The following is a 987775-nucleotide window of genomic DNA, read 5'->3' as shown; positions in this document are numbered from 1 at the left end:
CGAGGGATTTATTGGTGACTGGTATAATCAATTTGATCGGTACAGAGGTTAGTGCTCCTGGCTGCTGTACCGTTGCGCTCGGGTTCGAATCCCAAAGAAGGCATGGATATCCGTAAGTCCACAATATCTGTATGGCAAGGTAGCACTCAAACTGCACAACCAAGCCGGAAGTCCTCTCGAGTAGTTAGTGGCAGGAGAGTAGTGATTGGAGACCCTTGGATCAGTGTCACGGGGTTTTCTCCATGAAAACTGTAACGGAGATGCGCACTTATGTCTTCCAGATTATATCTTTCAGCAAATGGGAAAATTTTGGGGACCTGCACACTTCTTCATCATGTTCTATTGGAAAGATGATTGTTACAAATTGTTTAAAAAACTCGTTGCACCGCACGAGGATTAATAATGTGGAAAAACTTCCCATTTGATATGGTTATATTTTTTTTCCTTCGTTTTGTTAAAACTTATGATTTCATTTGAAAACGGTTGTTCGGACTTATCTTGACTCTCTGTTAGTAACATCAGAATAAGTCTACGAATTTTACCTTGACAAGGAGCATAGGATTGCACCTCTGATTCGCTTGAGTCTTTAGTACTTTGACAGTATGATTTTGCCTAGCTCCGTACATATACTGAAGAAGATAACGCAGAGGAAGCGGACCCAACGATCTCCTATCCCTCCTCTCCTATCACTAGACTCTACTTCTCCTGCTACCAAACCACATCAGGGGACTTTCGACTAGCTAAGCATTTTAAATGCTTCACACCTCAAAGCTACTATTCGCTTATAAATATCCAAGCTTCATCCGGCATTTGAACCGGGTCTAACAGCAGCCGAGCAGCCAGCAACTCAAACCACTATGCCGATCAGGGTGGCAAATTTGTGAATAAATTATTAAATGCTTCGCTACAAATTTCTGGGTAGTCAAACTAAATAATATAACATATAAGAATAAATTCTTTGCGTGAAACGATCATTTCTAAATTTGAAATTATTGAAAAGCTTGTGTAAAACGATTTACCGGGCCATAATCCAAAAGGCACATACATATTCCAAGGTAAGCGCTCAAATTCTTAAGCACAGCGATTAACCATGACTGTAATCATGATTATATGAAGAGAACTTGAGTGTTAAAATATTATACTTCCTGAATCCATTAAGACATATGAAGAATGATGGATGAGAGAATGGATGCAAAATGCCATTGGTCAAACAACCTTTGATAACAATAATTACAATTAAACGCTTGTCCAGTACTATCTAAATTCACATCGGGACAGCCAGAGGAATACTGTGATATCATATTATTCTTCCTTTACTAGCATTTCAGACGGGTGATGGATTTTACAGGGTGATGGATTTTACATGCCTTATTTGGAATGGATGAGACAAGAACAAACATCCGTGACCAATAGGGTTCCAACCCGATTTATCAAGTGACAGCTGCTTTTAGTTATAAATATAATTACTGCATGGTACGGTTTTATTTTTATTTTTTACTTTTTTACCTTTTATTTTTTTTAATTTACTTATTTTCTTTTTTACAATCTGTAAAATCTAAACTAACGCTGGGAATATTGCGTTGGTGTTGCAGAAAATCGGTCAGATAATTATATACAGATAATTTACAGGTTATCGAACGCATTGCGTCCAGATTAGTGTAACAGGGAGACAAAATGGGAAATTTGAATACAGAAATAAGTATCATTCAATATAGTGATCAGACAAGCAGATGGACAATGAGTCTGTAGTTAGTGATCGGGAACAACAAGAAAGTGCTACCTCCTATCACTTATGCCACTCACTCTTCTGCCACATTTATGTTCCTAACATATACGTTACTCGATAACAATAATTTTATTTACTTAAACATGTTCTATGGAAACGTCTGTAGGATTATACTTGATCTGGTAACTGTATTTTAGTCCCGTAACCCTAACACACATGAAGCTAGTAATCGCTGTGTCTGAGATAAATGACAAAGTCTTAAGAAAACTATAATAACTAGTTACATAAACAGAACTTGGAATATAAGAGTACGCTCTTGTGCTGCAATACCAACAACTCGTGGTGATGCAAATCAATAGAAGAGTTAAATTTAAACTAAATGCTGAACAGTGGTCAAAGACAGCACAATTAAATACTAACTAGGAGCTGGCTCAATAAAAGCGGCGCAAAATGGGGGCGAAAGGACCGCAAGGCCGAACAGTTATAACTATTACAGCTTGCAGCAATTAACCACGTAGCGGTTACGCCACACTCCCTCTGAAATCCAGAAACTCACTCTATCTGAAATCCAAAAACCGCAACTTAAATACTCACAACTAATTTGCATTCTGGTGAAGAATGTGGATAGGAGACGTTATAGTAAAGACCGAAATTCTAATACATGATTAACTAACATGAGATACGGTACAATACATGCACAAATTTATCTCTATTTAACGGGTGCATAACTGCTATTACTAATTTCACATAGCAGTTAAAATTATCAAGCATTACAGTTACTGTTCCCCAATTTGAAAACTTATGTATTTACTATAGTTAACGGAAACTGCGATATTGCTGCTTTCGATATTGGATTCGGTTAACAATCTGAGTAAAGCATGTACACGTCTGACTATAACATTTTAATAGCAAAATCTATAAGTACTATCTGAAGATTTTTTAAGACCTGTGAATTAGGGTAGAATATTTTGTTTGCCCTCATTGCATACTTAGAGCTTTCGCTTAGCATTGCGATAAATCTTAGGGAGATAACATTTATGCACTTTAACTAAAGTAAATAGTCCAATACGATAGTAGTTGTCCTGCATTGTAGTACTGATATCTGATGCTGATTTAGCAGGATAATTTTGTGAAAAAGAAAAAATACATCCTACAAAATACTTGAAAAATTCAAAAGAATTTTTACAAGGCATAAAAGAAAGTTTAAAAGTTATATTATGCTACACAAATACATGAAGCATTTTGTTATTCTTCTTTTTATTACATAAAGGGCGCTGAGTTCATTCATTTGATTTTTCGGTTACTCAGTTACTATTAATGCATATTAGAGATAATGAGTAAATCAGATTCAATACGACAAATGCATATCAAATGTAAATGACAAACCTCTTGGGTTCACCAGCGGCCGAGCGGTAAAGATGCTGAACACTGGCAGTTCTGTCCGAGGTCCGAATCCCGCGAACGGGCTGGCTGCATGGGCGTTTTCGTGGTTTTCCCCATGTGTAACGTGTGTACGGGCCAGTTTCCCTTAGAAAGTCCTCCGCGAAGGCATCCCTCCCTTTAGGCAGATAGCCCTCGTGTGCTTTGCCAAAACTAAATAATCCAATCCAGATAAAACTCTTGCTATCTAGTTCTATTTCGTCTGAGTTACCGTAAAAAAAATAAATCAAACTTTTTAATAAACACGAATTGAAAGAAACTTTTAATACCATGGAGCAGCTTTTTTTCCTGAGGCAAAGAGGTAAATGTGAGCTTCTATATTACAATCAAATTAACTGTATCTATATACATCTATATTCAACAAAGGTAACTATACAAAATCATACTATAACTCTTATAATATTTTTTACTCGTAACTTTATATATTCAGAAAATTCATACTATAATAAATTATAATATTTGAAGGAATATTTGTTTATTTCCTTTCTGTTTTCATAGAGTATTAAATTTTTATGAAGACAAATGTAAAATGTTACACTGATTTTTCTCAAAGAGGTTATTAGTTTAAACCCATTATGTCATGCCTTATAAAAATTTGAGCTTTGCATATAGTAAAAATAATGAGCTGAAAATTATATAAAATGCATGATAAGGATTTTCTGTCTCACTTTAAACATTTGATAATAATAGTTCATTATTTTGCTGATCTGGTTTATTAATAAATTAAGGAAACGCTCGTGATGCGCAAATACTGAAGAATAATTACTTTAAATGTGCAACTTCGAAACGGGGGTTTCTGATGGGTTTCAAAATCGTTAATAATCATAGTTAATAATCAAGTTAATAATCATAATTTAGTTTTTGAATGTATTTTTAAAATTTAGTCGTTAATTTGGCGTCCATCTTAGCGTTCGTCTAAAGCAAATCCCTCACTTGCCTCATCCTTATTCAGGGTCTGCGATGAAACTTCTCAGACTATCAAAAACTAATTAATTACAGAGTTCGAAAACAGTTCTAGAGCATCGCAGCGCCAACTAGTGCCGAATTCGCAATGTATGGTATGTCAAAATATTCAACGTTAAATTTTGCCTAAACGCAAGATGACGACCAAAGTCATTTTGTGCAGCTGTAATCTCCTCATTAATTTTGGTATAATAAGCTAAATAAATCAGTATAGGTCTAACGGCTTCAATATAGGGACATAATGGAGAACAAATCGATATAAAATCCTAAAATATCTACCATTACTTATATCAGTGGTCTCAAACTGACAGTCCCCGAAGCAACTATGCGGTCCGCGAATATACTTCAATTGCCTATTTGTTGCAAGCATTTCAATATTTTAGTTAATCGAAGTTCCTTGAAGTTTACACTATTTTCATTTCTGTAAAAAGAAAACAATAACGCACCAGAAAATGTGTGAATAGAGCTAATTAATGTGCAATGTTGTATAATCGATATTGCCATTTAATTGACAGATTTGGTTAGACTATAAGAGAAACACGCTAATGTGACAATCAAAATCGCAAAAACAACCTTGTATTTAGCGTAAGTATATTGACTTACGCTAAATACAAGGTTATTTTTATTGACGACTATTGACGACTGAAATTTGATCAAAAAATAAGTAATTGCACTTGTCAAAAAATAAGTAAGCTCAGTCACAAATTTTTGCACTAAGAAGAACCGCGTTTTTTTTAGAATTACGTTGATATGGAAACAGATTTTTTTCCCAATTAAAAATTAATAAGAAAAGAGCCCGCTTGACCGAGGAATACCTACAATCCGTAATGAAGATAATTTCTTTCTCTTAGGCCAGGGTTTCTTAAACTGTGGTTCGTGACCCCCTTGGGGTCGCTAAAACTTTTAGCAGTTTTGATGTTTCTTTAACTTATTATAATAATTTTACAATTGCCAAATATTTTTACACAATGTACCTGAAAATAGATAAAGAGAAGTCAATATAGACAAAGGAAAAAACGAAAACGTTACGACGCATTCCTTTTTATAATATAGACGTTCATTTTCCTTGCTTTGCACGTGACGCTGTCACTTCGTCTGTTACTTATTTAAACTTTTCACATTATTCTATGTCTTAAAATTAGAAATTAAAGTTAATGACCTAAAACTGCAATAGTATATTACAATACAAGTGAAAACATTGACAGCTTTACTCGCGCATGTGGCGGATTTGCGCAATACTTACGGGTCCTACAAAATTTTTATAAATATTAATGGGGTCCTCGGGGGTTGTGAAAAATCTCAGTGATAAAAAGGGTTCGCGACTGAGAAAAGTTGAAGAAACCCTGTCTTAGGCTATAATTTTTATCGGAATCTAATCGCCATTAAGTGCTAAGCTACATTTACAAATAAAGAAGTTTATGACTATTTGCATACAAGCACATGAATTTTTATTTAAGCTTGGAAGAAAAAAATTAGTAAAATAGAAACAGAATAGGTTTTTGTTATTTATTTACAGATTTTGCCAACTTAATGAATTTTTTTCGAAAATATTTCATAATTCATTCATCGTTCGGTTAAACGAAACTAAGCTATTTAATGATTATTGAAGGTTTTAGAATTATTTTAAAGATATGTCAGTCTAAGAATTTAAAATTCATCTGTCGGGGTACATTTGAACTACAAAGTGAAACAAAGAAAAAATGTCTGACAGGTACCAAATTTTAGTCTTCATATAGAAAATAAATATTTAATTTGAATCCTTCTCTTTGCAATATTGTTATTATTATTTATGCTTTTGGATAAGTATTTATTAAGCGAAACTTAAAATTTATTTAAAATATGTTTCATTTGCTTAATAAAATTTTTCATTTGTTTAAAAAAAATTCTGCTGTTTATAAATTTTGCGTTCTTGCACATGAAATTTGAGTCTGAAACCACTGGGCCAGCAAATGTAACCTAGCAAATGCCACGAGCAAATGGCAGATTGTTCATTTTGCAAGCTATGGATAAGGTTACTTATTTAGTCTGTGGAAAGCGACTGGGTATTCTTTGTATGTTTTAGGAATTATTTCATTCTCGAGCAATAATGAACTCAACGTTAGCCCAAAATGCAAGTCATTCCTAGAATTTCTGATTCCATACCCATGCTTGAATGGCTAATGCTTTCTAAAAGAAAGCACCTTCAATATCATCTATCATACGAATTTGTCTATTCTGAATTGCGAAAGTTTATACAGGGGTCATCAAAGAAAACATAACTGACTACAAAAATTATCCCCATTTTTGCATTAATTTATCTTTTCGAATTACTAATTAATGGTGCATTCGTATTTAAATCATCATTCTGGACTATTTATTCTGCAACATGCATGGCAATGATTTCTTCATATTGATTAACCAGTTTTTGGAAACATTTTCCACCATTGGGTGGTTATCAGACAAAGATTAAATAATTTTATACCATACAGTTTTGACTCGATAGTGACCTTCCACGATTTTTCTAAAACTTTCGAATTCATTTACAACATCATCTGATTCTGTATTATCAGCACATGCTATTCCCAAACTATCTAATAAAAAATTCTTTAAAATCTCCGTTTCTTCTAAGTTTTCATTTCTAACAGTAGTTGTCATTCCTTTTAGTCCGCTAGCGTTCTATCTGATTGAGGCATCAGATTTGTTAAATAAATATACTAACTTTGTTTCCATTCTGACTAAAGATTCCGCCATTCGTTTTATTTCCCCATTAACGGTAGCAGGAGAATTATGTGAAACAATCAACAATGACATTCTTTAATTTTCTGAATTTTCAACATCAGCCATCATATATTCATCATATATTCATTTGCTTACAATACTTGCCAATTTCTTTATTAAGCAGCATAATCATCGCTTCTTAAATAACAGTTTATATAGCTTCTAAAGTTATTAGTTCTTTAAAACTATAAACACTCCTCAACTTTATTTTATACGATCTCTTATTAAATCACTTATATTTTTCTGTTTCTAGTCCTTTTTAACCAGAAACATAAAGAGTTAAGCTTTCCGAACTTGCAGTTTTAATACACGCGATATGGTTAACAACAAATGTTCTTTCGTTGCTATTGCCAAATAAACATTTAACCTTTTTCTTCCAGTTCTCGCTGAATTCTTAAATCAATAATTTTTTGTAAATATATATTCCAAACCTTCTGCTGGAAATGAAATAATCTGATATCTTATTTACATCGTTTATGTCCCCTCCCTCAAAATTGAGATGGAAGTAAGTCCAACCTCTTTGAGGCTCTAGCAACCGTTCTGCCGTGAATTACATGGACAAGACAATAACAACAATATTATTTATGTGACGCATCTTTTTTAACAATTCGTGAACCGTATGCGATCCGGCAAAATCTGGAAACACGATACTTTTTCAAGCAATCACAGCAATATAAGACATATTAAACTAGCTTCGTTCACTTACAAGGAACGAATACTTTTCAATATTATGTCCATTCTGTAGAATAAAAACATACACGTACTTTTAGCTGTAGTACTTAGAGCAGCTGCTGCTAGACGTTTAGGATTCTCATATTTCCTATACTGCGAATGTTTAATTTTATCGGTTTCATCTATCCTGCGAAACAAAAGTGTTTTTTTTATGTGTGTGTGTGTTTCAAATTCTTTTTAAGACACTGTAGTAAATCTGAACAATACGAAGTTCCACCTTCCGTAGCAGAACGATTGTATTTCAGTACAATATCTTCAGGAATGAGTTTCGAAATGAGCTAGAAAATCGAAAGAAAAGAATTCTATTCTAATTCCTTAGTTTTATTGCAACGTTCGAGATCGGATCTAAAAAGCAACTATATCCTGCAATGGTGTCAATTCTTTTAAGCCTTCGGGGGCTGCGAGATTAAGCAATTCTTTCTTCCCAAATATGCACGATATTTGTCAGTTGTAAATTTGTAAAGTGAGCTGTGTTCGTTTGTGCCCGCTGCACTGCGTAAGTAAAATGCGAGCTGAGCTCCTTGATGACCGTCAAAAGGTTAAATTCCAATATTATTTCAAAAGATCTAAACCTAGCAGTTTATTAACATGAGAAGGTAGAATAATTCTGTTTTAATCTAATCTTTCTTTTAACAGTTCACTTGCTGAGTCATAACCACTTTACGTAGAGGTACTCCTCGTACACATTTTAATGCGGAATCTAGAAAGAATTAAAACGTTAACTCTGACTTATGTTAAATGTTTATTTTCGTGAATTGCACCTTCAACTGTTTTCAGAATTCTTGCCTCTTTCAGAATATTTGTCTTATTTAATGAGTTTATTTTAATTTCGGTAGATTTATATTAGAATAATTTATATTAATTTCTCGTTCAGAAAGCCTGAAATTCATTAGCTGCATCAATTCTAGTTTTATTTTTATGTTTACGTATGAAGTAAGCTTCTTAGTTTACGTATGAAATAAGCGTATGAAGTAAGCTTGTTAGCATTAGCTTCTATCTATCTGAGATTTGGAATTCGTAAACTTTTTGCTGTTAGCTTGTCAGAACATCAGCTTACAGCATATCTAAATATATATATATATGTATGTAGCGTAATATTATAATAGTAATATAGCGTCTAGTTAAGATTTATAATTTAGCATCTAGGTTAAAATATCTGATTCGCATTTTCTCTAGCTGCTTTCAATGACAAAAGTGTTTTTTGTTTATGTGTGTGTGTTTCAAATTCTTTTGAAGACACTGTAGTAAATCTGAACACTACCAAGTTCTACCTTCCGCAGCAGAACGATTGTATTTCAGTACAATATCTTCAGGAATGAGCTTTATAAAATCGAAAAAAAAAAAAAAGAATTCTATTGTAATTCCTTAGTTCTATTGCGACGTTCGAGATCGGATCTGAAAAGCACCTATATCCTGCAATGATGTCAATTCTTTTAAGCCTTAAGTAAATTAATTATGATGAAATCAGTTAAACTATAAATGTTTTTTACCTGGTTCGTAATACTTCTGATATTTTGTAAAACAATAACTGAAACGGTTTTAGATATGTTCCCGTGACAGTAGACATATCATGTTTAAAAGACTACCGTTTAGAAGACAAAGTTGTACAGAAGATCTACAAATTGGGTTTTAATGAACTGAATATTTGTATAGAAAATTAAATAATACTTGCGAAGTTCCTCAAAGAAGGTGAAATTAGTATCAGACAGTTCTCATTCTAAACCCTCTGGGAACTTGCACTCCATATTCCAGAACTGAAATTGACAGAGGCAGAGATGATGCTAGATTTATTTTAGCTTTTATTATTAAAATAACCGAATAATGAATTTTCTATTCTGAACAAGAAATGGGGACGAAAGCAGCTATATTCCCAAGCTCACTTTAGGTCTATGCACAAAAACTATTTAAGATAGAGCAAATGCTGGATACAGGGAAATTTTTCCGGTCGGTTGCTATAGTTCAAAGTTTAAGTATGGTGATTTAAAAAATTTTCTTGTAAAACGCAGCGTGTCAACAAAATGTGTATTTAATGTGTACTGTTTTAGAAATAAAAGTTCTGTGTAATTCCAAGTGCCATTTTAGTAATCCTTGTCGTAACAAATGATTTTAACATGTCTTTGAAAAAAAGTTTTTTTATGCAACATAATTCACTTAAATTGTTTATTTTACACTCTAATCGCATTTTATTTTGCAGAATAATTAGTTATTCTATGAAATAACTGGTTAAAATGTTGAATTATAAATTTATTCCATAATATTATATTTATTAAATTTTAAGGCGTTTTAATCAGTTATAAACTTACTATAACAGTCGCATTAAATCTTCATTTTGATTTAAGAAGGCACTGAGGTTATTACATTCATTGCATAACGCTATACGTCATAAAATATCACAGACCAACTACAGAAAGCAAAAAACCGTTCTGGCCCTTCACAGCGCCATCTAGTGTCCGATTCGCAGCAATGGGAATTCTAGCGCTTACCTCATTTACTGTTGTAGTATATTATTTATTGGTTTGTCAAAATATTCACGAATACATTCACTTATTGTCTTTGCCTAATGAGGTTTCTTATCTCTTTACCCAAACACAAAATTGTGACTACATTTATTTCTTACAGCTGTAACCAGCTTATTAATTTCGTTTCTATAATAAACGTAACAAATCAAGATTTGTTTAACTGCTTAATAATACTAAGGGACACAATGGAGACAAAACAGATATTGAATTCTAAAATATCGACAAATATTTACATAATATTCATTAAAGCAGAATGATCTGGACTTGCCAATGGGCCCAAGTAGGCACTTTGCAACTTGCTAACAATATAAATGATGTGGTAAACTGTTGCTGTTGTTGCTAATGCTCACTTGTCTGACCTATAGTCAGCCCAAGTTCACGAAATTCCTCGTGGTAAGTAGCAGAAGTTTGCGCCTGTCGTTGGCAACAGCCTTGAGTACCTAACTGGTGACAGTGCGATTTATCTCAGTTCCGCCCCTTAAGTTTGATGGAGAGCACGCGGGGTAAAGGGTTTGAGGATCTCCCACCCTTCTCCCCTAGCACCAAACTCTTGAGAGAAACTTTCGGCTCGCCCTCTGTACCACACGGACACTACACATTTACAAACATCCATGCCTTCTCCGGGATTCGAACCTTGGCCCTTCAGTATCATAGTTGGCGACCTTAACCACTATACCACCTGGGTGGCACGGCAGTCAGTGAAGCTAACTACTATACCAGTTGGGCGGCATGTGGAAAGTAGATTGCGACAAAAAAAAATCATTTATTAAAATTATACTTAAGACGGCTGTGAAGAAAGAACGATGGTCACAAAATACAGAGTTGTTTCCTAAATTGTAAAAATTTATTCCAAAAACAAATATAAACAGCAGAACAATTTTACATTTTCTCTGTATTATTACTCTAATTAACCTTTTTAGTTAGCATCTAATTTCTAAAATTCAATGTGTAAATTTTTCTTTGCTCCAACTATGCTTATTCGAAGACTGAAGTCTACCAATAGCTGAGCGGTAAAGTCGTTGAACAAATTGCATGGAGGATTGCATGGAGTTTTCGTAGTTTACCTCATATGTAACGTGAATAGAAACTAGTTTCCTTCAGGTAAGAGATTTACCTCATGAAAGAAGAAGTCTTAAGAAGGTGTCGATTCCCTTAAGCAGACAATCCTATGTGTTTTGCCATAATCCATTAAATTGAAATATTCAGATATTGAATTTCAGTCTAAAAACTGAAATATAAATACTAAATGCTCATAAAGGTTGGCTGCGAAAAGCGCTCAGTTGCCTGCTTTGTTCATTTGCTTGAAGAATGGACTGGATTATTTTGAACATTATTTTAGGCGAAGCGAACTAGAATTATATACCTAAATTACATCCCATGTTTTGCTCAGGGTTTTTAAGAATGGAATCCTAGAGTCTTGTAACCAGTTCTTCCCTTACCACCAAAATCTACAAAAAGTCCATTGATATAAACAAATGAAACAAGTCAAACCAAACAGAATATAGTAATCGGATGTTATATGCTGAATTTTAGTTGAATTTAAAAATAATAACTAGAATTATATACCTAAATTACATTCCATGTTTTGCTCAGGGTTTTTAAGAATGGAATCCTAGAGTCTTGTAACCAGTTCTTCCCTTACCACCAAAATCTACAAAAAGTCCGTTGATATAAACAAGTGAAACAAGTCAAACCAAACAGAATATAGTAATCGTATGTTATATGCTGAATTTTAGTTGCATTTAAAAATAATAACTAGAATTATATACCTAAATTACATCCCATGTTTTGCTCAGGGTTTTTAAGAATGGAATCTTAGAGTCTTGTAACCAGTTCTTCCCTTACCACCAAAATCTACAAAAAGTCCGTTGATATAAACAAATGAAACAAGTCAAACCAAACAGAATATAGTAATCGGATGTTATATGCTGAATTTTAGTTGCATTTAAAAATAATTTAATAACACTTTAATAAATAATAACAAGAGGGAAAATTTAAATGAAGGCTTTTAATAAAACCTTCATTTAAATTTTTCCTTTTGTTATTTAGCGTTCAAGCTGTTAAGTTTTTATTTTGAGCAGGAAACACGAAAACCAGCGATGCGTGCGCTGAAAGGAAATTTCGGGTCTTTGGATTATAGGACCGACGTGCTACCAGTTACACAAAGAGAGCACACAACAGGAGAGGCGTAAATTAGCTATGTAGCAGATAGAAGGCGATAATTCCTTTAAGCAGAAAAAAATTAAATAACTGTAGTTTTATAGCTAACTCTGTTTAGCATTGTCACGTTTTGATTCATTCTTATATAATTTACGTCAACTTGCGTAGTTTTGTAATATCAATAAAACTACGTCTGGGCTTAAAAAGACATACTATTATTAGCTTTGTTCTTTAAAAGTTTTTAACTAGTTTCATTCATATTGAAATCTACAAATACGCTTAAAAGCAATCGCCCTTTATAGCTTTACTGTTTAAAAACGTTTTACTAGTTTAATTTATCTGAGTGCTATTAAATAATGAAGAATCTGCGTTTATGAATGTTTGTACGTTCTCCGCATTGCACAGAAACTGCGTCACCACAAGCTATTAAATTCTGAATACACAAGTTTCTCCACCCGAAAATGTGCACCTTGAAGTCCGAATTTTGAATTTCAATTATTTTTTTAAAATTTATTTCGTATTTTGTAGGAATTTAATGAATTTTTGATTAATAAACTGAAAGATCTGAAAGCGAGCAGAGACAACACTGTTCGAAATAAAAACGTTTTATCACCAACACTCCGAGACCATTGCCATTAGGCAAACTATAAGATATTAGTCTTTAAATTTTAATCAACAAATTCTTCTATTTTAAATCAATGTGTTGCCACTACCTGAACTAATATATATTTATCTTAAGACATTCACTTTCAAATTTAACGTATTTTTGTGCACATATGTATCTCGCATAACTCAAAAACGACTAGCTGCAGAACGATATATATATATACACTTTTGGAATTAGCAGTACCAAAAGTGTACATATTTATAGGTATATGTATATGTATATAATTACATAACAATTCTTTTGAAAACAAAACACAAGCAAATTACGGAAGTGTTATAATAATGACAATATTCATATTTTGTCAACTTCAAATTTAAAAGAAAATTAATTTTGTGTAGTTAACGAAATCTAAGTTTTAACATGGTCTCTTCGGTTCTTATATTTGGAAAACTTTACAATCGTTCTGAAGAAAAAAGTACAAGAAGTTTGACTGCTGTATGACAAAAATTGATGAGGATTTTTAATTTCAAAATTTACAATATTTGATGTAATTTTCAATTTGTCTTGATCGATTAATTAAGTTAGAATAATTCGAGGAAATAAGTTTAAATGAATTGAAGCAGAAAATATGCAGTAAACCGTTTAACAGGCTGTTCAAGGAAGTGGCTGCGATGTCCCCATCACATTTTTTTTCTTTTTTTATGATATTTTTTGCTACAGGCCGCGCAATTGTCTAGCATTTTAAATATAAACATACAAGATACAAAATGAACTAAATTTGTATCCCTAAATATCCAACCATTGACCGTTGTCAATACCTGTACTTTTGCTGTTACCATTCGTAAAATCCAGCTCATATTCAATCACCTAAATAATTAAATCATTTTCCTGTACTACTCGTAGTGGTTAACATAGATAGCATATGTTTTCGGTTACACAGCATCTTGAACTTTATTGAATATCTCAGTAAAATCTGCTTTTGCAAAGTTTCTATTCAATGAAATTAATTCTGAGATCTCTGATTCAAATTGAATACGAAGTAATTAAAGTAGAAAGAATGATACAATCACAGAATGCCTTTGGTTCTGACAGTTTGAAATCTTCCGAATTCTTAGCGAATTCTCCAACTAAAGCGGAAATTATAGAGCGGCGTCTTAAATGAATTTAACTGTTTTAATGTTTAAACTGTGATTGCTCATGCTTTAATCCCTGGTTAAAAGAAGAAGGATATGATGAGAAAGCTTTGATAGTTCCTAATATTGTAAAAACAGAGAACAAACCTATAATTTACCTGCATACTACGATAACAAAAAATAATTGCGAATGATCCACTTAAAACACGGATGGATATGTAGAATATCCGTGTGTGAATATTGTAGAATTTCATGTCAATTACGCAGGTATACTAATACAGTGTTGCATTCAATATTTAGCTCAGAAGAACTATTATTTTCAAACCTTACGTTTGTGCCAAATCACTAGCAAATGTTTAAAGTAATTCCTGTAAAAAAGCAAAAAATATAAAGTGCTTTTAATAAATCCAGCAATGTCATTTCACGCGTCTACATGGCAAATAATAAACGAAATAAAGAACTGCCCAAATCTATACATATAAAAAACATTCTAGACCCTCGTTTTATAATATTCTTTAATCTAATTTGCATCCTGGTGAGGGTTAACCTATGCGAGAAGTAATAGTACAGATCCAAATCACAAAAATTGGTTTGTCAATACAAAATACCCTGTAAGTTGACAAGAAGTGACAATTGCTTGGTTTATTCCATTTTAATTTCATTTCCCGCACGTTGTGGTTAATAAAGTTTGTTAGATATTACTTTTTGAATTGTGTCTTGTATGATAGCAGGTAAGCAGGCCAGTCTTTGTACTTACGTTTCATGACCAGCTTTTAGGGGTGAAATAAGCAATCAGATTTAATTTAGCTTTAGTAGTTTTAAGATTATTCAAATGCCTATTAAAAATGGAAATACAGCATTTTTGAAATTAAATTAGACTAAATTACGCCTTCTATTAAATTTGTAGCTGGACCCATCAAAATATTAATTGGGCATATCTGCATGTAAAAGTATCCAATACTTGATATTTAATCCATAATGAATACGTTATTGTGAAACTTGCTTTCCAATAACAAATTATAATGCACAATTAATACTTTTGGCCCCCTACTCTCTTGCTCAAACTGCAAAACCTTAAAGGAAATAAAGCCTGTAACCACTTTACTTCTAAAATCATGTCTAAGTATGTGAGAAAAGTGCCGAGCTCAGTACAGAGCTTTGTAACTATCCGCATGTTAACCCGAGGGTACTGTCTAGACCACGGTTCTGAACCTTTTGACTCTACGCGTACAATCCAAACAAAAATTGAAAGCCTTTAGTATCACCACTACAAAGTACTACTACCACTAGCATTCTTGAAAAAATAACTCTCAAATCGCGTAAATTTACGAGTATTAGAGAAAACACTCAATCAGGATGTTTGGGTTTTAATTTTTAAATTTAATACTTAAAAATATCTTGCTTCTTTGCGTACCACCTGTTTCTCTCTTGCGTACCACCAGCGGTACGTGTACTCCCGGTTGAGAACACCATGCAGAGGAAAAAATCACTGTGCATGCTGAAACCTTATAAATAATTTAGACGTGGACAAAACTTTTACGTTCAGGACACAAACATAAAAGAAACATATTTCCAGTATCTTTAAAGGAAAAAACACGCCACCAACAAAAAATAAAGTTTTTTTTTTCCCCTGTCAATGGAAAAGGTAAAAGTGAAAGTGACTAGTCTCGAGATTCTGATTTTTTTTTTTTTTTTTTTTTTTTACAGAGTCATATTAAATTGCACGGATCCTGACTGACATTCTTATAAACTAATAAGCTGTCTTTAGCTGCCCTTTATGTATGGTAGCTAGAGAAGACGCAAATCAGTGGATTTAAGTTCGAATTCTGGATTAGGTATAGACGCTAGTAACTCTCGTGTTGCAGATAGGACACACAAAAAATCTCTCGATGCTTTGTCCTACGAAAAGTGAAAGTAACTAACTAAAGTTCCCAAAATTAATTTCCTGCTTTAAATTTTAAATTAATCCCTTCTTATGTATGTACGTATTGTTGGTGAATTATTGCAGTAATTAGCATTAATAAAAAAGAATTCTGAGTTATTACAGTGATTAACATTAGTATATAAAGAATAAGCTGGAATACTGAAATGATAGATTTTCATGACCAGAGGTATGGAAATGAAACAACTGCAAGTCGTAAGAAGGTTACAATAATCTTTTTATTTAAGTTTAAAAACAGGACTGGCACAGCTTGTGCTACAATGAACTTCCTCTACCTAGCATTTATTTAAATTAACATAACAGAATGTTAAATTTCAAATGTTAGTAACGCAGTCCCAGACTATATTTAAAATAGTCAGTTTAAGCTGCGTGAGATATTTAGTAGCACTTCATTTCGTGTTAAAAAGTAAGCAACAGACACTAAAAGTAAAAGTAAGAATGAAACAAAAGAAATCAAAAAACATACAAGTTACATATGAGGTAGAAGTTGCATCACCAAATGCAAAGAGGAAACGAAAATTAACATAAAACCTGAACGCGGAGTGACCCCACAAAGCAGTAAAAAAGGCATTCCGGACCTATGCGTCAGTTGGCAAACAACGATAGTTTTGTGTAAACTGAGATAATCAAAGAGGAAAGCTGGAGCCAAAGATCCATTTGCACGGATGAAATGCGTTGGAAAGCTATCAGAATGTTGCAAGCTGATGCAAGACAATCCGCTTTTACGAAAGAGTGGATTGTCTTGTAGTCTATTGTAGTCTCATCAATATGCTGTGAAATAGTTAACAAAGGCGTAAAACCCCATGCAGAAGATGTGGGCCTGGACGCTGAAGGATTACCACAACGGCAGACGATCGCTTCCTTTTGCTATGTGCAAGATGGCGTAGATGCCTAATAAAACGACAGTTGACGTTGCATCTCTCTGCTGCTGCAAGATTGCCCATATCCCCCCTTACTGTGCAGCTTCGATTGCATGTCCGATGACTTGTAGTTAGTGTCCCTTTCGCGAGTCAGAGCGCTGTTGAATTAGGCCCGTGAACATGGCAGTTGGATCCCACAGCAGTGGAGCCACGTACCGTTTATGGATGAGTCTCTAATATCCAGATGAATTACTGAAAGACTGTGATATGGTGAGAGACAGAGACACTCTATCGATCCCCAAATATCGTCGAAAGAGACCATTGCAGAGGAAGAGGCTTACTTGTATAGGCTGGGATAGCAACGAACGGCAATACTGACTTCAGTGTGATTCTTGGTAGTTCCTCCATAATATCGCGATGCGATTCTGTACCCTCTTGTGTGCCCTTTTATCGCTTCAGTTGGTACCGGCGCAATGATAACGGCCGCCTGCTTAGAGCTCGAGTGGTGCGGAGTTCTTTGGAAAGTGAAACCATTCCACATCTGCAGTGGCCTGCTAGGTCGCCGGATTTGAATCCCATAGGGTATGTGTGGTACATATTGGGACGATGAACAGCATGTCGCAGTGTGCTGCCAGACATCCTCCACAAGCTCCGACATACATTACTACAGGAATGGGCGCTACTGCCACAAAAAGCAATCAATGGCACTATTGCCAGGTTGCGTCGCCATTGTCAAGCAAGCATTTAATCTAGAGGGTATCATACCGCTATTAGCCTGATGTTTCCACCGCACATTCTTCCAACCCATTTGGTTTTTCGCGATGTGATAGTCATAATACATGTGTTTTTGTATGTCTTTGCTTTGCTCTTTGCATGTGGTCTAGTAATGCTACAACATATGTTATATACAATTTCATTAAATAAAAATAATTCATTTCATAAATTAAATTAAGTTATATACATTTCATTAAATTCATTGCTCTTAAATCAATTTCAGGGCATATATATTAAACAGTATTTGTTTTATTCTGTGTTTTGCCTTTGTTGCTTATTTTTTAGTACGGCTAGCAAGACGCTAAAGCCTGAATATAAGTTTGGATAAGCTGGCGCTAGTAAGTGACAGCAAGAAGTGAATAACAAAAGCTCAAATCTAAATATTCAAATCCCTCATCTTAAATACACTATCACTTAACTTGCATTAGTGTGGAGACTACGGAAAGGAGAAATCATAGTAAAACTTTATATTATAATAATTGATTAATTAACGTAATATATATTACGAAATAGTGAAGATAAATTAAGAATTTTTTCTAAAATTATTCATGGCGATTACTAGTGTTTATTGCTAAAATTAAAACATTTTGATATTTGATCGGTTGTTCAAACATCTAAATGCAACATTTTAAAGTACTTTGAGGGCCCATTCATACCAGAGGCCACAGTGTGCTATAAATTTTTCTTTGACATGCGTGTTGTTTCCCAATAAAATCAGAATTTTCGTCAATCATTGCATATAATAAAAGCTGGAAATATTTTCATTATTCACGATTTTCCTTGAAATCAAGTATAATTTTTAATATTCTTTCATTAAACAAAACATACACGTCAAACAAAACATACACATCCTCCATAAATAATTCATTATTTTACGTAAATTTTGTAAACTATAAAATAAAATTCTAAATTTTATGAAAGCCTCCCTTTTCCCGATGTCATTATTTTACTGCTTTTCCTTAATTCACTGCATTTAAAATTATGTTTTATTTCTTAATTAAAACGTAATGAACAACTAAAATACTCATATTTCAAGGCAAAATGCAAGGAATACGCATATTCAAGCTACACATATTACTAAAATACGCATATTCAAAGAAAAATACATTAAAACGTAATGAACAACTAAAATACGCATATTTCAAGGTAAAATGCATTAAAACGTAATGAACAACTAAAATACGCATATTTCAAGGTAAAATGCATTTATATATTTGATTTAAATGCGGCAGTTTTTATTCCGTATTTTAAAAATGCCTTCCTTAAAAATGACAAAATTATGTAATTATTAATAATTTTTAATGGCGGAAAATAAGTAATTATTTTTTTGAAATATTATTGTTTACTTTAATATTTCATAAGGCCACTTTATTCCATAAAGCTTCAAGAAAAAGATTTATATTCGCCAGAAATTTTGTTTTTAACTATAGAGAGCTGTCATTAAATATAGAAGACAAAAAAATCTTTAAAATTTTCCTCTCGTTTAAAATTTGACATTGCGGCATCAATCAAGTCTAATAGGAGGTAAAGCATCTTTAGACTTTCATTTCTTGAAAATCATCGCATTTTTCTTGCCAAGAACTCCAATTTATCATTTAAGCGGAAGCAATTTTGTATGAATAAATTTATCAGTTAATAGAGAAATCTGGGAAAGATATTTTGAAGTTTTGTAGCTGTTAGGACGAAGTAAAACGTATAATTTATGTTCTAAACATGCAAAAGTACAGCAGAGCATTTTATTTCTTGAATTAATTTTCCAACAACATTTGTATATACCCTTGATTAGAGTTTAAACGATTTATGCAATAATTACGATTTATTGTTTTCCAGATTAAGCTTTAGAGTTTAAACGATTTATGCAATAATAACGACTTATTATTTTTCAGATTAAGCTTTTGAGTTTTCAGAACAAACCTACAGTATATCTGTAGTCACGTTAGTTGTTTTTGAAGCAGAAAATAAAAAAAAATTAACTATACCGTCGCCGGGGTTTGAACCATGGATTCTTCAGTTTCAGCTGGACATGCTCACTACTTGCACTATGACAGAACTCATGAGGAATTTAATAATACTTTAAATTCTTCTCCATCTAAACGGTGATCGTCGAGAAGAACGGAGATCGCTCAGACGGCCAAATCCAAGCGGTGATGAGATATCGCTCAATACATTTTGGTTCGGGAGCCACTATATAAGATCAAACTCAGAATGTCTGAATCTAACCGTTAATCTAATCCCTTAATATTCTGGAGTTTTGTTTATTTAAGTTTATTTGAAGTTCAACTTATACTCACCAGACGTAGTTATAGAACTAAAGCATCAACAAAATTAACTTCTTGCTTTCATACAACAATGATTCGTCGTATTTGCAAGTCGAAGTTTAAGTTTAAACCTGGCTTAGCTATCCTCTACCTCTAACTTAATTTCTGTGAAAGACATAACCAGCTTGTAAATTTAGGGCTATAAACGAACAAAAACGTAAAAATTACAATAAATTTGTAGAGATATTAAGGAGTTTTGAGAGCAGAAGATGAAAAATTAGCAATGCGCCCACTGGTACTCAAACCACGGACCTCTCGAATATGCACCGATCATCATGACTACTATACTACGAAGGCGCGCTAAGAAGGCGGGAGAAAAACCTTATATACACCCCTTTTTAAAGGGAGTCTGGGTATCAGGGCACACAATCTCCAAATCCTGGTGGTGGAGAATTATCATCCACCACTTTTTTTCTAGTTCGGACGCCACTATAGAGGCATTAGATTATTTCGAAGCAGGAGAGATGCAAAATTAGCAATGCCTTCGCCGGAACTTGAACCACTGACCTCTTGAACGCGCGCTGAGGATGTTACCGTTGTACCACGAAGGCATTCTAAGAAGGCGGAGAAATACCATATAAATTAGCCAAAATCTCATAAACATATTAATGTGATTTTAAGTTTAAAGTACTGAGAAATTTGACATATTCGGCTACCAGGAGGTTTAGGCGTGTATATCTTTGCATATCTAACTTTTGCTGATGTAATCAATCTCCTTCATGTCCCTAAAATTCATAAAGTTTTGATGATTGCTCTAATACTTCTTTATAGACGCTGAAGACTAGAAATATTTTTAAGATGCTTGAAGTTTTCGACTTATTGTGCAGGGTAAGTTCGTCAGAACAAGAAATCGGTGAGTAAAATTAGTTTATGAGATATGATAAGATTAACTGATTAAGGTATGAGGGAGTATCTGCCTACGGGAAGGGAATAGCTCCGTGAAAGATTTTTTTAAAGGAAACCTACTCATATATAAGTGAAATGTTAAACATAAAAAAGATGAAACTTTTAATGCAGCTATCCCTCTTGCGTGGTTCTGAACCAGGTCAAGCTACCAGTATTCAGTGGTTTTACAATAAAGCTGCTGTCGGTTGAAACAGATACAGGATTTTCTTGCAGTGAAGAAACCGGTTGATTGCCACTCATTGCATGCGTTAAAGGTTTTTCCTTACTTACCTCATTATTCCATACCATCAAAATTTATATAGATTCCTCCATTTTTAATCTCTTTACTCCTTTTTATATATTTAACACCTTCCACAAAATGCGTATTTTTAATTCACGTATTCAGTTGGAACGACTCTATAGTTTCTTACTAATATTTACTGGAAATTGCAGACACGCAAATGTGCTTTGGTACACTTTAATTATAATTAGGATGAACACTTAGGTCTCAGAGAGGATTTTGAAGAATCTCTGTTCTTCAAGGTAAAACTCTTTTCAGGAAGAATGAATTCTTTAACTAAGTAGTAAACAGTCGTGAGAGCTAAGTTATAGTTGAGCGTCGCTCTGCTGCATGTAAGCTGCTATAGTTAAACGTCACATTTCTGTATAACTCAATTAGGCTGTTTTATGATAGGGTTATGAATTAATATTTACAATTTAAGTCAAAAATAACGTAAGCTGAAAAAGCACCAATTGCACTTAACACGTCGAATATCATATCTAATCTTAGCCTACATTAAGCTGTTTAGAAAGCTTAAATTTTCTTAGAGTTAGTAAATTGTGAGTACCTAATAAAATATTTTAATATATGCATTGTATGTTAGTACCCACATCTGCACTTACTGATAGTTTCTACTGTACAGAGCTAGTTTCGGCAACGCAGTGTCCGCGAATCATTTTAAAGTGCTCGGGATTCAAATATTTAAATTTTAAATCTTAGGTAACTGGAAAGCAACTACTTGTAGTTGCAATGAATAATTTTATTAAAATTTCTTATATTATCTTCGCCGTTTTAAAACTTATGCAAATTTCAAAATTAAATATGACAAAACCTAAATCTTAGGGACATCTACATGATACGATGAATCAATTTTCGACTGCCAGAAATATCTGATTCTGGCTACAGTAAACTATTTTCTGTCGCCATTGTCTTCATACACTCTTTCCAAATCACCGCGTGCAACGCTTACATCAGTAACTTCTTTTAGTACATGTCATTTCAGAAATTTGTGTTTCTAAATGTAAGCAGAGTGTGCATTCTTCTCTTCAAATTAAATGGTGACGAAAATATACAAAAAACATTGCTTTTTGAACGGTTGATACTAAGAAAATGATTTCATTTCAGCTGATTGATATGTGTCAATAACTTAAAGTAACAAAGTTTGCAGTAACAAATTAAATTGTAAGAACATGATAGCTTTTACAATCAACATAAATTACATACAAACAAATTGTATGCAATTTATATAAAATACTTTTATATAAAATACTTTTATATAAAATACTTTTATATAAAATACTTTTATATAAATATATATTTATTATTATTATTATTACATTCATTTTTATTATTGCAACCGCCTCAAGGTGCCCGTCAAACTCTGACATTTTTTAAATATGCCCTACTATTAAAAAAGTTTGCCGACCCCTGATATAGAGGTGTTCAGGAAAATATCAAGTCCTGGAAAAGTTCATATTTCATATCATGTTTTCATTGCATATTTATCCTCCTGCAATCAGCATAATTGTACATTTGTTTATCTGCATATTGTCTGCATAATCTGTTCTTATCGTCTCGTACTTCTGTCTCCAAGAACAAATCAAAATTCAGAATCTATAGTTTCTCCTGAATGCTTTCTTCCCACTATAAATTAGACAAACATAATTGACGATCGTTTGGAAACGGTAAATTTCGTAACTAAAATGGTTTTATCTTTTAACCATTATTGAAGGATTGAATTTCGGACATGAAAATATCGTACTCAGTCGACATTACTTTTTAATTGATGAAACTTCGTAGACCATTTCAAACTACTTCATCTTCTTCTTTGCTGTTTAAGATCAAACTTAAATTAACTTTAGAACCTTTGGTCTTATTCTATAAGTAACTATGTTGAGAGGAAAAAAAGAAGAAACCGAACCATCCAGGTTTCTGCACGAAGGCGCTGTCACTTTTACTTACATAGAAAGACCATCGAGGCATGGATGGTTGATGAGACACCCAGTGATTGATGGGTTTTCGCCCAACGATATTTTGTATCTAAAGTATTCTAAGTAACACACGATGTGTTCTCGATGGTTGCTTAGACAATGTATGCTCCAATTTCCTTCAAAATTATGCAGGAAGTAGCTATGCGACATGTCGAAGGGTTAAAGTTCTTTTTCTACATTTCCTTAAGAGCACTGAAGTGCTATTTTCTTATCGTCAAGTTTACGTTATTTTTACAGAGGCCCATGGAGAGGGAGTGAAGGACAGAGATCGGTTCAGGCCACCCTGCGCTGCTATGAAACACAGAAAATGTCGTGACCTCCAATTTTGCCGGTTAGAACTGAGATCATTAACTAGAACTGAAAGATTTTACACGGATGTGAAATACCTTTAGGAAATCTAATTCTCCAACAAAAGTTGTTATTTTTGAATGCTTTTGGCTGCAAAGAAATGAAAAATGCGATTTTTCAAACAGTAGTGTTGATCAATAGAGGGTATTTATGTATTTCGTTTTTCCTAACATATGTCTTATACTTCTTAGAGGGAAACTTCAAGTTTAACTTCAGCTCTTAGTTTGTATGTTAAGCCACACTGGCAAGGAATCCTGTATATACCTCAGGGTTCATGCTCCGAAATCTTTAAGCATGGAGCTACTAATTTTATAGGTCTTTTCAAAGTGTCTAAAGAGTATTGGATTATATTTATTATTATCCTATTTGTAATCTAAGCAGTTCTAATCGCGATAGCTGAAAGGACTGGCCGCATGTGTTTCCTGACATGTATGTGAGTATGGACATATTTTGTTTTAAATTCGGGAAATGAGAGTATTTCTGCCCATAGACAAGTAGCTCCTGGAACATTTTGCTTGCGAATAAAACAGCTGAATACTCGTAGTTCGACCGGCATCCCTTTTCCGATGATCGGGTTGTCTGCTTGGAAGATTTCGTTGGTTTCCCAATGTGTAAAGCGAATAAATAATTCTTTCCCTAAACATGTCATCCATAAACACGTCCCTCCCTTTAGGCATATAACTTTAGTGTGTTTAAAATTAGGCAAACCAGCAAGCTTATTTTAGCATAAATTTTGAATAAAACTTGAGCGATTTAGAGGACGATCCAGGACAGGTCGCATTTCTTCAACAACAAAATTCTTTCTGAGATTTTTATTGCTCCGCCACAGAATCTACTAAGCTTCTGTAAAAGAGCTCACATTGCTGAAATCTGCAACTGTACCGGCCAATTCTGTGTGGTGTATTAATTTTCTGACTTTTTGCCCTATGGTACAATGTAGTAGGTTATTCTGGTAGGTTCGCAACTCAGAGTGGTAGATACAGTATGCGCCCTCCTATATGTTCTTGGAATGTAGAATTCAATACAGTAAAGCGAAAAATAAATTTAAAAAATATCAAATGTTAAAGATGAAACCTTTTCGCCACATCATTATAGAAACGCGAACGAGTAATACTCGGAGGTCCAAATTTAATACCCAGAAGAAGTTTATTTATGCAGTTTTATTTATGAAAAATAAGACCATACAGAAAATTTAAGCTGAAGAGAAACTCGCCAAATTTAAAATTAAAATTAAGGAGTAAAAACACCCTTATTAGCCAGAATCAATAAAAATGAAGCTAAAAAAGCACATAAATAAAATCAAAAATAATGTAAATGTCAGCAATAAAAAACAGAATAAATGAAGGATTCATCACATATTCTTGGAAATCATGCTTTTCAATGGAATAGTAAGCAGCTGGATCTGGGGACTCCGAGGTAAGTCATAAATATACTTTCACTGACATGACTGACTGACATGACGAAGGGCCCGGGTTCGAATACCGAAGAAGTCATGGATGTTTGTAAATATATAGTGACCGTGTGGCATGGGGGCAGTCTAAATATGCGGCGATCCGAAAGTTCTCTCGAGAGGTTGAAGGTAAGGGAAGAGAGGTGAGAGACCCTCGGACCCGTCCCCTCGGGGTGCTCTTCATCCAAGTTGGGGGCGGAATCGAGCTCAGTAACCGAGTCACCTGTAAGGTGCTTAAGGCTGTTGCCAATGATATACGTAATCTTGCGCTCCATGCCACGGGGGATTTCGTGGGCTTGGGCTGACTATATGTCAGAAAAGTGAGTATCAGCAACAACTACAATTGACGTACAAAACATGGTTCTAATGGAAAATAGAGCAATATGAGCTTGGAAATCCTGGCGACATAAAGTGTAGACATAATGATAAATGGATCAACTCTAAAAGAATTAATCGAGGAAGTTATTTTTATTTCCTGTTAAATAAAACAACGATACTCCTTTTTAAAACATCATTTATGACAATTTTTATGTCTATGGCTAAAAAAATAAATAAAAAAAAAAGTGAAATTAAAATGGATTATTTTGCTATCCACGAGCGGCTGTTGACCTTGAACAAAGCTCAGATCGCATAAAATTACGAGTGTTAGAGCTTAAAAATAGAATGTTGAGGTATTTAATTGTTGAATTTTAATAGTTAAAAATGTTTTGTTTCTTTGCATACTACCTATGTTTTTCTTGCGTACCACCTGTTGAAAAATGAAATACCAGTACAATTTACTGTAAGAAGCAGGTGTCTAGATCTCAAATTTCTGCCGGTGTTCTGTACATATAAACTTCACTTGAAGGGGAAAATAATGTGACGCTTTAAATTCACCGGAAAATAATACTTATCTCCTTTGATCAAAATTATACGTTTTATGTTCCCAACATCACTGTTGCCTCTAATTTGCATTTATTTAGTATGTAAGATGTTTTGATGTCGATAGCCTGTTGCAGCGATTCGTATTATGAGGCTTCATAGTATATATGTGGAAAATGTGTTCTGTAGACGCATAACTGAGCTCCCTATATGCAGACTGCTCAGCGTTCTCTCTTCTTGAAGGCAGAAAATATTCTGGTTCAGAAACACAATATTTGACTCCTGAAGAAATAAAAAGAGACTGGTAAAGCCTGATTGTGATGGTGGTGAATTATCAAGATGTTTTGTAAGAACCACAGAGACAGGGAAAAGGTGTAAAGAACGCTTAACTCAAACACGTTTAAAATTCAGCACTAGCTCGTGCTTACAGAAGTCGACAATTGTGGCTTAAATTAAAGATAAATGGATGAAATAAAGCTAACGAAAATAAGTTAGCCTAACGGCTTCACAATTGAATTAGCGCGCAAGCTGGCTGTGATCTAAGTCGGCCTAAACAAGCCTAATGTAAAGACTAAATATATGCCACAGAATACTAATCGCAAGAGAATCAAATTTAGCAGTGTGGTCTTCAAGCAAGCAAAACACGCTTTGAATCTACCGTTTAAAACCTTCATTTAAATAGTCTTTTCCTTCTACCTCATTTGAATACCGTGCGAGGTGAAAATTTACGTTCTGGCAGGAAAATGGGAATTAGGGCGATTGGAGAGAAAATTAACATAAAATAGCTGGTTAGTGTTGCTGTTTTGACTAATTTTAAGTTTATCATTGGCATGTTACTGTTCCTAATTGAACACTGAGAATATATTTAAAATAAATGCATAAAAATGATGATTACTTTTACGGGTTACTATGTAATTGATAAAAATATGTAATTGAACTTTTCTAAGCACAATATCTTCATTAGTTTGGGCAACCACTGTATCTAATACCTAAGTGCATAAATCTCTCATAAGCATATTTTGAAAGGTTGCTTTTGAAAAACTCTATGTTAGCAACATAGACGCATGACAATTTTGGAAAGATTTCTCTTGAATATAGTCTCTTTTAACATACATGGCCTTTTCTTAAATGTGTTTTTCAAGTTGTACAAGAAATCTGCAGTGTTCTAATCAGACGTTTTTAAGCTGGTTCAGGTAGCGTCTACTAACGTCACCATCTGATTAAGGCATCAGAATTTAATTACCAATATTTTTAATTTTGTAATCTGTCTAGGAATGAAATGTTTTGATTATTTAACAGTTGTCTGCTGCTTTTTCGGCTGAAGCTCTTACACCTAAAACTTACACTCTTATACCGACTCTTACATCGACGACAACTGGAGCTAAAGCTTTCGGAACTAGGACAATTTCAGTATCTTAGTTCCACTCAGGGTTAATTCAGACCTAGCATGTGATTAGGCACAGTATTGTCAGTCAGACAATTTTAACTTATTATTTGAAGCTCTAAGAATAACTGGAGTTATATATCAGACTATTCCTTCGATTGAATGAAGGTGCTTCACAGTTTGATAGACGTCTTCTGCTATTACTTTTTCAACAGTATCTTGTTTAACTGAATATTACAATAAAATTAAAATTAATTAAAATTGTAAAAACTCAATTAACATCAAACGAATGATTCAAAAGTGATTTTCACACTACACAAATTCTTTTAGCAACAGTAAGTTAAGTCGATGCAGATTTTTTATTTGTCTAAATAATTATTTCATACAGCACTTTTAAGACTGAAATGAAATAGTTTTAGGAAAACTGTTTTCACCTGACAAAAAGTTTTTTAAAAATAAAATATAGAAATATAGATCCAAGGAAACGATTCATGTTTTTAAATATTCATATAATATAACTAGTTTCTGTCTTTTGATATCAATTGCCTTAAACAAAACTACTGATACATATGTTTAATATAGGGTCATTCGAAAAGAATGAGTACCTCTTAAGAATCGTCAAGGAATTAGTAGATGGTCATTTGAAAGAAGGTTAATTTAAAAAATTTTGTACGATTGTCGCCAAAATGCTAGGTGTGCTTTGGATGCTTTTTCCCCATTTATTGCTGAATGGCTTCTTTGTAAACGGGTTCATCTTATCAGAAGGCGTTTTGTGTAGCTGAGTTCCATAGTTTCTACTTTTCTAAGTCTCTTGAGGTATGTGTGAGGGAGCATGTAGATGGCTGCGAGTTTCCAGGTAAAACGTTGAGAAATATGGAAAGCAATTCAGCGGAACGCGCGAGGTGTGAGTTATTTGTAGGATAAGAAATGAAACTTCATAATTAGGAGAACACCTTTTATTTTTATCAGGTTAGAAGTTTGAAGTCCATTTCTTTAATAAAATATAGATCTAGAAATGTGGTGGCTTTATAAAAAATATTCCAATAATATAAATAATTTTACTCCAATTCTATTTGCTTCTGATATGTAACTAATTTTTCCCGTTACAGAATACCATGTGTCAGGCAGTTTTTATATAGAAAGATATCTATGCAAACCTGACTTTTTTTAATGAAAACGCATGCACAGTCTTTAGCTAACTGCAATAATTTTTTTCTCATCATAAGTGTCTCTTAGAATAATTATTTACATAAACAAAGAGGGCAAGAGAAAACACACTTTGAAAAAATTTAACACCGCTATAAGACATAAGAAAAAAATTAATATACCGGTGGTCCATAATCAACGTGAGCCCACCAGCAGACGAGCGGTAAAGTTGCTGAACACTGTTAGTTCCAACTTGGATTCGATTCCAGACGAACGGGCTGATATTTTTCCCATGTGTAACGTCTATATGATCCAGGTTTCCTTAGAAAGGCTTCCACGAAGGCATTTCCCCCTTACGCAGATAGTCCTAGCGTGTTTTGTCATAATTAAATAAACCAAACCTGAGCAAACTAAAATCAAGGTGAATGCATATACTTAGTCTGAAAACTACACATTTAATTTAATAACGGTTGATAGTGAACTTTAACGCATATATATTTCTGCGGAAGATTTTGGCTTATGTTATCTCACAGTGGAAAAGATCCGTCATTTTTCATTCAATAATGTGAATAAATTACACCTTCTTAGCAAAACTGAGATATAATGGAAATAAAAAAATAAGAAATAAAATTAAAACTCCCTCAATTCGTGTAGACGGTTAAGAATTATTCCCGAGATGAATGTCGCTTTGAATCTAACCACGGATCTTTTAATTCCTTACTGGATGTGCTAATCACAAAAGGACGAATACTGAAATACCTTAACTCTTTATATTCTCCTTCTCAGTGTTGAAAAGGTGGCTGCTTGGAGTAGACGAAACCAATCTGCCCACAAATACGCGCGCTATCTTATACTATATATTAGTTCAGATATTGTTGTTAGGTTATTTGGTTAAATTATATTACTATAGCAAAGTACACGTTAGTTATCTGCCTGAGGGGGAGGGATGCCTTCGTAGAGAACTTGTTCCGTATTCAATTACATATGGAAATAACCACGAAAACCAACTATGCAGCCATCCCATTCACTTGGTTTCAAAGCTTGGTCGAATTATCACCATACAATGGTTTTAATCCTATACCACTGGTAGAGCTTCGGAGCTTACTGTAGAGATATTTAAAAAATAAAATTCAGTACTTCCTTGGTAGAGAAACGAGCCAACAATTTTTAAGTTGCTAGTATAATGTATTAACTGCTAATCCACAAGGACATAGACGAGAGAAACACAAAAATTCTTTACAAACACTCTATTTGATTATGAGCGCGTATATAAAAACTAATAAAACTAATTTCTTGCATGTAAAATAATACGGCAATTAGCTGTGCAAAATTTTCTGGACGTCTTAGTGTGACGGAAATAAAATATCCACTATTATCTTCTGCATGCAAAGAGTGTTTAAGTCCCTATCTCTAAAGAGTGAAAGTTCATTTTTCAGTCAAATGACGAAGTTCCCCAAAAAAGTCACTTTTCAGCTTTTGCGCGACATCAAAATTTATCCATCCCTGTAACATCCAGGAAATCCAGATAAGATTCCAGAAAATCCCACCGCCAGTGCACCTCTCAATAAGTATTTTTGAAAGAGTTTTATCTCGAAGCGAACAGGAAGAAGAAAAAAAAAATACAGAACTTTACGTAAGTTGTAAAACAATAGTTTATGGAGTCGATCTCGTACGAGAAGTGGAGTGGATTTTGCTTTTTAATCTTTTATCTGGGAAAAAGAAGAAGCCTAGTTCCGAAGAATCGAAACACTGAAAAATGCGGAGTCGAGACAATTTATATTTACTACAAGCTATAAAAGTATGGCTTAAAAATCCCCAATTCCCATAAAACAGGAGGAAGTGGCTCTCCTTTTGCAGGCTTTATATCCCAGATTCCTGCTTTCCTAAATTCTCCGGTGTGCTTTAAAAATCGGGAGCCCCACTCCCTAAAAGAGGACACGCGTGTTTCTTGTTCTCCCGGATGTCTGGAGATTTGTAAAGCATGTCGCAGGAATGTAAAAGAGAAGCTGTAGTGCTATTAAGGTGAATAGAAAACACTGATGTTTCTTGGGACAGCCCAAAGATTTCTAATTTCTTAATTTTCTTGAGGAGAGCTCTAGAAAATTTTAATAGTTTTATATAAATTAGATATCGCACAGACCCTTCTTTACAGCAGTGTTTTTTAATATCTTGGAGAGATGTTTTTTTTTTTTTTTTTTTTTTTGTTGTTGACTTATACTGTAGATTGCAAGAATTTGAATTTTAATTAAAATTGTTGAGAATTCATGTTTTCTTTGAGGTTAAGGGATCAAAGGGTACATTAATCGCTTAGTTTTTCTTTTTAATTCGTCAATTCAGAAACTATATGCTACTTCTTTATACGCCCGCAAAATGTGCGCTCGTCATAACCATCTTCAAGCGGAGAAACAGAAAGAAGACCACTCGGGCCACATTAGGAAGCTTCGGTGGATGATTGAGAATAGTCGTGCTAATTCGCGAACAGCAAGTCTACGTGGCGTCACTTATATATGCATGTTTTCAATAAATATATTAGAAACTTCATTCGTGATTTAAAGCATTTTCAAAAAACACTAAATGAAATATGTACCATACAAAATAAAAATAAAAAAATCTAAAAATTTATCTAAATCTTAATTTAAGCCATAATTTTCGGCTTCTGTATATACGAGTTAGTACTTACTGCTAAACTTTATCTGAGTTAATGAAAGGGTCATTTACATCTTTCCCTATTTCTGTGGTAATTACAAGATATCGTGATAAATCACAGATTGTGTTTTAGAGTTTTGTCAAATTTTATGTTACCAAAGTAACACCAAACTATACAACGTACATTTCGACAATTCGTTTAAGTCACATATGGGTTTGGAACTGAATAAGCTGAAATTTCATGCGGCTGGAGCAATTCTTAAGTACAGATTAGGAAATAGTCCTATTACACCAGTAAACAAACTGGAAAAGGAAGAACGTAGAACGTATGATACCGATGAAGAGCATGGCATCGCAGTAATGCGATGGAACGACAATTCCCTCATAATTATGGCAACTAAGATGCAATTTATCTACCTTCAGTGACCAATAGGTACTCAACCAAACCAAACAACAAAGAACAACAAACAGCAAATCTGTACCCGTAAAACAATTTAAATTCATCCGAAATCACGAAAAAAAAAATATGGAAGACCTAGACCATCTATACAATTTCATTGCGATGTATAGAGAGTGCAAGCGAAATATAAGAAATGGTGGCGGCCTATTTTTACAAATTTTATTGATGTAGCTAAATCAAACTCAATGAAACTTTATAAGTTTATAGTAGACACTCAAGTCTTCCTGTTAAAGTTTGAAAGACGTTTTGGGCTGGGATTGTTGAAGGCAAGAAGCGAAACGAGAAAGGATCCCACAAGTAACAGTATCGAGAAAAATTTAGTAAACAAAAGTAAAAAATGCAAATACTGTGTTAGACAAACCATAACTATTTATAAGAAAAATTATGTTTCTTTGCATAAAAAAATTTTCAAAGATTTCTATGTATCCGTAGAGTAATCGGTTTCGATTGACGTTGAAGTTTCGCAGCATTTTGTATCTTCAATAAAAGTAAATATTTTTTGCTGTTGCATTTTTATCTCTTAATAAGACTTTAATACGTCAATAAATGATTTTTGTTCATTTCCTTCAAGTGAAAGGTAGAGCTGTCATAAGCCTCAATTCTTTTCTGAGTTATTTGTTTCTGTAGGCTCCTTGTAATTATTGCCATTTGTATTGTTTCATGCAAGAGTTTTATTATCATATTCAGTGATCTTAAGGTTTTGCTCTGCATTTATATGTTATATGTTATTCATCATTACGCAGAACTTAAATATAATTCACATTTCTGAGAAATCTATGACGTAAAGGTAATTGTCAACATGAATGTAATTCCGCGGCTATCATCTGCTGCTAGTATTGGAAGGAAATGGGGTCGTGGAACTGTTTGATGTCTTCAGCAAGTTTACAAACGTCGAACTTGTTAAAAAGGCCCTTATATTTTTTTCTCTAGTAACAGGTACATGATCTACAGTGTTAGGTGTTCAAATATAAACAGTAATTATCATAAATAGACGTCTAATCTTATGGAACGGATGAATAAAATGCAGTAACGAACAAGGAATGCAAGCTAACAATACAAAGAAAGCAATATTTTTTATTTACTTTATCCCAAATCCTAATTTTATTTTTACCTTTGGAGAGATTAAAAAGATTACCGGCGACCTGGCTGAAAGATTACTGGCCTCTCTCATGTCTACAAACTAATCGTCATTATTGCCCTTTACTCTTTATACCATCATTTCACTCATAAATAATGAATACAGTGGAATCTTGGAACGAACAAATCGGTTCCCGAACAAATTTTCTAAAAGTGTCTTAAATGACAAACGATGTCTCGAGACGCGAACAAATAAGATGGCAATAAATGATACTCCGAAATACAGTCAATACAACAGATGGAATCGAGTATGTTCCTAATTATTTGATCTGCGAAATTTGATAGGTAAAGTGCAAAAATTCATAGAATGTTATCACCTACATAAAGCAGTAGTATCAATACACTAGTACGAAACACTTAAGCGACTTTTTTTATTTTGACTTTTAAGACTCATACAGTACAGAATGCATAGAGAAAGGATTTACTGATAAAATGGCGTTTGTCCAAAAAAAACTGTCTGGCCAAGAGGATGAAACGCAAACAAAGAGTCTTAGTAAGGGATATGACCTCACTTAACTTTAATGGTTGCTTTGAACCATTTTTCGACACTCAACACTAGATTATCTAACAGTTGTGGGAATACGAATTCCCATTCTTCATCTAGCCTCAGTCTATTAATGATATGAATTGTCTACTTGTTTCAGTTGAATGGTATTCTTCGGAGGGTAAAATCGTGTCGCCAGATATCCAATGAGGTTTAAATTAGAGAAGCAAGCGGACGATTCCATTCCGTGGATATCTTCACTTTCCAAGAACTCCTCAACAGCGTGAGCAATGTGTAACCTTACATTGGTATCCATAAAACCAAGGTTGAGCCCAATGGCACAAAGAGTAAGAGTGGAGGAGGATAACTTCATTATAGTAATGATATCCGTATGTGAACCTCTGTCAAAAGTGTTTAATTTCGTCCGTTACAATTATCCCAGTATCAGACCAGATGTCGTCTTCCCTGATGTTAGTGGAATCAAAGCGTCTCCTTAATCTTTCTCCGTCTCAGTTGACGCAGAGAATAGTTTGTCAGACTGAAACGACACGATAAAGAGGACATGACTCCATTAATGAGATGTCCAGTGGGATACTATCAATAGTATTCTGCGTTTAGAACAACAGGCGAATAGGCCACCTTTATTAATTGGCCTAGTCACTGCCCCTCAGGGGCTCAATTTTGTGAGTACGGGTGTGGAAAACCCGAGGTATCCTAGCCCTTCAGGGGATCATCTTCTTGGTGAGACGGTGTCATGATCCTGGAGCCCCAGTGATCTATCCTCTTTTCCGTCTCCTCTCCTCTCTTGGCTTCCCTTCTCCCTTGTGGTTTCCCTCTTCGGAGTTTGGGGCTCGTCACGGGAAGCTAGAACAGCTCTTGTTTCTAGTTTTCCAGCGGCGAGAAAACTGCCCATGTATTTGCTGTGCGTGGAGACCCGTGTCGCTGTAAAGGATGGTCCTGGTAGTTGAGGGGCGAGGTACTGTCCCCAACACACTGCTTTGGCATTTGCTTCAGCTAAACGGGAGGCATCTTAGTCGTCCTCACGGGTGTCAATCGGCTGGTCACTGGTCCTTGTGTCAGTCAGTGCCTTGGGGATACGCTCTCGGGAGTACCTGCTTTCGGGAAAGCTGACTGTAGTGCTTCAGTTTGCATACTGACCTGATTAGCCCTGGCGCAGGAATCTGTGTCCCCTTGTTGGGCTCTGTTGTGGGTGGGGCTGCCAGATCCGAATCATATTTCATCCTCAATATGACTTCTTCAAATGAAAAAAACGAAACTTCTCTTCCATCAAAAAACGTAAAAACAAATGTGAATGCAAATCCTAAAGAAACTCTACCTAGATTTCTTGTCATAACGAACTCAAAAGACGAACTTCAAAAAATGTCACCATTCCTGATACAAAAACATATACAAGCTACTATTGGCGAGCCAAAGACAATAAAGCGACTGCGCTCTGGAGATCTCATAGAAACAGTTTCTCCAGCTCAATCTTCTACCCTTCTCAAACTCGGAAGTCGACATCAATGTATCTAAACACAAATCATTGAATTACATTCGGAGTTATATCTGAGCTTGACATCATCTTTGTCTCAGAAGAAGAAATTGTCTCAGAACTGTACGATCAGAATGTCAGTGCTGCAAGGCGGATCAAGATGCGCAACGAAGTTCAGTTGGTCAATACGAAACACGTAATCCTGACTTTCAACTCGCCTGATCTGCCGAAACGTATTAAGGCTGGGTATTTGCACTGCCCCGTAAGACCTTACATACCTAACGCCTTACGATGTTTTCAATGCCAGCGATTCGGCCACTCAAAAATATCCTGTCGTGGCAAACTCACATGTGCACGTTGCTCTGTGGAAGGCCATGACAGTGAAAATTGCTGTGCCAACTCATTATGTGCAAATTACAAAGAGGAGACATTTCAGGTGAGGATTGGCTCTGTTTCATCAGATGTATTCGAACAAGAACAACGTGTGCCTCAAGGCTGCGTTTTAAGTGTTACTTTATTTAGTTTAAAAATAAATATTATTTTAATGAAACTCCGCCTACTGTGTTAGAGTCATTATATGTGGATGACCTCCAAATAAGTTGTCGTGGTGTAGATATGAGATTTATTGAGAGATAGTTGCAGATAGCTCTTAACAGGATTAAGAAATGGTCAGAAAAACATGGGTATATTTTTTCAAAGCAAAAGTCTGTCTGCATGCGCTTTTGCCGGAAGCGAAATTTGCCTCCCGAGATGGAGCTTCACTTTCAAGGTTCATTGACTCCTGTCGCAGTAAAAGTCAGGTTTTTAGGAGTGATGTTTGACCGAAAGTTGACCTTCATTCCCCATGACCTGTACTTGAGGTATACGTGTTTCAAAACATTGAATATTTTAAAAGTCTTGGCGAACACCTCCTGGGCTGCCGAGAGAGAATCAGTGCTCCGCATTTATAGAGTTCTTATATGCTCTAGACTGGAGTATACTTCGGTTGTATATGGCTCGTTACGGTCTTCCATTTTATTCAAGCTAGATCCTGTGCACTATCAGCTTTGCGGATTTTTTCTGGAGCCTTTAGAACATCACCAGTTCAAAGCCTTTATGTTGACTGTTATGAGCCACCACTCCAGCTAAGACGCAAACAATTGTCCCTTCATCATTATTTCAGTATCTTGTCGCAACTGAACCATCTTTGTAAAGTTCTGCTTGATGACATATGTGACCTCTTATTTGAAGTACGACCCTCCTGTATTCCTTACCTTCTCCTTACGGATTCAGAAATATTCCATGTCTGACTTAAACATCCAGCTAGTAAACCATTTTGAAATACCACTTTGGGAAAATGTACAAATTCGCTGTCTTGATATTTTCGTCCATCTGGTTAAAAAAAGCACTAATGAGATCATATGTATATCAACAAATTTTCTCAGAACATAGACAAAGGTACATTAATTATATTCCTGCATATACAGATGGATCGAAAGTAATCGGTAATGTTGGAATGTCTTTCGTAATTGAAAATCATATGGTGGGAAGACGACTAAAGGATAATTGCTCAGTCATGACATCTGAACTGACTGAAATTTATTATGCTCTTTTATCTGTATCTAGACGTTGTCGAAGAAGGTTTGTTATCTATTCTGACTCATTCAGTGCTCTGAAGGCTTTAAAACATTCTCTGATACACTGAATCCGCTTATAGTTGAAATTTTAAAGTTGAATAAAAGCCTAAGTAGTCGTGGATTCGAAATTCTTTTCTGCTGGATTCCCGGACACGTAGTAATAAAAGGTGATGAGTTGGCAGACATCACAGCCAAAGATGCTGTTGAGGAATCTAGTCAACGCATTCCACTCAGAGATATCAGCAAGACCATAAAGCAGAAAATTTTAGATAAATGGCAATAAATCTGGGATGCACAATTAAATAATAAGCTAAGAAGCGCGAAGCCTAGAATGCATTTTGTGAAAGTACTCGAAACCGAAAGGAAAAAGTACTTTTGACTTGTATTCGAATCGGCCACTCCAGAATCACGCGCAATTATCTTCTCAAAACAGAGAGTGAACCAATTTGTCCCTATTGTGATAGCATTTTATTTGTTCGTCATTTTTAATTGAGTATCTGAATTTTAATAGACTGAGACTAAAGCATTTTAACCGTTTAACTGTTTAAGCATTCCTGACCGTTTAATAGGGAAAGAGGTCAGTAACAATTTATTTCTATGCCTGAAAGAAACAGGTTTCTGTTATTTAATTTGATTTAGCTTTTATTATAGTGTAATTTTAATGTGTTTCATCGCTTGTTGCATATCATTTGCTGAGTTTTAATACGTATTCATTTTAGGGTTCACCGTTTTATTATTTCATGTAGATCTTATGACTTTGCTAATTGTTGTTTCATAAAGATTATCTTTATCTATCTTTTTATAAACTACCATGTGTTTGGCGCATATAACCTTTCTGATATACGCCATTAGCTCAACTACTTCTACCACCACCACCGTCTAGCCACGGTAAAACGGTTGCCGGTTGTCGTCCAATGGCCATGTGCAACTGCTGAGTACTACCCGCTGTCTGGTTTCGATCTCTTCTCACCTGCATCCGACCACCACAAACCCTTCTCACAGCTCTACCTGTTGTCTGGAAGGCTTTGCGAAAACAACACTTTTATCAATTCCACCCTCTTGAGCGACGGACGCTTTCAAGCCTGCCTATCATTCTAGTACGTGTACAGGTGTCTTGATGCGTTCTTGTGGTCATTTTGAATGTACAATCTCACTTTCATTTGCAGAAGAACAGTCGGACATGCGCCTTCCTTATTTATCTTTAAGTTATCTCGCACTGTGAATGTTGATTCATCGCGTTTTGCGTGCCCTGTCGTACCCTCTGAGACAATGGTGCTGATATTTGCATTTGACCTTTCTATTGATTTGGCTTTTCACTGATGACAAAAGACCTCTTCTCAACAGTTTTATGGTTGTATGTTGAAAAATGTATTTGATGCTTAAGTTTTGCACACTAGTGTGTTTGCAATGGCAATGCTTTGTTTTGCTTTAGGACATCGCATTGAATAATGTTTAATGGGAATAGGTTCAGTAATTATGAAGTAAAGACGGTAGGTCTTAAGATTTAAAAGAGAGAGAGGAAAAACATCTCAGAGGGACAGCAGCTATCAGACATTTTTAAGAAATAGGATTTTTCATTCAAACAATAAAATTTTCAAGCTTTGTCATCTTCACCGTTTCCTACTTACGCCGTCATTTTTCTTTCGTAGATGTACAGAAAACTTTTTTCTGTACATTCAATTTTTAAATTCAATTTTTATAGTTTTTATATGTTTAGTGCTGTGTAAAATATTGTTGATTTGTAAAATATTGAACAGATTAATTAATTTACATTAAATCCTGCGTGGAAAATTGTTTTGGTTTACGAAGTTTCTGGTTGAAGAAAACGATTACAGGAACAAATTACTAAAATTTCGTTAACCAATTTTTCCCTTTACTGATTACTATCCGAGATCGCATCAACTTTATAAAATATTGCACTCACAAATTCGAACACGCGTCTTTTGCCCAATCCTTTGTTAATGATATAATTTGTACATTTCAAGCGTTAATCTATGAACATAAGTCCAATTCTGAGTTCAGCTGCATATAATTAACATAAATTTTTATATCATTCGACAGTGGTTGAAACTGTAATCAATGACCATGTTTTTTTAGATTATTCTTTAATTTTGGCGAGCAGTGTAAATGGCTAAGTCAATGGAAGCATCTATCAGCTATTCAGGAGGTTCTGGAATTGATATTCCAGATTAATATATGCATAAAATTTTAAATATTTTTCACTTTTGGGTGTCTTTCAACTGCCTAATATGTTTTACCACCAATCCAAAGCAAAACTTGTTAGTCTCTTTCTCATCGAAAATTTGCAAATTTAGACGAATATGTTGACGTAGAAATGACATTCAAAACTACTCATGACACATGTTAAGCTTAAAAGAGATCTCCAAATCGATCGTGCTTCGCATCCTTCCTTACTAAGATGTCACTTTCAGAATCAAATGTACAGACATGTGTCTAAATCCATGTTCCACTTATGCAGCAGTATAAATCCCAATTGCTATAGACTATCCACAAGCTTCCAAACCTGAACTGTTTTCCGAGTCAGCTCGTATTATTCAAAATATTTCACAACAATTCCTCAGCGTCTGCAATCCTTTAAGCTCCTATAATCTTCGTGCCTTTATACTTCCCCTAATACATCCGTTTCTAGTTTTAATACATCCTAATACATCCGTTTCTAGAGTTTAGTTGCAAGCAGCAGAACTTGCGCGAGGACTACGAAACTTCAATGATTCCACAAGAGATTTTCCCCCTAAAAGTACTGAAAAAGAACATTTCCCAAACGCTGTTCTCCCGTTCTGCCTTTTGGGAAATAAAGATTGATATTTGGAGATCTGCAGGACAGAAATAAATAAAACATACGCGCGGAAAAGGGAAGAGTAGAGAGAAAATAATGCAATAACTTCTTGAGGAAGTCCGGTCTCGTGTTTGTTCTTCTTCTCTGCAAGGATGTATTTGATTTTGCTGTTTAAGTATTAAAATGGACATTCTCTACAAACCAAGCACGGATATAGAAGATGGAAACTGTCGCGGGCCTACAGAGAATCATTTTAGTACCAGAGGAGTCATTTCCTCGGATAATGACATTTTATAAAATTGATGACCGTCAGAAATTAACAGTTCCCTGAGGAACTGGGAAATAAAACTGTAGAAAAAGAAAAAGAGAGGTAAAGAAAGGAGAACTATAGGAATTTTTCTTAAAAACGAATCAACTGAAATATTAAGCACTAAAATTACAGTTTGTTATATATAAGAGAAAACAAAAACAACAAACCAATTTAGAGTTACAACTAAAGTAAAAAAAATTATTCATCCTTTACGTGTACCTTTGTGGTATAATTGGGAAATAAATCCTGCTGGCATTCGGAAGTGCAGCGAGGATATTGCACAGTTTTCATGTTTCTTTATCCGACAAACTTGATGACTCTACACCCATAAGGCTGCTTGTAATTTCATACTTGTTTCTTAAACAAGTGATTAGACTTCTAAATTTTTCTAGAAATTTACAGCCATTAATTCTCATGAATAGCACGTCTGATTTTATTTTCTCATAAGATTTGTAAGTTGTTTAGCTTATAAAAATATTTTGTTCGAGAGATCTAAAACTCTCGGCTTGCGGACCTAATGCAGCAAGCGAATACATTTATAATTCTGAATTTGCTACAAATTCAATCTTATATTAAAAGATAAGAGACATAAAATATGGAGTGAAAGCTAAATGACATACGATATATATGAGTGCGCGCCTGATATTGAAGGAAAAAAGGTAGAAGGAATAAGTTTTGGTTTTGCCTTTGTCACTATATGCTTCTTTGTCAAGACAGTAACGCGGAAGAATGTTGGTACAGTAAGTAAATTTAGTTTGCTAGCTGACAGCTGGTGACGCTTCAGTATTCTGAAACTTCCAGTTTTGGGGTTAGTGTTAAAATCAAACTATTTAGTGATAAATTCAACATATTGGAATTAGGTGATATAAACATCAGTCTAAAATTTAACGTATGGGCTACTAGTGCGTTTGAATTATAAAGTATAACCAATAAAAATGCTTGCAGATACCAACCTTTAGACTTCAGACGGAAAGTAAATATGAAATTGAATTTTTTTCTTTGTGTTATTATCATTTTTTATTTATATTTTGATAAATATTTACTACGAAAATTTTTTTATTTATGAATTCTTCTCTATTTATTTATTTATTTTGTTTAATTCTAGATAACAATTACAAGGCCAAAATTGTGCGCGATGCTAAGTGTGTAGAAATCTCTGCTTGTTTTTAAGTGAAAGAACATCACAATGTGTATTTGGAGATCAATAGTAATGTGTCATATTGTATGATATATGTAATGTTTTAAGTATCATAGGATATTTATTTAATAATAATAATTTTTTATTTTAAATTGCTAGAATGCGTTTTGTTTTGAACATGTTGATAATTTTTGCCAACCTAAGATAAGTATCGATAGTTTGGCAATCATTTTAGAAAACGTTTCCATAATCGCTAATCTGCACCGGATAAGTAAATTTTACCTTTTGCTTTTAAAAGAAAAGAGATGCGTATTAGATTTCCTATAAAAACACGTGTAATTTCTTTAGAAACAACGTTAAGTTTATGATTAAATTATGCGCAAACTTGTAATTTACTAAATATAATAAAATTGGAGAGTTATCCCAATAATTATTGTTCAAAAATTCGCAAATTTGTATGAAAGCGGTTCCAGTGGCTCTAAAGTAGAATTTAAACTGATTACTATCCACTCACTTCTTACGTATTTTCTGTTCAATAGCCAGAGGAAATACTGAAATGAACACACTTATGCCTTTCATAGAGTTAACTGTTAGCGATACTGTAAAATAATGGAGGTCCTATTACTGACAGGCATCAAAGAAACTGATCTAATAAAATTCTCTAACAAAATCATAAACTTCGCCAACAGCTTACTGTTTCAAAATATAAATCACTGATCGGATTAGGAAACTTTGCCAAGGCTTAGCAGCAAATCCAACGCAAGGAGTGAAGGAAATCACAAAGTAAAATTTAAAAACGAGGATCTTTAGAGCAAGTAAGTTGACACATAAAAAACTAAAAATGAGGCAGTTTCTTAGACATAACCTATATCTTTACTGTTCTTTTAGAATTTATATCTAGAACGCTAGTATTAAACTTTTAGTAACGAAATTACTGGTGGGATTTTAACCTGAAAAAGTTCAGCTTTCTTTCTGCTTTATCATTTAAGCAAGTATACATCTTTCCTCTGATGCTGATATTTATTGAAGTTGGAAGTAATAAAACAGTGGAGTGAAATTCTCTAAATGTATCTGATCAACTCTAGACTTGAATTTAAAAAGATAACTCTCTTAGGGTTTTCCATAAAGGAATAATATTTTTACTTTTGTTCATTATACTGGTTAGTCTAAAAATAATTAGTTGATTACATGATTAAATACTCCTTTAAACACTAGATTAATAAAGTGAGTATATATACTATGTTGCTATTGTTTGGTTCATCTGTCATAATTGCACAAAATGGCTCGTCTCTGAGAGATAAACAAAATCATCTCGATGTTATCATGCCTTTCCGTAGACGTGGATTAAGGGAATATAATTTATGATGTATGTAGAGTAAGAGCATTAGTTCCTAGCGGGGTCGATATGGACTCCCTGGTAACCAATAAAATTATACAGGGGGTCAATGGTGATCAAGGTATCGATTGAGGATCGGCAGACGAATATGCACGGGCAATTTATCGAAAAAAGGAAGATCCCTTTGATTCCGAAAAATATTTAATACTGCATAATTTATAATTGTTTTTTAAATAAAACTATATTATACAATAAAAAAGAAACTATATGAAATAAATATAAGGGGAAATACACATATTATTTATTTTAAAAAATAATAAAACTATATTAAAATATATACGGATTTCAGGCAAAAAATGATGTATAAAAAGCGAAAGGCAGGAACTCAAAAAATAAATTAAATAATTGTGAAAAAATGAATTAAAAAATTTGAAAAACGTAAATTCATTGAAAATTTAAAAGGAAATTTTAACATTTTGCTTCATTACAGACAATGAAAGTCTGAATGTGCCAACATGGTTCATAGAACCGCTGAACTGCAACGCATCTGATGTTGTAATTTTATTGCAAGAATAGCTGATTGTATTGACGAAGGTTATTCAAAAGTAAGTTTTCTTCAAAACACATATTTTTGCACTTAAAAGTCATCTGAGAATATTATCTTCACGTAAATGTTGTCACAGAACAAATTATTGATTAATCCCTCTTCTTACCTAGTGGAACAAGGTTTTAACCAAGTCAGTAATTTACTAGGAAATCAAGTGATAAGTGATAACTGACGGAGGACGTGGGCACTGTCCCTTTACTAGGAAATCAAGAAATAGGTCGAAGACTTTGGAACGAGGTGGTTTAACCCTTAAATGCATGAATTTTTATTTTTATTTTTATTTATTTAAATCAAAGCCCACCAGCGACCGAGCGGTAAAGTCGCTGAACACTGGTAGTTCGGTCCAAGGTTCGAATTCCGCCAACGGGCTGGCTGCATGGGTGTTTTCGTGGTTTTCCCCATGTGTAACGTGTATACGAGCTAGTTTCCCTTAGAAAGTCCTCCACGAAGGCACCACTCCCTTTAGGTAGATAGCCCTAGAGGCTTTGCCGTAATTAAATAGCCTAACCTGTTAAAGTCAAAAATACATTAGAATTTATATCAAATAAAATAGAAAAAAATACTAAAAAAATATCTAAGCTAAGATTTTAATTCCAGTTTTTGTAGAAATATTATCTTTTACAGAACAAATATGATAGACCTGATGTATAATAATAATTTTATGTAATAATACATACCTTACAAACTTGTTCAAACAATTTTAAAATTTTGACTACATCAAAATAACAACAAACACAGAATCAAAAATTCGTAAACACAAGTGATGTCCAAACTCTACGCAACAACTCATAATAATGACCGTTATACCGTTAGTGGTGCCACCACACTGAAACTTTCAAAACTATAATACGTAAGCAGTTTGTACCCATTTGGTTACACTATGCAATAAGCTAAAAATTGTTTTGATTTGATTTACATGGCTTGTGATTTGATTTACATTGATTTACATGGCCATTGGGCAGCATAGTTTGTTGCCCAATGGCAACTACATGTATTTAAGGGTTAATTAAATTCAGCAATTTTATGCCGAATATTAAAACAAAATTCGCATCAACACATCATAAGCAGACATCACAAATTAAATTCCATTTTTAAGAAATCAGAAACTTTGATTTTGTTTCTAAAAATTTGCTTACATTTGTTAAGTTAAAAATAATAATATTAGCAAAACATAAATGTAATAAAAATACTTTCAAAACTTTTGTTCGTATTCTTAGTCGTATTTATGTGCAATTACTTGCATTATGGTTATATTGTATATCATAGAGGAAAATGAGGGGATTCGAAGAAGAAATCCATTTTTTTAAAAGGGATCGCTGCAAGAAAAACTTTGGGAATTTCCGATATAGAGGTTTGATTAATTATTTCTTTAATGCTGTTTTTGAGTTTGAATACACTGTGCGAAATAATACACATTGTTACGAATATATAGATAAATACTATTAGTGAAATTAAGTGTTATTATTGTATAGTTGCATAATATAACATAAAAGGCTTCAAAAAGACGAAGCCTCCCTGGAAAAACAAAGTTTCAGGGATACGTCGACGCTGGGCGATGGATTTGGGGGTTAATATTTTCACCAAATTTGGCGAGAAACCGTCAAAGTGGTCAAACATTTTAGCCTGATTCCTGTATAATTGTGGAACTACTAGTATTATATGCGCCCTCAAGTTGCCAAATATTTTTGGCGAGAAACTTCACGGTGCCATATAACTATCTAAATTTTTTGTCTACATTTTGAACTTTAAGCCTAAAATGTCTCCAAAAACGCGGATTTCGCACATGCAAAAACCGCGTTTTATAAACACACAGTTTAAGCTGAAAATCCGAAACGAAAACAAAAAATTTAGATAGCAAAAACGTAAAGTTTCTAACCAAAAATATTTGAGAAGAATCCATGTACACAGCGATATACTTAAAAAAAAAATCTGAAATGTTTTAGATTTTAAATTACGTCCAAAGGGGCGTTTTTTTAACGTTTTGAGTGTTACCTTTATTTATTAAATATCATGTTCTTTGCACTTAAACCATAAAATTCAGTTCAAGAGCAATATCGCAAAATAATGTTAAATTAAGCATATCTTTAGAATTTCCGATATACACAGTCTCGCGAGCTGGAGATAAAAGTACTTTTTTTTTCTATATAACATTGCCATTTCTCGCTTTTAAAGCATTGAGTTTGTAAATCAAAAATTCGTTAAAGTTTTACAAAATATAAAATCTATAATAAAACAAATTCCAAATTTGGGATTTCAGATGCCCATATTCGCAGTAGGATTTCGTCATTCAAAATTCGATGGCTCTATGTACCATTGTTTTATCACAATGCGAGAAATAGATAATCATTTATGCAGATTTTTCATTATTTAATTTCTTCAAATATAATGCAGGACTCTAACATTTTGTGGCCCCTTTGGACAAAGCCCCTTTGGACTAAAAAAAAATCTACGAATTGCACAATCTAGGCATCGAAAGAATCTACGAACTACATACACCTCGCTTTAATAAATTAACATAACAACAATAAATTACAAAGAATACCATGTACACAGCGTTCTCTTTCAAATTTAAAAAAACATCTACGAATTGCACAATCTAGGCAGCGAAAGAATCTACGAACCACGAAAACCTCGCTTTAATAAATTAGCTTAACAACAGTAAATTTCAAAGAATACCATGTACACAGCGTTCTGTTTCAACTAAAAAACATCTCCGAATTGCACGATTTAGGCACTACGCACTAATCAACAAAATAAACTAAAATAACTAAAATAAATTTCAAACAATTAAAAAAAACATCAATAACGACAGAGATTCATACTAAAAAAAAAAAAAAAAAAACAATGAACATAATATTCTACAAAATAAGAAGAAGAATAAAATAAAATGCACTTATCATGAATGAATGCTTTTTTGAGCAGCAGGAATACCAATTTCATGCCGCCACGTAATCACTATCGTATTTATATGACAGCCAGATACGCTATCCAGAAAATTCATACTATGGTTCACAAATAAATGTTCAAAACCTTCTTTTCCTAAACCCTTGTAAGATTTTCAGCCATCCGAAAAAATAGGCTCAATCCACTCTTTAATACACTTCTTCAGCGTTTCCTTACTTCTATCGTGCACAGCCACTAAAAATAATCTCCCAGACCCTCTTGCAACCACGTATCTCATTGCAACATACGCCATTTCAAAACACACACGACACGAACCAACAAGCAATTAAACCAATCCACCAAAGAAGAATTCAACGTCAAAAGGGTTTCCATACAACACGCAATCGCGCCAAAACCCAGCGCAGAACACATATCGCCACATTTGGTGATCTTAGGGCGCTTAGTAGAGCCATAATTGTAACTCTGTTCAGCACTATGTAACTCTAACTGTGTATGCCTTCCAGAACTTTCGAGAAACAGAAATGTGGTTTCTAGGTGGATGAGGGAAAACTACATAACGCATTATAGTTCAGAATTGAATTCAGAGCTTAACTCTGTGTACTAAGAGATCAATGTGAGAGCTTAACTTATTTAAGGCTTTGCATTTTACATTCTTATTAGTTTGAAGTGTCAACTACTGATTGTGCTCTGTCGTACTTGGAAGATCTCTAGCGTTAGTTTTGTGGAAAATTCTAGAACTGTAAAGTGTTTCTTTTGGGAAAATAAATTTCATCAAGTTATCGTCGATTCTATGTTCATTCAATCCATTACGAACGTGTACACACGTAACAATATGAATATTTTGTTTTTATGTATTCCATTCTGGTAACATCACTCTGCCGATAGTTTGCAAATAGCTCTGCGGAACAGAAGATACTGCCTTTTGAGAACTGCTGCATTTGAGAGTAAGTTGGAAACTTATAGTTAATTTTGAAGTTTTGATTTAGCAACTCGAAGATCAGCAACAGTACAGATACCAAAAAAATCAGTAAACATCTTTCCTTTCTGCTCTGTTCGTTAATAAGCCCATATAAAATGCGACAGCCTTCGTGGGGGGTTAATCAGTTTATTAAGTCCGCAAAAGGTATAAGATCATTTTAGGGCTAACGAATGAGACCTTAGCTCAATGGCCCATTAAATAAAGGCATCAATATGTAAAAACACTGAACACTAATAACTCAACTCAGGTTTCAGTTTCGTACTTTTTCCAAGTGTAACATGAATAGAGAAGTCAGTCCTCATCCTCAGATTCTCTTGCACAAAAGCATCCCTTTTCTTGAGCAAGCCTTGCGTATTTTAGCCAGACATTCATTTTATATTCAGTTAAAGATTAAGTTATCGATTTTAGTGGGATTTTCAGAGTCTAACTTTATGTATTTTCAGCACGGAATTTCGAGTGCATTTTATCTCAGTATTATGCATCTTCTAATGCAGTGCGACATTCTTACTGATACTATTATTTAAACTGACAAATATGTATCGCAAAACTGACAAATATGTATCGCAAATTATCTCTAATAGTTAATCTAATAATTGATAAGGCAAAGTAACTTGAGGGATATATACTAATGGGGAGGAATGCCTTTGTGAAGGATTTTCAAAGATAAATTAACGTGTATCTATGTTACACATGAATCCTCCTGTTCAGCTAGCTTGTATCCATTTCAGATTACCAGCGTGGGTTCGGACCAGGTGAACGGGATACCTGCACTGGTGTTTTCGCTGTTTTCTGTATTTATAAAATGTATAAGAGCCAGTTCACCTTATAAGGTTCTCCACAAAGGAATCCATTCCCTTAGGTAGAGAGCCCTAGTGTGTTTTGTCATAATAAACTAAACCAAAACCAAACCAAACTGGACTACTAGTGTTCAGCGACTTTAACGCTTGGCTAGTGGAAGCTTAAAACAGGAAACTGCATTTAATGCTATAATAAACGCAATGGCCAAAATATGGCAGAAGCAAACTGCATACTAGGAGTAAACCTGTTTGCTGTGTGAGCTCTTAACTTATTTAATAAAACTTAGCGAAAATACTGAGTCCTTTAAATAATAAGGGCTGTAATAACACAAAAGTATCGAATTTTCTGCTTTATCTTAAGTGATATTAGGTTTAGCTTTTCTTTCCATCCTATTTGATTGCCATTGTTTCGAAATTATGAAAAAGATCAAATTTTCGCTACAGTTCACTTGAGTAAGAGATCAATCTGTAAATCTTCACAGACTACAATTAGAAACAAAATATAACATCTAACGGGAAATGAGAAATTAAATTAAATTAAAATTTTATATGAACCAGCAGAACGAAGTTCCGAATTGGAAAGTGTTTTCTGGAATAATGGAAATTCTGCGCAAATAAAACATAAAATTTTCTCATTTAGAAATTTATGTATAGTTATACTCAAACACAAAGTGTAGAAGATTTATTACACTTAAAGAAATATAATGGACTAAATTCAAACCACACATTTCTAATTAACCTTACTTGATTTTGCATTTTCTAAATAACTACCTTTCTTTTGACTTTAATGAAATCTCCAGTTTTATAATAGCATTAGCTGAGTAATTAAAGTTTTTCGCTTTTATTTCTTACAGCAACCGCAGAATCCCAAAATTTGCTGGATTATTTCTTTTTCTGACATCCGTACATCCGTTAATTAACTCATTTTAAATAAACCATCGTAGCGAAAAATTCTCTCCGACTATAGCCGCTTTCGTGAGACTATTTCGTCTCACACAGGGTGAGAAATGCAAATGGAAAGGAAGTTGGAAACAAAAGTTACAGTTGTGTTTCATTTTGCATTGCAATTAAATATTTTATTTCGGCCCCTAAAAGTAATTACTTCTTTACATTAAAGCGGCCGGAAACAAAATAGAGAGGCAGATAATCCTCCAGAATTTTAGCCACGTTTATATTACTGTTATGTGAGAGATAATTAATTACAATGACTTTTTCAAAAAAAGGAAGAATAGCTATATATTTTATTCTTCACTCTAACTACTGGCTGTCATATTCAGTGAAAATAATTAAAATATGTATACGAAACACGTAGTTTGAAATGTCGTGTGATAGATAAATGCTTGAAATTAAGATAGCGTTAAATGAAAGTAAAGGCTGATTGAGTCATACATATAGGCATACAAACAGACAATCTAAATACTTTAAGGCTGAATTAAATCTTAGTATTAACGCTGGTATTTATATAAAAGTTAGAAATACTTCGTGTGAATTTAGCGTTTAAGGAATTTGAAGATTTCTCCTCTGCATCATCCATTGCAGCCATCTGTAAACTTTTTTCATCGCGTACCCTTAAGACGAAAATAGTTACATCCCAAGCAATATAATACTAAACTCGCTATAAAGTGTATTTATGATATTGAGTTCACCAGAAACTAATGAAACAAGACACAGTGACCAATGAGAGAACATTGCGCTCACGTGATGCGTGATCATATACTCGAAAGTGACTTCTTCCTTGGCGTACCCCGTGGCGTACGTGTAGTTCGCGTTGGAAACAACTGGTCTAATAGTTAGTATGTCCAACTACCTTTGGAAAGTCTCGATTTGGATTCCCAGCGGAAGATTGCTGTTTACAGATCATCTAACGGCTTTTCAGTGTAGTCTTATGCTAAAAGTTAAAAGATAATTCGACGCAACATTTATATGGTTTTCTAATCCCAATTCTAAAAACAACACTAAAGTTTAAACTTTCATGAAACTAGTTTTAAAATTCTGCATAAAGGGGCAGTTTCAGCGGTTTTAATCATTCAGACATTGGTGACCCTTTCAATATGTAAAGAAATAATATCTATATAGCCATCATTTCGGTACAGTTTAACATTACCTGTAGAGAAATATGATGTCATACAGTGATAGCAGCGCCCTCACCTGAAGCAGAAGTCAGTTAGATGTTAGATGCTAGACGAGAGTGGCGCATTGAGCCATATCCATTGATTTGTAGAATTCTCCGTATGTTGATTAAGTAACTAATTAACTGTACATGTTGTAAATAAATATTTAACTTAACCTTGTCGAATATAGATCGATTATAGATACATAGATATGATATTCTTCATATAAAAAGATTTTAGATAAGGTAGAAGTTTCGCCTTAGAACTAAAAATCCTTTCGAGACATGGTGCATCGGCCGGGAACCTTTGCCCAATTTAAAAGTTTGTGATTTTTAATTTTGTATGTCACTTTGTGCGAAAACACAAAAGGTAAGCCTATATTTTCTATATTTGATATAATATGGAAGATCTTATTGCTAAACTGAAATCAAAACGAAAGGTATTGAGGACAGCAGTGTCCAAGATATTAAACAAAATTGAAACCGAACTGAGTAAAAATGATAGTAGTATAAATGTAAAGGTATTGGAAGAAATTTTAGACCAGTTAAATGAAAAATCAAAATCCTTGTGTGATTTAGACGCTTAAATAGAACGAGAATTAAAAGTCGAAGCGGACGAATTTGAACTTGAAATCTCATCCGTTTTAGAATATGAAATGAAAATTCAAGTGTGGCAATTTAAAGGAAAGAAAAAGTTAAAGGAATTGAACAAGCTCGAAAGTTCCGAAAATGCAAGTAGGGACATTTCTAATGAAATCGTTACAGAATCCCAAAACGAAAGTAACAAATTCACTCGTCTTCCAAAATTAGCCATCTCTAAATTTTATGGTGATCCTTCATGTTGGTTAGAATTTATAGGTCAGTTCGAAAATGCGATTGATAAAAATCCGAATTTATCAAAAATATAAAAAATAATTTACTTGAAAAGCTTTCTTGGTGCTCAGCCGCCAAAGCTATTTCTGGTTTCGCTCTTATCGAAAATAATTACACTGGTGTGCAAAAATTAAGGACGAAGTCGAAAAATTAGCATATCAGCTGAAGGAAGAGGCAGAGCGGACAGAAAGAGCAATCAGGAGATTAAGTAAGGTGATGTACGGTAGCACATGCGCAGATATGCATGTAGACGTAATGGGAGAGTGTCTGAGTAGTATAAAGCATGTTGTCGGTGTAAGATCAGTATTTCTGGCAAAGAGATTGCACGTCGTATAGCAGTTAAAATCACACCGAGTTGCTGCTTCAGCGAGAAATGGCGAATAATCAATCTGTTAGACGACATCTGGATGCTTTTACCCGAGGTCGAATCATTGGGAAGTTGGAGGAAGGCCGCAGTGTGACAAGTGTGGCTGCAGAGTTCGAAATTGCTCACAGCATCGTTTCACGACTTTGGAGACAATTTCAAACTACAGGAAGAGCTATCCGGGGGTTTAGTAGTGGTCGTCCACGAGGAACCACACCCGCAGATGACCGGTATATTGCCTTGCAGGCCATAAGAAACAGGCGTCAGACAGCGGGAGAAATCGCTAGACACACGACACAGGCGACTGGACGACCGATATCGCGTTTTACCGTGGCCAGAAGACTGCACGGTGGTGGTCTGTTTGCACGACGCCCTGTACGGTGTGTACCTCTAACGCCTGCCCATCGGAGAAGGCGTTCTCTGTGGCGCCGGGAACACCGGAATTGGAGACACAATGAATGGGGACGAATAGTATTTACAGATGAGAGCAGATTCAGTCTGAGTAGCGATTCTCATCGCATACTCATCTGGAGAGAGCGGAGAAGCCGCAATCATTCCTCGAACATCATTGAAAGGGACAGGTATGGAGGTGGCGGTGTTCTCGTTTGGGGAGGCATCATGCTTGGTAGTCGTACAGACCTTCATATCTTCGACGCAGGTTCAGTCAACGGGACCCGTTATTGTAACGAGATTCTTCTTCCATATGTGTGTCTTTTTAGAGGCGCTATGGGTCCGCAGTTCCTTTTCATGGACGACAATGCACCATGTCATCGCACAGAAGCTGCCGAACAGCTCTTAGAGAGTGAGGATATTGAACGTATGGACTGGCCGGCACGATCTCCGGATCTCAATCCCATCGAGCATGTATGGGATTTTCTAGGCATATGCTTGGCAGCTCGTACCTTACCACCAGTAACGATTCCGGAGCTTCGATTGGCGCTGCAAGACGAATGGGCAGCAATGCCTCAACAACTAATTGACACCCTCATTCTCAGCATGGGCAGACGCTGTGAAACCTGCCTAGCCAGTCAGGGGAGATCATATCCCCTATTAAAGACCAGATGTTTCTCGCTGGATACCCATCACAGGGATGTTTCGGCCTTCAGTCGCATTGCGCTCCATGCTACTTTTTCAATAAAGCTTCTTTTTATCCCTCTGATTTCTCTTTTAGTAAGTGTTGCTTACACTACTCATGTCCTTACGTATTGGGGATGTTACGGTATTAAATGTGTTGATTTGGAAAGCTTTTGTACAAAGTTATATTGAAAAAAGCGTCTCGTCCTTAATTTTTGCACACCAGTGTACAAAGCTGCTCTTGAACTGTTACTTTCCAGATTTGGACAAACGAACATCTTAATTAATTCGCATTTAGGACAACTCTTAAGTATTTCACCTGTTAGAAATCCTAATGATGTAAACGGATTAAGAAAACTTCTCGATCACACCGAAGTACAGATAAGAAATCTTTAAGCATTAAAAATAGACTCTGATACCTACGGAAATCTTTTAACGGCTTTAATTTTGAAATTACTTCCTAATGAATTCGTTCTTGATTACAGCAGAAAAATTAAAGACGAAAATTGGGATTTAAAAGATCTGCTAGTCTTTTTGAGGAACGAAGTATTCAGTAGAGAACGCGCGCATTCTATTAATTATAACTCTAGAGAAAAATATTCGCGATTAGAAAAGCAACTGCCCTTTAAATTTAAACATTCTTCAGCCATAACAAGCCAGCCGCCTACAGTTGAGTTATTAGCTGCGTAAGTCGAATCGCAGTGTCTGTTTTGCGGGAACGAATGTCATAAGTCTACGGATTGTGAAATTTTTTTGTGTAGAAAAGAAAAAAAGAGATTTTGAGGAGGCAAGCCAGATATTTTTACTTCCTTGTACGAAGTAAAAAGGAAGTATTGTAATCGCGAAATGTTTCAGGCAGCATCTTTCAACGAAAATATCCATTTTGACCACTATCGAATGCAATTTAATGATGTTTTTGCGTGATATCTGTACGTAAGGACAGAATAAAATATTCTTTTCCTTCAAAAAAATTATAAAACTGCTTTAATTCTGAAGAGAATTTTTCGTGGCGTCTGTACGAACGTATGTACGTACGTATCTCGCATAACTCAAAAACGAGTAGCCTCAGAACGTTGAAATTTTGTATATAGGACTGCTATAACATGTAGATGTGCACCTCGTATTTTGGTTGCAATCGGCCGCACCAAAAGTATATAAATATATTTATATATATATCCACTCTACTACCCGGCTCAGTAATCTCAGTTTCTTTACTCTTATATGTTTGTAAATTGTACATTTTTTTCTTTAAAAATGATTGAATTATATTGTTTTTATCTTCCGGTTAAGGATTTTATGCCTTTAGTAAATCTGTGTGCAATATTTTTAGAATTATCAGCAATTTTAAAGTTGTTTAATTGCCGCTAAGCCTGTTTTAATGGCGGCCATTGATGTTTACATTTGAAACAGGAGACTAGTGGATTTGTTGCCAATGTAGAGAAACTTAACTTCGCAACAACAAAGATAACGCATTCATTTATTATTGCCAATTAAATCATGCTTAATTCTTTCTGGAATTTTTTCGAGGAAATAAACGTTTGAGATTTACTTCGTAATTTTTAATATAGATATTTTGAGTTTTTATGTATTTTTGCCTTCTCGCGAAGTAAGAACTGAATTAATTAAATGAGAAATACTCAATCGTCTGTGAAAAACTGTTCTTTTTTGTTTTATTTGCTTAATTTTTTTATACATAGTTCTAGCTTTATTATAGTATATGAATAGAACATGTGGCAACGATTAGATAATTCTTTAAATGATATACATTTTGTGCATTCTGAGTTATAATATGAATGAAATATAATACTGTTAAGTAAAGCTAGCGCCAGATTGTCGCTATGGTAAACAAAGTGAATTTTAAAGAATGCATTTATTCTATTGTGGTTTATGCGCTGTCGGCGAAGTAGGTTTAATTCAATCTAATAAGTTTAAGTAAAATGCAAGAAAAAATGCATATAATTTAATATTCCGTACAAGAAAGTCATGTGGTGTACACATCTGACTTTTTATGTTTGGATCACAATCTTCGAATTAAAATCTGTAAACAAAAAATAAACTGTGCCTTCTGCTATAATAAACACTCGAAAGCCATTTGTTATTCCTAAGAAGTCATCCATATATTACTTTTAACCGTTTTTAGACGATAAAGGAATCTTAGGCTTGGAGGAAGATTACAATTCTCCGATTTCAGCACCGAAGAGAAACATTCTATCCTCTTTCCTCGAAATTCAAAATTTACGGAACTGATTATTGAAAGAGAACATAACACGTTAATACATAGTGGAGTTACAGCCACTTTGACCAGCCTTCGAAAAGAATACTGGATACCGAAAGGCCGAGAGTTTGCGAAAAAGATACTTAGAAACTCTCTTATTTGTAGAAAGTATACAGCAAACCTGCTCAACAGATGACCGCACAGCTGCCAAAAGACAGAATAGTTCAGACGCCACCATTTCTTGTTTCAGGAATGGACTTCGCAGGTCCAATTTGGGTTAGATTAGCAACCGGAACTGAGAAATCTTACATAGTTCTTTTCACCTGTGCCGTTAACAGAGCCCTTCATTTAGAGCTAGTTTCCAGTATGTCAACAGAAAATTTATTGATGGCTTTTAGATGATTCGTATCAAGACGAGGATATTGCGATAAAATTTACTCGGATAATGCCAAAACCTTTCAAAAGGTAAACCGACAATTCCAGCATTTTTCAAAAATACTGAAGGATTTCAAATTTCAAGATTTTATTGCCTGTAAGAATATAAGATAGAAATTTATTGCAGAACGTGCTGCATGGTGGGGAGGTTTTTACGAACGTTTAGTGAAGTCTGTGAAGGACTGTTTAAGAAAAATACTTGGAAAAGCCCTATTACATTTTGAAGAGTTGACTACTATTTTGACAGAAGTTGAATATATCATAAATCAAAGACCTTATATTTATAGTGACTTCGAAGAACCAGACCTCTCACACCAGCACACTTTCTCAACTTAGGTAAAAAAAAATCATAATTATCCTCTTCATTTTATCGAGATAATTGACAAGAATTCAAATAGAAGTTATCTGATGAAAAGACAAGTGTACCAAACTACACATTTAGAACGTCTCTGGAAAAAATGGAAGGAACAACATCTACTTGACTTGCGAACGGCTCACCATTTGAGCCATTTGACCTCCTAACCCAAGTAAAGAAACAAAAGTGGGAGATGTCGTTCGTTTGGAAGAGTCTACATAGTCCAAATTGTTATGAGAACTTGGTGTTATAGTTGAAGTATACAGAAGACGAGATCAACATGTTCCTTCTTGTCTAATTAAGACGTCGAAAGGACAAATTAAGAGACCCATATAACTCTTATATCCTTTGGAAGTTGTGAACCAACCTGAGAACTATTGACTTTTTCCCAACATTTGATGAGAACGTTTTGAATTTATCGATTATTCAGTTATTTCTTATGTTTAATTGATTAATTTGATTTATTTTATATTTTAGTAGATGTTCAAGAATATTTTTCGTTGTAATTTGTTACAGTAAGTAATTGTAAGTATTTTCATTTTATTTGGATTTAATTGTTATTCTGCTTAATTGTGTGAACACTGCGAGTTCAGGGAGTGTAGAGAAATATGATGTCATACAGCGATAGCAGCGCCTTCACCTAAAGTAGCAGTCAGTTAAATGTTAGATGCTGGACGGGAGTGGCGCATTAAGTCATATCTTTTGATTTGTAGAATTTTCCGTATGTTGATTAAGTAACTAATTAACTGTACAGATTGTAAATGAATATTTAACTTAACCTTGTCGAATACAGATCAATTATAGATATATAGATATGATATTCTTCATATAAAAAGATTTTAGATACGGTAGAAGTTTCGCCTTAGAACTAAAAATCCTTTCGAGACATTACCTATTTTTCGATGCATTTTTAGATTTTGGATGCCTTTCTTTTCAGTACATTTTTATTCGCAGTGGAAACTAATGTAGACACATCGAACTGTAAGCATCCAAAAAATGTTTCTTTAAGTGGCAAAGGACGCCCAGTTTGAAATTGTTGAAGGATTTGTGCATAGAAAAATTTCCGTGTGGCAAGATATTCTTAACGTTTTAATTAGAGAAATAAAAATATCCATGCCGTAGCCAAAAAAAAATCGTAAAGATGTTCTAGAACGAATCTAATGGTTTAGGTCACTTCCTTACGCCTATTATTAAAAAATTTCTTAATTTTGTTTTATTCATTATTTAAAACTAATGAATATTTAAGAAACATCACTCGTTTTAGTGATTAGTAGATGTATATTGATTTAATTGATATTCTCTATTGAATATTTAACTACATTAAATGAAATTAGTGATTATGTTATGCTTGCAAATTTTACGTACGAAGATACGGAACTTTTGTATTTAACTTCTTAAAAGTTAATGCATATCATTTACTTTTTGTACTAAGAAAGTATAAAATGTCACGTTGAATGCTTACAGAATCTTCTCGCACAGTGCTGAAACTGTTCAGTAATTCTTCGATTTATTTTGGAAAACTGTATAAATGGTTCATATTTAGAAACATTTCAGTGAGCGAACAGTTCTGATGCAATCCCATGAAACAGCGCTTTCGCTCATGAAACAGCGGTTTCGCTCATCCCTATTAGAAATTGAGTAGAAATTTTATAGACACTTAAAAAGCAGAAACAATTCATATAACATTCTAAAAAAGCCAGTGAAGACTATCAAACTTCTGTGAAATTTGAATTTAAAATTTTGTTTCTGATTTTATAAGTATTTGTATATTTAAAAGTAATAATAATACAAAAAATAATTAAATATAAATCTAATGAACAACTTCTGCAAAAAGTTTGATCATATTCTTATTCTAATTATCTTTGTATGCTGATGTTCTTATTAAGATTATGTAGCATATCGTATATACGAGTAATAGAGAAAAAAATAGGGGATGATGAAACCCATTGCTTTAAAAGGGGTCGATAGAAAACAAAGTTTGGGAATCCCTGGTCTACAACATAGAAAAATATTTTTTCACCAGCTTCAGCCACTTCTTAATGACCAAAAAGGAAGAGGTGGGGAAAAATTCAAACATCATCCTCGAAGTACCCTAATCACCCAAATTGAAATTGACTGATCATGTATATCATCACTTCCGGTGTGAAAGTGGCTGGAAAAATGCGCCACTTCTACCGCCGAAGATAACACCCTTAAATGGCAACAGCCCTAAGAGACAGATAATGCACAGAACACAGAGTAGTGTAACAACCCCCCGAAATTTTTTCTTTACTTCTAGCATAAGGGAATAAATGCATGGCAGCAAAGAGCGCATGAAAAATATCGACTTCCGTACAAGCTAGTTAATGACTGTAATCAGCGCCATCTATCGGCGGGAGGTATCTCCATTAGCAACGGCGTCCCCGATTAGGAATCTCGCACATTATTAGAGGAACAACTTCTCTCTGAAGATGTTGACGCATCCTCTGTTTTCCTGATTAGGAAAACTGACTTGAGATGTTTCACTTGCTGAGATGTAATCACAGATCAACCGCGCAGCAAAAGATTAATTCCAAAACTTGTTGGAACTTTTTACACGTGAATAGGTAAATTTTGTAAAAATCTCAAAAGGGAATTAAAAAAATCTAAAACTTATTTCCACTGCAAATTCTCTTATTAAAAAAAAAATTAAATTAAATCTGAAAGGATTCAGATTTCAACGTTGCACCAGAGGGTTTGTTAAGGCTTTTTATGGTCTCAATGGGGTCGAAGTTTACCATTCTGCTCTTGGACTCGTTTCTGCTAACTCAACTGATTTTTGTCTTTTCGACTTTATTATTAAATATCGCTTTCTTCACAATTAGACCACATAAAATTCAACAATAAAATCATCATTTTTTAATAGCAGTATATTTTTAGTATTCCCGATAGAGTGTTAAGTGTTGCCATATATTTTTCTATATTTTGCAGTTCTTTCTCAATTCATCATATCAGTGTTAAATTTTCTTAATAAGCTGACCAAAGCAAAATGTTTTGGGGGGAGGCGGCAACGAGCCCTTTTTTTCAGTGTTTATTATTAAATATTTTCTTAAAATTTAAGCTACATAAAGTTCAGCAGCAAAATCACCAAATTTTTAAAAGCAGCATATGTCTAGAATTTCTGATTACAGTGTTAATTGTTGCCAGTATAGTCTAGAATTTCTGATTGCAGTGTTAATTTTGCCATTAATTTTTATCAGTCTTTTTTTAGTTCTTTATGTCAATGTTAATTTTTTTCAGTAAGAAGATTAATTTTTTTTTGTTATTTTACTTTCATTATAATTTTTCTTTTCAACTTTCATTAAGCTTCACGTTCTTCGAACTTGTGCCACATAAAATTCAACAGAAGAATCACTAAATATTTAGAAAAGGAATATCTTTAAAAATCCCATTACATGTTTAAGTTGCTGCCTTTTAGTTTTCCATGCGCAATATTATTTCGTTATAAATAAAACATCACACTAACGTTTGATAGCAAATATCCTTTTATTTTTGTTGGCAATGTTTTACAGAAACTTACAGAAAGTTTTACGTAATAAATACTACAAAGCATTAAAACTCCGATATTCATTTAGAAACACCTTGTATTATCATGACAATGTGCACTAAAAATATCTTCCTACGGCTAGGGATGCCTTCGTGAGAGGCTTTCTAACTGAAACGAGAGCTTATACACGCCATTTAGGTTATTTTATTTAAATGTAGGCAAGCACACGTGGGTTATCTGCCTGCGGGGAGGATTGCATTCATAAAACTGGCTTGTATTCAAATTACAGATTAAGGAAATTTACAAAACCAACCTTACAGCTAGTGCGTTTGACTGGATTCGAGCTCAAAGCAAATTACCAATATTGAATGGTTTTAGTCGCTCAGTCACTGACAGGGAACAATACGATAGGAAATACCACTAAAACGCCCATGCAACTAATCCGTTTGCTAGGATTATTTGATCTTACTTGATTATTGTTTTTTTAAGTTTTGCGTCTCCCAAATTTATATACTTGAATTTTCATTTAATTAACTTAAATATATTGTCAAAGGTATTAACATCGGTTATTATCTAATTGCTAAGTAACATATAACAATAATTATGACAACTCATTTAATAAAATGATGAGATATTAAGTAAGAAAGATGATAATTGTTTCTAAACTGATTTATAGTAGATAGGGCGAGATAACAAGATGATACAGATAATAACGAAATAGAAACATAAAACAATTTGTTTTTCGTTGCTTGAAAATTTATTGGATTACTCCGGTCACAAGGCATTTATATTTCGGTCACAAGGTAGGTCAAAGCAAAACATTTTTTTTTATATTATAAACGTCGAGCAGCGTAAGGAGTTCTAACATTTGTTTGAGCTTAAGAAAGAGGGAAGGCGAACGAATGATGAAAATCCTTTATTTGGTAACCCAAAGGGAAAAAGTAACGATTTCTATAATACCCAATGTTAAATATACAGATTTATATTGATCAAAATTCTTTGAAGATGAGGAAACATCCAGCAACTATACGCTAGCTTGAAGACTAGTTGGCGGATTAGACTTGCTAGTCTTTCAAGCACGCACTTTGTTTAGGTATGCAAGAAGGTACAAACAAGACAGGAAACCACGAAATAAGCAGCTGCACCGTCATTGACGACTTATCAGCTTAGTTGCTTATTACATGGGCCATCCACTATCTGCTATTTAGTATAAATGTTTCAGTATTTACATAATAAGGACAATATTGCATAATTTGGTTACGTAATAATAGTAATTGCATGTAAGTAACATAACAGTTGTTTTTGGTAACATTTTGGAAATATAACAATTACTTTTATATAGTAATAGTAAAATAAATATAAAATAATAAAGTAAATATAAAATAATATTTTATTATATAATTACATGATAAAGTAATGGTATTTTTGCTGCTTTTAAATTGTGGCGAGCTTTTGTCTAAGGATGTCACTTTTTAGTAGTTGCTTGAACCATAGTTTGGCATTTTCTGATGTATATGGTTGAAAATGTAAATCTTTGGTTATATCACATTCAAACATATAATGATAGATAGTTAATGTAGTCCCACATATGCATTTATCTGTGTGATGTAAATTAAAACGATGTAGATATGATGCAAAAGGACAATGGGTTGTTAAAAAGAATGTTACGGCGTGGCTAATTGAGATAACATATCTTGTTGAGTAGATATGAATTTGAAGGTTCTTCTACCTGTTTCTTCTTGTGACTACTTTTCATGAGTGATAAAGGATCTTTTTCTAAACTTGATTTTAAATACGTAAGGTATGGTTATTGGTTGCATTATGCAACTGTTCGCTGCTTCGTTTGCTTTTCGGTCTGCTATGTCATTGCCCATTATGCCTACATGGGCTAGTGTCCAATGCAGTTTTGGTATTAGCTGCTAAGGAAAATTTGTCACTAATAGTTGAATTTCTTTAATTAGTGGTGATCGTCGTTTTCCTGTTATAACTTGTGTTCCAGATTCATAATCAGTGATAATAGCAATTCTTTCCGAGAACTGTTTTATAAATTTTATTGCTTCTCTAATAGCTAATTGTTCAGCTTAAAAAGTGAATTATTATTATTAAATCTAGTATTTCAATATTTAATTTGGACACCCTTACGGTAAGCACAGTAAGCACTGCCAACTGTTTCTGTTTTAGAACTGTCTGTGTATACAAGTAGTGGAAGATATTTTAAGGATGTTTAAAGTATTAGATTTTCCATAAACACTTGCGAGGGATGTATGTCAAAGTTATATTTGAGATCTTTATAGTTGTATAGAAGATAAGTATATTGTTGAAGAAACCTGTTTATTTTAGTTTTGTAATTCTTGTTTTAAGGCTTCTTTTCGTATGGTTAAATTATCTATTATTTCATAGTTTTCTGTTCTATTTCTTATTGAATCGATATCTGTGTGCTCAAAGCTTTCGGGGTATTTCAAATAAGCATAGATATTTCCAAATTCAGGATCAGCTTTCAGTTCAGTAATAACCGTATCTCTAGAATCTAAAATTTTTGAAGTCAACACAGCGCATTTAAGTTCATTTCCTTCATCGTCCAGTTTTATACGAGAAAGTGCGTCAGCTACATTGTTTCCCTTAACCGGTTTATATTTTATTGTGATATTATATTCTTGGAGTTTTAAAGCCCACCTTATTAACCTGGGCGTTAGGTTTTCCCCCGAGTAAAGTCTACCAACAGCCGCATGATCCGAAAAGACTGTTACTGGCGATTTGCCGAAATAAACTCGAAATTTGTGTACAGCCATTAATACGGCTAATGTTTCTCTTTCTGTAGCTGTATAATTCCTTTGTGTCTGATTCAATGTTTTACTAAAAAATGCCAGAGGATTGTTATTTTGCATAAGAACCACACCCACCGCATAGTCTGACGCATCTGCTGCAATTTCCAGGTTTTCGTCCCCCTCCGGGAATTTTAAAACAGGGGCATTAATGAGCGCTTCTTTTAATCTTTCAAATGCTGTGTTAGCTTCCGCTGTCCACGTAAGTTTACCCCTTTTTCGTTTGATTACTAAGAGTGGTTCAACAATATTAGCGAAATCTTTTATGAAAGATCGATAGTAAGAACATAACCCAAGGAAGGAAGAAAGTTTCTTGGCGGTGTTGGGCGGTGGGAAATCCTTAATAGCTTTTATTTTTGAATCTTGCGTTTCTATACCCTTTTGCGAAATTTTATAACCGAGATATTTAAGTTCTTTAGTTGCGAACTTGCATTTTGAGGCGTTAATTGTAAGACCGGCCTCTTTTAATAATTTAAAAACTTGTTCTAGATCATTAATGTGTTGTTCCAACGTACTACTCGTTATAATTATATCATCTAGATAAATTAAAGTTGATTTTCCTAGGACAGGCTTTAGAACAATGTCCATAGCTCTCTGGAATGTTGATGGGGCCCCACACAACCCAAAAGGCATGCGTAAAAATGCATAAGTGCCCGATTTTGTTATAAACGCTGTTTTATGTATATCTTCGGGTCTCATAGCTATTTGATAGTAGCCAGACGTTAAGTCCAAAGTAGACATATATCTTGTCGATTTGATCTGTCTAATGATCTCGTCTATAACCGGCAAAGGGTAAACTGGAAATTTGGTAATACTATTTAGTTTTCTGTAATCAATAGCAAACCTCCAAGCCCTTTTATCCGAAGGAGGAAACTCGTTCTTTTTCCTACATAGTACGACTGGACTCGCGTACTCACTATTTATGGGCGTTATTATTTTATTCATTAACATCTCCTGAATATGTTCTTCGATGATTACGTCTTTTTGTTTGTCATACCGATAAGGTTTAGTTAAGATACCGATAAGGTTTAGTTTCGATAAGGTTACCGAAAAACCTTGTAGGCAAGGTTTTTCGGCATTTAATTGAATCTTGTGCGTAACTATTTGGCAGTTTCCTGGTTTTTCTGAAAACAAATGAGAAAAATGACTCACCACTTGCTGTATTGCTTTCCTTTCATGGTCATTCAGATGGCTAAGGTCCAATTGCGGTGTCTCCACAGGTTCCACCACCCTCTGGTCCATCTCCAACACCACGGAACTATCTTGAAAATTTAATTTGGCCCTCGCGGCCCTTAAAAACTCCATACCTAAAATAAGAGAGTTTTGCAGATCTTTCACTACAAAAATTAATACTTTGAGACTTTCCTCTTTTACCTGTAAGTTTAATGATAATTTCCCGATGCAGTGACATGTTTTTCCTTGCGCCGCTATAATTTCCGTATTTTTGGTTTTAAATAGTCGTACCCTATAAAAATTCTTTTTGAAGAAATTTTCACTCATAAAATTTCCTTCTGCTCCTGTATCGATAAGGGCTTCTACTGGTACATCGCCAACCAGGACTTGTATAATTGGTAGCTGTGAGTTTTTTACGATGACCGTATTTAAATGTCTATTTGAGGGTTTTTTTTAAACTTCCGGGGTCTGGACCCTCCCTTTCACAGGCCCCTCTACTCGTTTAAAGCTTTCCTTTCAATCTGTGTCTTCTGGGTACGCGGATGTTTATTTTCAAATTTTCTTTTTGGGCCTTGACCTTCGAGTTTCGATGCGTTAGCTTGATAGCTCTTTCCCCCATAAGAGCGATTTCCATTTCTGGTTTCCTCATTTGAAGATTTCCTTCGGGTACTTTGAGAATATGTTTCCCCTCTCGCTTTTTCCGCTATTCTGCGATTTTGAAACTTCACCACCGAGTTCCTGCAATGTGCTTGGGTTTCTAATTTCAAAGTAGTCTTGAACAGCGGGTAACAATCTTGGTAATATTATTTCAATAATCTCCGCATCGGGTTTCTTTCCATACAGCATATCCGTTAGCTTGATTTTTCGTAGAATAAAGTCCGTCAATTCTGCTATATCCCGTTGATAGAAACTATATAGTTCGGCTTCCAGCCGTGCGCGATCTTTCACTATGGGGAAGGCCTTTACTAACGATTTTTTGAAATTTTCAAATATATATGTCTGGCTTCCAAATTCCCCTAATAAAAATTTGCCTATATTTTTCCATAGCGCGGCCTGTCCTCTTAGTGCTGTTATGGCGATGGCAACTTTTTGTCTTTCAGGAACAGGGTAGAGCTAAAAGTGGTTTTCTAGACCTTCTAGAAATACCGCCACCGAATTTTTTCCGTCGAAATGGACGTTTGGCTTGATTGACGCTCTCAAAGTCTGGACCAGGTATCCAAATCCTTCTAACTGGCTTGTCATTTCTTGGTGTTGTCCAGCGGCTTCCATCCAATTTTCGGCCATTTCAGTTCGATAAGTGTTCGGGCGCCAATGTAACGTTGCGCGCCTCCAACTTGCACGCAACCAAGAGGTGACTGTGAAAACTGGATAAAATACAGAGTCTTGTGAAGGGTTTAAGTCCCTTTTTATTCAACGTAAAAATTACAATTGCGTGCTCTTGACGCTCACAGACTGCGCCAACTCGGCGGTCAAATAAAAATAATAACCTGAAAAGAAACTAAAGACAAGACTCTAACTACGAGGCTCTCTAAAAATATCTAACTCACCACGTTTTACAATACCGCTGCTAATTCAGCAAACGTGAAGCTCACTTGAACGATTAACACTACTTCCCGCCAAGCACATAGGCCGAAACGCGGGGTTCTTCAATTTCTCGCTAACTACCTCCGCGCTCGTGAAGTAAGAATATCACACACCGAACTCGTTTCCTTCCTATTTAAATCATAATACTTCCGCTGATAATTTGAATCCTTGCGCGTTCTATTCAAATTTACATATTCTGGCATTGGCAGTTCCAGGGGAAAGTAAGGCTTGACAGGAAAGATAGTTTAAACTTAAAATAAATGTTAGTTCAAATAAATATAAACACTACAAAGTGTTAACTATGTTCTGTGAGGTGAATCACCAAAATCAGAATATCTAACTATCAAAAAATAGACACAGAATTAAAACATTTTAGATTTATTCCACCTCACCGCGTGTGAGTAATCTATCTTTATAAGCGGCTTAAGTGTGTGTCGCTGATAGTTTATTGTTGTCACTCGGAAAAATGATCGCGAAAATTAACGTTACCGCAGATTTTAATTAATATCTCGGCCGATTAAAGTCGTACGAAGATGAAAACGGTATCGATGGATTCGGAGAAATTTTTGGAATCCGAGGATATGCGTCTCCAATTTCAACTCGGCGCTTTCCTGTAAATAGTCGAGAAAAAATAATTTGGCACGTAACCAAATCCCTCTAATAGGGAAAACCCACGAAACAAAGTGGAAAATGTAGGGAAAACTAGTTTTTAATTAATATCTCGGCTAATTAAAATCCCACGAAGACGCGAATGGTCAAAATGGCGTACCACGGACCTGCGGAATCCAACGGTGTGCTTCGCTAAGCCCGGGAGCCAGCCGTTTCGGAGGAGATGATGTTACTTCACCCGATATATATATGTGGCGTAAGTGTCTGTTTGTCGTCGATAGTTCATTGGTTGCTTCGGTAACTGTACTAACTAATGGGGTGAAGTTGCCACGGCAACGTTTCAGTTGAGACGTAGACAATTTCCTGTAAAACTTACCTTTGCTATGGCCATCAATAAGTCTCAGGGCCAAACGCTTAAAGCGTGTTGGCATTTTTTTACCTGAGCCTGCATTTGAACACGGTCAACTTAATGTTGGCTGTTCAAGAGTTCGTGAAAGAACGATTATTAAATTAAAAATAATGGATGGTCCTCTGCAAGGCGAGCTTAAAAATGATGGAAAGATCTACACAAGAAATATTGTGTACAAAGGGATCTTTGACATGTGAATTAACATTTTATTATTTAAATCACCTTCATTCATTCAGCTAGCGGTGGCTCTTAAGAAATGTACCGCCAGTGGATTCCTTCATTGCACTCTACTTTAAGCAATTAAGCAAGTAGAAGGGGGAAACCCGTGTGGCAGTAAGCAAACGGGCGTCCTCGCCGCCTGCCCTGGATAATTCAGTTTGAATTAGCAGACACCTTTGTACAAATAATTTTAATTACAATTTATAATATCTACAACAGCAGTCATTTCGTATGACCGCCGGGCGTTTTAGTTTAATTATAACAAACAAACATAAAATTACCCGCCAACCTAGACCTGCTTTCAACACAAAGTTTCCTTTTAAAATTAATATAAATTCAATATTTTTAATTTAACTTGACTAGAGACTACAAGATTATAAGATTACTTAGACCGGAGCAGAATTTCAAATATATACTTATGAAAACAGGATCTAACCTCAGTCTGTATTATTCACAACCAGACCAACGTTAGTTTCACCAGCAGACTTTGTTAGAAACGGCAAGGCAAAGTACAGCAGACCAAGCGTACTCGTAAAGCCACTCTTAATCATAAAATTCTTAGTAAATTCGAAAATGAACAAACCTGGTATCGAAAAGAGGCAGAAAGGAAAGAAGTAAATTAAATAACTTCGTTAGTAAAACTTAAACACAAATGCCATAGTTTTAATTTACTGTAACATTTGTAGGTTGTGTGTAACGCGATTAGTAATAAAACTCTTTCTAAAACAGTTGTATGCCTTAGATATTTGGTAAAACCTCAAGTAGCTATTCTCTTAACTAAAGATAAAGAATTGAATAATACAAACTTTGCATAAATCTGCCAGTAACATAACAATGTTACCAAAGCATTAATGCGTGAAATGGTACTTTACACAAATCATTTTAATACAGCAGCATTAATTTATGTTATGTTATTCATAAAATAGGCTACAACGATGCCTTTAGAAATACGGATCTCCCGGGAACCACTTTCCACTCCTCTGTATTGCTTTTAGCTTCCCCTTTTATTGAATGCTGATAATTTTAAGTATCATAAAAGATTAAAATTATAGTTCGATTCTCCAATGCATTCGCACGCAAGTGGTACACGTGACAAGAATGTTGATTATTCTTTGTGGTAATTTATGTCAATATTTGGCGCGAAGATGAAAAGTAATTAACCCCCATAAAGCATTCGATGGAATGTTGACGACGCCGTTCTAATCTCTCGAACATACAGGTGTTAACTACGCTATGGATTACCCATTAGTTGAAAGTAATTAACATTCTGTGCGTAATGTTATCCTGTTTGCAATAATTAGTTTAATTAAAAATAACTCTTTTTGAGAGGCAGAAAGAGCAGGAGCAAAGTGAGGCTGGGATGCAATAATTTTTGGATGTTTTTCAAAAGGTTTGGTATTTAAACGCTTACAATGGAAGTGAAGACTGGTTATTGATTATGAGTATTGGTAATTACAAAAGCGAAAAGCACTCTCTGTTTAAAAGAAAGTTTTCATTTCGGTATTTTGGTGAATCCGATTGAAGCCTTTGAAAGACTCAGGGAAAGATGAGCGAATGAAAACTGTATCAAATTACCAGATGGAGATAAATATCAAATGCACTGCATGTAAATGGCTGTATTAAAGGATATGATATAGCTACTATTTTACTTATTTATTTTTCACATATTTAATTACATTTCACATTTTGAATTGGAATAAAAAAAAGGAAATGTCACCTTATATAGCGTATGAAAAATGTTCAGTTTTTTTATTAAAAGGCATTAATTGTAACTGCTATTAGATGAATATTGATCTTATTTTTTGATTTTTCAATGCTATTTTCTTGACCCTGGGTAGGTTATTTAAATACTGCAACGCTATGAGAACTATCTGTCTAGGAGGAGGTGTTACTTCGCGCAGGACGTTTTGAGGGAAATTTGGTCGTATTCACGTTACACATGGGATCAACCACGAAAACGAACACTGCAGACAAGTCATTGGCCTCTGTTCGAACCCAGGTCAAACTTCCAATATTAAGGGATTTAAACCGTTCTGCCACTGGTTAGAGGCCCTAATTCTGAGAGTTTTCACTTTTATTTATTGATTCTGATATAGAAAACGTCCTCTAGAACAGTGGTCTCAAACTGAAATTGCATGCTGGTCGCCAAATGCACGAACTGGAAACAGTTGATAGGCCAGATTTCTTTTTTTTTTTTTATCGAAATAAAAATTTTATTAACAAAATAAAAAATTATTTAAATTAATAGATAATTTTTTAAAATTTCGCTTATTAAATATTTATGAAAAACTACATGAAGAATAATAATAAATAATATCGCAAAGGGAAAAATTCAAATTTATTGTCTGTCTGAAATCTGAATTTTGATACCTATAAGATATTTTAGTTGGTTACACTTTATAATTCAAATATACTGACAGCTAAATACTAAATTCGTAGACTGATATTTCTTTAAAGTAATTCTAAAATATTTATTTAATGATTAAATAGTAATTTGCTTTAGTTTATGTTAAAATATACAAATTAGGAAAGCACTTCTAAGATTTCAGAGAAAATTTATCAAGTGGAACAAAACTTGAGAATAAATAGTAATAATTTAGTCTCTTTTTTCATTAATTTTTCTTCCACGCTTGAACAAAAATTTCATATGCTTTGAGTTCAATTCATATGAAATTTCAATTTGAATTTTATATCAACTGTAGAGATATTAGGAATTTTGGAAGCAGGCAAGATGAGGAATTTTGGAAGCAGGCAAGATGAGAAATTAGCAACCGTCTCCGCCGAGAATCGGACGGCGGACCTCTGGAATACCGACCCAGCGTGCAGAGCCACTAAACCACGAAGACACACTATGAAAGCGGGAGAAATACCTTATAAAACAATTACAAACTCGTTATATCTTACTGCAGCTTGATACTTGGTGAGGTTTAGATTCCAATAAAGTTTTTAACCTTAAAGGGGCTGTTATCTTCCTCATGGAATTTAGATGCTCATGAGTCAATTGATTTCTTTTCTTGCTAATTTTCAATTGGGAAAACCGCTATTCATATATAAATGTATTCCCAAACAAAACGATTATTCTTAGTGTAAAAATTTATAACTGAGCTTGTTTAATTTTTGATAATTACGAATAAAAGTTAAGAAAATCTGTACGTTCAGATTTTTTAATAAGATTTACATCACTATGTAAATCAATTAGCTCAATTTATAGATCTTTTGCTGCGATATTCATGCTCGTTTTTAAATGAAATGAAAATGATACAAATCCGGACTTGAAAAAATGCGAAATCTTCAAATCTTTGCAACACCATATCTGAAACGTCTTCGGGGTCACAAGCAGAATGCGGGCCGCCGGTTTGAGACCACTGTTGTAGACCGCTGAATTCTAGTAGTTCGATTTGGAGTCTAATCCTAATGAACGGACTATCTACATAGACGTGTTTGTGGAATTTTCCAAGAATAATGTGAATACCAATTAGTTTCCATTAAAAAAATCTTATAAACAATTAGATCAGTGTAGTATAGAATCCTGTTTGTCAGTATTCTGTTTCATCCAACGTAATATGAAAGGTAATATTATCTTATCTTATCTAATCATTATTTCCTATCTTGTTCATTTGCGGTTTTGCAGCTGAAGATGGTGGTTCGGTAAAACCATCGAAACTAGTCCTGTGAAAATTTTGTAAATATAACGCTGATTTTTGTTGTTTGACTTCTGAATTAGTATTTATTCGGCGTGTTATTGTGTCTTAATTAATATTATTTATTCATTATTTCCGGCTAAATATTATTACTAGAAAATACTGATAACAAAAGTTGTAAATGGATATTAAATAATGAAAACAGACGAAATCAGCTGCAGTGATTGAAAACTGCTAGTAGAAGCTCTGTAAGTTGAATAGTGCACTGAGATTCCAGATAAGGATATCTGAAAACTTCGACGTTCTGAAAACTTAACTGCAACTAAGCGGTGTGCAGAAAAAAAAATACTACGTTCTAGAATGTTTAAAAAGCAACTTCTTGAATTTTACATAGGACCTATTTTCATTTCCTTTGGAAGTTCGTTTTAATATAGTATGTATTTTCTTTTGTCTGGACTCACGTTATAAAATACTTATCATGATAGACCTATTTTTATTTTTTATTTTTTTCTAATGAAATTATTTTACGATTGTAAACAAAATGCAGTTTATATATTAACTTCAGTCTACAGCATTATGTCTTTTATTGTGCAAAATTCGCATAAATATCTTTGTTTTAACGACTAATCTTCAAATAGTTCCCTGGAAAGTATTGCGTTGTATTGAAATGGTGTAAATTAAATGACCAACATGTATATGTCACCTTCAAATGCTACATATAAATTAAATCGACAGGGCTTGCTTAGTCAAAATAGTCTCCCTTTGCATCTTCACACTTACGTTATCTTTACCATCAATGAATTATTTTGTGATCAAGAGATGATAATTATAGGGATGGATCAGTCAGGAGAGTATGGTAGATGAATAAGGATTTCATACTGCGATTCAGTAAGAATTTGTACTGTCTTTTATGCCATATATGCGAAGACATTTTCGTGTATTACGAAGGCACCATGCCTGCCCAGTATTTTGATATCTGAGAATGTTCTGGTGGTGCTTTTACGCAGTTCCGCACTGTAAAGTCTTCCATGATAAACGTTTTTAAGGTTGACGCTGTACCCGCTGTTCGCAATCAGCTCATTTGCTGACTATTCTTTGTTGGACTACATATGTTTTATTGATGTAAGAAAGCAAAAATAAAATTCTTACCCGTTTATTCCTTAGACAAAGCGAAATGCAAATTTTTAAACAGCTGGTCTTGATCAGTGTCGACACATATCGCATCCACGTGTCTAACTTACTTTAATTTGGTTTCCTTTGGATTATTTAGTTATAAAAAGCATTGAGGGGTGTCTGTTTAAGGGAAGAGATGCCTTCGCGAGGGACATTTTAAGAGAAACCGGCCGTATACACGTTACACATTTGGAAAACTACGGAAATGCCCATGCAGCCCGTCTGCTCGCAGGAATTTGAATCTCGAACTGAACTACGCTAGTGTTCAGCGGCCGTACCACTCGATCGGTGGTGGGGCACGAATGGGAAAGAGGCACCGAACAATATCGACTTAATATATATCATATCCATGAAAATTCAGCACCCATGCTTTATATCCAACAACGTTGGTCGTAGACATATAATTCTAGCTACAAAAAAAAAAAAAAAAAAAAAAAAAAAAAAAAAAAAAAAAAAGACTAAAATGACGCAAATGTTAATTTTTTAGTACTTTTATATTAAAAAAAAATTCAGTTTTATAAAAATAACGAACTTTAGCTTTTTATTTATTCTCTCGGGCCCTATGCTGACATTTAGGAAAGTATTGTACTCACTATGAAAGACACACTGTTAAAAGTGCACTGCAAATACTAACCGAGATATTTAGTTTGAAAGTTGGACATCATTTTCAGAGGCCATAGGCAAACTGAAGAGCAAAGTTCTTGCGTTTGTACTATAGCTAAAAATAACTTTAAAAAAACTCTGAAAGGTTTCAAATTTTAAATTAAGTCCAAAGGGGCATTTTTTAACGTCTTGTGTGTTATCTTTTTTTATTAAATACCATGTTCTTTGCACTTGAACCATAAAATTCAGTTAAAGAGCAATGTCCAAAATAATTTTAAAAATGAGCATATCTTTAGAATTTCCGATACACAGTTCCACACTCTAGACAAAAAGGTTTTTTCCCCCGTAGAGTATTGCCATTGCTCGCTTTTAATTCGTTGAGTTTGTTAATCAAATATTCCTAAAGTTTTACAAAATATGAAATCGATAATAAAACAAATTCCAAATTTCAAATTAGGCTTTCAGATGCCCATATTCGCAGTAGGATTACGTCATTCAAAATTGGATGGATCTAGGTACCGTTGTTTTATCACAATGCGTGAAATATACATACATTTATGCAGATTTTTCATTAATTTTTCATTATTTAATTTCTTCAAATATAATGCAGGGCGATAGTATTTGGTGGCAAAGATTTGAAACGTGATACGCCGTTATAGGGTTCCGACGCAAAATCGCAAAACGAAAACAATAGTCCTTCAGGGGCACAGACCTTTGGACTAATAACACTTTATGAAAAGATTTCTGATCTTAACAGATTAAAAAGAGCATTTCTTACCATAATATCATAAAAAAGTACTGATAAATATAATATTTTTCCCAACAAAAGATCCTATTCAAAGAATCTAGCAGAATTCCTACTCTAAGAAAGCACTGATAAGCTTAGTATTGTCGTATTGCCAACTCGTAACTTTCTCTGCATCAATTAAAATAAAAATTATTTCTAGCTTAATGGATTTTTTGTGTGCTTTTTAGTCTAAGATTCCCAAGTAATAAAATTACATGAGAATATTAAGAATTTATTTCTGACGCTTCAGAACTTATTATAACTTTAAATTATTTGTGTGAAAATTCTTTCGGTGTAATATTTGTAACAAAATTATAAATTAAAGATAATTACACACTAGTAAATAACAGAAGTTGCTTGTAAGTAAAAATTGGTAAACGATAAAGCACCTACAAATCATCGCATGATGGTAAAACCTCGGGTATGTTTTCAGACTTTAAAAAATTTCTTTGCATGTTCGCTTACTGATTTGCGAACACAAAAAATTATGAGGAATATTTTTATTTATATATTTTATACTTCTGAATTTACTTCTAAATTTCTACGGAAAATGTAAGAAGGAAGCTTAAACAATTTAAAAACTGAATATCAGTTGAAAATTATTGCTACGTATAGCAGTAAAGAGAATTTTAAATTTAATGCATTTAAATTCAAAATCTTTTTTAGTTAATTTATTTTATAAAGCTGGAACAGTAAAGTCCTTTTTATAAAGTGGCATTGGTAATGCAAACATGCATTTAAAACTGCTAAAATCTGAAAACGCCGCCCGGACTGTATAGCGGTTAGAGAGTAAAGCGCTGAGTTGGCTTCCGACCCAGGTATAGATATATCCATGCAGGATTAGTTACCAATTCAGTTAACCACTAGCTGCCAGGCCGCAGCCCTGGGCAGCCCCAGCTGATCAGACGACATTTATAAAATGCAAAAAAGAAATACACATGTGCATGCAAGGCACTTGAAGAAGAGTACAATCAAAATATATGTACATAATAAATACCAACTTAGATACAGATATGTACACATCTGCATACATATATATTCCGAAACAAATAAAAGCATATATAGTCTCACTCATATTCATATATACATCTATACATATACGTTATCATCATAGTTAAAGTTTACATGAAGTATGACATTGAGGTACGTGTGATCCTTAGTATAAATTAGGTACCATAAATAAAAGATATAAACATGTATTAGATACAATACAGCATTCAGATACAGTACAAACTTTGTGTATGAAAACCTGGCACAGCATAAATACAAAATTACATATTGAACATACATATCACATACTCTGTTGCTAACATATTGAACTAGCAAATACAGTTCTAACGTGCATACTGCCATGCTTTGCAAAGCAAGTAATCTGTCTTCAGGTTAAATAAATGTGCCAGTTCAAGAAGAGTTAATGCCATACTGAAGGTGAGATATCTATTTCTAAGAGAACTTTGCTTAGAAATGGCCTTGTTAGAAACTAATGTGTGTTAGATACGACTACGGTACCGAACCGAAGGGGACGGGTTCGAATCCCTGAAAAGGCATGGATGTCTGTAAAAGAATAGCATCTTTTCGAAATTGGGGGCACTCTAAATATATGGTGAGCTGAAAGGAAGGGGGAGGGGGGAGACCCTTGGACTACTTCCGGGGTGCTCTTCCTAAAAGTTGGTGTGGAAGTAGAGGTCCAACCTTCTTGAGGCCCAGGCAACCATTCTTGCCTATGAACTTCATGGACAAGATAACAACAAAAAGTTTGAAAGCATATGCTTTCGATCATCAGGTGATGATTATAAGTGATTTATTTTTACCACGATATTTTCTGCGGTGATATTTTAAAACTGCGAATTTTTTAACCTCTTTTTTCTATAGTATATTTCTAAAGTATATTTTATATCACTGAGTTATAGAACTGCGATGTTTTACCCTTGCTTTCTTTTCTCTCGCGATGTATTGCACGACTATGTGTCTTCCTCTCCGCCATTTTTTTCGCAATCTTTTCGGTCTGCGATATTTTTTCCCGATGTTTTCGGCGGATACCATTCAGCTATCTTAAACTTCTCGACCACTAATGGAGATAACTTTTCGGTTTTCAGCTATGGCAAACCGCTATTATTTTAGTATCTATACGACACATACTCCGTCTCTTGCAAGTAACATAAAATATTCGGCTAAATATATCATGGAACGGGAATTAAGTAAGACTAAGAATAATTGTAACAAAATATTTATTTCAAAATTTACAAACTCAGAAAAGGAAGTAAAACAATAAGCCAGTTATTTTGATAACAACAAAGACTTAAAATTAATGGAATATATAAATATCCTACAGATAAATTTCAGTTAACATTGCATAACTACCGGTAGTAACTTGAGAGAGACTAAAAGCATAGCAGTTTAAATGCTTTTTTCATCAAGAAAACTAAAATCACAGCAAAAGTATATCCCAATATATCGATATTATAGCTATCATATTAGAATTTTCGATGCCGCAAGGAGAACGAAATAAAAATTTTAAGATTTCGATCTCCTTTTGGAAAATTTAAGCTCCCAGAAAAAGAATAACCGGATAAATGATCAATTACTCGTCATCAGTAAAAAAGTGAAAGTCATCGATCAAATGAAACATCCGAGTTTTTAAAAAGCCCTTAAGCGTATCCCATTCATTTGCTCACGTAGATAGAGTTGAGTTGTTATGGAGCTTCTCTTTAACCTATGATTGATTAGCGTCCCGGCTGGAAATACCGCTGGTCAAACAGAAATTAGCTGTGTTTGAGTTTTCTTTGAAAATGTCGATGGTTACGAAAGTCTTGAGAAAAAGAATTCTCAATGTCTGGTGGCAACAGCTGCATGAAAAAAAAATATTGTATTCTTTTTAAAGTACGTCGATATATCTATAAATTTCAAAGATTAGTTGCCAACTGAATTCCAATATTTCTCTTCAGCTGTTTTATGAACTAGAATAAGAGATAATGTTAAAGAAAAGATATTTTGACATTTAAATTATCAAAAATCATTCAGTATAATAATGATTACCAAATATATTTCATGACATTATATATAATAAAGTATTTACGTACCTTATATATATATATGTGTGTGTGTGTGTGTGTGATGTCCGGAATAAATAGATTGGTGAAGAATCATAGATGTAGTCGTAGCTTAAATTATCAGACGATAAGTTTAAAAAACAGGATACATTTATTATTGGTCAGGAGAAATAGCAGTTACAAAATCAGATATCCGGAGTAAATAAAAAAGAATTACTAATAACTTTTTGTATGAAATTTACTGCATCGTTACATTAAGGAAAAGACCCCGATATTCCTTTGCGAGTCCTTTTATAGCCTCTGGAAATGCGGAGCTTCCAAGAAATGACGTCAGCCTCGTCAGCCATTCCAGTTCGCTTTAAATATTTCTAGAACATTCTATAACTGTACGTGTAGAAAAAGGCGGGAAAACAACTTGACTACGAGGCTGTGAATTTAATTCCACGTACTTTCAAATAAGAGACCGTCGCCATTAAAAATGGAAAGAACATAAAGTTAGAATTTTAAGTGTATTCTTGACTATGGAATTTTATTATTACATATATATATATATATATATATATATATATATATATATATATATATATGTAAGGTACGTAAATACTTTATTTTTAGACGTCTTAACGAAACGCATGTAAGTATGTAAACTTCAACCGTAAAAGTGGAACCTGTTTTACATGATCATATTATTTTGCATATAATAAGACCGATTTTTAAATAATTATTTTAAAATGTTTGAATATTTATATTCATTTCGGTTTAAGCAGAATAACACCCGAAACATCCGATTAAGCAGAATGACACCTGAGGCAATGTCAACAGCTAACTCAAAATAATGATCAGAGTTAAATCAAGAATTGATATTATAATTAAAAGAAAAACTGCTGTTAACAGGTCCACTTATTTTGAAGAAGTTTAAATTGTGAAGTAAGATTATTTGTTTACGTTAGCTTATTTGAATACATCAAATCCTTGGGGGATATCTACCTAGCAGGACTAATATGTTTGTAGAGGACATTCGGAGGTAAACCGATTGGTGTTCATGTTACATATGGGGAAAACAGCAAAACTAACCACTCAGCCAGCCTTATTCACGTACGTATGGAACCAAATCAGGTTGAACTCCCAAGTGGTTTTAACCGTCCGGCTACAGGTGGGGCCTGGAGATTGAGCTGATTTGATTACTACTCAATTTATTCAATATTCAGTGTTCTGTCGTCTTTCATGCATCCACGCGCACTCTGTCTCTATTTTTTCCTCACTTCAAGAGTCTCACCAGTGCCCGAGCAGTTGTTAAAGACTGCTGAATAATGGTCATTAGTCCTGAGTTCAAACACAGGAGAGAGATCTGCCTGCATGGTTTATTTTCGATGATGTTCTCGTGTGTAACCTAAGTGCTAAGCAGTTTGCTTAGAACATCCTCCACAAAGGCATTTTTCTTGCCTTAGGTCAAGATATTTTAGACAGGTAGCCTTTGTGTGCTTTGCCATATCCAAATCAGCAAACCTAACTTTAAGGTTTCCTCATGCAATTTTTGTATTTCATAGGAGTCATGTAAAATATAAGTCTACAGACTGTAAACTTGAGTAATCTTTTGTTTCACTTTTAGCAACAATGTTTTTAAATATTTTTACGTTTCGATGACTATAATTTGTGAATTTATAGCCGACTTTTGCCAAATTGTGAACAGTTACATGAAATTTAAGTACGCTAGAATAACGGTTTTCCTGAAAGATTTTATTTATTATATTTTCTATATTAATTTCTAGACTTTCAAATACGCTTACTATACTAGAGCAAAGAAATTCCAGGACCATAAGCGTTCACGGCAGATAAGTATATTATTAGCCTGGAACGGAATAAAAAGATTTGTTTTTGTATTAGTGAGTTTATAACACATGCGCTTTTGTATTGACGCAATATTTTATTTTAGAATCGATTTATGATTCTTCAAAATTAAAAGAAATTAAATAAAATTTTATTGGTGAAATTGTTTGTCTCCAATACTTTCTTCAAAATAATCTGCGTATGCCTATGTTCAGGCTAGTTAATGAAAAATTAATTTTGGTGAGAAGAAGTTTTAAAATATGTTCTTTAAAGTCTGTATGTCCATAAGAGTTGGTACGATGCAATAAAAGGATGGAATAAAAATATCTAGATATTGGAAAGTAGACTACATATCCTTTGCAGCATGCCTACTGTGAAGACAATGTGAATTTTGGCAGCTGAATTTAACTCTGGTTTCTGTTTCATTTTTGTATATTTAACTTCTGTTTCTCTTCCATATTTTCATTGGATGCCATAATCTTTAAAAAAGCTTTTTTTTGATTTTATAGATTCGTAGAATTCACTATATGAGTACTTGGAATTTAATTTTCAAGTCCTTTTACTCTTGACTCCTGTAACACTTTCTGGAGAACGAACGCTATTTACAGTTGAAAAAATTCTTTCTATTAGAACTGATGCATTTAGCTGCAAAAAACCTTCTATAAGAACTGACTATGAGGAACGTTTACGTTTTCATATTGGAAAAATTTACTTTTGTTTGTATATATATGATTATTGAAGTTATATATGATTATTGAAGTAAAACTGTTGCTTTTCTTGAAGTGGCTGCATCACCCCTGTTGTTTTCTAACTTTAAAATAGACACTTTAGGGTCGCAACGACCCTCCATTTTTTCATAATTTTTCACCCTTCATTTTTCCATTTTTTCATCCCATCATTTTTTTCTCCATCATTTCATATCCTGTCATAAGGCGTGTCGTCACTACGGAATACAGGGAATCAGAAGATTTTAAAAAAATTGAGGATTCTATCTTTTTACCACAGTAGTCATTGCTATGATTACGAGTCATGGTTTGGGGGCAGGTAATGGTTTTGATGTGCCTAGTCTAAAGTAACAAAGTGTATCATAGTTAGTATTATATCCGTACCGAATTTCTGTACTGGGGTTATTTTACTTTCGTAGTTTAGTTATTGACTTTACACTGACAATGAATTAAATTTTATTTACTTCTTATGACTAAATTTTAACACGCATATCTAAATTTTAACTTGTTATTTTGAAGAGTTATCTTTCTAAGGGTTTAAGGAATTTTAAACGTTGTTAAATTAATATCTGTTGTTTAATATTTGGTATTAACTAATTTTAACATATTAATTTATTCTTTCTTTATTTCAGACAATATTTTCTGGTTTATAAATAAATTTACTTTTATGCATATAGTTACATATATCCTCTTTTTTCTATGTGCATCAAAATTGCAGCTGTATCGGTCAAGGAGAAATGTGATAACAATTTCTGCAAAGATTTTGGTTTTTATTCCATGATCAGGCTAATATGACGTCTCAAATCTCAGAATATATGGAAAGGAATGTTAATTAGTACCCGGGTTTAAAACATGCATCTTTCTGAAATACCTACGCAGTGTTTGCAACTACGATGAATACACACCGGACTGTGTGGACAAGCGAATCAATTGTAGGCTGAGGGTCTCTTCAACTGGATTTTGATTTTCAATAAATACACTCCTAGACAAAAAAAAAAAAAAAAAAAAAAAACGACGCACCAAGAAGAAGTTATCCGAATGGGTCGAAAATCGGTAGAAGTGATATACATTGTACAGAAAAACAAATGATTACAGTTTGAGAAAAATTGGATGATTTATTAAAGTGTTAGAGCTTCACAAAGTAAAAAAGTCAGTAACGCGTTTGTACACTTCTGGCGCTTACGAAAGCAGTTATTCGGTTTGGTATCGATTGATAGAGGTTGTGGATGTCCTCCTGAGGGATATCGTGCCAAATTCTGTCCAACTGGCTCGTCAGATCGTCAACATCCCGAGCTGGTTGGAGGGCCCTGCCCATAATGCTCAAAACATGCTCAATAGGAGAGAGATCCGGTGACATTGCTGGCCAATGTAGTATTCGGCAAGCACTAAGGCAAGCAGTAGAAACATGTGCAGTGTGCGGGTGAGCATTATCTTGCTGAAATGTAAGCCTGGGGTGGCGTGACATTAAGGGCAAGACAACGGGCCTTAGAACTTCGTCGACTGTGCTGTAAGGTTGCGACGGATGATCTGATTGTCGGCCTGCCTGCCAGAAGACAGTCAGGTTGGTATCACACCGCTGTCCGAGGCGTCTCCAGACTCGCCTTCGCTGGTCTCAGTTCAAAGTGGGTTTCATCACTGAAGACTATTCTACTCCAGTCAGTGACATTCCAGTGCGAATGAGCCCGACACCACTGCAAACGGGCTTGACGTTGTACAGAGGTCAATGGTAGTCGGCGCAAGGGGAGCCGTGACCTCAGCCTCCTTTCTGTGAGCCGCCTATGAGTAGTCCTTGCGGTCACTGAAGCTCTAGTTGCACGTACAATCGATGATAATGATGCATCTGGAGCTGTGATTGCCGCTCTGACGATTGCTCGGTCTCTACGTTCTGCCTTTCTCTAGGCCTACCGCTTCCTTCTTGACGCTGTGTGTGGCCATGGTTCACCCATTCCTGGCTAATAGTGGAATCGCTCCTGCTCAAATGTCGAGCTATTTGCTGATAAGACCAACCGGCTTCTTTGAGCCCACTACATGACCTCTCTCAAATTCTGACATCTGTGCATATCATTCGCGCACCTGTACGCGAGGTATAGTTACTGTCTACCAGAGTACACGGAATGAAATTCGTGAAGAATTTATGACCTGGAATTGTAATTTGTCCTCTTAAATGTCCTGCCAGTTGCAGGTCGCTGTAGCGACAACCGTTCATTCATTAGCAGCCAAAATGTAAAATTTTGCATTTTTCGTCGAAATCTGTATGCATATCAATTTGTGTCTAATTTGCTTTATATCTTATGCTTTAAATGCGAAGAACATGATATTTCATAAATAAAGGTAACACACAAACGTTAAAAAAACGCGCCTTTGAGGCATAATGAAAATCTAAAAAAGGTGTTGGGTTTTTATTTGTAAAGAATTTACTGAAAGAGATGTTTGAGTCTTTTTAATGAAGTTAAATCTAGACCGTTCAGGGAATTTTGGAATGGTCTGAAGAAATGAAAATCTGACTGGGCAAGGTCTAACGAATATGAGACGACGCCAAAATATCTCAACTATACTGACTAAGGTTTTATTTCACAGTCATTAGAATGTGTGCTCGAACATGGTCATGTTGCATGACATCACTTCGAAACTGGTCAGTAATAAAGAAGAGATGTACAATTTTTGATATTCTTCGATATTTTTCTTTCAATAAAATTATGAAATGTTTTTAAATATTCTGTTATCCATTAGAAACTTAAAGAAAACTTAGATACAGATTCATTTATTGGATCTAACTACTCCACTTTAAATTCCTTTAATCTTGCATTTCTGAAAAATGCTAAAATTACATAACTGACTACGGCTATTAATATTAGGAAGTACGTAATTATGTTCTTCTCTCAAAAAAGTCTCTTTTATCATTAACATCTCATACGACCAGTTTAATTCATGAAATATTTAGACGAAGATTTATGTTCTCGGAAAAATTTGGTTTTTAACTTTAGGAAACTGCCATTAAATATATCAGATTTGAGGGAAGAAAAAAAACTTATTTTTTTTCTCTTTTAAAACTTAACAATGGAACATCAGTCAAGTTTAATAGAGTAAAATATTTTCAACCTTTCATCTTCTAAATTCATCGCTACTTTCACTCAAAGTGCTCTAATTTGTCGTTTAAGAGGAAGGAAATTTTGTGCGAATAAATTTGTGAGTTAATACAGAAAACTGAGGATGCTATTTTGTAGTTTTATAAGAGCTGGGGAGAGATAATACAGAACTCTCTACACACAACGCTGTTATTGGAAACAGAGTTAAACTGTCATTAGTGTCATCTGCATTTTTCTGCAAGCAAAGAATTTCTTTACGAGTTTTAAGCCAAAGGTGTTCTGTGTGAGTTAAGTTCTTCCTGTGTTTTATGAAATCATGTTTAGTTATTAGATAAAGGACATAGACACGGATTGGTCTTTTGAAATTTAGCAATGCTATCTGCCTCAGAGGAAGAATGTTTTCGCAGAAGACCTTCTAATAAACCTGAATATTATTCACTTTATATCTGTGAAAAATAACAGAAACGTTTTTTGCAACCAGGCCGTTTGCCGGGATTTAAACCCCTTTGGAACTTTTAATGGTGGCATTAGTAGTTCTGGTATGTCTATCCCCGTAACGGAAAGAATTCGTATGAAACTTTTGTTTGTAAGTAAAATATTTTCAATGTTTTATTTATGCACTGATTCACAAAGCGGAAAATAAGCAATCGGGTTTACGGCAGATTCTTAGGAAGATTTGGCAGAGCTCTACACGAACTAAGATCAGAACTCTCAGCGAAATTAAATGCCTTTACTGGATACTTCCTTATTATTGCTACTTTGTATACGGCGTCAATATTATCGATAAATTGCCAACGCAAACCATCTTTAGTTAGTCGGTGGACCTAATGACGATCATTTATAGTTTGTTCATGAGAAGATCTTCCAATAAGCACGTATTATCGTATTTTCTTTTTTACAAAATATGTTATGAAAAATGCTGGATTTAGAGAGAAAATGCTACATACGTTTCTTCAAAGAAAGACTCATTTTATCTCGAATTCCAATATGTGAAAACAGCCATTAAATATTTCCGAAAGCAAACTTGCAAGTGAAGGAAAATGCATACAGTTTTAACAATTAGTTCGATACTTTCAGAATACTGTTTTAACACTGCAGCGATTTATATACTAGTGAGAAGAGGAACTGATACCGATTAAGTGGTGCAAGAAGCAACCAGGCCTTCACGAAATCATAACTATTGGCTAAAACTGTTTTATGTGAACTGTGTATTATCTACATTTAATCTTCCATGCGATGCGATGAGTTGGATTTCTTTACTTAAGATTTACAAAAGTGAGGTTTTAATACCTGAATTTTATTCACCTGTGTAAGTAGATTTTCAGTTTAAAAAAATAGACATAAGTTTTTCAGTAAATTTTTATTATGGTCAAACGATTGTATCGGGGGTCTTATTTACAAATGCATCCAAACAGTATGTCAAAGTTTTCTGAATAATAATGCTACAATATAACATTTCATTATATATATAAACATCGAAATCTTAGACTAATAATCATTTTACAGTCGGTTAGATCACTTTATATAATGTCTCACAAAAATTAGGTATAAGTTCGCGTATAAGAAAGTTTTTCATTTTTGATGCCATTTTATAAAGAAAATAGCTTTTCACTTATATTTAATTACCTTGTAAATTACATAAGCTTAATTTGTTGAAGAGATTCTACCAAAAAGATAATAAAATAGTCCACATAATATATTTCGAGGTAAAAAAATTGCTTTATTTTAATGCAAAGTTAAGAACATGAAATAATTTTAAATATTTTAAAACATTAGTTTGCTTATACAATATTTATTTTTAAAAAGGTATTTTATACAGAAGCAATCATTTTATATTTGGACTAATAAAGGCATTTTAATTTATATATTAATTTCCACTTCAAATAAATTAATATAAGGTTTTTATTACGCTTCGGAAAGCATTTAACCCTCCGAATGCAAGATTTGTGAATATTGCGTTCACTTTTTATCCGGAATATACGTGAGGGAGTTTTTAGCACGTTGGCAGAAACTGGGATTTCAAATGCGGTCAGTTTCACAGAGAAAAAAAAAAGCATAATTTCTTTTTTATTATTTTTTACGCTTATGCGAATCCTATGCCCGCAATTTGAAGAAAATAATGATCATGAAAATTTTAACGAATAACTACCTTAAATAACTGCAAACGGCCATCAAATAATCTTTACACATCATGCAGTAATACTATTATACACACTGTTGAAATGTAAAATTACTCATTTATTATAGCCAAATTCAAAATTATCATTTCTTTACTTGTAGTAGCGTAGAATTTAATACTGCTAAGATGATGTTGCAGTCATAAATATACTCGACATGATCATACTACAAGTAAATACATTACAATGAAAATTTAAGGGCAATGAATGTACGACAAAATAATGCGAAAAGATATCATAAATTCAAATGATATGACTTCTTTAACAGTATTCACAAAGTGAATAATAGTGCCCAAAATCATAGGACAAAGTTTTTTAAGTAATTATTGAAAATGATGTATTTTACCCTCCGTTAAAGCCCGTAGTTTGTGACATTAAACTAATGCTATGCAAAAAGCAGCGAAACCAACGTTCTTCACAATTCTGCCATATGTTCTTGGCCAAAGATTCATCATTTGCAGTGGCCTATCTTCGTGCCATAGGTCATCTGGGATCGCTAAATTATAGAAAGTTATCTTTTGAGCAATTCACATGTGGCAGTTATCGCTCTTGAGAGAGAGTCACAAAATAGCCTAATGGAGTAAGTAACTGATAATTTTAGTGGTGGCATCGTATCTCCCAGGTGGAACCGGTAGCAAAGCGACCAGAACCGGAACCTGTCATGTTCAAAATATTTGTTGCATGGTCCAGTCTTCTTTCACCTACAAAAGAAAGTTATTTTTAATACGAAGGTTGGGCACAGTCTTTCTGACGAAAAAATAAAAAAAATAGACGAAAACGAAGAAAAAATAAATAGATAAATGAATAAAATAACAACCTAGGAGTGAATATTTTTGCATATTTTCACTCCTTTTTCCTTATATTACTTGCTTCCTAATAGAGGAAACTATAAACTTCAAGTTTAGTCACCCTATTAAAATTGTTTGTTTGTGAAATTAAGAGGGCAGTGTTCTGACACAGAAAATGAACTCTATCTTCATGTCAGTGTCAAAAATAAGCGCCGGATTTAGTAAATATAATGATTTTAATAAATATTTGAATTTAGAGCACGTTTTTAAAATTTGTACAGCTGGATTATTTCAAATTCTGTCGGCATTGAAATAATAAAACCCATTTCTAGTAATTCTCCAATTAAATCAAGCCACTTTTTTACCCAAGTATAGTTATAAAATTCCGCTGATAATAGTACGTGCTTAACCATGATCAAAATACAGCAACTGCAAATCTAGGAAGTCCCCAAGTACTCTCTTCGAGGATCACTTACAGTCGGCGGATCATAGATTGAGAAACATTGAATTAAACAATTGGAAACAAAACAAAGGCACATTACTGAGTAAACTAAGCTTCACATTTAATGTACAGCTTCTTTTGGAAACAATTTCCTAAAAAGAAGAGCAGCAAGATAAAATTGCGTGAAGCTAATTTCTTATTATATTTAACAAAAACGCGTCTCCAGAGGCGGAATTAAAGCATAGAACAAATTTCAAAAGAAACAAAAACTTTAAAATATTTAAGTGCTTATTACCATGCAAAACCCATATAGAAAATGAAACAAATAGCATACGAAACCAAGGAAGATATTGTTAAATTAAGAACGGAGGAGAAAAGTTATCCAAGTTATTTAACGCACAGATTACATTGGTACTTGCCTGGGAATTTTAATTCAAATACTCGTATCTATCATCCCCTTAATCCCCCATATTCGGAGTTCTAACTTTTACTTTCTTGCAGGAATTAAATCAAAAAGAAATTCAATTAAGCGGATTTAATTTCTTAAAACTTTCCTTTAACGCGATTTATGGGAAAAGAGACGCAAGAATCGTCGCTTAATTAGTCAGAAAGGAAAACGGCGGCATCGGTAGATTATTCGAATGAAAGTGGTTTTGAAGGAAAAGTGGTATACTGACTCAACTAACTGTAACTGCTTATTTAGGTTATTTTTGTTCCAGAAGTACTTTTATTATGTATGTGCGTATATTTTACAATAGCTTTATACTTTGTGGATAAAACAACTGCACTTTAAGATTTCAGATTTTCTAAAGATGCTGGTAAAATAAAATGTTATAAAATAGTTTTAGTTTTAGAGTTAATCGGATTTTAAGGATACTTGAAAAGTGTGCTTACAATGCTTTGAAAAATGTGGTGCTGAAGGTGCACTGTAGGTGGCAATGTTGCAATACTTCACAGAAGTCTGCTTACCGCCTTCAGGCCGGAACTTGGTTCATACGCCAAACAGAAATCCATCATTGTTTGCATAGCAAACAAAATCACTAGCAAAAGAAAGCTATCATCATGAAGCTTTCATCTAATTGGTTAAACTACCTGCAACAGAAACCTAACAGCAATATTTTGGGTTATGAAAACAGTGAGTGCAATCTATCTTTAAATTGATTACCCAGTTTCTTAGAAAACGTTGCAGCAGGCCCCGAGTTGCCTTATTTGTTTCTGAATCTGACAGGCACTTAATATACGAAGATGAACTTTTTAATCTATGACTGATAAAATGCATGTTAAATGTAGAAAATTATTACATTATAATAGCTAGCGTGTGTTTAATTAAATAACCGTTTTTCAAATTTATATTTTTATCTGAACTACGCAAGAAATTTCAAGACTTCTTACAGTTTCGCAAACAGATTCTGTCAAAATAAGCATGTACCAGTAAATCTTTTTCCTATACTTTTGAAGAAAATTCCTCCGTATACACTACAATTTCGTCCCTTGATGCAAATCTAATTATAGGCAAGGTAACTCATGGTTTATTTCATTAGAACTTTCCTACGAAATATCAAGATTATTAATATTCCTAAAAATGGTTATTACAACCTGTTTAATTTTATCTTCGTTACTAGAGAATAATCTGTTTGAGAAAAGAACAGAAATTAATCTAATTCCATAATCAAATTCCGTTCCATAAATGGTAATTAATTAAATAAGCGTATGTATTTAAAAAGTAGAATGTGCTATTAAATTAATTTGCTGAAGATTACGAATGTTAAAACAAGTTACTAAAGAACAAATTCAGGAGCAAAAAGATAAGTCAGTCATTTTTTATGTTTAAACGGAGAAAGAAAATGCATTTCCCCCCGTTCCACTTTCAAAAGATGAAGAAGGGAAACAGTTTTATCAGTAAAAGAAGGCCTTTTCAGATATCTAAAATGTCAGCAGTTCATTATTTAGTTAATGCATTGTACAATAATTTAAGAGCACTTTCATCTTGTCAGATTCCTTCACCTTAAAGCAATTATATTTAGGATAAATAATTGCAAAATGACTTTAAAGTTACACATTATTTAAAATGACGTAACTTCTTTTTATAACAAATCTACGAAAATTATTTTCATAAATTTATTGCATAGAGCAATGGTCTCAGCTCTCGGCCCCCGAAGGAATTTTATAAGACACAAGAATATATTTCTATTATGTATATTTTTGCACATGTAGCAAAGATTTCAAGATTTTAATTATTGGAAATTCGAATTTATATTATTTTCATTTCCATTAAAATTCAACATAAATAATGTAGCACAAAAATCTAGAAGTGAAGCTAAATTAATTTACATTATGATATAAATATTTTTCAAAGTTTTTTTAACTTAATGAAAATACAGATTTTATTCACTTATTGATTATTGTTTGGGAATACATTTATATATGAACAGCATTTGTTTCACAATTAAAAACTAATATGAAAGAATCTGATTGACCGATAAGCATCTTCAATCCGAGAAGAAAATAAATTGCAATAATTTATCTCCAAGGCTGCAAACTATTATAATTTGTTCTTAAGTTTTGTCCCACTAGGTAAATTCTCATTGAAAATTTGAAAGTTTTCACAATATGTTTGTTTTTAGTTTAAATTAAAGCATTATTCAATGGTTAATTAAAACATGTTTGAATTATTTGAAAGAAATATCAGTTCAATAACTTAATATTTAGCTGTCGATATATTTGAATTACAAAGTGAAACCAACAAAAACTCTTATAGGTACCAATTTTTAGATTTCAGATAGAAAATAAATATAAATTTGTGTTCCTTTAAATTACGATAATATTATTATCATTCATTTATATGTTTTGATAAATATTTAGTTAGCAAAATTTAAAATTTATTTAAAATATATTTTATTTTTTAATGAAATTTTTCAATGTGTTTAAAAACGTCATTCTGGCCCGTCACCTTTTTCAAATCGAGCCAGCATGCAATTTGATTTTGAGACCACTGACATAGAGAATTGTAATTTACACTTACAGAGAGAATCACATATTATCCTCCAAAGGTATGCCAGGACTTACCAACGTTCTCTCTAATTAAATATAGGTAATGATCCTTCAAACAATCCCCCGTTTTCTTAGATCCCATAAGACATCTGTGACGCATGACAATGGGTTCTGACGTTGTCCTGCGAAGAAATCAAAACTTTAATCTTATTAAATTGAAATTGCTCTGTTTATGAAAATAATTGGCTCAAATTTGATTTAAATATTATTTTTATTTTTACAAATCAATAATAGTATTTTATTCTCATAGATACAAAATTAGGACCTCAAGAGAAATCAAATACAGTTTAAAAACGACACGAAGCTGTTAAAAATTCGGTTATGATTAAATAAGAAAATAACGTAAAAATATTATAAAACGTTAGTTAGAATAATATAATCAGCAGTTAAACATTGAAGATTTTCAGTACTCAGCTACAGCAATCAAATATTTTTTGGAAACAATGTATTGTAACAAAGCTTACATGATATGAGCAGGATAGGATATCTGAACTAAATAGAAACTAACAGCTAACATATCTATACCGTAAGTGTTGTGACTGATATTTCTGATTTGAATATATTTATATCAGATCCACAAATCTATCATGGCCAAGAACGCAAGGATAGCGGGGATCGTTGGCCAAGCCCTTGGGCACCTGACTAAATGACAATGTGGCTTCGCCCAGTACTCTACCAGTTCTGTTGCAGAACAACCGAGGATAGTTTCACGTTCTCAGACCTCTCTTTCCTTACCAGCGGTCTCTGAAGAAAACTGTCGGGCTGACAGTACTTTGGGTGTTCTCATGCCTCAAAGTCACTATACATTTACAAACTTGTATACCTTCTACAGGATTCGAACCTAAAATCCAACGCTACGGCAATCGCCACCATTCTGAACAGGTTAGCGCAACGTAAGCAAAATAACGTAGTGCAAAATGGATGAAGACAGAAATGGAATATTTCCTACTCTTTTAAGTAAAGTTAATTTGCTTATTACTTTTATATACAGCTGTCAATTGAGGTTGTAACTCTCATCTTCTCTACTCGTCAGATGGTCTTGAATGTAACGGCCTATCTAAGGTACGTAAATATCGAGGTAAGTTATCGCCAACACCAAAATAAACTATTTACAGCGCAAATGAATTAATAATTTTTAAACATTTATTTGAATCATAACTTGGGTTCTGACTAAACGTAATATGCAACATAAAAGCTTGAAGATTTTATTCTCTTATCAATAAATGCAAACTAGTCTAAAAGAGCTAACAATTCATAATTTTTACTACTAAATCAATTAGATGTCTGAAAGTCACTTTAATCTCTTAAATTAATCTTCAATTTCATCTTCCCAAAACGAACTATCCGATTCTGATTGCCTAGTAATGCAGGAATGCATTTTTACCAGAAATAGTCACATTTCGGCAATGTACGTTAGCAGTACATTGCCGAATACAATGCACCATAAATTTTAGTTAACAGAAATCTTATTCTTGCTTAACTGAAAACTGCGTAACTTGTGACTTGGCTCTCAGTTCATTTTTTGGATGACAGTGCTCAGCCACACAGTAGATATTTTTCTAGAAAGTGAGAACATAACCGGATGGATCAGTTTGCAAATCTATATCCTACAGACCATATTCGGGACGGTTTTGGAAAGGCAACTGCAGCTTGCCTGTCTCCTTCAATAATCTTCCAGTTTCTGAAAACTGCATTGCCGTAAGTGTAGGATTGAATTCCAGAGTAATTCATAAACCCCTCATGTCTAGTTTTATGTCATTTTGTTAGAACTATAATATAACAGTTAGAGGGAGCCCTGTCTTCTAATAACATCTCTTTTTTGTTTGATTTTTCAACTTTTTTTTAGATCTCCCTGCTCTGATGATCCTTGGCTTGATCACGTGTGTACTACGATAATACTTTTTTTCCTTTATATATCATATTTAATTAAATTCTGTTCATTATTAAGATAGTTTATCAAATGTGGAAAATTGTGTTAATTTTTAACATTACTGTATTTAATACTATAATACCACTAAATTTTAGAAATTTCCTAAGATAAGAACAGTTTACTAAATTCATAAATATATTGTAGAATATAAAATTAAGTAAAATATAATCTTAAATTAACTTTAAAGAAATGTTTTATGAATTTAAATATCATCTAACAAAGGGTCCACTTCAATATAGATAGATACACTATATAATAGCTACTTTGCCACTAATATATTTCACTTTGTTCAATGAAGTAAAAACTATTTCCTACAGCTCCACGCAAGGTATACTGTCTTCTAAATAACATAGATCTAAGCTTGAATTAATTCAGATTAATGTGCTTTACTTCCATCTGTTATTATCTTAAACACGCAAATTATTTATAATATTTAGCAAGAAAGATTTTTCAATTAAGTTTCAGAACACAATTTAAGTGCAAACCTTACAAAGTCTTAAACATAGCTGATAATTAATTAACTATAACTAACACATAATAAATGAAAATGAAGGGAACTTGAAGCTTTAATTTTAATAAACAAAGAAAGAAGAAAGATTGAGTATGAAGTTGAGTTCCATGGCGTCATAAACATCATTTATTAATTAAAACAAGAGCGCGAATGTTAATAATTCTCAATAAGATTTGCGTTATAATTAAATGAATTTTACATTATACCGTTTAAATATATTATTTAAAATTAAGATTTAAATTATTATGAAAGGAATTTATTGCTTTTAAGCTCTTCACCTTTTAGGGAATTATAATTTGAAAGGTAAAGGTTCTTTAACATCGAAAAGCAACACTTTAGGAACTGATTATTTTTCAGACCGTGTAAAAAAATAAATCATAAATTTTTATGTCTCGCCTAGTGGAAATATTTGTCTGATCGCATGGATAATAAATGGCATATTCACGCAACGAAAGGTAATATAATGGCCTAAAAATTTGGATTTTTGTAGATGTTTCTATATATGGTATGGTGTTGGGGTATTTAATTAAGACAGAATACATGATGGATAAGTCCGTGGATAAGTACTGGATAAGTCCGTGGAGGATATACTAAAAGAAACTTGTTATAGTCACGTTGCATTTAGGAAGACAACAAGAATGATAATACGGCCAATTTGTTCATCGGAATTCAAGTCAAGAATTCGGGGTTCCAGGTCAAAATGCCAGTATAGAGCGATCTCACCCACCTAGCCACTATACTATAGTGGATCATAAATATATTTATATATCTTAGCGCAGATGTTTTTAATTACATGTCCTTGAGATACTATAATCAGTTAAACATAAATATGTTTGAAAACAAATACACCTTTAATAAATGAAGGTATTCATTAAACACAAATTTAGTGAAAGGGAAAAAAAAAAACTCCCGGTAGTAAAAACTACAAGGAAATGCATCAAAATGAGACACCAAAACTATATTAGGACTAGAATGTATCTTCGCTTGCTGAGATGTTAACAACACACACACACACACACACACACACAAAAAAAAAAAAAAAAATAATAATAATAAGTTATGTTTCAGGTTTGCCATAGGGATAACAGGTTGGCTCTGTAGCTGTTTCCGAGATTTCCCAGTGTGTTGCGTAATTACAAAAAAAGTTTCCTCTTAGAAAGCACTCTAAAAGTCTAAGTTTTTATGACACTATGGCAGGAGAGTTTCTTATGCATACAATCATCAAACGTTTTGGAATAGCTAATTAACCAAACCTAAATTTAACAGAAAGTGGATACAAAAAGCTAAAAGTTAGAAAAATAATATCATTTGTTTTTGTTTCCCCTTTTTCAACAGATGGAACTACTTATATTTCCCTTTAATTTTTTAGTTGACAATAATGAAACACTTTCCACAACCTTCTTTGTAATTTCCTACACGGTTTCCAACCATGTTTGCTTATCAGTTGTTTTATAGCTGAGTTTTTCACTGGGGAAACACTTTAGCCTTTGTAATATTTTATTATGACTGTGAATAAATCGTTGTTAATTTGTAACGCTTGTGAAGTTTTTATAAGCAGGAAATAAGGAAATTCAGCTATACTTTCGTTTTACTTCGAGGTACTGATCTTCCAGCTGCTCTTTGATTACGCTAACCACTCACACCATGAGAGCACTCAGGAAGGAACGTAGCAATTTGTTGCATTTTCTCCCACTAAAATAATGATTGGGAGCAACACGGAACCCAGTCGACCAAACTGCGATGGTAACCACATGTCTTGTGCCCCATGTCGCTGCTGCAGACTTTTGGAGTTGTTTTCTGTTTTCCTTTCTTCTTAGCATGAATCATAAATAATCAATCATAACTTTATTTTCAGTTTCCAGCTGAACGTGTTTATTCACTTTCACTACGATGATGTCATAGTTGAATACGATAACTCCTCACAAATTTATTTACTTTCATAAGAGAAAGATCCACAATAATAGACCTGAAAGAATAACTTGCTTATCTTCAGTTTTTTAATCATGTTCTGAAGTTACCTAATCTACTAGAATCTTTAAAATGAAGCCAAAAACATAATTAATGGCTAAAATCCATGAATATACATAATAAATGCTGTGTTCGATGCTAAGGGAGATTAGCCCTTTGTTACGCCATGTCCACTCTAGTAGACAAAAGTTTAAATTGTTTTACTCTTCTGAAATGCCTTAACAGATTCCATTCCTGTGTTTATTTATTCTATATCATTAGAACTTTCAACTATTGATAGCATCACTAAGTAAAGCATTGCTATTTATAAAATGGCTGCTACTTTTGTGTCCAGGTTAATACGATTTTCTCATAGTAAACAATATATAATATTGACAATATATAATATTGATTACAGTTTATTATACTGGCATTTTTATTCATAATTATTAATTTTAGACATATTATTTTAAATGTGAGTTCGAAAACATTGTTCAGAAGGTAATTTTATTGAAAAAAAGAGGTCATTTTTCTTTTATCCACTACAGCAGACGTCATGAATAAGAGCTAATTTAACTCTACTGTAATGGACAATATGAACGAAATCTTACGCTTTTTATGACACTATGGCAGGAGAAATTTTGAAAAAATTTTAAGTTTTAAACAGAGGGGGGGATTTCTTGGCTGAAACAATTTATTTTAAATAATTAATTTGATTTAAGCATGCTATTAATTAATTAGATATTAAAACAAAGTTATATCTAATTTTATATTTTATTATAAATTTGAAACGGAAAATTTTTGACCGAAGATGAAATTGAGAAGATCATGAACAAGGATTTTCCGATTAGCAGAGAAGATAAAGATTTGGAAAGTGGTGATGAGGAAGAGGAATACATACCGACATCCCTCCTTGATGACTCTGATGACGAGCCAGAAAATGGAGAAACACAAATTTTACTTGTAACATCAATTGCGCAAAATAAGAAATCTTGTTTGCAGGAGAAAAAGAAAATTCCTTGGGAATGGACAGATAAAGATCTTCCTCAACACTCCACCGAAAATAGTGAATTGCAATAAGCAACTTATTAAGACTGTATAAAGATATTAAGAATTCTTTATCGCATTATAGATAAAATTATAAGTATCAAATTTTTATTTTCTGCTCTTGAACACGTTGAAAGTTTAATTTCTTTAATTGACATTACACAAAACCAAGAATATGTGCTACATATTCTGCTATGAAACACAGATTAAGTTTTAAAGCAAAGGGATTACTCTGTTCTTAAATGTAAAATGCTAGAAAGACTAAAGAACTTTCAACTATTAAGGAAATGGCCTGATTAAAAGGCTGTAACCTGAAGAGAAAGCTAATTATACCTGGGCCTCTGTAGGAAAGCCCTATTCTCTTGTTGGTCTGCTAAAGAGGAAAAGGGATGTCGAGGATCTGCTATTTTTTCCAGAGCTTCTGCAGCTCGTTCTACGACTTGTCCAGCTGTTGTCTTTTCTGTGATTGGAATTGCGATGCTATTTGGATGACGCAAGGATGGCATCTGGACACGGATTATGGAGCCAGTGTGGAGTGAATCCTGAAATGTAAGTTGTCTTTACAGTAAAAGTGTATCGCATAATGACTATTTGTTCTAACTTAGTTTGCTTAATACTATTAAAACTTCAGTTTTAAAGACTTAAGTGTCTACGATTTTTTGCTGATTTATTAAAGGTACAGTTCTTAGTTCAATAATAAATAACATAAGATCAACATTAATGGAAATTTTAAAATCATGGTTAAAAAAAATTGTTATATCATAGATTTTTTATTAAGATTCTATCTACTATATCGAGAACGATCAGACATAGGTTATTTTCCTCAAAAGCAAAAATGGTTCCAAATTTAGCTTTATGCTGTTAGATACCGTACAGATGGTACGACGTGTTCCGGTTTTGTTGGAGTAGCGCTCAAATGGTGCTTGATGATAAGGTTTTCCTGACACATGGTTCTCCAGGGAGAATGGCAAAGTAGATGCAAAAGGGGACTGCAAAACAGCACACACCTGAGAGATCGTTGCGCATCATCTTGAGTTGAATAAGTTATAGTAACAATAATAGATATATACAATAACAACAGCTATATACAAGTGCAGTTTCAAGTATGTATGAGATGGAAGTGACGTCTTTGCAGAAATCAGACGTCCGACAATAGTTAAAAGTCTCTAAATTCGTGAACAGTAATACAAAAGGACCTATCAAAATGTTGCAAAAAAAATGAATTCCAAGTCGTGGCGCATTTAAAAGTTCCCAAAGGCATTATTGAGGGAAAATGTCAATCACTCAAATGAGTACATAATTTCCTGCTTGCAGGCATCATATTGGCTTAGGAGTTGCAGAACAAAATGTAAGAAAACAATTCATGAAGGGTAGTAAAATATATTGTAGATTCTGGTTAAAAATGTGAGCTGCTACTCGCTAAAGGCCTCAAGAAGTTAAGGCCTCGTTAAACATTTCATAATGGAATATGACAAAGTACGAAAAATTGTCACAGTTTTTTTACATTGACGAAAAAATGTTCATTTGCTTTATTAAGGTAGTCTTTCACGTATTCGATTTCAGGTGCTTGTGAAGTCTCTCATTGCTGAAGAAATAACGTGCATTCGCCATATATCTTAGAAACTTATACTGGGTAATCTGAAGCTGCTTGATGTCATTATTTTAATAAAAATATAGAAGAAGGAAACTCATTTTATACGGAACTCAATCTACAAAACAAAGCAGAACCTATACATATACTATATACAAGTGCAATTTCGTGTATGGATGAGATGGGAGTGACGTCATTACACGTCCATCTCATACAAGTACTCTGTACACACTTTTATTGTTCCATTTGAAAAGAAAGTAAAAGATGATACATAAACGTTAACTATTAACTAAAAATGTTAAAATGCACTATCGCATTTTTATTATTCGATTTTTTATGTATGAATACAAAAAATAAATGAGAGAATTTTCAAAATTAGACTTGCTTTTGGAGCTAATAAAAGTAATGAAAAGGAAGGTGCAAAACTATAGATATAACAGTCACATATACAAAATTTCAACGTTCTATGCAGCACACATACAGTACGTGCAGACGTCCCGAAAAACGTCTACCAATTTTACAATTTGTTTTGGAATATAAAGAGTCCTTTATTCTGTCCGTATGTACAAGCGTCACGAGAAAAAAAAAAATTAAAAAACGTCAACATTGATTCGTAAGGGGTCAAAATGGGTATTTTCCGTTGAAATCTGAGACCCAAACTTTTCTCAATTACTACACTTCCTTTTATTTTGTACAAGGAATTGAAAAGGTATGAATCCAACACATTAAAGTATTAAACATATTTTGATTTATTTTCAAAATACCTTATCCTTCGTTGTGACGTGCGTTCATAATACATTTTTCGATTTAACTGGTGGCATAATAAGACTTAATTCCACTTTTCATAATCCAATATGTGATTGACTGACTGTTAACCGAATTGTATTAACCGAGTTTTGATAGAAATTCATTGTAAAAACAATTTAAAAGCTTCGATAATGGTAGGGTTAATTAGCATTAAATTATGCGAGAACTGTATGAAAACAACTTTGCTTCATCGGGCAAATGACGTTGCTGAGTTTAGCCAGCAATTAGAGACAGTTGTTAATGAAATTGCTGCTGTTAGAATGAATTAGTCATCAATGAAGTTTCGACAAATGTGTAAGAATTATTGAACTAACACCGTAAAGAGTTTAAAGATAACGATCTCGCTGATCGATCAAGGGGCAGTTTTGGAAAATGCTGAAGAGTTGAGATGACAAATTTATGAGCTCCGGTTCAAACTTTGAAAGACGCAAGATTAGCTCACCCAATGACTGATAATTGCAAAAACAAAACGTACGAAGAGAAAAAGGAACAGGAAAACTCGAAATGATTTAATTAGCATGGTGCAGATTCAAGGTCTCAAGCATATGCCATTTTAATGATTTTCTTTCCTGATGAATAATATGTAGCTGCCGGTACCTTCATTATTTTCAGTAAAATCACGCAGCATATTTTATCACAATAAAATAATTCATCGTAAAGTAAAATTATGAAATTTCAAACATGTTTCCCAAATTGGGACTTTATTCATTTATTAGCAGCAATATTTTTACCCATACCAATTAAAGACGTGCGATAATGTTCATAAAAAAAATTATTTTGCTCTTGTAGTTTATTTTCAAATTACAGTGGTTAGTTTCACTCAAGTTTAATTTTGTATTGTAAGATTTTTTTTTTTTTTTTTTTTAACAAACACGTTATTTTCATGTTAGTTTTTTCTGTACAATCTATTTCGCCCATCAGTCGTCACTAGAATGGAAATTAGATTAATTTTAATTATTAGGTTATTATTATTAATATGAATATTGAGGCGCAAAATCAACCAGTAAACATGTTTACTGCAGCCATTTTCTTGGATTTGAAAACGTATACACGTTTGTGCCACATGATGGTTTCTGAGATTATAATGATCCTTCGACTTAAAATATCAATACATAAGCCATATGAACTGGAAAAACTGTCAATTCATTTTATGCTACGATACAGCTTAAAATGCAAATGCGTTCTCAGAAATATGCAAAGCTAATATAACACACATCTTAAAACCCAAAGCACTTACATATGAAATCCTTCCTCGGCACTATTGCAGTTTAAATAAATAGCACGCCTTACTAAGGAAAAACTGCAGAAAAAGTTTTCCACTTCTTATATTGTTAGCCATTCAACAATACACGAAAATCCTATCGCATATTTGGATATCAGAATAATCTGTCAGCGCAACAAGCGGCAACTGCAATTGACGTAAGTGCTCCAATACATTTATGTATTCTCTTTCTGACTGTTTCGACGTCATTTTTTCGAAGGCAGGATGAAACAACAGAGCCATGTTACTCTGAAATGCATTTGCATTTACAGCTGGTGTCAGTGGAGATCATAAAAGATATGACGATGAAGAAACAGAAAAGGACGGAAAAGAGTTGAATCCAGATTTTCCTGTGGGATTTCGTGAGCCATGGATTCTTTCCCCCTGTCTGTTTTGAATTACGAACCGCGTTCAAGATATCCGGAAAGCTTTTCTGCTGGCGTGTTCTCAGTGATTTCTTTTCCTTAAACTAATTCCCCTAGGAGAAGGATTCCGTCAAGCTTTATTCAGAAATTTTAGAGAGAAAATGGCGCATGCCGTTAGTGCTTCGAAGTTATCACGGAAAATATTCCGTCGACGTTGTTTTCATGTTCAGTCGATAACAGGATAAATATCACAAAACAAGGTCCATATCTATCTACATATATAAAGAAGTGTCCATTCATTTGTGTGTGTATGTGTGTAATTCAAACAATCTGCAATTTCCTTTCGATTTTGATGAAATTTTGGGCACTTCGTCTTCGAAACAAAAGGAAGGTCACTGTCTACATGAGATTTTAGAGAATTACACCATGTGAGTCACGTTCAGGGTGTTTGTATTAGTCGCCATTAAATGGACCGTAATGGCTTCCATTGTTCCACTGAGTTGCTCATATGAACAATGAATAGATTTGAATTCCAATAATTGACTGAATAAATTTTTCATATGATTGTCATATTCCATATCCATTGATGTTCAGTTCAGTGAACAATGCAATGTGGAACAGATGTGTAATGATGAATATGCTCATATGGAAATGGATGGCCATGTTAAATGAACTGTTCAAATAAACAAATTGTGCTCCGTTGAATTTATTTAAATTCCATTGACTGAATGAAGAGATGAACATTCCAGTCCATTGAATGAATGTCTATCAATGTCCATCCAACTAATGGCCCATTGAATGGAATAATTCAATGGAACATTGGACGTCATACAATGGAACAGTTCAGAAAGCACCATTTTGTTGTGAATGCATTTTCATATGAACAATTCAATCAGTTCGTTGTTCCAATGTTTCTTACTAAATGAATAATAATGTTGAAGTAGTTTTGCAATAAAGACAGTCAACACATTTAGCTCATTCAGGAAATAGCTAAGTGGTAATTGCAAGCTACACAGTAGCATTACTTTTCGGTTAACGAAACGTCAGTCACCATCATGCGCCAAAGCGCCAAATGTTGTAAATTATCGAACAATCGCGAATATTTATGCAATGATGTCATTGCAAATTAGCACAAAGCATGAACGCTGCTTCAGTAATTTACTATCCGAGATTTTCAGTTGGTTTCTTGTTGAACCACTGACTTTTAAGGAAGAGTCCCACCGACGTGTTAAGAAAGCAACAATAGGGAATTAAAATTTGGCTACTGCCAAAAAGATAAATAAACCGTGACTGAATACTTTCTTAGCAAACCTTATTGAAAGACGGAATTAGAGAAACAAAAATTAAAATTGCATTTTGCTGCTTCCTTTTTTTTCCTTTCCTGAATTTTTGCTAAGCACAAAAATAGCGCTGCAACGAAGGGACGTATCGCAAGAAAAAATGTTTAGGAAGCAAAAACGAGTTCAAAGGTTCGAATGTTCCTCTTCTTGCAATTCTTGACCTGATGTCTGATTTACTTCTGGTATCACAGAGGTATGATTTTAGCACTTCCGTCTGAAAATGAATCATTGTACAACATTCAAATATGATAATTACATGCGAATTTCTAACATTTATCTGTGTCTTGTATTTATTATGAGCGTAATAAAAGAGTCATAGCTCCAGGCCATTAAAAATAATAATAATAAAAGAGTCTTTTCATTAAACTATTTATGTCCTTGGGTTTCCATTTTGATCTCTAGTGAGACTAATATTATATCTATAGCTGCATATTTTACTAGAACTTTATCATTTCTAGCCAGCAGCATTCCTTATATCAATACAAATATAACGCTCTATTTTACTAGAACACTATATTTGTATTGATATAAGGAATGCTGATCTTTATACTTCATAGATAACCAGGAGGTTGCACGATGCAATTGTAGCAATTAAATCATAGTAATTATAATGTGATCGCACAGTTCAATCTACTAAGCTTACAATATTTTGGTTTAACACTATAATCAGTACATTTTAATAAACGCTTATTTTGCTTTATCTTTTTCAGTATTCCTATTCCTGCCAATAGCGAATTAGTTAATGAAAGTGACTATGCTGTTTTTAAACTGTCAATGCAAGGACGGTATCTCATATATTTTCAAATCATAGATTAAAAGCTGTTCAGTTGTCAAGAAAAATTAAATGTAAAACTCGCTTGAACTCCAGTACGGTTTAGTTTAAGAGAAATAGAGCGAATAAATGCGTCTAAATTAAAATGTTCTTGTTTTTCCAGGAAGTAATTAGAACCGTTTCATAAAAGGAATCTTCAGATTTAGTTACCTGCCTTCTTTTTATTGTTCCTGTGACCTCAGAATCACGTGAGTGCACGTCTTGAAGTCTGTTAGCAATATAATCACTAATCAGCTAAAACAAAGATTTTCTGGGGTTTGAATATGGAGAAACATGCTTCATTACTTTTGTACAGCATTGTTTTAGCAAACAATATGACAAAACTCTGCCTCGAATTTAGATTGGCCTTTCAGTTAAGATGGGCCAGGACATGACTGTGGCATGCCGACCACTAAGAAGACGTCTGGGTTTAGCACCATGTGACTGCTTCTTGTGGAGATATAACAAGGAGAGAGTTTTTGTTCTTCCCCTGCCTACAAGTTGTATGACCTTAAACGACGCTTTCTTTTCAACGGTTGCTGCAGTTGTTGACAATGACATGCTCTCCATGTCAACAACTTGAACTTTATTATCTGACACTTAAGAAAAGGGTCACATATATAACATTTGTAACTTAATCATGTAAAGTTTTATACATACTTGCAATGCAAGCATTTCACCCTTGCTATAAAAACTTTTTATTAAACCTAAAATATTATTAAAACCTAAAATATGTTTGTCTTGTACGATAACCTCATATATAAGATGCTGTAAAACTTGCAAAGTTATTCGTATTGCTTAAAAATAGACTGCAAATTTGTGAATCATAAAAGAGTTTATGCATAGTAACAAAAATAAAAAAATATCTTACATCTTTAGCATTTTTCTGCTTGTCTCCCTTTTGTTTTCTTCCCGCTCTTTTTGCCTGAAACAACGGTACAGAATATTAGGAAATGAACAAAAAACAACAGTAGATGTACAGTTTTTACTTTTCATGAACCATCATTTATAAACTTTACGAAGCATATCTTCAATAAATAAAAAACGAATTACCCATAACAACATCCATACTCCTTCTAAAAACCCAGAGATTATCAATCAAGCTTCCATTTTCCAAACAAGCCATTTATCATTTGATAATAAGCTTCGTAACAGATTTTGTTTCTTATATCTACACAAGAAATGATTTTTTTTCCCTTTTGCTTTGTATATAGATAAGAAAAAAATGGAAACGAAACACAAAAAAAAAAAAAAAAAAAAAACGAACAAGAGACTAAAATATCCACTCTCCATCAAAATAAAACTCACTTTATTACATTAACGGGAATTTCAATACTGAAGAGTGTATTTTTCAGAATAATCCTCTTCTTTTTAATGAGGCGCAAAGCAAGCAATGATTCAAGTGAGGCGTGAACTTAAACAAAATCATGAAAAATCGCATTAAGCTAGAGTTCCGAAAGAGCAGCTTTCAGTCAAAAGAATATTTAAAGCTTCTATATATCGAGATCTTGTTTGTCTGTCAATTATGTATCTTAAAAAAACTTTGACGTCGCAAAGGATATTATAAAACACGCACATACATACATAAACAATACAAAAAAGTTAACATAATCTTAAAGGTTTTTAGATGACATAAAAAATAATAATCCGTTGCATATTAATGGAATTTTTGTGCCTCTGTTCCAGAGTTTGAGAACTAAAATGACAAGCGTTTCAAAGAGAAAAAACAGGACACACAGAGTGTGTTTGTTCACAAGCTTACGTGTTTGTTCGAGGTTCTTCTGTTCTGGAGTCGAGCTTGAGCGAGAAGTTCGGGTGGAACCTGAAAAATAAAAGATATTTAATTTACGGAGAAGTTTTCTGATTAATGTTAGAATATACCAAAATATGATTGCATGCAAATTATGATGATTTTCACCATTTTTCTATAGCACAGGATCTAAATTTTTTCCATATAAAAATATTTCTAATATGTTCTCACCCCTCTAAAGCAGTTTCTAAAAAAGTTCTATAATAAATTTTAATAATGAATGAAACTGAAACAACTAAATACAAAAATTTTACGAAAATTGATATTTGCATAAATCTTATTAAAATAAATTAATTACTTAAAAATTAATTACTTTTTGGCTTTTGTTTATTAGATAAGAGTTTTTCAAATCGTGACACATTTTTGTTAATAAAAGTTCACATATCTGCTTGTGCATCCGAGAAATTTCTTTATTATTATTATTATTATTATTATTATTATTATTAACGTGGCAATTCGGATGAGCGCAGTCAGTGCTTTTTCACTTAATTTTAGGAACATATTCATTGTCGAACACCAATATCGTTCCAAAGTAATGCTTTCAAACTGCATTTCAAGAACACGATTTGTGCGCAATTTTAAAAGATCTTCCATTCATTCTTCGTCATCTGACATATTATCCAAATTGAGAGAATATGAGTTTATAATGTATGTTTCCAAAGTTTTTCACAGCTTCTTCTTTAAAATCCCCATCAAATGTTTTTGATATTTTACAAAATCCACAATTTGTTCACATATTTTACGTACTACACTAACATTAACAACATGCATGGCAAATCTGTTATCGATGCTTGCACAGGAAGTACGTTTCGCACGCGCATCATTGTCGTGTGTGTAATTTTTAAACTATCATTTAATTTACTTTAAATAAAAAAAATGAAAATACACTCTTAGACAAAAATAAAAATAAAAAAAAAAAAAAAAAAAAAAAAAAAAAAACGGCGCACCAAGAAGGAGTTATCCGAATGGGACGAAAACGGTAGAAGTGATGTACATGTACAGAAAAACAAATGATTACAGTTTGAGAAAATTGGATGATTTATTGAAGTGATAGAGCTTCACGAAGTGAAAAAGTCAGTAACGCATTTGTCCACATCTGGCCATTATGCAAGCAGTTATTCGGCTTGGTATCCATTGATAGAGGTTGCGGGTGTCCACCTGAGGGATATTGTGCCAAATTCTGTCCAACTGGCGCGTTGGATCGTCAACATCCCGAGCTGGTTGGAGGGCCCTGCCCATAATGCTTCAAACGCGCTCAATAGGAGAGAGATCCGGCGACCTTGCTGGCCAAGGTAATGTTCGGCAAGCACTAAGGCAAGCAGTAGAAACATGTGCAGTGAGGAGGCGAGCATTATCTTTCTGAAATGTAAGCCCGGGGTGGCGTGACATGAAGGGCAAAACAATGAGCCTTAGAAATTCGTCGACGTACCGCTGTGCTGTAAGATTGCGACGGATGACAGCCAAAGGAGTCCTACTATGAAATGAAATGGCACCTCACAAAAAAACATCACTCCTGGTTGTCGGCCTGTGTGCCAGAAGACAGTCAGGTTGGTATCACACCGCTGTCCGGGGCGTCTCCAGACAAGCCTTCGCTGGTCATCGAGGCTCAGCTCAAAGCGGGACCCATCACTGAATGCTATTCTACTCCAGTCAGTGACATTCCAGTGCGAATGAGCCCGACACCACTGCAGACGGGCTTTACGTTGTACAGAAGTCCATGGTAGTCGGCGCAAGGGGCGCCGTGACCTCAGCCCCCTTCCTTTCTGTGAGCCGTCTATGAATGGTCCTTGCGGTCACTGAAGCACTAGTTGCACGTACAATCGATGATAATGATGCATATGAGGCTGTGATTGCCGCTCTGACGATTGCTCGGTCTTTACGTTCTGTCTTTCTCTAGGCCTACCGCTTCCTTCTTGAAGCTGTGTGCGGCCATGGTTCACCCATTCCTGGCAACATTGTCTAATAGTGGCATCGCTCCTGCTCAAATGTCGAGCTATTCGCCGATAAGACCAACTGGCTTCTTTCATCTCACTACACGACCTCTCTCAAATTGTGACATCTGCGCATATCATTCGCGCACCTGTATGCGAGGCATAGTTACTGTCTACCAGAGTACACGGAATGAAATTCGTGAAGAATTTATGAATTGGAATTGGAATTTCTCTTCTTAAATATCCTGCCAGTTGCGCAGATCAGATGCACTGTAGCGACAACCGTTCATTCATTGGCAGCCAAAATGTAAAATTTTGCAGTTTCCGTCGAAATCTGTATGCCAATTTGTGTCCAGTTTCTTTTATATCTTCTCGGTGCGTCGTGGTGCGTCTTTGTTTTTTTTTTCGTCTAACTGTGTATTATTCTTTACTCCCTAGAATGCTACATCCAACCCCTAGCTCAGAATCTCTTATTTTAGAGACAAGTAATTTAGAATAAAAGACGTAACTATTATGCACGCACATAATGAGTACAGAAGACGTTACAAAGAGGGCAAGAAAAAATGTGTAAGACAGAAAGTGTGAAAAGAGGATAATACAGAATGTGAGTGAAAGAGATATTTGATGAAACGTAAGAGAAAAATACAAGTAATAAAACAATCGGATTTTTTGCTTATAAGGTAATACACGCAAATAATTTTCTCTGGAAAAATATATACGCCAACTTGATATTTCCAATGACAAAATGTTTCTTCTGTCATCAGTTTATTTCTGTTGTGGTGATATTAGTTGCAGGGCGGGGACAGCGCCCGAGAAGTCATTGTAAGCCGTCCGGGTGTCAGGTCCCGCTGTCACCTGAGGTAGGTGAAATTAAGCTGCCCATCTGGTATAGTGGTTAGTGAGCTGACTACTGTACCCGTGGGCCTGGGTTCGAATCCCGCAGAAGGTATGGATATTTGTTAGCGTATAATTCATGCGCGGCAAGAAGCCACTCAAAATACACGGGGAGCCGGAAGTCCTCTCGAGTGGTTAGTGGTATGGGGATAAGGCATTAAAGGCCTCCCAAAGAGGCCTGCCTCAAAATTGTGGCGGAACTGCACAGTTATGCTGTGGTATTACACCTGCATGACCAATGGTAAAATACTGGTGTTTTGCCAACTTCTATTTGTACTTGTGTTCAAAGCAGTGCGCCGGTTGGTATAGTGGTTAATGACTCTGATTTTCCCTGGGGGGGGACTCGAACCTCAGAAGAAGTGTGGGTATTTGTGTGGCATGGTGCACACAAAATACTGACAAGCCAAACGTATTCCTCGTCAGGTTTAATGGTAGGAAAAGAGGGGTGGATATCCTCGGATCAGTTCCTTAGAGCTGATCCTACATCAAAACTGAGATGAGGTATACAGTAAGAGAGATAGGACTGTAAAACCATTGGTGATGTTCTGGTGCTGCACGGATATTTCCTGTTATGTGGTAACTATCTTCTAAACAATAAGAATTCACAAAATAAAATTATGCATGTTAAGAATATTTATTGACAGCATTTACTTTGAAAATAAGAACATTGGCATAAGGGATACGGACGCAACGTTTAATGTAATAGTGACCGCCAATAGGCAACTTTGATACATATGTTTCTGTAGAAAATTATTTGGCCCGTGATCAGGAAAGATCTGAGCAAGGGGGAGAGAGATATATATAAAACATCAAAGTGGCTTAAATAAGATACAAGAATACTAACTAAATCAAGATATAGGTATTTAAGAAAGAAGAAAAAAGAAAGGAGAAGGAGATAAAGATGAAGAAAAGAAAATAGAGAGGCAGAATAGAGAAGAACAGGAAAAGGATAAAATAAAGTATAAATTAGATCGGTAGAAAAGAGAGAGGAAAAAAAACGCAAAGGCAGTGTACTCTTGTCACGGTATTTAATTCAAGACACTCATTTATTTATGAATATGTTATAGCCAAAGCTTTGAGAGTGGCCAGTTTTCGGGCAAGCTGGTTAGCTGCTGTTATCAAAACTTGAAGTAAACGACAGATTAGGAGATTTAAACGGTCACTTCTAGAGTGGAAAATTTAACAAGCAAATATTAGAAATTTCTTTACTTTGCTTTACTCTAGCATGAAATATTTAGCAGGAAAAAGGTATATTTAGAGCTTAATGATACACAAGCAACTTCTGATTGTCCAAGACTGAATTAAAGTTAATGTTTAAAATAAAATAAATAAATTGTTTACTGCAGCAAGGTGGAAAAATTACTGTTACAAATCCTTAATGTAAAGCAAAACCGTCTATAAATCACGAAAAGAAAAGAAAGCACTGGGAGCTAACAGCAGCAATAATGAATGCTGATATTCGACGATTAACTTAACAATTGCTTTTATCCATAAAAATGCATAATTTACTGCATCAACTCTGAAATACACACCGTATCCACAAAAGTCCTTACACGGCCTTTATTTTCGTAACCGTTGGTCGTACATATGCACTGGGTGTATCAACAAAATGGGTGGGTATATAAACGAAAGCAGACCCTCATTCCAATGAAGCAAACTTAGAAGTAATGATGTAGAAGAAACATTGATAGCGTAGATATGCAGATTTACAATGAAGAGCAAACTTTTCAACCAAGGCAGATTAAATATTCTTCTTTATTTACAAAAACATGTAACGTCCACAAATAACTTGGCACTATAATTCGTGGTTTCAAAACGTTTATATTTTTAATTGCTTGGCGATAAAAAGAGCAGCAAGCAGGAGTCTCTCTATGCCAAAGCGCAGAAACCAAGTATTTGTATTCAGGATGAAGTCTTAATTCAGTTCTTCTCAGTGCATTTGATTGGATAATTAATACTGCTGTAAAATTATTATTGGCTATTTCAGTTTTAATTCCATTTACATCATCAGCGTTATTTAAGAGCCATATGACGTGGATTAGTCTTGAAATGACACAGAACAGAAAAAGATTACTATTTTTAGAATAGAGAGGGGAAATACCGAATTAAAATTAAGCAATAAGGGCCCAATGTTAATTTAAATTATAGATAATATTTACATTTCTTATCGTTGTTACATATATATATTTCTGGTACTGCCTATCGCAACTTTATTATTCCCTTACGATATCTAACCGGGGGTTCCGGATCTATAATTTTGTAAACATTAACGCCAAATTGTTATATGTGATCAATCAATCAACATTACCGGAACTGATTACCGGAACCTGTGTTTAATCACTGCCTTGTTGTGTAGGCACAAAAGTTTGGCAGTTCCGCAAATGCTCAGATTGATTTAGATCAAATTTGTTGCTTATACATCATGTGATTTTACGAGATGATAGCAAATGATATAAATATTTTTTTCTGGAGAAGAGTTTTTGACAACCGAATTTTGCAACGATGGGACTTCACGGGTGTCAGGGCCTTGCTTTAAAAACTCAGTATCACAGACTTATCGAAGACCATATATCATATATTAATAAACCATTAAAGTATAATGGTATAATGGTCACTCTTGTAGATCAACGTTTCGCAAACATTTTTCAAGCAGGAAGGTTTAGAATTAGAATGTTCTGTGCAGCACCTTACTCTTGTTCCCTAGAAAGCAATTTTTAGCATATACTGCTACTAGTAGGCTTATAATAAAATTAAATAAGGTTAAAATACAATTAAAGCACATTTAATTTTATGCTGATATTAGTTACATTAATCAAAGGAAGTTCATATTTTTTTATAATAATTCAAAACGATTAGAGTGGATAATCTTTATCTCATTAACTAAAAAGGAAATAAATGTAATAAATCCCATTAAGGAGAAGGATGAGCTTGCCAATTCTTGTAGCCGCTTCATATTTGGATGTATGCAGGTAAGCTTTTAATTCCGAGATTGGCGCATACTACATATATCAACTTACTTTGTTTTTATTTCAGTTAGTTATGAAAATTCTTTTCCACGCTGAAATGTAGAAGTAAAATGAAACGTAATATTTTTAAAGTACCATTGTACAATCACTATACTACGCTTTTATTGGTAATGAGATCCAAAAATTATCCAATATATTCGGCATCGAATTTCTTTCCAAGTCCGTTGTCACTCGAGGGTGCAATTAACTAATCTTCTTCACTCAAAGATAATTTGCTATTTTTAGTATTGCAAAGGAAAAGATCACGAAATTTCTTATTATATTCACCACTTGGAAGTCCACAGGCAATATATTTCATAAAATGCTAGATCAGTTTAGGTAATGTTAGGATATGTGAATAAGGCAATGCAAAAAAGGCTATCTGCTCAAGGAAAGAAATTTGTTCGAGGAGGACATTCTAAGGGAAACTGACTCATAATCACTTTACACATGATGATGTCACAAAAAGCAAACATCAAATCCGTCGGTCTTGGAAGAAAACTTGATAGACATTTGCAATTTCGAAACTGAGATTTTCAGCTATAGTGTGTATGCAGTTAATTTGAATTTTATTTTTTGTCTTTTAGCAAATTTAGGAGGAACACAAGGGCACGTTTCGAGGATCACTAGTGGTCCGCGGACCACAAATGAACATTGATTGCGGCCTTAGATTAAATACCCTGTACGTTTCATAGACAGTGTCCAAAATTAACTTGCTTTCGTAACAGCAAACAGATCACATTAAGCAAGATAGTCCTGGTTTATTTTCTGTTCGGAACATAGATATCTAAATCATAACATAAAGCACGACATCAAAACATATACTAGAGATAGATGCATTGTATATTTCCTTGTGATTATGCTGTTATCATTGTGACTGTTTTAAAAATACTATAGGATCAAAAATCACCGTAAACTGCATAAGGCACCAAGTCGTTGCACCGTAAACTTGCAGGGCTGTCTTTTCGACAATTACATAAAACTCTCTTCTTTAGCTACAATAGTAAAAATGAGGAAAACGATAGCATATACTCATGTAGTAACAATAGCGTTTTTATTTGTAATAGATACAATGTTTGCTTTCCAATGATTAGGCTGGTATTAACAATATGGGTTTTCTAATAACTGAACTTACAGTGGATGGACAAAAATATGGAAACACCTTGTGAAATGCATGTTTCAAAAGAAAGATTGATTTTAATGAAATATGTAGGTGGCGCTGGCGTTTTTGACTACTGACGCCACCTATACAACTTTGTAAATGTGCTAAACACTTCAGTTGTTGTCGGAGTACTGTTATGTGAGGTTGTCATTGCATTATGTCAGAGTTAACAGACTTCGAACGTGGGCAAATTGTTGGAGCACGTATGGTAGGTGCTTCCGTAAGCAAGGTAGCCGAGGTGTTTAGTGTTTCAAGAGGTACTGTATCGAAGATTTATTCCGCATATTTGAAAAGCGGAAAAACATAATCTGCTAAATCACAGCGCGGACGAAAGTGTGTCCTGAGTAATCGTGACAGACGATCATTAAGGGCAATTGTGACGAAAAATAAGAAGACCACAGCTGCAAAAGTTACTGCTGAAATGAATGTTGTGTTACCGAACCCTGCGAGTACCAAAACAATTAGAAGGGAGCTTCATAAACAGGGAATTGCTGGCCGTGCTGCAATTGAGAAGCCACTCATCAGTGATGCTAATGCCCGTAACAGGAAAAGGTGGTGTTTAAGTCATAAAGCCTGGACTAAAGAGCAGTGAAAGCGAGTAATATGGTCTGACGAGTCTTCTTTCACATTGTTTCCCACTTCTGGCCGAGTTTACGTCTGGAGAACGCCATCTCAAGCCTATAATACAGACTGCTTGTTGCCAAGAGTGAAACATGGCGGGGGTTCTGTTATGGTTTGGGCAGCCATATCGTGGTTCTCTGCTAGCCCCATGATAACTGTGTCAGGGCACATGACTGCCAAGACTTATGTGAACATTTTGGCCGATCAAGTTCATCCCATGGTACAAACTTTGTTCCCCGATAGTGATGGTGTCTTCCAAGACGACAAAGCCCCTGTTCATACAGCTCACATTGTCCAGGACTGGTTTTCTGAGCACGAGAATGAGTTGTTCTATCTCCCCTGGCCACCACAGTCACCAGAACTGAATATTATCGAACCTTTGTGGTCTACATTGGAACGGAAAGTGCGTTCTCGTTATCCACCGCCAACATCGTTATCTGAACTTGCCACCATTTTGCAGGAAGAATGGTATAATATTCCCTTGGCAAACATACAGGAACTGTATTTAACCATTCCGAGAAGACTGCAAGCTGTTTTGGATGCCAAAGGGTTTCCTACACCATATTAAGCAAAGAAACATGTTTTTCTAAAGGTGTTTCCATATTTTTGTCCAACCCCTGTATCTTTATTCGCGTTTGGGATTTTCTTATAATTATATTTTGAAAACTTATCTTCATAAATCTCCTCGGTCTAATAAACAGAAGTAATTTTATTATGGCCCAGAAGCAAACGAATCTTAATGGTTTCTTCAATGAAATCTTTAAATCTCCTTATATAACTTTCTCAAACACCGGAATTAATGTATTGGGTTCTTAATGTAACAAACCTCGTTCAAAAGGCCGAATTCGATTAAGAAATTTTTTTTATTTCCTTGTACAAAGTAAAGGAAATACTGCTGTAATCGCGAAAAATTTCGGGTGTCATATTTCAACGAAAATATACATCGTGATCTCTCTCCAAACCATTTAAATGATTTTTTTGCATGACATCTGTACATATGGGCAGAATAAAATACTCTTTTCCGAAAGAGCTTGTAAAATGGATTCAGGAGAGATTTTTTCCCTGACGTCTGTACGTACATCGTATAACTCAAAAATAATTAGCCATAGCATGTTGAAATTCTGCATATCGGACTGCTATAACAACTAGTTGTGCACCTCTCGTTTTTGTTGAAATTGGTGAACAAAACGGATATATATATGTGTGTGTGTGTGTGTGTGTATGTGTGTGTGAGTGATTGAATTATGTTTCCCTCATGTTCCAGTTTACGTTTTATGAAAGCTGCATGTAATATTTGTAGACTTATCGACAATTTAAAAGTGTGACAATAGGCCTAACGTGGCGGTTATTTTTTACATTTGAAACTTATGGTGCTGTAGTGAATTAAGTCAGTAGTCGCACCAACTTTCGTATCTTCAAGCCCACTAGGACAAAAGTTAACTTTAAATTTCTGTGCACCGAAATTTTGTCTTTTTGACCATTGGATTGATTTTGCTGTTTCTTGTCTGCTTGTTTGTGCGGAAACTCTGACTTTAATTGGATTTTTTTTCTCTTTTTAAATGTGTGTGGTGATTTAGGTTTTTCTGTATTTCACAATTTTTAAGGAAGATGTTTTGAGTTTCTATATATTTTTGCCTTGCCGCGAAGTGAAATCTGGATTGATTGAATAGGAACTATATCTCTAATGAAATTCGAGGAAATAAATTTAAATGAAGAGCAGTAAAAAATAAGTATAATTTAATAGGGCAAGGAAGTCATGTGGTGTCCACATCAGACTTTTTTATTTATTAAAAAGTCATAGTTATCAAAGATATCTTTTGTTTTCTTGATACGTTGATTAAAAGTAGAGATATACCAGTTTTTCCGAGAGACAACAAACAGGCGATAGCTAACTGTCGCACCCAAAATTCGAAGTTTAAAGGTCTGGTTTTAACATTTTTCTAAATAATTTTAAGCATTTCAATATGTTGGATATAATATAAAATATTTTGCTGTAATTTCTTATTTCTGTTTGGCAACAATGTATTGAACATAAAGTTTTGTTTACATCCATCTTTTGACCTTTCTGTTTTGTGTACTGCTTGACTATTTTTTTTTATTTATTTTTTATTTATTTATTTATTTATAATTTATGTTTGTAGAAATTATAACTCTACAGTTAATCATTGAATAACTTGAAATTCTACTTACAAATTTTGTACAATATTATACCTGTTGTGATACAGAAGTTAAAAAATTAACCCCATATGATTTTAATTACAAATTTTTTCCTTCAGTAAGTAACTTGTGTATTTCAAATTATGAGTGCTTACTAACATATTTGGTCATATGTTACTAGTGCATGAACATTTTCTAATTATTCTACGTCCCTGTATGCATATGATTAATACACAAGTGTGAATTCAAACACAGTTTCTTATCATCAATATTTTTGGCAGTATATATCTGAAGTTTTTATTAATTATAATCTAAAATTTTCAGTTTTATGCATACATTTCTGAAAATAATGAATTTCTGCTCCCTTTATTAATGATTACGTCTGCGTACTATCTATCAGAAAATGATATAAATTAAGAAATTTTAAAAACATTTTCAAAAGCACCCTTTGAGAACGAGGTCGGTTACAAGAAGAAATGTCACTAAAATTTTAGAAAGGTATTAAGAAGTCTTTATTTACTTCTAACATTTTTAATAGGAAGTCTGTTTGTAATATACAACCTAGAAGATTCTCTCAAAAAGGATTTCAAAGTGTTCTACAAACATATCATTTTCTTAATTCATACTAAAGAAACACAACTTGAAATTTTTAAACTCCACTAAGAAACGCTCACTCTCTTTTATCAGTTCAAACCGTTAGTCTTTTAAAATGACATCATGTAAGCATAAAAATACAGTCAATGCGACCATGTATGCTTCATCCAATATGCGATTTAAACTACTCCAAATAATTTGAAGTGAAATATCACCGAGAAGTGAGCATTAAAGCGATAGGAAAAGGAGTTGAAAAATGAAGAGAACTTCAAACTGAAAATAAGCTTCTTAAGTAAGTCTTCACCTAACTCATAAGGCTCCAGAAGAAAGTTTTTAAAATGAAATTTTTTCATCTCTCTCCGCTGTGACACTTGTGACCAAAAAAAGCAATAGTATTTCCACTTACGGCTCCCAAGAAATTCCCATATTTAATGAGGAGTTGAGTAACTTTGGATGACATCGCGGCGACAGTCACTTCTGCTGCCAAATCGTTGCTTTTATGGTTGCCTTTTTTCAGTCTTGGCGGTGGAAACAGATTGGGTGCCATAATCATTGCCACATTGCCCAAAGACATACGGTTGGCTTCTTCTTCTTCAACGACTTTTGCTAAGAAATACAAAATTTCCTGAAAAATAAAAAATAAAGTGAATGTCTAGCACGAATAAATCGTTACATCTAACTATAAAGTTAATTTAGCTATAAAACATAATGCATTTACATTTTAACGGCTGAAAACTTCATGCATAAATGTTGGTTTCCCAAAACCCTAGTGATGAATTACGTATGTATTGACCAGAATCTTTACCTCTAACAAAAAATGTTAAATAACCAAAATTTCATATATTACTTAAATTACAGAGTATTCTTACGATAATACAATCTATGAAAAGTTAAATATCATTGAAAAGTCAGAAAATAAAAGGACAATTTCCTTAAACTATAATTTATTACCCTGCAAACCAACCTATAGAGCAGAGGTGGCCAAACTTCATTACAGCAAGAATCGCATAATAGGATTCAGGAAATTTCAAGAGCCATAACTATATATTTTCTAAAGGCTGCAATTTCGTATTTATATCTTTAATAATAAATTTTCATAAAATGAAATGTTTGATGTAAATCAATGTGAATTCCGGATTTTCAGGATTTTTCTTCTTTCCTATGAGGGGAGTTATTGTTGTAATTACTGTGGTTATATAAAACTAACAACTTTCATATTTCTCCAACTCTATATTAAGAACATTTGCACCTAATATTGCAAGATGCACCTGAATATTTGTCTCTAAGACAGAAATCAAACATTTTTTCTGGTTTCTATTCCCCCTATTTAAGTTGTTGAGTGATTTTAGCAGAAATAAACTAACATCGAAAAAAGAAGTCATAAGTATTTTTAAAGAATACAAAAATATAAGAGAACATTCCATTTGAGTGAAGAATAAAGGATTAATTCGAGAAATAGATTCAGTGATTTTCTCAACTTTTGAATTCATACATTGCCTTCTGGAAGCAATAAACTGCGTGAAAAGGGATAGCATACGCTGCGAAGAAATCACTATTCGAGAGAGGTTTGTTTGTTTGCTTTTTTGTTTACCTGAATTTGGAAAAACACATGAAGACAATCTGCGTAATGGGAGGTGAGAGATACCTTCACGGAGTAATTTCTGTTGGAAATCGTCGCATATATACGCTATTCAAAGCGTATATATATTAAGCAAATTATTTTTAAATAACTAGCCAACTTTTCGGGATTTTGCACATAAAATAATTTAGTTTTTCCTATACAGTTAACCGAAATACTGAGATCAACCTTTAATTTGAAGAAATATCTACATAAATTGGCAGGTATACATTTAGCAATTTCTAAATTGTATCGTATATTCGATATTATGATTGATGTGACAGATATTCGACAATATGATATATTACTAGATATTATGTTATGGATCTTGCTGCTGATGGAACTAAGTTCGAATCTAATGTAAGGCATGGGTGTTTGTATCGGCAGAAGTATCTATGCGAAGATTAAAAAAAAATTAAAAAATTTGTAGATTACGTCCTCTCAAGAAACTGGTGAAAAAAGAAGAGGAAATAGTAAATGACTATCCTCGGGTGAAAGAAACGCTACACAAAAGGCGAGGGGCTTATGACGTACCGAAAATGCCACCATGTTGAATCAGTTGTTTCAAAATGGCGACGCACACACCATGTGGTTGACAACGCCGATGATGTCACAAGCCATGCTCCTTTCGTGTGACGTAACTTCTGTTGACAGAGGAGGTGCCTGCTCCTAGAGGTACAAAAGGACATTGTCCTCCTAATTATAATTTCTAGAAAACCTTCATTTCATTCAAACACTGAAGGGGCATTATATTATGACCACTGATTAATATGAAGTAGGACTACCTCTCGACATCAAAACCGGCAACATCTGCCGAGGCATTGGCTCGACAAGGTGCTGATAGATAATCTAAAGTATCTGGTACCAGACCAGACATTCACCAACTAGTCGAGAAGTTCCAGCCCATTCAGAGATGGCAAAAGGGGACCACGAATTTGGTTGTCGAGATAGAACCACAAATATTCGAATGGGTTCACATCAGGAGAATTCACAAGGCAAGATATGACTTGATATTCACCAAAATGTTCCTTGAACCACTCCTTCACGATTCGGCCTTTATGCATATTATCTCGCTGATTAATGCCATCACCCGCCGGGTACACTGTTTTTATGAAGAGGTGCGCCTAGCCTGCAGTGATGCGCACAGACATCAAAGATTTTTCTATGGAAAAGATAGGTCCAAAATGTGCCCCATGAAGACATCGCTTACACCAAAATACCCCCGTCACCGCCAGCAGAGTTTCCGTTGAAAAGCAGCATATTCACACTCGCTCTTCTATGTGATTGCTCAGAAAACGCGAATTGTTGGATGAGGAGACTTTTTTCCCATTTTTCTATGGTCCAATGCCCATGTTTCTTGACCCATGGCAGGCGCTATTGGCGATGGCGTACGGTCATCACAGGAACATCATGATTCGGATGCCGATTGCGTAGGCTCATACGCAGCAGTGAGCGCTGCTCTCTCTGCTGAGACACACCGTCTGGGTCGTCATTGTGGTAGCTGTTGGAGATTTCAGACATTGTAGTCCTTTGATCATGGCAAACGATGCGAAACAGCCTCCGCTCTCCCCTGGAATCAACGCGCTGTGACTTACAAACCGATGGTCGACGACTTGTTGTTTCACAATTCCTACACCACTTTCGATAACCACTCATAACCGCTGCACCTGAACAGCCCACTAAATGCATCATTTCTGAAATCGATGTTTCCAGACACCCAGCCATAATGATTATACATGTACAGAAATCTGATAAATCAGCTGCTTTTCTCATTACGTCGCTAAACATTCTACATGTGAAAAAACAGTGCATGCAAGCTTTATATACTCCAGCATCAGCCACGCGTGTACCGTGTTTTTGTCCCCAGTCAAGTTCATGGTTCTAGGTGAGGGATGGTCATAATACAATGGATCTTCGGTGTATATGTCTGAGAAAAACCATAGCAATTACAGAAGCAATCTCTTTTAAACACATAATTACAAATAGAGTTGTTCTTATTTGGAATACGCAGTGTCAATTGCTAATAGATTAAGGCTAAGCATAGAAGAGGATATTTGCCTTATTTCTTCGTGAAAGACTTTTAAATGAAACTGGCTCATATTCATAAACGATGATAGTTATGCAATACCCATACTACTAGACCATTCCTCTCAATTAGAATCCAGGACGAACTATCTTTATCCATCGGTCTCATCCGATCGATCGTTAATGAGCTGGAGCAAAGAATACACAGCAGCAACAATAAGTTCATTCAACAGCAAATTTTTCGAGTTTTAAATATAAAAGTGGTTTGAAACTTTTCTTTTGAAGATTTTTAATAGGCTTTATTTTATATGTCTACAACCTTCTACAGAAGCTTACTTTCTGTACAGGCTGCTTGAAATACAGGTACATGAATATTAATACACTACTTAAGTTAAACATAATAAACATTCACAAAAAACTTTTACATTTTTCGCTTATCACCTCTAAGCCACGTTTGGAGTCGAAATTCAGTGCTGTTATAATAGAGAGTAAGATTTGAACAAGTTACAGAAAATGCTCCGGAGAATAAAACCTGAAGCTTTTCAGCATTAGATTTTGAAAATATTTAGAACGCATCACTACAGACGTAATCGGATTTAAGCGAGAATTACTTTCCCTCTGATACGAACAGCCTGTAGCGGATTATATTGTGTATTCCTTTCTGTAAACGAATTTTTATCTCTCATTTTATCGAAAATTTTGTTATCTTTAAGGAAGAAAAAAAAAAACTTTTAATTCTCTTGCATTCAGCTCGAAGCATCGAGTATTCTGAAATAATCTGAACAGCAAGTAAACTGTTGTTGCAGACGTTGTACGATTTTTCTATGAAGACAGAATTTGGATTCTATACATTATTGGGTATCGGACAGAAATATTATAAAAATATATATTATCTAAAACTTTTAAAGTATCTATTTCTTTTAGCGTAACTCTGTATTTTAGAGAGCATTGGGAGACTGTAAAATTTTTATAAGGCAAATTCATTATTGAATGTTTCGATGAAATTACACGTGCGCTTGTAATCAGGGCGAAAACTTGCTGCCAAGAAGTAGCTTTATGCAAAGTAGCATTATATAGAACAAAATAATCAAATAGGAAAACTAACATTATGTAGCACAAAATAATCAATAGGAAAACTAACAGAGTTAAAAGCGCAAATTATGGTTCCAAGAAAGGTTTTGCAGTTCAGGGTACAATTTCAGGATTTATCGAAATAAAACAAAATTTGCGGAGCCAAAGTTTCATTTAGAGGAATATTTTTAAATGGACAGTTATCTGCCGTTTTTAAATCAGGAAATAATATCCTGATTGTTGAAAAACAGGTGCTCTGTGCCCTTTGGAAGCAATTTTAAAAACTCTAAAACTGTTGTTACAAACCTGGTACAAAGCCACAGAAATAATATAGCTGTTCCTTGATATCGGTTTCTGTCTAACACTGCCCGTGGCAACAGGAAGTTGTCTGCTAGATAACTGAGCATAGAGATTGCACTGTCACTGTAACTTTTATGTAAGAGCAAATTGTACAGTTAATGAGAAAGAATTTCATGCAAGAAAACGAATAGTTTGTGTTTTATTAATCTCATATACAAAGCTATGCTGATCGAATACAGATAGCATTACATCTGTAATTTACAGTAATATGTATGTGTTCTCTTCTGCAACGAATTGAGGTACAGTTTAACATTTGGTTCTAATGTGTTTATATCTGTAAGAAACCATAGAAGTTAAATAGTCTTAACAATTTGAATAGCGTGACCTTTTGCAACGAGGCAGATGAATAGGTATGAGGACGAATAATGAACAGTAGACATCCATCAGTGACTTTGTTGACAAATCATCTTTATTTATTCATATATACCGAGAGAATATCTTAAAATCTTGTGTAAATTTTGTTAGAGGAGTTCCTACTTTCACATTAATGGATGATAACGTACGTCTATATCAATCAAACCTCGTTGAAGAATGTCTATTGAAACTGAAGACAATGAGTGAATTAGAAATTATTGCATGTTATACAAATTTGTTTTATAATATAATTTTGTTCAATTTAGCTCAATATTTGAGTCCGTTTCGTATTTAAACATTAGAGATATCTCAAAACAAAGATATTCCTTAGTTTCAAGAGTTTTTGAAAACAGATATTTGTAATCAATGCACACAAAAATAACTTTGGATAGCAGAACATATCAAAGTTGAAGTTTGATTTTGACCTACCTGTAGAAGTTCCCTGTGAGAGTCGGGCAGAGCTAGCATTAACAGATTCAAAGTATTCATTTGATCTTGGATACTTGGGATATCTACAAATTCACAAAGGAAATTAAAATAAATCACAGTAAATTAATAATTTAAATTGACCAAACAGCATTCTTGTATACTACTTTGGTAAGGAATTAACTAATAGTAGCCAAGGTAAAGCTACATCCGGAATCTATAAGTAACTTATTAAAGTTATTGCCGGCACAATTAAGATAATTTGCATATTATGTCGAATTTTTCAAAAACTAATGGACATATTTTAATGAAATTCTGTATGAATATACATTTATAACAAAGAAAGAGATGTACTATTTAAAAATCATTTTATATTAGCACGATTATCAATAAAACTCATATTGCAGGTATATATCCAAAATCCATGTTATGACATCGAAGTAAAAAAGTCTAATACTGGTCCATTCTCCTGTCTGCATCAAATAGGTTGCGTAATGTGACAGTATGCTGGACAGGAGGCAGTTGAGGAGTTCCTATGTAAGTTGAGCCCACTTCTGCATCAAGGCAGTTTTCAACTCCGAGATGGTTCTCAGAGTATAATAGAGATATGAAATTGCCCTACCAAGAGCTTCCCAAACATATTCTATAAGGTTAAGGTCAGGACATCTGGCTGGCCAAACTATTAAGCTAATATTCTCACTTTGCAGGTAATCGTCGACCAGGTGAGCAATATGTGGACGAGTGCTGCCGTTCATTAACAGGAACCGGGGACCAACTGAAGCTTTGAAAAGTCGAACATAGGGTTCTAAGATATTTCTTTCCTTCTGTAACTAATAGCAGTCAAGGATCTTTTCTCAAATACATGCCTGTGTGTGCGACCATCCAACATAATTGCCTTTACATTTCAACAGCCGTAATGATCATTTTCCATGATGAGGGAGGGATGGTATCGTATTACGGGCTCTCTCCAGACACATGTACGCCGAGAATCAGTGTCCAAGCTGAATCTCCACTCACCTGTAAAACACACGGTGTTCCTGTTAAGTCTGGTCCAAGGCCTATGTTGTTTGCACCAAGCTAAACACGTCTTATGAAGTCTTCTGGCAGCTGTAGACTGTGAAACGCAAGTTCCTGTGGCAGCAAACAGCTGATGTGAGAGGTGTAAAGCTGTAACACACCCGTGTCGCCGTGCAGAAAGTCCCAAATAATGATTCCCATTCATCATCGTGGATCTTGGTCGATCTCCTTCATGTATTCTCTTCATGGATCCAATGTCTTGGAACCGTTTCAACAAATTTCAGATGGCACCGCACGTTTCATTGAACTATGTAACCGTCTACGCTTGTGATTGGCCTGCTTCCAATCTACCGACCGTTCTTCATATCATTAAGTCATCCCTACGTTTGCAGCTACTCATTTTACCTGATAGTCTACAAAATTTACCCAACTTGCGAGAAACACGGCGAATGTCGTGTTTCTCGCAGATACGAACCTCTAGGCTCACATATTCGAGTCTTAATATTTGCATAATTCTTCCGCAGCATAATTAGCACCTCTGATTCAATACTTTTCGTAAAAATAGTGATAATTTGCAAATTCTCTTAATTTTCCACACGAGTATATTTAATGTATAATACAACTTAAATAGCAATAAAATCAAAATATTATTATTGTAGTGAGAGTAAAGAAACGCAATATAATCTGATCCTTGGAAACAAATATACAAGAGATAACACACTAAATTAATTTGTTCCTTCACGCTTGAATTGTACTAATCTGTCTATAGCTGTACTAATCTCACTACAGCTGCACTAATATGACTACAGGTTAGGTTGTTTGTACATGGCAAAGCACACGAGGGCTTACCTGCCTAAGAAAAGGAACGCTTTCATAACCAACTCGCAGCCAGCCCGTTTGCCTGGGCTTAAATTCAGAACGAATTACTAGTATTCAGCAGTCTTTAATCTCTTGATCACTAGTGGAACCTAATCTGACTTTAAAATCGCTTGATTTACCTTAGAATTCGCCCTATACCACTCGAAATCTTCACTCAAATTTAATCAGTGACTGCCTTTTTGTGGCAAATCAGAGTTAATTCCGTATAAAATGTTGTGGATTTTAGGTACAAAAACTAATAAGTGCAAAATTTGGTATTAAAAAAATAGGTACAAAACTTAGCCCAGTTACAGATTTAGAAGTACTGTTCTGAACTATGAAAGTGTAAAATGGAGACTTGAAAAATTTTCTTGCAATTAACTAATGCACTGGACAGAAAAGAATGTTTCCAGAGAAACACAAGGACAAATATGGTTAAACGTTCTTAGTAACTAATTTTCCTTTTCTTGTCAATGCCAATCAGAGTAATTCTAGATGAATAATTAGTACCACTGAATCAAGCTTGTCCAAGGCTTATGATGAACCAGTATTTCATTACATTTTTATATATTTATAAAAACAGGACAAAACTAAGATTTTTTTCTGTACGTTGTGTATGGCAATAAAACGGCAATGCTTTGCTTAGAATTGGATTCATGCCTAACCTAGTCCTTCAAAATTTTATGTCTGTTAAGAAAATGAGGAGCAAACACGAAAACTTGCAATTTGTACTTGCGACATAAGGTAGCAACGGCGATACATAAAATTAATAAATGTTTATTTAACAAATTTTTTGATTAAATAATAGAGCATATAATGGATTTTATTTAAACAGGAACTAATTTAAATAAACAGCTTTAGATTTGGTTAGGTTAGGTTATTTGATTATGGCAAAGTTCTCGCTATCTGCTTAACAGAAGAGATGCATTCGTGGAGTTATAACACTCCTAACATAATTCGTGGAGTTATAACACTCCTAAGGGAAGCTGGTTAGTAGTCACATTACAGGGAAAGCAACAGTAATCAAGAAGGCAGCTAATCTGTTCGCCTGATACAGAACCTAGGTCCAACGACCACTGTTCAGAGATTTTAAACACTCGCTCATTCGTGAAGCCATAAACAGCTTTAACAAGAGAAATGTTTATTAACAGTTCATTATTATGAGGTGAGATATCCGTATTCATGCAGAATGCGATCTATCGCTTTTAGTTAGTTATTTCATACATGGCATCACTGAAATGCTCTTTTTAAATATGGAAATAAATACGAATAGTTAAATGGAATTTAATCTGTTAAATGGAATCTGTTAATTTAATAATCCATTGATTTTCTTATATTATTGAAAATACAATTTGCAATTAATGCAACAATGTAAATTAAAAATAAAAAACTGATACATTAAACATAACACATAATATACGATACATTACTGTTGTTGCTCTCCTGCACACAGCGATTTATTTTCGCTTAAGAAAACGTTAGAGAATTGCCCATATTCGCCATTATGAACTTTAAACATTACATATATTATATGCGTTATTTTTTTCTTCCCATAAACACAAAGATTTCTGTTTTCACTTAAAACACATTAGTTAACTGCAATTATTCGACATCATGCACAGTCTCGGCACTGCGCACATTAAATATTATGTATATTATATGATCTATTACTGTTGTTTTCCCATGTACACAACGATCTGTTTTCACTTAAAAAATTAATCACAAACTCGACATCGCGCACAATACCGTCATTGTGCACATTAAACAGTATGTAGATTATATAATAAATTACTGTTGCTCTACTACTTCACAATCCCATTAATTCCGAATATGTATATATATACATATATAGAGAGAGGGACTTCCAAAATAAAATCAAAACGAAACAACAAAAAAGCCATTATATAACACGGAAATTGCCAAATTTGTCATGTTCCTTGTTCTTTACTTTATCCAATTTAAATATCAAACAGTTTCATAATTCAGTAACACTGGCAGATCAGAATTTAGTAACAATAGTTTCAAAAAATAAAAATTCGATAGCTTTCATTATTCGAACTGTGATAAAATGGCAGCAAAAAGAAATGGCAAATACATAAATGCAGTAAATCGCATACTATATGATTACCGAAATATCTTGTAAAGTAAATTTTAAAACAAACGTTTATGTATTTGAACATTTATGCGAAGGTTTGTTTAAAAAAAAATTGTTTTCATAATTTAAAAAATGTGCCCAATTCTCCCTCCTTTGGAGCACAAGGGGAAAAACGGGTAAAATAAATATGAATATAGAAAAGCAGAAAAAATATATGTAAATATACTTGGCACTTGAAGGAAAGCATCCATATGACTATTGGTGAGTAAAGGTTCCGGTAGATGTCGCACCAGTTGCTTCAGAAGGATGCTAACGTCGTGCACCGATGACTGCCGAATCAGATTTTCGACTAAATTCGGTGAAGTGACGTAACTCCTTTCAATTTCGGCTTTTAAGACCTGAAAGTATGTTAAAAGCTTTGCATAAACGTCCAAGAGCAAAAATAGTTTCAGACAGATGCATTTGTATGAAGGACGGCTTTCTCTTTTCTCTGAAGTTTGAGTTAAGGTTTGGAGTAGCGTTTTAAATAGAATTTTAGAGAACTTTTAGAACTATACCTTTGTTACATCTAAGAAATCAAAAGCATAAACATACACAGAGGAAAAAAGTATTATTTCAAATTCTGAAAGAAATATATTAAGTAAAATCTTTGCTGAATCAAAGGACTTTTGAAAATGTATTCAGTTGAATTGATGGAGGAAGTTATTTCCACCACAATTATGCGTTTTTAATTCCTGATATCTACAGAGTGATTTCAAATGATTGGCTCAGTTTTAATAATGTCATTTCGAAAATTTACCAAAAGGAAAAAAAATGCATAAAATGAAAGCGAAACTGTCCAAGCTTTTACTTTCATGTGTTTTATATAATTTCCTTTAATTATATGAACAATGGAAAGACTATAATAATATAGTAAATTCCAGAAGAATGATATGATTTTCAAATAAAAACAATTTCGCATCACTTTCTACTTGTACTTACTATTTATACTCACGAAAGTCACAGTCAGTTAATACACTAAGCAACTCAATACCCTTTTGTACAATGCAATTATTTCCTCATAGTGCAACTGTTCTATTCTGAAACCTCACGATTATTTTAACTTGATTATTTCGTAATGATAAAGCATGTGAAATGCATCTTTTAAGGAAAAAGGTGAAATGTTTTCTAAGGAGAATTGATTCATGTTCTTGTTGCAAGAGAGGAAAGATTTGAGATTTGATGAGGCCCATTTGGTCTCCCGCCGTCGAGGAGCAAACCCAAGACAAATTGCTAGTGTTATTCACTGTTCATAGCTACTTAGTTATTTTAGGACCTCATGAAAAAGGGTTCTAAATAGTAAATCTGCAATCCTTCTTGCCACCCTTTTATATGTTATTAAGTTTGCTAATACCTTTTAGATTAAACTGCATGCGTGAAAAGAAATTAAACGTAAAAGTGCGAAAATTAACTTCTTTGGATGCATTTAAGATATGGAAATATACAAGACTTTTTTGCCTTCTGCATGCATACATTTCATTACTATTATTACTAATGGCTTATTAATAAATCTTTTCACATAAATCACTACAAATACATTAAGACAACAATAATTTTATTAATTTAATTTATGAGGCGATTACGCGATTATTTAATTCAATTACGCGAGGAAATATTTCCTCGCGTATTTTCCTCCCCAAGCATTTTAGCGCAAGGTTCTGAACATATTTAAAAAATTCGCTTAATTCCCCATTGCATATTTTCTCCCTTAGTTTTTAATGTCAGGTTCGGAAAATATTACAAATATTCGTATAATTTCCTCATTCCTCAGTGCGTTTAGAGTATGAGCTCTCCTAAATTCCAAACTGGATTAGCTTCCGTAATGATTGCTTTCGTGTTACTAAGAAACACTAACACTTGCAAACTAACTCACGCCGAAACTTTTCCTTCTAACTGTTGAACTTTATGCCAGCTTAATACAAGAACTGACCCATCACAAATTGTCATTCACTCTATGATTTCACCTAGTCATTTTTTCTAACTATGCACAGTCATTTTTTCTAATTCTTTATGGGTGATTTGAGGCCAAAGGAGTAGCGGAGACAACAATAAAAACTTACGAGACGCCAGTAACACGGAAATAGAAATGAAAATTTCTTATCAGATATTGTAATGCTAATATTATTATGTATTCGTAGTGAAATGTACCATTTTTGTTTTTTTCAAAAAATAGTAATTTGATAGTTACCGGTAGTTTATCCATGACTACTTTTCATTTGTTATGTTGTTACAGTAGTTTCATTTATTATGTTCTTACAGTTCGGAAATTAAGTTATTCGCATAATTTTCCCTCTCGATTTCGGATGTTAAATTAGTCAAACAAACAGGAGAAAAATATGCAAGGAAATACGGTAATCAATACCAATTTTTAAAGCAAATCTGAAGAGTGTTCACTAATTGGCGAATTATTAGACGCGAAGATATTAGACTGATTCCAATATGAGCTGATTGGACTCTTCAAGCACACAATGATACAAAAGTACTATGTGATGAAGGTGAAAGCCAACTTCTACCGTAACCAAGAGAAGATACTTCTTACCACAATCCGATTTTTTGCATTCTGTAGTTCTTTACTATTCAAAACCTTACTCTAACTGAATATTGCTTTTGAAGAATACAGGTCCTTAAAAAGTCTAAAGCGCATTTAAGGATTTAATATGAAAAATTAAATTAGAATAAAACAGGTAAAATACAATAACACAAGAACCTATTAAAGATTAAAAAGAAATGAATTAAACATAGGAAAACGAACACCAATTTAAAAAGTAATATTTAGCAATCAAAACATTTCAGTAAAAATATCTTTACAAAATCCAAAAGTTTTGGGGCATTTTGCGCTTGATAATATGTTCAGTTCAGAAAATTTTAACACAAGAATTAATCAGTACGTAATATTAAAACCAAGTTCACAAGCGTGATAGCCCGCTTCCTCTAGATAGCTGCCTGAGTGGGTAATTAAATTTATCCATTACTTCAGTTTTAATATCTATGGCAACGCGCCAATTCTTCTTTAACGCTGGCAAAACAAATTTTATATTTGCTTTTAAGGAAAAAATTGCAGAGGCTATTATTTTAAATTAATGGAACAGTAATATAATTTTAACGCTAATCATACTGCATGTTTTCTTTCTTAATTCCAGAACAAATTTATGTCGACTTTTTTCTTTAATATTTTATTATTATTCGTATTTTACTGACAACAGAAATATAACATCTTCCCATTTTTGCAAGTGGTTGCGTTACGTTACTTTATACTACCAGGGTATTTTTCTGCCATGTGGCATAGCAAATGCTATCATTCCAAAAGATATGCCTTTATCCTCTAAAGGTTGGCTCTTTAAGATTCTGGCAGGAATGTTAATAAATGACCATTTATTTCATGCTAAGGTAACACTTCTCAAACCATATTGTACTTTTAACTCTTCAAATATGTTATGGTATGTTACCCTGCCTGCGAACATCCTACCTTGATTAGAGCTACAATAGTGCTGTACATATTAATTTACCTTCTCCTCAAAATAATTGTTTTTTAACCAGGAACTAAAGGGTCCGTCAGAAAAAAATTATACGCACTTTAATAGATTGCATTTGCGTATTTTTTTCGAACTTGAATTAGCTTTATGATATCCTCAACTGTACTCTCATGTACTGTTTAAATACTCTCATGACTGTAAACTCAATATCACATTTACAAGATTCCCTTAATAGCGCATCGAAAGAAACATTTCCCAGCGTTTTTGTTTTCGGGATATCTGATAGGTTCACTTATGCGAAAACTAGCTCTTTGGAGAAATTGTAACAGAGACAAACCTTCGAGCGAAATATTTTCACTTCAGTTTCAAAAAGTCCCGCTAGCTAGCCGGGACGCCGCTTCTAACGAAGTATGCTTCAGCTATAAGCCCTCGAACGGTAAGAGAAGACATAGTTTCTCAGAAAATTTTTTCTAGCCTCACCCTTGTTTAGATACGATAAGCCCATAATATGTGGCATATGACGTATGATAGTGACTCAGAATGGCTTGGGGGATTTTGAAGGACATCCTGTAGTGCATGAAAGGGTTATGCTTGAGATCCTTCGTCAAGAAATTGCAGCGGCATGTGCCTCAATCCCCGCGGACACATTGATGACGCTATCCAAGCAACCCTCGTCGTTGCGCTACATGTCTAGCTGTTAAAGGCCATCTCTCTGATATTTTGAGAACTTTGAATAACTTTACAAATCCACGAAAACTGTATTACGCCCAACGTAACCTATGATATATAAGATTATATTAACTTATAATAGAATTCAGTAATAACACATAAAAAAGACTTTTCTGTCGTTGAAGTACGTATACACTTTTCCTACAGACCCAGTATATATTTCCATCCACATTTCCTAGAAAGTAAATATTTTCCTATGAATAAGGCCATTTCGCTAATATAAGCTTGAAGTGGTGTGGCAGTCTAATCAACAACGTATTGCTAGATCTTGTGAATGATTAATGCACGTTAGCGTAACTTAAGGCAATGATCTAAAAATTTTGGAACGAATATGTTAAAGTCAGAAATGTTCACGCGACTCGAAAAATACATTTCTTGAACTTTAGTAAAGATAATCCATTATTTCCTTACTGTACGGAATAAAGTTTCAGTACTGGTTTTAAGATACTAGTTTCATTCTAATTTGTAAGTCCGTCTTACTGCATTATTACATCAACTTTTTAAAGGTTTCGACTTACAATTTTTACAAACTTAATACCTTACATTATCAGATTTTGATTAAATAAGTTGATTTTGTTCTTAGCACTATTATTATGAGATACAAGCGCTATTTACAACTCATTTACCTTGATAGTTTTTCACTACTTATTGATAAAATAATGCATCCCTTAAAAACCTCTAAAAGCATTGAACCTCCAACATTAAAAATCACTAAGCCATTAGCCAAACACTTTAAAGTTCTAAATTTAACTAGCTCTTGAAACTTACGGGAAGGGAAGAAATAATGGAGAATTATATAACGGTTAACATAAAAGTTCGCAGGAGAAAAATTAAAACAGAGTGGAGGGGAACCACCTGCAGTCCATATTCTAAGAATCAATACTGCCAAAGGAAAGTAGCAAAAATTCGATTGTTTACTTTAAAAAGAACATTTTTACGAAACATATCGTAAAAACCGGCGAGCATCCGGTTATCCCGATCAAAAGCCCAACGGCTGGAAAATAATCATACATACCTGAACTTTTTGCACCGATCCGGCCAGCCGCATCAAGCCTTCTTCTCGCAGTCCGTTGCTATGGAGATGGTGAAGTATCTACAAAAATTTATCGAAGAGAATCATGTTAGGAAAAAGTGGCAGCAAGGAGATAGAAGATTCCGTACGTCAATTACATTGAGATATTTCAGTGTAGAGAGTTTAGTTGTTGTAAGAAGTAAAGCGAAACATCTGCTCTTTAAAAAAGGGCAAAATTCAATTAGGATATTTTGAGAAAAAGGGCAGAGATTTACTGTAAGTAGAAACATGTCTAGGAAGAACAAAGTTTAATTGCATCACGAAGTGACCGTCTTGGAAAATACGGAGCCGTAATCTACAAGGTTAAAAAAAGCCTAAAACCGTACATTAAATTTTAGCTTCTTTATTTCTTGTTAAGATTCTATTTAACCTATTAGTCGTATCAAAATATAAGAACAGTAATGGGTACAACAGAAGCCCGCCATGTTTACCTCTTTCTAATCTGGATTGATCGGCAGTGTGGAGATTTACGCATAAGATGAACCACGGGTACCTGACGATTTTAAGAATGGAAACCAACACCATAAAATATAAATTCAATTATTAATTTATTTTATTAAATGACTGAAATACAGTTGAAATTGTCATAATAGTGCTAATGCATCCATCAGCTTTTTATTTTTTATACAACACAATTTCAGATGTTCTGTCTGGTATCTAACGGCTTTTGCAACAAGACAGATTAGCAAGTCCTCGGAGTGTTCAAAACACTATAGTTGCAGCAAGCTGGGACCACATGCTTGCAATTTGAGACATGCTGCCAAAGAATCCATAACTGTGTTTCATCAGATGTTTGCCGAGTCGACATGCTGTCCAGACATGGTTTTCGGAGGGCTGTTTGAAGTGTCACGCATACTTTAATAAGTTGGGAACGTAGATAAAGTCAGGGTAAAATTACGTGCAAAAAGACAGCAATATCGATTACTGTGATGCCAGTGATGGATGCAAAACCTGCGTATTAATCTAGAGAGGTATTGTACAAGTAAAGAAGAGAAAATGAAAAATATGATGTTAAAATATAAGAGACTGAAGAAATAATTTGTATTGTTATAATAAATACCGTTTATGTCCTGTTCTGTTTCTATGATTTACTTCTTAAAAATTTATAAAAGAATATTATTAAAAAATATAAATAATGAAAGCAAGATTATTGAAGTGCTGCTTATTTATATGAAATTTAATTTCAGCTCATGCTGAAAAATTAATAGTAGAGCTAGTACTCTGAATTTGTACAGTTTAATTTGAACAGTTATTACAGTACCTGAAGATCATGTAATAAAATTAGAAGTAAACGTAGAAATAGAGAATATTGTAGTTTGCTATTTATAACAATTTCGTTTAACATATGTTTTCAGATTAAATTATTTTATGTCATTACTCTTAATTGTTAAGTTGTAGAGTCATTAGGTTAATTGGAAGCAGAAAAGATGAAAAATATGCAATCGCCGTCGCCGGGAGTCGAACCACGGACCTCTGGAATACCGGCCCAGCGTGCAGAACCACTACACCCGAAGGCACGTTAGGGAAGTGGGAGAAATACTTTATATACTTCCCTTTTTAAAGGGCGACTATGGTTTTAGGGGACCTAGTCGCCAAATCCTGGGTGCGGAGAATCATCATCCACAACCCTTTTTGTTCGGGCGCCACTTGTAGAGTCATTAGGTTAATAGGAAGCAGAAAAGATGAAAAATATGCAACCGCATTCGCCGGGAATCGAACCACGGACCTCTGGAATACCGGCCCAGCGTGCAGAACCATTACACCACGAAAGCACGCTAGGGAAGTGGGAGAAATACCTTATAAAGTGTCTTTCATAAAAGCTCAGATAAGCGGGGATTTTTATATATATCAAGGTTAGGTCTAAAGCAGTCTTAACCTCTATGTTGCATTTATTTTCATCATTATTAAAATGTACACCGTGGATAAGAGTACAACAGGAGGAAGGGGAATCCAGACCTGACAAGTTCAAAGCTGCCGTTACACAGTTAAACACTCCAACCCCTAGATGCGATCCGAGGAGGCATAATCCCAGTCAACCCAGAAAAACACTTTTCTGCTTCACAAAGTCTGGGTAATTTCACATAAAATGGGTGGTGGACGTTTATACATCTACTGAAAAATCAAAGAACGCATATTAGAGATTGAACGTCCCCCAGTTTTGACTAAGAGGAGCCAAACTCCGAAGCACAATCTTCGCTATCTGATTATGTAGCGTCTCCACAAAGACAGACAAGACAGTATATATAGCTTCTTCCGAGCCTGAACCTATCACCGAATGAACGATAGTTCCAGTCACTGTGAATTCTCTCCTAGAAGTCAAGTCTGTATACGTACTGACCTAGCCAAAACGCCGGGATTACTCCTAGTCGAGCCCCGGGGGAAGGCTGTGGATAATAGGAATCTGATGACTTTTAAGACTGATGGAAACAACACTGTAATGCAAAGCAATTGGATGTTAATATAATGCGGCTGTTCCCCTCTTCATTCCCTTTTTTTAACAGCACATTTATCAAAAGTTTTTCCTAGAACTTTCTGATTTTTTCAGTAATATCGGTTGACAATATCACAAATCTTGAGTGGCTGTAGTTGCTGAAAGATGAGCCAGCATCACATACTGCCAGAAAATACATGACCATGCTTCAGCGGCAGCTTTTCTGTTGTGTAAATTTCTGAAGGTAAAGACAATCTACAGTGAAAATATTCTCTATACTTGCCAATACACAACTCTTATCCATGGGGATTTATAGCGCGTCAAATACACATTAATAAATTTAGGAAAATTAGAGAACACAGAAAAATATTTCAGTAAAATGCAGCAGCTGTACTAATCAACATAATTAAAAGAGCGATGTAGAACTTACGGGAAAGATATAGAACTAAAGGAGTGTTGCATCAAAATCGAAGAACATTTGGAACAAGTGTTGCTGATAAAAGAAGAAACTGATGCGATGAAGAGCAGTGTCATAAGAAATAGTTTTGCATGTGCTATTGTTTTATAAAAGAAATAAACTTTTGGTAAATATTTTATAATGTTGAATTCAATCTCAAAATCTTTAAATTCCTATGGTTTCTCTGTTTTCAAAAACTAAGAAAATGGCGCAATTGCTATCCGTAAAGTAAAAGACAAATTTACATTTACTAATACATTAGAAGAGAATGATGATGAATTCGACTTCAGTGTAACTGTTCTGATGACAGATAAAATGCAAGGAGGTAAGAGTGAAAAATCATACACTAGGAAACTAATCAGAGTCTAAAGGGCAATGATTAGACAAAATTCCACTTTACATTTCCTGTCTGAATTTGTTTCTTGATGGTAAGAGCCACGTACTAAACTCGTCTCTTATGATGCATTGATTTATTCGTACAGAATCAAGCCCGCCTGTAGGCTAAAATTTGCTTCATTTTAAACGGGCAAGGTCATATGAATAAAAATACACCCTAAGTATTTGTTATCACTTATTAGTTTACTCTCTGAAATCGAAAAAGTTTTATATATTATAGTTTAAAACGAACAGAAGTTAATTTTTTAATAATTTAATTAATTATTGTTTAATTAAGTCAGCATCAGCTGACGGCACAGAATAACTGTGTGAAGTATTTCATAACTTCTTCGTTTCTTTTACTAAATATGCCACACATCAGTAAATTCATAACATAAATACTTTATAAATATGTCACATCAGTAAATTTATAACAGAAAAAAAAGTCTATTCCTTTTCTAATATCGAAATTTAGATGAGAAAATGTATTCACTGCTACATTAAATAACACCCATTAATAAACAAAAGCAATAACTGAATCAACACATTGGATGACTGCTATATCACCAGTGGTCCTTAGTATAAATTGATTAAAAATTGATCACTTTACTTTGAAAATTTTTAGGTATTCCACGAAACCTTTAACAAATAGAGTTTTAAATTATTCAACACTTACAAAAGGGGAAAAAATTTTTAGCTGAAGTTATGTTCCTAATTGCACCATTGTTTCAAGTACAACTGAACTTCGCTTATTTAGAACATGCATACACATTAATGCTATAGCAAACCAAATTAGTACATAGCAGACAAGTATTAAGACAAATAAGTAATAATTAAATTAAGCCAGTAAACATGTATGTTTTGGCAATTTTCTTGCAACAGCTTAAATCTCTAGATTCAGCTCTTCCTGTTGTCAGCTTCGTCGAGGGAAAAGGTGACTAAGTGAAAACTCACTTAGACTATGAATTGCGTAAATATCTTGGGAATACAAAGCAGACAGCCGAAAGATACGTGTCTAACAATGAGTTCAGTTCGTCAAGAGCCCTTCAACAAGAGACTGCATGTTACTTTTTAAAGACAAGTCCCATCGGCTAATAAGACTTTTAACCAACTTTTCGTGAGAGTTGCCTTTAACAAACGAGAATATATATTTGTTAAATTGACTGAAAGAACAAGTTATTGGTCCCTAGGTTAGTTTCAGAACTTCACCCGTGAATAATTTGTTGAACACTGCACTAGATAAATGCAACTAAAAATTATCGACTAACTCAGTCGTCTCAAGCTCAAACTGCATGCGGCCGAGTTCGCGATTTGAAAGCAACAGACGAGACAGAATATTTTTTAACGAAATTTAAAAACATTTTTGACAAAAGAACAAAAATGTTTTAACTAAATTGAATATATATCAAAACATACATACGCAATCATTATAACATAACGGAAAAAATTCAGATTTATATTTAGTTTCTATCTGAAATTTAAAAGATGGTACTAAAAGTAGAAATAAAAATAATAGCAGTCTTCAAGACCGATTTTTGAGAAGCGCATTCTGGAATCACATTATGGGCTGGTAAAAGACAAATAAGCAGTAACATGTTTTTAGGAGGCAAAGAAAATCAGGAATGCGTCATGTGTAAGAAGAGAGTTTTGTGCAGAAGTTTCAGTTCAGACTTGTGCCCGTTGGTTAATAAGTTTCGTCTCCCAATTTTTTTGAGATCGATACTGGCTGAAGCAATAAGCATCTGCATTATGAGTATTATGCAAAAATCATATGACGTGGATTAATTCTGAAATGGCGCAATTAAAAGCGATTTATTATAATTACTATATTTAGAACAAAGGGAATTAACAAAATTAAAATGAATTGTTCAGAGACTATTGCAAATTAAAGCTAGTACTTCATATTTTATACACACACGCACGCACATATATATATATGTTTCCTCAAAAGATATTTTTCCATAAAAAATTAAAGGATTTCAAAATTTAGCTTGTTTTAAGCTGAGTACATTTACATTATCTTCATGTTTAAAACTGGAATTTAATATAATGTAATTATTTCACAGATTCCAAATTAATTATTCAATTTTTCGTCTGTATTGTACCTTTTGCAACTACTGTTTATTGTTGAAGTCCAAAACAACGCCAGAAATAGAGTTATGAACTCAGTAACGTATATATTGATTTATAATTACATTTTCAGACATCTCATAACTTTTGGGAACGTTGGATTGGATTTCCTATATTGGAACGAAATTGGTTGTGTTGAGTTTAGCAATCCTCTCGACAACGTATTTATTGGACATTCCGTTCCAAGTTTTAGCTTTACGAGTTGTTTTTCACCTCTTTATTTGATTGTGCAATTTTTTAAATTATATATATATATATATATATATATGTATATTGCTTATAGTTCTTTTTAGTACTTATCATACGTGCTTCTGGTAACTGGAACGTTTGAAAAATTTATAAAGCATTTTTTGTACTTAATTAATGCTGCAGTTTCCCTTTAATTAATTAATGCTGTAGTTGCATTCAGTTATATAATTTTGAAATGATTAAATTAGTTTTCATGCTTGGTTGTTAAATTTCTTTCTATATCATGTGAATTATAAAAGCACCAGTATGGATTTGTAGAGTCAACAAATAATCAAAAAGTGTTTAGAATACCAACCCTGTTCCTTTCAAAACTCTACAATAGAAACTTCTCAACATTAGGAAATTGACATCGCGTCCCGCAATGTGCAGTTCCACTAAATAAATCTATGATTTTGGTGACATCCGCAAGTAATTAATTTTCATCTACTTCAAAAGCTCTTTAAAAAAATTGAAAGAACTCTTCATTAAAACTTTCCACTCGAAAACTTCAAAACCGTAATTAGCATTTCTCTCACAACAATCCCAGTCTATCAATAGAAATCTATTGATTGGTGGAATTAATTCACATTAATTAAAAACTAAGAACCTGTCCATTTAATTATTCTTTAAAAGCATATATTAAATTTCATAGGATAAGTATTTGGTGAGCGTCTCATCCGTGAAAGAATATTGATTAAAAGAAGGAAATTAATTTTCATATGTCGGTATTTACAGACATTTCCTATTTTTACCGGAAATAAAACTACAAGCACACGCATGAGTGCATTTAATAAGCACATTAGCGTGGTTGCATTTGAAGCAAAAATTTAATCTTCTGCATAGTTTTTTTTTTCCTTAGACAAATTTCAGAACTCAGTGATTGAAATTTCTGATTAAAAACGAAAATATCAAAGAACTAGTTATAGTAATAAATACTGATTCTTCCGTCTGATCACTGCTTTAAAAAATACTAGAAAAATTCTCAAACATTCATTGCAAACTACCATGAATTATACTACCCTAAAATATGAAACCTATAAAGTTATTAAAATTATTGCTGAATTAGAGAGAAAACCTGTATTTACTTTGCATTTAAATTGAATATCTACAATATAACACGATAAGGGCAATTGTTTGTTTTATTTGATTATAAATTGAATATGTATAACATAACACGATAAGAAAATTGTTTCTTATATTTGATTATGGCAAAGCACTCGATGGCTATCTGCGTAAGGGGAAGGATGCCTTCGTGAAGGACTTTCTAAAAGGGAAACTGAATCCTATACACGTTACAAGTCGATAAGGACAATGTCTCATAGGTAAAAGTTTGCGTTGCTATTATGCAAAGCGTATTATATTTATATTTCAAATTTAACAGGAAACTCGGAGATATAAAAGAAGTGTGTCGCGACTCGCAACGTATTTGTCTTTAGAATTTAATAAGCAAACTCAGTGATCTAAAAGAAACGAGTTTGCCGCTGCCAAAACTAAAATACAATTATATTTTTTATCTTTAATACAGATGTGTGTTGGCGTTCTTTCAAATTTATTCTGTTATTCATTTATTTATTTATTTACTATCAGATGATCAGCTGCACTGCCTTTAAGACATTCAACTTTAACGATTGAAATCGTTAACGTTGAATCGATTTAAAAGCAATAAATGCTTAATTCATTTTGCTCCTTATTAAAATTCTCAAAAATAATCTAATACCCATTCAATTTATTAACCATTACCTTAAACGAGCAGGCGTTAAATACTCACTCTAAATCATTTAACTGATAGGGATATGATAATTTGTTCCTAAACCTGAGAAGGTGGTATAAGTTGGATGACTATCAGTTGAAGGATTTGTATATAGTGTAATTACTCAGCTGTATATATTGTAAAAAGCTAATTGTCTTCAGACTTATGCTGTTACTAAAAATATTTTTTGACTTTAATCTGTCTAATAGCTTTTGGAGAGTGAAAATTCCTTTTTTCCTTTCTTAAATTCTTAATCATTGCGACACGACAATTAGCCAGAAATTAATTAATTTCCATTCACTAGTAATTTCAAAAAAAAATCTTAACAGACAGTTTCACTCAAATAAGAGCTCCACATAATACATCCCTCAAGAATTCCGAGTCCCACCCACTAGCATAAATTACTTCACCTAAGTCTTACCGACTGACATTATTCAAAGCCCCACTGCCGCTAAGAATTTTCGGACACCCTACACTTATGAGTCATACACGAAGAGAACACTTTGCCAACTCCCCACTAGAAAGAATGTAAGTTACTTAATACCTTTTCTGGCCTTTATATCTTCATGTACATTCACTGTTCTTATTATATTTTTATATTATTTTTATATTATTTTTTATTTGTTTTTACAAAGTTTGCATTATTTATCTTTTGTAATCTTCTATGTTTATTTCAACTTTACTTTGAATTCTATTTCATAATGACAATTTCCAATGTTTAATTTTTACAAATAATATAAAATTCAAATGCATAAACATGAGGGTGTCGGGGACGGTTACTCGAGTTTTTTCGGATTTCTCTACAGAAATTGCTTTTTACTCCAAATTGAATTGGCTAAAGTGCTTCATAAGAATAAGTTCTTTGAGTATCAGCATTGGTTCGTAGTCCCTTCTATTCACGGGGATATTTGGCTTGACTGGAATTGCAGGTTTGGCTTTGCCTTATGGCTCGAGTGAGGACGAAACACCTTCGTGTTTGCGTATTTTTGTTGATTGTTGTTCGTTGGGCGGGAGTTGGTTTGTTCCCCTTGGGGGTTGGCTAATTTCCGATCGGTTACAGTGATTGCATGTTTTTAATTTGGTTTTTCCTTTTGCAATTGAAATTTTGTTCTTCATGATGATTTGGTTCCAGTCCCCTTTGGAGCATTGTTAACATTTTGCTTTCAAGTTGCTTCAGGGCATCTTTCGAAATGTGGTTTACCACTGTGGATTCACTCTTTTGAAATGGTTCTATTTTGGTTAAACTTGGGAGATAGTGTGATCAATTGGTCAATATTGTTTGGGATATATATATATATAAGACTGTCCGTGTGTTTGCGTGTGTGTATGTAATTCGTACAAATCTACAGTTTTATTTAGGCTCACCAGCGGCCGAGCGGTAAAGTCGCTGAACACTGGTAGTTCGGTCTGAAGTTCGAATCCCGCGAGCGGGCTGGCTGCATGGGCGTTTTCGTGGTTTTGCCCATGTGTAACGTGCATACGAGCCAGTTTCCCTTAGAAAGTCTTCCACGAAGGCATCCCTCCCATTAGGTAGATAACCCTAGTGTGCTTTGCCATACTTAAATAAAACCAAACCAATTCTACAGTTTTATTCCGATCTCGAAGAAATTTCGCATAATCTTAAAAGCAACTGGGAGCTTACTGTCTACATAAAATTTCGAAAAACCACCCCACGGAATCTACACTTGGTGTTTATATCACAACAGTCACGAAACTTACGGACCAGTCCAACTTACGAAACAGTCCAACTTACGGACATGACATTCATTTTAGGTTCTTGTTTCTTCCATTGCTGTATTCGCGCTAACAATGAAATCATATATGTTAAGCAAAGGAATTTTTTTAAAACAAATATTGCAAAATTTGAAATTAAATTCTTTAATCATTTTTTTATAAGGGAGTTTAACTTATGTTTTCTTTTCTTATATTGAGTACAATATTTTCCTGCATATAAGCATAGGGACCATAGAGTATATAAAATGTTAAATTTCGTAATTTTTACAAAATTGACTTCCTAATTTTTAAAAATGCACAACATGAATATTTAGACCTTTAAAACATATCTGCAATTGAACGTATATATCCATCTTAAGTTCATGTTTCTCCCGTTATTGCATCTCCGCTAACACTGGAAGTCATATATGCTAAGCAAAGGAATTAATAATTCTTTTTTTAAAAACAAATATCGCAAATTTTGAAATTAAATTGTCTAAGCAATTTCTTTTTTCATTTAAGTGTCTAACATTTTATGTTTTATTTTTATATTGAGTATAACATTTTCGTAAATATAAGCGCAAGGACAGGAGTGTATACAAAGTTAAATTTCGTAATTTTTACAAAAGAGTTTCTAAAATTCAAAAATGCTTAATATAAATATTTACTCCATTTAAAACATATCTGTAATTGCAAGTATATATCTACAATCAACGGCTGTGAAAATAAAGGCCCCAAGTGAATTTATGGACACTTTGGATTTAATAATTTGTAGCATAGATTCACCAATATCGCATTTAAAATGCTCGATATTTTAATTTGTATAAAATTATTCATGTTTTTGTTTGGTCGAAAGATATACGCCAGTATAAACGCAAATCTGTAAGATAATCTCTCTGAATATTTCAATTTTTATGCAATTAATTTGAATCGCTATTATCAGCAACAGCCTGCTCTTTGCCTTTCGCTATATGTTCGTTCATCTGACTATGTAACAGCACGCTAGGGCTATTTGCCGGTGATGGTGTGGTGTGTGTGATTATGGCAAAGCGTCAAGGGCTATCTGCCTAAGGAGAGGGATGCCTTCGTGGAGGACTTTCTAAGGGAAACTGGCTCGTATACACGTTAAACATGGGGAAAACCTCGAAAGCGCCCGTGCACCCAGCCCGTTCGCGGGATTCGAAGAGGTGGGGTAAGGAAAACTGTGTCGTATACATGTACTTCTGCACACAGAGAAAAAGGGAAACTGTGTCGTATACATGTACTCCTGCACACAGAGAAAATCAGAAAAGCTAACTCTGCGTGAGTTTGCTTGCTTGTCATTTAAGTGAAAGTTTACAGAATTCAAAAGTATAACATGGCAAAATAAAAGATGAATTTTTCAGAGAACTTAATCATATGAAAATAACGAGCTTTAACGGTGTAAACATCTGTAGAAAGTATAAAACTTCTTTGCATTTTGGATAATCGAGTATTTATATTTTGCAATGAATTTTGAAAATTAGCTTCGACATAATTTCCATCCCCCCCAAAAAAAACTCCCATTTTTATTTATTTATTTTTTTTAATTTTAATTTTTATTTTTTTTTTTATCCAGAATGCAAACTGCATTAAAAATGCAAACGTAAACATTATGCAAGTTTTCTCTCTCTCCTTACTGGGTGCCTTAGTTGTGCAACTAGGAAACACGTCTGGCTAATAATCAGAAGCTTTGGAGGTCGAACACATTTGTTATATTTCCCGTTTCGTTAAACCCGTTTCGTTAAACACAGTTACTGTTCTATATATTATAATTATTTAGATATAAATCCCTTATCATCACAATTGCCATCATAAGTTAATGAGAGAAATTACTTATTAAATTTACTTTGCACTTTTTCTGGAATTCTTCTGTTTCGTGTTTGGCTGAGCTGTAAATATCCATTACCGATGATTTTGCGAAATTTACGCGCTTCTGAAAATAAGCCCACAAAATGGCTGTATTATAGCTCTTAGTTGTTTCTGGCAACCAAGACAGAGTAATTAATTAAAAGTAAATAAATTAGGAACGAGTTCAGAGCATAATCAATGACCAGTACGTCTGTTGCAGCCATTTATAGTAATTAGGCTTCTACTTAAAGCATTTGTAATGCACTGCCACAAACGCTTTTCCTAATGCATTTGAGATATAGAAAAGTTTCTTGCTACTTTATAAAACTAGCTCGTATTTGTAACCAAATGAACTTATGTTCCAAATTAAACTGCTTAAGAAGAGATATAAGTTATTAACTAGTCAAAACCCGCTATAATGAACTTCAAGGGGATAAACATCTGGGGCGTTATATACGGTGGTTCGTTATATTCGACTTAAAGAGAAAAACAAAAATGGATCATCTCACAAAACAATGTAAAAATTGATGGATGAATGCCTAGAAAGAGCGATTAGAATTGTCTCATATATCTCAAAAGATATTAATAGTAACTTTAATTATAAAAACACTAAAATTTAATTACAATTATTAATTACGTACAGTTACTATTTCATGACTTCCTTGTACGACTATCAAATTATGCATACTTTTTTGTTGCGCTTCATTTAAACTTATTTCGTCAAATTATTCTAACCTAAATGGTGCCTCAAGGCATGTTAAAAATAACATCAAAACCTGAAAATCTTGAAATTAAATATCAAGGTAAACATTTGCAGCAGGGGACTTCAGGTTTTATACTCATCATGGAAAAATAAAATTATAAGTCACTTCTTATAACTAATTTTGCATGATGAGTATAAAACTATAAATACAGGAAATGAGAAGCCGCATAAAAGTTAGATCTTATTTATCAATTTTGCTTTTAATTTGACATTGCAAAATAATATAATTCGTCATTTAAAACACCTCTGTATTTGGTAGTATATGATTACGACCAACGATAGCAAGAATAAAGGCCGGGTAAGGAGGGTGAGTGTGTGTACTATATATATTTAATAAATACAATATTATAATCTCATTCATATAAAGCAAATTAAAAAATTTTAAATTATGCAAATTCAGTTGCAAACAAAATAAATTGATTAATTATTGCTGCGAAGTAATTTTCAATATCATTAAATTCAATAAACATAAGTAAATAAAGTGCAAGCATGTAGATACTAGAAAAACATAATACAATCCCAAAAATTTTATCTTAAAACCTTTCAAATTTTAAAAATAAATTTAAATTTGCATAAGTGAATAATTGTTGAGCAGGCAGGAGACAGATCTTTTCAAGGGAATGTTGTCCCCAAACCTAATTCTTCAATTATCCAATTCGTGTTTCGTCATTTATATAGGTATAGGTAAAGAAATACACAAAACCAAAAGTAGTGATATGTTAAAATCCGAAATTTAATATTTAAGGATTTTTTTGAGAAACTTAGAAAACAAATTTGCAATAGAAAGAATTATAAATTAAAGTTCTTGTTGTTGTTACTAATCTCTATGCCTAGGAATATACTAGACGAGGTCCACGAGTCCATTCACCTTTAGAAAATCGAAAGCAAGCTTAGGAGACCTGTAAAGGTCGACAACTCCAGGCGCTCAAGGATATGTGCCGGTGATGCGGGTGCATTGTGACACTTAGAACAAATCGGGTGCATCTTTGATACCACTCCCAAAAGTAAGTCCCCTCAAGTGCCCACTAAAGAATCGGGAAAGTGTTGTCTGAACACATTTTTAGCAATCCATAGCAAAGGATCTTCCAGGACAACCAGTTTGATACCAGGGATGACTCGGGCGAACGAGCCAAATTTGCCCGTCAGCATGTCTTCTAATGGAATGCAGTTCAAGATATGTCAGTGAATTGATAATTGGCAAAGGTTCTTCAGAAGCCTCCCTCGCCAGAATGTCTGCCATTTCATTCCCCCATATATCAACATGGGAAGGAATCCACTGAAAATGCACTTCACAGAGTGACGAGACCTGCCTAAGTCTGCTAAATTGCGGCTCCGGCCCTATCACCAACTCTATGCCAGTTTGAATGATATTTGATAGCGCTACGATTGTCAGACAAAATACATACTGCCTTAAGATCTGTAAAGTACAAAACAGCATTTAATCCCACTTCAATGGCTATAAGCTCACTCTTAAAAACCGAACTGAAGTCAGAATTTCTTTTTTTTATTTTAACAATATTTCCATTTGTGCATTTAATGACAACACCACTACCGGAGCGATTAGAATTACGCTTTACTATACTGAGGGATTAGAATTACGCTTTACTATACCTCATCTATACTGAGGGAGTCCTCGCTTTTACTCCCTCAGTATAGATGAGGGTAGCTTCAGCGGGAATTGTATGTATAGTTTCCAAGGCAAATTGTCGTAACAGGGCCGGAATATAATTTTTCTTGGAAACTCGAGACGAAAGTTCTGCATGGAACTCGATTCCATAAATTAAAGTACACAGCCAAAGTAATTTAGAATGCGAAACCTATATAGGTACTTCTCCGACACGAATTATGCATGCAAATCAAAATAAACTAAAAACCTAATTCTAAGTATCATTAAAATTGGAAGAATAATAAATGAAATATTATATAAAAATTATATAAAATAAATATAATCAAATTAATATAATAAGGCAAGTAAATAGTTAGCTTCAATTTGGGGGGGGGCAACTTCCATTTGAAAAGGTCTGTCTTCTGCCTGTCAACAATTATTCACTTTTTGCAAATTAAAATTTAGTTTTAAAACTTTAAAGATTTTTAAAATGATATTTTTGGGATTGTATTATTTTTTCTAGTATTTACATGCTTGCACTTTATTTGCTTGTGTTTTCTGAATTTAATGTGTGTATGTGTGTGTGTGTGTGTGTATTTAATTATGGCAAAGCACACTAGGGCTATCTGCCTAAGGGGAGGGATGCCTTTCGTGGAGGACTTTCTAAGGGAAACTGGCTCGTATACACGTTACACATGGGGAAAACCACGAAAACGCCCATGCAGCCAGCCCGTTCGCGGGATTCGAACCTCGGACCGAACTACCAGTGTTCAGCGACTCTACCGCTGAATTTAATGATATTGCAAATTAGTTTGCAGCAATAATTAATCAATTTATTTTGTTTGCAATTGAACTTGCATAATTTAAAATCTTAATTTGCTTTATATGAATGAGATTATAATATTGTATTTATTAAATTCATATTTCATTTCTTGCAGCACTGGCGCAAGAGAATTATTTAAATTTATTAATTAGTTTTTAACGAAACATTATTTTATACATATATATATACTAGAGAGAGAGAGAGCTACAGCTCTTTTGGTACAGCCGATTGCAATAAAAAAAGAGATATACACACCTAGATGTTACAGTTGTCCTATATACAAGATTTGAACGCCGTACGGTTAATCATCTTTTGAGTTATGCAAGGTACTTACGTACGTAGAAAACGTAGAAATGTCACAAAAAATCTATTCTGAGCTCCTTTGACAATCCGTTCGGAAAACAAAATCCCTTATTCTGTTCGCACGTACAGATGTCACGCAGAAAATCGTCCAAATGGATTCGGGAAAGGCCAAAATGCATATTTCCATTAAAATATGATATCCGAAACTTTTCGCAATCACAATACTTCCTTTACTTCGTACAACGAAGTAAAAAGCAACTTGCGAGCTGGGGGGGGGAGAATTTTGTTTTTTAACAAAACAAAAATGTTTACTATACATTTGTCAAGCAACATACGTGTAAATGACGAAAGAAAAATTTCAAATTTATGTTTATTTTATATTTGAAATCTAAAAATAGATATCTGCAAAAACTTTCTGTTGGTCACAGTTCGTAATTCAAATACCAAATTGCCTACCTTCTAAACACCAAAATTTCAAATAGTCCTAATATATTGAAGTAACGACTAAATAACTTATTTAAACAAAAATAAATACACAAAAACTTTCCTAGAGGAACAAAACTTGAGAATAAATAACGACAGTCTGTTCTCGTTCTTTTATTTAATATACTTTTTTTAATGATGCATACAAAAAATACATATTGTATGTAAATAATTATAAATTTCTTTTTTCTTTCAGCAACAGCACCTCATGGTGTTTCAAGATGTTGGAGATTTTCGGAAGTTGGAGGAAATTTACTAAAAAATATATTCATCACAAATTGCAGCTACTCATCATTAATCTGGCTCTTTTCGTAGATTTATAAATCGGCAACTAGGGAAAGAAACTGCTTACATATAAATGTTCTTCCAAGCGTAGCGAATATTTTTATTTCAAAAATGTGTAACTGAAGCTATTTATCTTTTGACAAGTTATAATATAAAGTACTTACATTTGTACATTCAAATGTTTGGTTAAGATTTATATTACACTGTAAATTATTCTCTTCCTAGATTTTCCGAGGTATTACTCATGTTCGTTTCTGGCGATGAAATTAACATGAAATTGGAGCTATTAAAAATCTTGATCTTTCTTTAAATTCTTGTCATAATAATGCTAATTAATTTATGGAAATGTGTTCGCGTGTGGCATAAAACCGCTCCTAGAGGCCGACAGATTGAAACCACTATCTTAAGGTATGTTTATTGTATGTTCCGATTTCCCAAGAATCATGTGTTAAGCCTGCTCGTGTAGATTTTTAAAAGCAAAAGGAAAGGTTAAGTTTAAGATAAAAGAACAGTCACTTAGACATACTTTTTGTTATTCTGATATCCTAAACAAGATGAATTTAAGGGTTGGTGAATTTTTAATGAAAAGCTGTAGAAATTTCGCGAAAAAAAGTTAAAAAGAATACAAAAGCTTTTCAATCAAGATATTTACAAAGTTCGTTATATCCGATTTTTATACATTTGGAAGTTCGCTATAGCCACAAAAAATAACATTAACCCTCTAAGAAACCAGTGGACTGGACAGGGAAACCAGTGGACAGACCAGAAACTGGACAGGGCCAAAACTTTCGTTCCTTTAATCCGGGGTTTCGGTATAGCGTGGTTTGATTGTAGTATTTTTCTGTTATTTATAATATGAATTATTCCTCTTTCGTCTCTTATATTATATTGGTTAATCGGAAATCTACTGCCTATAAAACTGGATCCGGTACTAAGAAAATATACGTAAATCGAAGACAACGTTAAATCCGAGAGTGTCTTCTACTAATCCAATACACAAAGAAAAGGGAAGAAAGAATCTTAAAGAAGTTCCAGAAATAGTTCCATTCTAAATAATTCATTGGATAAGACTGCAAGTTTCATAACCCTTCTAGCCGCAGTGATCAGTGGAGCAGATATTTCTCCTGACAGAAGCCTGAGTGTCCAATCGATCGGGGCTGCTGTGGATACATTCCTCGCTCGTCAATTTGACTGGAAATCCTGACTCGCTTCCCTCTCTTATTTTTTACGAGCCCTCATCCGGAGAAAGGTCAGCAATAGAGCGAATGTTCGCTACTGAGTTTCTCTTCTCGTTGCCTGATGTCATTGTTAATCTACAAGGAGAAGTTTCGTGCCTGACACCGTTCTAAATCAAAGCAGGCTGACTGCCTAATTCGCAGTTTGTGTTTGCCAGGTGTAGTATGTATTATTTTCTGTTAAAATAATTGCATGATGGTCCACGTGTTATTTTCCGTGCTATTATCCTAATCCCCAAATAAATGGTTCACTTGACGACGAATATTCGAAGATTGATCAAATATTTGAAGATTTTACCCAGAAGTGATGGACTGAATCAAAAATCATGTATTGTAAATGACATTTAATCTCACACAGCTGACACATGATGGTATGGAATATGACATGCAATGTTAAAGTAATCAATCATTTCATCAAATGAAAGGACTTTTGTTATTATTGCTGACAAAATCGAATATTTCATGAAGAATAAGTGCACAGTTGAAACTTTAACGGTCAGTTCGGAGAGAATAGATGAAGTCACGCCTATTTCTATGTTGTTACGGTGTAAAAAAAAGTGTTTATGCTCAAGAAAGTGTAATTATCTTCAAAAAATTGCAATTCAAAGTCAAAACTGGTGCCTGTTTGTATTTTGGTGGGATGGAATGTTTGTATTAGAAACGTCACATTTCCATCAAGTCGTAAAATCGATGGAAAGCGACAAAACGACCATCTTCTGATGCGTCAAATATGAAAAATGTGTTTATTAGTTATAAATGAGAGTAAGATGAATAGATTTCATACAGACAATGATGTGAAATCAATGAAAATTGGAAAAAAATGGTTTCTGATGTGTGAAATATGAAAAATATGTTTATTAATTATAAAAGCAGAAATTTTATTAATTAGATACGAGGAAGAAGGAAAAAATTATAAAAAATATATATACTAAGGAATTTTATGCAGACAGAATATTTGATCTTGACGATTGTTTCGAATTTTAAAATAATGAAAAAACTTCACGCTGGGATCCAAACCCGGATTGAACTACCAAATGTTCAGCGACATTATCCCTCGGCCATTAATGAACCCAACATAAGGAAATATTCTAACCCAAGAGTACGATATTTCTGTTGAGAAGCCTCTGTTCCATGACAAAGGATGGTCCAGAGTTAGGGGTTACATGCAATTCACATATGAAAATAAAAAAAGTATCTAGAATTCCTAAATTTCTTCCATGCTAATATTGATATTCATGCTGTTTTGTCGGTATTTGCAGTAACGACTATAAATTTTCTTTATTTTGCTGATTTGTTGTTACCTTTTGAGAATTCTATTTGCAACGCAATTTTAGCTACATATGTCAGGTTTTCCGCACTGAATATTTTTTAATCATTGAAATTTGTTTAGTCAAACTCCTGGAGGAAGCTTTTTACAAATTTGTAAGAACTTGTTGTTGTTGACTAATGCTCACTTGTCTGACCTCTAGTCAGCCCAAGCCCACGAAATTCCTCGTGGCAAGGAGCGCAAGATTACGCCTGTCGTTGGCCTCGAATATTTCATGAACCTTACAGGTGACAGTGCGCCTTAGATCAGTTAAGCCTCCAGTTTTGATGGAGAGCACCCCGTGGAGACGGGTCCGACAGTCTCTCACCCCTCTTCCCATACCATCAACCTCCTGAGAGGACTTCCAGCTCGCGAGTTTAGAGTGCCCTTAGGTCGCACGGACACTATACCTTTACAAACATCCATGCCTTCTCCGGTATTCGAACCTGGGCCTTTTGGCACGGCAGTCAGTGACGCTAAACACTATACTGGTTGGGCGGCTTGTAAGAACTAATATCAAATTCACATTTTTAAAATAAAATTAGCTTTTAATCTTTATACTTCTGAGACCCTAACCAATAATATTCGATTTCAAAGGAAAGGACCCGTTACTGCAATCCTTATTCGGTTCTATGGAGAGGGAAAATTATTATCGTTCATAAGAATAAGGCGTTGCAGAATTCAGTAAATATAGCGCAAGAAGCAAACCTGAAATATTTCATTACAATTCTATGAATCATTGTAATGCCATGCACCTTTGTCTTAACTTCGTGCAACATGATCATGGAATGTGTATTGTTCTTTTCGCTTTAAATTCTGCCATAATATCACTTTATTTCTATTTGTCAATCAGAATCTTTTCCCCGCGTAATACCTACTTAGCAATTCTAGTTACCTTACGCTCGATTGAATTACGACAGAACGATGAATAAAACATGATGCGCCGTTTGAGTAAAGTGTTACATGTGGATATATACAATTAAATAAATTGAGAAAACTTAAACTTTTAAATTGTGAAAACTTAAACTTAAGACTTCGCTTTAATTTTCTGTATAATCCAGATAAATTATTCTGTTTTAACTACGAAGCAAATCTAAATGTAATTAAAAAGATCAGTCAGTGGAAACTCTATCGATTTCATTAAAGCATTTACTTAACGAAGATAAGAAACAATTGCGAAACGTTTTGTAGAAAAAAAGGTCAAAGTCAAAAATAATTTTTCACAAAAATCGAAAAATACAGAGAGTGTTTACACATTTTTAGAATAATTTCGGAGACATTTAATTAATGCTTAAAATGTAAAGTTTTTTTCTTTTTTTAAATTTTCAGTCTTATAGCCTTTTTTCCAGGCTTTAAGTCTGCATCGTGATTTCCACAATAGAAGGGCTTTTCGTAAAATTTCCAGAGGATTCATTTACATTCCTCTTTCATTGTTTTCCACAGTCCATCAATGGTGGTGGATTTGCGTTTAAAAAGAGCTTCTTCAAGAAATTAAATGCACAGTAGTCCATAGGTGAAACGTCAGAGGATTTCGCATGATACACTAAAAACATATATATGCAATATGGGTATCAGTTTTCCAAGAAATGCAGTGGTACTTTTCGAAGTGTCCCCTGTTGCTTTGTCTTCCATGAAGTTTCAGTATTTGAAAGTCATTGGGATAAAGAAATGGAATTTCTTTTGTAAATATTGGACGTAAAATTTTCTCTTGATGGTATGTTGTGGTGATTTTAACATTTTTTTCCTCTTTTTTCGCATGTTTTTTTTTTTTTTTTCTTACTTTAAATTTCCCATTGTAAAAGAATCTTGCGACAAACGTAAATCCCTTACTGAAATTTATTTGCGTTAATAAAACCCGGTTTGTACATATTTTTATGTCCAAAGGGGCTTTGTCCCTGAGGGACTATTGTTTTCGTTTTGCGATTTTGCGTGGAATCACTATAAATGTCCGTTTCACTTTTCAAACTGTTGCCACCAAATGTTAGAGTCCGCATATATTTGAAGAAATTAAATAATGAAAAATCTGCATAAATGCATGTATATTTCTCGCAATGTTATAAAACAACAGTACATAGATCCATCGAATTTTGAATGACGTAATCCTCCTAGTATTTATTATAATATTTTGTGGCAGCAATTTGAAAAGTGATACAGCAGTATATAATCATTTGATGCAAAATTCCGTTTCGAAACTAATAACCCTTCTGGTCTAGCACCGTTTTGGGCTAAAAATAATATAGTTAATTTCTTATTAGTTTAGAAATTTAACTAGTTAGGCCGTTTATTTAACCTATTCCATCCCCTCATACATTCGCTTCATTCGAGTTATAATGGAAGCCGCAACTCGATAAACGAAGTTGAAAACATTACTGCGTGCGTACGGGTTCGTAATAGATTGAATGCACACAGAACCAATAATAGCTTGATAAAAATCTATTTCTACTCAAAACAAAGACTTCGCAGTTCTGGAACTTTTCATAAAAGTACACGTACAGGTGCTTCACAGTATCAAAGAACACAATCACTAGTTACAGTACAAACTACTAGGACCATTAAACACTACAGAATGCAAAGCACAGCTAAAAGGTCAAGCTTTCACGGGTATCTCAATACTCCGAAGTCGCTTTGAACTAATAACTGAGAAACTGATGCCTTCTCCAGACTTCTATAGTCCCCCTCCGGCCGAAGAGAAATCTATGTTACTTTCTGCTTGTCGAAATTACTGGGAGATAAGAGCGATGGATATGGTTACAGCTAATGTAGGAATCAATTACAGTTATTCAATTATAATATCCACTACAGTTATACACAACACAGACCAAAATGTCGCCAAATGGTCGGTATGTTTAGCGACGTTTGGCGATTTCTCGCCAAATCAGCGAGATAGCCATTTATTTAATGTTAAATAGACTTTAGTAGACGAGACTTTATAATAGACTATTATAGATACCATGTGAAATATGTTCTTTGAGGTCCGCTAATAACATTAGTCTTTCATTAAGAAAAATGTGTTGGATTCATTGGGGATTATGTTGAAAATCTGCATTATAATATTTTATTAAATTTAATGAAATAAAAAATAATTGTACCTAAATTCCTAGTATTTTGGAAACATCATATGTACACTCATATCCAAATAGTCACATTCGCAATCGAATACTACTTTCTGATTTATCAGAAAATGAAAAAAAAACTTTCAATGAAAACTCTTCTCTTCATTACACTTCAATCTCACCTCAAGCATGACTGAAGCAGCGCCGGCTGTTTTCAATTAGAGTTCCGCTGCGAATCGCATTGGCACGGAATGAAAATGCTTCGTCAAAGGTACTGGGCTATGAAAGATTTACAGGTACTCGTAAATAACGGTAGTTTCATATATTAGCACCCGAGTTCCGATTCAAAACGCCTTAATTCGACTGTTCTGATTTCTTGAAAGAAATGGTTCAAAATGATGAAGTTCCCGCCGTTAAAAGAATCGATACCGGAAGAAATGTTTTTGTTAAGATATACACATTTCCGTTAGAGCAGAAGGAGAGATCTAATCTTTGTGAAATATTTTATGAACATATATTTAATGGAAAAGAAAAATTACTGGAAAGCATCTTTCTTGTGTCTGTTTTGATTTGTGATCTGACATAAAGGACGCAGATGAATATATGTTTCTTTCAAGAAGATAATATGAACATATGAACGTTCTACTAGGATTTGGGGCTAATAATTCTTGATGACGCACAATTGTATTTTTACTTTTATCAATCTATAAATCTTTCGAGCCTCTTGGTGCGTGAGTTACAACATAATTTATAAATCAATTTGGCAAAAACCCCTTCATCCCTATATGACACATATTACCTAATCACGTATGAATCACACATTTTGTTTCGTCCCAGACATGATTGCCAATTCCTCAGAATAAAATGTTAAGATTCTATGCAAAAATTTTAAATATATGTGGAATGTTTAAGTTCCACATGAGTTCTAGTTCAATTCCTAGGGCTTAAACGCAACGTTATGGGCCAAACACTAGCTATCCCGTGCAACATTACTTAGACCGTTACAGTCATTTGACTAAGAAAAGCTCCCTTTTGTAGCCTTGTTTTTACAACCATGAAAAATGAGAAGATCAGTCATTTTCCTTCTGTGGAAAGACGATGTGAAAGCTGCAGAAATTGTTCAACGACTGCGAGAATTCTGTTTCCACATTTGAAAAAAAACGTTATCACATGTTGCATTTGACAGTCTAACCATGTGAGAAGATACCATGTGAAATATGTTCTTTGAGGTCCGCTAACAACATTAGTCTTTCATTAAGAAAAGTGTGTTGAATTCATTGGGGATTATGTTGAAAATCTGCATTATAATATTTGATTAAATTTAATGAAATAAAAAATAATTGTACCTAAATTCCTAGTATTTTGGAAACATCATATGTACACTCATATCCAAATACACGTCACCCTCAAATAAAGATAATTTAACAGTTTCAAAGAAAAAAAGAGGTACACGAAGAATATCTGATCACAATAACTTCAACTCAAATTCAACATCGAGGGATTTTCTTCTACATTAATTTTCTGCATCATCAGGTTTCACATTCTTTTATGGCTCAGCAGGCATTAAATGATTTTTTTTGGCGTAACAACAAAAAAACTTTTGTTTTTCTAAATATATTTTAAAATTTGTCCTTGACGTTAAGCGCAGGAGTGTCCTTTCTGTTAAGTGGTTTTAATCAGTATAAGAAGGTTACCTGTTTCTTTATTATTTTCTTTTCCCCATCGCTACTTGGACTGCTGATGTGCTGCTATTATGCTTAAAGCATTTAAGTCCAGCTAGTGGAAAGTTATCTACTAATCTAATCAAATACAGCCCAAGGGTAGAGTTGCCATTCAGTCGGGTGTATTTTTGAGTTAAGTACAAATACGATCAAATTTTACATATGCAGTTCCGCGTACAGAATCTGGAACTGGAATTAATGAAATTTTACAATTTTGAAAATTGAAATTTTAGCAATTTTTAAATCCTATTACAGTTAGTACGTGCGATTCCAAGCATATATAATTTCGAATTTTACAGTTTGGAATTTTACAACAGTATTAGAATATTTATAATATCTGACAAATGCAGTTTTCCAATGCCGGAGGACAGATTTCTTAAAGCGCTTACAGAAGTGATTTCTACAGTTAATGCTGATTACACAGTTTTTATTGTTTATATAATCCTTAATGACTTTCGTTTTACTCGTTAGATTATCTGCTTAACAAAACGAAGCCTTCTGAAAACAGTATCGTATTCACGTTACATACGTATGCTGAAACTGATGGAACTCTATACAGTTAGCCGGTTCATCAAGCATAGAATATGTATCGAACTACCAGCATTCAATTGTCCTATCCACTTCGGGACTTCCATTGAGCCAAAATAGTAAATAAAAATCCATATATATGTACACGCATGCATATACTGCTGCAATTATATTTAAAATTTACTAAGAGTTAAAATTAATGTAAATAATGTCCTATCTTCTCTGATTAATGTCGCATATATTCGTTTAGACCAGAAGATTATTCAAATTAACTGCATGATTTAAATATAGCAGGATATACTTAAGCGAAATGAAAACACGTTGTCCAGCCTGGAAGAACTAGCACCAGACTTTATTTGGCGAAGACCAAACCGTTTCATATGTACCTTTCGAGGTTGATAAGTGGCTTAATCGCGACTTGCTAAAAAGAACAGCCCGTATTTTTTTCAGGGAAAATTCGTTTTTTGTAACTGTAGAACTCCGGGTTTTGGTTACTGGAATATGGCAAAGTACTCGAAGTCTGTTTATCAAAAGGGTGGGATATACTTCGTGGAAGACAGTCTAAAGAAAACTGCCTCATATGCACAGAAAAACAGGCAACCATCCTGTTCGTTCCGAAGTCGAACACCTAGCATTCGAAGTCTTTAACCACTCCACCCGAAGCTATAGTACATTAAGTGTTAAAATTATTCTCTCGCTAGCTTAGAGATATCCTACAAGTTCTTAGAAAATTAATTTTCGAAGAAATTGCAAGGAGCGATTTTTGCTGAAGCTTTCAGAAGTTCTTACCCTCTTCTTTAATCAAACTTATATTTATGAGGTTGTAAGGATTATGTTAATTTTATTAACAGTTAAATTTTAATTTAAAGTTCCTTTCCTGTCAAATTCTTAACTTCAACTTACTACTTCCGGCCAGAACGTACTTTTGGAATTTGCTGAATATTTAATGAGGAGAAGCGGTATTTAAACCACGAAGTTACTTACTGAGTCAGAGAGAATCAGAGTTTCTGATTTACGCGCGTCTGCCTTTTTGGCCACTCTCTCTCTCAAAGCTGTTATTACGCTCGGCCGTACTCAGGCCCTTGCTAAGCTTCGTAGTAAAATAAGTTAAGGGGCCAACTCAAATTGAACCTTGATAGTTTCGGCTATACTTCTTTAGTTAATCTTAGTTTTAGTTTAATTCTTAGTCTTTTTATTTCAAATCCAAGTGCGGGCTTTGCTTGTACACTCCCAGGCGGAGTTTTGTTAAATCTTTTTGAAATAATAAGGGGTTAGTTACCCTCCTATCTTGTTGTTTCTTGTCACCGAACGCAAACGATTATTCGCTTATCAGTTCTTAGATTCCTCACTTCCAACATTAACTTAGAATTCCAAAGTGATATACTCTACAAGGTTGTTAAAAGTACTGGGTGCAACCGTGATTCAGTTAGATAGATGAGGTTGGCTATTTTAAACTACTGAGATTTCTGCTCTTTAATTATTATTTAAAATTTTGCTTTGATAACAAGTTTGGTTGATTTTAGTCATTTGTTAAGGGTAATTTCGCCTTGCGTCTCTTTTCTTTCCTACGGCTATTTGTAGCTACTTTCTCGGCTGTAGCAGCTGGTATTTTTCACATAAATTTCAAGAGTTCCTCTTCATCTGGTCTAGGTTTTTAAGGACGTATCTGAGAACCCGTAGTAAGTAATATAATGTTTTTGTTAAAAGGTATCACCTAAACCAGGCATGCCTAACCTTTTTCTTGCATTTACCTTTTTTAAAAAGATGCTTTTCTTCACGGATTCTCTGTAGTTTTCTCTATAACATAAAAAATAACCATAATTTGTAACATGTAAGCAAGTTTCGTACACATTTTAATTACGCAAAAGTTCTATTTTAATAAATGTTCTAGTTGTGCTCTATGTATTGGTGAACTTCTTTTAATATTCCGCATAAAATTGCTTAATTTAATTTTAAATACCTTATTCAAAAATATTCAACTTGTTTCTTGTTTTTTCACTGTAGTCTTGCGTTCTTTAATTTTTATTGTTTTTTAAACTGCATTTACTGCCTAAAACGTTTATATATATTTAATAGAATGATTACTAATTTTTAAAATATACTAAATAATTTTAGTGCACTTTTTCTTACATTTACTTTATGATTTCTTCCTTACTACATTAACACAGCTTTATATCAGTAATCAATTAGTTATAAATAGCATTATTTTGGGGGGGGTTGGTAATCATAAAGACCTTGATTATTGTTCCACTGAATTATCAGTATATATTTGGTTGTCGACCTCCAATCGATCCCTTGATTTTCACTTACCCCGTTTAAAATTTCGTCTGTCACAAGGGGTCAATACCGACCCCGTCAGAGACACCTGACCTAAGCAAACCAACAGCAAACTTAAGGCTTATCTTGTTTTATTCATTAAATTAAATTCATGAAACTAGAGCATTCTGGCTAAATCTTTCAGAAACAGAAAGAGCTTACCTCTCCACACACACAAATGTTATTAATGCATACAGAAACATTTTCAGCGTTTCCATATCCAAACATTAAACCTAGTAATACGAATGCAAGAAAGAAAATATCGTATCGTTATTTTACATAAATACATAAACAATTATTCTACTTAAAAAAATAAAAAACAAATGTTCTTACCCATTGGAAAATAAGAGGAACTTTCAAACCTGGACACCGCCGTCTATCTAATTCCAGCAAAGAATTTAAAGAGGCGCCAAAGACCACATTATCTGAAATAGTAAATATTGAGTTTACATTAACACTTACAACAGATTTCTCAAATATTTAAGTATTTTTCCCATTTTCAAACAGATTCCAAGATTTCCAAGCAGATTTCTAAGGCTTATATGAAGCATAATTTATCCAAAATTCAAAAATTATCTTTATTCAAAACCGTGTTATTTTTTCTGTCCAAGATGTAGTCATTTTAAATAATATGCAGGACATAATAGAAATGTCCTATGGCAGGACATAATAGAAAGCCCCCGACACAAACGTTAGCTAAAACGGAAGAAAAACAACTCCATGTATTGATTTTAAAAAAATATATCAATCCCACAGATCGAGCCGAACTTGATAGAACTCGTATAATCCATGTCTCGCCTGAAATGGCTTCATATGAACGAAGGTTTTTAGTCTTTTGTGAAGGCACTGTTTACATCCTCACAACGAGTACTCCAGATGGATACACGCCTCAAAAAACCAGACGCCGTGGGGTTTCGGGCCCTTTAGCCGCAAACCTTCGAAGAAGCAAACATTGACACTCTTCCACCACTTCGAAATAAACTCATGTAAGATCACACTACAACAGCAAAACGCACACCGAAGGATTCATTCAAGTATTTAAGAAACTACATACATAACGTACCTGAATGTATATGATCGAAATGACGAGTCATTAGAGCTATTTATTCGGATAAAATTGAAATTGAAAAAAAAATTCAATTGTGCAATTGAAAAAAAAATTTCACTAGAGTAACACCTTCGGATCAGATATTAAAGGTTACATAAAATTTAATAAAACACACGTTTCATAATGCTCTTAGGTACTCGATGTCAAAAATATGCTTCATCAGGGAGAAGTTGCACTAGTCAGTAAGAATGTGCAAATAGAAATCCAGTCCATTGACAGCCGTACCAATAGTGATTTGCCATAGTTTTACTAAAAAACGGTAACATTTCTCTCACACACTGTGATGCGGTAGAGAAAAACTAGGAAAACTGCCAGGCTATTGTAATACACGTCTCGTCGCATTTACGTGTGATCTGGAGGATAGTTGGCGTTTTAACACCCGATTCCACGGACTGGCCATACCACCTCACGCATTCAAAGGCTTCTGGAGCCGGCAGCAAACCATATCTCATAGCCATACGATTAGTTGAATACTGTCTTTTACATGTACCAAGAAAGATGTCATTTAAATCCGCAACTGTGATGCTCGGCACTGACATGGCGAAATAATGGCTTTCTAGAATGCTTAATTCTTTCCGAAGTTGTATCGTATCAGCTCATATGATATGTTTATCTTTTACCTTCAGATGTCCAGGCAAATTTTGAAAAGATAATAATGTAACAATAATGTCTATACAGTGATAAATGTATGTCTGTGTGGTAATATTTCATAATACGAATAAAGCACCCGGACAAAAAAGGGTGGGATTCCAAACGAGCCGCTGGCGATGGGCGGGCCGGCGGTGTGCAATGGGCCAAGCGTATATTCTTTGCAGATTCTAGAGATGGTCTAGAACTCTGTGGAGTGAACGTGTTTCTAGATAGTTAGCACATAGGTGCAATACTTGCTTCACCACCTGTCTGTATCTATACCCTCAGATGTTAGTATTCAAACCCGAACGTTTGGTATTGCTCGTATAAATTTCATTAACGTTGTCTTGAGACATAGCTTTCTTCCTCGTAGTTCAGCAAGTGTCTTTGAACTATGTTTTCCATGAGCAAATGACATCAACAGCACTGAATTGCCGCAGCACTTCTATCCACGCGCTTATTGTTAGGCTGTTTGCAAATTTTAAAATCGACTTCAGTTCATCTTCGTAGCTCGCCGAATTTTACAACTGTAATCTGTTGCCACAGTTGGTCTTGCATTCGAATTTTGAACTTTGCATCTAGCCTCTTTAGTACTCATCCGCTGCGAAAGTATACATATTAAGCTACTACATTTGATATTTTAATCACTTGCAATTTGAGTCTTGGAAAATGTGCTCGCGGAATTCCTTCAGATTGAAAAATATTTCCAAGTGTCCCCTATTCCACAGGTTAGATAGCGCATTAAACCACTGCACTCTGTTAGTTTCGTTACATGAGAATTTGATGTTAAATATTATTTTCACTCATCGATCATTAGCTCTTCATTTGTTATTTCTAGATAAATTCTTTGACTTTTCCCTGCTACGTATCTGAAAAATCCTTTCGCGCGAATCGCTTTTGCAATGTGTAGGACTTCTCTGGCTTCATTTTCAGTCAATGAAAATGCTCTAATACTGTTGATCACTTCTGACCAGACCTGGTGCCAGCAAGCGTTCAGTGTTGATGGATGGATGCTACGTATAAATGTAACCTACGTTGGACAATTTAAATGAAATACTTATTATAACGCGCATATGCGAAATGGCGTTTCAAAAGTGTTTACTGTATTCAATAAGTGTTTAACGCGAAATGCGTTTAAAAAACGATGCATTCAATATAATGTCATCACGCATTACACCCTTCCATAAAACGCTTTTGAGAAGTTGAGTTTTATTTTTTAATTAACATCTAATTTTAGGTTTATCGTCAAGAAATATTCGTAGCATCACAACAATCATCTTCGGAATAAACTGGGATAGTTGTAATTATGACTAATATTTCGGGACTACAACCCATTTAAAGCCATACAAAATTGTACCAATTAAGTTACTTTTATTATTATTATCGATCTAGCCATATAATTCTTTATTCCTTTTTCTTCTTAACTGTCAAATTTTGACTCACGTGGATCAAGTGCATTTCTCAGCTTAGCTATAAGTCAAATATGTCAATAGCAAAGCTGTTTATTATATCAATGAAGCAATTTCATTCATATTACATTTTTAATAGGGCAAAATTTGCATAAACAAACGGAAGCTAAGCTTGAAATTTGCTTTTTTTTTTCAATCAAGAACAGAAATTTGCTTCAAGGTATTTAAAATAAACAAATGCACACTCAAACTCTCTCGCGCCACTTCTGAAAATGATTTCAACATCTGAAGAGTCTTAACTGCATTCATTATAGTTTTTTTAAAAGAAAGTAAATATTTTTATTTCCTCGGATGCAACTAAAGCACTGTTAGGAGCTGTAACGTAAAGAATGATATAGTTTGCAGCTTTCAAATATCATGTCCGAAAGATCTGACACTGTTTTTTAGGATGGGTTTATTTTCTCGAAATTAAATTAAAGAAATCTTATTACAGCAAGAATAACAAATATCGAAGTCCGATTAAATCGGAAGCGACCATTATTCAAGAAGAGATAATAAGCAAATATATTGTTTATAATCGTTTTTGCTTTTAATAACTTCAACGATTGTTAGAGCGGCTATACAAAATTGCTTATAGAAATGTCATAAATGCCAACGAGATGGTTCTTTACTTTCCTGATGCTTAGGCAAATTGGGATGTAGCAGTAAAGTTTGATTGCTTATGTGCAAAGCTTGCAAGTGTTATTTGTCCTAAGACAGATGTCTTCCTGCGCGGCTTTCAGAGAGAATGGATATCAAAGAGAGTGAATTATTTTGATTAAGACAATGCAAGCAATGGTTATCTGCTTAAAAGCAGGAATACCTTCATGAAGGACTTTGAAAAGGACATTTGCACGCTATCACGTTATGCGGAAAAAAAAACATAAGCCCCGTATGACATAATGGCAAAGCACACTAGAGTACTAGTTCTCTCGGATTTGAACCGAGGCGAATGGGTTCCTTCCATGATTTATTATCGTGAATTCCCTCGTGTGTAATTGTGAATACGATTTAATTTCCCTTAAAAAGACCTCAACAAAACCATCCTTTTCTTCACGCAGATAGCCTCATGTTCTTTGCTATATTCAAATACTAAACCAGTCCATTTGCGGAGAAACCAATTTGAGAAGTAATACCAGTACTTATCGGTCTTATCCTCTCGGCCTTTAGCGCGCACATGTTGGAGAAAAGGAAAACACTTCTATAAAAAAAAATCGTATTGTAAAAAATATTTTAATACTTAAACAATTGTGTTAGTTGCTTCTAACATTACCCTTTTCAATTTCAATGCGAGGTATACTAGCCTTAGTTATATATTCTAACAATATTTCTCTTAAAACTTTTACTGTTGTTGCCTGTACATGTAAAACAAAATGTCACCAAAATATCAGGCTACTGCACGCAAAATATCGAATTAGCAACACAACTTTCGGATAATCGTAACTTTGTAAGACTCGCTGGCATTAATCAAAATACTACAATTAGATTTAGTACACTTCTGTCGTACATACAGAAGTGTTTCTACATTCAGTTATTCTTTGCTTAAAATCAATTAAATCGTACAACTATCGATTGCTATTTATGGGATATATCTACTCTAATCTTTTCTTTTGTGAAGTAATTTTCAATCTCTTTCAGTTAATGAGTCCTCTCCTCAAAAGAAACCGAATGAGACAAATGCAATAAAAATTAAAAGTAAATGGTTAAGTAAGTATAGCATACATGCACTGGAAATGACTCTCCTTTGCACATCCTTTCCACAAGGCAATCACTGTTTATGTTAACCTGTCAACGATTCTAGCGTTTGGGCTTGTTATGAAAATATTTAATAAATGGCCAGCCGCCTCAATTTATCGTAGATACCTAATGTATGCGTATCTTTGAAGGATTTAAGAACGTTGAATTCTGGAGTTTTTCGGTCCTGGCTCATACGCAAATGAAAAGACTGACTTAATGTGTCACTTTCCCAAAGTATAATGTGAATACAAGCTAGTTTTCATTAGAATTTTCTCCATGAAAGCATACATCATGTTAAGCCGATTACCTTATTGGAATGCTTTACCTTACTCAACTAATTGAAACTCTCTGATAGATAATATTAGTTTTAATTGTTCTCCTTAAGATTTTCGCATCCCTTATTTGTATAATAGGTACATCAGCCTCTATACAACAGACGTGTTATTTTGTTAATTTTCTGAGCTTTGTTAATCAGGCTAAAACATTTTTGATTCGTTTTGCAATTCCATAGTCACAAAGAGCCATGCCGTAAAGTCGTTATGCTTTTCCTTTTTTACTTCCTTGTACGAAGTAAAAAGGAAGTACTGTAATCGCGAAAAGTTTCAGGCAGCATATTTCAACGAAAATATCCATTTTGACCGCTATCGAATGCAATTTAACGACGTTTCTGCGTGATATCTGTACGTAAGGACAGAATAAAATACTCTTTTCCTTCAAAAAAATTATAAAACTGCTTTAAAATTAATGCTGAAGACAATTTTTCGTGGCGTCTGTACGTACGTACGTATCTCGAATAACTCAAAAACGAGTAGCCTCAGAACGTTGAAATTTTATGTATAGGACACTGCTATAACATGTGCACCTCGTATTTTGGTTGCAATCGGCCGCACCAAACGTATATAAATATATTTATATATATATCCCCTCTGTTACCTGGCTCAGTGATCTCAGTTTCTTTACTCTTATATGTTTGTATATTGTACATTTTTTGCTTTACAAATGATTGTATTATGTTGTTTTTATCTTCCGGTTAAGGTTTTTATGCCTTTAGTAAATCTGTATGCAATATGTTTAGAATTATCAACAATTTTAAAGTTGTCTAAGTGCCTCTAAGCCTTTTTTTTATGGCGGCCATTGATGTTTACATTTGAAACAGGAGATTAGTGGATTTGTTGCCAATCTAGAGAAACTTAGCTTCGCAACAACAAAGTTAAGGCCTTCATTTATTATTGCCAATTAAATCATGCTTAATTCTTTCTGGAATTTTCTCGAGGAAATAAGTGTTTAAGATTTACTTCGTAATTTTTAATATAGATATTTTGAGTTTTTATGTATTTTTGCCTTCTCGCGAAGTGAGAACTGAATTAATTAAGTGAGAAATACTCAATCGTCTGTGAAAAACTGTTTCTTTTTTGTTTTGTTTGCTTAATTTCTTTTATACATCATTCTAGCCTTATTATAGTATTTGAATAGAACATGTGGCAACGATTAGATAATTCTATTCTTTAAATGATATAAATTTTGTGCATTATGAGTTATAATATGAACGAAATATATAAGTTAATTGGTATATAATTATTGGATTATATAACAGTTAACTTAGTTTCCGTTATATAATTATTATATAAGTTAACTGTTATATAATTATTAATACTGTTAAGTGAATCTAGCGCCAGAGTGTCGCTATGGTAAACAAATACTAGAGGGAATTTTAAAGAATGCATTTATTCTATTATGGTTTATGCGTTGTCGGCGAAGTAGATTTAATTCAATTCAATAAGTTTAAATGAAATGCAAGAAAAAATGCGTATAATTTAATATTCCGTACAAGAAAGTCATGTGGTGTACACATCAGAATTTTTTGTTAGAAGATAGCAATCTCATTCCCAAAAGAGTTAATTGGTAGATGAAAAGATTCTCGACTATGTACCTTTATCCCCTCTTTCTTAAAACTGGTGGTCGGCAAGAAAGAAGCAGAAGTTTAAGTACCCCGTTGAATCATTCTGATAATCACAGAAACTGCAGTAACCTAAATTAAAAGGTTAAAGCGATAGGGGAATTAACAGACGATGTGGACCTGGTACAGAGATATTTCTAATTAGAAAAAATTCCGGAAGACATTTATTTATTTATTTATTTATTACAAATGCCTGGCTTTTGCACTAACGCAGCGTTTTTGGAAGACATTTCAAGATTTGTTGTCTTGAGCAGAATGCATCAGAATGAATGAATAAACTGCATCTACTTCATCTCTTTTTTTTCCTGGGGTTTGTTTCATTATGCTTTCAACAACATTCGTCCTAAATACTTTTAAAAACCTACATAGTTGTACACATCGAAAAGGCTTCAACCGTTATAGCAAGAATATGTCAGGTGGAATAGCATTCAGATACAAAGTTCGAAACATGATTAGAATTATAATTCAATAAAATATTTCTTTATCGTGGCCACTTTGGAGAATTTGAGATTTCGCGGAAGAATCTTTGGATTGTTCAAAGATTATAACAACCCACAAACTTTAGAAGATATGTAGCCTGACGATGTGGACACTTAAAGACGGGAGTTTGTCATCTTCTTTACTTTTGTTGGTCCATGCTGTCGAAACATTATTCGAGTGATTAGAAACCTGCGATGGTGTGACACCATGGCAGTTTTCCAGCAACTTTGTGAAGTAGTTTCTCGCTCCTTAGCTTGTACATCCGGCTAGCAATCGGGAATTTTCAGAGTTCGAATTCTAAAAAAAGTATAACACAATTCTCGTGTCTCTAGGTTCTATAAAGCAAGTTACTATTACTTCACGTCATACATGAGTCTGACGAAGGAAGAGATCATTTCTATCATTCAAGGTGATCAATACGGATTTGATATGCTGCAATAGAAAATGATAATCTAAAAGTTCGTAACATTCTCTCCCTATTTATTCTTGTTCTACATTAAAATATCATGTGTTCAGTTGTATATTAATTGCCTTATAAAAGACAGCACATGATTACTTTTTCTATATTTAAGTGACGTAAGTAATAAAAAAGACATAAACGAAACAGACGGGAAGAGACATAATCATAAAAGCAGCACATAACAATTCAAATTTATGTGGGTTTTAAATCTCAAATTTGGAAAACACATTCAAGTTTTTGAATATATTCCCTTAACTAAGAACGAATTCCTCCCGAACAGCACATCTTTGCAAGGAACGATCGCTTCGAGATTTTCCCGCCGTTGCTAACTTAATCCTTCCCAACGGATTAAACGGCGCGTGAAATGATAATATACGACACTAATTGCCGGATATAACCCTACAGGACATAAAACAAGCACTAAAGCATTATCGTGTTGTGTAGTGCCGCAAGATGCTAATTTCAGATTTCGAAATTCCAGAGTTCCGAAGTTGTTTCCTGAGATCGTAACTGTATGTTGAGCAGAGCGGTGGAGTAGTTCTGAGTTATGCAATAAAATGCGCAATCGCCGCGTCTTCATAAAGTTGTTATATGCGCTTAAAATGCGAAGCGAGAAGGTATATGCGGAGGTTTGGAATTTGAAGACGGATTTATTTGTGACAATAATTGCACTTGTAATGTGCAATTATACTCGAATCTGAGAATCCAGTAGATACAGAATGGTACGAAACAGATATCAGAGGCTTTTAATACGTCGCAGTTTTTAGCGAAATGCCAAATCTGGAAACAACAGTGTGGGTATTGACGTAAATTTATAAACCATTATCGCAAATCATAAATGTTTGCATATAAGTAGAAAAAGATGCACATACATTTTGTGCATTCAGAGACACGATAAAACTGGCGAAAAACTCTAGATAGTAGAATATAATTCAATAAAACTACCTAGCCAGTTCAACGACTTAAAAAGCATTTACTGTGGGTATAATACTAACACTTCCATATACGTCATTAATCCATCTAGATCCTTGGACCTATACTAAACTTTTCCAATAAGAAATAAAGAGAAAATAAAAAATTCATTCTTATAAAATGTGCTATTATTATAACATTGTTTAATACTAAATACACATGCAGTGAGTGAAATATATATTTTATATAAAATAAAGCACTGCACGTGATATTGTATATAAATAATGCTCTTTTACTATGCAGAGCAAAAGAAATTTGTTAACGTGCTTTAACGTCTCTGGTCTTTGTTGAGTAATCTATTTCATCCCTTCCCAACGTTAGCCGATTTAATTGCGTCTTTTATTTTTCACAATCGCAGACACCAAGTCCCGGATATGCATACCATTCTTCATACTTTTCAGTGATTTCTTTTTCCATTTTTATAGTAATCTTAATAATATATTTCGTTGCATGAAGCTTCACATTAACCCATTAACTTTCCCAAAAACTCATTGTTAATGAATTTGCAAAAAGACAAAATAGCTAGGGCCCACCATGAAAAAAAAAGAAAAAAAAATCTGGAAGTTTTCAGATTTTATATTACGCCCAAAGGTACTTTTTTTAACGTTTTCTCTGTTCCCTTTCTTCATTAAATATCATCTTCTTGGCACTTAAACCATAAAATTCAATTCGACAGCGATATCACAAAATATTTAAAAGAGCATATCTTTAGAATTTCCGATACACAGTCTGACGCGTTGGTGATAAAAATGCTTCTTTTTTCGTACAGTTTTGCCATTGATCGCTTTGAAATCTGAGTTTGTAAATCGAAAATGTGTTAAAGTTTTACATAATATGAAATAGGTAATAAAACAAATTCTAAATTAGGGCTTCCAGATGCCTATATTCGGATGGGGGATTACGTTATTCAAAATCTGATGGCTCTAGGTACTGTTGTTTTATCACAATGCCAGAAACACACATACATTTATGCAGATTCTTAGATTCTTCATTACTTAATTTCTTGAAATGTAACACAGGATCGATAACATTTGGTGGCAACAATACGAAAAGTGATACAGTATTTTAAATTTTCGAAGCAAAATGCCAAAACGAAATTAAAAGCCCTTTCGCCTAAAATTTGCAAAATTACTATCTGAAAAAAAACCAAATCACTTGAAAGTTCAGATTTATATTGCGGGTTATTTAGCGAATGTAGCAACCGGTTCATGGACAGTTGTAGCATTGTCTCGAAAGAAGCAAATCAGTGTACTGCGCGTAATCGTCATGATTCATTGAACTCGATTTTTATTCGAAACAAATGTCGTATACCAAACAAAACTTTTCGAGTCGAAATAGGATATATATACCAAGTTCGACATATTTCAAAGCTGGCGTGTACTGAGGTACCATTGCATAACAAAGTTTCTGACTATTCTGCCCTGACTAAGCAAAATTTATACATAAGTGTTTCATGTAGGACTTTCTTATGAAACTACTTCCTTTTTATATCACTTGTATAGAAAACTAAAAGATCTGCCTAACCCGCTAATGGGAGATGCGCCTAAGACACAGCTACCTTTAGTTGGAGATGTTAACCACTTCGGCGCATGGTCGTCGAGTTATGCAGAAAATATCACTCAGGCTACATTAGTTATATTATTGCAAATTGCCCGATCGTCGTTCATTGTGCTTGTTAAGATCTTCATGCAGAATTACACACGATCCGTTTTTTTCTAGAAAAGATCCCTCGATTATTTCTTCTTTCTATCCTTACCAATATTCCTTTCTTCCTTTCCTATCTTAAAAACTCGAGAAGATCAACTGCCCTGGGTGAGATTGTCAAGGTATAGAATTCGAAAATGAGGATCCTTTCCTTTAAACATGAAGTTGAGGCAAAGATTGCGACTCTATAGTTGACTTTACGACAAAGTAGTTAAGAACGGTAGCTTTCTTACCTTTTTCGCATGCACATTTGACATTCTTGCAAAGAAACATTTGTAGATAAGACAAACATTTTAAAGCCTGTAACAGGTGATAGTCGAGGAGTCTTTTTTTTTTTTTTTTTTTTTTTTTTTGTTCCATATGGGGTAATGTATGGAAACCTCGTACAATCGATTAGACCGTTACAACCAGAAAAACAACCACCCCCGTTTTGTTGCAAGTGACGTGACCAGTGGGAGAATTAGTAGACATAACAAAATTACCTCGTGGTACCGCGTGATTGTAGTTGTAGCGTGACATTGTAGTTGTAGCATATTCACGAAAGACTGACAAGTATTTCTTTGGTGATTATCAATAATCTGCTGAAGAATAGTTTATATTTGTTGTGAACCTAGTTACACAGAAAATAATCCAAACGATAAACAATTAGACTTGTTTTCATTTCTTCGAAAATCGGATTTTATGTACAAGTATAGCTACGTATTCACCGCAGAATTTCAGTCCATAAAAACATTCTAAGGTACATAAGATGTTTTTGCTTAAAAAATGTTAATTTTTTATCCTTTTTAAATTTTCGTTTGAAGAAGATACTCTAATAGATACTTTAATTAGCATATTTTTAAAGTTATGTGCCACGTGATAATAAAAAAGTTAGGCCAAATTTTATATTTGACATTAGTAAACGTCTGTAACATGGAACAAAATAGTGGAATCAAATTTTTAAGTATCAAGGTATTTCATCGATACTGGCTGTGGTGGGAGATTTTAACAAGCGAAACAGCCACATTTCTAACTTATACAATATTAACTAGGTGCGAGCGCGTTCTTTTCTTTACACGTTACTGGTGACTTGGCGATTTCAGTGCTAAGGCCTTGTTCTTTTGGTGGTGACGACAACACCCATTCCAGTACATACAGACCCAGTTCAGCACTGATTTTACAATGGTCTGTGCGCACTCATTGACCCGAAGCAGAAGAAATTATATTATTGGGAAAAGTGTTTAATTCCCCCGACTTACCTTTGCCTTTCTTTCTGTTAGGTTTTCTCCTCCTCGTCGGAACTAGACCATGTGTGTCCAAAAGTGCTGCCACCTCGATGATGGCCAAAGAACGAACCAAATTGCGGTCATTCTCGCTCAAATCTGCCATCTGGATGTTTGAATTCCTCTGCAGAGATACCAGGTCCTTTTCGCTATCCTAAAAGTAAAAATGGTTGATATTAAAAGAATGCCATTTTAAATCTTAGCTGCTATTCTAAGAACATAATAACTTTTGAAAATATCGTTTCAGTATATAACTCAGCATTGAGAAGAAAGAAATATACGAATTTGTTATCCGTATATTTTTATAGTTATCGTTAGGTTTCATTTTAAAGGAATTGTGAATGGTGAATTGGACAAAAGTTTTATCCTCAAACGACATGTTATTGGAAACGATGAGTATCTTACAATGAGTAAATTAAGGTACAAACATTAATAACAATTGCTTCGATTGAAATGAAGAAACAAAACAATGAAAATTCATCTCGAGTGCTTTCAACATTTTCGACTGCACTTTCTTGTTCGATTGCTAATTAAAGAAAACTGCTGAAGAAGGCAGAGCAGTTAAAATCACTGAAAGGTCTTCTGAGGAATCTAATTATGCTCGCCAATTTTATTCTTTTCTTTTTTTTTATCTTTATTTTTATTTAATTTATTTGGTATATTTTTGGCACCTGTTTTGTGTAATATAAATTACTTGCGCACATTTTAATTAAGTTGTATTATTATTAACTCATCATATAATAATTTTTATCTTTATTTTCACTTTTACTTTTTCGCAGCCTCCCATCGAAGAAATTAATTAACAAGTACATTAGAATTACTTTCTGGAAGTTAGGAAGTGAGCTTTTGCCAGCTACGCTGACCTGGACGCTGTTCCTCCCCCAGTTATTAGAATTGATGAATCGGCTTTAGTCTTTTACTAGCCGTGTTGCTCCAGTGTTTAGAAACCGAAGTCAAAGTTTATATTAGGACTCTGCCTTGTGAATTTCAGCATTACATTAAAGTTATAATAAAAAGGTTATTATATACCCACATCTGAATTTATAGTTTCTTCACTTGAGATTACAATTGGGCGATGAATTTCCAGATAGTCCCCAAGGAAATTTAGGTTTCAGATTTAAAGGATTCCGAACAAAATGAATTTGTTTAAAAGCAGAAGCACAACAGTCTGCGTAAAATAGGTTAATTTAACTAATAATTTTCATGTCTTGCTGATCATTAACTTCCGGATTGATTTCTTTATTTACATGTTTTACTTAAGATAGTTAGCAATTTTATATCTAATTGCGTATTTATTTATTTGAAGCAAATTTGCAAAGTTTAGATTACATAACCAAAAGCAATATTTCCAGTGCGACGCACCTCAGTGTAAAATTTACATTAATGTTACATATTTCATTTTACATTATTTTCTGTAATTAAAAGGGTTGTTACGAAAATAATGTAAAATAAAAGTACAATGGTGCATAAGAAGCATATATGAAAAGTGTATAAGTATATTTAAGAACATTCTAATTTCTTATTTAACGCTATCTTATCAATATAAAATATAACTGCCCGTATGTTTTTTTTATATCCGAAACAAAAGAAGATAAGCCGCAACAAAGGCACATCATTAAAGATAAAAAAATGAAGTCTTTTCCCAAATCTTATTGTCTTACAGGTCTATTATCCCGTAGATGGGACAGAACTAAACTCACTTCCGGGTTTGGCGTCATTAATTACGTAAAATCTTTCCTCGACAAAAACCACACAACAGAAAAGATTTACAAATCTGGAGAGCAAGTTTTATTCTAGCTAACGGTATAAAAGAAGTAATAATGGTCTCCATTTGTCACTGTATCACGTTGAATAGTTAATAACACATGCTTGAAACGAGATGAGAAATGTAGCTAATATCGTCATTAAGCTTTAATAAATATATCTCATGGTTTTTGTCAGCACTGATTTCCATGAGATTGCTGTAATATCTAGTAAAAGATAAGGATCACTCGATTCCGCTTCGATAGCTGTATAAATTTAGTGTTTCTTACTAACAGTGGCTTTAAATATGCAGTAGGACATAATGGAAACTCCATGCATTTTATTCGGATTTGACTTCCTTGTTCTGTCATAGTGTGCAAGGAAATAACACGTATTCAAAACTAAGCACCAATTTAGGTACACACAATGAATTATTTAAGAAGCAGCATAGTAAAAATGGATGTAAGATTCCCCATGTTCAGACCACTTTTTGATTATTTCGGCCATCCTTCAATAAATATTACTAAATCTTCAAATACCTAGCTCTTCTGGAAGCAACTGGGAGTCAAGAAAAAATATAATATTTATTTGATCGCAGGATTTTTCATATAAGTGTAATGCGTAAAACACCATTTGCATTGAAAAATACCAACGTATATTTGTATATTTGTAGTGGTGGTGTACATCCAAAGGCGTAAACTGAAAACGTGCTGCTTATCGACAGCGTCATTCTGTACAACGTTACGTTAAGACACAATAACACGCCGAACCAATACTACACTCATGTCCATAAATTAAGGATAATTCGGAGTCACGCGGAAATCGAACTCTAAAATAAATATATCACATGTAAAATCACTACGCACATCTTCAAGAATCATATGCAAATTTCAGGAAGTAACCAGATGACACCGATGGTACGTCACAATGACGAGAGTGTAAGAGAGTGATATATAAGGAATACAGGCAAAGATGTAAAAGTGTTCGCAGGTGCTTTATAAGCATTTCAGTGCAATAACCGAATAGTTATGACACAAAGGACGCATTTGGATGATTTTTTACGTGGTAGATTTATCGGCCGTCTGGAATGTGGGCGTACCCAACTGAGACTATCAGACGAACTTGGAAATGCCCAGAGTGTCATCTCCAGGCTTTGGCAACGATTCCAAGATGATTACACTGTAAGTAGACGTTACAGCATAGGTCGCCCCAGAGTTACAACGCCGAATGAGGACCGGTATTTGGCAGTTGCTGCCAAAAGAAACAGGCGGAGCACAGCCTCAGACCTGTCTCGTCAGCTCTCTTCAGCCATTGGTAAGACAATTTCAAGGCAGACCATGTACAGACGCTTAGGGCAGATTGGTCTATATGCTCGTAGACCTGTCAGATGCGTTCCACTTACTGCAACTCACTGTTTCCTGCGTTTAGCCTGGAGTAGAGAGCATGCATTGTGGACACCGCAACAGTGGGCTTGTGTGATGTTTTCCGACGAGTCCAGGTTTAGCTTGCAGTCTGATTCTCGCCGGACTTTCATATGGAGAGCTCCAGGTACCCGTTACTACCAAGAAAACATCATTGAACGACACCGTTACGGTGGTGCAGGAGTGCTCGTTTGGCGTGGAATTATTCTGGGTTCCAGAACTGACCTGCATGTTCAAATTGGAACCATGACAAGCCAAATCTATCGGGACGTCATTCTGGAACAACATGTACGTTTGTTTCGGGGCGCCATGGGCGCACAATTTGTGTTTATAGATGACAACGCCCGTCCTCACCGTGCAAACATCATAAGCGAATGCCTTCAATCGGAGGATATCACCCGTATGGACTGGCCAGCATTCTCACCGGACTTGAATCCAGTAGAGCACGTATCGGACATGCTTGGCCGAGAGTTGCAGCCCGTCAACCTCCTCCTACATGTCTACCGGAACTTCGGAGAGCATTGCTTTCTGAGTGGTGTAATATCCCCCAAGATCAGATCGATCATTTGATACTCAGCATGCCTAGACGTTGTACGGACTGTATTGCATCGTCTGGGAGACATGCAATGTATTTACAATCATACCAACCATGTAATATTGGTTTTTTGTAAATAGGTTTTTTTTTTTTTTTAATTTGCTTCAGGAAGAAAAAATCGCTAATTTTTTTTAATAATATCAAACATATGGCATCGTTTTTTGCTCTTTGCCTTTTGTTTAATAAATAAGCTTTACAAATAAGTCAAATTTGTTTTGCTTCTAACTCTTCCTTTGCCTGATTTTGCATTATCCTTAATTTATGGACATGAGTGTAATTCAGAAGTCAAACAACAAAAATCAGCGTTATATTTTCAAATTTTCACAGTAAATTTGAAAATTTCAAAATATAACGCTGATTTTTTTTGTTTGACTTCTGAATTAGTAACGGTTACGTTCTTGAACTTTTAAAAGACAACGGCGCTCTTGTTCGTCTTCAATTCGTTCTGCTGCTACTCTGTAGGTCCACTGGTAAAAACGTGCACCTTTTTTATCATTAAGTTGTTCTACTTTTAAAAGTAGATATTCCAAGGAGTTTTAAAATCGCTCATAGCTCTAAAAAATGCTTGTTGCAGAAACAAAATTTAAGCGAAACATTTTAGCAGGTAATCTTAAAAACATTTCACCAACATACCAAAAAATGCATAGGTAAAATTTGATTCTAAAACATTCTGTACAACAGTAACACTAAGCCCCAAAAAAATCTTTTTTTCAATGTTTAATTAAATATCAGTTTTTCTCAAAAAAAGAGAATCTTCATTGATGTGTTCTGATGACTTTTTAATATTAAAAAAGCATCATTTAGAGGGAAAGTTGAACATGGAATGTGTATTGTTTTATAAATGACTGATCTTTAAGATTTATTTATGCAGTATTTGGTTTATTAATCAGAACATCAAAGGTAAATGCTTACCTGCTCAGCGTCTGTCAGAAATAATAAAGGAAAGACACTAAATTACGAAAGTTGTTAGATTTAAGTTGAAACGTAACCTACCTAGAGAAGCCGCAACCTTATGTTGAGGCAATGTTGTAAAAATTTCTAGCTTCGAACACCGATAGTCCAACGATGAATGCGAGTCATTTAATGACGGACACAATTATGAAACCATCCTGTATAGTTCCCCACCTTGACAAATTAATTAATTATAATGTAAATAATTAATTATAATGTAATTAATTATTTACATTATAATTAATTAATTTGTCATAAAATAATGTAAATAATGTAATAATTAATTATAATGTAATAAATAATTAATTATAATGTAAATCTGGCACTTACTGGTCCAGCTTCAAACGCATCACGATATATTATCACCACATTTATTACAATTCTTCATTCAAATTAACGTTCGAAAGATAAAGAAATGCTTTCCTCTGGGTAATTTTGCAAACCTAGACTCTTTCAAAATGTTTAACACTAGATTGCTAAATGAAGTCATTCTGACTGCTTTTCAATGTCAGTTCCAAAAACAATTATGTGTAGAATGACACAGCTACTTATAATTTTGTAACTTTTTGTACAACATGTAAATGCGCTTATTAATCATTGTAATTGCCTCCCCCTCCTTCATTTCCGGTACATATATATACGTGTTATACCTGTATTGCCCGAAACAATCATTTTGAATACTTGGAAAATTTTAAATAATCAAATAACTTTTATTATTGAATTCAGTAAATTTCTTATATGACCATTTCGGCTCTGTATTGGAATAACAGTTTATATTTTTTTTATTACTGTCACATGGTAACATACAAGTTCATGAAAAATTGTCGATTTGGGCATATGTATGATAAGTTGCAGTTGTGGCTGCTGATAAACGTTTAGATCCTTTACAATGACAGGAACACAAATACAACGAAAACAGTTCTTGTTTTCAATTAGCAGAGCAGCTTCCCACCGATTACAGAGCTGCAAGACAGAAAAATTCCTCAGAACATGAAGACCCCAAAGATGAACTGCAACATCATCAAATACAACATATTCTATAAAACGAAAAAAAGATTTCAAAGCTTATGAATGGATTTTTCACACACACAAAAAAAAAAAAAAAAAAGTGGGCTGTAATGTTAGGTGCAGAGAGTCCTTTAATAATAAAAGTAACACAGTGTTCGAATGACTGAATCCATCTTATGAAACGCAGCAAAGTTTTGAAAACCGATCCTGTTCAGCTAAAGGCATCGTTATAAGCACAAAATAGCATAATTCCTTGTAGGAATAGAACGCTATGAGAACGAAAAGAAATATAAAAAGCAGGTTTTATAAATAAAAGCCTAAAAGGGGAACGCACGACTTAAAATAACAAGAATCAAGAAATTAAATATAGCTGAAAGATAGAACGAGTTCTTTGTCCTACCTTTTAAACCTAAAAGGGAAATAATTGGAATTTTGATTTTTAAGAATTTGTATCGATGAAATTTTGAGGTTCTGGCTTTTATAATATGCCGTACTTTATTTTAATAAATAAAATAATACTTGTTGACCAGAGCAAAATTTCTAAATAAATAAATATTTCGTCTGCCAGCCACTTAATTATTCTTTGTTTTCCCTATAATCATCCAACATAATCAAATAATCAAAACAAATATTGAAACTGAGGTTCTGATTTATATGGTAGAGGAAAAGTTTTTATTGACTGTTTTCATCCATTGCTTTAGTTCCACTCTTGAGGCATATTCCCTGAACCTCTACTAATACTATAACGGCGACATATGGAATTAGTTCGGTTTAATTGAAGTCAGGAAGAAAGAAAAAAAATCATTGAATAAACAAAGTGAGCCGTTTCAACCTCTTAGATGATAACAGAGTTAATCATTTAAACATTCAGAAGATTTAACTCCTTAGATATTCTAAAGGAATAAATATGCTTCATCTTGTATAAAAATTACCATTCAAGATTTTCTTCAAAGGTGACTTTTGTGATTGCGCATATAAAGATGTGAGTCTCAAAGAGCAAAAAATGAATTACACTGATGGCTTAAATGTAAATAAATTTCTTACAATCGAAAAGCATCAAAATATTATTTAAATGTAGTTTAATTTACATTTAATGTAAAAATGTAATAAAACTTAAATTTACATTTAAATGTCTTAATTTGCACTTAATGCAACTAAGTTTACATTTAAAATGTAACATAAATGTAACTTAATATTAAGTTAGAATTAATAGACACATTTAAATGTCTGCATACTTTCCTGAAGCATTTCTTGAAAAGAGACGCTTATACGTAAGTAGGTTTGGTTTGGTTTAGTTGATTATGGCAAAGTACACTAGGGCTATCTGCCTAAGAGGAGGAATACCTTCATGGAAAACTTTCTAAGGGACACTGGCTCGTTAGACATGGGGAAAACCGCGAAAACGAGCATGCAGCCAGCCCATTCGCCTGGATTCAAACCCAGGTTGCCTTTGAGTAGGTCTCATAAAACGAACATTTTCTTCATACCGAATTCGCCACTTTCTTAAATTTATTTCATTTAATATCTACGAAAATCATTAACATTTAGGTAATTTTGTTAACTATTATTATCAGTGTAAGGTTATGACTATTTTCATTTCTGAACTGAAACTATGACATTTAAGTTATTTACAATGCAGTGCAAAATGTAAGACAACAAATTTAATTTTCGTATTAAGTATGAAGGTCAAGCATGATACTATAATTGCACTCTTGAATTAACAACGGTTACTATTAATTGTTATAATAGTAACCGTATGTTCTAAACGATTAACTTCATTAATTCCAAAAGATTAACATGATATTATAACGTATTTAGTACTTCGAATGAAATAAGCTACAATACTCAGCTTTCGCTAAATATATATTTCAAGACATTAATCAAGTCATCTCTTAAAGCCTAATTCAAGCCATTTTAAAGCCTAATTCTTTAAATTAAATCAAATAGTAATTTCTCTACTTCGTGAGTTATTTTCTTTTCCGAATATTAATTTTTATTAGTCAAATTATAAATAATTTTAGCTAGTATGTAAATTTACTCCAAAAAATATATCTTCTGTATGCTTCGAAGATCACACATGATTAGAAAAAAAAATTCAGCAATTTTTATTATATCCAAACCATGTTCCTCCAAGCCAGAGCACAAAGTTTCTTTATCCCAGCGACTGGAAAAAATACAAATCCTCTTCGATCATCATGCAGTCTGCCAGTACAAGAGTTAAGGATGTAATTTGTTTTTCTCTTTTATTATCTTAACACAAATGCAGCCAATCAAATCATTCCACAGTCCAATCTCGCCCAGAAGTGCCCTCTCCAATGAGACTCCGGGCAATTGCCCCGCGCTTGAACACTCCAAACCTTCGGCTTCCATTTCGGCGACAAAAGTCACTATAGTAGGCTCTTTCTTTAATTGACTTTGTCTTCCGGTCCGTGGAGAACGTCCGAAAGCAAAAGTCGTTTTCCACTTGATTTCATCTCTTTCCCTCTCCCCTCAATCTTTCCAACTTCGCACCCTTGTCCGGCTATGCTTCACCAAGCAGCTTCACTGGCCGACTAATCAATCAATTAGATGCGCTTGCGTTCGGACAACTAACTGCACACCTAAAGCGGCATGTCACTCGTCGCATATGGCAACATTTGCTATTAATTTGCGAACACCTAACCAAATTTAATTGCCGGATAACCAGCATCCATAACAATTGTTATTAGACGTGTTTCTAATGGATTAATGTGAAAGTACATTAGGCAGAATAATAAAGATTTATCAAATATTTAGAATAATTCTCCCTTGTTAATCACAATTATTATCCATACAAGTAAATAATAACGGAATGTAGCGAACAAGTTCAGATATAGGGACCTAATATTAAATTCTGATTCATCGATTCAGCTTTCAAGAGTTTATAACTGATGCTTTTTGGCACTATTATTTGCGCTGCTGTGAAATGCATTTATGCAAAATAATATCATTGCATGTATATCAAATATGACTGCGTGTATATGAAAGATTAATTTTAATTCACCAGAAGGCTAAATTCATAAGTAACGTAGCTACGACCAAGGTGCATTAATTTTGTCTCTTTACGCTAAAATCATACAGATTACATACGCATTTTTTTATTTGGTTCAAATAAAGAAAACTTTTATCTTTTGAATAGTTTTCAGTTTAACCGTTCAAATGAAATTTCTTTAAATATCAATAATAATAAAATACCCACTTTTTCGAATGATGCAACTAAACTTTTATTGTAAAATAAGGCAAAGATAAAACAAAAATTAGTCTTAAAAACTAATGTTTGTTTTTGGGTTTTGTTATGGAGTAAGTAGAGATTACGTAAGTGAAATTGCGTAAGAAAGAAAATTTGATTATTTTATAATGTATGTGATATATCGAAAAAAAAAAAAAAAAAAAAACACCAATGTACCTCATTTAAAATTACTTCCTCGAATTATTTTAACTTGATTTACGTCCCTCAGGGCAAGATGAAAAAGACATCAAAAATCACAAATTCTTGAAATTAAGTATACAGGCCAATTTTTGTCGCACAGAAGTCAAACCTCTTATAATTTAATTTTTGTATAATGAGGATAAAAGTTTACAAAGTATAGGTACCTGGAGACCGTATTAAAAGCTAGATTCCCTTATTTGTAGAAAAGGATTATTTTTTTTTTCACTTGACATTGCAAAACATGATTATTTTCGTCATTTAAGAAACTTCTGAAATTGGAAGCATATGACTAACGATTGCGAATATAAAGGTCGGGTAATGATTCTTTTAACCGAGTAATGTGATATGTGATGTATCAGCTTTTGTCTAGAATAAATAGATCGTTGAAGAAATATAGATGTAGTCGTAGCTTAAATTATCAGACGATAAGTTTAAAAAACAGGAATCCATTTATTATTATTCAGGAGAAATAGCAGTTACAAAATCAGATATCCGGAGTAAATAAAAAGAATTACTAATAACTTTTTGTATGAAGTTTACTGCACCGTTGCATTAAAGAAAAGCCCCCGATATTCTTTTGCGAGTCCTTTTATAGTCTCTGGAAAGGCGGAGTTTCCAAGAAATGACGTCAGCCTCGTCAACCAATCCAGTTCGCTTTACGTATTTCTAGAACATTCTAAAACTGTACGTGTAGAAAAGGCGGGAAAAACAACTTGACTACGGGGCTGTGGATTTAATTCCACGTACTTTCAAATAAGAGAACGTTGCCATTAAAAATGAAAAGAACATACAGTTAGAATTTTAAGTGTATTCTTGACTATGGAATTTTATTATTACATATATATATATATATTTATTATTACATATATATATATATATATACACTTTTGCCGATTGCAATAAAAAAGCAGGTGGGCAACTAGATATTCTAGCAGCCTCACATATAAAATTATAAAGTTCTACGGCTACGTGTTTTTGAGTTGTTCAACACATATAAGTACAGACATCCCAAAAAAATCCTTTTTTAATCCATTTTAAATGCATTTTTCAATCCATTTTGGAAAAAGAGAGTCCTTTATTCTGTCCTTACGTACAGACGCCACGCAAAGAAATTGCGGAAATGGGTTCGACAAAGGTAAAAATAGATACTTCTGTTGAAATATGATATCAGAAATATTTACTTCGCACAAATACGAGTACATTAAAATGATCATTTGAATAAAATTAAAAAAAGAGAGGTATATAGAAAGAATTGCGTTTCGGTAAAACTTTACCGTTATCATTAGGCTTTATCGTGTGTGTGATAGTATAAAATTAAGGTACAGTATTAGGATATTTGCTATAGACATATTATACGGTTTTATTACTCCACTTTTGACCTAATGGTACAGCACAGCTCTCTGCGCAAAATTTTATAAGAGAAAAAAAATGTTTTATTCATTCACTTTGTTATGCTAAAGTAGAATATATTACAATATGGAAGGTAAACAAAAAATTAGAGATCTTATGCTTCTAAATTTTAAAAGTCGCTAAGTGAAGACAAAAATACTCCCCTATGGTTGTTTTTATTTTTACGGCGGTTCTTCTTTTACAAATTCAGTAAAGACGCACAACTTTTCACTGTTATATTATCTTTACTTTTAATTAGTTATAGTAATTTTATGAAATAGGAACCGACTCGTAATAGCTGGTGTTTTGTAGAATATGCGCTTGGAGTTGCCACGCATTTTATTAAAATTAGCATAGCGTTAAAATGATTTTATTCTTGAAGACGAATATGAGCGAATAAATGGTTTAGGAAAACATGGATACATTTCATTTATTACGTTTTTATTCATTGCATTGTCGTTACAAAAATTCATTCATCTTTATTGTTCTTTGAATAAAATTAGCAACATGAAAATCATGTACAGTTTGCTTAGCTTTTAATAATATTCCTTCCAAAAAAAATCAACACTCAATTAATTACTCTTGGAAATACTTTCACTTTCAAAAAAATCTGATGTGTACACCACATGAGTTCCTTGTACGGAATATTAAATTATACGCATTTTTTCTTGCATTTTATTTAAACGTATTGGATTGAATTAAATCTACTTTGCCGACAGCGCATAAACCACAATAGAATAAATATATTCTTTAAAATTCACTCTATTTGTTTACAATAGCGACATTCTGGCGCTAGGTTCACTTAACAATATTATATTTCGTTCATATTATAAATCAGAATGTACAAAATTTACATCAATTAAAGAATTATCTAATCGTTGCCACATGTTCTATTCAAATACTATAATAAAGCTAGAACGATGTATAAAAGAAATTAAGCAAACAAAACAAAATGAAACAGTTTTTCACAGATGATTGAGTATTTCTCATTGAATTAATTCCGTTTTCACTTCGCGACAAGACAAAAATACATAAAAACTCAAAATATCTGTATTAAAAATTACGAAGTAAATCTTAAACACGTATTTCCTCGAAAAAATTCCAGAAAGGATTAAGCATGATTTAATTTGCAATAATAAATGCAGGCGTTATCTTTGTTGTTGCGAAGCTAAGTTTCTCTAGATTGACAACAAATCCACTATCCTGCTGTTTCAAATGTAAACAAGCAATGGCCGCCATCAAGAAAATTATTAGGCTAAGCAGCCCTTAAACAACTTTAAAATTACTAATTCAGAAGTCAAACAACAAAAATCAGCGTTATATTTACAAAATTTGCACAGGACTAGTTTCGATGGTTTTACCGAACCACCATCCTCAGCTGCAAAATCGCAAATGAACAAGATAGGAAATAATGATAAGATAAGATAAGAAAGTCTGGCCTTTTTGTTGTTTGACTTCTGAATTAGTATTTATTCGGCGTGTTATTGTGTCTTAACTTTAAAATTTTTCATAATTCTAAAAATATTGCATAGAGATTTACAAAAGGTATAAAAACCTTAACCGGAAGATAAGAACAACATAATTCAACCATTTCTAAAGCACAAAATGTACAATTTACAAACATATAAGAGTAAGGAAACTGATCACTGAGCCGGGTAACAGAGTGGATATATATATATATAAATATATTTATATACGTTTGTGCGGCCGATTGCAACCAAAATACGAGGTGCACATCTACATGTTATAGAAGTCCTATGTACAAAATTTCAACGTTCTGAGGCTACTCGTTTTTGAGTTATGCGAGATACGTACGTACATACGTTCGCACAGACGGCACGAAAAATTCCCTTCAGAATTCATTTTAAAGCAGTTTTATAATTTTTTTGAAAGAAAAGAATATTTTATTTTGTCCTTACGTACAGATATCACGCAAAAACATCGTTAAGTTGCATTCGATAAAGGTCAAAATGGATATTTTCGTTGAAATATGCTGCCTGAAACTTTTCGCGATTACAATACTTCCTTTTTACTTCGTACAAGGAATTAAAAAGAACCTGCATCTTTGTAACTCTCTAGCACATAAAATGTTTTACCTGTTTCGGTAATCATGGTAGCGAAATGAAAATTCATTAAGGCCGGTTATCTTTGACTACCGAAAAGACTGAAGGGCACTTACGTACAAAAAACGTACAACAATAATAATAATAATAAATAAATAAATAGATAAATATTTCTCTCCATATTTCCTTTCACTTCTTCCTAAGTATTTAAAGTCCGCACCAGTGGCTGAGTGGTTTAAACCGCTGATTGCTAGTAGTTCGATCCTGATTCGAAACCCGGCAAACAGCTTTCATGTTTTTCGCAATATATAACGTGAATAAGAACCAATTTTCCATTAGAAAGACCTCCACTAAGATATCTATGTCTTTAGATTTGTGTGCTTTAGCATATTAAGTCAAAGAAATTAACAAATATGTAAGCTATTAAGGCCCACATTCGTAGAATCGATACTGCTCAAGATCGAGAGCAAACAGTGTCGACAGATATTTAGTAACCGGCATACAGTCGGAAACGATAAAACGAAATTTTGATAATAATGTATAATAAACCTGCAAGAGGATTAAAACTCATTTTTGACCTGTACAGAGTCATCTCAGGCATTTGATCAACACCGAATAAGTTTCTACAGGCATACCACCGGCACGGTGTATTATCGACACATGCATAAGCTCGGCATAAGATTGACAGGGCATAAAACGGGCACACTATCGACAGTGACATAGTATAAACCAAACTTACAATTAAAAAAACGCATAATCAAGAAGCTAATAATTAGTTTAAATTATAATTTTTATAGAGTACCTGAAGTGGATCGACACCGATAAAAGATCGAAACCGGTTGAGATGGCGGTAAAGAGCTGTCAACCTTATACAACGTCGATTCTATGACGCATTGCTACTACAGTACTACAGTCGAGGTACAATTCCTTATACACTGCGGGGTGGGATGAAAAGGACAGTTCTATATCTCCAGTTCTACAGGACCGATTGACGAAATCCAACCTGCATTTTTCATGTCTCGAAAGCGCGACTTAGGATATGTATTACATTTATATATAGCATTGTTCTAATATAGGTATTTTGACACAAAATCGGACATTTTCTGAAATAACATTTGATTTTTTTCCATATTTCGATTCTATGACTCAAATTACACCAAACTAACGAGTTTTGTAAAAATCGCTTAAGTAGCTTTTTAAAAAATTAGCACTCAAAATATTAGCTCCTCAATGTTAATTGAGTTCGGTATGTATTTATTAATCTCTCTTTTTTGTTATTAAATTTATTTGATTCTTCCTTTCACATTTCGAAATTCAGGTTCATTCCAAATAAAATTCAGCCATATTTATGATTTATTTTTAAAATTTGTGTTTTTAAATGATTTTTATAAATTTTTCAAAACATTTTTGTATTATAATCTATAAAAGTTTCACCATCATCTTAAAATAGACGTATTTCTAAGTATACCTGCAAAACATTGGAGTTTTTTATTCAAAATTTCCGAAGATAAACGCGAATTTATATACTGGCGCGTTTTGAAATTTGCCATATTTGGTAAAAGTGATAAAAGATCAAATGTGGCTTAGACACTTTGATAAAATTATTTGAAAGTAGGAGCTATGTGACTTTTTTCCGCCCATGCACAATTTAAAAAGGTAGGAACGAAGTGCCTTTTTTCCCCCTCCGGCATAATGGAAGGGAAAGGAAAATTGGCTGCCACATATTAAGAAGTTCACCAAATGAATTATCACAAACTTTAAAAAAAATTGCGTCAAGATAAATTTTTGATTTTCTCTGCGAATTTCACACCAAATTTTACAAAATTTAATACTTAGGCATAATTTGAACCGTAGAATCGAAATATGGAAAAACATTGGTATGTTATTTCAGAAAAAGTCCGATTTTGTGTCAGAATACCTATGTTAGAACAGTGTAATATATAAATCTAATATATATCCTAATCGAGCTTTCGAGACATGAAGAATGCAATTTGAATTTTGTCAATCGGCCCAGTAGAACTGGAGATATAGAACTGTTCCTTCCCCCCTCCTTCTTCCCAGTGTAGTTAAATCAAAATCAAAGAACAAAATTAAATTATACTTTCTTTATATTGTTAAGAAAATGCTAAGAAAATTAAACTCTCAGACAGATGTTATAAGACGTCACTCCATTTTCAAAAGCGACAAGAGTCTTTGTCTCGAGCAAGATTTATGCCAAAGATTTAACAAGTTTCAAAAACGATGACAATGGTTATTCCTGTTATTATTAGTAAGAGAAACAGGTTTAAATTTGTCTTTTTATTACTATTGTTTGGATAGAAATGAAAATTTTGATATGTTGCTCTGGCTGTGCAAAAAAGAACGAAGACGATGACTGATACTTTAATCAAAGGCTGAAGGCTGAGACACGATATGCGCATGCGTGTATTATATCGCAGATAATATTCTTCCGTGTTCATTGTAGCATCCTGTTTATATTGGCAGTAAGAATTCGCTTTAGTATATCATTTCTTTCTTTTAATATAAATAGGTCACAAATGTTTTATTGGATTAAATAAAAAATAACAATTCGAAGATATTTGTACAATATCTAAGTAGTTTAGTTAAGCAATTCAAAGGAAACTGATGCTAAAAATGAAATTTGAGTTACGACCAGTTTTATGGGATTTCTAACGCACGTCCCCCCTTTCAGGCTGCTGACCTTAAGTTAGTGAACCGTTAAGTTTTGTAGGCAAAGTAATCATAAAAATATAGAAAATTCAAAATGATATTACGACAATGGCTTCTATATAATAATCGAAAAAAGATGGTACATCTTCATTTTCCTAAATGCGGATTCTCGAGTGGCATTTCTAATTATAATTTTTTTCAAAATAGTTTAATTTTATAAAACTTAATATTTCAAAATAATTTTATGAAGACGTTTCGTGGACTTGAGAATTAAGTATAAAACCTAACTCTCTAAATGATCTTCAAACATCAAATTCCACATAATACAACACGCATTGTATTTTAACACTAAATGCAAATCCATAGCACTTTGAACAAAATGCGGAAAGATATTGGTCATCATGTTTCATTGGACCAATTAATTAAATAGCATGCTGTGTTTTACTTATTAAAGAAATATTAATGCCTCAGTGAGAAATTTTTTGTCCCGTGATTGCTCCTTATATCCAAAAATTCTGAATTGCAGTTATTAACAAATGTTTAAAGCCATTTGGGATGTGGCATTTGACGTTACTGATTTCTCATAGTAGAATAACATATTTATTTTGCAATAAATACGACTGAATGCGGTTGGATAATTTCTCCAGTTTAACATTTTGGAGAATCCCCTATGAGAGGCAAGACACTGCTGTTGTCATTCCCCACCTACGCTTGGCATGATCTATTGTAAAAGCCTGGGAAAAATAGGCAGTTTCCTAACGAATAACTGTTTAAAACCCGAGAGTGAGTGGAAAAACTTCAGTTTTTAGGTACTCTAATAAAATATCTGCGGTAATATGCGCTATGGAATTGAATGAGAGCCACTGAATACCACCAAACCAAGTGAAAAGTCTCAAAAAGAATGTAGCAGACTTTCATTTTGTGAGGTTATTTGAAAGCACAAGCTTTCGCTCACAATCTATGTGACATTAACAGCCTTGAAACTGAAATTCGACATTTAAATCAAAGAACATTTTAAATCAACTTATGAGAAACGTAGCTGTGTGATTGAAGCATTTGCTTGTTTATAACAGAATACTTCCTCAAACAATGTATTTAAGAAGTGGGATGTGTTTTATGAATCAAAGACAGTCTCCATGACCAAGAGAACAATAAGCTTGTTATTATGCTTAAGCTGTTGCTGGGTGTGTATTTTGGAGGAGGAAATCCACAAGCTATGCGCTGGAAAATCTACAAGCTATGCGAGGACTGGGAGTGATGGACACATAACATTACATAAACATATGCTTACAAAGCCAAAATTAACAAACTAGTACGTTAAGTTACTTTTGTTACCCTGTATATTAAGTACAGGGTGTTTTTTTTTTTTTTTAAATTGACATTACTTAGAGCCATTTGCAGCTCGATCTATCAGGTGGAATGCTACCAGATTTAGTAAGGGAACTAATAACGACACGGGAACAAAAGATTCCGTGGAAAAAAAATTCTTTGTCAACAGGAGCAAATTGGGCATTGTTGTAGTCTATACAGCTAAGAACTGGACAAATCAATAACAAAGAAGAAGTTTTAGTGCAACACTGCTTTAATGTAGCAAATTAACTGCACCAAAGGGCTACAGATATGATATTCCAGGGTAGCATAGCATATTCAATAAAAGCGCTTTCGAGGCGAAGAATATAGACCCCTTACCATGTAATTCCCCTTCGCGTGGATCACACATTGCATCCTGTACACAAATATCTCGACAGCCGAATGTAACATGTCACCATAAATGCTCAATACAGCCCATGATATGTTTTTCTTTAAGGTCATCAAGGTCGGGACTCTACCAAGATAGACCTTGAACTTCAAATAATCCCAGGGAAAAAGTAACATAGGGTTAGATTACGGGGAGCAAGGCGGCCATGCAAGTGAAAACGAGTTACGATCCTTTCTTTGGTGATGGCGCAACAGCTGCTGTACCGATAGGCCAATGTATGGCTACCCTTCAGGCTGCATAAAAGATAACTGATACAAACGGCTTCTGCTGAAAGTCAGCACATCATGATGGCTTTGAGTGATAACGGTAAAAGTGCCGGCTCTCTTGGAGTAATTTGCTGTAAAGCCACTCTAAAAGTGACTTTTGGTGAATGCAGTGGGATTTCCTGGCTTGTATAGTATTGTTCGGATGCCTAAATTCGAACTAACGATCCCATTTAAATAAAAATGGGCCTCTTCTCCCACAGAACTCTCCATGATCAAGCATCATCGACCTTCATCATGGCAAAAAATGCCAGAGCAAATGCTACTCGTTTATCATAATAGTTGTATTTTAATTCCTGCACGTGGTTTTTCTTGTATGGCAGAAATGGAGAATTTTTGGAAAGATTTGCCATGCCGTTAAAAGCTTCAAATCCACTTGTTGTGGATCTTCAGCCACTGCTTCTATCAGCAGTGATCCCATAGATGCCGTCAACGATTGCAATTGGTACATCAATAATTGTCTGTTCTGGTTTCAGCCTTGTACCAAACCAAACTCCTAAGAATCTTGTTTCTTCAAACTATTATCATGATTGTAGCCTTGGGATAGGACATCTGCCAGGTCATATGAGACTTTCTTTTCCTCAGCTGTTTCTTCCCATTTCACTATTTATTTTTTACGTATTTTTTACTTATGTACTTTATATTGCACTATTTATGTATTGCATTACTTTTACGCTTTATGTTCTCTGTTATATTTCCATGCATTGCAATATGTTTCTTGCACCCTCTGTTCCCAAATAGGTTGCCATTTTACAGCCACCTAGAGCCTGTAAGGCCATGTTTCTCACCCAACTCCTTTTATTCTTCGATAAGCACTGGATAGTGGAAGACGAGGGGTATACACCTGCTTACCTCTGGTAGACGCCAGGCGCCCCAGTTCTCCGTCGCCTGTCACCTGTTTCTTCAAACTTCTGAATCATGAATTTCAATGCATTATTTGAGAGGGGGCCTTTATAGAAGCTGTTACAACTTCTAAGCTCCCGAAGATCAGCGGATGCGTTGGATTGATACAGGTAGAAGAACTTCACAAGTAACGCGCGCTAAGGTAATGTAAGATACATGTTGAGCCAAGCAACTATTCGGAATGTCCTTGTTGTTTTTCTCTTAGCTTTGCCTAAATTACTACTGACGCTCCTGTCTCTTACATAACCGAATATTTGCATTTTCAAATTTTACCTACTTTTCGTGCAAATTTCAGTTTTGTAAGCTAGAACACATTTTCCGATATCGGCAATTTTCGGAACCTCCTACCCACACGTACCTCAATTCTTTAAATATCCTATGTAATGCTAAAATTTACATTTACAGGATCCTCCTTTCTACACATGTTTAAATAAAAAAAAATGTTTCATAAAATCCTCTACTTTATTTTTAGAAATTTTGCAATTTAAAATTAGATGTTTAGAATCACTATTCAAGGAAGGAAAACTCGCAATCAACTCTTTTAAAAGCCTCCCTTATCTGAAACTTCGAATCATTATCAAAAACTTCATTCATTATGGACTCTGCAATATTTTCACTTTTGCACAAATTTCATTTAGCATACTGTTTTTTAGACATGAAAATTTTAATAAATTGCTACTCTTCATCTAACAACTGAAGAGAAAGTGTCCAAGTATTATGCTGACTGACGTCTTCAGCAAATAATACGTCATCCAAGCTATCTTTCTGCAGTATGCCAACAGGCAAATGCTGCATAACTAAAGCAGATTTGAAATGAACTCACCAAAGCTGATTAATATGTCAGTATCCAGAGAATATTAATTAATTAACTAAGTTCCCATGGGAATTCGACACAGAGAAGTGATTCGCAATAGATTAGGCGACTAACACATCAGGAACCTGTTGGCTTTAAACTGCAGCAAATGAAGGATTGCTGTAGAGTTGTGCACTCGGAACTGATTTATGAACAATGTAATAAAGTTCTGTTCAAGAGCAACTCGATAACCCTAATTTTAAATTTTCGCTTTCTTAGGACCATTTCTAATATTCTTTCTTTCTTTGCAACGCAGTTGGCATTAAAGATTTGCCTTTTCACGATATTTTTGCAAAAAAAAAAACTTTTTCTTAAGAGAAATTCACATGAAATTTTTGTCTATTATTGAAAGACTGTCTTTGAAAAATATATTTTTTGTTAAAAATACCGTTGATTTTTCAAAATTCCTAACCATACTAAAAATTCTGTATGTTACCATCTGAATATATGTTTACTCCAAAATGAAGTATTTGTACTTTACAACTCTTCAGCCGCCTAACAGTTTTATCTTTGCAGCAATGGCAAAATTCGTAACAAAATCAAAATTAAGAACCCATTTTATCGCTAACATTTGAAACAGATATGAAGGGATTTTCGCAATCATAGAAATTGATCGGGACAAATTATATCTTAGCCCCGCCTAAGCCCGTTCCAAACTCAGCCTTTACTGCTTTATTCCCAGATAACCTGGAATAAAGTACTCATTTATTTTATTCGTACTTCAATTTGATTGTAGAATATTCTCACATTTACTAAAATTTTGTAAGAATACGACCCCACCTGTGGCGTCTTCCAACTTCTTATATAGAGGTCCATTTTTATCGGTAGCACATATTTTTTACTATTCAACGCCAGAAGTTTCATCTGGCAGAGACTACCTGGCAATGAAATGCGAAACTTTAAAAGCAATCTAAAAAATTAGGCAAAACAAAAATCATTCAGCAGAGTCTTAACAGGTTAATAACCCACAAATACCCATCTTCCGAAGTAACTTTAGAAATTCCGAAGCAAATTTTTAATTTTCTACAGAGATTTTGGGCTAGGCTTAGCGACAACAGAATGCTCCACCAATCGAGTACAAATGCTGATAGTGATATAACAGGCGGTACAGCAACTCAACTTGTGGTAAGTAAGTAAGTAAGTAAGTAAGCTTGTTCGCATGTGTTCGCAACTCAAGTAGGAACTTGTTAGTATGTTGCAACGAAGTTGTTCTGACATTTATAAATAATGTTCTGCAGACATTTTTTGGTGCTTCTAAAACATCCAGGGTTGAAAGTGTTAAAGTAGTGGTGTAAAGAATTCCCTTTGTCTTCAAAAATTGCAAAAAAATCTATATCAGAGAAGATTATCATTGAAGATTCTATCCGCTTCAACGTATTGCGACGATCATCTCCTACATATGAAACTTTTCACGGGATGAAAGCATAAAAGGATATTTTAATTTATTTATATTGTTTCTGGTATTTTACTACTGCTGATTAGCCTGAAATAAAATCGTAACGTAAAATTAAGCAAAATCCAACTTTAAGCTGATCCTTGAAGATTATCTCTATGCATAAAAGTCTTTCTCCATACACCTAGGTGTACTTCTTTTGTTATAGCAGCCCTCTAGATTGAATCGCCAGTCAACTGAGATATTTCGCCAAAATCTGGCTGCATGTTCTTATACCTCGCCACGTGATTGTATATTAGCCCAGCTGCGTGTTCTCATGCCTAGCCACGTAATCGTATATTAGCACAGTGTTGCATTTTTGCTCTCGCCTCATGTTCTTGTGTTATTCATTTTTGATGAGGATTTCGATTTTGCATTGTTTATTTAAATATTTTCGTTGCATTTTTTTGTGAAGATATCGTCAACAAGCTTTAATTTATGAATAATGGGATGGATGGCATTATCAATTTTTCTCTTGGTAAAGATCACTCTTGATGAAGAAGGGAAAACGACAATAAAAAACTGGCTATCAAATGACAGGCGACAAAGTTCTACGAGATCTACCCAAAACCTCTTGTTCGTTACGGTAAAATCTGTAAACTGATAAGGAAATTACATAAAATAAATAGAGAATTCTATACCAATTCAAAAAATGAATGTATTTTTGAAAATGATTATCTTTTTTTATTGAAATACGGACCTTACTTAAAAAATAACTCTTTTTTTATACAGAAGTAGTAAAAAAAAAAAAAAACACAGGTTACAGAAACAAAATACAATGGCACTTCAGTTTATGCTCGCTTTAAAACATGTACTTTTCGGGCATTAAAATTTTTATTTGGCGTAAGATATTTGTTTGGAATATGTTTTGAGTTCGATGGGTCACGACTGCTTGCACCACACTTGTTAACCTCTTTCGAGACAATGCTACGACTGCGCATGAGCGTCAGCACACCTGCTGCTATAATTCAGTTAACAGCCCACACTATAAATTTTCAACTGGTTTTCTATATTTTTGCGTAATATTTTGTAAATTCACTAAAAACGAGTTTTAGGAATAGTTAACATGAAGGATCAACCAACGAAGAAAACTATAGAGAGAAAAGAGGTAAAAAAAAGATTATTGATAAGTATGAAGACGGCATGCATAACCTGGAGTTTGCTACTGCAAACCGTATGCCGAGTATGGAGTCTACGACTGTTAAAAATAGAAGCTATTAAATCGGCTAACGTTGCCAAAGGGGTGAAATAGATTACAGACATTACAACTGCTGAAAAAGTGATTTCGATGTAAATAGCAGATAAACATAGCAGATTTGTGTTACATATGATGTGCAGTTCTTCATTTATGTACAGTATGGATTTCACCCACTGCATTTGTATTTTAGTATTAAACAGTGATATAATAATAGCAATAGGATTTTTTATAATAACAGATTCATTATTTTCCCTCTATTTTTTATTGAAAAAGTTCGTTTGGTTATACGTCCAAACATCTAGAACAGATTAATGGCGTACACCAAGGTACCACTGCTCATACGAAAAGGACTTAAAATTATGAGATAAGATAATAGTGCGATGCTGTGACGGCACAAGAGAAGAATTGAAATTCTTAACCAAAGCTGATATATTCCTCTGAACATCAATAGTTTTAAAGAATACGAACTTTCCAAATGAAATGAAGCGAACTTTGGATAACTTTAGCGAAACTAAATGAAAAGAATTACTAAAAGTCCAACAATGATCAACTATGGAAGTGACACTTCCTTGTACTTTAATGGAAATTTTAAAGTTTGCTTAGCTTGGCTGATATGTAATCCACCGACAAGAAAGCCGCCTTTACAGAGCGTAAAAGTGATAAGTCTGGGAGTGAGAGCGAGAGAAAGTAATGGCGATATGATTTGTTTGAACAATGATTTCTCACGATACTGCTGGTTGTATATATATGCATTCCATTAACAAACCAAAAGAAATAGTACTATATGCCATTCTGACGTAACAAACCATAGAGAACATTTAACAGCCGTATGCCTAATTGCACTTTCGATGAAGATCATAAATTTCCCAAAACTTCAAAACAGAAGTTATGTCTTCACAGAAACAACAACAAAGTTCGTTAACAAGATAGAAAATAACTGAAATCGGGTATTAATGAACCACGCGATTTTGTAATTAATAATAAAGAAATATGAGATAAGAATGAAAATGTCTGAATTTAGGTCTATTTTTGTTCTTAAGCTAAATATAAAAATGCGCAAAACACGATTAAGAATTTTCAATTTTCATTCAAGATGTCAATACATAATATTGCATATTGCACCTAGCAAGTTTCACTTTCCCATTATCTTTCCATTAATGGCCTTATTTCTTTGTTTCCACAGTACCATATTCTTTTCTTCAAAATTAACGTCTAAAAGAGGAAAGAGTGTCTTTCAAAGTAGTTGCTATGTTGCACGCAATTCAAATGAAAGTGTCACAGTCTAATCACACTGACTCCAAATCACAGGAATAATCGATAATTCCGCGGAGGAAATAGTGAAACCAATCTCTTCCTTTATGTGTCGCTTATAATAGAGAATTCATAACAGAATTTTCGCCATTTCTCACGCTTGTTCCTGTATTTCTATCCTCCAGGTATATCATGAGAAGAATAATATTACTCCTAATAACACCGGCACCTTTTTGCTACAAATTTAAGCGGAAAATACCATCACACACTTCTATAAAAACTAAACTAGCTGGGCTACTTTTTTTACCCTCTTTCACAGCCTTGCGGTCATTTTTTCCCTTCTTTTTTATTATTCCATCAAAGCATTTTTAGACTAGCACGTATGCTTTTTATGTTCGTAATACGGCAACACCTAATCCTTTCGGAACCAAACTTTTCTTCCTCGTGAAACTATTTGTTGCTATTTTTAGAAAGAAGAAAATGCTTCCTCTGCCTGCACGCAGTTGCAGGCATTTATTTTCCCGCGGAAAACAAAGCGATTTAATAAGCCTTTGTAGGTGAAACAAATATGCTACTAAGGATATTGTTATAGGCATAAGAATTTTCGAACGTTCCAGAGGTTTTGGCTATTGTGGCTTTCAGAGCTCGTACACGTTTCCATATCGAAATGGTTAATAAGCAGTTTAATTCCACAGTGAAAGAAAACTTATACTTTGCTGCCTAAAACTTAATAATTCACTTAAAATCGTATTTCAGAAAGTGACGTCGTAACATTTATGGCTATTGAAAACAGCTTTCTTTTTATGTATTGTAAAATATCAAGTCCCTAAAATGCAATAGAGGAAACTGAGAAAAATAAACATTAAATGCGATGCACACAGAAGGGCTATAATTAAGATCTACTAAAATATGTTTATTCAGTAACATAAAATTAATAAGTACACAATAAATCCTGTTGTTACATCATAGATACATTTATGAAGCACACTAAAAATTTTCGTGCAAAAAAAAAATGCATTGTGTTTGTGAAAAAAAAAAAAAAGAAGAGTTGTTACGGGTCTAAAAAATCAGCAAACATAATTATAAAAATATCTGAAAAATTTGTTTTAAGTTTACCTTATTTTACAATATACACATGCAATGATATGTAATGACAATGTATTACAGTAAATTTGCATTTGAAATCAAAAATAATTCTCTATAAAGAAAACAAAAAAAAATTGTTTACACGTCAAAACATTTTATTCATATTCACTATCTGACAACAAACCGATCTTAAGTTTTTGCACGACTGCTATCACCAAAAATGTTACGAAAATAGCCTTCTTCTTCTATTAATGAAATTCTTTCTATGATCTGTTGAGCAAAATCAGTACGAGTCTCCTCTAGTGTTGATCTTTCTCCAGTGTTACGTAAGAATTTGGTTTTTAAGCTCTGCGTTCGTGTTTTGGTCAGTCTCTGTAAGAGGCTGTCAACAACTTCATGTTGAAACTTCTCACTCGTTCCTCATTAGAATCGTGTTTGACAAACTGATTACTCAATTTCTTGGCCAATTTTTTTCATTAAATCTGCATTTAGAACTAGATCATTTTCTTCATTATCATTAAGTTTTGTGGGATTAGGAGTCTCAAGGATAACCTTTAATTAGTCTCAAGGATAACCATCAGGGGTTTTAGCGACTAACAATTCATCAGTATCTTCAAAGGATAGATCATAAAATCCTTCTCCTCTATCGTTTGCGCCATCGTAATGATGCTGAGAAATTTATCGTGTTAGAATGATTGTATCTTTGTTTTTTACACAATACAGCTAAACCGCTTTCCAAACCGCATTCAGAATTCCTGGTTTTAATTCAGATAACGCTGATCTAACCTGACGGATACAATCCACTATTGAGAATTTCTTCCACACATCAGTTATTGTTAGTATTTTATTATTCAGTTTGCCCAGAACGTGTTGGAATGCTCGTTTTACGTAGTATGTTTGAAATGTCGCAATTATACCTTGGTCTAGCTGTTGAAACTTTGATGCAGTATTGGCAGAAATAAAAATTGTGCATTTGGATGTTCAAAGGCAGATGGCTACCTGGTTGTAGATTGCCAAGAATCAGAATAAACTTTAATTACGGACCTTTCACGTTCACATAACGTCTGACTTCTGGATGACACATTTGTTGAAGTATTTGTGCGTACGTGAACTACTATGCCGCAAATAAAAATAATTTTTCTTAGAATTAGGCAGAAATAAAATTCTTATAATTCGATTTGTCTCGCTCATGTTAAATTAAAATGGCACGCGAATTCTTATTAAATAAAATTCGTGTAAAAGCAGAGTAAGTTGAACTCAGTTACTAATGCTTTTAGTTTTAAAGGTTAATTTAATTTACAATAAAAAAAAGGAACTGCTCTATTGAAAATAGTTGTTTTTTTTTTCCTTACTCAAAGCCTAATATTAGATGAAAGATAAACTAAGCCAAAAGCTGCGAGATTACACGTGAGGGACGTTTTTAAGAATATTTCTGACTCGCCTTACACGAAACAGTATATTCACTCGATCATGTAAGTAGAAGCATAAATACGCTGCTACTCAACAATGGGAGTTAAATCATGATTATTAGTGCAAGGTTTCTCGTAAATTAATTAAATGTTCAGGTTATGGCATGAGTTTTATAAGTAGAAGATCGTAAATATGAGGAAATGGTACATCGTTGCTCAACCAAATGGGATAAAACGTTTGGCTAAGTTTTCACATACCTAATTAGAAAAGTAATATGTCAGACTAAGCAAGCTTTAGTGATTTATTTTCAACACATTAAAATACCGAAATGTTTTAAATTTGGCTATGGTAAAAACGAATCTCGCTAAAAATTAACTAAAAAACTGAGATTTTATATTCGTTGAATTACAAGGTGTTCACAAAGTCTGTGAGCAAATTTAACAGCTTCTTGTTTGAGAATGGAACAACTTATACGTTGGCACTGATCATACTTTCACAAGCAAGGTTCAAAATTTTCGTACACAACCTCGATATAGAATATAATGATCAATGGACGAGGTATTTTCTTCCTCCCTTCTGCATGCCCCCGTGGTATAACGGTAGCACACTCGGCACAGTCGTGGTATAACGGTGGTCCCAGCAAGGGCATTGCTCATTTTTCACCTTTTCTGCTTTAAATAACCTAATGACTCTACAAATATATCGAGATAAATTTATGTTACTATTTGTTTGCGGGAGAAAATTGTCCACGAAGCATACCCTTTCGGGCGGTCCCACTTCAACTCCTATTAGGATCTCCAAAATCCTCATATAATTTGTATAAAACCAAAACAAAATGTTGGAGAAAAACTAATATATCTGTTTAATAACACCGCAATTTTTTAAAGTTTTGCCTCTTAGCAGGGTGTCGACAGTAAAATTTATTCAAGGAAAATGTGGAGAAATTGATTGATATGGTAGAAAAGAAATAGAATTCGGTGGTGGTTTTTTTTTGGGGGGGGATATCAAATGTAATATTACCTCTATCTATTATTGGTTATAAAATGGATTGTTATCTTTAACTATTTCACACTCTGAACGCTTCAATGGTTCTTGCGCTATGCCAGCAATAATAGTTAAGCCATAAAGCATGAGCAATTATAGCGTTCAAAATATTCAACCTTCTCGCCGTTATGCGAAAAAAAAGACGTACTTGAGACAAATCAACTAAGCACAACGAAGTAAATGATATCTCCTTCGCTTGACTACAGCGTTCACATAGCGTTAAGTAAATAATGCTGTTTTAAGCTCAAACATCACGTGCAGAAAAAAACTTAATTGGCTTAGTTTTAATCGTCATTTAGCGGAAACAATGTCAGTTAATATTGTTTTTCTTGGGCTCAGCTTTATTTGGCATATCCATTCATTTCCATTTTCGTACTTCATTTTAGTTTACATTAAAAAAGAAAAAAATTAAAAGAGTATATTTATCTTTATTATTCAATAATGAATAATCTGTATGCATGTATGTATGTGTGCATGCATGTCTGCCTATTTGTTCTTTACCTTGTAGAAAAGCGGCGGCACCTACAGCCACTAAATTCTAAACCTACATAGACCTCAATCGATCCGAACATGCGCACCGCGAAGGCGGAATTTTGAATTTAAAATTTGCTTTCTTATTTATTAGTCCAAAGAGGCTTTGTCCCTGGAGGACTATTGTTTTCGCTTTGCGATTTTGCGTTGAAAACTTTTAAAGGCTGTATCACTTTTCAAACCTTCCTCGAAATACTATCGCCCTGTATTATATTTAAAGAAATTAAATAATGGAGAATCTGCATAAATGCATGTACGTTTCTCGCATTGCGATAAAAAACAACGATACCTAGAGCCATCCATTTTTGGAGGACGTAATCCTACTGTGAATATGGGCATCTGAAAGCCCAAATTTGAAATTTGGAATTTGTTTTATTATCGATTTCCTATTTTGTAAAACTTTAACGAATTTTTGATTAACAAACTCAAGGATTTCAAAGCGAGCCTTGGCAACGCTGTAGAGAAAAAACATTTTTATCTCCAGCGTCTGAGTCTCTGTATCGGAAATTCTAAAGATATGCTCACTATAAATAAATGCAACAGACAAAATGTTAGTTTTTTCCAAACTTATTGAAATTTTTATCAACGGGCTCTCCTTAAAAGAAATGTATTGCTACTTGCTATGCGTAAGATATTTATTTGTCTTTCAAATTTAATCAATAGAATGAGCGACGTAAAAGAATTGTGTTACCACAGCCCGAAATAAGATGCTTTTATGTTCCACGCGTCAGTGCATTGCCAGTCAGTAAAGAGTAAAATATTTTGCTTTCAAATTTAGTATGTCTGTTTTAGATTAACAAGCTCAGGGATTTAAAAGTAATTCCAAGAATATATTTTTGCTTTTTAAATGTAATTGATTTAAATAAAAATGCACTTAATTCATGAGATGTCCGATTAGAAATATTATTTATTTTTCAATTTCATATGAAATTACGCTATCTGGATCCATTAGAATAATTTATTTATATTTTTTTTAATTTTTCATAATAACTACTCGAGTCGTCTGGCAGCGAAAGCAGTTTAATGTTTAATGAATTACTGAATTAAAACTGAAAGAAATTAATTATTGCCATTTCTCTATTTTTTATTTAATGTTTCCGTCTGTGAACAAGCAAGTTATTGTTAAGAATTTTATAGACTCAAACTACATGATTTTGATGTTCCAAATGTTTACAGCTTAATATGTCCAGTATTGAGCAGCGTTACGTTATATTAATTAAAGCTATCCGAGACATTGATCATTCATGTAATTTGAGAAGCCATATATTTCCATGAAACATAAAATCTTTAATTTATCTTCCATGCCAAGATGCCAGTAGCCGAGGCTAAAAACAGGGCTAGATCCCAGTGTTATTATTCCATATGCCATAATGTCTTTAATTTATCTTTTAAATCATAACAGAACAGGGCTAGATTCCAGTGTTATTATTCGATATGCCATAATATCTTTAATTTATCTTTTAAATCATAATCATGCTTAAAAACTAAGCAATTGAAATGCAATAAACATATTTGTTAATAAAGAACACATTTATATCATTTTAATCATGCAGCTAATTGATACAAAATACATAACTTAATTAGGATAATTTTTACACAATTATGTGTAAAAATAATAATATAATTATTAAATGTAATTATAAATTGCATATGATGTTTTTTAGGATTTATACCATTATTGTAATAAATAAAAGGATGTTCTTAACACGATATATTATGTACTTCAGTGGAGAACACTCGTTTTAAGCAAAGTTTAATTGCAGCTTTATAAACGTGCGGCACATCTAATTACGCTTCTTATAAATCGTAGGAATTAGATGTGCAAGGTATTCAAATTTGAGAAAGTACGTTAGAGCTATCTGCCAAAATTTGGAAAGATACCTTTGTGGACACTTCTTTAGGGGAAAATGTTACACATGGGATCAAAGCCAAATCGAACTCCCAACATTCAGCAGTCTTAAGCACGCGGCGGCTGGTAGAGAACAAAAGTAACTGGTAATTTTTTTAAACATAAGAAAAGATATCTCTAACGTCACATACCATATTTCCTTGTGTATTCCCCTCCAGCTTATTAGTGCTCGGTTCTGAACATTGTAAAAATATTCAGAGTGATTGTTTTCGTCTTACTAACGAAAGCAAATCCTCGCAAAGTATCTGCGAAGGTCACGCCGAAGCCTAATACATTAACGGAGCTATCACAGCGAAACAAACACGAACTGACATTCAGTCTACAATTACTGAACTGAAATTCAGTCTATAATTTCGTGGATCAGCTGCCCATTTGCCTTCTCTAGTTATTTATGGATGATTTGAGGCCTAAGAATAGCACATACAACAATAAAACTGAGCGAAATTCAAGTCTCAGGGAGGTAGAAATGAATATCTTCTTAGCTATTATAAAGCTAATATTATTATGCATTTTACTGAAATGTAGATTCCTGAGAAATCTGTGCGCATGACGCCTCAAGTTCTTTCTCTCAAGAAGCTATAATACAAATTTAGTGAAACGTAAAAAATGCCGACTCAGGATTGTTGTTTCAAATGCAGTTCACGAAGACAAATGGGTGCAAAGCGAGACAAAGCATATAACACTCTCTTGGGATTAAAACAAAAAGAAAAGAAAATGCAAGTACAATATTCGATTATTTACTAAACCAAATAGTAATCAATCTCAAGAAAACTGTAGGGGTTAAACAGAATAATGAAGGAAAAAGTTACATTTGTCCTAAAAAGTCTGAAACACAAGTTTTCTCAAACACTACTACAGTCATTTATGTTACAAGGGGCTGATCAAAAAATTTCGTTTCGAGGACTAGTATGGGCAAACAGTTTAACTATTTTAAGACGAAAAGCTTTTTTTTTTTTTTTTTTTTTGATGAAACAAATTATAGCAAAGTTTGTTATCAACTGCATTTGGATCGATTAATTCCCCTGTACCATGAACTGATGAAGAATTCGTACGTATTTGTATGTATGTAATAATTGTTTTGTAGATGATTCATGAGCATTTGTTCTTAATCACGGCCAAGATGTTTTAGGGAGATGTAGCTCGTACACAAACAGGATGTATCAATAGATGGACAGAATTTAGAAAACCACAAAATTGAAAGATAGTCACCAAAATAACTCTATTTTCTTGAAGATTAATTTCTTAGGACATACATTCTTGATTTCCATATCACTATGGTTGAAACAAACATCCCATAAACTTACACTTATTGCATTTCTAGACAGTAGATGATACAGCGAAGAAATGCCACGCGATAGCAGGGCAAGAGCAGGAAAGCGAGTCATATCAGAAAAGAGCTACATAGGAGAAAAATCCGTTCTTTTTTTTAAGTCTGAACGGCAAATGGACAATATTTTATGGGAATACAGATGACATAATGCGATTATTTGTTTTAATAAGTGACGCGGTTTAGGTTACAGGAAAGGGACGTAGCCAAATTAAAGTTAGTAATTTTGAGTTTCATATTTTTTAACTTACATGTATGTATATTTCTCGCAGTATGAAAACCTGGCGACGCTTACAGACACCTATATTTAATACACATAATCTTCCTCCATCCAATCTTTTTTTTAAATTTATTTCGTATTTTTTTCGAATTTAATGACCTTTTTTATTAATAAAGTCGGCATTTCGAAAGCGAGCAGTGGCAACACTGTTCGGAATAAAACACTTTTTTATCTCCAGGACACAAGACTGTTGCCATTATGCAAAATGTAAGATATTTATCTTTCCATTTTAATCAAAAAACACCGATATTTAAAAGCAATGTGTTGCCGTTGCTTAAAATGAAATACTTCAATCTCCCACAAGCCAGCGCATTGCCTTTCAGTAAAGTATTAGATATTTAACTTTTAAAATCTCTATTACTAAGTAACAAACTAAGTCATCTGAAAGCAATAAAAACAGTTCTTCTGAATATTTTTTCTACTTTTCAATCCGATTTATTTAAATAAAAAATGCATTTAAATCATGAGATATCTAATTGTTAATATTAAACATTTTTATAAATATATTAGCTCGACTCAATTTTTTTTTCTATGATAACTATTTTAGATGGAAGGCCGCAAGCGGGTAACAGACAAAATATGCATATGTTTAGGGCATCAAGGAAAGAAAAGCATCCCTGACATTTTCCATTGCACGATTTACTATGGATCATACAGGGCAAAACTGTAAAAGGTGCAAGTCTCCATTAAAGAAGTTCCTACCTCAATAATGTGTTACACATTACTCTGTTCACACATGCACACATATGATATTACAACATAAATTATATAAAAGAATGAAATGTAATATGCAATTAAACTGTAGAATAATTTTACACTCTTAGTGATTCTTTCTGTTCATGCTGCTTTTAGTTTATATTGACATTTTTATCTCGTTCTTTGGTATATACTCCTATATTTATTGATGTATACATGTTTATCTACATGTATGAGGATACGAGATAAATATCATCTGTTACTGCGCTTTATCCTGTGTTGAAAGATTTTAACTATTCGGCTATCATTAGGTAAGATTGTCCTTGATTAGATCGGTTTGGCTTATTTGGTTATGAAAAAGCTCTGGAGGGCTATCTAGGGAAGGGATGCCTTCGTGGAGTACTTTCAAACAGAAACTAGTGCGTGCACCCGTTACACATGGGTAAAATCAGCAAAACGTCCATGCAACCAGCTCGTTCGCTTGGATTCGAACCCGACTAAACTACTAGTGTTCAATGATTTTACCATACGGCCGCCAGTGAACGTTGATTGGAGTGAGTTGGATTATCTAGATTATGGCAATTTAACCAAAGACTAAGCGGGTAGATGTTTTCATGGAGGACTTTCTAAGCGCAACTAATTTGTGTTCAAGTTAAGCATGAGGAAAACTGCGAAAGCCGTTAGCAACCAGCCTGCGTTAGACCGGAAATAAGGCCAGTAACCACCAGCCTTAACCACTCGGCCATTCATAGACCAGCTTTGCTTGAACATGGTAATTGTACACGTGACCTCCACTTTATCTAAAGAATCTTTTTGATCATCCCTTAGATCTTGTTCTAGACTAATGACAGAAAATTTTCTATTTTCATTTTATGTGGATCCCAGACAATTCAGCAGAACGCTTCTTCCAAAAGTAAATGTAGGCAGTGGCAGCAAAGTGCTGTTTAAGAAGGATGGCACAATCTGATTAATTCCAGCCTATTTTTTAGTATCAAACAAAGGGCGGGCAGATCCGATGTAGAATTCGAAAAAGTTAAATTAATGAGCTCCATTTATTTTCTTTTAATTACACTAATTAAAACTTCGTACCACAGAAGCTTTCAAGTTAAATTAACGCGATCGTAACAATATACAGAAATAAATCCGCTGAAAAAGAAAAAAAATGCGGAGGAAGCAGCGGCTGAACAAAACGCATTATCCTAAATTCTCCAATGCTTAATCTGCACAAAATAGTTCAGTATTTTATAAAACCGTTGCCAGTACCGGAAAACTTAAAAAAAAAAATAATAATAACAAATGCTTGCAGAAAACGCCAATGGGGGATTAAATTCGCTGAAATTTAGAAAAGATATTTTTCTTGAAAGGGCTATTTTCGCTTTATTGTTTTAAGAAAAGCGCGTGTTTAGCAGTTTTGTTTCTTCGAATAATCGGCAATCGCAACAATCGCCTCAGAGCAGCGTTTTTTATAGTATGCTCCTAGGATTCCAAATAATTATGGCACCTTCAATAAGCAAAGCTGGCGATTCTGAGAAGAAATATATCGTACTTATAACTATATTGATTAATTAAAACTGGGATTTAAATGCTATATTTTGCGGAGAGCATTTTTATATGGAAAAAATGATTTTTGTTTAAATACATTTAGTTCAAATGATTATAAAATCTTAATCTTGTAAGACTTGCAAATTTCCTATCGTCATACACTAAGACTTATATTACATACCCATAGAAGCACAATGCAGAAAGTGTACAGCAATGTGCCATCCCTCGATGAATATTTAGCCATTCGAAAAAAAAAGAAAGAAAGGAGTTTCGAAACGTAAACTTTATCCCTTCCCAGTCTTTTTATCTTATTTAAAACTCAACCCATTTCCCAAATGTGCAATTTTAGTTTCCATTCAAAAGAAAGCAGCGCTTGTTGAAGCAACAACTATTGATTACAACAATTATTCGATAGTTAATACTTAGCGCAACAGTTATTTGATAGTTAATAATTAGCTTGGAGCTGGGTAGAAAAATGGTCCCATTGTTTGTTTAATTTAGTAGATTAGGTTAATTGAATATGACAAAAGAAACGCTGGCCATCTGCCTAAGAGGAAGGATGCCTTCGTGGAGTACTTTCTAAAAGAAAATGGCTCGCATTTACGTTAGAACATAGGGAAAAACCATAAATACCAACGACGCCCCAGCCCCTTGGCCTAAGTTTGAATCTGGGCTGAACTATCAGTATTCACCGGTCTTAACCATTCGGATATTGGTGGGCGTGCTTGATCTAGTGGGACATAGGTATATGCGGACAAAGGTTTTAGAGTAATGTGTTCGTTGAGGAGATTCTAAACAATTAGGCTTGCATTTACTGTACATGAAGAAAATCATGAAAACCACATGCAGACAGACTATTTGACAAGAATACGAGCTGGAAACCAAACCACCAGCCTATGGTTACCTTGCCCGCCCCGCCAAGAATGGGCACTGCACTTACTGATTATGCTTACAGCAATAATACTTAACTCATGTTTCATGTATTATCGTTTATGGGGGGAATTATGAAGGAACCAAAGGCACTAGAGAATCAAAGTTATGCTCTTTTCAATGTTCGAGTTCAAGGACGTCACAGAAATAGGGGAAACAAAGTTGGAAAAGGAATATGAAATATTTGCATCTAAAGTTATTAATCAGTGACATCAAAAACTCAAACATTTTCGGTCAGGAAGACCAGACCTTGTAGTACACAACCTTGGAAGGGACTACAAACCGCAAATGGCTTCATCTGCCTGGGAAGAACGATTCTTTTTTCTTAGGAGAAATTCGATCGTCTTTAAGTATTTACGATAACAGAGGAGGGTAATGCAATAGAAAAGGTTTGAATTTATGAAAGAACTACCACAGTTTAAGTAGTTTTAATTACTTGATCATTGATAGTCTTGCAGATATCAAAAAGTATTCATTGTTTCTTAAAAGAATTTGTAATTTTGAAATTTAAATTTTGCAATTTATATTTTTCGGATACTGAACTTGGATCGGCTTAATCACTTGTCTCTTTGAGTATGGGCGTAATTACTGTAGTATAGAAATTTATATTGTATTTTGTATTTATTCATTTTAAATTTTTGCTGAAAGGTTCAATTGGAACGAAACGTAAGTTCAGAATTCCTTAATTTTTCGGGCTTTGATGTTTCAAATAATTACCCCTTGATAAGTCGATCTGAGGCACTGCAATTTGAATAATTAAATTACTTCCAGTTTTTAAGGGTTTTAACTTTTTAGTTTCAATTTTAATTTTTCTAAATAATTTTGTAACGTTTTTAAAATATTTTTTATCAGTTCGTTTTGTTCTAAATTTAATAATTTATCGTGGTTTTCAAATTAAGTTAATTTAAAATTATATATATATATATATATATATATATTTATGAGAAACTAAGAGATATTCAGGATGCTCATGGCTATTTACTGGTTCAAATGAACATCAAAGGTGAAACCTTGTAGTATGCAAATTCGCCAATCGCTTCAAATACAAAAACAAAAATTCAGAAACTAAAGAGTTTTGCCGATTTTAAAAACTCCATCTTTAGCAACCTAAAGTCAATAATTTCCGTTCCAACAGGTTTTCTATTAACCACGCAATATTTACGTAACCGACGTGATTTCGAAAAATAAACACATACATTATTGCAACCTGTTCCCGCCCTCGAACAATAACTGATTTTCTATTTGGCAAACAAGAATCCATCAGACAAAAGAGTGGAGAGATTTTAATCACTGTGGACACGCAAAACTCTCATTATTCGAGGAAAACATTTTGCTCCTGAAACACTTTTAGTGTTGCACTATTTCTCTGCACAACCCAGATTTGGAAAACAAAAGTTGCCTGCTCGCGGATGCGTAAATCGGCAACGAGACAATGGCAAAGAGCAAACCAAACGGGTTTGGATGTTTGAGTGAAGATGGTTTGCGTTCCCGAATTGAGATCCATTTGTTATTTTTGGAGCAGGGTGATGAGGAAATATGCTGTTCGCAAATATCTTTAGGGTTCTTATTGTGATTAAAAATGTAGTGTCATACTGTAACTCATATAACAAAACATATCCGAAATAACATATAACAAAACAAATCCGAACATATTCGTAATACTTACACAAAACAAAGTTTATAAAACTTAATATGTTTTACAAACTATAATCAATCAACAAATGGACTGTATTCCTACACTTTTATTTCATTACACTAATTATAAATAATATGTCAGCGATGCGAAATAATTGATACAAAATAAGCGAGCCATTCTACATGGCTGTCACAAACACAACTCTATCAATCAATTATCTTGTTGCCACACATAAAGTTCAAAACTAAAGGAAGAAAAACAAAAGGAATTTACGCTGTTTGCAACAATAAAATGAAGCAAACGATACTCACATAAACAAAACTAGTAACCTCCGATTGTCAAACGAATCAAATAACCGAACGTGTGAAACTCATTACGGTATGAGCTGCATGCGAATGAGAACGGGATAGTTAAAAAGTAGAGAATAAATAAATATATACATTTTTCAGACTTGGCATAAGCGCAATTAAATAATAAATAACTAGTATTAAATACAGATTAAAATCTATTAACTTAGATCCATTATTTTATTGTTTTACTTTACAAGATAACTCAAAATTTGCGCAACAATGAGCAGTAAAATTAACAAAATAAATTATGAAGTTAACCAGATAGTTTATACAATGCTTCGAGTATAAACATTGTTAAACACTGACCATCCCCGCCACACACATTTGGCCTTTTCTAATATAAATTATGCTATTAAAATAACAGCAATTAAAAAATAATTATATTTAATTAACATTAAAGTTTTGTAATACATCAGTAATGAAGTTAGTGTATTATTTATAGATTATAATATAAAAACGAATTAATTAAAATTGTTATGGTGTTTACTATAAATTATGTTTAATAAATGCTATTTTATTAAATTTAATAAACTATTACATATTAATTACAGACATATTAATTACATTACATTAATTACATTAACATATTAATTACAAAAACACATGGAAAGACATTAGGTATTTTTTGAAAGTAGGAGAGATGAAAAATTAGCAATGCCTTCGCCGGGACTCGAACCACAGCACGAAGGCATGCTAAGAAGCCGAGAGAAATGCCTTATACATATCAGCTAAAATATTAAATCATCCCGACCCGAAACCATACTTTATCCCGCATTAAAATTTGTTGCTTACTACTAAAATTTATGGAAGTCAACTTAAATCCTAAATAGTGTTACGAATTTTGTATATATGTAAATAATTTTGCTGAAATTTATATGTGAAATTCTAGTATATTTTCTATATAATGTCACATGAAATGCTTGAAAGAGACGAAGCTCTGCAGGAAAAATACGATTACATGGGAATGTCTGTTTAACACCGAGTAAATGGCTATCTCGCTAAGTTGGCGAGACATCGCCAAATTGGTGATGTTTTCGGCAACTAATTTTGTCGCAAAATTTCGTGAGAAATTGCTAAAGTCGCCAAACCTGGCGACAATTTTAGTGACATTTTGGTTCGGTCCCTGTACAACTGTATTGGTATTCTAATTGAATAACTGTTATTGATCTCTATATGTAACTTTAACTGTATCCAGCCCTTAGATGTAACTTTAACCGTATATGTCTTCCAGTAATTTCAAGAAATAGAAGGTATTAGAGATTTCTCGGCGGCTGAATGAAAACTATATAAGAACGAAGAGAGCATCTGCTCTCAGTTATTAAGTCACCCGCGAGTTCGGAATATTGAGAGATCTCCGTAGGATCTTCGCTTTTTTAAGTGTGCTTTGCATTACGTTGAGTTTAATGTTCTAAGTAGTCTGAAATGTAATTAATGATTAAGCTTTTTAATATTGAGAAGAGCTGTAGGAGTGCTTTTGTGGAAAGTTACAGAACTGTAAATTGTTCGTTTTGGTAAAAAATTTTATCAAGCTATTATCGGTTCTATGTGCATTCAATCTATTACGAACCCATACGCACGCAACAATATATATATATATATAATTTATCAAGCAAAGCAGTAATAACAATTTTGGTCATATATATATATACGTAAGGTAAAAAAAAATATGAAAGCGAACTTCTAATTTTAATTGGCTATAACCTCTTTCATTTTTTTTCACACATCAGATCATTCTTTTGCAGACAAGATATTTCTTAATTATAGTTGAATACAATAAGTTCCATTTTAAAGTACGACGTCATCTTAGACAAATCAGCAGCAGCGTGGAAAAGTAGCGTGTTGCCAGCAGGAAAGCGTAAGCGAATGATAACGCTGCAACTCAAAGGAAGAGGGATGGGAGTCAAATTGTTTCCGTTCGAGTTAGAAAAAGTTTTGGTTCACAATTATTTGATTGGGCAGGAGGTATCTGCACCAAGCGTTACGTAACATGGAAGGATCTCGAATTTGGGAGAACAGATGAAATTTAGAGGGAGAGCACCAAATCTAGAATGTTAATTTTGAGGTCGCCAATTAATTTTTAAACAGCTATCCTATTTTGTTACATTTTACATATACATATATATTCGTGTAATATAGCCGAATACGTTCCACGTTCGGATATATTAATATTTAAAGCACAATATATAAATATTTTAATCACACTTTTAGCTTTATTTTTCATAAACATTGAAGAAAGATTATTATAAATTTATAAAAATATCAATTAAATACAGAAAATCTTGTAAAACATTCATAAATGCTATATGAAAATGAGATTTATTTGAGAAAAAACGGTACTACAATAAACTATTATGCTTTCTTCCAGTGCTTGTGGGACTATTTAGAACATTTGTAATACACGAAACTCTTAGAGATTATCAAAGAAGAATTACAAGACTTTTAGGCATATTCGCCTTGCTAGAACTCAAAAAAGGAGGCAATTATGAGACAGTTACACGCACAATCGAAGTTCTTTTAATACATGCAACTAGAAAACAATATACATACAATTCATTCAAAATTTTAAAAAAAATTGGATAATAATAGTTCGGGAAAGGATAGAAAAGAATATGCTTCATATTATGATCATTCTTTTTGTTTCCTGTTGTCCGTTCTGTTAATTTTTTTAAATTAACAGTACGGACAACAGGAAACAAAAAGAATGATCAAAATAGATACTTTAAGTCATAGTCAACGTGTTCACATTTACAATCGTAACGTTTGCCGTGATTGCCGAATAGAGGGAATAAGCGGATTTTAGAAAAATTAGAGGATTTTGACCCTTTTTTTCTTCCCGCAACAGTCGTTCCCAATGTTTTGAGTCATGGTTTGGAAAAATGAAATGGCCTTGAATGCTTATTCTAAAATGATAGATTATAATACTTAGCTTTAAATTTATAATATTTGCAGTCATGCGTAACCAAGCAACACAGTTTGAATACAATCAACTTTTGCTTGGAGATTTTTCAGTGTAACATACTGAAAAATTTAAATTTCTATCCAAGTGCCATTTTTTATTAAGAAAACGATAATAGCATTGTCGTTGTCACAAACGTACGGTTTTCTTGTCGACACTGAGATCAAATTTTACTCGGAATTATTGACGATATTCCTTGCATTGTTCAATTCCTTACCAGTTTTACTTCCTATCACCTGTTTCGTTCCATTAACTTCCACTTTACAACTGACGACTAAAATTTCATTTACTCGGAGAAATAAATTGGTGCTATTACCACCAAGAATCTAAATTTCATTTCCTAACTCAAAGAATAAATTTTAAAGCAAATTGTTTGCCGTTCAATAAAATGTCAAAATAGAGTCGGGATTTAAATCCACTAGACAAGTTCGAATATCGTTTCCTAGATCAAACGCACAGCGCAGGACTTTTCCCTTAAGGCAACGAGATTTTTCTCTTATACCTTATTTTCAGGTATAGAATTCTTATACCTGAAAAGCAGCACGTCCGTTTTTTCAATTTTTTTAGTTTAATAAAGGACAAGATCTTTACCTACGTTTATACTTCCGATGTCTGAAGTTCACGAAACATTTTGAGCCAATTTAATAAATGAAAGAGAGGTGCATCAAATTATAAAAAACAAAATGTAATCTCAGACTGACGCTGGCTTCACAGAACACAATGTATTTCTACAGAGATTTTCACCCGTCTCTATTCTTTTAGCAGCAGAAATACCGTATTTACTCGTATATTTTCTCCACTCGCGTTATCTTTCCCCCTTAGCTTTAAGTACGCGAAATCACGTGAAATTCTATTTAAGACCTTATAGAGACATTAGGTTATTTCGAAGCAGGAGAATATAAATTGAGCAATGCCCTCGCCGGCACTCGAACTACGGACCTTTCGAATACGCGCCACTATAGAGACATTAGATATTTTTTTAAAGCAAGAATAGTAGAAAAAAAGCAGTGCCCTAGTCGGGATTCGAACCACGGATCTCTCGAATACGTGTCGAGTATGCTGACCATTACACAACGAAGGCATGCTAAGAAGACGGAATAAAATACCTTATAACCTTATACATCGGCAATAACACAATCTTACCCACAATACTTACGAAATTCGGAGATGTATCCTTAATATTATTCCTTATTATCTGGCTATATATTTCTTACACTGATGAAGAACGTTACCGGGGAAAAACATATTTTTTAAAAAAAATTATTGTATTTTCTTGTGTATTCTCCTCCCCCCCGGCTTTGCCTTCATGTTTTTAAATTATTCTATTATTCGCGTAATTCTCTCCTTCTTCAATGCGTTCAGAGAAAAGAGTTCCCATGAATTTAAAAAAAAAAATGGATTCGTCTACTTAGTGATTGTTTTCGTCTTATTAACAAAAATAAACCCTCGCAATCCACCTGCAAAGGTCATGCCGAACCTTTCCCTTCTAACTGTTGAACTTAATGGCAGTATTATATAAGACATCGAACATCTGAACGACTCAACACATCGGAAAAAACACGAAGTGGCATTCAGTCTACAGTTTTGCAGAATCATTTGCACATTCACCTTCTCTAATTATTTATGAATGACTTGAGGCCTAAGAATTTACAGAGATAACAAACAATAAGATTGGGACGAAATTCAAGTTACAGGAAAGTAGAAATGCAGATATTTTACTAGATACTGAAATACTAATATTACTATGCATTCTTAGAACTATAGGTTTCATTTAAAATAAATAATATTGTAATAGTTACCTGTAGTTTGTCCATGACTATTTTTCATACATTACGTTTATTTTACGTATTTTTTACTGTAGCCGCCTCTTCGGTAATTAAATTATTCGCATAATTTTTCCCTCAAGGCTTTGCGACGATAAAAGGCAATTACGCGAGGAAATACGGTAATTGAAATTTCTCCACTGTAATTTTTATAATTTAAAAGAAAATTACTTGCGCGAAACTATGCAGTGGCCTCTATAAAACTATTCTTTCTTGTTTCTTTAATTTTGTATAAACCGTTAAAATGTAAAAGGCAGATAAAAGTGACTTTATTGCTAACAAACTAATAAAAATAAGAAGCAAAACTAATAAAAATAACAGCAATACAAATTTTTTTAATTGAAATCAAAATCGAGCAATAACTAAAGCAATAACTAAAAGCTGGAAATATTACTAAGTAAATACCTTAGAAAATTACATTAAATACACGAATTATTAAAAAGATTTAAAAATGTATAAATTATAAGGGAATAATATGAATGTTCTTATATCGTGCAGTTAGTTTAACATTTACAGATTTACTACGGAAGATGTAGATCTTATGGCATGTCGAATGCTAATACTCTGAGAAACAGCTGTTTGTCCGACGTGTAAAATTACATGAACTGCTTTGAAACAGAAACATTTGCAGAACAGCGTGGATGATAAATGCCTCAGTAGCGTAACGTTACATAATCACTCCGCTATGGAAAATTCGAACTTTTGTGCAATTACATATTTCATGCATCATAATTCTCAACGGCTTACCTAATAAAATATGCTAAAAAGGAAGAACATGAAATTAATGAAGTCTTAAAGTAGACTATAAAAATAAATTTGTAAAAATCTGATGTGTACACCACGTGACTTCCTTGCACGGCCTATTAAATTATACACACATTTTGTTGCACTTCATTTAAAGTTATTCCCTTCAATTAGTATGACTTAATTAAACGATCGCTCAAAATGACATAAAAAATTCTCAGATTTTGAAATTAAATATACTGGTCAATTTTTGTCGCACTTTTGTATTTTTATTTTTTCATACAAAACGTAAAATTTTCACAAATATAAGAACCGGGATACCGCATTAAAAGTTAGATTTTGTTATTTGTCGAAAATTAAAACTATTTTTAAATTTCACATTGCCAAAACATGACTACTATCGTTATTTAAAACATTCTGTAATTGGAGGTATATGGCTACGACAAGCGATTGCTAAAATAGAGGCCGTGTAAAGGGACAGGTATAAAGCTTTGGTGCGTTTGGTAATGCCGATTACAATAAAAGAGGGAGGTGAACAACTAGATGCTATAACACTCTCATACATAAAATTTCAACGTTCTATGGCAAACCGTTTTTCGAGTTATTCAATATATACATGGTGTGAGTCAGAAGTTTCAAGTCTGGCTCATTTCTCAGTAGGTGAACGCACGGGGACCGGTTCCGCAGGGTGGGCAAGTATTGGGGGGGTCTCAGGGAAAGAACTGAAGCTGCGGCAGTTGCCTCCGGAGCCCTGGAGAGTGCGCATCGCTTGCAGCGTGAGTGCGTGTCATTGACCTCAATCGAAAAGTGAGAGAGGCGAAAATGGAGCAGCACTTGGAGCAACGTTATGCGATTTAAGTTTTGCGTGCGACTGAACAAAACCGCCATAGACACTCTCGGTATGATTCAAAAGGCCTTTAAGAAAGAAGCCATGTTCCGTGCAATGGTTTTCATGTGGCACAGACGTTTCAAAGATGGCCGCGGGAATGTTGAAGACGACGACAACCGCTCTGGGAGGCCATCATCAAGCCGAACGAATCAAAATGTGGAGAGAGTGCGGGAACTTTTAAACAATGACCGTCGTCTTAGTACTAGATTAGTTGTCGATAAACTGGCACTCAGTCAGACTGCGGTGTGGAGGCTTATGACGGAGAATTTGATGATGCGAAAAGTGTGTGCCAAACGTTTTGTCGTTGGATCAAAAGAAAGGCGCATGACTGTTTGCCATGCAATGCTCCAACGATTGAATGCTGATACGAACCTTCTGGAGAAAGTGGTTACTGGCGATGAGACCTTGGTCTACGAGTACGATCCTGAGTCGAAGCGTCAAAGCTCAGAATGGCACACTGCTTCCTAGCCGAAGCCCAAGAAAGCTCGCATGAGCAAGTCGCGTGTGAAGTGCATGCTGATTGTTTTTTTTTTATGCTAAAGGAGTGATTCACAAGGAGTTTGTTGCTCGTGGACAGACTGCCACAGGTGACTTTTACGCTGTAGTGCTCCGCCGCTTGAGGGATCGAGTCCGCCGCGTCGCCCAGCGATCAAAAGCGATTGGCACCACGACAACGCCGCCGCCGAAGTTTTGGTCAAGTTCAACGTGACAACACTGCCGCAGCCACCCTATAGCCCCGACTTGGCTCCAAATGACTTTTTCCTCTTCCCCTGAATCAAGACAGGCCTAAAAGGGAAGCGATTCGACTCCATCGACGCCATCCAGCAGACTTTGACGAAAGCCCTTGACAGCATGACGCTGAGGCCTTCCAGAAGGACAACGAACAGAGGAAGACGCGCTGGCGACGCTGTGTCGACGCTGAAGGCTCATATTTTGAAGAATATTTAGTACGCTGTGCTTAAATGTCCAATAAATTTCTAATTCTGAAGTAACTCTTGAAACTTTTGAATCACATCCTGTATACATATGTATGTGCAGACGTCACGAAAAAAATCAATTTTGGATACATTTCGAAATAAAGAGTCCTTTATTATGTCCGTATACAAAGATGTCACGCCACATAATAGTCAAAATGAATTCAAGAACGTTCAAAATGAATATATATTCGTTGAAATGTGATACCCGGAATTTTTCTCAATAACAATATTTCCTTTACTTCGTACAAGGAACCAAAAATTGTTTTTTAAATGCATTTTAAGCTGAGAATCAGATTTTGCTGTTTCTTCATTCTCATAAATACGTATATCAGTGTATATAAAAGCGAAACTTAAGGTAACATCTAACCTCAAATAAATTAGTTTAAAAGCTGTCACAAACAGATAAAACTGAATACTTTTCCAAAATTTTCATTAAAAATAAAATTCAACCCATTTATATGTTTTCCTTGCTGGCGTACAGCCAAAGCTAAAGGGATCAATACCGTTGCATCCAATACGTGTTTCGCAACTGGAAACTGTCCTCGTAGAAATTTCCGCCAAACGAAAAGGGGGTAGGAAATAAAAGCGAGAGTCATCGGCACACGTGTATGTAGTTTTTAATGTATCAAAATAAGTAATTTCGAATTCCTATTTGCGAGTAGCAAGTACCGGAACAGCTGATTCAATGAAAAAAATATAGAGAACAGAACTATACACATTCCGAGTTCAAGTAACACGAAAAAATATTCTTAAATCGTTTCCTAAAATATTCCGTGTCATATTCAAGCGGGAGTATGAGGGGGGATAGAAAGGAGATAAGGAATATCTCGCTCAGAATTGCATTTTTTAGTGTACAGATTTAAGCCGAAACTATCTTCAAAGGAAGTACGGAAATGGACTTACTAGTGAATTCTTAGATATGGTATTACATTGAAAGGAAGGGATTTTGCAAAAGCAAAAATAGTAAAACGACTTAATAAATTAGCTTTTCTCGATTTTTTTTTTCTTTGCCACTGAAAGAAATCAAATATTTTAGAACTTGAGGATTCCTATATTAAAAGTGTTATTAGAAATCCTCTGTAAATGCAATTCCATAGGCAAATAGATCATAGCTCTTCTTTTATAAAATTGATTTATATAGTATTTAGATTTTCTAGAAAGTATTAAGAGAGAATTTAAAATATAGCAAACCGTACATTGCCTTTACCTTTTTAGTAAACAACCCAATAGATTCTCCTCCAATTTTAAAACATTTTGTAGCCCTCACTTTAGATAGATATTTCTTTTTTAAGATGATGTTAATAATAAAAATAAATTAACTAAATAAAAATAGTGATTCACTCGGCGACAGATTTAGTATCCATGTTAGAAAGAAGGAAAACATGCCAGTGTAAAAATAAAAATTAAACAAAGAAGTAATCTAAGATTGGCGTAGATTTCGAATAAAGCTATTTCAAAGATGTTATAGAATAGGTCCTTGTTCTTCAAGAAGCAAAAAATCCAAAATGTGCTTATAGACTTTAAGGTGATCTGAAGTAACACCTTCTTTTTAAGGATCAAAAAATAGTTTGCAAAGTTGGAAGCAGCAACAACAGATCCAAATGAAAATCAACGGACTGAGCAAAAATAATACGGACGTACCACCACTTATCGACGATAACGGCAATCAAAAGCAAAAACGTTCGATTGAAGTTGTAGAGACATTAGGTTAATTGGAAAAGCCGGAATGATGAAAAATTAGCAACCGCCTTTGCCGGGAATCGAACCACGGACCTCTGGAACACCCGCCCAGCGTGCAGACCACCACACCATAAAGGCATGTTAGGAAAGTGGGAGAAATACCTTATAAAGTCATTACACTAAAATAAAGTAAATTTTGGGAATGTGAAATATTTCATGAAAATCCAGTTCATTAACTAAAGATGTTTTGTAAATTATTTTTACACAACAACAAGTTAAGCTTATGCTTATGCTTAAGTGACCAACAGTAACTAGTTATCGAGTACCTTTTTGTTATTTCATCTTTTCAAACATATTATTCATGTTTCTTGATGGGAAGTTTTATCAACTCTTTGGCCAATTTATATTTCAAATTATATTGACAATAAATGCTATAAATTCTCTGAAAATTGAAATAGGTTCAGAGATGGGTTCTTGAAAATTTGGAAAATGAACTGTAATGACAGGTGAGAAAATTGCCTGAAAGTCGAAGAACTCGAGGAACTTTATGAAAGATAAAAGTTTAAAATGAAATGCCAGCAAAATATAATCCAGTGAGACCTTGATTCACGAATTCGTCAACTGAAGTGTTCGTAAGCCGAAACAGTTTTTCCCATTTGAATTAATGTAAAATAGATTGATTCGTTTTCGGCCCACAGATGATTGCTTATTTAAATTTTACAACAATAAAACGTGCACAAATTCATAACCAATATAAAACTAAATAGATAAACACAATATTATACATATGACATGGACCAACATAGTTAAATTTTACTGCATCTGACGCAGGAAGGTGGGTGGCCATAAGTGGAAAATTATGAGGAAAATATTATCGTTTGGATGAACGGGCGATCGCGTTAAAATATCAGATAAAATTTTTCTCCCTCCTTTACCGCGTGCCTTCGTGGTGTAATTGGAAAACAAGTCCGGCTATTCGAATCCCGGCGAAGGCACACCACATTTTTCACGTTTCCCTGCTTCAAGAAGCATAATGACTCTATAACTATCTTTTCATGCATGTATCTTTTCTTTGTCTTTAAGTGCCATTCGACTCTGAATCACTGAGCCTCAGTTTCATTCAAAATGTGTCCAATGTGATCTGTTTCTACCTTCGTTTCAAAATGTTTCTGAAGTGGGATATAAAACTGCTTATGTCATAGTTTACTACTGCCTTATCCTTACATGAAAACTTTGAATTTTCCTCCTTTTGTCCATATTTCTAAGATTAGAGATCCAGAATATTTTTTCTTCCTTCCTCTCTTTTTCTTCTTCCGAAGACATGTCTTCCACAATCGCCTTTTTTTCATGTGTTTGAAGTTGCTATAATTCATTCTTGGTAAGATCATTTATATGGTCCTCTAGTAACTTCTCCACGTCTTCATTGTTAACTTCCTAGCCTATGGTTTTGTCCAAAAACAAATATCACAGATAACAAAAAAAAATTCTAAGCGTCAAAACGCAAAGTCTCTGCCTGCAACCCGATCTTACCATAATCTCCACCAGGTCGAATTCATGGTCCTCTAAGTCACTTGATGTCAGACCTTTGTTAATGAGATTTAGCAACAGCAAATAACAAAATGATGTTTCTTGAAGTCCATGAATGTTGATTTTGTAGCATACGTTACCTCAAAACATCTTTGAAAATCACATATTGGGGATTTGAATATTCGTAACTCGAGACACCATTGGTGATCCAAGGCATTAATTTCGTGAACAGAATTGTTTCTGAACTGTAATCCTTATTTGAGGGAATTATTATTTATTTTGAATCAATAATGAAAATAAGATTTGAAGTAAATCCTTAAAAGCTTCGCAGAATTATATTTATTTGACAATTGAAATTTTATTTCATTTAGCATAAATATAGTAAAGTAACACTGAAGTCGGAGGCAGACCTTTGAAGTTTTCCTATTCAGGTTTAATTCAAGAGAATGAAATATTGTCCTCGATCTATTATGTTACTCAATTTTTCATGGCATAATTTCAGAACTGTGTCTCTGACTGAAATGACCAGATGGACATGCCTGGACGAGAACGACAATGTGAGAAACATTCATCGTCAGAAGGTCAGTCGCTTGTAACAGCTATTACACGGTTTAGTGAAACCATTTGCAGCATGATAAAATGAAAAGCGCACTGTAGTTTAAAAGCGCGTCCACCTCGATGGAAATGTTATGTACTGCCTTTCAAAATTATACGCTTTAATTCAAAGTTAAAACAGCCAAATCACCTTATAGAGAATCCGGTTATAACGAATTAACCTTTTAGTCCTGTCCTATTTCCTACTCATTTAATGTTATTTTCTACGGCCAAAAGTGTGAATCGGATATAATGAACATCTTCCACTGAAATATTTTTGTCATAATTTTCTCCAAAATTTCTGCAAGCTTCCAACTGAGCAATTATTAACCCTAGAAATTACCCATGCTTAGGATGGCGATAAACTAATATTTTTTCCATCTAAACAGATTTGTTTTCAGAGAATCTGTGAGATAAAATTTTAACTCCTTAAGATACTGCTAAAATCTCAAGTAAGTTATAAACTACACTTTCCAAATCAAAGCGTACTTTACGAAAGGAAGTGCATAATACGTACAAATAAGGCAAGAACAGAATAAGCCAGATATTAATGGTCAGATAGAGCTTTGAAATTTCATACATTTTGAACAGTGGTAATACATTTTCCTTTATTCCTGTTTTTTCCGTCATTTTCAGGTGCTTTTTTTTAACCGATTTATCTAATTTTTTCATCTCCCGCCAACCTATACACACACGTAAGGGTGGCCATTTTTTATGTCCAAAAATTCAATAGCGAGTTTAGTCAAGAAAAACAAAACGGGGTCCCCATAACATGCTTTACTATTTTTACAATGTCTGTATGCACATGTGAGACAATTTTTTTAATTAACTCATATTCACTTTAGACAAGTGACCATACAGCCACCCTTTGAACTAAAATTTGAGCCTGGGGCGAGCTATTAGGGTTCAGTACCACTCGTTCGATAGTGGACGAGTGGTTTAAATTAAAAAAGGAAGAGGCAATCCCTATGTATATATCAAAGCCCTCAAAAGAAAAAAAATGCCCCATATTAAATATGTTAGATTTAAGTGAGGGTTTTCCGTAGTGAAAAATAAAGTTTTGCTAAAATCTGGAATAAATATTTTAGTCACATAGCGAACCGTCATGGACCCCTTCTTCGAACGGCATTTTATCCTGAAAGTATATTTCTCTGTCTTCTGATTCAGCGCGAATAATTTCAATTAATTGCGATTTCACAAAATATTCAAAATTTAAGCAAATAATAAACAATTTAACCAAATACTAACCAATTAATAATAAATTTAACAAAATAATAATAAGATACAAAGCATGCACCAAGGAAGAACGAGCGTGACGCACAGAATTTGTCCATTACCCATTTACGTTCACTATCCGATTTGCATTCAGTACTCCCTTCCCATGGCAGTCTCGGATGAGCAGGTACACATGAGCGATTCGGAGAGATATTTGATTACATATGCGATATTTTGAGAAATAAATTTTATGCATCTTCCATTATTTGAAATTCCTTTATTGAAGCAGTCAAGATATAGTGAAGTCTCATTTCTTTCTTTGAGGATTGAAATTAAACATTAGAATCCCCAGTTCCTATGCACGCAAGAATGAGAGAGAAAGTACTTAATAAATGCACATGCAGCACGCAATCCAACTGCTTATTTTTATTTTTTTATTTCGATTAGACTTTATCAAATAAACTCTATCGTATTTATCTATATTACAAATATTTATTGTGATAGTTACTTTAAGTTTTTTGTATAATAATTGAGTATTAGTTTTACACAAGCACCCGAACAGGAACCAGTGTAATTTTTTTATCTAACTATTATCCTAACGTTCACCTAAAAATACTTCACTGCATTTAGTTTCGTTTATTTAATTATGGCAAAGCAAATGAGGACTATCTGCCCAAGGGAAGGGATGCCTTCAAGGAAGATTTTCTAACAGAAACTGGCTCATGCTCATGCTCATGCTCATGCTCATGCTACACATGGGGCAAAGCACGAAAACCAAAGATGCAACCAGCGCGTTCGCTTACGTGGCTTGCATATTAAAAAAAATTGCACAATTCAGCCGATTTTTACCAAAAAAGTAACGAATACCGAATTCAGATTTTTTCAAAAAAGGCATTTGGATTTTATCCTGAGAAAATCACCATAAAAGGGCAATTATAAACCTCGAGCAGGAAAAGAATTTGATGGGAATGCGGCAATTTTAACACTCTTCAAACAGGGTGATGCTAGCTTTTACAAAGAGCAAAGCGGCTCTTCGCAAAACAAGGCATTGAACCTTCATTAGTTTTTAAACTCTCTTGTGCGTGTTTTAATTTATATAAACTTCTGGCCTGAGAAAATATATGTGACGTAAATCAAAGGGAAGAAGATATGAGTTTTTAAATTACATTTAACTGTTATTAAACTTTAAAATACTCATCCGAACGTTATACAGTGGTACTAGGTTATACGTCCAGATGGTATACAGTAAACTCTTGCCGAACGCGGACTTATGGAGCTTGTGAATTTTGCGTATGCGCGTTCCCGTAATTGTCTCCATTTAATTTGTCCAACGCGATAATTTCAATTATATGTGGTACGCTGAAGAGCATCAGCCGCGCTGCGGTAGTCCTCTTTAATGACTGGTTTGAAAATTTATTTATTAAAGAAGTCAAATATTACTTAGAACTACAAGGTCGACCTTTTAGTTCTCCTAATGCTGGAGAAGTCCACTGTAATGAAGCCTTCATAACGCTGCATTAAAGTGGTTTTATTCTTTCCACCGAAAACCACTTACTTAATCCAATCAATAGATCAAAGAATGATAAAATATTCAAAGCCATTATATCAGGCCCAAGCCATTAGTCATTATATCAGGCATGTTTACATCTCTACAAATAAAAAGCAGTAGTCGAAGGAAAGCAAGAAACTTTAATGACTCTTTGAAAGCAGTTCAACTTAAGACACTCCATGGAAATGATTAAATTCGCATGGTGACAAGTGACAACATCAACAATGAATGGTTGCTGGCATCAGCGATCATCAGAAGCTGTCAACAACTTTAAAAGATTTCCATCTTTGAAAATGAAACCATGTACAAATTCCAAAAGCAACAGGCGGCGAAGGATTTTCAGATATGGAACGAAGGAAAAATTAAAGAATTAGTCGAGAACGACGATTGTGATATGATAAATGAAGACTTGAATGATATTACAACACCAGCCGTCAGTGAACCAGCGATAGTGAAAAAGATAAAGGACCTTTAATGTACAAGAAGTTAAAAGAATTGTTAAAAAAGACACAGGAACTGACTGATTTTAAACGGAGGAAAACGAGGACTTTGTACAGGAGATATTGGAAAACTCTACAGCGAATGTTTAATGAGTTGCGTCAGACATTGTTCCAAGCAAAAGTCATCAAATGTTTAAAAAAATAATTGCATCACGTATCGACGTATAAAGAAGTAAAAAAATCACTTCAATGAATATTTGTTCCATGTTTTCTTTTTTAATTGCAATAATATTTAGCTTCATATAAATTATACCCACTTTGTTAATCTGAACTATACCTAACCCGTTTTTTCCACAGAAAGTTTGCTTTGTGATACGCAATTTTGCAGTGTGTGCAGCGTGTTTATGGCTTAACCCTCGCACTCAGCGAGTATTATAGTATGTCATGTTTGGCCGTGAAAATTGTTTAATGTATGACTTAGACTCGGTGAGTGACAACTGCACGCACTACCGTTGTTTGCCTCTTTTAAGACATTGCTACGACTACCCATGAATGTCAGAACATTTCTGTCTTCTATTCGGTAAAAAATTCTCACTACAAATCTGAATTGAAGGGATTTTGTGTTTTTTCGCGTAAATGTTTTGTAAATTCATTAACAATGAGTTTTAGGATTTTAAGAAGGTTAATGAGAAGGGCCTTTAACGAAGAAAGGAACGAAGAAAATTTTTAAGAACTTCATGAAGGCGAAAAAAAAAATCTTTGAAACGTATGAGGAGAGCATGCATATTAGGGACTCAGATATTACGCACCGAATGTCGAGTACGATGATGGGTCGAAAAAAGACGTTATTAAGTAGGCTAACTATGGGAAAGGGATGAAGTCGGTTACCAAATGAAAATCATATATGTTAAAACATTCTAAAAATTGCTTTTCATCTGTATAGAAAAATATTTATCCGTACAGTATATATTTTATTCATTGCATTTGTAATATTATAGTTTGAAACAGTGTTATGATAATAACGACAGAATTTTTTATAAGAAAGGGTTGATTATTCTCTAGTTATTTCTTATTGGAAAAGGTCATTTGGTCTACGTCCAGAGATATGGAACGGATTAATGACCGAGGTACCACTGTTTTTAATATTTTGTTCTTGTCCACGGTTTTGTGCAAGCACAATAGATTTTGGTGTATTTTGCCTGTGGATACGAAGGCAGTATTGTAAGAAAAATGCCTGTAAATCGAAGCACGAATTATCACATAGCACGTTCTTTTATTTGTTCAATGAGTTTTGAATAAACTAGAGCCGACAACAGATTTTTGTTTTTAATACATTCTAATGTGGTCTTCTAATTTATATGCCAAATTACAGAAGCATGAAAAAAGTATTTTTTTACAGTAACAGCTTGATTGACAGCGAATCTATAATGCAAAAGGAAAACGTGAATAAAACATAAAAGCTGTCGAAAGTTTTTACCACAAACTTATTATTAGATATCTGGAATGTTAAGTGTCACCTTTCTCTTTGTATAGTTTTGTCCAAATAAAGTACGTGCTTAGTAAAAATTCTGTTAAAGCAAAACAATGGCATGCGAGACATGAAGAGAAAAGTTATTCAGTCAGCTGTAACTGAATAGGGTATTGTGAAACTCTTTGTAAAAATGCATGAAAAAAATATGTATATAATTTGGAAACTTAGTTCTTTAATACTCATATCATATGGAAATTTTCACTTTTCTCCTCCCACAATAAAAATCAAATATGTCGATTTTTTTTTTTAATTCAGTGCTTTTATACTGTTAAATGTATTATAAATATTCATAATTAGTGGAACTGGAACAATTTGAGTTAAGCCTCATAGCACCGTCGGACGTATCGAAAGGTGAATGAAAGATGACTTTTGATTTATCACTGATATGCTAATTTAAAAAAAAAATCTGATTAAAAAAACAGTGAATGTCTTTTTTTTTTCTTTTTCATTCCCCCTTCTAAAATATGCAAAAGGAAAAACATGTATATGAAACATATACCTATATGAAAATAGTCCCATTCAACTCAAACAAGTTTCTCTTTAACAATTTTGATTTAAATTATTAAATCGTCATTTAGCAACATCAGGATTGTACTGAGCCACATTAAACTAAGTATGTTGTGATAGCTAACAAATATTTTAGTTATTTTACGAAAACATTACTAATCTAAAAAATATTTTATGCATATTTTATTTAAAGCTTTTATCCCCATTATATAAACAAATATACGTGTATTTCAGACCTTTTGCTGAGAAGAAAAAATTACGGTGCACTATCAATGCTGAAGTCGTTGCTTACCCTTAAACGGAAACAGAAACAACAAAAAAAAAAAAAAAAAAAAAGATATATAGATGTATTCTGCAATCTAAATACCTCGCGTGCTTGGACTGCATTCTTCTTCGCACCCCTCTTCCGTATTAACTTCATTCTGCTCGCCGGAATTTATCGAGTTTGCAAAGACCACACTGCAGAAAAGAAGAGAAAAAAAGAAAACGCAACGTCATCCACGATTCCCAGGAGGACGGCCGAGGTATTTTTGTTCATCACTTTCTTCACGATCGTCCCCCGAGGCAAGGAAAGTATCAGTCGAAGTTTTTTTGGGGGGGGGAGAGGGGGAGGAAGGTAAACAGACGAGATTCATTTCCAACTGTCTATACTCTTATTATAACTTTCCCACATTTCAATTACGCCTCGCGTTGTTACCCAATGAAATGGATTGTTTGGAAGCATCAAGAATTCGAAAGGAGTTTTCGGGGCGATTGAATTTGCCAATACGATGAATTAAACAGCGGGGAGTTTGGTTTTTCAATTTCTTCTCTTTTCCGACACGTACGTGACAGTGAAGTAAGGCAGCTTGAGCTATCATCTCATCGTCACGCCTAGATGCCTCGCTTAAACATATTGAAATCTTATTGCGGGAAGAGAAATGAAAAATGTGTGTTTATTTTTGGTGTAAGTAGTCTTCTTTTGTTATCATCTGTAAAATGTACTCGTTTCTAGTTTAGTAAGTTAGTTGGACACTGAGTAGCTTTTGTTACGAGTGCCTTTTCAAACTGGTAAAGGATAGCAAAGACCTAGTATGTTTCGTTTATGAGAACAGCTTTAGAAGTGCATGCTAAATATCAAAGCATTGTTCACTGTAAATTAACATCAAGTCCAATTATGTCGTCATCTCTTCTGATCCAGAGCCACCGTTCTTACGCAGTCTCCCAGCCTTGTGGTAAGTACTCAAACTAATAAATTGCAACAATTAATTTCAATTCCCTTTTAATATAAATCCTCCTCAAATAGAATGGGGAGAAAAAAGGTGTTGATAAATTATAGGCATTTTTCTTTCATTTTGTGTTGGAAAATATCTACTCTCAAAATTATGCTTAAGTATTGTTGGATTATGTTAACCGAAACTTGATTTGAAAAAAAAGGGGGGTATTACGTTAACAATAACATGATTTGGATACGAAATGGCAACCATTTTTAAAATGTTATCACTGTCACTAATTTTTATTTGTGTTTAGTTTGCTTTGACAGTGCATCTTGTTAAATACACGCTTCAAGAACGTTTTAGTGGAGATGTTTTATGGCGCATAATCACCTTAGAATTATTAGTCATGAAGCACCAAACATATTCTAAGAGTATCAAGAGCGTTTTATCTTTGTTAAAATATTATCTTCTCGAATGAAGCACATTTCTGCTTTAATGGATATGTTAACAACAAAATTGGCGCTTTAGGAGTGCAAATAATTCACAATAAAATCTTGCATTTGACAAAATGTCACTATATCGTGTTGTTATGTCGCGAATTTCAATTACTAATATGTGTTTTAAGTTATTATTATTCTAATATTTTTATTTGTATTCATGTGTATTTTAATCTGGAAAAAAGTATTCTTAAGCTCTTAAGGTTTTATTTAACTCATTATTCTTGAGTAGGAATTGTAACAAAGGCGAGAGACGGTTGCAAGGAAACACATCTGGTTTATTGGTTATAGCCTTTTCCTACAAACAATGAAGGTAGTAGGGTACGTATTGTCGCCTTTTAGCTAATGCGTGTGAAACGGAAATCGTTTTTCCTGTCGCTTTGGCAGTTTTCTTACTTCAAGACAGTGGGAGGTGTACTAAGTTAAATAATTGGATACTCGTAAAAGCTAGTTTCGCTTGTTAGTTGGGGGGGTCTATTTTTTTTTTCTCACGTTATGTGAGTGCAGATGTTTTTCGGATTGCATTGTCAGATTTTCTGGTGTTTGATTCGTCATGGGTGTGTCATTTTCTCAATTTAGATAACATAAAATTCCGGGATTGGTAAGATTTAATTTTATGATTTTTTTTTGAAAGCCTATGAACTCACAGAGGCAGAGAAACCGTTTTCCTGTGTGCTTGCACCAGGCTAGAGATCATTCTGATTCTGATTTTCAAGAAGAGTAAGAGGAGAAAAAGTGGGGGCTTGACCCTTCGGGTCTTGCTTCTCGCGAGCCGCGTGAACAGCCGGCAGAGGGTATGATTTTTCTCTCGGATTTTAGCTGGCGAGAATTTGCGTTGGCATAAGGCATAGAGCTCAGCAGAAGAATTTCGATTTCTCTTATCCCAAGAATTGTTCGGCAGATTCTCTTGGTGATCCTGACATCCTGATGCGGTATTCCTGTTTTTTACCGGCTTTGACTTATTAGATTTTGTTCCAAAGGTGCTCTACGCTTATGGTGAGTTTCGGGGCTTCCAGAATGAAAGAGACTCGTGTAGGACCCTTCTAAGGTGTGCATTGCTGTTTATTCTGCCTGTGCCAGCTACGTCGATTTTTTTTTTTCATCATTCCATGCTCTGGAATTTATTTATTGTAAGGACAGCTTCAATGGTGTTGCAACCAAGTCATCTTTAAAATTCGCAAGAACTGTCTGCCTCCATTAACGATGATTTTGTGAATAAAGGACAGCAGGAATAATGTGGTGCTCGAGTAAACTTTGGACGCTGGACGATCTGTGGAGCTGTTAAATCACCTTATTAAATCAGTATACGAAGGTATTCCCGAGTAAAGTGAGAGTTGCAGTTTGGACTTCACCCCGTGAGTGATTTTTTTTTATTTGTTTTACTTCAATAATTATCTTAATACTCAAGCAAGAGTCGTCATTTTAATGTTTGTTGAAATTTGAGCAATTACTTAATTTAATTAATCGATGTGGAAATTATCAGTGTTCTTAAAGTGAATTACCATGATTAATACTTAAAGTTAGAAGATGAAATGGGAGAAAATACTAGTGTTACACTTATGATACAGTAGAATTTGATAATGTTAATCTTAATTAATATAAGCTGTAATTTGGTGTAGTATTATGTGTTATTTGCTTAAAAAAATATGTATTGCTGATCAGTTATCCATTATTTAATTATATAATATATATTCAAGAATTTAATAAATGTTTGTTTAAAATTTAATTGCAATTGTGTATTTATGTTGTGTATATTTACTGTGGTCTGTCATGTCCCTCCATTTGTTTGAGCCGGGAGGCTTTTAAGAAACATGGAGTTTAATTGAGTTTGGAGTTATTGATATTTCCTTTACATAGGTTACTCACAACGCAAACCTAAAAGTAAATTGTACTATACCACTATACGATTGATTGATAGATATGATATACGATTGATTGATAGATTTACTATACGAATATTTATAAGAATGTCGAAATGATATATGAATATTATGAATTAGTTTTTGAATGTATTTGGTATTTGATTTTTTTTGTTATTTTTGTCCGGCACCATCAGTCAAAGTCCGAAGTTAAATGGTAATAAAATACAAACATAAAATGTTTCTATTTAACAATGGTGCCGTGACCAGGATGACTGGCAGACCAACAAATAAAATTTTTCTATTTAACAGTGTGGTTTACAGCACAGTGGTATCATCGGAGCATATTTTTCCCCAAAAAACAAGGGAGGAAATGTACTTATACTGGCAAGCGATAGTGATTTTTAATATTATTGATAAAAATATTTTTGTCGATAAATTTGGAGAGTATGTGGTTCTAACAAGAAGGTGCCACATGTCCCACTGACAATGCCAGTACTATATGTATTCCAAAACGAAACAAAAAACGTTGGTGAGAGGATAATTTTACAAAATGCAACTGTTAGTTGGTAAGGTGTTTTTCTTCCTTTTTTTCTGCATGTCTTCGTGTTGTAGCGGTAGCACACTGGGCGCGAATCCGAGAGGTCCAGGTTCGAATCCTGGCGTGGGCATTGCACATTTTTCCCGTTTCTTGCTTCAAACAAATCCTAATGACTCTACATATATCCTAGATAAAGTTTGATTCCTAGATAAAGTTTGATTACTCTGTTAGGACTAGTTCTCAATGGCCATCTATAGTATGTAAAGATAACTACCAAATAACCGCTCATCTCAATCCCGTCATCAAACTTTATCTTTACATCATTTAATTACATATATAAATATTATTTACTTTATGACATTTGAATAAAATGTAAGTCCGAAATATAAATTTTAAAATTTATTTAATTCTAAATGCATCCAAAAACAATACTATTGTCAGAACTGAAATGCGCAAAATTCTGTTGCTCAAAGAAACAATCCTAAGATTGGATTGAATGAAAGAAATGTTATAGTCTACTATCGTCAACTGAATTAATAAAATAATAATAATAATAATATTTATAATGTATAAAATAAACTTGTTTTTGTCTTCTTTTCTATAAAGCACTTAACAGAAATGTTGTGTAATATCTAACTTCGGTTGCTGCGATTAAATTTTTAATACTACTTGAGCACAGATAAAGCTTGGTATTTCATGGATATTTTCATACATGAAATCCTATTTAGTAGAAATTATATTAATACCAGCTATTTCTCAACGACGATTGATAGTTGAGAATTGAATATTGAATCCTATACATCGAAGACTATAGGATTTTGCTATGAGTAAACACTTGTATCTTATTAAAATATTACCTAGAACATATTAGAATTAAGATACAATAACACGCCGAATAAATACCAATTCAGAAGTCAAACAACAAAAATCAGCGTTAATTTTTTTGCGGTTTTGCAGCTGAAGATGATGGTTCGGTAAAACCATCGAAACTAGTCCTGTGAAAATTTTGTGGATTAACGCTGATTTTTGTTGTTTGACTTCTGAATTGGAACATATTAGAAGTTAATAATATCCATAGCCGGCAAAATCTTCGGGATACAAATGTAATTGTTTACAAAAATCCATGCAAATAAAAAACAGTTTTACTCGGAATTAAATGAACTCTGATACTGATTTAAAATAATTGAGAAATATTTGAAACTTAATTATGATCTCGCTCGGAATCTAAAGCGGAGTTCTCAAATAACCGGATAAGTGTGTTAATCATTTCACTATAAAAACACGTGAAAGGGAATGTTCAAATTCTTGGCATTATCGATATACTATATGTCTAAAGGCTCTACTTTTTAATCGACAAATGGACCAATCTTAGAGATGAGTAATGCTTTTATGAAAGAAACTTTAATAAAGAATAATGTTATTTTAAAAATCCGATATCATTAAGTAGAAAATAAAGATATGGATTAAATATTATAATTATTAGCATGCATTATTTTTAAAGAAGTAATATAGCGAATATAAAATATATATGGTAACACTTAACACGCTATCGGGAATTGCAAAGATATACTGTTTCTAAACATTTTGTGACTATGCTGTCTGTGATTATGCTGTATCGGTATACGCTGCTTTTAAAAGTTTTGTGATTTTGCTGTTGAATTTTATGGGGCGTATGTGCGAAATAAGCGATGTTTAATATAAAATCTAAAAAAAAAAGGAAAAAAAATTTAAAAAATCTAAAAAAGACAAGAAAAAGTTGTGTTATCAATAGTAAGTTCAACAGCAGATTGGTAAACTGCGAATTAGACGAAAATATAAAATACTTTTATGAAACCTTTTGAGACTTTCTTTCCTTTTTCCTTTATTTTAATAAAATTTTAATAGCATTTTAATAATATTAAATTTTGCATTTGTCAGTATTAGTAACAATTAGCAATTAAAAATTTCATTGAACTAAAAATTATGTAGGATGTACATGAAGCAAAAGGAAGCGCAATGCTAACAGTAAATTTCGGCGACACTGAAAAGGTTTTCATACACGATTGCAATCCGAGTGTTGCACACCACTGCCGGATTTATTTTAAGCCCCTATGTAAGAGGAAAATTTTTATGCTTCTTTTTTTTCTGCAAAAGAATTTGAATTCAATTACTATAACAAATATTTCTTAAAATGTAATCACAAAAAATAGTTTTCTTTGTCTCCACTTTTTTTTTTTTTTTTAAACTTTAATAAGAAATAACTTTCACAATGTATTATAAAAAAGATTTTAAGTCATTATACACTGTTCTTTTTCTTTTCTCTTGCTTCAATTTTTACACTTTCGTTTTTTATACGTCTTTATATGTTATCTGTTAATTATACGCAATCCTTTGTTATTACCGGCCTTTAACTCAGGGTCATAATTTTTTCGAAATCATCATTTGCGTTTTGATATACGCTTATTCGTTCGTTTATAGAAATTTCTAGAATTAAAAGCTCGCACTTTTATCTTGTTTTATAATAAATAAAAATGTAAATAAATTAATGTAAATAAAAATTAAAAATAAAGTAATATTTATTTAATTTATCCTTCAATGTATCTTATTTTTCAGTTAATACATTAGAAATAAATAGTTTCAGTAAAAGTATATCAAGCCAATTTGCCTATTTGCTTTATCCACTAGTTTTGACACAAAAATTCCCATGAGATGATAATCCTGGGATCTCCAGTCTTCCTTTGTCAAACTCAGTATCTCAAGTGGGTCAAACAGTCATCAGTGTACCATAGTCGGGGCGCAAGAGGGGGGACGTCATTTTCATACTTAATGATGTATTAAAAAGTGTGTAAATCTTACACAATACTGCAGTTTCTTAAAAAATTGTGAGGGATATAAAGATAGAGATACCCATTGTTTCTTTCCCGACGATGGCATCTTTTCCTTGCAAACAATTTTCGGATATCTGAGAGACATGCTCTTCGAACACGTAGTTTTTAGACCTAAGGTCAGATGAATGTCTGTTAACCTGGATCTCAGTGAGGGGCTGCTAAATTTCATTAGTTAGAAAAGTTGTTCACACTAAAGATACTACCAGATATGGAAATCGGTAGAATGCAAATTTGCGGTTTTCTAAGAATCGCGCAAGGAAATGTTTGTAAAATTCCGTAATTCCCACTTCTGCCTATCTGAGCCATACTGAATTTTTGCTAATTCCAATTGTCAATATATATTTTGCTAAGTGATTGTCTCAAGTGTCCTTTAAGGTGCCCGAGATTGTACATAAGCTTCAATATTCGAGGAAATTCAAATTTTTATTAATATACTATACTTTTTTAATTTTCCGGGGTGAACTGAAGTCCACATAAAAATGAGTCAAGGGCCGCGAGCCCCAAATTTGACATTTATTATGCTTTAATATCATAGTTTCGAAAGGCTTGTTGAATCGTAAAATGTCTCATGCCAAAAAGACACAAAAAGCTCCTAAATATGCTTTACCTAGGTTTACACTCGAGGCCCAAAGACATATATAGTTAACCTGCGCTACCGTCTACCCGAAACGAGCTAAATGTCAAAAATACAACAAATGAGATTGCATTAATGGTTTACTTTTAAATGTAGAATTTGTAATTAATCAAATCTAACGAACTGTTTTCATAGAGAAACCACAAAAGAAATTGCTTAAACTAACAAACAATTATAAATTAACTAATAATGTAGTTTAAAAGCCATATGCAAAATAAATACTGTAAAATTTCCCTTAAAAAGTCATCCATGACGTCAGATAGTCCTCGAGTGCTTTATCATAATCAAGCAAACGAAATTCACATAAATTGATTTATTCAGTGGCAATTGTTGCACATTAAAAACTTAATTATTATGCAGCGGAGAAAGCATTAACATTGTCACATGCTATTTTACGGTATTTTATAAAATTTTCCAATAATTTAAGATACCCGAATGTTGTTCTGCTCAGTTAGATTAAACCCTTTTATTTCGATATAAATTTTATAAGTTGGTAAAATTAAGTTGGCAAAGGCTAAATTCAAGTATATTGAGAAAATGTGCAATTTTGTTGCCATGCAAAAATTATTAATGCTTGTATTATATGTGCAGAAAGCAAATCACAGATTACGATGCAGATATGTATTTATGATTGATCACCTGTGCAAAATCAAGTGCAACCAAACTTCGTGTGCAAAGCCATATTATACATCTGCATAGTAAAATGTCTTATCATTAAATATTTTTCTCACGATGAGTTTCTTATGAGTATTTTTAAGATGTAATTTTATCTTATCAGATTGCGATGCAGATGTGCATTTGTGTGCAATTATGTGGACAAAATATAATGTGCAAAACCATACTTAATGTGTATAACTCACTCTGTAGCCAAACTTAATGTCAAATAACAGACTTAACGTTCAAAACCAAAATTTACATCTGCATCGCAGTCATATCGTTAAGTATTTTTATCACTATGAAATTGCCTCGCACCATGTGGAAAGATCTATGGCTTTACCTCAGTAACCCAAAACAACGTTACAAAACATTAAAAGAAGAAACGTCGGATTACCGACACGACATTTTAAAATAGAAGCTCAGCAGAGAGGTTACATTCAGGTAATCCGTTGTTGAAATAGAAATAAACCTGTTCACAAGCGTGATCCAATTATCGGACGAAAATTCTCACAGCGGCACTTAATTGACCTGAATCTTCCCCCGAAAAACCCCAACCACGAACAATTCACAATCATCAGGTGCTCACATCGGAACCTGAGGACATCTGGACAGGAAACTCGTTGGTCTCATCTATGCGAAAAGTGAAAAGAACAAAATGGGTCAGCAAGCGAGATGGGGGAAGCGGTTTGTGGCTGCTGCTGCGTAGTGAAAGTAATCGCTGGCTGGGCCACCATTCAACTTTGATTTACTTGTTCATTCAGGTAGTAAGCAAACCGTGTGCAGGACAATTTTCACTTCGGCGCTGCTGCTGCGAGCGGCACGCTTCAACAGTATTTAACGTTTCGTTTATGGTTTCTTGTTCTTTGCAACTGTGGATAATCATTTTCGGGTAAGTAAAAATCTCCAGAATTTTTCTTCTTTCCTTGACGAACAATCAGGTGTAAACACAGCAGTTTTTTTTTTTTTTTTTAAATAGAATACAATCATAATTAATATCGCCAAACAATGAGCGTTCTCTGAAAAAAAAAATAAATAAACAGAAAATTTCGGAAGTCTTGAATGTATTCCCTAAAGTGCTCCTCCTTATTTAGATGGAACAGCAATTCGAAAAAAATTCTTTTTTTATCCGATTCTAATAGATTCCTTATTAGTGGAAAAGAATCAAATAGACTCTCAGAATCGTAATATCCATGACTTTCCGCCTATTGCAACAAGAATATTTTTTTAAACCATAGAAGCCCGTTTTCCTTAGACTGATTTCGAATCACTTTCCCTTTAAAATTAGGGCAGTAGTTTTACCGCAGGTAAGAGACAAAACTCGGCAACAGAGTAAATCATAAGATTTAGAGATGCCTTATCTGTTGTCAACCTCCGATTTTGTAACGAATTGAATAAACGAATGCTTGAAACTCGCTTCGGTATGAATTGCATGGGAATGAGAATGAGATACTTAAAAAAAAAAAAAAAAAAAAATCCAGCCTATTTAAGGCTGTATGTACTTAAAAAAGTATGTATGAAACTCGGCTATAAGATTAAACGAAATTAAAAAAAATAATAATAATAATATTAAATAAAGATTAAACGAAGGGGGTGGATAACTTATTTTATTGTTTTACTTTGTAACATAACTCAAACTCCGTATATTAATGAGCAGTAAAGTAAACAAAATATATCAATTCGTGAACATTTATCCAACACTTGTTGATAGACAATGTTTCGGGTAAAAACACTATTAAATATTAAGAAACATTGATCCCCTGATAGCGTTCACGCCACACACATTTTTGCACTTTGACTTTTCCAATATAAGTTTCGTAGCAGAGGACACAAACATGAGAGATTTTTGCACAGATGACCGTTTTCGCTTATTTAAATATTTTCAATATTTGCACTAATATTACTTTTACTATAACTTTTTTTTTGCATGAGACATTCCTTTGTTCCACTCCTGTATCTGTGAGAGAGAGCTTTTTTGCCTCCTAAACTAATAACAGAATTGACGGCAAAAGATAAGTTGCTGATTTAATAATTCAACAGCGAAAGATGAAAAGTAAGAAAAGCTATATTTCTCAAACGAATGCATGCAGTCAGGGCTTTAAAGAATAATTCAGAGTTCTAAGTTCTGGTTTGAATTTTGGAGCAGAATTATTTCGGAGAAAATTTTTTTACTCCTTGCACGAAGTAAAGTATTGTAATCGAGAAAAAAATCGAGTATCCTATTTCAACGGAAATACCCATGTTGAACGTTCACGAATCCATTTTGACTGTTTTCAACTTCTTTTAATTTTTTTAGTGGCATTTGTACGTACGAACAGAATAAAGGACTATTTTTTCCAAAGCAGACTGTAAAATGGATTTTTTGTGACGTCTATACCTACGAATGAATCTCACATATGTCAAAAACTATTAGCCGTAGAATGTTGAATTTTATATATGGAATTGCTATAACATCTAGTTGTACACTTTCCTTTTTTTCATTGTAATTAGCAGTAACAAATATACACATATTTGTGTATATGTGTGTGTACACATATCCACTCTCTTACCCGGCTTAAAAGTCTTTAAACGGCCTTTATTTTCGCAATAGTCGTAGTCATTTACTTCCCACTGCAGAAGTGTTTTAAATAACGAAAATATTCATGTTTGGGTAATGTCAAATTATTAAAAAAATTAATTTTGGACAAATAACGAAATCTAACTTATCTAACTTAATGCGGTCTCTCGGTTCCTATAATTATATTTGGGAACGTTTTATATTCGTTATCAAAAAATAAAATTATGAAAAGTTTGACTCCCGTACCACAAAAGTTGACTGGAATGTTTTGTAAAGGATCATTTAATTTTCTAATCAATTATTTTAAAGTACCTTTCTTATAAACCTCATTTCATTTTCCTGCCAGAATGCAAATTTCCAGCACGCGCGATATTCAAATTAGATAGGAAGAAGGAAGTACGTAAAGGAAGCTTTTGGAGGGCGAAATGAGAGTGTGTTCTGCCTGTATGAGGGCCACGTTGCTAACTTTGTTTCTCTAACGACTAGAATTCTGCGACGTTGATTATTCTTCCTATTAGGCTTGTTTACTCTGACTTCGAATCAGAGCCAGCTTGTGCGATAGTTTAAACTGTGAAATCGTTAAGCTATACTTAAACTGATCAATTTTCAGTTTATTCAGTGTCTTTTGATTTAAGTCAAAAGTGCTGACTTCTGTAACAACAAGTTGAAGCCGACTGTTTAACTTTGTTTGAGTTAATACATAGTTCACCCTTCTAAATACACCCTTCTCCTGATTTTGTAGTACTTTAAGAGACTTAGCGCTAATTCACTAAACAGCCTTTCATAAATTATAAATTTTTTTCACATTTTGTATATTGTAAATTTTCGAAAAAATTAACTTTTTCGAAAATTTACAAAAATTAGTAAAAAAGGCAAATTTAAAAAATAAATCGCAAAGTATTTGAGAATTTATTTAGATTGAACCTTAATTTTGAACTGTGAAAGAAGGAATCAAGAAGGCTTAATAAAAAATGAGATATTAATAAATATAATCAGCACTGAGGAGCTGAAATTTTAAGAGCTAATTTTTTAAAAAATACTAGTGCGATATTTGCAGAACTTGAAACTTTGGCATAATTTGAATCGTAAAATCAAAATATGGAAAAAATAGGTATGTCCGATTTTGTGACAGAATACTTAAATTACAACAGTGTTTTATATAAATCTAATATATACCCTAAGTTGCGTTTTTGAGACATGATATTAAAAAAAAGACAAATTTCGTCAATCGGTCAAGTTGAACGGTAGATATAGAACTGCCCACATTTTTTCCCTTTCTCATTCTCTCTCTCTTTTTTAGTCCAAAGATGCAATTTGGCCAGAAGGATTAATGTTTTCGTTTAGTGATTTTGTGCTGATTCGCTATAAGCGCTGTTTCACTTTTCAAATTGTTGCCACCAAATATTATTGCCCTGTATTATATTTAAAGAAATTAAATAATGAAGAATCTGCATAAATGTATGTTTTATGTGATAAAACAACCGTACCTAGAGCCATCAAATTTTGAATAACATAATCCTCCCGCGAGTATGGGCATCTGGAAGCCCAAATTAGAAATTTTGAATTTGTTTTATTATCGATTTCATATTTTGTAAAACTTTAACGAATTTTCGATTAACAAACTCAACAATTTCAAAGCGAGCAATGGCAACGATGTACAGAAAAAAAAAATTTATCTCCAGCGTTCGAAACTGTGTATCGGAAATTCTGAAGATATACTCATTTTAAAATTATTTTGCAAAATTTCTCTTGAACTGAATTTTACGGTTTAAGTGCGAAGAACATGATTTTTAATAAATAAAGGTAACACACAAAATGTTAAGAAAACACTCCTTTGGACGTAATTTAAAATCTGAAACCTATCAGATATTTTATTTATTTATTTTTGTGCACGGTGTACATGCATGCACATTACGCATGCATGCATTAAATAATTAACATTATTTAATAAAAGGCCCACCAACGGCCGAGCGGTAAAGTCGCTGAACACTGGTAGTTCGGTCTGAGATTCGATTCCCGCGAACGGGCTGGCTGCATGGGTGTTTTCGTGGTTTTCCCCATGTGTAACGTGTATACGAGCTAGTTTCCCTTAGAAAGTCCTCCACGAAGGCATCCCTCCCCTTAGGCAGATAGCCCTAGTGTGCTTTGCCATAATTAAATACACACACACACCATTATTTAATAAAAGAGGTAAACATTTAACAACCACTGAGACATTTTTCAATAATTAAGACAAAATTTAACGTGCGTTATTGAAAAAATTGTGTCATGTATAGAAATTTTGATTTCATTTGAACTATGATTACGGCTTATTTAGCATCCACCCAACCACTGTGATTTTCAAAAGACGATTAACCTTACAAATGTAATATTTAATCATATTCATATCCCAAAGTTTCTATTTTATTTGTTTAAAATCAGTTTAAGCTTATTATCGAATAATAACATTTCCCTTGCTGAAAATACAAGATATTTCTAACAAACATTAAGCTCTCAATAACAACTGAGTAGATTATCTTTTGTAAATAAATAATCTAAAAGAAAACTATTTGGTAGAAATTAGCCAGAATATACAGAGAAGAATATTCTATAAAAATTCAACTCAGATCATTTCCAACTGTCAGAATATCATTTTCGGGTTAAGCTTTCCCCGGAATAAACACATTTTTCCAAAAACTGCTTACTTGGTTCATTTGCATAATGATGCATGCATAATATGCGCGTCATTATCAAGGAGAATTCATTCCCAGATCTCTCTGGAGAAGAACGAAAAAAGTAAATCATTGTTGGCAACCGCATGATATGAAATATTCAGATGTAATTCAAAATAATAAAAAGAAAATACTACAGTTTCTAATTCTGATCAATAGCGACAAAATCTTTGTTATTCCAGTCGTGTTACTTGGATTCTAAATATGCTCAAACATTACTTTTTTCTGCCGTTTTCAAAGAAGGAATTATATTGTGAGATGAATAACGAGGTTGCAAGACTGTTATTTTATACCGGAATACACAAGGAAAACGAAAATTCTCATTTGCAAATACCATAGCCTTAGAACTGCAACTAAATAATAAATCATAATATATAAGGAAGAGGCACTTGGTCGAAGTCAAAAATAGAATTAGGTGAAAATTTAGGGTGAGACTAGAATTGTTTAGCCAGGAATTTCTAATAAGCCAACGTCAAACTAAAGCTGAATTTTTGTCTGATTTTATTTAAGTAACAAGTTTGACTACAAATTCTTTTCAATAAAAATTTAATGCAGTATTTGCTATTAATTTCTATGCTCGCCATTTTTAAAATTGTCTTTAGCCTTTTTATTCGCAGCGAAGTTACTAAAATGTGTTAAAGTTACATATACACCAGAGGCTCAGCTCAATTCGTAGAGGATTTCAGTGGCAGTTGAGATATCAGATGTAATAACTCTTGTCTAGAAATAGGCTACCTGGCCTACCTTGACTGAAAAAAGGACATAGTAGACCTAAAACCTTCGAATGTTCATTAGCAACAATTAGCTAGTATATGTGTATGTATGTGTGAATGCATACATCTAGAAACACCTTCGCATTTGTTAATTATTGTTAATTTATCGGGGATTGGTTTCTTTCCCTTTGGAAAGACAATCAGTTTCCGATAAATGACGATAATTACTTGGCTTGTTGATTACTTTTTTCATTTTTTTTAGTGTTTCCTTTTCAATTTTTCTCATGATTCATATTTGATGTTTCATTAAAAAAAAATTCAAAATTCCTTTTTAAATGCTTGTAAGTTCAACTAAACTTCATTCAACTAAAATTCTACAACCTTTCTCAAAGGATACAATATATTCAATAATCCATTAGTAAATAAATTATATATAGACACATACATTCACACATAGACACATATATACATATGTAGATAAAAAAGTAAGAAATTTAGAATCAATTTTACACAAAGACCTAAAAGAAGCGAAACTCAATACCAATAAATTTCCTAAAACCCAATAAATATGCAAAATAAGAATCAAAGAAAAGTGAAACAAAAATATAAGAAATATAAAAACCAGAAAATATACGAAAGAAGAGGAATTCAATCAAATGTGAAATAACTTTATCAAGAGGAGGCTACGTCAGACTCAATTACAGTCCCTCTTCCACTTGAAAACCATTGCGTTTCTGCATCCAAAATTAGCTGATAAACTATTCTAAATTATTTAATTATAACAGTTCATCTGAAAATTTTAAATGATTTAGAATAATTGAGAAATTTATAATTGGCTTTAAATTTCTTACTTTTTGTAAGACCGATGAACATCTACAATCTGTGATGAAGATAATTTCCAGTATTTTTTCCCAGTGCACGGACATTATATGCACACCATTTTTGTATTTACATACAAAATTTATAGTTATTTACATAGAAATATATATATTCTAATTTATGTGTCGAAGAAAAATTAAATAAGAATAAGATTAGTTTGTAATTATATATTTTCAAGTTTTGTTTCTCTTGAAAAGTTTTCAGAATTTGCGTATTCTTAATTTAAATTAAAGCAAGTTATTCGGGGATTAACTAAACATACTAGAATTTTTTTTAAATAAATGTCAGCCTGAAATGTCAAAATTTTGCCGTCAATATATATGAATTACAAAGACTAACTCACAAAAATATTTTGCAGGTACCAGATTCAGATTTCAGACAGAGAAAATAAACAAAAATTGAATTTTTCCTTTGCATTATTATTATTGTTTATGTATAGTATTTTATATATTTTTAGCATCACAATCAAAATTTAGTAATACACTTTTTATTTACTGATAACAAATTTCCATCTTGCTTGAAGGTAAAAAAAAAAAAAAAAAAAAAACTCTGGCCTTTCAGCTGTTTTCAGATTGTGCCTTCAGCCTGTATGCAATTTAAGCGTCAGACTACTGTCTTATGCCATTTGCTCTTTAGATGCTGTTCATTCTGTCTATTCTAATTTGTTAATCTGTGTTTAGAGGTGTCTGATTCAATCGATACGCTTAGCATAAGTAATATTCCTTCAAGTATTCGATTTTTCTAGCTAAAGGCTAAATTAAAGCTGAAATCTATTTCAGATTGTGTAATGTTTACGAAAAAACTGCGCTATTCATAATCCTTATCCAGATAGTGCAATAATTTCCAAAATGAAAGAATTTCCGTCGAGGAAAGTTAGAAAAGCATTTATGTAGCAATTCGTTTTTCCAAATTACTCGACTGAATCATTTGCAGAAAGTATGCAACAAACTTTTAATATAAAATATAGACTTTTCCTTCGCATTTTTATTCCGATTTAGCTTTTCGGAACTTTTACAAAATAGCTTTCATAATACCGATAACTAGCAAATACGCTATTGGATTACGGTTTTGATTCCCATGAAAACTGCAGCCGCCGAAAAGAATAATTCTTCCAATACTTATCGAAAATAACTGCATGGCACAGTAAAGACCCATATTTATCGGTAAAAATACATGGGCCCAAAGGAAAGATCCTTAATTCGACATATCACATTCATCTTTTTCATATAAATCTATTCTCATTGCTATACATATCAGTCGTTAAACATTTTAATACACATTGCGTGTATTCGCATCTTACGTGATATCTAAATAAAAAGCTGTTGAATGATTCAATATTTGATAAAATTCAATCTATTTCAGATTGCTAATTACATTAATACAATTTGCAAAATCGCTATGGCAATTTGTATTAAAAATCTGTACAGTACCAATAAATTAGACTGTTCAATAGAAAAATATTTTAATACATTGAAAATTAGTTTAGCTTAATCTCTTCATTTGGGGGAACAGAACGTTGTTATTATATGATAGTACCAATTTGCCGATCACTTGCTTATCTATTACGCTGTTTGGAAATTTTCCAGGTCTACGAGGTTGTTGTTCCAGGCTACATGGTCTGAAAAATTGGCATTATTGTGAACTGCTGTCATTCCGCGATCTGACCCACCAGATCTGATTCTTCAATCTGGGTTCAAACTCAGGCGAACGGACTAGCTATATGACCATTTTCGTAGTTTTTACTTAAGTGTAACGTGAATATGAGCCAGTTTCTTTTAGAAAGTCCTCTACGAAGGCATACCTCCGTCAGATAGATCTTGCTTGCTTTGCCGTAACCAAATAAATAATCCAAACCATTTCACGATCTACAGGACTTATTTTTCAAATTATAACAATGAATTGAATTATTGCTTTACCTGTACGCATCTTTTGTGTGTAAGTTGTTATCATTTTCAGCTAGCCGATTGAATTCTCGCCGATTCATTTGCACACAACACCCATTCGAAGCATTGATGGATTTTTCATGTATTAGAATATTAATTAAATATATTTCTAATACCATGCAATATGTGCTTGCATAGAAAGTCTTTTCTTCTATCTCCATGATTAATTAATGAAAAATTGGTATGTATATTATGTATGCATGTATGTTCCTCTCACAGTGAAAGATCGTTGGCATCTAGAGCCACCAATTATTGAATGCACATAGCTCTCCCGATTAACTTCAATCAACAAACTCCGCTATTTAAATGCAATGTGTTGCCACCACCTGAAATAAAATACTTTTATCTTCCATGCGCCGTCGGATTATCGTTCAATAAAGCATAACATATTTAGCAAAATTAACGTGCCTTTTATTTAGTAACAAACTAAGCTATTTGAAAGCCATAAACGCATTTCTAAAAAATGTTTTTTTCACTTTTAAATCTGACTCATTTAAATAAAAATGCATATACATCATGAGATGTACGATTAGAAATATAAAATATTTTTCTGAAATAAGGCTAGTTGTACTCATTAAAATCATTATATATATATTTTTTCATAATAACTATTCTAGGTGACTGGCTGTGGAAGCGATAAGTACTTACAAAAGATAAAATTTCTTAAATTCAAAAATTACCCGTAGCATCGTATTACATTTAAAATGCAACTATCATTGTTACAGAAGCAATAATTTTTATTGTTGAAATGTTTTCTTAAATAAATGGCAACAATATTGTGCTTCCAGTTTCCTTTTAATGAGTTTAATTTCAATTTTTTTTTTTTTTTTTTTTTTTTTTTTTTTTTTTTTTGTGCTGCTTACATGTTCAGATGTTTTAAAATCTGAAAAAAGAAAATTAATGACTGTTTCTGGGAAAAGTATGATAAAATTAAAATTACTGTAAAATGACTAGAAAATTTCTCTCGAGTTTTGCATCGCATAACAAAAGCTAAACAAGCTCTTTAATGAATGAATTCCCATCAGAGAATTCTATCCTATTCTTTAACATGCAGAAAGCTTGCTTTCCGTTTGTTTATTTAGTGCTTTTTCGAAGACTCGGGTTGGAATTTATTTTATTGAAACTCGGCAGTTAAAATTGATATTTTTGAAAAAAATCATCTTCTCTGAATAATGCAATCACATCTTAATAAGGAATATCCAAAATAATAAAATAAGTACAAAGAACAGTTCTCGACACGAAGAAAAAAAAAACCTATGACATTTTTAAAACATTAAGCATCACCTATTGTATATGAAGCAAGGTAAAATATAATTTATTCGCAGCTGTCAGAGGTAACATAATAACATATGCATAACAAAAGTACTTATGAATAACAAGATTCTTTCCGAAGAGATGAATTTAAATAAATGAATAATGAATTTTTATATTTTATGACTGTTTTATTGTCCGGATTGATAGCTAATCATTACAGAATGTTTCTTCAAAAATTTTAACAGTTTTTCTGACATAAAGCTATTAAATTGAAACTAATGGAAATTTTCTAATCATATTTAGGGAACAAACGACATTTTTGGCATCAAATTTATGGCATCATTGTTCGCACGAATAAACAAATATGCATAGAAACAATAAATAAAGCTTGGCTCAGAGAAAGAATAATAAATGAATATTTTCTGTTGTTCAATTGCTTAGAAAATTGCAAGAGTACGATAAACTATAAAAGCCTTTTTTTTTTGTATACATTGTTGCGTGCGTAAGAGTTCGTAATAGATTGAATGTATACAGATCCGATGTTCGATTAAAAAAAAAAAAAAAAAAAAAAAAAAAAAAAAACCTATTTTATCAAAATAACACTTCAAAGTTCTGGAATTTTCCGCAAAAATACTCATACAGAAATTCACAATATCACAGAGTGCCATCAGTAGTTACGCATCAATCTACTAAGAACGTTAAATACAACGCAATGAAAGCGCCTCTAAAGACAAAGCTAACTCGAATATCTCAGTTCACGAAAAACTAACAACTCCCAACAACAATAACTAAGCAACTGAGAGCAAATACTCTCTCTCTCCGTTCTTAAATAGCTTTCAATTGGCGCCGACAGATATTTCTAGTACTTTCTGCTTCTCGAAATTACTGGGAAACAATACGAAGGTAGAACTACGGCTACAGCTAACATACTGGTCAATTACATTTATTCAGTATCAATAGGTATTACCGTGATGCAGGGACTGGACCAAAATGTCACGCAATGGTCCCCAAATTTGGCGACTTTAGACGATTTTTCGCCAAGCTTGACGATACCTCGCCAAATTACCGAGATACTCATTTACTCACTATTAAATGCACTTACCAATGTATTCTTACTTTTCCAGTATAGCTTTCCTTTAGATTTTTCATGTTACAAAAGAAATACAATAATTTTACATATAATTCTACTAAAATTATCTATGTAAGTACAAACTTACATAGGTAATTTTAGTAGAATATTCGTAACAATATTCAAGTTAGAACACTAAATGTACTTTTGCTATCAGATTTTGAACTATAACATTGCTGTGAGTAAATAAACTTAATTTGTGCAAATTTCAAAATAAATTTATCAATAACAAAGACTACTAAGCATCGACCCTTTTTAAAAGAATGGTTTTCCTCATCGCCCCTCTTATATTTTTTGCCTATAATACTACATAACCATAACTCAAAAAATTGCATGATAATTTAAAGGTAACAGTTATGAGTAGAATATGAATAGAAGTTTTGAAAAAAATGGTTCAGATTTTTAAAAAAATGATTCAGAGAAATAATCTATGTTTTATTATTTCTTTGTATTATTATTAAATTCACAAACAGAAGCAAGTTTTCGGAAACAAAATCACAGACTCTAATTGCACAAAATTTCTATTTTAATCAATGTGATTTGCCAGCGTTAGAAGTACTGATGCAATTTGATGTTTAATGCAATTTGTAGATTTTGCTGCTGTTATTGCATAATATGCTTATATATTTTTTTAAAAAAACTTTTCTTGATTTATAAAATGCATTAAATAATTTTTGTGCATTTACTCATAATTGTTTTATATGATTTCTTCCTTACTACATATATAGCTTTATATCCATAGGCAATTAATTAATAATTTTATTATTAAACTTCGTAATCAATGGGATTTTGAATATACCGATCAACAACCAATGCATATTTGGCTATCGATCCCTTGTTTACTACCATCCTCTTTAAAATTTCATTGATCCCCAAGAGGTGAGTATCGAATCCTAACCCCTTGTTTATAAGAATGTAAAGTACAACTGAATTCTCTCGTGGGTTCTGTCGTAGTGTAAGCGGTTAAGACATCCCCTGGCATGTAAAAGAATTCCAGCGAGTCGATTTATAACGTTCCAGGCTTTAAAAAAATGTAATCTCTACATAGGCGTCCGAACTAAAAAGTGTTGTATGATACCTCGTTACCACCTAGATTTATTTGACTGAGTCTCGCGCGTCTTCTTAGTCGCTTTTAAGTGAAAATTTTTGTTTGTAAATGCGTTAATTGTAAATAGTTAGAAACCGAGATGAGAACTGTAAGATTCGCAGTTCGAGAACCGGGGAGAGCGCAACTGACTTATCATGATCGGGTATTAAAAAAATATAATATCTCTACAATATTATAGTAAATGATCATGTCCTATGGAAGGTTTTTAAAAATATTGCAGAATCAATATCTCTAAAACAGTTAGCTGCAGACCTATTAATACGATTTAAGAAATCCACTAAATAACGTGAGCTTTCAAGCTTCAATTTTAGTCACATAATAACTTTTAAATATCAAAAATGTATATTTTCAAGCGGGTTTTCTATAAAGCAAGATTCAATTTGCAAGTTCTTCTTCCTCATTCTTCGTGGTTGGGGAGTTCGGTGTGGTGTGGTGTATTTAATTATGGCAAAGCACACTAGGGCTATCTGCCTAAGGGGAGGGATGCCCTTCGTGGAGGACTTTCTAAGAGAAACTGGCTCGTATACACGTTACACATGGGGAAAACCACGAAAACGCCCATGCAGCCAGCCCGTTCGCGGGATTCGAACCTCGGACCGAACTACCAGTGTTTAGCGTCTTTACCGCTCGGCCGCTGGTGGGCTTTGGGGAGTTCGGAATAAGACCACTGGGGGAGGGGAGATTCAAAATTTTGTGATTTAATTAGCTTTCATCTTTGATGCGAAAATGTTGATTTTAGAGGATATATAAATTTTAATTTATCAAAACGCCATATTTTGAATTTTAGAATTTTTACGACTGGAAACTTGATGCTTCTGCAGTTATATCAGAGTATTTCATCATAATGCTTAAAGATTATAATAATATCCTATAATGTTTAAAAATTCTTTTTGTCAAAGTATAATTTTCTTCCCCTAAATAAAAGAACGAAACTAATAAATCAGAAACAAAACTGTCCAAACGCATCCAAAAAATATCTTTTTAGACGTCTTCCACCACCAAATGAAATCTACAACTTTTATTTTTCTCAGCAATTTGTTTTTAAACCCGTCATCTGGGTGACTTTTGAAGCAAAAAATTTTGTATTTAATGTTCTACAAACATCCTTTCTCGAATATATTTAAGGTCTTTTTCTATCTTCTGCTGATGCTACTAGTACTGTTTTTCTTTGATTTTGTCGTCAGAGAACGGTACTCCTGCTCTTTCTGCAACCTCTTTCACCGCTCTCCCGCTCCGCTTCAGCGAGGTAGGGCTGCGACATTTGAAATCAAAGATGCTGGTGATTTAGTTTGCGTATCGCCTACCTCTCCCTACCAACTCGGCTTCAGAATGAAAGCGAAAGTTGGAAAGCAAAGCTTTTAATGCTCTTGGATAAAAAGCTTTTAATGCTTGTCGAAATTTTGGAACACAAAAATGCTGAGAATTTATAAGTTCAAATCCCAGACACTTTTAAAACTTATATAATAGTTATTTCTTAATAAAATCGCGAGAGTACGCAACTATTGTGTTTACAAATTTTAATTAGATGTAACCTTTTTATAAGTCTTTAACATATGCTATACAAGATGCCTAAAATTTCTTTACACATTTTAGAGATATCATCGTGAGGAAAATTTAAATAAAAAGAATATGGAATTTGAAAAAAAAAAAAGTTTTACAGTAATTATTATTATTATTATTTCATTAAACTTTTTTTTGTCATTTGTCTCGTTTTTTCAATACCAGAGCTATTGCCACTAAAGAAGTTTGCACAATCATGATAAAAATTTTATTTTTATATCTCTTCTTTGAGATAAATGTGTACCTGAAGATATTTCTTATTTCTAGCAGATTGATTACGCGAGAAGGTGTAACTTCATATCTACACTTGTCTAGACGAGTGGTTTCGAATTCAAACTGCACGCACGATCTGAAAGCCTCTAACAGACAAATGTTTTAGCGAAATTGAATTTTTTTTTTTAAATACGAAACAAAGCTGTTTTAACAAAATTAAATTCAAAATTTGTCAAGTACATTGGAACCTCGAGGTACGAGCCCCTCTATATACGAGAAACTCGAGATACGAGAAACTCGAGATACGAGAAACTCGAGATACGAGAAACGTATGAGCAAAATATTCGTCTCTAAATATCAGCACTGACTCGAAAAATGAGCAAGGAGCCAGGCTATTCGTATGTGTGCGTTTTCCGATCCGGCTCGACTCGAGGAATCCCTTTGTCATATCCGTCAGTGTTCTTTGATCTACGTGTTTGTGAGCTTGTGAGTTAATTGCTTTTTACATTTAATGTGAAAATAATTATTTCACGATGGCTCCCAAGAAGATCGTTGCCTCAGATAGTGCTGCAAAGAAAAATGAAAGAAGCCATGGCGGTTGAAATTAAGAAAGAAATCATAGATAAACATATGCATGATGTAAGAGTGACGGAACTAGCGAAGACTTACGGCCGATCGACATCGACGATCTGTAGTATTCTGAATAAGAAGGAAGAAATTAAAAAATTTGATGTGGCCAAAGGAGTTACCGTTAAGCACCAAGCACCGTCCAAAACTCCTAGGAGATTCTCAGAAGCTATTGTTCGTGTGAATTAACGAGAAGCAGTTAAAATGCGATTCGGTATTGGAAGCTATCATTTGCGCTCAGGCTAAGAACCTGTACTTTAACCTTCTCCAAAAAACACCAGGTATTATTTGCCAGTGTTATTTATTAGGAACTTTTTTTATATGTTGATATTTTAAGGGGTGCGGAAGGGATTAACTGGATTTCCAATATTTTCAATGGGGAAGTTTGTTTCTAGATATGAGGAATCCTCTATACGAACTCAATGATGAAACAAATTAAACTAGTCTCTCGAGGTTTCACTGTAATACATATTTATCAAGTAATACATAAACAATAATAATGAGACAGAGGAAAAAAGTCAAATTAATATTAAAATTTTCTGTTTGAAATCTAAAGGTCTGCAAGAAATTTCTGGTAGCTGCGCTTCGTAATTCAATAAAAATTGAATTTTCAGAATGATACGAGTATTTATTTCAAATAATTCGAATATGCTGAATAAATCACTAAATAACTCAGTTAAATTAAAAGTCAATAAATTACGAAAGCTTTCCAAGTGAGACCTTGAGAAAAAATGAAGACAAAATACTCTTTTTCCTTTATTTAGGAAATATTTCTTCGATGCATAGAGAAAAAATACATGTATTGGTTTGTGAATAATTATAAACTTTCGATTTTGATAACTATTTTGATTTTTACTAAATCTTGGAAAAACTTTCCTAGAAACTATCTTCATCACGAATTGTAGATGCTCATCGGTCATTCCGGTTCTTTTCCTAGACATATTATTTTCCATGCGTGAAAAGAACTGTGCATATATAATTGTACTCCAAAATAAAACGATTATTCTTATTGCAAAAGTTCGTAACTCAGAGTATTTATCCTTTGAGAAATACAAACAACATTTTAACCAAATATGTGTCTTCAGATCCTCGAATAAGATTCACATCATAGTGCAAATTAATTAGCTCCATTTGTAGATTTTTTGAAGCGTTCCTTACATTCGCTTTTAATAATAATGAAAATAATCTAAAATTGGACTCGAAATAATTAAAATCATTTCTTGAAATTCTTTTTCATAATAATGCTAATTTATTTAAGGAAAATGGATTTGAGGGACACAAAAAATAGCTTCTAGGCAAAAAATAGCATGTAGCCTTTGAGACCGTTGGTCTCAAACCCCATGGTCAAAAACCAATGGAGTATAACCTCATAGTTTTTCTCTTATGATAATATATCACAGACTTAATGTACATGATAAGCAAATAGAAACACAGCATAGTTCGAAACACAAACAATTCAGGCTTGGGACCATTTCGTAATAAGTTTTATCGTGTACTTGGCTGAAATTGAACATATGAAATATAAAAATTCTAAACGTCTGAAAACAGTTTGCATATAAATGTTCGGTAGTGTAATATTAAGTTTTGAGTTCTGAGTTACAGTAACAATATCTGTTACATTTATTATAACATTTCATCAATCATGCGAAGTTATAAATTATGTTTATTTCAACTTCACTTCTTTCCTTTTAAGTTTTAATAGAATTTTTACTATTTTTTTAAATCCACTTATATCTGTACTTTAATTTTTAATATCGAATAAGAATCAAATCTTCTGTACTTAACTTAAAAACACGAATGAAGTATTATGGAAGCAATCTTTAGCAAACATGCAGAGTTTTGTTTTAAATCCGATGAATATAACGTTTTACAAATTTTAATTAAAGTATTTTTCTTAACCTAATGCTGATTACATATCTACAGAATCTAAAGCGCACCGCGTTCGAGAGAAATGTTAATTAGAAACGGGATAAAAGTATTATAAGCATATAACCATAATAATGTTAGTTGTACGTATGGCTTTCCTCAGTATCAGTTAATCCCAAATAAGATCCAGACTTCTACCATTTATATGGAGCTGAAGGAAAATCCAATACTAATTGCTCGATAAAAGTCTAAATTTAAAAAACAGTGCTTTAAAAGATAAAGCCCATTTTAGTCAACCATACAACTAATTAACGCAACTAGTAATTCCATATTAAAAATGCAACACACAGCTTTTTTTTGTTTACATAAAAAAAACTTCCGGTCCTATAAACTATTCAGACGAGCTAAAAACGTCAAAGAGAAAGCAAAACTTCCCATTAAAGTTCTTGACTTCTTCAAGTACTCGGTGAATCAGGAAGTGGCAGAAATCACGCGCAAAACAGAGACCTATATAAAAAGCAAAAGCAGCGTATACAAAAACCGCAAGAAAGAGATCTTCCCTGCGATAAAAAGCACTTTCACCTCTTCTTCCGACAACTTTCAATTTCGAACGTCCGAGAAACGGGTTACTTACCTAATGGTATTCTTCGAATAAAAGAGGTTGTGTCACATCCGATGCCACAGCTTTCGGATATTTGTATTCTTCTTCCGAATACAGGCATTGTGGTTATGGTTAATTTTTTTCATTAGCCTCGAACTTCTCTGCTGAGAATGAGAACAAAGGGATGATTACGACAACTTCTTGAAGTCTCTTTATAGACGTTGCCAACCGTCTGAGAAAGAGTTCAAAACTCGCTAACTATTATTCAGGTTTTGGACATTCGTTGTTTAATATTTCAATGATTTGGCAGCAGATTAGCAGTTCAAAATCAGTGAGTGCTTATCGTGTTTCGAACTCCACGTTTTGCACAGGAGAAATATTTATTTTGTTTTTAGTGAGTTATGAAACAAAAATCGTATGAGAGCTGTCTCCCTCAGGCTGGAATCGCTTCATGGAGGACTTCATAAAAAACCTCTCTCATCATGAGGTGATAAATGCGGTAAAACAATATTCGAAGCAACTATTGCCCCCAACGGGGGGGATCTGTAATAATTTTAATAGGTAGGCTTATTTCGAAGACTGTTTCGTATTTAATTTCATACAGCCAGTCAGCCAGCCAGTAGATTATTTACCAACGAAAATAACAGGACTGGTGATTTTATCTGAAACCTGTAGCTGTTAAAACGTTGCTTTACAGTAGTAAACTCATTAGCATTCCATGTGTTAAAAAATGGCGACATTTAGCAAATTACATTTCTCAGTCATCCTCCAAGACAACCTCCTTTTCATCGTCAAAAATTAGTTTCCCACCTTTCCCCCAGGCGTTCCTGAATCCTAGTTCCTTATTTTTTCCCTCTTTTTTATTGCTTCTAGAAGTTCTTATTAATAGATGGCTTAGTTCGCAGGATTTCCGATATGGTGGGTACTGTTGAAAAAATATTGATAGTTTCCCATTTTTTTCAAATGCTCAAAATTTTACGCATTGCTTTGTAGCTTGTTTCTTTTCACTTTCCAAATTCTTATACATAAAGTTGAACACTTGAATTGTTCAAGGTTTCTCTGTTATAGCTCAAAATATTTGTACACCATTCGTTAACGTAAAAACAACAACATTCAAACAACAAATATGGAACAATTTTCAAATCTTCATACAGAATAGAATTCCTCATTTCTTTAACATAAAGGCTCTCAAAAAGCATCCGCACAATAGGTTTTGAATACATCTATTTTGAATAAATATTGATATTGATATGATTAAAGACTGATAGATTGAACCCAGATTAAACTCATAGATTGATTGGATTAAATTAAGATTAATTGGACTGGATTGGATTAAGATTATTTAGATTAGGCAAGACACATTAATACTCCTGTGTCTAAGGGGTCGGTTGCCTTCGTGGAAGGGCTTTTTATTTTGCCTCATATTTAGTTAAACATGGGAAAAACACAAAACCATCTATGCAGCCGGCCTGTTCATCAGGACTGAATTCGGGTCTAACTACTAGTGCTTAGTGATCTTACCCGTTCGGCACGTGGAAGGCTTCGGATTCGAACTTCACTGACCACGTATTACTCGGCTTAGCTGACTGTTATATTGTTTGCTGTTTTTAATAAACGTAAAATACTGTATAAGTATAAAAGTGATTACCGTATTTCCTCGAGTATTACCAACTCCATTTTTTTTTTTTTTTTTTTTTTTACTAATTTTATCGTCTGAAAAGCCAGGAAAATCGAGAAGGGAGAAATATGGGAATAAATAAACTTCCAAAGAACGCGGTTACATTAAGATCATAAATGAAAAGTAATCATGGATAAACTACAAGTAACTATCACAATAACATTTTATTTAACGAAACCTGTATTCCGAAAAGAATGCATAATAATATACATTACAATCAAAATCGCAATAATAATCTTGTTAGAGTACATATATTAAAACACTTAATCGATTTCGAGGGCAGCTAAAGGTCCCTCCTCATCAGGAGAACGAAATTACTAGAAAAGGCGAAAAAGAAGGAAGAAAAAGCATCGGCAAAGGAGTGTCAGAAACATGTGGTCGTTATCAGCACTGCACGTGGTCGAAACCGGATTTTGAATCAGAGGTACACTGGCCAGGCTATCTGATCAAACATATAATACATAGACTAAAACGCAAAAAAATCAGCGAAGTCAAAAAATAGGGAGCGAGGGGCAACTGCACCTTCACGCATCTTCCCCCTTTCTAGTAATTTCGTTCTCCTGATGAGGAGGGACCTTTAGCTGCCCTCGAAATCGATTGAGTGTTTTAATATATGTACGCTAAATACAGGGTTGTTAATTGCGATTTTGATTGTGACATTGGCGTGTTTCTCTTCTATTCTATACATTACAATATCTAATAAAATATCTTCATTTCTACTTTCCTGTGACTTGACTCTCGCACATTCTTATTGTTCTCTCTGCTGCTACTTAAGTTCCAAAATCATCTATAAATAATTTGAAAAGGCGAATTTACAACTGACTCGGTGAAATCGTAGACAATGTCAGTACCTGTTTGCTATTTCTACCCTCTCGGTGATGGCTCAGTTATCGTATTAGGCCTGACATAAAGTTCAACAATTAGAAAGGAAATGTTCGGCGCGACCTCCGCAGTTAGTTCGCGAGGGTTTCCTTTTGTTAGTAACACGAAACCAATCACCATCTGGACGCACCCATTTTAAAATTTAAAGAAGTTCATTGTTTAAACCCTCTGAGGAAGGGGAAAATTATGTGAATATTTTTTAAATTATCAGAATCTGGCGCTAAAATACAATATACGAAAAACTTCTTAAATATTGTTCTTTCTGTCTAATTTTGAAATATGCTCAGTATATATACCTGTTCGGAATACTTTGCGCAATCATATAACATTCTTTGATATGCAAATAGTGAAAATTTTTCATAAATCTGCCAAATAATATTTTTTGTATGTATGTATAATATTTTTTCTTAACGTTTTACAAGCAAATTAGAGACGTCTTTGAAAAATATGCCTTTTCAATGATATTAAAATAATAGTAATATATATTTCTAAGTGTTTTTAAATGCAGATAAAATAAATAGACACGAAACACAAGACCGCTCTGATTAAGAAGCTTAAAATCCACTTTCAGTGCTTTTTCAGTAAAATACTTCTGCTCTTATATTTTAAAGTTACCGATTTAATGGTGTAATACATGACTGTGAGAATCTTATAGACAATCATCCATAGCATCAATGGTCATGGGATAACCGAGATATGAAAATTCCATAGCTATAAGAAATCTCGCATTCACTCATATCAAAATGTATCAATATTCAATCAGATTTTAGTGAAATTACTGATATTTTCCTTCCATTTTATTTAAGCATAGAATGGTCATGGGAATGACCGAGAGAAGATTGCATTCGATAATATCAAAATTGTACTTTGTTAAGTATGTCCTAACCCCATAAAATGAAACTAGTTCAGTATATAGCCCACAGCTACTATACCTAAACTAATTCACTATACACAAATTTTTGGGTAAAAACACAGTTAAACGTTAATAATAATGCCTAAAAGGTAATAACAAATTGCGTCCAATGTAATGCTAAAGAATGCTTTTCCACCTGATGCGATAAGCGCACTCGGACAAGGAAAAAAAATTGGTCACATTGCAGGCGGAAAGAGGGAAAAGGTTTTCTTCCCTTTGGGTCTTGTAAGAGCACCCGAGTGCGTCCACGGCACACACATTTCTTTCTCTTCACTTTCTTCAACATGAGACGTTGTACTCTTTTTTTTCACACTTCATAAACAGATCGAAATTTTAAAAAAAAAATTATTCCGATTACAATCTAGTTTTAAAGCTAAGCTTATATGACAATTTAATCTTTATTTAGTTTAGAGCAAAAGGAATTTTCAATCAATCTTCTATAGAATGGACGCCGAATACTTTGTTGAATTTTTTCCACTGATCTTTCTCGTTGTTTGATGTTCTGATATTTCACTGCAAAATGCAAGTTATTGATTTGGTAAATTTACAGAAATACAAGCAATTAGTTTGTTTTCTTAATTACTATTTTTAATTGTAAGTTAACTTAGCTATTCATTAAAATTTTATGAGGTATTTTAGATATTACAGGTAGTTTTTACAGCCATCATTCGCTTACGATGTTAGGTCATTTCGATATGGCAAATCTTAGGAAAGCTGTTAGCGTAAGAGGTGGGATGTCTTTGTGGAGGAGTTTCTAAGAGAAATTGGCTCGTATTCATGTTACGCATTGTAAAATATACAAAAAACACTCATGCATCCAGCTCGTTTTCTTGAGTTGAAGCCCAAATCGGACTACCAGCAGTCAGTGGTTTAAACTACGTGGGCATTGGTGGATCCACTTTACAATGATACACCTTTTCTAAGTTCTTTATTTTATTAAAATCCATATATCCAGGAGCGTACACGTACATCTATAGCTTTCACGGGTAATCAAACAGGCACCCAAATTGTTACCTTTACTTCCACGAATTATTTTGAAGTGTGACAAACTATAAAATTGAGCAAAAGGAATTATTCGAGTGTTAGGCCTATATGAAAACAGTACCTTCGGTCAAATGTTCTTCTATTCTTAAACAGGAAAAACGTTACTATGAGTCTGTAAGTACGTAAATTATATAGTTTGTTACTTTAAAACAAGCACTTCAAGGTTATAGCAACCCACCCTTCATTTACGACCGTCACGTGTGTCGTCATCATTGCATAGCGGGAATTATGAGATTTTAACGAATTAGAAGATTCGACCTTTTTTCGCAACAGTCATTGCTATGGTTATAAATCATGGTTTGGGGGGGGGGAGAATAAATGACTTTGAAGTGTAAAGTAACAGACTGTAGTTTAGTTCTAAAACACCAGTTCAATTATAAACAAATTATTTGATGATTTTGCATTATTATATCTTCAGTTCGAATGGCACTATATTAAATTCCATTTAATTTTAAAAGCAATCACTATTAATCTCCTTTCGATAAAATTAGCAGTTTTTTTTAAATAAAATTTTACTGCAAAACTACTCAGTTTCACGCAAAATCTATTCTTACTCATTATACAGTGTTCGTTTGTTTGTTTATTTATTATACAAACTAAGTTTCAGCAAAACATTTTCCCGGTAAAAACCTGTTGCTCCTGTTCCATGCGTTCCAGTAATATAATCAGTTAAAGCATTTAAAACACAGCCATTGTAATTCGATACATTATAGTAATGTATCCACATAACCTTCCAAATTTTATATTATTAGATTTTTTTCTGACATCTTCCGTATTTCCAATAACCCAGGATATATATATATATATATAAAAATGAAATCCCATTTTCGTGTGAATTCAATATAATACATTTTCTCAATACTCTATGCATAAAAACGTACGTGCGCTTCTCCTAGATGGACTATTGAATCTTGAGCTCAAACTCCAATACTCGCCATTTCAAATATTAAATTTTGACCCATACTGAGTGAAAGTAACTTCAAATACGGCGCAGAAAATGTGAATTTCTATCATTCGTTTTACTACTTGCTCTTGCAAGATACATTTCTTAATGCAGAATTTCAAATATCAAGACAAACATTACGAAATGGACTTTCCTTACTGGAAACGGGTTTAGTATTCTCAAAAGAAGTGTGAGGCTTAACTCGATCTGGCATACACAAAGTATAAGAATTCTTGGAAAAGAATGTATATTCTCAGTGCCAAGTTAGAAATGTAAAATATCATATATTTTCTTTTCAGTCTATAATTCTATCTTCCTGAATTCAAACTCTAAAAGCAAAATATTTAATATTCTTAACAATGCGCTTTATAGAGTACTCTGATCTCATAGTTGTGCTATAAGTATAACACTGCTTTGTCCTCAAGACGCACTTCTGCGTAACATCTTATGCGCTATTTTTAACTATAATTACCCTCACTGGGTAAACTTAAAGAACTGCATACGATTTCTTGTTCAATGTTTGACCCAGAATTCAGTACCACAAAGATATTACAACAAGCATAAAGCAGCTAAAATATTTATTTGCGCTTGCAATTTCATATTGCAAAAATGAAAATGTTTCTCACGTAAGGTCACGTGCACGTAAAACAAGAATGAACCTCACGTACACTTCTTGCCGGTTGACAATACAACAGCAGCTTTATTAATACAATACAACACTGTACTGTGTTAATATTGCAAATATTCTATTGAACCAAGAGCCAAATGTCAAGAACTATGAACACGAAGAGGGCTGATGCTCAGTAAAAACGGTTTACCACAATACTAAAATTAAAGAATTTTTTTTATTTTAATATCTGAGTAAGTAATTTATTACGCTAACGCACTCTCAAGCTTTCTGCTTTAAAATTCACATTTCCGTAGAACATTCCCACGAAAAAAAACATCCTTTATATTAATGTTAAACTTCGGAAAAGGACATGGAACCTCCTAAAATCAAATCATTCAGCAAAAGTGAACCGATGCTGAGATAAACCACAAGAGTTCAATGACCTTTACCATCGTCCTTAGGGATTTTTAAGTTCCGAAAAATAAGTCTAAGAATTTATGAATAGGTTTTTAACAAATATTTTATATTCATATAGAATACTGGATTGCTCACTTTTGAAAATTGTCCAAACTTCACTTAGAAGACAGTAACTCGTGACGAAAATTTTCATTCAGAATGTTTAGATGGGCATTCATGATGATCATTTGTCGTCACAAATATGATGTACATATAACCTTTAGGCAACTTATGATACTTAAAACCAATGATTCCAGGCTCAAATAGCATGCGGGCCTAATGCAAGATCTGAAGGCAGTTGAGGAGTCGGAGTTATGTTTTTAACAAAGTAAACACACACTCTCTCTCTCTCTCTCTCTCTCTCTATATATATATATATATATATAATATATGAGTAAGATAAAAAATATGTAAATCAAAATTATAAATTAAAGGTAACCCCTTAATTCCCCTTAACTCTCCCTCTCTATTCTAAAAATTCTAATAACGTTTCTGGATTGCGTCATTTCCAGATCAATCCATCTCGCACGCCTCGCGTAACGCAATGACGTAACTAATTTGGAACCTAAACTCACAATTTTGAGAACTGAAACTTTTTTTTACCAAATGAAATCCTTCCTGCTGGCGAGCTACCGTATTGGATGAATGCTCCACTTTCAGCTTGAACTTCTGTGCTCTTGGTCGCTGTTTCGTTGTGCTCGCTTCCTATCGCAATAATATCAAGAATGTAATTGTTCTTGAATAAGCATGACTAGAGTGCCAAGCGAACTGTGACCACAAATATCAATTGGAAATAAAAATGGAATTAAAACTGCCTCGATTGCCAAGTTTCTTAGATATTACGAACGCAACATTTTAGCATACTACACAATCAGAATTCTTCCTCTTCAGTACGGATTTACGATCTATCCTATCTAGGTATTACGTATCAACACTGCCCCGTCTTTTTCTTGTTTTCATCACACACACAAATATATATATACTTGAAAAGAACTACCGGTTTCGAGGAATTTTTATTTGTTAATTTTAAGAATATAATGTGAATTCTGAAAATATTGAAAAATTACGAATTCAAAATGTCTAGTGATATTCTGGCTTTTTGCATCTCTTGTCTTTTTTCCCTCTGAACATTAAAAAAGAAACGGTATGCCGAAAGGTTTTTCAATACCGTTTTAATGTCATATAATTACTTTGTATGTTTTAATAACTTGTATTTTTAGAATATTCCCCTTCCTGTTGTAAACATGTCTACGAATCAAAAGTTATATTCTGGTATTTTACGTAAATTTAAAATAGTTAATTAATCTGGTATTTTAAGTAAATTTAAATAGTTAATTATTCTAAAAATCACAAGCAACTAAATTTTGATCACATATGTCAAAATAATGGCAATTACGTTACTAAGGGACGAGGTAAATATATGGAAATAATCATACCTTTAATTTAAATGATCCTTATTAAAACGTTTGTGGCAATCAAAGCCTAGAATATTATCTTTCAGCCGATGTGTTGAGTTGTATGTTAACTTAATCACATTTTCTAAATAGAATTTTATTAAATGAAAATAACAAAGTTATCGCAATCAACAATTCCATTTAACCATGCAGAAATTCATTTCATATGTTTAATATGAATGAACTCGACTTAAAACGGAAAAATATTTTGCAATAACTGCACGATTTAAAATTTCCAGAAAGAAAAGAACTGTTAGATGTAATATTCGATAAGCAAAATTAATTATTATTTTCGCAAGTAAAACAGCAAAATGTTTCGCATGTGAGCACATTTGGAAAATAATTCCGACTGTTTTCCTTCAATAGATTCCATCTGTTGATTTCTTTCCTGACTTCAACAATCGAAAAAAACCTTGACCTGGAACAAAGGGAAATTTTCCTCACGAAAGCCTGGATCTTGAACCCAAAAGTATGCGAGTGTTTCGCTAGCAAACGCGTAGTAAGTGTTTAAACTTCCCGCTTGAGATACGACGGAAATGCGAAAGAAATACAGCAAAAGGATAAAAATCAACGAAAGCACTGTAAATGTTTTGCAACAGATTATTGCCAGCGATTACTTGATGTGCTGATACCGTTGCTCATATAAACATAGTTTATTCAGCTGAATAGAAGAAGAAAATAGTTCAAGTCAATATATGAATGTACACTCCTGGTTATCCAAAGTGCAGCATGAAAAAGTACAAAAGATATCAAAGTCAAATTTATTTCAGAGATTGCACACAGAATCAATGTTAATTACTTTTAAATACAAGCCTTCTTTGTGGGAAAAAAGACAAGAAAATCGGTAATGCGTGTTGCCTCTACGTTTGTTAGTAACCGCCACTACGCGCTCCACTAATGAGCGAACTGGATGTTATTATTGTGGGAATGGTAGCCCATGCTGCCTCCACACGCAGGCAACATTCATCTGAGGCAAAAGAGGGTGCGGCAAGCCTGGCTGTCGTTCTCCTGTCATTGATCAGACATGTTCGATAGGCGATAGATGTGTGAACGGGCAGGCCACAGTAATAATGCTGTATGATGGGCTAAGAAGAAAGCTTAAACATTGGGTGTAATGTTTTGTCGGGGATAGTTCTGTTGAAATGTGGCCGCAGGTCAATTTTGAAAGTAAGGCTGGAAATCGGCTGTAAAAACCTCAGAGATATGCCACTGGCTGGTAAGTGTATCGATAATTCGTTCTCGGTTGGTACGGAAGCCGAATCCAGTACCATCCCAGACCATAACACCGGGTGCAGGAGCAGTATGGCAATAGATAACAAAACACTCGAGCAGCCTTTCTCTGCGGTATGCCCAGCCTTTAATCCGACCGTCATAGTACTGCTGGCAGAAGCAGGATTCGTCCGAAAACACAATGCCATGTCATTCGAATGTCCATCTCTGCTATTCAGTGCATAATTGCAAACGCCTGTGGTTTAAAGTTAAAGGTAAGCGAAGCAATGGACGCCTAATTTACATGGCGGCTTACCAGCGGCCGAGCGATAAAGTCGCTGAACACTGGTTGTGCGGTCCGAGGTTTGAATCCCGCGAACGGGCTGGCTGCATGCGCGTTTTCATGGTTTTCCCCATGTGTAACGTGTATACGAGCAAGGTTCCCTTAGAAAGTCCCCCCAGGCTATCTGCCTAAGAAAAGGAAGGCATCCCTTCCCTTAGGCAGATAGCTCTAGTCTACTTTGCCGTAATCTCAATAAATCAGTCCAAACCTAATGGACATGAAGAGTCCAGTGTAATGTAAAAGACGTAGAATGGTTCGTGCAGACACTAATTTTAGTGTTACAGACTGCATTCATTATGATATGGCCTCGGATGTGGTAGTGCGCTCCATCAGCGCTATTCGCACAATATGCCTGTGTTGTGTATTGGTTCATAATAAGTTTGATACTGGTGTACTAGTTCTTATTAAATTATTGAATTTATTATATTATCACTTAAACACAGTTTTCTCTTGAATATTTTACATTTCTTGAAAGCTTGTGAAAAGTTAGTTTAAAAGAAGGTGATTTTATTTTCTCCAGGCTAGTACACACTTCGGATCACAAATCGGTGGACACTTGCGGATTTTGCCTTTAACCTTCAGCACTATACACGTCTTTTCGTTCGTGAGAAAGAAGTTGAAAGTCCTGGAAGTTTAACGTGTCACTTTTGAAGGGAATGGACTTTTTCTTGGAAGACATGGCTGTAAATTATTACCCTTTTCTCGTTGGTTAGAGAGAGTTTAAAAAAAGGATTTGAATGAGCATATATTAATTTACAGCTAATTAGAGCCAGTGGTGAATTTAGTCCTTAATTTTTAGAAGCCGAGGTTTTAAAAGCTGTTGGACGAGAGGCAAGGGCGAACGATTTTTTTCCCTTATTGAGAGGGGATTAATTATTAATATTAAAATTAATTATTAATATTAAAAAAATGAGAGAGAGAGATTAAAGTTTTGCGGTCAACCATCTCCGGCGGTCCAGGTGTCGAGCTGAAGTCTGCGACTCCAGTTTCTCCGAAAAAGAAATTGATTTCGGCGTTTCTTCGCAGCCATCCCGGTCACGAGGAACCCAGTCGTATGAGAATAATTAAAGAGTGATAGTTGTTCCCATTGCTGATAAGATGAGCCTTTTCCTTAAGACTGCGTTCCTTGAGTCTGGTATTCTCGGCTAATACAGTTGCAGCTGTGACCAAAAATCTTCATAGCTGCCGTAGGCAGTGCGGAACTATGCGCTTGTATTGAGCTTGGACTTTGCAAGCCAAAAAATTGACATTTTTAGTATTTGCTTTGTGGCTTTAAGTGTTGAAAAGAAATACTTGATTGATCGAAAGGGAGCTTGGAACTCCGAAAATGGGACTTCTCGCTCTAGGAAAGAGACCAAAAGAAGAAGAGTTTTGTCTGACGAGTTTACGAACATCTTAAGAATGATGAGTTCAATCTGCATATTCTGATATTCTTGGGGACGGTGCAGCTGGACCGGTGCGGTTTTCGATGAGAGAATAACAAGTAGTTCTGGACGTCATCAACTAGGTTGCCACAAAATAATGGAAAGGTCTATCAGTTATATAACCGTATTCCCCTGTTATTGTTGATAACTGAGTGATCAGTCCAAGCTTATTAGATGCCTTGGATCCTATTTTAGTAGTTCTAAAAAACACCGTCCTTATCGGCGGGGAAAATTTCCGACAAGAAGCTTCAATTTCATTTATGGACTCTCTTGTGTTCTGAACCTGTGAGCGATTTTTCCCCTTTGCTTATTCCTTATGATTTAATTATTAGGATTTTGGAAGGTTCATTTCTGAATAATGGGCAGTCGTTTTTAATGTTAAATGCAAACCTGAAATATTACATGTTAATTAATAATTGAGGAAAAGAACTTTTTAAAGTTTAATTGTTATAAATTATGCCTTAAATTAAATTAAGAGGGAAAACTCAAAAGATTACAAAAGAAGGGGTTTTTTTTTTTGTTTATGTGATTATGGTAAAGCTTCGAGGGCTATAATTGTTATAAATTATCTCTTAAATTAAATTAAGAGGAAAAACTTAAAAGATTACAAAAAAAGGTTTTTTTTGGGGGGGGGGTTATGTGATTATGGTAAAGCTTCGAGGGCTATATGCCTAAGGGAAGAGGTGCCTTTGTAGAGAACTTTCTAAGGGAAACTGGCTACTATACTCGTTACAAAACCACGAAAGCGCCCATATAGCCAGCCCGTTCGGAGGATTCTAGCCTCGGACCGCACTACCAGTGTTCAGTGACTTTACCGCTCGACCACTGATGGGCTCTATTAAGAGAAGGTATCAAGCTAGTTAAGAAGGTTAATAACTATAGAATATAATGTTAAGGAATGTAATTTAATGAACTGCTAAATGTTAGAAGCTGATTTATTTTCTGTATTACTTGGAAGGGCAGTTTGTATGTCAATATTGGTTTTAGATTTGAGTACGTAAGTTGTGAATACTTTTAAAATAATGTTCATGTAGGGAGGGACCTGGATCCAGTTATCTCAGCTACCTAAGATTTTATTAACGGTGAATTAATAACTGCGTTTTAATTGTAAATTTTTGTTTATGTTTATTTTAGTGATCTACCATGTCCCCCATATGATTCTCAAGGAAAACGTAGACCTTCAAAAACGAACCTGGGTAACTTATTGCGATCGTGTTGTGGAATTAATTATTTATGTGGATTTTAATTATGCTATCAGATTTATTATTTTATTTGAACTGGTAACTGAATTCTTACTTCTGTGGATTCAGAGGATATAGCTTTATTTTAAAGAGAAACACTGCTTTTAAAATTTGAAAATGAATTACGTTTTTTATTTTACCAACGCATCAGCACCAGACAGGCTACATATCATCTCATTTCAATCTCAAAAATATTGACTTAAAGGTTTGGGCTTTGAAGTAATACAAAAATGATGATTTATGTAATTTAATTTAGTAATTCAGATATATTTAACAGAAAAGTTCAAATTATTATGTTCTAAAAGTCTTTTAAAATTACGAATGCCTTTTTTTCCTATGTAACACCTGCATTCCCGTGGAGTGGTACGACGTTGCAATTCTTACTGTCTGTCAGTCGTTCGCTCCTGCATCCACCGTTTTCCTATTCGCAAGACCATTGCTAGGCTACGTCCAACATGATGACCGATTTCCCGGAAAAAATAATCCACAATCACTATATGTAACGATTCTGCCTCGGTCGAATTCAGAAACATATTCAAATGATACTCGAGTTTTTCTACGAAGTGTACTGAAGATGCAGACACAAAACATCCCGCGAGAGAACAAACAATTTACGTTATTTAAAATAACAGTCTTTCCTCTCTTTACATACGGATTGTAAAGAGCACTACAGTCACCTATGATGTGGGTGTGTGTTGAAATCATAATTATTTGCATATTTCATCGCGGCATGATGATGCAAGTTTCATGCTCTTTGGATGCTTCTTTCACTGAGGCTGCATTTTGGATGGCTAGCAATTTATAAATAATCAGTCTCCTTACAATCCTTAATTAATCAATTTATTATTATAATTAATTTAATGATAGAATAAATTCAAAACGCGATTTCGCTTAAAGTGAATTAGCCAATGGATTAAATAAGATTGGCTTTTCCTGTCATCTAAATAGCATTTCTACTAACACTAACACTGCGAGAAACAACAATCAACTCTAGAACTTGGTCAGTCCAATTGTGCTTAAATAATCTATCGGCCATCTACTCTTTGCAGAATTCAACCAAGGGCGAGCCTACAAATCTGACGGCAATCATTTATCTATCGGCAATCATTCATTTATCAGACGGCAATCATTTATCAGACGGCAATCATTTATCTACTCATAAATCCTCAAAAATATCCTCTAAATATGTATAATTAAGAATATTCACTAACACACTGCTTTAAAAATCTATTTCGTAACTATTGTTAAATTACTTTCTTTTAAGTTTAGAAAGCGAAAATAGTAAGCATGCTTTCTCAAAATTGTGGGTATTTAAAATGCGCTCATCTGTTCACAATTTTTAATGTAAACACAGGGCGAAAATCCAAAGCATGGGAGCAAATAACTATGACACGACGCCACTATAAACTCATTAAACACAAAACTAAAACTATGCGCGATAAAATTATTGCCAGACATCATCCAAGCTGCTCCATTCTCTAGCAGAAACAGTAACGGCAGAAAAATTTTAACAGAGTGATTAGAATTCAATGACGCGAATCAAAATTCGGACTGCTCTCTTCTCTCTGTTATGCTTTAAAATTAATTCAGCGTACCATCTTCACGGGCATCGAAGCATTCTGTTATTATTGGTAAACAATGATATTTATTTGAGGAATGCAAACACTTAAGGTCTCTAGTCCGGAAGACCTGGAAAAGGAACCTAAAATAGCGGGCTATTGTTCAGTAGGGAAGGAATAGTGTACTCTTGTAGCGGCTGAGAATTCTCCGAACCCGTTTTAGTTTTTCGTTTTCAGCTATTCTCTAACTTTCCCTAACCTTATTCTGGTGGCGCGTGATTATGGAAATTGACAGGGAAAATAAATATTTTTATATTTAGTTAATTATGCTTATACAATCTAAGCGGATTAATTCGTTCTCTGTATGAAGCATAAATTGACTTCGAAGTCAAATAGCAGGTGGAAAAGCAAAAAGCTACATTCTTGCAACATGAACTGCAATCTTCGTAATGAAGGTATTGGTAAGTAGAATTATAGCTCATTGTCAAATTTAATGTTTTAATAGATTGGTTTCACATAATTTAGGTTACATGATACGTAATAAATAATTGTGACTCACCAGATCTTGGGCATTTGCCGTGGTTCACGTGATCGAATGTAAAATTCACTTGTATAGGTTACGCGAAAGATGTAGCGACGGGTAAATTATTCTGTGTATTTTGTGTGTAGTTTTAGTTAACAAATGTGTTCGTCATACCTTATTTCTTCCTTACATCCCCGAGATGTCTTTTCTTTTAATTTATAATAAATGTACATTGTAATGTCGCTTTGGTAGCTTTACGATAATTCTAGAAATTTATTAACTGCACTTAACAATAATTAGGACTATTTGTGAATATGGATTTAGGGAAAAGATTAATACGCATTGATTGATTTAAAAATTTTGATGGACGGAAAATCCAAGAAATTCTTTAGTTTATAATCTACCTCTATAAAACTCATAAATGCATTATAGGTCTTTTTTTTAAACTCGGGGCACTAGCAAATAAGATTAAAGAGAAAAACTAATCAGAACAAGCTAATACTTATTCAGAAGTTAAACAACAAAAATCAGCGTTATATTTACAAAATTTTCACAGGACTAGTTTCGATGGTTTTACCGAACCACCATCTTCAGCTGCAAAACCGCAAATGAACCCGATAGGAAAAATGATTAGATAAGATAAGAAAGCCTGGACAAGAATAAGCAAGTGGCGCCATCTGTTGGTGAAACCAGAACTAAAACATAATTTCTTTAAAGGCCGAAGGCAAATTTGGATTGGTATTAGGATCGTTAACTAGAACAGAAAGATTTTTATGAATGTAAAATGCCTCTAGAAAATCCAGTTCTCCAATGGAAGATGTTTTTTGAATAATTTTGGCAGCAGAAAAACTGAAAGTGTGGTTTTCGGACCAACAATGTTGAGCAACAGAAGACTTCTGTGTTTCCTTTTTTCTAACATATGCCTCATGTTCCTTCTTTTACAATCTTCCAGTTCAAGTAGTTCAAAAAATCTTCCCATTGTAAACATCAAGCCAATAGTTAATATTTCTAATGTTAGTCTTTCAGAAGAAGAAGAGATAATTCTAAAATATAATTTTAACTTCTCACAAACCTGTAAACCCTCGATTCCAAAGATTTTGGCTCCTATCGAAAAAGCTTTCAATTTCAGTAAAGTTTCAGATTCACAGAAAGAAATGATTAGGCATCTTATCGCTCATAATGTGAAATTCAATAATAAACCTTTGAAACCAAATCTAACTGCGAGAGAAAGAGCTACATTGCGTGAAATTCATTCTAACCCTGATATTATTATTTCAAAGGCCGACAAAGGTGGCCAGATAGTCGTCATGGATAAGAACACTTACATCGATGGTGTCACTAAACTCTTAAACGAAGGACCATATAATCCGATCCCTGAAGATCCTTCACCTTCGGACTTGCCAAAAATAAAATCTGCGATCAAATCTTCGCAAATCATTTCAGGCAACTTAAAACATTCACTTATCCCATCTGTTGCGAATTGTGCCAGATTATATGCTCTTCCCAAAATTCATAAAAGTGGTATTCCTTTCCGCCCTATTGTATCAAATTTAGGTACTGCCTCGTATCCATTAGCTAAATATTTAGTTTCTAGATTTTCAACTCTATTAGACAATAACATTTACACCATAAAAAATTGAATAGAGTTTGTAAAAAAAGTTAAAAACATTTCTCCTAGTAATTTACTCATGGTTTCTTTTGATGTAAAATCATTATTCACCAATGTCCCAGTGGAGGGTACATTAAGATGTCTAGAAACCAGACTACGCGAATTTCACTTCTCTTGCATCGAAATTGATGAGCTAATTTCTCTCACTCAACTCTGTTTGAAACAAACACATTTTGTTTTCCAAAATAAATATTACAAGCAAACTGAGGGATTAGCCATGGGAAGCCCCCTCAGTCCCATCCTGGCTGATATCTACATGCATTATTATGAATCAAAATTGTTTGAAACTTTAAACTTCCCGGCATGGTTCCGCTACGTAGACGATACTTTTACCCTGTTTGAAGGTAATAAAGATGATTTAAATAGAGTTCTTTCAACAATGAATTCTGATGATCCTGCTATTCAGTTCACTTTTGAACTTGAGACTTGCAATTCTCTTCCGTTTCTCGACATTCTGGTCACACGTAACACATCCAACTTCAGTACTACAGTTTACCGTAAACCTTCATCGGTTTGCCTTCCACCACACTTTAAATCATGTCATCCGACTAAACAAAAGTTAGCTTCATTTTATTCCTATGTTTTCCGTGCTCTTCAAGTTTGCTCCTCCAAACTAGCCCTTGATGAAGAACTAAATTATTTAAAAGCAATAGCTATTGACAGGGGCTTTCCACCCAACATTATTAATCAAGCAGTTAAAAAATTGTCATCTCAACACACTAAAAGGCACAATCTTGTTTTAGGAGATTATAAAATTCTGTTGTCATTCCCTTCTTTCCATCAATTAGCTATAAAGTTGCACATATTTTGCAGAAATTTAACTTTCGGGTTGTTTATTCTCCCATCAATAAAATTCCGAGTTCCATACTCAAGGACCCCATTCCGGATATGAATTCCTGGGGTATTTATAGGATTCCTTGCCAGTGTGGTTTAATTTACATTGGCCAAACTAAGAGAGCCTTAAAATTTCGCGTCAAGGAACATGAGGCATATGTTAGAAAAAAGGAAACACAGAAGTCTTCTGTTGCTCAACATTGTTGGTCCGAAAACCACACTTTCAGTTTTTCTGCTGCCAAAATTATTCAAAAAACATCTTCCATTGGAGAACTGGATTTTCTAGAGGCATTTCACATTCATAAAAATCTTTCTGTTCTAGTTAACGATCCTAATTCCAATCCAAATTTGCCTTCGGCCTTTAAAGAAATTATGTTTTAGTTCTGGTTTCACCAACAGATGGCGCCACTTGCTTATTCTTGTCCAGGCTTTCTTATCTTATCTAATGATTTTTCCTATCTGGTTCATTTGCGGTTTTGCAGCTGAAGATGGTGGTTCGGTAAAACCATCGAAACTAGTCCTGTGAAAATTTTGTAAATATAACGCTGATTTTTGTTAACTTCTGAATTGGTATTTATTCGGCGTGTTATTGTGTCTTAATTAAGCTAATACTTCTTCTAATACAATCAAATGTTGACATGTTAACAGCTTTTAGAGGACTTTCAGAATAGTCTTTCTGTAGATTCTTTGCCCAAAAAGACTTCTTGACCCAGAAATCTTGAATCTAATCTAGACAAAAATGCAATATCAATATTTCGAACATTCTGTTGGTAACACTGAGGTCTACGCTACATATTTTGACTAATGCTATCTCTGTTATTAAACAATAAAGAATGTATGTATTTATGTTTGCACGTTCCTGGCATTTTGGAAAAACGATGACATCTAAAGCCATAAAATTTTGAATACACATAATCCTGCAATCGAACATGGGCTTCTGGAAGCCCGATTTTCGAATTTCCAATTTTGAACAAATTTAATGCATTTTTGGTTAATTAACTCAGCAACTGGAAGCGAGCAATGACAGTACTGTTCGAAATAGAACATTTTTATCTCCAGCGCGCGTGAGATTTACCATACAGGGAAATGTATGATAGTTATCTTTCAATTTTAATCAACAAACTCACTGATCTAAAAGCAACGTGTTGCCACTGCCTGAAATGAAATATTTTTATCTTACACGCGCCTTGTTGCCATTTAGTGAAGTGAAAGATATTTCTGTCTATTATTGAGTAACAAACTAAGCGATTCTAAGGAAAAAAAGGCAGTTCTTAAGAATATTTTTCTTCTCTTTAATCTTTTCTTTTAATTTTTTAAATGCGTTTTCTTTCTAATTAGAAATATTAAATGTTTTCATGAAATTACATTAGCTGGATTCATTAAAATTATTATATATATTTTTTTCTTTTTTATAAGTAATATTTTAGGTGGCTAATTTTTATATTATAAGTCAAACTGGTATCATAAAGTTTACGTCTGCCTTGGTTATAATTTAGCAGTATTACCAATGTTATTTGTAAGGATATTCTCTACCATAATATTTTCATAAGTGTCATATAGTAGGAATTTATAAACTAATAATGATATAATGTAGTATGTAGCAATTTTGATACTGAGACTTCAAATTAAGTCGACTGCGTGTTTCTCTATATTCAACGAAAATAAAACTTCCACAACTCCCATGGGGGTTTATTTTCTTCACAGATTTAGTATGCTATTGATAATTGGTATTTCTATGGTGAAATGATGGGGAAGGAGGTATTTATAACCCATCTGTCGCAAGGTTCGTTCTGCATCCGAACAGATATGAACTGTGTCATCTCTTGTACAGACAAAATGTCCAGACTTCTGTGTTAAAAAAAAGCAATAATTAATTACTTACAAAGTCTTCTCAGACTTTGTATTAACTCCTCATTCAGATTATCCGTTAGATACTATACATTCACTTAAGCATAATCGGTTTCAATTATTTAGTTTTCAGAACATCTAAATTTAGATGATCGGTCGATGTCGTGTTCAGAAACATTCCCTGTATACATAAATGTCGCATAACGTGTATGTGCATTCCAAGATATTTGCGAGACTTAATATTTACTGTATAGTTTAAATCACAGTTTGGGCTAACGTGTTTACCTCACTGCCCCGCTTTTCAAGTATTACTCGTATTTTGATCACTGTCCCAAATTATGCAACGATGATATATTACATTTCTCTCGAATGTAAACTGTAGGCACTGACTGAAAATATACATGCATTTTTAAGCGTTTATTTCATTTGCACAACATCAAATTATTAATTAAAGTTTATCCAATGAAACAGAAACAGAATGGTAAGGATTAAAAATTTATCTAAACACATGCAGATATGAACCTGCAAAATATGCAGATCCCTGCCACAGCATGCTACAATGGTATACCGTATTCATAAAAATCCTTACCCAAGTTTGGTTTGGTTTATTTTATTATGGCAAAGCACACTAAGGCTATCTGCCTAAGGAGAGGGATACCTTTATGGAGGACTTTCTGACTCTACACACGAAATCCTTGCCCAGAGTTTATATTAATAACCGCTGGCCGTTGACATATATTTAAAAACCTTTTTGTAACTGGAAATATGTCGACAACCAACGACTGCCGAGTAAGGATTTTTGTGGACACGATGTATATTGAAAAAAGCGTACTGAGTACCTCTGAAAGTAGAGATTTGTGACATGTTTTATAAATATCCGATTCATAGTTATAAATTCCGAAACTCTTGGATTAAAAAAAGGAAACTACGTGCAACTTGTAGCAATATCTGTGAAAGAGTCTAATGAATTTTTTTTAAAAAAAAGAAGCGCAACTGCAGTATTTTTACAATCAAATGAATATTTAAACGTCTAAACGTGTTCTTATTGCTCCCTGGCTTCTTAGTGAATCTTAAACTGTCCCTCAGATGAGTTGCGCCCCACCTCCCTCGATCTCAACAGCACCCGCGGGTGGCTGATAATGTTCAAATTGGAAAACTGTGATTTAAATAAGCAACGATAAGATATGCTGGTAATCGCGCCATTGTAATATACTTCTCACAATTATTAATAGCTTGCAGAAGCAAAAGAATAATTCTAGTTTATAAAACAGAGAGTAAGCCCAATACCTGCTTGAAAGTTTGTGGGTTGTGTTGTGACTTACCTCGTCTAGCACAGTCATTAGGTTTTTGAAGCAGGAGACGTGAAAAATGCCGAGATTCAAACTCCGGGCCTCCCAACTGCAAGCTAAACTTACTTTCATGGTACCTCAGGAAGGAAAACAAAAAGGAGGTCGAAACCATCTTACATTCAACCTAGAGAGATTAGGTAGACAAAATCGTGGCACCCAGTGGCAAAATCGTGATGGTGGCGAATTATCGTTCACAAATCTCTACCTACAGCGAATTCCTCTAGAGAATATTTATTTCAAGTGCCCCTATGCCGCTAAACACGATACAGTTACAGGCATTCTAGTATTTTTCAGGATTCGAAACCAAGCCCAGACATACGCATCACTATAGCGATCAAGTCGGTTATTATCCCTTATAAAACGTAACTTTGCAGCTGTTCGTTTGTGAACAGGTTGTAAAAAATACGTCATATCCAACAATAATGAATACATACTTCAAGTGAAGTCTATAAGGTTGTAATTCAAATTCGATTAATAATAAAAATTAGGAAATTTTAGTTCAGTACAAAGAGATGGAATTACTTAGTACTTGAAACCTTTATTTCATGCATATTATTAAAAATTTCATAACCATGTATACTTTCCACTTCAGGAATTTCCCGTTTAAAATATTTAGAAAATACCCTGAAGAATATCATAAGCAAATTTGGCTCTATTATTTTCTTCTAAAGAATATATTTCATCCGAAAGGTATAAAAAATTCTCTTTCAGAAAGCTTACGCGTAATGAAAGTGAAATATTCACGAGGAATTCATACGCTAAAGAAATAAATCATTTATATCCCTATAACATATCTCGAGATATATTGAAATTTATTTCTATTCTGCTCACAGTCAAGTAATGCAACCATTTTTTGAATATTTATTACATTGAAAAGTAATGTAGTTTTTCCAGGTTTGCATTATCCCAATTCTAATCATTCCGCTGTCTCTTTGGGAAATCATTGTTATTGTAATAACAAAGCAGCGCTTAAAAGGGTATTTATCTTAACCTTGGAAACATTTTTCAGATACCTAATAACCCAAAAATTACTGCTACTGATATTTTGAGTAAAGAAATTCTTTATTAGCCTGATTCCTCTTCACCGCATAACATGAGTATGTTAGCCTAATAGGCATTTGATTCTTTCCTTAAAAAACATCCTGTTAGTTATTTAAAGTGAACTAAGTCAGTGAAATTTAACGTAATGAAATCTCGACTAGACACTTCATTCTAAAAAAGAACCAGACTTTGTAACTGGATAGTGTAGCGACTTATTTAGATTGGATTGGATTACACAACTTTTTCCCTCACGTATTTTACCCCCTAGCTTTTAAGTTCAGGGTTCTAAAAATTTTAAAAGCATTCACGTAATTTACCCCTTTTTCTATGCACTCAGGAAACGAGATTCCCTAAATATTAAAACAGATTCCTAGCTGCAGAGATTGCTTTCGTCTTACTAACAAACCCTCACAAACAGGTCATGCCGAAACATTTCCCTCCTAATTGTTGAACTTAATGTCAACCTAATACAAGAACCGATCCATCTCGGCAAAGCAAACACAAACTGACATTCAGTTCACGATTTCGATGAGTCAGCTGCACATTTATCTTGTATAATCACTTATGGATGATCTGAAGCATAAAGAGTAGCAGAGACGACAATAAAAACGAGCAAGATTCAGCTAGAGAAGGAAGTAGATAAGAAAATATCTTATTAGCTATTGTAGTGTTAATACTACTGCGTATTGTTACTGGAATGAAGGCTTCTTTTAAAAACATAATATCATGACTGTTACCCGTAGTTTTTCTATAATTTTTTTTTTCATGTTTCATGTTCTAATTGGAACTGCGTCCTACGAAAATTAAATTATTCGCAAAAATTTCCTCTTTCAGTTTTCGGTTAATAAAATTAGAAAAAAGGGGGAGAATTCAAGAGGAAATATGGTATTTAGAACTGTATTTTATTAGATCTGTATGTCTAAGGAATGAGATGCTGAGATGCTTCTCTAATGGCTTTTTAACAAAAAATGGCTCGTATTCACGTTACTCGTGGTGAAAAGCACTAAAACCAGCCCATTTGTACGCTTTATGATTTAGTCTTATTAAGAGCTGGATTTATACTTTCACTTCTTCTTTCAGTTCAGTTCAGTTCTTGAAAGTTTTATAGATTAAGCTTTTATAGTGACGCTCTCTAGTAGTACGTCTCGCTCTCAGCTTATATTAATTAATTAATATAAGCTGAGAGCGAGACGTTAATATTATGGCATTAGCCATTTTGCTAGCAAAAGTTAGATTGAGCAACTAAATTTGAGCAAACGCTTAGTTAGGCCATTTATATTATACTCTCCGGCTGTCAATTCACTTTAATCTGTAGATTCAAATTTCTGTTCTGCATTACCCGTAAGTGGGGGAGTTTAATTTTTATAAGTTGTGCATTTTGTTAAGTTCAAGATTTAAAATAAAAGTATTGTTTAAAACCTTCACATATAGTTTCTGTAATTTCACAAACGGAGAAATAACCCACTTGTCAGTCTGGCATGGTTAAAGAACTTTAAAGTTATATTTACGCAGGATAAAACCCTACACCTAATACCTGTAGGCATATAATAGGTATACCTGTAGGTAGACATAATATACTATACTTACATGCATATAACAGGTGCTGGTCTTGTTTCAACCTGCACCTCTTCTTTTATTAAATTTCTTTATTATAACTTTTCCGTTTAAGAAATTAATAATTTTTGTCCCTCAAAAACCACCATAATAAAATTTTTACTGTTACGTGGATGTTACCTCTAACGTCACGTTACAATAAAGGATCGCTACATTCTTTCCCAGGGCGTAAGGCAAAGTTAAAAGCAAATAGTGCATCTCAGCAGTCACACATTTATTTGCAATATTTTAAACATCGATCTCGTTGATCCGATGAATTTCTTTTCCTTTGGGACAAACTTCACGGAACCGCCAATAGATTTATTGACGGACAGCTCGTGTGTAATGGCGCGCGGGACAGATAGCGACCTAGGCTGCGCCGCCTACTTTGTGCACTGGCTGCGCCATGAGAAGTCTTCGGAGGGAAAAAAAAAGAAGAAAATTTAAGGGTTTAGAAAGGGAAAAAAAAGTATATAAGAGGATCGGAAGATTTTTCAACCGGAGATCTTTAGAAATTCCTTTGCTCTTTTTTGCGGGAGATATTTGAATAAATGATAGTAGTGCCGAATCTGTTGAACAGTGAATGAAGGAGCATGCATTACGACCGAAGATTCCAAGCCACTTTTTCTTAAACTATCTGAAGTGCAACCAAAAGGAATTTTAGAGTTGCGCAAAAGAAAAATAAATTGTCAAATGTCAGGTGACGTATATGGTTCGTAGTTGCGAACAGATTTCACCTAATAAAAATGTATGAATACATAAAATGTACTTTATCTAGGCTTTTGCTTTTCAGGTAACATGCATCTGAGGGTCCATCTGCCCACTTTGGCTTTCTTGGCTGCAGTATGCAGAAGGAACGAAGCTCTCTTATTTCCTCTTTTATTCCCACTCTCCATCAAGATAACCATTCATTCAAATCACAAGTAAGTTATGCAGTTAATTTGCTCATTTATATAACATATGGTTGCGTAGATATTTGAAACAAATTGTACTCGTACATCTAAATCTGTTTTCACACGACAGATACGTTCCTGAGGAATACGTGTAAAAAAAGACATTGTGGCAATGGAAGAAAGAAAAATTGGTTCTGGAATAAGGATCTCAAAAAATCAATAGAGATAATTTTAGAAAACTAGAGAATGTTCATTTTAAATTATTATTTTGTTAAAAAAATGCACGAGTAATAATATAAAGAAAATGTCTTAAAAAACAAATTTGCATTTGTAATTTTAAAAAAATTCTTCATGAGCCCAAACAAGTCTGTTTTAAACATAACATGTTATTGATCTTCACTTTCTGACAAATACTGCATACAACATATGCTTACTATGATTGGAATATCACTGCTATTACTAGAAATGTTTTGGACACCGACTGCCTCTATCAGAAAAATCAGCTTGAGTTTCCTCTAATGCTGATGCTTCATGGGTTTTTTGGACGAATTCATTTACTGATCGTTCTGTTCATGTTTTGTTTGGCCGTCTATGCCGTCTCTGTAAGAGGCTGTCAGTAACTTCACTTCACATTGAAACTCCTGTCATTAAGTTTGGAAAAATGGTTACCCATTTTTCTGTCCAGTTCCAGACCTTCTTCTATTAAATCCTTTATTAAAAATGGATCCTTTACGAACATATCATCTTCGCTTGAGCTTTCTCGGCTAACAATTCATCGGTATCTTTAAACCACAGGATTACCGAGTCTATATCTAACAAACTGTGTGTACCATTATTAGAATATACAAAAAAAAAAAAAAAAAAAAAAAAAAAAAAATCTTAGAAATTGGCTTGCCTCGCTCGTCTTAAATCTACATGGCATGCATAAAAAGAGTGAAATATTTACTTTGAATTCGCGTTAAAACAAATTCATGGAAAAACAACGAAATTAGGTTTATTTTGAAAAGACCTCAAACATAAATGGGAAATAAAGTACATCTTATAATATTCTCCAGAACTCCGATTAAAACCCGGCCCTTTGATATCGCAGTCAGTCTTCCCTAACCACTATACCGTCTGGGCGGCTTCAGCAACAAAATAATATCGCAGTTTTTTAGCTTCTGAAAAACAGAGCAAAATATATTCAGTCCATTCGTTTCGCGTAGTTTCACGTAAAGTCCCTTTATTACACGCTTTGCTCTTCTCGACCAAGGTCAACCAGCGTGCTAACGTCGATGTCCTTGACCTGTAAAGGGCCATTCCCATTAGTATGGTACGAATACGGTGGAATGGTTCTCCAATCAGCGAACGAACTGACTTTGATTGACATTTGTGGAGTGCTTTATTGCGTCTGTCGTTGGGTGCCTAAAATGTGAAAGTACCTCTTTGGCAAATTCCGACCCAATTTTGAAGGAGATTTTTAAAGGGAAATAGTCCAAATTTCCAGAACCCATCTTCTCCTACTACCAAGCCCACACGACATTAGTTTCAGCTCTTCGTGTATTAATTATCCCCATGAAATAATGAAACTGTACGTTTAGAAATATCTAAACCTTCTCCGGGATTCGAGCTCGAGTCCAACGATACAGCAGCCAACAATGCCGAACTCTATACCGATCAATGTGGTTTGGTTTTTGAAGAATCGAAGGTCATCAGACAAATAAGGTTATATTCTTTCAAGATCAAACCTTTCTCTTTCCTTCGTTTCATAGACAGTGACGTCAGCGCATTACAGATATCAATCAAAATTAGTTCTGATTGGAGAAGAACACACGTTGCGCTATCGTACCGCACTAATGCCAAACAGGTCTTTGCGCGTCAACGACGTCGACGTCACCACGATGGTTGAACTTGATCGAGAAGAGCAATTATTGTAGTACAGTAACCTTGGTAGAATGAACAATTTAAACGCAGTGACTCTGCAGGAGGAGCTTACGTGAAGTATTGACTCTTTACTATTAAATACTTTCAGCATAAAAAGTAATAATAAAAATAAATTTTCTCATAAGAGGCAAGCGCGAGGAAGAATTCTTAATATTTTCTTCAGCGAAGCAGGCAACCCTAATGTCTGACTGTATCTTCTAATAACACCAGATAGACCACAACCTCTTCCATCATTAGAAGGTAGTCCCAAACCCTCCTAATCACGGAATGAACCTCAGCCAAGACCTTCCTTAGTCTTGGTTTAAGGCCCTATTCCCGCCCATAGTTTAATTTTGTGGTAAGTCAACATCAAACACGACTGTGTATTAGCACTTACGTAGTGCTGCTATGTAAATTTCAGTTTGACAGTTAGTCGCAGGCGAACTACAATTTAACACAAATTGTGATTAATTACAAATTATTTTCATTTTATTTTAGTAATATACTTGAAAAGGAATATTTTATATTAATTTTAGTTGCGAAAAGCTTTTACAGTATAATTTAATAGAATAAAAGAGCAATCTGCATGCGTAAAACTTATACCCATTTACAATTAATTATTAATGGAAATAATAATCATTTACTTTCAGTATTTTATTAATTTATTATGCTGCATTTACAACTAAAACAAAATGTTTGTTAGCTTTCAGTTTACTTTTATAGCAGTTAATATAAACAGTACTTTTATTGTTGATTTTTGTATTTTAATTTTTACAGCATTTAACATAGATAACATTTATTAATTTTTATTTTATACTAATTTAATAGGAAAATAAATATAAATATTTTACATTATTACGACTGAAAAGTTCTCATATTTATATAGTTCAATTAATAAAACATTTCCTTTAGAGATTTGTGAAATATATTTCTCTTTCTTTTATGTATCGGGTTCGTTTAAAGCCGATTTGCTTTACAACACGATTGTAACATTCATGTTAACGCTGCCATCAAAAAGTTGCTGTAGCTTCACTATCTTTTTGTATTTACCTAGCTTTCCAGTTGTATTCTCTTCCCAGTTTTCCTGCTTTTCCTTGTGAAACTTGTATTTGAAACACACAGTATTTCATAAACACTTTTGATTAAAAGTAATGAAAATAAATTAAGGCTAAGTTTAGAAACAACAATTCCAATAGAATAAGTTTCATATTTAATTAGCTCATTAAATTTTCTCATGCTTTTAGATCTGCAGTTCAAGCGTTATGTGAATTTACAAATCCAATAAATAGTGTAACAATAAGAGAAGGAAAAAAAAATACCATTAGCACAGCCACAGCTTTAAGCAAGATTTCTCTCTTTTCTAAATTATACACAAGTTCAGACTTAAGATTTGATTCATGCAGATATGATTTCGACATGTAAGGAAAAAATGTATTTCAGCTTAAAATTCAACAAAAAATGTATACAAGGAATAAGAAAAATAATAATAACTTAATGTATTTATATCGAGCACAAAAGAACAATATTGATGCTTTGTGGAAAGATGCTGCCATTTTTTATTCTGCATGAATTCATTTTATATGGAACCATTTTATTCATTCTTCATGGATTAGGAAGCTTACAAAGTCAATTAAACTAAATCTTTTCCTTGATTCTGGTAAACCTTTTTTTGGGAATTCAGTCGAAATGCAATAAAAATGCGGAAAAAGAATTAGTTGTAATAGACTTTTTTTCTGTTATCGTAGTTCAAATTTTTCAAACTAGTCTAAAAATAAATTACGTAGGCCACCAAATGACTTTTTCACTGCCAGCATTCATCTTTTCACTAATTTCAGTTAGTTCGTACATTTTGTAAAGTTGTTAAATTTTACGTTTTTAAGTTTAATCTTTTAATAACGTGGGTTAAATGGTTTGCTAGGCATAGTTGTTTACAGTATTTTTAAGTTTTTGTTTAATTTTAAAATAATTATTTTTGTTTTTCGATCATTCAACATATCTTCCTATTTATTACTTTCTGTAAATTCTTCAGCTAAATAAGGCGGAGTTTAACTGTAACAAAAGTATAGGTCAGATCATATTTTCTTATGGAAAAATATGTGGAAAAAAAATAATTTATTTGTTCCAATTTATGCACTAACAAGCACCTAGTTTAAACAATACCATATGCATAAATGAGTTTTTGTAGTGACCACCCATTTGTAGAACCCACTACTAGATATCACGTAGCATCACTGTGCATGTAAATCAACTGCTTAAAAGAAGGGAGGCAACCGTGAAAACCTTTTTTAAAGCAAACTAGCTCGTACCCATTAACGTATGGGAAAAGCCAAGGTTAATGTTCGACAAGATTTGCTCTTCCCTATCAGAAATCTTTGAGCTTGTGTCGTCACTTATTCATAGTCTGCTCCATCTTGCGTAACTAAATGTAATTGTGTCTTCGTATGTCCTACTTCTGTGAGTCAAACGACGTCAATCAACTCACGTGTTCGAAAGAGCATGGCCTTGCATGTCTACAGACCTTGGGGAAAATCACGAAAAACAACCATGCAGCGGCCTGTTGGTCTGTGTTTGAACCTGGAGTCCAACTGCTGATAGCAAGATTTCGTGGCTCGAATCTTGGCGACAGTGTAGCTGATTTTTTTCAGCCTCCTTACTTCGAGAAACCCTAACAGTCTATGCAACTGAAGTGTAAGACTACAGATGTATGGATAATGATCCAGAATTGCTCGAATCATATGCGATTCCTTGTTTTATCATACACATTAGATTCAGTTTAAAAAGAGTCGTTGAAAGTGAAGTTTAATTTTGTAATTTCCTAACATTTTAAACAACTTTTAGTCTAGAATTTTATTACTAATTTTGAGTGGAAAGGAGGTTTTAATGAATCTCAAAACTATAGTTTAAAAGGACCTCCAGAAAGTTAGGGGTTCGATTAAGTGGATTTGTCCGATCCCAATGTTTCTTCTAATCTGCACGCTCATCGCTCCATCCTAGCACACTGCTCTGGATTCATTCCCGACCTTATTCATAAAGTTTATAGTTAGTGAACGATGCATCATAAAAAAGAACTCATTCATTTCAGGAAGTGAACGTCTTTTACCTGACATCATAAAAGGGCGGTTTTGTCCACTCAAGATGTTCGACAACGGGAGAGATTAGTTACCTTCACAGGGCTAGAACCATCACTTCTACGGTGGTTCGTTCAGGTTCTGCTGGAGCTTGTAATGGTACTGTAATGTTTATGTTCCAGCTGTATGATCGCTAGATGTTTTTGAAGCTGGTGTCAGAGTATTATCAATTCTATATGGAACTGCCCTAGTTGGTACTTGGCCAAGACTTACTGCTTCAAGTCCAAGTCAAGTGCACACTGTCTGTATATAAAATATCGATGACTGATGCACGAACTTTATCAGCGCTTTCTGTGCTTCCTAGCCAATTGCCCTAAGTCCTTTACTTAAGTACACAAATTAAAAAATATAAAAAGAATTTACGAGACGTTTACATTTGTTATTTGTTTAAACTGTTTTGCTTTTCTTTGCATCGTAAGGAATTCTAGCACTCCCTCTCGCGTGCTGTCGTTATGTAACTGGTTAGTACCTCTTAGCATTAAAAGATCCATAATACGAAATCCGAGGAGGCTCAGTTTTTTGAAAAATTTAACGAGTCTCAACAGCTTCAGCTTCATTTACTTAAGTTTGATTTCCAAAGTTATTTACATTCTTTATTACATTATTTTCTACTTTACAGAAAGTTTTGGTTTGGGGGTTAATAGCTTAAATAACCACAACTTCCATCTGAGATATTTTGTTTAATTGCTTAATTAATTAATTTAAAGCAAATGAGAGATGCCTTTCTAAGCAAATAGATGCTTTCGACGAATACTTTCTAAGAGAAACTGGTGTGTGGTTATGTTATACGTATGGAACACAGTCAAAACATCAGCGAGCCATCTCGATGAGATTTACAGGCGAATTACCTGTGCTCAGTGGCTTTATCAGTTTATCATTCATGAGCGGCCTTAGGTTGAACAAAATGTAAAATTTCAGTTCTTTTGCATTACAAATAAGCTTTAAAAATACTTATATTTACTTTAAATCATTATTAGAATAAGAGTAATATGTTTTCCTTTAAAAATATAACTTATTAAAGCAGAAAATTGTAGAGTCATTAGAGTTATTTTAGACAGGAATCACAAAAAAATCAACAATACCCTCGTCAGGATTCGAACTACAGATTCCCGATTGCTAGCCAGACATGCTTTCAACTGCACCACGAAGGCACTCGGTAATGAAAGAGAAAATTACTTACATACTCCCTCACTTGAATGGAAAGGAGCCGCAACTAGTCGCCAAACGTGGTGACGAATTATCGGGTACCCATTTTAATTGGATGCCATCGGCCGGAAAATACGAGGACTCAAAGATGCCCACACCAGGATTTAAAACCTACACCTTCTGACTGCTAAGCGGAAGTGCTTCCAGTTACACCGCGAAACAATGCGGTGAGGAAGAATAAACTTCCTCATAAAATAATATATTAACAATGGTGAATAATAATTTGTACGCAGGCTTTAGTTCAAATATAATTAATACTTCATTCTAAAAAACTAAGAAATCCAACGTTTAAGAATGAAAGCTTAAAAACATATTGCTGTATCATAAAAATTAACAAAAAAATCGGATGTGTACACCACGACTTCCTTGCACGGAATATTAAATTATACGCATTTTTTCTTGCATTTCATTTTAATTTATTGGATTGAATTAAACCTACTTCGCCGATAGCGCATAAACCGCAAGAAAATAAATGCACTCTTTAAAATTCACTATATTTGTTTATCATAGAGACATTCTGGTGCTAGTTGCACTTAACAGCGTTACATTTCGTTCATATTATAACTCAGAATGCATATAAATTTATATCATTTGTAGAATTATCTAATCGTTGCCACATGTTCTATTCAAATACTATAACAAATCTGAAACGATGTATAAAAGAAATTAAGCAAACAAAACAAAAAAGAAACAGTTTTTCACTGACGATTCAATATTTCTCATTCAATTAATTCAGTTTTCCCTTCCCGACAAGGGAATCAATACATGAATCTCAAAATATCTATATTAAAAATTACGAAGTAAATCTTAAACACTTATTTCCTCGAATAAATTACAGAATGGATTAAACATGATTTAATTCGCAATAATAAAAGAAGGCATTATCTTTGTTGTTGCGAACCTCAGTTTCTCTAGATTGGCAACAAATCCGTTATTTTGCTAAGTTTGAAATGTAAACGAATATATCCGCCATCACAAAATTAATTAGGCTTAGCTGCACTTAAACAACTTTTAAATTGTTGATAACTCCAAATATATTGCATGCAGATTTACTAAAAGCATAAAAACTTTAACCGGAAGATAACAATAACAGAATATAATCATTTTTACAGCAAAAAATGCACAATTTACAAACATATAAGAGTAAAGAAACTGAGATCACTGAGCCGGTTAACAGAGTGGAAATTATATATTCACATATTTATATACATTTGGTGCGGCCGATTGCAACCAAAATATGAGGTGCACATCTACATGTTATAGCAATCCTATATACAAAATTGCAACGTTCTGAGGCTACTCATTTTTTAATTATGCGAGATACGCACATACGTACAGACGCCACGAAAAATTCTCTTTAGAATTCATTTTAAATCAGTTTTATAATTTTTTGGGTGGAAAAGGTCTTTTATTCTTTTTATTTATTTAATTTATTATTATTTTATTTATTTAAAGAGGCTGTTATTCTGTCTTTATTCTTTGCGTACAGATGTCACGCAAAAACATCGTTAAATTGTATTCGATAACGGTCAAAATGGACATTTTCGTTGAAATATGAAAATTTTCGCGATTACAATATTTCCTTTTTACTTCGTACAAAGAAGTAAAAATTAAGGTTTTAATTTTTAATTCTACTAGTATTTTGCCCTGGGTTTTCAGTTATTATCGATTCTCATTACCTCAAATAACCGAGGCTTTAATCTGCTGCATTTTAAATATGAAAAATCATACTAAAAGCAATTTCACCCAAAATTTAAATATATCGCGGCCTCTACTTAACTTAAAATTTCAGTAATTTAAAACTACGCGTAGTAATTACGTTAAAGGATGCAGAATGCTGACACAACGTGTAAAACGAAATAAATTATATTAATATTCTGTATAATTTAAAGAAATGAAAGAAACTTAGTAGTTCGCTCTGTCTTAAACTTCTTTTTCTCATTTTAAAGTTAATTAAAGTGGAATTGAGAAAAATCTCACCAAGTCTAGTTTGGTAAGTCAGAAATAGCCATAATTTTCTTGACAACTTGAAAATAATCTTACCACCAAAGAGGAAAATCTTTAATGCTTCATTTGCTTTAATTAAATTAGCTGATTACGTATTCAGTTTCAGGCATTTTAAATGAAAATTCTGCTTTTCTACCACTTGATTGAAATAAACGTATCTAAGCGCTGATTTGGCTTTTCTTTTAATTAATCAGATATAGTGTTTACCATTTAAATATCGAGTATTTAACTTTTGTAACAACTATTTTCTTTAAATATTAGAAAAATACTACATATGGAATTCGCTTTCATTAATTTGGTTCTAAGGAAGATTCCTGGGAATATACTGGAAAGCGATATTAAGCACTCCGCATGACGTGTTTAGGAGATTAAAGTAATACTCTGGGATCTTCTGAAGATATAATAACTAGGATTTCATATTCTGATAACATCCCGTACGCTGTCGATCGGACCTAGATAGGATGTCCTGAGGATAAATTGGGATGTGACATTAAACCTCGGGAGGACATGTTTAGGAGATTAGAAGGACATTCCGGGATGTCCTGAGGATAAACGTAGGATTTTAAATTTTAATAACATTCCATACACTGGCGATGTCCTGAAGATATACTGGAATGTGACATGGGGATATTTTGGGATGTCCTGAGGATCTGCTCCTATCCCGTGAGCAACATCCTCAAGATATTCGGAGTATGCTTTTGTGCTATGTGTGTTTTTAATAAAAATTTCGTTATTATTAATAAAAAAAAATTGTTCCGATTTCTATTGTGTATTTTCCGATTTCTATTATGTGCAATTATTGATCCGATTTCTATTGTGTGTAGCTATTTCATTTCTTTAATGCAGTTTTGTATGCTTGCTATTCTTCCCCCGCCCCCAAATGTTACTTACGAATTATCTCGTCGACTGTGAAACTGTCGCCAAGCAGCGCGATTTAGAGCCAATTATGGATAACAGCATACTCATAACATCTGCATTTTCGTTTCACGTAATTCCACTAAATTTCGGAAAGCTTACCTTTTTGTTTTTATGAACAAAGATATAAATTAATTGTCATTATTGCTGTGTTTTTAATTGCATTTTGAAAGAAATGATTAAAATTTGGAACCTGACTTCTGCAAAACAACAAGCAGTGGAATATGTCAAAGATAGGTGATTCTGTCTTCAAAATAAAGCGTATATTAAGGAACGTGATGTGGTCAGCTGAATATGACTAAAAAAAAATAACAGATTATAGAACAATTACCCTAAGGGAAGTTTGTACTCGTAGCCTTCTAAAGAAAACTTCCGCTAAAACTAGAGGGTCTAACAAAATAACAGAAATCGACGAAAGCCTTTTTACAAAACGCAAAAACGAAGCGTATCGGATACTAATTGGTTATTCAATAAATAGGCGTTAGGCCCTTCAGAATTCCGCAGGAACGATTGGCGCAGCTTTCATGGTTTTATGGTAGCCAGCTCCACGGGATAATACGTAAATAATCCCCCTCCCAAAATTACTCTGTGCATAATATTTTCATTTTACCGATAAACTCAAATCTAAGACTCATTTCTTAAACTAAATCTATTTAAGCTTTTCTTATGGAATTTTTCAATTTTGTTTGCTCGTATAGTTAGTACCAGAAATGCTTATTAGTCTCGAACCTCACTTTCTTTTTATTCGTTTCATTTTTTAAACTGTTGCCATCAGATCTTATAGACATGTATTATTTTAAAGAAATTAAATAATAAAGAATATGAAGAATTTAAAAACTGGACTCGTTATCTTATTTTTCCACAATAATCTCTTATTTTTGCAAAATAATTTTTAATTACTATCAGCTCTTTATTCCAAGCTGATTGTGTTTTGAATTTAATTTTTTTTTTATTTATAAATATTTCCACTGGTTATTACAGTTTACAGCGCATAGTTGGGATTTCGTGAAAAATTTTTCGTTTGATATAAACTTTTCGTTTGACGTAATTCCAACTAAATCTCGGAAAGCTCACATTTTTGTTTTTATGAACAAAGATATATCCTTTGTTTCTTGTATTATTTATTATATAGTGGTACATTTCTCAGATATTAAACTGAAGTAAAATTTAAAATACCAGATTGCTTAACTTCGAGTGTTTTTGCATCCTAAGAGAGACATTTTATTGGTTATAAATACTGTCTATGTTCCCCTTTCTCTTTTCTAACTGTGGATTATTCAGGGAATATTTTTACCTCATGTTTTTCGCCTGGTATCGAGGCAGACATCCTCGAAAACTAAGCGTTCACGAAAACTGGGTCACTTTCGGCATCTGATATGCGAGTCATCTTTATTGCAGTGCTACCTACTGTGGATGGATGTTTCAAGAGGAAACGTTTCCTCCAACTCTTGGGCTATAAACCGACCAGAAACGCCACGGTATTTTATCAAAAAAATAAATACAAAAAATAATAATAACCGTCGCCACAAGCGCCCTCGTGCGGATACTATGCTCCAAAGAGGAAAAGCAGAATTTTTGAAGTCTTTCCAAATCTAGGCAATAATTCGACGGCAACATTATTCACAGTTCGCATTTTTCTTTCGCTGGAGGAGGCAATGAGGGATCGTAAATTTTCCGGTGGTGACAAAGACGGGCGATAATAGGCCGAGACCTCCCTGACAGGATCTCCAAAGTGGGAAGGTGTAGTTGAAAAGACCGAGAAAGAATAGGCGACAAAAAAATTCAAGTAACTATTTCACACATGAGGATGAAAAAAAAATGTTTTCTACTAACGGGCGGTGGTATGTTCAACGCGAAAAAGGTTAAGAAAAGAAGCTTATCTCTTTTCTTTTTTTTCCCTCTTCTCTTGGAGAATGATTCTTTCTCAACTTGGAAACCACATCAGCCTAAGGATCTTCGAAAATCTTCGGAGAGGAATATCAAAGAAAAAAACTCTAGAAATATTTCTTCCAAAAAGCATAGTGTGAAAATTTGCTTTACATATCGCAGCTACTGCTAAATGTCGTGTATAAGTAAGATAAAAAATGAAAATAAAAAATAGTTAAGTTTTTAAAATAAAATAATTTTAACTTCCTTTATTTGATTACGGCAAAGCACATCTCTTCTATCTATCTAAAAGCTAAAAAAAACTTTTGTGGAAGATTTTCTGAGAGAAAATTGACTTGTTTTAATGTTACATAAAAAAAAAAAAAAAAAAAAAAAAAACATGCAGCCAGGCCATTCACCAGGGTCTGAGCTAGGGTCGAAGTAAATTAACTAAATGTAATCGTGGATTTTGTGACAATGGCAAAGCAACCAAGGGCTATGCATTTGAGGGAAGGGATGTCTTCGTGGAGGACTTTCTAAAGGAAACTGATTCATATTCACCTTACACATTAGAGAAAATCACGAAAACCAATCACGCAATCAACGTATTTGCGTGGGTTCGAACTTGGGTCAAACTTCCTGTATTCAACGATCTTAACTATTTGGCCACTGGATGCAGTCATCCTCGTAAGTGTCATTTCTATGTTGATGTACCTTAGAATTCTCTTAAAGTCTCAATACAGTACAACATGATTTTTAGTCAGTTATGTTTAAGAATATGATGTTACCTAAAAAGATTATTTTTTTACTTTCGGTGCGATTAGTTAAAACCCACTTTCTTAAAAAAAATAATAATTCGCATTTTCTTTATACATTTTAATCCATAGAAATGGAAAAATCGGAAAAAACAATTACCAAATGTAATCAGTATAAGAATGAAGAAATTGGTGTCAACTATCTTTGCCAAAATCTTCAAATCCATTCAATCATGTAAGATTACGTTCAGTATACCTGAATATCTATTTGGCGATGTTGATTTAAAACAAAATTCTTCATTCTTACTGAATGGCAAAACATAGGCACGTAGAGGACAAAAATATTTTCTTTCCAGATGTGGCAAAACTTTTTTAGATCGCTGAGTTTTCTGATTAATTTTGAAACATAAGTATCTGAAGTTTTGCATTGCTTTTAAATCGCTGACTTTGTTAATAAGTAAGCATGTTCACACGAAACATAAAATAAATAAAATTATAATTCAAATTCTGGGCTTCGAGGTGCACATACGCTGGTGAAGAATACGTCTATTCAAAATTCAAAATCTGTCATTCGAGGTGCACATGCTCGGATGGTGAGTCTATTCAAAATCTGGTACATGCTTGGATGGCTGTCGAAATAAAACATTTTTATCTTCAGCGCGTAAAACTGTTTGCATTCGGCAAAATATAAGCTATTCATCTTTTAATTTTAACCAGAACTGCTTTGCCACTGCCGGAAATAAAATACTTTTACATTCCACGCGCCAATGCGTTGCTCTTCAGAAAAGCCAAAGATACATTGAAATTTAATCTGGAAGGTTACTGAGTAACAAACTAAGCAATTTTAAAGCAATAAACACAGTTTTTAAAAATACTTTTTTCCTATTTTTTAATGTGATTTTGACTTAATATTTCTAATTACACATCTTACGATTTGTATTAAAATCGTAAGATGTGTAATTAGAAATATTCAATATTTTTAAGAAATTACATTTTCGGCACTCATTAAAAACCTTATATCCTTTTTCTTTTGTATAATAACCATTTTTACCCAAATAACACAGTGAATATAAAAATATGTATGGCAGCCTCTAATACTCTTTCATGAAGTCTAAAGATATGTTGTTTTTAAATATTTTCTGATTTTGCTGTTGAACTGAATTTTTTGTGGCGTGAGTGTGGAGAACGTGACATTTAATAAATAAATATTAACACACATAAAGTTAATAAGAAAAGGCAAAAACATTTTGTTAAGCATCTTATTAAGAAAACTGAACACTGATACGATAAGCTGGAAAAAGACTGCAAAAATATAAATATGTATGCTGACACTTAACACTGCATCGGAAACCCTTAACATATGTTGCTATACAATATATAAATGTTTTGTGATTTGTTGAAGTGTGTACTGTGTAAGTTCGAAGAAATCGACGCTGAATAACAAAGCTAAAAAGACGAAAAAGGGGGTTTAGTAAGATCCTGTGCAAGAGTAGACTCCGAGCTCAGCGAAAGCGTAAAAAACCTTAACAAACCCTTTCGTGTGAGCGTTAAAATCTGAAAATTTTCAGCTTTTTTTTTCGGGGGGGGGGGGAATTATTATTACACTATTTGTACTGTCAAATGCTTTCGTGTAGAAAGAAAGATAACTATAGCTTGTATGACGATAGAAGATTAAGTCCTTCTTCGTGCTGTATTAAGATAAAATTGTGAAAAGAATACTATTGAAAACCCTAAGTTGTTTTAACCACTTGCCTTTAATGGATATCTTACCTTCAACAAGTTCGGAAATGTGTGCACCTGCCAAAAAGTTTGCGAAGAATCGAAGCCAATAGTTTCGGTGCCAATGGCGATTTTTAACCTAATATAACACTTTTCTTTTATAATGCATATTATATAATTTATGTTTAATGCTATGAATAATCTATTGAAAGGAGCTGCAAAGTCAAAACATAAATTCTCAACTATTTCTCTGTACAGAACTATAATACTGTAATTATAATGATTGCTTGTTACACTATAAAAATCATGTTTTTTTTCTTCTGCAGACCTACTCCTCCTCCAGTACACGACTATCACTTTGAAAGTGTGCCACTCTATAAGGAAGTCGTGGTGAAGGGCAATGCTCACATCTCAGACAACAGTGAGGGCTACAAGCACAGTTACGGAGATGGCCACAAGTACGGAACCAGCTATGGAGACGGTCATATAAAGGTCTACACCAACGAACCCCATGTTAAAGGACACTCGTATTCTAAAGGATACGGAACAGGTAAGTCTGTTGTAACATAAAAATGTATTATATCACTAATTTAGTTACGGAACAAGTAAATTTTTTGTTATAGGAGAAAGGATTATATCACTAATTTAGTTACAAAACAAGTAAAATTTGTTGCAGTAGGAGAAGGATTATATCGCTAATTTAATTAAAGAACAAGTAAATTTGTTGCAATAAGAAAAAGGATTATATCACTAATATTGTACACCTCGAAATACATCGTATCCACTAAAGTCCTTAAGTGAATCTTTATTTACGAAAACACTAGTCGCAGACATACACCGTGTCCATACAGTTACTTATCTGGCCTTTATTTTCTAAAGTATTGGTCGTAAACTTATACTTCGACTTCCAAAAATATTTTTAAATAATTCGAAGGCATGTCTTGGCATTTATAAATTCGAAATATCAGTTTTGTAAAAAAAAATGAAATCTAATTTTTTATATGTTCTATTGGTCCCTATAGTTACATTTGATGAAAATTTATGCTCATTTTACAAATAAAACACAAAAAGTTTGTCTTCCGCCCGACAAAAATCACCCATTTAATTTCAAAGCTTGCAATTCTGTGTGGGCTTTACAGGGCCACAAAATCGATTTTTTTTCGCATTGAGAGGTCGCTTAAAAATAAATTTGGACGGATGAAGAGCTTTTTTCCCCCATAGGTCACACAATTATGGTCATTTCTGATTCACTAAGATACACTATTCTTTAAACTTATAATATTAAAATTATTTTAATTTAAGTAATTTAAGTTCTCAAGTATTAAATATACGCTAATAATATTCATATGAAGTTTTATTACTTAAGAAACAAAATTTAATAATCGCACAAAAATTTTCTTAAGCAGAACATAATTTTTACAAGCTGATTTTTTTTTAATTTAAAAATTCAAGGCATGAATACCGGGTCATTTAAAACACTTTTGTAATTGTACGTCTATGGACCTAATTTTTTGAACGTTTATGTCCAATGGATATGGGAACAAACTGTGGAGAGTTTTGCGGACGCACTGTACAGTTCCAATTACAAAATTGTTTTAATAGCACAGATATTTATGTTCTGGTATTTATATTTTTAAAAGAAATCGATTTTGAAAAATTGCAAAAGTTACCTTTTTATACCGTCCCTACAAGTTATATTTAGGAACATTTTATATTTGTTTTATAAAATATAAAATAATGTGCAATAACATTAAGAACCAGCAAGAGTTCCCAGAAATAGTACCGATTTAGATTATTTGATTAAGGCAAAGCAACTCGAGGGCTATCTGCCTATGGGAAGGGATGCCTTCGTAAAGTACTTTTTAAAGGAAACTGGCTCGTATCCACGTTATACATGGGGAAAACCAGATATGCAGCCAGCCCGTTCGGCGGAATTCGATCCCAGGTAAATTTCGAACCAAATTTTACAAAATTTAATATTTAGGCATAATTTGAGCCGCAAAACCGAAATATGGAAAAAAACTGGCATTTCATTTCAGCAAAAGTCCAATTTTGTGTCAAAATACCTACATTAGAACAAAGCTATATATAAATTTAATATATATATCCTCAGTCGCTTTTCGAGACATGAAAAACGCAATTTGAATTTCGTTAATCGGCCCAGTAGAACGGAAGATATAGAACTGCGCCCCCCTTTTTGTTTGCGCAGTGTACATATTCTTCTTAATTAACTGAAGTTTCTCATAAATTTTGAAACTATATATTGCATTATTTTTTTCATTTTTGAAATTAAAGGAAACAAATGTAAATTACGTACATAAATTAAAAGCAAGCTTAATTTTGTCAGCCTGTAAAGAAAGCAAACAGTTTGGATAATGGCTAATTCCTGACATCTGCAGTCTAAATAAATGGAATTCCGATACACTGAAAAATTTCATAAAAGGGTTTACCAGAAGATTTCAAATCTGAATTGACAAATAATACATTAAAAGCAACTGGTGCTGACCTAAAAATAAAATATAAATACGGATAAAACTAAAAGGAATTTAACCAGGAAAAAAAAAATAACAGTAAACTAATGTCTAGACATTTTCGGATTGAAAACAACATTTTTTGCCAAACCTGAAAGGAAATCATACGTGATGTTAGTTTTAGAAATAATATAAATAAATACATCTATGTAATGATATTTTGCCATGTATTTTATTTTTACTCCACTGAGTTTGACGCTAAGATTTGGAAAACGGTATACAATTTCTTGCAGCTTAATTTCTTTTCAGTTTAAGCACCTATAAAGTTTCCTGTCGTTCCAAACATAGGTTGTTTTCGTCTTTAAATATCTTCACATCCTATTTTACAATTATGCTTTCAAAAAAAATCAAAGAATCACTTTTATATTTTTATGCATCTAATGAGCAATTCATGATACGAAATCTGATTAAAGTAAGGTTAGTTTAAGTAATTTATTAAGGAGAAGTACTCGAGGAATATTATCTTAAGATGAAGTGCTTCGTGGAAGACTTTCCAAGAAAACTGTCGTATATTCATGTTTATACGTGAGTAGAACAAAAGTCAATTGAAAAAACGTTTTGTCTCTTTTAAAAGCTGAGGATACTTATTTAAAGAGGAGGAAACGACGACACAAAGGGGATAGATAGTAGCTTTTGAACAGACTAGGAGTCAGCGACGTATCACAGAAGCAAACCTTGCAGTATAGTAACCTTGGATGACTTTCCAAGAAAACTGTCGTATATTCATGTTTATACGTGAGTAGAACAAAAGTCAATTGAAAAAACGTTTTGTCTCTTTTAAAAGCTGAGGATACTTATTTAAAGAGGAGGAAACGACGACACAAAGGGGATAGATAGTAGCTTTTGAACAGACTAGGAGTCAGCGACGTATCACAGAAGCAAACCTTGCAGTATAGTAACCTTGGATGACTTTCCAAGAAAACTGTCGTATATTCATGTTTATACGTGAGTAGAACAAAAGTCAATTGAAAAAACGTTTTGTCTCTTCCAAAAGCTGAGGATACTTATTTAAAGAGGAGGAAACGACGACACAAAGGGGATAGATAGTAGCTTTTGAACAGACTAGGAGTCAGCGACGTATCACAGAAGCAAACTTAAGAAGTCAGCACATTCAGTCACATACAATACGATCTCTAGTATCGTATGTGTTATTCATTTTTACCCTAGGGCCCATACTATATTAAAAAATTAGTAATTTTATTCAGAAATTGAAATTTTTCTAACTACTAGTTAGATATCGGTTTTCAAAACATGCAATATAAATGTTAATGATATTACATGTACATTACATGAATATAAATGTTAATGTACATATATTACATGTTCGGTCCAAGAATGCCTTTGTTGGCATTCTCGGACCAAAAGCTTCAATATATTTCAAATGAAAAATGATACAGAACCTTACACCCTTTTTCAAAAATTATTCTGAGCAAATGTTATATGATTAACTTTTATGAATACGACTCAGATGCGATATTCCTAGAAGATCTAAATGTTCAGAAAATTCGTAACGTTCTTCTCGCTACCTGTCTGCATTCTGCATGCACTGAAGCTGCTAAAAGCACATCAGTCTACAGATGAGCTTATGCAAAATACATAGCAAAGCCGTCAATGAATGCCACTGGCTGCGTTCGCCGGTATGTCTCTAAAGAGATAAATATCTGTAAAAGCATCTAGAACTATCTTTGTCATGAGAATGGCAAATTACTGCGATTTATTTATTTACGACTTATTCATTTATTGTTACTACTATTTATTTATTTTTACTACGATTATACGATTTTCAAAGTTAGTTAAAATGTTGTAATTAAGGCGAATTTACACTTTTGCATGGAATCATACAAAGAATTATCGAGAGAACAGCTATGAAAAGATCTTGAGCCTGGTGACAAGAAACGAGTTGCTAAACTTAGAGCCACGTTTCCAATTACTTCAGGCAATTGGAAGAATACGTACTTTAAGATAACTACGGACCATGGATGCGAACATCTGGCTGACCAGTTTAACGATGACTTCCTAATGCGCGGAATGCATTCATTGGGATACATGCTACATCATCAAGCGTCTCTGCCAGATGAAAGCTATGGGGCCATCTTTATGGCGAGCTGCAACATTTCAAATCTTGCATCCATTATGAAGCGTTTAGCTCATACCAACAATACAATGCACTGCCACAGAAGTTTTCAGATACGTTTAAATAAGTCGTCATATCTCAACGCTATCGAACACATCTGGAATGCTAGGCAATAAGCTGTGGAACACACAGTTACCCCATATCTCGGAATAGCACTGAATTACGAACCACTCAGTGTAAATACGATGTTAATTGCCAACCGAATATTTTCACCAGTCTCCTCATACCCAATATCTACGATTTTCTGTTCGCGAGAGAAATCTACTAAGTATTAAACTGCCATACAAGTTTTTAAAATTTCTCATTAAACACGAATCTTAATTTTAAAAAAAGGAAATTAACTAAATACCGTATCTACACGCATTCCCCCTTTTTCCTACTAATTTTATCTCTTAAAAACTGGAACGGGAAAAGTGCGCGAGGTATAGTATTTCTTAAATAGGCTTAAATGATGAACACAGCACATTAAAAAGCATCTATAAAGACACATTAATTACATTACGTATTTCAAATTTGAATACAAAACCTCAACAGCGCAACAGCCCTCAGTCAGCCATGGCCTGCAGTGGCCTTGTATCTGCTTTCTAGACCGTGGGAGCCGGGGTACATGAGCAGCTACCCTGGACAAGTGGTCAGCTTGTCGCAGGACGCCCCGTGAGTCCCCAAGCGAACATGGTACTCATTTTATCGTATAAATTTCAAAAATATTCATTTTATTTACATAGAATAATTTCTTATTTGTACATGAATTTTACACTGTTACCACAAATCGGAAGTTCATCAATCATATGCTAAAAAAAGCTAGGCGTAAAAAGAGTGAATACGGAATTTAATCTTTAATTTATTATTACCCTTCTATAAGCGTGGTTAAATTAATGTGATTTAAAATTTCTTTTCAGCTAAACTATCTAATACAGCCTGAACTTGTGAAATAGAATGCCTTGAAAATGCTTACAAATCACAAAAAGAAGTCTAGCTAACTCTCTTAATTCTAATGCTTTCTATATTTCATTTTATAAATTTCCTTTATTTACTTTCTTCCTCCACAGGTCTAAATCTCTATCGCATTATATTTATATTTTAATTAAAATAGCATGCATGTGCAAACATTTAGTTATTGAAAAGAGATGACCTTATCGCTTCTCATTTAAAATGCATGAGACCCTTCGTTTGAAGCCAGTATTAAACAAAGTATAGATTTTCCAATTGCTCTTGTTCAAGATGACAAATTCATTTTCATCTACAGCGCAGCAATGAATTTTAAAAACGCTTAAATTCAAACACATTACCATTTAAGCGTAATATACCTGACTAGTTAAAATCCACCGTGTATATTGCTTCTTAAAGTATTTTAATTTTTAATTTTTTTCTGCAGGTGGTGGCGACTTCAGTGGAAGTGTTTACGCTAAATTTCCTTCATCTTCCATGCATTACAAGGGCAGCGGCTTCATTGGGAACGGACATCTTCATTACAAAGGCAGCCTATACAGTGAACCTGAGAAGACACACTATAAAGGAACAGATTATAAAAGTGCGCCGCCTTTTGAAACACATTACAAAGGAACAGATTATAATATCCCTCCGAATCCCGGAACACACTTCAAAGGAAAAGACTACAATAGCCCTCCTAATCCTGGAACACACTTCAAAGGAACAAATTACAATAGGCCTCCTAATCCTGGAACACACTTCAAAGGAACAGATTATAGCGGTGCTCCTAATCCCGAAACACACTATAAAGGAACAGATTACAACAGCGCTCCAGATTCTGGGACGCATTACAAGGGAAGCGATTACTCGGCAAACCCAGAAACACATTATAAAGACAGCAGTTATCACTCTGGAGCAGACAGTGCGTACGACTCAAATGATTATCAAGCACCTCCTTCACATTACAAAGGTGGTAACTACAATGGCAAAAAAACATACCAAAAAGAACATGGTTACATTAAATCTGTAGGTGGTTACAAAATGTCAGATTTCATCCGGGATTATGGGTCTAAAAGTGCAAGCTCTGAGGATGACGATGATCGATATCCAGTTGCAATACCGGCGAAGGTGGCACCAGGCAACACGTATGCTGAGATAGCAGCCGCTCATCAAGCATCGCTTCGTGGTGGTGGCCCCAAAGCTTATGCGGCTGAAGAGTATAGTGATCTTGGAGCCAAACAGCAGTACAAGAAGGATAAAGATTACGAGCATGAACCAGAATACTTGGATGATACACCTCCAGGATACAAATCTAGCGCTAAGAGGCCAGTGTACAAACGACCAGTGTATGATACCAAAAGAACCGGACCTCTAAACGAAGAGGTACATTCAACGGAACCCACATCATATGCCGGTTATGGTACACGAATATATGGTGATAGTTATGCTAAAGTCATTTATCAGCCAAAAACTTTAAAAATATCTATTAGTGCCACGTCTCATTAAACAAATATAAGTGTTATTTATAATTTGGAAGATTTCTCAGAAATATATCTAGCATATGCTGATGCTTACTGAAAAACTGTAAATCTTCCAACAAAAGTTTATAACGGAAAACGAAGAGAATTTTTGTAATGTTTGCGGATGTTATCAACAATTGTCTCATTACATTTTAGCGACGAATTCCAAAAAAACATGCGGAATATTACAGATAACTTTGTTCTTTCTGACATTTTACTATTACAAAGGGTGACTAACAGCAGGCAGTACTTTGGCAGCAATAAGTGAAGACGGAAACACTTGGAAAGAATGTTAATAAATGTTTTATATCCAAATTTAGTACCTTGAAATTTGATTCTAGCACCTGATGTTTCATTATATTACAATACCATATTACTTCGAATCAAAACCGCCCTGTTTATTCAAATTTTAAAACGTAAAATAAGGTTGCGGCTTAAACACGAAGCTGTTATTTATTATTTTCTTTGATTTTTAATTTTAAACTACTACCAGAGGTTTAAACTCCATGTAATACGGTATTCATATTATAACTCAAACAAATAATAGTTTTAGAATGTTAAGCTGTTTTTTAAAGAAAGAATATTTTTCAGAAAATCTTGTTTTTGAACTTTAAAAAAATAAGCATATTAAACAACATTTTCTAGAAAAATTGCTTTGCTCATAGCATAATATTGAGAAAAAAATCCTTTAGCTATACTCAAACAACTTTCTAATAACCTTTTACAGACGCAGAAGAAATTATACATTCGTTACATATTATAATTTAGATTTACACTCTGCGAAAAAAAAAAAAAAAAGAGACAAAAATTTCCTTCATATTTCGAAATAAGGTTATTTCTTACAAAAACTTCATAAGCTGTTTTCTGTTTCAAGGTAACGTTCAGTGTAGCTCATAAAAAGTCTTCTTTTCTGATAGTTAGTTAACATTTTAATATATTCGGGGATACTTTTTGTGAAGTTTCTTTATTTTTGATAAAATTGGAAGAAATTATAAAATTTCCATTTGTTTTGAATGTTATTTCCGATTAAGTTAAACCTTTGTTTCTCAAAACAACATCTTCCTCCCTCCGTATATGCACTGAAATGTTTTGCATGATCTCGAAATTTATACTCGTAACTTTCATACATGTCCACGTGATAGAAGATGCGTAATTTGTGTCGAAACCGTTGATTGAAATTCGCATTTAAACACATAAAGAGGCTTTATTTTAGAACACCATTTTCTTCTTGCTTTGACGAGAGTGATGTACCATATTTCGAAGTAAAATATGTAAATTATTGGCGTATTATTCTTAAAAAGGTCATTTTTAGAACTATTTAAATATAAGTAAGTTTTGTAAAGTGCTTCTTTCGAAATAATATGCATTTTGGAAACGAATTTTACATTATTTTTATCGAAGAATACAGCATGAAATTTGCAAAAAGTTCCATCATCAAATCAAAAACATGAAGTTCGACATAAAAATGAGCAAATAATCAGAAAATTCTTTCTGATTGGAATTTCACTAACTCACAGATTATGTATCACAAGCGTTGATTGAAGACTGATTGAGAGATTGATTGTTGATTGAGAGATTTTTTTCAACATTCTGCTTATTTCTACTAATACTTTAATCGAACCAGTTTATTTGTTTCACAGTAAACTGCGCAAAGATATTGTTCTCAGCAGAACACGATTTTAAAATATTAAGCGTTATCTTAAGGTAAAAGAATTTTTTTTACTCACATAATGCAAATAATTAAGATTTTATTCCGCAGTACAAAAATGCATTCAATATCATTCTTTATCAAATGTCTTAAATTTATATTCTTCTTTCGCAATGTATACTTCAGTATTTACGAGTATAATCTCCTTCTCACAACTCTTGTGTTTAGAATACTTTCATTTATATTTCTGCCTTTCTACACCAGATAAATGCATTATAAGGTATTTCTCCCGCCTTCTTAGCATGTCTTCGTAGTATAGTGGTCAGCAGGCTCGGCGCGTATTCGAGAAGCCCGTGTTTCGAGTCCCAGCGAAGGCTTTGTTTGTTTTTCATCTCTCCTGCTTTCAAAAAATACCTAATGTCTTTACAACATAACACATCACCCAACCAATGTTCTTGTTGTTCCCCATAAAAATCTGTGTCTGAGTTTTAAATATAATTTCTTCCCTATTCTTTCTAATTTTCTTAATGTCCTCATGTTCTTTTCATATTAACCATGTAGCTTTAACTCTCTACTGAATGCTTATGCATCAGCCATTTTGCAGATTTCTGTCTTAACTGTTTATTTTAGTTGGTTGCTCATTTGAATATGGCAAAGCCGCCTGAGATACCTGCCCAAGAGGAGGGCTTTCTGAGAGTAACTGGTTCGTATTCACGCTACACGAGGAAAACCACGAAAAACAATCATGCATCTTCTTACACATTTTCTACAATATTTGCAGTGTTTAGCCCAAAAGACATTGGCCCAGAAAGGTTATTTGCCTCGAAACGGCCCTATACGTTGAATCACTAAAAAAAAATGTTGCCACCAAATATTATAACCCTGAATTACATTTAAAGAAATTAAATAATGAAAAATCTGCATGAATGTATATGTATGTTTCTCGCATTGTGAAATAACAACAGTACATAGAGCTATCAAATTTTGAATAACGTAGTCCTCCACCCAAATATGGGAGCTGAAAGCCCGAAAATGGAATTTGTCTTATTATCTACTCATATTTTGTAAAGAATTAATGAATTTTGGATTAAGATAACTCAACGATTTCAAAGCAAGCAGCGACAACTTTGTACGAAATAAAACATTTTTATCTCCAACTCGCGAGACTGTCTATGGGAAATTCTAAATATATGCTATTTTTAAATACTTTTAGGCTAAAGGGGTATTAGTCCAAACGCTCTCGAAACGTGCATGTGTGGTGTAAATGAAGAAAATGTTTCTTTCTGGGTAAGATAAAATTTGAAAAGCTTTCAGATTTTTGTTTCAGTGCTTGTCTGTGTGAGTTTACCTTTCTGTCTATTCCTGCCATGTCGACTTTTGTGATAAATCTATGAGTGAATATATGTCTATGTGTAAGTATGGCCTGCTTGTCTTGGCGTGTGTCTTTGTTATCCGTCTTGTGATAAAGCCAGAAATATTATTTATGCTGTTGAATTGCAGAAAATAAATGATTCAGTTTGTTTAATTAATTGTTCAACATGTTGTTCCTTTTTTAAATTCAGCATACTCAAGCGAAATATACTATTCACTAAAAATACAAACATTTTATCATTAGCCAAAATATGCTAAAATTACTGATTTTACTGAGTTTAATAAAATTAGAGCATATTTTCAAATGATTAACTGAAAATTGAGCAAGAAATCAGAAGAAATAGAAGAAACGACAGTATCCTCAAAACAAACTTCTATTTTTTTTTCTCCTCAGCACAAAATTATGCATATAATTCCATAAACAATAAAATAAAATTGCGACATTAATTATAATTCAGTTCTTTTTGCTAGACATCAGTTTTCTTCTTTTAGTGACACATTTTTAATAGTCCAGAGTTTTATGCTAATGTTAATCAATTTTAATAATTAAAATGTGTATACATTAAGACAAAATTAATGGGATGAACAACTTAGTACACAAATAAAATTATCCACGAAATTTAAACGAAGCTATTTATTTCCAACAGCCTCCTGTAAGCTCCTCACAAATCCAGTTTGCATTACATGAGCTCAATAGTAATTTTTCTACTTATAAATCCCTCACAAACTGCTCTTGTCACCTTTATTCTGACTGGCAGCTTGATGTTCTGAATACATACTTGAAACTTTAACAAATCTAATCCATACAAATGACTTCTTTACAACAATGATTTCAAACTCAGACGAGTGGTAAAACTTTGAACACTGGTAATTCGAATTCGACCTTCGATTCCAGAGGCGCTTTCGTGCTTTTTCCCATGTGTAACGTGGATACGAGCCAGTTTCCCTTATAAGGTCCTCTACGAAGGCATCCCTCCTCTTAGATAGGTAGCCCTCATGTGCTTCGTTGCTACGAAACAAACCAAATGAAACTCAAACTGCACGCGGGCTAGATGCAAAATATGAAAACAATGACATGCCCAAAAATGTTTTTTTAAGAAAATGAAACTTTTCTAAATCAAATACTTTAACTAAATTTAAAATTTTATTTGCTAACTATTTATCAGTATACTCATAAACAGTAATAAAAATGACGCGAAGAAAATATTAAAATGTATACTCGTTTTCAATCTGAAATCGAAAGATTGGTATCTGTAAGAAATTTCTGTTGCTTACATTTAGTAATTCAAATATATTGACAGATAAATATTAAATTTTCAGACACATTCATTTGAAATAATTCTAATATATTAAATTAACTATTAAACAACTTGCTTTAACTCAAAACAAACAAATTACGAAAACTTTTCAAGTGAAATAAAACTTCGGAATAGATAACGGCAACCTAGTCTCTTTCATTTACTTATTAAATTTTTCTTTTCTTCGCATGCAAAAACAAATACTCATATTTGTATGGAAATAACTGTAAAGTTCTTTACTTTTTATATGTTGAATACCATAGTTTATATATGTAATACCAGGGTTATAATCACAGCTAATGTCGTAGTTATATCATAGTTAATATCATAGTTTTCAAACTTTTTATTTCTTACTAAAATGTTCAGCTACGAATTCTCACAGCATTAAGATTTTGATAAAGTTTGTAACACTGGAGAAAAATGACTAGAAATGATCTTTTTCATGAATTGAAGATGATCGTCGGTTAATATATTTAAATTCTCAAAGCCACTATATACAAAAAACCGTCTGTACTCAAATCAAGATTCAAATCATGTATGGACTTTGCTATTTTTAAAAATGGATGTATTACCATGCTACCAAGAGAATTTTCCGGACAGAATACGTTATTTTCTTTTAAAAAAACTATGTATTCATTTCCAAGTTACCATCCAAAAACTAATTAAACATTTTAAATATTTAAAAAAGTACGAAAACGTTATCACCATGACTTGAGAAATTTAAAAGTAACTGGGCCTGATATATCAAATATATAAAAAAAAATTAGGATACAAGAAAACTAACTTATTTGATAAATAAAACTATTAATTACTCATTAGCGAATGAGTAACAGCTTGAAATGACAATCTTCAGAAATTATACTTTCCATTTAAATCAGGATTCCCAGCTCTTTTCTTGAATCGAGTCCTTTTAAAAGGATTTATGTGATGACTGAGCTTGACGCGTTAATGCGATTGTTTTGATATTTTGCATAAACCTGATATACTTAATTCTTCAGTCGCCTCGTTCAAAACTACTCACCATATTTCTTGTTTTCCGTAGTAAATCATTGTCTTCACTGAAGCCTGCTTTCACTAGTTAAGAAGACGGAAAAGCCTATAATGTTGGTTCCGGAACATCTTTTACTTTGATACACATCTCTCGAGATGATTATAAAATTTAGCGTAATCATGTGTTTTGAATAATACGACTTGTGCTTGAACATCCTCCTTCAATGCAAAGTACTCTTCTTAAATAAAAATATCAACATTAAATCTAACGCAATTCAATGGTTCTATGAGTCATCTTGGCACAGTCTAATTTCCAAAGTTTGAGAGACAAAAAATATTTAACATTAAGATATTTGCTTTTAAATTTTGCTACAGGTTTTATGTGCTAATAGTATATCAACCGAAGAGATACAGTACTTTTCAATAATGGGGTAGGTATCAAAGTAATGATTTCTTTTCGAACCTGCGTCGATATAAACAAGCCAATTTAGGGGGGGGGAAGACAGTCGTTCTTTTGCAATGTGATCGGTTTTGCTTCTTTGAAGTTTGTTGTGTGTGACGATAAAAAATGAATACATATTAAATAAGCAGAATATTAATTGAATCGCCATAGGGCTGCCAGTTTCAAGAAAAAATTCTATCACGTTATTAAAACTGCCTATAAAATGCTACAAACAATTTCCCTTGTAGTTCAGTTGCAGGTCCATATTTGACTATCGACCTTAAATTGACCCCTTGACCATCATTGATACTCTTTAAAATTTTATCGACCCTAAGGTGTCTATCCAGACTCCGTTGAGAGCTCTTAATTCTTCATTCAGTTTTATACGCAGTACGGGGTAAAGAATAGAATAAACACAGAACCAGTTCATTTCAAAATATGTTAAATCTCACAAATGTGAATTATAGGTCAAATATATTTCTATTGGTTCTTTATTTCTTTGTATCTAAATTATATTCTTCTGAAGTGGATTTGTGGACCTATGAAATCAATAGGGACAAAACAAAAGTAAAAATTAAAAGTTATACATTGAAAGCTTATAATAAGTGTTAAAAAATCACTCCCGTCTTCATTTCACTAACAAGTAGCAATTTTTAAAAAAACAAATATCAATAAAATTTAAAAGAACATGAAAACTCGGTGATAAATAAAAGTAATACAAACCTTTATTTTTTACAATTTTGCATATCATTTCCTTCACGTTCCATACATTCTTCATGCATTTTCGCATTCATTCAAGCTAATTACAGAGACGGTGTGTGAATTATTTTCCCGACACTTTAATGGTCTCTTCCTAATATCATATTCAAGGGACAAATTTTTGTTCTTCTTCACATACCTTTCTGCAATTTTGCAGCCTTCTTTTCCTCTTACGTTAACTATGTTAAAGTTACGCATACCATTCCCTTCTAGTTTTCACACCTTCCTCAATTCTCTTATTTCTCGCCATTTATTTAGGTAATGTTTCTATTGTCAGCATATTTTTTGTCCTTATTTTCATGCGATCGTGAGAAAAAAGGAAGTTACTGATTAGACGTAATTACTGAGACAAACAACATTGCAATGTTTATAGCAACTGAAAAGAAGTTCTATAGCTGATATCCCAACGTGCAAATGACGCAAGACAAACGTCAAAATGTTACATAATCTCTCCATCTGTATATCCCTTTACAGTATCAGTTATAGCTTGATGTCAGTAAAGTTATTACATTCAGTTTCAACTTACATAATTAATTGAACATAGTATAGCGAAAGAATGGAACAGAATGTTAATCATCTGTCATATAGTTACGTTTAGAAATAAATTAATAATTATAGTTTTTTATCCTCAAAATCCAGGATACATCCTTCACAAGTCTACGCTTATGGGCAAGGTGTGAAGACGAACAATTCCCATAGCGAAGAAAATTTAGGATAAGCATAACTGTTATTATCATCGCTTAATACAGCTACGTCTTTTATTTTAATTAAATATATATATGATCTGGAGGGGGTGAATAACATGAACGGACTTGGCTACTCCAGCATCATTAAAATTAAACGAGTTTTGTTTGCATTTAAAATTTCAATAAATACAGACGTAAATTAGGACTACATATGAAACCAGTTCATAAAAGTTGGAAATTAAAATAATTCACTTAAATTTACGAATGTTTTGCTTATTAATTTTATAGCATTTAATTATATAGCGTGAATTACTTCAAAAATTAATTAATTCAATTCAATTAGTCAAAGTCAATCAAAGGACAAAATGAATTAATTCAAGGAAACACTATTTAAATCACACATAATCAAAAATATAACTTTAATGGGAAACAATTAGAAAATTATAAACAATCATCAGTTGTATCAAATCTGTTTAAAATATACCCAGATATCTCTCAGAAATCGCGCCCCATCATGTGGTAGGGCAAAAATATTTATAAGTGCAGAAACTTTTAAAGTTGTATTTTTTTTAATAATGAGATTAGAGTTTTATCAATATAAAGAAATAGCCCTATAATATTCATAAATTTTAAAATATCTGAATTATCCTGAACGTTATTTTTAGGCAAAACATTCCAATGATGTATTGACAAGAAAGGAGTTTTTAATAGATGGCTATCATAAATTAACTCGCATAACAGACAAAAAACATGAATGTCCTATGCAGCCAACCCGCTTAACTATGATTAAAGTACATCAAAATTATTTCTTTATTTTTATAAACCTTACAATTACTATCATAAATAAGTTTCAATTTTCGTTATAATGCATCTCTGTTCAAGACAGAAAACAAAAATGAAGCATTTTCAAAAATTTTTTCTCTGATTACATAGGCTGATGAATAAAAGAAAATTTAAAAACCTCATGGAAAAAAAAAAAAAAAAAAAAAAAAATCTTTTCAGTTTTTTTAATCACATGTTTATCATAATTATTTACATAATGATAAGATAAATAGGACTATAAACACTAAAATGAATGTTAAAATTCAACCTAAAAAGTAGTTAATATTACGCTATTGTCTCTCCAATTCTCGCTCACTTAAAATTAACACGCAACGAAACTTCAGTTTTACGACTTAACAAATTGCTAGATACACTGGCCTGCCTTTTGTGGAGTCTTTTATTAAAGTATGTAATCAAATACCTTAAAGCAATTTTAGATATATTCTTAATTTAAAACTGTCCAAACATGAAAAACATCGAATAAATAAAAAGTATAATTAGTGAAATGTGAATTAACAGTATGTGGAAAAGAACATAACTTTTGAACTTAAAATTACCCAAAATTCAAACTTTGGGGGGCGTTAGTTTAAAAAAAAATTTTGCATGGCTTATGAAAATGTGATATTGGCCTTTCTTATTCATGGGACAACATAATTTGGATTATTTTTCAGGAAATCCATCAACTGAACAATAAATATCAGCAAAGGAACGCGATCGTAGCGCCATCTCTTAGACAAACAACTATTTAAAAATTCTGCATCGAGCGGTGAAATAATTTCTTCGCTTCTAATAATCCGTTAAAATGCTATTTCTTTTCTTCCAGAGCCGTTTGAAAGTATTATTATTTTATTCTTCCCATTTTTTGGTTCAATACGGCAATGCAATTCCTGTTTCATTTTTATTATTTAATTATGTGTCCTTTTCTTCTTAAGTAACATACTTACCGCAAAATCGCCAAGTATATTTTCCTTCCTCTAAGAGGGAGGACCCACGCTGTTCTCTATGGAAATGCTTCGAATTTAATTAATTAATTTTCCAGACATGTTATTAGTACCAAAACTCACTCTTTTGTCTCTGTATCATTTTTCTAAAGTTACCAACAAATACTATAGCTAAAATGTGAATCCTTTCTGATTTTTATTTTTTTATTTCTTTATTCCTTTATCTTTTGAAACGACGCCAGTCTAAATTAGAGAAAATTTCACCTAGTCTATAAAACGCCAAATTAAGAAAATTTCGTTCCGTTTTCTGCTAATAAAAATTGAAAGAATTTTTTTAAATGATCATTCTGTTTTCATGTATTCATTTGAAATACATATCTTCACCAGGAAACCAATAATGCTAACTTAAGGTTTTTCGTGGAATACTTTCACTGATTCTTCTTCAGCCATGTCGTTACAGCAACTGCATTTGATTTCTGGAGAAAAATAATGATGTACTGTATATTTCACAGGAATTTTAGATCAGTGTTTCCCATCTGCGTTATTTATCACCCACTCATCCAGCTGTTTATTGTAAAGTATTTCTGCGCCATTAAATTTTTATTCATAGAAGAAAATAAAATTAATTTTACTATGATATTCTCCCTATTACACATTTATACATTTAAATAAGCTACAATTGTTTGTAATCAATCATTCATTTTCAATTATGTACTCACGTATTTGAATTAGTGTTGTCTTAAGGGTTCTCTAGATCATGGTGGACGTGGTGCTATACTAATTAACCGTATGGTAGGGCATTGTGCCCACGTTCCCCGTTCCTTATCTTTATTCTTAATCGAAACACGATTTAAAAAAATCAGATCTAACTACTATTCAATGTAACTACGTTATTAAACAAAATACGAAAAATTTATTAAATGATTATTAAGCAATCGAATTAGCATGTTATTCTTGCCCATATGTCCGTATTAAGAAACTAGCTTAAAGGTAAGACTTATCACATATAAAAAAGAGAGATTAAATAAAAAAATTACGAGTATCTGTCCATCGCTAAATGAACGAACTGCTAATACTTTGGAAGGCAAGCAAATTGCCACTATATGAAAAAGAAGAGGGATGCCATCTAATCCAGAATAAAAAGGCTTTGAATATATATCATGACTGTATGAATAATAATTTATTTTTATAGAAAATTACTAGTTAAACACATATGGTTCCTATTCCTACAATTTCGTGCTTATTTTATCTTTTCCTAAGAGATACGTAATTGTAGGCATTTGTATTACATGTCTATTTCATTTCTGGAGAATTTTTTGAAATTTAGTTAGTTAGTGTAGCTTCGCAAATAGTTTAATATGCTGATAATAGATGGCAGCACTAACTAAAAACTGGAGGTTTACTGTAACACAGGGATGTCAAACTAATAGGTACACTTGGGCCAAACAAACAAGGTTTAACTTTAGGCGGGCCTCAAAAAAAAATCAATATTCATAGAAACGTAGATTTATTTCGAATAATACAATAATAAACATATATATATTTATATAGAAAAGAACAAGAAAAATTTAATGTTTACGTCCTGATACTTGACATCTCTTCTCTGCTATTATCTTTCCTATTTCGGGAGAAATTTTGTTTGCAATGATAACTTTCAACGCTGACCCAAGGTGAGCATCATTAATACGGTTCTAATAGGAGACCTATTACCTTTCATGACTGAAAATAACTGCTCGCACCGATAGCTGCTACCAAACATGGAAATAATTTCATATGCGAATTTTCGAGTATTTTCAAACCTGGCTGGTAAATATTTGTAAAATTCAGGCACGCCCACTTCAATGAATTTTGCTTTCAAATTTGAGTTGCATTGAATCTCGATCACCTCCATTTGCATATGGCTGGGTACTGAGTCAATACTTATTGAGAAAATCGAAGGAAAAAAAAAAAAAAAAAAATTGTCTTTGAGGGAACTAAAATCATTAAACCTCGTTTCAAATTCAGTTGTTAAATTTGCAATTTTTTCTGCGTATTTTTGATACGAACAAGTATCATCTAAACTTGATTTGTTCATGCTGCACGTCGGGAAGTGCGTCAAATCTTCATTTTTAAGTTGTTTTTCCCAAAGAACTAGTTGACATTTGAATGCTTTAATTATGTCAAACATGTTCGTAATGATATGATCTTTTCCTTGTAACGATAAATTTAAATCGGTTAAGTGTTTGGTTATATCATCCAAGAAAGATAAATCTTGTATCCATATTGGATCGTAAAACAAACTTACGTCTTGATTTTTCGTTTTTAAAAACTGACATATTTCTTCTTTCAAATACCAGAATTGTTTGAGAATCTTGGAGCAAGATAACCAGCGTACCTCGGTATAGTAGGACAAACCCGAATATTCACTATCTAACTCACTTAAGAAAGCAATGAATTGACGCTGATTTAAACCTCGAGATCTTATAAAATTTATAACTTTTTTTATATATGACAAAACATTCTCCATATTTATTACTTTCGTGCATAGAACTTCTTGATGTATAATACAATGCATATGATGAATGTTTGAACCGTGAATTTCACTAAGTTTTTTTTCTTAGTAATGCTACGAAGCCCTTGTTTTTTACGAAGCCTTGTTTTTCCCGGTCATTGATGGAGCGCCATCTGCAGCTACAGAATTTAATTTTGCCAATGGTAGATTGTATTTCTGCAGAAGTCCAAAAACACAAGTAAATATATCTTCTCCTGTGGTAGTACCAGGCATCGGATTAGTTCCAGTAATTCCTCAAAAATGTTAAAATTCTTGTCACAAGAACGAAGAAACACTGCTAATTGAGCTTTGCCATTAATGTCCGTGCTCTCGTCACAGGCAATGGAGAAACTTTCGAAACTAGATGATTTTGCTTTGATCTGATCACTTAAATTCGCGGCTAAATCAGTAATTCTTTCCGCAACTGTATTTCGAGACAATGAAATTGATTGAAAAGCCTTCACATTTCCAGGACAAACATTTTCTCCAGCTTTCATTAGGCATTCCTTGATGAAATCACCGTCAGTAAAAGGCTTCGAATGTTTAGCTATCAAATCGGACAAGACGTAGCTTGCATGTACCGCCACTTCACTTTCTTGCAATACTTTACTAAACATGGATTGTTGCTTTTTCACTCCTAACTTGAGCTCTTTCAACATTTCTTCTCTCATTAATCCTTCGTAATTGTTATATTTCGATATAATACTATTAATATATTCGTGCATTAATAGTATTATATCAAGCAGATTATTTTATCTTTTATTTCACAGCAAAAATATTCTAATTCCCATTTTACTTGGAATATTCTATATTCGTCAGCGATTTTTCGTTTAATTTTACTACCACTTGGTTTTGATATAGACATACTGAATACAAAGGGCTGGAATAAACACGGTTAACGTTAAAAAGTTAACAAAAATTTATTCTTTCCAAAAGATATAAATCAAAATGCTGAAATATTTCTTACAAAATATTCTAACAATATCACAAAATGTCAAACGTTTAGCAAAAATCAATTCAAAACAGAGAAACTAATTGTATCTCACAGCGAAATCGCTACGAATCAATCACAGCATAAAGTAAACAAACAGTTCGCTAGAACTACAGCTACTACCGAGATGAGTTGTTTGTTCTCGGGTTTTATAAGCTTTGTAATTAATTTCTCGAATATACTGGAAACATCTATAAATATCTGGATTTTTGTGGATGGCAACAGCAATTACGAGATATTTATTTATTAGGTATTAAATGCACGCGCTTTTCTATTTTTAACCTTCCAACGCAGCTGTCTTTTCAAAAATCGTCTGCGTTGCTAAGGCAACATGAAGCAAATCTAATTACAATTTTAAATAAAAAAAACTAAATAAATAAACAACTATGAAATCCGTAACAATATGAATTAAGTAATAATTAATAATAAAGCAAAGTGCATGCACCAATATATCGTAGAAAACTATAATTGGAAAACTGAGACCATGAGTTCGGCCACATTCGGCTATCGGGGGATGCGTACAAGTTCTGAGTGAACGCGTCCCCCAAAAGCCGAAGGTAGCTGAACGCAAGCTACTCACACGAATTTGTAATTTAAGTAGTGTGTGTGTCAGCTCGCTGTGAGTAATCTAACAACACTGAATAAATTATCGTTAATTACTTAGCAGTAAACATTTCCTTTTTTTCTTCGTCGATATGCTATTTTATTATTATATATTATTATTTGCCGATATATTGGCCGGGCCACAAAAATATTTGTTGTGGGCCGCGAGTTTGACATCCTTGCTGTAGCAGCTGATGAAGAAAATTAAAAATGATTTTTATGTTGCATTAAAGTTCTGAGCAAACAATAATTTAAAAGACGCATAAAATAAAATATAGTAATACTTCAGTTTTTTAAAATTTTTTCTGCTGATGATGTACATGAAATGGAATTCTTTTTCTTTACGTTTATTTTAATGTAACTTACGTAAAATGCACAAAAATATTATCTATGGTAAAACAGAGCTCAAATTGCGAAAGCGTAAATTTTTCGTTCTCGAAAGTAATAGAAAGGAGCATTTTGTTTATGCTGTGGTATCCACTAATTCGGTATCGGCGGTTTCAGTTACCTGCGATTCACTTGCGAGCGGGGAAAAGGAACCATTGTTCATATTACCGTTCCAAATTAAAACAAGCTTAACATAATGAAGTATTAAAATAAACGGTTCAAATAACGTCCAATGCTAGTGACTTTATTAGGAAAAAAAGCACATGAATATTTTTTGAAACAATATAACCAAATATGCGACATGAAAGTAATCAGTTGTAAAAAAATTAGGTTTCTTCTTAGCTTGTGAATCAATCCTCTCCCTCGGATTCGAATAAAATTTTTCTTTTGTCACAATCTTCATGACAGCTGGAATTACGTCGCCAGGGAATCGTGGTCAGAAACTCTGTTTTCATACCTACCACATCTCTATTAAAATTTACGTCCATATTTTGGTACTGTTTCTAGCATTCTCTCTACTCTCATTAGTGACGCTTTCACCATTTTACTTTACTTCATTGGTGTGTTAAGAAAAAAAATTAGCTCTCATCTCCTGAAATAATAAGTTATGCTGTACACTGAGGTTTAAAGTCAGCCGTAGCCCCAAATAAGATGAAATCAGTTACTTTATTATTTAACTGCTTATCATTAATTTTAAAAATAATAAATTTTAGCTATATTTTAATATTTTATTTAATTTTAGTAAATTCATTATTAATTATTTTATTATTTATTTATTTACTCATTTTCATTCCTCTTTCCTGATGGCCTTCCACAGGGCTCCGATAATTATAATTATAATTTTTCTAGTTTTAGAAACTAAGCTCTAAGGTTAAATATATTGAAACTAACAACAGTGGTTAAACGAAATAAATAATTAAATGAATCTTAAGCAGAAAAATTTAATGAATAATAAGTTGAAATGCATAATTTATTTATTTACTTTTTAATGCAAAGGCAGTTGAAGAAATAAATCTCAAGTGTCCAAATTAATAAGGAATATAAATTAAAAAGGAAGAGACAACCCCTTCCTTCTCCTATTGAACTTCTACAGTAAAAGTGAATAATGAATAGGCAATTATTATTAGTACGCAATTTAAGGCTAACTATAAATTGTTTAATAGTACTTTATTATTAACTACTACCAAATATTTAATAAATCTGATTTTAAGAATAGGTAAGAACTTCACTATTTAAAAATTCTTCAATTCATGTATGTAAATATTTATTATTTTTAATTCATTGAATATAGGCAGCTGACCGACAGAAGGTTCTACGTTGAATTAATACAGTTTTATAAGCATTAAATACTAACTTAAAAAATATTATTACATATTTCCTTCTCTCTTACTGTTAAGCGCAGTTTGATAAGTAACGCAGTGATAATGTGTATTGAAAATTCTTTCAAAAACTGGAATACGTTCTTAGGGACGCAGCATTTTGAGTTTAAGTTTCGCAAATATGAAAATTATCTGTATATAGGGGAATATCTTTCTAAAAGAAAGTTTTTAAACCGTTAGAAATAATAAATTTTAACTAATCCAATCCAGCCCAAACCCAAAAATTTAAATTGTCCTTATCATTGCCTACCGTGATATTTCTTACGTATTTTGAAGAGTTTGTTTGCTACCTGCCTAAGGGAAGGTACGCTGCCCTGGAGGACTAAAGAAACTGATACGTATCCACATTATACATGGGGGGTTAGATTAGGTTACGCTAACTGAATATGCTAAAGCTAACAAGGTCTATGTTGGTAAGGGAAGGGATGCCTTTGTGAAGGTCTTTCTAAGGAAAACCTGCTAATGTTCGCCTTACGCATGGGAACATCGTGGAAATCAGCCAGCCCGTTTGCCTGTGACTGAAACTGTGTCGAAATTCGAATATTCAGCAGCTTAAATCACTCGGTTACAGGTGGAGCCATTACACATTGAGAAAAATACGAAAATGCTCGTGCCGCCAACGAGTTTCGTTTGCCGGGATTTGAAGCCGAGTCGAACTACCTGTCTGCAACGACTTTTAAGCCATTGGTCAGACGTTTGTGAAAGGAAGTGAAATGATATTTACTGTCCTGCCTTCTAAACTTAATACTTATTGTTGGTTAAAATTACAACAAATTCAAATAAATTTAGTTTTGAAAACAAATGATTTCTTTTTCTTGTTTTGCATCTCTTTTTGGTAATGTTATGAAAAGAAACAAGAAAAGAAATCAAAATATTAAAAATTACAGTTTTAATAAAATCAAAAAATGAAATACTAGACTGCAAATTCCATGCTACTATAATAATTCCAGTACCTTCACTCGATTTTCTTTTAAATGCACACGTCAGAGTTTTGAAGACTAGCTTAGGTTATTCGAGTGTGGCAAAGGCTATCGGCCTAAGAAGGGACTTGCATTTGTGGAGGACTTAAGGAAACTGTCTCGTACATATTTTATACAGGAGAAAAGTGACGAAAACCAACCATTCAGCTTGCCTGTTTGCTTGGGTTTGAACCTGGTTCAATCTACCAGTATTTAGCGGCCTTAACCTATCGATCACTAGTATTAAACCCGACAACAATTCATATATTTATTCAAAAACGATTAATTGTGTTCATAAAAATATGAAACACCATCCATCTTCAATACAGCTTTATATTGGATTTAGCATTTAATTTCATTGGTTCAACGTGAAATGTATGAAATCCAAGTACTATTTGTAAAGAGCTGGATTCTTCCCACGTATGTGCTTAAATAGCAGTGACAGACCTAATTTCAAGAACTTTAAACTTGACTTGAAAACCTGGCTCAAGGGAAAATTTTATAGTTCTTGTGAAAACTTTAGGAGATACGGGCTTAAAAAATTCATGCAGACAAAATGAAACCTACGGCATCTTGCTAGAAACTACCTAGTTCAAAATTTTAGAAACTGTTTAGATTTGAAGGAACAGTTTTATTTACCACTAACTGAAGTACCCATCTTTAGCCGGATTTTAAGCACAGTCAAGAGTCTTCATTCATGAGAGATGGGGGTAGTTTCTTTCGAAACATTTGCGAAAGTATGAAAGGGAGAGCACTTAAACTCTGCTTTAAAGATTCCACACAGTTCTAGAAGGTTCTACACTGTTCTGAAGAGATAATTAGCAGGGCGCCATGTATAATTTTATTAAGAACTGAAACACGCTATGTTATAGGTTATACGTTTTTTCGAAAATTAGCTTTCGGAAAATCACGGCTCAATTTGTTCAATTTCTTCATTGTGTTCGAAGCACTCCCGAAAAACGCTGATACAAAGCGCAGTTAAAATCTACTTCAAATGTTCTATATTTTTTCCGGAAAGTTCTACCACTGTTTTAAACACGACGTCATTTAACGGTTTTGGTAATAATTGTAAGCGGAAACGCAACAACGGCTACGTAACCATAAGATGAGTGAAGGGATTTCAAATTTGGTACTGTGTAGAAATATTAATATTCCTTTTTTGGTTTGTTATGGTTTGTTTACATTTTATTATGGCAAAGCATACGAGGACTACCTGCCTAAGGGAAAGTATGTCTTCGTGAAAGGTTTTTCTGAAGCATATCTTATGTGTATCCATGTTACACACGGGAAAAACCAAGAAAACGCCCATGCAGCCAGCCATTCTCCGGGATTAAAACCTCGATCGGGCTGCCACCATTCGACTTTACCTTTCGACACTGGTCGGCTTTTTTTATAAATATATTTTGTAAATATGCGTGTGTGCGTTTATATATACATATATTTTTAAAAAATAGTAAAAAATAATTGCTTTTTGTAAAAAAAAAAAGTTATAAAAATATTTTTAAAAATTATAAATTTGTAAAAAGAATTAATATTTGTCGGTTTTTTTGTAATTACTTTTTGAAAAAAAATATGAATTCCTAGTCTGGCATGCATTCCACTGATCTCGGAAACGCAACAAAGCGACGTGAGGCTAAGATGGGCCATGAATATGCAAAATGGGTGCCGTCAGAGGAACGTTCTAATATAAACACCCTGAGTGTAAACTCTCTATGACAGTTTTTCGAAACTACACTGGTGGACAAAATTAAGAGACGGAAAACATTTTCCCACATTTCCCTTAAAATACTACACAAAACCTGGACAGTTGGTTGCCATAAAATTGTCACTGTAGTGCTGGTGTCACTGAGATAGGTTTACGTATTCCTGTGGGCGTCCTACGCCAACAGAAAGTATAAAATTCAGCGTCCGACTGCTTAGTTCAGTCTCTTCTGCAGCACAAGAGTGAATTTTATCGTCTTTCTTGAATAATCTTAATGTCTTCTGCTGTTTTTTAGGGGAAATGAGTGCACATGATCGCTTAGACGAAGGTATGAGATGTAGGAACGTGGGTAGGCTTAAGGCAGGGCAGTCCCAAGCTCAGGGTGCATGAGAACTAGATGTAACATCAAGTGTCATCTGAATTTGTGAAATCAGTTTAGCAGGATAGTATTCAGAAAACCAGTACAAGGTTGCCCGAGAGCCACAATGACCAATGACGAAAGATATTTTGTATTTTCAGTCAAGAACCAAATGACGTCTACATGTAGAGACGTTGTGAGGCTGCAGACTCACAACTATCTACTAATCTCGCTATTGTCATCGGAACATCAGTTTCAAGGAAGACAGTTGCCAGAAAGCTCCTCAAGCAGGACTGTAATCCAGAAAGCTCACTATTTGCATCCCACTCACTTCCTCCCACAAAAGAGAGTGTTTACAATGGTGCATACAACACCTATACTTTATTGGGCTAACGCTTTCTTCATGGATGAGTCCAAATTCAGTTCTGCAACCTCATTCTCGGAAATTATTGACATGGAGGGAACCTAGGACCCAATACTATCCTAGGAACATCATAGAAATGGACCAATATGGGGGTGGAGGAGTGATGGTCCTCGGACGTAGGGATCATGCAAGATGCCCGCACACCACGCTATGAGTTTGATACTGTCCAGAGATACAGGAAGGATATCTTAGAATACTATGTGAGGCTTTCAGGGCTGCTGTTTATGGATGACAATGCACGAACACAAAGGGAGCCACTTGGTTGATGACTCTCTGGAAAGCGAGGATACTGACCGATTGGATTGGTCAGCCAAATCTCCTAACCTTACGCCTATTGAACATGCTTGGGATGCTCTTGGGAGGGGTATTACAATACCCCAACCCCCCATTCATGAGTTAGAGAGCTCTGAGAAGGTACGACTTCCACAGGCACTCCTGAACTCTCTAGTTAACAGCATGGCTACTTATTGTGCATGTTGTCTGTCTGTCAGAGGCGACCACACACCTTTTAGCCACATTTTCACTGCCATCTTTCAACCTCAAGTTTGGACTCTTGGCCATAACCTATGTTAATTAATGGCGTTTTCATTGTTGTTTTGTACACATTATTGTCATACAATAAAATATAACCATACCTAATTTCATTTATTTCTATCCAGTATTTCTCGAAATATATTAGAAAAGGTGTTCCATCTCTTAATTTTGTCCACCGGTATATATATATATATACTCTGACGTTCCTTTTGTTTTGAAAGCGGAGTATGCATCGGAATAAAACTATAGACCTGTATGAATTACGCACACAAAGACAAACAAACGGACGCTCTTCTTTATACGTACATGTAGATGATTTTAATGAGTTCAGCTAACGTAATTTTACGGGAAGGATGGTAAATAGTAGGAGATCCTTGGGCTTCATTACGCTAAGCTGACCTCGATGAAAACCTGGATAACTGTCCGAGATATACAGTCAAATGAGATGTACCCCATGTTGTGACTGGTGATTGAAAAGATAGGTACTTACCTATTTTTTAAGGGCCAGAATTAAATCGCGAAACTATTTCTAAATTTGTGTGTAGCATCTTCAATAAGACTGTAAATAGTTTACATATGTATACATATATATTTTCGCGGAGTTGCCTCCCCACACACATCCTACGATTTTCTGAGCATCTAACTTACTGAAATAAAAATAAAAATGTAAAATGATGCGGGCTTAATACGGAACGCGAAAATTGACAGCCAAGAGGGAAATGAACTTTACTATGAACATCTTGAAAGAAAAACTCGCATATGGCAACAGCGGGACAGCAACGAAAAATAGCACCTGTTCCAAATAGAGCGCATCCATTTCACGAACGGGGCAAGAACAAGGTCGTTATTCATTTTCAGTTTCATTTTTACTTTACCTAAACTTCTCATACACGCACGCCTCGATCTATCTCCAGCACGCAACGAAAGCTGGACTTTCGCTTAAACTTTCTCCCACAGTCATCGCCCTCGAGGCAATCCGGGTAACACTACTTTCTTATTTCTTGTCATTTGAATGGACGTTGAATAAGGAAGGATTTATGCTTTGGAAGGTAAGTCTTTAGTTTGATAATATAGTTAATACTGAACTAAAAGTAAATCTAATCCTGTTTGTTATGCAAGATTTTTTTTGCAATTATCTGTAATTAAATATATACGAGGCAAAAAAAATAGAATGTAAAATTTTCAAATTAAAATGTAGTATTTCGAAAAATAGTTTAGAACTTTAAAAAAGGGGGAAGAAGAAAATCTGAAAGAATTCAAATTTTACCTAGTTATAAAATCACTTATCTAGACATAAAATTCAACAACAAAATCACAAAATTTTTAAAAACAGCATACCTTTAAAGTTTTGGGTGTAGTGATAAGTGCTGTTATACATTTTTAACTCCAAAAGGCCTGTTATTCTCGAACCTTACTTTTGTATCGAATCGTTTTTTGTCCATTTCTCTTTCCAAATAACTAGCCACTGGAGCGAAAAGGCCACTTAAAATAGTAACTATAAAACGAAAACATATATATTGCTTTAATTCCAGCTAATGCCATTTCACGGGTCCAGCTGGTAATTAATAAAAGGTTAGTGTGTGTGTGATTATGGCAAAGCCTCGAGGGCTATCTGCCTAAGAGGAGGGATGCCTTCGTGGAGGACTTTCTAAGGGAAACTGGCTCGTATACACGTTACACATGGGGAAAACCACGAAAACACCCATGCAGCCAGCCCGTTCGCGGGATTCGAACCTCGGACCGAACTACCAGTGTTCAGCGACTTTACCGCTCGGCCGCTGGTGGGCCCTAATAAAAGGATAGAGAACTGCGTTTACTGCCTTTTAATCCCTTAGTTTGTTAATCAGTAACAGGCTGATTAAATTCGATAGAAAAATATCTTATGCTTTGCAAAATGGCGCGTGGATGTTTTTAAAAAATATATATTTCAGATATTTTTAGATCTCCCAAGAAGTGATAAATGTTGTCATACATTCTTTTATATTCGCTGTATTATTATTTTTTAATAATATATGGCGAAAACATTTGGTGGCAAAGTTCGTGTATTTTTGTAGCCATATAATTTTTTAATACTATAATATTAGGTGGCAACACTTGAAAAGTGACATGGGCACAAAAGTGAGGTTTAAGACTAATAAGACTTCGGTAGGCCATAAAAATTCTGAAACGGTTTCGTGTTTAATACACCTTATCAGTTCAGATTCTCAAAAGAGTTATCCCAGGTAGAAAAGCAAAATATTATATAGGATACAACATGGAAACATATTCAGGTTAATATGGGAACATTCTCTGCATATCTGAAAAGTAAATATATATAATGTAATTGTATAAAATATTTAGTGTTTTTTTGATTAGATACCGTATTTACTCATCTGTACTCGCCCCCAGTTATACCACAAGGTTCAGAATTCTTTTAATATTGACTAAGTTACGCTTCTTGAAAGCAAACTTCTCTAAATCTTAAAATAGATTCGTCCACGTTGTGATTGTTTCTGTCTTCCTAACACATACAAATCCCCACAAACTAACTGCGAGGGTCCCACTGAATTTTCCTCTTCTCACTCCTTGACAATGGTATCATGTTAATAGTAATACAGCATCCACACGAGGGCTTTGCAAGCCACAAGTTGCATATGCCTAACTGACTGGGAACGACTTGCAATCTGTAGCAAACGAAACAGACAGTTCTAACAAACCTGAATGATTAGAGGTCCAGGAGCATAAGTGGACAACATTATGAGCGACGGAAGGGCCCGGGTCCGAATCCCGGTGAAGGTCTGGATGTTTGTAAACGTACAGTGTCTGTGCTGCATGGGGGCACTCTAAAAATGCGGCGAGCTCGAGAGGCTGGTGGAAGGCACTCGGACCCTCTTCCCCCCCCCCCCGAGGACTGCTCTCCATCAAAATTGTCAGGCGCAAACTTGCCTTCCTTGAAATGATGAATTTCGTGGGCTTGTGCGATGTTACTGTTAGGGAAGTCACCAACGAAGGAGGAAACGTCAGGGAAGTCATGAACGGGAAAGATTCAAGATATACAGAAGTAGAAATGAAGATATCTTACTAGATATTGTAATGTTGATATTACTATGCATTTTGTTACAATATAGGTCTCTTTCAAAGAAATAATATTATCAAAGTTACTGTTAATTTACCATGAATACTTTTCATTTTTTAGCTCTCACTCTAACCGCGTTTTTCGGAAATTAAATTATTCCTCTCTCGAGTTTCGTATGATAAAATTAGCGGAAAATAAAGGTAGAAAATCTCAGTTAAATGCGATATATCATGAATTAAATGCATTTTTTAAAATCAATCACACTGAAAAGTAAAAAAAAAATAATAATAATCTGAAAGAAGTATATCTCACATTTTGCCGAATGGCAACAGATTCGAATAAAGAGTGAAGCAAACACAAAACACACATTAAGGTAAATGGCTATCTCGTTAAATTGACGAAATATAGCTATGCTGACGATGGTTTTGGCGACTAATTTCTGTCGCCAAATGTTGATAAACTTAACGACAGTTTTGTCCGATCTTTATAACTGTAATTGATTCCTTATATTTAATTATTAATTGATTCCTTATATTGATATATAGCTTTAACCGTATATGCCTTCCAGCAATTTCTAGAAATGTAAAGTATTAAAGATATCTCGGCGGCCGGGGGGAAACTGTATACGACCGGAGAGAACATCAGTTCTCAGCTTTTCAACTCAGTAGACTGCGGACTGTTGAGAGATCTCCGCGAGAACTTCACTCTTTAAATGGACTTTGCATTGGGTTGTGTTTAACGTTCTTAATAGTTTGGTTTGGTTTATTGATTATGACAAAGCGCTCGAGAGCTATTTGACTAAGGGGAGGGATACCTTCGTGGAAGACTTTCTAAGAAAAACTAACTCATATGTATTGTGACATAATTGGAAAACACGAAAACTCCCATGCAGCCAGCCCTTTTGCGGGATTCGAACCTCAAACCGAACTACCAAAGTTCAGTGACTGTACCGCTCGGTCGCTAATGGGCCTTTTAATGGTTTGAAGTTGTTAATTACTGATTGTGCTCTGTTGTACTGAGAAGTTCTGTACGTGTACTCTTGTGAAAAGTTCTAGAACTGTAAAGTGTTTCTTTTGAGAAAATAAATTCTATTAAGTTATCATCAATTCCGTGTGCATTCAATCCATTACGACCATTTAATGCACTACGTACGCACGTAACGATACATTAGGTGATCCTACTATGTCAAGAACTGAGCCTAAAAAGCCGATGCATTGAGTCAAAGAACTTGAATCGTTAATTCCATTCGATTTCTGAGCCGTCACACAGCATTCTGTTCAAGGCCAATGCTTATTCAGAACTCTAATTGCGTATTTAGATGGAAATGCGTAATTAGGAGGACGGGTTTAAACGATTACCTTTATACAAAGTATTCTTCGTGTAAAATTATTAACGTATAATAAAATTAAACAGTAACAAAAACAGATTTATTAATTTTGCATTTTAATAATTATAATTAACTCTCAGCATGTTTCTTTAATTAACGTAAATATTAAAAACCCTTTTAAAAGATGTGATAATATTAATCACACTTTCTGTGTAATTCACTCATGAATTTTTACATTATTTTGTGAGATGATCTGGCCCCCCCTTATCTGACCGGGTGTAGCTGACCACCATCAAATTTAGTGTACCAAGTTTTCGGTCTTCTAATATTCGTTACAGCAGGTTTCCACTATGTGTGCAATCAATGCTCCAGAGATTGTTAAAGATTTCGGAGAAGGGAATGTGAAAAGTCATCAGCGCCTTCACTGAATTCCAACCACGTATATTCCATCGCTAGCTGGACATGCTAAACTTATAGACTACGCGAGCACGCATATGGGAACGCGATAATTCATTCAAATACATTTCGAACCACATACTATCAATCATGTACAATAAATTAGGCAGTTCGTTAAAATTAAATCAAAACTCATAGAACTTAGTCTTCAGTGACATATAAATCAATAGGGAGTACAGTATAATGTTTCCCCCCAAGCAATGTTTATCAAAGTAAGTGGATGATAAATTAAAAGTAACCTTGTTGCAACTTAACGTAATGTAACTTTATGATAATCGTAAATTAATGTAAGGTAACGCTCCAAAACTTCTGGAATGACTTTGATACGTACCTTTCTAATAAGAGTTATTCAACCGAATCAGCTGACCACAGCTTTCATTCCACGACGCTAATTCTGAAGTTCCCTGTTTTTTTTATTCTTTCCTGCTCGCAGTTTCATTATAAATCAATCTTCTACAAATATTTATTTGCTATTTACAAACAATAAAGACAATACAAATGCAACTAATGTAAAGGCTGCTCTTATTATTTTATTATTTTTAAAGCAAAAGCCGTGACTGCAATGTTAAAAACAACCTTCCATAAAACGTTTAGTGGGAACCGTTACGGTGACTCCTTTTATTCCTGATCTCTTGTGAAGCACATTACCTCTTGTAAATATCCCACCTCCTGTGAAAATAAGATGCATTCTTACAAACCTTTGTTACTTGCTAACACTGATAAATGGGTCCTAAATGTTTTTCCTTGTTTCGCAACGGCAAAGAATATCACAGGGCATTTCTTCACGAAAAATATGTTACTGGGTCTCACAAAGATGGTAATCATCAGAGTATTCCATACCTATTTTAACGGTAATTTTTTTATTTTATTTTCCATTGCATACATTAATATCTTCCCGTTGTTTAATGAAGAAAGCAGGACGTTTCATTTGGTACGTTAGACCCGCATAAAATGTTTCTTTATATATGCATAAATAAAAGAAAGAGAGATACAGAAGAAAAATGCAACAAAATACAGTAAATAGAGAACAGAAAGATAAATAATTCGATTTGCAGTAAATAAAATGGTAATTTTATAGAGCTCTAATTGTGTAGCTGTGTTAGGTGTTTGCGACATTAAGCAGTTCTTTCTTCCTAGATGCGCGCAATATTTGTTGTAAATATGTAATACAAGCTGTGTTTGTTTGAGACCACTGCAGTGCATAGCTGGAATGCGAACTGAGATCATCAGAGTATCAAAGGTTTAAATCAATGTCCTTCTGACCCTACTAAACTGACAATAAAGTTATTGCTCTGGTTTCACTTAACATGACAAAGTCTCACGAAGTTTAAAATTAGCTTTTTATTAAATTACCTCTGTAAATTTAACAGAAGTCAGCACTTGTGTTACAAAACAAAACTCCGCCAGTTGCAGGTAATTAAAACATTTTACTTTGATATTCAAAATTAAATAATGTGTCCGAAGACTACACTATTTAAGTTGGCTGAAATATATAACGGCACGCTTTTAACGTCGGCTAGCAAAGTGGTTGAAGCGAACTAAATTTTGGCAAAAGCGATTGAACTTTGTGACAGGACGTAATTGATCCAAAAACTTCTAAGTCTAAAACATTCAAATCCTCGAATTGAACAACTATTTTACATTCTGGTGAGAAGCACGAAAAGGAGAAAATATAGCAAAGCTTTATATTAAAATAATTGGTTACTTAACTTAAATTTTACCACTTAATAAAAAAAGTAAAGTGTACTGAAAACATCGAAGGTACAGTAAGATCAATCACGTTATTCCAAGACAGGCAACATGAAAACAACTGTCAGAATTTTAACTTCGGATTTTGCATGCCAACTGGATTCGCTTACACAAAGAAGAATACGCACGAAAGAATGCAATAACTTTCTACATTCTAATAAGATAATTCTCATCCAAGAAGATGGATAGCTCTTTCATGCATTTTGCACCGAGATAATAATAAAAAAAAGCTTCAAAAATAGGTTATTTTACTTCATTATTCTCACTAGCCATCACTTGTGCTGTCAGCCGCCAAAATAGTTAATATAAAAAAGAAAACATACAAATAATAATTTTAGTGAATCCAATGTCATTTTCTGAATCCGGCTACTAAATAATAATAACGGAGATGAAGAACTGCGCTGATTACTTTTAAATAGCTCAATTTGCTTATCAGTAACTGACAGATAAAATTTTGGGAAAAAAATTAAATATTCTTATATTTGCTGAATGACAACACGCGGATGTGTGAAAGATAAAAATATTTTATTTCGGGCAGTGGCAATATATTTCTTTTAAATCGTAGAGTTTGTTAATTAAATTTGAAAGTTAAATATCTTATGCTTTGCCGAGGGAGTATACAGTGCTATTAAATCGCTGAGTTCTTAAAGCAAAGTTTCATTAAGTTCAGACAAAGTATAAAATAAGTAAAAAATAAACTCAAAATTCAAAATTTCGCTTGGAAACGCATATGTTTTGGCGAAGAGGTATGAGTGATCAAAATTCGAGAATGTTGATTCCGCCGTTTTTTCACAATGCGAGGAATAAACATATAAACATATAGACAGACATACATGTAGATTCTAATTCAGAAGTCAAACAACAAAAATCAGCGTTAATTTACAAAATTTTCACAGGACTAGTTTCGATGGTTTTACCGAACCATCATCTTCAGCTGCAAAACCGCAAATGAACAAGATAGGAAATAATGTTTAGATAAGATAAGAAAGCCTGGACAAGTGGCGCCATCTGTTGGCGAAACCAGAACTAAAACATAATTTCTCTAAAAGCCGAAGGCAAATTTGGATTGGAATTAGGATCGTTAACTAGAACAGAAAGATTTTTATGAATGTGAAATGCCTCTAGAAAATCCAGTTCTCCAATGGAAGATGTTTTTTGAATAATTTTGGCAACAGAAAAATTGAAAGTGTGATTTTCGGACCAACAATGTTGAGCAACAGAAGACTTCTGTGTTTCCTTTTTTCTAACATAGGCCTCATGTTCTTTGACGCGAAATTTTAAGGCTCTCTTAGTTTGGCCAATGTAAATTAAACCGCATTGGCAAGGAATCCTATAAATACCCCAGGAATTCATATCCGGAATGGGGTCCTTGAGTATAGAAGTTGGAATTTTATTGATGGGAGAGTAAACAACCCGAAAGTTAAATTTCTGCAAAATATGTGCAACTTTATAGCTAATTGATGGAAAGAAGGGAATGACAACAGAATTTTTATAATCTCCTAAAATAAGAGTGTGGCTTTTAGTGTGTTGAGATGAGAATTTTTTAACTGCTTGATTAATAATGTTGGGTGGAAAGCCCCTGTCAATAGCTATTGCTTTTAAATAATTTAGTTCTTCATCAAGGGCTAGTTTGGAGGAGCAAACTTGAAGAGCACGGAAAACATAGGAATAAAATGAAGCTAACTTTTGTTTAGTCGGATGACATGATGCCACACCACGTGCAAAAAAGAAAGCACAGGCTTACATTTTGCTTTCTTTTTTGCACGTGGTGTGGCCGCCATTTTGTGATTGTTAGGAGTTTCGGTGAGTACATTTTTGCAATTTTCAAGTTATGTTTATGTTTTGTACATTTGGATATTGTGCTTTGCTTGTCTGATTTCATGCATTTTGCTTACAAACATTTTGTTTTCTATTCATTTCAGTGAGGGATTTTTCTGCTGTTTTGTGTGTACTTTATTATTGCTCAGTTAATTTAGTTTGATTTTCTGCATTGTTTATCATGCCTTCATCCGTTAATCGTTTCACTAAATTACGCCTGAAACGGCAAAAATTCCTGAATCATCTTGACTTTTTACTTAAATGTAAATGTAAAAAATTGATCCCCAATTTTATTCAAATCAAATCTAATCAAAAACCTTCGAGTCGCGTTTCAAGAATTCTGTTAAATTGCAAACTTGCCTTACTTCGGTCCGTGATAAGGGATACACGTCAACAATTGTCCAAAATTGAACATGAACTCTATAAGCTTCATCTGGAACTCGCTAAAACATATCCAAAATTCACTGCCCTTGAACAAAAGTCTTGGTCTAGAACGGAGAATGCAGTTAACCGTCATAAAAACACCCTTGCAGTTAAATTCGAAAAACTTCTTTTACAGTCTTTCAGTCCAAGTAGTTCAAAAAACCTTCCCATTGTAAACATCAAGCCAATAGTTAATATTTCTAATGTTAGTCTTTCAGAAGAGCAAGAGAGAATTCTAAAATATAATTTTAACTTCTCACAAACCTGTAAACCCTCGATTCCAAAGATTTTGGCTCCTATCGAAAAAGCTTTCAAGTTCAGTAAAGTTTCAGATTCACAGAAAGAAATGATTAGGCATCTTATCGCTCATAATGTGAAATTCAACAATAAACCTTTGAAACCAAATCTAACTGCGAGAGAAAGAGCTACAATGCGCGAGATTCATTCTAACCCGGATATTGTCATTTCAAAGGCTGACAAAGGTGGCCAGATAGTCGTCATGGATAAGAACACTTACATCGATGGTGTCACTAAACTCTTAAACGAAGGACCAGATAATCCGATCCCTAAAGATCCTTCACCTTCGGACTTATCCAAAATAAAAACTGCGATCAAATCTTCGCAAATCATTTCAAGCAACTTAAAACATTCGCTTATCCCATCTGTTGCGAATTGTGCCAGATTATATGCTCTTCCCAAAATTCATAAAAGTGGTATTCCTTTCCGCCCTATTGTATCAAATTTAGGTACTGCCTCGTATCCATTAGCTAAATATTGAGTTTCTAGATTTTCCACTCTATTAGACAATAACATTTACGCCATAAAAAATTCAATAGAGTTTGTAAAAAAGGTTAAAAACATTTCTCCTCGTAATTTACTCATGGTTTCTTTTGATGTAAAATCATTATTCACCAATGTCCCAGTGGAGGGTGCATTAAGATGTCTAGAAACCAGACTTCGCGAATTTCATTTCTCTTGCATCGAAATTGATGAGCTAATTTCTCTCACTCAACTCTGTTTGAAACAAACACATTTTGTTTTCCAAAATAAATATTACAAGCAAACTGAGGGATTAGCCATGGGAAGCCCCCTCAGTCCCATCCTGGCTGATATCTACATGCATTATTATGAATCAAAATTATTTGAAACTTTAAACTTCCCGGCATGGTTCCGCTACGTAGACGATACTTTTACCCTGTTTGAAGGTAATAAAGATGATTTAAATAGAGTTCTTTCAACAATGAATTCTATTGATCCTGCTATTCAGTTCACTTTTGAACTTGAGACTTGCAATTCTCTTCCGTTTCTCGACATTCTGGTCACACGTAACACATCCAACTTCAGTACTACAGTTTACCGTAAACCTTCATCGGTTTGCCTTTCACCACACTTTAAATCATGTCATCCGACTAGCTTCATTTTATTCCTATGTTCTCCGTGCTCTTCAAGTTTGCTCCTCCAAACTAGCCCTTGATGAAGAACTAAATTATTTAAAAGCAATAGCTATTGACAGGGGCTTTCCACCCAACATTATGAATCAAGCAGTTAAAAAATTCTCATCTCAACACACTAAAAGCCACACTCTTATTTTAGGAGATTATAAAAATTCTGTTGTCATTCCCTTCTTTCCATCAATTAGCTATAAAGTTGCACATATTTTGCAGAAATTTAACTTTCGGGTTGTTTACTCTCCCATCAATAAAATTCCAACTTCTATACTCAAGGACCCCATTCCGGATATGAATTCCTGGGGTATTTATAGGATTCCTTGCCAGTGCGGTTTAATTTACATTGGCCAAACTAAGAGAGCCTTAAAATTTCGCGTCAAAGAACATGAGGCCTATGTTAGAAAAAAGGAAACACAGAAGTCTTCTGTTGCTCAACATTGTTGGTCCGAAAATCACACTTTCAATTTTTCTGCTGCCAAAATTATTCAAAAAACATCTTCCATTGGAGAACTGGATTTTCTAGAGGCATTTCACATTCATAAAAATCTTTCTGTTCTAGTTAACGATCCTAATTCCAATCCAAATTTGCCTTCGGCTTTTAGAGAAATTATGTTTTAGTTCTGGTTTCGCCAACAGATGGCGCCACTTGCTTATTCTTGTCCAGGCTTTCTTATCTTATCTAAACATTATTTCCTATCTTGTTCATTTGCGGTTTTGCAGCTGAAGATGATGGTTCGGTAAAACCATCGAAACTAGTCCTGTGAAAATTTTGTAAATTAACGCTGATTTTTGTTGTTTGACTTCTGAATTAGTATTTATTCGGCGTGTTATTGTGTCTTAATACATGTAGATTCTTCATTATTTAATAACAGACATCTTTCTTTCGCGATCTGAAGACATCAAAATGTTAACATTGATAAAAAATCGAAATGATATATCAAAGTAATAGTGTATAAACGTTGCTGCTTGTTTTACCTTTTCATATTTAATTTCCTACCGGTATTATCAGAGCAGGAAATTATCGCAATGAAGCACATGCCCAATTGTTGCAAACGCATTAGCTGCGTGAACGTTTATGCGTATTAACATAAATGGAAGGTTATGATGCGTCTTGCTCCTCATTTAACAAGTTGGAAAAAACACCATATTTTAGTTCAAAAGGGTTATTATTCTCGAAATGCGATTTTGCATCGTCCAGTTGTAAATGCGTCGTCCCACTTTTTATTTGAGTCTGCAGCCATTCGGCAAATTGTAAGATAATTATCCTTGAACTACACCTGTTTCGTACGGAAAGACAAAAAAGCACTTTTTAAGTAATAGATGTAGTTCTTAAGGATGTTACTTCTAGTCCTAAGGGGCTTTGTGCCTGAAGGACTATTGTTTTCGTTTAGCGATTTTGCGTTTAGTTCACTATAAATGTCCTTTTCACTTTTCAAACTGTTGCCACCAAATGTTACAGTCCTGCATTATATTTAAAGAAATTAAATAATGAAAAATCTGCATAAATGTATGTATATTTCTTGCATTGTGATAAAACAACGGTACATAGAGCCATTGAATTTTGAATGACGTAATCCTTCTACGAATATGGGCATGTCGGAGACCAAATTTGAAATTCGTTTTATTAACGATTTCATATTTTGTAAAACTTTAACGAATTTTTGATTAACACACTCAAGGATTTCAAAGCGAGCAATGGCAACGGAGTACAGAAAAAAAAAAATTTTTATCTCCAGCGCGCGAGACTCTGTATCGGAAATTCTAAAGATATGCTCAATTTAAAACTATTTTGCGCTCTTGAACTGAATTTTAAGTGCGAATAACGTAATATTTAATAAATAAAGGTAACAGAAAAAATGTTAAAAAAACACTTCTTTGGACGCTATTTAAAATCTGAAACCTTTCAGATTTTCTTTTTTTTAAAGTTTTTTAATTATTAATAATTTTATTAGTCATTTTATTTATTTATTTAACTTTTAAATTCTAAGGGATTTAAATAAAAAGGCATTTAATTCATGATACACATAATTAAAAACATTCCATACTTTTATGCAATTACGTTACATATTTTTTCCCTTTACAAATATACAAAAGATATATGACCTTCCCAGTCTAGTTGTCCATTCATTTAGTATAATTAAAAATATTTCGCGATTTCACCTGAGCCAACACTGCTGATAATCTTCACTGATAAACTGTATTAAACTTTAAAAGAGCTCCTTCGGATGGCGTTAAAACCTGAATTCTTTAGGATTATTTTTCCCATAAATTAATGAACGTAACCAATATATGACTAATGTATGAACGTAACTAATATATGACAATTATTTCAGTTTCCGCATTACTTTAATGGAATATAATGCATAATTTTTCATCATTCATAAAAAAAGAATAACGTGTTGGTTAACTGATTAAAGAAATGGATCTTAAAAGTTAACTTTCTTAAGATGATTGACGGCTATCCGCCTACGGAAGGGATGCCTTTGTGAATCTTGCCGATATTCAGATAGAGTGAAACTACAATAACACTTTGCACTCAAGAACGTTTTCGAGATGATTCGAGATGATTTTCAGCATATTTGCTGAATTTCTTTACAACTAACTTAGAAGGATTTCACAGAAATCTAATTGTTCTGTTATGTCTGAAGATACCTGTGGTCCTGCGGCTCTCTTGCCGATACAAACGGCATTCTTTGCGGTATTTCTTCGGATTTTGTGCATGTTATTCATTCTGAATCCTCTGCCTGTAGAATCACTGCCTATCCTGTAGAAAATCACTATCGTTTTCATATTCACTACTACACTTATTTTTCGTCCTCTTACACCTCTTATTTCACCGATCTTTATAACTGCTTTCTTCCTCTTTGTCGTCTAATAGTCTTACGTATAGACGTAATTTCGTTCTTCATCAACGAAAACTCGAACTAATTACTACCGTAATCTATGCTTATAGGGCCTTGTAACGTTCAGAATAATATTCCTATTGCCACGGCTGTCGAGTTCGAACTTATGTAGAAGACATATATTAAAGAAGAAATGTAAAAAAGTATTTACGATTAAAACCTGGCAATGGTTTTGCACGCACGTATTGTTGAACACACTCATGAAGCAATATTACCCAAAATCAAACCTAAATAAATATCGTTACCGCTCGAATTATTGCGTCAAACCGAGTGGTGATCGAGAGCCACATCTCGAATTGCCCCATCAAATCAAGTGATGACCGGGAGTCACCTTTCGAGTGCAAAGTGTTTATATCACTGGCGCATGGCTTACCTTATTCACATGGCCAGTGGTAGCCACTATGAATACTGAAAGCGAGGACAAAATAAAATGACGCAGAACTTCTCAGAAAACGAGTCCGCTGATAACTGGTAGTTGTAGCCAATTGTTAAGAACGCTGAAAGCTGGAAGTTCGACTCGGGTTCCATATGTGACGAATGAAATAGCTGCAGGGTTGGTTTTCGTGGTTTTTCCATGTTTACAGAGAATACGAGCCATTTTCCATCAGAGAGTCCTCCACGAGATTATCCTTCGAATTAGGCAAATAGTACTCGTATGTTTTGCTACATCCAAGTAACCGAACCTAATATCCACGAAGGGAGGACTATCTATTTAAGGGCATCCCTTTCATTAACTAGATAGCCTTTGCGTGCTTTGTCATATTCGAATAACGCAACCTCTTATAAAATTGATCTCAGTTTCATCGAACAAGTTCTTTTGCATAATCTGAACAGAAAGAAGACACGACATAAGACAAGATTCTAATACTGAGAAGAATGCGGAACATAGCTGCAAAAAACAGAACAACAACAACAAAAAAAAAAAAAAAAAAAAAAAAAAAAAAGAACACTATGAAAAAACAACAAAAAAGGAGGAGACTTGGAAAATGATACTATTTTATTTTCTATAAAATTAATTTTGTAACTTTTTAGACTAATATGTATGAAAATTTCATTTGATTTTTTACGGTAATTCATAGGTATATGTACTATATACGAAAAGAATAGACGATTAGTTAGTTATTCGACAATCACAAAGTAGGCTAAGCCTATTTTTCTTAGAAAACATATATTCGTGGAGGATTTTCTTAAAGGAAAGTGATTGATATTTATGCTACAAACACATACTATGCATCATATCTTTTCGCCGTAAAGCAAAGCCGGCGCAAATTATCAGTGTTTAGCGGTCTTATTCACAAAACATGAAATCAAAGATGTCGCAGAAGAGAATTCGTAACACTTCCCATTTATAGATATTGCAGCAACATTAGTGGTTTGCAACACTTTCTATTTTAACATAACACGATTTTTGATCTGTGTTGATTGGCATAGTGAACAAAACAACACTTGTGTTTAATTGTTTAAAAAGAAGAAACCAACGCCCAGACAGCCAACAAATTCCCGTAAATTTGAACCCGGGTGGAACTATCAGTGTTTACCGACTTTATCTCTCGGCCGCTGGTCAGATTAAAAACTTAATGAACGCACAGACTTTAAACATAATAGTATAAATAAATAATTTTTAATTGTAAATATAAAAAAAATATCGTTGTTAAAAGTACTTTTAAAATTTCAAAGGATTGAAAATCCAAGCAAAAAATGATCTCAAAAATATCGATTAATCAATATCGTGTTCAAAATGGCTTATATTGATTTACCCTTATCTTTCAAAGCGAGAAAGAATTTCTTTATAGCTCCCATGCTACCAAACTTGATTAATGTATTTCATCTTCTTTACCGATATTAGATATTTCAAGTAAACTTACAAAGAGGGATAGTTAACTATAGTTGAGTTTCGAAGTTGAGCTTAATAATTCTTCTTTCTTCCGGTGTTTCTTCTCTTTCTTAAACCTAGCAAGGCTTTGATAGATTAGGAGAAGGAATAAATCTTCATTTTGAAGCTTCTTTTAGGAAGACACGCCATAAATTTTGTTTTAAAACTAGTATTAATCAGTCAACGAATATTGTTTTGATAAGTGATACCAGATCAGTTGCAAAGTTCACATTAAAAAACAAGACTGAGTAGGCAAGCGATTAGAAATATATCAAATTAAACCAAATGAGATGTCACTTTACCCTTTCTTAACTGGATGACTTTAAGAACTAGATATCTTCCAGATGGCACAAGAATGTATATCAAGTGCAGGAGTGTTCCATATAGTGAATTGACTTCGAAGATATTTGCCTTCCAATTTCCTTGAGAATATTCATAAACATCTTTACATAAACACTTTACTCCAGAAATATACATATTTTTGGATTAGCATCCAAATTGCTGAAGCAATAGTGACAATGCTCTAGTTGTTTGACTCTTCAATGAGGCGACAGCAAACAACCACGTACGGTAAAACCTCTCTTAATCGACAGCAAAGGAACCTTACAGAAGACGGATAAGAGACCTTTTTATGTGTAACTGAATCTATTTCTAGAACTTAAGTGTTCACCCTTTTCTATATGTTTATTGGAATGCGCAAAGACCGTTGGTCGTATTTTTCGTCCTATCGGCCATTATTAAAAAACATCGAATCGAAAATCGTGCATATTATTTAAAACTCAAACACGTATACATGATTTTTACATTTCAGAAAAATAAATAAAAATTTTAAATTTCTATTTATATTGTCATATGAAAGTTATGAGTTTCTTAGTGTGATGACATAATTTCTTAGTGTGATGACTTTTTAGAATGTCTGTTTGCTTACAAGATTGTCATCGAAGTTATAAGAATTCTCTGCGTATGCAATGAAGATTCATAACGTCATGTATGTACGGAGACAGATGAACATTGCTCGACAAATCAATGAAAGTCTGCAATCCTTAGTCAATTTGCTTCACGTGTCGTTTTCATACCACGTGTTCTGTTTTGTTGTCTTCATCTTCATTCTCCTCCTCGACATCATCACCTTTCTTTTCTCCCCAATTATTTATCGTCATCTTGAGAGAGTATGGCAATAACAGATTTGTATGTTTAACTCAAGTCTGCTCCTTCTGTTCATTAAAACTAATGTTTGACACGGGTGCCAGATTGTGTTTGAAAGCCAAGAGAATCATCTACGAACGTAATCATTGTCCCCCATTTGCAACTTACAGTGACATTAAGTAATTTCTCTCTCATCTTTCCAAGCAAAAGCTAAAGCACAAGCGGTATCTTTTAATGTGAATTATATTTCAAGGTAAGGCGCACTATCTTCAAAGTTTATACACGCATAAAAAGGAATCAGTAGTTTTATTTTTATATTCTGAATAATTCATATTTTGGGTAAAGTTTGCTGTGTTGAGTGGGAGAAACAATACAAAAATTGTTTTCCACATTTAAATCTTAACTATAGCTCATTACATATTTTATCTCATAAGCTAAATATCGGATTTAAATTCAGGCTTTTACAAGTGCCCTCACTTTGTTATAGCCGGCTACAAAGAGTTTTACTGTATTTAAAATTGTTCCATCCAGTGTTTATTAATTCTTCTGATTCATGGCACTCCCTCGACTAATTTCGGATATTTAGCACGAATAAAAAGTGCCCAGGTGATTTAGATGAAATCAATAGCTAGTTGTCAGCATTCTCAATATTCTGCGCTTTGCAATCATCGTTAGTTTCCTTGTGGGTTTGTCATTCAACATAAACTAGACAAGATAGCCGCTTTGGGAAGTAACTGATTTTATCAAATTTATTTTTAAGTTGATAAAATAAATAAAATATTTCTTCCTTTATAGCTGAGGGCTGACTGAGTTAAGTTACAGAACTTAAATACCTATTTGCAGAGCGCTTATGATTGCTTGAAAGAGCTGATTTCGAGTAAAATTAGTTTCTATTTTCAATTGCAAACATAGATGGCAGTCTCTAATTCTACATTTTAGTTAACAGATGATGGCTATTTGCATAAGGCAGGGATGCCTCGTGGAATACATTCTACGGTTAAATTGGCTCGTATCCACTTTACTCATGGAGAAAACTACAAAATTACTACACAACCAGACCATTCTCCTTGATTTGAGCTGGGTAGAACTACCAGTGTTTAGCGACTTTAATGTTTGGCGAGGTCCCTGGGAAACCATGAAAGTCTGGATTAATCACATTACGGCTGATCATATGAGGATTATCTGGTTAAGGAAAAGAATGCCTTCGTGGAGAACTTTTAACCCCTTGACATACAGATAAGAGAGGGGGAACATACAAAACAGGACATTTGTCTGTTCAGAAGAGGAAAACATACAAAACAGGATCAAGGCAAGACTGCAGCATTTAAAGAACCTAATAATATACTGCGCGAAGTTCGCCAAAGAACGTTCTTGCCGTCTCGGAGAAGTCAGAGTCTATAATGACACATGAAATGAATGACGTATCCCAGACGTCACTGTATGTCAAGAGGTTAAGTATTCACGACTCGTATTTACGTTACGCAAGGAAAAACCAAGAAAACACCCATGTAGCCAGACCATTCACCGAGATTCTTTCGATTGTCGGTGAATGAAGTTGATCCTCAAAATAATACAGATGTTTACAATATAATTAATTACAAAAAGAAACATTCTCACGAATATTTTAAATTAGAAGCTAATACACGTGTCTTTCATATACCGAATGCACATAAACACATATCTTCAAGTCTAAAAACTGTTACAATAAAAACAAAAACTAGTTCTTTTCAAATAAATAATACTGCATTGGACTATTAAAGTGTTACAAACTACATGATGGCTATTTGCCGAGAGCTAGGAATGCTTTCGTGGAGAGCTTTAGGAAGAAACTTTGTCTGTGTTTAATTCATTACATGAAGGTAATCAACAAACGTATTTACCAACTGTGAACAAAAGAGTGAGCTCCCAAGGTTCTAGTCATTTGTCCTCAGCCGTGTTTTCTAAATTCGTAACCTAGAAATTTAGAAAATAGAAACCATTGGCAGATAATCTGCAAACAATCTGATATCTGAACAGAATACGAAATGCTTCCATTTGTAAATCTGCTGATTATTGTAATTAAAAATTTATAAATCTTCGCAAAAGGTACACGTATTTAGAAAATTAGAGTTGAATTTTACTGCAATTGAATTTCAAAATACCAATTAATCTTTCCGAACAAACGAACTTTCAATTTCACTTAACGTAGTAACTCCGAATTCTATATAAGAATATGCTATTAAAAGCTCGCTACTGTTGCAGATCGCGTGACCGAGAAGGGTCAATGCGTGATATTAGAAACAGAACGCATTGTTTATGCAAAATGAAGCTTCGCACGCACATAATACGGTGTTCGGCTTATTTCTACTGCTCAGTCAAATATGAAAACATGGGAATCGAGAAATGTTATCAGCTAAAAACGGTCTCGTTATCTCGGAATTACACGAACCGGTATGATGAACTTACAGCAGCTTTAATTTCCATTTTGCAAAAATTACTTTTCCTGCTTCTTTGAAATGAATGAAGGAAGAAATGAAAGAAAATGCTAACTTACCACGATTTTCTCATGCAGGAATTCATGAGAATATATATATTCCAGAAGAAAATTAGATAGATCTCTAACCTTTCTAGTTGGTAAAGGAAATTCTTCAATTGAAAAAGAGTAGAAAGTTTGAGGCTTCGGGAGCTTATCAATTGACAGCTTCATGTATCTGGAATGGTTACGAAAATTTCATCGACCCGCTCGTTGTATGTCAGTGAATTGAAAGGTACGTGAGAATTAGAAATTTTAGTTTTACTTCTATTCAATGCTTCTCTAAACCCTAAAATGTATTATATTCATATAACAAATAAATTGATTAGGATATTAAACCACTTTAATATCTGAAAGCTGTTGCTAACATAAACTGTACTTAAAGCCACTTACAGCGCACACTTTGCTGTCAAGAGTTGTGCTTGAAGATTCGTAACTTTGCTTCTGCGAGTTGTCACTTACGGTATTTATGTCATGGCATACGTGTGCTTTAACGTTCGATTAGTAATTTTAGTTTATCTTATAGTTTATGTAAAGGAATAACTTGAAGACATTCGATTGCTTAGATTATGGCAAAAATGCGAGATGGATGACATTTTTCAAGAAAACTGGCTCGTACTAATGTTAGACAAGAGGTAAACCAAGGAAACTCCCATCCATCTAGCCGCTTGATAGGATCTGAACCCTGGTCGCATTACGAGTGCTCAGCGATGTTACTGCTCGGCCTCTGGTTAGCTTGACTTAAACAAAATACTCACGATTCACTGGATATAGTTTTCCCTCTGTTGCGATACCAACGTTTACCCCCATTGCGTGCCATATGCTCAGTTTTGGGATTTTCCGTGCGCTTCCAGCCGGTGAGGTCATACTTGCTTACAGTTGATTTATTGCAATACGAAATGCTAACATGAATTTAACTGGCATGTTCCCCAAATAGGGATCTAAAAACTGTACATAATTGACTTTTAGGATGAAAATATCCGAGTTGCGACATTATGACAAAAAAAAATTTTTTTTAAGACAAAATTAAACATAAAAAAATTACAAAATTATTCTTTCACGTTGTAACTTAAACAGCCCAGGTAATCAGTAAATGCGTGCTTACCAGCAATAGCGTGCCTTTCTTATTTATTTTCTTAGTTTCCTTGCACTTTTCTAGTTGCAAAAATATGTGATTTGCATGCATACGTGTGACAATGTGTCTAAAGGGCGGGCTGTTTCCAATGCTCCTCCCGAAGAATACTCGTAATCAACCAGACAAAGTTTTCCGATTTCTTTTATCATAACAGCTCTTGTTCATATTTTTATTAGGTTTTCAGTTCAAACGATTCTTTGAATATAATAGTAAAATATTTCTTAATGAGATACCGTTTCAAGCAGTCACTTGAAAATGAGCATCGCGTGTACATAAGTAACGTAAAAAAGTAAAGTAATTTTATTAATGAGATACTATGCCGCATTATCTACAATAAACTGGATGATGAAACTATCGTCATCAAAATTCGGTTTCAGAGTCAAGCACCACTGCCAATCTCTTCACTTATACAATCCAACGAACATAAAATAATAAACGGTGTTTCAAGGAGAGGTTTAAAAATTCCCAGTTTTTTTGTTTGCTTTATTGTTGTTGTTTATTTATTTTTGTTTTGTTATGCACGTGGGGGAGGAAATTAAATATTTCGTGCCCTTCATAATTCGCGTATAGTTTTGTACAGTAAATTCTGAAAAATTTTCCCCGATTTTTTAACTCTATGAAAGAGCTCAAAAATCGGGGAAATCACCCTTTCTATCAATCACAAATTTATTAGGTTCAAGCATAATTTATTGAATATTTGTAGGTTATTAATTCAGATCGAAACAATATAATGTATGCTCTAAAGCAGTGGTCTGAAATTTAAAAGCTGGGATCAATATGAAACTTCTATTGGTTACATTTTGTAATTCAAACATATTGACAGCTAAATATTAAATTTTCAAATTGACGTTTATTTGGAATAATTCTAATGCGTCGATTTAACCATTAAATAGTATACTTTTAAACAAATTGTGAAAACATTCCAAGTAGGACAAAACTTGAAAATAAATTATGGCAACCTATTCTTTTCTTTCAGTTATCAAATTTTTCTTTGGTGTAAATAGAAAAAAATGCCTGTATGCACAAGTAAATAATTATAAGCTTCTTTATATTTTACATTTAACTGATTCCGATTTCGATCAAATTTATAAACTACGAGAAAAATGACTAAAAACTCTCTTTGTTACCAATTCTATATGCTTATCGATTAGCCTGGTTCTAGCCTAGAATTAATATTTAACTGCGGAAGAAACTATTTATATTTACAACAAACAAGATTCCAGAAGAAAGTGATTGCTCTTGTAAAATATCGCAACTGATGATAATTATTTTTTGATCAAGTACGAATAAAGATTTTATAAAATCATCTCTAATTCTCTAATCTAATTCGAATTTTCTGATCTTTAATCTCAAATCTTCTCTAATCAAATTCAAATCCTATTTTCAAATCTTTGACTAAGAACTATATCACATAGCAAATTAAATGGCTCAGTTTGTAAATTTTCTGTGACATTACTCATGTTCATTTTTAATGGTAATGAAACTGATGTAGAATTGGACTAAAAATTATTAATATCTTAAATTATTCTAATAACAAATAATGTCAAAATAATGCAATTAATTCATGGGACATGTATTCGCGGGATATTTAAAATAACGTTGGGGGCCGCTAGTTTGAAACCATGCTTCTAGAAGATCGTTAATGTACTGAATATGCTGGTTGTAATGTACTGATATACTGGTTTGTATACCGATATACTGAATACTAGAAGACCGTTAATATACTGACAAACAGTACGAAGCAAAATCTCTGCTGCATTCCCCAACTGAAGTAATTAATATTCTGAACCAGATATGTCATCATTATCAATCTATTTCCGGCGAAAGACAAACACCTCAGAACAAACGTAGACTTTCGCTTCTAATGTGTGTTCAAGGCATGTGTCATTCCCCAGATGAATCTGCTCCAGCGTTAGTGGAATTCTTCTTCATCTTCCTGAAACTTAACAGTGAAAGATTTGTTCAAATATTGCTTGAGGTTTCAACGCAAAGAAATATAAAACTTTCACATTCTTACCAGGAGTAACAAAAAACAAGTTCGCCGTTCTTGTGGAAAAAAAATTATGGTGACGAAAATCCTTTGAGCTCTAGGATGGTCAACAATCGTCGTTGCGGATGACAGATTTAGGTCGGATACTTTTACCGCTCTTTTTTATCTATCGCTGGACGTCGGTTGTCATTTTCGTATAAATGCTGAATAATTTTAGGCGTGTAAGAATTGAATATAAATTTATTTATTTTTAGAAACAAAATGAATACATTTGTGTTCTCATTCGGAACTCATCGATCTTATTTTTGAAAACTATCAGTATGCTTGCTTGTAGTCATTAGCATTGTGTCAAATACGAAAGTTTCATCAGGCTTATTTTGACGACACAGTTTTTTTATCATTTAATTTTTTAAAGGATTGCAACGCATCTTTTTAAAATTATATGTAGACATAGCCACAAGCAGTTCTCCAATATTGTGTATTTATAAAACTACGTCTGTTTCTATAAAAAATATTTCTGAAATTTAAAAATATTAGTATATGTTAATTTAAAAGAACAAAATTTAGATTCTTAGAACACAACGCGAAAGTTATTTCTGAATTCTGGAAATCTGAAAAAGTATGAAAGTATTATGGTTACAAACATAACTTACAAGGGCAAATATAGTTAATAATTTTAAGCAGTAAACAATGTAACAACTGCATTCAATTAACAAATATCCAATATAAGTTATTTATATTCATTAATATAAAAATTTAAAAAAGTTATATTTTAATAAATTTTAAGACATAATTCAGTCAGATAAAATATACGTGAATTTGTTCCTCATTAACCGTAATAACGAATACTAACTTCCAGATGTGTTTTAGATTCCTGACGTATGTAACCATTAATCATCTCATTAAATGTTAATTATAATGTATTATAAAAAAAATCAAAATCTGAAAGTGTTCAGATTTTAACGGTCGTCCAAAAGGGTTTGTTAAGATTTTTTACGCTCTCGCTGAGCTCGCAGTCTACCAATCTGCTGTAGCACTTAATTCCTGCTAAACTATTTCTATTTGTCTTTTCAACTTTATTAATAAGAATAATTTTCTTCACACGTATGTTTTATACAATCCAAAAATAAAATTGCTAAAATTTTAAAAGCTACATAGCAGCATGTGTTTAGAATTTCCGATGCAGTCTCAAGTGTTAGCACACATTTTTCTATTCTTTTCAGTCATTTCTCAGTTCATCACATCAAAATTCAAGTTCTTTTAGAAAGATGGCTTGCAAAACTCGCGCCCCCCCCCTATTTTGTCTTTTTGTTATGAATTAAGCAGATAAATCACAAAATATTTAAAAATAACATATCTTTAGAATTTCCGATAGGCAATCTTGCGCGCTGAAGATAAAAATGTTATATTCTGTACAGTACTGCCACTCGTTTCTTTCAAATCTTTACCAAATATGAAATACGAAATTCAAGCTTTCATGTACACATGTTGGGATGCAGGACTATGTTGTTCAAAATTAAATAGTTCTAAGTACCGTCGTGTTTTCACAGTGAGAGGAACATACTTACATACATACATATATACATACTTCATTTTATATAATTTTTTAAAAATAATACAGTGCGTTAATATTTGGTGGCAACAATTTAAAAAGTGATTTGCCGTTTATAGTGGATGACACCAAATCCTATTTCTAAACTAATAGAGTCCATTTGTACTAAGGCAATTTTGGAATAATTATTAATCTGATATTATTAAGCTATATTTTCTTTTCGTAAAGCACGAATTCGAGACGCCTTCTTAAGCAAGAAGATTTCAGTTTGTAAAACATACAGTATACTATTTTTATACTGCGGCCATGAAAAAGAATATTCATTATAAGTGATGTATACTAACTATTATTAAAAAGTTAGCTAGCTAAAAGTTTAAAAAATTATTAAAACATAATTCAGTCCACTAAAATACAGGTGAATTTGTCCTATATTAATCATAAAAACGAACCATAATTTTAGATTCTTTATTTGTGTGGCCATCACAATAAACTTGAGTATGAAGTAATATAAAGAATTATTAATCAAAGGTTTTGCAAAAATATTTTTTAATGTAAAGCATAAATTAGAGATGTCTTTTTACAAGACAAATATAAAAAATATGCATTATTTTTTTATATTGCAGCCATAAAAAGAGAAAGCTTGATTTTTATGTTAACTTTCAGATTTAATAAGACAACATTTCTCACTTCAGTAAAATTTCAGCATTAATTTTCAATAAATCACCAGTAAATAAAAATTATTAAATTGCAGAAGATTTTATTCGAAAATATCATTAAATGAAGTTATGCTTATATATCATCTTAAAATATGTTTTGCAAAGTTTTGTTTATAAATTTATTTCCAGAGAAACTTCATCGCAATATCTGAAACACATTTACGACAAATTAAATAACGGTAGCAGTATGAAAAGAAAAAAAAAAATTCGTAATGTAATTTACCACCCATTGCAAGCGAAACTGGCTAATTTTATAATTTAAGCTTTTACTTCACTGAAATCATATACAATGTTAAATATTATTTTTACAGAACTCTTCTTCTCCACAAATTTGAGGCCATCTGTTTATGATTTTGTAATACATTTATATATCTAAGTTTTGTTTTAAGAAACTTGTTTTGTTATAGATAAGATTCTAAGACAATAATTATAGTAACCAGCTTTAATGAACTTCCTGTCCATCTTATCTATTATTTTAGAACACGTCATCGCAAGATATCGTAAAGATCTGCTGTCAGATAGAATATAGCGTACTTAAAAATTTTCCATTTCAGTGAAAAATGAAATTACTGCCTTTTTTTAAAGCTTAATAATTAAATTTATGTAACATATAATTCATATCATTTACAGAGAAATTCTATTACTTGTCTCTTAGGAGATAAAAAATAATAATATAATTAATAAAGTTAATTTTACTAGTAAATTATTCGCAAGCTCTTTTTCTTGCGTTATTATTCGCTCCTTCACTTATTTCAAATCATTACAGTTATCAGTAAAAGTTACGTTAATTCTGTTGATCTGTGTTACGATGCTTAATATACCTTATGCTGATGAAAATTTTAACACTTTTAAAATAAATCTAATGACTTTGCACCTTTTTATTTAGCCATGCACGTATTAAAAACAAATAGCGATAACTTGTACCTGCAGCACTATATGTACAGTGAACAAAAAAAAAAAAAAAAAAGCTGGGGGTGGGCAGTTCTGTATCTCCCGTTCTACTGGGCCGATATTGATGAAATTCAACTCGTGTTTTTCATGTTTGGAAAGCACAACGTAAGATATTTATTAGATTTATATATAGCATTGTTCTAATGTAGGTATTTTTATGCAAAATTGGACTTTTTTTGAAATAACATGCCAATTGTTTTCCATATTTCGATTCTCGGACTCAAATTATGACAAACTGCCGAGTTTTGTAAAAATCGCACGAGTATTTTTTAACAAATTATCTCCTCAATGTTACTGAATTTGCTATATATTTATTAATATCTATTTTTTTAATTAAACTTATTTGATTCTTCCTTTGATATTTCGAAATTTAGGTTCATTCCAAATAAAATTCGGCTATTTTTTATGATTTATTTTTAAATTTGTATTTTTAAATAATTTTTATAAATTTTTCGAAAAAAAAAACCTTTGAATTATAATCTATAAAAATTTTTACCATCATCTTAAAGTAGATGTATTTCTAAGCATTCCTGCAAAACTTACAATTTTTAATTTAAAATTTCCGAAGATATACGTGAATTTATATATTGGCAAATTTCGAAATTTGGGATATTTGTTGAGAGCGATAATAACATCAAATGTGTTTAGGCACTTTATTAAAATTATTTGAAAGTGGAAACGATGTAAATTTTTTTGCTCATGCACAGTGAATTTTTTCCGGTCCTGCACAATGGAAGGGAAAGAAAAATAGGTCGCCATATATTAAGAAGTTCACCAAATGAATTATTCTTGGCTAAAACTGAAAAAAAATGCGCCAAGTTAAATTTTCAAATTTCTCCATCAATTTCGCACAAAATTTTACAAATTTTCATAATTATAATTTTGTATTTGAGTTGTAGAATTGAAATTTTGAAAAATATTGGTATGTTATTTCCGAAAGAGTCCGATTTTGTGTCAAAATACCTACGTTAGAACAATGTTATATATAAATCTAATATATATCCTAAGTCGCGGCTTCGAGACATGAAAAACGCAGTTTGAATTTCGTCAATTGGCCCAGTAAAACGGGAAATATAGAACTGTCTTTTTTTTTTTTTTTTTTTTTTTTTTTTGCGCAGTGTACCTTAAAGTTAAGGTTGTCCACAGTCTCCCTGAACAACTTTATCCTATTAATGGGGCAACCCTGTAGTGATAGTGCTGTAAATATTTATGGTGTTACTACACTTGTATCAAAGTTTCCACTTTATAAATTGTTTTGGTTTAATGAATGTGAGGATTTGGAAATTCGAAAATCCTTATGTCACAAAGGATTTGAAACGGAACCGCACGAAAGTAAATGTTTGGCTAGGACCATTTATTTTCTGTGAACACACAATAACAGTCGAAGTTTACCTCAATACGATGGTTAATTACATTAGCCCGTAACTGGAGGACCGCCAATCGGAGGTCTTTTTGTCGCATGTTTGGGTTTTGTAACTCGTGTCACATGTTATAAAAACTTTGAACCGAAACCGTGACCAGTACCTAACGTAAAACCAGTACGTAACGTAAATTTTCAAACAACAAGCTGTTAAAGTTTTTCAAGAAGTTTGTGGATACCCTATATGTTTCTGAAAAAACTAAATAAGTCTAGAAATATTCTGAAAAGAAAGATGTACTTTGCATTGGATACTTAACAAAAGGCTCTATCAATTGCCTTGATATCGATTCGCATAATCATAATAAAACTGTTGTTCAATAAAGTTTTAGTACATTACTTATAAATGAAGCAAGCAATAATTCCATATTCTTACTCCCAGAAAACAAATTTCTTACCTGCAAAGAAAAAACAAGAAATTATAAGAAAAGTGATTCACTTACATATTACTTTTCTTTATTGATTTATGTACTTATGCAAAAAAAGTGCATTAAAGAAGTAAAATTTCCTAAACACTTTATTCATTTCATTACACAATAAACTGCTGTATCTTCTTACAACTTCCTTTTCTCCAAATTCAAAATCTTATCGCACACACCGCGATTACCGGTTCTAAAAATAGTATTTCTTTCTGAAAACACTTTATCTTCTTTCTTCCTTATTATTACCAAAATTTATTACTAATTTCACTTGGGACAATCGTACCAAACTTGGAACAATTTACACAGCTAATGTGGAGGAGGATAATATCATATTATTTTGCGCTCAGATGGAATTTATTATGGGAAAACAAATCTGAAAATAGAAGTAACGCAGAAAATTTTAGAATTCACACTTTCTTCTAATGTTTTAGAAGTTTGTTAAAACTGAACTAACAGTTTTCATTAATATGCATTTACATTTTACTTTTAAGTTTATTTCCCCAATCTCTTTAATCACTCATTTAGCTAAAAACAATAAAAATTATATCTGCCGGAGCGGTTTTTTTTTTTTTTTTTTTTTTTTTTTTTTTTCGTTTTTGAACATCATATAATTTGTAAGGATATCAAGTTTTACTAACGTTTATTTTATTTTAAAACTTTACTATCCTCTCTTATTTTCCACTTCCGGCCAGAATAAACGCATTAACTTGTTTATGAAAATTGTACTTGCTAACGCTTAAGTATTTAAGTTGTGCCTTTTTGTCAAGAGCAGAGTCAGAAGATGAGAGGGTGAGCCGTCTTGCCACTAGACTTTACGCGAGCTTGCCATCAGTTGCTGTCCGCCTTTTAAGGCCAGAGGTTTCAGTCCTCTCGAAAACAAAAGACGTATTGTAGTTTTTCGCAGTTTGGGTACTACATACGTAGTCATTCAAAAGGCCAGTCTTAGTGTTAGTCATCTGTGTAAAATATTAAAATTTAGCTTTTGTTTAAATTTTAGTTAGTTAGTAGTCTTATATTTTTGCGTTCAGACCACAAGTAGTTGGTCTTTGTATCCCGAAGTGCGGGAGTGCCTGTAATATCGTGGAAAAAAAAGGGTAATTTAACCCTTCTCATCTTGTCATCTTTTCTACACTCCATAGGACTTAGTTTGTAGTCAAATTCACTGTCTAGTCAGGACACGTCATGTTTGCGAAGCGGATTAGAAGGAATAATAGTCCTGATAAAGTATAATATGAATTTTAGAGAAAATAAATTTATATTAAATTGACATCAATTCTAAAGAAAATTTATAGCCATTTTGAAACGACTAATACAGTAAACCTAAGCCTTCTCAAGCAGTAAAACTATTCTGCTTATTTTCTCTTTATATTATATGTGGAATATTTTTGCTTTTTAGGAAGATAAAGCTTTCCCAAATTTCTCGAAATACTCATATCTTTCCTGGAAACCAACATCATTTCAAATGTTAATTTTAAATTTTTTTATTATGCTTTTCTCTCACATGTGACAGACAGGTAAGATAAATTTACTTGAGCGATACAAGTATTATTTAGTCTCTTTGTTTTATTTTTTCAGTCTTACAAGAAACTAATGTAAAACATTACTGAGTTTCTACAAACTTTTATGCTATTCGCATTAGATTTTTATGCTCTTCAGCTTACTAGTAGCCGACCGCTAAGCTCTATTAGTTAGACCCGGATTCAAATCTCGGCGAACGGGCTGGCAGTATATGAAGTTTCCGTGCTTTCACATGCGTGTAAATAATGCGTCTGGTTACCTTACAAAGAACTCCGTGTACTTTGTCTTTAGGCCCCCAACTTTGTCTTTATCAATTAAGTAGAGGAAAATTTACCCCGTAATAATAATTAATCTAAGGTGCTTCCAATGGCATATATATAATGTACGTTAATTTTTTTAAAAATATACAGTAATGAAAATTCTACATTCTGACCCTATCAGTGTGCAAATGGCAATAGTGCGTAATATTAATCTGCTTATTTTTTTATAGATTAAAATGCTGTTGTTTGCTTCTTGGTATAACGTTAATTCAAAACGGGTTGCCCATTTAACTCAAATTTTAAACTGGCAGCCCTATTAGATGGAAACTGTGTGGCAGAAATGCCAGGTTATGGATGGGTTTCCCAATTCTCTAACCGTGTTACTGATGTTGAAGCACCGTGTTATATGCAGGTTGCTCTATTAAAAAACCCCACTTTTATTTACGAAGTAAACTTAAGAAATACTTTTAAGTTTTTTTGCAGTTACATCGCCATAGATAAGCCTTGTCCTCCAAATAGGACAAACACATGAGAAACCGCTCCCAAACCTGAATTTAAAGAAAACAAGCGTTTCAATCATTTCCAAAGGCTGTGACCCGGAAACCGCACACTTCCGGATGGGGATTCCTGCCTTCCCTCCTCCCGCTGACCCCGGAGATAGTCCAGCGGGCATCGGAAGAGTTACCAAATAGGTGGTCAGCCGGTGAACGAGCCGCGTTCCACTTATCACTTACTCATTCACCACTTCTTCATAACTGTCGTCTTCATGCATATGTGTTCTTTAGAGTTTCAAACGATTCCAATAGACACAGTAAAGGAAAGGTTAACACAATATGACCTTCAATAAATAAAGCTTAAGTTTGACTGAGCTACACAGAATAAAGACGAAGGAAAAAAATTACACTCAAAGTGCGTGATTTGTATGCATAAGCTGAATTTCATACAAAAAGTGTTTAAAGCGATTTCTTTTACACAACTGATTTGCACTGACTGTCACTGAAGATAATAAATGAAGTTACAACTGGCACTGTAAGGATCCTATATGTTTTTCAATAACTATCTAAATATTGTTGTGTTATACAGCAGATTCTCGATTATCCGAGGGCGAACTAACAGGGTTACGATTAAACGATGAAAATATTGCTATCGCTGACCATAAGCAGAAAGCAAAACTACCTACGGAAAATACAACGTCAAAAAATGCGTGGGATAACAGCATTGATGGCAGATGATGTTACAGTATTTGGCAGATATATTTATCTACCGCAATAAGTAATGTAATCGTACCAATCCAGAATGTTGTACTGATCCGGAATATCACTTTTGTGTCCGTATCACTTTTCAGATAAAACCACGTTGTCACTAAATGGTATTGCCATTCATTATTTTTAAAGGAATGTTACAGCAAATATAAAAAGTGTATGGCAACGTTCAATACTCTAATGGAAAATTTCATCATTTTGCTTTTGAATTTTATGTAGCGTAAGAGAGAAGAAAGCGATGTTTAATAATAAAGATAAGAAGACACAAAAAGCTGCATAAGCAGAAATCATCCGACAGCAAACAGATCAACTGCGAGCTCAGCGAACATAAATAATCTTAACAAACCATCTGGTGTGACATTAAAATATGAAACCCTTCCGATTTTCTTTAAAGAGGCGTTGCAACAATTGTAAAAAATTGCTTACAAAACAAAGCCCTTTTCGCTTACTGTTCGTGAAAAACGGAATGGTCATCTATAGTTCAAAGCATTAAAATCCTTAACAAATCGGGTTTACGATAAGCATCAAGATTTTTAACAATTCACTTTAACGAATCAATCTATTAGCCTATAAAATTACATAATTATCCGATTAATATTGCTATTACCATCGATTGTCTCTTCTAATAAGAATAATAATAAGGAACAAGGCATCCTAAGACCAACAATGGTTGCTTTGTTTCAAATGCTCTACAAAGCATCCCCATTGACAAAGCAAGCTTAGTCCAGAAAAGACCTCATGAAAAGGTGCAGAGAAATTATGCGCTGAAGGCGAAACACGTGCCCACGAACAACAAAGAAAAAATTGTTAGAAGATGTGGGTCGACTTAGCTAATGGTATTCTTAATTTCCTGCTCATCTTCAGGGATTTCCCCGTAGACGGTTCATTCTTTTATCTACTCTACACTCTGTTCATTAATTATTCAAACTGAATCAACTTTTTCTGTATTCATTCACCAATTTTTTATATTTCTAAGTCATTTCTTTCGATTCTTAAAAGAAAAGTTGATTTAGAATTTTTTTTCCTAAAACAATTAAAGATGGCGTATTTTTTACTACATTCATTAAACAATAAGTTTATTGGATGCAAGCATGGTTCAAAATTGCTAACAGTATAATTACTTTAAAGTCATGCGACACCTTCCGAAATAAAATAATGAGATCCTGTTGGAGCAAGTATTTTTTTCAAGAAGTTCATGCGTTTAAAATTTAAATACATTTGTCAAGAAATGACTCAATTTATGTCAAATTATTTAAGCATACTTTTACATCAAAAATGCGTAAAACTCGCATAGTTTCGCATTGCACTCACACAGTTTTAGTCTTTGTTCATTATTTTATGTAGTTTTTATTTTCAGCTAACAAATCTTCAGTTAAGTTCCACGAATTATCTATTTTGTTAATTTTGAATACGATTTAAGTACTTATTTTCTAAAAGACTCTTCATTTAAAAGAAAAAAAATTTTTTTTTGAAGTTCCCCCATTTTAGAGTTTCAACATTGCACGACTTAATCCCTCTGGGTGTGAAAAATAACAGTCCTTTTCCACACTTTTTCATAAATTCAAAACAGAAGATTTACTAGTTATTACTAGCCGCTAGCACACCAGCCACCTACAATAATATATATATCTATATATATGATTTTAATGAATCTATATATGTAATTTCACGTGTTCAGCTATTAAAAATAATAATTAAAATGAATCTGAATTTATTGCTTTTAAATCACTTAGTTTGTTAGTTAGTAACAGAATAGGTTTGGGTTTTTTTAATGTGACAACGGCAAAGCCTCGAGGGCAATCTGCCTAAGAACAGGGATGTCATCGCGGAGGACATTCTGAGGGAAATTGGCTCGTATATACGTCACACATGGAGAAAACCATGAAAACGCCTATGACGCCAGCCGTTCGCGGGATTCGAACCTCGGACTGAATTACCAGTCTTCAGCAACTTTATCGCTCGGCCGCTGGTAAGCCTAATAATAATAGAATAAATTTTAAAGAAAAAGGGATAAGCATCCAACACTTTACTGAACGATAACACACTGTCACGTGGCAGATAATAATATTTTAATTCGAGTGTGGCAATACATTTTATTTAAATCGCTGAGTTTATGGATTAAATTCGAAAGAAATGTATTGCGTTTTGCCGAGGGGCAAACAGGTTCCTTTTATATCTCTGAGTTTTCTGATTAAATTTAAAACATAAATATCTTATGTTTTTCAGAATAGCAACACAAAGGTTTTATATCGCTGAGTTTTTAATCAAAAACACTTTAAATTCTTTCAAAATCTGAAATAAATAAAAATCAAATTCAAAATTCGGGCTCTGAGGAGCACATGTTCGCATGAATGTACGAAATTTGGTGGCTCCAGGTACCGCCCTTTTTCCGAGGAACATGTATATACATGCCTAGAGTCTTCATTAAGTAATAATAGAGATTATTCCTATTGTTAAATAGGATTAATTGTGTAAGGAAACAAAACATTCCTTCCATGTCGGGCAATGATTAGCACATCGAGCTGCAAATATTACGAAGAAAAGTTGTTCGATCCCTGAGAAGGATGTAATTTATTTTTGACCTTCCCTCTTTTGAAGGAACCGAATAGTTTCAATAGTATCATTTCTTTTTTTACAAGTATACAGAAAATACTTTCCACGTTTTAGAACTTATTGTACATGAATTGTAGTATGCTGTTAACAGAAATTGTCGGTAGTGTAAGCAAATTCCTATGCTTACTGTGTAAGGATCCTAAGTTTTACTAACGTTTATTTTATTTTAATAATATTTTTACTATCACTTCTTATTTTCTACTTCCGGCCAGAATTAAAAGCTTTTAAATTATTTATGCAAATTTGTCTTGCTAACGCCAAGTACTTAAGTTGTGGCTTTTTGCCAATCAAGAGAGAGGAAGGAGTTATTAGAAGCAGGCCGCTTGCCATAGTAGTTTTACTCGGTTGCTGGTTGCCTTCAAGGCCAGAGGTTTAATCCTCGTGATAATTTTAAACGTATCGTAGTGTTAGCAGTTCTCTGTACTACATACGGCTTTTTGTTAATATACGGCCAATCTTGGAGTCAGGCACTTGTTTATTAATCCAAAGTTAGTTTAGTTAGAGTTTTAGTTAATATTTTTATATTCTTACGTTCAGACCACAAGTGGTTGGTATCTGTATTCCGAAGTTCCGGAAATCATTGTAAAGAGAGAAAAATAAAGGGTTTCGTATACCCTTCCTGTGTGTATTGTCTACTTCACAATTTATTGAACATAGCTTTAGTAAGCTCCCTGTTCCGAGTCAGGACAGTTAATGTTTCCAAAGCAAGTAAGGAGGAACACCAGCCCTGATAACTGTTTTCCCTTTTTCGAATTATGTTGTTCTTTTGCTTGAACATTTCACAATATTTCACATTATGCTGTGCTACTTACCTCCTTTTCTATTTTTGATTAGTTCTGCTTCAAATTTCAAATAATGTAATTCAAATTTTCAGATCTGAACGCAGGTTTTCATCATCCATCAACATAACATTTACTTTATTTTGGTCTTATCAATTTTTGAAATTTTTTTTCTAAAACTGTTCTTGTTTGAGTATTAATTTGATACGTTTTAAGTTGTGTCTATCTTAGTAATTAACTTGTAGAAGTTGCTTATCTCTCGTTGTTTATCATACTAATTAACTCCCAAGAGTTGCTTATCTTTCGTTGTTTATCTTAAACGTTATACAACATATATTTCTTCTTGTATTGAGTTAATGTGCTTGTATTGAGTAATGTCTTCAAACTGCGCCCTGGACTTTATATTACCATGTAAGGCTTGGCTATATCCTTCCCCTCCTTTTCGGAAGCGTAATATTAATCTACATTATACACTATCATTGGGATCTGGGCACAGCGATACTCTGGGCAATGTCCTTGGTGATGAGAGAGCTAAAAGAGCGACGAATTCTGCAATACCCGAGGATATTAAAATAATATTTGATTTTTTTTAAATTTAAAATTAAAAATAAAATGTTAAATGTTTATATTAAAATAATGTTTTTTATTTTAAATTATTTAAAAAATTAATTGCTTTTCTCTTTTTTTTTTTTCAGTTTTTTGAAGTTATTATGCATTTGAGTTTTGTTTTGCTCAGCTTTGGTTTATCTGGTAATTTTGGAAATGTTTTTATTTTGTTTCTCTTTTTAAATTATAATTTAAATTTAATATAGAATTATTTGATTTTTTACAATTTCCTTTCACTTGTGTGAATCCGTGCAGTTATTGTTTGCACTTTGACATTTTTGCAGTTTTATACCAATTTACTTTTTCTGCTTTTCCAAGCTGAGTATAATACCTAAATCTGCTTTGATTTTGGTTTACTTTTTAACGACATATATATTATGCATGTATGATCTTGGGTTTTTTAATACTTTCATTTTCACTCTTATTTCTTTTAAATGACACAGATTGCCTTTCGTGGTCTGAATTTTATCAGCAACAAATAGTAAAATAAACCGATCATTTAATTAAGATTACAAATGCTTCGTACATGCAAAACTGTCGAATCTAAAAGATTGGGGTGGTAAGCACCCAATTGAATTTTAAAAAATTTAGTGCGTTACTAAAAGCGAAAAGTAATTTTAACAGTATTCTTCCGATTATTTGTTTACACATGAAGGGAATTCTGAGTCGAAAGCATTTACTTCCGTATACGATAGCTTAAAGTCTTTCAATGAAGCGCATAAGTTAAATGCTATAACGGAAAATCTAACAGCTACTTTTCCTTCTTTTATGCTTCTTGTTTACCTGTTTGTTGTAAAACTCTAAAATAATGAAAAAAAATTACACAGCTCCGTATTAAATTTTTGTTTAAAAAGCAAACTAAGCTTTTCCTCATTTACGTAAGTGTTACGTGCCCCAAAAGCTTACTATATATTGTAAACATTCGTTGAAAAGAGCTTAAAAAAGCTCGAGGAAATGGATTATTGTAAATGAAATGGCCATTGAGCAATGTAAAGTTTCTAATGGCTGAGTAAGAGAGCAAGCGCTAAGGCTTATGCAAAAGTTTACGTCTTGCAGCAACGTCACATTCGGTGATTCATCGACAAAAACATCAATACAGCATTCGATGAGTGAGTGAGTGATTATGGCGCAAAAACCAGAGATGATTATGACGCGCCAAACAAAAGATGAGATGATTACAATTGATGACATTAAAATTTAATAAATAAAAACAAGTAGATAAATGTACCAAATCCAGAGGATGAAGTCATATAAAAACAAGTTAAAAACACATATTAAAATTCAAGACACAGTCTTCAAAACAAATTTCATTTGGTAATAAAAGCCAATCTCTTTTAAATAATAAAATAAATTACAATTGACCTCTCTTCCTATTAAACGGTCGAGAGGTAAGTCACAGCTGTTAAAATATTTCTGGCGAAGACTCAGCATTCGATGTGAGAACAATTAATGAGAGATCCATTTGCCATTGACCTGCAAAATTTCACTCTGCAGATTTCAAGCAACCCAACGAACACTGCGGCTATCATCCTTCATCCATTGATTCGAGTGAATTAACAAATTTGATCCAATCAGGTCCATAACAAACTACTTGATAGGTCATCCAGACACAAAGTGTACACTTTTCAGCTGTTATAAAGAAGTTGAAAACGACAGGAACAAAAAGGAACAGGTGGATGCCTAATGAACCAACTGATGAGAACAAAGCATGGGAATCAGAAGTTTTACTATTCTTCTTTTTTAAGAAATACGGAACACTTTAGGCAGTGGAACACTTCATCCCTTCCAGAGACGCTTATTTTTGCAAACGTGGTAAAAATGATCTTGGCACATGTTGACAGCAACGCACTGATGCTGTTGAGGATTACTTTAATTAAAAGGTATTCTTTTTTTCTTTCTTATTATTTTTTTTCAATCGTTCTTAAAATCGGCCATTTCATTTGCAACAACTTAATAATTAAAACTTGAATCGAAATATTTATCCATTACAAACAGATCTTCCAGTTTTCATCGACATTATTGGAAGCATATCTAATGAAGAATCCTCAGTTGATAGAGCTCTTTAATACTACTTAATAACATAGACGCTTTAAAAACAAGGATTCTATTTCTAATAATTTAAACCTATAAAATAAATTATTTTGACATTATAAACGGCTTTAGGGAAGGCCTTCCAAAATTTCTGACCGATATTTTATGTAATGTGACGTTATTTCATGTTATATTACAATACATGCATTTATTATCCATAAGAAACACAGAAAGCATTGCCACCTCGCGAAAACTATCTTTATCTTTCACACGGCCTAGCAAATTCCCAAAGTTCCCAAATTTCTGTCATTCGGCATAATTTACATGTTAAATTACAACTAGTTAGTAAACTGAACCTGAACGATCTGAAACCAATTAACGCGTAGTCTTTATTTTTTATAACCTATATAACTGATATAATCTGAAATACATTTAATTTACAATATATGCAAAGAATGATTATGAATATTTGAATCACTATTGTTATTAAGTACAATGTGCCAAACACCACATATTGAGTAACACATATTGAGTATTAAAATTTCCAGCCTTTTTGCAATTACAAAAAAATAAAAATATTTAAAGTCATAAATGATGTCGGTGAATCTTAAATGACTCGGAATACTTTATTTACTATTTTATATATCTTACAAGTTAGCGAACAACTTATGATGTCAAGTTTTATAAATGTATATTGCTCTCTAACCGAAAAGGAATCATTCGTTCAACGCAATCCATTTTTTATTTCTACAAGGACACGTTGTTTGAAAAATTTATTTCTCTTTATTCCTATTTGACAAAACAACAAAACAAAGTAGAATAAAATATTTTACGACTATTCAAACACCTAATTTATTAATAATTTTCTAGACTGCAACCCTTAAGCATTACACCTTAGTAAATGAAAGTAAATGAATTTAAGGTTTTTAATTTGTACTGACAGTTCAATGCTATTTTTTCTGTTTTTATACTCACTTTCTAATAGCTGGCATACGTAAATTTATTTAACATTTAGCACACACCAGACTCACTCCTAACCAAATGGTTAAGACACCTAAACATTAGTTCAATGCTATTTTTTCTGTTTTTATACTCACTTTCTAATAGCTGGCATACGTAAATTTATTTAACATTTAACACACACTAGATTCACTCCTAACCAAATGGTTAAGACACCTAAACATTGGTAGTGTGAACAGGGTTCGAATCCCGGAGGAAAGCCTGATTACAAGCCTCTTTAAAAGTCCTCCATGAAAGCATCTCTGCCTTGTTGGGTGGAGTCCCGAGAGCTTTGCGTTAACTAAAATCAGCAAAATTCCTTCACACAGATTTAGGTTATAAAATACTCAGATGTGAGAAATTTTCGGATGTAAGAAACAGAAATTTTTATTGGAAGAATCTTATTTATAGAATAATTTTACATTTATAAGAAAAGCCGAATTTCAGAAGCAAGGAAGTCCAAATTTGTCTGTGAAACTCTCTTAATGCGTATCTATTGCATGTTCTCATATTCTATCAAATTTCAAGGTTACTTAAGAACTGCAGAGCTTAAGTATTTATTTGGAACAGGAAAAATCAGAGATGCGCTTGCAGAGATTTGAACTGTGGACTTCCCATTGCTAGACATGCTGGACTTCCCACTGCTGGATTTGCGGTACGTTCTTCCAATTACCGGGAAGAAGGGGGAAAATTCCTTATCTTCTCCCCAATTAAAAGGTGAGGGGAGAGGAGGGGACTCAGTTGTTAAATCCTGTGGTGACGAGTTATTATTCACAATGTTTCAGTTCGGGTAGCACTTGTAATTTAGAACAAGATGCAGGAAAAATTATTGATGCCTTCGCCAAGATTCTAATTCCAGACCTTCCGTTTCTCAGTCAGTTTGGTTTGGTTCATTTGATCATGGAAAAGAATTCGAGGACTACCTACTCAAGAGGAGCGATGTCTTCGTCCAATAGCGCCCGAAGGTATGCAGTAAGAAGGGTGAAAATTTCTTACAAAATAAAGAATGAGCTGAACTTCCTTTCATATTCAAATATACTGAACAGCAAATTTCATTCTCCCACATTTCCCCTACATAAATAAGAATCATCTAGCATTCTGCGTCACCTCTGCCAGATCAGATAGCAAGAAAGTAAATTTACATAACTTTAACCCATTCCATATTTGAAGTGTCTAATGCACAGTGTGTAATTTATATGCATCCTTTGATCAATCACACGGTAAAAAAAAAGAACTGCTCATTTCTTCACATTTTTACATGATAATTTTGTTAAGTTGCGTTTTATTTTCAAGACAATTTCACAGCGCCGTTTTATATGCACTACAACATCGAAACTGTTGATGACACTATTTCACGACAGTTCATTCACAAAAACAACCCACACCTTTATCCATTCAAAGGCAGTTCTGGTCATAAGACATTTTAACATCTTGAAGGGCGGTGGTTACCTACAGTAACCATCTTTTCTACTGAACGTCTTACTCACTCGTGTGAGTGGTTTTCAAGACTAACGTTTCTGAAGTTCCCTTGTAGCTCACTAGATGGCAATCAAGAAACATAAACCAGTAGTTGATGCAGTAATTCGTCTTCAAGAAAATAAGCACCAGCCATCGAACCAAGAAAAAGGCCTGTAAGAACAGGGTGGGAATGCAGCACATGCAAAATTGCACTCTGCTTGAAAAAGAAAAACTGTTTCCATGAGACTGATTTGTAGGGATGTGTTCTGTGGGCAATGGTCACTGACACTAACCACTAGAAGAGATCATTTTTTCCGCATGTCTTGGACAACATATGTGTCATTGTCGCAAATAATTTCATTGTAACACCTCATACAGTAAACAAAACAAGAGTTTTGCTGAAAAAGTTAATTACCTTTTCCTGCCCCTCAAAGAGTTAAGTCTGGTTCATCGAAATGTTCACCTTTACCTTTGCAGAGTTTCATTACTTTCAAATCCCACTGAAAATATGAATGTTATGATGAGATACTCATGTTAAGTCCCTTTCACTAATGGGTTTTTGTACTGTATGGTCATAAACCTTATCTCTGCAGTGTCACTGAATAGTTACATCTCAATTAATTTTGAGTATTTAACTTTTTCGAATATTTTCTACTTCTTCAGTGTTCAGAAATTGAACAGAAATTGAAATTACCCCGAAACATCCATTTATAGCAAATAACAAATATTTATTTTTTTGTTGGACGAATTATTTTCAAAATCGGCTTTAATCCAGTAAAAGTTTTTATGAACTTTTATTAGTCATTTTAAATTACGAAAAATAAGTAATTTTTGTTAATTTCTATACAAATATATCCATCAAATGATAATAAATGATTCGAGCTGCCTTTAAGTGATTAAGTATATTACTTTGATTAACAAAATGATACTACCCGCTTAGGAGGCCAGCCCTTGAATACATTCTCATTCGGTCTGGCAAATTACGCATGCCAGACCAAAAGCTAGCCTCGCAAACATCTAGTTAAAAAATATAGAAAAACGTCTAATTAATAATACTTTTTTGTGAAAATTCAAAATCTTTATGATGGATACACATTTTAATGTTCAAATTTTGACAAAAAAAAAAAAGAATATAATGTTGAGTAATATTGAGTATGTTGTATACATTACTCAACAATGTATAATAATGTTCAATGTATAATAATGTTGAGTACAATAAAATTAAGAAAATCAACTTTTAAAAATGTATGTGATATGGCAAAGCCTCGAGGGCTATCTGCTTAAGAGGACTTTCTAAGGGAAACTGGTTCGTATACACGTTACACATGGGCAAAACCACGAAAACGCCCATGTAGCCAGCCCGTTCGCAGGATTCGAGCCTCGGACCAAACTACCAGTGTTCAGCGACTTTACCGCTCGGCCGCTCTTGGGCCCCACTTTTAAAATGAAATGTTGAGAAAAATTTACACAAATCTACAAAAAGGAATAAAAAAAAAGAAAATCCGAAATGTTTCATATTTTAAATTACGTCCAAAGGGGTTTTTTTTAACATTTTGTGTGTTACATTTATTTATTAAATATCACGTTCTTCTCGCTTAAACCATAAAATTCAGTTCAACAGCTATATCGCAAGATAGTTTTAAAATGAGCATATCTTTAAAATTTCCGTTACAGTCTCGAGCGCCGGAGATAAAATTTCTTTTCTGTACAAGTAAAGAACTTAAGGATTTCAAAGCCATTGCTCGCTTTGAAATCCTTAAGTTTGTTAATCAAAAATTAGTTAAAAGTTTTACAAAATAGGAAATCGATAATAAAACAAATTCCAAATTTCAAATTTGGGCTTCCACATTCCCATATTCGCAGTAGGATTACGTCATTCAAAATTCGATGGCTCTATGTACCGTTGTTTTACCCCAATGCGAGAAATATGCATACATTTATGAAGATTTTTCATTATTTAATTTCTTCAAATATAATTTAGGACTCTAACATTTTGTGGTAACAGTTTGAAAAGTGAAACGGACATTTATAGTGAACTAACGCAAAATCACAAAATGAAAACAATAGTCCTTCAGAGACAAAGCCTATTTGGACCAAAAAAAAAAAAAAAAAAAAAAAAAAACCACCACAAATTTAAAAAATAAATATATTACATATAACAAAACTACAATGGAATAAGCAATATCCCTTAATATAAATATTAATTATCCTAATAAATAAATTAACCAACTTACCGTTGCCGTCTCTCGACAAACGTCCAGTATCCAAGAGAAGCATTAAATTTAAAAACTGCACAGAACTATCGCCCTAATTTTTCCAAGTGGCAACAGTGCTGATTTTCAACAGTCAGCAGTCCAGTATACAACTGAATGAAAAACTGTTGCCAAAACCACATTTCTAAAAAAATGAAACTATTCAAAATGATGCGATAAAATCGAAAAGATAAAATAAAAAAATCTGATTCGAATTTTGTAAAACTCGCTTCGAAGGTGCACTGGCTCTTGTCTAGGTGCACCTATATACCAAATTTCGTAGCCCTGGGTCTATTAGATTACCCGCAGCACGAACGTAAGACACACAGACTCTTTCTTTTATACGTAGAGATTAATAATGAAGAAATCTGAATGCATGTGTGTTATTCGCATTGTGGAAAAGAGACAGCACCTAACAGATACCAAATTTTGAACACAAAAAGTCCACCACCTGAACGTGTGCATCTTTAAGACAGAATTTTAAATTTCAAATTTGTTTTTTATTTATTTCACATTTTGCGCGAATTTAAAGAATACTCGGTTAAAAACTCGGCGATTAAAAAATGATGTATTGTCACTCTGCCAAAAAATGTAAGATTTCAAATTTAATCAGAAAACTGCTTTATAAAAGAAGTGTGATGCCACTAAGCAAAATGCAATGTATTTATCTTTCGAATTTAATCAACAAACTAAGTGGTCTAAAACAGTGTTTCTCAAACGACGGTCCGCGAAATATCTAGCTATCTGTCCAAAAATTGTGCTAATGAGTCGAATTATTAAACATACCGGTCCGCGAGAAAGTACCGAAATATTTTACCGATCCTTGGAGTAAATACAGTTGAGGAACATTGGTCTAAAAGAAGTTTGCTACGATTGCCTCAACTAAAAAAAGATTTTATAGCAGTAGTCCGCTGTCGTTCGGAAAAGTGTAAGATATTTGTAATATTAATTTGTGTAAAATATTTTTCTCCCAAATTTATTCTCTTATTAATTAACAAACTAAGCGATTTAAAAACAATAAACGCAGATTCATTTCAAGTATTATTAATTACTAGCTGGACTCGTGAAATTACATTAGCTGGATTCATTAAAATCATAATATAATTTTTTCTTTTTTAAACGAAATTGTATACGATTGGCCGTTGAAACAACTAGTCTTTGAAACAAAAAAGAAAGAAAAAGCTATATCACATATGAAATGGCATGAGATTTTTGTAAAAAGCATATTTTATTACAAATAATTCTTTCTAGCAAGGAGGGCTAAATAAATAAATAAGTAATTAAATTCGATGTTAGAGAAATCTATACAGAAGAAAAATGTGTGACGTATAATGACATCATATTTTAAAAATCGTGTTTTTGAGGCATATAATGTAATGCACAAGGATGAACGCGAAATGTCCATTTACTTAAAAATCATATTGCAGCAGACTGTAAAGAATCTAAAAAGTCGCCTAATTGATAAATTTTCCTTTTTTTTTTTTTTTTTTTTTTTTTTTTTTTAACATTCTTGTTTTTAAAGACGGCGAATAATTTGTTTTATAATGTAAGCAAATTTCAAAACTTTAATATAGATACATTTTTTATGTTAAAAATTTTAAAATAATGGATGCATAAAACGGCTAAATTCAGTAAATAACTTTAAAAATTCGGTATAAATTACAATTAACTTTTTTTTTCCTATCCACTCTATTCGATGATGCAAACAATAATTTCCGAGAGTTTCAGTTATCTCATTAAATGTTCCAAATTTCGTAGCTCTGTGTCTATCCATCGCTGCTTTGTGGGACGAACTCACATACTCACAAATTCTACATTTTTAATAATAGAGATTACAAGATTATTGAAAGCTCTTGCATTTGTGAATTGGTAGTAACTCTGGCTTTAGTTTACGACTCTAATTACGAGCTCGAACATCATCTAAACGAAATGTAAACTAATATACGATTTGAGAGGTTCTTTCTGATGCTGAAAGAAAAAAATTGAAATTTCAGAATGAGTTTCGTCATGAAAAACACAATTGCACGTGCATTACTGCACGTGTTTGAGATTAAAATAAAGCTATGAAAAAAATTCTTTAACACAACTAGAGAAAAAAATTTCATACAGCATAACAAGTGGGCTGAATTAACCGCAAAATTATACAGCAGTAATAAAAAATATCCAAGAAAACTGAATTGAGATCATTTTCTTTGCAGTTTGAAGGTTACGAAACAGATAAAAAAAAAAAAAGAAATAATAAATGGCCAGGTAAGTATCACTTCCGCTTCAGGAATAAAAAGAGGATACGCCAAACAGGAAACAGACGACTGAATTCTAGAACGATTTGCTAAAAGGAACCAAGAGTCAACATCAATCCGTTATTAATTTAGCAAAATATTCGAATAATTCATTAATTAAAGCATGCAAACATTGCTATTAACTTTGCCAAATAATACGCGAAAACACAGAAATTGTGCTTATTTTAGAAAATATGTTAACAATGTTGTCAAAAACTCGTAAGAAATAATTATCGCTGGTGCGTTACAGCGAATAGGATGATATAATAATCTGGTGATGGCCTAGAATTATTTTTCCCTTTTTTTATTTTTCTTTCTGACTCGACAACTGAAAGCGAGAAGCATAATCAAGTAGATTAGTAACTACGGAAACGAAACAGAAAGTAGTAGAAGTAGGCAAGAAATTCCACAGAAGACAGTAGGGTTGGAACTCGGTCTATAATCTTATTTAAAGTCGATCAAAAGCGATTGAAAGTTAATCAAAAGAAAGGTCGTCTGCAGGCAGAGTTATATGAGGTAAGCTCAGCTTTTGTTCAGCTTTCGAACGTGACCAGACTGCTAATATGAATTTTTTAAATATCAAACTGTCAGAAGAAAAAAGACCATCAAAGGATTTTTGCTCGCTAAAGAAATCTGTAACTCACTTACAGTGGTGAGAATAATGTGGCATTATGGTATTGTCTAACAAAACTTCTTATAGAATATTCTAAAAAATCTGATGTTAAGGCTTCTTAAATACTTTAGAATTTTGGTCCAACTTTTTATAAATTATATCAGAGATTTTTGATAGGATTCTGTTAAATTTTAGATATAGCTTCTATAAAGTTATGTATGGAGATTCTATATAAATATATATAGAATATATCTATATATTCTATATATTCTATATAGATGTATACGTAGGAGATTAAATAGTCAACTAATAAAATTCTAAAGAAATTATCAGATCCAAAAACGTGATCATAATTCTAAAGAATTCTGAAGTCGTTTTCTTGCTTTAATTTTCTATCCGAAAATGTAATATAGGAGCTTTTGAGTACTTAAAAACATTATCAAATAATCAACAATTTCTTTTGGGATTATAAAAATTCGGGAAATTTTAATTTTTAAATAGAATGTCTTAATCTAAGTTTTGAAATGACTTACGACTCAGAGAGCTTCGGTAGAGGTACGGTTTGGCTTTAATAAAAATGTCAATATCCTTTCGATTTTTAAAAATATTTAAATAAAAAATACGTTTTAAATACAAATTAAGTTTAATAAAAATTAAAAAACGTTTCTCTTATCAGAGGAATATATATAATACTTTATTTCAAGAATTAAAATTTTGTAGTTAACAGCATAAATTTAGTATTTTAACCAATTCTATGATTAAAATTGATTAGCAATTCTACAAGATTTAATTTTTCTATTATGTATATACAAAAAAATTGTACAAAATGCTATATAAATTTGGAAACTAAAAAACTTAAGCTAGAGATGAAAAGACAAAAATTTCTTTTCAAAAATGATTCCACACTGATGAATAAAATGTGTTAATTTTGTTGTTTCGTATTGCATAAAAAAAATAAGCGGTTACTTTGATTAAAGATTGGAAAATTTGAAGATTTGTATAGAATACCATTATGTGAATGCTTTAGAAAATTTCTTTTGAATATAAAAAAAGTATTTCTGTAGATGGGCACTTAGAAAGTTTCACAGGAAATTTCTATAGATGTATCAGCTTTTATAAAAATTTGTGATAAGGAAGATCGCGATTTTTATAAAAGAGAGATAAAGAGGGCACGCGAGAGATGGAGTCTATAACGCCCAAAATAAAAATAAATGAATAAACAAATAAAATAATGGTACAATAGACGCCGCTTAATGTGACCGCGTTTATTCACGGCTATACAGATATATGCTATATTTGATAGAAATATCCTTCAAAATAAAAATTTAATTTATTTAATAGAAATTAAACCTTCCTTAATATAATTATTTAAAAGTTATACTCTCTTGCGCAAGAGCTCACAAAATAATAAATAAATAATGGAAACAATAATCTGGAACGTTCAGATTTGAACGAAATGGTCCAAAAGTGCTCTGTAAAGGCTAATATGTTTTATCAGTAGAGATAATCGATAAAAATGGCCTATGTGGAATAGCGAAACATTGTATAGGATATTAGATGAGTATGCATCTAGACTAACATGGGCATTATATAACTTCTGTATATTTAAAAAGGTGACAAAATATGTAACTTGATTGTATGAAAATATTTAATGTTTTTAATTAGATGTATCATGAATTAAATGCATTTTTATTGAAATCAATCAGATAAAAAAAGTAAAAAAAAATATTCTTATGAACTGCAACTGTTACTTTTAAATAGTTTAGTTTTTTAATTGATAACAGACGGATTAAATATAAACAAATAGTATCGTGTATTTTCCCAATAGCAGCAAACTCGAAAGAAAAGTGAAACAACCCATTAAAGTGAAATAACGCGAAATCGCGTTTCGAGACAAATAGTCCTTTTCCGATTTAAAAAGAAAATGAGTTTGTTTACTAGGAAACGATGGGAAATTACCGTCAAAACCATCTACAGCAAATGCAAAAAAGAAAATATAAATGCGTGGAGTAAGAATAAAGATACTAGATGATACCAGATGAAATCTACCAAAATGCAAAATATTCTAACCGACGTTTTCACGCTAATTTGACCTCAGTGACATTGTTCAATTTCTTAAATAATACTTCTCTTCTATTCTTTAACTTTATTTAAAACTTTGTTTCATCATTTTTTTAATATGATCAAGCTTCCCTTATTTACGTTGTATTCTTTTTTAATATCAATTTAATTTGCGTAATCAAATGAATTTATCCTTTAGATTAAACTGCTTGAAACTATAAGCATATTGTTAACAGCATTTTCATCAGTTAATAACAGGATTTAGAATATTTTTCTTATAATGTGGTATAATATACTTCACTGTGTTTTAATTGTCCTCGGATTAACCGAGATTTTGAGCTAACCGTGGGCGTTGTACCTGGTTATACTTGATTAAACAAAGAAATACTGACATTAATTATAAAAAAAGACTTCTCAATTTAAAAAAAAAAATTGTTAACAAAAATGAAATTATTTTTATTCATCTACATTTATATAACATTGATACCACATCAGTTGGAGGTATTATTAAAACAAAACAAGCAATTCTGCCCCAAGGTACATAAAATATGGCGTCAGGAGTATCTTCATGCATTACAATATGTAGAATTTTCCTCAAAATTATCAGTAAGATATATTTAAAATAAATGCAGATAACGAAATCTAACTTTTAACGCGGTCTCCCGCTTTCTATATTTATATCCGGAAAAGTTTTATATCCCTTATGAAAAAATAAAAAGTACTAGAAGTTTGACTCTAAGAAAAAAATTGACCGGGATATTTAATTTCAAAACTTGAAAGGATTTTATATCAATTTCAACTCGCTTTGAGGGATCGGTTAAATCCACATTATATTTTTTCACTCCTATTAATTTTGCAAAAAAAAATTATTTTGCGAGTAGAAAATTTAGTAAAATCATAAATGTTTAACTCTGGATATAAAATTGCTTTCACGGAAGATTATTCCTTGCTTGTACAATATCATCTTCATCAAAAATGAAATTCCATAGTCATAATGAACTCTAAAGCAATTTAAGCATTGTAGCATCGATAACTGTATAAAATTCAAGCTGTGAAATTGTATTCTTTTCTTTAACAGAGTCTTCATCATACTTCAGAATGGTTGGTACTAAGTCAGACTCCATTCAGCAGACGAATGAAATAAAATTTTTGTATTTTAAAGAAATTACTACTTAAATTGGTGTCACTGATTTCAATGAACTTAGATCAAAATTAATCATCCAACAAAAATACTCTGAAACGGGATTTTTTATTTCTAACTCGTTCAATATTTTTCTGATACTTCATTTTATATAATAGAATTATTTCCTTATCAAGAAGCAATAGTTTACTCGCACAATTTGGTAGGAAAGCTATTTACAAATTTGGGAAAAACCATATTTTTCAAATGAGAGGACATATTCCTAATTTTCGAGATTTCTAAGAACTTTTATTAAGAATCAAGAATTCTAATAATTAAAGAATGAAAATTCGCGAAATAAAATAACTCTAGATTTCTCGTAACAATATTCTCGAGCACAATGTCTAGAGAAAAACTACGTGCATCTGTTTATCTTCATTATTTACATTAAAAACTATCAGAATTTATCTCAACATAAAATTTAAATTAATTCTTTGATCATATATGTATTAAGATTTCGCAAAATATTTAACGAATCTTCTCAACGGATCTTTAGCAGATAACCAAACGAATTATGTAGAATTTCCTTGTCAAAGAGGAAACCTACCTAGGGCTTGTTGTCATTCGATTCAAGCAAAAGTGTAACATTTCTAGGTGTTATGGATAATTTCTAGTAACCCGAAAAAGCAAGTACATTGCCAAACCATTTTTCACTTACGTCACCTACCAAACAAGAGTTTGTGTTTAATAGCATTTCACCATTTGAGGCCTCTTCGCTGTTGAGCAACAAAAGAGCTTTTGCAATGAGGTCACTCTGTTAATGTGTAGCTTAACGCCTTTATTGCTTCACATATCTTTTATTGACTTACATCCGAGTGACAGCTTGGAAATACGACTTGCGACTGCCGTAACATTGCAAAAGATAATGAAACTTATGCCAGAAGACTTGAGGCATTCAGTATACACGATAGTTCAAATTTAAAGGTACAATTTGGGGACCGACACAAAGTCTGCTGGATTAAAATTTGACTAAAGGCAACGCAATCCTTGTAATAAAATCCATTAAAGGAAACTTTTAAAAACTAAACACATTTATGTTATAAAATGTGATTAAAATATTAAATAATTTTTCAGCTGTCAGTGAATTTTGATACTGAACTTATGAATGCCCCATACTAGTGTTAGCTCCAGACAATTTGAGAGAAAAGCCAATTCTTCATTGTTATCTTAAAATTGTAACTCTTTATCCATAACATATTGCAACGTTTAATTGTATTTTCAGTATACCATGTATAAAGCTCAGTCTGTTACGTAGTATTCATAACACACATAGCAAAAGATTTAGAGAACGCTGCCTTTACGCATGGTGATAGGAGAGACAGTTGCCATAGCTTCGGGTTCCAGTTCCAAAGATCTCTCTCTTCTTTTCTCAATGGGGAACCTCAAGATACTGTCAAATAGAAAGTCCTCTGAAAAGGTTGGCAACTGAACACCCTTGGTTGGAGGTTTTCTTCATCAAATTTGCCAGAAAGGAAGGCAAATCCATAGTGTCTCGCCTGAGGTACCCAAGGAATCTACAAACAACAAACTCCCTATTTTTGGCCACAATGAATTCTTGGACCTTATCTAAAATATATGTTCTGGTCTGAATTATCAGGATTATGTTATGATCTGAAGATTGCTGGTAAGAACAACACAAATTTCGAGAATTTGGTAAGAGAATTTAAATGCAATATCTTCAGATATCATGCCTTTAAAACCCGCTATTAAAATTTCTATGGTGTAGGGCGAAATTCATTATTGTCACAGCTGATGCTCGAGGCCCTTTAAATCAAGCACTATCGGCAAAGTCTTGAACTGAGAGTATATATCCTTCCTTTCATGTTTCTTCAGATTGCTGAAGAGTGCAAAATCAACATTGAAGTTTTCTGTAGTTCAGCATTTTTTTGGGGGGAAGGGGTAAAAATTATTTCCAGCTTACTATGTAGTTTTTCAAATATAAATTTTATTTTTCAGGTAAAATACCGGCAAAATCAAAATCTGGTGTAAAAGAATCGACATGAAATCCATTACTAAGCAAGTTGCTCTGTCTCTGACCATCCTTTTGGTTCTGAATCTAATGCTCGAAGTGGAAGCTGGAAAATTCAAGAAACTTCTGAAAGCCGGTCTCGTCTTAGGTGCCTTGGGATCCAGGGCACTTCCAAGAGTTCTACCACTTCCTGTTCCTATCCCCATTAGGTAAATCCAAACCAACGACTGCAAAATTTAGTAATTTCAGTAAATTTAATAATTAATACTTTTATGTGTCTCTTTACATTACCTTATGAACCAAAAATGAGTAAAGGAAAACAGCTTTCAATAATCAACACAAAAAATTATCAACATTTACAATGAAGCTTTAAAAGTTGATGATTCTATACCTAACCCTATGCAGCTAAATTTTATTGGTCTTTAGCTGGAAAACTTAGTACGAAAAAAATGTATTTTTTCTCTAATTATTCTGGCTAGTTTTTAAACAACGTTACTTACCTTAAACTAAGCTTTTATGCTTATATCTATTAAGCTTAATTATTAAGAATCAAACAATTAAATTTAATCTTAAGCAATTGAGCCTTAGTCAAAATCTCATTGAGCAACGAATAATCATCACTGCAAATCTCCAAAACAATAACTAATTACACACGATCAGTATTTTGGAAAAACGATTTTGTTAACTTAGGCGATTAGGGCTTTTTCTAGCAAATCAGTAGGGATCCTGAATTTACAGAAAGGCAGTACTTGCTAGAGACTGCAACGGACCAAAATCTGTTTCCAACTTTTATTAGGAAAGCCTAGGTTACGCGGTCGTTAGCAAAATAGACAAAGCAAGGAATTTTCTGTTCATAAGTTGTAAATAAATGGATATTGATTAGAACTCGAATGTATGATGTCAGTTGTGTAGAGACATTAGGTATTTTTGGAAGCAGACAGAATGAAAAATTAGCAAACGCCTTCGCCGGGAATCGAACCACGGACCTCTGGAATACCGGCCCAGCGTGCAGAACCACTACACCACGAAGGCACGCTAGGAAAGCGGGAGAAATACCTTATAGTTGGAGCAAATATTGGAAGCATACTCTAAGCGTTCAGCTTACTTTATCATTGGAATACGAAAACAAGCCAGACCATCAGAACTTTTCGAATTTGTTGATTGACCATTGCTTGAATGATAGCAAGTGTCAAGGAATCTTGAGAAAAATGGAAACTACTGAAATATTTACTGGTGATTATAGTTTATAACCACTAAACTAAAATTAGAATAAAATAATATCAGTTCAGTAATAAAGCTTGGGATTAATTTCGGTTGCAGTGGAATTGGCAATTGAACACAGTGCTTGGAAAATTTAACGGAATCTGTTTACAGATTTTACAACCTTAGACACTGATATGAGTTGTCAAGAAAACATAAACTAAATTTTGGTATCCCCTTGTTTCTCATGTTACCATCTAATTACTCTTTCGGCACATGAACAATACATTTCACAATTGCACCTAGTTCTTACAACTTTTGGTTTCCCCAATGTGTGAGAAGAATATGAGGAATCCCCTAAAACATCCTACATGAAGATATCCTTCCCTTTTGGAAAAGTTGTCTTGAGTGCTTTGCCATATTTTTAATTGCAGTCTTCTTGTAACTTAATAGCTAACTGTTGCCTAATTTCAACCTTGCGAGTTTTTTTATGCCAATTCATTTTAAACGTCATCTGAATGGTATTTCTGAATATGGCAAAGCAGGTGAAGACTAACGAACGAATTCGTTGAACAGTTTCTAAAAACTACCATCCAAAGCCAATGATCTAAATCAGAAAATTTAGAATTAACAGGAACCAGGAATGTAAAATAACTAGCTTTTGCAAAAATAATAATAAATAAATAAATATAATCAGCTAAAGTTTCTACCTTCAGCCTCTTATTTAGTTTTAAGTATTCATTTTATATCCATCTCTTATTCCATTGTAACCAGTGAAATTTATCATAGTTTGCTGCATTTTTCATTTAATGTGAGAAATTATAACCACGTTTGATAAATTATGACTCTTTAGTATCCATTTATCAATGTTTATAAAACTGTTTCCAGCTGCCACGAGTGGGTAGTCACACGATGAAAAAGAATAAAACGGCAAAAAGTTTTTTTGCCAGTTATAAGGATAGTTGCACGATAGATCTGAGTTAGATAGTTATATGTTATACTTAGCTGTCATCTCCGGCGCTGCTGAAAAATTAAAGATTGTGAAGAAATGCAAAAATAAAAAAGTGGTATTCACATCACAATGGAGGTATCTATCTTCTGAAGTCGAATTCCTAGTGCGTGTGGAATTCAAACTTGCAACCGACCACACCTACATTTTTCCTTTAAAATGAATGTTGAATAGATGCGAATATTTATGAAATATAAGTTAAGATACGTTCAGGCTGAATGAAAGATAACAGAATTAACCACACTAAATTTAAGTGTCTATCTTATCCAGATGAAATTAATTGTGTCAAAAATATAGCAAAACACTTAAATCTCTCAAATATTTCCTTTTCGATAAAACAGTAATCTGAGAACAAGTTTTCCTGTTAATGAACAAGTGAACTTTCTGTAGAAGGAGAACACAAGAACTAATCTGTAGCTTTATAATAAAATGATTGAAAACCCAACATTTTAGATACTTGAGGAAATTCAACACAGTTCTGAAGATAAAAAGATGTTTTCTAGCCTTCAGATCCTGATCTCTCTAGCACTATAAGGAATTTAAACAACTCTGAAAATCTTCGACACTGAGCAACTTGATTAAAAGGCGGCTAGCTTTGCACTAACTACACAATGTATTCCTATTGTTTTAAGCCCATTATAACGCTGATTAAAGTACAACGATTTCACGAATTCATTACATACAGGAATTTTTTCCAGTTTCCTAGCTAGAATAATTTATATATTTATTTCCCTAAAAGATAAGAAATGTCCATGCAAAGCATTCTTCCGTAAAGTTCTCAGATCCAAAAGAAAATAGCAATATTTAATACTTCAGAAATTTGGAGTAGGTACTACGCTCCAACAGATGAGTATCCAATCGTAACAAAGTCACTAATAGTGATTTTCTTTTTTATTTCTGAAGACATTTGAAATATCACTAGGTTTCAAAAGGAAAAATCTGCATTGAATTATACAGACGAAGCAGAGGAGTGTATGTACCATTAGTCAGACTTCTTGAACCTCTTGATCAGACAAATCAACAAAATCACTGTACAATTTATTTCAACTACCATAATATTATGTTAATTATTTTCCATACCTTCTTTTTCTTTCGTCGAAAATCATCAGTATGAAATTAAGCTGAGCAACGGAATTGGTAATTTTGGGAAAGAGCCGTGGTAACCCGCCAGTAAAGCCGCTTTACCTGAATCCCACACCTTTAGAAAATGTACCTAACAAGTGAGCAAATTTTTGTAATATTTGTTGGCGGTGTAAGTTTAAAAGCAACTATAAGACAAAAATTTGCTAGTTAAGGCATTACTATTTCCATAATAATCTCAGTAAAGTTCGTCATTAAATCTGTAATTGCATGAGAATAGTTTATTTTACCTAATGCGTTAATTCTTAAGCTAATTCCTTCCTTTACGTTCTACTTCTTTTCGTCAGCCACTTTTAGAAAAAATTAGGTTGAGATTAAATTAATGGAAACGTGAATTTGAAGTTTCAAGAAAGAGCTGTGCCGATCTGGGATTTTCTGAGTGCTATTTTATTTGTTAGAGAGCTGGGATGAAAACCGCAAGAGCTGAATACGAGCTAATGAGGTAATGTAAGTAATCTACTGTGTTACACTTATTTAAAAGTTTGAATTTCTAAGACTCTAGCAATGAGCAGTTTTTCTAAATTATAGTTTCTACAAGACTGTAGTTTTGGATAAAACTTTTAATTAAATTTTATCTCTAATCTGTGCTCTTAGAGTTTAGAATTCTTGTAGGTGGGAAAAGGAGAATCATCTAATCACAGAAAGATGAAAAGCAAGTATAGTTTAATTTTAAAACACTACGCTAATAAACATCCAGACATTACCCAGAATTCAAACCAGTTCCATCGAAGCCATAGCCTCTTCCATCAAATGTCTTACAAAGGTAAGAGAATTGAAAGATCGTCATACTAAAGAACAATTTAGAACAATTTCCTGGAAATTTTAAAATTTATTTTATTAAACTGATGCAGCTCTGCATTGTATCGAAAGAGTAGAAAAGATGAGTATAGTATTAGCTGGAAAATAATTTTAAAACTAATTGCTTTTGTATCTAGAACTTATAGCCAGTCAAAATAATTATCTCCAGATCTTCAATTCCAACTAGTATTCTCGTTTACTCAAAAAAAGTCTATGATTAGCAATTTTGATTATTATGACAAACACGCTGCTTAAATTCAAACTAGAATTAATTCATCCATTATTTATTTGGCCGCTTACGATTCCAAAGAAATTTGCTGAAGAATCTATTTTGACTGCTTATTTAACAAAAAAACTATATATATCAGGTTCAGTTTTATTTATACAGTAAGTTAGTAATACAGCTTTGATTTAAATTCAGTAATTTCGGGCTTTGGGGTTGTACCATTTGACCTGGATATCACGGTGAGATTTCTTGCTAAAACTTCAGTATGACGCATTTTCATGATTCGCGAAAATCCATGTGCACTCATTCTGCACAAATAACAGGAAAACGTTTCAAAATTTTTCGTATAGTAAATTAATCACAGTACTGTCTATCGAACATAAGAACTATTCTCTGCATTATTCCAAACGGCGGAAGTCACTGTAGTAACAGATCTTATGCATTTAAACTAGGGGTGAGTTAGGTAAAGTTTTTACTGTTACTTTGTTTTTGAGAAATATTGGCCATGGAAAAGGCAAAATAGCAACGTTACTTAAGGCAGAAATCAAAAAAGAAAAAAAAAAAAAAAAGATTCATTATATACAATATGATAGCAAACTTAAAAGCATTTCTTCAAAACACGCCTATGAAAATAGTTTAAATGTCGCTTCTACGAGAAAGAAACAGCTGTAGACATTTTGCCGAGAGGTGTTCTTGTGGCAGACAGTCTTAAACAAGATATGTCCTTGCTGTCAGTTCCTGACCCTTGACCTTTCAACCGGTTAGAGGATTTACAGTTATATAGACGTGTATCTTTCATTGACTTTCAAACAGAACCTGGTGTCATGTAATGCAGCCCTAGTTTTAATGATACTTCTGATTATGTGGTAGTTTGTCCAAGATACTCATTAATTTCCATTGATGGCTGATATCGGTGAAACAGAAAGATAATGTTGGTGATTAATACTTATACAATGCTTAAGATTTCTTTTGCATTTGGCCTTTTCAGATTAAATCGACATCATGAATTCGGTGGAGGACACTTCGGAGATGACTACTACAAGCACCAGGGAAGTGGATTCATTCCAGCTTATGGACCAGGAGGATACTCATATGGCGCTGGAGGATTCGGAGGAGGAATCTATGGCGGAGGTGGATATGCTGCCAGTGGAGGATGGTGGTAAATTTACCAACTTATGGACACTTTTTTGTTTAGAAATGCACAACTAGTCGTCATATGGTATGTTATAGTGCTTTAATGATGACGAAGACTCAAGAACCATAGATGTACAAACTGCACACTGTACCACATGTAAAATAGAACTTCTGTATATACGTGAATAAACTTTAATTTTGTTTATTTTATAAATAAACAAAATAAGAAGCTCTGGCCTAAATTTGTATGTAAACCAAACAGACACTTTGCATTTAAATAATATATACAGATTATGCTAGTATGAACACATTAACAACCCAGGAAAGGATATTTTAATTGTCATCGAGAGAAAGGAAGAAACATTTTTAGAAATAAAATTTTATTCGTAATTAATCATTATTTTTATAAAAAGAAACTATAAAAATAATAAATTTGAAACTTTATTTTCAACTACAATATGGCGTATACGAATTTACATATACAGAAGTACCTACCCAAGCAATATTCCCTTTATATTCTGCATATTATGTCTTATTTTGTTTTCAACTTTTTTATATAGGAGTAAAATTACCCTTTAGTAAATAGTGGAAATGCGAGCATTTCCACTATTTTTTTTCTTTCTCAGTCGCCAGAAAATACCTCTCCAATAAAGTAACACTTCATCATGATGAATAATGAATCAGATGAATAATTATCAAGCTCTTTATACTCAGTTACAATTATTCTTTTTGTTATTTAAGCAATCAAAACACAGAAGTTTCCTTCTTCAATGCTCAATTTATTTAAATGTTTCTTCTCAGAATTGCGCTGATGGCAGACGGTAAATTAATAAAGACATTACGTTTGACTTTTTTCCCCTCCAATGATCAGATACTTTGCTAGTCAAGCATTCTTCGACAATTGCTGAATTCTGTTATGTATTTAGCGGTCTCATCGTCAAGAAGGTTGTCCAAGGTGCATAACAAAGGGAATTAAACTTTTTAATTACACCCATGAAAAAATGGAAGCTCCATACCAGTTTTGAGAGAGGACAACAATGTGAGGGTCTTCCACCCCTTCTCTCATTACATCACCTCTCAAAAGATTCTCGGCTGCACAGTACTTTGAGTGTCTCCATGCCGCAAAGATACTATACACTTAGAAGCATTCATGCCTTGTTCCAGATTCAAACTCGAGCCTAATACTATGGTAGCTAGTTTCCTAACCACCATACCAAAAAAGCTGCCTCTAATATAAATAATTCAAACGCCAAATCGTTTGGATGTTATGCATATACGGGAAAGGAGTTATGATAAGTCTGATACTATACCATCTGAGAAATCAAAGATTCTTCGACAACCTTATACGGAAATAAAGGCATTCCTCACATCGGCTCTTGTCAACACTGGAAGCACACCAATGTCTGGATTGATGCATTGGCACCCCATCAGTTCAGAAAGTAGGAAATCTTAAGTTCTACTTGTACTCGCTACTTTAAAGACACACCAGTGAAAAATTAACTAAAGTTTTAAAAATAAAATATTCTGACGTGAAAAACACATGACCTTCCGCCAACTGTATGTTTGAAATAACACTGAGTTTTAAGTGGAGTATCGTTTCCGGCTGATCGTTTATAAAAGAACCTAATTTGTTGTTCCAATAAATAGAAGGGTCAATAATACGAAATTTTGGATTATAGTTTATAAGGTATAATCATCAGCCATGCATAAAAATTTGTTTCTCTAAATTTATACCAATATAATCAAATGTATGTACCTTTATGTTTTATTAAAAATGACTGAGCAGTTGAATAGCAAAATTTAATAAGTTTTTACATGAAGAAAATTCAGTATTTATAATATATTTAAAATAAATACTTTGAAACGAATGCCCCAGTTTAATTTTCTACATTATTTCCATAGTAGCGACAAATCTAATTTTTTTTTATCTGCTGTATATCCTCGTGATATTTAGGTACTAATAAAAAATACTCATTTTACTAGAGCAATATTTTAAGGCTTACATATGCAGAAATATATTGTGGTTTTCAACACCATATATAGCCACAAAAAAGCTACAATCTGAAGAATTAACAGGAGACGAGAATGTTAGAAGATGTAGATAACCTTAATGTTTCACTAACAGAAAGACTGAGGAATGATCTTGCAGAATTGGAAACTCTTCTTTCTATACCATATATAGCCACCAAAAAGCTACAATCTGAGGAATTAACATGAGGCAAGACTGGAAGAATGCGATGTTTGTTCTTTGGATGGAATGGAGGGTTTATTGCAGAAGAAATCAAATGAAGAAAAGAGAAACTAGTTTGCTAGACAGTAAGATCGCACTGGGTTCAATATATGTAGATCCAAAACGCCGAATTTTGTTGGATGACAAACAAATTAAAAAGGTAAAGAAAGCCAGCTATGAGCTTTCATTAAGAATGAAATTATTCTCAGGACAACTGGAGTATTCAAATCAGGACAGTCGAACTGCAGATATTGCAACCGAGTCTCTATCATCTTCTTCCACTGATGAATTAGATTTTGAGAAATATTTGGATAATATTGAAAAGGCTAAGGCAAAGCGAATGAAAATAAAGAACCAAGAGCCTTTAGATATAAAAATGAAAAAATACAAACAAGGTTTATACACGACCTTTGAAGAAATAGATAAATATGATTGCTCTTGCAAGACACCTCTTTAGAACTTACAAAAATCTAACCTGAAAAGTTTAGGAAGTAGCCGTAAGAGTAACAGCTCTTCTTCCTACTCAAGTCAGTGTGGAAAGTTCTCAATTCTGAAGTTTATCAAATTGGATCTATGGTCCTCTAACAAAGAAGATCTTGCCGAAGTTTTACTGTTTCTTAGAAATTACCAATGCCAGTTTATCCATTTCATAATAAATGCTAATTAATATAAAAAATTTGCTATGCATCAATTTTTATCTGTAGCATCTACTACTTCTCTTATACTAAAAAATAAGCTGTACCCATGTTTATATGTTTACATATATATGAAGGAGTCGGAGTCATTAAAATTCCAGGAGTCAGAGTCATAGCCGGAGTCGGTCATTTTCCCTACCGAATCCACAGCCATGGTAAAAAGAACATTAAATAAAATAACAACTGAAAGATATGAAGGCTTTTTTCTAGTTAACTAGAATTTTAAAAGAATATGACTCTAGCAAGAGAAAAAAAGTGTTGTCTGTTATGGAAGAAAATAAACAGATATCACAGAATAAAATTTCAATTTATTTATAACTTTCATATGAGACTTAAATAAAAACTGAGGGAAAATGATTGGAAACAATTCGACATAAACACTGAGTGTAAACTATATCGATTGCAAAAAATGTCTATTTTTAAGCCGATCTTACGTACTGTATAATATTTAAATTCATTTACATTTATTCATTTTTACAAATCTCTTTTCAGTAGTTTAGTTCAAATCATCTAAAGTCTTGGATTTATAATACAGGGTCCACCATCAAAAACCGAATCCAAAGCAAGTAACATGACCGTAAACTATAAAAAATATTAACACATGTCCGTAAAGCATGAACCGTAAACCGTGACACATGAAGCGTAAAAAATATTACCATATTTTTTTCACCTAGCTTTAGCGCATGGTTCTGAATTTTTTAAAAATATTCGCTAATTTTCTCGTTCTTCTAATATACATAGTTCCCCCCTAAGAACTAGGTTAATGTTAAATTATACTCCCTTGACTATTTTATTTTTTTATTAGTCCAAAGGGGCTTTGTCCCTGAAGGACTATTGTTTTCGTTTTGCGATTTTGCGTCGGACTCATAAACGTCGGTTCACTTTTCAAACTGTTGCCACAAAATGTTAGAGTCCTGCATTATATTTGAAGAAATTAAATAATGAAAAATCTGCATAAATGATTGTCTATTTCACGCATTGTGATAAAACAATGGTACATAGAGCCATCGAATTTTGAATGACGAAATCCTACTGCGAATATGGGCATCTGAAATCCCAAATTTGGAATTTGTTTTATTATAGATTTTATATTTTGTAAAACTTTAACGAATTTTTGATTTACAAACTCAATGCTTTAAAAGCGATAAATGGCAACGTTATATATAAAAAAAAATACTTTTATCTCCAGATCGCGAGACTGTGTATATCGGAAATTCTAAAGATATGCTTAATTTAACATTATTTTGCGATATTGCTCTTGAACTGAATTTTATGGTTTAAGTGCAAAGAACATGATATTTAATAAATAAAGGTAACACTCAAAACGTTAAAAAAACGCCCCTTTGGACGTAATTTAAAATCTGAAACATTTCAGATTTTTTTTTTTTTTTTTTTTTTTTTTTTTTTTTAGTGTTTTTAATTTATATTTCTATTTTAGTATTAGCGTTTCATCCACTTTATTTTCCCTTGAATTTATTATCTGAAATATATCTTGTGGAGATTCTTCGTTAAGTTAACAGCAAGTGGCAGGCGTTTTTACACATAAGAAACTTCCGAAACGTGTGATTTCCCCTTACTTCTCTTATTTATGTTGCAGCTCTCAACGACTGTCAGATATCTGCTCAATATCCGTCAGATATTGTAATGTTGATACTACCATGTAGTTTTTATTGGAATGTAGGTTTTTCTTTTAAAGAAATAATATTGTGATAGTTACCAGCGGTTTATCTATAACTACTTTTCATTTGTTATGTTGGAAATTAAAAAGCTCGCATTATTTTGTCCTGACGATTTGAGATCAATACAATTTTTTCAAAAAAAGGGAGAGAAATGCTTCAGGAAATACGGTATATCGGGGGGTTTCAGTTAAGCCGAACCAGATTTCAGTTGCTCTAAGTTTCGCTTAAGCCATCCGATGCAGCAATCTGTATGGTAGAAATTCTTCTTCCAGTTGAGCCGTTACGTCATGTTACTCTAAGTTATCACGGAATTATAGCTCATGCAGACCGACTTTTCATTCGATGCAATGTTTCATAGTATGTTTGATTTAGTTTTAAAATTATAACTGCATAGCAAATCAGACAATTTAAAATGTATATACACATTTTCTAATATAAATTTTGTTTCTTAATACCGTGTAAAATTGATAAATTGAAATATATTTAATTCATAATAAATCCAACTGATAATATTAACATTTGAATCATAATAATAATATGCAATTTTTTTGGTTACTGCTTAATTAAATTAAAACTGAATATTTCTTAAAAGCAGATTTTTTAGTCAAAAATTGATGCACTTTTTATTCGGAACCAAATGATTCTCTAAAATGAATAATAAAGAATATAAAAGTTAGTAGGAGGAGCGAGTTTTAATAGTGTTACATAACGTAAAATGTCGTGAAGTAAAAATATAAAAACACAAGACTATACAGATTTCTAGTTAGAAGGGACACTATTATGTGTATTAAAAAAGTTACATTTATTGCTTTGACAAAATATGTTTGTTTAGGTTGAATTTCTTAGCCAAAATTCGAGACTTAATTACTACATTAGATTAACTAATTATTACATTAAATTAATTAAAACGTTGGGGGCATTAAAAATTCGAAGGAGAGATTTCGAAAGTTTAAAATGTTTTGAATGGCTACTAATCGTCACAAGGTGACAAAGTATTTATCTCAAAATAACTGGTTTTCAGTATCACATATTCGCAGTGTTTCGTGATCACGAGAAAAGCTCTCAGAAATCATGAGAATTACGATTAGGACGATTTGATTAACATTGCAACAATGTGGTAATCACAATGGTGAATCCTTAGTATTATGGTTCAAACAGTAAGTAGCTTTTTTCTTGTACTGCATTTTTTTCTTTTGATTTTTATGGATTGTATAGCTTACAATTAGAGATTTGGTGATAGAAGAATTTACCACCAAGCAAAAAAAAACGAAAATGTTTTAATGTTCTTTGAAGATTTAGATAATGGTCGCAAGAGCTCACAGCAATTTCTTTAATATTTGGTACGCGCATAGGATCTAATAACGATTTCGACATTTTTAAGAAGAATGTTTTCTTAAGAAAAATCTTGGTACTCGCATAATTTCGTGATTTTCGAATTTTAAATGATCGACACGTTAGTCAGCTTGCTTTAACGATTGCAGAATTTTGCTCTAAAATAACTTAAAAGGAAACATGCATGGAAAAAGACTTCGAACCGTATAACACTTTGGAGCCACTGTTCCAGAAGCACTTCAACAGCGACGATCCGACGTCTACCAGAAGTTATGAAGAATTAATTCTCTGGATAGAGCACCTTAAGTTGAAGCTAACAATGATCACCTTTTCCAAATATTATTTTTAAAACACAATGTAAACATGCTTCCATAAATAAATATGATGTTTAGAAAGTCAAAAAATGAATAATACAAACAATAGCATGCATTGATGAAAAGCATATTAATTTCAATAAGCTATGGCCATAAATGTTTCGACATTATCAGATAAATTAGAAGTTGTGATAGTTTACTCTTAATTTTAGAGCGCTAATTAAATGTCAGTTCACTTAGTTCGGAGTTACTCTTTTGTCTTCATAGGGACTTATAGTTGGCATTTGTTAATCTGAAAGTACCGGAATGCAGAATCATCTAACAATTAGGTCCTCCTTTTAGCTATCCTAAATTATACTTTACAAAATATCAACAAAGAAAAATATTAATAAGCATTAAAAAGGAAAAAAGATGACTTGTAGAAACTTAATAAGGCGAGAAAATGGTGTCCCAAACAGAGCTATTTCATTGGATCTCCAAAAAAAAGTCTCAAGATTTTTCCAGCGAAACTGACCCGAATGTTATTGGAAAACAACAAGTCCCTTCGAACACAAGAATCAAGAATACCAAATTATTACAGTATCTTAATATCGGTAATAAATGAGTATAAATCAGTTTTAGAAAAAATATGCGCTTTCTGTGGCAAAAGCAAATATTAAAATGGTAAAAAAAAATGGTTTCATTTAAAAGCAATGTTTCAAAATGAAAAAGACGTTTCTTATGTTTTCTTTGCTTATAACAACATATTTACCTTATTAGAAAAAGTCAACTGTTGCACATAATAAAACATCTTTAAGAAAATACTCAACAGTTTTCGCAAACAGTAATTTTCTAAAAACGACATTTAATATTTTGTTAGGCAATCTGAAAGAGCATTTATCAGTATTTTCCCTATATTTTGTAACGACATGCCACAATTATGCTTTCTGCACACTGTGACTGCATCAAATTTTTTAAGTTGAAAGCATTTTTCATTTTTTTAGCATTAATATTTCAGAATTGGCAACAACTAACATTTCCATTTTATTACTACAGTACTCTCCTCAAGAACACACAAATTCTCAAGCTGATTTTTTTAGTCCAAAGGGGCTTTGTCCCTGAAGGACTATTGTTTCAGTTTTGCGATATTGCGTTGAATCACTATAAATGTCCGCTTCACTTTTCAAACTGTTGCCACCAAATGTTAGAGTTCTGCATTATATTTGATGAAATTAAATAATAAAAAATCTACACAAATGTATGTATATTTCTCGCATTGTGATAAAGCAACGGTACATAGAGCCATCGAATTCTGAATGACGTAATCCTACTACGACTATAGGCATGTGGATGACCAAATTTGAAATTTGGAATTTGTGTTATTATCGATTTCATATTCTGTAAAACTAACGAATTTTTGATTAACAAACTCAAGGATTTTAAAGAGAGCAATTGCAAAACTCTACGGGGAAAAACCTTTTTGTCCAGCTGTGTATCGGAAATTTTAAAAGATAGGCTCATTTTAAAATTATTTTGCGACATTGCTATTGAACTGAATTTTATGGTTTAAGTGCAAAAAACATGATATTTAATAAATAAAGGTAACACAGCAAAATGTTAAAAAAAGCCCTTTTGGATGTAATTTAAAATGTGAAATTTTTCAGATTTTTTTAGTCCAAAGCGATTTGAATCCCGAAGGACTATTAGTTTCGTTTTGGCATTTTGCGTCGGACTCATAAATGTCGGTTCACTTTTCAAACTGTTGCCACAAAATGTTAGAGTCCTGCATTATATTTGAAGAAATTAAATAATGAAAAATCTGCATAAATGTATGTATATTTCTCGTATTGTGATAAAACAACGGTACATAGAGCCATCGAATTTTGAATAACGTAATCCTCCAACGAATATGAGCATGTGGAAGACCAAATTTGAAATTTGAAATTTGTTTTATGATCGATTTCCTATTTTTTAAAACTTTGACGAATTTTTGATTAACAAACTGAAGGATTTCAAAGCGAGCAATGGCAACGTTGTGCAGAAAAAACATTTTTATCTCCAGCGCGTGAGTCTCTGTATCGGAAATTCTAAAGATATGCTCGTTTTAAAACTATTTTGCGATATTGCTGTTGCACTGGATCTTATGGTTTAAGTGCGAGGAACATGATATTTAATAAAGAAAGGTAACACACAAAATGTTAAAAAACGCCCCTTTGGACGTAATTTAAAATCTGAAACATTTCAGATTTTTTTTTTTTTTAACTTTTTTTCTTCTTTATATTTTATGTTTATTTTTGTAGGTATTACTATATTAAATAAAGTTTTATGTGTTAATACGTAATTGAAATAGTTTAAAATAGAGACTTTCAAAAGGCACAAATTTTATGTTAGTCGGAAAGCTAACATATTAAATATTGCGCTATTTGCGATTAAATATAGATAAAATCGCAAATGCGCTATTTGCGATTAAATATAGATAAAATCGCAAATGCGCTATTTGCGATTAAATATAGAGATTCCATATTTATGACATGCTAACAGAAATTTATCCTCATTTCTGTCCACAAGTTATCTCCTTCCTATTATCTGAAGTGCTCAAACAGAAGTCAGTCAGTTCCTCAAAACCTTGTAATAATCCAAAAGGATTTGAAAAAAAAAAAAAAAAAAAAAAAAAAAAAAAAAAAAAAACTGATATATTATTAAATCTGAAGATCCTTATATGTGGAATATGTTAATAAAAAAGATCTTTAAATTAGCTTTCACATCTGCCTATACCTTTTCTATTTAGAATAGTGCAGCTGAATTTCGTTTTCAAATTGCTGAGTTTGTTAAACAAATTTTAATTTGTACAAAATATGTAATAAATTGAAATTAAAAACTCGGACTTGGAGGTCCCGTGCTTGGGTGGAAGATTACGTGCATGAAAAATTCGGTTTCTCGTAATGCAAGGTGCATACACACATACACATAGATTCTTCATTATTTAATTTTTTTTAAACAATACCTCGCAATAACATTTTGTGGCAGCAATTTGAAAAGTGATTCGGACACAAATACAAAAAAGGAGTCGTATTGCACCTCCGCTGCTAAAAAAATAAAAGTCTATACGGTCAGTATTTATATTTTTCTGACTTATATATATTATTTAACTATACAGCTTTTAAATCCACACATGCTAAAACACGTGTGTGGTTCGCGCATGTGAGTTGATTGTTGCCCCGTGTATACCGTTGAGGTAAGAAGGAAACTCATTATACTACTTCTTAACTCCACAGTGTATACTCAAATGCAACAAACAAATGTAACAGCAATTCTAACAGATGTTTAAACCGAGGTGCAGACAGGAAACCTATTTATTGCAATTTATTAATTTTAAATCTGAACTTATCATACAATTTGAATATAAATCACGTTCATACAATTAGAAAGTATTTTATCCTTACATTGCCGCTTATTTTAAAGAAAATTTTATGCAATTAAATAGTATTTCTTCAAATTTTAACATATTCAACATAAAATTTATTCTTTTCAAATTTCAAATTTTAACATATTCAACATAAAATTTATTCTATTTAATAACTGATGCAGAGGAAAAGGTGTAAAATACCATCAATAATTTTCATAAATTGTCAAACTATCTCAAATGAAATTTCTTTTAATGCTAATGACTTACGCAGAGTTATTCCGTTGCCTTTTAAAAGCGATGAGTACAACTGCAAAGATTTCAACATAGTTGAAACGAACAAAATTAAAAATTAAAACCAGATTTTACTGTTTCATGTGCAATAATAAATAACAAAATAAAAATTCTTAAATTCAACGTGAGCTGGAGATTAAACATATATCAAAGTGCTTTTCGCCATCCTCTAGACTGATGAACCATATATTTTTTGGAATTACAAATATGGTTGGGAAGATAAAAGTTCTCCATCTATGAGTATTATATTGCCTATAGAAACACTCTCAAATCTAAAAGAAATGTGTTACTACTGCTCGAAATAGAATAATTCTATTTTCAAGCGCCGTTGTGTTTCCTCTCGGCAGAACATAGTATAAATAATAAACTGAATCGTGAAAACAAATCACACATAAAGATAAAATGCACTTTTTAGCACAAAGGGGTAATTTGCCCAGAAGGGTATTATTTTCGTTTTGGTATTTTGCACCGTCGAATATAAAATTGCGTTTCACTTTTTGAATTGTTGCCATCAAATACTAGAGCCCTGCATTATAAATAAAGGAATTAAGCAATGAAAAATCTGCATGAATTTATGTATGTTTCGAGCAATGTGAAAAAACAACGGTATCCACGACATTCTGAATAACGTTGTCCTCTACTCGAATGTGGGCATCTGGAAGCCCGAATTTGGGATTTGTTTTATTATTATTTCATATTTTGTAAAACTTTAACGAATTTTTGATTAACAAACTCAACGATTTCAAAACCAGCAATGGGAACTCAGTACGAAGGGAAAAAAATGATTTCCAAAGCGCGAGACTGTGTATAGGAAATTCTAAAATATGCTCTTTTTAAATATTTCGTGATATTGCTGTTGAATTGCATTTTTTGGTTTAAGTGCGAAGAACATGATATTTAATAAATAAAGGTAACACACAAAACATTAAAAAAAACGCCCCTTTGGGCGTAATATAAAGCTTTCTAAAAGCTTTCAGATTTTTGTTTGCTTGAATAACTTTAGATGAAAAAATAGTACTTATTCGGTTATTTGATTGGGAAAATAAGCGATTTGAAAAGCAATAAATGCAGTTCTTCAACTTTGTTATGACTAATGACTATCATTGATGCGCTCATTAAAACAATTATATGTTTTTTTTTTTTTTTTTTTTTTTCTTTCTTCTAATAATTATTATAACAGCTGGAATAAATAAATTTTCTAGATATAATACTTGCACAGCTTGTAAAATTTTACAAAAATAATTTTTAAGCAAATCCGGAAGTATAAATCAATCAGATCAAAGTCCGCTTTAACCAGAAAATAACATTAACAATAAAAAAAGGCTAACATGCTTCTAATTCCTTAGCTTCCGTTTCTACTAAAAGGTAATACAAGAAAAGACACAAGTTAGTAATCAAATTCGCAAAAACTACTTCCTACAATAACAATTATCTTTTTTAATATGCACATGTATATAGTTAATACTATCAGAAATTTTTATTTGCAATAATATAAACGTGTCCCAATTAACATACTAAATGACAAAAATGGCGTCCCATTTAACATGTAGGAAACGGCAAATTAAAAAATGGACATGCCACACACATTGCCTATAAACAGAAAGCAAAAAGATTATTATTAATGTCGACAGCAAACACGTTTTAAAGACGGAAATTTGCTACTGTTGCTGATGCGATGCCAAATCTAGTAACCCTACTCAACGCAGCCGGCTCAGCGGCCAAAGTGAAAGTACTCATTACCGTAGGCAGAGCAGGAAGTAATACTTAACTGTAAACTAGGTGTTAACACTACGTTGTTCTGAAATCGAGACACAGATATTTCATTGGCCGCACCGGTAAAATATGAATCGGGGGAAAGGGGGAATAATAAAAAAATAAAAGAAAGAAAGGAAGAGGAGAAAGTGAAGACTACAAAACAAAACCAACACGTGCAAAAAAAAATTAAAAATTAAAAATCTTGGAAGGGTTCTGCAGAAAGCGAACTTATTTAAGTGTGAAAGAACAGAAGAATTGACCAGAAGATTTTCGGCTGTTTGTAGTGACCGTTCACCGGATATACAGGTAAGCTGAATACTACACGTAACTTACGTATTTTCGTGTATTTTTAAACTGCGGTGTATGGAGAGAGTATAAATCACGTTCATAGAATTAGAAAGTATTTTATCCTTACATTGCCGCTTATTTTAAAGAAAATTTTATGCAATTAGATGGTATTTCTTCTTCAGGTAGCAAAATATATAAATGCAGAATAATTTCGCACAGTTAAAGAAGAGGGATTCTTGATATATTTTCTCCACACGCACAAACGTTTTCTGTAAAACTAGGCTGAAGGTAATTTGAAATTTGGTCTAAATCCGAAGTTCATATTGGCATGCTTCCCTTCAAGAAAAATGCTCAAATATTTTTTTTTTAATTTAAAATGTTATATTTTAAATCAAAATTGCGAATTTACTAAAGTCTCTTTTCCGCAAATGAAAACTAGCTAGACCAAAATTTGTTACTGAAAAACAATCTTGATCACCTTATTGTACCATATTAAATATAAAATAAGATTAAGTAATTTGCGGTCAGTTTTACAAATTTCACAGGAAATTATTAGATTTGGAGAAATATTTATACTTTCAAAGGTCAAGATTTACTGAGATCGCAGGCTAAAGATTCTCTATGATATCTTTCGAAGCCGTTTTAGTTTAGTAATGCCAATGGAAAAAGCTATGCTTATTTTCAGAAACAAACAAACAAACAAAAAAAAACAAAAAAAATCTTGAACCATTAAGATTTTATATTGTGCCCAAAGAGGCATTTTTTAAACGTTTTCCGTGTTACCTTTATTCATTAAATATCATGTTCTTCGCACTTATACCATAAAATTCAGTTCAACAGTAACATCGCGAAATAATTCTAAAATGAGCATATCCTTAGAATTTTAATTACACAGTCTCGCGTTGGACATAATTTTTTTTTTTTACAGTGTTGCCATTGCTCGCTTTGAAATCGTTGAGTTTGTGAATCAAAAATTCGTTAAAGCGTTACAAAATATGAAATCGATAATAAAACAAATTCCAAATTAGGGCTTCCAGATGCCCATATATGGCGGAGGATTACGTTATTCAAAATTTGATGGCTCTAGGTACCATTGTTTTATCACAATGCGAGAAACATGTATACATTTATGCAGATTCTTCATTATTTAATTTCTTTTAATATAGCACAGGGCTCTAATATTTGGTGGCAACAATTTGAAAAGTGAAACGGACATTAAAAGTTTCGACGCAAAATGCCAAAACGAAATTAATAGCTCTTCTGGACTAACAACGTAATGCACTATTTACATGCCGAACACCACCAATCCAAAAACACGAATCTTTATCTTTACTTGCTCTTTTGATTTACGTAAGTTTTTGAAAAAATTTTTTTTTCTAAAATGATAGAATTATATGCATTAAGGCAGATGAAGGAATTTTGTATAATCCATGAACACTTACTTTTAAAACCAGGTAGGTGTCAAATATTAAAGCGCATTTTTCACAAGTAATAATTTTGAAGTTTCGTGGTTTTGGCGTGGAGTTCATATTCTCCAAACGCAAATAATAATTTTAATAATAAAATACAAAGTAGTATTTTTTAAATAAGGTAAAAAAGCAGTCTTAGATTAAGGAAGATATTGAATAAAGCTTTATTCAAATTTCACACCAACTCAAAATCTACGATAATCTAAGGTTGCGTTTTTGCTAACTTTAAATTTTGCATCAGTGTATTTGCGTGTCATTCCAGCTTACATTAATTTTTTTTTTTTTTTTATTTTATTTTTTTTTTTTTTTTTAATTTGGTGTTCAGCAGCATGCCTTTAATGAAAACTCAGGATACGCCTCTGTCCAAACTGATATTTAAGCCTAGAATAAATCTAAAACGAAATGACACCTTCGTTCGTTAAAATTCGAAATAAATATGCTGCTTTTGTTATCACCAGAGGTCTCAATTCTCACTTTTTGTCCGTATCACTTTTCAAATAAAACGATGTTGGATGTTGCCACAAAATGTTATCGCCATGTATATATTTTTTTTAAGGCAACACAAATAAAAGTATGTAGCCACCGAATGTTATCGCTACGTATTCTTAAAAAAAAAAAAAAAAAAAAAAAAAACTAATGTGGATATAAAAAAAGTATATTAACATTTAACTCTATCTGCAATTCTAAAGAAATGCTCCTTTTGAAAATTTTGTAACATTTCTGTTTAATTTTATATGGCTAAATGATGCATTTGTAATGCATAATGTTACATTTATTAAGTGATTTTTAGTAATAAAGTTAAAAAGACAAAAAAAGTTGTATAAATCATTTCGTTAAGAAAACTGAACATTGCTATGATAGACTGAGAAGAGACAAAAAATAGGAAGGTGTACCGCAATACTTAATATTCTATCGGTTATCACAAACATATGCTGCTTTTAAAAATGTTATGATTTTTCTGCCGAATTTTATGTGTATAAGTACGTAAAAAGTCATGTTTAATAATAAAATTAAAGAATTTAAAAAGAAACTGTGTTAGCAAGAATGAGTTCAAGAGCAGATCGGAAAGCTGCGAGCTTAGATAAAGCATAAGAAACCGTAAGAAAACTCTCTGATGCAATGTTAAAATCTGAATCCTTTCAGATTTTCTTTTTATATTATGTTATCTTCCTTACTAATATTTGGGATTTTTATTGCTTTTTTTTTTTTTTTTTTTTTCCTAGTTAAACCCTAACAAAGGGAAAATACGAACAAAACTAAAGCACCATGAAAATAGCAGGACTAATTGGCGTTCTGACCCTGGCCATATTTTTGTCCTGCTGTTTGCATCAAGCAGAAGGAACTTTCAAGTTACTTAAATTGGTGAAAGCTGGTCTTCTCCTAAAAGCCCTCAGCCCGAAAAAAATTCTACTTCCTGTGCCAATTCCTATTCCCATCGGGTAAGTATCTGAACATAAATACTTGAAAGATACTTCTAAGTTATTACGTAATTGTTTTTACCAATTAATAAACATGCTTCTTCGTACTTAACGGATATGTAACTATACAATTAAATTAACGTTGAATTAATTACACGGGTACTTATTCTAATCTTAGTAAATGATAAATTTAAATATTAAATAATTATGCTATGTATTATTTCACAGAAGTTACTTTAATTGTATAAATAATTATGCGTTTTATAATTCAACTGTATTATTTGAGCCTTCTTTTCCCTATGCAAAATACCCATTCCAGTTAATAGTTAGAGATTTACATACTTGCTCCTATTTTGTGATAGATAAATTTATAAATACCGCATACTTACACTAGGTATTATTTCGCAGAAGGGAGTCTAATACATAATAAATTTTTTCATGTTACATTGTTCAAAATATGTTTATTGTCATTTCATTCCTCTCTAAAAGATATTCATCAGTCGGGTGTCAATTTATTTCAATAGTGGCGCCATCTATTCGAGATGATGAAACTACTCTGCAAAATATGTCACAGTGGTGCCCTCTTTTGTTGAAACAGCGAGTATCAGATGAAAATGATCTATTAAGTATCCTACTATCACTGATAACAGCAGTTTCTCATACCCGCCCCAAACTTAAAATTAATTAACATATTTTTAATATAATATTAATAAATGAATTTGAAGCCTGAAATAAAAAAGAAGTGTACTTTAAACACGAAAAAAAATTTTTTGAAATGCACTACTCGCTTAATTAAAATGCACGGAAAATCATAATTTTTTAATTTTTTATCTTTAAACATTCCAAAATCAATAAAAGTATAAATTATTGATTAACTTTGATACCTAAAGATGAGAAATTTTACAATTAATTATTTATTTTTACAAATTGTGCAGATTTTATTAGTAGTTTACTAAAACTTTTTAAGATTTAAAATAATTACTTGTTTAAGATGAACTCCGCCAGATACGAGGACAATTTGCTATAAATTTATTTTTTGCGCATTTTAAGCAAATGATATTTCTAAAAAATTCAAAGGAAGGGAATTAGGAATCATTTTATCATTCAAGGCAATCATAAATAAAGAATATAGTAACGAAGCCTGACTTCTTCATTTGGTAAGTAGGTTCAACATTCATAATAAGAATAAAGTTTCTGAAAATTACCCTTCTTAAACTGGTATTGTTTGTTCCAATGCAAATAATGCAACTTTTTGAAAGCAACTAAAAATGGAAATAATTTGAAGAGAAATCTTGCGAATTATATATTTAATAAATCTCTTCTGTAAATGCTAAATAAACATCACGTAAAATTCCATACCCGTTCTACCTATTATTATAAAATTAGGAACCAGTGAATGAGTGTGTAAGTTCCTCGCACTGTAAAATTAAATGGTGTTATCTAGAGTTGCCGAATTTTTCGCACTAGTCTTGCACGCGAGCAAGTCCAACTCAAAACCCTAATTTTAAGAATTATGTTTCTTTAGTTTCTGTTTTGTGTGAATTAAAAAAAAATTTAATATTTTTCTACTGCTACAGATGCAGACTTTCAAATTTTATGTTATTTTCATACATATCTCACAATTCCAAATCTTATATAAAAAACAACAACAAGAGTTTCTTTCCCCTTTCAAACGAAATGCTTTCCAACTCTGCATTTAAAAATCGGATTTTTAAGAATTTTAGAAAAAGAAAACAGGTTATAAAATTTTTAAAAATTTCGAAAATTATTTTCAAATTATTCAGTTATAAAACGCTAAGCATTACAGAATGTATATTATACATACATAAAGTTGATCTCTTATAAATTTTGTTTCATCTCCGTATTTTAAAATTTTGCTGATTTTATTTTCTCAAAGGCACTTGAAATTTCCTATGGCATAATGACATTTTGATCAAAAGATTAATATTTCATTTCCCTCTTTTACCATCTTTTAACGTCTTCATTGTCGTCCCGTTATCATCATTATCCATATTTTCGTCTTTTCGCATCATCTTAAATCTAAATCGTCATAGAAACCTAACTCATGGCAACAGGAACACAGGAGCTCTTGCTCGGTTCCTCTGTTACATGATTTGAATCTTGATTCACAGTTGTCATTCCTTTGGCTAAGCGTAACTATGTAATATCGAAGAAATTCTTAAAGTATTTTTTCTGTCTGTTTTGTGTAGTCCGTTTTATATTCGTATCACACTTCTGACCGAATTCTATGCAGATTTCATGTTTGCTTGAAACAATAGAATAAATAAATCTACAAACAACAAATCTACACTTAAATTATCAGAAAGATTTTATTTACACACACACACACACACAAAAAAAAAACAAAAAAAAAAAAAAAAAAACGCAACGGTTGTTACTTTCTTTAGAATTCTAACTCTTTCATTCTGGTAATGCCTTGCAAAAAGGAAATATTCTGTTTAAGCTGGAAACATATCTTTTCGTTTACAGAAAAGCGTCTATGAAAGTTATCAAATGTAAGATATGCTTATTAAGCTCGCCTCGAATATTCTGGATTCTATACTTACAAACCTAAGAAAAATGAACTAATAAAGATCAAAATACTAAAATTAATTTGCTTTCCAGGATCAGCCAGCATAATCAGTATCATTACCAGAGTCATGGGCATCACGGTTATGACTACTATCAACCACATTACGGATACGATTACGGTGGCTACGGTCACGGAGGAGGTTACGGATACCACAGCGGCGGCTATCACGTTGGATGGTAAAGTACACAAAACTGCAAGTACCAAGTGCCAATTATCGCACAAAAACTGTGTATAGTTCATGTCAGTATCGTTTTTGTTTTATTTACTTTTTTGTACATTTCAAGTACAAGTGTTGTATATTGCAACTTAAACGACAACTCAGTACATTATATAAAAGATGAAAGTACAACTTAATGAAGACATTTTTAAACTTTTTAAAAGAAGAGAAATTGTTTGCTTTCATATTACGTACTCAATTTTCTTTTTAAATGTTGTACTAAGGATTGCTTCACCTTGAGTACAACGAAACGTTGCTGTTTCAGTGATGCAAGTGTATTTATTGCAAATTATTTCGACACACGCGTCAACTAGAACAATAATTGTGTTCCACGTTCATCACAAGTATTATTTTATCTTAGGAAGAATTATTTACCCTTATTTAGGTAAAGTAATCATTAATTTTTATTGTGATACGTTTTTGCTTACAAATAGTGCGCATTTTTAAATTACAAAATAGGAATTTTAAAATTATTTAGAATTCCTATATATCTGACGCAACTGTTTGCTATGTATCGAAAAAGTTTTTATTTCACTTTTAGACTTCCGTTTGTACAATAGCAATTGTTATAAACAATTTCTTCCTTAATTTAATTGTAAATATACGTTCTAGTATGTTCCACTGTAGTGGAATGTAACGTGAAATGAATGTTGTGTTTGAATTTTAACTCTCAACGAAAGGTCAGTTAGAATTGAAATGGCAAGATAAGGAAAATACACACAAAAACAATATGATAAGTAAAAAAGGTGAATTATTAAAATTAAATCACAAATATTTAGAAAAGAAAGGGAAGAATATTTAGAAAGAAGAGGGCTTTACCTTCTCATTATAATGGAAAGAAGAAATAATTCACGTAATAAATAGTTAAACCATGAAATGATTTAAAAACTGAAGTATGTATTTTAAGAATTTATTTTATGTTTATTGCACTGTTTAATAATTTTAAAGGAATTTTCCTTGCTTTGCAGTATCGCTTATAACTGATAGATCGCTGGGAAATAAAATTAAATTTTAGAGATAATTTTACTACACACCTTAAAAAATAAATTGAGGAATGCCAAGACAGTGTGTTAAATTAAGGCTATGAAAAACATACTAAACAAGGAAAAAAATACACAAATATACAAATTTAATTTATAATCGGAATATCTCGTTATTTAATTTCAGTATAGTCGTGATAAAATTCCTCACTAATTTTAGTTTTGACACTTTTATTGTTCTTACGATAGTTTTAGTTACATCTGACATTTTTAAAAAGAGTGTAATTAAAACTGTTTGAAATAAAAGTATTAAAGCTAAACTTACATTTCTAGATATGTAAATAGTCTGTGATATATAAAAATAATTTGAAATCTGTTTTGTTATTCTCTAATTATATATACGTTAGAAACATAGATTAAAAATTTCTTTGAATATTAATTTGTTTGTTTCAGAATACCAGCAGCATATTTATATATATATATACTGCATTAAAAATAAGCGTCATTCAAATTTTTATATTATTATTATTTTCAAGTATATACTTTCTTACTACAGAAAAATTTGGTTTGAAATATTATAGTATTTTTCTGTGGGTGATTTTATGTATTCAGAAATTTAAGGTAATAAAAGCGCGAACGTTAAGGTAATTAAAGTTCAGAAAGCAAAATACAAATGCAACTGTATTTTTAAAATGTACATTGAAATATTTAGTGTTATTTATAACAGATAGATGGCAGCACTACACAAAATTACCTTACTATTTTGCGTTTTATGTTCAATATTGTGAATATTTTAAAAACATGCTGGAACTTTCTGTGCTCCTATATATGCATATTTGTCGTATATATGTAAAAATAGTAAATATTTTAAATAAACTTTTATTATTTGTTTCCTTTCTTTGTCTAATTTTTTACGCTCATCAACAATTTAAATGCAAAAAACTACAAATTGTATTTGAGTCTCTGCTATCACATTTCATTTTCATAATACAAGAGGTTTACAGTTTCAAGAAATATATATTTGTGAATTTTAATCCAGAAGTCATTAGAGGACAAAATGCGTCGAACAATTTTCTCTAAAAGAAAATTATGTGCGCCTCAACTTGATACGTCAGCGAGAAAACATTCTTCCGTCATCAACTCATTTCGATAGGGGTTATACTTTTTCCTAAGATTAAAAAAAAATGTCGCTGTCAGGTTAGTTATTTCAATAAGAAAGGGATGAAACAGAATCGTACGCGCTGAAAAGTTTTTTATTGACAATACTTAATTTTGAAACCAAGTACTTTGATGTAACAGATAAGACTAGGTTGCGTTACTTGAATATGGCAAACAACACGATGGCTGCATGCATAACAGGAAGAATACCTTCATGGAGAACTTTCTAAGAGAAACTGGCTCATATTCATGTTCCATATGGGAAAATCTGCAAATAACACCCATACATACAATCCATTCGCCCACACGAGAGATTCTCAACCGTATTCTTGCACTGACCCTATTTAATTTTTTTTTTTTTTTTTTTTTGTTTGTTTGTTTGTTTCCCACTTAAAATTTTTCCATAATATATAGTATGCAACATAATCATAATACAAATAATTGCACATAAATGGCAAAGAAAACATTTAGATTAAGAATATGAACAAAAGTTTTCGAAAACGGTTTATTAGATTAATGTTATTTTAAATGTTACAAACATAAAAATGTTGTAAGAAATAAAAAATCAATTTTAATTAATGTGATGGCTTTTTAATACCTGGCATAAAACTGCTTAACTTACTTCCTAAATCCTCTCGTTCAACAATATTCAATAGGTTTCTTGTTTGCCGTAGAAAATTATTGACTTGACTAAAACTTATTTCTAATGTAGGTAAAGCGTCAGTTAAGTTGGTTCGGTATTATTTTGAGATATTTCTTTCGGATGACTTTTAAAATCCAAAACTTAGCGTATATATATTTCTTCGAATAAATCACTACTTTATACGATCTAGCTTTAAGCTAAATAATAAACAAATACTAATTTTTAGTCCAAATAGACCTTGTCCCTGAGGGACTACTGTTTTCGTTTTGGCATTCTGCGTTGAAATCTTTAAAAGGATCTATCACTTTTGAAACTGTTGCCACCAAATATTAGAGCCCTGTCTTATATTTGAAGAAATTAAATAATGAAGAATCTGCATAAATGTGTGTATGTTTCTCGCATTGTGATGAAACAACGGTACCTAGAGCCATCCAGTTTTGAATGACGTGTTCTTAGAGCGAATATGGGCATTTTCACGAATTTTTGTTTAACAAACTCAACGATTTAAAAGCGAACAATAGCAACACTCTACCGGGGGGGGGGAACCTTTTTATCTCCAGCGCGCGGAACTGTGTATCGGAAATTCTGAAGATATGCTTATTTTAAAATTATTTTGCTACATTGCTATTCAACTGAAATTTATGGTTAAGTGCGAAGAACATGATATTTAATAAATAAAAGTAACACACAAAACGTTAAAAAAATACCACCCCTTTGGACGTAATTTAAAATCTGAAAAACCTTTCAGATTTCGTTTTTTCTCATATTAATAATTTTTTGTAATCAGTGGGATCTTGATGCCGATCAATTACTGGTGTATATTCTGCTTATCTACCCCAAACCGACCCCTTGATTCTCCTTGACCCCCTTTAAAATTTTATCGAATCCCGTTAAACCCCTGGCGTAGATTCTAACACGTGTTTCCAACTACCAGTATTCAACGATCAGCCTCTTGGCCACTAAACAGAAAAGAACAAACATATCTTATTTAACAGTAGCCAAAGGAAGATTTTGAGGAGCATCTATCTGCAGAAAATTGTTTGGCGGGTGTTGTGCTGTAATGGAAAAATTTCCAAACTTCTTAGCATTTGTTTTTAGACAGAACTCGGTTAATCCTGAGTTGATCATAACATAAAAATTCGTACGAAATTTTTGCACTTTTAGAATTTGCTAATATAATCAAACCCCCGCTATAACGAACCTTGCTTATAGCATATCCCCAGGTATAATGAAGGAACTAGTCACATCTTATACATTTAATGCTATTTTGAAATAGCATTAAATGTATATAGCTAGCTATAGCAGTATAATTGTACTGCTATAGCGAGCTTCCAAAGATTTGAATATCGGATATAACGAATTAGATGGATATTATGGATTGGAACATTTTTGTAATTTTCGTATTTTTCTAGAATTTCTGCAAGTTTTAACAAAAAAATTACTAATGAAAATCATCTACTTTTAGGATATTAGGATTCACTTTCCGTCTGTAAAGGAAAGCATATTGACATTGTTTTTCTTTTACGTTCAACTCTACTTTTCTCTGTGCTTTAAACATAGACTATAAGAAACATAAGTGACACCCAATCTAGTATAACAAGGGCACAATAATCAAATCTTAGGACACCTTATTTCGTCCTCTGTACGCAGTATATGTAACCATTAAACCAAAGAACGTAAGTTGGTTTTTAATTCCATTCAAATTCTTTGATCGAGTTATCAAACAGAGCTCTACTCAAGGCTGATACTATGAAGGGAATTTTGAAATTTTCGTTATTCCGGGAATGAAGTAGTGAATCATATGAGTTTGGATTATACAGTTTATTCGTCTACTAAAGAATGAAAAATATGTATCTACCTCTTTTGGGGTGAGGAGGGTATAAATGCTTTGCATATGAAGGGAATTTTGAAATTTTCGTTATTCCGGGAATGAAGTAGTGAATCATATGAGTTTGGATTATACAGTTTATTCGTCTACTAAAGAATGAAAAATATGTATCTACCTCTTTTGGGGTGAGGAGGGTATAAATGCTTTGCAAGAAACCAAACGTCCGGTCCTTGAGCTTTTGTCATAATGAAGTTCTGTTGTATATAAAAAGAAGCTGGAACAGGATACTTTTATATATCAACCGGCCAAACTCATTACTTCTGTTATTCAGAACTGGAAATTGATGCAGAATTTCGATACAAAACTACTGTTATATTATTAAATCATAGCTTCTTTTTCATATAGGATTTCTCTACCAATACCAAGCAATACCAATCTGAATATTTTTCCCAGTTATAAATGCTGGAAATATTTTAACATAAGATGATTTCAAAGGAAACAAAATATTAACTTTTTAATATTTCAGCAGTGGGAAACACACTTTTCATAATTTATCAAATTTTAATACTTATTTTTAGTAACTTTAAAATAAACTTGCCTTAGATTTAAAAAAAAAATGTCTTCTTGGAAAGATCATGTGTAAAATTTTCAAACAGAATGTTAAGTAAAATATGAAGCGTCAACAAAGTACTTACAAAAGGAGTACTTACAGGAGGTCGAATGCTCTCGCATCAGGCTCCTATAAAGTACTCCGCAAAAATACATCATTGCATTTTTCAGCAAATACGCGAGCTGTTAGTTTACTGAAAATTCATAAAATTCAGTCACAGTATGTTTTAGAAGGCTTTCGTGAAAAGTGACTATTAATTAATTTTCTTAATTATCAACACTAGATACATATATCAATAGTTAAGGAACTGATATTTCTATTTATACAGCTTCTCTAAGTAAGATACATAATTTCTTAAGAACAGTTTCGTAGAATAAATTGAAAATAAAATATTTAGCAGTTTTGAAGTAAAGGTTTAATTAATTAAATAAATAAAAGATTAAAATGTGTACGTATGGTATTCGTTAAGCTAAGAAAGCGAAGTTAAATATTGCTCATTATAACTTAATAAGATAAATGACAAATAAAATTAATTAAATAAATAAAAGATTAAAATGAGTACGTATGGTATTCGTTGAGCTAAGAAAGCAAAGTTAAATATTGGTTTATAACTTAATAAGATAAATGGAAAGCATTCCAAATCTTTATCATAATGGATTCATTTCTATTATAAAAGAGAAGAATTCTGATAAGTGACACACAAAAGATTATACTTGTATTGAAATACATAAAGTATCAGAAGCATCATTATTAACAGCAATGTTTATAAAAATGATTAACATCAGGTGCATTTTGAAGCATAAAAATTAGACGTATTTTAAATGATTTCGTTAGATATTATTAAATAATGGTAGACAAAACAAATAGGTACACAACAATGAACTGAATACATTATAAATTGTTTTTAAGATATATCAATTAGGCAGATTATAAAAAATCCAAAGAGTTAAATCATTAAGAATTGTGTTTATAAATTGTTGTTTGTCAAGCATATTCGATTTGAAAAATTGAGATATTAACATGCCATGTCGAATGCAAACATCATAGAAATGGAGTACTTCTGTTTCGCGTGAAAGATAACATTTTCCGCCTCTGCAATGGCAGTATTTCCTAATTGGCCTAAAGGAGACATGGTACGGAATGTAATAAAATTTGCAAAGACTTCATTGAAGAAGTTCCTAACGTCCATTAAAATAAAATTTATTAAGCATTTTTTACTTTTAAATCGCTCATTTAGTTAGTCAACATGTAGTTTTGCAGCTGATAAATTCCCTAGAAGCTTATTGGTACGAAAAGTGAAATATGGAAAGAGCAAGCTGCAGTAGTGAACGAAGTAAAAAAATGAATTTCCCTTGCGATTAACTAGATTTAAGTTATCTGAAACGTAAGGCAGAGGAGTTTCAATACAAAAAACATTTAGACCGCAAAGATCATTAAACCACTTCTTAATGTCCTCATACTCGTGAGAAGGCAGGGCAACTTTCCTTCCTCTTAATTAAGAGAAGACGTGTCATAGTTCAGCTGCCGTGTCTACACGATTCTAACTTCCTATTTGAAGATGCTACATTCTTTTCTTAAATTATAATGTAAAGCCTCGGTTCAACCCGGATTTGAAACGCACGATGTAAGTACTGGGAAGCATTTCAAACAATGGACATCAGAATCATATTGTTCTTAGCTCCCTGGTTGATTTCGAAGAATCACATCCATCACGCGTTTCCTTTCATCAAAATGTATAATGACTAAAGCGTATAATGTGTTTGTACCGTCACTATTTTGTAACACACTAGCAAATACACGACATCTCTACATTAGAGCCACTTTTCAACTAATTTACAAAATTTTCCAAACGATAATCTACAGTATTTATTACAAGGACATTTCATCTTGCTTCTCCTAAAATATCATTTGCACAGAGAGAGAAATTTTTAGGCTGTTAATTGTTTGCTTTGATCCAGTGAATATCTACCGTTATGAATTCGAAATTAGCAAAGAAATAACAGTAAAGTCTTGTTGCAAAACAGAAAATTCAGCAATGGAGACATTGGAAGTAATATGTATAACATACTGGAATCAAATACACACTCAGCTCAATTTTTTCATAAAGGACGCATGGATGTTAATAATGACTCAGAAGTGATCGCTCTTCGAAGTCCGAAACAAGTGAGACCACTGAAAAATTTCGACTATTGTTGCTGACTATCTCTTCGAATAACAGCTGATGAGTTTAACATCAGCATAGCTACTAATAAAATCATCAGATAACATCTTGAAAAGAGGAAAATTTGCCCTTCTTTTGTCCCTAAAGAATAAAAGAAGAACGGATTTCCGAATATTATTATTTCATCCACATGACAAATGTTAATCCTGCTTTTTTAGCCAAATTTCGATTGGACACGAAACTTGGAGCTTTGCTTGTGAAAGCAATCATGTGCAGGGTTTGGAGAAAGTTCACAATGGCCACAGAAACTTCACTTCAAAAATCAGAAACAACAAATATGCAAATATCAATATTTGGGGACAGTTCTGATGGAAAGAGATAATTCACCAGGAATTTAATTTTATAGAACCGATGGTGAATTTTATAGTTTTAAGATATAATCAACAGACATACAAAGAGAATCTAGTACGCTAGATTTGAAAACGTTGAATCGAATATTCAGTTTTTGTTGCATGACAATGCACCGTCACACATATCCATTTTATTCAAACAGTTTCCAACAACGAAAAATATCATAACTGTCAGTCATTCTTTCTTCACCACATATGGACCCTTCAGATTAATATCTCTTTCCTAAGACGAACGCCTTATTTCCAAATTCATTATTTTGACACCATTGAAAAAATTCATGAAAACGTAACGACAGACTAAAACAGCATTGCAAAAAATGAATTCTTTGATACAGCCAGGTAAGCTATATCAACGTGCCAAGCGTTTTATGGGCTTTCACAAGGTTTGTACAAGGTTTCACAAGGTTGTTATTTAGCAAAAACACTTTTTTATTAAAGTTATTGAAACAAAAGCAGCAGTATTACATTACGTGAATTCAAAATCATGTAGGGTCACCTTCCGATTAACTGAATAATACCGCGGACGACATCATCTCCGGTTAACTTAAAATCGCGATTAATCTGATGGAAAAAAGCGCAAAAGAAATATAATCCATTATATAAATAACAGCAAAATATCGTTAGCATAATATACAGTTATACAATTTACCTATATTTTCAAGCAGTTCATTCTAATACTAAATTCATTTCGTTAAATAAATTAAATCGGTATTCAAAACAAAAATAATCCACTTCACGAAGGATAAAGGACAGGGTCTATTTACTACATGTTGGTAGGTTCTGCTCCCCATCCGTCAATATCTAATGAGAGGATAAAGCCTCGCATTCTTGAACGCTAAGAAGTGAGAATATCGACTCCTTCAATTTTCGATTTTTTACGAATTATCCTTTTTTTTCCGAAGATTTTCCGAACGCACTGTGTATAAATATGCAAATGTACATTTTCTCGATTTTAAGCAACCAAATATACACCCTGTCGACAAATGTTCTGACTCAGCCTTATTTTAGAAATATTATCTTACCAGATTCTCAAGCAATAAAATTTCATGAGAATATTAATAGCATATTTTAAGACTTGAAAAGCTATAAAATTACTGTTGTACATATTATCTCGGCATATGTAATAAAATTATAAATTAAAGACGCTAATAAATAAAAAAAACAATATCATTGAACGGTATTTAAGGAGAAAAAAATGAATCTCCAATTATTATAATTATTAACCCCCGTCAATCCATATTAAACATTATATCAAAAATCGCAAACTTTGAGATTAAATATTTTGGTTAATTTTTGTCGTACAGTAACCAAACTTTGTGCTTTATTTGTACGAAGAGTACAATGTTAGCGAAGGAGACAGAGGAGCGTATGAAAAATTCTATTTCGTAATTTTTATATAATTGATATCTTTAAATTTAAAAGTGCCAAAATATGAATTTATTATTGCGTCATTTAAAATATTTTTGTAACTGGAAATCTATGTCTATGATAGGGTTAAGAAAATGAAGATTTGTTAAAGATTTTTGTGGGACACTGGATATGCAATGAGAAAACAGAACACTTTCGCGACTGTGCTCGTCTTAAAGCCATAGCATTGAAATACCCAGAGTTTTCAAAAGTGTTTACCAGTCGGTGGAAGATTTTAAAGATGCGACAACGTTTAAGGCGACTTCAAATAATGAAAATTTCATTATTTGCCTTTTTCTTCAACAGCGCGAACTCTGGGATATTGCCTTTTCTAGAAATTTATCACAAGTGATCTATTCTTTACAATTGCCTCTAAGCTTTTTATTTTCAGTATATTAAGATAGTTTCCAAGACAATATACTCAACTGAGTTTGAACCTACTTCTTACCTGAATGCCAAAGATCTGTCATTGGCATCATGAGACCAGCTACTGGATATTTCAAATTTTGATGAACATAATATCTGATTCACAATAGGTTCGATACTCCTTCAAATTTGATCACTTGTCATTCATTTATATTTCACTAATGATACACACTCCGGAATACTTTTATTTCAAAGGTTCCGAAGATTTCTACATCTGTAGAAACCTTAAATTTTTTTTCAGACAGCAAACGCTCCGGACCTTCTGATTGCTAGCTAGACGTGTGCTTTCCAATTACACAACGAAGACAACTGGGTAGGAGGATGGAAATACCTTACATTCTCCCCCACTTAAATGACCACTGGGAAGGTGAGAATCCAATCCTTAAGTCCCGGTGATGAAGAATTATCGTCTACCACATCTTAGTTCTGGCACTACCGCAGAGTCCTTACATTTTTTCGGGGACAGCAAAATGGAAAGTCGGGAACAGATTTTTATCCGTTGCAGTGTCTAGCAAGTACTGCATTCTGTAAATCCAAGGCCCTTACTAATTTATGAGAAAAAGCACTAATCACCTAAGTTAATAAAATTGTTTTTCCAAAATACTAAACGTATGTAACTAATTATTGTTTTGGGGATCTGTAGTGTAATAATTCGTTGCTCAATGAGACTAATTTGACTAAGACTCATTTGCTTAAAACTAAATTTAATTTTTGATTCTTAATAATTAAGCTTAATAAACATAAGCTTAAAAGCTTAGTTTATGATAAATAGCGTTGTTTAAAAAACTAGCCAGAATAATTAGAGAAAAAATAAATTTTTCGTACCACGTTTTACAGCTAAAGACCAATAAAAAATAGTGACATAGGCTTAGGTGTAGAATAATAAATTTGGGAATATTCATTATAAATGTTGATAACTTTATTGTTTTGATTATTGAAAGGTGTTTTCCTTTAACTCATTTTCTTTCCGTAAGGTAATGTAAAGAGACACATAACTGGTGCGTATTCGAGAGGTCTAGGTTCGAGTCTCGGCGAGGACACTGCTTATTTTTCATTAGTCCTCCTTCAAAAACACCTAATGGCTGTACAAGCTTAACTATATTAAGTACACTGAACACTTCTAGGATAACACCTTTCAGCCGTTGTACAGATGGCATTACTTACAACTTCGTTATGGTAGATAACTTTTCATAGCTTTTAAAATGTAACAGCTTTTATAACTGATACATCATCTGAAGACATCTTCCGTATTTTACTATAATACCTTGATTTTGTTTCACTGTGAAATACTGCATTTACTTCGAATTCAAGCGGTTCCTCGAATTTAAGCAATAATATTTTAAAATTAATAAACGATTTTAATATTATGTAACCGTAATACTACCAATGGTCGTAATACTATTCGCATGTGCAGCGTATAATGCAAAGACCCGACTCACAGGGAATGGGAGAATGCTAGAAATAAGATGTTAAATGTTAGGTTATGTTAAATTACTTAAAAATGACAAAACACACGAAGGCTGTTTGCTCAAGGGCAGGTATTCCTTCATGGAAGGGCTTTCTAAGGAAAACTGGCTCGTACTCACTTTACACACGGGAAAACTACGAACACCAACCCTCTCGCCTGTATTCAAACTGAGACGAATCACCAGTACTCAGCAGTCTTAACCACTCTACTGGTGGGATTAATAAGATGCTAAAATATTTGCTTTGAATTTAAGCCGAAACCTAAATTTTTATTCCCAAAGAGCTAAATAATAAGTGCTGTTCAAATTTGAAGCAAGGCTGTATTTTTGTGATTGGGGGGGGGGGGTTAAGTTCGAAACTGCTGTTTGTTTTGCGACCTGCATACATCTTGATATGCAGAGCAAAATTAATCCCATTCTTGTACAAAATTTCTTTAAATTAAATTGAATTAATTTTCATGGGTTTATACTGCAATACTTATAAAAATTTCTATATAAAGGGATTTTTCTTGAAGACATATCGCAAAAAGTATTCCTGAAACATTTGCGATTTCTATAAATACTTCTCATTAAAATCCTCTGAAAGTCATAAATGTTACACATCATATTACATTCCTCAATCGATTTCATAATACGAAGAGGAAATGAATCCACATCAGTTCGAAAGAAGTGCTTGAAATGATATTCGTGTGCTTCAAAATAACACTTCGTAAGCATTAACTCCCAAAATTTCACTTTAATTTCTACTGAAAATAAATTCTTCACTTCTCTCTCTGGATCAGTGGGTCACATGAGCCTAGATCGAATTCTTAACGGAAATAACCTAAGTATAAATTTTCCTCGGATTCCAGTAGCTGCGAATCCGCACATCTTTGCAAGAGACCAATTACGTATATAGATTCCATGCTGGGACACACAGGAAAGATATACTGAAGGTGAACGCCTTAGAGGAAAAAAAAAACTGGATTATTTTCTCTTTTTTTAAAAACCTCGATCTTCAAGAAGTTGATATATATATAAATTAACAGCGAAGCAAAGAAGATCAAGTTTCAGTGCATTGGGTGCGGTGAGAAGTTTCTTTCAAGGGATAAGCAAGGCTTCTAGAGGTAAGTACCATACGATATGGCATAGAAGTTTCAAAAGTCAAGTAAATTCTTAATAATATATAACAGTTGCGAACTTCATAAAGATTTGTAGGTATTTGAAATTTTATATATCAACGTTTTAGTATCTAATCAGTCAAACGAATTTTTCGATCTATTTTACAAGCTGGTATTGCAATTTTGAAGTTATATTAGCTTAAATTAAAGCATTTCTTAATTCGGTTTGTAATCTTGCCTAAATTTTACGGCTCTTCTTTCCATCGATAATTTATATGCAATTTCAACCTTTACGGCTCTTTACATATTTTATTTCCATATATTTATTCTAAGTATAATCTAAGTTCACAGATCTATAATGTCTATATTTCAACATAACATAAATTTCAAATAACATGACTAAATTTCAACTTCTACTTGATCATTGAATAGCTGTATTAGTTAAGTGTTAAAGAATTTTACATGTTTTGCTTTGTTAATATGTATTCAAAATTCCATCTTCGTCAATCATCAATAGGCTTAAACTTTAATTTCCACTCTGTCATAAAGCATTATTCATTTAGCACTAAGCAAGTTTGCATATTTAATTTCTGAATATTTATTCATTTCTCATTGGTTTGAAATGTGATTAAACTTCAACCTCTACTTGATCATTTAACATATATAGAAATATTAGCTTATTGCTTAAGAAATTCACATTTTCTATAACCAAATATTTATACAAAATTAAATGTTTATCAATCTATAATACGATTAAGCTTCAATTTCCACTTTTCACTCTACATGCAAGTGAGTTTAGCGCTAAAAATTTAAGCTTTTGAACAACCTATAAATAAAAGCACAAAATGTACACTAAAGGCAGTTAAAAGCTCATTGAAAACTTACTGTTGTGATCCAAAGCTATCACAAACGATTCCATGGAACATCAAAATCCAGTATATTGGTCAATGCAGTAAACCCTTGCCGAACGCAGGGATTACATCATTAACACATTGCGCGTAAGGCAAAACCGCGTTCCGCAAAGTTAAGTTTCTATGGAAAAAACAGGTTAGAGGTAATTCAGATTAAGAAAACGTGTATAATTTACACAGACCTAAATATTATTGTTATTAAAAGGAAAAAATGTTAATTGAAAGGATTTCTATTACTGCTTAATAATGATTTAATTATTTTTAATAGCTAATGATTTTTGCTTGGGAGAACGTCTGACATAATTCATTTAATTTTTCGCTGTCTAGAGTGTAAAGTTTTTTTAATACTCCTTACAATGTGCCCTCTTCTTCTTCAATTGAGTTAATTTCTATTATCAATCAGACAGTTCTTGTGCTTTTTTTTCAAAAATTTGTTTAACATCTTGTATGAAGGCATTTTATCTTTTTCTTTCACCGTCTGCTAGTGTTCAACCAATTCTTTATTTGCTATTTTACGATCGTCCTTTTCGACTAATTCTTTAATTTCTCCATATCTGAAAATTCTTCGTTGTCTTTGTAGCATTTCCTTTGCTTCATTTTCAGTCAATGAAAATCCTTTAAAATTGCTGACGTCTTCCGATCAGCGCTGATGCTAGCAAATATTCATTGTTGGTGAATTTACTGGTTCGCATGCAAGTTCAGTCATTTCTATGCAGTGTCTTATGTTTAATTGCTCCCAAAATGCCATTATTGTGTCATACTAGTTTTTTAGAGAAGTAAACATGCCTGATATAATATGCTTTATATGTTTTTATCATTACTTTATATACTGGATGTATTTAAGAAAGCGGTGTTAAGTGGAAGGAATAAAACCTCTGTTCTGCATTCGGATGCAATGTTGTGAAGGCTTCAGTACCACGTCCTGGAGCACTATCGAGAATTATGAGAACTTAAGATCTCAGATTTTGCTGTTCTAAGTTTAATGAAGGAATTTTCAAACCAGTTTTTAAGGAGAATTATGGCAACACGGCTGATGCTCTGAAGCGTACCGCGTATGATTGCAATTCTCGCGTTGGACAGATTAAATGGAGGCAATTAAGGAAACGCGTGTCTGCAAAATCGCGTTCTGCATGTCCGCATTCTGCGAAGGTTTTATTACATTCTCTTCAAAGCAATCTCCTTCTCTGGAACGCAGTTTTTTTTTTTTTTTTTTTCAATTCTCGAAACACGTTTTACAGTATTTTTGCAAAACCTCTTCAGCGCTCGCAGCGAAATCTCTTTTATTCCATCAATAGATTCAAAACGATGGACACGAATCAGCAGTTTCAAAAGTAGAAAGAAGCAAAAGCGAAAAGGTATCATATAATATGGATACGAAGTTTTGTATTACTTGAATTTCTGACAGATTTTCACAAATAACAAGATCGGTATGGGCAGGTTCATTATCGCAGTTCAAACTCCAAAAATTCCTCAGTTCAGATTTTTTTTAATGAACTGCTTTAATTATACGGTACAGAGCTCTTATACATTATTCTTAGTTGAGGCTTTATTAATTTATGGTGGCACAACATCACGGTATTTAAAGAAAAACAAGCAACACTACGTTGATTTGACTGACTGACTGTGATGCTGTTCTTTCAGAACTTTTTCCTTTCGAGGGCCTATCAAAAGCGTACATGTATGCTTTCATCACGGATAATAATGTGCTTTGAAGAAGCTCACTCACAGAAAATATTTCATGAGCATTTTAAACATGTTTATCATGGAACAATTTAAGAAGTGATGCGCATCGCAAATCCAAATTATCTTTCAAAACTGCTTGACAGGGTCCAAATGATGTAGAAACGTGTTCGATACTATCTTTAGCAATGCAGTGACGATCATTAAGCGCCAGATCTCTGGCGTGATACACATGTAGAGTGGTTCATCTCCAGTGCATTCTCTGCCTTTCTAACGACTTAAACAACTGTTACTTAGAAATTCTTATTTTTGCTAAACATGATGTCCTTAAAGACTCTTGCAAAATTTACATGTTTTTGTGGAAATAAAATTTAACATGCCTTCTTTACTCATTAACATTTGCTCTCCAGGGGAATCGCGAAAGCAAAACCTCTTTATTCTTTAAAAACGAATTTTTGTGCAAATGATGAGAGAAAATGAAATCGGATTGTTACCAGATGTCGATGAAAGTCGCTATAATGTCTACAAAACTTGTGCAAACTATTTCTTTCACCAATATTTTGAATGAGTCATTTTTTATCACAGTCGTATATTTTATAAATTTAATAAATATGAAAACTTAATGCTTTAATAATAAATATGAACGCTTTAATAATCATCGTAATTGTATAGAAAAAATGTTGATTATTCACTTAATATAACATTAAGAAAATTCGAATTCACGCGGATAAGAACAGAAATATTACAAGACTTTTCAGAGCATTAAGGAAGCCTGCAAGTAGCAGATTATTTTGAATCAAAGTAATTAAGCGAAATTTCGTTTCAAATATTTAGTATATCATTTAAATTCAAAATAAATATGTCTAGTAATATAGGAATTATAATCAAGCATATACATAATGCAATAGACAGAATTTACAGTCAGAAAAGAAAACTTATAGATCATTAAAATGCGTCATTTCTAGAAAAGAGTTTAATAATTAAATTAATTCATTACAGCACAGCATTAAAATTTTCAGTTACTGAAATATTTTTTCCCTTACAAGTAGAATTTCATACCTTACAATTGAAGTTCCGTAAGTACGTGTTACTTACATAACAAAAAATTAAATGAAATAAATTAAATTGGTCTTTTCTCGTTTGTTCTTACAACCTTACCTATAAAAAAAATATATATATATATATATATATTTAATTGCTACATTCTTAATAAATTGCAGGCAATTTGATCTTACGTTCACATTGTAATTTAAGAATAATTTTGAATTACTAATGCACAATTTAAAAATTATAAATACTACATATTTTAAGCAAAATTATTTTTAATTAATAATTATAATATGAGGAGAAATTTTAATTTTCTCATTTAACCTATACATAGTGGTCTCAAACTCGCGCTCAGCGGGCCTCACGTAATTTCGAGGCTTTACGCGGCCCGCGAATATATTTCCCGTAAATAAATTAGAATCAATTACCGCGTTCTCTTTACGGAATCACAGGTTATATTTTCGACAGCCAATTTTCTCTGTTTTACCGCGAAATAATTCTTGACGACTTTTACGGCGTTTTAAGATTTGTAAATGCCGTGTTTGACTATTAGCTAAGGTTATTAAGGACTATCAGCTGGGGCGAACATAAATAAGTCTCAAAACAAAAATAGAATGTATTAAAAAAATAATAATGAAAATGCGCTTGAGTTTATGCTATGGTACATTATGATACATGCTTAAAATATATTTTTCATTGTTAAACTATTTCAGAATTCAAGGAAATGGGACAAGAATACACACGCAGGTCGTCCCTCACATGGACCTTCTTCCTGTTGGTGCTGTTGACAACTCAACTGGATGACAGCGAAGCATTTGTCAGCTTGAAAGTGAAGAAACTTCTGAAAAAAGCCCTTTTGTTGAAAGCTTTGACAAGTCCGAAAGGAATCGCCATTATTCCTATTCCTATACCACTGAGTCTCTTGCAAAAGTTAAAAGAAAAGAAGGAGGAAGAAAAGAAAACGCCCCCGCCTATGCCCTACCCGTAAGTAAATAGAATTTAGGAGAAGCATGAGTGCTAAACTAAATTTTTAAGCACAACACTGAAATTTTCAACTGCTTATTTCAAATTTTATCGTAAATCTTACTATATACGTATATTGGGTGCAATACTTATGAGAAAATTGTCGGTAGGTAGTGTGAAGTTAGATTTTTGACTATCGGTTCAATTAATTGATATCATTGTCGTAATTCAGAATTGGCTCCATTGAAATGATTTGGGTTTGAGAAGTTGTAACTCTGCTATTTAAATTTATCCGTAGAATATGTCCACTTAACAATAAGCTCTTCAGAGTTATTTCCGAGGATCTCAATAATCGGCCACTTGTTTCCCAAGCATTGGGCAAATTCCATCAATAGCTTACCCATCTCATAACCAAGAACATTGAGTAGCAGGTAGGGACAATGCAATATTACAACCACTAGACAGAGCTAGGTAGCTGCAAACATTCATACTTTCCCCAGGTTTCAAATCCTTAGCCAACATTATGGCGGAGGATCGGCACCGCTACCCACCATACGACTACCATACCACCATCCAATCAACTTACACACAAACACAGGTTTAAAATTCAATAAGTTTTGTTTTTCTATGCTTGGTCGGTTACAACCAAAGGAAAAATTTGCAAATTAAGGAATCGATTATCTAAAATAACCGATAACACCGTAGGGGGCTTGCTACGACATTTACTATTACCAAAATAAAATCCTTTCAGACGAGACACACTTTTTTTCCTCTCATTTTAAATGAGCGTTTACGATCTTCGAAAGTCAGTGAAAGTCGATGCGGCCTCCGACCAAAGCTAACTCTTCCCGAACAGACTGGAGTTATTTCTTATGAGCAGCAAACCAGGTTTTTACTCCATAAGCCACGAAATGTAGTTTGATAAATTTTGAGTACATTCTTATAATTTGCGTAACTTTCTGATCTAGCAGAATATACACGGCATAACTCAAAGAAAAGATAGGACAGGGTTACATTAAACTTAAGTTGTGAAACACATTTCTCTCTTATTAAAGAAAGAATTTTGTTTTTACGGTATGTACTCAATAATATACGTTTAAGAATTAATAAGCATTTATTTGCGTCTTCAGCCCCTTACTTAATAATTAAAAGTTTCTTAGACAAAGCAAGCACTGCGCACTTATTTAAAAATTATAGACCAGTACCTTACGAACAGTAATCCATCACTGAGTAGCAACTTATTGGCAACCACTGTAATATTGTGGTTTCACCTTTTCTCGTCTCGACATTTTCCTCATTTAGAGAATGCCTAAAATCTATCAGAATAGTAAGTAGGCGTACTCAGCGCTTAAAACTGAATAAACCATGTCAAGTTCTTTAGTGGTAATCCTTCAGAATTTTAAGTAGGATCTGTTTAGCATTCGGCTTTGAAAGCGCATTTATAATGCTTGAAATTTCACGAGTATCTTTCTTTTCGTTTCGTATTTATTTTACATCTAGAAGGAAAGTATTTATTTACTTTATTTTTATTTTTTTTACGAAACGTTTTCGAAGAAAACCGAGTCCCTTCAGATTAAGTTGTGGTCTGCTCTTCTTTTTTTTTTACAGTAGTTATTGCTAGAAGCCGCTAAATTAGTAAGAATGCATTTTCGAATCCCAGGTTATGCTCGGACATTTACTATGATTACCTACGCAAACTAAATTCCTAACTAATTAAAACATACTGTATTCATATTCCAAAATTAACTAACGTATGGAAGCAAAACTTATACTTTTTCGTTTCTTTTGTTTGCAGAATGCATACCATGGAATACGCTTGGGTGCCACCAAAGGAAATGGATATGATGATGCCACCACCAAAGGATGGAAAAATGATGCCAAGTGGCCATTATGGAATGATCGCAGGCATGTATTGAAGTCCATGCTTCTAATGATAACCAGAAACAGTGAAAGTTTCAAGCCAAACTACGGGCAACACGGCAATGTAAAAGCGCAGCTGAAAGTTCTATATTGTATATAGTTTACTTGTAAAGACAATTTTTCGAATGATACGCATTACGGATGCTTCCCACCGAGTGTTTAAATAAGATATTACAATTCTTTTTAGATTCAATCATCCAAAATTGGGCTGCTAATAGATATATTTCATTGCTAATGTAAAGCAATTGGTTTCACTCAAAATAAAGAAGTAAACCTTAAAAGAGCATGAAAGTTAAGGAGCCAGTAATAATATAATTTGCAATAAAAATGCATGGGATACAGTCTATTAGTTGGACGTAACAGATTTATATAATTATATATTAACTAATCAAAAGATTAGTCATGCAATATGTTAGAAGTAAACTATCAAATCCCTTGCTTTTATCTGAATTTATCAAATCACTTCCTGTGTACATCTATGTAAAATAAATAATTTTTAGAAGATCTAGGAAATTTCTTAATGTGTTACTGTTTATTCATTTCATTTAATAACTCCACGAGGGAAAAATGAAGTGGTTGCAAATCTATCAGAATTACTTGATTTATTTTAAAATTGCAATAATACCTTGCTTAAAGTGTGATAAAGTGAAGATATTCAAAGAAAATTTGTCTTCTCGATATCAGTCTGAGATTTGTAATTCATGCTGTTTTACAGATTAAAAAAAAAAAAAAGAAAACTCACTTTTATGAAATATGTGCAGAAATATACAGGAAAAACTCATTTTGATTAATAAGTTATATTTTCGTGTTTTTAGGGAAAAAAACTGATGATCAAAATTAATATCACAATGCTGATAAAAGAAATTTCCTACATTTCTAAAGGAATTTGATGGCTTTAAAACAATGGTATTTTTTAACATAAATCTCTGATTGTTGCGCAAATGATAACTTTAAGATAAAGCGTTTCCTGTTTACTGATTAAGCAAAGAGCCTAGAACTTTTCAATGTAGTCAATATTATAAATTCTTTGGATCTCATCCGAACTTTGAAAATATCTTAAAACACACAAGTTCTAAAATATAAGTAAATTATTTGTGAATTGTAAAGAAATTACAATTTTCTTTCTCTTTATATATCTAAGACACTTATGCTTGTTTAATTAAGTTTTCTTAAATGCCATGTTTGTCCATTTTAATACGGCGAAACATAAGAAATCTAATCAGAGGGAAACCTTCGTAAAGGATCTTCCTTCTAAGAGAAATTGGCTAGTATTTACAATACACATCACTATTCAAACTTAAAACCAGTTCCATTCCTCATGAATTATAAAACGCAAGTTATAATTCCTAAAGTGAAAGTGAGATCATTAATATCCAATGGAATAAAACTACTGAATACTGGTATTTCTACCCAAGCTCAAATCCTATACTAGGTATACAGTGCGCTTAGCTTTGTCCAAAAGAAAAAAAATTTCCTATAACTTCACGATTTTAACAAGAACCAAAACAATTACAACTAATTAATTTTGCAGCCAGATTGCAAAAAAGATTCGTAGAAGAGATTTCACTTTTAACGTTGCAGTCACTGATTTTAATTACAAATCAGTATTTGAAAACAGTTTCATTCATCTTCAATAGATGGCAGCACCGTTCATCCACATAATATCAAAATGAACAGTGCCACTATTAAGCGGTATAAATTTAAAATTACTAAGAAATAAATGATATCATTCAAAAAGCCATCTTTAGAGGTAATTATACAATTTTACGAAAACTATGACTAGTATTCAAACCAGACTCTTTTTTAGAGTTAGAATCAAATTCATAATGATTATGTTAAAGTGTCTCCAAACAACTGTCAAATAACGCTTAACTATGATAAAATGCAAATGTGCTCTGTTAATTTTCTTCTGTTACAAATTAAACTATTTGTGGAGTAATAAATTATTACTTAAATTTTAGTTTGTTAATTTTACTAGGAACAGCGAGTCAATAAAAAGAGATGGGCGACAGTCTCGATGTTGTGACATTGTAGACCGATGCAATTTAGCTGCTGTTTTTCGTATTTCGAAAGCTCGACTTTTGATATGCATGATTACTCTCTAAAACACGAATTTTGACATAAAATCGGATTTCTTCTGAAATAACATGCTGAACCCCGCCCCCTACTGTTCAATACTGTGCCTTAAATTACGCAAAAATGGCATGAGTAGTTTCTTTAAATTACCAGCAGACGTTTAGTTCAGAAACAATACTTGAATTTGGTTTATATTCCATAATATTGGGTTTTAATTATTTTTTCACTGTTTAAAGAAAACAATTAGATTAAACCTAAATTTCACATTATAAAGATATAAACTGAAATTTAAGTTTAACCATATAAATAAATTAAGCATACAGCTATTAATCTTCTGTTTCTAACTGATTCTTATCGAACTGCAAGGGTTAATATAAAGGAAAAACATTGCTCTTTCTGTTTAGAATTTTGTTCTTATTTTGAAAATTGTAATTCAATTCAATCAATAATCGAATGAATTTATTTTCCAAATAAAGCTACTTAAAACGCAGAGAAATTGTTAACAGTATTTTTCTGTTAACTGTAACTTGAGTCACTCTTCTGTTCCTTTAATGATGTCGAATTAACCGTGACTTTCTGTTAATCGTGCTTTCTACGGTATTACCCCTTTTAATAAAAAGCCTATTGCAGATAAACATCATTAAATCATTCGTTGAAAATGAATAGTTATGCGTAAAAGTAAATTAAGCGAGCAGAGATTTGATCTTCTGTTTCCCTTTAACTCCTAACAAAATATTATACTAATTATTTACTATTATAATTATTAATTTATGCACAAAAGTAAGGTTAATTTACGCACCCAAATTAACTTAACTGTGCATTAAACTACTTAAAAATACGAGTAAATTGTTAATAGCATCTTCTATTAATTGTAATAAGGCTTATTCCTTTTTCTTCTGGTATTTTCTCCCTCCTTTCCGCATGCCTTCCTGGTGTAACGTGTAGCACACTCGGCGCGTATTCGAGAGGTCCAGGTTCGAGTTCCGGCGACGGCATTGCACATTTTTTATTTTTTCCAATTCAAAATAGCTTAATGACTCCACAGTGGCGCCCGAACTAAAAGGTGGTGCATGATGATTCTTCACCTCCAGGATTTGGGGATTGGGTCTCCTAATCCCCAGTCGACCTTTAACCCTTTCGCCGTCCTCTCCTGTCGGCGAAAATTTCTCCCCCAGCGGCACTTTGTTTTTCACAGCGTGTAATGTTATTTTCTCTGTACATACATAACTTTCCGTACATAACTTTCGTAGTGGATGAATATAAATGAATATTAAGTAAAATTACAAGGAAATAAAGCATAATGGAAAAGTAATAATATCTCTGCTTATTTCTAACAGCAGGATTAATTTGATAACATCTGATCCAGGTGGTCCACTCGTCCCGTTTTGTTGTTGTAATCTTTTACAATTATTGTTTTGTTTACAGTTCTTTTCCGTGTTTCAGCATCAATCATAGAGTTATTATGGACTGTACTCATTAAACGTATTCGTAATTTTGTATTCCTTACAAAACCTAAAACACAAATGTACGACGAAACACGTATAACGAAAACTGACGGAGATATTTGAGATTAAAATCGATGATCATATTCAGGAAGAGAAAACAAATTTAAGAGGGAAACATTTGTATTTTACGTAACTAAAAATAAAATATCACTTTAGAAAAGGGTCTTTGATGTGAAGAGATTAAGTGATAAAAAATTGTCAAATTTTTTTTTAATTTTTTTTTTTTTTAATGAAGATCTTATTCCTAGAATCTTACAGAACTCGCGCTCTAGAAAACATTGCCAGACTTCATTGTTGGCACGGAGCGGGTTCTTCCTATTATTCACATTAAATTAAAATAAAAAATATTTATACGTACTTTTAATGAATTTTTGTAGGGTTACCACATTATTCTAAAGTAATAAAACTTCCTGAGCATATTAATAACATATTTTTAAACTTCTAAACTTTACTAATTACTTGTATAAGAATTCTTTTGGCCTACCAAATGCAACTAAATTTTAACTTAAAGGTACTAATAAATCACAAAAATTATCATTTAATAACATTTAAGGCGGATAAAATAGCAACCTCGAATTACTCTGATTTATTTACTAATTGAGTCCTCAAAGCAAACTGAAAATTTTGAAATTGTATATCTCGATCATTTTTTATCATAACGAGTACAACACTTTCCTAAATATAATCATAAGGATCGGAAATGCGTACAAAATGTTAAGATTTCTTAATTTTTACAAAATTGATCACTTAAAATGTGAAATTTAAAAACAAAATGAATATCTGAGTCCTTTGAAACGTTTTTGTAATTGGAAGACTATGACTATGAGCAACGGTTTTGGAATTAAAGGCCAGATTAGTACTTTTGTTTTCACGGTTGTTTTTAGGTTTCGAAAAACGTGGGTACAACTTTGTCGTGTTTTTAATGGCACCTGGAAGTCTTCACTGAAAACAAATAAAGAGAAAGTTATCATCTGCTATAGAAGTTGTGTTCATTTACTTCATCCTCTCTTGAAAATTTTATTTGTTCGCTGTATAAGGTATTTCTCCCGCCTTCTTGGCATGCCTTCGTGGTGTGTTGGTCTGCACGGTGGGAGCGTATTCCAAAGGTCAGTGGTTCGATTCCCGGCGAAAGCGTTGCTAATTTTTCATCTCGCCCGCTTCCAAAGAATTTCTAATGACTCTACAATTGTTAAATGCTGCACATCAGAAACAAATCAGATGTGCACATAAAATGCAATATAGCATTCCAGACTATTATTTATTAGTAACCTATGATTTAAAAATCTACCTAAATAAAGAGAGAACATAAATGCTTCTCATTCAATCAGTTTTTAAAAATCATGTACTTCAAATTTAATACTAAATAGTTTGACACACATTTTGTACGCTTCGGTTATCAAGACCGGATTCGGAAATGTATGTATATATTCATGTATTTATAAATCTATGTGCTCATATACGCATGCATATGTTCTATAAGTATGTATGTATGTGTACACGCACACATAAATTGTATATGCACATACATGCATATACACGTGCATGCATATACATACATTTCTGAATCCGGTCCCGATAACGAAAGAGTGCTCATATTTTAAACAACGTGTTTAAGAAATGTTTAAATGAATGAAATAGTTAAATATTGGATTATTCATAAACTAATAACAGTATACCCCTTATATTTATATTATAAAAGTTTTAATTATTTGACCTTCAGAATTTAATCAGTTAATGCTATCTATTCTTATTTGATTTACGCACGCAAGGAAGTCGCTGGGGAACTGCGAATTCGGCACCCTGTGATCAGAAACAAAAGTTTAACGATAACTGCACATGTGTTTCCCGAAAGTTCTGACAAAAGCTGCCATCATTTATTCAGCATTCATTTCAAGAGAACGATAACTCATCAATCTGCTTTCTAGACAGGTCACCATGGAAACAACAGAAATCGAAACACAGACTTAAACAGAGAAAAATAGATTAAAAGCAACATACCGCAAGGTCACTGACTGAGTTCATCCTCGATGATATTTCTTGAAATCCTGGTTCCTATAAATCAGAAATTTAAATGTCATAAACAGAAATAACAGGAATTTTCAGAAACATATCATGAGCCAGTTTCCAGAATTTCAGGATCTTTCCTCCTCTAATACCACGTGTTTACTTTATAGATCCTCTGCAGCTGTGCATATTCATCCGAAATTAGCATCCAAAGAACATCAATAATATAATTTCTCAGAACAGTTCAGAGTCTACCTTGGCTAGTTGGCTGGCAATATTTGAATGAACTCCTAATACCGATACAACTATCCAACCTCACATTAAAAAAGGCTTATCGAAGCCATTCTAGCAGCTTAACTAATCTTCGTTTAACCGAAATATTACAGAAAATAACACTAAATTAATGATTTCAAAACCTAATCAACTCTAGTTTTTAAACTTATTTCGTTTGTTAAGTTAATACAAAATAATAAAATTTGAACGATCCCAATATATTGTATGCAAAAATAGTGATTAATGAAAAACATTGACATTTCTTCTCAAGGAATTCTAGTACCTGCATTCATTGATAGTTAAGTCAAATTAAGTTCATTGATTACGGCAAAGTACAGGAAGGCTGTGTGCCTAAGGGGAAGGATACCTTTACAATGGACTTTGAGAGAGAAATTAAGTCGTATTCATGTTCACACGGGGAAAAACACGGAATAATTTAATTTAAACGATAAAAAATTGGGTTATATTTGTATTTCTGTAAGTCATTCACTACATCTGAATTTAAGAATACATGCGAGATGATATCATTTCTATATATATTTGGGTTCAGAAATATATCCCACTATTTGTATTATATACAATAAGGCAAACTTAGGAAAGCATATATATATAAAAGGAACAAGGGGAATAAAAAAAGGTGATCTGCTTTTTAAATAAGAGATAGGTATAGAAGTAAGAAATACTTCTGCCATCTTTGTAAGCCCATATTTGTTTCACTAAAAAACATTTTCCGTAAATTTTTTTTTCCTTTACCAAAAATGGTTCTGGAAACAGCTTATAGAAACTCAGGAAAGGCTGTAATTAGTAAAGAAATTACCAGCAACTGCAAAGAGACAATCACAAGTCGCGAAAGATGAAAATTTCAGTACAATTAGAATCAGTGCAACGGATGATATAAAGCCGTGCTCCGCAACCGGTGTGCCGCGGCACACTGGTGTCCCATGAGTACGATATAGGTGTGCCGCAATCAAATACATGTATTTGACATTTTGCAATTTTTTTCCCTTAATAATGTCTATTTTAAATGTTTTCATATATTTCACTGTTATGTGTGTGATTGTAAGTGTGTTTTTCGGCACTTCCTTGATAACTCGGAACTCTTTGGTGTGCCACGAAATTCCAGAAAGATTTTTTGTGCGTTGCAGGTGAGAAAAGGTTGCGGAGCACTGATATAAAGAATGCCATATGAAGACAATCGTAAAACTAAAAAAGGCATGAAAATGTATTTAAAAAAAGGAAAACTCTAGAAGAGATCAAATTTCAGTGGTCTCCCAAAAAGGTTCATTTAAAGTTTAATATAGTTTAGCAGAATAAATTATGAATAGAGAAGACAGGTGGAAAATGAAATGTTTTATAGGATACTAGATGACTGTATATTTAGATTAACATGAGAATGTTATATATTATCTGCATATTTTAAAAGAGAAAAAGTATAGAACGTCAATCTACAAAAATATTAAATGTTTCTAATTACGTTTGCCATGAATTGAATGCACTTTTATTCAAATTAATTAGATTAAAATTTACAAAATAATATTCTTAATTACATCTATTGCTTTTAAATAGCTCAGTTTATTAATCAATAACAGACAAATTCGATTTCAAAAATAAATATCTTACATTTCTTGAATTGCAGCAGACTCGAATGAAAAATGAAACATCACAAAATTGTATTTCGAGACGAATAGTCCTTTCGGCAAAAAATAGTGCAAAAATAGCAAATTAGATAAAATAAAAACCAGGCCTACCAATGAATAGCTTTCTGTAGAATTGATGCTGTTCATATCCTTTATTCCATTGGAGCCTTCCCTTTCTTGTATCATGGACTTCCTAGTTTCGTACCTTAGTACCTCGACACCTGAAATATTCAGAAAAAAATTCTCAAAAATGTATATAAATATTTATTTCTATCTAATTTAATCTAATTTTTTTATTTTAAGTACTTCTCTAGTCTTTTATATTGGTTCTATTTATTTATTTCGTATAATTTATGTAACCATTTCAGCGAATATCATATTTTAATTGAACTTGGGCTCGATTATTGTAAGTATGTATTTCATGAACAATGTTATATATTCTGTAATTCTGAATCTATTACCGTGCTCAATTAACAGCAAAATAATTCAAAATATATCTGTCAGAAGCTGAACAATAGGCAAAAACTTACTTGCCGAGCCTTAGCAACAATGTTTGTTGGCAATACTTGGCATTACCTTGCTAACTTGGCGAAATTCTGGAAGTTTCCAGAAAAAGCATTTTTGGAGCCTTAAAAGCCATTTTCCCAAAAGTTTCCGGAAGCGTTGAGCATTTTTATAAATATGGCTCTGTTGAGATATGGAAATCAGTTCATTTCAAAGAGTTAACATAAATGGAACCAATTCAGAATTGATATTATGCTAGGGATAGCTACTTTAAAGTGCATTCGGCGAAGGATATCAGTAATATGCCATATTTCTCACGTTTTAAGAATTCACCTTCTCGCTGATATTCTACTTGAACTATTCTCAGCTGTTTACTTTGCTATAAGCTATTTATTTATTTCAATAAAGTGTCTGTTTCTTGCTGCTCATTTGGTGTAGTTGTTAAAAGGGATCACTGCGAATCCGCAGTCCGGAGCAATACGCTGCTTACCGATTGTCTTAAATGTTAATAAATGTAATGTGCACCAATCACTAATACATCAGAAATATATGTCTGAACTAAACCAAATAATTTATAATTATGTGCTTTAAATTTCATTATTTCTTTTAATCGTTAGCCATTTCAGAAAGAAAACAGTAATTCAAAAAAAAACTGCTAAACACACTTAACATCGTAACACAATGAAGCGGATTTGAAATCATTTCAGTGAAAGTGTATTAAAACTAGGCAGAATTGCTCTAACATGAGAAAAGCAGCCTTTCGTATAGGTGTTGGTACCCATAGCCACAGCATGGCCAGTGAAATGTAAACAGGGCTATTTCTGTTATTTTCATTAATAAAACAAACGAAAACACTTATTGCATAATGAAGTCGCTGTATAACGAAAGTTGTATCGTTTAACTAATTTTAAACTAAGCCAGCACTTATATCCCAGGGTTCCAATTCAGTTATAGAGGTTCATGTCTAGAAGAACAAAAGCCGAAAGTTGCCAGCACCGAGACGCCGCAATGCAAGTCTCAGAAAAATAATTCTGCTGTATTTGGCCAACATAAAATTATTTGGAAAGTCAGTGGAGATCGGTCTGTAATATCCATGGAGGTAGGAAGTAAGAGGAGAGGCTCTAACCTTGTTTTCCCCACTCACTGCTTTGAAGCAGTGGAGATTACTTCGTGGAGACCAAAACATTCAGTGACTTGCTATTAAGGGATCAATGGGTTTTGACATGATCGGTTGTAATCATTTTTTAATTACATCGTAAATATACGTATAAATGTATATATTTGCTTTTTCTACAGTATTTTAGAGTCCTAAGTATGTGAAAAGACTGCATTTTTAAACATTTTATTCTGAACGGAATTAAATGCAATATCTTTTCCAGAAAAGTTTAATTTGAATGAAATATTTTCACAAGTTTTCGTTAATTATATTAGAAAATATTTCAAGGTAATTCGATTTTATTCGGTTAAGGATTACAAAAATTAAGATTAAAGTTTATTGTATTATTAATAGTAAAATGACGCATTATTGCTTTCCTATTTACAGAGCTTTTTCTAAAATACTTTCTCAAATATGAGATGATTTTTTAGCTTCTGAGGCATTTTTTAAATCGAAAATATGATTCAGTTTATAATTAATGCTCTGTTCGGTTCATTTCAAATTAGCACCATTTATTTTAATGTGAAATACGTTAAAGATTGGCGCTGATTTCCATGTACTTAAATTTCTCTGAATATTTCTGAAAGGGAACAAAAAAAGGATATTTTTAAATATTATTTAAATCTTGCAACCGAGTTATTATGTATGGAAATAACTTTAATACTTATCAGATTTTTTTAATCTTAATTTTCAACAATACATATTCTAAAAACTCTTCTTTACTACTTCCTTAAATGCGCATCTCATAGAATTTGCTTTACAATAATACCTTTTAACAGACTGCTTTCCAATACGAGCAATTCTTGCTTAAATAGTTTTATAAACGTATTTGTCAACAGAATTTCAATTAATGTTCACATTTAAATGTTAAGTTTATTATATATTTAGATAATATTTGTAATCATTATAAATTTAGATATATTTAATTACTAAATTTCTTTACAGTAGCTTTCACATGAGTTTATCAATGAATAAATTCTTCATTTCCAAATAAATTTATAAATAATTTAATAACTATTTACGTATTTTGTTAAAGGCAGATACATGCTTTTTTAAAAGCATATGCACAAATACCCATATATATTTAATATATTTCATTTTCTGCATGTTCAAATATTTAATCTCTGTTCATTCACCATCTTTTTCGAGTAAAGTAATTTACTATAATTTACAATGAAAAAGATTTTTCTTTCATAATTTTGTATTACATTTAGTCATTAGGTAAACTTATTGCTAAATAAAATTTAAAAAAAGAAAGACAGAACTTTTTTTTTTTTAATTTTTTAGTTAATCCAAAGTGTAAACCCAAAATGATTATTTTGCAGTTATATAAAAATAAAATGATAATATTTAGATGACAAAACATGTATTTTATTTAAAACATTTTGTTGTTTGGAACATAAAATGAAAGTAGCGAATACTCTATCAAGAATATAGAAAGATGTAAACAATTTTAAAGGTACCGTAAAATCGCTGTTGCAAGTTGTAGAGACATTAGGTATTTTTTGGAAGCAGGCAAGATGAAAAATTGGAAAACGCCTTCGCCGGGAATCGAACCACGGACCTCTTGAATACCGGCCCAACGTGCAGAGCCACTACACCACGAAGGACACTAGGAAGACGGAAGAAATTCCTTATATACTCCCCCTTTTAAAGGGGGACTGAGGGTTTTAGAGGACCCAATCGAAAAATACTGGGTGAGGAGAATCATCATCCAACATGCTTTTTTAGTTCCGGCGCCACTGTAAAGACATTAGGTTAATTAAAAAAGCCGGAGAGATGAAAAATGAGCAATCGCCTGCGCCGGGAATCGAACCACGGACCTCTGGAATACTGGCGCAGTGTGCAGAGCTTCTACACCACGAAGGCACGCTAGGAAGACGGGAAAAGTACCTAATAATAAAGTTATCGAAAAATAACCAAGATGCGAATTTTGCGTGAATATCAATAACGAAACTATACAAATTTCTATTGTGAATCCAACAATGAATGTTTCTTTTACGCGGAAATGTCCCGCTTTTCGATTTGTATGGAACTGTCGTGTGTGGAGACACTATTAAAGCACTGTCAATGAAGCTCTGGATGTAAACAAAAAACGCGTCATCTGGAAACATCTGGAAACCTCAATAAACTGGGAGCAGTGCTTCACTTGCAATGCGAGGTTGGCCCCTCCTTTTATTCTTACTTCCATGGTAATATCGCATACAAAAAAAAAGTCTTACTTGTTGGACTTTCACAATCTATGGCTCCAGTGTGGTCCCTGAGACTAAATCCTCCGCTGTGGCCAGTTCGGAGGAAGGGGAGAGGAGGCAGAGCCCTGCCGCTGTTATACTTGGTGGGCTGTTGAGACGCTTGTGGTCCTTCTGTATTGCGGTGGATAGCAGACACCTTGTGTTGCCATCGCTCACCTGCTGGAGCACTTGAAGACAGACTGGTACCATCGATGGAAAAATTTAAAGATGCAGGTTCAGAATGAATGGTAGATAGTGACTGAAAGTAGATCAAAACAAACTAAATATTTTTCTATTTTTAGGTTAAAATGAAATACGAGTAAAATAATTAAAAAAACATTCTTAAGTAGTAAAGGAATTAAATTTCGGAAATAAATCAAGAAGCTCTTCTGATGTATTATGAGATCTGATGTGCATTATGCAAAACATTTTGGAAAGCAGGCAGGTTCTTTAAAAGTGAGAAAATGTAAGAATAGAAATATTCTAATGGGAAATCTAGTATTCGATCTTCTGCTGTATCCACACGTGTCCGTACTAAGCAAATGTTGAAACAAACATTAAAAAAGGTAAGTTACTTGGATAATGTGTTATAAATAAGTGATTAAATGTAAAGAAATTTGAAAGTAAACTTAAAACAGTATATTTGCAGATTGAAAAAAAAAAAATCAGTTTTAGCAAGAAAGAAATTTGCCAAAATACGCCGTCGGATAAGTTCAGAATTTTGAAATAAGATATGATAATCTATATATTAAATATTTATTTGAATTGAAATCTAGCGATTAGGACGTCGCACCTAAGCGTAAGCCAACTTTTGATGTAATCATAACCAAGAATAATCTGATCCTTGCCAACTACTGTATGTATATATATATATATATATACACTAACAAGATTTGTTCTTTAAATATGTCTGCAGGATTAGTATATGCAACTTTTTTCATTCGTTATGTCTTTCAATGACTTGAATTTTTTTAGCCGAGGGAGGGGGGGGAAATATTACATTCAACAGGGAAAGAAAACCGATTTTACGATATTACACAATTTTAGCCTTAAGTTTTGAAAATGTTATGTTATCAGACTTTTCTTCTATTCAGGAAATTTACTGTGCATCTATCGTATTGCTGTGAAGAGAACTTTTGGCAAATGGACTCCAACCCTTCGCCTGAGGGCGGTTCTTTGTAGGAAGTGATACTTCCGATTCTCTCCGTGTACTATAAATACATTCTAAGACGTCGACAGCTGAATGCATATAATCAGTAAGTTTCTAGTTCATATGTCTTAGCCCGCCAAAGGCCCGCCGAGCACTAAAAGCTGCTGAACACTGGTAATTCGATCCGGGAATCGAGTCCCGTCGAACGAGCTGGCTGTATTGGGAATTTTCGTGGTTTTTTTCATTTGTAACGTGGATACGAGACCATTTATGTTAAAAAGTCCTCCACGTGACATCTCTCCCTTTCCATATAGTGTCTAGTGGCGAAGCATGTAATAAAATAATTCACATCTCTTTGGACAGCGTGTATAGCGATCAGATTCTCTACTGCCTGGATGCTTCAGTTCTAAAGTTCACAAGCTTACGAAACTTTTACGTAATTTTGTTAAAGAAACATGTGCAGCACGGTTGTCAACAACAATCTTCATGGTCACTTGTCAACATTTGCTGACGAACACTAAGTCCAAATCGACAGGTGATTGGTTAGGTTACTTAAGGTAAAGCGACTAGACGGCTTTCTGCCTATGGAGAAGGGGCTCCTCAAAAAACTAATTTTGGGGGGAAATTGGCATGTATCCACGTTACATATGGGGGAAAATTTCATGGAGACAACCCGTTCGTCCGGATTCGAATCCAGGTTTATATACTCCATTCAGTGACTTCACCGCTCAACCGCTTGTAGTCCAAGTAAATGATGAGAGCATCATCTATTCACTTTCTCACCTGGATAAGAGCATCATCCATTCACTATACGTAAAGGATCTCGTTAAATATTAATAAACAATATATAGGTAAGTCAAATGGAAAAGAAACACGCCAATGTAAAATTAGGCGGAGCAGCAATCTCAGTTTAAGCAAACACTATTCGATTTCGAGGGTGATCAGACACAGCTTTAGCAAAGACTATCGATTTCGAGCGCGATTAGACGCAGGTTTCTCTTCTGCAACTGTTTTTAATCATTTAAATCTAATAATATAATACATCTGACAAAATTCCAGAATTATTTTTTCTATATTTTAAAACATTCTTTTTTCAACTGTACTATTTTATTGCGTAAAACTATGTACTGCTTAAAAATATTTCTACAGCATTTATTTAATTTTTTAAATTAAAGAAGAAAGTTTAATGAACTTTGACTCGGCTAGTTCGTATCCAGACATCTTTATGGATCAAAATTCAACAAAATCCCAGCTATCCGAAACCGTATTCATAAAACGCCAGTCAAACTGAGATAAATAACTTCGATTATACAATGTTTTGCAGCCAATTTTGTATTCAGTAAACATTAATAGAAATGACTTTTTTTATTCATGTACGTCTACAGACGATCAGACGTGAAATTCGTAAATAAAATCTTACTCTTTCAAGGAAACTCTAATGTGTTTCCCCTTACAACTGACAACGAATTAGTTTATGAAGGAAATTTTGAGTTCAAAATGAAAAATCTATTCTAACACATTTCCTTTTTCAGTGTGTTTTCAGCCAAAATCATTATATACTATATTTAAGCATTGTTATTAAGGAATTCATACAATTTCTTTTTAATTAACATCGAAGGTGTTATCAATCTAAAAACTCACTTTTTGTCCATGTCGCTTTTTAAATTGTTGCCACCAAATGTTATCGTGATGTTTTTCTATTAAAGATAATAAATAATAAAGAATATTTATGTATATATATAATGTATGTATGTTCTTCGCACTGAAAAAAAAGATGGCACCTAGAGCCACTACATTTTTAATACATGTAGTCCTTCACCGAACAGGACCATCTCGAAGCTCAGATTTTGAATTTCGTTTTAGTTTTTGACTTATTTCATATATTGTATAAATTTAACGAATTTTTGTTTAACAAATTCAGCCATTTGAAAGCGAAAAGTAACAGCACTTTGAAATAAAGCATTTTTATCTCCAGCGGGCCGGATTGTAGTCATTTGGCAAAATGCTACATATTTATTTTTCAGTTTTAATCCATAAAATTGGCTATTTTAAAGCAATGTGAATGTGTTACTACTGCGCAAATGGAGTATTTATTATCTCTTACGCACCAGCGGATTGCCATTCATAAAGCGTAAGATATTTAACTTTCAAATTTAATTTTGGCTACCGAGTAGCAAATCAAGTGATTGAAAAGCATAAACGCAGTTCTTGGAAATATATTTTGTACTTTTTTAATCTGATTGATTTAAATAAAACTCCATTCAAGTCAATACCTAATTAGAACGATGTCTGTATATAAATAACACAAGTTAAACTCAATCATTATATTCTTTTTTTAATAATTCTGTTAAGCTGCTTTTGAGTGCCTAGCTTTCAAAAAGAAATAATATTATAAGTATATAAAAATTATGATAACTCCTAACACTATCTGGAGTTCTAATGATAAGCTGCTTTTATGTGATTTTCCTCTTGAACCGTACGAGGCGTAAGTGGAAAGAATGCTATGTTTAATAATAAAGTAACAAAGACAAGGAAATTGTGTTAGCAGGAATGAGCCCAAGATCAGATTAGTGACCTACGATACTCAGCGAAAGCAGACAAACCTTAGCAAATCTTCCGGTGCGACGCTAAAATCCTTTCATATTTTCTTTTTCTTCTTTATTTTTTTTTCCAAATATTTAATTATAGATAAACTGATAATTTATACTCTGCGTAAATTCGACGTATATATGTCTTCCAGACAGTATAGTGGCTAGGGAAACCTACCGTGGTACCGAAGGGCCAGTGTTCGAATCCCGCAGAAGACATGGATATTTCTAAGTGTATAGTGTCCATACGGCCACGAGCCGAAAGTCCTCTCTTGTGGTTTGCTGGAAGAGGAGGGGTGTGTTAGACGCCGGACCATCGCCTGGGGATGCTCTCTCTCAAGATTGGGGTGAAAAACAGAAGTCCAACCTATCTTTGGAGCAGACTCCGGCATGTAATATGGACAGGACAACAACAACAATTTTGACGTATAATATGTATGTCGAATATATCTACATATCAAATATTATCATTGGTAATAGACAAGGAATTAAGAGCTTTGTGAAATGCTGATATTTCTCATCATATTTCTGTTATGTCCAAGAAAACAGCTGTATTTCAGCCTCAATATAAGTTATTTATGAAAGGTAATTTCAAACTGACTCGATTTCTTTTAGAGTAATCACACTGCTTGATCAGAGTTTAGGTTGCCAATAAATAATATCTCGAGATAGGTTTCCGCGACATTATATGCTACTAATGGAAAAGTTTCGAAAATTGAGTAACATGTGAGCAAGGACAAAATAATAATAACTTCTTGAGCTATGTTCTCGCAACATTACATACTGTTAAGTTAAAAAAAAACCTGCTGTGGACACCATATGAATTCTTTGTAATGCTTAATAAATTGCACACATTTTTTGACGCACTTCATTTAAATTTATCTCTTAGAATTGTTCTAACTTAATTAACCGATTTCTTACGGCAGATTGAAAATGACATATAAAAGTGCAAATTTTGAAATTAAATATCTCCGTTAATTTTTGTCGTACAGGAGTAAAACATCTGGTATTCTAAACTTCTTATATTCTTTCATAGCGAGTAAAAAACTTTCCCAAACGTAAATATAGGAACCAGGAGATCGTATTAAAACTAAGATTTCATTATTTGTGCAAAATTTTTATTTTACATTTGAAATTGCCAAAACTTGAGTATTTTCCTCGTTTTAAACACTTTTGTAAATGGAAGTGTATGTGTCTACGACTAGCGATTGCAAAAATAAAGCCCGGGGAAGGACTTTTAAGGCGGGTAAGGGGTTGGGTATATACATATAATAATTTGGGTACTGCCGATTGAATAGAAAAGGGAGATGCTAACCTAGATGCTATAGTAGTCCTATATACAAAATTTCAACGATTTAAAGCTGATATTTTTGAGTTATGCGAGATACATGCGTACGTACAGACGTCACGAAAAAAAAATCTTTTGAATAAAGAATTTTGTAAATAAGTACTCGAGGATTCTTGGAATAAAGAGTCCTTTATTCTGTCCATACTTACAGAGATCACGCAAAAAAAAATAAATAAATAAATAAATAAATAAAATAAAATAAAAATAAAAATAAATAAATAAATAAAATAAAATAAAATAAATAGTCAAAATGAGTTCGGGAACGGTCAAAATGGATATTTCCGTTTCCGTTAAAAATCTGAAACTAGAAATGTTTTCTTATTACAACATTTCTTTACTTCGTACAAAGAAGTTAAATGTTTCGAAAATACTGTAATTTTTCTATAAGAAGATGATAAAAGTTTATGTTAAGACTTTAAGAGCTAATTCTTGATTTCTAAAAAGCTGATTTGGTATTTATGGGGTTTCTGGTGAATGAATATTGAGTTAATATTGAAGAGATAAGATTTTTTAAAATAACATTTTGTCGGTAGGCTTTGAACAGCTTTTGTTTCATTTTTATATTTTACTTAGGATTAGAGAGCTATCGTCTTTGACTGCTTCGATTTTCGTAAACACGTTTATCTCTATCGGAAACTTGAATTTTACCGGCTGTTGACAACAAGTAATTGTCCAAATCGTCGTTGACAGATAGTGCGCTAAATCTACCTTTTTTCTTTTAAACATCTATTCCTCTTTATAACAGACATGATCAATTCTTATTTACAATTAGGATCAGTACGATACCTTCCCTCGATTTAACTTTATTAGATAACTGATACATCTCAGGTGATAATGCCTTCCCTGTTAAAACGACGGACACAAATAAGCGTTTCAATTACACAAGGTCTAATATCTGCTCTGTTACACTTTAATTTACATCCTTTATTTTTTAAACTTTTCGAAACATTCATACAACTCATGTAAATAGAAGCACTGCATTTCGCTTGTACACAGTTATGAAGAATGAACATTTTTAGAGGTTCGGATTGTTTAAAATAAAGTGTAATAAAAATATTTGATAAATTGAGTTTTTCATATACTTTTATTAATCTTAATTTTAAACAGCCAAAATATTCTTAACAAAGGTTCTTATAAGTGTTATTCCAGGTGCAGATACTAGAAGTGAAAGGGATACCAGAATTTCACAATAGGCCGTACAGTTATTATCTCCAGCCATTAACCTCTCGAGAGAACTTTCTTCACGCCACGTATTTTGAGTACACCCCTGATGAACAGACACTATTATGCTTACAAACATCCATGTCTTCTCCGGGATTCGAACCAGACCCATCGGTATGGCAATTAGCATCACAAACCATCATACCGGCTGGGCGGCTGAAGGATATTTCAAAAGGATTAATACGATTTAAAAACGAAATGGCAACTATGTTTAAAACGCTATCGCTGTCACTAATTTTTATTTCGATTCAGTATGCTTTGACAGTCCACCACGACTAAATGGAAGGTTAAAGAACGTTAATTTTGGGAAAAAATTATCTTCTTAGATTTTTGCTTGAATGGATATGTTAAAAACATAATGACAGTTTTGGTGTAAAAACAATCCACGAGAACACTTTTAGTCTTAAAAGGTCTCGGTATGGTGTGGTTTATGGCATAATGACATCATCGTATCTTTTCTTCCCCCCCCCCAAACGAGGAAGAAAATGCAGTTATAGTGAGTGGTGAGCGATACTGATTGATAATAACCAGATTTGGAGGACATCTGGTTCCAAAAAGAACGTGACCCATGTCATACTGCTAACGACACTGTCGACGTATTGCGAAAAAGTTCTGTGAACGGATAATTAACTAAACGTTGGCCTCCCAGATGTTGCGATTTAACTTACACTTTGTGGGGTTATTTGAAATCAATTATCTATGCGAACAAACTACAAGCCCTTGAAGCAGTAAGAATAAATATCGAACATTAGGCCATCGAACATCGTGACATTAGGCCCGACATACAGTCATTGAATTTGCTAGTGTGCAGTAAGTCGAGGTGGACACTTAAATGATGCTTTATGAAAAGCATAATATCCTTAAACAGCGCTTTAATAGACTAAGATTGCAAAAATAGTTTTTAATATCATATAGCTAAAATATTTTTATTTTACATAATTTTTAAAATCATATCTTTCTTACTGGATGACCATTTACTTGAGTATTAACTTTTTATGATAAAAAAATAAAACTGCGTTACACTGTCTATCACAATACTTATCCTCTACAAAAGTATGTTTCAAAGAAATGGTACGCAATTTGTAATCAACAACAATAAGAAGAGAGGTTATCCAATTACTTTGTGTTTCGGAAAAAATCTAATTTAAGAAAAACAAAATTGAAACTTAAATTTAAGAAAAATCTCATATTTCATCAGAAAAACATTCCAGTTCCAAGAAATGTGGTAATTCTTGTCAGAAAATCTCTATTAACCCATCAAACTATTCCGTTTCCAGAAAAAGCAATTATTACACGTGATCATGAACAAAAATTAAATTGAGTTACTTAGCAATAAATTTTAACTTCATTAGAATCTAGCACACAGTTATGTTCAAATCTGGACAACATCAGTTTCAAAATGGCATCAAATTTAGAAAAATATTCCTACCATTTAGTTTAAATCTGAACTTATCCCAGCTGTAAAATTAATATGTTTCTTTAATAACTATGCAGAAATCTATTAAACTGCATTTTACGCAGTAATTTCAATTTCATTTTGAACAAAACATCTTCTTTTTAAGCAATACTGAATAAAATGATACATCTTTCCAACTATTTATGAATATACCATCAAAGTAACCGTTGCAAAGAAACGAAACAACAGTTTAAATCATGCAATAAGCTAAAAGAAAGAATCTTCCCTTTCTCGTGCAACTTATCCAATCATAGTTCACTGAAGTTTAATCGTGAAAAACAATTCTATCGATCACTTAGGACAATCGACATTAACTAGAGAAGGAGTTATAATAATCGTTCAACTAAAGACTGGATATTTGACGTCTAATTACTAAACGTTTTGTTTTGAAAATGGTAGACAGAAGGCTTGAGAAATAAAATGGTCTCTGCTTTTTTCCTCCAGGAAGGAAGTTAGTATTTAACAGCAATAACCAATTCAAACCTGAGTATCACTAAACGAAGCAAATTTCTTCTCGTATAAATAACTTGGCGAAATTAACCTCCATAAGAAATAAAATTTAATACCTTTTGTTTACATGTTATCGCAATACGGATAAAGCAACATATTATTAATCTGCAAAGCAAGAGAAAACTTCTATTTACTTTATGATATTTAATCGCATATTTCATTCGAATATCACCTCACAACTGTATTTATTCCATACCGCGTATTTTAAAGGGCAATTTACAGCTTTGTACGAGAAAACAAAATAACTGACAAGGCAAACCACATTTGAGTGAATGCCATACTATACACTTAAACGCATCAAATTCCGAAACACATAAAAATTAAAATTTCATTAAGTAATTTCATTATCTAATTGCATCATCAGATAGCATTATTTTCCATATCAAATGAAGTTGGCCAGTGACTACCCAAGGTCAAGTTTTGATCTCAAATATATTAATTACAGTTCATGTACAAGCCTTAAATGGTTTAATTTTATTGTTCAATTATTGCAACAGTAAGTGCTGGTCACATCATGAACGTGTCGGTGAAATATTTCTGTGTGTCTGTAAAATGTTTCTGCGAGTTGATTCAGAGAACTTTATTGTGATCAAACATTCAGTATAATACAAAAGCTGGATAAAATTTGCAAAAATTACTCCTAAAATAGTAATTTCACACTACTGAGAATGGGCTCATATGCAATGTTTTGTATATGACAGTACTTTGTGACCGTGATTTTTTTAATTTGAAAGTACTAGTATGAAAATTACTAGGGTTATTTTCCAGTAAGCGTAACGGTTCTTCAGCAGGTACGTCTATGGGGCTTTTGCGTAATACGTTTTGGCAACGCTCAGTCACATAGGACTTGTAATCTATTACTTCGCCACCCATGCCTGTCAGCCAAATCCAAGCCTGTCAATGAGTGAAGGATAAAAAATTAGCATAAGGTGCCTCAGCACTCTGTTAGCAGTTCAATAGACCAGAACATAGCTCTGGCACATTGACTAAAAAGAAGTCTAGATCAACGGTTTTCAACCTTTTGACTAACCCGTACCATCTAAACAAAAATTGAAAAACTTTTAGTAACACCACTACATTTTACAATGATTATTTTTCAAATTCTCAATATTAAAACAATATATATATTTTGCCATTTGCACAACGTATTGGCTATTTATGTTAAATATGCGCAGATAAAATGCGTTAGATTAAAAATTGGGTACCATTTTAATTATCAGAATTTAAATTATAATACTTAAATTCCAATATTTAGTGCGAAATTTGGGTCTGTTTAACAGAGATTCATTTCTTCATGTATGGCCTTATTTCACTTAGCTTTAACCGTAAATTAGGATTCACTTTTAATTTTGTTCAGCATTTATTTTCAAATAAACATAGAAGAAAACTCTTGCTCTCACAAATAGGTTGTGCAAAAAGGCAGTAAAACTTTAATAACTTTATTTGAGATGCCTTGAAACTCATTTTTTGTTTCAGCCAAAGGTTAACGAGTGTGTTCTTTTTGAAATCTTCAGTTAGAGTCCGATCACAGGAAATTTCTATCAAATGTTCGTTGTCTTCACGAGATTTTCGAACTCAATAGTTAAAAATACTTTGTTTCTTTGCGTACCACCTACTTTTCATGTGCGTACCACCGGTTGAGAATCGCTGGTCTAGATTATATGAGTTAAATAACACGCCAAATAACGATTATTGGAAGTGCTAAGACAGCAAGGATCAGCAGAATATTCATAAATTTCAAGCAGCTAAAGAACAGGGTTCTATATTTAAACCATCGGAATTTTACGCTGATTCTTGTTGCTTTAAGTACACGCAATAACTCCAGATTAGTTTTTATATAATTACTTCTTATATATCAAGAACCGAGTTTCTTTTTTTCCCTCCGTACAAGTTTTCATGTTCTTAAATGCATAATAGCCACTGTGACTGTTAGCATGGTCATGATGAGACGTGCTTGGAAATAACTGACTATCGCATTGATATCTGTCGAGTTATAAAAGGGCCATATACCGTGGAACAGTTATAACTTTACCATTTGCAACTTCAGAATATACGTTTTCTAAGAGGAAATATTTCTGTCGTTCTATTACAATCTCTGTTTTTGCAAAACTTTGAAAGATATAGCCTATAATTTTTAGGCTTACATTGTATTATTACTTGAAGATCTCTTAAAATTTTCAATAAAGGAAATAAAGGAATATAAAATTTTTGTATTGATGTACATACGTGTCCAAAAATATATTGCATCAAATTGTTACGCTTATGGGTGAGAGGATAATTTTCAAGAAGAAAGATAAAAAGAATTAATTTTCTTTTATCTTTAATATTCCACATACAAATCCATTAAAAAAAACAATATCTTTGGAAAGCTTTTATAAAAACACATATAAATAAAAATTTACGTTTTCCCTGTAAATGGGTTTAAACGATGTTAAATAAAAAGAACAACTAGAAATTAATTCCCCAATGCCAAACGAAGCTTCAGTGTGTTTCGTATCACATAATCCGACACCATTTCAAAAATAAGTGTTGCTAATCGTGCTGTACCAGTTTTTTAAAAGACATGCTCAGAGTACTAAAAAACATTATAATTGCCCTAACGCTACGATATTTATAATAGTCATTCAAATCATGAAGTTCAGGCCCAAATTCAAACAAACAAATTCACTGTTGTTATTTAACACACATTTACAGATTCTAAACTATCCGGTTTATTTAGATAAAAGAAAAGAGGAAACCTGCTAGAAAAGAAATAACGGGTACATGTTTTCACTTTCCAATCACAACTAAGGCTTCAAAAGTTGCGACAAATTCGCTGCGTTAGGGAAGCCGTACGTACATCATCAGCTTCGGATTATACATCCATCAATCTGCTTGGGAGATTTTCATAAAGTGTTTTTTTTAAGTTCCTGCCTATTGTTAATTATTCTGTAGCATTATAACTAATATTTAATGCCTCAAAACTACTCTAATTCGCCTCTGATTATACATATGAACTGATTTTTGAAGGCATTTTGTGGCTCAGGTAAATTACATTTCTATAACGCAAGCATTACGAATACCTTGTAATGTAGTATTAGAGTTTTTAGAGCACATCGCGTGTATCTGGTATTAAAACGCAATAAGTTCCCCATTCCTACATAAGAAACTACACCATTACTTAAATTTACCTTTTCACGTATTTTTCTTTCCTCTCAAGAAAATCCGCAGCAAACGTTAAGACTCCATTTCAGATATAAATAGGATTCCTTACTAGTATAGTTTAATATGCATAGATCAAACAAGAAGAGACTTGAAATTTCGCAACAAAGAGCGTAAGAATAGCGGTTGGAAACTTATAAATTCTCCATTATCAATCATTGCTGGTCCATTTTTCTGAAGACAAATTTCGGAAGCGGATCGAATTACCAGTATTCAGCGATCTTACCAACTAAGCTAATAGTAAGCCCTTCCACTTGTCCTTGCTTTTTAGTAGACAGCGTATACTTTTCAAACTTTCTTTTAACAAAAAAGTGAAATTCATCACCACTTTCATACCCGGGTAACTGGTCTCCCCCCTTACCCTCAGTTATCTTTTAGTTATAGAAGGAATGTACGAAACGCATGGTATTTTTTCCTCGCTTGTTTTTTGCGATATTATAGTCGGTCTTTCTACTACTGGAAAATCTTGGCTTCAATCTATGTCGAAAGAAAGGTTGGTTTTCAAAATTCCTGCTCTCGGAAATTTCAATGTCTTTGCAATCAATTTATAGATTTAAAAATAACACAATATGTCCACAAATGAGAAAAACCGCAATTGTTCCGCTTCAGGGTATAAAATCACTTGTATTCCTTATGGTAAATTCAAAATAGTGATTTGATTTTATTCCTGCAAGTACCACCAATGATCTTACATTAAAGACCGAGAAAACAAATTGTAAAAACTGTTTAAAATAAAATGTCTGCTGTATTAGGTGACTCCTTTTCTGTAGAATGAAACCTCTGCTCATGAAAACCTCTTATCACGAACAAATCAGTTCATGAGCAAATTACCCGAAAAAAACGGCTCGGATACGAAAGGTCATGACAACAAATGATTTTCAAAGGTGTTTTGAAATAATGCACTATAAATACGAGCTAGTACTGTTTAGAAAGTCCTCGAAGATGGTATTCCTACCCTTAGGAAAATAGCCTTAGTATGTTAAATTTATCTTAAACTTACTGTGTCTGTCACCTTCATTTATACTTATATGCAGTCAGTGTCAAAAGTATTCATACATTGATAAAAAAATTTTATTGTAAGAAATGCATAAAATTAATTTTATAATTTTAATAATTATTATTTTTATTTATTATGAACATATTTTGATTTTATAAACTAAACTGGAAATCTCCACAGTTTATATTTTCGTAAAATAAGCAAAATTATTGTTAATTTGTTAAAATGTTAATTTAATTAAATGTTAATTTGTATTACAGGCGAATGTCAAAAATAATCATAACCTCTCTGCTGGGTCAATACAATTTAAAAAGACATCTGATTGCATTTTACTATAGCAATTAACTATTTTGAAAACTTTTACACGTGAATTTCGCTATATTTTCAATTATTTTGTCATTTATGGTTAATAAGGTAAAGAACATTAGAAGAAAGAAAATTAGCTATTAAATTGGTAAAAAAGAAAACTTACAGTGAAAGCGGAAAAAAATTACGTAAAAGCTTTATTACAACTCCTAGTATAATTAAAAAGAAAGTATAAAGTATGCAGAAATCTTGCAAAAAACCTTTCAGTGGACATGCTCAAATATTAACGCCAAGGAAAAAGACTTATTTTGAAATAAATAAGTAAATTTTGCATTTTTCAGCCCAGCCCCAAAACAGATACAAACATTTGGCAAGTTAGAACAAGAATATGGCACCGTAGTTTCCAGCTCAACAATCATCAATAAATGAGCAAGATTTTTCACAAGTGATATGCTCGGAAAAAGTTCTATGTGTCTGGCCTCAAAGTAAACATAAGATTATTTTTTGCAAACAAATAACAAATTCATCTCTAGAATTTTAAAATAAGGCTATATTCAGTCATAAATTTCAATTTAATATTTTTGGACTTGATGGAAATCTTAAAGTACGGCGTAAGCTAGGATTTCACTTCAATGGAAAAACTTACGGGCCACAGTAAAATGAAATGGTGGCAGTATACTAGTTTCGGGTTGTATCTCTGCTTATGGAATCGAGAAACTAACATTTGTCGAAGGAAAAATAGTTACAGATTTCCATGATTAAAAGAAATTTTCTAAAAGAGTTCTAAAAGAAATGGGATTGGGATGTGATTTTGTAGTTCAACACGACAGCGATTTGAAGCAGACAGCTTTGGATACCGCGTTGTAGCTTTCGTGAAAAGAGCACAGTCAATTAAATACCCCTCCTCAGTCACCAGATGCAATTGTTATATGAACATGTATGAGCACATTTGAAAAAAAAAGATTCATCGAATTTCCAGTAATATGCTATTGACAAAAAGCTTTACAAGAGAAATGGGACAAAATTACTTCAAAATTTTGTAAAAATTTAGTTAATTCAATAGAAGATATAGAGTAGTCAAGAAAGCTAAAGGTTATCCAACCAAATCTAAATTAAGTCTCATAAAATTTACTTAAGTTAAAAATTAAGAAATTATGTGTAAATAATTGTTTTGGATCCTAGTTATGAATATTTTTGATGCGTTCAATTAGAACCAAGATTCTAGTTTGTTTTTTTTATTTCAAGTGGAAATAAAAAAGAATTTACTTTTGTTTCCCATTTTTCTTTTATTGTCTAATATTTCCAGTACGTGAAAATAATACTACGAGTAAATGCATAGTATACCCTTTTCCTTGCAAATAACAACAAGGGGGTTTTCAACTTCTTTGACTATCGTATGAATAATTTTGAAGCTAACTGTATATATTTAAACGATTTCAATTGTTTAAAAATTATTAATAGAAGCTTGTAGCTTATATAGCTAAAAAATCCATGTACAGCTTTTATCGATTCCTGGCTAATACAACTTTTATCGATTAATAATAAATTAATCAATAAAAGCGGTATTAACACAACTTTTATCGATTCCTGGAGAACGGGCTGGCTGTATGAGAGTTTTCATGGTTTTCCCCACGTGTAACAAGGATACGAGTCAATACCCCTTTCTTCCACAGGGTATCCCTAACTTTGGCGAACACTAATATATATTATTAATATACTAATATATACGAAACACTGGCATTCTCTAGAATCCCTAGGAATTGTATATAATGCTGGACATTTTAGACAAAGCATGAAATATGAGAATTATTAACATACTTTCATTTCACGCATTGTATATAATACCTAGGCATTCTGTACAATGACAAATGCTCTGTAGGCAAAGTATGAAAAAACAGGTTGTGATAAAGCTATTACTTAAAAAAAAGTTCATTCCTCAAAAATACAAATTTTATTTTGAAAAATTAATAAAAGAGTGGCATTAAAAAACTGTTATTCAAAATAAGTAAAAAAAATAGTGAAATGATCTGGATACATCATAAGAAATTTGCAGTTTTATCTGGCTGAGACTAGATCTACCTGACAACAGAAATTAAACTCAGAAACAATCATAAATTTCACATGAATGCCCTTTGTTTTCCTGGCAAGGCTCACAAAGGTACAGTTCAATATCATTACGAGTATAGTTTTCGTATTTGATTGAAAATTCATAAAACATTCTGTCACGTCTCAAATGAGTTTTCATGAAATAAGGAAAATAACTCAGCGTCCGTGACGTAATACTGCCTAGTACTGACGCTTTCTTTAACAGGGTGAATTAAGTAATTTCATTTTCCACAAACATGATATCCTAGCACTTCAGCAGCCAGTAGTCTCGTGGTTCCTTCTTAGCATTCATTTTGGCTTTTTTACATCATTTACTAACTTCTGGTAAGTAGTTTCGGTTGTTCGAAACGAAAAATCGGAAATGTATTTCATACTTTGGCGGTTTGTCATCTCGCATTCCATAGATATGTCTGGGAAATATGTGAAATATGACTCGTTTCATACATTACCGGCTAGTTTTAGGCATTATATGCAACGCCTAGGCATTCTATGAAATGCCGGATTTCAAACTTTGCCGGTAGCATATGTTTATATATACACACATCTTGCATAGCTAAAATTGAAGCTTGCCTTAAAACCAGAACATCCGTATTAGATAGTAAAAAATCTAAATTTGTACAATCAAAAACGCAATTATCATTCAAAGCTTTCCAAAGTATTTAGAAAATATAACTATACTATCACTTGATTTTTTAACATACCACATTTTGCTTCCACAAATAAAAAATTCTGCTGTGGACAGCATATGCCTTCCTTAATACCGCCTATTAAATTAATACACATTTTTGCTCCACCTCAGTTAAACCTACTTCTTCAAATAATGCTAACTGCTAATGTAATTAACCGATCCCTAAAGGCAAGTTGGAAATGACATCGGAAATTCCAATTTTGAAATTAAACACCCCGGTCAATTTTTGTCGTACGGGAGTCAAACTTCTTGCATTTTTATTTTTTCTTAACGAGTTTATAACTTTCCCAAATATACGTATAGTAACTGACGGATCGAATAAAAAGTTAGGTTTTCTTATTTTTTCTTTTTTATCTAAAATTTACTTTTTTTAAAAAAAATTTGAACTTTACAAAACATGGATATTTTCGCTATTTAAAACATCTCTGTAATTGGAAGTATACGACTACAACCAACGATTCGAAATAAAAAAAAGCCGAGTAAGCACTTTTAAGCCAGGTAAAAGGGAGGTGGGTATATGTTTGGTTTATTACAAAGCACTCAAGGGCTCCTGCCTAAGCTGAGGGATGCATTGGTGAAGGACTTTCTAAGGGACAATGGCTCATATGCACTCGTTGCATATGCAAATAAACTACGAAAAGGCCCATGCAGCCAGGGCATTCGCCGTGATTCGAACCCCGCACCGAGTTATCAGTGTTCAGAGACTTTACCGCTCGGGTCTCGTGAGCCTGGAGGTGGGTATATTATATATAGGGTGCACAACTAGGTGTTATAGCAAGTCCCATGTACATAATTCCAATGTTCTATTGCTTATCCTTTTGGCATTAAACGAGGATATGTACGTACTACAGATATTACGAAAAAAACTTATTTTGAATCCATTTTACTATTCGCTTTGGAATAAAGAGTCTTATTATGCTCTAACGTACAGAGGTCACACAAAATAGTCAAAATGGATAAGAGAACGGTCAAAATAGATAATTCGATTAAAATCTGAAAATTAAAATTTTTAGCAATTAAACATTCTTTATTTTAGAAAGGAGTTAAAAACTTAACAAAAACGTATTTTTAATTATTAGGAATTGTACAAGTTTAAAATCAAAAATAAAAACACACTAGCAACTCATTAGCTTTATCTTACTTTATTAAGAAGCTGATTTCTGAACGCAAATAAAACTGAAAAGCCGTTCTTTATCACCACCAAAGAGTCGCACAATGTCTCTAAAATCAAGATATGCAAACTGCCAATCTAAGAAGCCGCTTTTCATTGATGTCACGGAAGAAAATCCCTCGTGAATCAGTCTTCTGCAAACACAGGAGAACTAACATTAAATGTAGACGTTTCAATGCTCTTACTCATAACATGTTTATGTTACAGTAATATATTCTTATTTGTTGAACCCTTAACCGAGATGGACACAAATATTATTGAACACGTTTGAGATTTGGCTAAAAACAACAGCGATCAACCCTCAGTATACGATGGAAAATATCTAAGTATTAAAAAAACATAGAAGCGTATAAATGAAATAAAAAGAGAGCCAGAAGGTAACTATTTGTATCTCATGATAAAATTTCATTATTATCATTATTTATTATTTATTATATTTATCTTTGGTGCAGGTGATAATATACACAAGAAGCAAAGTTAGAATTTTGCAGCTGAGCGCAATAATATGTTCGAAATGTATTTTATTCATGACACTATTATAAAATAGCTTTTGTTGCAAAATGCTATTAAAAACAAATATGAAATCAGCTTTATTCAGCTTCTTACGGTGATAATCAACGCACTTTTATAACACAGAATATAAATGTAATTTATTAAGCTTTTGTATATACAATGTCGTATTTTGGTATTAAAAACCTTTCATAATATAAAACACAGTAATACTTGATACCAATACGCATATAATGTGTATTGGTATCAAATATTACTGCATGGGCCTTACATGTGCAATATGTGGTCTTGGAAATCATTTAAGTTCTTGAGTGATACATTATCGTACAAACAAAACGTGAAAATGAAGCAAAAACTTCTATTTTTCATTTATGAGATTATTTTTTGCCACAAAGTGACGGAGACAACAAATGGCATCAACAGAGCACTTGAAGCTAATAAAGTAGACAATAAATCATGCAGCGATGAGCGGAGGTTAAAAAATTTGAACCTGGCTGTACAATTTTTGAAAGTGAGCAGCACATACACTCAACAACAAGACACTATGAAAACGACGAACTGTGAAAGTTAGAATGTATAACCTTCACCCGACTGTAATGTTACGTTACGACGGAGGTTTAATGCCACAAGAGGTATAGTCGTAAGGAATAAAATTCAAGGGTTCCTTTCACACCTGCGAGATAGAGACTCGTAGCCAGATAGAGAATTTGCGTATTATGCGTGGATATGTCTACAGCTTTCCCGCTCAACAGGTTTTTGCTTCGCCCCGATTGATCGACTCTTAAACCAAGTCAGAATACAAAAGTTAGAACTTTTAAGCCAAAATGCTTAAACCAGTTTTTGTGACATGACAAGGTGTAACTACAAACCAAGTTAGGCTTAAACCACTTATGACATTTAAACCACCTTCTGAATGGAGTTTCTCGGACATGATAAATAAATTAGACATACACTATTAGATAATTTTCTATCACAAGAAAGCACTTAGAAAAGCTTGAGAAATATGTTCGCCGTGAATTCATAGAAAAAAAATCACGCATCGATTGAAAGTTTGCCATTCTTTGCTCTTCTATAATATAAACATTTTGTTTATCAGAACAGTGAAATGTGATCAAAAACGGATTTTATATGATTGCCCTTGCTGATTAATAGTCAAATGATAATGAGACCCCCAAATACAAACTGAAACTGAACCTTCTTCCGAAGGAGATAAAGGTGACTGCCTGCAGCTATATACCTTTTTAAAAACGTTATGAACCAATTCGCGCTGAGACACTCACAGCCTTGCTGTTGTTTTTTGCTCATTTCCTCACAAAACGTTAGATGACGCGCTTGAATCTCGAAGGAGAACTGAAGGATGACGTTTTCAGACATTCCTGCGATAACCCGTTATAGTATTACATTAACAACACGGCCTTGCTAAATGGCCTTCCTTTTTCTTTTATGGGTGATATTACTGAGGAAAGAAAACGGGACAATAGATTTCAGCAGTCCCATAATCAGGTTTTTGATGAAAATGACAAATGATTAAACCAAGTTACATAAAAATCACGGGAAATATTAGGAAATGCGAAAACAAAATTAGAAATAAGAGAAAGCTAGGAGAAATATGTTGTCAATGAAAGGGGCGAGAGCATGGTCAAAACTCGATAATTTTCAACCTAAAAATATCAGGAATGTTGCCAACTCTGCTTATTATTTCTGTAGTCAAAAATGTTTAGTCTAGGAAATAGAATGTATTTCAACCTCAATATAAGTCATTTGTTAAAAAGTTAAATTACGCGGACTAATCAGTTTACGCTGGCAAAGAAAATAACAATAGCATCTTGAGTTATGTTCTCGTGACATTATATACTAATAGGTTTAAACAAATTGACTAATACACTGGCAACGAAAGAAAAAATAGTAGCATCGCGAGCTATATTCTTGTGATATTATATCTCGTTAATAAGAAACGTTTCAAGAGATTGGAGTTTTGTTGCAGAAGATTGGAATCAGCTATTGCGAAGAATTTAAGAGCGAATTCTTTATTTCTAAGATATTTATTTTGTATTATTGGAGTCTGCGGTTGATGCATGTTGAGTCGGCATTGTAGACATAAATTCTCTTTTAAAATATTTGGTTGGCACGCCTTTAACAGCTTTTTTATTTTTATATTTCATTTAGGGTCAGTGAGCATAGGTTTCGATTTATACCATTCTATTCAAGCTGTATTAAAATTATAATAGTTTAAAAATATGTATTAAGAATGAAATAATTAAAAAATGCGCTCTCATTTATCTTGCTATTCTAACTGTATATAAGTCAGATTTCTAATTAATCCAATAGCTTGCTATCGCTGGAAATACAGAAGATTTGTTCCTGGATTTGGAACAATGCGGGTACTATATTACATCGTATTCTTCTAAAGAATTTGTTTCGTGTAGTTATAAAATAAAGAAAATTTATACAGTTTTTGATGAATCTGTTGTGTGGCCCATATGCTTTAATTATCATCCATTAGAACGATACGATAAAACCGGCTTAATTTCCTTATTTATGGAAAGAAACCTGTTAAGGCAACCGAATAGGTTCGGAACATTTTTCTAAGAAAACGTAAAACATAAATAATTGTATTTTTAGCTTTATTTTTTATAAACTTTTGAAATAAATCATTATTATTTCAAACGTAAATGTAAAACGTAACATAAAACATAAATAATTCTATTTTTAGCTTTATTTTTTTTATAAACCTTTGAAATAAATCATTATTATTTCACAAAAATGGCAATTAATTATAGAATTTTTTTAATTTTAATAATAATTTTAATAAAATTTTCAAAATGCTGCATTAAAAATATTGAGATTTACTTGAGAAACCATAACACTATAATAAGTTGCATGCGTCCGTCTCTGGCTTGGGTTATGATTTAAAAGTTACAGCCATAGACCAAAATTGAGTGTTCACCGACTAAAAATTATAAGATCTTCTGGTGTGTTTACCATATTATAACTCAAAAAGAAGGTCATTATTAGGAAACTACTCACACAAGCAAGTAAAAAAGATTATTTATAAAGGCAAAGCAAGTAGTTTGATAAAAACTGGAAAGGTAATGCGAAAAGTTCTGCAGATTTTTTGATGATATATACAAGTGAAGAAGATAAACGTAATAAATTTTCATTGAATCAAATGAGCATCGTTTTATTCTATGATATTTTGCCATCTCACGAACAGCTGAAATAATCCTTTCAAAACAAAAGTCATTAGGTTTCTTCGTAAAGAAGTTATTCATATGCTGTGGGACAGTCTCCAAAGAAATGAGCTCCAGACCGTTCAGAGAACTTTGAAATGATTTGAGCAGATGAAAATTCGAGATAAGATCTAGAAAATAGATTCGGGCTTTTAAAACTATCATCTGGAAACAGTTTTTCAAAATTTATTTCTGATTTGGAGGGAAGAGTTTATACTACAAAATTTTTTCGTAATTCCACCATATACAAAACATTATGCTTTGTATATAGCAGACCCTACTTGTTGTTACTAAAAGAGGTTCCTTTGGCTTATCTCGTATTCTTTCTTGTAACATTTCATTGTATAATACCTATCTGATCTTCAGTAATGAGAGATTTTAAAAAATATCTGATGTGAACACCAGATGACTTCCTTGTACAGGCTTTTAAATAAGACAGTCCCCCCTGCATTTCATTTAAACTTATTTCCCCAAATTTAACTACAGATATATTTCTCATTCAACCAATTATTCAGTTCTTACTTCCTGGCAAGGCAAAAATACATAAAAAGTCAAAACATATTCATCAAAAACTAAGATACAGAAAAACCTCAAATACCAAATGCTGTTAAAAAAGTAATTTTTACAACTGAAATTAGACATTCTCGTAAAAAAGCAAGAAATTGGCTAGCGGGAAAAGACTAAATTTCGATGCACAAAATTTAAAGTAAACTTCTGGTAACACTGAGCAAAAAGGCACTGAGGATGATGCACCAGTTGACTTAATTCACTATTCTACTAAGAGTTTCAAATGTAAATAAATGGCGGCCTCGTTAGGCCTAGCTTTGCTTAAACTTTAAATTGCTTATAATTCTACAAATATTACATGCAAATTAACTAAAGGCATAATATATATATATATATATATATATATATATATATGGTGCCGGCGATTGCAACGAAAAATGGAGGTGCACACTAGATGTTATAGCACTTACATATGCAAAATATCAACATTCGACGGCTACTCGTTTTTGAGTTATACGAGATATAAACATACATATGTACAGACGTCACGAAAAAGTCTCTTCTGAATCCATTTTAAAATCCGCTTTGAAAAACAAGTCGATTATTCTGTCGGTACGTACAGATGTCCCTCAAAAATGTTGTACAACTAGGTTTGAAAGCGGTCAAAATGGATATTTTCGTTGAAATATGATACCCGAAGCTTTTTGCGAATACAATACTTACTTTACAAGGAAGTTAAGAACAGCACCTTTATTTTTTTCAGCAAAGAATCAGAGGCCAAAACTCGAGCAAGCGTATTCTACATAGGTTTAAATGCGGGGTACCCATACATCGTAACATCTTACATACCCAATCTTCTTCAAATGGTCGATCACATTAGGCTAGATTTCCTCTTTCAGCTAAATTATTTTTTTCCTGGCAGCTTTTAGCTCTGGTATTAAAAGACACGCGAATTCACTAATTCATTCTTCTCTTTTCATTTGCGCGTCAAGATAAATATGAACTGTTTCAAAAACATCCAGTAACGCTTTACAACTTCTTTTGAATTGTATAGTAGCCGTTATGCCCGTTTAGGGTTTGTAGTTAAACAAAAAAAAAGTCTTTTGATTTGAACTCATAGAATGTCTTCGTAATTCTTAATTTTACTCTATGTTCATTCGCGTAAGCATTTCAGCAATAAATTTTGATAAAACAGTTTCATATACCTACGTTTAACTCTGATCATATTTTCCCCCTTTCTTTGGACTTATTTTTTTTATTTTGTTACATTTGCTGCAGTTTATTGGAATTTGCACGAGCTCTAGAAGCTGAGAAGGGCACTAACCATGCATGGCCTGTTTTACATTTGAACAGCAATGGAACATTGCTGAAATTCTTACACTCCGTATACGTTGCTAATTATCGGCATTAATTAGCTGCTAGCTACAATTACATAGTAATTTTGCAAATTATCATCAAAGCATAGAGACGTCACGCGTTCGAATTTCTCAATATGTTCATATTTGATTATATCCGTTTCCTAAATCAGGGCCCACCAGCGGCCGAGCGGTAATGTCGCTGAACACTGGTAGTTCGGTCCGAGGTTCGAATCCCGCGAACGGGCTGGCTGCATGGGTGTTTTCGTGGTTTTCCCCATGTGTAACGTGTATACGAGCCAGTTTCCTTTAGAAAGTCCTCCACGAAAGGCATCCCTCCCCTTAGGCAGATAGCCCTAGTGTGCTTTGCCATAATTAAATTAAATACACCGTTTCCTAAATCATTGCTATTGTCTCAAACCTTACTGAAATAGAATTTTAAAACTTTTGTCTTTAATTTAGTTTCTAAGAGACTTCTAGCTCTTTACATGGCCATTTTCTGAGATGTAAATGCTTATTTTCGGTTGAGCTTATGTCGCAAAATCTTCAGTTCAAAATGTATTTCTAAATGACTAGTATAAATAAACTGCATAATCCGTAAGCTATCAATGCGAAATCTGGCAAGCATCATCGCCCAGTCTTTAACGTGTAAATCTGAAACATCTCCAAAGGCTTTCCGTGAGACAGCTTTAATGAACAACTGCCTTATTATTATTACTAGAACTGTCATTTTAATCATTCTTGTTCACTGCAATCTTTACGATGTGAGGTTTGGTGAATTTTCTGAACTCCGCTGCAAATCTTGCATCTTCACACAATCACATACACACAAAAATGATGTAATGCAATCAAGAATTATTATATGTGAAATCATTACGTCACTACAAAAAGCAAAAAGTTTTCATGTATCCTTTATCTGTTCCACTAGCGTCATTTGAATTAATAGGCATAAATAATAGTCCTTTTTTAATGGCACGAAGGTATACAAACAATCAAGTACGTTAAAAAGTAGGGAACACCATCCGTGCATTTATCTGTTGCAACAAAAACCTTTTGCAATTCTTCATTGTCTGGAAGTAATGCGAGACAGATGAATCATTCGCACCTCTTTTCACACTTAATGACAATACTGATCACCTTGAAGCAATTTAATCACAATCACCTAGCGGCTGATCTTTGTTTTCATACATCATTAAGATCTCCCAACATCGCAGTTCTTCACACTAATACTTCGCTAAAGCCTTTTTCCGTAAACAGGTTAGAGCAGGGAAGTAAAACTCGCGATCGGCGGGCTGCAAACGGCCCTTAACTTATTTTTATGCAGCGATCGATTCATCCTGAGAAATTAACAAAAAATTGTATACAATCAAAAAAATGAAAGAAAATCTAAAAGGATTCAGATTTTAACGCCGTAGCAGAGAGTTTTTAAGGTTTTTTATGCTCTCTCTGTTTACCAATCGGCTATTGGACTCATTTCTGTTGACACAATTATTTTTTTTTTTTCAGCTTTATTATTGAGAATCGCTTTCTTCACACTTACGTCACATAAAATTAAACAACACGAAAAACTTTTTAAAAGTAGCATATGTTTAAAATTCCCGATACAATGCTAAGTGTTGGCATAGAATTTTAATTTTATTTTTTAGTCTATTTTTCAGGTCAGGATATATCAATGTTCAGTTTTCTTAGCCAGATGACTTCATGATTTTTTTTAAATCTTTCTATAACTATTTTTGTTTTTAGCTTTATCACATTCTTCGCCCTTTCGCCACATAAAATTCAAAAGCAAAATTACAAAATATTTAAAAACAGCCTATCTTTAGAATGACCGATACAGTGTTAAGAGCTGGCGCACTTCTTTTGTATTTTCTATTTTACACCTTTAAAACCAACCGCCTAAAATGATTACGAAAAAATGAAAAAGGGTATAATAATTTCAAAGTCCAGCTAGTGTAATTTTATAAAATATTCAATACTTTTAATTAGACATCTCACGATTTCAATGCATTTTAATTTAAATGAATTATATTAAAAATCAGAAAAAGTATTCCTAAGACTGTGTTTACTGCATTTATATCGCTCAATTAGTTACTCAATGACCTTTCTGAATTAAATTTGAAAGTCAAATATCTGAGGCATTACTAATGGCAACACACTGGCGTAAGAAAGATAAAAGCGCTTTATTTTTAAAGAGGCAACACATTATTTGCAAATAGACGAGTTTTTTTAATAAAAATTTAAAGATAAATATCTTCCATTTTTCCGAATGGCAACAATATCTCGTGCAGGAAATAAAAATATTTTATTTCGAAGAGTGCCAGTGCTGGCTTTTAAATCGCTGAATTACAGTAAATGAATTCATTAAATTCGTAAAAAACACTAAATGAAAAAAAAATTTCGAAATCCAAAATTCTGGCTTCCGGGTAGACATGTTCCGGTGGAAGACTATTTCTTTTCAAAAATTGATGGCTGTTAAGTGCCGTCGTTTTTCAAAAATGCAAGTAACATACGTAGATGTAATACATTATTTTTAATTTCTTTAAAAATAATACATTGAGATATGATTCGGTGATAATTTTGGAATTTTGCCAAAGGCAAACCACAATTTTGGATAAAATTTGGTCGTTTCGAGACTCATAGCAACTCTGGTGCTAATATTATATTAATAAAAGCTGGAATTTTATCGAATATCGAGATTTTTATGCAAGCCGAATATAAAAGTGTCAAGCTCTAATTGCATATTCTAATACATGTGATAAAAGTACAATTTAAAATGATAGTCCAAATTGCTGATAATCGATGTGATAATAGCGGCGGTATTCCTTAGTTAACCGAATTGTTTTGGGCCTATGATGTGGAATTTCCTTTTTTGAGGAATTACTGTAAACTCTACATTCCACAACTTTGAGGAACTACTGACGCTGTCCAATAGTTCCTCAAAAACTACGAGCCGTCGAGAAAATACTATAGAGGAACTGCTGTCGAAGCTAACGAACTGAAACTAAACTGTCCAGAAACTATTGCCTGGCAGTGCGATTGCAGAAAGTATATTTACAGTTTTCTGCGATCTTCTGGAAAGCTATGATTGATCTCTGTCCAAACTGCTGTGTGTAGCCATGGATGAAGCTTCTTATGCCGAGAAGCTTCAGCATTTTCAAGATTGAATGGAAAAAAGGTTAGGCAATATCAGATTTTTCGAAGTTAAGATCTCTCTGCTTTTTGCCCTTTTTTCAACCGAAGTTGAGAAAATGTTAGATCATTTACAAATGTAATTAACAGAAATTCAGCTCGCCTTTCAATACTAAAGCAGAAATTTAGTGAAAGGATATCCCCCAACTATTATTTAAAAAAAATATTTACCCATGCGGTTCTCAGAAAGCTGCAAATTTGCATAGCGCGTGATTTCCTTGCATCTGACCTTTGTTCTGAAAACTGTTTGTGGAAGCAGGATGTCTCTGACATTGGAAAGCTGATTGCAGAAAAAGATGCACGTGTCGGCACCCTCAAAAAAAAAAAAAAAAAAAAAAAAAAAAAAAAAAAAAAACAGTTGGTGTCCATCTATTACCCAAATTTATTTATGATTCTTCTATTTCTTAAAGAACTGCAGTTTAGATAAAATTTTAGACATTTTCTCATTTTTTATATGTATCATTAAGTATCAAAATGGCATTTTCTTTCCCTTGTGGCCCAAACTATTCAACTATTATCTAGTTGGCTCACTTGAGATACTGAGTTTGATATGCCTGATTTAAAGGGTTATGAAATTTAAACAATATTCAAATTGAAAAAATGGTTTTCGCAAACACGTCTTGAGGGATTTTCAAGATTATTAAAATAATCAAGTTCGATACTTAGTCTATAATTTAAGTTACTTATATTTCATTCCACTATTCTATATTTTTCATTTGAATTTCAAATCTTAACCTGAGAAGTTAAAGCAGATTTTCCATTAACTTTTTCGAATACAACAGAGTTCTAATAACCTGATAATATGATGTTACCTCGGTTAGCATCAACTTAACACTTCGGTTAAACAGGTCAGTTAAAAAATTTGATATGTCCACAGTTTTTACGATAATATAACAGTTACAAAATCTTCTTCAAAATTGTATTGATTTTAAGGCGTTAAGCCACTTCTATCATGTGCAATTGCTTATAGGTTAGCATACTGCGCGAATTATTTAAAGATCCGACGTTTGATTCCGGTACATTTCCAAATATTTCTCAGTCCTGAACTCATCACAGTCTTTATACCATCTGGCTGTAAACTACAAATAGGTTAATGGTAACTCTTCGGCAAATCTTAATGGCAGATCGAATGTCTTTTCCGATCGCATTGTCACCTGAAAGGTAAAAAAGGGAATGCAGAGAAGTAAGGCTGTCTTCATAAGTAATCTAATTGTGAAACGGTTGACACACTAAACCAACTATTCGAAGACCTTTTACTTAATTCCAGATAACTGGCTTAGAGTGTTAACCGTTGAACCACAACCGTTAATTTATTTGGATTATTGGTAGAATTGTATTAACAATTCAGAAAATTACACTCGTGCTTGAGACATCAAGTAAAGGGGGCACCAAAAAAAGGTGCTTAGGATCTGAACGAAACGAGACATCCCAAAATTACCCATCGCCGGATTTACAATGAAATGTATGCGCATCTTAACAAGACTAAGAGTGAAGAAATGGGGGGGGAGGCGATATGGTATTAATGTACGTGGTGCGGGATAAACTAGTATAAATGTTCCTAAGTCATTTAGGTGCTTTTAGAGGCTCAAGCCTCTAAAAGTATTAATCCGGTTCTAACATCTGGTCTTTACACTAGGCGCTCTAACTATAACAGAGGGATGCAGTAATACGGCAATAAACTTAGTTAGCTCAACGTGTCTTTTCTTACTCTTGTTACTCTTTAGGATGGAAAGGGTAAGGAAATAAGACATCCTGTGTGCTCTTTGGGTTCGAATATTAGCACATATAACTGGATATTCAGTTTGCAGTTATTCCAATTTTTGGCGCTAAACCATATGAGGTTGCGGAATCATTAGGTTATTTTGAAGCAGAATAGATGAAAAAAAGCAATGCCCTAGCTAGGACTCGAACCCAGACCTCTCGAATATGCGCCGAGTGTGCTACCATTACACCACAAAGGCATGCTGGAACGAGACAAAAAATACTTTATATACTCCCCCTTTTAAAGGGCGACAGAGGATGAGGGGATCCAATCGTCAAATCTTGATCGTGATGAATTATTGTCCACCCCCTTTCAGTTCGGATTCTACTGTAGTGTCATAAGCTTTTTTGAACCATGAGAGGTGGAAAATGTGCAATGCCCTCGCCGGGACTCAAACTTGGACCTCACAAATACACGCCGAGTATGCTACCATTATACCATAAAGGCATGCTGTAAGTAGCGAGAAAACAGCTTATAAGGCTATCTTCTTCAAAACAATAGTTGAAACGAAACAGTTAAATTGATAATTCCAGAAATTCAGCTACCCAAAAAGTAATGGAGAATCAAGAACAAAATGGTAGGATAATCTATATTCTAGAAGGTAACATGTAAAATAGAAACTAATTAAAAATAAAGCAATTACCACTGCAATCAACACAAAATGAATTTTATAAAATATTGCATGTGTACTAGACGTGTGTAACTACATACTATTACATGTGTATAACCAAGGACTATATGTCTGTTACTACATATTGCATGTGTGTAGAATACTGCTTGCATTCTACAGTACAGTTTAGGCTTGGTAAAACTAAGAGTAAAACCTAATTGTAATTTATGGTAAAACTCAGTATCTTTTAAAAACTGGAACGATTTATAATGAGGTTGTCTTCTTATTAAGTTCCCTAAATCCAGATTGAAAACATTGGGATGCTTTAGGCGAAAATATTCAAAAGATTGTCAAATCAGTAAAATATGGTGAATTCTCAAAATTCCATTGCAGTTTACACAAAGGGGATATCCGTTGCCTTTCAGAAGATGCTCATGAGTCATTTGACAGTGATCGATTCTTAGACGAGTTAAGAATACTTCTTCCTCTCTATTTAGAACACGGCACAAATTTATGAAAGACGACCAATACTCTACAATTGGTTTAACACTTCTCAGCTTATTATTTGCTTTATCATCCAGATGCATCTGCCATTTATTGAGAATTTTGTGTTTCATCAGAGCCCTGATATCTGCGAGTAGGACATGAAAGTTGGACACTGTAGTAGCAGGCTTATCTGAAATATCTGCTAGTTCATTCCCTTTTATGTCAGCGCAGCCAGGGATTCAGGAGAAGAAATTTAAAGCCTAATAAGAAGCATTAAATTTAACAGTGAAAACCGAGAAAGCTGGGTGCAATCGAAACCAAAAAATTGAGTTTTCCAATACAAAAGCTGCATCAACATGATCTCTGGATTTTGATCTATCTGTATATCCGCAAAGATCTGTCTGTAATAGATATCACTAGCGTTAGATTTATCTATTTATCTCAATGTTGGAATGTTTCAAGAAGTTGAATTTTCCAGTTTTCCTATGGTGGAACTTCAAAAGGATTCGCCAGTTGTGTATTGATATTAGACATATTATTGTACTGCATCGAATAGGCATTGTCCGAGCACGCTAACTATCTAGAATTTGGAACCCTCCCAATAGGAACCATATGAGTATGTTTTCACTGGTGGCGGTATTTTAGTGATTATCGGCTGGTGATAGTATCAGCTATGTGGGATGACTGTGTAGAATAGATATAATCAGCCGGATGTGACTCATTCGCATATACCTAACCATTCTTTAGCAATTTGGAGCGACAATTATTAATCTCTTTCACAAATTTATGGTATAATACCGCATACGTAATGATATACAGATATATCCAACGTTTCCTCCATTTTACTTATTTTAGATGAATGAAGATCAGTCTAATGACGAAGTGATGGATTCTTTCTTCCGTCTACTTAATGCTATTAATCATCTCTTCATAAATTACTGTTTTAAATATCATGATAGTACCATTAAATCTGGGCTTTGTGGAAGTTTCTCAGCTTTCTGTCTTCGACATGTAAATGTTCTTAAAATATATTCTCCTTGAAACTTGTGATCGTGACACCATTTGAGAGACTATTTAGCCTTGAGGGCAGATAAAACTGTGAAAAATCAAACTGCGCTGTTGTCAGAATTCGAAGAGCGAATCTTCCAATTGCTAGCTGGACATGCTAGCTATGTACACCCCGATAACATGCGTAGGAGAATGCATTACAGACTGAAAAGGCAATGGGTTGAGGCCAATCGATAAAATTCTAGATAGCGATGTATTATCGTCCACTCCATTTTTGTTCGGACTTTGCTATGGAAACTAACATCTTTGTAGGGAGAAATATGAAAAATCAACTTTACCTTCGCCGGAAATCGAGCCACTGATATTCAAGCTTGCCAAGTGTATATGATAATTGCTTGAACACGAGAGCACATACGAAATGCAATAATACTTTATACCAAGACGCTGGGCTTAAACGTGAACTGCCATAGGTCAAAGAAGCAATCAGATAGTAGAGAAACCAAATGTGAGGTAGCAGCGGTGCAAAATATTCAAAATGTACCTAAATTGCAAACATTCGGCAAACGAACCTGCAAGTAATAATAATTATTACTTGAATTCACTACTCTTTAGAACTCAAAATTATCAACGAATTGCATATCCAAAAAAGAAAAATCTTTTTACCCCAGTATCTAAAATAGTAAAATCTATAATCTGACAGAAGTTGATCTTTCAGAGATGAAACAAAATTCAACAACTTCTTGAACAATTTGATCTACCAAAAAACAAATATTTCCTTAAAGAAAAAGCTACATCCTTCTTCGCAAATATAGCTTACTTATGAATAAGTAAATCTAAGCATCCTGAAATAATGATACCACTTGCCATTCATCAGGATGAACTTCTCTCGATCCTTTGACATCCTAAACGTTTGACACGCATCCAACATATCAAATATGATTTTAATTGTCCATCAGTCATGGGTTTAGTTCGGATTAACCAGATTTACTTGGTTTATAAAAAAAAAAAAGAAAAAAGAAAAAAAAAAAGTAGCTTTTACATTTTGACGAATTGGTTTCTTTCAGAAATTAGGATATTGAAAGTTACAATACAATTACAGTCAATACATCTTCGTAGTATTTACAGAAGAATGAATTCAGAAAATAAGTAACATTTTTATTTAATTATAGCAAAGCACTCGGCAAATATTTTCATGAATTTATAAAAGAAAGTAGCTGGTATTTAAGTTTTACCTGAAAAGCAAACAATCTAAACCAGGGGTTCTCAACCTTTTTTGCGCCATGGACACCTTTCACCACTGTCAGCTCATTCCCCTCCTTTCCGAAACTCGAAAAATACATACATATTTATTTAGAATTAGATTATTTTTAATGTGTTTCACTAACTAAATAGCAAAAAGTATAGAAAGAGCTGATTAATATCAAGTAGCTTTTCTATATTCATAAATTAAAACTAAATACTAACCAGCTAACTAACAAGTTGACTACAAACCCCATAAAACTTTGAAATACCCCTTAGGGGAATTTCCCTACTGTAGAACCTCTGCTCTAAATCTTTGCAGCTAGCTTTTCCCGCAGAAAAGAAAACATTAAAACAGTTCCAATGGTTGCGAAAATAAAGGCCGAGTAAGAACTTTTGTGAACATGGTGTATGCAGAGTTAGATGTACAAATGAATTTTTTAAGGAGTCTTTATCAGTAACTGTTGGCACAGCAGACAGTTAAAAATCACATTTATCGATTGCTATACATTGATACGAATTCTCTATATGCAAAAAAACGGTAACAAATGTAGGGGCGACTTCAAGAAATCATCCTATATACTCAAACCGTATGATTTTTCCTGGTTTGTTACTCTGTATTTTGTCATAAAATATCAGATATGATTTTGACATAAGTTGTAAAAATTTAAATACACCAAAGCAACTCACCTCAGGTGGTGACATAGAAGCTCGATTGAAGAGCTCTCTCACGTCCGCTCTATGACGGCTGCGAGGTACCCGTCTCTTCTTGGACATCTGGACGGTGTCCAGCCTCTTCTTAACCACGGCTATCTGACGAGCAGTCAAAGTGGCTAGAATGTCCTCATAAAATTCGGCTTCATCCTGCTCAGTGAGTTCTAGGAAAAAGAAAAGAGTGCCATAATTCGAGATTACGCATTCTTCATAATCACCATCACGTTATGTTTACCATGTACGCAACTTATCACTGCATCGCAAAAGCAAGATAATGTGAATGGCTGAAAAATGAGTAAATATTACACAGCTAGGAAAAAATATGTCACAGATGATTCAGTCTTTTCAAGTGAAAAGACATATTTTGCAATGGGCACATTTCCGAAAATTCACGATCAAAGTGTAAATGGTATTTAATCAATCATTAAGAAGAATTTGAAAGTTTAATTACTCATATCCTGCATTCAAACTTTTCGTTCTAGCTGATAATAATAAGCGAACTCCCCAGAAAAGATGTAAAGGTAAATATAACAAATATTTCACTGGTATCTTAACTACGATGTAAAACGCCGCAGCTGGTAAAAGTCAAATCAGCCCGATGTGTCGTCTTTACCCAAACTGGTATTGCAAAGCTACATTCTGTTAATATATTTTTAATTAAATAAACTTGTGTCTTGTAAAAGTATATATTACATCAGTGACACTAAAAATTACTTATACTTATTTTCAGCATCAATAAAAAACTTTGAACAGGCAATGTATTTCAATACTCTATTTCATTCATAATTGCACTGTTTTTTTATATTTAGAGGAATTTATAGTCATTTATAGTATTCCATGCATTATGTTGTAAAAACTCTTCTGATTCTAAATCTACTGAAAATTTAAATTGTAACGATAGCTCAGTTAAAGCCACTGATTTTTTAAGTTTTCAAAAAGCACATTTTTAAACCTCTAAGATCACGATGCTTTTTTCCCCAAGGATTTTCTCGAATCTTCCAGAAATGCTTATGCTCTTCTTAAACAATTCTACAAATATGAATGTACTGGAGATTACAGTTATTTAGTTCATTTATTCAACTCAGAGGGCAGCGACATAAGTGGATCATTGTCATTGAATATTCTTTTAGGCTTTGCTCTGCAACTATATGCATCTACAGCAAGATGGGAAAGCGTACGTATAACTATACCAGAGGTCAACCTAAGCTGAGAATATTAGAAGCTTGAAAGCATGTGCATTCGCCAAAGACTATAGTCCTACCTTTCTAGGAGCTTTAACTCAGAAATTAAGCAGTGAAATATTAATATCGTTCAGATAAAAAGATTGATCAGAAAAGAAAGCTTATGGAAAGAACATTTCATTCCTAAATTTTTATTCGAAAACGAAAACGTACACATGTCAATCATTTGATCAAAAGGAAAGATCCCATTTTTGGCGTATTTGTTAATTTTATTATTAATTGTGTTGTAATTTTTACTGAAGAGGGGTGTTTTACCTTTCCAGCTCCCATCGCTTCCTTCAAACAATAGAGATATCGCAAAAAATCGCCACGGCCTGCCCGCATGATGCACTAAAAAAGCCCTTTTTGGCGTGTGGTTATAAGTGGTGGCGTCCACCTCTGCTTATACAGTTATACGCCATTTCATCCCATCTTCGGTTTTTCTCCTTTAAATATTTATAACAATTTATATCGTTGTATGAGTTGCTATTTAACGCAATAAATTTCCAATTACTTCCTCTTCATCTGGCGTTATTATTAAAGAAATTTATACGAGCAAATAGCTTTTGAAAGTGTTATATGTACACACATAATTTCTTTTATCCATGTAGCTATTGTCCTCAATGTGTTTTCCTTAACCTTTTGATGGTCATCAATGAGTTCAGCTTACACTCCAGTTACGCATTCTAGTGGGCGCAAACGAGCACAGCTAGCATCAAAAGTTTACGAATGACAGACATCGCGCTTATTTGGAAAAAAAAGAATTGCTTAATCTTGCAACTTCCAAAGGGTTAAGTCAGAAAATTATATACAGCCTCTTTCTCCAGCTCAAAAAATCACTATTTTCCTTATTTTAAAACTCTAACGCTGAGAAATAATTTTTTATATTCATTACATAATAGAAACTCATGTCGTTATCTTCGGACATAGAAAAGCAGTTATAACTTCGAATATATACCAGAAGTAAGATTTTACTGCAGAAATTCAGCAAAAAGTAAAATTAAAATCTCGCAAATAAGATAAATTAAAAATCGCCATACCTCGGTATACGTCATTAATCCATTCCAAATCATTAGACGTATTCCAAACAACTTCTCTAATAAGAAATAAAGCGAAAGTATTTTTCTTAGAAAAGTATTTTATTGTTACTATTACAACACCATTGAGCACTAAAATGCAAATGCATCGGTGAAACATGATTCTGCACATAAATGTTTTTGTGCTACCCAGATCAAACGCAATTTTGCAACATACTCTAACAGCTCTGTGTGGTAATCCATTTGAATCTGTTCCAAATGTTAGCGGATTCAATAGCGTCTTTGTTTCTTACAAGCGTAGATATCATCGTACTTGGCATACGCTAGGTAACAGCCAAATCTCAGATACGCATATCATCTTCTTACCTTTCAAGAATTACATTTTTCACTTCCATGATGATCCTAACTATTTTCTTCGTTACCTGACTTTTCTCATTAAATTATCTAAAACTCATTGTTAATGAATTTACAAAATATTTAAGTAATAATTAGTTCTGATGTTCATGAGCAAACGTAGCCTTATCTCGAATGAGGAAAACAAGTATAGTGGATGCGGTCGTGACTCATCGAACACAACGCATAAAGGGATATTCCTTCATATGCCTCGCTAAATAAAATGAATAAATAAGTCACAGTCTACTTTAACTCGACCTGTCAGAAAAACCGAAAGTAAAAGCCAGTTTATCTTCAGCTTCCTTTCGAAAAATAGCGGTAAAAGAAAAGGTATTTTATTAATTCTCGGTCATGCTTACCATTCTTGAGCAGTTACAAGTGTTTCTTCTTCTGCACCGGTCTCGCTTTTACGAGTTTACGATTTTTGCTATACACTGCGTTCATGAAAATCCTTACCTGGCCTATATTTTTTTTTTTTTTTACATCCGTTGATCGTAGACATATATTAAAACCTATAAAAATATTCGAAATGGCTCAAATATTCGTTTTGTTGCATTTTAATTTTTTTTTTAAATTCAGTTTCGTAAAAATTCTGAAATATAACTTGTTATACGCTCCTCTGATAACCGTATATTTTCCTAAATATAAGTATTATTTTATATGAATACTTAATTAAGAAAAATTAATACAAAATAAAACACAAAATGCTTTACTGAAATGAGACAAAAATTGACCTAGATACTTAAGTTAAAAATCTGTAATATTTGACAGCATTTCTGATTTGCATTAACAGGTCGGTTAATAAATAAATTAAAATAATTCGAGGTTGATCTTCCCCTTAAACGCCATTCAATGATATCGTTTTTTGATTTATTAGTGTCTTTGATTTATAAATTTTGTCACTTGATTCTATTTATTTGATATGCCAAGAGAGTTTTCTCCGAAGTAATTCATAAATTTCCAAAAAGTAAAAATAAGTTATAGATATTTTCATGAATTTTTATTACTTTAGTTTCATTTTTAATTGTTTCATGGAGAGTAAAAAAGTTTCCATTTTTGTATTCGAAAGAAACACTTTTGTAATTATAAATATGTATCTACGACTATCGGCTGAGAGACCAAAGCCCGAAAGGGCTTTTGTGGACACTGGGACACTGTGTATAATTTAAGATAAAAAAAAGAAAAGAAGATTCCAAATTTTGATAGTTTTAAACTAGCAGACTAGTTACCACTTTTGCAGAAAACATCTACGGGCGGAACTGAAAATGTTATGGTACTGGACGTATTAGCCCGTCAAGTTGTCAAGTAGCGTGACTTAGCGCCAATTATGGATGAACACTTCCTAAGTCCGCAATAACGACTGCGACTAGCGACCGTTGCAGAAATTTCCGCCAACGGCCGACGGGATAATACGTAAGTGCCAATGATATAATCTAGGAAACAGATAATAACGTTGTTTAAGTATACAATAATTATCCGGATATGCCTAAAGAAAAGACTTCAGAGAATTTCTGGAAAAATCTCTGTCAGATGTCGGTATTAAAAAATTTGGTTAATATACTTTAAGAATAAATAGATACAAATATTCTTTTACTTATTTCATCTATGATATCTATTGTTTTCGCGAATAAATTTTTCGTAAATCATTCTAATTCGCATATAAGTCGAATTATGCGGGGAAATATATGGACAGTTAAAATGAAATATACGGTAAAGCACAATGAATCATAATCTAATAGTTGTTACAAAAATTAGAAGCATTCTGAAATTCATAAACTTATTAATTATTCTAAAATAATTAATCTGATAGTCGCAGAACTTCCTAAAATTCCCCAAAATCCACAGAAACAATCTCGGAAATTTGCGCTGCTAAGGAGTTACGGTTCTAGTAGAAAGTTGAAACAAAATATGTTTTACATTATTATTCTTTTCCATCCTTTCCAAACTTTTAAGTTATGATTCGCTTCAAAGACCAGGAAGTCTAGCAAGTAAACAAAAACCAGAATTGTGAAAGAGCACACTTAATTAAAATACTAATAGCCAGAGAATGTACGCCAATACTTCAAAAGCTTTTCTAACGTTCTCCCCTTCTGCACGCACAAATTAATTGGGAAAAGTTACTAATGTAATTAGATAAAGCAGCAGTGAACTGTAACAAAACGAAAAAGCATCAAGGCTCCTCATTAGGCAAACTTGTCTGTGTTGAAGCGCATCGATAAATATATAATTAGTAACCATTCCAGCGCCGCTAATAATTTCTGGAAGTGTTTTTTTAGCTACCATTTCTGTTGGTTGAAGGTTACAGCAGCAAATAGATTGATGACATCACTCACCTGAATCGACAAGGTTTTCAAAACCGGCTTCTCTCAACCATTCTTCTTCGGCTTCTCCTTCTGAAAGATGTAAATATTGAGTAAATACATGAATAACCACATAAATCACATCACTTATGAGCATTCTGAAGCATGTTATTTGCATAGACGCAAGTAAATTACTAGTTTTAAGTGGAATAATCTAAATGCTGTTTATTTTGCTTTTCAAGAATCTTCATGTAAACCTTGGGCAGCTGAATTTGAAATATTTATTATACCAGTTATTGTTTATAAAATTATCACGAAGTTATTACTTAGTATTATGCAACAATCATACAAACAATTTAAGCATTTTTTTTTTTTTTTTTTTTTTTTTTTTTTTTTTTTTTTACAAGGCATAATCTGATTTTCATGAATTCGAAAGAAGAACTCTATTTTGTTTCAGATACAATTACATTCAAATTCCTAAAGCATTTATTGCTTTGGGTGTACAAAACATTCAGCACAAACCATGTACCGAAAGAAAATCAAAATTTAAAAGCAATAAAATAGAAACATAGTTAGCTGAGATTGAGACAGAGATGACTGATAAACCATTGAGCCAAAAAAGAAAGGAATCGATACAAAATTTAAAAGAAAAACACCAAACATCAGTTCGGAACGATATAATATTTTTCGCTTGTTTAATTAGCTGTTTAATTATTTTTCGCAAGAGGGCTGTCGTTAAAATTTGGTACGACTAGTTAATTTTTCGAATATTTCATTTGCTGCCCAACCAGTATAGTGGTCAAGGTCGCTGACTGCCGTGCCGAAGGGCCCGGGCTCGAATCCCGGAGAAGGCATGGTTGTTTATAAATGTATAGTGTCGGTGCGGCATGGCGGCACTCTAAATATAGCCGAAAGTCCGCTCGTGTAGTTTGGTGAAAGGGGAGAGAGGTGGGAGACCCTGGGACCCGTCCCCCTTGGGGTACTGTCCATCAAACTTGGGGGCGGAACTGAGCTAAATCGCACCGTCACCTGAATGGTGCTCAAGGCTGTTGCCAAAGGCAGACGTAATCTAGCGCTCATTGCCACAGGAATTTCTTGGACTTGGGATGATTACGTCAGACAAGTGAGCATAAGTAACAATAACACATTTCATTTAAATTTTATTCTCAATATAATGTAAATTATACATGCTAAAATGTAAAAACAAAAACGTCTACTTCTATTCTTAAATCAATTACATACATTAGTTGAGTTATAAATTGGTATAATAAAAATTAAGCGTGAATAGATATTATTGTATTACACAAAGTGTACAAAAAATGACGAGAAACTACTTCAAGTTACGAACGACCATTAATGGTCAAGTAGGTCAGATAACTGAATACTGATAATTTGGCTGAGGTTAAAATACCGCAACAAAATTTTTCGTGGTTTTCCCACGCCTGTCATGAATAATTACCAATTTTAGTTGCAAAGCCTTCCACGGAAGCATTCTTCTCCTAGGCAGTTAGCCCTAATATGGTTTGCAACAATTAAATACTATTCTAATTAAAATAATTATAAGAAAATTTGTTTAAAATATTTTTTAAATAAAGAAGAGAAATTTATATAAACACCCTCAGCATTATGTAAAGTAATATAAGAGTGCATTATCTTGAAAATATGACATTTAACACTCTATTTTGTTTAAAAAAGCCAATCATATAAATATCCAATTACCAATAAATACGAAAAATTCTCTATTTCCTTTTACTTGTGAATATTGCTAGAGAGTTTATTGGTTTATATCAAGAATACGTTCATTGAATTACATCACTTTTAATGTCAATTATCAAGTCATTTCGATCAGATTTAGGAAAATTACAAAAGCAGTTCCTTTTGCCAATTAAGTTGCATATTGAGCTAAAAAGCATTCGCTTTTAATTTTGTAGTTAGAAACTACTTTTCAGTAACACCTCGAACAAATTTTCATGTGAAAGTATAGAATCTTTTGTATTCAACTTACCAAATCATAAAGGAAAAAATTTAACTAACAAGGATTTTATTCTTTACAAAAATATATCAAATTAAATATTATCTTTGCAGAAACGTCATATGTTGAGATTTTTAAATTTTCGGTAGTGAGAAACGTGAATAATCAATTGTGTCCTTGCCGGAATTCGAACCAATCTTCTACATGATAGCAGAATGTGCTAATGACTTACAAAATGATATACTGACTAATATTCTGATGACTTACAAATTGGCAAACTTAATGTACGAAAGCAAGCATGAGGGAAACACGTTAATTCCTTAGATGTTAAACTCAGAAAAAGCTTTCATAAAATTTACCAGCTTCTTTTCTATTCTCTTTCCCTTTGGACAAATTCGTAAATGGAAATACATGCGTAGGATCAATAATATTTAATAAATTTAATAGGCAAGGAAATGTACCCTGTACTGACTTTCACCGAATAGTTTATATAAAAACATATATTCGTGAGCATAAACTTAAATGAAACAAAGAAAGGAGGCCACTATCATATAAATTACCCGTTATACTCTCGTACCTTTTCCATAATATTCGGCAATCGTTTAATCTTTCCTTTTTCAACTGAAAGAAAAAATGGTGAAAATGCTATTTCGATAGCATTTAGGTCATGTATATAAAACAAAATTCGAGATATTTTTTCTTCTTTGGGTGCAGTATCCATGGAAAAGTAATAATGTATAAAGTAATTAGAGAATCAATTCATTATTGCCAAATTCTATGCTTAGAATAGAAGATGAATATGAACTATATTCATTTTTCTTTCTAAGTAAATGGCTCTAAGTAATAGTAAATTATTTGCATGCGTATTCTGTTTCAAATAACACGATGTAATTTAAATCGTTTTATTCACATTTAAACGCAACGAAATCCCAGACTGTACGCAATTGTCCTGCATTTCAATACAATGCCCGGCTACATGATATGCCCCGGAAAAAGACCGGCTTAGTGTGTAGATTTCCGAATTTCATAAGTGTAGTTTACATGAATTGTTTTCACTACCTCTCCATACGATCATAAAGATGCTTTTACGGAATCAAAAATTCATTAAAGAATTAAATTATTGGGCTTTCGTTTCTATGTCTATATTTTAGGGTACTGGTGAAGTCCATAAGGAGACTTGCTTCTGAAACAGCTGTCCATCTGTGTTTCATACATGGAAAATGGGCAAAAAATAAATCATTTGAGGAATGTTTTTAAGTGAATCCACTTATGAAAATATTGTGTAATTTAAACACACAGACGAATGCTTAATTCCCGGATAGAAGGACATATTTTGATGAAAAATAATTATTTGATAATAAGTTATTGAATTAAATCTGTATTTAGAAAGATATGAAAGAGCTGAAATATTAAACAACTTCGCGAATATAACAACTGAAATAAGTGAAACATATTTTTTTACCTAATCAGAAAAACCTTTCAATAAGATCTGTATCATTAATAAATTGATTCCATTTATTGGAATAACTGCATGAACATAGCGTTTATTTCAATTATAAATGCAACGTATAAACTCTCATTACGATCATATTTAAATGTAGACAATATGCCTCGGAACATAAATAAACATTATTCAACAGCACTGATAATCCTACTCTTTAAGAGACACCTTCACAGAAGACAAAATCAATCGAAACGTGGAATCTGTGTGAGTGTAATCTCTATTATATGCGAGCAACTGGAAACATCGAACTAGGTACATTGTTTTAAATAATAAGAAACAAGCATAAAGTTTATTATTATTATTTATTTTATATTTTATAGTCGTCAAAACTGTGTTCTTCTGTACTGGCTTTGGAAATATATGTGACTTTATTTATAAAATCAATTTTAAGAAGTTATCAATTTTAAGAAATTATTATTCTTTATTGTATGAGTCATATTACATATAATTTGAGATCATAAATTCATTAGCATTATAAATAAATGTTTGCAGATGATTTAGTTTGTCAACCAGTTGTCCATTTATTAGTGTTTGGTTATTTTCATGAACACCGTTTTTATTTAGTTTTTAAAACCTTGCAAAACTAACACGTTGGGGCTTGTATATTTGTTTTTCAAGGCACCTTTAGAGGAAATTGCAAAAAGCAGTATGAAAGAAAATGCGAGTCGTTTTTAAAGAAGAGGGTACCTATAATCAGCTAGAGACTTCCATTTGGACCGTCCCAGACCTATTTGCATGACTAACATTTTAAAATGGATTTTGAAGTACACGATGGTACGGAGTTTTGCAAGGCAGCCTTTACTAAAGAAAAGGCCTTTTTAGTTTCAGCAGTCAGCTCTGAAGGTGTTATCATTCGATGGTTCGTAAGATCTTCAGATCATTTTTCAAATTGTAAGTGTAGATGCATTACAAACTAAGGGGTTTATAAGCAATATATGTAATTTAACAATTTGTGAATATTTTGATTTGCTGTTGTGACTCTGCATGTCTACCGAGATCGTATGTTGGCTAAGTGTAGGGAATAGAAGGTCAAACATGGAATATTTTTATTTCAGATACTGTCCAAAGTAATCAACGCCTTGGCTTCGGAACGCATCCCATTAGCATCATAGTTTGAACTAAGCCTTGCTTGCCAATATCCATGAAATGAAGGCTATCTGATACATAACTTTTTATCACATATATCTTCTTGCAAAAACTGCAGTATATAAAGAATTCTTTTTACATTTTTATTGAAGGAATCAGTTACATTTATGAGGAAACCTCAAGAGCGATCCCTGGTTATAATATGAGTGGATGCCTACTTGTATACATCTAAGTTCAAATTAATAGCAAACTAAGGAAAATTTCGTAAAATTACCATAGACCAAAATCAGTCCAAGACAATCATTCATTCAAAGGTAAAAGACATGCAAATAAAGAAAGATACACAAAATAAACAAATAATATCAAATTAAAATACAAGATCCTCCCTACAGAAATTCTAGTCTCTTTGGAAATAGCAGCTGCCAAATATTTGTTGGTCCAAAAGTTGTATGATTTTAAATTCTATGGCTGTATAATTTCTCGAAAGCAGTTCCTCAGAAATGGCCGTCTTCCAGCCATCTTATCATTGAAAACATTGCTCAGGGTTGACCAAAGGAGGTAAATATGTAGCAATAAACATACGGATTATTTTTAAAGTTCTAACAGTATGTAAGTAGAAAAATTAATAATTTTAAAAATTGCGTCTATTTTTATTATTAACAATGATACCATCAATATTATAATGAAAAATATTTCTCATGCCACATATACAATCATGAGAAAAGTTTTATTCCAAATGAATTTGCTATCTACCGCAAAGAGAGAATTTTATATTTGTACGAAATAGTTGCTGCATGCAATTTTCCAATAGCTACTTATATTCGACAAGTAAACAAGTAGATCATCTATGTAAAAAGGCTTGCTAAGATAACTGCTACTTTTATCGTAACAGAAACAGTATTTTTTTTAACTTGCCATTTCCAATAAGGTGATATCTATTCTTAGCTTTCCATACTTTTTAATTCAAATCCTACTGCTTTCGTCAATATGCTTCCGAGCGATGATTACCAGAACACATTATACTATAAAAAGCAACAATTTTAAGTGAGGTTTAGCTTAGAAATGTGCATGTGCTATTCCAATAAAATAAACATTGATATTCCGCAAGTGAATTTTAAAAACTTACTAAAAGTGCATTTACTTTGCGATGAGCTAAGACAAGTAAAAAACATAAGCTTCTTTCGGCCGTTTCGCCATAGAATATATTAGTAAAATAGCATCCGGTACAGCGCCACCTGGGGGCTTCAATCTGGACCGTTCCATATCCTGCGGCAGTAAATCTGAATTCAGACACTAAGTGTTTGTTTCACCGAAAGTATAAAATGGGTCTCACCGTCGGGGGTCTTGGAGAAATCCTCTTCATCTTCATCCGGCTGACCCGCGTCGTCGAAACTGTTGAATTCCTTCCAGTAATCCTCGAGGGGCACACTGACACCCCCACTCTCGTTTAAACGACTCATCCTTCAGCAATGGACCACACAAAGATTACCGTCTATAGATGTTAAAAATCACCTAAAAAACAAAAATTTACAGTTCAAAAGAAAATGCCACATATAAGTCAATGGATTAGAGTTTTCCAACACATTAATAACTATCAAATAAATCAAATAAAAGCTATGGATACGCATGCTTGTACAAACATTATTAGAATTAAGAGCTTTTTATAACTTATACATACTCCCCAGGTATTAGTTTATTATTAAAATTCACATAAATTGTGATATATGTGACAGGCATAAATATATGTTCTAAATTATTCATTAATCTTGAATATTATGCTGTATTCTTATTCCATTTTATTAAAGAAAAAATATTCAAATACAATAACATCTAAAAGTCGAAAACGAAAAGAAACAAAGAATGAAGTTGTTTATTTTATGTGAAAAATATGTATGCAATGTTCTGTTTCGGGAAAGAAAGTAACTCTCATTTATAAAATTTCAATTTAACATTTGAAAATTACCTTGCACTTCTGATCATGTTAGTTGTGAAACACACACTATGAAAGGAAATCTATTTATTTTTGACGATAAATGGGTAAGATTATATATAAAATAAACACTCGCAATAAATAAAATAAAACTAATATTTCTTCTCGATATATCCTTCAAAGCACTGAGCGTATTAATTTTCTAATCTTCTGAAAACTTCCTGCGTACATATCTCGTTTCTGTTGCAGCGTAATTTTTGTAGAGATTTTTTGGTTTAAAACTTTGATTGTCCCTTCTTGTTCTGAGTCGCATTGGTTACGATGGCCACAGTTAGTAAAATTTTCTTGTTGGAAAAAATTGGGTGTGTATAAAATAGACTTATTTTCATTTCGGGTCTCTGTCAGTAATGCACCGTTATAATGACTTCCGGTCCACGCAATCTTTCAAGCGCACATCGGTATTGCAACTGAGGGAGAGGTTTCGAGTGTAGACTAATAGGCATACTACTGCTATTGTGATGTTGTACCTTTGAAAGCTGTTTCTTTGGGATTCGCATTTCTTTTGCAGTTTTCATTAGAGTCCAGCATGTAAATGCATTTCTTTCAAATTCAGACACGCAGTGAAATCTTCACAATTACTTATATTTGATCTTAATATTGAGTTGGGAATTTCAAAAAAATCTACAACGCATAATTATTTAATAGAGAAAATTGAGTGGTAAAACGTTTTCAAGCTATCTTGCTTTATGAGGGTATTTTCAACACCAAAGGTCATATGGCACAACAAAAAAATATTGCTGAAAGCACACTCGGTCCATTCTAGAAGCTCCTCCCTCGGTTGCGATACCAAATGTGCATTTACAAAATATGCTTCTGCTCCGCTTCTATGCTTGAACGTGTCATAGCTGTAATTTGATACTTTCTCGACTTTTCCAAGGAAAGGTAAAGATCTTCTTACATTATACCATTACCACTTTACTTTTTACAGAGATTGCTCTTAAGAGCTTCCCTAATATCCGTAGTCAGTAGCTTTTCTCTAGACAGTTCTTTGTAGTTTTGTCAGGCTCCATCATATTTTGAGGCTAGTCCTTCTTTAAAACGTGTCTTTCTAAAATTTCGAATTTTTAACCAACTTACTCTATTCTGAATGATTAAACTTTATATTCCCTTACAGATTATGCATTATCATGGGGATAAGATTGTAAATAAAAGTATATGCAATAAAACGACTTTAATATCGTAATTCCATGCAGTTCTTTCTATTTTGAAAATTTTGGTTCAAATTACAAAGTCACTGATATATAAACTTTATATGTATATTGTCTTCGTATCATCCTATATTTATGCATTCAACACCTTACTCTTTGGTCATTAATAGATTTTTTCTTCATTAATTCTGCAAATTATAAAAAGCAGAATACATTAAATTTTACGTAAGTTTTTAATGCTGTCTAATCACAGCAATCTTAAGTAATAAAAAAAACTAAATTACCTTTGCACTTTTGTCTCCTATATCATAGTATTTGAGCTTATTTACAACTTTAAGAATTCACCATTTGTTCTCATTAGTAAAAATCAATGCAACTTTCATTTTCGCTTCTAAAAATTACACATCATCCACCATTTTAACATCTCGAAACAATAAGTGACTTATCTTTCACAAGTCCGTTTTCAGTTTCATTAACAATGCATGACATGTGAAGGTTTCTGATAATGAATGCAGCGTATCTGCCTTACTGGAAGGAGGGAAAGAGTTTTTATTTATTTCCTCTATCACTCATGGCGAAGGAAGAATTTTCTCATAGCACAAAAGATAAAATTTCTTTTTAATAAGAACTTTGAACGTGTTTTTATCCGATTAGTTTTATTGTTATTTCTTAAACTGAAAGGTCGTTCATTGAGTTCTTTCTTTTTATATCGTTGGAATATTTTACTCGAATAAATCTACATAAATAAATTTCAAATTATTGTAATTTATTCAGTGCACCATACCAAATGATTCCTTCGCGAACTGGCCCAAGCGATTTAACCATCCTGCATACGTAGGCGAAGAGTTTATACTTCTGTACCAATGTAAAACAAAGCAATGATTAACAATAATGCAATGATAACAGATAGCCGCTACCATCATTTCATATATATTATTAATATTTGGAAAACTCAGATTCAGGATTTCTACAGATAAAGTAAATGAACTTGGAAACACAAAATCTACTTCTAGACAACTCATTTTATATCCGAAACTAACGTACAAAGAATTACCACATTCCCTCCGAGCGTGTTTTAAAGGTGTAAGTGGTAATAGGTCCAACTAACAACTGAAAGATCAGTGTTTCGTCTCCCAGCGAGGAAAAAGTTACTTCATCTCACTTCGTGATTAAAGAGCTCTAAAAAGGCACAATCCAAACCAGTGGCTGAGTGGTTAAAACCCTCTGAATATTGATAGTTCGAGCTGGTTTGGTTCGATTCCAGTAGAACGGGTTGGCTGCATGTTTTGTTTTCGTGATTTTACCCATGTGTAATGTGAATATGAGCTGATTTCCCTCGGAAAGTCCTCCATAAAGGCATCCCTCCTTCTCTTAAGCAGATAGCTTTGCCATATTCACATAACCTAGCCTAACCTAACTAGAAGTGTTTACAACTATGTCCTAATTAAAATACGGTGGGAGCTAATTCGTCAGATTTTGTCGACTGGATATCCTTCCAATCCCAGTCATCCTTTACTTAGAGATGAATGTAAAAAAATATCATATTCCTCAGTGCTCTTGGTGTGTAATTGGTAGAATATTCAGGTATAAATGGTAACTATGTGTTTGCAGACCCAAAGAGACCATATCTGATTTTTCATGTTTAGAGCTCCAAAAATAACCTTTTGTCTTTAAAAACTAGCTTATATAATAACGAGATGTTCAGATGGTGGTTAATCATAAGACTGATTTCATTTTTAATTTCCCACCAGTTCTATGTTCATACTACGTCTGCAGATAAGGATTACAAGACTCTTTTCTATGAAGGTCGGATAAAAGTAACGGCAACACAACGATGGTTCAGGGACGTACTGTAACACTTGTGATATTCACTCGATTAGGGTCCGTGTGACTGTGATCTCTTCACTAAAATGAAGGACCACTGAGAAGTTTCCTTACGATAGAAGAAAAGAGGTTACGCGTGCTACAGGACGTCACTGCAGGGCATCAACAGAAAATGCACATGCTGATGGTGAACGATGCCTTTCAGTAATTTGACAGAATTTGGCAGATATGACAGATGATTACACTAAGGGATGTAAGTGTTTGCATCTATGCTAATACAATCGTCCCGAAACTACGGATGTATTGTCACTACGTTTTACCAAAATATTTCAGGAAACATTTGATTAAACACATCTCTTACCATTTCCCAACAGAATGAAAATTTAAAGAAAAAAAAAAAAAAAATATCAAAGATAACTGCAGAAATGCTTTTACAAATCTTCCTAATAATATAGTGAATGTTAAAATATTTTTATTATTTAAAATTTTTTTAAACTTTCCCTCCGCAAACTTTTTAATCCCACCTCTATACACAGATATTGCAAAGGAATCAAACCAACTCGTTAGAAGAGTTAAATTGAAGGATGACTTCTTTTCCTAACTAAGGTCAGTTTGAAAGAAGCGATAACAACAAAGGAACTAACTCACCTTCTCCAAAACAAAGGAGACGACGTCCAGGATGTTCGTCCGTGTCTACAGAGCAAGCGATAATAATCTAAAATAGCTGACGAGGTGTCACGATTTGAGCGCGTGCAGAAGACAGTATAATCGGAGAGACACGAAACTCTCCCTCTCCACGTTCGACTGAATTACCGAGTTTAATTCCCGAGTTGCCAGCCCTGTACGGTTATCGGACGCTGTTATCGAACGTACCGGGAAAGAGATTACATCGTATCGCAATGTCGAGGTCTTTTTCGAAGGCGGAGTACGGCAGTTGTTAACCGCTGTAATCTGCGAAATTTTATTTACCTGGTAGTGGTTTAAGTTTCGTATATCGTAAAAGAATAATCTGCAACGCAAGAGCTACTCTTTAAGAGATTTAAGTTTTTTCTTTTGTATTTAGATTTGCTTGTTAAAGCCAGAAAGGTGTTAATGCTTGTAGAAAATATTGTTTGGAATTATAATTTCAGGTAATGTTCAGGGAAAAGGAATCAAAGAGAATTCCTATTTAGCGCAACATAGAGCTTTTTCAAAAAAGATGAGAAACACATCAAAGAAAAACGTAAAATTAAAAAAAAAAAAAAAAAAAACTACAACCAAGATGCCAAACACAAGGTTTTAGTTTTACTTTTTTAATCTTATAGCTTTTTTTGTCCTTTTGTTCTGTTTTACATAAAAAGTATGAATTAAATAAAAGTAAACTTAAATAAATAAAGTTCTTGGAATTTAAATAAAAACTTAAATAAAAGTTTGAAAAAAAATTAGGCTAAATTTTAACGTATCAGAGCATTACCTTCTGTTAAAATTACACAGACAGTACATTACAAAGTTTACATTGAGAGTAACGTTATGAATACCTTTTACACGCAATACATTAATAACGCTGGTAAATATTCATAGCAACAATTATTCATGCGCGTGCTATTTGCTTCAAGCGGATATCATATTCTATGATCTCTATCAAAATTTGTTACCGTATATACCCGCGTATAAGTCGAGATATTTTGGACAAAAAAAAGACTACAAAGTGGGGGGTCGACTTATACGCGGGGCCATAAAAAAATTAAATAAATCGGAAGTTCAAAAATTTCTTTATATAATGCAGTTGTTTTCTTCCCGCACTCAAATTGGACGACTTATCAAATTTATCACTTATTTGAAGTAATTTCATGACTTAAATTATGTGACGAACTAATCACAGAGTTTCATACTTTAACTAGAGTAAGTTTCGATTAAACCAAAGAATTTTCGGCCCCCGAACAACCGATCAATTGGCTCGCGATTGGCGCAAGAATAAAGCAAAATTACAAAAAATCCGGAAATCGAAAAAGGCGTTGCGACATGGAAAAGCTCCTTTTCCAGAACTCGAAAATGACTTGTATGCTTGGGTTTTAGAGTGCCGGCAGAATGGTTTCATTGTCACTAGAAATGGCATACGTTTACGAGCAATGAGCAAAGAAGAAAAGTATGGTGTTCCAAACACGTTTCGTGCATCAACACATTGGTGCACTAAATTTATGAATCGCCATGGTTTGTGTTTACGCCAACGCACCAAACTGGCGCAAAAGTTACCATCTGATTTGGAAGCAAAGGTTATGGAGTTTCAAAAATACATTATCGATGTGGCAGAGTGGATTAGTTTCGGTCGACCAACACTTACAAAGGGAGGTAACATTAAAAAGCCCGATATTACATTAATTGCTCAGTGTGTTGAAGATGCTTGGAACCAAATACCCTCTGAAATGATTATAAAATCATTTAAAAAATGTTGTATTAGCAACGAACTAGACGGCACAGTAGTGATTGTAACAATACAGAGTTCGAGATTGAAAATATGTAGGATGACGACAGAAGAGTTCTATGAAATGTTTGGCGAATCTGACCATGAATCGGACGTTGACGGATTTTGATTTTGTATTTTTTATCGTATATTTACTTTTTTTTTCTCAGATGATTTTGAATAAATGTAGTATTTAAAAAAATTTTTTCGAAGTTTCTCGATCGATTTCGGAAGTGGGGGGGGGGGTCGACTTATACGCGGGTTTCTTATTTTCTACGAATTTTTTATGTCGAAGTGGGGGGGTCGACTTATACGCGGGTATATACGGTATATAGTACGTAGAATCATTTTGAGTTGGCATCAGTACATTGTTCAGAAGACTAAAGTTGCTTTGCTGCCGCTTCCCATTAAATTTTCTTGTTACTGTTAGCTTCATTCTTTATTACATTTTACAATCCAGTGATCGCTATAGAAAGTTTCTACAAGAATACAGAATTTTGCTCAAATTTTTCTAAAGGGAACAACGAGGAAATGCGTTTCACTCAACAGCCGCTGTTGCCGGTAGTCGCACGAAGCCGAGTCTCCGCAATTCTCTGATACATTTTTAAGCGAAAACAGATCTCTGTGTACTTTGGGAGAAAAACAGAGCAAAAAAATTACAGAAAGATGTGAAGAAGAATGTAGATGCTTTATTTTTTGATGTATTACATATCTTATTTAATAGTTCAAATTTCTATTTTAAATTGCTAAAGTATGTTATCTTTTCGCATGCTGATAATATTTATCGACTTACGATAAATATCGATAATTTGGAAATGTGTTTGAAAAAAGGCGAAAAAAACCACCAACTTGCGCCCGATAAGTAACTTTTAATTTTTCATTTGTAAAAAATCGCCATGATGGTTGTGTTAATACGTATGGATCTAAATCCGTTCTGACTGTTCTGATATGGACCAATCATGGTAGCTGTAAATAGAAACATGTTGGAGCTCTGACGTCACAGCTTCTGATTGGTCAATGAAGTAATAACGACAAGGCTGCAGCTATCACGTGACGATTAAGATTGCATATTCAGCCTTGAGTACATAGATACGGGCAGACTGACTTCTCGTGTTTTCAGTATAGTAAATTTTCAGTATAAGAACAAAGAAAAGAAAAATTATGGATGAAAACAGACAATAAAGTGAACATTGGACAAAAATGTATTTTTTATTACTCAAAACTCCAAATTCATGTCTGACTTGTCGGGAAACTGTCGCTGAATTTAAAAAATACAACACGAAACACAGCATATGGTAATTTTATGATAACTAGAGAAAGAAGTAAAAGAATTGAAACTGACAGAATATAAATTGGAATTAAAAGCTCAACAAATAAGTTTTAGTTTAACATTACAACAACTCTCTAATATTGTGAAGGCAAGTTATTCAGATTAATTTCTAATTGTTATAAAAAGGAAACCTTTTTCGAATGGTGAGCTTGTAAAAGAATGTTTAAAAGATGTTGGGCCTGACAAAAATAAATTAATTTTAAATATTAGTTTTTTCAACAAACAGTACGTCGTCGAACTACCGATATCTGAAATGAAATTGTCGCAAATCTGCGCAATATAATTCGAGATTTCAAATATTTCTTTTTGGTATTCGACGAAAGTATAGTCATTTCAAACACAGCTCAACTTGCAGTATTCAGTCGTGGAATATATATGAAGCATTTTATGTAAGGCCAAAAAAATGTTAAACTTCATCAATTTAAAGGTTTGGTCAAATTATCAAAATCAAAAGGTCATCAAAAGTTTTGTTTTCTTTAATTACGGTAAAGTACTCCAAGGCTATCAGCCTAAAGAAAGTGATGCTATTGTGGAAGACTTTCGAGGAAAAACTGGCTCGAGTACACATTAACACATGTGGAAAACCACGAGAGCGCCAATGCAGCCATTCGTTCACCGGGATTCAAGCCTCGGACCAAACTACCAGTATTCAGCAACTTTACCGCTCGGCCGTTGGTGCGCCCTATACATCAAAAGGATATAGTATATTTCAGGCTGTCGAAAACTGTTTATGAGAAAAAAAATTGTGTTTAGAAATTCTTTCTAGAGTATCAACTGATTTCGTAGCAGCTATTATCGGTAAAGATGAGGGTGCTGTAAAATTACTAATAAATAAATTAGAATCAAAGAACATTTAAAACCGAAGAGTGAATTATTATCCAATGTTCGATTCATCAAAAAACAACAGTGTGCTCAATTTTTATAAATGAATCATGTTATGGAAGTGCTCATAAAAACAATAAATTATATTCGATCACATGCCCTTTCGCATCGACAATTTAAGAAATTTTTAATAGAATTGGATGCTGAATAGTGACGTTATATATTTCAGGTACTTAAATCGTGAAAAATGTTTACAATGATCTTTTGAGCAAGCAAAGAATTTGGTTTGTTTAGGAATGAGAAGAGAAAAAAAACGGTACCAAAATTAAAATGACTTATGCTTTATAGTTAAAATAGAAGGAAAACTTAATCAAATAAATATATCTTTACAAAAGGAAAAGACAATTTAGTAAATGATGCTTTTAACAAGATCAAAGCCTTTCATAAGAAGCTGTTATTATTTGAATCGCAATTAAAAAATAATGACGTTTTACATTTTCCAATATTGAAGGAACTTAAAAATTTGGAATGTGACAATAATTTCAAATACCTCAAAGGAAAAATAAACTTATAAATGCTTTTAACATTTTTATAAAACAATCAATTCAGCAATTTAGGCACATACAATAAAATATAATGACGAAGTGAATTATGTAAAATAATGACGAAATGAAATGCATTTTTCAAATATCAGAATCAAAAACTGATTTTTATAAACACTTATGTAACAAAATAAAATTGTCAATTTAAGAAATTTGACACAAAATACAGTGAATGCTTTTGGACCAAATTACGTCTTCGAATCTTTCGTTCAATCTTGTATGGGGTATTGGTCTGGGGGGAAAGCGAGTTTCGTCACACATGCGTAGATAACTGCTCTCAAACCAAAGAATGCAACTCCTGCTGATCTGTAGAGGTTATGAAACGATCTGAACAACAGGCACTACATATGCTTGCAGGAAAGCTTTCTTTATACTTAGCAGCCACGAGAGTTTGGTTTATTCGACTACGGCAAAACATTCCAGGGCTATCTGTCTAAGGATAGGTATGCCTAAGGAGAGGACTTTCTAATGGAAATTGGCTCATATCCACATTAACATAAAGAAAGCCATGAAAATCCCCATGCAGCCAGCCCGTTTGTTGAGATTCAAACTCTGGACCGAAATGAAAGTGTTTAGCGACTTTACTGCTCGGCCGCCGGTGTACCTATAGTAGCCGAGAGAGAATATCTCTTGGCAACGCAATATTTTGGGACTAGCGATATTTCCACACTGATTATGAGAAGCACAAACAGGCTCTGATTGCGCATCCGGCGGATAATAACTTACCAGAATGCTAGACTATGCCCCTCCCAAAAAAGAAGTGTCTGCCTATTTATGGATGGCTGAAAGACAGAAAAAGGAGCAGGAAGCACCTTCTGCATAATGCAAGAAAATAGACTCATCAGGATATATGGAGAAGGAGATTGAATATTCGAAACTCAGTCTTTCAAACAAAAATAGTAGCGCTGAAAGCGAATGCAGTACACACGCTAAGTAGAGAAGTGACCATCTTTAGTGACTCTGCATCAAGTCTTGAGGTGATAAAAGGGCTTAATACCAGAAGCTTGTATGTACAGGAATTAAGACGAGTGCTTCTGCAGTCTCCCTCCCAGTTCCATTCCTACTTAGTGTGGGTCCCTGCCGCCCAGACATTATCGTGATTAAGAGAGCCGACTGCGATACTGAAGGGCCGGGGTACGAATCCCGCAGAAGGCATGGATGTAAATTGTCTGTTCCCTCAAATGACCGCTACTTCTGGCCTTAGTATTGGCGAAAGCCTAAAAAATGGCTAGTGCCCGCCATAAAAACAAAACTTAGTGTGGGTTCCAGCCCATGTGTGAATATTGGCAACGTAAAGCAGATGAGGATGCAAAATGCTTAGTAAATGATGAATACCTGTTTGTTGTTGTTGCCTTGTCCATATTACATGGAACAATGATTGTCCTACTCCGAAGAGAGGTTGGACTTATATTTTCCACCCCCAATTTTGAGAAAGAGCAACCCGGGGTCTCCCCTCTTCCCTTCCACCAATCTACACGAGAGAACTTTCGGTTCGCCGCATATTTAGAGTACCGCCATGCCACACATACAATGTACATTTACAAACATCCATGTCTTGTCCGGGATTCAAACACGGACCCTTTGGTACCGTAGTAGGCTCCCATAACCACAACCGTCTGGGCGACGACTTGTTTAATAGATACGTCTCCGTCCGACTTGTTTAATAGATACGGCTTGTCCGACTTGTTTAATAGATACGTCTTGTTTAATAGATACGTTTAATAGATACGTTCAGTAAAACTTCCGCCAACTTATCTGAAAAGAGTGACATTTGGAAAGTTGCTGGATTGCTGGCAAATCAGGAGGGACTCAGAAACAATAGCTAGGAGAACATATTTCTTCTTCCCAAAGGTACGATGTGTTGCATGGGTCCCTACTGGGGACTAAGCACATTTCTTTACTGGACGTGGGTTATTGCCTGCCTTCCTAAGAGATTTAACCTTCGAACCTCTGATTTATGTGAATGTGAAAGAGGTGCGGGATCCCAGCCACTATCACTTCCACTGCACAGAAAAGGTATCGCCTAATGAAGCCCAGTGAGAACTTGAGGTCGTAATGAGCCAATAATTTCTGCCAAAATCCGCGAAATTAAAACTAAAAGAAGTGATAAAGTCATGTGCACAGACTTATGCAAGTTCAAGCCATGACAATAGCTTATTTTCTTGATTTCCTTTTCCTCAACATCCAGTATCTTATTGATTACTTTATAACCTTTTCATGATATAATTAGTATTTTGCTATTAAGTTTTATAGCATTTCTAATTCGTATCTTGTTCACAGTTTTTAGTATCACAATAATGGGCCCAGTGTAATGTAATGCATGCTATTCGTTTGTGTAACGTAAGCAAGACTATTTGCAAATAAAACAATTATTGAAGCAATTCTAACTATTGTGTAAGCAATTGTAAAGTTTTGTACAAAACCATCAACACAGTGCAAAATGTTAAAATATTGTAAAAATAAGATTGAGAAAATGTTAATTTATTTTTTGATCAATAAATCTTATTTAATATTTTGATATGAGCAGACGGAAATCGAAATCGAAATCGAGTCAATGGCTAGGCGGCAATTAGTAGCCAACCGCTACTTTAACCGTCTCTGTTGGTAAATTGCCCTAAGGCGTTGGTACTTAAGTTTTTAATTAAGGCGATTTACGCCGCGCCAACTAGGCGAAACTTGTCAAATTTTGTGAAATGTAGGTGAGTAAGGGAGCCGCGGGACAGGCAGGAGCCTGTCACGCGGGTGGTCACCAGCTTACGCGTACAATGAGAAATATTGGAAATATTAATAATTATCAAGTTTTGAAACAGGTTATCCAGATTGGAATAATTAAACTAATATCACGATCTAAATGAAGACAAATGGCACAACTAAGTGCAACAGATTAGCTAAACAAAATATTCAAATTCATCCTTTCTGTAAAACACGGATTGGACAGTGGTAGTCACGTGGGAGTCACCCTCCCGTGAACTGTCCACAGCCCAATGCATCTTGAAATAGTAGATATCACAATTCAGTGAAGTCTTGGTCTGAGAAATTAAACACTAAAGTTCTTGTACAACACTGAGGCACATGAGTTACTGTAACTATACACTATGTACATATAGGGACGGCGGTATTTGAGCGAAGTGGCAAATGGTGAAAAACATTTTACACTAGCAATAAATAATCAGAGTTTTGAAGATCCAGGTACACGGATCATGTCCATAAGTCCACAATATTACAAAGTCTCTGATATAACAATAAGAAGATTACGAAAATGACAAATATAAGATCAGTGCTTTGAAGATCCAGGTACACGGATCTATAAAAAAGTCTATAAAGTTTCAAAGACACTGGTAAAATGACACAATGAAGATAAAATAAAGATAATAGTACTATGTACAATATATACACATTTCACCATTTGCTGTTATGGAAGATGCCTCTTGGGCGCTTTGCTGCAATTTCTATAGTAGGATCATAATTTATCAGATTACGGATATGTTCGTATTGAGAAAGTTCTATTTTAGCATAGAAATTGTGGCTCGTGGTGAGAATTTGATCATCTATGGGTCTTATTTTTAGTTCTTTATGTATCTGCAGGTTACGTACGAACCATGGGGAGTCAACAATTTGTCTGAGTATTTTGTTCTGAAAGACCTGTAGTTTGTGTCTATAAGTCTTGTACACAGTGGCCCAGATAGGCACTGCATAAAGTAGGGTGGGTCTTATTAAGCTGGTATAGATCTTCTTCTTGAGACTGATATTTAATTTAGCATTTCTTCTTATTAAAGGGTAAAGAGACATTTTAGCAGCGGTGGCTTTGCGCAAGGCATACTCCGTGTGTTCTTTGAATAACAGCTGTGAGTCGAAGACCACTCCTAGATACTTGGTACTTGAAACAATTGCTAGGGCTTGATCATTAATTTTTATATTTACATTTACAGGAGTGAACTTCCGATGACGTCTGAAAAGGGGAATTTGGCTCTTTGACGGATTTACTTTTAATTTCCATGAATCATAATAGTGTGCTATGATATTTACTGCGCTTTCAAGTTTATCTACAGCGAGCTGAGGTTTTAGCGACTTGGTTAAAATTGCTGTGTCGTCGGCATATTTCACTACTTTTGCATTAAAAGGAACCGGCATATCATTCGTGTAGATATTAAACAGAAGCGGTCCCAGAACGCTTCCTTGAGCCACTCCGCTTTTAATTCTTTTTCTTGAAGAGAGAGAGTCATTAATTTTTACCTGAAAGGTCCTGTTTTTAAGATAACTTTTCATGAGCTTAATAAAACTGATGGGCAGATGAACAAGGTGCAGCTTGTAGAAGAGACCCTCATGCCACACCTTGTCAAATGCTTTTTCTAGGTCTAGAAAGCAGCTGGCGATTGTGTTCTTTTTTGCGAAGGAGTCTGCAATAAATTCTGTAACGTTCAGTAGTTGGTGCACGGTACTATGACCGGCTCTAAAACCAAACTGCTCTTTACATATAATTTCCTTATCCTCTAGATGTCTAGTTAATCTCTTTTGGAGCACACGCTCAAATACCTTTCCCAAACTGGGGAGAAGGCTGATCGGACGGTAGGAGTTTAAGTCCTTTGGATTTTTCCCCGGCTTGACAAACGTAATTATCTGCGCGTGCTTCCACTGTTGCGGAAAGTAATTGAGCCTCATACAAGCATTGACTATGTTTGTAATGAGGACTATGTAGGTTCCTGGGAGAGCTTTGAGAACCGTATTGGTGATGCTATCGTAGCCGGGAGCTTTCCTGGACTTTAAGTTGCTAATTATATTACTTATTTCTGCTGGAGAAGTTGGGTTGAAGTGATTATTACAATTTCTGTCAGCTAGGTGGTTAATGAAATTATCGACTTCTTCATCTGTCTCATCATTATTAGAGGCATGATTGGTGAAAGTCTTTTCTAGATGCTGCGCAAGGGCTTCAGCCATGTCATGTTCAGAATAAGCAATTCCACTACTGGTGTGGAGAGGACCAATATTTCTGTTATTAGTATTCCTTAAGGAATTTCCAATACGCCAGACTGTATTCGGAGAGAAATCCATGGAGTCTAAGAAATCGTCCCAACAATTTGATCTGTACTCTAGGAGGAGGGTCTTGATGTTCCTAATTTTTCTGTTCAGATTTCTTTTAACAGTGGGATCGCCTGTTCTTCGCCAGATTTTTGCTGTGCGGTTTTTGTCTTTTATTTTCTCAATGATGTGGTCGGGGAGCTTATCTTTCTTATAATCTTTGAATTTGGTGGAATCATCAAGGGCTTTCTTAATTTTACTATTGATCTTAGTGATATTGTACTCAATGTCTACAATATCGGCAAGAGCCGGGTGTGCAGGTAATTGTTCTAGAGAATTATTAAATTTCTGCCAGTTTATAATTTTCTTTAAAGGCAAGGTCTTCTCAAAGCCATGGTAAGTAAATTTAACAGGGAGATGGTCAGAGGTTAATTGATTAATCACCTTTAGGAAAGGGATTTGGTGGATATTTTTTGTAATAACAATGTCGAGAACATCCGAGCTGCCTGTATGATGATACCTGGTAGGTTCCGTTGGTCCAAAAATTCTAAGGTCATTCGTAAGAGCATAGTTGTAAAGTTTGTTGCCATTTGTTGTATTTCTTTGAGAATTCCAGCTATGATGTTTAGAATTCAGGTCCCCTGCTATAATAACAGGGTGAGTGATATTGTTAAAAATTTGCAAGTCATTGTTGGTGAGAATGTTTCTGGGGGGATTATAAGCCGAGATGATGACAATCGGCTCATTTGTGCGACGAATGCACAACGATCGCAGTGGTTTCAATGCTGCTGCTATTGGGAATATTAAACTCGTTGGCGTGCAGATGCCTTTTAATTAATATCATAGTACCGCCGCCCCTGTTATGGTCTCTGTCCGTCCTGAATGCGTTGTAACCATTGATCTTGAACTTATCATTAGGTCTGAGCCAAGTTTCATTCACTAGAAACACATCAATATTATGGTGAGTAAGGAAGTTTGCAACTTCAACGTTCTTGTGGCGAATACCGTTGGCGTTAAAAAATGCAAGATTTAAACTGCTGGGGGCAGTGAGGTGAGTTCTTGAATTACTGTTAATGTGGTTAAAATTCATAATTGATGCTTGATAAAAGTTCAAAGGCTTCCCAGCCGACTTGTATTTTTTCCAATATTGATTTAGATTTTAAGAACCGCTCGAAGAGATTTTTCCTTGCAGGAATAATTTCTTCAGCCAAATTATGAAATCGGAAACGAAGCCTAAGTTCTCACTTTCGACAGCTGCGTCCTGATTGGTGGATGAAGCATTTTGCTCATTAACATTTTCACTGCTATTTTGAGTTATGTTTCTTCTTGGAAGAGGTGGGAAATTTTCTAAGTTGATATCAGGGGGGCTATTTTTTGAAGTTTTCTCGCTTCTTTTTGGAATTCTTTTTCTGTAATTTTTCTTTTCAAGTTATCCGGATGCATTTCGCAACCACGGTACGAACTAATGTGGGTGCCTCTGCAGAGGCAACATTTGCCGGGTAAGTTTCTGTCTTTTGTACATGTAGTAGTAATATGGTTTTGCCCGCATTTTAAACACCTGGGCTTGTGCTTACAGTGAGCACGACTGTGGCCATACCTCTGACAGTGGTGACACTGTTTGTGTCCTGGAGTGGGTCTGAAGGGAGTAATTTTAACAGCCAAATCTAGAATATGCGTTATGTTGTATATTTTCTTGCCTTCTATGCTGCGTTTGACTTCAACCATGAAAGTGGGTAGTTTGACAACTTCATTGTCTATTTTCTTGGTAACTTGTCTTACTGTTTTAACCGGGATGTTATTGTCTATTAGTTCTTCCATAATGTCCTCGGGTTTGGTGTGAACAGATAATTTTTTGATTACAACTCTTATCGGTTTATCCTGAGGGAGAGGAAAGGTATGGTAAGGAATTTCCTTTTCGTCTAGGTATCTCGTGACTTCACGATACTCAGTGTCCGATTTAACTTTAATGTGGATATCACCACCTTTCTGTACACATTCCATGGATATGGTAAATTGCTTAATATTACCTCTGAGGGCTTTCCAGTCCGTGACATCTGAAATGATAATCGGCGGAATTCTGTTAGCCTTTTTGTTGGGCGTAATGAAATCACCTTCATTATTAGTACTGTCTTCTTGTGAGTTTAGCGAACTAACATTTGTAGTGTCCATTTTATCATCTATTTTTAATGAAGCGTATTTATTTTTGGTTGACGTCATTGAACCGTTGCTGCTTTCACTAAGTGTGCGTTTGTGGTATTTTTTGGGTGTAATCCATTTTTCATTATAATTATTTATTTTGCTTATTTCCTGAATAACATTTGAAACTGGTTTGGGTTGCTTTGTAGTTTGATTAGATGTCGAATCATTGCTAGTATTAACTAACGGGATGCTACCGCAGATATTTTGCACTGAATCTCCTGCAGCTTGTTTAATCGCTACACACTTCTCAAGCTCTGCATAGGTTTTTTGGAACCATTGCTTCATTTCTGGGGTGATTTTCCGTAAGCCATTTCTAAGCGTGTTAAACGCTAAGTTAAACTCAGACATAATCTGCCTACAATCCTCAATCGTGCCATGTTTAAGAATATTCTCAACAATATCGCGCTTATTAAGGATTGCTAAATCATTTATCTCATCCATATTTACTAAGTCAAGCTATCCTATCGATGTACAAGACAATGTCCATAATGAAAGCGTAGAAATCAAAAATATACTCACGAACTTGTCCAGATGAGCTACTCCAAGTACACCTCTCGAAAGAGACCAACGAAAAACACTTACTATTTATAAATAAGTTTCCTTCACTTCCTAAATTTTAGAATCACACTCGTAGAGCAAAATAATAATACGAACTCAAACAACATTCGAGCAGACGGTTATTCCACGAACCTTATATAGCTGTAAAGTCGGCAGTCCGCTGACGTACTGTTCCAGTGTTTCAGCTGATGCCAGTAAGCATTCATAAATTATGAATGAGAGTTAAATTGCATATGAATGAAATTTTAGCGTTGAGCGGATTAAACGGAAACAATTGAGATACCGCGTATATGAGAAATTGCTTTCCACAAATTCGTGCTCGGCAAGAGTTTATTGTGCGCGTAAAACATATCGAACTACCTTGCGCATATACTATCATATACACATTGATATTAGGGAAACCATAAACTCATCTGAAAGCCAGAACGCGTTTAAGACAATATGAGGTCCAACCTACTGACCTGCCTGATGATAAAGTGCAGCTTATTTAATTCTTACAACGAGATTTGCCTATTGATTGATAGACTCAAATCCATATTACCTAAATAAAAACTAATCCATCTAATACTTCTCAATGCTTTTTTAAAAAAAGAATCATAATAAAAGATTCCCTTTTGTATTATACAACCATCACTTCGTTGACGAGGACAGAAAAAAGAAAAGATGAAAAAAAGTACACAGGAAAAGAAAAAATGTAAATCGAAACAAAAGGCCAATCGGAGGATTTTTCCAAGAGAACTACTGAGATGCATGGTTAGTCAATCATAAGTCGAGGTTCCATCAACTTTAGCAACCATGAAGCTCAGACAGGAGGTCACACAGAAGACTACTAAGAAGATTTAACGCTGTCTTCGTCTATTTAACCTTGCATGTGTGGCACTGGAACAAGGGAAAACACATTGAAGAACAATGTTTCTGAACTTATTCCTTGCATTTCTAGATCCACGCCCTTCATTGAGTTTACACAGCATCGCTTTTTGCCGAACACAGCAAAACTAAACAGAAATTAGTGCTATGGACATATGTAAGGAAATTTACCGCATCTTTCGGCGTGTAAGTCGACATTTTAAGGAAAAAAATACTCTTCGAGCGTCTAATCGACTTACATGCTCGATATAAAAATTAATGACTTTTATATGCGTTTTCTAAAAAGGTGGATTACTTTACGTAATAAAAACGATAAATTGCATTGCATATATATGGATATGTAAGATAAAATTATATAAATCGAAATTTTAACTTTAATTTGCGACAGTCCCTTAATTGTCTATTTTGATTTGGTTAAATGAACTTTCCATTCTAAAAATATATAACATACATGCTTATGACATTCCTCGACAGCTTACAATGCAATTAGATCTTTGCTGATGATACGGTTATAATGACACAGGCCAAAGCACTTGAAAATGCTTGCAGTCAACTTCAGCATGATCTTGATATGCTAGAAGTATGTCTTATAAGGTATTGCTCCCATCTTCTTAGCATGGCTTCGTAGTGTAGTGGTCAGCACACTCGGCGCGTATTCGAGAAGACCGTGGTTCGAGTCCCGGCGAGGGCATTACTCATTTTTCACAACTTCTGCTTTCAAAAAAATACCTAATGTCTCTACAGTGGCGCCCGAACTATCCCCTAATCCCCAGTCGCCCTTTAAAAGGGGGAGTGTATAAGGTATTTCTCCCTCCTTCTTAGCATGCCTTCATTGTGTAATGGCCAGCACACTCAGTACATATTCGGAGGTCCGTGGTTCTAGTCTAGGCGACGGCAATGCTCATTTTTCATCTCTCCTTCTTTCAAAGAATATCTAATGTCTCTACAGTCTTACTTACTGGAAAATTTCAGTTAATGTTAACAACTCAGCTGTCTTCTTTCGCAAAGGTCATTCACTCATGTTATCATCTACTTCATTTAATGAAGAAATACATTAGAAAGAAGAGGTCACATACTTAGGCTTCATACTTGACAACAAACTCACTTTTAAACTCCATTTTGCCAAACTCAAAAATAACTTAATGTTTGTATAGAGAACTTCAGAATTTTTCTCAGAAAACAGATTTTTTTGTCCTCATTATAAAATTTATAAGGAAATACTTGGTTAAAAAAACCTTGGTTTATAAGGAACAGTACAATACATACCGATTTAAAAATCGAAACTATTAAAAAATACATATGGAAAACTGCTCATAATTTTTATTATAGCATAAACATCATCAAAGCACTATAATTTTAATTCAAAGTCATGAATCAAGACCACAAGAAAGCATGCATACCCAGCTAGTATAGCGGTCAAAATGGATATTTTCGTTGAAATATGCTGCTTGAAACTTTTCGCGATTACAATACTTCCTTTTTACTTCGTACAAGGAAGTAAAAAGCGGTCTTTGAGTACTATAGCTCAGTTAAGTAAAACATGAGCAAGTCAAAGCATTCTGCTTAGAAACGATAACTGACTGCATTGCTTGTATTTTCCTATTGGCGGTAGCTTGAAGTTGTTGCAAATAATTTCCGACAGGTCGGTTTTATCCTCTTTAATTGACTAGTGTTATTTATTTCCCGAATAATTAAGCATTTCTGGACAGTTACTTGAAAAACTACTCGCTCCTTACATAAGGCAACTCGCCTTTAAAAAATGAATTAATATATTCCGTAATAATAAAACTCGGTACTTACGTACTGCCCTGTCAACCAAGAAAATTGATTACAGTTCGAAACCCCACCGCGCCAGTCGTTCTTGTGGAATTCTGAAGAACTTGAAGCCTTCTTATTCAATTAATAAACAGTCATCGCCCCGTTTCATTTTTAAGCTTCATAAAAAGGCTTTCGTCGAATTTTAATGCTTCGGTAAGCCTTTTAGCTTGCTTAGAATCTTTATTTAGGATGCTATAAATAAAAACCTTCCGTAGGTAAATGACTAAATCTATTTCCATTTTATCGGCCATATGCAGTTTATTATATTGTGTCTATTAATACACATTTTTTTGTATGGCTGAATTCGATAACTTTGAAACTAATTCAATGCTTGCTATTCTATAGAAGGCAGGCGAAAAGATTTATCTTTTTTCCACAAAATATAAGAACAAATACATCAATAACAGTTAATTTATATGCTTTTTCATCAAACAGAAGGTGGCTTATCGAGAATCAACAGGGTCACATCAAGCGAAAGCGCATATGTTATGACTGTGCTATTATGTCACGTTTATCCATAATTGGCGCTTAAATCGCAATGCTTGACGACAGTTTCCCGGTCGATAGGTTAATACATAAGTACCTAAAACGTATGTATTAACCTATCGATAAAATTAAAATATTACATTCCTTCTTAAAAATAGTAACCTTCAATTTTTTTGCATGAGTGGATAAAAAGTATTATATGGATTAATTTCGAAATGATGCAAATAAGAGCAATTTGTTTAAGCAGTTGCTACTTTTAGGATGGAAAGGGGAAATAATCAAATTAAAATAGAGAGTTAAAATGAAAGTTTACATTTCGATTTACATATTTTTTTTTATCTTTCATGTATATCACTCAAGTAAAATATTAAGGAAAATGGAAATATTTTTTGGTTATGGAATGAAACATAAGTAATATTCGATGCAAATTTTGTGCAGGAATATATCAGTAAAGACCGCATCTTTATTTCTGAAGCAGCATTTCCTTCGTAAATGGCTTCAGATATACTTAAAGAATTATTTCCTTTCGCAATGAAAAGTGTTATTCTGTTTACAATCTCAATGAAACTTTCACTCAAAAAAACTACGAATTTTGAATTTTGTAACATTATTTCTCACACACATAGTCTCATTCTTCATACGATACTTTTAGATGAAAAATTCACTTCATATATCCGTATTAGGAATTAATTTCATTTGCATCATTGAAGTCTAAAACATATGTAAAAAGATTTAAAAACAATAATTGATTTTAAGAACTCGATATTTTATATTAGAACAATAAGTTCTCTCTGATATAAAAAAGTGAATACGGGAAAGTAAACCTTCAAAAAAGAACCACACAAACGCAGAATAATAAATTTCACAATCTAATTTCTAAAATATTACATATGCACCTGAAGAACTTTTGTCGCTGTTACAGAGAACGGTGGAAGTAGAATATTTACCTTTCAATGGAATAAATAGCCAGCTATATAGGTCAAAGAAGCCTCACTAGACATGAACCATCACCACCACCTTCCCTTTATGAAACAGGTAAGGTAAATTCCACGATTCCCATCCCACAACCTGTGGTCTAAGTTCAAGGTTAAATTCTAATCTACTAAGTAATTCTGCTTCGAAAGCTTGCCGAGTGTAACCTTCCCCAAGGAATCAAAACAGGGAGCATCCAGAGGGAAACATGGGTTCGTAATGTTAAGGTCTGGCTTCATAAAAACTATCTGAATTCAAGGAATCTACAGCTGTAATACCATAAAAGTGGAAAACCTTGTCATGCAAATTTTTTTAAAGAAAAAACATTCTAAGACAAACACAAGAGAATAAATGAGTTTTGGTCATTACGTAAATAATCAATTTTAACAAAGAACGCAATATATTAAACTTCTGTGAATAAAATATAGCAGTTCACTGCAAAATAAATTAAAATTGTAAGAAATCACGATAAGCTATCTGCGTAATGGGATGAATACTTTCCTGGAGAAATTTCTGTGGAAAACTGGCTGATATTTACTAATACAAATCCAGGGAAACGAATTGGCTTCATGGGTGTTTTCGTGCTTTTCCCGTGTAAAACCGATACGAATTAAGAGTTATTTAGACTGTAGTAATGCGTACGAGGTCTACCTATGTGAAAGGAGAGATTCTTTCGTAGAGAACTTCTTCAGAGAAATTTGCTCGCATTCACATTATAAACAAGGGTTCAACTTGTTTTGGTTATTTCACTACAGAAAAGCATACAGTGTTCTGCCTAAAGGAAGGTATATCTTCGTGGAAGACTTTTTAAGAAAAATTAGTTCGTATTCACGTTACACACACACACGAAAAAAAAAAAAAAAAAAAACTGTAAAATGAATTAGGTATCCAGGCCGTACAACTGAGTTCAAACTCGAGAGTCTACCAATATTTAGCAGTTTTTAACCGCTCGGCCATCGGTGGGCACATTACACAAGGCGTCAATAAGAAAAACCTTCATATAGCCAACCATTTCGTTGGGATTTGTATTCACGTCGTTTGTACTATCAATGTTCAGTGGTCTTGCTACTCGACCACTGAGGCGTTGTAATGTAACTGAGTCAGTTTCCCTTGCAAAGTCCTCCACAAAGACATGCCTACCCTTAGGCAAGTAGCCCTAATGACTTTTGTCATAGTCAAATGAATAAACAGTCGTGTTATATACGGGTAAAAATGAAAATACTCATGGAGCCAACCAACTCATCAGAATTCGACGCAAAAGTGAGGCTCGAAACTAATAATTCCTTCTGGGCTAAAAAATACATGCAATACGTAACACTGTATTGGGAATTCTTGGCTGGTGTTAAAAAACTTGTGTTATTTTATATCCCGTAAATGCGAAGAAAATGGTGTCTAAAGTTGAAAAGACAAAAAATGTTGTTGTCAGAAAGTAGTGAAACCAACAGCAGATTCGTAAACCGTAAGCTCATCGAGAGCACAAAAAAAAAAAAAAAAAAAGAAAAAAAAAATTAACAAACTTTCTAATACGATGTTAAAATCCCAATCCTTCAGATTTTTTCTTTTTTTTTTTTAATTCAAATGTCTACAGCCAGTCTTTCTCATCCATTTTCTTTTCCCCTTTACCTTAATTTAAGCTAACAGGCATTTATCATTCTCGCAGCCTATTAAATTTCTAGTTCTCAAAGATTATGTTAAATTCTTTTAGTTATTATCCAAGGAGCTTGGCATCTCGCAATTTTTTAAAGGTGCTGCCACTCCACGTAGTACAATTCATTTATCTTTTAAATAAAAACTCAACATTGTTTAGCAAACTGAGCGTTTTAGAAGGATTATAGGTGCTTAATTTTATTGAAAAAAAAAAGTAAAATTACCTTTTACTTTATTTTTTAAACTTAAATAATGTATAACTAAATTCATTTATAATACTTAAAATTACACCTAATCAAAATTTTTTATAAAATTTAGCAGCATTAGTAAAAATGTAAAGAAATGCTTCTAACGCCATACGTTACTCTTTTTGATACAGGAAAATCAGCTGCCTGCCACTTAAGAGCATGTTTGCTTAATTTTTCATGCCAGACAGGTAACAGCCTATTCTTTCTAACGTCAGCTTTTTAGCTAGCATTTTATTTGATTCTTTATTTCATTTTTATATATAAACAATCTGATATTCTAATTTATGGCCTATAAGGAAAATTATTTTAAAAACAAACATGTCATGCAAGATACTTGATGTTTTTACATTTTGTGAAACTATTTAGTGCGCACACCTTAAACACTCTTCGGTACTCGCATGGAATTCCAATTGTTTAACGTTCAACAATTCCCTTGTTTCAAAGTGGATTATAATTTTTGTGGGAGTAAAATATGCATGGATTAAATTATTCTAAACACAGCATTCATCGCAGTTTCACAGTAAGCAATTTTCTTATTGTTATGTAAAGCAAAATGGTGTTCATCAGAGCATAGGAAGATGTTTTATACAAGTTCATAATTCATGAGGTTCTTGACTTTCGACGCGAATTTTCTCAACTATTTCTAATACAAATGGCAATAAATCAAATTCCACGATGTTGACATTCTTAATGTCTCTATGATACAGAAAAGAATATTTAGGTAAAGAAAAGAAAAGAAGACAGTTTTACTTTTCCCAAAAAGATACCAGCAACAGAAAATCTAAGGAACTGGCAAAATAGAAGTATTAAGAAAATTTAAACTTACAATTTTCAAAGTATATTAGTAAATTTTTTAATTAGATCTTAGTTCATTTTAAACTGAAGAACTGATTTTATGCCGCCTAGAAGGTATAGTCGTTAGGGAAACCTGATTGTTATACCGAAGAGCCCGGGTTCGAATCCCGGAGAAGACATGATTGTTATAATTATCTGTCCCTTCATAGGAGGCAAAGGTGGTCCACCTATTAGGTGCCTCTATAATAAAGAGACCACCACATATGGCCTTAGGAGTTGCCGATGCCGGCATATGCAAGTGCCCGCCATTGAAAGAAAAAATTTTCCTAAAAGGTCAAAACTGATTTTCTAGTCTATATTTCTTTTTAGTTACTTGAATATGGAAAAGCACAGAAGAGCTATCTGTTTAGGGCTAGATAATGCCTTTTTGAATGACTTACTACAGTTAACTTACTCGTATTCACATTCCCCATGGAGGAAAATCACGAACATTAACCAGGCAGCCAGCCCATTTGAATTGGATCAAACTCCCAGTACTTAGCTAGTTTAAAAACTCGGCCATTTGTGGGTCAACAAACCTTTTTTGAAAACTTGTCTCAGGAAATCATTACAAACAGAAAATTACCACAATCTATTTAAAAACTAGACAAAATAAAAAAAAAATCCTTTATCATAGATTTTTAATGAAACTGTATTCATTTTAAGACAATCAGATCCCTTCTCTTCAGCAGCAAATTCCAACAGCTCTCGAAATTCATAGAGTTTTATTTAAAATCTACGCCAAACTAAGATTGCATTTTTCTTAATTCTAAATTCACAATGGCGAGTTTCTGATTTGATATCACCACCTCGTTTAAATACTTTTCATTTTTCAAAAAATACATTTGATATCATTGCTTCAATTTAAAAGCTCTATTTTCTTTACATTCTTGACAAGGAAAAGCTAATTTCCAAAGGCTATGACTGTTATTATAAAATCAGTTTTTTTTTTGTTTTTCCATTAGCTTCTGGCAATTTAAGATGAAATTTCTCACTTTCTAAATTCCATACTTGAGGACGTTCAGAATTTGAAATAAACTCATATGGTATTAAGCATTAAAGGAATATTTATAATAGTTAGTTTGCTAGCTATCAAACCAAAAAGAATAACTAAGAGCCCCTGTTGATCGACAGATTATATTAAAATACTTAAAGTTTTATCTCATTTCAGTAATCTCATAATACTTAAAGGCATATGGAAAAAGATACATTCCAATTGAAGAAAGATCTATTCATTTGCTTTCGCTGTTCGCATTTCTGTCCATCTTCACTCACTGTGTATCTTCCTTCTATAACATATCTGTATAGTAAATATACGCGCAAAGAAAGATCGGCTTTCGCTGTTCATCTTCACTCAGTATACTTATTCTTGTGCATCTATACAGTGGCGTAGCTAGAAAAGAACAGAGAAAGCGTTCCATTCGGTGCGGCCCATTTTTGAGGGCAACATATTTCATGCGTAATTATACTATAGGGGTTAGTCATACGGATCCTCAAAGCAAAAAGATTAACCGAGATTTATTAGATTGTAGCAAAGTTCACTATGGTTAAAAGTCACTTGTGGAAGTGCGAGATGTCTTTGTGGATAACTAAAATTCTCCGCGAAAGGCTGTAGGCTTATTATTTAAATTAAACAGTTATTACGATTTGGATCTTTACTATAATCTCGCCTTTTCTTTTCCTTTACCAGAATATAAATGAGAACATAAATGCTAGTATTTAAAATGAGTTTGTTTAAATTTTAAGACGGAGCATGCTTCCGACCTGTGTATGAACGCTACGTTTAGTTCCTGCCAGCTTTGATAGCTGTAATTTTCGACTTTGGTTTATTTGCTGCCGACAATTGATTTTGACGCTCCGGTTAGACTTACTGAGCCATTTCAGAGTAACATTTAATTGTGTAGTCTTTGACTACCGTCTCACGTTTAACTTGAATTTGGTTATTCTGTTTAGTTACATCACCACGAGATGTGGCTAATACTGTTAGAACAAGAAAGTGCGTTTATGTTCTAATTTCGGTTTGAATAAAAAAGTTATTAAAACTTTTCACTACTTTATTGTTATTCCACACAGAGTGATAACTCATTTCGAATCTATTACAAGTTTGGGGACTCATTCCCAGTTCCGAATAAGTAAACCCCAGTAAACCAGTACCTTACAAAAAGGAAATGACTCATGTTCACGATACTAAAAGGGCACTAACTCGTATTGCCTCATGCATGCGTGAATACTGTGGTACATACCCTATGCTACACATAAGGCAAACTACATAAGATAACCAGAGCACCCTTGTTCATAAATCGAATTACCAATATTCAGCCATCTTATCCATTCGATTATTCGTGAGGAAGAATCACGAGATACCAAACTGTGATATGAAACTGATTTGGAAAGAGAATTATTATTACACTGGACACAGTATTCAAAGAAATTACACAGAGACTTCAATAGCCTTACTCTATAGAAACTTTTGAATGAAAAATACGAATGGTAATTAAATTAGGATCTACATATTTAATTATCATATTATTATTAATTATCATATTATTATTATTATGAGGAAGAATTCCCCACCGTATATGAGGTGAAACCGTATACTTCTTACCGTATATGAGGAAGAAGAGAGAAATAATTCAGAATTTTATTTCTGTTACCGCTTGGAAAGATGAAACCAAGAAGTGGAAGAGCAGTCGCTTTGAACTTTTACAATTTATTCTAAAATGCAACCTCCAAAATAAAATTCCGAATATTGCAATTCTGCTACAAATTTTTCTCGCACTTACTAGGCTTTTTTGCTAAGTCATAGGTTTTCAACCTTTTTTGCCCCATGCACCTCTTTCGCCACTGCTAGAAGTTCATCTCCCTTACCCCCTTCCAAAACTTAAAAAATGCACATACATTTATTTAAAACATTTTTAACATGTTTTATTAATTAAAATATACAAAATGTTGATAAGTACCAAAACTTAAATAAAAATATTTTTATATATTCATAAAAAAATCATTTATATTCATAAACTAAAACTAAATATTGAGAAATTAAATAAGAGAGTGACCACATACCCCCTGAAACCTCCCCTGGTTGAGAACCTCTGCTATAAATATTACTTGTCATAAAAGGAGTTTCCTAGATACAAAGCATCCAAGACCTAAAAATGAATGTCTTGTATTTAGCAATAATTTAATGTCTAGAAGAGAGACTAGAATGGAGATTTTGCAATGACGATGATTTTTCATCGACAAATTTTTCAAGCAGAAGAACAAGCAAAACATCATTTTAAAATGTTGGAATTAAAGTTTTACTTAAATAATTAACACAGAACTCTTCTTTTCCACGCATGTCATTTTAGTATTTCATAGATATAACTTATTGGTATGCAATGAGGAGGGCGGCAAATGGAGCGCCCAGGCCAGCAATAGGACCAGCATTGAATCTGTACAATAAATACAGATGCTCAGAAATGGCTGTACTTCAACGTTCGTTATTCATCACCGTACATTTTCTTGCAGTTTCACAATCAAATGCAGATCCACAGAAAGATCTGTACATCTTCCGCCGTTCATCTTTTTACGAATCTTTACTTACTCCGCATCTTCTTATGCTTCTGCAAAATAAATGCAGATGCATAACAAACCCTGTACACCTACTTTCGTTGCTCATCTTTTCACGCATTTCCAGATACTTCTGAACATCTTCACACTAAATGCAGATGTACAGACAGATATTAAATGGAATAAATTAAAAGATGTCAACAAAAGATTTCAAAAATGATGTAATACAGCAATAATACCTTTTCCACAGGAGTCAAACTTTCAAATCCTAACTTTTCACAGATATTGATCAAAAAGTTTATTTGAAATGCTTCTCTTCACAATACATTATGTTTGGTATTATTTATTTTAATGAAATAAAAAAATCTCTTAATGCTCGATTTGTTATTTAGATGAATAATCAATCAATGTGACAAACATGTTTAACAAGGAATACTTCTTTTCTCAAAGATTAAGTACATGGATATCTATTCTGGTATCAAATGCGCTGCCTATCAAACTGACAGCTTTAATTGCTTGTTTTAGATAATTTCCCACGAAGTTTCCTGAACCATTATAGCCTCTGCCATTAGGGATTTTTCTCTTCCTAACTTTCAGATGGTTACTTACATGTGCGATAATTTTAGTACTTTTCTCATAAAGGTTATGGGAGACTGAGTTCTGCTTAAGAAACTGAAGTTTGCTGACATTTATTTAAGGCAACTTAAGCTCTTAATCTTCTAGATGTTACCAATATAGTAATCTCGAAGATTTTTAACCTCTTATTATTACTCATAATTTTACAGTTTCTCAGCGCGTTGAAAGGGTTAACATTATTTTGATGTAGAAATGCGAGTACAATAATCATCCGAATTTCCTTTGCAGAGCAAATATAGCAGCCAAAGATCCTGCTTCCATTATACATAAGCATACACACGTAACTCTGAATTTCTTTTAAATAATGGCTGACAGTATGTGTTAAAAGAAAATTATTTTTAGATGTGTAAGTTTGAACTCATTTATACCCGCAGACGACAATTTATTACAATAACTGCAATTTACCTATCGCAGAATAAATGTTGAAAGAAAGAAAAAGGGAACTCACTCAAAAATGTTATCGCGCTGATTTTAAAATAAGGCTAAATCAAAAAGAATGTTTTCACTGTCAAATTAGCATATCAAAAAGTTCCATCCCGTCCCATTGCATTCAGATCGTTTACAGACTTTAGCACACATCAAAATTGTCTCCTGGTAAAAAAAACCCACAGGAAGACCCTTTGTCAACTGTAGTACCGAAAAATGTATCGAGCATACTAAAAATGTTAATGATAATCGATATACCTGCCAACTCATACAGAAGAAACTCAACATTAGATCCTCAAATAGGCATAGAATTATTCATAAAGAACTGCATATGAAACAATTAGATTTTTGTTCGGCCCCGCATAAATTAACAGAATATCAAAAGGCTAAGCCTCGTAGAATCAGTAAAGAAATTCTAAAATTACTTAATGATGATGGACACCGCCTTATTTCTAAAATCATAACTTATGATGAAACGTTTTTTGATATTCTGCGATGTCAAGAAAGAAAAGCATGGGTCTTTGAAAATGACTCCAAAGCAATAGTGAAAAGACAACGAACGAAGAAAAAAGTAATATACGCCGTTTAGCTTCAGAGGTGCAGAACAGGCCAAAGCTATCACGTTAGACAGACAGAAGAGAGTTACAACTAACTGGTTCACCACTAAGTGTCTCCGAGAAATCCTTTAAGAAGTGAACACGAGGGACTCATGCTTTACCATGATAATGCATCTTCTAATTCACTAAGACTCACCAGTCAATTTCATGAACAATACCACATTAAAGTAATAGAACAGCCACCTGTTCTACTGATCTCGCGATGGTTGAATTTTGACTATTTAAATCTAAACAAAATTGTGCAGTCGTCGTTTTTGTTCCAAGGATGACACTAATAAACTATAAAAATATATTTTTCATCGATTTCAAGAAATAAACGGCTTTAATCTTTGAAAAATTTGTGTACCAAGGTGCGTTCGTTTTGGAGGGGAATACTTTGAACTCTCTTAAAATTTCGTAAGCTTAACTTGTATCACGTAGTTTCATCTCAGTTTCAAAGTGACCCTTGCATGATGCAGTTTTCTAAAGAATGTATTACCAAAAGACGGTAAATGATAATAAATGAGGCGATTAGTAAAGAAAACTTTCAGAAGCAAACCTACGATTAGCTTAGGACAAAATGTGACAGTTCATAAAAGAACCAAATAGAAGTCACTACATACGTCAATCTGATGTCTACCTGACTTCATCAGCAACAAACTAAACTGAATATGATCTCTCTGTATCTGGCAAGTACTTTTACATCTGAGTAGGATTAAATTACAGATTTGATTATTATTTGTTATTTTATTTTCCGCATTTTAATTTAAGTTCTTACTTCCTTTTTAAAATTTTGACTTAATTAAAAAAAATGATAGTGTGTTATAAAATGTTAACATATGTGAATATAACAATTATTAGCTTACATCAAGTACAGAGCCAATTGTACGTTAAGTTATGCTGTAACTATCACCTGTGTAAGTAATATGTATTGTAATATTATTGAGGTCACTTGCATTATGTTATACTATACTTGCAACATTTGACGTAATTTCTTATAATAAATGCAATATATTATGCTTTACTGCTTTGTCACGCATAAATGTAATATTATTTGAACAAATGCATGCAGACATGATATTAAAATCAGCTTCTACTGTACTGTATCAACTTATTAAACTACGAACGCATCGGTTGCGATAGACTATTAAACCTGTTAGGCGAATTACCCAAGCTAAAAAATGTAATGAAATATGTAAACAGACAAACTGTTCAAACAGTGGCATTAAGAAAAGGGAATAGAGGGCATGGGATTCAACAGCACCAGGAAACCTTTGTTAAACTTGAAAAAATAAGAGAACAGAGAACTAGTGCAATAAATTCCACAACTTATAAACAGAATTACTGAAAGGCTAGAAAGGGTTCAACACCCTACAGTCTCTTATTCCCATCTTAAATAGTAACAATAACTGCTTGATATCTAAAATGGTTTCGATACAATCGCATATGCAGTTTGGCCAAACACCTCAGATCCAGCTTCTCCCCCCCCGGATGCATAATTCTAAAGTGCACATTGATATCGCAACCGAAATAGGGCCATCACGTACAGACCAATGAGCACCTACTGCTTTGTTGCGTTGAATCTTTAAAACCGTTGTTTACTTCGTACTTCTTTCTCAGTCACCCGCGGTAAACAGTATGCATTTCTAATCCTTTCAACTATATAATGATATTCTCACAAATTATTTGTATTTTGTGTTGGAAATTTTCAGAAGCAATCCATGATGTGAATACTAATTATTTTATAGAGTTAACTGAATATTTTTCAACAGCAAAGGTCAGATGACGCAACAAAAAATATTAACAAGAGAGGTTTTCTGCAGGCCCCTTCCTCGCTTGCGATACGGATGTGCACTTTCGAATTATGAGTCCCGAGTTCGATTCCAAATGTCTCGCCAATTCTGGATCATTTTACACTGCGAATAATTCATTGTCATTCACAGAGCACAGAATTCTTACAATACGTACAATGAATTAAATTAAACCAATCCAAATATAGGTTGAACTTTGGACTATTCTTATAAAACGCTTAAAAGCGGTAAACATCCCGGGCTATTTAAATGCCCAGTTCCAGGACTAAAACGTAGCTGGTAATACACATAATGATAAGAATGTAAATGAATAATATTTTATAAAGATTATAATCACAGTAGCAACTGTAGTACGGTAAATATCAAAAACTATTTAAATGTCAAGAAACTAGACATTGAAACGTAACTAAACGTAGCTGGCAATATCGTACATAAGAAAGTATGAGCAGAGTGCAAATGAGCAATAACATTTTATGAAGGATGATCACAGCAAGGTTTAGAAATGGTAAGGTTTTGAAGACCTACGCGTATGAAGTAAGTACTCTATAATCACTAAAATGTTTATTTGAAAAATTGTCAACAAAGCAATTTCTTGAACTGCTGTTAACTAATACAAATTACAAGAAAATACTTTTGACAGAAATTACAAATATTACTTTAAAGGGCGTTTATAAAGAGTTATTATATTAGTTTGCTTTATATACTTTCTGTCAAAGATTTGTAGGTTATTTTTAATCCATACTTATTGGAATCTAAGTAAACTTGAACTAAGAATCTACCATCTAATTCAATTTACGATGACAACGCGATTATAGAAGACCTTAACCATATGAACTGCTAAGCACACCTTTACAAATATATTGGAGAGTCCTATATTTATTCTGACAAGATGAGAAATGCATGATTATTTTGACTGTTGACTGTTTACACACATTGCATAAAAAGAGAACCAAAAACAAAGTATTTCAGATTTTATGCCCCCTCTAAAACATGCCAATGATAAATAGGCTCATAATAAGATTCATTGATCCAATAAAAGCTTTTAAGTGGCTAGCATTGCAGTTCGCATGATCAACCGACCATGCCATTTTCGTGAGTTGATTTCATATGTGCAAAGGAAGAATACAAGAAAAACAGCATTTCCGAATGATATTTAGATCTTTAAACTCGGATTTTGATTGGGAGGTAATCGTTCCGACAGCTATCACCGCTAAATAGCATACAAAATTACTAAATTACCACAACATCAATCAAATAACATAAATTGCAGCAATAACTATGATTCTGTAGTTACAGGAAAGGCCTTGAATCACTGTATCAGCCTTCACTTAATTGATAGTCTTGAACAAAACAACAAACATTAAAACTTCATCGGTATGGAAGAACAATAATTCCCTGCTGCCTGTTAATGAGCTACTATTCGCCCTTTCACTTTTTTACAGAATAGACAGTTTCTGCCTAGATTCAGTGTTGCCAGGTAGGATAATTAACCCCTCATCTTAGTTTCCTTTCCAAAGAAACACAATAAGAAAGTTTTAAAAGCTGCAAAAAATTAGAAAGATTCGTCCTAACACTAGAACAAAGAAATGCCGCCCTGCAGAAAGATGGAATATAGCTCGGATTATGTGTGTTCCAGCAAAGCATCTGTCTAAGGAGATGATAATTTTAGGAAGAATTTTTTTAAGAGGAACTGTCTCGCAGTTACGCTACTCCAGGCTATTCGCCAGAATTTGTAGCCAGGGTTGAACTATCAGTTTCAGCGATTTCATCCCTCGGCCGCTGTTGGACAAATATGGTTTGATTTTAGTTGCTTTATTAAATAATGAAAGTGTTATCATGTTGCTCAGAAATTGAATGCGGGATAGAAAGTAACTGGGATGTTAAAACCAAACAGTGAACGATATTTCCGTTTTTTTGTAAAGAGAAAAACTTTCTTCTGCTTCTTTCGTAATCTTGCTCTCGTAAAGTCTATCATTGCTTTACTGAGTGATGTAAAGCAAACTTACGTCAAACGGAGGATACCTGTTCTCCTTTCCCTTATAACCGTTGCAAATGATTTCTTTACTACTATAGGATTTTTATATTCAATAAAATAACTAATAAATATATAGGTATAAAAGAGCTAAAATTATGCACTGCTTTTACTTAATTATGTTAATTATTTCTGAATTATTTTCTCTTACTTTATTACTTATTCTTTTCTGATATTAAGAATTTATATAATTATAAATAGATGACGAAAATAAAGTTTAGAAAAAAATCATTATTAGATTTTGAAAAACACCCACGTTTCCCTTCTTATTAGGAGAACTACTTTGCTTTAAATCATCTAAAAGGTTAATATAAACTTTAATAATAATAAAAAATAATTTTAAATCATAAATTAGTTATAACAGGTATTTAAATCATCCACATAGTCTTTATTTAAATTGTTTTCAAGAAAATGTTTGCTCTGTCTGAGTTATTTATTCAAAATACTGGCTTAACATTTGGACATGACTTCATCTTTCCAAATCATAAACACTCTAAAATCAGAAAAGAAAACTACGGTTGCACTGAAAGCAGACTGCAGCTGTCATGAGACTTAGAACAGATGCAAGTAAAAATATTCTGACCACAGGCAAATTGTCTAGCGACTGTCTAGAATACCTGATACACCATAACAAAGGATATAAATTTAGAAATTTGTCCGCAGGTGTGGAATTTACAGGCATCTGGTAGACTTTCCTGTTGAAAGTGAGAAGGTATTACAATAAATCAATTATTCATAATCAAAATTTCGACGGGTTTATATATATCCAATTTTACCATTTCTATAATTACACTATACTTTTTTAAGTGTGTAACATTTCTAATTTCGCAGTCATACAACGTATATCAATAATTCAATTAAATAACTCATTTCTAACTTGGCAATATAGAATTTGATATTCCAATATTAAATATCATCTTTGTGAAAAAAAGAATGTTTTTAACACCAGCTGTCTAAAAACAGTTATAATAAAAAAAGAAAAAGATCTACATAAAAAGAAAAAAAAAAAAGATCTACATAAAAAGAAGAAAAAGATCTACGTTTACGACTTTTAAATCAGTTTGTTATTCAGTAACAAAAGATTAAATTTGGAAGTTAAGTACCTTATGCTTTAGTGAATTGCAACATGCTGGCACATAACGAAGTTGCAATACATTGCTTTTAAATAGCAGAATTTGTTGATTAAAATTAAATGATAACTATTTATTTCGCCGAATAGTAAGTCTGGCGTGCAGGTGATGTTTTATTTCGAACAATATTGCCACTGGTCACTTTTAAGTCGCCGAATCTGTTAATCAAAAATTTATCAAATGCTTACAAAATATGAAATAAATATAAAAATTCAAAATTCCAGCTACGAAGTTCACATGTAACAATGGAAGACACCGAGTGTTCAAAATTTGGTGGCTGTAGGTGCCGTCGTTCTTCCTTTGCGAGAAACACACATAGTACTTACACTCAGATTCATCATTATTTTATAGCAGAGATTGAAACGAAATTAAAAAAATAGCACTTTTAAGCAAAGTCTTATTAAAAAAATGTTTTACATTTAGGCTAGTTATAATGTAATTGCTAATATACGGTGTCTCAAAATAGATTATATGAACTTTAATAGCTGATAATATTCTTTTCTTTCAAGCAGATTTCAAAAATTTTAAATAATGGCGTTATAATTAAGTTTTTATAAAGAATATTTCTCCTAAAGAACTACTGGAAAATTGAAAGCATCTTTAAAGATCAAAGACAGTTCAGGAGAGAGTTTCAAATAGACTCACTTACTCGACCTTTAATCACTTGATTTGAGACAAGTCTGAAGCAGATGGAATAGTTTTCGAAAGAACAGATCATACTTCAAATGGAAGTATAAAGCATATAGAACTCTAAAAAAAAAGAGGGCTTTTTTAATACCAACTGGCTAAAATAGTTAGTTATCATAAGAAATTACTGATTTTTTTTACACACATACATTTTACGAAGTCCACAGAAATATTCTAAAAGGCCACGAATATCAATAAACCCATCAACGCGAGAAAAGCTTATGGAAACATATCTTCCGAAATGAAGAAAATCAGCGAAGCAAACAGGTTATGATTTAAGAATTTCAAAAACTCGTGACTGTTGCATTTTAATGTGCTACCATTGGAAAAATTAAATACTAAGAATAATCCATGCTGTTAGTGAAGATAATCTTTAACGAAAAGCACAGTTTTACAAATGGTACTTGGCAAGATCGATTACCATTTATAAGACCGATTACCATTATACACTCCTATTTTTTAACACTACTTGATAAAGAGAAAAGGTTTCTTCTCGGAGTTCCGCTAACGACAAATTCAATTGTGTATATCAAACATATGACAAACTTTCTTCTCCTGGAACACTTTTTAAGCTCTAAACTTTTTAAAGAACAGTACAGTAAATCTTAGATTTTAGTAGTAATAAACTATAACATAAATATATTAAATAAACAAAAAAGATTTATTTCAGTTATCATACCTATAACAGAGACGTTTTCCAATTTTTAATATTACAAAAAATGGCACATAAAACTAATTAAATGAAACAAACAATATTTAAAACAATTATGCATTTTAAGCTTTCAAAAACTGATGTGCTTAAGACCTCTAATTACAAAATCTTTTAATGTTAGACATCATGTTAGAATTCTGCAGCTAAATTCTGCATGTATTTCGTTGGCAAAGTAAGCCAATCAGTGTCATCCTGCATTACTAAGTTTATAACGTGTGCGATTTAAACCACTTTTATTTGGTTTTCTTTTTAACTTTCTTTTAAGAGTTGCTTTAAATTTCGTTAAATTCATAAAAGCAGATAATTTTTCATTCTTCTCTAAACCCAGTTTTATAACTTTTTTCGAAACACTCAGTGACAGTTTGCAGAACAACAGTGTTCCGAGGAATGCTATTTGGGAAACTCTGGTGTAAAGGATGAAACAGTTTCCAAAAAATAATACTTGACGCTGCATTAAAAAAGACGCATCGATATTTTCCGGAGATTAGAAATCTTGAAAAATAAACCATGTGTTAATAAACACTGATGTTATGATCATTTAAAGAACGTATATATTTTGAGAACACTTTGCACAGTTACTAAATACTAAAAAATACAGCATCTATGTCAACCAAATAAAGTGTAGCGTAGCAACTGTGATAAAAAATGTTCGCATGATACTCAAGGACCTACAACTGAATTTAATTTGTGAAATAATGCGGAAAATTTTTAGTGATTCTTCCGCAAAAATGTTTAAATATAGTTCTTTTTCTAGTTTTATTGGATTTTCTTCTCTTCCTGTAACCAGTGAAACAAGCATAAAAGAAAACAATGACAAATTCGAATACTTCGAATATAAAGTGCACAGTGAAATTCCTGCACTGATTTCAAGACGCGCGTTGCTGACCAAACTTCAGGAGGGAAAAATAATCTTTACCAAATACTATTTTTTAATGCACAATAGTTTAATTGAATAATGACAGACACAAGAGAAAATTGCTTTGACTGAAAATACTGTGGTTAATGAAAAATATAAAAATGTGAAGCCTTAATCAAGAAAAAAATAATTTCTTAATTTCAATGAAGACTTCATAGTATATACATTCAAAAATTCGTTATAATGTGAAACTTGCTAATTCCAACCTGCCGCAGAGATAGAAATATATTACTGGTCAGGAAGATATCATACATTTGATATAGTACAGGTTTCTTGTAAATGCCCCTTTTTAGTTGCGTTAAAAGTCAACTTTAAAAATAGAGATGTGTCCAAAAGGATTTCTAGTTTCAGGCTTGTGAAATGTTTTAATTTATGAATTTAAATTATAATACGATACACCTCAGAGTCAAAGGTTGACTTTATATATAATTTAAGTATATATAAATTAGTTTAATATTTCTAGATATTAAAAAATATCTAGAAATATTAAACACAGCAGGGAAGTTAACAGAAATAATTTTGCATGTGTATTAGAAATCAGCTTTGAAATATTTAAAAGCTGTAAATGAGGTCCCAAACAGTAAATATTCATTTTTTTCTAATAAATTTAGCTTCTTGAAATTTTTATTAAACCTATGAATCTAAAATGTTTGGAATCTAAGGGAAACTTTCTGGCATAAGCGGATTTAATTTCTTGTGGGTATGAGTGAATTTAATTTCAGCTAAAAAGAGCAAATGACACTGAAAAATAAATTACTTGTTTAAATTTAGCAATATGAAATTTTCGAAAGATATCAGAAATGATATCGTTAGAAAATGTTTTTCTTTCTGCAACAATGATGAACAGTGAAGCTGGAGCTTTATATGAAAATAAGCCAAACTGAATTCTTTCAGGCTCTTCTTCCTGATATTAAGCTTACAGAAACGCTGAAAAGAATAAAGACTGTTTATCACCTAAACATTTTCTATAAAGGATAATCAGTGGCAACTCGCTTCAGCGGCAATTTAAGCTGTTGTGTAAAGCTAATTTTGGAATGCTGCCTACGTCTTCCACACGCATCAGTCAATGATACGAGCCACCACCCACGTTAGTGGAACAAGAGGAAAATGTAAGATATAGTTGATGAAACGTTTTCCTCTCGCTGAAACGTACTGGGAATGTGCGTAATTGCTCACTCATCCAAGTAAAACTCGAAGTTCCAAGTAGGAGCGGCACACTGTGCATTTAAACGTTCGATGTTCTTTTGCAGGTACCAATTAAGGGAATAAGGGAGAAAATGTTTAATTCACAAACAATCACCTAAACTCTATTTGAAAAATTAAGAGATATTTTTAACAATACTTCATGAAAGAATAAGGGATTAATTAATTTTAGTATTAGCTGCTGCTTCAAGTAATCTTCAAAGACCTGTTATTAAAGAGCTTAGCAAAGACAAAGACTGCGAATACAAATTGAAATCTATCTTGAGTCTTCAACAAATAATAATATAACAACTCCGCTGTCGAAAAGATTTCTAAGACAAGGAAAACAATCTGTTGTTTAGAAAAGATTTGCCAAGAAACCAAAAAATCCCGCGTTAGGTACTTAATAAATGTGGTAGAAACATCTTTTACTATTTAAAAAAATCTGAATTGAACACAACATAACTTCCTTGTAGGGTCCATTAATTTATAAACATTTTCTGCTGAACTTCATTTAAACTTATTTCCTCGAATTATTCTAACTTAATGATCCCTCAAGGCAAGATGAAAACAATTTTAAAAATTGCAAATTTTGAAATATCCCAACCAATTTTTGTCTCACGGGAGTCAAAATTCTTATAATTTTATTTTTTCATTGCGAGTTTAAAACTTTCAAAAAATAAGTATAGGAATGATAGAAAGCATTAAAAAATAGACTTCGTGATTTGTCTAAATTATTTTTTTTTTTAGTTTGACATTGCCAAAAGGTGAATATTTTCGTCTTAAAACGCTTCTGTAATTGTAAGTATATGACTACAATCACCGATTGCGAAAATAAAGGCAGGCCGTATAAGTACTTTAACCCGGGTAAGTGGGATGGTTTATATATATGCATGAGTATGTGTGTGTGTAATAAAAACCGAAAAAAGAAGTAGCAGTGTTGATGGCGTAGCACTAGATAGCTTAGAATGTAGATTCATATTGAAGAAGAATTCTGATTGCGCAGTGCACTAAAATATTGAAAAGGTAAATGACCAGGAAACTTGGGAGCAAAGTAATATTAAATATTATTGATATTAAAAAATATATAGAAATATTAAGCACAGCAGGCAAGTTAACAGAAATAATTTTGCATGTGTATTAGAAATCAGCTTTGAAATATTTAAAAGCTGTAAATGAGGTCCCAAACAGTAAATATTATTTTTTTTCTAATAAATTTAGCTTCTTAAAATTTTTATTAAACCTATGAATCTAAAATGTCATTATATCCATTTTTATTTCAATTTAAATTTGTGGCCACAGTTTACTTGGCACTCTAGTCGAACCTATTCAAGAACATTTACAATTTTGATACTGTTGCTGTACGTATACAGCAAAGCGAAATAGCGTCATTACAGCTATATATATAATGTACCCACTTTTGGTACTGCCGCTCACAGTAAAAAGAGAGGTACACAACCTATATGTTATAATAGTCCCATGTACAATTCAACTTTCTACAGTTGATCGTCTTTGAGGTTATGGGAGATGTATTCATACGTACATATATACAGACGTCAGGGAAAAAATTCATTTTGAGCCCCTTTTACAATCCGTTTTGGAATAAGGAGTCCTTTATTTTGGCGGTGTTACCAATTGTACATACAATATTCAAAATCATATCAGTTAGGTTAATAAAATGAACATATATATTTAATCTTAAATACAATAGCGCCAAGACTTTCACTTTAAAGGTCCATTTAAGTCTTTAATTTTCGCGTCTTTACTCTTTGAGTTGATTTTAATAGTAGCCATATGCGCTATTTACTTTCTTATAAAAGGGAATTAAGCATTTTGATTATATAAATAATCTGTAATGGTTCTGATTTTAATAATCGCCCAAAAGGGCTATTTTAATTTAACATTGTTTAAGTAGAGATTGTCAATAGAGATGGCCCGGCTGGAATAGCAAAACATTTTATAGGATACTAGATGAATATACATTAAAACTAACATGGGAACGTTACATGTCTTCTATAAATTTCAAAAGTGAAAAAATACATAAAGTAATATTTTTATGTCTAGCGTTCATGTCTAACGCAACAGAATCATCTCCACTTTCTTTACTTAAGATAACTGGAAAAATCTTAAAATCTGAAATGTTGCGTAGTTAGTTTTATCAAAATTATGCTAAGAAAATGAGTCTCAAAATTCAATGATTTGTATCGCGTATGTTAGTAAATAAAAGCATTTTTAAAAATTATATTAAAATTTTTTTCATAAAGCGCAGATTTCAAAGTTTTATTTAATTGAAAACGTAATATTATGTAAGTTTCTTTTCTTTTTCTTTCTTTAACACTTACTTTCAGCTTGTATGTAAATAGATGGAACATTTCATCTTTTATTAATCAAAGCATGATTTTTCCTATTAAAATTTGTATTCTACAGGAAAAATATAAAACGTTCTTTTTACAGAACGTTCCCACTCATAAAGAAGAAATGTTTTCCGTAAAATATTCTCGACCTTATTTTGAGAAAATTTTTAATCTGAAGTACACATATAAGATCGATATTTAAAGAAATAAAGCTTTTAACTACCTGTTTCAAATACTTTACAAGAAAACTTTTATCAGCCGAGGTGCTGTTAATCTCCCGCCTCATTTTCCTCATTCTTTTGCCCGAATCACCTTCATGTCAGTATCACTTTACAGATAAAAGGATATTGCCATTTTTTATTTTTAAAGAAATGATACAGCGAATATAAAAAGAAGTATGGCAACACATATAAAAGGATATTGCCACCAAATGGTGACTATTCAAAAGTGTAAGGCAACACTTAACACACTATCGAAAATTCTAAAGATGAGCTGTTCCTAAAACTTTTGTCATTTTGCTGCTGAATTTTATATGGCTTTACGTGCGAAGAAAGTGATGTTTAGTAAATAAAGTTAAAAAAACAAGAAGTTAATAACAGAGGGAGGAAAAAAGTTGTCTTAAGTTATCTTACTAAGAAAACTGAACATCAATATGAAAAATTGAGAAAAGACTAAAAATATAAAAACTTATTGCAAAACTTAGCCCACTATGAGGAATTATAAAAATATGCTGCTTTTAAAACTTTTGTGATTTTACTATTTATTTGTATGAGATGTAAGTACGAAGAAAAAATTGTTTAATAATAAAGAGACAAAAAATGCTGCTTTACCTGGATTGAGTCGAAAAGCAAATTAGTAAACTCCGAGCTCAGCAAAAGCATAAAACTCTTCACAAACCTTCTGGTTCGACGTTAAAATCAGAATCATTTGAGATTTCCCACTCCAGCCGAATTAAACTGTGCTTGAAACATATACACGAAAAGGGAAACAAGAATTTCTGCTTGATTCTTTAGGAAAGTCTACGCATAATCTATTTAAAAAAAACACACCACAGTTCCATTTTTGCTGCATTGTACTCAACATAATCAGGAACGAAATTTTACCAAAAATATTTCTTCGTGGAATATAATAGGAATTATTTTATTTCTGTAATTCCTTTGCATTTCTGATGTAAATTATGCATATATTACTATTTGGAAGTCTGGAATGCTAATGCGGAAAGTAGCCGATTTAAAATCCGCTAGTTGTATATATATATTTTTTTATTAAAATTCGTGAAAAGTACACATCTTATCGACACATCAGGCTGCCTTATTTCTTATCTACATATTAACTGATTATTTCCGGCAGCACCTAATTAGAACAATCTGACAACAGACGACGTCACGGCAGTTTCCGGTTTCGATTTTCATATGTGATATAATTTTACTTATTATCCGGTTCATCGCTCTGTATGAACGCAAACCATCGAAAGTAAATTAGAGATTGTGCATTTATCGTAAACAAATAGCTTTAGTTCCATGCTACAAGATGACGTCGACAATAAAACTGCCTTAACGACACTGATGCCAACACTTTGCTCTTAAACTATTAAATATCAATGCAATAAATTACAGTTCTTGTGTTGTGAAAAAGTCAGTTACTTTTTCTCCTTAGGTTTTTTTTTTTTTTTTTTTTTTAATAAATCACTGACTTTTCAAACCTATAGTGCAAATGCGGTAAAAAAACGCTTTACCAAAATAAAGTCCGCTTTATAAATTAGCCACATAGATGGCCAGCCGCCTAAAATATTTACAATAAAAAGTGTATAATGATTTAATGAATCCAACTTAAGTAACTTAACAGTTCCATATAGTAGTTAATAATTATTTGAAATGAATCTGCATTTAGTGCTTTTAAAATGCTTTGTTTGTTAATTAATAAAAAAAAAATAAATTTCAAAGAAAAATTAAATATCTTACACTGTGCTGAATAACAACACAGTGTCACTTAGAAGATAAAAATATTTGCATTCGAGAAGTGGATAACGCACTTTTTTATAATCACTGAGTTCGTTGATTAAATTCGAAAGACTACATTGCATTTTTTTCGGTTTGCAACACACCTCTTTTATTTTGCTTAGTTTTCTAATTATATTTGAAACATAATTATCTTACCTTTTCCCCAATGGCAACACTGAGCTTTTATACTGCTGGCTTTTTAATCAAAAGTTCCTTCAATCCGCTTAAAATATGAAATAAATAAAAAAATCTAAATTCAAAATTTGGCCTTCGAGGTGCACAAGTTCGGATGGGAGATTATGCGTGTTCAAAATTGGATGGCTCTAGATGCCGTTTCTTTACAACGCAATTAAATTCGCAAGCCAAATATATTAAGAAATGAAGAGTGGCAACGCACTTATCGTTGAGTTTCCTGATTAAATTTAGAATATAAACGCATTTCAGAATAGCAACACATATATTTTGAATCCCCGAGTTTTGAATCAAAAGTGCATTTCATTCGCAGAAAACACGAATTTTTTTTTTTAAATTTGAAATTCAGAATTCAAATCTCGAAGCACACATGCTTATGTGAAGCGACTATGTGTGTTCAAAATTTGGTGGTTTTCTTTCCGCAATGCAGCTAACATACATATATACATATATATTCTTCATTATTTAATAAGAGATAGATTATATTGAAATAGAGGGAAAACATTGAAATAGGAGTTTGAAATCCGATCGTTTACCGCTTCATTTTTAATCAGCATTTCTTAATTATCTCACTCATTATTGGTTATGGAGTCTATTAAGTCTTTCGGGTGAGGAGATATGAAAAATCAATAATATTCTAGTCGGGATTCGAATCACTGATGTTACAGTTGCTAAAATTTATAAGCTAACACTTGCTTAACGAAAATACGCATTGAATATTCCATAACTCCTTATTTTATCTCCTATTTATTGAGATAAAATATTGGGGGATTGGGGAGAGGTACCAGGTCTAATAAAAAAATCCAAGTTATTACGAATTATCCTCTGTCACATTTTTAATTAAGACGACACAGTGGGATCTCTAAGGTCTCTCCAGAAGGAAACGTGACTTATGAACTATCCCCAGACGGGACTGGAATGATTGGCTTTCCAACTGGAGTGCAAACCCTTCATGAGAATACCCATAAGGAAATGCATTAATTCTTTACATATACATATACATGTATTTTATTGACCAAATAAAGTAAAAAATAGGTACTTTGTAGCCTAAACAAGCGATTTCAGTTCCTTAAATGCCATAATAAACGGTGAAATTTTAAACAAGTTATCCAAAAATTTGGTGGTGTGGTGTATTTAATTATGGCAAAGCACACGAGGGCTATCTACCTAAAGGGAGGGATGCCTTTCGTGGAGGACTTTCTAGGGAAAACTGGCTCGTATACACGTTACACATGGGGAAAACCACGAAAACACCCATGCAGCCAGCCCGTTCGCGGGATTCGAACCTCAGACCGAAATACCAGTGTTCAGCGTCTTTACCGCTCGGCCGCTGGTGGGCCCCAAAAATTTGGATAAATTTTAGGAAATAGTAAAAAATTTTTAAAAAATCAGGGGATACCTGATGTTTAATAGTTAAGTAGGTATTTACCATGTCTTTCACTATCCAGAGATACTAGCAACTCCTGTTATGTCCTCTAGTATAAGGACACTCTATAGGGAATATATCAACAACAGATTCATACAAAAGTATGAAGGTCGCAAAGATTCTTGCTCGTACACAATAGTCTTTTGCGTTTACAGTGGTTGCTTGGAGACATAGCCTTTACGACGTTGTCGAAAACTTTTTACATACTGAACGATTTCGTATGTGGACATATAATAGGAATGCGTGAAGCATGCTAGTCATACTGAGCAATACGGCGCCAGCTATACACAGGCAGGGCTGTGCAAAAGTGCTAGCAATAATAGTTGCTGCAAGATAGTAATCGGCTGAATTATGGTTCTGGAAAAGAAGGTGCACGACTTCGAGGCAAGATCGGATGATACAGCGACAGCCCCAACGGCATCATTGTTCGCTACTCAACGTACTACAGCCTTTTCCGTACTCCCCCCCACCGTGGTACTTTCTACCATATCACGGCGCTTGGCTTGAGGCGGGGCTGAGCTCACAGCGGCTTTTAAGACATCGGCCTTTAAAACCCACATCGACAGAGCTGTTTATGTGGTGTCATAGCCAATGATCATGGCTGCCAGCTGATTGTTATTGCACAATATTCAGCGATGAATCTCGCTGCAGTCTTGGAGCAGATGGCGTCGGGTTCATGTGGATTGAGACCAAGGCCAATCCTTTGCCAATCCCAGTCAGCCTTTGTTTCACATGGGCATACAGCCGTTACCGTTGATGTGGGGTGCTAGCTCTTACGACAGCAGGTCGATAATACTTATCCTGCATACACCCTTAGCAGCTCAATGATATGTAGATAATATATTGCGGCCGTTTGCGATACCCTTCATGGCTCGCCATCCTGGAGCTATTTTCCAAATGGTTAATGCTAGACCCCATAAAGCTCGCATAGCTCCGGTCTGTTTCCGAGCTGTTGATACCCTTCCTTCGCCAAGCAAGATCGCTAAACCTTTCGGCAATAGAACATGTATGGGATATAGTTGGCTGCCAAATTCGGGCACCCTAAAATATCTCAGATCTGGAGCAATAATTGAGAAATGTCTGGCATAATGAGATTAGGAATCTATGTCACGCCTTACCAATTTACAAGCATGCCTCACCACCAGGTTTTCACTAGTTACTGATTTCAACACTAAATGTGCAAATTACTAGCCACTGATACGCCACATGACCTTCAATTTTTAATCATTTCATTACTTGAATATAAGGCTTTACGTATATTTAAATTTCACAAAAAGTCACTTTCTTCATGGTGGTCTTCCCCCCCCCCATTTCCATAAGAGTATATGAAAAATCATGATATCATGACAATTTGTTTTATCTTAAAGTCCATTTTAAAATAAAAGTGCTTGTGAGATTTACCTGCAGTGCAAGGAAAATAAATCATATATAAAAATATATGATTTATATAAAAATCCTCTAAATATCGTATATAGAAATCCTCTGTAAAATTTTCAAGTAGAAAATAAAGCACAACGAAAGATTGTTTATAAGAGAAACCTGTTAACTTGTTAATCTTTCCCATGTTAGTTTAAACTACACATTTAATTTTTTGAAATGCGTTTAATTTCTCGAAATAAACTCCCAAATAAATACATACAGAGTTGTGATTCTGAATTACAAACATGCGATAGAAAGGAAATTTAACCAGTAAAAGCTGTCTTGCATTCTCAAAAAGAATCATTCGGAACGATAAGTTTCATTGCTTTGATGATTTCGGCAAAATAGCAATTCGGATGCAATGTAGTTCGCGCTTCAGCAGTTATGCTTAGAATTACCGATAACATAATAAACAATTTTAATCACGTAGAAGCATAGTAAAAACTAGAATGTTCCAGTATTTCAATCAAATTTTAAGCACTGGAACAAATATTTTAAAAAAAATTAAAGCCATTTAAAGCCCTTTTTATCTATGGGAAAACTTTTCTATTTCGTTAACTGAATCATTTTAACTTAAGTAACTTTAGCGAATTGAAGTTTTATAGATTATAAAGAAACCTGGAAGAAGAAGAATAAGACATTGGAGGGAAATTGTGTTAAATGAAAATAAAAATTTCAAGAAAATGCTCCTTTTCTTAGCAATTGAAATTACGATTAAATGAAAAATTACAGTATATACATAAACACAAGGAGTTCGAGTTTTATGAAACGAATTTTTTTTTTTTTTTTTGCTATTAAAGACAGAGTGTATCTAGGCATTATGAAGTATTTTCGTTTCATATACCAAAATCACAATAAACTTCAATAGCTTTCTTTCAATTAAGATTACCCTAACTAATGATTAAATATAATTTGCATTGACTTGGTAAAAGGACCTTTGCCGTGACTCTTAATCAGACTCTTCAATGACTAAGCAAAATGCAATAAACATCCATTTTCCAGAAAGATGGTGGACCCACCGACAAAGCCCGAAATTTGTATTTCACTGAATTCCTCTGTTTCAATCCAATATGAAACCACAGATTTACAATAAAAAGACTCACAACCACTCCATCTGAAAGAAGGAACCAATCACTGAAAATTTTGGAAAATTAACTCCGAACTTCCTCGCTCAGAAATATGGATAAATCCTTTCAGTGTCAGTCTTATTATTGTTTGCCGGCCCACAGGAAATTTATATAACATTTACAGATTTAGAGCTCTTTATCCATAACTTATTTTTTACACATTTAGAAGTTTTTATCCATAATTTCTTGCAATCTACAAGAAAGAAGCATACTTCTATCCTGAAACATCGGGCCGAGGATTCAAGATGAGTTCCGTGAGAAAGATTCTAATCGAGAAGCTATGCAACCTTTCTTTCGGGTATAATAAGAAAGACCGTTTTCTCATTCTTCGATTCATATAAATTTTCCCAAACTAGTTTCATTGAGTTCCCAAACTTGAATTCATGAAATACAAATAGCACCACAAGTTCATGCATGGAATTTATTTCAGAAACTCTTACCATTTCACAAAAACATTTATTTCAGAAATTAGTCTTTTATTGACAGATCACTGGAGGTACTTGGAGAAATATCACTTTTTAGTTAATAACAGCAAAGAATACAAAATCTCTCTGCCTAGGAGAAGGAATGCTTTAGTGGAGGATTTCATATGGGGAACAGGCTCATATTCCCGTTGCTCATGAAAAGACCCGAAACGCCCATGCAGCCAGCCCATTCGCCGGAATTCAATGCAGGGTCGGATTACTGGTGCTTAGTTGTTTTATCTATACGACCGCTAATATGCTATAAAATATATTGATAAGTGTGCAGTTACATACTTTGAGGTATTTATAGTAATAAGTAAAAATGCCCTTTAGAGCTCTCAAGAGTTACGAAAAAACAAAACTCATTATTTTTCTTTAGATCCTATACGCAGTACCTTTCAATGGTTCGCGTGATAAATATTTCTTCAATGGTTGGTCGATAATTCATTGTTCGATTTCAAGAAATTATAATGTAAACTTCAACGTACAAGAACTTTAGTCCAGCATATAACAGTTATAAAAAAAGTATGATTTAAATGGGTCAGCTAGTAATAAATATTTATAGAGATAATGAGCTGCGTTTATTGTTTCTAAATCGTTTAATTTCTTAATCAGTGACAGACAAATTAAAGTGAGCAATTAAAGGACTATAGCAAAATCTTTCATGAAATGTTCAGTCATATGAACCCTTCTGAAGCATCCTTCATTTGTCTATGAGCAATAACTGAAAACCAATATTAAAAACTTGTCCCGAATTTTCCTACTTTTTTATAGATGTGGTACAGCTTTTTCCCTGTTTAAACCAGTTTTGTAAAGCCAGTTACTTTTTGTTTTAGTTTGTTTGATTATGAGAAAGCACACTAGCACTAAAATCTTGAAAGTACTCGTGGAGACACCCCGTTTGCCTCGAATCGACCCAGGTCGGAACTACCAATGTGCAGTAATTTTACCCGCTCGGCCGCTTGTGCTTTCTGAACTACGTTCAAGTGTTCAAAGTTTTATTACATTTCTGTTTCACAAACTTTATTTTAATTATTCTGCTTATACAATAAAGCAAACAAAATAAAATTTATATTTGAAGTCACAAACATTATCACCTAAAAAAAATCGATTTTCAATTCATTTTATTTTGAATCTTAAACCAGTGTGCAACTGTATAATTACGTTAACGGCAAAACAGAAGTCTAAATTTAAATTAAATAAAGATATTAAGTTAGTGTGATCGTACCACAGCTCCATTAGTTCCCATATGGTTAAGACTTTTGAATACTGATGGTTCGACCTGGATTCGATCCCATGTGAACCTTTTATGTGGCTGTTTCCTCAAATATAATGTGAATACCAGCTAGTTTTTCATTAGAAAGTCCTTCAGGAAGGCTTCCCTCTCCTTAGGTAGAGGCCTTTATGTGCTTTATCATATTCAAATAGCCTAACCTAACCTAACCATACCAGGTAAGCATCGATGTTAATCAAGCAGTCGCAGACAGCCGAAACGATTTTACAAAAATCGCTTGGATTCTCAACATTTAGCATATTTTTCGATAAAATAAGAGTTTATTTGTATTAAAGAATCAAATTTGATATTCACAACTATTTATGAACGTATATTTGCATAATCTTCCCATCTTTGAAATTTAAATAGATAAATCTATCTTTGAAATTTAAAAGAATTTCCATCTTTCAAATTTAAGTAGATATACCTTAGGAATTTGACAATGTATTCTTACTGCTATACTACGTAATACAAGATGATAAAGTCTGATATTTGGTTAGGCTATCTGAATATGGCAAAGCTCACGAATTCTAAATGCGCAAAGTGAGGGTGCCTTCGTGGATGACTATCTAAGGAAATTGCTCGTATTCACATTACACATGAGAAAAACCACGAAATCAACCGTGCAGCTAGTTCGCTCGCCTGATATAGAATGTGTGTCAAACACTCAGCTTTCGGCGGTCTTAATCAATCAGCCACCAGCACGCCCTTACAAATTCTGAGAAAAATGCAGTTTTCTCTACATAAGAAAAAGTTTAAAGTTCTAATTCAATACACTAAAAAGTGTTTTTCTTTCAAAACTAAAATTATAACAACTATAACCACATTCCAGTTAGATACTTTTATATAAAAAGTAAAAATTAATATAAATAATAAAATATTCATAGAGAAAGCTAAACGCAACATCAAATTTAAGTATAAAAATGCAAACAAACACATAACTTTTGTTCAAGCATGACAAAACACTTCTAATCTCTTCTTAATGTTTCCTTCACTTTTAGTAAACACCAAAACAAGAATTTAAAATACGAAATTAACAAAAAGCATAAACACAGCTATCTTTATTCCTTTCTATATCATCTAAATCTGTAAACACTCATGGAAACCAATTCTTAAGAGCTTTTAGCACTTTTAAGAATTTTCGACCAAACTTATGAAACGTAAACTTCAGATAAGAACACGGTGGTGGAGATTCAACATTTAAACAAATATGCCAAAAAAAGAAATGCAGAAATGAAGACAGGATGTTACGGAAAATTAACAGTGTGGAAAATGCTTTTGGCGAAACTGAATAACAAGTTTCCTGAAACCAAATCTAAAAGTAAATTCGTGTTCAGTGGAGTAAAGCAGTTTTAGACTACGAATTAGCAATCGAAATTTATATTAATGAGTTCTAGAATACATGAACGTCCACTCCTTTACGTAGTACATCAGTATTTTACCAAAAGAAAATACATTAACACCAAGCAACTAATAGGAAAAGTATACGTATGTAATTAATGTATGTGATGGTAAAACTTAATAAGACGTGTGAAACAAATTTAAATCTGAAGATTAAATAATAAACTCCAGTTAGAGAAATTTATTGTGTCCAGTCCCACCTCGATTTATGTTAAAAACATCAACTAGGACATAAAACACATATATCTAAATTTATCTTAAAAGAAAACAATAGCCAAAAGTAATGACATTCCCTGAAATATCCAACCGATGTAATTCATTTTTGCAGGAAATGTAGGAAAGTTAAGATTAATTAGTCTTATCCAATCAAAAGTTTCCTGATATGCAAATCAAGGCGTTCCGTCATCTAAAGGTGAATCAAGTGCTTTGCACAAAGTGAATATGTGAACAAATTTCTGCAATACTGCATTTGATTTCAGTCTGTAAGGACTCAAAACTATTTGTTACAGTTCTGAGGTATCAGATGAAGACATGTTGTGAAATGTGTGCACACGTCAGGGGAGATCACATTCCATATTAAATTTATAAACCTTAATTTTCTCTGAATTATTCTGTTTTTTAACTCTCCTGATTATTATCAGTTTTATTGCTTAATGTTACAGTTTATATCATATCAGGTGCTCTTAAATTTTTTTTTTTTTTTTTTTTGCATTTTTGTGTTATGTATCATTCCACACAAAATCATTGATCTCCGTGATAATTTCAACCACATGTAAAGATAAATTTCGACATGAGTGTATTTGTTTTAGATAATTCAAAAGAAAAAGAACTAAAACAACTCCGCGTCCTTTGATTATACTTGGGTCTCAAATTTCAATAGTTCTGAAGGCTATCAAATATTCACTCATAAAGGCCACAGGGGTTATACAGCAACTTTTTCCTATACTCGAACATTACTCAGAGTTTTTCAATTAAAAAAATTAATAAACTTAAACAGAACTATTATCCGTCCAATCCTCTGTTATGTGTGGATAATGACACGAATGCCAGTGGCAACGAAACAATAGCCAAAGCTTACACACTGTTAAGAATAAATTTCTGCACCTTATTTACTAATGCACATTATTTTATTCGAAATAATGTAGTGCAAAAACACCTTAAGATACAGTTGTTGAATTTATTCAAAGAAAGAACGGTAAAATTTCTTCAAAAAAGCACTTACTAGTAATACTGCTTATTTTCTGCGAATTCGTAGTTATGAAATCATCGAAGATGACATTTTTATTCGTTCCTGAGCGATATACATCATTCGGGACCAAATATTTGTAATTAAGCATACTTTCTCCGCCAAGTATTTAATGTTGTAAATTACTATACACACCATGTCTACAAAAGTCCTTACTTTTGCAAAAGTCTCTATAATTATGCTTGCAAAAAAATTTATACTCGTTGGAAAAAACGAAATACAGACAATTTAACTTCCGTGCGACAATATGCGATCGTGATGTTTGATATAAAATCGGGAACCATATTTAGGAACCGTACACAAATTGAAGAGAGAAATGCTTGCATTTGTAGGTAACTTAAAGTAGAACATCGTTCAGAAAAATGTTTCTGATGTTAAGAAATTAAGTAACGAACATTTCTGTGCGTGTTGTGCATGCAACTGTGAAAATTATTGATATATTTTTTTTTTTTTTTTCAAAATGCAAATCTTATTCGAAAAATCTTATAGGATCCATGTTCTAGAAACACAAATTTCAGTATTGACCCGCAGCCAAGTCGTAACATTGTTTGTATTAATTTAATATAAAATATAATGCATTTTAATGATTTTTTACGACTGTCAGATCATAAAAGCAATAAAACTTCACTAGAATTTTAAAAACGTATTTTTAAACTTTGAAATGTGTACCAAATTTTAAATAAAGCCACTAGTAAATCACAAAATAATATCATTGAATAGCATTTAAGGGAAAAATCAGCCTCGAATTATTCTAATTTATTTTTATTTTTTTATAACGAGTCTAAAACTTTCCTAAATATAAGTACAGGTAGCGTGACAGCATGTAAAAAGTTAGATTCCGCAATTTTTGCGAAATTAAGTTTTTTAGAAATTCGAAAATATAAATGTGTCATTTAAAACATTGTTGCAACTGGCAATATATGTCTATGACCACTGTTTCAAAAATAAAAGCGGGGTTAAGATATTTGTGGATACGATGCATGTTTCATTTATATTCACAGATATTTTATTTTGTTCGTAATTCCATTGTTTCCCGGTTGGCATTCATTCTACAGTCTGCAATGATGTGCTTTCATTTGAACGCCCGGCTACGCGGCAATAATTATCTTTTTTTTTTTTTTTTTTTTTTTAACTTTTCTGCTATCACCCCAAGTAGGATTCTTCTGGCTAGTTGGCTTAAGTGATCTGCCTATTGTGGCTAATTCTCATAGATAAAACAGCCTGTCAAAGACTATGCTTACGTCCAAATGTTCCAGTACCTTTCTGTGAAGTATAGTGGGTGTATCACAACCCTCATTACGAATTTAGATCAAACAACAAAAATATGCGTTATATTTTCATATTATCACAGGATATAATTTGAAAATATAACGCTGATTTTTGTTGTTTGACTTCTGAATTCGTATTTGTTCGGCAGTTATTGTGTCTTAACTTTCATTAGTTACAGACGTTCGTATGATGCAAAATGTGACACACATTTCCTTTCAAATTCACAAAACTGCAGAGAAAGAAAAATATTAAATTTACTATGCATCGTAGAAAACAGAAGAACGTGAATCTTTAAGAAAATATATGTACCTAATTTTAAACTGTACTAAAAGAGTTTTCTTTGCAGAAATCTTGAAAATTAAAATTACTTAAATTTCTTATGCTATAACTTTCCTTCACTTCTACCGTTTTCCGTCAGCTTTCTCAGACATGCAAATTAAAGGAATTTAAACAACGAATGCGACTTTCAATTTAGAGAGGGAGTATTACCTATTCAGTCTGTATATTGCCTGAACTTTCAATACTTGACCTGCCAGCTAGATAAGTCTGTATCATCCTTTTGAGCTCTAACTTTGTCTGTTCCAGCGGTGCATTAATTCTGTCACCCGATCGGAATATTAGTCAGCCTGAGTAATGCAAGAATGTTAGTGACTTAGCACCTTCGCAGAGTGGGATGGCTTAAAACATCCACTGATCTAGACGTCTTCGTCATTGTGATGGCTGAAAATTCACAACATCTCGCGAGATTTTCTCAGTTTAAATTAGACCGGAGTTGTTAAAGTAGTAAGTACTCTTATCAGGATTGCTTCACAAATGTTTTGGAAAATCTTCCATAGAAGCATCCCTTTCCTTGGGCAGATAGTCCTCGTGCGCATGAATAACCCAAGTCATTGCAAATGTGACGTCATAAAGGTGCTTGCATCGTTATGTATACTGACGAGTATAGAAAAGGGAGAAAATCTATAAAACAGAAGCTATGACGCCAGAATTACAATATGGTAATGATAATTAATTGCTACGACCTTGCTTTGATGAACTAGGTATCACCATTAGTAACCCTACGAGAGAGAAGAATGAAAAGTAATTACAGACATTCGCCCCGTGTACCCTTAAGGCATAGCGATACCATATCCAGCTAGCTAATGGAAGGTTTCAGATACAACCTCCAGGTGAAGAAACAGTGAAGCTTTCAAGTTTATTAATCATAAAGAAACTTTAAGGAATCTTTAATACATAAATAAACCCTTACTTTAAATTTCTTGAAAGCTCATACAGTTAGTAAGTTAAATGTAAGGTAGAAAATTCATTGATAATTAAGTCTTTGGCACTCAAGAGAGGACAATCTCAGTGTAATGACACAAGGTGACACAGATTTGCCTTTCGAGGGCAAATGTTTCAGAAACAACCCAAGTTCTTTTAACATTGTGTTTAAGTGTACCTCTTGATTATGCAAGCTCTGATTTTATTTTTTAACGAGCTGTTTTCCAGTTTTACCAGAAGTAGGTGTTTTTACATTACCACTTTTTTGAGCAAGGGGAAAAAATTGCAGATATTTCACGGTCAGCAGAAACTTTTTGTATAAACATTCAGATTAGAAACAGCAGAAATAAAAAAAACGGAAAGCATTTATAGACGCAACTGGGCAGATGAACAGTTTGCCATCTGAAAACATACCCCATTGTTTTCACAAGAATAGGAATGCTTTCTCAAGGGTGTCATCAACTTGTGGTGTTATGGGAAGTTGAAAGACCTTTCTTATTGCGATAGCACGAGAAGAATTGCTCATGATTCGCTTTCCCCCTTCAATTTCCTAGACCACACTAACGATAATATGCAGCCACAGGATGTCGTTTGTAGAAATAGGTGGAAAAAAAATCGAAAAACTGAACTGAATGTTTACCCCGCTCCCTCCCTTTCTTCCCATGTGTAACTCAGAATACATTTGCTACGGAATGTGTCTTAGCCACGTTGGGGGATAGAGAGTTTTTCAAGACAATAAACATTTTCCGGTGAATGGTAGCAGTAGAGATGATTGAAATCCCATGTCTTATGCAGGTAAACAACATAGAAGCAGCTTCATTAAAAACACATCGTTTGATTTATCACAGAATCGGTTCTAGACTGCTAGTCATGATGAACTCTGAGATACTACATCAGCATTTTTCAAGAGTATATGCATATCTTTGTCTTTGAAGATTTACTTTTTTATATCCATTTATTCTTGTCCAGTAATACCTTTTTCATGTTGTTTAATCTATACTAACTAGTTTATCTTAAATCTAGTTATATATGAGTATGGTTAAGATTTGAGCAGAAATTTTAACACCAAATTTAAGAATTTTCTAATGTGTCATTCATTAACTAATGCTTCACTAACTAATTCTAATGCTGCATCTCATTAACTGTAGAATAGAAACCACACACAGATATTAATTTTGTCCGTTATATGATATATGTGTATATACAGAAAATTGCTTCGAAACAGTTTTGTGGCTAAATAAATTATTACAAAACCCTAAAAAATTATCTGCTTGGAAATGGATTACTTCCACGAAAGAATTTTTGAAGAAAATTTTCTCACTTACATCCTGCATTCCAATAACCACGAAATAAAACTTACTGCCAGCATTTTCCCGTTGGAAATCAAACCCAAAAGCAGTTACAGTGTTCCGTAATCTTATTTTCTAATCTTACATCTCATAGACTATTTGATAGCGTGCGTTTAGTAGGGCAAAGTGTCGGGAAATATACATAGTTTAGCGAAATTCATTAAAGGGTGATAAAGGTTTTATAAACATTACATCGTTACAATTTTGCCAAGTAGACTTCAGTATTTGTTATGAAAAGGAAGTACATACTTTATAGAATAAATGTAATATTTATTTTTAAATTTATTTTGAAAATGAGCGAAAAGATTTCTTTATATGTTTGGAATTTCGGCTTTAATTCCTTTCCTCTCCCTTTAATAACTTTCATAATAACCACCTAAAAGTAGTTACTCATAGGTGATTAATATAAATAGATTGTAGAATGTGATTATTATGAAGAGCTTGTAGAACAGATTAATGCAAGGTGTCCGCGCTAGATACATCAAAACATACATATACGTCTCTCAGTTTTTTTATTGAATTTACCAAATAATTTTAGTTACTATAAAAAGTAACGTACCAACAATTTTTAAAGGTACGCAAGTTCATTGCCGGCCCGTTTTGTGATTCAAATACACTGGTGTGCAAAAATTAAGGACGAAGTCGAAAAATTAGCATATCAGCTGAACGAAGAGGCAGAGCGGACACAAAGACCATTCAGGAGATTAAGTAAGGTGATGCACGGTAGCACATGCGCAGATTATGCAGATAGACGTAATGGGGGAGTGTCTGAGTAGTATAAAGCATGTTGTCGGTGTAAGATCAGTATGTCTGGCAAAGAGATTGCACGCCGTATAGCAGTTAAAATCACACCGAGTTGCTGCCTCAGCAAGAAATGGCGAATAATCAATCTGTTAAGACAACATCTGGATGCTTTTACCCGAGTTCGAATCATTGGGAAGTTGGAGGAAGGCCGCGGTGTGACAAGTGTGGCTGCAGAGTTCGGAATTGCTCACAGCATCGTTTCACGTCTTTGGAGACAATTTTAAACTACAGGAACAGCTATCTGGGGTTTAGCAGTGTTCGTCCACGAGGAACCACACCCGCAGATGACCGGTATATTGCCTTACAGGCCAGAAGAAACAGGCGGCAGACAGCGGGAGAAATCGCTATACACGACACAGGCGACTGGACGACCGATATCGCGTTTTACCTTGGCCAGAAGACTGCACGGTGGTGGTGTGTTTGCACGACGCCCTGTACGGTGTGGTGTGTACCTCTAACGCCTGCTCATCGGAGAAGGCGTTCTCTGTGGTGCCGGGAACACCGGAATTGGGGAAACAATGAATGGGGACGAGTACTCTTTACAGATGAGAGCAGATTCAGTCTGAGTAGCGATTCTCATCGCATACTCATCTGGAGAGAGCGGGGAAGCCGCAATCATCCCTCGAACATCATTGAAAGGGACAGGTATGGAGGTGGCGGTGTTCTCGTTTCGGGAAGCATCATGCTTGGTATTCGTACAGACCTTCACATCTTCGACGCAGGTACAGTCAACGGGACCCGTTATTGTAACGAGATTCTTCTTCCATATGTGCGTCTTTTTAGAGGCGCTATGGGTTCGCAGTTCCTTTTCATGGACGACAATGCAGCATGTCATCGCACAGTAGCTGCCGAACAGCTCTTAGAGAGTGAGGATATTGAACGTATGGATTGGCCGGCACGATCTCCGGATCTCAATCCCATCGAGCATGTATGGGATTTTCTAGGCAGACGCTTGGCAGCTCGTACCTTACCACCAGTAACGATTCCGGAGCTTCGATTGGCGCTGCAAGACGAATGGGCAGCAATGCCTCAACAACTCATTGACACCCTCATTCTCAGCATGGGCAGACGCTGTGAAACCTGCCTAGCAGTCAGGGGAGATCATACCCCCTATTCAAGACCGGATGTTTCTTGCTGGACACACATCACAGGGATGTTTCGGCCTTCAGTCGCATTGCGCTCCATGCTACTTTTTCAATGAAGCTTCTTTTTATCCCTCTGATTTCTCTTTTAGTAAGTGTTGCTTACATTACTCATGTCCTTACGTATTGGGAATCTTACGGTATTAAATGTGTTGATTTTTAAAGCTTTTGTGCAAAATTATATTGAAAAAACCGTCTCTTCCTTAATTTTTGCACACCGGTGTAAGTAGCAAAACGGTACTCACTCTGCTCGCAAGTGCTTTGTAGCATTTGAGAGGATATTAAAGAAACTGCTTCCCTTACACAGCAAATCAAGAATTCTTTTCAGCTGCAAATTAAGCAGTTTCTAATAACGTCTTTCAAAAAACAATTCCAGCGAATTTATACCCAAAAATCTAGGTAGTCATGTCAGTACACCTCCTTTTTCTATACAACTTCGATGAAAAGAAATGGTCAGACGATCGCTGGCGACGCGCCTCACTAAGGTTACGTTATTTGGAAATGGTAAAGCATATAAGAGTTATCTGCCTTGAGGAACAGATGCCTTTGTAGCGGACTTCCTAAGAAACACTAGCTAATATTTGCTTATGTATGGGGGAAAACACGAAACCCAACTATGCAGCCAGCCTATTCATATGGGACCAAACACGCTTGAAACTCCTAGCAAACAGTGATGTTATTCACTCAGCCACTGTTTGTGTTAATCACCTGGAAAATGAAACAAAAGAAATCTTGAGAACTATTTAGCCACTGATCATAGGTTTGAAGAGACACAATGAAGGGTTATCACAAAACAGGCAGTTATTTTTGCACACCTCACATATCTCTATTCTGTGCAACAAGTAATAACCAAGATTTCATTTGAAGTTTCATTCAATAATCTTTATCTAGAGCAGTGACTTTCAATCTTTTCTTTGTCGTGGCACACTTTTAATGATTTCAAAATTTTGCGGCACACAAAGAAAAAGATAAGTTTAAAAATTGTTTACTTATCTATAATACACTGTGTAAAACAGTTTATGATAATAATTTTGAATATAAAATAAAATAATATGTACTACAGAAAACAGCAGTACATTTATTAAAGGTAATTACAAGTTAATATTAAGAATTCTTTTAATGAGAAATTTGGGCTTGATGTGTTTGATAGTTTCATTTATATTTAGTCGTAAAAATGACAATGCTACCCTCATATACACTTCTACATTTAAAAGCCTCGATCGTTTTTCGTTTTTATGTTAGTCAATACTGAAAATCCGAATTCACACAAATAAGATGTAGAAAATTGTAATAATACTTTTAAAGTTTTTTTGGTCATCATGGGATAATCGCATCTAATGTTCATCTAAAATGAATTAATTGATTCTTCCAAATATTTTAAAACTAAATCTCGATTATTAGGAAGCGAAATTAGTTTTTCCTCTTCGTTCAAAGTTAATTCAAATACAGAAAGTCTTCGGCACAAATTCGGCTTGGATACTACAATAGGCGCGCTTATTTATGTCTTAAAAACCGAATTTTGCCAATTCCCATGTGTACCGTATACTAGAATTGAACTTATTACTACTTTTACTATATACATTTCTAAAATTTGACGACACACTTTAAGAATTTGGCGATACAGAAAAGTGCCGTGGTTGAGAATAACTGATCTAGAGTAACCTCCGCATGAAAATCCTAATTGTACTATTTTAAATGCTAACTCTTGACACCGTAAGTCAGACAGACAGACGACTTGCTTCACTTTCTAAGTGCAGTACACATAAACTCAGATTAAGGTTTAAATTAAGCCTAGTTATTAACATGTTAACCTGACAGTTGCAAAACTAATACTATAATAGAAGCTTAACATCCGCAGCTTGCGAAAAGTATAGAATTAGAATTTCAATCAAATTACCACGCGATCAAAATAAGCGTTGCTCGAACCATAACTATCCACAAAGCACAGGTGGCTTGCAAAGCTAAAACCGATAAATCAATCAAGTAGGCATAGTAGACTAACCGGTTTGTGATAGCTGCTAAAGGCTTTCTTCCAAACTGAAAAACTCTGCACTTAACTAATTTACATCCTGGTGTGAGAGGACGAAAGTAGAAGTGATAGTAAAAGGCAAAAATCATAAGCCAACTTGGTTAACTAACTATTACTAAACACATCATAGTTAGATAATATGGAACAGTATGCAGTGCACGGCGATCCTTTCTTTAACAAAGTGTTTATCCCAAAGCACTTTTGTTAGTCAATTATTGCGAAGTACTTATAAGACTGTCTGCTTCACACATTAGTAAAACAATTTACGACAGAAGCTGGATGATCATGCTGACATAAGAATTCAAAAGAAAAATCGAGTCCAGAACGAATCAAACATTTAGCAATTTTGTCCCCTGAAGTTCGGTGACGGCACCTATAATTACAAAGTCACTAGTACATGCAACGCGCAATTCCATAAAGGAATATGAATGAAGGAAGTAAATGAGTGAAATACGCAATGGAAACCAGTGTGGTAAAATTGTGTCTCGGAGAATATATTAAAAGTTTCAATGCATAACTTCCACTATAATAAAATAATTAAATTTGCTGAAGAAAAACATTTCAGAAACTTTTGATTGCACAACCAAGACCATAATATAGTGTGTTTCAAAAGGTAACATATATGTTTAAATGACAGGAGAAATTAAAAGTCAACACACAAACGATTTCTATTGTGGATGTAAATAAAGAATAATGCTTGAAATTTCATAGATGATTAATCTTCGGTATATACTTTTTACAATAATTTTGCAAAACTGTTATCAGAAAGGACTTTACAACCACATTTAGCATGACATTAATATCTTAATTTAATTAATTAATCAGTGTCAATTAATGCCATCAATAATTATATAAAATAGCCTACTAACAGTGGAATTTAAACATTGACTGAATCTCTAACAAAGCTACGGAAGAAAACATCTAAGGACATTAAGGCCCTCGAGTTCCTTCTGCACCATCAAATGTCGCCATTCTGGAAAGATGATGTTGTAGACAAGAATGGAGTTTGAAGTGATTTAAGGCGATCTTTCTCGAATCGGAAGAGCAACAAACGAAAATCTGACTCAATGTGCCGCTCGTTATACCACAAAAGCCATAGAAAGGATTCGCAATGTGCTTCATCATGTTATCAGAATTTTAGTGGATTCTAGTACATCATAAGTTTGATCTCTTTTACTCTATCAAGACACTCGATCAACATTTCTGTATATTGTTACGTTATTTTCTGCCTTTGGCATGTTCGTTACGGGGTTCGTAAGGATTTGGAGTGAATAATGATAGCAGCACTTGATAAAGTATCAAAACGCACTTTATTGGCCAGTATTCTCAGGACAGCTCCAAAACACGTTTTTACAGTCGTCGAAGAACTACTGTAAACACGCTGATACAATCAGCGATACAGCTTTCACAATATTAGGTGGAGACAGCTTCACTGCAAAGCACCAGAGTAGAGCTCCCGACTCTGCTCGGTCGTTCTCGGAACTCCACGTACTCTCGAGACTATCCACGCTACAACTCGCGATGCACTCGACGATACACTAAAGTACAGCTCCCGACTCCTTTATTCAGTCGTTCCCGGAGGTCAACACACTCTCTCGACGATGCACTAACCGACTCTTTCGGTGCACTCGACCACCCACTCGGCACTCGCTCATCTCGATCGACTCCGCACGAACTAATTAACTCACTCGATACTCGAGACCCTGACTCTTCGCGTGCCAGCAGGGTTTATATAGCTTTTGGCTTGTGTTCGAGAACATTCTGGGATAAACCGGTAAGAACTCGTTCCAGAAAGTTCTTCATCCGTCTATGGTATATCGCCAATTTTGTCGCCAAATGTGGCAATTTATTATCAAACATTTGATATATTTATTATTAAAAACATGGTGATATTTGATCATATTGTTACTGAAAATTTCATGTACCAGTATCATGGCATTCGCTTAGCTTTTGTACACTTTATTCTAAATAAAGTTATTGTAAATTTTCTTGAAGAACGTGTTTACACGGTTATGGCAAAGCAATGGTTATTCTTTTCTGAAAAAGGCTTCTGAGAAAAATTAAAGGCTTTCTAAGAAAAACTATCTAGCATTCACTTTACATATAAGGAAAGCTTTGAAAATACTCATACAGCCAACATGTAGCTAGGTCAATTTAGCTGTATTACCTATTCTGAGGTCGCCCAAACGGTAGTGGTTAGGGGGCCCTACTATGGTACCGAAAGCCTCGGGTTCGAATCCCGGACAAGACATGAATGTTTGTAAATGTATAGTGTCTGTGCGGAATGGCTGCACTCTAAATATGCGGCGAGCTGAAAGTCTTCTCGTTTGGTGGAAGAGCAGAGTGGAAAGCAGCGAGAGACCCCCAGATCCTCCCCCCCCCGGGTGCTCTCCCTCAAAACTCGGGGTGGAAAATAGAAGTCCAACCTCTCTTCGGAGTAAGTTCTGGCAACCATTGTTCCATGTAATATGGAACAATCCCGACAAGAAAAACAACAACAACCTATTCAGAGTCATTGAAATTACCTGTCGCAGATTTACGCATGTCTTGTATTTCAAATATATTATTAAAAGATTTCGATGCAACGTGATGAATTTATTGTACTTCTTTTACATACGAGTTATTCTCTATTTCCCTGCAAAAACATGTGATCTCGTTTTGAACGCCTACCATATTAAAAATCTATATTTATACCTATTTTGCTTCCGTTAAATTCTGTGAACAATCTTTTCAAAATCCTTGCTTGTTCTCTCAGCTATGAAACATCACTCTAAACGCGATAAGGAAATCATGAATGGCAACACTCTTCCTAGCTGATTTTCCATTCTTGCATAGCGCACACGCAACTTTATTATGATAGTTTTACAGGAGAACAACAGGAAAATAAAAAAAATATGGCACCCCTTTTCCTTAACGAAAGTAGTCATTTTAAGAACCCGAAGTATCTAATTTAGGACAGGTCGGAGAGGAAGACGGCTATTATTTGGACTGATGTCCACAAATCCCTTCACCTACAGGAAACTGAAATAACTCCTTTACGGTCTGTTTCTTGGTCCATTTGAGAGAAAGTTTCACGGTCAACACTTTCTAGAACTTTTCACCAATAGCAGAGGGGGACCAAAAGAAGAAGAATGCTCCCCAATATGTCGCAGCACCGTGCACGTTTTGGCGTCTACGCTACGGCGGTTAACCGTAACAGCTGAGAGGATGGTATAGAGAGAAATGTTGAGAGTGTCTCTAAAGGTTTGCAACTACTAGATAATTAGAACACAGAAAGTTGGATTCCGCACATCGTGTATCAGATTGATTTCCTTCTCCTCTAACTGCATCTTTTTCATACATTGTGGAAAGATAAACAGCTATCTGTGCCAGTTTGTACAGTCCAATTTGGAAATTGACTGCCGTTAGGTTACACTAACCGTATTTTATTGCATCAAGTCACGAAAAGAACAGACGCTTGAAAAAGGAGAATTTTGTAGGATAACAGGCTTCATTTACGTTCACATTTCCTGTCAGAGAGACACATTTCCTGTCAGAGAAAAATGCTTCATAACGCGCATGTGTGCATGGAATAGGTATGTTTGAAAGAGCTCGACTGGCAATCTGGGGTAGCTAGGTTTAGTCACTTTCAGAATCTCACGATATTGATTTTTCTCTTTTTTATAATGAAATAAACAGGAGTTTCTTAACTATAGAATTTTTCGATGTGCCGAAAATCTGGGCCCTAAATTCTGGTTTCGTAGGCCTATATAAAGTTCTGAATGCAGATATGAAGAATTACCATTGTTCAAATATTAATGTTTAGTCTTTTGCTAGTGATTAATATCCAAAGAAACTGTTAAAGATTTACATTCTGGCTTATGAATACATGGGGATGAAAAGGATTTTCTGTTCTGCAATTAAAACATAATAGAGCTTTTGGGGTGAAGATGATAAAAAAGCGATAAGATCTGGTATAAAGAAGCGCCATCTGAAACTGTATTATTACAGGCCTTTTAAAATTACCGAGAAGAATCCATCATTAAAGATGTAAGTATATCTCTTGCATCTACTATACATACTCTTCTGAGACATTTTCAGCTTCTGATATTCTCGCAAAAGTTAAATACACTTCGCAAAAGTTAAACTTGTTCAGTAATAAATATTGTGAATATGCCTTTTGCAATAACTGCATTAAACGTCAAACGATAGCTTTTATACGCATTACGAATTAGAACTCGCATATGTTTAGAATTATATATTTTGTGTTATTTTGTGTCTTATATGAATTGCTTATTATGACTAACTTATACCAACAGTTTAAAAAAATTAAGTTTGCCTGCAGAAAAATAAATCGCGTCAACTGCGTTTTTATTTTTTTTACGGTTAAAGGAGCAATAATGACCATTCACCTAAGACCAGTTACAAAATTGTTAACAAATTCCAAACTTATATATCACACGATATCTGAAACATTAGATGGTCTGAAAAGACGGCAGTTTAGTTTCAGATACTGTCTGATATATTTTTATTCCATAGTTTGCATCAGCTTAATTAAAAGAATGTAATGGACCTTTTGAAATGTTGGCCATGTGAACAACATACTTGTTGATACGTCAAAAGTAAAAATACTTCGCTTAGACAAGGAGCAATAACTTGCCCACAGTTCAGTATAAAAATATTAAAAACAAAGTTGCTGTACTTATGATTAATTTTAGAAATGTAATTAGCAAAACTAAGATCTACCTAAGAACTAAGATGTTTTCGAAATCATTTAGAATACGCTAGACCGTAATAAAAGCTGTGTAAAATAAACTAACTGTAAAAATGTAAATGAATAACATGTTATTTTATCTTGTTTAAATCCACGCTTGGGCCTTTGTATTTCTGAACAAGCATATTCTTAACAGGATGTTACATAAATCCATGCATAAGATAGGCAGTAGAGGGATTAAAAACCTAGACCTGAGAGCACTTGACACACTCTATGCCAGCACTTATCCTTTTTCTTAACACAACGGTCAGACCTCGCACGCCATTACTACTTGACTTCTAGGACTGTACAAGATCCCTTTTCTTGGGCATGATACCATTTGGCCTTTTATCTGTGGGTTTTATATAGTCCATACCTGATACTAATGCATTACTGAAAAGGCAGCATCGAAAGGGAAGAGAATCAATTTTAAAAAATTCTATAAAATCCTCTATGATGCAGGAGTTATGAGACACTAAGTAGATTTTTTGCACGAATGGACTGGTTTTAGAGAGATATATTTAATTACAGGAAAGCAAGCTGGGATTATTTGCCTAAAAGAAGGTATGCCTTCGAGGACGACCTACTAAGAGAAGTAGGCACGTATCCACGTTATACTTAGTGGATACGAGCCTACTAAGAGAAGTTTTTGTACGAGCCTACTAAGAGAAGTTTTTGTACGAGCCTACTAAGAGAAGTAGGCTCGTACAAAAACGTCAGTGCGGCCTGTCCGTACGCCTGGAATCGGTTCCAGGTCGAACTACTGGTGTTAGCTACTTTACCGCTCGGCCACTTCTTGCACGAATGAAGATAGATTTTTCCTACATATTTCTTACACGTCTGTTAACAGAAAGATAACCCCGATAACTGAATTCTATAATATTCCTTATGGATGCTAGACTTAAGGGGACCTCTATCATACGTCCATCTTATAGATCATAATAGGGAATTTTATAGAAAATCCCATTCATCAATGCTGGTAATCCAGTAATACACATGCCCGATATGAGGAACTTTTTTTTTTCATTTAATAGCCAGTGTCCTGCTTGTCAGGTTGGCAATGATTTGGATTTCATATAAAACTAATTTTAACATCTTTTTTTATTACTTACGAACACAATTTTATATACAGAAATATTTAGATAAGTTAAAAAATATAATTAAAGTTAATAAGTTAAAAAACAGAAACAACCATTCTTTTTTAACTCAAATGTTATTCCCGCCCAGACGGTATATTGGTTAGGGGAGGTAAACCGCTGAGTTGGCTTCCGACCCAGGTATAGATATATCCATGCAGAATTAATTACCAACTCGGCGGGAGTCAACCACTAGCTACCAGGCCGCAGCCCTGGGCAGCCCCGGCTGAGTAGACGACATTTATAAAATGCAAAAAAGAGATATACATGTGCATACAAGGCACTTGAAGAAGAGTACAACAATGTACAAAGAAATATATACATGTGTATACAAGGCACTTGAAGAAGAGTACAATCAAAATATATGTATAGACATATAAATACAAACCCATATACAGATATATAGTACACACTTACATACATAGATATTCCGAAACAAATAAAAGTATACATACTCTCACTCATATTGATATATATATACACTTGAAGAAGAGTACAATCAAAATATATGTATAGACATATAAATACAAACCCATATACAGATATATAGTACACACTTACATACATAGATATTCCGAAACAAATAAAAGTATACATACTCTCACTCATATTGATATATATATACATCTATACATATACGTTATCATGATAGTTAAAGTTTACAAGAAGCATGCCATTGAGGTACGCGTGATCCTTAGTATAAATTAGGTACCAGAAATAAAAGATATAAACATATACAGATACATTACAGCATTCAGATACAGTACGAACTTTATGTATGAGAACCTGGCACATCATAAATACAAAATTACATATTGAACATACATATCACATACTCTGTTGCTGACATATTGAACTAGCTTATACAGATTTTTATGACTACTATCTTCCAGTGTCAGAAGAGTAGTTGCTAGTACAGTAGTCAATTATTCTTTTCAGTTTCCGCTGCGCAACTCTGTTACTTTGTAGATTCTGGAACCAATTTGGCCAGACTCTGGCTCCTGATTAGTTAGGGGAGCCTGACTGCGATACCGAAGGGTCCGGGTTTGACTCCTGGAGACGGCATGGATGTAATCGTCTGTCCCTGCATAATAGGCAAAGGTGGCCCAACTATCAGGTGCCTCCATAATAAAAAGACCACCACACCTGGCCTTGAAAGTGGCCGATGCCGGCTCAGGCAAGTGTCCGCCATTGGAAAAAAAAACATCAGGTATTATTTCAATACTCTACAAAATTATATGTCACACTGTCTTAAAACCATATTCAAAACTCTAGTGGGAATACTCTGCCGAAGTTCTCGCATACAACTCCAAACTTCAACTCACGGTCTATCTCCCTTGCTGCCTCTTCCCCGTGATAAGGAGACAGCTGAGCGGCTGACTGCAGAGATATATATGACAGACAGATGCATGCATGCTGCGTATTCGTCAGGATTGACCGAAGTATAGGTCATTTAGCTGTCTCATCATCAAGAACACGGTTGAATATGCACTGGATTCAGTGACCGGCGTCTCACATGAGATGACGAAGGAAAAACAATTCACATACCTTACAAGCAGGTGCCCGGAACAAAAGTGCCTTAGACGCAGGTGTCAAATCCTTAGGCAAGAGTCAAGAATAGAAACACTGAATCCGCCTCATCACAGGATCTTCCTTGTCTATTCGAAATTCATTCTTGCATAAAGATCAGGAAATTCCACTGATTAAGGATTTTCTCAATAAAAAGAATCAGAACTTCTTCCAAAATGCTTAGGAGATGAGCATACTCTCTTTCGCGGACAACTTAAAATTATGATATCCGAGGATGATATCATAATTTTAAGTTTCAATTTAAAATTATGATATCCTAGATCACAAATGTTTCCCTGAGAAAGGCAGTTGTATATATTCTTCCTCGGTTTTTAAACTTTGCGAAATATGTATTTTATATATGTTGTATTTTTCCCACGTACTGGCTTCATTTATAAACGCGTTCCTAGGTTTTCTACAAGATGGCATTGTGTATGTATATTTCATTATGATAAATAGATTTCGCTCGCATGCTTTTGATTCGTCAGCTTTGTACGTACAGTATTCTTCCTATTACTTTTTTCCGTATCTAAGAACTATTTTATGAAGGACAATTTTTCGTACCGACCAATATATGACAAGATAAGTGGTACTACTGTCTTCCGAAATTTTGCTACAGATTTTTCTTATATACAGTCATTATACGCAGTATTTTATGTTATTCTGCTTGTCTGCCTTATTAATGCGTCTTTCCCTACTAAACGCATATAAGTCTGTAGGATATTTTATGGGAGATATCTGTCTGATGTAATCCCATCTAGCTTTCCACGATAGTGGAGATCATGGAAGTAACCAGCTTGTATTAAGGTATCAAGTCCCAGCAGAAAATCGCAAGCAAGATTATGCACTTACAATTTCTATGTGAAAACTTTTAACTTAACAAACCTAATAACAAATTAAAAAGTTCCTAGTATTTCTAGCACTGCCATAGTTTTTAATATTCTCTGAATTTCTTACTGTGCTTCACAATTTTGGTGGGGCTAACGGAACGTACTAAATTTACTTCCACATTAACTTACAGGAAACAGTGCAGCGTATAATAAATAATTCACGTAAAACATGCATTTCCGTTATGCGGGAAACACTACATTAATAATACCACGCTCTATAAATTGATACTGCACATTGAAGATATGTCGACTGTTTAGGAGATGAATCAATCATCTATCAAATATCAGCACTACTTTCATAAGATGCAAAATACAGAAGATCAAAAATGAAACGCCTTTCTAACTGCGAATGAAGGAGCCACAAATAATAATAAAAGTTGTAGCATCATTTGGTTTGTCGAAGGAAGAAAGATGAAAAATGAGGTATGCTCTAGCCGGAATTCGAACTCCAGACCTTCCAACCGCTAGTCGGACGAACTTCCAGTTACACCACAAAGGTACGCGGTAAAGAGCGAGAAAATATCTTACATTCTCTAACTCGACTAGATAGGGTGGACTAGATAGGTGGAAACACTAAACTTGACTGGAGAGGTGGGAACACAATCACCAAACTCTGGTGGCAATGAATTATCGTTCATTACTTTTTAGTTTGGATAACACTATTAAGTCATTAGGTTGGTCGAAGCAGAAAACATGAAAATGAACTAAGTACTTTCCAGGATTCGAGCTCCCAACTGCTAGTTGGACGTACTTCCAGTTACATCATGAAGGTTCGCACTGAAACAATAACTTTTAATTAACGTTTAGCGAAATTTATATCAGATATGGCCACTAGTTCGCTCGATTAATCGGTATAGCGGTGAATAATGCTGACTACTGCATCGTTGTTGCCGGGTTCGACTCCATTAAAGGCACGTATGTTTTTAGAAGCTGTCATACGAAAAAAAAAGGCGTAGTATACCTTAGGATCTGTTAGCATAAATTTAGGTGTTTTGCATAATGAAACTCGAAAGGCATATGAAACGAATGTGCGCCAAGATATATATTGGCGAGAGAAAGTAAAGTTCGTGTGCAATGCAAAGCATTCGATTCTCACCTTAGTTTCTTGTACCTAGCCAAGGGTCTAATGCAGTTAGTGCCTTCTCTTTTCAGGTACTATGTCGAAGTATGTTCCTGTTTCTTTTTTCTTATTGCCTAAAATAGGTAAGCCTGATATTTAGGACTGGTGATGATTCTATGTAAGTTATTCTTTTCAATACTTCAAGTTTTATATGTCTGTGAAGATTATTACTTTTTGTTATGCTTAAGTTAAGAAAAATTATCCTATTTTATTAAATAAAGATTTCGTAGTGCACTTTTTGACTTATGATTCTTTAATGAAAACTGTGCTTGAGGAAACGTACTCATTACGCTTTCAGTGCTAATGCACAACCAAATGTCACTAATAAGACTGCTCTATACGCTGACTTATAAGATGCCGAAGAACTTCTCTTATGACAGGCATTCTCTTCGTCTTACCATGCTTAATTCAAGAACCTGATCTGAGCAGATATCTCAAGATTAAGAGAATAAGTAACAACAATAACAATAATGATCGTTCCAATTCGTAAAATCTTAAGAAAAAATCGTTAATACTTAACTTGTTAACAAATTCCATGAAATTTAAGAATTCTTGACCTTATCTAAAATCGGACATGAGTTCCCCAACACAAGATCAAAACAGTTACAAGCGTCAACCCACATAAAAGAGATGAATTACTTCTAGACACGCAGTATTTTCTAACTGAATCTGTGATTATGAAGGTGAGGGGGGAGAGAGGCGCCCGGAAGTTTTCCAGAATATTATTATGTCCTCCTTTGCATTGAATATGCCCTAACACGAAGAGCAAAAACAGATCGAAAATAAGCTCGAAGTGTCACGAACGAATGCGAATGTCGCAATTTTCGAGGAAAATTCGTGATAGGAAAAATAAACAAACTGAATTTCGAACCATTTATATGTACGTACCAGGCGATGCATTGTAAAGCTAACTACACTTTGGTGATCGTATTGTTAAGCATACATGATTTAAATTTTATCAGCCAGGATTTCAATTTTGTATATATATATATATAATTAAAGGTAATCCCACGAAAAGAGCCAAGGAAAACTATGACGATCCCAAGAAAAGACAACAAAAAAAAAAAAAAAAAAAAAAAAAAACGCTACGAGTTCATATCAGAGTCATAAAATTTGCTATCTGTGATCCGTAACAAAAAGGATTCTAAATAGCCAAATTAGTTAAGCTTATTTGATTAAAAGCACACAAGGACTATCCGCCTAAGGGAAGGGATGCCTTCGTTGGGAACTTTCTAATGGAAACTAGATCGTATATACGTTATACATTGAAAAAAATGACGAAAACGTCCATGTAGCCAACCTTTTCTCCAGGATTCGAACCCCAATACAGCGAACCAGTGTCCAGCGATTTTACCGTGCGGCCACTGATAGGCTTAAATAGTAGTATTATTTAGAATACAGCATTCGACGGCTATCTGAACACAAATGTTATTCCCAATGCATAATAATTCTTTCTTAACGAAAAGAGCCAGCAAATTTATATTTTTATCACAATGGTAAAACAATAACTATAACATATTATTCATGCGAAACGTTTTCAACTACCATATTAGAGTACATAACTACTTAACTCATGCCTTGTTTTCTTAATGTTCTTGTCTCTTGTTTTCTTAATGCTGCACTGTTTTGTTTGCCGATATTCAGCAAACAATATTGCAAAATTAAAATACTTTAAAATGATTGAATTTTTCAAAGGTATTTAGGGCTAAGTTAAATCTGAATTAAAATAACACTCTGAATAACGATTATTGGAGGGATTAAAACAAGTTATTCATCAATTTGCAGGACAAGTTTTGAAGGTCACAGAATACAGAACCTTCTTCTTCAGTTGTAGAAGTGGAAATCAGGAAGGAGAAACCTGTGCTCAGGTAAGAAGAATGAGAGGAAAGAAACCAAGCTATTGCCTCCATATATTGATGAAAAATGGAAACAACTATTAATTTCGTTACATGCTTTAAGGTACAGACGGATTGGAAGTGCGATCGTTAACTAGAACTGAAGGACTTTTATGAACGGAAAACGCCTCTATAAATTCTAGTTCACCAACGGAAGACGTTTTTTGAATAGTTTTAACTTTTGAAAAATGAAAAACATGATTTTCTGAAGAACAGTGCTGGGTAGCAGAAGATTTTATACGTTACTGCTACTTTTTGTCTAACATACGCCTAATGTTCCTTAGCGTGAAATTTTAAGGCTCTGTTAGTTTGAGTAGTGTAAATTAAACCACATTAGCAGTGAATCCTGTACATACCCCATAAGTTTACACTCGGAATGGAGTCTTTATGTATGGAACTGCAAATTTTGTCGATAGAAAAGCATTTAGGGATATCTTACACTACAAAAATCGAAGAGAAAAAAACGAGTGTGGCGTGGACTCCCTCAGTTGATTTTAAAAGGTCAAATGGAAAACACCTCTTCCCTCCTGCCCTCCCGAAATGTAAAGGTGCGATCAAATTTTTCCCTATATGCATGCGGTGCGCTTATCACATCATGTCAAAATGTATTCCTTAGCATTAAATTAAGAGAAAATCATTTTTACATTTCGGGCATTATAATTAAGATTTAGCGATGTTTTTATCCAAAACATTGCGAATAATGAAGTTTTTGATTTATTTCACGAGTTGATCCATTTTGTTAACTTTCCTGCTTATTACTGCGCAAAGTTTGAATTAAGTTGTAAAATAAAACAATGAAGCGTTAATAGATCCACCTTCATTTTTTAATTTTCACCGAATACTATTTATTTATTATTTAATTTCGTTTGATGTTATCGCCAAATCTCAAAATGTACATACAACTTTAAAAGGTGGATTTATTCTCTATTTTTTAATCATCCCATTCTTATTCCCATGCAATTCATCCCGCGTTCGTTTATTCGCTTCCTTAGAGCATCGAGGGCTTACCAGTTGAGCCTGTTTCATGAAGGTTCTACTTTCGATTCCAAACAAGAGCGCCTTGAAAGGCGACGTTTGATATCGCAGATTGATTTTGGTTTTTAATTTCTTTGAGACCTTAGTACCCTTAAATGTTTTCTTCTTAGGCTTTGCCAAAGATCAAATGTATGTTTATATTTCAATGTTAATGGACTATTATCTAGAATTATTGATGCCATTAACTAAAATTAAGATACTAATGTTTTGTTGAATGCAGCTGTTAATTCCTTTCTGCTAACAGATTTTCAAAGCAGTAACACCGAACATCATCATGAGTACATGAAAATTCAAGCATTATTCTATATTTACCCGCGATTAGAAATCGCTTGTCTCTTCTTGTCTAATTTCTCCTATCATTCAATTTTATGGACTGTCTTTAGTCGAGTAAGTTTCCTTCTTAACTTTTCGGTGCAAGCAAATCAAAAAAATTAAATATGCTTTCGTTAGGAATCGAACCATGGATCTTCCTGTTGCTAACTGAATATCCTAGTGGCCGCCCCTCCCCCCCATCGTTCGATCGTGTTCGATCGTGTCCAATGATAACAGAAACAAAGCATGCTGTCAATACACGAGTTTGGTATTATGTTTTTAACATCACTATCTGATAATCGGGAAACAACTTATTCGGTAAATATAGCTAATCAAAAGTTAAAAGCATAAGTGTAAAGGTATGACACGTGATCTTAATGTGCTGTTATTGTAAGGAAGCTGACAGATGGTATATAATTCGGTGTAAGGAAGCTGACAGATGTATAATTATGACAGTATATAATTCGATGTAAGGAAGCTGACAGATGGTATATAATTCGGTGAAGCTGACAGATGGTATATAATTCTATTAGCTCACTTACCTAGCTAAATTCCTCCTCAGCACCAATCGGATGCCTGCTTCTCCAGACTACTTTCTACTATTTATTTACTAGACAGACTCAGCTCCTTCATTTACCTACGCACTCTCATCTCCGATGGACGTAACGCTGAGCTCCGAATGTATTCATCGAATCGTACTCGTCTCGCTCTGCAAAATTCTCTTCTCTACTACTCTGGACTTTACTAAACTGCGATAGATTTCAACACAAAGATATGCCTTACCACCTACGCTAAATTCTACTACTGCCTTTTTTACGACTTCTACAATAATTGCTACCAAGTTCTATTCCACATACTATGCTATTCTCATGCTATGCCTAATGTTCGACAAAAGGATTATGTTGCTACATTGGGATAAGGTCTGACCCAGGAGCCCGAATTCAAGGACTTAGTTCAACGAGGCCTAATCGATAAAATACAAGCGCGCACAAGAAGGTCACAAGCTCTTATATTCTCCACTTAACAAATGGAAAGAGGTGTGAGACCCAATCGACCAAAAACAGGTTGTTACAAGTTTGTGTCAGTATATTTTATTAGTTCGAACGCCATTCTAATCAAACTATTATGAGTTTCGAGGTGGACATGGGAAAAATCAGTTGCGTAATCGTCGGGAATTGGACCCTAATCTTCCAGTGCCGGATTTACGTATAAGCTGCACAAGCTATAGCTTAGGGACCCCCAAAATTGTAATATATCCCATATCAAAGAAATTGACTCATATCCCTGATAGAGGGTCCCCATATCTCAAACAGCTTAAGATCTCATCAAATCTAAACCCGGTCCTGTAGTCTTCCATCTACTAGATGAATATACTACCCACTTCATTACAAGAATAAGTGAGGAGAGATAGCGTAATTAGTCACAAGCAGTTCAAACATGTCAAGTAATGGTCAAACGATTTAAAAACTCGGTACCTCTTGTATGCTTTTTCATACTCTAATTATCTAACCTAAAAAACCACAATATTTTCTATACTTCAACTCATGCTGTATCTAAGAAACCGTAATATTTCCTGCTCTCCACAGAAGTTGTAATTAAGCAACCGCTATTTTTAAACTTCCTACGCCGTATATAAGATATATAAGACCTGTATAAATATTGAATTGGACAAATTATTGCAATAGAAGCAGAGAATAAATAGAAACGGTATGGAGACTTAGAACGTAGAATATACAAATATAATTATCGCACAAATGTTAGAAGCAGAATATAATTATCGCAACAATTTTTGTTTTATTATTTTTTTAACAATTATGTTTTGTTAGTGGGAAAAAAATAGTTGATAAAAGAAATATAACTCAAAATATGACAGATGCAGTGTTTCGCAACTTACAAACTGAATCCTTTCCGACATGAAAACATACGTCGTGAATTACCTAAATGCAGGTCAAATAAAACGTCAAAGCTTTTACAGTCATCCGTCATTCAAATAAAACCACTTCACAGCGAAGTTTCCCTGCCTTTTGCATCAAAACCACTGACAGCTGAATTTGCGAAATCCAAGCACACATCCATCGATACGAGACGGATAAGAGAGAGGAGGAGAGGGAAAAAACCTGTGCAAGCAACTTTTCACCGACTGAGGTCGGCCGACGGCATTGGAACAGCGATTGTTGCGACACACAGAGGAATTCACTGCTATCGGGCGATATGTAAAAGCATTATAGGAAAGTTAAGTGTTCGATCGTGTCCAATGATAACAGAAACAAAGCATGCTGTCAATACACGAGTTTGGTATTATGTTTTTAACATCACTATCTGATAATCGGGAAACAACTTATTCGGTAAATATAGCTAATCAAAAGTTAAAAGCATAAGTGTAAAGGTATGACACGTGATCTTAATGTGCTGTTATTGTAAGGAAGCTGACAGATGGTATATAATTCGGTGTAAACATCTCAAAGAAAGTGGCATTTTCTCAATTACGCAAATTCACGCCTTGTCAAAAAAAGAATCGTTGCCAGTTGACTCTCGAGAAATATTTGTTACAAACCTCCAGTACAAGCGATGCAGTAAATAAAAAATACACAGCTATATCTTGAATAATTAAGACTTTTTAAAATTAAATATGTGCGAAAGTCTTCACGTAGCGTTAATTTACAATAAAATAGTATCATCGTAATATTTTTCAAATCATTCGGCTTTGTCCTTTTGAACAACTTGTTTTAATAAATATTAGGTTTCATTGTTTCGTATCTTTTCGAATTAATTCTTAAATTAAAAACATGTTGTAGCTTTTTATAACGAGATGTTTCCGGATCGTATTCCTGCTATTCGAATCGGTATTTAACTGCAACCTAAATACGAAAAATCAAACTTCAAAACTTTTTATGTCAATTAACACATTACCAAAAAATAAGATAAGGATTGAAACTACAAATTACTAAATTTTAATTTAGCACTTTTAGGTCACTCAACTTGTTAATACATTAGAGATTTTAAAAGCGATTAACTTTGAAAGAAAAGTTAAAGATCTTGCGTTTTGCAAATACCAAAACTCGAAAAGCTTGGAAAAGACTGCATGAAAAATACATATCTTAACTTTTTCCGCAGTGGCAATACTCAATAGCATAACGAAATGGTCAAACATGTTTCGTAAAACTCAGATTTACAGCAGAAAGTATTATACTAAAAGTGTTCTGAATGTATACAGAATAAGGTAATTTGAGAAAATGGCTGTGTGCTTTATTAGTGTCCATCCAGTTGTAAGGATAAAGGGCTTTCCCTCTTGCTAGTAACTGAGAACTAGTCATTTATTTGTAATTCATATTTACTGGCAAAGAATTCTGAGATCGAAATACGCTCATGTTTAATTTTTCACTTCTAGTTATAAATTTAAAATTATTTCATTACTTAAAAAGTCTAGAAAATCTACTAATTAATTTTTTGTCGTTCTTGTTTCAAAAGAGGACGAAAGCTTTATTTTACAATCTGTAAACTTTTGAAATTTTATTACAGATACTTTTTTGGATGTTGAAATTTAAAAAAAAAAAATTGGATATGACAGGGTAAACAAAAAATGAGGGATTTTCGAACGTTTATCAAAAATAAGTAAATTAAATTAAAATTTTGTCTAAATTTCCTTTAAAATTTTTTTTTATATTCTATCCGATGGTGCAAATAGTAAAATTCGGATAATTTCGTTTCGTTTATACTAGGATTTACAAAAAAAATCGACAAAAAGAAAAAAGATGTCCTACATTAAATTTTAAAAAATTTAAACAAATTTTTAAAAACTCTTGATGCACATTTTCACAGTCAGAAAAACGTATGTTGCAATGGTAGCTCGGTGACGAAATCAAGTGCTCATATTTTATAACAATAATGGAAATATAATGACAAATGCTAACAATAAATCACTAATGAATTTGCATTAGAGTTTTAAATTATGAAACGTGTTTCAAAGACTAACGAAGCAACTATTTTTTTGCTTATAATAGTAATTAAATCATGAAATCTAAAAACTTTAAAAAAGAACTTCTCACTACTAATTCCTTAATCAAATTTTTTTTACTATCACACAGATATGCATGATGCCATAAATGAGAAAGACAAAAGCATAATTTTACGAAAAAATAATTTCTTTAGCTGTGGCCTATTTTAAAACAAACATCGAGTTCTCGTTTCGCAACCATCAAGGATGAGTAATTTTTTTTACTAATAAACACGTCCTTTAAATAGCTTCGTGACGAAGAAGCAGAGATGCACGTCCAATTTCACGCTTCGTTCAACTTCTTAAACAATCGCTCGGGCTGTGTCGTTTAAAACACTTTTGCAACAATCTGTTGAAAAGCATGAAAGTTTTAAATCCTTCGGTTAGCCATTTCATTAACAGTTATGTATCAAATTGTACCAGACTCTAATGAAACTGTAGAACTAAAGGCGCCATGTAACGACTTTGATAAGAACTGGTGCTTATTTTACTATCGGTTATATCATTTTTGGGAAATGAGCTTTCGGAAAATCAACATCCATTTCCGATCCAACATCCACAGCCGATTTCTACTCGTTTTCGAAATATTCGCAAAAAACTAAGACGACTATCTAATTGAATTCGGCTTTAAAGATTCCACACTGTTCTGGAAAGTTTTACACTGTTCGGGAAAGTTTTACACTGTTCTAAAAAGTAAACAAATATGGCGCCCTCAACGATTTCAGTAAGAACTGATAGCGAAAACGTAACAACGGCAATGTGAACCTGAGATGGGTGACGTGAGTACTACGTTCTAACATAAACGCCCTTCTATCCCATAGAATGGTTTTTCGAAATATTATGCATACAGTGACCTTTCTCTGGTTTGTATGAATTAGGAAAGGAACAGACATTCTTCTTTATATAGATATAAGGAACAAACATTCTTCTTTACATAATATATATATATATATTATCAAAAGGTAAGTAGGATTATTTTAGAATCCTGCGTCACGGCTGCAAATTTTTTTTTTAAATTCTTTTTTATTTATTTTCAGTTTTTGTACTTTTTGGAATTGGTACTTAAATTTTTTAATCGATTAGAATTCATGTAGGCTTCAATTTGAAATTCCTAGTTTTGGCTAAATTTGCACTTTTGATAGGAGTATTTCCATTTCATTAATGTTATTATATATGTGTGTGTAATTTTTTTTTTTTTTTTTTTTTTTTTTTTTTTTTTTTTGCTGCGACTGAACTTAGTAGAGAGTTGGCTAGTTTGATAGCTAGTAGAGAGGAGATGAAATGATAGGTTCAGTTACAGAGAGATGTGCTGACGTCAGCTTATCATTTATTCTTTGACACTCGAAACACCTTTTCAATTACATCTGAATTTGTGACATGCCCTTGATTGGCACAACACAATAGGTGCAATCTGCAGCCCACAATTTATAATTTATATAAAACGCAGTTACATTTTTAAATAATATACAGGAAGTAAAACAAAGTGATAGACGGGGTTTATGTAGGCAACAGCAGGCTAAAAATGAGCGCCGTAGTATCTAATTGACAATATTTATAATCTCGGATTGCTTTGCTTTAATCCTGAGCAGAGATTGGACAAAAGTCTACAGCAAGTCGGAGTACTCGAGGGAAAGAGTGATGTCAGTGCTGAAGCGAAAGGGATTGTCTATAATTCATACAATAGAAATTTAAGTGTCTTTTGCCAGTTAAATGGCTTTTATATTTTATATTTTACACACAGACTCACATATTACATATATTGTTACGAAATGTCCAGGCGCGGTAAGACAGCTTCCCCGCAAGGCAGGTTTAGAGTTGCCAGAAAATGGCTAGGAAAGGCAGGGTTGCCACATTTGGCCGAAAAATCGCCAATTTGGCAATAAAATTGGTGATATGGCATAGACGGATGGAGAACCTTCTGGAACGAATTCTTTAGCTCAGAATGTTTTCGAACACAAGCCAAAAGCTATATAAACCCTGCTGGTACGCGGAGAGTCAGTCAGTGCGGAGTCCATCGAGTTGAGAGTCAACCAGTGAGTGCCTAGTCGAGTCAGTGAGCGAGTGTCTCGTAGTCTAGCACCGAGTTGGTCGTCGAGTGCATCGAGAAAGTCTCTTAGTGTATCGTCGTTAGTCAGCGTATCGTCGAGTTTCATCTTAGAGTGTGTTGAGCTCCGAGAACGACCGAACCGAGTCGGGAGCTACACTCTAGTATATCGTCGAGTGCACCGCAAATTGTAGCATGGAGAGTCTCGGGAGAACGTAGAGTTCTGAGAACGACCGAGCAAAGTCGGGAGCTGTACTGTGGTGCTTTGCCGTGAAGCTATCTTCACCGTTATAGCTTGATAATGTGAAGACTGTGTTGCTGATTGTTTCAGCATGTTTATAGTAGCTCTTCAACAACTGTAAAAGTGTTTTTGGAGCTGTCTTGAATAATACTGGCTAATAAATTGTGTTTTGATACTTCATCAAGTGTCGTCATTATTCACTCCAAATCCACGAACTCGTATCCGCACGTATGAAGAAAAATACGAAAAAATATTAATGAATCCAGCTAGTGTCATTTCATGGTAACAATTAGTAATCAATAATAATTGAAATGAATCTGCGTTTATTACTTTTAAATCGCCTAGTTGGCTAAAAGGCTTACTTTTAAATAGCCTAGTATGTTAATTAACAGCAGAAATTTAAAGAAATTTAAATATCTTACCCTTTGGTGAACAACAAAACACCATGCATGGTATATAAAAATCTTTTAATTCTGGCAGTGTCAACACTTTTTTTATACCGCCGAGTTTCCCGATTAAACATGAAACATAAACATCTTACGCTTTGCAGAGTGGCAGGCAGCGCAAAGCTTTATCAATGGCCGATTACTAACTGTCTTTACTGCATTATATTATAGATGTTACAATAAAGCATTGATTGATGGTAAGAGTACTCAATATTACAGATCAGCTGTTTTGCAGATATTCAATTTTTTTCACGTCGCCTGACACAGCGTAAATTAAAGTGATTATAATGCGAGCATACTAAAATCTCGGGCAAAACTGGATTTCATTTATTAAAATGTACAAGCAAAACTCAAATATAAAATATATATGAAGTTAAAATACACGGAAAAAATGAATGCGCAATATTTAATATTAAGACTTCACTTATTTAGAACTTTAAGATACATAGACTGTTGATGAATTATCGTATCGTCTTTATGTTGGAATTCAAGAACAACAATTTGAAAATCGTAATCGTAATTTTAAGTAGTCGTAAAAACAACATAACAATAATAAAATACACCGAAAATGTAATATGAAAGTTACAAAACTAAAACGTTAATAAAACTGAAACATCGTTTAATGCTGGCCGAAACTGCAACAATAATTTCAACTACTTGAAAAGCAAAGACTTAGATTAGAAACTAATAATTTATAAGTCAAACGCGATTACTAAAGTACGTATAAACAAAAGCAGAACTCATCGGAAAGCAGTGCAGGTAAAAGATGAGAGTTATAGCATTGCTGGTTGAAGTTACCAGCCATTTTCTTTCGTTATTAGAACTCAGTTTATATTTCTGATGAAGGTGACGGAAACGTAGAAAAGATTAAACAAAAGAAATAGCATGCATTTAATTAAAATAAATCTCACAAATAAATTAAAAGTAAAAAAAATGCAAAACGTCGTATCACCTAGAATCCTCATAATAATTCTTAAAAATATGACGAGAGTTTCGCAATATTTATCAGTCTTGGAAGCGAAATAAAATAAATAACAAATCACAGCAGTTCTGTAGCAGGAATATAATATACAAAGTTTTAAACCTCACTTATTAATGATAAAAAATCAGTTGAAAACATTTCAAATTAAACTCCCTTTAAATAAATGAAAATTAAATTATTTTAAAAAAATAAACAGAAAATGATTACAAATTTGTTAGTCAACGGTAACAACAGGCTGGCAGTCAACTCTAAAGCAAAGCCGTAAATTTAGATTATCAAAATTAATTTAAGCTGGTTGACACCAGTCAATGTTTAGGTACATATCACGGGTAAATTACGCTTTGACGATAACAATGAGAGTTAATGCAGTATATTTAATCTCTTAAAAATCTTAAATTATCAAATCCTTAAACGCCATTTATACGCTTCATTACGGAATTTAATATAATTAAATTATTTCCACCAAAGGTTTTAGTCATATGTTAATAATGAAAATTGAGTTAAAAAATTTCAGAAAGTAACCATATCCTAGGAATTTTCCAAAGAAAACATCCGTGAATAATTTTATAATGATTTGGATGAGCTCTATATAATTAAAGTCTTGACGTGGCCTTTAGTCTCGTAACTGTTGGTCACAGACACACACTTCGGATTACTAAATGCTTCAAATGATACCCATTTACATGTTTTGAAATTTTTAAATTTAAAGAAATCAGTTTTGTAAAAATTATGAAAACTAACTTTTATGTGTTCCTTCCATCCTCATACTTATGCTTAAGAAAATGTACTTGTTTTTATATTAAATTAATATATATGTATATATCAGTACGATTCCCGTAATTTAACCGAGGTATTTAATATTAAAATCGGGAATAGTATTTATTCAGGGCACGTATGCAAACTGAAGAACGAAATGTTTGCATTCGTATGTAACTAAAAATAAAATATAATTATAAAAACCGTTTCTGATGTTAAGAGATTAAGTGACGAGTATTTCTATGCAGATTGTTGTGAAAAACAATATAAATATAAACATTTTTTAAATGCAGTTCCTATTCACAGAAACTCGGATTTCGTTTTCTAGAAAACAGTAGAAGGGTTTTAGAATTGGCACATACCCAACTTGCAATCTTATTTGCATTAATTAAAAATATTTGTAGTTTAATTAGTTTTTTATACGATTAGCAGATTATGATTGAGATTTACTGCACGAAAATATTAATTACCAATTCTTAGGCTTTGGAAACTTAAAAATTATTTGTGCGAAAATTCTTTCTTCATACTAAATGTAACAAAAATGGAAATTAAAGACACTAGTAAATCATAAAAGAACATCAAAAGGGTAGAAAATCAAACTCGAAATATTTTAAATTGTTTATTAACCGATCCCTCAATAAATATAAAAAATGACGTCAAAAGTCCCAAATTTTAAAATCGAATATCTCGATCAAATTCTGTTGTACGGAAAGAAACCTTTTTAGTTTTATTTTGTGTAATGAATATAAAATTTCCCTAAATATAAGTAAAGGATTTTGAGCAATGTATAAAATTTGGTAATTTTTACAAAACTGATATAGCTGAATTTTAAAATCCCGAAATATCTATATTTGTGCCATTTAAAACATTTTTGTAATTGGAAGTTGTGTCTGTGACCAACGGTTGCGAAAATAAAAGCTAGTAAGGTCTTTCGTGAATACGGATTTTTGTATATACACAATGAAGATAAATATTTGCGTTAACATTTTCTGAATATTTTTCCATTCTGAAAGAGATATAACGAGAGGAAAAAATAGAAATATTAAATGGCTATGATAGCACAGCTGCACTGTGCAGTGTTATGAAAGTAAATGAGACAAGATTATTTTGAATGCAGAGACACAATTGCAACAAGGATATGATCCAAGCTGATATTAGGAACATTTTCATGGAAATTCAAAAGCTAACAAATGCATATTTAATGTCTTCTTCTTAATTCTTTTGTTTCTGCGATTACTATTACTTAATAGAAGAGCATGCCTCTGTACATAACTGATTGATTTATTAGAATCACAGCAGAGCACTTGAATATTATCTGCCCAAGGGAGGTGCCTTCATGGAGAAGTTTTTAAAGGAAACTGAGCCATATTTACGTTATACACGAGGAAAATCATGAAAACTCTCATGCAGCCAAGATTTAAAGCCGGGTGAAACTACCAATGCTTCTCGATTTAACCGTTGGCTATTGGTAGTAGTGTACATACCTAACCACACTGACACAAAATGAAAAACGTTCTGTAACCGAAGTACATAATACACAGGAACTTCTTTTTTAAATTATACACAGTGTGTATTAAGTTTTAAGACTTAATTCCTGAAATACTGCAATTTTACCAAAAAGATGCTTTGTAACTGTTCAAATTTCTATGTACCGACTGATTCACCCTTGGAGTATCCAAGTTTCAAAAAAGCATTTGTGTACTTTAAGCAATTTGCTGCCCAGCCGGTATAGATGTTAGTAACTGAAACGCCGTCGCATAGACCTCCGACCTAAGGTTCTACACCAATCAGAGTTATGTCCATGCGACGGAAAATAATCTACCATCCACCGCCGGCGGCATTCACTGAATCAATGATAGTAATATTACAGTGCCGAATTGACAATGTCATCTATACAATAACTGTTACATAATAATCAGTATGAAAAATAAGTATACAATCAATTAATCATTACATTTTCATGAATAAGATCTATATTGTGGAGAGTGGAACATATATATTAACCAGTTTTTAAACCTATGTCTTCTACAATACGTCATAACTTCATGTTCTTATCAGTTACACACCTAATGATCTGTGCCCGCATTATTGTTGCAATTATCCACAGAGTAGGCCAGTCACATCAGTTCAGGCGATTGATAGTTCCATAGCCCAAAGTATATGATGTTGTGTAGACTATTCTATGTTCATATAAACTGGATTCTAAGTTAACTTTTGATAAATTCGAAGTACACTTTTGTTAAGTTCATTTGTTCGCGTAAATACTACTTGTCCACTTCGATATATCATAACTTCGTGTCCTTAACAGCTTGCCCACCTCATTATGTGTGTCCATAGCAATTTACACACCGTGTCGCACTTATCCACAAAGCAATCACGAAATTGCAGCTGGGAAGTTCATTGTAATATGTACACTATTTTACTATTATCCACAGAAGCAAATGTTTTGTAAATAATAACTTGGCTCCCAGATAATAAAAAAAGAAGGAAAGAAAACTAATTCTTAAATTTTTTCAATACAATTCTAAATTGTGCAAAACTACAGATTTGTTATGCAATTCCAGTCTCTACAAATTGACTGATATTCCAACAATATAAAGCACATATTCTAAAAAGTGCTATTATTTATTCCATTACATGTATCTAATTGTTTATAAAAAGGCTACAATAATACACAATTTCTAGGTGTTAAAACGTCTAATGGAAAACAGGAACTAATTCCCAATTATAATAGACATAAAATACATAATTATTCAGTACATATTATTTACCAATCATCATACCATAAAAATACGCATGTTTCAAATGCAGCAACTAAATTTTCATTACAGTTAGAATATTTACCAATCAAACATACAACAAATGTACAAGTTAAAAAAAATGCAACTAATTTTTAATTACAGTTAAAATAATCAATTTTACTATATAATTATAAATAGTCGAATTAAACAATTTCAGTCTATACAAATTGACAGGTACTCCTACAATATAAGAGCACATATTCAAATAGTAGTATATTCCAATTAGTATATTCCAATTTGCCAGCTAATAAAATGAATCAGCTCTAGGTTGAATTGGCTGTAATAGTTCAGAATGCTTAAAATAGTTAAGAACATCTATTGGAAAACAGGAACTTATACCCAATTGTGATGCAGAAGTTATTCTGTACAAGGCTGTTATAATTCCAGATCCTCATCCTCAGATGTTCTGTAGCTTTTTATAGGATCCTAAGATGTTTATTCTTATAGTTCGCGAATGAATCTGGAAATATAGCGAATAAAAAAAAAACACTCTCGACAGAATTCCGCGACGCCAGATTGGGCTTAGCGCATGTCGCAGAAAACATAATGGTGCTTTAAATTTTAAGAATGGTCTATTTCTATCTAATGTAAATGTGTTCTCATTAATATTCTCTTTATTTCTTAATTAATAGTCATCAGTGGATATGATCAGATTGTGAAGCTGATAAAACTGACATAGTCGGAACCAATACCACGCCTGACATAGCGAAAGCGCATGTTTCCAGGCGCGGATTTAAAGCCACAGAGCTAGTTAAATGCAGAATTAGGAATTTGTATTAATTAATAAATATTAATCTACTGCTTATATTATCGATAAGACTTCTGATTAAATTGAAGCGTCATCTTATTTTACCCTGGTTTTCCTGACAAGCCCGGGAAGTAAAAATGTTATTTAACGAAATCTGGTGCACGTCAACCGTATGCTGACCGCGGTATCTTTTCGATGTCGTCGAAAATAATGAATGAATCGTGGATTCTGTCAATTAAACGTCGCTTTCACTTCCAAGCGGCCGAAACAGGCTTTTCCGGATAGCCATCGAGACCGAAGGAAAAAAAAAAAAGTAGCGTAAACTAGATTCCGATTAACATCTGCGGAAAGCATCACGTGACTCTCCCGTCTTTCGCTAGAACTCGGCACACTGGCCTATATGGATATACGTATGTGCGTAAGTAATCAGTATGTCGGAAGACTGATAACCTTCAAAGCGAAAATACCAGACGTACTGACAGCAATACCAGCATTTTATGTTCCTTGTATAAAATTGGGTACAGCACAAGGTTCAACTATTAGTAAAAGAACTGCTATCTGATATTTATGATTCGATATTAACACCTGCACGATTTCATTAACTGATATCCTTGCACATGGAGAGCAAACTTAAACACTTGAAACAAAGTGTTGTTGTTGTTTCCATAACACAAATTCCTTGTTTTGGCAAAATGTAAATATCTACTATCATACTTGCGAGATACGTTCGTTTGCAAACGGTGCAATAAAAAATGTGCACAGCGATGTCATGTCTTTTTCTCATCAAAACAAAAGAAATTTTCAAGAAGATGCTTGAACAAATTGCTAAACAAATCCGAAAGTCTTTAATGGGGTTAATATAGGATGGAATACTATTATAAGAATGTTGTTATTGTATTGTGACTTATATCTCATTTTCCTGAAAGTAATAGCACCAGATGAAGTTTCTCAATTTTATCATGGGCAAGAGCTTAATCCTTGGGCACAGAGCGAATTTGCATACGAAGGCTTCGCGACGAATTTGCATACGAATGTTTTCACAAGTGGCAGAATCTTTTCTTTTATTCAGGATGGTAAATTCGCGCAGACAGACTAATAAGCACCTCTTTTCGACATGATAAAAACACTTGAAAAAAAGCAGCACCTTTAACATACCTTTAAACCAGTACCCCTTAAAACCTCAAACACAGAAAATATTTCAACACATGGAACGTCAAGAAATGTTTTAGTGGAATTCAGGATTTTCAGTAACGAAATTCAATGTAACACTCGCCAAGCGAATATAAGACAGCCGTTTTCAGACGAACTGGTGTGCCATTCTTTATTTTGTTCCAGCATGCCTAAGATCGGGAATTTCAATTCGCCTTGAACTGAACTTAAGTTATTTTGGCATTATGTCCACAAAGCTACTCATTCTATTAAATGGAAGTGTTTAATACATTTCTTTTAATGACTGCCCTTATTATTTCTATATTTAAAGAAATTTGTTCTTCAGTACTCAAGGCTGCGCAATTCTCTTAATGTTTATGCGTTAGATTTTTTATCACTTGTGATATTCTTTTCCCTGCGACAGAAGTTACGACTATCAACTCCTTTATAAAATATAAATACACATGTACCGAAACAAATCTGAATGTTTTAGAAAATTTCCTTCCTCAGTTTCTCAAAAGAAGAATCCTTCTTTAAAAACTATTCACATTTTTTCATAATATCTCTGATTAAGGTGTCATACACAATGTCTTAATTTTTCATAACCGAATTAGTAATTTGGCCTATGAACATACAATTTTCAAGGTAATGCTACACAATATTTAATACAGCATAAATTATGATGATAATAATAATGTAGAAATAAACTGTATTATTGAATCTAAGAATATATTTTATTTAATCAACCACTAAACAACCGGTATTTAGTGAATTTAGCGTTACCCATGAACCAGTAATAACAGGTGTGCTTCGGAAAATTTCACATTGATTTTCTTGCACCGCAAGGAAACAAAGCAAACTGAAACAGCCGGAACTTAGAATACTAATAAACTTGAATCGTGGCGAATGTTACGAAACCACATACTTCCTGAAATATTTCTAATGTCCTGTTGTTCCAAATATAGGCAGTTTAGTCTCTCGTAGCGCAATCTAAGTTTGATTTCTTATGTTTTCTAAGTCAGAGTGTTAGACAAGGATGTAAACAGATTGAAATAAACTGCTAGGCGGCATAAATTAATACCGGGATTAGTAAACTCATTCCTGCAAATATTCTCTCAGCTGAGCATAATCAATCATTTCAAATTACACGCTTGGAAGAAGAATAATGAAAGGCGTTGTAACTGAAATAAGACTTTATGTAAGCAAGTACACGTATATAATTTAACTAATACTGAAAATCGGTAAATGCTGATCCTAAACATAAAATGTGTTTTACTCAGTAATTAAATAACTACACCACAGAACTAAATGTTAAATCAATAAATAATAAACGCCCAGCAGAGGCGGTATATTTAAATCGTTGAATACGGGTAGTTTGTCAAGGGTTTCAGGCCCAGACGAACGGTAAATATTTGCTACATATTTGCGATAAACTGCACATGCACATCATCTCAGTGAATGTGATCACAAACAAGGCCTACCAGTGCCTGAGTGGATAGGGTAGCTAACATTGATAGCGTAACTTCGGTTCAAATCCCAACAAACGCGTTGACTGCCCAGCGTTTTCGAGACTTTTTCATGCATAACATGCATACGAGCCAGTTCCTTGTAGAAGTTCATAACGAAAGTATCCCTTCCATTAGATCAAAAGGCTTCGCGTGAATTGCCATAATCTAAATAATCAAATCTAACAATAGTAAGCAAAAAGAACTAGCGTCACGTGAATAGGTTTGCAGCAGAATTGAAACATACAGGAAATCGAAAGCAAAGGTGGAAAATATTAATGATTGGTACAAAACGGTGGATGAAATACATAAATAAATGAAGCAAAATCAAGCGCTTTTTCAGCTGCATTGTATTACTTGTTTTATGACAAGCCTACAAGGGCTATTCTGTCCAATGGAGAAGGATGACAGATAGGAAGATTATTTTAAAGATTGGCTTGTATTCACTTTATACAAGTAGAAAACCAAGAAATTCAGCCTTCCCGTTGGCTGGGATTTGGGCCCGAGTCAAAGTATCAGCGTTCAGCAGTTTTATCACGTTCGGTTGCTGGTGGCAAAGCTGGTTTGAAACCTATTCAAATGCAGCAAAAATTAGCATGTTAAAGAACTAAATATTCAAATGATAACCAACAAGAATGAGCATAGCGTGCTTTCTTATATTTGTTACTTTCACATTTACGACTTTCTTCATTTAATCAGTTACGTGAAAGTATGCGTGAGGTACCTCTACCTGAGTTTCCTGTATGGTAAATTTTCTATCGAAAATTGGCTCATATTCACATTGCACAAGCTGGAAACCACGAAAAGAGCCATGCGGCTATACCTTTTGCCATAATTTGATCTTGGGTCGAATTAATAGCGTTTAGCTGCTCTATCCTTGAGGCTACTGATGGACTATAAGTTTAGGTTGTGTTATCTGGATATAGCAAAACACAACAGGGTTATCTACCTAAAGGGATGCCTGCGTGAAGAACTTTCTGAGGGAAATTGAATCATATTCATGCCACACATGGGGAAAACCATGCAAAACTATCAATGAGCTAGCCAGTTCTCCCAGGTTCGAACCAGAGTCGAACTACCAATATTCAATAGTCATAATTATTTAAATGGTTCTGCAAAGTTTAAAACTTTTGTGAAACGTTGCAATGTAAGGGCGCGCGTGAAAGATAAATGCCAGGTTCGTTTCATTTAGTTCTGAGCCAGACCCGAGATTCAGTCCTGAGCCCAGTGCTTATTTAGATTGATAAAAGTTCTCAAAATAATGTACACGGTCCCATGGAAACACGCTTAATTTTGTGGATACACAGGTGGTTTTGTAATTCGGTAAAAATTATTCTCCTGATTTCTAATTTTCACCCTTCTTCAGGTTGCCCGTATGAGAAATACTACGATATTTTCACTGGCCGTGTTCTCTTATTCTAGACAAACGTAATTAAAATGAAAAATGAATTTGCGCAGTCATTCAATATTCAATTTGCTTTGTTAGCTTCCTTAGTTCCCAATAATAGACGAGTTTAGTTGATTACAGCACTAGCCCACTAGGTCTACCTGCCTAAGGGAAGACATGCCTTCGTGGAGGACTTTCTAAGCGAAACTGGCTCGTATACAAATTACACATGAGGAAAACCACGAAAACGCCCATGCAACCATCTCCCCCCCCCACACCTCCAATAGCAGATGATGCTCTTGTATCTTCTACTACAGTACTGTGACTAGAAAAGAAACACAGAAGACACAGAAGATTCAATAATAAATTTATCTAGCAAAGGGTGTTTTCAGCTACGTAGTAAAATACTGATAATTTTCACACAGCTTCACTGTTTTGTATTTTTCGCAGAATATTCAATTCAACGCTTTATTATAGATAGGAACGTTTTCACTTAACTGGTCTTGATCAAAAGAGGTCTAAATTAACTTCCCTAAACATATATAAGGTAAGTCATACTGAGCAGTTGTGCTCAGTAATTATGGTGAAAAAGATATATTATTGAATTAAAAAATGTTTGTACCTGTTTGTAATGTTATTAAAATGTTTGCAACTTGTAATTTGTATTCCATCATACAGTTATGATTAAAAATATCGGAAATGATTCATTTAAAATTGCGCACATAAATGAAATCGCTTGTCACATTCATCAATAAACAGCGCATCGATCAAATCAGATAGCTACTGTCTAAAGACTGTTGGTTAACAATTAATGATATTATTAAAGTAGTTCCTATACATCTGGATCCTGTCAAGCGATTCTGAAAGTTCATTTGATCTTGCGGAGTGTCGCTTTTCGATTTGTCACAAAAACTTTGAATTTTTTCTAAAAACAGCAAAAGTGGTTCAGGACTTGATTTTTGAATAAGAGTCCCTCTCAAAAAACCGCAAGTACGAGCGATGAAGGTTGGGTCTATGTTTTTGGTTGAAAAACAGATTAATAATGAAACAAATGGCACAGACAGAAGCTAGGCCAAGCACTTCTGTAATTAACATAGGTGGTTGAGATACTGCTGTACCTAACTAACTAGTTAAGCTATTGATAAGGTGCTGAGGTATTTATTGAAGCTAGATAACTTGTTATGTTTCTTCCCAATTTGGAATTCCGCGAGACAACACTCCGACGCGGCGATCCGAGAGTTTCTCACCCCTTTTTGCACTAGCGCCAACTTCTAGAGAGAATTTCGGCTCGGTGTGTATTTTGAATGTCTCTTTACCGCACAGACACTATCCGCTTACAAACATCCAAGCCATCTTTGGAATTCTAACCGGGCTCTTTGATACGGCAGTCAGCATCACTAATCACTATCTTATCAGAACGACATTAATTAAATGGTGCGAAAGGTGGAATGAGATTGAAAAGGCCATACCAAAGTCGGTCAAAAATCAAAGTAGTGTTAACTGTTTACTACGGACATTGCGGTGTTGTGCGTCATATATTTTTACCAACTTGCCAAAATTTTAACCTGCCTAAGTTTAAAAAACTGTTTAAGCTTTAACAAACTGTTTAACAATTTTGTGTGATTTGTATGAAGAAATTCACCGGAAAAGAACTTGACGGGATAACTTGTCGATTTTGCACATGCTCACAATTATCTTGCTACACCCGAATGTTCGCTAAAAATTCAACAAATACGTCTTCGCAAACTCCACGTTAATCTGATTTACTACCTTCTGACTATATATATATATATATATATTTTTAATTCTCATGATTAGGACTGCAGCTCTGTGGTCAAGGTTTCGAATCTATGAACGTATTAAAAAAAAAAAAACTTGTTACGAGTCTTAAAGAAGTTCCATAAAAAAAAATTCTTTGAAATACACTTCAAGGATAGAAGATAACTTTGGCGTAAGTGCATTTCTGAGAGAAGGAATTACTTTGAAAAAGGATGTAATAAATGTTAGCCAATAAATATACTGTTGTTTAGAATCACCCCCGATACTTTTGACTTTGCAAGAGAGGTTTTAATCTTTACAAAACTAAAATTGAAGATATATGTACGGTGAAAAGGAGGTAAATGGAAAAGTCGGTTAAGTACAATGCAATAATGTACGAGGGGGGATGCTAATGTACTTAACGGTCTGCCGGTTACGAGAGGCATAAAGAAACTTGATGTTTGTAAAAAAAAAAAAAAAAAAAAAAAAAAAAAAAAAAAAAAACGCTGTTGAGGAGATCGTTTTTATAAGGAATGACATGACACAGTTAAGAGTTAATTTGGTGCAACAAATGGTTTAGCCTGTTTCTAAAAAACAGAGGAAAACTGTTTACAATCCATCAATATTCTTTCAAATTCGTCGACCCAGAAAACTCACAAGATTAGAATTATATTTTTATAAAATTCCTGTTGTTCTCAGAAAAGTGGGATGTTAAGAAAGCATTGGAAATAGATAGATTTTTTCATCATTTCTTGTGCAAAAGGCAAATAAATCATAATTCCATTATATGTTTATGCATAAAAATAGACAAACTTCATATTATTCTAGATGTCAATAACTACAGAATTTTTTTTTAATCTTTTAGATGTTCACCTTTGCGATTCACGTAGTATTAAAATGTTCTTCCAAATTTTAATTTTGACTTGCGAAACCAAAGAAGAGTTCAAAGAAACCCCTGGATTCCTCCGAACACAAGCCCGATAAGCAACTTAATTGCATCCACAAATCTGATCTTGGCGAGAAGCACAGAATTGCGTCTCTTGTTGCCATGGGTCTGGGACCCCTTATAGGTCACAATACAATTTCGCTCAGCTCCGTCCTAGTTTTGAAGAAGATAGCTTTGGACGACAGTTCGAGTGTTCTCTATCGCTTTTCTCCTACCATAAAACCTGTCTAGAGGACTTTCGAGTAGCCAGTATTTTAAGTGATCTATGCCACAAAAACACTATACAAGTACCCAAGCCTTCTGCGGTATGAGAACTAAACAACAGAGGTACAAGCGTAAGTGGCAGGTACACCAGAATTTCACCATTGGTTGTAGAGGTATAGTAATATCTCATTTAACGTGCAGTCCTCCCCAGTTTTAAGAGAAAACTATCCGAGGGGTGGTACGAAGGTCTTCCATCCCTCTTCCCTACTAACGACCACTCGAGAGGACTTCGGATACGCCGTGTATTTTGAAAGCCACCCCTTGTCGCACAAACATTATACGGTTACAATCATCGATGTCTTCTCCGAGATTCGAACCCAGTCCATTGGTACAGCAATCAGCGTCACTGACCATTATACATGTTGGGCGGTCAACGATAACATGAGCCAGCCTTTCAAAACACTATACCGATCAAGGAGGCTGCATTAAGGTTTGCAATAAAAATCAGTAAGAAATTTATATACTCTCCCTTTTTAAATTAACTTTAAAAGAAATGATTTAAATTCACATTCATAATTTATACAACACCAAAATAAACAGGAACTATAATATATACGTAAAGGGAAAATATACTTTTTTTGGTTAATTAACTTAAAATGAAAAATGTTGAATTATAATGTTACAGAGGGTATTTACAAATTTTAGAATGATTTTGATAAAGAATTTTTTTTTAAATGAGAAATTGTTTTAAAAAAATGTCTGCTATTTTAAAATTAATTCTTCTTTCAAAATGTGGCTTGTAACAAGCTCAGGATTTTACGACATGTTTTTACGTTTTCCTAAGAGAAATATTCCTGTTCCATAATACAGAAGCGTTGTGAAATGCATAGCATTAAAATTTCTAATAGCAAAATAAGTAATATCATTAATCAGAAAGAGAAAACCGTCAGTCATTACTTCTAAATGGAAAGAAGATTCCAAACTGATTGCCAGAAAAGGTTACTTTCCTAATTGTTCTTAAAGTTTCTGAAGTTAAATTATAAGGATTTTCGCCCTCCTTCCAGCATGCCTTTGGAGTGTAATGATTAGCACACTCAGCACGTACTCGAGATGTCCAGATTCGAGTCCCAGCGAGGGCATTGCTCATTTTTCATGTCCTTCTGCATAAAGAGAATAGAAAAGAACACTAAAATCAACTCTATACTATAAAGAGAAAGTTTAACGTGCGATATTTACAGAAGAAATTATATTTCTTTATTCCAGTTACTTTCAAAGATTGAAACTTCTTCAGGACAAAGTAACAAAAGATACGTGGATAAGTATCACTGCATTCCTTAAAGAAATGAGGACAATCATTGCAAATATACCTTTTTTTATCTTATTTCTGGAAGATCCCTTGACGTTTCACGTATGAACCATTGCGTCTTTAATCTCTTGAAAAGAGCTCTTTCTAAGCACACGCCCACTACGATTGATGGTCTCAGGAAAGTTGTGGAAGTGTGAATAGAAATCAATACCCATGGAAAATTTTACAAAAAGCTCTTCTATCATAGAAATCACGATATTGATTTATAGTCCATATAAAAAGCTATCAGATCGAATATTTAAAAATTATCTTTATACATTTTAAACATTAGTTAAACTGCCCCGAAATTATTCTAAAAACATGCAAAAATCATCTGTACTTCCCGACAAACTTTTCATGAAATGTAAGACCCAAAAGAGGCCGAGCGCTCCAGTCAAACGGGCTGGCGTTTTCGTATTTGCTCCATGTGCAACATGTATACGAGCCAGTTTCTTTTAGAAAGACCTCCACGACAACATGCTGTAATTGCATAAACATTCAGGGGCCTCTTAAACAGCATTTGCCCAGTGTCACTAGTTTTGAAAATCGGGCACCAACCACGTTTGAAGAAAAAACATTCTATGGAACTACCGAAACTATAGCTTTACAAATTTACTCACTTTTATTCCCATACCTTTTGTTTCCTATTAAGCTCCTTTGAGTATCGAAAGCGTCATGGTAGATATTCCATATTTGGAGCAACAATGATTTTATGATTTAATCTGAAAACTCCCTTCACTGGAACGCTTAAATTATGCTACAGATCAAGCGATTGTTTTGTATGGCCTCTTTCTATAAACGCAGGCCCTCTTTTTTATCGTTTAATACAAATTACATACTACTTTTCCACGATCATCATGAGGGTGACCTACAAAAAGATGAAAATTCACACCTCTTTGACTCGAAAAGGAGGTCAAATTGAAATACGTGCGAAGAGCACACGATGCAGTCCCCCATCGCATACCTTTAATTTCCAAAAACTTTCCGATATCAGTTCTTAATTTCAAGAGCATAAAATGGCATATGTCATTTCATGCCCGATTTCAATGGCTTGAGATTCTAGAATACATACAATGGGTGAAACGCACTATAAAATATATTATTAATATCACATATAAACCCATTTTAAAGCTAGAAATAACATTAAATAATGTAACTAAAGCGGCATAAAATTCATTAAAAAACCGGCTCTTATGGCTGATACATAATACATGATGTTGCAATCACCTAAATAATGCTTCAAATCTTTATAAGAGTGTTTATGTGAACAAATATATTTAAAATTACATCAATTAAGCGCATTATTACAATAAAATTAAACCGAAAGTGAGCTTTGGTCAACTACAACCGGTAGATCACAACGGTTAATCATTTAACCCTGGCGACCAATGGTCATCGTGGTCAATGTCGATCGGTTGATTAACTTTGTAGTTCTGTGCATTATATTATCAAGAAATAGGTTATAGCTTTTTAATCGCTCAGTTTATTAAGCAACTAGTCGCTTTCGCGGCCAGCCACTTAGAATAGTTATCATATATAAGAAAAGTGTATATAAAGATTTTAATGAATCCAGCTATTGTCATTTCACGGCAGCAGTTAGTATTTAATAACTGATATGAATCTGCGTTTGCTTTTGAATCGCTTAGTTTGTTAATAAATTCAAACGAATAAATTTGAAATAAAAATTAAATATCTCATGCTTTGATGAAAAACAACATACTGCCAACCTGAAAATAATTTTTTTTCGGGTAGTGTTAATAAGTTGTTTTTAAACATTGAGTTTGTTTGATTAAATTCGGAAAACAAATATACTGCGTTTTGCTTAGTGGCAACACATTTCGTTTATATCATTATTTTTGGTCATTAAATTTCAAACAAATATTTTACGGTTTACCGAATTACAACACAAACATTTTAAATCACTGAGTTCCTAATCACAAGTTTTCTTCATGTGAAACGAAGCAAAACAAAATCGAAGTTCAAAATTCGGGCATCGAGGTGCCCGTGTTCGGGTGATGGACCAGGTGCGTTCAAAATTGGCGGCGCCGTTTTCCACAGTGTGAAACACATTTAATGCATCCTTTAATAGTAGCTTTAGTCTTGAAGTAGAAATGAGTTTGAAAAAAACCAATTCGTTTTAATGAAGAGATAGCATTTACTGCAATCAAACATTTTCTCTTTTTTTTAAATTGTTTCCTCTTTTTGTTAACCTACTCATGTAATAAAATCCAGAATTTTTTTATAAATTCAAAATAAAGGCTCATATTTGGCTCCTTATTTGTTAAGGTTCATTATTTGTTAATGATATAATAAAATATGAAAACTTCTATAATTGCAATCCGTGGTTTTCTCCATGTAAAACGTGGATACTAGTTTGTGTGTGTGTGTGTGTGTGTATGATTATGGCAAAGCCTCGAGGGCTATCTGCCTAAGGGGAGGGATGCCTTCGTGGAGGACTTTCTAAGGGAAACTGGCTCGTATACACGTTACACATGGGGAAAACCACGAAAACGCCCATGCAGCCAGCTCGTTCGCGGAATTCGAACCTCAGACCGAACTACCAGTGTTCAGCGACTTTACCGCTCGGCCGCTGGTGGGCTCGTGGATACTAGAGAATTTTCTAAAGAAAGTCCTGCACGAAGGTATTCCTCACCTTAGGCAGAGAGCCTAGCCCATGTCTGTTTTGCCATAAACAAAAGAAAGTAGCCTTCGTGAAGGATTTTTCAATACACCTCTTACTTACCATTACCCATGCCATAATCCACGATAACTAACCATGCAACCAACCCGTTCGGTGGACTGGAACTCAGATCGAGCAAACAGTATACAAAGGCCTAACCGGCCACTTTTTGGATCCATTAATGCATGTAGGATTATTGGACCATAGATTTTTGTATTATAATTCGTACTCTTCGCCATCCAACGCCTCACATTTATAAAAGACAACAACAAATTTACCTCCCATTAAATCAAGACAGAGGCCATAATGGTTCTACAAAAAGTGCTTCTTACTGTTTTAAGCTCATTTTGCATTTAGTTTTGGTTAGTGCAATGGCTAAAAAAAAATGAAAAGTCACCTGCAGCATATTGCAGTAGCACAAAACCTGCGCGATAAGAATATTTTGGTTTTGTTCCTTTGAAGTTACAATCCGTAACAACTAGCATTTTTGTTTTTTAATTCTGTTTCAAAGATCTGTTCTTTAAATTAACGTCTCTGAAAACGAATCCAATGGCATTAAAACGGGATTATACTAGCACTATTGTTGCCAATCAGGGAAAAGTAAAAGCCTGTATCATGTTCTTTCTTTCACAGGAAATGAAAACATTATTAGGAGTTTCCGCTGTTGCCATTGCACTGGAGACGAAACGTTAATTACAAAAGAAGCAAATAATGATTATGTACTTTGTTGCTTTGTCCGTTCATTCTAAAGCGAGACTTACAGTATTATACTCTTATGCAATAAATAGAAAGAGAAAAATGAAAAGATTCGAAAGTCCGATATGTCTGAAACAAATTGTATACGAACACAAAATTTGATATCACGCTTATTCACATGTTTTATGTTCTTCATATCGATTTCAAACTAAACTAGCCTTTGATGTCTAATTGGATACTGAATATGTTGCACAACGTAATGTGACAAGGAATTCTGTACACTATAATGCGACTTGTGACAAGAAATTTTTCTAAAAATATCAGCTAATGTTTTACATCTAATAATAACTATGAAAAATCAAAAACAATTAGAAAACGATTTATTTTCCTTTGACTGCCATTTTTGAGAACATCCACATATCTCACATTTGCAACATTGAGCGAGATTGCTTTAGCTTTAAGTAAGAGTTATTTGTTATATTTATTAGTTCATACGCATAGGATTTATTATATGCCTGTAAAACATACATTATGAGATTAAATGGAAGGATGCATTCACGGGTGGCTAGAAAAGCCCCGTGAATTGCTCGTATTCACGTCACACCAGGGCTTAATTTCTAAAATCAGAAGTGCCGGAGCCCTATGAAAGGCCATCAGGAAGAAAAGAAAAATACGAGTAACTAATAACAAATAAAATGACTAATAACTAAATTAAAATTCAATGACATAAAAATATAAATAAAATTTAATAAATTATTAAATTCACGATTGATGGTTAAATAAAAGAAATAAAATACCGGGCCTCATCTTAGAGCATAAAAGCGGCACTAATGAGAATAGAGAGAATGATTGAAACTACATGGGAGTATGAAAAGAAATTTAAAAGAAGAAATGTAGCTTCGAAAGCAGAGAGAGTAGAGTCTTAAGCTTTCTGACCGCGATGCCCTCCCCGTACAATTCTAGCTGTCAAGCAGAATGCGATTGTGCGAAAACGTTTCCTCCAAATCCTATATGATAACAAAATGAGAACAAATGTAAGGTCTTCAGAAGTGAAAATTTTTGTTCCTCGTATTTGGTTGTATAATTCAAGTCTGCAGGAGTTCTGCAGTGAGAGATCATTAGCGCTGGAAGTGCACAACCAAAGTCATCATTTTTAGTGCTTTCAAGAACAAAACATTTTACCCTCGTTCTCATAAATCCGTTGCACTACTCGGAGAATAAACCTTTGACATGTGGATGGATGTGGATGTTTCTTTCCTTAAAAGCGTTAACACCTCTATCCGATTTTTAACCAAAGAAAAACAGGCATGTAATCGGAAGTTATAATAGTCTTTCAACGCATATTTATTTCTAAAATAAAAATTTTTCCTCTGAAAGTATGTTCCATTTACATAAAAAACTGCCGGAGCGTTCTTATTTAGGGTTCCGGTGCGCTCCGCCTAGAATCACCATTTACCTCAGAAACTGAGAAGTACCGGAGCCGGGCACCGGTCCGCTCCGGCGCAATTTAAGCTCTGCGTCACACATGAGGAAGACTACAAAAATGCCCATGCAGCTTGCCTGTTCCCTGGGATTTAAAAATAAGTCAAACTACCATTAGCTGCTAGTGGCTTTATTTGTTTATAGCACGAATTCCGCAAATTGTACTTGAAATAGTGCTAGTTTGTGCTTTGTCCCGAGACTTTTTGTTCTATCATCTTTTTCAACTGTGCATAATACCTCACCCTTTAACCCCCATTTCCCTACCCCAAAATTACTTGAAATAAATTTCAGTATTTTTCTTACTATGCGTAATATATCAATTAAACATTATCATATTAATGCATGTCACACGAGTTTGCCTTGAATGCAGCACTCGCTTTTATCGGCGGTTTCATGAGCTCGTGGTAGGTGTTGGAATGTATTATGTGTGGATACTGAAACAGTACAAAAGGAGCTTCCATTTTAGAGCGATTACGATAAAGGTTTTTAAAAAGCTAATGTTTTGGAATAAAAATTTCTGATAACAGCTATCTGAAATCAGAAATATCGTCCGCTACTTTTAAACTTATTCTTCTTTCGAAATGTCATATGTAAACAAAATGTTGGAAGAATATTTTTTTGCGCTTTCCGAAGAAAATATTTCAGTTCCATAATTCGAAAACGTTATGAAATGCGTGGTATTAAAATTTCTAAGCAAGCATTTTTAATCGTACAGGGGAAAACCGTCAATCATTATTTCTACATGAAAAGAAGGCTCAAACTCTTTCTTATGTTTATAAAATTAGATCGTTGGTAAAAAAGAGAAAATCCACCGATGCAGAAAGCAACTGCAAAGTCTTTAAATACATCTGCAGCAACAATAAATAACATAACAAACCAAGATTTACAACTTAAAAAGGTTAAAAAGCGAAGTTCCCCAGCTTTTGACGAGGCGCGTGAAAATTTTAAAAATATGCATGTGATTTTCCCCTTGTTCAGTACGTTCAAAGAACGAGCAATCCTAAGTATTAAAATGGATTTATCCGCATAGTGATTATTTTTGTTTTGTTAACAAAGACAAACCTTCGCAAACTACCCGCGAAAGTCACACCGAACATTTCCCACCTAACTGTTAAGCTTTATGCCAACCTAATACAAGAGCCGATCCATTACAACGAAGTAAATACGAACTGACGTTCAGTGTACGATTTCATTTTCTCTAACTGTTTATGAATGATTTGAGGCTTAAGGTGTAGCAAAGACAACAGTAAGAACGAGACTGAAGTTACATGGAAGCAGAAATGCAGATACATTATTAGAAATGGTAATGTTAATATTACTATGCATTCTTATTGGAATGTAGGTTTCTTTTAAAGAAATGATATTGGGAATAGTTACCAGAAATTTATACATAACTAATTTTTTTTGCTAAGTTCTTACTTTATGAATTATTCGCATAATTTTCCCTTCTAGACTTAAGGATGATAAAAAGCAAAAAAAGGAGGGGGATTACGAGATTAATGTAGTTAGGTAAAAATTATTTAAATTCTCATCTCTCTGCAGGTTAAGAGGATAATATTAAAGACGCAAATTTTAAAACACATTTATTTATAACAAAATCTGATACCTTTTTTTTTTTTTTTTTTTTAGTAGAAAATTTCGATGTATCTATCCTCACTTTTCAAGGTCAGGTCACTTCAATAAATGTCCAGCCGATAGATAATTTCTGCCTCGCTTTCCGTCATAAAATAAACAATCCCATTCACAGATATGAATTGAAACCGTTCCCTTTCGCAGACCGGTACCTCACGAACGAAACAAAACCGCTATGAAACACGACTGTGTAGAACAATGGGTCCGGCAGTCGTGCGTTAAAACACCATTTGACTCTACGGCTGACCTTCAACACAAAGAAACAAGGGTACTTTGTATGATAAAGAATCTATTGGCGCGAATGATGACAATTTTTCCCCATTTCTTCTCCGGACAGTTGCTGCTATAGCTGCGATCGCCGAAGTCTAGTGAGCTAGCTTAACAAATTTGATTGTGCTTTAGGTCAATAATAATAATTCTTGCGAGTACGCAGTCACTTCCGTTACACGAAAAGGATTAAAGACACTTGAGCAAACTACACTTCTTCAAGCAGATTATATGCCCAATTATTTAACAATGTGAACTGTCTTTAAACTGCGACATTCTCGCGCGCTGGTGATAAAAATATTTTATTTCGTACAGTATTGCCACTGTTCGCTTTGAAATCGCTGCGTTTTTTAATCAAGAATTTGTTAAAGTTTCACAAAATATGCAAGAGACAATAAAACAAATTCCAAATTAAATTTCGAGCTCCCGATCGCCCATACTCGAGTGAAGAACTACGTTATTCAAAATTTGATAGTTCTAGGTATTATTGTTTTTATAATGCGAAAAAATACATACATTCATGCAGATTCTTCATAATTTAATTTCTTTAAACAATTTGAAAAGTGATTCAACTTTTTAGTGATTCGACGCAAAATGCCGTTTCGAGACTAATAGCCCTTCTAGGCTAACACCACCTTTTGGCTAATTACGAAACTTACAATTTTATTATTGTTTCTGATTTTGTCATCAAAACACAAAACTGAGAAAAACACTTGAATGTGTTTTAAGTGTGTTTTAAGTATTGTTTTAAGTAAGTATGTATTTTAAGTATTTAGAGGCACGCCCTGCGTAGAAATGAAGGCCCAAGAGTCCTTGTAATGCAATGGTCATCAAAATATGATCATATACTTGTGGTTTTCCATACCATGTGCCCCCTTTCATACATATAATTACACTGCGATAAAAAAAAAAAAAAGGGGGGGGACTGTTGCTATATCTCCCGTTCAACTGACAGATTGACGAAATTCAGCTTGCGGTTTTCATGTCTCGAAGGCGCGATTTAGGATATGTATCAGATTTATATACAGCATTGTTCTAATATAGGTATTTTGACACAAAACCGGACTTTTCCTGAAATGACTGCCATTTTTTTTTTTTTTTTTTTTTTTTTTTTTTTTTCATATTTCGATTCTACGACTCAAATTAGACCAAACTGCCAAGTTTTGTAAAAATCGCACGAGTAGTTTTTAAAAAATTAGCTCTCAAAATTTTAGCTGCTCAATGTTAATTGAATTTGATATATATTTTTTAATATATCTTTTGTTATTAAGCATATTTGAATTTTATTTTCACATTTCGAAATTTAGGTTCATTCTAAATAACATTTGCCCATTTTTTATTTGTTTTTAAAATTTGTATTTTTAAATTAATTTTATAAATTTTTCAAAATGGCAAACATCTAAAAAATGTTTGCCATCATCTTAAAGTAGATGTATTTCTAAGCACAGCTGTCAAAAGGTCTTAAGATATACGTGAATTTACATTTTGGCGCGTTTTGAAGTTTGGCATATTCGCTATAACGCCAAATGTGGTTTATGCATTTTGTTAAAATTATTTGAAAGTATGAACGATGACAATTTTTCCGCTCGTGTACAATGACAAAAAGAAAATAGGTTGCTACAAATTTAGAAGCTCGCCAAATTCTTGGCACAAACTCAAAAAAAAAAAAAAAAAAAAAAAGCGCCAAGATAAAGTTTTAAATTTCTACATAAATTGCTCGCCAATAATGACAAACTTTAATATCTAAACGTAATTTGAGTCGTAGAATCGTAATATGGAAAAAAATTGGCATGTCATTTCAGAAAAAGTCCGATTTTGTGTCAAAATACCTAAGTTAGAACAATGCTATATGTAAATCTAATATATATCGAAGTCGCGCTTTTGAGACATGAAAAACGCAATTTGAATTTCGTCAATTAGTCCAGTAAAACGTGAGATAAAAAAATTTCCTTTTTTTGCGCAGTGTACTTTTCGTACCAGTAAAATACGTGTAAAGTAAATTATATGAACTACATGTAGTGCAAATTGTATCATTTAAAATGTAACACGAATTATATCAATTGAATATATACCAAATATAGTAAAAATAAAAATTGTAAAGCAATATACTTATTTCCAGTGCGATAAATTTGTTAACCAATATATGCTTTTAGTTTGCTAGATAATGTTTTGTTTTATTTGATTACAGCAAAGCACTCGAGGGCTATCAGCCAAAGGAGATAGATATCTTAATGGAAGACTTTCTAAGGGAAACCGGCACGTACCCAAGTTGCACATGGGGAAAACTGCAAAAACCAACCATGCAGCCAACCTGTTCCTTCGGAGTCAAACTACCTCTCGCCGACGGTGATATTCGATAGATAAAGAAACAAACCGATAGATAAATATCGTATCCCTAGCAGAATAACATTATTTCTGAAAGCTACTAATTTGCCAGGCCACGTCGAAAATAAAAACAAAGTCCATATCACGTACAACAGCAACATTTTCCATGTCGCATAGGTAATAAAGATCTTATGCCATATGAAATGGCAACACGTTGCTAAACTCCCGGGCCATTTCGATGATAAATATTTTTGAGCCATGATGTGCATATCTTTAAAAATGTAAATTGAAATTACAGTCCTTTCTAATGTCATAAAATAGTTTTCTAGGTGGAATTCAGACTAGCTCAGTTAATCATAAACAGAAATATAATTTTAAAATATTTTTAAACACAAAATAATTTACTTCATGCCTTTATCAATAGATCGAAACTTAATTTTGGAATGCAAATAAATTAATTAAATAAATCCTTAGAAAAGTAATTTGATTTACTATTACGAATGAAATTCAGATTAAAAATATAATTGTTGAATGCGATTCGATTTCTACAAGAAAGGATTTTTTAAAACATAGCAAATTGGAAAAAGTATTATAACAAAAAATTCCACTACAGGTTGCGGTTCAAGTTCGAAAGTATGAGTAATCAACCGTAAGTTACTAAAGCATATCCACAAGGTTCAATTGTTGTTTTGCTTTCGCAAAAAAATCATGTCTTCTGAAGCAGAATTTTAGCTCTATGAAGTTGATTGCTTGTCTTTTGTCAATTTATTTCTTTTTATTTTTTGCCCAAAATGTTATCGTCATTTTTTTGTTTTCCAGTTTCTTTCTATTATAGATTCTGTCATGATTCATTGCATCATTATGATACTCTTTCAAAGAAAACGTTGCGATAAACCAACGGAAGAAATGTTTCTGATTTAACCCGCCATATAAACTCTTATGGCGAATTACTTCGGTCTTTATAGATCGTTGAAATCTCTGTTCTCGGGTAGCTTGGAAAACTTTTAACTTAAATTGCCTAATTTTATAAAACTGTCTAAATACTGTGAAACTGAGAAAAAGAGGGAATTATTTGGTTGATTTTAATAAAGGCAATGCACGCAAGGACAATTCCGCCACAAAAGAGATGCTTTTATAGAGGGCTTTCTAAACGTTTATTAATTAGATTATCGCAAACCACGAGAAGCCTTTCTGCCTAAGGAAAGGGATGCCTTCGTAGAAGATTTTCTCAGGAAAATGAAAATTGGCTTGCACATAAGGAAAACCAGGAAAACGCTCGTGCAACCAAATTATTCGTCAGGATTTGAACCCAAGTCGAATTACCAATGTTCAGCTGTCTCACTGACATGACCACTTGAAAGCTGAGAAAAAAAGAATTGCTTGGTTTATTTAAAGAGAAAGCGCTTTAAGGAGAGAAGCGTACTCGTTCTTCTTCTATCTGCCTAAGGGTAGGAATCTCTTCGTGAAGGCTTTCTAAGGTAGAATTGCTCTTCGATACACATGGGGAAAACCACGAAAACGTAACCATGCAACCAACTGTTAATCTAGAGTCGCCAGGTCAAACTACAAGTATTCAGCGACTTTACCGCTCGGCCGCTGGCATGGTTACACTCGGCTGGTGAACAAACTCCATAATAATGGGTCGTCATGTAATTCTAAATATTTATTGGAAAAACACAATACAAAACAGTTACAAAAGAAAATGAAACTACAGATGGAGATAGATTACACATCCTCACACCATAGCCTCTCCAAAGTCATGAATTATTTACCCCAAAGGCGGTAGAGTTCAAATTGAGGGAGAGGAAAGCGAAATCCCTTCGACTTATCCAACCTTAAAATAAGAGAAAAGGGTTATGAAGATTTTTGCTTTGATACATATATACATTTCTTCTACTATATATACACATATATATTCTACTACATGTGTATATAAAAAACGAAATTGGAGAAAATACGAAAGGAGGCTTAAAACTGGTAATTTATGGTTATAAAAGGGGAACTGGTAACTTATATATATGTAATTATGAATGGAAAACGTTATCATATGATTTATTTTGCAAATGAAAAAATGAAATAATCATTAAAGAGAATTTAGTGGCCTATTTTTTATGTAATTTTCATTTTAGAAAAAATGAACTAAACTAACATTAACTGCTTAAATGAAATGCATTTTGCAAATGTTTATGTTAATGACGGGACTAATATTGTCCATACGTACTACATATTTGTTAAATTACTACATCTACTGTCGTTATGGAAACCTAGTCATAAAACGGTACCAATCAGGTGTATTTACGCAAATTTGCAAACGGAATACTGAAAGAACAAAAACGAAGGGTATTAGGTTGAAGAAAAACCTTTGCTGGAAATGTCAGTTAAAGACTAAAATGTTTTCCCTCTTTGATGACATTAGTCAAGCAAATCGATGCATACTCGGAACATCGTAACCGCCAATTCTACATTCGGCAACTTTTGTTGTCTGTTATTTATTACGACTTCAAAATATAAACGATTCATAAGTTTTTAAAACTTGCAATCAAGCGACAACAGGCTGTAATAGAATAAAATACTACAACGAATCAAACGCATTCGCTACTATCTTCCCAATGTAATAACGAACACAATTATACATACGAGGTCTAGAAAGTATTTTATTTATTTATTAGATTATGTCAAAGCACACTAGGGTTAATTACCAAAGGAAAGGGGTTCTTTAGTGAAGAACTTTCTCAGAGAAAACTGGCTCATATTGGAATGGGCTGGATTATTTAACCATGGCAAAGCACACTAAATTTACCTACTAATAAATGGTTAGGGTGTTAGTTTAAATACTGAGATCTAGTTCAATTCCTTAGAACTTCTAAAAACAACGCTATCAGCCAGAGAAGCGTTCCAGCGGCCAAGCGGTAAAATCGCTAAACACTGGAAGTTCCGCCCTGGGTTCGATTCCAGGGGAACGCGCTGGCTGCATGGGCATTTTCATGGTTTCCACATCAAAGAGGACTTTGGAGGACCACTTCAGGATTTCGTATACACAAGCTAGTTTTCCTTAGAAAGTCCTCCATGAAAGTATCCCTCCCTTTAAGCAGATAGCCCTAGTGTGCTTTGCCATAATCAACTAAACCGAATCGGCCAGAGATAAGTCTTTACATGTTTATATAGCTGCCCTTGCAATATTATTTCATCCGATTTAGTGGTTTAACTCGTGCAAAAACAATTTTGTAACACCCTTTTGGCAACATAGAAAACGTGAAAAACAATATTTTGTGCTGGGAAAACTTCAGAAATTATTCAACATCTGCAAGGTTTATTCTCCAACATTTGAAACAGGTACTTTTACAGGGTTTTTACAGGGTATTCGGTTTGAGAGTTTAACCATGCCATAAGGAGAGAAAGACAGTGATAGAGAAGGTACCGGAAATAATTTTTTTTTTTTTTTTTTTTTTTTTAGAATTGTTTTAAAAAAAAATTAAGTTTTTTATTGGACTGAGTTTATTCAATTAAATGGGGACTATGTTGAAAAACTGCATTTTAATATTGATGAAAATTGACGAAATAAAAAATTATACCTCATTTCCTAGAAAACATACCTCGTATTTTATTGATTATAGCATAGTCTACAGGGATTTAAATTCGGATCTAACGGCCTGGCTTGGCGACCTTATACAGAGATAGGCAGAGAAGCTTGTGTGTTTTGCCATGTTCAATTAAACAAATATATCCCAACTGATTGTTAGGGCGGGAGGAAAGAAACTAAGATGAACGGTCATATAAAGTTTTGTAATTTTCGTTTCAATGTAATGTTTCCGCTTCAACAATAATTTCGCACGTTTTTATAAAAATATACAAGTTAAAAAAATTTTTTAAAGGTTTCCTTTTTGATAGTTAGCGTGATATATTTTTTATAGATTTTAGCAAGCATAGCACATTGATTTAATTTTTCATAGTAAAAATTCATGTTCTCGAACCTCTCCAAAAAAGCATTCTACTAGCGAACGAGCTGACTGCATGAACTTTTGTGGTTTTCTCTGTAAAATTCATGTGTAAGGTGAATATGTTAGAATTTCCTTTACAGATTCCTCCATAATAGTACACTCCACCCCAGGCCGAGGGGTAAAACCGCTAAACACTGATAACTCTAACCGTTCAAATATCGGCGAACGGAGTGGCAGTGTTTAGCGACTTTACAAGTCCGCCATTAGTGGGACCCGTTAGAAAAACCAGCATGGAGGGAATGCGTCCTCACTTTTATTTTTTGAAAGATGCGTAGGAGAATAAGTCACAGAAGGGAAGCCAAAGTTCACAAAGAAAAAAAAGAAAACCAGCAGACGTAACATGAGGCTAGCCCGCTATCCTAGAATCTGAACCTGAATCAGAGTCTGAATATTGACTTCATAACATAATAAATACATTACATTATGAACTTATAATTATATGCTACGTCATACTATGTAACGTAGACATATTATATATAAACACATTTCATATTACGTAATATTTTTATATCTTGTCATAAATGTTTTTAAATATGTTGACACATAAATGCTATTAAATATACTTATGTACACACGAAAACTATTGTACATGGGCAGATTATCTTCTAGTTTTTACATGTATGCCAAATTGAATATAATAATAAAGTCCCAGTAGGAGCATCTTATGAGACATCATGGGGAGGGGGATGTCAGTAACTTCAGATAGTGGAAGACGGGATCAAATACTTATTTAACTCTGTTAAACACCAGGTATTCCCGTCTTTAGTCATCGGTTTTAAATACTCGACCACTGGTGAGCTCTGGCTGCATAGGAGCTCTCCTTGTTTTCCTCACTGTAATATGAATGTCAGCCAATTTCTCTTAAAATATCATCCACGGAGGCATTACTACCCATAGGTAAACTGCTCCATTAGTTGTTTAATCAATTAACTGACCATGACAGCATTCCTTTTTTTAAACTTTCATGTATTTTGCGATTTTCAATCAAACAAAACCGAATGATCTTTGCTCTACATAGATGTATTTTCCAACACTCATTTCTAATTAACTCCGCATACTTTCGTATCTAATTTAAGCCCTAGATTAAGAAGACATATGAAATACATCCAGTATTTGTGTAAAAAGTGGAATATTTAGAGCTATATGATCCGTTTAATTAAATTGTTACACTGATTTGTTCAAAATTTCAAGGCTTACAGCTGTTTTATAAAAGTTCTTGATGTCTATGCTTACGATTTATTGCACCTTGTTTTTACTTTCAATATGATTAACATATTTTTATTTTTACCCATAACAATTGATTTAATTTAAAGTAAAAATAAAGAACAACTAACAAAAAAATACTAAAATGTAAAATTTCAGTATCATTTTCAACAAACATATGCAGATTTTTGCCTCAAAAATTTGAGAACACACCAATGACAAATATGCGTGACTACCGCTATATTTTAACTACGTTTCTTCTATTTTGATCTAATGTTGCGTAATCTTATCTTAAACCTTTTCACTTTTTTGATGAAGTTTGTTATATGAACTTTAAGCCACACTTTTAAATATAAAATGGCTTCTCGAAGAGAAACCAGTATTGGCGTAAGAAAATTCGCACTAAAATTATATAAAAAAAATCTGATGTGTACACCACATGACTTCCTTGTACGGAATATTAAATTATACGCATTTTTTCTTGCATTTCATTTAAACTTATTAGATTGAATTAAACCTACTTCGCCGACAGCGCATAAACCACAATAGAATAAATGCATTCTTCAAAATTCACTTTGTTTACCATAGCGACACTCTGGCGCTAGGTTTACTTAACAGTATTATAGTTCGTTCATATTATAACTCAGAATGCAGAAAATTTATATCATTTAAAGAATTATCTAATCATTGCTACATGTTCTATTCAAATACTATAATAAAGCTAGAACTATGCATAAAATAAATGAAGCAAACAAAACAAAACAAACAAAAAAAAAAATCTGAAATGTTTCAGATTTTAAATTACGTCCAAAGGGGCGTTTTTTAACATTTTGTGTGTTACCTTTCTTTATTAAATATCATGTTCGTCGCACTTAAACCATAAGATCCAGTGCAACAGCAATATCGCAAAATAGTTTTAAAACGAGCATATCTTTAGAATTTCCGATACAGAGACTCACGCGCTGGAGATAAAAATGTTTTTTCTGCACAACGTTGCCATTGCTCGCTTTGAAATCCTTGAGTTTGTTAATCAAAAATTCGTCAAAGTTTTAAAAAATAGGAAATCGATCATAAAACAAATTTCAAATTTGGTCTTCCACATGCTCATATTCGTTGGAGGATTACGTTATTCAAAATTCGATGACTCTATGTACCGTTATTTTATGACAATGTGAGAAATATACATACATTTACGCAGATTTTCATTATTTAATTTCTTCAAATATAATGCAGGACTCTAACATTTTATGGCAACAGTTTGAAAAGTGAACCGACATTTATCCGTCCGACGCAAAATGCCAAAACGAAAGTAATAGTCCTTCGGTACTCAAGTCCCTTTGGACTTAAAAAAAAAAAAAAAAAAAAAAAAAACAGTTTTTCACAGACGATTGAGTATTTCTCATTCAATTAATTCAGTTTTCACTTCGCGACAAGGCAGATATACATAAAAACTCAAAATATCTGTATTAAAAATTACGAAGTAAATCTTAAACGATTATTTCTTCGAAAAAATTCCAGAAAGGATTAAGCATGATTTAAATAATAAATGAAGGCGTTATCTTTGTTGTTGCGAAGCTAAGTTTCTCTAGATTGGCAACAAATCCGCTACTCAGCTGTTTCAAATGTAAACAAGAGCAATGGCCGCCATCAAATTAGGCTTAGCGGCACTTAAACAATTTTTAAATTGTTGATAATTCTAAAAATATTGCATACAGATTTACTAAAGGCATAAAACCCTTAACCGGAAGATAAAAACAACATAATTCAATCCTTTTTAAAGCAAAAAATGTACAATTTACAAACGTATAAGTGTAAAGAAACTGAGATCACTGAGCCGGATAATAGAGTGGATATATTTATAAATATATTTATATACGTTTGGCGCGGCCGATTGAAACCAAAATACGAGGTGCATATCTACATGTTATAGTAGTCTTATATACAAAATTTCAACGTTCTGAGGCTATTCGTTTTTGAGTTATGCGAGATACTTACGTACATACGTTCGTACAGACGCCACGAAAAATTCTCTTCAGAATTCATTTTAAAGCAGTTTTATAATTTGTTTGGAGGAAACGAGTCTTTTATTCTGTCCTTGCGCACAGATATCACGCAAAAACATCGTTAAATTGCATTCGATAGCGGTCAAAATGGATATTTTCGCCGAAATATGGTGCCTGAAACTTTTCGTGATTACAATACTTCCTTTTTACTTCGTACAAGGATGTAAAAAGAAAATCTTATCGTGAAATAGCTAAAATTGTTGATAAAAGTCACGTGTTTCCAGAAAATCATTGGAAAATTTAAAAGTGATGTTTTGGTTGAAAATAAAAGTGGAAGAAGAAAGAAAGGTACTCTGAGTGATACCACCAAAAGAAAATTTTGAAAGATATCTACATTGATCCTGAAGTAAAAGTGCAGAAACTTCTCAAATCATTGTCAGACGTGTAAATGTTAAAACTTTGTGAAATGCAATAAATAAAAGGAGAATTTCTAGAAAGAGATCATTCATCAGCTTTTAAAATCAGAAAAAGCGTTTGGAATTTGCAAAATCTCATCAATTGAAGACGAATACCCTTTGAAAGAAATTATATGCACTGGTGAATGTAAACCCAACATTTTTTGCACTGACAGCTGTCGCACCGTATGTAGAAAGGCCAACACCGTTTTAAATCTAAAAAAATTACATCCTGTAGTTAAACATGGTTTAAGCTCCGTTATGGTTTGTTCGTTGTATGGTTTTAACTGGAGCAGGAAATATAGAAGGCATTATGAATCATATGGTTTACTTGGATGTACCTCACATTAGTCTAAAAGATAGCGCTGAAACGTTAGGTTTTGATGGAAATTTCATATTCCAGCACAACAATGATCCCAAATACACAGCTCATAACATCAAAATGTTGAGTCTTTTTTATTGTAAAAGCAGTTATACACGCCACCAGTCTCTAGACATTAATGTAATAGAAAATCTATGAATCACACTCGAAACAGCGGTCCAAAAACACGGAATTAAAACAAAGCGCATATAAAACAATGTTGAAAGACGAATGAGATAAAATATCTTCAGATACGAATAAAACGTCGGTCGAATTGGTAACACAGCGTTTGGAAGAGATCATAAAAGCCGAAAGACGTGCAACAAAATATTGACACTTTCTTTGTTATGTGAGACATCACAAAACTTGCATTGGTATATTCTTAATTTTTTGAGGCTCAAATCTGCACATGTTTATTTAAAATGGTTCTGAATTTTTCATTTTAGAATTTTTTGGTTAACTGTTCTTTATTTTTACATTAAATTAAATCATTTGTTATGTATAAAAAGAAAAACGTGTTTGCTCCTCTTAGTAATGCGTTATTTATATTGAAAGTTAGATTTATCAAATAAAGTGTACTCTCAATTGTTTGAGCCACTGGTACCTGTAGACGTGGGATTCGGCAGAAATGACTAATTAATGTATTAAGTTGGTTCATTATTCTAGAAATAAAAATGGTAATTATTTTACATTAGTTTCTTAAAAGGGTGTTGATTAAAGCTAAGTGTAAGAGGGAGGAAGGATGTCTACGTAAGGACTTGCTAAAATAATTGATTTTTCTTTCTTTTTCTTTCTTTTCACCATAGACAGAACAGCTGGCCCACTGGGTTAGATGCTTTTCAGCCTGTTGGATCCCGTCGAAGGAATTAAAAATAAATACATGAATAAATATAAATAAAGAGCTTAGTACTGTGTCCTCCGAGGATTGGCCACGAAACGAGGAACACTGAAATAAGGACCAGAACATGGAAAGAAGGTGAAGGTGATTGCTGAGACTAAGCGGAACACTTTTCACTATTATCGTACATGTTAGGAATACAGTTATATTAAGGTTGTGCTATAATAATCAGGTACAGATGTAAAGATGATCAAATACATTACAAATTGTGGAATACATTAAATGAGTTCTGGATTAATCATAATATTATATATAATTGAAAACGGCAAAAACAAAACTAACAAAAAAAAAGACATTAAGTAAATTAATATATGTACAGAACGGGCTGCTGATGGCATGGTGTCCAAGGAAAGAAGCCACTCTGGGCTTTCAGCAATGCTTTTAGCAATGACATTGCAGTCTCTAATGCGGCTGAGCGCAGATTTATTCTGAATTGGGTTCTTGAAATAATTGATCTGTGCTTACGTTATACTCATGAAAAACTACGAAAGTCCTACGTGGTTAAGTTCGTTTGGATTTGAACCCGAGTCAAACTACCAGCGGAAGAGCCTTAAAGCTGTTGAAAACTGCTAGTTTAATTCGGGTTCAAATCCCAGCGAACGGGAGCAAGCTGCATGTGAGTTTTCGTTATTTTTCCCATGTATAAAGTGGATAGGAGATAATCTGATTTAGAAATATCCTCCATGAAGATATCCTTCCCCATACAAGCAGATAGCTGTTGAGTTGCTTTGCTTAATTGATTAAATTAACGTATCCTTAACCGAACTACCAGTGACCAGCTGTCTTAGTCACTTGTCATCAGGGAAATCAAATGATAAGATTAATTCCTCTGTACATTTTAAAATATTAAACTACAGCAAATGTTATTTTAACAATCTTATGTCTACTAGAAATGTCATGTTAACAGAACTTATTTCACGTCCTCTCGTAGCACATAACATACACGTTTTATAGCATCAGCATTCGAGGCACAGTTAAGCACTAAAAGAATTATGAGGATGATTTAACTTAACAAGAATCTAATAATTTCGTTCAACAGTAGTGAACGAGTACCATTACTATCGGCTTGCTAGAGTCAAAGAGAATGATGTCTTAACACTGATAGTTTGACTAAGATTTCAGTCTCAGCGAATGGACTAGGCATAGTTTTCCTGTAACTGCCTCCATGCGCAGCGTGAAACATGAACCAATTTCTCTTAGAAAGTTCTCCACTCCTTCAGTAGATAGTTTTCATGGGTTTAGTCTGCAATTAAACAAACACTGTTCTATGGCTCGAGAAGTTTTTATCTCTTTTCTTTACACTGACTGCCATGAGCCTGCTGTTAGTAAAATAGTTTACTGTAGCACAAATTTCCCTGATTAATTTAGTGGATTTTTTTAAATACAACGAATATAAAATATTTCTCGAATATCAAACAAAGTCTTGAATTTCAAATATTTTCCAATTACTATCTATTATGCAGTTCACGCTTATGACAACTCCTTGCATCCTACAGAAAAAGAGCACCATAAATAACCGAGCGTTTATGATCAGGGAATATCCCTCTTCGGACATCAAGTTCCATCAAGTCACCCAAGCAGTTTACCTTGGAGTCACATTAAATCGCTCATTCACATAGTCTTCTCACATCAAACAACTGCGCAGCAAGGCGTGGGGAGTAGCCTTGAGATTATATTCCCTTTTAAAGAATCAGCTCCTGTCACTACATCGTAAAAGGTAAATTTACACCTCAGTCATCCGACCTATTCTTACATACGCCTCGCTTACGCCAGCAAAAGTGACATCTATTCCCTGCAAAAAATTAAAAACAAGATTCTCAGGAGAATCACCGGAGCTCCATACTACGTTTAAAACAAAAATCTGCATGCTGACCTGAAATAAACTTATTTCTGATTTTCTGCACAGACCAAATGTTAAATTTTATGATAAAGCTACGCAAAACACGTCCGCCGGCTTTGCAGATATTTTCATTTACGAAATACTTGAAGAAGACAGGAATAATAGACCATTTGTAGCTTTTTCTCTTAGCGCAAACACGCAGAAACAAGATCAACATGTGCAACTTTCGTATTAATTTTATTGGTTTTAACTTTTGGATTTAAAGTCTTTCAGTAGCTCAAGAATCGTAAGACTGCCTCCACACCCCTGATAGTACAATGCTAGTCTTCTGTTATCGCATCCTCACGCGCCAGTGAGATTTCAAAGACAATGCGTCTCATTGTTTTCTTATTTTGACGGTATTCTATCTTAAGCTACACACCTTTATGGTGGATCAATTTGATAAGTCCTTATGTGTGAAGCCCCTCAGGGAGGCTCTCTGATAAGCTCTGGTAAGAGCGTAATTGATTCCCGCTGTAAACCAGAATATGCAACCAAAGCATCACCACGAAATACAATCCTCCACGAAGGCATCCCTTCTGTAAGATAGTCTTCGTGGCTTTGGCATATTCAAATAACCTAACCTACAGTAAAAGGATTTTATAACAAAAGGTTGCTAAACGAAGTAGATGTTGTTATGACTTGAATACTTCGCTGTAATTGCTTGACCACTAGAGTGTTCGTTTCAGCAAGTGTTAAAAAGGCCTACAATAAAAGGTCGCTACAATAAAAGCAGATATTATTATCACCTTGAAAACTTTTGCATTGGTTTTAGTAGAATGGCCATTATAATATGCATACGTGACACAGAAAATGTTGATTGTAATTGCTAGATAATTTTTCATTTTTAAATTACTTTTCATTCCGTCTCTGTTTGATAACTTTAAAAAATTATTTGGATTACAGTAAAGCACATGAGAGCTATATACCAACATGAAATTTTTTTAAAAAGAAAGTGATTTCTATTTACGTTACATGTAAGAAAAATTCACCAAACTTTCCTTGCAACCAAACCATTTGCCAGGATTTTAGCCTAGTCGAACTGCCAATGCTGAGCAGTCTTAACAATGAGCTAATAATCGGTTCCTGCTTCTATAAAAGAATTTTTTTAACGGGCACTTGCCTATTCAGCATTGGCCACTCCTAAGGGCAGAAGTGGTGGCCATTTTATTGTTGAGGCACCAAACAGATGGCTAACGTTGCGTCCTGTGAACTAATCAGAACTTTAATCCTTAAGTTTTCGACCCAAGATTTAAGTTATATTCCAGATCCCGTAAAAGCATTTTAAATGTGAGAGGTAATGAAGACTTTTGCTCACCTGAAGATTGATTGGCATCATTAAGTGTTTTTTAACCTTTTGAGTAATTTTAGTATTTCATACATACATTTTAGGCACTACATTTTGTGCGCACAGGATCATACTGATATTTACGTATACTTATGCATAAAATATCAAATTACAATATGCGTATTATGTATGTAATATTGCACTGCGGATAGTCCTAATATTTTGTGCCTTGCCGTTACACGCACACGCATTCGCTCCTGTGTCACCCTTCGATCACGATTACTTTACTTACAATTTTATATTACACGATACTTCGATTACGATTTGACGGACTATTGTTTCATTCTCCTTAATCGCCGTAATAGATTCCCTATTACGGCATATTATTTCGTGAACTTGTCATATTGGCTCCAAAGACTATAGTCATTAAAAAACGCCCAGGGCTGAGATACGATAGTACGAGGCGTATTCGGAAACTAAGTACCGTTTTGAAAAAAAAATAGTAAAACAACTTTTTCGAATCCAATTTTATTTTTACATGAAAATACATGTCTTAAACTATTTTTGAACATAGTTTCCGCCAATGATCAAACACTTGTCATAGCGGGTGACCAGTTTTGTATACCATCGTCAAAGAAACTTCCCGCCAGTTTCGATAACCACGACTCCACAGCATTTTTCGTCTCATCGTCAGATCCAAAGCGCTTGCCACCAAGCTTGCGCTTCATGTGCAGGAACAAGTGATAGTCGGACGGCGCTGTATGGCGGGTGATCGAACTGCTTCCAATGAAACTGTCGAATTAACGATTGAGTGACACCAGCAGTATGGGGCCGAGTATTGTCATGGAGCAACACAATTCCTTTACTGAGCATTCCTCTTCGTTTGTTTTGAATGGCACGCCTTAGGTTTGTTAAAGTCTCACAGTATCGTGTCGCATTAATGGTTTCACCTCTGGGAAGAAATTCAGTAAGCAAAACGCCTTTCCTATCCCAGAAGACAGTGCACATAATTTTTTGTGATGACATTGTCACTTTGAACTCTTGTTTTTTCGGAGAATGAGTGTGTCTCCACTCCATCGATTGTTTCGATTCTGGTGTGAAATGACACACCCAAGTTTCATCACCTGTCACAATTTGGTTTAAAAAGTTTTCTCCCTCATCACTGTACCGCGTGAGAAATGTTAGGGCACTACCAAGTCGCTTTGTTTTGTGAACATCAGTGAGCATTTTTGGAACCCATCGGGAACACAGTTTGCGATAATTCAAGCGGTCAGACACAATTTCGAACAAAACAGTACGTGAAATTTGTGGAAATGCCTCTGAAAGAGTTGTCATTGTGAAACGTCTGTTCTCATGAATTGCTTCATCAACTTTCCTTACCAAATTATCGATGACAACAGAAGGCCGACCACTCCGAGCCTCGGCGTGGACATTTGTTCGACCTGCATTAAACACTCTTACCCACTTTCTCACCATTCCATCACTTATCGCGTATTAACCGTAAACTTCTGTCACTTGACGATAAATTTCGGCCGGTTTAACATTCCTCGGGTTGAAAAATTTAATCACGACACGAATCTCACAGTCAGCGGGAGAACTAATTGTCTTAAACATTTTGAATGTGCACAGGAAACTGAAAACACAACATAGAGCAACCAAAATGGCGACAATTGAAAGTCAGTGAACAAGAAAGACTAGTGCGCATGCGCGGGACGCCTACCACAGCGCTACGACAGCGCTCGAATGAAACGGTACTTAGTTTCCGAATACGCTACGTATAATATCAAACACATAAATCTTGTGTCCTGCTACCACAGTTTCTACATTTAATAACTTCTTTCTTCCTCTATAAAACATTTCTGCGCAATTCTGAAGTTAGAAGATTTGAATAAAACTGCCGGAGTAAATCTGTTCCCTCAACGGTTAAAGCTTTACGTGCCACATTTGTAGGGTACTAGTTGTGCGGAAGTTTAAATTACGTCTTTCAGATCCTACTAGACTGACAAGCGGCTTTATCGCTCCAGTCTGAATTACGTCCCGAGTAGGTTAAAAACCTTTTCATTAACTCTTTAAATTTAGAAAAAGGACACTACTTGTGCTTACAAAACTCCGCCACTTACGGGTACTTAAAAAAAAACCATAACTTCAAATTCAAATTCAAGTAATGTAGCCGAAGACTACACAAATGGTCTACTTAAGCTGGTTCAAATATTTTAAGCCTTTTAGCATGGACTAAAGAAAATGACTAAAGTCAGAATAAACTGTGGCAGTGCTGGCAGTAGGGCGTAAATTTGCAGATAAGGCTGCCAAAAGCTCTAAAACATTCAATCCTCGACTTAAATAATTAGACACTTAATTTGCATTCTGGTGAGAACTACGGAAAGCGGAAGTTATAGGAAAGGTTTAATAATAATAATTGATTAATTAACATAAAATGCCTTACATATTTTTCTCACCAGGTACAGTAAGTTCACGCAGCTGTTTTATGATTTATATTTACCCTTGATCAACTATTCCATTTGCATAAAAATATTTGGTGAAACCTATTTGCAGCAAATGCCAGTTAAGATCACAGTCTTAGTAATACCACAGTCTATGAATTATCGTAGGATATATTTTGAAGTAACGCTCCAATGTGTCACTCTCGTGCTAACGTCATAATGAAAAGTAAATAAGAAATTCCCTCACATTATAAAGCAAAATTACCTTAAATCTTATCATTGATGAATAGATGAATATCTTCACTTTGCCGAATTCTGTAACAGCTAAAGTTCTGCCATCATAACAATGTCTTCGCTCATATTTACTAGTACTACTTCTTTTTTTTACCAAAAACGGGTATTAAACTTAATGGCTCTTGTAAAGTATCTGCAAAGCACTAATTGCAGTGCATTATAACTGTGTTGTAATAAAATCTTTTACTTCAGCAATAGCTCACTTTTCTGCTTTCGTTCAGTGCTATTTTTTCTTATTGCTCTAAATGAATCGGAAACTCGAAAATTTTAAGACTACCTTCGAAACGTCCAAGTGACACAGAATATCCCTCAATTTATTGGAGAATTTTGCTGCAGAACAAGGTAACACATGGTACATTTTATATCCTGGTAATCTTTACTTGTGGCCGAGATTGTTTGACTTTTAGTGATAAAAGAATTTTCAAAACGTCCACTTTATTTTACAACCTAAACAAAAAAAAAAAAAAAAAAAAAAAAAAAAAAAAAAAAAAAAAGGGATCAGCCTTTATCATAGTGTTAAATTTCATGTGATTTTCACTCAAGCTGTGTAGTATTATTATTTACGCTACTGTGATTTTTATCTTTACGTTTACCGAGTCTTTTACGCTCACGAAGGCAATCCACGGATTCTTAGAGAGGGTTAATGGGCATATACACATGCTCGGCTACTCAGGCTAAACACCGGAGTTCTAGATTTCCAATGCGTTGAGGTAGGTGCAGAAGAATGTGCGGTGACATTTAATATTAGGCCTGCGGAACAGTAAAACAGATCGGGCTGGCTGGGTTTGACGGCGTCTCGACAACAGAGCTTGATTTGTAAGGAGAAAGTGGGCATGTACGTGCAGGTATGTGCGGAAGCTGCAATCGATGTGTTCGTCAGAATATAAAACTGAAAAGAAAGAAAAATACAGTCAAACAAGCGTACAAACTTACTCAAGCGTGAATTCGTCTCCACTTCCTCTGTAAGGGGTTTCAAGAAAGTAGAATAAGCAAGTGAACATCGACTCGCAAATTGGGACAAAATGAAGAGCTCTAATGTTTCTAAAAGTCTAATTCTTCCCACTTTTGAAATGGATAATTCAAACTCGCCACCATCGAAAGTTATGTACTTATGAATCTCATAAAGAAAATGACTCCGTGCATTAGTAATAATTAACTCCTATTGGAGCTTTGTTTTACTTTTATCAAAGTATTATTACTAGAAAGCTTCCTGTGAAGAGGGTTAATCTGTTTACAGGAGCAGCAACATTATGATAAAATTAAACTTATCTTCAACTGAATTCAAGTTGTCTAAAACAGTAGAAATACATTTAAGTTCGTTTAAGTTTAGAGGCTTTGGTGGCACAAGCATCTAATATTTCATGTACCCCCTAAAGGAAGCAGTCATATGGGATAATATCTCGAGACGTAGGATATCAATCGCTTAAAACTAAATTATCCGGTCCGGTGCACCCCATTTATACCGTATGTGATAGTTTTCTGCAATTTAGACGTTATTTTCCCTTTTTCTCATAAAATTATTAAACAACAAATTAGCGTCCTGTATTGTTTATAGATTAAACTTGGATACATTCCCATTCATGTAATACTTTACACATACACTATCTACCAATAAGTATTTAAATACCTGTAATAGAAAAGAAAAACAAAATTTATTCAAATTCAATAGGTGGTACAGCCTCTACATGCGCGAGTTACAGAGTCAACCCTCGGGACATGCTTTCCACAAATTTTTCTATGATGGTTATGGGTATTTTCCTCCACTCGGCTTGGAAAAGACATGCAAGTTCCTTCTCCGATATTGGACGGATGTTGTACCTATGAATTCGGCGATCCAACTCGTCCTAGAGATTCTCGATAGCGTTTAGGTTTGGGCTTTGGGCAAATCAGTCCATTCTGTTAATCCCATTATCACCATACCATTTCATGGAGGACCTCGCAACATGACAACTGGCGATGTCGTCCGAGTTCAAGCCATAAAACTGCCACAACGTAGGAAGCAAATTGTCATCCAAAATATTACAGTAGGGATCGGTGTTCAGTTTACCATGAACTTGGACCAAGAGTTTCGGTCAATACCAGGAGAAACACGCCCAGATCATAATTCCACCTCCGCCGAACTTTACTGTAGGCACAGTGCATTCTGGCAAAGAGTGTTTTCCAGGCAGACGCCAGACGCAGAACCTGCATCCGAACGGTAGAGGATAAATCTTGATCTGTTGCTCCAGAGAAGTCATTTCCACTGATCAATGGTACACTGTGTGCGTGCTTTGCACCACATTAACCGAGCAGCGTGGTTAGACTTTTTGATCAAAGGCTTATGGGCAGTAGCACGACCATGAAAACCAAGCAGATGTGCTTTCGTACGGATGTTATTCATTGCAACAACTTTTTGGTTACCTGTTGAAACCCCTGGAGTATGTGGGCCATCGGTTGGGGGCCGTTCTTCCTAATTTCACTAGAGAGCACCCGTATGTACCCATCTCCCAGTTTCGCGGGTCTGGCGACTCGAAACACATTCCAATAATTACCATTCACCTTCCACTTCTGACTCGCATAGGCCACTGTTGAATTTGGGTAGTTTAAACTAGATATGCCCCTTAATGACCGGCCATTTTTATGATACCTTTCACGAAATCAGATACTCTGCACTTCGAGGTATCTTGCATGTCACTAATTCCAGTTTGTTTCCTATACGATATTTAATGGTGGAATGCATGACATGTATCAGGACCACAAATATCGGCATTTGGACAGGTGTCCGAATATTATTGGTACATAGCGTATTATTAGATTTCTTAGATGCTAGAAACGTGAAAGATCAACTGTGTCCTTACCAGGGCTCATGCTACGAATCTCTCACTTGATAACTGGACGAGCGAACAAATTATACAACACGAACACGTCCGGGGGCATGCAATAATTCCTTATATCTTATCAATGCATTATCTTAATTTTCAAGAGTTTTCTATCTTTGTGTCAACTGACAGCCACCTGCGGAAACGTTCGAGGGGGAAAGAAGATACCTTTTCCTAAGGATCCTGTGTTACACCTTCAATGATCAACCACATCAGAAAGTATAATCGCTGAAGCTAGAGTTTCAAAATTGAGACAGCATACATATTAAGAACAGGAAACGCCGTTTGCTCTAGAAAGAACGCGTGTATTGAGAATTTTTTCAGAAACCTAGCTCATATTACGCATCTGATAAATCCCTCAGATCACCATCTTCAAATTTTAAGAACCACACCCCAAAAGATCTAAAAAGATGGGCAAAGAAATTTAAATATTTGTATATGGTTTGTTTTACGATTTAGAGTATCTTAGAAACAAATACTTTTAGAATTATTATTGAAAATAAACGAGAAAAGTCTTGTTCCATCATTAAAGGTACTTGGGTACTTTTAGTTATCCTTCTTGCAAAAGAGTGGTAATTTCCTTTCGTGATGGTAGAGGAGGGAAATATTTTCTTCCTTCACCATCCAAATATAAAAAAGGATAAAATTTATTTTAATACGTATTAATAATTATAATATTTCAACATTCAAATTAATCTGTTTCAAAACCACGAATGCTGACTATGTCGTCATTCGAAAGGCCTGAGAAACATTGCATTAATATATGGTAGTTTTGCTGCTTCCTATATCAGTTCTTGGCGAACTCTCTTTTGTGCCATTCCAGACAACGATAATGATAATGTAACATGCACTAAATACAATATCAACCCGATTTACACTGCTTCTCTTAACATTATCCCAAACTAAATCGCTTGCTTTAAGCAAAGTGTAAGAAAAATATTTGTTGATCAATTTAGCCGCATTTTGGGAATAGCGTTTACGTGAATCAGGAACTCACTTTTGAATAAATTTTTTAGGTTTAGAATTTAGTAGTTGAAGAAACTAGGGAATTTCAATCCTAATGCTACAGGAGTAGGAGGCACTATTTTTAATTTTGCAAATAGTTATATCGCACTGAAACTAACCTGAATATCTTCGACTCTACTAGTTAACAAAATACTTTTCAAGTCTTTGTCACAACCCGATTCGGCCCAGACTTCAGTGCGGAATAGCTTCCATTCTTCTAATACACTTATTAAAAGTCTGTTTCGACATTCCCTTTTGACACTGAAAATACTCGGAATCTAGGAACTAGGAACTAGAAAAGTCTAGGAAAGAATTAATACGTAGTCCAATGATTTTAATGTGATAGTATGCATTATCTTGATCCATTTAACGATTAGTCAGCAATATTGAAACTCGAGCAAAAGAAAATTGCTGGTAAATTTCGCAATTCCTATTAATGAAAGATCCTTCTTCAGTATCGATAAGCAAGAGCTATATCCTATCCATCATATTCGAAAATCAACTGTAGCAACTTCCTAAAACTTCTTTAGCTTTCAAGCAGGATTCTCGCTCTGTTGGCCCGAGTCAATGTTAAGTCGTTATTACTATACACCTTCTCATCCATATCGCTTTATCGCTGGCTAAGAAATTTTCTCAAAAAAAAAAAAAAAAATTGACAGATAATTCCTATTAGGTAATTCATAGCTCAGTATAAGAAGAGAACCGCATTTGTTTTCTATAAGGAAATCTAGATCATATTCACATTACACATACAGAAAACCCAAGCAGCCAGACCATTTGCCGGAATTTGCACCCGGGTCGAGTTACCAGTGTTTAACTGTTTTGCCGCTCTCCCGCGGTTGGGTCGAAAAACATCGATGAAAACAAATATGCAGACTGTCAAATTACAAGTGTCCAGTGGGTTAATGATTGGTATTTATCGTTTTCAATGCACTAGATTGTATTATTTAATTATCCCAAAACACACTATTTCTATCTGCCCATGGTTACTTTCATGTAGGAATTTATAAAGAAAATTTGCCCTTTTTACGTTTCACATTAGAAAAGTCGGAAAACTCCCAGGAGTCAACCCATTTAACTTCTGTGAGTAGGCCCTAGAGCAGGGTTGGCCAAACTTCATGTCAGTAAGAGCCGCACGTTTGAATTGAGGAATGTTCGAGAGCCGCATCTAGATTTTCTAAAAGCCACAAGTTTATATTTACATCATTATAGAAGTAGTGCAGGAAGTTTTAAATAGAAAGAAACCCCTGATAACTTTGTAAAAAGAGTCTAAACTAATTAATTTCTTCTTTTTGGACACTAAATAGTTTTAGTTTACCATATTTTATACATATATTTTATATGCACGAGCCGCACAAATTGCCTGCGAGAGCCATATCAGGCTCGCGAGCCGCATTTTGGCCACCCCTACCCTAGAACAAACTACTAATGATTCGCAACTTTCGCCTCTCGACCACTGGTGACCCCTAATTGGTTTCAATTTCCGCTTTCATGATTATCTAATTAAAGAATTACTGTTACATGTTGAGATTTTGTAATATATATCAATCGTACATACTTTTCATTAACGAATCCACCTGTATTGCGAATTTATAAATATGATCTATGGAATATTATTAAATCATTGGAATTTTGAGTTGAATTATATTTTTATGTTTGCTGTCTTTGAGACGAGGAATTAAATAAATCAGAAGTAGGCAAAATTTCATTCACAATAAACAGATAATCTTCAATCACTAGTACTTCCTCTCGCAAATATTTCGGTTCACGAACAAATTATCTGAACAAGAATGCCTCTGATGACGAACGGTATCTCTAGTTACGAACTCTCAAGACGGCAAAATGATTTTTGGATGCGTTTTTAAGTAACCTGTGCCACATAGTTAACACTCAGGATATTTATATTAATTCTGTGAGAAAAACTGTTTTGGTTTACAAACATTTCAGTCGATAAACAACCTCCCAGAACGAATTCAATTCGACAACTAGTGTTTTATTAGTATATTTAGATCTTTCCCTGTTATAGAAAACGCGCGCCAAACAATTTTTTGCAGAAAAAAAAATGCGTCAGTGTTACCTTTTGTCCCGCATTAAATTAAATACCAAATTAAATATTCTTATCACTTATAACAGGTATCTTACAAGTCATTAAAATGTTTTTAAATGTGCCCTTCTATTGCATTATTTGTTTACTAAAACAACTAATATAAAATATATATTCCTTATACTTGAAGAAATGTTACTATAGTCGAAATAAGCTGATGGCGAAAGTATATTTTATCTCCGAAAATATCTAGATACCTCGGATATCCTCGAGAAAACTGATTGGCGTGTGTTGACTTATAATGCAAAGCATACAGATGATAGCTTACATCAATGATGCAAACTCAAGAGAGTATGCCGGTCTAATAAGCGATCTAAAAACAGCTGAAGGGACAGAATTTTTTTTTAACAAAAAGAAATGAAGCATTTGAAATGCATTTTAAATTTCTCTTGCTAAATATTTATCAAAACATACACAAATAATAATAATAATATCCAAACAAAAATTTCAAATCTATATGTATATTCTAGATGAAAATCTAGTTTGGTATCTGCAAAACATTTTTACCATTTACTCTTTGTAATTCAAATATATGGACAGTTAAATATTAAATTTTCAGACTGGCATTTATTTCAAATTATTTTAACATTTTTAACTGATCGTTAAATAATTTACTTTAATATACACTAAAATTAAAGAAATTAAGAAAACTTTCCAAGTGGGATAAAACTTGAGAAAAAATAATGACAGTCTAGTCTCTTTCTCTTATTTGTTAACTTTTTCTTCGACGTATAAATAAGTGCTTGTATGTAAATAATTAAAGTCCTCTTTATTTTTTACTACAACTTGACACTCGATGGGGATGGATTCTGATAAAGTTTGTAGCCTTGGAGAGAGATTACTAGAAATTATCGTCATCACAGACTGTAGATACTCAACGGTGAATTTGATTCTTATTTAGCAGTTATCAACTGTGAAAAAAAAAAAAAAGCTGTTTAATAATAAATGTATTCCCAAACAAATCGATTATTCTTAGTGCAAAATTTTGTAACTAATTTACCTTTTGACAAGTATCTGTAGAGACATTAGGTTATTTTGAAGCGGGAAACGTCCAAAATGAGCAATGCTGTCCCCGGTCTCGAACCTGCGCCGAGCGTGCTATCCGTTGCACCACAAAGTCATGCAGAAAGGAAGGTGAAAATCCCCTTTTGGGGAGACTTTTAGGAGACCCAGTCACCAAATCCTGGTGTTAAGAATCATCATCCACCACATTTTAGTTCAGGCGCCACTGCAGAATCATTTAGACTATTTTCAATATCAGGAAACTTAAGAAATGAGCAGTGCCCTCGCCAGGACTCTAACCTGGGACCTCTCGAATGCGCGGCGAGTGTGCTAACCGTTACACCACAAAGGCATGCAGAAAAGGGGGAGAAAATGCCTTATATACGAATAAAAGTTAATAAAATCTGTATCTTCAAAACTTTGAGATTTATTATCACATTGCAAATTAATTCGCTCCATTTTTCTAGCGAGTTATTCACATTCGTTTTTAGTAACAATGAAAATAATGTAAATGACTAAATAAACTCTTGAAATCTTTGCAACACCGTATATTTGCAACAAATGCATAACCGAAATGTATTCGTGGGCCGCATAAAATTGCTTCGTGGAGGGCCCCGGTTTGATGAAACAAATTACTGAAGTTTCAAAATCAATTCTGCCCAAGTACTGATTGAATAAAAATATTTCTACATTAATTCCAAAAAATACTTAATTTTGTTCTTAAGAGTGTTAGGTAAATCGAAAAATATTATCATGCAAAGCTTACACTTCGAGTCGTTTAAAAAGTGAACTTTTCGTCCAACATCAAATACAAAACTCGAAACAAACACAAATCTCAGAGCAGCTTCACCAGGTGTAAAAAGAAAAAAAATAGAGAAAACCGTACGACCTCGTAGTAGACTTGCCGAGTCAGATTAATAAAAATACTAAAAAACACACGGAATCCTTTTTTATCTACAAAAAATCAAGGATACTCACCTTTTTTCCTCAGAGTCTGCAGCAACATACCTTTGTTGTTTTTTAATCCATGTGGCTATCCGATTCTTAAAGTTAACAGAAAGATCATGTGCGTTTTAAAGCCCTTTAAAGCACAACGTGGTTTCTGTTCGCATATGAACACAGGAATGTTCAAAACATGAAAACCGACTTCGCACTAGACACGCGAGATATCGGAGGCGTTTCCCTCGCGCGCGACGGATTTACCAAGGGTACTGTCTCAAAAGTTAGCGCCATCTGTTGACAACTTATTGAGTAATACGTAAGAATTTCATCTTAAAATTTTAAATGTTGCAAAATGAAGCTGTAATACTTTGCTCACTGTAAAAAATATTAGGATAAAAATTTCTAAATAAAAATCTTAGGGTTTAGAAAAATTTTTATTGTTTAAAATAATGAAGCTGTTCTTAAAATTATCAGTGGGATGCATTATGAATTAGAATTTTAAATTATATAACTGAAATAGTTTACTGATTATTAAAATAAATGGAATATAACCGTTATAGTCGTTGGTCACGTGACCTAGAATTTCACGGTTGTCGATGTTATCCGGAGCAATAAAAATTTATGTAGACTGTTAAAATAACATTAAAGCAAAGGGCAGTGACTGAGAACAAAGCTACTGCTGTTTGGTGACAGTTGGCAACCGCAAAAGAATCTCCCGAAGGCTTGTGGGGAAGTTCAGATGCAGATTCTCATAGCAGTGAAATTTTATTAGCACAGGAGGTGTTATTAGTTTCAAACCTCACTTTTTTGTTGGCACGACTTTTGTACCCGTATCATTTTTCAAATGTTGCCACCAAATATTATATTTAAAGAAATAATATAATGAATATAGAGAAATACATATATGGCAACACAAATAAAAGGATGCTGCCAACAAACGTTATCTCTATGTATTATTTTTAAAGAAATGATTTGGAGAACATTAAAAAAGAAATGTACGGCAGCACGCTTTATCCGAATCGGAAGATATCCAACAGAAACCATTTTTAACTTCTAAGCGCCAGTCTGTTGCTATTTGATGCAGTATAAAACATTTTTTTAATTTAATCTGACTGTTATTGATTAACAAATTAAGTGATTTAAAAGCAATTAATGCAGTTTTTTTATCTCTTTTATTAATTCCAAGCTTCACCCGCGAAATAACACTAGCTGGATTTATTATAAGCATTTCATATATGTATATTCCTTTTCCATAGTAACTATTTTAAGCGGCTGCACCAGCGCCTAGTTATTATTGGAAAAAGGAAAATGGGCAGTAATAAGGATTCGACATAAAAGTGCGGTTTGAGAATAATCAGCACCCCTTAGATACACGAGTTAAATCTAGGGGGTGTTGGAATCATAGCCTTTCTGGCATAAAAAATATATGCAGCACTTAGCGCTGTATTGGGAATTCCAAACATGTACTGCTTTTAAAAATTTTTAAGATTTTGCTGTTCAGTTTTATGTGGCGTAAGTGTGAAGAACGTGATATTTAATAACAAAGTTAAAAAGACAAAAAAAAAAATTGTGTCAGCAAACGTGAGTCCAAGAGCAGGTAGACAAATTGTGAACTCAACAAGGGCGTAAAAAACTTAACGAACCCTCTGGTGCGACATTTAAATCTGAATCTTTTAAATTTCTTCACTATTTTTTAATTATTTCATTTAAATTGAATTGAATTTAGAATTCTTTATTTTCGGTAAATCATACTACAGCTATTTCCTTGAGGAAAATGAAGCCTTCGTGTATGTTATATTACACATGAAGAACTAAAAAAACTCAGTGGCGTAACAGCCCTAATGGGCCAAGGCCTGCAGTGCCCGAAAATCTGCCTTCTTGACAGTGGGCTTCGAGGTGCGTAAGCATATGCCCTGAACAAGTGGTCAGCTTGCCGCAGGACCCCCCGTGTTTAGTCCCCAAGCGAACTTGGCACTCATTTTATCGACCCAAGTGATGGAAATCAAGGGATGAAAAGCTGAGTCGACCTTGCTCAGCCCGGGAATCGAACACCGGACCTGTGCTGCTGCTGCGTAATGCTCTAGCCACTGAGCCACAGGGCCTTTCACATAAAGAAAACCACGAAATCATCCACGCAGCTAGCTGTTTGCTGTGACTGGAACCGAGATCGAACTATTAGTGTTCAGCAGTCTTATCCCCTCGGCTATTGGTAGGTCATGTTTAAACTGAAGAGTTCACAAGTAGATTGAAATAGCATCATTGCATCACTGCTGTGACATATACACATTTATAATGCATATGCTATATATGCACCAATGCAAAATACACTTTTATTCAGTTTCGGAGCATAAAATCCCCATTATTACTTTTTACACGCTGATGCCCATGCTAATAACCTCAACGACAATCAAACTGTAGCTTATTAGTGTGGCGTCTTGATAATTTATCGTCTGTATATGAACTATTTAAGAAATACTGATGTGAATATTTATAGTCTATTTTGAAATCCATAAGCTACAATGATTCTGTAAAAATTTTAAACTGATTAATAAATTCTGCTGAGTTAGCATTCCAATTCCGATGGATATTTTATATATCTGAGCCAGATACTAATTCAATTGTTTACAATAGTAACGGTGGAAGCGGATCGAAGGTACTCGAAACTCGCATGTGCTTTTCTATATTTAAATATCCTAAAACTTATAAGTTATTTACTCCACTGTTATCGCGGCTAGCAGTTGGAAGGTCCAGAGTTAGAATCCCGGCAACAGCATTGCACACTTTTCATGTTTCCTGCTTCGACAAACATAATGACACTACAACTTATCTATCTTATATATCATGACGGTACCTTTAACTAACTTATTAAACCTATTTCGTTGTTTTAGGGGAAAAATTAGTTATGTTTCCTAAAATACATAAAGAGGAAGAGAAGATCTTTCTAAGCAAATAACATTCACAGCTGTGACAAAAAATTATTGGCAATGATTCACTTAAAATACTCGAGTGCTAGAAATTGCCTGCTGTTGATTATTTTTAAGATGCTTTTTTAGGATTTTCGCAGATAGCTAGTAACAGTCTGTATTTCATTCTAATATCATTTCCAAATAAATTCCTTCTCAATGAATAACGTTGTATTTGCTTTGTTACTTTCTCCAAATGATGAAAGTAACTGAGCAAAAAATGTGCTTTAAATTTTAATTTCGTAATGGCATTTCTGCTACGAATGTTTCTGAATTGTTGCAAAATGCAGTTGAGCGCAACACTTAAAAAAACAAGATTTTTTTAAGGGATATAAGATGTTTAAGGAAAACAAAGGATCACTAAGGATTAACCTTGTTTGAGACCATTCACTTCAATTGGTGTACTACGTATCGATCAAATTAGAGATCTGGTGCTTAGTTAATCTCGTTTAACAGTTTAGGTTATTATTAAACAAATTCCTGCATCATTTAGATTTTATCAAGAAACTCTGAAAGGAAATTTAATCTTACTAAACGCCAATAGCTGAGTTTTTCCAAAAAAAAGGGTAAGTGAAGGGTTTTAGCTGTGCAGAAGTTTGAATCAATATCCTTCAGACACTAGGAGATTGATAAGCAAGTTATCGCTCCAGTCTGAATTAAGATGGAAAAGTCCTGCGAAGATTAATATAATAAACTTTTCATTGAATCTTTAAATTAAACAGGAGGATCCACTTGTTCTTACAAACGAAACTCCGACATTTTTAGGTGCTTAAAATAACTTGAACTGAAATTTAAATTCAAGGCAACATAGTCGGAGACTACACCAAATGGTCTATTTAAGTTGCCTCAAATATTTTAAATGCGTGTTTTAACGTCGGCTGGCAAAAATTGTTTATGTCGAACAATTTTTGACAGAGCTGACGATAGGACGTAAAGTGCAAGTAAAGCTGTTGAAAGCTCTAAACATTAAAGCATTCAAAACCCTCCATCTAAATACGCAAACAATTAATTTTCATTCTGGTGAGGACGCCGTGGATGACTGTGTATGAAAGAATAGTCCCAACGTAGCTTATACGTGTCATAAAAGTCAACTAAAATTGGTACCCAGTGTCCGGGGTTATAGCAGAGTACCCTGACCCTGAGATTATACCAGGGATTGGACCTCCAGGTTGTGGGGGATGAGGCTAACAACCTCACCCCGTAAAAGTCCTTTTGTTACGAAATGAAAAGAAGAATTTTCTGGACTGTTTATGCGAAGACGGCTTGGAAAAACTTTTTAGGATCTGAGATTTAGAACTTAAAATTTGCGTTCGCTTTACAGGAGCTAGGGACTTTCTAATTTAACGGAATTAATAGACGATTATACAGTTGACTTGATTTCACTTCAGGAAATGAGATGGATTGGACAGCAAATTCAGGACGGCAGAAATTACAGTATATTTTATAGTTGTTATCCTGAAAAATGTGTGTTTGGCACGGGTTTCATTGTTTATAAGAGGATTAGGCATATTATTATCGATTTTGAGGTTAAGTCTCCTAGGTTATGCAGCATTAGATTGAGAGGTAGATTCTTCAACTATAGTTGAACTAATATACATGCACTAACTGAAAATAAAAATGAGGCGGAGAAAGTTACTTTTTAAGAAAATATCCACGCACTGTATTCTGCCATCCCGAAACATGATATTAAGATTATGCTGGGATATGCAAATGTCCATATAGGGAACAAAAATAGATTCAGACCTACATTTGGGGGCATAGCCTAAATCATGATTCAAATGATTATAAACAGAAACTGATTTTCTTTTGCTAAGGAGCATGATATGATGATGGGCAGTACCTGCTTTTCACACAGAAGTATTCACAAAATGACTTAAAATTTGCAAATTGTGACAATTTCAGTCAGACTGGCCATATCTCAAATGATACCAGACGTTCTGGATATACTGGATACATACTGGATGTCAGGTCACATCGTGGAGCAAATTTTGGCTCAAACCATACTTTAAGTACAAATACTATACCAATTATTTGGTAATTGATGAAAATAAGAGCAAAAATCTCTAATTCTTGTCTGTTGTTAAAAGAGAAAGATATAAAGAAGAGATACCAGAATGAATTATAAACTCAAAAGACTCAAATTGGAGAATTTTGAGTGTATAGATGAGGAATGGAATCTGTTATTACTGAAACTGGCAACAGAGTCTTAGGAACAGCAATAAAGGGAATGAGTGACAACTGGTTTGATCAAGAATTTAGGGCTGCCACTGATCTAAAAAGTAAGGTACGTAAGAATATGCTTCAAAGAAAGCATCTAGATTAGCTGTTGACAAATGTAACTGCGCTAGAAGAAAAGGAAAAAAGAATCCACTATGCTAAAAAGAGGAACTTTCATAAAACTCTTTTAAGAAAAATAGAAAATTTTAGAGGATTGGGGAAAAGCAGAGCTTTCTTTCATAAAATCAGTCGTGGACGGAGAAGTTTTAAACCTAGAAAAACACTCCGTAGATTGAAAGAACGGTTCAATCTTAAGTATAAAATGTCATTCTACAAGGATAGAGGAAGCATCTGAATTTTTTTGACCTGTTGAACTCCGGCCTGTATACAGAGAAATAACAAGCAGAAACTTACGACCTACTGAACCTCCTCTCTGGAATGGCTTGTAGAGTCATTATGTTACTTGGAAGCAGAAAAGATGAAAAATATGCAACCGCCATCGCCGCGAATCGAACCACGGAGCTCTGGAATACCGGCCCAACGTGCAGAACCGCTACACCACGAAGGCAAGCTAGAAAGGCGGGAGAAATACCTTATATACTCCCCCTTTTAAAGGGCGACTTAAGTTTTTTTAGGAGATCCAATCGCCAAATCCTGGGTGAGGAGAATCATCATCCAACACCCTTTAGTTCGGGCGCCACTGTAGAGACATTAGGTATATTTTTAAGCAGGCAAGATGAAAAATGAGCAATCGCCTTCGCCGGAAATCGAACCACGGACCTCTGGAATACCAGCGTGCAGAACCACTACATCACGAAGGCACGCTAGAAAGGCGGGAGAAATACCTTATAACTTATCTGGGAACGGAAATGAATTCTAATAATGAGATAACTTTTGAAGTGCTTAAAAGAATCTCTGCTGCAAATAGATGTTTTCATGGTCTGGAGAGCTATTTAAAATCCAGCTTTCTCAAGTTAATAATTAAATTACTTTTTCACAAGAGTTACATAAGATCTCTTCGGATTTATGGGTCGGAAGCCTGGGTGCTGATTTACGTGATGAAGCGTTGGGGACTTTTAAGAAAGAATACTGCGTTGTATGTTTAGTGGGATCCATGTGAATGGATCGTGAAGAAGAAAATCTAAAATCTAATTTAGAGTTTGTAAGATCTTTAGATAACATGAAGTAAAATTCTTCAAACTACAGAAACTTAAATGGGCAACTGACAGAAGAACTGAATTTCGGTAACAGAACTCACAGACTTTCATTGCGCCACAATTATGCAACTGCTCATAATGTTCTTAAATCCTTGGCCAAAATCCCAACAAACGCAACACATCACAATCTTTATATTCCCGTGATACAGCATCGGTTAACTTTTTCTCATTTCCAGGGCTAACATTCCCGCTGTACCATTACCATTTTGATTATGCAGTGATGGAATGAAAAAAATGTCCTGCGAGGGCTGAAAAAGTTTCTCTAAAGCGACCTTAAAATATTTCGAAAACAAGAAAAAACATTGCAACCCCCATAGCACAAAACATCCTCAGGATGTCCTATTTAAGTCGCAATATCCCGGGACATACTTAGGATGTCCTAAGGATGTTGATTCTTAGATGTCCTGAGAAGATCGTAATTTAACATCCTGAGGATGTCTTATTTAAGTCGCTATGTCCCGGGATATGACAGGATGTCCTGAAGATGTTGATTCTCATATGTCCTGAGGAGTTCTCCAATTTCACAACCTGAGGACATTCATTCTGCATTGTCCGGAGGACTTTCGTTGTCAAACATTTTGAGGATATTTGTTCTCAAATTTACCAGTTTTAATTTTTTGACATTGCACATCTGAAACTTGCACATTATTTTATTTTTCATATGTATTTTACTAAGTTGTTTCTAAATGCTGTACATTAAAAATATTGATATGATTGATGATTTATTCTTGTTATTTTGTTACTAATTTTAACTGCTATTTTTTCTGACGTTTTTAAAAATTTATTTAGTCATGGAAAAGATTTTTTTCAATGGATTAGCATTTTCTAGAATATTTGCAAAATTCTAAATAACATATATTTTTTTTATAAAAAATGTATAAATTACATGTATAATTACTTACAGATTACAAACCCTACTACAAATATAGGTAAAATTAGATATAGATATATTTAATTACGGAAACGAATTTTTTTTTTAAATTTGGGTATAGAGACATTAGGTATTTTTTTGGAAGCAGGAAACATGAAAAATTAGCAACTGCCTTCGCCGGGAATCGAAGGACGGACCTCTGGAATACCGGCCCAGTGTGCAGAACCACTACACCACGAAGACACGCTAGGTGTGGTGGTGGTGTATTTAATTATGGCAAAGCACACTAGGGCTATCTGCCTAAGGGGAGGGATGTCTTCGTGGAGGACTTTCTAAGGGAAACTGGCTCGTATACACGTTACACTTGGGGAAAACCACGAAAACACCCATGCAGCCAGCCCGTTCGCGGGATTCGAACCTCGGATCGCACTACCAGGGTTCAGCGACTTTACCGCTCGGCCGCTGGTGGGCCGAAGACACGCTAGGAAAGCGGGAGAAATACCTTATATTACTTCTCTTTTTAAAGGCCGACTTTTTTTTAAGGGGATCCAATCACTAAATCCTGGGTGTGGATATACCTCATCCAACACCTTTTTAGTTCGGGCGCCACTGTAGAGACATTAGGATTTTTTTGGGAAGCCGTAGAGATGAAAAATTAGCAACCGCCTTCGCCGTGAATCGAACCACGGACCTTTGAAATACCGGCCCAGCGTGCAGAACTATTACACCACGAAGGCACGCTAGGAAAGCGGGAGAAATACCTCATAAGGAAAATTTTTTTCCTCTAATTACAGGACAGAAAATGTTTTTCAATCGCGCGATCTGTTATTGATATTGAATTACAGTCGTGCGATAATTTCGCAGTAAATATACATCTCTGATGACTATCCAAGATTCTAGAAACTTTGGTCTTATATAGAGATGGTCGTCTTATAGAAATAATGCTTAATATCAATATTTATTTATAATCTCAGAACTATTGGTCACTTTCAGAAGCGGTCGTTTGAGAGGCGATATTCTATATATTTATTTACTGATACTCTCAGATTCCAAAATTTGTTTATATTCTCAGAAATATTGGACGAAAGGTGGTCGTCCCATACATGCAAAATTTTACATTTCATTAAAAATGAATTCGGCATTATTTAACTATTTCCCTATTAATTAATTAATTAGATAAAGAAAAAATTAGGAAATAGTACTGTTTATTACGGAATAATGTAGGAAGTTCTACGGAACTATATTCTTTCGCGTCATTGCACATTGTATCCGGCAAACTACTAGTTCCTCGTATTCTTCCGCAAATCCGTAAACAATAAACATTTGTCTGATTTGAAACGAAATCCAAAATGGCTGCGCCATGAGGTTAACTTGTATGGATATTTTTTGTTGCATGAAAGGTAAGTTCAGTTGCAATACTTGTATGTTTACTTTTTTTGCTTTTCGAATTTATGTTATTAATGTCATTTTGACAGTTAAATGTTTCACAGCTTTATGAATTGTTACCATTCTGTCGTGAATTACGTGTATCTCAATGGCTGGCTGTCTTTTCAAATATCTAATTTGCCCTGCTATCAAAATGTTTATGACTGAATTTTTTTTTACTCTAGTTTATGCATTCAGTTTCAAAATAATATGTGTGATCAGATTGCTTATTATTTTATTGCAGGAATAAATTTATGTTAAATAGTTTGAACAATTGTATAAAAATAAGAGTTTGCATTGTTTTGTCCAAAATATGTATGGTTGAAACATTATCTTAATCTAGTTTGTAATTCAAGTTTTTTGGGGGATACTGTTCTGTTATTGGGACCAGAATCGGAAATGTATGAACCTGTGTTCGTAAGTATGTGCATAGATGTGTATATGTAGACATACAAATATACAAGCATACATAAATACAATTCTGAACCCGATCCTGATAACAGAACAGTACCTTTTTTTAATCTTTTTTGAATATTTTATAAAAGGATTAAGCATTTTTCAAACTGCATATCATTTTAAGATTCGACATGCAGGAAGACAAAATATGGTCATTCAATCAAATGCTTATGATTGCTTTTAACATTTTCTCATAAATATTGTATGCATTTTTATTGTGTTTTAGATACTTTAGTTATGTAAAGTGAACATGAGAATATTAGGAAAGCTGAAGAATATGAATAGCTACCATAATACATGTATTTTTTCATCGAGCCCATTGTTTTAGAAACCAATGCACCATTATTATATGCTGGCTTATTTTATAGTTATATGCAGTTTAATTTTATGTTCATGTTACTGTAGTGTTGTCATTATAATAAAAGTATTGATAATTTTTGTTGAATCTTGCAAGTTGCCTAACATTCAGAATTATTACTACCGAATTTTACTGATAGGTTTTTTTCGAGTTGACATAATCTGTCTGATAAATAAAATAAACTGGTGTTTAAATTATATGCATTTCTCTTAATGTTTCATTGAAAGTGAGATGGAAATATAAATGCTATCCAGAAAAGTGAATTCTTTTTGCCTGAAATAACAAACTGTACTAAATGATTAATGTTTATATAATTTTAGAAATGTCAATATTAAAGTTTCTCCCCCTTCTCTTCTTTGATTTTGAAATAATTTATAATATAATATATGCATAAGTGTAATTAATGTAAAGTGTCATTCAATAATATAATTTATTTTTACTAATATTTTTATATTTCTTATCTGGGTTTTCTTTTGGTGTTAGAAGGAGGAAAAGACTGTAATGTTTTAATTAAGGAAATAATTAAAACATTACAGTCTTTTAAATAACACAGTTACAGTAATGTTTATTGAAGCAATCAGTACTGTGTGATTGCCAGTGATTGAATAATGTTAAAATGCATTGTTCATAAGGAAATTTGCTTATCTTTGTGTTATAGATTTTATTTTGACACAAGCTGAAATTTGAATTATTGGAAGCACTTTGAAAACCCGAATTATTTCCTGAATCATTAATCAGGCCAATATATAACATACAAATTTTCATACAAAATTATTTCTTTGAGCACATTATAAAGAGCTCATTTAATTTTATTATTTGTACAAATTTTAGACAAAAGTAGCATGTAACAGTTAAAGATTTATTGAAGCCTACTTGTTACTTGTGGTAACAAAGAAGTGTGAAAGATATTGCCACATTAGCGAACATGACGATCATTGATGCTTAGTTTAGTAATTTAATAATTTAATAATATATTGAGAAATGCTGGGAACTTTCAGAAGTAGACGTTTTGGAAATGATGGGCTTGATAAGAAATTTACATGGTTTTATTATATTTATTCTTTAGTTAAGAATGGATTTTAGATGTTCATGTGAAAGAATTCTGTTTAATTATATGTGAAAGAATTGTTAAAGTTTGGCATTTAAAAAAATGAATCAATAATATGCAATTATCTTTTTATTATACATATATTACTTTATATTTCTAATGCGCTATGTAAATGTCAGTGCTAAACAATTGAGATACTATTGTCAGGGCAATCTTTTCTTATACATGAAAAATTCTGATACTTTCTTATCATCTGCCCTCACAGCTTCAACTTATGCTAAAACAGCAAGAGTATACACACGATAATAGCAAACTATGAATATGCATACCACACGCGTGTATTTACATGCTTTATATTTAATCTTTATTTCTGAATAGTATTCATTGGATGAAAAATATGTGAATATTGACCCAATGTATATATTTTTGTGTGTGTGCATCCTAAAATTTCTTGTTTCTTATAAAGTGCTTATTTGAATTACTACTTGTGAACAGAGCAGTAGATATGAACCATAAACTAACCATTTTGCCAATTTTCACAGCTTTGCAGATAGTCAGAAAGCACTAAAATTTGTAATAATGTTAAGTTTAAATGATGTTCTATACTTTTGTGTTAATTTTTCTACTCTATTAATTCTATTACTATGTTATAAAACTTTCTGCAGGAATTTCAACTGGTTAAGATGTTATTACCATGTGGAGAAGAATTTGGTTTTCAAACTAGAAAAAATTGCAGCTGAAGGATTTTGTTGAAGGTCAGTCAAACTGGTTTTAGTTAATTATAATTTAATTTTGGGTGAAGAATTCTCAAATTTATTTATCATAAGTGTCTAAAGGTCTTCTAAATTAAATTCTGCTTGTTTTTGAAATTTTTCATGACATTCATTCTTTGATTATTATTATTTATTTATTTATTTTTTTTAATTTACTAACTTATATCCAGGCACATAATGCTGCATTTAATGCCATACCTTAAATATTGTAAAATGTTAAAATAATACATTTCACTTAAAAATGTGGTTGTGACGGTAAATTTTCTGTTACATTTAATCATATCTATAAACATTGGTATACATCATTTTTCAATAATCTGTATATTATTTTGTGCATTTCTTTTACATCCAAGATCTGGCATATGACTTGCTTTTCAAACTGATAACATGATGTAATAATGTAATCTAATGGTTAAAGTTTACTATGGAACAGGCCAAATTTAATAAATTATTCTTTGATAGAAATTTATTCATGTGTTCAGTGTGTCTCATCTCTTTAAATTGCTAAAGTAAATTTTATGTACTTGCATTTAGAAATTTTGACTGTATCAGAGTAATTTTGTTTCAGTTATTATAACATGCAAGGAAAAAAATTCATTCATAGCTCCGTATTTAAAATTAGTTAATTAAAGTCCTTAATAAAGAGGGACGTTTTGTTGTTTTTAATGTCGATAGAGTTTAATTCAAAAATATGCCACATTAAGGGTTACTTTTTAACCTAATTTAAAATTTTCATTACTTCAACATGTCCAATAATTGTTATTTTAACTCCGATATTGTAATAATATCAAAATTCCTTACTTTTTGATAGGTAATCCAAATGTAAAACAAGAAAAGAAAAAATTAAAATCTAGAAGTATATTTACTTCATACCTCTAACAAATAAAAACAACACAAGCACTTTTTACTGTCTATCTGCATAGTGTGACATGTCCCGTAAGACTGAGATTTGTATGGTCAAATCCATGTTTCAGTTAAAGGAAAATGCATGCACAGTCTTCTGATTTTCCCTTCGATTAAGGATTCTGAATATACTAGCATAAGAAATATATTAGTTAATGCAGTGTTATACATCAATATTTATAGACAATTATTGTGGCTATGTTTATTATAATTTTGTTCACTGTAATGGCTGGAGTGCCTAAACCATCATGCTATGTAAACAAAACTCAAATCTTCATCTCTGCATACTGCTCCACTAGTGTTTAAACCACTGAAATGGTGATTATGGTAGAACATCTTTGGTAAAAATTTACTCTACTGTAACCCTTGGCGAATCGTTTCTTTTTTTTTTATATCAAGGTCGTCACCTGAGAGGATCGGCACCAATTTCAAGGTGGCCGCTACACAAAACCAAAATAAGAAGTCAAAGACATACACAAACTCTGTGTCTATGTACACATCGACCTATTAAAACAGAGAACTGCACAAACTGGGCATTGTGCACTGCCTTAACTTTGTCCATGTGCACATTGATCTATTTTCACTTTAAGAAAATCAGAAAGTTAAAAATATCATAGTTACCAGAAAAAATTCGCCACTGTCTTAACACACAGACAACCAAAAATACACAAACAGAGAGGAATAAGTTACCAAAAATACATATTTCCTAACATAAAAACATTAAACAACAAATCTTTTAACAAAAATTAACACACAGAGACAAAAAAATAAATGAAACGTCATTTTTTTAACATACCTTTTTTTTTACATGCATATGTTTAGGCTTCCCACCACCATCCTCCAGGTAAGCAATTCAATTAAATTTTTCATCTCTTAGTCACCTCAGACATACTCAAACGATGGTACCCACACCAAAATAATAGCATGTTCAAAATACAAGACCATACCACTTCCTTGCAACCAAACACAGCAATTGAAAAGGATGGTAAGAACCAAAAACTTGGGACCGTACAAAAGGTTTACTATTAAAAAAAGTAGCCCAAAACTAAATTTATCACTACATGTTGGCAATATTTGCAGAAATAACTCCTTTTTATTGACAAAAAAAAAAGTTTTTTTTTTTTTTTTCCAAAGGCTACTTTTGCCAACATTATCAACATTAGGGTTACCGAAAAACTTATTTGATGCAATGGGCTTCCACATTTCACAAACAACCAATACAACTTTGCGATTTTTTTTCAGACAGAAACCAAGGTGTACCATACAGTAAACAGGGTTGCCACGCTACCTGGAAAACCGGGAAAAGTCAGGGAATTCGAAAATTGACCAAAAAATTCAGGGAAAAGTCAGGGAATTTAAGTATTTTTGTCAAATCTGGAAAAGTCAGGGAAGTTCATACAATGATCCCGCCAAAAAAAGCGATTTTTGCGCCGACGTCGGAAGAGATAACTTTTTTGGCGAATTGCCTATCACGTGAGTGTCTGCTGGCATAGAGCCAATTTTCGCAGCTCCAATTTGATTGCCTTTTAGAAAGGCAAAGCAAGTTTCCCGCAACTTTTGGTTTCCAGTATTCTCGAGAATCGCATGTGCAGTGCATGAACTAAAGAAAGTACCTGTTCTCGTATGAAACAAAATGGGTTTAATCTTAGTATACAGTACCATGGAGGTTAGAATCAAAGAATATGTATTGTAAAGAAGAAAACCTCTCTGCAACAGACGTGGCTCCGTTCCATCATAGAGGGAAACAGCTGTGCATGCGTGATATATCTGCCGCCAAAGCTGGAAACCGGTGTCGAAGTTCGAAGGTCACGTCATCAAGAGTTCATTAAATGAATATCCTTTAAAATTTCTTTAACCACTTGCGCTAAAAGACGAGCCACGCACGTCGAGATGTTTTTGTCTCAAACTGCGAGCGACGTGAAACACCACGTCGATAAGCATTTATCGCAAAAATGAAAATAACATGGTGCACACGTCGCCTAACAACGAGATTGTTTATTTCTCGAGTTACAGCTCTGGATTGCACTCGCAAATGCGGAGCGGCGTAATTGAGACACTTTACCACTTGCTATATTGTAGCGCACGGCACCGCAACCGTGAAGTTTAGTCTTAGCGCAAGTAGTTAAACTCTAAATTAAAAGAAAATATTTTTTGGCGCAATGTAAATTAATTCATAGGTTAGTAATTTTCAGGGGGGGGAAACTACGAAAATCCGTTTTAAAATTATTGCGAAAAATCCAAGAAGAAACGTCCTTTGATAAAACGTTTCTTCTTGGATTTTTCGCAATAATTTAAAACGGATTTTCGTAGCTTTCTTTTTGTCAAAGAACGTTTCTTCTTAACACGTTTCTCAATTTCCAGTACACATCGCGGAGAGGAAATTCTGGCCGCCAGGTTCCGTCGCCAAATCCCTTGGCAAATTTTCCCTCCGCATTCTAGCGGCGGTTATAGCATTTTACTTGTATGGAAAATTTTCTTCTTACATAGACCAAAGAATTACAGATTCTTTGCATAGACGTTTTTTGGTTAAAATAATCTCCATGTATGGATTTGGCGACATGATGATGCGCAGTAAACGGTCATTTTGGTCTTGGCGACAATTTTCAATATCGTGCCAAAGCCTTACCGTATACTAGAAATTTACCGCAAAATCTTTTTAAACTTTTCTTGTTAATAATACCTTGCCATTTTGCAATAAAATAAATAATAGTAATCTGTCATCTAGGCTAACCATGTAATATAACTATATTCGCTAAAATATCGTTGATTTATTCTAATTCAATTTTAAGTAATTATCTTTATTTTATGTTATTCGTATAATTTAATGATGCTTCTTCCCTCTAAATTTATTAATTATTAGTAAATAATAATTTCTAAATTTCAGGAAATTTTCTCTTGGCATAATCTTGAAATTAATTCTAGCAGTATGATGACATACCATCACGAAATTTAATGCACATATTTTTTTCTTATGTATGCTGCGAACTAAATATAAAATACCTCAATTTATTAAAATAGATTTCTTTGTTTCATTTAGCTGCAGAATGTCTGCAAAAAAGCCTTATTTTATTCCAGATTGGGAAGATTCTAATCTCAATCTTCAATGGAGAAAACAACAACTATTATAATTATATTTGTGTTTTCAAGTGTTAAGGTGCTTTTTAAGAACATACCTCACACAAATTAAATTTACCTAAATCTAACCTAACTATTTAGCATTGCGTTATGATTTTATAAGGACCGGATTAGCCTCGTGTTGAACTGGTGATGATCATGAGTAATAATTAAATAAAACATACATTTTTATCCAATGTATATATCTTAAATTTTATTAAGTTTCTTAAGTGGTTTCTTAAGTTATCTTAAATTTTATTAAGTTTAATAAACAAAATTATCAAACAAAGTATACCAAGAATAAGTAAGAATAAATGTCTCTGGGATTATTGAATAATTTAGTGAATTTGCTACACAATACAAGTAATACCTATAATTTATCTCTTAGCGTAGCCAACGTACATTACGCGATAGACTGGAATTTTCTTGAAACGCACCTGGAAACCTAGGAAAAGTCTGGAAATTCATTCACCTGTTGAGTGGATCTAACCCGAGTAATGATTAGCCACATCTTCATTACTACTGTTACAAGTACTTCTTTGGTAAATTTCTGCAGTTAAATTCAAAAGTTTAAAATTGCATTAACATGATCAGATTCAGAGTCATAGCTAGGGTTTCAGCACTCAGGGACAATTAAAGATTTCGTGCCCCCTACTGCTTGCCAGAATGGAAAACATTTAATTCTAAAATGTTCTAACATCAGTTTGGCGCCCCTTGGATTTCTGCACCCGGGGACAGATGCCCCCCCCCTAGCTACGCCCTGATCAGATTTTATTTTCTGCACGTACGATAAAATTACTTATGTGTTGTCAGATAAAGTTACAAGATCAGTTAATTATTTTTACTTGCCATTCTCGAGACAACATTTTTTTTGCTACCTGCAAGACTTACCTTTGTGTTGCAAAATAAATTCATTCTCACTCTTTCTGGACTTGCCTACACATTAAATTTAAATTGTTATTATGAATAGGTAGGATGTGATTATACTAATTTTGTTTCTCTTGTATTAGGCATCTACTTTATACTTGATTCAGTATCCTGTTACCTACCAGTGGCTGATTGTTAAAACTGTATCATATGTTCAGCTGGTGGTTTGATTTATTTTCTGACATGAAAACAATTTAAAAGGCATCCCCCATGTTTATTTTACTATAATCGAAAAATCAAAAATATTGCACTCTGTTTTTAGGTACTTAATGTGTTATATATTTTAAATGCTTCCTTTAATTTGCATTCTAATATCATTGTTTAAATTTAATTATGAATTATTATATGCACATATAGTAAGTTTGGTGTTTTTTTTATATTTAGGTGCTTTGATAGGCAATGACAGAGATCCAATTTATCAAGAGTTCTTACTATGGCATAAGAAATTCATGGATTTGAGTTTGTTTTTCATGAATTCAAATAATTTGTGATAATTGGATTATTATAAAACATATTGTGAATTTTGAAATGTGTTTTTCCTCTGTTAATCATAATATAGTGCCATAAATTTCTGAATGTGTTTATTTTTCATCCAAATAAATAGCTTTACAAAAATTTGTCATATTAATAGATATTGCATAATATAGCATTATTATAAATATTTATTATAGCAGATTTAGCTGAACTACTTTTTTAGTCTCTTTGCAGATGAAGTCACAAAGGTAAGTGGTTAGATATTTTTCTGTATTCCCCATTAAGTAATTTTATCTGGTAAATTACCATTACTTATATACTAAAGGTGAAAGAATAAGCTTTCCTTGAAGATACAAAAATTTGCAGATATTTCAAAAAATTGGTATACGTAAAGTTCTTAAATTGTCACATATGCGAAACTGAAAATGTTATATATGAAATAGTTCAGAAATATAAATATTTTCACTATTTTTTAAATATAATTCACTGCATTTGTTATATATAATCACAGTTTAAGGTAGCAGTGCTTTTCTCACTGTGATTTCTCATGTATTTTGATTCATAAATACACGTACATAAATCCACGTATTTTGATTTCTCTTTTGAGACCGAATAAAAAATGAACTAAACATTCTCGTTGACATTGAGAGTTGAATAAAAGCTCACCTCAAAATAAAATGAATTAATAAATTTATGGAAAATTTTACGTTGCATATATTGAGCAGAAAGAGTAAACTGAATATACTTAATGGAATTAATAATTGGTAGAGTTGATAGCAGAATAAAATGCCTTCATTGCATGGTAAACAGTAGATCTTTTGAAGTTTTTCTATGTTGCGTAAAATGCAGATTTAGATTTTTGATATTGATTGTCATATAAATAGCAATTACTGTTTTATTTTGCTCTGAAATGAATGGTTAGTAATAAAATTCAGGATGAGACAACCTTTAACACGCGCTAGAATTTACAAAGTTTAATTTGGTGCTGATTTCAACGGGTAAATTTCATTTTACTGAATTTTGCATAAAATAATACCAATGAACCATTGCAAATTATTTTCAGAACTTTTTTTTTTTTTAATCTAAAAGGGCTGTTAGTTTTGAAATGTGACTTCATATTGTCAGTCGTAAACTTGTTTCGCTTTTCATTCAAGTCTTGCCATTTGGCAAAATTTACCTTTAAAATCTAATATATTATTGACTAACAAGCCAAGCTATTTAAAAGCATTACACACAGTTGTTAACAATGCTTTTTTTTTAATTTTTAATCTGATTGATTTAAAATGCATTTAATTCATGATATATCTAATTGAAAACATTTTAATATTTCTACATAATAACATGATATATTTCTTCATTTTTCAAATATATAAAAGATATATAACTTTCTGGTGTCAGTATCTTATAAAATGTTTTACTATTTCCACTGCCCCATCTGTATTGATAATCTATGCATTCATAAACTTTTAGCCTCTTTGAGTGACTGCTAAAATCTGAGGCCTTTCAGATTTTTTTTTTAATTGTGTGAGCAGAAAGATAGAATTTTAGAAGAGCTTCTTGAGTTACCTTTTGAATGATATGAAGAATTGTTAACATAATGTTAAATTTTTACAACTAAATATTAAATATATAAAAAAGCCTGCAGCATTCTCATGTTACGAAAACATATTTATTTATTCTGAGGCTAGGAATTGATTTAATTTTAAAAATACAATTTATTCCTTTTAACAATTTCCCAACAGTGGCATCAAAACACTATAAATTCCTTACATGTTTTAAAGAAAGATGATTCATTTATGTAAAGATTATTAAATGGGTAATTTTATTATTCAATTTTTAATACAAATTAACTGAAATTAGAAACTGATTTTGTAAAATAATTTAATTATGAATAATTCAATTTGGGGGCTATTATGGATGTTTAAAAATGATCAAAAGATTTTTAATATCTTAAAAGCAAAATTTTCAGTTTTAATATTTTGTATTAATAATTCATTTTAATTTCTTTGCTCAGTTTTAATATATTCACAAATTCAGATTTTAAAACAAAATAAGTTGTATAAATATATTCAACATTTCTGATTTTTCCATAGTAACCATAGGAGAACGATTTGAGACTATCCGTGTAAAAAAAAGTAGGTTTTAGATCATCACACCTTCACATACTTTCACTGGAATTTTCCTCTGTATATATACTGGGATGTGACACTAAGCAGTTGAGAGTATGTATTTAAGAGGTTAAAGGGATATTGTAACTAGTGTTTCAAATCCTGATAACATCCCATACGCTGTCGGTGGGACGTAGATAGGATGTCCTAAGGATATACTGGGATGTGACATTAAGCACTCAGGAGGATGAGTATAGGAGGAAATTGGGATATTACGGGATGTCCTGAGGATGTAGTAAGTAGGACTTTAAATCCTAATAACATCCCATATGCTGTCGATGGGACATAGATAGGATGTTTTTAGGATATAATGGGATGTGCTTAGGAGGTTTGTGGGATATCCCGGAATGTCCTGTGGATGTAGTAAGTAGGAGTTCATATCCTAATAACATCCTGCACGCTGTCAATGGGACTTGGTTAGGATGTCCTGAGGATATCCCGGGATGTGACATTAAGCACTCGGGAGGAGGTTCGCGGGATATTCCGGGATGTCCTGAGGATGTGCGCATATCCCGCGAGCAACATCCTTGGGATATCCCAAGGATGTTTTTGTGCTGTGTGGGAATTGGACGGGATTACTTTGAAGTGGATGTAATAAATATAAAGCAATAAATTGAGATCTAACGCTTCGTGGAATTATGCCCATTACTTTCCTTGTTGTCAAACTCCTTAATAAAATCTGGGAAAAACGTTAAGCTAATGATATTTGAATAGACACCGTTACTACCCATATGAATTGAAAGATGAAATTACACACAAAAAATAAATAAAATTATCAAATATAAATTTTTTTTAAAAAAAATATGATCTCGCTGAATTCATACTTTACCTATCTACTGTTGGACTTATCCTGCTAACACACTTTTTTTTTTTTTTTTTTTTTTTTTTTTTTTTTGTCTTTCTAACTTTATTGCTAAACGTCTCTCTCCTTCCATATGCCACATAAATTTCTTCAATAATTATTACTTCAATAATCATTTTATAAGAGATTTTAAATTCAATCCAGTTCAAATAAGATAATTAAAAAGGAAAACATAATATAAAAGGATTCAGATTTTAATGTCGCGCCAGAAAGTTTGATAAGGGTTTTTTTATGCTCTTGTTGAGCTGGCAGTTTATCATTTTTTTGCATTTGTAACTTTGTTATTAAAATCACGTTCTTCCCACTTACGTCACATAAAATTTAAAAACAAAACCTCAAAAAGTTAAACAGCAGCTTATGTTTAGAATTTCCGATATAGTGTCATGTGCCATTAATTAATATAATGTCATATGCCATTAATATTTAGTACAGTGCCATTAATTTTTTTTCACTATATAAGGTATTTCTCCCGCCATTCTAGCATGCCTTCGTGGTGTAGTGGTTCTGCATGCTGGGCCGGCATTCCTGCCCTGGTATTTTCACTGTTCGTGGTTCGATTCCCGGCGAAGGCGTTGCTAATTTTTCATTTTGCCTGCTTCCCAAAATATACCTAATGTCTCTACAGTGGCACCCGAACTAAAAAAAGGGGTGTTGGATAATGATTCTTCTCACCCAGGATTTGGCGATTGGGTGCCCTAAAATTGCCAGTCGCCCTTTAAGAGGGGGAGTATATAAAGTATTTCTCCCGCCTTCCTAGCGTGCCTTCGTGGTATACTGGTTCTGTACGCTGGGCCTGTATCCAGAGGTCCGTGGTTCGATTCCCGGCGAAGGCGATTGCTCATTTTTCATCTTTCCTGCTTCCTAAAATATACCTAATGTCTCTACTAAAAGGGTGGTGGATGATATTTCTTCTCATCTAAAATTAGGCGATTGGGTCTGCTAAAAACCGCAGTCCCCTTTAAAAAGAGAAGTATATAAGATATTTCTCCCGCCTTCGTGGTTTATTGGTTCTGCGCGCTGGGCCGGTATTCCAGAGGATCGTGAGTCGATTCCCGACGAAGGCGTTGCTAATTTTTCATCTTGCCTGCTCCAAAAAATCCTAATGTCTCATTAACTATTTTCTCAGATCATCATTTTAATGTTCAGATTTCTTAAGTACTTCAAAGAAAATTTTTTAATTTTGACAAAGGAAATATTATTTTATTAATTGAAAGAAAATAAAGTAAATTCTGACCCTTTTAAAACAAAAAAAATGGGAATAAAAACCATCATTCAGTGGAAAACTTTAATTAAATTTTAAAATCAAGAATTCTTTTAAAACAGTAGACTCAAAAAGTGCCTAAAAAGTAATCTAAAAGTTTTTAATGATTGTTCTGTAGATATAAGTACTAGAAAAATCCATAAAGTTAAATTTTAGATTTTCCTAATATTATAATTTAAAATTAGAGAAAAAGGAAGTAAAAGAACTATTGTTGGAAAAGTAAAAAGTCTTCAGTTCATGGGCTTATCATGACGAATTTAAATACACATGGCCCTTGTTTAGTAACAGAATAGTAATTAAAAGAAAAATAAAAATAAATAAAAAAAATAAAAATAAAAACCTATAAACCCTTTAAAACATCCTTCTCTTTTGGAGTTTTCAGATAAAAAATTCATACTTTTAAAAAGTATTAATATATAAAAAGGAGTAAATGATGTATAGTTTATGACATGTAAAATTTTACGAATAAGCTTTGATAGCTTGAATTATTACATCAAACTAATACAGGTCCATTTAAAAAAAACTTTTATTTTGAAACAGATCAGGTTATGTCAAATGATTATGCAAAGTCCATTTATTCTACGATGGGTTAATGCAGTATTTCTAAGAAATACATTATACATAGCACAGCAGCCTGAAAATTGTTTCTACCTGAAGTAACACACATGTACTAGAACATACACCTAAAAATGTTGATATAATTAGAAAAATATAAATTTACAGAAGTTAAGTAACGAAGTAATGTATTCTTACCTCTCTGAAAAAAATCCAACCTAAAACTATAAAAAATCCAAGTATTCTAACTCAACGTTCTCACGACGCAACAAGCTTAAGCAAAGAACTGCTTCATCCGTTCCGAAGTTTGTTATGACTAGAACACAGCCGACTGTATCATATAGAGTATCAATACAGAGTTGGCTGTATCAAACCAGGACGCTGAAGCTTGAAGTAGAGTCAGTGTTGGAATGGATCGGTCGTGTCACGTAACTCATAAATGTAAAATATCTTGCCTTCTTCTCGAATGAAAACTTATATGAAGCGTATCCTAACAGTAAGAGACAAAGCAAATAAAGCACTACTGGGCATATAATGGTATAATGGACAAAACTTTAAAACATGGAAGCAATTAAAAAAAAGGAATTTTTTATCTTCAATTAATTTGTCCAATTTTACTCTACGCTGCGGCACGTGTTAATAACGCCTTACTTATTTTGTTAGTATAATTTAGCTACTTGTGTATGGCAAATGTAGGAGATATGCAAGTTTGAGAACGATGTAACAACGCGAGGAGCGTCATTGTTTCTTTCGTGACAATAAAGTTTGTTTTCGTTGAAACTGATTCTATTGTGTAGATAATCACCACAGTTATAGTGTTTTAATGATAGAGACTATTTTCAAACCTATGATGCGAGTCTTTAATTAAAGGCTACTTCGTGCTGAAGTGTGATTTATGATTTTAAGTACTAAAAGCTGGAAAAGTCGATGATACTTTTTTCTCGTAAGCTTTAACATTTCTTGCGTCCACGACAGGACTCGAACCTGCAATCTTCTGATTCGAAAACGGAAGTGAAGGATCGATTAAACAATTTAATGCAGTTTTTGAGATCTGAAGTAGAGGGAGAGGAAAGAATATGCTTAGCTGTAGTTGGTTTTGGTTTAGGGAAGTATCAAGATAATAATAATAAGCCAGTAAAAAAGAAGCATTCTAGTGAAGAATGTTTACGTAACAAGACACCGACAGCTGCAGCGCTAGTAACAGCTTCTTCTGTTTCCAAGTCGAATCGTGCGTTTTTGTCAAGGTAAACATTTGAGTTCTGACTGTTTCTCCGCGCAAAAAATGAGTTTATTGGAGAAGCAAAAAATTTTAAAAGATAAGCTTTGCTGCTATGCTTGTTTATCACCTGGTCACACAGTTAAGAAATGTCGAGTTTTCTTAAACTGCTTGATTTGCTCTAAAAAACATGTGCCTCTTATGTGTGATGTGCTTGATACACAAAGCAAAGCTGTACAGCCGAAAAACGAAGAAAACCGATAGAGGGCGAAATTAACTTGTCCAATTTCAAAAGACATACCCCTAGAGTTTTTCTTCAAACTTTGAAAGCGAACCTTATTTCTGCTGGTACACAGAAGACTGTAAGATTACTTTTAGATTCAGCTTCGCATAAATCCTACATTTTAAAGATTGTAGCCGAAGAAATGAAATATTTGCCGGTTCGTCAGGAAAGTGTGGTACATTCTCTTTTCGGGGGTGTTTTGACAAATGAGTTGAAGCATAATTGCTATAAAATAAAATTGAGAAATTTGAATGAAACGTTTACCTGCAATTTTGAAGTCCTAGATCAAGCTACAATTTGTGACAATGTTCGGTTTGTGTGTAAAGGTCCTTGGATTAAAGAGCTAGAAGAAAATGGCATAATTTTAACAGATGTCGCGGTTAATTGCGAAACCATTCATATTCTCGTCGGAGCCGTCATAATGGGAAGGTTGTTAACCGGAAATAGGAAAATTTTGTCTTCGGTTCTCGTTGCTGTAGAAACTAGTTTAGGATGGACATTAATGGGTAAGGTGCCAGTAGAAGAAGCTCCTAATGAAAACTTAGCAATGGTGGTGACATTAATATTTATAAATGAAGCTAAAGTTTCAAGGTCTATGGAGATTGGATTTAATAGGAATCAATGATCCTGTAGAAAAGAAATCTAAACATGAGATGGATCTTCAAACCAAAGAACATTTTTTAGAAACTTTTACAGTAAATAATGGTCGGTATGAAATTTGCTTACCTTGGGCTGATGATAAATCACCTTTACATGATAAGGTACCACCTATCCCTTACTTTCAGCAATGAATTTGTATCAACAATATGAAAATGTATTTTTAAGTTGGATTGATGAAGCATCATAGAAATTGTGCCCACTTCTGAAGTGAACTCTTATGGTAATTACCTCATCACCCTGTCCTAAAGGCAAGCAGAAGTACCGCATATATTCGTCCAGTGCTTGATGCTTCAGCGAGGTTGACAAACCATCTTCTCTAAACCAATGCTTGTAGTGCGGTCCTAATTTGATCGAACTTATTCCAGACGTCCTACTGCGATTCAGAGAGCGGCGATATGGAGTCATAACGGACATTAGAAAAGCCTTTCTACAGATAAGTATTCGAAAAGAGAGGTAGAGACTTCCTGTGATTTTTATGGTGAGAAAACATGGAAGAGAGAAAGCTCAGAGTTTTTCGACATGCCAGACTTGTTTTCGGTGCAAAATTCTGCCCTCAATTATTGAGCACCACATTGAAAACAGTGAAGATTTTGAAGATGCTTTTAAAAGGAGACTGTCGCAAAGTTTCTATGTCGACAATGTCGTTACTAGTGTTGACACTAAACAACAGTTGGAAAAGTTTGTTTCCGATTCTAAGATATTGATGTCCAAAGGCTGTTTTGACCTAAGAGAATGGGAATCTTCTGGTGAGATCGACGGAATCAACGATAAGAAAGGAACACAGGTATTAGGTCTGCTTTGGAATAAAGAACTGGACACTCTGAAAATCAATATGGGATGGTTGAATGACTTTAATTTGGAAAAGATAACAAAACGAAGCATGTTATCTGCCGTTCGTAAGGTATTCAATCTTTTTGGTATTTTCTCCTCCGTTCTGCTCCGTCCAAAATTAATGTTACAAAAGGCATGGAAGAAAAGTGTCAGTTGGGACGAGGAGTTGACTAGAGAATTTCGTAAAGATTTCTTACAATGGCTTGAAGAATTAAAATAAAGTGAGATTGAAATTCCCAGATTTATTCAAGTCACTTCAAAAAATTTAAGTAGTTGTGCTCTTCACACCTTTGTTGATGGCAGTAAAGACGCTTATGCAGCGGTTACATTTCTAAGGATTGAGAACAACAATCGAGTTGAACTGTTCCTTCTTGCTTCAAAATCTCGAGTTGCTCCTTTAAGAGGGGCCACTATCCCAAGAATGGAGCTTTTGGCAGCCGTAGTTGGTGCCAGATTGACAGATTCAGTAACCAAAGCCCTCGGATGTCAAAGAGTTAACAAATATTACTGGAGTGATTCGACAACAGTACTCGCATGGATTCAAAGAGATGAAAACTGGTCTGTTTTCATGCGAAGCCGTGTTAAGGAGATCAGAGAACTCAGTAAACCTTCAGCTTGGAAGCACGTTCCTGGAGAAAGAAATCCTGCTCATCTGCCATCCAGAGGTTGCACGGCGAAATATCTAATTACATCAAGATGGTGGGAGGGACCACATTGGATGAAAGATCTTACCGAATTCCTTAATTACGTGGATTTCTGTAACCACCATAGCTGGAATGAAGAAGAGATTGAAAGGGAGAAGTTGAAAACTACTAGCACGATAACAAATAATGAAACCGTTTGTGATAATAATTGGTACCACAGGCATTTTTCTAATTATGAGAGAATCGTACGTATGGTCGCCTGGATTCTTCGTTTTAAACATAATTGTACAAATACCGAAAGCAGGAGATACAGAGAATTGAATACAACAGAATTTCGTGAAGCGGAGTTAAAGATATTACGTATGATTCAAAAGGAATCACTTGATTTTGAACATGGTAGACTCAAAACACTTCAGGTATTTAAAGAAAGGTATTTCTTCAGGTATTTAATTACTAACAGAATATCTGGACTGGAGTAATCTTGAATTCAGATCGTGGCATCTATCGTGTAAAAACTAAGATTATTTACAGGAAGGATAGTGAAGATTTCCTGAAACCGGTCATCCTTTCTTCAAAACACGAAGTTGTGAAACAACTTATTTTCTCTGTTCATGTGAAGAATTGTCACGCAGGTGATCAGATACTTTTGAATCTGCTTAGAGAAAAATATTGGATTCTTAATGGAAGAAAGACTGTACGAAACATTGTGGCTATTTGCACAATCTGTAAAAGATATAGTTCAAGGAACATGGGAACGATATGCTCACCACTTCTTGAAAATGGTGTTAAAGTTGCTGCGGTATTTCAAATTACAGGGGTTGACATGGCTGGTCCTCCGTTTCTAAAAGAAAATAGAAAGAGTTGGGTGTTAATATTCACTTGCGCAGTGTACAAAGCAGTACATTCTGAGCTAATTACTGCAGCTTTCACAAACGCCATTTTAATGGCATTTAGAAGATTTATAGCTTGCAGAGGAAGATGTACTATTGTATACTGTGACAATGGATCTAATTTTGTCGGAGCAGCCAATTCATTAAAACAACTAGATTGGAATCGTATACAGAAACATGGAGTCGTCAATTCGATTGATTGGAAGTTTAACCCACCGACTGCCGCATGGTGGGGCGGTTGGTGGGAGTGACTAATAAGAATATTGAAAGATCTCTTAAAAATAGTGTTAGGTAAGGCACATCTCAATTATGAAGAAATGGCAACTGCTCTGGCAGACTGTGAGAGCGTAATCAACTCAAGACCTCTGACTTATATCTCTGAAGCAGATGCGATAAAGCTCATTTCCCCATCGATTTTTTGCAAAACATTCATGAATGCAGTGTTCCAGATATTGATGCTGGGGAACAAAATTCTTTGTCCAAGAGACTCAAATACAGAAGGAGTACTCAATACTCAAATACAGCAAATACAGACAAATCATACTTAAAGAATTCAGGAACCGATTTCGGTCGGAATACTTAGGTGCTCTCATTCAACGAGGGAACAATAAAAAACTAAGACACCCAGTGGCTGTGGGTGATATTGTTCTAGTGGGAGCTGATAACAAAAGGAGAATGAACTGGCTTTTAGGTCGTATTAGTGAACTTCTTCCAGGTAAAGACGGTAATGTGCGGCTTGTGAAAGTGCAGACTTTACACCAAGAACTTCTTCGTCCTATTCCGAGAATATATCCTCTTGAGATAGCATCTCCTATTGACTCTTCTAAGCCTGTGGAATCCAACAGTTTGACTAAGTTCTCAAAGCAGTCTGTTAAACAGGATAATGGTGTGTTTGACAACAAAATTTAGTAGGATTGGTAGAAAAATTAAGATTCCAGAAAAACTGGACCTATAATTTAAATAAGGGCTTTAGTGAAATGTATTTTTATTGGTTGTTATTATTATTTCTTATACTTGAGTGTATTTCTGTGTGTGTTATTTATTTAGTATATTTAATGGTAATTTTATGTTTTGATTATGGTTTATAATCAAAAGGCGGGAGGATGTTAATAATGCCTTACTTATTTTGTTAGTATAATTTAGCTACTTGTGTATGGCAACAGTAGGAAATATGCAAGTTTGAGAACGATGTAACAATGCGAGGAGCGTCATTGTTTCTTTCGTGACAATAAAGTTTGTTTTCGTTGAAACTGATTCTATTGTATAAATAATCACCGCAGTTATAGTGTTTTAATGATAGAGACTATTTTTAAATCTATGACGCGAGTCTTTAATTAAAGGCTACTTTGTGCTGACGTGTGATTTATGATTTTAAGTACAGAAAGCTGAAAAAAAAAATGGAGATACTTACTTCCTTGTACAAAGTAAAAAGGAAGTATTGTAATCACGAAAAGTTTCAGGCAGCATATTTCAACGAAAATATCCATTTTTACCGCTTTCGAATGCAATTTAACGATGGTTTTGCGAGATATCTGTACGTAAGGACAGAATAAAAGACTCCTTTCCTCCAAAAAAATTATAAAACTGCTTTAAAATGAATTCTGAAGAGAATTTTTCTTGGCGTCTGTACGAACGTATGTACGTACGTATCTAACATAACTCAAAAACGAGTAGCCTCAAAACGTTGGAAGTTTGTATATAGGACTACTATAACATGCAGATGTGCACCTCGTATTTTGGTTGTAATCGGCCGCGCCAAACATATATAAATATATTTATAAATATATCCACTCTGTTACTCGGCTCAGTGATATCAGTTTCTTTACTCTTATATCTTTGTAAATTATACATTTATAGCTTTAAAAATGATTGAATTATGTTGTTCGTATCTTCCGGTTAAGGTTTTTATGCCTTTAGTAAATCTGTATGCAATATTTTTAGAATTATCAACAATTTAAAAGTTGTTCAAGCGCCGCTAAGCGTAATAATTTTTTGATGACGGCCATTGCTTGTTTACATTTGAAACATCAGAGTAGTGAATTTGTTGCCAATCTAGAGAAACGTAGCTTCGCAACAACAAAGATAACGCCTTCATTTATTATTGCGAATTAAATCATGGTTAATCCTTTCTGGAATTTTTTCGAGGAAATAAATGTTTAAGATTTACTTAATTTTTAATTAGTAGTAATTTTTAATGCAGATATTGAGTTTTGGTACTATTCGGTTTCGAGGGCCGTAAAAAATCGCCAAACTATTGTTGATGCCAATGCTGCCAAAAATAATTGCGGCAACCCTAATAATTGCGGCAAGAAAGGAAGTATAATAATAGTAAATAACTATCTAAGATTGATGTTTTAATTTAGATGAAAGGTTAATTATATGTAATACATTTTTATTATTATAATTTATATGAAAATGGCTAAATATGACTGAATGGAAGCATAAGAGTAAATAACTATTTCAGATCATTATTATAATTTATATAAAATTGCTAATGGATGCCTGAATCACTATTTCGCTACCGACTTATCGCTAAAGCATAATTTCATCTCGTTGGTTGTTCAAACGTAATTTTCTGTAATGAATGCCTTTTCTTTGACAATATTCTTGGTAAAGTGCAGAATCGCTCACTTATTTGTTTGCCGCTTTTTACAAAGGTAAAAACAATTGAATTTTTGTCAATTTTCTTTTAGTTTTTAAGTGAAAATAGATCTATGTGCACATAAAAAAAGTCAAGTGTGTGCGCAGTGCCTTTTTTGTGCAATTCTGGGATTTTTTTTTTTTAAGTGAAAATAGGTCGATGTGCACATGGATACCGAGTATGTGCAATTCTAAAAAACGCGTCAAACAGTGGGTGATTCTGCACTTTACCCAAAATTCTATTGCCGACTTTCCGTTGTGGGCAATTCCCAAATTGTTAAATCCATAGGATATTAAAAAAGGATTTAAAATAAAAAAAAGGATTTAAAAATTAAACTAGTATTTCAATGGCGTCTTAAAGAAATATAGAACTCTATAAATTTAAACAAATTTAAATTTTAACAAACATGTATATACGTAAAAAATCAAATTTAAACTTAAAATTTAAAAATGTGCAAAATTTGTATTTAAATTCAATTTATTCTTATAGAACTATATAAACTTACGCAATCTGAAATCGGCGCGTACTCTAGATTTGGCGCGCTGTTAAATGGGCGCGTTTGCTAGATTTGGCGCTTTTGCGTATATTTCGCTGCAATTTTTTACAGTCCTCAAAACGGAATAGTGCCTGAGTGTTTATGTATTTTTGCCTGTCGCAAAGTGAGAACTGAATTAATTGAATAAGAAATACTCAATCGTCTGTGAAAAACTGTTTCTTTTTTGTTTTGCTTGCTTAATTTCTTTTATACATCGTTCTAGCTTTATTATAGTATTTGAATAGAACATGTGGCAACGATTAGATAATTCTTTAAATGATATAAATTTTGTGCTTTCTGAGTTATATTATGAACAAAACATAATGCTGTTAAGTGAACCTAGCGCCAGAGTGTCGATATGGTAAACAAATAGAGTGAATTTTAAAGAATGCATTTATTCTATTGTGGTTTATGCGCTGTCCGCGAAGTAGATTTAATTCAATCCAATAAGTTTAAAAAAAATGCAATAAAAAATGCGTATAATTTAATATTCCGTACAAGGAAGTCATGTAGTGTACACATCAGATTTTTTCTTGAAAGCTTTAACAGCACATATTAATCGTCTCATACTACAGAAGATACTACCTTCAAGATAATCTTAAACCCAATCTGGTTTGTCAGAAATTCAGTCATACATAACGATTTGAATATAAACCCAATAGATTCCGAAATTCTCAATCTATCCCACAATTGCTTAACAAACATTAGTATTCCCACTCTATAGTACCAAATATTCGAAGCTATGATTATGTAGTTGAACAAACACACAGACGCCCGCGAAACATATACCAAACCAGAAAATGGTAGCAAAATAAGTATGGTATTTAACTTCACTCAAGATTTCCACAAACCTGATTAAACGTTGTTCTGAAACTAGATATTCGTTTATTTATTCCATAGATTATAGAAGATATTTGTTTCTCTACCATAATTACTAGCAGAATATCTGGACTGGAGTAATCTTGAATTCAGATGCAAAGTTAGAGAGTTCCCGAAGAGCGCTTTCTTCTTTCTTTAAGGATCGATTCTTTTCGAAAAATCGCAAAAACTATATCTGTATATATTCCTGTATATATTTACTATTTTCATATTATTTTTTAATTTATGAATTATTCAGTTATTACTTACCGATAACATTCCATTTTATCTGAATGAAGAAATGCCATTATTATTCAGTTACCATCAGAATTTAGAAAAGCTAGAGTTATTCAAATATTTACTGAAATCACTTATTTAATTTTCTCTGAATGAAGAAATACTAGAAAATTCTGAAGCATAGTGAGTTCGACTTGATACCGAAGCTAGAAATATGTATTTCCCTCATGTGAATGCAACAATTGCTATCGATTTTACAGTACTACCATATTTGCAATTATGACTCCATTCGGCCACAGATGGCAGCACTAGCAAGAAGTAACTCCGATTTCCATTCTCTTCCAAGCCTGTAAGACCAAGTGCAGAGGTCTTTCCATGCTGACTGGGTTTTAAGATTAAGGCATCAAAACTTAAGCGAAATATCTGAATAAATGCAATTAGGTCGAAAACTCCACTAGGAGGGATAATCTACGATCTACGAAACTTCAGCAAGCACATTCACCAAACAAAGAATAAGACATTCAAAGCACTGATAACAGGGGCGTAGCTGGAGGGGGCAAGGGGGGCATCTATCCCTGGGGGCAGAATCTAAGGGGCGCCAAACTGATGTTACGACATTTTAGAATTAAATGTTTTCCATTCTTGGCAAGCAGTAGGGGGCGCAAAATCTTCAGTTGTCACTGGGCGCTGAAAACCCTAGCTACGACTCTGACTGATGAGTGCATATTCAGTTATCGGAAGAAATTCACTTTTTGGTGAAAGTGCAGAATCACCCACTGCTTGACGCGTTTTTAAGAATTGCACATACTCGGTATCCAGTGCTTAAATTGCGCCGGAGCCCACCGGAGCCCGGCTCCGGTGCTTCTCAAATTTTAAGATAAATTACAACTTTAGCCGGAGCGTACCGGAGCCCTAAATAAGATGAGCTCCGGTACTTCTTTTTGTAAAACTGAACCACAATTTAAAGGGAACAAAATTTAGAATTCCTAACGTTTTAAATTAACAATAAGCAGACCTTGCAATACTCTATTTCCCTAGAAATACGAACTCATGAGAAGTTCGAATAAAGTCCCCTCACTCACATGCGGAAACCTTTCCCTTTAAGAAAAGCAATAATTTGGGGGAGTTTGTTTAGGAACGAACTAAATTTCTCGCCATGCCATCGTATCTAGTGTATTGTTATCGATGCTTACAGTTAGTTGTCCTCGCAGAAAGGAAAATTTGTGTTCTTAAATGTGCGTTAAGTGACAGCGAGTACAGTAAGAGTGAAATACTGAGATAAACTGCTCGAGCACGTCCTATACATCGTCTTCCCACAGTATCCACTAATGCCGGGGGGGGAGCGTAACCAGCAACTTTACATTAGGAGTCCGATTCAGGATTCATTTACCCCTGACAACCATCTGCTTGATGGCTATAAATATATCAACAGAGAGCCGCGGTCAAAGCGAACGTTCTCTTTCACCAAGATTCCCATCATTTTTTGTTTCCACCCACTCATACCCTCATTCTGTTTCGCCCTGGAATTTTCATCAGCTATACTTTAAGTATATTTAATTTTTGTGATGATAAAAGAACTTCCCCTACGATCAGAACTTAAATTGGGTCGGAACCCACCGTATCTCGGCTCCGGTGCTTCTTAGTTTTTGTAATAAATCATTAGCCAGAACGCACCAGAGCCCTGAATAAGAAGGTTGCGGCACTTCTTTTATGTAGTTGAATAACAATTTCAGTAGAAATTTTATCTAGAAAATTTTATTTTAACAATAAAATTATATTAAATCGCGTATTAAATTTCAATTTATCTCTTTACATTTTATTTAATTTTAATTAGTTAATTACTTCAATCTTTAATTATTTCAATAAATAATAATTAATTATCTAATAATTATCGATTAAATTATAATTAATTATATAATACTTATTGATTAAATAACAATTTATAAACACTAATTAAATAGCTATTAATTAATTTGATAATAATTAACTATTTAATTTTAAAATTATTAATGTGTTTAATAGTCATTTTATTTATTTATTTACTCTCGTTCCTCTCTGCTGACGGTCTTCCATAGGGCTTCGGCACTTCTAATCTTAGAAATTAAGCCCTGTCGGTATCCATGTACACACCAGCCTATTTTCACTTTAAAAAAAATCCCAGAATAGCACAAAAATGGCATTGCGCACACTCTTGACTTTATCTATGTACACATCGACCTATTTTCACTTAAAAAGTAAAGAAAGTTGACAAAAATCCAATTCTTCTTACTCTTGTAAAAAGCTCTAAACAAATAAGTGGGCAATTTTGCACTTTACCCCACTTTTTACTATTACTACGGAAAAAATTATTTGTTTACAGACGATTTGCCCGACTATGTTTTATGGAACTCCTGTTTGGGCTGCAGCCGCTCGCTCAAAAAGAAAAATTCTTCAAACTTTACAAAGCAAGGCCATCAGAATAATGCTGAGTGCTCCCTGGTTCATTAGAAATTCTGTCGCACATAAAGACCTGAAAATTGTTTTTATTAATCAAGAAATACTTGCTTCATATGACAATGTTTATAACAAGTGTACAAATCATGAATCTGAAATTATACAGAGCGTCGGGAGTTACGACTACTTATTAGACCAACCTTATAAAAGACCAAGGACTGTTCATCATGATAACCACTGGTAAATTTTTTATTTGAGTTTCTGCATGTAAACAATTTTATTCCAGTTCTTTTGAATATGTAGAGTCCTTATGTACAATATTACTTTATATGTCTCCTAGATGGCGCCACATGCGATGCCCGAAGTAGATGTAGTACCTAGGATATGGCTTTTTCCTGGTCTTTGGATCTTTCTACGCGTGGAATTCTCAGTCTCTCGTTATGAAGCCGAGTTTCTGAGAGATCGAACGGAACTCCACCAACGACCTGATGGACGTTTCGATTCGGAGAACCGTAACTTCTTGTAAAAGTACGTTATCCCGACTCTGTTGACCTCTCGAGAAGAAAGATGCGATTAATGCATTGTACGAGTCCTAAAATTTTTTTGAAGGATTGAAGCCATTCTATATAACCTCGATTTTAAGTGACTTTGATGGAAACCTAGTAAGCGGGATTCTATTCGAAAATTTGGTGCTTGCAGTTTTCAAGTTTGGAATAGCAAACAGACTGTGGCGATTGTTGTTAGCAAACTTATTCTTGCAATGTCACATTTCATAATTATTTTTCTGATTAAAGTCATGTATTAAGCTATATGTAAATATCGATTCAGTTCCATAAAGTAAGAGAAACAATTATGTATATTTTTATTTTAGTGAAGAAACGGACAAGATTTACCTTACCAAATATATAGGAGCCTATTAAAGAGTTTCTTCTCTTTTGTGCCTACTACAATTGTGCTGTTGAAACGCAAGAAAATTGGATACATCATTAATGACTCAAATACTGCAGTTTTAAAGTAGCACCGTCAAAAAAAAAAAAAAAAAAAAAAGAAAAACTCTTCAGTTTGTGTTATAGTTTACATTATAGTTCACACAGATAGAACATCCAAAAAAAGGAGGATAAACTACCATTGCATCAATGGTGGAATGAGATGGAATACATATGCGAATAAAGATTCTATTATATTTAGCAGCATTTTTATCCTAGAGTGATGTGTTAAGTAGAATTTATAACCTCATAGTGGAAAAATTGAAACATGTATTCCATAACAGGAGACAAGCATAACATTTGTACTATATGTAATATTTTATTTGGATCTCCGGAAATATTAATGCTACATTTACGTATTCATGCAAATGAGAATTCAAAGGTGCATAAGTGTGCTGTATGTGAGAAATCATTTGGACAACAATCACACTTGATAGAACATTTGCGCATCCATACTGGTGAGAAGCCGTATGGTGTGCCACATCCTTACTGGTGTCAATGTGATATGTGTTGCAAGTCAGTTGCTGTAAAAGGTTCTTTAGGAAAACGTATGTCTGTGCATACTGGTGGGAAATATCATATATGTGGTATATGTATGAGAATTTTTGCAAGCCAGGGATCTTTAAATACACATATGCAGTCCCATACAGGTGAAAAACCATATGAATGTGATGTGTGTAGGAAGTCATTTGCTCAGAAAGCTAGCTTGAGAACACATTTGCGTGTCCATACCGGTGAGAAACCGTATGAATGTGATGTATGTAGCAAGTCTTTTGCTCTGAAAGTTTATTTAAAAAAACATATGTCTGTCCACACTGGTCAGAAATCTCATATATGTGATATATGTATGAAGCCTTTTGCTAACCGGGGATCTTTAAATAGGCATATACAGCTTCATACAGGTGAGAAGCCCTATACATGTGATGTGTGTAACAAATCGTTTTCTGAGAAAGATAAGTTAAGAATACATTTGTGGATCCATACTGGTGAGAAATTATATGAATGTGATCTGTGTAGCAAGTCATTTACTTGTAGACGTAGCTTAAATAATCATATACTTCTCCATAAGGGGGAGAGATCACATATATGTGTTGTGTGCGAGAAAGCTTTTGTAACACTATCAAGCTTAAATTCGCATTTGCAAATACATACAGGTGAAAAACTATATGAATGTGATGTTTGTAGCAAGTCATTTCTTTATAAAGGCAATTTAAAAAGACATATGCTTATCCACAGAAATGAGAAAACGTTTGTGTGTGATGTATGTAAAAAATTGTTTATAGACAAAGGGCAGTTAAATTCACATATGCGAATGCATACAGGTGAGAAGCCATATGAGTGTGATGTATGTAAGAAGTCATTTTCTTTTAACAGCAATTTAAAAAAACATATGCTAATCCACACAGGTGAGAAAAAATATGTGTGTGATATATGTACAAAGTTGTTTATAGACCAAGGACATTTAAATTCACACATGCGAAAACATACAGGTGAAAAACCATATGAATGTAATGTTTGTAAGAAATCATTTTCTCACAAATTTAATTTAAAAAAACACATGCGCATCCACATGAGAAAAAACACATATGTGGGTGTTGTATGTGAAAAATCTCCAGAATATTCGAATTTAAAGAGTTATATGCAGAATCATACAGATGACACTACAAAAATATGTGGGAAGTAGTCATGTTTTTAGATTTCCTTGATTAAAATACAGTAAAAGCTCGGCTATCCAGATTATTCAAGAAATACTAAATGTACTTATGTATTAATGCAACCACCTTGGAACAGTCTAATGACTTTTTATGGATGAAAAAATGGAAATTACTTATCAAGAACACGTTGATGATTTTGCGGATTTGTTTTTCAGCATTAGCGAAGTATCGATATTTATCATGAATCGTTAGATATTATCAGCATATCTAAAGAAAACACACTATAAGAATTAAGATTATATGACATATTTAAAAAATTAAAATATGCATTTCACAAAATCATTTGCTAATGTTTTAGGACTTTTCTCTTCCCATATATAAAGCAATCTGTTTTTACTTAAACTAGATAATTTCCCTAATTCGGTATGATAACAATTTATCTACCAAATTCAACCTATCATTGTTCCCTTAAGATTTATCTATAAAACCCATTGGAACTTGGAATACAATTAAAGAAGATATATGAAATAGCAACCTTGCTTGATTAAAAGATTGTTATGAATATGATTACCTGAAGAATGTTTATGTGCATGGTTGCCAGAGTTTGGCATATTCTGAAAATATGGCAACTTCTACTAAGGTGGTTGCAATAATACATAACTACCATACTGAATTCCAGATCTGAGTGGTTATGAAATGCAATTCATGAAAGAAAAGCCAAGTTTCTAAATGTGACTGGTGAAAAATTTCTGATCTAAAATTACAAAAATAGTTATCTTTTCCATTATCAGCTTGAACGTCTAAAAACCTATATTTAAAATTATATAAAGTTAAAAAAAAAGTACATTTCATACATAAAATCTCATGTCCAAAAACCTACATTTAAAATTTATATAAGATAAAAAAAAAAAAAAAAAAAAGTACATTTCATACATAAAATCTGATGTGTTTTGTAGACCTTCAGTATATAAAATTGAAACATTCAACCATAAAATGCCCTCAACTGTAAAAGTTAGCAGAGATGCTACTATGTCATTCCTGTAAAAAGGTTAAAGGATAATTATTTAATTAGAATCGTATGATTCAAGTTATGGATATTGAGATTATATAGCTCATTTGTTTTGAAAGAAAGTCATATATCAAGACCATTAAAACTTTTTTTTTTTTTTTTTTTTGGTGCCAGAATCTTTTGAAAGTACTCTTATTGTTCCATGGAAGGGAGATCCCAAATTTTAACGAGTCTTTCAAGCTATGAGGAGAAACAGATAATTAGCAGTTAACTTATCATATGTTCCTGCCATACAACATGCATTGGTGTATAATGCATACCTATAATTTCAAACTACATGTATTAATTTTTAAGATATATTTGCCATATAATGCGAACCCTTTTCTATATGAAGAAACCTGGAAGATATATATGTGACACTCTTATCTTTTTTAAGTGAACATCAAAGGCTTTAGTTAACTGAATTTGCTTTAGTTGAAATACAGTTGATCTAGTTGCTTTAATTGAAATATTAGTATCTAGTGTTTCTTTTAGTAGTAGATATGGCTCCTGCTAAATGAAACAACACAGTGCTGGCTTTAAATGCAAAGTCATTCAGTTTGTGAAAGAAAATGGAAATCTTGCTACAACAAGGATATTTGGTGTTGGTGGAAGATGGAACAGATGATGATTTTATATTTATGACAGTGATGGTGAACATGAGCAGAATTCGATGATGCATCTGAAAATGTAACGGAAAACGAACATGACGAACTTTTCATGTTATTCAATAATGAAAATTTTTAAGGTATATCATTTTTCTTTACAAACTACATTTAGGTATGTTAAAAATCTAATTTTTGTAAGTTGATGTTTTTCTTATTCTTTAATCTATCGTTTTATATCCAGCATATAATGTGCACCTTTAATTTTGATCTTATTTTGTGTATTAAAAGTGTACATTATACAGCGGAATATATTGTATTTCTTCTTTACAAAAATTAAACTGACTTATCAAGAATTGATGCAGTTTACATAAAGCTAAGTGGAAGATCTTATAAATATGTTGTGATGTTTCATTAATACATTACTCCTAAATTACACTGTTTGCCCACAGGTTGTATTTGTCAAAAATGGCCAACAGAAAGATATGTTAAATACCAGATTTTTTAAATAGTTGTGAGACTCTTGACCAAAATATATTTAATAGAACTAAGAAAGCCTGTTACTCAAGTGACCACCCCTGTTAAACATACTAGCCAGAGTAGTTACCATGATAGACAAACTAAACGCATATAGTAAACTTTGGAATATGTCATATATTCTCATGCCATAGTAATATTGGATATCTTATTCCCAGGACAAATTCTTGGACCAATAGGATCGACAAAACTGTGAGGTGTAAGCTGTATGTTTTGAAAGACAGTCATGTAATTCTTTTCACATTTTAAAAACTATCAGGGGCCTTTTAAGAATTCTGTATATCTGGGCTTTCTGGTTAATTGAATACCAAAAACTTTTACTGTATCTGCATAAACATACAAGGTTAGACACTGTTGTATGTATGTTGAAGAACATAACTCTTTAAGGGACATGATTTTTTTATCTCTAAGCATCATTTCATTCTGCTTAAAATTTGCTGGGCCTCTATTTCTCTCAAAATTTGTACATTTCTATTTGTTGTTGTCTTTGTTTTGGAATATTTATAGTGAAACATGGCATTGTTACTTAAAATCCTTATGCTGTGGCTTGCTACTTCTTTATCAGGAAGATATCGTTACATGGAAACTTTGCATCTTATCCCATTTTGTACAAATTTCACAAATCAAAGAACTAAAATCATTTTTCTTTCTTCCTATTTCTCTGAAATTATTTCATTTACAATTGCCCCCTTTTTTTCTGCTTTTTAAGTTGTTGGAGTTCTTTTATGTTCAGCTCTTTTTTTATGTTCCTCTGATAATTTCTACATGTCTTCGCAGTTAATATCCTAGCCCATGGTTTTGCCTAGAGACATAATATCATATATAACAAGAAATAATCTTACATGTGAAAGTCTCTGTCTGTAATCTATGCTGCATCTGCAAGCTAAATCCATGATCTTGTAAATTTCTTGTTGCCAGGGCTTTGTTAATCCTCTGAGTGGCCTGGGTTTTTGGATCTGTCATGGAGACCTATATCTAAAGAGCCTTTATTAGCTAAATTTGTATATTTATCTATTTTAGTCTCTATTTTCATAAACTTACATTCATTAAGATGACATTTATATTATTAATGAAAGTAAGAAAGGAAAATAACTTAAATTATAAGCTAGTATATACTAAGTAACAAAAAATCTCATGACCAGATTCCAGCCACGATGCTCAGAGGGTTAAGAAAACTTAAATAATGAGAAACATTAAAATGATGCTTCTAAAAGTCTCTGGACTCTAATTAAGTTATCTCGAAACATGTTTAGGATTTATGTGTTGCCCAGTTCAGGGTTTATAACTTGAGATTTCATTAGTCATGCAAGGTATTTTTCTGTTCAGATAGTTTGTTGATGAAGTGTGGGGTTCGTGATCTGAATGTGCATTGATACCACTTGTTTGGCTCATGATATTGGCACATATCGTTGTTTGGCTTGTGAGTTTTATTCAAAAATTACACCAAAATGAGGATTTATTCTCCCTAATAGTAGTGGGAAAAGGTGATTACAAATCATCAGTCATTAGATAATGTATATCAACAGCAATGTGAATATTTTCACCATCAGCATATTCGAAATAATACTTTGGTTTTAAAGAGCAGTGTATGAGTATTCAGTTTTCTGAATATTGCCATAATTTAAATCTTGAAGAAGTTTGAAAAAGAGCTTGAAAATCATTTTAATTTGCTGTTTGACTGATTATCAAACATTATAAATCATTTCATATATATATTTTTTATTTTAAATTTTGGTGTTACAAGAAACCTCTAAACTACTTTTTGTAGATTTACAGAAACTCCATGTAAAAGTTTAATACTCTGGGAAAGAAATCCAAAAGTTCAGGTCAGGTTGCCCTCTTACCCCCAATTCATAAATCTGCCATAGGTCATGAAGCTGAAAATTTTACAAAACAGAGCTCTAGGTTAATAAAATTTTATATGTGTTATTGTTAATGTATAACATTTTTTATTAATGATAGGATAATGAATATGTAATTTATTAATGTATAACATTTTTTAGTTTATAACGTTTTTTACAACTGATTTGCTGAAACAATTTTCAATTCAAATGATTTTTATAAGTTTCAAAATGTTAAAATTCATTATTAAAATGTCAGTTTGCAGGAGTAGAGATGCTAACCATGTTAAACTCAATTTTTTGTTAATTTGAAATGATCTCTTTTGATCTTTTTATAATCAATATGCGCTAGTTTCCTGCAGTGAAAACTGTTTTTATTCTGCAATATATTTATGTGATTTACAAAGAGTAGAGACAAGAGTGTTTCCATTAAACTTAAATGTACAGTGGAACCTCTAATGAATTATGAATGCCTTACTTTATGAACTATTGGTTCAGAAACAAATTATTTGAATAAAAAAAAAAAAAAAAAAAAAAAAAAAAACGGATGATTAATGATGTTTCTAGTGACAAAGAGTCAAGTCAGAGTAAGCTGTTTTGAAGTAACCTATGCTACATAATTAACACTTGCACCTTCTTGAAATCATTTTAATACTTCCTATTGCTTAACTCTTATTAATAAAGTGTGGCAGCAAGTAATTTACAGGACAATGACTTCGGTCTAAAAGAAACTATGGCCAGATTAGGTTGCAGGCAGCAGCACATTTAACGCTTAGTTTTTCTTCCTTTTTTGTCTTTTTATCTATGATATTATGCCTCTAGATAAAATTAGGAATTTAGCAATGAACACATGGAGAAATGGCCTTGATGGACATAAAAATGTGCACAACAAGAAGGAATTACAACAATTTCAAAAGCAAAATCTGGGAGAAATATCTTCAGAAGAAAAGGAAGGAAGAAAAATGACTTTAGTTCAATGATCTGTAATGTTAATGGGATATAATTGAAAAAAAAAAAAAAAAAAAAAAAGGAATATATTTTGTTAATATGCAAAAATTCCATATAAACAGCCCAGTGAGTCTCAAGCAGAGATGAGTGGCAAGACCCCCTAAAGAGAGTTATCTCATATTTTTCTCGAAGGAAATTTCATATCTAGGCAATAATATCTTCCTCATCATTTTTTCATGTGTGCCATCTTCTTCATACGCTCTTTTTCACATGGCTTTAGTAAAATTAAACTAAGGTTGCCTCTGTTTTATTTGTTTAAAATTATGTTTATCTTTTTACGTATTTAATGATATCTATAAATTTTAGTTTATAAAATGGTACACAAAGTACTGTTGTACATTTAAATAAACAGTCATTGGTGATCCAGGAATGAATTTACCTATTTTACATTAATATCTCTGATCAAAATTCTTAGTTGGTGGCAACGACTTGAAAAGTGATACAGCCTTTTAAAGTTTTCAATGCAAAATGAAAACAATAGTCCTTCAGTGACAAAGCCCCTTTGGACTAATAATTAAGAATACATTAACAAAAATGATTTTATCAATAAATTATAACCTATTAAATTTGAATTCCTTCTAGTTTTACCAAAAAAGAAGTAAGGGCCTTTAAAAGGGTTGTTTTTATTAGTTATTCAAATGTACAAGTGGCTCCCAAAAGTGTTTGTACACTTATGATTTCCATTGAAATAGGGCTCTATCCATTAATTAAAAGTAAATTTTCTGAATGAGATTTTAATAATAAGATTTATAACTTATTTGTAACAAAATTACATGAAATATTTTTAAAATATGGCAAAACTTTATTTTTAAGAAATTAATAATCAAAAAATGACAAACATTTTATCTCACAAAAGTCTTCGTACACTGAAATATTTTTGGATAAAATCAAAATTAGAATTATCGTTTGCCGCTTTTTTAAATTTTTGCATTGTGGTGGCATTTAAAAAATCATTTGCTTTAATTTTTTATTTCTATTTATTATTGAAAAATGGGTCACAGTCATAAAGAAATTACAAACACCATTCGGAAATTGATAATTTTTCACCATAGTAGTGGTAAATGAATTCGAAATATTGCTAAATTAGTTAATTTATCCCATTCTACACTGCAGTATATGGTAAAACGCTGTAAAGAAGGAAATCAAATTGAAAAAAGGGTAAGAAAAGGTCGACCGAGAAAGTTAACTATACGTGATGAGAGATTTATTATTAGAAAATTTGTGAAAATCCCACATTTGAGTGCTGTAAAAGTTTCTGCGGAATTTAATGCAAAGTTTTCTACTTCAATTTCACCTGAAACTGTTTGACGAGTTCTCAGAAAAGCTGGATTACATGGCCGTTCTGCCCGTAAAAAAAAATTGTTAGTGAGAAAAACAGAAAGCTTAGGCTTTCATTCGCAAAATCAATGATAAATACACATGAAACATGCTGGAATAATGTCCTATTTACTGACGAAAGCAAATTTAACATTTTTGGTTCCGATGGTCGAATAACTGTATGGAGAAGAAAAAATTAAGAACTTAGTTGGAACAGTTAAGCATGGTGGTGGAGGTGTTCTTGTGTGTGGGTTCATGGCAACCATCAGGACTAGGTAATTTGGTATTTATTGAATTGTATTTATTGATGCCATAATGAATCATTCTCTTTATTTAAATATTTTAAGAAACAATTTAAAATTATCAGCCCAAAATTTGGGGATTGGTAACAACTTTTATTTTTAATCATGATAATGATCCTAAGCATATGGCTCTCAACGTTCGCCTGTGGTGTCTCTATAATTGTTCACAGGTTTTGAAAACACCATTTCAGTCACCAGATTTAAACTCCATAGAACACATTTGGAAAGAACTGGAGGTTAGAGTACGAAAACACGACATCAAAACGAAAGCAAACTCAAAACAGTCATGATGGAATGGATGAACATTGATACAAAAATTACAAAAAAAATAGTAAAATATATTCCCAGATGTTTAAAAGCAGCTGTGGAAGCTAAAGGAAATCCTACTAAATATTAATTTAATGAAAAATGAAAATATTTACTAATATGTCAAGATTTTTTTGAAATGTACGAAGACTTTTGTGAGATAAATTGTTTGTCATTTTTTATATTAATTTCTTAAAAATAAAGTTTCACTCTATTTTAAAAATATTTCATGTAATTTTGTTATGAATAGATTATAAATCTTATTATTAAAATCTCATTCAGAAAGTTAACATTTAATTAATGTATAAAGTCCTATTTCAGTGAAAACCATAAGTGTACAAACACTTTTGGGAGCCACTGTATATGTTATGAATGTCACATAGCATAGCCAAAAGAGTAGTTATTGCTTATATTAATGGATCTTCACCCTTCTGCAAAACAATGTGATAGCATTTGCAGTTACCACACTTCAAATTTCAATAGCTAGCAGTAGTAGATTTCATACCACATCATTACTGAATTCTCTTTCGCAACTGTATATACACTGTAGTGTATATACAGTTGCCTGAAGGAAGTCTTGTCAATAATCTGGTAAGCTACACTAAAATGGACGGAACAGCATTTCTTCTCTCTCTATGTATATATCACTTTAATTCAATTTTACATCTGGATAAATGTCCATATTACCCTCCAAATAATTTGCAACAGAAAAGAGCATCCCTTTTTATGTAGAACTTCCATGCAAACAATTTGAAACAATCATATTAATGCAGTTTCTCTGTACAAAGATGCATATATATTCTTATGTATAAATGAATTAATCAGGGAGGGGTAGGCACAAGTAAACATGTGGCATATGCAGTATTGATCCTAAACTGTAGGCCACCCATGTGGAAATTAAAATTGGCTATCCTTTTTTACAGAAATATGATATCTTTGATAATCATTTTGTCACCCTCAAATTTGGCTGCCCCCATGCTGTGCACCATCTTTCTCTTAGTAGTATTGGCCCTGAGAATATGTAAAGTCATTTCACTCAGTTAAACTGAAATGAAAGTATCATAAACACTTCTAGGAGAGGTAATTCTATTACCATCTCACTTCAGTTTTCAGTTACCCACTTCACCTTTGAACAGAAGTAATTTGCTTGTCTTAAAAGTATTATCAACTGAGTTTACCAAATTTATACAAGAGAAAATACATGGTAAATAAATATTAGTTTTGAAAGCTAAAAATTACTAATGCTTGATAGAATGGCATTCATCAAGTAAATTTACAACAAAGGTTTTATGATCTTATCCCTGTTGAAATATACCACATTTTTGCAAATTAAGGTGCTCATAATAACATTTCCCAAACTGTGTTCTACTAAACACTGGTGTTCCATAAACAATCATTACGTGTTCTGTGAAAAATTCTGAATATGATAACGCAGAACAACGAAACATTGTTTGCTATCATGTATTTAACACAGCTCTTAAAACAGGGTTGCCACACTACCTGAAAAACTGAAAAAGTCGGGGAATTCGGAAATTGACTAAAAAAGTCAGGAAATTTAAGTATTTTAGTCAAAATCTGGGAAAGTCATGGAATTTCATACGGTATTCCTGCCAAAAAGCGATTTATTTTTACACCAATGTTAGAAGTGATCACTTTTCTTCATGAATTATGTATCGCGTGAACATATTTAGGCAGCAGATGTAGAGCAAGTTTTCGCAGCTCGAATCCAATTTTCGCAGATTGTCTTTTGTAAAAGCAAAGCAAGTTTTCAATAGCTTTGGTTTCGAGTAACATCGAAAATCGAGAGATTCGCATGGGTATGTGCAGTGCATGTTGAACAAAAGAAAATGCCCTTCTATTCTTGTATAAAGTCGGTTCAATCCCAGTATACAGTACAGGATTTGGCAACATTATAATGAGCAGTAAACTGGACATTTATGAAGAGTTCGGGTCACTTTGGTGTTGGCGACAATTTTCAAAATCATGTCAAGGAAGTACCGTATACTAGGAGTTTCCCACAGAATCTTTTATCCCTTTTTTATCTTTTAAACAAATGTCTTATTTGTCATTTTGTAGTAAAAAAAATAGTAAGCAGTCATCTAGGCTAACCATTTAATACAACTAACTACATTCACCAAAATATCTTTGGTTATTGTAATTCAAATTTTAAGCAATTAACTTTATTTTAATGTTATTCATATCATTTAATGTTGCTTCTTCCCTCTAAGTGCATTTATTATGAGTTAATAATCCTTTCAAATTTTAGGCAATTTTCTCTGGCATACTGCAACTAATTTTAACAGTATGATGGTATACCATCACGAAATTTAATGCACATATATTTTGCTTATGTATGCTGCTAAATAAATGTAAAATACCTGAATTTATTTTTAAATACCATTAAATAGATCTCTTTCTTTCGCTTAGCTGCAAAATATCTACAAAAAAGACATTTTTTAATCCAGATTGGGCAAATTCTAATTTCAATCTTCAGTGGAGAAAAACAACTGTGATTATAATTAGCACAGCCAATGTGCATTATGCGGATAGACTGGAATTTTTTTAAAACACACCTGGAAAAGTCAAGGAATTTCATTCTCCTGTTTGAGTGGCAACCCTGTTAAAAGAAATTTAAAGTGAAAACATAAAACAAATTAGTTTAAATTGTGCCTGTAATAAATTCAGCACTGTAGCACGATACTAGATAGGATACACTGGAAATGAAATACTTGTAGAATTGAATTTTGTTAATGCTTCTGTTCTTTGCTCAGAAGTAAAGAAGTGTTTTGGTGTCACTAACATTTTAAAAGTATCAAAATTTAAAAAAAAATTATTATTAGTTATTTTAAGTGTTAATGTTTCTCTAGACTTTTTACTTTATCTTCCTTTTGAAATGGGTAGTAAACATAAAATTGTTATTAATACTGATAAGTAAAGCAATTTTTATCATTAAAAATACTATTGTTTTAAAAATATGAACAACCTAGTTTTCTGCTATGCTTGAGATATATTATAATATGTGTAATTTATGCACTACATTTCTTTTCTTTAAGAGAATAAATTTGACTGCTTTCCTACTTTAAAGGACTTTTGAAATACAGAAAGTTTAAAAATGGAAAATTCAGATTTAAAAAAAGTCGGTCCAAGTTAATATTCCTCATGCCCATAAGAAAATTCTTTGAAATCCTTTCACGATAGTTCAGGTGACAGATGCGGTGTATCTGATTTCAAAAAATTAATTGACAACTGATTGTGGCATAAAACAACAATTTAAAGAACTACAATTAAAGGAATTTTGGATAATTTGATAGATGAATATCTGAATTTATCAAAATGAGCTACTCATATTTCACTTCCTTTTATGACAACATACTTATATACGAGGCAGATTTTTTACATTACACTATAATAAAATTCAAACACAGAAACCGACTTGATGCTGCATCTGATATAAGAATTTAAGTTTCTAACACTGTGCCTAACATAAAATGATTTCTTATTTAAAGACAAAGATGCAATGTTTTGATTTCATTTAATTAGTTTTATGTGTCATTTTTTTGTAAAATTAAGAACTGAAAAAGGTTTCATTTATAGGTATGATAGAAAAATTGAGATAAATCTTTATTTTATTTATCTAATGCACCTGCATTATCATTTATTTTAACTAAAAACCAAAATTTACTCTAGTGTTCCTTAAGAAGCTTAGAAGTTAAAAAAGTGTTCCGCGAAGATAAAAGTTCGAGAAACACTGCTTTAGAATATGAAATATTCTGTTTTATTTTCCATATCCTCCAAAAAAACTCCTCAGATGTTTCAGTACGATAAAAAATGATGCATAAAAAACTGCAGATACTAAAAAAATGGCTGGTGTTATTTTAGTGTTCCTTTTTCTATGTTCATTTATTAATACAATCAAATAAGCTCCTGCTAAGTAAAACTGTACTTTTATATCATATTTTATCAAGATAGTGGTAAATCCTTATATTAATATAATCCTATTAAAAAAAGATAAAAATTATTACAGCCATAAATTCTGGGATATACAGTCAGGTATCTGTTTCACATAAAATCTGTCTCATTATTAGCAAAACACCCAAATTTCTGACTTCATCACATGCTATTAAAAATTTATACCAACATTTATCTAGGTGCCTTTTATATGTAGGAAAGCATTGAATTTCATTTTATAATCATGTTCTATCTTCTTTATGTATTACTGGATCTTTTGTTACACTATATACAGTCAAAAGTCTTTAATCCGGACTCATTTTAAATCTCATTTTAGATCATCATTTTAAATCTGGTAAGATGGCATGCAGAAATTATAAAATTAAAAATATGAAACCGTAATTTATGAAATAAAGAGCAATTGTGATCTAAAGGGTATCAAAAATTTACAAAAAAAAGCTTAATATTTATTTGTTTACTTTATTAAACATTTCTTTCAACGCGCGCATGCGTAAAGCATACATTACGCATAGTCGATATTAGAAAATTGCAACCAGAAAACTATTTGATGTGTACTCGTGATATTTATAATGACGAGGTATTTGATTTAAATCATATCAAAGATGGAATACATCGAGATGAAATACTACATTTAGTAAGGAATTATAAGCTGAATAAAATAAAAACTCCTGCCCTGAAGATAAGGATAGTGCTGACAGATCAACTTCCAGTTCATTGCGCTCCGCGACGTCCCGCCCCCGCAGAGCAGCGTGAAATTGATTAACAGATTTCGGAATGGTTAGAGAAACAAAGGATATACCTTTATCCATTTTTTGCAGCAATTCCACTTTTTGTTTGATGGACATCGAAACATACTTTCGCTTTGTAGATCCTTTGGAAGCTCCAGCATCGGAAATTCTATTTGACATAATCGAAAGTTCAAGCTTACTTTTATAAAATTGCTCTAACAGTCTGCAAAAAATAATAAGCCGGATCCAATTCGAAAATTAAGGAACAAAGCAATTTGCAACAGTAACTGAAATAGATAATTAGATAATTTTAGCTTATACCGTCCGTTATACATTAAACGCGCAGGCGTAAACGTATAATGCGCATACGCACACGCATATGCGAAGCCGTAAAGGTTTTAAGCGCATGCGTAAACGACGCATGCGCAGAAAGTTTGTAGCTTGGAGGTCCGGATTAACGACTTTTGACTGCATATGTTGCCACATATGTCATGATTACAACTTGCATGGCCTTATAAATCTGCTTCTTTACAATATTACAAATTACTTTAATTGCTCTTAAGAAGAGTAGGATAGAAATAAAAGAACATAATATAACAATGGTAATGATGAATAAATATATAATGTAATGATAATTTTATGTGATGACTTTTAAAATGATCATGAAGCTGGTGTATAAAAATGTTGTTCCAATTAACCCTTTAACTGTCAAGTTATTTTGATGATTTGGGTACACAAATTGTCAAATTTTTTATTGAAAAAATCAAATGTTTAGTACAAAATAAAATATACTTAGTTAAAAATTGATATTTTGTAGTACATGGGTAAAATTTTTAAAGTTTTGTAGCCACTGCATATTTGCTTGAGGCGGCTGCCACTCAACATGGCAGTTGTAAAGTTCGCTTCTAGTGAAGCATTATCTTCTTAAAAAAAAAAAAAAAAAAAAAAAAAAAAAATTATTTTTTTAAAAAATAAATAAATGAAAAATAAATAAATAAGTGAATACCTATTAGTAGTTCAGTAATTCAGTCTTGTGTGGTACAACTGGAAACACTTTTCCAAGCACAAACCAACTCCACAATCATTACACCAGAATCGTGTTTCCTTCTTTATCTTTTTCCCATTTTTATCCTTTTTCGAACAACACTCTTTGCACTGTCTTGTAGGCTCACGTTTCACAGGAGTAGGAGGAATATGGGAAATAAAATGTAGTTCAGTAAGACGGGCAGGGCTATCTATTGTGGTCTGCCAACATTCTTTTGTCCAGAAGCTGCATCATCATATTTATGTAAAAGCTCTTCTACAACTTGGATTCGAAATTCTAAAAATGTATCCCAACTACATTTTTATAGAGCAAATACGAGTTCCAAAGTACCTCGTCTAGTAAATATAAAAATATCTTTTTATAATATTTTTTCTGACGTTTTCAGATTGTTGGATGAAAGGATATTTCCTAATCACAGCGATCTACACCACCCATAGTTAGACTGCAGTCAGAAACAATCTTCGGCTTCAGTATATCTTCATTTTCTTTATTTTTGAGGCTGACCATGGAAGTATCATGAATACTGCTCATCAAACACACATCCTTCATTTTCGGTTGAAGAATCTAAATCATCTATATAACGTTTCAAAGAACTGGACGCCACTTTACAACAAAAAGATCCCGTGCACTTTGAACCAAAGAACTTATAACCTCTAACCTCTGAAATCTTCAGTAAAGTGCTGTTATCTATTGAATTGAGCGCACATTAACTTTTCCCGAGAAACAATCGGGTTTGACAAAGAGATGAAGCCAAAATATACATATCCCGATATATATTCGGGTATAACAATACGATGCACTGAAAAAAAAAATTATCCCGAGTAATACTCGGGCATGACATTTTCGAACACCGGTGCTGTACCCGAGATTTTTTCGGGCATGACAGTTAAAAGGTTAATAGTTATTTTTAGCGTAATATTTTTTAAATAAAAATATTCAGCTAAATTTTTGTAAGATGTATGTTTACTCTTCAGGAATTGTATTTATATTTTTCACTTATTTACAGTAGTGTAATTGGAATAAAAAAAGAAAAAGGAAAAATGAGATTTTAACAGCACAGTAAAGTGAAAGAAGAAGCATGGATTATGATATAGACACTAGAATTATATATAGCAAAGTTATAGTTCCACTTTAGTTTTGTTGGTTAATTCAAAATTTTGTTTTGTAAATTTATCAGTATTGATGGATAAAAGATTTTAGTTTTATGTTTGCATTTAATGACATGCATCATGAGCATTAAATACATTGTGTTCACAAAAGTCCATATGTAGTCTTTGTTTTTGCAACCATTTGTCGCTGGCATACACATTTGATTACAGAAATGCTGTATATGATACAAATATTCATACTTTGACAGTTTTAAATTTTAAAAAATTATAAAAATGACAAAATCGAACTTTTATACAGTACTCCAGTCCTTATTTTAAGGAAAATTTTCCGTTCATTTGAAAGAAATAGAAAGAAGAATAAAGACAATACAAATCCCATACAAAAAAAATTCACCAAAATATTTAATTTCAAAGTTTGGAATGTTTGATATTTTGTATTTAGCTTGAGTGATCGATTAATAAATAAATTAAAATAAATATGATTTAGACTTGATTTTTCCTCTTAAATGTGATTCTGTGATATATATATATATTTTTTTTTTTGAATCAATAGTGTATAGCATTCTTTAGTTTACAATTTTGTTGTAGTTGATATGCCAAAAGAATTTTCAAGTTTCAAATCAAATAAGTCTTCAAATGCTAAAAATACATTACTACAAATTCTTTAATCCGGACGTCCATAATCCGGAATGATATATAATCCGGACCTCAAAGCTACAAACTTTCTGCGCATGCTCATAATACGTTTACGCATGCGCGTTTAATGTATAACGGACGGTATAAGCTAGACTCTAATTATCTATTTCAGTTAATGTTGCAGATTGCGTTGTTCCGTAATCTTCTAATTGGATCCGGCTTATTATTTTTTGCAGACTCCTAGAGCAATTTTATAAAAAGTAAGCTTGAACTTTCGATTATGTCAAAAAGAGTTGACAATTCTGGAGCTGCCAAAAGATCTACAAAGCGAAAGCATGTTTCGATGTACCGCTTCCGATATACTGCTTCTGATAGTGGAGAAAGTGACAGAGAGGTTATTGAAAACGAAAAAATTTCGATTGGCAAGTTAGTCGGTATTCTCGCCACAGCAATTACAGGACTTGAACAGTGGAACTTTGTAACTGAACAAGAAATTATGTCTGTTTATAGAATTAAAGAGAAAGTATTAGCACAAAAAAAAAAAAAAACGAAGCAACTTAAACATTTTGTTTAATAAAATAAATATTAAGCCTTTTTTTTTTGTAAATTTTGATACCCTTTATATCATAATTGCTCTTTATTTCATAAATTACGGTTTCATATTTTTAATTTTTTCTGATTTTATTTAAATGAAAATAGATTGATGTGTACATGGAAAAATTTGAGGCAGTGCGCAATGCCTAGTTTATGCAATTTTAGGATGTTTTTTTTAAGTGAAAACAGATCGATGTGTACATGGATACAGAGTTTGTTCAATTCTTTAACTTATTATTTTGGTTTTGTGTAGCGTCCATCTAGAAATTGTGCCTTTCTGGCGCCGATCTAGGCGTCAAAAAAGAATCGCCAAGAAACAAGGGGCACCCAATTGCAAACTTTTACTTTCATTTTCATAACTACCAATTGTGCTGTCCTATGTAATCTCTTTACACTCCACCTTTTCAAGTGTTGCACGCAGATCAGAGAATTTTCTTTTCCATGTTGAGCTTTCTTGAAATTACAATATTTCCATTTCCAGATTTTCAAGATCTAACCATTATAAGCAAGAAAGACAAGTTCTTCAAACTTAGATTTATCTGGAGAAGAAAACACATGGTTGTTCCCATCTGACGGAACTATAGAAATCTGTCGTTAAAATTCTCCTTTACAGCTGCTACCATGCTCGAAAATTTCTTGTAGATTTCTTCAGGACTTGAAGGATTGTAAGCAAATTGTGTAGACTTTAATAGATGCATCTTTAAATTTGGAAAAATATTTCAGCTACCCACTTGCAAGATCTCTTTCAAAAACATGTATTTTTCTTTCAAATGTTTTTATATCGCAAAACATCCTTTCTGCCGTTTTTCCCAAGTCGTGCAGTTGCTTGTTTAGTACATTGGTTGTGTAAATTCTGTAAAAAAACTTAACATTATTAAGCCAGACCATATCAGTGAGCTGTGGATAATTCTGCCCTTTTTCATTCAAAAATAGCCTAATTTCATCCAAGCAGCTTACTTACAAATTTCTCTAAAACCCGTGCTCTGCTCAACCATCGGACATTATTGTACATAAGCAAAGTGTTATACTGTGCTCGAACCTCATCAAGAAGTGTTTGAAACTGTCTGTAACTAAGAGCTCGAGCCATGATGTAATTCACCATTTTGGTGACATTTTTGAGAACATTGTCTAATATTTTGCAGGTGTCCCTGGCACAAAAAGACAATGAAAGTGAATAACTAAATATTTTGCTTCTTTAACAAAGAATTGTATGAAACCAGAGATGTTGTTCCTAACATGCAAAGTTCACCATCACTAGTAACTGAAACTATTTTTTCTGGTCTTATGTCTTGTTGCAAAAAAAAAAAAAAAAAAAAAAAAAAGTCCATCACAGCACTGTAAATATCTATTCCTTGTGTTCTTTTGAGCAACAATGCCAATTTAGCCAGGTTTTCTCTTATCGTACCACCAACAGCATAACGCAAAATTATTGCTAGCCTTGCATGGTTATTTATATATGTGCTATCATCCAAGCACATTGAGTAACAAGCTACCTTTTGTAAGTCGGTGAGCTGCTGACCAGTATCACTTGCCATTCGCAGGACTCGATCTTTAATATTAATAATGTTAAAGATCGAGTCTTTCGAATTAATGCTAAGTGGCATCTCAGCGATGCGTTTTTAATTTTGTCCTTGTTTGGAAAATCATAAAAAAGGGAGTTACTCCCTGACAACTTCCTCAATTTTCCTTCAGTAAACACCTTTCGTTCAGCTTCATCAAGTTCTGTAACAATCTTGTGGTTGGTGTTAAAAGTGCCGTCTGACACTAGATGTGTGACACACAACACTTCTCCGCACAGAATGCATAATTCATTCAGTTATGTTCAGTTGTGTTCAATAACTCCAAATGATTCTGTCCAGGTCTCTTGAAAATGGTCTTTCACTATCGAGGATTAATTTTGCGCTTTTTGCTGGAGTCATGTCTGAGGGTTCAAGACCTGGAGTATAGAAAAGGACAAAATTTAAAAATGAAGCATTAAATATAAATCGATCATATAGTAAAAAGAGGTAACATTATTAACCAATAGTAAGGAATTAGATTTTCACGAATCAACAATTTATGGTTGTATACTCAAATATGAACAGGGGACAGCAGTAACTGTTAACCTGGACCATCTCTTTGCTAAACTTCTAACTTTAGATTTTATATGCTCCTTTTCGGCTTTATTGGGCTTATTTTGGCGGAGCACATGTGTATAAGCTTCGTTTCCCTACTAAACTTTCCTGTTTTGCTACATTATCAAATTGCATGTTTTTACATTATATTTGCACATTCCGTTTAAGTTATTAAATTAGAATTATTAAAGTTACCTCAAAATGCTTAGATCTGAAAACTGGAAATCATTTAACGATGAAAGTATTAAAACTCAGTGGCACTCTGCAATAAATTTGAATTTGTTTAGCAAACATTAGCTGCTTCAACTTTGGCGTATTCTTTGCAATGTAACAAGTAATATGATTGGCTAGAACAATTGAAACGTCACTTGTTCTAGCTAATCATATTACTTGAACAATTGAGTCAATAAATATGTATAGCATTTCTTGGCAATATATGAAATTCTTATATCTAGGTTTAGGTCCTATGCCAGTGGCATTATGCGAAAAGCATTCACCAAGAAACTTTGTTTAAGTAAGTAAGTGAAACGTTCAAGAAGGAACTAAAACACTTATTTCAATTATATATCATTATTTTATTGTGACTATTGGTTAAGGAAGTAATATTTTAATCGATTTTAGTCGCGTGTCAGCTGATAAGGCTCTGCGTGCCGACTGTGGCACGCGTGCCATAGGTTCGCCATCACTGGTACAGAGGATGGGAAAATGTATATTTTATAATGTGTATGTTTGTTTACATTTTGTAATTTTTACGAAATTAATTTTCTTCAAAATTAAAAATGACAAAATATGAATATTTGTGCCTTTTAAAATTTTTTTGCTAGTGGAAGTACATGTCTATTGCCAATAATTGTGAAAATAAAGGCAGGGTAAGGAATTATGTGAACATGGTACATGATAATCATATGACTGGTATTAATTTTGAAATGGTGAAGTTCAGAATGATTTATGATATGTGACTGTAAATTTTACCAATTTTTCCCAAACCAAATTAAAAGGAAATGATAGCAGTTATTACAAATTAAAGTCAGAATTTTATTTTGCATGTACAATTATTAACAAAATTATTAATGGTTTGCTGCAGGGGTAGTAATTGTGTAACAAAACAAAGCTATTCAACACATTGTGGAACCACGAGCCATTGGGAGTCTCTGAAAAAGAATGCAAATAATAAGTACAATAAGCCAGTTTTGAATCAACTAACTTATCAGCAATATCACATTTAATAATTCACATTGGTAGGTTTCTGACAATCTAATAAAAGAATGATACATTTGAATTATTAAATCTTTAGCTGAGTCCCTGATTTGCCATTTTATTAGTACATCTTTATAAAATTGCTTAGAAGATGGAAATACTCAAATTTATTTTTTAAAAAAATAGAAATCGCAATTTATTATTAGTAACAAAATTGAATTTATTTCCTTCTTGCTATAGAAAATTCCAAATGGCAGTAACGAAGATGTAAACATTTTGTTCGTGATATTAGGGATTCATTGCTGAGGTAAATTAAATTGCATATTTTTTGCATAATTTCATAGGAGAGGGGCAAGCTTTTCAGCATTTTCCCATGAAATGTTAGTGCATTATGCGCTTAAACAAAATGTAATTTTATGGTTTTTTCCCCCCCAAAATGATGTGTATATATATCCTTATATGTGAATAGGCCCAGACTAAAATATATTTTGTAAACTATTTGTATGCAAATATGGTTTAAAGAAACACGTATGAACTAGCATAATTGTGCAGTTATATGAATAATCAATATCTACAGTTAACCTTTTTAAAAGATAATCACATTCTAAGGCTATATGGATATCACAAAGCATACCAGAGCTACCTGCCTAAAAGGAAGAATGCCTTCGTGGAGGGCTTTTGAAAGCAAATTGTTACAATTTATGTAAATAATGTTACAAGTTGGCTATGTACCAATCTTAATGGCTGCCGCAGTTTTCAAGACCGCGAATTCGTAAGATTCTGTGAATAAAATCTCCTATTTAAGAAAATTTATAAGGGTCGATACTTTTATATCTTTCTGCTTAGAAAGATCGTTACTTTATCTATAAAGATTGGAAAATATTTCTTAATTGCTATTTTATTAGTCACGCATAAATGCAATCATTTCGCTCTTCACTGTTTATATGACGTCTCAGTATAATCTCAGACTTCAAAATCAAAATATCTTGTAAAGTTTTAATTGAAATGATACTTGAATTTGAAAGTCCTACAACCTCGCTAGACAAGTAGCGAGATATCTCTATGTCTGAAATAGCATGAAAAAGGCTTGCAAAGGTTTAAACTACCTTTTATTAAGCTGGACTTTTAACAGGAAAGGCACAGATCATTGTATCCACTACTTGTGACGATATACATTAAACTATATCAGACACTTAAAACGCTGATAAGACACTTAAAACGCTAGTTTAAGACTACACAGTCAAATAAAAAGCTATAAGCTAGCTCAACTCACTTTTGCCGGCGCGTAAGTTTAAAGCAGTCAGCTGCCAGAGAATGCACACACACACACACACACACACACACAAAAAAAAAAAAAAAAAAAAAAAAAAAAAAGTGGTAAAATCTAACAAAGCAACACGAGGGCCAGAAACTCTTAAAATCCAAAACATTTAACTTATATTCACTTAATTCATGCAAATTAAACAAGCTAATTTGCATGATGAGGAATACGGAAAGAAATTAAAATAAACATTATAATCATAATAACTGGTTTAATTAACATAAGAACCTTATAATCTTTGTTCATTTTTATCGTACGGCAAGGGGAATCAAATGTTAAAAATTTTGATTGCGTAATATTTAAAAAATTGATTTTTTAAATATAAAAATTTTTCCTCATTTAATACATTTTTGTAACTTGTGCGGAAATAGAGGCGTCATATGGAATTTTATGGCTTAAATTTCGAGTTATTTGGTAGCTGAATAACAGATATTGCGTGTCTTGAGTTTGTGATTCTCAATTACACGTTACCATGGCAAAGAGACAAAGTACCTGAACCGATAACGAAGGACCGGAAAGGAAAAAGGAAATTCGCTCCAAAAATAAATAAAAAATTTTCCATCATGTATTCTGAACAAAAAGCGCCCAATCATTTTTCTCGCTATCATGAAAAACCGCGAAATATCTCTTTCACATTTTGGTTTCCTTTCATAACTGCGGCAATTTAGTCATTAGATTCACTTTTGGTTTCATCTTGAAACGCATTATTTAACTGCGAAGAGTGAAATTATTATGTATCACAAACTTAATGGGGGTAAAATCCTCTTTTACTAATTAAAATAATGTTTCTGAAAAGTACTATTTGGTGTATTAGTAGAAGTTAAATAATATCAACTAGAAGATTATGCAGCTATACTTCGCTTAAATCAGGCTCCGATTAGTCTAGATTCACTGAAAACCAATTCGAAAATTTCAAAATAAATTCAATTTTAACTGAGCAAAATAAATTCTTAAAAAAAAATAGTGCACGAATCAATACATGAGAATGTTCTTCCTCTTTTTTTTTTTTTTTTTTTTTGTGCGCGGTTTATTTTTTTTTATGCTGTTGGTTTTAAACTTAGGTGATTTAGAGTTATAAGATACATATTTCAAATTTTTTCCTGAAGTAGTCCATTGTCTATACACATAGTGTTCAAACCATTATTTCTTAAATTTGACAGTTATCCATGAATGAGATGGAGTCACTAATAACATTGCGCAAATTGTAGAGCAACTTTAATTTCAACTTCAGTTCCAATGAGTTAGATCCCATTAACACAAAGTGTTTCAAATGAAAAACTAATGAACTAGATCAGTGGTCTTAAACTCAAATTGTTTGCGGGCCGCTAAAAGCAATTGAGGACCAGATTTTTTTAAGCAATAATACTATTTAATAATATATAATTTCAAATAGTTAACTAAATTTTAGCCTAATTTAAAATTTTACTTATTATAAATATGTATCAAAACATACATCCATAATAAAAATAATAATAATAATGCAAAAGAAAAAATTCAAATTTATTGTGCTTAGTTTCTATCTATAACACAATTCTGTTGGTTACATTTCGTAATTCAAATGTACTAACGTTTAACTATTAAATTTTTGGATTGATATTTATTTCGAATAATTCTAATATGTTAAATTAACTACCAAATAAGTTATTTTTAACATAAAGTTAAAATAAAAAATTATGAATTCCCGGTGGAACAAAACTCAGGAGTAAATTAGCGGGCTGCGGCCAAAGCAAAATTTATAAGTTCTGAGTACAGTCTCTGAAGATAAAATGCGCAAAACTTCTGTATGAATGAAATCAGGTCATTCTTTCCAAGCAAAAACCATTTCGAAAATAACTACTTCCTTGTACAACATAAAGGAAGTATTGTAATCACGAAAAATTTCCTGCATCATATTTCAACGAAAACATCCATTTCGACCGCTATCGAATGCAGCTTAACGATGTTTTTGCGTGACATCACTGCGTAAGGACAGAATAAAGGACTCTTTTTCCCAAAACGGATTATAAAATGGATGCAGAAGAGAGTTTTTCCGTGACGTCTGTGCATTAGGGTGAAGCGAAAAAACTTTTTTTTTTAAATTCATATTGACTGAGTCATTATATGGTTCCAAATGAGCTAGAACAAATTGTGTTCAAATTTCAGTCCCAAATATTGGAATCTTGAGGTTCCACGCCTCTAATTAATATCTGTACTAATTTTTTTTAACGGTTTCAAGTTTTTTTTTTTTCGTCATGAACTGTTTTGTCTGAAATGCCATTAATAGCGCAAGAAATTGCTTCCCCACACAAAAATGTCAAATTTAATGCCAAAATATGCTACTAGAGGGCAGCACGAGTTCTATTCTGACCAAGGCCAACTGGCCTTGAGTTTGATTGTTACTTCTTTGGGGTAAGCAATTACGTGGCTTCCCTGATCTTTCAACGACTTTTTATTGTTAATTAGTTGATTGTTTGGTGCAGGGTTTAATTTCTAAAATTAGAAGAGTCGGAGCCCTACCGTAGACCCTCAGGAAAGGGGAACAAGAATAAATAAATAAATAAAATAATTAATAAAATTATTAATCATTAAAATAATTAATGATTAAAGAAATATATTAAAATTTATTTCTTTGGTGATTTTAAATATATATTAGATTGTTAGTCCAGGGGCTTTGTCCCTATGGGACAATTGTTTACGTTTTGCGATTTTGCGTCAAATCACTCTGAATGTCCGTTTCACTTTTCAAATTGTTGCCACCAAATATTATCGCCCTGTATTATATTTGAAGAAATTAAATAATGTAGAAGCTGCATAAATGTATGTATGTTTTTTGCATCGTGATAAAACAACGGTACCTAGAGCCATCCAATTTTGAATGACGTAATCCTACTACGAATATGGGCATCTGAAAGCCCAAATTTGAAATTTGTTTCATAATCGATTTCATATTTTGTAAAACTTTAACGAATTTTTCATTAAAAAACTCTACGATTTCAAAGCGACGTTATACAGAAAAACGTTGTACAGAAAAAGCATTTTTATCTCCAGCGCGTGAGACTGCGCATCGGAAATACTAAAGATATGTTCAATTTAAAATTACTTTGCGATATTGATCTTGAACAGAATTTTATGGTTTAATTGCAAAGAACAGGATATTAAATAACGTAACACGCAAAATGTTTAAAAAAAACGCCCCTTTGGACGTAATTTAAAATCTGAAACCTTTCAGATTTTCTTTTTTCTCTTTTTTTACTTCCTTGTACGAAGTAAAAAGAAAGTATTGTAATCGCGAACAGCTTCAGGCAGCATATTTCAACGAAAATATCCACTTTGACCACTTTCGAAAGCAATTTAACGATGTTTTTGCGTGATATCTGCACGTAAGGACAGAATAAAAGACTCTTTTCCTCCAAAAAAACTAAAAAACTGCTTTAAAATGAATTCTGAAGAGAATTTTTCGTGGCGTCTGTACGAGCGTATGTACGTACGTACGTATCTCGCATAACTCAAAAACGAGTAGCCTCAGAACGCTGAAATTTTGTATATAGGACTACTATAACATGTAGATGTGCACTTCGTATTTTGGTTTCAATCGGCCGCGTCAAACGTATATAAATATATTTACTTATATATCCACTCTGTTACCCGGCTCAGTGATCTCAGTTTCTTTACTATTATATGTTAGTAAATTGTACATTTTGTTCTTTAAAAATGATTGAATTATGTTGTTTTTATCTTCCGGTTAAGGGTTTTATGCCTTTAGTAAATCTGTATGCAATATTTTTAGAATTATCAACAATTTAAAAGTTGTTTCAGTGCCGTTAAGCCTATTTTGATGGCGGCCATTGCTTGTTTACATTTGAAACAGCTGAGTAGTGAATTTGTTGCCAATCTAGAGAAACGTAGCTTCGCAACAACAAAGATAAACGCCTTCATTTATTATTGCGATTTAAATCATGCTTAATCCTTTCTGGAATTTTTTCGAGGAAATAAGTGTTTAAGATTTACTAAATTTTTAATAATTTAATTTTTAATAATTAGTAATTTTTAGTAGAGATATTTTGAGTTTTTATGTATTTTTTCCTTGTCGCGAAGTGAGAACTGAATTAATTGAATGAGAAATACTCAATCGTCTGTGAAAATTTTGTTTTGTTTGCTTAATTTCTTTTATACATCGTTCTAGGTTTATTATAGTACTTGAATAGAACATGTGGCAACGATTAGATAATTCTTTAAATGATACAGATTTTGTGCATTCTGAGTTATAATATGTACGAAATATAATACTGTTAAGTGAACCTAGCGCCAGTGTGTCGCTATGGTAAACAAATAGAGTGAATTTTAAAGAATGCACTTATTCTATTGTGGTTTATGCGCTGTCGGCGACGTAGATATAATTAAATCCAATAAATTTAAACAAAATGCAAGAAAAAAATGCGTATAATTTAATATTCCGTATAAGGAAATCATGTGGTGTACACATCAGATGTTTTTTCATTTATATATCATAAGTAATTTTTAATATAATTTTATTGCTAAAAATAAAATTTTCGAGATCAAATTTCTACTCAAATTGTTGTTCAATTCCATAAAAGAAGTACAGCAGCCTTCATATTTAGGGCTCTTTTGCGCTCCGGCTAGAATTATAATTTATCCTAAAAACTAAGAAGTACCGGCTCCGGCGCAATTTAAGCTCTGGTTTGGTGTGTTTTATCAATCATTGTTTATGCTGGACTAAGATGACATCAACTAGAAGTGTATCTTTCTGTTTAAGATTTGTTTAACTTGTGTATCTTCTTAATGTTTTTGGAACTCCAGTACAACTTAACGAGACCGTTTTACTCACGTATGTTGATCTAATGAAACATTTCCTTTGGGCAAGAAATGAGTTATTGTGGAAAGGGAACATGTATGGATATAGAAAGGGAACAGTCACAGACATTACCAAAATTATTTCCTGTGGCATTTCAAGAATTTGGAAGAAAAGCTCCATACCTTAATCAGGTTACCTCAGGTTAGTTTCCTCTAGTAATTTTATGCAAAGATACGCCAGCTAAAGTTATTGACAGCAGTAAGCTCCGGAGAGAACTTCATAAGGTACGGTCTCAGCTTCAGTCAACCGCTAAACCAATAATATAATCTTTATATGGCATCTACTTTGATGAAAGGAAGGACAAAACTATAGTGTATGAGAAGAAAGGAACTTCTTTTTACAGGACAGCAGCCGAGGAAGAGCATATTGTTCTTTTGCCAGACTTGGTTCTGTTTATATAGGGCATGCAACTCCAGATGCAGTGCCGATATTACACAAAGCATCATCAACCAGTCCCGGATCTGGGAGGGGGCAAGCCGGGACTGGTTGATGATGCTTTGTATAATATCGGCACTGCATCTGGAGTTGCATGTCCTATATAAACAGAACTAAGTCTGGCAACTTCTGAGGCGGCAACTTCTGAGGGCGGCAAATTCAAGAGTAGCGCTGAATTGTATTTGGAATGTTGTCAAATTTTGATGCAACATTAATAGTTTTAAAGCCAGGTTTAAAACCTCTTTTAAGAATATTTATAATTAATTACTCGAAACCTTTTAATGGAGCAAACAGTTTTAAAAGTAAGCTAAGTACAGCCGAACACGACTCTAAAGATAAGATCAAGGAGAGGACAATAGAGGGACTCCAGGCGTCACTGAAAAAGTCAAAGGACCCTGTCCCTCTGCCAACCCAACATGTAATTTTATTGCAAAGGTACTCCCTAAACGGCTTGGTCTTTGGTCCCTGTAAGTGACGAATAGAGCAAAGAATCTATCCTCTTGCGAAATAAATGGAGAAGCATTGTAAATTGTAACACTTTCCTAACACCCAATACAAATTAACCTTGGACCAATGAACTAATTCAAATTAAGAACATACAACGTCGAGAATATACAACAGAAATGAAGTAAGGTATTTTGATTTTTTGCAGCCAGTCACAACCTAGGTTTTAAAAATAGATTTATTATTTTAAAAGTTTTTTAATCTAGAGGGTTTTTTGTTGTTTCATTTTCTTTTAATATGCCTGCTTCTAGTATTCCTCACTATATTTAGCGAGACGCAACCATTTACTTAGCGCGCGCAGCCCTAATACTGTTGAATGTAATTACGTCAATTTTTAGCTTTTCTTACTAAGGCAAGTTATGCTGTATATTATTTAGGGTGCAAGAAATCATGAGAGGGTCTAGGAAAAAACTCTCAGGGGCAGAATATAGAACCAGAGCGAAAGATAGTACCGAACAGAGAAAACTAATTGCAACTAAAATGAAAAATGGCTTCACGGAAAAGACGAACCGTCTGAACCGTTGTACACCCTGTGAGATTTACCAGAAACATGCCACTGCCATTACATCAGCATTGTGTACTTCACTAATTGGAAAAAAGCTTCAGAAAGGTTAACTAAGCACGAAACATCTGAAATCCACACAGAGTGCATGATTAAGTGGAAAATTCCACTACAACAAATGAAATCGTGTCAAGGCATCGATCATGACATTAAGAGATTAATTCACACAGAGAAAGAAAAATGGAGAAAGATCCTACCGATGAGTATGGGTGCTGTATTGTATCTTTCAACAAACTGTCTTTCTTTCCGTGGTTCCGATGGAAGCCCTGGCAATCTGCTCACAAAGTGTCCTCGGCCTAGTCAACGCAATTTTTTGAATTTAAGGACTCTGCCAGCCAAACATAACTCTTAAGTACCACTTAAAATACCTAAAGAAGGGACAAGTATCATATTTAACAAAGATAATTCAAAATGAAATTACTGATGTAATGCGAAAACGATTCGAAATAGCATTTTAAATAATATTAAAGAAGCCAAATGTTATACAATAGTGTTCGATTGCATTCCAGATGTGTCGCATACAGAACAAATGAGCCAGGCGATTCAATACGTAAAAAATATGTTATGATGTGTGTGAAATAGAGGAGAGCTTTATTGATTTCATAGAAATTGGTGGAAAGACAGGAGAATGTATTTCTCAACGGATTGTGAAAAAACTAACACTTGATGGTTTGGATATTGACAATGTCGTGGTCAATCTGATAACGGATCTAATATCTTGGAGTAATCCTGGAGTACAGGCCAGGATTACAGAAATGAATAAGCTGGCCGAATATGTGCGATGTTTGGCTCACTCTTTGAATCTTGTCTGTGTGCATTCTGCCTCGTCTTGCCCCGAAACAGTTATCTTCTTTGGAATTATCCAGAAGATATTTATTGTTTCTGTCGGATTCACTATTCGATGGGATATTACGAAAAGATGTACAAAAACCAACTCAAAAGGAAGCAGCCAGACGAGATGGTCGGCAAAATATATGGCTGTGAAAGCCCTTCTAACGAATCTACCAGAAGTATAGTAAAATCCTTGAAAGCAATTAATTATCTTTCAAAGTACCATATTACTAGTTCAAAATTAACTATCTATCAAAGTACGAAGCAGAACATCTGCTACATGTTGTAAAAAAATTTGAATTTATTATCAGCCTGACAATTTGGAAAAATATTCTTAGAAAAATCAATCGAATAAATACTGAAATTCAAATGGAAGTTGGAAGATATTCTCCATTAATGCGTTTCGTCGCATTAATGAAAGGTCTGACCAAGACTTTGCAAAAAATGAGAGAAATTCCTTCGGAATACTGGGTAAAAGAATTTAAAGCAGCAGCCGAAAAAAATTGAGATTGAACCTATTCTGACAAATAAATGAATTCTAAAACGCAAAAGGGATTTGATGAATTGTGCGAAGACGAATCACGAACATTTCATCGTGTTCAGCTACTTTCTAATGCAGTGCAAATTGTATTTGATCGAATCTTATCAGGAATTAAAACGAGGGTAAACAGGACTATTACACTAAATTCAAATTTCCATTTCTCAATGGTCGGGAAATATTGAATATGTCAACTGAAGAACTGCAAAAGAATAGAGCAGATCTTGCGCGAAAATATGAGCGAGATCTCTAAACGCATTTGAGTTCTGTCAGGAACTTGCCGTTTTTAAAGAACAAGCCCCGATGTTATTCGTCGACATAAAAAAGGCTAGAGCTTTTTATCTCTTGCAACAGATCTACACCTATGATTTTCAGGATGCCTTTTACAACATTTGTATTGCCCTGCGGATTTACTCTATGCTTCCAACTACATCCGCAAGCTGTGAGCGAAGTTTTAGCAAATTAAAACTTATTAAAAACTATCTGAGATCATCAATGAGCCAGGAGCGTTTATCAAGTCTTGCAGTTCTGGCAATCGAAAATCAAACAACACATCAAGGTAATTATGAGATGCCATAGATTTATTTTCAGAACAAAAGGCTCGCAGAGTAAAATTTTAATCCCGTAATATTAAATACTAACCTTTTCCTTTCAGTAGTAGCCCGTATTGTTGTTATGTATAGCTAATGATAGTTACATAATTAATCAGCTCATATATTGTCCCAACTTATGAAATCTATCGTTTGTAACTAAGATTATTTTTATTACGAGTGCATAATTAAGGGTATCGAAAGACGTATATAATTTTTAAAGATACCATAAGTTATTTTTCATTCTTAAAGCGTAACATTTTTGCTAAAATCTTCTTTAAACATAACATTTTGCATAAGCATAACTATACAAATTGCTATTATCCATTACGCAATAAATGTTTCTTTTATGCGGAAGTGTCCCTTTTTTCGATTTGTATGGAAGTGTCGTGTGTCGAAATACTATCAGTGCGCTGTCAATGGAGGTTCTAAATGTAAACAAAAAACACTCCATCTGAAGATCGATGCCCTCGGAGCAGTGCTTCACTCGCAGTGCGGGGTTGACCGCTACCTCCATGGTCTGGCTAGTTATTGTTGCAAATATTGTAAAATTGCGTATTTCAGAGAAAATGTAATTTTGATTATTACAGTATAAAAATAGTCTTTTGCGTGAATATGTAAATATTTATTATGTTACCGGGCTTTGTGAGGCCTATAGTAGAGTTCTTGAGTAGACTACATGAAGGCGTTATTGTGAAATGAATATTTAACGTACTAGGTTAAAGTTACTGTTAGTATCGAGAAATTGATACAAAATTATTCAATCCATTGTATTAGTGATTTGTAATTTGCTTATATTTGTTTAAATGAATTTTTGTATTATTTAGTAATGTCTGGTTCCCATTTTTGTGCTGTGTTAAACTATTTTAGTATTTAGTTTTGAATCGTTTTCTATTAGCATCATTTATTAGCATGAGTAGGTAATTGTTGCAAATATTGAAAAAAATCCCCATTTCAGGGAAAATGTAATTTGAAATTTGATTATTTCAATGCACCGGAGAAGTAACTGAATTAAGAGGGTTCGCACGGGTTTTTAATTATGTAACTTTCAGCATGTATGTTCGGTCACCAGCGCCTGAGATGTAAAGTCTGAACACTGATAGTTCGGTCAGGGGTTAGAATCAAGCGAATTAGCTGGCTGCATGGGTGTTTCCGCAGTTTCGCTTCTGTGTAACTTGCACATGAGCCAATTACTCTTAGAAAGACCTCAGCGAAGATATCTCCCCTCTTGTGATTTGCCATTAGTAAAGAAACTAAACCATTTGTTATGTATATTTCTTTTAGAATAAAAGGGCACATAAAGAATTTCTTACTACAAAATGGATTTTACATTTTATCTCACAAACTACCTATTTCTATGTTTATTTAAAAAACTAAAATTTGTTACAGAAACTTAAAGGAAAATGGGTAAGGGCGGAAATTTTAAGTTTTTGCCCCGCCTATGAAAAATGCTAAATCCGGCGCTGTCACCAACATTGTTACACAGAAGGGGATTGAACTTTCCAAGTGTGGTGTCCGCCGAAAACTTACTTAATAGAATTCAAATCTTGTACCTCATACTAAAGGAGATACACCAGCTTGATAATAATACATCTTAATTTGTTCATTACTTCTACTGTACTCATTATGTAACTCACTAGTTACATAATGAGTACAGTAGTTCATTTCACCTTATTCTTTTCCCACTTACTTACACCTATGTCCTTAGTCCCCAACTTCCCTTATCTTTTTATGTGCTTATGCTATCTTTTCCGCATATTAAATGTAATTGACAGTTACTGGCATCATTGGCATTTCTTTATTTCACGGTTTTTTGTTTGCACACTTACCCTCGACCTCAATGGTTTTTGCACGCGGTAGGAGTAGTTGTTTTTGGATTCCTCATTCAGAAGTATGTGTCTTTTTTTTATGCACAATTCAAGTTCTTGGACTCGTTCTGTATTCCTTCCCAGAATGCAAGTTAGGTTTTTGTGTATTTAAGTTGAGAGTTTTGAATCTTTGATTTGAGCTTCTGGCAACCTCGTCTTAATGTTAGTATTCTCACCTGCTCTGCTTAAAAGTTATATTCTGGCTTAAAAATCTCTCTAACCAATGTTTTACAACACGTGCCAATAAAATATCTGAACCAGCTTATACTAGTCTATTTTATGTGTATTCTAGGACTACGTTATTTAAATTTTGTCTTTTATGTTAATATAAAAGCTCCGTCTGTAGCTCCAGTTGTGCCTGTTCTGTTACTGATGCATGTTGCGCATTAAATCTTTGAACACACAGCTAAGGCGTTTTGAGTACATATTCTGTATCAGCACAGGTTCAGAAAGAATCTGAAGTCAAAACAACTATGAAATCTTTATTTGATAAATAAGAGAGTTTATTGAAGTTTAACAAAAACTAATTAACAATCTTCATGGACATTTAAAATTGAAATCCTGAAAAAGAAAGACTAATTCATGAGTCTTAATTATCTTCAGTCTTACCTAATAGGCAATCACTGATGGAATATATTTCAAGACGGAAAGTAAAATGGCTGGAAAAAAAAAAAAAAAAAAAAAAAAGTAACTTAGATTCTGGCTCAGGTACAAGGCAGGTAGGTATAGGGGCATAGGATGAACCGTCTGCTTCTCCGATTTACGCTTCCCAGTTTCATTATGCAAAGGAGACACAGATTTATTCCAACAGTTACATTAATACTAAATTAAAAGGTTAGCTTAATATTCTTCAGTATTTTGTGAATTGTTTAACTCGTTATTTTTCTAATAGGATTAGCAGTACTTTAACGTTTATTTCCAGTAACCTTACAACGTATTCCCATCTTTTCTTACTCATTTTAGGCCCACCAGCGGCCGAGCGGTAAAATCGCTGAACACTGGTAGTTCGGTGCGAGATTCGAATTTCGCTAACGGGCTGCCTATGTGCGCTTTCGGGGTTTCCCCATCTGTAACGTACATACGAGCCGGTTTCCTTAGAAAATCCTCCGGCCATTAAATAGACTGTCGAACTCAGCTGGCGCTCTGCAGCTTACCTAGCATAATTTAAATTCTCATATTGGACAAATTAAATGGAGAAAAGTAACGCATATACGCAAAATAGCGTTCCCGCAAGTCCGCGTTCGGCAAGAGTTCTACGTGTATTTTCCTCAGCATTTCAGCTTAAAGCTGAAAAATTTTCTTAATTTTACTCTGAAGTATAATGTTATATTTTTCTATGAGACCTAAATTTTAACATACAAAATTATATCATTTATAAAGATTTGGAAGGTTATAAAAACTTTAAAGAACTGTACAAAGGTTATAAAACATTTTTTCGCCTGCTTTTATTTCCTTGATACTTCTGTGTTTATGAGGATTACTACTGCTTAAGCAGTACTTTCTTGCTCGCTGAATTAAATCCGCCGTGGGCATGGTAATGAATATTCCTAAAGGAACTCCCGACAGCAGGTAAACTTGCTTGAGGAAAACAGAAGAGTAGCTTAAACCTCAGTAATCCAAAAAAAATGATGACGTAGTGGGTCATTGGGCGAGAAATCCAAGTATGAAGAAATAAACTGTGCTCCTAGCGCCATCTGTTAGCCGGTAATTGAGATAACTGTGAGTGGAAGGAAGTAATGCAGTGAAAAGAAGTAATTGTTTATTGTCCGTGCAAGTTATCAGTGAATTTTAAAAGCTAGGGTGAGTTTAGTTCCAAATTCAAAGTTCCTAAATTCACAGTTTTCAGTTAGGAAAAATAGTAGACACAAAATACAGTACTGAATTGCAAACGGAGAAACAAAATTTAGCTGTACATATTTACACTGTAAATGCTCATACAACGATGATATAATTATTCCAAATCCAGAGATTCTGCTTGAATAAAATTATGTCATGCAATAGTAATTAAAGTAGACACAAAATTCGTAGTGAAGTAAAATTAGAAAATATGAAGACGTTTTTAATGACTGCACACATAAGTTTAAAATTATTGAAAACAGTTTTCATATTCAACTGTGCAGATATAATTTATTTCCCTTCCCTCCCTAAAAATAAATACTTGCAAAGAAATTAAGCTTAATATAAAAGTCGCCTATTATTTTATAGCTTACACATCTCCCTCCTTCTTTTTACTTCCTTGTACGAAGTAAAAAGGAAGTATTGTAATCGCGAAAAGTTTCAGGCAGCAAATTTCAACGAAAATATCCCATTTTGACCTCTTACAAATGCAATTTAACGATGTATTTCCGTGATATCTGTACGTAAGGACAGAATAAAACACTCTTTTCCTGAAAAAAATTATAAAACTGCTTTAAAATGAATTCTGAAGAGAATTTTTCGTGGCGTCTGTACGAACGTATGTACGTTCGTGCGTACGTGAGTACGTACGCACGTACGTGAGTACGTACGCACGTACGTATCTCGCATAACTCAAAAACGAGTAGCCTCAGAACGTTGAAATTTTCTATATAGGACTGCTATAACATGTAAATGTGCACCTCGTATTTTGGTTGCAATCGGCCGCACCAAACGTATATAAATATATTTATAAATATATCCACTCTGTTACCCGGCTCAGTGATCTCCGTTTCTTTACTCTTATATGTTTGTAAATTGTACATTTTCTTTAAAAATGATTGAATTTTGTTGTTCTTATCTTCCGGTTAAGGTTTTTATGCCTTTAGTAAATCTGTATGCAATATTTTTAGAATTATCAACAATTTTAAAATTGTTTAAGTGCCGCTAAGCCTAATAATGTTTTTGATGGCGGCCGTTGCTCTTGTTTACATTTGAAACAGCAGGATAGTGGATTTGTTGCCAATCTAGAGAAACTTAGCTTCGCAACAACAAAGATAAAGCCTTCATTTATTATTTAAATCTTGCTTAATCCTTTCTGGAATTTTTTTCGAGGAAATAAGCGTTTAAGATTTACTTTGTAATTTTTAATACAGATATTTTGAGTTTTTATGTATTTTTGCCTTGTCGCGAAGTGAAAACTGAATTAACTGAATCAGAAATACTCAATCGTCTGTGAAAAACTGTTTCTTTTTTGTTTTGTTTTCTTAATTTCTTTTATACATAGTTCTAGCTTTATTATAGTATTTGAATAGAACATGTGGCAACGATTAAATAATTCTTTAAATGATATAAATTTTGTGCATTTTGAGTATATGAACGAAATATAATACTGTTAAGTGAACCTTGCGCCAGAGTGTCGCTATGGTAAACAAATAGAGTGAATTTTAAAGAATGTATTTATTCTATTGTGATTTATGCGCTGTCGGCAAAGTAGGTTTAATTCAATCCAATAAGTTTAAATGAAATACAAGAAAAAATGCGTATAATTTAATATTCCGTACAAGGAAGTCATGTGGTGTACAGTCAGATTTTTTATAAATGCGTTTTGTATTTACTATTTATTTCATTTTCTTAATCTCGAAAACAACAGAATTTAAGGATTGATTAGTGGTGTTAGAATTTTAAGGATTTGAAATTGTAAAAAATTACGAAACAAATGCTTTACTCTTTTGAAAATGCGAATAATAAAAAAATACTTTTGTGTCTTTGTACAGATTCTTTAAACTAGGCGTGGTCTTCTAAGCTTGTTTTTTCCCCCCTTTTCTTTTTTTTTTTTTTTTTTATTTCGCTTATGGTTTTTGCCACTATCGTCAAACTTTGCCATTGACTTTTAAACTATCTCCTTATTTGCAATCCAGCTCAAATTTTGCGCATACATTACTTGTGGATGGCAATGCAGTGTGATGAAGTGAATTTTTAACCCAAATGGACGTTAGCCCAGAAGGGCTATTATTCTCGAAACGGCCTTTTGCACCACACTTTTGCGCGTTTGAGTCACTACAAACAGCTGAATCACTTTCCAAATTGTTGCCACCAAATATTATCGTCCTGTATTATATTTAAAAAAGCTAAATGGTGAAGAATCTGCATGAATGTATATATGTTTCTTGCACTGTGAAAAAACAACGGTAGTCTTCCACCCGAACATGGCTACATGGAAACCCGATTTTTTAATTTGTTTTATTGCCTATTCCATAATTTGTAAAACTTTAACACATTTTTTATTAAAAAAAACTCAACAATTTCAAAGCGAGAAGTGTCAACATTGTAGGGAATAACATTTTTATATCCAGCGTGCCAGACTGGCTCTCGGAAATTCGAAAGATATGCTCTCTTTAAATATTTTTCGCAAAGTGGCGTTAGCTCAAATGGTCTCGAAACGCATATGTGTCTGTAAATAAATAAAAAAACGCCCGCTTAGGCATAATATAAAATCTGAAAGCTTTCAGATTTTATTTTTATTTTTTATTTTAATTCAGTTATACTTTTAAAAATCTTGAAGGTGTTTTCTGCACATATCTTCGTATAACAAATGAACTCAACTGTCAGTATTATATTGTTTGCACCACTGGAATGGGGAAAAATCTTGATGAAAAATGAAATTTGATAAAATGAAATTTGATGTTCTTTAAAATGTTTGAAGAATATTTAGCAAAAACTCAGAATTTGAGCTTTGCCGAATTTTCGCAAAAAATTCAGTTGTTTCGACTATTTAAGGTAACAGAATTGTTGGAATCAAAAAGATTATTCATTGCTAAAAAACTATTTTTCAATTGATTATTTGGATAACAATGTGTTGAGAGTAAAAAGAGGAAAATAAAAGTTTTTATGTAAAACTCAGTTAACTAATGAACTAAATGAAGAAAACTTAATTTCACGAAACAACAGATTTAAAAGAAATCTTTATAAAAAATTATCTACGATTTAACAAATATCATGCATATAATAAAGCGTGGGCTCTGAAATAGAGAAATCTGTCAATTGAACTGCATTGTCAAAAATATAAGCTATTATCTTTATAAATTTATCAAGGGAGTACCAACCTTTATCAAATTTATCAACCACGTTTTTACGTAGGTCAATCAGGAAGTTTGTTGCACTACTGAGTAAATATGTTCCGCCTAAGACTATTTGGATGACACTGTGTGGCAACACTTCAGACATGTACCTTTTTTGCGTGACGTAGGAGCTTTCCCGAGGCAAGTTTAGTTTTTCTGATACTCAGTCGTAAACATGTCTCGACAGCTGCAAATAGTGTCCAAATTGGAATTTATGGACAGTCGCATGAAGTGTATGGTGAAAATGCAATGTCACGTCAAGCTATCGCGAAATGGTGCAACATGTTTGAGAATTTACGTACAAATATTGACGACGATGAGCGCGAGGGAAGACCATCAACTGCAACAAATTCGGAAATCGCTGCTCGCGTGAATGAATGCATTCTTCTAAACAGACGCACAACGATAGACGAAATCTTAGATAAACTGGATATTTCTCATGGAAGTGGGCATAAAATTATTGCCGATCACCTTGAATTTCGTAAAGTTTGTGCTCGATGGGTGCCACGTCTATTGACGGAGGAACATAAAAGAAAGCATTTTGAAAGTGCATTTGCATATCTGCAACGTTACCAAACGGAAGGAAATGAGTTTTTAGACAAAATTGTGACTGGAGATGAAACTTGGATTCACCAATTCTCACCTGAAACGAAACGCAGGTCGCTCGAGTGGAAACATTGCAGTTTCCCGACACGAACAAAGTGTCGAACTGTTCCATCTGCAGGAAAGGTGATGATGACGCTGTTTTTCGACAGAGAAGGCGTGGTGCATATAGAGTTCATGCCGAAGGGTGCCACAATTAATGCATCTTCTTAATGTGAAACACCAAAACGATTGTGACAATCACTTAAAAATCGACAGCCAGGTAAACTGTCGAATGGCATTGTGCTCCTGCATTACAATGCAAGACCACATGCAGCAAAACAAACGTGTGACCTTCTGAAAAGATTTGGGTGGGAAGTGTGGAATCACCCTCCTTATAGCCCAGACCTTTCACCTCCTGACTTCCATGTGTTTGGTCCCATGAAACAAAAACTTTCAAAGCGACGGTACCATTCGGATGCCGAAGTGAAAGCTGCAGCTCACCAATGGTTATCGGACATTGGACGGGATTTCTTTGCAGAAAGCATCGAAAAACTTTTACCACGCCTCGACAAATGGTTAAATAACGGAGGTAATTACGTTGAAAAGTAGATTTTGAATTGAACTTTAAGATAAGATATAAATAAAGTTATTGTAAAATTTTGCTCCTGTTTTGTTTTCGTAGGCAGTGCAACTAACTTTTTGACTGACCCTCGTATTATTCGTAATATAAAATTGTAATTGAATTTTAAAAAGAGAATTATTTAGTCTCCTGTTCCCAAGAAACTTTAAGGTAATCTATTTTTCTTCTTTTAGTTTATTTATTTTATGAATTTTAAATAAAAGCATATTGCATAAACTTTACTTTTTTTAAAATTTAGTCTGAATTGTACTTTATCAAATTATTCAATGAAAATTGTTTCTCAACCATGAATAATCATTCTTTTATTTCCAACAATTCTTGTATTATTTACAATTTTATGATAAAATCTTAAGATAATACTTATTGTAAACCTTTATCGTAATTCTTGTGCATTAAAATTCATTTATATTATTCGTTCGTCATTAAGCTCGTATACCTTAAAATTCATGTATATTATCTGCGATTAAAAACCAATGTATTTAATCTTAAAGTATCTCGTACTGTATGCTCGCATTCTGCCTATTTTCTTAAATGCATTAATTATTTATTATTATTATTTTTTTTCCAGTGAGCTTTGTGCTTTCGAACTGAATTTTAAGTCCTTGAGACTATACTCTGCTAAGTATAATTGACCAACTGTCAATGATTCTTTTCTTAAATTAATACATCTGGCATGTATTCTGACGAATTATACGTGTAAGTCCGATGGGTGGAATCAAACGCGGGTATTTTAAAAAGAAACTCTAAGAATTGGAGGAAACATATCTTATCATTATCTGCGCAGGCTTGCAAATAGTAAATTTAAAAGTAATCTAATGATTAAAGTAATCTAATGATTTTCTCCCCTCCCAAGAGTGTGAAGAGTTGGTTTTATAAGTGAAATTTTTATAACAGACACATTTTTGGATGCTAGAATTTTAAAGTTCCATAAAAGAAATGCAACGAAATTGGCGTATTTTTCTCAAGAAAAATTTTAAAAATATAGAAACCAGCTTAACGATAATATAGAATATAGGAGATTGGACTAACTAAAGTTAATGAATAGCAAAGAACTTCCGAAAAATTATCAGCGTAAGTTCAGCTAGTTAAGACGAATATCTGAATGAATGAAAAAGAAAACGACCAGACATGTAAAATATATCAAAGAATAAAAATTAAAAAAAAAAAAAAAAAAAAAAAAAAAAAAAAAAAAACGAATGGAGATCTTTCACTGGATGCTTCACCTGAAACTATTTGCATGATCTTTATTTATGCACCTGTAAACATCATTCTTGTTTGAACAAATTTTTCACATACTTCTTGAACTATTCGTCATTATAAACACTCAATAGACAGTTGGTGCTATTTACGTTATATTACCATGCATTTATCATTCAAACAACTTCACAAGTTTGCCATTGGAGGAAACATATCTTACATTATCTACACAGTCTTGCAAATAGTAAATTTCGAGACAAAGCATAAGATCTTCAATTTATCTTTCAGATTTAATCTGTCAAAAATTGTTTAAATTATAGTTTAACAAGAAATTGAAAAGCAATAAATACTATTTTTAATTTAAATATTTTTAATAATACAATGAATTCTATTTAAGACGACCCTCCGTTGTTTCAGTTCCAAATATAATATATATGATATAGAAAGACATGCATACTTGAATATATTCATCAAATTAAGAGTTTTTTTTTTTTTTTTTTTTTTTTTTTTTTTTTTAGGGAAACAGATGATGACATGCGCGTTTCGAAAAAAGTGCAAACCTTGCATTATTCACCAGAGTATTGGAATGGTGCACCACAAAAGCACCATCTTCAATGTAGGTTGGAGGCTTTGCGCTTCCGTCCTTTGGTACTGAACGTCGAACCTGTCGATTTTTTGATGAAAATACCAAAATTTAAATGATTTCTTATTACAGCATGTTGTTAGTTGCGGCTAAATCTTTGGTGATATTTGAAATTTGCACACTAGACATCAGACGATTAAATATGTCAGTTTTACCTCCTAAGCTTGTTGGCCGATTTAAGAAGGAAGTACCAAACTTTTTGTAAGGGAATGAGACAGCTGCAACTTTCCTTCAACCAGCTGACAAGAGATATGCAAAATACTTTTTTCCCACAATTTGTTTTATATTAAGCGTTTGACATTTATTTCTTTCTGCTTGCAATCTATCTTTGATAAGAGAAAATTCAATCTTCTAAGACAAAATGATTTTGCATACTCCATATTTTGTACCATAATTCAAGAATTGTTCACGGAATACAGATCTGTAAATGATTACATTTGAAATAAGGTTCCACACAATGCTTCCATTAGCATATTTTCAAACGTGAAATAAAATTTTCTTATGAATTGAACGAGTAATATAATTATTGTACATATCATGTATGATGCTAGACGTTGCATATGAAAGGTCTGACACATTTGAACGTCAATGATAACATGTTGTTAGTTGCGGCTGAAATTAATGCGGTTACTTCGAACTTTGGGGTTTTTAGATGATTATTAAACATCAGTTTGTACAGAATAAATTCTTTTAATAAATCAAAAATATATAGCCTTATAATAACATTAGCTTTGAACAGAGTAAAAACGAACTTGTCAAACAGAAGGGAAGCGTTCTTTTTGACAGGCTCGCGGAATCGAGATTCTTAGCGCACACGCGCTAGAGGGAGAAATCAGTACGTGACGTCTGCGTACACGTTAAAGAAATATGGGTAGAAGGTAAAGCGTCATAAACTAGAGAGTATAATTATGGAACTATTCTCGATTTGATAAAAATTGGAGATCGGTAAAAATACGAATTCATCGTGCATATAAACATAAAACAGGGACAGATTATGGAAAGAGCAGCTGAGTGGAAAAACTACAAGGGAAAATTAACTGCCGAAATAAATTGTAATAGTTTTTAAATTTCACTCAAACTAAGAAGCTAAAAACATTTTTTTAAAGAACAACTAATCTAATTTTTACGTAAGCTAAGAAGCGGGTTTAGATGCTAAAGCACATAACAAACATTAATGGAAGGAAAACTAATTTTTGCACTCCTTGTTAGTTCCGAAAATATTTTTATTTGCAGGAAGGAAATAGCATAATAATCTGTAATTATTCTTTGCATCGCCTTTTTCCTATTTATGTACATTTTTCCTGTACAATCTTTAAAAGATGGATCAGTGAGCAAATGGTGAACAATGTGCTCATCGATGAAGCAGTGGAGAATATTACACATACAATCATTCAGGAAGCTACGATTTCTATACCACTCACATCTACAAGTTTCCGGAAATACTCAAAACCATGGTGGCACCGTGATTGCCAGGAATCACTGAGACAACAGAGAAAAGTTTGGGGAGTCTTTCGTAGATACCCCACTTTGTTAAATCTTATTGCCTTCAAGAAAGCTAAAGCAAACGCAAGACGGGTAAGACGGCAGAGCCAGAGGGATTCTTGGATCACCTATGTGTCATCAATAACATCCTGTACGCCAAGCAAAAACATTTGGGAAAGAGTTAGAAAGGGATGTGGGATATATAAAGACCATTCACTCTCTCTTCTGGAAAAAGATGGCCGGATGATTAGCAATACTGCTGAAATAGCAAATGCCATCTGTGAGACCTTTGCTGCCATTTGCAGTGGCAGTAATTACCCACCAGCCTTTCTTTCTTTTAAGCATCAGTCCGAGAAGTTACCCATTCGTTTCAATTTTTCCAACTTGGAACCCTATAATGGTGATTTCAGCATGTTTGAGCTAAAGAGAGCTTTCTCCCATACTCATAAATCTAGTCCCGGTCCAGATGATATAAGCTATGGAAATGCTGAAGCATCTTTCCTTTAAGTCACTGACTACCCTTCTTGCTCTTTATAATCGAGTGTGGAAGGAGCACAACTTTCCTAGTGCCTGGAAGAAAGCTATAGTTATACCTATAGCAAAGCCAGGAAAAGATTCGAAAAATCCTTCCAACTACCGGCCGATAGCCCTCACCAGTTGTCTTTGCAAACTGTTTCAAAAAATGGTTAACCACCGTCTAGTATATTACCTTGAAAAATACAACATTATCTCCCCATATCAGAGTGGTTTCCGTAGAGGCAGAACTATCATCTACAATATGCTCCTTCTGGAAACCTCTATTCATAAAGCCTTTGTCAGAAGAAACCACCTGGTTTCTGTCTTCTTCGACATAGAAAAAGCTTACGATAAGACGTGGAGATACGGTATTTTGTGTGACATACACAGTAGTGGCTTGCGAGGCAACCTGCCTATCCTTATCCAAAATTTCTTGAAGGCGAGGACCTATCAAGTAAAAATTGGCTCGGTACTTTCAGATGTCTTTGTACAAGAAGAGAGTGTGCCTCAAAGCTGTGTTCTGAGTGTGACACTTTTCAGTTTAAAAATAAACTCTGTTCTAAAGGAACTTCCTGCAAGTGTCTCAGGCTTTTTATATGTTGACGATCTCCAGATAAGTTCCCAAGGGGCAGATATGAGGTATGTGGAGAGACAATTGCTATGAACCTTCACTAAATTTAAGGCGTGAGCAGTTGGCTCTGTGCTACTAGTTTAAGATATTATCACTACCTGACCATCCTTGTAAGGCGGATCTGTTGGATGATATGTGTGAGCGTCTGCTTAATGCTCGACCTTCTTGTGTACCGTATTTTTTGCTGAGGGTTCGCTCACTACTTGAAGAATATCAAATGACACAGTTGAGCACCCAGGCAGTAAAATATTTTGAAATACCACCTTAAGAATATATTCAGTTTCAGGTCCTCGATATTTTTCAACATTTTGTCAAAAGAGAAACTAACGAGTTAGTGTACAGGCAGCTTTTACTTGAGCATAGGAAAAATTACAGTAGTTATATTCCAGTATTTACTGACGGATCAAAAGCAGGTGGACATGTTGGCATATCTTTTATTATTGGAGACCACATTGTAGGCAGACGATTGCCTGACGCTTCTTAAGTTCTTACATTGGAATTGACTGCTATTTATTGTGCACTCTCATTTATATCCACTTTAAGTGAGAAAACATTTGTAATATACACCGACTCGCTTATTGCCTTAAAAGCATTAGAAGCATTTAGTGATGCCCAGAACCCTGCCATAGTAGATATTATCATTCTCGATCTAAATTTAAGGCAGTGTGGGAATGAGGTCTTGTACTGCTGGATACCCGAGCATGTAGGCATAAGAGGTAATGAGCTAACAGACGCAAAAGCAAAGTCGGCTATCGATATGTACAGTTGCACTGCCCTTCCTAACGATATCAGGAAAGTTATCAAAAAGAAAATATTAGATAAATGGCAGAAATACTGGGATGGTCAAGTAGATAATAAGTTAAGAAGTGTGAAAACTAGAATTGAATACTGGGATACTACTAGGAACCGGAAAGAGAAGTCCTACTTACTTGACTTAGAATTGGTCACTCACGAATTACCCACAACTATTTACTAAAAGCAGAGTGTGAACCAATTTGCTCCCACTGTGATGCAGTCATCTCAGTTCATCATCAGTTAGTTAAGTGTCCATATTTTAAAAGACTTCGGTTGAAACATTTTAAGGAATATGACTTGCCTCTTGACCGTTTAATTGAGAAAGAGGTGAATACTAATTTATATCAATATCTGAAAGAGTCAGGTTTTTATTATTTAATTTGATTTTGTTTTGATGTTGTATCTTGTTATCTTAAGAATATCTATTTTAACATATTTCATGTGTTAGGATTTTACACCTGTACAAATCACATGCATGATAAGAGAGTTCACCTTAGCATCCATCATTTTTAGCTTCTTTGTATTTTATGAATTTCCATGGTTTTTAATCTTGTCTGTTCATCTGTTTTGTCTAAGCCTCATTTGTATAAGGAAATAACTGACATGTATTCGGCGCAGATAACCTTTAGAGTTTTGCGCCAGTAAAACTTACTACTACTGCTACTACTACTTTAAAGAAAGATGGACTGATCATCTAGGATTTTGCATTTTGTTAACAATATCATCGAGTTATTTTAGAGGTATTTTGTAGCAGGGTAAAACATACAATGTCCATATCTATACTTCTAATGACCTAATGATGATTTATGCATTTCTCTCATCAGCTCTTTAAATGCTATCTTACATGGACAAGCCAAATTAATAGCACTGAAATGAAACACAGGCTGGTGGATCAGTTCTAAATCCAGCTGAAGCAGACTTCGAAGGAATAAAAGTAAAGGAATCAAGATTAGATTGGCAAGAATTAGCGCCTGTTAGAACGTGTTTTGCGACTTGAGCCTTTTCTGCTGTTAACTTGTTTGTTTTGTGAAGGATGGTATTTCTTGTATGGCCCTAAACTATCGCAGAGGTCGTCAGATATAGAGAAATATTATCCTGAGCTTCGAGTCAGTATTGAATTGGGTATAGCACCCAAAGAACCTCATTGTTACAATAAAATGAGCCATCATTGTTACCATCAAATGAGGGTATCCTGGTGGTTGGTGCTTGTTGGCGTTGGAGAACAGAACCAAATCCGATAGGTAATTCTGAACCCTATTAAAGCAAGACTGAGAGAGTGATAGTTCTGCTGTAGCTTATTCTGGCTCGTATATGTCATGTTTCTGCCAATCGTATGCACCAGATTCTTCCATGGTTGAAAATGGAATTTTATCTCAGCTGCAATCTAAATTTTTCTAAAATACTTTTTCCTGTACTAATGAAAAGGTAGCAAATCCTTTAGACTAGCTAGCAGAGATTAAGAATTTAGAAAAACAAAATCTGTTGAAACTAAAATGCGCATATTGTTTATGAGGTAAATTTAGAACTGATACTATAAATTTTAAAGCTATTTTGAAATTTAACGAGCTAACACGGACTTCTCGAGGTCACTTTTGATTCGTGCCAGATGAAGCCTATATGTTGGTAATTCATTGAAAGAAATATACCCCTTTTGGTACTATTCCGTTTTGAGGACCGTAAAAAAATTGCAGCGAAAATGTATGCGCTAAATCTGGCAAACGCTCCCATTTAAAAGTGCGCCAAATCTAGCGTACGAGCCGATTTCAAATTGCGTAAGTTTAGACATTTTTTAAGACGCCATTGAAATACTAGTTTAATTTTTAAATCCTTTTTTGATATCCTATGGATTTAACAATTTGGGAATTGCCCATGATGAAAAGTCTGCAATAGAATTTTTTCAAAGGAAAGACATTATTCATTACAGAAAATTATGTTTGAAACACCAACGAGATGAAATTATGCTTTAGCGATAACTCGGTAACGAAATAGCAGTGCAGGAATCCATTCAGTTACGTTTAACCTTTATATATATATATATATATAAATTATAATAATGATCTGTGGACTGAGTTACATTTGTAATTGTTCACAATTTGCCATTGGGAAAAAAATAATAATGATCTGAAATAGTTATTTACTCTTATGCTTCCATTCAGCTATGTCTAGCCTTTTTTATATAAATTATTATAATAAAAAGTATTATATGAAATGAACCTTTCATCTAAATTAAAACAATAAAATCTTAAATAGTCATTTACTATTACACTTCCTTTCTTGCTTTAGGGTTGCCGCGATTATTTTTAGCAGCACTGGCATGAACAATAGTTTGGCGATTTTTACGGTCCTCAAAACGGTATAGTACCTATTTTTTTAATCATTGAAATACTTGGCAAGCATTTAAACATTGATTTAAATGCAATTTATTATTTCTGTGTGATTATTAGACTAATATTGTTCAGAGATAACGATTTCTGTCAATTTTGTCTTCGTGATGTATGCACATGTGTATGCTTGTGTATGTTTTTATACACATACAAACACACGTGCATAAATACATAGCTTTTTGAATCTGGTCGCGAGAACAGAAGAGTACCAGAAACACTTTGTTTAAGATTTCATAATATTGTTATACACAAAATTACTATAGGCATTATTTTCTTAAATATTGATCCTTAATATGAGTTTCCGATTACAACGTTTACTGGAGATACATTATCAAAGGAATATACAGTGACTTGCAAGTGAAGGGATTCTCTAAATAAAATTTTTGGTAACAAATCCCAAACAGGAAAAATTATGATTATTAAAGTATTCATTTGTATGATTACAAATTAAACACACGCATTCTATACCTTTATACGAACAAATGTTTAGAAGATACTTAGAAACAACTTTACCGACTCTTGCATTGATTTTCAAAGTTATTTAAGACTGAAATTCTACATTTTCGACCACATTTAGGGAGAAGAAAGGAAACAAAACTTATCAAATCTTAAATCATAGATATCACAAACTCATGGTTACCTTAACGTTAATTTCTTTCCTATATTGCTGGTTCCTTACCCTTTTTAGGCCCACCAGCGGCCGAGCGGTAAAGACGCTGAACACTGGTAGTTCGGTCCGAGGTTCGAATCCCGCGAACGGGCTGGCTGCATGGGCGTTTTCGTGGTTTTCCCCATGTGTAACGTGTATACGAGCCAGTTTCCCTTAGAAAGTCCTCCACGAAAGGCATCCCTCCCCTTAGGCAGATAGCCCTAGTGTGCTTTGCCATAATTAAATACACCACCTTACCCTTTTAGATTTATTCAAATATAAAAGCGGCACAATTGCGCCTGAAAAAGATCACGTACTAACGGGAATATTTTTAACCATTGCGCCAAAGAATACACTTTAACATCAATTCGTATTTAGCCTTCTCTTAAGTCTGACAGGGCCCACCAGCGGCCGAGCGGTAAAGTCGCTGAACACTGGTAGTTCGGTCCGAGGTTCGAATCCCGCGAACGGGCTGACTGCATGGGTGATTTCGTGGTTTTTCCCATGTGTAACGTGTATACGAGCCAGTTTCCCTTAGAAAGTCCTCCACGAAGGCATCCCTCCTCTTAGGCAAATAGCCCTAGTGTGCTTTGCCATAATTAAATACACATACTTAATTCTGACAACTGTTACGTTTTCGATGAGCAACAAGAAGATAGGAAATTCTTATGCTTTCACCGCAAAATTTGCAATTTAAAGACCAATGGCCGCTAAGAGGTGTTGGATGGCATGATCTTATACAACAGTAGTAATAATATTTCTCAGTAAAGTCTTTGCTTTAACATTGCAAAAGCCGTAACTTTATGTCTAATGTCAGAGGATCTCAGCTTCTGAAGCTTGTCTGTCACTAAAGGCGCTCGATTTCAGGGGGATCATTCAACAATGATTCTTCAACTTCTGATATTTTCAACCCTATCGTATGACAGATCTTAAAATAAAAGAGAAAGTTAAAAAATATAACTAACGCATTCTACAAAATTTACCAGACACAACAAATACAGAGTATGCTTTGAAACCCTGGAGTAGAAAATGCTCTTAAAAACTCGTTAAGGAAACCACAGGCTAACTGAATACTGTAGCGACACAAATAATATACGATTGTTAATTTGTGTTTCTGATTTTAATCAATGTTATTAATGATTATCTTGTTTTCCTAGATTCTTAACTAATGCGTTAGAGTGCAGTGTTCCATGGTCTAAACCCGTAATCCAAATACTAATTACTCCAGGTTAATTTTGGTTAAGCTGGTAACTAATCACTTTCATGAGTCTATAACTGTTTTTTTTTTTATCCATGCATGGCTATACCATTTTTGTCAGAGCAGTTTGCAACTACATAAAAATTGTATACATGATAGTGTATTGCATACATATGTTACCGTTGAAGTATGAAATCCGTTATTTCATAGACCACCTAGTTTACCATGAAATAATTGATGAAGTCACTTGTAGTGTATAGTAGTGTAAATATTGTAGTGTAAATTCTCATTCCACACTTTAATTAGTTATTACATGGAATAACGACCTTCTAAACTATAAATTAAACGATATTATCATTCCGCTTGTTAACAGTAGCTAATATAATTAAGACACGATAACACGCCGAACAAATACTAATTCACAAGTCAAACAACAAAAATCAGCGTTATATTTTCAAATTTTCACAGGACTAGTTTCGAAGGCTGCAAAAGCGCAAATGAACGAGATAGGATATAATGATTAGATAAGATAAGAAAGCCTGGACAGAAAATAAGCTAGTGGCGCCATCTGTTAATGAAACCAGAACTAAAACATAATTTCTCTAAAGGCCGAAGGCAAAGATGGATCGGAATTAGGATCGTTAACTAGAACAGAAAGATTTTTTTGAATGTGAAAATCCTCTAGAAAATCCAGTTCTTCAATGAAAGATGTTTTTTGAATAATTTTGGCAGCAGAAAAATTGAAAGTATGATTTTCGGACCAACAATGTTGCAGAACAATGCAACAGAAGACTTCTGTGTTTCTTTTTTTCTAACATATGCCTCATGTTCCTCGACGCGAAATTTTAAGACTCTCTTAGTTTGGCCAAAGTAAATTAAACCACACTGGCAAGGAATCCTATAAATACCCCAGGAATTCATATCCGGAATGGGGGTCCTTGAGTATGGAATTCAGAACTTTATTGATGGGAGAATAAACGACCCGAAAGTTAAATTTCTGCAAAATATGTGCAACTTTATAGCTAATTGATGGAAAGAAGGGAATGACAACATAATTTTTATAATCTTCTAAAACAAGAGTGTGCCTTTTAGTATGCTGAGATGAGAATTTTTTAACTGCTTGATTAGTAATGTTGAATGAAAAGCCCCTGTCAATAGTTATTGCTTTTAAATAATTTAGTTCTTCATCAAGGGGTAGTTTGGCGATTTGGAGTACACGACTAAACAAAAGTTAGCTTCATTTTATTCCTATGTTTTCCGTACTCTTCAAGGTTGCTCCTGTGAAAATTTGAAAATATAACACTGATTTTTGTTGTTTGACTTCTGAATTAGTAGCTTATATATTGCGATATATAGGATGATTTCAATTTAAGTTCCAAATTCAAAAGTCTGCAAAATCAGAACTACTGGTCCGAAACGTGTCCATCATTTTCAACCGACTATAAAATTTTATATAGGCTATTACATAAATATTTGTACTAATTTTATGGGCAGATAGGGCACGTGAAAAACACCGAGAATTGCATATTAACCCATGACGTCGCACTTAGAAGCGGTGTAACACCAGGGTGCCTGGGTCAAGGACCCTACCCTTTGTCAAACATGTAGGTTGTTTCGAATGCTGTCATAAGTAGCTAACGTAAGATATGCAAACTCAAATAGTTTTAAACTAATTAAAATGAATATTATATCAAAATTCTAACCACATTGAAACTAGCATTGAAAACTAAATATTTTCTCTTATTTCCAAGCAATACAACTAGGTTTTTGCTGCCTCATATCGTACCCAGAAATCCGAGAGCTACAAATATTAATATTGTTGCGTGCGTACGGATTCGTTACGAAATGAATGCACAAGTCCGATGACAAATGAAGAAAATTTATTATTATCACAACAAATATGATTAAATGTCCTCAAATAATCGTGCAGTATCACAATATATCACAGTAGTATCTTCTAACTACTCAAACGTTCAAGAGAACTTAATTCAAAACAGCTAAAGAAAGCTAATCCGCGAATTCGCTACAATCAACAAGAGTAGTTTTCTAAACAAACTCTTAAAACAACAACAAACTAAATAACTCATCGAATTGAAATCGAAATCGAAATCGAAATCGAGTCAATGGCTAGGCGGAAATTAGTAGTCAACCGCTACTTTAACCGTCTCTGTTGGTAAATTACCCTAAGGCGTTGGTACTTAAGTTTTAAATTAAGGCGATTTACGCCGCGCCAACTAGGCGAAACTTGTGAAATTTTGTGAAATGTAGGTGGAGTGGAGGGAGATGATTGGCAGGAGCCTGTCACGTGGGTGGTCACCCACCCAAGTTCAGACTCCGAGCAAAGCAGCTTACGCGTGCAATGAAAAATATTGGATATATTAATAATTATCAAGTTTTGAAACAGGTTATCCAGATTGGAATAATTAAACTAATATCGCGATCTAAATGAAGACAAATGGCACAACTAAGTGCAACAGATTAGCTAAACAAAATATTCAAATTCATCCTTGCTGTAAAACACAGATTGGACAGTGGTAGTCACGTGGGGATCACCCTCCCGTGAACTGTTCACAGCTATCTTGAAATAGTAGATATCACAATTCAGTGAAGTCTTGGTCTGAGAAATTAAACACTAAAGTTCTTGTACAACACTGAGGCACATGAGTTACTGAAACTATACACTATGTACATATAGGGACGGCGGTATTTGAGCGAAGTAGCAAATGGTGAAAAACATTTTACACTAGCAATAAATAATCAGAGTTTTGAAGATCCAGGTACACGGATCATGTCCATAAGTCCACAATATTACAAAGTCTCTGATATAACAATAAAAAGATTACGAAAATGACAAATATAAGATCAGTGCTTTGAAGATCCAGGTACACGGATCATGTCCATAAGTCTATAAAGTTTCAAAGACATTGGTAAAATGACACAATGAAGATAAAATAAAGATAATACTACTATGTACAATATATACACATTTACCATTTGCTGTTACGGAAGATGCCTCTTGGGCGCTTTGCTGTAATTTCTATAGTAGGATCATAATTTATCAGATTACGGATATGTTCGTATTGAGAAAGTTCTATTTTAGCATAGAAATTGTGGCTCGTGGTGAGAATTTGATCAGCTATGGGTCTTATTTTTAGTTCTTTATGTATCTGCAGGTTACGTACAAACCATGGGGAGTCAACAATTTGTCTGAGTATTTTGTTCTGAAAGACCTGTAGTTTGTGTTTATAAGTCTTGTACACAGTGGCCCAGATAGGCGCTGCATAAAGTACGGTGGGTCTTATTAAGCTGGTATAGATCTTCTTGAGACTGATATTTAATTTAGCATTTCTTCTTATTAAAGGGTAAAGAGACATTTTAGCAGCGGTGGCTTTGCGCAAGGCATACTCCGTGTGTTCTTTGAATAACAGCTGTGAGTCGAAGACCACTCCTAGATACTTGGTACTTGAAACAATTGCTAGGGCTTGATCATTAATTTTTATATTTACATTCACAGGAGTGAACTTCCGATGACGTCTGAAAAGGAGAATTTGGCTCTTTGACGGATTTACTTTTAATTTCCATGAATCATAATAGTGTGTTATGATATTTACTGCGCTTTCAAGTTTATCTACAGCGAGCTGAGGTTTTAGCGACTTGGTTAAAATTGCTGTGTCGTCGGCATATTTCACTACTTTTGCATTCAAAGGAACCGGCATATCATTCGTGTAGATATTAAACAGAAGCGGTCCCAGAACGCTTCCTTGAGCCACTCCGCTTTTAATTCTTTTTCTTGAAGAGAGAGAGTCATTAATTTTTACCTGAAAGGTCCTGTTTTTAAGATAGCTTTTCATGAGCTTAATAAAACTGATGGGCAGATGAAGAAGGTGCAGCTTGTAGAGGAGACCCTCATGCCACACCTTGTCAAATGCTTTTTCTATATCTAGAAAGCAGCTGGCGATTGTGTTCTTTTTTGCGAAGGAGTCTGCAATAAATTCTGTAACGTTCAGTAGTTGGTGCACGGTACTATGACCGGCTCTAAAACCAAACTGCTCTTTAGATATAATTTTTTTATCCTCTAGATGTTGAGTTAATCTCTTTTGGAGCACACGCTCAAATACCTTTCCCAAACTGGGGAGAAGGCTGATCGGACGGTAGGAGTTTAAGTCCTTTGGATTTTTCCCCGGCTTGACAAACGTAATTATCTGCGCGTGCTTCCACTGTTGCGGAAAGTAATCGAGCCTCATACAAGCATTGACTATGTTTGTAATGAGGACTACGTAGGTTCTTGGGAGAGCTTTGAGAACCGTATTGGTGATGCTATCGTAGCCGGGAGCTTTCCTGGACTTAAAGTTGCTAATTATATAACTTATTTCTGTTGGAGAAGTTGGTTTGAAGTGATTATTACAATTTCTGTCAGCTAGGTGGTTAATGAAATTATCGACTTCTTCATCTGTCTCATCATTATTAGAGGCATGATTGGTGAAAGTCTTTTCTAGATGCTGCGCAAGTACTTCAGCCATGTCATGTTCAGAATAAGCAATTCCACTACTGGTGTGGAGAGGACCAATATTTCTGTTATTAGTATTCCTTAAGGAATTTCCAATACGCCAGACTGTATTCGGAGAGAAATCCATGGAGTCTAAGAAATCGTCCCAACAATTTGATCTGTACTCTAGGAGGAGGATCTTGATGTTCCTAATTTTTCTGTTCAGATTTCTTTTAACAGTAGGATCGCCTGTTCTTCGCCAGATTTTTGCTGTGCGGTTTTTGTCTTTTATTTTCTCAATGGTGGGGTCGGGGAGCTTGTCTTTCTTATAATCTTTGAATTTGGTGGAATCATCAAGGGCTTTCTTAATTTTACTATTGATCTTAGTGATATTGTACTCAATGTCTACAATATCGGCAAGAGCCGGGTGTGCAGGTAATTGTTCCAGAGAATTATTGAATTTCTGCCAGTTTATAATTTTCTTTAAAGGCAAGGTCTTCTCAAAGCCATGGTAAGTAAATTTAACAGGGAGATGGTCAGAGGTTAATTGATTAATCACCTGTAGGAAAGGGATTTGCTGGATATTTTTTGTAATAACAATGTCGAGAACATCCGAGCTGCCTGTATGATGATACCTGGTAGGTTCCATTGGTCCAAAAATTCTAAGGTTATTCGTAAGAGCATAGCTATAAAGTTATAAAGTTTGTTGCCATTTGTGCTATTTCTTTGACAATTCCAGCTATGATGTTTAGAATTCAGGTCCCCTGCTATAATAACAGGGTGAGTGATATTGTTAAAAATTTGCAAGTCATTTCTGGTGAGAATGTTTCTGGGGGGATTATAAGCCGAGATGATGACAATCGGCTCATTTGTGCGACGAATGCACAACGATCGCAGTGGTTTCAATGCTGCTGCTATTGGGAATATTAAACTCGTTGGCGTGCAGATGCCTTTTAATTAATATCATAGTACCGCCGCCCCTGTTATGGTCTCTGTCCGTCCTGAATGCGTTGTAACCATTGATCTTGAACTTATCATTAGGTCTGAGCCAAGTTTCATTCACTAGAAACACATCAATATTATGGTGATTAAGGAAGTTTGCAACTTCAACGTTCTTGTGGCGAATACCGTTGGCGTTAAAAAATGCGAGGTTTAAACTGCTGGGGGCAGTGAGGTGAGTTCTTGAATTACTGTTAATGTGGTTAAAATTCATAATTGATGCTTGATAAAAGTTCAAAGGCTTCCCAGCCGACTTGGAGTTTTTCCAATATTGATTTAGATTTTAAGAACCGCTCGAAGAAAATTTTTCCTTGCAGGAATAATTTCTTCAGTCAAATCATGAAATCGGAAACGGAGCCTAAGTTCTCACTTTCGACAGCTGCGTCCTGATTGGTGGATGAAGCATTCTGCTCATTAACATTTTCACTGCTATTTTGGGTTATGTTTCTTCTTGGCAGAGGTGGGAAATTTTCTAAGTTGATATCAGGGGGATTATTTTTTGAAGTTTTTCTCGCTTCTTTTTGGAATTCTTTTTCTGCAATTTTTCTTTTTAAATTATCCGGATGCATTTCGCAACCACGGTACGAACTAATGTGGGGGCCTCCGCAGAGGCAACATTTGCCGGGTAAGTTTCTGTCTTTTGTGCATGTAGTAGTAATATGGTTTTGCCCGCATTTTAAACACCTGGGCTTGTGCTTACAGTGAGCACGACTGTGGCCATACCTCTGACAGTGGTGACACTTCATTGAATTGAGAGGTTTTCCGTCTATTTATAAGATTTTAAATCGAGCGCGAGAATTTTCTGGAACTTTCTCGAAATCAAAAAGAGATATTTATTAAATGTTAAATGCACGCGCTCTTGTATTTTCAATTTTCCGGCTTAGCTTTCTTTTAATATTCGTCACGCGCTGCACTGCGCGGGAAATAAAACCATTTAATTTACAATTCAACTAACGTTAATTATTTAAATGCCAAATTCGTAACAATATTTCACGTTACGTCAAAAGAATTGACATTCAAGAGAGAATTATGCATTTCTTAGATATAATATTTATCAATATTTACAATTTAATTGTTAATATCATAATTTTAAGATAAAATATATTACTTTTAAATTAATCTGGGAATATAGCGATATAAATGCATTCCATTTCTTCATTATTTGATTTACACAATGATTTGGACATATTGATTCTTTTTGCATTTATTATGCATAGACACATATAGAAAGATGTTCAATGCAAAAATTTGCAGCAATTAAAAATACTCATTTTCATAACCAAACATTTATTTCATAAATTTAAATACTTATCGAAATGTCTTCAAAGCTACATTTTCGCGGCATCTGTAAAAGTTCAATTAACACTGTATTATGCACCTTAATTAAATAATAACTAAAGGAAAAGGAATTACAGTGAATTATTTAATGCAATATAACTAATCGCTGCAGCCTATAATTATTAATACATCCCTATTTAAGCTTAGTGAATGTACAAAATATATGTACAAGCTCGGGCTCAATATTTTTTTAACTTAAGAACTTTATTATTATTTTTTTATTGTCTAATTTAGAAGAAGAAATTATTCTAATAAAAATTACGAGATTCGTGTGGGATACATAGTTTGAAAATGAAAAAATACAAGAGAAATTTACTGGATTGTTATTTAATATTTAACATGAGTGTTATAGCATATGTAATAAATATGATTAGAACATGAATAAAAACGGGGGAGAGGGAATCTCTTTATCATAAAAGTGTTTGTTTTTTTAACACGAACTAATTTTTAAAAAGTACATGTCAAACAGAATTATTCAAGGGAAACATCAAAAAAACATTGAGATAGTAAATAAACTTAACTTTCGATACATCTTACTAAAAGTTAAATTTACTATAGTTAAGGCATAGTTAATGCTACATAACTTCTAGCTTAATCGCAGGACTTAGAAGAGAAGGGCTAGCTCATAGAGCTTTTCCCCCTGAAGCAGAAAGTGAGAAGTGATGACGTAGCCATGATGACACTGAGCGCGCCAATATAATTCACAGCTTGGAAATTAGCGTTTTTGAACCAGCGTTTAAAATGAGCTGTGTGTGAAAGATAGCTATAATTTGGAAGAGGCAATGTTACTGCTTTATGCATTTTAGACTGAACCATTAAAAAATTTAATAATGCTTACTCAATTTTAAAATAATAGATAAAATGTGCTACTCTTTTAACATTAAGTTCCGTGGTTTTTTTTTATTTTTATTTGCAAGTTTTTTTATTTAATGCACGTTTATTTCTAATAATTTCTTTATTTGCATGCTAACTGAGAGAATTTTTATACTGCTTCTAAGATAACTATAATAGCAGCTATTTAAATTTACTCAAAAAACAACTTTACATTGACATATGTTTAAACATATATGACATATATGGCAACATTTCTGCTAACCTACGATTGATTTTTTGCCTAATTGTAAATTTTACATTGTTATAATTCTCTTCCGATTCAATATAATAGATATTTTTTAAATAATTTTGTAATTTATACTTATATCTATATTACAATTAAATAAATGTATATAAGATTGTTGCCTTAATTTTGACAAAATAGCTTTATTCAGAGTACCTAAAACAGTTATTTAATTTTTCAAAAATGTGAGTAAAGGAAGCAGGTCTTTTTATGCCAATTACTTTGATGTTTTATACTATTATATTTTATCTAAAATGCTAATCTAGCCCAAAATCTAATCAATAATTAGTTACAAAGGATACAATAAGAATAACTTTAACAAAATTAGTTTGTTAAATACTTGTTATTCTTGTTGGTACTATTTTGGTACTATTCATAATACCGAAGAGATTATCGATTAACTCATAGAAGTCAGATGCTTTTTGATTTCCTGTGGGGTGGAGTATACCTTTTGCGGTACTTTTTGAAAATAATGTTTTCTCTGGAGCGACGTTTTGTCTCTCATTTCCCTTGACCATTAAATAATTCGGTTTTAGTTTGTGACACAATTTGATTTCTTCTCAATCTCTATTTAAAACCTCTTTAATAATATCAAAATTTAAAACAGTTCCATCTTCTAAAACAAATCCTTTATCTAAAACGTGGTTTCTCAGTAATTTGAGGCAGAGCGCGAAATGAGACCTCTGATTAAAACAAACTGCACATTTTGAAAAGAACCAACTTAGTCCAGTTTAGAGTCATAGCAGAGTTTTCAATCTATATGCATTTCGTCGAAACTGAGAACGCATATTTTTTCTACAGAATACAAATATTCGCCTCTTTCCTTCTTTAGAGTAAGAACATTACTTTGAATTCTTGGACTACACTAAAATTTAGAAAACACTAAAAAATAAAATAAACACCATTTCTTTAATTTGATAATACTAGGTAAAGATATTCCAATTTTTAAAAAATTTTTTTTCTTTCCAAAAATCATAGCTTTAAGATGACAGAGCTCTTATAACGATGCAACGTGAAATATTTTCACTAGTCCACCTGATTTTTTTTTCAGTAATGCATTAATTAATCTCCGTCTTTATAAAAATAGGCTTTAGACATTTTTCCAAATTCTCTGATTTGTGCTCCCCCCCCCCAAATTTCGCTATTTGAGATTTTAATTTCTGATACCAATTTCTGTCTAGATGTCGTCCACCTTCTTTGTCGCTGAACAAACATTCTAAAATTTTTTTTCTCTATTTTTCAATACTTTAATACAATTTAATACATTTTTCTTAGGATATTATTTTGTTCTTCAAATTATCAATGCATTCTTGTTTATCCTTAAACATTCAGGATGATCTACATTTTCATTTGTGAGTTTTATTTCAAAATCATTAAAATTTGATTTATTATTGTCATCATCAATTTCGATTTATTATTGTCATCATAATTTACTTTCGGCACAGCATTCCATTTCAACAGTTTTTTTTGTGGCTATCCAAACAAGCGATTTTTCATATCATCTTCATAAACACTGCACAGAAAATGTTCGCTGCAGATTTTTCCGCTCTTCACATTAATAGAAGCTTCTCTTTGACATTTGTGTATCCATTCTTTCGTCAAAAGCAAACTCTCATTTGGATCCTTTCGTCCCATGAAATAAAATATCTCATCCTTTCATACATTTCTGTAATAGAGACATACATTTTCATACATTTCATATCATTTCTGTAAGTGCTACGGCACGTTACTGCAGCGCAAAAAGCCATATTACGTAAACGATACTTTACAATATAGAATTTAAAATAAAAACTGACTAAAATTACATATATATAAATTATTTTAAATATATACATTATTAGAAAACAGATATATATATATATTATTAAAATTAATTTGGGATATGTAACCTCTAGAAAATAGTCTCGCAGCTCAATGAAACTACTGTTTTAAACGCGGGAAATCAGGATAGGTGGCATCACAGTGACGTCAGATTATTGCCTCGTCACTGTGCCCATTAGCCACTAGCCCCCATTAGGCTCGCGTCGGCGAGGAGTCGAACAAAGAAATGAGCTAGCCCTTCTATTTATCCCTGGCTTAATCGTATACTCTGTTTAAGCTCCATAGTGTTTGAAGACGGCCTTAGTACTATTGCCCTCCCTCGTGACGTCTTCGTCCTTCTCCCATCAAGATGGCCTTGACAGAGACCAGGGCAGGCATGCATTTAATGTATGGATCTGCTGACAACAATGCATAAGCAACTCCATGATTGTATTGAGAATGACTCCCATAAAGAGGTGCATCGAATCGCCGTTTGTCTTCGAATGGGCGCCATAATTTATGTGAATATGGGTCCTTAAAAGGTAGTAGACATAGGTCAGGTCACAAGTGACTTATACGTCCTCCATGAATACAATATGTTTGATGTGGTAGAAAGGAATGCCGAGTACTAGTCTATGTGCCGTCGCTGCTGCCATGGGAAAATAACGGAACAGCGCATGTCTCCTTCATTCTGCACGTGTGCATTTTAATTAGGAATATCTCCATCAAGGTGCCCAATATGGTTATTTCTACTTTGTTCACTAATGAGGCATATTTCATGCGAGATTAGATGTTTAGTCAGTACAATGGATATTTATGGGAGTTTTATGAGAGTCCCAACAGAATGAGACCGCAGATGCCCAGCTAAATGTATTATCTAATCTGTTTAGAACAGGTTATACAAGGCTTACGTGATTTTGTGCCAAAAAGTACGAGCCGCAACATGTGGCTTCATTATATTTTCGAAGACGTTTGAATGTGTCGATTGCTTAACAATAGATTGGGCGTAATGGACCGATTGTTTGCCACCGTGCTTTCTCGATTTCATTCTTTGCAGGAATATTTAAAGTTACTGCGTATGAAACACGTGTCGAGTCTGAAAAAGATCCGCTTGCAAGAACAGTTTCTGCTGCTGAATAATATCAAGCAAATCCAAGTGTTTTTGACAGTAACGCGTCTTCGCTGTAACGCACGCATCGCTTGTAATGGTGGAAACTTTCAACATCTTTTGTAACATTTTGAAATGATATCATCTACTACGGCATTTGTGAGCAATTAAATAATTTTGATAATCTGTCTTGTGTCTCTTCATTTCATGTACCTCTGACACCAGTTTCCTATGATGTTTCCAGTCTATAGGTTGTTATGTAGTTCTCGATCCTACTGATGTGCCCTACCTCCTCTTAAACACCATACCAATATTTATAGGACACTCTATGTAGTAATAATTTAAACTTTTGTTTCGCTTGAGAAATCGAACGCATTACTTTCATTTACATGCAATATTTATGTAATAATAATTTACTGAACTTAGGATAGAGATTAAGTATAGCCGAATATTTGTTTTGTACGAGATTCACAGAACATCAATATTAATCTTGAAACATGATACCGAGGCGCTGATTGAAAAAAAAAAACAAGGTCAAATAATGCCATTAAGTATAATATTCAAATATATTCAAAATATCCAAAAGTATGTAGTAAGCCTGTCTACATATCGTGCTTAGAAAGATATATTTTAGAAGACAAAGTTGTCCAAAAGATCTATAAATTGTGTTTTAATGAACTGATTGTTCCTAGGTAAAGAAAAACTCTTAAATAAGATTTTTAAACTCAAGATGAAATTAATGCAAAATAAATCCCATTCCGAAGCCTCTATAACAGCGGTTCTCAACCCTTTGACTAATGCGTACCATCTAAACACAAACTAAAAACGTTTCGTACCACCACTACAAAGTACTACTCCAACTACCACTCTGGAATTGCTCTTGATCTTGAAGCTCAGATCGCATAACTTTGCGAGCGTTAGAGAAAAACCTTTATCAGGAGGTTGGGGTTTTAATTTTTGAATTTTAAGTTGAAAATACTTCGCTTCTTTAAGTACCACCGGTTGAGAAACCCTGCTCTATAGGCTTACATCTATATCTCAATACCTGAATTTGACTAATCCTGTTGTAATAAACGATTTTGTAGCCTCTTTGTATAAATAATATTTCGCATGTTGTATGATCAAGTTAAATTGTTTATTTTATGCTTTACTTGTCTTTAATTAGTTATTCTATAAATGAACCAGTGATTCTATAAAATAATTAGTGAAAGTGTGGAATTACTAATTTATTACCCACTTTAATCAGTTATTTAATGAACTAACAGAATTAAACACTTTAGGCAGTAGCATATATATTACTTTCTTTTGTTTGTACTTGCCTTTTTATTGTATTAAAATATATCACACTGGATGTGCATATACATTCAATTTTATCGTAATCATATTGCATTTGAAAACTAGTATATACATATTTTTATGAAGTTTCTAGATCTGGAAGATACACAATAAATAAAAGCCATTTATTAGATAGAAACATCACATTTATTAAGTGAAATATTTTATTAAACATTTATTTCAAAAGTACAAAACGAAATAAATTTCTAGGTTAAGTAATGGTTTCATAAAAAGTAAAAGTTTAGAATATATTTAAATAAAAATTTAGATTATTGAGGATTATTTATGCCATGAATACAATACAGTATTGACCCGAATATAAGACGCCCTTGCAGTTTTGAAGGCGTTTTATGACAAATTAAAAGAACACTTATAGGTAAAACGACATCACATACATATAATTCACACTGTTACAGATCATCATACTGTAATAATATGTAACAAAGTAACTAATGATACTCACATATAAAAATTGCTTAGAACAATTTTTTTTCGGATTCAGATTTCAAAGTGAACATAAAAAATAATGAAGTTACTTTTAATTGTCAATACAGGGGCACTTAAACGGCCATTTTAAGGTATGAAACAGGCGTATTCTGCCCTATACCTTTCAGAAAAGCATATAAAGATGGGACAAAATTATAAGATACATTAATAACTCGCAACATTTTTAAAATAAAAAAAAAAACACATGCTATTTTCAAATTTAATAGTTTGTTTTAAACTAGTCCGAATTTTCTCTAAATGCTTTTGAAGTTATCGTTTACAGAAAAAAATTAATGTGAAAATAAAATTCTTAGTACTTCAAAGTAAGAATTGTTTCATATCCCCTAAAATGGCTATAATAAATGGCAATATAACCAACTAAATAATCAGCAATAATATGGAAAATTTAAGTTAAGTAAGTGAATTAAATTCAACATTTTTAACACCAATCAACTACAATACATTTTCTGCACCTATCTGTATTTACATTCAGCATATTATAATTCATGGACAATTATTTAAAACCTTCTACCTTTTAAATCCAAAAACATTAAAAAAAAACCTTGTTTTTATGTGTTATAGATATCGCATTGCTAAATCGAAATACGAGTTTCATGTTATCACCCACCACTTTTAATTCATAATAAATATTGTATTTTGTAAAGGTTGTATAACAAACAGTTAATCTTGAACTTAAATAACAATATTTTTCTTGCTAAAATATGGCATTTTTCAGTAGAACACGTTTTTTTCAATAATGATGATTGATAAATACAGTGCTCGTTTTGAAAGAAACCAGTTTTAAATGTACACTGTACCAATTTTGTTCACAAGGTAACAATTTTGCTGCAAAACAGTAATTCCTTCCGACACGCAAACATTTATGCAAACTCTAATTTACTTATCTTAGATAAAGTGACAAACAACTTCTTTAAAAAAAAGCTCGCTATTTTCTGCACCTCCAATTTCGATATTCCTCAGAATCGCCATATTTGGGCGCCTATTTTCGGGTTTACACACGCAAGAACTGCCAAATGCAAGTGTGAATCATGCATGTGCTTAAACATATGCACAGTGAAAGACTAACCATCACTTCGCTCAGTATTATCCCTCGGTGATTAAAAGTGAATTCCGGCCTAAAAATTCCTCCTTTTAAATTTGCTTTTTTACAAGATGCTTCTTTTTATTATTTATCAAATCTTGGCAGTAAAATTAGCAAAACAAATATTTTTCGTCAATTCAAAATCTCTACTAAGTAGGTCACTCATGGGGGGTAGGGATAATCAGAAAGTACAAATATGAGTATTCATTTCATACAAATTAAAACATTTGTTCCCTTACCATACTATGCTAAGGGATTATGTCTACTGTATGTGAAGTACTGTAGACATAGGTCTACTGTTTTAATTTCAGATATACATACAGTAGATGGAGAGAGTTAATTTTTCATTTCATACAGTACACAGACAGTAGACAGAGTAATGAAAGGATATTTCATACAGTAGACAGAAAAAATAATGGAAAGAAATTAAGAACTTCTGATTTTTGTTCCCCCCCCTCTCTATTCGACAGTGTGAAAAGGTAGTCAGGTTGCTTAAATATGGTAAAGCACTCAAGGGCTATCTGTCAAACAGCAAGGATTCCTTCGTGGAGGAATTTTCTAAAGGAAACGGGCTTATATTCACGTTACACACGAGAAAAACCACGAAAACCAATTATGCAGCCAACCGTTCGACTGCGATCGAACCCAGGTTAAACTGTCAGTAAAGCAGCCGTCTGAATCAGTCGGCAACTATTAAAAACTGCAAAAGAAGCATGTACACATATCTTTGACTTGGCTAAGCTTGCGTCGTATACTATATTATATAATAGCAGAATTATATGCAAGATAAAATTCTACCTTTAACTTCTGTAGCCCCCTTTAAATCTATCAGAAGGCCTCCGATAACCCTTCTTAACTTGGTTATTTCTTCTCTATCCTAAAAATAGTAACATGATTGTAATAAATCTTTAAGCACACCATTTGAAATAAATCTCAATTATACTATTCTTATATAATGCCAACGACATCCATACTTGAAAAAGCAAAATCTTTCATTCAATCATAATTAAATCAATAGCAATAGAGCTACATTATGCTCTTTTGCGAAGTAATATCAATAGAGCTACATTACGCCCTTTTGCAAAGTAATATGAAGAAATAAAAAGCCATTCAGCAGCTTCCCTCTTTGCCTCCGTATTGAATTATGCCTCACATCACGGGTCACCGGTCTAAACCACTCGACCACTTGTGAGATCTTATGATACAAATAATTAAACCTCGGTAGCTGCCCATTATGCAGGGTTCATTAAAGTATACCTTAGTAATTTCCTGGCAGCGCTGCTCGTGAAATTCTACATGCGACTATCATTTACAAAAACAGCTTATGTGCCATTGGATAATATTACACATGGGTATAAACTCAGAAAATATCCACATAATTAACCCATTCATTAGGAGTGAAAAATCGTGCCAAATAATTAATATTTAGACGTCAGACACCGATGAGTTGGATACCAAAATAAACCACATAGGATTTTTATATTGCGGCAAAGAGCATTACAGTAATTTGCCTAACCTGAAGGATGTCTTCGTAAACGCTATCCTAATTGATCCCATCACAGAATAAACTGTAGCTGTTCGCTAGTGCTTCTCCGCTTACGTTCGGTTTATAAAGAACGCTAACTCTCATTGGAAATTGGAAATATCGTAAGCTGAAAAATGTAAGTAAATGCATATCTACAAAGCATCATAGATACGCCAAGCCTACTTCAGTATGTCCAAAGGCACACATTAGCCTATAAATTCATCGCCATTTAGCAAAGTTTGTTTTATAGTAATTTTCTGAATATCTGATGCTATGTATCGAATATCGCTCCATAATTAAAAAAAATTACGTTTGAAATGCAACTCAATATCACTGTGCGCATCAGAAATCGTAACGAGATTTGAATTGCTCAATCTAACTAGAAAGCTAAAAGGCAGGATTACTATAACTAAACCAAATTATGGTTTTCAGTCTTATTAGAAAATATGAGATTACTGGTAATTGCAAGTGATACATCCACAATTACAGATGGCATATTGCCCTTGTGAGTGACAAGCTTTTTCGCAGAATTTGGTTCTTACTCTCATTGTCTTTATAGCAAGTAGGAGCATTCTTTGTTAGAAATCGCCTTTTCTCATATGCGTTGCATATATCGTACCTAGTGCATATTGCAAAAAATAACCTCGGAAATAATCATCTTTCAAAATTCGTATTTGCTTAATGCATACCCCATTTGAACCACCTTAAAACCGAAAAAACGTCAAATGTCGAATTACACGTTTATATATGTAATCATTTGCATTAGTCAAAAATCAAACGAGCCTCTTACGAAAACATTATCCGAAGCTGGTTGCCAACTCCGCATAGCTCAGTTGGTTGAGCGCCTATATGCAGCCAAGAACTTGAGATCATCGTCAGCATGAGCAGATCTTTAGAAAACCATCACAACATGTATTATATACAACAACAGTCTTTTAGAATCGTTAATCATTCTGAAAAGTATTGTAACAGATGAAACAGAAATCCAGACAAAGGGGGTGATAATGTTCCCGTGAACAGCAAAATGCATGTAAAATGGATTTAACGAGTACATGAACGAAAAAAAAAAAAAGCGGTTGTCCTAAATACAAGAGGATTTCTCAGAAATTCTACAGCTAACAATGATATTCTTTAAATTTCTCTTACGGAACATGAAGATATTTAACAGATTAGGTTAATCAAGAAAGCAACTTGTTTACCTAATGAAAGGAACGATTTCATGGAGAACTTTTCAAGAGAAAAATGGGCTCATATCTACTTTACGTGCAGTCCCCAAACAATAAAATTGCTGAAGCTTCTTGGGTGCTGGAGGGCACATGAAGATGAATTTTGATTACATAATTGAAGATTATGGCAGAGCAGATTAAAGACTAAAAAAGGATGCTTTGATGGAGAAATCTTTAAAAAAATAGGTTTATTTTCGAGTTCCGTATGAGAATTTTTGACTAAAGAGCTCACATAAAATGCCTTCTAAAAATCTTGGTAGCATTTTGTTTCAAGTTACGTCAAACAATTTTCAAAATGTTCGTAATTAGTCAACATACTATTAATCAAAATACTGATAGAGATTCTCTCGGTCTGTCGACCGATTTACGTCACCAAATAATTTATCATAACTTAAAACAATACATGCATAAAAATGATGCAGTAAGTGTTTTTGCTGTTATTCATGGTTACGTATTTTCTAAATCATAAATATTAAAACGAGCTCATAAGTTCAATTCATAATTTTTGCAATAAAAGTTCATAAATTTGAAATTGACAAAAATTCTTGAGATGAATTCCTCAGTTTCTGTTAATTCAATTGCATTTATCCATCAAAGATTTGCTGTAACACTGGCAAAAGCTTCCAAATTTAGGAGTGATTTTACGCTTTGATAACGTAATATTACATAACGAAAAAATTGAAAAAGTTAAAATTTAAATCATCAAAATGAGTATTATGCAATTCGTGAAAAAAACTTCAGTCATTAAGGACGCTGCACAAAAGTTCCAACCAACTGTTTAAAAGCAAGTTAAAAAATAGATTATTTAAAACCAGATTCTTTGATATTTTAGATAAAATTTTCAAAAGCCTAATTAGCTTCCTTTCTAATTATATAAAATATCTTTTCTATAAAAAATCTCTTCCGTTTAGAATCTTTAAGCTTCCGATTGCTTTTCATTGTCATTCGGAAGATCCCTTGATATGACTGGTATTTTATGGAATCTTCTTCGACAGCCCAACATAGGGCAGGTTTCAAATCATCGATAACAACACTAATCATAGCTTTCTGATCAGGTTTTACTAATAACTTGCTGCGAAAATTTATCACGATTAATGAATTTAGTGATTTCTCTCTAGTTTCCTCAAAGTGGATATTTTCGTACGTGTTAGAGATATCACAGAAGATTTTCAAAGGTTCCCCTACTTCATTACTATCCGGTTCTAATTTGATTTGGATGCCAGTGATTCGAAACGATCCTTGGAATGATTCAATTTCCAGATCATTTTTTATGTCACCCGGGAATAAGCTATCGAAAGATTTTGGACCTGCATTGATTAGAGGTATGGTAAATTCAGATGGTTCCAAATATGTGGAAGTAGTGATCGTACACAAACCTGTGTAGATAGGGAATGGCGATGAAGAGACATAGTCATCTTGAAGAAAACGTTCCAACATTAAGAGCTCTTTCTTGATACCGAAGTAATTGGCATAGCAGATGATTTCTCCGGCATTTTCAGAGGTTACTGGGTTTTGAACGAAAAAATTATGACATTTGCTCTGAAGTTCAGCAACTGCATAAAACTGAGAAATGGAATACACTTCCAAGGCCACTTTCCAGTTGACAATATTGCATGATCCGGAGAATAAGAAGCTGAAAAGAGTAAAATTTGTTTTGCGTTATTTGATTATAAGAACAACCATTTTAAAGAAGCAGATATTTAAACAATATATATAATATATAAAAATAAGGTTAAAATAACAAATATATGAACATAAATATATAAACAATATATAAACAATAGGCTTAAAAATATACATGTAAATAAAAAATCTGAAAGTGACAAAACAGAGCGAGGAGTTACAAAAATGAAAACAGCAAAAAGAAGAATTTTCATTTGTCAGGGCTACTAACAAAAGCGAGGGGCTCACACGCTAATAATAAAACAAGAATAATATAAACATAATAATATACACATTTATAAACAGCGAGATGAATGAACAGAAGAGTGAAATACGAAAACATTTTTCTGTGACTATTAGTACCAGATTAACAATATGAAAAAAAAATATTGCAATAGGTAAAGCAACAATGTTGTGTTTGGAGAAGATTTTAGTCAAGACTATAGATTTCGAAGACAAACAGATACAAACCCCTTTTAATCAGAATCAGAGAAATTTTAGTCTCAGCGTAGATTTTTAGTCTTGATTTAAAATCTACGCTGAACACAAGGCCGTTGCTTTGCCTAATTTTATGTTTTACTTTGACATCTCTCTTTACTACTAAGAAGTTAGTGACAAATTTCTCGATAATGTAACTGAAGTTAATTGTATATATAGGTGCGACACTGAAAATTGCGAACTGGCGAATAATGGCCGAAGAACCGTGCTGCGCTTTTTCGTTTTAAAAGCGCCAGAACCCGGATGTAAATCGGATATGGTGCGGCTGGAAAAACACGGAACATTAGCTACAATATGGTTAAGTTTGTTCAGAAACTTCTATTTAATACAAAATATTTTAGGATTTATATTTCAAACCCGATGACATCCTAGCGTATTTCTGCTTCCGTTCTTTACACTGTCTAAGCTCATCTGTGGCCAAGTCATGAGTCAGCTGAGCATTGGTAGTTCGACCCAGGTTTAAATCCTGACAAATACATTGGTTGTAATGGAGTTTTCATGATTTTCCCCCATGTGTTAAGTGAATACTTTCTCCACCAAGAAGGCATCCCTTCCCTTAAGCAGATAGCCTAAATATGCTTTCGAGAAATTCAAATAATCCAATTTTTAGTCCTGCTCTCAGAACCTGATTTACTTACGGCTAAATGGGAATGCAACTCCTGATTTTGGCTCTACCCTTATATTCGCCCTAAGATCACCAAATGTGGCGATATGTGTTCTGCGCTGATTTCTGGCGCGATTGCGTGTTTATATGGCAACCCTTTTGACGTTGAAAGCTCTTTTGCTGAAGTGGTTTAATTGCTCCTTGGTTCGTGTCGCGCGTGTTTTGAAATGGCCTATGTTGCAGTGATAAACGTGGTGGCAAGATTTTAGCCGCGTAGTTTAGATTGTGTGGAAAGTAAATTTAGTATTAAAAGGTACGATGTTGGAGTTGTTAACGAGTCTTTCGTTCACGGATGTGTTTATGAGGATCGAAGAGTATTTTTGGAATTTCTGAGGGACTTTTAAAACGGAGTCCGAAATGCGAAGCTGCTACGAGAACTCGGACGAAGAAGGGCGTTTCTGATAGTTCTTGTGTGGATTTGCAGTTAAATGCTTGCTGGTAAAGTATGTGCAGCGGAGTTTAAGATTTGGATCGTGGTTTTCGTGTAGTAAGTTAACTTTGGAGGAAGTTTTTATCGTTACTTTCGAAATTTTGATTCGCAGAAAGGCACGTGATGTAGAAGATCATGGCATGGCACTTTTGTTCACAGACCTTGTGTGACTGGCGAAATTTTATTAACGAATGTATTATGGTACGTGCATTTTATTTTACTGTTTTTATTTTGTAGAATGTTCATTGTTTTTTCACTATGAATTTCTGTTGTTATTGTTGTTTTTTGAATTGTTTGTAATTTTAGTTATAGTTTATTTTGTTGGTTTGTGCGCAATGCCTAGATTGTGCAATTCGTGGATTTTTTTTTTTTTTAAGTTTAAACAGGATGAAATTTAAAGATTCAAAGAATGGTATTCTTTGAAATTTATTGTTGTTATGTTAATTTATTAAAGCGAGGTGTGCGTAGTTCGTAGATTCGTTCGTTGCCTAGATTGTGCACTTCGTAGATTTTTTTAAAGTTAAAACATATCGCTGTGTACATGGATTCTTGTCAAACATTTTTGGTTAGAAACTTTACGTTTTTGCTATCTAAATTTTTTGTTTTTGTTTCGGATTTTTAGCTTAAATTGTGTGTTCAAAACTTGGTTTTTGGAGACATTTTAGGCTTAAGGTTCGAAATGTAGACAAAAAATTTAGATAGTAATATGGCAGCGTGGAGTTTCTCGCCAAAAATATTTGGCGACCTGAGGGGCGCATATACGAGTAGTTCCCTGTTTTTCAAGGTACGTTTTAAATTCTTCCATATATTTAAAATGTATAGAATTTTAAATAATTGCAGGTTTTAGAAATATAAGCAGGAACAATGCTGTTTTGCATTTCCACTGACGAGCGATTATTTGGCGAGATCTGCCAGCGTGCGCTAATTTGAAGACACAATTTCTGGTATTGTTTTAGGACCTCATTTGGATGTCGCCACGTGAATATGTGGGACTTCGATTATTTTAATTGTGGCCATACATTTATCAAACTGATAAATAATAAAAGTGTACTATTTTTGGCCTTATTTCTAGTTTAATTAAGGTTTGTAGCAAAACTTGCAAGAATTCTTTAGTTCCTCTCTTTATCCCAGTTTTTTCCAGGAAACATCACAGAAATCATGCCGACTGTAAAAACAAAATAGTGGTGAAAATTATATTTTGTTTAAATACTTTTAAATGAAAAAAAAATAGCCAATTTTTAGGTTATTTGGAAAATGACGAATGATCTAAATGTTAAAGCAAAATTTCGTTAAATATAACTAAACTATGAATCTATTTATTTGTTAATAACTTATGACATTTTCAGAATTTCTATATGAAAATTTTGTTTTTCTTCAGTATATTCAACAGAAGGAAAAAATCGCCTGAAAGCAATGTTCAGTTCTACATTACAATTTTAGCAAGATACTCGGGCAGCGCTTAAGTCTCGAAAATGCTCGACTATTTTCAAGGTTATTTTAAATAAACTCAGCTCTGAATTAAAATCGCGTAAATAAATTATTTGTTGATTTAAAAGATGTTTATTTTATTTTTGTGTGTGGTTAAATATTTTTTCATGATATTAAATTTAAATGACTGCATATGACGTGTTCCCCGACTTAGTTGAAACTCAGATGACTCAGAAATTTATTGCAAATCTGTAAACTGCTGCACATATTTAAATTTAACACTATCGTCCATGAGAATAGCACCTTCATCACATACCGCTTCGCAAAAATTATTCAAAATTGGCACTTCTGCATTCAATGTGAAACTATAGTTCTTTGCTTATCGCGAATCACTTCTTATTCACAATAAGAGTTCTTTTTATAAGCTTTTATTTTGCTCGCTTGTTTATCGCTATGGTCAAAAGCTTTTCTTCGAAAAAATTCCCATATCGTTTCGAGCTCACATATAGCGCATACACCATTTCAATTTAATTTATAGCTGATACACCTATATTCAATTTTAATCCATTAAATGTGGCAAAAAAATATAATTGATCAGAAACCAATAACGCGAACAAACACACAAACAGACACTCTTCTTTATATATATGATATAATTAGCAAGGCAGCAAACGGAGCACTGTATATGCGTACTTCGATCCATATTTTGAAGAATTCTGATTGCGTAGTATGCTAATATATTGACTTGTTAATATCTAAAGAACTTGGCAGTCCAAGCGGTTTTAAGCCCATTTTATTTGCAACTGACATTTGCTGCCACAGTTCGCTTGGCACGCTAACCGTGCCTACTCAAGAACACTTTAAATTTTTGTTATTATTGCAACAGGAAGCAGCATAGCGAAATTACGTCCAAGTAGAGGCAGAAGCTGAAGTGCGTAGTTATGCAAGATGGAAGCACACAAAGAGAAATTTTTGGTTTGAGTTAAAAGTTTCAGTTAGCAATTATTACTTCATCAGCGCTGCGCAGGCCATGCAAAAAGGAAAGGTCTCGATAATGTGTAAGATAAAAAATATGAAAGCAAACTTCTAAATTTAATTGTCTATAATAACCTCTTAGTTTTTATTTAATTTCGGGACTTCCTCTCTCTGTCTAAAAATAGCGCCATAAGTCTAAACTGTGTTATTCAAAGTAATCATGCGATCTTACGTAATGCTTAATGCAGATTTCTCTTTCCCAATCAAAATAATTGTAAACCCAAACCAACTCGAACTGAAACTTGGCTTCCTCCCTTCTTCCTCTGAAGTACTGTGACTCTCTCTCTTCTGGCTTACGCTTTCATCCTATTAAGACGCTTTCCTGCAGTCATCTATAAGCTGCTATGATAGCTTCTACAGGTATAGTATCAAAATTGTGAATATTCTGGAAGTGGACACGATTGGAGTGCAAGTGAATTGGGGCCACCAAAATGTGAATTTAAATAAATAAGGAATTTAATTCGGCTCGACTGCTTATTCTTCAAAATGGATGGACGCTCTAAGCATCAAGTATTTACGCTGCTGCGTAGCTACGTCGTAGTGGTTGTCGCGTTTGCTTACTAGAACTTTACTTCCACGAACGTCCTCTGGCGAAAGAGACTAAAAGTAGTCAGTTGAACGGCTGACGCGTCTACCAGATGTATAACGATAGACCGTCTCCGTATAAATTATGCTTGTAATCATTATAACTTGTAAATATTTTGTAGATATCTTTCATACGAATTAAAATTTCTTAAAAAGTTTATAGCTGTGTTTCGCAGTGAATCGAAGTTCATTACAGAGACGGATACCGACAAGAAGGAAAGGCAAGCAGTTCAGGGCAGCCCTATTTAGAAGGTAAGTGAACTTTCACTTATCTATTTACTGATAAAAAAATTTTAATAGTAAAAAGTTGATAAAATTTTTTAACATGGCGCCCAAACAGGGACTGCCAGTAACTGCTGTTTTCCTAACTATTGAAACTGTCTAAATTGATATCAGTTATATAGATAATGCATAAGCATAAACAATTAGTGAATTGCTGATAGTTGTTGAATTATTGAATATTAAACAATGACGGAATTCATCGATACATTGAAAAAGAAACGCGGCCACATAAGGGCTGCCGTTACAAAATTAATTGGCCGAATTGAAACTGAATTACCAAAAACAGAAGTGAATGCAGAGGAATTAGAAATTTCCTTAGAACTCTTAAATGAAAAATCGAACGAGTTAAAACAAATAGAATCCGATATAGAAAAATTAATAGACATAAAGGATCTAGACCAGGAATTAAACGGTGTTGACGAATATCGTGAAAGGATAACTACATTTAAATACAACGCTAAGAAAATTGAAAGAAATTAATATAGAACAACAAAAATTGAGTGTGTTACGAAGCACTGAAGTGGAAGTATTATAGAAAACGTTAAAATCGAAAATCATAATGTGAAGCTTCCTAAACTTACGATTCCGAAGTTTTATGGCGAGAGCTGCGAATGGCTGACATTTTGGAACACTTTTTCATCAGCCATACACAAAAATAAAACGCTTGACTCTATAAGCAAATTTAATTATTTGAAATCCTTTTTGGGAGGCACTGCTTATAACACCATTGACGGTTTCGATTTAACCGAAGAAAATTACGAAACTTCAGTTAAACTCCTCACAGAAAGATTTGGAAATAAGGATGTACTGATAAACGCCCATATAGATAAATTACTGAAAATAAGACCTCTAAAAGATTCTAATGACATTCAAAATTTCCGTAAGTTATTCAATTATATACAGAAACATATTCGATGTCTTGAATCATTAAATATGACCTCAGAAACATATGGAGCTTTATTAACGCCTATTTTGCTTAAAACATTGTCCGCAGATTTGGTTTTGGAATATAATAAAACAGTTCGAAAATCAAATTACGATTTGAATCACCTAGTGGAATTTCTTTCTGAACAGTTAGTTGCGCGGGAACGTACATTCCAGACGGTCCAGCCAAAGGCGGCGCCGCAAAAGCATAACAAACTGAGTGAAACCAGACCTATTGCGAAACACACAGCTGCAGAGTTGACGAACGCAAGTTTGCGGGGGGGGACAAACACCATGTGTTTTCTGCGAATCTTCTGATCACGAGTCTATAACGTGTAAACAAGCATCTTTATGGTCTACTGAGAAAAAAGGGAGAAATGCAAAGCGAAAGGAATCTGTTATCGCTGTTTACACCCACGGCATCTTAGTTTTAATTGCACTTCTAGAATAAGGTGTGAATTATGTAAACAACGACATGCCACTATAATGTGTTTTAAAAACGAAAACGGAGAAATTAAGGAAGAACAAATTGAAAATAAGGCCTTAACGAATAATTCATCCTATGAAAGTGTAATCTTGCAAACTTTAATTGTCAATGTTTACGGAGATGGTGAAAGGAATTTTATACGAATAATTCTGGGTACCGGAAGTAGCAGATCATATATCAGCACATTTCTTGCGGAGAAATTAAAACTAAAATCTTTAGGTCAGGAAAGTGTGACTCATGGGCTTTTTGGAGGGATAGAAAAAAGGGAAAATCACAACAAGTATCTGATTAAGTTGAATAATCCAGAAACAGGATTCACATGCGAAATGGAAGTTTTGAGCCAAAAAACCATATGCTCACATATTCCAAAAGTGGAGGATAGGGACTGCATAAAGAAACTAAGAGGTTACAAAATTTTTCCCAGTGATGTAACTAATGAGAATTCTTGTTTATTTGAAAAACACCCTAACGAAATACACGTGCTTGTAGGAGCAGATTATGTCGGAAAACTCTTTACAGGGGAAATAAAACACGTAACGGAGAGTTTAGTAGTGATGAATACACACCTTGGTTGGACTATGTTAGGGAGACCGAAGGTAAAGGGAAAGAATTTTAATGAAGTTCTTTTATCACTACACATTAGTGACAGAAAAATTTGTGACTTGTGGTCTCTTGATTCTATCGGAATAACTGAACCAGCTCTTTCGCAAACAAAACAAGAAATAGAAAAGGCTACAGAAAATTATTTTATCCGTACTTTAGAAAGAGACGACGCTGGAAGGTATCAGGTATCACTTCCATGGCTTCAAATTCATCCCGAGTTGCCAGATAATAGAATCCTTGCAGAAAAGCGTCTGAAGTCTTGCGTGAAAACCCTTCAGACAAAGAATTCCTTAGAAGCCTACGAAACTGTTTTAAAGGATTTATTAGAAGAGGGAATAATTGAAACTATCGATATTTCGGAGGCAGAAAAGATCAAAGGGCATTATCTGCCACATAGAGCAGTGTTTCGGGAAAATTCGACTACCAAAATTCGACCAGTGTTCGACGCATCTGCAAAGGAGAAAAATTCGGTATCTCTGAACGACTGCCTGGAAAAGGGTCCTAATTATCTTGAATTGATCCCCAAAATTTTGACAAAATTTCGAGAGGGGAAGTATGGAGTAATTTCGGATATAAAAAGAGCATTTCTTCAGATAGGTGTGAATCCAGCGGATCGAGATTTTCTCCGATTCCTATGGTGGGAGAAAGGACAGCCTGAAAAACTGACTATATATCGGAACCGAAGGGTTGAATTCGGCGTAAACGCCAGCCCCTTTTTACTCGCTGCCACGATTAACTACCATTTGGAAAATGTACCAAAACAACATCAGGAAATAGCTTCAAAGCTAAAGAAAGCCATGTATGTGGATAACTGCGTAGCGAGCGTGGAATCAATTGAAGAATTAAACTCATTTATCAAAGGATCTAGAGAAATAATGGCTACTGCAAAATTTAACCTAAGAGGTTGGAAACATAATAGACTTAAATGAAACTTCAATTTTAAACTTTCTGATAAAGATTATGAAGATGTTGTGTCAGTATTGGGATTGAAATGGGACTTGTTTGACTATACTTTGTCTTGTCACGTAAAATATGAAGAAAACCCTGTATTGAGCAAAAGATCTGTTCTTTCCGAATTGAGTAAAATCTTTGACCCAATTGGGTTTACTAGTCCAGTTACTCTCATGCCTAAATTGATTTTGCAAGAGTGCTGGAAACAGAAAATTAACTGGGATACTAATCTGCCGAATGATCTAGCAAGGAAATTTTTCACATGCTCATCTCAGTTAAAATATTTGAAAGACATCAAAATTCCTAGATTGCTTCCCAAAATAGACGAAAGTACCACTCTGCATGTATTTTCAGACGCAAGCAAGGACGCGTATGCGACCTGCGTTTTTCTTAGACACAGCGGTGAGAGTGGAGTCACTTATCAATTGATACAATCTAAAGCGAGAGTTGCTCCCCTAAAAGCACTCACCATACCTCGACTAGAGATACTCGCTTGCACTATTGGAGCCAGACTCTCTCATACAATAAGAGAATACTTGAAACTAAAAAAGGTTCCAGTTTTTTACTGGACGGATTCCAAAAATGCTCTCTTTTGGATAAAACACAAAGAAAATTGGTCCACTTTTGTAGCCAATCGAGTAAATGAGATTCGAAAATTGAGTAAACCAGATCACTGGCATCACATTCCCGGAAAGTTTAATCCTTCGGATTTGCGGCCCACCAGCGGCCGAGCGGTAAAGTCGCTGAACACTGGTAGTTCGGTCCGAGGTTCGAATCCCGCGAACGGGCTGGCTGCATGGGTGTTTTCGTGGTTTTCCTTATGTGTAACGTGTATACGAGCCAGTTTCCCTTAGAAAGTCCTCCACGAAAGGCACCCCTCCCCTTAGGCAGATAGCCCTAGTGTGCTTTGCCATAATTAAATACACCAACACCAACCTTCGGATTTGCAATCACGCGGTTGCTCTGCAAAAGAATTGAAGAAATCCGAATGGTGGAAAGGACCAGATTGGATTTATCGACCTCCAGAAGAGTGGCCTATTGCAGATGGAGAACATCCTGACTTCGATATAGTAAATGGAGAGAGAAAACGAACCGTGGTTTCAGCCAGCAATAACACGAATACAGATAAATTTAACCTTTTTGACAATATTTCAAAATTCGAAAAGATCATAAAGGTCGTATCTTGGATCTTTAGATTCATTAAAAATGCTACAACACCACCATATGAAAGAACTCATGGGAGAATTTCAGTCGAGGAACTAAAAGGAGCTGAAACAGTGGTTTTCCGACTCATCCAACGAGAATCTTTCGAAGGATTGAAAGATAAAAGAATACGTGCTCTAGAACCTATCATGGACTCCAATGGCCTTATAAAAGTGAAAACACGTATCTTTCAGAGAGACGATGATGCTGACTTTCGTTACCCCGTGTTACTTCCCTCAGAACATCCATTAGTATTAAAACTCATCAAATCTGAACATGAAAGGCTAAGTCACGCTGGAGTACAATTCGCTATGTGCGCTTTGCGTGAAAAATATTGGATCATAAAGAGTAGGAAGACCGTACGCAAGGTTATCCAAAACTGTGTACGATGTCGAAGGTTCGACTCTGATTCATATAAGACTCCTCAAGCGCCACTACCTGAAGACAGAATAAGAGATGCTTTAATTTTTGAGATTATTGGTGTTGATCTGACGGGTCCCTTAATTTTAAAAGGAGGCCAAAAAACATGGATCGTCATTTTTACTTGCGCAATATATAGAGCAGTTCACTTAGAGCTAGTCTCATCTCTATCAACCGAAAGTTTCCTGCACGCGTTCAAGCGATTCATCGCTCGAAGGGGTAGACCTGTCACTGTATACTCCGACAATGGAACCAATTTTGTTGGATCAAATAATTTGTTTAAGACCATAGATTGGAATTCTATCTCAGAAAATGCAACAGTTAAGAAAATTGAATGGAAATTTATTCCCCCTTCCTCGCCATGGTGGGGAGGGTGGTGGGAAAGATTAATTGGAGTACTAAAGAGAATTCTTCGAAAGGTACTAGGAAAATCTTCTCTGAACTACGAAGAATTGTTGACAATCATTTGTGACTGCGAGAGCATTATGAACAACCGTCCTCTCACGTATTTGTCAGAAGACGTAAAGGATTTAAGAGCTCTCACCCCAGCAATGTTTCTAACAGAAATTCCAGAGACTGGAGTTCCTGAATTAGATCTTTTGGATTCTAAATCCATCAATAAAAGATACCTTTACAGAGCCAAATTGAGAAAAGATTTACGTAAAAGATTTCGATCAGAATATTTAGGGCAATTAAAACAAAGCTCAAAATTCATCCGCGAACCATCTTCTGTGAACGTTGGTGATCTTGTAATTGTGTCCAACAACGAAAAAAGGATAAACTGGCCCTTAGCTAGAATCGTGGAAATTTTTCCATCCCACGACGGATACATTAGATTAGTGAAATTGAAAACTGCACAAGGGGAGATTATAAGACCTACTAAGAACCTCATACCTCTTGAACTCAACTTTACACCTGAGACGGATATGCAAGTGAGGTACAGAACTCGACGTATGACGAAATCTCAAGAGACTTGAACTACAGGTCAGTTGAGGTCCATCCTCTGTTGATACTGGACCTCCAGGTGGGAGTGTCGCGTTTGCTTACTAGAACTTTACTTCCACGAACGCCCTCTGGCGAAAGAGACTAAAAGTAGTCAGTTGAACGGCTGACGCGTCTAACAGATGTATAACAATAGACCGTTTCCGTATAAATTATGCTTGTAATCATTATAACTTGTGAATATTTTGTAGATATCTTTCATACGAATTAAAATTTCTTAAAAAGTTTATAGCTGTGTTTCGCAGTGAATCGAAGTTCATTACAGAGACGGATACCGACAAGAAGGAAAGGCAAGCAGTTCAGGGCAGCCCTATTTAGAAGGTAAGTGAACTTTCACTTATCTATTTACTGATCAAAAAATTTTAATAGTAAAAAGTTGATAAAATTTTTTAACAATGGTCTTACATTCAGTACTTCCAAAATTGTGTTAATATTACATATATAGATTTTGTAAAACTTACAATTTTTTTTATTAACAAACTATGATTTGAATGCGAGCGGTAGCAACACTTTTCGAAATAAAGCATTTTTATCTCCAAAGCGCGAGACTGTTGCCACTCCGAAAAATGAGTACAGAAATTAGTGTTTTCCAGAGTTTTTAATTAATAACTCGGCTGATTAAAGTCGTACGAAGATGGGAATAGTCGAAATGGGTTACCCCGAATTTTTGGGATCGTGAATAATGTATTTAAAGCTTGGCAATACTATTTTAATTTCATTGTAAAACTTAGGAGTTTTTTATTTACAAACTCTACGATTTGAAAGCGAGCAGTCGCAACGCTTCTCGAAATAAAGTAGATTTTTATCTCCAGCGCTGCAAGAAAATAAGAGCGAAAATTAGTGTTTTCAAAGTGTTTAATTAATATCCGATTTTAGCTCTCTCTCTCTCTCTCTTTTTTTTTTTTTTTTTTTTTTTTTTTAAATGCGAAAGTCAACCTTTTCCAGGACCTAGAATTGTAGAAATTTTAGTGACGATAGCTATAGCAGTGACTAAGTTAATCGCGAACACACATAGAGACATTCTTCTTTATATATATATAAAATTGTAGAAAAATTTTGTAAAGAGAATCATTTAATCATTTGTTGCCATTAACTATTATAAATTATTTTCCTCCTTTTAATTGATTAATTTATAAGTTTTAAATAAAAACTTATTTTATATATACGTAAATATATTTTTTGAAAACAGTCGTAATATTACGGCTATTCTCTCTTCAGACACAGAAGTATAGTTATTCGTAATCACTGAACCATTTTTAAAATTCGTAAGAAGTTACATAAACGATATTAAATTTTATGCTAACTTGCATACTCACCAGGTTTGTTTTAGCACCAGAAGTGCTATTAATCTCGAACTTCAATTTTTTGTCCGTATCACTTTTCAAAACAAAAAGATTGCTACACCAAATGTTATCGCCAGATACTACTTTTAAATAAATAGTACAGCGAATATTTTAAATAGCATGCAAATAGTAAATATTCTATCGGAAATTGCAAAAAAAGTGACGTTTAATAAATAAAGTTAAAACGATAAAAAGTTAGTTTATATAAAAATAAAAATTTGTGCAAGTCATCTTACACTGGTCTGTAAAAATTAAGCAACAGGTGTTTTTTTTTTTTTTTTTTTTTTTTTTTTTGCCATAACTCTACAAGAAATCATCTGAGAGACATGAAATTCAGAAATGAGAGACAGCATTTTGTATTTAAACAATCACGAAAGCATAGCTGCGCAAAAATTAATACAATGCATTCAGTACGGAATCAATCAAAAAAGGTTTTATTGAATTCATAGTATCGTTAACACATGATTGCCTGTACAAGAGGAAGAACAACAAGCAAATGTTCCTTAGTATGGGATATGCCTTCCCCTTATTATAGGGGTCTTCAACCCGTGGCCCGCTGAAGATATTTTAATGGCCCCACATATGAATTTGAAGAAAAATTGAAGAATTTTAAGAACTTTTGATTTCAAGAAAAATTGCCTTGTCAGCTTTTTGTCGTAAAAAAACTTTTCTTCTCTTATTCTTGATATTTAAAACGTTTTACTTGATATGCCTGATGTTATTTGAGATAAAACTTTCTGAAAATGACGAATTTTTCAAAAATTTCCCTTTACCTAACGCAATATGTGTTCCACCTGAACATCAATTAGAATTTATAGATTTACAGTGTGACTCTGCAGTAATATGCAAGTTTCTAGAAAATCCTACATTAATAAATTTTTATTCGAAGTACGTGATCGAAGACAAGTATCAGGAATCCGTAAACATGCGCTCCTCATGCCTTCTATCTTTGGCAGTACCCTACATATGTGAACAGCCTTTTTGTAAACTGAAAATCCTAAAATCAAAAACAAGAACACGGCGACAGACAGACATCTAGAGGAAACTTTACAAATTACAATAACACAGATTAAACCGGATACTGAAGCTATAATCAAGCAAAAACAACGTCAAATTTCAAGTTAAAGTAACTGCCATCTTCCGCCAGTAATGCAAGTTTTTTTTTTCTTTTTTTTTATTGCAAATGCATTTTGTAACATGGTTCTGTACAATCATCTTTATACTTTTATTTTCATAGTTAAAAAAAGTTTTAAAACATTTTAATTCGATTTCCATTTGACGTTTTGGAAACAATGTATATATATAAATATACATACAAATCTGTAACACTATCTCTTCGCTTAGAATCAATTGTAGTCTTGCAAAACAAACCTCCCTTTTTTAGATAAATTTTCTGACTATACTATTTTTTTTGACAGACTTGTGGCCGCACATCTTTGGGAATTTAACTAATGTGGCCCTTGGCCGCGAAAGGTTGAAGATCCTTACCTTATTGCAATGGTTGTTTCGCATCGTCACTCCATACTCAGCACCAGATTGTCCAACAGATTTTGAGGTACGAGTGCCCATTTCTCAATCAGCATATATTTCAATTGTTGGGTGTTCCCCCGAGAATGTAATCGTGCCACAAGGTGTCTCCCCAAAGCGTTTCACACATGTTCTATGGGATTTAAATCAGGAGAGTACGCTGTCCAATCCATTCGAGTGATATCTTCAGCTTCCAGTATCTTTTGAATAGCAGGAATCCGATATGGCCCTGCATTGTCATCCATAAAAACGAAACTTGCTTCAGTGGCACCAAGGAACAGACGCACATGGGGAAGGATCACCTCCTGACAACAGAGATTTCCGGTTACAGAACCTCTGTCGAAAACATGAAGCTCTGTCCTCCCGATCAACATAATGTCTCCCCAGACAAGAACTCCAGGACCACCGTAAAGGTTTCTTTCCATGATGTTACTCGGATGAAACCGTGTCCCGACCTCTCTCCAAATTAACTGGCATTGAGAATCGCTTGCGGCACTAATACGACTCTTATCCGCAAAGAGGACAGGACTTCATTGATGAGATGTCTAGTTTTTGTGCTCCTTCCAACACTCTAAACGGCGGCGCCGATGACCCGAATTTCAAAGGAATGCAGCGTTCAGGAAGGCGGGCGAACAGGGCACCATTGTAAAAACCTCTGCACACAGTAAACCGTGATACTTGTCGCTTCGTTGCTGTACACAGTTACTGAGCTGTGGCACTTGCTGACTGGTTTCGGGCTCATTTCGCCTGCAGGACGATATATCGGTCATCCACAGCAGTTCTTTTCCTGGGACGGCCACCCATTAACCTTTCTAACAGCTGTACCTATGGTTTGGAAGGCTTTCCAAACGATACTTTTGTTCGTTCTAAACTCTTCAGTTATACTGGTCACACTACGCCCCTCCTCCAGCTTTCCGATCATTCTTCCACGTGTGAAATCATCCAGGTGATTTCTTCTAGTCATATTTCACGTAAAAACGCACTTGCAGCGAATGTCTCTAATTGCGTCTATGTCCTTCCTTTTATTGTAGCTTGAGCTAGCCTTGAGCTGAGTGCGCCGACCGCACGCATTTTGCATACGCTCACGTCGCCTGTGATGTTTTGTTCCTGACATTTGCATACGCATGACCTTTCTACTGAATTGCTTATTCATTGCACTGATCGCAAGAACCCCCTTTTTGCAATTTCATTGCTATTTGATCAAAATTTACAGTTTTGCTTGGAAACCGTGGACACCGTGTACTTGGAAAACTGAATGTTGATATTATGAACTGAGAAAAGACTGAAAAAAATTAATGGGAACATTTAACACAATCTGAATTCTTAACATATGCTGCTTTTAAATATTTTGCTGCTGAATTTTGTGCGGTGTTAAGTGTGAAGAAAATGATGTATAATAATAAATAAAGGTAAAAAATCCAAGAAAAATTGTTCAGGTCATTTTAAGAAAATTGAACACTATTATGGTGAACTGAAAAAATAAAAAAGTGTATAGCCCACTAATTGTGAATTTTAATGATTCTGCTGTGGAATTTCACGTGGAGTAAATGTGAAAAAAAACTATGATTAATAACAATGTTAAAAAGACAAAAAAAGTTGTATTAGCGCAGGAGTGAATCCAAGAGCAGATTGGTAAAATGAGAGATTATCGAGAGCATAAAATATCTTCCATCATCTTATTAAAAAAATAACAAACCCAATAGTGCGACGTTAAAATTGGAATCCTTTCGCTTCTTTTTTTCGGGCGGGGGGTGAAGGGGAGGCAGGATATTATTTATTTTGCTAAAACAGCAAACGTGAGCTCTACACTTATCTGTTTGGCTTCAGAGGTACTAATTGATAACAGTAACACCACCAAGAATACGGCTAAGGATAAGCAGAAATATGAGCTATAAAAACATTATTCTTGACATATCCTCCATAACAATTTCACATGGGATTAAAAGCAGAGATCCTGTGGTCACAAAATCAACATCTCTGCGCGTCCTTTCTATTTTGCGAAACATTTTGATCGAGACACTCGCTAATACGCTTGATAATGATGCCTGCGATATTAAGCCAGACAACCGTCTCGTTGTAAAGGTTAGATATTGTTCACCTGTTTGCTATTTCAGTACCGCATTTACAGAAGTTTTTACTTTAGCTTTCAGCTATAACGCTTTATCGTTACTAACACTAAAATTATACATTTATAATATACATAGATATGTAATTATATGTGAAAAGATAATATATGAAACTTAATTGGAATCGCTTCAGCGATACGCTTTGCACCATTTTGCGTCACTATGCAACATATTCCGTCACTTTTACTGCAGTTTCTCTGCACTGCGAAAGCTTGGGTTCAATCACTGCTCAGGATTAAAGCAGACTTTCCAGGCCACCAGTGGGCCGAGGTGGTAAAGTCGTTACACTGGGAAGGGGGTAGTTCCGACATGGGTTCTATTCCACATGAACGGGCTGGCTGCATGGGCGTTTTTGTGGGTTTTTCTCCATGTGTAAGCTGTATACGAGCCAATTACCCACAGAAAGTCCTCTACGAAGGCATCCCTTCCCTTCGGTAGATAGCTCTAGCGTGCTAATAAACCAAACCTTTCCGGCTTCAATACGACCGCAATTAGCACGCATCAGTTTTTCTCGTCTGCTGTTGCTTGAATAAACCATGTCTCTCGCTTCTATTACCTAAAATATTCGCCTTCTCTTTCTATTATCTAAAATGTTAACTGCGAATGTAGAAATTAAGGGTGTGTTTAGCATGTTTAGTGTGGTATCAATTTAAGCAAAAATGCATTCCTGAAGAATATTTTCTGTTCAAAATCAAAATGATGTTTTAATGATCAAGCCAGCAGTGATTTTCCTCCAGTCACACACATAGTTTTCCCCGATCGTGACTAAAGAGCGACTTGGTTTCCTATGCCGGTAAAACTACATCGCACACATTTTGTAAACATGACTATTCACGGAAATTTGTTTTTGAACTAGAATTTCGCTTTTTCGTTCATCCCACTGTTTAATAAATATGTTTATGGTTACTATATCTCAATCGTATGTCTCATGATATAACGTGTCTGTAATTCGGTAGTATAATATAGTGCAAATATAAATACAGGTTTCAAACGCTGTTCGTTTAGTTTTCTTGTTTGGTGCATCCTCCTTTTCTTACTATCGTGCAGTTTCTTTCTTCTTGAGCTTCTTGCGAAATTTTTCAATACGCGAGACTACGGCGGAGCACCCAATTCTATCCTCCAGTTTCCGTCAATGCATTTTCTCTTTCCAATACGACATAAGTCATTAGCATTGCCTGAAAGGTAACACGTGCTCATCTTTGTTATTTAGTATACTCCTATGCCCGCTTCCTGGAAGTTTGCGACACAACTAAAACCGACACACCATAGAAACTGCTTATCTAATTAGTTCATCTTTAATAAGTTTCTCTTATTACCTTTCAAAAACAGTAAACATTTTAAGTTCGGTTAACTAAACTTCTGTAAAACTAAAAAAAAAGTTGACCACCTTTATTTCAGTGCAGTTTACTTAGTTATCAATTACACAGTTTGTTACGAATTTTAAAATATTTCGTAGAATTTTTACGATTAATTCCTGCGTATGGTATAACTGATATCATTTACTTCCTATTAGCCTTTTGATGTACAGAACATGTCTGCAAAGTTACAGTATTAATTTATTTTTAAAATTCCAGCAAATGCACGACATGAATAATAGCTTACGCTATTAGGAATCGTCCCTGGATTAAAATAATTTCTATCTTTTTCGAGTTAATTATAGGTCGGTTAGATTAACTGAAAATGGCAAAGCTCACAAAAGCTGCCTGGCTATGAAGTAAGGATGTCTTCCCGGAAGACCTAAGGAAAACGAGCTCGTATTTTCGTCACGCATAGGTAAACTACGAAAAGCAACTACAAAACCAGTATGTCTTACAGCATTTTCATCCCACAAAGAAAAATTGCGAAAACATCCATGTAGCCAGCCAGACCAGCATATGAACGCGGGTCAAATTATACCATTGTTCAAAGGTTTTACAGCTAGGTCGCTCGTAAGCCTTGATAAAAAAATGCAATGTTATTCGTTTTCTTTATTACAAAAGGTGAAACCAATACGATTAAATTACATAAAGAAGACTTTTTTTTTGTCTTATAACTGAAATTACATACATAAATTTTATCTGTAAAAGTATATTGAAATATTTCATGAAAGAATAACCTGGAAAAACGTTTTTCTTAGTATTTACAAGAAAGGTTTATTTTTTCGTCATAATATTAATGAGGCAAACCGTGGTCTTAAAAAAGTTTACTACATATTTGCGTTTCTTATTCTATTCTACTAAGTTCAATTAAATTTTCTTCAGTAGAAAAGGGATTTCATACAGGTTGCATCTCCTCGCAGTCATATTATGCATTATTAACTGCTAAGCTTTGGACCCAATTCAGAAGAGGACCCGCTGCAAGCGTCTCTTCCCCCCTCTTTTCCTACCATCATCTCTCAAAAAGATTTCAGCTCGCCATGTATTTTGCGTGCCCCTAGATGGACAGACACTATATGCTAAGAAACAGCCATGCCTTCACCGGGATTCGAACACGAACAATTCGGTGCACTAACCACTTTTTCCTCCGGAAGACCAACGGGGTTCATACAGCATTCTGCTTATTGCAGTCAGATTGCTGCGTAGGTTCTTTTTAATGATCTTATTTGCTTAGTTCGGCAGTACTATGTTAGCTGGCGGAATTATCAATTATCTCATTACTGACCTCGATACAATAATGGTTTAATAATGTTATCATCGTATCTACAAAATTATCTTATGCAGGGAATGGAAAATACTTATTCCGTATTTAACTCTACAGAATTTTCATATTTCGATTGCTTTCGATGCTGATAACTGTACTGACATTAGCATGCGCGAAGAAATTGTAATATACTGTTTACGCAATCCAGTTCATGCAAAAACAGAGAAAATAACAGCCATTTTTAATGATAAGAAGTTCTTTTATCAGAATTATTCTACTGATTTTATTGAAGATTGAGCAGTTGCTATGGAAATTAGTTGCTATCCAGTTGACGCAAGAATTTTCGGAATGGTGAAAGTTATTTCACTAATCTACAGTAAATTTATAGTCTATTTCACTAAATTTGCTTACAGACTATGTTTATACTTCTCAGATTTTTTATCATGGAACTCACCTGCATACAGTTGCAATGGAATGGTGGCAGTGAAAAATTAAGACTGACAATTTCACTTTTTATTCAATATAGGAAACGATCACACGAATCCTTCTGCTTCTCTTCTTTAATAAAAAAATATATAAAATTTTTAAAATAAGAAAAATAAAATAAAAAAAAAAAATACCAACATTTTTACACCCCTTTTTAAATAAAAAATATTATCTATTGTTGACGACTCCTGTACAATTGAAATAAAAAATAATTAAAAAAATTTCGCTGTTCTAAGGACTTGTAATCCATGTTATATCAAATTTCCATTACGATCATTAGACAATTTTAATGCAGACAATGTATCTAAAAGACGGTAAGACAGAATTCTGTTTGTTAGCAACAACTAAAAGAACATTTCCAATAACGAAAATGAAAAGTTATAAAATAAGAAATCAACTGGGATGCTGCTTGAAAAATTACTTTTTACAAAGGAGAAACTAGATTATTAATTAGCAATAGATTTTGTTATTTCTTAAGACTTAATTTAACAAAAATCTGCTAAAATAATGAGTGAACATTTACAGAGCTGTTTCATAAATAGATAAATATAATAAAGTGGGATGGATAATTTAACTTTTTCTACTCCTCGAGAATACGTTATTTTAGCACTTTTTCCCACCAATCTATTTATAGGATTTTAGAAATTAATTACGATATTCGTTGTATAAAGTAACATTTATTGTGAAATGTTAAGAAATCCAAATAATATAATTCTTTGAATAATGAATTAACAGCTGGTTCAGCATCGTTTTTCTATAACACCGTTAGGCAAATGAAAGATTTATTCATGGATGATTAGCAATAATTGTGCCGGCTGTCGTTTTATCAGAAATAAACATAACTCGTCTCCGAAATGTTAAAAAACAAAAGAACACAAGTCTTAGATGAAATAGTATACAGGACAACAAAATAAAATATTAAACAAATACTTAGAAGATGTAAATAAATAGGTATAAACTACGCGATTCATTTACACGTTACGCGATTCACTTAAAATTGTGTATCGGTCTTTAGTGGATCGCGAACTAATTTTGGAAATTCCTCATCTAAGATTATATACAGTACATTATCAGTAATCGCCACCTCCAACAACTAGCAGCCGATATTTAGAGAATTAGAATTGTCCCAATTCTATATAAAAATCCTGATAAATCGGGTGCGAATTTCCCGATTAACTAGTTTGTCGGCAAACTGGGTCCTAAAAGGAATTGTTTACATGGGAAGCTTAGAAAAATTTTCGTTAACATCAACGTATAGCAAAAGCATTCAATAAAAATTTAAAAAACAAAAATCAAGTGGTAACAACAGTAATACGAGAGGATATAATATTAGGGAGCTTTATTTAATCAACACAAATTTGTGATTTGTTGTCAATAATCCAGAATATGTAAACATTATATAGTAAAACAGCAAATCGTTTGTAACTAAACAGTTTTTTTTTTAACTTAATTTAGCTGACTCTTGATGCCTGTCGGTATCTACAGTCAAGAGTTTGCCATCGATTTTAAAACTGCTTTCTGAGAAGGTATACAGCTTAATGTTGATGACAATATAACGTGGTGAAGCAATTTTTTTTTCTACCAATTAATTGGAATTTTAGAATTTTTTCCCCGTATCTTTGTTCGTTAAAGGAACTAAAAATCGCAGAATTTTACTGTTTGCACCATCCGAAAAAGAAGCTTAAATGAAACTTACATGAAAATTTAATGTAATTTGTAATTAATTGAAAATTCGCTCAATTGTTTTCGACTATTTGTTAGGTTAGCTTGACTAAGGCAAAGCAACTCGAAGGCTATCTGCCTGAGGAAAACGATGCTTGCGTGGAGGATTTTTTTATGGGAAACTGATACATATCCACGTTTAACATGACGAAAACCAATCTTGTAGCCAACCCGTTCGCTGGGATTTGAATCCAGATCGAACTACCTTCACTCAGGGGATTTATCGCTCGGCTGCTAGTGGGCCTTTTTCGACCATTTAACGTAACATAATTATTTTTAAGATCATAGCTTATAATTTGAAAATGCAATTCAATTGATCGATTACTTGGCCACCCATTTTGTTACTGTCCGTAATATAAAAATCATAGACGATTCTTTTATACACAGAATTATTTTACCCCTTGTTCCCGTAACTGTGATGATTTATTTTTCTTCCTTTAAATAACTGATTATTTTACGAGATTTAACAGCTTAGTTAATGAATTTTTCTCACGTTTACTTAAAGAATTTAACAACGACATTGTTCAAGTTCTCTTGTTATTAATTGCTTTTTTAATACCATTCGTAATTAAATTCCTCCATTTTTAACGATGCTCATTCTTCCGTTATTTACAACTGTGAGTTACCCGTCTAAGTCGTTTCCGATGTCTCGGTACATAGGAAACAGATTTTGTAGCTCTTCAGCGTAGACTCTCAAAAGGGAGCGAAATTAGTTCCACACAGTTTCAAAACCGTGACCGCCTAGCCTACATTGCTTTATGCGACGAAGGACAGGGGACTGGATACTTTGAGAGCGAAATTTGTGTTTGCTTTCGAGGGGGGCTGTGTGATCACCGAGGCAAGCGGCAGCACGATCGCTGCGCTCCGTAAAAAAGTGAAAATTTTTCCTTTCCTCTTGGTGATTATCAATTAAATTTCTTTGAAAAATGTTTATTTTTCCCCTACAAAACCTATATCATTCCAATGAATTTCGGCTCCGATGTTGACGAGAATAAAACAGCGGACAATGTAAGGATATACTCCAAAAGCCTGGAATTTTAAGATAAGTACTTTTCTTTCATCTAAACTAAATCAAATTTCTATAAATAAGTGCCTTTAAATCAATAAATCTTAATTTTTCATTAGTTTAAAGTATTAAAAAATACTTGAAATTGCCATTGCTTGTGGCTTCCTTTGTGTATCATCTCGAAACACACACCAGCGTTATCAGTTCACGTCTGTCAACACTTACAAAGCCCTTAAGGAATCTCGAGAGAGGGAAAATTTGGGGATGAGGGGGATAATTTGGGCATCGCGCTATTTCCCTCTCGGATCTTCTGGATTCTCTTTTCTTTCTAGATCGCTTGAATATAGTTTCGCCTTTAAATAATATTATACCTCACCGATTTTTTCTCATACTGTTCTTTGCTATCTGTTAAATGTCCATATGTAAGGGATGGTTTATTCTTCACCGCCTTAAATGAATTTTTAGAACTATGAGCTTATATAAATAACAGTGTGCCTCATTGTGTTATATTAACATTATTTAACTAGTAATAAATTATGATAGTAAAATAATTAATCTTGTAATAAATTATGATAGTTAAATTAATAAATACTGTTTAATTTGTGTTTTTAATACATATACTCAGTAATTTACACACATAAATATATATATATATATATATATATATATTTTATTTTATTTATTTATTTATTTTTTGGGGTGTATGCGGTTGTGGTCTTGTATTGTATATGGTTCTATGTTTGTTAGTCTGCTGCTGCTTTTTGAAAAATGTATGAAAATGTTGAGAATGAAAGTAGCATAAGTTACTTTGGTTAAATTAATATATACTTTTGTTTGATGACCTTTGTTGATATCTCAGGATGCAAGCGTACATATTACTTTATATTCCATGCTAAATACCTTGATACGAAGCATTTTAACACCGTCAATATTTGTTTTTTCTCCAGTAACACATCTATTCACCATTACCAAACACACTCACTACACAAACACACCTGTGAGACACTATTTATTGTAAATGAAAACAGTTTCTTCTCCTTTTAACTACACTCATGGACACAATCGTATTTTAGGATATTTTCTACTTCTTTTCCTTTTCTTTCTATAGGCCCCCCTTTTTTTTTTCTTTTTTCCTCTATTATTTTTGGGCCATTTATTTTAAATTTTATTTTGTCCCATCTTTTCTTCCTGGCCTTTTGAACTCGTACAAGATGTACGAAGTTACTTTTTACTCTTCTCAAATACGAAATTGCCCCTCTTTCTATATACCTTTCCTTCGCACCTATGCTTGATTTTTCGCCCATCGGTGCAGAAAGACTTAGCGGGTGCAAAACAAGACATCTGTCTACTTTGTCTGTCTGTCTGTCCACAGGATTTCGGGCAACTTTTAGCGGATGAAAACACCAATGTAATGGAAGCAGCCGGATGTTATGCCGTCAAGTTCGCTCCAGTTCAGGTTGGGTAGATTTCCCGTACAGCGACATTAAATTTTTTGGTGTAGGGAGCAAGGTAAATGATGTATGCTCTCACTAGGATTCGAAACATAAACCTTCCAAAGGTTTACTAAACGTTCTAAACACCAGGTTAGCACATACGGGGAAATGTTATAATTCTCTATAAAGGTTAAACAATACGTACAAAAATCCTAAAAAATGGGAGAAATAAGAAACCCGGATTTATGTGATTATCACCACTTACTCAAAAGATTATTATTTCACTAATCTACCGCATGAATGGTTTCAAATATAAATTTTGTCGTTTACGAAGGTACTTTCCAATCCACTTATTTGGGGGGGGATTGTTATTTTGAACAGCACAGCACCCAATGGCTATTTGCTGAAGGGAAGGGTTACATTCGTGAAGGACTTTCTAAGGGGAAACCGTCTCGTATTCATGTTACGCATGGCAAAAATTACGAAAACAAACCATATAGCAGCCCGTTCTTTCTTATTGGACCCACATAAAAAACTTCCAGTATTCAGCGGTCTTAACCGCTCGGTCACTATTTGGGCCATTTGGGGGATGGGAGATAATCAGCTTTCTTTGCTTATTAAACACAAAGATAATTCGAACCTTCGTTTCGAAAAAAGTATAGGAAAGAAAAGACGCACTTGAATATACCTTGGAATATGACATTACTAACTGTAGTGAGCTAGGAGAGAAAAATCAGCAATTGATATGTATAATATGCATCGCATTTACGATTGCAGTTAAAGATGCATGAACATGTAACGTTTTCAGTCTATGCAAACAAAAAATTACAAATTTTAGAATCTGTCTTTCAGAGAGTTTACGCAGGACGTTCCAAATACTTCGTAAAAGAACACAAGAAGCCAAGCCATATTTTGTAAAAGAACACTTTTTGTAAAACAATTAAGACCAAATTAAAAATCAAGTTTTTTCATTGCAGGAAAAAATTCCCAATTTCAGTTTGCAAATAAAAATAGAAGTAAAATTAGACCAAAAATTTTCATAGAAAATATTTCAAAATTAAAGCATCTAGTAGAAAAGGATTAAAAAAACTATAGTCAAACACAGCTTAGAAAAAAATATCTAAGAATCATAAATAATCTAAAAACAGGTCTCGACAATCTATGACCCGCGGGTCCCCGAGCGACTCCGTATCAAATTTCAGATTACACACTTGAAAATAACATTTTTGTTAGATTACAAATTTGCAGTAACGGATATGCATTTTTATTTTGTAATATAATTTGATGACGAAATCGATGTCTGGCAACGCCGAACGAAAGATTTAAAAGGGGAAGAGGGCTTTGCTAATTTGTTTTCATTTGTTTCAACTGATAAATGCGAACAAATGTTTTACACATGACATTTAAATAAGAGGAGCAGCATAATTACCGAAACTTCATGTGCTTGTATTAGTCTCGGGAGGATTAACTATAGGCCAGACTTTGCGAAATGGACGTCACAAGTACCGCATCAGAGGAGCTGTTGATACCGATTAGAAAAAAATAAAACTCGTTCTGTTTAGCTTTTATAATAATTAAAAATTTAATTTACATTTACAGTTTAAAGCGTACTGCAGTTATTTTCTCAACAGAATTTATCTTATTCACCAAGAAAGACTGTATGTTCTAAAATGAAAATACCACTGAACCGAAACGTCTTACATTTTGGTTGATTTAAAAAAAAAAAAAAAAAAAAAAAAAGTTGCCAACGCCTGGTCTAGAATAATGATAAAAATTCTGAAGTTTTAAATGTTAAACAAATTTAGTAGTGCCATACAAAATTCAAATGAACTATGATCAGCTTATTCACTTTATGGACATACATGAATAAATAAATGATTATAATAAGCATAACCACTGAAATTTTGAAAACATATGAACCTCTGAAAAATACAACAGGTAAAAAAAGTCAACAAAAGTAAACAAGATATTTGAAACCTTTGCATTTCATGTAACATTTCCGCAATTAAAAAAATTCACGAAAAACTATTTCACACACAAGATTTAATTTAAGAAAGCTAATATAAGGAAAAAAAAAGAAATACTGCTCACCTCAGCAAACCTTTTATTGCCTCCAAGCTATACTTGGTATTCCTGCTTTCTCCTTTAGGATCCGGGATTAAATCTATTAATTTCGGATATTGCTTGAGAATAGTTTTCATGGTTCTCTTATCAGCCATGAATTCTGCAAAAGCCTCTCCATTAGAAGAGGATACTTCGATGCTTACAGTACAATTCTTTGAAGTCTTAGATGATGCTGTATTTGAAATTCTCTTTGTAGAAGAACTTTCGCTTTCAACACTTTCTTTTACAACTGTTTTTACTTTTTGCACGTTAACATGTTTTTCTTTTTGCACGTTAACGTGTTTTTCTTTTTGCACGCAGGCATTGCTGAGTTTATTGCTGTGATAGGTTTTGCGCAACAAAATTTTCTCACGATGGCCATTCCTTTGATATCTATGTAGAGGATATTTATGATGTTCTATTGATGTACCACTTTCCCTTGAAAAGGAAGATAAACTTAATGATCTCCCTTGAGCGCTAGTGTACGTATTTTTAATGTTGCTAATTTTCGAGGATTCATCATTTAATGCAGTTAGCTTAGGAATAGAACAAGCCTGCATAAGAAACTCTCTCGTTCTAGACGTGTGAGAACCAATATTTGATGGCTTTTCGGAACTTCCAACACCATCTCCCAAGTCTTTTTTCGAAGATCGATGAACTGGTACATTTAATTTTACCTCTACGAATTCGACATCATCGTCTTTGGACCACAATCCAAGACAGCTAGTAGAAACTACCTGAGTTTTCTTAGGACGCAGTATTTGGCACGATTTTTCAGTCTCCTCGTTGTTCCACTCCAAAGGCAATTTGCGGCGAATTTTATTATTTTTATTGTTAGCAAGGCGATCGTACTTACACAGAACATCCAAAATGACATCACCCATTTGTAATTCCCTCTGTTTTGCTTCAGTACGTCAACCCACGCGAAGCAAAAATAATTAAACCGTGTACTTTTTAACGATCCCTGACAGACTTCATTCCCGCAACTACAACCTACCCAACAACAACCGCGAACTGAAACAAAAGGAAAAATATTTAAGGGTGACGTCACAGCACGTGATATCAGTCCTATCCACAGCTGCGCAGTAGAAAATTCACGGAACACTTTTGTGTGTGTCACAGTTGCGATAAGTTTATATATTTGTTTCAGTTTACTTTGTCTGCTCGTCATGTGATCGTCGTGTCCTCCCTTACTTCCTTTCCTCGCAAAATAACACTGCTGCTATCAGCAGAGCAAGAGGGCGTTGCGAAACCACCAAGGTTAAAGGCCTAATTTCATAAACGTCTCGCTTGACGACGAAACATTTCGAGCGATTTCAATTAAGTGTAACTTCAAAATACTTAACCGTATTTTGAAGTTACACTTAATTAAAATGTGCATGAGTAAGTTCAGTTTTAGTGAAGGTACACTTATTATTTTTAAACATTGTTAAGTATTAAATTCACTTCCTTAAAGCAAAATTTTGTTTCTTCTCTTAAGTATTCCATACTTCTTCTTTATCAAGCATTTTGATATCTGTGAAGAATTAATAACAAACATGCACATGTTTTGAAATCCAGATGTAGCTTGAATTCACTATGGATACTTTTGTAAAAAATTGCTTTAATGGGCATGCGAACTTATTAAGCTTTTTTTTAAGTAGAACCGTCCTTTGAACAACGCCAAGGACAAAATGAGTTTCAAATAAAATAAGAAAATTTTCGGATTTTAAGTTCTTCAACGCAGTTCATGAAATCTATAAAAACAGAACAAAAAGGAGTCTTTAAATGCAATATTAATGATACACAACAGAAAAAGACACATGTGCTATTAATATATTTAAATTTCGGCATAACATAATAAAAATGGAGAATATTTAACTAAGATCGAAAAAAATATAAAGACACGTACATTACTTACAAAATACGCTAGAGTATAAATTATGTACATTAATAGAAATCGATCATATCAGTAACTTCCGATATTCAAGAAAATTTCTAGAAATTTACTCTCATTTGAATATCTAGTAGCATTTCTTCTGTGGAAATCGGTAATTATTCCCTATACTTCGTTTTAAATAATTTTTTCGTTTCTTTTTATTGTATCACAGAAGACGTTTTCTAGAATGAGGAGTTAAAGTTTGTGAATTCTAAGAATTCCTTTTCACTTCGTTATGCAAATTTGAATAGTAAAAAATTTACTACGAAGTTAAAAGAATTCGTAACTGTAATTGAGCGTTTAGATCAATGATCGACAATGTTTTGCTCTTAAAAAGCTGCTACCCGAGAAGGGAGGAGAATTTCAAGATATTTTTAGCTTGATTGCTAAATTAAGATTTTGAGATCCGATCCGTAGCTTACTTAGGAAGTTTAGATTTGTAATTACAGACTATTAAAGGACTCCATTTTACTGCCAAATCAAAGAGACTGGTACATTTTTTCATATTATTTTAATTTTTCCCTCACAAATGATGAGGCAGAATAACTTTGGCTAGACATCAGTGTTCGAGTCCAACATTTGGTTAAGCTAGCTGTAATAACTCCACAAATAGCTTTCAGGTAACATTGGAAGCATGAAAGTTGAATTTAAGAGATCTAAGAATTAAAGTTAATCTTTTTTAAGGCTTACAAATAACTTGGGATTAGATCAAACAGTTTGAGCCCATCAAGAGATTTAGGTCGAATCCTACTATTCAGTGATCTTATCTGCTCGACAACTGGCGGTCAAATTTGACCGATACAGATTAACCCTTTAAAGATATGATACTTAAGAAAATGAATGCTAGAAATTTTATTCGATGGGATACAGCTCGGTACTTCTCTGTTGTATAGCAGGATGAACTGGAATGTTGTAAAAGAATTAAATTATTTTTTTCTGATCAGTCCATCGTCCGACCATGACCATCATAAAAATTTTTAGTCATCTGAGCAGTCTCTGAATTTTCATATATAAATAGCGTGGTTTTCCCCATGTGTAGCGTGTATACGAGTCAGTTTCCCTTAGAAAATCGTCCACGAAGGCATCCCTCCCTTTAGGCAGATAACCCTCGTGTGCTTTGCCATAATTCAATAATCCAATCCAATCCATATATGAATAGCACCGAAATGCTTTCGACGGAAGCTTTTCACTGAAGAAAGACTTCCACTGATTATTGCTTTCTCATAAAATTAGAAATTTTCGACAGATTCAATCCTTCGCGTTTTTCCCAATACATATCAATAGTTTTGAACATAAATGCTCCGACATAATGTATAGCATTTGTTCTCATTCCGTTTCCTTCATAGAACTTGGTACTAATTAAAAAAAAACTTGGGTATAATTAAAAGTTGAACATACAAGATATTTTTTAAACCAGTCATTTCAAGAAATTTTAACTATTGGAGCTGCTTTCATTCTACTGGGGACATGTTTTTAATAAAAATTTCTCAGATGTGACAAGACTGTTTTAAAATCTCTATTTTAACTTTGTTCACGCTATCTGTCCGAGTGTGTTTACTATCAGTTTAAAAGTAAAAAGTAATTTTATTGAAATTTATCTGCAAGAAACGTTTATATAACGCTCAAGAATTATGTAAAAATTTACATTTTTGAAAGAAGTATTCAAATGGTGGGCCTGTGAATCCTCAGTGCTTTTCAGTGAGAGACCTGCATCGCTAAACACAGCTTCGTGATGTCCGATTTTCCAATTGAAATTTTCAGTTGACAGGTCCTCTTCCAAAAGTTAAGTCCATTATTTACAATACCTACTTTTCACGTACACGAGGAAAAACAATCTGTTCTCGGTTACATATAACATTTATATTGTTACGAAATGTATAGGCGCGGTAAGATGGCTTCCCCGCAAAGCAGTTTTAGGTTTGCCATAAAATGGCAAGGGAAGGCAGGGTTGCCACATTTGGCGACAAAATTGGCGATATTCCATGGACGGATGGAGAATGTTCTGGAACGACTTCTTACTTGTTTAACCCAGAATGTTCTCGAACACAAGCCGAAAGCTATATAAACCATACTGGTTCGCAGTCAGTGTGTGTGTGTGTGTGTGTGTGCCTCGTCTAGCTAGCCGATAGTCAGTCATTGAGCGAGTGTCTCGAAGTCTAGCGCCGAGTTGGTCGTCGAGTGCATCAAGAGAGTCTTTTAGTGTATCGCGAGTTAGTGCATCGTCGAGTTTTGTCTTAAACTGTGCTGAGTCGAGAGCTACACTCTTGTGTATCGTCGAGTGAATTGCGAGTTGTAGCGTGGAGAGTCGAGAGAGTACGTGGAGTTCCGATAACAACCAAGTAGAGTCGGGAGCTGTAATCTGGTGCATTGCAGGGAAGCTGTCTCGACCGTTATAGCCTGATAGTGTGAAGGCTGTGTATTCTGAGTTATAATATGAACGAAATATAATACTGTTAAGTGAACCTAGAGCCAGAGTGTCGCTATGGTAAACAAAAAGAGTGAATTTTAAAGAATGCATTTATTCTATTGTGGTTTATGCGCTGTCGGCGAAGTAGATTTAATTCAATCCAATAAGTTTAAACGAAATGCAAGAAAAAATGCGTATAATTTAATATCCCGTACAAGGAAGTCATGTGGTATACACATCAGTTTTTTTTTTTTTTTTTTGCAGAAACAGCCATGGCAAAGTCATCGACGTAAGCTTGTAATGCTAGACTTTCCTTAAATTTAATCTTTAAAGTTGATTCTGCATTTAAATTCATAGTCATAGCTACTCCCTAACTTTAGGTACTAAACATCTTAATCCTACAGTACAAGTTTCAGTTTATTTTGCCGTGCTTTCTCAAAACACCAAGCACAGAATGGTTTAATTTGAACTCATTTCAAAGTCTTTAATATTTGACTGGAAGATACAAAGATTTCCTTTTCATGGTTTGGCCTTTCCATTTCTAGAATTTCAAGTCATATCCTTCTTCGTCACCTTGACTGACTGAAGAATTTCCAGTAGCATCAATCAAGTTCAAATGCCTACCTACTTTTTGCATTAAAGAAGCACTCTGGAATTCGACGGAAACAGTTTTGGATATTTTAATCGATATGAGACAAAATATTGTAGAACAGGTTTAATATTCCTGGAAAAGGTAAGAAATGCATCAACGTTCTTAAGGTGATATTTTAATCTTTCACAGAAACAGTTTTAGTAAAAAGTGATCTGATAATCCCGTAAATGCATAAAATTATCGTCACTCATATCACAAGTTGTATAACGCTCTAAGCCCTTGAAAAAATGGTTTTCTAACATACATTAATGTAGTCCAATGAAATCTGAACAACTAATAATTAATAGCATAGTTAACTAACATTTCTTCATGTCCATGAAGGAGCACGGACGTGTTATAATTTGTTGCGATGTTTAACGCATTCCAAGCAAATAATACATTTAGGGTCTCAGAAATGGACCACTTTGTCTGATGAGAATTAGGCTGATTTGCGTAAGCGTTGAATACCACTTGATCAATAAGTTTCAGAAATCATTCCATAAAACATATTTCGATTCATTGACAAAAATCTATGAAGTCACTCTCAAAGTATTTACGTCCGTCTGCAATGCATTTATGCAACTAACTAACATCTGAGAAGTTTTGGAACTTTTTTGACCATTTCCAGCATTTTGAAACATTTTTAAGCTTAAATTTTATTCTACAGTTTACAAACTGTCAAGCAGATCGCTATCTTGTAATATATTTTAAGATAGTTTTGTCAAGTATAAATATTAAAGCTAATTTATTTTTATTTGAGTTTCTGTTTGGATGGACTTGCACTTTACTCCCTTCACGGAAACTCATTAAATGGGATTCAGTGACAACTGTCAGAATTCACGCATAGCTGTAGGATGATTATAGTGATATACAAGTACTTCAAATATAAATCTTTAAAACTAAGAAAACTTAATTCCATTTTACTTTGATACATCACTAAACTTGGCTGGTTCCTTTCCAAAATGCTTCGGGTAATATGGTTTTGGATTCTTTGAAATCTATCGATAAAGTAAAGATCTTATTTGTAAAAGGCAAATTCTGGATCTCCTACAGGTGCCATTTATAATTTTTCTTGCGAATTCGGTTTTGCCATGGATGGGATTGACCCGCAAATCCTTAAAATTCAGTAAAACTCTTTAATCGTTTCAGATTTCGGGGATGCGAACCAATCTTTGATTATTTCAGTTTGTATATCTTGGAAGAATTATGAATATATCTGCAGAACAATTTAGTTATTGAAGTAGCTTCGTCTTGGTTCTTACCGGAGGCTTGGAAAAACCTGTTCTGAACTCAGCTTTTTTTTCCACCTCATATTTCTGTTTGCATATAACTTCTGCTGTTTCATAGTAACAACACGTTTGTTCTTATTTCTTTGACAGGTTGTATTATTTCAAACGCAAAGGCAGTTTCTGAAAATTTTCATCTTTATTTTTTTATCCTCGTACTGACTTTTACTTTGAATTATTTTGTTTTCTATAAACTGTACGTTGTTTTCCCAGAGAATTTAGAGAGCAAGTACTTGTAAATCAAGAATTCTGGCGCATGTGAGACATCCTACCTAACAATGCCCAAACTGTTGACAAACAACAGTATTTGATGGGACTCTTGTTTAAAGAGTCAGATGTTGACGTGCAGATGCAGTAGCGTCATCAAATGAGATATAAATGAAATACCTCAGCATCACAAGTGACCAATTGTACCATTGATGTTTAGCGATTCTAGTGCACCACACTCTCCACTCCAGTTTTGCGAACGCAGAGTTCAATGTTCGTTATCGTGACCCCCTGTGGATACCATACGCCAGCCATCGATGTTTGTATCAATCTTCCCTCTATTGATTCGTTTTATATTCACTGAAGATAACTGCCCTGTTACTAATATTTAATTTTTCAGTTTTAGAAGCGTCCAGGTTCCACCCAGTCACGTTTTTAATCAGTACATTCATTTCAGTGACTTCGGAAATAATGTGCGTTATGCCCATAATTTCAGTGAATACTTGTAGATTGTAAAACGTCTTTGATATATTGACTCAAACGCTAACTATTTTATTTAGGATTCCTTTGGTGTCATGGCGACCGCTAATGTATAAAATGTTGCACTTTTCACCATGACCCTGCAGAGGTTGTTTTATATTTTGTACGAACTTAATGAATTTTGGATTAGCACTCTCAACGATTTGAAAGCAATGTAATGCCAATGTAATTTATTTATATTTAATAAACAAAATTAAAAATTAACACAAATAAAAATAAGAAGGCAAAAAAAAGTTTTGTAAGCTATCTTACTAAGGAAGCTGATCATCGATATGATAAACTGTGAAAAGACCGAAAAAATAGAACAATATATAGCAACGCTTAATACTGCATTGGGAATTCTAAATTTAAGATGCTTTTAAAATTTTTGTAATTTTGCAGTTGATTTACGTATGAGTGTGAAGGAAAAGATACTTAATAATGAAACGAAAAAGACAATATATATATATATATATATATATATATATATATATATAGGTTAGCAGGAGTGAGCGCAAAAGCAGACTGGTAGACTGCGAGCTCAATGGAAGTGTAAAAAACCTTAGAAAACCCTTTTGGGCGGCCATTGAAATCTGAAACATTTTAGAATTTTTGCGTCGAATCATTATAAACGGCTATACCATGTTTCAGATTGTTGCCACCAAATATTATTACCCTGTATTATATTTAAAGAAATTAAATAATGAAGAATCTGCACAAATGTGCGTGTGTTTTTCGCATTGTGAAAAAACAATGGTACCTAGAGCCATCAAATTTTGAATAACATAATCCTTCACCCGAACAGGGCATCCGAGAGGTTATAATTTATTTCATATTTTTTAAAGTGAATTTTTTATAAAGAAACTCAACGGTCTGAAAGCAAGCAGTAGCAACACACTGTGCGGAAAAAAATATTTTTATCTTTAGTGCGCGATATTCTGTATCGGAAATTCTAAAGATATGCTGTTTTAAAATATTTTAGTCCAAAGGAGTGTTATTCCAAATGCTCAGAAAACGTGTATGCATGTGTAAATTGAAAAAAAAAATAAATAAAAAACTGCCTAATATTAAATCTGAAAGTTTTGCGGTTTTTTTTTTTTTTTTTTTTTTTTTGTTAGCCTAGAAGGGTTTGGGCCGCAAAATGCCAAAACGAAATTAATTTTGCTTTTTCATTTTGAGTCTAAAGATATACTCTTTTAAAATTATTTTGAGATATTGCTGTTGAATTAAATTTTATGATTTAAGTGCGAAGAACATGATACTTAATAAATAAAGGTAACACACAAAACGTTAAAAACCTGAAAACTGTCAGATTAATTTAATTATTATTATTTTTTTAATTCTATCTCCTAGAATGGACTCAGAGTGCTATATTACGTTCAGCTTTCCATACATTTTCAAAACCATCTCAGTTTCATCGATTACTGCGAAATCACAGTTGTTCAGTCTATTTTCCTTTTTTGTTGGCTGGAGTACAATGAATGTCGTAAGAAATCTATTGGGGCACAACAAACTTTCAAAATTTCATTTTAAATAACTAATTGCTTAGTCCGCGGCTACAATGCTTGTAATAAAAAAGGAAAAATATATAATGATTTTAATGAGTGCAGATAGTGTCATGTTCGGGTCCAGCTCGTAAAATTAATAACAATTGAAATGAAAAAAAAACCGATTTATTGCTTTTAAGCTCCATAGCGTGTAACTCAGTAACAGCCAGATTAAATTTGAACGAAAAATTAAACATCTCACGCTTTATAGAATGGCAACACACTGTCGAGTGGAATATAAGAATAGTCTATTTCGAAAATTCGCAACCCGTTCCTTTCAAATCGCATTTTCGCATTTTTTGGTTGTTTATTTGAAAAACAAATGTCTTACACTTTGCCAAATGACAAGACATTTCTTTTAAATCTCTGCGATTTCTGATTAAAGTTTGAAACATAAATATTTTATCCTTTGCCGAGCGGCAGCGCATTGCTTTTAAAACGCTTGGACATCTGATTAAATTCGAATATACTGGTGAATTAAATTAAGAGAATTTGCATGTTTTATCAAATTGCATAAAAAGAACTGAACTGAAGGAAAAACCACTGCTTCTATGCAAATACGTAAGCGTACACATGTGTGTATGCGAAGCCAGCAGAAAAACAGGCTTTATAATAAAGTGAGCACACGTCCCGATTTTGGCGGGACAGTCCCGCTTTTTGGAGGACTGCCCCGCGTTCCGCCGATTTTTAAAAATGTCCCGCTTTTTAGAAAACATCTGCATTTTTTATTTTAAATGGTCTCTAAAAATATATTACCTATTATTAATTAATTATTATAGTGAATATAAAGAAATAAAAAAACACATAAAATGCATGCAGAGTAAACTAAATTAGGCGATATAAACGAGTTAGATTTACTCGGTGGTGTTCGAGCATTGTCGTTACGTCTCGTCAAGGATTACGTATTGTTAACGGAGGAACAGCTAGCATTAGCTGAAGGGCTATTTTCTTTCCACACCACAAACCACAATCAAAGTTTGAGATCAATTGATTGTACGTAGCAAACGATCAAAACATTGTACGACAAAAAATCTGCACAAGCGAAGCAATTATTTGTAATGTTTTTTCACCATATTCGTTTTCACAATTGCAGAAAGAATTAGATAATTGCACATTTTATGTCAATATATCATGATGCTTCCATTTTTTTCCAAAGATTTAAAATTATTTCCCACAATTGTTAGACTTTTTGATCCAGAAACAGGAATTAAAATTAGAATATTAGATTTTGTTTCATTGCCGGGTGAAACTTTTTTTTTTCAATGGCAGATTGTTAACAGTTACAGTTTTGTAACAGAGTCCATTAATCTATACTAAGGCCAGACGTGATGGTCTCGTTATTATGGAGGCACCTGCTAGGTGGGCTACCATTCCCTCCTATGAAGGGACAGACAGTTACAACCATGCCTGTTCCTGGATTCGAATCCAGGCCCTTCGGTATCGCAATCAGGCTCCCTAACCATTATACCGTCTGGGCGGCTGCCGGGTGAAACTTCATAAAGAGATTTTGATAGAATAAGTACTATTTAAAAAAAGAATAATTTGAACAATAAAATTATTGCCTATTGTGAGGCAATAATATTGTTGACACTAACGCAAATTTTGGTGGAAAAGCTAGAAAGAGGCATCAATAACGTTTTTACGAAACTTAACGAACCGTTAGAACCAAAAAAATTATTCGATTAGGTTGTGCAGGGCACATTCTACACAATACTATTCAAACAGCATCTGACTTACTTCCAATGGATGTTGAAAATATTGTTTCGAAAATGTATTCGTATTTTTATATATATACTGTGCGTGTCGAAAGTTTGAAGGATTTTTGTGAAAGCGCAGAAATCGAAAATAAAAGAATTATTGTTTATAGCAAAACACGATGGCTAGCTTTTCCCAGCTGTAGAAAATATTTTTAAAATATACGAACCATTAAAATCATACTTTTAATCACAAGATAAATGTCCAAGAATATTGCAGCTGTTTTTTGAAAATGACACATCGCAAATTTGTCTTCAGTTCATCCACAACCAATCTACATTATTTCACAATGCTGTGAAAATTATTGAAGGGGACAAAATTTCAATTACGGAAGTGTCAAATGAAATCAATAATTTAAAATCAAAATTGCGAGAAAGAATTGATAACGATTACGTTCCTTTGGTTATTCGAAAGGACGTTACTAGCTTGAAAGAGCAAGGTGCCATATTAAACGACTTGACTTTCTGAAAGAAGTCAGAAATTTTTATAATAACTGCTTGGAATATCTTGAAGAACGGACAGTTCAATTCGAGAATATTAAAAACTTTCATTGGGTGATATTAAAAAAGGAGATCTTAGGGGAATATGTGGAAAAATCTTTAATATATTAGTAACTATTTTCCGAAAAATAATATTTGCGAGAATGATCTTTTTGATGAGGTGCCATTTGTAAAAAGATTACTGATGTAATTTGTAAAAAGTTACTGATGAAAAAATTAAATGTTGGTAACTGCAAATGTGGAAACAGACAAAAAAAAAAAAAAAAAAAAAAAAAAAATGGACGGAGTTATTCCTTCATTTCAAAGATAATAATTATGAATATATTTTGAAAATTCTAGAACACACGCTCTCACTTCGAGGAATAAATGCAGCAACAAAACGTGTTTTTTATAGTATGAGTAAAATAGGGGCAATTGAAAAAAAACGCAGTTGAACATAAAAACTTTAAAATCTGCATGAAGCCTAAAGTATAATTTGATCAATTCGTGTGAGAAATTTCACGACATTTTAATAAATGATCCTAATCTATTGCAAAGTATTCACTCGAATAAAAATATAACCGTGCATGGCATTTAGAAGCAGTAAACAATAAAGTGTATTTAGAGTAACTGCTAAACTTTTATCCTTGAATTTAAATATTTTTCCTCAACTCCAATGTTTGAGTCACTGATTGTTTTCTGTGTGAATACTCTAGTATTTGTAAAAGACTAGCTTAATTGTGACTTTTAGATTTATTAGACAATATTTTTTAAAATAATGTGAAATAAGATGAATTAAGAAACATATATATATATATAAGGTAAATGAATACATAACTGAATACTTGTAATTTAATTCAGGTTGGATTCGGATGCTGACAAACCGACAGTTTAAAGTTTTTCTTGTTTCTTTCTCCACGAGTAATGTGTGTGTGTGTGTGATTATGGCAAAGTCTCGAGGGCTATCTGCCTAAGGGGAGGGATGCCTTCGTGGAGGGCTTTCTAAGTGAAACTTTATCGTACACATGTGACACATGGGGAGAACCACGAAAACGCCCATGCAGCCAGCCCGTTCGCGGGATTCGAACCTAGGTTCAGGCGCGATGCCGACGCTCTTTTGGGTGCCTGCGATGATTTTCGCTATTCCAGTGTGTAACAAAACAATTAAAGATTTTGGAACATATTTGAATTCACTTAGAGTTCGGTGAAGTCATAAAAACATGGAAGAAGGGAATAATATCAGGTCGAGGTAAAATAGAAGAGTCCAACGTCATAGTTCATCAAGCGATGTATGTGAACACGAATGAAACTTAGCTCAAAACGACAAATGCTGCAGCAGGTCCAAATCAGGCAGAAGGCACTGTATGGCGTTGAGTAATGTGTGAATCATCAGTGTAAGCAGGTTACAAAGATATGCCAGTTTTAGTCAGTGTCATAATAATAGCAGTCAAGAAAAGGAACATGAGAGGTGTAACTAAATAAAAGTGGGGCTGAATGACATTAGGAACATAGGTAAACTGTATATACAATACAAAATTTATGCAATGGGTCTTAGCACAGCCATTGGCCTTTATCTATTTACATTTGCTGAAAAATCATAATTGAATACAGGAATCTCGGACCGAACTACCAGTGTTCAGCGACTTTACAGCTCGGCCGCTGGTGGGCTCCCATAAGTAATGTGAAAAATAGTTTTCTTTTTTTCAAGTCTTTAAGAAGATATCCCTCCTTTTAGGCAGATATCCAAGTGTTTTGTCATAACAAACATATGATCTTTTCGTTAAAGAACAACACGCAATAAACAGTTTCAGACAGATCGCTATATTGATCCATATATTGGTTCAAATAGGTTTTTCCTAACTTTTATAACCGAGTTGACAATAAAAGTAAGTATTACCACTAAAAGTTTCCATTTCCTTCTTTGTTCATTGAAATAACTAACCTGAGGGATATATTTATTATTATGTCTTAACATTTATCGTAATCGAAGTTAGCTGATGACGAATGTATACTATTTCTCACTGGAAGTATTAAGTTGGCGGATTTTTTATTTCTAGAGAAAATGGTTTGGCGCGTTTTTTTTCTACAAGAGAAAAGTTTCTAAGCATATATTCTATTATAATTCAAGGGGATGAATTTTCCTTTATCGCGCTTTATTTCGAAAGTTCCTATAGAAAATAAAAAATATTACAATACAAAATACGTTAAGTTATTAATACCACTGAATAATTTATTTATATTTAAATTCAGGAGAAAATTAAAAACACGTAAATAAGTAAACCATAAGTTTAATGCCATTTACAATTCTATTCATTTTACTTTGATTCCATATCTATGAACAAGTTTTATAACGTATTTACTCACATGTGTTCCCCATAGTCATTTTATACACAATTTCAAGCAAATTGTTCAGTGCATGGTCAAATAAACTGCATTTTCAGATGGTCACTGAAATTTGCTGTTTTAATATTACTGCCAACGAGAGATTTCTCGGTAATGTTATGTAAGGAGAAACGTTAGCCGATCTGAAGTTATTTCCTTTGTATTTCTTCTTTTGTTCAAGAACAATATAATATTGGCATCCCTATGTCAAGTAGGGAAGGTAGATTTTCATCAATATTTGCTAAGAAGTACCAAAAATACTTTTGTGACCGCTTTATGAGTTTCATTTATTACGTTGTTGTCTAGCCCATCAAGGCCTGAGGCCTTGCTTTCCTTCACCTGTTTAAATGTCTGTGTTATCTCAATGTTCGCAAACAGAGGACTGCTGAATGTTGCAGATCGCATTACTATATAATGAGCTTGTGTTTGCTAAAACTTTACGTAGAATTCCATAAAAAATACGGTGTTCGAATTATCATCTATTATCTATAAACTAAATCAAAGATCTTCATTTTATATATAACCTCTGTAGATTTATGTACACAGATTCTTTAGAAATATTTGTGCAGAAATTCTATAACATTTTGTACAGTTTCCAAAGGTCAAACGTGTAAAATTAACTAATATAATTAATTCTACTCAAACTACCATATTCAATTTATGAAAATCGAGCCATATTTCTAAAGAATTCTAAATAAGTTTCCATGTTTTACTTTTCTATAATAGATCTTATAGATGTTTCTGAGTATTAAAAAGCATTATAAAAATCAGCGAAATTTTCCTTCGGGAGTAAAAGGAAATGAGCTGAGTTTTCTTTCGAATAGGATTTAACCTAAATTTTGAAATGACATGGAAGGAAAGGCAACACAAATTTTTGGAACAAACGTTATTTTTTCTCCTAATAAAATATTCCAATATCGTTTTGATTAAAAAATATGTACATATTAAATAGTTAAGTTTAATTAAATTAAAACGAAGAGACCCGTTTCTTTTTACAGGGGTATATATACCATAATTAAAATCATACATTTCATATACTAAAATTTTATAATGAACAATATACATTTAATTTTTTGACTAATTTTATGATTTAAATTGAATTTACGCTTTTGTAAGATTTAACTTTTGTATTATCTAAACGATGTGAATATTACTTAAATCTCAAATAAAAACAAAATATTACTTAAATTTGGATACTAAAAAATAAATAAATAAATAAATAAACTAGAGATTAAAAAGCCAAAATTTCCATGCAAAAATAATTTATCGCTTATGAATAAAAAGTTCCCATTTTGACTGTTCTGTATTTCATACAATATATTAGACTCTGAATATTTGCTTAGACTAATGCTCGAAAACTTAAGAAATTTTTATAGAATATCATTCTACAAAGATTTTATAAAAATTCTATAGGTTTTTTGAAAGGTTCTGTGAAAGCTTTATAAAATTGTGCTAGAATTTTATAAAGCAGCATTTCCTATTAGGTTGTTATTATTTGTTAAGCTCCATCGGAACTTTCTTAGAGCTCTCTCAGCTTGTATTAAGCGTTTTCAGAATGGCGTAATAATAATGATGATTACTGGTATGTTTATGAGAAAACCGGTAAGTTGGCTTGCCGGCATTCTTGAAGCATTCATATCTTAAAGATTCTGCTGTTGAAGAAATGAAAAATGTTATCAAATTTAATATTGAAGCATAAATATTTCTCTAAAAGATATTTGGCTATGATATCTAATAGTTTAGGTTTAGACCTCTCTCGTTTGTATTTATGGCAATACTGCAATTGTAGGTCTTCGTCGCTTCAGCTTTCGAAGCTTCGTTTGGTACCGAGTCCCCTTTTCGAAGTTTTATTCCAAGAAATCCATGTAAGTCCTATTGAGAAAGCTTTCTATAAAGTGAGGAATATCTTTATAAAAGAACTTGAAAAATCAAGCAAATGTTTATAGCGGGATTTTGAAGGAGGATGAATTATGTTTGAAAGCAAATATTACTGGTTTGTGATAGACAATGAAAATTTGTGCGCTCTACCATGCATATTGCTAATATTTCCTTATCATACGTTTTGTCCGAGTGGTCGTGAGCTTTCTAGAAAAGAGTGCTAGGGTTTCGAGTCCGTGAGTAGTAGATTGGATTAGAGATTCGCCAACAGCGTAACCAGATGCATCGACTTAAAGTATCTGAAATGCATTTAGCGAAGGATGTGCTGATAATGTAGCGTTTGCTGTTGTTTAGCATTTTCAAAAGCTTCACTTGTTCGAATAGACCAATAAATTTTGCTTTTGTCTTTCTTTTCGTTTGTTGTTTGTCTACTAATCCCCCAGAAACCATGCCATATTTAATTTAATAGTTTTAATGTTTCTTGTTTTATTTCTAGTTTTTCCAATAGAAGTAATTAACATTGAAAGGTCATATTTTTGCCTACTTTTACAAAACTGATCAAAATATGCAAGGTCTAAATATAATCTTCCTGAAATTTGCCATATGCATCTTTTACATCACTGAGAATCGGGGAGTAAGCAAAGTTGGCAAAAATTTTACATTTTATTTTTTACGTTATAAAATGAAACACGCTCACATTACTTAAAAGGGAAGTGTTTACTTTTATAATTCCTCCTTTTTTTCGATCTCAAGACAGTGTTGTATTTTTTAAATTGATTTTCCGATTGATTACTCTTTGATTAAATTTGCTAAAATCATTTACACATGTCATCATTTATTACGAAAGATACGAAGAAAAATCAACTGCGTAGAATACCGAAGAATATCCTTCACAAAAATTTTTTCCAAAAGAACAGAGAAAATGATTTGAAAGAGCTTTATAATATTCAGCACAGTTAAGAACAAATAGCTACTACCGCTGTCGATGTTCATGAACATCTAGAAGCTCATCTTCTAAATAATTTTTTGTTTGGTATCACGTAATACTTAACTCTATATTGGTACCATACAAATTCGAACTGAAGCCGCATATTTCATTCAGAAGTTTAAGATGTCTTATCAGATTGTAAGGTAAATTCGAAGAGAATATTTTAACGTCTTAGTTATGCCGATCTTTGCTTAAACTGTTTGCTTAAACTCTACGCTGATAAAGCAGTAGTCTTTCCTGATAAGCCAAGAAATTATACGACAAACCAAAAAGGAAAGAAATTAAAATTATAACAACTAGATATGAGCTCTACAACGCCAATGAAAACCAATTGCTACCTTTTGTTATTTTAAATAGAACAGAAGAAAAAGTTTTATAAAAATTCTAGAATTCAAGTTAAAAAAATGTATGGAAAACAGAATTGATAAAATATTTGTTAGAAAATGTTTGGCAATCTATAACTGGTGCATTTAAAAAAGGATAAAGAAACTACACATGCGTGCTATTAATAAATGCATTCCAGAGACAATTAATTGTTGACTTTAAATTAGCAGTTAAAAAAATCTGATCTGGTAATACTAGCAGAAATTTAGCTCAAAACGTTTTACAGTACCAGTGCCTCAACTAAATCCCGATGTGAGGAAGCATGCATAAAAAATATATTATAAAAATGAAATTCCAAAAGTGATGAATTGCAAGGATAGAAAAACCTAGCCTCGGTACATAATAGGTCAAAGCAGAGCATTTACAGAATTTTTTAGAACTTAGTTTAGTTAGTTTTAGGACAAGAAACTACTGCAGAGTTGGCAGCGCTTAATGTGACCACGTTTGTCCAGAATAATTTTGATAACATTAACCGAATACGCAAAATTCCAAAAGAGATTCACTACCAAACGAGCAGTTGATCTTAGAAGCTATTACACTGGTTTTACCAATGGGATTGAACAATAATCTTTAAGCAAATTACGTGAAAAAATACAGAGACTATGGAACTCATTATGCTTTTTCTAGTTATCCGACTCCAGTATTATAACTTGGTATTTAACGTCTCATCTTATGTTTTTCGTCCAAGACAAAATGTTCAGAGATCTTCTTGTACTGTATTCACTAGAAATTATATAAGTCAGTAATAGCAAAAGGTTATTTTGATGGACCATCCATCGCTCGAAAATTAAAACCGATCTATATTTAAATTTAATTTACTTGAATAGCAGTAAGACTCAGTATAGGGTGTGTAATAAGTTCAAATGTACTACACGTTGCGTTTTTTGGATCTTAAATATTTTTTCTAAGTATTTTGTTCACATTTTTGTTTACGTTAGGATCTGTCCTATATTCCTACTGTTTTGACACCATTATCGACCGAGCGGTAAATCAGATAAATACTGGTAGTTCATAACCGGGTTTGAATCCCAGGAAAAGGGCTAAGTGCATGAGAAATTTCGTGGCTTTCCCCATTTGTAAGCGCATAAGAATTTATTCTTTAAATACTTTCCCACGTAGGCATATTTATGATCCATCTCGTTAAATCCACCAGAATTTATGATTAAGAAGAATTTTAAACAAGAGTAAGAATCCAAGTTCAGATGAGAGGACTGGTAAATTCAACCAACCGGAAAGAAAGGAAATTTCTCTGCACATGATCGAGGTACACGTTTTTGTTAACAGCTGGCGAATTTGCCTTTTGATTGAATATCAAGTAGTTGTGCAGTTAATCGAGCCAGGTGATTTAACCCTCAACGCTCCGTTAGCTCCGATACGGAGTCGTCCGTCATTTGTTCCGTAACTCCGTAGGTTCCGCTGCGGAGCCCAATGTTTTTAGCATGATTAGGGTTAAGATATTACAGAATCGTCGGCATTGGCAATTGTTATCTGTAGTTTAAACGTGCTCAGTCTCGCTACTGTTACGATTGAAACATTATTTGACCAATTTTATGGTTAGCAACATGGAGAAAAAATTATTGTGATGAGAATATAGAGTTGAGTGATAGTGAAGATGTGTTTGATTTTTCATTGTTAGAAGATATTGTTGAAGACAATGTTGATTATAATTCTGCCACTTCAAGTAGTGGTTCCGAAAATATACTACCAAATAGACGACAAATGGTAGTTACTGAAAGTGAAGAGTCGCCGGAAGACTTAGATGAATGGCGCGATTCACGAAAGAATGAGATATTCCGGATAGAATGCATTTTAGTGTGTCGCTAACGGTCACTGGACCACAAATTCCTACAAATATTGTACAGCCGACACAATATTTCAAATTATATTTCACAAACGAACTGGTAAATGAAATTATAAAAGAAACCAACAATTACGCAGAAAATGTTCTAAGGAATAAAGAAATATATAGTAATTCTGTTTGGAAAACGTGGCGTGCGGTGGAAGAGGATGAGTTTTGGGCTTTTATTGGAGTTATCAATATGGGTACGATACCCCTGGCGAATATGCAGGATTATTGGTCAGTTAAGGAGAATAGTCACATCTCTTTCTTTGGTAAAATATTTACAGGAAAGATTTATGCAGATATTCTGGATGCTGCATTCCGCTGCGAAAATGTGCTGGAGTTGCTGGTAGGCAGTGGTACAAAAACATGCGGAACGCTAAGGGTTAAAACTCGTGAGGATTAACAGTTTGAATTTATCATTATCCGTCTTTCCGTAGAATAGCAGAATTTTCTTAAATTAGCTGTGTCCTTTCAATTTTGATGTGAAAAGAAGTCTTGTTTATTAATGCTATATTTACTTAAGGTTCCGCCGTCCAACCGCGATAGTAGTAACTGAAAGCCATACCGAGAGGCCCAGTTTCGAATACCGGGGAAAGCATGGATGTTTGTAAATGTGTAGTGAGGTGGATGGTAAGGAAAGAGGGATGGCAGACCCTCGAACCCGCCCCCTCTGGGTGCTCTCCTTCAAAATTGGGGGGGGGGCGGAACTGAGCAAGTCGTACTGTCATGTGTACGGTGCTCAAGGCTCTTGTGGAAACTTGCTCTTGCTAACAGCTGCAGTCTTGCGCTCCTTACCAAGATGAATTTCGTGCGCTTGCTCTGTCGGTACTGCCAAGACACATGAGATAAGTCACAACAACTTTGAAGTTCCGAGCCTAATAGTTCAAACACAGCGAAAATCGATTCGTCTGTCAGGCTAGAAGTTTAGACTAGTTACTAAACCTGTCAGAGTTTAACCTCGTTCAGCTCAGTTATAAGCTGACTTATCAAATAAATTTAAGCTTTCAGTTAAGACCACCTTGAATGTCTCGTCGTTGAAGAACGACGAGATATTTAATAAAATAATGACGTGCTTCTAATTTTCAGATAGTTTTGAATTCATCACAAAGTTAGATATCCCTTAACTCTCCTCATCTTTTAAATTAAGTAGTAGTGTTGAAATTTAAGTTAATTTTTTTGCAAGAAATTCTCATCTAGTATCCTTAAAAAAGGATTAGGTTAATAGTTAAGCATTTCAAGTTGCATATTTCTTCAGCAAAAAACTACTTCCGAGTATTTCGTAAAGGAAAATAAGGTTTTATAATAATAATCGTGGACTTGAGAGATTAAGTTTTAGAGTTCATTTAGAGTGAACTATATGAATCGACAACATTTTATTCTTTTTATAAAAAATGTACAAGTTATTATTAGTTTGGTTTATTTGACCGCGGCAAAGCACTCGACGGGTATCTGCCCAAAGGTAGGGATGCCTTACATATTCGAGTAAATAGTTTTGTGTGTTTTCGCAATATAAAACAAACGTAAGCTTTCAGTCATAAATTTTATCGAAAGTGCCAATTTCATGTCTTTTTAAATAAAGTATGCGAAAAGAGGTGATAATGTAATTCGACACTGAATTATTTCAGGTCATAAATTTATTCATGAAAAATCGTACTACGGAATTTTAAGTAGCAATATGCGAGAACGCAGTTAAATATCAGTATTGCGTAGTTCTTCTCAATGTGTAATCGAAAATTACTTCACTGAATTTCGGGATACTAACAAAAGAATTTCAAAAGGTTGCTAACTTTAAAACCTCCATTCGATCCTGAGCTGTTTCGCGAGTTAAGACAAATGTGTCTACGAGCACAGTTGAGCAGTCTTCAGTTCCTATGTAGAGAACATGGTTAAACTATTCACATAGATTTGGAAGCGTTCAGCGTAATCAACTATCTAATGAAGATTATCGATGGAATGAAAAATGCAATTCTACAGCCTGAAGCACTTTGCGACCCACTAGTAAAGAAGTTAACAGAGAAACAAATGCTTCCCTTGCACTGCGGTTGGTTAATTTTAATTAGGGCTAAGTACACGAAAGATGTCTACCTCAAACGTGAACCATTAAAGGGAAAAATGGCTCGTATTCACGTTATCTATTAGCAAAACAACAAAGATATCTACGATCGCTTAGTTCATGGGGCATAAGAAACTCATATTCAGTTACAAAAATTTGGCCATTAGTATTTCGTATGTAAATTATGCTTTGCGAGGCTAAATGCTATATTAAATATATTACGATTAATAAAATTCAGTAAAACCAGTAAATGTGGCTGCAAAAATCTCGACTTTAAATGAGAAATTAAGCTAAACCAAGCATTAAGGCATTAACAGAAACATGAGATTTTTTAAGAGATATTTCTTTTCAAAAGCCTAGAATAATTTTAAACAACGAAGAGAAAGTACATACTACTTAGATAACAAGGTTCGAAAAATTTATTTTTTTGAGGTGATAATTTATTAAAATCAAAGAATATTAGAAATAAGTGAGCTATCGAATGTAAGGTTTGCATTAGTAAAAACTAGTGTAGTTAAATTAACTTTATCAAGCAGCAAAATAGACTTTTGAAAAGCCCTACAATTATAATTATCTGCTCGTAAAGAAACTTAAAACCTTTTATGAAAATATGACTCTTCCAGACGGAAGTGTGTGTGTGTGTGTGTGTGTGTGTGATTATGGCAAAGCCTCGAGGGCTATCTGCCTAAGGGGAGGGATGCCTTCGTGGAGGACTTTCTAAGGGAAACTGGCTCGTATACACGTTACACATGGGGAAAACCACGAAAACGCCCATGCAGCCAGCCCGTTCGCGGGATTCGAACCTCAGACCGAACTACCAGTGTTCAGCGATTTTACCGCTCGGCCGCTGGTGGGCCTTCCAGACGGAAGAAAACCATTCCTCGGTTAAGCAAATCAAAGCTTCAAGATATTTGAAATTATATTATATCGTACATGAACGCGTTAAAAAAATGCGAGAAAGCAAAGTTATGAAGAAAACCCATCACTGAACTTTAGTAAAATATGTATATTGCATACTCCTTCAGTAAAATATGGAGTACGCATATGATTTGGGCTTATAAGATAGCTTGCGGCAATAGTAATCTACACTGGTGTGCAAAAATTAAGGACGAAGTCGAAAAATTAGCATATCAGCTGAAAGAAGAGGCAGAGCGGACAGAAAGACCAATCAGGAGATTAAGTAAGGTGATGTACGGTAGCACATGCGCAGATATGCAGGTAGACGTAATGGGGAGAGTGAGTAGTATTAAGCATGTTGTCGGTGTAAGATCAGTATTTCTGGCAAAGATATTGCACGCCGTATAGCAGTTAAAAATCCCACCGAGTTGCTGTCTCAGCGAGAAATGGCGAATAATCAATCTGTTAGACGACATCTGGATGCTTTCACCCGAGGTCGAAACATTGGGAGGTTGGAGGAAGGCCGCAGTGTGAAAGTGTGGCTGCAGAGTTCGGAATTGCTCACAACATCATTTCACGACTTGAGACAATTTCAAACTACAGGAACAGCTATCCGGGGGGTTTAGTAGTAGTCGTCTATGAGGAACCACACCCGCAGATGACCGCTATATTGCCTTACAGGCCAGAAGAAACAGGCGGCAGACAGCGGAAGAAATCGCTAGACACACGACACAGGCGACTGGACAACCGATATCGAGTTTTACCGTGGCGAGAAGACTGCACGGTGGTGGTCTGTTTGCAGGTCGCCCTGTACGGTGTGTACCTCTAACGCCTGCCCATCGGAGAAGGCGTTCTCTGTGGTGCCGGGAACACCTGAATTGGAGAGACAATGAATGGGGACGAGTACTCTTTACAGATGAGAGCAGATTCAGTCTGAGTAGCGATTCTCATCGCATATTCATCCCTCGAACATCATTGAAAGGGACAGGTATGGAGGTGGCAGTCTTCTCGTTTGGGGAGGCATCATGCTTGGTAATCGTACAGACCTTCACATCTTCGACGCAGGTTCAGTCAACGGGACCCGTTATTGTAACGAGATTCTTCTTCCATATGTGAGTCTTTTTAGAGGCGCTATGGGTCCGCAGTTCCTTTTCATGGACGACAATGCACCATGTCATCGCACAGTAGCTGCTGAACAGCTCTTAGAGTCAGGATATTGAACGTATGGATTGGGCGGCACGATCTCCGGATCTCAATCCCATCGAGCATGCATGGGATTTTCTAAGTAGACGCTTGGCAGCTCGTACCTTACCACCAGTAACGATTCCGGAGCTTCGATTGGCGCTGCAAGACGAATGGGCAGCAAATGCCTCAACAACTCATTGACACCCTTATTCTCAGCATGGGCAGACGCTGTAAAACCTGCCTAGCAGTCAAGGGAGATCATACCCCCTATTAAAGACCGGATGTTTCTTGCTGGACACCCATCACAGGGATGTTTCGGCCTTCAGTCGCATTGCGCTCCATGCTACTTTTTCAATAAAGCTTTTTATCCCTCTGATTTCTCTTTTAGCAAGTGTTGCTTACACTACTCATGTCCTTACGTATTGGGGATCGTACGGTATTAAATGTGTTGATTTGGAAAGCTTTTGTACAAAGTTATATTGAAAAAAACCGTCTCGTCCTTAATTTTTGCACACCAGTGTACTTTCAGAGTAAAACGGAAAAATATGCATTTAAAGGTTTTGGAATAAAAAATAAGAAAGGGGCACATTATCTTATTAAAAATTTTATCAGATCAACGAGCTCAAGTATAAAGCTCATATTCGCAACACTGTGGACTTCGATTACGTGTGGATAGTAGTTTATATATTATACAGTTGCCGACAAGAAGTCCAGATCTCAGCTCTTATACAAGGTAATTTGAAAGACAGGAATAAGCTTAAACGCAACAGTGGAAATAAACTTAAGACAAAAATTCCCCACGTAGAGAAAAAACGAAAGCAAATCTAATAAATTCTTGAAAAATTCATGGCAAAAAAGAATGAAGTCAAAAACAAAAGGAGACAATACAGTTCTAGACTACGTTCTAGACTAATACACTCATGTCCAAAATTATGTTTACATGCATAAATTCACGGATTTCTCAGAGACTATGACTTATACTTTAAAGAATTTTCGTGGAATCATACATAACATGATGACACATAAATGCAAAAGAAGAAATTGAAGATCACCTCATATGATATAAAATTGTAGCATGAAACAATAAAAATGGTAATAAAGTGTGACAGAGAGTTAAGAAAAAAAAGAATGATTCAGAAAAAGAATTAAGTCTTGCGAATTTAATATGGAATATGATCTCCCCTGACTTGTACACACATATCACAACGTGTTTTAAGGCTGGAAATAACGTTGTTAACCACAGTTTGGGGAATTAATCTTCACTCTTCCAGCAATGCCGTCTTCAGAGCATTTACATCTCTAGGAGGAGGATGTATACGTGCAATTGCTCTTCCAGGGTAGTCCCATAAGTTCTCTATCGGGTTAAGGTCAGAAGAGTTTAGTGGCCAAGGTATTCGCTTAATGTCTTCACTTTCAAGGAATTCATCAACGAGGTTTGCTCGGTGTGGACGGGCATTATCATCCATAAATAAAAAGTCAGGTCCATATGCACCCCTGAAAAGTGTTACATAAGGATCTAAGATCTCATCTCGATATATCTGGCCTGTCACAGATCCGCTGCTGAACACGTGTAGTGGCGTACGTCCATCGATCATTATTCCACCCCATACCATCACACCTCCACTAACGAAACGGTCACGTTCCACAATGTTCGAGGGATCATTTCGTGTCCCTGACTCCCTCCAGATGTAAACACGTTTAGAATCACCAGTTAAACTAAACCGCGACTCATCAGTAAAGACAACATGGGACCATTGATGTTCAGTCCAATTTTGATGTTCTTTACACCAATTAAACCGTCCCTCTTTTTCTGTGAAGACAGTAAAACACATACCCTTGGCTTTCTGGCATAAAGGCCTTTTTCATTAAGCCTTCTGTATATTGTTTGCCGTGATGCAACAGTTCCAGTGGCGGCTGCAAGCTCTGAACTTAACTGGCGAGCAGTAGCCTTTCTGTTACGACGGACAGTTAATGCCAGATACCGATCTTCAAAAGCAGTTGTCATTCGTTTCCGACCTTGTCCAGGCCTCCTTACAACAACACTTCCATTATTTTGAAACTGTTTCCATAACTTAGAGACTGTCTGTCTTGAAATATTCAGACATGTGGCTGTTTCCATGATTGACTGCCCTGCTTCTAAACGGCCGATATTTCGCCACTTTACAGATTCTTCCAAATGATACTTCGAAGCCATAACAAACCGCTTTGAGTCCCTACACACTGAAATCAAACGCTATGTTGCAGAAATTCACTCAAATATTCAGTTTGTACAAAGCGCTTGATTCACCCTTGGATGACGTAACGCCTAGATTTGCATATCACAAACCGTTTGATTACTTTTGATTGGATAATGCTAATTAGGCTTGGTTTTCACACATTCCCTGCAAATACGGATCACATTGATTCGATATTTCATTGAATATCATCATTTTTGGGTATGTAAAGAGAATTTTGGACATGAGTGCATTTAACAATTACCTTCTCATTTATACCCAGGCGTATTAGGATACAGAGGTTTGATATTAGGATTTTAAAATTTTGTTTAGCCGTAAAATAAAGCCTGCAAGAAAAATAACTCGTGTACTTTAAATATTTAACTCAAAAGATGGAAGCTCTTTGTGCCCCATTACGTTAACTTGCAGAATGTAACTAGTTACATGGGATCTTGCGGCTAACCCTTAGCCGTTATTGATCGTAATGCTTTTAATCAGTGTTTGGCTTTATGTTTGTGAAGCTTTTAGCCGAATCATTGGTTTCACAAGTTAAAGGATTTACATTTTCAATTTTTTTATTTCAAATGAGGTCTGTAAAAGAAACTAGATGAGATTAATGAAGTTTTAACAGTTTTGAAATGACAAAATGTACGCTGGAAAGTATTTTAAATGATTATAAATGTCAGATAAAGGAGTCTGAAAGATTCAGCGATTTTATATTTCATAAAAAGTCCTTTCTGAAAAGTGACCAATGAATCATTTACATTAATCAGTTTTAGCAATGAATTAGATGCATTTTCGGAGGAATAAAAACTTAAAATTTTTTAAAATTACTTTATTAAAATTATCTAGAAATATGAACAGAAATATTCAGGTAAGAGAATACGAAATGCAGCCTTATTAAAAACTTTAGAAAAGAATAGCTTAATATAAAAAATTAGAATAAGTACAAAATAGTGTCCATGCATGAAAAACATTAAAAAAGACAATTTCAGCAGTAACTCAGTATCACCAAATCAACTATGGCGTTTTTTCGGTGAGGGAAGTGCAGGTCTCTTTAACATCTTATCGTAAGCCTCCAGAAACAGTTCCTTTACTGTATTAAGCTTTCTCTCTCGGTTAGTTGGAGCTGCAGCACTAGAACTTGCACATTCCTCTGTAGTTAGCTCCTCAGGTTTCCTGAAAGATAATCAAAGCCGATCAAATATCCTGAAAGATCATTTTTAAAAGAAGCATTTCCGATTCAGATTTACACTACTTTTAGCATACCGTAGGTAAAGATCGCTACAAAGACTTGAAATCCAGTTAATAACCTTCCATTGTTATTCTAACAGTACGCACAATTGAGACATCTAAAGATGTCTCAATTGTGCAGAATAAGAACGAGATATCCTTCAACTGCGAAAAGATGTACTACATTACATTCATATGTGATGCAGATTATGATGAAAATAACTTTTACAAGTAGAATTACAATGTTTACTCATTTGATTGTTTTATAGAGCAATTTTATTTAATGCAACCAATTTTCATAAGAGCTTTATAACTAGTTTGACCTCGGTAGTTGAGTAGGTAAAGGCAATGCTAGGGCAACCTTATTCAACTGAACAAAATGTTACCTATATTGTTTAGCTCTTTTCAGGAATTTCATGAGCCCTACCAATGTCCGAGGGGTTAAGACAGCTGTATGTTTGCAACCTAAACAAGGTAGATATATAGACTTAGTTTAGATGGATATCAGGAGAACGGGCTCGCTGCATAATTTGTTTTCATGGATACGAGACAGTTTCCATCAGAAAAGTTTCATTAAGGAATCCTTCCTCTCGGGCAGATAGCCCTTGTGGCTTTGCCGTATTCAAATAACCAACTCAGGAAGTCGGAATGTGGAGTGGGAATCGCATGCGCGTGTTATTAATGAAGAACGTCGATAGGAATTTATCACAGCATGCAAAAGTCTCGAGAAGGTGATTTATGTTGAGGCATGTTCAAAACTGCTTTAGATTTTCGAGTGATGATTTTACACTTGATGCGGGTAGACTGAACATGGAAAAGAATATAATGGATAGGGAGCGATGCCTTCGTGGATTGGTTTATTCATTTCATGAATGGAAAAACTACCAAACCCAACCACGCAGCCAACCCATATTCGAGCCCTAGAACTACCACCATTCCAAGTCTTAAACATTCGGCAGTTGGTGGGGCACTTGATACTGTTATTAACCAATTCTTCGTTAAATTAAGATTGGTTCATGAAATAAGATTCATGTTGCTCAATTTACTACGAACTAATAAAAATGCTTAAGAGGGCTATTCGAGTTGGGAAAAATGTTACGCATGCAACCATCCACTTAATGAGAATAATGAGAAATCTCATGCACTGTAGGTGTAGTGGTAGAATAGCCTACTACCATAACCTCGAGCCCGAATCACAGAAGGCGTGAATGTAGTGGCTTAGTATCATGAGTGCACTTTAGTGTAGAACGGAAATTTTACGAGCTTACTGGAACAGGAAGGTGGACGAGAACTTATTTCTCATGCGATTGTCCTTAAAAATTATTATACGTTAGCGACAGGTACAACCATTGCACCTTTGTAATTATATGAATTCTTTACTTGATCTGATAATCAGTCGATAAGTGATTTAAGTCACAATAACAGAACAGAAATAGAACCAGAAGAAATGTAAAAATACAATTAAAACCCAAGTGAGTACGTAAAATTCGGACCGCCTACTCAGCAATACTTTGCGGATCTTTGGCCTGCAAAACAGCTGCAACTCGTCGTAGCATGGATACTTCTTTGTAAATGACTAGAGACAGACAGTAGGAAATATGTAAGCAGTGGTCAAGCAAAGTCGAGATCTTCCATATAGTAGTGTTTGAACTCCGAGCTGCCGCTCCATCACATCCCAAATGTTCTCTATCGTGTCAAGACCGGCAATTTAGGTGAACAGGACATTAATCGGAATTAATCCTTAAGCTCCTCGAAAAACACAATTTGAGCAGTGCGACATGGAGCGTTGCCCTGTTAGAAGATTCTATTTCCATTTGGAAAGATAGACGTCATGAGGGGGTGCAATTGATCCGCTGTTATGTTCAGGTGGTGTATTTAATTATGGCAAAGCACACTAGGGCTATCTGCCTAAGGGGAGGGATGCCTTCGTGGAGGACTTTCTAAGGGAAACTGGCTCGTATACACGTTACACATGGGGAAAACCATGAAAACGCCCATGCAGCCAGCCCGTTCGCGGGATTCGAACCTCGGACCGAACTACCAGTGTTCAGCGACTTTACCGCTCGGCCGCTGGTGGGCACTGTTATGTTCAGATAATCCGCAGCTTTCATGGTCTGTTCCATTACAACTAAGGGTCCTAGAGTCGCCCATGAGAACGTCTCCCTGAAGTATAATACCGCCACCACCTACTTGTGTATGAGGCTGGTGTGCAAGGAGGCGAAGCAACTGTTAGCCTGGAGGACGGCGTAACCTGACACGACCATTGACGTGGTGAACGAGAAATCATGATTCATATGACCAGAAAACTGTATTCCAACTTATCCATGGTCCAGTCTCGATGTTCCCGGGCGCATATAAGCATTCTGTACCGCGCCACATGCATAGGGAAGAATCCGTAGTTGTGTTTGGACATACTTTCAGATGACAACATTTTCTCTTGGAGTAATGACGTTTACGCGGGGTTGTTACGGTTTTGTTTTCGTTGAATAACGCGCATGAGTGACACGAAATGCCCGAAAATTATCCTTTGTTTTCTTTGAAAAGAAAAATTTAGATGCAGCGTTTTGCAGATGGCTTCCTGTTTCACGGAAGAATAAAATTATAAAATCGTTCATAGATGCTATTAATATCAGAAACGGTCTTGGGCGCTTAGATTACATAAACAGATGAATGAATTTAGTGCAAAAACCAAAACACGATGATCTCTATCCAGCTTTAAAGGCATTGTCTGCTAGTATGGTGTGGTGTATTTAATTATGGCAAAGCACACTAGGGCTATCTGCCTAAGGGGAGGGATGCCTTTCGTGGAGGACTTTCTAAGGGAAACTGGCTCGTATACACGTTACACATGGGGAAAACCACGAAAACGCCCATGCAGCCAGCCCGTTCGCGGGATTCGAACCTCGGACCGAACTACCAGTGTTCAGCGACTTTACCGCTCGGCCGCTGGTGGGCACTGTTATGTTCAGATAATCCGCAGCTTTCATGGTCTGTTCCATTACAACTAAGGGTCCTAGAGTCGCCCATGAGAACGTCTCCCTGAAGTATAATACCGCCACCACCTACTTGTGTATGAGGCTGGTGTGCAAGGAGGCGAAGCAACTGTTAGCCTGGAGGACGGCGTAACCTGACACGACCATTGACGTGGTGAACGAGAAATCATGATTCATATGACCAGAAAACTGTATTCCAACTTATCCATGGTCCAGTCTCGATGTTCCCGGGCGCATATAAGCATTCTGTACCGCGCCACATGCATAGGGAAGAATCCGTAGTTGTGTTTGGACATACTTTCAGATGACAACATTTTCTCTTGGAGTAATGACGTTTACGCGGGGTTGTTACGGTTTTGTTTTCGTTGAATAACGCGCATGAGTGACACGAAATGCCCGAAAATTATCCTTTGTTTTCTTTGAAAAGAAAAATTTAGATGCAGCGTTTTGCAGATGGCTTCCTGTTTCACGGAAGAATAAAATTATAAAATCGTTCATAGATGCTATTAATATCAGAAACGGTCTTGGGCGCTTAGATTACATAAACAGATGAATGAATTTAGTGCAAAAACCAAAACACGATGATCTCTATCCAGCTTTAAAGGCATTGTCTGCTAGTAAGTATATTATTGCAGTTGTGTTGCATTCCGTTTCTTCCACATTGAAGAAAATATTTCCTTTGCAAATTTTATGCTATTTTCGTGTTAATGTCCATGTCATTTTAATACATCTGTTGCCTTAAATGAAAGAAAAAAGTACTTTCAGTATTGCTGCTGAATTTAGTGTAAGTGTATAAGAAATCGAACTTCCTTTTCTGACAAACATTTTTATGCACAGTAACAAAAGTTACACATTAAAAAAATGGGCAATATTCATAAAGTAATATTATTCAATTTACAATACGCATCTACTTCGCTGTTTCAAATCTATGTTAACTTCAAAAATAAATTTTACTTTTTCAAACCGATTATAAATATTGTGTATTTATTGTGTACTTGTGTAATGTTAGCTCCCTAATCTTAGCTTTGCTATTTCCGAAAACCGACTTCTCATGCTTTCGCAGATTACATCGTCAGAGAATGGATATATAATAAAGGTATAGTTAATTGATAATCACAACACCCTTTAATATGAAGGGTTTTAAATTAAGAATACATTTATTAAAAATCTCTGCACTTAATACTAATACACATTTAGGGAGTTTGCAAAAAGAAATACTTTTTCTCTAGGAAAAAATTCACTACTTTTTATATTAAATTCACCACACTACAGTGTTGTAAGAAGTGCAATATCATAGCAACAAAAATACAACGAATGTAATAATTTTTCTTTACTGCTATCAAAATATAAACAAACGGTATGGTGATGTACCCTCGAGCCAAAGCAAGGCGTTCCTAAGCGTAGGGGAAATGCCATGGGAAGCCATATCCAATCACAAGAAGAAATTTTTCCCTACGCGGGTGGCGCTGTACAGAATGCTTATATGCTTCCTGGCCGCATTGTAGGCGGAGTTGACAATTATGCCTTGGTCAACAGAGGTACTTGAGCCACGTGTGCTGCGCAATCTTGTCATTACTTTTTCACTCGACTGCTGAGCTCCGAGAGACGAGGTCGGGTTTTGAGAGTCTTGGCTTGTCAAGGTAAATCACTATCTTAGATAAAGATTTTTTCGAGACTTTGAAAAGTGAAGGAGGCCTGGCGGATTGAATCGTATTGGCAAGAATGGTATTTTTTTCCTTGAGGATGCATTATCGTGCCAACGGAGCGAGTTAGCAGCAGATTAGGTTTTTCCAGATAGAGGAAACTAAATTTGAGCAAGCATGCGAGCTCTGTACAGATTCAAACTTAAGAGCATTTTTAAATAAAATAATGAAGAAGCACGAAGCACTTTCTAAAGATAATTGCCCTAATAATGAGACTAGATTAAAAGAAGGAATTAAGTGAGTATTGCTAGTATCAGTCTTTTGGAGGAGAAAAAATAGAAAAGGATTCTCAAACCCCAAACAATGGAGAAAGCTTTGGAGAGCTTAGTAAAGGCCCACGTTCAATTCACCACAATCCCCGGTGGTGGTGGTGGTGTGCAGTGTAAATATTTCGTATTCTTTCATATTTATCTTTCAAGTTGTGTTTAGTGTTATCGCACCATACTTGGTGATTTAGTATCATTTTGACAAAGCCTGAACTGTGCACCGTTTATGTACCTGTATATAGCCAAGTTAATGTGTTATTGTGAAAAGTGATTTTGTGCAACTACAACGGACTTTGAGTTTAGCAAAGCCATTGAACCGTGTATTTTAAAATTGCAAACGAACGTGGACATTGATTATGATCTCTGAATTACAGACCGGAATACTCCCATATTCAGTTCCCATTTTATACGTGACCTCATATGGGCTTCCCAGAAATAGCTTATTTTCGTTTAAGAGTTGTTTTACTTCAATTAAAAAAAATTCTTAAAAGGACAAAAGAAAGTGCTAATTATTTAAAATATTAGAATTTACAAGACAAATAGAATTAATTAGTTTTGCGTTTCATTATCAGAACCTCCTGCTTAGGGCATGGTCCAATCTAAATTTGAACTTTACGTCATGCGACTTTTACGATGTACTTGTTTCTCCTGCTCTATAAACGCTCACGTAGCTTGCTCTTTGTATGCAAGATACGATCCGCACCTACAATTATTTACAAAGGCAAGTTATTGCTTAAATGATCTTAATTCAGCATACTTTTAAGAATTTTGAACTGTTAAGAAAGATTGATTTTCCTGACTTGCCACCTGTGTTTTCTAAGTTTTTCGTTCCCAGAACGCGGTACACAAGACAGTGCGCCTTTGATTTAATTAAAAAATTGAAGCGAGAGCCCAGGGGACAAGATAATTACTGGTAATTACTTTTAAAAAGTAGACGCTAGATGCGAGACTGACGATCCAGATCCGCAATCCCGTATCCAAAGTGTCCGCTGAACTCTGTTTCGAAGCACTCGCACTTTGACTCAGCTGAGAGTCGAATGCAATGTAGATCTTTGTCTGGCGCTGATTTTGCTGTATCGAGCGGAACAATATCCGAAGAATTTTTCTTTGATGATGCGTGGACGTCCAACACATTGGCGTCCATTGCTAGTTCACCATTTATACACTTTGCATGAATACTAATAACGGTAGATCGTGAACAAACTACCAGTCGCAGTTTCGGAGATAGTCGTTCCGAGTCTTCAGGCCGTTACAATCTGCCCTCGATCAAATTCGCTTAGATAGCAGCCTTTCCCATCACTTGCAAAAGTATAAGAATGATTTCTTACCTTTTCCAGCAGCAGTTAAATACCACCCACACAAGTTCTTTGAAAAATGTGGGGATGGTCATAATATTTTGACTCGTCAGTGCACATTATGGTGAGAAATTACAAGAAATCCACTAAAAATAGCATTTTCGTCAACTAAATAGCAGATGAATCGCACTGGAAAATAAAATTCAATATATGTACTGAACATTTACAGGACAACGTCTTACGAAGTACTCACCTCAATGAGAACTTGCTGGGTGAAATAAGATTTACGGTGTTGAAACAAAAGTGCATTATCTGAAATGTTAATATTTGCGTTAGAATTAGTACAAAATGTAACATCAATACAACATTTAATGAATATTTTGATCATAGGAATAAATTTGAGTATAACGTTTTTAGGAATAGACTTTATAAACGGACCCTGAATTTAGCGGATAAATAAAGAAAAATATTTTCGCCATTCACAATAAACACATCAATTAAGAGTCGCGTAGCAACAGAAGAAAATATTGAGAAATGGGATAACACAATCGTAGTGTAATGAGAGGACGGCAAGTTGGTTAATTAAAACGCTAAGAAATTTACAGGACACAAGCGCATTTCGTATGCTGTTTAATCAGGAAAAGTATATAACAAATTCAATTAACATTAAGAATTCCATTTAGTTCTAACACAACGAAAGATCCATTTATAACTGAATTAAACTCTTAGTAAATTATTTGAAAACATTAAAATAATTTAAAGACCTGAAACCCACTTTGGACTGAAAAATCCCACAAATACAGGCACCCAGACGGTAGTGTTTAGGGGGAAGTCTGACTGCGATACCGAACGGTCCGGGTTCGAATCCCGGAGAAGGCATGGATGTAAAATTGTCCCTCTATACGAGGTAACGGTGACAGTCTGTTAGGTGCTTCCACAATAAAATGGCCACCACTTCTGACTTTAGAAGTAGCTATAGGCAAGCACCTGTCATTGGGAAAAGAAAATCCACAAATATCGAATTCCATTCTCCTACCACTACAAATATCGGCCGCTTCTTTCCTATGAATTAATTCTTTGCATTATGAACCTTCAAGCTGACCTGCCAACAACTCGAGGACACTTATTTGGAAATACAGATGACTGTATACAGAAACTATAGAAGAAACGTTATTGAAAACAACTCTTTATATTGTTCTACATTTCATTGTGAACTGCATTCAGATTCGAAGGTATACTTTTCGGCTACAGTCCTAGATTTGCAGAGTCTAGTGTCTACCTTTTCAAACTGCAGTATCTTCACAGAGAATAAAAACAATTTTGCACATACCTTACTCTTTCTATAAAAAAGGGTTAAAACGCACCATGAATAATCTTCGCGGTGGTTCAATTCCATTTCGACCAACACCGGTTGAACACTTTTATACTCTGCTATATAAACCATCACTTTGATTTCATCTGCCATTATGACAAAGTTAAAGCTAAGGTGCGTTTTTCTTGCCTTAAGCTTATCTTTTATAATATATTAACATTTAATGTTATGAAGTGCAACTTATTGTAAAACTTCCTTCATATTAAGATTCTATCGAATAGCATTTTCTTTTGATACTTATTATTGCAGATACTGATCTCTGCGAGGAGTTAATGACCACACGAAGTAAAAGAATATAACCGCGAAGACTCCTATGCTGGTGATCATCGAGATGAATCTTGATCAAAAGATTCATTTTATGCACTTTCTATAAATATCTACTGTACGTATTCCAATACAAATCATTTCAAGCTGTTGGAAGTAGTAGCTTTTCGATGATTAATAAAACAGACTTTTATAAATTTTAAAAGCAGTATACAATTAAGTGTTTGTGAACACATTTTGTTTGAATGTTTAGGTTAACAATGAAGTTGTTAGAAATCGATAATTAAATCGACGCCAGGGGTAAAATCTCAGTTTTTAATTTCTCTCCATGTATGGCAGTTTAAGCCGATCGTTTCCAAGTATACGCCGACGCAGAGAAACAATGCCAATACAGAAAATATTGAATTTTCTCTGCATTTCACGCACAGGAAACACCTGCGCTTAAGGGTTATACATCCTCTGATAAATGTTTCAGCATTTGCATGCAGCGGAGTTGGTACAATCATCTTCGGCAAGCAACACATGGTTATCAATGCACAGAGGCTTTATATACATACACACTTAAGCTTTTTACAGATACTTTAACTTTGTGCATATATAATTGAAAGAACCGAAAACATTTTACAGAAATTTAAAACGCTGATTGAAAATTGACACCGTCATGATAAATTGGGAAGGGGTTCTTCAGATAATTAATATTTTACCTAGGCTCAAGTATTAGAGTTTCAGAGCAAAATATATAACCATCAACTTCTATATCTCCAGCGTATGTAAATGAAATACTATATAAATTAGCTAATAAATGTGATAAATATTTCATACAAAAAGCATACCTAAATCTTTTAACAAAAAAAGCCTTCCAACATTCATATTTGAAATGAAATAACCTAATAAACATACACAACTGGCAATAAAAAGCATATAAATGATAATCGTAATTCCCATTATCCCAAAATTTAGAAGCTAAAAATATGTATATATACCTGCATATGATTGAAAGAAATGGTGCTAAGAAACACCAGCATTACTACTAAATATTGTAATCCATAATTATTGCATTTTTAATCATAATATTTAAAAACATTAAATTTTACATTAAGTGCAAATTGCAGTTCTGTTATTTTTCTCTTGGAATTTGTAGTATCTCTTGGTATGAATACAAATGTTGCAAGTTGTTTAATTATTACATTAGAAAACATTCAATTTTCATTGTTAATTTTTGTACATGCTTGTGATGGCAAAAAGAATTCAAGATAAGGAAAAACTTTGTTGTGTGCTATTTAATGAAGAGCAGATTTAAATGTGCAGTTCTTACTATTGTGTATATTATTCAAATCATTTCTGCGCAGTATCCAAGGGAAAGTACCCAAAGGAATTTGAAGAAAAAATAAAATGCCGTGAGAATCAGCCATTGTTTAAATTAAGTGTATATAAATATATTTACATATGATCGAAAGAAACGTTAAAAATCATCAGCATTGCTACTAATTATTGTAGTTTTAACAGCTTTTTATTTAAAAAACACTAAATGATTTTTTATTAATTGGAAATAGTAATTATGTTACTTTTTCTGGTAACTTTCAAACACTGCATAGTCCATGAGTTTAAAATATTGCCACATACACTAAATATGTCTACATACACTATTTTAAAATATTTAAATTTTTTTTAATATTTTAAAATAGTGTATGTTTGTTAGGTTCTCATTTCAAATATGAATTTTGGAAGACTTTTCGTTACAAGATTTAGGTACGTTTCTTGTATATTTTTTGTGACATTTATTAGCCAATTTATATAGCATTCATTCACATACGTTGGAGATATGGAAGTTGGTGGATATATATTTTGCTTTGAATCTCGAATAAATTAATATTTGAGCTTAGGTAAAATAATTAGCTTAAGAGCCCCTTCCCAATTTATCATGATAGTGGCAATTTTCAATTAGTTTAAATTTTTGTAAAATGTTCGTTTGTTCTTCGGTTCTTTCAATTATATTTATGCACAAAGTTAATTAAAATATCTGTAAAAAGCCTAAAGAGTGAAAATAATGTATATAAAGCCTCCTTTCAGCTATTTTAATTAACTAAGCAATATGATAAAGTTATATTTCCAACGAAAATTTGAAAATCCAGACGACTTTCCGACGATAACATTGGACGGGAAGCTCCACCATGTTTTTTTAATGTCATGGCCTTCTCCCTCTCGAAAGTCATGTTCAAACCCAGGATCGAACTGCTAATAATCAGAGACAGTAACCGCTTAAAACATCTGGTGAGGCCTGTATAAGATGGATGATAGCTAAATATTTTAATATGCTACTATTCAATAAACAGATCAGAAAATGTTTACTAGGCAATAAACAAAGTACTTGCGTACGTGAAATGAAAGTTAGGTACACGTGCGTAAATTGATAACCCTAGGCATTACACGGATTACCTGTGTATTTTTAACCATATTTCTCGCCAAACAAGCTACAACAAAATGCACCGCTGAAAATTTTGTAATTACTAGACTATTCTAAAAATTGGTACTGAAAGATATTGTACTGAAAGAGAAGGCATTTAGAATGCAACGAGTGATGTACTAGAAAGGAAGGGAATTCCCTTTATTCATCTCATACTGGCACGAATGATCATGTACCATGCACCCCTCCCCCCAAACAAAATTAAAATCTGAAACTTTCAGGTTTAAAGTCCAAAGGGGCTTTTAACGACTTGTGTATTACCTCCATTTATTAAATATGTTCTTCGCACTTAAAACATAAAATTCAGTTCAATAGCAATAACGCAAAATTTTAAAATGAGCGTATCTTTAGAATTTCCGATACACAGTGCCGCGCTTGAGATAAACTTAATTTCTTTAAATATAATACAGGGCGATAATATTTGGTGGCAACAATTTGAAAAGTGAATCGGACATTAAGAGTGAACCAAAGCAAAATACCAAAACGAAAATAACATTCAGGGCAAATTGCCCCCTTTAAACTAAAAAAAATGGGAGGTTTGTTCTATACCTCCCGTTTTACTGGACCAATTGATGAAATTCAACTTGAGTTCTTGTCTCGAAAGCGCGACTTAGGATATATATTAAATTTATATATAGCATAGTTCTAATATAAGTGTTTTGGCACAAAATCTGACTTTAAAGGAAATGAAATGCCAATTTTCCATATTCAGACCCTAAGACTTAAATTAGGACAAACTGCCAAGTTTTGTAAAAATCGCACAAGTAGTTTTTAAAAAATTAGCTCTCAAAATTTTAGCTTTCCCATGGTAATTGAATTTGGTATATATTTATTATCTTTATTAAACTTATTTGATTCTTCCTTCCACATTTCGAAATTTAGGTTCATTCCAAATAAAATTCGCTCTATTTTAAGATTCATTTTTAAAATTTGTATTTTTAAATAATTTTATAAATCTTTCGAAAAACTGAGTTATAATCAATAAAATTTTACCATCTCCTTAAAGTAGATGTATTACGAATCTACTGCAAAAAGATTAGTTTTTTTATTCAAAACTTCTTGAGATAAGTGAATTTATATAGTGGCACGTTTTGAAATCTGCCGTATTTGTTGAAAGCAATGATATCAAATGTGTTTTACGCACTTTGTTAAAATTACTTGAAAGTAGGAATGATGAGACTTTTCCCACTCATGCACAATGTAAGAAGGGAAAGGAAAATAGATTGCTATAATAAGTTCGCTAAGTGAATTACTGTAGCAAACTGAAAAAGTGCGCCAAGATAGATTTTTTTAAATTCCTGGTAAATTTAGCATCAAATTTTACAAAATTTCATATTAAGCATAATTTGGGTCTTGGAATCGAAATATGAGAAAAAGGTGCATGTCGTATCAGAAAAGTCCGATTTTGTATCAAAATACCTATTTTACAACAATGTTATATATAAATCATACACATCCCAAGTCCCGCTTCCAGACACGAAAAACGAGATTTGAATTTCGTCAGTCCGCCTAGTAAAACGCGAGATATAGAATTGTCCCCCTTTTTCGCGCGCGTACATAACGCAATGATACGCGTAATCCGTTTTGAATATTAAATGTTGCCATTAACTTCCATTATCATTAAAGTTTTACAATGTCTTGTTATATTACCTCATAATTTCTCTTCAGGCACGTGCGAAAATCGTGTCTGTAAATAAGAATTAAGAAAATCATTAAAGCAAGGTAGAAAATAATTCATGCATAGTACAAAACATTTTAAACTTTTAAAAGAAAGGAAATCAGCTTTGATTACGAAACAATTCTTACCCAAACAGATACCAATCATATGCAAATGAAAGGTAAAGCACCTCTATCGGGCTCAAAGATTGGTGGATTAAACCATCAGCCCAAAGCGACAGACGTAACAGTGTTATGAAGACGGGTGTTCGATCCACTCCGACCATGCAATGCACGAGGATCCCTTTTTCTGGATGGAATTGAGCAATTTATGAAATCAAGTTTATTGAAAGCTGAATTAAATGATTTAATTTTTAATTAAAATGGATAATCGATTTACAAAATTCAGAGCATTAGAATTCGTAAATACCTATTGAAGTGAAGGACATTTAAGACAAACTAACTAAAAATTTTAATTTCATTGAAGAATTATAATCATTCAATAGCATATTTCACTATGAATGCATATTTTCGTATTTTTAAGTTATACAAAATCCATTAAGCATCACAATGCAAGATTCGTGAATTACCGGAAAACTTTAATGTTACTTAGATTTTTCAGTCAGACTGAATAACTTGTATATTTAATTAAATGAAAAATATCAAATTATAGCCCGTTTTCCTGAGAAAACTTTGATATCAAATTAATTTTTATATTTAGACGAGATATTCTCAGGGAAAATATTTTAGCATACTTGCGTTTTACTTTCATTAAAAGCATTAATTTTGAAATATTTTCAAAAATGCAGAAGCTAGTGTCATTTAAATCTAGATATGAGTAATCACTTAGAAGCGCTACAAACTAAAGTATAATATTTTAATACTTACATTGCCTTTTAACAGAAAAATTACTTCCTTTTAATCTTTTGTTGCGAGTAATTTTTTCCGTAATCCACTAAATTTAAAACAAATTTTGATTTGATTTTTCTAACTGTGTAATATTTGGAGAATTTATAAGACACTTATTACACAGATTTCTTTACAAGAAATCACAGACACAGATAAGCAACCCAAGGGGGAGGGGAAGAACTATTGAAAAACTTACCTTTCAGTGTTACTATAAATGCATGAACGATACTTACTGTAAGTGATATAGGTTAATAGGGCCAGAAGATAATTTAGTGTGAAATCAAGAATATTCCACTTCTGAAAAGTAAAAATGCTAAAATTAATTTTTTGAGCACATTTTACCAGATTCTAGTTGCATACAGTTGTATTTTTGAATTTACGATAAACAAAAGAATTCTTTACCATATCGGTTATATAATAGAATGGCACAGTCAAACGTAAAATGATTACTTTAAACTTAAAAAATGCTCAGGAACGAGGCAAAAATAGGATTATGTTCAGTATGAACTGGAACATGTGCCGTTTGATTACAAGTAGCAAAACCTTTAAGCGCCATTTGTAATAGGAGGGATGCACTGCGGAAGGCTACGAGGAACTCGTGTCGGTACAAAAAAAATCTCGCGTATCATGACTGTTATACGCCAATTAAGTTCAAATGAAGTGCAGGAAAAAAATGCGTTCATTTCCTCAAATTTTACTAGAGATATTTCTCATTTAAATTCAGTTCTAACTTCGCAGTAGGGCAAAAATACATAAAAACTCAATCTTCGTTAAAAATTACACTTGCTGCGGCAAAACGAGCAATTCAGCCAACCAACGGGTAGAAAGAAAAGATTTTCGTCACATAAAATATTATTAAGTTATTAAATATACAAGTTAAATATCATTAAGTTATCATTGGGTCCCACTGGGTAAAAAGACACTGCATTTGATGCGCTAGCTGGCTTAATGCTCTTCTAGCAAGAGGTTCAAATGTAAACAAATAACGGCCATGTTAGGCCCAGCACCATTTAAGCGTTTAAATTGTAATTCTACAACTACTGTATGCAGATCAATTAAAAGCATAAGAAACTTAACCGGAAAATGACAACATAATTCGGTAATTTGTAAAGCAAAAAATTCACAATTTACCGACATCTAAAAAAAAAAACAGTTTACTGAACCAAGTAAGAGGGTGGGTATATATACGTGTTTAATATGGTCGACTGCAAAAAATGGGGGCGAGGAGCACAACTAGATGCTATAAGTCCCATATACAAAATTACAACGTTCTAAGGCTAATCGTTCGAGTTATGCGAGATATGTACGCACAGACGCCACAAAAAAATCACTTGAATCCATTTTACAATCTGTTTTCGAAACGTTCCTTTATTCTATTCGTATGTATAGATGTCGGGCAAAAAAGTCGTTCAAATGGATTGAAGAGCAGTCAAAATGGACATTTCCGTTGCACTATAAAACCCGAAATTTTTCACGATTCCATTTCCTTTACACCGGACAAAGTAAAACACCATGAAAACCTCATGCAGGCATTCCAATCTTAGTCGAATTATTAACGTTAAGTGTTCTCAACCATTGCCATTGATGGGAAGAATAAACGTGGAATTGAAAGACGAGATACGAGACTTGGATATCAACTCTTAATCATTTATAACTTGAAATCTTTAGCATTAGGTCATTCTTCCTGTCATAACGTGCATAATACAAGGAAGGTAGAAGATGAACATTAGTTTTGTTCGTTTTCCTTAAGCGGTTATTATTACCAACATACCAAATGCAACTATGTAAATGAGCAATTAAGTCTTCGGCATACTTCAATATTATACTTTGTACTATCGCTTCAAAATAGTATTTTGCTTGAATTGGGATATTTACAAGGACAGTAAAATGAGTTCTAGCGTTTTATTTTGTATAAAAATACATTTCTTTCAGACTATCCAAGATAGAGTTTTACAGATTTAGGTTTCATTTACACTCATGTCCATAAATTAAGGATAATGCAAAATGAGGCAAAGGAAGAGTTAGAAGCAAAACAAATTTGACTTATTTGTAAAGTTTATTAAACGAAAGGTAAAGAGCAGAAAAAGACGCTATATGATATTAAAAAAATCAGCGATTTTTCTCCCTGGAGCAAATTAACCCCCCCCCATTTACAAAAAACCAATATTACATGGTTGGTATGCTTGTTAATACATTGCACGTCTCCCAGACGATGCAATACAGTCCGTACAACGCATAGGCATGCTGAGTATCAAATTATCGATCTGATCTTGGGGGATATTACACCACTCAAAAAGCAATGCTCTCTGAAGTTCCGGTAGACATGTAGGAGGAGGTTGACGGGCTGCAACTCGTCGGCCAAGCATGTTCCACACGTACTCTACTGGATTCAAGTCCGGCCAGAATGCTGTCATTCCATACGGGTGATATCCTCCGATTCAAGGCATTCGCTTACGATGTTTGCACCGTGAGGACGGGCGTTGTCAAATTGTGCGCCCATGACGCCCCGAAACAAACGTACATGTTGTTCCAGAATGAAGTCCCGATAGATTTGGCTTGTCATGGTTCCAATTTGAACATGCAGGTCAGTTCTGGAACCCAGAATAATTCCACCCCAAACGTGCACTCCTGCACCACCGTAACGGTGTCGTTCAATGTTTTCTTGGTGGTAACGGGTACCTGGAGCTCTCCATATGAAAGTCCGGCGAGAATCAGACTGCAAGCTAAACCTGGACTCGTCGGAAAACATCACACAAGCCCACTGTTGCGGTGTCCACAATGCATGCTCTCTACTCCAGGCGACAATGAGTTGCAGTAAGTGGAACGCATCTGACAGGTCTACGAGCATATAGACTAATCTGCCCTAAGCGTCTGTACACGGTCTGCCTTGAAATTGTCGCACCAGTGGCTGAAGAGAGCTGACGAGACAGGTCTGAGGCTGTGCTCCGCCTGTTTCTTTTGGCAGTAACTGCCAAATACCGGTCCTCATTCGGCGTTGTAACTCTGGGGCGATCTGTGCTGTAACGTCTACTCACATTACCATCATCTTGGAATCGTTGCCAAAGCCTGGAGATGACACTCTGGGCAATTCCAAGTTCGTTTGATACTTCCAGTTGGGTACGCCCACATTCCAGACGGCCGATAATTCTACCACGTAAAATATCATCCAAATGCGTCCTTTGTGTCATAACTATTCGGTTATTGCAGTGAAATGCTTATAAAGCGCCTGCGAACAATTCTACTTCTTTGCCTGTATTCCTTATATATCACTCTCTTACACTCTCGTCATTGTGACGTACCATCGGTGTCATCTGGTTACTTCCTGAAATTTTCATTGATTCTTGAAGATGTGTGTAGTGATATTACAGGTGATATATTTATTTTAAAGTCAGATTTCCGCGTGACTTTGACTTATCCTTAATTTATAAACATGAGTGTAAAATACTAGGTAAAGCAGATTTATTCAGCCTCGGCGGAATTCGAACTACGGATCTTCCACAGCTCGATGTATGAATTACTTGCAAAACGGCATAAAGAGCGGAAAATGGTGGCGATTCGTTAGAGTTACATGGTTTGTGCTCTTAACTCTTCAAATCTCGTATTGTTAATCGTTTTACCCTGGACTTTAAATCAGAGTGAACGCTAGCCCAGTCCTCAGAAGCTGTAAACACTAAATGAAAGGGAAAAAGAATTTTCGAAATATTTGTCACTTTACTTTAAAAATTGACGTTGTCGTATTTCAAGATAACAATGAATTGTTACGAAATAAAAAATTCGCTTTTGTTGCATTTGATATATTTTATCTAAGGAGTAAATACAAAGTTTACGGGCAGAACGTCATTTGACAATGCTTCATACTTATGCTAAGCACGTGACTCAGCGTGTTTTCGGATTTAGTGTGAACCTTAACTTACTCCATTAAAAGGCTGAAATAGAATGGATAAAAAAGGTTACATGGAAAAACCCTATGTGGGCCATAAAATATGGCTAAAACTAGCTCTATTATAAGACTAGAAGATATCGCAAGCTTAAATTTAAAATTCATATCTCAAGTTACGCTGAACAACACAGTTTACGATTATCATTACCAGTTACATACAGTAAACAGAATTGCTTTTCATTCAGTAGCTGATGAGAAAACCTACCAATTACACATTTACATTCGTTTATGCAGCCTTAAAGTATTAGTCTCTTTACTCAGGTGCAACTTTAAAATGGATCGACATTATTCCAACAATATAAACTTCCGGATACCCGGTAGCTTGGTCCATAATGAAACGTGCTAAGCTGCTAGGTCCTCCAACATTGTTAAGGACATGCAAAAAGCTAAATATTAAGTTACAGAATTCTCTTATTTTCCAGCATTAATACTAATTATAAAAATCTGAAAAATCAACAGGGGGAATTATGCAAATAATTTTCGAAGGACGAGTGGATTGAATCAGCTTCGTTGATGAATGCATACGTTTTGGAATAATAATTCTTTAGTTTTTACTTAACATTTTATTTTTACTATAGCGACACTCGGGTGCTATTACCAAAGCGTATTCTCAGTCATTTGAATCTTGCTCATTCTTTCTCATATTAGTTGTCTACCACATTTTACCCCTAAAATCCTCCATATAGAAGATGAATGCGCAGCTAATTCGCGAAATAGACACTGAATTCATATTTAGTCCTCTACGAATGGTCGATTCTTATATTACGTTAGCATAAGCTCAATGGTTACAAAGAAAAGTTCCGACGTGACCTTCGAAAGAAGTTCATGAAGGTCCGTCATTGTTAGAAATGACTAAAGCAATCGACACGTGGACTGATTATTTTAATACCTAGCGAAGTCAGTTCTCTGAATGCGTTGAACAAGATGAAAATTTTTAGAATTCAGAACCTGGCGCTAAAATGCTAGACTTCGAAATATACGAGGAAATACGGTATGTAAAATTTGACTTATAAGAACTCAATATGGTATTTGTTTAAGCTGACTTCTGCAGTAAGTATATCTGCACTCTTTTAAATGCTAATCATTGTTTTATAAGCATTTATCGAGAAAGTCGAAGCCATGTGTCGTCTCATATCAGAGCATTAGCCAGGGCATAGAACAAATCATTGGATAAATCTGCATTACACCAGTAAGAGGAAACTGGGAAGAACAACTCAGTCCTTACACAGAATTCGATCAAGTATTCTAGAATTGAAGTGGCACCCTCTAACAACTATACTATCCAAGCCGAAATTTTCCCAAAATAGAGAAATAATTTTATATATTTTGATGATTAGGATAATCCTAGAATAAAAAGTTAAATGTGAATAAACAGCAAAACCGTTTATATGAAATTTAAGAATTTACCTCATAATCTTCAATATCCTTGTCAAAAAGGGTCTTATGATCAATATCAGGCAGACTCACTTTAAAGGTACCTAGCATCTGAAAGTGATTATTTTATTAAACAATGAACTAGGAAAAACTAGTTAAAACACACACCCGTTTATCAGATGCAATTTAAAACACTAATAACTGAAAAAGAGTTAGCAAACGAAAAAGACTGAATTTCATGTTATGCTAAATTAGAGTTGCTAAGAAACTAGCTACAAAATACCAAATAGGAAAGGCAGTGGTGAGAAGATATTGATACGATTTAAGTTTAGAACCGATTAAAACTACCTCACGTTTCTTTTAACGCATTTTAAATTCTTTGCATTCCTACTGATTTTTCTTGCATTTTGGAATGCTTAATAAGCGTGGCGAAATTGTTTCGTGCAAATAGGATTAGAATTACTTGACGAAATTTTGGTGCTTTATTATTTGTACCCTATTTCAGAGTACACACGGAATAACAACCAACTTGCCATACACGTATTCAAATATACCTGAATTAACCGTATTTGAGAGACAAAGGTAAAAAGTGCTTTTATAGTTCATGTCGCCAGTTAACTTGTTCTTGTTCAGGCTGTTAATCAAAAGTATCGAAATTTTCTGTTGGCATTATGAAGGAGGTAAAGAAATAGGTTTTATATTCAAACATTTCAAATATTACCTGCTACTGGAAATATTATGCATCACGAAAATTCATTCAGCATTTCGATTGAAGATATTCAGCGCGTGGATTAACTAGCTCCTCGCAAAGTTTACTTACGTACAAGTAAACCTTACAAGTTCTCACATGCAAGAATCTTGCAAATTAAATGGCTCAAAAATTGAATTACTTTCTATCCCATTCTAAGCTGAGATTGTTTGATACTTGAAGGAAATCGCAACATTTCAAAAAGAGGAAAATAGGAGTTTTTGCATCTCTAATTCGAACTTTTTGAAGTATAACATATTGACGGTTATTCGTGGAGTTGCCTTTTCAATAATAAATGATTAAGTATTACCTTCTTTCCTATACAATTAGTATCCTTTATCAGTTTGATAATATTAAAGAACAAGTAATTTAATTTTCTTGAATGCCAATGCAGTTTGACGAAATTTTTATAAACATTCTAATATAGTGCTCGTATGATATTGCAGCCATTAGACCGTACCACATTGTTGTAACCAAATTATGTTGGTTACTGTAGTCTCAAGTTGCATTTTTCTTACTGTCAGTATGTTTAATAAGCTCGTTTATGTGAACAAAAAATGAGCAAATTGAAAGCAACTCGAATCTTCGCGTTTTTTCCCTTCATATGCAGAGAAATGGTGTCAAAAACTGCCATCGATTAGCTTTGACTTATTTATAAGGAAAGATGGTATTAAAAAATACTAGTTTTAACAGCAACAGGTAAATGGATTGGTATATTGCTTCAATGGAATTATATTCAATTATAGTGACACTTCAAACCGTCTTTTTCCCTTTATATTTTGAAGGAGAAAATTTTTGGTGGAATTAGAGAAGTTGGATGTTTGTGTATAAAATATGAAAATTAATAATCGATTCTTGGATTATGTTATATCAATAGTACAGAAAAGCTACGTTATCATCCCGAAAATGCAAATAATTGCAGTGTCGCGAGATTGAAGCTGAAGAAAAATTTAATACATTTGGGCTACTAAGAATTTTTAGTAGAAGGTTAAAAATATGTTTACTGTTTTGTTCCGCCTTTTTCTTTATTACATACTCAATGACATTTAGCAACTTTCACTAGAATTAAATCATCTGATATCAGTATAATTTTCACTAAAGATGCTGTGTAATTTATCGGACCAAGTTTCATAAACTCTTGAGCGCATTCCGGAAATATTTCCATGATGAGTTATCCGCCAATACTTCCACTGAAGGTTAATAAACATTGAAGCGAGTCTAAAATTCTATTCTGAATTTTTTTGAACCCCGAAGGTTTCATCAAATCTGTTCATATTCAAAATATTGACTAAGATTCTACAATTCAGTTAGTCGAGTAATAATTTCTAATAGTAGGAAAGCTAAAAATAACGGTGTAATTGTTCAAAAGCATCTCCCAGTTTCGGGATTAGATAAACGGGCTTCTGAATATCCACTTACAAGTTGGTTCGAAAAGGACCCGGTTAGTTATTTAAACTTCTTAAATAATTTGTTAGTCACACTTTAGATAAGACGAATAAGTAGCGAGGATAATTAAGCTTCGCCATAAATCTGCAGAAAATCTCTGAACAGTCCATATTTATACAATTTTCGAGTCAAAGGCATCTTAAGAACACTTTGTATCAAACGTTATTTTGTACATTTAACATGAATTGCTACATACCGCCTTCCAATAGTAAACCATTTTTTCAGGCTTCCGAAAACGATATTCCTCGAAGAACTCCAAACCTGCAAGAGAAATGAAGCTATTCTTTGAAAGGATTCATAGCAAGGACTCGAAACGTTTACTTAAAATGACTGATGATGTCCATTACAGCAAACGCTGCTTAATATGTTTAAAATGTTTTTTAAAAATACAAATTTTTCCAAAGTTCTTTTTGTAAAAGCAGTCGCAAGGATAAAAGTTTAACGTGTCCAAACATCAAAGAAAAACTGTACATTTTTAAAAATAAACGTTTTTAGAAAAAAATCCCGTTTAAGAGATGTTAAGCTCCCTCTGTTAAATAAATTCGTATTTAATCGATTTATTAAAACACGAAATTTATTTTAAGTTCTTAAAATAGTTAAGTGCCTACGTTTCATGACGATGCTAAAATTGAATGTGTAGAATAAAATCCCGCTTTCCTATAGCCCATTATGCCTCAAAAATGACGCGATTTCGTCACAAAACATGAAAGAAAAACATTCTAATTCGAATTTCGAAAAAATCGCTTCGAGGTGCACTGACTCGTCTAGATGCACCTATGTACCAAATTTCGTAGTCGTGGGTCTATTAGCTTACGCGCAGCGCGAACGAAAGCACACACAGACTGTATTATATGTAGAGATGAAAGTATAAACTCAATTCAAAATAACAACCGTGAAATTTAGGTTTTTGATTCATAGTCTGTTTCAGATGCTATAAAAGCTATATAGAATTACAATACGCAACAATGTCGCAACAGAACGTTTTAAATTGTGCTCACAAAGTGGAAATGAAAAAAGCTTTTAGCTATGTGGAATGAGGAATACATTTCATCTTGTAATGCGGAAGTCACCAAAAAGTTCCTTCTATTTACCATAGACTGAATTCAGAGTCTTTCCTCTCGTTAAATTTTAAAGTGTCTCAGTTTTTATCTGGTCACGGTAAATTTGCAAGTTATCTGTTTCATTTTAATCTACGATCAAACAATTTATGTGAATGTTCAAAAAGAGTTCCTCAGGATGTGGAACATTTGATTTTCTCGTGCCCTACATTTGATGGTTCTAGATTATGCTTACAGAACGATTTGAAAATGTTCGGAGTGACTTGACCAGTGAACTTCTCTGCTTTTGTTCGCTTTATTTATGCATGTAATTTTTAATGTTTATTTATACATCTAACCTTTAATGTTCTAGTTAACTTACTTCTGTAAGCCCCGTGTTGTACATATGTGGTGCACGGGGAGTCTATGTTCTCAAAGGAAAAAAAGTGGAAACTTGCCATGAACACAAAATTCTCTCAAAACAGATTAAATTATAAGTATCTGTGGCAACTCAAACTTTCTGGTTACTAATTCTTAAAGCTACTATATTATTTAGTGGACTAAAAAATCGGAAGTAATTGCTTTTAAAATAAATTATTGCCATTCGTACAACAGTAAGATATCTGAAGATCTTAAGGGTTCCAAGGTGTAGAAGCCAACTTAAGCAACAACTAAGTCAAAATAATTATACAGATTGAAGAAAGATAATGCCAAGCGAGTCTCTGAATGCACATCAACAGCATATCATACACAAGCCGAAACTCCACACTGGATGGCATACATACATTATCGAAAATGCTTGAGAAAACGTTGAACTGTCAAGAACTCTGGTATATACAAAAGCAAAGAAAAACAAAATATACTGCGCCTTCTGCTCAGGTCATAATATCCAAGAATGATGCACAAGAAATCCAATCTGCATCGACTGTTCAGATTTTAATTATTGGGCAGGATATTATTTCCCAACCAGATTATGTCACTTTGTTTCAAATTACAGAAGTTAAATGGAACGCTGCAGAAGAGACGGTATTAAGGCACTAGTCCTATCCGCTGTATTCAAGTTAATTTATAACTTTCAGGAGTAGCAACTACACAATTGTGTATACAATTAAACAAATTGCAAATTTCATGTAATTCAGGAATCCTACTCTAAAGGAGGTCAAATTGCTAGTTTCCCGTTTCTTGGCAATAAATATATTGCATACCAAGTAATGAACATGCACCAACAACCGCGATCATCTGCTGCAATCCTTCCTGGTTAACTATTACTATCACTGGAAGACTGACGCCTCTTATTGTGAGTTAATTCTTCTGAATTCCTTCTCAGTTCCGTATACTTCTCACTTAAGGATGATATCATGACTAACGCTAGTAGATGGACTCCATACAAAATATCTTTCCATTCCACAAATCCTTGGTGCGGTCTAATGCACACAACGCCTTCTGGGTCTACAGCGATACAAATTCGAAAGGACAAGGAATAGGAGATTATATAGGAGCAAACGAGTTTCTTCTGCAAAATACAATAAATGCATCTCCAACATTTGATAATAGCTATAGTAAAGTTTGTCAGACTTAATCCACCAGTAACGGCATAATGAGATTTAGGACACATCGTTTCAGATAACGGGAACTGATCAGACCACAAATATATTCATTGCAACATCTGCAGATATTTCAAGAAAAATTCTGTCGATAAAAACTTTCTAAAAATAAACTAAACTACTTATCAGATAGATCACTGTCAGCACAGAAGAATTACAGATTAACAATTGTAACTACCCAAACAACCTGGAAACATACAGAAAACATTACAATCCAATTTTGCTCAAATACTTAAAAGAATATCTAAGTAAAAGGCATTAATAGCGGGGAGAAAGAAATATGGCAACAAAATGCAAAATGGCACAGCATTGCCGAGACCGCGTGTCACTACAGACGACAAAAGCAAATATCAATTTTTTATTTTTTTCTTCAAAACAGAAAGATATGAAAGGAATATCATAGCTACAAAAACAAGCAGTTGCAGAAATTCCTGCAGCGTTAATTCAAATCCTTATGGCATTTTTCATAATATAAATACACAAGTATAGCAGTTAACACAAATTTACCTACAACAGTCAGCCATCGAAAATATTCCAAGTCTGGCATACAATACAGTCAGCATCCTTCTTAATACTGTTTTTCGAGAAAATAATCCAGCTAATAACAGAGCAAAAGGCTGCTCAGCAGATATGACTCATGGCGAATGAAGCCGAGATTAAAGAAATTCAACATGTTTTCTGGAATCTTTCACGGGAAAAGACTCCGAGTCCTGAGAGTTTGAACTACCCAAACCCAAGATAAAAAATAGTGTTTTATATGCAAATGTAAAACACACCCTTCCGTCGTTTTAACAATATTTCAATCAACCACTCAAATGAAAGCTTTTCCGAAAATGTTTCAAAATAGGCAAAGTGGTAGTCTTTGTTAAACAGAACAGCGACTCTGAAGATCCTCTATATTTAAGACGAATCTACTTACTATGTGCACCGGGAAAAATGTACGAAAAGCTCCTTATCCTTAGGGTCCACCTTTAACCTTCAGTAATAATATTAGCTGAAGAGAATAGGGTTTCAGAACTGGCTTTTGCACAACATACGCCTTGACACATGAAAAACAAGTACAAGGATATAAAAAAGCAAATTTCCGTACAGCATTCATATCCAAAGATGTTAAAAGCGTCAATGACACCGTCTGGCTGCCGGCTGTAAGAGGGCCCTCAAGGCAGCTCAGTGTCATCCCAGTTCTGACCAACAGAACTTAATGGCGTAACATAATGATATAACCTCCAAAACTCAGGAAACAGGTTGTCCGCAAATTTCCTGTGAGATGCCTCTGCTATGGAATTTAACCATCCTCAAAGCAAACTGAACAGATAAATAACACCAAGACAGCAAAAATAACACCAAGACAAATCCACCAAGACGCCCTTGTATTAAACTGCTCGATAAAAATATTAAAATATCAAAACTAAAATATCTTTGTCTTACGTGGGATGCAGGAATTAACCTGGATTCCCCACATTCAAGCTGTTCAACTCAGAAAGGTCGCAATAGCTTTTAAAATAAGTCAGTTCGAAGGAGCCAAATGTGGCCAAAGTTCACATATTCAAAACGATAATGCCGCAGCAATTGATAAGTAGCAGCAGTACGGGAACATCCAACGGAAAGAAGGAAAATCGGAAACCTTTAATACTCCAACGTCTTCCACCGTGAACATGTAAAAGCATAACGAACAACTGTCACGAACGCAAAAATAGTTCAACTAAGACGACACTACTTTCAACAAAAACACGTACAGTCCAATAGAGTACGAACGAATCTTGTGTTGGAGTAAAAGGATAAGGCATGCACATTGTAACAATATGCAAAAAGCATCTATTATAGTCACAGAAGGCTCCAAAACTAACAATCGGCAACTATTGTACGGTTAGAAGAGAAATGGAAAGGACATCTCGAAGAACAGAATCGTGTTTCTCAAGCTAAAACATTAGCAATTACAGCCATCCAATAAAATAACATTAGGACATGGAATTATCTACACGGATAGCATATCTGCTTTACTCGCAAAATTCAATCACAAGCATGTTTCCCCTTAAAAGTAAATATCCAACATCTTTTAAGACATAATAAACTATATACAGCTTAAGTGGGTCTTACAGGTAACGAAATAGCGGACAAACTAAAGAAGCGAAAGCTAAATACCCCGGCACCTTCCTCTCACCTAATAATTCTACATAACAAGGCTGTGACAAATAGACATGACAAATAGAATGGGATTTAGGAGAAACTGGCAAATGGATATACAGTTTCTTTTCAAGTCAGCAGAGACATCTCTCACAATTATGGGCACGGCCCCTTTCAAACCTATTTTTATCACTTTTACATCTCGGATATAAGTACATATGTCTGCGGTTTAGAAGGCTCATCTGACCATTAGGCCTTTTACTGTATTAGGCCTTTTACTGTGTTACAAAGCTGCGACAAAATTACTTCAACCGACCTGCAGTACGGACTCCTACGAGATTTTTCATAATGAATTTCTTATCAATTAAACACATTTGCAATATAATTAACACCATTTCAGCTATGGAGCAACATATTTATCAAACAGAATGAAGATGCTAATGAAGTTCAGATGTGACAATTGCAATAGAACAAGCGCTAAAGAACTAACCAAAGAAATTTAAGTCGAATTCTAAAAACATAAAAACTACATTAAAGTATTGAATAAAGTAATTAAAATCTTACCTCAAGTTATAATTATGACGTGCATTTTAAAACTTAATTTTAAATTTTTAGATACAATTTAGTTTCTAAATGGTAGAAGTGAAAGTTAGGTTCGCATTGAAAACTTTAAATAGATTTGTATTTTAGTTCAAGCAATTATTTTTTAAATCCAAATTAAAATTTTTGGAAGTTATCGTACGTTTAATATTTAGATATAGTTTGTTGTAGTTATGTTTTAAGCACATTGTACATATATTGTGTACTATATACATAGTATTGTCATACGTATAATATCGGACATTAAACTATTGTATAAGAGCAGAACCTCTGCCACCTCTATACTTATGTATGAATCTTTAATATACTCCCGATAGGCAATATTTAGAAATATTATTAGAGGTGTAATCTCCAGATAAGTTGAAGATGTGGCTAAATACCTACTTATCCCTGTTAGCCATCCGGTATCAATCTTCCGTCACCTGTTCATCACCCAGACAAGATAGTGGTTTTTTAGTGTCCGTTTCGAATGAGACTGATTCGATTTCAGAAGGCGTGGATGTTTTAAGTTTAATGTCTGTACAGCAAACAGGGCACGCAAAATAGACTGCCAGCCAAAATTCTCTCGAGAGGTTAATGGTAGGTGATGAATGAGGAAACCCTTGGACGGCATCCCGAGGTGCTGTCCCTCGGAATTTCAACAGAGACGGAAGCCTAGCACTTAATATGCCTACTTGAAAGCACAGGAACCGGCATTGCTTCAATCAATTGCTCAGCAGTCACATAACGGGCTACTAGTGATAGTTTTCTGCAGCCTTATTGTTGGCGAGACGAAAAACTTATAATCATAACGCAGTACATTATACAGCCCTGTATTTCACAATTCAACATTATATTGAACTAGTTTATTAAAATTAATATTCGTCACTGATAGATAAAACTTTGAATTATTTCAGAAGGTTAAATTCATTAAACCAAGTTATATTTACATAAGTAGCAATACCCAAGTATTTAAATACAAGCGTTATCAGCTCACTTGGATAGGGTATTTGCACAGCTTTGAATTGCTCGTACATTTGCTTGAACACTTCTTCAGAGGAACGTGCACTGCAAAAAAGAAGGAACAATTAGAATACTGTCAGACGATTCGTCAGCAATACTTAAAATGTTCTCGAGTAACTTACGTATCAGAATAATCAGTCATTCTGCGTGATCTCAGATCACATAAGTAGTGCACTCCCAGATATTTCAAGAGGTCCACATCACGCTGTACTTCTTCCTGAAATCCCAAGCTCCTAAAAAAGCATCAATTTAAACTGGATGAAGCGTTTCCAAAATGGTGGATCGAGCGAAGTCTTTAAGGTTAGGATTTGATTACAACAAAGCACACAAGGTACACAATCTGCCCAACATGGAAAATGTCTTCCAGCTCCAATTCAGTTGCTCTAAAAACACCTCTAAATTGAACTAATTTTCAAGGATTCAATTTTATAAATCACAAGTTTTCGTGCATGCCATCAAATATGCTTTCTGGATTTTTCTTTCGTTGGTTTTCAGATTTCGTTGCGCAATAGAATATTCCTTAAAGGAAAGAATGTCTCGTGGATGAATTTCTAAGAAAACCTCGCTCATATTCAAGTTGCACTTCTGGAAAATACTGAAAACTAACCCTAAAGCCAGTTCGTGGGTTCTAAATGGTAGTATTTGGTAGTACCCCTCTACCCCAACTTCACCAGGAAGCAAAGCTTCCTGGTATTCTTCAACCCAGTATTTGCACAGCTTCCTGGTGAAGTTGCCGATTCCAAAAAGAACAGCTTCATTCAGGCAAAGAAAAAAACTATTTTAGGGTTAGTTTCTTCCCATAAAAGTATAAAATGCAAATAAGGAACGCTTAATTGGGATTGAGCACATAATTCAACAGGGCTTAAAAATTCGCTACAGCTTCACTTCTATATTGGCCTGGCTGGAAGGGGGAAAAGGTTGGCCGATCAACAATTTTAAAACCTGAAAATAGAGTGTCCCCTAATTATCTAGCGATGTAGATTAAGCTAGTGATGCGAATCTAATGAGCAGAGTGCTCAAAACCTTAATGGGAAAACTTTAAATGAGACTTGGATAGGCGTTGTCTCTCCTCAGTAAGAAAACTAATTGCGTATTTTCCCCCTAAAATATGCAAATATTGAGTAATGAGAATTTTTAAAAATTACCCGTAGAAATATGTGCAAGTTATTATCAAAACATTAACATTTCTACAACATGAATATTGTCGCAAGGTAAACGTGGTTTCTTCTAGCATGTTAAACAAATGGAAATGCTTAGCTGGAATAGCTTAGCTTAGGAACAGAAAAATCATGAATAAACTATATGCTGATAATTAGGTTTAAAACAAAACTGTAAAGAACGACAGTTTTAATAGCAAGATAGCTGAAAATATGAAATTCCGCGTACTTAATTAACTTAAAGTGTTACCTTTAGTTTCGGTCTCAGCTAGCAAGCACAATACGTATTTTAAAACCTATTAGGGGGAATAGATTTTATGCAATATTATCAGTAAACTGAAAGAAAAATTAGTTGAAGGTTAAAACTATCTAGTTAAATACTAAAACTTATCTTTCATGATTTCTATTTGAAGTTTGCGTTGCACATCTCTCGATTATCCTGGAGTGATCGTTTTAAAAATTTAATTCATAGCTACAGAATATGATCGCGAAGATGGTTTTCCGGTACCAAATGAATAAGCTAGGCTAACTTAGATGTGAAATAGAGCGCATATAAAGGGAAAATATACGCTACAGACAATGAAAGCTTTTTTCCATTTGAAAGTTAAACTTTTGACTTAATATGAAAGTAATTTTGAACTGCTTTTAACAGAAAGAATAAGAACGTTTATTAGCTTGTTTTCATTTTTGAAAAAAGATGCATTATATCTGGCCTCGTTTGTTAACCGAGTTACATCAGGAAATTGATTCATGTGGCTTCAAAAGCAGACAAAAGTAGCAATTCATTACTGCAAAGCACACGAGAAGTAATTGCCTAAATGGAGCTATGCATTTTAGCACAAATCGCCTTTATCTAGGCTACAACGAGAAAACGATAAGCAACAGGCAGTTTTCCTGCTCAGCTTCCGAGACGTGGTTATTATAAAAGACGGTTATCATTGTAGTAACGATTGACTATTCACGGTTTCAGCGTCATGAGCAAAATATCTAGAAATGCATCTGATAAACTATTTACTTACAGGAAAATAAAGAGAGCTGTGTCAATATTCATCTGGTATTCGAAGTCCGTCTTCTGAAAAGCTCTGAAAAAGAAAGAAGACTATTGAGATCCACCTTTTAATTTCAGTATCCTATTAAGCATTCATAATATATATGGACTTCAGTGAGAAAGTATTTTTTCAATTCCTCGGTAAATCTTGCTAAAAACTCAAAGTATGTTTAAAACTTTCTGAAACTTATTCACGTGTCTTAAAACAATATATGGTGAAACATTTCGATAACCTGGTCATAAAGCACCTCATGTAGAGGTGCACATGACCAAGCTGTCAAAAGTCTCATTAAAAAAGTCGATACCTTGGTACGACATTTTAGCAGTTTAAAGACTGCTTTCATTCAAAAGTGAGTTAACATGGTAAACTGTTAAGAGAAGAAAAATGATCAAAGATTAAAATTCGTGCAATATTTTACCACCAATACCTTTCTTCTAGTGTTTAATTGTGGTGGACTAGTATTTTTATTCTTTCAGTCTTCTTTCACGATACATAACCTTACAGAAAAGCGCCCCACTCATTACCCTGATAATTACTGAATTTGTTTCTCCCAAATCAAGATTGGAGTGTATGACATGTTGCATTACAAGTGATTTATCTTTAACAGGTCAATTCTCGCATTATTTTCTGCCTCTCATTTACACATATTAAAACTTCCAGGTTTTTGCATTTTATTCCTTTAATTAAAAAATGTGAAATTCATGATCCTTTTCGTTTGATAATGGACATCTATTTTGGCCAATATGGAAGAACTGATTCTAGGTAACATTTTCCATTCGTTCTTTACAGGATCTTTGTCATTAACATTGATTTTAAGTTTTCAAATGTAGAAATGTAATTCAAAGTAAATGAAAAACTAAGATTAGTCAATTTCGGATTGAGACATTGCTGATGGTGTCTTAAGACCCGTTACCACAAATGGACCGACCAGGTATTTAATATTTATTAACTAAGAATTTTCAATTTAGCATTCTCTTTACGTCTATTAGCCGAGTGAAGCCCAATGAATAAAGCTGTTTCCGTATCTTCTCACATCTTTTCCATTAATATTAAGTTTATTTGCATTTCTGAAAGATTAGTTTCCGTCTGCAAAGTGTGCGCGTTTGAATTGTAAATATTGAAAGTATTTCCTTCATACAGCGAAACGGCTTTGAGTTTGTTTCTGGCGAGCCAGAACAAGTTTTTACTCATTAGGTTGGTGCCTCAAATTTTCGGTTAGAATTGCAACGTAGATCGTTCTTTTGAGGAATAAGCATTTATAGCTTGCTATTAACGGAAACTGCAGAGTTTTGTGCCTTTAGCCAATATCTCAGATGAAAAGCATTTACGCGAGATTGCAGACAATGTATTTCAGACCAGAAAAAGAGCCAAACTAAACTGACAGAATAACTTCCGTAGAGATTTTCGGTTGCAGGAATCTTGACATCCTTAATCAGCACAGCATGGTATATTACAAGGTACTTTTTTTCATTCAACAAAATAACCGCTTTTAGAAATACTATCTGCATTACGCGAGGCACTTCTGAAATGATTTAAGAAATCTGGTTTGTAATATTGGGCACTCAGAAGATCAAATCTATCGCAAGTAGATTTAGTCAATAATCATCAATCTATCAGTCATTCGATGACGTGAAGTTCGCATAATTGTCGAAACTGTCATACACTCTAAAAGTAATAGTTTCAGATTATAATAACATTATTGAAAGTTCCAGTAATTTACATTTTAAAGCAAAAACTACTTTATTGGGCTTTAATACGAACTTAATTTACACTACAGTAAAGCTTACCACAATTCATAAACAAGAGCAGAATGTAAAGCAATAATGAAATACTGGATTCAGGATTCGTGCTATTAGCAGTTTCGCTTCAATGGTTCAACGAGATTGGGAGGTGTGAATGTCATTGTGCCAGTGGCGTAGCGAGGGGGGCAAGGGGGTGTACGATGCCCCAGGAATTGCTCGAAGAGGGGCGCGAAATGGTCTCCAAACAAGATTTTCATACTGATTTTTTCGGGGGGGGGCGCCAGAAAGAAATTTTGCCCCGGACGCCAGTTATGATCGCTACTCCACTGCACTGGGCGACTGTTATTAACTTGAAATCAATATACAATATTGGAGAAAGAAAATTACTGTAACCTGCTTTTCAAAGAAATTGATTTTGGCATATGCCATTATTTGATTACTTTAAACACAATATTACTAGTTACATTAGATAAACACCCCCCCATGTAATATTCATAAAGTACAAGGTCAAAATTCTTAGGTTAACCAGCGTGAACATTTAAGAATAATTTTCTTGGCGTTCCACTATGTATTGTAACTTAGTATTTCAAAACTCTGGTTCAGCGCAAATCGAATACAGAGAACCGTTTCTGTTAGCCACTCACTTAACCTAGGTTTAGGAACAGATACAATCACATACAGTACTTTGAGGAAGACAATGACTAACTTGATTCTACTAGATGAGAATTTGAAATTTGATTAAAAATAAACGAATCAAAATCTAAACGATTCCTTATACTGGTACCCAATTTCACTTTTAAAAAATACTTCATATGCTTACGAAAATTCTCAGTTTTAAATTTTGCCAATTTCGCATACTAAGAAATAAACTAATATTAATTTAGAAGTTAAACAAAAATCAGCTTTATATTTGCAAATATTCACAGTAATAAAATATTGAAATTTGCAATATCCCGTTAGACACAGACTTGGTATTTAAATAGCTCAGGTTTTCAAGCAATTACACATCAAAAATTAAGTTCAGGGTATGTGACAAGACAGCATTTAGGAAGCCCTTAATGTATGCCAAGTGAATTCATTGCATATACTTTTATCATGTATTTGTAATGAACACGTTCAAAAATGTTGAAATTAAAGAGCTTGAAAATGTTTAACATGGAATTATGAGAGGAACAGAATTTACCTAAGAGTATTTAAATTAGTAAAGGCTTTTTCGATAAACAAATTAAAATTTTAGAAACAAGATATTTACTTACGATTTCATTTCATAGACTCTCCGAGACCAGGCCACCGCGTTTTCATGAGTTACTCCTGAACGGCAAATAAACTAAATTTGGAAAAATAAAAAGGGCTGTGTTATTTGGATTATGTAAAGTACTCGACGATTATCTGCTTAAGGAAAGGAATGCCTTTGTGAAAGACTTGTGTGAATTCCGTAACATAATTCATACTACTAATGAGAAGGCATGCTAATACATTCAAGCAACATTCTTATTTCAGAAGCTAGAGCATATCCCAAACCGAAAAATCTCAAGTTAAGGTGATTTCAGTGTTGCATTGCTTCATGAAGCTAAGCTTGCTATTCTAGAATCTTCAACAGCTAAACAATGGTAGTACATCTAGGATTTGAATCCAAGCAAATGGTTGGTTAGTTTTTTAAACGGCACAACCTCGAGGGTTATTATGCGCAAGTCAAATGGTGAGGAAAATTAAAGATGCATGAACAAGTATCAAGTGAATTGATGAAATGAACGTGAAATACTGATGAAGGCATGGCGAAATGACTAAAATGTCCAAGCAGAAATGACTGAAAAATGCTCTAGCAACAGGTAGAGCAGAATAAAATATTGTTCAAATCATATGGTAAAAGGAGATGTCTTAAACGAGGTTGATGTGAGGGTTTCTTCTAATGAGATCTCTTAACATTCGTAGAGTTGAAAATTCACGTTTCTTACTATTGGATTGGATTATTGCAATTTGGCACAAAACCTGTCAAGGTTATCTGCGCCAGACAAATGGTAACAATGCAATTAGTCATTTGTAAAATCTTCCAACTTAGGTAAAAAGAGACAGATTACAATCTATGATAGGAGCTGATATCTTAAACAGGTTAAAGTCTATTATAAAAGCCAATATCTTAAAAACAAACAAATTACGATGTGTTTTTCCAATTAAATTTCCTAAGTCGAGTTCTGAACAATTAAAATGTTTGTGGCGAAAATAAAACTCTGGCATTCCACCAAGATATGATGGACTGTCAGATTTACATTGCAGTTTGGGCAGCTGGGATTCTCTTCTCCCATCAGAAGATACTCATGGGTCAGGCGACAATGGCCAATTCTCAGTTGAGTCAAGAGGACATCTTTCTTTCTATTAACAATACATGGCCAATATCCAATGGTGGGTTTTACATTTCTCAGCTTGTTATATACTTTGTCATCCCATTGCTTCTGCCATTTGCTGAGAATTTTGCTTTTGACAAACCCTTTGATGTCTGCTAGTGGAATCTGAAGATTGTACATTGTGGTTGCAGTTTCAGCTGCAATATCCGCCAATTCATTCCCCTTAATGGCAACATGTCCAGGGATCCACGAATAAAGAATCTGGTATCCCCGAATTTTTAAAGAATGATTCAACTTCAGGATTCCGATTGCAACTGGATGAGTACATTGAGCGTGATTTTTCAATGACATTAAGGCACTCATGGAATCTGTAGATAATAAATTTTATGTACTGTTTTGAAAGGCAAGTCAAAGCCAGATGGATTGCAGTAAGCTCAGAAGTAAGCACAGAGCAAACTGTATGTAATCGAACCCCTACTATTGTTTTCTCTGTGACGAAAGCGGCGCCAACATGATCCTGGGATTTTGATCCCTCTGTATATAGAGGGATATATTTCCTATATTTGTTTCTATGTTCAAAAAATATCTGCTTGTAGATGATTTCATTAGTTTGTGATTTACTCCAGTGTCGAAAAGTATCCAGAGAATGGATTCTCCAATCCTCCCAGGGAGGATTTTTTTGAAATTCCTCCATCTGTATATAGACAAATTATACTCTTCCACCAAAGCACTCATCCGCAAGCCGAAAGATGGGACACATGATGGTCGTGCCTGATAAAAACGGGACGTTTCTGACTAAAGGCAGGGCAGCAGGTTAAGTATGATTGACTGAAACGGGAACGTTGCAAGTGCCAGAAATAGGCTCATTATCTCCTTTCAAGAGGTATTGATGTGTCGATCTGCAATGACCAATTCGTAAGCGAGTCAGTAGTACATCCTCCTTCGGATTCCCTCTACTCCCAGTATTCCAAATTGGGTTTTACCTGCCTTAATTTGTTCAGAATTTGTCATTCCCAGAATTTTTGCCACCTGAACAAGACCTTTGTTCTAATGAAATTCCGTATGTCTGTAAAAGGGACATCATTTTCTGAGGTAATATCAGCTGATTTTGGTACAATATCGGAGAATTCCTTGCCTTTGATGCCAACGTGTCCAGGCACCCAGTAGTACGCGATATAATAACCCTCTTTTCTCAAACAGAGGTGTGCCTTTAAAATTTCCAAGACCAAAGGGTGGCTAGTATTTGTATTTATTGATTCAAAAGCACTCAGTCAGAGCAGATGAACGTTCTGCTATTCTGCCTAGAGAAAGATTAAGGCATTCAAAATGGCAAAAGTTTCCGCAGTAAAGACAGATGCAGCCTTATGAAGTTACTACTCTATTTCTTTATCACAAACAAAAGCTGCCCCGACGTGGTCATGATTCTTTGAGCCATCAGTAAAAATTGCTTTGTAGTTAGAATAACTGCTTCAATGCTCTAGGAAAATTTATTGGTAATGGATATCATTGGTACTGCTCTTCTTTATTTCCCCAAAAATGTTAAGAAGGTGAATGTTCACTTCTTGTCAGGGAGCAATACCGAAAAGGTCAAAGCTTTTGGGATGCAGATCATTTAGGTTAAATTCTTCAATCACTGAGTGAATGCGAAGATCAAAAGGTGGGATACATACAAAGGATGGGCATGGTAAAGACGCCAGTACTGATCAGATGTCACGAGTCGGACAGGCTGTTCGGCTTGTGACATATCTTTATAATGAAGATCAATGAACAACGGCTTGCGTCTTAATTCCAAAGATGGTTCAAAACAGATGACAAACTTTGGACTGGAGATGTTCTGAAGGCTCCACAGCAAATCCGTAGCGCTTTATGGTGGACTGGATCCAATTTCAGGAGCACAGAAGGTCTTGCTAATCCATAGATAACACAGCCATAGTCAAGTTTGGAACGGATTAAAGCTCTATAAATGCGGAGCATAGAACGTTCTGTTCCCCATGAGGTATTGGCCAGGACTTTTAAGTATGTTGAGAGCTTTAGCACATTTTTAGATTTAGGATATGCGGAAGGAAAGTGAGCTTTCTGTCAAATATAACGTTTAAGAATTTTGCTTCTGGCTCAACACTGATCAAAGAGCCGTCAAGATGCAGCTCTGAGTCGGGATGTAGATTCTTTTGCGACAGAAGTGCACGCAGACAGTCTTCTGGCTAGAAAGTTTAAAACCATTGTTGTTGGACCACTTTACGATTCTATTAGAGCAATTTGTGGTTGTCTCTCAATGCATCTCGTATCTTGACCTTGACAATAGATCATCAGATCATCAACATACAAGGAACCGTGCACTGTGGGAGGAAGTTCTCTTAAAATGGAATTAATTTTCAGGCTGAAAAGAGTGACACTGAGCACTGAACTTTGTGGTACACCTTGTTGTACAAATACTTGAGAAAGCAACAAACCTATCTTGACTTGGAAAGTGCGGTCCTTCAAAACGTTTTGTATAAAGATGAGTAGATTACTTCGCAATCCAGTGCTGTTAAGGTCATGAAGAGTTCCATGCCGCCAAATTCTATCGTACGCCTACCAAGCAAATGGAGGAGCTCCCATGGGTGTTTTTAGTTCTGTACGTAATTGAGATCAAGTGTCTGGTGAATAATATTTAACGACGATAACTTCCCTTCAGCAGATAATCGCATAGTTTTAAATTAAACATTTAGAACAACAAAGTGAAAAAAGGCTAGCCATTGAATTCCCCCCCCCCAAGATGAAATAACAGTTTAATTATAAAAACATGAAATAAGTGAAAAATAATGGTTTACTTGCTGAATAATGGACTTTAATGAAAAAAGCGGATAAGTGACATGAGTAAAGTGATAAATTTGGCGAAATTTAACGTTCTTTATTTGGCAACCATTACAATTGTATTACATATGTTGCAATTCCTAGAATTAAGATATGTTTAATTGGTATAAGTTTTGCAGCAAAATTTTGTAAACTTTTAGTTATCCAAGCACGCTTATCTGAAATCTAAGATTACTTAAAGCTGAAATTTCACACTACAGTACAAACATCGCAAATTCGTGAAAGCTTACATACAACGGTATGATGAAACTCAGTCTCGGGTTGAAAAGTACTATGGAGCGAGTTCATAAGACCAAGTAGATCTAAAAGATATAATTCATTGAATGCAAGATTTCATGAACAGATAACACCAAAAGAACCGATATTAAAACTAGCATGAATTACGCTAAAGAAATCAGCAGGACTGTTTAACATGAGTAAACTTGTAATTTAGTTTTGAAAGTGAAACAGAAGCTACAGTTGCTGAAAGGAGAATAGAAAACGTTTGCCTATGTAAAGTGCGAAACTAGAACCATACAGAAGTGAACTTAAGACTAGAAAATTTTAGAAATATTCTCATTTTCAAAGCTGAAGTTTAGGTTAGTTTTAAAACATTGGTAAACATTTAGTGCTACTTATACAACTCCACTATATATTGCTATTTTAACATTTAGTTCAGTTGTATGCCATTTTGCGACACTGTATGCACTTCTTCCCTACTTGGGGTCAGATTTATTTTGCAGTAAATGACGAACACTTTATTAGCAGGATAAAGTGAAAAAATACTAAAAACAGAAATTAGTTAATTGCTCAATTCTTTTCCATATTAACACTTTACCGACCGCTAGCGGTTCAACAGCAAACGCACGTTCGACCGGCCGTTCAGCCGCAGATTCTCCCTGTTCTGAATAACTCAGGACAATCTGACAAATCGGCTAAATAAAACTCCAGTACCATTTTTTTCGCTCATCGTGAACGGTATTTTTTTAAAAACGGTGTGAAAATGTGGGAGTTTACGAAGCAACGCACTTAACGCAAGTGAGCAGTGCACCTCAATACTAATAAAATGCCGATGATATAGCAAATGGCAATTGTTTATCGCCATGATAGATTGTTAGGCTATTTTTAGGTAGCTCCGAGAAAAAAGGGATTAATAGGCTATCGGTCGGTTAGGCGATGGCGAAAAAAAAGCCGACAAATGGGCTATTGGTCAGTACGCGTTGGTGATAAAAAGCCGATCGGTCGGTAAAGTGTTAACGTCATGCTACTTGGAATTTTTGTGGAAGTTGCGTATCATTTAAATGTATATCAGGATGAAACTTATTTTTACGTCTCAAAACTTCCAAAGGGCTTATTAGATGTCTAATTCAGCGATTTAATTTTTCATTCAAGAACGCGATATTTGAAGAATTGTACTATAAATTTCTTCTCAAAACTTGTTCGGAAGTCTGAAGATAATGCGACTAATCTTGAGCTATTCGCACGTTTATTAATTCTGTTAAATGCTATTATGTTAATACAGTTGATTTTCCTTTCAAAAGACGCGAATGTTCTGCCATCGCGGAGTATTGTTACGCATTTTTATTACGTAGTGTTGGGACTTTGAACATCCTTTCATGTTTCAGTCCCATGCAACCGAAATATTTAGTCAAATTAGAAATAAGGCTTAGTATGCACAAACTTGCTAATTCAGTGATCCGCATTAACAATTACCAAATTAGTCGCTTCGTTTCATTAAGGATATTGTGAGTGTAAAGAAAGAGACTTCATGAAGGATTTCAAAAACTGGTTTTGAGGTTACTTTACTCATACGGATACCACTTAAATAGCTATTTGGCCAACCCACTAGCCAAGATTTTAACTACTAGCTTTCAGCAGTTTCAATCAAGCATTTGACCCTTCTGGGCATAAATGAAAGCAAATAATTCACCGCTCCTCCTTACGAGTGGTGCAACATCAGAGTAAAACACCTGGCTTCTGGAGCCTACATCTATCGATAAATTAACTGCTTTACGAACTTTATCACGAAGTAGCAATATAAAGTAGCACGAAGTAGCAATGTAAATGCTAAAACAGTCAATTTAGTATTTGCACGAAGTCCTAATGCATTGCTAACGCTGAGCCGCGTAAAGATTTGCAAGTGTAAAACAAAGGCGGGGTTGCCGAGGTAGTAGTAGTAGTACTTTGGTAGAAGTACTTAACATTCAAATACAGTATATTAAGGCAGCGTGGATACATATAGGACAGCGTAAAAAATTTAATAAATATTAATTCCCAAATAAGATGATGCATAAAAAAATGCTATAAGAATGCAGAACTGGGGAAGCGTGATTACCCAACACTCACCAGGAAACACCACAAGTAAATTGCATTGAAATAATAAGTCTTAATAGAAAGCATTTAAAGTAAACTATTGAGATTCAATCCACTAAAAATTTTTCAAGAATATTGAATAGTACAAAGATCTTGTCTACTGGTATTGGTTCCTTTACTTCCACGAGCCTTCCTTTAATGATTTTTGAAAGTCTATGATAGAATAATCAAATTTTTTAACTTCGCTAAGCACCTTAAAGGTATAAGGGTTGTTGTAATGCTCTCCGAGTAAGTTTTCATTAAGGTTTATCTCGTATATGAATTTTAGGTTGCGTTCTCCTTAATTACAACATTTTCTATGCATTTTTTTCATGTTGTGTCTCAATCATTACGTGGTTTTAACATACCTTTTGCGGATTTCCGTAATTTATCTGAATTTTTTTTTTCGAATATTAATTGGGCTTTAAGAACATTTGGAAAAGCTGGCCGCGTGTTCTCCACAGTTGCAACACTTAAGGTTTGTAATCCACTTTCGCCTGGCATTCCGACCTGTTGTGAGAAAATGCACATTTAACACACCTCGGAGCGAGTTTGTACTCGTCAGTAGAGCGTAAATAACTTACCCCTAAATTCCACGTCGGAGGAAAGACTACTTGAATTTTTGACGATTTCGTAACATTTCTATGAAAATGTTTTTAAATGAGTACATTTTTAATTCTTTCAAAAATGGTCAAGTTATTGACACATTAAAATTTTTAAAAATATGAGCCAATTTTAAAAAGCTATTTTTCTTATTTTACAGGTGTCCCAAATAAAGGTCTGCCTCGAACCGAAAAGCATACCAATTTGAATCGCGTTGCTAAATTTTAGAGATATTCCGTTTTCGCAGTCATGTTTCAGTTCTAAGGTAATAAGCTTTGAAAGAAATCTTAAGATGTACGGAACATAAAAATGGTGTTTACATGGAAGCAAAGAGTTATCGTAAGCCCTTGCAAAGCATAAGACAAATTTAATGTTACACAATAATTAATCCCGCTACACTAAGTGTTAGAAAAGGGGCCTTCGACTACGCCAAAACGAAACGACTTTTGCCAACAAGCCGTAAATTAGGTAACCTGTAAGGAAGATTGCATTTATACATGCCAGAATGGAATCTTAGTAAACCTGTGTTCCATATACATTAATAAAAGTAGAATGTTATGTAAAAATTCTATTACAGCCTTTCGAATTTTTTCAAATTTTAGCAGATTCTGTCATACTACAAGTTAAATCCCGTTATCTTACAAAGACAAACTATCCACTGCACTGCTGCCTTGTTTCGCCTAGCTAGTACAAAAAACTAGCTGTATACCAGCTCAATAAAGTAGTGCGCTCAAGGGCGATGGAAGTAGAAACGTCCATCAGTAGAAATTATACACTATGTTGATGGAAGGGTGGCGAAATACATAACTGGCATGAGAGAAGTGAAGCAGTAGACGAACTTACCGAGAGGTGGCGCCATCTAATCTACTCTGAGGAAGTTAATCTCGGTCATCGTGTAGTATGCATTGCTGCCGAAATCTCGGTATCACTTGACAGCGCTAATATTCATAATATTCAAGTGACACTAGCGTTAACTTAAATATATTTAGAATGGAATGACACACTAAAGGTCTAGGAATGGAATTTGGTACTCTTCTGTTATCAGGACCGGATTCAGAAATGTGCGTCTATATGCAAGTATGTGTGGATTATTGTGTTCATGTATAGATTAGCATCACTTACATATACACGTGCATATATAGATTTCTGAATCCGGTCCCGATAACAGAATAGAGTACCTGTAAGTTTCCTGAGTATGTTCATTTTGTCGCTATATTGCCTTTCCTTAGAATCAGGAACAGCAGCAATTAAGGAATGCAATTTCATTTATTAGTCTGCGAAGTTAAAATACTTGGTAAGTTCGATTAACTTTAAAAGAATCTTCATTCCACAAGTCCATCACCTGCACAACTAAAATTTAAATATGGGTGTGATGAAATTAAATACGCATATTTGTATATAAGGTTTCAACTTTCCACGATTTTAAGATCGAAAAATTTAACTTACTTTGCCATTGAATAATATTGTAGGTACAACAGCCCTCCTGTTGTATCTGACATGTTGCGATCCCACAACCAGTGACTTGAAACGATGTACATCAAATTCTGAGGATCTGTAATTAAACAGAAAACTAATTTATCATCGAAAGTAGTATTACAAAGAAGTTTAGGTAGTTGTAAAACAAAGCTGAATAATTCTAAATGATGAATTCCCCACAATACGTCCTATTCCAAAATTTGAGAATAGTTATTACTAAAATTTGTATAAGAGTTAATAGGTTTCCAAAGAGATTGAGTTATAGTTTTGAAAACGACAAAATCAATTTTCTGAACAAATGAACGTGTTATTAACTGAAATTTTAAATTTCGCAGTTTAGAATAAAAACTATATACATAGATCTATTCCAGGATTTATAAATAATTAAAAAGTGTTCTTTACATTAATTATTTAAAACTAAAGCCTGGTGCTTAAAATAGAGATACTAAAAACAATACATTACACTAAACAATAGAGTTTACAATGAAGTCAAATTAAAGACTACGCACCAGCGGCCGAGCAGTAAAACCGCTGAACACTGGTAGTTTGGTCCGAGGTTCGAATACCTCGAACGGGCTGTCTGCATGGGCATTTTCGTGGTTTTCCCAATGTATACGAGTCAGTTTCCCTTAGAAAGTCTTCCACGAAGGCATCCCTCCCCTTAGGTATATAGCGCTAGTGTGCTTTAACATAAACTAAACCAAATTAGACTAGAATAATTGAAAAACATCAATCTTTAAATTCATAAATTGTTCAGAATTCACTGATATTTCAAAATGTTCGTTGTAGACCACTGATCAATCCCTTCGCACAATTATTAAAACAGACTTCGAATGTACAAGATTAATAAAGTTAGAAGCAAGATTTTGCTAAATTTAAGATATCGAGTAGCTAAGGTTTAGTTTATTTTGACAAGGCATTGAAGGGCTATCTGCCTAAATAAAGCGGTCTTCGTGGACTCAAGGGCCTTCGTTGACGACTTTCCAAGGAAAACTGGCTTGCACACACGTTGGGGGACCATTGCGAAATCGTCCATGAAGCCAGCCCGTTCGCCTAAAATCTAACCCAGGTCGGAACTACCAGTGTTAAACTATTTTAGCGCTCGGCTTCTGGTGGGCCCGAGTAGACAAGGAAATTTCAAATGTTGCAAGTTATCTGCTTACGTCCGATACAGACCCAATACCTCTTTAAATCTCGGTCGTTACATTTAGACTCTTTGAAAATGTTCCTGATAATGTGCAGTCTTGGGATCAAACTAATTTTAATTTCAGACTGAACTTCTTATACATTAATTTATCAATACAAATAAGGTCTAATTAAATTTTCACTAGTTTACTTTATCAAGCAATTACCTAGTATAGTATATAATTAAGCATTTCTTATTCCGCTAGCACGCTGTCTTTCTAACGTCAAATAAGAAAGATATCACTGAAAAACGGGCTCTTATTTCGAGCCATCTGAGCTGTTCATTTTACAAGAAAAGAATACAGAAGTTTTTGACCGGCCATGAGTGCTACTAGTTCTTTCTGCACAAGGTACAGGATGTTCTATGTCATTGCACGGTTATTGCAAGTATCAAACATCACACAAACCTCTAAAAAAAAAAGTTCAAACATTGGTTTATATTACACTTCTAAATTTAAATCCTGAACGATTAGTTTTTTTTGTTTAGCAAAGCATTCACTTAAAAACTTAGATTTCAGAAAGTTGATTTAAGAATAAAACTTAAAATGGCTGTTTAACAGGCATTTTGCCAATTGTCGATTCGTCTGATGATAGCGTACCCGAATTTCTTGAAGCAACCGATTTGTTTTACGACACACCGCCCTAATAAATACATTTACTGTGGCTTTAAAATATACAATGTGCAACAGAATTGATGGTTACATCATTAAGAGGTTTCATAACACTGTATACTGTGAAATGTGAAAACCAAGTACAAAAAGCATGGAGAAGGAAAAGAATCTTAATTGTGAGCATTTACAAAAAATATTTGATAATTAGAAAATCTGAATTATGAACTAGTAACTGCTCAGCTTCTGCAATACTAGCATCATGACGACGACATATCTCGTTTAAGAGACTCCGGTTCACTCTCTCGAAGACCTCGTCGCCAGAGTTAGCATTATTGTTGCAGATGTTCACGTCATTTGAACAGTTCTTGTAAATATCAATTTCTTCAGAACTTGACATTCTCCATGTTCTTCGTACTCTTCCGCGTTTATACTTCATATTTCACTACGTATTACGAAATGCGTATTTCATATATTGCGAAAATTTTTATTTTTGCGGTGTTCTAGCAGTTCTAATGCTTAATGATGTAGCAATCAAATTACAGACTTTATTCTGCTACACACTGCGTATGTCAGTTAAAAAAAATTTGATTAGATCTCTTTTCAAGGGGAAAACGCAATGATTGAAATAAGTCATTATGAAAAAATTAATGTCTTGCATTTGTAAATATTAGTAGAATTGAGACAAATAATTAACAAATAGGATTTTTTGAGCTCTTAACTAAAGAAAATAATTTATAAAGATTGATGCTAAATGATTACCCGTCACGCAACTCTAGAGCTACAGGATTTCTTTTATCCTCAGTTGGAATGATGAGGCTAGCCGGGTAGTGGTTGTCAAGGGCGTGTCCGACACTGATTCCCAACTGTGATTAAAAATTTTGAATATTTCATTTATTTTAATGGTATCACTATAACAAATTTCAAAATCTTAAATAAAAAGGAATATTTAAGAAGTACGCGCAGTTCAAAACATTTTAGAGAAGACAACTTACACAATATACATAATCTTTGCCAAAAAGCCTCTGACACAATGAAGATGCGTTTTCATCTACCTATAAAAGTAAAAGGAAACGTGAAAGTACCCATGCTACAATTTAAGCAAAAAGAAGTTTCAACTACTTTCAACTTGAAATATCCGAGATTAAAGGCTTTCGTTTAAGTAAGCTTTTGTAGAAACTGATGAAAAACAGGAAGATAAACATCAAACAAGACAAGAATCAATTAGGCTTCTACAACACCAGTTCCTTAATTTAACATTCGAAAGCAGGTTTCTTCATTAAGTTCTATGCTTTTACAGGAAAAACATTTTAAAAACTTCAGTAAGAAAACTTACGTAATTTAGGAAGTGGCAGAATTTAAATAACTTAATGCATAAAATTCGAACTTCTGAAACAGTGTTATAAAAAAATTTGTAATTAATTTTAATTTAAGTTTACGATTAACCATTGTTCACTAGAAACATGGCAAGATTTTTGGAAGAAAATCAAGATTGAACACGGAAAATATCAGAAGTTTAAATAGAAAACTAAACAATTTTCATATAATGCAATTAAGGGAATTAATTTAACACGAATAAAGTCTTATTCAAACAAGTAACCTGCAGGCAATTTGAAAAGATTGGAACTAAAAACGTGTTAGCTTATTTAATTAGTAGTTAGAGCTTGAATAGAAGAATCTAAGATATTGAATCTATTTTGTACTACCTCGGAAGCTTTCAACGGATCGTAATGATTGCTTCTAGCAAAGTGCAATAAATCGATCAGCGTATCTAAATTCACTTCGACATCAAAACTTGCTGCATCAAGGGACGCCATTGCACAAAAGCTTAAAGCGAGTAAGGGGAAAAAACTGAAAACAACAGTCGCAGCTAATGAACTCTGTAACGCAGCAGTTCCTTCAGGTGAGATTTTAAACATTCTTGTTTCGACGCTTTCTCAGAAACAACCAATTAAAGTGAATATGTAAATTTTGTTTTGTTTTGTTTTGTTCTTTGTATATCAGATATTTTTGTTTAAAATATATAATTATTTCGCCTTGAAAACTGTAAAAATTATCTAAAAGTAATTTAATTTATTGATAAAATATTTATTAATTTTTTTTTTCACTGCAAAATGCACTGGATGAAAAAAACATATTGTGCGGTTATTTTTCAGTAAAATCTTAAAATCTCTTTCAGTTATAGTTCAGACTTGAGTTATTTTATTGAAAATTTTGAATATCCGAAAAGCTATCTCATTTTGAGCTGTGGAATGAAACTGATTTTGTACAAATTCTGAAAATTCCTCCATGAGGCATTTTTTAAAATTCTTTCCTTCACAGAACATGAAAAAAAGATGTTTATGTAAAGAAATCCATAACATACAGTTATGAACATTATTATTAGAGAAAATCATATTTAAATCCCTAGACGACTTTTTGGTCGTACGTACGTCTTTACCTTTTGGAGTGTAAACAGAGTAATTATTAAACTATTTGATCAACGCTATTTCGGGATCACGAAAAGAGAGAAATCTTTTGCAACTTATGTAAGATAAAGCAAGATGACTAACCGACGCAATATACAATAATCTGCATAACCATCACAGTATGTATTACGGTTAGGGGTTATCTCAGATAAGGTTGCCTTAACTGTAATCATCATAACTTTAGAACATGTATCACTGTTATAGTTAAGGTAGCCGTACCTTGAAAACTTCAATACAAACATTAGAATTTTATGATAGCAGAATGAAAATCAGCTGTAATAGAGTGGGGTGATTAAAATGAAAAGCAAGAGCATCAGCTTTTAAACAGTGAAACCACGATGCAGGTAAAATAACAAAAATCGTGCGGAAATATGAAAAAGACAAGTAACGGTGAACATGCGAATTACGCTTTAGGCCCTTATCGGTGCAGTGGTTAGTAGAGCCGTATCTTTGGACCCTGGTTCGTATACCGGACATGACTTGAGTGTTTGCAATTGTATCGTGCTTATACGGCATCGAGACACTTAAAATACTGCGGAGTCGAAAGTCCTCCCGAGAGGTTTGGTGGTAGGTAAGTTCAATCGAAACTGAGTTGAAACTTCCCCTTTCACACAGATATAATTCCCCATCTCACACGGAGGAGAAGTAACTGTTGTTATTCCTCTCATGTCTCACACTCATTACAGACGAAAAAAGAATAAATATGTCTGTCATTTTAATGAGCAAGTTGGAAATGTAAATACTGTCCTACATCTAAATGGTGCCGGTTTTTTAAAATCCAAAAATTAACGAAAATTTTTAATAAGCACTGTATTTTTGAAGCTTTAAAGTATAGCATAAAAGGTGAAATGTCGTGACGAACAATTTAAAATAAATCAGTAAATTCGGCACTTTTACTCGTAATTCACCAAGTTGATGAATACTATTTACACATTACAAGGAAAAGGATTTAGGGCAGGGGTTTTCAGTCGGTGGTATGTAAGAGAAAAATGGGTGGTACGCAGAGAAGCAAAGTATTTTTAACTATTAAATTCAGAAGTTAAAACCCCAACATTCTGATTGAGTTCTTTCTCTAACACTCGCAAAGTTACTCGTAAAGTTTTCAATTTTTGTTTAGATGGTAGGCGTTAGTCAAAAGGTTGAGAAATGTTAATTTAGGAATTTTGTATTGCTGAACTTGGGCAGCTATATACTGAAGTACGACAACTATATACTGAAATGTAGTGAACAGTTATCCCGTATTTCAACAGAGATAAATCTGATGGCATTAAAAGAAAAACTAAGAGCATTTAGAATAAATATATTTAGCACAGTAATCTGAAACTCAAATCTCACACGCTATCTAAAAGCAGATGACAGGCCAAAATTTTTTTTAACAAAATGAGAAATTTATGCACCTCTTATTTCTCCCTTGCATTTTAGCGTGTGGTGGTTCTTAAAAATTTAAAAATACTCGATTGACTTTCCTCTTCCTTAGTGCTTTTAGGGAATGAACTCCCTTAAATTTTAAAATGGATTCACACCACAGTAATTGTTTACTAACAAAGACAAACTCTCGCGAACTAACGGTGAAGGTGACGCCGAACCTTTTTCTTCTAACTGATAAGTATTATGCCAGCCTAATACAATAACGAACCAATCACGGAAAAGCAAACATAAACTGGTATTCAGTGTACGAATTACGCTGAGTAAGCTGAACATTCACCTACTCTATTGAAATTATATGTATGGAATGGAGCCCTAAGAAGTAGCAAAGACTACAATTAGAATGGGCCAGATTGAAGTTACAGGGAAGTAAAAAGGAAAATATCGTATTAGATATTGTAACGTTAAATATTACTATACATTCTTATTGTAATGTGGTTTTATTTTAAAGAAATAACGTTAAGAACAGTTATGTGTAGTTTATCCATGTCTACTTTCATTTTTATGTTTCTACTGTAAATATGACCTCCGGAGGTTAAATTATTCACATAAATTTTCTCGCTATTGATTTTCGGACGATAAAATAAGTAAAGAAAAGGAGGAAAAGAAATATGGTATTTAAATTAGAGAGGGACTGAGCAAATGTTCGATATGTCTATCGCTACTACGAAGAGAGCATTTTATACGGCCAAAGACAGAGATAGCAACTGTATGATGCTTGAATACTTCATACTTTTCAGCCGTTCAGTGTACTAGAATTTTTCCATTAAATATCATACTTCAGTCAATACCACTGCCCTGGCGTCTGTTATTGTTATAAAAGCAAGGAAGAATGGAAAATGATAGGCGATGGATGCAGTTACAACATTGCAAAGTAATAACATAGCATTCTGCATCCAAATGATATTCTGCAAATCATGACATGACTGTAACTGCGAAATTCGATTTAAAACCACGCATTCAAAAAGAAATAATTATGATGGCAATTCAATGCACTCACTTTGTAAGTGTGTAATGACAACTGAGCGAAGTCGTGGAGATTAATGTGGGAACAACGAAAACAGCTCTCGGATAGTTGTCCTGTAAATTAGTGATCCGACGAAACTTGCGTAATGTTACAGCTGCACAAAAATATTTCGAGAAACGCAGTTTCCAGTGTTCATGAAATATTTATATTTGTGAAACTCTAATCCATGATATCTATAGCCAAAGCAAGGAATATTTATATTTATGAAAATCTAATCCATGAAATCTATAGCCAAAGCAAAAGAAACTTGAAACATGCACGTTATTCTGCTCGAGACATATTTTTATGCGAGGCTACCATGTTGATACCGCCCCACTAGTGGCCGAGCAGTAAAGACCACTAAATACTGGTAGTTCGATCTAGGTTCCAACCCATGACATTTCTGCCTGATTCGTTTTTGTGTTTCTCCACAAGTATAGTATAAACAAAAGAGAGTTCCTCTCAGAATGTCCTTCACAGTGGTACATCTACTCTTGAGAAGCAACTATACTTTATGGTGGTCTATACTCAAATAAACTAATCCGCATCACTTCCAAGGAAAAGCTTTGTAAAAAACGATAACTTAACTATTTCAAGTCTTACACGCGTGGTTTCAATGATATATGCTGCGTTTGGTACTTCTCAGTTTCGTCGGCGCAAATCTCGCCAAGCAGACTTTATTGGCAACAACACACAGTATACACATAAAAAATTTTAACAAGTGTTAGTTTTAAGAAATTTTTATTTTGAAGGCATAAACATTTTAATATCGTTTAAAATTTTGTAAAAAGCCAATAAATAAAAACAATAAATTTGTAAAAAGACATTAAGAATTTACTATGCTTTCATGGTACATCCTGATTCGCCGTTTCATATCACGTGATCCCAAATGAACTCTTGTCATGTAAACTACGCTACAAAAATCTAATTCTCTCAGTAATTATCTACATTAATTTCAAGTTAAATTTTAATTTGGAATAAGAGTTTAAATGCAAGAATTATTTCAATTCGTACGAATAGCTTACTCAGAAAATATGTAAAACCGCAGTGCTTTACTTCGCTAGTGCATTCTCATTAGAATTAATGAATTTAACCCTTGATTTCGCCTATATTTTGAATGAAGCGTAAAATGTTACCAGCGAAGATATTCCGTTTGGCATCAGTTGTACCGTTATTGGCGACTTTAATCGTTTGCGCCGGCAAAACGGAAAAGTACCCTGCGTTTTTAGGTCAGATTGTCATGAAATCTCGTTCTGTTAAAGGAAAACTTTTGTGATAGGTTACTTTAAATATAACCATGATATAATTCAACAGCAACTTTCGCATATCCGGAGTGCATGCTATCTTGATTTATCCTGTAAAATTTGCAAAAATTCCACACTTTCCTCGCTCTCAAGATTGTGGCTATTGGTTACGTTATTTTATGAGCATCATGCTTGCTGATTTTATAGTTGAAAGAATGGTAAATCTTAGAATTTACTGTTATATCCTGATATTTAACAATTAATAAATGATAAAACCGAGGTCTGTAACAACATATTTAAAGTTCTTATCCGTTACTTTGATGCATGGATAAGAGCAGCGCTAGGCTTCATAGGCCCCAGTGCAGCCGCATTGTTTTCAGCGGTACTTGCTCTTGTCCTATGCATATGTAGAAATCGATGAGTTGTGGTAAAAGAAATTATTTAATAAAATTTTACAAATATTCAATAAAAGATAAAAAACGTAAATAATAATCACTAACTGCTTTACTACAGGTAAGAGAATTTATTATTACAAAATTCGTAAATGTGAGACATGGAGTGTTTTAAAGTTGAAGAAAATGCCTAAACTTAATGTGCAACTACCTAGGCCCTTTATAAACACAGAGCTTGAAATGCCAAAGGTTTTGGCAGATGGTTCGTGTTACTGTTAAAACATTACTTAGATTTACTCAAGCTCCTGTTACACAGGTCAATTTAATCTTGAATTCATTTTGTTGTAGGATGAATTTAACTAACCGAAATACAGTTAAGATAAAATAATACCCTGAACAAGTATTAATTTAGAATTGTTTGAATTCTAAATTAACGAAAATATATTTAACTTTCTTTTCAAACGGATTCGTAAAACCTCAGGTCCAAAATTATTCCATAAAAAGAAAGAATTGATTCAGAATACAGGTTCTTATGTTTTTATTCAATTTGGTAATCATCCTAGCTTTGTATTTGTAGCAAGGAGTGGGAAATAATAGCATGTCAGAGACTGTAAGTTTAAGGGACCAGAGTTTCTCAAACTGTAGACAGCGGACCACAAAAGTATACGATTTTACTTATGTAGAAGTTTAATTCAATATCCTTCAGACCCTATTAGACTGACAAGTAGTTACCGCTCCAGTGTGAATTAGTATGGCAAAGTCCTACGAAGATTAAAATAACCTTTTTATTAATTCCTTAAATTTAACAGAAGGCACTATTTATGGTTACAAACAAAACTCCAGCACTTGCGGATATTTAAAGTAACACAAGGTGAAATTCAGTTCAAGTAATGTAGTAGAGACTACACAAAATGATCCACTTAAGCTGCTTCAAATATTTAACTGGCCCCCCAGCGGCCGAGCAGTAAATAAAGTAAATTGCCGTGCATTGATGAACTATTCTGAGACTACGTTGTTCATCGATGAAGAGTTTACTGTAGATAAAGATGCTTCTGTTATTAAAATGCGAGATTTTATAGACGTCAAACGAAATGAAAAGGCATTTGATTTTATGAAACATCATTTTAATCTCAGAATGGTGGCAAGTAACTATCCAAGTACACTCCGCAGTTCATTCATAGGATTTAACAATTACTAGAAATATAACTGCAGACAACTTAAATTATATATATGATTTCTCATATCATTGGTAGGTTTTACATAGGATCACTTTGAATGAATAAATGTAATAAATAAAAAATAAAATAAAATATATGTGTGTGTGTAAATTTCTTTGTTTGTTTCATTTGTTCTATAACATCCTTATACTTCTTTTAATAGTCCTACGGATTAAACACGAGCGGCTCTTTAAACTGAAAGAGAGAGAGAGCCTACCGTCAATTTGTTTTTTTGGTAATACCTATTTTAGGCAGCTAGAGCATAAAATTTCTTTATAAAATCATGGATTCTCTTCCTACTCTTCTTGAAACATGTCCCTGATACAGTCATATAACTTAGCATTCTTTCCTTTTCGCAGTTAATATCAAAGTCTTTTTGCTCATACTTCATAGATAATATTATCTTCAATTCCGTCAGTAGGGTGGGTAGGCATTTTTGTGGGAGGGATGCGATATATATTAGTTAAAGAAAAGTTTATGAACTTAATTTTACTTCTGAGTGGCGCATATTAAGCTTAACTTCGCATATTTTTAATAAAATATGTCATATAAATTAAGCTTTATTAGTGGAACTAAATATTAGATTAATTTTTTTCTTAAACTAGATGTGATACTACAATAAATCATTCAAGAGTTGTTTAGCCATGCAAGCTATTTTAAATACGCATTTAATATATGAACTTGCATTTCACTTTAACTAAACGCTGCAAATTTAGCAGTCCTTAAATTATCTGTTTTGAGTATGCATTGTTGAGTGGTTTCACTTTTTGGTTTTTAGCACAATTTTGCTAAACTTCTCAGTCTTTGAATGTTTTGAGTATGACTTCTCAAAATCACAAGTGGCTTATCAAAAATTAATTAGCGTTACATAATATAGCGAAAATGATATGATTATATTGTGAAGTCACACTTATCCATTACTTGGGCTTATGTTTTGGCAATAGCATTTGTTTATAGAAACAGACGACGGAAATAAACGTGAGCAACAAAACATTTTAACTTATGTTTCACTTAAAAACCTTGCTGTAATTATTATGCGCTTCTAACAAAGTATTTTAAAAACATTTATAAAGTATTTTATGTTAACTAACCAATTATTATGATTTAAAAGCCTGTATTATAACTTTTTCTTTCGATATTCCTCACCAGAATGCAAATCAGGTGTGTGTTTTTAAGTTGAGGATTTTGAAATCTTAGATAAGAGCTTCTGGCAGTCGCATCTTGTTATTATTTACGCTGGCCAGCTTTGCGTATCTTCTAATAGGCGCTTCTGAAATACGTTCCAGTAAATATCTAAAGCAGCCTAAATAGGTTGTCTTATTTTTAGTCTCAGACTAAGTCACCTACATTGAAATTTAACGTCCTGTTATGTTAGTTTAAATACTCGCAGGGCAACAGAAGTTTGTTGTAACACAAGCTGTGCCTTTTTTATTCATTTTAAGACTAAATAAAAAAGTTCAATTCAATCTTCTTGAGTATTTGTGAATTTATTAAGAGGTAGCGATATTACGCTACCAGTCTAGTAGGGTCTGCTTGACTTTACTTCTAGATATAGTATAACTCTACATGTTGAGTAAAAAAATTACTCAAAAGGAAATATCAGTTCTTGTAAAACATTTAATAGAAATCATGGGTATTAAATTAGATTTTAAACTGTTTGAAATTTTGTTTAAATTAAAGTTTAAATTTTGTAGTGTGATTGAGAATTATAATAAATTTGAAACATGTATCAGAAGTAACTGAGGTCATATTTTGTGATTACGATCTTTGATTTCATTTCTATTGTAATTGTTGAAGAAACTCTAAGGGGAATTTTTATTTTGATAAAGTAGACAGAAAAAAAAAAGAAATATTTTGTTTTCGAAACATAGAATTTCGCAGGCTAATACTCTTATCAGGTGTTTCAACTTTTAAATTTAATTCAATATCTTAGCCAATTTTGATTAAATGCTAGAATCACATGATTGACATCATGCTTTGCCAAATGTTTAATACTAGAATACAATCAAGCTTTCCTTAGAAAATCTCCCAGAAAGGACCCCCCCTCTTCCTTAAAGAAATATTATCTAAGTGATTCATGAGTGATATGCTTGTAATTATTTAAAACAATCTCAGATTCTGTATTGATAAAAATGTTAAAAATGAACTGTTCTTGAATTTTATAATTCTTTGTATTTTCAAAGGCAGAAAGTTTCTTCATAAACGCACTCATCAAAATTCAGGTTAGGAGACTAGTGTTTAATATGTTCGTGATATAACATTGCATCATTTACAAACATACTATTTTCCGTGTTCGCCATGATACCAAACTACTTCCTTTCAGTATTTTAAATATGAGACCTGGGATCAACTAATTTTTGAAATCCTACTTATTCCTTATTCAATAGCATTTGTGGTAAATAAACACCAGAAAGAAAAATTTTAAATTTGATTTCTTAAATATGTTAATATGAAGTTAAATATTTGAGTAGATACACTTCAATTGTAAGGAATTAATCTGTACGATTGAAATGTGGCCCACTGAAATTGAATTTAATTAATGCATAAATGCTCGCAAGAGTAGGTAGAATATTGAAATTCATAGAAAGGATTCGAAAATTAAATGCCTGATATTATTTTTTTATTACAAATAAATGAAGATTAAAAGTTACTTTAAATCAATTTACAATACTTAATTTTAAATGAAAAAAGTATTATAATAAAGGGCAACTGAAAAAGACTGAAATACAATATCTCACAAAATGTCATTGGGCACTTGTGGTTCTCGTAAATGATGTCAAAAATTTTAGGGTCATTAAACTGAAATTAATGAAAATCACAATGACTGAAATGATTACGTGGGTGCTTTCATCGTTTTTTTCATGCATACGTGAATGAGAACCAACTTTCCATTATGAAGCCTACTGGTAGTTCAAATTAGGTCAACGGGCTAGCTGAGTGGTTGACCTTCCTGTTTTCTGGCATATTTAAAGTGAATATGAACCAGTTTCCTTTCGAAAGGCATCCTATTTAAAAGGTTAGCCCTAATTTTCTCCGTAGCATTCAATAATCTAACCTAATATAAGCTAACCTATTGTTGCGTGCGTACGGGTTCGTTATGAAATGAATGCACAAGTCCGATGAAAAAGGAACAAAAATTTATTATTATCACAACAAAAATGCTTAAATTTTCTCAAATTATCATGCAGTATTACAATATCTCACAGTAGTTATCTTTTAACTACTCAAATATCCAATAGAACGCAATTCAAAACAGCTAAAGAACGCTAATCCGCGAATTCGCTACAATCAACAAGAGCAGTATTCTAAACAACAACAAACTAAGCAACTACTACGAACTGAGATGTTTTCCTCCTTTTATAACATTTTAAAATCACACGCTAGAATTTTCCAGTACTTTCTCGAAATGAAAAAGAGTTATTTATTTATTTAATGCACGCGCTCTTGTATTTTCAATTTTCCGGCTTAGCTTTCTTTTAATATTCGTCACGCGCTGCACTGCGCGAGAAATAAAACCATTTAATTTATAATTGAACTAACATTTGCTTTTTAAATACCAAATTCGTAACACTGCCCCCTTCCCAAGGACTGCACGTTCCGGGCAGTACAATCCCTGGACAGGAAGCTAAACTTACAACTGTGACATAAATGCAACTGAGGCATAAACATTACATTACAATATCAAACAATATAAACAATAAATGCAATAACTAACTTAAACAAATCAAATGCTATCAAATACTAAATACAAAACAAATACTAAACGCAAATCAAATACTAAATACAAATCAAATACTAAATGCAAATCAAATACACATTTAAAAACAAAAAGGACCATGGTCTGATACTATTTACAATTATTTACATTGCGTACTATGGCCATAGTAATAAGCTAACCTGTCGTAAGAGTTCGAAGACTCACGGATCCGAACCACGACGTCATTCGTGTTCAGCACTGTATATGGACCATCCGAAGGTGACTGTAATTTAGGACTCAGTCCTTTTCGTTGAATTGGGTTCCACAACCACACCTTGTCTCCTTTGTTGGATCTCTGTCTAGTAGCTCTTGTGTCGTATCTGATCTTCATTTTCTCCGTCGCCAAGTTGACTCGCTTTCGTGCAGAACGGTGCATCCCCTCAAACCGGGCCTGGGCATCTTGGATGTGTTCCTCAGGCGATGAAGGCGCATCCGTAGGGCGACTAAACAGGCGGTCACAAGGCAGACGAAGGTCTCGACCGAAGAGCTTCTGGGATAAAGAATAGCTGGTAGTCTTGAGTTTCTTTTCGACCCTGGTATGATTTCGGCAGCTTCCCGAGCTCGATCTTTCGGACAAGGCGTCGACATTTCCAGGCGAGGATCCCTTTTGAGGATGGATAGTCATGCCATCAGATGCTGAATGCAGCTTATTGTTTTTCAAATCTAAGGAAAAATTGTATTTCCTTAAAAAGTCCAATCCGAGTATGCATGGATCTGTAATATCCGCCACATATGCCGTGTGATGGTAGGCGGCACTTCCAAACGTGATGTTTACGTTTAACTTCCCAGTTATGTCGATCTTGTCACCAGACGCAGTCTGAAGGGTAACACAGGATGGCGTCCAAATAAGTTTATCTTTAAACTGTTCAGCTAAATCTTTCCTAATGATGGTAACATTAGCTCCTGTGTCAATGATCATATTGCAAGGAACTCCATCGATATTCCCATTGATGGACAGTCCGTTATTGTTGCCACTCACTATAGAGATCTTAAGTGCTTTAAAACAGGGTTTTTCATTATCTGGCAACCTCCGTTCCTTGATATGGTCATTAATTTGTTTCCTGCGTCGTTGCTCAGAAATTGTCTCAATTTTCGTACCCTGGGGTGTTCTGCAATTCTTTCGTACGTGGCCTTCAGCTCCACAGTTCCAGCACTTTGGATTCTTGTCAGTTCTTTTCCATCCCGTGGCATTTAATTGTCTGTTTAAATCGTATGCCTTATTTTCCGTGCTCTGGGGAGTTCTGCAGTTCCTTCGTAGGTGGCCTTCAACACCGCAATTCCAGCACTTTAGGGTCGGTTTTGTTTCACCACTATTCCGTCTTAAAGCATTCACTGGTCTCGTCAACTCATCTGTTTTATTATCCATGCCCTGGGGTGTTCTGCAATGCCGTCGTAGGTGACCTTCAGAACCACATCTCCAGCATCTTACAGCCACTTTGTTCTCACTGCTACTCCGTATCAAAGCATCGACTTGTCTGGATAAATCATCTAAACGAGCCATCAATTGGTCCCCTGGGTCGTGGACTCGCACAGCTCTGACTGGGTAGCTATCCCTAAGAGTTGCTTGCTGGGCTGCCTCAAATTTCATGGCATACACTAAAGCGCTTTTCAGATCTTTAACATCCGCCATTCGCAGTGCTTTCTGTATTTCAGGGTCCCGGATGCCATCGATGAAATATTGCAGGGACAGGATTTCCCTTGTTTCTGTCGGGCACTCCGAAAAGGCGTGATGTGACAGCCTTTCAACATCCGTGGCGAGCTCCTGAAGCGTTTCGGTCAGCTTCTGTTGACGAGATTTTAATTGGAGCCTGCTGTAGTCTTTTAAACATTTCTCGCCAAAGTGCAGCTCCAATGCGCCGGATAGAGCTTCGAAGTCAATTCTTTGGTTTTCGGGAAGCGTCTGCAGTATATCCGCTGCGTCTGCTCGCAGAGAAGCGGCGAGATGACAGGTCTTAGCTTGGGAATCCCATCCATTCGCATCCGCAACTATAGAAAATTGGGTCTTATACACTTGCCAGGATGTCTTCCCATCATATGTGGATAGCTTCAGAGGTGGACGAGCAGGCATCGGTAAGAATTTAAAATCATCATTCTTGCTCCCTGCCGTCGCTACGAATTTCTTTAACGTTTCCATTTCTTTGGCAACTTCAGAAACTCTCTCATCAATTTGTTGTTCGATTTGGTGTTGGACGGCACAAACTCTTCCTTCAATTCGTTCCTCCACAGCAGAAACTCTCCCTTCTATATGTTCTTTTACAGAAGAAACTCTTTCTTCTATTTCTTCTTTCACCGAAGAAACTCTTTCTTCAATTAGTCCAACTTTATTTTCAACTGTGTCAATTCTGCCTTCCATAGCTTCAAATTTATTTTCTATTATGCAGGTAATCTCTCTTTTCATTTCTTCTTCACCTGCTTCAATCTTTTCTTGACCAGCTTGAACGGCTTTCATTTCGTCCTTAACAGAGTTGACGGCCCCTTCCATCTTTCCTTGGCTAGATTTCATCTCTTCTTTCATTTCTTCTTTAAACGAGGCAAAGGCTGTTATCAATTGCCTTAACTGCTCTTCCATCGCTCTTGTTATTGGCATTCAAATCCCACTTCTGACACCAAAAATTGTTGCGTGCGTACGGGTTCGTTATGAAATGAATGCACAAGTCCGATGAAAAAGGAACAAAAATTTATTATTATCACAACAAAAATGCTTAAATTTTCTCAAATTATCATGCAGTATTACAATATCTCACAGTAGTTATCTTTTAACTACTCAAATATCCAACAGAACGCAATTCAAAACAGCTAAAGAACGCTAATCCGAGAATTCGCTACAATCAACAAGAGCAGTATTCTAAACAACAACAAACTAAGCAACTACTACGAACTGAGATGTTTTCCTCCTTTTATAACATTTTAAAATCACACGCTAGAATTTTCCAGTACTTTCTCGAAATGAAAAAGAGTTATTTATTTATTTAATGCACGCGCTCTTGTATTTTCAATTTTCCGGCTTAGCTTTCTTTTAATATTCGTCACGCGCTGCACTGCGCGAGAAATAAAACCATTTAATTTATAATTGAACTAACATTTGCTTTTTAAATACCAAATTCGTAACACAAATTAGTAAAAGTCTTGCATGAAACCATCTCTCCCTTTAGGATGAAATTATTTCTGCCGTATTAAATTAAGCAAACCATGTAATCTAAAATATCATTGAGAGGGTCCACTCAGTAAAGTCAGATTTTTCTTAACTAAGGTCCTCTTGATCCATAGGGATCTGTGACCAGTCAATAAAGGTTCTGAAGAAAACGGTATCTATATGCTAATGATATGTAAATATTTTGCTAATTATATAATATACTGTTAATTATATATTGTTTCAAGGATTCCGCAGAGAAAGCTTTAGAAAAATTTCATTAAATGGTGAGAAATTTAGCTCCCTTCTGTTTCTATGAAGGGAAACCCTTTCTTTACGTGGTGCTGCCATCTGTTAGTGATCGTACGAACTCGAATCAAGCCAAGGTCTCATTAATTCCACTGTAGCATTTCCTTGGCAGTTTAACCTCTCAAAAATAACCCCTTACTGTCTCAAATATAACCCCTTACTTACTCATAATGATTTTGGTCTTCTATGGAAGTGATCGCCTTGGAGGTTCATAGTAAATAACGGTGTTCATTAACATTGTCAGTGATGCTGCCCGCTTTGAGAGGTAATTGTCATTAGGAAGGGATATCATGAGGTAATTCACAGTATTTAGTTTGTTAACAACCATTCATGGAATGAAAAGGACCTGTTTAAGGTCTACGAAGAAAAAGAAGCAAAAGGAAGGAACTATTTACCTGTACCCAACAGAAGAAAAGAAGTTAATTATTATTACATATAGGTTATGTTATGCAGTAGTTAATTATTATTATTATTCATGTATAACAGTCATGAAATACATGAATAGTTTTCGATGTTCCTGCATAAGTAACAAGTTTTAAAAATATTGCAATTAAGATTCTCTAATGCTTCAATGGATTTCCCATATTAAACAGTGCTGTCATCTAGTACTGAATAAACATAAATCAAAATTACATGCTGTTATACACTGAAGTGACAAAAGTCATGGGATATCTCCTAATATTTTGTCGGTCCTCTTTTTGCCCGGCGAAGTGCAGCAACTCGACGTGGCATGGACTCAACAAGTCGTTGGAAGTCCCCTGCAGGAATATTGAGCCATGCTGCCTCTATAGACGTCCATAATTGTGAAAGTGTTGATGGTGCAGGGTTTTGGGCACGAACTGACCTCTCGATGATGTCCCATAAATGTTCGATGGGATTCATGTCGGGCGATCTAGGTGGCCAGATCATTCGCTGGAATTGCCCAGAATGTTCTTCTAACCAATCGCGAACAATTGTGGCCCGGTGACATGGCGCATAGTCATCCATAAAAATCCCATCATTGTTTGAGTACGTGAAGTCCATGAATGGCTAAGTGATCTCCAAGTAGCTGAAGGTATCCATTTCCAGTCAATGATCGGTTCAGTTGCACCAGAGAACCGAGTCGATGTCGTGCTGTCAGTAAAGGCACTCGAGTCGGTATTCTGCTGGCATAGCCCAAGGAAGACAAATTTCGCCGCACTGTCCTATCGGACACGTCCCTCGTACGTCCCACATTGATTTCTGCGGTTATTTGACGCAGTGTTGCTTGTCTGTGAACATTGACAACTCTACGCAGACGTCGCCGGTCTCGGTCGTTAAGTGCAGGTGGTCGGCCACTGCGCTGTACATGGTGGGATGTTATGCCTGAAATTAGATACTCTCGGCACACTCTTGACACTGTGGATCTCGGAATGTTGAATTCCCTAACAATATCTGAAATGGAATGACCCATGCGTCTAGCTCCAACTACCATTCCGCGTTCAAAGTCTGTTAATTCTCGTCGTGCGGCCATAATCACGTCAAAGCCACTTCCCATGAATAACTTGAACACAAATGAAAGCCCTGCCAAAGCACTTCGCATTTATACATTTTCTACGCGATACTACTGCCATCTGTATATTTCCATATTTCTAACCCATGACTTTTGTCACTTCAGTGTATAATCAAAGTGTTGGGCAGTATAGTCATCTATTACTAAACACCTGAACACTCGATTGCTGCCTGGACAATAATTGTTTCCTGAAAAATATTGTACACAAATATCAGGAGAGGAGGTACAAACGGGAATTCTGACATTGGAATAAATTAATCTTCAGAAAAATAAAGAATGCAAATGCAGTCAAATCTTTAATAACAGGGGTCATACCGTGGGAGGCATTTCATGGTCAACTGACAATTACGGTTCGTCTAACGACAGTTAAAGGACACTTGCGAAAGAGAAACAGCCCATGCTATAATTAACACACGAATAGTGATAATAATTTTTATATTTAAAGCAAAATAATCTGGCGAGTTAATTCCGCTAGTTAAGTAATTCATGACAAAAAAAGAATAGACTGTAAATAACGGAACAGTAAATATCAATAGAAATGACAACATGAAATTATAAACAACATTTAAAAAATAATATTTATAAAGAAATCGGCACGCTTAATTGAGTACATACTTGCGTGAAAAAAAATTAATTAGAAATTTATGCTTTCTGGTAGCCTTTTTTTAATATCATACGAATGATATAGCAATGTTTATACATTTAAGATAACGCACATTTGTATTCTGTACTGTATAAATACTATGACATCACCTGGAATTATTATTGTTTTCCTTTCATTTTTGGATTTTTGGTAAACATTTGAAAGATGCTGAAAGCTGAAAAAAAATTATCTGCTTGTTTGATTAATGCACCGGTAGAGTAAAGTAGTGATACGTGGTTAAAATATATAAATCTATTATTTTATTTTTATATGATTTTAATTGTTCCTCTTCGGAGAAAATAATAAACATCTGAAATACGTTGAAAGTTATAAGGATCATCTATTCGATTGAGTAGTGCAGCGGTAGGTTACACAGCATGATGCGGGTAAAACCTTTGTGCTTCTCAAGCAAAAACGTCTGGGGATCGCTTTTTGACGAGCCCGGGTTTCAGTAACTTCTAGTACTCAGTGATCTGTCCTGCTTACAGCTTCCTTTTTCTTAACCTTTTAAATTTTTTACCTCTGGTGATTTTCTTTTCGATGGTTAGGCTTAAAATGGGATGCTGTTATTTCCCTTTTGCCTCTAGTTTCTCATGAAATGAAAGCTGCTCCTACTTCTTGGCCATATGTGGAGAGCAGTAAAATTGAAAATGGAAACTCCTGGTAGCTAACCACCATGTGGACTCCCTTTTTCCGTCAAAGTGCTTTTATTTTTCACTGACATATATTTTAAGTATTTTTTTCGTTTAAAAGTTTCAAGTCACACTTTCTTAACATTTCCATAAAATATTTCTTATACGTTTTAAAACATTGGTAGGAACTCTATTTTCCTACATCCTACTTCTAGGTTTGTTTAGTTTCAGAATCACATATTGAAAATAAAGGCTTAGATTGTAATAAATCCTCATTTCATAAATAAGATTGATGACAATATTTTACATTTTAGATTTTTTTGTGCTAAATTAAATTTTTTATTTGAAAATAAATTTGTACAAGAATGAAAAATAATATTTTATGAAAAAAGATTTATAACATTGTTAATATTACACCACTTTTGCATTCTTCGCTTAAAAATATTTTATAAATAAGTTTTCTTCCAAGTAAAATAACATAGAGAAGTGTTATTCCGACTAATTTAAACACTGGCAGTTCAATTCAAACTTCTAGCTCCTGGTCTAAACATAGTTAATCAGACTATTGGAGCCACCAGCAATGCCAATGCCAATGATTAAATATTTCGGAGTGCCTATGGTTCTAAATCAAACCACCAGCAAATGAAGGAATTTAAGTATTAATACTAGTCGCATGTGCTGCCATCCATCTAACATAATTAATATAAAAAATGATAAAAAGTCTATTGTTAGTTTTTTTTACCACCAATAGGAGGTTTTATAATTATCATTAAAAAGATTTTATGAATAACTTGCCTCTTACGTATGACAAACATCTCAAATATTTGGGCTTCGTTCCCGATCCAGAAATCACCAGTAACAAACATGTGGATGCACTGGCAGAAAACGACTAAACATTTTAAAGTATATCTCGGGATGTGATTGGGAAGCCGATGCTTGCACTTTGAGAGCTACTTATTCAGCTATCATACGGCCTGTTTTGGAATACGGTTTCCCCGTTTACTGTTGTGCGTTTTCTACCAACCTCCAGGAATTGGAAAGAGTCCAACTTAGTGCTTCTTGTATTATAACTGGCTTACGCAACAGTTTCCCGAATAAAATTGCGCTGCATGAAACAGACCTTTCACCCTAGCCTAAGAAGAAATGCTGGAATTGCAAAATATTATAATAAATTTTTCAGTTATGACTCCCAAAATAGAACTTCAGAATTCCTGCAGCACTGGAGTAATAACCAAAGACTTAAGAAAAATAGCCCGCTTGGTCAAATTGAGTATGCTGGTTTAATTGGCCGTAATGTTGAGCAGCATTCCTTGAAACAATGTTTAGATATGTCTGAGGGACTTCCTAGAGTCGAGTTTCATACGGAACTTTTGTTTCGAATTTCCAAGAAAAATGATATGATATATAATTGTTATGACAATCTGCTTTAGAAACTATACACTGCAATTCCCGCTGAAGCTACCCTTATTTATACTGATGGGAGTAAAAGCGAGGACTCTCTTTCCGGTAGTGGAGTTGTCATTAAATGCACAAATGGAAATATTGTTAAAATAAAGAAAAGAAATTCTGACTTCAGTTCGGTTTTTAAGAGTGAGCTTATAGCCATCGAAGAGGGACTAAACGCTGTTTCGTCCTTTACAGATCTTAAGGCAGAATGGTTTTTGTTTGACAGTCGTAGCGCCATCCAATATCTTTCAAACTGGCGAAGAGTTGGTGATAGGGCCGGAATTGCAATTCTTAGGAAGCTCTCGTCATTCTGTGAAGTGCACCTTCAGTAGATTCCTTCCCATGTTGACATATGGGGGAAGGAAATGGCAGACATTCTGGCGAAGGAGGGTTCTGAAGAACCATTACCAGTTACCATTTCATTTACATATCTTGAACTGTATTCCATTAGAAGACATGCAGACAGGCAAATTTGGCTCGTTCCCTCGAATCATCCCTGGTATCAAGGTGATTGTCCTGGAAAATCTATTATATGATATCTTGCTATTGATTGCGATAAATGTGTTCAGACAATACTTTACCAATTCTTCAGTGGACACCTGAAAGGACTTACTTTTGAGAGAGGTCTCGAGATGCACCCAATTTGTTCTAAATGTCAAATTGCACCGGGATCACCGGCACATATCCTTGAGTGCCTGGAGTTGTCTCTTGAGGAAATTTAAAAGTTTCCTAAGCTTGTTTTCAATTTTCTGAAGGTGAATGGACTCGTGGACCTCGTCTACTATATTCCTAGACATGAAGATTAGTAACAACAACAACAATGATTAAAAGTCCATCTAAATAAAATTTCAGAAAATGATTTACTGATTTAAATTACACATATATATATTTAATTACATATATATATATATATAATGAAATAAATTAATTTTATTTTAATCAATCAGGTTAAACAGCAAAAAAGCATTATTAAGAACTCTTTTTATTGCTTTCATATCGCTTAGTTTGTTAATTAGTAACAAATAGATTTAATTTGAAAGAAAATTAAATCTCTTGCATTTTGCAAAATAGCAACACACTGGCGGGTAAACGATAAAAGAATTTTATTATTAGCAGTGTCAGCACAATTTTTTTTAATCGCTGAATACATTTTGATCACATACGAAAATAAATATTTTACACTTTTCAGAGAGGCAACATATTTCTTTTAAATCGCTAAGTTTGGTGACTAATTTCGGATAAATATTGTCTTGTGGCAACACGTTGCTCTGAAATCACTGGATTTGCTAATGGGAAATTCACTAAAATGGCCGGAAAACTTGAAATGAATAAATTCAAAATTCTGGCTGGAGATGAGCATGCTCAGGAAGGGGACAAAATTTGGTGGTTTCAGTGACCGCCGTTTTTCCATAATACCTGAAACACACATAATACGTAACACTGGCAATTAAGTATGTAAGATTCTTTATTATTCAATAACAAAGAAGCGTGTCGATTTAAATTCAGCCTAGCTTGATTCATGGCTGGAATCTAAAAGCATATTCATTTCAAAATATATGTACTTATGCTGAATTTGGGAGAAATCAGGGTTTGACGCAATGTGATGTTACTTCAACGTATTGTAATGTAAATTTGCATTTGTTCCCTTCCAAGAGGACTAAATGTATTAAAAGACTCCCACAACACTGCGTGTTAACATATTAACCATACAGGGACCAACACTTCTCATAGGCTCGTGAGTTACCTTTTGCAAATTAAGTAGCATTTCCCAACGCACGTAGGGATTTTTGTTCAGTTCCGTTCCTACTATTTTGATTATTTGTATCGTCATCTAGATTCAACCATAATATCAAGTTTAGAACTTGTCAACCTGTCAATGATCAATCAAGCTAATAGAATTGTGCTAATAATTAATATTTTAAAGACTAATCAGTAGGAAGATTTTTGAATGAAATATCATTTACTAAAACATGAGTTGGATTGACTTTTATAGTTTAGATTATGCTAAAGCTAATTATTGCTATTTGTGTAATATAGGAATGCATTCAAGAAAGACGTAAGGAAAAAAATTAGTTTCGAGTGCTTGATAAGCTAGCTGAATAAAAAGTTAGGAATATTAGCAATATTAATAAGAAATGCATTATCCCATTTATAAATTAATTTATTTAATGCTCTAATCTGCTTTCACTCTACAGATAAATAAAAAAAGCATTATTTTTCGCCCATTCTATCATAATTATAGAATTAAGGTAGAAGGATTTGATAAAAAATTAAAAATCTTTTGAAATGATCGATTGTCGTAAACATTTGTTGATTTCTGATCTATATAACTCTGTCTATATCTAAAACTATTTTATTATCTGCAACGATAATTATCTCTCTTTGTATATATACCTATATAAGTATGTATATATTCGATAATGAAGGATATGCTGCTATACGTACTAGTCAATTAAGAGTTTTACAAAAATGGGACAACAACAAAAATATGAAATTGATGAATTTTGAAAGAATTTATGAATATTATATAGAGAGGTTAAATAACTCTCCTCCAATCTAACCATAAAATGAGGATAAACAACATTTTCGCGAACTTTTTGAAATGTTTAGCAATGCAGACAACAAGGCACTTTAACCCGTGTACTTGAATACGTTACAATACACCAGCAAAGCTTGATTACATCCGGAGACCTAGTAACAGTTATGAAGTTATCACAGTGTATGAGGATGTGGTGTCTGTTTATGATTCATTTATGGCCGGAGTTTGCTCAGTGTACCAAACGCACAAATTGGCAGTTTTGGCACTCCATTTGGACACTTGAAGGTCAGTAAAAGTTGTATGGGTATAACATCGACGCTGGCGGTTTTCCTTCGATAGTTATGAGACTTTTGTTAAGGAAGTGAGTCACGTCTTTAGAGGGAGTCTTCGCTTTTTTGCAGTTGTAAAGAGAGAATTCCCAACTCAATCATGAAGTAGCGAAGGAATATTAAAAGTTAAGGTTTATTATGAGAAGTTGAAATGCTGCGTAACAGAAATAAGAACTTGCGCTTGACGTAATGAAACCGGAGAACAAGTTTATTTAACTATAATACAGCTCAGTCAGTAAATAAATACATTTAAAGTAATATACAATTTATTTTTATTGATAAAAATAATTTCCTGTGACCTTCCGATAATTAATTTAGTAAGATTTGCACAAAATACTTAGGTGAGAATGCCTGCACATTCTTTTTCCCCAATAATGTTCAAGCCATCTCACGATCCTCGAAGTTTTTTTAAATACAAGTTTTGATTCTCCTTTATTTATGCTATTTAGATATTCTTAAAGTTATATTCAAAAGATGCTTAAGTTTCGAGAAGAAATGCCTATGAGTAAGTTGATGAGTCCATGAGTAAGGGGGAACATATAATGGAAGTTATGCATCATATGAACAAAATGTTTTACTGTTAATATGACCTTAAATTAATCGAGAGGTCAAATGACGCATAAATGTAAAAAGGTATGAAAGAGAAACGTGTATACAATGCTTCACTGTGAACAAATCTATGAATTAAATATTATAAATAAAAAAAAATTAAAGAAAGAATTAGAAAAAGTTAAAAAATTAGAAGTTAATGAAATTATTATAAAATTAAAAAAAAAAGAAATAAAATATTAAAAAGTATATATTTTAGTCTTATATTGCTCATTTTGATAAGGAATAAAAGACTTGAATTTAAAATTTCATGGTCTTACAGTTTATGGTCGTTAACCAATGCGTTTAGGGAATGTATGGTATGAGAATATATAAAGGACATGTTTATGATATTTACTCGTCTTTTCAATAAATGTTCTAACCAAAAGAAGATCTATTCGAATTTTCATGTGTTTGGCTTGCAACGAATAGCATTTATTATGCACTATGTTTATAGTGTGCTTAACTATGAATAGGTCCACAATTTGTGAGCACAGCGTACAGTTAGGAAGATCCACAATTAATATATTGTGTGGCCAGGTAATTTCGTTGTGAACAGTTCCTCAACGAAAGCATGACAAAAAGAAGTAGGCAATTAGAAAATCGCAAACAATTTAGAACTTGATTCTTTAAATTTCAGGCAGAGCTATGATAAAGATACTGGCAAGTTATTTTGAGGTAAAGTTGCTGAGGATTACAATGTACGAAAATAAATTTCACTCCAAACGCAGCATCTAGTTGCTTACCAACCAAATAAGCACTTATTGTTATTTAGTAACTTCACAGCAAGAGGAAATACAGAAGGTCGTTCGTACTTTATAGAAAAGATTTGCCATTTAAATTTTCGAGTTAGCATTTTGAGATAAATGTTTGCCATTTTCAATGCTATTCTGTTTTGATTGGAACGCAGAGTAAGAGATTTGTTTTGGAAACGGCTGCTAAGACTGATAGATGATTCGAAGGTTATGTAAATACACCTTCCGAGAAAAAATATTCTCGTCAACAAATTGTAAAACAGTATAAAAATCGATTTTATAGCATTTAAAGCAAAATGTTTTTAAAAAAGATTATATTTCAAAGGCAAAAATCCTCTAGCTAAAAGTGAAAAGGAAAAAGTGGCTGGAAAACCGCAACTGTTCCAAAGCGGATAAATGTAAAGAAAAGGCAGTTTTTGATCCTGATTTAAATACACCGACTCCAAGAGCTGTTGCATCGGAGCTGGAAGTGTCTTCTGGCTCTGTAAGTAAAATCATTCATAAATATTTGAAATTTAAAAAGCTGTTTAAGCCACAAGCCCATCTGCTTTTACCAAAGAATATTGCGAAAGGATAAACAAAATGTAGCTAAACATTGCATAAAATTACATGAAAAACATCTCGTTGCTCATAAGGGAAAATTTATGCTAACGCTTGATCAGACACGGGTACATTTAAGTGATTTTAACAAAAAAGATCAATTTTCTGTTGTTCAACTATTGAAAATGACTTCTTCATAATGACTTCATCAATATACAGAAAAGTTCTCATCGGGATTAACGACATTTGAAGTATTTTGTTGCAAATTTTAATTAAAGTTAAAAAAAAATAAAAGAATAATTTAGAGCTAATTTTAAAGAAGAAATTACAGCCTTATAGAAAAAGGAAAACAAAAATTTCAACTTCATATGAAGAAAGCTTGTAACCATATGTCCAAGTCAGTTGCCTCTTATTTAGCAAAGGAAGAATCAGAAATAGGAACAAAATGTGTGCCATTTAATAAAATACCTGTAAAATCACCTGAAGCGTTTCTTATAGACTATTGCGGCTTCGGTTTGTTAAAATAAGCCTTCTTAAAAAATCGGTATCCAATAACAGCGAACGGACTTTGGAACATGACTCAAGAAGAGTGGGATAAAATTGATATGACGGTGTTAAAAAAAGTTTACATTCATGGAAAATTCGATCATCCAAAAAATCAAGGCTATCAGGCAGAAGATAATCACCTCAAGAAATATGCATAAAAGTTAATTATCACAATCGTTTCCATAAAGTGCGGAACACCTTATGCAAAATACAAATGGTCTTCCAAAAAATATAACAGGCGCTAGAGTCCTCCGAGGACATCCCGCGGCGTTTTATCCGATAGGCACAAGTTACATTTAACCCACCTAGCTTTATAATTCTTTTCTGTGTTTGTAATTTGCACAACATTAAGATTTGAGCAAATATATTGTTACGAATTTGGTATTTAAAAAGCTAATGTTAGTTCAATTATAAATTAAATGGTTTTATTTCTCGCGCAGTGCAGCGCGTGACGAATATTAAAAGAAAGCTAAGCCGGAAAAATTAAAAATACAAGAGCGCGTGCGTTAAATAAATAAATATCTCTTTTTGATTTCGAGAAAGTACTGGAAAATTCTAGCGCGTGATTTTAAAATCTTATAAAAGGAGGAAAACATCTCAGTTTGTAGGAGTTGCTTAGTTTGTTGTTGTTTAGAAAACTGCCGTTGTTGATTATAGCGAATTCGCGGATTAGCGTTCTTTAGCTGTTTTGAATTACGTTCTATTGTACATTTAAGTAGTTAAAAGATAACTACTGTGAGATATTGTGATACTGCATGATAATTTGAGAAAATTTAAGCATTTCTGCTGTGATAATAATAAATTTTTGTTCATTTTTCATCGGACTTGTGCATTCATTTCATAACGAACCCGTACGCACGCAACAATTTTTGGTGTCAGAAGTGGGGTTTGAATGCCAATAACAAGAGGGATGGAAGAACAATTCAGGCAAATGATGACTGCATTTGCTGCTTTCCAAGAAAAGATGGAAGGAGCCGTCAACTCCGTTAAGGAAGATATAAAAGCTGTACAAGAGAAAATGGATGCTGGTCAAATATCCGTTAAGGAAGAAATGAAATTGGGCCAGGAATGCGTTAAGGAAGAGATGAAATCCCTTAAAGACGAGATGAAAGCAGGTCAGGATGAAATGAAAAGAGAAATTACCTGCGTAATAGAAAATAAATTTGAGGCTATGGAAGGCAGAATAGACGCGGTTGAAACTAAAGTTGGACAAATAGAAGAAAGAGTTTCTTCGGTAAAAGAACAAATAGAAGAAAGAATTTCTTCTGTAAAAGAAAATATAGAAGAGAGAGTTTCTGCCGTCGAACAACAAATTGATGATAGGGTTTCTGCTGCCCTCGCCAAAGAAGTTGACAGCCTAAAGAAGTGCATAGCGACGGTAGGAAACAATTCTGAAGGTTTTAAATTTTTATCGATGCCTGCTCGTTCCGTTCTGAAACTATCTACATATGATGGGAAGACCTCCTGGCAGGTGTATAGGACACAATTTTCTATCGTTGCGGATGCGAATGGATGGGATTCCAAGCTAAGGCCTGTCATCTCGCCGCTTCTCTGCGAGCAGACGCAGCGGATATACTGCAGACGCTTCCCGAAAACCAAAGAATTGACTTCGAAGCTCTATCCGGCGCATTGGAGCTGCACTTTGGCGAGAAATGTTTAAAAGACTACAGCAGGCTCCAATTAAAATCTCGTCAACAGAAGCTGACCGAAACGCTTCAGGAGCTCGCCACGGATGTTGAAAGGCTGTCACATCACGCCTTTTCGGAGTGCCCGACAGAAACAAGGGAAATCCTGTCCCTGCAATATTTCATCGATGGCATCCGGGACCCTGAAATACAGAAAGCACTGCGAATGGCGGATGTAAAAGATTTGAAAAGCGCTCTGTTGTACGCCATGAAGTTCGAGGCAGCCCAGGAAGCAACTAATAGAGATCGCTACCCAGTTAGAGCTGTGCGAGTCCATGAGCCAGTGGATCAACTGATGGCTCGTTTAGATGATTTAGCCAGACAAGTCGAAGATTTGATACGGAGTAGGAGCGAGAAGAAAGTGGGTCTAAAGTGTTGGAGATGTGGTAGTGAAGGTCACCAAAGACGGAATTGCAGAACACCCCAGGGTACGGAATATAAAGCAGATGATTTTACCAGACAAGTCAGTGGCTTGAGACGGAACAGAAGTGAAAAGAAACTAATTCTAAAGTGCTGGAACTGCGGAGTTGAAGGCCACATACGAAGAAACTGCAGAACACCCCGAGGTACGGAAAATAAGACCATTTCCCAGCAACAACGCAGTAAACAAATTAGTGACCATATCGAGGAACGGAGGTTGCCAGATTGTGAAAAACCTTGTTTTAAAGCTCTTAAAATTTATACAGTGAGTGGCAACAATAACGGACTGTCCATCAATGGGAATATCGATGGAGTTCCTTGCAGTATGATCATTGACACAGGAGCTAACGTTACCATCATTAGGAAAGATTTAGCTGAACAGTTTAAAGATAAACTTATTTGGACGCCATCCTGTGTTACCCTTCAGACTGCGTCTGGTGATAAGATCGACATAGCTGGGAAGTTAAACGTGAAAATCACATTTGGAAGTGCCGCCTACCATCACACGGCATATGTGGCAGATATTACAGATCCATGCATACTCGGATTGGACTTTTTAAGGAAATACAATTTTTCCTTAGACTTGAAAAACAACAAACTGCTTTCAGGATCTGAAGACATGACTATCCATCCTAAGAAGGGATCCTCACCTGGAAATGCCGACGCTTTGTCCGAAAGAACCAGTTCGAGAAACAGCCGAAATCATGCTAGGGTCGAAAAGAAACACCAGACTACCAGCTATTCTCCATCTCAGATGCTCTTCGGTCGAGACCTTCGTCTGCCTTGTGACCGCCTGTTTCATCGCCGTACGGATGCGCCTTCATCGCCTGAGGAACACATCCAAGATGTCAAGGCCCGTTTTGAAGTAATGCACCGTTCCGCACGAAAGCGAGTGAACTTGGCGACGGAGAAAGTGAAGACCAGATACAACGCGAGAGCTACTGGACATAGATTCAACAAAAGAGACAAGGTGTGGTTGTGGAACCCGATTCGGCGAAAAGGAGTCAGGCCTGAACTACAGTCACCTTCGGATGATCCATGTACAGTGCTGAACACGAATGACGTCGTGGTTCGGATCCGTGAGTCTTCGAACTCTTACGACAGGTTAGCTTATTACTATGGCCATAGTACGTAATGTAAATAATTGTAAATAGTATCAGACCATGGTTCTTTTTGTTTATAAATGTGTATTTAGTATTTGATTTGTATTTAGTATTTGTTTTGTATTTAGTATTTGATAGCATTTGATTTGTTTAAGTTAGTTATTGCATTTATTGTTTATATTGTTTGATATTGTAATGTAATGTTTATGCCTCAGTTGCATTTATGCCACAGTTGTAAGTTTAGCTTCCTGTTCAGGGATTGTACTGCCCGGGACGTGCAGTCCTTGGGAAGGGGGCAGTGTTACGAATTTGGTATTTAAAAAGCTAATGTTAGTTCAATTATAAATTAAATGGTTTTATTTCTCGCGCAGTGCAGCGCGTGACGAATATTAAAAGAAATCTAAGCCGGAAAAATTAAAAATACAAGAGCGCGTGCGTTAAATAAATAAATATCTCTTTTTGATTTCGAGAAAGTACTGGAAAATTCTAGCGCGTGATTTTAAAATCTTATAAAAGGAGGAAAACATCTCAGTTTGTAGGAGTTGCTTAGTTTGTTGTTGTTTAGAAAACTGCCGTTGTTGATTATAGCGAATTCGCGGATTAGCGTTCTTTAGCTGTTTTGAATTACGTTCTATTGTACATTTAAGTAGTTAAAAGATAACTACTGTGAGATATTGTGATACTGCATGATAATTCGAGAAAATTTAAGCATTTCTGCTGTGATAATAATAAATTTTTGTTCATTTTTCATCGGACTTGTGCATTCATTTCATAACGAACCCGTACGCACGCAACAATATGTTACGTTAACTTGAGCCTAATACTTAGGAAAATTACAAATTAACTGTCACACCAATAATTATGTTAACACAACAATCGTCATCCTTTTACAGTATATTTTTGATCCTTTCACAGTATAATTGTCATCCTTTTACAGTATAATTGTCATCCTTTTACAGAATAATTGTCATCATTTTACAGTATCTTATTATTACATTTATGATAGCACAAAACTATACACTTTTATTGTTATTTTCGCAGATATAAGAAATTGTTGTCTTGAATGTTTGTTGTTTTAAGGGTCTTCAGAGTTATACGCAGTAGGACGTGTAAAACCGTGGTTCCCTACCAAAGGAGTACAATTGCACTAAATTGAAAACATAAGATTTAATAGTTACTTTCCTTGAGTTTAACATATAATGTCAGACTATAACATAGTAAAATCATATGGTGAATAACAGATGAATGTGCTTGACTGATACAACATGAGTTGAGTCTACTTAGTTTATTTAGTTAAACAAGTAATTGGAGCCGTAGTAAATTATCCGGGATATCTGGGCTGGATTCTTGTTAAAATCTAGTTTTCCACAGCTATATTCCATTGTAGGTTTCCATGTCTTCAGATTACTAGATCACTCTGCAATGATTCAAAGCTGTTGGCCAAGTTGATAAGGCACATCGGGAGAACACTGTCTTCACCTCATACTCTCCCTCTCTGTCAGGAGGATTCTACCGCGGAATTATATAGGTCATCCTTTCTGCTCAGCGCAGCCGCAAAGAGAGGAAGGCAGATTTCCCAACAGAAGTAAAATACCATAAATTAGCATTAACGTTTTTACATAATGTACCCACATCCTGGGGTGGAGTCATGGGTTCCAAGTTTTGTGTTTGCATATATGGAACTGTTTTCAGAATTAAATCATCGAGATCTAATATGTCATACATTAAATGGCTCATGACTCATTTGACTCATGAGTCAAATTTGAACATTTTGCAAGTTCATGAAGAGAAACTCGGGGTATATATATATATATATGTTGATCCTGAGGAAGTCAGGTTCTGCCTTTACATACTTTGATGCTATACATCATAGCATATGATTAACATAGCAAAAATGTTACTCACAGTCGAAGAGCAAATTAAAGCATTTCGCTCTAGTAAATTCTTGTATGACAGACTCTAATGTTCTACGAATCAGCCTATTTATATTTTCAGAACGAATATCTTCGGTTTGGATTGGCAACACCACAGACGTATAATACTAGTCACAATTCGGCAGCGTTAAGTATTAAATGATCAAGTCATACGTCGCGAAGATTTTCGATCTCATCGGTGAAGAGCAGATTTTCCCAAATACACGAAGATTATTGCTATACAAAAGCCAGGATAGAATAGAAGAAATCGGGCCAGTTGCGCTCAATTTCAGTAGCAAATCGTCTTTGCAAAGTCTTGAAAAAAATGGTTAACATTTGTCTCGCTGACTATTTGCAGCAACAGTCCCGGATAGTGCATAGCTGCATGAGGCAAGTATTGGCAAGCCGAAAGTAGTCGTGAGTAACTTAATGGTAGGGGGATGTATAGGAGATCCTCCGATCCATGCCTTGAAATGCTGTCTATCATAAGTGGGACAGAGCCTTAAAATTAGTGCAATGGCATTATACCAGCTCAACTAAATCGTAGTTCTTTCATAGGTCATTAAAACTAACTGATAGTAAAACGAGTGAGCTACCATTTGAGATTATCTGAGGTAGGATACTAAGTTAAAGAGAATTTCCATTCTTTAATACGTAAATTTGACAATGCTTGTCATTCAGAAAAGTTCCACAAACTTAAGCTTTTTGCTGGAGAAATACAGATTATCTTTGGATCAGGTAGCATATGAGAAAAAAATTTCTATTTTAAATCTCAATAAACACTATTTGCGATCAATGAGCGTTTAGTATTACCAATAATAATTTACAAGCCATTTTATAAATATCCAAGACCAAACGAACAACTGAAATTTAAGAAAAAAGGAAAAATTTATTCAGCATAAAAAAGGCTAAAATCTTATATTGGCGATATCTAATATGCCCCTATCTTGGCGACAAAACTTAGGATCCACCAAGAAAATCTTTGGCGATAGGTCGGGATCTAGTCGATGTATTTTTACTATTTAAATGCAATTAGATTTAGAATCACAAGATCTACAGTTCTATGGAGGAAATACATACTTATACTTAACTGACTGCAGATTCCTTAGAATTATTTTTTTTTTCAAATGTTTTGAAAAAAAAAAAAAAACACCGGAACATATTTTTTAATAATTGAGAGCAGAAATTTTAGTATAGTGTTCGTAAGCAAATGTAGACAAATTGCTAGCAACGCATTAGACCCGCAATTCTCTTCACTGTTTTAATATTTGTTCACTGTGTTTAATATTTTTATCGGATTCTCTGCAATTTCATCTTTCTTATTTTGATTCTTAACAACTTTTAAAACACAGGTTTTAATTATTCTGATTTCTTGATTTTTAATTTAATTTTCAATAATTAAAAAGTACGCTCAGAATCACATAAAAGCTTTGATAATATAGATAATCTGCCTAAAAGGGAGCGTTGAGCAAGAAACATATGGAAAACTAGTACTTCCTGCTAAACTATATTTTATTATCGTTTTGTGATGTTATCTAGCGAATACTTTTTAAAGGAATTGGTAATTGTTATGATTAATAGCATAGGAATGGCTTTAATATACAGTAAAGTTTAAATGGGTATTGATATCCGATCAGTCATTGAAGTAAGTCCTTTAAACGAGTTTTAATATCCGATTAGACGGTCGAGTATTAAGTTTTTGTTGGTACTTGGTTTTGGTTTGGTTTATTAGATTACGGAAAAGCACTCGAAGGCTATCTGCCTTAAGGGAGGGATGCCTTCGTGGAGGACGTTTTAAGGGAAACTGCCTCGTATACACGTTACACATGTGTTGGTACTTGGTAAACGGCGGATACTAAACTAGATGATAAGAAAGTACGCTTCCAGTTAAATTCCTTTCCTATAAAGAGAGATTGAACAATCGTTGCTTATGGTTAGAACTGAGAAACATTCTTTAAAAACAGGAGAAAAAAATCATCAGCTTCAGGAACAAAATATAAAGCAGTTTAGTGAGCTTTTCAGGCTTCTTCTTGAAAGTGGGAATTTAATACCGAAGTCCACACTTAAAAAAATACAGGTTTTCAGTTGCAAGCTTGGTATCTTTTTACGTGAGCTTTGCGTTTCCTTTTCTGTCTGTTTGTCAAAATCGTATGTGCAGTTCTAAAGGTATTAATGGAGATGAAAAGAAAACCAAGTGTGAAATTTCATAGAGAGAATGAGTGAGAAAGATTACATCTATGCCTAACCTTTCTATTTTTACGTTGTTTTAACATCTCTGATTGATCATTAGAAGAATTGAGGATGGAGCCAAGAAAATATAATTAAAAGACGCAGCGTTTTTATTTTTTTTTTACTCGCTACTTCTTGTTATATTGCTATTAGACTTATTTTTGACAAAAAATCAGCTTTTTTTTAAATACCGTTAATGGCCAAAGGGAAAGTAATTGTTCATATATATATGGAGAAACTTAAAATAATATAGTATTAGCGCATATCCGTATTTGTTTAATACTAACATTTGTTTTAAACTTACATTTGTTTAATACTAAAGCTAGTTTGCTAAGCACCATCAGCGACCGCGCACTAAAAGCCTCTGAACACTGGTTTCGAGTCCCAAGGAACCGGCTGGCTGCATGGACGTTTTCGCGGTTTTCCTCATGTGTAAAGTGGATATGAGCTAATTTCCTTTACAACGTTCCATGGAGCCTCTCTCTCTTTCCATGCGGTGCTTAATGGAGAAGCCTAATTCCGTGTAGTACCTAATAAATAAATGAATAAAAAGGTATTTTTCTAGGCTCAGCTCGGGTAATTTTGATGTTTGTAACTCGCTTTGTTAAGGAAGATACGATATACTCATTACTATAAACATTTCCACACTGAAAAAATTGCTAGAATCGAAAGAAAAGTTATTACAAAATCAAAGCCAAAAGATCATTTTTTACAAGAAAAGTTACATATAAATTCTACAGTTCTACAGTATATTCTACAATTCTACAGTATCTATAGTATTCTACAGTTCCTTTACAGGAACTGTAGAATAAGAGGATTACTAGACCCCCAATTCTAGCCGAGCGTGCCTCTAGCTCGGCTATCCAACTAGCCGTCACAAGTGATTCGAAACATGTTCAAAAAGTGAAAGATCTGGGAATCGGACTAGTCAATAAAGGATGGTAATATGGAGAAAACATTCCTGTTATACTTCTTGCTGTGTGTGTCCTGTAGAAAATGCCTCGTGATAGCCAGCCTCGCTATAAGAAGCAACGCATGTGGAACAACTGGGCTGTTATGGTGCTATAGATTACATAGTATTAGAGATGATCGTTTTTTTGCATTGGACGACACTTAGTATCATCATACCAGCTGTGGGATGACCCAGTCTTGAGTCACAAAGTATCTATAGTACTTTGTGATAGGGGCAGTCCTCGTAACTAAATAACTAACTATCACAGCAGCTGTGGGAGTGTTGTGCCGCTGTAAAGCGAAGGCATGAATAAGGAATTTACCATGAGGACTCCGGATTCATACACGATAGCTGTTACTAGTCAAATCTATACACGAGGTCGTAAATTTGGCTAGTAAATATTTCAACAATGAATATCGATTCATTGCTGAAAACATCCTGGTTCTTCGGCTAAGGTTCAGTAGTACTTAGCACGACATCATTCCAAACAAATAAACAGAAAATGTGGTGGGTGGCATTCGCAGCACATGCAATAGGCGCCGCGACCAACCAGATATCTCGTGATGGTACGAGCAGATACAGGGGCTCGTAATGAAAGTACTGCATGTGTCCGGATGGCAAACACTATTTCGTATAACGTATTTTTCCCACCTTTTTAGCATGCCTCCGTGGGGTAGTGGTAACAGTGGTAGTACACTTGACGAGTTCCGTGGTTTGAGTCCCAGTAAAGGCATTGCTCATTTTTCATATCTCCTGCTTCGAAATAACCTAATTTCTGTACAAGTGTTATGTGTCCTTGTCGGGTATAATATCCATTTTGAGTTGCTAAAACTATCTTAAAATGTAACTGCAGAATTTTTATAATCATACTTATTTTTTTGCCGGTAAGTAAACCAAAGTTTGATAGAAGAGTATCAAGCTCTTGTTAACAGAAAGGTATCATTCATAAAAAGGCAATGAAAATCAAATTTCTGGAGGGAAAACTCTGCATAAAATAAAAAAACTGGGATGGAGTATATAATCTCACTCATCTTTTCTACAGGAAAATTTACTCTCTGTTTACCATTGTTTCAGATCTTTGTAACAGTCGTTAATTGGAGCAAATTTCAAAATGTGAAGGAAATTAAAATCTGAATTTATAAATTTTTTTATTAAAACTCAACAAGATTGATAATTTTTTTTATCAATCTTGTTCAACTGAACCTGAACTGAGAGATCTGCCCACTAAGTGGCAAAAAAGCACTCCTAATGAGGACGATTACATCATTGACTCAAAATAAAAATATATTTTAAAATGTATTCTAATTTGACGAAAAAATGCATTGCCTTCGGGTGCCCATTATATATACACAGTGTCCTTAAAAATCCGTATACACACAGCCTACTATCGTAATCTTTGGTCGTAGATATATCCTTTCAAGTACAAAAAAACTTTCATACAGAACATTTATATTATAACATTTTTAAATAAAAAGTCTTGCTTTATAAAATTTAGAAAATCTAATTTTTTATGCAATCTTCAGCCTTTACAGTTATAGTTGAATTAAGTTAGGAAGTAAAAAGGAGAAAAGAAGTAGAAAAGTTGTAGTTTAGGGTAAAAAAAAAAAAGGGGGAAATTAGAATTTTAAACAAAAAGGGCTTTAAAATATTAAATTTTTTTTAAATTTTTTATTTAAGGTTTCATTTATTTATATTTTCTTTATTCAATTATATATATATATTACTTACTCTTACTCTATATAAAGGCTACGTTGTATTTATGTTTAAGTTTTACCAACAAATGTTAGAAGTTTTACTATCTTTCCAAATTTGAATAAGGACCTTCCAAGGCTTTTGAGCTATGCGGCTGCATACCTTGTATACTCCTGCTTACGCAACTGCATAAAATGTCTAAATGAGAGCAGATCAAATGCGAAGCTGTGTACAGAGCAAATGTAAGCAAAACAATCCATAATTTGTACGGCACCTATAAAGATCCTGCTAAATCTATTCCCACAGGCTAAACAAACACACAAACAGATGCACGTACACAGATGCAAATTCAGTTCTGTCTGGCTGTGTGGCTTGATTTGATCTGCCATTAACAGTTGAGATCTAAATGGCTGACACTTTGTAAGGTATTTTATGCTAATTAACCAATTATTCTGATTTAAAATATTACTATAACTTCCTCTTTCCGTAGTTCTCATAAGAATGGAAATTAGTTGTTTCAGTAATTAAGTCTAGGGTTTTAAATGCTTTACAGGCTTTTGGTAGATTATCTGCGTATGTCCTTGTGATATCTGGCGACTGTTTGGCGATCAACAGAGCATACTTGGCGCAGGTAGCCCTTCTCCAAAAAGGGTTAATGTATTTATTAAGAGTTGCATGTTAGCCTCGGAAGAGGAAGGTAGTAGAATGTACTATGCGGTAGGAGCGACGTACTGCTCTGAGTAACTATTATATTATGCTTTGAATTATATATTTAATAAATGTTTGTTTCGTCTTGCTAAATGGTGCCTTATTAAACCACGAAGTCATCACAACACGCTCTCTTTCGAGAAAACCAGAGAGGTTAGAAGCTTAGAGCGTTGAAAACGGAAGAGGCGTAAAGTTAAGCCTAACTAACGAAAGAAGTGTTCATTTCCAAAAGAGAGTAAAAACGTGAGAATTATTTAATCGAGAGTTTGAAAGGCTTGATTCTAAAGGAAAATAGAAGAAAATGTTCAAAAACGCAAAGAAAGAGGATTTAGTAACAGTTCTATTGGAAATTGGCGAAGAAGCATCCCCAGATTTGAAGCTGGTAGAACTGAAACACAAACTCCAGAATAGCAAGGAATACATCGAAGATGCTGATTTCGTGAAAGAAATTCTGATTACTACAGTGGAGAATAGAAAAAGAAAAGAAGAAATGGAAAGAATGCAAATGGAAGAAGAAAGAATAAGAACAGAAAGAGAACACGAAATAGAACTAGCGAAGATTCGAGCAACTCAAAATGAAGGAAGTAGAAGTCCAACACCTTTAATCCAAAACACAGAACGAGAAACCGAAATTTCACTGGACAAGCTGATCAAAGGAATAGAAACACTGACTATACCAGTACCGAAGAGAGCAGAAGAATGGAATATATTTTTCGATTCTATCGAAAGAGCATTTAAGCACAAGAAGGTTCCTGAAGAATACAAATCAGAAATATTATTGAAATTAATTGGAGAAAAAGCTTCAAATGTTCTTGTTTATATAAAGGAGGAAGATCTGCAAAATTACGAAAAAGTGAAAACTCTTGTTCTGAAGGAATATCAACCTACTCCTCAAACCTGTTTAGAAAACTTCAGAAAAACTAAACGTTATTCCGGCGAAACGCATATCCAGTTCGCTTCAAGACTAACAGCTACATGGGACTATTACTGCAAGTCAAGAGAAGTAAAGGATTTCGAAACACTCAAGGAGTTAATTATTTCCGATAAATTATTCCAAGCATTAGATGAAGAAACAGCTGCACACGTCGCAATACGCCAAGGAAATAAATGGCTGAAGCCTCAAGAATTAGCTACAGAATGTGATATTTATTTCACGGCCAAAGGAAAATCTTTCGACGAAGTTCGAAATGGAATTAAGCGATCACCAAGATTCCTGGATACAACATGTGCACACGACAAATATATTCCACCACCCATGAGAAAAGAATATCCAAAACACGAAAGATTTCACGCGAGAAGAAAAGAATGTTATATTTGTGGAAATTATCAACACATCGCGAGAGATTGCCCAGACAAAAGAAGAAAGAACGAAACTGCAGTAAATAAGAAGGGAAAGGATGATTCCAAAACTCAAAAAAATTCAAACAGAACATCAAAAGAAGAAGCCATCGTAGCTAAAGTAGACTCATCCCATTTACGATCTGAATTCGCAGAACGCATCGTTCAACCACTGCAAAAAGTAGATATTTTTATTAACTCTGAGAAAATCGAAGCTATCGTAGACTCTGGAACGCAAATAACGATCGTACATTCATCGCTCATTCCAAATTTAGAGGAGAGAGAAGGAGGTAAAATATTGCTAACACCTGCTTTCGGACAACCAATTGAAGCAAAAGTTTGCCGTGTACCTATTTACCATAAAGATCATGGAAGCAATATATTTAATTTTGTGGATACATTAATTGCAGTGACTGATAAGCTAAATGTGCCTTGCCTAATAACTCCAGAAATATACGAACTGTTGATTAATCCTGCGGCAGAAGAACCAAACGCAGAAAGAAATAATTACGGAAGCGAAAACTTACAAACTTTATTCGCCAATGCACAGTCAAACGACAGCGTCGATTCCCCCCCGCTAATGCTTATGGAGGAGAAAAACGAAGAGGAGGAAGGGAAGAAGGCGAGTGTTTATGTAAACACAGACTTATCGTCTGCTGAACGCCTACGCGAAGAGCAAGTTAACTGTCCCTCGCTGAGAGAAGCATGGAAGCTAGTAATAGAAAAAATAGGAAATTATTTATTTATTGATCATCTTTTACATCACCAAGAAAAAATATTAGGACAGAATGTTTTTCAGTTAGTGCTTCCACTTAGTAGAAGAGCACAAGTGTTGGAATTAGCACATAGTTCCATTTTCGGTGCACATCTTGGGATAAGAAAAACAAAGGAGCGAATACGATATTCATTTTATTGGCCTGGATTAGCACAAGATGTTGAAACCTTTTGTAAAACGTGCAAAGATTGTCAGTTCAAAAGTCCAGAAAAGCGATCTGACAAGATTCCCAGCACACCGGTTAGAAGGCCAGGATTACCTTTCGAAACAGTTAACATCGACATTATTGGACCTATTGAACCTTCCTCTGCTAGGAAACATAAATATGTGTTATGTCTGGTAGATCAACATTCCCAATGGCCAGAAGCCATTCCACTGAGAAGCTTGACAGCAAAAGCCACTTGCGACGCGCTTTTGGAGATTTTCATGAGAACAGGAATCCCTAATACAATAGCTAGTGACAACGGAAGTAACTTCGTTTCAAAATTAACTAAAGAATTCCAGAAAAGACTAGGTTCTCACCCTAGGTTCTCTACACCTGCTTACAGTGCTTCAAATGGATTAGTAGAAAGATGGAACAAGTCCTTCAAGCAAATGTTACATCATGTCATCAGGACTGATCCTTCGAATTGGGATAAGCACATCCCATACCTGCTCTTTGCATACAGAGAAGTACCAAACTGCACCACGGGTGTCTCACCATTTCAGCTGATGTATGGAAGACAACCAAGAGGTCCTTTAGCAGTACTGAAGTCTTCATGGTCAGGAGAAATACCTATACCACCTAATCTAAGTGAATCGGCAGTGGATTACTTACAACTTTTAAAAATAAGGTTAGAACAAGCAGCCGAACAAGCCAATTTAATTGCAAGTGATAAACAACAAAAATATGCTGAGTACTTTAATCGGAGATCAATACCAAAAAATTTCAAAATCGGAGAACAAGTTTATTTACTCATACCAGATTCAAATAACAAACTCTATGCACGATGGACTGGTCCAGGAGAAATCGTGAATCATTGCCCACCTCATTCCTATAAAGTAAAACTACCTGATGGAAAGATCAAACATGTTCATGCAAATAAAATTAGAAAATTCCAAGCTAGTGTCAATGGAGTTGGAGAGATATTTGAAAATGAAGAAGAATTTGGAGAAATTATAACTTTACCAGGAAAAGATCTCTCGACCCCCCTGGAAGATTTTAAAATAGATGCAAATCTGAATTTAGAAAATTTGAAACCGCAGCAGAGAAGAAAATTGATAGCTCTTATCAACAAACACCGAGCACTATTCACCGGAAAGCTGAAAATAGCTAAAGTTGAAGCTCATAAAATTAGATTAATACCCAATATGGAGAGGAAGAAACCTTACATTTATAGGATTCCTGAAGCATTGAAACCCAAGGTCGATGAAGAAGTAGAAGAATTATTGAAATCGGGACTAATAGAAGAAAGTAATGCAGAAATAGCTCATCCAGTAGTTTGTGTAAGCAAAAAAAATGGAGATATCAGATTGTGCTTAGATTATCGAGCTTTGAATGCAGTGACGAAGCCAGATGACTTTCCTATGCAAAATGCCATTGATTTAATGTACAGTATAGGAAGAGCCAATGTCATAACAACTTTAGATTTGCTGAAAGGATATTGGGCAATTCCCATGGAGGAACAAAGTAAAGAGTACACATCGTTCAAAACTCATCGAGGTCAATATCAGTTTAAAGTGCTACCCTTTGGATTAAGGAACGCAGCAGTATCTTTTCAGAGAGTAATGAATAACGCACTGAAAGAATTTCAACAATTTTCAAGAGCCTATATTGATGACATAGCTATATTTTCCACGGATTTCGACACTCATCTCCGACATCTGGATAAAGTTTTTACCAAACTAGAGTCACTTGGATTTACTATCAATTCGAAGAAATGTTCGTTTGAAAAACCTCAAATTAAATATTTAGGACACATCATTGGATCAGGAAAACATCAACCAGATCCCGAGAAAATAGAGGCAATCAAGAAGCTGGAAACGCCGAAAACGAAAAGAGATCTTAAAAGTCTGTTAGGATTATATAATTATTATCGCGATTATATCCCAGGGTATGCAGAGATCGCCTACCCACTCACAGAACTCACGAAAAATAAACAACCGGAAATACTCGAATGGAAAGAAATTCATGAGTCAACATTTCAACAACTGAAGGAACGATTAGCGATGTCAACGGAGCTGATCACCCCAACACTGCAGGATCCGTTTGTCATTCATTCTGATGCATCCCAAATCGGAATAGGTGCATGTTTGTTACAGCAAAGGGGAGAGAAGCAATTTCCCATCTGCTACGCGAGCAAGAAATTATCGAAACCTCAACAGAGCTGGCCGACTATAGAGCGAGAAGCTTACGCTATAGTATGGGCATTGAAAAAGTTTGAACTTTGGATATTCGGTTCATCAGTGAAAATTGTGACTGATCATAATCCTCTAGCCTTTGTAGTGAGAAATGCTCCGCAATCGTCCAAATTACAACGATGGGCCATAGCTTTGCAGAAATATAATCTCGAAATAGCACATTGCCCTGGAAAAAAACTGTCAAACGCGGATGCATTATCCAGACTTCCCACTTGTGAACTTTGAACATTAATTTACTGTTCATCTTCACGAACATTTTGTATAGTTAATAATTAGATAGTTTTCTTTGCTTTTCATAATCATTTTACAATTTTGTGCAAATAAGATGTTTATGTAATTTGAAATAGATAGAGAAATTATTGGATAACAAATATTCGAGGTAAGTGGTAAATTTAGATATTTATCTCCCAAGGATTTAAATCATGCTGCAGCATCATTAATTAAAAGCAATGTTAAGAATATAATTTTATATATATATAAGAAACTTAATAATTTTACTGTCATCATTGGAATAATACTAGGGTATATTTTAACATGTTTATAAAAGAAAATATCAACTTGGTTTCTTTGAATTAAGAATTGATAAATTGTTACAACAATAATAAGGTTCGGAACAAGTGAAGTTAAAAATGAGTTATCTATGCTTATATATAAAAATGTGTTATTTATGTTTACATATGTTTATGTAGTAAATTGAAGTGCAATTATAGGTATATTGCAAATGTCTATAATTGAGATTTGAAAATTAGGATAGAATGTATAAAAGTATATGTAGTTTTTTTTTTCTTTTTCACGTTGATCGCAAACAGTTGCTAGATTTTAGTTTCCAGATTGCTGATTGATTTGTAAATAATATCAACAACAATCTTACGACGGGGGTGTGATATCTGGCGACTGTTTGGCGATCAACAGAGCATACTTGGCGCAGGTAGCCCTTCTCCAAAAAGGGTTAATGTATTTATTAAGAGTTGCATGTTAGCCTCGGAAGAGGAAGGTAGTAGAATGTAATATGCGGTAGGAGCGACGTACTGCTCTGAGTAACTATTATATTATGCTTTGAATTATATATTTAATAAATGTTTGTTTCGTCTTGCTAAATGGTGCCTTATTAAACCACGAAGTCATCACAGTCCTATTGGTCTGGTATGCTAGAGATAATCCCAGCTTTAGCAGTTTTGCTTGCCGACTTTAAATTATTTGAACCAGCTCAAGTGGACCATTTTGTATAGTCTAACTGCTCATTACTTAAATCTAAATCTGACTTTATGTTATTTTAAACACATGAAAGTGGAAAAATTTTGTTTGTAAACTTAAATGGTAACTTTTATTAAACTTAAAAAATCAATAAAAAGGTTAGTTTAACCTTCGAAAGACTTTATCATATTAATTCAGACAAGGGAGTTTTAGATTTGCAATACAAACGCAAAGTTTTCGTTTCACAAACTTTGACATGGAAAAAGCAGGCACTGTTTTTTCTCTTCAAACGTTTTGTTTTAGCAAATAAATTCATATAAAACAAATTCATATAATTCAAATAAAACATTGTTTAGTATTATGTATTTTCTCACAAAAAAAGGTATTTGAAATATCGCTTACCTGAACGGGGTCACTTAGAAAGCTTACATAAGCACACTTGCAAGGGAGGATTCAGCAGACGATTTATCAACAGATATTTTTTTCTTATTAATCGAATTAGCACTAAAGTTTGAACTTTGAAGTTTAATAATAATTTTCTTGATTTAGAAAATTCATAATTTCTTTCAAAGAATATTCTTTTTTTTTCTCAAGCAATCCGAATTTTGTCTGGCAAGCAGAATACCACAAGAGGCGTTAAAAAATCGCCGTATAAAATAGTATTCTTGGCTTTTTTCCCAAACCTTCAATTTCTTTTATTCTCCCTTTTAATTAGTCATACAATGTCGACATAACTATGTTCAAACGCCCAGAAATAGTACTCTGCATCACTATGCTCAACAAATCTCGCACCTTGATTTGAGAAAGTAATTGCTTTTTTCTGAAACGATAACGGAACTGATTAATCGCTTTTGGATAATAATTCACGTCCGTACCTGTGAATGTTTCTACCACTGTCACTGCTTTTGATTTATCGCTTGAAGCAAATACTGGAATTTGGCTTTTTCAGGAATGCCCTGATCTTCACGAATCTTGTATAATTGACTTCAAAAGATCATTAAATATCTTTCGCACTGCTGTTAAATTTAATTCAATCTTTAGCGATTAAAACGTCCTTCTTTTGAAAATTTCACCAGACGATTAAATAATTGATACGTTATTTTTGCTCGAAAATTGTTCAATTTAGGAGCAGAACCCCAAAAATTTATCAAGATAGGTTTCAGCAGATTTAAAATCTACTTCAAATGCCTTTTTATTAACTTTGATATTTAAAATGTAAGAAGTTAGCTCCCTTTAGGATTCTGCCAAATGTGAATATTTATCCTTTCTGTTGGGATTCCGAAAACGAAACTGCTGTCACATTAGAAGATTCTTTACGTAGCTCGTCATTTATTTTCTTTACACATATTGTAAATAATGATCTCAAGGGTTTTCTTTGGATTTTTAAAAGTGCCACATTCATTATCTCTTATTAGTTAATGTCGCTTTGTTCAAGGCTTTTGAAAACCAAGAATTTTATGTTGCGGGTATCATAGCTCAGAAGATTAACTCAGAAATGGTGAAGTAGAAATGAATAGCATATGAAGGAATGTAGAAATGAATAGCATATATACAGTTACATGGCGATCTCAATAGAAAAAGCAAGAAACGTAACAGTTCATCATGTAAGATCAGTTTTTGAAATGCGCTGATTGGCAGCTGGAGTGGCGCCATTCGCATCAGAATGCAACGTCCTGAATATTCTTTCTGCAAGGGGACAAAATATTTTCCAAGCATATTTTCATGTTACTGTTTATTTATTATTCCTTATATATATATATGTATATACAAAAAGAAACATAATAATCGTCTAACACTTAATAAACCCGTCCTGTGCCATAGCTGCAGGATTGAAGTAAAATAAACTTAAAGTATCTAAAGTTAAAATTAAATTGGAATTATACAGTTGCAATTATTAATATTGTTGAGGAATTGCGAAATACGTACAAAAACATCGACCATCGCAAGGAAAGCCAGGCAATTTCAAGGGAGAAATTGGGGACAAAACCCCCATATCAGGAAACTATTATATCTGACAGTGGCAGAGAGAATAATTCTCTACGCAGCAGTCATATGGGCACAACCAATGAACAGCCGAAAGACCAAGCTACTGACCACAATTCAACGGCCGTTTGCATTAAACATCTGCGGAGGTTATCGCACAACTGCGTCCAGCGCCGCCACGATACTTGCAGGCCTGCTGCCATTACACATAAAGGCAGAGGCAGAGGCTACCTATGTACGAATCACTCATCACAGACAAGAAGCCACATATGCAGGAATTACGTTCAGAACAACAGACTATGAACTCCCTGGCAGTGTGCAACACATCCACCCTGCCATCAAAGGTAGAGGGATCCATGTCAAAATCCAACATCAGCCATCGCACTCCAGACAACGCACTTCCTGTGCGATTACACAACTGTTCACATATGGATCAAAACATGATCAGGGAGTGGGCTGCGCGTTTGCTCACTACGAACATGGCACACTAGTAAAGGAATGGAAAGGACATCTCACTAACAGCAATAGTATTTTCCAAGCAGAGGCACTAGCAATATTGAATGCGCTACGACATGCCCTCAACCTTTCCCTTACCAATGCGACTTTTTACACAGATAGCATGTCAGTGCTACACGCACTCAGGGATCATCACCACACTTCACCCATCATCATAGATATACAGCAACTTTTACGCAATAATCATCAAGCCCGCTTTAACATGGTATGGGTAAAAGGACACTCCGACAACGAAGGGAATGACGTCGCAGACCGACTGGCTAATGAGGCTGCCAACAACATCCACGCTCAAACTGTAAGTGCCCCTACCCCCGTCTCACACCTCAAGAAAACTCTGCGTAACATCTGTAAAGAAAAGTGGCAAGAAGAATGGAATAGTGGCGACACAGGGAGAAGGACGTATAACTTCCTACCAAAGGTAGACACGGAACGTCTTATAACAATAGTCCCACTGACACAGTACATAACGGGTCATGGCCCATTTCCATCTTATTTTATGCGTCATGGCATCTCAGCATCTGACAATTGTGTCTGTGGCATGCTAGGTTCTCCCGAGCACTATCTATTTGACTGCAGTCTAACAACAAACCACCACTTACCACATCCAACGAATGATAGAAAACTTTACTATCGTTTCATAATCAAACACCCGCCAGCTATAAGGAGCATCTGCGCAGTTGTACAGCAAATCAACGCTCTAGGGCAAGACATTTGCGAGCCACAGTAGCATGGTACTGCAGACAATGTACTCAACTATTAGATATTCGCAGTATGTACACATTCTGTAATACACATTCCACATTCAATTTCGAGCCTCGTGTTAACATCTGCTTTCAATAGCCACCAACTTGCAGATATAATGTTACTGACATGTTTATCAGTGTGAAGCACTGGGCACCCAATGGAATGATGTGTTATCGTAAATCGAAATATATAATATCCGTACAATGCACGAATGTAGTGTATGCAACGAAATATGTAATTCATGCAACAGAAGCCCCTAATGAAAGTATGTACATTAGGTATTATGGGAACTGAGCATATTTCCGCACAGCACTACTGCTTTACGCACACCTTACTACGTCTTATATGTTTCCTCTGAGTGTAATATTTGCATTTATGTGCTCTACGTGTTTCCATATGTATTCTATGTGTCATGATATGTATTTTCGTGTGTGTTTCTATGTCTCTATGTTACGTAATTACGAGTGTGTTTTTATGCTTTTACGTTTAATTTTGTATATCTATGTGTTTCAGCTTATATGAGTGTTTTAGTGTTTTAATGCTATCCTTTATATTCTTTCTAAGTTACTTTGTGTTATTAACAACGTCCTATGTAAAAACTACCCGACATCTAGCCCCTGTATGGCCATGTAAACTCCTGGTGCAGCCTCACGGGGCTCCAGCGAGTTGCTTCTTCGAGATAGTGGAGGACGTGGGACATATGCCTGTTTACCTATGTTATACGTCAGGCGTCCCCGTCCTCCGTCACCTGTCACCTGTTGAGGAATTGCCTTGCATTGATTTCAATTTAATTTTAACTTTAGATGCTTTAAGTTTATATATAACTGTATTTCTCTTCATATATAGGTTACTTTAGTGTGGCAAAGAATGCAAGGGCAATCTACTTGTGAGGGAAGCCTTCGTGGAAGAAACTCTGTAAAGAAAACTAGCTCATACACACAAGAAAAAAAATAAGCATGTGGGAAACCCAGGTCGAACTAAACAAGTATTCAGTGGCTTTACCAATACACCACTAGTGGGGGTATTTATATGTAATATATTCTGTGGATAACTTGAGATTCTTTACTGCATTTATAGAATGAAAGACATGGGTACTTACATAAGATGACACTGACACAGAGACGTAGCCAAAACAAAACACCAGTTTATTGATGGAAATTTATTGGTACATATCATCAGTTACGCATCATTTCGGATGAGACATATATTAGTAGTTTTAAGTTCTGAAGAGGATATAGCCAAATTAAAATGAGGAATTAAAGGAACTATTTCAAAGACTCTAGTCTGATTAAGCATTTGATCATGGGCAATTAAAGGAACTATTGCTAAATTAAAGTTAGTAGTTTTCTTTGATATTTTATATCTCAAATATTCCCCTCCCTCCCGAAACAAGGAGAAAAATATCTCGGCGAAAGCCTTTTATTTGAGAAAAGCATTAGAGCGTTAGCAAAGAAAGATGAATTTTATACAATATATACAATATGGGCTTTTAGCAATTTCTTAATAACTTTTATTGGCAGCGTCATTCCTATACTAATCCATATCATATGATTTTCACGTAACTATGACGAAGCAGCTAATTCTTTTGCTCACTACTATGCTTCCTATCGCAACAATGTCAAAAATGTAGAACTCGTGAAAGAGACACGAGTTCTGGCAGCAAATGACAACTGAAATCAAAATGAATATTTAATCTTCTCCGTCTGGTAAATTTATAAGGTATTTCTTCCACCTTCTTGGTATGCCTTCGTGGTGTGGTGGTCTGCACGCTGGACGCGTATTCCAGAGATCCGGGGCTCGATTCCCGGCGAAGACGTTGCTAATTTTTCATCTTGCCTGCTTCCAAAAATACCTAATGTCTCTACAAATTTGCTGTTTATTATGGATCAGCATGTCAATATCTACCTATAAATACTTCTACATCTTTACACATGTATATATTCATATTCAATACTCATGAATTCAAATTGTAAATGTTAAATGTAAAAATCTTAGATATTTTAATAATAAATTCTAGTTAATACCGTACAATATCTCTTAACCATTGGCAAAGATCAAGTGTGCCATTTCATCCTCAACTGAACTGAACTCATTAGTGAACTGCGGACGTTATTTTATGAAACGAAATTGTTATGAAATTATTACAGGCATAACATAGTTTAAACTACTGATTGTATGAAAACGCGTAGTAGAGCGGTTTCTATTTTAGTTGTAATGAATTATTTTTAAAAATATATTACTGTTGAATCAAAACGAGCTGCACTTCAAGTTAAAAGAGCTAGAATTATGTTAAAAGATTTCAAGAAGGAATTCTCGATTATACCGGATATTGCCTCCGGGTAAACATGTATCCTTTTTATCGCGTGACAATACTGATAAGCATTTATTTAGAATAAAAGAAACACTTCAGGTTAAAATGTTTCTCTGATATAAAAGAAATCAGCCTTTTAAAGTATTTCTGACCATATGTTCATTTTTTTCGTGAAAGCTTGATTAAATATCAAAACAGCAACTCGATATCCAGTGTATACAATGAACTAAACTATTAACCAGGCTAACATCGAAGGAAATGCTAGCGGTTAATTGAGCCTTCCACTTATTTCTAGGACATTTGAAGAAACAGGAAAGAGATAAACTTGTGTGATAATTAATAGAAACTGTTAACAGTTTATCTGTATTTTGAAGTTGTTTAATTTAAATCAGGAATCGGCACACTTTTTTACTAGTAGGGCATATTTCAGAAATGCGAAAGTTCGGCGGCCGCCGTAAGTAGTGATGTAATGTCTCTCCACGTTACATGTTAAAGTAATCCATGCAATTGAATTGCATCGTAAGCACATTCTTTTTTTTTTTTTTTTTTTTCTTAAAAATAAATAAATCAACATTCTTCTCCCCTCTCGACATTAACGTGTCTTGTGTATTTCTTTATTTCCCTGCCTGTATGCTGCTTACAAAATAGGAACAGAAAATACATAGTTCACTGTAGGCGTAATCAGTTGTTTCGAGCAGTATAAAATTGATTAGTGTTATCTAGATGTCGCTAAGATTCATTTTTTCTCAAGTTTAACTCTGCAGTTCGTAGAATTGTTAAAATGCAAAGATGAAATACTTTTTTTTCCAAAATTATTCATAACAATTACGAGCGTTTATTATCCTAATATCTAAAATTTAGAATTATGACACTTAAATGCCCGCTTAAACAGCGGGCATTTTAAAATTGCTTCACGAGCACCGTGTTGTTGATCCCTGATTTAAAGAATAAGTTCATTTTGCTATGCAAATGCAAAACCCATTCAAAAGTAAAAGGGTACCATAACGAAAGAACACACATCATTAGGAACAAATAAACTAAGTTTTACAAATATTATTTTACTGGAAAATTTGAATTTCATTGCTTCAAATCGAAGTAAAAAGGTTCGTTATTTTTGTGGCAGACATTTCCTAGCACTGTATCCTATGACATTTTCTTTAAATTGTCATGCTGTTTTCTTTTATTCTGATGATTTGCGACAGTAATTTTCTCTTGTTCCACACTGAACAAATTTAATTTAATTTTGAACAAAGCACGTTTTTCCTGCAACTCGTTTAATATTAAACGGTTTAGAGAGAATACACTGCACTTCGATTTGAGTTTAAGATTATACTAGTTTATTTGAATAAACAAAGTACATGAGAGCTATCAGTCTAAGGGAAGGGATGCCTTCGTGGAGTACTTTTTAAGCAAAACCTACTGATATTCATATCATGCCAGAGGAAAACCGGTTGCAGCCGAAAGTTCCGCGGTAAAAACATCGAGGAGAAAACAACGCAAGATGAAAACGTCGGGGTACTAAACACCTTAGGAGAAAAGAAAGCAAAGAGAAAACATCGCAGTTCTAAAACATAGCGGTATAAAATATCGTCATCGAAAATAAAGTGGTTCAAAAACTTCGCAGTTTAAAAAAATCGTCGTCGAAAATATCGTGGTAAAAATAAAGCACCTATAAATCATCGCACGACGATAGCATCGCTCATATGCGTTCTTCAGGTTTTAAAAGTTGTAAATGCCTATTCGCATAAAGATTTGCAAGAAATGCTAACGACGCTTTAAGGATCGCCAAAATAATATCAGATTAACAAACGTGAAATAAAATAATCTGATGACTTTGATAATTAACTAAATTTTTATAGGTAGATTTTTATAGGTAACCTCATGCAGTTATTTATCTTTCTTTTCCTAAACATTTTAGCCTGTATTTTTCATGAAAAATTATGAATAAAACTTTATAAAAAATCAATTTTTTAATGATTTTTGTTAACTATGTAAATTTGAAATCCTATTAAGTGCTATAAGTTGTATTAATTTTCTACTCATTTTCAATTTTTAAATGCCTATGTTTCCTTCTTCCTTTTTCAGCAAAAATTTATTAGTTCATTCAAAAATATGAAACATAGAAGTAAAAATATGCCTCTTTCCTTCTTGCGCACCCAAGTCATTATGCTAAAATGCACTTATAGCTTTTAAAATCTGAAAAATGTATGTCTGCGATGTTATCCTCATGCGATGATTTGTAGGTACTTTATTTTTTACCAAGATATTTTTAAACTGCGAAGTTTTTGAACCGCTTTATTTTCGATGACGATATTTTATACCACGATGTTTTAGAACTGCTTGCTTTCTTTTCTCCCACGATGTTTTGTACAGCGACGTTTTCGCCTTGCGTTGTTTTCTTCTCGACGTTTTCGTCTGCGATGTTTTTGAAGCGAGGTTTTCGGCGGACACCAGGAAAACGATGCAGTAAGCCTTTTCACCTGGTTCGAAATCGGGACGAATAACCAATATTCATCTGCCTCGGCCACAACTGTGGCACTTGGCCACAGGTGGAGCCGAGGTACGTTAAAAGCAAATATCATTAATATATATTTTATTATCCAATTTATCTCAACGAAAATTTTAAATTTAATTTTCAAATTAAATGTTACTCTTTGTAATTACTAAGTCAAATCTTTATAAGAAGAGCAGCTTCGCTTCCAAGATTTACGTCACCACAGTCTTTATTTATGTTCAATACTAATGTTTATTTATGTTCTCATAGTTGGTAGCCACGAAAAAGAATTGCTTTGCAATTTCCAGTGTATTGCAAAAAAGAAAATATAAAAATGTAAGGAAGTATTGCAGTGTTCCGTACTTTCGTGGGGTAAGTGCTAATCACATCCAGCTAGAAATAGTAGATCTCTCACTAGAATCTCGGAAACAGAACTCTTGAATTTTCATGTTCTTTTGTTTCCAGATATCAAAGTGATCTTTACATACCCCCCAAAAAAAGCTAAACTGAACTTAATTATGCATTATTTTACTGAAAAGTTCTTGAGAATTCTTTATAAATATGCAGTCAAAATTTCCTTCCTCGAGAAAATAAAATTTAATCAAAAAATCTTTAACGATAGTAATAATAAGAAACTGCGAATCATTTGGAGACTCTGACAAAAGTTGATAGTGCTAACTGGTCAAGGAATGTTAGTTAGCCATATCTGCTTGAAACAATTCTTCTTTAAACAGTTAAGAAGCAATTTTTTTTTAAAACTGTCTTATATAAAAATGATCTACTCGTATGCGGTTATAAAATGGAAGCTTTCAAATAAAAAGCAAAAAGACCGATAACTACTCGTGCTGAGTTTCGAACCAACTGAAAGTAAGATAATGTCTTCACTTATGAAGTTCTCTTCTAGCAATGGAATTGATTATACTGGACAGTTTTCCGATACTCTCTAAATCTATCTATCGAATAAAAAAGAAATTATACTTTCGTATTCTTTTGCGTCTTTTAGAAATAAATTTTATTTGCTTTCGAGGGACGAACTTTACAAATTTAAGAGTATTCTACCATAAAATGTTTACTTGCTGCATCAGATGTGAACGAAATGGTTTATAGTGGACGATTTTAATATTTAAGGATTTCAGTGATGTAATGCATTTATTATTTTTTCGCTCGCGAATTTCTTTTTGACAATTTTTTGGTAGTCTCAAGCGCATGGAAAATCTTATAAGAATTATGTTGGCTTTGCTAAAAACGTACGCTAAAATGATTTTAGCTTAAAGGACGTTGTTTGTCTCTCTTTATACGCTGAACTGATTATCCATATTTCCCGGATAAAAAAATATTCTAAATACATTCTACAAGTAGCCCATGAGCTAAATGTGATGGGAGATACTTTGTGATCACATGGATTTGGCGACTAGATCCCCTTCTCTCTTCAAAAAGGGAGAATGTTAGGAAATTTCACCTTCTGCGCTGTGTGGCTTCATGGTGTAAGTAATAGCAGTTTCGGCTGGCAGTCGGAATATCTGGAACTAAAATCTTGGCAGAGGCATAAATGACTTTTCAAGTTTTCTGAACAAAGAAAGAAATAACTACTGTTAAAAACGGAAAACACTTATCCTAACGGATAAATTACTTTTTAAAATATAAACAGATTTCAGTCTCTTTCTGCGTCTAGAACGGAATATGGGATCCAACCCAAATCTTATAGGATAGATTTTACTTTTAAATGTTTAAAACTGTGAAGTATTCCAAAATGTTTGCTTTAACTCTCATAGCTATAAAGCTAAGAACGTTACCCTCGTAAAAATTCTCCGAGGAAGGAGTTGTAAGATTTTTACATTCTAATGATTTCAGTTATAGTTCTGAAGTATAGTATTCTATACTAGAGTATTAGAAGTATACTATTAGTTCTGAAGTATAGTAGTTCTGAAGTATAGTTTCAGTTATAGTATTTTTGCATTCTAATGATTTCAGTTACAGAATTGAGAAAGGGAAAAAATTATTATTTTTCCCTTACTTAGTTTTATGTGATGCCATTTTTTTGTGACTTCATTAGCGAGAGATAAAAATGCTAAAAAAATTCAGCTTTGAAAACATTTTATTTCTGAAGAATGTTTTGTGCCGTTTCTTAGCGAGTGCTAATGTATTATTTTGTAAAACATATGTATCAATGACGCCATAATGAACTTTCAAGGAAAAATTAGGGAAGAGTGATAGTTGGGGGCAACTCATTCATTTGTTAGTGAAACTATGACTTGTTCGACACTTGATCAAGCATATCCGCGAAGAAATCTAAACATTCATTAACGCATCTAACTGTAAAATGCTAAACCCTTTAAGACCTTTTTTATGTTTTATACCTTTTAAGAAAATCTTAGTGTTTGTTTCTTAAAAAAGTTTCCGAACTGCAAAATATTTCTTCACAAACTGCAGCTGTCGAATGAAAAGAAGACACACATTATATATATTTTTTTACGCTTTTTTAAATGTTATTCTAGTTTGTAAAGAGAAAATGGCAAACTTGAAAAATATTTTTCCCGAAACAGTTATGTTTCTAACTGTTAGTAAAAAAAGAAGTTATACTTTCAATTACTGATGTCTTTTAAATGCATTACAGTTTTCGTTTTAAAGAATAAATTGCGAAATTTCAGAGTATTTCTCCACAAACTTATTATGTTAAAAACGGTGGTGGGAATAAATTTAAAAATAGATTTTAATTTCAAAAGAAAAAATTGCGAAACTGCAGAGCATTATTTTACAAAATGTAATCCTATTTTGAATAAGAGAAAAATACACTTTCGCTTTATTTTGACATCATTTTAAATAAACTTTACTTCTAGGTGGACTTGCAGAGAATTTCCTCACACAATGTATATTCTATTTTGAGTGAAGTTTGAATGTAAAGAAAGTTGTTCATCGAAATTCAAGCAAAATTTATAAGCAAGGGCTTTACGGTTTTCGTAACCTGGTAGCATTTTTCATCTGCACATCAAAACATTTGGTCAGTTCCTCATAAAGACAGATCTACGACTAGACAACGCGTAATGTAGTTGAGATTAATATTCAGCAAATTAGAGATAATTTCTTTTTGTTTTCGAATTTAACCCTTTAAAATTACATAATAGATTAATTCATGCAGTTGTAGAGACATTAGGTGTTTTTTGGAAGCAGGCAAGAGGAAAAAGGAGCAATCGCCTTCGCCGGGAATCGAAGCACGGACCTCTGGAATACCGGCCCAGCGTGCAGAACTACTACACTACAAAGGTACGCTAGGAAGGCGGGAGAAATACCTTATATACTCCCCCTTTTAAAGGGAGACTGGGGTTTTAGGGGACCCAGTCACCAAATCCTGGGTGAGCAGAATCATCATCCAACACTCTTTTATTTCGGGCGCCACTGTTCAAACATTAAGTACTTTTTGGAAGCAGCAAGATGAAAAATGACCAATCGCTTTCGCGGGGAATCGAACCACGGAGCTCTGGAATACCGGCCCAGCGTGCAGAACCACTACACCACAAAAGCACGCTAGGAAGTTGGGAGAAATACCTTATACAGTAACAAAAATGTTCTGTTATACTATTCTTACAATAATAAACGTTCGATTTGGTAATACAGTTTTATTTATTATTTAAATTTTGTTTTATAGTTTTTTTAAATAATTATGTTTTTGATATGAATAGAAATTGAGCTTTAGAATCTGTCCAAAATCATACATTTGAAAGACATGGCAAGTGAACAAAAGTCCATAAGTATGCATTATGTAAATATATATATATTCCTCTAAATTTCTTAGAAAATTTAAATGTTTAAATTAATAATATAGTACTGTTACATCAGGGTGAAGAGCACCTAACCCAGTGGGCCAGCTGTTCTGTCGATGGCGAAAAGAGAAGAAAGTACTGTTACATAGGAATACAATACGCATATAAAAATATAATTATGGCCTTAATTAAAAAACTTTCTTTCGTCCATTTTTTCCTCTTAGTGGAAGAAACGCATTTCTTTCGGCTAGTTTGTTTCAATGGTTTCCTTTCGCTTCGAAAACACTTGTTAGCTTTACTTAGAATATGGTAAAATTTTGATAATCGGAGATATTTAGCTCTTCGGTAATGTCGAAATATGAAGAACCGAAAAACATTAAATCTATCACTAATTATAAATAATAAGTGTGAGAAATATACGCAATTGAATGCTCAGACAAAATTGCAACGATTGATCTCTTCCACGTTATGTTTATATGTCAGAAGTGCTTTAAGAAGTGGATAAAATGGATGACCCAATAAGCATTTATCGGACTCCAGTTCTGATCACAATCACAGTTTCCAGACGTAAATGGAAAACTCGATGTTAATTGGTTCATTATTCACCATTATTCGAATGTTATTGGATTGGAATCTTTCGAAGATTTCAAAAGGCTTCTAGATTTGTTTCATCCATGTAACTGTTATATTTAAATCAACAGACATAAATAAACTGTTCATATATCCATTGCATGTACTGTGCTCACTTTCGGAGTTGCAATTTTGGTACTTTTATTGTTCAGTTTCAGGAAAGGTGTAATCTTTGACAGGGAATATAAGCGAATAATATCGAATTCCAATTGCAATAAAATCCACTGAAAAGAAAAATTTTGTACACACTCGGAGTGCAATTCCTTAAAACAGAATAATGGGAACCAATGCTCTGCTGGCCGCTGGTTGTCGTCGGTGCCATAGAGTATAAATATCATCGTTCTATAGGCGCACCAAAGATGATTTTAACGGGAGGTTTGATTGCGGACAAATTATCGCGGTGCTCATAATTCCGGATGTTCGATTGCAGCAACTACAGAACTACTGGAAATGTCACTCAGTACCGTGGCACCTGATGTTTTTTTATGGAAAGCGATTTCGCATTCAAACAATAATAAATCTTCCTTTTCTCTTTTTCAACAATTTTCATTTATGTCGCTCCGTCTCCTTCGTAAAGATAAAATTAAATTAAATTTTTAATTATTTTATCGCTACAGTATTGCATTTCTATTTGTTTTGTCTAAGATTTAATGATTTTAATCGGTTTTAGAATATGAACTCGTGCACGAAGTACTGTTTTAAAGTTAAAATAAGCAATCATCTGTGGTCCAAGAACAGTTTGATGTGTAACATAATTCGAATGGAAAAATAATTTCGGCTTACAAATAGCCTTCGAAAACGGATTAAATTAGTGGCATTTGTTTCATTGTACTTGTAAATTACTTTGATCTCATATATAAATTGAATCACAAACTTTAGAAGCCCTCGAAGATTTCCGAAACATTTTGGAATTACGCATGAAAGTATACGGAAATTCTCTGACCGAAACATACTTGTAGAAGATAAACTATAAACTATGCATAATGTACTGTTCTTGTTCAATTTATTTTTGGAATATGCTGCGTTGTAGTTCCGAATCTAATCTATTGTTTTTTAAGCTCCATTCTTACCCAGACTTGTTGAGGATAATATAAAGATTCAATATTTTTCTATTTGATTTATGGTTATTACACCTTGTTAATTTGACAAATATGTATAATGCTTTAGAAGTCTCATGCTATGCAATATTAGTTAAATTTTTTTTTCGTCACTCACCATTTCTTTTGACATCTGCAACTTGTCTTCTATATTTCTTTTCCCAGAGCTTTGGTACTAGTGCTTATAGGTTTTCTTTCAGTTCTTAGTTCTGTTGCTCCAAGATTTATATTTTTAATTTATTAAATTTATATTTTTCACCCTTCACAGACAAAATGGAAGCTTTATTTTTTAGATTTAATTTTTTTTTCATTTTGCTTTCAAATATCAGTTTTTTTTTTAGTAGTTTTAGTATCAATTTTAGTCTACTTTTATTATGAAATGATTTTTATATTTTTAGTTCTCTTAAGTTCTGATTTCTAATCCTGGATAATGATGTTCTCTGCTGAAATGCAAGATATTGAAACAGAATTGTTTCAAATAACAATTGCTGCACAATGAAATAAGCGCCTTTTAGCTGTAGTATAACAGAAATTGTTACAAACAGTTAATCATGAATCCAGGGCAAAATACCACTTCCCTTAATAACTCACGGAGGCGAATGATAAGATACGCTCTGGGTTAAAAGATATGTCACGTCTTGACATTCGTTTTCAATTAGCCAATCACAAAGACTGATTGATGAAAGCGTGCGCGTCACGCCCTAGCAGTAAATCGTTCGAAACGTTTAACTGCTGTTAACGTTAATTTCGTATTGCAATGAAATGAATTTCTTTCTATAAATTGGATGAAAGTTACATAGTTTTGAGCAGAAATATAGATAAATATTGTGGGAAACGTTATGTCATGATATTCCCTAATCTCCTACTGTGTGACGTATGCATTGCATCAGCATGTGTTTCCCGCTTTCGGAAGAAGACGAGGATTAGCTGGCGAGCGGAGCAGACGTCCCTCGATCGCTCGTATACCATTTTCATTAATTGTAATCCTAATGCAATCTATATTTGTAAATAGTAATAAATGTGTGTTATCAACTATGGTCGTTGCCTTTCCCCACAATATTTTAATTTTTTTTTCTACCAGATGTTGCTACAGAATATCTGCTGCCATTTGTTTCTAATAAAAGAAAGAAGTTTAAAGTTTTAAGAAATTTAACACGTTCTTAGTGTTTGTTATTCGCTAAAAAGCTACTGATTAATTACAAGAGGACAAAATATTAATATTAGTTCAATTTAACATTTACTTTTAGATTGATGAAGCTATTAGTATTTGTTGCTATCTTTTCGTAAGAGTAGGAGCTCATAAGAAAGTTATGGCTTTAAAACATTTTCATTATCTTTTAATTGCTAAAACGCTTGCGATTAACAACAGATAAAAATAACATTAATTAAAAATATTAATTAAATTTCACATGCGGTTTCTGCTATTTATGACATTTTGATTATTTCTTGCTATTTCAATCAGTGTCTTTAATCCGCATTAATATTACGTAAATTTCATAATGATTTTCTCAGTAATATGAAATATCAACATCTAAGGCCATTGAAATACCTTACAAATTAAAATCGTCAGTAAAATGACTGAATAGCTAACAGATGAAACGTCGATCAACAAAAATTGATTACGCAGTTTTTAAACTAATCATAAAAATTAAACAGGACTAATTTTTAGAAAAGAATTAGTTTAATACGTTCATACCCGCTCAAATTATTGCTCAAATTAATAAAAACACCATTTATATTATAAACCTCACTACCCAAGTGACACAAACATTTAAATTACACCATTAATTAATCATTACAGCAATGATACTACATGTTACTTGAAAGCAGTTAATTATAAATTATGTACTGTACAGTTTTCCCTTGCACACTGAATATTATAAATAATGCAATGATGCAATACAGTGATATTATACTGCTTCTTTAGATCATGTACCAAAGCAATAATTAGATGTAGTTACTGAAGTATAAACATTACGATACAAGTATTCAGTGATTTAATATATATACTCAGATTTGTAATAATACTATATATGTTATTAATAACATTTAAATATATGGTACAGTCATTTAAGTACCTATTATAGTCCTGATGTTACATTTACTTGTAAAGAAATCAATTGTTAAATATGTACAGTACAGTATAACTTGCACTTTATTTGTTCATTACAATTCGTGATTCAATAGAATGATTCTTTATGATTACTAAAATATAATAATTTAGTACAGTGATTCTATGCATTTACTAAGTACAATGATTAATCATACCAAACCAGTTAACACAATGATACTATAAAACAATACAATTACTCTTATTCAATATGATTACTCTATTTAGTAACAGAACTATTCCGCTATCAATTATACTAGTTAGGTAAACATTAAAAGTAATAACCTTATTATCTATACGATCATCAATACGATTACTCTATTACAATGTTTCAGAACTATGATACAATGAATTAATACTATACACAATTTCTCTGATACAAAACGATTACTGTACTAAAATAATTATTCAGTATAAATGTAGCCGAGGGAGTCCACATAAAGGGATAATTCTTAGTTTTTATTTGCATTAGTTTTAGCACAGTTCAAGATAGTTTATTTTATGATATACTTTAGAGACATATATAAAATTAGATTTGACACAGGTCAGTGCCGAGGTCCATAAGTTTATTAACAATTTTGTTAATATTTCGTACTGTATGCTTGGTATTAATCATGAACCTGCTAAATGTTTGCTCATTCGTTGGCGGGATCGGCAGGTGCAAATCAGTTGTTAGTGGGCAAATAGCTACATAATGTTCGGGTGTGCCCAACTCACCGCAAATGCACTGTGCCGTATTTGTAATGCCAAACCTTTCAAAATATACAGGAAAAGGACCGTGTCCCGTTATATACCGTACAAGTTGAGCATGTATTACAAGATTTCATTTCAAAAATCTGTTTAAAATTGTATTCTCATAAAAGAGAAATTTTCCTCTTTACATTAAAGTACGTTTCTTATACTGTAACCCCACGGCTCAATGAGCGCCACCTAGCAGCCGCTTGGGAAAACACCGGCCGAAAAATAGTATAGCTTTCAGTCGGTGTACTGGAATCGCGAACTAAGCATGGTGTTCCCCGAGATTTACTTTGTAACTTTAATGTGTAATTATAACGTCCTTAAGTGTAATGATTTATCTTAATTGTGTTTTGCTAATTAAAGCTAATTAAAAAGCCCAAGTGAGTCTTTTGTGTATGGTAGTTTGGTTATAATACTTATTTACATATGAAAGGTGTTATATTTTCAAATTTTGAAACTTATCCTGTTTTATCTTAAGCAAAATATATTGTGTTACATTGTTGAATCAGCTCTAACTGATCTAAAAACATATATCTTTTATATTTTCATTTTAAGATTTTGTATAAATATATCAATTTTATAACAGAAATAAAAAGAAAAATTTTCTATTTCTTTTAGTCCTTAAACATTTTTCATTAAAAAGTCATTAAAAATGTTTCAATATTTTACTATTATAACCTAACGTTAAATGGCAACAGTCAATAAAATTTTGAAACATCTAACATTTCAACCGTTAGTTAAAAATTCGACAGTTTTTTGCATGGACATAACTTTTCCTCTTATCCAAGAGTAATTGCTTTATGTTACGTTTGACATGTAATTCTTCTATGTAGTGTTTTTATTTTAATTAAATTTGCTTTGTTAAATGTAAAGTTTACATTGCTCTCTGGTTATAAACTGGCAGCCCAACAGTGGGCCTGAAGCCTCAAAAATTTAAAACTTATTACCGCAAGTCGAGCGCTGTTTTTTTTACTTCGAGCTTTTCCTTCGTTATAGAAAGAAAATCCCCCCTGGTGATATGGAAAATTTTGATTTTTGACAATCTGGAAATTAACAGCCACCCTGGCAGTGAAGAATTAATCCAATGTCATTGCATTTATTGTAAAGCAATCATGCAGTAAGTAGGAATTGTATTTTATACAAAGTTAAATTGATTATGATAGTTTAACATAGAATGAAAGCATGTTTAATTTTGTAAATAAATAGAAATAATATTTGAGAATCAAAATGAAATAAATCAACAGAAAAAAAATTGAAAATATGTCATTAAAACTCAAAGCTACTGGAATGGATGAACTAAAGAATAAATGCGGAAATTCTCCAGATCCTAAATTCAATCTTATTAGTCTCAGTTATCATTGGTTAGAAAAGGAACCTAAAACTACATTTGAAAAACCTGCGAAAAAATGGAGCAACGCATCAGAGGCTTGGAAGAAGAAAAATAAAACCTTGAAGATGAAGTGGAGGAAATGGTTTAAAAATTGAAAAGCTCTGGTTCTACAGCAGATGATTGTTCTAGTGAACTTTTTAATACTCTCATAGAATTTGGAGAATTTAAGAAAAAAAATTCAAATTTAGAAAAGGAAAATAAATGGATAAAAAATGTGTTGCATTAAGTGCAGTCGTCTAGCAAAATTAATAAAGATAAACAAAATAGTAATTAATGTGCGGTCAAGTTGCCTTCGAACAATTCTGCAATTTCAAAATTTTTGCTTTCAAAGTTCTTTTTACAGTAGGATGGAACTGATATTGCGATTTGAAGTGATAAAGCTTACTTTTAGAATTCGATAGTCAAACCAGGGGAAGACCCAACCCCATATAATGAACATTTCAAGAATTATACTGATTCTATGTTAAATGAATCATCCCGATTCAGGGATGTTTCAGGGAATCATTCCGATTCCATGTTAAATGAATCACCCCGATTCAGTGAAGTTTTAGGGAATCATCCTGATTCCATGTTAAATGAATCATAACGATTCTGTGAAGTTTGAGTGGAATAACCCTGATTCCATGTTAAATGAATCATCCCGATTCATTAATGGTTTGGAGAATTATCCTGATTCTGTGCAGATAAATCAATCATTTCAAACTCGTCATCAAAAGATTCCCGGTTTTCGCTTCATAGAGATGAATGTGAAATATCTTGCGGACTCTTCGTCGAGACGTCATCAGAGCCCGAGGGGGAGTCTATAACCTAACGGTAAATGGCAACAGTCAAAAAAAATTTGAAACATCTAACATCTCAACCGTTAGTTAAAAATTCGACAGTTTTTTGCACGTACATAACTTTTCCTCTTATGCAAGAGTAATTGCTTTATGTTACTTTTGACATGTAATTCTTCTATGTAGTGTTTTTATTTTAATTAAATTTGCTTTGTTAAATGTAAAGTTTACATGGCCCTTTGGTTATACCATTTATTTTCATATTAACGTCATTGAAAATTTACTAACAATGCACATGTTAAAATGTAACTAAGCGCATGCAATAATACATTTATCTAATAAATAAAATTGGTAATATCCTTAATAATAAAATAGATAAATCTCATTATAAAAAATATTTTAAGATATTGCACAGTTTCCTGAACTTGGCAACACTAAATATATAATTATTATTAAATATTGTAGAATCGGTACTTACTGTCTAGAAATATGATGTCTGTAAACTTACTTCTTTTGTGGCTGTCTAGGGGCTAATAAACTAGTCCAGTTTACAAATAACTTGAATATTTAATGGAAACATGAATAGTTGCTACAAACTACAAAATGATTACATGTGTAGAAGGATGAATTTACATAGATGATATTTAGAGATGAAGAGAATCGACCGTCTTTTACATGTTAACATCTTTCAGTCGCATCATCGTCTTAATAGTGGAATCGTCTGACTTCTATCATCGGAAAAGTAAAAGATTTATTCTCACAGCTTTGTCGCGTCATCCCATTATAATGAACGATGACATTCCACAATATTAAAACGAAATAAAAATTACATCATAGTAGAAAGCACCAAGTCTTTTATTTCAAGATTTCAGTTTTACAAGAAGTTACTTCTCCTTTGCTTCTCTAAATTTCTATTATTTTATAACACATGAATACCATTGATGCTTTTTCGGACACAAATTCAGATTTAGATATGAAGTATTCAACTGACGTATTCGAAAATTCTGAAAATCTCATCGTCAGCCAAAAGGATGTCATCGAATTCTATTACAACAAAGGAATTAAACTGTTAAAATCCAAAAAAGGTACCAAGATCAAACACTATTCCATTAAAGTTGCAAAATCAGCTAACACAAATTTTGGACAATCTAAGAAAAACTGCCATGAAATCAACTGAAAATAAGAACTATTCTGATAGATCAGGCCACGTCACACCTACTATCCTGTCTCCAGAAACTTATAATAAGAAGACTACTACGCAAGAAAAAGCGGGACAAGTTACTCCATCTATTCAGTCTCCTCAATCTCAAAAAGTAAAAATCAATACTCAGAATAAATCAACTCAAATTATTCCTAATTTCCGTTTAAATGAAATTCAAACTGATAATTTTCATCAAGATCACCTGCATATGAGATCAAACTGCCATACACATTCAACTGCGAATAACGCTCAACCATACAATTATCCATCTGTGAATGATTACAACTCAAATAACAAATCACCAGCACTTATGATCTTTCCAAAAGAAAATAATACGACTGAAAACGTTTAAATGAGTTGGATCACTACGTAGATTTTTGACTATACGGGGTGTCCCGTAAATGTTGCGACAAACTTCTAGTGGAAGTAGGGCACATGAGGATTAAGAATTGCATAGGAACCATTACCCGAAAATGTCAGGGGTAAGTAGTGTCAGAGATAGAAGATGGGAAAGGAAACAAGAGAGTGGATAATTTTAAACATTTATTGGACGTGAATACAAATGGTATGCGCCAGCTTGAATGTTGCAACAGATGTTTGAAGTTTGCACCATCAGACGCCAAACATGCCTGACACCGAGGGACAATTGATTGCCTGACATGTTCAGACACACCTTGAGTTTCTTTGATTGTAGCAGCTTGGGCAGGCGAGTCTTGCTACAAGATCCATTTCAGACACAACAGGATTGCGACACTTTTGATGTCTTCCCTCAAGCAGCATTAAGCAGTAGCCGACCAAACCCGCCCACACATTAACTTTGAAGTGTTGTTGTGCCGCGTGGTGCCGTACACCATGGGGGTTTTCTTGAGCCACAAATGCTAATTGCGGTGATTGAATACGCCATCCCTGTTGAATATGGCCTCATCCGTGAACAACATATAAGCTGGGAAATTAACATCACAGGCATTTTCTTGCAGAAACCGCTGTGGGAAATGCACACATTCAGGATGGTCATCGGGGAGCACTAACTGAACCCTTTGGAGACGGAAGGTGTCGAAGGACTCGGCGTTCAAGAAACGCTGGGCCCTGGTACGAGACATTCTTAATTGAGATGCAATGGCACGTATTATGGTCCTTGGATTACTCTCCGCCGTATCCAACTTACTTTCTCGCCTAACGACCGAGTGAGTCAATCGTGGCCTGCCCTCACTTGTTCTGCCACTTCTTAACGACCCATAGTCGCACAAATTTTGATGCAGACATGCAGATAAAATGTGGAGTGGTTGATATCTGTCGGGGAAGCGTTCTCGATGAATGCGTGCAGCATCTCGTCCTTTATTCTCAGCTATCGCACGCACTAAGTGCATGTCTGTAAGCCCTCTATCCGTACAGCGTTCCATTCTCTTCGCATGGTATCTACCGCTCGAATGAGGCAATCCTCACTTTCCACTAGCATCCTCCTGTACAATACCCCCTGGCGGAGTACGTTGACATTTCTGGGCATGGGTTCCTATGCAATTCTTAATCCTTATCATGTTCGTTACCATCCCCAGAAGTTTGTCTCAACATTTACGGGACACCCTGTATATAAAAAACTGCTGGTGGTACTTTCTTTGGACGTGTAAGCAGATTTTCGTGGAAAAATATAGAATCACAATAATAAGAGTTTAATTTAAAATAATGAAGCACATACTGAAACCTATTTCTATTATTTAGACGTGATATTTAAATCATGTCATAGAAGAGAATGATTTTGTGTGATTTTTGTAACAGCGTTTGATCTGCAGAACATGCTACTAAAAAGTACTCTTGTTATTCTTTTTCAGTGCTCGTGATGACGAGACACAACAGCAAACGGAAAGTACTAAAACACTCTAAAACTTTACTTCTAACCTATCTCGGAATGCACGGTCGTCACTATTCAGCTGTAATTCCACAACCGACGTGCATTATCTACTTATATTTAATTATTGAGAGGGTATACGTGCAGATGAATATGAATTTATATTTTGTTGTTATAATAGAAATAACATAGAAGAAAAATAAATTATGGCATGCATTTCAGAGTATTTATTTTAAATATATTACATTATAAACACTTAAATTTCTTTAATTAAAAAGCAATTAAATTATATTATTCAACTGCTCGATAAAATAAATTTTTTAATAAAAATATGAAGGGGAAAATATTTGATTACGTTAATATAAATTTAGAAAAAAAACTTTTTTTATACACGGCCACATATATTTAATAAAATGCAATTCACAACTGGGTAGTTCCTATTTATTGGCTCAATAAAATTATATTTTGTTTACAAACGATCAACAGGAAGTGATACTTACTTAAAACTCGTTGCTATTAAGAACATAGAAATCTTGAAAGGTCATATGCTGGCCATATCAGATTTTCTCTCTTTTTTTGAAAGAAAATGAAAAAAGAAGGAAGAGCCGAAAGAATTCATACTATTTTTTACTAGAAACTTTAATTAAGTTATACAGCGTACCTGTATTCGCGCAGTAACTTATACTGCGCGAATGAAAATTTCTCCCCCCCCCCTTTGCCTACAATTTTACTTTTCGAAGCCAATTGTATCCAAGAGGAAAATAGAAATAAAGAAATGGAATTACATATCACAATCACAAGAACAAGTAAAGAATAACTAACAAGCAGGCTAATTACTTGATTAACAGTAATAAATGCGAGAGCTAACAAAGGAAATAAAAGGTATTAGTAAACATAAATATTTAGCATTACAAACATCTTTCATTAATTACAATATTAGAGCAAAGAGTATTATAATAATATCATAAATTAAATAATTATAAAGCATACCAATCATATTTTTATAAATTACATCAATAATAGTCATGATGTCTGAACTAGACAGGTAAATTTAATATGCACTGGCGTGCAAAAGATTAAATTCGTATCAAAGTGTGTTAAAGTTTGCTAGAAATATTTTTTGTTTATTAAATTAATCATGCAAATGTTTGCAGAAATTAATAGTTAAATAAAAAATTAGCATGAAATCTATTATAATATTACTATGCGTTTGGAACACTGACGTATAAATTTTAAATACACTCATGTCCATAAATTAAGGATAATGCAAAATCAGGCAAAGGAAGAGTTAGAATCAAAACAAATTTGACTTATTTGTACAGCTTATTTATTAAACAAAAGGTAAAGAGCAAAAAAAAAAAAAAAAAAAAAAAAAAAAAAAAAGATGCTATATGTTTGATATTATTAAAAAAATTAGCAATTTTTTCTCCCTGGAGCAAATTACAAAAAAAACCTACTTACAAAAAAACAATATTACATGGTTGGTATGATTGTTAATACATTGTATATCTCCTAGACGATGCAATACAGTCCGTACAACGCCTAGGCATGTTGAGTATCAAATTATCGATCTGATATTGGGGGATATTACACCACTCAAAAAGCAATGCTCTCCGAAGTTCCGGTAGACATGTAGGAGAAGGTTGACGGACTGCAACTCGTCGACAAAGCATGTCCCACACGTGCTGTACTGGAGTCCTGTAAGAATGCTGGCCAGTCCATACGGGTGATATCTTCCGATTGAAGGCATTCGCTTACGATGTTTGCACGGTGAGGACGGGCGTTGTCATCCATAAACACAAATTGTGCGCCCATGGCGCCCCGAAACAAACGTACATGTTGTTCCAGAATGACGTTCCGATAGATTTGGTTTGTTATGGTTCCAATTTGAACATGCAGGTCAGTTCTGGGACCCAGAATAATTCCATCCCAAACGAGCACTCCTGCAGCACCGTAACGGTGTCGTTCAATGATGTTTTCTTGGTGGTAACGGGTACCTGAAGCTCTCCATATGAAAGTCCGGCGAGAATCAGATTGCTAGCTAAACCTGGACTCGTCAGAAAACATCACACAAGCCCACTGTTGCGGTGTCCACAATGCATGCTCTCTACTCCAGGCTAACCGCAGGCGACAGTGAGTTGCAGTAAGTGGAACGCATCTGACAGGTCTACGAGCATATAGACCAATCTGCGCTAAGCGTCTGTACACGGTCTGCCTTGAAATTGTCGTACCAGTGGCTGAAGAGAGCTGACGAGACAGGTCTGAGGCTGTGCTCCGCTTGTTTCTTTTGGCAGTAACTGCCAAATACCGGTCCTCATTCGGCGTTGTAACTCTGAGGCGACCTGTGCTGTAACGTCTACTCACATTACCATCATCTTGGAATCGTTGCCAAAGCCTGGAAATGACATTCTGGGCAATTCCAAGTTCGTTTGATACTTCCAGTTGGGTACGCCCACATTCCAGACGGCCGATAATTCTAGCACGTAAAAAATCATCCAGATGCGTCCTTTGTGTCATAACTATTCGGTTATTGCACTGAAATACTTATAAAGCGCCTGAGAACAATTTTACTTCTTTGCCTGTATTCCTTATATATCACTCTCTTACACTGTCGTCATTGTGACGTACCATCGGTATCATCTGGTTACTTCCTGAAATTTGCATATGATTCTTGAAGATGTGTGTAGTGATTTTACAGGTGATATATTTATTTTAGAGTTCGATTTCCGCGTGACTCCGAATTATCCTTAATTTATGGACATAAGTGTAAATAAAAATTATTATGCCAAGAAGATTTTCTAAAATTTATCTAGAAGAAAAGAATTAGATAAACAGTACTGTAAATTAATATAAGCAATCACGTCTCTCAATAAATAAAAGCTTATTTTTTTAACCAAAAATAAAAAATTGGGATGCAAAAGTTTGTGTGATATACTTGGAAATATTTGAATATATAATTAATTAGAAACATATAATTAAATTAATAACAAGCTAATTAAAACCAACATTAAGCTTAATTTTAAACAAACAATCGATCAGGAGCTCCGCGTAACTGAAGTTTTATTGCTAATATGCGTAGACTATGCGTAAAATAAAAGTTTCACTTATGAAACAAGTGAATAATGTACTGATAGACAACAGAAATTAAAATTCAGTGGTTAAAAGTATGAATACTTGTCAGAAGATATGCATAGTTGCCATAGCTAGAGAAATTGAATGATTATAGAAAATTTGAATTCTATAATTAGAAAAAAATATTTTTACCGTCATGTATATTAATTAACCTTATAAGAATCTAGCTAAATTAAAGTTACTTTATTTTCTAGATCTTTACTGAAATGTGAAGCGACTATTACGTAAATTCAAACTGTATTAATAATCACACATAGGAACACATAGGTATTACACATAGGAAGAGGAAAAGACCCTTTTATTCAAATCAAGAAAGAATTTACAATCGGCTGCCCTGGTGCTTACAAAACACAGCCAATACTTTTGGCTATAACCCAAAATATAAATCTAAAATTAAAATTAACATAAATAATCAGCCGAAGCTGCACAGAGATAATTGGTGTGAACTGACTCTTGGCCGTACCACCGATGCAGAGAAACCGGCAATTAATAGCACGACTGTAAAATAGAAAGCTTTAGATGTCAGCGAAGCAATGCGGCCGAAAGGCAGAACACTCTGTGTCTGGAGTAACTCAAACACCAGCTTAAATAGTATCTTTCTATCCTGCTTTACATAATACGCGAAATTGAAATAACCTTATGTCAGGAAATGCAGATGAGGAAAGATAATAATCGTAACTGAACGAAACTGGTTAGTTTTAAAACTAAATAAGTCTTTGTAACCTATCTTAATATAGTAGAACAATGATTTAGGAGCCGCCTGACAATAAGATTTTCTTTTAAATGGTCTTTGAAAAAATAAAATGTCCTGATATATTGCATGTCTGTTGGACAATCAAAGGCTAGCGAAGAATTCCATAAAATAACCTCCATTAAAAAAGGCTTTCACAAAAAACCATTTTATTGTATGTGATCACACGACGATAAGTAATAAAAAGCATTATCCTTTACCGGATAATAGGTCGTTAACGAAATGCTGGTCCTAAGACCCATAGAAATTCAATCTATCTAAAAAGGAATTTAAAGCTATCACAAGTAATTCCTCTGTAATTTTTACTTTATCGTGGAAGGAGAAAACATTTTACAGAAAAGTTCGTCTACGAATTTTCGAGCCGTCAATAAGAGAAGTAGCAGAGCTTAAAAATACAAAATTTATCTAAAGTAATTAATTAAACTTAAAATATCTCATTGATTATTGATGAAATGTTAACGTTTTCACGTACGTAGTCCAGGTACTTTATAAAGTAGTGTGATAAGTATTTTAGATTATGGAACATGAGAAATCAACTATGCTCTTGCAGGGATTTGAACCACGTACCTCTAGTGTGAACTGTATCTGATGTTACATACATCAAGACAGAGCGCAAGGCGGAATGCAATAATTCATTATAGTCCCCCCGCAATTAAAGAGCGGCTAGGGAAATGCACGAGGCCCAGTCGACCAAATCCAGGCCATGATATATCCATCATAGTTTAATACGGTAGCCACTATAGAAACATTATTATTATTTTAAGCATTAGATTCTTTAGTAGTCTCAATTCTCCCTTTTATGTCCGTATTAGTTTTCAGATAAAAATATTTTGCAGCTAAATGTTATGATGTTAAGCCATTAATTAATTAAAAACTTTAATTAAAAAATAGTATAGCGAATACAAAAAATGTGTAGGCAAACATATAACACTTCATTGTAAACTCCAAAGTTATGTTTTTAAATATCTTGTGATTTTGCTGTTAACTTTTGTGACTTAAGTAGGAAGTTAGTGATACTTAATAATTTCTGTTATTAAATAATGAAGAATCTGCCTATAAGCATGCATGTTCCTCGCCTTGTGAGAAAATACGAGAGCTAGAGCGCCCGAATTCTGAACACATATAGTCCTCCCCCCGAATATGTGAACCTCAAACCCGAACTGAACCCTTATTCCGCAGTACGAATTTGTTTAGATTTACTTTATATTTCTTATGAATTTTATGAATTGTTGATTAACAAACTCAGCTATTTAAAAGCGAGAAGTGGTAATACTGCTAAAAGTAAAGCATTTTTGTCCCCAACACGCCAGGCTGTTGTTGTTCGGCGAAACGTAACCTATTTACACTGAAGTGACAAAAGTCAAGGGATAGCAATATGCAAATATACAGATGACAGTAGTATCGCATAGAAAATGTATAAACGCAAAGTGCTTTGGCAGGGCTTTCATTTGTGTTCAAGTTATTCATGTGAAGAGGCTTTGACGTGATTATGGCCGCACGACGAGAATTAACAGACTTTGAACGCGGAATGGTAGTTGGAGCTAGACGCATGGGTCATTCCATTTCGGATATCGTTAGGGAATTCAACATTCCGAGATCCACAATGTCAAGAGTGTGTATCTAATTTCAGGCATAACATCCCACCATGGACAGCGCAGTGGCCGACCACCTGCACTTAACGACCGAGACCAGCGACGTCTGCGTAGAGTTGTCAATGTTCACAGACAAGCAACACTGCGTCAAATAACCGCAGAAATCAATGTGGGACGTACGAGGGACGTGTTCGATAGGACAGTGCTGCTAAATTTGTCTTCCTTGGGCTATGCCAGCAGAAGACCGACTCGAATGCCTTTACTGACAGCACGACATCGCCTGCAGCGACTCTCGTGGGCTCTTGAGCATATCGGTTGGTCCCTAAACGAATGGAAAACCGTGGCTTGGTCAGATGAGTCACGATTTCAGTTGGTAAGAGCTGATGGTAGGGTTCGAGTGTGACACAGAACCCACGAAGCCATGGACCCAAGTTGTCAACAAGGCACTGTTCAAGCTGGTAGTCGTTCCATAATGGTCTGGGCTGTTTTTACATGGCATGGACTCGGTCCTCTGGTGTAACTGAACCGAATATTGACTGGAAATGGATACCTTCAGCTACTTGGAGATCACTTACAGCCATTCATGGACTTCACGTACTCAAACAACGATGGGATTTTTATGGATGACAATGCGCCATGTCACCGGGCCACAATTATTCGCGATTGGTTAGAAGAACATTCTGGACAATTTCAGCGAATGATCTGGCCACCTAGATCGCCCGACATGAATCCCATCGAACATTTATGGGACATCATCCAGAGGTCAGTTCGTGCCCAAAACCCTGCACTGTCAACACTTTCACAATTATGGACGTCTATAGAGGCAGCATGGCTCAATATTCCTGCAGGGGAATTCCAACGACTTGTTGAGTCCATGGCACTTTCGCCGGGCAAAAGGAGGACCGACAAAATATTAGGAGGTATCCCATGACTTTTGTCACTTCAGTGTATGTTCCACTTTTAACCAACAAACTCTGTTTAAAAGAAATGCGTTGACACTGTCGAAAATAAAATACCTTTATCTTCTACGCCTCAAATTGTTGCCATAAAAATTGTTGATAAAGTGGCAAATATTTGAAGAAGCGTTGCCATATCGGATGTTATCCTATTAGATGTAATATTTCAGAACTTTTGAACTTAATCTGTCTGTTATTGATTAAAAACGAAGCAATTTAAAAGCAGTAAACTCAGTTAAGAATTTTTAATCTGATTGATTTAAATAATCATGAGATATCTAATTAGAAATGTTAAATATTTTATAACTGGTACTTTTTAATTTCTATTTTATAATTATTGTTTTAATCGGCTAACCACGTAGGCGGCTAGTAAAGTTATGAAGATCGGAAAACTATATTAGTAGGAGTGAGTCAAAGAGCAGAATGGTTAGAATGCGAGCTCAGTGCTAATGAACCTTAATAAACCGTTTGATGTGACGTTAAATCTAATTCCTTTCATATTTTCCTTCTTCCTTCCAGAGAATTCTGAAATGCTCTTGGTGGAATTCCAGCCACTCATCATCCAATTGCTAACTCGTTGTGCTAATCGCTTTCACAACGAAAGCACACTCTGGATACGTTGATTATTGTAGTATGTACAGCTAATGCTTGACGATGTACTAGATAGCACGCCCTACAGTACGTGCAACTAATGCTAGCTGAACATACTGAAGTTTACAGAGCGAGAGCATGTACTGAGCCATCCATATAATTTTCTAAATTACGGAAACTAGATTTTTGTTCTGAAGAAAAGAGACTTTGTCTCATTAACTTCGAATGCGAAAGTTCTTTATTCAAAATCTTCAGTAATTAAATTACTAAAATTAGCTTACATTTAAATTTAAGTAAAAAATCAGCATCAACAGCAATTAAGAAAAACAGCTTTCGCAATTTTACTCATAATTTAAAATTCAAATGACAGAAATGATGTGGAAAAATAATTAAAAAAGAATAAGACGGTAAAATAAGCAACGAGAATGAAATTATGCATTATGAGTTGTCAGAAGGTTGACTGTGTAAACTCCGTACCTCCAAGTTACATTCCCGAAAAAGCATATCTAAAAATTTTAATTTTTAAGATAATAAATGTCGAAAATTAATTTTTAGTTGCAAATAAACTGACGAATAGTTTCCTAAGCAGCTCCAGAATGATTAGAAGAAAGAAGTAAAAACTTACCAAATGGTGATTTTTTTTCCATTGGCAGGAGCTTAGCCCCTTCTAGGTTGGACCCTACTAAGGTCGGAAATGGCGGCCAGAACTAATGAGGTAGTTTTTCTGCTTATATAGAGAGGGTTCTTATACATTTTTAAACGATTCCAATAAAAAAAAAGTAAAAAAAAAAGGGCCAGAGGTTTTAGAATACATATTTCTGGCTACATTATTTTTTCAAATGAGAACTATCGTCTAATACTTTTACTCATCTCTCAAAATATTGCATATAAACAAGCAAGTAATTGAGGGTAAGTTTCTAAACTTTCCAATGAGAATTGTCCATATTCCTCAATTAAAAATATCTTGAAATGTATGATACTAAAATTTCTAATTAATAACGATTAATGATATTACATTTCTAACTAATAATTTCTAATAATAATTCTAATTAATTTCCGATTAATAACTTTGCAAAATGAGAACGTTAATAATCGGAAAGAGAAAAATCCTCGATCATTACTTCTATATGGGAAGAAGCCTTAAAATGAATACCCGAAAAAGGTAAAAAAAAAGTTGCTTCTAATGGCTTCTAAAGTTGAATCGTTGGTTAATGTTCACCAGCTTTTACTGAGTGATGTAGCACAACGCAGAGCAATTTGTAGAAGCCTGTATGAAAACTATTTAGCAGAAGATAAATGGAAATACATTATGCCTTTTGATAAAGCATGGTTTAATCTAAATAATCGAAAAAAAAAGGGTCAAAGGGTCTGTTTATTATTGATACCGAAGAGACAAAAGTGTAGAAATCTGGTTCTGTCAATGCAAAGAAAGTTTCTGTAAGGGGTTTATTGAGTGTCGCAGAATTCTTTTACAAAGTGAAATTAAAAATAAGGAGACTGATGAAAATATTTAAATCAACTCAGCGCATTGTCACGAGAAAATTTTATGTCCTATAAGTACAAGACACCAGAGAAAAAGCTCTGGCATGGCTTAGTTGCCTTTACACAAATTACGCTCTAACTCTAGATTTTATCTAAAATAAACGATTACACAGCCCGAGACAAACTTTACAGTATCCTTACAGTCCATGCCGTAGAAACGGTGGTTCTAGCCGTACGAATGCAGTTAATCTCCCTATTCTGTCCACACCTAACAAGCAAAATTAACAATAAAAGTTTAGATGAAAATAATTTTCTGCTGAAATTTTACCACGGTTACATTAAAAAGGGGACAGAGCCTTCTTCGTTAGAATTTCTTTGCACTCCGGCTAGATTTAAAATTTAACTAGAAAATTAACGAAGACGGGCTCCTGCTCGATTTTAGCTCTGGTCAAAGACTTTAGCTCTAGTCATCGAAATTGATGTTTTTGTTTTCAAGTTATCTACAATTGCAAACACACCGCTCTTCAATTTATGTATGGCCTCAGAATATGAGGTCTGTTTTAAAGTAAAATTATACTGATCAATATCTGTCGTACGAAGGGTCACACCTTTTGCATTTTATTTCTTATAGTGAGTATAAAATTTTCTTAAACTTAAGTATCGGCAAGTGAGGAACGTATAAAAAGTTATACTGAGTAATTTTTACAAAACTGATTACTTTTAATTAAAAAGGTGGGAAAACATAAGTATTTGCACTATTAAAACATTTTTGTAAAACTGGAATTGTACGGTTGCAATGAACAGTGTGAAGAAAAGGGCGAATATTGACTTTGCAAACTTCAAAAGAATTAATTTCAACCTGCGCACCTTTTATTTAAAAACGATTATGGTTATAACCTAAGTATTTTAAATTCAATTTCATGCGGAAATAAATTTTCCGCAGATATTTATTTGCAAGGACGAGTTTTCATTCTATCATTTAGTTTCGCAGCAATTCGACCGTAAAAGCGGAAATAATTCATTATTTTTTGCTCCACCGCATATAAAACTTATAATTGCCTATTTACCAAATTACGTTTCAAAGATATAAGAGGATTTTCCTTCGAAAAAACTTCTTGCACGTAATAAGTCTTATACAAACTTGATAATAATTAACCAAGCCTATTCACTAAATAACAGACAGCTACTTTAGTAGTCACTGAACTAATTTAATAAACAAATTACACCATGAAAAAAGGACAAAAACGTTAAATTTGTTCTCCTTTTTCTACAACTTCGTAACGTAGTAGCTCTAATTTGATATAAGAAAGAAGAGAATCATAATTTTTTATACAACTCTCGGGTCTTAAATTCGGAGTTAATTGCTGAAACTGTCTAAAAGAGAAGGAAAAAGTCCAATTAAATTACGCTTAGGAACAAATAAAGATTTCTTCCATTCTTCAGTTAGTTTTTAAGCATACTTATTTAGGCCTGCTTCAGCACCGATAATAGTGTTATGTAAGTTTTTATTTTAAGCCTTATAACCTTAAATCAATAACATAATATAACGTGATTTGAAAGAAAATATTGGAGATGCTAATATACGACATCTGTAAATACTTAGAGAAATCCTTTGCAAATTGTCCGAGCTGTTTTAACCAGTTTTCTAACAAATCGTTACTTTTTATTTTTATTTAATTAATGCTCTGCATTAAATTTAAATATTTCCTTCAGTGGAATAAATGTTTATTGTTAAGAAGGTTTCTAATAATTAGGCAGTTTAGTAAATTAATAAATTAGTAAACCTCAATCTCTCTATGTGTAGTGCGTCTGTCTTATGTATTATGATGCTAATGTAAACTCTTATATTAGTGATTTTCAGTGTTCTTGAAAAAATATTTCCCAAGTTTTTTTACTGAACAAACAAACAAACAAACAAAAAATCTGAAAGGTTTCAGATTTTAAATTACGTCTAAAGGGGCGTGCTTTTTTACGTTCTGTGGGTTACCTTTATTTATTAAATATTTTGTTCTTCGCACTTAAAACATAAAATTCAATTCAAGAGCTATATCACAAAATAGCTTTAGATTTTCCGATACATAGTCCCGCGCGCTGGAGATGAAAATGCTTTTTTGTACAACGTTGCCATTGCTCGCTTTCAAATCGTTGATTTTGTTAATCAAAAATTCGTTAAAGTTTTACAAAATATGAAATTGATAACAACACAAATTCCAAATTTCATATTTGGGCTTCCAGTTGCCCATATTCGCAGGAGGATTACGTTATTCAAAATTTTATGGCTCTAGATAGCGTTGTTCTGTCGCTGTGCGAGAAATATACACACATTTATGCAGATTCTTCATTATTTAATTTATTTAAATGTAATACAAGACGATAATAGTTGGTGGCAACAATTTGAAAAACAATTTGAAACTATTTGAAAAGTGAAACAACGCTTTTAGTGAATCAACGTAAAATGCCAAAACGAAATTAATAGTCCTTCTGGGCAAATTGCCCTTTTGGACTAAAAAGTGGTTTCATTTCAGAACTTATTTACAAACCTGTTGCCAGATAATTACTATGTCCTGTTGAAATTTTCTAAAGAAACTTATAATTTCTTAAACGCAATTTTGACTAAAATGTTTTGAGAACTCTCTACCTTGATGAAAGCGAAAAACCACAGATTTTAAGGATTTGACTAACATTAAATCTAATTTTTAAACATAATTTTCCAAATCCTCATGCAATACTTTATTTGATATTGCTATCAATTTGTTTTTATAAAATAGAGGGAGTATTTTACTAAATTTTTTAAATAAATTCACATTCGCGGCTAGCCGACTAATTAATTATTATAAAAAAGATATTATATACAGAAAAAAATGTAAATATAAAGAAGAAAAATAAATCCAGCTAATGTACTAATTTAACGAGTCTAACTAGTAATCAGTATTTAATAATTGTAGAGAATCTGGATTTATTGATTTTAAATCACTTAGATTGCCAATTAATAAGAGAATAAAATCTAAACAAATATTAAATATTATTATTCACTTTGCTTAAAAACTGCCACCTGGAGGATAAAAATATTTTAATTCTGGCAGTGGCAAAGCATTTCTTTTATTTTTTTGAGTTTTCTGAATAAATTTCTAACGTAAATATCTTAAAATTTGCCGAGCGAGAAAACAAAACCTTTATAAAGCTGAACTTTTAATAAAAAATTATTAAATTCACAAAAAATAGACAATAAACAAAAGTTCGAACTTCGAACTTCGAGGTACATATGTGCTTGAGAAAAATGGGCGTAATTTCATTTTTAAGAAAACCAAATCTAAACCAAACGGCATTTTTCCAGTTTATTTATTTATTTATTTTTAAGGATTATTTTAAAATTTTATTTTACATTATTCCTAATTTATTTATTCATTTTGTTTGTTTCACGTCATAAATTTTTCTCAGAAGAAAGCAAAATACAGCATCTTGGATTTTCATTTCTTTAAATAGCTTAAAAACATCCTTATTTTAATTTAATCTCCCTTAAATCGTTTAATGACCTATTTTTACGATGTTTTTTAATTCGATAACCCTTTTTTCCCATAGGAGAATACAAAATTTTAAAACCATTAATATAAAAAAACAAAACGAAAACATGCTCAGATTTAAATGTATAAATTAAATTAGTAAAACTGTAGCAATTTCTAATATATAAAAATGTTAAAAACAAAAAGAAAGAGCAAAAAAATTTAATAACTTTGGTGTGAACCATAAATAAAAGTCAAAAGTTACTCAATAAAAACTAACATTTGAGACCATCAAGCTTTTAATCTTAATTTGATTAATTCCACTACTAAGCTATTTCATTAAGATGTTTAATTTTTGTTGCAAAGAAATTAAGGATTTAATTTAAAATTATCCTATCCATTAGAGTATCGATTAGAAAACGAATATTTTATTACTTTGACAGGAATAGATATTAAAATTCAGTTATTTAAATTATCGTATGTAAACATTGATGCTCATATTTGTTGTTATCATTAGTTTAGAAATGTAATAAAGTCTAAGAATTTTGTAATTTTTACGTGATACTGCAAAGTTTTATAAATGTAGCAAAATGTTTTAAATTTCCATTGTAACCACTGACTCTAATTTCATTATCAAATGAGGAAAGTTTAACCAACATAATTTGATACGATTTTCATAAAATGCAGATTGCAAAATTTGTACACTTTGAATACCGAAGCATCCGTTTCAAAAGTGTTCAAACATACCTGTTTTCAAAGCCTAGTCTTACTTTTCAATGCTCCCTTACTGTGCTTCAAACCAATTGCACCATTTCAGTTTCATACAGCCCACTGGTGAGAAAATACCCAGGAAAACTATGACAGGGCCAAACATATAAAAACTTTTTTTAAAACCGACATTAGGAATTATAAACGGTAAGCTTCAGGTAAAATAGTATTGTTAAATATAAATTGTTATTTTCATGAAAAATTAAGATATTCTGAAATTAATTTACATTTCTTGAAAAAAAGTAAGTTTTCTGTATTTGTGCGAATGAAATATATTACAGAATTTCAGGCTTCTTCCCGATTACTCATTTCTCTTAAATCCGTATCATACTGCAGATCTTCAATCTCAAATTATAGCTGACTGGATGCATTATCGATTTCGTCAGAAAACGGATTACATAATATCGCTTAAAATATTTCAGTTTTTCAAAAATCGGCAAATTTGGATAATGAATGATGGTATAGTAGCTACGAACTATCTTGATTTGAACAAAACTAGCAGTTTTAAATTATTTCGCATGCTAATAAAATTAAAATATATTATGAATGCAAATTTATTCTATTTAGAATGTTGGATCAAAAGGCAAAAGGATTAGTTATGGAAGAAATATGATTATTACTTTCAAGGCGCTCAAAGATGGTTAGCTGGCCGTTTATAGCCCGCGACAGCCTAGCCTATACCAATAGAAACGATATGGCAGATAGAATAGTGCACGTTTTTGGGAGCGGAAGTTCTTCTATTATGGCGCAGCATTGGAGCATTCAGCATGGATCTTCTATGCTTTCGTGGGGGCATTTCGAAGGAACGTTCTCTCGTATTTAGATTATGTATGGAACAAAACACTGAAATGCCGATATAGCTGACCCTTTCGACGAGATTTGGTGACTGCTCTGCCGGTGATGAACGCCATAATGGTTAGAGTCTTCTAGAATTTTATATGTCTTCATGTTGCTGTCATATACCTTTATCTAAGAAAACAAAGACATTAACCATCGAACCTAGGAGGACAACTCAAACGAATGCAAATGCAGAGGCTTGAATATTTTCCCACTTTAATCTTGCGTACCTGATTACACAAGATTAGAAAAACATCAATTTGTTGTTTCAGTTACTTCTAAGATGAAAGATTTTTGTAGAGCATATAATTCAAATTAAATATAATAAAGAACATATAATTCAAATTAAACATAAGAAGTGTTTTAACACGAAATACGTTTTAACAAAGTAAGCGAATCAACAATCTTACTTCAAAAATTTAAAGACACTTAAAAATAATCTATTTCGCTCATCAATCAAGCGTAAAGTTAATTTACAAAGAATTTGAAACTAATAAGGACAATGTACTTTACTAGAGAAAGCTTCTAACACATTGGTTGCTTAAGTAAGAAGGACTCCCAGCTGAATTATATACTTGGCTGTTTTGAAAATAAAGTGGAGAAAGTAAAAATTAAATATAGTAGCTTGGGATAAAAGACTACAATCAGTAAAATTTGGGTTTAAAGAAAAGGAAAAAAAAACGTAATTGAACACTATTTTGTTACCTCATTTTATGATCATTTTACAATTGTCTTGTGACTGAATTGATTTTTCAGTCTGAATTAAGAGATTTTATGTTTTATTTTATTGTTTTTAACGTTCATATAATCGTGGAAATTTAAGGATAAAAATGCATTTGCATTTTCACAGTGTAGAACCCAAGCATTCTTTAAGCAGCATTCGCAAAAATTTCAAGGTAAAATAATAAGCAAGTAAATAAAATAAGAATAAAATTAGAAAAGAGTTGGTTACAAAATATAATACACTGCTCGATTAATTACACATTTCATCTACTGTAACACTCCACTGTATATAAGCGTTACTGTTATATTTAACACGCAAAGAAAATTATTAAACGGATATCCTAGATTAAGTCATGGTAGATCAGAAATTGATACTTCGTTAATATTTTGGAAACACATGTACTGTAGTTTTGGAATATTTAATTCTTAAAAATTAAAGCTGAATTATATTAATATAAATCTTATTCTTTTCCTTTAAACTCAAATTTTAAAAACTCAAAAATTGATGGACTACAATGTAAAACATTTCCTCCCTTCTTACCACGGGCCTTCGTGGTGTAATTGTGCATATCCGGTTAGCTATTGGGAGGTCTAGAATTCGAATCTCGGCGAGAGCATTGCGTATTTTCATGTTTTCTGCTTCGAAAAGCCTAATGACTTTACAGAGATACCTCAATTAAAATATAATGGGAGATTACCTGTCATCACCAGAATTTTGCGTTCGGGTCCCTTCCTTCCCAGTCTCCCTTTAAGTGTAGAAGAGTGTAAGGAATTTTCTCCCTCCTTATTGCCCCCTTCCTCGTGTAGAGCATTGTTGATTGTGCAACATTTATTTCTTGGATAATAAACAAAATGCCTCTACAGGTGCCGTCGAAACTAAAAATATGGTGGACTGTAATCGGACTGTAATCGAAAAGACTACAATCAGTAAAATATATGGAAATAATCATATATTTTATCAATCAGTAAAATCGCTGGATATGGCGATTGTGTGCTTTCTTCACTAATCGCCCTTTAAGTTGAGGGCAGGGTAAGGCACGCTTATTTCACAAGTGCACATCAGCGTAGCCACTGAGGGAGGGGTTTCGAAAACTGACCAATGAGCTTCTATTGCTCTTATGACGCTAAATCTTCGAGCCTGTGAGCGTATGTTGTTTACGTTTTAATTTGTATTTGTTTCGCAGTTATAAAAGTATGGCGTAATAATAGGAAATCTCGTAGTGCTTTCGTTTTATGAGTTTAATTAATCGCTGACATTTCACTTTCACGATTTTTATCATGCAATCGCTGACATTTCTTCGCGATTTTTATCACGCATTAATATAGGGATTGATGCTCACGGCGTATTATCGCTCTTTACATCGAAAAAAATGACTCAAGCTACAATTAGCTTGGAATATTATGCATTTACTAACACCTGTGGATTAAGAGAATTCAAGTATATAATTTTTTGGACTGGGAGTGTTACAATGAATCTAGTGTTTTCTTATGTCAGTGCTTGCATTCTTTTGAATTTTAAAGGGAAATATTCAGAATACATATTGTGTATGATCTGATTATATCCATTATTAATAGTAAAAGTTAATGTGTGGATAAATTGAATATATTCGTTGTGAATAAGGTAAATTCATTCAGTTTGATGAGTATTTCTTATGTAGACAGTACGTGTAAGAGTGAGCAGTTATTAAATGTGAAAATTAACTCACTAAAATGTATACGAATCCAAATTAGTAAAGTTCACTTTGAATAAAATTCTGCATTGGTTATTAGAACATATTTTTCATATAGACTGCATTAAAAAGTCCTGACTTCTACTTACATATGTAATTGGTATAAATATTTTTCTCATATGCAGGGTTTTATGCAAAGATAGCATTTGGGCTCAGATGTTTATCACATATTTCTTTCTTCATCTTATATTTCACATGGATATTTTTGCGGAGTATCCAACATTTGTTTGTATTTATTTCAAAATCTTTCAACCAGGTAGTGAAATCTTCACAATTGCTTATATTTAATATAATTTCGCAATGAAAAGTTTCAGAAGAAATTGACGATGCTTTAATAATTTTGTACAGATAAAATTACGTGGCAGAATATTTTCAACCATCTTGCTTAAATCTTAAAGCACGCGAAAGGTCATGTGACATGACTGAAATATTACTGGATGCCCATTGGTCCATCCTAGAAACCACTTCCTCGGTGGCTACACAGCTGTGCACTTGTGAAATATGCGTAAGGGACTGTTTTTCTTCCTCAGCCCGTGCTTTCGTGGTATAATTAGAAACACATTCTGCTAGCAATTAGGAGGTTCGGACCTTGAATTCCGAAGTGGGCTTTACTCATTTTTTTGCGTTTTCTGCTATGGAAAAAATGATTATTGTTACGTTATTGGTTGTTGGCAATGCATGTAAGATAAAAAATATATGAATCAAAATTATAGTTTAAACTATAAACATTAATTCTTCCTCTCTATTCTAAAATCGTAATAACTTCTCTGCATTGCGTCATTTCTAGATCACCCTATAATCGGCGCAGCTCTGATGACGTAATCATTGGGAACAGAAACTGTCCTTGTAAACCAAAACTTTTCTCTTCGCGTGCCTCCATATTTCATAACTACGCACTTCAGCTTTTGCTTGCTACTCTGCTAAGATGTGATTTCGCTGGCTTGCTTTCTATCCCAACAATATCAAAAATGTAAATCTTCTGTGGAAAGGCACGACTAGAGTGCCAAGTGATTGTGGCCACAAATATCAATTGGAAATAAAAATGGAATTAAAATCGCTTCTACTGCCAAGTTCTTTCAATACTACGCAATCAAAATTCTTCTTCAATATGGATCTAAGCACGCATCTACAGTGTTCCGTCTTTTCCTGTGCTTTTATTATGACATGCATATATTTCTGTCTTTTCAAAAATAAAGTCATATAATTTTAGATACACAATGATTCGTAATTACCGGGAAAATATAAAATTTTTGTGCTTAATGAGGTTTGAGTGAGGCATGTTTTTTCCGCAGGAATCTATCAGATGCGAAAATTTCATAGGATTATTCGTTTTCATTCTGAACATTTTTTGCACATCAACAATGTAAAAATAAAATATCTGATCGACTAGCTGTTGTGAAAGGAATGTTCTAAATACATCGTTTACATGCAATGTCAAATTTTACCGCATGCTGTAAGAATTAATATTTTTAATGTTGTTTAGATGTGGCATATAAATAATTACGGAAATTAGGCAACAGACTGATGTGAAGTACTTTAAACTATGAAAAGCATTAATTTAAATTAGCTTAGTTCAGTTTCTAATTAACTGTGGCAATACAGAGAATAATTCAACATTTAAAGTCATATTATTAAGGTTAATCAGAGGGCAGTAAATAAATAAACAGGAAACGGAGTAACACATTATTATAAACAGAAAAAACTTTTTGTCTGTTTACATACCGCTCTGTCCTTCTGTATTTTCTGTATTTTTGTTGCTTGTAGTGTTTCCGTTTCTTCTGTCTTTATGCTGTACTATACTTGTGTATTTTCATACATATTGCACTTGATATATGAAGTTACATAAACTGAATCACTATTAAAAAACTTTCTTCTCTTTATGGTTCACGTGCTGTTTTTCTTTGTTTATGTTACTGTTGTATTTCAACAAGAGTCTATGGGAAAAGAGAAGAATGATATCTGTACGTCAAAGTCTAAGCAGTAAGTCTCAGTTTTCAAGACTAAGCAATGTAATTTAAATGGCTGATTTCCCGGACTGTGTATCTTTAAAATACACACAGTTACGATTAAAAAACTTTTAAATACAATAACATCATCTACTAATGCTGGTACTAGCTATTCCTTTGTATTTTCATAGGCAGTTTTATTTTGCATTGGTGGTTCGTGATAGTGAGTTTTTCACAATTCCGCAGTAAACAAAATTATTTTTTTTTTCAGAATGAAATGCACTTACTCGTTACGCACGAACTAAAGTAAGTAGTAAACTTGTAGCGCATTTAGTACGAAACGCATTTAACTAGTTCCTGACTAATCGGAAGTCGATAGTAAGAGTTCTAAATGATTATAGCATCATCTATCATCTCTGTTATCCCACGCATCTTTCTTTACCTTCTAGTTCTTTCAATACACAATTTTGTTTTACGCTAGTGGCTTGTAAGAGTAATTTTTCACTCTTCTCCCCAATAAAGTAATGAAACTATTTTTTGAATAGGACTCGATGAATCTGTAGGTGGGTAATCGATAATTTAATATTCTGTAAATCTTAAGACAATATACTGCAGGAGAAATGTTTTTGTAATGCGCATTTTTATTTTTGAAAGTAATACTTAAATTTACATCCATCCAGTGGCGGTAAATACTACACAACTTGTAGAAAGATGAAATAATGAAGAGAAGAATCAGTAGCTGGTAAGTTATGCAGATGTGAGCTCTGAAACCTTTAACTCATCAGCCAGTAAGTCTCACATACGCTCTCACATACTTTCTGTAATTTTTGAGGCGGATGACAGCCACTGGATTGCCACGTACACATAAAATATTATCTGGACTAGAGAAGATATCCATACGAATGTTTAGAAAAGGGGCTGTTGGTGTATTCAGAATACGGCAAAGCACACTAGGGCTATCTTCCAAAGGGAAGGGATGCCTTCGTGGAGGACTTTCTAAGGGAAACTGGCTCGTATACACGTTACACATGGGGAAAACCAACCACGAAAACGTCCATCCAGCCAGCCCGTTCGCGGGATTCGAACCTCGGACCGAACTACCAGTGTTTAGCGATTTTTGTTTGGAAAAGAAGCTATGCTCAGTGTATAAATGGAAAACTTCCGCAGTGTCTTGTTGGGTACAACTAGGATTTTAATTAGTGTGTGAGGGTTTACCTATTTATTTTTGACTAATAGTTAATTAAGTTACTTTTCTGTTGCTCTCCTTTTCACCCACTCTTTTCATGCCAGAACGTGAAGGAAATATCGAAGGCTTATTCAGATTGAAGGAAAGAGAAGTTCTATTTAAGCGAAGGTTTTGCAAGTTGAATTTAGACCTTATTCTGCCTACATGAGGCCACGTCGTTACCGTGACTAAAATAGCGATTTGATTCGGTGTTGTTCTGCCATTAGGATGATTTTGCCAGTTTACTACAAACCAAAGCCTTCCTTCGCGTTACTTTTTCCTGTGAGTCGTTAGGCTAATTTAACTACACTTGATTTTAGTTCAACATTACTTGTTCAATTTAAGCCAGAAGTGTTGGCTCGTGTAAAACCAAGTTGAGTCATTGTTACTTCTTTGTATTCAAATAAAACGGTTTTTTGACTTATACTTTTTTACCTGAACAAAGAAACATGAACTTATGACTCTTTTAAACAAGAGTAAAACAAGTATAAACAAGTATAAACATATTTTTGCTTCTTCAGTAACTGAATTTACTGGTGTGATACTATTTTGCATAATATCAATTTAAAAGACAATATTCCTGTCAGACAGAAATCTTACAGAGTTCCTTATCATTTAAGGCAAAAATTAGATAAGCAGATTGCTGAGCTTTTTAGAGGCAAAAATAATTGAAGAATGTGATAGTGCTTATTCTGCTCCTGTTATTTTGATTAGAAAGCAAGAGGAGACATTGTTTGGTAACAGATTTTAGGAAACTGAATGAAAAGACTGTTGAAGTTAGCTTTCCGTTACCGAACATGACTGAATTGATTGAGAGTTGGGGAATGCTACGTACGTTTCCACTTTAGATTTAACTTCAGGTTTCTTTCAAATCAAAGTACACCCCGAAGATACTTACAAAAGTGGATTCACTACTCCTTCTGCTCATTACCATTGGACACGCGTTCCGTTTGGAATGAGAAATGCTCCGAGTTTTTTTCAGAGACTTATGTCAATAGTCTTTCAATTTTACAGATAGACATTTACATAGATAACATAGTGATTGCTTCTAATACTTTCGAGCAACATATAAAAAAATTAAAGCATGTATTTGATAGACTTGGTGCACATAACCTGAAATAAACCCCTTCTAAAGGCATTTTTCTAAGAAATAAAATTACATATCTAGGCTTTAGAGGTTCTCAGGGTAAAGTTCAGCTTGATGATAAAAACCTTAAGGTTATCAATAGTCTACAAGTGCCTAACTATAGGAAGGAAGTTAGAAGATTTTTAGGTCTTTTAAGATTTTATCGAAGATTTATTCAAAATTTTGCTCACAAAGCCTTACCTTTAACAAAATTGACTAAAAACAAAGTAACCTTTAAATGAGCAAATGAGACTCAACAGGCTTTTAATACTTTAAAAAGTGAACTTTTAACTCAGCTTTTGTTGACTGTACCTGACTTCAAGGAACCTTTTGCTTTGTGTACAGACGCCTCGAATTATGCTCTAGAAGCCATTTTAGGTCAAGAAGATGAAAATGGTTTTTTAAACCCTATTTGTTTTCCTAGTAGAAAAATAAAGGTCCAGAAATTAATTATAGCACAGTTGAGAAAGAAGCTTTGGCTGTAGTTTGGGCAAACGTCCATTTTAGACAATATCTCTTAAGTAAGAGTTTTACTGTTTATTGTGATCAGGCTTTACTTTTCGATGTACTAAAACTGAAAGACCCAACATCTATGATTGCTCGGTAGATAATGGGATTGTCTCAGTATGATTACAAATTTGTTCATCATTTGTAAACCTGGAAAACTGAAATTGACAGCTGATTATTTATCCAGATCTGTAAATGTAATACAAACTTCTACTACTCCTGATCTTATACACACCAATTAAAGAACAGCAAGTTCTAGATCCTTACTGTATACAAATAAAAGAAGATTTACAAAAACAATAGCATTCCAAACCCTCCTTCACAATTTTTTTCCATTGAAAATGATATCTTATATTGCAAATTTAAGAACCCTAAATTACGTTGGCAAAATCAAAATAGAATAGTCTTACCAAAAACATTAGTCGCAAAAATTTTGCAACAAAATCATGATTCACCTATAGCTGCAAGGACTTTTCTTTTAGGGCATCGTTGATTTTTCATATTTCAGGGTCCTAATAAGCATCTAATCGCTCTACAATAGAACCCGCTTAAAATACAGTGGACGAGAACCCTGCACCACCTAGATTTGGCTTTTGAGTATTCTTTCTTCCCTGTCGCCTTTCAAATAAGGAAGAATATAAATAATTTTTTCTTTCCTCACTGCAAGCCTTTCACGTGTAACTGGTAGTATGTTTGGCTAGTTACCAGATGATCCTCAATTAGAATCCCTGCTACGACACTGGTGGTTTTTCGTGTTTTCTTGAAAGGCCTAATAAACTCTAGAAATAAAGTTTAATAAAGCAGATATTTACATACTTAAAGGATTTATATAAATAGAGTTTCTTAATATGAAATTTAACAGAATAATTAAATGCATAATTATTCTGTTAAGATATCTATATTGTAAAATGTGAAAAGAATATCTAAAATCAAGTTTATAACTTATCCAAAAATATATACAGAAATTTTTACACAAAATGATAAAATATTATGCAAGAAAATTTAAGCCTAGAGTTCAAAATAATAACGTATATTTCATACCTTTTCTATAATAATGAAAAATCTAATACAAAGTCTTTTCAAAACTTGAACTATATGCTATAGCTATATTTTATATGATAAGTGTAAAGCAAATAAGAGATGGAATATATTAAAAGAACAAGAAAATCAATTTTATGAACCTCTAGAATGCGTTTCATGCAGCTCCGTATATGTTTCTAACGTAGAACGAAATGTTTCAATTTGAATAATGCATATTGAAATAATCTCACTCATTTTGGAAAATACAAGCGCCATTAAGCATTGGCATAATTTTTTTATTAAAATTCTAAACTACAGACAAAATGATCTAGTATAAATATTCTGTATGTTATCATAAAGATTCTGTTGTATAAGATTATTAGATAATTATAATTCTAACTCAGAAATTACTATATATGTATATAAATATATACATATATATATATATAAGGCTATTTGTTAATGTTCTCTTCATTTTTAAAATCAAATCGAAAGCAACTCAAGTTGTTATCCATATATTTTTCAGTTGTATATTTTTCTCAAAATAATCAGATTTTGCTTTTGAATTCGAAGAAATACGAGAGAAACTTATTCGAGTATAAATATGTAAATTTTTCTTCTTTCAGAGCGCAGCTCAGACGCAACATCGAATATATTGAAATTTTTATTTTGCTCTGAAATGTCATTTTTTTAAACTTTATAATGACTTTTTATAGAAAGAACGATGAAATAAAATCAGATTTTTTTTCCCGTTGGTGGAGACTTAGCCCACTTAGGCTTGGCCACTACTAACGCCGGAAGTAGTGGCCACTTTATTGTGCAAGATCTAATAGGTGGGCCACCGCTACTTCTCATGCAGTGAGGGACATTTTTTCTATTCAATGGCGGCCACTTGCCTTAATTCAGCACTGGACATTCCTAAGGCCAGAAATGGCGGTCATTTTATTATGGAGGCATCTAACAGGCAGCTAGCTGCCTTTGACTTCTATGAAGGGACGCACAATTACAGCCATGCCTTTTTCCGGATTCGATCCCGGGCCATTCGGTGATTCCATAGTAGGCTCAACTAACCACTATACCGTTTGAACGGTATAAAATCAGATTTTCAAAACTTTCCTGTATGAAGATACATTTTTCGTTTTCACTTAAAATTAAATCTGCAACAATAAAAGTTTTGGATTGTTTTAGCCATAAAGGTTTCGGGATGATCTTACGATATCTTTATAGTTATAATGTAAAACGATTATTTCATTTGCATGAAGTTAACTTCCAAACATTATATTTATATACTTTAGTATTTGTCAAATGTTATTTGTGTACGCTTGTTAATATGTTCTTCTAAGAGGGAAACGCAAGAAGTTTTCGGTAGACGTTTTTAAAAAATTTAATTCTCAATAGTTTTTTAAATTTTTATTGTGATAAAATAATTACCTTGCAATAAATATTATACGACAGAAGGAATCCGAAAAATGTTTAAGGAGCATAAAGATATTTTTATTTGAAATAAAAAAAACTCATACATTGTTTCTAAAAATCTGTACTTAATAGTAGGGCTGTAAATTATTAAAAAAAAAGTTATGGCTATTCATATATAATTCGGTTTCAATGAAATTTTGTATTAGTAATTTCCTTTTTATTTATTATGCTTATGCTGAATCAAAATTTTATTTGAGGGTGTATCTTAATCTGAGGGCGTGTCTGATGTTTATATGTATTAATTTCATGTATTAATTTAGATAATTTAATTCTAAGTCGAGTGATGATGGAATTGTAAGGCTAGCTAAGACATAATTAGAGATATGGACAGAGAGCCACTTACTGGACTTCGGCGACTTTCTGAAGGTTTCAAGAAGACATATTTTCAAAACCCTAGAAAGGATTTTTTGGAACCCTCCAGGAGTGCGTGCCCTCCCCTTTGGCCAAAGCTATACATAAGGTGCTTTGAAGCAGTAATGGTTCATATTTATGAAGGGCTGAGTGTCAGTTGCATTGGAACTCTTGGTCAGTTTTACATTGCTGAATCAAAGTAATTATTACTTTTCACCTCTTCTATGTTTTTGTTTGTTTGTTTGTTTGTTTGGGCTTATCTCTTTATTTATTCTTATCCGGCTGTAAGGGGTATTAATTAACCTAACGAAGTTCCAAATCTTTCTGTTCATTTGGTAAAATTATTTAAGAGGATTTCTAGGAAACCGTTTAATTCGTACACTATTTCATGAAATTGCACAATATTTCAGCATAAAATTCTTGTATGAAACTAAACTTTATGAACTACGGTTCACTCGAAACACTTCCCTGTTCAAATGTACTCTCGTTACCTAGTCTGAAAATTTATTAGCCTTCATTTTTTCATTATACGATCCCGGCAGTGCTGTATATTTCCCTGTCTAAAATATGAATCTTCACCAACTGAAATAAAGTTTATTAAATAAAAGGCTAGCATTTAATGACTTTGGCAATTTTACACGTATGGAAATTAGTTAGAACGGAAAATACAAGGAAATACCAGCTAAAATATTTATTAAATTCTAGAACTTAACCTAAAACTGAATTACAATTTTAGGTTCGTTCCCTGCTTGCAAGCTGTAGAGCAAACTGCAATGTCTGTAACAGAAGTGTTACGCAGAAAAATCTCTTTCTGAATTTTTCTTGTTAAGAAACGTATAAGCTTAATAACTGTAATTATTTACGAAAAATAGAATTATTTGAATTCTTTGGTTTAATAGTTTTATTTTGTTATTTGTTTGTTCACTAAATTATCGACAGGAAAATTTTGCTGTGTCATTCTATTTTCAAAGTACGGGAAACGAATCGAATGTTCTAGAAGGTTTTTGCATTGTTCTTCATCTTAAGGAGGCTGGAGTATGTGATTTCTTTCAGTAAAGGTCAAGAGTTAATGTGAGGCTACGTGAAAAGGTCAACAGGTTTGATGGAAGGGTGTCCATTGTTGGCTATTGATTTTGACTGGCTGCGCTTGCGAAAAACGTTGTTTTAGATTGATTTGGCGGAATAGTGGTTTTAGTCGTGTTTAGGGGGTGCGATATTCTGGACTTCCTGGTATCCTGTTTTTGTGTGATTGCGCGTAGGATTATCGTGTCTTCGTCACTTTTCCTCGGCTGCCTTTAGGTTTGGTGACTTGTCCCTCGGCTGTTAATAAGGTATTAGCTTCAATTATGCTCCCCGATCCAGCTTACTCTTGGAAGTTCGGGGAGTCGAACTTGATAAGCGATACTTAGAAATTGTGGCTCTTGATACTTGATATGAGATTATTGAACATTGTGTTATCTGGGATTTTTGGGCAGTCTTGTGAGAATTTGCGAAGTGCGACGCAGTTTTTTGAATCGCTGAGCTGGAGCAAGGACGTAACCTGTGTAGACCAGGCGAATTACCCTTAAGTGTTTCTTGTGGAAAAATTTGACATGGCTATGAACATTTTTATTAGCTGAGTAAGCGTGTAGGAGAGCTCACGCAAATAATTAGTACTCGTCTAATGTACATGAAATTCTAATTTCATTAGCGATGGAGAAGTTAAATCTTCATATTGGATTTCATATCTTGCTGCAAGCGGCTGAAGTGTCTAGTTATGTCTGAAATCTGGTCTATTGGGGTCCTTGCTGCCACGTGTAATCCAGACTTCATTAGCAGTGGGAAAGTTATGTTTTCGTATGGGATTTTATATTTTACTGCATCCTGCGAACATGTGTGGTACGCCTAGAAAACCTCGGCTATTGAATTTCAGTGCTGCCATTAAAGTGATGTACTACTATATGAAGAATTTGGTATATATGGACCGCCAGTCAACTCTTCGACTTTCAGAGCTACCGCCCCCTGCTGCAAACTGTCCTGTTAGATAAGTTAAAATTATTTTCTTTTTCTTGTTCTTATGCTTAGTATAGAATTTCTTAAATTACCTTAATTAACGAGAAATCTGAGTAATGTTAAAATGGTGCCTGAAATGTATAGTCAGTTTGAATTTGCCTTCGCTGACCTTTATCCTGAAGTCAATAATAATGAAAATAATTCAGTGGATAGTCTTTGACTGAAATATCACTAAGTGTAATAGATTATTTTGGAACTTAATTTGTGACGTAATAGTAAATGCTTTATTAAAAATGCAATGAACTATTCAGTATTAGGATGAAACAGTAGTAATTTTGGGGTAACCCTGGCTATGTTATGAATAATAATAATTTCTCAATATGCGTAAATTTTGCTCGTTTTTGCCTATTATTAATTAACTGAAAGATCTAAAGTAAATTGAAATAAAGGTGCTTAATTGGCATACGAGGTAATGAAGTTAATGGATATGTTAATATTTATGGGTAATCATGATTTTGTTGATGAAAATGTACTTCTGTTCATTTTGTTACTCGACAATTTACTCTAATTTACCTAAGACCCTAATTTGAATAAATGAGATTTAATAGGTAAACATGATATATGTATTATTTGTATTTTCTCCCTAGATCATTTGCCATGCACGGTGCCGGTATGGGAAAAACACATCGCAAATGACTCTACGATTTTAAATTTGAATTTGAGTATGAGTTAAAAGAGTGATAGGAAAAAAACAATTTTTTTAAGTAAATTTTTGAACACTCGAGCTTAATTTGATAATTGAACCAGTAAATATTGTGTCTGAAAAAGGCACGATATTACAGACGTTCAGCGATATTATACCTTTCGCTCGGCAATGAAATTTCCAAATTCTAAATAGATGAAAAATGATTAAGTGCCCATGATTAGCTATTGAAAATTTGTTTATTTCCGCTTTTCTAACATAAGATTTGAGTTCTCTGATTCGAGGTTTTTACAGCTCTTTCAGTTTGGTCGATAAGTATTATATTAATTGGCAAGAGCCTACATTCCTCAAGAATTCAAATCAGAGATTTCAAGAATTCAACAATAAATTTTACTCAGAGAAAAGAAAATCATCTGAAATTTGAATTTATAGAGAATCAGAGCAGTTTTCTAAATGAAACAGGAATACTTCACGAGTAATGCCTGATTTAGATAGAAAACTAGGCCACGTGCGTGTCACGTCATGTGGGGTGCCAGTCGTTAGTGCTGAGCGTTTGTTTACATTTGCTGCCTTTATAATTTGAATTGATTTGTGCAAGCGAGCTCAATTTCTTGTGTCGGAAATTGCAAATTGTTCTGTAACATTGTGTCACTGTTACGGAAAGAGGGCAACACATAAAATTGTTTTCCAAGTATGTACACAACAAAAGAGCAGATAATTTCAACATCAAAATTTAAGAATATGTTCTCGTTATTTTGAACCCGATGATTACATACGGGATTTAAAATTAGAATTGCTTGGCTTGACTTTAATAGGGTACCGAAACCTATTTCTGTCCCTATTATATATCTTCCTTCACCATCATATGAAAGTAACTAACTAAAGGGAGTAAAATATATAAGTATAAATTAGATATCTCCATAAACTAAAGGCAATACAGAAAGGAACATTTACAGCACTTTTAGCGATTCATCTAATTCTCTGTTGAAAAGGGTTTGAGAAATCGGGTGTCACGTTTTGGTAATAATAAACGAGCTTTACAAAATTTAGGTTCACTTTTTTTTAAGAAAAGGAAAGGCTGCAAGATCTGGATAAGAAAGATTGTGCGAATCAGTATATGTGCAATAACAGGCATGAATTAACATGTGAAAATTTTAGACAATAAAATAAGAAGTTACGTATATTGTCGGCTAAAAATGAAGAAAACAAATTTTCTGAACTTTCTGCTTCTTGTAAAAAATTACTGAACTTTTAGAAAATCAGGACTTGCTTGTTTTTTATCTTCATAATAAGCAAGCAAATGCATAATGAGGTGAACAAAACTTTAAGAACAGATTTACAGATAATGCAATAATAAACAGATTTACAGTTTATTATTGCCGAGTAAAATATTTGTTAAGAGGAATGCAGATTACATATGTAAATCTATAATGCCCTTGAGGTGTGATTGGAAGCATAATCGATATCCCGGTGAGGTTATGCTCATTTTTCACGTCTCTTGCTTCAAAAAAACCTAACGACTCTATGAAGTATTTAATCACTGAACGTTATTTCGAGGCACAGTAAAATTATTTTAAACGGCAAACGGAGAGAAATATAGAAGGGAATAACAATTTTTAATATGTATGCAAGCTGAACTGGAATAAAAAATGAGCAAACTTTTTAATTTTTAATTAATTAATTCATTAGTGCGTGCATGTGTGTGATTGTGTGCACACAAATTCATTGTGAGTGTTAAATTTTTCGTACATCGAAGGAAGAATAGAGTTTGAGTAACGAAGATTTTATACTGTAATAAATAATCATGTGGGGATAAATGTTATATGCAAATTCTAGCAGTGTAAGGGATAATAAGAATACTGTTAAACAATAATGAAAACGTATGCCCTTTAACTAAAGTCTGAATTGAATAAACAATTGTAACAGTTCAAAAATAATGCGTTGTAAGTGAATTCAGTCATTTCTTTTATACATCGTTCTAGATTTATTATAGTATTTGAATAGAACATGTGGCAACGATTAAATAATTCTTTAAATGATATAAATTTTGTGCATTTTGAGTATATGAACGAAATATAATACTGTTAAGTGAACCTTGCGCCAGAGTGTCGCTATGGTAAACAAATAGAGTGAATTTTAAAGAATGTATTTATTCTATTGTGATTTACGCGCTGTCGGCAAAGTAGGTTTAATTCAATCCAATAAGTTTAAATGAAATACAAGAAAAAATGCGTATAATTTAATATTCCGTACAAGGAAGTCATGTGGTGTACAGTCAGATTTTTTATAAATGCGTTTTGTATTTACTATTTATTTCATTTTCTTAATCTCGAAAACAACAGAATTTAAGGATTGATTAGTGGTGTTAGAATTTTAAGGATTTGAAATTGTAAAAAATTACGAAACAAATGCTTTACTCTTTTGAAAATGCGAATAATAAAAAAATACTTTTGTGTCTTTGTACAGATTCTTTAAACTAGGCGTGGTCTTCTAAGCTTGTTTTTTTCCCCCTTTTCTTTTTTTTTTTTTTTTTTTATTTCGCTTATGGTTTTTGCCACTATCGTCAAACTTTGCCATTGACTTTTAAACTATCTCCTTATTTGCAATCCAGCTCAAATTTTGCGCATACATTACTTGTGGATGGCAATGCAGTGTGATGAAGTGAATTTTTAACCCAAATGGACGTTAGCCCAGAAGGGCTATTATTCTCGAAACGGCCTTTTGCACTACACTTTTGCGCGTTTGAGTCACTACAAACAGCTGAATCACTTTCCAAATTGTTGCCACCAAATATTATCGTCCTGTATTATATTTAAAAAAACTAAATAGTGAAGAATCTGCATGAATGTATATATGTTTCTTGCACTGTGAAAAAACAACGGTAGTCTTCCACCCGAACATCGCTACATGGAAACCCGATTTTTTAATTTGTTTTATTGCCTATTTCATAATTTGTAAAACTTTAACACATTTTTTATTAAAAAAAACTCAACAATTTCAAAGCGAGAAGTGTCAACATTGTAGGGAATAACATTTTTATATCCAGCGCGCCAGACTGGCTCTCGGAAATTCGAAAGATATGCTCTCTTTAAATATTTTTCGCAAAGTGGCGTTAGCTCAAATGGTCTCGAAACGCATATGTGTCTGTAAATAAATAAAAAAACGCCCGCTTAGGCATAATATAAAATCTGAAAGCTTTCAGATTTTATTTTTATTTTTTATTTTAATTCAGTTATACTTTTAAAAATCTTGAAGGTGTTTTCTGCACATATCTTCGTATAACAAATGAACTCAACTGTCAGTATTATATTGTTTGCACCACTGGAATGGGGAAAAATCTTGATGAAAAATGAAATTTGATAAAATGAAATTTGATGTTCTTTAAAATGTTTGAAGAATATTTAGCAAAACCTCAGAATTTGAGCTTTGCCGAATTTTCGCAAATATTTCAGTTGTTTCGACTATTTAAGGTAACAGAATTGTTGGAATCAAAAAGATTATTCATTGCTAAAAAACTATTTTTCAATTGATTATTTGGATAACAATGTGTTGAGAGTAAAAAGAGGAAAATAAAAGTTTTTATTTAAAACTCAGTTAACTAATGAACTAAATGAAGAAAACTTAATTTCACGAAACAACAGATTTAAAAGAAATCTTTATAAAAAATTATCTACGATTTAACAAATATCATGCATAATAAAGCGTGGGCTCTGAAATAGAGAAATCTGTGAATTGAACTGCATTGTCAAAAATATAAGCTATTATCTTTATAAATTTATCAAGGGAGTACCAACCTTTATCAAATTTATCAACCACGTTTTTACGTAGGTCAATCAGGAAGTTTGTTGCACTACTGAGTAAATATGTTCCGCCTAAGACTATTTGGATGACACTGTGTGGCAACACTTCAGACATGTACCTTTTTTGCGTGACGTAGGAGCTTTCCCGAGGCAAGTTTAGTTTTTCTGATACTCAGTCGCAAACATGTCTCGACAGCTGCAAATAGTGTCCAAATTGGAATTTATGGACAGTCGCATGAAGTGTATGGTGAAAATGCAATGTCACGTCAAGCTATCGCGAAATGGTGCAACATGTTTGAGAATTTACGTACAAATATTGACGACGATGAGCGCGAGGGAAGACCATCAACTGCAACAAATTCGGAAATCGCTGCTCGCGTGAATGAATGCATTCTTCTAAACAGACGCACAACGATAGACGAAATCTTAGATAAACTGGATATTTCTCATGGAAGTGGGCATAAAATTATTGCCGATCACCTTGAATTTCGTAAAGTTTGTGCTCGATGGGTGCCACGTCTATTGACGGAGGAACATAAAAGAAAGCATTTTGAAAGTGCATTTGCATATCTGCAACGTTACCAAACGGAAGGAAATGAGTTTTTAGACAAAATTGTGACTGGAGATGAAACTTGGATTCACCAATTCTCACCTGAAACGAAACGCAGGTCGCTCGAGTGGAAACATTGCAGTTTCCCGACACGAACAAAGTGTCGAACTGTTCCATCTGCAGGAAAGGTGATGATGACGCTGTTTTTCGACAGAGAAGGCGTGGTGCATATAGAGTTCATGCCGAAGGGTGCCACAATTAATGCATCTTCTTAATGTGAAACACCAAAACGATTGTGACAATCACTTAAAAATCGACAGCCAGGTAAACTGTCGAATGGCATTGTGCTCCTGCATTACAATGCAAGACCACATGCAGCAAAACAAACGTGTGACCTTCTGAAAAGATTTGGGTGGGAAGTGTGGAATCACCCTCCTTATAGCCCAGACCTTTCACCTCCTGACTTCCATGTGTTTGGTCCCATGAAACAAAAACTTTCAAAGCGACGGTACCATTCGGATGCCGAAGTGAAAGCTGAAGCTCACCAATGGTTATCGGACATTGGACGGGATTTCTTTGCAGAAAGCATCGAAAAACTTTTACCACGCCTCGACAAATGGTTAAATAACGGAGGTAATTACGTTGAAAAGTAGATTTTGAATTGAACTTTAAGATAAGATATAAATAAAGTTATTGTAAAATTTTGCTCCTGTTTTGTTTTCGTAGGCAGTGCAACTAACTTTTTGACTGACCCTCGTATTATTCGTAATATAAAATTGTAATTGAATTTTAAAAAGAGAATTATTTAGTCTCCTGTTCCCAAGAAACTTTAAGGTAATCTATTTTTCTTCTTTTAGTTTATTTATTTTATGAATTTTAAATAAAGCATATTGCATAAACTTTACTTTTTTTAAATTTTTAGTCTGAATTGTACTTTATCAAATTATTCAATGAAAATTGTTTCTCAACCATGAATAATCATTCTTTTATTTCCAACAATTCTTGTATTATTTACAATTTTATGATAAAATCTTAAGATAATACTTATTGTAAACCTTTATCGTAATTCTTGTGCATTAAAATTCATTTATATTATTCGTTCGTCATTAAGCTCGTATACCTTAAAATTCATGTATATTATCTGCGATTAAAAACCGATGTATTTAATCTTAAAGTATCTCGTACTGTATGCTCGCATTCTGCCTATTTTCTTAAATGCATTAATTATTTATTATTATTTTTTTTTTCCAGTGAGCTTTGTGCTTTCGAACTGAATTTTAAGTCCTTGAGACTATACTCTGCTAAGTATAATTGACCAACTGTCAATGATTCTTTTCTTAAATTAATACATCTGGCATGTATTCTGACGAATTATACGTGTAAGTCCGATGGGTGGAATCAAACGCGGGTATTTTAAAAAGAAACTCTAAGAATTGGAGGAAACATATCTTATCATTATCTGCGCAGGCTTGCAAATAGTAAATTTAAAAGTAATCTAATGATTAAAGTAATCTAATGATTTTCTCCCCTCCCAAGAGTGTGAAGAGTTGGTTTTATAAGTGAAATTTTTATAACAGACACATTTTTGGATGCTAGAATTTTAAAGTTCCATAAAAGAAATGCAACGAAATTGGCGTATTTTTCCAAGAAAAATTTTAAAAATATAGAAACCAGCTTAACGATAATATAGAATATAGGAGATTGGACTAACTAAAGTTAATGAATAGCAAAGAACTTCCGAAAAATTATCAGCGTAAGTTCAGCTAGTTAAGACGAATATCTGAATGAATGAAAAAGAAAACGACCAGACATGTAAAATATATCAAAGAATAAAAATTAAAAAAAAAAAAAAAAAAAAAAAAAAAAAAACGAATGGAGATCTTTCACTGGATGCTTCACCTGAAACTATTTGCATGATCTTTATTTATGCACCTGTAAACATCATTCTTGTTTGAACAAATTTTTCACATACTTCTTGAACTATTCGTCATTATAAACACTCAATAGACAGTTGGTGCTATTTACGTTATATTACCATGCATTTATCATTCAAACAACTTCACAAGTTTGCCATTGGAGGAAACATATCTTACATTATCTACACAGTCTTGCAAATAGTAAATTTCGAGACAAAGCATAAGATCTTCAATTTATCTTTCAGATTTAATCTGTCAAAAATTGTTTAAATTATAGTTTAACAAGAAATTGAAAAGCAATAAATACTATTTTTAATTTAAATATTTTTAATAATACAATGAATTCTATTTAAGACGACCCTCCGTTGTTTCAGTTCCAAATATAATATATATGATATAGAAAGACATGCATACTTGAATATATTCATCAAATTAAGAGTTTTTTTTTTTTTTTTTTTTTTTTTTTTTAGGGAAACAGATGATGACATGCGCGTTTCGAAAAAAGTGCAAACCTTGCATTATTCACCAGAGTATTGGAATGGTGCACCACAAAAGCACCATCTTCAATGTAGGTTGGAGGCTTTGCGCTTCCGTCCTTTGGTAATGAACGTCGAACCTGTCGATTTTTTGATGAAAATACCAAAATTTAAATGATTTCTTATTACAGCATGTTGTTAGTTGCGGCTAAATCTTTGGTGATATTTGAAATTTGCACACTAGACATCAGACGATTAAATATGTCAGTTTTACCTCCTAAGCTTGTTGGCCGATTTAAGAAGGAAGTACCAAACTTTTTGTAAGGGAATGAGACAGCTGCAACTTTCCTTCAACCAGCTGACAAGAGATATGCAAAATACTTTTTTCCCACAATTTGTTTTATATTAAGCGTTTGACATTTATTTCTTTCTGCTTGCAATCTATCTTTGATAAGAGAAAATTCAATCTTCTAAGACAAAATGATTTTGCATACTCCATATTTTGTACCATAATTCAAGAATTGTTCACGGAATACAGATCTGTAAATGATTACATTTGAAATAAGGTTCCACACAATGCTTCCATTAGCATATTTTCAAACGTGAAATAAAATTTTCTTATGAATTGAACGAGTAATATAATTATTGTACATATCATGTATGATGCTAGACGTTGCATATGAAAGGTCTGACACATTTGAACGTCAATGATAACATGTTGTTAGTTGCGGCTGAAATTAATGCGGTTACTTCGAACTTTGGGGTTTTTAGATGATTATTAAACATCAGTTTGTACAGAATAAATTCTTTTAATAAATCAAAAATATATAGCCTTATAATAACATTAGCTTTGAACAGAGTAAAAACGAACTTGTCAAACAGAAGGGAAGCGTTCTTTTTGACAGGCTCGCGGAATCGAGATTCTTAGCGCACACGCGCTAGAGGGAGAAATCAGTACGTGACGTCTGCGTACACGTTAAAGAAATATGGGTAGAAGGTAAAGCGTCATAAACTAGAGAGTATAATTATGGAACTATTCTCGATTTGATAAAAATTGGAGATCGGTAAAAATACGAATTCATCGTGCATATAAACATAAAACAGGGACAGATTATGGAAAGAGCAGCTGAGTGGAAAAACTACAAGGGAAAATTAACTGCCGAAATAAATTGTAATAGTTTTTAAATTTCACTCAAACTAAGAAGCTAAAAACATTTTTTTAAAGAACAACTAATCTAATTTTTACGTAAGCTAAGAAGCGGGTTTAGATGCTAAAGCACATAACAAACATTAATGGAAGGAAAACTAATTTTTGCACTCCTTGTTAGTTCCGAAAATATTTTTATTTGCAGGAAGGAAATAGCATAATAATCTGTAATTATTCTTTGCATCGCCTTTTTCCTATTTATGTACATTTTTCCTGTACAATCTTTAAAAGATGGATCAGTGAGCAAATGGTGAACAATGTGCTCATCGATGAAGCAGTGGAGAATATTACACATACAATCATTCAGGAAGCTACGATTTCTATACCACTCACATCTACAAGTTTCCGGAAATACTCAAAACCATGGTGGCACCGTGATTGCCAGGAATCACTGAGACAACAGAGAAAAGTTTGGGGAGTCTTTCGTAGATACCCCACTTTGTTAAATCTTATTGCCTTCAAGAAAGCTAAAGCAAACGCAAGACGGGTAAGACGGCAGAGCCAGAGGGATTCTTGGATCACCTATGTGTCATCAATAACATCCTGTACGCCAAGCAAAAACATTTGGGAAAGAGTTAGAAAGGGATGTGGGATATATAAAGACCATTCACTCTCTCTTCTGGAAAAAGATGGCCGGATGATTAGCAATACTGCTGAAATAGCAAATGCCATCTGTGAGACCTTTGCTGCCATTTGCAGTGGCAGTAATTACCCACCAGCCTTTCTTTCTTTTAAGCATCAGTCCGAGAAGTTACCCATTCGTTTCAATTTTTCCAACTTGGAACCCTATAATGGTGATTTCAGCATGTTTGAGCTAAAGAGAGCTTTCTCCCATACTCATAAATCTAGTCCCGGTCCAGATGATATAAGCTATGGAAATGCTGAAGCATCTTTCCTTTAAGTCACTGACTACCCTTCTTGCTCTTTATAATCGAGTGTGGAAGGAGCACAACTTTCCTAGTGCCTGGAAGAAAGCTATAGTTATACCTATAGCAAAGCCAGGAAAAGATTCGAAAAATCCTTCCAACTACCGGCCGATAGCCCTCACCAGTTGTCTTTGCAAACTGTTTCAAAAAATGGTTAACCACCGTCTAGTATATTACCTTGAAAAATACAACATTATCTCCCCATATCAGAGTGGTTTCCGTAGAGGCAGAACTATCATCTACAATATGCTCCTTCTGGAAACCTCTATTCATAAAGCCTTTGTCAGAAGAAACCACCTGGTTTCTGTCTTCTTCGACATAGAAAAAGCTTACGATAAGACGTGGAGATACGGTATTTTGTGTGACATACACAGTAGTGGCTTGCGAGGCAACCTGCCTATCCTTATCCAAAATTTCTTGAAGGCGAGGACCTATCAAGTAAAAATTGGCTCGGTACTTTCAGATGTCTTTGTACAAGAAGAGAGTGTGCCTCAAAGCTGTGTTCTGAGTGTGACACTTTTCAGTTTAAAAATAAACTCTGTTCTAAAGGAACTTCCTGCAAGTGTCTCAGGCTTTTTATATGTTGACGATCTCCAGATAAGTTCCCAAGGGGTAGATATGAGGTATGTGGAGAGACAATTGCTATGAACCTTCACTAAATTTAAGGCGTGAGCAGTTGGCTCTGTGCTACTAGTTTAAGATATTATCACTACCTGACCATCCTTGTAAGGCGGATCTGTTGGATGATATGTGTGAGCGTCTGCTTAATGCTCGACCTTCTTGTGTACCGTATTTTTTGCTGAGGGTTCGCTCACTACTTGAAGAATATCAAATGACACAGTTGAGCACCCAGGCAGTAAAATATTTTGAAATACCACCTTAAGAATATATTCAGTTTCAGGTCCTCGATATTTTTCAACATTTTGTCAAAAGAGAAACTAACGAGTTAGTGTACAGGCAGCTTTTACTTGAGCATAGGAAAAATTACAGTAGTTATATTCCAGTATTTACTGACGGATCAAAAGCAGGTGGACATGTTGGCATATCTTTTATTATTGGAGACCACATTGTAGGCAGACGATTGCCTGACGCTTCTTAAGTTCTTACATTGGAATTGACTGCTATTTATTGTGCACTCTCATTTATATCCACTTTAAGTGAGAAAACATTTGTAATATACACCGACTCGCTTATTGCCTTAAAAGCATTAGAAGCATTTAGTGATGCCCAGAACCCTGCCATAGTAGATATTATCATTCTCGATCTAAATTTAAGGCAGTGTGGGAATGAGGTCTTGTACTGCTGGATACCCGAGCATGTAGGCATAAGAGGTAATGAGCTAACAGACGCAAAAGCAAAGTCGGCTATCGATATGTACAGTTGCACTGCCCTTCCTAACGATATCAGGAAAGTTATCAAAAAGAAAATATTAGATAAATGGCAGAAATACTGGGATGGTCAAGTAGATAATAAGTTAAGAAGTGTGAAAACTAGAATTGAATACTGGGATACTACTAGGAACCGGAAAGAGAAGTCCTACTTACTTGACTTAGAATTGGTCACTCACGAATTACCCACAACTATTTACTAAAAGCAGAGTGTGAACCAATTTGCTCCCACTGTGATGCAGTCATCTCAGTTCATCATCAGTTAGTTAAGTGTCCATATTTTAAAAGACTTCGGTTGAAACATTTTAAGGAATATGACTTGCCTCTTGACCGTTTAATTGAGAAAGAGGTGAATACTAATTTATATCAATATCTGAAAGAGTCAGGTTTTTATTATTTAATTTGATTTTGTTTTGATGTTGTATCTTGTTATCTTAAGAATATCTATTTTAACATATTTCATGTGTTAGGATTTTACACCTGTACAAATCACATGCATGATAAGAGAGTTCACCTTAGCATCCATCATTTTTAGCTTCTTTGTATTTTATGAATTTCCATGGTTTTTAATCTTGTCTGTTCATCTGTTTTGTCTAAGCCTCATTTGTATAAGGAAATAACTGACATGTATTCGGCGCAGATAACCTTTAGAGTTTTGCGCCAGTAAAACTTACTACTACTGCTACTACTACTTTAAAGAAAGATGGACTGATCATCTAGGATTTTGCATTTTGTTAACAATATCATCGAGTTATTTTAGAGGTATTTTGTAGCAGGGTAAAACATACAATGTCCATATCTATACTTCTAATGACCTAATGATGATTTATGCATTTCTCTCATCAGCTCTTTAAATGCTATCTTACATGGACAAGCCAAATTAATAGCACTGAAATGAAACACAGGCTGGTGGATCAGTTCTAAATCCAGCTGAAGCAGACTTCGAAGGAATAAAAGTAAAGGAATCAAGATTAGATTGGCAAGAATTAGCGCCTGTTAGAACGTGTTTTGCGACTTGAGCCTTTTCTGCTGTTAACTTGTTTGTTTTGTGAAGGATGGTATTTCTTGTATGGCCCTAAACTATCGCAGAGGTCGTCAGATATAGAGAAATATTATCCTGAGCTTCGAGTCAGTATTGAATTGGGTATAGCACCCAAAGAACCTCATTGTTACCATCAAATGAGCCATCATTGTTACCATCAAATGAGGGTATCCTGGTGGTTGGTGCTTGTTGGCGTTGGAGAACAGAACCAAATCCGATAGGTAATTCTGAACCCTATTAAAGCAAGACTGAGAGAGTGATAGTTCTGCTGTAGCTTATTCTGGCTCGTATATGTCATGTTTCTGCCAATCGTATGCACCAGATTCTTCCATGGTTGAAAATGGAATTTTATCTCAGCTGCAATCTAAATTTTTCTAAAATACTTTTTCCTGTACTAATGAAAAGGTAGCAAATCCTTTAGACTAGCTAGCAGAGATTAAGAATTTAGAAAAACAAAATCTGTTGAAACTAAAATGCGCATATTGTTTATGAGGTAAATTTAGAACTGATACTATAAATTTTAAAGCTATTTTGAAATTTAACGAGCTAACACGGACTTCTCGAGGTCACTTTTGATTCGTGCCAGATGAAGCCTATATGTTGGTAATTCATTGAAAGAAATATACCCCTTTTGGTACTATTCCGTTTTGAGGACCGTAAAAAAATTGCAGCGAAAATGTATGCGCTAAATCTGGCAAACGCTCCCATTTAAAAGTGCGCCAAATCTAGCGTACGAGCCGATTTCAAATTGCGTAAGTTTAGACATTTTTTAAGACGCCATTGAAATACTAGTTTAATTTTTAAATCCTTTTTTGATATCCTATGGATTTAACAATTTGGGAATTGCCCATGATGAAAAGTCTGCAGTAGAATTTTTTCAAAGGAAAGACATTATTCATTACAGAAAATTATGTTTGAAACACCAACGAGATGAAATTATGCTTTAGCGATAACTCGGTAACGAAATAGCAGTGCAGGAATCCATTCAGTTACGTTTAACCTTTATATATATATATATATATAAATTATAATAATGATCTGTGGACTGAGTTACATTTGTAATTGTTCACAATTTGCCATTGGGAAAAAAATAATAATGATCTGAAATAGTTATTTACTCTTATGCTTCCATTCAGCTATGTCTAGCCTTTTTTATATAAATTATTATAATAAAAAGTATTATATGAAATGAACCTTTCATCTAAATTAAAACAATAAAATCTTAAATAGCCATTTACTATTACACTTCCTTTCTTGCTTTAGGGTTGCCGCGATTATTTTTAGCAGCACTGGCATGAACAATAGTTTGGCGATTTTTACGGTCCTCAAAACGGTATAGTACCTATTTTTTTAATCATTGAAATACTTGGCAAGCATTTAAACATTGATTTAAATGCAATTTATTATTTCTGTGTGATTATTAGACTAATATTGTTCAGAGATAACGATTTCTGTCAATTTTGTCTTCGTGATGTATGCACATGTGTATGCTTGTGTATGTTTTTATACACATACAAACACACGTGCATAAATACATAGCTTTTTGAATCTGGTCGCGAGAACAGAAGAGTACCAGAAACACTTTGTTTAAGATTTCATAATATTGTTATACACAAAATTACTATAGGCATTATTTTCTTAAATATTGATCCTTAATATGAGTTTCCGATTACAACGTTTACTGGAGATACATTATCAAAGGAATATACAGTGACTTGCAAGTGAAGGGATTCTCTAAATAAAATTTTTGGTAACAAATCCCAAACAGGAAAAATTATGATTATTAAAGTATTCATTTGTATGATTACAAATTAAACACACGCATTCTATACCTTTATACGAACAAATGTTTAGAAGATACTTAGAAACAACTTTACCGACTCTTGCATTGATTTTCAAAGTTATTTAAGACTGAAATTCTACATTTTCGACCACATTTAGGGAGAAGAAAGGAAACAAAACTTATCAAATCTTAAATCATAGATATCACAAACTCATGGTTACCTTAACGTTAATTTCTTTCCTATATTGCTGGTTCCTTACCCTTTTAGATTTATTCAAATATAAAAGCGGCACAATTGCGCCTGAAAAAGATCACGTACTAACGGGAATATTTTTAACCATTGCGCCAAAGAATACACTTTAACATCAATTCGTATTTAGCCTTCTCTTAAGTCTGACAGGGCCCACCAGCGGCCGAGCGGTAAAGTCGCTGAACGCTGGTAGTTCGGTCCGAGGTTCGAATCCCGCGAACGGGCTGACTGCATGGGTGATTTCGTGGTTTTTCCCATGTGTAACGTGTATATGAGCCAGTTTCCCTTAGAAAGTCCTCCACGAAGGCATCCCTCCTCTTAGGCAAATAGCCCTAGTGTGCTTTGCCATAATTAAATACACATACTTAATTCTGACAACTGTTACGTTTTCGATGAGCAACAAGAAGATAGGAAATTCTTATGCTTTCACCGCAAAATTTGCAATTTAAAGACCAATGGCCGCTAAGAGGTGTTGGATGGCATGATCTTATACAACAGTAGTAATAATATTTCTCAGTAAAGTCTTTGCTTTAACATTGCAAAAGCCGTAACTTTATGTCTAATGTCAGAGGATCTCAGCTTCTGAAGCTTGTCTGTCACTAAAGGCGCTCGATTTCAGGGGGATCATTCAACAATGATTCTTCAACTTCTGATATTTTCAACCCTATCGTATGACAGATCTTAAAATAAAAGAGAAAGTTAAAAAATATAACTAACGCATTCTACAAAATTTACCAGACACAACAAATACAGAGTATGCTTTGAAACCCTGGAGTAGAAAATGCTCTTAAAAACTCGTTAAGGAAACCACAGGCTAACTGAATACTGTAGCGACACAAATAATATACGATTGTTAATTTGTGTTTCTGATTTTAATCAATGTTATTAATGATTATCTTGTTTTCCTAGATTCTTAACTAATGCGTTAGAGTGCAGTGTTCCATGGTCTAAACCCGTAATCCAAATACTAATTACTCCAGGTTAATTTTGGTTAAGCTGGTAACTAATCACTTTCATGAGTCTATAACTGTTTTTTTTTTTATCCATGCATGGCTATACCATTTTTGTCAGAGCAGTTTGCAACTACATAAAAATTGTATACATGATAGTGTATTGCATACATATGTTACCGTTGAAGTATGAAATCCGTTATTTCATAGACCACCTAGTTTACCATGAAATAATTGATGAAGTCACTTGTAGTGTATAGTAGTGTAAATATTGTAGTGTAAATTCTCATTCCACACTTTAATTAGTTATTACATGGAATAACGACCTTCTAAACTATAAATTAAACGATATTATCATTCCGCTTGTTAACAGTAGCTAATATAATTAAGACACGATAACACGCCGAACAAATACTAATTCACAAGTCAAACAACAAAAATCAGCGTTATATTTTCAAATTTTCACAGGACTAGTTTCGAAGGCTGCAAAAGCGCAAATGAACGAGATAGGATATAATGATTAGATAAGATAAGAAAGCCTGGACAGAAAATAAGCTAGTGGCGCCATCTGTTAATGAAACCAGAACTAAAACATAATTTCTCTAAAGGCCGAAGGCAAAGATGGATCGGAATTAGGATCGTTAACTAGAACAGAAAGATTTTTTTGAATGTGAAAATCCTCTAGAAAATCCAGTTCTTCAATGAAAGATGTTTTTTGAATAATTTTGGCAGCAGAAAAATTGAAAGTATGATTTTCGGACCAACAATGTTGCAGAACAATGCAACAGAAGACTTCTGTGTTTCTTTTTTTCTAACATATGCCTCATGTTCCTCGACGCGAAATTTTAAGACTCTCTTAGTTTGGCCAAAGTAAATTAAACCACACTGGCAAGGAATCCTATAAATACCCCAGGAATTCATATCCGGAATGGGGGTCCTTGAGTATGGAATTCAGAACTTTATTGATGGGAGAATAAACGACCCGAAAGTTAAATTTCTGCAAAATATGTGCAACTTTATAGCTAATTGATGGAAAGAAGGGAATGACAACATAATTTTTATAATCTTCTAAAACAAGAGTGTGCCTTTTAGTATGCTGAGATGAGAATTTTTTAACTGCTTGATTAGTAATGTTGAATGAAAAGCCCCTGTCAATAGTTATTGCTTTTAAATAATTTAGTTCTTCATCAAGGGGTAGTTTGGCGATTTGGAGTACACGACTAAACAAAAGTTAGCTTCATTTTATTCCTATGTTTTCCGTACTCTTCAAGGTTGCTCCTGTGAAAATTTGAAAATATAACACTGATTTTTGTTGTTTGACTTCTGAATTAGTAGCTTATATATTGCGATATATAGGATGATTTCAATTTAAGTTCCAAATTCAAAAGTCTGCAAAATCAGAACTACTGGTCCGAAACGTGTCCATCATTTTCAACCGACTATAAAATTTTATATAGGCTGTTACATAAATATTTGTACTAATTTTATGGGCAGATAGGGCACGTGAAAAACACCGAGAATTGCATATTAACCCATGACGTCGCACTTAGAAGCGGTGTAACACCAGGGTGCCTGGGTCAAGGACCCTACCCTTTGTCAAACATGTAGGTTGTTTCGAATGCTGTCATAAGTAGCTAACGTAAGATATGCAAACTCAAATAGTTTTAAACTAATTAAAATGAATATTATATCAAAATTCTAACCACATTGAAACTAGCATTGAAAACTAAATATTTTCTCTTATTTCCAAGCAATACAACTAGGTTTTTGCTGCCTCATATCGTACCCAGAAATCCGAGAGCTACAAATATTAATATTGTTGCGTGCGTACGGATTCGTTACGAAATGAATGCACAAGTCCGATGACAAATGAAGAAAATTTATTATTATCACAACAAATATGATTAAATGTCCTCAAATAATCGTGCAGTATCACAATATATCACAGTAGTATCTTCTAACTACTCAAACGTTCAAGAGAACTTAATTCAAAACAGCTAAAGAAAGCTAATCCGCGAATTCGCTACAATCAACAAGAGTAGTTTTCTAAACAAACTCTTAAAACAACAACAAACTAAATAACTCATCGAATTGAAATCGAAATCGAAATCGAAATCGAGTCAATGGCTAGGCGGAAATTAGTAGTCAACCGCTACTTTAACCGTCTCTGTTGGTAAATTACCCTAAGGCGTTGGTACTTAAGTTTTAAATTAAGGCGATTTACGCCGCGCCAACTAGGCGAAACTTGTGAAATTTTGTGAAATGTAGGTGGAGTGGAGGGAGATGATTGGCAGGAGCCTGTCACGTGGGTGGTCACCCACCCAAGTTCAGACTCCGAGCAAAGCAGCTTACGCGTGCAATGAAAAATATTGGATATATTAATAATTATCAAGTTTTGAAACAGGTTATCCAGATTGGAATAATTAAACTAATATCGCGATCTAAATGAAGACAAATGGCACAACTAAGTGCAACAGATTAGTTAAACAAAATATTCAAATTCATCCTTGCTGTAAAACACAGATTGGACAGTGGTAGTCACGTGGGGGTCACCCTCCCGTGAACTGTTCACAGCTATCTTGAAATAGTAGATATCACAATTCAGTGAAGTCTTGGTCTGAGAAATTAAACACTAAAGTTCTTGTACAACACTGAGGCACATGAGTTACTGAAACTATACACTATGTACATATAGGGACGGCGGTATTTGAGCGAAGTAGCAAATGGTGAAAAACATTTTACACTAGCAATAAATAATCAGAGTTTTGAAGATCCAGGTACACGGATCATGTCCATAAATCCACAATATTACAAAGTCTCTGATATAACAATAAAAAGATTACGAAAATGACAAATATAAGATCAGTGCTTTGAAGATCCAGGTACACGGATCATGTCCATAAGTCTATAAAGTTTCAAAGACATTGGTAAAATGACACAATGAAGATAAAATAAAGATAATACTACTATGTACAATATATACACATTTACCATTTGCTGTTACGGAAGATGCCTCTTGGGCGCTTTGCTGTAATTTCTATAGTAGGATCATAATTTATCAGATTACGGATATGTTCGTATTGAGAAAGTTCTATTTTAGCATAGAAATTGTGGCTCGTGGTGAGAATTTGATCAGCTATGGGTCTTATTTTTAGTTCTTTATGTATCTGCAGGTTACGTACAAACCATGGGGAGTCAACAATTTGTCTGAGTATTTTGTTCTGAAAGACCTGTAGTTTGTGTTTATAAGTCTTGTACACAGTGTCCCAGATAGGCGCTGCATAAAGTACGGTGGGTCTTATTAAGCTGGTATAGATCTTCTTGAGACTGATATTTAATTTAGCATTTCTTCTTATTAAAGGGTAAAGAGACATTTTAGCAGCGGTGGCTTTGCGCAAGGCATACTCCGTGTGTTCTTTGAATAACAGCTGTGAGTCGAAGACCACTCCTAGATACTTGGTACTTGAAACAATTGCTAGGGCTTGATCATTAATTTTTATATTTACATTCACAGGAGTGAACTTCCGATGACGTCTGAAAAGGAGAATTTGGCTCTTTGACGGATTTACTTTTAATTTCCATGAATCATAATAGTGTGTTATGATATTTACTGCGCTTTCAAGTTTATCTACAGCGAGCTGAGGTTTTAGCGACTTGGTTAAAATTGCTGTGTCGTCGGCATATTTCACTACTTTTGCATTCAAAGGAACCGGCATATCATTCGTGTAGATATTAAACAGAAGCGGTCCCAGAACGCTTCCTTGAGCCACTCCGCTTTTAATTCTTTTTCTTGAAGAGAGAGAGTCATTAATTTTTACCTGAAAGGTCCTGTTTTTAAGATAGCTTTTCATGAGCTTAATAAAACTGATGGGCAGATGAAGAAGGTGCAGCTTGTAGAGGAGACCCTCATGCCACACCTTGTCAAATGCTTTTTCTATATCTAGAAAGCAGCTGGCGATTGTGTTCTTTTTTGCGAAGGAGTCTGCAATAAATTCTGTAACGTTCAGTAGTTGGTGCACGGTACTATGACCGGCTCTAAAACCAAACTGCTCTTTAGATATAATTTTTTTATCCTCTAGATGTTGAGTTAATCTCTTTTGGAGCACACGCTCAAATACCTTTCCCAAACTGGGGAGAAGGCTGATCGGACGGTAGGAGTTTAAGTCCTTTGGATTTTTCCCCGGCTTGACAAACGTAATTATCTGCGCGTGCTTCCACTGTTGCGGAAAGTAATTGAGCCTCATACAAGCATTGACTATGTTTGTAATGAGGACTACGTAGGTTCTTGGGAGAGCTTTGAGAACCGTATTGGTGATGCTATCGTAGCCGGGAGCTTTCCTGGACTTAAAGTTGCTAATTATATAACTTATTTCTGTTGGAGAAGTTGGTTTGAAGTGATTATTACAATTTCTGTCAGCTAGGTGGTTAATGAAATTATCGACTTCTTCATCTGTCTCATCATTATTAGAGGCATGATTGGTGAAAGTCTTTTCTAGATGCTGCGTAAGGGCTTCAGCCATGTCATGTTCAGAATAAGCAATTCCACTACTGGTGTGGAGAGGACCAATATTTCTGTTATTAGTATTCCTTAAGGAATTTCGAATACGGCAGACTGTATTCGGAGAGAAATCCATGGAGTGTAAGAAATCGTTCCAACAATTTGATCTGTACTTTAGGAGGAGGGTCTTGATGTTCCCAATTTTTCTGTTCAGATTTCTTTTAACAGTGGCATCGCCTGTTCTTCGCCAGATTTTTGCTATGCGGTTTTTGTCTTTTATTTTCTCAATGATGTGGTCGGGGAGCTTGTCTTTCTTATAATCTTTGAATTTGGTGGAATCATCAAGGGCTTTCTTAATTTTACTATTGATCTTAGTGATATTGTACTCAATGTCTACAATATCGGCAAGAGCCGGGTGTGCAGGTAATTGTTCCAGAGAATTATTGAATTTCTGCCAGTTTATAATTTTCTTTAAAGGCAAGGTCTTCTCAAAGCCATGGTAAGTAAATTTAACAGGGAGATGGTCAGAGGTTAATTGATTAATCACCTGTAGGAAAGGGATTTGCTGGATATTTTTTTTAATAACAATGTCGAGAACATCCGAGCTGCCTGTATGATGATACCTGGTAGGTTCTGTTGGTCCAAAAATTCTCAGGTCATTCGTAAGAGCATAGCTATAAAGTTTGTTGCCATTTGTGTTATTTCTTTGAGAATTCCAGCTATGACGTTTAGAATTCAGGTCCCCTGCTATAATAACAGGGTGAGTGATATTGCTAAAAATTTGCAAGTCATTGCTGGTGAGAATGTTTCTGGGGGGATTATAAGCCGAGATGATGACAATCGGCTCATTTGTGCGACGAATGCACAACGATCGCAGTGGTTTCAATGCTGCTGCTATTGGGAATATTAAACTCGTTGGCGTGCAGATGCCTTTTAATTAATATCATAGTACCGCCGCCCCTGTTATGGTCTCTGTCCGTCCTGAATGCGTTGTAACCATTGATCTTGAACTTATCATTAGGTCTGAGCCAAGTTTCATTCACTAGAAACACATCAATATTATGGTGATTAAGGAAGTTTGCAACTTCAACGTTCTTGTGGCGAATACCGTTGGTGTTAAAAAATGCGAGGTTTAAACTGCTGGGGGCAGTGAGGTGAGTTCTTGAATTACTGTTAATGTGGTTAAAATTCATAATTGATGCTTGATAAAAGTTCAAAGGCTTCCCAGCCGACTTGGAGTTTTTCCAATATTGATTTAGATTTTAAGAACCGCTCGAAGAAAATTTTTCCTTGCAGGAATAATTTCTTCAGTCAAATCATGAAATCGGAAACGGAGCCTAAGTTCTCACTTTCGACAGCTGCGTCCTGATTGGTGGATGAAGCATTCTGCTCATTAACATTTTCACTGCTATTTTGGGTTATGTTTCTTCTTGGCAGAGGTGGGAAATTTTCTAAGTTGATATCAGGGGGATTATTTTTTGAAGTTTTTCTCGCTTCTTTTTGGAATTCTTTTTCTGCAATTTTTCTTTTTAAATTATCCGGATGCATTTCGCAACCACGGTACGAACTAATGTGGGGGCCTCCGCAGAGGCAACATTTGCCGGGTAAGTTTCTGTCTTTTGTGCATGTAGTAGTAATATGGTTTTGCCCGCATTTTAAACACCTGGGCTTGTGCTTACAGTGAGCACGACTGTGGCCATACCTCTGACAGTGGTGACACTTCATTGAATTGAGAGGTTTTCCGTCTATTTATAAGATTTTAAATCGAGCGCGAGAATTTTCTGGAACTTTCTCGAAATCAAAAAGAGATATTTATTAAATGTTAAATGCACGCGCTCTTGTATTTTCAATTTTCCGGCTTAGCTTTCTTTTAATATTCGTCACGCGCTGCACTGCGCGGGAAATAAAACCATTTAATTTACAATTCAACTAACGTTAATTATTTAAATGCCAAATTCGTAACAATATTTCACGTTACGTCAAAAGAATTGACATTCAAGAGAGAATTATGCATTTCTTAGATATAATATTTATCAATATTTACAATTTAATTGTTAATATCATAATTTTAAGATAAAATATATTACTTTTAAATTAATCTGGGAATATAGCGATATAAATGCATTCCATTTCTTCATTATTTGATTTACACAATGATTTGGACATATTGATTCTTTTTGCATTTATTATGCATAGACACATATAGAAAGATGTTCAATGCAAAAATTTGCAGCAATTAAAAATACTCATTTTCATAACCAAACATTTATTTCATAAATTTAAATACTTATCGAAATGTCTTCAAAGCTACATTTTCGCGGCATCTGTAAAAGTTCAATTAACACTGTATTATGCACCTTAATTAAATAATAACTAAAGGAAAAGGAATTACAGTGAATTATTTAATGCAATATAACTAATCGCTGCAGCCTATAATTATTAATACATCCCTATTTAAGCTTAGTGAATGTACAAAATATATGTACAAGCTCGGGCTCAATATTTTTTTAACTTAAGAACTTTATTATTATTTTTTTATTGTCTAATTTAGAAGAAGAAATTATTCTAATAAAAATTACGAGATTCGTGTGGGATACATAGTTTGAAAATGAAAAAATACAAGAGAAATTTACTGGATTGTTATTTAATATTTAACATGAGTGTTATAGCATATGTAATAAATATGATTAGAACATGAATAAAAACGGGGGAGAGGGAATCTCTTTATCATAAAAGTGTTTGTTTTTTTAACACGAACTAATTTTTAAAAAGTACATGTCAAACAGAATTATTCAAGGGAAACATCAAAAAAACATTGAGATAGTAAATAAACTTAACTTTCGATACATCTTACTAAAAGTTAAATTTACTATAGTTAAGGCATAGTTAATGCTACATAACTTCTAGCTTAATCGCAGGACTTAGAAGAGAAGGGCTAGCTCATAGAGCTTTTCCCCCTGAAGCAGAAAGTGAGAAGTGATGACGTAGCCATGATGACACTGAGCGCGCCAATATAATTCACAGCTTGGAAATTAGCGTTTTTGAACCAGCGTTTAAAATGAGCTGTGTGTGAAAGATAGCTATAATTTGGAAGAGGCAATGTTACTGCTTTATGCATTTTAGACTGAACCATTAAAAAATTTAATAATGCTTACTCAATTTTAAAATAATAGATAAAATGTGCTACTCTTTTAACATTAAGTTCCGTGGTTTTTTTTTATTTTTATTTGCAAGTTTTTTTATTTAATGCACGTTTATTTCTAATAATTTCTTTATTTGCATGCTAACTGAGAGAATTTTTATACTGCTTCTAAGATAACTATAATAGCAGCTATTTAAATTTACTCAAAAAACAACTTTACATTGACATATGTTTAAACATATATGACATATATGGCAACATTTCTGCTAACCTACGATTGATTTTTTGCCTAATTGTAAATTTTACATTGTTATAATTCTCTTCCGATTCAATATAATAGATATTTTTTAAATAATTTTGTAATTTATACTTATATCTATATTACAATTAAATAAATGTATATAAGATTGTTGCCTTAATTTTGACAAAATAGCTTTATTCAGAGTACCTAAAACAGTTATTTAATTTTTCAAAAATGTGAGTAAAGGAAGCAGGTCTTTTTATGCCAATTACTTTGATGTTTTATACTATTATATTTTATCTAAAATGCTAATCTAGCCCAAAATCTAATCAATAATTAGTTACAAAGGATACAATAAGAATAACTTTAACAAAATTAGTTTGTTAAATACTTGTTATTCTTGTTGGTACTATTTTGGTACTATTCATAATACCGAAGAGATTATCGATTAACTCATAGAAGTCAGATGCTTTTTGATTTCCTGTGGGGTGGAGTATACCTTTTGCGGTACTTTTTGAAAATAATGTTTTCTCTGGAGCGACGTTTTGTCTCTCATTTCCCTTGACCATTAAATAATTCGGTTTTAGTTTGTGACACAATTTGATTTCTTCTCAATCTCTATTTAAAACCTCTTTAATAATATCAAAATTTAAAACAGTTCCATCTTCTAAAACAAATCCTTTATCTAAAACGTGGTTTCTCAGTAATTTGAGGCAGAGCGCGAAATGAGACCTCTGATTAAAACAAACTGCACATTTTGAAAAGAACCAACTTAGTCCAGTTTAGAGTCATAGCAGAGTTTTCAATCTATATGCATTTCGTCGAAACTGAGAACGCATATTTTTTCTACAGAATACAAATATTCGCCTCTTTCCTTCTTTAGAGTAAGAACATTACTTTGAATTCTTGGACTACACTAAAATTTAGAAAACACTAAAAAATAAAATAAACACCATTTCTTTAATTTGATAATACTAGGTAAAGATATTCCAATTTTTAAAAAATTTTTTTTCTTTCCAAAAATCATAGCTTTAAGATGACAGAGCTCTTATGACGATGCAACGTGAAATATTTTCACTAGTCCACCTGATTTTTTTTTCAGTAATGCATTAATTAATCTCCGTCTTTATAAAAATAGGCTTTAGACATTTTTCCAAATTCTCTGATTTGTGCTCCCTATTGTAAAGTATCTAAACGATACTTTACAATATAGAATTTAAAATAAAAACTGACTAAAATTACATATATATAAATTATTTTAAATATATACATTATTAGAAAACAGATATATATATATATTATTAAAATTAATTTGGGATATGTAACCTCTAGAAAATAGTCTCGCAGCTCAATGAAACTACTGTTTTAAACGCGGGAAATCAGGATAGGTGGCATCACATTGACGTCAGATTATTGCCTCGTCACTGTGCCCATTAGCCACTAGCCCCCATTAGGCTCGCGTCGGCGAGGAGTCGAACAAAGAAATGAGCTAGCCCTTCTATTTATCCCTGGCTTAATCGTATACTCTGTTTAAGCTCCATAGTGTTTGAAGACGGCCTTAGTACTATTGCCCTCCCTCGTGACGTCTTCGTCCTTCTCCCATCAAGATGGCCTTGACAGAGACCAGGGCAGGCATGCATTTAATGTATGGATCTGCTGACAACAATGCATAAGCAACTCCATGATTGTATTGAGAATGACTCCCATAAAGAGGTGCATCGAATCGCCGTTTGTCTTCGAATGGGCGCCATAATTTATGTGAATATGGGTCCTTAAAAGGTAGTAGACATAGGTCAGGTCACAAGTGACTTATACGTCCTCCATGAATACAATATGTTTGATGTGGTAGAAAGGAATGCCGAGTACTAGTCTATGTGCCGTCGCTGCTGCCATGGGAAAATAACGGAACAGCGCATGTCTCCTTCATTCTGCACGTGTGCATTTTAATTAGGAATATCTCCATCAAGGTGCCCAATATGGTTATTTCTACTTTGTTCACTAATGAGGCATATTTCATGCGAGATTAGATGTTTAGTCAGTACAATGGATATTTATGGGAGTTTTATGAGAGTCCCAACAGAATGAGACCGCAGATGCCCAGCTAAATGTATTATCTAATCTGTTTAGAACAGGTTATACAAGGCTTACGTGATTTTGTGCCAAAAAGTACGAGCCGCAACATGTGGCTTCATTATATTTTCGAAGACGTTTGAATGTGTCGATTGCTTAACAATAGATTGGGCGTAATGGACCGATTGTTTGCCACCGTGCTTTCTCGATTTCATTCTATGCAGGAATATTTAAAGTTACTGCGTATGAAACACGTGTCGAGTCTGAAAAAGATCCGCTTGCAAGAACAGTTTCTGCTGCTGAATAATATCAAGCAAATCCAAGTGTTTTTGACAGTAACGCGTCTTCGCTGTAACGCACGCATCGCTTGTAATGGTGGAAACTTTCAACATCTTTTGTAACATTTTGAAATGATATCATCTACTACGGCATTTGTGAGCAATTAAATAATTTTGATAATCTGTCTTGTGTCTCTTCATTTCATGTACCTCTGACACCAGTTTCCTATGATGTTTCCAGTCTATAGGTTGTTATGTAGTTCTCGATCCTACTGATGTGCCCTACCTCCTCTTAAACACCATACCAATATTTATAGGACACTCTATGTAGTAATAATTTAAACTTTTGTTTCGCTTGAGAAATCGAACGCATTACTTTCATTTACATGCAATATTTATGTAATAATGATTTACTGAACTTAGGATAGAGATTAAGTATAGCCGAATATTTGTTTTGTACGAGATTCACAGAACATCAATATTAATCTTGAAACATGATACCGAGGCGCTGATTGAAAAAAAAAACAAGGTCAAATAATGCCATTAAGTATAATATTCAAATATATTCAAAATATCCAAAAGTATGTAGTAAGCCTGTCTACATATCGTGCTTAGAAAGATATATTTTAGAAGACAAAGTTGTCCAAAAGATCTATAAATTGTGTTTTAATGAACTGATTGTTCCTAGGGAAAGAAAAACTCTTAAATAAGATTTTTAAACTCAAGATGAAATTAATGCAAAATAAATCCCATTCCGAAGCCTCTATAACAGCGGTTCTCAACCCTTTGACTAATGCGTACCATCTAAACACAAACTAAAAACGTTTCGTACCACCACTACAAAGTACTACTCCAACTACCACTCTGGAATTGCTCTTGATCTTGAAGCTCAGATCGCATAACTTTGCGAGCGTTAGAGAAAAACCTTTATCAGGAGGTTGGGGTTTTAATTTTTGAATTTTAAGTTAAAAATACTTCGCTTCTTTAAGTACCACCGGTTGAGAAACCCTGCTCTATAGGCTTACATCTATATCTCAATACCTGAATTTGACTAATCCTGTTGTAATAAACGATTTTGTAGCCTCTTTGTATAAATAATATTTCGCATGTTGTATGATCAAGTTAAATTGTTTATTTTATGCTTTACTTGTCTTTAATTAGTTATTCTATAAATGAACCAGTGATTCTATAAAATAATTAGTGAAAGTGTGGAATTACTAATTTATTACCCACTTTAATCAGTTATTTAATGAACTAACAGAATTAAACACTTTAGGCAGTAGCATATATATTACTTTCTTTTGTTTGTACTTGCCTTTTTATTGTATTAAAATATATCACACTGGATGTGCATATACATTCAATTTTATCGTAATCATATTGCATTTGAAAACTAGTATATACATATTTTTATGAAGTATCTAGATCTGGAAGATACACAATAAATAAAAGCCATTTATTAGATAGAAACATCACATTTATTAAGTGAAATATTTTATTAAACATTTATTTCAAAAGTACAAAACGAAATAAATTTCTAGGTTAAGTAATGGTTTCATAAAAAGTAAAAGTTTAGAATATATTTAAATAAAAATTTAGATTATTGAGGATTATTTATGCCATGAATACAATACAGTATTGACCCGAATATAAGACGCCCTTGCAGTTTTGAAGGCGTTTTATGACAAATTAAAAGAACACTTATAGGTAAAACGACATCACATACATATAATTCACACTGTTACAGATCATCATACTGTAATAATATGTAACAAAGTAACTAATGATACTCACATATAAAAATTGCTTAGAACAATTTTTTTTCGGATTCAGATTTCAAAGTGAACATAAAAAATAATGAAGTTACTTTTAATTGTCAATACAGGGGCACTTAAACGGCCATTTTAAGGTATGAAACAGGCGTATTCTGCCCTATACCTTTCAGAAAAGCATATAAAGATGGGACAAAATTATAAGATACATTAATAACTCGCAACATTTTTAAAATAAAAAAAAACACATGCTATTTTCAAATTTAATAGTTTGTTTTAAACTAGTCCGAATTTTCTCTAAATGCTTTTGAAGTTATCGTTTACAGAAAAAAATTAATGTGAAAATAAAATTCTTAGTACTTCAAAGTAAGAATTGTTTCATATCCCCTAAAATGGCTATAATAAATGGCAATATAACCAACTAAATAATCAGCAATAATATGGAAAATTTAAGTTAAGTAAGTGAATTAAATTCAACATTTTTAACACCAATCAACTACAATACATTTTCTGCACCTATCTGTATTTACATTCAGCATATTATAATTCATGGACAATTATTTAAAACCTTCTACCTTTTAAATCCAAAAACATTAAAAAAAAACCTTGTTTTTATGTGTTATAGATATCGCATTGCTAAATCGAAATACGAGTTTCATGTTATCACCCACCACTTTTAATTCATAATAAATATTGTATTTTGCAAAGGTTGTATAACAAACAGTTAATCTTGAACTTAAATAACAATATTTTTCTTGCTAAAATATGGCATTTTTCAGTAGAACACGTTTTTTTCAATAATGATGATTGATAAATACAGTGCTCGTTTTGAAAGAAACCAGTTTTAAATGTACACTGTACCAATTTTGTTCACAAGGTAACAATTTTGCTGCAAAACAGTAATTCCTTCCGACACGCAAACATTTATGCAAACTCTAATTTACTTATCTTAGATAAAGTGACAAACAACTTCTTTAAAAAAAAGCTCGCTATTTTCTGCACCTCCAATTTCGATATTCCTCAGAATCGCCATATTTGGGCGCCTATTTTCGGGTTTACACACGCAAGAACTGCCAAATGCAAGTGTGAATCATGCATGTGCTTAAACATATGCACAGTGAAAGACTAACCATCACTTCGCTCAGTATTATCCCTCGGTGATTAAAAGTGAATTCCGGCCTAAAAATTCCTCCTTTTAAATTTGCTTTTTTACAAGATGCTTCTTTTTATTATTTATCAAATCTTGGCAGTAAAATTAGCAAAACAAATATTTTTCGTCAATTCAAAATCTCTACTAAGTAGGTCACTCATGGGGGGTAGGGATAATCAGAAAGTACAAATATGAGTATTCATTTCATACAAATTAAAACATTTGTTCCCTTACCATACTATGCTAAGGGATTATGTCTATTGTATGTGAAGTACTGTAGACATAGGTCTACTGTTTTAATTTCAGATATACATACAGTAGATGGAGAGAGTTAATTTTTCATTTCATACAGTACACAGACAGTAGACAGAGTAATGAAAGGATATTTCATACAGTAGACAGAAAAAATAATGGAAAGAAATTAAGAACTTCTGATTTTTGTTCCCCCCCTCTCTATTCGACAGTGTGAAAAGGTAGTCAGGTTGCTTAAATATGGTAAAGCACTCAAGGGCTATCTGTCAAACAGCAAGGATTCCTTCGTGGAGGAATTTTCTAAAGGAAACGGGCTTATATTCACGTTACACACGAGAAAAACCACGAAAACCAATTATGCAGCCAACCGTTCGACTGCGATCGAACCCAGGTTAAACTGTCAGTAAAGCAGCCGTCTGAATCAGTCGGCAACTATTAAAAACTGCAAAAGAAGCATGTACACATATCTTTGACTTGGCTAAGCTTGCGTCGTATACTATATTATATAATAGCAGAATTATATGCAAGATAAAATTCTACCTTTAACTTCTGTAGCCCCCTTTAAATCTATCAGAAGGCCTCCGATAACCCTTCTTAACTTGGTTATTTCTTCTCTATCCTAAAAATAGTAACATGATTGTAATAAATCTTTAAGCACACCATTTGAAATAAATCTCAATTATACTATTCTTATATAATGCCAACGACATCCATACTTGAAAAAGCAAAATCTTTCATTCAATCATAATTAAATCAATAGCAATAGAGCTACATTATGCTCTTTTGCGAAGTAATATCAATAGAGCTACATTACGCCCTTTTGCAAAGTAATATGAAGAAATAAAAAGCCATTCAGCAGCTTCCCTCTTTGCCTCCGTATTGAATTATGCCTCACATCACGGGTCACCGGTCTAAACCACTCGACCACTTGTGAGATCTTATGATACAAATAATTAAACCTCGGTAGCTGCCCATTATGCAGGGTTCATTAAAGTATACCTTAGTAATTTCCTGGCAGCGCTGCTCGTGAAATTCTACATGCGACTATCATTTACAAAAACAGCTTATGTGCCATTGGATAATATTACACATGGGTATAAACTCAGAAAATATCCACATAATTAACCCATTCATTAGGAGTGAAAAATCGTGCCAAATAATTAATATTTAGACGTCAGACACCGATGAGTTGGATACCAAAATAAACCACATAGGATTTTTATATTGCGGCAAAGAGCATTACAGTAATTTGCCTAACCTGAAGGATGTCTTCGTAAACGCTATCCTAATTGATCCCATCACAGAATAAACTGTAGCTGTTCGCTAGTGCTTCTCCGCTTACGTTCGGTTTATAAAGAACGCTAACTCTCATTGGAAATTGGAAATATCGTAAGCTGAAAAATGTAAGTAAATGCATATCTACAAAGCATCATAGATACGCCAAGCCTACTTCAGTATGTCCAAAGGCACACATTAGCCTATAAATTCATCGCCATTTAGCAAAGTTTGTTTTATAGTAATTTTCTGAATATCTGATGCTATGTATCGAATATCGCTCCATAATTAAAAAAAATTACGTTTGAAATGCAACTCAATATCACTGTGCGCATCAGAAATCGTAACGAGATTTGAATTGCTCAATCTAACTAGAAAGCTAAAAGGCAGGATTACTATAACTAAACCAAATTATGGTTTTCAGTCTTATTAGAAAATATGAGATTACTGGTAATTGCAAGTGATACATCCACAATTACAGATGGCATATTGCCCTTGTGAGTGACAAGCTTTTTCGCAGAATTTGGTTCTTACTCTCATTGTCTTTATAGCAAGTAGGAGCATTCTTTGTTAGAAATCGCCTTTTCTCATATGCGTTGCATATATCGTACCTAGTGCATATTGCAAAAAATAACCTCGGAAATAATCATCTTTCAAAATTCGTATTTGCTTAATGCATAGCCCATTTGAACCACCTTAAAACCGAAAAAACGTCAAATGTCGAATTACACGTTTATATATGTAATCATTTGCATTAGTCAAAAATCAAACGAGCCTCTTACGAAAACATTATCCGAAGCTGGTTGCCAACTCCGCATAGCTCAGTTGGTTGAGCGCCTATATGCAGCCAAGAACTTGAGATCATCGTCAGCATGAGCAGATCTTTAGAAAACCATCACAACATGTATTATATACAACAACAGTCTTTTAGAATCGTTAATCATTCTGAAAAGTATTGTAACAGATGAAACAGAAATCCAGACAAAGGGGGTGATAATGTTCCCGTGAACAGCAAAATGCATGTAAAATGGATTTAACGAGTACATGAACGAAAAAAAAAAAAAAAGCGGTTGTCCTAAATACAAGAGGATTTCTCAGAAATTCTACAGCTAACAATGATATTCTTTAAATTTCTCTTACGGAACTTGAAGATATTTAACAGATTAGGTTAATCAAGAAAGCTAGCTTGTTTACCTAATGAAAGGAACGATTTCATGGAGAACTTTTCAAGAGAAAAATGGGCTCATATCTACTTTACGTGCAGTCCCCAAACAATAAAATTGCTGAAGCTTCTTGGGTGCTGGAGGGCACATGAAGATGAATTTTGATTACATAATTGAAGATTATGGCAGAGCAGATTAAAGACTAAAAAAGGATGCTTTGATGGAGAAATCTTTAAAAAAATAGGTTTATTTTCGAGTTCCGTATGAGAATTTTTGACTAAGGAGCTCACATAAAATGCCTTCTAAAAATCTTGGTAGCATTTTGTTTCAAGTTACGTCAAACAATTTTCAAAATGTTCGTAATTAGTCAACATACTATTAATCAAAATACTGATAGAGATTCTCTCGGTCTGTCGACCGATTTACGTCACCAAATAATTTATCATAACTTAAAACAATACATGCATAAAAATGATGCAGTAAGTGTTTTTGCTGTTATTCATGGTTACGTATTTTCTAAATCATACATATTAAAACGAGCTCATAAGTTCAATTCATAATTTTTGCAATAAAAGTTCATAAATTTGAAATTGACAAAAATTCTTGAGATGAATTCCTCAGTTTCTGTTAATTCAATTGCATTTATCCATCAAAGATTTGCTGTAACACTGGCAAAAGCTTCCAAATTTAGGAGTGATTTTACGCTTTGATAACGTAATATTACATAACGAAAAAATTGAAAAAGTTAAAATTTAAATCATCAAAATGAGTATTATGCAATTCGTGAAAAAAACTTCAGTCATTAAGGACGCTGCACAAAAGTTCCAACCAACTGTTTAAAAGCAAGTTAAAAAATAGATTATTTAAAACCAGATTCTTTGATATTTTAGATAAAATTTTCAAAAGCCTAATTAGCTTCCTTTCTAATTATATAAAATATCTTTTCTATAAAAAATCTCTTCCGTTTAGAATCTTTAAGCTTCCGATTGCTTTTCATTGTCATTCGGAAGATCCCTTGATATGACTGGTATTTTATGGAATCTTCTTCGACAGCCCAACATAGGGCAGGTTTCAAATCATCGATAACAACACTAATCATAGCTTTCTGATCAGGTTTTACTAATAACTTGCTGCGAAAATTTATCACGATTAATGAATTTAGTGATTTCTCTCTAGTTTCCTCAAAGTGGATATTTTCGTACGTGTTAGAGATATCACAGAAGATTTTCAAAGGTTCCCCTACTTCATTACTATCCGGTTCTAATTTGATTTGGATGCCAGTGATTCGAAACGATCCTTGGAATGATTCAATTTCCAGATCATTTTTTATGTCACCCGGGAATAAGCTATCGAAAGATTTTGGACCTGCATTGATTAGAGGTATGGTAAATTCAGATGGTTCCAAATATGTGGAAGTAGTGATCGTACACAAACCTGTGTAGATAGGGAATGGCGATGAAGAGACATAGTCATCTTGAAGAAAACGTTCCAACATTAAGAGCTCTTTCTTGATACCGAAGTAATTGGCATAGCAGATGATTTCTCCGGCATTTTCAGAGGTTACTGGGTTTTGAACGAAAAAATTATGACATTTGCTCTGAAGTTCAGCAACTGCATAAAACTGAGAAATGGAATACACTTCCAAGGCCACTTTCCAGTTGACAATATTGCATGATCCGGAGAATAAGAAGCTGAAAAGAGTAAAATTTGTTTTGCGTTATTTGATTATAAGAACAACCATTTTAAAGAAGCAGATATTTAAACAATATATATAATATATAAAAATAAGGTTAAAATAACAAATATATAAACATAAATATATAAACAATATATAAACAATAGGCTTAAAAATATACATGTAAATAAAAAATCTGAAAGTGACAAAACAGAGCGAGGAGTTACAAAAATGAAAACAGCAAAGAGAAGAATTTTCATTTGTCAGGGCTACTAACAAAAGCGAGGGGCTCACACGCTAATAATAAAACAAGAATAATATAAACATAATAATATACACATTTATAAACAGCGAGATGAATGAACAGAAGAGTGAAATACGAAAACATTTTTCTGTGACTATTAGTACCAGATTAACAATATGAAAAAAAAAATATTGCAATAGGTAAAGCAACAATGTTGTGTTTGGAGAAGATTTTAGTCAAGACTATAGATTTCGAAGACAAACAGATACAAACCCCTTTTAATCAGAATCAGAGAAATTTTAGTCTCAGCGTAGATTTTTAGTCTTGATTTAAAATCTACGCTGAACACAAGGCCGTTGCTTTGCCTAATTTTATGTTTTACTTTGACATCTCTCTTTACTACTAAGAAGTTAGTGACAAATTTCTCGATAATGTAACTGAAGTTAATTGTATATATAGGTGCGACACTGAAAATTGCGAACTGGCGAATAATGGCCGAAGAACCGTGCTGCGCTTTTTCGTTTTAAAAGCGCCAGAACCCGGATGTAAATCGGATATGGTGCGGCTGGAAAAACACGGAACATTAGCTACAATATGGTTAAGTTTGTTCAGAAACTTCTATTTAATACAAAATATTTTAGGATTTATATTTCAAACCCGATGACATCCTAGCGTATTTCTGCTTCCGTTCTTTACACTGTCTAAGCTCATCTGTGGCCAAGTCATGAGTCAGCTGAGCATTGGTAGTTCGACCCAGGTTTAAATCCTGACAAATACATTGGTTGTAATGGAGTTTTCATGATTTTCCCCCATGTGTTAAGTGAATACTTTCTCCACCAAGAAGGCATCCCTTCCCTTAAGCAGATAGCCTAAATATGCTTTCGAGAAATTCAAATAATCCAATTTTTAGTCCTGCTCTCAGAACCTGATTTACTTACGGCTAAATGGGAATGCAACTCCTGATTTTGGCTCTACCCTTATATTCACCCTAAGATCACCAAATGTGGCGATATGTGTTCTGCGCTGATTTCTGGCGCGATTGCGTGTTTATATGGCAACCCTTTTGACGTTGAAAACTCTTTTGCTGAAGTGGTTTAATTGCTCCTTGGTTCGTGTCGCGCGTGTTTTGAAATGGCCTATGTTGCAGTGATAAACGTGGTGGCAAGATTTTAGCCGCGTAGTTTAGATTGTGTGGAAAGTAAATTTAGTATTAAAAGGTATGATGTTGGAGTTGTTAACGAGTCTTTCGTTCACGGATGTGTTTATGAGGATCGAAGAGTATTTTTGGAATTTCTGAGGGACTTTTAAAACGGAGTCCGAAATGCGAAGCTGCTACGAGAACTCGGACGAAGAAGGGCGTTTCTGATAGTTCTTGTGTGGATTTGCAGTTAAATGCTTACTGGTAAAGTATGTGCAGCGGAGTTTAAGATTTGGATCGTGGTTTTCGTGTAGTAAGTTAACTTTGGAGGAAGTTTTTATCGTTACTTTCGAAATTTTGATTCGCAGAAAGGCACGTGATGTAGAAGATCATGGCATGGCACTTTTGTTCACAGACCTTGTGTGACTGGCGAAATTTTATTAACGAATGTATTATGGTACGTGCATTTTATTTTACTGTTTTTATTTTGTAGAATGTTCATTGTTTTTTCACTATGAATTTCTGTTGTTATTGTTGTTTTTTGAATTGTTTGTAATTTTAGTTATAGTTTATTTTGTTGGTTTGTGCGCAATGCCTAGATTGTGCAATTCGTGGATGTTTTTTTTTTTTTAAGTTTAAACAGGATGAAATTTAAAGATTCAAAGAATGGTATTCTTTGAAATTTATTGTTGTTATGTTAATTTATTAAAGCGAGGTGTGCGTAGTTCGTAGATTCGTTCGTTGCCTAGATTGTGCACTTCGTAGATTTTTTTAAAGTTAAAACATATCGCTGTGTACATGGATTCTTGTCAAACATTTTTGGTTAGAAACTTTACGTTTTTGCTATCTAAATTTTTTGTTTTTGTTTCGGATTTTTAGCTTAAATTGTGTGTTCAAAACTTGGTTTTTGGAGACATTTTAGGCTTAAGGTTCGAAATGTAGACAAAAAATTTAGATAGTAATATGGCAGCGTGGAGTTTCTCGCCAAAAATATTTGGCGACCTGAGGGGCGCATATACGAGTAGTTCCCTGTTTTTCAAGGTACGTTTTAAATTCTTCCATATATTTAAAATGTATAGAATTTTAAATAATTGCAGGTTTTAGAAATATAAGCAGGAACAATGCTGTTTTGCATTTCCACTGACGAGCGATTATTTGGCGAGATCTGCCAGCGTGCGCTAATTTGAAGACACAATTTCTGGTATTGTTTTAGGACCTCATTTGGATGTCGCCACGTGAATATGTGGGACTTCGATTATTTTAATTGTGGCCATACATTTATCAAACTGATAAATAATAAAAGTGTACTATTTTTGGCCTTATTTCTAGTTTAATTAAGGTTTGTAGCAAAACTTGCAAGAATTCTTTAGTTCCTCTCTTTATCCCAGTTTTTTCCAGGAAACATCACAGAAATCATGCCGACTGTAAAAACAAAATAGTGGTGAAAATTATATTTTGTTTAAATACTTTTAAATGAAAAAAAAATAGCCAATTTTTAGGTTATTTGGAAAATGACGAATGATCTAAATGTTAAAGCAAAATTTCGTTAAATATAACTAAACTATGAATCTATTTATTTGTTAATAACTTATGACATTTTCAGAATTTCTATATGAAAATTTTGTTTTTCTTCAGTATATTCAACAGAAGGAAAAAATCGCCTGAAAGCAATGTTCAGTTCTACATTACAATTTTAGCAAGATACTCGGGCAGCGCTTAAGTCTCGAAAATGCTCGACTATTTTCAAGGTTATTTTAAATAAACTCAGCTCTGAATTAAAATCGCGTAAATAAATTATTTGTTGATTTAAAAGATGTTTATTTTATTTTTGTGTGTGGTTAAATATTTTTTCATGATATTAAATTTAAATGACTGCATATGACGTGTTCCCCGACTTAGTTGAAACTCAGACGACTCAGAAATTTATTGCAAATCTGTAAACTGCTGCACATATTTAAATTTAACACTATCGTCCATGAGAATAGCACCTTCATCACATACCGCTTCGCAAAAATTATTCAAAATTGGCACTTCTGCATTCAATGTGAAACTATAGTTCTTTGCTTATCGCGAATCACTTCTTATTCACAATAAGAGTTCTTTTTATAAGCTTTTATTTTGCTCGCTTGTTTATCGCTATGGTCAAAAGCTTTTCTTCGAAAAAATTCCCATATCGTTTCGAGCTCACATATAGCGCATACACCATTTCAATTTAATTTATAGCTGATACACCTATATTCAATTTTAATCCATTAAATGTGGCAAAAAAAATATAATTGATCAGAAACCAATAACGCGAACAAACACACAAACAGGCACTCTTCTTTATATATATGATATAATTAGCAAGGCAGCAAACGGAGCACTGTATATGCGTACTTCGATCCATATTTTGAAGAATTCTGATTGCGTAGTATGCTAATATATTGACTTGTTAATATCTAAAGAACTTGGCAGTCCAAGCGGTTTTAAGCCCATTTTATTTGCAACTGACATTTGCTGCCACAGTTCGCTTGGCACGCTAACCGTGCCTACTCAAGAACACTTTAAATTTTTGTTATTATTGCAACAGGAAGCAGCATAGCGAAATTACGTCCAAGTAGAGGCAGAAGCTGAAGTGCGTAGTTATGCAAGATGGAAGCACACAAAGAGAAATTTTTGGTTTGAGTTAAAAGTTTCAGTTAGCAATTATTACTTCATCAGCGCTGCGCAGGCCATGCAAAAAGGAAAGGTCTCGATAATGTGTAAGATAAAAAATATGAAAGCAAACTTCTAAATTTAACTGTCTATAATAACCTCTTAGTTTTTATTTAATTTCGGGACTTCCTCTCTCTGTCTAAAAATAGCGCCATAAGTCTAAACTGTGTTATTCAAAGTAATCATGCGATCTTACGTAATGCTTAATGCAGATTTCTCTTTCCCAATCAAAATAATTGTAAACCCAAACCAACTCGAACTGAAACTTGGCTTCCTCCCTTCTTCCTCTGAAATACTGTGACTCTCTCTCTTCTGGCTTACGCTTTCATCCTATTAAGACGCTTTCCTGCAGTCATCTATAAGCTGCTATGATAGCTTCTACAGGTATAGTATCAAAATTGTGAATATTCTGGAAGTGGACACGATTGGAGTGCAAGTGAATTGGGGCCACCAAAATGTGAATTTAAATAAATAAGGAATTTAATTCGGCTCGACTGCTTATTCTTCAAAATGGATGGACGCTCTAAGCATCAAGTATTTACGCTGCTGCGTAGCTACGTCGTAGTGGTTGTCGCGTTTGCTTACTAGAACTTTACTTCCACGAACGTCCTCTGGCGAAAGAGACTAAAATTAGTCAGTTGAACGGCTGACGCGTCTACCAGATGTATAACGATAGACCGTCTCCGTATAAATTATGCTTGTAATCATTATAACTTGTAAATATTTTGTAGATATCTTTCATACGAATTAAAATTTCTTAAAAAGTTTATAGCTGTGTTTAGCAGTGAATCGAAGTTCATTACAGAGACGGATACCGACAAGAAGGAAAGGCAAGCAGTTCAGGGCAGCCCTATTTAGAAGGTAAGTGAACTTTCACTTATCTATTTACTGATAAAAAAATTTTAATAGTAAAAGTTGATAAAATTTTTTAACATGGCGCCCGAACAGGGACTGCCAGTAACTGCTGTTTTCCTAACTATTGAAACTGTCTAAATTGATATCAGTTATATAGATAATGCATAAGCATAAACAATTAGTGAATTGCTGATAGTTGTTGAATTATTGAATATTAAACAATGACGGAATTCATCGATACATTGAAAAAGAAACGCGGCCACATAAGGGCTGCCGTTACAAAATTAATTGGCCGAATTGAAACTGAATTACCAAAAACAGAAGTGAATGCAGAGGAATAAGAAATTTCCTTAGAACTCTTAAATGAAAAATCGAACGAGTTAAAACAAATAGAATCCGATATAGAAAAATTAATAGACATAAAGGATCTAGACCAGGAATTAAACGGTGTTGACGAATATCGTGAAAGGATAACTACATTTAAATACAACGCTAAGAAAATTGAAAGAAATTAATATAGAACAACAAAAATTGAGTGTGTTACGAAGCACTGAACAGTTAAGTGGAAGTATTATAGAAAACGTTAAAATCGAAAATCATAATGTGAAGCTTCCTAAACTTACGATTCCGAAGTTTTATGGCGAGAGCTGCGAATGGCTGACATTTTGGAACACTTTTTCATCAGCCATACACAAAAATAAAACGCTTGACTCTATAAGCAAATTTAATTATTTGAAATCCTTTTTGGGAGGCACTGCTTATAACACCATTGACGGTTTCGATTTAACCGAAGAAAATTACGAAACTTCAGTTAAACTCCTCACAGAAAGATTTGGAAATAAGGATGTACTGATAAACGCCCATATAGATAAATTACTGAAAATAAGACCTCTAAAAGATTCTAATGACATTCAAAATTTCCGTAAGTTATTCAATTATATACAGAAACATATTCGATGTCTTGAATCATTAAATATGACCTCAGAAACATATGGAGCTTTATTAACGCCTATTTTGCTTAAAACATTGTCCGCAGATTTGGTTTTGGAATATAATAAAACAGTTCGAAAATCAAATTACGATTTGAATCACCTAGTGGAATTTCTTTCTGAACAGTTAGTTGCGCGGGAACGTACATTCCAGACGGTCCAGCCAAAGGCGGCGCCGCAAAAGCATAACAAACTGAGTGAAACCAGACCTATTGCGAAACACACAGCTGCAGAGTTGACGAACGCAAGTTTGCGGGGGGGGACAAACACCATGTGTTTTCTGCGAATCTTCTGATCACGAGTCTGTAACGTGTAAACAAGCATCTTTATGGTCTACTGAGAAAAAAGGGAGAAATGCAAAGCGAAAGGAATCTGTTATCGCTGTTTACACCCACGGCATCTTAGTTTTAATTGCACTTCTAGAATAAGGTGTGAATTATGTAAACAACGACATGCCACTATAATTTGTTTTAAAAACGAAAACAGAGAAATTAAGGAAGAACAAATTGAAAATAAGGCCTTAACGAATAATTCATCCTATGAAAGTGTAATCTTGCAAACTTTAATTGTCAATGTTTACGGAGATGGTGAAAGGAATTTTATACGAATAATTCTGGATACCGGAAGTAGCAGATCATATATCAGCACATTTCTTGCGGAGAAATTAAAACTAAAATCTTTAGGTCAGGAAAGTGTGACTCATGGGCTTTTTGGAGGGATAGAAAAAAGGGAAAATCACAACAAGTATCTGATTAAGTTGAATAATCCAGAAACAGGATTCACATGCGAAATGGAAGTTTTGAGCCAAAAAACCATATGCTCACATATTCCAAAAGTGGAGGATAGGGACTGCATAAAGAAACTAAGAGGTTACAAAATTTTTCCCAGTGATGTAACTAATGAGAATTCTTGTTTATTTGAAAAACACCCTAACGAAATACACGTGCTTGTAGGAGCAGATTATGTCGGAAAACTCTTTACAGGGGAAATAAAACACGTAACGGAGAGTTTAGTAGTGATGAATACACACCTTGGTTGGACTATGTTAGGGAGACCGAAGGTAAAGGGAAAGAATTTTAATGAAGTTCTTTTATCACTACACATTAGTGACAGAAAAATTTGTGACTTGTGGTCTCTTGATTCTATCGGAATAACTGAACCAGCTCTTTCGCAAACAAAACAAGAAATAGAAAAGGCTACAGAAAATTATTTTATCCGTACTTTAGAAAGAGACGACGCTGGAAGGTATCAGGTATCACTTCCATGGCTTCAAATTCATCCCGAGTTGCCAGATAATAGAATCCTTGCAGAAAAGCGTCTGAAGTCTTACGTGAAAACCCTTCAGACAAAGAATTCCTTAGAAGCCTACGAAACTGTTTTAAAGGATTTATTAGAAGAGGGAATAATTGAAACTATCGATATTTCGGAGGCAGAAAAGATCAAAGGGCATTATCTGCCACATAGAGCAGTGTTTCGGGAAAATTCGACTACCAAAATTCGACCAGTGTTCGACGCATCTGCAAAGGAGAAAAATTCGGTATCTCTGAACGACTGCCTGGAAAAGGGTCCTAATTATCTTGAATTGATCCCCAAAATTTTGACAAAATTTCGAGAGGGGAAGTATAGAGTAATTTCGGATATAAAAAGAGCATTTCTTCAGATAGGTGTGAATCCAGCGGATCGAGATTTTCTCCGATTCCTATGGTGGGAGAAAGGACAGCCTGAAAAACTGACTATATATCGGCACCGAAGGGTTGTATTCGGCGTAAACGCCAGCCCCTTTTTACTCGCTGCCACGATTAACTACCATTTGGAAAATGTACCAAAACAACATCAGGAAATAGCTTCAAAGCTAAAGAAAGCCATGTATGTGGATAACTGCGTAGCGAGCGTGGAATCAATTGAAGAATTAAACTCATTTATCAAAGGATCTAGAGAAATAATGGCTACTGCAAAATTTAACCTAAGAGGTTGGAAACATAATAGACTTAAATGAAACTTCAATTTTAAACTTTCTGATAAAGATTATGAAGATGTTGTGTCAGTATTGGGATTGAAATGGGACTTGTTTGACTATACTTTGTCTTGTCACGTAAAATATGAAGAAAACCCTGTATTGAGCAAAAGATCTGTTCTTTCCGAATTGAGTAAAATCTTTGACCCAATTGGGTTTACTAGTCCAGTTACTCTCATGCCTAAATTGATTTTGCAAGAGTGCTGGAAACAGAAAATTAACTGGGATACTAATCTGCCGAATGATCTAGCAAGGAAATTTTTCACATGCTCATCTCAGTTAAAATATTTGAAAGACATCAAAATTCCTAGATTGCTTCCCAAAATAGACGAAAGTACCACTCTGCATGTATTTTCAGACGCAAGCAAGGACGCGTATGCGACCTGCGTTTTTCTTAGACACAGCGGTGAGAGTGGAGTCACTTATCAATTGATACAATCTAAAGCGAGAGTTGCTCCCCTAAAAGCACTCACCATACCTCGACTAGAGATACTCGCTTGCACTATTGGAGCCAGACTCTCTCATACAATAAGAGAATACTTGAAACTAAAAAAGGTTCCAGTTTTTTACTGGACGGATTCCAAAAATGCTCTCTTTTGGATAAAACACAAAGAAAATTGGTCCACTTTTGTAGCCAATCGAGTAAATGAGATTCGAAAATTGAGTAAACCAGATCACTGGCATCACATTCCCGGAAAGTTTAATCCTTCGGATTTGCGGCCCACCAGCGGCCGAGCGGTAAAGTCGCTGAACACTGGTAGTTCGGTCCGAGGTTCGAATCCCGCGAACGGGCTGGCTGCATGGGTGTTTTCGTGGTTTTCCTTATGTGTAACGTGTATACGAGCCAGTTTCCCTTAGAAAGTCCTCCACGAAAGGCACCCCTCCCCTTAGGCAGATAGCCCCAGTGTGCTTTGCCATAATTAAATACACCAACACCAACCTTCGGATTTGCAATCACGCGGTTGCTCTGCAAAAGAATTGAAGAAATCCGAATGGTGGAAAGGACCAGATTGGATTTATCGACCTCCAGAAGAGTGGCCTATTGCAGATGGAGAACATCCTGACTTCGATATAGTAAATGGAGAGAGAAAACGAACCGTGGTTTCAGCCAGCAATAACACGAATACAGATAAATTTAACCTTTTTGACAATATTTCAAAATTCGAAAAGATCATAAAGGTCGTATCTTGGATCTTTAGATTCATTAAAAATGCTACAACACCACCATATGAAAGAACTCATGGGAGAATTTCAGTCGAGGAACTAAAAGGAGCTGAAACAGTGGTTTTCCGACTCATCCAACGAGAATCTTTCGAAGGATTGAAAGATAAAAGAATACGTGCTCTAGAACCTATCATGGACTCCAATGGCCTTATAAAAGTGAAAACACGTATCTTTCAGAGAGACGATGATGCTGACTTTCGTTACCCCGTGTTACTTCCCTCAGAACATCCATTAGTATTAAAACTCATCAAATCTGAACATGAAAGGCTAAGTCACGCTGGAGTACAATTCGCTATGTGCGCTTTGCGTGAAAAATATTGGATCATAAAGAGTAGGAAGACCGTACGCAAGGTTATCCAAAACTGTGTACGATGTCGAAGGTTCGACTCTGATTCATATAAGACTCCTCAAGCGCCACTACCTGAAGACAGAATAAGAGATGCTTTAATTTTTGAGATTATTGGTGTTGATCTGACGGGTCCCTTAATTTTAAAAGGAGGCCAAAAAACATGGATCGTCATTTTTACTTGCGCAATATATAGAGCAGTTCACTTAGAGCTAGTCTCATCTCTATCAACCGAAAGTTTCCTGCACGCGTTCAAGCGATTCATCGCTCGAAGGGGTAGACCTGTCACTGTATACTCCGACAATGGAACCAATTTTGTTGGATCAAATAATTTGTTTAAGACCATAGATTGGAATTCTATCTCAGAAAATGCAACAGTTAAGAAAATTGAATGGAAATTTATTCCCCCTTCCTCGCCATGGTGGGGAGGGTGGTGGGAAAGATTAATTGGAGTACTAAAGAGAATTCTTCGAAAGGTACTAGGAAAATCTTCTCTGAACTACGAAGAATTGTTGACAATCATTTGTGACTGCGAGAGCATTATGAACAACCGTCCTCTCACGTATTTGTCAGAAGACGTAAAGGATTTAAGAGCTCTCACCCCAGCAATGTTTCTAACAGAAATTCCAGAGACTGGAGTTCCTGAATTAGATCTTTTGGATTCTAAATCCATCAATAAAAGATACCTTTACAGAGCCAAATTGAGAAAAGATTTACGTAAAAGATTTCGATCAGAATATTTAGGGCAATTAAAACAAAGCTCAAAATTCATCCGCGAACCATCTTCTGTGAACGTTGGTGATCTTGTAATTGTGGCCCTTAGCTAGAATCGTGGAAATTTTTCCATCCCACGACGGATACATTAGATTAGTGAAATTGAAAACTGCACAAGGGGAGATTATAAGACCTACTAAGAACCTCATACCTCTTGAACTCAACTTTACACCTGAGTCGGATATGCAAGTGAGGTACAGAACTCGACGTATGACGAAATCTCAAGAGACTTGAACTACAGGTCAGTTGAGGTCCATCCTCTGTTGATACTGGACCTCCAGGTGGGAGTGTCGCGTTTGCTTACTAGAACTTTACTTCCACGAACGCCCTCTGGCGAAAGAGACTAAAAGTAGTCAGTTGAACGGCTGACGCGTCTAACAGATGTATAACAATAGACCGTTTCCGTATAAATTATGCTTGTAATCATTATAACTTGTGAATATTTTGTAGATATCTTTCATACGAATTAAAATTTCTTAAAAAGTTTATAGCTGTGTTTCGCAGTGAATCGAAGTTCATTACAGAGACGGATACCGACAAGAAGGAAAGGCAAGCAGTTCAGGGCAGCCCTATTTAGAAGGTAAGTGAACTTTCACTTATCTATTTACTGATCAAAAAATTTTAATAGTAAAAAGTTGATAAAATTTTTTAACAATGGTCTTACATTCAGTACTTCCAAAATTGTGTTAATATTACATATATAGATTTTGTAAAACTTACAATTTTTTTTATTAACAAACTATGATTTGAATGCGAGCGGTAGCAACACTTTTCGAAATAAAGCATTTTTATCTCCAAAGCGCGAGACTGTTGCCACTCCGAAAAATGAGTACAGAAATTAGTGTTTTCCAGAGTTTTTAATTAATAACTCGGCTGATTAAAGTCGTACGAAGATGGGAATAGTCGAAATGGGTTACCCCGAATTTTTGGGATCGTGAATAATGTATTTAAAGCTTGGCAATACTATTTTAATTTCATTGTAAAACTTAGGAGTTTTTTATTTACAAACTCTACGATTTGAAAGCGAGCAGTCGCAACGCTTCTCGAAATAAAGTAGATTTTTATCTCCAGCGCTGCAAGAAAATAAGAGCGAAAATTAGTGTTTTCAAAGTGTTTAATTAATATCCGATTTTAGCTCTCTCTCTCTCTTTTTTTTTTTTTTTTTTTTTTAAATGCGAAAGTCAACCTTTTCCAGGACCTAGAATTGTAGAAATTTTAGTGACGATAGCTATAGCAGTGACTAAGTTAATCGCGAACACACATAGAGACATTCTTCTTTATATATATATAAAATTGTAGAAAAATTTTGTAAAGAGAATCATTTAATCATTTGTTGCCATTAACTATTATAAATTATTTTCCTCCTTTTAATTGATTAATTTATAAGTTTTAAATAAAAACTTATTTTATATATACGTAAATATATTTTTTGAAAACAGTCGTAATATTACGGCTATTCTCTCTTCAGACACAGAAGTATAGTTATTCGTAATCACTGAACCATTTTTAAAATTCGTAAGAAGTTACATAAACGATATTAAATTTTATGCTAACTTGCATACTCACCAGGTTTGTTTTAGCACCAGAAGTGCTATTAATCTCGAACTTCAATTTTTTGTCCGTATCACTTTTCAAAACAAAAAGATTGCTACACCAAATGTTATCGCCAGATACTACTTTTAAATAAATAGTACAGCGAATATTATAAATAGCATGCAAATAGTAAATATTCTATCGGAAATTGCAAAAAAAGTGACGTTTAATAAATAAAGTTAAAACGATAAAAAGTTAGTTTATATAAAAATAAAAATTTGTGCAAGTCATCTTACACTGGTCTGTAAAAATTAAGCAACAGGTGTTTTTTTTTTTTTTTTTTTTTTTTTTTTTTTTTTTTTTTTTTTGCCATAACTCTACAAGAAATCATCTGAGAGACATGAAATTCAGAAATGAGAGACAGCATTTTGTATTTAAACAATCACGAAAGCATAGCTGCGCAAAAATTAATACAATGCATTCAGTACGGAATCAATCAAAAAAGGTTTTATTGAATTCATAGTATCGTTAACACATGATTGCCTGTACAAGAGGAAGAACAACAAGCAAATGTTCCTTAGTATGGGATATGCCTTCCCCTTATTATAGGGGTCTTCAACCCGTGGCCCGCTGAAGATATTTTAATGGCCCCACATATGAATTTGAAGAAAAATTGAAGAATTTTAAGAACTTTTGATTTCAAGAAAAATTGCCTTGTCAGCTTTTTGTCGTAAAAAAACTTTTCTTCTCTTATTCTTGATATTTAAAACGTTTTACTTGATATGCCTGATGTTATTTGAGATAAAACTTTCTGAAAATGACGAATTTTTCAAAAATTTCCCTTTACCTAACGCAATGTGTGTTCCACCTGAACATCAATTAGAATTTATAGATTTACAGTGTGACTCTGCAGTAATATGCAAGTTTCTAGAAAATCCTACATTAATAAATTTTTATTCGAAGTACGTGATCGAAGACAAGTATCAGGAATCCGTAAACATGCGCTCCTCATGCCTTCTATCTTTGGCAGTACCCTACATATGTGAACAGCCTTTTTGTAAACTGAAAATCCTAAAATCAAAAACAAGAACACGGCGACAGACAGACATCTAGAGGAAACTTTACAAATTACAATAACACAGATTAAACCGGATACTGAAGCTATAATCAAGCAAAAACAACGTCAAATTTCAAGTTAATGTAACTGCCATCTTCCGCCAGTAATGCAAGTTTTTTTTTCTTTTTTTTTATTGCAAATGCATTTTGTAACATGGTTCTGTACAATCATCTTTATACTTTTATTTTCATAGTTAAAAAAAGTTTTAAAACATTTTAATTCGATTTCCATTTGACGTTTTGGAAACAATGTATATATATAAATATACATACAAATCTGTAACACTATCTCTTCGCTTAGAATCAATTGTAGTCTTGCAAAACAAACCTCCCTTTTTTAGATAAATTTTCTGACTATACTATTTTTTTTGACAGACTTGTGGCCGCACATCTTTGGGAATTTAACTAATGTGGCCCTTGGCCGCGAAAGGTTGAAGATCCTTACCTTATTGCAATGGTTGTTTCGCATCGTCACTCCATACTCAGCACCAGATTGTCCAACAGATTTTGAGGTACGAGTGCCCATTTCTCAATCAGCATATATTTCAATTGTTGGGTGTTCCCCCGAGAATGTAATCGTGCCACAAGGTGTCTCCCCAAAGCGTTTCACACATGTTCTATGGGATTTAAATCAGGAGAGTACGCTGTCCAATCCATTCGAGTGATATCTTCAGCTTCCAGTATCTTTTGAATAGCAGGAATTCGATATGGCCCTGCATTGTCATCCATAAAAACGAAACTTGCTTCAGTGGCACCAAGGAACAGACGCACATGGGGAAGGATCACCTCCTGACAACAGAGATTTCCGGTTACAGAACCTCTGTCGAAAACATGAAGCTCTGTCCTCCCGATCAACATAATGTCTCCCCAGACAAGAACTCCAGGACCACCGTAAAGGTTTCTTTCCATGATGTTACTCGGATGAAACCGTGTCCCGACCTCTCTCCAAATTAACTGGCATTGAGAATCGCTTGCGGCACTAATACGACTCTTATCCGCAAAGAGGACAGGACTTCATTGATGAGATGTCTAGTTTTTGTGCTCCTTCCAACACTCTAAACGGCGGCGCCGATGACCCGAATTTCAAAGGAATGCAGCGTTCAGGAAGGCGGGCGAACAGGGCACCATTGTAAAAACCTCTGCACACAGTAAACCGTGATACTTGTCGCTTCGTTGCTGTACACAGTTACTGAGCTGTGGCACTTGCTGACTGGTTTCGGGCTCATTTCGCCTGCAGGACGATATATCGGTCATCCACAGCAGTTCTTTTCCTGGGACGGCCACCCATTAACCTTTCTAACAGCTGTACCTATGGTTTGGAAGGCTTTCCAAACGATACTTTTGTTCGTTCTAAACTCTTCAGTTATACTGGTCACACTACGCCCCTCCTCCAGCTTTCCGATCATTCTTCCACGTGTGAAATCATCCAGGTGATTTCTTCTAGTCATATTTCACGTAAAAACGCACTTGCAGCGAATGTCTCTAATTGCGTCTATGTCCTTCCTTTTATTGTAGCTTGAGCTAGCCTTGAGCTGAGTGCGCCGACCACACGCATTTTGCATACGCTCACGTCGCCTGTGATGTTTTGTTCCTGATATTTGCATACGCATGACCTTTCTACTGAATTGCTTATTCATTGCACTGATCGCAAGAACCCCCTTTTTGCAATTTCATTGCTATTTGATCAAAATTTACAGTGTTGCTTGGAAACCGTGGACACCGTGTACTTGGAAAACTGAATGTTGATATTATGAACTGAGAAAAGACTGAAAAAAATTAATGGGAACATTTAACACAATCTGAATTCTTAACATATGCTGCTTTTAAATATTTTGCTGCTGAATTTTGTGCGGTGTTAAGTGTGAAGAAAATGATGTATAATAATAAATAAAGGTAAAAAATCCAAGAAAAATTGTTCAGGTCATTTTAAGAAAATTGAACACTATTATGGTGAACTGAAAAAATAAAAAAGTGTATAGCCCACTAATTGTGAATTTTAATGATTCTGCTGTGGAATTTCACGTGGAGTAAATGTGAAAAAAAACTATGATTAATAACAATGTTAAAAAGACAAAAAAAGTTGTATTAGCGCAGGAGTGAATCCAAGAGCAGATTGGTAAAATGAGAGATTATCGAGAGCATAAAATATCTTCCATCATCTTATTAAAAAAATAACAAACCCAATAGTGCGACGTTAAAATTGGAATCCTTTCGCTTCTTTTTTTCGGGCGGGGGGTGAAGGGGAGGCAGGATATTATTTATTTTGCTAAAACAGCAAACGTGAGCTCTACACTTATCTGTTTGGCTTCAGAGGTACTAATTGATAACAGTAACACCACCAAGAATACGGCTAAGGATAAGCAGAAATATGAGCTATAAAAACATTATTCTTGACATATCCTCCATAACAATTTCACATGGGATTAAAAGCAGAGATCCTGTGGTCACAAAATCAACATCTCTGCGCGTCCTTTCTATTTTGCGAAACATTTTGATCGAGACACTCGCTAATACGCTTGATAATGATGCCTGCGATATTAAGCCAGACAACCGTCTCGTTGTAAAGGTTAGATATTGTTCACCTGTTTGCTATTTCAGTACCGCATTTACAGAAGTTTTTACTTTAGCTTTCAGCTATAACGCTTTATCGTTACTAACACTAAAATTATACATTTATAATATACATAGATATGTAATTATATGTGAAAAGATAATATATGAAACTTAATTGGAATCGCTTCAGCGATACGCTTTGCACCATTTTGCGTCACTATGCAACATATTCCGTCACTTTTACTGCAGTTTCTCTGCACTCCGAAAGCTTGGGCTCAATCACTGCTCAGGATTAAAGCAGACTTTCCAGGCCACCAGTGGGCCGAGGTGGTAAAGTCGTTACACTGGGAAGGGGGTAGTTCCGACATGGGTTCTATTCCACATGAACGGGCTGGCTGCATGGGCGTTTTTGTGGGTTTTTCTCCATGTGTAAGCTGTATACGAGCCAATTACCCACAGAAAGTCCTCTACGAAGGCATCCCTTCCCTTCGGTAGATAGCTCTAGCGTGCTAATAAACCAAGCCTTTCCGGCTTCAATACGACCGCAATTAGCACGCATCAGTTTTTCTTGTCTGCTGTTGCTTGAATAAACCATGTCTCTCGCTTCTATTACCTAAAATATTCGCCTTCTCTTTCTATTATCTAAAATGTTAACTGCGAATGTAGAAATTAAGGGTGTGTTTAGCATGTTTAGTGTGGTATCAATTTAAACAAAAATGCATTCCTGAAGAATATTTTCTGTTCAAAATCAAAATGATGTTTTAATGATCAAGCCAGCAGTGATTTTCCTCCAGTCACACACATAGTTTTCCCCGATCGTGACTAAAGAGCGACTTGGTTTCCTGTGCCGGTAAAACTACATCGCACACATTTTGTAAACATGACTATTCACGGAAATTTGTTTTTGAACTAGAATTTCGCTTTTTCGTTCATCCCACTGTTTAATAAATATGTTTATGGTTACTATATCTCAATCGTATGTCTCATGATATAACGTGTCTGTAATTCGGTAGTATAATATAGTGCAAATATAAATACAGGTTTCAAACGCTGTTCGTTTAGTTTTCTTGTTTGGTGCATCCTCCTTTTCTTACTATCGTGCAGTTTCTTTCTTCTTGAGCTTCTTGCGAAATTTTTCAATACGCGAGACTACGGCGGAGCACCCAATTCTATCCTCCAGTTTCCGTCAATGCATTTTCTCTTTCCAATACGACATAAGTCATTAGCATTGCCTGAAAGGTAACACGTGCTCATCTTTGTTATTTAGTATACTCCTTAGTTGACCACCTTTATTTCAGTGCAGTTTACTTAGTTATCAATTACACAGTTTGTTACGAATTTTAAAATATTTCGTAGAATTTTTACGATTAATTCCTGCGTATGGTATAACTGATATCATTTACTTCCTATTAGCCTTTTGATGTACAGAACATGTCTGCAAAGTTACAGTATTAATTTATTTTTAAAATTCCAGCAAATGCACGACATGAATAATAGCTTACGCTATTAGGAATCGTCCCTGGATTAAAATAATTTCTATCTTTTTCGAGTTAATTATAGGTCGGTTAGATTAACTGAAAATGGCAAAGCTCACAAAAGCTGCCTGGCTATGAAGTAAGGATGTCTTCCCGGAAGACCTAAGGAAAACGAGCTCGTATTTTCGTCACGCATAGGTAAACTACGAAAAGCAACTACAAAACCAGTATGTCTTACAGCATTTTCATCCCACAAAGAAAAATTGCGAAAACATCCATGTAGCCAGCCAGACCAGCATATGAACGCGGGTCAAATTATACCATTGTTCAAAGGTTTTACAGCTAGGTCGCTCGTAAGCCTTGATAAAAAAATGCAATGTTATTCGTTTTCTTTATTACAAAAGTTGAAACCAATACGATTAAATTACATAAAGAAGACTTTTTTTTTGTCTTATAACTGAAATTACATACATAAATTTTATCTGTAAAAGTATATTGAAATATTTCATGAAAGAATAACCTGGAAAAACGTTTTTCTTAGTATTTACAAGAAAGGTTTATTTTTTCGTCATAATATTAATGAGGCAAACCGTGGTCTTAAAAAAGTTTACTACATATTTGCGTTTCTTATTCTATTCTACTAAGTTCAATTAAATTTTCTTCAGTAGAAAAGGGATTTCATACAGGTTGCATCTCCTCTCAGTCATATTATGCATTATTAACTGCTAAGCTTTGGACCCAATTCAGAAGAGGACCCGCTGCAAGCGTCTCTTCCCCCCTCTTTTCCTACCATCATCTCTCAAAAAGATTTCAGCTCGCCATGTATTTTGCGTGCCCCTAGATGGACAGACACTATATGCTAAGAAACAGCCATGCCTTCACCGGGATTCGAACACGAACAATTCGGTGCACTAACCACTTTTTCCTCCGGAAGACCAACGGGGTTCATACAGCATTCTGCTTATTGCAGTCAGATTGCTGCGTAGGTTCTTTTTAATGATCTTATTTGCTTAGTTCGGCAGTACTATGTTAGCTGGCGGAATTATCAATTATCTCATTACTGACCTCGATACAATAATGGTTTAATAATGTTATCATCGTATCTACAAAATTATCTTATGCAGGGAATGGAAAATACTTATTCCGTATTTAACTCTACAGAATTTTCATATTTCGATTGCTTTCGATGCTGATAACTGTACTGACATTAGCATGCGCGAAGAAATTGTAATATACTGTTTACGCAATCCAGTTCATGCAAAAACAGAGAAAATAACAGCCATTTTTAATGATAAGAAGTTCTTTTATCAGAATTATTCTACTGATTTTATTGAAGATTGAGCAGTTGCTATGGAAATTAGTTGCTATCCAGTTGACGCAAGAATTTTCGGAATGGTGAAAGTTATTTCACTAATCTACAGTAAATTTATAGTCTATTTCACTAAATTTGCTTACAGACTATGTTTATACTTCTCAGATTTTTTATCATGGAACTCACCTGCATACAGTTGCAATGGAATGGTGGCAGTGAAAAATTAAGACTGACAATTTCACTTTTTATTCAATATAGGAAACGATCACACGAATCCTTCTGCTTCTCTTCTTTAATAAAAAATATATAAAATTTTTAAAATAAGAAAAATAATAAAAAAAAAATACCAACATTTTTACACCCCTTTTTAAATAAAAAATATTATCTATTGTTGACGACTCCTGTACAATTGAAATAAAAAATAATTAAAAAAATTTCGCTGTTCTAAGGACTTGTAATCCATGTTATATCAAATTTCCATTACGATCATTAGACAATTTTAATGCAGACAATGTATCTAAAAGACGGTAAGACAGAATTCTGTTTGTTAGCAACAACTAAAAGAACATTTCCAATAACGAAAATGAAAAGTTATAAAATAAGAAATCAACTGGGATGCTGCTTGAAAAATCACTTTTTACAAAGGAGAAACTAGATTATTAATTAGCAATAGATTTTGTTATTTCTTAAGACTTAATTTAACAAAAATCTGCTAAAATAATGAGTGAACATTTACAGAGCTGTTTCATAAATAGATAAATATAATAAAGTGGGATGGATAATTTAACTTTTTCTACTCCTCGAGAATACGTTATTTTAGCACTTTTTCCCACCAATCTATTTATAGGATTTTAGAAATTAATTACGATATTCGTTGTATAAAGTAACATTTATTGTGAAATGTTAAGAAATCCAAATAATATAATTCTTTGAATAATGAATTAACAGCTGGTTCAGCATCGTTTTTCTATAACACCGTTAGGCAAATGAAAGATTTATTCATGGATGATTAGCAATAATTGTGTCGGCTGTCGTTTTATCAGAAATAAACATAACTCGTCTCCGAAATGTTAAAAAACAAAAGAACACAAGTCTTAGATGAAATAGTATACAGAACAACAAAATAAAATATTAAACAAGTACTTAGAAGATGTAAATAAATAGGTATAAACTACGCGATTCACTTACACGTTACGCGATTCACTTAAAATTGTGTATCGGTCTTTAGTGGATCGCGAACTAATTTTGGAAATTCCTCATCTAAGATTATATACAGTACATTATCAGTAATCGCCACCTCCAACAACTAGCAGCCGATATTTAGAGAATTAGAATTGTCCCAATTCTATATAAAAATCCTGATAAATCGGGTGCGAATTTCCCGATTAACTAGTTTGTCGGCAAACTGGGTCCTAAAAGGAATTGTTTACATGGGAAGCTTAGAAAAATTTTCGTTAACATCAACGTATAGCAAAAGCATTCAATAAAAATTTAAAAAACAAAAATCAAGTGGTAACAACAGTAATACGAGAGGATATAATATTAGGGAGCTTTATTTAATCAACACAAATTTGTGATTTGTTGTCAATAATCCAGAATATGTAAACATTATATAGTAAAACAGCAAATCGTTTGTAACTAAACAGTTTTTTTTTTAACTTAATTTAGCTGACTCTTGATGCCTGTCGGTATCTACAGTCAAGAGTTTGCCATCGATTTTAAAACTGCTTTCTGAGAAGGTATACAGCTTAATGTTGATGACAATATAACGTGGTGAAGCAATTTTTTTTTTCTACCAATTAATTGGAATTTTAGAATTTTTTCCCCGTATCTTTGTTCGTTAAAGGAACTAAAAATCGCAGAATTTTACTGTTTGCACCATCCGAAAAAGAAGCTTAAATGAAACTTACATGAAAATTTAATGTAATTTGTAATTAATTGAAAATTCGCTCAATTGTTTTCGACTATTTGTTAGGTTAGCTTGACTAAGGCAAAGCAACTCGAAGGCTATCTGCCTGAGGAAAACGATGCTTGCGTGGAGGATTTTTTTATGGGAAACTGATACATATCCACGTTTAACATGACGAAAACCAATCTTGTAGCCAACCCGTTCGCTGGGATTTGAATCCAGATCGAACTACCTTCACTCAGGGGATTTATCGCTCGGCTGCTAGTGGGCCTTTTTCGACCATTTAACGTAACATAATTATTTTTAAGATCATAGCTTATAATTTGAAAATGCAATTCAATTGATCGATTACTTGGCCACCCATTTTGTTACTGTCCGTAATATAAAAATCATAGACGATTCTTTTATACACAGAATTATTTTACCCCTTGTTCCCGTAACTGTGATGATTTATTTTTCTTCCTTTAAATAACTGATTATTTTACGAGATTTAACAGCTTAGTTAATGAATTTTTCTCACGTTTACTTAAAGAATTTAACAACGACATTGTTCAAGTTCTCTTGTTATTAATTGCTTTTTTAATACCATTCGTAATTAAATTCCTCCATTTTTAACGATGCTCATTCTTCCGTTATTTACAACTGTGAGTTACCCGTCTAAGTCGTTTCCGATGTCTCGGTACATAGGAAACAGATTTTGTAGCTCTTCAGCGTAGACTCTCAAAAGGGAGCGAAATTAGTTCCACACAGTTTCAAAACCGTGACCGCCTAGCCTACATTGCTTTATGCGACGAAGGACAGGGGACTGGATACTTTGAGAGCGAAATTTGTGTTTGCTTTCGAGGGGCGCTGTGTGATCACCGAGGCAAGCGGCAGCACGATCGCTGCGCTCCGTAAAAAAGTGAAAATTTTTCCTTTCCTCTTGGTGATTATCAATTAAATTTCTTTGAAAAATGTTTATTTTTCCCCTACAAAACCTATATCATTCCAATGAATTTCGGCTCCGATGTTGACGAGAATAAAACAGCGGACAATGTAAGGATATACTCCAAAAGCCTGGAATTTTAAGATAAGTACTTTTCTTTCATCTAAACTAAATCAAATTTCTATAAATAAGTGCCTTTAAATCAATAAATCTTAATTTTTCATTAGTTTAAAGTATTAAAAAATACTTGAAATTGCCATTGCTTGTGGCTTCCTTTGTGTATCAACTCGAAACACACACCGGCGTTATCAGTTCACGTCTGTCAACACTTACAAAGCCCTTAAGGAATCTCAAGAGAGGGAAAATTTGGGGATGAGGGGGATAATTTGGGCATCGCGCTATTTCCCTCTCGGATCTTCTGGATTCTCTTTTCTTTCTAGATCGCTTGAATATAGTTTCGCCTTTAAATAATATTATACCTCACCGATTTTTTCTCATACTGTTCTTTGCTATCTGTTAAATGTCCATATGTAAGGGATGGTTTATTCTTCACCGCCTTAAATGAATTTTTAGAACTATGAGCTTATATAAATAACAGTGTGCCTCATTGTGTTATATTAACATTATTTAACTAGTAATAAATTATGATAGTAAAATAATTAATCTTGTAATAAATTATGATAGTTAAATTAATAAATACTGTTTAATTTGTGTTTTTAATACATATACTCAGTAATTTACACACATAAATATATATATATATATATATATATATATATATATTTTATTTTATTTATTTATTTATTTTTTGGGGTGTATGCGGTTGTGGTCTTGTATTGTATATGGTTCTATGTTTGTTAGTCTGCTGCTGCTTTTTGAAAAATGTATGAAAATGTTGAGAATGAAAGTAGCATAAGTTACTTTGGTTAAATTAATATATACTTTTGTTTGATGACCTTTGTTGATATCTCAGGATGCAAGCGTACATATTACTTTATATTCCATGCTAAATACCTTGATACGAAGCATTTTAACACCGTCAATATTTGTTTTTTCTCCAGTAACACATCTATTCACCATTACCAAACACACTCACTACACAAACACACCTGTGAGACACTATTTATTGTAAATGAAAACAGTTTCTTCTCCTTTTAACTACACTCATGGACACAATCGTATTTTAGGATATTTTCTACTTCTTTTCCTTTTCTTTCTATAGCCCCCCCTTTTTTTTTTCTTTTTTCCTCTATTATTTTTGGGCCATTTATTTTAAATTTTATTTTGTCCCATCTTTTCTTCCTGGCCTTTTGAACTCGTACAAGATGTACGAAGTTACTTTTTACTCTTCTCAAATACGAAATTGCCCCTCTTTCTATATACCTTTCCTTCGCACCTATGCTTGATTTTTCGCCCATCGGTGCAGAAAGACTTAGCGGGTGCAAAACAAGACATCTGTCTACTTTGTCTGTCTGTCTGTCCACAGGATTTCGGGCAACTTTTAGCGGATGAAAACACCAATGTAATGGAAGCAGCCGGATGTTATGCCGTCAAGTTCGCTCCAGTTCAGGTTGGGTAGATTTCCCGTACAGCGACATTAAATTTTTTGGTGTAGGGAGCAAGGTAAATGATGTATGCTCTCACTAGGATTCGAAACATAAACCTTCCAAAGGTTTACTAAACGTTCTAAACACCAGGTTAGCACATACGGGGAAATGTTATAATTCTCTATAAAGGTTAAACAATACGTACAAAAATCCTAAAAAATGGGAGAAATAAGAAACCCGGATTTATGTGATTATCACCACTTACTCAAAAGATTATTATTTCACTAATCTACCGCATGAATGGTTTCAAATATAAATTTTGTCGTTTACGAAGGTACTTTCCAATCCACTTATTTGGGGGGGGATTGTTATTTTGAACAGCACAGCACCCAATGGCTATTTGCTGAAGGGAAGGGTTACATTCGTGAAGGACTTTCTAAGGGGAAACCGTCTCGTATTCATGTTACGCATGGCAAAAATTACGAAAACAAACCATATAGCAGCCCGTTCTTTCTTATTGGACCCACATAAAAAACTTCCAGTATTCAGCGGTCTTAACCGCTCGGTCACTATTTGGGCCATTTGGGGGATGGGAGATAATCAGCTTTCTTTGCTTATTAAACACAAAGATAATTCGAACCTTCGTTTCGAAAAAAGTATAGGAAAGAAAAGACGCACTTGAATATACCTTGGAATATGACATTACTAACTGTAGTGAGCTAGGAGAGAAAAATCAGCAATTGATATGTATAATATGCATCGCATTTACGATTGCAGTTAAAGATGCATGAACATGTAACGTTTTCAGTCTATGCAAACAAAAAATTACAAATTTTAGAATCTGTCTTTCAGAGAGTTTACGCAGGACGTTCCAAATACTTCGTAAAAGAACACAAGAAGCCAAGCCATATTTTGTAAAAGAACACTTTTTGTAAAACAATTAAGACCAAATTAAAAATCAAGTTTTTTCATTGCAGGAAAAAATTCCCAATTTCAGTTTGCAAATAAAAATAGAAGTAAAATTAGACCAAAAATTTTCATAGAAAATATTTCAAAATTAAAGCATCTAGTAGAAAAGGATTAAAAAAACTATAGTCAAACACAGCTTAGAAAAAATATCTAAGAATCATAAATAATCTAAAAACAGGTCTCGACAATCTATGACCCGCGGGTCCCCGAGCGACTCCGTATCAAATTTCAGATTACACACTTGAAAATAACATTTTTGTTAGATTACAAATTTGCAGTAACGGATATGCATTTTTATTTTGTAATATAATTTGATGACGAAATCGATGTCTGGCAACGCCGAACGAAAGATTTAAAAGGGGAAGAGGGCTTTGCTAATTTGTTTTCATTTGTTTCAACTGATAAATGCGAACAAATGTTTTACACATGACATTTAAATAAGAGGAGCAGCATAATTACCGAAACTTCATGTGCTTGTATTAGTCTCGGGAGGATTAACTATAGGCCAGACTTTGCGAAATGGACGTCACAAGTACCGCATCAGAGGAGCTGTTGATACCGATTAGAAAAAAATAAAACTCGTTCTGTTTAGCTTTTATAATAATTAAAAATTTAATTTACATTTACAGTTTAAAGCGTACTGCAGTTATTTTCTCAACAGAATTTATCTTATTCACCAAGAAAGACTGTATGTTCTAAAATGAAAATACCACTGAACCGAAACGTCTTACATTTTGGTTGATTAAAAAAAAAAAAAAAAAAAAAAAAAGTTGCCAACGCCTGGTCTAGAATAATGATAAAAATTCTGAAGTTTTAAATGTTAAACAAATTTAGTAGTGCCATACAAAATTCAAATGAACTATGATCAGCTTATTCACTTTATGGACATACATGAATAAATAAATGATTATAATAAGCATAACCACTGAAATTTTGAAAACATATGAACCTCTGAAAAATACAACAGGTAAAAAAAGTCAACAAAAGTAAACAAGATATTTGAAACCTTTGCATTTCATGTAACATTTCCGCAATTAAAAAAATTCACGAAAAACTATTTCACACACAAGATTTAATTTAAGAAAGCTAATATAAGGAAAAAAAAAGAAATACTGCTCACCTCAGCAAACCTTTTATTGCCTCCAAGCTATACTTGGTATTCCTGCTTTCTCCTTTAGGATTCGGGATTAAATCTATTAATTTCGGATATTGCTTGAGAATAGTTTTCATGGTTCTCTTATCAGCCATGAATTCTGCAAAAGCCTCTCCATTAGAAGAGGATACTTCGATGCTTACAGTACAATTCTTTGAAGTCTTAGATGATGCTGTATTTGAAATTCTCTTTGTAGAAGAACTTTCGCTTTCAACACTTTCTTTTACAACTGTTTTTTCTTTTTGCACGTTAACATGTTTTTCTTTTTGCACGTTAACGTGTTTTTCTTTTTGCACGCAGGCATTGCTGAGTTTATTGCTGTGATAGGTTTTGCGCAACAAAATTTTCTCACGATGGCCATTCCTTTGATATCTATGTAGAGGATATTTATGATGTTCTATTGATGTACCACTTTCCCTTGAAAAGGAAGATAAACTTAATGATCTCCCTTGAGCGCTAGTGTACGTATTTTTAATGTTGCTAATTTTCGAGGATTCATCATTTAATGCAGTTAGCTTAGGAATAGAACAAGCCTGCATAAGAAACTCTCTCGTTCTAGACGTGTGAGAACCAATATTTGATGGCTTTTCGGAACTTCCAACACCATCTCCCAAGTCTTTTTTCGAAGATCGATGAACTGGTACATTTAATTTTACCTCTACGAATTCGACATCATCGTCTTTGGACCACAATCCAAGACAGCTAGTAGAAACTACCTGAGTTTTCTTAGGACGCAGTATTTGGCACGATTTTTCAGTCTCCTCGTTGTTCCACTCCAAAGGCAATTTGCGGCGAATTTTATTATTTTTATTGTTAGCAAGGCGATCGTACTTACACAGAACATCCAAAATGACATCACCCATTTGTAATTCCCTCTGTTTTGCTTCAGTACGTCAACCCACGCGAAGCAAAAATAATTAAACCGTGTACTTTTTAACGATCCCTGACAGACTTCATTCCCGCAACTACAACCTACCCAACAACAACCGCGAACTGAAACAAAAGGAAAAATATTTAAGGGTGACGTCACAGCACGTGATATCAGTCCTATCCACAGCTGCGCAGTAGAAAATTCACGGAACACTTTTGTGTGTGTCACAGTTGCGATAAGTTTATATATTTGTTTCAGTTTACTTTGTCTGCTCGTCATGTGATCGTCGTGTCCTCCCTTACTTCCTTTCCTCGCAAAATAACACTGCTGCTATCAGCAGAGCAAGAGGGCGTTGCGAAACCACCAAGGTTAAAGGCCTAATTTCATAAACGTCTCGCTTGACGACGAAACATTTCGAGCGATTTCAATTAAGTGTAACTTCAAAATACTTAACCGTATTTTGAAGTTACACTTAATTAAAATGTGCATGAGTAAGTTCAGTTTTAGTGAAGGTACACTTATTATTTTTAAACATTGTTAAGTATTAAATTCACTTCCTTAAAGCAAAATTTTGTTTCTTCTCTTAAGTATTCCATACTTCTTCTTTATCAAGCATTTTGATATCTGTGAAGAATTAATAACAAACATGCACATGTTTTGAAATCCAGATGTAGCTTGAATTCACTATGGATACTTTTGTAAAAAATTGCTTTAATGGGCATGCGAACTTATTAAGCTTTTTTTTAAGTAGAACCGTCCTTTGAACAACGCCAAGGACAAAATGAGTTTCAAATAAAATAAGAAAATTTTCGGATTTTAAGTTCTTCAACGCAGTTCATGAAATCTATAAAAACAGAACAAAAAGGAGTCTTTAAATGCAATATTAATGATACACAACAGAAAAAGACACATGTGCTATTAATATATTTAAATTTCGGCATAACATAATAAAAATGGAGAATAGTTAACTAAGATCGAAAAAAATATAAAGACACGTACATTACTTACAAAATACGCTAGAGTATAAATTATGTACATTAATAGAAATCGATCATATCAGTAACTTCCGATATTCAAGAAAATTTCTAGAAATTTACTCTCATTTGAATATCTAGTAGCATTTCTTCTGTGGAAATCGGTAATTATTCCCTATACTTCGTTTTAAATAATTTTTTCGTTTCTTTTTATTAGACGTTAGAAGACGTTTTCTAGAATGAGGAGTTAAAGTTTGTGAATTCTAAGAATTCCTTTTCACTTCATTATGCAAATTTGAATAGCAAAAAATTTACTACGAAGTTAAAAGAATTCGTAACTGTAATTGAGCGTTTAGATCAATGATCGACAATGTTTTGCTCTTAAAAAGCTGCTACCCGAGAAGGGAGGAGAATTTCAAGATATTTTTAGCTTGATTGCTAAATTAAGATTTTGAGATCCGATCCGTAGCTTACTTAGGAAGTTTAGATTTGTAATTACAGACTATTAAAGGACTCCATTTTACTGCCAAATCAAAGAGACTGGTACATTTTTTCATATTATTTTAATTTTTCCCTCACAAATGATGAGGCAGAATAACTTTGGCTAGACATCAGTGTTCGAGTCCAACATTTGGTTAAGCTAGCTGTAATAACTCCACAAATAGCTTTCAGGTAACATTGGAAGCATGAAAGTTGAATTTAAGAGATCTAAGAATTAAAGTTAATCTTTTTTAAGGCTTACAAATAACTTGGGATTAGATCAAACAGTTTGAGCCCATCAAGAGATTTAGGTCGAATCCTACTATTCAGTGATCTTATCTGCTCGACAACTGGCGGTCAAATTTGACCGATACAGATTAACCCTTTAAAGATATGATACTTAAGAAAATGAATGCTAGAAATTTTATTCGATGGGATACAGCTCGGTACTTCTCTGTTGTATAGCAGGATGAACTGGAATGTTGTAAAAGAATTAAATTATTTTTTTCTGATCAGTCCATCGTCCGACCATGACCATCATAAAAATTTTTAGTCATCTGAGCAGTCTCTGAATTTTCATATATGAATAGCGTGGTTTTCCCCATGTGTAGCGTGTATACGAGTCAGTTTCCCTTAGAAAATCGTCCACGAAGGCATCCCTCCCTTTAGGCAGATAACCCTCGTGTGCTTTGCCATAATTCAATAATCCAATCCAATCCATATATGAATAGCACCGAAATGCTTTCGACGGAAGCTTTTCACTGAAGAAAGACTTCCACTGATTATTGCTTTCTCATAAAATTAGAAATTTTCGACAGATTCAATCCTTCGCGTTTTTCCCAATACATATCAATAGTTTTGAACATAAATGCTCCGACATAATGTATAGCATTTGTTCTCATTCCGTTTCCTTCATAGAACTTGGTACTAATTAAAAAAAAACTTGGGTATAATTAAAAGTTGAACATACAAGATATTTTTTAAACCAGTCATTTCAAGAAATTTTAACTATTGGAGCTGCTTTCATTCTACTGGGGACATGTTTTTAATAAAAATTTCTCAGATGTGACAAGACTGTTTTAAAATCTCTATTTTAACTTTGTTCACGCTATCTGTCCGAGTGTGTTTACTATCAGTTTAAAAGTAAAAAGTAATTTTATTGAAATTTATCTGCAAGAAACGTTTATATAACTCTCAAGAATTATGTAAAAATTTACATTTTTGAAAGAAGTATTCAAATGGTGGGCCTGTGAATCCTCAGTGCTTTTCAGTGAGAGACCTGCATCGCTAAACACAGCTTCGTGATGTCCTATTTTCCAATTGAAATTTTCAGTTGACAGGTCCTCTTCCAAAAGTTAAGTCCATTATTTACAATACCTACTTTTCACGTACACGAGGAAAAACAATCTGTTCTCGGTTACATATAACATTTATATTGTTACGAAATGTATAGGCGCGGTAAGATGGCTTCCCCGCAAAGCAGTTTTAGGTTTGCCATAAAATGGCAAGGGAAGGCAGGGTTGCCACATTTGGCGACAAAATTGGCGATATTCCATGGACGGATGGAGAATGTTCTGGAACGACTTCTTACCTGTTTAACCCAGAATGTTCTCGAACACAAGCCGAAAGCTATATAAACCCTACTGGTTCGCAATCAGTGTGTGTGTGTGTGTGTGTGTGCCTCGTCTAGCGAGCCGATAGTCAGTCATTGAGCGAGTGTCTCGAAGTCTAGCGCCGAGTTGGTCGTCGAGTGCATCAAGAGAGTCTTTTAGTGTATCGCGAGTTAGTGCATCGTCGAGTTTTGTCTTAAACTGTGCTGAGTCGAGAGCTACACTCTTGTGTATCGTCGAGTGAATTGCGAGTTGTAGCGTGGAGAGTCGAGAGAGTACGTGGAGTTCCGATAACAACCAAGTAGAGTCGGGAGCTGTAATCTGGTGCATTGCAGGGAAGCTGTCTCGACCGTTATAGCCTGATAGTGTGAAGGCTGTGTATTCTGAGTTATAATATGAACGAAATATAATACTGTTAAGTGAACCTAGAGCCAGAGTGTCGCTATGGTAAACAAAAAGAGTGAATTTTAAAGAATGCATTTATTCTATTGTGGTTTATGCGCTGTCGGCGAAGTAGATTTAATTCAATCCAATAAGTTTAAACGAAATGCAAGAAAAAATGCGTATAATTTAATATCCCGTACAAGGAAGTCATGTGGTATACACATCAGTTTTTTTTTTTTTTTTTTTGCAGAAACAGCCATGGCAAAGTCATCGACGTAAGCTTGTAATGCTAGACTTTCCTTAAATTTAATCTTTAAAGTTGATTCTGCATTTAAATTCATAGTCATAGCTACTCCCTAACTTTAGGTACTAAACATCTTAATCCTACAGTACAAGTTTCAGTTTATTTTGCCGTGCTTTCTCAAAACACCAAGCACAGAATGGTTTAATTTGAACTCATTTCAAAGTCTTTAATATTTGACTGGAAGATACAAAGATTTCCTTTTCATGGTTTGGCCTTTCCATTTCTAGAATTTCAAGTCATATCCTTCTTCGTCACCTTGACTGACTGAAGAATTTCCAGTAGCATCAATCAAGTTCAAAGGCCTACCTACTTTTTGCATTAAAGAAGCACTCTGGAATTCGACGGAAACAGTTTTGGATATTTTAATCGATATGCGACAAAATATTGTAGAACAGGTTTAATATTCCTGGAAAAGGTAAGAAATGCATCAACGTTCTTAAGGTGATATTTTAATCTTTCACAGAAACAGTTTTAGTAAAAAGTGATCTGATAATCCCGTAAATGCATAAAATTATCGTCACTCATATCACAAGTTGTATAACGCTCTAAGCCCTTGAAAAAATGGTTTTCTAACATACATTAATGTAGTCCAATGAAATCTGAACAACTAATAATTAATAGCATAGTTAACTAACATTTCTTCATGTCCATGAAGGAGCACGGACGTGTTATAATTTGTTGCGATGTTTAACGCATTCCAAGCAAATAATACATTTAAGGTCTCAGAAATGGACCACTTTGTCTGATGAGAATTAGGCTGATTTGCGTAAGCGTTGAATACCACTTGATCAATAAGTTTCAGAAATCATTCCATAAAACATATTTCGATTCATTGACAAAAATCTATGAAGTCACTCTCAAAGTATTTACGTCCGTCTGCAATGCATTTATGCAACTAACTAACATTTGAGAAGTTTTGGAACTTTTTTGACCATTTCCAGCATTTTGAAACATTTTTAAGCTTAAATTTTATTCTACAGTTTACAAACTGTCAAGCAGATCGCTATCTTGTAATATATTTTAAGATAGTTTTGTCAAGTATAAATATTAAAGCTAATTTATTTTTATTTGAGTTTCTGTTTGGATGGACATTGCACTTTACTCCCTTCACGGAAACTCATTAAATGGGATTCAGTGACAACTGTCAGAATTCACGCATAGCTGTAGGATGATTATAGTGATATACAAGTACTTCAAATATAAATCTTTAAAACTAAGAAAACTTAATTCCATTTTACTTTGATACATCACTAAACTTGGCTGGTTCCTTTCCAAAATGCTTCGGGTAATATGGTTTTGGATTCTTTGAAATCTATCGATAAAGTAAAGATCTTATTTGTAAAAGGCAAATTCTGGATCTCCTACAGGTGCCATTTATAATTTTTCTTGCGAATTCGGTTTTGCCATGGATGGGATTGACCCGCAAATCCTTAAAATTCAGTAAAACTCTTTAATCGTTTCAGATTTCGGGGATGCGAACCGATTTTTGATTATTTCAGTTTGTATATCTTGGAAGAATTATGAATATATCTGCAGAACAATTTAGTTATTGAAGTAGCTTCGTCTTGGTTCTTACCGGAGGCTTGGAAAAACCTGTTCTGAACTCAGCTTTTTTTTCCACCTCATATTTCTGTTTGCATATAACTTCTGCTGTTTCATAGTAACAACACGTTTGTTCTTATTTCTTTGACAGGTTGTATTATTTCAAACGCAAAGGCAGTTTCTGAAAATTTTCATCTTTATTTTTTTATCCTCGTACTGACTTTTACTTTGAATTATTTTGTTTTCTATAAACTGTACGTTGTTTTCCCAGAGAATTTAGAGAGCAAGTACTTGTAAATCAAGAATTCTGGCGCATGTGAGACATCCTACCTAACAATGCCCAAACTGTTGACAAACAACAGTATTTGATGGGACTCTTGTTTAAAGAGTCAGATGTTGACGTGCAGATGCAGTAGCGTCATCAAATGATATATAAATGAAATACCTCAGCATCACAAGTGACCAATTGTACCATTGATGTTTAGCGATTCTAGTGCACCACACTCTCCACTCCAGTTTTGCGAACGCAGAGTTCAATGTTCGTTATCGTGACCCCCTGTGGATACCATACGCCAGCCATCGATGTTTGTATCAATCTTCCCTCTATTGATTCGTTTTATATTCACTGAAGATAACTGCCCTGTTACTAATATTTAATTTTTCAGTTTTAGAAGCGTCCAGGTTCCACCCAGTCACGTTTTTAATCAGTACATTCATTTCAGTGACTTCGGAAATAATGTGCGTTATGCCCATAATTTCAGTGAATACTTGTAGATTGTAAAACGTCTTTGATATATTGACTCAAACGCTAACTATTTTATTTAGGATTCCTTTGGTGTCATGGCGACCGCTAATGTATAAAATGTTGCACTTTTCACCATGACCCTGCAGAGGTTGTTTTATATTTTGTACGAACTTAATGAATTTTGGATTAGCACTCTCAACGATTTGAAAGCAATGTAATGCCAATGTAATTTATTTATATTTAATAAACAAAATTAAAAATTAACACAAATAAAAATAAGAAGGCAAAAAAAAGTTTTGTAAGCTATCTTACTAAGGAAGCTGATCATCGATATGATAAACTGTGAAAAGACCGAAAAAATAGAACAATATATAGCAACGCTTAATACTGCATTGGGAATTCTAAATTTAAGATGCTTTTAAAATTTTTGTAATTTTGCAGTTGATTTACGTATGAGTGTGAAGGAAAAGATACTTAATAATGAAACGAAAAAGACAATATATATATATATATATATATATATATATATATATATATATATATATACATATATATATATATATATATATATATATATATATATATATATATATATAGGTTAGCAGGAGTGAGCGCAAAAGCAGACTGGTAGACTGCGAGCTCAATGGAAGTGTAAAAAACCTTAGAAAACCCTTTTGGGCGGCCATTGAAATCTGAAACATTTTAGAATTTTTGCGTCGAATCATTATAAACGGCTATACCATGTTTCAGATTGTTGCCACCAAATATTATTACCCTGTATTATATTTAAAGAAATTAAATAATGAAGAATCTGCACAAATGTTTGTGTGTTTTTCGCATTGTGAAAAAACAATGGTACCTAGAGCCATCAAATTTTGAATAACATAATCCTTCACCCGAACAGGGCATCCGAGAGGTTATAATTTATTTCATATTTTTTAAAGTGAATTTTTTATAAAGAAACTCAACGGTCTGAAAGCAAGCAGTAGCAACACACTGTGCGGAAAAAAATATTTTTATCTTTAGTGCGCGATATTCTGTATCGGAAATTCTAAAGATATGCTGGTTTAAAATATTTTAGTCCAAAGGAGTGTTATTCCAAATGCTCAGAAAACGTGTATGCATGTGTAAATTGAAAAAAAAAAAATAAATAAAAAACTGCCTAATATTAAATCTGAAAGTTTTGCGTTTTTTTTTTTTTTTTTTTTTTTTTTTTTTTTTTTGTTAGCCTAGAAGGGTTTGGGCCGCAAAATGCCAAAACGAAATTAATTTTGCTTTTTCATTTTGAGTCTAAAGATATACTCTTTTAAAATTATTTTGAGATATTGCTGTTGAATTAAATTTTATGATTTAAGTGCGAAGAACATGATACTTAATAAATAAAGGTAACACACAAAACGTTAAAAACCTGAAAACTGTCAGATTAATTTAATTATTATTATTTTTTTAATTCTATCTCCTAGAATGGACTCAGAGTGCTATATTACGTTCAGCTTTCCATACATTTTCAAAACCATCTCAGTTTCATCGATTACTGCGAAATCACAGTTGTTCAGTCTATTTTCCTTTTTTGTTGGCTGGAGTACAATGAATGTCGTAAGAAATCTATTGGGGCACAACAAACTTTCAAAATTTCATTTTAAATAACTAATTGCTTAGTCCGCGGCTACAATGCTTGTAATAAAAAAGGAAAAATATATAATGATTTTAATGAGTGCAGATAGTGTCATGTTCGGGTCCAGCTCGTAAAATTAATAACAATTGAAATGAAAAAAAAAACCGATTTATTGCTTTTAAGCTCCATAGCGTGTAACTCAGTAACAGCCAGATTAAATTTGAACGAAAAATTAAACATCTCACGCTTTATAGAATGGCAACACACTGTCGAGTGGAATATAAGAATAGTCTATTTCGAAAATTCGCAACCCGTTCCTTTCAAATCGCATTTTCGCATTTTTTGGTTGTTTATTTGAAAAACAAATGTCTTACACTTTGCCAAATGACAAGACATTTCTTTTAAATCTCTGCGATTTCTGATTAAAGTTTGAAACATAAATATTTTATCCTTTGCCGAGCGGCAGCGCATTGCTTTTAAAACGCTTGGACATCTGATTAAATTCGAATATACTGGTGAATTAAATTAAGAGAATTTGCATGTTTTATCAAATTGCATAAAAAGAACTGAACTGAAGGAAAAACCACTGCTTCTATGCAAATACGTAAGCGTACACATGTGTGTATGCGAAGCCAGCAGAAAAACAGGCTTTATAATAAAGTGAGCACACGTCCCGATTTTGGCGGGACAGTCCCGCTTTTTGGAGGACTGCCCCGCGTTCCGCCGATTTTTAAAATTGTCCCGCTTTTTAGAAAACATCTGCATTTTTTATTTTAAATGGTCTCTAAAAATATATTACCTATTATTAATTAATTATTATAGTGAATATAAAGAAATAAAAAAACACATAAAATGCATGCAGAGTAAACTAAATTAGGCGATATAAACGAGTTAGATTTACTCGGTGGTGTTCGAGCATTGTCGTTACGTCTCGTCAAGGATTACGTATTGTTAACGGAGGAACAGCTAGCATTAGCTGAAGGGCTATTTTCTTTCCACACCACAAACCACAATCAAAGTTTCAGATCAATTGATTGTACGTAGCAAACGATCAAAACATTGTACGACAAAAAATCTGCACAAGCGAAGCAATTATTTGTAATGTTTTTTCACCATATTCGTTTTCACAATTGCAGAAAGAATTAGATAATTGCACATTTTATGTCAATATATCATGATGCTTCCATTTTTTTCCAAAGATTTAAAATTATTTCCCACAATTGTTAGACTTTTTGATCCAGAAACAGGAATTAAAATTAGAATATTAGATTTTGTTTCATTGCCGGGTGAAACTTTTTTTTTTTCAATGGCAGATTGTTAACAGTTACAGTTTTGTAACAGAGTCCATTAATCTATACTAAGGCCAGACGTGATGGTCTCGTTATTATGGAGGCACCTACTAGGTGGGCTACCATTCCCTCCTATGAAGGGACAGACAGTTACAACCATGCCTGTTCCTGGATTCGAATCCAGGCCCTTCGGTATCGCAATCAGGCTCCCTAACCATTATACCGTCTGGGCGGCTGCCGGGTGAAACTTCTTTAAGAGATTTTGATACAATAAGTACTATTTAAAAAAAGAATAATTTGAACAATAAAATTATTGCCTATTGTGAGGCAATAATATTGTTGACACTAACGCAAATTTTGGTGGAAAAGCTAGAAAGAGGCATCAATAACGTTTTTACGAAACTTAACGAACCGTTAGAACCAAAAAAATTATTCGATTAGGTTGTGCAGGGCACATTCTACACAATACTATTCAAACAGCATCTGACTTACTTCCAGTGGATGTTGAAAATATTGTTTCGAAAATGTATTCGTATTTTTATATATATACTGTGCGTGTCGAAAGTTTGAAGGATTTTTGTGAAAGCGCAGAAATCGAAAATAAAAGAATTATTGTTTATAGCAAAACACGATGGCTAGCTTTTCCCAGCTGTAGAAAATATTTTTAAAATATACGAACCATTAAAATCATACTTTTTATCACAAGATAAATGTCCAAGAATATTGCAGCTGTTTTTTGAAAATGACACATCGCAAATTTGTCTTCAGTTCATCCACAACCAATCTACATTATTTCACAATGCTGTGAAAATTATTGAAGGGGACAAAATTTCAATTACGGAAGTGTCAAATGAAATCAATAATTTAAAATCAAAATTGCGAGAAAGAATTGATAACGATTACGTTTCTTTGGTTATTCGAAAGGACGTTACTAGCTTGAAAGTGCAAGGTGCCATATTAAACGACTTGACTTTCTGAAAGAAGTCAGAAATTTTTATAATAACTGCTTGGAATATCTTGAAGAACGGACAGTTCAATTCGAGAATATTAAAAACTTTCATTGGGTGATATTAAAAAAGGAGATCTTAGGGGAATATGTGGAAAAATCTTTAATATATTAGTAACTATTTTCCGAAAAATAATATTTGCGAGAATGATCTTTTTGATGAGGTGCCATTTGTAAAAAGATTACTGATGTAATTTGTAAAAAGTTACTGATGAAAAAATTAAATGTTGGTAACGGCAAATGTGGAAACAGAGAAAAAAAAAAAAAAAAAAAAAAAAAAAAAAAAAAGGACGGAGTTATTCCTTCATTTCAAAGATAATAATTATGAATATATTTTGAAAATTCTAGAACACACGCTCTCACTTCGAGGAATAAATGCAGCAACAAAACGTGTTTTTTATAGTATGAGTAAAATAGGGGCAATTGAAAAAAAACGCAGTTGAACATAAAAACTTTAAAATCTGCATGAAGCCTAAAGTATAATTTGATCAATTCGTGTGAGAAATTTCACGACATTTTAATAAATGATCCTAATCTATTGCAAAGTATTCACTCGAATAAAAATATAACCGTGCATGGCATTTAGAAGCAGTAAACAATAAAGTGTATTTAGAGTAACTGCTAAACTTTTATCCTTGAATTTAAATATTTTTCCTCAACTCCAATGTTTGAGTCACTGATTGTTTTCTGTGTGAATACTCTAGTATTTGTAAAAGACTAGCTTAATTGTGACTTTTAGATTTATTAGACAATATTTTTTAAAATAATGTGAAATAAGATGAATTAAGAAACATATATATATATATAAGGTAAATGAATACATAACTGAATACTTGTAATTTAATTCAGGTTGGATTCGGATGCTGACAAACCGACAGTTTAAAGTTTTTCTTGTTTCTTTCTCCACGAGTAATGTGTGTGTGTGTGTGATTATGGCAAAGCCTCGAGGGCTATCTGCCTAAGGGGAGGGATGCCTTCGTGGAGGGCTTTCTAAGTGAAACTTTATCGTACACATGTGACACATGGGGAGAACCACGAAAACGCCCATGCAGCCAGCCCGTTCGCGGGATTCGAACCTAGGTTCAGGCGCGATGCCGACGCTCTTTTGGGTGCCTGCGATGATTTTCGCTATTCCAGTGTGTAACAAAACAATTAAAGATTTTGGAACATATTTGAATTCACTTAGAGTTCGGTGAAGTCATAAAAACATGGAAGAAGGGAATAATATCAGGTCGAGGTAAAATAGAAGAGTCCAACGTCATAGTTCATCAAGCGATGTATGTGAACACGAATGAAACTTAGCTCAAAACGACAAATGCTGCAGCAGGTCCAAATCAGGCAGAAGGCACTGTATGGCGTTGAGTAATGTGTGAATCATCAGTGTAAGCAGGTTACAAAGATATGCCAGTTTTAGTCAGTGTCATAATAATAGCAGTCAAGAAAAGGAACATGAGAGGTGTAACTAAATAAAAGTGGGGCTGAATGACATTAGGAACATAGGTAAACTGTATATACAATACAAAATTTATGCAATGGGTCTTAGCACAGCCATTGGCCTTTATCTATTTACATTTGCTGAAAAATCATAATTGAATACAGGAATCTCGGACCGAACTACCAGTGTTCAGCGACTTTACAGCTCGGCCGCTGGTGGGCTCCCATAAGTAATGTGAAAAATAGTTTTCTTTTTTTCAAGTCTTTAAGAAGATATCCCTCCTTTTAGGCAGATATCCAAGTGTTTTGTCATAACAAACATATGATCTTTTCGTTAAAGAACAACACGCAATAAACAGTTTCAGACAGATCGCTATATTGATCCATATATTGGTTCAAATAGGTTTTTCCTAACTTTTATAACCGAGTTGACAATAAAAGTAAGTATTACCACTAAAAGTTTCCATTTCCTTCTTTGTTCATTGAAATAACTAACCTGAGGGATATATTTATTATTATGTCTTAACATTTATCGTAATCGAAGTTAGCTGATGACGAATGTATACTATTTCTCACTGGAAGTATTAAGTTGGCGGATTTTTTATTTCTAGAGAAAATGGTTTGGCGCGTTTTTTTTCTACAAGAGAAAAGTTTCTAAGCATATATTCTATTATAATTCAAGGGGATGAATTTTCCTTTATCGCGCTTTATTTCGAAAGTTCCTATAGAAAATAAAAAATATTACAATACAAAATACGTTAAGTTATTAATACCACTGAATAATTTATTTATATTTAAATTCAGGAGAAAATTAAAAACACGTAAATAAGTAAACCATAAGTTTAATGCCATTTACAATTCTATTCATTTTACTTTGATTCCATATCTATGAACAAGTTTTATAACGTATTTACTCACATGTGTTCCCCATAGTCATTTTATACACAATTTCAAGCAAATTGTTCAGTGCATGGTCAAATAAACTGCATTTTCAGATGGTCACTGAAATTTGCTGTTTTAATATTACTGCCAACGAGAGATTTCTCGGTAATGTTATGTAAGGAGAAACGTTAGCCGATCTGAAGTTATTTCCTTTGTATTTCTTCTTTTGTTCAAGAACAATATAATATTGGCATCCCTATGTCAAGTAGGGAAGGTAGATTTTCATCAATATTTGCTAAGAAGTACCAAAAATACTTTTGTGACCGCTTTATGAGTTTCATTTATTACGTTGTTGTCTAGCCCATCAAGGCCTGAGGCCTTGCTTTCCTTCACCTGTTTAAATGTCTGTGTTATCTCAATGTTCGCAAACAGAGGACTGCTGAATGTTGCAGATCGCATTACTATATAATGAGCTTGTGTTTGCTAAAACTTTACGTAGAATTCCATAAAAAATACGGTGTTCGAATTATCATCTATTATCTATAAACTAAATCAAAGATCTTCATTTTATATATAACCTCTGTAGATTTATGTACACAGATTCTTTAGAAATATTTGTGCAGAAATTCTATAACATTTTGTACAGTTTCCAAAGGTCAAACGTGTAAAATTAACTAATATAATTAATTCTACTCAAACTACCATATTCAATTTATGAAAATCGAGCCATATTTCTAAAGAATTCTAAATAAGTTTCCATGTTTTACTTTTCTATAATAGATCTTATAGATGTTTCTGAGTATTAAAAAGCATTATAAAAATCAGCGAAATTTTCCTTCGGGAGTAAAAGGAAATGAGCTGAGTTTTCTTTCGAATAGGATTTAACCTAAATTTTGAAATGACATGGAAGGAAAGGCAACACAAATTTTTGGAACAAACGTTATTTTTTCTCCTAATAAAATATTCCAATATCGTTTTGATTAAAAAATATGTACATATTAAATAGTTAAGTTTAATTAAATTAAAACGAAGAGACCCGTTTCTTTTTACAGGGGTATATATACCATAATTAAAATCATACATTTCATATACTAAAATTTTATAATGAACAATATACATTTAATTTTTTGACTAATTTTATGATTTAAATTGAATTTACGCTTTTGTAAGATTTAACTTTTGTATTATCTAAACGATGTGAATATTACTTAAATCTCAAATAAAAACAAAATATTACTTAAATTTGGATACTAAAAAATAAATAAATAAATAAATAAACTAGAGATTAAAAAGCCAAAATTTCCATGCAAAAATAATTTATCGCTTATGAATAAAAAGTTCCCATTTTGACTGTTCTGTATTTCATACAATATATTAGACTCTGAATATTTGCTTAGACTAATGCTCGAAAACTTAAGAAATTTTTATAGAATATCATTCTACAAAGATTTTATAAAAATTCTATAGGTTTTTTGAAAGGTTCTGTGAAAGCTTTATAAAATTGTGCTAGAATTTTATAAAGCAGCATTTCCTATTAGGTTGTTATTATTTGTTAAGCTCCATCGGAACTTTCTTAGAGCTCTCTCAGCTTGTATTAAGCGTTTTCAGAATGGCGTAATAATAATGATGATTACTGGTATGTTTATGAGAAAACCGGTAAGTTGGCTTGCCGGCATTCTTGAAGCATTCATATCTTAAAGATTCTGCTGTTGAAGAAATGAAAAATGTTATCAAATTTAATATTGAAGCATAAATATTTCTCTAAAAGATATTTGGCTATGATATCTAATAGTTTAGGTTTAGACCTCTCTCGTTTGTATTTATGGCAATACTGCAATTGTAGGTCTTCGTCGCTTCAGCTTTCGAAGCTTCGTTTGGTACCGAGTCCCCTTTTCGAAGTTTTATTCCAAGAAATCCATGTAAGTCCTATTGAGAAAGCTTTCTATAAAGTGAGGAATATCTTTATAAAAGAACTTGAAAAATCAAGCAAATGTTTATAGCGGGATTTTGAAGGAGGATGAATTATGTTTGAAAGCAAATATTACTGGTTTGTGATAGACAATGAAAATTTGTGCGCTCTACCATGCATATTGCTAATATTTCCTTATCATACGTTTTGTCCGAGTGGTCGTGAGCTTTCTAGAAAAGAGTGCTAGGGTTTCGAGTCCGTGAGTAGTAGATTGGATTAGAGATTCGCCAACAGCGTAACCAGATGCATCGACTTAAAGTATCTGAAATGCATTTAGCGAAGGATGTGCTGATAATGTAGCGTTTGCTGTTGTTTAGCATTTTCAAAAGCTTCACTTGTTCGAATAGACCAATAAATTTTGCTTTTGTCTTTCTTTTCGTTTGTTGTTTGTCTACTAATCCCCCAGAAACCATGCCATATTTAATTTAATAGTTTTAATGTTTCTTGTTTTATTTCTAGTTTTTCCAATAGAAGTAATTAACATTGAAAGGTCATATTTTTGCCTACTTTTACAAAACTGATCAAAATATGCAAGGTCTAAATATAATCTTCCTGAAATTTGCCATATGCATCTTTTACATCACTGAGAATCGGGGAGTAAGCAAAGTTGGCAAAAATTTTACATTTTATTTTTTACGTTATAAAATGAAACACGCTCACATTACTTAAAAGGGAAGTGTTTACTTTTATAATTCCTCCTTTTTTTCGATCTCAAGACAGTGTTGTATTTTTTAAATTGATTTTCCGATTGATTACTCTTTGATTAAATTTGCTAAAATCATTTACACATGTCATCATTTATTACGAAAGATACGAAGAAAAATCAACTGCGTAGAATACCGAAGAATATCCTTCACAAAAATTTTTTCCAAAAGAACAGAGAAAATGATTTGAAAGAGCTTTATAATATTCAGCACAGTTAAGAACAAATAGCTACTACCGCTGTCGATGTTCATGAACATCTAGAAGCTCATCTTCTAAATAATTTTTTGTTTGGTATCACGTAATACTTAACTCTATATTGGTACCATACAAATTCGAACTGAAGCCGCATATTTCATTCAGAAGTTTAAGATGTCTTATCAGATTGTAAGGTAAATTCGAAGAGAATATTTTAACGTCTTAGTTATGCCGATCTTTGCTTAAACTGTTTGCTTAAACTCTACGCTGATAAAGCAGTAGTCTTTCCTGATAAGCCAAGAAATTATACGACAAACCAAAAAGGAAAGAAATTAAAATTATAACAACTAGATATGAGCTCTACAACGCCAATGAAAACCAATTGCTACCTTTTGTTATTTTAAATAGAACAGAAGAAAAAGTTTTATAAAAATTCTAGAATTCAAGTTAAAAAAATGTATGGAAAACAGAATTGATAAAATATTTGTTAGAAAATGTTTGGCAATCTATAACTGGTGCATTTAAAAAAGGATAAAGAAACTACACATGCGTGCTATTAATAAATGCATTCCAGAGACAATTAATTGTTGACTTTAAATTAGCAGTTAAAAAAATCTGATCTGGTAATACTAGCAGAAATTTAGCTCAAAACGTTTTACAGTACCAGTGCCTCAACTAAATCCCGATGTGAGGAAGCATGCATAAAAAATATATTATAAAAATGAAATTCCAAAAGTGATGAATTGCAAGGATAGAAAAACCTAGCCTCGGTACATAATAGGTCAAAGCAGAGCATTTACAGAATTTTTTAGAACTTAGTTTAGTTAGTTTTAGGACAAGAAACTACTGCAGAGTTGGCAGCGCTTAATGTGACCACGTTTGTCCAGAATAATTTTGATAACATTAACCGAATACGCAAAATTCCAAAAGAGATTCACTACCAAACGAGCAGTTGATCTTAGAAGCTATTACACTGGTTTTACCAATGGGATTGAACAATAATCTTTAAGCAAATTACGTGAAAAAATACAGAGACTATGGAACTCATTATGCTTTTTCTAGTTATCCGACTCCAGTATTATAACTTGGTATTTAACGTCTCATCTTATGTTTTTCGTCCAAGACAAAATGTTCAGAGATCTTCTTGTACTGTATTCACTAGAAATTATATAAGTCAGTAATAGCAAAAGGTTATTTTGATGGACCATCCATCGCTCGAAAATTAAAACCGATCTATATTTAAATTTAATTTACTTGAATAGCAGTAAGACTCAGTATAGGGTGTGTAATAAGTTCAAATGTACTACACGTTGCGTTTTTTGGATCTTAAATATTTTTTCTAAGTATTTTGTTCACATTTTTGTTTACGTTAGGATCTGTCCTATATTCCTACTGTTTTGACACCATTATCGACCGAGCGGTAAATCAGATAAATACTGGTAGTTCATAACCGGGTTTGAATCCCAGGAAAAGGGCTAAGTGCATGAGAAATTTCGTGGCTTTCCCCATTTGTAAGCGCATAAGAATTTATTCTTTAAATACTTTCCCACGTAGGCATATTTATAATCCATCTCGTTAAATCCACCAGAATTTATGATTAAGAAGAATTTTAAACAAGAGTAAGAATCCAAGTTCAGATGAGAGGACTGGTAAATTCAACCAACCGGAAAGAAAGGAAATTTCTCTGCACATGATCGAGGTACACGTTTTTGTTAACAGCTGGCGAATTTGCCTTTTGATTGAATATCAAGTAGTTGTGCAGTTAATCGAGCCAGGTGATTTAACCCTCAACGCTCCGTTAGCTCCGATACGGAGTCGTCCGTCATTTGTTCCGTAACTCCGTAGGTTCCGCTGCGGAGCCCAATGTTTTTAGCATGATTAGGGTTAAGATATTACAGAATCGTCGGCATTGGCAATTGTTATCTGTAGTTTAAACGTGCTCAGTCTCGCTACTGTTACGATTGAAACATTATTTGACCAATTTTATGGTTAGCAACATGGAGAAAAAATTATTGTGATGAGAATATAGAGTTGAGTGATAGTGAAGATGTGTTTGATTTTTCATTGTTAGAAGATATTGTTGAAGACAATGTTGATTATAATTCTGCCACTTCAAGTAGTGGTTCCGAAAATATACTACCAAATAGACGACAAATGGTAGTTACTGAAAGTGAAGAGTCGCCGGAAGACTTAGATGAATGGCGCGATTCACGAAAGAATGAGATATTCCGGATAGAATGCATTTTAGTGTGTCGCTAACGGTCACTGGACCACAAATTCCTACAAATATTGTACAGCCGACACAATATTTCAAATTATATTTCACAAACGAACTGGTAAATGAAATTATAAAAGAAACCAACAATTACGCAGAAAATGTTCTAAGGAATAAAGAAATATATAGTAATTCTGTTTGGAAAACGTGGCGTGCGGTGGAAGAGGATGAGTTTTGGGCTTTTATTGGAGTTATCAATATGGGTACGATACCCCTGGCGAATATGCAGGATTATTGGTCAGTTAAGGAGAATAGTCACATCTCTTTCTTTGGTAAAATATTTACAGGAAAGATTTATGCAGATATTCTGGATGCTGCATTCCGCTGCGAAAATGTGCTGGAGTTGCTGGTAGGCAGTGGTACAAAAACATGCGGAACGCTAAGGGTTAAAACTCGTGAGGATTAACAGTTTGAATTTATCATTATCCGTCTTTCCGTAGAATAGCAGAATTTTCTTAAATTAGCTGTGTCCTTTCAATTTTGATGTGAAAAGAAGTCTTGTTTATTAATGCTATATTTACTTAAGGTTCCGCCGTCCAACCGCGATAGTAGTAACTGAAAGCCATACCGAGAGGCCCAGTTTCGAATACCGGGGAAAGCATGGATGTTTGTAAATGTGTAGTGAGGTGGATGGTAAGGAAAGAGGGATGGCAGACCCTCGAACCCGCCCCCTCTGGGTGCTCTCCTTCAAAATTGGGGGGGGGGCGGAACTGAGCAAGTCGTACTGTCATGTGTACGGTGCTCAAGGCTCTTGTGGAAACTTGCTCTTGCTAACAGCTGCAGTCTTGCGCTCCTTACCAAGATGAATTTCGTGCGCTTGCTCTGTCGGTACTGCCAAGACACATGAGATAAGTCACAACAACTTTGAAGTTCCGAGCCTAATAGTTCAAACACAGCGAAAATCGATTCGTCTGTCAGGCTAGAAGTTTAGACTAGTTACTAAACCTGTCAGAGTTTAACCTCGTTCAGCTCAGTTATAAGCTGACTTATCAAATAAATTTAAGCTTTCAGTTAAGACCACCTTGAATGTCTCGTCGTTGAAGAACGACGAGATATTTAATAAAATAATGACGTGCTTCTAATTTTCAGATAGTTTTGAATTCATCACAAAGTTAGATATCCCTTAACTCTCCTCATCTTTTAAATTAAGTAGTAGTGTTGAAATTTAAGTTAATTTTTTTGCAAGAAATTCTCATCTAGTATCCTTAAAAAAGGATTAGGTTAATAGTTAAGCATTTCAAGTTGCATATTTCTTCAGCAAAAAACTACTTCCGAGTATTTCGTAAAGGAAAATAAGGTTTTATAATAATAATCGTGGACTTGAGAGATTAAGTTTTAGAGTTCATTTAGAGTGAACTATATGAATCGACAACATTTTATTCTTTTTATAAAAAATGTACAAGTTATTATTAGTTTGGTTTATTTGACCGCGGCAAAGCACTCGACGGGTATCTGCCCAAAGGTAGGGATGCCTTACATATTCGAGTAAATAGTTTTGTGTGTTTTCGCAATATAAAACAAACGTAAGCTTTCAGTCATAAATTTTATCGAAAGTGCCAATTTCATGTCTTTTTAAATAAAGTATGCGAAAAGAGGTGATAATGTAATTCGACACTGAATTATTTCAGGTCATAAATTTATTCATGAAAAATCGTACTACGGAATTTTAAGTAGCAATATGCGAGAACGCAGTTAAATATCAGTATTGCGTAGTTCTTCTCAATGTGTAATCGAAAATTACTTCACTGAATTTCGGGATACTAACAAAAGAATTTCAAAAGGTTGCTAACTTTAAAACCTCCATTCGATCCTGAGCTGTTTCGCGAGTTAAGACAAATGTGTCTACGAGCACAGTTGAGCAGTCTTCAGTTCCTATGTAGAGAACATGGTTAAACTATTCACATAGATTTGGAAGCGTTCAGCGTAATCAACTATCTAATGAAGATTATCGATGGAATGAAAAATGCAATTCTACAGCCTGAAGCACTTTGCGACCCACTAGTAAAGAAGTTAACAGAGAAACAAATGCTTCCCTTGCACTGCGGTTGGTTAATTTTAATTAGGGCTAAGTACACGAAAGATGTCTACCTCAAACGTGAACCATTAAAGGGAAAAATGGCTCGTATTCACGTTATCTATTAGCAAAACAACAAAGATATCTACGATCGCTTAGTTCATGGGGCATAAGAAACTCATATTCAGTTACAAAAATTTGGCCATTAGTATTTCGTATGTAAATTATGCTTTGCGAGGCTAAATGCTATATTAAATATATTACGATTAATAAAATTCAGTAAAACCAGTAAATGTGGCTGCAAAAATCTCGACTTTAAATGAGAAATTAAGCTAAACCAAGCATTAAGGCATTAACAGAAACATGAGATTTTTTAAGAGATATTTCTTTTCAAAAGCCTAGAATAATTTTAAACAACGAAGAGAAAGTACATACTACTTAGATAACAAGGTTCGAAAAATTTATTTTTTTGAGGTGATAATTTATTAAAATCAAAGAATATTAGAAATAAGTGAGCTATCGAATGTAAGGTTTGCATTAGTAAAAACTAGTGTAGTTAAATTAACTTTATCAAGCAGCAAAATAGACTTTTGAAAAGCCCTACAATTATAATTATCTGCTCGTAAAGAAACTTAAAACCTTTTATGAAAATATGACTCTTCCAGACGGAAGTGTGTGTGTGTGTGTGTGTGTGTGTGATTATGGCAAAGCCTCGAGGGCTATCTGCCTAAGGGGAGGGATGCCTTCGTGGAGGACTTTCTAAGGGAAACTGGCTCGTATACACGTTACACATGGGGAAAACCACGAAAACGCCCATGCAGCCAGCCCGTTCGCGGGATTCGAACCTCAGACCGAACTACCAGTGTTCAGCGATTTTACCGCTCGGCCGCTGGTGGGCCTTCCAGACGGAAGAAAACCATTCCTCGGTTAAGCAAATCAAAGCTTCAAGATATTTGAAATTATATTATATCGTACATGAACGCGTTAAAAAAATGCGAGAAAGCAAAGTTATGAAGAAAACCCATCACTGAACTTTAGTAAAATATGTATATTGCATACTCCTTCAGTAAAATATGGAGTACGCATATGATTTGGGCTTATAAGATAGCTTGCGGCAATAGTAATCTACACTGGTGTGCAAAAATTAAGGACGAAGTCGAAAAATTAGCATATCAGCTGAAAGAAGAGGCAGAGCGGACAGAAAGACCAATCAGGAGATTAAGTAAGGTGATGTACGGTAGCACATGCGCAGATATGCAGGTAGACGTAATGGGGAGAGTGAGTAGTATTAAGCATGTTGTCGGTGTAAGATCAGTATTTCTGGCAAAGATATTGCACGCCGTATAGCAGTTAAAAATCCCACCGAGTTGCTGTCTCAGCGAGAAATGGCGAATAATCAATCTGTTAGACGACATCTGGATGCTTTCACCCGAGGTCGAAACATTGGGAGGTTGGAGGAAGGCCGCAGTGTGAAAGTGTGGCTGCAGAGTTCGGAATTGCTCACAACATCATTTCACGACTTGAGACAATTTCAAACTACAGGAACAGCTATCCGGGGGGTTTAGTAGTAGTCGTCTATGAGGAACCACACCCGCAGATGACCGCTATATTGCCTTACAGGCCAGAAGAAACAGGCGGCAGACAGCGGAAGAAATCGCTAGACACACGACACAGGCGACTGGACAACCGATATCGAGTTTTACCGTGGCGAGAAGACTGCACGGTGGTGGTCTGTTTGCAGGTCGCCCTGTACGGTGTGTACCTCTAACGCCTGCCCATCGGAGAAGGCGTTCTCTGTGGTGCCGGGAACACCTGAATTGGAGAGACAATGAATGGGGACGAGTACTCTTTACAGATGAGAGCAGATTCAGTCTGAGTAGCGATTCTCATCGCATATTCATCCCTCGAACATCATTGAAAGGGACAGGTATGGAGGTGGCAGTCTTCTCGTTTGGGGAGGCATCATGCTTGGTAATCGTACAGACCTTCACATCTTCGACGCAGGTTCAGTCAACGGGACCCGTTATTGTAACGAGATTCTTCTTCCATATGTGAGTCTTTTTAGAGGCGCTATGGGTCCGCAGTTCCTTTTCATGGACGACAATGCACCATGTCATCGCACAGTAGCTGCTGAACAGCTCTTAGAGTCAGGATATTGAACGTATGGATTGGGCGGCACGATCTCCGGATCTCAATCCCATCGAGCATGCATGGGATTTTCTAAGTAGACGCTTGGCAGCTCGTACCTTACCACCAGTAACGATTCCGGAGCTTCGATTGGCGCTGCAAGACGAATGGGCAGCAAATGCCTCAACAACTCATTGACACCCTTATTCTCAGCATGGGCAGACGCTGTAAAACCTGCCTAGCAGTCAAGGGAGATCATACCCCCTATTAAAGACCGGATGTTTCTTGCTGGACACCCATCACAGGGATGTTTCGGCCTTCAGTCGCATTGCGCTCCATGCTACTTTTTCAATAAAGCTTTTTATCCCTCTGATTTCTCTTTTAGCAAGTGTTGCTTACACTACTCATGTCCTTACGTATTGGGGATCGTACGGTATTAAATGTGTTGATTTGGAAAGCTTTTGTACAAAGTTATATTGAAAAAAACCGTCTCGTCCTTAATTTTTGCACACCAGTGTACTTTCAGAGTAAAACGGAAAAATATGCATTTAAAGGTTTTGGAATAAAAAATAAGAAAGGGGCACATTATCTTATTAAAAATTTTATCAGATCAACGAGCTCAAGTATAAAGCTCATATTCGCAACACTGTGGACTTCGATTACGTGTGGATAGTAGTTTATATATTATACAGTTGCCGACAAGAAGTCCAGATCTCAGCTCTTATACAAGGTAATTTGAAAGACAGGAATAAGCTTAAACGCAACAGTGGAAATAAACTTAAGACAAAAATTCCCCACGTAGAGAAAAAACGAAAGCAAATCTAATAAATTCTTGAAAAATTCATGGCAAAAAAGAATGAAGTCAAAAACAAAAGGAGACAATACAGTTCTAGACTACGTTCTAGACTAATACACTCATGTCCAAAATTATGTTTACATGCATAAATTCACGGATTTCTCAGAGACTATGACTTATACTTTAAAGAATTTTCGTGGAATCATACATAACATGATGACACATAAATGCAAAAGAAGAAATTGAAGATCACCTCATATGATATAAAATTGTAGCATGAAACAATAAAAATGGTAATAAAGTGTGACAGAGAGTTAAGAAAAAAAAGAATGATTCAGAAAAAGAATTAAGTCTTGCGAATTTAATATGGAATATGATCTCCCCTGACTTGTACACACATATCACAACGTGTTTTAAGGCTGGAAATAACGTTGTTAACCACAGTTTGGGGAATTAATCTTCACTCTTCCAGCAATGCCGTCTTCAGAGCATTTACATCTCTAGGAGGAGGATGTATACGTGCAATTGCTCTTCCAGGGTAGTCCCATAAGTTCTCTATCGGGTTAAGGTCAGAAGAGTTTAGTGGCCAAGGTATTCGCTTAATGTCTTCACTTTCAAGGAATTCATCAACGAGGTTTGCTCGGTGTGGACGGGCATTATCATCCATAAATAAAAAGTCAGGTCCATATGCACCCCTGAAAAGTGTTACATAAGGATCTAAGATCTCATCTCGATATATCTGGCCTGTCACAGATCCGCTGCTGAACACGTGTAGTGGCGTACGTCCATCGATCATTATTCCACCCCATACCATCACACCTCCACTAACGAAACGGTCACGTTCCACAATGTTCGAGGGATCATTTCGTGTCCCTGACTCCCTCCAGATGTAAACACGTTTAGAATCACCAGTTAAACTAAACCGCGACTCATCAGTAAAGACAACATGGGACCATTGATGTTCAGTCCAATTTTGATGTTCTTTACACCAATTAAACCGTCCCTCTTTTTCTGTGAAGACAGTAAAACACATACCCTTGGCTTTCTGGCATAAAGGCCTTTTTCATTAAGCCTTCTGTATATTGTTTGCCGTGATGCAACAGTTCCAGTGGCGGCTGCAAGCTCTGAACTTAACTGGCGAGCAGTAGCCTTTCTGTTACGACGGACAGTTAATGCCAGATACCGATCTTCAAAAGCAGTTGTCATTCGTTTCCGACCTTGTCCAGGCCTCCTTACAACAACACTTCCATTATTTTGAAACTGTTTCCATAACTTAGAGACTGTCTGTCTTGAAATATTCAGACATGTGGCTGTTTCCATGATTGACTGCCCTGCTTCTAAACGGCCGATATTTCGCCACTTTACAGATTCTTCCAAATGATACTTCGAAGCCATAACAAACCGCTTTGAGTCCCTACACACTGAAATCAAACGCTATGTTGCAGAAATTCACTCAAATATTCAGTTTGTACAAAGCGCTTGATTCACCCTTGGATGACGTAACGCCTAGATTTGCATATCACAAACCGTTTGATTACTTTTGATTGGATAATGCTAATTAGGCTTGGTTTTCACACATTCCCTGCAAATACGGATCACATTGATTCGATATTTCATTGAATATCATCATTTTTGGGTATGTAAAGAGAATTTTGGACATGAGTGCATTTAACAATTACCTTCTCATTTATACCCAGGCGTATTAGGATACAGAGGTTTGATATTAGGATTTTAAAATTTTGTTTAGCCGTAAAATAAAGCCTGCAAGAAAAATAACTCGTGTACTTTAAATATTTAACTCAAAAGATGGAAGCTCTTTGTGCCCCATTACGTTAACTTGCAGAATGTAACTAGTTACATGGGATCTTGCGGCTAACCCTTAGCCGTTATTGATCGTAATGCTTTTAATCAGTGTTTGGCTTTATGTTTGTGAAGCTTTTAGCCGAATCATTGGTTTCACAAGTTAAAGGATTTACATTTTCAATTTTTTTATTTCAAATGAGGTCTGTAAAAGAAACTAGATGAGATTAATGAAGTTTTAACAGTTTTGAAATGACAAAATGTACGCTGGAAAGTATTTTAAATGATTATAAATGTCAGATAAAGGAGTCTGAAAGATTCAGCGATTTTATATTTCATAAAAAGTCCTTTCTGAAAAGTGACCAATGAATCATTTACATTAATCAGTTTTAGCAATGAATTAGATGCATTTTCGGAGGAATAAAAACTTAAAATTTTTTAAAATTACTTTATTAAAATTATCTAGAAATATGAACAGAAATATTCAGGTAAGAGAATACGAAATGCAGCCTTATTAAAAACTTTAGAAAAGAATAGCTTAATATAAAAAATTAGAATAAGTACAAAATAGTGTCCATGCATGAAAAACATTAAAAAAGACAATTTCAGCAGTAACTCAGTATCACCAAATCAACTATGGCGTTTTTTCGGTGAGGGAAGTGCAGGTCTCTTTAACATCTTATCGTAAGCCTCCAGAAACAGTTCCTTTACTGTATTAAGCTTTCTCTCTCGGTTAGTTGGAGCTGCAGCACTAGAACTTGCACATTCCTCTGTAGTTAGCTCCTCAGGTTTCCTGAAAGATAATCAAAGCCGATCAAATATCCTGAAAGATCATTTTTAAAAGAAGCATTTCCGATTCAGATTTACACTACTTTTAGCATACCGTAGGTAAAGATCGCTACAAAGACTTGAAATCCAGTTAATAACCTTCCATTGTTATTCTAACAGTACGCACAATTGAGACATCTAAAGATGTCTCAATTGTGCAGAATAAGAACGAGATATCCTTCAACTGCGAAAAGATGTACTACATTACATTCATATGTGATGCAGATTATGATGAAAATAACTTTTACAAGTAGAATTACAATGTTTACTCATTTGATTGTTTTATAGAGCAATTTTATTTAATGCAACCAATTTTCATAAGAGCTTTATAACTAGTTTGACCTCGGTAGTTGAGTAGGTAAAGGCAATGCTAGGGCAACCTTATTCAACTGAACAAAATGTTACCTATATTGTTTAGCTCTTTTCAGGAATTTCATGAGCCCTACCAATGTCCGAGGGGTTAAGACAGCTGTATGTTTGCAACCTAAACAAGGTAGATATATAGACTTAGTTTAGATGGATATCAGGAGAACGGGCTCGCTGCATAATTTGTTTTCATGGATACGAGACAGTTTCCATCAGAAAAGTTTCATTAAGGAATCCTTCCTCTCGGGCAGATAGCCCTTGTGGCTTTGCCGTATTCAAATAACCAACTCAGGAAGTCGGAATGTGGAGTGGGAATCGCATGCGCGTGTTATTAATGAAGAACGTCGATAGGAATTTATCACAGCATGCAAAAGTCTCGAGAAGGTGATTTATGTTGAGGCATGTTCAAAACTGCTTTAGATTTTCGAGTGATGATTTTACACTTGATGCGGGTAGACTGAACATGGAAAAGAATATAATGGATAGGGAGCGATGCCTTCGTGGATTGGTTTATTCATTTCATGAATGGAAAAACTACCAAACCCAACCACGCAGCCAACCCATATTCGAGCCCTAGAACTACCACCATTCCAAGTCTTAAACATTCGGCAGTTGGTGGGGCACTTGATACTGTTATTAACCAATTCTTCGTTAAATTAAGATTGGTTCATGAAATAAGATTCATGTTGCTCAATTTACTACGAACTAATAAAAATGCTTAAGAGGGCTATTCGAGTTGGGAAAAATGTTACGCATGCAACCATCCACTTAATGAGAATAATGAGAAATCTCATGCACTGTAGGTGTAGTGGTAGAATAGCCTACTACCATAACCTCGAGCCCGAATCACAGAAGGCGTGAATGTAGTGGCTTAGTATCATGAGTGCACTTTAGTGTAGAACGGAAATTTTACGAGCTTACTGGAACAGGAAGGTGGACGAGAACTTATTTCTCATGCGATTGTCCTTAAAAATTATTATACGTTAGCGACAGGTACAACCATTGCACCTTTGTAATTATATGAATTCTTTACTTGATCTGATAATCAGTCGATAAGTGATTTAAGTCACAATAACAGAACAGAAATAGAACCAGAAGAAATGTAAAAATACAATTAAAACCCAAGTGAGTACGTAAAATTCGGACCGCCTACTCAGCAATACTTTGCGGATCTTTGGCCTGCAAAACAGCTGCAACTCGTCGTAGCATGGATACTTCTTTGTAAATGACTAGAGACAGACAGTAGGAAATATGTAAGCAGTGGTCAAGCAAAGTCGAGATCTTCCATATAGTAGTGTTTGAACTCCGAGCTGCCGCTCCATCACATCCCAAATGTTCTCTATCGTGTCAAGACCGGCAATTTAGGTGAACAGGACATTAATCGGAATTAATCCTTAAGCTCCTCGAAAAACACAATTTGAGCAGTGCGACATGGAGCGTTGCCCTGTTAGAAGATTCTATTTCCATTTGGAAAGATAGACGTCATGAGGGGGTGCAATTGATCCGCTGTTATGTTCAGGTGGTGTATTTAATTATGGCAAAGCACACTAGGGCTATCTGCCTAAGGGGAGGGATGCCTTCGTGGAGGACTTTCTAAGGGAAACTGGCTCGTATACACGTTACACATGGGGAAAACCATGAAAACGCCCATGCAGCCAGCCCGTTCGCGGGATTCGAACCTCGGACCGAACTACCAGTGTTCAGCGACTTTACCGCTCGGCCGCTGGTGGGCACTGTTATGTTCAGATAATCCGCAGCTTTCATGGTCTGTTCCATTACAACTAAGGGTCCTAGAGTCGCCCATGAGAACGTCTCCCTGAAGTATAATACCGCCACCACCTACTTGTGTATGAGGCTGGTGTGCAAGGAGGCGAAGCAACTGTTAGCCTGGAGGACGGCGTAACCTGACACGACCATTGACGTGGTGAACGAGAAATCATGATTCATATGACCAGAAAACTGTATTCCAACTTATCCATGGTCCAGTCTCGATGTTCCCGGGCGCATATAAGCATTCTGTACCGCGCCACATGCATAGGGAAGAATCCGTAGTTGTGTTTGGACATACTTTCAGATGACAACATTTTCTCTTGGAGTAATGACGTTTACGCGGGGTTGTTACGGTTTTGTTTTCGTTGAATAACGCGCATGAGTGACACGAAATGCCCGAAAATTATCCTTTGTTTTCTTTGAAAAGAAAAATTTAGATGCAGCGTTTTGCAGATGGCTTCCTGTTTCACGGAAGAATAAAATTATAAAATCGTTCATAGATGCTATTAATATCAGAAACGGTCTTGGGCGCTTAGATTACATAAACAGATGAATGAATTTAGTGCAAAAACCAAAACACGATGATCTCTATCCAGCTTTAAAGGCATTGTCTGCTAGTATGGTGTGGTGTATTTAATTATGGCAAAGCACACTAGGGCTATCTGCCTAAGGGGAGGGATGCCTTTCGTGGAGGACTTTCTAAGGGAAACTGGCTCGTATACACGTTACACATGGGGAAAACCACGAAAACGCCCATGCAGCCAGCCCGTTCGCGGGATTCGAACCTCGGACCGAACTACCAGTGTTCAGCGACTTTACCGCTCGGCCGCTGGTGGGCACTGTTATGTTCAGATAATCCGCAGCTTTCATGGTCTGTTCCATTACAACTAAGGGTCCTAGAGTCGCCCATGAGAACGTCTCCCTGAAGTATAATACCGCCACCACCTACTTGTGTATGAGGCTGGTGTGCAAGGAGGCGAAGCAACTGTTAGCCTGGAGGACGGCGTAACCTGACACGACCATTGACGTGGTGAACGAGAAATCATGATTCATATGACCAGAAAACTGTATTCCAACTTATCCATGGTCCAGTCTCGATGTTCCCGGGCGCATATAAGCATTCTGTACCGCGCCACATGCATAGGGAAGAATCCGTAGTTGTGTTTGGACATACTTTCAGATGACAACATTTTCTCTTGGAGTAATGACGTTTACGCGGGGTTGTTACGGTTTTGTTTTCGTTGAATAACGCGCATGAGTGACACGAAATGCCCGAAAATTATCCTTTGTTTTCTTTGAAAAGAAAAATTTAGATGCAGCGTTTTGCAGATGGCTTCCTGTTTCACGGAAGAATAAAATTATAAAATCGTTCATAGATGCTATTAATATCAGAAACGGTCTTGGGCGCTTAGATTACATAAACAGATGAATGAATTTAGTGCAAAAACCAAAACACGATGATCTCTATCCAGCTTTAAAGGCATTGTCTGCTAGTAAGTATATTATTGCAGTTGTGTTGCATTCCGTTTCTTCCACATTGAAGAAAATATTTCCTTTGCAAATTTTATGCTATTTTCGTGTTAATGTCCATGTCATTTTAATACATCTGTTGCCTTAAATGAAAGAAAAAAGTACTTTCAGTATTGCTGCTGAATTTAGTGTAAGTGTATAAGAAATCGAACTTCCTTTTCTGACAAACATTTTTATGCACAGTAACAAAAGTTACACATTAAAAAAATGGGCAATATTCATAAAGTAATATTATTCAATTTACAATACGCATCTACTTCGCTGTTTCAAATCTATGTTAACTTCAAAAATAAATTTTACTTTTTCAAACCGATTATAAATATTGTGTATTTATTGTGTACTTGTGTAATGTTAGCTCCCTAATCTTAGCTTTGCTATTTCCGAAAACCGACTTCTCATGCTTTCGCAGATTACATCGTCAGAGAATGGATATATAATAAAGGTATAGTTAATTGATAATCACAACACCCTTTAATATGAAGGGTTTTAAATTAAGAATACATTTATTAAAAATCTCTGCACTTAATACTAATACACATTTAGGGAGTTTGCAAAAAGAAATACTTTTTCTCTAGGAAAAAATTCACTACTTTTTATATTAAATTCACCACACTACAGTGTTGTAAGAAGTGCAATATCATAGCAACAAAAATACAACGAATGTAATAATTTTTCTTTACTGCTATCAAAATATAAACAAACGGTATGGTGATGTACCCTCGAGCCAAAGCAAGGCGTTCCTAAGCGTAGGGGAAATGCCATGGGAAGCCATATCCAATCACAAGAAGAAATTTTTCCCTACGCGGGTGGCGCTGTACAGAATGCTTATATGCTTCCTGGCCGCATTGTAGGCGGAGTTGACAATTATGCCTTGGTCAACAGAGGTACTTGAGCCACGTGTGCTGCGCAATCTTGTCATTACTTTTTCACTCGACTGCTGAGCTCCGAGAGACGAGGTCGGGTTTTGAGAGTCTTGGCTTGTCAAGGTAAATCACTATCTTAGATAAAGATTTTTTCGAGACTTTGAAAAGTGAAGGAGGCCTGGCGGATTGAATCGTATTGGCAAGAATGGTATTTTTTTCCTTGAGGATGCATTATCGTGCCAACGGAGCGAGTTAGCAGCAGATTAGGTTTTTCCAGATAGAGGAAACTAAATTTGAGCAAGCATGCGAGCTCTGTACAGATTCAAACTTAAGAGCATTTTTAAATAAAATAATGAAGAAGCACGAAGCACTTTCTAAAGATAATTGCCCTAATAATGAGACTAGATTAAAAGAAGGAATTAAGTGAGTATTGCTAGTATCAGTCTTTTGGAGGAGAAAAAATAGAAAAGGATTCTCAAACCCCAAACAATGGAGAAAGCTTTGGAGAGCTTAGTAAAGGCCCACGTTCAATTCACCACAATCCCCGGTGGTGGTGGTGGTGTGCAGTGTAAATATTTCGTATTCTTTCATATTTATCTTTCAAGTTGTGTTTAGTGTTATCGCACCATACTTGGTGATTTAGTATCATTTTGACAAAGCCTGAACTGTGCACCGTTTATGTACCTGTATATAGCCAAGTTAATGTGTTATTGTGAAAAGTGATTTTGTGCAACTACAACGGACTTTGAGTTTAGCAAAGCCATTGAACCGTGTATTTTAAAATTGCAAACGAACGTGGACATTGATTATGATCTCTGAATTACAGACCGGAATACTCCCATATTCAGTTCCCATTTTATACGTGACCTCATATGGGCTTCCCAGAAATAGCTTATTTTCGTTTAAGAGTTGTTTTACTTCAATTAAAAAAAATTCTTAAAAGGACAAAAGAAAGTGCTAATTATTTAAAATATTAGAATTTACAAGACAAATAGAATTAATTAGTTTTGCGTTTCATTATCAGAACCTCCTGCTTAGGGCATGGTCCAATCTAAATTTGAACTTTACGTCATGCGACTTTTACGATGTACTTGTTTCTCCTGCTCTATAAACGCTCACGTAGCTTGCTCTTTGTATGCAAGATACGATCCGCACCTACAATTATTTACAAAGGCAAGTTATTGCTTAAATGATCTTAATTCAGCATACTTTTAAGAATTTTGAACTGTTAAGAAAGATTGATTTTCCTGACTTGCCACCTGTGTTTTCTAAGTTTTTCGTTCCCAGAACGCGGTACACAAGACAGTGCGCCTTTGATTTAATTAAAAAATTGAAGCGAGAGCCCAGGGGACAAGATAATTACTGGTAATTACTTTTAAAAAGTAGACGCTAGATGCGAGACTGACGATCCAGATCCGCAATCCCGTATCCAAAGTGTCCGCTGAACTCTGTTTCGAAGCACTCGCACTTTGACTCAGCTGAGAGTCGAATGCAATGTAGATCTTTGTCTGGCGCTGATTTTGCTGTATCGAGCGGAACAATATCCGAAGAATTTTTCTTTGATGATGCGTGGACGTCCAACACATTGGCGTCCATTGCTAGTTCACCATTTATACACTTTGCATGAATACTAATAACGGTAGATCGTGAACAAACTACCAGTCGCAGTTTCGGAGATAGTCGTTCCGAGTCTTCAGGCCGTTACAATCTGCCCTCGATCAAATTCGCTTAGATAGCAGCCTTTCCCATCACTTGCAAAAGTATAAGAATGATTTCTTACCTTTTCCAGCAGCAGTTAAATACCACCCACACAAGTTCTTTGAAAAATGTGGGGATGGTCATAATATTTTGACTCGTCAGTGCACATTATGGTGAGAAATTACAAGAAATCCACTAAAAATAGCATTTTCGTCAACTAAATAGCAGATGAATCGCACTGGAAAATAAAATTCAATATATGTACTGAACATTTACAGGACAACGTCTTACGAAGTACTCACCTCAATGAGAACTTGCTGGGTGAAATAAGATTTACGGTGTTGAAACAAAAGTGCATTATCTGAAATGTTAATATTTGCGTTAGAATTAGTACAAAATGTAACATCAATACAACATTTAATGAATATTTTGATCATAGGAATAAACTTGAGTATAACGTTTTTAGGAATAGACTTTATAAACGGACCCTGAATTTAGCGGATAAATAAAGAAAAATATTTTCGCCATTCACAATAAACACATCAATTAAGAGTCGCGTAGCAACAGAAGAAAATATTGAGAAATGGGATAACACAATCGTAGTGTAATGAGAGGACGGCAAGTTGGTTAATTAAAACGCTAAGAAATTTACAGGACACAAGCGCATTTCGTATGCTGTTTAATCAGGAAAAGTATATAACAAATTCAATTAACATTAAGAATTCCATTTAGTTCTAACACAACGAAAGATCCATTTATAACTGAATTAAACTCTTAGTAAATTATTTGAAAACATTAAAATAATTTAAAGACCTGAAACCCACTTTGGACTGAAAAATCCCACAAATACAGGCACCCAGACGGTAGTGTTTAGGGGGAAGTCTGACTGCGATACCGAACGGTCCGGGTTCGAATCCCGGAGAAGGCATGGATGTAAAATTGTCCCTCTATACGAGGTAACGGTGACAGTCTGTTAGGTGCTTCCACAATAAAATGGCCACCACTTCTGACTTTAGAAGTAGCTATAGGCAAGCACCTGTCATTGGGAAAAGAAAATCCACAAATATCGAATTCCATTCTCCTACCACTACAAATATCGGCCGCTTCTTTCCTATGAATTAATTCTTTGCATTATGAACCTTCAAGCTGACCTGCCAACAACTCGAGGACACTTATTTGGAAATACAGATGACTGTATACAGAAACTATAGAAGAAACGTTATTGAAAACAACTCTTTATATTGTTCTACATTTCATTGTGAACTGCATTCAGATTCGAAGGTATACTTTTCGGCTACAGTCCTAGATTTGCAGAGTCTAGTGTCTACCTTTTCAAACTGCAGTATCTTCACAGAGAATAAAAACAATTTTGCACATACCTTACTCTTTCTATAAAAAAGGGTTAAAACGCACCATGAATAATCTTCGCGGTGGTTCAATTCCATTTCGACCAACACCGGTTGAACACTTTTATACTCTGCTATATAAACCATCACTTTGATTTCATCTGCCATTATGACAAAGTTAAAGCTAAGGTGCGTTTTTCTTGCCTTAAGCTTATCTTTTATAATATATTAACATTTAATGTTATGAAGTGCAACTTATTGTAAAACTTCCTTCATATTAAGATTCTATCGAATAGCATTTTCTTTTGATACTTATTATTGCAGATACTGATCTCTGCGAGGAGTTAATGACCACACGAAGTAAAAGAATATAACCGCGAAGACTCCTATGCTGGTGATCATCGAGATGAATCTTGATCAAAAGATTCATTTTATGCACTTTCTATAAATATCTACTGTACGTATTCCAATACAAATCATTTCAAGCTGTTGGAAGTAGTAGCTTTTCGATGATTAATAAAACAGACTTTTATAAATTTTAAAAGCAGTATACAATTAAGTGTTTGTGAACACATTTTGTTTGAATGTTTAGGTTAACAATGAAGTTGTTAGAAATCGATAATTAAATCGACGCCAGGGGTAAAATCTCAGTTTTTAATTTCTCTCCATGTATGGCAGTTTAAGCCGATCGTTTCCAAGTATACGCCGACGCAGAGAAACAATGCCAATACAGAAAATATTGAATTTTCTCTGCATTTCACGCACAGGAAACACCTGCGCTTAAGGGTTATACATCCTCTGATAAATGTTTCAGCATTTGCATGCAGCGGAGTTGGTACAATCATCTTCGGCAAGCAACACATGGTTATCAATGCACAGAGGCTTTATATACATACACACTTAAGCTTTTTACAGATACTTTAACTTTGTGCATATATAATTGAAAGAACCGAAAACATTTTACAGAAATTTAAAACGCTGATTGAAAATTGACACCGTCATGATAAATTGGGAAGGGGTTCTTCAGATAATTAATATTTTACCTAGGCTCAAGTATTAGAGTTTCAGAGCAAAATATATAACCATCAACTTCTATATCTCCAGCGTATGTAAATGAAATACTATATAAATTAGCTAATAAATGTGATAAATATTTCATACAAAAAGCATACCTAAATCTTTTAACAAAAAAAGCCTTCCAACATTCATATTTGAAATGAAATAACCTAATAAACATACACAACTGGCAATAAAAAGCATATAAATGATAATCGTAATTCCCATTATCCCAAAATTTAGAAGCTAAAAATATGTATATATACCTGCATATGATTGAAAGAAATGGTGCTAAGAAACACCAGCATTACTACTAAATATTGTAATCCATAATTATTGCATTTTTAATCATAATATTTAAAAACATTAAATTTTACATTAAGTGCAAATTGCAGTTCTGTTATTTTTCTCTTGGAATTTGTAGTATCTCTTGGTATGAATACAAATGTTGCAAGTTGTTTAATTATTACATTAGAAAACATTCAATTTTCATTGTTAATTTTTGTACATGCTTGTGATGGCAAAAAGAATTCAAGATAAGGAAAAACTTTGTTGTGTGCTATTTAATGAAGAGCAGATTTAAATGTGCAGTTCTTACTATTGTGTATATTATTCAAATCATTTCTGCGCAGTATCCAAGGGAAAGTACCCAAAGGAATTTGAAGAAAAAATAAAATGCCGTGAGAATCAGCCATTGTTTAAATTAAGTGTATATAAATATATTTACATATGATCGAAAGAAACGTTAAAAATCATCAGCATTGCTACTAATTATTGTAGTTTTAACAGCTTTTTATTTAAAAAACACTAAATGATTTTTTATTAATTGGAAATAGTAATTATGTTACTTTTTCTGGTAACTTTCAAACACTGCATAGTCCATGAGTTTAAAATATTGCCACATACACTAAATATGTCTACATACACTATTTTAAAATATTTAAATTTTTTTTAATATTTTAAAATAGTGTATGTTTGTTAGGTTCTCATTTCAAATATGAATTTTGGAAGACTTTTCGTTACAAGATTTAGGTACGTTTCTTGTATATTTTTTGTGACATTTATTAGCCAATTTATATAGCATTCATTCACATACGTTGGAGATATGGAAGTTGGTGGATATATATTTTGCTTTGAATCTCGAATAAATTAATATTTGAGCTTAGGTAAAATAATTAGCTTAAGAGCCCCTTCCCAATTTATCATGATAGTGGCAATTTTCAATTAGTTTAAATTTTTGTAAAATGTTCGTTTGTTCTTCGGTTCTTTCAATTATATTTATGCACAAAGTTAATTAAAATATCTGTAAAAAGCCTAAAGAGTGAAAATAATGTATATAAAGCCTCCTTTCAGCTATTTTAATTAACTAAGCAATATGATAAAGTTATATTTCCAACGAAAATTTGAAAATCCAGACGACTTTCCGACGATAACATTGGACGGGAAGCTCCACCATGTTTTTTTAATGTCATGGCCTTCTCCCTCTCGAAAGTCATGTTCAAACCCAGGATCGAACTGCTAATAATCAGAGACAGTAACCGCTTAAAACATCTGGTGAGGCCTGTATAAGATGGATGATAGCTAAATATTTTAATATGCTACTATTCAATAAACAGATCAGAAAATGTTTACTAGGCAATAAACAAAGTACTTGCGTACGTGAAATGAAAGTTAGGTACACGTGCGTAAATTGATAACCCTAGGCATTACACGGATTACCTGTGTATTTTTAACCATATTTCTCGCCAAACAAGCTACAACAAAATGCACCGCTGAAAATTTTGTAATTACTAGACTATTCTAAAAATTGGTACTGAAAGATATTGTACTGAAAGAGAAGGCATTTAGAATGCAACGAGTGATGTACTAGAAAGGAAGGGAATTCCCTTTATTCATCTCATACTGGCACGAATGATCATGTACCATGCACCCCTCCCCCCAAACAAAATTAAAATCTGAAACTTTCAGGTTTAAAGTCCAAAGGGGCTTTTAACGACTTGTGTATTACCTCCATTTATTAAATATGTTCTTCGCACTTAAAACATAAAATTCAGTTCAATAGCAATAACGCAAAATTTTAAAATGAGCGTATCTTTAGAATTTCCGATACACAGTGCCGCGCTTGAGATAAACTTAATTTCTTTAAATATAATACAGGGCGATAATATTTGGTGGCAACAATTTGAAAAGTGAATCGGACATTAAGAGTGAACCAAAGCAAAATACCAAAACGAAAATAACATTCAGGGCAAATTGCCCCCTTTAAACTAAAAAAAATGGGAGGTTTGTTCTATACCTCCCGTTTTACTGGACCAATTGATGAAATTCAACTTGAGTTCTTGTCTCGAAAGCGCGACTTAGGATATATATTAAATTTATATATAGCATAGTTCTAATATAAGTGTTTTGGCACAAAATCTGACTTTAAAGGAAATGAAATGCCAATTTTCCATATTCAGACCCTAAGACTTAAATTAGGACAAACTGCCAAGTTTTGTAAAAATCGCACAAGTAGTTTTTAAAAAATTAGCTCTCAAAATTTTAGCTTTCCCATGGTAATTGAATTTGGTATATATTTATTATCTTTATTAAACTTATTTGATTCTTCCTTCCACATTTCGAAATTTAGGTTCATTCCAAATAAAATTCGCTCTATTTTAAGATTCATTTTTAAAATTTGTATTTTTAAATAATTTTATAAATCTTTCGAAAAACTGAGTTATAATCAATAAAATTTTACCATCTCCTTAAAGTAGATGTATTACGAATCTACTGCAAAAAGATTAGTTTTTTTATTCAAAACTTCTTGAGATAAGTGAATTTATATAGTGGCACGTTTTGAAATCTGCCGTATTTGTTGAAAGCAATGATATCAAATGTGTTTTACGCACTTTGTTAAAATTACTTGAAAGTAGGAATGATGAGACTTTTCCCACTCATGCACAATGTAAGAAGGGAAAGGAAAATAGATTGCTATAATAAGTTCGCTAAGTGAATTACTGTAGCAAACTGAAAAAGTGCGCCAAGATAGATTTTTTTAAATTCCTGGTAAATTTAGCATCAAATTTTACAAAATTTCATATTAAGCATAATTTGGGTCTTGGAATCGAAATATGAGAAAAAGGTGCATGTCGTATCAGAAAAGTCCGATTTTGTATCAAAATACCTATTTTACAACAATGTTATATATAAATCATACACATCCCAAGTCCCGCTTCCAGACACGAAAAACGAGATTTGAATTTCGTCAGTCCGCCTAGTAAAACGCGAGATATAGAATTGTCCCCCTTTTTCGCGCGCGTACATAACGCAATGATACGCGTAATCCGTTTTGAATATTAAATGTTGCCATTAACTTCCATTATCATTAAAGTTTTACAATGTCTTGTTATATTACCTCATAATTTCTCTTCAGGCACGTGCGAAAATCGTGTCTGTAAATAAGAATTAAGAAAATCATTAAAGCAAGGTAGAAAATAATTCATGCATAGTACAAAACATTTTAAACTTTTAAAAGAAAGGAAATCAGCTTTGATTACGAAACAATTCTTACCCAAACAGATACCAATCATATGCAAATGAAAGGTAAAGCACCTCTATCGGGCTCAAAGATTGGTGGATTAAACCATCAGCCCAAAGCGACAGACGTAACAGTGTTATGAAGACGGGTGTTCGATCCACTCCGACCATGCAATGCACGAGGATCCCTTTTTCTGGATGGAATTGAGCAATTTATGAAATCAAGTTTATTGAAAGCTGAATTAAATGATTTAATTTTTAATTAAAATGGATAATCGATTTACAAAATTCAGAGCATTAGAATTCGTAAATACCTATTGAAGTGAAGGACATTTAAGACAAACTAACTAAAAATTTTAATTTCATTGAAGAATTATAATCATTCAATAGCATATTTCACTATGAATGCATATTTTCGTATTTTTAAGTTATACAAAATCCATTAAGCATCACAATGCAAGATTCGTGAATTACCGGAAAACTTTAATGTTACTTAGATTTTTCAGTCAGACTGAATAACTTGTATATTTAATTAAATGAAAAATATCAAATTATAGCCCGTTTTCCTGAGAAAACTTTGATATCAAATTAATTTTTATATTTAGACGAGATATTCTCAGGGAAAATATTTTAGCATACTTGCGTTTTACTTTCATTAAAAGCATTAATTTTGAAATATTTTCAAAAATGCAGAAGCTAGTGTCATTTAAATCTAGATATGAGTAATCACTTAGAAGCGCTACAAACTAAAGTATAATATTTTAATACTTACATTGCCTTTTAACAGAAAAATTACTTCCTTTTAATCTTTTGTTGCGAGTAATTTTTTCCGTAATCCACTAAATTTAAAACAAATTTTGATTTGATTTTTCTAACTGTGTAATATTTGGAGAATTTATAAGACACTTATTACACAGATTTCTTTACAAGAAATCACAGACACAGATAAGCAACCCAAGGGGGAGGGGAAGAACTATTGAAAAACTTACCTTTCAGTGTTACTATAAATGCATGAACGATACTTACTGTAAGTGATATAGGTTAATAGGGCCAGAAGATAATTTAGTGTGAAATCAAGAATATTCCACTTCTGAAAAGTAAAAATGCTAAAATTAATTTTTTGAGCACATTTTACCAGATTCTAGTTGCATACAGTTGTATTTTTGAATTTACGATAAACAAAAGAATTCTTTACCATATCGGTTATATAATAGAATGGCACAGTCAAACGTAAAATGATTACTTTAAACTTAAAAAATGCTCAGGAACGAGGCAAAAATAGGATTATGTTCAGTATGAACTGGAACATGTGCCGTTTGATTACAAGTAGCAAAACCTTTAAGCGCCATTTGTAATAGGAGGGATGCACTGCGGAAGGCTACGAGGAACTCGTGTCGGTACGAAAAAAAATCTCGCGTATCATGACTGTTATACGCCAATTAAGTTCAAATGAAGTGCAGGAAAAAAATGCGTTCATTTCCTCAAATTTTACTAGAGATATTTCTCATTTAAATTCAGTTCTAACTTCGCAGTAGGGCAAAAATACATAAAAACTCAATCTTCGTTAAAAATTACACTTGCTGCGGCAAAACGAGCAATTCAGCCAACCAACGGGTAGAAAGAAAAGATTTTCGTCACATAAAATATTATTAAGTTATTAAATATACAAGTTAAATATCATTAAGTTATCATTGGGTCCCACTGGGTAAAAAGACACTGCATTTGATGCGCTAGCTGGCTTAATGCTCTTCTAGCAAGAGGTTCAAATGTAAACAAATAACGGCCATGTTAGGCCCAGCACCATTTAAGCGTTTAAATTGTAATTCTACAACTACTGTATGCAGATCAATTAAAAGCATAAGAAACTTAACCGGAAAATGACAACATAATTCGGTAATTTGTAAAGCAAAAAATTCACAATTTACCGACATCTAAAAAAAAAACAGTTTACTGAACCAAGTAAGAGGGTGGGTATATATATATACGTGTTTAATATGGTCGACTGCAAAAAATGGGGGCGAGGAGCACAACTAGATGCTATAACAGTCCCATATACAAAATTACAACGTTCTAAGGCTAATCGTTCGAGTTATGCGAGATATGTTCGCACAGACGCCACAAAAAAATCACTTGAATCCATTTTACAATCTGTTTTCGAAACGTTCCTTTATTCTATTCGTATGTATAGATGTCGGGCAAAAAAGTCGTTCAAATGGATTGAAGAGCAGTCAAAATGGACATTTCCGTTGCACTATAAAACCCGAAATTTTTCACGATTCCATTTCCTTTACACCGGACAAAGTAAAACACCATGAAAACCTCATGCAGGCATTCCAATCTTAGTCGAATTATTAACGTTAAGTGTTCTCAACCATTGCCATTGATGGGAAGAATAAACGTGGAATTGAAAGACGAGATACGAGACTTGGATATCAACTCTTAATCATTTATAACTTGAAATCTTTAGCATTAGGTCATTCTTCCTGTCATAACGTGCATAATACAAGGAAGGTAGAAGATGAACATTAGTTTTGTTCGTTTTCCTTAAGCGGTTATTATTACCAACATACCAAATGCAACTATGTAAATGAGCAATTAAGTCTTCGGCATACTTCAATATTATACTTTGTACTATCGCTTCAAAATAGTATTTTGCTTGAATTGGGATATTTACAAGGACAGTAAAATGAGTTCTAGCGTTTTATTTTGTATAAAAATACATTTCTTTCAGACTATCCAAGATAGAGTTTTACAGATTTAGGTTTCATTTACACTCATGTCCATAAATTAAGGATAATGCAAAATGAGGCAAAGGAAGAGTTAGAAGCAAAACAAATTTGACTTATTTGTAAAGTTTATTAAACGAAAGGTAAAGAGCAGAAAAAGACGCTATATGATATTAAAAAAATCAGCGATTTTTCTCCCTGGAGCAAATTAACCCCCCCCCCATTTACAAAAAACCAATATTACATGGTTGGTATGCTTGTTAATACATTGCACGTCTCCCAGACGATGCAATACAGTCCGTACAACGCATAGGCATGCTGAGTATCAAATTATCGATCTGATCTTGGGGGATATTACACCACTCAAAAAGCAATGCTCTCTGAAGTTCCGGTAGACATGTAGGAGGAGGTTGACGGGCTGCAACTCGTCGGCCAAGCATGTTCCACACGTACTCTACTGGATTCAAGTCCGGCCAGAATGCTGTCATTCCATACGGGTGATATCCTCCGATTCAAGGCATTCGCTTACGATGTTTGCACCGTGAGGACGGGCGTTGTCAAATTGTGCGCCCATGACGCCCCGAAACAAACGTACATGTTGTTCCAGAATGAAGTCCCGATAGATTTGGCTTGTCATGGTTCCAATTTGAACATGCAGGTCAGTTCTGGAACCCAGAATAATTCCACCCCAAACGTGCACTCCTGCACCACCGTAACGGTGTCGTTCAATGTTTTCTTGGTGGTAACGGGTACCTGGAGCTCTCCATATGAAAGTCCGGCGAGAATCAGACTGCAAGCTAAACCTGGACTCGTCGGAAAACATCACACAAGCCCACTGTTGCGGTGTCCACAATGCATGCTCTCTACTCCAGGCGACAATGAGTTGCAGTAAGTGGAACGCATCTGACAGGTCTACGAGCATATAGACTAATCTGCCCTAAGCGTCTGTACACGGTCTGCCTTGAAATTGTCGCACCAGTGGCTGAAGAGAGCTGACGAGACAGGTCTGAGGCTGTGCTCCGCCTGTTTCTTTTGGCAGTAACTGCCAAATACCGGTCCTCATTCGGCGTTGTAACTCTGGGGCGACCTGTGCTGTAACGTCTACTCACATTACCATCATCTTGGAATCGTTGCCAAAGCCTGGAGATGACACTCTGGGCAATTCCAAGTTCGTTTGATACTTCCAGTTGGGTACGCCCACATTCCAGACGGCCGATAATTCTACCACGTAAAATATCATCCAAATGCGTCCTTTGTGTCATAACTATTCGGTTATTGCACTGAAATGCTTATAAAGCGCCTGCGAAAATTTTTACTTTGCCTGTATTTCTTATACATCACTCTTTTACACACTCGTAATTGTGATGTACCATCGGTGTCATCTGGTTACTTCCTGAAATTTTCATTGATTCTTGAAGATGTGTGTAGTGATATTACAGGTGATATATTTATTTTAAAGTCAGATTTCCGCGTGACTGACTTATCCTTAATTTATAGACATGAGTGTAAAATACTAGGTAAAGCAGATTTATTCAGCCTCGGCGGAATTCGAACTACGGATCTTCCACAGCTCGATGTATGAATTACTTGTAAAACGGCATAAAGAGCGGAAAATGGTGGCGATTCGTTAGAGTTACATGGTTCGTGCTCTTAACTCTTCAAATCTCTTATTGTTAATCGTTTTACCCTGGACTGGATTATTGTAATTTGGCACAAAACCTGTCTAGGTTATCTGCGCCAGACAAATGGTAACAATGCAATTAGTCATTTGTAAAAACTTCCAGCTTAGGTAAGAGACAGATTACAGTCTATGATAAGAGCTCATATCTTTAAAAAAGAAACAGGTTAAAATCTATTATAAAAGCCAATATCTTTTAAAAACAGAAACAGATTACGAAGATGTGCTTTTCCAATTAAATTTTTTAAGTCTAGTTCTGAACTATTAAAATGTTTTTGGCGAAAATAATTAAAACTCTGGCATTCCACCAAGATATGATGAACTGTCAGATCTGCTTTGCAGTTTGGGCAGCTGGGATTCTCTTCTCCCTTCAGAAGATACTCATGGGTCAGGCGACAATGGCCAATTCTCAGTTGAGTCAAGAGGACATCTTCCTTTCTATTAACAATACATGGCCAATATCCAATGGTGGGTTTTACATTTCTCAGCTTGTTATATACTTTGTCATCCCATTGCTTCTGCCATTTGCTGAGAATTTTGCTTTTGACAAACCCTTTGATGTCTGCTAGTGGAATCTGAAGATTGTACATTGTGGTTGCAGTTTCAGCTGCAATATCCGCCAATTCATTCCCCTTAATGGCAACATGTCCAGGGATCCACGAATAAAGAATCTGGTATCCCCGAATTTTTAAAGAATGATTCAACTTCAGGATTCCGATTGCAACTGGATGAGTACATTGAGCGTGATTTTTCAATGACATTAAGGTACTCGTGGAATCTGTAGATAATAAATTTTATGTACTGTTTTGAAAGGCAAGTCAAAGCCAGATGGATTGCAGTAAGCTCAGAAGTAAGCACAGAGCAAACTGTACTTCTACTATTGTTTTTTCTGTGACGAAAGCAGCGCCAACATGATCCTGGGATTTTGATCCGTCCGTATATAGAGGGATATATTTCCTATATTTGTTTCTATGTTGAAAAAAAATCTGCTTGTAGATGATTTCATTAGTTTGATTTATTCCAGTGTCGAAAAGTATCCAGAGAATGGATTCTCCTATCCTCCCAGGGAGGAATTCCAAAAAAATCCTCCATCTGTATATCTATATTAGATAAATTATACTCCTCCACCAGAGCACTCATCCGCAAGCCGAAAGATGGGACACATGATGGTCGTGCCTGATATAAACGGGAGTATTGGTCATTAAGCAATATTGACCGTGTAGAATTTTCGGTTTGTGATAAGACTTTGAAATAATGCTTAAGACAAAGATTTTCACGTCTTAACCGCAGGGAGGTCTCATTACTTTCCACATATAAGCTTTCCACTGGAGAAGTTCTAAAGGCACCAGTGCATATCCGAAGTGCATGGTGATGTATCGGATCAAGTTTGGCTAATACTGAAGGCCTTGCCGACCCATAAATGATTGATCCATGATCTAGTTTCGAACGAATGAGAGCTCTATATATAAGAAGCATTGAGCTTCGATCAGCACCCCAAGAAGTATTTGACAGTACTTTCAGAATATTCATAGTTTTTAAACATTTCTTTTTTAGATATGTAATATGGGGGAGGAACGTAAGCTTATGGTCAAATATCATTTCTAGGAATTTTATTTCCTTTTCTACAGGAATCAGCACATCTTGCAGATAAAGTTCGGGGTCAGGATGAAGAATTTTCTTTCGACAGAAATTTACAGTCTTTTGAGTAGAGAATCTAAAACCATTTTCCTGTGACCATTTAACAATTCTATTGAGAGATGTCTGCAATTTACATTCGATGTCTTTCAGGTCTTCTCCCTGGCAACTGACTTGCAGGTCATCGACATAGAGCATACCCTGGACTGCTAGAGGCAGTTGTTTTAAAACAGAATTAATTTTTATACTAAATAATGTAACACTTAATACACTTCCTTGCCGAACGCCCTCTTCTTGATGGAACATGTCAGAAAGTGTATCGCCTATCTTCACATGAAACTTCCGATCCTGTAGGACATGTTTGATGAATATCGGCATGTTTCCTCGTAAACCATTGTTATATAGGTCACGAAGGATACCGTATCTCCAGGTGGTATCATAGGCTCTCTATATCAGAGAAAATGGAAACAATGATTTCTTCTAACGAACGCTCTACGGATACCTGTTTCTAAGAGTAGGATATTATTGATAGTTGCTCTTCCTTTTCTAAAACCGCTCTGATAAGAGGAGATACAGTTATTTGTCTCTAAATAAACCAGACGAGTGTTGACCATCTTTTCAAAGAGTTTGCAGAGGCAGCTAGTAAGGGCGATGGGACGGTAATTCGACGGATTAGTAGGGTCTTTTCCTGGTTTAACAATGGGGATGACAAAAGCTATTTTCCAGTCATTTGGAAAGACTTGTTCCTTCCATACTCTATTAAAGAGAAAGAGGATGGTTGCCAATGACTTGGAAGGAAGATGTTTCAGCATAGGATAGGCAATATCATCTGGACCAGGACATGAATTTTTTGTCTGCAGCAGAGCTCTTTTCAGTTCAAGCACAGTAAAATCCTGATTATATGGTTCAGTATCGGGAGATTTGAAATTAGTTGTTTTTCAATGCATTTTTTTGCGGAAAGAAATTCAAGAGGGTAGTTACTACTGTGTGAGACGGCTGAGAAACTGTCCAATAGCGTTGGCAATTTCTTCCCTACTAGTAACTGTTTCACCACTTGTCTTTAAAATGGAAAGTGTGTGCTCTTTGTAGATACCGGACACTTTCCGGACTCTCCCACACCTTCTTTACCCGAAGTTGAAGAGCTAATCGAAGACACATACGAGATCCAAGAATTCTGACTTTTCCTTCGCACCTGCCGAGCTTTTGCTTTAGCCCTTTTGAATATTACGAGATTTGATTCTGAAGGATATCGCCGAAAAATGCTCCAAGCTTTTCTTTGTTTTCTGATGACGTCCTGGCATTCAGGATTCCACCAGGGCTTTGGGTATTTTGGCTGTTTACCCAACGTTTTTGGTATACATATATCAGCTGCTTGAATAATTTTATCTGTAATGATCTTCACAGCCTGATCAATGTGCACATTCTTTACTATTTCTTCAGTGAAAAGAGCATAATGTGTGAAAGAGTCCCAGTCGGCTTTGTCCAACAAAAAGCGTGGTGTTCTAGGTATAAACACACTCCTATTTCCTGTAATGCTTATGATAATAGGAAAATGATCGCTATTATATAGATAATTCTCGACATTAAAAAAACAAAAAGGCAAAAGCTGTGGAGAAACAATAGCAAGGTCAATGGAATGGAAGGTCCTTGTTGGCTGATGAAAATAAGTGCTTTTTGTGTTGTTAAGGATACAGAGACAGTGGTCGTGGAGTAGCTGTTCAATTTGCTTTCCTCGTGGGTTGGTGTCTTTACTACCCCACAAGGGATTGTGTCCATTGAAATCACCGACTAGAATAAACGGAGCTGGTAATTGGGCAATTAGATCCTCTACATCTCTTAAGTTAATGTTCTCATTAGGCGGGATGTAAATACTGCAGACAGTAGTCAGTGTTCGAATGATCAACTGTACTGCAACTGCTTGGAGAGGAGTATCCAAAGGGAGAGCACTCGAAGGGCAATTAATTGAGGTGAGTAGACAGACACCACCACTTGCGCGTTCACTGAATGTCTTGTCCTTTCTTGTCATCGAGTTCCTACGTAGCTTTGCAAAATTACCAGGTTTGAGGAATGTCTCTTGTATCGCTATACAAATAGGTCGATATTTATTAATAAGTTGCTTAATGCCATCAATACCCTGATAGAAGCCCGGCAGTTCCACGAAATGAGAGTAGCCATTAGGAATGTTTATTGCTTCGATGCTGTTTCTTTGTTTTGTGAGGTAGAACATTTTTCGAGAGATCTCCGCCTCCATCTGTTTCCATCTCAGATTCGATAAAGTCTGAAAAGGTCCCTTCAATAGAGCTTCGGCTTGAGCTTCTCTTTTCTGAGCTTTTGATTTTCTTTTTTTGAACTCTGTTTCTTGTGTTTTTATTTCTCGACTTTCTATTATCTGTTTGGGAGGAGGTAGAAGAAAGACTTTTTCCTTGTCATTTGTTTTTGGTTCAGGTATCTTCTTCTGTGTGCTATGCGATGTTTGTGTACTTATTGACCGATATGATTTAGTGGCTTGTGCATAGGAGACATTTGCTTTTGACTGACCCGTGCTAAAAAGTTTCTTAGCTTCAGGATAGGAGATTTTTCTTGTAGTCTTAATATGCTGTATTTCTTTCTCTTCTTTCCACTTAGGGCAGTTTCGTGAGTATGCTGGATGATTGCCATGACAGTTTGCACATTTTGGATCAGCTACACAATCCTGACTTTCGTGACCTCCTGCAGAACAGCGAGCACATGCCAGGCTTCCCCGGCATGCGGCCTTCGCATGGCCAAATCGTTGACACTTGAAGCAGCGCAGTGGGTTCGGCACGTAAGGTCTGATGGGGCAATTTAGGTAACCTGCCTTAATGGCTTTCGGTAGCTCTGGAGAGGAGAAAGACAGAATAAGATGTTTTGTGTTGACGAGTTGCCCGTCTCTACGGACTTTTATTCGGCGGACGCCACATACATTTTGCTCGGCGAGTTCTTTTGAAAGTTCATCCTCAGAGAGTGATATCAAGTCTATTTCCGAAATGACACCTCTTGACGTGTTCAAAGACTTATGTGGGGATACAGTAATAGAATGTTCCCCCATTTTTGTCATTTTTTGGAGAGAGGAAGATTGTGCATCAGATGTAGTCTCGATGAGCAGAGATCCTGAACGGAGCTTTTTATGTGTTTTGGCTCGCCTACTGAGGCCGCAATATGCTTATGGATGAAGAATGGTGATAGATTTTCTAGCTCACCAGTGATAACTAAGAACTTTGGATATTTGTTTGTGTTAATTAAGGTCGAAGTACAAATTCTTTTAGCAGCTCCAGAATTTTTCGTATCCATATGGTTAGGAGAAGAAGTTAAAGTATTCATATTGAAAAGAGAGAAGGTTTCGGGCCCGACCGCCCCACCCACCCACCATGGAACCCAACAAGGGAACACAGATCCCTGTGTTAGGGCTAGCCGGGCCTATACGCAAACTGAAGCCCCCACAGTAGGGTTTCCCAAAAGCGGAGACTTCCGAGAGCTTATCCCCTAGCCACTGGCCAATAGGAGAAGTGGCCAGCCGATTGACACTAGCGGGGACAGCTAAGTGCCTCCCGTTTTAAGTAGAAGCAGAGGCCAAAGCAGTGTGTTGGGGATAGTACCTCGCCCCTCAACTGCCAGGATCCTCCTTTCCCACCCTACGGGTCACCATGCATGGCAAACGCATAGGCGGTATTCTCACCATGGTGAGACAGAAACCAAGAGTAGTAGCTGCATCTCACAGTGAGCCCCAACCTCCAGTAGAGGAAACCACAAGGGAGAAAAATAGAGAGGGCTAGACAAGAGGAGAGGAAAGAGGAGGAAAGGTCACTGGGGCCACGGGAGTGTGATACCCGATCACCAAGACGGCAATCCTCTGAGGGTTCTTCACCTGCTATGCTTTAGCTGGGCATGTTGGAACAGCCTTCACGCCTAGGGTAGCCCTACCAGGAGCTATGCTCCCGACGTACTTCGCCCGTTCCGCCCAGTGACAACCCCCCGCCACGTTGAGGCAGCATAGCAGGACTTTGGGGGGGGGGCGTTTTACCCTGGACTTTACAGCTTCTGAGGACTGGGCTAGCGTTCACTCTGATTTAAACACTAAATGAAAGGGAAAAAGAATTTTCGAAATATTTGTCACTTTACTTTAAAAATTGACGTTGTCGTATTTCAAGATAACAATGAATTGTTATGAAATAAAAAATTCGCTTTTGTTGCATTTGATATATTTTATCTAAGGAGTAAATACAAAGTTTACGGGCGGAACGTCATTTGACAATGCTTCATACTTATGCTAAGCACGTGACTCAGCGTGTTTTCGGATTTAGTGTGAACCTTAACTTACTCCATTAAAAGGCTGAAATAGAATGGATAAAAAAGGTTACATGGAAAAACCCTATGTGGGCCATAAAATATGGCTAAAACTAGCTCTATTATAAGACTAGAAGATATCGCAAGCTTAAATTTAAAATTCATATCTCAAGTTACGCTGAACAACACAGTTTACGATTATCATTACCAGTTACATACAGTAAACAGAATTGCTTTTCATTCAGTAGCTGATGAGAAAACCTACCAATTACACATTTACATTCGTTTATGCAGCCTTAAAGTATTAGTCTCTTTACTCAGGTGCAACTTTAAAATGGATCGACATTATTCCAACAATATAAACTTCCGGATACCCGGTAGCTTGGTCCATAATGAAACGTGCTAAGCTGCTAGGTCCTCCAACATTGTTAAGGACATGCAAAAAGCTAAATATTAAGTTACAGAATTCTCTTATTTTCCCGCATTAATACTAATTACAAAAATCTGAAAAATCAAGAGGGGGGAATTATGCAAATAATTTTCGAAGGACGAGTGGATTGAATCAGCTTCGTTGATGAATGCATACGTTTTGGAATAATAATTCTTTAGTTTTTACTTAACATTTTATTTTTACTATAGCGACACTCGGGTGCTATTACCAAAGCGTATTCTCAGTCATTTGAATCTTGCTCATTCTTTCTCATATTAGTTGTCTACCACATTTTACCCCTAAAATCCTCCATATAGAAGATGAATGCACAGCTAATTCGCGAAATAGACACTGAATTCATATTTAGTCCTCTACGAATGGTCGATTCTTATATTACGTTAGCATAAGCTCAATAGTTACAAAGAAAAGTTCCGACGTGACCTTAGAAAGAAGTTCATGAAGGTCCGTCATTGTTAGAAATGACTAAAGCAATCGACACGTGGACTGATTATTTTAATACCTAGCGAAGTCAGTTCTCTGAATGCGTTGAACAAGATGAAAATTTTTAGAATTCAGAACCTGGCGCTAAAATGCTAGACTTCGAAATATACGAGGAAATACGGTATGTAAAGTTTGACTTATAAGAACTCAATATGGTATTTGTTTAAGCTGACTTCTGCAGTAAGTATATCTGCACTCTTTTAAATGCTAATCATTGTTTTATAAGCATTTATCGAGAAAGTCCGAAGCCATGTGTCGTCTCATATCAGCATTAGCCAGGGCATAGAACAAATCATTGGATAAATCTGCATTACACCAGTAAGAGGAAACTGGGAAGAACAACTCAGTCCTTACACAGAATTCGATCAAGTATTCTAGAATTGAAGTGGCACCCTCTAACAACTATACTATCCAAGCCGAAATTTTTCCAAAATAGAGAAATAATTTTATATATTTTGATGATTAGGATAATCCTAGAATAAAAAGTTAAATGTGAATAAACAGCAAAACCGTTTATATGAAATTTAAGAATTTACCTCATAATCTTCAATATCCTTGTCAAAAAGGGTCTTATGATCAATATCAGGCAGACTCACTTTAAAGGTACCTAGTATCTGAAAGTGATTATTTTATTAAACAATGAACTAGGAAAAACTAGTTAAAACACACACCCGTTTATCAGATGCAATTTAAAACACTAATAACTGAAAAAGAGTTAGCAAACGAAAAAGACTGAATTTCATGTTATGCTAAATTAGAGTTGCTAAGAAACTAGCTACAAAATACCAAATAGGAAAGGCAGTGGTGAGAAGATATTGATACGATTTAAGTTTAGAACCGATTAAAACTACCTCACGTTTCTTTTAACGCATTTTAAATTCTTTGCATTCCTACTGATTTTTCTTGCATTTTGGAATGCTTAATAAGCGTGGCGAAATTGTTTCGTGCAAATAGGATTAGAATTACTTGACGAAATTTTGGTGCTTTATTATTTGTACCCTATTTCAGAGTACACACGGAATAACAACCAACTTGCCATACACGTATTCAAATATACCTGAATTAACCGTATTTGAGAGACAAAGGTAAAAAGTGCTTTTATAGTTCATGTCGCCAGTTAACTTGTTCTTGTTCAGGCTGTTAATCAAAAGTATCGAAATTTTCTGTTGGCATTATGAAGGAGGTAAAGAAATAGGTTTTATATTCAAACATTTCAAATATTACCTGCTACTGGAAATATTATGCATCACGAAAATTCATTCAGCATTTCGATTGAAGATATTCAGCGCGTGGATTAACTAGCTCCTCGCAAAGTTTTCACTTACGTACAAGTAAACCTTACAAGTTCTCACATGCAAGAATCTTGCAAATTAAATGGCTCAAAAATTGAATTACTTTCTATCCCATTCTAAGCTGAGATTGTTTGATACTTGAAGAAGGAAATCGCAACATTTCAAAAAGAGGAAAATAGGAGTTTTTGCATCTCTAATTCGAATTTTTTGAAGTATAACATATTGACGGTTATTCGTGAAGTTGCCTTTTCAATAATAAATGATTAAGTATTACCTTCTTTCCTATACAATTAGTATCCCTTATCAGTTTGATAATATTAAAGAACAAGTAATTTAATTTTCTTGAATGCCAATGCAGTTTGACGAAATTTTTATAAACATTCTAATATAGTGCTCGTATGATATTGCAGCCATTAGACCGTACCACATTGTTGTAACTAAATTATGTTGGTTACTGTAGTCTCAAGTTGCATTTTTCTTACTGTCAGTATGTTTAATAAGCTCGTTTATGTGATCAACAAAAAATGAGCAAATTGAAAGCAACTCGAATCTTCGCGTTTTTTCCCTTCATATGCAGAGAAATGGTGTCAAAAACTGCCATCGATTAGCTTTGACTTATTTATAAGGAAAGATGGTATTAAAAAATACTAGTTTTAACAGCAACAGGTAAATGGATTGGTATATTGCTTCAATGGAATTATATTCAATTATAGTGACACTTCAAACCGTCTTTTTCCCTTTATATTTTGAAGGAGAAAATTTTTGGTGGAATTAGAGAAGTTGGATGTTTGTGTATAAAATATGAAAATTAATAATCGATTCTTGGATTATGTTATATCAATAGTACAGAAAAGCTACGTTATCATCCCGAAAATGCAAATAATTGCAGTGTCGCGAGATTGAAGCTGAAGAAAAATTTAATACATTTGGGCTACTAAGAATTTTTAGTAGAAGGTTAAAAATATGTTTACTGTTTTGTTCCGCCTTTTTCTTTATTACATACTCAATGACATTTAGCAACTTTCACTAGAATTAAATCATCTGATATCAGTATAATTTTCACTAAAGATGCTGTGTAATTTATCGGACCAAGTTTCATAAACTCTTGAGCGCATTCCGGAAATATTTCCATGATGAGTTATCCGCCAATACTTCCACTGAAGGTTAATAAACATTGAAGCGAGTCTAAAATTCTATTCTGAATTTTTTTGAACCCCGAAGGTTTCATCAAATCTGTTCATATTCAAAATATTGACTAAGATTCTACAATTCAGTTAGTCGAGTAATAATTTCTAATAGTAGGAAAGCTAAAAATAACGGTGTAATTGTTCAAAAGCATCTCCCAGTTTCGGGATTAGATAAACGGGCTTCTGAATATCCACTTACAAGTTGGTTCGAAAAGGACCCGGTTAGTTATTTAAACTTCTTAAATAATTTGTTAGTCACACTTTAGATAAGACGAATAAGTAGCGAGGATAATTAAGCTTCGCCATAAATCTGCAGAAAATCTCTGAACAGTCCATATTTATACAATTTTCGAGTCAAAGGCATCTTAAGAACACTTTGTATCAAACGTTATTTTGTACATTTAACATGAATTGCTACATACCGCCTTCCAATAGTAAACCATTTTTTCAGGCTTCCGAAAACGATGATATTCCTCGAAGAACTCCAAACCTGCAAGAGAAATGAAGCTATTCTTTGAAAGGATTCATAGCAAGGACTCGAAACGTTTACTTAAAATGACTGATGATGTCCATTACAGCAAACGCTGCTTAATATGTTTAAAATGTTTTTTAAAAATACAAATTTTTCCAAAGTTCTTTTTGTAAAAGCAGTCGCAAGGATAAAAGTTTAACGTGTCCAAACATCAAAGAAAAACTGTACATTTTTAAAAATAAACGTTTTTAGAAAAAAATCCCGTTTAAGAGATGTTAAGCTCCCTCTGTTAAATAAATTCGTATTTAATCGATTTATTAAAACACGAAATTTATTTTAAGTTCTTAAAATAGTTAAGTGCCTACGTTTCATGACGATGCTAAAATTGAATGTGTAGAATAAAATCCCGCTTTCCTATAGCCCATTATGCCTCAAAAATGACGCGATTTCGTCACAAAACATGAAAGAAAAACATTCTAATTCGAATTTCGAAAAAATCGCTTCGAGGTGCACTGACTCGTCTAGATGCACCTATGTACCAAATTTCGTAGTCGTGGGTCTATTAGCTTACGCGCAGCGCGAACGAAAGCACACACAGACTGTATTATATGTAGAGATGAAAGTATAAACTCAATTCAAAATAACAACCGTGAAATTTAGGTTTTTGATTCATAGTCTGTTTCAGATGCTATAAAAGCTATATAGAATTACAATACGCAACAATGTCGCAACAGAACGTTTTAAATTGTGCTCACAAAGTGGAAATGAAAAAAGCTTTTAGCTATGTGGAATGAGGAATACATTTCATCTTGTAATGCGGAAGTCACCAAAAAGTTCCTTCTATTTACCATAGACTGAATTCAGAGTCTTTCCTCTCGTTAAATTTTAAAGTGTCTCAGTTTTTATCTGGTCACGGTAAATTTGCAAGTTATCTGTTTCATTTTAATCTACGATCAAACAATTTATGTGAATGTTCAAAAAGAGTTCCTCAGGATGTGGAACATTTGATTTTCTCGTGCCCTACATTTGATGGTTCTAGATTATGCTTACAGAACGATTTGAAAATGTTCGGAGTGACTTGACCAGTGAACTTCTCTGCTTTTGTTCGCTTTATTTATGCATGTAATTTTTAATGTTTATTTATACATCTAACCTTTAATGTTCTAGTTAACTTACTTCTGTAAGCCCCGTGTTGTACATATGTGGTGCACGGGGAGTCTATGTTCTCAAAGGAAAAAAAGTGGAAACTTGCCATGAACACAAAATTCTCTCAAAACAGATTAAATTATAAGTATCTGTGGCAACTCAAACTTTCTGGTTACTAATTCTTAAAGCTACTATATTATTTAGTGGACTAAAAAATCGGAAGTAATTGCTTTTAAAATAAATTATTGCCATTCGTACAACAGTAAGATATCTGAAGATCTTAAGGGTTCCAAGGTGTAGAAGCCAACTTAAGCAACAACTAAGTCAAAATAATTATACAGATTGAAGAAAGATAATGCCAAGCGAGTCTCTGAATGCACATCAACAGCATATCATACACAAGCCGAAACTCCACACTGGATGGCATACATACATTATCGAAAATGCTTGAGAAAACGTTGAACTGTCAAGAACTCTGGTATATACAAAAGCAAAGAAAAACAAAATATACTGCGCCTTCTGCTCAGGTCATAATATCCAAGAATGATGCACAAGAAATCCAATCTGCATCGACTGTTCAGATTTTAATTATTGGGCAGGATATTATTTCCCAACCAGATTATGTCACTTTGTTTCAAATTACAGAAGTTAAATGGAACGCTGCAGAAGAGACGGTATTAAGGCACTAGTCCTATCCGCTGTATTCAAGTTAATTTATAACTTTCAGGAGTAGCAACTACACAATTGTGTATACAATTAAACAAATTGCAAATTTCATGTAATTCAGGAATCCTACTCTAAAGGAGGTCAAATTGCTAGTTTCCCGTTTCTTGGCAATAAATATATTGCATACCAAGTAATGAACATGCACCAACAACCGCGATCATCTGCTGCAATCCTTCCTGGTTAACTATTACTATCACTGGAAGACTGACGCCTCTTATTGTGAGTTAATTCTTCTGAATTCCTTCTCAGTTCCGTATACTTCTCACTTAAGGATGATATCATGACTAACGCTAGTAGATGGACTCCATACAAAATATCTTTCCATTCCACAAATCCTTGGTGCGGTCTAATGCACACAACGCCTTCTGGGTCTACAGCGATACAAATTCGAAAGGACAAGGAATAGGAGATTATATAGGAGCAAACGAGTTTCTTCTGCAAAATACAATAAATGCATCTCCAACATTTGATAATAGCTATAGTAAAGTTTGTCAGACTTAATCCACCAGTAACGGCATAATGAGATTTAGGACACATCGTTTCAGATAACGGGAACTGATCAGACCACAAATATATTCATTGCAACATCTGCAGATATTTCAAGAAAAATTCTGTCGATAAAAACTTTCTAAAAATAAACTAAACTACTTATCAGATAGATCACTGTCAGCACAGAAGAATTACAGATTAACAATTGTAACTACCCAAACAACCTGGAAACATACAGAAAACATTACAATCCAATTTTGCTCAAATACTTAAAAGAATATCTAAGTAAAAGGCATTAATAGCGGGGAGAAAGAAATATGGCAACAAAATGCAAAATGGCACAGCATTGCCGAGACCGCGTGTCACTACAGACGACAAAAGCAAATATCAATTTTTTATTTTTTTCTTCAAAACAGAAAGATATGAAAGGAATATCATAGCTACAAAAACAAGCAGTTGCAGAAATTCCTGCAGCGTTAATTCAAATCCTTATGGCATTTTTCATAATATAAATACACAAGTATAGCAGTTAACACAAATTTACCTACAACAGTCAGCCATCGAAAATATTCCAAGTCTGGCATACAATACAGTCAGCATCCTTCTTAATACTGTTTTTCGAGAAAATAATCCAGCTAATAACAGAGCAAAAGGCTGCTCAGCAGATATGACTCATGGCGAATGAAGCCGAGATTAAAGAAATTCAACATGTTTTCTGGAATCTTTCACGGGAAAAGACTCCGAGTCCTGAGAGTTTGAACTACCCAAACCCAAGATAAAAAATAGTGTTTTATATGCAAATGTAAAACACACCCTTCCGTCGTTTTAACAATATTTCAATCAACCACTCAAATGAAAGCTTTTCCGAAAATGTTTCAAAATAGGCAAAGTGGTAGTCTTTGTTAAACAGAACAGCGACTCTGAAGATCCTCTATATTTAAGACGAATCTACTTACTATGTGCACCGGGAAAAATGTACGAAAAGCTCCTTATCCTTAGGGTCCACCTTTAACCTTCAGTAATAATATTAGCTGAAGAGAATAGGGTTTCAGAACTGGCTTTTGCACAACATACGCCTTGACACATGAAAAACAAGTACAAGGATATAAAAAAGCAAATTTCCGTACAGCATTCATATCCAAAGATGTTAAAAGCGTCAATGACACCGTCTGGCTGCCGGCTGTAAGAGGGCCCTCAAGGCAGCTCAGTGTCATCCCAGTTCTGACCAACAGAACTTAATGGCGTAACATAATGATATAACCTCCAAAACTCAGGAAACAGGTTGTCCGCAAATTTCCTGTGAGATGCCTCTGCTATGGAATTTAACCATCCTCAAAGCAAACTGAACAGATAAATAACACCAAGACAGCAAAAATAACACCAAGACAAATCCACCAAGACGCCCTTGTATTAAACTGCTCGATAAAAATATTAAAATATCAAAACTAAAATATCTTTGTCTTACGTGGGATGCAGGAATTAACCTGGATTCCCCACATTCAAGCTGTTCAACTCAGAAAGGTCGCAATAGCTTTTAAAATAAGTCAGTTCGAAGGAGCCAAATGTGGCCAAAGTTCACATATTCAAAACGATAATGCCGCAGCAATTGATAAGTAGCAGCAGTACGGGAACATCCAACGGAAAGAAGGAAAATCGGAAACCTTTAATACTCCAACGTCTTCCACCGTGAACATGTAAAAGCATAACGAACAACTGTCACGAACGCAAAAATAGTTCAACTAAGACGACACTACTTTCAACAAAAACACGTACAGTCCAATAGAGTACGAACGAATCTTGTGTTGGAGTAAAAGGATAAGGCATGCACATTGTAACAATATGCAAAAAGCATCTATTATAGTCACAGAAGGCTCCAAAACTAACAATCGGCAACTATTGTACGGTTAGAAGAGAAATGGAAAGGACATCTCGAAGAACAGAATCGTGTTTCTCAAGCTAAAACATTAGCAATTACAGCCATCCAATAAAATAACATTAGGACATGGAATTATCTACACGGATAGCATATCTGCTTTACTCGCAAAATTCAATCACAAGCATGTTTCCCCTTAAAAGTAAATATCCAACATCTTTTAAGACATAATAAACTATATACAGCTTAAGTGGGTCTTACAGGTAACGAAATAGCGGACAAACTAAAGAAGCGAAAGCTAAATACCCCGGCACCTTCCTCTCACCTAATAATTCTACATAACAAGGCTGTGACAAATAGACATGACAAATAGAATGGGATTTAGGAGAAACTGGCAAATGGATATACAGTTTCTTTTCAAGTCAGCAGAGACATCTCTCACAATTATGGGCACGGCCCCTTTCAAACCTATTTTTATCACTTTTACATCTCGGATATAAGTACATATGTCTGCGGTTTAGAAGGCTCATCTGACCATTAGGCCTTTTACTGTATTAGGCCTTTTACTGTGTTACAAAGCTGCGACAAAATTACTTCAACCGACCTGCAGTACGGACTCCTACGAGATTTTTCATAATGAATTTCTTATCAATTAAACACATTTGCAATATAATTAACACCATTTCAGCTATGGAGCAACATATTTATCAAACAGAATGAAGATGCTAATGAAGTTCAGATGTGACAATTGCAATAGAACAAGCGCTAAAGAACTAACCAAAGAAATTTAAGTCGAATTCTAAAAACATAAAAACTACATTAAAGTATTGAATAAAGTAATTAAAATCTTACCTCAAGTTATAATTATGACGTGCATTTTAAAACTTAATTTTAAATTTTTAGATACAATTTAGTTTCTAAATGGTAGAAGTGAAAGTTAGGTTCGCATTGAAAACTTTAAATAGATTTGTATTTTAGTTCAAGCAATTATTTTTTAAATCCAAATTAAAATTTTTGGAAGTTATCGTACGTTTAATATTTAGATATAGTTTGTTGTAGTTATGTTTTAAGCACATTGTACATATATTGTGTACTATATACATAGTATTGTCATACGTATAATATCGGACATTAAACTATTGTATAAGAGCAGAAGCTCTGCCACCTCTATACTTATGTATGAATCTTTAATATACTCCCGATAGGCAATATTTAGAAATATTATTAGAGGTGTAATCTCCAGATAAGTTGAAGATGTGGCTAAATACCTACTTATCCCTGTTAGCCATCCGGTATCAATCTTCCGTCACCTGTTCATCACCCAGACAAGATAGTGGTTTTTTAGTGTCCGTTTCGAATGAGACTGATTCGATTTCAGAAGGCGTGGATGTTTTAAGTTTAATGTCTGTACAGCAAACAGGGCACGCAAAATAGACTGCCAGCCAAAATTCTCTCGAGAGGTTAATGGTAGGTGATGAATGAGGAAACCCTTGGACGGCATCCCGAGGTGCTGTCCCTCGGAATTTCAACAGAGACGGAAGCCTAGCACTTAATATGCCTACTTGAAAGCACAGGAACCGGCATTGCTTCAATCAATTGCTCAGCAGTCACATAACGGGCTACTAGTGATAGTTTTCTGCAGCCTTATTGTTGGCGAGACGAAAAACTTATAATCATAACGCAGTACATTATACAGCCCTGTATTTCACAATTCAACATTATATTGAACTAGTTTATTAAAATTAATATTCGTCACTGATAGATAAAACTTTGAATTATTTCAGAAGGTTAAATTCATTAAACCAAGTTATATTTACATAAGTAGCAATACCCAAGTATTTAAATACAAGCGTTATCAGCTCACTTGGATAGGGTATTTGCACAGCTTTGAATTGCTTGTACATTTGCTTGAACACTTCTTCAGAGGAACGTGCACTGCAAAAAAGAAGGAACAATTAGAATACTGTCAGAGGATTCGTCAGCAATACTTAAAATGTTCTCGAGTAACTTACGTATCAGAATAATCAGTCATTCTGCGTACTCTCAGATCACATAAGTAGTGCACTCCCAGATATTTCAAGACGTACACATCACGCTGTACTTCTTGCTGAAATTCCAAGCTCCTAAAAAAGCATTAATTTAAACTGGATGAAGCGTTTCCAAAATGGTGGATCGAGCGAAGTCTTTAAGGTTAGGATTTGATTACAACAAAGCACACAAGGTACACAATCTGCCCAACATGGAAAATGTCTTCCAGCTCCAATTCAGTTGCTCTAAAAACACCTCTAAATTGAACTAATTTTCAAGGATTCAATTTTATAAATCACAAGTTTTCGTGCATGCCATCAAATATGCTTTCTGGATTTTTCTTTCGTTGGTTTTCAGATTTCGTTGCGCAATAGAATATTCCTTAAAGGAAAGAATGTCTCGTGGATGAATTTCTAAGAAAACCTCGCTCATATTCAAGTTGCACTTCTGGAAAATACTGAAAACTAACCCTAAAGCCAGTTCGTGGGTTCTAAATGGTAGTATTTGGTAGTACCCCTCTACCCCAACTTCACCAGGAAGCAAAGCTTCCTGGTATTCTTCAACCCAGTATTTGCACAGCTTCCTGGTGAAGTTGCCGATTCCAAAAAGAACAGCTTCATTCAGGCAAAGAAAAAAACTATTTTAGGGTTAGTTTCTTCCCATAAAAGTATAAAATGCAAATAAGGAACGCTTAATTGGGATTGAGCACATAATTCAACAGGGCTTAAAAATTCGCTACAGCTTCACTTCTATATTGGCCTGGCTGGAAGGGGGAAAAGGTTGGCCGATCAACAATTTTAAAACCTGAAAATAGAGTGTCCCCTAATTATCTAGCGATGTAGATTAAGCTAGTGATGCGAATCTAATGAGCAGAGTGCTCAAAACCTTAATGGGAAAACTTTAAATGAGACTTGGATAGGCGTTGTCTCTCCTCAGTAAGAAAACTAATTGCGTATTTTCCCCCTAAAATATGCAAATATTGAGTAATGAGAATTTTTAAAAATTACCCGTAGAAATATGTGCAAGTTATTATCAAAACATTAACATTTCTACAACATGAATATTGTCGCAAGGTAAACGTGGTTTCTTCTAGCATGTTAAACAAATGGAAATGCTTAGCTGGAATAGCTTAGCTTAGGAACAGAAAAATCATGAATAAACTATATGCTGATAATTAGGTTTAAAACAAAACTGTAAAGAACGACAGTTTTAATAGCAAGATAGCTGAAAATATGAAATTCCGCGTACTTAATTAACTTAAAGTGTTACCTTTAGTTTCGGTCTCAGCTAGCAAGCACAATACGTATTTTAAAACCTATTAGGGGGAATAGATTTTATGCAATATTATCAGTAAACTGAAAGAAAAATTAGTTGAAGGTTAAAACTATCTAGTTAAATACTAAAACTTATCTTTCATGATTTCTATTTGAAGTTTGCGTTGCACATCTCTCGATTATCCTGGAGTGATCGTTTTAAAAATTTAATTCATAGCTACAGAATATGATCGCGAAGATGGTTTTCCGGTACCAAATGAATAAGCTAGGCTAACTTAGATGTGAAATAGAGCGCATATAAAGGGAAAATATACGCTACAGACAATGAAAGCTTTTTTCCATTTGAAAGTTAAACTTTTGACTTAATATGAAAGTAATTTTGAACTGCTTTTAACAGAAAGAATAAGAACGTTTATTAGCTTGTTTTCATTTTTGAAAAAAGATGCATTATATCTGGCCTCGTTTGTTAACCGAGTTACATCAGGAAATTGATTCATGTGGCTTCAAAAGCAGACAAAAGTAGCAATTCATTACTGCAAAGCACACGAGAAGTAATTGCCTAAATGGAGCTATGCATTTTAGCACAAATCGCCTTTATCTAGGCTACAACGAGAAAACGATAAGCAACAGGCAGTTTTCCTGCTCAGCTTCCGAGACGTGGTTATTATAAAAGACGGTTATCATTGTAGTAACGATTGACTATTCACGGTTTCAGCGTCATGAGCAAAATATCTAGAAATGCATCTGATAAACTATTTACTTACAGGAAAATAAAGAGAGCTGTGTCAATATTCATCTGGTATTCGAAGTCCGTCTTCTGAAAAGCTCTGAAAAAGAAAGAAGACTATTGAGATCCACCTTTTAATTTCAGTATCCTATTAAGCATTCATAATATATATGGACTTCAGTGAGAAAGTATTTTTTCAATTCCTCGGTAAATCTTGCTAAAAACTCAAAGTATGTTTAAAACTTTCTGAAACTTATTCACGTGTCTTAAAACAATATATGGTGAAACATTTCGATAACCTGGTCATAAAGCACCTCATGTAGAGGTGCACATGACCAAGCTGTCAAAAGTCTCATTAAAAAAGTCGATACCTTGGTACGACATTTTAGCAGTTTAAAGACTGCTTTCATTCAAAAGTGAGTTAACATGGTAAACTGTTAAGAGAAGAAAAATGATCAAAGATTAAAATTCGTGCAATATTTTACCACCAATACCTTTCTTCTAGTGTTTAATTGTGGTGGACTAGTATTTTTATTCTTTCAGTCTTCTTTCACGATACATAACCTTACAGAAAAGCGCCCCACTCATTACCCTGATAATTACTGAATTTGTTTCTCCCAAATCAAGATTGGAGTGTATGACATGTTGCATTACAAGTGATTTATCTTTAACAGGTCAATTCTCGCATTATTTTCTGCCTCTCATTTACACATATTAAAACTTCCAGGTTTTTGCATTTTATTCCTTTAATTAAAAAATGTGAAATTCATGATCCTTTTCGTTTGATAATGGACATCTATTTTGGCCAATATGGAAGAACTGATTCTAGGTAACATTTTCCATTCGTTCTTTACAGGATCTTTGTCATTAACATTGATTTTAAGTTTTCAAATGTAGAAATGTAATTCAAAGTAAATGAAAAACTAAGATTAGTCAATTTCGGATTGAGACATTGCTGATGGTGTCTTAAGACCCGTTACCACAAATGGACCGACCAGGTATTTAATATTTATTAACTAAGAATTTTCAATTTAGCATTCTCTTTACGTCTATTAGCCGAGTGAAGCCCAATGAATAAAGCTGTTTCCGTATCTTCTCACATCTTTTCCATTAATATTAAGTTTATTCGCATTTCTGAAAGATTAGTTTCCGTCTGCAAAGTGTGCGCGTTTGAATTGTAAATATTGAAAGTATTTCCTTCATACAGCGAAACGGCTTTGAGTTTGTTTCTGGCGAGCCAGAACAAGTTTTTACTCATTAGGTTGGTGCCTCAAATTTTCGGTTAGAATTGCAACGTAGATCGTTCTTTTGAGGAATAAGCATTTATAGCTTGCTATTAACGGAAACTGCAGAGTTTTGTGCCTTTAGCCAATATCTCAGATGAAAAGCATTTACGCGAGATTGCAGACAATGTATTTCAGACCAGAAAAAGAGCCAAACTAAACTGACAGAATAACTTCCGTAGAGATTTTCGGTTGCAGGAATCTTGACATCCTTAATCAGCACAGCATGGTATATTACAAGGTACTTTTTTTCATTCAACAAAATAACCGCTTTTAGAAATACTATCTGCATTACGCGAGGCACTTCTGAAATGATTTAAGAAATCTGGTTTGTAATATTGGGCACTCAGAAGATCAAATCTATCGCAAGTAGATTTAGTCAATAATCATCAATCTATCAGTCATTCGATGACGTGAAGTTCGCATAATTGTCGAAACTGTCATACACTCTAAAAGTAATAGTTTCAGATTATAATAACATTATTGAAAGTTCCAGTAATTTACATTTTAAAGCAAAAACTACTTTATTGGGCTTTAATACGAACTTAATTTACACTACAGTAAAGCTTACCACAATTCATAAACAAGAGCAGAATGTAAAGCAATAATGAAATACTGGATTCAGGATTCGTGCTATTAGCAGTTTCGCTTCAATGGTTCAACGAGATTGGGAGGTGTGAATGTCATTGTGCCAGTGGCGTAGCGAGGGGGGCAAGGGGGTGTATGATGCCCCAGGAATTGCTCGAAGAGGGGCGCGAAATGGTCTCCAAACAAGATTTTCATACTGATTTTTTCGGGGGGGCGCCAAAAAGAAATTTTGCCCCGGACGCCAGTTATGATCGCTACTCCACTGCACTGGGCGACTGTTATTAACTTGAAATCAATATACAATATTGGAGAAAGAAAATTACTGTAACCTGCTTTTCAAAGAAATTGATTTTGGCATATGCCATTATTTGATTACTTTAAACACAATATTACTAGTTACATTAGATAAACACCCCCCCATGTAATATTCATAAAGTACAAGGTCAAAATTCTTAGGTTAACCAGCGTGAACATTTAAGAATAATTTTCTTGGCGTTCCACTATGTATTGTAACTTAGTATTTCAAAACTCTGGTTCAGCGCAAATCGAATACAGAGAACCGTTTCTGTTAGCCACTCACTTAACCTAGGTTTAGGAACAGATACAATCACATACAGTACTTTGAGGAAGACAATGACTAACTTGATTCTACTAGATGAGAATTTGAAATTTGATTAAAAATAAACGAATCAAAATCTAAACGATTCCTTATACTGGTACCCAATTTCACTTTTAAAAAATACTTCATATGCTTACGAAAATTCTCAGTTTTAAATTTTGCCAATTTCGCATATTAAGAAATAAACTAATATTAATTTAGAAGTTAAACAAAAATCAGCTTTATATTTGCAAATATTCAAAGTAATAAAATATTGAAATTTACAATATCCCGTTAGACACAGACTTGGTATTTAAATAGCTCAGGTTTTCAAGCAATTACACATCAAAAATTAAGTTCAGGGTATGTGACAAGACAGCATTTAGGAAGCCCTTAATGTATGCCAAGTGAATTCATTGCATATACTTTTATCATGTATTTGTAATGAACACGTTCAAAAATGTTGAAATTAAAGAGCTTGAAAATGTTTAACATGGAATTATGAGAGGAACAGAATTTACCTAAGAGTATTTAAATTAGTAAAGGCTTTTTCGATAAACAAATTAAAATTTTAGAAACAAGATATTTACTTACGATTTCATTTCATAGACTCTCCGAGACCAGGCCACCGCGTTTTCATGAGCTACTCCTGAACGGCAAATAAACTAAATTTGGAAAAATAAAAAGGGCTGTGTTATTTGGATTATGTAAAGTACTCGACGATTATCTGCTTAAGGAAAGGAATGCCTTTGTGAAAGACTTGTGTGAATTCCGTAACATAATTCATACTACTAATGAGAAGGCATGCTAATACATTCAAGCAACATTCTTATTTCAGAAGCTAGAGCATATCCCAAACCGAAAAATCTCAAGTTAAGGTGATTTCAGTGTTGCATTGCTTCATGAAGCTAAGCTTGCTATTCTAGAATCTTCAACAGCTAAACAATGGTAGTACATCTAGGATTTGAATCCAAGCAAATGGTTGGTTAGTTTTTTAAACGGCACAACCTCGAGGGTTATTATGGGCAAGTCAAATGGTGAGGAAAATTAAAGATGCATGAACAAGTATCAAGTGAATTGATGAAATGAACGTGAAATACTGATGAAGACATGGCGAAATGACTAAAATGTCCAAGCAGAAATGACTGAAAAATGCTCTAGCAACAGGTAGAGCAGAATAAAATATTGTTCAAATCATATGGTAAAAGGAGATGTCTTAAACGAGGTTGATGTGAGGGTTTCTTCTAATGAGATCTCTTAACATTCGTAGAGTTGAAAATTCACGTTTCTTACTATTGGATTGGATTATTGCAATTTGGCACAAAACCTGTCAAGGTTATCTGCGCCAGACAAATGGTAACAATGCAATTAGTCATTTGTAAAATCTTCCAACTTAGGTAAAAAGAGACAGATTACAATCTATGATAGGAGCTGATATCTTAAACAGGTTAAAGTCTATTATAAAAGCCAATATCTTAAAAACAAACAAATTACGATGTGTTTTTCCAATTAAATTTCCTAAGTCGAGTTCTGAACAATTAAAATGTTTGTGGCGAAAATAAAACTCTGGCATTCCACCAAGATATGATGGACTGTCAGATTTACATTGCAGTTTGGGCAGCTGGGATTCTCTTCTCCCATCAGAAGATACTCATGGGTCAGGCGACAATGGCCAATTCTCAGTTGAGTCAAGAGGACATCTTTCTTTCTATTAACAATACATGGCCAATATCCAATGGTGGGTTTTACATTTCTCAGCTTGTTATATACTTTGTCATCCCATTGCTTCTGCCATTTGCTGAGAATTTTGCTTTTGACAAACCCTTTGATGTCTGCTAGTGGAATCTGAAGATTGTACATTGTGGTTGCAGTTTCAGCTGCAATATCCGCCAATTCATTCCCCTTAATGGCAACATGTCCAGGGATCCACGAATAAAGAATCTGGTATCCCCGAATTTTTAAAGAATGATTCAACTTCAGGATTCCGATTGCAACTGGATGAGTACATTGAGCGTGATTTTTCAATGACATTAAGGCACTCATGGAATCTGTAGATAATAAATTTTATGTACTGTTTTGAAAGGCAAGTCAAAGCCAGATGGATTGCAGTAAGCTCAGAAGTAAGCACAGAGCAAACTGTATGTAATCGAACCCCTACTATTGTTTTCTCTGTGACGAAAGCGGCGCCAACATGATCCTGGGATTTTGATCCCTCTGTATATAGAGGGATATATTTCCTATATTTGTTTCTATGTTCAAAAAATATCTGCTTGTAGATGATTTCATTAGTTTGTGATTTACTCCAGTGTCGAAAAGTATCCAGAGAATGGATTCTCCAATCCTCCCAGGGAGGATTTTTTTGAAATTCCTCCATCTGTATATAGACAAATTATACTCTTCCACCAAAGCACTCATCCGCAAGCCGAAAGATGGGACACATGATGGTCGTGCCTGATAAAAACGGGACGTTTCTGACTAAAGGCAGGGCAGCAGGTTAAGTATGATTGACTGAAACGGGAACGTTGCAAGTGCCAGAAATAGGCTCATTATCTCCTTTCAAGAGGTATTGATGTGTCGATCTGCAATGACCAATTCGTAAGCGAGTCAGTAGTACATCCTCCTTCGGATTCCCTCTACTCCCAGTATTCCAAATTGGGTTTTACCTGCCTTAATTTGTTCAGAATTTGTCATTCCCAGAATTTTTGCCACCTGAACAAGACCTTTGTTCTAATGAAATTCCGTATGTCTGTAAAAGGGACATCATTTTCTGAGGTAATATCAGCTGATTTTGGTACAATATCGGAGAATTCCTTGCCTTTGATGCCAACGTGTCCAGGCACCCAGTAGTACGCGATATAATAACCCTCTTTTCTCAAACAGAGGTGTGCCTTTAAAATTTCCAAGACCAAAGGGTGGCTAGTATTTGTATTTATTGATTCAAAAGCACTCAGTCAGAGCAGATGAACGTTCTGCTATTCTGCCTAGAGAAAGATTAAGGCATTCAAAATGGCAAAAGTTTCCGCAGTAAAGACAGATGCAGCCTTATGAAGTTACTACTCTATTTCTTTATCACAAACAAAAGCTGCCCCGACGTGGTCATGATTCTTTGAGCCATCAGTAAAAATTGCTTTGTAGTTAGAATAACTGCTTCAATGCTCTAGGAAAATTTATTGGTAATGGATATCATTGGTACTGCTCTTCTTTATTTCCCCAAAAATGTTAAGAAGGTGAATGTTCACTTCTTGTCAGGGAGCAATACCGAAAAGGTCAAAGCTTTTGGGATGCAGATCATTTAGGTTAAATTCTTCAATCACTGAGTGAATGCGAAGATCAAAAGGTGGGATACATACAAAGGATGGGCATGGTAAAGACGCCAGTACTGATCAGATGTCACGAGTCGGACAGGCTGTTCGGCTTGTGACATATCTTTATAATGAAGATCAATGAACAACGGCTTGCGTCTTAATTCCAAAGATGGTTCAAAACAGATGACAAACTTTGGACTGGAGATGTTCTGAAGGCTCCACAGCAAATCCGTAGCGCTTTATGGTGGACTGGATCCAATTTCAGGAGCACAGAAGGTCTTGCTAATCCATAGATAACACAGCCATAGTCAAGTTTGGAACGGATTAAAGCTCTATAAATGCGGAGCATAGAACGTTCTGTTCCCCATGAGGTATTGGCCAGGACTTTTAAGTATGTTGAGAGCTTTAGCACATTTTTAGATTTAGGATATGCGGAAGGAAAGTGAGCTTTCTGTCAAATATAACGTTTAAGAATTTTGCTTCTGGCTCAACACTGATCAAAGAGCCGTCAAGATGCAGCTCTGAGTCGGGATGTAGATTCTTTTGCGACAGAAGTGCACGCAGACAGTCTTCTGGCTAGAAAGTTTAAAACCATTGTTGTTGGACCACTTTACGATTCTATTAGAGCAATTTGTGGTTGTCTCTCAATGCATCTCGTATCTTGACCTTGACAATAGATCATCAGATCATCAACATACAAGGAACCGTGCACTGTGGGAGGAAGTTCTCTTAAAATGGAATTAATTTTCAGGCTGAAAAGAGTGACACTGAGCACTGAACTTTGTGGTACACCTTGTTGTACAAATACTTGAGAAAGCAACAAACCTATCTTGACTTGGAAAGTGCGGTCCTTCAAAACGTTTTGTATAAAGATGAGTAGATTACTTCGCAATCCAGTGCTGTTAAGGTCATGAAGAGTTCCATGCCGCCAAATTCTATCGTACGCCTACCAAGCAAATGGAGGAGCTCCCATGGGTGTTTTTAGTTCTGTACGTAATTGAGATCAAGTGTCTGGTGAATAATATTTAACGACGATAACTTCCCTTCAGCAGATAATCGCATAGTTTTAAATTAAACATTTAGAACAACAAAGTGAAAAAAGGCTAGCCATTGAATTCCCCCCCCCCAAGATGAAATAACAGTTTAATTATAAAAACATGAAATAAGTGAAAAATAATGGTTTACTTGCTGAATAATGGACTTTAATGAAAAAAGCGGATAAGTGACATGAGTAAAGTGATAAATTTGGCGAAATTTAACGTTCTTTATTTGGCAACCATTACAATTGTATTACATATGTTGCAATTCCTAGAATTAAGATATGTTTAATTGGTATAAGTTTTGCAGCAAAATTTTGTAAACTTTTAGTTATCCAAGCACGCTTATCTGAAATCTAAGATTACTTAAAGCTGAAATTTCACACTACAGTACAAACATCGCAAATTCGTGAAAGCTTACATACAACGGTATGATGAAACTCAGTCTCGGGTTGAAAAGTACTATGGAGCGAGTTCATAAGACCAAGTAGATCTAAAAGATATAATTCATTGAATGCAAGATTTCATGAACAGATAACACCAAAAGAACCGATATTAAAACTAGCATGAATTACGCTAAAGAAATCAGCAGGACTGTTTAACATGAGTAAACTTGTAATTTAGTTTTGAAAGTGAAACAGAAGCTACAGTTGCTGAAAGGAGAATAGAAAACGTTTGCCTATGTAAAGTGCGAAACTAGAACCATACAGAAGTGAACTTAAGACTAGAAAATTTTAGAAATATTCTCATTTTCAAAGCTGAAGTTTAGGTTAGTTTTAAAACATTGGTAAACATTTAGTGCTACTTATACAACTCCACTATATATTGCTATTTTAACATTTAGTTCAGTTGTATGCCATTTTGCGACACTGTATGCACTTCTTCCCTACTTGGGGTCAGATTTATTTTGCAGTAAATGACGAACACTTTATTAGCAGGATAAAGTGAAAAAATACTAAAAACAGAAATTAGTTAATTGCTCAATTCTTTTCCATATTAACACTTTACCGACCGCTAGCGGTTCAACAGCAAACGCACGTTCGACCGGCCGTTCAGCCGCAGATTCTCCCTGTTCTGAATAACTCAGGACAATCTGACAAATCGGCTAAATAAAACTCCAGTACCATTTTTTTCGCTCATCGTGAACGGTATTTTTTTAAAAACGGTGTGAAAATGTGGGAGTTTACGAAGCAACGCACTTAACGCAAGTGAGCAGTGCACCTCAATACTAATAAAATGCCGATGATATAGCAAATGGCAATTGTTTATCGCCATGATAGATTGTTAGGCTATTTTTAGGTAGCTCCGAGAAAAAAGGGATTAATAGGCTATCGGTCGGTTAGGCGATGGCGAAAAAAAAGCCGACAAATGGGCTATTGGTCAGTACGCGTTGGTGATAAAAAGCCGATCGGTCGGTAAAGTGTTAACGTCATGCTACTTGGAATTTTTGTGGAAGTTGCGTATCATTTAAATGTATATCAGGATGAAACTTATTTTTACGTCTCAAAACTTCCAAAGGGCTTATTAGATGTCTAATTCAGCGATTTAATTTTTCATTCAAGAACGCGATATTTGAAGAATTGTACTATAAATTTCTTCTCAAAACTTGTTCGGAAGTCTGAAGATAATGCGACTAATCTTGAGCTATTCGCACGTTTATTAATTCTGTTAAATGCTATTATGTTAATACAGTTGATTTTCCTTTCAAAAGACGCGAATGTTCTGCCATCGCGGAGTATTGTTACGCATTTTTATTACGTAGTGTTGGGACTTTGAACATCCTTTCATGTTTCAGTCCCATGCAACCGAAATATTTAGTCAAATTAGAAATAAGGCTTAGTATGCACAAACTTGCTAATTCAGTGATCCGCATTAACAATTACCAAATTAGTCGCTTCGTTTCATTAAGGATATTGTGAGTGTAAAGAAAGAGACTTCATGAAGGATTTCAAAAACTGGTTTTGAGGTTACTTTACTCATACGGATACCACTTAAATAGCTATTTGGCCAACCCACTAGCCAAGATTTTAACTACTAGCTTTCAGCAGTTTCAATCAAGCATTTGACCCTTCTGGGCATAAATGAAAGCAAATAATTCACCGCTCCTCCTTACGAGTGGTGCAACATCAGAGTAAAACACCTGGCTTCTGGAGCCTACATCTATCGATAAATTAACTGCTTTACGAACTTTATCACGAAGTAGCAATATAAAGTAGCACGAAGTAGCAATGTAAATGCTAAAACAGTCAATTTAGTATTTGCACGAAGTCCTAATGCATTGCTAACGCTGAGCCGCGTAAAGATTTGCAAGTGTAAAACAAAGGCGGGGTTGCCGAGGTAGTAGTAGTAGTACTTTGGTAGAAGTACTTAACATTCAAATACAGTATATTAAGGCAGCGTGGATACATATAGGACAGCGTAAAAAATTTAATAAATATTAATTCCCAAATAAGATGATGCATAAAAAAATGCTATAAGAATGCAGAACTGGGGAAGCGTGATTACCCAACACTCACCAGGAAACACCACAAGTAAATTGCATTGAAATAATAAGTCTTAATAGAAAGCATTTAAAGTAAACTATTGAGATTCAATCCACTAAAAATTTTTCAAGAATATTGAATAGTACAAAGATCTTGTCTACTGGTATTGGTTCCTTTACTTCCACGAGCCTTCCTTTAATGATTTTTGAAAGTCTATGATAGAATAATCAAATTTTTTAACTTCGCTAAGCACCTTAAAGGTATAAGGGTTGTTGTAATGCTCTCCGAGTAAGTTTTCATTAAGGTTTATCTCGTATATGAATTTTAGGTTGCGTTCTCCTTAATTACAACATTTTCTATGCATTTTTTTCATGTTGTGTCTCAATCATTACGTGGTTTTAACATACCTTTTGCGGATTTCCGTAATTTATCTGAATTTTTTTTTTCGAATATTAATTGGGCTTTAAGAACATTTGGAAAAGCTGGCCGCGTGTTCTCCACAGTTGCAACACTTAAGGTTTGTAATCCACTTTCGCCTGGCATTCCGACCTGTTGTGAGAAAATGCACATTTAACACACCTCGGAGCGAGTTTGTACTCGTCAGTAGAGCGTAAATAACTTACCCCTAAATTCCACGTCGGAGGAAAGACTACTTGAATTTTTGACGATTTCGTAACATTTCTATGAAAATGTTTTTAAATGAGTACATTTTTAATTCTTTCAAAAATGGTCAAGTTATTGACACATTAAAATTTTTAAAAATATGAGCCAATTTTAAAAAGCTATTTTTCTTATTTTACAGGTGTCCCAAATAAAGGTCTGCCTCGAACCGAAAAGCATACCAATTTGAATCGCGTTGCTAAATTTTAGAGATATTCCGTTTTCGCAGTCATGTTTCAGTTCTAAGGTAATAAGCTTTGAAAGAAATCTTAAGATGTACGGAACATAAAAATGGTGTTTACATGGAAGCAAAGAGTTATCGTAAGCCCTTGCAAAGCATAAGACAAATTTAATGTTACACAATAATTAATCCCGCTACACTAAGTGTTAGAAAAGGGGCCTTCGACTACGCCAAAACGAAACGACTTTTGCCAACAAGCCGTAAATTAGGTAACCTGTAAGGAAGATTGCATTTATACATGCCAGAATGGAATCTTAGTAAACCTGTGTTCCATATACATTAATAAAAGTAGAATGTTATGTAAAAATTCTATTACAGCCTTTCGAATTTTTTCAAATTTTAGCAGATTCTGTCATACTACAAGTTAAATCCCGTTATCTTACAAAGACAAACTATCCACTGCACTGCTGCCTTGTTTCGCCTAGCTAGTACAAAAAACTAGCTGTATACCAGCTCAATAAAGTAGTGCGCTCAAGGGCGATGGAAGTAGAAACGTCCATCAGTAGAAATTATACACTATGTTGATGGAAGGGTGGCGAAATACATAACTGGCATGAGAGAAGTGAAGCAGTAGACGAACTTACCGAGAGGTGGCGCCATCTAATCTACTCTGAGGAAGTTAATCTCGGTCATCGTGTAGTATGCATTGCTGCCGAAATCTCGGTATCACTTGACAGCGCTAATATTCATAATATTCAAGTGACACTAGCGTTAACTTAAATATATTTAGAATGGAATGACACACTAAAGGTCTAGGAATGGAATTTGGTACTCTTCTGTTATCAGGACCGGATTCAGAAATGTGCGTCTATATGCAAGTATGTGTGGATTATTGTGTTCATGTATAGATTAGCATCACTTACATATACACGTGCATATATAGATTTCTGAATCCGGTCCCGATAACAGAATAGAGTACCTGTAAGTTTCCTGAGTATGTTCATTTTGTCGCTATATTGCCTTTCCTTAGAATCAGGAACAGCAGCAATTAAGGAATGCAATTTCATTTATTAGTCTGCGAAGTTAAAATACTTGGTAAGTTCGATTAACTTTAAAAGAATCTTCATTCCACAAGTCCATCACCTGCACAACTAAAATTTAAATATGGGTGTGATGAAATTAAATACGCATATTTGTATATAAGGTTTCAACTTTCCACGATTTTAAGATCGAAAAATTTAACTTACTTTGCCATTGAATAATATTGTAGGTACAACAGCCCTCCTGTTGTATCTGACATATCGCGAACTCGTAACCAGTGACATGAAACGATGTACATCAAATTTTGAGGATCTGTAATTAAACAGAAAACTAATTTATCATCGAAAGTAGTATTACAAAGAAGTTTAGGTAGTTGTAAAACAAAGCTGAATAATTCTAAATGATGAATTCCCCACAATACGTCCTATTCCAAAATTTGAGAATAGTTATTACTAAAATTTGTATAAGAGTTAATAGGTTTCCAAAGAGATTGAGTTATAGTTTTGAAAACGACAAAATCAATTTTCTGAACAAATGAACGTGTTATTAACTGAAATTTTAAATTTCGCAGTTTAGAATGAAAACTATATACATAGATCTATTCCAGGATTTATAAATAATTAAAAAGTGTTCTTTACATTAATTATTTAAAACTAAAGCCTGGTGCTTAAAATAGAGATACTAAAAACAATACATTACACTAAACAATAGAGTTTACAATGAAGTCAAATTAAAGACTACGCACCAGCGGCCGAGCAGTAAAACCGCTGAACACTGGTAGTTTGGTCCGAGGTTCGAATACCTCGAACGGGCTGTCTGCATGGGCATTTTCGTGGTTTTCCCAATGTATACGAGCCAGTTTCCCTTAGAAAGTCTTCCACGAAGGCATCCCTCCCCTTAGGTATATAGCGCTAGTGTGCTTTAACATAAACTAAACCAAATTAGACTAGAATAATTGAAAAACATCAATCTTTAAATTCATAAATTGTTCAGAATTCACTGATATTTCAAAATGTTCGTTGTAGACCACTGATCAATCCCTTCGCACAATTATTAAAACAGACTTCGAATGTACAAGATTAATAAAGTTAGAAGCAAGATTTTGCTAAATTTAAGATATCGAGTAGCTAAGGTTTAGTTTATTTTGACAAGGCATTGAAGGGCTATCTGCCTAAATAAAGCGGTCTTCGTGGACTCAAGGGCCTTCGTTGACGACTTTCCAAGGAAAACTGGCTTGCACACACGTTGGGGGACCATTGCGAAATCGTCCATGAAGCCAGCCCGTTCGCCTAAAATCTAACCCAGGTCGGAACTACCAGTGTTAAACTATTTTAGCGCTCGGCTTCTGGTGGGCCCGAGTAGACAAGGAAATTTCAAATGTTGCAAGTTATCTGCTTACGTCCGATACAGACCCAATACCTCTTTAAATCTCGGTCGTTACATTTAGACCCTTTGAAAATGTTCCTGATAATGTGCAGTCTTGGGATCAAACTAATTTTAATTTCAGACTGAACTTCTTATACATTAATTTATCAATACAAATAAGGTCTAATTAAATTTTCACTAGTTTACTTTATCAAGCAATTACCTAGTATAGTATATAATTAAGCATTTCTTATTCCGCTAGCACGCTGTCTTTCTAACGTCAAATAAGAAAGATATCACTGAAAAACGGGCTCTTATTTCGAGCCATCTGAGCTGTTCATTTTACAAGAAAAGAATACAGAAGTTTTTGACCGGCCATGAGTGCTACTAGTTCTTTCTGCACAAGGTACAGGATGTTCTATGTCATTGCACGGTTATTGCAAGTATCAAACATCACACAAACCTCTAAAAAAAAAGTTCAAACATTGGTTTATTTTACACTTCTAAATTTAAATCCTGAACGATTAGTTTTTTTTGTTTAGCAAAGCATTCACTTAAAAACTTAGATTTCAGAAAGTTGATTTAAGAATAAAACTTAAAATGGCTGTTTAACAGGCATTTTGCCAATTGTCGATTCGTCTGATGATAGCGTACCCGAATTTCTTGAAGCAACCGATTTGTTTTACGACACACCGCCCTAATAAATACATTTACTGTGGCTTTAAAATATACAATGTGCAACAGAATTGATGGTTACATCATTAAGAGGTTTCATAACACTGTATACTGTGAAATGTGAAAACCAAGTACAAAAAGCATGGAGAAGGAAAAGAATCTTAATTGTGAGCATTTACAAAAAATATTTGATAATTAGAAAATCTGAACTATGAACTAGTAACTGCTCAGCTTCTGCAATACTAGCATCATGACGACGACATATCTCGTTTAAGAGACTCCGGTTCACTCTCTCGAAGACCTCGTCGCCAGAGTTAGCATTATTGTTGCAGATGTTCACGTCATTTGAACAGTTCTTGTAAATATCAATTTCTTCAGAACTTGACATTCTCCATGTTCTTCGTACTCTTCCGCGTTTATACTTCATATTTCACTACGTATTACGAAATGCGTATTTCATTATATATTGCGAAAATTTTTATTTTTGCGGTGTTCTAGCAATCAAATTACAGACTTTATTCTGCTACACACTGCGTATGTCAGTTAAAAAAAATTTGATTAGATCTCTTTTCAAGGGGAAAACGCAATGATTGAAATAAGTCATTATGAAAAAATTAACGTCTTGCATTTGTAAATATTAGTAGAATTGAGACAAATAATTAACAAATAGGATTTTTTGAGCTCTTAACTAAAGAAAATAATTTATAAAGATAGATGCTAAATGATTACCCGTCACGCAACTCTAGAGCTACAGGATTTCTTTTATCCTCAGTTGGAATGATGAGGCTAGCCGGGTAGTGGTTTTCAAGGGCTATTCCGACATTGAGTCCCAACTGTGATTAAAAATTTTGAATATTTCATTTATTTTAATGGTATCACTATAACAAATTTCAAAATCTTAAATAAAAAGGAATATTTAAGAAGTACGCACAGTTCAAAACATTTTAGAGAAGACAACTTACACAATATTCATAATCTTTGCCAAAAAGCCTCTGACACAATGAAGATGCGTTTTCATCTACCTATAAAAGTAAAAGGAAACGTGAAAGTACCCATGCTACAATTTAAGCAAAAAGAAGTTTCAACTACTTTCAACTTGAAATATCCGAGATTAAAGGCTTTCGTTTAAGTAAGCTTTTGTAGAAACTGATGAAAAACAGGAAGATAAACATCAAACAAGACAAGAATCAATTAGGCTTCTACAACACCAGTTCCTTAATTTAACATTCGAAAGCAGGTTTCTTCATTAAGTTCTATGCTTTTACAGGAAAAACATTTTAAAAACTTGAGTAAGAAAACTTACGTAATTTAGGAAGTGGCAGAATTTAAACAAATTAATGCATAAAATTCGAACTTCTGAAACAGTGTTATAAAAAAATTTGTAATTAATTTTAATTTAAGTTTACGATTAACCATTGTTCACTAGAAACATGGCAAGATTTTTGGAAGAAAATCAAGATTGAACACGGAAAATATCAGAAGTTTAAATAGAAAACTAAACAATTTTCATATAATGCAATTATGGGAATTAATTTAACACGAATAAAGTCTTATTCAAACAAGTAACCTGCAGGCAATTTGAAAAGATTGGAACTAAAAACGTGTTAGCTTATTTAATTAGTAGTTAGAGCTTGAATAGAAGAATCTAAGATATTGAATCTATTTTGTACTACCTCGGAAGCTTTCAACGGATCGTAATGATTGCTTCTAGCAAAGTGCAATAAATCGATCAGCGTATCTAAATTCACTTCGACATCAAAACTTGCTGCATCAAGGGACGCCATTGCACAAAAGCTTAAAGTGAGTAAGGGGGAAAAACTGAAAACAACAGTCGCAGCTAATGAACTCTGTAACGCAGCAGTTCCTTTAGGTGAGATTTTAAACATTCTTTCGACGCTTTCTCAGAAACAACCAATTAAAGTGAATATGTAAATTTTGTTTTGTTTTGTTTTGTTCTTTGTATATCAGATATTTTTGTTTAAAATATATAATTATTTCGCCTTGAAAACTGTAAAAATTATCTAAAAGTAATTTAATTTATTCATAAAATATTTATTAATTTTTTTTTCACTGCAAAATGCACTGGATGAAAAAAACATATTGTGCGGTTATTTTTCAGTAAAATCTTAAAATCTCTTTCAGTTATAGTTCAGACTTGAGTTATTTTATTGAAAATTTTGAATATCCGAAAAGCTATCTCATTTTGAGCTGTGGAATGAAACTGATTTTGTACAAATTCTGAAAATTCCTCCATGAGGCATTTTTTAAAATTTTTTCCTTCACAGAACATGAAAAAAAGATGTTTATGTAAAGAAATCCATAACATACAGTTATGAACATTATTATTAGAGAAAATCATATTTAAATCCCTAGACGACTTTTTGGTCGTACGTACGTCTTTACCTTTTGGAGTGTAAACAGAGTAATTATTAAACTATTTGATCAACGCTATTTCGGGATCACGAAAAGAGAGAAATCTTTTGCAACTTATGTAAGATAAAGCAAGATGACTAACCGACGCAATATACAATAATCTGCATAACCATCACAGTATGTATTACGGTTAGGGGTTATCTCAGATAAGGTTGCCTTAACTGTAATCATCATAACTTTAGAACATGTATCACTGTTATAGTTAAGGTAGCCGTACCTTGAAAACTTCAATACAAACATTAGAATTTTATGATAGCAGAATGAAAATCAGCTGTAATAGAGTGGGGTGATTAAAATGAAAAGCAAGAGCATCAGCTTTTAAACAGTGAAACCACGATGCAGGTAAAATAACAAAAATCGTGCGGAAATATGAAAAAGACAAGTAACGGTGAACATGCGAATTACGCTTTAGGCCCTTATCGGTGCAGTGGTTAGTAGAGCCGTATCTTTGGACCCTGGTTCGTATACCGGACATGACTTGAGTGTTTGCAATTGTATCGTGCTTATACGGCATCGAGACACTTAAAATACTGCGGAGTCGAAAGTCCTCCCGAGAGGTTTGGTGGTAGGTAAGTTCAATCGAAACTGAGTTGAAACTTCCCCTTTCACACAGATATAATTCCCCATCTCACACGGAGGAGAAGTAACTGTTGTTATTCCTCTCATGTCTCACACTCATTACGGACGAAAAAAGAATAAATATGTCTGTCATTTTAATGAGCAAGTTGGAAATGTAAATACTGTCCTACATCTAAATGGTTCCGGTTTTTTAAAATCCAAAAATTAACGAAAATTTTTAATAAGCACTGTATTTTTGAAGCTTTAAAGTATAGCATAAAATGTGAAATGTCGTGACGAACAATTTAAAATAAATCAGTAAATTCGGCACTTTTACTCGTAATTCACCAAGTTGATGAATACTATTTACACATTACAAGGAAAAGGATTTAGGGCAGGGGTTTTCAGTCGGTGGTATGTAAGAGAAAAATGGGTGGTACGCAGAGAAGCAAAGTATTTTTAACTATTAAATTCAGAAGTTAAAACCCCAACATTCTGATTGAGTTCTTTCTCTAACACTCGCAAAGTTACTCGTAAAGTTTTCAATTTTTGTTTAGATGGTAGGCGTTAGTCAAAAGGTTGAGAAATGTTAATTTAGGAATTTTGTATTGCTGAACTTGGGCAGCTATATACTGAAGTACGACAACTATATACTGAAATGAAGTGAACAGTTATCCCGTATTTTAACAGAGATAAATCTGATGGCATTAAAAGAAAAACTAAGAGCATTTAGAATAAATATATTTAGCACAGTAATCTGAAACTCAAATCTCACACGCTATCTAAAAGCAGATGACAGGCCAGAATTTTTTTTAACAAAATGAGAAATTTATGCACCTCTTATTTCTCCCTTGCATTTTAGCGTGTGGTGGTTCTTAAAAATTTAAAAATACTCGATTGACTTTCCTCTTCCTTAGTGCTTTTAGGGAATGAACTCCCTTAAATTTTAAAATGGATTCACACCACAGTAATTGTTTACTAACAAAGACAAACTCTCGCGAACTAACGGTGAAGGTGACGCCGAACCTTTTTCTTCTAACTGATAAGTATTATGCCAGCCTAATACAATAACGAACCAATCACGGAAAAGCAAACATAAACTGGTATTCAGTGTACAAATTACGCTGAGTAAGCTGAACATTCACCTACTCTATTGAAATTATATGTATGGAATGGAGCCCTAAGAAGTAGCAAAGACTACAATTAGAATGGGCCAGATTGAAGTTACAGGGAAGTAAAAAGGAAAATATCGTATTAGATATTGTAACGTTAAATATTACTATACATTCTTATTGTAATGTGGTTTTATTTTAAAGAAATAACGTTAAGAACAGTTATGTGTAGTTTATCCATGTCTACTTTCATTTTTATGTTTCTACTGTAAATATGACCTCCGGAGGTTAAATTATTCACATAAATTTTCTCGCTATTGATTTTCGGACGATAAAATAAGTAAAGAAAAGGAGGAAAAGAAATATGGTATTTAAATTAGAGAGGGACTGAGCAAATGTTCGATATGTCTATCGCTACTACGAAGAGAGCATTTTATACGGCCAAAGACAGAGATAGCAACTGTATGATGCTTGAATACTTCATACTTTTCAGCTGTTCAGTGTACTAGAATTTTTCCATTAAATATCATACTTCAGTCAATACCACTGCCCTGGCGTCTGTTATTGTTATAAAAGCAAGGAAGAATGGAAAATGATAGGCGATGGATGCAGTTACAACATTGCAAAGTAATAACATAGCATTCTGCATCCAAATGATATTCTGCAAATCATGACATGACTGTAACTGCGAAATTCGATTTAAAACCACGCATTCAAAAAGAAATAATTATGATGGCAATTCAATGCACTCACTTTGTAAGTGTGTAATGACAACTGAGCGAAGTCGTGGAGATTAATGTGGGAACAACGAAAACAGCTCTCGGATAGTTGTCCTGTAAATTAGTGATCCGACGAAACTTGCGTAATGTTACAGCTGCACAAAAATATTTCGAGAAACGCAGTTTCCAGTGTTCATGAAATATTTATATTTGTGAAACTCTAATCCATGATATCTATAGCCAAAGCAAGGAATATTTATATTTATGAAAATCTAATCCATGAAATCTATAGCCAAAGCAAAAGAAACTTGAAACATGCACGTTATTCTGCTCGAGACATATTTTTATGCGAGGCTACCATGTTGATACCGCCCCACTAGTGGCCGAGCAGTAAAGACCACTAAATACTGGTAGTTCGATCTAGGTTCCAACCCATGACATTTCTGCCTGATTCGTTTTTGTGTTTCTCCACAAGTATAGTATAAACAAAAGAGAGTTCCTCTCAGAATGTCCTTCACAGTGGTACATCTACTCTTGAGAAGCAACTATACTTTATGGTGGTCTATACTCAAATAAACTAATCCGCATCACTTCCAAGGAAAAGCTTTGTAAAAAACGATAACTTAACTATTTCAAGTCTTACACGCGTGGTTTCAATGATATATGCTGCGTTTGGTACTTCTCAGTTTCGTCGGCGCAAATCTCGCCAAGCAGACTTTATTGGCAACAACACACAGTATACACATAAAAAATTTTAACAAGTGTTAGTTTTAAGAAATTTTTATTTTGAAGGCATAAACATTTTAATATCGTTTAAAATTTTGTAAAAAGCCAATAAATAAAAACAATAAATTTGTAAAAAGACATTAAGAATTTACTATGCTTTCATGGTACATCCTGATTCGCCGTTTCATGTCACGTGATCCCAAATGAACTCTTGTCATGTAAACTACGCTACAAAAATCTAATTCTCTCAGTAATTATCTACATTAATTTCAAGTTAAATTTTAATTTGGAATAAGAGTTTAAATGCAAGAATTATTTCAATTCGTAGGAATAGCTTACTCAGAAAATATGTAAAACCGCAGTGCTTTACTTCGCTAGTGCATTCTCATTAGAATTAATGAATTTAACCCTTGATTTCGCCTATATTTTGAATGAAGCGTAAAATGTTACCAGCGAAGATATTCCGTTTGGCATCAGTTGTACCGTTATTGGCGACTTTAATCGTTTGCGCCGGCAAAACGGAAAAGTACCCTGCGTTTTTATTATAAAGATTGTCATGAAATCTCGTTCTGTTAAAGGAAAACTTTTGAGATAGGTTACTTTAAATATAACCATGATATAATTCAACAGCAACTTTCGCATATCCGGAGTGCGTGCTATCTTGATTTATCCTGTGAAATTTGCAAAAATTCCACACTTTCCTCGCTCTCAAGATTGTGGCTATTGGTTACGTTATTTTATGAGCATCATGCTTGCTGATTTTATAGTTGAAAGAATGGTAAATCTTAGAATTTACTGTTATATCCTGATATTTAACAATTAATAAATGATAAAACCGAGGTCTGTAACAAAATATTTAAAGTTCTTATCCGTTACTTTGATGCATGGATAAGAGCAGCGCTAGGCTTCATAGGCCCCAGTGCAGCCGCATTGTTTTCAGCGGTACTTGCTCTTGTCCTATGCATATGTAGAAATCGATGAGTTGTGGTAAAAGAAATTATTTAATAAAATTTTACAAATATTCAATAAAAGATAAAAAACGTAAATAATAATCACTAACTGCTTTACTACAGGTAAGAGAATTTATTATTACAAAATTCGTAAATGTGAGACATGGAGTGTTTTAAAGTTGAAGAAAATGCCTAAACTTAATGTGCAACTACCTAGGCCCTTTATAAACACAGAGCTTGAAATGCCAAAGGTTTTGGCAGATGGTTCGTGTTACTGTTAAAACATTACTTAGATTTACTCAAGCTCCTGTTACACAGGTCAATTTAATCTTGAATTCATTTTGTTGTAGGATGAATTTAACTAACCGAAATACAGTTAAGATAAAATAATACCCTGAACAAGTATTAATTTAGAATTGTTTGAATTCTAAATTAACGAAAATATATTTAACTTTCTTTTCAAACGGATTCGTAAAACCTCAGGTC

General features: G+C 33.8%; 12 protein-coding genes and 1 non-coding gene across 22 annotated transcripts; 7 read left to right on the top strand and 6 right to left on the bottom strand.

Annotated features, from left to right (window-relative positions):
* Nucleotides 1–80963: 80963 nt before the first annotated feature.
* LOC118181347 (rho GTPase-activating protein 18-like) lies at nucleotides 80964–569781 on the bottom strand. Of its 6 annotated transcripts, none has more exons than XM_035350495.2 (19): nucleotides 569589–569781; nucleotides 481138–481242; nucleotides 446842–447020; nucleotides 440980–441039; nucleotides 435973–436160; nucleotides 404636–404903; nucleotides 400865–400974; nucleotides 398838–398891; nucleotides 162107–162284; nucleotides 150706–150797; nucleotides 124941–125018; nucleotides 119911–120082; nucleotides 115718–115800; nucleotides 110267–110485; nucleotides 99449–99508; nucleotides 98558–98611; nucleotides 91845–92053; nucleotides 86092–86198; nucleotides 80964–82496 (listed from the first exon to the last, which is right to left on the bottom strand). In XM_035350495.2, exons 3-19 carry the CDS (start codon nucleotides 446966–446968, stop codon nucleotides 82393–82395), a joined length of 2163 nt encoding a protein of 720 aa, XP_035206386.1. In that variant the 5' UTR covers nucleotides 446969–447020; nucleotides 481138–481242; nucleotides 569589–569781; the 3' UTR covers nucleotides 80964–82392. The 6 variants fall into 6 exon arrangements, 5 of the variants coding, with proteins under 5 accessions (XP_035206386.1, XP_035206380.1, XP_035206373.1 ...); XM_035350489.2 differs by having other exon boundaries at nucleotides 481142–481242; XM_035350482.2 differs by lacking the exon at nucleotides 481138–481242 and having other exon boundaries at nucleotides 569589–569780.
* On the top strand, nucleotides 214960–284097 carry LOC118181382 (uncharacterized). Of its 2 annotated transcripts, none has more exons than XM_035350510.2 (4): nucleotides 214960–215464; nucleotides 263066–263195; nucleotides 276990–277213; nucleotides 282704–284097. In XM_035350510.2, the coding sequence occupies exons 1-4, from the start codon at nucleotides 215335–215337 to the stop codon at nucleotides 283762–283764; spliced, it is 1545 nt and encodes a 514-aa protein (XP_035206401.1). In that variant the 5' UTR covers nucleotides 214960–215334; the 3' UTR covers nucleotides 283765–284097. The 2 variants fall into 2 exon arrangements, with proteins under 2 accessions (XP_035206401.1, XP_035206408.1); XM_035350517.2 differs by lacking the exon at nucleotides 214960–215464 and adding an exon at nucleotides 223113–223390.
* On the top strand, nucleotides 345917–357111 carry LOC118181405 (uncharacterized). Its single transcript, XM_035350535.1, has 3 exons — nucleotides 345917–346068; nucleotides 351363–351584; nucleotides 356737–357111. Exons 2-3 carry the CDS (start codon nucleotides 351406–351408, stop codon nucleotides 356909–356911), a joined length of 354 nt encoding a protein of 117 aa, XP_035206426.1. The 5' UTR covers nucleotides 345917–346068; nucleotides 351363–351405; the 3' UTR covers nucleotides 356912–357111.
* LOC118181412 (uncharacterized) lies at nucleotides 368709–376421 on the top strand. Its single transcript, XM_085823797.1, has 3 exons — nucleotides 368709–368869; nucleotides 371544–371759; nucleotides 374364–376421. The coding sequence occupies exons 2-3, from the start codon at nucleotides 371587–371589 to the stop codon at nucleotides 374509–374511; spliced, it is 321 nt and encodes a 106-aa protein (XP_085679923.1). The 5' UTR covers nucleotides 368709–368869; nucleotides 371544–371586; the 3' UTR covers nucleotides 374512–376421.
* On the top strand, nucleotides 386608–393771 carry LOC118181395 (uncharacterized). The gene is made up of 3 exons (XM_035350528.2): nucleotides 386608–386743; nucleotides 391089–391359; nucleotides 393134–393771. The coding sequence occupies exons 2-3, from the start codon at nucleotides 391100–391102 to the stop codon at nucleotides 393252–393254; spliced, it is 381 nt and encodes a 126-aa protein (XP_035206419.1). The 5' UTR covers nucleotides 386608–386743; nucleotides 391089–391099; the 3' UTR covers nucleotides 393255–393771.
* Nucleotides 568890–568962, bottom strand: TRNAA-CGC (transfer RNA alanine (anticodon CGC)). Its single transcript has one exon. It is a non-coding gene; the product is annotated as a tRNA-Ala (tRNA).
* A 32962-nt stretch (nucleotides 569782–602743) lies between the features above and the next one.
* Nucleotides 602744–618981, top strand: LOC118188673 (uncharacterized). Its single transcript, XM_035359168.2, has 2 exons — nucleotides 602744–606809; nucleotides 618726–618981. The coding sequence occupies exon 1, from the start codon at nucleotides 603627–603629 to the stop codon at nucleotides 605040–605042; it is 1416 nt and encodes a 471-aa protein (XP_035215059.1). The 5' UTR covers nucleotides 602744–603626; the 3' UTR covers nucleotides 605043–606809; nucleotides 618726–618981.
* Nucleotides 618982–640167: 21186 nt separating this feature from the next.
* LOC118188672 (histone-lysine N-methyltransferase SETMAR-like) lies at nucleotides 640168–640701 on the top strand. The gene has a single exon (XM_035359167.2). The coding sequence runs from the start codon at nucleotides 640168–640170 to the stop codon at nucleotides 640699–640701; it is 534 nt and encodes a 177-aa protein (XP_035215058.2).
* A 22211-nt stretch (nucleotides 640702–662912) lies between these two features.
* LOC146995426 (uncharacterized) lies at nucleotides 662913–694708 on the bottom strand. Its single transcript, XM_085823794.1, has 2 exons — nucleotides 693655–694708; nucleotides 662913–668760 (listed from the first exon to the last, which is right to left on the bottom strand). Exons 1-2 carry the CDS (start codon nucleotides 694548–694550, stop codon nucleotides 667977–667979), a joined length of 1680 nt encoding a protein of 559 aa, XP_085679920.1. The 5' UTR covers nucleotides 694551–694708; the 3' UTR covers nucleotides 662913–667976.
* Nucleotides 694709–719199: 24491 nt separating this feature from the next.
* Nucleotides 719200–763499, bottom strand: LOC146995425 (phosphatidylinositol-3,5-bisphosphate 3-phosphatase MTMR14-like). The gene is made up of 15 exons (XM_085823793.1): nucleotides 763321–763499; nucleotides 762610–762669; nucleotides 762377–762480; nucleotides 759792–759897; nucleotides 751473–751543; nucleotides 748445–748507; nucleotides 746391–746501; nucleotides 746243–746313; nucleotides 740098–740162; nucleotides 737741–737818; nucleotides 732627–732690; nucleotides 731635–731794; nucleotides 731479–731515; nucleotides 725982–726040; nucleotides 719200–719417 (listed from the first exon to the last, which is right to left on the bottom strand). The coding sequence occupies exons 1-15, from the start codon at nucleotides 763429–763431 to the stop codon at nucleotides 719255–719257; spliced, it is 1323 nt and encodes a 440-aa protein (XP_085679919.1). The 5' UTR covers nucleotides 763432–763499; the 3' UTR covers nucleotides 719200–719254.
* Nucleotides 763500–854610: 91111 nt separating this feature from the next.
* Nucleotides 854611–855144, top strand: LOC146995424 (histone-lysine N-methyltransferase SETMAR-like). Its single transcript, XM_085823112.1, has one exon. The coding sequence runs from the start codon at nucleotides 854611–854613 to the stop codon at nucleotides 855142–855144; it is 534 nt and encodes a 177-aa protein (XP_085679238.1).
* Nucleotides 855145–876491: 21347 nt separating this feature from the next.
* Nucleotides 876492–908117, bottom strand: LOC146995423 (uncharacterized). The gene is made up of 2 exons (XM_085823792.1): nucleotides 907064–908117; nucleotides 876492–882339 (listed from the first exon to the last, which is right to left on the bottom strand). The coding sequence occupies exons 1-2, from the start codon at nucleotides 907957–907959 to the stop codon at nucleotides 881556–881558; spliced, it is 1680 nt and encodes a 559-aa protein (XP_085679918.1). The 5' UTR covers nucleotides 907960–908117; the 3' UTR covers nucleotides 876492–881555.
* Nucleotides 908118–932688: 24571 nt separating this feature from the next.
* On the bottom strand, nucleotides 932689–982645 carry LOC146995422 (phosphatidylinositol-3,5-bisphosphate 3-phosphatase MTMR14-like). 4 transcript variants are annotated; one of them, XM_085823788.1, is made up of 15 exons: nucleotides 982465–982645; nucleotides 981754–981813; nucleotides 981521–981624; nucleotides 978958–979063; nucleotides 970639–970709; nucleotides 967613–967675; nucleotides 965559–965669; nucleotides 965378–965481; nucleotides 959263–959330; nucleotides 956898–956975; nucleotides 946116–946179; nucleotides 945124–945283; nucleotides 944968–945004; nucleotides 939471–939529; nucleotides 932689–932906 (listed from the first exon to the last, which is right to left on the bottom strand). In XM_085823788.1, exons 1-15 carry the CDS (start codon nucleotides 982573–982575, stop codon nucleotides 932744–932746), a joined length of 1359 nt encoding a protein of 452 aa, XP_085679914.1. In that variant the 5' UTR covers nucleotides 982576–982645; the 3' UTR covers nucleotides 932689–932743. The 4 variants fall into 4 exon arrangements, with proteins under 4 accessions (XP_085679914.1, XP_085679915.1, XP_085679916.1 ...); XM_085823789.1 differs by having other exon boundaries at nucleotides 965411–965481; XM_085823790.1 differs by lacking the exon at nucleotides 965559–965669.
* Between the last annotated feature and the right edge of the window lie 5130 nt (nucleotides 982646–987775).

Source organism: Stegodyphus dumicola, chromosome 9 (genome assembly GCF_044657685.1).
Source record: "Stegodyphus dumicola isolate Sdum_Otavi_A_Nest chromosome 9, ASM4465768v1".
Classification (NCBI taxonomy): Eukaryota; Metazoa; Arthropoda; class Arachnida; order Araneae; family Eresidae; genus Stegodyphus; species Stegodyphus dumicola.
The sequence above is the reverse complement of the archived record's forward strand: the minus strand, read 5'-3'. Positions and strand labels throughout refer to the sequence as shown.

Excerpts from the sequence above, each read along its gene's own strand:
- LOC146995422 (XM_085823788.1), bottom strand. The coding sequence starts at position 982,575 with ATGGCGTCCCTTGATGCAGCAAGTTTTGATGTCGAAGTGAATTTAGAT. Across the intron at positions 979,064-981,520 it reads GCTCTAGAGTTGCGTGACGG|ATCCTCAAAATTTGATGTAC; the intron begins GTAATCATTTAG and ends GTTTAATTACAG. Across the intron at positions 945,005-945,123 it reads TATGATTGGTATCTGTTTGG|ACACGATTTTCGCACGTGCC; the intron begins GTAAGAATTGTT and ends TCTTATTTACAG.
- LOC118188672 (XM_035359167.2), top strand. The coding sequence starts at position 640,168 with ATGTTTGAGAATTTACGTACAAATATTGACGACGATGAGCGCGAGGGA.
- LOC118181382 (XM_035350510.2), top strand. The coding sequence starts at position 215,335 with ATGAGAACAGCTTTAGAAGTGCATGCTAAATATCAAAGCATTGTTCAC. Across the intron at positions 263,196-276,989 it reads ACCATTCATTCAAATCACAA|ACCTACTCCTCCTCCAGTAC; the intron begins GTAAGTTATGCA and ends TTTCTTCTGCAG. Across the intron at positions 277,214-282,703 it reads TTCTAAAGGATACGGAACAG|GTGGTGGCGACTTCAGTGGA; the intron begins GTAAGTCTGTTG and ends TTTTTTCTGCAG.
- LOC118188673 (XM_035359168.2), top strand. The coding sequence starts at position 603,627 with ATGTATTCCATAACAGGAGACAAGCATAACATTTGTACTATATGTAAT.
- LOC118181405 (XM_035350535.1), top strand. The coding sequence starts at position 351,406 with ATGAAATCCATTACTAAGCAAGTTGCTCTGTCTCTGACCATCCTTTTG. Across the intron at positions 351,585-356,736 it reads CCTGTTCCTATCCCCATTAG|ATTAAATCGACATCATGAAT; the intron begins GTAAATCCAAAC and ends TGGCCTTTTCAG.
- LOC146995426 (XM_085823794.1), bottom strand. The coding sequence starts at position 694,550 with ATGGGTGATGTCATTTTGGATGTTCTGTGTAAGTACGATCGCCTTGCT. Across the intron at positions 668,761-693,654 it reads GCAATAAAAGGTTTGCTGAG|CTTCTTATTCTCCGGATCAT; the intron begins GTGAGCAGTATT and ends TACTCTTTTCAG.
- LOC118181412 (XM_085823797.1), top strand. The coding sequence starts at position 371,587 with ATGAAAATAGCAGGACTAATTGGCGTTCTGACCCTGGCCATATTTTTG. Across the intron at positions 371,760-374,363 it reads CCAATTCCTATTCCCATCGG|GATCAGCCAGCATAATCAGT; the intron begins GTAAGTATCTGA and ends TTTGCTTTCCAG.
- LOC146995423 (XM_085823792.1), bottom strand. The coding sequence starts at position 907,959 with ATGGGTGATGTCATTTTGGATGTTCTGTGTAAGTACGATCGCCTTGCT. Across the intron at positions 882,340-907,063 it reads GCAATAAAAGGTTTGCTGAG|CTTCTTATTCTCCGGATCAT; the intron begins GTGAGCAGTATT and ends TACTCTTTTCAG.
- LOC118181395 (XM_035350528.2), top strand. The coding sequence starts at position 391,100 with ATGGGACAAGAATACACACGCAGGTCGTCCCTCACATGGACCTTCTTC. Across the intron at positions 391,360-393,133 it reads CCCCCGCCTATGCCCTACCC|AATGCATACCATGGAATACG; the intron begins GTAAGTAAATAG and ends TTTTGTTTGCAG.
- LOC146995424 (XM_085823112.1), top strand. The coding sequence starts at position 854,611 with ATGTTTGAGAATTTACGTACAAATATTGACGACGATGAGCGCGAGGGA.
- LOC118181347 (XM_035350495.2), bottom strand. The coding sequence starts at position 446,968 with ATGAGTCGTTTAAACGAGAGTGGGGGTGTCAGTGTGCCCCTCGAGGAT. Across the intron at positions 125,019-150,705 it reads TTCCTCTTATTTTCCAATGG|ATACTTCACCATCTCCATAG; the intron begins GTAAGAACATTT and ends AAATTTTTGTAG. Across the intron at positions 82,497-86,091 it reads TTTAATTAGAGAGAACGTTG|GTGAAAGAAGACTGGACCAT; the intron begins GTAAGTCCTGGC and ends TTTCTTTTGTAG.
- LOC146995425 (XM_085823793.1), bottom strand. The coding sequence starts at position 763,431 with ATGGCGTCCCTTGATGCAGCAAGTTTTGATGTCGAAGTGAATTTAGAT. Across the intron at positions 732,691-737,740 it reads AGGATATTGAAGATTATGAG|AAGTGGAATATTCTTGATTT; the intron begins GTAAATTCTTAA and ends TTTACTTTTCAG. Across the intron at positions 719,418-725,981 it reads CCCAGCAAGTTCTCATTGAG|GAAACCTGAGGAGCTAACTA; the intron begins GTGAGTACTTCG and ends ATTATCTTTCAG.